Here is a 1,153,433-nt window from a genome sequence, read left to right as displayed (position 1 = left end):
GAACAAAAGGGGCAAGAGAGGACAGCCCTGCCTCATTCCCCTCTGCAGCCTGAATGAGTCTGACAAATCCCCGTTAACCCAGATTTAGGGACTAGGGGCCGCATATAGAAGGCACACCCAGCTAATGAATTTGGGACCAAAGCGAATCTAGACAATACTTCCCATAGATCAGGCCATTCCACACCATCAACTGCCTTGGCCGCATCCAAAGACAGAATTGCCTCCCCCTTTTGGCAGGAAGCCAAAAGGTCCCCTTAGGACCAAAATCAGGTTGGGGTATACACAATGTCTCATGGACAAGTACACAACAGGTAAATTTAAGGAAAGCCCAAGAGGGGAGGAGCCCCAACTTAAGCGGGAAAAAAAATCAGATACAAAAATGGAAGGAAATGTGAGAGCAATACCCCGCTGTTCTGCTAAGATGAGTTTAAGGCACTAAAGATCAACCAGGTCTCCAAGGTCAGGTTCCAGAGGAGTTTGCCAGGCGATGTTCCGCTCCATCCAACCACTGCAAGGCTGCATTAGGATCATCAAAATAGTGAGAAGCGTCATTTGCAAGCACGCAAAGTTTAGCTGGATATAGCATGGCATATTGAAGGCCCAATGCCCGAAGACGTTTCCTGACATCCAGGAATTTTGCGCGTTGCTTTTGAACTTCCATGGAAAAATCTGGAAATCAAGGTACTTGAACATTGTCAACTGACAGGTTACTCTTGCTTCTGGCCCTGGAGCGAATGGTATCTCTGTCCTGATAATTGAGGAGTCTAAACAAAAAGGGTCGAGGAGGAGCGCCGACCAGAGGAGCACGTGCTGGGACTCTGTGTGCATGTTCTACTGCAAACATGGGGGAGAATGCATCACTGCCAAAGGTAGAGGCCAGCCAAGCTTCATTAAAGGCTACAGGATTTTTACCCCCAGTGCGCTCTGGGATACGCACTGCACACTCATTGTTGCAGCGTAACCGATTTTCCAAATCATCCAATCTAGAGGCATTAGTAGAAGAGATCGATTGCACATATCGCACATCCCTATGTAATGGTTGCCAATCATCTTCCAGGGTACTCACTCTCACCTCCAAGGCCGCAGTGCGGTCCCGCATTTTCTGCATATCTTGACGCACCAGGGTCAATTTCATTCTCATTCCCTTCAACTCGCCAATAAGAACCGCTACATATGAGGTGCATGTAGTCACTGCAGAGAGAATTTCTCTAAGGGTGGGTTCAGGATGATCTGCAATGGAAACAGCAGGCTGTGTCCCATGAGACTGGGATGGAGCTATACTCACTGTGGGACTGAAGGATGGGATCTCTCGGTCTGCCAGTGCAAGAGGGATCTGTGTACAGCCTGTACAGTCTAAGTTCGGATCAGTAGCAGAGTCTAAAAGTAGTTTCTGGGAAGTTTCCCTGGTGAGCAGCCTGGCAAAGAACTTTTGAGCAGCCTCTCTCTGCTTCTCCTTGGATGCACGAATCGGGTCACTGCCATCTTGCCCAGCCGACTCAGGCAAGGCCCGAGTTTGTTTCCCCCTTTTAGCCATCTCAGATCAGGATAATCGGGGCACCAAGTGACAGCAGGGGGCGTCGGAGCACACCCTGGGGACCCGAGATGCCGTTGTAGCCGGAGAACGAGGTGCCTAACAGGATAGTTAACAGGATGCAGAGCGGAGCTCACTGAGCACACGTCCTACTGCATGCAAAGCTGGCCATGCCCCCCACCGCTTGAGTTTAATCACCCTAATCTCACATATTGGTAGAGGATGCAGGCAAGATGGTGGAATTCCAGATCCTTGAACGCCAGAGCAGTGAATTGGCCACTGTGTATGCTCTGCAGTGTGTGCAGCATTGTGTGTGTCTCAGCCCATAAAGAGACAGTACTTTAGGTGAAACTGTGCAAGCGTGCAGTGGAGTGATTGTGAAAATGAGGTAGTCAAAATGTAAAAAGGAAGCAATGTTTTCTGAAATGAGAGACAGAACTCTGTGGCTGGAGGGGTTGTTACTGCCAGGACAAGCTGCACACATGGCTAAACATATTTCGCCAAAGTAGAAGATGGCTGCTGTTACCTATAGCAACAATGCTGAGATTGAAGTAGCTGACTTCATCCAGCCCATGTTACCTACTGAGGACATTGAGAACTTTCTTGTTAAGTTTGGGAGAGTCACTGCATGGCATTCCTGACCCAAGAACAGCTGGTCGGAGCTGTTGCAAGCTATGCTGGTGATGGAGTTCTAGGTGACTTACAGATTAATAGCCCAAGGCCAGGATGGCTATGACAAGTACAAAGCACAGATTTTGCATGGAAAAGGGATCAAGCAGGAATGGAAAAGTTGGTAAGTCTCAGGTGAAAGAAATTACCACATGGAGAGATGGATTTCCTCCCCCACGTGCCTCTTCCCCTGATTTCTCGGTCAGGATCAATAGCACCACTATCAACCCATCCCTGCATGCCAGGGTGCTAGGGGTAACCCTGGATTGTGAACTATCCTTTCAGGCCCACATCCAATCCCTGTCCAAATCATACCACCTCAACCTCCGCAACATCTCCAGAATACGCCGCTTTTTAACCAATGATACCACAAAGCTCCTAATTCACTCCCTGGTCACCTCTCGCCTCGACTACTGCAACTCCTTCCTCATTGGCTTACCTTTACATAGGCTATCCTCCCTCCAGTCCATCATGAATACTGCTGCTAGGCTCATCCACCTTACCAACCGTTCAGTGTCTGCTACCCCTCTCTGCCAATCCCTCCACTGGCTTCCAGTCGACCAACTAATAAAATTCAAAACACTAACAACAACTTACAAAGTCATCCACAACTCTGCCCCCAGCTACATCACCAACCTGGTCTCAAAATACCAACCAAACAGCTCTCTTTGATCCTCCCAAGACCTTCTGCTCTCTAGTTCCTGTGTCACTACCTCCTATGCTCACCTCCAGGACTTCTCCCGAGCTTCTCCCATCCTATGGAACTCCCTACCCCAATCTGTCCGGCTGTCTCCTAATCTATCCACCTTTAGACGATCCATGAAAACCTCTCTCTTTAAAGAAGCCTATCTTGCGTCTACCTAGTAAACCACCATTTATTTCCTCCATCAGCTCATCCCCCCAACAGCTATTACCTTTTGTATCACTCAACCCCTCCTCCTAGATTGTAAGCTCTAACAAGCAGGGCCCTCTGTTTCCTCTTGTACCAAATTGTATTGTAACTGTAATGTCTACCTTCATTTTGTTTTGCGCTGTGCAAACTGTTGGCGCTATATAAATCCTGTATAATAATTATAATAATAATTTGACAGGGAATGGTGGTAAGTGCGGTGTTTGCAGTGCTGTGAATGAGAACATGCTGTTGTTGAGTGTCCCAGGTCTCAGGATGCTGCACTGGGTAATCTGGAGGAGCAGAAGTCTAGAATTATATACCCTGATGTTTGTGCAAAAGTGTCTGTTGCAGGGGCGGACTGACAACTCATGGGGCCCCCGGGCAATAGGGGATCATGGGGCCCCTGTGTCCTTGCCCAAACTCAAAAACGTCTATGAAAAAGGTACCAGGGGCATCTCATGGGGCCCCCTACTGACCTCGGGCCCTCGGGCAGTGCCCGAGTTTCTAAATGGTCAGTCCGCCCCTGGTCTGTTGTTACCCCTGCAATCGTGGAGACATTTTTGTTTGCCCTGCAGTGGGTGTTGGAGAGTCCAAGAAGGCTGCAATCTTGCCCCATGTACATGTGGGGGCCTTAGCTTGTGAGAGTGCAGCAAAGAACAGACAACGCCCTCAACAGAAGCATTCAACACCTGCAAATGAAATGGTAAAACTGTTGCTGTTACAAATGTGAGAGGGAATGGTTATGGGACTAATCCTTGTGAAGTGGGAGTAAGTCCAGTAAGAAAATCTGCTTCTAGTGAAGAAAGAGACTTTCTGCAATATAGTATCCTGTGTAGTAGCAAAGCACAGTGTAAAGCGGAACCTGTAGCAAGACTGAGGACTGGTAAGGACTTGTCTCCATGTATTGCCCCTTGTAGCAGAGAGGCAAGGGTTAAAGTTAAATATGATGATGTGGTGCTTACTAATAAGTCTGAAAATGCTGAAATGTGTTCTGTGCATAAGACAGAACTGATTCAGCAGAGTGCTGAGATAGGTGTGTCAGGGGTAACCACTGAGGTATGTATGTAGTTACCCTTAGCAACCATGATAGGTGCCACAGAGGTGTCCCTGGAGACCTCTCAGGAGCTCATGGTGTCTGAGCTTGAGGTTTCCCATGACAACTGTGTAGCTTCCCTGCAGGGCAAGTGTATTTCACATGAGGTGAAAAGTGTATTAAATGTCCCACAGGTTCAAGCTGGTAATGAGCTAACACATTCTGTTAGAGTCAGAAATGATGATAATGAGGAATGTATTTCTGACAATGCTGATGATGAAGGTTTTCCCAAGACAACCACAGGTGAGACTGTAAAGTTGTCCCTGGAAATCGCACAAGGACCCCCTGAGTTGGAGTCGGTGGTTGTCCAGGACAGCTCTGACACTGCTTTGAGGGAATCAGCTCAAATGGTGGAGCATGTATTATCACAGTCTGATGTGGTTAAAAGTGACTTGTGCTGATGTGGTTAAAAGTGACTTGTGCTGATGTGGTTAAAAGGATGTCTGCTGCAAAGCCACTCTGTCTGCCTGTGTCTCCTTGGGCAGATGGAGCAGTGCTGCAGAGCACTAGCGACTGGAGAACAGAGTGGATAGACCGGGATGGTCTGACCAAAAAGTTAGCAGCATTATTAAAGGAAGCCTTTATGTACAGTGGGGAAAATAATTATTTGACCCCTTGCAGATTTTGTAAGTTTGCCAACGTACAAAGAAATGGTCTATAATTTTTATCATAGCTGTATTTTAAATGATAGAGACAGAATATCAACTAAAAACCCAGAAAAAAACACATGATACAAATGTTATAAATTGAATTGCAGTTCAGTGAGTAAAATAAGTATTTGATCCCCTACCAATCAACAATAATTCTGGCTCCACAGACTGGATATGTGCTGATATGGTACACAGATTAGTCCTGTCAATTTAAGAAGGTGCTCCTAATGACAACTCATTATGTGTATAAAAGACACTTGTCCACAGAATCTCTTTCTTCCATTCAAACCTCACCATCATGGGCAAGACCAAACAGCTGTCAAAGAATGTCAGGGACAAGATTGTAGATCTGCACAAGGCTGGAATGGCTACAAGATCATCATCAAGAAGCTTGGTGAGAAGGAGACAACTGTTGGAGCGATTATTTGCAAATGAAAGAAATACAAAATAACTAACAATTGCCTTCAGTCAGAAGCTCCATGCAAGATTTTGCCTCATGGGGTAAGGATGAACATGAGAAAAGTGAGGGATCAGCCCAAAACTACACAGGAGGAGCTTGTGAATGATCTCAAGGCAGTTGGAACCACAGTCACCAAACAAACCATTGGTAACACAATATACCACCATGGATTGAAATCCTGCAGCGTCCACAAGGTCCCCCACCTCAAGAAGCTACAGGCCTGTCTGAAATTTGCCAATGAACATATAAATAATTCAGAAGAGGATTGGGAGAAAGTGCTGTGGTCAGATGAGACCAAAATTGAGCTCTTTGGCATTAACTCGACTCGCCATATTTGGAGGAAGAAAAATGCTGCATTTCTCAGTGCATATACAATATACAGTTGTGCTCAAAAGTTTACATACCCTGGCAGAAATTGTGAAATTTGTGACACTAATTGCAATTTAAAAAGCCACAGATGTGGGACATTAACCTCTAATTGGCATTTTAACCCGTGTGTGTCACCTTGTGTGTCTGTACCAAGGCCAAACATTCCAGGGTATGTAAACTTTTGATCATGGCCATTTGGGTGATTTCTGTCATCTTTATGATTTAAAAATGAGCCAAACAACTATTTGATAATAATTGGCTTCATATGATCATCATCCTTCAATAAAAAAGCATTTTTTGGCATGATCAGTCATATTTTCAATATCAATGCCAAAATTTCACAATTTCTGCCGGGTATGTAAACTTTTGAACACAACTGTATGCATTTAGGTACAGTTGCTTTAGCTGTATTTAGAGAAGGGCTTCTTTCACATGGGCAGCGAGCCCATACAGTGTGAATGAGCCACCTAGAACTGTGTGCTGGTAAGCCTGGGGTTGCAATTGTTGTACGGACCAGAAGGAAGTGTCCCCTGTGTTGGCCTAAAATATGAATGCTTCACACCATCAAGGGCAGCTCCGAACATTAAAGTAACACAGGAGGCGGCCAACCTTGTATATACTTTATATTATACTGTATATACTTTCTTCTATTAAATATCTTATTTTTCTTCAACCTTTGTACTGTATGCGTTTTTCTACTGTATGTACACTGCTCAAAAAAATTAAAGGAACACTTTTTAATCAGAGTATAGCATCATCAATTAAACTCTTGGGATATTGATCTGGTCAGTTAAAGCAGAGTTCCACCCAAAAGGGGAATTTCCCCATTAAAGATTGGTACCTTTGGGGAGTGGGCAGGGGGGGACGGGTACCTGAATTTGACAGGTACCCGCTCCCACTTCCACTGTGAACACTTACGCGATCGGAAACAAAGTTGTCTTTCTACCCTCCCTCCCCGAAGTCTTGTTGGACATGTGACAGGTCCCAGAAGATGACGGGGCCATTCAGGAAGCGCAGCGCTACTCACGCATGCGCAGTGGGCACCTGGCTGTGAAGCTGCAAAATGTCACAGTCGGGTGCCCACACTGAAGATGCCGGCACCTGGAATACAGGCCGGCCGGTGAAACAGGCTGCGGCGGGGGCAACGCGGGATCGTGGGACAGGCGAGTGGCTGTTTTTTTTAAAAGTCAGCAGCTACAGTTTTTGTAGCTGCTGACTTTTAATTTTTTTAGAGTGAGTGGAACTCTGCTTTAAGTAGCAGAGGGGGTTTTTAATCAGCTTCAGCTGCTTTGGTGTTAATGAAATTAATAAAAGATACACTAGATGGGCAACAATGAGACAATCCCCTAAACAGGAATGGTTTTATAGGTGGATGCTGTCACGGATCCACGATCGCCGCCACCAACAGGCGACAATCGCACGACCGCAACTAACAGTAATACGTCACGCCCACAGCGTCAGACCCCAGACCTTCTCACCAAACTCGTGACCGAAGGACCGGCCGATCTAAAACCACGGTGTGATGCGCGTAACAAGGCCACACTCAGCCGCACCCAGCACAGCGATTGCCCAGCTAATGGACTACAATCGGTGCCTGCAGCCTAAATGCGCTTGTTACTGGGTCGGGTTAATTACGCAACTAACCTTCTACCGCCACCACCACTTTTGTCGGAGACTGGGAAACTCCCATTATCAAATATACACTATAATGATTGAAATATTGATCTATATAGCACGGCCTGCGGACCTGCTATACAGAGATATAACAAACAGTAGCATCTCTTCAAAGGCAGGGATTCGTGAATTGCAAGTAAGCGCTTAGAAACAGTTTAACACTTTCAGAAAGAAAGATTTATTACTAACAGGGTCAAAACAGGTGCAAGACAATATTTACAAAGAGATGTCACAAAAATATATATATATGTATATAAAGACACAGCAAGGAGATAATTAGGAAGAAGATTACAGGGTTAAGTTACTTGCCCATATGCCTGGGTTTGCAGATCCAAGTTATAGCGCAGGGTGAGTTCTTGAACTCCTTTTGTTACGATGTTGCTGGGAGATCTCTGTGTGTGTCAAGCTCTAACTCACTTGTCTCTCTTAAAAGTCCCTCTCAAAGGGGAGGGGGGCTCTTACTACACGTTTTGGGAGTGGTCAGTGGGAAACTGAATTAACTATAGCTTCATAATACATGACATGAAACATACGGTTGACGTGAGGAATGTGCAATTACTCTGGTCAGTTTGATAATGTGTGGGCTTACGCCGTTTTGGGTCAATGCTTCCTAGCCCTCTGAGAAATGCGGCCTTATGAGACGTAGGTGAGAAAGGTGACAGTTCCCCCAGACTGCTGGTGCCAACTCAAGATGTATTAACCTCGTTGACCCGCACCATCTGTCAGGAGATAACGTTTGCCTCGCAGGACTGGAAAGGGGGGATGTGAGGAATGAGCGAGGAATACCTCAAATAACGGAACGGAACAAGAAAAAAAAAAGGTTGAAGGAGAACTCCGCTCCGACTCTGATGAGCAGGTTTGCTACAGATGCCACTGACATTTTTTCCCCTACTCATCTTCTCTGACTGTTTTTCACTAGTTTTGCATTTGGCTAGGGTCAGTGTCACTACTTGTAGCATGAGGCGATACCTGGTTCCTACAGAGATTGCACAAGCAGTCCAACTCCTCCAGGATGGCACATCAATACGTGCCATTGCCAGAAGGCTTGCTGTGTCTCCCAGCACAGTCTCAAGAGCATGGAGGAGATTCCAAGAGGCAAGCAGTTACTCTAGGAGAGCTGGACAGGGCCGTAGAAGGTCCTTAACCCATCAGCAGGACCGGTATCTGCTCCTTTGTGCAAGGTGAAACAGGTTGAACACTGGGCCCTGAGCTCACTGCCTAGCACCATAAAGCTCGATTGACATTTGCCATTGAACACCAGAATTGGCAGGTCCGCCACTGGGGCCCTGTGCTAACAGGTTCACCCTGAGCACATGTGACAGATGTGAAAGGGTCAGGAGAAGTCGTGGAGAACATTATGCTGCCTGTAACATTGTTCAGCATGACCGTTTTGGTGTTGGGTCAGTGATGGTCTAGGGAGGCATATCCATGGAGAGAAGCACAGACCTCTACAGGCTATACAATGGCACCCTGACTGCCATTAGGTATCGGGATGAAATCCTTGGACCCATTGTCAGTCCCTACATTAGTGCAGTGGGTCCTGGGTTCCTTCTGGTGCACGGCAATGCCCGGCCTCATGTGGTGAGAGTATGCAGGCAGTTCCTGGAGGATGAAAGAATTGATACCATTGAGTGGCCCCCATGCTCACCTGACCTAAATCCAATAGAACACTCCTGGGATATCTCGATCCGACACCTCCAGTTTGCACCTCAGACTGTCCCGGAGCTCAGTGATGCCCATGTCCAGATCTAGGAGGAAATACCCCAAGACATCATCCATTGTCTCATTAGGAGGATGCCCCGACGTTGTCAGGCATGCTTACAAGCAAGTGGGGACCATACAAACTACTGAGTACCATTTTGAGTTGCTGCAATGAAATTTCAGCAAAATAGACTAGCCTGCTGCATCATTTTTTCACTTTGAGTGTCTTTGAATTCAGTCCTCTGTAGGTTCATCATTTTCATCAAATGATGTGACACCCTTACGTTCCTAACACATTACCCAGTCCATATCAGTATAGGTATCCAGCATGATATTTTTCCCCATTGTGTTTTCAAAGTGTTCCTTTAATTTTTTTGAGCAGTGTATTTTTTGAGTGTGAACTTATTTTGAGTTGTGTGTATATATTAGGGAAAATTGTATTCCATACTTACCATAATATTCCTTTCCTGGATCCTCCGCTTGTCAGCCTACCATGGGTCAGCTCCGCCCTCTCTGACCCCTCCAAGACAATCTCTTTCCTAGCCTATAATAGCGGCTGTCTCCCTCACTCAGCATTCAACATATCGCTCCTCACGCCAGAGCCTGGGTGGGAATCCCCGGCTGATATGGGTGGTATCCAGGAAATGAAAATTACAGTAACTATGGAATACAGTTTTCCCTATTCCTGGACCTCCCCATGTCAGCCTACCACGGGATGTACCAAGCAATGCTAAAAAGGAACAAAAGGGAGGGGAAAAAACAAGACACAAACAAACTGAATGCTGTACATAAACCTCTATTACTGACAGCCGCTGCAATGACTGTAGATCCAAAAAATACTGTACCGATGGAAAAACGTGGGAATATTATAAATATCAATATTGAGCATATCATATTCTTGTTTAGTCAGAAGATTCGCTTCATAAGCCCTAGCTATTTTTCTATTTAAAATATTCACTATTTTAGGAAATGGGTTTTCATACAATCAATTATATGTATTTTGATCGTTTAATTGCCTCTTTATTTTTCATAATCTTCGCTTTCCATGAGAACCACATTTCCACCTTTATCATTTCTTTTAATCACTCATTTAGCTTTCCATAATTCATCCAGGGCTTTCCTTTCCTCTTTAGTTAAAATTAGTTCTTTTTAGACCAATTGATCTTACGTAAGTCATTATGAACTAAGTCCAGAAAAAGGCTAAGCCATTTGTTCTCATTAACATTGGGCATTCTTTTTGAGGGTACTTTTAATCTAGTGTGTCTTTTCCACTTGTTACAAATTGTTCTTTCTTTTACTTCTTCCTCTATTATCCCTTTATCTAAAAAACTTAATATATCCTTAATTGCTTGTTTTTTAGCCTCAGAATTTAATCCAAATTGATTAAATTCATTTTCAGAATAGAATGGAATCCTTAATAGTATTTTCCTCAAAAATAAATTTAGATCTTTATATACTAATTCCTATAAGAGACAGCCACTCTTATAGGCTAGGAAAGAGGTTGTCCTGGAGGGGTCAGAGAGGGCAGAGATGACCCGTGGTAGGCTGACATGGGGAGGTCCAAGAAAGTTACTTCCAGATTTCACCAATTTATGTTTGCTATTTTTACAGGAAGGCTAGATTAACTACTTGCCATCCTGAGGATTTACCCCCCTTCCTGACCAGGCCTCTTTTTGCTACTTGGCGCTGCACTAATTCAACTGATAAATGCGCGGTCATGCAATTCTGCACCCAAACAAAATTTACCTCCTTTTTTTCACACAAATAGAGCTTTCTTTCGGTGGTATTTGATCATCTGTGCGCTTTTTATTTTTCATGCTATAAACAAAAAAAGACCCAAAATTTTGAAGAAAAACAATATTTTTTACTTTCAGCTATAAAAAAAATCCCAATAAGTGTATATTGATTGCTTTGTGTGAAAGTTATAGCGTCTACAAACTATGGTATAGATACTGCAATTTACGCCATTTTTTTGCTATACAGCGCTGCGCTAGTTTAACGGACAATTGCGCAGTCATGCAATACGGCACATAAATTAAAATTATGTCCTTTTTTTCACACAAATAGAGCTTTCTTTTAGTGGTATTTGATCACCTGTGCACTTTTTATTTTTGGCGCTATAACCAGAAAAGGTTTTGAAGAAAAAAAAAAACTTTTTGAAAAAAACAATATTTTCTCATTTCGGTCATAAAAAATATCCAAAAAAACCTAAAATTTCATCATAAATTTAGGCCAAAATGTATTCTGCTACATGTTTTTGGTTAAAAAAAATCCCAGTAAGTGTATATTGATTGCTTTGTGTGAAAGTTATAGTGTCTACAAACTATGGTATAGATAATGGAATTTACACAGCTTTTACTTTCTGACTGCCCATCACATTTCTTGAGGTGCTAAAATACCAGGATAGTACAAACACCCTCAAATTACCCCTTTTCGGAAAGTAGACACCCTAAGCTATCTGTTGATAGGCATATTGAGTCCATGGAAGATTTATTTTTTTTCCACAAGTTTCTGGAAAATGACAAAAACATTTTTTTTGTTTTACATGAAGTTGTCATTTAAATGATTTATTTCTCGCGCAAGCCATGGGTATATGTGGAATTACACCCCAAAATACATTCTGCTACTTCTACCGAGTATGGGGATACCACGTGTGTGAGACTTTTATGGGAGCCTAGCCACATACAGGAGCCTGAAATCCAATTACCACTTTGAAAGCCTGAAGGTGCGTAACTTCCTCATTACACTTCCTCACTACCTATCACAGTTTTGAAGGCCCTGACATGCCAGGATAGCACCAAACCCCCCCAAATTACCCCTTTCTGGAAAGTAGACACCCCAAAAAATTTAAAAAGAGGCATGGTGAGTATTTTGCAGATCTCATTTTTTCTCACAAGATTTTGAAATATAAAAAAAGAATAGAAAAAATATGTTTTTGTTTTTTTTCTTCATTTTCCAAAAACTTGTGTCAACAAATGAGATCTGCAAAATACTTACCGTGCTTTTTATCAAATTCCTTGGGGTGTCTACTTTCCAAACAGGGGTCATTTGGGGGGGTTAGGTGCTATCCTGGCATTTCAGGGCCTCCGAAACTGTGATAGGTAGTCTGGAAGTGTAATGAGGAAATAAAGCCATTTAAAGCCAGAAGGTGCTTATTGGATTTTGGGGTCCTGTACTTGGCTAGACTGCCAAAACGTCTCTCACATGTGGTACCCCCATACTCAGGAGAAGTAGCATAATGTATTTTGGGGAGTAATTCCACATATACCCAATTGCATGTGTGAGCAGTAAATCATTTAAGTGACAATTTTGTGTAAAAAAAAAAAACTTTTTTTTTTGTCATTTTCCAAAAACTTGTGGTAAAAAAATAAATTCTTCTATTGATTCAACATGCCTCTCAGCAAATAGTTTGGGGTGTCTACTTTCCAAAAAGGGGTAGATTTGGGGGGTGGGGGCATTTTATGCCCAGCATTAGAAGTTTATGCCACACATCACTCTTCTAACCACCTGAAGACCAAGCCTTTTCTGACACTTTTTCTTCACATGAAAAAAATCAGTATTTTTTGCTAGGAAATTAGTTTGAACCCCCAAAAATTATATATTTTTTTAAAGCAGACACCCTAGTGAATAAAATGGTGGGTACTACAATTTTTTATGGCACATAGTACTCGCGCAGCGATTTTTCAAAAGCAATTTAAAAAAAAAAAATACACTTTTTTTACTTTTAATGCACAAAAACAGATTATATTGGCCAATTATTTGGTAAAGTATAAAAGATAATGGTATGCCGAGTAAATAGATACCAAACATGACATGCTTTAAAACTGTGCATGCCCCGTGCAATGGCGACAAACTGCAAACATTTTTAATATCCATAGGCAACATTTTAAAAGCTACCATTTTATATTTACAGAGGAGGTCTAGTGTTAGAATTACTGCCCTTGATCTGATGTTCACGGCAATACCTCACATGTATGGTGCAACCGCTGTTTACATACCGTCACAGGGTCAAGGCTTGTGCACACAGGTGTGCGCGCATGGGAGGGGCGATTTTTTTTTTTCTTAGTTATTTTGATTTTTTTTAAATTATTTTTACATTGTACCTTTCATTTTTTTTTATCACTTTTAATGCTATAACAGGGAATGCAAATATCCCCTATAACTTCAATGGGCATTGTCATATATTCTTTTTTGAGAAATCTGGGGTCTATCAGACTCTGGATATCTCCTCTGCCCTTACATTATCTAATCAAACCAAAATCGGTGTGATCAGATGCTTTCCCAATTTACAAATGGCGCTGTTTATATCCTGCGAACCTGAAGTGATGAAATGCCTGTAGCTTGCGAATTCTTAGACTATAGAGATGATTGGCACCACTCTGGTATCCAATCAGCTCTATGGTCAGCTGGCAGAAACACCGACTGCATTCTCAGGTTCCCCCGATGGCACGAGACTGCCCGAGAAGGCAGTGGAAGGCAGCGACGGAGGGGGGCATCATCTCCCCCTGCTTGTAAAAGCAATCCTGCAGCTAATTAGCCACTAGGATTGCTTTTACATGAAAGCCGATCGCCGGCTGAAAAAAATGATACCAGGATGATGGCTGGAGCTGTAGGCATCATCCTGGTATAACCATTCAAAGTCCAGTAATGTACCATTATGTCTCTGGTCCTTGTTGGGTATATATACTATGTTCTTTTTTTTATATGCAGCCTGTGGACTGAATGAAAAAATGAGAAGAAATCTCTGCCAGAAAAAGTGTGTGGTATGCCCACCATTAGAATATACCACCCTGCATCCACCCACTTCTAATGGTGGGCACACATTAGGTCACACTTTGCCACAAGCGCCAGTTCCAAGATTGAACAAATGTCTAAATAGTGGCACGCTTGAATAAAAATTGTCCAAGTGGTACCCCATATGGAAAAAGGATGACACCAAGTCCCAAACTATCTTGCCACTGCTCCCCATGTAGTCTGGGCATCCGGGGGGCTCCTCGTGAATATCTTTTCGCTCGTAAATCCGAAACTTATAAGTATAGCCTGTTGCCCTCTCACAGGTCTTCTACATCTTGACCCCATATCTGGCACACTTGCTGGGGAGAAATTGTTTGAATGCAAGGCGGACAGAAAAATTAATGAGGGACTTGTCAACGCAGATGTTTTGCTGGGGAGAATAGACATCTGCAAATTTTTGGTTAAGGTGATTTGTGAGGGGATGAATTTTGTGGAGCTGGTTAAATTCAGGGTTACCCGGAGGATGACAGAGTGTATTGTCATTGAAATGCATAAAACACATTATACTCTCATATCTATGCCTGTCCATGGCAGCAGAGAACACGGGATATGATGAATTGGGTCTGCAGACCAATACAACCACAATTCATTTCTTTTAGTAATGCCCATGTTGAGGGTTAGGCCCAAAAAAAATGTAAATTCAAAAACCGAAATGAGTTTCCATGTGACTGGTCTGGCAAGGTTTGAATTTGGGTTGGCGGCCATAAATTGTTGTGCATATAAATTGCTTTGATCCACAATCAACGCATACAGATATTCCGTGAAAAACAGCTCCAAAAATCAAGGAGGTATGTGAAAGACCAAGATGTACTAGACCGCTGGTACTCGCCAGTTCACCAAAAGGTAGAGCGGCACTAGTACTGGCACTCTGCTGCATATGAGAGTCATCAAAATTTACCGGCAAGTGCTAACAGAGATCAGGCCTGATTCTGCGAATACTGCGGTTTTGTGTGCAATGTATCAAGTGACAGTGACCTACTGACACTGCACTTGCTGGGGGAGAAGGGGGGCTAAGCGTAGGGGCTAAACGCAGGTGCTGGCAGGTGCCGGGGCTGATCCCGCTAACGCTGCGTTTTTGGGGGACGTTATACTAATGTGAACGCTGGTACAGTGCTGATCTGATCAAAGATATTGATCCGTTCAGACACTACTGTATAGTAGCAATGGAGGTTTATTGTGCATGAGCGTGCTCCTGGCATTCAAGGGGTTAAATGTGATGACTGGTGTACTGACGGGCAATCTGAAGCTATTTGGGAGGGGCGTGAAAACCATGGAAGCGCAAATCACGTATATATATATATATATATATATATATATATATATATGTGTGTGTGATTTTGCACACCCATGCCGCCCTGTAGTAGTATTTCTGCTATAGGGCGGTCAAGAAGCAGTTACAGAAGCGGTTTGTGTTACGTCGCTGCGTTACTTTAGCTGAGAATTGTGCGGTCATGCAACACTGCACCCAAATTAAATTTACATCCCTTTTTTCCCACAAATTGAGCTTTCTTTCGGTGGTATTTGATCGCCTGTGCATTTTTTTATTTTTTGCGCTATAAAAAAAAAAAGGCTGACAACTTTGAAAAAAAAACCAACAATATTTTGGACTTTTTGCTATAAAACATGTCCAGTAAAAAAATGTAAAAATCAAATTTCGTCATAAATTTCTGCCAAAATGTATTCTGCGACATGTCTTTGCTAAACAAAATCCCAATACGTGTAAATTAATTGGTTTATGTGAAAGTTATACCGTCTACAAATGGCGGGAAAGATACTGGGATTTTTTTCATTATACTAATAATGGCGTCGATCAGCGACTTATGGCGGTGATCAGTGATTTATGACAGTGATCAGTGACTTATGGCGGGACTGCAGCAGACATTTTGACACTGGGGGGGAACTGACTTGGGGTCACTGACATCCCCAGTGACACTAATACAGTGATCAGTGCAAATGGCACTGGGGAGGAAGGGGTTAACAATTTTTAGGTAATGAAAGGGTTAATTGTGTGAGGGGAGTGTTTTACTAGGGGGCAGGGGTGTGTACTTCACAGGAACAGGCTGATCTGGAGAGATAAACTCTTCTCTCAGGTTCAGCTTGCTCTGAACTGACAGAGAGCAGACTTGCAGTGTAAACACTGCAGCGTGCTCTCTGTCAGTGATTGCTTGTAATCGCTGGGATCTGGCAGGCAATGACCGGCCGGGACCCGGTGATGGACACGATCGGCAGGATGGGTAGGGCGGGCACGCGCCTCGCGTGCACCCCCTACCTGTTTTGCAGAGTGACGTTAAAAAACAGCGCTCTGCGCAGAGGTGCCGCCCTGCCGCAGTAAAGACGGCAACCAGTTAGGGGTCGGTTTACTTCAACATGAGGTTAGGAAAGGCCCATTCCATGTGTATTTCCTGCATAGCGCTCAAAACACACTGCCCTGTGTGACATGCTGCAGGTGCCAATGCATTGTTAATGATACCCCAAACTTGAACTGTTTCCAGGCACCAGATTGCATGGTACCACAGTTTTGGAATGGCACAATTTTCAAAAGTGCTGCATGCAAATGAATGGGTTGCCCAGTTGTACAGAAACATGGACTGCATTCCTGTGAGATTCTGGTGTAAACCAGCCATAGGGGAGCTCAGTGAAGAAGCGTTTCAGTAGGTGGGCAAAGTAACAGATTCCTTTTACCTTATAGGCCATATGCACAGGTGTTTTGTACATCTCGGTGCAGGCAGTCTCATTTATGTCTGGTGGGATGCACTGGCTGCACAGACACATCTGCTGCTCTCAGTTTGACAGCTATGTGTGCAAGGGTGAATGCCCTTGAATGCGCACTGTCTGCAGGTAAACAAATGTAAAGACTTCAATTAGAGGCTCTGCATTGCCAAGCTGGCTAAAGTGAAGACCTCTGAATTGGTTGTGCATACTGGGCACACAAATAGCTGTGTGTAGCAGCCATTTTGTTCACATTACAAGTCTTCTATCCCAGAACACATAGCACAGTGACCATACCTCCACCCACCTCCTTTCTTCAGCACAAAAGGCTCTATCACACGGTTGTTCCGTATGTCTGTTTTTTCATCTGTCCGTTTATGGATGAAAAACAGACACCCATGTATATCTATGGATTAGATGTAAACAGATGAGCATCAGTTTACATCTGTTAATGTCTGCATCCGATAACATCTGTTTTTTGAATGGAAGAAAACCGTATTTTTCTTCCATTAAAAAAAACAAAAAAAAACAAAGACATAATAGACGAAAAATGGATGTAAACGGACAAAAAAAAAAACAGATGTCAATGGACATACAATCTGTTTTTGCATTGGTAAAGGATGTAAAAAAAAAAAAAAAAAGGATGTAAACTGATGAAAAACGGAAGTGAACTGATGTTTTTTCTTGGAAAAAAGGTGACTGAACTGATGAAAAAAACGGAACACCTATGTGAAAGGACCCTAACAGATATCCAGACGTAAATAGCTCAGCTGAAGGGAATGGCCAATATACCTCCCTGATAGTGATCAGCCAACACTTTAAAACTTCAGTATGTCTCATAACTCATGAAATACAAGCAGCATGGCTATAGTAAGGACATATTTAGCCCCCTTAATTAATGTGTAGTGTTTTGAGCCCAAGCACCACCCAAGGGAAATGCCAGGACATTATCACAGCTCTCATTTAACATCAAACCAAGGAACAATTGTCAAGTCTTATGAGAGCCCATGTATTGTCTTGCTTGATCGACTGGATTCTGCTAAAACCAAGGACTTTGCAAGTGTTTACTCTTTTCACCTCTTTATTTTGCGATTACTTGTTCTCTGTTTCTTTGTGAAACCTTTTTTCTGTAAATATTTTATTTGCACCGTTTTGACCTTTTTTATTATTAACACCTTCTCTTCCAGCCTATAGCAGGTTGATGGTCAGGCAGGACACTCCTTCTGACTGGGTGTCATGATGTCCTGTCAGAAGGAGCCTCTCAGCGCCGCAATCTGTCACTGGCGGTGTCCACAGGACACAGCCAATGACATATCACTACACCGACCCATTGCCAATGTCATGTGACCGCTGTGACCAATCACAGCAGATCACATGTCAATTGTATACAATGGATGGCTTCCTGTCATACCATACCATTGTATACAATTGTGTTGTTAGCTGTGATTGGTCAAAGCAGTCACATGGTACAGACAGGGCTAATCACATCCCATTTGTATCATGTGATGAGCTTTTCGAGAGAGAGAGAGATATCATATTACCCCTGTACAAATCATTAGTAAGACCTCATCTGGAATATGCAGTTCAGTTTCGGGCATCAATTCACAAAAAGAACATTGGGGAACTGGAGAAAGTACAGAGGGCAACCAAACTGATAAGAGGCATCGAGGAGCTCAGCTATGAGGAAAGATTAGAGGAACTGAATTTATCCTCTCGAGAAGAGGAGATTAAGGGGGGATATGTTCAACATGTATAAATACATCAGTGGTTCATATAGTGAACTCGGTGTAGAGTTATTCACCCTGAGGTCATCACACAGGACAAGGAGGCACTCTTTATGTCTGGGGGAAAAGAAATTTAATCTCCAAACACGGAAAGGTTTCTTCACAGTGAGAGCTGTGAAAATGTGGAATAGACTCCCTCAAGAGTTAGTTCTGGCCAGCTCAGTGGATTGCTTCAAAAAATGCCTGGATTCTTTCTTGGATACACAGAATATAACTGAATACTAACATTTATAGGTAAAGTTGATCCAGGGAATAGCCGATTGCCTGTCAGGGGATCAGGATGGAATTTTTTTCCCTGCAGGAGCAAATTGGATCATGCTTTGCTGGGTTTTTTTTTTTGCCTTACTCTGGATCAACTGTGGGCAAACATTCAAAATCAGCAGGGGATCAAATACTTATTTCCTTCACTGTACCATAGACTAGATTAAATAATATACACTAATTTGGGGTATTTTAACCAAAATTTATGAAAAAATTTGATATTTATTTGAAAATTTTATAACCGACACAAAGAAAAATGCTTTTTTTTTTCAAAAGTTGGGTTTTTTTTTGTTTATTTAGCAAAAAATAAAAAACGCAGTGGTGATTAAATATCTCCAAAATATGTTCTATTTGTGTGAAAAAAATACTAAAAATGTTTTATGGGTACAGTGTTGCCTGACTGCACAATTGTAATTCAAAGTACGACAACACTGAAAGCTTAAAAGTGGCCTGGGCAGGAAAGGGGTAAAAGTGCCCAGTATTGAAGTGGTTAAACCTTATTCTGAAAGGTGTTGAAATTGTCTCTAAGGCTTTAAATGCAAACTAAAAGATTCACTGTCTCTTGAAGAGTGCTACTGTAGTATAAACCTCTTAACATGCCTGTTTGTGGTGACAGTGCGTGTTACAGACGTTTATTCTAAAGTCATAGTTGCAGGGTCATCTTCAACGCGGGGCAAAAGGAGCAACTGCCCAGGGCCCAGTCATTGTTGTGGGGCCCAAAACAGGTATCTCCTGAGTTTGCGCTGCCCACCCGGGTCTTTTTTTTCATCCTTAATTCTGCCACCTCCGGCGCTGCTCACTCCTCTCTCGGCGGCCACTCAGAACCCTCCCTGCTCTACACATCGATCTCCATAGTAGAGCAGAGGAGGGAGGGGGCAGGGAATCCACACAGGCAAAAGCTCCTCCTCACCGGCAGCCTGCACGGACACACTAAATATTCCTCTGCAGCCCCACTGTGAAAATTGTGTGTGTGTATCGTAGTGTGTATGTGTGTGAGAGTGTGTGTGTGTACCTGAATGTATGTATGTGTGTCTGTCTGTGTTTCTGAGTATATGTGTGTGTTTTCGGTGGGTGAGCTCTGATATGAAAATCTGTCAGGAAGAGAGCTTTGTACTTGGGGGGGAAGAACTTGTATGTACACAGCGCACCCCTCAATCCTGCACTCAATACACAGTGCACCTCTCAACCCTGCACTCCATACATAGCGCCCTCTCAACCATGCACTCCATGCTTAGCGCACCCCATATACAGTGCACCCCTCATCCCTGCACTCCATACAGTGCACACCCTTCAAGCATGAACTCTGTACATAGCGCACCCCTCAATCCTGCACTTCATACATAGCGCACACCTCAATCCTGCACTTCATACAAGGCGCACCACTCAATCCTGCACTGCATACACAGCGCAACCCTCAACCCAGCACTTCGTACAAAGCACACCTCTCAACCATACAGACTTTACGTAGTGCCCCCTTCAACCCTGCACTCTATGTACCCTAGCAGCCCATCCTCAGAGATGCTTCTCACATTGGGCTCTGTTTCTACCTGCACTGTCACGTTGTGTGTTCTCTGCTATGCTTATTGCGAACAAGTTCTAGAACTTTCAGTTTATTGGTGGGTCTTGTCCCCTCCGCAGTCTGTGGTGTGCAGAAAGGTAGGAGATTGTGTGCAGTAACCTCTAGCAACCAATCAGTGAGCTGTAATAATGTGCAGTAACCTCTAGCAACCGATTAGTGAGCAGTAATGTGCAGTAACCTCTAGCAACCAATTAGTAAGCAGTAACCTCTAGCAACCAATCAGTGAGTGGTAATGATGTGCAGTAACGTCTAAGAAATGTTCCTGAGATGATGGATGGTGTCCTGATGTTTCCTCCCAGATCGGGACCAAGGCATCACTGAGCTCCTGGACAGTCAGAGGTGCAACCTGGCAGCGTCAGATGGACCGAAACATGATATCCCAGAGATGTTCTATTGGATTTAGGTCAGGCAAGTGTGGGGGCTCATTCAATGGTATCAATTCCTTCATCCTCCAGGAACTGCATACTCTCACCACATGAGGCTGGGCATTGTCGTGCACCAGGAGGAACCCAGGACCCAGAGTCCAATCCATTATGCTCAATCCACAGATCCGAACCATCTTGCGGGGGTCGTTGGCATGCAAACTATACGGGGTGACACCGGACCCGCTCCACGAAAAGGTAAGTTGTAAAGAAAGCAGACGATCCCCGCAGGATGGATCGGATCTGCAGATTGGGGGGCATAATGGATCGAAGTCTGATCTATTATGCTCAATCCGCAGAACCGATCCATTCTGCGGGGATCGTCGGAGGGGGTGTCACCAAGTTTTACCGCACCGGGTGACACCAACCCTAGGGATGCCTCTGGCCTGGCCGGACCAACAGCACAGTGCCCCCCAGTGGCCACGGGGAGAATGACCAGACAAGTTTTTCAAAGAAATACTGCAAATGTAAACTTACCATTCCTGCCGCAGGACTCCGAATCATAACAGGAGTCCAACCTTCACCCATCACGTTGGGCTGTCATGCAGACCTTCAAGGACTCAGTCCCTATAATGTGGGGCTACTGCATCAGACCTGTACAGCATCCGCTGGAAAGCACCTTTTGTCCGTATTATACTGCGCAGGGTTCCATTATGCAGGGTCCAGCGCTGTAAGGCTGCATGACAGGCAAAACTCCAAGGATTCATCTCCTTATCCAACAAGGCTCGGATACCATCCATTTTGGCTAACAGCTTTCCGAATGGATCCGAGTAATGTCCTTGATTTTACAATGGAACCGTTCTGGACCTGCAGGTATGCTCTAAGAGCACATGCAACACTTCAATGGCCATCCACCGTACAGACACTGGCAAAAAAACTGGAGGTAATTCCTTTGGAGGAGGGGTTATATAGGGGAGGGCTTCTTCTCTGATTGGATGGCCAGTGTCCATTCACCTATAGGTGGCATATAACCCACATAGTTATTATTATAGCCTGCTCTGTGTCATGTGATGTACGATAAAGAAAATTCCCCCCCTTAAAAACTTTTATTCTGGATTTTCATGTTAAACTCATACTTAAAATAAAGTAACCATAATTCATATTGGATATATTACTATTTATTGAAGAGTAAAATAACAAAATGGGCTGCACAGCATACAAATCCATCGAAGCAAGGAGCTCTATTCATCTGCAAGAAAATAAGATATAGAAAGACATTAGAAGGTATATAACTGCAACAATAAAAGAAACATCGTTCAATTGCCAAAAAGTCACCCCAAAAGTGACCTTTTATCCCAATATGTTTCTACAATACGGTTTTAAATCTTGCCTGATATGACAATATGTGCTCCGACATTACAGCCATTGAAATGATTGTATTTGGAGTTTGATTTTTATATGTACAGTACAAGTGGGAGTAAGGACAGAATTCCATTCAATATGACACATTATTCCTAAATTACATTTAGGCATGATTCTACAGAGCAGTATGCTTCCCATCAGGAACCTAACAAGCAGGGACAGTTGACATTCCTTGAAGAAAAAGGGAGCTGAAAAAGAGCGCGTCATTGGTTATCTATTACCTTCTAAAGCATGCCTGAAAATATAACTAAATTAATTATGTTTTCTATTTTATTAATTATTTTTCAAGATAGCTTTACTAATCTCTTAATTTAAAGCAAAATACCCTCATTGAAGAAGATTTAAAGCAAAAACTTTTTTTTGTTTTTGATAGAGTAGAGGAGTAGAGTAGTGAATGGTAAAAATCCCCAACAGGCAGCTGCCAGGTGGGTTTAGGAACTGTGGGAGGGGGGGGGGGGCTCAACATGGAGCTGAGAGACTGCTAAGTGCAGGAGCTCCCGACGCCCGCCATGAGGAGACTGCCTGACGCCTGATCTAATTACACCTCACCCTTTAACCATACCTGATCCTGCTGGTAATCCTAGTCGGTGCTGCGGTGTCCCCATGGCGTCGGTCACGTGGCAGAAGCTGGCGGCGGTGAGATCTGGCGGAGGGACCAGGTGGTAGCGGTCTGAGGCTGGGATCACGGAGGGACCGGCGCTGGCCGGCTGGGGTGCTCTCTGGAGTGCAGGCGGCGCTGAGAGAGGGAGACTAAAAAGGCACCTGAGCAAGGAAAGTCCCCAGGAGGGATGGTCCATGTGGGGATGTATTAAGTTGGCTGGACACCCCAATGGCCGGAGAAGAGGGACACACTGCAGGAGACCCAGAGGCCAGGAGAGACCCCAGGACTACAGGACATCTTGGGTTCCCACCCAGGCCCCTGCTCAGACAATCCTGCAAATTGGAGCATGAGATCCCGACTGGAATAGAAGAACGCATAGAGACAGACGGATCCAGAACCCTGAGCTCGGAGTGTGATGGTGAGCTGCCGTGGGCAACGGCAGGAGATTTAAGTTGCTATTTTCTTCTGTGGTTAGTAACTGTATACCTGAGCTGTGGGGCTGGACGGTTAGAAGACCAGGGAGCCGGGGCATCTCAAGGGCCTAGTAGTGCTGCTAATAACTTTCATGCGATAAACACTACTTGGGACTGTAAAGTCATTGTAGAAGAACAAAAAGGACAGTGTTCCAAGTAGGTCTTCAGGGAAGATAGGTAGAGATGGCGGGGTGTCAGGAGACCAAACATGGTATTAAACACTTAAACCCCATGCTGAGAGCTGGGGGTAGGAGTAGGCATCCATGTTCAGAGTGTTACCCCAAATCAGGAATCATCAATGGGGGCCCATGCCAGATTTCAGGGCGATATATAGGTTAAGGGGTTCTTATTACCTTACATAAGGGTTGGGGTGGGAGCGAGGGATGGGAGGGGAGAGGGGGAGCGGTGGGATGGAGGGGATGAGGGCGGGAGGAAGGTCCATGGGATGAGTAGTCTATACCGTTTTCCCTTTGAACAAGAAAGAGAACAGAAATACTAGATAGCTATGAGCCTGATTCATTTTATGACATAGAACGTGAAAGGTTTAAACTCTCCTACTAAAAGACATAAGCTACTTAGAGAAGTTCACCAAGAGACACATTTAACAGATGATTCTAACATTAAACTACATTCGAGGTACTATCCAATATGGTATTATGCGGACTCACCAATAACGAGGGCTAAGGGAGTAGCGATCGGGTTCTCAAAAAATGTGGGTTTTGCTGCAGAGGAGAGATTGGTGGACCCACAGGGCCGGTTCTTATGCTTAAGAGGGAAAATACAGGGACAAACCTATACTTTGGTTAATATTTATTGGCCAAATCAAAACCCAGAAGTATTTCGGTATGGAGTGTTGGGGAAAATTATGGAGTTTAAGAGGGGGATGCTGGTCCTGGCAGGAGATTTTAATTTTTGTCTTGACCCATGGATGGACACGTCATCAAATGCGCAGAAGGAGGAGGTAAAAAACGAAGAATGTTGAAAAAGAGGTTACATCAAAGTCAGTTAATGGATACATGGAGGGTGAAACATCCTAGAGAAAGAGATTATACCTTCTTCTCTCTGTCGCATAGATTGTACTTGTGGTTGGATTATAGAATGATTGAGCATAGACAATTGGACTCATTGGTTAAATCTAATATTGAAATTATGTCTCTCTATCTCGGATCATGTTCCTGTCACGGTAGGAGGGGAACGGAACAAAAGGGCAATGTGAAGACTAAATGAGACGCTTATACAGAACCCTGAAATAGAGATGAGACTAAGGGCAACAGAGCAATTTTTTCTACTAAACGAAACTGAGGAAGTCTCTGTGGCCACCATCTGGGAAGCACATAAGGCATTTGTGAGGGGAATCCGGATAGCCGCAGGAGCCAAAAAAAAGATAGTGAGAGAAAAATAAAGGAGGTGACAGAGAAACTGTATATATTAGAACAGGCACATAAGAGATAGGACACAGAGGTTTATTCGAGAATCATACTCAAAAGAGACTGGTTAAATCTAATATTGAAATTTTGTCCATCTCGGATCATGCTCCTGTCACGGCGTGATTAAAAGGTAGAAGGAGAATGGAACAAAAGAACAATGTGGAGACTAAATGAGATGCTTATACAGGACCCTGAAACAGAGATGAGACTAAGGGCAACAGAGCAATTTTTTCTGCTAAACGAAACTGAGGAAGTCTCTGTGGCCACCATTTGGGAAGCACATAAGGCATTTTTGAGGGGAATCTTGATAGCCGCAGGAGCCAAAAAAAAAAAGAAGAAGATCATGAGAGAAAAATAAAGGAGGTGATGGAGAAACTGTAGATATTAGAACAGGCACATAATAAGACAGGACACAGAGGTTTATTCGAGGATCATACTCAAAAGAGAAGAGTTAAAAGACCTATTGGAACAGGAATCAAGGAGGATTTTCAATAGGGTTTTAAAGGAAAGACATCAATGGGGGAATAAGCCAGGAAAATATCTGATGAAAAGACTTAAAGAAAAGAAATCAAAAAATTATATTGAAAAAACTTAGGGACGAAAAAAGGAGAATTGGTCTACTCCACCACCGATATTGCTGAAACGTTCCAAAAATTCTATAGTAAGCTGTATGATGTAAAATTTAAGAACCCAAAAGTTATAGAGGAAGAAAAGAGGGGGAAACGGCTGGAATATCTAAAGGCAGCAGACCTGCCAAAAATAGCAAAAGGAAAATTTGTGTCTTTAGAACAAGCTCTCTCTCAGGAGGAAATTAATAAGGCCTTGAAGAATACAGTAGGGGGAAGAGCCCAGGACCCGAGGGGTATACAGTGGGGTATTATAAGAAATTTATAGATCTATTGGTCACTAAGTCTTGTATATATATCTATGCATGCCTTAGGAGAGGGAATGGGAATAACAGCAGAATCACTGCAAGCGTACATAACGATAATTCTAAAAGAAGGAAAGGATAGCTCACAATGTGCTAGTTACAGACCTATATCACTTCTAAATACAGATACAAAACTGTTTGCGAAGGTGCTCGCTATGAGGTTAAAAGAGCTGATGCCTGAATGGATACACTTAGATCAAGTGGGCTTTGTCCCAGGAAGGGAACGGAGGGATAATGATTAAAATAACATTGCTTCTTTTACAGAAGGCAAAAAGAGAAAAATTACCAACAATTATATTGATGCTGGAAAAGCTTTTGACAGGGTAGACTGGGATAAACACCCTAGCGGTCTTGGGAATAGGTACTAAGATGATGAGTTGGATAAAGGAGCTCTATAACGCCCAGCAGCGGCAGTTAAGGTAAATGGGTTTCTCTCTGAGTTTTTTATGATGTACAATGGTACAAGACAGGGATGCCCCTTATCCCCGTTATTATTTGTTTTATCCTCTGAACCTTTGCTGGCGACGGTAAGAAAGAGTGGAGATATTAGAGGAATCAAGATAGATGAGATAGAGCATAAGGTAGTGGCACATGCTGATGATATGCGGTTTTATATTATGAACCCTGGGTTAACGTTACTTAACTTAATGAGTTTACTAAAAGAGTACGGAGAGCTTTCAAACTTGAAAATAAAACCCATAAAATCAGAGATCTTGAATACTAATGTTTCAAAGAAAGAGACACAGATGCTACAAAAGGGACTTCCCATTCTCATGAAGGGAGAAGGAATTGGGCTACCTAGGATTAAAATTTACCCCTACTATAAAAAATATATACCGGGTAAACTATATCCCATTAATACACTAAATAAAGGAGCAGCTGAGAAGACTTACAAGGGGCAGGGTCTCTTGGACTGGGCGTATAAATTTGGTTAAGATGGTGATAGTCCCAAAGGATTTTGTTCCCGCCGCGGAAGGATAATATTTTGGAGAAATGGTTTAAGGATGTAAATGCACGATTAGGGGCTATAGTAGTTAAGAGGAAATTGTGCACTTTTCAAAATTTAAAGAGTAAAAAAGAGATATTTGTGGCATTAGACGAATTGAGATATTATCAATTAAGACATTTTATTTCGAAGTTGCCTCAACACCTGAGGATGGCAAAAGGACATGCACCAGTTCTAAAAGATGTTGGGTTATAATCAGGGGTGGACTGAAAACTCATGGGGCCCCCGGGCAATAGGGGGATCATGGGGCCCCTGTATCCTTGCCCAAGCTCAAAAAAGCCTATGAAAAAGGTACTAGGGGCATCTCATGGGGCCCCCTACTGACCTCGGGCAGTGCCAGAGTTTCCAATGGTCAGTCCGCCCCTGGTTCTAGTATGGCTCCAAAACATGTCGCTTCTGAGATATATAAGATTCTTACTGAATTGAGAAGGCGGTCCTCCTCTGTTCTTAGAGAAATGGGAAAGGGAACTGGGAACAAAAATGAATGAATCACAGAAAAATAAAATGTTAAACACGTGCGGTGATGAACATGAACACGGTTGAAATGAATTACAAATGTTTATTGAGATGGTATTTGACACCGAGTGTTGCACATAGACAAGAGTAAAAGTCTCACCGCTTTGTTGAAGGGGTTGTGGAGCACATATTTTGGTGGGACTGTCCAAAAATACAGAGCTTTTGGCATGATATAACACAATTTATACAAGATATATTGGGGATAACTATACAGAAGGATCCCTGGGTGCGTTTATTTTATAGGTCAGATGAACCGGTGAAGCAGTATAAAATTAGTGTATTATACCATCTAATTAGCACGGCTAAAGGGCTTACTCCCAAATTCTGGCAGGCACAGGAGCCTCCAACAATGAGGGACTGGTTAGAGAGAGTTGATTATATAAACAAGATGGAGGAGTTATACCATATAGACAAAGGTAAAATGGAAAAATTTAGAAAGGAATGGAGAAGATGGCTTGACTTTAAGACATCCGGAAAATATATGGAAGTAGTGGGAGGCCCAGTGATATGATCCGTGGTAAGAGATTTAAAGAGAATGTTTTGTAAGACCATATCAGAAATAGGAGAAGGGAAAAGAATGGTTGGAGGGAAAGAAAGAATAGTAAGAAAAAGGAGTAGGAAGAGAGGGTTGAGGAGAAAGGTTATAGACATGAACTGGACTGTTGGAGAGAGATGGGAAGAGTAATATGGACTGGGGTGGGTTGTGTGGGGATAGGGGGGGGAAGAGGGGAGGTTGGGATGGAAAATTTAGGTGAAATGTTTATATTTTAGATGTAAATGGTATACGGTTATGTTTTTGTAATGATTTTTTTGGTTTAATGCCTATGAACCATTGCTAGGCATTTCCCTTTAATTTCTGCCACAGAGACTCAACAGGTAGTGAGAGGATTTTGAAAGTCTGGCAGATTCCCCTTTGTCAGAGATCCAATGTTCTGCCCGGCTGCAGTCTTCTCTCCCCTCTCTCTTCCTCTTCTCACAGGGACTCAGGCAATGAAATGCCATGAGGAGGAACAAGGGGGGGGAGGGGGGGGGCCGAGATGTGTCATGTGTGTCTATGGATCGCAGCTTGGGAGCTAGCACACGTGCCCTTATAGCAAGGCAGCTTCTTATGGGGGCACTCAGACAAGAGGAGGAGCCAGGAGTGGCAGCAGGGAATCCCAGAAGAGGAGGATCAGGGCTGCTCTGTGCAATACCGTTGCTGGTAAGTATAACATGTTTGTTGTTAGAATTAAAAAAAAAAAGAAGAAAGACTTTACAATCACTTTAACTGCACTGGCTATGGACAATTTTGGGTACAGTAGTTTTTCTCCACCTCACAAGAACACAAAAGTTTAAAAAGGTTGCTATATTTGTTATCTATTTATACAAACTCATCTTTTATATTTTACCAAGAAACAGGAATTACATTCTGTTTATGTGAGCTTGGGGTTTTTAATAGCAATTTATTTTGAGGGTCCAAAATGAAAAAAATAGCTCAGCCAGCAGATGGGTTACAGTCTAGAGAATTAAATTTGCACAGCAGAAAAATTAGTGATAACTGCATGTACAAAAACATGCTCACAGTCAAAATCAGGAACAGCTTCCTAATGTTGAACATTTTATTTTGTAGGAATCATTACTATTCACATAAGAGAGCATTTATATGTATGTACAAAGTTATGTTTGTTTTTTTTACTACCCTAAAAAAATTATTATAACCACTTTCCATCCTCCCTATAGCAGTTTTACTGCTACAGGGCGGCTCTCCTGTGCAAAATCACGTAAAAAAAAAAGGTCATTTTGCACTTCTGCCACATAAGAGCACGTGCACGCTGCCAGCAAAGATCTTTTGCTGTGAATTGTCACTGCACAAAAGGATCTACAGGCCCCTGTAGGTACCTATAGATTGTCAGTCAGGGAGGAAGAACAGTGCTATGGCTATGTTTACATAAGCCATAGTACTGTTTTGACAGAGAAAAGTCATGAATCATTTCTCTGCAGAGCACTGGTTCCCACAAAGTGTCAGTTAATGTAAAAATATCCACCGCAATATCGCAGTCCCGCTATACGTCGCTGATTGCCACCATTACTAGTATCAAAAAATAATAAATAAAAATTCCAGTATATGTACCATGGTTTGTAGACGCTATAAAACTTTTTACACAAACTAATCAATATACAATTATTGGCATTTTTTTTAACCAAAACTATGTAGCAGAATACATTTGTTTTATAGCAGAAAATAAATATTATTGTATTTTTTTCAAATTTGTCAGTCTTTTTTTGTTTAAAGGTGCAAAAAGAAAAAACCGCAGAGGTGATCAAATACCATAAAAAGAAATCTCTATTTGTGGGAAAAAAGGACATAAATTTCATTTGAGTGCAGCACTGCATGACCGTGCAATTGTCAGTTAAATTAACACAGCGTTGGATCACAAAAAAATGGCCTGGTCAGGAAGGAGGGAAATCTGGAGGGCAAGTGGATAATAACCCTTCATGGAAATTAATTAGAAATGCCCTGCTACACCCACATCTTTAACCACTTCCTGTCCGGCCCATGTATATAAACGGCCGGACGGGAGCAGTGCAGGGGCGGGTGACCGTTTATAAACGTCCTCCCCGCTCCTCCGGACACAGCAGAACACCAATTGTTGTACGGGACCTTTATGTGAGGTCCTGATCATTTGATCACTGTTTGGCCAATCAGCGATCACACAAAGAGTAGTAAGCAAGATGTCACTTCTGACGACATTGCTTATTATGTGTGAAATCTGTGAATGATCACAGGATCGCAGAGATCACTTGGTACAAGGCAATTCACAACAGCCTTGCACCATGTGAGAAGCTGTGACCAATCACAGCTCACACAGTATTTCTCAATGACTGCAAGAATGCAGCCAGAGAGAAGGAGAAATTATTGCTTTTACAGCCTTTATGGGTGTAAAAGCAATCTGTGTAAAAAAAAAAAAATCTTCATCACCCCCCACAAGTAGTACAGTGTCACTATGGTGACACTGTACTGCTAGGGTGACAGTATGTTAAAAAAAATTATATAAAAAAATTAAAAAAAAGTAAAAATAATTTATAAATAATTTATAACTTGGTTATAAACTAATTTGGGTTATTATTTTTTTTTTTACTAAAAAGATAACTGAATACATTTTGTCCAAGATTTATGAAGAAAGATTATTTATTTGAAAAAATGTTTTTAAGAAAAACACCTTTTTAAATGTTTGAACTTTTTCATTTATATAGCAAAAAAATAAAAATCCCAGTGGTGAAAAAATACCACCAAAATAAATTTTTATCGGTCTCAAAAAAATGCTAAAACATTCATATGGGTACAGTGTTGCATGACCAAGCAATTGTCATTCAAAGTGTGATAGCACTGAAAGCTGAAAATTGGTCTGGACAGGAAGGGGGTAAAAGTGTCTGGACTTGAAGTGGTTAAAGCTGATCTCCAGCTTTTAGTGAAGTTTAAAGAATTAAAGAATTCTTGTGGTCCAAACTAGTACCTTCACTAAGAAATGCGGCAGCTGAGAGCACTGTATAAACTGTATGTAGACTCCGCAACGTAAAGTATACAACGCTGAGTTCTGGCGGTGGGATGAGAAGAGTCAAATTTGCATACACAGACAGACAGTCCCCAGGGTATGAACAAAATAGGTTCTGTAGGTTTGTACTTAAAGTGTTGCTAAGCCCACAACAGTAAAATCAGTCTATATATGCAGTAAAGCATGCTTGCTATACTCGCTGTGGAACTTAAGGGGTTAATCCTTTGCATTGTGTAAAAAGGCTGTTTGATCCTGACTTCTCTCAACTGTTCAAGTGTCCACGCTGATAAGACAGACTGAACCCATAGGCCTTCTGCACATGCTTAGTTTAGTGTGTATTGTTAAAAAACTTTGTTTTTTTTCCCCTTGAGTGCACGTGATCAGCACTGTCCAGACAGAGGTCAGAGGTTTTGCATCCTCCTAGAGCAGAAAGAAAACTCCTCCCAAGGTTTAACCAGTGCTCTGCTAGATACTGATAGAAGTCACAAGACTGCGCTAACTGCTGATGAGCTACACTTGGGCTTACCACGCGACGTTGCTCAGGGGGTCCCTGCAGCACTTACCTTGTCCTTCGCTCCCACGATGTGTCCCCTGCAGCGTCCCCGGCCATCTCCTCCGGCCGATGCCGGCATCCGGCTTCCCTGTTCCGGTCCCTGTGACGTCAGGACGTACGGGCGCGGGAACCGGCGGGAAATTTGAAATTTTTAAAAAATGTAATTTTTGCTGTCATTGCTGTTTCAATGCATTTCACATATATTTGGTCCCTACTGCTTTGTCCTGTGCCCTGCCTGCATTTTGAATGTTCTTTCTGCCTGGAAACTTAGAAAAGTCCATGGAGTCCAAAAAGCATCCCTTTACGTCAAAAGCGGTTTTAGAACAGCGATAGTAAATCAGAACCACTTGCAGAATTGAGTGATAATGATTTGTGGGGAAATTCGTCATCAGACACTGAAAACGATTTTGCGACTTTGCTCAGCGATGTGCGAATTTGCCTCTGTATTTCAAATTTCAGTGTTTTTGGTTTAATTATATTATTGAATTAAATTTATTATTATATTATTATTTTTTATGATTATTTATTAAATTATAATTTATGATTTCGTGTTTCAAGTTTTATCATATGCAGGATGTTTACTAGACTCTTGCTCGGACAGATTTCAGTGAGTTATTCCTAAAAATTACAGACTACAATAAAAAACTACATATTTCTATGCAAAAAAAAATGGTACCACTTTCAGCACAAAAAAATCGGAAAGAATCATACCGCCAAGGAGGTTAAATGCAACTTGGACAGATGTTTGTCTTAACAAATTATTTATTTTTACTTGTGCATGTAAATGTCTAAACATTTTCAAATACTGTACAGTGCAACCGTAAACAATCTTAGTAGAGGATGATGGACTTGTTGGAGAGGATTGCACAGGTATTCGAGAGTCACAGTCTGATTGAAGGCTCGCTATCGGGATATGCTGCTTGTTGTGCATCCTCAGCCCGCAGCAGGAGCAGTGGTCCCTGATCCTCGGAGCCATCCAGCAGCATGGGATCCAGCAGCTGGCAAGATGGCTGGCCGGCGGTTTCCGGAACCAGCATGGAACACAAGTGGGTGGAAGTGACGTCACACTGCCTCGGTTTGTAAGTATGAGTCGTATGTAAATCAGATGTATGTAATTTGGGGACTGCCTGTACTAACTAAAATTACAGGTTCGTATACAAGGAACACAAACATACAACCTCGAACCCCTGGTGTATGGCATTGTATTGTTACTGTACTGTCGCATGTTCTGTCCCCCTTTGTAATGTACAGCACTGAGTGAACTGTTGGCGCTTTATAAATACTGTATAATAATAATGTAACAGAAACAGTAGGTAATACTTATGTTAACACATTGCGTTCAATTAAACGTACCCTATAATACATCACGGTATCACTGGTTCACTCCAACCCATTTCTTCTTTTATACTCTGCAACATCATCATGGTGTTGCTTGAACAGCTGTAAAAGGGTAACAAAGGGTGGTTTTAATCATATCATTAGGTTTAGGGCTACATTGTTTATTCCCAGTTCAGGATTATGTTCTGTTAAATGTTAAGATCATCTTTGGGAACATGCAACATGTTCCCACTGCTGCAGTCGCTGTCTGATTCCCCCTCCCCCCCCTCCCTATGACAGCAGTACAGGGAGAAGTTCCCTGTACTCGCTGTCACTTTTTGAAAACCCACACGCCTGCACGGCAGTGTCATTCATTTACTGAGTTCCGTGAATGAATGAACAACAAGTCCTGAAAGCCTTAGCAGCTGTTGGCTCGTAGTGAATGAAGTAACAATCAATGAAGTAACACGACGCTGTTGAACACGGTGGTAGTTCATTGAGTCTTCCTGGCAGACTATCTGCTTGCCAGTACGGGATGTACAGGCACACAGATACACTGACAGTTTGCAGGAGTCCCGATTGGCACCAGTGGTCTGCTGATCGCTGGTGCAATACTTTCCAGGCTCCAAAAAAAGTAGTAAATGCACATTTTTTTAACTGCAATAAAATGGGCATTTTTTTTTAAAGTGCTAACAATACAGTGATCACATGTATATGTAGTAAGTACCCAGAGAATTCTGTTATGAGCTAATGTTACTTGTTCAGCCCTGGACAGTTGGACAGTATCAACTGGATTTCTTAAAGCCTTTAAAGCATTCTTTAGTTGTGAAGCAATTCAGCATAAAACAGCTCATATAGTTTTCCTCTGTGCAGGAGTTTCCTGTATCAAGACCGGTCACTGCTGCTCTTTGTCTTCTAGGTCAGGGTGACTGGTCTCGTCTTCGTCCCCTCCAGTAGTTTTCTGCAAGCAGTCTGTAGTGGTTGGTCCTTCTGGATTCCTCTCACAGCTCTGCTCTCTTCACAGACTATGTACAACACAGTGATGCTGTCACTGTTACAAGGCAATATACTTGCTTACAAAAGTATTTGGTGCACAGAAAATGAGTTTGTAGCCTTGTGGTGATTGAGGCTATTTTTTGTTTAATGAGGCTATTTTTAGTCTGTAAAATACCAACTCTTACACTTAGTGCACAATATGTCATCACAGGTAACCCTCTTTTACTCACTGGACATACCTCTAGGGAAAGATGATTTGATTTAAGAGTGAACAGACATGCGGATTCTGTTTTTTAAAACTTTACCTATAGTCAAAGTCTGGGTTATTGTACACTGCTCAAGAAAATTAAAGGAACACTTTGAAAACACATCAGATCTCAATGGGGAAAAATTTCATGCTGGGTATCTATATTGATATGGACTGGGTAATGTGTTAAGAATGTAAGGATGCTCCATCGTTTGATGGATATGAAAATCATCAAGCTACAGAGGACTGAATTCAAAGACACCCCGAAAATCAAAGTGAAAAAATGATGCAGTAGGCTAGTCCATTTTGCTGAAATTATATTGCAGCAACTCAAAATGGTACTCAGTAGTTTGTATGGCTCCCACGTGCTTGTAAGCATGCCTGACACCAGGGCATGCTCCTGAGACGACGGATGGTGTCCTGGTATTTCCTCCCAGATCGGAACCAGGGCATCACTGAGCACCTGGACAGTCAGAGGTGCAACCTGGCAGCGTCAGATGGACCGAAACATGATATCCCAGAGGTGTTCTATAGGATTTAGGTCCGGCAAGCGTGGGGGCCCAGTCAATGGTATCAATTCCTTCATCCTCCAGGAATTGACTGCATACTCTCACCACATGAGGCCGGGCATTATCGTGCACTAGGAGGTATCCAGGACCCCCTGCACCGGCGACAATGGGTCCAAGGATTTAATCTCGAAAGCCAATGGCAGTCAGGGTGCCATTGTCTAGCCTGTAGAGGTCTGTCTGTCCCTCCATGAATATGACTCCCCTGACCATCATTGACCCAACACCACAACGGTCGTGCTGAACGATGTTACAGGCAGAATAACCTTCTAAACGGCTTCTACAGACCCTTCCACGTCTGTCACATGTCCTCAGGGCAAGCCTGCTCTCATCTGTGAAAAGCACAGTACGCTACCTGCCAATTCTGGTGTTCAATGACAAATGCCAATCGAGCTCTATGGTGCCAGGCAGTGAGCACAGCGCCCACTATAGGACGTCGGGCCCTCAGGCCACCCTCATGTAGTCTGTTTCTGATTGTTTGGTGAGAGACATTCACACCAGTGGCCTGCTGGAGGTCATTTTGTAGGGCTCTGGCAGTGCTCATCCTGTTCTTCCTTGCACAAAGAAGCAGATACCGGTCCTAAGGACCTTCTACGGCCCTGTCCCGCACTCCTAGAGTAACTGCCTGTTTCTTGGAATCTCCTCCTTGCTCTTGAGACTGTGCAGGGAAACACAGCAAACCTTCTGGCAATGGCAGGAGGAGTTGGACTGCCTATGCAACCTCTGTAGGGTCCACGTCATGATCATCTCATGCTACCAGTAGTGACACTGACCCTTAGCCAAAATGCTAAACTAGTGAAAAACACTCAGAAAAGATGAGTAGGGAAAAAAATGTCAGTGGCCTCCACCTGTAAAATCATTCCTGTTTTGGGGGTCATCTCATTGTTTCCCCATCTAATGCACCTGTTGTTAATTCCATTAACACCAAATCAGCTGAAACTGACTTACAACCTCTGCTACTTAACTGACCAGATCAATATCCCAGGAGTTTATTTGACTTGATGCTATATTGCGATGCGATGATTAAAAAGTGTTCCTTTAAGTTTTTTGAGCAGTGTATTTTCACAGAAGAGGACTAGTATGGTGGTATATCTACAAATTCTTGCCTACCATAACACCAGTTACTGTTTTTCTGCCATTACAAAATACAGAAAATGGATACATTTTACCAACGTTAAATACTTACGAGAGCCCAAAGAGCGACTGAAGTTCCAAAGGACAGGAAGACATTCAGCCAGTTTGGTTTTGATGGGTCATATGTTGTTGCGGTAAACCTTGACCGAGCAAAAACTGAAATTACACAAAATTAAATATATGTATGGTAATTGCATCAAAATTTGACATACACTTTACCATCTTTCACATATGTATGCATGCATGCTTGTCAGTCTGAATATGTCTACAAAGTACGATGGATTCAGATAAGCCATATTCATGGAGCTCACACAAAATGCACACAACCTTTACCCCAGATTCACACATTGTTCCAACTGAATCCAACTAGAAAAACGTGTGAAAGATGGGTGAAAATAAACAGGCCTATGTGCTGCATCTAGCTAGAAAAGCTGCTGATATATTTGACCACTGACTAATTGAAGTGGCTTTATAGCTGTGACCTACAGTTTTTTTGAAGTGTATTTTGGTTGCACGGGGTGATTATTGTTATTACTATTATTATTAAGGTAATGCACTAAATATTATTATATTTTTTACTTCGAGGTGCGTTTTGGATGAAACAGGAGCCAATCCTTTTGGATGAAAAGAGAGGAAAAAAATTTTTTGGGATATTTGTGGACACTATTTTGGACACTTTTTTGATCAGTGGGACTTTATTGTATATTATATGTTTAAAATCAATTTATTTATTTCACTTATTTTTGTAATTCACAAAAAGGTTTTAGATGTAGTAGTAAAATGTAGTAATCCTGTCTGCATATTTAAGCATCTTTAAACCCTACCTAAATTACATTTAGGTTGCCAAATCACTGTATATCAAACAATTGACAATTTTTAATTTATAAAATATTTGTTCTCCATTTTTTATCCTCGGCTTCTTTTTTCATTGCTTCTGAATTCCTGCAACCCATTTGCAGCCATATATCGTCTACAGGCATGCATGCCAGCAACTGCTATAGGGCATTACGCAGGGCAGGTTTCCTAAGGGTGTCAACAATACATGCTGAAAATATAGCCTTCAATGGAAGCCCGTGTCACAGGGTGACAACACCAGAGTACAACTGGAAGACAAAGAGAGTGTTGTCACCCTATAGCAGGAAAGGCCTCAACTATTTTAACAATACAGACCAACAGAAGGTGTTTGAAAGCATAGCTTTTACATAGCTTGCATATTTTTTTATTATTTAAACTATATCTAAACCTAGTCACTGTAATCTCATACCGTATCCTGTAATTCAAGTTCTTCTCCCCCACTCACAGAACGTGTTGCATTGTGTAAAGGTGATACAAAGACTTTGAATGGAAGAGAGGCCAGAAAGTCGCAGGCAGTCATCAGGACTTCCTCAATGTACTACAATGTTAGCGTCAAGGATGTTATTCCTTGCCAGAAGTTCAGTGACGTGAAGAGGACCTGTCATCACAGCAGGTAACATTTCTATCCTGGGGGCAATCAGTGGGATGCACTTCATTAGAGATATGTTATGTTACTGAACCTAAACTGATCAGCCATAACATTATGATCACTGATATATAAAAGTAAATAACATTGATTATCTTGTTACAATGGAATTAGAAAGTGGGTGGGATATATTATGCAGCAAGTGAACATGTTGTCCCTAAAGTTGATTTGCTGAAAACAGAAAAAATGGGCAAGCATAAGGATTTGCATGACTTTGACAAGGGCCAAATTGTAATGGCAAGACGACTGGGTCAGAGAATCCCCAAAACTGCAGCTCTTTTGGGATGTTCCCAGTTGCAGTGGTCAGGACCTACCAAAGGTGGTCTAAAGAAGAAAAACCAGAGAACAGGCAACAGGGTCATGGATAGCCAAGCTTCATTGATGCAAGTGGGTTGTGCAGGCTGACCCATGTAGTCCGATCCAATAGAAGAGCTACTGTAGCTTAAATTGCTATATAAAGTCAATGCTGGTTGTGATAGAAAAGTGTCAGAATACACAGTGCATCGCAGTTTGTTGCATATAGGGCTGTGCAGCCACAGACTAGTCAGGTTGCCCAAGTTAACCCCTGTAACATTCAAAGACACCTACAATGAGCACGTGAGGATCAGAACTGGACCACAAGAGCAAAGGAAGAAGGTGGCCTGGTCTTAGATGAATTCAACAATGGTTTGAGGAACACAAGTTCAAGCTGTTGAGTTGGCCTCCAAATTCTCCAGATCTTAGTCCAATCAAGCATCCGTGGGATGTGCTGGATAAACAGGTCTCATCCATGGATGCCCGCCTTGCACCTTATAGGAATTTAAGGATCTGCTACTGATACTGACGGCTTGGTGACAGATACCACAGCATGCCTTCAGAGGTCTAGGGGAATCCATGCTTTGACGGATTATGCTGGGTAATCATAATGTTACGGCTGATCAGTGTAAATCCCATAGAATAAGTTTCAACTAAACTTCCTCTTTAAATGATTTTAGCAGGTCAGATCAAGGAAAGGTGGTGTTCAATACAGCTATGAGTTAGTACATGGTGGGGTTGATTTACTAAAGGAGTAGAACATGTTCACTTTGCAGTGTGAATTTGCATGGTGAAGTGAACATATTCTACTCCAATAATTTAATAAGTAAATCTGCATTCCCAACCATATTCACAGTTAGTTCACATTCACACTTAAAGCGGAGTTCCACTCTGCCTTCTCCTCCCCCCCCCCACTTTTTTTTTGGGGGGGGGGGGTACCTGGTTTGACAGTTATCTGCTCCCACTTTTGGCTCCTTCACCTCACAGCCCTCTGGGACATTTCATGGGTCCCAGAAGTCTGCGGCCCATTTATAAAGCACATGTGCAGTAGGAAACCGGCTGTGAACTGCAAGGCTTCACTGCCAATTTCTAAGTCAAGATGGTGATTCCAGCACCCAAAAGTGGACTGACGAATCAGCTCGGGGTGAGGACATCACAGGATCCCTAGGCAGGTAAGTGCCCTAATATTAGAAGTCAGCATCTACAGTATTTTTAGCTACTTACTTTTAATTTTTTGGGGGGGAAGGGGCGGAACTCCTCTTCAAGCATTCCATCTTTGGGTGTGTTTTGCATATTTGTACGTCTTTAGGCTTGGATGTTTTTGTCAATAGAAAGCATATTACAAGGAGGAGGAAACAGTTGATAGGCGTAAAATACGTACACTTTTTTGGCCACTCCCATGGGCATCTATTGGCGCCAAAAATGTGCAACCATGCCACAAAAAGCTCCTGTACTTTTCCAGCGACAACACATCGCTCACAGGTGAATACTCACAACAAGAAAGTTGAACTTTGAGTGTCAGGTGTTAAATCCCTCCACTCACTGTGATGTCCATGGGGACTAAGAAGTTACTATAAATCACAAGGAGAATTAGGGGCTCACCATGCAACTCAATTATCCCCAAACTATCATAAAATGTTCACATATAATAATGACACACAGAAAGGCTAGGGATCTGATGTAAAGCATAGCCAGGAATTGACACACAGAAGGCATGCTGTAGGATTAGACTGCACAGACTGGGGGCAAATAATACAAGTGCCCTGAATGTCCTTCCTGTCCCTGGCTCTATCCTCGGGTATTATTAGTAGCAACACGCGCCCCCTACTGGTCAAGATTAGTCATTACCTACAACTGCCAATGTCATCCTGGTCACTATGACTGATGTCTATTTCAGCGGAGGGCCAAAGCCCCCTTCTCTGGAATAAATACTCAGCGACCTCCTGGGAAACCCCGACAGTACAGGGGTCACCGCGGGTACATCCTGCTGCATTCACGGGAATCACAGGGACCCTTTCTATGTGTTTTAACAGCCTGTCCTTTAGTATTACACTAAATGAGGTTTCTTAGACACCGGGGACGGGTAACCATACCACACTCACTTCTAGAAACGGGTCCTCTCACAATCTTCGTTATCGGTGACACCAACATGGCGAGATGAGCTGCGTACGATCCCCTCGGCAATCGCTTTACACTCCTGGCTAAGGAAGAGGCAATGAGCACCGAGCTGTAGGTTGCAGCTCAGACATTACTAGAAGATGGAGAGCGTGCTCCTGTGTGTACAGGGATTTCCACCAATACTTCAGCTGGGTATAAAGTATATATAAACCCTCAGCTTGTGAACAACCCATTCGGTTTAAAATAGAAAGGCAGAACATTTATGTATATATATAAAACCATTATAAATATCACCCACACCCCTTCTATAAACACATTCATATATCCTCTGTTCTTAGCTGCACAAGCAGCTCAGGAAAGAGAACCAGCAGCACACTGGTCTTCCCAGTGAATGGCGGTGCACAGGAAAGCGTGACAGCATAAGTCTAATCTTTGGAGGGGAGCAGGCTGAGTTCCCAGCAGAGCTAGAGAACTGACCACGCTGTGCTCTCATGCCTAGTGTGGTCAGTTTTTAATAGGAAAGCAGAGAGACTGGTAGGAACACCAGGGATTTCACACAAAGGAAGCAATACAAAGAGAACAGGATACTGTACGTGGTACAGCAAGCACATATCAGGAATATGAAATGTTTGGTTTCCATATTCTTTAACCGCCTCCCTCCCGCCATATAGTGAAATGACGGGCGCAAGGCGGTTCTCTCATTCTGGGATGACATCATCCCTTTCTAAATGTGCATGCGCGGCTCTGGGAGGTCGCAGCGCGGCGATCAGTGGTGCGCTGTGTCACTCGGACACAGCAGATCACCAATCAACGGAAAGAGCCGAAGATGTCGGCTCGGTCATGTAATCAGCTGTGTCCAATCACAGCTGATCGCATGTAAATAGGGAACTGCCGGTTATTGGCATTTCTCTCCTCACGAGCTGTCACGCTGACAGCTCAAGAGGAGAGCAGAGCCGGTAATCAGCTGCCAGTGCCAGTCAGTGCCACCTAACAGTGCCAGTCAGTGCTGCCTATCAGTGCCGCCTATCAGTGCCATATATGAGTGCTGCCTTTCAGTGCCCATCAGTGATGCCTGTCAATGCCCATCAGTGCCTCCTCATCAGTGCCCATCAGTGCAGCCTATCAGTGCCCATCACTGCAGCCTCATTAGCGCACATCAATGAAGGAGAAAAATCACTTATTTACAAAATTTTGTAACAAAAACTAAGAAAAAACTTTTTTTTGTTCTAAATTTTCAGTGGTTTTTGGTTTAAGAAAAAATGAAAAACCCAGAGGTGATTAAATACCACCAAAATAAAGCTCGATCTGTCACAAAAAAATTATAAAAATTTCATATGGGTACAGTGTTGCATGACCACGCAATTGGCATTCAAAGTGTGACAGCGCTGAGAGCTGGAAATTGGCCTGGGCAGGAAGGGGGTATAAGTGCCCGGTAGGCTTGTGGTTAAAAAACAGGAGTAGTTTGGATACATTATATTTATATATGAAATGTTATTTATAGACTAGTCAAATGTTGGGGTAAAAGTGACCTAGAAGGTTTTTGGCAAATTTGTGGAATGCAGAAAGCACTTAAAGCTGCACTCTGGGCAAATGTTTTGTTTGCATGGGTTAACTGCTTCTTTTTGTCTAGGGGTTCAGAGAGAGAGATATACTCACCTAATCCTCCAATCCTCCCAGCACAAGATCGGTTCCTGCAGTTCCTGCCCCCCCTGCATTCTAGCGGTCTTGTGCGCTGGACTGTTCCTGACACCATCACGCCCATAGACTGGCTCTGGATGTGAAGACATCAGGAACAGTTCACCGCTAGATATGGGGGAGCACCATTTTCCAGAGGATCGGATGAGTATAAGCTCTGTGTTCTCACCTAGACAAAATGAGCAGTTAACCCATGCAGTGTGGGCACAAAAAAATTGCCTGGAGTTGGGCTTTAAATTAATTAAATGGGGGCTAAGCCTGTCGCGAACGTGCGCACCAGAGGCAGGACGCAGCCTCCATTTTGTTAAGAATCTCCATTTTCTCCCCTCACTCCCTCCCTCTCCCTCTCTGAGAGGCACAGAGACATTTGGCCAGTGTGTGTGTGCTGGTTGCGTGTCACTGGCAGGCCAGCACAGCAGGGAACCCCAGAGCTATAAAACATTTTTGAGCTAGGTGCCTGGCTGTCTGGGTGAGGTGTACCATATAACACCTCATATAAGATAAGGCAAGATTTCCCAGGAGTTCAAGGCATTCCAACAAAGCACGAATCATATAAACACTTTGCAAAATCCATTTTTCCCCTATGTCTCATATCTTGGAATATGAGAGACTTACATAAAAAGCAGACATATCGTCAGATTGGCTAAGAGGAGACGAACAATTTGATAGGTCACTCTCCTTGTCTCGAATACATAGGAAAGCAGAAAAGTAGATCTTGGGAACCATTCAGTATATAATTTTATAATTCATATCTAGTCAATTCTCAGATGTATCTGCATCATAATCTTCCCGCGGGTGGAGTGTCACTTGTGCATAGGAAAAGTTATGAGCCAAAATTTGAACTAGACAAGATTTTGGTTCTAGTTTAGGGCTATGCCCAGACCTCCACTCCTTAAACGGGGCATTGGTCCTGGACTTCAGAGACACCCCTGCTAGGGAACTACAAAATGGGATGTCAGGCCTAAGAAAGTTAAGTTGAAGAATTCTCTCATTGACCATCGAAACAGAGGGAGATCAAAGCACCCTTCTGCTCTAAAACTTGATCTGCCAACCCAGGACTTTGGTAAGTACTTTAACCCTTTAACCTCCTTTCTATTATATAGGTTACATCTTTGTTCTGTAAATATTTTTATTGCACCCCTCTTTGACTTTTCAGTAATAAATATTTTCTTCTGAAAGTGTTGAACTGTTTCTATAGCTCTTAATTGCAATTTACGAATTCCTGCCTCTAAAAGAGTGAGCGCTACTGTGTTTGTTTAACCCTCTGTATAACCGGCCTGCGGTGACCGTGTTATACAGATGATTATCTCAACCATTATGGTGTTATAGCTGATATTGCAGACTTTCCTCTTTCTCTGTACAAAAAGGGGGTGGTGGCAGTGTGAAGGGTTAATTGCGTAATTAACCTGACCCAGTAACAATCGCTCATGCTGCCGGTACATCGATTGTGGTCCAATTAGCTGGAAAATCGTTGTGCAGGGTGCAGCTGGGTGTGGCATTGTTACGCACGTGACATCGCGGTTTTAGTTTGGCTAGTCCTTCGGTCACGAGTTTGGTGAGAAGGCCTGGGATCTGACACTGTGTTCGTCACATATTGGTGACAGCAATCGTGGGATCGTCACATATTGGTGGCAGCGATCTTGCGTCCGTCACAAAGCCCTCCTATCCTTTTCAGTCAAAGAAGCTGCCATCTTGGCTTCTGTTTGATCTGCAGTTGCCATGGTGCTGCACATGTGACCAGTGATGACACCAGACATTTGATTGTTTGACAGTTTGGTTGAGGGCACAAGCAAATGTGACAGTTATCATTCCTCACATGCCTTCAATGTGACTGGTTTTTTAAACTGGTAAATTGATGGGTTTCGTTCTGCTTTAAACTCTCATTTTAACCCCTTCTTGATGGAGTGTAAAAAAAATCCTAGCAACTGAACAAAATTTTGCAACTTTGACTTGTGCTAGTAAAACTGCAAATATCATTGCAATTACATAGGTGGATTATACCATGTTTTTTCAGGACAAATTGGGTTTTCAATTGGTGGTAAAAGGTAATAGATGTCTCCTGTTTTGTTTTTATTATTAAAGGACTAGTGGCCCAAAAATTGTTTTAATTTTCGCTATACAGTGAATGAAATAAGTTTTTGATCCCTTGCTGATTTTGAATGTTTGCCCACTCACAAAGAAATGATCAGTCTAAAAATCGAATGGTAGGTGTATTGTAACACTGAGAGACAGAATAGCAACAAAAAATTCAAAAGAACTGCATGTCTAACAAATTATCCACTGATTTGCAAGTTCATGAGGGAAATAAGTGTTTGATCCCCTATCAATCAGCAGGATTTCTGGCTACCAGGTGTCTTTCATACAGGTAACAAGCTGAGATTAGAAGTAGTCTCTTAAAGGGAGTGCTGCTAATCACATTTTTTGTTACCTGTATAAAAGACACCTGTCCACAGGAGCAATCAAACAATCGGATTCCAAACCCTAGACCATGACCAAGACCAAAGAGCTGTCTAAGGATGTCAGGGACAGGATTGTAGACCTACACAAGGCCGGACTGGGCTACAAAACTATCGCCAAGCAGCTTGGTGAGAAGGTGACAACAATTGGTGCAATCATTCGCAAATGAAAGAAACACAAAACAACTGTCAGTCTCCCTAGGTCTGATGCACCATGCAGGATCACCTCGTGGAGTGTCAATGATCATGAGAACAGTGAGGAATCATCCCAGAACTACATGTGAGGATCTTGTCAATGATCTTCAGGCAGCTAGGACCACAGTCACCAAGAAAACAATTGGTAACATACTACGCCGACAAGGATTGAAATCCTGCAGTGAACGCAAGGTCCCTCTGCTCAAGAAAGCACATGTCCAGGCCCGTCTGAAGTTTGCCACTGAATATCTGAATGATGCAGAGGAGGACTGGCTGAAAGTGTTGTGGTCAGATGAGACCAAAATCGAGCTCTTTGGCATCAGCTCAACTTGCCGTGGTTGGAGGAGGAGGAATGCTGCCTATGACCCCAAGAACACCATCCCAACTGTCAAACATAGTGGTGGACACATTCTGCTTTGGGGGGGTTTTTCTGCTAAGGGAACAGGACAACTGCACCGCATCAAAGGGACAATGGACGGGGCAATGTACCGTCAAATTTTGGGTGAGGACCTTCTTCCATCAGCCAGGGCATTGAAAATGGGCCATGGATGGGTGTTCCAGCATGACAATGACCCAAAATACATGACCAAGACAACAAAGGAGTGGCTCAAGAAAGAGCACATTAAGGTCCTGGAGTTGCCTAGCCAGTCTCCAGACCTTAATCCGATTGAAAATCTGTGGAGGGAGCTGAAAGATTGAGTTGCCAAACATCAGCCACCAAACTTTAATGACTTGGAGAGGATCTGCCAAAAGGATTGGGCCAAAATCCCTCCTGAGATGTGTGCAAACCTGGTGGCCAACTACAGGAAACATCTGACCTCTAATTGCCAACAAGGGATTTGCCACCAAATACTAAGTCATGTTTTTTTAAGGGGATCAAATACTTATTTCCCCCACGAACATGCAAATCAGTACACAATTTGTTAGACATGCATTTCTTTTGAATTTTTTGTTGCTATTCTGTCTCTCAGTGTTACAATACACCTACCATTCAAATTTTAGACTAATCCTTTCTTTGTGAGTGGGCAAACATTCAAAATTAGCAGGGGATCAAATACTTATTTCCTTCACTGTATATAGCTTGCTATTACCATAACCTATCACCAAAACACAACCCAAAATACACTATATTGCCAAAAGTATTGGGACACCCCTCCAAATCATTGGATTCAGGTGTTCTAATCACCTCCATGGCCACAGGTGTATAAAATCAAGCACCTAGGCATGCAGGCTGCTTCTACAAACATTGTGAAAGAATGGGTTGCTCGCACTAGCTTGAATTCAAGCGTGGTATTGTGATATGTTGCTACCTGTGCAATATGTCCATCCGTGAAATTTCCTTCCTACTAAATATTCCACAGTCAACTGTTAGTGGTAATATAACAAAGTGGAAGCAACTGGGAACAACAGCAACTTAGCCTCAATGTGGTAGGCCACATAAATTGACACAGCTGGTTCAGCGCATGCTGAAGTGCACAGTGCGCAGAGCTGTCTGCAGAGCTGTCTGCACAACTGTCTGCAAAGTCAATAGGTAAAGACCTCCAAACTTCATGTGGCCTTCAGATTAGCACAACAATACGTAGAGAGCTTCATGTAATGGGTTTCCATGACCGAGCAGCTGCATTCAACCCTTACATCACCAAATGCAATGCAAAGTGTCGGATACAGTGGTGTAAAGCACACTGCCACCACTGGACTCTAGAGCAGTGGAGATGTGTTCTCTGGAGTGACAAATCACACTTCTCTGTCTGGCAATCCAATGGTTGTGTCTGGGTTTGTCGGTTGCCAGGAGAATGGTACTTGCCTGACTGCATTGTGCCAAGTGTAAAGTTTGGTGGACGGGAGGATTATGGTATGGGGTTGTTTTTCAGGGGTTGGGCTTGGCCTCTTACTTCCAGTGAAGGGAATACTTAAAGCATCAGCATGCCAAGATAGTTTGGACAATTTCTTGCTTTCAACTTGGTGGGAACAGTTTGGGGATGGCCCTTTTCTGTTCCAACATGACTGCACACCAGTGCACAATGCAAGGTCCATAAAGACATGGATGAGCAAGTTTGGGGTGGAGGAACTTGACTGGCCAGCATAGAGTCCTGACCTGAACCCGATAGAACACCTTTGGAATGAATTAGAGTGGAGACTGCGAGCCAGGCCTTCTTGTCCGCCATCAGTGCCTGACCTCACAAATGCACTTCTGGAAGAATGGTCAAACATTCCCATAGACACACTCCTAAACCTTGTTGACAGTCTTCCCAAAAAGAGTTGAAGCTGTTATAGCTGCAAAGGGTGGGCCAACTCAATATTGAACCCTATGGACCTTAGACTGGGATGTCATTAAAGTTCATGTGCGTGTAAAGGCAGGCATCCCAGTATTTTTGGCAATATAGTGTATATTCTCCTGCTCCTGCAAATCACAGCTTTAACACATATGTGTATTTTCTTTGTTGTTTGTACCCGTAGTAGAGCCCAGAAACTGTGGTGTACATTTGGTTTTTTATCCTACCTAAAACACACTGATGCTAAGTTGCTAACTGATGGCGGAAGACCCGAGAAGAGGAGGATTGGGGTTGCTCTGTGCAAAACCACTGCGCAGAGCAGGTAAATATGACATGTTTTTTATTTACAAAAAAAACTTGCCTTTAATATTTTTTAAGACTGGGATAAGTGGCAGCGCATACGTATTTTTGAGGGTTTTATTTTGAATTTGCTTCTTTGCATTCTACTTCGGAGCCCAGCCTGGCTGTAATTCATTGGTCAGATTGGAGCTGACACAGTTCTTCAGTGGGAATATCAGTGTGCTTCTGTTTTTACGTCTGCTGACACACCCCCTGGACAGCTCTTTGACAGTACATTTTACAATGGACTGTGAATGTGCTCTATTCAAGCTTCTGCTGCCACTGAAAACCATGACAATGCATCTCCTGCAGGCTGCAACCTGCTTAATTAAAATCCATAGAAACATAGATGGAAATTTTACCCTTGATTACAGTGACACAAACTATTCCTTGCTGTTGCTTACCAAACCACAACAGTGGAAATGGGTCCCCAAGCTCCCTATGCAGCTTTCAGTCTGCAAAAAATTAATTGAGCTGAAGATGTCACCAGTGGAAAAAAAACAACAACCAAGATTGCCTCTTCGGTAATCTTCCTTGAATATTGACTGTGTATACTGTATATATATATATACAAGTCCATATATATTCGGACACAGACACAAATAGTTATATAATGGATAGGGGCTGAAAGTGTACGCTATCAGGTTTAATTTGAGGGTATGTACATCCAAATTGGAGGAAGGGTTTAGGAATTACAGCTCTTAAGAGTAGCCATCTCCCCTTTTTCAAGGGACCAAAAGTAATTGGACAGTTGAATCAAAAGCTGTTTCATGGCCAGGTGTGGGCTACTCCTTCATTATTTCTTCATCAATTAAGCAGGTAAAAGGTGTGGAGTTGATTCTAAGTGTGGTATTTGCATTTGGAATCTATTGCTGTGAACCTACATCATGTGTTCAAAGGAGCTGTCCATGCAAGTGAAACAGGCCGTTGTAAGGCTTCAAAAATTAAACAAATCCATCAGTGAGATAGCAGCAACATTAGGAGTGGTCAAATCAACCTAGTTTGGTACATTCTGAGAAAAGAAGAATGCACTGGTGAGCTCACCAACATAAAAAGACATGGACGTCCACGGAGGACAACAGTGGTGGATAATCGCAGGATCCTCTCTATGGTAAAGAAAAACCCATTCACAACATCCAGACAAGTAAAGGACACTCTCCAGAAGGTGAGTGTATCATTGTCAAACTCTACAATAAAGAGAAGACTTCATGAGAGCAAATACAGAGGGTTCACCACAAGGTGCAAACCATTCATAAGCCTGAATAATAGAAAAGCCAGATTACACTTTGCCAAAAAACATCTAAAAAAGCCAGACTATTTCTGGAAAAGCATTCTTTGGACGGATGAAACCAAGATTAATCTGTACCAGAATGACGGGAAGAAAAAAGTGTGAAGAAGGCTTGGAACAGCTCATGATCCAAAGCACACAACGTCATCTGTAAAACATGGAGGAGGCAGTGTGGTGGCATGGGCATGCATGGCTTCCAGTAGCACTGGGTCATTGGTGTTTATTGATGATGTGACAGAAGACAGAAGCAGCTGGATGAATTCTGCAGTGTTTAGAGAGATACTGTCAACCCAGATTCAAGCAAATGCAGCAAAGTTGATTGGACGGCGCTTCACAGTAGAGATGGACAATGATCCAAAAGACACTGCAAAAACACCCCAGGAGCTTTTGAAGGAAAAGAAGTGGAATAATCTGCAATGGCCGAGTCAATCACCTGATCTCACACAATTGAGCATGCATTTCACTTGCTGAAGGCAAAACTAAAGGTAGAAAGACCCACAAAGAACAACTGAAGACAGCTGCAGTTCGAGTCTGGCAAAGCATCAGAAAGGAGGAAACAGTCTTTAGTAATGTCCATGGGTTCCAGACTTCAGGCAGTCATTGCCAGTAAATGATTATCAACAAAATATTAAAAATTAACATTTTATTTATGATTATATTCAATTGTCCAATTACTTTTGGTCCCTTGAAAAAGGGGGGATGGTTGCTCTTAAGAGCTGTAATTACTAAACCCTTCCTCCAATTTGGATGTACATACCCTAAAATTAAACCTGAAAGTGTGCACTTTCAGCCCATATCCATTAGAGTATACAACTATAGCTTAAATATGTTTTGGTAAATACCTGAATAAAAAAGTAAAATTGTGCCTGTGCCCAAATGTATATGGACGAGAGAGAGAGAGTGTGTGTGTGTGTGTGTGTTACAGCCCCTTTAGGGACTGCTGAATTGGGACCCCCTATAGTCCTGCACAGCCAGCCATTCAACATTTTCCCCCCTCCTAGATTGTAAGCTCCAAGGAGCAGGGCCCTCGAACCCTTTGTGTATCGCATTGTATTGTTATTGTACTGACTCATGTATTGTCTCCCATTATAATGTACAGCGCTGAGCGAACTATTGGCGCTTTATAAATACTGTAGAATAATAATAATTTTCCACACAGGCATTCAGAAACCAGTCTTTGAGCATTGATTTTGTTATTTTACTGAGGGGATTAGAACTTGGATAGGGCAAGGGGGGTATAGGATGCCCAAGAGAACCGGAATCTGAGGACAACTTTGTGAACTATTCACAAGCTTCTCTTTTCTGATGCAGTCTCTGTTGGAGTACAAGCCAGCAGCTCCTAGTTGTACCAACCCAGACCCTAGATGAACTCCTCTTCACACAGCAATCTAGAGACTCTCTTCCTGAGTCGGGGATCTGGCTACTGTCTCTAGTAGGGGGATAATCTGGTTACCCACCAGAGTGCTCCTTCCCCTATCCTCCCAGGAGTTCAGATGTACTCACTTAGATTCTCTCCTGTTCCACTTGTGGGTTGGCTGCTGCTACCAGTTCTATCAGCTGAGCTGCTCCATCCCTGCCATGCAGGTGGTCCTCTCTCAGGGGGCCAATGAGTCCCTAGTTTTTCTCCTTTCCATCTCCAGGCTCACAAGCAGGCTCCATCCCACTAGGCCTCCTGGCAGCCCTCCTCCTATAGCCTCACATCTTCCTCCAACTCTCTACACTTCTCCCACCACCACACTCCTGCTGTTGAGCAGGCTCCTACAGTTTTAAGGGAGTCCAGCCCCTTGCCAAGCCATCTATTGGGGATTGGCTACTTTCCCTCAAGAGTGCAGCCAGCCACTCCTCAGATCCATCCACTGCCTCAAAGGCCCTCCTCCGAAAGCCTCAGAGCAGGGGGAAATTCCAGAGGGGCTGGCCTGATGAGTCACTCAGTCCTGACCAAAATCTGACCCTTATGGCTATCACACCTGAGCTGCGAACAACTCCTAACCAATCATTAGGGTCTAGTTCCGCCTAGCTAAACAAGGAGGGTGTAACATATTTTATATATATATATATATATATATATATATATATATATATATATATATATATATATATATATATACACACTATATTGCCAAAAGTATTGGGACGCCTGCCTTTAGACGCACATGAACTTTCATGGCATCCCAGTCTTACTCTGTAGGGTTCAATATTGAATTGGCCCTTCTGGGAAGGCTGTCCACAAGGTTTATGAGTGTGTCTATAGGAATGTTTGACCATTCTTCCAGAAGCTCATTTGTGAGGTTAGGCATTGATGTCGGACAAGAAGGCCTGGCTTTGCAGTCTTCACTCTAATTCATCCCAAAGGTGTTCTATCGTGTTGAGGTCATGACTCTCTGCAGGCCAGTCAAGTTCTTCCACCCCAAACTCGATTATCCAGGTCTTTATGGACCTTGTTTTGTGCACTGGTGTGCAGTCATGTTGGAACAGGAAGGAGCCACCCCAAACTGTTCCCACAAAGTTCAGAGCATGAAATTGTCCAAAACGTCTTGGCATGCTGACACCTTAAGAGTTCCCTTCACTGGAACTAAGGGGCCAAGCCCAACCCCAGAAAAACAACCCCAGACCATAATCCCCCCTCCACCAAACTTTAAACTTGGCACAATGCAGTCAGGCAAGTACCGTTCTCTTTGCAATCGCCAAACCCAGACACGTCCATTGGATTGCAAGACAGAGAAGCGTGATTAGTTACTCCAGAGAACACGTCTCCACTGCTCTAGACTAGAGTCCAGTGGTGGCGTGCTTTACACCACTGCATCTGATGCTTTTCATTGCACTTGGTGATGTAAAGCTTGGATGCAGCTGCTCGGCCATGGAAACCCATTCCATGAAGCTCTCTATGCACTGTTGTTGTGCTTAAGAGTTTCCTTCACTGGAAGTAAGAGGCCAAGCCCAACCCCTGAAAAACAACCTCACACCCTAACCCCCCCCCACACACACACTTTACACTTGGCACAATGCAGTCAGGTAAGTACCATTCTCTTGGCAACCGCTAAACCTAGACACATCCATCTGATTGCCAGACAGATCACAAGTGTGATTCGTCACTCCAGAGAACATGTCTCCACTGTCTAGAGCCCAGTGGCAACGTGCTTTATACCACTGCATCTGATGCTTTGCATCGCATTTGGTGATGTAAGGCTTGGAAGCAGCTGCTCAGCTATGGAATCTCATTCCATGAAGTTCTCTACGCACTGTTGTTGTGCTAATCTGAAGGCCACATGAAGTTTGGAAGTTTTAGCTATTGACTCTGCAGACAGTTGGCGACTTCTGCACACTGTGCGCTTCAGCATGCGCTGGCTCCGCTCTGTCATTTTACATGACCTACCAATTCGTGGCTGAGTTGGTGTTATTCCCAGTTGCTTCCACTTTGTTATAACACCACTAACAGTTGACCATGGAATGATTAGTAGCAAGGAAATTTCATGGAAGTATTGGTGTCAATACTTTTGGCAATATAGTGATATTTATATATGTATATGTTTATTTTTTTGCCTAACAAGGTAATGAAACTTTATAAAGATGGAAAAGAACATAAAAAGATGTCCAAAGCCTTGAATATGCCAGGCATCACTTCCACTAAGAAGTAGAAAATTCAGGGACCTCTTGATACCGAGCCACAGGTAGACCAAGAAAGATTGCAGCCACAACTGCCAGAATTGTTTGGGATACAAAGGGAAACCCATAGGTAACCACAATAAAAATACAGGCTGCTCTGGAAAAAGACAGTGTGGTTGTTTTGAAGGAGCACAGTATGATGACACTTCAACAAAAATGAGCTGCATGGTCGAGGTGCCAGAAAGAAGCCTTTACTGCATCAATGACACAAAAAGGCCTGGTTAGGCATGTCAAGGTGTTGTCAGGCATATTGTAATTGGGCTTTTTTGTGGCATTGGTGCAGTGAAAGCTTCTTTCTGGCACCTCGACCAAACAGCTCATTTTTGTTCAAGTATCACCGTATTGTACTCCTTAAAAACAACCACACCATCTTTAACCAGAGCATCCTGTATTTCTTTTGAGGTTGCCTGTGGGTTTTTCTTTGAATCCCAGACAATTCTTCTGTCAGTTATGGCTGCAATCTTTCTTGGTCTACCGGACCTTGGTATCAAGAGATCCCCGAACATTCCACTTCTTAATAGGCGATTTAACAGTACTGATTAGCATATTCTTTTTTTTGTTTACAAACGATTTTATTGTACATAAGTAGACAGTAAAACAACAGCACAGTATGAAAGTGATATTGTCAACAAAAATATGGCACATTTGAAACGTACAATACATAAAAGTATATTAACATAAAAAAGAAGATAGAGGAAGAAAGAAAGTTATGAGTGCATGAGATACATAAATGATAAAACAGATTGAGTGATACAGCTATCAACAATATATGTCAGCCATTCTTTACCGGGGATGTTGTCAATCCTGATTAGCATATTCAAGGCTTTGGACATAGAGGTCCAAACCTTGGCCATCAGATTTCTGTTCTTTCAGTAACACAACATTCATTGTACTGGAGGAGTCCACACATGACCTGGCCTCTGTATGTCTCTGTTACTGAAAGAGCCGAAATCTGGTGACCAAGGTTCAGACCTCTACGTCGAGGAATTGTCATCCCATGGACTGCAAGCAACACTAATCCCTGTGTTATCCTTTAAATTTGTGTCACTGGAGCAGCTCTTCGACAAGCTATTTAAGGTGGATTCCTGAGTGTCATACTGGTCCTTTCACACCTGGATTGGATTTACCCTGGATAACTGGAGAGTAGCAGCCGGATGATCAACTGATGTGCAGACGTATGCCAGATGATCCCCGAGGTTACCCTTAGGATACTGATAACCAGGAGTAGTTTATTTACTCAAATGCGCTTATAATTGCGCTTTCTGGTTAGTGCAATATACACTCATTTTCCTATCCACTGGAATCCCGGAGTTCACCACTTATATATATTGATATTTATGTCACAATTGCACCATATGCGTCATAGTGAGATGCTGTTATCACATTTACCCTAGCGCTCTACAGCACACGTTTATGTTTTTATTACATGTACAGTTGTTTTATTAGATATTATTATACATATCATTTTAATAGCGCTGCATTTCTGATTATAAATATTCATTGACCTCTTTGGTCAGAACGGTTCCTAAGCCCTCGCTGGAAGCATCTGTTTGAACTATACTGTAAACTTCTTAGAAAAAACAGAGCAATCAGCACTGGATACTGGCATAAGGCTATTTTAAAGGATAAGTTCATCTTTTTACCAAAAATAATAAATGCACATTTTTTTGCAGGTAAAAAAATGTGCATTTATTATTTTTGGTTGCAGGAGCCTGGAAACCATTACATGTCTGCTGCAGATCTGTCATTATGTCTGCTTGCTTGTATGGGATGTAGGAGCAAGCAGATATACTGACAGGAAGAATCAATGAACTACCATGGTGCTCCACAACGCTGTGGTAGTTCATTGAGAACTACAAGCAGAAAGCCGCTAAGGCTGTCTGAACTTGTAGCTTTTCATTCACAGAGGACTGTGAATGAGTGACGTGCCCAGCTGAGTGGAGCCCCACACGGCCAGATTTTTTTAAAATTTGACAGCTAGCAGGGGGAGAGAAGATTCCCCACCAAATGTCAAAGCAGGGGTCGGAGTATTAATAACATGTTACACCCTGAATATGGGTGTAACGTGACATGTTATGAAACATGAACCTATCCTTTAAGCGCCAGGAAAGCCTCCTCAGCCTTGTCATTCCACTTGACCATGACAGATTTCTTACCCTTTGTCAAGTTAGTCAGTGGCACAGCAATTAAGGTGAAGTTGGGGACAAACTGATGGTAGTACCCAATCATGCCAAGAAAGGCTTGGACCTCTTTCTCTGTAATAGGGCAGAGCCAATCCTGAATAGCCCCTACTTTGTTCATCTAGGATTTCAGCAAACCTCTACCCACAATGTATGCAAGGTACCTTGTCTCTTCCATCACAATGATATACATTTCCAGATTCATGGTAAACCCCTCCTTCTTTAGAGTTCAACACAGGATACATGGGACTCAATCTGTACTAAAGATCTGGGGCAGAATGCAACCAAAATGGCATTCTTCTATATTGGAAGGGACCCTCTGGGGTTGAAAATAAAGTCTTTTCTCTGGCTTCCATAGTCATAGGTAAACCAGTAACCTTTAGTCGGGTCTAAGGTCCCAATATCTCTATCAGTTTGCCTACTCAGGGCATTGGATATGCATCAAACTTCGATACTTCATTGAGCTTTCTGAAATCATTCGTTGGGCTTTGGTACCAACACGATTGGGCTCAACAATTCACTCATTCACAATGACACTGCTTTCCTGTGTGCCTCACTTTTACTCTAACCTTTAGTTTCCGTAAATATGTCATGCTCAATTATCTTGGTAAGACCTGGCAGTCCTGAAAAGATTTCTCTGTTCCTCTGTAATAACTCTTTAGTCTGTTGAATTTGTGGCCTGGATAAGGTGTTGGCTACTGGGTATCACGTACCTGGTGATGGAGGCCAATGGAGAGAGGGCTTCCCTTGCGGCTAAGTTTCAGACTCCCCTGAGAGTGGGACAGCGGGGGTCAGGCCCAAAGTGGCACAGGTCGCCTGTAGGAGTGCTGGTTGGTGGTCCACCCAGAAGCACAGATGTATGGCGATAGGTCTGCAGACAGGTGGCGCCTGTGCGAGGTATGCAAGCCCTTCCGGAATTTAGAGATTTACTGGATAGCCAGTTCAAGCCAAGGTCCGGTACCAGGTGGAAATCAGAGCAGACATAATCAGATGGGATAGCGAGGTCATACACGGAGGAACGAGAGATGGTATCCGTAAGCCAAGCCGAGGTCAGATCAGGGGTTAAGCAGAGTAGACAGTTCCAAGAGCAAGCCGAGTCGACATCAGGAAATCACAGGTCACAATAACACAGGAAACAGGAACAAGGCACAGGGAGCTAGAGATCATCCAGCAACTTGAGGAAGTGCTGAGCCTCCTTATAAAGGCCGTCTGGCACCAAACTGAGGCTGATGTGTGCTTCTGCAGCCATGCAGGGTACTGGCAGAAATGCCAGAACTTCTGCCATGGACAGGACCCTGACACTGGGTCTAAGTCTACCCTCATAGGGGGCTTAGAACTAACTTCAGCCAGTGCTGCTACTTGCTCTTGGCCCTTCTAGGGTTTTAACAGATTCACGTGGTAGATTTGGTATGGCTTTTGCTTCCCAGATTGGTATATTTTATAATTTACCTTGAATGGCCCCTGCCACCTCACCAGTGTGACGATCGCGCGTCAGATCCCAGCCCTTCTCACCAAACTCGTGACCGAAGGACTAGCCAATCTAAAACTGTGATTTCACGTGCGTAACAATGCCACGCCCTGCTGCACCCTGCACAACGATTTTCCAGCTAATGGACCACAAATCGATGTACCGGCAGCCTGGATGCGATTGTTACTGGGTCAGGTTAATTACGCATATAAACCTTCCCACTGCCACCACCTCCTTTTTGTACAGAGAAAGAGGAAACTCGGCAATATCCGCAATAACACTAGGATGGTTCAGATAATCGTCTGTATAGCACTGTCACCGCAGACAGGGTTTACAGAGGGTTAAACACACACAGTAGCGCTCTTTTAAAGGCAGGAATTTGTAAGTTGCATTAACGAGCTATAGAAACAGTTCAACACTTTCAGACAGAAAGATTTATTACTAAAAAGGTCAAAATGGTGCAATAAAAATATTTACAGAAAAAAATGTAACCAATATATAAATATACAAAGAACAATAGCACAGCAAAGAGGTAACAGAAAGGAGGTTAAAGTACTTGCCAATCAGCCTTGGATTAAGCAGATCAAGTTTCAGAGCAAAAGGGCACATCTCCCAAGTTGGTTCTGATGTTAAATGGGAGAATTCTTCAACTTCCACTCTTAGGCCTGACAGTCTATTTTGTAGTCCCCCAGCAGGGGGTGTCTCTGAAGCCAAGGACCAATGCCTCATTTGGGGAGGGATTGTCTGGGCAAAGACCCAAACTAGAACCCAAATCTCTCATAGCTCATATCTTTTCCTAGGCACAAGTAACATTCCACCCGCGGGTAGATTAATATGCAGACGCATCTGAGGAACGGTTAGATATGAAATACATACTTGAAGGGTTCCAGAGATGTAATTTTCTGCTTTCCTAGGTATTCCAGTCAGGGAGTGTGACCTACCAATCTGAAGATAGGCCTGGTTTTTATGCAAGTCTCTCATATTCCAAGATAGGAGACATAGGGGAAAAATGGATTTTAAAAGTGTTATCTAGTTCCATACTCCTCTGAATTGTCTTTGAACTCAGGAGAAGGCTTGGGCTATCTTTTTATGAGGTGCCAGATTGCTCAGCTTCCCAGCCAGCCCGGTACCCAGCTCAGAGATGGTTTATAGCTCGGAGCTGCCTGCTGTGCCCTGGCTGGCCTGTTACACTTCCAACACACCGACCAAATGTCACTGTGACTCTCAGAGAGGGAGGGGGAGAATGAGGGGAGATATGTTTGTACAAGATGGATGATCCTTTGCCAAGATGGAGGTTGGAGCCAAAATGGTTGAACCGCATCCATCTCTGTGGGCATGATTGCTACAACCAGGAACTTACCTTCTACTGTGAGTATATGCACAGCCACCCAGTCCCCAACCTGGAATTGTAGAAGTTTCGTGTGTTGGTTGTATATTTTTCTAAGTTTGGTGTATTGGCTGCTGTTTTTATGCTTCTTTTGTTTTCTGCATATGCCCCTTTACCAGAGGCATTACTTTAGCAATTCTCACTCTCATTTGGGTGATATTTTCTATCACTGTCTCATGTGGAAATTATTCACTTTACCAGATTTCTTTTACCAGGCCTAGCAGCCCCATAGTCTTCACCTGTCCAACCGGAAAAAAAACAGTAGACACTTGAGGTACTTCTCTGATGACAAACATGAGAGCCAGAAGTAATCAGTCTCAATATTTTCCATCTTTTTGTACCACCCTCTTGCACATGGATTTTAAGGTCTTATTGAATATTTCAACCAGCCCATCCATCTGTGAATGACAGATAAATGTACACAATTGTTTGATCTGGAACGGCTTGCATAAGTCTGCCATCAACTTCAACATAAATTGAGTGCCTTGCTCCATCAGAATTCATTTACGGAACCTGGTTCTTGAGAACATGTTAAATAATTCTCTGGCAATGGTTTTTGAGGAGGTTTTCCTCGGAGGGACCACCTCAGGATACCTCATTGCGTAATCCAATACCAAAAGGATACCAGATCCATTGCAATATGCTCAAATGGTATCTCAATAATAGGCAGAGGTACCATGGTTTGATAAAATTTGATACTGGAGCAGTTAGCTGACAGCAGGACATGAACTACAATATCTTTTCACCTCTGCAGTAACTCCTGGCCAGTAGAACTGGTCTGATATCCGTGCATTAGTTTTCTCCACCACTGGGTGACCTCCCAATGCTTCATTGTGAGCCAAGTCGAGTACCATGGGCCTAAAAGATTGGTGGATTAGTAACTGGTTGATCACCTCAGCCCGTACTTCATGACTTTGTGACTCAGTATAGCAACTCACCATTGATCGCAAAGTGGGGAAACCTTCCTTAGGCCTTGGGCTCTCAGTGACCTGTTCCCTTGTATTTTTCAATGTGGGATTCCATATTTGGGTAACACCGCATGACACTTCCAGGTCAGGATGCATTGGATTAGAGGAATCTTCCCCATTATCCTCCTGGAACATACCCTGCAATGAGGAGGTTTGCTCTACTTTCTCCCCCAACCGTGACGTACATAAGAAGATCCCCACCATTTCCCCCTTTGAGGTGTCCTTGGTCCACAGGTGCTACATTATCAACATTTTTGAGTCCCAATGTCCATCCCTTCAAAAGGCACAGAATGGTCACCTTGTGCAGGAAATCCTCTGATTACATTGTCCTATAAAGAAAGAACACCGCTATGATGTCATGTTTGAGGTTGGGTACCACCCCAACCTCCTGGGTAACCGTGCCACAGGCAGAAGTCGCTGGTGCCAGTATGTACTCTCTAGTGTACCCATGTATGCAGACCACCCTCAGAGTTTTTTTTATGGGGCCCACTCTCCCAGCCACCCTGGTATGGACAAGGGTTACCATTTTACCTGAGTCCAGTAAGGCCCAGGCGTGAATCTGGTTCACCCAGATGCCACATTCAAAGAGCCCTTTGGTCAGATCCAGGTGAGCAGCATAGACCCTCTGGACACAGCAGTGTAGCCCTCATAGAGCTCTACACTTTTTGGGATCCTCCAGAGGGGACACTGAACCTGGACAGGGCCCCTGCTGTGACACCACCAGCACAGTACATTTTCAATTCTTTGTCCCAGAGCAGAACTCGGGGACACTGGGGTGGTCGCTCCCTGGGTTCAAGGCTGGCTTGATTCTCCATGCTGACAGGGTCCTCAGGGCTTAGCAGATCCTCCACCACTAGGTATTGCTCTACCATCTCCAGCAATGCATCTGTTGTGCCACAGACACACCAAGACACGGTTAGATCTCCCCTTTAGTTTTCCGTGGGTAGCTGGGCCACTGGTTTAATTTTGTATGTGGGTGGCCCACTGGTCTTCAGATCACCCCGCTCTCTGTTGGTCATAAATTCACACGTGGTCAGGAAAACCTCCACATCATCATGGGGAGTGAGTTTTTGTAAAAAATAGATAGCCCTTGCTTTCATAGAGGTGCTAGGAGCAACAACTCCCTTCAGACAGTCCACTAGAATGTTCAACTGGGTCTGGTCCTAGAGAGCCTGTGCTTATCTAAAGGCCTGCTGCTGATATGCCTTAGCTTCCTCTTGGTGGCTGTTGGCTTCCGTGAAGACCTGCTACTGGGCCACTGTAGCTTGCACCAGGGCTTTGACTACCTATTCCATATCGTCTTCAGGGGTTTGCAGTGTTTGTTCTGCTATTTCCTAGGACACAAACAAGATCTACTGCATCCAAGCACCAGTTGTGATATATGGAAGCTTGGGATCACCAGCCAGCCATATTGGTAAAAGTAAACAGTCCTTTCATTTTCTAAAACATGCAAATAGAAAATAGCTTATCCTCAGTAAGGAAAACAAAAATAATCCAATTTCTGATACATAAATTAGAGCAAATACTGTATCTGCTGACTTTTATAAGGACACTTACTGTACCTGTGCAGGGATCCAGCGATGTCCTCACCCGAGATGATTCTTCAGTTGGCTTTGGGTGCAGGACCTGGGATCTTGGGTAAGGAAAACAGGCAGTGAAGCCTTCCAGCTTTACAGCTCTTTCCTGCTGCGCATGCACAAGGCACGCTGCGCTGTGTGACAGATCCCGCAGTCTTCTAGGATCTGTGTGTGTGGGAGGAAGAAGGAGGGGCCAAAAAACTGCCAAGGCAATCTTACCTGGAAGTGGGTACCTGTCAAAACCAATACCCACTTCCCCCAGCCTCCCCAGAAAGTGCTAAATGTGGCAGTGGAGGGGGGAGGAGGCAAACAAGTGGAACTTCCCCTCTGGGTGAAGTTCCACTTCAAGCAGCTACAGCAAGCATGTCTGCTTTCCTTTTTGAATAAAGGTTTTACATAAATGAATAAAAGCTGACCATTGTAATCACCCTTGTCAGTGATAAATGGTTTATCTTATCCCTCTAACTGCCACTTTGTCTGGACAGATCAGTCTGTTAAACTGAGTTAAAAAATAACAAACTTACTAGATGGATCTCCAAGTAAAATTAAAAAGGAAAAAAGCAGAGAAAAAATACACTAATACAGGCACCTCATTTAAGAATTAGTCGCCTGGAATGTAAAACATTTTTGTTTTCGGGTTCAGTACTGTTTTAACCACCGCAGTGTACATTCTGCTAGCTTTCCAACTCATAAACACACAGGAGAAATACTGCAACTGAATTAATTTACTTCCCAATGAACCAGCTGAAAATTGTTCATGGGTGGCCCTGCTAGCTGCTGCTCTTCCAACATTCTTTAATTGAGAAGTTGAAAGCACGATTGGCTGAACAGCACCTCCATCCCACCAGATATATTCACTGCTTGGATATTCTGACAGCAACCAGTGCCAAATGTCAAAACATGTTAGTCTCAGTGGAAGATTCTTCCGTCTGCTCTGTTTGAAGTAGGATGTCATAGGCCCCATTCACACAGCCTTAAAAAACTTTACTGATGCATGATGGAAAGCACAAAGATGTGCATGCGTACCTAATTTTTTTAATGATAATTTTCCCCTTTGTTTAGACATAATTTACACACTTCCACATCAGTATACATGCTCTTAGGCTTCACTCACATAACTCCGTAACAATTGTACCTATGCTTTTACTCGTGTTTTTTAGGAGAAATGTTCCTCTGTAATGATCAGTAAAATATTTGCGTATAGATGACTTTATACACGTAAAGATGCATATGCATATATAATAATGTATTTTTCCTCTTTAGATAGAATTTACGTGCTTACAAACGCATATACCTGCATTTATATTCATAAAGCACACATTTTCTTAGATTTTTGGATTCTGTGTTATGGATCTGAATGCAGTGCATGTTTACGCACCTGTGTGAACAGCTTAATAGAAAAGAATGCGGCTGCATTCAGACTCATAAGGCTAGCTTCACATCTATGCAGACTGCGGTTGATGCATTTTCCATGTGCATTTTTTTTCACACCAGTTTATTTATGCATTGTTTATGTTTTTTTATGCATTGGGCACCCTACCCGCGCTGCCATTCATGTCCGCTAATCACCGGGTCTTGGCCAGTGATCACCGGCTCCCGTGATTGCCGAGCATCTGCGATGGGGGGGGAACTGGTTGTAAACAAAACAGGTATCTCCACTGTCAGTTCCTGCATACTGCTTTGCATGGCTGTGCACAGCACAGCAGGACCTTCTACGTCCCTGTCCAGCTCTCCTAGAGTAACTGCCTGTCTCCTGGAATCTCCTACTTTCTTTTGAGACTGCTGGGAGACACAGCAAACCTTCTGGCAATGGCATGTATTGATGTGCCATCCTGTAGGAGTTAGACTGCTTGTGTAACCACTGTAGGGTTCAGATATCACCTCATGCTACCAGTAGTGACACTGACCCTAGCCAAATGCAAAACTAGTGAAAAACAGTCAGGGAAGATGAGTGGGGAAAAAAACGTCAGTGGTCTCTACCTGTTTAACCATTCCTGTTTTGGGGGTCGTCTTATTGTTGCCCATTTAGTGCACCTGTTAATTTCATCAACATCAAAGCAGCTGACATTGACAAACAACCGCTACTGCTACTTAACTGACCAGATCAATATCCCAGGAGTTTGACTTGATGCTATTCTCTGATTAAAAAGTGTTCCTTTAATTTATTTGAGCAGTGTATTAAAAAAAAAAAGCCCCCCGGTGTACATCCATCATCATGATGCCTGCAGCCACTGCCAACCTGAAAAAAGGCTCTGACGAAGGCCCCCCCCCCCCCCCCCCGTCTGACAGCTCCACCACCTGACAGTTCTTAAATAACTAAGGGGCAGGGCCACCTGGTGACATTATTGGGTGACCCTTGTGATGTCCTCAACCCAACATGCCCAGATGACATCACAAGGGGTGTAGTCACCCGCTGACATCTCCAGGTGGCCTTACCCTTCAGTTAATTAAGGCAGAGCTGTCAGAAAGCGTGATGCCTTTGTTGGGAGCGGAGCCTCTTTTATATGGGAAGGGGGGCGTGGCAGCCATTGTACTATGTGCCCCATACTCATTCACATGGGGGGGCAGGATCTTTGGGGCTTCCAGATTTAGATAATCCCCCAGCCCCTGGCCAGGGGACAAGCTGCTTTGGCGGGGGGGGGGGGGGGGCAGAGCCTCAAAGCACCCCAACCATAATGAGGGCATGTGGCCTGGTCTGGTGCAGGCAAGGGGGTGCTCGCTCGCCCCCCCTTTCCTGACTTGCCAGGCTGAATGCTTGAATAAGGGCCTGGTATGGATTGGTTTTCACTACTAAAAATTGTATTTTTTTCTACATACTAACCAGAAAAATCCATTTCTTGGAGTACATCACGGGACACAGAGCTGGCTATTCATGACTATGTGGGTTATAGGCTACCTATAGGTGAATGGACACTGGCCGACCAATCAGAGAGGAGGTCCTCCCCTATATAACCCCTCCTATACAGGAAGTACCTCAGTTTTTGTATCAAGCAATGACATTCCAGAAAGAAGGGTGGGACCTCTGTGTCCTGTGTTGTACTCCAAGAAATGGGTTTTACAGGAATGTAAAAAAAATCCAATCCAGTCGCACTCCCTCTAGTGGCCGAAAACAAAAAGAGCAAGCACATCTCGGGAACAACAGTGAGCATTCCCCCTGGTGGAAACTCAAAGTCACAACACCTCTTCTTTTCCCTCCAATTTAGAGCTTTGTTTCTCTTTACAGAGAGAAAAAAAAAGGAGATGTCTTACCAGTCCCGCAGCAGGTCCCCGACTTCCGTCAGGCACCAGCTTTCACCCATCAGGGCGGGCATTGTCATACAGACCTTCAAGGACTCAGTCCCCATGCTGAGGTGCTACTGCCTTGGACCTGCATAGCACTCTGCTGGAAGCGCCGTGGTCAGATTTAAAGCTGCACAGGGTTCCATCTGTGCGGGGTCCAGTGCCGTAAGGCTGCATTACAGGAAAACCCTTGAGGATTCTTCTCCTTATCCAGCGAGGCTCGGGTACCATCCATTATATCTCACAGCCTTCCGAATGGATCCAATTAAAGTCCCTGATTCTCTAATGGAATGGTTCTGGATTTTCAGGTATGCTTCCAGAGCACAGGAACACTTACAGACACTGGCAAAAAAGGTACTTCCTGTATAGGACCTCCACTGATTGGTTGGCCAGGATCCACTCACCTATAGGTGGCCTATAACCCACATAGTCATGAACAGCTTGTTCTATATGCCATGATGTACCATAAAGAAATACTACATGATTTCAGAAAATAACCCATGCGGCATTTTAGTAGCATTTTTTTAGTGAATGCCAATGAACTTTTTGTGCGGTACCTTACCTCTTACTTGGATGCAGCAAGATACCGCTTTATGAGTTGTCCCCTGGAGATCACATAACATAAAATACTGAACAGTTTCATGAGTAAAATACGGCATATTTTGACTGAACAACTCACGCTTTGTTTTAGTCGTGGGTTGGTTTTTTTTTTGTGAATTGGAAAAAAATTTTTCAAAAAAGCTAGGAGTCATTTTATCTCAGATCTAAGGCCCCTTTCACATGAGCATTCCGTAAGTCCGCTTTTCATCTCTCCATTTACGGATGAAACATGGACACCCATATATTTCTATGGACTAGTGGATGTAAACGGATGATCATCTGTTTACATCCATTAATGTCCGCATCCGGTTTTTTTGAACGGAAGAAAACTCTATTTTATATTAAAAAAACCCAGAATGGACAAAAAACGGATGTAAACCGCCAAAAAAAGGACATAAGTGAACAAAAACGGATCTAAACGGACACAAAAAAACATGAAAAACTGATGTAAACAAATGAACAGATGTAAACTGATGAAAAACTAACGTAAACTGAAGAAAAACTGACGCAAACTGATAAAAAACTAACAAACTGACGCGAACTGATAAAAAACTAACAAACTGATGAAAAACTGACACAAACTGATGAAAAACTAACGCGAACTGATGAAAAACTGATGCGAACTGATGAAAAACTGATGCGAACTGATGAAAAACTAACATAAACCGATGAAAAACTGACGCAACCTGATCTTTTTCTTGAAAAATAACGTGACTAAGCTGATGAAAAAAACAGAGTGCCCGTGTGAAAGGACCCGAAGAGGAAAACTCTCTGGATGGGGTCCCCAGTCACATTTCACATTGTAACCAGACGTCCCTGTGTACAGACACCCCTATTCAGTAAGCCCTTATGGCACACAAGAGGTGAGGAACACCCATTCTCCCAGCATGTCCCGGGCCCAGGACCCTTCGTTCTGCACACTCCCAGCACTCTGGGCCCCAAGTCCTCTGTGGGCGTACACAGCTGTCAGCGGAAAGAGCCGGCCACCGGGTCATGGCGCAGGCGCCGCTCTACCTGTGACCCGGGAAGCCGTCCCTCCTCCTTCCGCCATTTTGGCCTCTGCCTCTTGTCGGGTCTGTTCAGTTACCACGTGAAGCGCCCGGCCGGGGCCCTGACAGGCCAGGGAGGAGGAGAGGGAGAACCGAGACTGATCGCTGCTACACGGGACTTGTCATACCGACTACCGGGGGGGGCCAACCGGGCCAGAGCACGAGGGGAACCGGGAGGAGCAGAACGGCGAGTCCAACTGGAGGGGCAGCAACGGCCACGACATGCCGAGTGTCAGCCTCCCGCCCAAGGAGAACGCGCTCTTCAAACGGATCCTGGTGAGAGGGGGGCCTTCCAATGTATATACATCAATACAGGGAGGGGGCTGACATATACATTACTTATTGTATACATGTCATATCTGCCTAATGGAGTACAGGGGGGGCTGGGATATACACCACTGTATACATATCTGTATAATGGAGTACATGGGGGGCTGGGATATACACCACTGTATACATTATCTGTATAATGGAGTACATGGGGGGGGCTGGGATATACACCACTGTATACATATCTGTATAATGGAGTACAGGGGGGCTGGGATATACACCACTGTATACATGTCATATCTGCCTAATGGAGTACAGGGGGGCTGGGATATACACCACTGTATACATTATCTGTATAATGGAGTACAGGGGGGCTGGGATATACACCACTGTATACATTATCTGTATAATGGAGTACAGGGGGGCTGGAATATACACCACTGTATACATTATCTGTATAATGGAGTACATGGGGGGCTGGGACATACACCACTGTGTACATTATCTGTATAATGGAGTACATGGGGGGCTGGGACATACACCACTGTATACATTATCTGTATAATGGAGTACATGGGGGGGGGGCTAGGATATACACCACTGTATACATTATCTGTATAATGGAGTACATGGGGGGGGGCTGGGACATACACCACTGTATACATTATCTATATAATGGAGTACATGGGGGGCTGGGATATACACCACTGTATACATTATCTGTATAATGGAGTACATGGGGGGGGGGCTGGGACATACACCACTGTATACATTATCTGTATAATGGAGTACATGGGGGGCTGGGATATACACCACTGTATACATTATCTGTATAATGGAGTACAGGGGGGCTGGGACATGCACCACTGTATACATATCTGTATAATGGAGTACGGGGGGGGGGGCTGGGATATACACCACTGTATACATTATCTGTATAATGGAGTACATGGGGGGCTGGGATATACACCACTGTATACATTATCTGTATAATGGAGTACATGGGGGGCTGGGACATACACCACTGTATACATTATCTGTATAATGGAGTACAGGGGGGGTTGGGACATACACCACTGTATACATATCTGTATAATGGAGTACAGGGGGAGGGGCTGGGACATACACCACTGTATACATTATCTGTATAATGGAGTACAGGGGGGGTTGGGACATACACCACTGTATACATATCTGTATAATGGAGTACAGGGGGAGGGGCTGGGACATACACCACTGTATACATTATCTGTATAATGGAGTACAGGGGGAGGGGCTGGGACATACACCACTGTATACATTATCTGTATAATGGAGTACAGGGGGAGGGGCTGGGACATACACCACTGTATACATTATCTGTATAATGGAGTACGGGGGAGGGGCTGGGACATACACCACTGTATACATTATCTGTATAATGGAGTACGGGGGGGCTGGGACATACACCACTGTATACATTATCTGTATAATGGAGTACAGGGGGAGGGGCTGGGACATACACCACTGTATACATTATCTGTATAATGGAGTACAGGGGGAGGGGCTGGGACATACACCACTGTATACATTATCTGTATAATGGAGTACAGGGGGAGGGGCTGGGACATACACCACTGTATACATTATCTGTATAATGGAGTACGGGGGGGCTGGGACATACACCACTGTATACATTATCTGTATAATGGAGTACAGGGGGAGGGGCTGGGACATACACCACTGTATACATTATCTGTATAATGGAGTACAGGGGGAGGGGCTGGGACATACACCACTGTATACATTATCTGTATAATGGAGTACAGGGGGAGGGGCTGGGACATACACCACTGTATACATTATCTGTATAATGGAGTACGGGGGAGGGGCTGGGACATACACCACTGTATACATTATCTGTATAATGGAGTACGGGGGAGGGGCTGGGACATACACCACTGTATACATTATCTGTATAATGGAGTACGGGGGGGCTGGGACATACACCACTGTATACATTATCTGTATAATGGAGTACGGGGGGCTGGGATATACACCACTGTATAATGGAGTACAGGGGGGGCTGGGATATACACCACTGTATACATGTCATCACTATAATGGAGTACAGGGGAGGTGGGATATACATACTGTGTACATGTCATATCACTATAATGGAGTACAGGGGAGCTGGGATATACCATGTCATATCACTATAATGGAGTACAGGGGAGCTGGGATATACATTACTGTGTACATGTCATATCACTATAATGGAGCACGGGGGGGCTGGGATATACATTACTGTATACATGTCACATCACTATAATGGAGTACAGAGGAGCTGGGATATACATTACTGTATACATGTCACATCACTATAATGGAGTACGGGGGAGCTGGGATATACATACTGTATACATGTCATATCACTATAATGGAGTACAGGGGGGCTGGGATATACATTTCTGTATACATGTCATATCACTATAATGGAGTACAGGGGAGCTGGGATATACATTACTGTGTACATGTCATGTCACTATAATGGAGTACAGGGGGGCTGGGATATACATTACTGTATACATGTCATATCACTATAATGGAGTACAGGGGAGCTGGGATATACATTACTGTATACATGTCATATTACTATAATGGAGTACAGGGGGGCTGGGATATACATTACTGTATACATGTCATGTCACTATAATGGAGCACAGGGGGGCTGGGATATACATTACTGTATACATGTCATATTACTATAATGGGGTACAGGGGGGCTGGGATATACATTACTGTATACATGTCATATCACTATAATGGGGTACAGGGGGGCTGGGATATACATTACTGTATACATGTCATATCACTATAATGGAGTACAGGGAGAAAGGCTGAGGTATACATTAATGTATACATGTCATACCCCTATAACTGATTTGGGGGAGGGAGATGCATTACTAAATACACCAATCAGTCATAACTTTATGACCACTGGCGGGGTCAGTGAATAACATTGATTATCTTGTTACATTGGTATCTGGAAGTTGGTGATCTATACTTGGCAGCAAGTTAACATGCTGTCACTGACGTTGATGTGTTGAAAGCAGAATCACACCTTGTGCACCCACTCGTAGTGAAATACATGCTCGCCTTGTTCATAGACTTCTATACATTACAGCTCTAAAAGTGTTCTGTTTCTGTACTCCTTGCAGATCCTCCTCTGGCTATTTAGCCCACTTCATGTGTAAGGTGCCTTTAAGGGACCAGACCTTGCTACCAGTCAAACATAGTGCTCAAAACAGAAACAAAAACTATTCATAACAGAACCTCATATAGAAAGTACTTGCAATCTTTATTTGTATAATATTGCACTTAAAGTGTTAACACGCACATGCTGGCAATGTTTTAACATTTTTCCATTTTTGCGTTCAACTGAAAGTGATGTCATTGGCTCCGCCTAATGAATTTTACAACTGGTCACGTGACTTCCTCAGGCTAGTATATACCAGCACTCCTTCCTTGTAGTTGATTGTAGTGATATGACATGTATACAGTATTGTACATCTCAGCACCCCCTCCGTGTACTTGGTTATAGTGATATGATACGTGTACAGTATTGTGCATCCCAGGACAGGCCTCCCTGTACTTGGTTATAGTGATATGATACGTGTACAGTATCGTACATCCCAGGACAGGCCTCCCTGTACTTGGTTATAGTGATATGATACGTGTACAGTATCGTACATCCCAGGACAGGCCTCCCTGTACTTGGTTATAGTGATATGATACGTGTACATTATTGTACATCCCAGGACAGGCCTCCCTGTACTTGGTTATAGTGATATGATACGTGTACAGTATCGTACATCCCAGGACAGGCCTCCCTGTTCTTGGTTATAGTGATATGATACGTGTACAGTTTTGTACAGCCCAGGACAGGCCTCCCTGTTCTTCGTTATAGTGATATGATACGTGTACAGTTTTGTACAGCCCAGGACAGGCCTCCCTGTTCTTCGTTATAGTGATATGATACGTGTACAGTATTTTATACTAGTACTGGCTGCGATCAGTGACTTATTGTGATACTGCGGCGGGGGGGTTAAGTGGGACTGACTAACTGCTACTGACATCTCCAGGGACACTAATACAGTTTTTAGTGCTACTAAAAAGCACTGACACTGGACAGGAAGGTGTTAACATCTGAGGTGATCAAAGGGTTAACTGTGTGCTAGTTTACTATGTGGCCTGTGTGTTTTTTACTATGTAAGCATGCTGCTTTGTATTGCTCTGCTATGCAGAGCAATACAAAGCCTAGTGCTGGTGCTGACGGGAGATATGTGTTGTTTACGTACAGACCCTCTCCCCTGTCAGTGTTCCTTGGTGACCTCCTGGTGCCGGCGGGGAATCCCCCAGCCAGGACCCAGTGATCGACAGCTGTAGCTACCAATGGCAGCGTGGGTAGGGCAGCGCGGTCCCCCTACCCGAAAATGCAGAATTTTGTGTGTGTGTGTAGCCCTGCCACCCTGTATCAGTAGCTCTGCTATAGGGCAGCTGGGAAGCGGTTAAAAGCAGTTTATGGATGGCACATGGGCATATGCATTAACAGATTATGGTCGCATTTCATTCATGAAAGCTATAGTACAGCTTCTGTGAATGATGGGGGCAGAAAGGGCAGGCATAGTCGGTACTCTCAATTAGTGCCTGTCACAGGTTTAGTGCTAGTATTAACCCCTGCAACACTGGAAGGTTAACGCTTTGAGATATGGCAGGGGAGGGAGAGTACTTTAGATTCCCACTGTGACAGCCGGCACTGGCTGTGAGGGCTTGACAAGTTTGCTTTGAAACTAGGATCCAGTTTTTTGGGGTTTTTTTTTTTTACTAACGGCTTTATTTTCGATGACGGAGATGGCAGATCTTGAATTTGCGCATGGAGCAGACTGAAGCTGGGCATGCTGCTGAGTGGGACGGCTTTTTGAGGCTGAGGTTTTGTGTGTGTGTGTCATGCTGTGTGGGCTGGACTCTGCTCACTTCCCTGCTTGTGTCCAGCGCCACGCATGTCGACTGGCGGCAGGGCTGAGGAGCGGGCCACGGTGTGCACGGATTGGCTGGTGTCAAGGGAGAGGGGAGTGTGGGGGAGCCTTACTGCATGGCGCCAGTGTGTCTGCTGGGGGAGGGGACAGAAGGTGCACAGGGGTGCCTGTGTGTGGAGAGGAAGAGAAAAACTTTGGCTCTGCTGCGGGTAAGCAGCAGAGCACGAGTTTTTTGTTTTTGGATGTTTGAGCTGGATCGGCTGCCTGGTGCCCAGAGCTGTACACCGCGTTCCAAATTATTATGCAAATTCTATTTAAGTGTCACAAAGATGCAATATTTTGTTTTTCAGTTTAACTCATGGATGGCATTGTGTGTCAGGGCTCTTTTGATCACTGAAAACAATCTCGGATAATTAGATTGGCCGGTGAGCCCAATTTAAGGAAAAACTACTAAAGGAGGGTGTTCCACATTATTAAGCAGAGCACTATTTTCAAGCAATATTGGGAAGAAAAAGGATCTCTCAGCTGCCGAAAAGAGTGAAATAGTTCAATGCCTTGGACGAGGTATGAAAACATTAGATATTTCACGAAAACTTAAGCGTGATCATCGCACTATTAAGAGATTTGTGGCTGATTCAGAGCACAGACGGGTTCGTGCAGATAAAGGCACATTGAGGAAGATTTCTGCCAGATCCATGCATCGGATCAAGAGAGCAGCTGCTAAAATACCATTACATAGCAGCAAACAGATATTTGAAGCTGCTGGTGCCTCTGGAGTCCCACGGACATCAAGGTGTAGAGTCCTCCAGAGTCTTACAACTGTGCATAAACCTTCTATTCGGCCACCAATAACCAATGCTCACAAGCAGAAACAGCTGCATTGGGCAGAAAAATACATGAAGACTAATTTTCAAACAGTCCTGTTCACTGATGAGTGCCGTGCAACCCTGGATGGTCCAGATGGATGGAGTAGTGGATGGTTGGTGGACGGCCACCCTGTTCCAACAAGGTTGCGACGTCAGCAAGGCGGTGGTGGAGTCATGTTTTGGGCTGGAATCATGGGAACAGAGCAGGTCGGCCCCTTTAGAACCTCCGAAGGTGTAAAGATGACCTCTGCAAAGTATGTGGAGTTTATGACTGACCACTTTCTTCCCTGGTACAGAAGGAAGAACTATGCTTTCCATAATAAATTCATCTTCATGCATGACAATGCACCATCTCATGCTGCCAAGAATACCTCTGCATCAGTGGCTGTTATGGAGATAAAAGGAGAGCAAGTCATGGGGTGGCCTCCATCCTCCCCTGACCTCAATCCTATTGAGAACCTTTGGAGCATCCTCAAGCAAAAGATCTATGAGGGTGGGAGGCAGTTTACATCCAAACAGCAGCTCTGGGAGGCTATTCTGACATCTTGCAAACAAATTCAAGCAGAAACTGTCTAAAAACTCACAAGTTCAATAGATGCAAGACTTATGAAGCTGCTATCAAATAAGGGGTCCTATGTTAAAATGTAACGTGACCTGTTAAAATGTTTAAAAAGTTAAAATGTTGTTAAAAGTTTGATTGAAATAGCTTTTGATTTCAGTAAATATGCTGCAAACACAACAAATGACAATTTTCAGTTCTTTACAACCTATAAAGTGTTTGGAAACTTACTGTGCGTAATAATTTGGAACAGTGCATTATAAGTGTTTTATGTTTAAAATAAATACAGTTATCATTAGGAGGTTTGTTCAATAAAATGTGAATTGTACTCTTAATAGTTGATAACATGAGAATTATGCTGACTGTTATTTACATCAATTATTTAGGTAAATGAGAAAAATATAATTTGCATAATAATTTGGAACAGGGTGTATACCTGGGGTGTCAGACAATGGGAGTTGCTTTCACGCCTGGTGCTGGAGGTGAGCAGGCTGGCGGAAGCCCAGGTGCTGGGATGGGGTTTCTGGTCACTATGATGACCTGGTAATTGTTGAGCCCTGCCCTCCCCCCCATATACACCCTGGTCCCCTTCCCCCCTCCATACATCTCTCCCACCCTCCTCTGTATACACACTGGATCTGGTTTCCCCCCCTTCCCACACACCCCTTTCTTTATGCACCCTGACACTCCCCCCTTGTATACCTCCCGGGTCTTGTCCTTCCCCCTGTATACACCTCGGGTCCGGTTCCCCCTCTATATACATACCCAGAGACGCTGCACTTGATGTGGGAACCCAGGAAAATAAAAGAGCACATCTGTTCCAGTTCCTCCGCGTTCCCATGGGACACGAGCAGAGTGTAGAATCTCCCCAGCGCACAGCAGGTGAACATTCAACCCAGGCAGCTTCTCCACTCCAACTTCCACCATGTCCAGGTCCTGCAGGGAGTACTGCCATTCTGCCTGCTCAGTCAGGTGGAATCCACACAGGCTGCTGGATCTCACATTATTTCTTTTTTGTTTTGTTTTTAATAATGCTAATTTTATTTTGTTTTATTTATTTATTTTATTTACTTTGTTATTACAAGGGTTAACAAGCCTCCATATGATAGTATCTGGCAGGTGACAGGTACTCTTTATTTTGATGTTGGCAGTCTGTTAGATCCCAATGTTTCCCCTGTCTTCAAAAGCATCCAACCCAGCAGAGATCTGCTTGGTTAGATGCTTCCTGGACTGCATTAGCTAGAGAAAGATAGCTCTGAAACGAGAATCAAAGAAATCTGCTAGATCAGTTTGACTTTACAGCCAGGAGCCAGCTGAGGGAAACAGGCAAAAGCTGATGGCTGCTACTGAAACCGATAACCTGTGCTTAACCTGTCTCTCTTTGAATGTCCAAAAAGCTGAAGTCGTTAAATGAGTTGCTTGCATTAGTTACCCTGTCAGTTTTTTCCCTATATTTTCATCTGGTGATCTGTTGTAAAAGTAAGTCGCAGGGAAAGATTCCATGGGTTGAGAATAGAAGTCCAATGAAGTTACTGTCCTGTATTATCATGAAATTGGGTTGCGGCTGTTAGAATAAGTATGGCTATCCTAGTTTTTCTGATACCTTATAATGGATCAGTGTGGCCTATTACACACAGGCGGTCTGATCATACTCAAAAGGCCCGAGACCTTTCCCTTTTTTCTGGACATAAAGGTGACAGGTATAAACGGGTGCAAAATGTAAACAGTCTTTTTACATCTGCCCACCATTTGGATCCAATTCATGGATCCTCGACTGATCAGAACAAATCTGGCCAGTGATAAAGCATCCTAGAATATTTTAACTAGTCAAATATGGAGGAAGGAAATCCTTTTTCCTATGCTTTGGCAGGTTGTGTTCTTCTAAATTGGTAACTTGATCTCCTTGTTCCTCAGCTGGTACAGTTGTGGTGTTAACTCAGCATTTTAGCTGTGAATTCTTGCAGGCTATGACCTGTATCCATTCCAAAATGGTGCCTTCCTTCAGCTGGTATAATAACATTATGCTTCTGTTCATGCACCTCCTATGGGAGGCAGAAACAAGCTTTCCTGTGTTTTAGGAATGCAGTTTCAGCACTTTTTCTCCACCACCCACATAATTTGTTTGAATCACTTTAGCAAAGTGCTAAATCGGGTGTGGAAATTTTCTAAAAAAAAAAAACCTATTTCTCCAAGGGATTTAATCAAGGTCTCAATCTACTTGTCCCTCATAACAATCTACTTGTCCTGATAACAAAAAAAATTCAAATTCCCAGAATGGAAAATACAAAGGCTTAATGTTTATTTTGTTTTTTTGTTTTTTTTAGGCAGAGGTGCTTTTAGGAATGGCTAGGGCCTTTAACAATTGAAAGTAGTTGTATGGTGAATTAAACTTTTAATGTTTTTATTTTTTGCTAGAAAGTGTCTTAGAACTCCCAAACTTTTTTTTTTTTTTTTTTTTAAAGCAGATGCCCTAAAGAGTTGGTGGGTTTTGCAATTTTTTTATGTCGCATGGCATTCGCACAGCGGTTTATCAAACACAATTTTTTATTTTAAATACGCTTTCTGGAATTTTAATGCATAAAACGCACTACATAACCCAATTTTTTGGTAAAATATAAGATGATGTTACACCAAGTAAAAAGATACCAAACATGTTATGCTTTAAAATTGCGCACACGCATGCAATGGCAACAAACAGCGTAAATTTTACTATCCATAGGTGGCACTTTAACAGCTTTTACAGGTTACCACTTTAGATTTACACAGGATTTACTGGCGTGCATGGTGATACCTCACGTGTGTGCGACAATTGCTGTTTGCAGGACACATGCATTCGTTTTTGCGCGCGGGCACAGGAGTGCTTTAAAAATTTTTTATTATTATTTATTTTGATACTGTCGCTTTAATTTTTTAACCTCTTCACGCCGGTCGAACGCAGATGTGGGGCCTCCCGGAATCTGGTCATAGACGCCGAGCGGCTGCACATTTGCGTTCTATTAAAAAAGAACATTTGTGCTGAGAGCGCGTACCCTGCACGCTCCCAGCACACATCCGCTACTCACGGAATGGTCCTGATCTCCTTTTTCGATCGGGACTTTTCCCAATCATGTGACTGCCGTGTCATGGCGGTCACGTGACCCTAAACCCTGCCCCGCCTCCCAGCTTCTGAAACCCTTAAAGGGCTGGGAGGCACTGGTGCGAAGGGGTTAAAATAGCTTTTATTGCTGTCACAAGGAATGTAAACATCCATTGTGACAGCAGTAGGCAGTGATAGGTACTCTTTATGGAGAGATCTGGGTTCAATAAGACTCCATATCCTTCCTCTGCCCTGAAAAGCATTTGTTCACACCAAGATCAGTGTGATCAAATGCTTACCATTTTTAAAAATGGCACCGTTTCCATCTGGGAAAGTGATCTATGCTGATCGTTTCCTGTTTCAAGCTAACAGCCGCTAAGGCTTTCAGGGCTTGTAGGCTCTCATTCACAGATGACTGCAAATTTTTTTAAAATTTGACAGCTAGTGAAGGGATAGAAGATTCCCTCCTAGCTGTCAAAGAGGAATGGGGGGGCTGGTCTGATCTTTACGTATTACACTCTGAATATGGGTGTACCATGTTACAAAAGGTGAACTTATCCTTTAAGCTAACCATATATTGGTCAGATTTCAATTCATGCTGGGCCACTGTGATTGAACAGAAACTGATTTACCGATTAGCGTTCTGTTCAACCAGCCTGTTGGGAAAAAAATCTTCTCAGTTACCACTGATTAGTGTATTCTGGCTGTGGGAAGTCTGAAACTAGTTCCCCGTCGCATCTGCCTTGTTTGTGATTGACAGCGGATGGCAGTCAGTGGATTCCATAGCCGTTGTTGAGACCAAAAGCAGCTATAAAATCATCCCACTGGCATCCTCTGTCAATCAAAGGCAAGGTGGACTTGATGAGGAACTAATCTCTCAGAATCCCTATCAGGGTCTGCCCTTTCACAAGAAACAGTAAAGCCAGTACTTCCTAATTTCCCATTTGGCACTTCGGGACAACAAATCTTCTGGTCCATTTCCCCTATTCACCCTACTCACTCTGCGATGTATTAATTTTTTCCAGGCTCTTCCCTCAGTGTAAGCCCACCAGGCATAACAGTGCCTTGTGTCCCAGCTTCTCTGGTTATTTCTCCATGTTATTCCCATAACCATTAACACTGCGTTCCTTGCAGCTTCTCTCCCATCAGCCTCTTTGGGTACAGTCCCAGAGAAGCTGGAATATAAGGTATTGTGTACTAATACTTGTTGCTTTGTGGCATGCTCCGTAGGGAACTACTTGTTCCAAAAGCTAGCAATCAATTGCTGTTGATTAGCAATTAACTGCAAGCGATTTTAGCTTGGGCCACAAGTTTCAGTAAAATGTAATAATGGCTAATCCATACATTTTGAGTATTGTTACTCTTTTAGGAGTTTTGCTTAGCATTGTCACTTGCATGAGCTTTATACTGGCTAAGCCAGTTTTATCTAGAGAGCTGGGAGGTTCTGAATGGATACAACTGCTGGGGTAGAAAGACCAGTTCTATTTTTATTGCTTTCACATTGTGTTATCTTTCAAACGAAGTGCAATATGCTATTTGTAGAATTACATGGTATTAATTTTCACTGTGAACATAATGATGAGAAATGCTTTAGAAATCTATTTTGTTTTCTTGGCCAATTTCCAAACATTGGTATAGCATTGTCTCATATTGAGCTCTATCAGTGCAAGCAACAGCGCAAAGAACAGTAACTGACAGCAAAAACATCTTCTGGTTTGTTTTTTGTTTGTTTTTTGGTATGAGCAACATATTATTAATCTCTTGCTTGTCAATTTGTTTCCACAACGTCACTTCACCACTGGTTAATGCAGAGATGCTTCATTTGTTAGACCAATAAGGCATCAAATATATATTGTAGCAGGTGATTGTTCTTGCTGCTTTAACAATCTGCCATTGGAGAGTTGCTGCAAGTGGCAGAGTAACTAATGTAAAATAGACTTAAAGTGGTTGTAAAGGCTCAGTTTTTTTTACCTTCGTGCATTCTATGCATGAAGGTAAAAAACCTTCTGTGTGCAGCAGTGCCGCCAGCCACCCTCAATACTTACCTGAGTCCCATCATAATCAATTGATGTGCACAACAGCCTCGGCTGTGTTTTTTTTTTTTTTTTTTTTTCTTTTTGCTCAAAATTGTCTCTTAAATGATTTATTGCTTACACATGCCATGGGTACATGTGGAATTACTCCCCAGAATACGTTCTGCTACTTCTCCCGAGTATGGGGATACCACATGTTAGAGACTTTTTGGCAGTCTATCCAAGTACAGGACCCCAAAATCCAATAAGCACCTTCAGGCTTTTAAAGGGCTTTATTTCTTCATTACACATCCTGACTACCTATCCCAGTTTCAGAGGCCCTGAAATGCCAAAATAGCACCAAACCCCCCCAAATGACCACTTTTTGGAAAGTAGACACCGCAAAGAAATTGATAAGCATGAGTATTTTGAAGATCTTGTTTGTTGCCACAAGTTTTTGGAAAATTAAGAAAGAACACAAATATTTTATAAAACCTTGTGAGAAAAAATGAGATCTGCAAAATACTCACCATTCCACTTTTTAAATTCCTTGGGGTGTCTACTTTCCAAAGAGGGGATATTTGGGGGGGGGGGGGGTTTGGTGCTATCCTGGCATTTCAGGGCCTCCGAAATTGTGATAGGTAGAGAGGAAGTGAAATGAGGAAGTTACACACCTTCAGGCTTTCAAAGTGGTCATTGGATTTCAGGCTCCTGTATGTGGCTAGGCTCCCAAAAAGTCTTGCATGTGGTATCTCCATACTTGGTAGAAGTAGCAGAATGTATTTTGGGGTGTAATTCCACATATACCCATGGCTCTTGTGAGCAATTTATCATTTAAGTGACAAAAAAAAGTGTTAAAAAAAATGTTTTTGTCATTTTCCAAAAACTTGTGGAAAAAAAATAAACCTTCCATGGACTCAATATGCCTCTCAGCAGATAGCTTAGGGTGTCTATGGTCGTTTAGGGGTGTTTGTATTGTCATGGTATTTTAGCACCTCAAGAAATGTGATAGGCAGTCAAAGTAAAAGGTGTGTAAATTCCATTATCTATACCATAGTTTGTACAGGGTTGTGGAAATATTTTAAAAACTACTTGTCCAGGGACTAAATCGGTGTCCCAATGTACTTGTCGCTCATGACAATATACTTGTCCTGATAAACACAAATTTAACCAAAACCATATTTAAATCTGCTATAAGTAATGTCTGGGGCTTTTAAAAACAAAAGGGGCTTTATGGCGACTTAAAAACGTGTAATATTTTTAGCATTGCTAAAAATCCCCTCCCTGTCTGTCTCCAGCCCCACTCCCGGGAACTAACAGGGCGAGAAGAGACCTTGCAGTGTAATGAGCTGCTCATCAGGAAAGGGTAGGTCAGGGCTTATACTTTATCCCTTTTGCTGCCAGAGCTGTTTTTGCGGTTTTTGTACATTTGTACATGTCAAACCTTAAATTTGCGTTCACTTGTGAAATGGCAACAAACTTTAGTAACCCTATATTTTCTATAGGTTGACACTTTTAAAGCTCCTTATAGGTTATCAGTATAGTGTTACAGAGGAGGTCTGGAGCTAGAATTATTCTAGTATGCGCGGCGATATGTAACTTGTGTATTGCAATCCACGTTTTCATGTGTAGTGTAGGCGCCCAAGCATGTGCTTTTACGTTTGTGCGTACATATGTGGGGGCGGGGGCCCTTCATAAATTTGGGGGTGTTACATGCTTAGGTGTAACTTCCATTTAATAAAAAAATGTAATTAACTTTTTTTTGTTAAATCGCCTAGTCCCCTATGTGATGATTTTTGGTGACCGGTTCTATTTTTTTTGAGACATCCGGGGTCTAAAAGACCCTGCATGTCTCCCCTGTACTACACTTAATTTAATGCAGTGCACATTGCACCACATTACATTCTTTCCTGGCCTCACTGACCGGGAACCCGGAAGTGACGTCACATCACCTCCGGGTCAGGAGAGGGAGGGGAGCGGAGCTGATGTGTCCGCTTTCCTCCCTCCCCTATACCACATCCCGCGGCACCCACCGAACCAGTCTCAAGCCCACAGATGGGCAAGCGGAGCCCGGGACATATAGTGGGGGAGAGGCTGACACTGTGGGTTTCTCCCTCCCCTCTAGCCGACGGCGAGTCAGGCCCAAAGATGGGCAAGCGGAGCCCGGGAAACCTCATGTCGGGGGCATGAAGAGGCTGGCACTGTGTGAAAGCAATCGACGGCAGCGTTGCCGCCGATTGTTTCACCTAACGTGAGCCCACTGCTTACCCACAGCAGGGCTAAAGGCCAAAAAAGACTACCTGCCCGGCACCCAGAGCTACATGTCCCTTGTGTCGGGCGATAGGAATTTCTCATCCCTGTTTGTAGATGCTGTAACTTTCACACAAAGCAATCAATATACATTTTGGCCTAAATTTTTGACGAAATTTGAGTTTTTTTTGGATATTTTTTTGACAGAAATGAGAAAATATTGTTTTCAAAATTTTCTGTCTCTTTTTGTTTATAGCATGAAAAATAAAAAGTGCACAGGTGATCAAATACCACCAAAAGAAAGCTCTATTTGTGTGTACAGCATTGCATAACCGCCCAATTGTCAGGTAAACTAGCGCTGTATAGCAAAAAATGGCGTAAATTGCAGTATCTATACCGCACAGGTGATCAAATGCCACCAAAAGAAAGCTCTATTTGTGTGAAAAGGTCGTAAATTTCGTTTGGGTACAGCATTGCATGACCGAGTAATTATCAGTTTAAATAGTGCAGAGCAAAAAAAGGCCTGGTCAGGAAGGGGGTTAAATCCTCAGGAGGGCAAGTGGTTAAACTACCCCTACCATTCTGTGCACACACATTTAAACGTAAATGCACACGTTGGGGTGCTTGTAAACAATAATTGCACAACACCACTGCACACGCCGAAGTGAAAGCAATAATTCCACTCTATACTGATAAGTTGTAAAGCCCTTTAACGTTGGTGATTTTTTATTATGATTAATAATAATAAACCGGATTTATATAGCGCCAACAGTTTGCGCAGCACTTTACAAAATGAAGGTTGACATAACAGTTACAATAAAATTTGGTACAAGAGGAAACAGAAGGCCCTGCTTGTTAGAGCTTACAATTTTGGGCCACGTATTTATTTTTTTTATCTGTTTTGCAAATGCTAAAAGTTTTGAGGTCTGACATATTTGGTAACTTTTTTTTATATCTTTTATTAGATCTTTATTTTTCCTAAATACTAATGAAAAGAACATCAAATACACACATCAGGATAAATGACACAAGCCATAACAAGCTTCTCCAATGCATCCCTACCACCCCATATCATAATTTCCCTACTTCCCTCATCCCATCCCTTTCCCCCCCAGACTCCGTAAAACCATGCCACTTTTTTAGTTTCTAACCTTTTTCATCTTTGTCAGTTTATATCTGTATTCCCTTCATCCTAGCCCCTTTTCTCTGTGGGCCATTCTTAGCAACTTCCCCCGTACTCATTTACTTCCTTCCCAGTAGTTCATAATACCTTTTAGTTGTTTTAAAGATCAACCACTTACTCCATATTCTCCCACATTTTGCCACTTTATCCTCCTCATATGACACAGCTCCTCCATCCTATAAATATTATCTACTCTTTTTACCAGTCATTCATACTTGGTGGGTCAGGGACCCGCCAGAACTTAGGAATCAGGCCCTTAGACTCACTAATTACATGGTATAGTACCCTGTCCTTGCGTCGTTTTATCGAAGGTTCAGATTTATAAAATAAACAAATCTACGGATTTCTCTGTATAGTAGTCCCACAAATTTCCTTAATATATTGTAATACTTCCTTCCAATATTTTTGTATCTTTTTGGCATTCTCACCATATACGTGTCATTGTACCCTTTCCCCCACAACCTCTCCAACATAAAGGTGAAACCTCTACTTGTTGTTTATGTGCTTTATTCGGTGTAATATACCATCTAGTCATGCATTTTATAATTCATTTCCTCCGTGTTCATGTTTGTCAGCTCGTATGCTAATTTAAACAAATTATTCCTCTGTTGTTCGTTCAACTTTCATCCTAACTCCCGCTCCCATTTCTCCAAGAACTGAGGGGGTGGGTCAGTACCTTCTGTATCCATAAGGATCTTATAGATCTTAGAAGTACCCCATTTCGGGGCTGTCATTATATTCAACAATTTCTCAAATGGGTAGTGCTCCTCCAGCGTCCTCAGTGGTTGTGGGAGTGTCGAAACAAAGTGAGCCAATTGACCATACCTCCATTCATTCAATGTGAAAAATAAATCTGTCCTTTAAATCAGACACTATGCATACTCTTTTAACCGTGTATTCTGATCTTTGATCCATTTCCCAGAGATATTATCCTTCCCTGGTGGGAAGTACTCCGTTCCCACCAAGGGGATCATACCAGAGTTATATTTCCATCCTTTTTGATTGTGCAATCTGTCCCAAACACTAATGTGCAAAACTTGTGGTACCTAAACCAACTTTCCTAACTGCCTTACTCAGCGTTTCTTCCATATTCACCCAACCTTTCCCTTGTGAATTGAATACCCAATCTATTATTCATGGACACATCACCACTTGTTAATAACTCTTAACATTTGGCAACCCCAAACCCCCATTATCTTTTGATGTACACAGCGTCTCATGCTTAATTCTTGGTTTTTTATTAGCCCAAATAAACTTGCAAATCAACGTCTGTATTATCCCAAAAAAGGATCTTGGTATATATATTGGAAGCATATGGAACCTATACAAAATTTGTGGTACTATCAATTTGGTAACTTTTTATTCAACATATCCGCCTCCTTTTATTTTGTACAAAAAAATGGGAATTATGTTTTTGTGCCCTAAAATTGATTACAAGGTCCTTTCAGACAAACTGCATTCACTTCAATCAGCAGGGAATTTATGAACAGATCCCCATACGAATCCTAGCAGAACATCACAATGGATATCCTTTTTGTGACATCCTTGTCTAATTTTTCTTCCCTGAGCTGAACAGAACCACGTTATGTCTTTGGGCAGGTGGATGTAAATTGATGTGAGATGTACTAAATGTTTTTGGGTTTGTTTTTTTTAATTTTGACTTCACATACACTTTAATAGACCATAAGAGAGCAAAAAAAGGGAAGTTTATTGTTGAGATTTAAATACACTGTAAAGTCAATAGTGTTTTAGGTTCTGTGTTTTCTAATATTAAAGTTTGTGTTGCTTGAACATATATGGATTGTTTGAAACTTTTTTGTCTAGCTGAATGTCTTCAATTCTCTTTTTATTTAGAGATGTTATGAACACAAGCAATATCGAAATGGGTTGAAGTTTTGTAAGCAGATACTTTCCAATCCCAAATTTGCTGAACATGGGGGTAAGTGTTGATGATTAAGTGTTTCCTGTATGTGTATTTGTGTTGATTTACTGGTCTAAGAATAACATTTCATTGCCTAATTGTTACAATTAGTGCTACCAATAGCATCACTAAATCTACAGTTTTTCTCTACAGAAACTCTGGCAATGAAAGGATTGACTTTAAATTGTCTTGGGAAGAAAGAGGATGCTTATGATCTTGTACGAAGAGGACTAAGAAATGATCTAAAGAGTCATGTCTGTATCCTTTGCAAACCTTATAATCCTATCCAAGTTGTATTCTTGGTAATGAATCTTATACAATCCTTCTAAGTGGCTTTCAGATCCCGCTTTTTGGTATGCATTAATTGTCTTAAATAGACTATGCACCATTTTAAGAGGTGTTTTTATTTTTAGCATTGGGCATAGTTGTGAATAAAAAGATTTTGTGTATAACTATGTGAATGTTTGTGCATATTGAGTTGGAAACTTTCTTAACTTGCTTATTAAGGCTGGCATGTATATGGATTATTACAAAGGTCCGATAAAAAGTACGATGAAGCCATCAAGTGTTACAGAAATGCATTGAAATGGGACAAAGACAATCTCCAGATCCTTAGGGATCTCTCTCTGCTTCAAATTCAAATGCGGGACCTTGAGGGTTACCGGGTATGTAAATATTTTAAATTTCCTAGTGCACCAATAACAGCATTATGTATCTGACGGCCATTACCTGAGTGAAAAAGTGCCTTTAGATTATTGGGATATTAAATCCTTACGGAATTCTTAATTTTTTTTTAATGTATAATATTTAACTACAGCCTTCTGTTCAGTCTTGCACAGTTATACAGGCTCAACTTCTGTAGTAAAATTACTGATTTCACTGCACATTGTCATCTTTTCACTATGTGCATTAGAAGGCTGTAGCAAGTTAGATAGAGCCTGCCTTATTTTCTGACTGGAGGATGTCCATCACCATCTAAAACTTTTCAGCCCAGCCTGACTCTTCTTGGCCCATCCATGACTCAGCATCACATATGGGCGTTGCCTAATATAAATGCCCAGCAGAACAAACTTCTCTAGACTGATCTATGCCTATCTGAGGCACAGAGACTCAGTAATATCACTGGATCTAAAATAAAGTATGTAATGACAACGAAAAATGTTATTTAAAAATGGCTCTTCTCATGTTGATGAAGGGGGGAGGAACCAGGGAAGACAAAATATAGCAGATTATAAACAGATTAAACTTCAGCTTTAAGTGCACATTTTTCTTGATTTGCAGGAAACCAGGTACCAGTTGCTGCAGTTGAGGCCAGCACAGAGGGCATCTTGGATTGGTTATGCTATTGCGTACCATTTGCTTGAAGACTATGAGATGGCTGCAAAGATCCTGGAGGAATTTCGGAAGACCCAGCAGGTATTGCAACTGGTTGTTGGCTGAGACACAGCAGTGGGATCCGTTGGCCCTCATTATTGTCAATCACAGCCAGTGAGCCAATGCGGAGAGTGGGGGGAGCAGGGCTGAGCTGTGGCTCTGTGTCTTATGGACACATAGAACAGGTCTCGGGAGCAAGCACGCACCATTGCCCCCATAGCAAGTTGCTTGCTATTGAGAACAGTGGCAAAAGAGGGAGTAGCCAGTAGCACCAGCGGGGTACTCGATAAGAGGAGGATTGGGGTTGCTCTGTGAAATCATTCGGACAGGCAATGTGCCACATTTCTGTCCAAATCACGTCATTCTTTGCAGTGCGATTTGGGCCCATTCATTTTGTATGGGCTCAAATTGCACCGCAAAGGTATTTGTTTTAGGTATTGGAGCATTAGTACAAGTACTTGTGCAAATTCTTAGTATCGGTGCAACCTTAACTTTCATCGTATATTCCGGAACACAGGATGAAATGATTCAGGTACATTGGTTATGCTGTTGCATACAGGAAAGTGGACACTGCCAAAACAAAGCTGTGAGGACACCCCAGTATATCCACTTTCACTTCAAGCATGCTTCAGTTTTTTGCTAGTGTCCTAGGAGAATGGATGTCTTCTCTCCTGAGCGGAGCAAGATACTTGTTACTTTTTCTACCTTTACCAAGATATTGTTTTCTACTAGCAAGTTTCTTCACTGCAGAGCCTGCCATCTCTCTATCCTGCTCTTAAACCTCTTAAGGGAATTTTCTGCCAAAGCCTGGATGTGATACAGGCTGTTTGAGTTTGTCACTAAGCTACAGCTCCCTAGTTCCACTCTTTCTGAAGGTCCCGGCCTACTTCTGATTCCATTACCACTAGGTGATGTATCAGTTCATCATTCAAGTTTATGACCTTAAGGCCAAGGTTCCTTATGTTGCACTTCTGTGATCCATAGTACAGCCAGAAAAAGCTTTAGCTATACTTCTCCTATTAATGCAGTTTGCAGATTGTGAACTATTACATAGTTTTGCTCTAATTGTACTGAGGAGAACGGGCATCATCTGATGGATTTGTGCCTTGCTGCCTTCTGTAATTGATAAGCCCTTTTGCTTATATGGGAACCATATAATCTATGTATAATTTTGTAACAAGTTTAGCTGGTTTGTGGGTCTGCAGGTGTTTCAAAGCTTTGTGTTTTCTTGCATGAACCGTCAGAAGGCATAATTGCTGCAAAAAGTAGTTTCTCTGAGAGATTATGCATTTACAAATTTATCTGCCACTGATTATTTTGGTGCAAGGCTTTGGTGGTTTCCTAAGTAAACTTTGACGTTTTACCTCTGTTTTGTTAAAGATAAGTACTTGCCCTTGTAAATAGTTGGTTATTACTTATCATGTTGTGTAAAACTAAAATTGGAAGGCACAATTCCATTTTTTTTTCCATTTAATTTGTTCATGTTTGCTTAAAGAAAGCTTGTTATTTGAGAAACATGGGGACTGTCATTGCTGAGTACCCCTGAAAATTCTGGTTGCCTAGTTGTCATATCTGACCACTTTTTAAATATAAAAAGGGGGGCTTGCAACTTTGACTGTGTTTTCTGATCTTTATATTTGCTTGGAGTTGAATAGTAATTCCAATGGGACAGAATTACCAGTTGGGCAATTAGCTGTCTTAGTGGGTAATTGGCTGTGGCAGCCTGCTTAGTTCTTTTATAGCCTATCCCAGCCATCTTTTTTTTTTCTCTGTTTGGGCATTTGAGTGACACAGTACATCTTTTAACCTTCAGGTTATACTGCTGTCAGGTGGATTGGACACTGGCAAACAGGATAAAAACAACTGTAGATCAGCCTAAAATCTAATTTTTATTTATTTAGTTTAACTTTTAGGTACTGTGGCAAAGTGTTCATTTGCCAGCTTTTTTTAATCTTTGTTACTCAATTTTCCTTGAATTCTTTTTTACGGTACCTGTGACACTCAACTGGGGTGCCAGTTACAGGAAAGCGCAGACAGCCTAGAACATTTTTAGAAGTTCTAAATATTTCCCCATTCTATTAAATTGTTTTTATTTGTTCCTCTTTGAAGGCATGTAGAGCGATGCCACCACTCCATGCCAGTATATAAATCCTTCACCTCTGGAACTCCAGATGCTTAACAAAAGGAACCCAAACATGCTTCACAAATTGAGCAAGAAAGCAGCAGGTTGTACACTGATCATGTCAGATCACATCCAACTTTAATATTAGAGTCAGACAAGCACACTGCAGCCCAGTCTAGGACTTCTTTTATATTTCATCCAGTACAGGCTTGAACGCATTATTGGGTGAAATGATAATAGAGGGGTGGGGCTGCAGCATGCTTTGTCTAAATTTTAATGATGTAGGATGTATTCTGGCATCATTGGTATGTGATTTTCTGCTTTTCAGTTTTAGACATTTCATTAATTTATTGGTGTCAGTCACATAGATGGAAATCTCAACAAGTGTGTGTAGCCCTTACCAACCTGTCTCTGTAAAATGTAGTTTGGGCTCAAGTTTGGCCTAAAAATATCATTACTTTAAAAAACGTTATCTTCCACCAATACATTAACTAGTAGTGATTTTCAGATCTTTAGAACTCCAAGAATGATGATGGTATAGTATAGCTTTCCTCTCCTTCCTTTGCTACTGGCTATATTTGCTAGTTGGCTAAGGCTGTTATCTGGCTAGGGTGTTTTTGACAACTTGTGTGGATAGAAAGTTGGGAAGTTATTGCTGTGGCCATCCTGTTAAGGTTTTTTTGGGTCAAAGTCTGCGAGTGAAATGTTAACTAATCCTTTATTAAAATTTACTAAGCTTATGTCATTTTGGGTTTCTGTATTTTTGAATGTGTTCTGTACAAGGGTTCTCAGTTGTTAAAGTTCTGTGCTCTCTGTTTCTTTTAGACCTCTCCTGATAAAGTTGATTATGAGTATAGTGAGTTGCTGCTTTATCAGAACCAGGTTCTTCGTGAAGCTGAGCTTTTTAAGGAGGCATTGGATCATCTTTCTACATATGAAAAGCAGATCTGTGATAAGCTAGCAGTGGAAGAAACAAAAGGTACATTTTTCAAGTTTTGTGTGCATTGATCTTTAAATCATGTGGATAATATCCAGAATAGGTTGTATTTCTTTGACTTTCAGGGAAGTTGGATTCCTATCGCCCGACGCCCGGGACATGTTGTTCTGGGCACTTGGCAGGTAGTTTCTTTCTACCTTTAGCCCTGCTGCGGGCAAGCAGTAGGGCTCACCTGTCAGCGCTGCCGCCGATTTGCTTCCACACAGTGCCAGCCTCTCCACTACCCCAACGTGAGGTCTCCGGGGCTCCGCATGTCCATCTGCGGGCCCAGCTCACCGTCGCCTAGAGGGGAGGGAGAAGAGTGGATAAGTCTGCTCCCCTTTTTGTGCTGACCTGGAAGTGACATTATGATGTCACTTCTGGGTCCCCGTTGAGAGATTGTAATGTGATCCCCGGTAAAGAGCAATTCCCAGTGGATGTCTCAAAGAGAACCCATCACCAAAAATCATCATATAGGGGACTTTGACAAGTTGGATATCTATATACTCACTGCAACCTCATCTTTTATATTTTACAAAAAAAAAAGGCAATTTATTGCTTTTTTTTTTTTTGTACCAATGCTTTATTTTTTTGGGTCTCTGCTTTTCAGAAAATATATAATGTTTGAGGTTTTATATAATCTTCAGGCCTAAAATTATTTTTTAAATGTGTGCAAAAAAATGCAAAAACGGCTCTGGCAGCAAAAGGGATAAAGTATAAGCCCTGACCCACCCTTTCCTGACGAGCTGCCAATCGGTGCTCATTACACTGCAAGGCCTCTCTCCTCCCTGCTATTCCCCGGGTGCCGTGCTGGAGACAGGCAGGGGGGAGGAAGGAGGAGATAAACAGCGCAATGTTAAAAATATTACACGTTTTTAAATTGCCATAAAGCCTCTTTTTGTTTTTAAAAGCCCCAGACATTCCTAAAATAACCTTCGATTTAAATATGGTTTTGGTTAAATTTTATTTTATTTTTTTTTTTGGACAAGAAGATTGGGGCCCGATTTAGTCCCTGGACAAGTAGTTTTTTAAAAATGTCCACACCCCTGACTTTAAAAATATGTATCATATTTGAAATTTTTTACACCATTGCTTCTGTATGAAATCTTTAATTGAATCTCAAGATAACATCAGTAGCAGTTTACATTGTGGATACATGGAAGTCTCTGTTTTGATTTGAAAAATACTTAAACTATTAAAGTACAGCTGTACCTAAACTATTCAGATGGACTGATGTGTAACTAAACTGGTACTGTCCTTTAACCTTTTGCTGCCGTATACATATATGCAGTACGGTATATCTTGAAAGACAAAACATTTGGGCTTTAGAAACTTCTTGCTGAAGCACACAGTGCGCAGAAGTCACCAACTGTCTTCAGAGTCAATAGCTAAAGACCTCCAAACTTCGTGTGGCCTTCAGATTAGCACGACAGTATGTAGAGAGCTTCATCGAATGGGTTTCCATGACTGAGCAGCTGCATCCAAGCCTTACATCACCAAGTGCAATGCAAAGCGGTGTAAAGCACTCCGCCACTAGACTCTAGAGCAGCGGGGACATGTCCTCTGGAGTGACGAAGCACACTTCTCTGCCTGGCAATCCGATGAACATGTCTGCTGTTAGTGGTTGCCAGGAGAACAGTACTTGCCTGACTGCATTGTGTAAAGTTTGGTGGAGGGGAGATTATGGTGTGGGGTTGTTTTTCAGGGGTTGGGCTTGGCCCCTTGGTTCTAGTGAAGGGAGCTCTTAAGGCTTCAGAATACCAAGACATTTTAGACAATTTCATGCTCCCGACTTTGTGGGAAGAGTTTGGGGATGGCCCCTTCCTGTTCTAACATGTCTGTGCACCAGTGTACAAAGCAAGGCCCATAAAGACATGGATGAGTGAGTTTGGGGTGGAGGAACTTGACTGGTCTGCACAGAGTCTTGCGCAGACTGCGAGCCTTCTCATCCAACATCCTTGCCTGACCTCACTAATGCGCTTCTGAAGAATGGTCAAACATTCCCATAGACACACTCCTAAACCTTGTGGACAGCCTTCCCAGAAGAGTTGAATCTGTTATCGATGCAAAGGCTGGGCCAACTCAATATTGAACCCTATGGACTAAGACTGGGATGCCATTAAAGTTCATGTGCGTGTGAAGGCGCCCCCAATACTTTTGGCAATATAGTGTGTGTGTCTGTGTGTATTTAAAAATGTTTTTATCTAATTCTGAATTTTCTTTCCCCAAATGTTTTTCACTAACCATTTTTTTCTGGTGGGGGGGGGGGTGGTATAAATTTTGGAACTGAGGAATGCACTAAAAAAAAAAAAATCAAACATTTAATAAACTGTTATATCTCCACAACATGTAGGTCTTGAGTGTGTGGGTGCTGAGATAAGGTGTTTAAATATTTTTTAAAAATATATCTGGTGTTATGGTGCTTTTAAATAATACCTAGTTCCTGTTTTGTTTGCTTTTCAGGAGATTTATTGCTGCATTTGGGTCGACTTGAGGAGGCAGCAGATGTGTATCAGGGTTTGCAGGAGAGGAGCCCTGAGAACTGGTCATATTATAAGGGTTTAGAAAAGGCCATAAAGCCAGGTAATTAATCATTATTGTATATATTCAATACTGTTCAAGCTGAATTAAGTCTAAAAGACAAATTACTCGGACAGGAAGGATTCTTATGACAAGAGACCCTATTGGTCTCTTCTGTCATAAATCTTTCTTAATGCCTGTCAGCATTGGTATACACTGAGCTGCACAGATCAGCGTATGTTTGCGGCATGGCTCTGTGTAGTGACAATGTGATTCCAATGTACGGGAGTGATGTCACCAAGGCTGAAGAGCCCTAACCTGAAAAGAAGACCTGGAGAAGAAAGCAGTGCTCACGATGGACTGGAACACTGACAGTGCTGCACTGGAAGAGATCACTAGCTAGGGTAAGTCTGCAACAATGTGCTAATATGCTGGGCATGCTAGTAGATCATGGCTAAAAGCTCCTGGGGCCCAATTTACATTTTTTTTTTTTTTTGTAACGGAGGGTTAATTCTGCATTAAACCTAGAAACCACTACACATACAGTGGAAACAGGTTATAATTTCTTTTGTCAATTACCCTATTGCAGATTTTCTCTCGTTCCTTGTCTGGAAAAAATGCTATCTCCAAAACAGGAAGTAAGGGGAAATCTGTGTAAAGGAGCCCCGAATAGCATAGAAGTAAAGCCTGACAAATGTCCTAAACCCTTCCCACTGAGATTGCTGACTTTCTGATCTTGCTAACTGCCAAGCTGTTATAACTATTCTGTTACTCTAGAACTGACCCGGGGTAAACACGTCGCAAGCAAATTTAGAATATCCTTGTCCTGCATATTGATATCGGGTCAGATACAAGACAATAAGGAAGCAGTGGGTTTTGTATGCCAGCTGGATAATGAGCATGTTCATATGAAGCAAAAAGTGTCAGCCTATGTATTTCTCAGGAGGAGGTTCATTTGTCAATGTATGTCGATGGACATCAGTTTGAGATCATTCAAAATTTGACTGGTGCAATTGACCTGTAGTTGATCACCTCCTAAAATGCATGAACTGCTTGAAGTGGGTTTTGCATTCCTAAAGACTGTTAATAGATCCCAAGTGTGCTCAAAAAATGGTAAGAGTGATGCTCCCGCCTGCTTGCTTCTTGCTCCTCATAGTGACTCCGATGGTAAGCTCTCATTGTGGTAGATCTTGGCTCTGTCCTGCCTATTCCTTTTGTTGCTTCCATATATAAGTGAGCAAAAATGCAAATAGGCTGGATCATAATGGCTGAAGCATGTGTGGCCTTGGTAAACAAAGCTCTTGCCACTGGAGTTTTCAAGAGACATAGGGAAATATTAGGTGGTTGAATTCTCCATTGCCCACCAGAAACTCCAATACCAGTTTTCAATTAAATTGGGCCTTTAAAAAAAATTGAGAGAGACCAGAACCCCCTTGTGAGATTTGCATCTGGTCGCTGCAGCTCGAAATGTAGATCGGTATTGCATTGCTGGAATCCATAAGAAATATGGGGAGAAAATAGATGAGTTTGAAAGGAAATTATAACATTTTGTCCCTAACTTTGCCACTGTAACATTTGCTCTTTAAATTGGTCTGGGTGTACTTGTCAAGAAACTTAACTGCATGTGCAATTAAAAGGAAATATGCAGAGTTGTATCATTCCATGTATTAACTGCTCACATTTCTAGTATATATGATTTTGTAGGCAGGAGTCCTGCAGATTAGTTATCTTATTTGTACTTATGTGCCATATTTTTTAAGCAGACCTTTACTATAAAACATTTGTGTGCATTTGCAGCCACTGTGGAAGAAAGACTGAAGATTTATGAGGACAGTTGGACTAAGTTTCCAAAAGGTTTAGTGCCAAGGAGACTGCCCTTAAACTTCTTAACAGGTGTGTAAAAAGGTCATTATGCTACTACTGTTCAGTTGCTTAGTTGTTTGTTCACCCAAAGCTCTTTGTTTTTAGGTGAAAAATTTAGGGTGTGTTTGGATAAATACTTAAGGATGAACTTCAGCAAGGGGTGTCCTCCAGTTTTCAACACTTTGAGGTTGTTGTACAGTGACAAGGAGAAGGTAAAGTAATAGTTTTTTTGGGTAATGATGACTGCTTGTAGTTAAATATGACTCTTTAGCACTACACTAGAATTGTTTGGGGGGAATCATAATTTAATGCATGCAAAGAAATAGCAATCAAGGGGATGCAGCCTTCAGTGCCTACAATTGTTCCTTGGTTATCCCTAGTCAGCCAAAGTACTTCCTTATGAAAAGTCTATTTGCACAAATGGAAACTAGGTTTCTGACTTTCAAAAGAAAATCAGGGATGCATGGCATATTTTTACCCTCTTGACCTAGCCAACAGGCCTTGATGCAAATTACCAGTATAGGGAATGTGGCAGTCTGTACTATGCGCTGTGTTCTGATTTCTTTATGGATGTATGAGAAATAAACAGATGAGACAGTGTATATTTCAAGTTATGATCAATTTTGGTTTATTGATACAATTACTCATTACATGTGATTCCTTTGTCCTATTGGAATTAATCACTGGTTCATTTCCATGGTACTTCCCAGGTGGAGATTATCGAAGATCTTGTTGTAGGTTATGAAACATCACTAAAAAGTTGTCGACTGTTTAATATTAATGGTAAGTTTAACTCCTATAGCCATGTTTATTTTTTTAATTGTCATTGCTAAGCAAACAGCAGTTTCTAGTGTTGTTAATTGAAAAAATATCATGTTTTCTGTATTCGGCATTAAGATGAACCTGTAATTTGTCCATTCAGTGCCAAGGAACAGGTCCTCTTAATGTGCTACCCTTCATGCCCTCCTGAGTGAAATAACTGATTCTCCTGGGTATGGAGGATCGTGTGATTGCCATCCCTTTCATAATGCAATTTAAGACCAGAATTCTTTAATGGTAGATAATTAATTTTTGATTGGTAGTTATTCTAGACCAGGGATCTCCAAACTTCCTAAACAAAGGGCCAGTTTACTGTCCTTCAGACCTTAGGGGGGCTGTACTATGGTCAGTGGGAGTAAAAAAATGTCCTGGCATCAATGGGAGAAACCGTGCCCCATGTTTAGTTATAAGAGAGGAGTAGTGTCCCATCATCGGTATCAATGGGAAGAACAGTGCCCCGTCGTAGGTGTCACTGAGAGGAATAGTACCCAGTCGTAGGTGTCAGTGGGAGGAATAGTACCCCATCGTAGGTGTCAGTGGGAGGAATAGTACCCTGTCGTAGGTGTTGGTGGGAGGAATAGTACCCCGTTGTTGGTGTGATTGGAAGGAATAGTGCCCCAAGGACCAGATAAAGTAAGCAAAGGGCTACAGTTTGGAGACCGCTGCTCTAGACATATAATCTGTTTGTCTCTCTTATTTCATTGTACAGATGATGGGAAAGAAGAGCCACCAACTACATTACTGTGGGTTCAGTACTACTTGGCACAGCACTATGACAAGATTGGTCAACCATCATTAGCTCTTGATTACATTAATGCAGCTATTGAAAGCACACCAACATTGATCGAACTGTTCCTTGTGAAAGCTAAAATATACAAGGTAGATTAATAACCCTGCTCTGTAACTACGTGACAGCAGAGAAACACACCTTCATGACTTTTGAGATTTTAAAATTGTTTAAATTATTTTTCTCAGAATGTCTTTATTATAATCAGAAAAGACGATCATATGAACATACTGAATATCCTTGTTGAAAAATGTTTTCCTAGTGCCTTTTGAAGGTGTTTGGGTCCATTCACCTCTGTTGGCTCTTTAAGTGTGCATTGTATGTTTTTTTTTTTATTTTATTTTATTTTGAGCAGAAAAGCTCTTATAATTGTGCTAATGCATGTAGAAACTAATTAAAACAATAATTTTTTTAATTTACGAAGAAAATGGCACCTTACGAAAGACTACTTGAAAAGTTCAATGTATAACCTAATTGTTGTATTATGTAGGTTCCATGTTGCCTAGTACATTGAGATTCCTAACAAATTTCAAACCCATGTCTGCAATGCTACTACTTTAATACAGTCTTGTGAATTACCTAAAACTTCCTGGTGAGGGGTTACACAGTCTTCTCCTGGCCTCCCATAATGCACTTCTCTTTGCCTCATTTGCAGTGTCTGAACACTGCCCTGTGCGAAGTAGTTAATAAGTAAAAAAATGTCAGTGTATTGATATAGTAGAAAATCTTCTATTCCATATAAGAGAATTAATTTTTGGGGGGGTCACAAAAAAAAAAAAAGAAACAAGAAAAAGGCATGGACACACCACAGCAGCTACCATCCAAACAATGATTTATTGATAATATAAAATGTCATAGCAAAAATAATATATATCGGTGCCCGCTATTATCATTAAGTCATTTTTGGACATTAGCTGCTGTGGTGTCCATGCCTTTTCCCTGTTTATTTTTTTGGTACAACGGTTTTTTGGTGACACCCTTCCACTTATGCTGTGTATAGCACTGGCACATACTTCATTGGTTAGGGGGCCCCATCAGTGAAGTTGGATTTTTTTTTTTTTTGACTTGGCACAGGTTTGTACAAAAACATGTCAAATTCCAGATACCAGCTAGTCTAGGAGCGAACAAGAAGTGTTTTAGGTATCCAAGAAACGTACTATACTGACAATAATCCGAGATTCAAAAATTATAGGCACAGTATGTCCAATCCTCCCTACAATGTATTTTTAATAGTTATCTGTCTCAAGTGATACAATGTGTTATGTTTCACAGTGGTATTCTCTCTGTTTTTTTTAGCATGCTGGTAATATTAAAGAGGCTGTTCGGTGGATGGATGAAGCTCAAGCCCTGGACACAGCAGATAGGTTTATCAACTCAAAGTGTGCAAAGTACATGTTGAAAGCTAACTTGATAAAGGATGCTGAGGAGATGTGCTCCAAGTTTACAAGGGTATGTATCCTTAATTTTTAAAAAAATGTTATGTCATTCTGGCACATTTTTGTTCTCTGCTTGTAAATTTAAAATAAAATTAAGAAGTTCTTACCATAGTGTTCCTAACTTTGATCAATATATCATAGTATTTTGAGCAATATATTAGTTGAAAGATTGGGAAAAATTGAGAGCACTCCCTTGTTTTTTTCAAGGGCAAAGCAGTGGTAGCATTCAAACTGTTTAAGAGCTGATTTGTAGGATTTTGTCACTCAGCAAGGGGATGGGGCAGGTAACTGAAACTGGGATACAGGTTTTCTGTTTTCATAAACGTGAATAGATAGGCGCTAAAGCAACCATGCAACAAAATTTTAAATAAATCAACTCTCTGCATCTTTTAGCAGATAATAGTACTAAACCAAATGTGATATTACATACTCCCAATAAAATCTAAACAATAATAAACATTTGATGATTATATATGTGATATATATTGATCACAATATATATAGTGACAGTCCCATAAAGATACGTTGCTTTAGACCAAAATCTGTGCGCTTTCACCACGTGCAGATGAAATAAGTGAATTTCTCACTCACCCGAGATGGTTGACCCCAATTCACGTGTTCAATTACCGCATTGTTATAATAGGAATAGGAGACCGACAGCAGGCTCTCCTAGAATATCCCTTCCGTTCATCAGCACATCATAGGTGTTGACCCCAGTTGGATATTGACAAGATTCCAGATATAGCATTAGTGAATGGGCTGTTAGTACCAGGCACTCCTTAACCATAGAGGTGATGCTCCAAGTAGCTCAAATAAATCAAATGGGTTAAGCATTCAAGGTGTAATATTTATAAAAATTACATAGTAAATATACATATAGCTTTACACTCACATGTAAAGGTGCCCAAAAAGACCGGCACCAGTTTGTATAGCTTGTGTGATCCGAAAAAAATGGCTGGTCTTGCATTTTCAAGCCTCGCTTTCGCTCGACCAATTGTGACGTCATGGGAACCCAGAAGTGACAGGATCACGCTTCTACGTATGTTTTTCCTGGTGGCGTCTTCAGGAAGTAAACAAACTTTAAAACAATACCTTCAAAGCAAGTAGTGCAGCAAAATAACATCCCTCCCTTCTCATTACAGGAAGGCACTTCAGCCGTGGAGAACCTGAATGAAATGCAGTGCATGTGGTTCCAGACAGAGTGTGCGCAAGCATATAAATCCATGAACAAGTATGGTGAAGCACTTAAGAAATGCCATGAAATTGAACGAGTAAGTGTACATATAATAAATATATATATATCTCCTAGAAAAGGCAGGTATTCCGTTATATATCACAGCTCAGCTATTTAAAAAGAAGAAAAAAAAAAAAAGTTGCTGTGGCCACCCCACAAATTGGCTGTTTCTTCTACAGGCACCATGGTAAGTGTAGGAAGTGGACATGGAGGATTTGTTGGTCCAAATGTATTTATTTTTATTTTTTTTTGCTATCCTCTTACATCTTATAATCTTCAATTCAGACTTGCTGGAAATCACTTAGCCTTGCCACCTCTATTTTATTTTTTAGGGTAGTGTGGGGGGAAACGACTATTACCACCCTTAATTTGGGGCTATGTCTGTAAATTGATCTGAATTCGTATAAATTCTGCTTAGTGTGCACATAGCTAATATGCATATTATGTTTTGTCATTTTATTTCAGCATTTTGTAGAGATCACTGATGACCAATTTGACTTCCACACTTATTGTATGAGAAAAATTACACTCAGGTCATATGTGGATTTGTTAAAGTTAGAGGACGTGCTCAGACAGCACCCATTTTACTTCAAAGCTGCCCGGATCGCTATAGAAATTTACCTGAAACTTCATGACAACCCTTTAACAGATGAGAATAAGGAGCATGAGGCAGACACAGGTATGTGGGAACATTTTTTTTTTTTTTTTTGTCATTAAAACCTAATATAGCTCAGTTTAACTTCCTTATTACATTAGCAAGCTGTTTTTTCAGACTAACTTGTCCATCTTTTATTCTTGCTTTTGCCTTTTTATTTATGGTACAATAGGACTATTTTTTCCACCTCTGTAAAGAGGGTCAAGAACCATAGCATTGGCATGCATGAAGTGACATTCTAAAGGGCCATTGTTTTAAAAAAGGTATCCGAGATGGATCTGTAGATGCATTAGTGCAGATATGCACATAAAAAAAGAGAGTGCTGACTTATTTAAAGCAGTGCCTAACTTTTCTGCTTATGTGTACATTGATCATGACCAGCATACATCAGAATTATGAAGCGGGAATTATTATATGTTCGATAAGCTTCAGTATACTGGGTCTCTTGCATATCTCTTTTCTAAAATAGTTTCATTTAAAATACACACCAAATGATTTTTTAGAAAATTTGAAGTTCCAGTTTTGTTTTGTTTTTTTAAATTGAAGCGCTACTAGGAAATGTTTTTTTTATAGCCAGTTCTTACCTTACAGGTGTTTGTTAGTTTACCAAGCAATGCAAAAAGCAGGATAGGAGCTGCAAGCAAAAGAGCTGTATTATTGCCATTACACATAGGGGACTGAATTATCTACTTGTATTCTTATGTGAATTACTCTATTTTTCAATTATTTTAAGTTTAATTTTCTTTTTATGCTTTGTTTGGGGGGACCCTGTTAAAGGTTTAGTGTACCTAAAACTTTTAGTTTTTTGTAGATTCTTTTGTTTTTCAGAGGTTCTGATGATGAGATTGTTGGGTCTCCACATCTGCTGCCTTCTGCTTCTCTTCATATTGAACTTTCAATATATAGAGTATGCAGAAGGGAGATAGAAACACCCTTGTAGTACATGAGGGAGGTAGGAAATATGGTTAGGAGATCTTGCTGATGGATTCCCCAAGATATAGACCAGTCCTGCTGAACTGAAATATCACCTTCGGTGGACTAGCTCTTTAATTTTGTATGCATTGAATTCCTTGTTAGCCAATATGTCAGACAAAGAGCTGAAGAAACTGCGAAATAAGCAAAGGAGAGCTCAGAAAAAAGCTCAGCTGGAAGAAGAGAAAAAGAATGCCGAAAAGGAGAAACAGCAAAGGAACCAGAAGAAGAAAAAGGAGGACGACGATGAAGAGATAGGAGGCCCAAAGGAAGAACTCATTCCTGAAAAGCTAGCAAAGGTATTTTCAGAAAGCAATAGATTTCCAAGGCTGGATGTGTTTTATCAGCGACACCAAGTAGTGGTGGCCTGAGAGTGGTTCTTCAGTATGAATGGTGGAAATTTTGATTAAAAAGACTACCAGAGCACACCAGGCAGTAGTAGCCTGAGAGCTGCTGTGAGCGTAAATGGTGGGGTTATGAGTAGAGAGACTAATATAGATCAGCAGCTGAGTACCGGTGTTTAATAAATGTATCTTCCCACAATCCAGACATTATGGTAGACAAGGTGTCTTACAGTACCTAACATTAGCCCTAGTTTGCCTGTAGTTGGGACATTAGGTGTTAAGGACGTTGGCACAAGGTCATATGAATTTATGCTTTAATCTGTTGTAAAGAATTCAAATATATGTTGATGTTATAGGAAAATTATAAATATCTTCTCTGTGCATCATATTATTATATTATGTATTTGTCTTATCTGTTTATGCTCTTGGCTTTGACGCCAATGTTTTTGTTTAATCAGGCGTTTTTTTTTTCTTCATGCAGGTGGAAAATCCACTAGAAGAAGCTATTAAATTTTTAACACCACTAAAGAATTTGGTTAAGAACAAAATAGAAACACATCTATATGCATTTGAAATATATTTCAGGAAAGGTAAGAGAACATATGTTCTGTATGTATGTTGAAAAGTTTGAGTTCATAAATATTTGGACTTTGTATAAAAGCTGTTTTATTGCAAAAAAATAACATGTATGACAAGGCTATATCTATACAAAGACATTGGAGAACAGTGTTCGACCTGGTTCACACCAATGCGGCATTGCATTGCAATTGCATCACGTTCATGCGACCTCGTGCGGGTGTCAATGATTAATGACACCCCAAAACAGATCGCAAACAAAAATCACATGAATGAGAACACCCATGCTATGCAATTCAGCTGCGGATTTAAAAAAGGGTCCTGCACCTTTTTGATGCGGATGCGATTTGAGCCATAAAAAATGTATGGCTCAAATTGCACCGCACAGACATTTACATGTAATTTGCACAGGAATGTGGTGCTAATTAAATGCAGTGTCCCGCATCACATAGTGTGAACCCAGGCTAAATAGTAAGAATTTTGTTTCTGAAGCACATCAGTCTACAACCGTGTTTATCAACTTTTTTCAGTTGTGGCATCCTTTGAGTTCACACTTGCGCGTTTGTGATCTTGGGCAGAATTGCAGCAATTCTGCACGCGATCCCAAAATGTTCTGTAAAAATTACCAATCACACATGCCTGTTTGGGTGGCATTCGTTTTCAATGGCACTAAAACGCAATGCAGATTGACGCTCAAAAAGGAGAAGGAGCTTCTTTTGGCCACCAAGCTTCGCACAATGCGGTTTGCTACGATTGCAGTGCAAATTATCATGCCTGAACCGCACCACGTTTTGGTGCCGTTGAAAATGAATGGTTCCCGAACATGCATTGTGCAATTTTGTATTTTTTGCAGAGCATTTTGAGATCGGGGGCAGAATCACAGGGAGTGTCAACGGGTCCTGAAAGTATGTGGAATCTTGAGCCATCCCTGTCTAAATTGTGAAAAATCTAAATGTTACTAATCAGTGGGAAACTTGAGACTGAGACAATGCACACAACTGCCTTGATGAAATTAACTTCACATCGGAACCCCTCCCCCTTCACATCCAAGGTTCCCCCATCACATCAGATTTCTCCCAGTCACAGATATCCCCCAAATCATGCAGTCACACCTTCACAGAGCCCCCAATCGGTCTCCCCTTTGCATCAAAGCCTTACCTTTTTCTTCAGCAGTGCAGCGGAGGGAGGAAGGTGGAGGGGGTATGGAGGAAGTGAACATTCATCTCTTCCTGGAGGCTCTGGATCAGAGTTGCGTTGCCATGGTTCAGACAAACTGGCTGCCATCACCATACAACCAAATGACTCCTTGCCTCCCGGCTTTAGAGTGTCATTGTTTGTTATGGTGCTGTATTCTCTCTCTCCCTCCTCGTGTGTGTGTGTGTGTGTGTGTGTGTATGTGTGTGTGTGTATGTGTGTCTGTCTCTCTTCTCTCTCCCCCTCTTTCTCTCCTCCCCCCTTCCTCCCCCCCCCCTTCCTCTCTCTCTCCCCCTCTTTCTCCCCCCCCCTTCCTCTCTCTCTCCCCCTCTTTCTCCCCCCCACCTCCCTCCCTCTCTCTCCCCCTCTTTCTCCCCCCCACCTCCCTCCCTCTCTCTCCCCCCTCCCTCTCTCTCTCCCCCTCCCTCTCTCTCTCCCCCTCCCTCTCTCTCTCCCCCTCCCTCTCTCTCTCCCCCTCCCTCTCCCCCCTCTCCCTCCCTCTCTCTCTCCCCCTCCCTCTCCCCCCTCTCCCTCTCCCCCTCCCTCTCCCCCCTCTCCCTCCCTCTCTCTCTCCCCCCTCTCCCTCCCTCTCTCCCCCCTCTCCCTCCCTCTCTCCCCCCTCTCCCTCCCTCTCTCTCTCCCTCCCCCTCTCCCTCCCTCCCTCTCCCTCCCTCCCTCCCTCCCTCTCTCTCCCCCCCCTCTCCCTCTCTCTCCCCCCCCTCTCCCTCTCTCTCCCTCACCTCTCCCTCTCTCCCCCCCCCTCTCCCTCTCTCTCCCCCCCTCTCCCTCTCTCTCCCTCTCTCCCCCCCTCTCCCTCTCTCCCCCTTTCTCCTTCCCCCCCCTCCCCCTTTCTCCTTCCGCCTGCCCCCCCCCCCCCCCTTTTGGAAGGGAGGAGGAGCTGAGTGCATTGGCGAGGGACCGCTCTGTGCATTGCACAGAGCAGGTAATTATTACCTATAAGGCTTACCTGTAGGTACTGTAAATATCTCAAACGTGCACCATTTCATAAATATTTACTTGTTAAGCAGCACTGGCGCATGCGCTCTGAAGGTACGGTGTGCCTGTGCCGTTCGTTCAGAGCTCCATGCTAGTGACATCATAGCAGTTCAGCCATTTAAGCTGCCGAAGCTTGTGAACCCGGAAGAAGGACCCAGTGAAGATGGAAGCCCTGCCAGCGGTGACAGCGTGCCGCTGGAGGGCTTCGTTTTAAGGTAGGTTTCACATGACATTGGCTAGCAAGGGAAGTTTTTTTTTTTTTTTTTTTAATCTGGTTTACTACCACTTTAACAATAATTGTATTTATATATACGATTAATAATCATATTATATATAAAAATATCTGTGGGTGCATTTGTTGGCTTATAATAAAAAGTAGATATATATTATGTAAAACAGCTTTTATTACAGTTTAAGAAATTTTAAACAACATTTTGTGGTAAGCAGATTAGTCAGTTGTAGTCAAGTTAACTAGCACATTCTGACAGTGCTACATTTGGCCTGGACATCCAGACTTCAGTGACCTCTGAACACAATAGTTAAAGAAGTCCCATGTTTACTGCATACACTTTTCATTTTCTCAACTTCCTGGATTCCCTGCATGCTTTGCATCATCTCCGCTGCTGTTTACTTTCAGTTTCTAAGTACTATATATCCCTTGCTGCCTGCTAGCAGTGATTCTTGTACTGACTTCAGACTCCTGAAACTCTTCCTCTCAGCACCTCTGTAGTTCAGATGTTAGGCTCTGTGAATTCTGTGACATAGCAGTGTCTGCTTACAGGACATTGTTTATACATGTCACAGAATTCAAGCAGGTAAATGTGTGGGCATCGTCACAAACTTTAAGATGGTTTCTATTATTAGGACTGGGTCATAAATGAACTACAACCACAATTATACAAAATTTGAGATGATGTGTAAAATCTACATAAAAACAGATTGCAATTATTTGCAAATTTCACAAACCCATGGTTTATTTACAATAGAGAATAGAAAAATATCAAATATTTAAAACTGAGAAAATGTACCATTTTAATAACAAAAATAAGGTAATTTTGAAATCGATGGCAAAAAATGTCTCAAACGGGTTGGTGCAGGGCCAGGTATACCATGATTGTGTTTAACAACACTCTGTAAATGTCTGGGAACTGAGGAGAACTGAGGCAGGCCAGTTATGCACCTAGACTCTTTTACTACAAAGCCATGCTGTTGTCATGGATGTAGTATGCTGTTTATCACTGTCCTGCTGAAATATGCAATGTCTTCCCTGAAAAAGACATTGTCTTTGGATGGAAGCATATGCTGCTCTAAAACCTGGATATAACGTTCGGGATTGATGGTGCCTTTCCAGATGTGCAAGCTGCCCATTCCATACACACTAATGCACTCCTATACCATCCCAAATGCAGAGTTTTGTAATGAGCGCTAATAAGAACACAGCGCCAGAAAGGAGAAACAATGTGGACCAAAACAGGTCCAATGAAGGACATTCAGGGCTCGTATTATCTCTGGCTTCACGGCCTAAAATAAACCCCGTCTGATCAGGAGGATGACACCTGGAAAGGAGTTCCCTCAGTCTAGTCGCTAAAAGCTTAGAAAAAATCTTAACATCAGAGTTTAGCAACAAAATGGGACTATAGTTTTGACATTACAGGGGGTTCTTTCCCTGGTTTAGCAGTAACAGCAATATGAGCTAGCAAGGCTTCTCTAGATAAAGGGGAGGAGGCCGTGAGGGCATTAAAGTATTCACTCATTGGCCCAGCTAGAAGGTGACCCATGCGTTTATAATAAGCATTAGAAAAGCTGTCAGGTCCCGGGCTCTTACCATTAGGAAGGTCTGAGATAACCGAGGCTACCTCAAGAGGAGTGACTGGGTGCTCTAAGTCTGTGATCACGTCCACCGCCAGGCGGGGGAACTTCACCTCACCAAGATATTGACAAATAAAGGTCCTACGGGGAACAGTCTGGGATTGGTCAGGAGTCCGTTTAATATTATATAAGTAGCTATAATATTCCCTGAAAGCATCTGCAATACGAGTAGAGTCAACTACAGGTTTGTCAGGAACTATCAGCTTATGCACATGAGATAAGGCCTGCCATTTTTGACGGCCACACTTATTCCCATGCTCATAAAATTTATGTGCATAATACCTCATCTTATTTTTAGCCTTTTTCTCAAGGCAGTACGACAGCTTGGCCCTAAGATCCTTCAATGCAGACAAATCCGAAGGGCTGAGTCTACTTTTAAGAGTCTGTTCAAGTAAGCGAATATTGTGGAGCAGAGTCTCGGTTTCTAAGCTCTTAGCTTTTTTTGAGTTGGGGACTGTGAGCAATAATCTCACCTAATTACTGCTGTGTGGCCCTCCCACCACGTCCCCAACGAAACCTCATCAGTGAAATTAAGTTGGAAGTAAGTAGCATTTGAGGATTCAATGGCGGTGCAGGTAGCGGCGTCATCCAGTAAAGTTTCATTTAATCGCCTAGTCCAAGCAGATCTGCGGAGGGAGTGTAAATTCAGAGTCAGCGAAACCGGAGCGTGGACAGAAATGGTTACAGAGCCAATTTCCGTGGCACCAATGCGGCCTAAATGGTATTGATCAAGATAAATGAGGTCAATCCATGATTAAGATTTATGAACATGGGAGAAATAGCTATAGTCCTTGTCAGAAGGATGGGTCACCCTCCAGCTGTCCACTAGGTGAAGATCCTGCAAGCACTTGCGAAAATGTTTAAGAGCTTTAAATGAAAAGGTCGACTTCCCAGATGAAGAGTCTAGATAAATGTCTGGGGGAAGGTTAAAATCCCCACCCAACACTAGGACTACTTCCTTAAAAGTCAGTAGTTTCTTCAGCGTTTTAGAAAGTCAACGGTTAGGAGCATACAAATTAGCAAACCTGTAAACCTCCCCATTAATGGTACCCTTAAGGAACAAAAATCTACCTTCCACGTCTACTAGCTGACAGGATTTATGGACTGCAGTCAACACTCCACATGTTTTAGGGAGCGGGGACGGGCAGGAGAATCACTGATTAAATACGGATTGAGGAAGCCTGGGTGCGGAAGCCCCTGTGAAGTGGCTCTCCTGGAGCAGCAACACTGTCAGGCATATGCAGAGTAATTCCTGCCAAAGCTTCCCCCACTTAGAAGGGGAGCACAGACCACAGACATTATAGGAAACTACTATCAATGAAGACACTTTTCAGACAGTCTTAAGGGGTGACCAAGATCCCTATTCCAGGAGGCCTGGTCCAGAGGACAACGGAAAAACTAAACATTGCGTTGAGGAGCCGGTTTCCAGCTATCAGGGCCCATAGGAATTTGCACATCACTAAAGTATCGCCATTCTTGGAAGTCCACTTAAGGTAGCTCCAGAGTTTCCAGGAATGCAGAAAGGTCATCTTTGGTGCGCAAAACAGCAGTCTTCCAATTCCTGCAGGCAGTAAGACGGAAGGGGAAACCCTATCGGTATAACACACCCTCCTGTCGTAGCAAGGCCAAGACCGGACCTAGGGTTCTCCGTGTCATGAGGGTGCATCTGGACAAATCAGGAAAGAGCAGCAGGTGGGCCCTATCAAAATCGACATGTTGCTTGCCCCTCGTAGCCGACATGATTGGTTCTTTAACACCATATTTATGTAAACGACATATTACATCTCTGGGCTTATTAATATCTTGTGGCGGTGGAAGTAGGGCACGATGCGCCCGGTCGATTTCTACCGGTGTAGCAGTGGAGTCTCCCAGAATCAGACTGAAAATCCCTTTGGAGTGTGGACACCAAATCTTGCTTTCGAGTTGCCGCAGGCAAACCACGGATCCGTGTATTTTTGCACCTTTCCTGGTTTTCGTAGTCATCGAACTGTGTCAATAAAGAGTCAAGCACATGTTCCTGCTTTCGGGAGGCCTCCCCGAGTTTTGTAACCGAGTGAGTTACAGTTTCATGAGCAGTTTCTACAGCTTCCACCCTGTGGCCTACAGCAGTGATATCGGCCCGCACTATCTGTGTCTATGGCCTCCTTAAACGAGGATTCAACAGTGGCAATTAACTGAATCATGTAAGCTTTATTAGGGAGGGCCCTAATGTGCTCTCTGATATCCCAGTCTCCAACAGTGTTGTCCAGGACCGAACCCACAGTCGAGGGCAATGTGGAAGCGTGCGATGTAGTAGGGCTGTTGTTGCATACCTGACCCGAGCCTGTGGTATCCCTTTGATCATAGGTAACGACAGGAGGAGAGGCCATGATAGTCGGGCGGTCTGGCGCCGTCTTGGATTCCTCGTGGCACGATCCCAGGGACCCGACAAAATAAGAATCAAGTGCTCCAGAGTGGGTCTGTGGGGGTCTGCCTCCCCGGCATCTCAGTGTGTAGTGCAGGATCCGTCCATGCCCTGTGAAGCTTCGTTTAGCCCCGAGAAAGCGGGAGCTCTCAGGCTGCACATCCTCTCTTCTCCATAACCAGGCCACGCCCCGCAACAGACTATTTTAAATGACTTTTGGCCTAGAGAAGATGGCATTGTTTCTGGGTCATGGTCAGATATGGTGGCTTCTTTGCATGATAGAGCTTTAACGTGCATTTTTGGATGGCATGGCGAACTGTGTTCAGTGATTTTTGGATGTATTCCTGAACTCGTGCAGTGATGTCCATCACAGAATTATGCCTGTTTTTAATGCAGTGTGGTCCAAGGGCATAAAAGGTCATGGGCATCCAACACTGCGTTTTGATATATTTATAGTCTGCAATTTTACGTCAAGGAACATTATTCTGAATCTGTTAGATCATATTTAAATGTAGCTTTTCACAGTTTGATAAACCTCTACCCATCATTTCTTCTGAGGCACTTTGTGGTTGATTTACTAAAACTGGCAATTGTAAAATCTGGTGCAGCTCTGCATTGAAAACAATCAACTTCAAATTTTTTATTTTTATTTGTCAAAGCTTAATTGAACAAGCTGAAGTTAGAAGCTGATTGGCTACCATGCACAGCTGCACCACATTTTACACTCTCCAGTTTTAGTAAATCAACTCCTCTGACTCTGAAGATGCCCTTTTTATACCCAGTCATTTTACTGACCTGTTGCAGAATGTTCTAGCTCTTCCTTGTTAGTACCACTTTGCCACCTTTTTGTTGCCCTGTCCCAACTTTGTGGAGAACCGTTTCTGCCTTTTTAAAACACATTATTCTCTTAAAATGTTTCATTTTCTCAGTTTTAAATGTTTAATTTGTTTTCTATTTTGAATATAATATAGGTTTTTAAGATTTGCAATCATTGCTTTCTGTTTTTATGTAGATTGTATGCAGCGTCCTTTTTTTTTTTTTTTTAGCATTGGGGTTGTAGAATGTGAAAATGAATATATGCATCTGAATTTTGACATGCTTTAATTCTGCCAAAGTGTCTCCTACTAAAATATTCCCTCCTGTTTTTTTATAGAAAAATTCCTTTTGATGTTGCAGTCTGTTAAGAGGGCATTTGCCATAGATCCTAACCATCCTTGGCTCCACCAGTGTTTGGTCCGTTTTTTTTGTGCAGGTAAGTCCTGTGACCTTATTTATTTAAAACTAGTGCAAAGAAAGGTAGAATATTTGTCAAATTACTTTAATTTTTATTGGTTGACCATTTTTCATTTAACTTTCTCGGCTGAGGGTGAATCATGTTTATCAGGTATTCTACCAACAGTGATTTTCTGCTGCGTAATAGCCAGGTCTTACAGGTCTTTTTCTAAATTATTTTCTGTATGTCTTCTTGTGGGCAGTGTTCCTAACTGTAATTAAGCCTTTCACCTCAGCTGTTCTGCCATCTCTCTATCTGGCTCCAGTTTCTCAGAAGGAAATTTCAATCTATTTCCAGGATGTGGGTTGGGCTGTGAAAATCTACATCTCAGGCACTGCTTCTTTTAGAAAGACCGATATCCATTTTGTCCATCCCACATGGTGTCCATTGGGCTGATGATACACACTGGTGGCTCTCCCAGTGATCTTTCAACAATTTGTCAAAATTTGCTGTGGCAGAAATGCTAAGAAGCGGTCTGTTTCTGTTGTATCACTCCTTTTGTACCTGAGACAGCGAGATGCCACTTGCATCACTAGCAATCGAAATTCAGCAGAGTTTTGACCGATGTTGGTGGCATCTCACTGCATCTTGCTCCAGATGGAACAAATCCATAGCGATACGCAGGCAGCCTTTTAAGCAATCCTGCCACTGGTGATTTGTCCCTAGTGGCATAATCGGCTATAGGTGCACCTGCTATATACTCCACCATCTCTAGGACGCTAAGACAATCGATTAGCCTGCTATTCACACTACTTAACATGTCGTGCATTCATTTCAGTGGGCTGCTGTACATGGCAGAGAAGTAAAGACACCCCCTGGCCAAAAGCGTAGTCCCCCTGAAAAAGGGGAGGTGCATCCAAAACCAATGCTACTACTGTAAAAAACTCCAAAAATGATGTAGCACCTCAAAGGCTAATTAGCAGCATAAATGTATTAAGGACATAAAGTGTACAACACATCACATAATCTTAATCTACGCCATGAAGAAGCCCCGGTCAGTGGAAGAGGTGAAACATGTAGGTGGAAGGGATCACGTCCTCCTTCCTCGTGTGATAACCCTGTGAGATGCCGGAGTGCACGCCGGCTCTCTAGCCTAGTCAGTGAACATGTGCCAACCTGGACTTACACATGGACATTGTATTATCCAGCCATTGAGAGTGTATGTACGGACATCTGCTGTCTCCACATGGTGATATCGTTTCACATTCACTACTACTGTGCTGGTACAAGATTCCTACATTGTGATTTAAAGGCATACATAGTCAATCAGCTTGCAAGGCTTTGGAGATGTACTAAGGAGATAGAGCTTAGTGGAATACCTACAGCAGCTATAAACTGAATTGCACATATTTGGACGAATTCAGGTTGCCTTTTTTGTTGCTTTCCCCTCCTGCTGTGAAGCGATACTCAGCGCTAACATGTTGGAACTTCTCCATACAGCCGGATTTATATGTTCATAGATAATTCTATAATATAGGCACTGCCACAGTGGGACTTTCTGGGGGTTTTCTATCTATTCTTACGGGCCAGGGGGACTTTTAGGGATCGGTGCTCTGGTTTAGGGAGGGAGGGCTTGTGGGGGTGCTGGGGTTGCCCTTAATATTAATAAAAATTAATAGTGCTGCGCTCCTGTGTTAATTACCCATACTAATGTGATAATGAATAAATAAATATCCAACTCATACAATATTGTGATTAATATACATGTGCAAATGGTGTTAGGGAGAAAAGAGAAAAAAAAAACCATATTCAATATAATAAACAATTATGAACTCCAGAAATGTCCGTATGCAATAAATAATCCTCTTGAGAGATGGGGTTGCCCTGGGAGGGAGGGGTAGGGTTGTGTGGGATGACATGGGGGGGGGGGGGGGGATTGGTGGGGGGGTAGAGGGCTGGAAGGGAGGAGGGGTGGATAGGAATAGGGTACTTGCATTGCATGATTATGTGATGTGTTGCATACTTTTTACATCCTTAATAAATGTATACTGCTGATTAGCCTTTGAGGTGCTATATCCTTTTGGAGCTTTGTGCCTTTTTTAGACTCGCATTTGCTGCACATGCAAGACCACACTACTTGTTTGCTGTGTTTGGGGTGCCATGAATGAATGGCACTGCAATGGCAACGTAGCTTTTTGCACATTTTGTGAAAATGCACACGATTTTGCATGTATTCACTCATTAATGCAGCCTGAAGCTTATGGTCTAAAGTATTGTATTCATCTCTTTCCTGTCAAATTCCATTTTACTAGGGCTGTAAATGCCTCTTTGGCTTTTTAGCATCAGGCCTCTGCTTACAGGTTCTGCCAAATGGATGTTTAGCATCTGAAACAGCTTTGGGCATAAGGCGCTGCAGGCAAGCTCCAGTTTGTTGTTGTTACTCGTTGCCCACCTTCAGTTTATTGCTTTTGATTGTCCCTGTGTTTCTCAATCAACAAGATAGAAAATAGGATTTTTGTACTTACCATAAAAGCCTTTACTTGAAGTCCATTAAGGAACACAGGTCCCACCCCTCTGTGTTTTAATGATGATGCTCTCAGTGCTTTGCTACAAAACTGAAGCATGCTTTGTAGTAAGAGGGGCTTTCCTGTGCTGACAAGCAATATTTGTCTGCCGTTGTCCATCCAGTCCTCCTGTAGGTGACAGTATAACCTGGAAATTTAACACTTCCATTGTCCCTCAATAGACTCCGAGAAAAGGAGTTTACCATGAGAAGCAGGAGTCCATCCTGTAGTTTGTGATTTATTTTGTTGTAATATTAAAGCCCAATTACAGGAATTCTAATCCAAAATTATTCTTGCAATGGGGCCCCAGCTCACTGCAAGGGTTAAATGCTCTTTAAGTCTACTGGGTATAGGAATAAACCGTATTACTTACCTTATTCCTCACTCCAGCAGGCTCGCTCCAACTGTGCTCATCAGCCTCTCCTCTAAGATGCTGCAGCCAGCAGTTGCACACTGTTATCAAGTGCAGTGCAGGACCAGTCACCCTGCATTTTGTGTAAGGATGACGAGGGACCACCCACAGCCTGGGAGAAGAGCACAGAAGCCTGCTATTGTGAGGAAAGTAAATTACCCTATTCCCCCACCCCCTAGACATGAGTATGGGCAAAGGGGGGGTTTTTAAGCATGGCAAGACTTTAAAGCTGACCTTGTTCCTAAACGTTAGCCAAATTCACTTTGTCGTGGTGTGTTACTCCCTCCCCCAAAGCACAGCTAGTGTTCTGAAAGATGTGAGCATTTGGGTGCCAGTCTAAATCAACCACACTACTATGCACCACAGTATATTTCCTGTTGTACCACGTCTCTACCAATCGAATATCGTATGTACTCTCCAGCGCCTCAGGATATGCACAGCCAAAAGGGAAGCCAAGGGAGCAAGGACAGCGACAACCAAAGGAAATGCTTCAGGGGTGCAGCCCTCCTCAGACTGGGAGATCAGCCACTAGATAGAGAATAAACAGGTGGCGCACACACCTAGTGCATTATCCAAGGTTTATTGAAAGGAGCGAAAAATAAAAACATACAGACAAAGCATGTATCTAAAAAGCATTTGCATAATGAAGATGGCCACAACGGCAAGCGAGGTGTTCCAACTGTCAGTGCGGTCAAATGGCTGACGCGTTTCGGGGACAAATCTCTTTCCTCAGAGCTGCTGACCAGCCTCTGATGCAGATGTGTAGTGGATGGATGATGGGAGCCTTGCTGGTGCTCGTGGCCATGGTCATTATGCAAATGATTTTTAGATACATGCTTCGTCTGTATGTTTTTATTTTCCACTCCTTTCAATAAACCTTGGATAATACACTAGGTGTGTGCGCCACCTGTTTATTCTCTACTTCTCTACCAATGTATGTTTATAAATGCTGGATTGATGGACTGTCCGTTTCCTGGAGATGTTTATAAATGTTAGGTGAATAAGCACCCTTGGGTGGTGATTGCACCTGCTAATTGCAGTGTAACAAACCGCTTGATACCTTATCTGCAATCTCAGCAGTTACATGCTGCTGTTTACATTATTGGTACATCCCCTTCCTCTTACAACAGAGTAAGTGATAAGTTATGGATGGGAAATTAATGGTCCATTCATTCATTTTCACTAACTGTGAGATCATTTTTTAATTGTTTTTTTTCCTCCCACTCTTTTCTTAAGCCAGCTATACATGGTTCTAAAATTATCCAGTTCAGCATAGACTAGCTGTATTTCAGTCCACCTATTGATCAACTTCTGTACAACCAGCCTGTCCGGTTTTTCTTGAATGATGAGTGCCGCTGACTATAGCCGGAAACGCTTAATCATTGTGTTCTGATAGCTCCCCCCTGTCAAAATACAACACCAAAGTGGGAAGGATTCACCCACCCGCATCAAATGTGTGTATGGGAAATTAGTTCATTTTTCTTTTACGTGCTTTGACGGACACAACCCCCTCTTCTTTATCCATGACCAAACAGGGTTTTAAAGTCCCACCTATAGGAGTAGGAAACTAGGTAGAAAAGACTTGGAACCCCCTATGGGCAGTCCTCTCTAGGCATAAAGCCCCCTCTCTACTGGCCTCCAGTCATTTCTGCCTAGTGTCTCAGGAGTATGGCCATTTTTTTTCTGCTTGGATTTGTGGACCCATAGCTTTTTCCTTTAATTTTTCATGGAATTTTTGCCTTTGTTTTTTTTTTTGTCCTGTGAACTCTTCTATCAACAGTCAGGCTGGGCGAGGGGCTGGATAATCTAGATCTGGTTGTCACCCCAGTCTGACCAGCGTGTGGTAAGCCAGTTGTGTCCTGTTCCCTTCTTTCTTCTTGTGGGCTGCAGCAGCCATCTTTTGGGGGATTGGCTCTTTCCCTATATAGGCCTCTTTACCCCCTCCAGGTTGTGAGGGGCTCTGTGGATGTGGAGATGCTTTTTGTGGGGGGTGGTGCCATGCAGCTACCCATCGATGGTGGTTTGCATGGGTTGCCCACAGGTGGGGGGACACCATGTGGTCTGGCAGGCCAAAAATTTTGTCTGAAACTTGCGGCCTACTGGAGTGTGTGACCAGTAATCACTGTAAGCGGTGACCTGGACAACTGCTTCTATGTGCAGAGATTAATTCGTCCCTGCTGGCCAGTGTGGAGACCACTAGGCATTTTCTACAGGACTTTGGGTGGATCCTGCACCTCAGGAAGACTGTGTTAATCTCCAATTGCCTGGAGTATCCAGGGCAGATTCTAGATTTGGAGCAGGCTAAGGTGTGCCTCCTGTCAGACACCTCCACAAGCTCAGTTTGCAGTCCCACAATTCTTGTCCTGCAGCAGGCCTATCTGTGGTTTTGCATGCGGGTCTTTGGCTTGCTGGTGGCTACCTTTGCAGCGGTTCCATATGCCCAGTGCCCAGTTTCATCTGAGAACGCTGCAGACAGAACTATTTTCACATGGAATTAGTCTCCCCTTCTCTGGACAGTCCAATTCCGAGCAGTTGACTCGGGCCTCTTTGCTAGTGGCTGCAGTCTCAGGCTCTACAAAAAGGGAGGTCCGCATTGCTGGACTGTAGTCACTACAGATGCTAGCCTGCTGGTTTGGGGATGGGCCCTGGAATCTGACTCAGCCGAGGGTCACTGGCCTCCGTGGGCAGCTTGACTGGGCTGTCACTGAGGCTTGGGAAGGTTCACCTAAGGGGAGGTATGAGAAGTGCAACAGTAGCACTGGAGGCGACCCACATCTTATGATGGGTGGAAAGGTTTGTTCTAGCTCTGTCTGTTTTGACTGCACATTTCAGGTGTCAAATTCTGCCAGGTGGATTATCTCAGCTGTCTGCTGCAGGATCAGGGAGAGTGGCCCCTTCATCTGGAGGTGTCCCATCAGATTTGTTGTCGGTGGCGGGTCACTGGACATGAATTTTCTGGCATTCCGCCTAAACCAAAAACTCCTTCCTGCTTTACCATTACTGGGTTTGAAGGCATGGCTATTGAAAGCCAGGTTCTGAAGGGCTGAGGGTTGTCTTGCATGGTGATCTGAATATGTTTATGCAAACTACTCCCCAGAAGAGTTAACATTGCATCTGGAAAGCTTACATCATTTGGTGCGAAGATTTGGGGTTCCATCTTTCAGTTCGGTGTCTTGAGTGTTGGCCTTCTTTCAACTTACGTTGATGGGATGCTGGATTTGAGTACCGATCAACGATCAAGTTTCCGTTCTTAATGTTTTGTTTTTTTTGTTTTTTTGTGGGAAGGGGGGGAGCATGTCCTTTTTGGCCATGTATTTGTTGGTTTCAAAGGTTTTACCGGTTAGCTCTATTTCCGAAGCCGGTTAGCTTAATTCCGAAGGTGGTGTTGGATTTCCACGTCTCTTGTCGTGTCCTTGGCCATTGCGCCCTAAGGAGGTGACTTTGCTCTCCTTGGTTGTGGTTCGCGCATGTTACCCATACCTCTCTGTGACAGCTGCCTTCTGAGACCTGAGTCGCTATTTGTGCTCACAGTCAGAAGAATGGCACGGTGGTCTCACCTGACACTATTTTCTGTTGGATTGGCAGACAATTGTGCAGGGGTATCCTATTAGGGGACGCGATCCTCCCTTCCCCGTGTTGGCACACTCCACCAGGGTGATTGCGCCTCCTGGCCGTTCCAACATCAGGTGTCTGTTTCTCAAGTTTGCAAAGCGGTGACCTGGTCATCTGTGCACAGTTTGCTACGTTCTACACAGTTGATGTGTCAGCATCCTCTGATGTTATTTTTGGCTGATATGTTTTGCAGGTGGCTGTTTAGGTCTCTTGGGAACAACTTGGGGTGGTTGAGTGTTGACATGTTGTCCGGTAGTTTTTTCTCCATATGTTAGTTTGCCCACCCCTCATTGTGGCATTGCTTTGGGACATCCCTGTTTGGTCATGGATAAAGGAGGCTGTGTCCATCAATGAATGTAAGAGAAAACAGGATTTTTTGTTACTCAACTGTAAAATCCCTTTCTCTGAGTTAATTGATGGACACAGCACCCACCCCTCTATGCAGCTTTGGCACTGCTTGTGACTGACTGGAGGCCTATAGCAGAGATTGGGTTTTATGCCTAGAGAGGACTGCCCATAGGAGGTGTCGTTTTTCTTTTCTGCCTAGTGTCCTGCTCCTGTAGGTGGTGCTGTAAAACCCTGTTTGGTCATGGCTAAAGAAGCCTGTGTCCATCAATTAACTTAGAAAAAAGGATTTTACAGTGAGTAGCAAAAAATCCATTTTTTTTTTGTTTTTCTTTTGTTCAACACACTGGTTGAACAAAAACAAATTATTAGTGTATGATTAGGAGCTGATGTCAGCGTGAAACACATCTGTTTGTCTGCTGTCTTCTCTTTTCTACTGTATGTGGAGTGTATTCAGATAAAAACTCAATAAAGGTGATTTTATCGTATGTGCGAAATAAAGGTGATGTTATTGGATGTGCGACCACCAGACTCATTTCTCCATTATAAATAATCAGTGTATTGGCTGCCTTACACATCTCTTCGCCCACCTTGTCTCTTCAGTAACAATTCACCTTTAATCCCCTCAATAATATACAGTTAGGTCCATATATGTTTGGACACAGGCACAATTTTAGATTTTATAGGTATTTACCAAAACATATTCAAGCTATAGTTAGTTATATAGTGGATATGGGCTGAAAGTGCACACTCTCAGGTTTAATTTGAGGGTATGTACATTCAAACTGGAGGAAGGGTTTAGGAATTACAGCTCTTAAGAGCAGCCATCACCTCTTTTGTTAAGGGACCTAAAGTAATTGGACAATTGAATATAATCATAAATAAAATGTTCATTTTTAATATTTTGTTAAGAATCCTTTACTGGCAATGACTGCCTGAAGTCTGGAACCCATGGGCATTACCAAACACTGGGTTTCCTCCTTTCTGATGCTTTGCCAGGCTCTAATTGCAGCTGTCTTCAGTTGTTCTTTGTAGGTCTTTCTGCCTTTAGTTTTTCCTTCAGCAAGTGAAATGTATGCTCAATTTGGTTGAGATCAGGTGATTGACTCGGCCATTGCAGAATATTCCACTTCTTTTCCTTCAAAAGCTCCTGGGTTGCTTTTTCAGTGTGTTTTGGATCATTGTCCATCTGTACTGTGAAGCTCCGTCCAATCAACTTTCCTGCATTTGGTTGAATCTGGGCTGACAGTATATCTCTAAACACTGCAGAATTCATCCAACTGCTTCTGTCTTCTGTCACATCATCAATAAACACCAATGACCCAGTGCTACTGAAAGCCATGCATGCCCATGCCATCACACTGCCTCCACCATGTTTTACAGATGATGTTGTATGCTTTGGATCATGAGCTGTTCCAAGCCTACTCTACACTTTTTTATTCCCGTCATTTAGGCGTGGTACAGATTATTCTTAGTTTCATTCATCTAAAGAATGCTTTTCCAAAACTGGTCTGGCTTTTTTAGATGTTTTTTTGCTTTTCTATTCTTCAGGCTTATGAATGGTTTGCATTTTGTGGTGAACCCTCTGTATTTGCTCTGGTGAAGTCTTCTCTTGGTTGTTTTACAATGATACGCCCACCTCCTGGAGAGTGTCCTACACTTGTCTGGATGTTGTGAATGGGTTTTTCTTTACCATAGAGAGGATCCTGCGATCATCCACCACTGTTGTCTTCTGTGAATGTCCATGCCTTTATATGTTGCTGAGCTCACCAGTGGGTTCTTCTTTCCTCAGAATGTACCAAACTGTTGATTTGGCCACTCCTAATGTTGCTGCTATCTCTCTGATGGATTTGTTTTGTTTTTGAAGCTTTACAATGGCATGTTTCACTTGCATGGACAGCTCCTTTGAACGCATGATGTAGGTTCACAGCACTAGATTCCAGTTTGAAATACAATTAGAATCAATTCCAGACCTTTTACCTGCTTAATTGATGAAGAAATAATGGAGTAGCCCACATCTGGCAATGAAACCGCTTTTAATTCAATTGTCCAATTACTTTTGGTCCCTTGAAAAACGGGGGGGGGGGGGGGGTGGCTACTCTTAAGAACTGTAATTCCTAAACCCTTCCTCCAATTTGGATGTACATACCCTCAAATTAAACCTGAGAGTGCACTTTCAGCCCATATCCATTATATAACTATAGCTTGAATATGTTTTGGTAAATACCTGAAAAAAGCTAAAATTGTGCCTGTGTCCAAATATTTATGGACCTAACTGTATCTAGTGCACTATTAACAGGCTCAGTGTTTTAACCCCCTCAATGCTCGTACGTTTCTTTTTAAGAAAAATTGTGGAAAAAGATCACCTTGAGGTGTGCACCTACCAAAAATGATTCATTTTGGGGGGTTTTGTACTGCCTTGGTCTTTTTACTTTAACAGAAAAAGAAGAAATCAGTTTTGGCCTTTTTCAAGGAAAGTTTCTACCTTTTTCTCAAAAACGGTATACACTTTTTTTGTACAGTGTTGCAGGAGCGTATAATTGTCAAACTATCAACACTGGAAACTGAAAAATGGCCGGGTTATGAAGGGGTATTGCAGGCTAGTACTCAAGTGGTTCAGCATGAATTTCCACTTTGACACTTTGTGTCAGAAAAGTATCTAAAGTACCGAATAACATGCATAAATTGTAAATATTTGGTTTAGCTCAGTTAGGTTTACAGGCATGGCCATTTAGTCCTTTTCATTGAAAATGCTAATTGATCAAACATCTCATTTACAGCAAATGATTTTGGAAGGGTACACTTAATTCATTGAACCGATTCTAACCATGGGACGTCATATGATGTTCTGAACTTTCTGTGGTTGTATTGGGATGATGCCTGTAGCTACAGGCCTCATCTCAGCCGCTGGATTGCTTTACAGGCAGTGGGAGGGGACCACCCCCTCCCGACACCTCTCTGGGCTCTCACATGCAATGGGGGAGTCCGATATCTGATCCAGCGAAGCCGCCGGGTTATCATGTCTCTCTGGTCCTGGTATGCCGGAAGTGACATCATGATGTCACTTCTGGTTCTCACAGATGAATACACTGCCTTTTTTTTTTTTTTTTTTAATTCTGGGAAGCATGAGATCAGTGTTTTTTTTGTTTTTGTTTTTTTAATTAATCTCATGCTTTCCAGGGTAGAGGAAAGATCTGGGGCTTATAGACCCCAGATAGAATGCATATTTGGGTCATTCCTACATATGTAAACGGTGTTCCAACTACAGATGTGAGGTATGGCAGCGAATGTTCTAGCGTGAGCAAAAATTCTATCACTAGATGTCCTCTGTATCTCTAAATTAGTAACCTGTGAAAATTTTTAAAGCATCACCTAGGGAGATTCTCAAGTACTGTAGTTTGGTGCCATTCCACAAGCTTGCATAATTTTAAAGTGTGCCATGTTAGGTATCTATCTACTTGGCTTAGCATCATCTTTTATATTTTTCCAAAAAATGGGTTATATATTTTTTGCATTAAAATTAAAGTATATTTTTTCCAAAATTTGCGTTTTTTTTAAAAAAAAAAAAGCTTCATAAATACTGTGTGACATAAAAAATTACAACACCCACCATTTTAGTCTCTAGGCCCTTTGCTTAAAAAGTATATATAATGTTTGATCTAAGTAATTTTCTAGCACAAAATGATGATTTTTACATGTAGGAGAGGAATTTCAGAATTGGTCTGGGTGGGAAGTAGTTAAAAGATCATTGTATTGTAAGATTATATTATTGCTGCTATGTTTTGGCTTTATAAGATACTTCAGAAATAAGAGATCCCGTTTGAAGATACTGACTTTGGGCTGTATGTATCATTCCAAGAACTGTCACGTTGCTGCAATTCCAACCTGTCCTTGGAAGTTACATTTGGAATTTCTGTAAATCTTAGAACTGACATGGATACGTGAGGCCCATCATTGGCATAATACTTAAAACTAGTGCGTTACTGCGATTTCATGTGATAGAGCAGTTTAGATTTGTTCTGTTTACTCATACGCCTCGTTTTCAAGTAAACTGTAAATGCTTTTTTTTTTTTCCTCCTAATACAGTATCTGAGAGCAAAGAACTAAATGTATCCGTTAGAACAGTGTTAAAACAAGAAATGAGCAGACTTTCTGGTGAAACAAGTCCTGCAAATTTTAACAATGCTTTCCTAAAAGAGAACAAGGACTCAATACCCCACCGGTTATCAGGTAATTACTAAACACACACCATCCATATGTTTTTTTTTCCCCCTTTGTTCATTTGGATAAGGTTCCACCAAAGAAAAGACAACTGACATAGATCAGAGCAAATAGAGAGCACTAGATGTAATGGGAAAGTGTCAGGAGCCTCAGTAGTAGATCATCCCCTTTATTGTATGTGACCTACTTTGGTTCTATGCTTTATCTGTTATGATGCAGTGTATTGATTAAGAAACTCTTAGAAATTCAGCATCGTTTTCCTGCAGGTCATTTACATTTGTTTTGGAGGGAAAGCTGTAATTAAGGGCAAAGGCAGGGAGCTAAACATGGCAACCCTCAACTGGCATTTGAAGGAATTTTAAGTGATCACCTGAAAAAGGAGTGTTTAGCTTGTGACCAGAATTGTTCTGGTCACAAAAGGCAAGTTTATGTCTATTTTGAAGACTTTCAAGTGGAATTCCAGTTTATACTTCCATAATCTTAAAAATGCTCCTTCTCCTCCTAACCTGTGAAAGAAAGATGTATGCATTTACCTATTTTCAGGCCGCACCACTTTGGTCACGTGAGCCAGTGGCAGCTACAGGGAAGAGGAGAGAGCTCTTAACAGCCGATAACGCCTGGGAGCAGTGACGCCACCCTTAGGAGCCCATCAGTTGTCAGCACTCCCTTCTTTCCCCTGCAGCTGCTTCTCCATAAGTTTTTGAAGCCTGACATGACAGTGGGAGTTGCTTTGGGGGCATTCCTTAGTTCTGATTTTTCTACAAATGATAGATTTCCAAGTGAGTCAATACCAATCAGCACCTGTTGTGACAAGGTAAATTTGAAAATGAAAGTAGATCTGATGTTAGATAGCTAATTACAGTGCTCAGTACACTGTATCTGAATTGTGACATGAACCAGTCTGACAGCTCTTAGAAACTTGACAAACGTATGTATATCCTTTAATATCATCCTCAGGATGGCTGGTCTGACTGTAATTGTTACCTATCATTTATTTATAAGAATGTTTATGTTACAGCTGCCAAAATGATGTACTATCTGGACCCTTCTAGTCAAAAGCGATCAGTAGAGCTAGCAACAGCATTGGATGAATCCCTTGCTAACCAAAGTCTCCAAGTAAGTAATTTGTACTCTTGCATGATGGTTTCTAGTGGATTGTACGGTCATGACTGAATGCTTTTGGGGAGCACACTTCTTATGTAATTCAAATTTAAGCTAGCTGGTAAAGGCAGCCAAGTCCCATCAATTTGCATTTGGTAGTTAAAAGGTGAACTTCATCTTTTGGATCATATTACATGTTCCAGCTCATGCCGCCAGTCTCTCCAGTCCCCTTCTCCCTGTGACAGCGGGCAGGGTATTGTCTCCCCACACCCACTGTCACTTTTTGAAAAGAGTGTGGCTGTGCAAGGTTCCGGACACATGGCCGCATCATTCATTCACCATTTTCTGTTACTTATTGGAATCCGGAAGCCCTTTTTAACAAGATGCTCCCCAGATCCTGGCCCCCCCTCCCCCCCGTGTGAAGTATGGGTTACATAATACACTAATCAGTCACAAAAAGTAGTGCAAGTCATTTACTAAAAACATAAAAATGGAAAAAAAATGTCCCCCTGTGTAGATCCATCATCACTCACGATTAAAACGGAGCTCCACCGAATAGGGGAAGTTCCGCTTTAAGGACTGCTCCCCATTAAGGATTGGCACCTTTGGGGAGCGGGTACCCAAATTTGAAAGGTTCCCACTTCTGGTCCGATCACCTAGGCGATCGGAAACGAAAGGTGTCCTCCCTCTCTCCCTCCCCGTAGTCTTTTTGGACACATGACAAGTCCCAGAAGACTACAGGACCGTTCACGCAGCGCTACTCGCTCATGCGCAGTGGGTACCCAGCTATGAAGCCGCAAGCTATCACAGCCGGGTGCCCACAGTGAAGATGCCGGCCTCCTGGAATACAGGACGTCCGGTGAAACGACCTGTGGGGGACACACCACAGGACCGAGGGACAGGTAAGTGGCTGTTTTTTAAAAGTCAGGTACAGTTTTTGTAGCTACAAGGAGGCGAGGTCATCCAGTGATGCGGGTTGGTGGAGCGGCGTTCGTTGTGATTGACGATGGAGCTACACCAGGGGACTTTAAAAAAAAAAAAAAAAAAAAAAAAAAGGCTTGTCAAAAGCTGGCTCCTGTCTTTACTCTTTTTTGTGAATAAGTACTGCATACTCATTCACAAGGGGGTGAGGGTAGGATCTTAAAATTGAGGCTTCCATATTCAGATAAGCCCCCTGCCTGCAGAAGAGGCCCTTGTCCTCATCAAAGCACCCCCCATGTTGAGGACATGTGGCATAATGTGGTTCAGGAGGGCGCTCGCTTGTTCTCCCCCAAATGCCGGCATTCTTTTGTTTATGATCAGCTGTCAGCGGTGAGTGAGTGAGTCATTGATTGATAAGCCATCGGTTGTTAAGGATGCGGCGGCCGCCTGCTCATTAACAACTCTCCATTCATAGCTCTTAGGAGCGTGTAGGAGCATTCACGTTTTTGAGAGCGATTTTTCCAGCAGAAAAACACTAAACAAAAAGTGTGTTTTTTTTTTTTTTTTGTTTTTTGTTTTTTTTTTTCCTGCTCCTAAACGCTGAGCTTTAAATCTCTCTAGACTACAAAGTGTACATGGACACAGAGGATAATATTAGTTGCTTCTAGAGGCATAACAAAATAAAAACTAAATGCCTCTAGAAGTAGTGTTTTTAAAGCTGTGTGGATGGAGCCTCAAAAAGACAAACTGCTGCTGGCAAAAGAAATAGGAATTGTATTATAAACAGTGGTAAAACATTAGACAGTCTATTTATAAATGTTTTCACAGCTTTCACCCAAAATTCACACATTTCCCAATCCATGTGTGAATTTTGGGTGAACGTTGTGTGAAAACATTTTGGCCTCATGCACACTGGGTGTGTTTTGCAGCCACTTTTAGGTGCGTCATGCGCATTTTTGTTTTTTTGTTTTTTCTGCATTCAAACGGCCCTATCCTCTGTATACATGCACATATAGAATTTTAGATGATTTTAGTAGCAGTAGCATTTATCAGCAGGAAGAAAAACCCCGGGCCAGTGCATCCAGGACCAGCGGTGTTTTGGTAGAAAAAAAGGCTTGATGTGGCTAAAAGCGTCTAAACGTTAGGTGAGTTTAGCACTTGAGCGTTAATTCATTTCAGTGGCCAGAAATTAACGCCCAAGTGCTTAACGTTTGTAAACGTGCTTGTAAAAGCATTACTTTTACAAGCATCAGGCATTTTTTCTACAAGAAAGCTGCAGCCAGCAGTATAGCTTCTTAGAGAGTTTTATTGTTTTATTTGTTTTGTTTTTTAATGTCCTGTGTGCATGAGGCCTTATTGATAGACTTCAAAGTGTATTACAAATACACTGCTCAAAAAAAATTAAAGGAACACTTTTTAATCAGAGTATAGCATCAAGTCAATGAAAATCCTGGGATATTGATCTGGTCAGGTAAGTAGCAGAGGGGGTTGTTAATCAGTTTCAGCTGCATTGGTGTTAATGAAATTAACAGGTGCACCAGATGGGCAACAATGAGACGACCCCCAAAACAGGAATGGTTTTACAGGTAGAGGCCACTGACATTTTTCCCTACTCCTCTTTTCTGACTGTTTTTACACTAGTTTTGCATTTGGCTAGGGTCATTGTAACTACTGGTAGCATGAGGCGATACTTGGACCCTACAGAGGTTGCACAGGCAGTCCAACTCCTCCAGAATGACACATCAATACGTGCCATTGCCAGAAGGTTTGCTGTGTCTCCCAGCACAGTCTCAAAAGCATGGAGGAGATTCCAGGAGACATGCAGTTATTCTAGGAGAGCTGGACAGAGCCATAGAAGGTCCTTAACACATCAGCAGAACCGGTATCTGCTCTTTTGTGCAAGGAGGAACAGGATGAGCACTGCCAGAGCCCTACAAAATGACCTCCAGCAGGCCACTAGTGTGAATGTCTCTGACCAAACAATCAGAAATGGACTTCATGAGGGTGGCCTGAGGATCCAACGTCCTCTAGTGGGCCCTGTGCTCACTGCCCGGCACCATAGAGCTTGACTGGCATTTGCCATTGAACACCAGAATTGGCAGGTGTGCCACTGGCGCCCTGTGTTTTTTACAGATGAGAGCAGGTTCCACCCTGAGCACATGTGACAGACGTGAAAGGGTCTGGAGAAGCCGTGGAGAACATTATGCTGCCTATAACATCATTTAGCATCACTTTTTTGTTGGTGGGTCAGTGATGGTCTGGGAAGTCATATTCATGAAGGCACGCACAGACCTCTACAGGCTAGACAATGGCACCCTGACTGCCATTAGGTATCGGGATGAAATCCTTGGACCCATTGTCAGACCCTACACTGATGCAGTGGGTCCTGAGTTCCTCCTGGTGCACGACAATGCCGGGCCTCATGTGGCGAAAGTATGCAGGCAGTTCCTGCAGGATGAAGAAATTGATACCATTGGATGGCCCCCACGCTTGCCTGACCTAAATCCAATAGAACACTTCTGGTATATTATGTTTCGGTCCATCCGACGTGCCAGGTTACACCTCAGACTGTCCAGGAGATCAGTGATGCCCTGGTCCAGATCTAGGAGGAAATACCCCAGGACACCATCCATCGTCTCATTAGGAGCATGCTCTGACATCAGGCATGCATTCAAGCATGTGGGGGCCATACAAACTACTAAGTACCATTTTGAGTTGGTGCAATGAAATTTCAGCAAAATGGACTGGCCTGCTGCATAATTTTTTTACTTTGATTTTCGGGGTGTCTTTGAATTCAGTCCTCTGTAGGTTGATAATTTTCATTTCCATCAAACGATGGAGCATTCTTATGTTCCCAACACATTATCCAGTCCATATCAGTATAGATATCCAGCATGATATTTTTCCCCATTGAGATCTGATGTGCTTTCAAAATGTTCCTTTAATTTTGTTGAGCAGTGTATTTTACAAATGAATAAAAAAGAAATACCCACACCTTTCTCTTATCTCAATGAATGCTACATTCAACAAATCCCTTCTCCATCTTGTGAACTGAACATTGGTACACAAAAGCTACCTACACATTTCCATTGCTTTGATTGATTGCGATCTATATATAGTTCATCCAGAGTGATTTTGTTTCCTTTTTTCTTATTCCCATGACTTGCAGACCTGCACTGAGGTGCTGGAAGCCTTGCGTGATGGCAGCTTAGGAGACAACAAAGAAGCTGCTGAGTCCTACAGAGCCAGCTCCCACAAGCTCTACCCTTATGCTTTATCTTTCATGCCACCTGGCTATGACGAGGACATGAGTATCACAATTAATGGAGATAGTTCAGCAGAACCCGAAGAACTGGCGAATGAAATGTGAACGGCTGATATCGAACAGACATTGGACCATATCAACTATCTAATATTTTTGTCACGCACCTGCTGTATTGCTCTGTAACTTATGTGGAGAATGAAAGGAGTAAAAGAATCATTGCCTTTAAAGATTGTTTTACTTTTTTTATATCCTGCTGAAGATTTAAAAAGAAATGGAGATTAATGATGTATTTGACTATAGGGGTGGATTGGTTTCTTTAAATAACCTTTGCTGCTAAAATTTAAAGAGGGAATAAAATCTGAGTAAGCTACCCTGTTTTTAAAGCAATTAATTTATGAAAAATGCAAAAAGGGGGTTACAGTGGTCAGAGCAGGTGTGCGGCACAAATATTACTTCCAATCTTGTCTTTTTAGAGATGAATGCTCCCGGACAGCACACTCCCAATAATGTCAGAGGGGCCTGCTGTGTACAGACAGCTCGGACATTGCACAGGGTCAGAATGCTGTTTTAGCACTGGATTTTTTTTCTTTTTTTATTGAGCACAAGAGATGTTCTGGAATTTCCAGGTCATTTGAAGTACTCCACAGTTTGCAGAGACCTAGAGAGGAAGTGTGATATTCAGTGGCATATAACAAAATGGGTATCTGGAGAATAGCGGACATTCTGCAACATACAGTATATTATCTTAAGAAAAGTTCTCGAGATACTTAAAGGTGTTTGTGCTTACACTTTTTTTTTATTATTTTTGATCGATTTTAGAATAATCTATTTGAAACAAACTTGAGTACCTTTCATTAATATAATTTGAAAAAAACTAGGCCCAACACTTTTTTTTTCCTATTAATATTGTTTTTGCCAAACATTGAAACTTTATTGCAAGAACCAAAAGAATTCATGCACTGTGTTGTGGCATCAACAGAAGTGGTTTAGAAAAATCCGCCTTTTTTTTTTTTTTTTTCCCTTGGTGGGATGAAATGCAGTGTAATCCACCCACCTTTTGGAGACATGACTTCACAGTAGGCTGGTGGTCTTTTGGGACAAGTACAACCTCAGCAGGCCTTGCTTATATTATGCAGATTAAAAAGATACTGCAATTTAGATACCTCTGGATTATTTCCACAGTGTCACAAATTTGTTATACTTGAAACACTTGATTTCTAAAAGCTCTACTACTTGCTCAGTTACCGGATTGGCTCTACACTTTGCAGTGGAGCGGCAGATACTGTTTTCCCCTCTTCCAATAACAGACCAGCTTCTCTCTGCAGTTACCTATGTTGTTTCTTTTTTGTTGTCAAACATGAGGTACCAAATATAATGCAATAAACCTTTTGAAAAATGTTACTAGTTGAGCCAATCTGACCGAATCATGTGATTTCTCGGTTAACTCTATTGCATACACTTGAGCCAATTTAACCGAATCATGTGATTCCTCAGTTAACTCTACTGCATACACTTGAGCCAATTTGATCGAATCATGTGATTCCTTGGTTACAGCTCCTGTATATACTCAAGAGTCAGACACATTCTAAATGAACTTGAAAACTCCAATTTTGGTAGATGCTAAAAAAGTTAACCACTTATTGGTGTCTTATTCCTGGTGGGAGGTGCAGCATGGGTTCTCGGAACTGAAATCCATCATCATGCCATCTTGCTTCTCTGCTATTGTCCAAAATGTATTTGAAATGAAAAATCCAGTAGGGAATGTGAGATTCCCTTTTAATGCTATAACAGGGACCTGAGGACTTGCTTTCAGTCTTCTAGTCAAACGTCTTGCATAAAACGGGAAGCCTGTGGATGAGTTGAAATACTGGCCAAAATTTGAAGTATCAGTTTGGTCTGGTCATTTAAAAGTTGATTCATATTTTAATATATATTGTACATTTGATATTGCTTTACATAACCTGTGCGTGGATTTAGCTCCACCTAAATCTGAGCAGAGTGCAAGAGAGAAAGGACAAGTTTTCACTTATCCTACATCACACCCTGTCATTTACCAGATCTTTCAGGTGCCTCTGACTCTAAATGGTACTGAACCATGCAGACAGGCCACAAAGTTTACAAATTTCTCCGTTTAACTGACGATTGACTGCATGAGGGGATATCAAGAAAGATTGGCTTGATTCAGTGCATTGCAAGGTTCGTGAGAGAGAAGATTATGAACTTTGTTGTTTATGGCTTGTTGTCCATCCTTCCCCATTTAAATAAAGAACTTGTCCCGCTTTTATCTTTACTCTTAATAATGAGTGTCATGTGTAAACACGTGATCAGTGTGTTGTGCCCAAAGCTGCTAATCACATCTGTATATACATTGATCAGCCCTAACTTTGACTATTGACAAGTTAAGTGAACTTTTTTTATATATTTATATATTTGTATATTTCATTACAATGGCAACTGAAAGTCAGTGGGCTAGAGAAGGCAGCAAGTAAACATGTTGTCCTCAAAGTTGATGTGTTGAAAACAGAAAAAATGGGCATTGCAGTTTGTTGTGTGTTTGGGCTTTGTCAGTCAGGGTGCCTATGATGACCTGTGTGCACAGCCAAAAGCATCTACCATGGACACATGAGAATCAGAACTGGACCACAGAACAATGGAAGGAGGTGAATTACGCTGATGCATCCTGTTTTCTTTTACATCATGTGGATAGCTGGGTGCGTGGACATTTCTTACCCTGGGAAGAGATGGCACCAGGTTGTAGTATGGAAAGAAAGCACGCTGTCAGGGGCAGTGTTCTGCTGGAAAACCTTGGGTTCTGCCATTCACGTTGATGTTACTTGACAACATGTACTACCTACCTAAAGATTGTTGCTGACCAAGTACATTCCTTCATGGAAATGGTATTTCCTGGTGACAGTGGCCTCTTTCAGCAGGATAATGAGCCCTACCACTCTGCAAAAATGGTTCAAGAAGAGTTTTAGGAACACGACGAGTTGGATGTGCTGACTTTGGTCTCCAAATTCATTCAGACTCAGTCCAATCTAACATCTATGAGATGTGCTGGAAAACAAGTCTGATCTATAGTGGTCACAACTTACAACATTTAAAAGACCTACTGACACCTTGGTACCTGATGCCACAGCATACCTTCAGAGTTCTAGTGACATCCATGCCTCGATGCTTCAGGGCTGTTTCTGTGGCAAAAGAGGGACCTACTCAATATTAGGTGGGTGGTCATAAAGTTGTGGCTTATGGGTGTATATGTAACCCTTGCTCAAGGACTCATAAATGCAAGGCAGTTTTTGCAAATGTATATCTAGTTGAGGGAAGCTATGTGTGTGCTGAGGTTTACTCACACTTCATAGGGGTTTTAAATTTTTTTACTATGACCAGCTTTATTCATCACACAGTGAAAATAGCTAGATATCATGGTTACTTAAACTTAGAGGCAAGGGTTCTATTTATTATTTTTACTTGTAAAGGGATAAATAAATTGGCAAAATACTAGATGAGATGGTCATGTAATACTGACATTTTAAGTGCTGGTTTTAGTGGCAGGTGCAAGATGCTATAGAGGTCTTTTACTATATTGCATCAAACATACAAACCAAGGATGCTTGGAATGCATTAAGGGGTGAGATCTCAAATAAGCAGTATAGCTATTCTTGGCAGAAGAACTTCCAAGGTCTTTGCATAACAGTTTGAGCTGACTCCTGCCACAATACATGCAGAATGTCTTGGTATTTGTGAGCATTAATTGTTTGCTTTTCCCTGTAAAACGTACTAACATTTTTAAATTGTACATCACAGGACACAGAACAATTCATATTTATGACTACCTGGGTTATGCTGCAAAATTTAGGTGAATGGACAAAGCCCAAACAGACGGGAATCCCTGCCCAGGTATAAACTCTCCCAGCTAAGGCTCAGTTTTTAGCTAGTGTACTTGGGTGATGGATATGCCTGGAGATGTTTCCCTGAATATTTCCTTGTAAGGACTTAGTGCTCGACTTCCTGACCCATCCTAACACCCCTGCTCAGGTAGAGGAGGGCTTCATTTGAACGGTTGCTACGACTTGATCAAGAGAGATTATCTGGCAGGCAAAAGTGGGGACATCCTTAAATGCTGCTGCTGGATCCTGCAGGCAGTGATCTAAATTGCAGAGTGATATATAGGTCCAGGGCAGTGATCCTTGTACAAGAGCTGAGTCCCTAAAGACACTCTGGGGTGCACCCATTGTAATGGGTGAAGATAGGGCATTCCGGCTCTGCAGCTATGGACTGGTGCATGCCTTTGATTTTGGTGGAGCATGTGGCAGTCCTCTCTAGCAGTGTTCTAGCGGGGAAAAGGGGGTGTTTAGGCAGTTTTTCTTTGTGCAGTTCGACATATGACAGCAGTGCAGCTCAACAGGGACAGGCAGGGATTTTGTTAACGCCATTTTACCTGTACAAGATGTAAATACATGTGCATTGTGAGTCATGTCATTTCTGCACTGGTTGCACCACACAGATGGCTCACTGATCAATGATGTTCTGCCTTCGGCCCTGTACATTTGCAGCTGCCTCTGCTTAGGCAGCAGGTACAGCAAGTATTGGGAAACATCTATTAGGGGTGACTGGCAAAGGTCAACACTCCTCTCAGCTGGGTGGTTCTACTCTTCTGGGTTTTATATGCCTCTTTACCTACACAATTTCACAGCTTGCTGAAGGTTGAGAGGTGGGGGGAAGGATTAGAGGGTGGATTCCAAATAGCCCTCGGGGTTTCATTGGTTTGGAACTACTGGGCTGTACTTTTGAGAGAAGATGAGACATTGGAGGAAAATCCTCACAGAGAAAAGGGAGTAAGCTGTTAAAGATCAGGAATCTTTTATGGTTGAGGAATCTCAGGGTCCAGGGCTGCCTCGGGCACAGAAAACCTCTGGGCTTCCTGGCAGATGTGGTGTGCACTAACCTGAAGTTGGTGCTGCCAACATCCTATTTCTCTAAAATCACAGAATTATTTGGCAACAACCAAAACCGAAGTCCTTTACAGTTCACTCCCACTTGAAGGACTTGATGCATATAGATTGGGCACATCTCAGCCATACCTCATGAACTACAAAAAATGGGAGTTCTCTGGATGTTGATCCAGCCATTTCCTACCCTGGTGGCCCCAGTCTTTAAAACAGACCAGAGATAAGAGGTTAGAGGCCCTCATTAGGGCGTGGTCCTTTTTGCTAGGAGTGGCTCTGCAGACTGAGGTGGGAGTTTGTCAAGCTCCTAAAGTATTACTAAACCCACAGCAGTAAAAATCAGTGTGTATATGCAGTAAAGCATACTTGTTGTACTCACTGTGGAACCAAAGGGGTTAATCCTCTGCATTGTGTAAAAATGCTATTTGATCCTGACTTCTCTGACCCTCCCCTTCTTCCAGTGCCCCCACTCTTATCTCCTGATAAGACATATTGTGTGGAGTCACTCTGCTCATGCTCAGTTTAGTGTGCATTGCTAGAGAGTTTAGGGTTTGTTTGTTTTTTCTTGGGAGGGTGCATGTGATCAGTACAGGGCCAATCGGCACTCTCCAGACCGAGATCAAGGGTCCTGCATTTTGCTACAGGAGAATGAAAATTCCTCCTACAAGCTATAACCAGTGCTCTGCTGGACACTGATAGAAGTCACAAAAGTGCTCTAACTGCTGATGAGAAAAGGTATTTAGCCATTTATATTTACTAAAATAGTTTCATTTCCATATTCTGTGTACTGTGGGAGACCAGATATAGTAAGGGTGCTGGGTTTAGTAACACTTTAACCACATGCCGCCCAGCCACTGTAGAAATGCGGCGACAGGGCGGCACGGCTGGGCAAAACCACGTTTTAAAATGTGTGTTTTTAAAACGGGGGCACGCGCAAGGTGCGCCGCCGCCCTACCTGTCCTGCTGATCACGGCCGCAGATGTCAGTCGCCGGGTCACAGCCGGTCGTTACCGGCTATGTCCCAGCGATTAGCGGCAATCAGTGACAGAGAGCACAGCTGTAGTAGCTGTGCTTTCTGTCAGTTCCCTGACAGCTCCTGACACGCTAATCAGGACAGAAGAGTTTATCTGTCCCGATCAGCGGTGTTCCCTGCAGTACACATCCCCGCCCCCTAGTAAAACAGTCCCCTCACACAGTTAACCCTTTCACTGAATAATAAAGTTAACCCCTTCCTCCCCAGTGCCATTAGTACAGTGTCAGTGTTTTTTGTTTTGTTTTTTGCATTGATCACTATTGGTGTCCCTGGGGATGTCAGTGACCCCAAGTCAGTTCCCCCCGTGTCAGAATGTCCGCCGCAGTCCCGCCATAAGTCGCTGATCGCCGCCATAAGTCACTGATCGCCGCCATTATTAGTATAAAAAAAATAATAAAAATCCCAGTATCTTTTCCGCCATTTGTAAACGCTATAACTTTCACGTAAACCAATTAATTTACACGTATTGGGGTTTTTTGTAGCAAAGACATTTCGCAGAATGCATTTTGGCAGAAATTTACGACTAAATTTGATTTTTAATTTTTTTTTTACTGGACACGTTTTATAGCAAAAAGTCCAAAATATTGTTTTTTTCGTCAAAATTGTCAGCCTTTTTTTTTTTTTTTATAGCGCAAAAAATAAATGCACAGGCGATCAAATACCACCGAAAGAAAGCTCAATTTGTGGGAAAAAAAAGGATGTAAATTTCATTTATGTACCGTATTGCATGACCGCGCAATTGTCCGTTAAACTAGCGCAGCGCTGTATAGCAAAAAAATGGCGTAAATTGCAGTATCTATACCATAGTTTGTAGACGCTATAACTTTCACACAAAGCAATCAATATACACTTTATTGGGATTTTTTTTTACCAAAAACATGTAGAAGAATACATTTTGGCCTAAATTTATAACCAACTTTGAGTTTACTATATATTTTTTTATAGCTGAAAGTAAAAAATATCGTTTTTCTTCACAATTTTTGGTCTTTTTTTGTTTATAGCGTGAAAAATAAAAAGCGCACAGGTGATCAAATACCACCGAAAGAAAGCTCTATTTGTGTGAAGAAAATTGAAGAAAATTGTAAGACAGTCCTTTGAGTACAAATGCTCATTTTGGACCATCTTAGAGTGCCTTCATCCAAAAGGTGACTGTAGGTAAAAACCTGCTCTTACCCCTAAAGAGGCGTTCATAGGTAACAAGTCAGAAATTAGTGATGCCTTCAGAATACAAGAATAGTGCATTTCTTAAGCAACCGGCCTCAGGCTCTGTAAAAGCCTACATCCTACTTCTGTAAGAAGACCTGGATACCCAAGTCCTATAGTTCCAGAGACATATCCTCACAGTAAAGGGGTGCCCTCAAATATGTGGGTGGAAGGAGTTTCATTCACCTTTGTAGCCACCTGGTCTGCTAGAGCTGCTTTCAACACTTTATGCGCTGAAAAGTATTTTCAAGTCAAAGATTTCAACCTAAATATTCTAATTTTTTTTTTCCACCCTTACCAATGGTTTCTGTGATTTGCAGGATTGCCATTCTGTCTGTGCACTGCCACCAGAGTCTTTGCCAAGGTGTTTAGGTTCTGGGGTTTTTGAGGACCTAGAGTGTCCCCATTGTGGGGTACCTGCATGAGCTGCTTCTCAGGGGAGCTCACAAACTGATGTCAAGTAGACAGTGAAACACCTGGACAAGTTCAGCTGAGTGTTGGACTTTCAGAAGTCAGCCTGGGTTCTGACACAGCATCTGGCTTACTTAGGCTTAGTACTCAAAATTGCAGAGGTGAAGGTTCTGCTTCCACAGAAGGAATGTCTGTCTCTTTGGACCCAGGTGGAGTCCCTGGTTGTTGGAAGGTCCCCCAATTCATTCATGCATGAATGGAGGTGCTGGGGCAGGCGGTAGCTGCCTTTTGGTCCTCAGTTTTACTGGGGCAAATGTCAGGAATCTGTGGATCTACCAATGCATCTGATTCCCAAGACCAGGTCAGCTCTGGAATGGTGAATATTCTGGGAGGGAAATCCTGATGATGAACTGGAAGGCCTTGATGATGGGTTCCAGCCTGTTAGGCTGGGAAGGTGTTTTGTAGTATTTTCCCATTTTAGAGAACATGGTCATCAGAGGATCAGATGTTGCTGATCAACTTCCTGGAACTTTGGGCAATTCAACTGGCTCTCCTATACTAGTCTGCCCACCTTTGGGGTTTGCACATTTCTGATGGGAAAAATTGGCAGTTGGACTTTCTTAGCCATCAGCAGTTGAATCCAGGAGAATGGATCCTTCACCCAGATTTTTTTGCAGAGATTTGTCTGTTCTGCGGGGTTGTCATATGTGGATCTTTTGGCGTCCAGATTTAACAACAAACTTGACAGGTTTGTGTCCTGAACCAGGGATCCTCAGGCATATGTGGCAGATGCTTTGGTGACTCCTTGGGATCAGATATCCCTAATCTATGCTTTTCCTCCATTTCAGCTGCTACTTATGTTGCACAGGATAAAGGTGGAGGGCATTCTGGTGATTCTGAACAAACTGGTTTGGCCAAGAAGAGGGGATTTCAACTGAAAGAAAAGGAATCAACACAAGGGGCGCATTCTACTGACTGCTATGTCCCTTGTGCTGATTATACTGTTTTTAATTTTAGTGTTGCCGTCTGTTGATATTGGTCTTAATCCTAAGGAAAAGGGTCAGACTGCTGCTTGATCCACTTTAAGTGGATTCATCCGTTCATTTCTCAGGCCTATGGAATTAAGGGCAAGGTTCCTTCTTTCCTGGTCAAGGAATGTCAGTGCTTCCATGGTTATTCAGCATCAAGCTTCTATTCACATTTGTAAGCCTGCTACCTAGCCTTCTCTTCACACGTTTACTAACTTTTTCCAGGTAGATGTTTAGGTAGTTGCCAGTTTTGGTCTTGCAGGCGGCTTTGGAGTGTGGTTTCCCTCTGTTCTGTTTTTGAAATATTTTTGTGTTGATCTTTCTTGCTGTTGCCCACCCCTCATGTTCAGTGATTTGGGATATTCCAAGCAGTCATGAATATGAACGCCTCTATATCCTTTGATGTATGACTAAGAAATTAGGATTTTTGGTTTACCTGTAAATTCCTTTTCTTGGAATACTTTAAAGAACACAGAGATCCTTCCCTTCTGGTTTGTTCCTCATTACTTATTACAGAAATGAGGCTTAGCCAAGTTGGGAATTTTTTTTTTTTTGCCAGTGTCTGTTCACCTGAAGGTAGCAGCCCAACTAGTCATGAATATGAATGCCTTTGTATCATTGTGATGTATTCCAAGTTTCTGTGGTGATCTTGCATGTTTATTATTACATGATAAAGCTACATAAGCCTGATTTCTAGTAAAAGCTTTTTTTTTTTTTTTTTTTTAAATCAAGAAAAGACTAAGTGAAACAAGGGGTCAACCCCTTCATTACACAAGATTTCAGCAGATACAATGAGTACACACACGCACATGGAAGTATCAATACCAACCATAAGGCAAATGCACCAACCCAAATAATGAGGTAGTGAGTCATGTCCCAATGGGAGAGTAACTATAGGAATCTATCCAATACCAGATACATGGAGGATACTCCTGGTGTGGCTAACCAGTTATTCCACAGCTTGTTAAACTTTCCATGGCATCCCCCATGTTGAAATATACGTTTCTCTAAGCGCAATGTATGGCCCATTCGTTCCACCCATTCTCTACATGTCGGCGGCTGCTCCGCCTTCTAGTGTTGTAAAATGAGATTTCTGGCTTGGAACAAAGCCCTGTTAATGGCTACCGGGGAATAATCAGTCAACTGAGGGTCATCCAATACACCCAACAGGCATATTTTGGGGTCTAAAGGCAAAGCAACTTGGAGCACTGCATTCACAGTGTCCATTACCTTGTCTGAGTACCTGTGTAGTTCTAGTCCAATCTATGCAAATTTTAAAACCATGTTGACGCTTCATCTCTAATGTTAAAGTGGTTGTAAAGCCTAAACATTTTTACCTTGATGCATTCCTTGCATTATGGTAAAAAATGTTTAGGTAGCAGTATGGCCCCCTACCCACCTTATACTTACCAGAGTCCTCACTCCCAGGCTTTGCTGAGGCAGCAGGAGCTATTGGCCACCCGCTACTGTCAGATCCTGTGACAGAGGTGGGGTGTCTTCTGCTAAAAATAAGGTAAGTAAACCATGTTTGTTATTTTTAGAAAAAAAAATTGTAAGCCTTTAGTATCACTTTAATATTGAACAACGTTCTCATTGTCATCTGAAAAATACTATTTCCATGCTTTATACATGCAAATTCTGGTTTAGACTAGTTTATTTTCCATTTTTTTTCTGTACTGCTTTACTACCTAGTTGGTTTTATGGCATTCCATCCAATATTTAGTGTCAGCTTTAAAAGAAATTCTCAAAAATGATTACAGACAAAAGTGTGCTCCATGTTGAGGTAAGTTGTGATGAATTCTGGGAAGTCTCTCTTTTGAACCACCTCCATGAATATTTCAGATGCAGTAAGAAGTCTTCTTTTCTGTCTATAAATTAAAAAAAAAAAAAAAAACACTTTTCATATTTATGGGTGAATTGTGTATTAAAGAGCCCAGTCTGATAATAACGCCACTGGTTTTTCTGCACATAATATCTAACCTCCATGCATAATGATCCTAAATGTACTTAAAGTGCCTCTGTGCCCAGACTGTTGATATTAAAGTATGTATTCTTCACAAGACGTAAAACCTTTAAAACAGGCTCACACTGGCCCTTTTAGCTGCTTATACTGTGAAGTAATTCTAAAACATCACAACACATACTGTAGGTTTCTATTAGCTTTCCACTTTGATTTTCAATGGGAGACTCGGCGGGGTTCCTTGTGAATAGCTGCAGGTGAGAAACACTTTTCAAAGCAATGGGAGGCTGACAGCACCAACCGCTATTTCCAGCCATTTGCATGTAACCAGTCATCCAGTGATCGTCTGTTAATGATCAGCCCTTGATGCAAACAGTCTGTCCAGTGCAGATTATCTGCAAGTAATCACTACATGACTGATTATATGTGAACACCTGCAAAAAGCTGTAGGTGCTTTCAGCCTTCCGTTGCTTTGAATAGGCCTTCCCAATCACTTCTAAGTCCCCTGGAGGTGATTGCAGTTGCCTCTATTCACAAGTGTGAACGGAGCCTTAAAGCTGAATTCTGGGAATTCAGTAACTTTGCAAAAAGTGGAGGCACACTATGAGCCAAGTCCAATTAGATGCATGTCTCCTTTGGGACTTCTTTCTTTACTTATGTGTGACAGGTTTATTGCAGTCCTGCAGGATACACCCCCAGCTGTGAGAGGAGCGAAGCACACAGGAAAGTTATACCCACCTCTCTGCTGCCTATTCACAGAACCCTTTGTATTTTGTGAATTCGTTCACATAATACTAAGGCTTCTGTGAATGGGCAGAAGGGGTGAGTATAGCGGTTTTAGCGACTCTGCCTTTTAAAGGAACTCGGACCATAGGGAGCAGTGTTGGCGCTCCGGAAGTTATCTTCCTAGAGCACAACAGACCAGTCAGAAGTCGTATACCTGGATCAGTGCAACCTCAGTGAAACTTTGAGAGCTGTACCCAGCCACCACGCTGTTTGACCAGCCAGTAATGTTTTTGACACTGGACCCTGAGTGAGGATCTCACCTCAGCACTTGGGGCTTGTGTTATACAGGTCCAGGGCTGTGATTCATCATTGTGGAACTCTGAAGACACTTTTGGAGTTATGCCTACTGTGACAGGCAATGCCTTGGTGCTAAAATTCATCCATTCACATCTAATTTTTTTTAGGTGGATGACCTGGGCTTACATCACAACACTGGTCGCACACTTGAATGCCGTATCTACATAGAGCCTATATAAGATACTAGCTTCCTCCTGCCCTTTTCCCCCCCAATGATTCATTGCAGTATGATCTTCACATGAGTTGATGTGTACTCTTACTAGACACACTTACCCTATCTCCCACACTTTACTCCATGAGTATCCCACAGGGCAAGTCCCTCACTTGTAGTGATGACATAGATCAAGCAAAAGGAAGTCAACTCTAAACAAGCATAAAATTGCTCTGCCGAAGGCCTGCACAGCACAATGTGCCCATTACTAAGGAGCAAGAATCTACCTTGACATCGGCAACAGTATCTGATTCTAGCTCTATGACAGGCACACAACAAGCAGCCTATTTGACAAAAGCTGATATTTCTGCACCTATGTCTCAACTCCTCTGAGAGATTACAGCCTTAATGTAGTTCTCTTTGAGAAGAGCACAAAAACACCTGTTTCTCAAACAAAGTCAGACTCTGACATGTTGATCCTAGAGGACACTAAATCAAAGGGGAATGAAGAGGACATACAGTTGTGTTCAAAATAATAGCAGTGTGTTGAAAAAAGTGAATAAAGCTCAAAATCCTTCTAATAGCTTTTATTTCCATACACAAAAATGCATTGGGAACACTACACATTCTATTCCAAATCAAAACATGAAGAAAAATATATCAAATTTGTGTTGTTCCTCTAAAAAAAATTGAAGAAAAGTGAATATTAGACTGTTCAAAAAAATAGCAGTGTTTGTATTCTTCTTTACAAATTCAAACATTCACTATATAAACTGAAAAATGTTTGAAGATTTTGCTTTCCTTAATTAATATTTAGTTGTATAAGCACTGTTTCTGAGAACTGCTGTACATCTGTGTTGCATGGAGTCAACCAACTTCTGGCACCTGTGAACAGGTATTCCAGCCCAGGATGATTGGACTACATTACACAGTTCTTCTCTATTTCTTGGTTTTGCCTCAGAAACTGCATTTTTGATGTTACCCCACAGGTTTTCTATTGGATTAAGATCCGGGGATTGGGCTGGCCACTCCATAACGTCAATCTTGTTGGTCTGGAACCAAGATGTTGCACCTTTACTGGTGTGTTTGGGGTCGTTGTCTTGTTGGAACATCCATTTCAAGGGCATTTCCTCATCAGCATAAGGCAGCATGACCTCTTCAAACTGATCCATGATCCCTGGTATGCGATAAATAGGCCCACACCGTACTATGAGAAACATCCCTATATCATGATGCTTGCGCAACCATGCTTCACTGTCTTCACAGTGTACTGTGGCTTGAATTCAGTGTTTGGGGGTCGTCTGACAAACTGTCTCCGGCCACTAGACCCAAAAAGAACAATCTTACTTTCATCAGTCCATAAAATGTTGCGCCATTTCTCTTTAGGCCAGTCAATGTGCTCTTTGGCAAATTGTAACTTCTTCAGCACATGTCTTTTTTTCAACAGTGGGACTTTGCGGGGGACTTCTTGCAGACAGCTTGGTTTCACATAGGCATCTTCTAATTGTAACTCACAGGTAACTTTAGATCTTCTTTGATCTTCCTGGAGCTGATTGTTGGCTGAGTCCTTGCCATTTTTGCTATTCTATCCATTCAAATGGTAGTTTTCCCCTTTCTTCCACGTCTTTCAGGTTTTGGTTGCCATTTTAAAGCATTTGCGATCATTTTAGCTGAGCAGCCTATAATTTTCTGCACTTCTTTATATGTTTTCCCCTCTCCAACTTTTTAATCAAGGTATGCTGTTCTTCTGAACAATGTCTGGAACGACCAATTTTCCTCAGAATTTCAGAGAGAAATGCACTGTAACCAGCATGTACAACATTTGCTGCCTTCCTTCCTTAAATAAGGGCAATAATTGCCACCTGTTTTTCAAAGAATGGATGACCTCACTAATAGAACTCCACACTGCTATTATTTTGAACATGCCCCTTTCAATTAGTGATTCAGTTACACAGAATCAGCAGCATGCATGTCATGAATGTTGGGTCTGTTGGATTTCTATTACACCTGCTAGTAAATTATTTGCCATGTAGAAATATTATTTCTACCAAAAGCAGTGATCAGGTTAGTGATGTCTGACTGCTATTATTTTGAATACAACTGTAGAGGCAGTATTCGAGAAAGCTGCCGAAGATTTTTAAATGTTCAGTATGAATATAGCACAGACTGAAACAGTGGTAAGAATTAAGAATATTGTAGCAAATTCATTCAGAGGCAGTAGAGGTGGAGTTAATGCACCCTCCCCAAACTTTATCAAACTTGGAGGGCACATGCCTATTGAAAAAGTAGCTTTGTAAAAGAGCAGAGACTTCTTTACCAGAGTGTTCTGAGCTATAGAAGTAAGGCAGTGGCCTCTTCCAGGACCAAATAAAGAGCTTCATAGCATAATAAATCAATAGCATAAGCAAAGTACAAATATCTAGTGTAGGTGCTATCGTACATATTAAACCAAGAAAGCATACCCCAAAGGAAGAAGTGAGAGGGATAGTAACCAACTGAATACAGACCAATACATCTACCCAATACTGTTTAATAGACGGGCAATCCCAGAAAATGGGAATAAACTTGACATGGGTATGGGAGCAATGCATAAAGAAGATTAATACCTGTACATTTTTGCAAGTTAGGTCAGGGTCAAAATAGACTCTGTGCAGAAATTTATAATGGATTAGTTGGTATCTAGCCGATACAAATCTCGTGAAAAAAACATCCCACAATTCATACTAATCAGCAACCGACACTGCTCAGCAGACCTGCAGCAGCCTACCCTGTTCTGGAAACAGTCGCTTGTATATAGTGGACAATGGCTTAGTGATATCATCATAATCTCTTAACATCAATTCCAATCTAGTTGGCTAAAGGGAGAACCAGATAGCCCCAAATTGCACTTGACAAGCATGCCTGAAACTGTAGCGGTGGGAGATAGGCAGCTGGTATGAAGATTTCAGCTCATCAAAGGACAGCGAAGCTCAATTATGCTCAACATCTTACAATTTCTTTCTACCAAATTTGGTCCATATGAAAGAACCTAGATAGCTGTAGAAATGGGGTAACTGAGAGTGTGGAGATATAGAGGTAAGGCCACCAGACATCTTTCCACAGTCTAATCAATGATCTTATGGAGCAGGTTTGCTTATGTAGGGATTCTTAAAAGATTTTTACTCCCCCAAAAAACTGCTAAACTCTATCCAGTTGAAAAACAGTTTACAAAGAAGTGGGCTATTTATGAGGTTGGCATTGCTGTTTTTGGCCTAAACAAACATCTCACGGTACTTCAATGGTTCATATTTTAAATATTCTATGGATAAGAAAATTGAGACGCACTTAAAAGTTCTCTTTACCCTGGCAGGCCCAGCCCTGCAACCAGCTATTGCTGGTGTGAATGTCAAACCACAGCTAGCTGGAGCAGGACAAAGAACAATCAACATGACCTTCTCTATCAGGACTGTGCAGTTGCAGAGCATCTGCTCTTCTTTTTAGTGTGCATGCCCTGGAACATGTCATGAGACAAATATCTTTGTTCCTATGCACAGGATTCTCTTGATAAGAGTTTGGACAGCTGAACCTGACTTCAAGAGATGCCTCACACGTATGCCTAATCAAAGAAGACGCCTGTTTGGTGGGGCACTTGATCAATTCATTACACAAGTGAAAATGTTTTGCTTCTTCAGAGAGGCAACAAAACCCTCCCTAGGTATCCTTGCTTACCCTTCTCAGAACTCAAGAGTATGCAGGTGACAGGCTATCTGAACGACCTGCTCCTGAAGGATTTATCCCCCTTGCAACCTTCAGTAAATGTCCAAATGTCAATTCAACTACTTCAGGTATATGGCTGGGTGATCAGCTTAAAAATTCTACTCCTAAGCCTTACATGCACCTTGAGTATCTAGGCCTAATTTTGTATACATCTTAAGCATAGGTCTTTCTCTAAGGGCTCGTGCTCAACTACAGAGATACAAAGGAAATCCCACATTGAGATTTGCCAGGATGGTTCTGGGTCTATTGCCTCCTTCAAGGCAGTGCCCTTTGCCCAATTCCATTGACGAACACTCTAACAAAATGTTCTATCCAAATGGAAAAGCAGTCTCTTTCCCTGGATTTACCTCTATGCCTCTACACCCCACACAAAAAAAAATATTTTCCTGGTGGACAGTGGGAAAATTCTTCCGTCTTCCGTTCCTTAACGATTCAGGAAACATGATCAAGGGAGGAGGCCAAATTTCCCATCAATATCTTGGAGCTCAGAGCTGTCAGGATTTACCTTCACTACTAGACCCCCCCCTTGTAAAGGGACTCCAATGTGGGTGCAATTCAACAATGCTACCACAGTGTCATATATCAACCATCAAAGGGGCACAAGAAGCATTGCTGCCTTGAAGGAAGCAAAACCAGATTGTATTACGGAACGAAACTTGCCATCCAACAATTTCTGCAATCCACATCCCATAAATGGATATGTTGCAGGTAGATTTCAGTTGCCACCATCTGGACCAAATGGAACGGTAGCTTCATCCTGACATATTCAATCTGATATGCCAAAAACAGGGGATTCTTGATGTGCACATCCTAGCCTCCAGCTAAAACAAGCTACCTGTCAGGAATTGACTCATCACTGGTGGTGCTGTGGCTCACTTGCTCTGTGGGCTGCAGTACCAGCTCCTACCAGAGGGTGCTTTCAGCAGCCAGGGTCTCACTCCTGCAATCAAGCCATCACCTGAGGCTCATTGCAGGAGGTCTATTTAAGCAGGACCAGGCCTGCAATCAGTGCCTTGGTGTTTGTTTCCCATGAGCCCCTGTACCTGGTATCCTGTGAATCTTCTGTTGCCAACCTCTGCATTGTTCCTGACCCTGCTGACCGTCTCCTGTAACCCCTGGCTTGCCTGACCATCCTTCTGCCTGATCCTCTGTACCGCGCTGGCTGGACACAGGATTGCAAGAAGCAGGCTGGGCAACGGACAGAGGCACGTCAGGCTGGTCAGCGGGCACCGGGTCGTCAGGCTGGTCAGCGGGCACCGGGTCGTCAGGCCACGTAGGATCATCAGGCCGCATAGGATCATCAGGCTGGGTAGCGTACACTGGGTCATCAGGCATCAGGCTGGACAGCGGGTACCGAAGCGTCAGGCTTGACAGCGGGCACTGGGTCATCTGGCACGACAGCGGGCACTGAGTCATCTGGCACGACAGTGAGCACCGAGTCATCTGGCACGACAGCGAGCACCGACTCATTTGGCAGAATAGCGGGCACCGAGTCATCTGGCAAAATAGCGGGCACCGGGTCACCAAGCTGGACAGCGGGTACCGAGTCATCTGGCACGACAGCGGGCACCGAGTCATCTGGCACGACAGCAGGCACCGAGTCATCTGGCAGAATAGCGGGCACCGGGCAGTGGGATATCCAGCCAGTTACCTGACCCAGGTGGTGGAACATTTTTTCTATTAAGGACTGTTTGGAGCGTCCTGAGGCTGCTCCTTGAGGGGGGGTACTGTCAGGAATGGACTCGCCACTGGTGGTGCTGTGGCTCACTTGCTCTGTGGGCTGCAGTACCAGCTCCTACCAGAGGGTGCTTTCAGCAGCCAGGGTCTCACTCCTCCAATCAAGCCATTACCTGAGGCTCATTGCAGGAGGTCTATTTAAGCAGGACCAGGCCTGCAATCAGTGCCGTGGTGTTTCCCATGAGCCCCTGTACCTGGTATCCTGTGAATCTTCTGTTGCCAACCTGTCTCCTGTTTAACCCCTGGCTTGCCTGACCATCCTTCTGCCTGATCCTCTGTACCGCGCTGCCCATAAGTTACTGAACCCGGCTTGTGACCCTGACCATTCTCTGCCTGCTGCTCCGGTACCTCGCTGCCCGCACGTTGCTGACCTGGCCTGCCTGACTACGCCTTACGCTACCAGACGATCCATCCATCCCGCACGGATCTGTCCCTGTTACCAGGTCTGCCAGCCTCTTCACGTCGGGCTCCTTTCCCCGCACACCTCTGACGACGCTCTCTACCATTGCCGGACATACTCAGGGGTTGCGACCTGGTCTCAGTCTGCTCCAAGTCCATCCCCACCATCAGGGGCCCTGGTGAATAAGCAGATTGGGACTTAGACCCCGCGCCCTGAGGAACCCCGTGCTGTGGGCTGCTAGAGACGCCGCCAGGCGGTGCCTAACAGTACCAAACGTCCTGCCTGACCATTCCACCTCTCCAGCCCTGACTACACCTGTGTTCCCACACATTTCTGGTCATACCCGGATCCCTGACACTACCTCTCTTTTTATACATGACCAGGAATCTGCTGGCTTTGGACTTGGATGCTCTAGCTATCCCCTGGTCCCAGTTCAGGCTAGTGTATGCCTTCCCTCCACTAAGCATTCCACCTCCCCTGCTCCACAAAATTGATTGAGATGAAGACAACGATTCTTCTGACACCTAACTGGCCTAGAAGGACCTGGTGCACAGACCTCCTTAGACTTATTGCAGAATATTCTTGGCCTCTTTCCCACAGACTGGATCGGAGAGTTTGCAGGAGTCCTGCATGGCACCAATGATCTGCTGATTGCTGGTGCAATGCTTTCCAGCCTCCAAAAAAAAATAGCAAATGCACTTTTTTTATATTTAATTTTTTTTCTAAGTGAACTTATCCTTTAACTGCATTTTTGTTGAAACCCAGGTTCTAACGCACAGAGGGGTTTCTGAGTCTGTCATTTCTACCTTGCTCTGAATGCAAGAAAAGTCATATGCATGAAGATTTATTATCATATCTGGAAGTCTTACTTTGCCTGGTGTGAGAGCAGTCTATTCAATCCCAGAGATTACTCTGTACCTAGCATTTTGGCCTTCCTACAAACAGGTCTTGGACCAGAATCTAGTTCTCAGCATCCGAAAAGGGCAAATTTCGGCCCTATTCATTGTTTTCAAAAGACCCCAAGCTCAGAATTCCCTCAAAAACCTTTTATCTAAGGTGTTTCTCATATCTGGCCTTGTATTCATAAGGAAAAAAATACAAGGCATTCTATGATTTGCGGAGGTGCCAAGTGAGCAACAACGACCTCATCCCCAATCCCCACCCCTCCAGTGTGTCAAGGGGAAGCCACTAAACAGAACCCCCAAGATAATGACTCTCAGTAAATGTAGTGCAGACTACTACAGTCATTTACAGCATCACCCGTGACCATCTGGATATCAGATATGCATACTTGAGCAAATTAAGCTGGCCCAATGCAAGTGCAAAAAACATAATTCCCAAAGCTCAGCTTTAATGCGAATTCATTTGAATAGGCTGCCAATGGATCTACAAAAGTAGGGGTTTGGGCTCACTGCTACCATGGGTTTGATGCATATCCCGCGAGTTCAAGATTCGCAGTCCTTTTTTTTACAAACCATAACGCACTGCATAGCCTTTGAACTATGGCCAATAAGATCAGAGGGCCAATAAAGACCTTTTGTTTAAGCCTCTAGTCTCACTATAAAAGAGGGGCACAAAGCAGCCATAATATCAGTGCATTGGAAACTGTAGCAGGGAAAGCATAGGAAAAAATGGCAAAGTTGCTGCCCTGAAAACAATTTTTCTGCTGTAAGGCTTTCCTTTAAAAAGTGGGCTTTTGTTTCATGGGTGATATTTTGGGATTTTCAAACATTCACATGTTACCGACCATCTGTTCTTGGATATGCCCTTTGTTTGCAGTGTGCCAATGCATCATTTGAAAGAAAAAGTTAAGTTCAAGAACAGAATACACCTAAATGACCTTGCATTATATCACTCACATTCACTGCACCTCCATGCCCATAGGTAAAATAAAAGTTAGGAATAAACCATTTAGACCTACTATCTCCAATTAGAACTGTCCTGCTTTTAGACAATTGTACACTGTAGTAATCTCTGCAATCTTTGTTTTTGTAATAAAACAATTGTCTGTGCTCTTTGTCTATAGTAAAGTAGGACCTAACCTTGCTCAATAAAATTGCCTTGCTGCTGGACAATTTTACCTTACTGTATCATCCATAGTATCTTAATTCTTGTAGTAGAAACACCTGCCTTGATTCTTTGTCTTTGGCACATTTTGGCCTATTATCATTTCTACTGGTCAGTCTTACACTGTTGTTTTTTCTGCAGCATCTTTATTCTTTAAGTAAAGCCACCACCTGTGCTATCTGGCTCTAGTAAATTTAGCTGTAACCTTGCCATTTAAAATAGTCTATCTGCGGGCCAATTTTACACTGCTCTATCACCCGTGATCTAATTATTAGAGGCTAAATTGACCTTCTGAATATAACAGACTATGCAGCTGGCCCAGCAGATATTAAGAAACTGTGCCTCTTTGTAAAAGTTTCTTTATTTTATTGTCATACTTTTACGCCATTTTGGCACGCCTAGAAACCTGGATGAAAAACTTTGAGTTAGCACCCCCCACATCCTGCCTAGTCACTAATGGTAATGCAGGGAATGAGCTACCAATGGTATTCATGTCCTAGCAATAAGACAGGATATGGGGGTTGCTAGCTCTGAGGTTTTTGTCCAGGTTTCTGTTGGTACCCAAATTTCTCTAGGTATGATAATAAAATGAATGAACGTTTTACAAAGCTGCACAGTTTTTAATATCCGCTTGGGCCCCAATGGATATTAAAAACATCTCATGGTGCCCAAATTCCTTACAGGTATGACAATAAAATTAATGAACACTTTACAAGCTCCACAGTTTTTAATATTCACTGGGGCCCCTTGACTGGGTAGGCTATTTTTTGGAAAGGGTGAACTTAATCTTTAATGGGAGCTTGGTAGAAATTGGCCCACAGCAGGACAGTTTTAAATTAGTAAGCACAGGTAAAGCTTCAGCAAAAAAATGGCTAGTTTCATCTTCCAATCACAGAAAATCTATTGCTGTTGATGAAAGTATGGGTTGCTACCTGAAAAAAAATACTTTTTTCATACTGAATCAGACTGAGGTGCTGCTGTATGTAAGTCGAGAAAATTGTAAAAGCAAAACATTAATTCAACAACCAACTATGTGCTGCCAGTGTATGCAGTCACTGAGACTGTCCATGAAAATTGTACTTTACTGTAACATTATATACTTTAAGGCTTGTTGTTTAAATGATTTTTGTATTTTCTATGTTGGCCTTGAAGGTGCATGAAAAGACCGTCTCCCCACATTATTGCAGCATCCAGCTTCCTATGCTTTTTTTATATCAGTAGTTTGCCTCTTTAGCCCTAAAAACAGGCAGAATTTAAAATCAAGATTCTCCATCTGTATATTTCAATGGGATTTGCCTCTAAGTTTGGGTTTGCCAAACTCTGAACAAGATTCACTAAACCTTTGGCAAATAAAATCAGGAAGAAAACGCCCATAACTAGAGTGCTTACAGTTTTGTCATCCATTACCAGTATTCTAGTTCTCCTGTCCGTTATGACATGATATTTTCCAAAGTCCTGTTCTGTACCATTTTTCTAATCTCTTTAGGCTTAGTTTACACAAGCTTCTTAGAAAGGTGTTTGAGAAGTGTTTTTCTAGCTTTAAGAAAGCCTATAAAAAGGCCTCTCCATGTTTCTAGAATTTTCAAATATTCTACACATGTGACCAAATAAATAAACAAACTAAGTGCAACACTGTGCTCCTAATTCAAGTGGACAATATAATATGTGACTAACGGTCCTGTTATAAACTGCAGGACTGGTGTCTCAAATAATCCTTCAACACGTGTAAATATACACTGACCCCCATTAAATAATATCACACACTGCAAACGTGATTAGTGTACACAATAAAGTGACCAACTTAAATACATATAAATGATTTAAAATAATTTTTTCTTAATAAAAAGTTCAGAAATATTTTCAAATTTGTGCTGCACGCAAAAACAGCTCATGCAAAAGTGATGAAAAAAATGTGATGATTTCTTGTGATGGTGTCAACACACTCCTCTTGTGGCTACAACGCCCCCTCACCTTCAATCTGTGACCCAAAGGGCCGCTAAGCCTCCAAGATCACTCTTAGATCTTTCTCCAGTATTGGTAAGTATCCTAAGTATTCCTTCCGTGGACCCCTTCACAAGTGGATCAATACTCAAGACCTCTCAGGACAGTATCATCAGCTAAATATACCACTCACCATAGGCCATGATGAGTGAAAAAAAGATCCCTCATAGTGTAGTAATATAGTATCACATCAGCCTCTTTATTAAATAAAAATGCCCACTCACTTGTAATAAGTTCAATTCTTTTCTCTGAACAGCAACAAAAACCGCATGCATGGGTGTACTGCATGGGTTAGGACTCATCTGGGTGTGCCAAGATGGCACCCGCGCCAGATGTACGTCACCGTGGACCGGAAGCTGCGTCATGGCATATCTACTCGTTGCGTCACTATGCCACGTGACTTCCTCAGGATATCCAGAAGCCACAGGGCCCCATACAGCCAACTTGACAGGGCCCTCTACCCCAAGAAAAACAGTTTACTATGCTTTATTTATGAATGAACACAGTGAGTGATCAGTACCAATCGGTCATTGTGTTCAGGAAAGGAAAGGGCTGATAAATGTGACTTATTTACTGGACCCTTCCCCCACTCTCCATCCTGAAGGATCCTATTATGTGCTTGCAGCTGTTGGTGAAAAGGAGAGGAGGGAAGTCGACAGCACTGCAAGGGTGGGGGCACAAAGGGGAAACTGGCAGGGTGAAAAGTATGGGGCACAGGTAGGGTGATGGGTACAGTGAGGGGGCAATTACTGGAACAGATCCCCTGTATGGCTTACTCTGCAGTAGCTGAAAGCAAGCAGAAGGGAAAAGAGAAGAATCCAGATTTCAGCTGCTGCAGGGAGAGCCATACAGGGGATCAGTTCCAGTAATTGCCCCTCCTGCCATACCAATCACCCTCCCTGCCCACATCCGATTCACCCAGCTGCCTGGGCCCCGTACAGGAGGACTCGTGGTACCCCTTTATCCACGGCCCTGCCTGTACAGCCTACTAGGCATTGTTAGTTACCTACTGTATGTTTGATAAACATTTCAATGGACTGGTACTGGCCACTGGGACATTTTCCAAATACCTGTCCTGTACATATATAGCATTTAACAAGCATTTGAAGAGTGCTATTTTTCTGATTAGCAGGGTCCCATCATAGAGAGAAGTGCTTGGAAAACTTTGGACACTATGTAAACTCTTCAAAACACATTGCTAATGCTACCAAACTTGTAGGGAAGTGTTAACATTTTTGGGTGTCAACATCAAACTTAGACAGAGCCTAAGCACTAATGAGGTGGTAGCTTTTCAGGTACTTTACTGCCCAATTGTACTCACAGATTTGAAAGTTGCAAATGATCACCAAGCTCTTCTTTTACATCATGGACAAGAGACTGGACCATATTTCTTGTCACTTTTCTGCTGTCATCTTCCAATTGCACTTGGTGCCTTATCCACTGCCAGACCTAGAACAACCAGCAAATTAGAATTGCTTCCCTTATCCATTGTCAGATCGAGAACTACCAGAAAATTAGAATTGCTTCCCTTATCCATTGTCAGATCGAGAACAACCAGAAAATTAGAATTGCTTCCCTTATCCATTGTCAGACCTAGAACAACCAGCAAATTAGAATTGCTTCCCTTATCCATTGTCAGATCGAGAACAACCAGAAAATTAGAATTGCTTCCCTTATCCATTGTCAGATCGAGAACAACCAGAAAATTAGAATTGCTTCCCTTATCCATTGTCAGATCGAGAACAACCAGAAAAGTAGCATTGCTTATGCACTGCCAGATTTAGAACAAGCAATGCTTTTCAATGTGGTTTATCGCTTACATATTCACATTTGCAGTTTTGAATAGTTTGCTATTAACTCCATCTGTTATATAATAACACTTGCTAGCTTGGGGGTGTGATGTCTCTTGCACTATGCTATCACATCCAAACTCGCCCCCTCTACCCCAAAAAAAAATTTTTATGTCGCAGTCCCCATGTACAGAATGCAAACATGCACATTGGTTGCACATGCATATGAAGCTGGTGATTGTGCTGCACATTATGTATCACAGCACCCGCCAAAGCAACAGCAATAATTCTAGGGGTCATCATTTATACTTAAAGGGTAAGTTAACCTTTATACAAGAGAAAAATAAATGCACATTTTTTTTGCAGGTAAAAAAATGTGCATTTATTATTTTTTGTTGCAGGAGTCTGTAAACCATTGCACCAGCAATCAGCAGATCGTTGGTGCCATGCAGGGCTCCTGCAGATCTGTCAGCTTATCTGCTTATGGGCAAGAAGATATCCTGACAGGAAGACTCAATGAACTACCACAGCGCTCCAAAGGGCTGTGGCAGTTCATTGAGAACTACAAGGTGACAGCCACTAAGGCTGTCGGGATTTGTAGTTTCCCATTCACAGAACACTGTGAATGAGTGACACGGCTGGGCCGCTAGCTGTCAAAGCGGGGGAGCAGGGGCTGGTCTAATCATAACATGTTACACCCTGAATATGGATGTAACATGTTATAAAAGGTGAACTTATCCTTTAACTCTAAATTGATTGGCTGTAAAGGCTTTTAAAGTGTTGTCTATGGACACATTTTTAGACTTCATATAATGGTATCTATCTACTCAGTGCACCCTCATTGTTTTATATTTTACAAAAAAAAATGGAATTTATATTGTGTATGTGAGCATTAAGATAATTTGAGTGTGGTTTTTTTTTCACCAAAAATTTATAATAATATATAAAATATATCAACATATAATTTGGAGGGGGGGGGGTAAGTATGCTTTCACATAAAAAATGTGCATTTTAGTCTATATGTGCAAAATAGAAAATGACTTTTGCGATGAAAGGTTTAAAGGGAAATAAGAGCGTATTGTCAGTGACTGTGTTTTGGGGCACTTTTTCCAGAGAGTATTCTTGTATCACCTTTACATACTTGCTATACCACATTCTCACTTACAAACATGTCAATTTAGTGGGGAATTAATGAAAGCAATTTGTGCGACAGCCGGGGCCCATGTCTGTCTGGTGAGCATAATTTACACATTATTTCTGGTTGGTTTCTCTGTCCTGTGTATACATCATGTGTCCAATCTTGGAGATATATATATATATATATACAGTATATAATCATATCTTTTTTAATGGACAGACAGGGCAAAGCAATCTTAATGCTAGCCTCCACGGCTCTTAATACTTACCTTCCCTCTCCTGCTGATCTGTTCACTTATTGGAATGAAGACAGGTAGCCTCTTTCTCTCTCTGCCCAACCCCACATGACAAAGTTGCATGCCTGAGCTACCAGTCACCAGCGCTTTTACAAAGGAGCAAACAAAGTGAGTCAGATGCTCCCAATACATGAAAGTACTGGGTATTTCACTTTACTTCCCCAAGTGAGCATGGGTGTAGGTATACTATCTACAGAGGCAGTGCTGGGACAAGGTCATCCAGTGCCCAGGGCAAAGATGCCAAACTGTACACCCCCCCATTCCTGATGTGCAAGCTTATGAGACCCTACACCTAGTAATCACTGGCCTACAGTAAACCATTTTGCCCAGGGCAGCTGCCCTTCCTGCCCACCCCTTGTCCCGGCCCTGGGTAGGGGACATTAAAGTAAATCTCTTCACTGCCTTGTAATCAATGTATATGTTCACTGTAGAGAGAAAATATAACCAGCATAAGGGACCCACAGACGCAGCATATAGCCTCCCATTGCAAAGAATAACTGTATGCTACTATATAAGGGTTTAGCTAGCGCTCGTGTAAGCTTGTGTATGTTCACTGTTGCACAGCTCTAGGTTCAGGCTGTCTGCTTTCTAGATTGTACAGCGAAACACATTGCTCGAGTTTATGCAAACACTGGATGAAACCCTTGTATGTTAATATACAGCCATTCTCTGCAATGGGAGGTGGTATGCTGCACCTGTGGATCTCATACACCAGTTATTTATGCTCCATGCATGCTGTATGCCTTCTTGAGGCCATGTGCGTTAAGCCAAACTCTAGGCACCAGAAAAAAAAAATAATTTTGCAGTGGATCTCCCTGCACTGCAAGGGTTAAATGTTAGGGTTAGGTCTAGGGGTCGAGAAATATGCTGTATATTCCTTGTATGCTGACATCATCACATATAATGCAGGGCCAATAGTTTTGTACTGTATGCCTGGCCACAGTCCAACACGTCAAAAGATAATTATTTTTGTCCTTTCTTCTACCTTCTTCAGAGAGCTCAACTTTAAAAGTTAAGGTTGTGTTAGGGTCTAAGTGTTAAGGGTTTAATTTCAGGGTTAGGTTCTTGGTTTAGTTAGTTAACCGTGAAGGTTAAGAGATAATATAGCAAAAGCCAAAATCTTTTTTTGGTTAAAATAAAACATAGGAAAGAAAAGGAGACAGGTATAGTTAAACCCGTTTTGTTTGGCCTATTGGGAACATTTCCTTTCACTTACTGTCCTGTTTACATACAAGGACAATGGAGGAATTATGCAAGCATGAGAGGAAATCTCCAATGCATCCACTGAAAGGATTTTCCCTTTGTTCCAGAATCAGTGACAACTATACAGTTTAGAATGGATAGTACTTTTCTATCACTTACAGTTCTGGTCACCGGGATAAATAGTGAGGGTAATTCTACCTAGTGGAGACCCAAGCAGAAATAAAATCCTGATGTTTTTTTGTTTAATCCATTCTTGCCCTATCCCAAACTAAGAAAGAATGGCTTTAGATACAAGTTAATTTTAGAGGTTATTTTTAAAGTATAACTAAAGGCAAAACTTTTTTTTTTTTTAGTTTTGGACAGGGGTTAGAGTGGAGAGGGATTTGAATACTTGTCGTTTATTATTGCTGTCTATGCCCCGGTTAAGGAGTTTCACCCTTTCTATTTGTCCTGTTTGACATTATCATTGAAAGTGAAAGTAAAAGAAAATCCCAAATTTTGGGTTGTAGCCAGAAAATGAATAGAGGGGAAAACTAATGGGGATACAAGTTCCTATGATCTGGAGGCCCCCAAGGAATCTCCTTAATTTCAAGTATTTCCTCTCTTTTCCTGTTTTGGCTTTGGAACAGGAAGTGAAGGGAAATCTTCCCAATGGGACACAGATGGTGAAATAAAACCTGACAAGGGTTATAACCCTAGAACTCTCTATCCAAAATGGGAAAAAAAGTTTTGCTCTAGTTCTACTTTAAAGCTGTGATGGGAAGGCAGGGTGGGGGGAGTAAGGATAGGTGCAGTTGCAGAAAGCTTTATGTTCTTGACCCAATGGAGATTCATCTCTATGGAAGATAAAAACTACACCAAGGATGAAGCAAGCAGATTTTTTTATGCACTTCACCCACATTGCACCAAAACAGAGTCATGAATGTACCTTGGGGCCAGGGGTTAGTATTAAGAGGTCAAGACATGCAGGGAACTTTTTAAGCTTTCTTTAGTACTAAACTCTATCACCAGGTTTTCTGCATTGAAAGCCAAATGACCATAATTAACAGGATTTTAAAATGGGCAGCAACATTAAAGGGGTTGTTTGTTAACAAGTTTTTAAGTTTTAGCTTAAAGTGATTCTAAAGTTTCATTTTTTTTTTGTCAAATAACAAGTATGTCTGCAAAACCACTGCACAGAGCAGGTAATTATAAAGAGCAGCCTGGATCCTCCTCTTCACGGGTCCCCCGCAGGCACTCCTGGCTCCTCCTGTCTGTCGGGTGCCACCATAGCAAGCAGCTTACTATGGGGGCACCAGCTGCTCTGTGTATCCATTCACACACGGAGCCACGGCTTGGCCCTACCCCCCCTCTACTCATTGGCTGACTGGCTGTGATTGACAGCAGCGGAAGTCAATGGCTCCCGCTTGCTGCCTCTAACACTGAGGAGGCAGAGACCCAGGACAGCCGAGGCTGTCATTCACATTGCTGGATCGTGACGAGGCTCAGGAAAGTATTGAGGGGGCTGGGGGAGCTGCTGCACACAAAAGGTTTTTTTACCTTCATGCATAAAATGCATGAAGATAAAAAACCTTCAGCCTTTACAACCACTTTAAAAATATCTCATCTTCCATTGATCCCCTCATAAATGTACTATTTACAGAGAGGCGGGAATCTAAAATCAAACATCAATTTTATCACAATCAATATTTAGATTCTTCATAGTAGGGTAACTAAACCACCTTCTCTTCAAGCTTTCCCACACTTGGTTTAGTGTTTTAGAAAATCACAGATAAATCAAAGTTGAGTAAGTTGAAATGAAACATAATGGAAGGTTTGGAAATATACTGTATACCAATTAGTTGTACTGTCAATGATAATGAACACTTGAAGAGAGGCTTGATTTGAAATGTCCCGGTCCAAGGCCATACTTGATAAACATAAGCAAAATTGATAGTTTATTAATGCTACAGTGCCTTGAAAAAGTATTCATACCCCTTGAAATTTTCCACATTTTGTCATGTTACAACCAAAAACGTAAATGTATTTTATTGGGATTTTATGTGATAGACCAACACAAAGTGGCACAAAATTGTGAAGTGGAAGGAAAATGATAAATGGTTTGTAAACATTTTTACAGATAAATATCTGCAAAGTGTGGCGCATTTGTATTCAGCCCCCCGGAGTCAGTACTTTGTAGAACTACCTTTCACTGCATTTACAGCTGCAAGTCTTTTTGGGTATGTCTCTACCAGCTCTGCACATCTAGATAGGGACATTTGTGCCCATTCTTTGCAAAATAGCTCAGGCTCTGTCAGATTGTCAAGTCTTGCCACATATTCTCAATTGGATTTAGGTCTGGACTTTGACCGGGCAATTCTAACACATGAATATGCTTTGATCTAAACCATTCTAATGTAGTTCTGGCTGTATGTTTAGGGTCGTTGTCCTGCTGGAAGGTGAACCTCCTCCCCAGTCTCAAGTCTTTTGCAGACTCTAACAGGTTTTCTTGTAAGATTGCCCTGTATTTGGCTCCATCCACCTTTCCATCAACTCTGACCAGCTTCCCTATCCCTGCTGAAGAAAAGCATCCCCACAGCATGATGCTGCCACTACCATGTTTCACGGTGGGGATGGTGTGTTCAGGGTGATATGCAGTGTTAGTTTTCTGCCACACATTGCGTTTTGCTTTTAGGCCAAAATGTTAAATTTTGGTCTCATCTGACCAGAGCACCTTCTTCTACATGTTTGCTATGTCCCCCACATGGCTTCTTGCAAACTGCAAAACAGGACTTCTTATGGCTTTCTTCTTGCCACTCTTCCATAAAGGCCAGATTTGTGTAGTGCATGACTAACAGTTGTCCTGTGGACAGATTCTCCCACCTGAGCTGTGGATCTGTGCAGCTTTTCCAGAGTTACCATGGGCCTCTTGGCTGCTTCTCTGATGAATGCTCTCCTTGCCCAGCCTGTTAGTTTAGGTGGATGGCAATGTCTTGGTAGGTTTGCAGTTGTGCCATACACTATTCATTTTCGGATGATGGATTGGACAGGGCTCCAGGAGATGTTCAAAGCTTGGGATATTTTTTTATAACCTAACCCTGCTTTACATTTCTCCACATCGTTATCCCTAACCTGTCTGGTGTGATCCTTGGCCTTCATTTTGCTATTTATTCACTAATGTTCTCTAACAAACCTCTGAGGGCTTTGCAGAACAGCTGTATTTATACTGAGATTAAATTACACACAGTTGGACTCTATTTACTAATTAGGTGACTTCTGAAGGCAATGGGTTCCACTAGATTTTAGTTAGGGGTATCAGAGTAAAGGGGGCTGAATACAAATGCATGCAACACCTTTCAGATATTTATTTGTAAAAAATGTTGAAAACCATTTATCATTTTCCTTCCACTTAACAATTATGTGCCACTTTGTGTTGGTCTATCACATAAAATCCAAATAAAATACATTTATGTTTTTGGTTGTAACATGACAAAATGTGGAAAATACAAAAAGGGGTATGAATACTTCTTCAAGCACTGTATATTGCCATTAAAGTGACATTAAACATTTTTTTAAAATAAAATAACGGACATTGTATACAATGGTTTTGCACATAGCAGCCCCGATCCTCTTCTTTTGGGGTCCCTTGCCGGTGCTCCAGGCTCTTTCTCTTTGGCAGATGCTCGCCCCTGAGCTGCCCTCTCTGCATCTATTGACACAGAGTGGGTGGCTTGGCCTCACCCCCAGCTCCCTCATCACAACATTTGATTGACAGCAGTTATCAGTCTGCCCAGTGAGGAGGGAGAGAGCAGCAAGAGCTGCTGCATTTGTGCACATCACTGGATTGGATGGGGCTCAGGTAAGGATAAGGGGGGGCTGGGGGGGTCTTGCAGTACAGAAGGTGTTTTTTACCTTATTGCATAGAATGCATTAAGGTAAAAAAACCTTAAGGCTTTAGAACCACTTTAAATATGCCTCATCAATACCAATATTACTAATATACCTGTTTATAAATATACCTGAGATCGGGATATTTCAGCTGTGGCAGAATCCTCAACTTTTCCATTGTAGAAGAAATGACCATCGCCTAAAATAAAAAACATATACCTAGATTAAATATATGTGAAAATATACATAAATCAAATATGTTTCTATTCTATTCAAATTGTTTTTCTGTAAAAAAAAATATAAAACAAAATAAATACAGGAATTTCCATAAAATATCCATTCAGGCTAAACAATAGTATATAAAATAGCATTTTGTACGACTGGAGAGAAGTACATGTCACAGAGCTGATATCTACAAAACTTACAGGACATACATTATTTTACAAATCTTTCCTAGAAGAATGCATAACATACTGAAAGTTATAAAGTATTATTATTATTATACAGGATTTATATAGCGCCAACAGTTTGCGCAGCGCTTTACAGTATAAGGAAGACAGTACAATTACAATACATTTCAGTACAGAAGGAATAGGAGGGCCCTGCTCATGGAGCTTACAATCTATAGGAAGGGGGAGGTGATACAAAAGGTGATAGCTGCGGGGGATGATCTGGCGGAGGTGATTCAAGTACAGTTCTTAGGTGGATGTGGGGTAGGCTTCCCTGAAGAAGTAAGTTTTCAAAGATCGCCTAAAGGCAGACAGGGTGGGGGCTGACCGGACATGCTGTGGTAGGGAGTTCAAGAGGATGGGAGAGGCTCTGGAGAAGTCCTGGAGGTGAGCATGGGAGGAGGTGATGAGGGAGCTAGAGAGGAGGATATCATGGGAGGAGCGGAGTGGGCAATTTGGGCGGTATCTGTGGATAAGGTTGGTGATGTAGCTAGGGGCAGTGTTGTGGATGGCTTTGTAAGCTGTGGTTAGTATTTTGAATTTTATACGTTGGGTTAGTGGAAGCCAGTGCAGGGATTGGCAGAGAGGGGCAGCAGTCGCTGATCGGTTGGTAAGGTGTATGAGTCTAGCAGCAGCATTCATAATAGACTGAAGGGGGGATAGCCTGTGTAATGGTAGACCAGTGAAGAGGGAGTTGCAGTAATCGAGGCGGGATATAACCAAGGCGTGGATAAGTTGTTTTGTGGTGTCATTGGTCAGGAAGGCCATATGTAAAGTACTGTAACATATTTGATATCTGCTAAACCAAAGAAAATATATACTGCATGAGGTTTTTTTTCAATAAGATCTGTAATATGGTAAAAAAAAAGTTCAAAATTTCTACAATTTACAAACAAAGTTGAATGATTCATCCCCTATCAGACAGCTCAGTCCAAAGTTTCAATTAGAAAAAGGCAGACTTGATGCAGGCTGGCTTTGTCTGATTGACACTAATATAAAGCTTGAAAACTAAATGGAAAAGAAACAACAAAACTGACCCAACACCATTATAGGTTTTGGTTAAACTGATGTTTTGAGTTTTGATTCTACATGCAGTATAGGTACAGGTTGAAGTGATTTGCTGTCTAGATTCACATTTTCAAGCTGTCGACATTTTACCTTTAAGCCAGGCATCAATGAACAGAATGCCAACAGCTATGTTATACTTCAGACCAAACAAAGTAACTCCACCCTAAACACAAGAAAAGGAAGGGAATGTTAAAATTAATAACCAGACATATAATTCACATACAGTAATTGATACAAAATATTCTACAGCCAAATGTTACACCCACCGTTTAAAATCTATTTTAACATTTGTCATTTAAAGATTCCTGATAATTGACTTTATAAATGACCTGGCACTTGATTCCTATGAAGAACTAACCTCATTTTCTTCTTCCATATACACTGCACCATTTAAACTACTAATTTTGCATATAAAAAAACAAAATAACAAACAGGCCACCCTTTTGAGGTTACCAATCCAGCACACCTGACTTGTGAGCTGGTATCTCCATGGCAAGAAGGCCATGATCCTATTGCCCCCTGCCATGCTGAAACCAGCCTCCATACCCTTCATCATTTGGGGCTTTCAGAAAAGTCCCCAATAAAGGGGAAAGCACCCATACCTGACAGCCTCATCAACGGGATGATTGTGAAAGGTGTTGGCATGAGGGGAAGTTATGTCGAACCGACCAGTCCCCATAGTGGCAAGTAGGCTGCCACCCAGCCTGGTGACCAGATAATGGGGACTTTGCAATGCTTTTACCCATTCACTGCATTTACTACATAGGGATGGATGGAATACAGAAAACGTGATGGCAATTGTCAGCTGTCCACTGGAAAGTACTATATTATGTGCATGTTAATGTACTATGGTTGATATCCTGCCAGAAAAAAACTGCACTAGTCAAGTAGGCATGATCAGAAGAATACGTTTAATTCATGGGAGCTTTTAGAAGACTTCTAGTTTCAGCAGACACGGATAGAAGGTTTACATCTTTTTATGTCAGAGACTGTCATCTTTCCCAAGCATGCAATTTGAATTTAGAGCTTCTCTACTTTCTACATCCATAGAAGTTATTATGACCTAAAACAATGAAGGCAGAAAGTAGAGTTAATGACCCCTTTTACCTTAGATATGGAACCTGGTATTATTTTGATTACTTTGGGCAAACAGATGCCTTTTAGTGACTAATATATTGTTCCAGATTTATACTACTTCATTATTAATTGTGATTTTTGAGTCTAACACAAAACCTAATCTTTTTTTATAGGGAAAGTAAGAGGTTGTTCTACTTACTGCAGGCATGGTAAGTAAGTCTGATTTAGTGATCTTTACAGTTGGAATAACATGTAATTGGTTTGGTCCATCTATGTGTTCCTGGAAAAGCTAAACAATATAAGAACATACAGGAATAAGAAATGTCACCAACAACATTATTTACCAACAATATCACTTTATATGATTTTGGAGTATCACAGAGAATAATATTTTATTCAATACTCTAATACAGAGGTCTTCAAACCTTCTTAAACAAAGGGCCAGTTTACTGGTCTTAAGACTTCGAAATACCACATCGGCAGTGGAAATAAACAATGTCTCAGGCTTTCTGGTCAATGGGGGTGAAAAAAATTACATTGTACCTGTGGTCAATGGGAGGAGGAATAGTGCCATATCATTGGTATAAGGGGAAGGCCTAGTGTTCCAACATTTAATGTTAGTGGAAGAAATTTTGCCCCATCATTGGTGTCAAAGGGAGGAATAGTGCCCCAAGGGCTGGATAAAGGCAAGTAAAGGGCCACATCTGGCCAATGGGCTACAGTTTAGAGACCACTGCTCTAATACAAAACATGGCTCAAATGTGAGTTTCTGACCTGGGCTTTTGGAAACACCTTATAGTGTTAATAAACCCAGGACCCTGCATTCACTATATCTGGTCTCCCACAGTACATGAAACATGGAAATGCAATTATTTTAGAAAACATAAACTGCTAAATACCTTTTCTATTTAGCAGTATATAGCAGTCTTGTGAATTATATCAGTGTCCAGCAGAGCAATGGTTAAAGCTTCTAGGAGTTTTCATTCTCCCCCGATTGTCCTATGAGGCTGCAGGACCCCTGACCCTTTGGCTAGACAGTGCTGATTGGCCCTGTGCTGACCACATGCATTCTCCCAAGAAAAAAAATATCTCTAGCAATACACACCAAACTGACCATGTGCAGCTTGACCCCTCTATTCTATCAGCAGATGGATGGGGAGTAGAAGAAGGGGACAGTAGAAGAAGGGGAGGATCAGAGAAGACAGGATCAAACATCCTTTTTACACAATGTGGAGGATTAACCCCTTAGGTTAAACAGTGAGTATAATAAGCATACCTTACTGCACATACAGACTGATTTTTACTGTTGTGGGTTTAGCAACACTTTAAAGAAGAATTCCAGGTATGGATACTTTATACATAGTTGACCAATATAACTATGCATATACTGGGCCAATGTCCCTGGAAGCTGGAAAGCACTGAAGTAGACACCGCTACTCCAGTGATCTCCATTTGTTTACAGGTCCTGCCCTGTACTGAACACAAGAGGTGGGCTGCACAATACGGACACTATTTGGAGAAGGGGAGTGACAGTGTTTTTACTTCTGGAATCAGTGATATCCAGCATTCTCAGTTTTGCCAGTGAGCAATGGGAGCAAAGCAAACAAAAAAGTATTAGAATGGAATGTGTTCCTTCCTACCTGTCTGTGTGCTGCAATGGTGATCAGTAGCAAGCACCAATAAATGGCAACAAATGGAACAAAGTCTACAGTAGCAGCATCTAATTTATGGAGTTAGTTTTTTTACCTTTTTAGGTTTATTTTACCTTCTGCATTGGCAACACCAGATCAATGTCATACACCATAAATCCATCGACTCCAGCATTGATTTCAAAAAGCTTTAACCTAAAATGAAGATTTATGTCAACAAATGATGTTGCTAGGGAAATATATACTGTATGTAAAATATCTAGCTCTAGCTTCAAATTCTGGATTGATAAAAAGAACACTTTCTGGTCACAGACTTTAGGGAGGCTTGGCAGGGCTGTGTTCTTAGATGGGCAGCATTTAGTCATTTCTGGGTAGTAAGTCAAAAACCGGGCCAATAAAAGTTCAAATGTGGAGCTATTCATACTTTACACTAAAACAAACACATATTTGTAATCTGTGTTTTGAAAATGTCCTTAACATGTTTTCTATGGCAATATGTTTCTAGTATTTAGCTTACTGCTGCCTGCATTAAAGTCTATGTGAAATACATATATGAGCACCAATTCATCAAGTAGCATAAGCAGTACATCAGCACTCAAGACTGGGAGAGGGAGAAGCATAACAAGGAGACAATCAGTTGTTCTACAGTGCTCATGTGCTAACAAAGAACATACCAATAGGAGAAAGTAAAGTGACAGAGAGAAGAGCTGATCAGTCTGCTGCTTCTCCTTTCACTGCCCAATCAAAGGCTGGGTAAGGGATACGTGTTACCTAACTGCAGCAGAGAAAAAAAATCAGGAATCCTGCCCTGCTAGACAGGATTGTGTGTGGCAGAGCTGTGTAAATTTTAGGACTGGACGGTATACAATTGTCATCTGAGACTGAACTGAAGAAACTCAGTCCCATCAGCTAAGTATTCCTGCAATCAAAAATGTCAGCAAGATTGCACCAATTGGCTTCTGAAAAACCCTATCACTACATCATTGATTTCTGCATACAATTATTCTGCTGGACCAGCAAATTGTTCATATTTTACATCAAACTACATGAAATAATTTGATAAAAAGTGAAGCAAAATGTATGTAGTACTCTTACAAACTGAGGCTTGCTGGGCTTTAGTTTGTAGCAAGAACTGCAGTATAGAATGTTCTAGATGAGTGTTCTAGATATTATTTGTTCACCTTTTGACAGCTGCCATAACACTGTTATACTCCTCACTTTCTTTGTCCTCTGGGAGCAGCAGGGCAGCCATGCCTCCTGTAGCCAGGGCTCCTCGCCGATGGCATGTCTGTACCAATAAATCCATGTAGCTTTTGAGGAACCTTTTCTCCATGTTTACATACTTACTGCGATCTGGCAGTAAGAACTCCAATCTATGTCCTAAAATAATGGAAAAAATAATTCATAGATATAAACATTGAAAATTTACTTTATTATTTTCAAAGCAGTGGAAAAAAATAGCAAATGCTACATAAAATGATATTTTTCCCAACAAACAAATCATCCCACTAAATTTAGACTAACTTCAGAAGCAGAACACAGACTGGGGTTTGCATACAGAGCCTTGCTCTCTATCAAATAAAGGAACAAGCAATTGTTCAAAGATGGATGGCTAGACAAGGACAGATGAAAGCAGCACTTTCCCTACTTTTATCTGTTATTTCCCAGATGTATAATTGACAAGCGGTCATAAGGACAGGAGCCTGATATTGCACAACATTCAATGATTTAAATGTGACATTCTACTTTTCTTCTTCTCCTTAAAAAGGATCTGAACTTAAAGAGTGAAGATTTGCTATGTTATAGGGCTCATCTAGAAATGTTAATTGTGCCTATGCAGCACCATGAAAATTCTACCTTTTATCTTGATTCCTCTTGAAAAATAGCAGTGTATTTCCTATGCTTATACACACCTGTGCCTACAACCTCATAGCTGTATACCTGCAGTGTGAGATCACCTAAGGCATTTGCTACCTCCACCTGCTGGTCTTACAAGGTTTGGAGTGAGATTTTGTGATGTGAATGTGATGCTGCTTATGAGAAAGGGCATGCTGTACTTGTGTATCTGCAGTTCCCCCAACCCGCCCCCCCGGGGGATCTGTGTTTTCCACACCTGCTCTCCTCTACAAAGAAGGCTGTCTCCACACAGAGACCCAATGCAGAACAAGGCATGACAAATCAGTAACAGGAATGTGATCAAATATAGGGAGCCCATAGGCCAAACCGATGACTATTTATTTGTCCTCTCCTTCCCTTCTTTGTAAGTTCAGTACATTTTTATGTATCCAGAAAAAAGAAAAGACGAAAGAAAATATAATCTTGTGTAGGTGTCCCAATAAACTATCTAATTACTAAGGTGCCCCATTAAATGCTAACAGAGCATGCAAAAAGTAATTTAAAGTGTATTAATTACCAAATTTGTTGACAAAGGATGCTGAGTAATCCCAGATGCCACAGTTCAGCCCAGCAGAATGTTGTCTAAGTTCATACAGGATTTCTTCCATTTCAAAGGAAGCCAGCACACTTTCGATTAGCACTGTAGCCTTTATGCTTCCCAGTGGTAGGTTAAGCTACATAGTAAGACAACACAATTATCTACTGTATATGATCGGTTATTATCAAAATTACAAAAAAGTCACTTCTTTTTAAGCCTTTCAATAGCGGGATATCCACCAAGAACACACATTTCTTATGTAGATATTTACATAATAAACATAGGTCTCCGAATACATTGAGAGTTTGTCAGCAAGACATTGGAGATTTACTAAAACTGGAGAATGCAAAATCTGGCCAATCAGCTTTTAGGTTTTATTCTCAAAGCTTTACTGAATAAGCTCAAGTTAGAAGCTGATTTTCTACCATGCACAGCTGTACCATATTCTGAGTACCCCAGTTTTAGTAAATATCCCCCACTGCAACATTATTCTGGGGACTAGTTATAGCATACCCAAAACCTTTTCCACCACAGACTATCAGAAGGATAGTTTTATTTAATTTATTAATATTACACTGCATAATACCAGATAAACCCCTCTGTGGATAATCATAGAAGAAGTTTCTTTCTGCCCATTAACAATCCAAAGACAGAACAGCAAACTTCCCGGCTCCCCTATAGTGGAAGTACTGCTACAGGGTGGCACGGGTGCGCAAAATCACGTATATATAAGTGATTTTGCAGTTCCGGGTAGCGGGCGTGTGCGCTCCCTACCCGTGCCGCCATTCGCGGCCTCGACTGTCAATCATCGTGTCCCGGCCAGTGATTTCTCACTGGCGCCCGGTGATTACCGAGCTTGTCCGACGGGGGGAGAACTGTTTGCAAACAATACAGTTCTCTCCCCTGTCAGCTCCTGCACACTGCTTTGCATGGCTGTGCATAGCACAGCCATGCAAAGCAGTGTGCTTACAGTGAAGCACACACACAGAACAGAATGTAAAATGGCACACAGCACACAGTTAACCCTTTGATCGTCCCACATGTTAACCCCTTCCAGCCCAGTGCCATTAGTACAGTGTCAGTGCTTTTTACTAGCACTGATTACTGTATTGGTGCCACTAGGGATGACACCAAGTCAGTTCCCCCCCAGTGTCAGAATGCCCACTGCAGTCTCACTATGAATCGCTGATCGCCGCCATTACTAGTTAAAATTTAAAAGAATAAATCCCAGTATATACAGTTGCAAGAAAAAGTATGTGAACCCCTTGGGATTACGTGGAGTTTTGCATGAATTGAGCATAAAATGTGCTCTGAACGTCATCTAAGTCACAACAATAGAACACAGTCTGCTGAACATAATACTACACAAACATTAGATGTTGCCATGGTTTAATTGCACATAACATGTAAACATTCACAGTGCAGGGAGGAAAAAGTATGTGAACCTTTGGACTTAATAACTGGTTGACCCTCCTTTGGCAGCAATAACCTCAACCAAAGGTTTCCTGTAGTTGCAGATCAGACCTGCACAATGATCTGGAGTAATTTTGGACCACTCCTCTTCACAAAACTGTTTCAGTGTAGCAATGTTCTTGGGATGTCTGGTGTGAATCGTTCTCTTAAGGTCATGCCACAGCATTTCAATCAGGTTGAGGTCAGGACTCTGACTGGGCCACTCCAGAAGGTGTATTCTGTGCTGTTGCAGCCATTGTTTTGTTGAATTACTTGTATGCTTTGGGTCATTGTCCTGTTGCATCACCCATCCTCTGCGGAGCTTCAGTTGGCGGACAGATGGTCGTACGTTTTCCTGCAAAATGTCTTGATAAACTCTGCAATTCATTTTCCCATCAATGACAACAATCCGTCCAGGCCCTGAGGCACCAAAGCAGCCCCAAACCATGATGCTCCCTCCGCCATGTTTTACAGTGGGGATGAGGTTTTGATGTCGGTGTGCTGTGCCTTTTTTTCTCCACACATAGTGTTGTGTGTTCTTCCCAAACAACTCAATCTTGGTTTCATCTGTCCACAGTATATTTTGCCAGTAGTGCTGTGGAACATCCAGGTGCTCTTTTGCAAACTTCAAACGTGCTGCAATATTCTTTTTGGACAGCAATGGCTTCCTCCGTGGTGTCCTCCCATGTACTCCATTCTTGTTTAATGTTTTCCTTATTGTAGATGTGTCAACAAAAATGTTACCATGTGCCAGAGATTTCTGTAGGTCTTTAGCTGACACTCTGGGATTCTTCTTTACCTCATGCAGCATTCTGCGCTGTGCTCTTGCAGTCATTTTTACAGGACGATCACGCCTAGGGAGAGTAGCAACAGTGCTAAACTTTCTCCATTTGTAGACAGTCTGTCTTACCGGGGACACATGAACATCAAGGCTTTTGGAGATACTTTTGTAACCCTTTCCAGCTTCATGCAAGTCAACAATTCTTGATGGTAGGTCTTCTGAGAGCTCTTTTCTGCGAGGCATGGTTCACATCAGACAGTGCTTCTGGAAACCAGTAAACCCAAAACAGGTGTGTGTTTTTTAAGGGCAGGACAGCTGTCAGCAACACATCCAATATCATCACACTGATTGGAGTCAAGGTTGGCTCACTCCTGGCTCCAATTAGCTCTGGGAGAAGTCATTAAGCTAGGGCCTCACATACATTTTCCTCCCTGCACTGTGAATGTTTACATGTTATGTGCAATTAAACCATGGCAACATCTAATGTTTGTGTAGTATTATGTTCAGCAGACTGTGTTCTTCTATTGTTGTGACTTAGATGACGTTCAGAGCACATTTTATGCCCAATTCATGCAAAACTCCACGTAATCCCAAGGTGTTCACATACTTTTTCTAGCAAATAAATACAACCATTTGTAAATGCTATAACTTTCACGTAAACCAATTCATTTACATGTATTGGGATTTTTTTCTAGCAAAGACATGTAGCAGAATATATTTTGGCCTAAATTTATGACGAAATTTGATTTTTAAAATTTTTTTACTGGCCGTGTTTAAGAGCAAGAGTCAAAAATGTTTTTTTTCTCAAAATTGTCTTTTTTTTTAGCACAAAAAAAAATTAAAAATGCACAGATGATCAAATACCATCTAAAGAAAGCTCTATTTGTGGGAAAAAAAGGATGTAAATTTAATTTGGGTGCAGCATTGCATGACCGCGCAATTGTTAGTTAAAATAATGCAGCGCCGTAATACGAAAAATGGCCTGGTCAGGAAGGGAGGTAAATCCTCTGGACTGCAAGTGCTTAAATCTGCTTAAGCAGTGCCCTCCTAAAGTATGGGATAATATTTGATTCTTAGGGAATGTACTCTTTCCTCATATCTCAGTACCTAGGCAATCTCTCCTGTAAGCATGATAGCTCATCCTTATTTCCAACCTGGTACTCAATGGAGTTCCAGGTAGTATATTGCTTCCTGAATCTAAAAGGCATTATAGGATAACTAAACCCAAAAATAAAAATGTAATATGTAAAATGTAATATATGACAGCTCACCATCTGTAGATTTGGTGGCTGCATTGATTTTTCTTTTTCAAGTGAAGCACTTATTCCCGCAGAAGCCGGTGGAAATTTGCCCAGGTTCTTCCCTAGTGGATTGCTCCACAGCCAGACACACTACCACAGTATCTCTTTTCCTGAATAACCAGTCTAAGAGTGTTGTTTTTATTTTTGGAGAACTTGAATTGGGTTAAGGTCATTGAGTGGGATACTCCAAAAACAGAAAATATGTACAAGTTGAGAACAGCAAACACACACAGCTGACTTTCTAGTACAAGGGTGGTGGTAGCAGCTCAAAAGTCTCTAAGATCTCTCGCAACAGTCTGTATTCACAGAATGTCCAGGGAGAGTTGGTTGCCTCCTTCCAACTTCCATGTGACACCTTTCTCCATTGATACCAGACTAGATCTTCAGCGGACAGCCCCTTAGTCAGCTCTCTGTAGCTTCAGCATCCAGGTCTTCAGGTCACTTACCTGAGGCCTTAGAGCAAGCACGTGGCAGTGCTGCTCTGGAGGGCAGCAGTCCTCCAGGCTGGACTGATCATCTGCAGGGAAAGACCCAGAAGTCCAGTCTCATAGAGTATTTATGCAGTTACCCACAAGTCTTCAGGGCCCTGCTCCCTGGGATTGGCCAGAGCTGCATAAATATTCATACTGCCATCTGCATAGCTCCACACCTAAGGTCCAGAGAATTCTACCACTCTCCAGAAGCAGAAGGAGATATCAGACTAGCAGCAGCTGAGAACACTGAACTGACCTAATTAGTCCGCTGCACTGGATACAGTGAGCACAGCTAGTTTTGCCAAACACACTAAATATAGCCACATTAGTTATAATGAAGAAAATGTAATTTACCTAACCAAAAACACACATAGCTCTACTGAGCACAGTGAGCCAGCACTAAATCTAACTAATCCGAGCACCTAAGAGGGTGCTACACAAGCTAAGAATATTTTCAGCAAATAAAGAATGCACTCTTTGATCTTGCAAGGAATGCAGTGTCCTTGTCACTTGTAGTTAACTGCACCAAAAAATAACCTCCTTCCTAGCTATCTTCTGTAAACTACCAATTACCCCGCCTCCTACGTAATAGAGAGGTAGGATATTGGTAATGGAGATACAGGCATGTTTGTAGTCCATAACAGAGGAGCAGCCCACGGTAACATCCTTGGCTCCTTTCATAAATACATGGAAGAGTGACGTAGCCACCAAGTGAAAATAAAGCGAAAGAAGCTTGAAAGAAGAAAACAAGTCACCACACCAGGGACTAGTAAACTGCAATATATTTTTTTTTCTCAGTTTGTGGTTTAGATAAAATCAGTTCCATCAAACCTGCACATGTTAGAAAGAAAGAAAGAAAGAAAGAAAGAAAGAAAGAGAAAGAGAAAGAAATAGAGAAAGAAAGAGAGAATATTCACATTAAGCCCCTTTGTTATTTATTTATTATTTATTTCAGGCACTTATATACCACTGTCAATTAACACAATTATGTTGCATCTCGGCGGGTGGGCTTTAACGCAGAGAGGCTACATATATGAGTCCCAATGTACATGTTTTAATGTGCTGAGAGTGTGTGCCCAGCACAGTTACCGGTGGGTATCAGCCCTCGATGTATACCTTCAATCAGGAGCATTCTGATCATGTGACTGCTGTCACTGCCAATTACAGCAGTCACATCATGGGAATGCCTGCCTCTTAAAAGACCAGGAGGTGGCAGGAAGGGGTTAAAATATTGTAGCTATCAGATGTAGCAATGGATGTGGCTGAGTATTGACATCATAGATAAGATAGATATTTTTTTTTTAAATTCTCTTTAAAATGATTTGATACCTACCATATTTTCCGGCGTATAAGACGACTGGGCGTATAAGACGACCCCCTACTTTTCCTGTTAAAATGTAGTGTTTGGGCTATACTCGCCGTATAAGACTACCCCCCTTCCAATGCACACCAGTGGGAAGATTCGTGCCCTATCATTGGTATCAGTGGGAGGAATAGTGTCCCATCATTGGTATTAGTGGGAGGAATAGTGCCCCATCATTGGTATTAGTGGGAGGAATAGTGCCCCATCATTGGTATTAGTGGAAGGAATAGTGCCCCATCATTGGTATTAGTGGGAGGAATAGTGTCCCATCATTGGTGTCAGTAGGAGGAATAGTGCCCCATCATTGGTATCAGTGGGAGGAATAGTGCCCCATCATTGGTGTCAGTGGGAGGAATAATGTCCCAACATTGGAGTCAGTGGGAGGAATAGTGTCCCAACATTGGTGTCAGTGGGAGGAATAGTATCCCATCATTGGTGTCAGTGGGGGGGAGGAAAAGTGCCCCATCGTTGGTGTCAGTGGGAGGAATAATGCCCCATCATTGGTATCAGTGACACCAATTATGGGGCACTATTCCTCCCACTGACACCAATTACACCTGTTCTAGTATGGTGCTGCTGCAGCCAGCATACAGTATGTGGTTGCAGCAGCACCTCTGCACTGCACACTTACCGGCCGCTCCTTCACTTGATTTTCGCGGGGCTGCTCGGCTCCGCCTCCTTGCCGGTGATTGGCCGCCTGTGTGCCTTTCCTGAGCTTCAGTTCTGGCGGCCAATTACCGGTGAGGAGACGGAGCCGAGCAGCCACGCAAACATCCAGTGGCCGAACCGAATGAAGGAGCAGCCGCGCTTCCTGGACCGGATCGTCGCGGGACCGGAGCCAGGTAAGAGACAGCAGCCCCTGCCCACCCCTGTACTTAGTGTCCCTTCCGTTGGAAGGGGGGGGGGCGGCGGCGGCACCGAGCCGCCCCCTAAAAAGTGTCAGCATGCCGTATACCGGTGTATAAGACGACCCCCGACTTTTGAGAAGATTTTCAAGTGGTAAAAAGTCGTCTTATACGCTGGAAAATACGGTATATACAGTATACTGCAGACCTACTGCATATTGCACATTGCAATAGTACTCTGATTATAAAGCACAGAAATTTACCAGCTGTACCAGAATACCATACAAATTATCAAATCACCTTTTCCTCCGTCCATACAAATATCTGATTCCACAGTCTGGCCTCAAGGTAGCTTTCCACCTGGAATAAAATAAAACTTTGTTGAATTTTTTTATATTTGTACAGTCAGATTAACTAGGCATTCAGAGGTAAAATGCATTTGAATTTGCATGAGCCAGTTCTTGAGAAAGTCAGACAACTCAGCCATTCGAGCTGTACCTGAACTAAACTGACATGATTACTTTGAAGTTTTAAAACAATTTTATTTTCTTGTTATGGTTTAAGTCAGGGGTCTCCAAACTTTCTAAGCAAAGGGCCAGTTTACTGTCCTTCAGGCTTTAGGGGGGCTGGACTGTAGCCGGTGGGAGAAGAAAATGCCTCGGGATCAGTGCTCCATCATTGGTTTTAATAGGAGGAATAGTGCCCCGTTGTTGAGAAGAATAGTTCTCCTTTGTTGATACCAATGAGAAGTATAATGCCCCATTGATGGTGTCAGTAGAGGAAATAGTGCTCCATCATTGGTAACAGTTGGTGGAATAGTGCCCCAAGGACCAGATAAAGGCATGCAAACGGCCACATCCGGCCCCTGGGCTGCAGTTTGGAGACCACTGGTTTAAGTAAATACTTCTACATGGAGAGAAGCTCTTCCATTTCATCGTTTTTTTCTCTCCCCTCCCTTGAGAGTTGCTGGGAACATGTAAACAGAGAGGGACAGCAGACAGCCTTCATGCATAGTCAGGATCTAGCCAGAAGCCTATGAACACTGGAAGCTGGAGGTTTGAGAAAACAAAAAAATGCGCATGTGGACTTACACTTGGGTGGTTATACAGTAAAAGAAATAAGTATTTGATCCCCTGCTGATTTTGAATGTTTGCCCACTCACAAAAAAATGATCAGTCTAAAAATCGAATGGTAGGTGTATTGTAACACTGAGAGACAGAATAGCAACAAAAAATTCAAAAGAAATGCACGTCTAACAAATTATGCACTGATTTGCATGTTCATGAGGGAAATAAATATTTGACCCCCTATCATTCAGCAGACTTTCTGGCTACCAGGTGTCTTTCATACAGGAAACAAGTTGAGATTAGAAGCAGTCTCTTAAAGGGAGTGCTGCTAATCTCATTTTGTTACCTGTATAAAAGACACCTGTCCAGAGGAGCAATCAATCAGATTCCAAACTCTCATCAGATTGTTTGATTGCTCCTTGGAATCAGATTGCTCCTTGGAATCAGATTCCAAACACCATGGCAAAGACCAAAGAGCTGTCCAGGGACAAGATTGTAAATCTACACAAGGCTAAACTGGGCTACAAAACTACCGTCAAGCAGCTTTATGAGAAGGTGACAACAGTTGGTGCAATCATTCACAAATGGAAGAAACACAAAACAACTGTCAGTCTCCCTATGTCTGGTGCACCATGCGAGATCTCACCTCATGGAGTGTCAATGACCATAAGAACAGTGAGAAATCATCCCAGAACTACACGTGAGGATCTTGTCAATGATCTTCAGGCAGCTGGGACCACAGTCCCCAAGAAAACAATTGGTAACACACTACACTGACAAGGACTGAAATCCTGCAGCGCTCGCAAGGTCCCTCTGCTCAAGAAAGCACATGTCCAGGCCCGTCTGAAGTTTGCCACTGAACATCTGAGTGATGCAGAGGAGGACTGGTTGAAAGTGTTGTGGTCAGATGAGACCAAAATCGAGCTCTTTGGCATCAACTCAACTCGCCGTGGTTGGAGGAGGAGGAATGCTGCCTTTGACCCCAAGAACACCATCCCAACTGTCAAACATAGTGGTGGACACATTCTGCTTTGGGGGTGTTTTTTTCTGCTAAGGGGACAGGACAACTGCACCTCATCAAAGGGACGATGGACGGGGCAATGCACCATTAAATCTTGGGTGAGAACCTTCTTCCCTCAGCCAGGGCATTGAAAATGGGTCATGGATAGGTGTTCCAGCATGACAATGACCCAAAACACATGGCCAAGCCAACAAAGGAGGGGCTCAAGAAGAAGCACATTAAGGTCCTGGAGTGGCCTAGCCAGTCTCCAGACCTTAATCCGATTGAAAATATGTGGAGGGAGCTGAAAGTTTGAGTTGCCAAACATCAGCCACCAAATATTAATGACTTGGAGAGGATCTGAAAAAAGGAGTGGGCCAAAATCCTTTCTGAGATGTGTGCAAACCTAGTGGCCAACTACAGGAAATGTCTGATCTCTGTGATTGCCAACAAGGGATTTGCCACTAAGTACTAAGTCATGTTTTGTGAAGGGGATCAAATACCTATTTCCCTCATGAACATGCAAATCAGTGCATAATTTGTTAGACATGCATTTCTTTTGAATTTTTTGTTGCTATTCTGTCTCTCAGTGTTACAATACACCTACCATTCAATTTTTAGACTGATCATTTCTGTGTGAGTGGGCAAACATGCAAAATCAGCAGGGGATCAAATACTTATTTTGTTCACTGTATCTAGTCAGTAGATATTGCTTTTGGCACTCAGTGGACGGTTTGGTGTGGAGCAGCTTCCATGTTTGAAAGTTTGGATATATATGAAACGCACCTCATATACACTTATGGAGCATTCTAGAAACCACATTTGGCTACTTCAAGAGGTGTAATTTTAATTTAAAAAATTGCATTGCTGCTGGTACACTCTTGTTGTGTGAATAAGGCAAAATCAACCGTTTTCCTCTACAGGTTAAATAATTTTAAAGGGTTACTAAACAGAGGACCCTGCATTCACTCTATCTGGTCTCCCACAGTACACAGAATATGGAGGTGCAATTATTTTAGTAAATATAAACTAAATACCTTTTCTCGTCAGCAGTTAGAGCAGTCTTGTGACTTCTATCAGTGTCCAGCCGAGCACATGTTAAAGCTTATAGGAGGAGTCTTCATTCTGCTCTAGGAGGATGCAGAACCCCTGACCTCTGTCTGGACAGTGCTGATTGGCCCTGCGTTGATCACATGCACTTTCCCAATTAAAAAAAAACAAAAAACCCTCTCTAGCAAAACACACCAAGCTGAGCATGTGCAGTGTGACTCCACACCATATGTCTTATCAGGAGATAAGAGGGGGACACTGGAAGAAGGGGAGGATCAGAGAAGTCAGGATCAAACAGCGTTTTTACACAATGCAGAGGATTAACCCCTTAGATTCCCCAGTGAGTATAACAAGCATGGTTTACTGCTTATACACACTGATTTTACTGTTGTGGGTTTAGGAACACTTTAATAAAAAAAGTAGTTTGAGAAAATACCACATTATGCCCACTAGAAGAAACTCATGATCATAAGAAGTATTTATTTCCTATTATTTCCTCTGCTCCATCTTGTGGCCATAATGCAGTATTTTCCCAAACTACTTTAGAACAAATGTATTAGCAGATTTGCTGGATGAAAAGCACAATTTCCCTCCATTCCCCCATCTCCTCCTGTGAAGAATGAAGCCAGCAGAAACAAGGATTTTGTCACTTCTGGTTTTGCTGCTGCGTTTCCCTGGTCAGGTACAATCAGGGAAGCATTTTATCATACTGATCTGTGTTAGCATTAATTCTTTTTTTTTCTTTCTTTATGATCACCTAGTAACATATTTCCTATTTTAGGGTGTCTCCACTCTGGACAGAGGCACAATGGGAGACACCTTTTTCAATCTAGGGAGAGGGGAGTGTTCGATGCATTAGCAGATTTAGATGGACTTGATTATCAAATCGAAGCTGAATTCCTGCCGACAATTTATAAGCGGTTGCAGCAACATTTTTTTCCCTTTGGGTAAAGGTTTCACATAACTGAATAGAAGCTGACCATTGTAAGCATCCGTGTCAGTGTTAAATGGTTTTCTCAGCCTTCTAACTGTCGCTGTTGCTGGACAAGTTGGCCTGTTAAAAGAAGTTGAAAACTAACAGATTTACTGGTTGAATCACCAGGTGAAAAAATAGGAAAAGAGGCCTAAAAAAAGAGAAAACTAATTCACACAACACATATAACAATCTAAGAAGGTAAGATACAATATATTATATTTTTTTGGGGGGGTTTTATACTGCTTTAATTTGTAAGGCACGGACATGCAAGTATTTTGACTTTATAATCTGTATGCTTGTTCCAGGTCAGTAAAAATGCTGAAGCCAGAAACAGCCAGACAATAGTATTTTTATAAGAGGGCAGAAATGTGAGCCCCCATATTCGATCACTACTGGTTTCCCTAAACGAAGTGAATGAAAGATGTAAGAACCCCCAGTAGTGTTATACTTTGTCCCCACCTCTGTCATGGCATCTTTGAATGGTCAGATCAAATTTCCAGCTGCTATACATTGTTTATGGGTTCCATAAGTTTCTATTTCATTTTGCAAACATCCTAACCAAAATGAATATTTAAAAAATCATTTAGATTAATTTAAAACTTGATAGAAAGGAATGTCTCAAAATTGCTGTTCCTCAAACAATGGCTTATAAACTCACAAGCAATGTGTATCTTGATGTTGCTACTCTTGAGGTGGTTCTCAGGGCCTCTAGATATTCCCCTCAATATCTGCCTGTTACAGCAGAACCTGGCCTAAGAGCTGACATATACTCTACCTTTGATAGGTAGAAAAAGGGTCCACTTTTACTTTCATAAAGCCTTCTTCCAGTGTGGTATATCAGTAGACCAAAATCAAAGAGAGGACCAGGGATCTCCCTGCCGTTTACCTGTGAAGAAGTTATTATAATCAGTAACACTATTTCCACAGCTAATATCTATGTACACATTGAACAATATAATGATAAAAACTAATTTTGTGACTGGACAATACTTATGTAGGCCATATATGGGTCGAATTCCGAACTAATTTTCTTTAGAAAATTGGAAATCTTGTGCATTTTCTAATGCGATGGTGCCATCATTGATTTCGAAATTCAACCAACCAAGCCTTCAATTTCTCCTCATGTTTCTACAGAAAAGAATTTTCGAGGCCAAAAATTTTCTTTATTTCCAGGTCACAGCTTTATATTCCTTGCACGATTCTCCCATCATTGATTGGAAATTAGTTCATTTTTCAAAAAATTTCCAACAAGCTCGACCACTCAAATTCAATGGTCACACGAAAATCAGGTGTTTCCGTGACCCACTAATAGTGCGAAATTCTAACAAAAAATTCTTAGAAGTGATTTTCTAAAGAAAATTCTTTCGGAATTCGACCCGTGTATGGCCGGCTTTATTCATAGCAGTAATCCACGTCCAAAGCTGGATGTAAACATTAGACCTTGTTCACCTGTGAATGCATGATGAAATGGGCCATTATCTGTTTTCACAGTCACTGCATAAAACATGCACGCATGTATTTGTAGGCAATGTAGAAGACTTTGCAGGTATCCCTGGCCCTAGGTTTACCTCAGGGGATAAATAATAGTACTTAGGAGAAAAACAATATCCAACTCATTCCAAGTGTGATTGTCATAAGGTGGCTTCTGGAGTCCACAAGTAAAACAGCTGATTAGATACCTTAAAGGTGATCTTAACCACTTGCCCTCCAGAGGATTTACCCCCCTTCCTGACCAGGCCATTTTTCACAAGGTTGGCACACACTGTTGCTAGTATGTTGGCCCATTCCTCCATGCAGATCTCCTCTAGAGCAGTGATGTTTTGGGGCTGTGGGGCTGGGCAACACGGACTTTCCACTCCCTCCAAAGGTTTTCTATGGGGTTGAGATCTGGAGACTGGTTAGGCCACTTCAGGACCTTGAAATGCTTCTTACGAAGCCACTCCTTCGTTGCCCGGGCGGTATGTTTGGGATCATTGTCATGTTGGAAGACCCAGCCACGTTTCATCTTCAATGCCCTTGCTGATGGAAGGAGGTTTGCACTCAAAATCTCACGATACATGGCCCCATTCATTCTGTCCTGTACATGGATCAGTCGTCCTGGTCCCTTGGTGGAGAAACAGCCCCAAAGCATGATGTTGCCACCCCCATGCTTCACAGTAGGTATGGTGTTCTTTGGATGCAACTCAGCATTCTCTCTCCTCCAAACACGACGAGTTGTGTTTCTACCAACAGTTCTATTTTGGTTTCATCTGACCATATGACATTCTCCTAATCCTCTTCTGGATCATCCAAATGCTCTCTAGCAAACTTCAGACGGGCCCGGACATGTACTGGCTTAAGCAGGGGGACACGTCTGGCACTGCAGGATCTGAGTCCCTGGCGGCGTAGTGTGTCACTGATGGTAGCCTTTGTTACGTTGGTCCCAGCTCTCTGCAGGTCATTCACTAGGTCCCCCCGTGTGGTCCTGGGATTTTTGCTCACCGTTCTTATGATCATTTTGACCCCACGGGGTGAGATCTTGCGTGGAGCCCCAGGTCGAGGGAGATTATCAGTGGTCTTGTATGTCTTCCATTTTCTAATTATTGCTCCCACAGTTGATTTGTTCACACCAAGCTGCTTGCCTATTGCAGATTCAGTCTTCCCAGCCTGGTGCAGGTCTACAATTTTGTTTCTGGTGTCCTTCGACAGCTCTTTGGTCTTCACCATAGTGGAGTTTGGAGTGTGACTATTTGAGGTTGTGGACAGGTGTCTTTTATACTGATAACAAGTTCAAAGAGGTGCCATTGATACAGGTAATGAGTGCAGGACAGAGGAGCCTCTTAAAGAAGAAGATACAGGTCTGTGAGAGCCAGAAATCTTGCTTGTTTGTAGGTGACCAAATACTTATTTTCCACCATAATTTGCAAATAAATTCTTTCCAAATCAGCCAATGTGATTGTCTGGATTTTTTTTCTCATTTTGTCTCTCATAGTTGAGGTCTACCTATGATGCCAATTACAGGCCTCTCTCATCTTTTTAAGTGGGAGAACTTGCACAATTGGTGGCTGACTAAATACTTTTTTGCCCCACTGTATATCCTATTTTTCCCACAAATAGAGCTTTCTTTTGGTGGTATTTGATCATCTGTGCCTTTTTTCTTTTTTGCGCTATAAACAAAAAAAGACAATTTTGGAGAAAAACAATATTTTTGACTTTTTGCTATAGAACATATCATGTAAAAAAATTTAGAAAATCAAATTTTGTCATAAATTTAGGGCAAAATGTATTCTGCTACATGTCTTTGTTAAATAAATATATACTGGATTTTTAATTTTTATTATACTAGTAATGGCGGCAATGAGTGACTTATAGTGAGACTGCGGGACTGCGTTGGGCATTCTGACACTGGGAGGGAACTAACTGCAACTGACATCTCAATGACACTAATACAGTGATCAGTGCTAATAAAAAGCACTGACACTGTACTAATGATACTGGGCAGGAAGGAGTAAACATCTGGGCTGATCAAAGGGATAACTGTGTGCTGTTTTACTGTATGTGCTTTTGTATTTTACTAGGGAAACATGCTGCTGTGTATTTCTCTTATTTACAATGTGAGGGGTGTACTCACTTCTGTGAGATACTTTATGTGATTTTGCACAGCCCTGCCTCTCTGTAGCAGTATTTCTGTTATAGGGCGGCAGGGAAACGGTTAAATAATTAGGAAGTTATGACTTAAGAAAAGTGTCACATGACTATGCAGCAGCGCATTGTATTGTATAGTAGATGAGGTAGTGCCATTTAATACAATACTGGTAAAGTTTCATTTAGAAAATAATGTATTCAATGGTGCATTGTCATCACAAATTACCAGCATGTTGTGCTCCACCATGTTCCATGCTCTTGGTCTAAGCATTAACACTGGGGCCTCTGAGATGGGTGGTATACCTGTAGGTGGATTGACACACATACAATGAGAAACAAACAACGTGTGTAATTTATTTCATGTTGTTCAGTATGATATGTGCAGTGTGTTACCTGGCACCTTGTTATAAACAACTTGGTAGACATTGAAAATTCCTTTTATCTGATTGAAAAATGTTGGACAGTTTCCATCATCAAAGTCCACCTAAGTAAAGAAAAAAAAAATATATAAAAATCCATTGGATTGGCTGCCATCATATAAGAACTATTTATGAAATGCTCAGTTTGGGTTTAATCAATAGGCATAATAAGTATGTTGTGAATTTAGGAGATTATAGGCTCAGTGGTAGTAGCAATTTTAGTGAGATCCTGTCAGTCTGAACTTCTATTTAGGGTTGGTTGGCCCACTTTTACACTCATTTTCACACGAAAGTAAAAGTTTAACAGAAAACGTGCCCACGCAGGGGTTTCCACTATCTAAAGAAGTAACACAAAATAAACCAAAGCCACATGGCTCCCTCTTCAGCTGTTCTCTTCACTGATCCCTCAGACCATCCCACCCTGCTCTCTTGTCTCACTCAGCCTAAAGTTACAGCAGCCTGCTGCATGGGCCCACTCTCAGAGTTGGGGGGGTGGTAAAACCATGCAGGTGAGCTGTGGTTTTGCTCCCCCCAACAGCTCCTCCTTATGCTGCAAAGGCAGCAGCTGGGGGGTGTACACATGCCATGGCCGTGATGCTCTGCATGCTGCATAGCAGTGTGGTAAAGATTATTCCAGCTGTCGCGAGCATACATTGCAAATGCATTCCTTTAGAACAGCCCCTTCATCCTTTCAACTTATACAAATCTGACCTGTTTTGGAAAATACAAGCCTTACTGTATCTAGTAATATGTAAGTCCATTACAATTGGAACCCTCCATTCTGTACATAACAGCCTTTAATGAGATACAGGTATAAAGGAGATCAGATGCAACATAAAATATTTTCTGCACGCTGACCACTAGTATAAATTGCACCTGAATTCCTTGGGCAGACGACAGGAGAGCCCTGTGAAAACGTTCAGTTTGACAAGGTGCTGTATCACCAATATCCACATGTCTGTTCTGCAGTCTTTGGGGAACAGCTGCGACCCTCCAGTGTGGATCATCTCGAATGTGAGTGTTTTCCAGCGGGAAGTCTGGATAACCGTTTTTCAAGTCAAGCTCGACTTTCCGTGCTGTTCGATGCCACAAAATCTGCAAATGTGTCATAATACCAACACAAAAATAAAATTAGGTTGCCAATTCCTAATGAACAGAATAAAGGAAGCTTAGGACCCATAATATAGCTGTGAAATAAATGTATTATGTGTGGCCTAATAATATGTTTATTGTGAGCTGTCTGGTCAGGCAAGTATGCTTTGCAGAGAGAAAAAAACAGCCATATTGCTCCTCTCCATTAAGAGCTCTGTGTTGTTAGTAAACATAGGGCTCTGAACTGTCATTCGCTAAGCCGATCAGCAGGTCCTGGCTATAAATCATTGTTTGGGACCTGCTGATCGACTTTTGCTGTAGCGAATGACAGCACAGAAGGGGTGGCGGGTGTGCACACCCCCTATCCGGAAATTCCAGATCACATACACTCACCTCTTCAATTGCTTGGTAACACAAATTGCTAATCAGCCAATCACATGGCAGCAACTCAATGCATTTAGGCGTATAGACTTGGTGATGACTTGCTGAAGTTCAAACCGAGAATCAGAATGGGGAAGAAAGGAGATTTAAGTGACTTTGAACGTGACATGGTTGTTGGTGCCAGATGTACCAGTCAGAGTATTTAAAAAACTGCTGACCTACTGGGATTTTCACATACAGCCATCTCTGGGGTTTACAGAGAATGGTCCGAAAAAGACAAAATATCCAGTGATCAGCAGTTGTGTGGATGAAAATGCCTTGTTAATGTCAGAAGAGAATGGGCAGACTGGTTGCTGCGACATTCAGATGGTAGGGTCAGAATTTGGCATGGATCCATCCTGCCTTTTATCAACCGTTCAGGCTGGTGGTGGTGTAATGGTGTGGGAGATATTTTCTTGGCACTAGGAAGGTGCACCTAATAAAATGGACAGTGAGTGTACATGTACAGCAGGGCCACTCTGCCGCAGTAAAACTGCTGTAGGCAGTCCTTAAGAGGTTAAAGTGGAACTAAACCCACTGATTTAACTGTTTCCCAATACAATTACATTCAAGGCATGCCTCTGGTGATTTTTCTTAATATATAAACTGCGCCACAGCACTGCTTTGCATGTTCCTTACAAGCACAATTTTGGTTGTGTAAAATAAAGTAACATAAAAAATGTGTATATGGTGATGATTGATGCCCATGTGAAAAAAAATTAAAATAATCTAAGAAAAAAATTAAAAATGATTATTTTTTTTAGAACAAAAAAATATTATTGGAACACTGCTGCCACCCCACTGGAACCCACACCAGCAAATTTTGAAATTGTGAAAAAGGTAGCACTGCGCTATGATATGCACAACATATCATAGTTGTAGCAACATATCATAGTCAGCTCAGCACTACCTTTCTCACAATTTCATGCCTCTGGTGATAGCTTGCATAAGCACCAGTGTGCTTTTTTCAACTCAACCAAACTTTTAAGCCCACAAATAAATGGTGTCATAGATGATCACATTTGCAGCACATGGCGACTTCAGATCAAACAGAGGCCAAGATGGCAATGTCCTAGGCTGTAAAAGATAGAAAAGTTTAGCTTCTGCATCTGTAGCAAGTAAATGAATAAACCTCCCTGTAATGCTAGCATTAGGCTGCAGCTAGAGGGAGCTGTAATGATTTGTAGTGTGACCTCAGGTGACTAACAACCAAAAAGCTCACAATAAACTAGGAATGAGCACGTGAACCACATGTGTTTTCTGTTCTCCTCTTGATACAGGTTAGTCACACTTGGTTTGTGCTATCTTTGTTCAGTTCTGTGCTCTGACATCCACGTTCTGTTTAGTATCCTATACCTTAGTAATGCTAACTCTTTAACACAAGCTGATGTGCTTTTCCTTGTGACTCATTTATGTTTGTGACATTAAACTCGGAATGACCAAGTGAGCACTCATGTTTTCTGCTCTCCTTTTGATACAGATACTGCAGGCTGCATCTTTGTCATACCTCACACTCAAATTACCGAAAATCCTGTAAAACATCTTCCAAGATATTTGAAAAACTGTGGTTTTGGTTCACACATATGAAATTATCATAAAGAAATTTTGGAGGGTCTAAATATAAATCCAATACCAGAACTTTTTGTTTGCAGACAGTGATCTATTATTATTATTATTGTACAGGATTTATATAGCGCCAACAGTTTGCGCTTTACAAAATGAAGGTAGACATTACAGTTACAATATAATTTGGTACAAGAGGAAACAGAGGGCCCTGCTCGTTAGCGCTTACAATCTATTAGAGACATCGCTCCCCATAAATAAGTAAATATTCAAAGTAAGAAAAGAAAGACAGTAGAGGGTAAGTGAACAAATTGCCTTATTATACCCAATAGTTTAGCCGGTAAGGACCATTCACAGCAACCTCAATGTGTTGCGATGCATTACAGCTGATTGGAAGGCGCTGCCTAAAAATACATGTCCTGCTTTTTTCAGTGCACAACAAAGCAGTGTATTGGTGTGAACAACAGCAAAAGGACAGAAGGCAAATAGCCTTGTTCTTGTGTTGGGACTGCATTAGACAAGACACCCCAATGGTGCTGGTGTGAATGGGTCTCAAATCTATGATAAGCACTGCATTTATAACAAATCTCAACAGGGAATATTGTACAGTTGACAGCCCATTCAGACCTTGGTATCCTGGTTCACTGCATTAAAGCGCACATTATAATATAACTAAAGGCAAACATTTTTCTAGTTTTCAATTGAGTGCAGAAAGATTAGAACACCTGTCAGTATATAGTGCTTCCTGTGCCCCTAATAGGGAGATTCAGCCTCTCTATTTGTCTTGTTTATCATTGTCATTGAAAGTAAAAGAAAATCCTGAATTTTGGGTTGTCCTCAGAAATGTAGTACAGGTGAAATCTTCCAATGGAGACCAGTTCTGGTAACCTGCGGGTCCCCAGGGAATTACTTTAATTTGCAGGGATTTCTGCTCACTTATTCTTTGGCTGTGGGACAGGAAGTGAAGGAAAATCTCCGAAATGGGGCACAGATGGCAATAAAAAAATCTGACAGGTTATAACCCTCCCTTGCTCTATCCAAAATAATATAGTTCTACTTTAACCACTTCCCGTCCAGCCCATGTCCATAAATGGCCGGACAGAAGCAGTGCTCAAGCTGGTGGCCATTTGTAAACGGCCCTCACATTCACTGCCTGTGCGCGCTCCCTGGGAGCACGCAGCCAGACAGAAGGAGAAATTATTGCTTTTACAGCCTTTATGGGTGTGAAAGCAATCAGAGTAAAAAAAGAACAAAAAAATCTTCATCACCCCCCACAAGTAGTACAGTGTCACTATGGTGACGACATGTTAAAAAAAACCCATAAATAATAATAAAAAAAAAATTTAAATATAAAAAAAAAATGTAAATTATATTTTTGGTTATAAACTAATTTGGGTTATTTTGTTTTTACTAAAAATATAGCTGAATACATTTTGGCCAATATTTATGAAGAAATTATTTATTTGCAAAATTTGATAAGAAAAACACTTTTTTTTCAAACTTTTTTTAAAATAAAGTTTTCAAAAGTCTAAAAAAAATGCTAAAAAATTCATATGGGTACAGTGTTGCATGACCGCGGAATTGTCATTCAAAGTGTTACAGCGCTGAAAGCTGAAAATTGGCCTGGACAGAAAGGGGGTGAAAGTGTCTGGACTTGAAGTGTTTAAAGCACATGTTAATGTGTGTTGCATTAAAGCAGCCCATTCAAATTAAAGGACTAGAAATGCATCAAAATGTACAAATAAGGACATGCACCAATTTTGATAGAGCAGCATGACAGAACACATGTATTGGAGCTGTCTTGCCTTAGTGCATTGAGGTGCCATTCAAAATGCGTAACACACGTGTTAAAGTGTGTGTTCAAAATGAATGGCATTGCAATGTAAGGTGCCTTACCATACATTGCAGTAAGGTGTGTTACCGTACTTTGCGTGTGAATGGGTCCTTAAAGTGGTTGTAAAGGCTCAAGGTTTTTTACCTTCATGCATTCTATGCATGAAGGTAAAAAACCTTCTGTGTGCAGCAGTGCCCCCAGCCCTTTCATTACTTACCTGAGCTCCAACGCTATCCATCTTTGTGCACAACTGTCCCGGGTCTCTGCCTCCTAATTGGCTGAGACAGCAAGTGGGAACCATTGCCAGTCAGCCAATGAGGAGAGAAGGTGTGGGGCCAAGTCACAGCTCCGTGTGTGAATGGACAGTAGCGGGTGCCCCCACAGCAAGCTGCTTGCTGTGGGGGCACCTGAGAAGAGAAGGATCTGGGCTGCTCTGTGCAAAACCACTGCATACAGCAGGTAAGTATAGACATGTTTGTTATTTTACACACACAGAAAAAAATGAACCTTTTAATATTGCATTATTGTTCATTTACTGATATTACTGGTCACTCATGAAGGTGTAGTGTGTAAGAACCATAGAAAAAATATGCTACTTTATTATGTATTCATATATATTATCTTTAGGATTTTAGTCAGTTAAGTTTGCTCACTTTGTAAAAAATACTCACCCTATCAACATCATTATTAAAAGCTGTGGTAAGTTCAGCCAAAAAATGTATTGCATCAGGCGTCAGTAGTGTATCAAACTCATTTTGCAGACCAGCTGGTGGGTCACTCAGATCCACGTTATCCATTGCCTGTAAAACAGATGTAAACCCTGAAAATGTTTTATTTAATAAAATTCTTGTTTGTTCCTTTTTTTCTTGTTTGTTGCATCTCAGTGCTGCTGTTTTTCCCCAACAGCCTCCTTCCAGTCACTTTTTGTCCAAATGCACGCATTGCAATGATGGCTGAATGGCATTTCTCAGGGGGTTTTCAGATGGTGAGAGCAGTGGACCATGCCACCTGTTATCAGCACAACCAGAAAATAATTAAAACAAAGACAGAACGTTGTTACCCTATAACAGTGAGGCCTCCTTCATACAGCTGTTTAGCAGCATATACTAGAGTTCAGCAGCAAGAATCACCATATACTTGTGGCTGGAATGACAGGTGAATTCAAATAGTAAAAAAGAACAAATCAGCACTGGGAGAGGACCAAACTTAAAAAATAAATTAATAAAATGTAATGGATGGTCAGCATAAAATAAAGGAGGGGGGGATGGGGGCAATACAAATAATATGTAAAGAATGATAATAAAAATCAGTAATGTTACAATAAAAAGATAATACACTGAAAAATTACAGATAAGGCTAAATGATGATGTATGGCAGGTGAAGGCAACTCCCCATAGACCAAAGCAGTACTCTGCAGAAGATAAAAAGGGACAGAAGGGGGTGTTAATCTGAGTGTAGAGGGTTATTAATTTATTAATAACATAGGGTATTAAAACTACTCACAAACATCATGAGTAAGAAGGCATAGTAAGGTAATCCTTTGGTTAGCCGTCAGTCCACCAGCGGTGTGGGTCCGTGTCCCTGTCTCCCTTGCGGTCCACGCTGTTTTCGGCACCATTTTCAAACTCACTGCACTGTTGACAGCTGACGGCTCCATCTCCGTTCATCCTGAACGACCCGGACCCTCACCACTGGTGGACTGATGGCTTACAAAAGGATTATCTTACCATGCTTTCTTAATCATGATGTTTGTGAGTAGTTTTAATACACTATGTTACTAATATATTAATAACCCTCTACACTCAGATTGGCGCACCCTTCTGTCCCTTTGAATTCAAATAGTAAGGCCGCTCAGCCGCACACCACGGGGTTACCTACAGTTAGGGATAGATAACAGAGCCTGGACACATCTGGCTGTGTCCAATCTCCAGACACCTGTCCTTAACCACATGTAACCGCTTGGCGTGCAGTTACATGTGAATAGTGACAGCTGCTGTTAGCCTGTCAATACTTTGTACAGGCTGAGAAGCCGTTGCTATTTGCATTCACCTGTCACTCCAGCCACAAGAATCTGGAATCCTGTGTATGTGGCTAAATAGCCATGGGAAGGAGGCCTAAGTGCATGCACCAGGACATAATGGCAGGATCAACAGGCATTGATTTTAATGGTTAAAGTTTATTTGAGATTCAGTTTACATATACTTTAAAGCAAAAGTTTGACTTTTGGAACATGTTACATGTTTCACCTATATCCAGGGCGGAACACGTGACATGTTCCAAAAACTGCAGCCTCTACAACCCCCCCCCCCCCCCAATGACAGGAAGCGGGGATCTTCTCCCGGCCCCTGCTGTCACTGTTTGAAAATAACGTAGCTGTGCAGGGCTTCACCCACACAGCCACGTCATTCATTCAGTTTCCTGTGAATGACTTGAGCTACAAGTACCATCAGCCTTTGGCGATGGCTTGTAGTTCTGAATGGACTGTGAGCTCGCCCATCAGCGGAAAGCCCTGCAGCTTGTAAACAGCCAGCCAGTATGAAGGTATCGGCTGAAAAATGCAGGGCTTGTCTGCAGGAGTCTGGCATTGCAACCCTGATTCACTGATCACAGGTGCAATGCTTTCCAGGCTCCTTAGGGAAAAAATAATAAATGCTAATTTGTTCCTGCAAAAATATGCACATTTATTATTTTTTCTCCAAAGGTGAACTTATCCTTTAAATTTATCAGATTAGTTATAGAAGGCATTTACTGCAACAAGATTACAATGAATGTAAGGTTTCTGAAAAATAGCATTTTTAGAAAAGCCAAATGTGGCAGCGGAGGGAGGAGGCAGATAAGTGAAGCTTCCACTTTTGGGTGGAACTCTGCTTTCAGTATTTACTTATTCTGCACAAGCAGCACTTTAAAACAAGCCCTCGTTCACCTCTGTAACTTTGGACATTGTATAAAAATGTGTCTTCAAATTTAAAAACAAAAACACTAGAATTAGGTTTTTTCCCTATAATTTCCTATTGCACCAGAATCTTGGTAGCCTGCCAACCCCAAAATAAACACCAAGCAGATGTTCTAAGCTATAAGAAACCAACCGAAAAACCAACTTAGGCCTTGCTTACACTTGCGATGGAGGAGCAGTTAAAAAAACATGTGAAGCACAACAACCAAAAAGGTACATGAGTTTCTTTGGCATGTTTGTTAGATGTAGGGCAGCTCATTGAAATGAATGGACTGTCCTATGCATGTAGCACAAAAAAAACACAAAAAAAAGCACGTTCTGCTCTGCAATGGAGCTCTGCGCCCCCAGCACTGTGACCTAGATGCCATAATCGGCTAAGTCACGGTCTGTAGGACAGGCTTCTGATCATGTCATAACTGTGGCAGCCAATCACAGTGTTCAAATTATTGTAAGCCTGCCTACCAGCCTCTGGCGAAAATAACCCCTTAAAAGGCCATCAGCAGCCAGTGGTAAGGGGTTACTCTCTATAGCCAGGACATAGGTGCAGTTTAACCTGAATAAGATGCAGTGTAAATGATTTGGCACGTACAGCATGTTTAGGTGAATAAGAGCATCAATCTCAGATTTCAAAATTTTATCCTCACAGCATTTTGCACATTATGACTACTTTACACACAGTTTATATTTTCCAACTACATTACACAATCTAATATTTCATAACAATGTGAACAATCTGGACATTTCTACAAATAATCAGACACAGCCACTTCCTGCAGTGTTCCTAAGTAACCATTCAGATTTGAATCTTCTGTCATATCACACAGATTCAGACATATGTAGCCAACCAAAAGATTTCACTATAAAAGATAACAAACTGAAACACTTTTCTGATCTGCTGAAAAGAATCCACAACAAAACAGGATCTCTAGGTTATAAAACAATTAACAGGTAGTTACTCACAGTGCTCCCGGATGACATGTCTACAGTATGCCTGCTAATCTTTATTTAAGGAGATGGAGAAAAGGGATTGTGCAGCGTAAGTCCATTCCTATCAATATTTAACAGTGATGTCCTCAGACTTTGATCTGTAACTTTAAACATTCCACAAAAGCAAGATGATTTCTCATGCATATCAGGTTAACAGAATTGGTGTGAGGCATTTTAACTTTTAAAACTGATGAGGAAAAAAAAAAAATTATATATATATATATATATATATATATATATATATATATATATATATATATACACACACACACACACACTGCTCAAAAAGATTAGAGGAACACTTTGGAAACCCATCAGATCTCAATGGGGAAAAATATCATGCTGGATATCTATCCTGATATGGACTGGCTAATGTGTTAGGAATGCAAGGATGCCCCATTGTTTGATGGAAATTAAAATGATCATCCTACAGAGGACTGAATTCTTAGACACCCTGAAAATCAAAGTGAAAAAATGATGCAGGAGGCTAGTCCAGTGGTGGGCAACCTTTTTTTTCAACTGAGCCAAATCTCGCCAAAACCATGATTGAAATTTATTTTGAGAGCCACATTTTTAAAACTGAAAATACATCTCCCATATAGTAATTCATCCCCCATAGTAATTCATCCCCCATATAGTAATTCATCCCCCATATAGTAATTCATCCCCCATATAGTAATTCATCCCCCATATAGTAATTCATCCCCCATAGTAATTCATCCCCCATATAGTAATTCATCCCCCATAGTAATTCATCCCCCGTATAGTATTTCATCCCCCGTATAGTATTTCATCCCCCGTATAGTAATTCATCCCTCGTATAGTATTTCATCCCTCATATAGTATTTCATCCCCCCATATAGTATTTCATCCCCCCATATAGTATTTCATCCCTCATATAGTATTTCATCCCCCCATATAGTATTTCATCCCTCATATAGTATTTCATCCCCCCATATAGTATTTCATCCCCCCATATAGTATTTCATCCCTCATATAGTATTTCATCCCTCATATAGTATTTCATCCCCCCATATAGTATTTCATCCCCCCATATAGTATTTCATCCCTCATATAGTATTTCATCCCCCCATATAGTATTTCATCCCCCCATATAGTATTTCATCCCCCCATATAGTATTTCATCCCTCATAGTATTTCATCCCTCATATAGTAATTCATCCCCCCTATAGTATTTCATCCCTCATATAGTAATTCATCCCCCCTATAGTAATTCATCCCCCCTATAGTATTTCATCCCTCATATAGTAATTCATCCCTCATATAGTATTTCATCCCTCATATAGTATTTCATCCCTCATATAGTATTTCATCCCCCCATATAGTATTTCATCCCCCACAGTACTATTCCCCCCCCCTTCTAGTAAGCCAAGTCCCCCGTGTCAATTCACTTTCCTCTCGCTGTCTTCCCGCGCCGTTCGGGTCTTCAGGGCGGACTGTGAGAGGAGCCTAGCTCCCCTCCCCTCACATTCGGCACGCTGCCCCGCCTACACACATCCTGACAGCCACATCCGCGGGCCGGATTAAAAGGTCCGCGCGGACTTTTGGGGCGGCCAACCGAGAGGAGGCAGGGGAGCGGCCGACCGAGAGGAGGGAGGGGAGCAGGCGCCCGGCACACAGAAGAGCCGCATTAGAGTGGGTAAAGAGCCGCATGTGGCTCGCGAGCCGCGGCTTGCCGACCACTGGGCTAGTCCATTTTGCTGAAATTTAATTGCAGCAACTCAAAATAGTACTCAGTAGTTTGTATGGCCCCCTCGTGCTTGTATGCATGCCTGACAACACCGGGGCATGCTCCTAATGAGACGACGTATGGTGTCCTGGGGTATTTCCTCCCAGATCTGGACCAGGGCATCACTGAGCTCCTGGACAGTCTGAGGTGCAATTGAAATGCAACCTGGCGGCGTCGGATGGACTGAAACATGATATATCAGAGGTGTTCTATTGGATTTAGGTCAGGCGAGCGTAGGGGCCATTCAAAGGTATCAATTCCTTCATCCTACAGGAACTGCCTGCACACTCTCTGTAATGCAATGCTGGATGCAATAAATAAAATCAAGTCATATACACACAATTACACACACAGGTGCGTTTAACCAGCATTTACACCATTAATTATTCTAAGCATGTGAAAGACCCTCTACCAAATGGACACCTGCCCTGGCACATCATAGCATTCACTCAGCACTCCAAGAAATAACCGAATCCAACTGCAATATTCTTGCACTGTCAAAACCTCCACTTTTATTATCACACGACACACAGGAGGATATATCTTATAGTCATCACAATCTACATAATAACACACACCAATAATAATGTGAGCATTACAGAATGAAATAGACACATCTTGTGACAGCGTCACAGTATAGAATTAATGCATTACCAAAGCTATGGGAAGACAGGAAGAAACAGACCCCATTGGAACCATAATGCACAGGGGGTCACGGGGAAGCCGTAAATGCGGCCAATTGATGAGCCCATATAGCCTTGGCAAGAGTCCCAGCATCAGAGCGTCCTCGTCCACATGGGAAGGCTCCCGATCTAGCCTGCTTAAACTCCCCGCTTTTAAACCCTTTTTTATGGCACTTTCCCAAAGTGGGCGGGCACCACACCCACTCTAGGAGGAGCTAGCAGAAAGGTTCCCTGAGGAGAACAGAGTCACGCCCAGCCACTATATTGAATAAACAACATTATCTAAGGATATCACACTTTTGCTTCAGATCAGCTTATCTACCCTAAGCCTAAAGATTTCTTCTTATCTACCCTAAACTTAAAGATTTCAAACTTCTCAAGCAAGTAGACATCTTTAATTACACAAACAAGTTCTTATCTTCTAATGTAACATTTTTAGATGTCATAAACATGTTTAATCCCACAAACAAGTTCTTATCTGCTTTAAGCAGTCTAATATCTTGTGTCTCTGTTCCTTTAGCCTAGAGAAATGGCATCAGTCATGCTCCTGACATCTGGGCAATGATGCTTTATTGTAAAAATTACCCAAAAAACAAAAGGTCCAAGGCCAACACATTTCATAGGCATTACACTCTTGCCACATGAAGCCAGACATTGTCGTGCTCCAGGAGGAACCCAGGACCCACTGCACCAGTGTAGGGTCTGACAATGGGTCCAAGGATTTCATCCCAATACCTAATGGCAGTCAGGGTGCTATTATCTAGCCTGTAGAGGTCTGTGCGTCCCTCCATAGATATGCCTCTCCAGACCATCACTAAACCACCACCAAAACAGTCATACTGAACGATATTACAGGCAGCATAACATTCGCCACGGCTTCTCAATACCCTTTCACGTCTGTCACGTGCTCAAGGTGAACCTGCTCTCATCTCTGAAAAGCACAGGGTGCCAGTGGCGGGCCTGCCTATTCTGGTTTTCAATGGCAAATGCCAATCAAGTTCTATGGTGCCCGTGTAAGAGAGTTCCCACAAGAAGATTCGCGATCGGGAACACGCATGCACAAAGAAGATCCCGCAGCAGAATTGTCGCTCATACGCATGCGCGCAGGAATGAGCGATCGCGCACATGCACGCGCACACGCACGGCGAAGATTGGCGCAAGACGTGCCATTTAAGGAGCGCCTCTGCCCAGATTCAGTGCTGACTGGTTTTCAGCTCCCCCCGTGTCCTGCTTGCTCCTGTCCGTTTACCTTGTTGCTGACCCGGCTTGTTCCTGACCCAACTCTGAGTACTCTCCTGTCCCCGGTTCCTGACTTTGGCTCTGATCCTGACTTTGGCTTTTCTTACTGATCCTGTACTGCGCTGCCCGACTGTTATGACCCTGGCTATCCTACGACTCCGCTCCAGTCCTGTGTCCTGGCTACATACCTGGCTCTGCTGCGCATCTGGCAATCCACTGAACCTGCCTGGTCTATTTCTACAGTACCCTAATCAGAGGATATCCTGCCTACCAAGGTCATCATCTGCAAGAGCCACAAGCTCTTGTCCCCCTGGTCCCTAGACTCCCCCTGTTCCAACCTCAGTGGAGTCAGGGCTAGTGACACAAGTGAGGCCGACCTCGTCAATTCAGTCTCCCATCAGGTACGTGACAGTACCAGTCAGCCAATGATGGAGTCTGAAAGGGAGGCCTCACAACTGGGGGACATTCGCCAAGCTGTGACTTCCTTGTTCAACGTGATACACGACCTACAGAGAAACTTCAAACACCTGGAGAGTAAACTGCGAACCGACTCTGATGCCCTCTCAGACACAGTAACCTTGGGTACAGCCACTCAAACAGAGATCAGTATGATCCTTGAAACCTGTCCTACCGGAACCCCGGGTACCTACGCCTGAGTTCTTTACGGGAGAGTTCAGAGTGTCTCTAAAATGTTTATTACTCAGGTATAAGTTTGGACAACGTGTTAGTAGCCATCCCACTGAAATGACAGGTTTTTATATTCCTGTACCTTGTAAGTTAAATGCACAACCTTCTTCCTCCAATCTTGTGGATCACACTTTTTATTTTTTTTAAAGGCAAGGTATAGCGTTTTGTAGATAAATATTGCAATGTGTAATTCATAACACAATTATGTTTTCCAACCAGCAGGGGGCACATTAGACACGTTTTTATTTACCAATTTATTATTTTTTAGGTTTTTATTATTTATTATTTACTTTTAGGTACTTATATAGCATCATCAGTTTGTGCAGCGCTTTACATATACAGGGTGATTGAAAAGTAACTCCCTATTTTAAACTATTTATAAATTTTTTATATGAAGTTACTTTTTTCTCAATTCTTTAATGTATGTTGCTTAATCTATGACAATTAAATCTGCGATACCATGAATGCCGAAAGGTAACTCACTATGCTGCAAGATTAAATCTGGCCAGTTGTCAATACCTGGGAGAATATTGAAGACTTGATTTTTATGCAAGATGGTACTCCTCCACATTTTGCTATTATTGTTTGTGAATGGCTGAATGAACATTTTCCTGGGAGATGGTTGGGTCGACGTGGTCCGCATGAGTGGCCAGCCAGAAGCCCTGATTTAACACCCTGCGACTTTTTTCTTTGGGGTTGGTTGAAGGAACAAGTTTACTCTACGAAACCAAAGACTTTAGAAGAACTTGAAGGGCGACTACGAGAAGTTATTTCTGCCATCCATTGGCACTTTTGCTAATTTTCACGCAAAATTGGAAGTTAATCTGCTGCTCCACATTCCTGTCACTCATTTTCCACCAACAGAGCAACGCACACATGTGGTACCTCTTCTACTACTCCGTAAAGATTGAGTCAACTGGTCTGTGATTCAGGCGAGTGCAAGTTAGAACATGTCAGAACACGCTTAATTGTGAATGGCTGTGTCATTCACCACTATAGTGCTACACCACTGGCATTCTGGGAATTAAATTAACCTCGTATTTTAAATTGACTGTATAATCTACTAATTTTGATTTTTTTTTTTTAATTTTACAGAAATCTAAAGAAGGTGTGTGATTTCTCATTAGATGTACTATATTCATAAAACTTGAAGGAGTTTGTATGAAACATTAATTAGATAAAAATTAACAGAATTTTTGCAAGTTTCTTAAATCTTGATTGTTAGACTTGTTTGCACCATTTAATCTAATTTTAGATTCTGACGTCAGATTACGTGTGTAATCAGCACTTCTCAGAGGTGAATGTATGATTAAACTGAATTGCTAAATAACTCTGCCTGAACAGCCTGGGACACACAGGAGAAAGACACTGGGAACAAGTGAAATAAAGAGGTGTGAAGCACTGTGTTTAATCCAGAGGTATGAGGCACTGTGTGTATCCCAGTGGTTTGAGTTAGTGTGCAATCCAGAGGTATGAGATGCCTTTTGTAATATAGAAGTATTATGCATTGTGTTCAATACAGAGGTTTAGGACACACTGGGCTTTATTTACTAAAGCTGGAGAGTGCAAAATCGGGTTCACTTCTGCATAGAAACCAATCAGCTTCCAGGTTTTATTGCAAAGCTTAAGTGAACAAGCTGAAGTTAGAAGCTGATTGGCTACCATGCACAGCAGCACCAGATTCTGAGTGCACCACGTTTAGTCAATCTACCGCATTGTGTACTATAGAAGTATGAGGAACTGTGTATAATCCATTAGGTATGAGGCACCGTGGGAGTTATTTGCTAAAACTGGAAAGTGAAAAATCTGGAGCAGCTGTGCATAGAAACTAATCAGCGTCCAGTTTTTATTGCCAAAAGCGTAACTGAACAAGCGGAAGTTAGCTGTTTGGCTACCATGCAAACCTGCACCAGATTCTGAATGCACCATTTTTAGTAAATCTCCCCTGTGTGTAATAGAGGCACTGTGATTGTGAATTTTATCCAGAATTCATTAACAAAACTGTTAGACTTTAATCTCATGTTTGTATGTGGCAGCCATGTAAGGTAACACATTTAACAAAAACAAACAAAAATTCCCAGCTCACTTACCATCCTGCATGAAACAAAACCAAACTGACCCTCTCTAACAGTTCACATTAAAAACAAAGGGTTTAGTTGCACACATTTGCAAATATATGTGTAAGCTGCAGTGGCTACGTCAAGGCACCCCGTTGTACTGCAGTCCCTAACTCTATCATTTTGAGAGTCTCCCAAATTGGAGCACATATAGCAGTGGATAGATTAAAGAGGTTCTACAGGCACATGGTTTTTTACCATCTGTGTGTAGCAGCCATCCCCGACTTACCTGAGCCACATCCCAATCCAGCTTTGCCCTCAGATCCTTGGGACTCTCACTCCTGATTGGCTGGGCCAGAAGCGGTAGCCATCTACTCCCGCTGCTGTCAATCACATCCAGTGAACCAATCAGTATAGTGAGGGGGCGGGGCCAAGCTGTGGCTCTGTGTGTTAATGGACACATAGAGCCGCGGCTCGGTAGCATGCCTGCTTGAGTGCCCCCATAGCAAGCTGCTTACTGTGGGGCACCCGACTAGAGAGAGGGGCCAGAAGTGCCAGCAAGGGACCCAAGAAGAGGAGGATCTGGGCTACTCTGTGCAAAACCACTGCACACAGCAGATAAGTATGGCATGTTTGTTATTTAAAAAAAAAACAAGACTTTAATATTATCACTTTAAGGACAGGTGTGCCTAAAAGGAGTCACCACCCCAAATGATTGTAAATCTCAGACATGAAATATGAACAAAGCATATCCCTCTATAGTGTGTGCTTGTCTCTATTAACAGCACTATGTGTCATTTCTGTCTGTTGCCTTGTTCCTCTGCTGTCAGCATGAATCACTTTTGACACGTTTTTCTGACACAGAGAGAACAAAAGGTGACGGGAAGGGACCTCCAGCAGATTGACAGCCTCAGCTCTGTTCCTCTGAGCTGTGTGTAGGGGGGTGTGTGGCCCTTCCCTCCAGTCAGCTCTCCTCACTGAGCTCTGCAGATTATAATTGCAGCTCTCTGCCCCTTTTTTTCTGAACTCTCAGACAAGCTGCATAAATTCAGCACTTTTGACAGGTGTTGAGAAGACTACAGATAAACAGGTACAACCTATGTAGGATTTGTTTAATCTCTGTGTGCCACCTGAGGTCAGTCACGTCACTTGGTATATGGAAGGGTTTACAACCACTTTAACCCCTTCGCGCTGGTGCTTCCCAGCCCTTTAAGGGTTTTCTGATGCCAGGAGACGGGGCGGGGTTTAGGGTCATGTGACCACAGTGATTGGCTGTCACGGCGGTCACATGATCGAATAGGAGAGATTGGGACCTTTCCGTGGGACGCCAACACATGTGCTGGAAGCGCGCAGGGTGCATGCTATCAGCGCATGTTTACAAATGGTGAGCAAATATGCGGCAGCTCGGCGTCAAGGTCCAACCGCAGAGAGGCCACATATTTGCGTACACTCAGTGTGAAGAGGTTAAAAAGGTACAGGGACACGCTTGACATCCAGCAAGAGAACAATGGCAACTAAAGGTATCCCATGTGTCCCTGCACCAATTCACCAACTATACAAACAAATAGCAACCACCCCAACCTACAACTAACCTTTGCAGCAAGGAGCACATGGAAGGATGATGCACATCAAAAACAAACAAAAATTCCCAACTCACTTACCAGCCAGCCTACAACAAAATACAAATTGACCCTAACAGTTCATATTAAAAACAAGGGGTTTAGTTGCACACATTGTTTTTGGATTGGCCTAAATCTAGGACAAAGAGAGGAATGCTTCCTTTCTTTGGGGAGTATTGTTAGATAAGCTAACAAAGATTCTGGTTGCACCTTTATACCATTCCCAATGGCATTGATATACATCTAAAAACAAACCAAATAATTTCCTTGCGCTAGCAAAAACAGAAAATACATAAAGACTGCTGCATCCACTACAAAATCTACATACTAGATGTAATACAACTACTTGAAGAAAAGGAGGTGAGCTGTCTCTTAAAAATTCCAAAGTGCAAATGCGCATATAACTATATCAAACCATATTATTATACAAAAAATATATACAGTAATGCGAGCTCAATATATGCAATAACCTAAATAAATATAAAGATAACATCACAAATAAGGTTGTGTCAAAACACCATACTCAACTTTCAAAATAAATACATAAATATATAAAGTTTTAAATTGATTTATTTTGAAAGTTGAGTATGGTGTTTTGGCACAACCTTATTTGTGATGTTATCTTTATATTTATTTAGGTTATTGCATATATTGAGCTCGCATTATATATTTTTTGTACAATAATACAGTTTGATATACAGTAGTTATATTGTATGAACAATTGCACTTTGGAATTTTTAAGAGACAGCTCATCCCCTTTTTTTCATACACATCTATAAATAGGGGTCAGATATTCCTAAATTTTTGTAGTATAAATACATATCTGTCTGTCCATGGGCTCTTTCCCACTTTAGAACATTTAATTGCTGTTTCTATCTCCTCCTTGGTGATTTCCTTGTTCAAGCCATTTACAACTTCCTCAGATAACAGAGGGCATTTAACCTCCTTCAAATATGACTATATACTAGCCTTCCTTTTTTGACTATCTTTAAAACTAGGTGCTTCTCTTACGTAATAAAGTTGGTAGTACTCACAATATACTCCAGTTATATCTGTAGTAGTAAATTTCATATCCTCTTTTCTATCTTTAATTTTTGCTATATAATTCACTGATTTTCTGGACTACAATGCTCCTGCCAAATGCTTTTTGAGCTTTTTTCCCATGTCATAATGCTGTCTAGCAGTTATATTGAATGCAAGTTCAACCTCTTGCTCCAACAGTTTTTAGCGGCTCTCTTTTCTCTACTAACATTGCCAAATTTGGCTGTCAGCTGTTATTTTACATAATTGCTTCACTTGAAGTCGCACAATTTCAAAGTCGGATGTCAGTGCGACTTTAGATGCAACTTGTAAGACATCTGTGTATCTTAATGCACAGATGTTTATGCAAATCACACCCGAAATCAGCAAACGTAGTACAGGAACTACTTTTCAACTTTTCAACTCCTACGAAGTTGGAGTTACACCAATTAGAACAGTTCCATTGCCAATCATTGGGTACGACTTGTCATGCGATTTGAACTGTCAAATTGCATCACAAGTCACATTGGTGTGAACAGGGGGCTAAGTCTGACAGGGTAATTGTTTTTTTTCCCACCAATATCAAGGATTCTAGTAATAAATGATCTAAGAAAATTGAATCAATCATTGAATATGAATCATGTACCTGTGAGTGGTAAGGGAAATCTTTTTTTTCAGATGTAATATTTGCCAAGTCTCCACTAATTGTTGCTGGTGTAACCTCTGTTTTATTACTACCAATTGTCCTTTACCTGACCACAAAGAAAATTGGTCGGTGTCCAAGGCTCGATCAATTACAAATTTAAGATCTCCTGCAAATATTACTTTGGCTTCTTTGAAGTCATCATATTTACGGAGAACCTGCTTCAAGAAGGTATTTGGTTGATTGTACTGTACTCAACATGCATTCAACATTGTACAACATTCCCTTAGTGGTTGTAAATCTCAGACATCAAATTTGAACAAAGTATATATTTCTATAATTTTACTTGCTTCTCTCCAAAACACCAAGGGGTTGATTTACTAAAATTGGAGAATCCAAAATCTGGCGCAGCTGTGCAAGGTAGCCAATCAGCTTCTAACTTCAGCTTGTTCAGCTAAGCTTTGATGAAAAAGAAAAAACTGGAAGCTGATTGGTTTCTATGCAGAGCTGCGCCAGATTTTGCACTCTCCAGGTTTTGTAACTCAGCCCCTAAGTGTCATTTCTCCCTGCTGTCTAGTTCCTATGTTATCAGTATGAGTCCCTTCTGACAAGTTTTCCTGACACCAAGCGAAAAATGGTAACATGGGAGGGATCAATCAGTGATTGACAGTCCATGCTCTGTTGCTGTGTGAAGGGGGTGTGTCCTTTCCCTCCAATCACCTCTTAGAACTCTTGTACAGTGTGTAACTGCAGCTCCCCACCCCCCTGCTTTGTGAGTCTGCGAAAAATCTTTTTTATCACTGATTATTACAAGGATGTACAGGACAAATAGCTGCAAATAAACAGGTACAACTTATGTAGAATGATTTTTTGTCATCTCTGCGTATCACCTGAGGCCAGTAATTTCACTGGGCATATGTAAGGGTTTACAACCACTTTAGGAAACAGATACCATCTTTTTGAATATGTCATTACTGATTTAATTATAAATGGTGTGCTCCTCTCAAACCCCATAGTGACCCCCTTCACCTTTTTGCTGGGGGAACTCCCATAACACCAAGTAGGATAATATTTACAGCTGTAGATTTTCTTAGATGACCAGGCCTAATGAGCATCTTGCAGGAAAGCTATTTTTATGGCATAACTCTTTAACTCATGATAACTTTGTTATCTTCTACTGGGTTTATTATCTTCACTGAGGCCATTATGATACTCAACAAATAATTTGTGGCCATAATTCCCCCTTCTAGGGTTACTTGGAGTACACCGTTTATAAAACAGACACAAAATGTAACAGGATAAAGACAAGACACATATTCTTGCATGTCCTATTCCTTCAACTTCTTAACCTCTCCTCAAAAACAGACAGTTCCTGTTCAGGAACACATTGTAAGCCAATGTTCTACTTGGCCTCAACGTCGCCATGCTCATGGGGGGTATGCCTATACATGCCTGGCCCACAGTCCTCACCCTCCCGATTGAGAGGTGGTTCTGAGCTCCCAAACATGTACATCCCTTCCTCTCAAATCCCCCCAAAAAACTCTTTTTGTACTTAGCCACTCTCAATATCACCCATAAGGCCTTCAGTTCCTTTTTATCATTTCTATTTTGTCTTTAACCCTCATACTCTCCCTCATGATCGCTCCTTTAAAATGCTCCACTCTGGGATTGTTTTTTTCCAGCACTAGAGGGAGAATTCCAAGCTTTCCACAAAAGTCTTTTAAGTTCTCCAGATATCTCAGGACAGCTATGTGGCCCTTAATTTTTGCTATCAAACATGCTAGGAATGCCCAACTGTATTGGATATTTCTGGCTTTCAATTGAATTATCTATTGCTTTAAAACCCTGTGGTGTGCCAGTGTCTTGGAAGCCAAATCTGAGAATATAAGCAACTCTGCCCCATCAAAATCAAAGGGTCTCTCAGGATCTCCTTCACCTTCACTTCATCTTCATACAAATTAACTTTTTCTATTACATCTCTAGGCAAATCTGCTGTAAATTTGTGGGCTCCTTGAATCCTATGTACTCCATCAAAATGCAAGGGGGAAGTCACTTCTTTTCTAACACCAAAATTGAATACTCCCCTTACTGTAAACCTCCAATTCCTCCTCCCAAGTGATTCTAGAAAGCCTCAGATCCCTAAGTTGTTACATCTATTTCTATTTTCTTGTTCCTCTATTTTATAGCACAGATTTCTTATTTCAATCCAATTTAATCTTGGTTTTGTATTGGTTGTCTATGTTTTTCTAGATAATCCTCTGCCTTCTCCACTCTATACAGCACACTTTTGATATCTGCTGTCATTGCATTTTACTCATCTTTTATCGTTCGCTCAAGATGATTCATCATGTCAGCCATATCTTCTTTAGTGAGTGTCCCGTGTATTCCTCCAGGCTATGTCCCTGTTGCCTACTGCAGCTCTAGCGGGGGACTGGTAGGTGCTTTCTGGGGCCTAGGGTATGAAGGTATGTCTGTGCTAGTGAATGCGACCTCTGCAACTGGGTAGTGTCTTGACTTGAATGGTTACATTTGACAGGCTATGCCACCTATCTCCATATTAAAATTTGCCTCAGCAAGTGAACAGCCCTTCCAGCTGTATTGTAAACTTTACGTGTGTGATAAAATCACAGCTCAATCACCTGTTTTTACCACAGCCAGGCCGCCCATGTGCAAGAAGCCTTAAAGTGGTGCTATTAAGGACTACCTGAATCTTCTGGATATGTTGGCTTCATGCACACAGAATGTTTTAAAAAAGCTCCTCCTATTAGCAGCAGCGTTTTGGCCTAAAAAACGCCTGATGGCGCATTTCAAAGGGTCTAATGCTTTAGGCGCATTTATAGGCGTCAAGCGCTTGAGCTTTAATTAATTTCAATGGCCAGAATAACAATTTATTCTGGCCATTGAAATGAATTAATGCTCAAGCACTAAACGCGCCTAGCGGTAACATGCATTTAGTCTTGTCGTGTTTTTTTCTGCCAAACCGCTGCTTCTCCTGGACGTACTGGCCCTGTTTTTTTTTCCTGCTCAAAAATGTTACCACTACTAAAGCTTCTAAGTCTATGTGTGTATGGACACATAGGATACCATGGAGGGCCGTTTGGAAGAAGTATAAAAACAAATGGCTGACTCCCCTAAAAGTGGCTTCAAAAACTCCCTTTGTGCATGAGGCCTAAAGCTACTTAAACTGGCAGCAGTGATTTGTTAATCTAGCGGGGATCATTTAAACCCCTTCCTGCTTGCCCCAGCGTCCCTTTAACCACTTGCCTACCAGGCACTTATACCCCCTTATTTACCAGGCCAATTTTCAGCTTTCAGCGCTGCCGCACTTTGACAATTGCGCGGTCATGCAACATTGTACCCATATGAAATTTTGATCATTTTTTTCTCACAAATAGAGCTTTCTTTTGGTGGTATTTAATCGCCACTGGGCGCTTTACTTTTTGCGCTATAAATAAAAAAAGTGCAAAAAATTAAAAAAAAAAAAAAGTTTCTTTGTTTCTATTATAAAATTTTTCAAACAGGTATTTTTTATCCTTCACTGATGTGCGTTGATGAGGCAGCACTGATGGGCACTGATAGGCGGCACTGATGGGCACTGATAGGCAGCACTAAAGGGCAATGATAGGCAGTACTAATGAGGTGGCACGGATAGGCGGCACTGATAGACAGCACTAATGAGGTGTCACGGATAGGCGGCACTAATATGCAGCACTGATAGGCGGCACTGATAGGTGACACTGATGATGGGTACTGATAGACGGCACTGACTGGCATCACTGCTGGGCACTGACTGGCGGCACTGACTGGCACAACCCCTGGGCACTGACTGGTGGCAGTGACTGGCAGCACTGGTGGGCTGCACTGGTGGGTGGCACTGGTGGGCAGCACAGGTGGGTGGCAGTGGTGGGCACAGGTGGGTGGCACTGGTGGGCACAGGTGTGGGACACTGCAGAGTGGCACAGGTGGGTGCACTGCTGGGCACAGATGGGTGATCTGCTGGGCACAGGTGGGCAGAGCTAGTGGGTGCACTGCTGGGCGGAACTTGCGGGTGGCATTGCTGGGCACCGATCATCAGGGCACTGATCATCAGTGCGCTGATGATCGGTGCCGATCCCCGCTCTGACAACTGCCGGTTCTCGGCAGTACTTTCCTCACGATCTGACAGCGTGAGGAAAGTGCAGCCGAGAACCGGCACTTGCATTTCCCTGTGATCAGCGTGTCATTGGACACCGCTGATCACGTGGTAAAAGGCCGCTGTGATTGGCCTTTTACCACATCACGTGATCAGCTGTGTCCGTAGGAGAGCGCGTTCTGGGAGGACGTCATATGACGTCCACTCAGAACTGGCCGGCCGCAGTGCAGCCGTCATTCGTCTATCTGCGGTCGGCAGCTAGTTAAAGGATAAGTTCATCTTTTAACAAAAAATAATAAATGCACATTTTTTGGCAGGTAAAAACGTGCATTTATTATTTTTTGTTTCTATAGCCTGTAAAGCATTGCATCAGTGATCAGCAGATCCCTAGTGCCATGCAGGTCTCCTGCAGACCTGTCAGTGTACCTGTGTACTTGTACACCTCATATGGGCAAGCAGATACTTAATGACAGGAAGACACAATGAACTACCATGACACTCCACATGCCTTGATAGTTCACTGAGAACTACAAGCCGACAGCCACAAAGACTGTCTGGACTTGTAGTGTTCTCATTCACAGAATACTGGGAATGAGTGTCACGGCCAGGTGGGCAGAGCCCCCGCTAGCTTTCACGACGGGGATCGAAGGAGATGGAGGCCAGTCCATTCATAACATCTTACACCCTGAATATGTAACATGTTACGGAAGGCGAACTTATCCTTTACAGTGGTTGTAAACCTTGAAATTTGAACAAAGTACATCCCTCTATAGTGTGCACTTGTCTCAATTCAGAGCACTAAGTGTAAATTCTGTCTGTTGCTTTGTTCCTCTACTATCTGCACAAATCACTTCTGACAAGTTTCCTGACGCCAAGAGAAAATGGTGACATACGAGGAACTTTAGGCACACAGCCTGTGATTGACAGCCTCAGCTCCGTTCCTGTGAGCTATGTGAATCAGCTCTCATAGCTCTCCTTACTGAGCTCTGCAGAGTGTAATATCAGCTCAACGTAAGTAAGAGGATTTGATTTATCTCTGTGTATCACCAGAGGCCAGTCACTTTACTGGGTATATGTAAGGGTTTACAACCACTTTAAATAGGTCAGAATGCCCAGGGGGCAGGAGGGACCAGCAATCTCTAGTTACATGATCAGACACCACTCCAGCTGACTACCTAGCTATAGCCCGGACCGACAGCTGTCTGAGTGCGCTCAGCACATAAACAATGGCCACCCAGCAACACATATCGTCATGGCCAAAAATATTGGCACCCCTGCATTTCTGTCAGATAATGTACCACTTTGCCAGAAAGTTGTTGGAATTACAAATTTTCAGACATTCTTTTGTATTGGTATGACACAAAAGGTGGAGAAACTAAAAGCCAAATCTGACACATTCCATGCAAAACACCAAAAATGGACTGGAAAAATTACTGGCACCCTCAATGCAATATTTGGTAGCACACCTAGAGTTGCCACCTCATCCCTTTAAAACTAAACACATATTAATTACACAGGTTCTGAGGCTAATTTATTGCAGATAAGGCACTGAGTTTAATTACCACCTTAATCAGCCACAGAACCTGTGTAATTAATGTGTTCGATTTTAAAGGGATGAGGTGGCAACCCTAAGCACACCCCTTGGGAAAAAAAAACGGAAATCAATTGCTTCCTGTAACCATCAATGAGTTTCTTACACCACTCTGCTGGAATTTTGGACTACCCTTCTTTTGCCAGCTGCTCCATGTCTCTTGGATTGGAAAGGTTCCTTTTCCCAACTGCTAATTTGAGATCTCTCCACAGGTGCTCTATGGGGTTGAAATCTGGACTCATTGCTGACCACTTCCGTACTCTCCAGCTTTGTCTGAAACCATTTCTGAGTGCTTTTTGATTTGTGCTTTGGGTCATTGTCTTGCTGGAAGACCTATTACTTCTGACGAAGTCCCAACTTTCTGACATTGGGACCTACATTGCACCCCAAAATCCTTAGGTAGTCTTCAGATTTCATAATGCCATGCACACGGTCAAGACATCCAGTGCCTGTACAGCAAAGCAACCCCAAAACATCAGTGAGCTTCCACCATGTTTGACTGTATTCTTTTCTTTAAAGGCCTCATTGTTTTTTTCTGAAAACAGTAGAATGATGGGCTTCACCAAAAAGCTGTAATTTTGTTTCATCTGTCCACAGCACATTCTCCCATAAGGATTTTGGCTTCCTCAGGTAGTTTTTGGCAGACTCCAATCTGCCGGGTTTATATTTCTGTGTCAGCAGTGGGGTCCTCCTGGGTCTCCAAACATAGCTCCCCTTTTCATTCAGATGGTGATGTATAGTGTGAGCTGACACAGTTGTACCCTGTGCCTGAAGGTCAGCTTGAATTTATTTGGAAGTTATTCCAGGTTTTTTATTCACCAAACAATCCTTTGTTGCAATCTTTGATCAACTCTTCTCTTTTGTCCACGGCCAGGAAGATTAGCTACAGTGCCATGGGCTATAAACTTCTTGACAATGTTGCACACAATGGACACAGGAACAGTAAGATCTCTGGAGATGGACTTGTAACCTTGAGATTGTACATTCTTTTCCACAATTTTGTTCTCAAAACCTCAGACAACTCTTTGCTGCTCTTTCTCCATGTGGCACACAGAGACACACAAAGGAAAGGCTGAGTAAATTTTTCACCATTTTAACTGGTTGCCGGTGTGATTTCTATATTGTCAGCACCTGTTAAGCGCTTCCCAACCGTCCTACAGCAGAACATTTGTGTCAGATGTCTTACAAATCGCACCTGAAATCAGCATCTCACCCGACTTTGAAATGAACGTCACTGTAACTCACACATACCACTACAAACAAAAGAAATAAACATGAGAATGTCTAAACATTTGTAATTGCAACAACTTTCTGGGGGAAGTGATGCATTGTCTGACAGAAATGCAGGGGTGCCAATATTTTTGGCCATGACCACCCGTTTGCCACCACTGATACAACATACGTCAAGAAGTCGTAAAGGGACCATACTGCCAGACACATGTCCTTAGTGCTTTACTGAATTCTCCTATTTGAATTCAGAAGCAGTCAGGCATATTCAACTATGATAATCCCAATACTGCTCTCCTGATAGATTAGTCGAGCACACTGTCTCAGTAAACACGTTTCTTAACTGCCAGTGGAGGATGACAGTGGTCTGCAGCATTTTGATGACGCACAGGTTACGGTGGCCATCTTTTCTGAGGGCAAATGACCACTGATTTTATTTTCCACTGCCCGGACCTGATATGGCGTCGCTCCGGCAGCCAGGGAGGGGTGAAGTAGGTGGTACCAGGCAGAAGAGGGATGAAAGTGCCAGATCAACCGGCAGCTCACCAGCAGGGGCAGTAACAGCTGTGGGCCGGCGGGATAGAAAGAAGCCTGAGTAGTGTTTACACAGAGACTTCTCCCATCACGACCCGCATTCACAGCCGGCTCTAGGGTGTGCTGCTGGTTCGTGGCTCCCGGACGTGGCCGGTCGCTGCTTGGTGAGTAGAACTTGGTGTGTGCACGCTTGTCGTTGTCACGTGCACTCCCTCCAGCGGCGTGTCCGCCCCGGTACTCCGTGCTGTTCGGTTCCCAGGCCGCCCCACTTGTTGTGCTCACATCCTAGGACAGCCGGTGCCGTTCCTTCCCGTGTACTCCTTGCAGTCCATCACAGATCAATCCCACCCTGCTGAGGTACAGGAGGAGGAAATCTCAGTTTTCAGCCATTGGGTGATGACTTGGTGAAAATAAGATCTCCTGTCTAACCTGATGAGCTCACCCCCCAAAAATATCGGGGGACGCTTTTATTACTGCAGGCCAGGGGTGGACAATTGGCCCCTTCATACCGCCTTTTTGCGGCCCTTGGGTAAAAGCCTGTATAGATGGACTTCGAGGTTACCTGTAGGTACACGGAAAATGTCCTAACCCTGCACCCTTCAGGAGATATTCAGCGTTTCTCCAGCCGGTGATGTCACTAATGCATGTGCTCTGAAGGGATGGAATACCCATGAAATCTCATCAGAGCTCTGTGCACGGGAGTCACTTCTCCAGAGCCTCTCCCATCCTCTGGAACTCTCTACCCCAATCTATCCTACTATCACCTACTCTGCCCACTTTTAGGTGATCTCTGAAAACCTGTCTCTTCAGGGAAGCCTATCCTGCCTTCAGCTAATAATTGACCCTTCTATTCCTCCTACCAGTACATCCCCCACAGTTATTACCTTTTTGTACCACTAGCCCCTCCCTCCTAGATTGTAAGCTCCAAGGAGCAGGCCCTCCTAACCCTCTTGTATTGTCTGCCTTTATATTGTAAAGCGCTGAGCAAACTGTTGGCGCTATATAAATCCTGTATAATAATTCTGCACCTTGGCCATTCAAACCTGTGAAGGAAGACCTGGTGAAAATGGAAGCCCTGTCAGGGGTGACAGCACGCCGCTGGAGGCCTTTGTTTTGGCGTAAGTCTTTCATAATGCACTAGTATGCAGTGTATGCTAGCATATTATGCTCTAAACTTGAAGGGAGACTGAAAAAAAAATGTACAAGAGTTTACTACTGCTTTTAGCGGGCTTTAACCGCTTCCCCGCCGCCCTATAGCAGATATACTGCTACAGGGCGGCAGGGGTGCACAAAATCACATATATATATATATATATATATATATATATATATATATGTATATGTGTGTTATTTTGCTGTGGGCGCACGCTGTCAATTGCCTGGTCCCAGCCGGTAATTACCCGCCAGCGCCCAGTGATTGCCGAGCATCTCGGATGGTGAGGAAGACTGTTTTGCTTACTAACAGTCTTCCTCCCTGTCAGCTTGGGCACACTGCTCTGGATGGCTGTGCATGACTGTTTACAGTGAAGCACACACCCCCCTCCCCATAGTAAAACACTCCCTGCAGACAGTTAACCCTTAGACCACCCCTCATATTAACCCTTCCTGCCCAGTGCCATTAGTGCAGTGTCAGTGCTTTTTTTTTTTTTTTTTTTTTTTTTTTCCTTTTAGCACTGGGGATGTCAGTGACACCAAGTCAGTTTCCTCTAGTATCAGAATGTCCGCCACAGTCCCGCTATGTCACTGATCGCTGCCATTACTAGTAGAACAAAAAACAATTCCAGTATCTATATCGCCATTTGTAAATGCTATAACTTTCACGTAAACCAATTAATTTACACGTATTGGGATTTTTTTTTTCATAGCAAAGACATGACGCAGAATACATTTTGGCGTAAATTTATGACATTTTTTTTTTAACCTTTTTTTACTGGACATGTTTAATAGCAAAGAGTCCAAAATATTGTTTTTTCTCAAAATTGTCGGTCATTTTTTTTTTCTTTATAGCGCAAAGAAAAACCACAAAGGCGATTAAATACCACTGAAAGAAAGCTCAATTTGTGGGGGAAAAAAGGACGTAAAATTTAATTTGGGTGCAGCGTTGCATGACTGCGCAATTGTCAGTTAAAGTAACGCAGCACCGTACCGCAAAAAATGGTCTGGTCAGGAAGTGGGGTAAATCTTCAGGAGGGTAAGTGGTTAAATAAGAACTTGAATCACACACATACCTCATCGTTCCAGCAGTGCGATGGTTAAAGTGGTTCTAAAGCCTGATGGTTTTTTGTACTGTAATGCATTCTCTGCATTAAGGTAACCCCAACCCCTCCCCTTCTTACATTACCTGATCCCGATCTTGATCCAACAATGTGCACGAAAGGAGAGTCTCTCTCTCTCTCTCTCTCTCTCTCTCTCTCTCTCTTCATTGGCTCAGACACAGCAGCGGGAGCCATTGGTAAGGATGGGACAGGGCCAAGGTGTTCTCAGTGTGTCTATGGATGCACAGAGCAGGCTCGGGAGGCAACCCGCATGAATGCCCCTATAGCAGATGGCTTTCTATGGGGGGGCATTCAGCAGGAGGAAGAGCTAGGAGAATTGGCTGGGGACCCAATAAGAGGAGGATTGGGGCTGCTTTGTGCACAACCATTGCACAGAGCAGATAAGTGTAACATGTTTAATATTTGAAGAAAAAATGTTTACAATCACTTTAAATCCCCCACCAGCTGCTGCCATCTTTTCCCTGGCTAGTTCCAAATGCCAGGTTCTCAGCCTTTTGATTGGCTGGTCAGAGAATGTCATCTGGAGCATGGGAGTGTGCAGGGAATGCAGGCTGAATTCAATAGAAGACTGCAAGCAGGCAGAAGACATAGATTTTGGTCTTCTTTGACCAGAAGATCAGTGAGGGTTGGATGGTACCCCTGTGAGGCAGGTTCAGGGACCGCGCAGGCCAAGGTCTCCCACAGGTCACTATTATTTGTATAGGCGGTCAAGTCATGGAGAGGTGCACTCCCGTCATTGTACTCAGCTCAAACAGCCCGGGTCTCCATCTGCTATTCCCCACACTCAGAGCAGCAGCTGGAAGAAGGCTTCCCTGTGATGCATAAGTTATTGTCGGACAGGGCACTTCCCTTTGGACTAGCAGCCAGCTCAAGGATCTCTACAAAGGTCTTAGCCGAAGTAGTGGCCTTCCTACATCTTCAGGAATAGCTCTGATTCCCTACTTAGACTACTTACTGATTTTCAGTCCCTGAGCTGCTCAGGTGAAAGTAGACATTGAAAAAGTAATTACTCTCCTGGAGGCGTGGGGCTGGATTGTGAGTACGTACAGAGATATCGTCACTGGAGCCAAAGCAGGTCAAAAACTGTCTAGGTTAACTGTTGGACACGAGTGCAAAAACTCTTCCTGCTGAGGGACAAGGCCAACTTCAGGGAACTCGGGGAGGTAGGCGATGCCCTCAAGCCCTTCGAGAACAGTATTTCAGGAAGGGAGGTTCAGTCAGCTCTGACAACGCAACAGCAATGACATACCTGGACCACCAAGGAGGAACCAGATCCAGACTCCTCCCAGACTGAACCAAGGTGATTTTGGGCTGGGCCGAGGGGAAAGTAGCTTCCATATCCACAGTCCACATAAAAGGGACAAACAAACCAAGTAGCGGACTTCATCTGCCACCAGCCAATTAGGAAATTGGAGTGGGAGCTGACCCAGAAAGTGTACCAGGCCCCAATACAATTGTTCAGCACTCCAGAAATAGACAGATTTGCCAGTGGCAGAAACAGGAAAGTAAGAAGGTTCTTCTCCCTATCGAGAGAAAAGGAGAGTTGAAGGGCTTAGATACCTTGGTCCAAGTCTGGCAGTTTCAGTTGGCGTATGCCTTTCCTCCACTAATCCCATGAGTGCTACAAAAACTCAGCCAGTTGTTGGGCCACCTCCTCTTTATTGCACCATGGTGCCTGAGGAGGGCGTGGTTCATGACCCTGAAAGCACTATCAATGGTGCCTCATTGGAAATCTCCTCATGTAGGCTTCAGTACTGCACACCAGGCTGGAGTTCTTTCAGTTAATGGCCTGGCTAGTGAGCGTTTAGGAAATGTAGTGGCTTATTGATTTTATACTCTGGACCAAGGATGGGACTCCAAGCATCTAAAGCTTTGGTCTCTAGATGGATTAGACAGGTATTGCCCTAACATATGAGAACTCGGGCATTCCTGCACCAGTGCAATTGAAGGCACATTCAACCAGAGCTCTGGTGGCACTGTGGGTTGAGAAGGCAGGGGCCTCCTGGGAATAAATTTGCAGTGCAGCTACCTGATCCAGCCAAAACACCTTCTTGAAGCATTAGCGAGTAGAGGTTCTGCCACAACAAGACTTGGCCCTCGGCTGGAAAGTGCTACAGGCAGTGGTCCCACCCTAAGGTAGGCCCACGATAACTTGATTATCCTCTTAGGTGTGCCACCCTGAAAGCTGAGGGGAGAAACCCAATGGTTTGGCTCTACCAGTGTTTCTGTGAACCTTCCAGGATGGCAGGCCTACTTCCTGCTCAGTTAAGGGACGAAAAGATTAGTGCAGTAGATGGTAAGTACTTGTGTGGAATTATTCTGCTTGTAGACCGGTTTTGGGAGTTACTTTATTACAATTGACAAGAGGAAGGGTGAGGGCTTTTAACAGGTGTTCATTGATTGTTTCCTGTAGTGAGGAGTCTCCTCTCAGTTGTGCTGTCCTGAAAGGTTCTCAGAAACACAGTTACAGGTAAGTCTGACCAATGTTTTGCTGCTACAGGTTAATATGGAAATCAGGAGCAAGAGAGAGCATCAAAAGTTGCGTGCCAGTTGTCATTTTTAGAGACCATTCACTACCTGACTTCTGACACCCAGCCTTGCTGGCCAATAGAACTTGGAATTGGCAATCTACTAAGTTTGGGAAGAGCTGTAGAGAAAACCACATGGTGCGTCATATTGTATTATAGGCAGTCTGTAAGACATGGAGTTTAACCACTTCAACCCCTTAGGACATACCTGTACGTCCTCAGGTTAAAGTGGCTACTGGTACCAAAATTTTCAGCCAGTGACAGGCTTTTCTGTAGAAGGGATCGAGTAGCTCTACAGCTGCCCGATCACTTCTACAGGGCGTTTAAGGCCACTCCCCTCTACTGCTGCCTTTACCGGACACTCCTGAGCGATCACATTAAGGTACAAAAAAAGCCTTTATGCTTCAGAACCACTTTAAAGCTTCGCCTATGGAGATTTTTAGGTACTGTAGTTTGTCTTCATTCCACAGTTGTGCACAGTTTTAAAGTGTGATGTGTTTAGCATGTATTTCTTCGGCGTAATACACTTTTATATACCAAAAATTGGGTATTATATTCTGTTTGTGTGCACTAAAATTCATTAACGTGTTTTTGTTTTTTTTTTCCAAAAAAAATTTGTGTTTGAAAAATTTGCTGCGCAAAAATCATGTAGCCATAAAAATTGCAGCACCCACCATTTTATTCTCCAGGATCTCTGCAAAAAATATATAATCTTTGGGGGTTCTAAGTAATTTTTCTAGCAAAAAAAATGCTGATGTTTACAGGTATGTGAGAAGTGTTAGAACTGGTAGTTAAAAATGTTTGCTTTGCTGTAAGGCAGTCTTTGTCAACCAGCAATTGGGTGACAAATCTCTGAAGGAACCCAAGATCTCCACAGTTTCTTGAGTAATTCCTGCCTTTCAGATAAGTTCATACTGACATTATTGATCTTCTAACTATCAGTAGCAGGAATTTTTCCTACTGTTCGCCAACATAAGGAGCATTCTTTTCAATGATTGTCACGTTACTGTACCGTGAGGTGTAGATTTAAGATTTATCAGAAAAAGGTTCCCTGAGACCTGAAAATTATTTCAAGGGTTCCTTCATGCCAAAAAAAAGTTGACAAAGGCTATTCTAAGTGTGTAGCATGCCCCCCCCCCCCTCTTCCCAGGACCTTCCAAATCTTATGGGCCTTCCTAGCCTAAATATTGGTGATTTGCCTAATATCTACCTCCATAAACTCCAGACCAGACCAAATTACTGATTTTCAATCTGTTAACCTATACTAGCAGGTTTTATTGCCTCTATGTCAAGGGGAGAAAAGCGTAGGGTCTACACAGTACCCACGTAAAAAGAAACAAAGTTGCAAGAGTGTAGAATTAACAGTAGCAACCCTTCTTGAAAACAATAATCCAACTCTGTTACACAAGTCCCCCTTAAATGCATGTTACTACCTACATAGTTTGCACTCTTTTTATACATTTTATAAAACAAACATATTGAAAGTGTAAACAATAATCCACACTTCCATCAGTACCAGTGGTGTATAGCTCTGAGTGCAGAGGAAGATGGTGCATTTACAGTCAATAGAACCAGGGCCGTGGATAAGGGGGTGCCACCAGTTCTCTTGTACAGGGCCCAGGCAGCTGGGTGAATCCAATGTGGGCATGGAGGGTGATTGGCATGGTGGGGGGGACAATTTCTAAAACCAATCTCCTGTATGACTCCCTCTGCAGAAGCTGAAAGCTGGCTTCTTCTCTCCCTCATGCTGGCTTTCAGCTGTTGCAGAGAGAACCATACCCCCACCCCCCGCAGTGCTGCCAGCTTTCCTTCTCTCCTTCCCACCGGCAACTGCAAGCACACAATAGCATCCTTAAGGAGGGAGAGCGGGGGAAGGGTCTGGTAAATGTCATTTACCAGCCCCTTCCTTTCCTGAATAAGCACAATGAGTGATTGTTACTGATCACTCACTGTGTTCATTTATAGCTGAAGCACAGTAAACTGTTTTTGTTTTTTTCTTTTGCGGGGGGGGGGGGGGGGTGGACTGTCAGGTTGGCTGTATGGGGCCCTGTGGTTTGTAACAGCAGCCCTGAATAGAACACAGAGCCGCTGGATCAGCATCCAGTACACCAGGAGATAGAGAGCGAGACCCCCCAAAAGCAAGCACGTGGAGGCATCTCATGGCCCATAGTCAAATAGTATTCCTTCCATTCAATTAACTTCAGCCCCTGTTGTGTGCCTTTAAGCCAACACCAGCAATCTTCATTTGTATGCCTTTAAACCAAAACTGGAAAAAATGGAGCGAGCAACTCCAAGAGGGGAAAAATGGTATATGCTGCGTTTTTATGCCTAAAAATTTTTATTTTAGGTAAAGACTGTAATGTGTGACAAGCTTACAGGAGACTTCATAGGAGACCGGTTCTACCATTGTCTCCTCTGCTGCTCCAGTCTTCTAAACATCCTGATAAAGTTTGGTTTTCTGAGGGTTAAAGCTGAACTCCAGCCTTACCTTCAAGCAGTGTTAAACCCAAAACAAAAATGTAATATATTGCAGCTTACCAATGATTTAGATGCGGTGGCTGCATTTGTTTTCTTTGACTATTAGATTTGAATACAATAATAAATTGAAGCCAAACTCCAGCTTACACTTTATAAGGAGTTATTTCCTTTTGGGATAATGGTTTTGCACGAATAAATAAAACCTGATTATTTTAGTCACCCCTGCCAGTGGTAAATGGACAGGCTCATACAAGTAAACTGATACATTCTGCTGGAGAGCTTGAGCTTCTGAAAACAGACTTGCTGGCTGGATTACCAGATGAAAACAGAAGAAAGCCTAAAAGAGAAAACTAATGCAGCCATCACATCTAAGCACTGGTAATCTGTAATATAATAAATGTTTACTTTTGGGTTTGATACTGCTTTCAGTTTTGTACAGGCTCTTATGTGCTGAAATTATTCTGATTTTACTGCACAATTTGAGCTTCACACAGTGGGGTAGATTTACTAAACCTGGTGCTCTCAGAATCTGGTGCAGCTGTGCATGGTAGCCAATCGGCTTCTAAATTCAGCTTGCTCAATTAAGCTTTGGCAATAAAACCTGGAAGCTGATTGGTTTCTGTGCAGAGCTGCACCAAATTTTGCACCCTCTAGTTTTAGTAAATAACCCCCAGTGTGTCTTAGTAGCTACAGCAAGACAGAGCACACCTCATTTCCTGGCTGGAAGACATCCAACATCTAGCTTTTTCCCCAGTCCTTTCTCTCCCTGGCCTTCCTCTTTAATTCATAGTAGTTCAGTTCTTTTAATCATGGTGAATGAGCATCACATGTTGGCATGGCCTAGGTTGGTCTTCATGCAGGTAGTCTGCCTAAAAGCTCCCACTCTTCCAGATTGACATCCCCCCATCAAGCCATTTTGATGTTTGCATAACTACTCCCAAGATCCAGCACACTACTTGCATCAGGGCTGAGGGCTCCTGAGAGAAGTTGCCCTGCTGGCTTCACCCACTAGACATGATCTGTCTGCATTGTATAGAGAAGTGCAGAGTGATATCATCATTGGCTCAAAATAGGGCATGTAATGAAAATGTAATGGTTTTATTTAAAAATGACCATAGCATGTTGATGTTGGGAGGGTCAGAAAAGCAGGGAAGTTTAGAAAAAAAATATATATTCTGCAGCTTACAGGCAACCTACATTGTGTTATGGTTTTCTATCCCCTTTTCAATACAGTTTTACTTGAAAGTTAACTGAATTGATAGTAGGTACCATAAAATGCCAGATTGTGCCATTGCAGCATCTTCTAAGCCTTGCTAAATCCCCATGAAATTCCTGTGCACCTTGATAGTCAGGATTTGCATGAACTTTGTCACACCCATGTATGGCAATGCTTTGTCCTGGATGATTGCTCACTCAGGCCAAGGATTGCATTGTGGAATGGTAAAGGTGTGTCTGCTAGAACAGGTAGGTGGGTGAGATGGATTCTTAATGTAAGAAGAAATGTAGTCTGGCACATGACAGTTTTACTAGCCTGTTGTTTTTCCTCCATTTTTAAAATTCTATTTCTTTTTCAGGGTTGGTGTGTTGGCTAACATGTCTTCGGCCACTGGCGGAGATCGAGGATTGGAGTCATCTTTGGAAGCTAGTATGAGCAGTACCTGCTCTTATGGATCCACACGGGCCAGGATCTTTAAGATTATTGTGATTGGTGATTCCAATGTGGGAAAGACCTGCCTGACTTACCGCTTCTGTACCAGCTACTTCCCTGAACGGACTGAGGCCACAATAGGTGTAGACTTTCGGGAGAGGAGCGTAGAGATCGATGGGGAGAAGATTAAGGTAAAGAAGCTCTGTGAATATTGATTATGTGAATTGTTTGCAGATATTTAATATTATATGATATTAATTTTGGTGATAAAATGTGTTTTTTCATACCTGGTTCAACCATTTTTAACAAAATGCTGTCTTCAACTGACTATTACTAAAGTCCAGATCTTCTCTAGAAAGTGCAGTGTCCAGCAGCTGTAAAATGAGGCCAGATCCACATCTTCATGTTGCAGAAAATCAGTGCAGTGCATGTTGTGGTGACCTGTGTTTTAACACACTACCATGCATCTGCGTGTGTTGTGGCATGGTGTGTTGGAGAAAAGAATGCTGGTTTGTTAATAAAATCTGCATTGCTTTGCTTTTACAGCCTGTCCAAAATGATTAGGTTTCCTTAAACAGCATGGGTTAAAGCACAAAGTGCTTGTAATAGCACTGCAGAAGTGTGAATCCGGTCTTAACATGAAAGATTTCTTGGGGAAAATATGACATCTTATGTTTCCATATGTGTCCTTTTTCAGAAGTGATTTCACTGATTTAATGTACACAGGAGATGGACATGCAGGAGAAGTGACCAGGAAGATCTGTAACCGGTATCCATGCTACCAGTGGGATCTGCAAGTCACATGCAAGATCACCTTCCGCTATTCATGTCACCCATTCTAATAAACACAGCTCAGTATCCACGTCACAAGAATGATCTCCATAGGATTTGCATGCCAATTTTTTCCTCTTCACTAAGTATAAGTCCTAGTATAAATGTATATTACTCATTCATCCCCAAGAGAATTCCACATCCGGAGCAAGCTTTTATTCTTAGCCCATAGAGATTAACATGTTAAAGCATCCCTGACATTGGATCAGACAAATAAAACTACAAGCAACCTATAATACACTGCTCAAAAAAATTAAAGGAACACTTTGAAAACACATCAGATCTCAATGGGGAAAATATCATGCTGGATATCTATACTGATATGGACTGGGTAATGTGTTAGGAATGTAAGGATGTCCCATCATTTGATGGAAATGACAATGATCAACCTACAGAGGACTGAATTCAAACACACCCCGAAAATCAAAGTGATGCAGCAGACTAGTCCATTTTGCCGAAATTTCATTGCAGCAACTCAAAATAGTACTCAGTAATTTGTTTGGCCCTCATGTGCTTGTATGCATGCCTGACAATGTTGGGACATGCTCCTAATGAGACGACGGATGATGTCCTGGGGTATTTCCCCCAGATCTGGACCAGGGCATCACTGAGCTCCTGGACAGTCTGTGGTGCAACCTGGCAGCGTTGGAAGGACCAAAACATGATATCCCAGAGGTATTCTATTGGATTTAGGTCAGGTGAGCATGGGGGCCATTAAGTGGTATCAAATCCTTCATCCTCCCAGAACTGTCTGCATACTCTTGCCACTTGAGACCGCCCATTGTTATGCACCAGGAGGAACCCAGGACCCACTGCACCAGCATGTCTGACAATGGGTCCAAGGGTTTCATTCCGAAAACTAATGGCAGTCAGGATGCCTATTGTCTATGCCTCCCCAGACAATCGCTGACCCACCACCAAAACGATCATGCTGAACGATGTTATAGGCAGCATAACGTTCTCCACGGCTTCTCCAGACCCTTTCACGGCTGTCACATATGGTGCCGGGCAGCGAGCACAGGGCCCACTAGAGGCCGTCGGGTCCTCATGCCACCCTCATGAAGTCTGTTTCTGATTGTTTGGTCAGAGGCATTCACACCAGTGGCCTGCTGGAGGTCTGGCAGTGCTCATCCTGTTCTTCCTTGCACAAAGGTGCAGATACCAGTCCTGCTGATGGGTTGAGGACCTTCTACGGTTCTGTCCAGCTCTCCTAGAGTAACTGCCTGTCTCCTCTGTGCTCCTGAGACTGCTAGAAGACACAGCAAACCTAACAATGGCATGTATTGATGTGCCATCCTGGAGGAGTTGGACTGCATGTGCAACCTCTGTAGGATCCAGGTATCCCATTATGCTACCAGTAGTGACACTGACCCTAGCCAAATGCAGAACTAGTTAACAGTTGAAAAAAATGAATAGGGGAAAAAAAATGTCAGTGGCCTCCACCTTTTAAAATCATTCTTGTTTTGGGGGTCGTCTCATTGTTGCCCATCTAGTGCACCTGTTGTTAATTTCATTAACACCAAAGCAGCTGAACCTGATTAACAAACCCCTCTGCTACCTAACTGACCAGACCAATATCCCAGGAGTTTTATTGACTTGATGCTATTCTCTGATTAAAAAGTGTTCCTTTAATTTTCTTTTTTGAGCCGTGTATATCAGTAAGGTTGCATTCACACCTCCATGTTTCGGAACCGCATGAAAAATGTGCATCCTGCTTGCAGTGCTATTCTTTCTTAATGGCACCCCAAATGCATCTGGGAGACGTGTTTTGTCATGTGAAAAACGTGTAAGGTTCACTGCCAAAATGGTGCAGGATCTACTTTGTTGTATGTAGCCCATTTAAGTGAAGGGGCTACCCTATGCTGTTCTACAAAATGCACAAAAAAAACATTGCTTTGCCCAGATGTGAATGGGGGGTCTAATGCTTACCAGTCTGGCAGGCAGCATTTCCAATCCGGAACTGGAAATGGTGCAGGGTGTTTTAGATGCCTCACTTCCTTTGCATGAGCTGTAGTTCTGTCCACCACTAGCTAATACTGTGACAAATCCTACAAAAGGGATTTTTAAAGATAAATTCCAGGTATGGCAGTTTTTTACATAAGTTACTTTGGTCCAGCTTGGACTAATGTCTGTATGTATGTGCCATACCTGTGGCTTCCCTGTGCAAGCTAAAAAATCACTGATGTAGATACCACTACTATAGTGATCTCCACTAGCTTCTGTGCCCAGCAGCTATCCTGCTCCATTGTAAACACAGGATTCACTTGACATGGGTGCCATTTAGGGAACACTGTGCCTTTTTTCATGGAATGCAAAGTGTTCTCTGATTGGACAAGATGGAGAGGTGGGGCGGTAATGTCACAATCTCCACCTTGTCCAATCAGCAAACACTTTGCGTTCATTGAGAAAATGGAAAGTGTTCTCTGGGTCAAGCACTGCAGTCATTTCATCTTCCGGGGTGATCCCTCAGGTATGGCACTTGCATATTTACATTTGATCCAAGTGTGACCTGTAACTGTGTAGATGCCATACCTAGAATACAACTTTAAGCAAGCTGCAGGTTTAACGTTTACTGCCTGTCAGACTGTTTGGTGGGGATGCTGACAGAACAGTGGGAGTAAAAAATGCCTTGGTGTCAGTGGAAGTTAAAATGTTAAACTGCTAGTTGCCTGGATGTACCTAACTTATGTGCTCTTGAGTTACAGACCTGGAACAAGCATGTTGTTGCTGCATGCAAATGTTAGGAAAGTGGCAAAATTCCTTAACCCTGTTCCTGTACCCGGAGGGTAACTTAGCATGAGATGGCACTTAGCAAAGCAAGGTGAAGCATCAGCATGATAGCCAGGTTACCAGCCTTCTGAAAAAGAGAGTTCATTATTTTCAGCCTTTAAAATACATCGGTCATTTGTAAAAAAAAAAAAAATGCCCTTGTGCTTGGTGGCCATCAAAATGGTGCCCCATTATTGATGTCGGTGGAATTGTGCTCAATCATTGTGTTAGTGGGAGGAACAGTATCCCATCATGGTGTCACTGGGAATGGGAAACTCCAGGATAATAACCTTTGTATATGCTCTATGTTGCTACTATTGGCTGCATAATCCTCACTGGATTTTGCTGGCACTCAGGTAGGAAATCCCTCTACCCAACAGGGGTGGTGTGCAGTCTAAATTCCTTGCATGCGTCCTTCTCATTCCATGGTTCAGTAGGTGGCAAGCTATTAGAAACTAGCTCATAGGCCATAGTTTGAGGGCTGCTATCCTATACTTTTCAGTCATTTTTCTTTCTGAACCACTATGTGTTTAGGTAAGTGATTGGTTAGCATGCTTGTGAGGGTTCTGGCTCTTCCTTTTCCTCTTTTGTTACCATGTTTCTTCCTGCGTCCATCCTCTCCTACCCTCACATGGGCCACTGAGTATTTAGCAGCCTTTCTTGCCTACATTGTAGGGGAGATTTACTGAAGCACTTGGATTAGAATGTGGTGCAGCTGTCCATGGTAGCCAATCTGCTTCTAACTTCAGCTTGTTCAGTTAGGCTTTGACAATAAAACCTGGAAGCTGATTGGTTTCTTTGCCTAATGCATTGTGTACTTTCTTTTTTACATACAGTATCTTTTTCTATCTTGGTATTACTTGAGTGCTTCTGTATGACAAGCAGTAGAGGCTACAGGTTTTTTAGGCCCTTTTTTCAGCACTTGAGATTTCCCTTTATTAACACCTGAGTTAAGCTCAGCTTTAAAAAAAAAAAAAAAAAAAAAGTGTTATCCACTTTTGTCCTGTTTGAACGGTGTAAGTATAAGGACTTTTTGGTAGAATGGAAAATAGGTTAACTAACCTCTTGCTAGTTCTAGGAGTGTAGTGGTTCTTATATTTTGGCTTGACAGTTCAGCAGAAGCCCTTGCAGGGGCTTACAGAACATTGCGAATGTTAAAATCAGACCTTGCAAGTCCTAAATAATTTTGCCCTACCATTGCCAGTCACACAATCAAGATATATCTGCTAGCCTATGTGTGAAGTAGGCCATCCAGCCTGGAGTTCTGCTTTATAAAGGAACTGAACTGTGGATGCTGTGGCCAAAAAAAGCAGGCTAAGAGCAAAAAACTTCTCACCAATATTCCTGTGTGTACCATTACTAATCTACCATGCTTTATTCTGTACTCTGTGGAAGTGGCCATCTTTTTAGGGGCAGAATTTTGCTTCCTCATGTCAGAACCTTCAGCAAGAACAGTGAACAGTACAGTAGTGACATTAATAAAATCGATGTCAGACCACTGGAGAACCGGGCCGCTGCATTATGTGTGAGAGCAGAAATCGGATATTCCTATGTTCTGTCAGCACTGGGTATATTAACCTGATAACCTGCTACAGTACTTGGCAGATATAAACAAAGATAAGCTCATTTATTAATATACATGCAGTCTGACTGCATTAAAGTAATAAAGCGGGTTCAGCTTAGACTGAGCTGAAAGAGGCAGAGCAATGATTCATCCCTCTCCCTGCCTACTCCTTTTATATTTATATATATATATATATATATATATATATATATATATATCTATCTATCTAGAGCAGGGCCCTCTGTTTCCTCTTGTACCAAATTGTATTGTAACTATAATGTCTACCTTCATTTTGTAAAGCGCTGCGCAAACTGTTGGCGCTATATAAATCCTGTATAATAATAATATAGGCCCTTTTGATTTAAAGTGAGTCTAAAACCAAGTGGCTGCTGCTCTGTTTTCAGATAATCCTTAAGGCCCAGTGTCATGGATGCACCCTGCATTAGATGTCTGTAATGTAAAGATTATATATACAGTGGGGAAAATAATTATTTGATCCTTGACTGATTTTGTAAGTTTTTTTGTAGGACACCTGTCCAGAGCAAATTTACAATGTGCAGGGGATCAAATAATAATTTTCCCCACTATAAATGACACAACCTGTTAAAAATGAATACAATTAAAATTAAGAATACAAGCATCCCAAAATCATTTTATTTTCCATACAATACACTTTCTTCAATAATCTAACAATCATGTTTATCTTCTCTAGATTCAGCTATGGGACACAGCAGGACAGGAGCGTTTTCGTAAGAGTATGGTGCAACACTATTACAGAAATGTGCACGCTGTGGTTTTTGTGTATGATATCACAAACATGGCTAGTTTCCAGAGCCTACCAGCCTGGATTGAGGAGTGTAAGCAACATTTGCTCACAAACGACGTGCCGCGCATTCTGGTTGGAAATAAATGTGACCTAAAGGACTCCATTCAAGTGCCCACTGATCTCGCTCAGAAGTTTGCCGATGCTCACAGCATGCCAATGTTTGAGACCTCTGCCAAGAATACCAATGACCATGTGGAAGCCATTTTTATGACTCTGGCACACAAGCTTAAAAGTCACAAGCCGTTAGTTTTGAGTCAGCCTCCAGAGAGCACAGTGGAGCTGAATTCTGTGCCAAAGACCTCTTTTCCCTGTGGATGTTAGATGTCTGTTTTTGTTGGACTAGAATGCAGCGGGCATTTTACACGTTGAATTCATACAAAATTCAGTTACATTGGGCACCAGGAAATATGCATGGTTTCATGGAGGCCTAAAGCATGTGCTGTTCAGGTTTTTTTTTTTGTTTTTTTTTCCCATTGAGCCTCAAGTTGTAACTGTTGATCAAGTGTCTGTTTACCTACACAGTGACTGTATGGGAACTTTCCATCTTTTATTTTATACATTTACATTCACTCCGTCTGAAAAGACACAAACCTTTGGCAAGTGCAATTTTAAGATTTAAGGAAGATTAACGGCAATGTGCTTTATCAATATGCATTACCTTAACTCTGTCTAGCATCTCTCCTCTGTATTTTATGGTTGACATTACGTTTTCTGGCCTGTGTATTTGTGCTGATCATCTTTCTTGCCTAGCTGCTCTCTTTAATAATTGGACTGGTGCTTTGTGCACAATTGTCTGGCAGTGCCTTGCTAGAATGAGCTCTGGCACTGATACAGGTATCTATATAAGTGTTTATCTGTGTGTCTGTGACCATATTGCTGCTGCCAGAGAATGCCAAGAAGGGTATGTAGTCACTTTATATAAAGTATGTCATTGGTTTTGAAATAATGCTTTAGGAAGTCATTGTGAAGTCCATTACATTTCCTTCTGTAGTTTATCTAGGTTTAATAATACCTTCTCCCTTGCTGATGCGCGCGCGCGCACACACACACACACGAAGCAAATGTGTGACTTTCAGCCATTCAAGTTCAGCCGTCAAAGCATAGTACAATCAATGTAACTGTGCTGGCTTATCTTTTTATGCCCTTCTATTCACTCAATTAAGCTCCTCCTTATTAATTTGTCTTCATCTTGTTAGAAGCAAGCACAATTTTAAATGTGATTTTAGCAGTTAGATGTTATAGCAATGTAAAATTTTGCACATTGATTTATTTTGGTGACAACTAACAGATTTGTTAATATGAAATATTTAATATTTTGTTAATAGGGAAATAAAGGGAATGATGGCTTACTTGCAAGTATCTATCAAAGTACTGAACATTTTTGCAGTCTAACCTAGAAATATAATGAGCAGAGCGATCCTTATTTATATATATATATATATATTTTTTTTTTTTTCTTATGATTTTACTTCTGTTTAAAACATTCCATAAAGCTCAGTTGTACTTTTCTAAAACTATGAATAGATCAAACTACAAGGAATAGATCTTACCACTCAGCTCTGGGCCAAGAATGACCATTCTGGCTGCAGGACTGCAGCCCTCTGTGTGCCCTTTTCAGCAGACCAACCCACCCTCTATACAGTCACGACTGCTTCTCTCCAGTCAGGGACATTCATACTCCCTGCTGATGGCAGTTCCCTATAATAGTCCTGTGGAAGGGATTGTTGTGCCAGGGCCAGCACTGGCGAGCAGGTATACAGAAAAATCCTAATGCATAACACATCAGGGTTGATTTACTAAAACTGGTGCAGCTGTGCATGGTAGCCAATCGGCTTCTAACTTCAATTAAGCTGACAATAAAACATGGATGTTGATTGGTTTCTATGCACAGCTGCACAAGATTTTGCATGCTCCAATTTTAGTAAATTTCAGCCAGTGTGTAGCACCTGCTTTGACTTTTAATGTTCCTAGACTGGCATAATTGGGCTTTACATTTTTACTTAACTGCTGATAATAAACTATGAAAATTATTATTCATGACATAATTCACATTATACCTTTTACAGGTATTTCAAATGTCTACCCAAGGGGAAATGTTAACATTGATCCAAATGAACTGCCTACAGCTGTTAAGAACTGACAATGGAATGCTATCATCTAGAGGAAGGGTCTCCAAACTTTCTAACCAAAGGGCCAGTTTTCTGCCCTTCAGACTTTAGGGGACCAGACTGGCCATTGGGATTAAAAAAGGTCCTGATATCAATGGGAAAAATGCCTCATCTTTCATGTCAGTGGGAGATATTGTGCCTCATTGTTGGTGTTATTAGGAGAAATTGTCACCCATCATTGGTGTCATTGGGAAGAATTGTACCTCCATCATTGCTGTCATTGGGAGGAATTGTGCCCCTTCATTAGTGTCAGTGGGTGGAAATTAAGCCCATTTTTTGGTATTAGTGGATAAAATAGTGCCCCAAGGGCCTGATAAAAACAAAAGGCCACAGTTTGGAGACCACTGATCTAGAGCAGCTATTTTACTGCAGAGGAACCCTTGAAATAATTTTCTGGGATCAGTGACAGAGTGCCTCCCCCCCTACATTGTCTGTCAGAATGTCAGCATCATCAATGTCTAAAAAGATTTTTAGTGTCATGGTACTGGCTCTGCCAAGTGGCGATGGGCCAGGAACTATACAGGCACCATCAGATGAGTGGTAAGCCAGCAATAGCTCAAGAAATCCCCTAGTGTTCCACAAAACCCTGGTTAAAAATGGCTGATCTAGCGGAGTTACCTTTGTCGGTAATATGCCCATATAGCTGTAGACAAAGACTGAGTAGCCTCTGATGGGCCCAGAGAATGCTTTTAATTCTGCATAAACATACAGTATAAAGGACTCTTTTGCCACCATTACAATATCTGATTTTCTAGAAAGGTAACGGCCATTAAGGAATATTATTGCCTGGTCAAAGTCTGTGTAGCTAGATTGAGGATGGACCAGTGTATCAAATGATGCAGCTTCTGTTCCAGGAGGAGTGACATCGGTGTGGCTGTGGTCATTGGCAGGACAAATTGGTACACACCAAACACTGGCTGTTTCTACTTTAAAATATAAACTTGTGCCTAATCTATTGCTGTTCTGTAGTCACTAGCAATGAGTTTGTGTGTGTATATATATATATATATGTGAATATAACATCAGTGTCTACAGAACCGTGGTCATAAATTCATGACATCATTGGGAAGTGCCAGGAAAGATATATTGACTCATCTACTAGTAAATCATTTAAGTGTACATTATTGTGCTCTTTCTGGTTATTCAGACACTCACTCTGTACCCATTTTATTGAGCACAGCCTTTAACTGACCCATGCTAAAGCTGGATATGCCTGTGTATTTGTCAGCTGTAATATCTCAATAGGCTGTTTAGAAACCTTTGGCAGGACTCCCTGGGGATGGGTAGATCTAGAACCAAAGGAGGTTGCAGTTATTATTTGTTAGTTGCAAACAATATTTAAGTGAGCACATGCTCAGGCATATATCTCCATAATGATAGTAGTAGACTAAAGAGAATATATTACTGTTAGTTTTGATGTTTGATACTTTGTGATAGTTTGAAATGGTCTGTCACTGATGATATTGGAAAGATCAAGTACATTTGAAGTCAAGTTTTTGTCCCATAATCCTAGTCAAGTGCAAGTCAACATTTGTAAAGGTGTGTTTATCCTCCTATAGATGTGGTCTTTTGAAGAGCGAGGGCTACCTAAGTAATCTAATAACCAGTCACGGGCTACAAAGAACTGAAATGGTTTAGAATTTAGAATTTTTTACTTTGAAAAGCATAAGAACATTTTCTTCCTGCTGCATGCCAGCAGAAGGGAGAGGAGGGGAATCTGGCTTTCAGCAGGTGCAGGAGGAAATTGAGATGATTGGTTCCTGTCTGTCCAAGTGTAAAACAGAATGTGAGGGGGGGTCCCCTGGAGCATGGGATGAGGTTGCCATAGCAACGCCAACACTACACGGGGGGGTAAAAACATGTTGCAAGCCCTTGCTGGTCTGAGCCCCTTTATAAGGCTGCATTCACACTGATGTGCTGCAGGTTACGTGCAGCGCAGTGCACCCATGGCTTTCCTGCAGGATAATAGCTGTGTTGCCATAGCCTTCTATTATACACTATATTGCCAAAAGTATTGGGCTACCCCTCAAAATAATTGGATTCAAGTGTGTCAATCCCCTGCATAGCCACAGGTGTATAAAATCAAGTGTGTAGGCATGCAGATTGCTTCTCCAAACATTTGTGAAAGAATGGGTCGCTCTCAGAAGCTCAGTGAATTCAAGTGTGATACCATGATAGGTTGCCACCTGTGCAATAAGTCCATCCATGAAATTTCCTTGCTACTAAATATTCCACGGTCAAGTGTTAATGGTATTATAACAAAGTGGGAGCAACTGGGAACAACAGCAACTCAGCCACGAAGTGGAAGGCCATGTAAAATGACACCGGGGGGGGGGGGCAGTGCATGTTGAAGCGCACAGTATCATAAGTCTCCAACTGTCTGCAGAGTCAATAGCTAAAGACCTCCAAACTTTATGTGGCCTTCAAATTAGCACAACAGCAGTGTGTAGAGAGCTTCATGGAATGGGTTTCCATGGCCGAGCAGCTGCATCCAAGCCTTACATCACTAAGTGGAATGCAAAGTGTCGGATACAGTAGGATAAAGCACGCTGCCACTGGACTATAGAACAATGGAGATGTGTATTGAACCCTACAGACTAAGACTGGGATTCCATTAAAGTTCATGTGTGTGAGAAGGCAGACATCCCAGTACTTTTGGCAATATAGTGGATCTTGCTCGTGTGGTGCGCTTTATGAATAAACAAAACTCCTGCACTTGGGCAGGCAGAAGCTGGTGCAACAGAAGAAGCATCGGCCTAAGCGGCTCCTGACTCTGCAGCCGCCTCTATGCACTCTGATCTGGAATGGTGGGTCAGCAAGCTCAGATCATTATCAATAGGTTGCCAACCCCAGACATGTGCTTCCCTGGTTTGAGGTGAAAAGCCACATCAGAGGACTTGCGAGCCACAGCTTTAGCACCCCTGCAATATACAAATGTTGACTTTAATTTGGGTCAGATGGTTTTGGTTTTTGTTAATGTTCCTTTTATTTAGCTTTATATGTAAAACTGTTGCAAAAAAAAGGGTGGTTGTCCACCAATACAATACAAACCTAATCCCGAAGAACAGAAAACAATTGTGACTCCTGTCATCCCTGGACAGCGGAAAGTCAAAAAGTGTCAGACATCCAGACAAGGGTGACGATTTCCTGCCCGTTTAGTCCTTTAAACTTAGAACTTGGTTCTTGTTAAGAGTTAGCATATAGCACCAACAGTTTGCACAGCGCTTTACAAAATTAAGGCAGATGGTACATTTACAATACAATTCACTACAATAGGAAACAGAGGGATTTGCTCATTAGAGCTTACAATCTAAAAGAGAGTTATATCTTGTGTGAGACAAAAAGGTCAGTGAGAGAAGGTAATATGTTCGGACTCTAACCAAATTGCCCTGAAATAATTTAAATGGTACATATCACCTGTGCACAGCAAAGTGCTACAAAAGAAAAACTAGTCCCTACTGCATTGAGTGGAAATATTTTTCAAGCCATAAATTGGCTATGCATCCCCCATTCTGAGTGTTTTAAAAGTATAATTGTATCAAGCATTTTGGTCTCTTAGTTTGTTTCTAAAACCTCCGTGTGAGCAGTGGTAAGTTCTTACTGCTACATGGACTTGTGTGGGTGCTGCCATGTTTAAGAGGGACATCAGGCTGTGGGGAAAGCTGTTTATTGGGGGGCTGAGAGTCAAGTGGACTCCACAAGCCCTGCAGTGCTCCTGTCCATGACACACAACCCAATGACGGATCATGTATCATGGAGTGGACAGAAAACAGACAAAAATGTGTACACCTTTCACTCTAGTTGAGGCTGGCATTTCTACATTGTAAATGGTCTTGTAGCAGAACAAAGGTTTTATATAAAAGGGATTACTTGGTATCCAAATAAAGGGAAAATGCTATCTACAGGAGATACTTTTTAGGCTTGTTTCTGTCATCCTAGAACACTTGTCATTTTCTACATAAGGGAAACTGGATTTTCTCAGCTAACAGTCAGTCTCCAAATTCCTCACCAAGCTGTATGAACTCTTGAGGGAGGAACATTTGCTGTTACAGAAGCCTTCAAACAAATAAAATTGTTTTAGTGGCAATTAAAGGTAATCTTTTACATAAACTGGCCCATGCAGTCAAGGGGCCATAGTAGTTTTAAAAATCTTGATTAATGCAAATGAAATACCTGGAAGTCTTTACAGGCCATAAAACCTGGTTACTGCTCTAGAATGTTTACCTTCCTACATCCTGACTTATTTCCAGGACATGGCAGTCCTTGGGTGTCTTCCCCAACATTGTAGGGTGAGCACGTTTCCCGATTCAAAATACGCACTTTCACAGTGTGCTGCCTCCCCTCACAGCAAAGACACTCTAGTCACACATCCCCACCAGGATTTTGACACTGCTGTAACCCCTTTCAATCTCATACTTTGGGCTACAACAAAATGACCACTAAGTCTCCTTTGAGGACAACTAAAGCGATTATCACTTTAGTGGTCCTGGAAGAACAAGGCTTGTTCACTATTTAGTTTTAGTACTTGTACTGGAAATAAGCTATGGTTTCATGGGTAACAGGAATGACCTACCAGTATGGAATTTGCAATGAATATTATTTTTACAAACAGCACATTTTATTTTATACTACTTGGGCCCCTTGTTTGCATGGACCACTTTATGGAAAAGGTGATCTTATTCTTATGCTCCGTTCACACTGCTGCAACCCCAAAGTCATGTGCCTTCCAGTGCAACTTTGCATTACGACTTTGGCTAATCATAACAATACAGAGTGGTGTAGATTTACTAAAGCTGGTGCACTCAGTATCTGGTGGAGGTGTTCATAGTAGTCAATCAGCTTTTAAGTTCAGCTTGCTCAATTATGCTTTGGTAATAAAACGTGGAAGCTGATTGGTTTCTATGCAGAGCTGCACCAGATTTTGCACCCTGCAGTTTTAGAAAATAAGCCCCATTGTAAAACACATCATTAAACTTACAAAACCCTCTAAAGTTGCAGCCAAAGTCACAAAGATAAGAGAAACAACTTCCTTGCGACTATTGTGATTTTAATATTGCAGGCTATGGCACTCATGTCACAAGGAAGATGCAGAAAAGTAGTGCAGGAACAATTTTTTTGTCACTGCCTTAAGTTGCAGCAATTAAGATGGCACCCATTAAAATGAATATGTTTTGACTTGCCATACAAATTTCTGTGTCACAAGTTGCATTAGAAGTCACAGCAGTGTCTACTAGGGCATAATTATAACTAAAACCTATGTCACAGGATGAAAAGCCTGGGTGTCCTTTTATATGGACTATACTTGTATGCCCATGGTTAGTATTGTGTACATATTAAAGTGGAAGTTCCACTTTTCTGCCTCCTCCCCCCTCTGCTGCCACATTTGAAACCTTTTGGGGGGAGGTAGGTACCCTTTTTGACAGGTATTCGCTCCCACTTCCGGCTCAGCTGGCCGTGGCAAACTGAAGAGCCAGTTTGCTGCGCCCCCCAGTCCACAGGGACACTTCCAAGGTCCCAGAGGACTGCGGGCCATTCACAAAGCGCAGCGTGCAGAAGGGAACTGGCTGTGAAGCCCCCTTAATCAAGATGGTGGCGCCAGCATCTGACAGGCCGATTGAAGAATTGACCCAAGGTAAAAACACCACTACATGCATGGACAGGTAAGTGCCCTAATATTAAAAGTCAGAAGCTACAGTATTTGCAGCTGCTGACTTTTAATTTTTTTTTTTTTGGGGAGGTGGTGGGGGCCAGAACACCGCTGTAAGGATCAGTTTGAATACAAAATCACTCTAGCACTTCTCAGGTCCCAAAAAGCAGCATAGATATTGCAAATCACATTTATACTCTTGGCCCTGCTTAGCTTCGCTTATAGAATTTGCTGTTTGAATGTTAGCATGAGACAACCTTGTAGAATCCGTTCAGTATTATAGGCCAGTGTATTCAATTACAAAACCTAACTAAATGATGCTTCATTCTAAGAATTGCTGTACCACTCCATTGGAAGTATTAATAAGGGCCATAACAACAACTTGATATATTCTGTTACTTTTGTCTTGAAGTCAGTTTATAAAATTGAATACAGTTTAGCTGAAACATTGGTTGACCGCACAGCTAAGATGAACAAATTGAGTAAACTTTAACAAATGCACTCCAAACATTTGGAACTAAACGTGAGCCTCTTACATGATGCTTAGAATATTGGTGTGTACGAAGCCAAAGCAGCCCATCAGAAAGCTTAGAATATTGGTGTGTACGAAGCCAAAGCAGCCCATCAGAAAACTTTCAGTAGTCTGGTACACTAGACTGCTAGATATCCGATTGACTGCTACGGTTTAATGTGTGCAATTACACTTTGCACTATATCAATAAAAGGGAATTTAATTTTAAAACTGCTCTATTGTTTTTAACACACACCTGTTTAAATGTGAATATATATATATATTAGTGAACTAGTTGCTTAGAGTTATACTTTATGTAAGCTCTTGGATGTTGCTGGACTACAGCAATTTCTCAACATTTTAGTCTTTTTGACTTTATATGGAAAGTGCACTTGGCAAACACAGTGTATATACTGTGCTAGGCATGATGGCAAAGTTGTCTGGGAATTGCAGGAGACTCCCAAGGCAGTAGGTGGTGATCAACCTCTTTATTGTGCTTAAAGTTGGCCATATACTAAGATTTTTGTTCAAAAAAAAAAAAAAAAAAACCCACATTCCTCCTCCATACTATACAACATGGATGGACCAATCGGCAGTGCCAACTTTTGTATGCACCTAAAAAGCAGCTATGTTTGATTGGATGCAACTGCTGTTTGGTCAACAATTTTCCACCTGGATCCTTTGACTTGTCAAGGCGAGAGATGGCCGACAAGTTAAACTACAAAGTGAATTTTGTCTGGTTCTTTAGGAATCGGACAACATTTGTTCAGTGTAAGACCAGCTTATACTATGGAAAGAAGTCCTGAAATCTGCGCTTTATATCGCTGTACCGTGCCAATAACTCTGCGTGCATTTACTAGTTTAAGAAAAAAAAAAACCATGAAAGAACTAGGCTGTTATAGCTGGCGCTGTAGAAACAAAAATGCCTGATGGCGTAGAGCAAGTATCCAGTCAAGAACTTTGCTACATGCTTGTTGGCAATTGGTGACTGAGAAATGACTGAAGCCTGAGGTTTCGGTTGATGGCCAAGCAGCTAGTACTTTCACAAGGATGTCCACAACGGTCGCTTACTTGTTTTCTTAGGACAGGTTTCCTTTACTAAGCTAGCAGGACAGGTTTCCTTTACTAAGCTAGCAGTTTCATCATCACTAAACAAATATTTTGTTCTGTTTTGTTGCTTTTTATATTTCAAATCAGCAATATTTTTTTTTAATTGCAATTAATACATTAACTATGCAATGTCTTATATATTATCTTTGCTAGCAGATTTATAGTTTTTTTTTTCCCCTGTTAATGTCAGGATGGCTGCAGGTTTGTTTTAGTATGAAATATGGAGTCTTTTCTCTGGCTTTCTGATAATGGCTTACACTTTTAAACCATGGCAATGCTGCTTTGTAAAATAACTTCCTTCTAAACTGTCTGATTTCTAATGTAAACTTCCTATTCATGTGATATTAGCTTTGAATCTGGTTTCCAATAAATATTGCTAATAATCACAAGACTTGTTATTTTCTTTAAAGCAAATATTCTGCAGGTCACTGATTCATTGGCTACTTTGGTCACCTTTCACTTTAAAAGGAATGGCATGCTTAACTTGTTTTTCAGAACTTTTCATAGGATTGAATGGAGAGTGCATCAAGCAAACACAAGCCTAGCACTGAAGATGAAGAGGCTGATCTGTCAGCCAATATCTTGCTGGGTCAGAGACAGGCGAGTACAGTACAGGACAGCTTGTTTTGTTGGATCACTAGGTGAAAATAAAGGCTAGAAAGCCAAAAAAAAAAAAGGCAAACTAATGCAGCCACCACATCCAAGATCTGCTAAGGTGCAATAATAAATGTTTGCTTTTAGGTTTAAACACTACTTTAAGTACATTTTATATTTAAAAAATTATAAAATAATTATATTATTAAAAGGTATTTCAGAATACCCATTTATAAAAAAAATATAAAAAAAAAGTATACATTTGTAATTCCCATGTATTGAACTGAAATCTCAGACAATGGATGGGCAGGTGTTTTAGTCCAAATCAGGAGAGCAGCTTAGGGTGAAAACTCAGCTTCTCTGCAGACACAATACAATGACTTGTAACAGATAGGATCAGGTTAAAAACAAAAAACACACCCTAAAAAAGGCAGCATACCACATCCTAGGACTGGTAAGCTGCAAAGTATATATTACATTTTTTTACATATTGCTTTAAATAATACCTGTGTGTTTAGTATCTAAGAAATCGTTAAAAGAAGACACATAGGCTTGGAAGTTTTAGTTGAGTAAATATCAAAAATGGCATTGTGTGACAGAGCTAGGTGTAGCTCTTGACCACTTTTCACAGTTCACATTGAATCTTTTCAGCATGTTTATAGAGCTCAGATCAGAGTAAATTTTTCATCCCATATCAGACCCCACAATACAGGTCATAATTAAATGGAACTACTGTCTGTTTAGCTAACCTAGAGTGCTTTGGGAATTCTTTGTTATATGGTTTATTTCTAAGTTTATATCAGGACTGGGCATGCACAGATCTAAAAAAAAAAAAAAAGTTTCAAAACTTTAATTTTACAAAAACAATGCAAATTGACACAAAATTATTGTTCTCCTAAACCTAAAAAACTCTAGTTTTGCCGAGAGGAAAAAGAAAAAAAAACAAAAAAACACTTTAAACATTGCCAGGATATCAACACACTTTTCTTCAAAACAGAGAACGGTAGGGATGAGAAATAAAGTGGTTCTGCAACTATTAAAACATAGATGGACCATAACACTCTTATGGCAACTAATACATGTTTAGACATTGGTGGTCAGTAGATGTCAGTGTGGTGGCAGTTAATTTAAAATGCATAATATGGAAATATGTGCATTCACCCCTAACCATTTTGAATACAATTTTTGGTGGTTACAATGTTCCAAGATACCAATTACCAACAAAAAAGGGAGTTCAATTGCAATGAGCAGTACAGCAAATAACTAGATGAAAAACTTGTATTGATCAAGTGGCCTACTGTAGGCATTTTAAAGCAGAACTAAACCCTCCTACCCCTTACAGCCAAGGAAAGGTTCATCTTCGCCTCCACTTGATCTGCAGTTGCCACAGTGCTGTACATGTGATCAGTTATTACACCAGCCATTTGATGGCCTGACATTCCGGATGAAAGCATAAGCAACTGTGATTGTTATTCATGGCATGCCTTAAGAAACAGTTATATTGCGGAGTTGGATTCTACTTTTAAAGGTATGATTTAAAGAGAGCACCTGCCAGCTGACTAAGTATCAGCTAAGAAGTCTATCTTGTTGCTTTGGGTTATAATACTTTGCACATTGACTGCGATATGTACTAGCTTACTGCTTTGCACATTGACTGCGATATGTACTAGCTTACTGCTTTGCACATTGAAGATAAAGAAAAGCAGTAAGCTAGTACATATCGCAGTCAAACAGCATGCAGAGGTAAGTGGAGGGATTGCATCACCATGCACCACTTCAATTTGTTCATTTAGGCAAGGTATACTTGCTTGACACGTTTAGCAATTATTTTGTGGATTAGGACTAGTTTGTGGTGGACACCCAGCTACACTATTAAAATAATCAGTCACAATATATTGAAAATTGGTTTTAATTTAAAAATACATAGTATGTAGAATCAACATGCAAACAGTAATGAAAAAAAATAAAAATAAAAAAAAGGAGTGTTTTATATACCAGGCTTTACATCACTTAGCACAAATTGTCTCAAATTTTGTTCAGCAGGGACTGGCTGAATTTCAGTCCATCAAAATCGGCTTGTGCACAACCAGCCCATTGGGTTTTTTCCTCTCAAACAATTAGTGCTCCTGGCTATAGCCAGCAACACTAATTTTGTTCTGCCAGCAGGGAAGGCTCCCCACTAGCAGAATACAAGATCGCTGCAGGAGGGACTGACTGTGTTGATGGGGGAATCAAGCAATTTTATTTCTCTCTTTCCACCTGTGACAGAAGAAAAGAAAATGGCAAACTCTATGGCCTGGCCTAGCCAGCCGTTTGCTATATGACAACATTGACAATAGTGGATGAAGCTTGCATAATGTGTGTTAAAAATGTTGTTACTTATAACTACCCTTGTTTTAAACACTTCCTGTTCTATTATTTTGCAAATGACATTATCATGTAAACCTTATGATCTGATTTTTTTTTTTTGGGGGGGGGATTGAGCTTACATACTGTATACCGATGTAGGCTTGTTCCAAAATAGTGGTTGTAAAAGCAGAAGGGTTTTTTTTTTTTTTCCCCCTAATGCATGTAGCTTCTCCCACCCCCAAATACATACCTGAGTCTGATCCAGCGATGTGCACAAGAGCCAAGGCTTTCATGGCTCTCTTGCTCCTCACTGGCTCGGATACAGCAGCAGGAGCCCTTGGCTCCTGCCAATCAGAGCCAGTAACGAAGAGTGGGGGGAGGGGCTGAAACCGTTTTGTGTGTCTTATGAACACGCATAGCAGGGCTCGAAAGAGAGCACACATGAGTACCCCCACAGCAAGTTGGATGCTCTGGAAGCACTTGGTGGGGTGGAGCCAACAGTGCTGCTGCCCCCTCCCCCCCCCCCCCCCCCCCGAGAACAGATCGGGGCTGCTCTGTGCAAAAACCACTGCAAGTATAACATGTTTGTAAAGGGTCTTTTTTGTTTAACTGAAATAACAATCACTTTAGGTCAGAGGAATAGCATAGCAGAAGAGAGGATGACATGATGATGAGATAATGTTGACAAATAGAAAACAAACCCACACATTTACAGGTGCCATCCACTCGTGTGCTGCCATGGATTGACACCAAGAAAGAAATTGTATCAAATATCAGTTTTCCTGGAGCCAACATACATGCGGACTGGCACCAGGAAAGGAAAATCACAATAAGTATTTGATTCAAATTCCTAATTTAATTGTCCTGGTAACCACTGCCATGAAATACAGAGAAATCAGAACATTTCCCCTCATCTTTATGATCCCCCTAAATGTCAAATGGGGGACACTTGTTCTAAACAACAGACTAAAGATTCCCTCACTGGAGAGATTTCCTCTCCCTTCCTGCTGTGTCTACAATGGCACACAGATTGCTAACACACACACACACAAACACGTTTTAAACATCCCTAACCACCCAAAACCGCAGGAAAAAAAATTATGTTGGCTTTAGATAATACTGGCCATACCTGGATCAAAAGTTGGCTGGTTCAGCATGTGCCAACAGAATTTCGATTCACGTATGGGCACCCTGGTTGTAAAGAAGCTCCCAATCATAAGAACCCAAGAGCACACCTTGAATGTGTGGATGGGGGAATCTACACTTTTTTGGTTTTTTTTTTTGGTTCAACCCGCTGGGTCGAATTATAAAAAAAAAAAAAAAAAATTATTATAATGGAATATATATATATATTTTCCATTAATTTTTTTTTTTTACACCTGTGGACATGGAAAATAAACATACATATATACACACACAATATATATATATATATATATATATACACACACACACATACATATATACACACACATACATATACACATACATATTTTCCATGTCCACAGGTGTAAAAAAAAAAAAAAAAAAAAAAATCACCTAGGCATGGAGGCTGCTTCTACAAATGTTTGTGAAAGAATGGGTCGCTCTCAGGAGCTCAGTGAAGTCAAGCGTGGTACTGTGATAGGTTGCATTTCCTTGCTACTAAATATTCAACAGTCAACGGTTAGTGGTATTATAACGAAGTAGAAGCAAAGCAACTGGAAACAACAGCAACTCAGCCATGAAGTGGAAGGCCACGTACAATGATGTGGGGTTGTTTTTCAGGGGTTGGGCTTGACCCGTTACCAAGACAATTTGGACAATTTCATGCTGTCAACTTTGTGGGAACAGTTTGGGGATGGCCCCTTCCTGTTCCAACATGACTGCACACCAGTGCACAAAGCAAGGTCCATAAAGACATGGATGAGCAAGTTTGGGGTGGAGGAACTTGGACTGGCCTGCATAGAGTCCTGACCTCAACCCGATAGAACACCTTTGGAATGAGTTAAGAGTGGAGACTGCGAGCCAGGCTTTCTAGTCCTGACCTCACAAAATGTGCTTCTGAAAGAACGGTCAAAACACTCCCAAACCTTGTGGACAGCCTTCCCAGAAGAGTTGAAGCTGTTATAGCTGCAAAGGGTGGGCCAACTCAGTATTGAACCCTACGGACTAAAATTGGGATGCTATTAAAGTTCATGTGCATGTAATGGCAGGCGTCCAATAATTTTGACAATATTATGTATGTATGTATGTATGCCCACATACATGCACACACAATATTGTCAAAATTATTGGGACGCCTGACTTTACACTCACATGAACTTTATTGGCATCCCAGTCTTAGTCCGTAGGGTTCAATATTGAATTGGCCCACCCTTTGCAGCTACAACAGCTTCAACTCTTCTGGGAAGGCTGTCCACAAGGTTTAGGAGTGTATCTATGGGAATGTTTGACCATTCTTCCAGAAGAGCATTTGTGAGGTCAGGCACTGATGTCGGACGAGAAGGCCTGGCTCACAGTCTCCAGTCTAATTCATCCCAAAGGTGTTCTATTGGGATGAGATCAGGACTCTATGCAGGCCAGTCAAGTTCCTCCACCCCAAACTTGCAGGTCAGTCAAGTACACACACACACACACACACACACACACACACACACAACAAATTTTTGCACTCAGTGTCTCAGGTACAGAAAACTACACATGGCAATAATAAATAACTTTAATAAATCTAATCAAACATTTGGAAGTGTGATATCACATTAGTTTCATGCTTGCATTTAAAAGTAACGGCTAAACTCTAAGCAGTTGCCATCAATATTCATTATGTTTTTGAATAATTAAAAGGTGCCTGTGAATTAAATAGGCAGTTAGTGGGTCCTATAAGTGAATAGCACAATACACACATAAACCAGGAGCCAAGAGAAGCCTATAAAATGTGTCAGCTGAAATATAAAAAAGGGTTAGGGCTTTAAATATACCAGTGCAGGATGAAGAACAGAAAGTATAGTTTTAAGACCAGATGAAGTAAAAACACTCATGTATACTGCAACACCTCTTAGATATGCAGTCTTAAAGTGGTACAGTTCCTGGACAAGGTACAATGGAGAACATGCTGCAACAAAAGATCACCGTATATAAAAACTGCAAAAATCTTTGGAGAGCATCCATATACCAGAACGCATGACTGTTGGAACCAGCACATATCAAGTATGTAATTGAACGCCAGCAATGCAGCCAGTATACATCATTTGCTGGAATTCATGCGGTTGCGTTTCAGTTCCCATTACCAGCGCACACCTTTCTAATGGTGACTGCTGTTGTGTATGTACTCTTCCTTTAGCCCAAGGCCTCATTTACACCTGGACATTGTTGAGTTTTGAAGGTTTGAGCTTCAAGCTACGCAAACTAAATCTGGTGTAATAAAATGGTGGCTGTTTACATACACACTCAGGTGCCTGTAGCTCCATGTTCAATGCTCCAAAAGCTACATGAGCTACTTTTGAGGCAGATTTGAGGTTTCTGGCTCCATAGACTTCAATGGGAATGCATGAAAACACTTGAATTTAGCATTTTTAAGGAATTTTTTGTAGCCTATAAGAACTGGTCTCCTGCAAAGTGATTTCGATTGGCTAAAACAAGAAGCTTGAATCAATATGTGAAACACCTGAAATATGCTTCCAAAATGCTCATATAGACGTTCAAAACCACTTGAAAATTGCTCTGCTTAGGTATGAATGCAGCTTTATAGTGTGATCCATGATCCATACATCCTTGCACCAAACAATGAAGTATCATTTGTACTTCATTATAAATATACTGAGACATGGGTCCATGGGTTAGTCAGTTCAAACTTCAAAGTAATGTCTTGACTGACACACTGTTAGAGCAGTCTTAACAAAGTCATTGATCCTGGCTTCACCCATGGATGATGCATGCCATGCAATGAAGACAAATGATGGACAGGGGTAAGACAGTGTAACATAATAAAATCTGCATGTGTGATGGGGATGCTGCTTTATGGTGTGCATCATTTAGATGTAGTAAGGCACTGCAAACAAATATAAATTTTAGTGCAAATAAAAGATATATACAAAAAAGGGAATCACTGTCGTATAAAAATAGAAAACAAAATAATTACTGTTCAAGTACCGTTAAAATTTTAGCACAGTAAACACTATAAAACTAAATAGGCCTCATACAGGAAGGTCACATTACGAAAGTCCTCATATTCCTGACAGACCTCATTTGTTCAGGACAGTCTGACGTATGGAGGTGGCTGTGATAATGCCTCTTCTGTTTCTGCACTGGTTTCCGTGAACTGTGCTGGAGAATTAAATATCCGCTCATTTGCTTCTGAAAAAGAAAATACGATAGATAAAAAAAAGAAAAAAAGTGCATATTTTCAATTATATGTTCTGTATATAACTACTTCAGTACTAGCCCAACCCCTTTCATTACCAGGACATTTTCAGTTTTTAGTGGTGTGATAGTTTACATGACTAATGCAAACTATACCCAAATGAATTTGATATCAGATAGAGCTTTATTCTGGTAATAATTCATAACTGGAACAGGTGCATCCGAGCCATTACCCCCTGTGTAATTCCTCGTCAGCCTCAGGAACACAGCCTAGGAAGTATCTGCAAACCTCCATACTCTGTCACTGCAAAAAGGGAAAGGCTGGTGCCATGAAAATTGGCTAAAACAATATTCTGGATTCATACAGGTGAAAAAAAAGCCAGCCGGTTTCAGCCATCAGGCCTTAAACATAGCTTTTTTTTCTGTAGAAGGGGAAAAAACCCCCCAAAAAAACCAAAGTAGACATTTTGAAAACAAAACAAGACAAAAAGCAACAAAAACCACATTTATCCTACTTTCTGTTATAAGGCATGACAAATAAAAAAGTATGGGACAGTACAAACACCCCCTAAAAATGACTCCATTTTGGAAAGTAGAATCCCCAAGGTGATCTCATTTTTCATGGCAATTTTTGTAAAATGAAGAAAAATGCTGGTATTACTGCTCACCTCAGAAAGAGGTGATATTCCCCCTCCTCTCCTATAAAGCTGAAGTGTTACTAAACCCAGGACCCTGCATTCACTATATCTGGTCTCCCACAATACACAGAACATGGAAATGCAATTATTTTAGTAAATATAAACTGCTAAATATCTTTTCTCATCAGCAGTTAAATCAGTCTTGTGACTTCTATCAGTGTTCAGCACAGAACTGGTTCAAGCTTGTAGGAAGTTTTATCTAGGAGGGATGCAGAACCTCTGACCTCTGTCTGGACAGTGCTGAATGGCCTTGTACCGATCACATGCACTCTCCCAAAAAAAAAGAAAAAAAAAACAAAAACACCTCTAGCAACACACCAAACTGAGCATGTGCAGAGCGTCTTACCAGATATGTCTTATCAGATGATAAAAAAGGGAGACTTTGGAAGAAAGGGAGGATCAGAGAAGACAGGATCAAACACAATGCAGAGGATTACCCCTTAGTTTCCACAGTGAGTATAACAAGCATGCTTTACTGCATATAGACTGATTTTACTGTTGTGGGTTTAGTAACACTTTAAAACAAAACAAAAAAATCCATTCATTAGTTCCTCCTCTTTCCCCTTCTTCTGTTGTAAGAGGAAGGAGAAGGCTTGCAGATGGTCACCACAGGGATCACATGGAACAGAGCGGTTTAGATCAGTTCTGCACACAGTCAACTGAGGACAACTCAATCCACAGACATTAATGGGTACACTTGCCACCCAAGAGTCATTTCTGTAGTGACGTTTAAAAATGGTACTCTAGTGATAGACCATACAGCAGTAGGGAGGTGGATAAATGCAGTGGACATATTCACCATAAATTTTAGATTTTCAGACACCCCTGCATGTATGCTTGAATTACAGAGAAGTAAAATCCAAGATGGACTGGGCTAGGAAATGGCCTGAATACAGTGCACATTGCAACTAAACTGTATTCCCTATATTGGAAATAAAATGTTTGCGATATGCCAGTTATGTCTAGATGTCAGCACTTCAGTTAAAATTAAATTTCAGGCGAAACACACAAATGAGATCCAAATAATGGAGCCCTTTCACATGCAAAAGAATTTGTTTTGGCAGGTAAAATGGTTTCATTATATGCATCTAAATTGAGCAGATGGGCTTATTTTTCTCTACTAGGGTAAAGCTACACTGACAGGTCTTGCCCCTCACCCATCCTGGACAGGGACAGTAGAAACACACTGCACGCTGAACAGCTAGTCTATCACTCGGTCCTCTTCTCCTATTGGCTTGATCATAGTTAGCATATGAGAACTGCAGCCAAACCAACTGGCTCATTGTGCTCCCCCTCTTCCAGTCTGAGCCATGCTGTACATAGACTGAAAAAGGCAGATATCAAATGAAATTCAGGTACTAATCCTGCTTGTATTTTACAAAAATATATTTAGTGACATATTCATTAATACTGAATAATGTGTGTATTTTATATCTGTCTGGAGTGCAGCTTTAAGTTATCCTATAACTTAAATACACAAATCATCACTTGCTGGTTTGGTTGAGAGCCTGGTATTACCAGGCATACTACTAGCCCATCATTGTTAAATTTGGACTACAGGAGGGAAGGGGCCGAAGCAGATTTAATCCAGCAAGCAACATATCAAATAGCGGTTTACCAACATTATAGGAATTGGCAATATGTAAACCCAACATTTCATATCCCTGATATGTGCCTGCTGTACCATGTGCATGTATAAAAAAAAAAAAAAAAAAAAAAAAAGTATCCTGTTCTCTTTGTATTTCTTCCTTAGTGTGAAATCCTGCCATATCCTCTGCTTTTCTATCAAAAACTGACCACACTAAGCAGAACACATCATGGTCAGTTTTCTAGCTGTACTGGGAACTCCAGATGCTCTCCCCCAATGATCAGATGTCTGCTAGCACAATATTTTAAAGTATTTTTGTATTTTATACATTTTATTTTTAAAGTACTTTTTTTTATGCAAAATGTATTTGAAACTGCTCAATAACGACCATTGGTCAGTGGATCTATCTGCTCAGAGCCTAGGACACCAGAGGACCAAATTGGAACTTGTAACTTCTACCATAATTTGACTGGCTGGATGCCAGGTGACATTGTGTATTATAGCTTTTTCACTGTATTTGGTGCATGTATTGTACATGCGGAGATTACTTATTGCAGCTTGCTTTCTGACCTTTGATCTGAATATTTGTACTTTTTGTGTATTGCAAAAACAACATATTGCAAAAGGAAATACAAGAAACAGTTATAACTATGGCAAAGGTTTTATTTATTTTTTGATACATTTGCTTACCATGGAATGTGCATACCAGTTCCACAGTCTGAGACTGCTCATCTTCAGGATGTAACCATTCCTAAAAGGTGATAATATACAATCCAATTACAGGAGCATTAAAGGCTTATTTATTGTATATTTTGTATATGTAAAGCTAGTAGAATTTTGTTCAAAAAAGGTTTAATTTTAAGAATGTTTTTTCGATTTTTTTTAAATCGTTAGTGGGGTCAAAGTTGGTGTTCACTTTAAGCAACAATTAAAAGAAAGATTCAAAAAAGGAGCAGGATGGAAATCAAATGAACAAATCTTAACAGTGTATATGGGATTCTAATCCTTTGGAACTGTTCTCCCACTTTGACCAAAACGGTGTATAGGTAACTTGAAGTTATGTGTCAGAAGATGGGCAGGCATATTTAACCAGTATTAGTAGAGCCACAGAAACCAAGTGGTTTATATAAGAGTTGTTAATATTAAATAAACCCTTGGACATTACAGAGCCATATATTAAGCATGCATTAGTACTCTTACATAAATAATATGAATAAAAAAATGGACACAACACAGATTCCAATTGTTCCTGTGTGATCAGTTTTTTCATCTACACGCTCGCCTTCTGATATCCATGTTGACAAACTTTCCATTATCTGCCGCAATCATATCCAGATTTCCATCTGGAGACTGTAGGCATACAACCTTGGGCACCCAAAGAAAGCACCCAGTCAGCACTTTACAGGGAAAGTTTCTCTTACTTTAATGGTTCTAACTTGGCTTTGACTTATGGCTGTATGACTGTAGTTCTACAGATAATAGGACAAAAAAAAAACAAAAAACACACACACACACAAAACACAAAAAACACACACACACACACACACACACACACACACCACAACAAAAACACACAAAAACACACAAAAAAAGTCCAAAAAAAGTCAGGTCTTTCACTCTGCCGCATATAGACACAAGCCTACTGAGCTTCCAGTGGTAGTAAACTCATTTTATATTTACCTACAGGTAAGCTTATAATAAAGCTAGGCAAAATTAATATCTCCTAAACATACACCATTCTAGCGAGCAGCAGCCTGTGACATCACCGGCGCTTGCGATCTGAAGGAACGGCATACCCGTGCTGTTCCTTCAGAGCTGTGTGCCATAGCTGAGACTCCTGTGCACATGGGCAGGAGTGATGTCATCATAGCTCGGCCCAAGGGCGTATTTACCACAAGGCAATCAAGGCACTTGCCTAGGGCGGCATTTTTCAGGGGGGCAGCATCTCCCCCAGAAGAAGGGATGAAAGAAGGGATAGCATACCATGGGAACCAAGAGAGGCTGTGGGCTGCTTGATGGTGTATGTAGAGCCTGCCTCCCGTTCCCGGGGATGTCCGGAGCTGTGAAGATGGGAGTCTCTCTATAGCCGGGGGGGGGGGGTGAAGTAAGTGGAAGGCTCTTTTGGAGTGGGGGCAGGGGTGTTGTTGGACAATGTCAGGCTCTCCCTGTGGGAGGGGGATGTGTTGGTCGGTGTCCGTGGGGGCAGACTATTTTTGTGTTGCCTAGGGCAGCACAAAACCTAAATACACCACTGGCTCGGCCAATCAAGCGACCGCAGCCCGGGAACCCAGAAGGAAGACCGAATGAAGATGGAAGCCTCTGCAGTGCTGACAGATTGCCACTGGAGGACTTTGTTTTAAAGCAAGTCCTTCATAATGTGCTAGTATGCCTTTGCCTTGCAGGGGAATTTTTTTTTCCTTCTAGAATTTACTACAGCTTTAATGGTAAAAATGGCCCACGAAACAAGCACTTCCTTATGTAGCAATCATGCGCAGAGATGGACGCGGTCATCCATTTTGCTCCAAACCCCTCCATTTTGTAGCTCTCTCTCCCAAATCAGCTTTCCTCATCCCCCCTCCCTCTCTGTTGAGTGACATGTGGTCTGTTTGATGCAGATCACAGGCAGCAAACTCATTGGGAGGGCGTCATGGTTATAAAATCGCACAACTAGCTGGTGCCCCTCTGTCTACGAGACTCTTGCTGGAGAAGGGGACGTAACGCCATAAACTGAGCCCCCGCTGAGCTTCAAAAAAGACATTCCAGGGAGTCGTAAAAACAGATTACATTTAAAAAAACTCACTTTTCCATTTCATTTTATATCTTCAAATAGGAAATAACTACACAAACATGGAACACATATTCGGATGGCTCCCGTTAAGACAAGTCGCCTGGTATATTACACCCCCTATCTGACATACACAGGAGAGCAGAAAATTATATCTCCTTAACCATTCAAGCAGATATTTCATATCTAATCATTCAGCAGATGATTCTGGGTATTAATCTCCTCGTGAATGTTATATGTACCTAGGAAAAGTTATTGGCCATAGTATAAATTGGGAAGGCTTTGGTCAAAGCCTGCGCTCTCCGCCTACACAACCCCCTCCCCAAATGAGGCGATTGGTTCTCTGAGTCAGGGAGACACCCTGTGGAGTTCCTAGGAAAGCTAAGCTGAGCAAAGCTGAAGAATTCTCCCTTTTTAAAATCATAACCAACTTTGGGAGAAAACACCCTTTTGCTCAGAAAACTTGAAAGCTGCTTAACCCAAGGCTTTTGGCAAGTACTTTATCTAAATTCTTTTCTGTTATCTCTTTGCTGTGCTATTGTTTATATATATATATATATATATATATATATATATATATATGCTACATCTATTTCTGTAAATATTTCCATTGCACCCCTTTTGACCTTTTAGTAATAAATCTTACTTTCTGAAAGTGTTGAACTGTTTCTAAAGCTCTTTAATGCAAACTCAGAACCCCAGCCTCTGAAAAGCGCTACTGTGTGTTTTAAACTTCGATATATCTCTGTCTGCGGTGACAGTGGTATACCGACGATTATTCAAACATCATAGTGTTATTGCTGATATTGCCGAGTTTCCTTATTCTCTGTACAAAAAGGAGGTGGTGACAGTGTGAATGGTTAATTGCGTAATTAACCTGACCCAGTAACAATCGCGCTCAGGCTGCAGGTACATCAATTGTGGTCCATTAGCTGGAAAATCGTTGTGCAGGGTGCAGCTGGGCGTGGCATTGTGACGCACGTGACAGCATGGTTTTAGATTGGCTAGTCCTTCGGTCACGAGTTTGGTGAGAAGGGCTGGGGTCTAACGACGCCGCGATCGTCACACCTTAACCAACAGCAAGTATGCTTTACTTTCATTTGTAACAGTCAGGATGCACAGGAATAATTCACATATTATAGTAATAGTTTGAAGCCTAACTCCAGGGTTTGTGTTACTTAAAATAGTCCAGTTTCCTCCCACACTCCAAAGATATGCTGGTAGGTTCAATTGGCTCGTCTAAATTGGCCCTAGTATGTGTAAGTATGAATGTAAGTTAAGGACCTTAGATTGTATGTCTCTTGAGGGTTAGGAACGGATGTGAATGTACTATAATATATATATATATATATATATATATATATATATATATATGTGTAAATTGACGGCACTATAGAAGTACTAATAATAATAATAATAATATTAAGCCTGGTTGGACCATACTGGCCAAAATGAACCATTTCCCTTCCATCTATAAAATTTATGTAGCATCAGCTATATACAGTATACAGCACTGATCTGGCAGTGGAACAGATTTCCTATCCCATTCTCGGAACAAAATCGAGTTGGGCTGAGTTCTGCTCAGCCGTTCACAGGAAGCCTTGTATTTTTATCAAAAATTACAAGGCTTCCTCTGATTGCCTGAGGTGGAGATTGTGATGTCATCCACCTGACTCTCCACCAAAAAGAAGCCTTATATTGATTCGTAAAAATACAAAGCTTCCTTTAAAATGGCTGAGCAGCACTCAACCTGACCTAATTTTGCTCTGGGAAGTCCCTATACCGCTCCCAAAACACAGAGCTGTATACTGTATGTAGCTGAAGGTATTATTATTATACACAGTGTTTATATAGTGCCAAAGGGTTTGCTCAGCGCTGTACATTAGCGTGGGGGACAGAACATGAGACAAAACAGTACAATACACGAGGGGTTCGAGGGCCCTGCTCTTTCGAGCTCACAATCTAGGAGGGGGGGGGGGGATAGTGGTACTGGAGGAAGTGGCTCTGGGGGATCAAGTGGTAGGAGGAGTGGAGGAGATCGGTTGTTAGGTGAGGGTGGGGTAGGCTTCCCTGAAGAGATGGGTTTTTAGGGTGCGCCTGAAAGTGAGGGTAGGTGACAGTCTGATGGATTGGGGTAGGGAGTTCCAGAGGATGAGGGGGAAGTCCTGGAGAAGTCCTGCAGTCAGGCATGGGAGAAGGAGACTAGGGAGCTGGAGAGTAGGAGGTCCTGTGAGGAGCGAAGGGCATGGGTGGGGTGGTATTTCGGTATCAGGTCAGTTAGGTAGTTTGGGGCAGCGTTGTGAATGGCTTTGTATGTCAGAGTAGTTTGAATTTAATGCGTTGGGCAATCGGGAGCCAGTGAAAGGATTGGCAGAGGGGGCTGGCAGAAGTGGAGCGATTGGTGAGGTGGATGAGTCTAGCCGCCGAGTTCAGGATAGACTGGAGTGGGGATAGCATTTGTTTGGGTAGGCCAGTGAGAAGGGAGTTGCAGTAGTCCAGGCGTGAGATAACGAGGGAGTGTATGAGTTGTTTAGTAGTGTCTGGGGTAAGGAACGTATGAATCTTGGAGATGTTGTGAAGGTGGAGCCTGCATGACTTAGATAGTGATTGGACATGAGCTTGGAAGGAAAGGTTTGAGTCCAGGGTGACACCCAGTACTTTGGCGTGTGGGGTGGGATTGATGGTGGCGTTGCTAGTCGTGATGGTGGCGGGCTGGGGGGAAAACTAGGAGCTCGGTTTTGGACAGGTTTAACTTGAGGAAATGGAGCGACATCCAGTCTGATATGTCGTTCAGGAGGTGGGCGATGCGGGCAGAGAGTGAGGGGGTGAATTGAGGGGTGGAGAGGTAAATTTGTGTGTTATCGGCATAGAGGTGATAGTTGAAGCCGTGGGAATGTATCAGTTTGCCAAGGGAGGAGGTGTAGATAGAGAAGAGGAGGGGTCCGAGGACAGAGCCTTGGAAGACACCGACAGAGGGGGAGAGAGGGGGAGGTGGCGAGAGGGTGAGGTGGCAACATTATAGGTAACGCTGAAGGAGCATTGGGATAGGTAGGAGGAGAACCAGGAGAGAGCAGCGTCCCTGATGCCAAAGAAGTGCAGTTTAGTAAGGAGGAGGGGGTGGTCGACTGTGTCGAAGGCCACGGAGAGGTCGAGGAGCAGGAGGACCGAGTAGTGGCCATTAGCTTTGGCGGTTAGCAAGGTACAAACAATTTATACAGTTCTGATAGCAGGAGTATTTCTGAATAAATAAAATAGTTTGTTTGGGTCAAAACTATAAGTAACACAAAAGCTGGAGTTACGATTCAAAGCCTCTAGTTTTTTTGCTCTCAGATTGACAAACCGACTTTTTCCTAAACTCTGCTAAACTGTGCTGGATGGGGTGGAAGGGACTGAGCACGGAGTTTACATAACTTCTTTACGGTTCTGCAGGTTCGAAATCATGTTTTCAATCTAAAAGGCTAGGAGTAGTGTTACATGAAGCTACTTCTACTGGAGAATGAATTCTGTTGACGCCATATTCAATGTTTCAAGTGTGTATCCAATTTTCCAAGGAGTACTTAGAAAAGAACAAAGAGCCTGGTCTTACTTCTATGCATTAGCCAAAGTTTTGAATAGAGCCCAACTCTAGGTTCACACCTGTGCATTCAGTGCACCCAGTGTTTGCGTGAGCACAGCAGCCCATTCACTTGAATGGGGTGCTGTACCTGCGGGAAACAGGAAAAACTTGCAGCTGCAGGAAAATTGCTTGGTGCTTTGGCACCATGCGATTTCCCACACCACAAACACACTGTGGTTAGATGAGTTGGAGTGCCATGAAGAATGAATGGCAGCCACACACGCCTGTAAAAGAGCAGCACATTTTGGCTTCAGGTAGATACAGGTGCAAGTTTGAGCCTAGCAATTAGCACGAAGAAAAGAAAAAAAAAAAGAAAGAAAAAAAAAAAGGAAAGAAAATACTCACAACAACATCTGAATTCTCACTCAGAAGACACCTCAATATCCTAGCAGGCATGGAAATCAAAGATTTCCAGTGGACAGAGGCAGTGTTGGGTTTTCTTATTAGGAAGATGAATATGCTCTGCAAACAAGCTAACCATAGTAGATTTTTTAACATTTATAGAAGAATTCAAGTCAGTACATTCTATCGATGCATTGATGAATGGTCATTTGAAAGTACTTTGAAATTTAACTTGCGACTTTGAAATGAATGTAATTTCCAAATGAAAACCACATTCATGGTTAGAATTTTCTTGTGTTTGAGAAAAATTTTCCATCCTGCTCCTTCAAATTTTCTCATCACTGCAGGCAAACTGTCAATCTGACCCCAAAAATGGTTCGAAAAATAAATGAACAATCCTGAAACAAAAAAAGTTTTTGAACCAAATTCTTATAGTGTATTAGTGTGAAATCAAAAAAAGGGAAATAATAAAAAAAAGCCTAATCACAACCATCCGTATTTCTTTTATGTGTTTCTAGCTGAAATCAGATCAAAAATGCATAAAAAGATGCATGTCAACAGGTGTCATAGCAGGAGCTGAAACACGTTATGGCAAGTATTGAGGTTCAAGTGTACTGCAACATGCATTAGTGGGTGTCAGTGTGAATTGACATTTTAACATGTCTGATGCACTTCTATTGATTACAATGGAAGATACATTGGAAGGAAAAAAAAGGCATAGGTGTAAATGGGCTCTAAAAAAAAAAAAAAAAATGGATTTAAAAAATATCAGCTAAGAGCTTGTTCATGCTCAGAAAAATATTTTAAAAACCTGACTAGAAGGGCCTGGAGGGGATAGGAGGGTTTGGAGAGTAACGTGACAAAATTGGAAACATCCTATTACGCTATGAGATGCTAGCTTTAAGATTGCAAAGTCCATTTTATCTGAAATAAGTTGTCAGCATGGAGAAACTTTTTTTATAGTAAAGATATAATTGAAAGCTTGGCAATATACCAACATTAGGAACTGGCGTCACACGTTTACAGACGCTAAAGGCTAGCAGTAAATGATTGTATCATAGTCTGAGATGTGTTTTCTTAAAGTAGTATTTAACCTGCAGAGTTTTTGAGCTTAACACATTATGTACAATAAAATAAGCATTCCCTGGTAAACAATTTGTTGCCCCAACTCTTGCAGTTTACAAATGTCAGTGCTGCTGGCTCCTGCTCCCTCAGTGCTGCATTCCTGAACATCTGCTCTTCACATGAAAGAGTCAAACAGTGGACAGTGAAGTCTGCAGCCAGTCTGTTCACTTGGAGAAGGGGTGGGGGGGGGGCTGGGAGTACCTTATCACTCCAGGCTATGAGGCTGTGCGTTTCTAATAATGTACACAGGGTAAGTATACACAACTCTAGTCCCTGCATTCAAGGAGGTCTCCATAGGACACTGCTAGATAAAGGAGCCATCCTGAGACAGGAAACCTGGGACAACCGTCACGGCACCAGCTTAAAACTGGAATACAGGAAAGGAATGAAAGAAAATAGCTGCATACTGAATAAATTATTAAATCAGCTGCTGGAAGTGCTTAAGATTCTGAGGACTTAACTACATAAGCTCAGGAAGGTTTTACCCTCTTCATGACTGGGCCATTTTTGCTAGTCAAGCAACACTGTACACAAATGAAATTTATATCTTTTTTAACCCCCACACAAACAGAACTCTTTTGAGGCTCCCTTTTTTTTTTTGATTTCTATAATAAAAAAAAAAAAATTTCTTCGTAACTTTAGCCCAAAGTGTTTTCTGCTACATGTCTTTGGTTAAACAAAAAAAAAACCCAAATAGGTGTATATTAATTGGTTTGTGCAAAAGTTGTAGCGTCTAACTATGGTATTTATACTATATTTACGTAGCTATGACGCTATACAGGTAACGGCAGTGATCAGTGACTTATAATGTGGCAGGCAATCTGGCGCTAGCAGACGATAACTGACACTGGGGGGTACACTGACATCACTAGTGACACTAATACAGTGATCAGTGATAATAATGTACACTGTCACTGCACTAATGACACTGGCTGGAAAGGTGTTAACATCTAGGGGACAATCAAAGGGTTAACAGTGTGCCTAACAATTTGTAATATGTGCTGCTTTTACTAATTGCTGCTCTCTGTACAGAGTCCTGTCTTGTTAGTAGACACAGGGCTCTGTACTGTGATTCACTAAGCTGATCAGCAGGTCCTGGCCATGAATCATCGGCTGGGACTGGCTTGTGCTGTACTGAACAGCACAGATCAGGAAGGGGGTGTGTGCCCTCTATCCAGAAATGCTGAATAATGTGCACTTACATGATCCAGCGCAGAGGGGTCACATATCTGCAGTATACACTATATTGCCAAAAATATTGGGATGCCTGCCTTTACACGCACTTTAATGGCATCCCAGTCTTAGTCCGTAGGGTTCAATATGGAGGTGGCCCACCTTTTGCAGCTATAACAGCTTCAACTCTTCTGGAAAGGCTGTCCACAAGGTGTAGGAGCGTGTCTATGGGAATGTTTGACCATTCTTCCAGAAGCGCATTTGTGAGGTTAGGCACGGATGTCGGACAAGAAGCCTGGCTCACAGTCTCCACTCCAATTCATCCCAAAGGTGTTCCATCTTGTTGAGGTCAGGACTCTGTGCAGACCAGTCAAGTTCCTGCACCCCAAACTCGCTCATCCATGTCTTTATGGACCTGCTTTGTGCACTGGTGCGCAGTCATGTTGGAAAAGGAAGGAGTCATCTCCAAACTGTTCCCACAACGTTGGGAGCATGAAATTGTCCAAAATGTCTTGGGTGTGCTGACGCCTTAAGAGTTTCCTTCACTGGAACTAAGAGGCCAAGCACAACCCCTGAAAAACAGCTCCACACCATAATCCCCCCTCCACCAAACTTCACACTTGGCACAATGCAGTCAGGCAAGTACCACTCTTATGGCAACCGCCAGACACGTCCATGGGATTGCCAGACAGAGTGAGTTGTCACTCCAGAAAACATGTCTCTACTGCTCTGTTCAGTGGTGGCGTGCTTTACAACACTGCATCCAACGCTTTGTATTGCGCTTGGTGATGTAAGGCTTGGATGCAGCTGCTCAGCCATGGAAACCCATTCCATGAAGCTCTCTAGGCACTGTTGTGCTAATCTGAAGGTCACACAAAGTTTTGAAGTCTTTAGCTATTGACTTTGCAGACAGCCCCGCTCTGTCATTTTATGTGGCCTACCACTTCATGGCCGAGTTGCTGTTGTTCCCAGTTGCTTCTACTTGTTATAATACCACTAACAGTTGACCGTGGAATATTTAGTAGCAAGGACATTTCACGGATGGACTTATTGCACAGGTGGCAACCTATCACAATACCACGCTTGAATTCACTGAGCTCCTGAGACCGACCTATTCTTTCACAAATGTTTGTAGAAGCAGTCTGCATGCCTAGGTGCTTGATTTTATACACCTGTGGCCATGGAGGCGATTGGAACATCTGAATCCAATGATGGAGGGGTGTCCGAATACTTTTGGCGATATAGTGTATATACAGTGGGCGGTCTCACATTAAGCATCAAAGCTATCTGTGTACAAAGACTGGAGGACAAGAGCGTCCAAGCATAAGATGCTAATGTGATACATATATTAACTCTAGGGTCAGCTGTGCACACCTGCCGATACCATGTCTTCCAAAAAAGCCCAAATTCCCCATTGTCCAAATCTGACAAAATGCTGGTCTTGTGATCCCTACTCATCATCCGTGCATAGTGAAAGGAAAAAAAAAAAAAAAAAAAAAAAAAGGGAAGAGGAAATGCAACTCCATCTGAATTCAATTACTCACCATTCCAGTCATGTTGTCATAACACATACAGTATGGTAAACTTCGGCAACCTAGGTATGCTATGCACAGGACAACACAAAGGCTGAAGAGAGATGCTATGAGCATTGCTATGTTTGCTCCTTGAACAAGTCGATTAAGGATAAACGTCTAGAAAATGAAACACAAAAAGTCAGGATCAAAACCATATAAGTGAAATACATAGACATTTTTCTTTTTCATTACAAGACACCAAATTAATATTTAGGTTGTCTGCGGAATAGTCAGATCTATCTACAAAATTATAATCTTCTTAGTTACTGACTATATGAACAAATCTAAGCACAGATCGAAGCTGCTGATACCTCCCAACAAAACCATTGTGAAGTTAACTTGATCAAATTTTTTTTGCAATCCACTGCAGCCAGAATCCAGAGAGCACCTCATATGGTTATTGGAAGCATACCTCCTGAACCCTGTGCAATATTTTCCATCTCCTTCCTGTAAAACTAATCACATTTAATCTTCCAAGATTGGTAACCATGAACACTTCTTAGTTCCAACAAATTTCTGTATGTGAGAGACAGCAGTGAGCCTATAGTGGGCGAGATGTTGCACTGCAGAAACATCTGGCTGAAAAACTGAAGTACCTCCATTTTGACTGGATTGTACTAATAACAATCAACTGACTAAAAACACTGCCGTTCACATTACATACCATAGAGAAAAGTACTTACTGTATGTACAATGTGTACAGGTGTATGAGAGAACACTTCATCATCATCCTCCCCATATGTCAAAGTCAGACAAGCATAAACTATAATGATTAAGGTGGTGAAACAGGAAAACACAGAGACCACAATAAGTGCATTCACCTGTAGACAAGAAAACAGTGGTCAGCAGGTCTTTATTTATGTGTATAGAGTACAGATGTGCTCAAAAGTTTGCAAACTCTAGCAGAAATCATGAAGTTTTGTCATTGATCTTGGAAATATGATGGATAATAAAAAATAATAATAAAAATAATAAATGTAAAGATAGTGATCATATTAAGCCATGTATTATGACATACTTGTTTGGGTGATTTCTGGTACCATTATGATTTAAAAAGGACCCAAAGGGCCCTGATCAAAAAAGGTTACATTCCCTGGAATGTTTGGCTTGGTACAGACAAACAAGGTGACACACACACACACACACACACACACACACACACGTTAAAATGTCAAAGTTAAAAAGGTTAATTTCCCACATCTCTGGGAAAACAGGAGGTAACCTCAGAAGAAATGCAGGCTGCTCTGGAAAAAGACAGTATGGTTGTTTCAAGGAGCACAATACAATATTACTTGAACATGGTCAAGTTGCCAGAAAGAAGCCTTTAATGTACCAATACCACAAAAAAAGTCCAGTTACAATATGCCCAACAGCACCTTGACATGCCGCACAGCTTCTGGCACACTGTAACCTGGAGTGGCAGGACCAAAATAGAGCTTCATGGTCACAACCATAAGCACTATGTTTGGAGAGGAGTCAAGAAGGCCTATAGTGTCAAGAACACCATCCCCACCGTGAAGCATGGTGGTGGCTCACTGATGTTTGGGGGTTTGTGAGCTTTAAAAAGGTCCAGAGAATCTTGTGTAAATTGATGGCAAGATGAACGCAGCATGGTATCAGAAAATACTGGCAGACAATTTGCATTCTTCTGCACAAAAGCTGTGCTTCGGACGCTCTTGGCCTTTCCAGCATGACAATAACCCTAAGCACAAGGCCAAACTGACCCTACAGTGGTTACAGCAGAAAAAGGTGAAGGTTCTGGAATTGCCATCACACTCTCCTGATTTTAATATCATTGAGCCACTCTGGGGAGATTTCAAACATGCAGTTCATGCAAGACGACCAGACTGTGCATGACCTGGAGGCAGTTTGCCAAGTCGAAGGGGCAGCTATACCACCTGCAAGAATTTGGGGCTTCATAGACAACTATTACAAAAGGCTGCAGTCTGTCATTGATCCTAAAGAGAGCAATACACAGTATTAAGAACTGAGGGTATGCAGAATTCTGAACAAGGGTAATTTTATTTACTTGTTGCCATGATTTGTTTTATGATTGTATCATTCTGTTATGACCTACAGTTGAATCCCATAAGAAATAAAAGAAATGTGTTTTGCCTGCCCACTTTTTTTCTTCAAAAATGGTACACTATTACACAATTCTCCAATGGTATGCACACGTTTGAGTACAAACAAAGTGTGTGTATGTAGACTAATATATCTATATAACATATACATACATACACACACTATATTGCCAAAAGTATTGGGACGCCTGCCATTACACACAAACGTCAATGCTATCAGAGTCTTAGTCCAAAGGGTTCAATATGGAGTTGGCCCACCCTTTGCAGCTATAACAGCTTCAACTCTTCTGGGAAGGCTGTCCACAAGGTTTAGGAATGTGTCTATGGGAATGTTTGACCATTCTTCCAGAAGAGCATTTGTGAGGTCAGGCACTGATGTTGGACAAGAAGGCCTGGCTTGGAGTCTCCACTCTATTTCATCCCAAAGGTGTTCTATCATGTTGAGGTCAGGCCAGTGCAGACCAGTCAAGTTCCTCCACCCCAAACTCGCTTATCCATGTCTTTATGGACCTTGCTTTGTGCACTGGTGTGCAGTCATGTTGGAAAAGGAGGGGGCCATCTCCAAACTGTTCCCACAACGCTGGGAGCATGAAAGTGATAAAAATGTCTTGGTATGATGATGTCTTAAGAGCTCCCTTCACTGGAACTAAGGGGCCAAGCCCGATCCCTGAAAAACAACCCCACACCATAATCCCCCCTCAACCAAACTTTATCCTTGGCACAATGCAGTCAGGCAAATACTGTTCTCCAGGCAACCGCCAAACTCCGACATGTCCATCGGATTGCCAGACAGAAAAGCGAGATTTGTCACTCCAGAGAAAATGTCTCCACCATTATAGAGTCCAGTGGCAGCGTGCTTTACACCACTGCATCCGACCCTGTGCATTGCACTTGGTGATGTAAGGCTTGGATACAGCTGCTTGGCCATGTAAACCCATTCCATGAAGCTCTCTATGCACTGTTGTGCTAATCTGAAGGCCACATGAAGTTTGGAGGTCTTTAGCTATTGACTCTGCAGACAGTTGGCGACTTCTGTGCACTGTGCACTTCAGCATGCGCTGACCCCGCTCTGTAATTTTACGTGGCCTACCACTTTATGGCCGAGTTGCTGTTGTTCCCAGTTGCTTCCACTTTGTTATAATACCACTAAACATTTGACTGTGGAACATTTAGTAGCAAGGAAATTTACAGATGGATTTATTGCACAGGTGGCAACCTATCACGGGCGACCCGTTCTCACAAATGTTTGTAGAGGCAGTCTGCATGCCTAGGTGCTTGATTTTATACATCTGTGGCCATGGAGGTGATTGGAACATTTGAATCCAATGATTTGGAGGGGCGTCCCAATACTTTTGGTGATAGGATAGGACAGGACAGATTTAAAATGCAATGCCATTAAAAAATAAAGCAGTCTTACAAGAACAGGATTCTTCTTCTGTGATGAAAATAAGGCCATCACACCGGGAACAGCCATGATCTAGAAACAAAGGCAAGTGGTCCAAATAAAACAGCAAGCAACACTGATTTGTGACTATTATTTTCTGTGCATTATTGTAACAAAAATATACATCAGCAACTAAAGTCACTTTAGAATTTACTGATCCTAGTAAATCAAGTATAGTGGAATACATTTGTGCAAAAAAGTGGTACCAAAAACTTTAGGGTGTATATTAATGGTGGTACATATTGTTTCGTTTCAGAACAATCAGATAAACCCAGCCTATATAGAGAACACCTGCTGACTTGGCACCAGCCACAACAGCTCAACGCTCCTATAAGACACAGAAGTTGAATCCAATACAATTTTACTTCAAGAAGTATTAAACCCAAAATGTAGTATAGAGTACTGTAGTTTAGTAATCTGTGGATGTGGTCATTAGTTTTTTCCCCTGTTTTTACCTGGTGTTCTGGCCAGTAGCACACTACCTGTCCTGTATTAGAATGCCTCCACTCTTGATGCAGCAGCAACAGAGACCCCTTCGAACAACAGCATTGCCAGCTTGGGGAGGGGGAGAAGGAGTGTTAGATGCACTAGCAGATTTAGATACACCAACAAAGTGAAACCAAAAAACTCCAGCTAACACTTTTTAAGAAGTTACGGCAACAGTTTTGTTCCTTTTGAAATAAAGGTTTTATATAAATAAAACCATCCCTGTCAGTGTTACATGGTTTGTCTTAACCTCATCTGCAGGACATTTTGTTCGGTTGGAAAAAAAACAAACAAAAAAAACCCAAAACATTGGATCAAAAAAGTGAAAAGAAAGGAAAGAAAGCCTAAAAAAGAAAAAAAAACTAATGCAGCTATCATATTGAAGGATTGGTAAACTGCAATATAATAAATGGGTTTGGGGTTTAATAACACTTTTATATAAAATTGCATCCCTTTCTCAACCCCACACCATAATCCCCCATAATTACAATTTGTTTACTGATAGAAAGTAAACAAGTTGTAATGGCCATAAACCACAACTGCATATCAGTATACATCACTACAGGCATCCTGATACAGTTTAGAGTTTACAACACAGAAAAAGTAGGTATAAAGTGTTACTAAACCCAGGACCCTGCATTCACTATATCTGGTTTCCTGCAGTACACAGAACATGGAAATGCAATTATTTTAGTAAATATAAACTGCTGAATACCTTTTCTCATCAGCAGTATGTAGCAGCCTTGTGACTTCTATCAGTGTCCAGTCGGACACTGGTTAAAGCTTGTAGAAGTTTTCATTCTCATTTCATTCATGACTGTCCTAAGAGGCTGCATGACCCCTGACCCTCTGTCTGGATAGTCCTGATTGGCTCTTTGGTGTCTTTTTTTAATGTGATCAGCAAACAGAACATGTGCAGAGTGTCTCCTAGGGCTCTGGGGGAGGACAGAGGAAGATCAGAGAAGACAGGATCAAACAGCCTTTTTACACAATGTGGAGGATTAACCCCTTAGGTTCCACAGCGAGTACAACAAGCATGCTTTACTGCATATACAGACTGATTTTACGGTTGTGGGTTTAGTAACACTCTAAGCCATGGACAGCATTGCCTCTACTTCAAAGTGGTCTGTGTCTTAAATCGTATTTACATACAATGTGCTAGGCGGCCCATTTATTTAGGGTGTGTAAGGGCTAGAATCCTTTTGGTTTTTACTGCCATGCCTGACAAGAAAGGGAGGGAAAGGAAAATGTGTAACACAGAGGCATAACACAAAGCGAGATGAATGCTCTACAAAGTGTGGACAAATTCACCAGAAAAAAAAATAAATGTACCCATTAGATTTCTTCTAATCTCGTGCTCCAGTGACCAATGTCCCATTTTGGATTACTCATCACTTTCTAACTAGGCAAACACTTCCAGCAGTACAGATACCTTTCGCTTTTGGAAACAGAGACAGCAATTAAAATTTGGTATAGGTTCCAACTCTTCCTGAGTATTCTCAAAACTAAACTAACGTTTTTGCTGGCATTCTATTTTAACTCTTGGATTTGAGAACTCCTTGCTTATCCAACAAAACAGTTCACTCTAAAGGCAACTTTTAGAGACCACTGTGACCATTATTGCCAGTTTAGGTGTGAAGCAAGTGGTGCGTGTGAAGTTGAGCAAGGCATTTTCCAACATTAAGAGATAATCAACTTTTGCTTTATCCAATGGAGTTTAGTTTCTAAATCCAAAAATGAACTTTGCTATGAGATGACAATTACCATTCCAGCCCAAAGAGGAACCCTGGTTTTCCCCAATGTGGATTCTTTCCGAAAAGCACTATCCATGAAACCGCAGACCACTGAGATAGAAGTGCATGCTATCTGGAGGATTCCAAGCACCACCATACTCCGCTGGTTGAATATAAAGTAACGGTAGCGATCCATCAATGACCAGAAACAGAGGTCACAAGATCTGCGTGGCGACTCCAAATCTTCTGTCCTAGAACAAAGCAGCAAGTTAATATGTTTGACATCTTTACTGCATAGCCGGATAAGGCCACATACAAATGTGTTATGATGAATCAAATACGAATTTTCATATTCCACAAGTTAAAATTATGCTAGGATCTTGGCTTACTTTCCCAGTCCAACAATTAGTACAAACTTTGTTTTGAGGCTTTGCATTACCCAGTAAGCAATCTTTAGCTAACCACCAAAAGCTTAAAAAATGTCAATACATCGCCAAAGGAAGCTAGCTTGACTGAAATGGTTTCACTTGACAATTCTTTTACTTGCAGTTCTCTTTTAAAACATGGACAGTCATTTGAAGACACATTATCATGTTGGATTTTTAGACACATATAATACTTCTAGTGTCTTGAGGCGATTATGAATGAAAGAGCCATTGAAATAAAAAATGAAGTGTGATTTTATTCTATCACACAATGGTGTCAAATAAACAATGTAAAGCGTATTATGAACAGTTCCATGTAGATAAAACTATTGTAAAAATGAGAAGCAAACGTTTAAAACAAAGTCACCATTATCTGTCATGGCTGTGCTGTCCTTGCCATGTGCGATACTCCATGCTGTCCTTCTCAATGACTTTGTGAAGAAGGAGAAGCCGGATGTGACTTTATTGTAGCCGGAAGTGATCTCAGTATGCACCTGTTGCAGCTTCTCAGACGTGTGTATGCAAGAGTCATGTAGCTTGTAAGTGTGTGTGTGAGTGAGTGTCTCTCTGTCCGTTATCCGATGGTCTTTTATGAGGCAAATGTACGTCATAGTTAGTGATCTTAATACCTTCTATGGAAAGTATTACTGCTTAGCAAAGCCATTTCATATAAGGAAAAGATGCTATACATATGATGTTTAATGGACAGGAACATATGTATGCTGATATATCAATGATGTAACCCTCAGCTATATATAAAGAACAGTATAGCTTAAGAACATATCAATGTATAATCACTAAACTATATATGTATCAATGTTAGAAACATATACTAAATACACACAGATACTATTAAAATACATACTGTAATAGTAAGTCACTTCTAATAACCTTGACATAACTAACAAATACTTTTAACCAACTATCTCTAAATATAGTCTACAACTATCAGTTGGTATATACTATCTCAGCTTAACTTGTATATCTTTTTCAGTCTCAGTTTAATTGAAGAATACTAATACTACCATTTGTCAATAGACCACTTACACATATGAATATTAATTATGACTAATCATAAAAACCAAATAGTTTGCAAGCTTGCCATCAATATACGTGCCGAATCATAATTTAGATTTAACATCAGGATTCAGCAGACTGAATTCCTCTGCTTGCCTACCCTTGTCACTGGCTGCCTTGGATGGCCACCAATTGAGATGGCCTATATGAAAAAGGGGGATAGTTCCATTATCTGCATCATATCTGTTAGGTTCGCCATACAAATAATCAAAATATAGACAGTCCAGAAAGGACCTCTTTTGAAGGGATATGCCGACATTTTTTTCTCTTTAATTGATCAGCAGTTGCAGCCAATTATCTGCAGTCGCCTACCAGTGTATTTTTGCAGCGGCAGGAGCCGCTGTTAACCACTTCAATACCGGGCACTTTCTCCCCCCTCGCAGGCCAATTTTTAGCTTTCACACGGTCGCACTTTGAATGACAACTGCATGGTCAAGCAACACTGTACTCAAATCTACGGTATATATATATATATATATATATATATATATATATATATAAACATCAATCAATCCTGATGTACTGATGGCCTATCTCATTTCTTGAAACTTGAAAATACCAGGATAGTAAAATATCCCCCAAATTACCTTTTTGGTAAGTAGAGACAGTCCAAGGTATTCAGTAAGAGGCATGACGAGTTTTTTGAAGCTGTAAATTTTTGGAAAATTAAAAATATAAAATTCTCACAATTATTTTTTAACTACGGTCACCAGCGCAGTACAGCATCATCAAATGGTGTGGCAGTGATCAGGAGCACTGACTGGTGACAGTAGGGGAAAAAAAAAAAAAAAACACAAAAACAAAAAAAACAATTTTAATAATTTCTCAATTTTTAAAATTTTTTTTTTTTTATCACGGTTTGTAATTTTTTTTAACCCACTGTGACTAGGGCAATACAATGTTACCATAATAACATTGTACTACACCCTGTTACAAATTATTATGCAAATGATATTTTTCTCATTTACCTAAATAATTGATGTAAACAACAGTCAGCATAATTCTCATGTTATCAACTATTAAGAGTATAATTCAAATTTTATTGAACAAACCTCCTAATAACAGGATTTTTTTTAAACATAAAAAAAACAAAAACAAAAAAACAAACAAACAAAAAAAAAACAACAAAAAAAAAAAAAAACTTACAATGCACGGTTCGAAATTATTACGCACAGTTAGTTTCAAAACACTTTATAGGTTGTAAAGAACTGAAAATTGTTATTTGTTGTGTTTGCAGCATATTTACTGAAATCAAAAGCTATTTCAATCAAACTTTTAACAACATTTTAACTTTTTAAACATTTTAACAGGTCACGTTACATTGTAACATAGGACCCCTTATTTGATAGCAGCTTCACAAGTCTTGCATCCATTGAACTTGTGAGTTTTTAGACAGTTTCTGCTTGAATTTGTTTGCAAGATGTCAGAATAGCCTCCCAGAGCTGCTGTTTGGATGTAAACTGCCTCCCACCCTCATAGATCTTTTGCTTGAGGATGCTCCAATGGTTCTCAATAGGACTGAGGTCAAGGGAAGATGGAGGCCACACCATGACTTTCTCTCCTTTTATCCCCATAGCAGCCTTTGATGCAGAGGTATTCTTTGCAGCATGAGATGGTGCATTGTCATGCATGAAGATGATTTTATTACGGAAAGCATAGTTCTTCCTTCTGTACCAGAGAAGAAAGTGGTCAGTCAAACTCCACATACTTTGCAGAGGTCATCTTTACACCTTCGGGGACCCTAAAGGGGCTGACCAGCTATGTTCCCATGATTCTGGCCCAAAACATGACTCCACCACCGCCTTGCTGACGTCGCAGCATTGTTGGAACAGGGTGGCCATCCACCAACCATCCACTACTCCATCCATCTGGACCATCCAGGGTTGCACGGCACTCATCAGTGAACAGGACTGTTTGAAAATAAGTCTTCATGTATTTTTCTGCCCAATGCAGCCGTTTCTGCTTGTGAGCATTGGTTAGTGGTGGCCGAATAGAAGGTTTATGCACAGTTGCAAGACTCTTGAGGACTCTACACCATGATGTCCGTGGGACTCCAGAGGAACCAGCAGCTTCAAATATCTGTTTGCTGCTATGTAATGGTATTTTAGCAGCTGCTCTCTTGATCCGATGCATGGATCTGGCAGAAATCTTCCTCAATGTGCCTTTATCTGCACAAACCCGTCTGTGCTCTGAATCAGCCACAAATCTCTTAATAGTGCGATGATCACGCTTAAGTTTTCGTGAAATATCTAATGTTTTCATACCTCATCCAAGGCACTGAACTATTTCACTCTTTTCGGCAGCAGAGAGATCCTTTTTCTTCCCCATATTGCTTGAAAATGGTGCTCTGCTTAATAATGTGGAACACCCTCCTGTAGTAGTTTTTCCTTTAAATTGGGCTCACCTGCCAATCTAATTATCACAGGTGTCCGAGATTGTTTTCAGTGATCAAAAGAGCCCTGACACACAATGCCATCCATGAGTTAAACTGAAAAACAAAATATTTAATCTTTGTGCCACTTAAATAGAATTTGCATAATAATTTGGAACAGGGTATATTCTGGGGAAGTGACTAGGAATTTTTTTTTAAAATACGTTATGATTGCTTATATCAGTGAATTTCACTGTTATAAGCAACCATTTTACCAAATAAAATTGATTCAGTGTTTACTATTGTGGTTAGCTGTGATTGGCCACAGCTAAATCACATGGTACATATGGGATGCGATTGACCCTCTCTGTACCATGTGATCACTGTAACCAATCACAGAGATGAACACAATAGTACACAATGGATGGCATGAATGAAAGCCATCCTGTGTGTACAATTGTCATGTGATCTACTGTGATTGGTCACAGCAATCACATGGTACCAGCAGTAGATTTACATGATCGGTCATCCGCTGTGTCCAGTCGACACAGCGGATGACAGATCACATGATAGGTCATGCTGCGTCACAATCTGTCATATGAAGTCCACCCAAAATGGTGAATGTACCACCCAGCAGTCATTTGACTAAAAGCCAGGAGGGAACCGGTTTATGCTTGGTATGCAATAGTAGATAACCAAATTACTACAAATGAATTGAAGGTTGGCAGCATAGCGTCACAACTAGGAGCAACATAACCAAAAATACAAATATATAAATCATTAATCATATATTTTTGCCACAAAACCAGAAGTCCACTTGGCTTCCAAATAGCATAAAAAGTAACCTTAATGGTCAATCTCATTACACAACTCATATTTATGTAAAACACAACCACCAGTAGTTATGACAATACATAGTATACATATTTCCACAGGGTGTTTATATGCAGGGGTGGACTGACCATTTGTAAACTCGGGCACTGCCCGGGGTCAGTAGGGGGACCCATCAGATGCCCCTGGTACCTTTATCATAGGCTTTTTTGAGTTTGGGCAAGGACACAAGGGTCCCATGATCCCCTATTGCCCGGGGGCCCCATGAGTTGTCAGTCCGCCCCTGTTTATATGTCTACGCATTGCTAGAGTCTAACTTGCTTCTTTAGGACAAGGGCAACCCAGACCACAACATATTTTATTTCACAATGTTCATCTTTAGCAAATAAGTGCACAGGTGAAAAAAGGTCAAGTAATCACTTGGCACATATGGACATAATATCATGCATCTCAATCCACCAAAACAAAGCAGACCCAGGAGGGAAGGGATGTCTGCACCTCTGGGTGATGGGCCACAATGAACCCTAAACAAAGACCCCACTCCCAGCTTAGTGGAAAGAGCCCGTTTTTTTTTTAAAACATTAGTAGGGTGAAATCAATGTTCAAAAGTGCAGGATGGAGAGATTTCTGGAACAAACGTTTTTCTAGCAGTGTATGTGGATTTTGGTTAGGAAATTACATCTTTTTCAAAACTGAATCTTAAAAGAAAACAAAAATTTTGAATGACATTCAAGCTGTCAAACATACCAAGAATTTTCAAACAAATCTTCGTATGCATTTTCTTTTGAACATCTAGTAGTGTATACTCCGCTTTAGAATCAAATGCCCCCAAGGCTGTGGCTTCCTCCAACCATTTGTGGTGGCTGAGCGAAAGAAAAATCTATGTATGGCTTGCTTTAAAGCTGAACTTCCACACTTGTAGTTTTTAATCCTTATGCTACTAACTAGCATTAGTAAATAGATAAGTAAATATTATATACCTTCCTGTTTTAAACTTTTTTTTTTTACATTTTTTCAGTTACTCCAGGCCAAAGCTATGACAAAATGATGTCATATCCCGGGAATCTTCAGGAGGGAAGAGGTTAGCTAAGCTTAGCTCACCCTCCTGCCTGCATGCCTGAGCTAAGGGCAGATTGATTCCTGGAAGTGAATGCTACATTAATCATCTGCCCTTAGTCAAGAAGGCCACAGCCAGAAATGTAGGAGTGTTTTTTAAAATTATTTCTCAGCAAAATACAACATGGAGACATGGATAGATTGGAGAGTTTGCTTTAAAAATATTAAAAATGAACTAAAACAGGGTTTTTGGTGCTCAAATGCAGTGTAGTTATACTTTCATGAAGAGATAACTTGCTGCTATCTTGAAAGTCAACTGATCAGTTAGCAGATGGGTGGAAAAACCCCACCAGACTACATAATAATACAAATGCAACGGCTTGGTTACACTGGCTTGACTCTTTGCCTTAGGCACTAAACACCTGGTCCCAGTTCTACATATTGTTAGCTCCACTCACGGAAAAACAATAATTTCAGTGTGGACAGTTGTTTAGGTGTTAAAAAGAAAACCGGATAATAATTTGACAATTAGATTAGCTCTTCTCTGCTATATTACTAATTGAGCAGTTTGTTCAAAGTAGCAAAGATCAAAGATTCTTGTCACATCTGCTACCAACAGATTCTTCCATATATTAGAGGCAAGTTTCTATTTGTCTTGTAACTATGTATACCTGGCTATAATTGACATTAAAACAGTCAAAGTTATAAGTAGCACTTATTCCCTACGTGTGTTTAATGGTCTTACAATACACGGGAGTACAAAAAAATGTTCCAGGTCCCTTGCACACAGGATGTCACAGTTAGGCTACTGTGTGCCTTAGCGTTTCAGTGTGCCAGGAAGGCACAGGTGCAGCATCCAGCCCCACTGTCCACACCCTCTCAAAGTCTATGGCGGACAGAGGCTGGAAAGCGTGAACGCTGTACCAAGTGGTATGCATGTTTAGGATCCTATGCATTCAGGGACAAATGCCTGGAATGCAGGTCTTCTGCATGCTGGGCATTCTTTCCTAAACACATAGGGCCCTAAAAGTGAGTATCAGCGTTCACCACATCCAGCTGCAGCTTGCCATAGATACCGTATTTTTCGCCGTATGAGACGTACTTTTTCTTCCCCAAAACTGGGGGTGAAATGTCAGTGCGTCTTATAAGGCGAATATGGAGTGGCCGGTCCGGTATTTCCACCGCGGCCGTGTCAGAATACCGGGCCGGCCGCTCAGCTCTGCAGCGGGACCTTACCTGTTCCTCTATCCAGCGGCGCGTTGTCTTCCCGGCTTCTGTAGTGTGGGCACTGGGCATGACAGCCGGGTGCCAAGTGCGCATGCGCAAGAAGCGGTGCTTTTTGTGAATGGTAAGGCGGTACTTGGGACACATGACAGATCCCAGAAGCCGTCGGACCAATCACAAAGCGCAAGTGCTTCTCGTTTATGTGCACTGGGCACCCGGCTGTCATGCCGAGCGCCATTACAGAAGCCGGGAAGACAGCGCGCGGCTGGATCGAGGAACAGGTAAGATCAAACAAAAACTCTGCGGAAGTAAGAGCGGGTACCTGTCAAATTCAGGTACCCGCTCCCCACTTCCCCAAAGGTCAGCAGTCATCTGTACTGTCCGCAGTCTCTGGTCATCCCTGTGCTGTCCGCAGTCTCTGGTCATCTCCTGTACTGTGTCTGCAGTCCATTAGTTCAGAATTTTTTTTCCTGTTTTCTGCCTCTAAAACCTAGGTGCGTCTTATGGTCAGGTGCGTCTTATATGGCGAAAAATACGGTATATAAGAATATATACCTTTATCATTCAGTAAAATCCATAAAAAAAAAAAAAAAAAAAAAAAAAAAAAAAAAAAAAAGGGAGGACTACATGCAAAAAAGTACCACCTACATATCCAAATTCATATTATGGTTGTGCAACTACATGGTTATACAAGAAAAAATATATAAAATACAAATCCTGGGTTAGAATATATAGCAGTGAAAATATCATAGAAACTGCAGTCATTCACACACAAAAAAAAGAAAAAAAGTATATAATCCATTCTGAACTGGATAAACCTGCTGGAACTTCCATACACTGTTCACGTGTCATCCATGTATAGAATGATGATCATTATATCCACTTCACTCTCCATGGACAGCATGTAAGAGCTCGTTCACACTTGACTTATTTATAACTCTTGCCAAATGCTGCTATAGTGTTTGACAAGCATTAGACAGGCGTTTTTGAAGCGTTTTTAATGCTCCACAAATGCTCCCAAAGCGCCCTATGTGCGGTTTTGAGGTGGTTGATAGGCGTTTGCCAAGCGTTAAAACCGCACCAAACTCCTATAATGAAATTTAAATGGTATTAACCCACCGTAAACGCCGGCCAGGCATTTGCGGAGTGGCACCATAGACTTGAATGGGAGGCTTCAACTCCTCCTGACTTGACCAGAGGTGTCAGTTTTGCCGCGACGTTACGTTAACGCTTCCGTGTGAACTGCACTGTGTGCTGCCATGTACAGAATTTTCAGAGGCGTTTGAGAAGCGTTAAAAAACGCTTCCCAAACGCCTGTCTGACACCTGCTGACAAAGCTAGTGTAAACTGAGCCTAAAGATGAATCCACAGTTAGGCTACTTTCACACTGATCCATAGCAAAAACATGGCAAATCGCATATGCGTTTTTGCCGTGTTTGCAGTGCATTTTTTACAGGACATGCGATTCAAATACCGCATCAAAAACTCAATGCAGGGGGTGTTTTTGATGCGTTTTTGCTGCATTTGCTAATCAGTTCAATGGGGGGGGGGGGGGTGCATTTCCTTATCGCACCGAAAATGGATTTAAAAAAAAAACAAAAAAAAAAAAAACGCAACAGACCCGCCTCGGATTAGTGTGAAGAGTTCCCTAGAACTACATGGTCACTCGTTTTTCTTCCGCTTTTTTTTTTTTTTTTTTTAATGCAAAAGTGAAAGAAAAAAAACAGATCACTGTGAAAGCAGCCATAATCGCAAAACCTGGTCAGTTGTGTATAATCCATCCAAAACACCAGAGGGCACATCCTCCCCCTATTCACAGAAGGGAACTTGTCTTAAAGTTCACACATGTGAAACTGCATTTTTGTGGATTATTCATGCACTTCCATTGAAATCTAAAGGGCTGAAAACACATCATAGCGAAAGAAAACCAGCACCTTTTTCCCCAAAGTCACATAGAAGCATTTTGCATAGGTGTGGGTGGGCCCCTTAGAAAATAATGGGATTCCTATTGCTGTGCATTGTATGTGACAAATCGTGCAGGTGTTAATGGAAACTGAAAGTGTGGAAATATGCAAACAAGTTATTCCTTCAAACACAGTCTGCAGATGGTACATCAAAAAATGTAATATAGGTGGCTATGGGGTAAAATCACCAAGACCTCAATATCGCATGACAGTATAGGATGCGTCTCATTGGGGGGCAGATTTTTCTTTTGGTTTGTCATTCCTCACGATTGACACGGTTCTGCATTGCTGGACCAGGTACTTGACAATGAATGTACCTAGTGTGTAATTTTTTTTTTTTTTTTTATATAAAGGACTTGCTAAATGTTTGAGTGTCTTTATTTCTCTATTACATCTCTATGCAAATGAGTAGGCTCACCTTTTTTCTTTTTATGTTGGGTCCCCCTTAAAATTCTTACCAGACCCAAAGAGCTAGTGAATTGACCACCAAATTGTTTAGAACATTGGTTCGTTATAAGGGCTGGGAGGGAGAGTTGCTAAAATTGGGCTTTAAAGCCGACAACACACGGGTTGAATACTGAAATAATTTTCTTTTGAAAATCTTTTCTAAGAATTTTGCACAATTAGTGGGTCACAGAAACGATGATTTTCGTGCGACCATTGAATTTGAGTGATCGGGCATGCTGGAAACTTTTTTAGTAATGAACGAATTTCAAATCAATGATGGGAGAATCATATGGGAAATATAAACGAAAAAGAAAACGAACATGAGCTGTGACCTGGAAAGAAAATACAATTCTTGGCCACGAAAATTATTTTCTGTAGCAACATCAACGGTGGCACCATCGGATTACAAAATTTCTGATTTTCTAAAGAAAATTTGTTTGGAATTTGACCCATGTATGGCCTGCATAAGTGTCGATTTAAAAGTACTTTCTTTTAATCTACATTCATGTGTATCCAATTACCATACTAAAAATGGGAGCCAGAATCAAACCACACACACAGTATCAGTCATCAATTTCAGGGGACTTGAAGTCCACAGAAGAACATATCTTCATGAATCAATGAATTCACAGCCATAAAAAATGCTATTAAAAAACATTCAGAATGTACTCACCCATGCAGCAAATCTAGTGTACAGTATCCCAGCAGCACCTGGCAGCTGCATCAGGAGACAGGCTGTTGAATGATCATTAATGTGCATGTATGTTGTGTTTCTACAGAAAAGTCATCATTATTTCAGAACCTTCCTGAACCATTTGTATCAATTGGTCTCTGTGCTTTCATGGACATTCTCAAGGCCCTGAAGCACATGAACACTCAGCATCAAGATTTCAATCATAATCAAGGCTGCCCATTCACACCTGAGTGTTGTGTCACTTAAAAAAAAAAACAAAAAAAACAACCTGCTCTACACCCCAAACAATACAATATGTGAAAAAAAAAATATTCTGAAACAATAGCGAAACAATTCGTGAACTGCTGCTACTCTTTCCCTGAGCACCAGAAAATGCAAAACATAAAAAATTAGTGCGCTGTACACTAAAGAAAATCCTAAATAATAATAAATCAAATAAATACTGCTGCATATAAATTTGCATAAATTAATTGAAATTATATAAGTCCACATTAATATATTAACTAATTAAAAGTCCCAAAATCCAATAACAGTGCTATGTGCTAAAGAAATCCTCCAACGGAAAGTGCATAGGTGTCCACAAATGCTTGACACAAAAAAAACCAAAAAACAAAACACTCAGCCTTTTACCAGACACTTTGATCTCCAATCAAGAGATCAAACGAGCAGATGGTGTTCAGATCCTACACTGACACCCTAGTTAGCCGTATCAAGGAGATGAATAGGAGATGTATGGACAACCGCAGGTTCACTTGAACGAATCCATCACATCAGACAGCTCTCCACATCATGCAAGGACAGGTTTAAAACAGAAGAAGAAAACTTCATAGTGCAACCCAATAAACCAGCAAAAAATTTAGATGCCATTTTTGGAGAAACGCGTGTCGGGTGGAGCTTTCTGTGACATCACATTGTTCTGGCCAGTGGTCTACTTCAATCCATTTGGTATGCAAAGAACTGAATTCACAAGTCCGACATGGGTTTTAAAATTATAACTAAAAGACAAAAAGTTTTTTTTATTTTTGTTTTGGACAGAGTGGAGAGAGATTAGAACACCTGTTTTTATTCCTATCTGTGTCCCCATTGGGAAATTCATTATCTCCATTTGATCAGGTGACGGTGATCATTGAGCGTAGTAGTGAAAGAACATCCCAAAATTTTGGGATGTCACCAGAACAGGAATAGAGGGCAATGGATTCACTAGTTCTTGTGACAACCAGGGATTTTCCTCACTTCCTGATGTGGCTATAGGACAGGAAGTGAAGGGAAATTTCCCCAATAAGACACCGATAGCAAAAAAAAAAAAAAAGAAAAAGGGGACTGTTCCTCCTGTGCTTAATAGACACCTAAAACCAATGTAGAAGCTGCTAGCACCCAAACCCCTTACCCAAAAGGTGTACTTCGACGACAAATAAATTAACATATGGTGCAGTGCTAAAAAGAACACTAAAATATAAATATATATTTATTATAAATGAAATATAAAAGATCCTACAGGGATCTATTTCAAAGTGCCATATAGTGCAAATAGGTAAACAAATAGGTCCTGAAATTGACACTGTTCCAAGGTGGAAAAACAACAAACTTCCCAATCCCAAAATGGGATAATTCTCACACACCAAACGTGTAAAACAGGTGAATCCCAATAATGGGATAATCATACATCAAATTTCAAAGTGACAAGTGCTCATCAAAAAATGCATACAATATGCAGTAAATCCATAAATTTGAAAAATAAATATGAAAAAACCCAAGGAAAAAAATTATTCTATACAGTGAAAAAAATCATACAAGCCTAATAAAGTCCATATAAGTGCAAAACAAAATCCCCTACATCTAAGCTGCTTCGCTAATCAATGGACGTGAAGAAATGGTGCCGTGTGGTGTGCACAGCGAACAAATCCTACAATGGCTGAAATGCCCTCTCACCTCCTTTAAATGACCCAATGGGCCAATGCGCCTTTTGGATCACACCAGGATCCTACACCGTTAAGACCTCCTTGTTATCCAACCTCCAAAAAGGGCTCCACAAACATCTTAAGGATGCTCCCTTTTCCTGGATAGGTGGGCAGATGACCTTATAACCACCAACTTACTCTCATATGGTCATGCGTGACTCATAAAAAAGAAGAGAAATCCTCCATAGTGCAATATTGTTTTAATCCAATAAATATAAGAAAAAATGCCAGGTTTCACTCACATTTAAGTCAAAATATACAGGCATTCAACACATGTTCTGGGTGTATTACATGTATCAGGGTGTACCAAGATGGCTGCCGCCATAATTATGTCACCGCGTATCGACGTGTTGCATCACGTATCCCACGTGACTTCTTCAGGATCCATTAAGCTAGGTACACACGGGCCAAAAACAGGCAGGTTGGCAGGAACTGGCTGCTTCCAACCCTTGTGTACAGCTGTCGGTTCTAGAAAAGCCAGTCTTGAAGGATAAGTTCACCTTTTGGACAAAAATAATAAATGCACTTTTTTTTGCAGGAAAACAAATGTGCATTTATTATTTTTGTCCAAAAGGAGCCTGGAAAGCATTACACCACTGAACAGTAGATCGCTGATGCCATGCAGGTCTCCTGCAGGCCTGTCAGAATATCTGCTTGCCGTACGGGATGTATGAGCAAGCAGATATTCTGACAGGAAGCTTCGATGAACTACCATGGCGCTCCACAGTGCTATGGTAGTTCACTGAAAACTACAAGCAGACGGCCACTAAGGCTGCTGGGACTTTTAGGCTCTTGTTCACAGAAGTCTGTAAATGAATGACATGGCTGTGTGGGCGGAGCCCCGCTGTTTTCAAATATGACAGTATGGGGAGAAGTTTCCCCGTACTATCTATAAGAAGGGGGTAGCGAGCAAGGCTGCAGCTATACGAACATGTTCCACCCTAAAAACACCATGTTCCAAAGGTGACCTTATCCTTTAAGCCTGGCTTCAGTTGAACGCCATGCTGGAAAACCAGCATGCAGTTAGCACTGGCAGCCAATCCGTGTGTTCTGTCGGAGGGGCAGTCCCCGTGTCAGAACACAAAAGGTGCAGTGCGGGAGATCTCATTATTTTTTGTTCAGCCCACTGGGCTGAACAGAGAAGAAAAAAAAAAACAAAACAAAACAAAAAAAAAAAAAAAACTTTGTACCAGCTTTACTCTATCAAAAAAAGTTTTACTATAAAATACAAACTGAAGCAGAGAACAAGATCAGTGAAGTGTAACATTACATTACAGAAATATAAATACATCGAGGACATCTGGTTAGTACACTAGGATATACTTAATCCATGTAAAACCTAGATTAGGAATGTACATTTATACTCCGTACCTTTATAAAGAGACATCATACAATATGATGTATACAGGATAAGAGGTCTGTATGTCTTCAATATGACATAAATTTACCCATTAAAGTGTTAATAAACCCAGGACCCTGCATTCACTATATCTGGTCTCCCACAGTACACAGAACATGGAAGTGCAATTATTTTAGTACATATAAACTGCTAAATACCTTTTCTCATCAGAAGTTAAAGCAGTCTTGTGACTTCTATCAGTGTCCAACTGAGCGCTGGTTAATCTTGTCAGTGTCTGCTTTCCGCTCTGACTGTCCTATGAGGCTGCATAACCCCTGACCCTCTGTCTGGACAAAGCTGATTACATGCACTCTCCCAAACTAAAAAAAACAAAACAAAACACCTTTCTAGCCATACACACCAAACTCAGCATGTGCAGAGCTACTCCTAGAGCTCTGTTCTATCAATAGATGGACAGTAGAAGAATGGGAGGATCAGAACAGAATCAAACAGCCTTTTTACACAATGCGGAGGATTAACCCCTTAGTTTCCACAGTGAGTACAACAAGCATGTTTTACTGCATATACAGACTGATTTTACTATTGTGGGTTTAGTAACACTTTAGGACTGAAATACAGAAGGCTGTCACTACAGATCCCTCTGGAAACTGCAATTTTCTAGTTAACCCAGTGACTTTGGTACTTTCTACATTACAGGCTCTGAATAATGCCCCAAAAATGATGAAAAAATAAAAAATAAATAAAAATCATGTTCTGAGGGATCGAATGATAATCTGGTTGTTAGTACACAGTTTATGACAGCCGATCATGACAGTTCATGCAATAGCTAAAGGGACAAGCATGAACATTTCTCATACAAATTGAATGATGTTTGTTTAATCAGTACAGTATTCGTTCAAATAAAAAAAAAAATCAAGGAGGACCAAGACTATGCAAAGATAGTGAAATGAAAAACACAATACATAACATCACTTCCGAAGTTGTATTCTGTCGAACAAGAATTTTCGTTGGTTACCTCTTCATTTTCGATATGAGACTAGCATGCAAAACCCCCCACAAAGAAACAAATAAATGGACGACCATTTCTCCGATACTCCCACTGTGTGTACAGGGCATAAGGACGCAGATTTGGAGTTCTGACTCCCTTCAGCCTCCCTGATCTGGGTGGCAGAAGCAGCCAGGCATCTAGCATTTTCGGAAGGTCAGTCTGATTAGGTCCCTCGGTTTCCTCTGACTGATCTCCGTACCTCCTGAGGCCAGGCAGGCACCTGACACCCATCACACTTCATCCTACACAAGCAGGAAATAGGTGGATCAGCAGCATGTGCACAAAGGGCGATAACGCCGGTGACAACAAACCAGGCAGGAGAAACGCAGAAAAAGGAGCCCTTCTCCATCTGTACGGCGATCACAACAGGGCATAGGAACTGTCCTAACATACCGATCCAGGCAAACACACACGACAGAGAGCGACCAATACAGATCATTACACTGCATGGATTATCAGTGCAGGGAAACTCAGAGAAAATAAAATCAGCATAAGGAAGAATGGAGGAGGGAGACCTCTGATCTGACCTGGGAGCCTCCCTGCAGCGTCTCTGTCCTCCCACTGTCACATCGATCTGTCCCACACACACCTCCCCACGATTCCACTGACAGGTGAAAAGATTTCCCCAGCATTCTGCGCCCCGCCCTCCAACAGGTGAAAAGATCTTCCCAGCCTGCTGCGCCCTGCCCCCTGACAGGTGAAAAGATCTGCCCAGCCTGCTGCGCCCCGCCCCAGGCTGTTAAGCCCATACCACTGATAGGTGGAAATAGCTTCCCTGGCTTCTGGGCACCGCCCCCTGACAGGTGAAAAACTCTTCCCAGGATTCTGCGCCCCGCCCTCTAACAGGTGAAAAGATCTTCTCCGGCCTGCTGTGCCCCGCCCTTTCCTGTTAAGCTCATCCCACTGACAGGTGAAAATAGCTTTCCTGGCTTCTGGGCACCGCCCCCCCAGGTGAAAAGTTCTTCCCTGGCTTCTGCGCCCCGCCCTCTAACAAGTTAAAAGCTCGTTCCCAGCCTGCTAAGTCCGTCCCACTGACACGGGGAAAAGATCTTCCCTGACTCCTGGGCTCCGCCTCCGACAGGGGAAAGGCTCGTCCCAGCCTGCTAAGCCCATCCCACTGACAGGTGAAAATATCTTCCCTGACTTCTGAGCTCCGCCCCCGACAGATGAAAGGCTCGTCCCAGCCTGCTAAGCCCATCCCACTAACAGGTGAAAAGATCTTCCCAGGCTTCTGCGCATTGATACTAACAGGTAAAGCGATCCCAACCTTCTATAGCTCCTCCTCCTCTGCTCCCCGCCCATTTATAGATGGATCTTCACACCCTAGGGCAGAACACCTTTAGCCCCGCCCCTTTGCAGGTGTTGTATGAGGTGGAGGGAGGGGTAGCGGTCTTGTGTCTTGTGTACAGCTAGCGGAGTGGACCGCGGTCGGTTGTACGGAAAGAAATGTTGCCGGTTGCTGACTACTTCTAAAATAGCAGTGTAACGTTTCATTCATTCCTATGTACTGCACAGTATGTGTGTTACACCCATAGGACAGTCTATTCATTTCAAGGGGCTGCCCTGCACACAGCAGAGTGGCTCGGGCACCTTTTGTGAGTTTCCAGCTTTGCTCAGTCTTTTTTTATCTTACATTTATTGGGCCTAATTCACTAAAGAATCTCTCATGAGGTACCTGAATCACGTGACATATTTTCCCCAATTGTCTCATGAGATAATGAAAACGTGAATACACTATCGCCTTATGAGGTATTTACCAAAAAGCGCAAAGACACTCAGTAAATACCTCATAGGGCCCCGTTCACACCAATGCGGTTTTTTTAAACGCACTACAGTCCCTTTAACATGGTTTCCTATGGAACATGTTCACATCTATGCTTTCTTGAGCTGCTGTGTTTTTAAAAGCAAAAAGCAGTGTTTTTGCTACATCAGAGTTCAATGGAGACATTGCTGAAATGCATGGTATAGTGTGTCTTTGCCACGTTTTGCACTTTTATTCTGCCCAGCAACAACAAAACAAAACAAAAAATCCACTTTAACCACAAAAAAACTGAACAAAACGTGTCAAAATGCATGTAAAAAAACCGCAAAACTGCAAAAAGCACTGGAGAAAGCATCAACCGCAAAATGCATATATATGAATCAAGCCTTAACTTCTTGCCACCTAGCCTATGGTCAAATGACAGCCGGGCGAACACTTCGTCCCTCCGGGAGGGCATCATACGACGTCCTTCCCGGATCACGCTTTGCACGTGCCTGCCGTGGCAAGATCTGTCACCGGCCGTGTACCTCAGACACGGCCGATGACAGATCTGTGTACCAGTGTAGCGGTAAGATACGTATCCCATGTAGATGTGTATCCCCTGAAGCAACTGCGCATGTGCCGGTTTCAGGCACGGTCAGTCGATTATAGAATTACTGCATCCAAACATGTACCTGAGTTAAATTAACCCTTTACATGCCGAGTGGTCAGCAGCAGGACACAGACAGGATCGGCGGGGGACACAGAGAATTATTAACTCCTTACATGCCAAGTGGTCGGTGGGGCAGCTCTCTCTGGCAGCATCGGACAGTGTCAGTGACATGGGAGTGGGGTGGGGGACAGTCTGCAGCAACATCTGGCAGCATCGGACAGTGTCAGTGACATGGGGGTGGGGAGCAGTGTCAGTGAAATGGTGGGGGGGGGGATATGGTGTCAGTGAAATGGGGGGGAACGGTGCCAGTGACATGGGGGGGGCAGTGTCAGTCACATGGGGGGATGGTGTCAGTCACATGGGGGGAGATGGGCAGTGACATGGGGAGGACAATGTCAGTGACAAGGGGGGGAACAGTGAAGTGAGATGGGGGGGTTGGGCAGTGACATGGGGAGGACAACATCAGTGACATGGTGGGAGAGCAGTGTCAGTGAAATGGGGGGGGGGGGGGGAGTGTCAGTGACATGGGGGGGAGCAGTGACGTGACATGGGGAGGACAATGTCAATGACATGGGGGGGGGGAGAAGTGTCAGTGACATGGGGGGGAGCAATGTCAGTGATATGGGGGGAGGAGTATCAGTGACATGCGGGGGGGAAGTAGTGTCAGTGACATGGGGGGGGGTGCAGTGTCAGTGACATGGGGGGGAGCAGTGTCAGTGACATGGGGGGGGAGTGGCAGTGACATGGGGGGGGAACAGTGAAGTGACATGGGGGGGGATGGGCAGTTGCAATGACATGGGGAGGACAACATCAGTGACATGGGGAGGAAGCAGTGTCAGTGAAATGGGGGGGTGGGGGGAGTATCAGTGACATGGGGGGACAGTGTCAGTGACATGGGGGGGCAGTGAAGTGACATGGGGAGGACAACGTCAGTGACATGGGGGGGAGCAAGTATACAATCCAAACGCACACATTTCTGCATTAAAAATGGCTGTGTATAAGTGGGTGCTGCCACGACCATCGACTGGAACTGAACAAAATCAGCAAGGAAAAATGTCACCAGCACACCAAGGATCACCAATATGGGTCCAAAGGTTTTAATAAACGATCACATAGTTACAGCAAGGCAGCGTTTCAGAGTCTCGCAGGACCCCTTCATCAGGCTGTGACAATGGGGGAGAGCAGTGACATAGGGGAGGAAGCAGTGTCAGTGACATGGGGGGAAGTGTCAGTGACATGGGGGGGGAGAGTATCAGTGACATGGAGGGGGGGGTGGCGTCAGTGACATGGGGGGAGCGGCGTCAGTGACATGGGGGGGTCAGTGACATGGGGGGGAGCGGTGTCAGTGACATGGGGGAGAGGGGCAGTGTCAGTGACATGGGGGGGAAGAGTATCAGTGACATGGAGGGGGAGGAGCAGTGTCAGTGACATGGGGGGGGAGCGGTGTCAGTGACATGGGGGGGTCAGTGACATCGGGGGGAGGAGTGTCAGTGACATGGGGGGAGCGGTGTCAGTGACATGGGGGAGAGGGGCAGTGTCAGTGACATGGGGGAGGACAGTGTCAGTGACATATGGGGGGGCAGTGACATGGGGGGGAGCAGTGTCAGTGACATGGGGGGCAGTGTCAGGCACATGGAGAGGACAATATCAGTGACATGGGGGAGGGCAGTGTCAGTGAAATGGGGGGGACAGTGTCAGTGACATGGGTGAGCAGTATCAGTGACATTGAAGGGGAGGCGCAGTGAAGTGACATGGGGGGGGATGGGCAGTGGCAATGACATGGGGAGGACAACATCAGTGACATGGGGGGGAGCAGTGACAGCGTTGAAAGCTGACCTGGGCAGGAAGGGGTGAAAGCGCCCAGTATTGAAGTGGGTAAGCAGTGCATTTATATTGGGGGTCATGTGAATTGCTCTTCCCACATTACAGTTCCCAGAACATCTGTCTAACCTACTGCATGTTTCCCCAGTCATGCTGTTACCTCCCACAAGTGTCTGCCTCTGAGGACCAGCACAAAATATGACTGAAACATTTGCTTTTCTTGGTCCCGCTGTCGGTCAAGGAGCCTGTGGGCGGTGCTGCGAGGACAGCAATTTTATGAAAAGGAGATTGTGATTGTGCTTACATGCTCATGCTGGATGTGTCGGCATATACTAAGTTAGTACATCTAGGTATGCTAAGGTGGATGGCTACATTCCCACATACAGTGGGGCCACGAAAACTGAACATGGAAATTGAACATAGCCACCCTCATAATGGAAGCTGTATCAGAGCGAACACAAACGTATATATTCCTAGGTGTACTTGGATCTGATTCTGCTATTACAAGGTAAACAGATGACATCATGTGCAGGTATGGAAAATGATGCACTGTTCTGTTTCGGCTCACCAATTCTTAGGTGTGGTGTCTGCATTTGTTTTCTGTTTTAGGCACTATTTTACACTGTTGATTCTGCCACTAATGCAGGGCATAGATGGGTCGAACATCGGCTGATTTTTAAAAAAAAAAAAAATGAAAAATTGGTCGTTCGATTGTCCAACATTACCACCAACGTTAAAAAAAAAAAAATCGGCCGATGTTCGACCCGTCTATGGCCGGCATTAAACCCCTAAACTTCTGTCCCTTGCAGAAACAGGGGAGCACACCATGTTTTTATTTGGATACAAATGGATACATTTGTTGCAACAGCAAGACTCCTCCTTTTCCCCCTCCTCCTCCTCCTCCCCCTCCCCCAAGCTCACAGCAGAAGGCTGAGCAGCCATCCTTGGGAGCGGAACCTTTTTTTTTTTCTTTCTTTTTTCGGGTCGCCGGCGCCTTACACCGTGATTGACGTTGAATCTACTTCGGGGGACATTCTTTGAGATTTTTCTTTTATTAAAGGACTTGGCTCAGACCGTGTCCTGTGTTTTTTTACACTACACTTTGGGTTTTCAACATGGGGACAAGGTGCTTTGGGGGGGCCCCCCTGCCCCAAAGCACCCATGTTGAGGGCATGTGGCCTGGTATGGTTCAGGAGGGGGGGCGCTCGCTCGCCCCCCCCCCTTTCCTGACCTGCAGGGCTGCATGCTCGGATAAGGGTCTGGTAAGGATTTTGGGGGGAACTCTACGCTGTTTTTCTTTTAAATTTTGGCGTGGAGTTACCCCTTAAGATCCATACCAGACCCAAAGGGCTTGGTATGGATGGGAGGGGGGACCCCACACCGTTTTTTATTTATTATGGTGCCGGTTTTTAAATGTAATTCTCCCTCTTTTTTTTTTTTTCTTCACTATAGCTCAGAAATTCAGCTGTCACTTTCCCCAGCTAAAAGAGAAAGTTTTCTTTAGTTTATATGCCTAAAGGAAACAATGTTTACTTTGAGTTTATTAAAAGATACAAAGTTTTCTGTAACTTCAGGGAAAGTGACATCTAAGCTTGTGAACTATAGTGAAGAAAAAAAAAAGGCTGGCATTTACATTTAAAAATCAGCACCTTATCGGTGCAATTGATAGCTCCTGCACGGGCGTGTTTTGTTGCCTCTGTTTTATACTGTTTAAAATTAATAAAAATCATTGAAATATAAAAATCAGCGCCGATATACACCTTGTATTGCAAAAAAAATTATTAACAATTTAACAATTGTGTAAACCGAGGCATTATTTTCTATGGATTTTCATTCATAAACCGAAAATTACGTTACCCGAGGCGTTGGTAAACCGAGGTACGCCTGTATTAGCATTGCAATCCTTTGTATTGGGATACATAGAACCAACATACATCTGAATTGGCAACATAGCACAACATTTGTGTCACATTTGAGATATCTGGCTAGTTACACTAACCTTGCCCAGGGACTTAGAGTTGATACACAGCACAGAAATACAGGCAGGATTAGTGTTCAACAGCTCTGTGGATTAGTGATTAGCACTGCTGCCTCACAGCGCTGGGGTTGTTGGTTTGAATCCCAACTGCGGCAATGAAGTTGCATGATCTCCCTGGGTGGCTACTCTAACATAGATGTGCTGGAGGCAGCATCTTTGCTTTCTGTCTAAATGATCCTTAGAATGTGAATTAGAATGAGGCCTTGTCTGTTCAAACACCTTTAAAGCTGCACCTTATGTGAATGTCAAATGATGGGATGAGATAAGGGCCTAGACTGATTGATCTGATAATGCTGGTTTGCATTCCGCCCCCTTTTGGGAAGGTTTGTCAAGCCAAGAGCTGAGAGAGAGAGGAAAAAAAAAAAAATTAATAAAATAATGGCATGGAGTCCCCCCAACAAATCCATAACAGACCCCTATCAGAGTATGCAGATACCGCATGCCTTCAAAGATTTATTTCCTTTGTTGAATTGCCTGCTTGTTTCACACTAGATGCGATTTAAAATTGTGCTTTTTGTTGGCAGTTTCGAGTTATTGCGTTTTCAATTGTGTTTTGCATTGCGATTTCTATTGTAGTCTATATGTGAAATCGCTACAAAATGCAGAAAAAGTTAGACAAGAACTATTTTAAAATTTTGCTGCAGCAAATTGCTTACATTAATACACTCGCATACACATTCATTAGATCCGATATCAGGTACAATTCCCAAATCGCACCTGAAATCGTGCACCCTGGATGCGACTTGGCATGCGATTTGCATGCCCTGCGACTTGCAAATCGCATGCCAAATTGCACCTGATGTGACCGGGGGCTAACACCACAGTCACATCTAATCCGATTTGGAAATTGGGCAACTTACTGTGAAGTTTCACAATTTCAAAATCAGATTGGATGTGAATGGAGCCTATAGTGAACAATAGGGTGCAACTTGGCTTACGATTTGCAAGTCGCCTAGCATGCAAATCGCATGCCAAATTGCACCCAATGTGACTGGGGGCCACCCCGGTTACATCAAAGCTTATTTTGAAGTGGTGCGACTTACACTATGGTCACATAATGTGACTTACAGTGAAGTCGCATGATTTCAAAGTCGGGGACATGCTGATTTAAAGTGCGATTTGCAAGACATCTGACACAGATCTCTCTGCAAATCGCATGAAAAGTAGTGTATTCATTACTTTAGAAATTGCTGCGGCTCCAACCAAGTTTGAACCACACCAATATGAACGCTCTAATAGCGGTCACATTGAGTGCGACTTGGCATGTGATTTGCATGACATGTGACTTGCAAATCGTATGCCAAGTCGCACCCTATTGTCTGCTATTAGAGCGGTCACATGGGTTTGTTTCTGAAATTGTACATGTACTACTTTTGTGGCGATTTGCATAGATATTTGTGTCAGATGTCTTCCAAATCGCAAGGAAATTGGCATCTTCACTGTAAGTCGCACGATTTCTAAATCGGCCTTTTTATGTTTGATTTCCTGAGTGTGTTTCCGATTTATGGACATCCCGCATACTAGCAAAAGTGAATTGACATTTTCAGTATTGCATGCGAGATGTGGTCATGTGACTGCCTTAACTCATGCGATAATCTGGAGTGAATTGTGCCCATAGTGCCAATAAATGTTGCCATGGGGTTCCCCTTCACATCCCTGTTCAATTTTCTGTTGTACGCTGCACAGGTACACTTCACTGTGGCTTTCTTTCTGACTCTGATTTGTGGGGCCTGTATACCAAGGGTTAATGCAGGTGGGAAGAGAATTATTCAGGTGCAAACACTTTCTCTGATCAAATGAATGACAGTGGTGGGTGTGGCCTCTGTTATATAAAAGGTTGCAGTAGTGGGTGATTTTGCCTTGGAAGAGGCCAGGTATTTTCTGCAAGTCCTGTGGTGGTTTGGAGAGGAAGAGATATTGTGGTGAATTGCCCCAGGCCACACTCATGCTGTGTTTTGATGTGGGCTGTAAATGTTTTGCATTTTTTTCCTTCTAAGGTGTGTTTGTGTGTTATTGTACAATGATTGTGTTTATTATCTTTGCATTGTAATCCTAACACATGTCAATTGCTCTGCTCTTCCAAATCTGCACTTGGCTATAGTTTGCTCTTTTAGACTGAAATGCAGTTTTAAGACAAACCTGATAAGAAATGTATGTGTGGGGGATTTGGGGAGGTGGGAGGTGTTTTATTTTGGCATGTATGCATTTTTATATTCATATTTTGATCTGCAGCCTGTTTTGTGGATTTTATCAATAAACGTTTGGACTGTTTATTTTTTGGGGGGGTTATTTCATGTTTAAGTTCAATATACTAGCACCCCTAACACTTATATTTTGTGAGCTATATAATATGCCCAAATCTAGCTTGTTTGAGTGCACATATGCAAGTATGTCCAAACTAACAAACCAAAAGCCCCCTATTGCACCACAAGACCATGTTATGTACCACTGAATAGGTCGTGTTCAATGTGCAGCTAGCTATTCTTTTTCTACAATCCTCTTAACAGTAATAAATTGGGCCCCCAATTTATGTTGACTTTGGGCCTTTACCGGCAAACATATATTCACCAATGTCATATACACAGTAGAGCTGCAAACATATATTCACCAATGTCATATACAAAATAGAGATTCAAACATATATTCACCAATGTCATATACACAATAGAGCTGCAAACATACATTCACCAATGTCATATACACAGTAGAGCTGCAAACATACATTCACCAATGTCATATACACAATAGAGATACAAACATATATTCACCAATGTCATATACTCAGTAGAGCTGCAAACATATATTTGCGAATGTCATATACACAATGGAGCTGCATGGAAAATTGAATGGTGCACAAATAAACACCAAGACGGCTGTTGGAGGAGGCACTAGAGCAGCTGTCATACCGGAAATACGTCATGACATTGGCGGAAGGACTTTTGCACACACCCGGAAGTGGTAGTGGGGAGTGTTAGTGGATGGGAGTGTAGGGGCAGCACAGTGGCTAAATGGTTAGCACTTCCGCCTGGCAGTACTAGGGTCGTTGGTTCGAATCCCAACCACGGCACCACCTGTCTGGAGTTTGCATGTTCTCCCTGTGCCTGCGTGGGTTTCCTCCGGGTACTCCAGTTTCCTCCCACACACCAAAAGACATGCTGGTAGGTTAATTGGATCCTGTCTAAATTGGCCCTAGTATGTGTATGTATGAATGTAAGTTATGGATCTTAGATTGTACACCCCTTGAGGGTTAGGGACTGATGTGAATGTACAATATATATATGTGTAAAGCGTTGCGTAAATTGACGGCGCTATATAAGTACCTGAAATAAATAAATAAATAATAATAGTTAGGAGAGTTTAGTGGCAATTTGCAAGTCTATTTTTTGGCTTTGTGAAATGCTCTTTTGTGGAATTCCAGACCACATCTGGACATGGAGAGATCGCTGTTCTCAACCGAGGAACGGATCTTCATTTGCTGGGGAAACATTACTAATAATTGTATTTTCAATTGAAAACATGTCCGATTACTAGATACATTGATGTACATAGCAGAGGTTCAAGGTATTCCATAGCTGAAGGTATTCTTCCTAACTATACAGGTGGCACAGGCACAAGCATACGCCCAGGGCCACTGTTAGATATCATGGGGCCCCATAAAGCATACCTGACAGCCCCCCATCGCCAGAGAAAATATCCAAATTATATTTATGGTAAAAATACACTAAAAACATTATTAATGGGCACAATCCCAACAAAATTCCTGTGAAATCTAAATGATAAAACTGTATTGAGTTCATAAATAAAGCTGTGTGTGTAATTGAGGTCCTGGGGCTCATTCACATGGGTGCTGTGGCCTGTAGAGTGGGAATCAGTGGTTTGTTTTTGTGGCTATCGCCGTTTGCAGGCAACCAATGTTACACTATGGAAATGCTGCAGGTCATAATTTGACAAGCATATGGGTGCAGGTGAACAGCCCTGAATACAGACCGTGAGCATTCAGGGCCACTTCCCCACGCCTGCACACCTGTCAGATTAAAACCTGTGTTCATACAGCTGGAAAAAACGTGCTCTTGCATACGTCTCTGCACCACAAATGGTGTGAACAAGTCCTAAGGGCCAGTTCACACTATAGAAACACAGTCTAGATGTTTTCCAGATGCGTTTTTGAATGCACTTTTTTGATGCATGTTTAGCGTGTTCTAGAGCATTTTGGATGCGTTTTTGACGTGTTCCAGTGCATTTTGGATGCGTTTTTGACGTGTTCCAGTGCATTTTGGATGCGTTTTTGGTGTGTTCCAGGGCATTTTGGATGCGTTTTTGGTGTGTTCCAGTGCATTTTGGATGCGTTTTTGGTGTGTTCCAGGGCATTTTGGATGCGTTTTTGATGTGTTCCAGTGAATTTTGGATGCGTTTTTGGTGTGTTCCAGGGCATTTTGGATGCGTTTTTGACGTGTTCTAGGGCATTTTTGGTGTGTTCCAGTGCATTTTGGATGCGTTTTTGACGTGTTCCAGTGCATTATAGTGCATTCCAGGGTGTTTTACTGCGTTCCAGTACAGTTCTATGCAAAAACAATGCAGCCCAGGGGTGAACTGACAACTCATGGGGCCCCCAGGCAATAGGGGATCATAGGGCCTGTGTCCTCGTGCACACCCAAAAAAGCCTATGAAAGGTACCAGGGGCATCTCATGGGGCCTCCTACTGACCCCGGGCCCTCGGGCAGCGCCCGAGTGCTCGATTGGTCAGTCTGCCCCTGATGCAGCCTGTTCGACTCTTTTGGCAGCATCTGCAATGCACTGAAACTGCAAGCGCTGATGTGAACTATGACATTGACAACCATATAACCTTCTTTCTATGCATTTTGGATGCAAAAAAAGCAACTGAAACACATGTAGTGTCACCTTGCTCTAAAGGTTATTATAGGTAAGGGAACGGGACTGACCAGGAATTGTGAATTCAGTCAGACTAGTGGTAAGATGCAATCAGGAATCGTATAATAATGCTAGATCTGAGCTGTAGGGGAAAGGAATACATAGGGGGGCGGTAAAACATAGATTTGCAGATGGAACAGGTGATGACGGGGGGTGGGGGAGAGGGTCAAGTTGTATAAGGAGAGAGGTTTAAGGGCTCGTTCACACTTGACTTTATTTCTAACTCTTGCCAAACGGCCCTATAGTGTTAGGTGTTTGGGAAGTGTTTTTAACGCTCCTCAAATGCTCCCCAAATGCCCTATGCGCAGTTTTGAGGCATACAATAAGCATTTGCCAAGCATTAAAACTGCACCACAAATGCCTCTAATAAAATTAAATGGTATTAACGCTCTGAAAACGCCTCGCAACCACACTGCAAACATGTGCCAGGCATTTGAGGAGCGGTACCATAGACTTGAATGGGAGGCTTCATCTCCTCCTGACTTGACATGAGGCACCAGTTTTGCCGTGACGCAATGCTAACGCTTCAGTGTGAACAGCACTGTGTGCTGCCATGTGCAGAATTTTCATAGGCGTTTGAAAAGCGTAAAAAATGCTTCCCAAATGCCTGTCTGACGCCTGCTGACAAAGCTAGTGTGAACGTAGCCTTAGAGAAGATAAACAAAGTTGTAATGAAATATAAACAGAAGGAAAATTGAAAGTTTCAAACTTGTCAGAAGAACAGGACGCAGGTAAGATTCACTCCCTTTCCACTTTCTAGTCAGTAGCCAAAATCTTAATTGATTGATCAATCGTCCTGGCACTGACAGAACCCTGGAAATTGATCTCCATATTTTGGGCATTCACAAATGTCAAGGAGTTTACAATCTAAGACCAGAAACTCAGACATATACTTGGCCCAATTAACCTAACATCATGTCTTTGGAGTGTTGGCAGAAACACACACATGCAGAGAAAGCATGCAAATTCCAGACAGGTGCAGCCATGACTGGGATTAGAACCCATGACCCAAGTGCTGTAAGTTCTGCGTTCTAACCACTAAGCCACTGTAGGAGACAGAGTTTGAGCTGTAATGTAGAATAGTTACATTGTTTAAAAATAATGATAAAGCGAGCGCTGGTTAAATTATATAGACTACTAAAATGGTATTACACAAGATAAATATAAATCTAGGTATAGATATGAAGGTAGCAGCTAGCACTCAGGGTATTGGCAACAGTCCCAGAATAGAAATATGTTAAAGTAATAGTGCAGTGCTATAAATGCATGTTATCAATCATGTAAATTCCAAAAAGTGCAAATACAGTAAGTGCAAAAATGATGTAAACTGGTAAACGGTGCTAAAAGAGTTCATTCCTGAATAATGTGAAAGTAATATGTTAAAGTAATAGTGCAGCGTTATAAATGCATGTTAACAATCATAAACTCATGTAAAGTCAACAAAGTGCAATAATGATGTAAAATGGTAAATGGTGCTAAAATAAGTTCATATAATCATTCCTGAATAATGGAATGTCCTTCGTGTGAGAGTACCAACTCAGAGAGTGCCTATGAATGGCACGTGTGGTTTATCCGTGACGAACAGTAGTGCATGAACTCGTGAAAGGTAATCCACCCTTGGGACGAGTGTACACTCACCAGAACAAAAGTATTAATGCGCATGGGTTATACACACCACACATCTGGGGGTGCAGCGGTATGCTGGCAGCTATGGGTTAGTCATCCAGCTCCATCCATCAGGGTGGGTGCCAAAATGGTCCTGGAGAGGAATTAGCTCAGCCACAGGAGCCAGAAAGGTGCTTAATAGTGTAGTACTTTATTATAATGGTCACAAGTAACAATTTCAAATATCTACGTGGAGTAATAAAAATAATAGCAAAGTGAGTAGCAAGATGGCCGCCGCTCCTCAATGGCGGCGGCGTGGCATCAGCAATAGGGCTCCACCCAATGCGTTTAATGTGCCAACATGTCCTCAGGGGAACACCAATAGGACATGTTGGTACACGAAACGCATTGGATGGAGTCCTATTGCTGATGCCACGCCGCCGCCATTGAGGATCGGCGGCCATCTTGCTACTCACTTTGCTATTATTTTTATTACTCCACATGGATATTTTAAATTGTTACTTGTGATCATTATAATAAAGTACTACACTATTAAGCACATTTCTGGCTCCTGTGGCTGACCTCTGCTGATGTATGCCTTGTGTTGGTGGCAGAATAAGGGTTAAAGGATTTTGACTCATATTTATCTCTGCCCCCCCCCCCCTTATTTCTCTAGAACATGTCCCAGCATCCATTGGTTTTAAGTCTTGCAGGTGAATCTGCTTGGGAACTCAGTTTCTAGCTCTCTATTGCCCCCAGAACTACTGTATATCTCGCAAGAAACTTTTCCTACCCAGTGAAGGGCGTTAATAAAAATTAAGGAAAAAAAATAGAAGCTAATCGGTTGCTAAGGGCAAAGGCACCAGTTAAGTGCAGCATTTTTTTTTAAATTAAATAATCTTACTTCCGGTGTCCTGGGCAAAAACTTGAGAGTCAAGGCAGCAGCATTGTTCTGCTGGGCAATAAATGGGCATATGCATGAAGAGCAGGGATAGGTGGAGTACTATAGTGAAGCAGTGTTTTCAGCCCAAAAGGGTTTTTACATGTGGTGCCCTCTGGAGAAAAGTCTGTGGTAGATCACTTTTCAGAGGGAATTTGACAGGCAGTCAGAAGGCACTATGCTACCTCATTATCATCTGTCTTAACCCCTAAAATCTCACACCACCACACTGCAACACTGTGTATTACATGAATTACATTTGAATGGGTAGTGTTCAGTGGGTTGAAGTAGCCAAAAGTAATCGGGAATAATTTTTGCCATGCCATGAGGCAAAGAATTGTGGACATAGTGTTTGTGTACCCTTAAATGGCTGCCTTTGCATTGGGAACACTACACATTCTATTCCAAATCAAAACCTGAAGAAAAATATATCAAATTTGTATTGTTCCTCTAAAAGAAATTGAAGAAACGTGAGTATTACACTGTTCAAAAAAATAGCAGTCTTTGCATTCTTCTTTACAAACTCAAACATTCACTATATCAATTGAAAAATGTTTGAAGATTTTGCTTTCCTTTGAATCACTTAATGAATATTTAGTTGTATAAGCACTGTTTCTGAGAACTGCTGTACATCTGTGTTGCATGGAGTCAACCAACTTCTGGCACCTGTGAACAGGTATTCCAGCCCAGGATGATTGGACTACATTCCACAGTTCTTCTCTATTTCTTGGTTTTGCCTCAGAAACTGCATTTTTGATGTCACCCCACAAGTTTTCTATTGGATTAAGATCCGGGGATTGGGCTGACCACTTCATAACGTCAATCTTGTTGGTCTGGAACCAAGATGTTGCACGTTTACTGGTGTGTTTGGGGTCGTTATCTTGTTGGAACACCCATTTCAAGGGCATTTCCTCTTCAGCATAAGGCAGCATAACCTCTTCAAGTATTCTGATGTATTCAAACTGATCCATGACCCCTGGTATGTGATAAATAGGCCCAACACCGTAGTATGAAAAATATCCCCATATCATGATGCTTGCACAACCATGCTTCACTGTCTTCACAGTATACTGTGGTTTGAATTCAGTGTTTGGGGGTCGTCTGACAAACTGTCTCCGGCCACTAGACCCAAAAAGAACAATCTTACTTTCATCAGTCCACAAAATGTTGCGCCATTTCTCTTTAGGCCAGTCAATGTGCTCTTTGGCAAATTGTAACCTCTTCAGCACGTCTTTTTTTCAACAGTGGGACTTTGCGGGGGCTTCTTGCAGATAGCTTGGCTTCACATAGGCGTCTTCTAATTGTAACAGTACTTACAGGTAACTTTAGACCTTCTTTCATCTTCCTGGAGCTGATTGTTGGCTGAGTCCTTGCCATTTTGGCTATTCTTCTATCCATTCGAATGGTAGTTTTTCACTTTCTTCCACATCTTTCAGGTTTTGGTTGCCATTTTAAAGCATTTGCGATAATTTTAGCTGAGCAGCCTATCATTTTCTGCACTTCTTTATATGTTTTCCCCTCTCCAATCAACTTTTTAATCAAGGTATGCTGTTCTTCTGAACAATATCTGGAACGACCCATTTTCCTCAGAATTTCAGAGAAATGCACTGTAACCAGCATGTACAACATTTGCTGCCTTCCTTCCTTAAATAAGGGCAATCATTGCCACCTGTTTTTCAAAGAATGAATGACCTCACTAATAGAACTCCACACTGCTATTATTTTGAACATGCCCCTTTCAATTAGTGATTCAATTACACAGAATCAGCAGCATGCATGTCATGACTGTTGGGTCTGTAGGATTTCTATTACTCTACTACACCTGCTAGTAAATCATTTGTCATGTAAAAATATCTTTTCTACCAAAAACAGTGATTGATCAGGTTAGTGATGTCTGACTGCTATTATTTTGAACACAACTGTGTGTGTGTGTGTGTGTATATATATATATATATATATATATATATATATATAGTGTGTGTCAGTACAATTCAGGCTGCTTGATGTTGTTAATAAGCAACATGCATTCTAAAATACTGAAGAATATATATATATATATATTTTTTTTTGTTTATTTGTTTCTAAGTGACCAACATCCAGCACATGGGTACCTTTCCACCTCTTCACACCGTAGAAGTCCATTGCACGGTAAGCTGTGTTGTTTTTTTCTTTTTAATCATTTGTTTTGTTGAACTGTGCCATTGCCCCATTTCTTGTAAGTGGAAGTTGAGCAGCTCTGTGTTTATATTTATTTTGGAGAGAGAGCGTGTCTGTATGTAATTTTAGGAAGGTGACTTATTTCTTCTATTTCTATAGAGTATTAGAATTTAAACACAAGACAAAAAGGTGATACAATTGCTTCATTGCCCTTAATAACACTGCAGTGAATGTACAAGCCTGAACATGAACATCTGCCATATTTAGTTTTGTGAAGAGCCTTGGGCCAAGGTTCTCAATCGAATCACTAGCTAGTTTTAGCCATGCATGGCTTTCTGTCAGGGGCGGACTGACAACTCATGGGGCCCCCAGGCAATAGGGGATCATGGGGCCCCTGTGTCCTTGCCCAAACTCAAAAAAGCCTATGAAAAAGTTACCAGGGGCATCCCATGGGGCCCCCTACTGACCCCGGGCCCTTGGGCAGTGCCCCAGTTTCCAAATGGTCAGTCCGCCCCTGCTTTCTGTGTCAGCAGAAGAGAAAAATAACGCTTCTATTTTTAAATGGGCTGGAATCCTGAAGACAAACCCTTCTGGTGTTGGTGACTGTTACTCCCTGGGAAGCATGCCTCTCACATGATCAAGTGTGCAAAATGGTTCACTGCTGCCATCTGTTGTGATGTCTTTATAATTGCATCTGGGACTCTCCATGGGATAATGCGATTCATTATTTGTTTTAAATGGACTTTATATGGAGCTTGCATTTGCCATTTATGCACTTGAAAAAAATTTCAAAGCTCCTGAGGCTTATATTTGAGATTGTATATGAACCAGCCACCTTCTTTCTGCAACTTAATTTCCAAAATTTCATAGACTAGGCAGATGCAGGTAAAATTTTATAAAAAGTATGTGTGGAAAGTGAACTATATGTAAGAGTATGTAAAGTAATAAATATGCTTTCTTTTCAAGGTTTCAGCAAAGAATGTAATGGTTTGGAACGTAGTAATTATGAAGATAGGTTGTCTCCAGGTCCTCGAGAGCTATCGCTTAGCCCCTCTGGCCGAAGGTATTTTACAAGGAGAAAAAAAAAAATGTCAGAACTAGATTTGGATGTAGTTCTAAATGTAAATGTTTAGTGGAATCTGATAATGGCACCCTTCTTAGAGTTAGGTGCAGAGTGCCATACTCCTTTCAAGTTGCAGGATTGTGAAGCTAAAGAGAAAATTTCAAGAAAAAAATGATAGAGTAATAGAATATGAACCCCAAAGATGATATAGTAATAGAATATGAACCCCTTTTTATATTCCATTGATTGTGTGTTGTCATAAAATTGGTTTGCTTAGGTGTAGTTCACAAGCATTTTAAAAGGGGATACTTTTTTGGCTTCTAATATGTATAAATAATATAGCTTTAATTCCACCTCAATCAACAGTTGTATTCGTTTTTTTTTGTTAAAGGAAACATACTGGTAATGTAAAATGAGATGTTCGTTCACCAACACTTTCAGCTCGAGGTTCAAAAGAGTACAGTGTTAAAGAGACACCTGTGAACAAACAGTAAAATTCCCAGGATTGTTCTCTTCATCTGAGCTCATCATCTTCAGAAAATTGTTGCTTGTACCGCAACTATTCACCAGTGTCGCCAGTGTCACAGCACAATGGGCTAACCAATGCTCTGCTGATGCATGCACTCATCAGTCCTTCACAGCCCATCCCAAAGGGCAACCGAATACAGTACATGAATGGGCCTTTCTTTGCATCTAATGAAAACCTCTCATGCCACAGAGATGACAGTAGCTGCACAGAAAATCATGACTTTAACAGCTTACCACCTCCTTTGCCCCCAAAGAAATACTCTCGGAGTGCAGTTTCACGATTTGAGCAACATTTTGCACCTGCCACTACTGCTGCCCTTTCAGAAATATTGTCATATGTTCATTCAGCTAGCACTGAGAGACTTTCATCTGGTGATTTTGGGAGGCCAGACTCTGTCATAGACTACTATCCAGCAAAAGATACATTTCACAGTAGCGACCTAGACATGCACACATCACATTTGTCTGGTTCCTCAACGTACAACTATTGGTCAAAGATGGTTCAGCAGCCCTTGGGATTAGATCAGGTTTCCCATGGTAATGATACAGTTTCACTCACAACATGCTTTTCTGCGGACAACTGTATGACTGACACATACAGGCTAAAATACCACCAGAAGCCAAAGGTATATATGACTGAAAGTACTGCATTCCACTGAGACCCTGGTCACTTAAAAGTTACAGACTCTTTCATGGAAACTTCCTACCCCAGAACCTTGGATAATGGTCATAACTCGATAATACAAACAAAAATGTCATATGGAAGTGTACCTTATAATAGATAGACATTTAGGACTTGCGTTTTTGAAATGGTGAAATACTCCAGGTGCAGCTTTCAACTCTAAATGGTCAGCTTGGATAATATCCAGGACCGAGCCAGCTCAGCTCTGGTGAGCAATACACTTGCTTTAAACAGACATTTTGATGCTAGAATGAAGTCAAGTCAGATGAGGTTATAACTGCTTATTTAAACAAGCTCTTTGCTTGGTAACTTTCCCTCCTGACTTCCTCATAACATATTGGTATTTCTTTGCACATTGCCTGGGTCTAATGGTATCTTGTACTTTTACGCTGATTTTAACAATAGCTGTATATATGTAACTAGGAGGAAAGTTAATTTCTCCTCTTTGGAGATCACATTAAAATGACACACTATTCTACAAATGCCCAAAATCTAGTCCGCTAGTTCTCTAATCAGGTAATTCACACAATTTATATATATATATATATATATATATATATATATATATATATATATATAACAATGTTGTTGTTAATCCAGGTAAAGAATATTCTCTATTTTCCTTTTTTTAAAGACTTTGTATTTTTTTTTTACATGAACTTCAAGATTATATTAAAATCTAGCATATGAAATACAAAATCTCTACAGTAGAATATAATGCCTTCATATAGAAAATAAATATAGAATAGAAAACGCAAAACGGGTTGATTTTATGTACACAAAAGTGCACCTGTGTTTGCTTGCTACTCAAGAAAGCCTATATCTATGGTTTTGGGAGACTGTTAGGGTATATTACTCTCAAAAATGGTTTGATCTGTTTTATGACAGCCTATATTTTATGCGAGCAGAACTTGTGCTCTTTAGAAAATAATCATGACAGATCCCACTTAAAGCTCAACTCCAGAAAAACTGCTAAATACACGGGAAATACACATATTGGAGCTGCTTTACTTGCCAGAGGATTTATATTTCAGTCTATGCAATCCTAAGATTTACACAGCACAGTCCTATTTGGCAGAAGACCTGATTTTTTTGTGCTGCAGTTAAGCAAAACTTACACATTTTGTTCCTTGCCTAGCCAGTGACTGGGTAATGCAAGGAATAGCAGCAGTCTGATCCCATCTCTATCACTCTGCTTTATCCTATAAGCAAACTCACTGCACTCCAAACCAAAACAGATTGGAAACTTTTAAAGCTTCTTTCTCTCTCCTAATATGAGGTGTGCTGTACAATAGACTGCAAAAGGCTGATGCCAAATTCAGGTACTTACACTGCTTGGTTTACAAAAAAAAAACAAAACATTTATGATATACAGTTGTGTTCAAAATAATAGCAGTCAGACATCACTAACCTGATCAATCACTGTTTTTGATAGAAATGATATTTCTACATGGCAAATAATTTACTAGCAGGTGTAGTAGAGTAATAGAAATCCAACAGACCCAACAGTCGTGGCATGCATGCTGCTGATTCTGTGTAATTGAATCACTAATTGAAAGGGGCATGTTCAAAATAATAGCAGGGTGGAGTTCTATTAGTGAGGTCATCCATTCTTTGATAAACAGGTGGCAATTATTGCCCTTATCTAAGGAAGGAAGGCAGCAAATGTTGTACATGCTGGTTACAGTGCATTTTTCTCTGAAATTCTGAGGAAAATGGGTCGTTCCAGATATTGTTCAGAAGAACAGCATACCTTGATTAAAAAGTTGATTGGAGAGGGGAAAACATATAAAGAAGTGCAGAAAATGATAGGCTGCTCAGCTAAAATGATCGCAAATGCTTTAAAATGGCAACCAAAACCTGAAAGACGTGGAAGAAAGCGAAAAACTACCATTCGAATGGATAGAAGAATAGCCAAAATGGCAAGGACTCAGCCAACAATCAGCTCCAGGAAGATCAAAGAAGGTCTAAAGCTACCTGAGAGTACTGTTACAATTAGATTGTAAGCTCGAAAGAGCAGGGCCCTTGAATCCCTCGTGTTTTGTTTTGTTACTGTATTGTCTCATGTTCTGTCCCCCACTATAATGTATAGTGCTGAGCAAACCTTTTATCGCTATATAAATACTGTATATGTGAAGCCAAGCTATCTGCAAGAAGCCCCCGCAAAGTCCCACTGTTGAAAAAAAGACGCGCTGAAGAGGTTACAATTTGCCAAAGAGCACATTGACTGGCCTAAAGAGAAATGGTGCAACATTTTGTGGACTGATGAAAGTAAGATTGTTCTTTTTGGGTCTAGTGGCCGGAGACAGTTTGTCAGATGACCCCCAAACACTGAATTCAAGCCACAGTACACTGTGAAGACAGTGAAGCATGGTTGCGCAAGCATCATGATATGGGGATATTTTTCATACTACGGTGTTGGGCCTATTTATCGCATACCAGGGATCATGGATCAGTTTGAATACATCAGAATACTTGAAGAGGTCATGCTGCCTTATGCTGAAGAGGAAATGCCCTTGAAATGGGTGTTCCAACAAGACAACGACCCCAAACACACCAGTAAACGTGCAACATCTTGGTTCCAGACCAACAAGATTGACGTTATGGAGTGGCCAACCCAATCCCCCGATCTTAATCCAATAGAAAACTTGTGGGGTGACATCAAAAATGCAGTTTCTGAGGCAAAACAAAGAAATAAAGAATTGTGGAATGTAGTCCAATCATCCTGGGCTGGAATACCTGTTCGCAGGTGCCAGAAGTTGGTTGACTCCATGCAACACAGATGTACAGCAGTTCTCAGAAACAGTGCTTATACAACTAAATATTAAGTGATTCAAATTAAAAAAAAATCTTCAAACATTTTTCAATTTATATAGTGAATGTTTGAGTTTGTAAAGAAGAATACAAACACTGCTATTTTTTGAACAGTCTAATATTCACTTTTCTTCAATTTTTTTAGAGGAACAACACAAATGTGATATATTTTTCTTCATGTTTTGATTTGGAATAGAATATATAGTGTTTCCAATGCATTTGTGTGTATGGAAATAAAAGCTATTAGAAGAATTTTGAGCTTTATTCACTTTTTTCAACACACTGCTATTATTTTGAACACAACTATATAGTTAAATACAGAGCTGCATTGTTTGCGTCTTTTCTATCTGCCTGGAGTTCAGCTTTAATGTGCATGACTTGAAAAAAATGTAGTTTTATTACCTCCTTTTAAAAAATGTCTTAGAAAATGTTAATGCACTATTTTCTAAATCTAACTGCTGTGAAAATCTATACAATTCCCCTCTTTCTTTGTAAAAAGAAAAAAAGCACCTTTTTCTCATATTGGTATGACTTAAAGCTGCATCCTTGAATCTTTGGGTTCACAGAGGTTTGGCCAAGAATTCAGCTTGGAGCAATGTAGTGATTCTCCTTCACGTACTGCAGATCTCCCAAAGACAGTGTTTTGGAATAAGGCTTAGTAAATCGGTGAGGGTGAATGTTACACAATCAGTGCTTTACTGTGTTTAACACATTCTTGTCTTGAACTGATTAAAGCCCAACTCCAGTCAAACACAATATCAGGTTTTTATTGCTGTTTGTGCCTTCCAGTCACAGATGACAAAACTGATAGTAAATCTAACCTTTCTCACCTGTTTAAAATTTTTTTTTTTTTTACTATGTTTTTTTTTGAGCTTCCATCATGTGTACTCTGTGACGATCGCGACGTCAGACCCCAGCCCTTCTCACCAAACTCGTGACCGAAGAACTAGCCAATCTAAAACCGCGATGTCACGTGCGTAACAATGCCACACCCAGCTGCGCCCTGCACACAGATTTTGCAGCTAATGAACCACAGTCTGTGTACCGGCAGCCTGGAAGGGATTGTTACTGGGTCAGGTTAATTATGCAATTAACCCTTCACACTGCCACCACCTCCTTTTTGTACAGAAAAAGAGGAAACTCGGCAATATCAGCAATAACACTATGATGGTTGGATAATCGTCTGTATACCACTGTCACCACAGACAGGTTATACAGAGGGTTAAACAGACACAGTAGCGCTCTCCAGCGGCAGGAATTCGTAATTTGCATTAGAAAGCTTTAGAAACAGTTCAACACTTTCAGAAAGTAAGATTGATTACTAAAAGGTCAAAAGGGTGCGATAAAAATATTTACAGAAAAAAGATGTAACCAATACATATATAAATATACAGAGAACAATAGCACAGCAAAGAGATAACAGAGGAGTTTAAAGGGTTAAAGTACTTGTCAATCAGCCTTGGTTTAAGCAGTTTCAAGTCTTATGAGCTAAAAAGGATTTCTGGTCTCGCACTGTCAGTTTTGATGTTAAACGGGAGACTCTTCTTTCTCTCACACACCAAGCATAACAGCCTTTTTCTATAATCTCAGCAGGGTGTCTCCTTCCAACAAAGAACCAATTGCCTTGTTTGGGGAGGGAAGTGTAGGTGGAGACTTACGTTATGACCAGATACTCTCATAGCTGCTATTAAGATTCATAACTTTTCCTAGGTACATGTAACATCCCACCCGCAGGTAGATTAATATGCAGACGCATCTGCGGAACGGTTAGATATGAAATATACACTTGAATGGTTCAAGAGATATACTTTTCTGCTTTTCTATGTATGCCAGCTAAGGGGCGCAACATACCAGGAGAGTGGTCTCAAATTGAGCTGTCTGAATATGGGCTCCATGTTTAGGTAATTATGTCTTACGTGAAGATATCAACTTATAGGAAAAAGTGCGTTTTTTAAAAGTAAGTTTTTTTTTACGACCCCTTGGAAGGTTTTTAGAACTTCAGTGAGGGACTTGTTTTACACTTTTACGATGTCCCAGATTGCACAGCGGACAGCTAGGCCCCAGCTCCATGGGGGGTTTTATAGCTCGGAGCAACCTGCTGTGCTTTGGCTGCCTGTGACCTCTGCCATCACTCAGGCCACGTCACCCCACAGCGAGGGAGGGGGATGAACAAAGAGGGGGAGAGAGATCTACAAGATGGAGGGTTGGAGCAAAATGGTTGAACCGCGTCCATCTCTCTGGGTACGATTGCTACATACTCTCCTAGTGAAATACATAAAATGAAAGAACCAGTAAACTTAAAACTCAAGTTGGCTTGCGTAAGTTTTATTGGGGAAGTAAAAATATAAGTGCATTATATTATAATCTGCACATACATAGTATCAATCAGCATTTCTCAATTGCTATACCACAGAGGAACCCTTGAAATAATTTTTAGTTCTTAGGGAACCCTTTTAAAATAAATTCATTGTGGGTCAATGGGAAGAATGTCTTCCTTACAGTGGCGATCAGAGTGCCACCTATACAAACAGCCAAAAAGATCATTGGTGTCATTGCTGATGTCTCACTGGCACCATTCATTTTGAAGGTTGGTCATCCACAGCTCAAGGAACCCCTAGCAACCTCTAGAGGAACCTTGGGGTTCCACAGAAGCTGTTTGAGAATGACTTGTATAAAAGCTCACCAGATGAGATGTAATGTGAAGCAAGTCTTGCTTACAAATTGACAGTGTAACAAGTTAACCCAATGTCAGTTTAGGAAAACAACTCCTCTTTGGAGAGTGGGGATACCCAATATTTGTCTACAATGCATTATTCATAGGTCATTACTAGTTGTGATAAGAAAACTACATTTATTGAGAACCTGTGAGGGAAAAATGTCATCACATGAATGTAAAAACAAAGGGGTAAATTGTGAAAATGGATGTTGCTGTTCTAATATATCAACAAAAGCAGTGCAAACTTCGTCTTCAGCATGTCATAGCTGTCAGTCGTGAGCAGTGGGCATTTTCACACTGACTTATTAGACACCATAAGGCCCCTGAGCATACATTTTCCAGTTAACAAAACTAGGGTCCCTCTAAAGATCTTGACTGGGCACAATAGGTGTGGTATTAGATATGATATAATGACAAGATAGAAGGCATTAAGGTTGCAAATTTTATCTACAATTAAAGTTAGTTTTCCTACCAGAGTACATGTCCCCTTTTTAAAGTGAACCTGTTTGTCAATACTAAGCAAAATACCAGGTCTGCTACATGAGAGGCACACTAGGTGGGCCTTACGTTGCACACACTCTTCTGCAGCCCCGATTCTTTGCAAGAATCCTGAGAAATACCTTGTACGTAAGGTATGGGGGGAGATGTCACACTTCCTCTCCCTTCTAAAAATTAAATTGTGGGTCTTTATGTGACCAGTTATTGGGCCCCAGAATCCTCACATGGAATGGTGAGGAGCCTGCAGGACCTGTGCAGCTTTTGCCTTTCAGAAAGTCAAGATTTTACACCGCTACAGGGTAAAAGTGGACATAAACCAACTCCTGGTTTAGGTTTTTGTGGTCTTGAGCAGGGGCGGACTGACAACTCATGGGGCCCCCGGGCAGTAGGGGATCATGGGGCCCCTTTGTCCTTGCCCACATTCAAAGCACACCCAAAAAAGCCTATAATAGGTACCAGGGGCATTTCATGGGGCCCCCTACTGACCCTGGGCCCTCGGGCGGTGCCCGAGTGCTCAAATGGTCAGTCCGCCCCTGGTCTTGAGTAAGATCTTTCTTTGATTAAACAGAAAATGTTGGTATAAAAATGATTCACATTACAGCCATTTTGGGAGCCTTGTTTGTATACGATTTGTTTGCAGCAGCCTTTTTTTTAAAAAATGTTAAATTTTATATAGACTTGTAGTATTAAACCTTTGTTTTTTTTCTAGATGAGCATAATTGAGTAAAGAAAAAAAAAAAGATTCTCCAGTAAACTGATAAAATTCTTACTCAAGCAATTGCAACTTTCTATGCTGTATCATGCTGTTTCAGTGCTGGTTTCCTGAAATTCTGTTTTTGTTGGAAAAGAGTTAACAGTGGTTGGTGCAGTCTTCAATCAGTCTGTTAGCTTGGAAACGGGAGGGGGGGCCTTTGTGTCCTAGGCTATGTAGTTCTATTGATGGACACCATGCAGGGAGACACAACTTGAGTGCCTGTATGCAAGGGTGGCTCCATAGGATGCTATAAGAGAAAGGAGCTGAAAACCTGGGGCAGTGGCAATTACACTAGCTTAAACTGAAACATAGGCAATGATTAAAAGACAAAAAGCTGCATAATCATACCCTAATTAAATCCAGATGCAGGGAATTATTATTATTTTTTTTGTTAATGGAGGGTTTAATATCACTTTAAAGCAGTAATAAACTGCACCAAAGAAGAAAAAAAAAAATGGGCCCCATGGTGGTATTAGTCATAATGTGCTAGTATGCACCACATACTAGCACATTATCACAGGCTTACCTGAAACTGCAGCACTCCAGCAGCGTGCTATCACGGCGCTTACATCTTTACCCAGTCTTCCTTTCGGGTTTGCAGGCTTCAGCCGTGTAAATGACTGAGCTGCAATGACTTCACTCCTGCACATTTGGGATCAGTAACCTTCTGTACACTGAAATTAATTCAGTATTCTGCAGAATTTCCCAGAGTAAGGTAAAGTTTTCTCTCTTCTGGCAAACTCTAAAAACCTTAAATAGAAAGAGACTGTCTCCCATATAAAATCTTTATATGTATGTAAATGGGGGGTCTTGCTCTCCACATATTTACTTCCTGAACTTAGGCTAGGTTCACATCTACGTGGCCATGCCTGCACTACTTTAGAAATCGCAGCCCGCACGGGAACTGAGGTTCCCAGTGTGGATGCGGTTTCCTGTGTGGGCCACATGTCATTAAGATTAATGGCACCCGCCTTTCAATGTGTGGATGGTTGCAGCTTCGGGAATTTGTGTGAGTCCCACAGCAGCAACACCACCACCACCCGCACAGGTGTGAACCTAACCTTAACCTAGCATTTACCTTTTGGTGATGGGTTGGCATTTCCCAGTTACTGAACCTCACTACCAGCTGCCATTTCTGGTACTTTGTCATTGAGGGATCTGGAAATAGTTTAGCATCAGCAGTTACCCTGGAAAACCTCTTTTTATTGTAATGTTTCTTTTAAAAAAAATAAAAAATCTTTACTCCTTTTTGATTCTGCTTTAGAGACATTACATACTTGTTAAGAATCTGTGGCCTTTGCTTTTGATGGGTTTAGCTTTAGAACAGAAGCCCGGATACTAAATACTACTTCCAAGTTTGTCTCCACATTTGCAGAAAAGGCACTAAAAGGTCAGATTTTCATACAGTACACTCCAGCGAATATAAAATATTTTACTCTAAGTTTTAGGTTAAACTTAACTAGAATGAATTTAGTCACCTGTATTTGTAGAATGTGACCTCTCTGATCTTCGTATGGCTTTGCTTCTGTGCCTATTTAATATATATATATATATATTCTATTGTAAAGCGCTGAGCAAACTGTTGGCGCCATATAAATCCTGTATAATAATAACAATATATATTTTATGTGTATTGACATGGGAATATAGATTTGTACGAAAGGATGTTTTAATTTTGAATCGCTTGTAAAATGTGAAAACTACACCATGTCATAACATTTGTAACATTTCCTCTTGTGTTATGTGCTGGATTTTGAATATTAACTGCAGTTTTTCTAATGACATGCAGAGTGTTTAAATTTTTATGTTACTTTTTTGTAAACTTTTGTACAGTCTGAATTATATGTTTGATATTGTGTTCATAGCACAAAGAAGTTAATGTGCAATATTTAATGCTGAAATGCTTTTATAGTGATTTATTTACTAACCATATGAGCCATGACAACCTAAGAATTATTTTTATAGAAATTATTAAGTGGAGTGATTATCATTTACACAATTCTCTTTTGTCATCCATCCAACAGCACTTTTTTTTTGCCATGGCAGAATGTGGAATAGTGTGTTTATTTATATATACTGTATATATAATTTTTTTTTTTTGCAGCAAGTAGACTTTTCAGAGCAGAACTTTTCCTTATGGAGGGTGTCAATGATGGTTTTCTGCACAACTGTCAGGTCAGCAGTCTTTCCCATGATTGTGATTCCTTCTGAACCAGACTGAGAGACCATTTAAAGGCTCAGGAACCCTTTGCAGGTGTTATGGCTTAATTAGCTGATTAGAGTGTGACACTTTGAGCCTAGAATATTGCACCTTTTCACAATATTCTAATTTTCTGAGATTGTGGATTTGGGGTTTTCATGAGCTGTAAGACATAATCATCACAATTATGACAAATCACGGCTTGAACTATCTTGCTTTGCATGTAATGAGTCTATCTCATATATTAGTTTCACCTTTTAAGTTGCATTACTGAAATAAATGAACTTTTGCACGATAATCTAATTTTTCGAGTTTCACCTGTAAATATGGAAGAACACAGCCTCATTGGGGTTGATTTACTGAAAGACGCAAAACTTTTTTTATTTAGTTTTGACTGAGTGAAGAGGAATTAGAACCATTGCCAGATGTTTATTGCCATCTCTGCTTCTGTTAGGGAGATTCACCCTCTCTATTTGTCCCCAAGGGATTCTAGGGGGTCCCCAAGGGATTCTTTTAATTTGTAGGGATTTTTCACTTCCTGTTTTGGCTATGTGGCACCCAAACCAAAGGGGAGGTCAGCAATGGCAGCTTCTATATTTTCTTCTTTTCCATGGTATACAACACATAAGAGAGGGGATCTGCGCACCTGAAAGGTGCGTGAAGGGCTCTCTTCTAGGGCCTCAGTGGTTTCCTGTTCAGGTCAGGAGCAGATGGCACAGAATAAGACATTTGTATCCCACTAAAATGTTAGAACTTTTACCAAGTTTGCCCCTTTTACCTGGGAGCCCCAGATGGGCTATCCTTGGTGGAATAAAATAAATGGATGAAAAGTGAGCACTCTAAAATCAGCGGCCAATGCACTCAAGGTAATCACAGCAAACCTCATAAGATAATAAATAGGTAAAAGTGCAGCGCTAAATATTTGTAGATAAATGAATAATAAAATGTCCCAAAAACATATTATAAACGCATGAATAAATAGTTCATAAAATATATAGGTAATCCACTAGATGTCGCAGTATACCAAGGCAAGTAGTTGCTGGGGCAAATGATGAAATTGCGCACTCACCGGACGCGCATAGGTAATGTGCATGTAATCAATATCCAACCAGGTCACTTAGGAAGGCGGAATAGGTGAGCATCCATCTAAAAGTGGAAAATCTTGTCTTGGTGGTAAGTGATTAAAACTGCCAGGTCCAGAGGTCCCCTTAAGGTTGGATGGGTGCACAGACTGGATACAGGGCTCCCTCCCTCTGGTGGTAGTGGATAGTAATGGGATATCCTGGAAATTAATTAGCTCCAATGGGAGCCAAAAAGATGCCCATAGTGTAGTATTGTTAAAAGGACTTTATTCAGACAATGCAGTGGTAAAACAGGGTAGTATACACTCCATGTATGTCAGAAATAATGTAGAGTGGTACTAACCCCTTATTAAAGATGGCCACCGGGCCTCCTCATGGCTCCAGGCAGCAGTGATATCATGCTCTGTTGGCTCCTCCTCCTAAGGCCTTTCGTGCAATGCACATCATCAGAGGGGAGACCAACAGCAGCATGACAGATCTCCTTTATTTTATAGCCTGATGCAGCGATCGCGCGTGCGCACATTGGAGCCGCCATTTTGTCATAGTCCGCGAAGTGCGCAAGCGCGACTCCGCGGGCGCCATTTTGCCGTGGATAAAATTCAATGAGTGATTCCCTATTACAGGGAGAGGACGAGCACTGCTCCTGTCACCAGTCTGATGATATGCAGACTGTGACACAGGGGCAACATCCTCAGCACCCAAATATATACCAAATAACATGTTGTCTTGGAAATTCGCTTTAACGAATTTCTCCTTACCGTGAGTACTCGCAGTTGGATGCGCAGAAATCCCCCATAAAGCTGTGCGAATCTTGCTTACCACGACTGCAGCTAAACTACACGATTCCTGCCCATCCAAATACTTTGGCTCTGTTGAAATGTGGGGGAATTAGAGCTCTGTTACCCTAGAATGATCACACGACACTCTCAGGATGATGGTTGCAACTCACATAAGGGCTGGTTTTAGACCCAGCTCTCTGTTTTATTAAAAATACACACATGCCCCCCACATGAATAAAGTCAATCCCCTCCCACCGAACAATGCAATGGGGAGTGCCTATACACAAGATGTACATTCCAATTGGAGCATAGCCTTTCCTATTATCTATCACTGGTCCTCCCCCATTGAAAGTAGGTAGGTGGTCTTTTTCCTGTTCCGTGGGGGCCCCCTCAAGATACCAACGGTCACACCTGGACACAGCTACGAGATCTCGGAAAGTGAATGCACTCAAGTCACCTCAGTTGCGATTGCAAACACTTCAGTTTTATTGGCATAACATCAGGGTTATTATACTGTAGTCTTTAGGCAAACACACCCTCTGACCATCCAATCAGATACATGTACATTGTTTTACCTTAACTCAACAATTATTTGTATGAGGTTTGCATTTTCACTCTTCTGCTTTATCTATCATACCATATCTCCTCTAAAGCCCAGACCATGGCTATAATCTGACCTAACACCCAATTTGTGGTTAAAACTTTTCAGAAGTGAGAGTAAACCTTATCTGCTTTTTTGTAAGGGTTTGCAAAAACACTCATTTCTACATGAAGCTGAGATAGACAGTTTTGTTAGTGTGCACACATCTCATATACATATATTAAACTAGCATCTTGTATTAGTGTATACAAAATGGATTCAGTTATATTCCATTTAATCCTTTCAGTCCCCTCTTTTATCACATAGTGATAACACTTTTCATTGACTTACTCTCCCTATCGTCTCAATACCATGCATTTCCTCATATTGTTGAAGCAAAAACATTTCCTCCTTTTCCTTCTCATTAATTCTCATTTTGATACACATGATCATTCAGTTGTGATGAGGTACAATCCCCCACCCATCCTGAACTCCCAGAGGGTTTCTGAACCACTTTCTATCATATGAATTCTCCAATAGAAACCATAGTGGGACAATAATAACAGTCACTATTGTTAAGATAATAATCAAGTTCATCCAGTCCTCATGGGGATCCAATAGGTTGGGTAGCAAAGTTCTTGGCTCCTTCTTCTGTTGGTTGATCAGCTTGCTTGTGTCTCTCATCTTGGGAAATCCTTTTGACTCTTGATGCATGGATCCAGGTGCCTGATCCTTCAGTAAGAACAGCTGTACGTGTAATGGCCACGATCACTGTAGGTTCTCCAAACCGGGGTCTCACCCTTGGATCCAGTCTTCGAATCACCACTTGATCACCTACCTCGAAGGGGTGGGTTGGTTGATCTGCAGGTAAAGGAAAAGAGGCGGCAACATCACAATATTCCCTATTCAGCTTTTCACACAATGCTTTTACATATTCTGCCTGTATTACCTCTAAATCTCCTTTCTACCACAGAGGGGGTTGCTGTCTAGTCCAAGGGGTAGGGAATGGTCTGTCCATTAGTATCTCAAAGGGAGACAACTTACTCCGTTTATGAGGTGTCATCCTTATTTCAGCTAGTATAGCAGGTAACACAGCTGGCCAATTCTTCAGAGTCCCTCCTGTGGCTTTCACTAATTTATCCTTAAGTGTTCTATTCATTCTTTCCACTACTCCAGAACTCTGAGGGTGATAAGGAATATGGAGCTTCCATTGAATACTCAAAGCCTTTGAGACTCCCTGAGTCACTGCTGCAGTAAAAGCTGGTCCCTGATCGCTTTCTATGAACAAAGGACAACCCCCTCTAGGGATGATTTCCTTACACAAAACCTTGACCACTGTCTCTGCTGTTTCATTCCTACATGGGAAAGCTTCTGGCCAACCTGAAAATCTGTCTACTACCACCAACAACTTATCTCCTTCTTTTGATTTAGGGAGATGTGTAAAATCTATCTGTAGATGTGTGAATGGTGCCTCAGGGGGTGTTAAATGTTCATGTTTCCCATGCTGGCCATGCCCAGGGTTGTTTTGTAAACAAGTAAGGCACCTTCCCAATGTTTCCTCCACCAAATCATGGAGAAACCATACACAAAACTGTTTGCGCATTTCTTTCTCCACTAACTGTTTTCCCTTATGACCTACACCATGAAAATTTTGAATGAATAATACAGCAGCTGCCTGTGGAAGTCCTACAATCCCCTCTTTTGACATAAGACCATGTTTGTCTTGTGTCAAACCTCTGCTAGCCCAAAAATCAACTTCACTCTCAGAGGCTTGTGCCTGCAGTGTACCTAAAAGCTCATTTGACAGTAGGGATGGAGTGGACAACATTACCATAGATAGATCTGCTCGATTATGCAGTTGCCCTGCAGTTTTTTCAGCTGCATCTGCCATAGCATTGCCTTTTGTGACTGGGTCTTTGGCATTAGTATGTGCCCGCACTTTAATGACCGCTATCCTTCTTGGAAGTTGGAGTGCAGCAAGCAAATCCTGGATCAAAGAATGATGGGATATTGACTTGCCATCGGCCGTAGTAAAACCACGGCGTTGCCAAATACGGCCAAAATCATGTACAACCCCAAAGACATACTTAGAATCTGTATATATGTTAACATCTCGATCTTGATAAAGAGTGCAAGCTCGTGTTAGGGCCACTAATTCAGCTGCTTGTGCACTGGGGTAGGGGATGGAACCTGTTTCAATAATAAGAGGTGGTTCTACTACTGCATAGCCTGTGATGTATGTAGCATCACTAGGGCGTGTACAAGATCCATCGACAAACACATCAGGGGCTCCAGGAATCGGAGTCTCCAACATATCTAGTCGCGGAGAAGTGTCAGCTTGGATAACATCCAGGCAATTGTGTTCCTCCTGCAATTCTAGTGACCTTGAGTTGTGAAGATTAAGCAGGGAGGACAATAAAAGAGATGGTCCTGATGTAGATGGGCTGTATTTAACTGTGAGATTATTGGTGGATGTCAAAATTACTTCACATCCCGCCAGGCGTTGTGCTGACATGTGTTGAGTGTTAATGTTTTTCAGTACATGTAGGAAATGATGAGATGTGTGTAATATCAATGGGTTTCCCAAAACTATGATAGATGCCATTTCCACAGCTAAGGCACACACAGACAAAGCTTGGAGACACCCCGGCATGCCCTGGACCGGGATGGGCATTGTTTTTGATAAATATGCTACCGGCCTCATGGCACCTCTGTGCTCTTGAGCTAGTACTGCAGCCATGGTTTTACATGCAGATTGACAATACAAATGAAAAGATTTAGTATAATCCGGTAACCCTAATGCGGGAGACGAGACCAGTGCTGTCTTCAAATATTCAAATGCCTGCACCAATGGCAGCGTCCATTCAATACGGTCTGGTTGATCTTTCAGTGTTACTTGGCGTAATACATTGTCATAATAAGCACAGTCAGGAATCCACTGTCTACAATAGTTTACCATACCTAGGAAGGATTGCATCTGAACCTTAGTTTCTGGTTTTGGTTGTTGACATATTGCTGCCACTCTCCTTGGGCTCAGCCCCCTCTGGCCCTCAGACAATACAAATCCTAGGTACTCAACTTGTGGTGCCACAAACTGCATCTTTTTGCGAGAGACTTTCTGTCCCTGATCAGCCAGAAACCGTAACAATGATAATGAATCAGCCTGACACGCCTTCTCGCTCACAGAACTAATCAGTAAATCATCCACGTATTGGATAAGTACTGAACCATGGGTGGGTACCCAGTCATTGAGCACGGATCTACTGGCCATGGTATATGCTGCCGGCGAGTAGCCCTGAGAGAGATGGGTCCAGGTTAGCCTCTCCCCTTGAAAACAAAAAGTAAACAATACCTGTGTCTCCGGGTCAACTGGGACACTAAAAAATGCATTTGACAGATCAATTACTGTAAAATGTGTGGCGTTGGCAGGTATAGCATTTACCAAAGTTGTTATATCTGGGACTACAGCGGCAATGCAGGAGCACATGAAATTTATGATACCAGACCTGTCCATCTTTTGCTTGTACCAGGATGGGAGGTGTAATGCAAGTGGGGGTTTCCTTGGATTAGGGCATCCCTGTACTATAGCATCCAGCTCCTTGGGATCTATTGCCTTTAAAATCAGCTGCTCCCCAATCATCATGAATGGAAAGGCTGAATTCATCATATCTAGCTCAGCTGTCTCATCTTTAACTTCCCCCTTGTTACTTTCTGCTGACCTAAGAATTCTATCACTCTTTTCTACCTTCTTTATCTTCCTCTTTACTTTCCCTTTACCCCTCTCAGTATCCCTTTGACTAACACTCCCAGTTTCCCCATCGGAGCTAGATTCTTCTGACTCCCCTGTATATATCTGGGAAGCAGCAATAAGAACCTCTTCATCTTCATCTACTTGTTTTACCTGTGGGAGTGCTGGGTATAATGGGGCTGCATGTGGAGCTGTAGGGGCAGGACGTGCCTCGCTGTGTTTGTATGGCGGTGGAGGTGTGAAATCATTTGCTACAATTAGAGTCTTATAGCCTGGTGCATACTTCAACCAATTCTTACCCCCTTCATACATATAATTCTTGTCCCAATCTGGATTTCCAGTCCCCCAGATACCTACCTGAGGCTGTTCATGCAAACACATTCCTCTAATCATATCCATACACATAGTGTCATTTCCCCCTTCACAAGGAAAACTAGCTCCACCCAGTCTTTTTGACCATCCCACTAAATTATCCACCCAGGGATTAACATAATAAATATCATAAGGAGATACCCTTGCTACATATTCTTTACAAGTTTCATTTAAGGTAGATGTGTTCTTTCCCCTCAGCTTTCTAGTTTTTCTAAACAACTTAATCAACTTTTGTGGCGGCACATGATGAGGTCCTTCCTCCTTACCTGAGGAATTACCCATAGCAGTAAATTAGTAAACTAACAAACAAGACAAAAAAAAACAACAATAACACACTTTTTACAAATAATACAAAGTGCTGTGCCAGGTGTGTCCTGGTATTATTCCCCGAGCCGAGAATCCCTTAGTCTCGCTCCTAAAACTCCAACCACCAAATTTCCCTGAAGTTCAGAATAATTACCTCGGTAAAGAAAGCATTAAAAAATAAAACTCTCACTTACCTTGGCAATTATCCCACTTTCTGACACCACTGAAAGTAGGTAGGTGGTCTTTTTCCTGTTCCGTGGGGGCCCCCTCAAGATACCAACGGTCACACCTGGACACAGCTACGAGATCTCGGAAAGTGAATGCACTCAAGTCACCTCAGTTGCGATTGCAAACACTTCAGTTTTATTGGCATAACATCAGGGTTATTATACTGTAGTCTTTAGGCAAACACACCCTCTGACCATCCAATCAGATACATGTACATTGTTTTACCTTAACTCAACAATTATTTGTATGAGGTTTGCATTTTCACTCTTCTGCTTTATCTATCATACCATATCTCCTCTAAAGCCCAGACCATGGCTATAATCTGACCTAACACCCAATTTGTGGTTAAAACTTTTCAGAAGTAAGAGTAAACCTTATCTGCTTTTTTGTAAGGGTTTGCAAAAACACTCATTTCTACATGAAGCTGAGATAGACAGTTTTGTTAGTGTGCACACATCTCATATACATATATTAAACTAGCATCTTGTATTAGTGTATACAAAATGGATTCAGTTATATTCCATTTAATCCTTTCACCCATGAGTCTTCTGAGGTCAGCAGACTTCCTCCCCTTCCCCCCCATGAGCCATCTGAGGTCATATTTCCTGTCCTACTAGCTTCTATTGGTATGTCCATTCTCTGCACAAGCACTCCCTAAAAATATCAGTCTGTACCTGGATGGGCCCGGTACGATCTTTATTAAAACACATCCATCCGGATACAGTTCAGATTGGTAATGGGTTGTAAGATATGCATAAGCCTACACGCGGATTCGTACCGCTTGGCGCCTTGCGTTATGAAGCCCACGTGGTACTATGCTGCTGATATGTGGATACAGGCCCGCGGTCTACCGCCAGCGACATTCGCATCGAATGCCGTGGTGGTATACACGCCGGTCTATAAGCGCAGATCTGCCATCTCATCCATTACCAAGCTGAGTACTGTAATACATACATTGTACATGCGTATGGCCCAATTGCAGCCTTCAGAGCTTTAATTAAGCCACACGAGAGACATATGAATAACACGAATATATGACACATTTAAAGTTCGACCAACAATACAAAATTTCCATGACATTCCCTCCTGTTTTATCATATTCTCCTCGTGTCCCTCCTTGATCTTCTTCAGCTTGATGGGTGTAGTCTCAAACTTCAAAGAGTTCCTGTAGTTGTCCCTGAGAATAAAGCTCCACGGGGTACCTGAAACAACAAGACCCGACGCAGACTCGACGCAAACAGGCTTGATTGAAGCAATGATCCTCAAGAGCGTTGGAACCTTCACTACAGGAAGGCTCTTGCAAAAACCACAAACAGACTTGTGGTATGAATAAGGCTTGTGATCCCACGGTGGTCTGGGGAGATCCAGCAATAGATTCTCAAATTGCCCCTGCAGACGGGGCCACACAAGGCTGGTCTCGACCCAGACGGTTTTCCAAATTGCAGACACAAACCATGATGAGGCTTGAAGCTTGCTTGAAGGTCTTGGAGAATGTGGTCTTCAGAGAGATAAATTAGAGGGAAGCCAGGACGTAATCTGTAGAGAAGGTGGATGGTTGGTGAGGTCTTCCTCCGATCAGTGGTTGGAGTGGGATCCCAGGAGCGGGCATGGAGATGTGGTCGTCTGCCCGAGCTTGGCTTACACGGTCGATGAGGCAACAGGAACATCTCACCGCGGCATATAAAAAGCAGATGAAAAAGAGAAGCATCAGGACATACACTCCCACTTCCTTCAACCAAGATCCGATGGAGAACAGGAAATCTCCCAATCCTCCCAAACCCTTGAACGGATTCCAACCCTCACTAGCTATAGCTCTAGCTTTTCCCTGTAGTTCACTAACTTTGTCCATATGGGCCTGGACCTTGTCATCGGTGTCTTCTATCCAAGTACAACAATCCTCTCCGATGAACTCACAGAACCCCCCTTTGGCGGCTAAAAGATAATCAAGGGCCATCTTCTCCTGAAGCACTAAAATTCCCATCTGCCGTTGTTCTTGGGCAATTTCTCTGACAGCCTCTACGGTCTCGTTAAACATACTATCCACGATGACAGAAAAAATTGTTCAGGCGCTTCATAAGTTCTATTCCCCATCCTGTCCATGAGGGGAACCAAGCCCATGCTTGGTCGCCCTCAGAGAACAGCTCCCTACGAACTCTCCCTGCCATCCTTACCTTCTTGTGGACCATCAACTCTTCATGATCCATCACTACATAGGATGCGGGGACTAGCTTTATGAGGGCACACAAACCTTTCGCGTTCTGGGGAAATGTTCTATAGGCTGCCGAACCACACAGAAAATAGTATGGACCTGTCAGAGCAGAGCAGGAAGAGTTCCTCGTTCGGCCTCTGGCACTGAGCAACAGTTGCACAGACTGGGGAATTGCTCCCTCAGTCTGCACATCACATCCGTCCTTCCAACACACGTGGTCTGGTCGGTCAGTGTGGTTACTCAGAAGGGAAGTCTGGTTAGTCAGATTGACAGTTATACCTCCCTCGCAGGTGGTAGTCCCAACAAACTTGTTACCTGTGCCAAAGCTGATGTTAAAGCACACCTGAGGGCTGCCTAGCTGCCCAGTTACCCATAATGGACTGACGAGGGTCCTACAGGAGCTAGAGCTAATATTGGTGCTAAAACTGATGTTACCTGCTAAAAATGTGTCATTAAGTTCTACCGACAAATGTCTACGTGGGGGCTGACCAGGTGTCCCTTGCTTTTTCATGCCGACGCGGATGTCATATAGGGCATGAACAGCGGCCATTGCGGACATGTGATGACTGGGTGGGGGCTTAGAGCATACCCAACAGTTGGTTTTGTTGGCGGTTCTGGCTAAACGCAGGTGCATTTTAAATAAAAGGTTGGGGTATCTGCCGTCTTTTCCTCCGTTCACACACATGTATGACATACAAACAAAAAGAAAAAGGAAAATGACACCCCTCATTCTCTGGTGTAGCTGAAAAGCTTCTTGCAGTGGCTTGCGTGCACCCAGTTGTCTCGTCCCTCGAGTTTGAGTGAGGTAGGTGTCGTCAGCTGGACTTGGTATGGTCCGGTGAACCGTGGCTCGAGTCCGGTTCTTTGATGTTTCTTTAGGACGACCCAATCACCTGGCTCAATAGAAAGAACACCAGTTATTGCATTTGGATCGGGGAGCGATTTGCGAACCCGATGGTGTATCTTCTGCAGCTCCCGTTGCAGAGATTGCACATAACCTGTAAGCTGTGAATGCAAAGACGACAACTGTTGAGGAAAGTACAACCCTGTTTTGGGAGGTCCCCCAAACAACACCTCGTAGGGTGACAGCCCATGTGGTTGCCGAGGGGCATTCCGGATGGAATAGGGGGCAATGGGGAGACACTCAGGCCAAGGTTTTTGGGTATCGGAAGACGTTCAACCTTACCGCTACTCTCGGGGTGATATGGGGTGTGTCGCCGCTGACTCCAGTTCCACCAAAGAAATGCAGTCGTGTCCTTTGGAAGAGAGATTAGTAGTGGACAAAGAAGACATGTTAGCAGAAGAGGTGTTAGTATTGTTAGTCGTGTTGCAAAATTCAGCACTGTCATTGCTGTCCTCCCCCCCCTTCTCATCTTCCGACACAGGAAGAAGAGAAGCTGGGTTAAGAATAGTGCATCGTTTGATAGTGAGGTTAGTAGGGGTTAGGAGGGCTTTCCCCTGAGAGGGGTACCTTGCCTTGGATGTCCTGTTTTCGCAGGACCGTTCTTGCTGCACTGGTGTCGGTGAGGCAAGGGAGGGGATATTTTAATTCCTCTAGAAAAAGATGGATCTGGGCCGACACTGATTTGTCAACTTCCTATGAGAATTCATAGGAGTTACTTACCATGGTGGTCATAGGGGCGGAGGACTCATCAGGAATAAACTGCCATCGACCTTTAGGTAATTGGGGACAGCTCCTCCTCATGTTCCCCGTTTGGTGGCACTGGAAGCACCTGGGTGGGGGCCTATCCTTCCTGTGACCCAGATCCCTTGGTTTTTCGTGTGGGGTCTGGGACATAAGAACTTTGGCCTTGTCTTGTTTTCTTCTATCCATTTCCCTCTCTATTGCCGCAAGAGTGGAAAGGATAGCAGGGATAGACATCTCATTATATTCGGGTCGGGCCAGAACCAGCCTTTCCCGAATTTTAATATTGATGCCTTCCAAAAATTTGGCCCGCAACAGAATGTGCGTCGCGGTCACCTTTACCCCTTCAGTTGGAGCATCAGGTCCAGCATCCAGTGCCGTCTGCTTGAGACGGCGCCAGAAGCAGGCGCTTTCCTCATTAGGACCCTGGGTGAGCTTCATCATGTCCGTAGTAGAGGTAGCACCATACATTTCTGGAAGCTTTGCCTTTAGCTGTGTACAGAACTCTTTGCCCCCTGAAGTCATCTCCTCATGCGTGGTTATAGAGCACCCTGCAATCACTGTACTGGCCACTTCCATGCCCACCTTTGCCCGCAGGATCTGCGCACAATCTGACCCGCTCATACCATAGCTGAACTGGTTTTGTCCAAACATTCGAGCAAATCCTCTCGGATTGACTCGATAGTCCGGGAGCTCAGCCAGAATAGTGCGGATCTCTGCCGGGGTGAAGGGGACATGCCAAACTACCCGTTCCCCTAAAGTCCGTTCCCCCTGTGCACTGGGAGGACCTTCAAATTGCTGCACTCTGACTGGATAGGCCTCGGTCCGGGAAGAGTGCAAGGGCTGACCCAGCTTCATCGGTGGGCTTAGATTAACCACCTCGCTTACTGCACCTTCAGGTTTGAGGTCCCTCAGATCAGGGTATAGCTGGGGGGCAGGGGTCTGATCAGTGGTTCGTAGCGCTTTGATGCAATCCGCCCTGTTTCTTAACCGGGTGTCTATTCCCCTTGATTCACAGATAGCCTGCAAATCGGTTGTTGAGTAGGCTTCATAGTTGGAAACAGAAGGAGCTGGGGTGAAGCAGGGAGAAGGGAGAGGTAGAGGTAGAGGCTGAGGCATAGATACAGAAGACACGGAAGGTACATCAAGAGTGATGTCACTAACAGAAGAGACAGGTGCAGTTATACTTATCTCAGCCACTGTTGGTTGTTGGGGAACCCCAGCAGACCCTGATCCTGCCTGCCTTAGTAGAGTCAGCCCTGAAAGAGCTTCCTCCACCTCTGACACTGGATCCTCCTGTTTTATTCCCTCTGGAGGCCAGGTATACATCACCTGGTTCTTCCGGACAGACACCAGTTTATGTATGCCCTGCTTCCCTAATCGGATTGACCTGTGAAGCTATAGCTGTGCGATCTCTAGTTCTGACGCCTGCATCCGTGGTTCAAATTCAGAGATGAATTTTTCCCACCTCCATGCGTCAAATGTACCTTCCCGGGGAATTTCCCATCTGGTACCCTTCGACCATTTATTCCACCTTTTGAGGGGTTCTGTAGACTTCCCCCCCAAACTCACCTTCATCAGTTGTGCAGCTGTCCTTACCCTGAAGAGGGCTGGTTCCCCCTCTCTCTTCATGGACTGACTACTGCCCATCGTGACTAGTCACTGGTATATATCCCGCGTCCGGGTACCTGTTTACCCCCTGGAGCACTCGGTGGGATCCTACCGAGAGGCCTGATTCCACCACTTTCGCAGCACAGCGTAATTTATGTGATACTTATCGATCACCCGAAGCGCATCAAGTGGCGGTCAGACTGAGAGCACACCTCCCACTCCCACAGCGCAATTTATGTGATCCTGACCACCCGAAGTGTTTGTGGTAACCAGGCTAAGTGTTACTTCCCTGGACCGCCCACTCGCACAGCGTAATTTATGTGGTTCTCATCACCCACTGTGCTTGGCAGGCCACACCGCACAATGATGAAAGTGGCTTTTCTCTCCCTGCACACAGTAGCTAACACAAGTCAAAACAAAAAGAGGGGTTCTTGGATGTTACTTAGGGGTCACTGGTTGGCCAGAAACCTGCTAACTGACCTTTAGGAAATTTGTGTAAAGAAAAAAACTTTCCTAATACACACAGAAAAACCCTTTTTCAACCTGAAAAACTGTTAAAAAGGACAAAGTGGATCCTTATGAAAAACACGGGACGTTTCACAGTAAAACAATTACACAGAGGTAAACCGAAAAACTGCGCCAAAAGTAACCTTGTTGCTCCTATCAGCACCGCTAAATGATCCACGTTACACACGCAATTTTCGCTGCAACCACCTAAAACCGTTTACACAAAAAGTCTGCTGGACGCGAAACACGTGACACAGCAGCTTAAAACAAACCCGCTTTACAATAAGGAACTACTTTTAACAGGAAAAACACAAGAAAAACATAATCACTATACAAGAAATCTATGTGCAAATACCCAGACTTCACCGCGCTCACTAAATGTGGAACACGTGAAGGGAAAACTCGCTTAACACACTTTAAATTGGCTGGCAATACGCAAATTTAAAGCTAAAAGCAAACAAATGAAACTGTAAAAAATTTGGATTAAAAACACAATATGGGTCAAATGCATATAGGAAACTTCATGCACATTGCATAGAGATTACTGCACATATGGTAGTCAACAAAATGGCCACCAACAGGGAAAGCACATGGTAGCCAACAAAATGGCCACCAAACAAAAGGAGTCCATGTGGTCAGTCAAGAAGATGACCCCCCACAGAGGAGCACATGGCAGATACTAGAGTGACCCCCCACAGGGAAGCACATGGTAACACTAGAATGCAGACTCTAGCCTCAAAATTGCCTCTAACCTCTTACATAAAACAGACTTTTGGACAGAACATACACTAGACAATTACACAACAATATACAGCACACATACAACACAATTTGGCACAATCACAGAACGGACATAAAACACCAACATATCACACTAACATGCACATGTAACAGAAAGGACCCCCTGCTGCATGCTTGCTGGGAGCAGTAGTACCACAAAACACTGCACAGACTACATACACACAGAGATCTTACAGCAGTTAACAATTAACCTAAAGCTTTCAGCACTGTAATAATTACCTCACGTGGAGGGGGGTAGAGCAATTACCACAGTACCTACAACCCACAAATACTTACCTAAACTATGCAACAACTTTTACCCGCTAAAACATATACCCGTTTAATTTTTGGTTGGAAGATTTTTAAACTTGACCAAATCCAGCCAACCAAACCCACCCCTCTGCTGCTCTCCGCAGAGACAAACCCTTGTCTTTCACCCACAAATCAAGAGTTTAGGACAAAAAACTAGGTCCTTGCCAAGCGGTAATTCTTGTTAGCTAACAGAGAGCGAAATCAGCCACACGAACACGCAAAAAGCGATCCTCTTAATGGCAGAGAGACCTGAAATGTGACGGCATACTTTTTGCTAGTTCATGATGGCTATTCCCCCCCCGTTCTTGGTTAGCTATCCCAGAATACGCGTTAGTATCCACCAGGCTCGCCAAACTGTCTTGGAAATTCGCTTTAACTAATTTCTCCTTACCGTGAGTACTCGCAGTTGGATGCGCAGAAATCCCCCATAAAGCTGTGGGAATCTTGCTTACCACGACTGCAGCTAAACTACACGATTCCTGCCCATCCAAATACTTTGGCTCTGTTGAAATGTGGGGGAATTAGAGCTCTGTTACCCTAGAATGATCACACGACACTCTCAGGATGATGGTTGCAACTCACATAAGGGCTGGTTTTAGACCCAGCTCTCTGTTTTATTAAAAATACACACATGCCCCCCACATGAATAAAGTCAATCCCCTCCCACCGAACAATGCAATGGGGAGTGCCTATACACAAGATGTACATTCCAATTGGAGCATAGCCTTTCCTATTATCTATCACTGGTCCTCCCCCATGAGTCTTCTGAGGTCAGCAGACTTCCTCCCCTTCCCCCCCCATGAGCCATCTGAGGTCATATTTCCTGTCCTACTAGCTTCTATTGGTATGTCCATTCTCTGCACAAGCACTCCCTAAAAATATCAGTCTGTACCTGGATGGGCCCGGTACGATCTTTATTAAAACACATCCATCCGGATACAGTTCAGATTGGTAATGGGTTGTAAGATATGCATAAGCCTACACGCGGAGTTCGTACCGCTTGGCGCCTTGCGTTATGAAGCCCACGTGGTACTATGCTGCTGATATGTGGATACAGGCCCGCGGTCTACCGCCAGCGACATTCGCATCGAATGCCGTGGTGGTATACACGCCGGTCTATAAGCGCAGATCTGCCATCTCATCCATTACCAAGCTGAGTACTGTAATACATACATTGTACATGCGTATGGCCCAATTGCAGCCTTCAGAGCTTTAATTAAGCCACACGAGAGACATATGAATAACACGAATATATGACACATTTAAAGTTCGACCAACAATACAAAATTTCCATGACAATGTGTATGCTCCCCAGCAGATTATAATATCTATACTCTAGATTTAATGGTTATACTAAATATGTGTATATTATAAGAAATAGGTGCTTGTGCCAAACATAAATCAATGAATATCCATGGCATAAAAGTGAAGAGTAAGGGTAACTATGTAAATTACAATAGATCATAGTAAAAACTGACAATAACAAATGCGTTGTTCTGTACAGATACAGTAAAATGATAGTATGCATTATATTCATAATAAAAGTTGTGAAATATAATAAAATAGGAGTAAATAAAATGCTGAAATATTTGGTCTATATATCATAAATATATAAAATGAATATAGGTGTGCAGTTGAATAAAAATAAAGCAATACCTTCACATGTGCATATAAGGTCATATTGTGCAACAAATAGCCTGATTATGGTAAAACACACTCAATATTAGCTATTTGCAATAAAACAATTCACGTCAATTTCAATATTATGACCTAAAGGATATAGGGTACCAAGCTCGTATACCCATCTGGTTTCAGCTTGAGAGACCGCACGCATTTTATTCGAACCCCTCCAATGAGGAGTGACTATCTCAATAGCTGTAAATTTTAGAGAGGTAGGGTCCTTATTATGATGCATTCTATAATGGTTGGATAAGGAGTGCTCTCTGTATCCTTTTTTGATATTGGTTACATGTTCACGTAGGTGATCCCGTAACCTCCTTGTAGTTCGCCTTACGTACTGTTTTTGGCAGGGGCATTGAAGTAAATAAACCACATACTTGCTATAGCAGGAAATAAAACTCTTGATGGTATATGGTTTCCCAGTCACGTGAGATGTAAACGTGCTGACTTTGCGTTTCCTAGTGTTATCACATTTACAAATCACGCACTTATTGCAGGGATTGAAACCTTTCAGATCAGAAAACAATGTGATTGGTGCGGGGGGGATCTACCACGTTAGGCGCAAGGCTGTGTCTCATGGATGTAGCCTTCCGGAAAACAATTTCCGGTTGTTTGGGTAAAATATTGCACAGAACCGGATCAGTTAATAGAATATCCCAATTTCTTTTAATTATTCTGCTAATGGATCTGTGTTGTAATGTATAGGTAGTGATGAATGGGCAAATTTTGCCTGTATTGGTCTGCGATTATCCTGCAGCATGGTATTTCTGTCTAAATTAGCAATTGAATGCATAGTTTCCATTAGTGTGGTGTGATCATATCCTTTTTCAAGGAATCTATCTTTCAGGATCATAGCCTGAGAGTAATATACATCTAAATTTGTGCAATTGCGTCTAACTCTTGTGAATTGACCTTTTGGTATGTTTGCTAACCAAATAGGATGATGGCAGCTGTTGATGGGGATATAACTGTTACGATCTGTAAGCTTAAAGTATGATTCGGTAATGATCCTTCCATCAGTATTCGTGTGAGATCTAGAAAGTTAATTTCTAGCTTACTATAAACATATGATAGACTGATGTTGTGCGTATTATTATTCAAAGTACTAAAAAAGTTAACAAGCGATTCTTCATTACCATTCCATAGTAGGAGGACATCATCTATGTATCTTTTATAAAGTTTCAGCTCTGGCCAGTCTCTGGCGTAAATGATATCTTCCTCCGACCTCGCCATGAACAGATTGGCGAGGCTGGGGGCAAATTTAGCCCCCATAGCTACTCCTTTAACTTGCAGATAATAAGTCTTGAACCAGAAGTAGTTGTTAGCCATAGCAAAGTCTAATAAGTTAAGAATAAAATCTTTCTGTGCAATAGGCAAGTTACTATGATGTGTCAAATAAAAATCCGCTGCCTCCATCCCATCACAATGTTTAATGTTTGTGTACAACGAGGCTACATCTGCTGTTACTAAGAATGTATCTGCCGATGTTGTAACGCTATTAACTAAGTTTAGTACTTGTTTGGTGTCTTTGAGGTAGGAAGATGTTTTTGGGACATTTTATTATTCATTTATCTACTAATATTTAGCGCTGCACTTTTACCTATTTATTATCCTTGGTGGAAGCCAACCAGGTAGGGGGTAGCTTTATTGGCTATTGGCAGACCTGGGCTGGGACAAAAATAGTCCTGGGAATTTTAGACTGAGCAGCCCAGTGTAATCCCCCCCAAGTGTAAATCCCCCGCACTGTAATCCCCCCAGCGTAAATCTCAGTGTAACAATGTAATCCCCCCCCAGTGTAATCCCTGCAGTATAATGCCCCCAATGTAGTCCCTCCAGTGTAAATATGCCTAGTGTGGCTATGCTCAGTATAAATCTCCCTTTACAGACTTCAGATCAGAAAAGCTCTGTCCACACAGATGTCCATTCTCCTCCTAGGCTCCTAGAGTGGAGGAGGAGCCTAGGTTCTGTCGGCTGTTAGGTGTGTTATTGTGATAAGTAGCTGGCATCTCTCCTTGACTATCACAGTAATAGAGCTGGGGATTGTGGCTCTGCTTCTCAGAGGACATACAAGACAGGTGCCCAAAGTATCAAGCCCCTGTGAGGTGTATTAGAGGAGCTGAGTGCCGGAACTTGTTCTGGCACTGGGCTCTGGGACACCAGAGCTGTCTGCCTCACTCCCTTTCTCTCCCCACACATCACGGGTAGCTGAGGAGATACAGCAGAGATCCCAGAGTTTCAGCCCTGACCAGTAGCCATGGCCAACCAGGCAAATGCCCAATGTGCCTTATGGCCAGTCCAGGATGGCTATCAGCAGACTTTCATCTACAGCAATCAGCAGTAAGCCTTGTAGATGCAATCTCCCCCAGGCCATTCAAAGACCACTCTGTTGGGTGTTCCTCATTGCACTCTTCTACAAGCTAGACACCTGGAACACAAATGCAATGTGCTTTTATTTCTCATCATCCAGCATCCTGGTTACGTGCAAGCACTGGTCTTGCGAAGAGTTTTGTGCACTGCTTTCTCTAGGGAGCCATAGAGTGAGTCGGTTGCTATTTTTGATATTAGGGCTTGGTTTTATAACCTGCTGGGGACTCCAGTCGAAGGGTCTGGGTAAGGGGGAGGTGTCAGGGTGAAGACTCAAACGATAAGGATCCAACCCTATGTAAACAGTCTTGGACAATTTGGATATGGCTGCACTATGGACACATATACTGACCCAGCACTTTGTAGAAATCTAATGGCTGCAGGGGCCCCCTTGGCCTAGTAAGTGGGAGCCCAGCCTCCCTTAAACGTCCTTTTTTAGTCTAAGCTTCTGTAGTCCTCTTTGGGAAGGGGGAAGGTTATGAGAAATGGCCCTTCTGAAACAGGTTATTGTGCTAAACCTGTGGGTAAGAGTAGGGTTGCTGAGAAAAGTTGACAATGCCTCCACCCAGTGCAGGGTCTCTATGACCAGAGTGGATTCCCTTCCCAGGGATTTATAGTTTTAAATGGAGATACCACCAGCTGAATGTTGCAGCAAATTCCTGTTGCAGAAGCCCCTGATGATGAGGTAACATCTGTGTCAGAGACCTGAAGACAAGATCAGTGATCACAGGGTATCCTCCAACTGTTGTCTGACCAGCCTGGAATGGGATTTTTCACCTGCAGGAACTGTGGTGTGGCACTGGAACTCAGAGTCAGCCTATCTGCTCTGCGTTTTTGTCCTTCCCTAGTAGTGTATAATGGTGTCTTCTGGTCCAGGATTTAATTGCATGGACAGGACATGTGGCCGAGTCACTCTCTCCCCCCCCTCACCCACCATCTTCCTTACAGAGTTTCAAAACCAACAACCCAGGGGCAGGAAGTGTATATATAAATATACACTGCTCAAATAAATCATCAAGCATCATTTAAAGTCTTAAGGAGATATTGATCTGGTCAGTTAGGTAGCAGAGGGGGTTAACTAGTTATATCTGCTTTGGTGCACTAGATGAGCAACAATTAGACCCCCAAAACAGGAATGGTTTTACAGGTGGAGGCCACCAACATTTTTTTTCCCCTGCTCATCTTTTCTGACTGTTTTTCCACTAGTTTTGCATTTGGCTAGGGTCAGTGTCACTACTGGTAGCACAAGGCAATACCTGGACCCTACAGAGGTTGCACAGGCAGTCCAACTCCTCCAGGATGGCACATCAATACGTGCCATTGCCAGAAGGTTTGCTGTGTCTCCCAGCACAGTGTCAAGAGCATGGAGGAGATTCCAGGAGACAAGCAGTTACTCTAGGAGAGCTGGACAGGGCTGTAGAAGGTCCTTAACCAATCAGCAGGACTGGTATCTGCTCCTTTGGGCAAGGAGAAACAGGATGAACACTGCTAGAGCCCTACAAAATGACCTCCAGCAGACTACTGCTGTGAATGTTTCTGACCAATCAGAAACAGACTTCATGAGGGTGGCCTGAGGGCCGATGTCCTCTATTGGGCAGTGTTGGCGTTTGCCATTGAACACCAGAATTGGCAGGTCCACCACTGGCGCTCTGTGCTTTCCAGAGATGAGAGCAGGTTGAACCTGAGCACATGACAGACATGAAAGGGTCTGGAGAAGCCATGGAGAATGTTGTGCTGCCTGTAACATCGTTCAGCATGACCATTTTGGTGGTGGGTCAGTGATGGTCTAGGGAGGCCATGGAGGGATGCACAGATCTCTACGGGCTAGACAATGGCACCTTGAATTCCATTAGATAGCAGGATGAAATCCTTGGACCCATTGTCAGACCCTGGTGAGCTGGTGGCAGTAGGTCCTAGGTTCCTCCTGGTGCACAACGATGCCCAGCCTCATGTGGCGAGAGTATGCAGGCAGTTCCTGGAGGATGAAGAAATTGATACCATTGAATGGCCCCCACAGTTGCATGACCTAAATCCAATAGAACACCTCTGGGATATAATGTTTCGGTCCATCCGACACCACCAGGTTTAACCTCAGACTGTCCAGCTCAGTGATGCCCTGGTCCAGATCTGGGTGGAAATACCCCAGGACACCATCCATCGTCTCAGTAGGAGCATGTCCTGACTTTCCATCAAACGATGGGGCATCCTTATGTTCCTGACACATTACCCAGCCCATATCAGTGTAGATATTTAGCATAATATTTTCCCCCATTGAGATCTGATGTGTTTTCAAAGTGTTCCTTTAATCTTTTTGAGTAGTGTATTTATAGACATTTACAAGTTCAAACAGTGGAGGGCAGGAAAGTCCTACACTTGCTTGTATTCTCTTCTGGTTACCTTACAGCAGGGGTGGTCAACATCTTGAAGAGCATGGGGCACTTAAAGTGTTACTAAAGTCAAAAAAATATTTTTTATTAAAATAACAAAACAGGATACTTACCTGCTCTGTGAAATGGTCCCCGATCGGCAATATTGGCTCCTCCTCTTTGTGTGTAAAGCCATTTGCTATGGAAGAACACAGTATCTGTGCTAGGGTTGCCACCTCATCCCTTTAGAACTGAACACATTAACTACACATGTTCTGAGGCTAATTTATTGCAGATAAGGCACAGAGTTTATTTACCACCTTAAAAAAATAACATAAAAGTCAGCAGCTACAAAAACTGTAGCTGCTGACTTTTAAAATACAGCCACTTACCTGTCCCAGCTGTGACAGCTTGCAGATTCACAGGCGGGTGCCCACTGCACACGTGCGAGAAGCACTGCACTTTGTGAATGGCCCCAGAGTCTTCAGGGACCTGTCACGCGTCCCAGAAGACTACGGGGAGGGGGGGACAACTTCCGCTTCCAATCACCCTGGCGATCGCAGCAGAAGTGGGAGTGGGTACCTGCCAAATTACCCGCTCCCCAAAAGGTGCCAATCCTTAATGGGGAGCGGGGGACAAAGGCTTAAAGCGGAACTTCCCCTTTTGGGTGGAGCTCTGCTTTATTAAGCCAGAACCTGTGTATAAAATATGAGTTCAGTTTTAAAGGGATGAGGTGGCAACCCTAGTTTGTGTGCTCCATAAACTTGCACAGTGGAACTTATCCCTGCCTCCACTCCCTCCTCACTGCATTTGATTGACAGCAGCAGGAGCCCATGGCTCGAGTACTGTTTGAAGAGGAGAGAAGTTAAAGGAACCTTGCAGAGAACCAAATTTAGGGGTTATTTTCTACAATGTCAGGAGTGGGGGGGGGGGGGAATCTAATAGGCCTCGTTAGTCTGTTAATCAATGGTCATATTTCCAACATGGTTGATACTGACAGAAGGGTAAGAGAAGATTTCCACTTGACCTTTAATTTATAATCCTGCGGTGGGACCTTAGAGTTTATCTTCCAAGCATACCATTAGAACAAAAACAGTGAATGTTTAATTCTCTAATCTGTTACTGTATATCTCTGAAACAAGCTTGTATGTACCTAAGAATATGAAGTTTGGATCCTTTTCAGATTATAAAATCAATCTAGGTTAATCAGAATATTAACAAATTAGGTGGGCATACTACTGAGTAGGGAATGCACTGACAGATTCCGCTCTTTAGGTTTGTACTTTAATAATTGGGAAAAGATATACGCACCTAATTTAGTCACTAATGATAGAATCGGTGATCAAATTGTTAGCGAAATGAAGTTACCTTTATTCTTCTAATTCCATTTTTCTGCATTTACGCATCTGATTCAGTCTCTGCCATTAATGATTTATACAGATCTATTGAAATTAAAGGGGGATTAGAGGGATTAGATGCTTTTAAAGAAAAGTAGTAGAATTAATGTTTTAATAATACATTTTAAATGGATTTGTCTGGAACTCCCACATATAAAAGGTTATAATATGGCAGCACTACTCAAAATAGCTCTCTCTTTGCTCTTAAAATTTACCACTTCATTGATTCAGATCTGGAAAGTTAACTAGCAGAGGGTCCTTTTAATTACATTCATTAAAATGAAAGCATGGGGAAGGATAGCCTATCTTCGTTCTTTCAGGATACTTTAAAGACATGGAATCTGTCATAGCAATGTCAAGAAAGTAAATTGGAGAATTCGTATTACTTGCCTGTTGCAGGGCTCCGTTAATGGATTATAAAAGGTATGATAAAGGAGTATACATATAAAAATGCAGCGCTGTAAAATGATCAAATCATGCAAATCAACACAATAGTAGTCCTGAAAAGGTGCTCATTAATTCCCAGTGCCAATGGAAAGAATGCAAACTAACCAGAAGCGGATTTAAAATACGCATGTGTGTAAGAAATCCTGGAGATTCCCCTCTCTCCCTCTGGTCAGAAAATGGATATGTGCTTAAATGGATGACGATAACGCCCTCTTGTGGGAAAACGAAATCCTGTAGGTCAGGAAGCTCCCAGGATAGGATATTCCTCTTCAATGGAACCAGGGCCGGGATTGAAATCGCTCTGTGGCTGTGAATTGGGAGAAAGACCCCTCACAGAGAACACAGAGAGATACTCATAGTGTAGTATATTACTTCAATTTATTTAAAAAAACCAAGTAAAACAATGGTCCTTGCTCTACCTCAGAAGTGCGTGCGCACGAAACGCGTCAGCAGGAGCATGTGGACGTCGTTGACACTACGCCGCCGGTGCCATGTGGAGGCCCGGCGGCCACCTATAATTTTAAGAGGGTCACTTTCACTTGCCACCTGATTATGTGTTTTACTTGGTTTTTTTAAATAAATTGAAGTATTATACTACACTATGAGTATCTCTGTGTTCTCTGTGAGGGGTCTTTCTTCCAATTTTACAGCCACAGAGTGATTTCAATCCCAGCCCTGGTTCCATTGAAGAGGAATATCCTATCCTGGGAGCTTCCTGACCTGAGAGAGGGGAATCTCCAGGATTTCTTACACACATGCGTATTTTAAATGCGCTTCTGGTTAGTTTGCATTCTTTCCATTGGCACTGGGAATTAATGAGCACCTTTTCAGGACTACTATTATGTTGATTTGCATGATTTGATCATTTTACAGCGCTGCATTTTTATATGTATATGTTTTACTGAGGATTTTTATATGCGTTTATCCTGGATGTTCAGCTGCTGTTTCTTTGAGAGCGCTCACTGTGTGTCCTTTACCTATACAGCTATGATAAAGGAGTGTCTTAATAGTCAAGCCAAGTTACATTCTATGATCGGTTCACACTACTGTAGGCCGTGCAATGCGCATTTGCTCGCAGCCAGCCCACAGTTCCTGCAAGTCTGCCCATTTTATTTTTAGGTGGGGGGGGGGTTGTTTTTTTGTTTTGTTAACTTTTTTTGTTCAAGTATAGATCAATGCTAGTCCGCAGTATGTTTGAAGCTATTTACTGTTGACTGGCTCACTACCTCTGCTGGAAGTTTATTTCAAGCATCAACTACTCTTTCAATAAAATACGTTCTGAGATTAGTTTTGAACTTTCCTCCAGTTCGTTTAAGGTCATGTCCCCAAGCTCTTGATTTTGGTTTTATGCTGAAAAAGGTACACAAACCATGCAGATTCAAGTAGACTACGGGTTGAGATGTATGGGGGTGCCATTCAGAATGAATGGCAGCCCCATCTGTCTCAATTTGTCTGCGGGTGTGGAACAGGTGCGATTCCTGCACCAGCAGCCTGTGGCCAAGTATGAACCTAGCCTTAAAATGGAAAAAACCTTTAGCTAATAAGGGTTTTAATAAGCACCTCTTACTACTACAAAAAAGTAAATACCTTTATAATAACAAATGGAGAAACTTTCCCTGTGATTGTGCATTTTAGCGGTAATTGGAACTAGGTCTGGGAAAAAGTTGTTTGGAGAGATGGTGGACCAAAAACCAAAATGTTTTCTTTCCACTGTTTCAGTTTTTATGCTAAGGTACTAGGTTTTTAATTAGTTTTCTGATTAGTTATGTATATTTGATTAGTTATGTATTATGTGTTTGTGGTTATATTTTGCAGAATATGGATTTTTTATTGAATGTGTATTAATGACAGTGTCTTTATAAATAACACCCCTCCCCCAAACCCAATTGTTTTCACCTTGCCAGCCTTTCCTCACTGCTACTGCCACAGTCGTAGCTAGCACTAAAATTCCCAGTATCAGTTGGTGGTGTACCCTAAGGGGAGAGGTAACATCACTTGGCCCATCAACTACTCACAGTTGAAACATGAGTGGCAGAGGAGCTCTGTCAAGGTGGGTATAACTGTAGAGGTCTCCTTGCCCCAAACACACTGCCCCATTGCCTTGAACAGGCAAGGTAATAGTGTCTGTTTAAAATATACAGTATCTATAGACAACCTAATAAAAGTTTACACTGAGATTTAAAAGCAGGCAAGTATGTGTACACACATTTATCCATCTTCTGGAGCGTATTTGAAACCCTAGAGCCCAGGATGCTGCATATGTGGGCTTCTTTAATTAGAGAGCCTCAGCACATTGCCCTAATGGATGCAAAGATAGAAATAGGCCAGATCACATTTAATAATCCACGTTGTTACTCATTTCAATCAGTTTCATGTATAATGACCTGTTGCGATCATTGCTTGGCACTTTGGATCCTTCAGGCTGAGCTAAAGAACAGTGAAGAATTACGCCTCATTCATAGGAAGGGTCTCCCAAAAAGCTAGAAAATGTCCTTTTGTGATCATGAATACATTTGATTATTACACTTTTGCAATAACAGATAGGAAATCACAAGCAATATTGAAATAAGGGGCACCTCTTGCTATAATCCAACCTTTTATGGACAGTCTAGCACATTAGCCCTGGGGCATATTCAGATTTTCACAGGATAAAGCTTGTAGGCAAGCACAGAAATGCTTTGCATAAACAGTAACATTAAAACCAGCTGTCCCAAGTGCTAGGCTAACCATACCCACCGTGCTGAACAAGAAAAATCTAAAGATTCACCCATCCTCGTTAGACATCATGGATAGAGAAATCTTCCATGTTAGCTATTGTATTCTAACAGTTGCTGCTGCTCTTGTGGCTGTCAGAACACCCAAACAATGACTGCATTGGATTGGCTGCAGTCACTGTTTGGCTGAGAATTTTTTTGCCAAACTCCCTCAGTTTTTAGATTGAAGCTTGTTGAGCCAGGTGGTGCCAACCGGGACGGCTGCTTGGTCAGTTTAGTAGGAAACCAATGAAAATTGGAGGCATGTATAGTCAGCCTTACTGTAGTTTGTTGTACATGTGAGCTCCCACATTCCAATTGTTAGTACAAGACCCAGGGCTCTCGGAGAAAAGCACACCCAGCATAAAAACATGTACACATATATGCACCCCAGTGGTGTATGTAGGTTTTGTGCTGCCCTAGGCAACACAAACATCGTCTGCCCCCATGGACACTGACCAACACAACCCCCCTTTCCCCCTCCCGCAAAGATAGCCTGACATTGACCAACAACACCCCTGCCCCCACCCAGAAGAGCCTTCCACTATCTCTCTCCCCCCCTCCAGTGATAGAGTGACACTCATCTTCTTCACAGCTCTAGACATCCCCAGGAACAAAAGTCAGGCTCTACATACACCATCAAGCAAGTCTCTCTCGGATCCCACTTGATTCCTACAGTGCGCGTGTCCGTCCTTTCTTTCATCTCCTGGGGGAAGGTGCCGCCCCTTGAAAAATGCCACCCTAGGCAAGTGCCTTGTGGTAAATATGCCCCTGTGTGGCCTTATGGAAGATGACCCATTTCAACGAGGCCGCATATACAGTTGCAAGAAAAAGTATGTGAACCCCTTGGGATTCCGTGGAGTTTTGCATGAATTGGGCATAAAATGTGCTCTGAACGTCATCTAAGTCACAACAATAGAAGAACACAGTCTGCTGAACATAATACTACACAAACATTAGATGTTGCCATGGTTTAATTGCACATAACATGTAAACGTTCACAGTGCAGGGAGGAAAAAGTATGTGAACCTTTGGACTTAATAACTGGTTGACCCTGCTTTGGCAGCAATACCCTCAACCAAACGTTACCTGTAGTTGCAGATCAGACCTGCACAACGATCTGGAGTAATTTTGGACCACTCCTCTTCACAAAAAACTGTTTCAGTGTAGCAATATTCTTGGGATGTCTGGTGTGAATCGCGCTCTTAAGGTCATGCCACAGCATTTCAATCGGGTTGAGGTCAGGACTCTGACTGGGCCACTCCAGAAGGCGTATTCTGTGCTGTTACAGCCATTGTTTTGTTGAATTACTTGTATGCTTTGGGTCATTGTCCTGTTGCATCACCCATGCTCTGCGGAGCTTCAGTTGGTGGACAGATGGTCGTACGTTTTCCTGCAAAATGTCTTGATAAACTCTGGAATTCATTTTCCCATCAATGACAACAATCCGTCCAGTCCCTAAGGCAGCAAAGCAGCCCCAAACCATGATGCTCCCTCCGCCATGTTTTACAGTGGGGATGAGGTTTTGATGTTGGTGTGCTGTGCCTTTTTTTCTCCACACATAGTGTTGTATGTTCTTCCCAAACAACTCAATCTTGGTTTCATCTGTCCACAGTATATTTTGCCAGTAGTGCTGTGGAACATCCAGGTGCTCTTTTGCAAACTTCAAACGTGCTGCAATATTCTTTTTGGACAGCAATGGCTTCCTCTGTGGTGTCCCCCCATGTACTCCATTCTTGTTTAATGTTTTCCTTATTGTAGATGTGTCAACAAAAATGTTAGCATGTGCCAGAGATTTCTGTAGGTCTTTAGCTGACACTCTGGGATTCTTCTTTACCTCATGCAGCATTCTGCGCTGTGTTCTTGCAGTCATTTTTACAGGACGACCACGCCTAGGGAGAGTAGCAACAGTGCTAAACATTCTCCATTTGTAGACAGTCGGTCTTACCGTGGACACATGAACATCAAGGCTTTTGGAGATACTTTTGTAACCCTTTCCAGCTTCATGCAAGTCAACAATTCTTGATCGTAGGTCTTCTGAGAGCTCTTTTCTGCGAGGCATGGTTACATCAGACAGTGCTTCTTGAAACCAGTGAACCCAAAACAGGTGTGTATTTTTTAAGGGCAGGACAGCTGTCAGCAACACATCCAATATCATCACACTGATTGGAGTCAAGGTTGGCTCACTCCTGGCTCCAATTAGCTCTGGGAGAAGTCTTTAAGCTAGGGCCTCACATACTTTTTCCTCCCTGCACTGTGAATGTTTACATGTTATGTGCAATTAAACCATGGCAACATCTAATGTTTGTGTAGTATTATGTTCAGCAGACTGTGTTCTTCTATTGTTGTGACTTAGATGACGTTCAGAGCACATTTTATGCCCAATTCATGCAAAACTCCACGGAATCCCAAGGGGTTCACATACTTTTTCTTGCAACTGTATGTGCACAGGCAGTGCCAAGGGGGTTAAAGCGCATATTCAGTATAAACAAACGCACCTCATCTACAGCACAGCGTTTATACCTGTGTCGAGGTTTGTTTAAGAATGTATTCAAAGTGAAAGGGTTTAAAAGCACAGTATGTAAATGTAGAAAAACACAAGTGAATGTATACTCAAACGTGTAAACACAGCCTAACAGAACACCTTTGCCACATGTGAAATTCCCTGATTGCAACAACCTCTATTAGTCCACTTGTTGCAATAAAGGAACAGAGAGCTGCATTCATTTTCTGACATTTGGAAGTTCAACCTATAAGGTTTAAAAAAAACTGAAGTTGATCTCTAATCTCTAAGGAGGTTGACCTGACCTAGCCTAAAGCTTTCTAAGGTAACAGACTGCGAGCACTTCCAGGTACCACAAGGTATTATGACTTGATCTGCTGTGTCCCTGTGTGGGACCCCCAGTTGTAGACATTTCTATTCAGACATAAAAGCATGCTCACAGCATGCACAACTGGCAACAGAAAAAAAAAATACAATGTAGTACCAGTCAACATTTACTGGATGCAATTCAGAGAATCAGTTGCATCCATCTGCATTCACCATGTACAGTAGGAAGCTCAAACTACATGTACATATAATTATGAGCCTTCATATTTTTCAGGAAAATTTTAACTCTGTCTTGTAAACTGAAAAATGATCATGGATGTTCAAAGAGGTTAGTTGACAACAGGCCCCAATTTTTGTGGAAGGAAATACTCTATCCATGGAGTGCTGGATTTCCCTGTAAACAAGCTGTACATTTTCAGCTAGCTCAGATCCCTCACTTTTGGGAAGAAGTGTATTGAGCTAAAGCTCACAGAAAATGTCACTGAAAAAATGTACTGTATGTATGCTGCTCAAAATATTGTCTGTAACATATGGCCCATGCCAGATGCTGCGTAAGAATATTTGAAAAATCAGACAAAATACCAGATTTAATCAGTTGTGGCACTTAGGGTTGCCACCTAGCTGGTAAAAATGGGACTTGTTCCCAGTGTTAATAGGAAAGAGACCATAAAGTTGAAAAATGTGCCAACTCTTGTGGGTACTGAAGGTAAACTTCTGTTATAACTCTGCAACTCCATAAAACCAAAGGGCTTGAATGTTAGTACACTGTATGTATGTAAGATTTGTGCTCAGTTTTAGGGTTAAATTACATGGGTAATTTTAATATTTTGCTGCTGTGAGAGCTAACCATTTGCTGGCTATCATATCATTCATCTACACAGGAGATTTTTAGCATTTCAATATTTCTTCTAAAATCAGATTCCTGCTACCTCCACTGAAATTTGAGCAGTGTATGACCCTAGCGCCAGTGCTGTTTAACAAAAGTAAATTTTTCAAACTTTTGACAAAGGAGCCAATCTGCATACAATAGCCTAGGAGGGGGTTTGTCCATCCACCCGCTTAGCGTTAATAGAGGATCCTGTTCCTCACAGGCTGAACTGAGAAAAAAAATTATTGGAGTATGGCCAAATTTACTAGTACTAATTGATTCCCACAAAGATTGAACAAATGGCTCCCTGTGAAGTAAGGTACACAAAGACATGAAGCGTCTGGTAGGGGTTGTCATGCACAACGGCACAATACTCCAGTTATGTACACAATGCCAGGCCCCCCCAAATCCTCATCTTAGCACAAATAGTCTTCCAACCATCCCCTCAAATTACCCCCCTAGCAAATGATCACCAAATTTCCCATCCTAGAACAGTTGTTACCAACCCAACACAAATAATTTTCCCTCATCCCCCTCTCTGCACAAATCCCCCACATAGCACAGATCCACCCCCTGCCATAATGCCCCTCCTTGCATAAATCCAAATTTTCCCTCCTAGACCAAATCTTACCTGTCACCCCTCCAAAGGCCCCTCCTCCAGCACAAATTCCCCCACCTAGCACTAATCCTCTTCTCATTCCCCTCTACTAGCACACTCTCATCCCAAGCACAAATGTTTTGTACTCTGCCTACCACCCCCACAGTACAATTCTTCCCTGCCTCCAACACACACACAACTCAGATGCAGAGCAGAAGACTGTGGTATGTCCTTCCTCCCAGGATCATCATCTTGATACATCACAGTTGAGGAGCCTTGGGGAACCAGACATTGCAGAACCTAGGACATGCCCTAGCAACACCACTGGCTGTCAGATCAGGACTGTGCAGAGGGGGGCGGGTAAAAAAAAAAAAAACCCTTCAGCATCCAGGAGCGCTGTAAACAGTGACACAAGTGTGGAGCTAGAGGGGAGAGAGCGTGCAGCCCACTCTCGGCTCTCTCCTCCTCAACAGAATAGACCTGTCACTACTCCTGTCAGATTGTAGCATCAGGAAGTCTATGTGGCACCCCCCCCCCATCACATCCCAGCACCCAGGGCATCTGCCTCTCCTGCCCCCAACCCCCCTTTTGTACCAGCTCTCCATATACAATGGTAGTTGCATAACTTACTTCAGAGGGAGCCATTTATTCCATCTGCTTGACAAACAAGTACTATTCCTAGACTTTGCTAGTGATTTTAGTAGCACTGCTGCACAAGCAATAATCTTCTGTGTAGCTCTAGCCTATTAGGTGACTACCAGAAAGCTACATGGACAATTCAAGTCACCTGTGTTGCCTAGCCCTTATTTTAAAAGTGTTAGAAAACGTACAGATTTATAGACTGACATATATTGCCATCAATTTACACAGCGCGTTACATATACAGTACATTCATATCAGTTCCTAACTCTCAAGGAGTGTACAATCTAAGGTCCCTAACTCACATTCATATCTACACATACTGGGGCCAATTTAGACAGGAGCCAATTAACCTACCAGCATGTGTTTAGAACGTGGGAGGAAACTATAGTACCCGGAGGAAACCCACAGAGGTACAGGGAAAACATGTAAATTCCACATATATCATTTGTAATTTACAACACAAGGGTGCCCACATGACACACAATTGTAAAGCATGTTGGGCTAATAAGAAAACCCAGCATTGCCTGCCTGTTTGTCAGCAGGGTATGGATATGTGAGTAAACAAAAAAAAAAAAAGTCCTTTCTTTGCTAGGAAAGGAGGGATGTATTCTTCTGTAGAGTGATTCTCCAAGTGTGTAATATGAGTTTTTTTGGCATTTCAAGCCTATTCTCAGAAGAACTGTGTGTAAATAAAAATGAAAAAATCCTGGCAGAATTTGTTGATCATATTTGGGGTTGCCACTTGCTGCATGCCAATAAAACATGAAATGCTCATATTTTTCTTATTTATCCACTTAAAAATTGCACAATTTAAAAAAAAATACAAATGAAGATTGAATGATGAAGTTGGTGGTAATTATAAAAAAAATGTAGTATTATTGGTAAAGGCTACACAGGCATACGGTACATAAGCAATATGTAGTATGCACTGTAAGTAGTTTATAGCGTGTGAACTGTGCCACTTACTGGTACTCTGCCATGAAACAAAACTCCAGGTTCAGGTCTGGCTGTTTACATTAGAGCCTCAGCACAAAGGTGTTTAGAGATCAAATGTATTTCTGGAACTCTGCTGCTCTTGAATGACTTCCTTTGATGTGTGTACATATCTCATTTGAAAAGTCTATAGTCTGATAGTTATTAGAGAATTATGGAAATAAACACAGGAGTCAGATGAGTACTTTATTGCATTGTTTAATACCGTTAAATAAACTTAAGCGGTTATTTGTATCCTAAAGTGTAAAATTGTATTCACTACAAATTAATACCAAGGTTGTTTAAGGTACATTTGCTTCTCTATATTATACTTACAAGAACAAAAAAATGTCTTTCCAGGTAAGTCATCTTAGAAATCTGCCCTACATATTAGGGTCATGTATCAAAGATGTGCATTCAGGTCAAGTCTTACTACAACCATCACAAATCTGCATTGCCGGTATCGCTACCCTGTAGTTCACAAGTGCATCAGTCAGGAGGAAATGGAATAACCAAGATTATATATAATATACATATAGATCGGTTATAAGCAGATTTTCATGGTATATTAACTCAAATCTACCAAATTTACACAGCTCTGATGTGCATTGAATGGTCATCTATAAAGAACCAAATTCATGAGCTACACACAAGATGGATGCAGAGAAGTGGCTGGTGTTTGCTCCATGAGAGATCTAGTCCATGTCTACCATCTACACCCTGAGGCTTATGCAAGTAAAACTGTGACAAAGGAGCAAACTACTACATTACCTATAGAAATTAGTGACAGTTGATTTTACTGGTCTAGTGTTCGAAATGCAATTTCTGATAGGGTGCTCTGAGTTATTGCAATGGACACATTGCTCTTTGCAAGGATTACTGCACAAGCTTGCTTGGGCACAAACTATGTTTCACAGCACAATGGCAGCAGTTGAAAAATGCTGCTACTTATTCTTGTATTGCACTGACTGGGCAAACCAATCTTTATCCATTTTGTGCTAGAGAAGAAAACTCTCTTAATAAAATGTCAGGTACCAAAACCCAAAGAACCTATTCCAGGTAACATTACATAGCTTTTGGAAGTTCAATCAAAGGGCTGACATCATTATCTGATATAGATAGTTTAAAATGGTACTATAAAAAAGGTTAGATATTCTACTGACCAGAATGATCACAACATACACTCTACTACAATATTAAAAAAACAAACAAAACTGAACTCTTACCAACCCATTTTCATATCTTAAATCATTCACATGCAAAACAGTAAAGAGACCCTGAAACTTGTGAACATTTGTCACTTTTAAGGCACATTTTCACAAAACCATGTTCATCCTATGCATATTCCCACTTTTATATAGAGATAGATCATGATTTAGATATTTTGAAACCACACATGCATTTACCAAGAGCCATCACCTACCTACAGGCCAGCATTTCCCAGTGATACAAACCACTTTCCTCTCAAAACGAATAATTCACTTAAAAGGTATTGTTACACGGGCCAAGTCATGCACTTGCTCCTTATATTTCCAGCCACACCAATATTTTGGGGACTCAATTCAATTTTATTGTTTTAATCAACTGGTAACACAAATATATTTGCATTAATTCAATTGCTTTCAATGTCATATTTTCTGGAAAATGTAAACAAACCCAAAGTAGTCATTTCAGAATTGCTCAATATTTCATATACAACACAACTTTGTCACAAATAACTGGAGTTTTCTACCCATCTAATTTCTTTTACTCAAGCTTCAAAAAAGATCTAAAGCAAGCAAAATGGTAGCAAAAACTGATCATCAATTGCTAGATACCATCAGCATATAGATGGTTACGCCGAACAATTAGATCAATGTGCACTGCCATCCTTAGAAGCTCCAGTGGCAGGATATACCATAGTTCCCCTTCACACCTCAGAGCCTCAATCCTGCTATCTTCACAATACAGAAACCAAATATACAGGTAAAGGTTTCTGTAGATCAGCTGACCTGGAATTCAAGATCAAAACTCCTATCGCCGATTACCCCACAAGCTATAAAGAAAGTAGTGGTTAAATCCAGCAAAAAAAAAAAAAAAAAAAACTCTACCGAAAACGGAATAACCATTTGTAAGTGAACAGACCTTTTTCTTTTTAATGTGAGTTTTTTGCTTCATGTCAACAAATCTTTTCATAGACTTTAGGTAAATTCTAAATCTAAAAGGCATTAATGGACCACTAAATATAAAACACAAGCTAGCTTTAAGCTTAATACCAGTATTAGTATTTAATACCCAAACTACTGACAAACATGATTTGATCTGTATGGGAATAAATCTTGAACCACCCAAAATAAAAAATTCAGTTTGTTGTGAATGAGTTCCTACTGCTGAACAGGAAGCCAAGGAGGTTTTTAATAAATGCTCCTCATAGCACCTCCATTGGCAAACTGTCTTTCAGGAATCCCCCTGGACTGTTACAAAGAGCCCATTTATATCTGTGTGCTGCAATAACGTACCTTAAGTAGCACATTAACATGTGCACTGGATTAGGGCAGCTAATGCACAAAATTGCAGAGAAAATGTGCACACCCAATGATACATGGCAGTATATATTACCATGCATTGCACTGCAATACAGGTGCTTTGGGGTGCCAATCAAAATGAATAGCACTGCAGTGCACTAACACGCATAGCATGTCATTGTGTGTGTTACTTTAACAATGTCTAATAAATCTTTATAGTTGTTTTTGGATTGGAATAGAACCCATTACACCATTTCAGGCTTACATAGCCCTATCCGTAATGATGCCATGTATTTGACCCAATTTTCCACATCTGACCCAAAATTAAGGAGGTTTAAGTTGCTTTAGATGTCAACTTGTGGCAACTGAGCCATGACCTTCAAGGCTGTTTTAGGAGATCACTGAGAAAAGGAAAGCAGTTGTGGGAAGATCGCACATGTGCATGAATGTAGTCTTTGTGCGTCTACTAGTACGGTCCCCAGCTTCATCCAGAAGTTTTGCTTTATATCAATACCCTAATCAGACATATTTGCTTGTGTTCCTCCTGACATCTATATATATATATATATATATATATATATATATATATATATATATATATATATATATATATATATATATATATATATACACACACACATACACACACACACACACACATCCAAAAAGCATCCATAGTGTTACCCTTGTACTCACACTCAAACACCACTAGTGGCAACAAAAGCTTGCCTACCAAAAGTAAATGGAAAGAGTTATTGGTACCTCAAACTTCCCTTTGTAATCTGCACCTGCTGAAACAGGCTACCCATGAACAAGCATCGAGTAAATGAGGACATTTTATCTGTCTTTACTTGGCGTTTCTAAATGCATTTTGTGCTTTAGGTTTAATGCCCTTTAAGCTAGAACCAGTAAATAAACCTAAAAACTCCAGTATAAAACTACAACATTTCAATGATTTGTAATGCAGAACAGAAAATATAAATGCTAATAATTTTGCCTGTCCTTTTGGTTACAGCACTGACTTTCATAGCAAGGTATTAGATGTCAAAAGTTATATATGATATACACAGAGCTCAGTTTAGAAAAGTTCAATAAATGTTATTAATTCTAGGGTTTTAAATTTACATTCTGCCTATCACATGCACCCTAAACACTACATACAAGGTATGAAGCTGGTTATAATGGTCACACTTCTCAACCAATCTTTCAGGTCCTCAAATGGCTAGTGCAGTGCAGGTCAACTTAAGGAATAGGGAGCCTCAACTGTGGCCCCTAATATCTCCCAAGGGCAGCACCTACCTGAGGGGATGAAACACCAATGTCACATGAAACTGCTTCAGATTATAGTTATTAAAAGCCCAAAATTAATACTCCCACCACTGACTGCTGGGAGCTGAAGGCCGCATTTCAAACACCAAACAAAGGGCTACAAGTTGTGTCCCAAGAGGTTAGTCACATGTACAGTGCCATGGCACTTGTGGATGTGAACAGAGGATAAGATGAAACCATCCTTGCCAAATAGTAGGGTTTAGTTTTGTTTTAACAAAAGTCCATTGCAGTAAATTCTACAAGCTAAATACAGGTACAAATGGTCACTGAGACTTACAATTGAGAAATGTGAATAAGCCAAAGCAGATAGAACAATAAAAGAAGCTTGTTTTCTTTCATGTGCAAGCAGGAAAAAAATCTGCAAGATTGCTGCCTGCTTAGAGTGCAAAAGCCTCTCTTACACTATGAAAAAAAGTTGTTAAAAAGACCCAGTGACCAACTTACATAAGTTCTAAAGGCTGAAGGTTTTTTTTTACTGTAATGCATTCTCTGCGTTATGTAAAAAAACCTTCAGTATGCCGATCATCCCCCAGGGCCGAGCCGTGCTCTGTGTGTCTATGGACTCAGAGAACCACCTCAGGTGCAAGCACACTAGAGTGCCCCTATACCAAGTAGCTTGCTATGGTGGTACCTGGCAGCAGGAGCTAGAAGCGCCAGCAAAGGAACCAAGAAGAGGATTGGGGCTGCTCTGTGCAAAACCATTGCATAAGGCAGGTAAGTATAACTTTTTTTTGTTTTAAAGGTGAACATTTACAACCTTTAAAAAAAAATAGCTAAACTGCAGAAAATTTAAGTATTTGAAATACATATTTTCCTTTCTATAATTTTTTTTTTACACTAGCAACCTGCCTTACCTCCACAAATGGGGTTCTTTTTTCTGTTTTCTGAGAAGATCCATGACAATCCAGCAGGGTTCTGCCTGTGGTAAAGGAGCAGGTTAACTCCTAATTTAGGACATTACCCTGCCCACCCTTGAGATTGGGTAATTTATGGCTGGCACAAATTGCTGCTTGTCTTGTGGTTTGTGTGAACTAGGTATCGGTTTCACTTTCTTTATCCTATCCCTACTTCCTCCTCATCCACCCCCCCCCCCCATCCCCAGCCAGGCCATGTGTGACAATTTTTGGAGCCGGTCTGGTGTCCCTGGAATCTCTGGCAGGAGATGTTAGGTTCCTATTATCTGTCCCTTCCTGAACTACTTGTTTTTAGTGTGCCGTCTCTCAGGATCCTCTTCCCCTTTGGTTAGATTGCTTCTGTCTGTCTATACTATACACCTTCAAATGCATTTGCTGGTCACATTTAGGCATTTCCTGATTTTCCTCTTCATCAACCTACAGTGGGTAGGTTTAAGGAACATTTGTTTCTTACACTTCCTTTTGCTTATTACTTAGATGTATCAAGTCTGCTTTCTGTTTTTTTTTTATATTTATACACTTACAATAAGTCTGCCCATGTCCCAGTGACACCAGTAAGATTTTTCAAGTATTAGGTTAAAGTTATTTAAATTTTGTAAATAATTACTTCAATATCTAAAGCATTAGCAATCATTCCAGTTCCTTCAGAAAAAAAAGCGTAGGCTTTCATTCAACTCTTGGTTCAAAAATCTACTGGATACAGAATATTAGATCTAAGGAGGTTAAATGCTTTCATAAAAGTAAAAATGGTAGCTAAAAATACAAGTTTTTAATAAAGAACTGGCTCCTCTCAAACTTGCAGGATGTGTACCTCCACATTCCAAATTTTTCATTCCCTTCAGAAATTCCAGACTCCAGAGATTCTGGATTTCAGGAGCCCAATGTACTGTTATCTAGACAACCTTATGTTTGTGGAAAGGGAGAAAAACCAACTAATGGGGTCATATATTGTACTCAAACATCCACAGGATTTTGGGTGGGTGATAGAAGAGCCAGCTTGTTCCCTCTCAATCTTCATTATCTGGGAGTCCTCTTCAGTACATAACTAAAACTGGCCATAGACCATTTGAATCTCAGCCCTGATGAACCGGTTGAGATTTGAACCATCTATGGGCTGGCTGACTGTATCCCAATTTGATTGTTGTATGACTTGAGTACAACCAGCCTGTTGGATTTTTCAGTAATCACTGTGTTCACTCGGCAGGTCCTCCTCAAACCTCAATCCAACCCCCCGCCCAGCCTGGCGAACACAATAGCTCTGTGGGAGGGATTCCCCCATCAGGACTGACGGTGTTGATGCAGGAAAGAAAATCGCATCATCAATGGCCGGCTTAAGCAAAGCCAAGTTACTCCTCAATTCAGTAAGTAATTGAGTTCTCTCAATTCAGACCAAAGTCAAAAAAGATCATAGCTCTCTTATCTTTCAGTCCACCGATACCTCCAGCCCCAGGAATTCTTTTTGCTTCTATTACTGTAGTACAGTATGACATATTACATAATCATTTAAACATGTTTATGTGCTCTGTCTCTGAACCAAATATTCAATGTATTGCACTACCTATTTTTGTGAGGATGGGTAAAACCTTCCAGCTTTATATTTAATGGCATATTTTCAGTATTGAAATCTATATTCTTAGTAGGTGACAACTGGACAAATGACAATACCGAGTTTCATCCATAATTTAAATACAAATCAGCAGATTTCAACCACTATTTTAATTGGAGCTTTCTAGATAATGTAATGACTATTTTATCACAGATGTTGCGGATAGTGGTGTATTACTGGAGCAAGAAGGTAAACTGCACTGTGACGACTGATAGGCAGCTTGCATCCTGTACTTACAGGCTGCAGTAACAGGCTGTGAAGTAAAGGGCAAAAATACCATGATATCCTGTATAAAAGCAATAAAAGTATTTTAGATACAAAATGGTAAAGAACTACTGCTTTTATATAATAGACCAAACAAAACAAAACTAACAGAGGTTGTAACCAGGCCTGCGCTATCCACACATAATTATACAGTATATTATATATACATACACATATAAATATATATGTCCTATGATTGCCAAACATAAGATATTAGGACTGGAAAAGGATAGTTGTCCTTTAGGGCTCATTCACACTAGTGGTGCCAAACACCAAAATGCACCAAAAAAAGTGCATTTTTGGCCGTACACAACGCACATCTGTTGGCAAAGGAGGAGCAGTTAGCAAAGGGACCCAGAAGAGGTGAGTCACTGTTCTGTGCAAGGGTATTGCACAGAGCAGGTAAGTATAACATCTTTTTTTATTTTAATAAAAAAAAAAAATTAACTTTACAAATCACTTTAATGTAATTAATGAATGAATGCCCTCTGTATGACAAAACATACTGTATACGTTTTTATTAAATATTTTCCTTTTAGCATGATACTCATTTAGCTTTCCACCCCTATTTTCACTTGTCCCTGTATTATCAGATAGACTTTCCAGCCTGTTCTAAACAATTATAAATGACTATTATAATTATAAATAAAATATAATTATAATTATGACTATAATTATATTATTATTATTATAGTGACTTGTATAATGACTGAGGCTTACTTATTTAGATTAGATACTTTTAAGGCTAGAAATGAAAAGCTGATAGCTGATGTGATTTCCAATGCAAACATTTCCTTTTTGGACATACTTGCCAGGCTGTCATAATGATCCTTTTGTTTAGTTTAAACCAGTGACCCAGAAAACATATGCAAATAAACAATTCAGTCTCTGACTTTTTCAGTTAGTACCTCTAACAGAAGCCACAGGAGCAGCAAATAAATGAATTCCCACAGTAAGCACAATATGTGGGAGAACAAAAATAAAACATTAAAAAATAATTCCTTTTACAGGGAAAATATACTATACACAAAAGCTCTATTTCTAGTTTATAATCTAAAAAATCCCTTTACATAGCTGAAGCAATCAGGCAAGTTGAACACGGTAAGACATGCCATCATCCAGTGCTTCTGTAAAAATACCAGTGTACCTTAAAAACTGGATGTCCTATCTGTGAAGCCATTTTCAGAAAAGACAGTTGCAGTGTCACTATGGAGTCAAGTCCCTGCAGTTAATACACTGAGGCATTACTGTGCTATTTATCAATCAGCTTGAGGGCTTTCTGATTGCTATGATCCCTTCTCATCACAACCTGCCTGTTAAACGCTCAAGAATTGTGCAGTGTATTCCCTTTAGCCATTCTTGTGTGCATGATTGAATGGTATCCATGTACACAACGATTATTGCAACAGATTAGGTAATTTTCATTTATAATTTGTAGACTCTTGGGAACAACTTCACAGCTCAAAGACAGATGCCAAATGGCAAGGGCTTGAGTGGAATAACTGCTGATCTTCGGTCCAACTAAATGATGCCTGGTGTCATTCACCCTAAAAGGTAACCTTTGGTGGCTCACAGAATGGTGGTGGACAGTACCAGAGAGAAGGCGAGTATTACAGCTAATTTTATTATATCAGCAATTAGCAATTTTTAGCATAACCGTTTTACATTTGGCCATTGCAACTGAATGGCCAGGCAGCGCCCTTACTAGAGAAGGCAGACTTACACTATAATGCCCAAAGTATTGGGACACCCCTCCAAATCATTGGATTCAGGTGTTCCAATCACATCCATGGCCACAGGTGTATAAAATCAAGCACCTAGGCATGCAGACTGCTTCTACAAACATTTGTGAAACAATGGGTCGCTGTCAGGAGCTCAGTGAATTCAAGTGTGGTACCGTGATAGGTTGCCACCTGTGCAATAAGTCTGTGACATTTCATTGCTACTAAATATTCCACTGTCAACTGTTAGTGGTATTGTATAAGTGGAAGCAACTGGGAACAACAGCAACTCAGCCACAAAGTGGTAGGCCACATAAAATGACAAAGCGGGGTCAGTGCATGCTGAAGCGCACATTGCGCATAAGTCGCCAACTGTCTGCAGAGTCATTAGTTAAAAGACCTCCAAACTTCATGTGGCCTTCAGATTAGCACAACAAAAGTGCATAGAGAGCTTCATGGAATGGGTTTCCATGGCCGAGCAGTTGCATCCAATCCTTACATCACCAAGTGCAATGCAAAGCGTTGGATGCTGTGGTGTAAAGCATCTGGACTATAGAGCAGTGGAGACATGTTCTCTGGAGTGATGAATCACACTTCTCTGTCTGACAATCTGATGGACGTGTCTAGGTTTGGCAGTTGCCAGGAGAATGGTACTTGCCTGACTGCATTGTGCCAAGTATATTGTTTGGTTGTGGAGGGATTATGGCGTGGGGTTGTTTTTCAGGGGTTGTGCTTGGCTCCTTAGTTTCAGTGAAGGGAACTCTTAAGCGTCAGCATACCAAGACATTTTGGACAATTTCATGCTCCCAACTTTGTGGGAACAGTTTGGGGATGGCCCCTTCCTGTTCCAACATGACTGCGCACCAGTGCACAAAGTAAGGTCCATAAAAGACATGGGATGAGCGAGTTTGGGGTGGAGGAACTTGACTGGCCTGCACTGAGCCCTAACCTCAACCCGATAGAATACCTTTGGGATGAATTAGAGTGGAGACTGCGAGCCAGGTTTTTATAGTCCGACATCAGTGCCTGACCTCACAAATGCGCTTCTGGAAGAATGGTCAAACATTCCCATTAGGCGGGGCATGGGGTGGGGGGTTATGGTGGGTTAGAGTGTTGCTGACTACTAATGATGAGGACTTTTAAAATGTCACTATGTCAGTGACAGCTCACTCACAGTTTTGGGAGTGCTTATGGAGCAAGGCTAGAAGAAGACAGCAGAAGTATGTATGTGGTCGCCCACCTGCCCAGTCTTCATAGTTATGTGTATTGCTGTTCAGCAGGGGTAAACACCACCAAAAGAACATTCTAATATATACAATTTGGGTACAGTGGATGATGGAGTAATCGTCAGTCAAACTATTACAGCACTGAAAAATGGCCCGGAGAGGAAGGGGGGGGGGGGGGGTGTAACATGCCAGTCCTGAAGTGACTAAACTGGAGTTGTGCTTAAATGAACATGTTCCAAATGTACACAGAGATAAAGAGTAATGACAAGATAATATTATGCCCCAAGTCTCAAATATGCATTGTGATGGATAGATTGAACTGTGATGCCAGCCTTCTCTATCACAAGAATGATGATGATTCCAGCTTGTGGTACCAGTAAATAATCTACCTGCTAGTGATGTCCCGATGCTAACTGTTGGAAGTAATATTGTATAGCCAGCAGAGATTACCCTGTCTGCAGGTGATGAATAAAGGTAATCAAATACCCTCGGTGTATACAATCACTACAAAGTCATTTATAGAAAGTTTTCCTCACAGGAACATGCAGGCTGCCATTACAGGCTATTCATTCTTCTAATGCTAGTTACCTGGCTTTTGTGCTGACCTGCTTCCTTCATTACTCTGATTCACTAATCCAAACAAGTACACAAATAAAACCTCTGACTAACAGCTTCTCGACCACCCTATTGCAGATATACTGCTACAGGGCAGCAGGGGTGCGCAAAATCACATATAATATATATGTGATTTTGCATTTCCAGGTAGGGAGCGCACGCCCTACCCACGCTGCCATTCGCGGCCGTCAATCACCAGGTCCCGGCTGGTGATTCACGAGCATCTCCGACAGGGGGAGAACTGTATGTAAACAATACAGTTCTCCTCCCTGTCAGCTCGTGCACACTGCTTTGGATGGTTGTGCACAGCTTACAGTGAAGCACACAGACACAGCACACAGTAAAACAGCACACAGTTAACCCTTTGATCGTCCCACATGTTAACCCCTTCCTGCCCAGTGCCATTAGTACAGTGTCAGTGGTTTTCTCTCTTTTTTTTTTTAGCACTGATCACTGTATTGGTGTCACTAGGGATGTCAGTGACACCAACTCAGTTCACCCCCAGTGTCAAAATGCCCGCCGCAGTCCCGCTATATTTTTCCGATTGCCACCATTACTAGTAAGAATAAAAAAAGAAATCCCCAGTATATATACTGCCATTTGTAAACGCTCTAATTTTCACTGTAATCCAATTAATTTACACATATTGGGATTTTTTTTTTTTTAAGCAAAGACATGTAGCAGAATACATTTTGACCTAAATTTATGACAAAATTAGATTTTTTTTATTTATTACTGTATATGTTTAATAGCAAAAAGTCAAAAATATAGTTTTTTTCTCAAAATTGTTAGTCTTTTTTTTTTTTTCTATAGCGCAAAAAATAAAAACCGCACAGGCGATCAAATACCACCAAAAGAAAGCTAAATTCGTAGGGGGGGAAAAAAAAGGACTTAAATTTCATTTGGGTGCAACGGTGCCTGACTGTGCAATTGTCAATTAAAATAACGCAGTTCCGTAATGCAAAAAATGGCCTGGTCAAGAAGGGAGGTAAATCCTCTGGAGGGCAAGTGGTTAATTTGACTACAGGTTAGTGAAAATAATGAAACCGGAGGTTCATAACAAACAAGCAATTTGTATTTTCCGGTTAGACATGGCAGTCTCAATGTGTCTCTTAAGGCTTTACCTAGACACTTGTGGCAAAATATCCTCACCAGAATTCCAATTTCCTTTCAAAGTATCTGACCTTCCAAAAAGCTTAGAAAGCTGGATGGTGGTTTGCCTTTTAATCATAAATCAAAATTAAAACATCTTTTTCTGATTAAGCCGACTAACTTGTAAGCTGCTCTATGCCTCATATTCCATTATTTGCCTGAAATCCTACAGTCTTTCATGGACTGGATTTTGACCAGTTCCTTGGGATATAACCTCTCCAGTTCGTCTAACCTAAATAACCATTCTGCAAGCTGCAAAATCACCTGCAACGGATATAAACTGTGAATAAAAGCAAATGGTGCTTAAAATGAAACATTCATAGATTCTGATCTGAAAAAAATATGGTATGTGAATCCCAGCATGTAAAAGTTTTGAGAACTGCGTAAACCTGCTTGAAATGCAAATTTTTGCTATTCGTCCCTCCTGTACTTGCAAGCTTACGACAGGTTCTCTTACAGTACAGAGCTTAAAGCCACAATATTGTAAGAAGACCACTGTTGGTATGTTCTGACCTGAGACTGTGAAGCAGAAAATTAGCAGCTGTAAACAGTGTAAGGCTAATGTGTAAAGAACACATTCCTTATGAAAATTATGAATCCCTGCCCTCTTCATATGTAACATACTATGCCAGCTTGAAGGCTGCATAAAAACTGTAAACAGGCAATAGAAACATGTTATAGAATACATTAAAATTGTTATTCTACCTCTATATGAAGAGATGATGAAATGCAAAGTTGAACAGTGCACCTTTTTTTTTTCTTTAAGGTCCAGTAAACCTAAAAACACAAATAGCTTTAAAGTTAAACATAAAAAAAACAAAAATCAGTATATGGTGCTGTGTGTTATGCACCCCCCTTCCCGATAGCAGGGGAGCAAAGCTCCTTCAGCACAGAGGCCCTGGCTACCTCATATTTTGTATGTACATGATGACACTGGTGAGGCTATGACTACACAAATGGCAAAGAGTAGCAGCTTAATGGGACTAGTTGTACAATGAGGAAGAAGCCTGCAAGAACGAGGAAAGCGTAATTCTTGCAAGCATTTAACTCTTATGTGGAGAAGGGCACAACATACTGATTTTTACTACAGACTGGATTCAGTTTTAGAAGTATTATTAATACAGTTTTTAAATATCAATGTAAAGTGCCAAGTTGTGCACAGAGCTATTTGGGACTGTAAACACATTTTGATGTAAAGTCAAGTGCAGTTTAATTTTTGTGCTTTCAGTAAATTTAGGTTCTATTTATGTCCCTGTTGAAAAATGATTTTATCCCAAACAGGAAGCTGGTCTGGTGACAGCTCTTAAAAGTTGGGATTTCTGTCAGTTTTAGATCTAATCTCATTTGCTTCTCATATCTCAGGGTTGCAAGCGAAGGAAACACTTCCTCACTGTAACAGAGAAATAAATAAGACCAACTGTGGTGCCCAGTCTAACAATCTTAAAAAAAAAAAAAAAAAAAAAGATTTTGGCTGCACTTTGATGAGTGCTGGGAGAGCAGGAAGAGAGAAGTGCAGACAAGCAACCTGGGGACACCTTGCTTTAAAGAGGAACATTAGTCAGAAAATTAGGTAATGCTAGATCACTTCATACAGGCCGCTTTTGCATATATAACCATGTACAGTATACCATTAAAAATAGGTGTCAATAATAATGTTTAAAATTCAGTAACAGTGTCTCACCCTGCTCTGCACATGCTCAGTTGCTCTTTATTGTTTGGCACTGTGCCATAAATGTAGAGACCGATCTGCTGACAACCTAAAAATTTACTGCTGCTCAGGGGCTCTGGGCTTCAGCAAAATGCCAGCCTCCAGCAAGAAGAAACAGGAACAATGCTGGGGGCAATTTACAGCACATACTAATTTTGGCAGCATAAATGAGGTAATCAGACATTTTGATCTCATGTACAATATGAGCAGCTGTGCTAGAGACAGGCAACAGTGTAAATATGTGTGGGACATCTCTCCATAAAATCTCTCCATAAAAACGTTATTACAGTCTTCATTTCTGTTCTGAAACATCTATACTTTTATCTATACATTGCCAATTACATGTTATATGCCACACCTTTAACCAAAGTATTGTGCATTTAAACTAGATTTTAGGTTTACTGGCCCTTTCAATGTGAATACCTGGCTTGTGTTTTCCCTGGACTGAGGATTATTACTTTACAGCCATTACTTCAATTCAGATAGTAGGAGCAGCAGGTTTCATTGTAAAATGTATATAATGTATTATTCTTGGATTCTGTCCCACTTTACTTAATGACTTGAAAATACAAGACATGTCCAGTGTTACACTATATTCTCCATTTCTAACCTTTCAGTATTGCTAGCTACACATAACATCAGAATAACAGCTGTCCAACAGCATACAAAAACATTTCTACAGAATATTGCAATACACCAATGTGCCAGGGTGAACAATGCTAAACCAAAATTCCCAGATTAATGTATGTGCCATCTTCTACTTTACATAAACATAACTACACAGGCCGTACTCAAAATGAATGCCAGCCTACAATGCCTAAAAAACACCTAAATATCCTTTCAGAATGCCATAATATAGCTTCATAACAGCATCAACATTTCTCCATTTACTTTAATAGGTAGAAGCAGTAAGGCAAGATTGCTGCTCCTGTCTGTGGAGAAACAGTGACAGTTCTTTCTTCTTCAGCTGGGTCGGCTTTTCTTTGCAGACCCTCATGACTTCTTAGAATGCTTACTAGCAAACACAAGTAGTATTCAGTATCTACAAGGCTTGTAAGCAATAAAACTGTCTGGAGACCCCATCATTGCTTAAATTTTTGTGAAATGGCATCTTGTAGTGTATTGAGGCAATAATAAAGGCTTTGCTTATGCTAGCTAGGCTTCTGGCCTCAACAATGACTATGCAACTACACTGCTCAAAAAAAAATGAAAGGAACACTTTTTAATCAGAGTATAGAATCAAGTCAATTAAACTCCTGGGAAATGGATCTGGTCAATTAAGTAGCAGAGGGAGTTGTTAATTTCATTAACACCAAAGTAGTTGACACTGATTAACAACAGGTGCACTAGATGGGCAACAATATGATGACCCCCAAAACAGTAATGGTTTTACAGGTGGAGGTCGATGACATTTTTCCCTACTCATCTTTTCTGACTGTTTTTCACTAGGTTTACATTTGGCTAGGGTCAGTGTCACTTCTGGTAGCATGAGAAGATACCTGGACCCTACAGAGATTGCACAGGCAGTTCAACTCCTCCAGGATGGCACATCAATATGTGCCATTCCCAGAAGGTTTGCTGTGTCTCCCAGCACAGTCTCAAGAGCATGGAGGACATTCCAGGACACAGGCAGTTACTCTAGGAGAGCTGGACAGGGCAGTAAAAAGGTCCTTAACCCATCAGCATGACCAGTATCTGTGCCTTTGTTCAAGAAGGAACAGGATGAGCACTGCCAGAGCCCTACAAAATGACCTCGAGCAGGCCACTGGTGTGAATGTCTCTGACCAAACAATCAGAAACAGGCTTCATGAAGGTGGCCTGAGGGCCTGTCTTCCTCTAGTGGACCCTGTGCTTACTGCCTGGCACCATAGAGCTTGATTGGCATTTGTCGCTGAACAACTGAATTGGCAGGTCCACCACTGGTGCTCTGTGCTTTTCACAGATGAGAACAGGTCACCCTGAGCACGTGACAGTCGTGAAAGGGTCTGGAGAAGCTGCTGAGAACGTTATGCTGCCTGTTACATTGTTCAGCACGACCGTTTTGGTGGTGGGTCAGTGATGGTCTGGAGAGGCCTATCCATGGAGGAACGCACAGACCTCTACAGGCTAGACAATGGCCCACTGACTGCTATTAGGTATCAGAATGAAATCCTTGGACCCATTGTCGGACCCTACGCTGGTGCAGTGGATCCTGGGTTCCTCCTGGTGCATGACAATGCCCGGCCTCATGTGGCGAGAGTATGCAGACAGTTCCTGGAGGATGAAGGAATTGATACCATTGAATGACCACCATGCTCGCCTGACCTAAATCCAATAGAACACCTCTGGGATATCATGTTTCGGTCCATTCGACGCTGCCAGGCTGCACTTCAGACTGTCCAGGAGCTCAGTGATGCCCTAGTTCAGATCTGGGAGGAAATACCCTAGGACACCATCCGTCATCTCATTAGAAGCATGGTCCAACATAGTCAGGCATGCATACAAGCACATGGGGGCCATGCAAACTACTAAGTACCATGTCGAGTTGTTGCAATGAAATTTCAGAAAAATGGATTGGCCTGTTGCATTATTTTTTCAATTTGATTTTTGGGGTGTCTTTGAATTCAGTCCTTTGTAGGTTGATAAATTTCATTTCTATCAAACTATGAGGCATCCTTACGTTTCCAACACATTGCCCAGTCCATATCAGTATAGATATCCAGCATATTTTTTCCCATTGAGATCTAATGTATTTTCAAAGTGTTCCTATAATTTTTTTGAGCAGTGTATATATGAAACAACTGCATATACAGACCACATAGTGAGATCATGTTTACATGCAACAACATTCAGTTACACACTAGGTGACAGACCAGTGAGGACATCCTGGAAAACAGAGGTAATAAATGCTGGGCTCTCCAGGCTTTAACTATTCTCAACACTTTGTATAACAGCAGCTTGACATCCACAAATATATAACAAAATTTCAGTGCTTCCCTAACCTGGGAAAAAAGAAACACGGAATCCAACGGATAGGTATAGGCAACAGCCACTGCTTATATAAATCAGCTCCAAAATAGGTTTAGAATCTCTCAGTGCTGCATTTAAAATGGATTCCATGTTATTGATAGGATTATTACTGCCTTAAAATAAACCAAGAGCAACCTGGATCAAAATTATAGCTATGGTATGTCAATTCTAAGAACAGAAAAAGTTATAGAATATTGCACAACATCAAAGTCTAGTTACCTTGTAACCAACACAAAGGCATGTACACAGAAAGGTCTATTTTGGGCCCTACTATGTATACATTTTAAAAGGAAAATCAGCCAACTTGGCTCGTCTCCTTATACTTGTTTGGCGCTTAATAAAATGAGAAATTGAAAAGAAAAAAAAAAAAAAAAAAAAATCTACTTGATCACTTTAATTTCCCTACTTGTTAAATAGAAGTTTCCTGTTTGATACAACATAGCCACAATGCTAATTGTTTAATAACTACAAGGAAAATCTACCAGCTATAAAAATTCTAAGATGGAGTTAGCTCTGCACTGATGTTCAGCAGTCTCTGAATATTCAGAAATCTTCAGTAGAAACATTATGCATAGATCCAGTTACCCAAAGCACAGAAAAAAGGTGAAATGGTGCTGCTGATCAATTCTGCTGAGACACCTGAAATGCCTTCAACTGCTGCTGGTACCATTCTGGTGCCTCAGGAACATTTTTCCCTGTAGCATTGTGGTCGTAGCCATAGGCCACAGTAAGTTCTTCATCCTTCTCCACAGCTGCAATGGTTCGAATACACTTAATGGGTCCAAATCTTGGGTGGACAAACCTAAAAAAACAAAAAACAAACAATTAGCCTATTCCTGTGAAAGCAACCTGATACTTTTAAGGGTTAGGCCTTTAAAAATGGATCAGCATTTACGTGGATCTTGGCATGCATTAAACACTTAGTGCCCGGTCATACAGATGCGATTTCAGGCGCATCTAATGAATGTGAAATGTCAGGGTCTTAACATTTGCAATTTGCTGCAGCGCAATTTTTAAAGTAGTTCTTGCATTGCTTTTCCTGCAGTTTTGTTGTGATTTCACATACATAGAATACAATGGAAAACACACTTCAAATTGCAAGAAATTGTTGAAAATCTTCAGTAGCAATAGTCTTCAGAAATTGCACCTGAAATTGCACACAAATCCCGACAGTGTGACCGGTGACCTTGTGTAGTTAAAAATTCTTGGAGGTCCCATTATAGAGGTTTCCTCCTTTACCCGCAGCCCAAGCAGCTATGATGCAAGTCAATTTCACACGTAATACAGAGCCAAGATATAGATAAAGGCAGCACTACAGTGAAGTCACTACTTAAACCTCTGTATTGCTTGCTTACTTTGCATACTTAGGCAAGAAAGGACACCGTGCTATGCACACAATATCGGCAGGGCATGGCTAGATCCAACTAACTTTATGCTATTGTAGTGAAAAGTATATAGAATTTCATTATTTGGCTGAAACAAGTCTGTGAAAATGAATTCTCTTACAGTGTCTGTATCTGTTTAGCATTTGTCTCTTTGGGTGCATTCTGTTGGAGTTGGGAGGACAGATGGTTCTCCCAGTTCAAACTGTCATTTCTGACAGACAGCAATCATAACATGAAAGAAAACTTTTCAATATGCTTATATTAGATTGTCAAAACTAACTAATTCGTAGTGCTATTACAATGGTGATGCTATAAAATGAAAGTTTTTGCTGTGACAATAGGAACTCCTTTAACACTGATGACAGTTTTACTTACAAGTTGTACCACTGGACCATAGATGCAGGCAAAGCTGCTTGGAGATTTCACTTTTTTATGGGTTACTGTTGTACTGAGCCTATGCTGTGTACCAGAGGATAGGTGCTCCTTCCTTGTGGACAGCTGGAACTAAGCCGGGTTGAGTGGATCAGTGTGCAATCAATGCATGGAAAGATCTGCACTTCTAACTCCCTGAGCCAGCAATTTTACCTTTCTTTTTTAGAAATAGACTGAGCTCTCCACTGTCCCCAGGGCCCCATAGAAGACACATTGGCAAAATAAGCAGAGGAAATAACATAGAAGCAAAACTAACACATAGTTTGTATATTCTGTCATATTTTTACTGTTCCAAACCACATAGCTCTAAATATTTGCACATCTGTGTTTTGCTAGGAAAAGAAATATGCCTTAAGCTAGCCACACAGATTTTGTAAGCCTACAAGACAAGTCTCCCACTGCAGCCATTGTATTCTGACAGATGCCAGTGGTGGCTGTTAGAATACCCAAACAGTGGCTGCATCTAATAGGTTCGGCTGACAATCTTCTGTGTGGCTCCTATGATTTTAAAGAATATGGGGAGAAAGGTGGCAACAAGGCCATTCACAGAGTGAATGAGACAATACTTACAGGTCATACATACAGTTGGGGGAGAAGGAGTGGTTGGCTTTGTGTCCTAGAGAGGCACAATATTTAGTAATCGTATTGAAGGGTTCTGGTACATCAATTACAGTTTCTTCATCTAAAGAAATTGTATTGCCATTCAAAGACCAATCTCTGCTATCGACCTAGTGATAAAGCCAGAAAGAGTTTAGATATTTCTTTAAGAGTCAGGCCTCAAGGTGAAAAGTCAACCTATTCATAATTATTATTTCACATTTACGTGACAAAAAAAGTAAACATAATGAATGTGTTTTTTTAGTTTTGAATAGAGGAAAAATGTATAGAAACCTTATACCATTTCATTACATGTGCATTTACTTTTTAAAAATCTTTATCCCCATTTAGAAAGGGATATTTTCATGAAAATCGTTATTCTAGTTTTGGAGGTTCATGCTACAGTTAGCTGAATTTTAAATGTGGTGCATTTGTAGTACTCTGTTTTTTAGTGGTTTTAAACTAATTATTATTATGAAAGGTGAATTTGTTGGAAACCGCACCAAAATACAGAAAACAGAATTTATTTTGGAGCACACTTCAGCAAAACAGAGATGTTAACACAGCCTTTTAATTATGAGGAAAAATAAATTTAAAAAAAACAAAAAAAAAACTGTGCACCTCCCTTTCGTGATTACTAACACAATATGCCACAAGTAATATGCAGTCACTCTAACAAGGATAGTAATAATGGTCGGCACAGTGGATTAATAGTTAGCACTTCTGCCCTGCAGCTATAGGGTCCTCCATTTAAATTCGAAACATGACACTATCTGCATGGAGTATGCATGGGTTTCCTGCAGGTACTTCTGTTTCCTCCCACACTTAAAAGACATGCTGTTAGGATAACTGGCCCTCGTCCAATTTGTTCAAAGTATGTGTGCGTTTGCATGTGAGATAGATACTAGATTGTAAGAACCTCAAGGAGAGGAAGTGATGTAAAAACACAATCTCTTTTGAAAGTGTAGCATAAATTGTTAGCGTATAATAAATACTCGTTTTAAATAAATAAATACAAATGAACCAAACCATTAAACAGGGAGCGCCTACCTCTTGATGTGTAATTCGAACACCATTGTAAAAGGACATCACAGTATTGGAGCCAACAGCTATTTTAGCAAAGAGACCTTCTCCAGCAAGAAGTGAGTCTGCTACATACACTCTATATATAAAAAAAAAAAAAGAAAAAGGGAAGCCCAGAAAGTTAGACACTAGATGACACAACATTCCTCACAGATTCATCTGTATGTGCTAAAAATTGAGATGTACCTCACGAATGTACAATACATGTGTTTTGTTCTCCAAAATACAGCTGTGGATAAATTTGCTGGTAACATTTAAGGATAACATTAACCCCTTCTTGCCTAAGGGTAACACAAATGTTAATGTCTTAGCACAATTTTGCAATTTCGACATGTTAATGCAAATCGTACATACAATACATTGCCAAAAGTATTGGGGCACCCCTCCAAATCACTGGATTCAGGTGTTCCAATAACCTCCATGGCCACAGGTGTATAAAATCAAGCACCTAGGCATGCAGACTGCTTCTACAAACATTTGTGAAACAATGGGTCACTCTCAGGAGCTCAGTGAGTGAGATTCAAGCGTGGTACCACGATAGGTTGTCACCTGTGCAATAAGTCCATCTGTGAAATATCCTTGCTACTAAATATTCCACAGTAAACTGTTAGTGGTACTATAACAATGTTATACTAAATACGAAATGGTAGGCCACGTAAGATGAAAGAGCGGGGTCAGTGCATACTGAAGCACACAGAAGTCGGCAACTGTCTGTAGAGTCAATAGCTAAAGACCTCCAAACTTTGTGTGGCCTTCAGATTACCACAACAGTGCATAGAGAGCTTTATGGAATGGGTTTCCATGGCCAAGCAGCTGCATCCAAGCCTTACACCACCAAGTACAATAGAAAGTGTCGGATGCAGTGATGAAAGCACGCTGCCCCTGGACTATAGAGCAGTGGAGAGGAGTTCTCTGGAGTGATGAATCTCACTTCTCTGTCTGGCAATCCGATGGACGTGTCTGGGTTTGGCAGTTGCCAGGAGAACGGTACTTGTCTGACTGCATTGTGCCAAGTGTAAAGTTTGGTGGAAGGGGGATTATGGTATGGGGTTGTTTTTCAGGGGCTGGGCTTGGCTGCCTAGTTTTAGTGAAGGGAACTCATAAGGCATCAGCATACCAAGACATTTTGGACAATTTCATGCTCCCAACTTTGTGGGAACAGCTTGGGGATGGCCCCTTCCTGTTCTAACATAACTGCGCACCAATGCAAAAAGCAAGGCCCATAAAGACATGGACGAGCGAGTTTGGGGTGAGGAACTTGACTGGCCTGCACAGAGTCCTGACCTCAACTTGATAGAACACCTTTGGTATGAATCAGAGCAGAGACTGCAAGCCAGGCCTTCTTGTCCGCCATCAGAGCCTGTCGTCACAAATGCATTTCTGGAAGAATGGTCAAACATTCTCAAAGACACACTCCTAAACCTTTTGGACAGCCTTTTCAGAAGAGTTGAAGCTGTTATAGCTGCAAAGGGTGGGCCAACTCACTTTTGAACCCTATGAACTAAGACTGGGATGCCATTAAAGTTCACGTGTATGTAAAAGGCAGGCGTCCCAATACTTTTGGCAATATAGTGTATCATCACAACTACTTTGTGTATCTAGGAGGATTACACCGTGCATTTTTTTCAGGAAAAATTGTGCTTTCATTTGGTAGCAAATGATAATGGATATCACCTGAAGTTTTTTTATTATCAAAAGGAAAACTGGCCCAAAACAGGAAAAAATTTTTTTTTTTTTTTATTTAGCTGTATATTTTTTGCTACTACCATAACCTTGTGGTATGTAGTACAAGCCCAGAAGCAATAGTGCACATTTTGCTTTTTTTACCCTACCTAAAAACACACTGACATGAATTTAAAAAAAAAACAAAAAAAAACCCTGCTCAAAAATATACTGACTCTGACCTTTGACCCTTACTTGACCCAAACCCTAACCCTGACCTAGATCAAACCTTGATCTACGTATTTTTTATTTATTTTTATACACACAGTTATGTTTATTTTTCTCTCTGCAAGGAGAGGGGGATACAATGCATCTCTTGCCTCCATTCAGAGAGCGAAAGAGAGAAAACATAGGGGTAGGCTTCACAGTGACTGATCACTGCGATAGCCAATCAGAGGCTATCATAGCGATCAGGTGACCCAGGACTGGGATCTGGGTCCCGATTGTTAGGCGGGTAAGGGTTAAGGCCTCTTGCACATGGGCATCATAATTTACTGATGATTACTCAGGAATTTGTGACGCCAGTGTGTAAGGGGCAAAAAACTGTGTGTAAAGACCTGAGGTAAGTAAAGGTGTGTAAGCGGATAGATAGATAGTATAGACAAGTAAAATTCTTCTTCATTGCCAGTATTGTGGCATGGGTGTCACAAGTTCCTGAGTAAACATCAGTAAATTATCAGGCTTGTGTACAAGGGGCCTAAAAGGAATAAATACTGGAGTAAAATTACTAAATATAACCAATGGATCCCACTCACCAAAAGTTATGAACCAAGGGAAAGGAGAAAAGTTCTTAGTGTAGTATTGTTAATCCATTTTAAGAAATTCAACAAAATTACACTCACATTTTGTTCTGATACAGTTTGCAGTATAATATATATATAATTTTTTATTATTTTTTACAGTGGTGCGGTATCCTAAAATGGCTCTGAAGCGCCGCTGGTTTGTGTGCGCATCACTCACCAGATGTGACACCACTCATACAAACCAGAACCGGAAATCGCAACAAAACGTTTCGCCCCTCCTACAGGGCATCCTTGCAAACCAGCGGCGCTCCAGAGCCATTTTAGGATACCGCACCTCTGTAATATATATATACTGAAAACTGTTTTATAACAAAATGTGCATGTAATTTTATTGCATTTATTAAAATGGATTAACAATACTACACTATCAGAACTCTTCTTTCCCTTGTTTCATAACCTTTGGCGAGTGAGATCCATCGGTAGGCTGACCCTTTTTACATAACAGCTGTGGATTCGGTTAATTGTGAAGGAACCCTGGAAATATCCAAGAACAAACCTCACCAGAGAAAGGCGATATTGACTCTTCAGCCCAAAAAGCTAAAAGTGAAAATGAACTCATAATTTAATGTACATCAATGTGGCATGCGCTGTGGTTTATAAATCTGCCGGGATGAAATTACTGCACTCAAGTGAAAAGTTTTCTATTTTTGTTTTGCTTCTCTGTACTTAACGCTGTATTACTGATCTTTACTTAGCTGTGTGCAATATCCCATAGACAACAATGCATTTCATTTCAGATCAGTAAAAAAACTCAGCATGTTTTACTCCCTGTGCAACAGGCACACAGGACTGTGTATAATATTGACAGGCAGACTCCTGTTTGTCAGGTGGAAGCAGTCAGGCAGCTGCGCTGCTACTCTTACTTCCACAGCCCCCATGTACCGATGCCCCCCCACATATTTATAAAATATTAAAAATAAAGTTACGCCCAAGCACATTACATCCACCCCAAAAAATTGAGCTCCCCACATATATATATATATATATATATATACACACACACACGTACAAACGTAAATGCACATGGGGCGGCTATGCATGAAAATGTTGATTGTGATACACGTTAGATATTGCCCCGCACACAGGTGTGAGAGCAATAATTCCAGCACAAGACCTCCTCTATAAAACACTAAACTGATGACCTATAGGGGCTTTTGAAGCGTCGCCTATAGAAAATATAGGGTACTGAAGTTTGTCACCATTTCATAGGTTCACACAAATCTAAGGTTTGGCATGTTGGGTATATACTTACTCAGCACATCCTCATCTTTTATATTTTACCAAAAATCTGGGTAATTTGAGTTAATTTGCCCTAAAATTCACTTTAGTTTGTTTTTTACTGAAATTTTGCATTTCCATGATCTTTGCGGTAATATTGTGCGACATAAAAAAATTGGATCTACCACTATTTTATTCTATTGGGTGTCTGATTTCAGAAAATATATAATGTTTGGGGAGTTTGTGTAATCTTCAGGCCTGAAATACGTTTTTTCCTTTGGACAGATGAGGTCCAAAGGAAACAAGGAAAACGCATACTGCCTGGTAGCTCCATCTTAATTGCAAATCTTTGGTCCTCCAACAGGATAATAACCAATCACAGTGATCCCATGTCAGTTGGACACGATGGCTGTCATTGATAACTATTTGTTGTGTAATATTGTGATCCCTGTGATTAGACATAGTGATCACTTGGTATAGGGTCCAAACACGGTGCACCTCTACCATGTGATAGCTGTGGCCAATCACAGCTATCACAGTTGTACACAATGACACATGAATGGATGCCATTCATAAAAAGGATTGCTTATAACCGTGATCATCACTGTAAAAAGCAATTATAGTGTGAAAACAAAACCTGATCACCTTCCCAAAGCAGTACAGTGTCAGTTTGGTGACTCTGTACAGTTGCGGACACAGTATGTAAACAGTGTCCCTGATCACTGCTGCACCAGTCATATGAGGATGCTGCACTGCTCTAGTGACAGTATGTAAAAAGAAAAAAAAAAATGAATTTTCCAAAAGCTTGTAAAAAAAAAAAAAAAAAATCACATGCCTCTTACTAAAAACTTTCCTAAAAAATAGGTTAGTTTGGGGGTATTTGTAGTGTCCTGCCACTTTTGGGCAAATGAGATAGACAGACAGTCAGAACATTAGGACTGATCAATATACACACACACACACACCATAGTTTGTAGACTTTATAGCTTTCACACAGAGTAAATAATGTACATTTGTTTGGGTTATTTTTACCAAAGAAATATAGCAGGATATATTTTGGTCTAAATTTAGTAAAGGAAAAAAAGGGTGTGTTTTCCCAAAACCCAGTGGTGATTAACTGCTTGCGGACTGTTCTGTGGTTGTACAGGTTTTGGATATAGGGTGCATGCGTGCGCCCCCCCACCTGTGCTGTGATTTGCTACAGCACAAATTTGGCAGCAGGTCACGGCCAATGATTTATGGCCGGGACTTGCTGATCTGCAGTGTCCAATTACAGCACAGAGCCCTGTGGAAACAAACATGGGGCTCTGTGCAAAGTGCAGCGATGTGGCTGTTTCTTCTCCTTGCCACAACTATTAGTGAAAGCAGCACATAACACACACTTTACACATTGTAAGGTACATCGGTAACCCTTTGATTAACCCCTTCCCAACCAGTGTCATTAGTACAGTGACAGTGTAAAGTATTATCACTGATTAGTGTCACTATTGATGTCAGTGTCAGTCAGTTAGTGGACCTCCAAGCCAGAGTCAGCTAGTGCCAAGCTGCCCGCCACACTATCACAGTCCCAATATAAAAGTCGCCGATCCCTGCCATCATCAGTAGAGAGTCATAGCTGCAGAAATTCCATAGTTTGTAGATACTAACTTAGCACAAACCAAATTCATATACACTTATTGGGATTTGATTTTTTTTTTTTTTTACCAAAGACGTAGCAGAATACATTTTGGCCTAAATTTACGAAGAAATTAGATTTTTCTTTTTTTATTGGATATGCTTTATAACAAAAAGTAGATAATACTGTTTCTTTTTCAAAGTTTTCGGTCTTTTTTCATTTTATATAATAAAAAATAAAAAAAAAGCCTAGTGGTGATCAAATAACACCAAAAAAAACGCTATTTTTGTGAAAAAAGGGATCTAAATATCATGTGTACAGTGTTGCATGACCACACAACTGCCAGTTAAAGTAACTCAGTGCTGAATATCAAAAATGCTCTGGTCATGAAGTGGGAGGGTAATACCTTCCAAAGCCCAAGTGTTGTAATACCACCAAAAGAAAGCTCTATTTGATGATATAATAAGAACAACATTAAACCGGTTACATTATTCCATGTACCTACATTCAGGGGCGTATTTGGCGCAAGGCAAACAAGGCATTTGCCTTGGGTGCCATTTTTCTAGGTGGCAGCACCGCCCCTAGACAGAAGGGCCCGGACAGCTGGCGAAGGCAAAGCAAGGCTGAAGGGGGATTATATATTGGAGCAGGGAGGATAGACCACAGCCTGCCACTGGGGAAGGTGCAGAGGAGAGGAACACAGAAGAACCAGGCGCCGGGGAGAAGTTTCACTGTACCGGCCGTGTGTACTTACACGTGCATGGCTTAATCTTTGAGATTCTGCAAAGACCAGAGACAGTTGCCCCATGCACCCTCCCCCCTCCCAGATCAGAGGTCAGAGGATTCATATCTACTGAACGGTAGGACCACTCAGAACAGCCACAGAGGGCTCTCCCAGGAGCTGGTATCTCCTCAGCTGAGTTGGGGTGCTGGAGGTGTCCTCCGCTTGGCCACTGTCCGGAACTGCTGAGACTAGCTCAGCTGTCACCTCTCCCCTCACCAACTCACTCACCAAGAGCACAAGACATGGGACACTGGTTCTGCTAATAATGGGGTTCTGACTTCAGCCATAGGGGGATCTGATTCTGACAATTGGGGGCTCTGACTAGGACAGAAAGTGAAATCTTGCTACCTTCCGAAGTATAATGAGCTGGGTACTATTGAGTACAGGGGGTCTAGTGTTATCTAGGAGTACAGGGGGTATAAGGGGTCTAGTGTTATCTAGGGGTATAGGGGGTTTAATGTTATCTAGGAGTACAGGGGTATAGGGGGGTCTGGTGCTATCTAGGGGTACAGAGGTCTGGTGTACAGCTGTAGCCTAAAGAGTAAGTGGCGGAGTTTACAGATGAAGGTGTGAACCTTAACCAGGAAGGGGTGGGACAAATTAAGAGGGGCACCCAATTTTAGTCTTGCCTAGGGCAGCACAAAACCAAGATACATTACTACCTACATTCTCTGATCTTTAAAGCAACTAATACTAACAAGTGTCGCAGAACTACCACATTCTGTGGCAATTCTAAAATAGGCATTTTAGATATCTGCTGTCGGCCAGAATAAAAATTTAAAGGATTTACAAAAAGGTTGAACGAACTCCAAATAGCTTGGCCACCCCTAGGGATCTCACTGCAAATAGTGGCTGTGATGCCTTGTGCTGTTGTTGTAGCACTTTGTATGCCATAACACATAGTTCCGGATAGAAAACCATCTTTTGCTGCAATATGTACCCAGAAAACAGATTTCCTATGCAGTATTTCTTTCTGCTACTAGATGTCCTTGATCTGATGGTCAACATCATTCCTCTGAGCCCAGGCTGTCCTGGACATGCTCCAGCCTGTGACTTGACAGTAAAAGGAGAAGCAACACTGTGATGAGATCTGTCATTCAGCTTTCCTCTCCTACCAGCATGTTTCTTGTAAGCCAGTTGGCTCTTTGGTCTGCTTCTTACTCTTACACTCCAGCTTTTGTGAACAAGGACTAATATTTGAGTGCTTACATTTAAAAAATACATTTAATCGTGTGTTAATGATTACAGCGCTGTATTCATTTATGTTTCTTATCTGCCTGGAGTTCAGCTTTAAGTAACTCTAGCAGTATTAAAGTTTGTCCCAAGCCCTGTCATGGTCACTTTTTCTGGACACCTTGGCCTGAATTCAAATGGAGAAAAAAAAACAAAAAAAAAAAAACATTACATGTCTGTGAAGGTTTTCATTTATCCAGGTCATGATATATCTAGAAGTATATCCTAGCTGTTAATCCCCCAATCCACATGGCTGAAGGTGTCACCATCTATACCAAACTGAAACTACCATCCTTGAATTAGGGGTGGGGGACCTTCAACACCATTTGTCTTCCAACAATCCACTGCTGTTTTGACATTAGAGGAGTGCAGTGCAACACACACACACACACACACACACACACACACAAAGAATCACCCACCTTTAAAATAATCATATTTTGTTGCTTTGCAGCCTAAAATGAAGGCAGACAGTTTTGTTTTATCCAGCTGTATTTATAATTTGTAAACTCAATCAGGTGTAGCAAATAACCTTCTCAATGGCACACAAAGCCATTTGACTTTCAACTCTGATCAGCTGTGGTCATTTGGATTAGCTCAGCCTGAAAAGAGCTTTCCTGGAGCATTTCCCTGGTAGTTCAACTGAAGCAAACCGGTTCAACCGGTTCTTTCTCTGAAGATGTGCTTGGCACGTAATGCGTAAGGAGGAGCCTGCGCACGCCTTGACGTCACGCCGTCGGAGCATTGTGGAGCTCCGGCGGCCACTACATCTGACAGGACGATATCGTTGATGTGCAGTGGAGGAGTGGTGGCTTTCTTTGGTGGAGCTGTGATTCCTTCCTTGCTGTCTAGTGGATCTATTCTGCTCTGTTTTTTATCTCCACCGTGTGGATCTTCTCTGATCAAGGGAATACATCTACCCTTTCCATGTTGATGACTACGTCCTGAACTCCATCTTTGCCACATTGCACTATTTTGTGTGCACCTCTGGTCAGTGTGCACTGTTACCGGAGGTCACCTTTATTGGGACTTTCTTCATTGGGACCTTATTTTTATATTTATATTTTTATATTTTATGTCACATTTATAATTTTAGCGTTGCACTTTATATTGTATATTCAAGTGAGGATTTTTTGGTTGTCCTGTGTGTTTCAGCTGCTTGTCCATCTAAAGCGCTCACTTTTTTGCTCTCTGTTTCATATGCGTATGTATGTATGTATGTACTCAAAAAAATTAAAGGAACACTTTGAAAACACATCAGATTTCAATGGGGAAAAAATATCATGCTGGATATCTATACTGATATGGACTGGGTATTGTGTTGTAAGGATGCCCCATCGTTTGATGGAAATGAAAATCATCAACCTACAGAGGACCGAATTCAAAGACACCCCGAAAATCAAAGCGAAAAAAATGATGCAACAGGCTAGTCCATTTTGCTGAAATTTCATTGCAGCAATTCAAAATGGTACTCAGTAGTGTGCATGTCCCCCAAAAGCTTGTATGCATGCCTGACAACGTCCAGGCATTCTCCTACCGAGATGACGGATGGTGTCCTGGGGTATTTCCTTCAAGTCTCGGACAGTCTGAGGTGCAACCTGGCGGCGTCGGATGGACCTAACCATGATATCCCAGGTGTTCTATTGGATCTAGGTCATGCGAATGTGGGGGCCATTGAATGGTATCAATTCCTTCATCTTCCAGGAACTGCCAACATAGTCTTGCCACATAAGGCCGGGCACTGTCGTGCACCAGGAGGAACCCTCTCTCCTAGAGTAACTGCTTGTCTCCTGGAATCTCCTCCATGCTCTTGAGACTGTGCTGGGAGACACAGCAAACCTTCTGGCAATGACACGTATTGATGTGCCATCCTGGAGGAGTTGGACTGCCTGTGCAACCTCTGCAGGGTCCAGGTATCGCCTCATCCTACCAGTAGTGACACTGATCCTAGCCAAATGCAAAACTAGTAAAAAACAGAAGAGTAGGGAAAAAATGTCACCTGTAAAACCATTCCTGTTTTGAGGGTCATCTCATTGTTGCCCATCTAGTGCACCTGTTAATTTCATTAATACCAAAGCAGCTGAAACTAACAACCCCCTCTGCTACTTAACTGACCAGATTAATATCCCAGGAGATTAATGACTTGATGCTATACTCTGATTAAAAAATGTTCCTTTAATTTTTTTCGAGCAGTGTACACACACACACACACACACACACACACACTACAAAGGAGTTTCTAAAATGAGAGTGGTTTTGTTTTATAAAAGTTTTAAAACCATGTAACGGAGAAAAACTATAAACAAGCACTATATAACACTATATAGGAAGAGGTGTTTCACACACTGGATATATTGATCACTATTGAATCAGAGGGAACTTATGTCTATTCAAAAGAACAGCTTGGCATTCTTTTCCATGTGAGATTTACAATTAAAGTGGAACTGCTCAGCATCTAAGCACCACAAACCAAAAATGTGATTTAATACACTGTTAGTATTCAAAGCAAACTCCCCCGTCCATTGATGTCTCCATGCTTTATTTTGCTGAGAAATTATTTTAAAAAACACCCCCTGGCATTTCTGGCAGTGGCCATCTTGAGTAAGGGCAGATTTATGTAGCATTTACCTCCTGGAATCCATCTGCCCTTAGCTCAGTCATTGGCTGAGTTGAGAACCCTCCCCTCCTGAAGACTCCTGGGTTGTGTGACATCATTTTGCCTAGGCATGGAAACCAGGAAGTAAAAAAAAAAAAAAAAAAAAAAAAAGTTTAACACAAGTCAATATAATATGAAAATAATAAAATAAAAATTGTGTGCTGCCCAATAATTAAACAATGATAACTTGATTAAACAAACAAAAATATTGAGCTGCTGCAAACACATCTAGTGTGTGCTCTTCACAAACAATAAATGCAAAACCAGTGTAAAGTGTTGTGCTGCTCAAACTACATCCACTCTATGGAACTAACTATATATGTTTATGGTTTTGTTTTCACTAGAGTGGATGTAGTTTGAGCAGCACAACATTTTACACTGGTTTTGCAAGTAAATATGATATACTTTATTTTCCATTTACTAATGCTAGCAGCATAAAGATTAAAAATAGTCAATGTTGATTGAGAGAGTGAAGTTCCACTTTAATTTCTCTAGGCAGCTGGCCCAGAAAGAGTTATTAAGCCCAAGGCTAGATTACATGCATTTTTTCCTTTTACCTTAAGTATTTAAAAACTCACCTTTCATATTCATAGGGGTCAGGAAGCAATGGACTAGTGGAAATACAGGATGAAGTTGATTTATCAAAAGAATAAACTTTACCTTGAAGACAAAAAAACAAACAAAAAACTGAGAATGATAAACTGAATTATAAACTGAACCTCAATTCTGCAACAATCCCTGACGAAGTCACGTAACTAACACAACGTGCTGGAAAAAGCTGATGACATCACGTTGCTAACCAGAAGTGAGCAGACTGCTATTTTGAGTGAGACTTTTCCTATACTGATGAATGTATAACTATGGTGCACTTTTTAAGGTGAGTTTTTATACTTTTTTTAAATTATAGTTATATGTAAATCACTATATTTCCCCTTTTTTGAGCTTTTAAAGTTTAGTAACTGAAGGATTGCAGAGGATGGAGGTAGTTTGAAGGACATCTGGACAGCACAGAGGGAAACACTCCTAGCACAACTCCCTGTTTAAAGGGAAAGCCCAGCCATGATGCTCCCCTACTCTTTCCACTCTAACTTTGGTTCTCCTTTTCACACGCTCTTCATTACTTTAACTGTATACAGCACTGTTTCTGTTAAAGTGCTCTATGTGGGCTGAGAAAAGAGCTAGAGAATGTCTTCAGTCACACTTGGTTCAGCTGAACAGCTTACAATCAGAGCTGCCGATGTTCTAGCAGTTCTTAAAAAAAAAAAAAAAGGAGTTCGTGTGCCACTTGACCATGGAAGATTTACACACCTCTTATCCTCTCTCCCCATGTTCATCTACGCATGTCTGTTATTTGCACTGATTTTTTTCCTATTGCTATATGCCAGTGTTTTTTTTTTTGCCTTAATAGAGCATTCTTCATACTGTTTTGTTCAAAACTTCAATAAACTTATTGAAATATAAAGGGAAAGCGCATGAGATCTAATCTGGATTTGGTTAAAGTATATGATGAGAGTATTGCAGTGCCAATGAAGGGTTGTGTACACCACATGGTTAAAGAATGCTTCAGTGATTTATCCATATGGTGACAGTAAGCATAAGGGCACTGCTGGAAGCAAAGAATCATGGATATTTTACAATAGGAGAACGTTCAATAAAAATCATGGACATTTTGGATATTTTATTAATAAATGGAATCATGTTTGTTTCACAATATAACTTAATTTTATTTAAAAAACATTTGTATAGTACTGCTCGGCACAGTTTTAATATATTAATTAGCTGACACATATGGGAACACAGAGTGCGGGCAGCAGTACTGGGGCATATTTTGAAGTTTGATAACAGTTTCTCACACATGTATTTTTGTTTTTTTGTAAAACGTTCAGTTTGAGCTACTTTCTCTCATACTGCAAGTGATTGTGCTTAGGTTATATTGTATTTTTTATATATAGTGTACATGTTTTCCATGTACACTCTGATGCCAATGACTAAATAGTCAATGGTCCCCGATATTCAAAACACACTCAGCTTTTTGATGTGCAGTTTAAAAATGGAACATCCAAGGGGCATGGTATATATATTCTGACACCCTCTCTGTACATAGTTACATTGGTGTTCTGCAACACCACAATGGTTTGGGGTTAATTTTATTTGCATTTAAGTTCACAACTTTCTAAACTGATATGTTAAATAATTTTTCTATTTATATCAAATATTTTACAAACACAAAACTACAACTAAGACCTTACTCATGTGGGCTTCATGGTTCACCTTTTGGGTGAAGTTCCCCTTGTTTGCATCCCCCCCCTCTCCACATTTGGAGAAGGAACCTGGTTTAGACAGGTACCCAACTACCGCTTCCAGTCAGATCACCACAGCGACGTTTACAACCTCCTCTCCCCCCCCTTCCCCTGCAGCCCTCTGGGACACATCACAGGTCCCAGAAAATTGCAGGACGGTTTGCACATGTGCAGTAGGAAACAGGCAGTGAAGCCTTTCCCTTACCTAAGATGCCGTCTCCTGGTCCAGAAGTCGACTGATGAATCAGCTCGGGTGAGCACATCACTGGATCCCTGGACAGGTAAGTGTCCTTAAATTAAAAGTCAGCAGCTACAGAATTTGTAGCTGCTGACTTTTTTTTGGGGGGGGGGGGGGGGTGGCTGTAGCTCCTCTTAACTTATGCTTTTAAAGCACCTATCAGCTCCAGTTTGGACATGTTAAAACAGGCTTCAGCAGGCATTCAAAGGTTACTTTAAGTGAGACCAAAAATGTGATTTAAAAAAGCATATCCTTCAATACTGTGTAGTTGCCTCTCTCCAAAGCACTTAAGTGTCATTTCTCTGTGCTGCCTGGTTGCTCTATTATATCAACATGAGTCACTTCTGGCAGCTTGTCCCAGTTTTAAAAAGGGACACAACCTATCCAGACATTTTCGTATTGCCATAATAAAGATCCCTCCATGGTAAGGGTTATAGGTATTGATAAACTTATTCCCCATTGGTGGGGTAGCAATGTCATCAGAGAGATCTCCCAGCTAGAAACTCATTGAGTTGAGAGCCTATGCTCCAATGGGACTAAATATGGAGTGGGATCTCAGCTGTTTCATTAATAGCTGAGTCACTTGTGATGCCTGTTAATCATCCTCATAATGAAGAAATGTGCCTCATGATTGCTTTGTTTTTTATTATAGTGTGTATCATTTTATGTATATGAGATTCTATTAACATGCTGTTTCCGTAATGGTTAGAGTTAGAGGGCGGCGTGATCTTTTTGGCCACTAGATGGAGCTGGCTGGATTAATATACATTTATTTGAACAAATTTTTTTTTAATGGCGCTGTGAATTCAAAATCTGTAGGATCCCACTATTTTTTGTTATGAATTGGGCAAACGGGTGGGATTCCTTAATGTGCTCTGTGATTAGATGGAGTATTTTAGTTCATCATCACCCGATAATACTGCGGTTTACATTAAATATAGAAGCGAGGTCACGAATGGCTTCCAGTCCCTAAAGCCGAGGGCTGCCAAGAAACACGCTGGGCAGAGCCCATTCATGACGTCATGAAACGCACCAGTGGTCAGGTGGCAATGCTGTTTTATTCTGTATTGACATCTAAGTCTGTGAATGTCATCATCTCTGAATGATGCAAACATTGCCTTGTTGGCCTGAGTCAACTCTAGGAGTGCTGAGGAGAGTTACAAACTGAGGACGTTTGCTGTGAATCCAAAAAAAAGTATATTTTGCTGTGAATCCGAAAAAAAAAAAAAAAAAAAAGTATATAGGCTGCTTTAACCTCATATAATCTGCAGGTTAATTAGAAGGTGTGTGCCAAGGCAAGTGAAGGTTCACAGTATTGTCCTAGTTTGTGATGGACATTTTTGACTTGTTAAACACATGTACTGTGACGCACATCAGCACTTTGTTTAGGATTTGTTACTTACATGCATAATGGATTTTTATTGATGGGTTTATGTATTGTGATGCTTGAGCACTTTGATCAGTTATATGCACAATAGCACTTTGTATTTCAACAAATCAGCTACAGTATAAGTACAATAGCGCTCTGTATTACAATAGTTGGCACATATGAATATTTTGGATGCACAAAAGCACTGTGTAATTTGAAATTTTTATTCATATATGAGTTATGATTTTGGCACTTAAGTGCGTTGCAATCATCAATTAAAGAGACAGCGCACTCTCTTTGCACAGCTTTTCCTGACACCAATAGTCAAAATGGTGACAAGGGATGGAGCTATAGAACACTATGACAAGCTGTGCTCCATATTGACTAGACTCCATAAGACTACAGACCCCCGCCCCATGCTGCTAGAGCTAAGAAGAAATCCATGATCTACATAAGTTGTGGCTGTGTATCCACAGTTTTTTCTTATGTAGGAGAAGGTGTTTCATATCTGTGTATCACTTAATGCTAGTCCCTTCACTGGGTATATGTAAGGTGTTGAGCTGGGAATTTTTCTTTGTTGTTGTTTGACATGTGTTGCCCTTCCATGTGCTCCTTGCTGCAAAGGCCAGTTATAGATTGGGCCACCTCTACCTGCCTACTTCCTTGTGATTTGACATAGTGGGAGTTTTTCAGCAGATCCCGGCCAATGATTCATGGCCAGACCCTGCTGATCGGCTGTATGGAATCACAGCTCAGTGCTCCGTGTTGACAAACCACACAGGCTTTATACAAAGAGAACGATTGCTTTGTTCCTTTTCCCTGCAGAGCAGAAACAAATCGATCTGTTACCTGCCTGAAGGACTGACTAGGGGGAATATTTGCTTAACAAGCTGTAAGCCTCTTAGTTTTGTGGCCACCCTGTCTATTCTCTATGACTGTCCCTTTTTTTCTGAGAGCTCTCAGCTTTGATTGTTATTCAATCTTCAATCGGTCTAATATAAAGATAGGATAATTACTTATATAGTATGTGGTTTGTGAGATATCCAATGGATCTGAAGACATGACCCTTCACAAATTTTTTACAAATTTTTTTAATGGGTTTATTTACATGTTTAGTGTGTCTTGATTTGCAATTAATAAAAGATATTAATAAATCAATGATACCTGTCGGTACCAATTTTCTCATTCTTTGATACACGAATCATAATTGGGTTGAGGTGTTGAGCCAAATCCAATTTTATATGTAAGAATTTTTTGGCACTATCACAGTGCCTCTATAAATCGCTGATCGTGCCATTACTAGTATTTAAAAAAAAAACAAAAAAAAAACAAAACTAAATTTATACTATAATTTGTAGGTGCTTTTTTTAAATATATATTTCATCTAGTCAACATAATTACAAAAAATGCTATCCAGTTACGTTAAGTAAACCGTTACACTTTATCTGACAATAGAAATTTTTAGCTGACCCTTATTCACAATTTCAAGATTTCAAGTAAATAGTTTGCAGATAGAATATTAGGTAAACACATACCATTCTGGACAATTTCAAAATGTGGCCATCCTTCTTCAACAGATGCAACAGAAGCCAGCTTTCCTTCCAGCATTTCTCCATCAATGAATTTCCCATACAGGGCTGTATGTCCATCAGGATAGACATAGGCAATCTTATTCCCAGACATTTCCCCATCTTCATTCACCTCTCCCACAAGGCTGCCTCCATCCTGTAAGGGAATAAACCCAACACCTGCTTTTATCAAAGTAGTTCAGAAAAAAAGCAGCATAATATATCTTTGGGTGATAAGACTGCTTGCTGGCCAATAAAGAAAATTTGTATGAATACTTTTTTAATTATAAGGAGCACGCCCAAAAGGGGCCTGCCAGACTGTCTGGGGGAATTTTGCTCAAACTCTTCATGGGCTGTAATGTACAAACTTGGAGCAACCAATAGATAGCAGCACTGATCCTTTGGAATTCAAGGACTTGTCCAGTTGTTGTCCTAACGTTAAAGTTTATCCAAAGCCATAACTTTTTCATGTTCCATAGAGTAGGGAATGGCAAAGGAAACTGAACTGGGTTTTAGGGTGTGTCTCTCTCATTTCTCTTCATTTTCTAACCTGTACACAAAAAACAGGAAGTGAGAGCAAGTATTCTTAACCCTTTTGCGCTGAGAGTATGCAAATACGCGCCCTCTTGGTGGGTGGGCCTTGACACAGAGGCAATATAATTGCGCACCCAAATGTAATCAAATCTGAGCCAAGAACATGCTCCCGGCACAGTTACTGGCACCTGGCGGAAAGCTCCAAATCGATACGTGCGATTGGCAGCTTTCCAATCAGCCAATCACAGCGGTCACGTTATCATAAACCCCACCCCTGCCTCCCAGTATAAGAACCCCTTAAAGGGCAGGGAGGTGTGTCACAGGAACAAGTGTCCCTATTGAAAGGATTTGCCCTCAATTCATTTTCGGTGGTCAACTTGCAATTTTGGATTTTCCCTCACTTTCTGTCCCAGTAACAATGGCCACAATGACAAACAGAAAGTGAACAGGGAAACAGCACTGAAAACATAATAAACCAAAATGAAGCAGTGCTTCCATATATTAAAGCTCGTCAAACACAAGATAAACATTGATGAAACGTATAAATAAAAAGACAACAAAATCATAAATATATGTATAGCGTCCATTAATCTGAACTGGTGCCATGTGTGCAACTTCTTCTTAACACTCCCAAATAGCAATCACCACATGTGCCACTACCTAATGGAATCATGCTGAACAACTATTATGACCCCCTGTAATGCCTATGAAATGTTTTGGCATTGGACCCTTTGTTTTTTGGGGAATTTTTGCAATAAAGCATCATTGCCCATATGCCAGAAGCACGAGAAATGACATTGATTGCTAAAGGAACAGAGTCACAAGACATTACACTGCCTAAAGCAGATAAGAAGTGTTTGTGAGATTGAATTTGTTTGTGACATTTAGAAATGTTACATTAGACTGCTTAAATTAGATAAGAACATGTTTTTGCATTTAAAAATGTTTGTTTGAGAAGTTAGAAACCCTTAAGAGTAGATAAGAAGTTGTTTGTGTAGAGATGTTTCATTAGGATTGGGGGTACCAGATAAGAAGTTGTTTGTCCAGTAAAGTGACTGGGTGTAACTCTTACCTCAGGGGACTTTTCTGCTAACTCCTCCTGAGGTGGGCATTGCGTCCGCCCATTTTGGTAATGACGGGTGCAAGGTGGTTCTCTCGTTCTGGGAGGACGTCATAAGAAGTCCTTCCATTCTAATCGCGCATGCGTGGCTCCGGGAGCACACAGCGCGGCGATCGGTGGGGCGCTGTGCCCCTCGGACACAGCGGATCACTGATCAATGGAAACAGCCGAAGATGTCGGCTCGGTCATGTGATCAGCTGTGTCCAATCATAGCTGATCACATGTAAACAGGGAAAATGCCGGTTTTCGGCATTTCTCTCCTCACGAGCTGTCACGCTGACAGCTTGAGAGGAGAGCTGGTAATCGGCTTTACTAAGAGGGGACACGTACACTGATCATCAGGGCACTGACTATCAGTGTGCCCTGATGATCTGTGTAGCCCCAGCAGTGCCACCTGTCAGTGTCCATCAGTGCCACATCAATGCCTACCAGTGCACATCAATGCCACATATCAGTGCCCAACTGAGCTGCCTTTCAATATTACCTATCAGTGCCACCTATCAATACCAGTCAGTGCTGCCAATCAGATCCAGTCAGTGCCGCCTATCAGTGCCAGTCAGTGCAGCCTAACAGTGCCACCTATCAGTGCCATATATTACTGATGCCTTTCAGTGCCCATCAGTGATGCCTGTCAATGCCCATCAGTGCCACCTACCAGTGCCTCCTCATCAGTGCCCATCGCTGCCACCTATCAGGGTCCATCAGTGCCCATCACTGCAGACTCATTAGCGCACATCAGTGAAGGAAAAAAAAAAAAATCACTTCTTTACAAAATTTTATAACAAAAACTAAGAAAAAACATTTTTTTTTTCAAAATTTTCAGTGGTTTTTGGTTTGTTTAGCAAAAAATATAAAAAACACAGGAGGTGATTAAATACCACCAAAAGAAAGCGGTCTCAAAAAAATGAGAAAAATTTCATATGGGTACAGTTGTTGCATGGCCACCCAATTGTCATTCAAAGTGTGACAGCGCTGAAAGCTGAAAATTGGCCTGGGCAGGAAGGGGGTATAAGTGCTCAGTAGGCAAATGGTTAAAGCAAAGCCTGGACACGGTAGAGGCAGAAGCCCTCACATGTTAAAGGGGACGCTCTGACGCTAGGACTCCTGCCAAGGCTACATGGGCTCATCGGTCAATCGTGCTTCAAGGCTTCTCCACGATTCCCTGTGGATTATGGTTTTGATGGGGTCTCTTCCTTCCCATAGCTTCGGTAATGTATTAATTCTATGCTGCGACGCTGACAAAAGATGTGCTTATTTCATGCTGTAATGCTCACATTACTATTGGTGTGTGTTATTATGCAGATTGTGATAACTGTAAGATATATCCTTCTGTGTGTTGTGTGACAAAAAAAGTGGAGGTTTTCACAATGCAAGAATACTGCAGTTGGATTCGGTTATATCTTGGGGTGCTGAGTGGATGCTGTGCCAGGGCAGCTGTACACTTGGTAGCGGGTCTCTCACATGCTTAGAATAATGGCGCAAGTGCTGGTTAATTGTACCTGCGTGGTGTTTGACTTGCTCTTGGTTAATTTTTCCTGTGTGGTGTTCATGACTTGCTCTTGGTGTTTTTATCCAGCCTTGCATTACACCCCCAAATCATAGGAACGTCATAACGTGCATGTAGTGTAGGAAGGACTCCAGGAAACTTCAAAGTAACTCCCAAATGGTAGGACCGGTTCCTCACACCAGGAAACTAAATCATCTGTCAGTACTCAAAGTTTGGAGGAGCACCCAAAAAGAGAAAATTGCTTCTCCGAGTAATAACTATTTTTTTGTAATCACAAACATCTTATTATGGCTGCTTGGTGACCACCGGATAAACGCTCATATGGCAGAATCTCAGCAATCCTCACCAACCAAACTAACATGGAGTGCCAGCTAGGCTCCTCAGCTTGCCACATGTAAGTGTAAGTGATGAAGTCACCAGTCGAAGATTTTCAGAGTAATGCTTTCATCATGAACTCAGATTAAATGGACACCATACATAAATGTATAATATAAATTTGTTGTATTTATGGGTTTTGTGAATGTACAATTTAGATTTGATGGACATTACATATATGAGTGCTTTATTTAGATTTATTATATTGATGTAATAATTTTTGGAGTAGCTGCTTTGTAGATTTTTTTTTTATCTACACTATTCTGGTGCAGTGTCATAAAAACATGACCGTTCTTAAAGTGGAACTTCACTCTCTCAATCAACATTGACTATTCTGAATCCGTATGCTGCATTAGTAAATAGATAGGAAAGTATATTGTATTTAAACTGTTTTTTACATTTCTTTAGTTACTTTCTGGTTTTCAAGCCTGGACAAATGATGTCAAACATCCCAGGAATCTTTAGGAGAGGAGGGTTTTCTCAGCTAAACACACCCTCCAGCAAGCATGCCTTAGCTTGAGGCAGATGAATTCTGCAAGTAAATGCTACATGAACCATCTGCCCTTAGTCAAGATGGCCACGGCCAGAAATGCTCGGGGGGTGTTTTTCTAAGTGATTTCTCGACAAAAAGTATGGAGACATGGATGGATGGGTGAGTTTGCTTTGGATAATACAAATGAACTAAATAGCGCTTTTGGTTTGTGGTGCTCAGATACAATGCAGTTCTGCTTTAACCATTACAACTTTATCAGAAAGAAAAAAAAAAGTTTGGATTTAGAAACATCTTTTATAGTAGATTTCACTTGAAACATGGTACCTCAGTCAAAAATGGTACCTCAGTGAAATGCAAACGTCAACAAATAAAACCCACTACCAAATTGGTATCCTTGTTTATTAAGCAGGTAGTAATTTATTGAACAAAATTTGCTTTTTTAAGAAAACGATTTCAATAGCACACATCCAAAGTCTAGATGAACGATATGTTTAGGTATGATGTTTTTCTGCATAGTTACATTGATCCACTTTAGACCTGACCGTTCCCTGCGTAAGCTGATAGCAGCAGTCTTCTGGGTTTAGTGCCAAGCGGTTGCAATTTTGTATATTAATCACAGGGGTTGTCACTTGTTTTGCACAGCCACCATTCAGAGAAAGCCTAGTATTTTTTTTTTTCAATGACCAGGCGTTCTCTGACTGGACGAGGTGGAGGTCTTGCCATCTTGTCCAATAGGAGGATGCCTTGTATTCATTGAAAAAAAAAAAATACTACAATGCAGCAGAGCAGCCTCTTGGAGCTAAACCTGGAAGGCTGGTGCTAACACTGTGGTAGCGGCATGTACTGCAGTGATTTGCAGCTTACACAGGCGTTGGTCTGGCATGACATATGTATACTTACATTGGTCCAGCTTGGACCAAGAAAAAAATAAATCATATCTAAACTTCAGCTTTAACATATTAATCACAGTTACCCATTATTGTTCAAGTAACAGGATGCAAACATTTCATTGATCTCAATGCAATACAGACCATTGTTGCTCCTTACAAAGCTTGTCTTAAAGAGTCTGCTGGGTGTTCATATTCTCTATGAGGTAAAGGTTAAAAGTAATATGTATATATTATCTTACTGGGTAGTAAATCCAGCAGATGCCATGTCGAATGTTGTCTTTATATTGACCTTTGAATATCAACCTTCCATCCGTATCAAACTCCTGTGCTGGTCCATTCAGCTCCCCATCAGCATATGTGCCATGTAGGACACCTCCATCCTCATATGTATACACTCCTTGTCCTTGTAAAGCATCGTCAACATAAAAACCCTCCAAAGTACTGAAAAAGATAACATAACAATTACACAACTGAAGCCAAAACACTGTGCATAATATTCAAGTTATATTACACACACACACACCTATTAAAATTATTTTCATTTACCTGCTTAGAGTAGAATTTCAGTTTTATCACTTTGAATAGTTTTTTTTTGGACCAAGCTGGCCCAAACAAACAATTTCTATTACATAATGATGTGGCCACTGTGTGTGCTGTAACATACTGTTGTAGGATTAGTTGCATACAGTAAGGCCCCTTTCCTTGCACACGGGCATCATAATGTATGGATGTTTAGAGACTGCTGTAAACCGTAGGTTAAAAAAAAGTCAGTTCAGCCATGTTTGCATACCGCATTTATGAGCGTTTAGAAGCGTTTTTAAAAGATAACCTCAGGAGACCTTCCCAAATGCCCAGAATGCACTGAAAAACAGTAAAAAATTAACCATTTCAGACATTTTGAGAGAAATAGAGAGAGCAGAAGCAGAGGGAGCAGTATGTGTTGAGATTACCTGTCTTTTCTGGTTGTATTCACTATAGATCCCATCATCAGCATAATGCAGCACATTCTACCATTTTTTTCCTTCACGCAAACCCTGGAACTGACTGCGCTGGTGTACTAGGTGCATTTGAGTACCCGGAAAACGCTTTGCATGCATTTCTGATGATGAAAAAAGGCTCTGCACAGCATCTGGAAATGGAACAGTTAAAAAAATGCTTCTAATCGCAGTTAACCACGTTTACACACGTTTGAAATGCCAGTAAAATCTACTCCTGAACGCAAGTTTGGTGCATTAAAAAAACACGACTGTAAACTCAACTGCCTGTAAACGTCTATGTGTACATGGACACATAGGAAAACATTAGCGAGAGTTCAGGGGCTGCTGAAAAAAATGCAGAAAAGCTCCTGAACGCGAGTTTATCAGCTGCAGGGTATATGAGCCCTTACTCAGAAACCTTTCAAGCCTGTGTGCAAGGGATGCAAAAACTGTATGTAAAGACCTGATTAATGTGGAGTACAGGTGAGTAAAAGGTATGAAAGCGTATAGATGAGTAAAATTCTTCTTCATTGCCAGTATTGTGGCCCCTTGCACATGGACGTCACAGGTTCCTGAGTAAACATCAGTAAATTATGACGCGCGTGTGCTGCAATCAAATATATCATTTTCTATTTGTATTTTAGTGCTCTGTAGTCAAAAGCTGTATTACTGATATTTACTCTGTGTGCAATATCCCATAGACAACAATGCATCTCATTTCAGATCAGTCAAAAACTCATTTTTTTCCCCCTTTACAACAGGCCTACGTGGCGCTGAGTTCCAGCAGCAGTAGAGCATTTTCCTATCTGCAGTCAGAATTGAAAAGAGTCAGGCTGAAACCTTCTTAGCTATTCTGAAGCCTTGTACTGCCTCTGATTGGATGAGGTGGAAATAGTGACCTCATCTGCCCACCTCTCCCAGTCATAAGAAATCTTGTATTCATTGCAAGGGCCTACCTAAACAACAGTTCAATTTATATCCAATGAGACAGGCTCTCACACAGTTGTTGGTAAATCTGAAGCAGACTGCACTGTATGGGACTACCTTAAAAAGTATTTTGCTTCATGATAGATTCCTTCTCAAAACCACAGATGAAGTGTACATGGTAGTGCCTAGCTACATGCGAAGAATCTTCTCTGCACAAATACTAGCCACACCAAATACTTAGTACTTTAGCCTTTGGTTACCATCCCACTGCTGGAACACAGTGCTGTATACACTATGTAGCTAAGGCTACATAAGTTCATGCAGCACTGAGAGCAGCCGCATCTCTAAAAAAAAGTAAATAGTTTGTCTGGACCAGCTTGGCCCAAACAAACTAAACTTCACAAAAACCTGGAGATTTTTAATTTCCCTGCAACTTCCTTACACAGCTCTCATGAAGAGAATCATCTTATACCACACAACCTATTTGACTGGTGTTTTGGCAGTAAAGCAGAGGGCCTAACTAGCCTGGGCTTTCTTGCAACTCCTGGTTCAAACACACACCGATAAGCCAAAACTTTTTGAACACTGATGGGTTAACTGAATGACAATGATTATCTCGGTACAATGGCATCTGAAAGTTGGTGGGATATATTAGGCAGCAAATAAAAACATGTTGCCCCTAACACCTAATGTTACTATCTGAACTTAAAAGGCTTTGCTCCGATGACGCGTTCATACATGAGACCCGCTTTCGAGAGGACAGACTTCCCTATCGGAGAAATAGCCATTTTCTCGGTCTATCATGCTACCAACAAAGTGGCAAAATCCAAGGGAGTATCGATTCTCATATCCAGACATGTGCCTTGTAAACAACAGGAGAGCTTGGTGGACAACAAATGGCCGGTTTCTTTTCTTGAAAGGTAAGATTGGTGACACTTTAGTAACCTTTGCCACAGTCTATGCTCTGAATGTTCAACAGGACCTCTTTCTTAGTGGAGTGCTTGCCCGACTGCTAGAGTGCTCTGAAGGACATCTCATTCTAGGAGGGGATTTCAATGTGCCTCTCATACCCAACGTAGACACCTCCACAAGTACCTCCTCCATCCCCCCCGCCCCCCCACTATTCGTAAATACATATCACAAGCTTTATATAGAGCACAGCTCCACGATGTCTGACGGCTTCTTCACTTAAGGGAACGGGACTATACATACTATTCTCTGCCCCACAAACTATACTTGCGAATAGACTATTTTCTGATCTCTCATAGACAGTTGCAATGGAGAACGCTAGCAACCTTTGGAAACATCATATGGTCAGACCATGCTCCAGTCTTGATCCGATGCTCACTTTCTGGGACTCTGGATTCACAGTGCCCCTCTTGAAAACTGAACGAAAGCCTGCTGCAGGACCCCATGGTATTGGCTGTAATCCAAGAGATCAATTCGTACTTTACCATAAATGATACTCCACATTGTGACCCAGGAATAATATGGGAAGCCCATAAGGCAGTGATAAGAAAGGTTCTCAAACATGGAGCTAGAATTAAAAAAGAAAGTCAAAAGGGCAGATAGATGCATTTCACAAAGGTCCAGATGGTAGAATATCACCATAAACACGCCCCAAGCCCGGTTCTGGAAACGGAATTCACTCTTCTTCGCAACCAGATCATAGATCTCTTACGCTTCAAACGTGTCGTCGAGTATTCTACGAATAGGGTGAGAAGTGTGGTCGTATCCTTGTTCGTTCATTACAAGCACAACGTCTAGCAACTTACATCCCTCACATCATACGCCCAGATGGCAGAAACGTTACTCTTCCATCGCATACTGCAAAGACTTTTGGGGACTTTTACTCCCCCTTGTATAATTTGGAACCTTCTACCTGCCCAAAGGACTCTGTACAAGTGTATTCCGGTATACGAAGCTGCCTTCGCCAATTAGAAAGGAGCTCGAAGACCCTATCTCCCTGACTGAGGTGCAAAATGCATTAACCTCCCTAGCGGTATGATTATGTCAGTATTTCTGTGCTCAAAGCGGTACTTTTTTTGCATGGAAATGTGTCTTTTTATTGTAGGCCTGTAATTCTTAGGAATAACTCACTGAAATCTGTCCGAACAAGAGCCTAGTAAACATCCCGGGTATGATAAAATTTGAAACACAAAATCATAAATTTAATAATCATAAAAAATAATACATTTAATTCAATAATGTAATCAAACCAAAAACACTGAAATGTGAAATAGAGCGCCAAGTTCGCACATTACTGATCTTAGTCGCAAAATCGTTTTCAGTGTCTGATGACGAATTTCCCCACTAATCATCACTCAATACTGCAAGTGGTTCTAATTTACTATCGCTGTTCTTTAGCTGGTCTAAAACTGCTTTTGACCTAAAAGGGACGTTTTTTGGACGTCATGGACGTTTCTCAGTTTCCAGGCAGAAAGAACAGTAAAAATGCAGGCAGGGCACAGGACAAAGCAGTAGGGACAAAATGTATGTGAAATGGCTTGATACAGTAATGTTTTACTATGTGATTTTAGTTTATTTAGTGAATGTCACTTTTTAAAATTTTTAAATTTCCCACTGGTTACGTCCCGACGTCACAGGGAACGGATCCCGGAAGACACATGCCGGCATCGGCTGGAGGAGATGACTTGGGACGCTGCAGGGGGAACATCGCGGGAGCAAAGGACAAGGTAAGTGCAGAAGGGATCCCAGAGCAACGCTGCATGGTAAGCCGGAGTGTAGCTCGGGGTTACCGCTTGTGGTGCTGAAACTTTACCTCGAGCTACACTCGGGAATACCACCAGGGAGGTTAAACTGTGCCAACTCTGGGAAAGCTCCATGTCCTGATGGTCTAATGGTACAATATTACAAGATTTTACTCCCACACATTGAACAGCACCTGGTCAAACTGTTTAATGAATTGGGAAATTCTGCTTCCCTTCCTTGGGATTCGTTGGTAGCTCATATCACTGTGATTCCCAAGGAGGGGAAGGACCCCTTCATGTGTTATAGACCAATATCTCTCCTAAATGTAGATCTTAAACTTTTCACCAAGGTAATTGCTATGCATCTTCAACTACATTTACCTTCCATCATCCATCAGGATGGCTTTATTCTGTCCCGAGAGGCACGGGACAACACCATTAAAGTTCTAAATTTAATTCATATCGCCAGTCTGACGCTGCTTGCGTTTTCTTAGGAACGGATGCCAAAAAGGCCTTTGACTGAGTAGATTGGGGTTTATGTTTGAGGTCCTCGCCACATAGGATTGGGAGCTCATATGTGTCACTGGGTTTCTAGTGTATATACCACCCCTACTGCCTCTGTAAAGGTGAAAGGAGTCCTCTCTGATCCATATCCCATCTCTGACGGGACCTGACAGGTATGCCCACTGTCCCTCCTTTTTGCCCTCATGTTAGAACCCTTCCTTTGTACGGTTAGACAGAGCCCGGATAGACAGGGCTTAGCCGTTGGTGGGACATGGAGTAAGATCTCGGCCTATGCTGATGATATGATGTTCACATTAACCAATCCAATTATTTCTATTACTAACCTGAATTTGAGCGATATGGTGTTCTGTCTAACCTTAAAATCAATTTCTCTAAATTGGAGGCGATGGACATAATGTTATCTCAATATCTCCGAAATTCTCTGCAAACCAAATTTTAACTTTAAATGGTCTGATACAGCTCTGAAGATTTAGGCACCCTGATCCCTCCACATCTAACACGCACTTTCTCCTTGAACTTCTGGAAAGAGTCCTCTCTCTTTTGTCTACCTGCCATAAGGGCTTATATTACTGGTTTGGCTGGTGCAACATTGTGAAGATGCGCATTCTGCCCAAGTTTCTCTACCTCTTTCAAGCCTTTCCTATTCGCATACTGTTAGGGTTCTTCAAACAAGCTGAAGCAGTGCTTTATGACTTCATCTGGGCGAAAAAAAAGCCACGGAGTTTAACTTTACCCAAACAATATGGAGGATTGGCTTCCAGACTTACGCACATATTACCAAGCAGCCCATCTGGGGTCACCGCTATGGTGACATTAAACTATGGCCCAAGCTGCAGGCACCGCTGCATGAGGTGACACCAGGACCCCGGAGCAAGGATTCGAGGGGCAGGTAAGCCCACGGGGTCCTGAATTACCCACTAGACCCAGGGACCCCACGATCAAACTCTCCCCTGCACCACAGACCCGGGACCCTAAGGAGCCCCACGGCTCCCCCCCCCACACAGGGACAAAAGGGACACTCAGGGACCCTGCAGCCCCCAAGCCACCACACTTAAAGGATGCACATGGGGACACCACAAGGACACTTTCACACTGGACCACATGGGGGCCCTCAGCCCCTCTCCAACACTGAGACCGCAGGCCGCATGAAGGTCCAACACTCCCTCCCCCCCCCATCACGGAGCCCAATGGGAGCACATGGGGCCCACTGCCCCGATACACAGATGCGTACACAGGCCACACAAAGATTCCACAGCCCTCGCCAAATCTGAGACTGCGCGACTCACAGGAGGTCCCATAGTCCTTTCTCGGCATCCCTTTGTTCAGAAGATGGCTGGGACCTGCAGTCCCACATGAGATCCTTGCATACCTACATTAAATCTCTCCCCACTAAGACAGATTTTGAACACTGTGTGAATCGTATCTAGCGCACATACAAACAAGAGATCGCCGCCCTCAAACAAGACGTTTGCACGCACTAGATGAGATCGAAAGCACCACTGACGGCTTAGGTAACACCCTACAAAAGCACGAAGAGACCCTCAACTCTCATACGGCGCTCATACAGCAGGTCCTGTACCAACAAGACGATATCGGAAACAGAAATTGCCGCAACAACATTCGGATCAGGGGCATCCCAGAATGGGTTGAACCTAAAGACCTGGCCGCGGCAGCTTCTTCTATCATGCGTGCAGCCAGCCTACAGGACGCCATCTCATTCAACGGAACGCCAGTGATACTACTTCCTGACCTCTCACGTCAGACCTTGGCCATGCGCAGGGCCTTGCGCCCCCTCACCCAGATGTTGCAGGAGAGGAACATCCATTACCACTGGCGATTTCCATTCCAGCTCCAAGCGACACACCAGGGTAAATCCGCCCTTTTTCCCACGATCGGAGACTTGCCTACATTTTTAGGGGTGTTCGGCCTACCTCAAGAGGCCCTCCCGGACTGGCCCCACCAGCTCCCATTCCCTGGCCCCCTACCCCCACCTACGGGGCAGCGGTCCGACCAAAAGAAGAAGAAACGCGCCGGGTCCTCTTCCCAGAAGAACCCAGAAGGATGACTGCCACCTGCATAACTAGAGACAAGCCCGCCATTCTTGTCCACCCTTGCCCGAGTGGTTTATTTCTCTCTGTGTGCTCTATTCACTTAAGTGATTTTATGCCTTTTTTAAATTTTTAATTTTTTTTTTTAGGGGGAGGGGAAAGGGAACAAAAAAAAATTTTTTTTTTTAAATTTTTCTATTTTTAATTTTTGATTTTTTTTTCTCTCTTCTCTTTTTACAAACTTGTGGCTGTTAGCTGCGGGACCCTGTGGCTGTGGTGGGAGTACCCTCCTCAGGTGACACCGCCGCCGCTTGCGGTGGCGAACGGGGACTCCTCCGGCCTTAGTCACAGGGGCCCTAGGCCCCCCCCAATTACCTAAATCCTCACCGGGTTAGCACCTGGTTGTGTTTCTCTCTAGCCTAGCTTTACATGTCAAGGGGGGGGCCCCAATTGTTTATCCGTAACATGTATGTTGGAGGTTTCGCTGATGTTTTAGTAGGGGGGGTCACCCCCAGCCGGGGGGACCCCCCCTGAAGTTGACAATTGCATGTGGGGGGCTTGGGTCAGGATCGGACACTTGCGCCTGTGACGTTCCCCACCTAGGCCCTCAGTGTATTGTTGTATACCACACTGTTTGCGTGTTCAGACAGCTTGTCTGTCTGATAGCTTTCTTTGTTACTTTTCTTTCTCTGTATGCCCCTCTCTTCCCATCCCCCTCTCCCCTAGCTTTTTTTTTTGTCCCCCTCGTCCAACCCCAGGGAGGGATTGGGCAATGTTCTGGGTGACACATCCCACCCCTACTTGTCACACGGCTCGACTATGACTCCGATCAAAATGTTCCTCAATCAACTGTACGGGCGTCAACACGCCGGAGAAGAGGGGCCAGATGCTATATCACTGCCACAAACATGGCTCACAGATCCTGCCCCTTGAAGAGACCCATTTTAGCATGGATAGCATTCCAGCCCTCCGTAATCACCACTTTACCCAATGGTATCATAGCACTAATCCACTGGCTAGGTCTCGGGGGGTGTCGATCGCCTTCCATCATAAGTTCAGCCCAGAGGTCCTGGACTCACTCATCGACCCAGCGGGTCGATACCTTTTCCTCAAGCTAAAGCTTCAAGACTTTGTCTTCACGATAGCGAATGTGTACGCCCCCAACCAAGACCAAGCCCCATTCCTGACAAAGGTCCTTTCTAAGCTGTTTTCAGTGGTCCCGGTTACATAGTCGAAGGGGACTTTAACGTGGCTCTCTTGCCGGAACTTGACACTTCCACGGGCAAATCTTCTCTCCCTGTGATGACCCTATCCCTCATTAAGTTGCGCCTTGACTACTTACACCTAGTGGACATTTGGCGAACCCAACACCCATCGGAGCGAGATTACAGTTACTATTCCCCGGCCCACGAGTCGTACAGTCGCATTGACTACCTTTGTGTCGCAATCTCTCCTTGGCCATCCGACTTCCTCCGCCATCGGCCACCTTTTATGGTCTGATCATGCCCCAATAAATCTGGCCGTTCAAGACCGACCAACTTCGACACGCCACTTCTCCTGGCGTTGGAACGACAAGGACTCCTTGTGTATTGCAGAGGTATCACAGACCATACAACACTTTGCCCTTGATCACTCCTCAGACACGACCGGCTCCCTTAACCAATGGGAGGCGCTTAAGTGTGTCATCAGAGGGGTTCTCATTAAGCATGGTGCATGCTTAAAAAAAAGCCCGATCGGCGGAGAGGCGTTGCTTGTTCTCGCTTATTGCGCGCCTGGAATCTACCCACAAGAGTACGCTAGACCCGAAGACCGCGGTGGATCTGTCTAATGCCCGCAGGGACCTACTCCAGCTATTGGACTCTTCCTCACTGGTGGCGCGAGATAAAGCACGCAACAGACACTACACTTTAGCCAATAAATGCGGTCAACACCTGTCACGTGTACTCCATCCCCGCCCTTTTCGCCGACCAATCCAGCACATTAAGGCACCCGACAACACCAAAATCTACAACAACCAGGGAATCTCATCCGCGTTCGAACGTTATTACGCTCGTCTTTATAACCTACACCCGGCGCAGCCCAATACCCCCTCCGCCCACGCCCACTCGGACATGGCCCAATATATCGAGGAGACGGCGTTGCCGGTCCTCAACACCCAGGACACTCTTGCCCTGGAAGAACCCTTCTCAACTATGGAAGTCCTTGGGGCGATCAAGAGTGGTTCCCCAGGCCACTCCTCAAGGCCTCCTGCATGGTTGAACAAGATCTGTCCCCGGTCGACCTCCGAGCCCTACTATGGGGTTACAACCGAGAACACCGGCGTCTCTTCGGCCTATCCCCGCTGACCGTGGCCTCTCTGTGTCTGTGGTACAGACGGGGCGTGGTCGCTCTAGTGTCATCCAATCCCTTTCCTCTATCACCCCCAGGGTGTAGGCGCTGCGGTTATCGGCCCCTTCACGCGCACCTCTTGGCCCGACGCCCGTGACTTCATCTGTCCCCAATCAGGTCCCCCGCTCCTCCGGGGTGGCTCTCAGGATTGGTTGACGACTCTACGCTTATCCACGTTCTGCAACCACCTATACTCCTCCCCCGACATTCACCGACCGCTCACTGAGTTTGAGCAACTATGCTCTTTCCCCAGTCTGCCTAGACATGTCCTAGCCACCCTATATAAATCTCTACACAACGCTCTCCAGCCCGGACCCCCACCCTACACCAAGGCGTGGGCCCGAGAACTCGGCAAGGACGCAGACTGGTCCAAGTCATATCACTTCACCCATAAGTTGTCCATTTCCGGTTATTCAAAAGAGAAGAACTTTAAGACCCTCGCCCGATGGTACAGGGACCCCTTCTCTCTACACAAAATATTCCCCTCCACACCGAACCTGTGCTGGCACTGTTCTAAAGCGGTCGGTACTCAGCTCCACATCTGGTGGGAATGCGAACTAATACAACCTTACTGGCGACAGGTTTTTGACATATATGACGAGATTTATGGTGAATCTCTGACTCCCACACCAGAAATTGCCCTCCTCTCGATCCTTCCGGGCTCCATAGCTACTCAGAAGAAAAGCTTGCTGCGCTTCTTCCTATCCGCGGCCCGCCAACTGATACCCCTCTTCTGGAAATAGACGACCCCCCCACCCCTCCCCTTGTGGGTCTCAGTGCTAAATGATACCAAGCGCATGGAGGAAATGTCGGCATTTGACAAAGACACTTTTGATAAACACAAGCTTTTGTGGTCGGTCTGGCTCCACTTCTCTTCCCCACGCCTGCAAAATCTGTGCGCTCCTGAGGGTATTTGATAGAGTCATACATCCCGACTCTACTACCTGACAAGCCCTGAGGGGGTGACCAAGGGGACCGTACCGACCACCTGGCAGGCCTGCTCTGTCCAGCCGAAAAACTATTCTAATAATTGTATAACACAACATCCACACATGTAGGACACCCAACGTCAGAGGTGATATATTCTTTCAAAGCAAATACACTTCTGCACACTGGTACTGACTAGTATTCCAATGGTTTTCTTCTCCCTCAGTTTTTCTCCATCACTGAGCTAATGTGACCCCATCACTGAGAGAGAGGCAGGGGATGATCAAACTAGGATGCTGTGCAGGCGGCTTAAAACCTCCTTATCAACCGATGATGTTATTGGCTTTCAGGATGCTTGCGGCTAGAAGGTCTTAATGGTGCCTGTGTGCCCGTAATGAAAACCTGTGGCTTTGTGTAACTAAAAGGCAGGCTTGTTCCACCCACTGGCTTGTACACAAGTTTTGGGCAATTTTTGGACATTTTGCCAAGGCACCCCTGAAGAAACCTCAAGGCACCCTGGTTGAGAAATGCTGCTGTACATAATTTGACCTGCTGATGATGTTTTGATATTTTATGTTAATTGTACTTCTACATTCAGGCTACTTGCCACCTGCTGTTTGGTTGTCAAACAAAGAACCAACATGTTGACCCTGAAGCAGACGTGTTGAAAGCAGAAAAAAATGGGCATCATAGTTTGGTCATGCTGACCCATGTCCACAGCCAAAAGTGCCAATTATAGGCACGTGAACATCAGAACTGGACCACAGGAGCAATAAAAGAAGGTGGCCTGGTGCAACGAATGACATTTTCTTTTACATATTGCGGATGGCCAGGTGCATTTGTGTCGCTTATCTGGGGGAAGAGATGGCACTAGGGTGCAATATGGGAAGAAGGCAAGCCTGCAAAGGCAGTATGATGCTTTGGGCAATGCTCTGCTGGGAAACCTTGGGTTCTGCAATTCATGTAGATGTTACTTGCAACATACCACCTTACCTAAACATTGCTGACCACCTACACCCCTTCATTGAACTTTCCTGATGGCAAAGTCCTTTCAGCAGAATAATGTGCCCTGCCACACTGCAAAAATACTTTGGAGGAACAGAACAATGAATTCAAGGTCTTGACTTGGCTTCCAAAATCTCCAGATCTCAATCAAATTGTGCATCTGTGCCAGAAAAACAAGTCCAATCCACGGAAGCCCACATCGCAGGATCAGAATTGTTTTGGCAGCGAAAGGGGGGGCCTACTCAATACTGGGTGGGTGGTCATAAAGATATGGCTGATCGGTGTATTTAACGAACTATATTTTGACAATTCACATTAGAAACAGAAGCCTGGATAACTAAGTGGATACCTTCATTCTCTTATAGTGTTGTGCCCAGTTTCTAGACTGTGCCAAAGTGTGGAATGAGACTTCTAAACAGAGATGATTAGATCATCTACAATAAAATCACTACTGTTTCAACCAGTTACACTCAACGTCCACTTTATTAGGTATACCTGTTCAAATGCTTGGTAACACAAACTGCTAATCAAGCAATCACATGGCAGCAACTCAATGCATTTAGGCATCTAGACATGGTGAAGATGACTTGCTGGAGTTCAAACCGATCAGAATGGGGAAAAAAAAAATGGGATTGAAGTGACTTTGAACGTGGTATGGTTGTTGGTGCCAGACAGGCTGGTCTCAGTATTTAAAAAAACTGATCTAAAAGGGATTTTCACTCACAATCATCTCTAAGGTTGACAGACAATGGTCCAAAAATACAGATATAATCGAATAATATAAAACGAGCGCTGGGTCTATGGACACAAAGCAGCTGGCATGAAAGGCAACACCCCTAAACCTTCTAAGAAAACCTATATAAACGACATGCAGCGCTAAAATATACAGTATGGAAAATTACAAATGTGATCTTAGTAGTAGGTCATAAATTATTAACATCTCTTTGGTAGATGAAATGACCCAAAAAAATATTACTTAAGTTCTTCGTGATTGGATAAGATGCTACACAGTACGCTAGGGTTAGTATAAGTGCGTATAGTGAAATATCTGTAATTCATCAATAACCAGTTGGCAACCGTGACATTAGTGGTATAGTGAATAAATGTAGATTGCACTAACCACATAGCGCAAAATTAAGCGCATTTGAGTGATTAGACCAACTCCTGGTCATCTGGAAATCCGGGTCATCTAGTGGGCATCAGCAGGAATTACAGCATACCATCAGGGCTTCCAGGTACCAGGAGTGCAATCCAAGAACACCAGGGGGAGCCAACACATGTGGATGTCATCAATGGTCTCCTTGAAAGGGAAGGACTCTATCTGTGCAATGTTAAAGATGGCCACTGGCCATGTAGGGAAAGCCACGTGGTATGTCACTGAGGAAGCTGCCCTCAGTGATGTAAATAGCACAACACAGTGTATGTTCTGCTAATATATGTTCATTACTTTTTATTACCAATAAAATCTGAGATTTTGACCTACTACACTATGGCCACTATTCTCTGCTCCACATCAAGCATTTAATCCCCCAGGACCCTATGGTGACCACCCTGAGGCCCAGAGGAGAGCGACTCATATGTGCTGACCCCCACCGCAGCTTCCACCAGTAGAGAAGACCTCTAAAAGGTGCCAATATTGTGGAAAAGCCTTCCCAGTGTGAGCTGCACCTTCCATAGGAGAAGGGGACCTCTGGCTTATATTATTGCACTTCCATATTGCGCATCTGGTGAGTGCACATTTCTTATATTTCCTGCACGGTTTTTGAGTGAGTGCCTCACTGGGAAGTAACGAAGTCACCGTTTCATCTATTTGTTACTATCATTGGACATTATTTCTTTGGACTTCATACTGTATATTTAGGTTGTGGTTAGCCTTATATCCAGTATAAACATATAGTTTATTAGCGCTGCACTATTTTATAAGGTATCCAGAATATCATCTCTGAATGCACAACACGTCGAACCTTGAAGCAGATGGGCTACAGCAGATCACCACAGCAGACCACCTGTCAGCTAAGAAAAAGGGAAACAAAGGCTACAATTTGCAAGGCTCACCAAAATTGGAAAATAGAAGATTGGAAAAAAGTTGCCTGGTCTGATGAGTCTTGGTTTCAGCTGAGACATGCAGATGGAAGAGTCAGAATTTGGCATAAACAACAGGAAAGCATAGATTCATCCTGCCTTGTATGAATGGTTTAGGCTGGTGGCGGTGTAATGGTGTGGGGATATTTTCTTGGCACACTTTGGGCCCCTTAGTACCAATTGAGCATTGTTTAAACACCACAGCCTACCTGAGTATTGTTGCTGACCATGTCCATCCCTTTATGACTACAGTGTACCCATCTTCTGATGGCTACTTCCAGACATCATCCAATCCAATAGAGCACCTTTGGGATGTGGTGGAACGGGAGAGTCGTATCATGGATGGCCGACAAATATGCAGCAACTGCATGATGCTATCATGTCAAAATGGACCAAAATCTCTGAGGAATGTTTTCAACGCCTTGCTGAATCTATGCCACAAAGAATTAAAACAGTTCTGAAGGCAAAAGGGGGCCCAACCTGGTACTAGAAAGGTGTACCTAATCAAGTGGCCAGTGAGTGTATATTAGTACAAAATGCCAGATATATGGCTCTTTGATTGAAGAACTACAAAAAAAAATTAAATACTGTTCTACTACATATAATGAATGGATGATGTGTAAATTAAGATCATTGAGCACAGCATGTAACCATTTGCCTTACCAGTTAGTTACTTTTTGTACCGGATAATTTGTCACTCTTATTAATTGCCTGCTACATTAAGTAAACTATTTATTCTTTTTACTTGTGCATCCACTGTGGTTTAGCCTTCCAAATAGCTTAATCTACATCAACCACATTACAGTGGTTTGGAAATAATGTATTTTTATCCTTTCCTTACACAGACTCACAAACACTGATAATATCAAATGAAGCAGATCCTAAGCTATGACCCTAGAAATCCTTACCACTAGTTTCACAGTTGCCAACATAAAAAAAAAATATATAATAATAATTCAGGGGCACCTTTTTTGCCTGTTGTAAGCAGAAAATGTAATCTAATTGGGGCGGGGCATTAATTTAAAATGGCCTTGGTTTAACATCAGACACATCGTTAACCTAATGCTATACTCTAATTAAACATTTATAAGAAAGCTGTAGTTATGGGGCTAAAGAAATACAAAAGTAAACAAAAACAACAAAACATTGGTTTTAACAGTAAACATGTAGACACTGCTCCCAAGGATTCAAAGTGGAACTTCACGCTCTCATCCAACACTGACTTTTTTCCACCCTTATGCTGCTAGCATTAGTAAATAGATAGCAAAGTATATCATATTTTCTTGTTTTAAACTTTTTTCCACATTTCTTCAGTTACTTCTTGCTTTCCAAGCCTAAGCAAATGAGGTCACATCCCAGGAGTCTTCTGGAGGGGATTAAGAGTTTTCTCAGCTAAGCACACCCTCCTGCTTGCATGCCTGGGTTAAGGGCAAATGGTTTCCAAGAAGTAAATGCTACACAGACCATCTGTCCTTTCTCAAGATGGTCATGGTCAAATGCTAGGGGGTGTTTTTCAAAGGGACTTCAACAAAATAAAAGTATAGAGACATGGATAGATGGGGGGGAGTTTGCTTTGAATATTAGAAAGGAATTAAATGGAGTTTGTGGTGCTCAGTTGCAGTGTAGTTCTGCTTTAAGTAGTTAAGTTAGTTAGTGCAACATAAAATGCCTAATGTATTAGCGATTGTTCAGGTCTAGACATAAGTAAGAAGCATGAGAAGCTGACACTCGGGGTGGACCATTTCTTTTTTAATATACCCCCCTATATGGCATAGTGATAATCACAAAATTAAATAAATACTAATAATAAGCAGAACAAATATAGAGACAGAGAAGATATCCTTTAGCTAAGCTAATACAAAATGCCCATCCTTGAGCCAGCAACATTGGGAATAATCACAATAATGCTAAAGAATGGTTTTAGTGCATAAGAAGCATAGGAGAGAAATATGGAGGGTATGACAGTGAGCAGTATGTACAGGTGAGTGTGGAGGGTATGATAGTGAGCAGTATGTATAGGTGAGTGTAGAGGGTATGATAGTGGGCAATATGTGCAGGAGAGGAGTGTGGAGGGTATGACAGTGGACAGTATGTACAGGAGAGGAGTGTATGACAGTGGACAGTATGTACAGGAGAGGAGTGTGGAGGGTATGACAGTGGACAGTATGTACAGAAGAGGAGAGGAGTGTGGAGGGTATGACAGTGGACAGTATGCACAGGAGAGGAGAGGAGTTTGGAGGGTATGACAGTGGACAGTATGTACAAGAGAGGAGAGGAGTGTGGAGGGTATGACAGTGGACAGTATGTACAAGAGAGGAGAGGAGTTTGGAGGGTATGACAGTGGATAGTATGTGCAGTAGAGGAGAGTGAGCAGTATATGCAGGAGAGGAATGTAGAGTGTATGACAGTGGGCAGTATGTGCAGGAGTGTGAAGAATATGATGACAGGGAAGTCTATCAGCAGACAGGAGGGTGTGTGGGGGCAGGTTGGGGAGAGGAGTCCATCAGCAGGAGGGTGTGAAGTGGTCACGGGTTAATATTAATCAGCATGGGGGCTATGGAGGTATGAGGGGACTGTGGAATAAGGTTTGTCAACTGGGGGATAGGAAGTAGCAAGGAGTGATGCCAGTCAGCAGAAGGTATGGAGAGGCTTGGGGTATGTACAGTATGTATGCAGGGGGGTGGGGGGTGGTAATTAGCCGATGAATAATATCTGTCATCTGGAGATTGGGAAATGGTTGGTTGGGAGATTGGGAAATCCCTCCAAAGTTTAGAAAATCCCTGGTCACTAGAATCAGTGTCCCCACTGAAAGCTCTCTCTTGTATTTCTGTACTAGCGACCACTCAAAATTTGGGATTTTCTTCTGCTGGTAAGGGTTACCAGGACAAATGGGTAGGGTGAGTCTCCCGAACAGGGATATAGACAGCAACAAAAACCTGACAGGTGTTCAAATTCCTGCCCACTCTATCTCAAACTATAAAAAGGTTTTATATAATTTATTATTGAATTCAGAAGACATTGTGCAATTCCAAGGAGCCATCCAAAGAACAAGAGTCAAGGCTTCTCTTACTCTGAATGTCTTGTTATATCATCACACATTTTACCCTAGGCTTATTCATGATACAGATTAGAATGCAATTTTAAAATCTTTCAAAGCACAAGTTTATAATAGGGCGTAATACAATTTGTCATTATGATGTGCATGTCTGCAGTCTTTCATTCACACAAAGTCTGCTATTCAGCAGTTTCAGCTGCCCAGGCAGCAGGCCAAACAACTGCACGTCAGTCAGAAAAGTCAGTGGCAATGTTCCAACAAGCAATGCATACAAGTCCATCCGGTTTTCTCCATCAGTTCTGCTAGGGTCTACTAGTCAATGCTTTGCTTTCATCAGGCCATTACAATGACAAACCATGTACAAGTCACCAAGTCAATAACAAATAGGTCCTATCTAATATATATATATATATATATATATATATATATATATATATATATATACACACATATACATATATATACACACACACATATACATACACACACACATATACATACACACACATACACACACACACACACACACACACACACACACACACACACACACACAAAAACAAAAGTATTCCCTGTAAATGCTGTAGTGTGAAAAGGACAAACCATTTGTCCATTAGGAAACATTTCTCAGTCAATCACTCCTAAACAGAGCCAACATTTCTCACAAACAAGCAAAAATCACAATTGCCCATCATGCAATAGTGTATCCAAATTAAATTTTTGGTTTTTTTTTTCCTGAGAAAGATATAGAGTTGCTCGTGGTGTTTAACAACCACATTTGTTTTTTTACAAAAGGAAAAAAAACATTTTGAGGAAAAAAAACAAACCCCAAAAAAGTTTCTTACTTTCGGTTTAAAAACGTATTTGGAAAAAAAAAACAAAAAACACACACACACACCTTTCTGGACATTACAGACACCCCCAAAATTACCCTTTTTTGGAAAGTAGACACCCTGAGGTGAATTAAGTGTTTTTCTTTTTCTTGGGAAAAAAGGAAACATGCCGGCATTCAGATGGTAAAAAACATGGAACTTTCTAATACATTGCCTACATCACATCATTAATGTAGAGCTCATACACAGGGCAGAGGAGATGATGAAGTTAAGGTACATACAATGGGAAAATGGAGAGGAGGGGGTGCAGGATAAGTGAGGTGAAGATGTTCATATACATGTCACTAAAGAAAAGATATGTATGAGGAAGGAAGGGGGGGGGGGTGAATGGTTTAAAAAAAAAACATCCCCAAATCAAATCTGATGCAGCTTATCCTTCAAACACTTGCGTTTACATTTGTAAGCACTATAACTGGCCACCACAGGACCGCAAGAGAGCCGCCGTTTGACTTTATGAATTGTGTCTGTGATTTGTGCTGCCTAACAGTGCAGTGGCAGGCATTATGAATCGGATGTTCTCACAAATAGTAAACAGGGCATTTTTTTAGCGGTGTTCCAGAAAAACACATGCACCTGTAAGTATTGAGAAAGTAATTAGCGGATGTTTACTACTATTTTGCAAAAAAATACATAAAAGCGGTGCACTAACCTTCCATCAAAGAAGAAGAACTTGCCACGTCCGTTTTTTTCGCCATGTACAAAGTGCCCCTCAAAGCGATCTGTGGAGCTGTAACTGACAGTGCAGAAGCCATGAGGCAGACCATCATCATCCAATTGTCCTACATAGAAATACACGAATTAGAAACTTCAGGGAGTTCACTGAATTTGTCATTTAAAAGAACTCAAGAACAAAAAAAGATTACAGTTTGTCCACTGAAACCATAATGTTTTGGGTCATTTTTTATAAATGTTATTCTTACAGTTTTTTTCTCTACTACGAGTACAATCTAAAGTATTTCATACAGAAGGACAACATTCCTAACACACCATTAGTCATACTAATAATGCAAGGAATGTGACATTTACCAAATATTTATTGCAGGTGAATCTTCCTGCTGGTGCATGTATTTTAAATTACAGAAAATCATCAACCACCGGTAAATATTTGGTGATTGTCATTCACCGCTTTATAGATTTGCCCCCATCTAGTAGAAGTTAGCACAGTAGTAATGACCCCCCCCCCCCCCCAATAAAGGAAGAGTCACTAACGTGAATCATTTAAAAGTAGTTGTAAAGGCTCGAGGTAAAAAAAACCTTTTCTGTGCAGCATCCCCCCAGTCCCCCCTAATACTCGCCTAAGACCCCTATCGACCCAGCGATGTGAACTGGAGTCTCGGCTATCCCAGGACTCCCTCTCCTCATTGGCTGAGAGAAGTGGGAGCCATTGGCTCCTGCTGCTGTCAATCACAGCCAGTGAGCCAATGAGAAAAAAGGGGGGCAGGGCCCAGCCACAGCTCCGTATGTGAATGGACATGCGGAGCAGCAGCTGGAGAGTACGCATGATTGGGTGCTTCCATAGCAAGCTGCTTGCTGTGGGGGCACCCGACTGGAAGGAGAGGCCAGAAGCGGCAGCGGGGGACTCAAGAAGAGTATTGGGGCTGCTCTGTGCAAGAACACAAAAGAGAGCAGGTAAGTACAGACATGTTTGTTATTTAAAAAAAAACATTTAAGCTTAGAATCACTTTAAAAGGATAAGTTAACCTTTTGTAAAATAAACAAACACTCATTTTGTTGCAGGTAAAAATGTGCATTGATTTTATTTTCTTCTAAGGAGTCTGCAGAGCATTGCACCTGCATTCAGCAAGGTTAGACTCCTGCAGACTCTCGGGACAGCTGTCTGCCCATACCTCCTGTATAGACAGGCAGTTACTTGAGAGCAGGAAGATCAATGAACTACGAAAGCACCCTCACAGTTCATTGAGAACTACAAGACATCAGCCGCAATGGCTGGGGGAAAGGGGGAGGATGCTGAACATGTTACACCCTTAAATACAGGTGTAACATGTTTAGAAAAAGTGAATTCAAACTTTAACGGTGTGTAACTGCAGCTTGAGCTATTGAGGTGTGTAAACAGGCTTTTAGTTATAAAAAAATACATTTGTGAAGGAGCACAATGCTTCACCTGCTGGCAAAATAAATAAAATTAATATAAAATATAAAGCTGACCAAAATATCTGTTTTTTAATTTTGCAAGCCAAACCATAATAAAAGAAAAAAATAAGTAAAAAGCCACTAAACAGTCCCTTCATTAGATTTTAGTCTGTACTGCTGAGTTGCCATTTTAAAAGATAAACAAATTCTCAGCGTGCAAGTTTCAACCAAAGTCTAAATCTGGCTATACACAGATTTTTGTTTGAACGTTTGTAGAAAAATCATTCATCAGAACATTCTTTTTCCTGCCATCGAGTCAATTCATTTTGTTCGAAAGAACTTAAAATGTCATCCAGACCTGCTATTTGAACAAAATCCCAGGCACATTAACCACTTGCCCTCCAGAGGATTTACCCCCCTTTCTGATCAGGCCATTTTTTGCGATACGGTGGTGCGTTATTTTAACTGACAATTGCGTGATCATGCAACACTGTACATACATGAAATGTTCCCACAAATAGAGCATTCTTTTGGTAATATTTGATCACCTCAGTCGTTTTTTTGTTTATAGAGCAAAAAATAAAAACCGCAGACAATTTTGAAAGAAAAAATAATATTTTTACTTTTTGCTATTAAACATGTCCAATAAAAAAATTTGGAAAAATCACATTTCGTCATAAATTTAGGCCAAAATGCATTCTGCTACATGTCTTTGTTAAAAAAAATCCCAGTACATGTAAATAATTGGTTTTCGTGAAAGTTATAGCGTCTTTAAAATGGCGGTACATATACACATTGAATTTTTTTTTTTTAAAATACTAGTAATGGCGGCGATCAACGACTTATAGCGGGACTGCGGAGGGCATTCTAACACTGGGTGAAAACTGACTACCCGAGTGCTTGAATGCTCAGTCCGCCCCTGGACCTGTGTTGTTTACACACAGGTCTCTCCCGTCAGCTTTGCACGGTGATCACCAGGTGCTAACGGGGAATCTCTGGCGGGGACCCAGTGATTCACATGCCTAGTTGCATGGGAAATGCAAATTCCATATATATATATATATATATATATATATATATATATATATATATATATATATATACACACACATATACACACGTGATTTTGTGCAGCCCTGCAGCAGTAGTTCTACTACAGAGTGGCGGGGAAGTAATTAAACAGGTTTCACTGCAATATATGATTTTTCCCCACATAGAATGCATGAAGGTAAAAAACCTTCTGTGCCCAGCAGAGCCCCCAGCCCCCTCACCTGAGCCTCATCGCGATCCAGCGATGTGAATGACAGCCTCGGCTGTCTCCTCATTGGCTGAGACAGCTAGTGGGAGCTATTGGCTCCTGCTGCTGTCAATCTCAGCCAGTCAGCCAATGAAGACAAGGGGGTGGGGCCAAGTTGCAGCTGTGTGTGTGAATGGACACACAGAGCAGGGATGCCCTCATTGCAAGCTGAAAGAGATTCCATCCTGCGTCTTCCAAATTTCTCATCACTATGGTCACCAATAAATGTTACTCGGACCCCTCCAACCATTATAACATTTAAAAAAAAAAACTAGAACAAAAATGTTCCAAAAAAAAATATTTTTGTGCTTTATGTGTAAAGCAAGATCTGCCTATACCTCCAAAAAAGAAGATGACCCAAAGTCTTTGAAGCACTGCAGCTGAACATCTGGGCATGTTACATGTGTATTGCTATATTTTGCGTGTTGAATTCAGTTGCTGTTAAATGTGTAACCCTCCATAGAAAGACACAAGTCTATGACAGTAGCTATGCTCTGTTCTATAATCAGCACTGTCCTAATATTCACCGTGTCATATTGGCAGCAATATGAGACAGCAGTGAGGAGAGCAGAAGTTCTGGCTCCTGTATGCTTGACAACCATTTGACAAATATGGATGTAGCCAGCGTGCTGCCAACAAAACTATAGGAAACTGTGCCATCTACCATGTGCAGCATACAATATACCAGACCAGTAACAGTTAAAAGTCAGGTATATCGGGGGAAAAAGTACAAACATTTTTCCCAAGATGGAATCAAAATAGTAACAAGGTAGTTTTGAAGCATTATTACTTTAAAAAGTCACTGCCAGCCGATTATTATTTGAAATACATGCTAAAATAAAATGTACATCAGCCTCAATCTATTTCTAGCACTTTTTGTTTACATTTTAAAATCAATATTTTTGCTTGAAAATGTCTTAGATCCCCCAAACATTATATATTTTTTTTAAAGCAGAGGCCCTAGAGAATAAATTGGTGAATTTTGAAATTTTTTTGTTAATGTCACGCAATATTTGCCCAGTGGTTTTTCAAACGCAATATTTGAAAAAAAAATGTTTTTCATTCTTTTGCAAAACAATACATAATCCAGTTTTTTGTAAAATATTAAAGATGATGTTATGCAGAGTAAATAGATACCAAACATGTCACGATTTAAAATTGCACATGCCTGTGCAACGGCGACAAATAATGTAACTTTTACTATGCATAGGCGATGCTTTCAAAGCTTTTACAGGTTACCCCTTTAGATTTACAGAGGAGGTCTTGTGCTAGTGTTACTACCCAAGACCTGATGATTGTGGAAATACCTCTCATGTGTAGGACAAACGCTGTTTGCGTGTGTGCGAGACCAACGCGTGCACTCAAGCAGAAAGATGGCAGTTAGGACGGTTCCAATCACATAACCACTGTAATCGGCTGTCACAGCAGTCACATGATCAGGAGTCCAACGCACCAGCTCCAAATCATCATTAGAGACTGGGAAAGCACTCTATGGAAGTATATGTGAGGTGTGGGCAGCAAGTGGTTAATTATGTGTCTGGTCAGAGTGAAAATCTGTCGATGACATCTGTCACTCTAGTGATAGTGATAAATCTTTTTGGCCTTAGCAAATATATGGCAATTGGCTGCTCGTGTTTCAGGTGCAAGCCTGTCAACCTGTTTTGCCTAATTGTGTGGCAATTTCGCTTGATATATCAATAATGTTGAGATTTATGATTAGCGCCACATTCTTTTAGAATGTGCTAAGTGCTAATTTATGGCACTTTCAGAATAAGGATCATTGTGGCATAACAGTCAACACTGCATGTGTGTGACCAGCTTCATAAACATGATCACACAATATTGGATAGTATTTGAACTGGGGTAGAAGAATAACTACATTGTTTCTATCCAGCCCAAGCTTCCAGCAGTATTTCCCAGAATAAATCTCTTTAACCATCATCTTCCTAATCTCTGTCTGTCTGCTGTCACAGCACTGTAGTAGATCTCTGCTGTCTACCAACAAAGAAGATTACTGTTGGTGTCGTGCGATAACTGGGTGAAAGGCGATTCACAGGTACAGAACACTAAAAACAATCAGCTTTACTTTGTTGTTGATTTATCTATACAGAAATGATTATACAGGATTTATAGAACACACACTGTTTACAGCACTTTAGGGCTCATGTACACTGCAGCTGCTAAACTCACGTTTAGGAGCGGTTTAGTGTTTTTTTCAACAGCTCCTGAACTCACCCTAATGTTTTCCTATGTGTCCATGTACATTGCCGTTTACAGTCGTTTACAGGCAGGTGAGTTTACAGTCTTTTTTAACGCAACAAACTTGCGTTCAGACGTCGATTTTATCAGCGTTTCAAATGTAAAACGCTTGTAAACACGTCTAAATGCGGCAAATCGTGTTTATAAGCGTTTGCAATTTTGTTTTAACTCTTCCAGTTCCCAATGCAGTCCAGAGCCTTTTTTCATCATGAAAAATGCATGCAAAGAGTTTTCAAGGTACTCAGATGGACAAAACACTTAACAGAGGATGTTCCTACCAAGCTTGTCACACATTGTAATGACCAATTCAGACCTCTCCAACCCTTGCCAACTAAAGATATGTTAATGCCCATTCACACCTCAAATTCCTCATGAAGACCCCCTGCCAGGTGGCCTTAAGGACTCACTCCACCAGACCCCTATCCCACCCTTGGAAACAAAAGAAATGTTAATGAGCAACTCACACCTAATTATCTCAACACATACTGCTGTCTCTGCTTCTACTGTGTGTATTTCTCTGAAACAGTCTGAAATAGTTAATAATTGACCACTTTTCAGTTCACTCTGGACATTTGGGAGGTTCTCTTGTGCTTATCTTTAAAAAAACGCTTCTAAACGCAAATGCGCATAAACGTGTTATGCAAACGCGGCTAAACAGACATTTTTTAACTTACGTTTTCCAGCAGTCAGTTTCCATCGTTCAGAAATGTCTCATGTACATGGGGCCTTACAATATACAGCAAAGCCAGCCATAGATGGAGCCATTTTCTTTCCTGCAACCATAGGTTGCAGGAGAGAAAAATTGCTCAATTCCCCCATCAACACAGTCAGTGCTGATAGGGGTATCCCTCTAGCGGAGCTATTGTTTTCTCCCCGTGGTTGACTGCTTTGCAGGCCCCTGGAAAAGAATATGTGCATGCATTTTTATTTTTCTGGACTTAGTCTGTAAAGTGGAACTTTAGTCAGAAAATGAATTCCTGCTAGATCACTTCCGGCTGGCCCCTTTTGCAGGCATAGCTATGTAAAATATTAAAGATAATTGTCCATACTGTTTAAAATCCAGTAATACACGGTCTCACCCTGCTTTGCAAATGCTCAGTTGCTCTCTGTTTTTTTGTCACATGTGCTGAAAATGTAGAGGCCGATCTGCTAACAGCCTAAAGATTTACTGCTGCTCAGAGGCTCTGGGTTTTAGCAAAATTGGAGCCTCCAGCAAGAAGAAACAGGAGCACTACTGGAGGCAATTTACAGACAATTATACACTAATTTTGGTAGCATAATTATTATTGTGGAATGTATGTCCCTAGCTGAAGAACATTATTTTTTTTTTATCAAGTTGTTATGGGTAAAGGTTCTGCTTTAACAGAAATTTCCCCAAAGCAGACAACAGCAAAAAGTTGTTGACATAGGTCCAAACACTTCCCTACTCTATCCAAAGCGGAAACAAAAGTTTTGGCTAGACTTTCACTATCCACTATGGATGAATTTGTATTGTAGTTGCTAAACCATTTATCAATTTAGCATAATACAAGTACACTGTACTATAGTACAACATGGACTTGTGTGCCTTGAAAATATTTACACATTACATCATTTTATTTTAGATGGGACAGTTGAAGCGGCCATAAAAAATGAAAACCCAAAAAATTCATTAACAAAGCTATAATGCAAATATACAGTATATGAATTGAATTACAACACAACAAAACATATACAAGTTTCTGTATTTAAAAAAAAAAAATGAAAACCATTAGGTGACATGTCACAATTACACACAGTAACCTGAAAATGATTGTTGCAGAGCTTCCTACATACCACCACTAGTTTGTGCTCTGCTGTAAATAGGCCTTTTGTGTACATATTAGAGAAAGCGGTTGTGGGTTACTGTGTGATCCTTCCAGAACCTCTATGGCCCGATTAATATTATACAGGATTTATATAGCACCAACAGTTTTTGCAGAGCTTTACCATATAAATGGATACAGTACAGTTAAAATACAACTGCAACTAGCAATGTCTGCCTGATCACAGACAGAGCACATCAAGTGTCACATGTGATGAGAAGAGTTACACGTGTCATCCTGCTACACCTGCCAACCAGTGTTGTCACATCCTGCCTTGCTGAATTTATCCAAGGAAGAGTTTTAATTCAATTTCAAAAAAAAAAAAAATGACAGCTTGGTAAATATTTTATGTGGCTCAATCCAAATTATGCATCTTCAGATTTCACTGGAATGAATCTGTGTATGTGTAGACGTACAATGTGATGTTACCATAGCACAGCGTTAGAAGTTTGAAAGTCTATTTCACTTTTGCAGTCAAATTTGAGGAACCCCCACTTTATGTCTGTCGTGTTTAGAACACTAAACCTAAAAATTATTTCATAATATTTCTTACCTGTTTAATTTTAGCAGGAATATACATGGCACACTATAGGCAGCTTCAATTGCATTGAATAGCTTGCAATGTGCAGATAAGGGACAGGTTTTTTTTTTTCATAAATACACCACCCAAGTTTTAAGAGCAGTGGTTGTCAACTGATGACCTAAAGGGGGTCTCAAATGCGACCCCTGACATCACCAAATGGCCACACATAATGTTCAATATATGTAACTCTTGAGAGGACTGTCAAACTACAGATCTAATAGAGGAAATGAGAGTCAGAGATTGTGGACATTTTTGGCTGGAGATATGCTGCAGAAGAAACATGTTACATGAGGCTAGTAGAGATCAATGCTATTACCCTAATCAATGTTCCCACTATAGACTGCTGAGGGCTGCACATCATGCTCCATGTGTACAGGGCTGCTGTTAGAAACCACGGGGTCCCATACAGCCAACCTGACAGGGCCGGGCCGCCCCCTAAAATAAAACAACAACACTGTTTACTATGCTCCGGTTATGAATGAACACAGTGAGTGATCAGTACCGAGCACTTATTGTGTTCAACGAGGAAAGAAAGGGGCTGGTAAAATGTAACATATTTACCGGACCCTTCCACCAATAGCCATCCTGAAGGATCCTATTGTGTGCTTGCAGCTGCTGGTAGGAAGGAGGGGAGGATAGCTGGCAGCACTTTAGGGGGTGGGGGCACACAGGGGGCCTGAGCAGCATGGGGAAACGTATGGAGCACAGGGAGGGTGATGGGTGCGACAGGAGGGGCAATTACTGGAACCAATCCCGTGTATGGCTCTCTCTGCAGTAGCTAAGAGGTAGAAGGGAGAGGAGAAGCTAGCTTACAGCTGCTACAGAGAGAGCTATACAGGGGATCAGTTCCAATAATTGCCCCCCCCTCCCTCATGCCGATTACCCTCCCTGCCCACATCCGATTCACCCAGCTGCCTGGGCCCTGTACAGGAGGACTTATCCATGGCCCTGCATGTGTGGCTGCTACTGCGATCACCTTAATTTCTCACATACACTACAGTGAGTGCTGAACATCCAACACTGAAGATCATACTTTCAGCTGGAGTACAGTTCTCATAGCAGGTCACTCGCTCTTCACCTACTCCATTCATCAAAGAAGGGGAAACTGGGATGTTCATTTGTACCTCCTTCAATCACAGAAGGCCTTGTATTCAGTGAAAAGAATAAAAGACATCTTATGACTACAGTATGTGGAAAAAGAGCAAGCTGCTATAAGAACTGTATTGCAGCCTGAAGTGTAGATTTAAGTGTAGGATGTTCAGTACTTACTGTAGTGTACGGGAGTAATAAACTTAACAGTTTCAGTAACTGCAGCAGTGGCCACACATTACTGCTAGTTTACTCATACATTGTTAATGTGCAAAAACAGTTTTTTTCCTGGATTACAGGGTTATTTGTTATGACAGTATGCACATCTAGTTTACAACTAATAATGAAATCTGACAGCACGGTACACAAAGGGTTGTTTTTCACTTTTTCTTACCCATCTCTATCTGATCCTAATAGTCCCCCCCACCCCTTACCTTTTCAAGTCATATATACTCAACTAAGTCCCCCTCCAGGTCCCTTGCTGCTGCTGAATTAAAGTGTGGGGATTGCAAATCCAGAGGTGTGAATGAGATCTCTGCTCCCTGACCTCATCCTTGTAATAATGACAATCCTCTTGTGGATCCTGAAAGGACTCAACCCCATGACATTTAATAGGAAGTGCCCACATCAGTGTTTCTCAAGCTTTTTTCACTTAAAGTGTTACAATATAACAAGCATGCTTTACTGCATATACAGTTTGACTTTAGTGTTTTGGGTTTAGTAACTGTGGAACCTAAGGGGTTAATCCTACACATTGTGTAAAAGGGCTGTTTGATCCTAACTTCTCTGATCCTCCCCTTCTTCCACTGTCCCCAATCCATTTGCTCTTAGTACAGACCTCTAGGAGTCACTCTGCACATGCTCAGTTTACTGTATATTGCTAGAGAGGTTTTTTTTCTTTGGTAGGGTGCATGTGATCAGCACAGGGACAATCAGCGCTGTTCAGACAGGGTCAGTGGTCATGCATTTCCATAGGACAGTCAGAGAACAATGAAAACTCCTCCTAGAAGTTTTAATCAGTGCTTAGCTGGACACTGACAGAAGTCACAAGACTGCTCCAACTGTGATGAGAAAAAGTATTTAGCAGTTTATATTTACTAAAATAATTGCATGTCCATGTTGTGTGTACTGTGGGAGACCAGATATAGTGCATGCAGGGTCCTGGGTTTAGCAACACTTTAATGCACAATCTCCAGGCACCCCAATCTAAAATGTAGAAAACAAACTAATAGTTGTACGTATCACAGAAGCATCTACACACACTGGATACCAAACACTGAAGGTGTTATTCCTACAAGTCAAATATACCTTTGCACACTGGTACTGACTAGTGTTCCAGCATTTCTCTTCTTCCTCATTCAGCTAACAGGTTAATGCAATGCAGTGCTGACGGAAAGGGGCAAACAAAGATGGTGCGCAGGTGCCTAACATCCTCCTTATCAACCAATGATGTCATTGGTTGTCAGAACACCAGTAGATGGAAGCTTGCAATGATGTACAAGGAAAACATGTGGCTTTGTGCAACTAAAAAGCAGACAATCCACCCACCAGCTTGAATACATTTTGGGGCATTTTTTAGGCATTTTGCCAAGTCACCCCTGAAGAACACAGATGGCACCCTGGTTGAAAAAGGCAGGTCCACATCATGGAGGCACTGAGGTGCACACCTGAAGAAGGACCTAAACAGAAGAGGAGAAGCCTTGGCACCATGTGACTGTGGCTTAGAGTACTATTCAAGAAGCCAAAGCTTGTTCAGCTGTACTTCTCCTATGGATCACAGGAGTGCAGTTTGATCTGCCCTCCTGTGATCTGTTTGGCTGAACCGGTCCAGGCTGAGGAAAGATTGCAACCATATGGTTGGGATCCACCCAGGAGCTTGGACCCAAGCAGTTGGTCGGCTAACTAGCCGCTTGAATGCTATTACAAGCAGCAGGAGGGGTTGTCCCCCCGCCTCCTTCCGCAGCTTGCTCGGGAACTCCCGTCCCACCAGGAGACCAAAGTGATAAAGCCGGCATGTCCACAGGCTGGTTGTAGAGTCAAAGTCGGAATCGGCTTTGATCGGCTCTCCACTAAGGTAACCTGGAAACGATGACTTGACAGCACTTCCGGTTTACTTGGATGTCAACGACACCATTATAAAAACTCAAAAGCATTCAAAAACACTGAACTTGGTGATTTGAATGCTTCACAAATACAGGAGGGATTGTGGATCTTACAAACCCCAGATCCTACCATAAAGAGTACCTGTCACAAGGATGTTTACATTCCTTGTGACAGCAATAAAAAGTGAAAAACAAAATTTAAAGCAACATTTAAAAAAATTAAATAATTAAAAAAAAAAAATTAAAGCCCCCCCCCCCCATGCTTGCAAGCAAATGAGAACGCATGCATCTGTCCTGCACGAACGCAAACAGAGATCGTTCCACACACGTGAGGTATCACTGTGAATGTCAGATCATGGACAGTAATTCTAGCACAGACCTCCTCTGTAAATCTAAAGTGGTAATCTGTAAAGGCCGTTAAATTGTTGCCTATGGATAGTAAGATTTATGTCGTCAGTTGCTGTTGCACAGGCGTGGGCAATTTTTAAGTGCGACATGTTGGGTATCTATTTACTTGGTGTAACATCTTATACTTTGCTCAGAGCGATTTTTTTTTTGTAGACAGTCACGGCTCTCTGCTGTGAGCAGTGGGGAGAACTGAGTGATCAGTAGTGTTTGCTCATTTCTCAGCCTTAGAGCCGGCGTGGGACAGATGAAGCATCACATCGATGCTGCATCCACCTAGGTACGATTTTAAAATAAAAAAAGAATCCCACACTTCTCTTTTAAGCCCCAAAAATGTAATATTTTGCAGCTTACCAATCAGATGTGGTGGCTTCATTAGCTTTCTCTTTTTCCCCTGGTGATCTGACCAGTAATACATCTCCTGTATTATACAGGCACCATTCTGGATGAAGGAGCACAGGGGGAAGATTTGCAGCAGCACTGTCAGTCTGGGGGGGTGCGTGTAGTGTTAGATGTACTAGCAGATTTAAATGCACTTACAAACTGAACTCCATCTAATACTTTCTAATTAGTTACAGCAAACTGTTTTTTTTTTTCTATAAAGAAATACAAGCTGATCATTGTAAGCACCCGTCAGTGGTATATGGGTTTGTCTCATCCACGAACCTGCAAGAGGGCATTTCTGTTGCAAAAGAACAGAATTACTATCTGGATCACCAGATCAAAATAAAAGAAAGAGCATAAAAAAAGAACGAAAAGTGAATGCAGCCATCAGGTCTAAGAATTGGTAAGCTGCAGGATAATGAATGTTTGTTTACTGTACAAGCACAACCCTGGAGAGAGGCTCTGAGCAGCAATTGCTGGAAGTGATGCCATGGGAATGAGAAGATGGAACAAAGAGAAAGTCATGGGGGTTCTCCCAATCTGCAGCACACTGGCTACCATGATGTGTACTATGAGGGGCATGCTGGGGAGGTGGTGTAGTTCAGGGCCAGTACTAGGCCAGCATGGCCACCAGTCCCCCCTCCCCCAATCAAGACCAGAACTCAGCTTCTTATAGAAGTGAGGAGTAAACAGTGCGACCCCTAGCATGGCTCTGCACACATGGCTCTCTGTAGCCCCCTCTCTAGGCTGGAGCCCCACTTTCCCCGCCCCCCCTCCATACACTTCCAGTCACACAATGATTTGGTGCACGCCATCCTCTCCTCTGCCGGGGGAAGTAATTTCGGGGCTCCCCTCGTGTCTGTGAGGTGAGCGCTACACGTGGACACACAGAGCAGGCCGGCACCCACCTTCCACCGTCTCCTCCACGTTCTCATCGTCGCTGTCCATGGCTTCTCCCTCCGCAGCTGACAACTTACTGAGCGAGCCCGAGCCTCGCAGCGCCCCCTCCCCTCCACTGTAGAGCGGCACGCTGGCGCCCCCTCTGGAGACACGCCGTACCTGCCCTGGACCTGTCACTCCATATGTCTTATCTGTGCCGGTGACATCAGCCTGCCATCAGCATCCTGTCATTTCCCACAATCAGCGATCGGGCCATTCTCCATCACGTCTGGAAAGTTTAGGGAGGACAGGAGCCCCCCCCCCAACTCCTTTACAGGTTACCACTTTAGATTTACAGAGGAGGTCTAGAATTACTGCCCATGATCTGTTGTTCACGGTGAAACCTCACATGTGTGGGACAATCACTGTTTGCGTGTGCCTTTGCACATGTGGGACTTTTTTTTTTAATTATTCATTTATTTCATTTTTTTAATTTTAAAAATCCTTGTGACAGCAAAAGGCATGCGAAAGGTACTATTTATGGAGGAGTCTGGTCTCTATAAAACCCCAAATCCTTCCACCAAGATTGGTGTTTTTGCAATGCTTTTGAGTTTCTTAACCTCCCTGGCGGTATGATTTTTTTCAGGTTTTTGGTGCTGAAAGCGGTACCGTTATTTTACATGGAAATTTGGCGTTTTATATTTTAGGCCTGTAATTCTAAGGAATAACTCACTCAAATCTGTCCAAACAAGAGTCTAGTAAACATCCCGGGTATGATAAAACTTGAAACACAAAATCATAAATTATAATTTAATAAATAATCATAAAAAATAATATAATAATAAATTTAATTCAATAATATAATCAAACCAAAAACACTGAAATTTGAAATATAGCGCCAAGTTCGCACATCGCTGAGCAAAGTCGTAAAATAGTTTTCAGTGTCTGATGACGAATTTCCCTACAAATCATCACTCAATTCTGCAAGTGGTTCTAATTTACTATCGCTGTTCTCTAGCTGGTCTAAAACCACTTTTGACCTAAAGGGACGCTTTTTGGACGCCATGGACATTTCTCAGTTTCCAGGCAGAAAGAACAGTAAAAATGCAGGCAGGGCACAGGACAAAGCACTAGGGACAAAATGTATGTGAAATGGTTTGGTACGGTAATGTTTTACTATGTGATTGTAGTGATTTTTGTGAATGTCACTTTTTTCAAATTTCCTGCCATTCCGTCCCCCGTGCATCCCGGCGCTCGCAGGGGACAGAACCTAAATGCCGGCGACGCTGCAAGAGGGACATCGCGGGAGTGCAGGACAAGGTAAGTGACCGAGGGATCGCGGAGCAGCGCCGCATGGTAAGCCAGAGTGTAGCTCGGGGTTACCGCTTGTGGTACTGAAACTTTACCCCAAGCTACACTCGGGAATACCGCCAGGGAGGCTACAGTGGCGCTGTTGACATCCAGGTAAACTGGAAATCATTTCATGTCATCGCTTCTGGGTTACCATAGCGGAGAGCTGATCAAAGCTGACCCTGGCTTTGTTTGGCTCTCCGACTGTGCCAGCTGGTCACTCAGTTCTCCCAGTGGGACAGTAGATCCTGAGCAAGCTGCGAAAAGAAGTGGTGGGTGGGGGACCTTCCTTCCCATTGCTTGTAATAGCAATCGAGCTGCTAGTTAGCCACTCCAATTGGTACAGCAAGAGAGCCAACCACCGGCTCTAAAAATCAGTACTGGGGTGATGCCTGCAGCTGTCAGTAACGTACGGGTACATTTCTGGAGCTGAGTGCATTTTCAGTTGGGGCATATACTGAGGAATGTATAAAGGGTGTTATAGACAATTTAGACCAGTGCAGGGGCGGACTGACAAATCATGGGGCCCCTGGGCAATAGGGGATCATGGGGCCCCTGTGTCCTAACCCAAACTCAAAAAAGTCTATGAAAAAGGTACCAGGCTCATCTCATGGGGCCCCCTACTGACCCCGGGCCCTCGGGCAGTGCCCGAGTTTCCAAATGGTCAGTCCGCCCCTGGACCAGTGTTTCTCAAACTTTTCTTTCAGTTGCGGCACCCATTAAAATCATGCACCCCATTCTAAAATGTAAAACACTAAACTCATGCTGGCCATACACAATTAGAAAATTATTCAAAAAAGCATTCAATACGCTCCATCATTCAACTTTCAAAACGTTAATGGACTAATTTCGATGATCAAAATGCAAAATTTTATGGCAAAAAAAATAACCTGCCATGTCGCATTTATTTAGCCAAAATGATTAATTTTCTAAACAGTAGTGGAAGAGATCGAAAACAATTTGAAAAAATTTACAGTGCATGCGCATGTTAAAAAGTAACCCCGGAAGAACAAGCAACAAAAACAAAGATCTTTCTTTTAAATACAGTTTTCAAGTGGGAGGGTTCACAATGGTCAAAAAATCTTTGCATCGTTTCCACCGATCGACGAAAAATGCACCATTTACAGTATATTGCTAATATATCGACAATTAGGGGAAATATTTTGATACAATGATGGCGTTATTGCATGCATGTTCAACTGATCTTTATAAATCCAACCATTTTTTTCTAACAATTTTCTAACCGTGTATGACCAGCATCAGGCAAGCTCCACACTTCTGCAACTGGTGGACAGAGTCTAAATCACACCTGATCCTGCAACCACATGCAGCCAAACCGCGCTGCTCTTTTGCAGTTGCGCAGAGCTGCCATCCATTCTTAATTGTACCCCCATGCATCTGAAATGCAGCATGTTTTCAGTTGTGGGAAATCACTTGGTGCTTTTCCTGCAGCTGTGTTTTAGGGAAAGTGCAGGAACTTTTTCCCTGCATGAAATGAAGGCACAGCAGCCTATTCAAATGAATGGGCTGTCTTGCCCACACAAAAGTGTGAACCTAGCCTAGCCCTTGATAGACCTGCTTTGCTGTTTAAAGAGTGATCCACATTCAGATTGTGCTTCAGACAGCAACGAACAGGTGGTGAGGAGGAGTTGTATCAATTCCTCACCACCTGTTTTAACCCCCTAATTACCAGATGTTGTGCATGGTTGTGTTTGCAGTGGGGCGCCATTCACTTGAGTGTGACTTGGGGCATAATTCCTGCTTTGTGTACAACACCAGCTGCTGCCTCAGCTACAAAAAATATTTGTACCATCTATGTCCAGTCTGGCAGGTGTACATTGGCCACTGAATGGCAGCACAATTTAAAAGCTACTGGAAAGAGATAAAAGACTGTGATTATCAACAACTGTTATCACTGTATATTTACAAAGTAGTGATAACACCCACAGTGCATGATGGTTTACAAGTCAATAAAAAGAAAACCTAACAAAGTATGTAAACGTTTATATACAAAGCAACCACTAGACATGTGCATGCTGGAAAATGTTGTTTTGTTTAGTTTTTGCATCCATTCGTTAATTGAAGAATTCGTTTTAGGATTTGTTGATGGAAGTATTTGTTTTTGGAATTCATTTCATATCTTTGGCATTCATTTTGTTTAATAAAGAAATAGCGCTGGTTGTTACGGAGTGGGCACCCTGCAGCTGCGCCTTGAACAACAATGACTCATCTGCTGTCAGTGGGATTGCCCGTTGTCAGCAAACAGTAAACAAAAAAAGTGCCAGTTAAAAAAAATGTTAAAAACAGCATAGGGGTCCCCCCAAAATCTATAGCAGACCCTAATCTTTGAGAGGAACACTGCGCCAAAATTAAAAAAAAAAGTGTGGTGTCCCACCAAAATCCATACGAGACCGTTAGGTCTGATATGGATTTTAAGGGGAACCCCATGCCAAACTTGTAAAAAAGTAACATGGGGACCCCTAAAATCCATACCAGACCCTTATCCGAGCATGCAGCCCGGCAGGCCAGGAAAGGGGAGGGATGAGCGAGCGCCCCCCTTCTCCCGAACCATACCAGGCCACAGGTCCTCAAACAATAGCCACCTCTTGTAGTTAGAATTCTGGTTGTCAGATTAGAAACTACTAAGTTGGGACTAGAGCACAGAGTAGATAGACTGGCTCTGAGTCCCAGTGCCACACCACAGTTTTGCGTTTGAGAAGCTGTATTACAGGCTGGTTGGACAACAGTTGAAGGGTATCCCCATCACCGCTGATCTTGTCTTCAGGTCTCTAGCACAAAGACGGATATCATTTCACCCTCAAGGAATTTTATACCTGAACTTTGCTGCAACATTCATCTGGAGGTGCTGTATCTTTGCACCGAGCATATGTGCACAGTTCCACCAGGACTCTTGTCGGGCCTTTTGCTGTTAATACCTGTTTGTATGCACATATATATATATATATATATATATATATATATATATATATATATATATACATACACACATATACACATGCATACATACAAGTATGGTTACGATATACTGGTTATAGTAGTTCCTCTACTCTCAATTACTTTGATTAGATTATTACTGGTTAATTTCCCAGAAAGGGAATTGTCTTTCTCCATTTGATTAGTATTTCCTGTTGATTTTTTTTGTTAGATTCTATTATATATATACATACACATGGGGGTAGTCAATGATGTCACACGCACCCTTTGCATATGCATTGTGGGGTGGGGAATGCCTTGGCTGCAGTTGACTGTGCAGTGGTAAACCCAGTTTGGGCCAAACCCAAGCTCATCCCTTACAGCTATAATGGTTGTGACTTGCTGTTCCCTTTAGTTTATTGCAATTCTTCTAGAAAGAGAGAGAGAGATAGCTGTATAGTATGTATTAGAGACACAAAACACTCCAAATGCTGCAAGTGGTCAGAGATTATGTCATACTAGCCTAGGCTAGGAAACTCAGAGAATTTTTTGCTTCATTCAAAGCAAAAAAAGGCACATTTTACTTAAAATGTTATTTAACCGCTTCCCATCCACGCTATAGCCGAAAGATGGTTACAGCGCAGCCTTCCAGTTCAGGGAGGACATCATGGAAGATGTATGGGAGTCGTGAACCCCCATTTCTGGGAAGATGTTTAAATCAAGTTAATACAATATACCTTCCTTTCTATTTACTAATCCTGGCAGCATAAGGATTAATGTTCATTGAGAAAGTTTAGTTCTGCTTTAAAAGCATATTCTGCCATGTTTTCTATAATCTTGACAGATGCTTTATTAAAGAAAGACTGTCTTTCCAGTAGCACTGAGTAAGCAATGTATATATATATATATATACACTATTTGTGAGAATAATATTCAGGAAACAGTCTGGATTAGTATAGTCAATAATACTTGTTCAGACATGGGAATGTAATATATGAGTAATGCTCAAACAGATGGGAAGAATGATTTCACTTGTCTGATGTCACCCATCTAAGAAGATGTTCCCAGCAATGAATCAAATTGAATGCTGCATTGCCAATCCTATTCCCACAGAAAACACAGTGAAAAAAGGTTCTGAACACCTCCCTATCACTAAGAAAGTGCAAAATGAAAATAAAAAATCCAAAGTATTTGACAACTAGGTGAATAAATTATACAAATCTGTACACAATAAAAAAATAAAAGTTGGTCAGAATGGAAAAGTAGTTGACGTGCTACAACGCATCTCCCCAAACGAATGATTATGTGTATTTAGTGAACAAATCCATATACTTAAATATGAAGAAACATTAAAAAAACATAAAAAAAAAATTGGTTAGTGTCTATAACAAATATAACAATGCACCTCCCTCTTACACAACGTGCACAAATGACCTTATATAAAATAATAACAAAGGCAATACAATCATGTGTATTAGTTCATCCTTTTAGAAATGAATTGTGTCCCTGGACTACAAGACACCTTCCACATCCTATAAACACTTGGTGACTTTGGTGATGAAATTGGTGCCTATGGTTAGTTGTCCGTGCTGTCACTCATGCTCCCCCTCCAAAACCGTACTCACCGCAGTATATTGACCACCTGCAAGTACGTAGGTCAAAAATGCTTTTTTAGGTGTGTTCCTTCCGCAGGCCACTGTAATGGATTATCCATACAGACATCTAAATGCAGCTAAGGCTTTAAAGTCATGTGTGGCTTCTCTCATAATGAACACAAATTCACATTCTTTAATTGTAGTCCCTTACCCTTGGCCTACAAGGACAATTTGTGTTGGCTCAATCGTGTTACAAAAATTTTGTTAGATCGATTCCTTTAATAATTTGTATCCCAGTCATATGAACTACTACATAAGATACCAATCACATCTTTATGGTTTTTTTCCTGATGCATTTCCTATTGCAATGAAAGAAAATCATCTCGCTGCATGTGAACACGCATTGTCACTAAGACACAAAGGGAGGGGAGATCCAAAAATATGGAGTTTTCTTGAGGGTAACAGGTGAGAGAAAATATCTTCATATGGTGACAAATGTTTCAATGAGAACTCTCTAAGATGGGAATTCAATTCTTTTAGATTTCCCCTCATTTCCTGTTTGTCTCCAGGACAGAAAGTAAAGGGGAATATCCCCAGTGGGACAGAGGCAGCAAAAAAAAAAAAAAAACCTTGATAGGGGTTTAAATCATTTCCTATTCTATTTAAATTGAAAACAGATTTGGATTTACATACAAGTAGCAGCCTCCTAGATAGGTTGCTAGGATGTCAGGCAAATCTAATTCTTTCTGGCTCCTCTGTAATCATTGAAGGAGCTATTGATATCTTTGGCCTTTTTTTCCCTCTGCCTTCTGAAAGTTTCCAGAACATAGAGCTGGAGGAGTCGAAGGGCAGCTTGAATAATTAGTGTGCTTTAACCACTCACTGGCGAGGTCTGTCCAGAAGGTGGCAGGGGGAGTATAAATAACTGGGGTCTGAACCCCCTGGTGTGATGTTGATCCCTACTCCTTGGACGGGGATGTGGGAAGTGGATAACTTCCCCTTCGGTCTTAACACCCCCCCCCCCCATTTCCCCCCTTCCCCCTCTCTTTTTTTTGTGCTCTCTCTCTTCTCTTTCTTCTTCTGTGTTCTTCTTTTCCTTTTTCATGCTCTTTATATTGTCCGTTTTCTGGTCTGTTTTTATACTATACACTTGTTTACTTTTTTTCTAGTATATTTTGATGATCATAATTAATACATTGAGAAATGCTGTCTTCCCTCTGCACCTGTTTCACCATTGGATATTTTTTTGCTCTTTAGTCCTTCAATATACCAGTTGTTAATGGTGTGTTATGTTATTAGTGAAATCAAGTGCCTCATGTAACACAAGTAACCTGATGAATTCTTTTTAATGAAACCCCTCGGGTTCAAGGCGTTTGTATTGGTTATGTCTCTTACATAGTTGGGAACACACTGTTCAAATTTTGTTTTGTTTTCTTGAAGTTATGTCTTATTCAACTAGAACCAGATGGTGCTAGAGTGCCATATGAGGGATTGATTGATTCTTTCTATTCTAATATGGTTTGTTCTTGCTGCAATACTCCTTTATTGTGTGTTTTGTTATTGTTGATATTTATGATATTGGCTGTAATGACAATTTTGCTAATGTAAGTTTTATTTTCAATAATAAAAATTGATTATGGGAAAAAAATAGCTGGGGTTTGGAGTAGCCAGGTTCTTGTCCTGCAAGAGAAGTTACACAGCCTCAGGGGCTGCAGCCCTTTTGAAGCAGTTCTACTGGAGTTTGCTAATGCTCATTGAGTCCCCAGCTGTGGCAGAACTAGAGGGCCTATTCTTAAGTATCTTTGGAGCTAGCTAAGGGATTTTACCTGGCATGGAAAGCTCACAGAGAAGTTCCTGGTGGAAGCTAGAGAGTGTCTAGCTGTCAGGGATCGCTCCCTCACCATCACGCAGCTGTGCGCTGGTGCCGGATCCCTATCAGCCGCGGCGGAGCGAGTGTGCATGCGTGGGAGCGTGCGGGTGCACGCATGCGCACTAGCATACACGTCACCACAAGGCGGGCTATTTAAACCACCAACACAGTTTAACCTATGCCTTCTGGTCTATAACGTCCTGCACTCCATAACCTGATTCTGTTGCCTATATCTGATATGACCCTGACTAAGAAAGAACTCCGCCTGCACCAACCCAGCTACTCCCTGACTATCCACTTGCCTGCTCCCTTGTACCTGATCCGCTCGATTGATCCTGACCTGGCTTGTCTGACCATGCTGCACATATGTACCTGTATCTGCACCTGGCCTGTATACTGGTAGCTGCCATACTTACCTGCTGCTGCACCTACGTTCCTGCACCTGACCTGCAGCCTGTTTACTGCCATACCTATCCGCTGCCGCACCTACGCTCCCATATCCACACCTGGTCTGCATTCTGGTTGCCACCATACCTGCCTGCTGCCGCACCTACACTCCTGTGTCCGCTCCTGGTCTGTATCCTTGTTGCCGCCATACCTGCCTGCTGCTGCACCCATGTTCCTGCATCCGCACCTGGCCTGCATCCGGATCTTCTGGGTCCTCACCTGCCTACCAGCATCTCCAGACCCACCCGGCACTTGTGCCACTCCTGGCTCGGTGACCTCTGTCCCCGCTATCAGAGGCTCTGAGTGGGAGTAGTAAGAGGATGCCTCCTCTTCACGTCAGGCTCCCCAACCAGGTATGTGACAGTACCAGAAGGCCATGTCGGAGCCTGAGAGAGGGGCCTCTCCTCTGGAAGAGATCTGCCAGCACATTGTGGCACTGACACAAGCCATCAAGGGCCTGCAAGAGGGTTATAACCGAATTGAAAATCGTTTTCATACTTTATCTGCACCCTCACCCTCTGCTAGCGCCGCAGTGACATCTGCTCCAACTGTCACTCCAGGAGCCATGATGAACCCTGCAGTGATGATACTGCCCCTGGAGCCTAGGGTTCCCACACCTGAAAGGTTTTCTGACGATCGCAACAAATTCAGGGCATTCCGCAATTCCTGTGAACTTTATTTTGCATTGCAACCTTGCACTTTTTCTTTAGAGGCAACCAAGGTGGGGTTCATGATATCACTCCTCCAGGGCGAACCACAGGCATGGGCCCACCATCTGCTGGAAAAGGAAGACACCAAGTTAACTTCCTTAAAATCGCTTCTTTGAGGCTATGGCTCAGCTCTACGATGATCCACAGTGATCATCATCAGCAGAAGCAGCACTCCACTCTCTTCAGCAGGGTCGAAGGGCAGCTGAGGACTATGTAACAGAGTTTAGGCGCTGGAGTGTCGATACCAATTGGGACAACGCTGCCCTACGATATCAGTTCCCCTTAAAGATGAGCTAGCCTGAGTCGAGGTCCCAAACACGTTGGAAGAGCTCATTAACCTGGCTATCCAAATTGACCGCTGATTTGGGAACAAAGGCTGGAAAGGTCCGCCAGCCAAATTTGCCCTATGTGGATGCTACCCAGGGTACCACCTCCAGCGAACATGGTACCAACCAGTTCTGCTACACCCAGTACCAAAGAATACGAACCCATGCAAATAGGGTTGCTACAAACCTCACTCACCCCGGAGGAACGACAATGCCGCCGACAGGGTAACCTATGCCTCTATTGCGGAGAACCTGGCCATTACGTACGAAACTGTCCTGCAAAGCTAAGTAAGTCTCTGACCACCCTTCCTGCTAAACTATCAACTGCAACCATCAACCTTGCTCACCTTACCATTTCCATTTCATTCCAGCTTCCGGGAAGAACCCTGCCAGTGCCCGCTATCATTGATTCCGGGGCCTGCAGTTGTTTTATCGAATCAACTTTCACCCTGCTACACCAGATACCCTTAAAGGCCAAAACTCAGAGACTGACCGTATACTTGGCCAACAGATCCAACATTAAGTCTGGGGCAGTCACACAGGAGGCTATCCCACTACCTGTGGTAGTATCTCCATCTGGCCACAAGGAACTACTTTGCCTGGATGTTATTGCATGACCACTATTTCCAATCATCTTGGGGATCCCATGGTTACAGGCCCACAACCCCAGTGTAAACTGGGTATCTGGTGAAGTGGACTTTCAATCGGCCTTCTGCCATGAGCACTGCTTGCCCCAAAGTCCTGCTCAACCCGTGCCCTTACTTTGTATGGGCAATGATGCTGAAGTAAGCCAAATCGTTCCTGCAGCCTACCATAACTTCCTGGACGTCTTCAGTAAACATGGTGCAGACAGCCTTCCACCTCACAGGCCTTACGACTGCCTGATTGAACTTCTACCTGGGGCCGAGATTCCCTTCGGTCAGATCTTTCCACTGTCAGAGCGTGAGTTGGAAGCACTGAAAGACTACATTGAGGATAATCTCAAAAAGGGATTCATCCACCCCTCTACCTCACCAGCAGGTGCAGGTATCTTCTTTGTAGAGAAGAAAGATCATTCCCTCTGTCCATGCGTGGACTACCGCGAGTTAAATAACATTACGGTTAAGAACAGATATCCTCTGCCATTAGCCCCAGAACTATTCCAGAGGCTCAGATCCGCAACCATATTTACCAAGCTGGATTTGAGAGGGGCATACAATCTCGTAAGAATCTGGGAAGGAGATGAGTGGAAAACGGGCTTCCGTACCAGGTTTGGGCACTTTGAGTACCTGGTTATGCCCTTCAGACTGTGTGATGCCCTTTTCAGCACCTGGTAAATGACATTTTCAGAGACTTTTTAGGTATTTTTGTGATCATGTACCTTGATGACATTTTGATCTTTTCCGCATCCATCGAACTCCATCGGGGACATGTGCAGACAGTCCTCAGTCGCCTCAGACTACACGGACTTTACACAAAACCGGAAAAGTGTGAGTTTGAACGCCAGAGCATTCAATTCTTAGGATTGATTATATCCACTGAAGGCTTCAAAATGGATTCCCAGAAAGTCTCCGCCATCCTGGAATGGCCTGCACCATCTGATAAAAAAGGAATACAACGTTTCATAGGTTTCGCAAACTTTTACAGGATATTCATCAAAGGATTCTCAGCTATCATCACTCCTATCAACCAACTGACCAAACAGGGAGTCCAATTCTGTTGAACACCAGAAGCCCAAGACCCTTTTGACGCATTAAAAGGACTTTTTAGCTCAGCACCCATATTAGGCCATCCGGATCCAGCACTACCCTTTCTGGTAGAGGTAGATGCCTCGGAGAATGCTGTTGGGGCCGTCATATCACAGTGGCAAGGCCTGAAACTCTTGCTTCATCCTGTTGCTTTCTTTTCCCGTAAGCTATCTCTTGCGGAGAGAAACTACGATGTAGGTGACCAAGAATTACTGGCCTCAAGTCAGTCTTGGAGGAATGGAGGTACCTTTTGGAGGGAGCAGTACACCACATTCTGATCTATACTGATCACAAGAATCTGGAGTACCTGAAGACTGCGAAACGTCTAGAACCCCGACAAGCCAGGTGGGCACTTTTTTTCTCAAGGTTCATATTCCACATTACCTATAGACCAGGCTCTAAGAATATCAAACCCGATGCCCTGTCTAGGATGTTCGATGATCCTAAGGATCCTCCTACCCCTGATACAGTGCTCTCAACAGGCAACTTCTGTCTTTTGCAACCAGACCTTTTTTCGCAAACCCAGCAGGCATCTTTGGGGGCTCCTTCTCCACCAGGAATAACTCTATCCTCTAGAGAAGGGTTACTTTGGTCAGGAGACAAGATCTTTGCACCAGAAACTACCCGATTGGCAATTTTAGGACTTTGTCATGACCATCCGCTGGCAGGACATTTCGAGGTCCACAAGACCTTAGACCTAGTGCAGCGCCTGTTCTGGTGGCCTGAGTGGAAGAAGGACTGCAAGGCTTATGTATATTCCTGCCCCACATGTATATGGAACAAGGGTAACATAAGCAAGACCTGGGAATTATTGAAGCCCCTACCAGTCCCTGATCGTCCGTGCAGAATGATATCAATGGACTTTGTTGTAGAACTGCCACCATCAGAGGGATGTTCGCCCATTTTTGTCACATCGTTCTTCTAAAATGGCCCATTTTATTGCCATGAAGGGAGTACCGTCTGCAGCAGAAACGGCCCAAATCTTCATAAGAGAGGTGGTGAGGCTCCATGGTGTCCCAGGGAACACCGTCTCAGATTGAGGGGTACAATTCACTTCGAAGTTCTGGAATGCACTCTGCGAGAAGTTGAAAGTGGGACTCTCACTCTCTTCCACTTATCACTCTCAGACCAACGGTCAAATGGAAAGAACCAACCATACCTTGGAGCAATACATTCGCTGTTTTACGTCATTCTCCCAAGATGACTGGGTATCACTTTTACCCTTGGCCAAGTTTGCGTATAATAATTCAAAACATTCGGCCACAAAACAGTCTCCATTTTTCTCTAACTATAGATTTCATCCTGCATTCCTATCCAATTTAGTGCCTGAATCATCAATCCCAGTGGTCCAAGATACTTTTGAATTCCATCAGCAGAATAACAATATAGTACAGGAGACAATCACAAAGGCTCAGTTAGACAACAAGAAATTCTTTGACATAAAAAGGAAGGGGGACCTGGTCCTGGAACCTGGTGAAGAGGTATGCTTGTCAACAGCCAATCTAAGGTTGACCTGTCCTTCAAAGAAGCTAGGTCCCAAGTTCGAGGGGCCTTTCCCAGTAAAAAGGAGGATTAACGATGTGGCATACGAGCTTACATTACCAGGATCACTAAGGATCCACCCCGTATTTCACGTATCATTGCTCAAAACTTCAGTCTCTAACCCCTTTTCAGGTTGGGAATTGGGGCCACCTGGGCCAGTGATCATCAACGGCGAAGAGGAATATAAGGTAGAAACAATTATTGACTGTAGGAAAAGGAGGAACCAGCTCCAATTTTTAATTAAATGGAAAGGTTATGGACCTGAAGACAATTCATGGGAACCGGAATCTAACATCCACGCTAAAGACTTAATCTTTGCATTTAAGCGCAGGCATCCAGAGAAGATGGCCCAGTTGGGCATCTGGAGGCTGCCCTTAGAGATGGGGCACTGTCAGGGATCGCTCCCTCGCTGTCACATAGCTGTGCGCCAGATCCTTATCAGCCGCGGCGGTGTGAGTGCACATCTGCGGGAGCGTGGAAATGCGCATGCACGGGAGCGCGCATGCGCACTAGAATACACGTCACCGCAAGGCGGGCTTTTTACACTACCAACACAGTTTAACCTATGCCTTCTGATCTATAACATCCTGCACTCCATAACCTGATTCTGTTCCCTATATCTGATCTGACCCTAACTAAGAAAGAACTCTGCCTGCACCGACCCAGCTTATCCCTGACTATCCACTTGCCTGTTCCCTTGTACCTGATCCGCTCGATTGATCCTGACCTGGCTTGTCTGACACTGCTGCACATACATACCTGTATCTTTACCTGGCCTGTATCCTGGTTGCCGCCATACTTACCTGCTGCTTCACCTATGCTCCTGCATTCACATCTGGTCTGCATCCTGGTTGCCGCCATACCTGCCTGCTGCCGCACCTATACTCCTGTGTCCGCTCCTGGTCTGTATCCTGGTTGCCGCCATAACTGCCTGCTGCTGCACCCACGTTCCTGCATCCGCACCTGGCCTGCATCTGCATCTTCTGGGTCCTCACCTTCCTACCAGCATCTCCAGACCCACCCGGCACATTTCTGGCACGGCTCCCTCTGTCCCCACTATCAGGGGCTCCGAGTGAGAGTAGTAAGAGGACGCCTCCTCTCCACGTCAGGCTACCCAACCAAGTACGTGACACTAGCTGTCCTCTGGCATTGTGAGTATTAACCTATCCCTCACCGAAGAGTGTTTGGTGGAAGCTGGAAGCAAGTTGCTATTGTAGCACTACCCTCACAGGAACCACTGGATGTAACAGGTTCTTCCCAAAACAGTCTATTCAACCTGCCTCTAGTAAACAGTCTAGGGGATGTCTTTTTAAGGTTTATTGTTTGTAGAACTTGTAACAGGAGAGGGGTTGAGGTGGTATAGGAACAGTCTTTCTACCAAGGGTGAAAAGGAATGGTACGAGCTGTCTCAGAAGAGCTACCGTTGGCACTTATCCTTCAAAATAGCATACAGTCACTTGAATCTTGTGCTCAGGTCTATTACCACCAGGGGCTGACTGACCATTTGAAAACTCGGGCACTGCCCAAGGGCCCGGGGTCAGTAGGGAGCCCCATGAGATGCCCCTGGTACCTTTTTCATAGGCTTTTTTGAGTTTGGGCGAGGACACAGGGGCCCCATGATCCCCTATTGCCCAGGGGCCCCATGAGTTGTCAGTCCACCCCTGATTATCACAACATACAGTATCCTGAAGACATCTGTCCCAGGATAACTGCTCATTTCCTAGATTCCAACTCTTCAGTGAGGGAGGGGTTATTACTCACTATGCCACAGGATAGCTACACACTTTACAGCTTCCACCCAGAACTCTTCAGTGAGTCCTCCAGACCAGATCCTTAGATGAGACTGCTTAGATAGCTCAAAAGATGATTAGGATTAGACCCCCACCTCTGCCACAGCTGGGACCTTGAGGAACAACAGCAAACTGCAGCAAAAACTCCCTCAGAGGGGCAGAGCCCCTGAGGCTGTGGAACTTTTCCAGCAGGACAAGAACAAGGGCTTCTCCAGACCCCAGCCAACTACTGGGCACACCTTCTGAGGGATTGGCTGAAGCACACTAAATATTCAAGCTGTCCATTTGCCTTTCTCAGCCTCCAGAATGAAATCAAACCTGCAGCCTGTGAAATCTAGAATAGCCCAAAAGAATCAATAGCTGCTCTATCATCCTAGCAACCTACCCAGGAGGGAACTACACTACTCTGCAGCTAAAAGGAGCCTGGCAAAAGAAACTATGATAGTTGTCCTATGACATAGAGATACAGTTGCAAGAAAAAGTATGTGAACCCCTTGGGATTACGTGGAGTTTTGCATGAATTGGGCATAAAATGTGCTCTGAACGTCATCTAAGTCACAACAATAGAAGAACACAGTCTGCTGAACATAATACTACACAAACAGATGTTGCCATGGTTTAATTGCACATAATATGTAAACATTCACAGTGCAGGGAGGAAAAAGTATGTGAACCTTTGGACTTAATAACTGGTTGACCCTTCTTTGGCAGCAATAACCTTAACCAAACGTTTCCTGTAGTTGCAGATCAGACCTGCACAACGATCTGGAGTAATTTTGGACCACTCCTCTTCACAAAACTGTTTCAGTGTAGCAATATTCTTGGGATGTCTGGTGTGAATCGCTCTCTTAAGGTCATACCACAGCATTTCAATCGGGTTGAGGTCAGGACTCTGACTGGGCCACTCCGGAAGGCGTATTCTGTTCTGTTGCAGCCATTGTTTTGTTGAATTACTTGTATGCATTGGGTCATTGTCCTGTTGCATCACCCATCCTCTGCGGAGCTTCAGTTGGCAGACAGATGGTCGTACGTTTTCCTGCAAAATGTCTTGATAAACTCTGGAATTCATTTTCCCATCAATGACAACAATCCGTCCAGGCCCTGAGGCAGCAAAGCAGCCCCAAACCATGATGCTCCCTCCGCCATGTTTTATAGTGGGGATGAGGTTTTGATGTTGGTGTGCTGTGCCTTTTTTTCTCCACACATAGTGTTGTGTGTTCTTCCAAAACAACTCAATCTTGGTTTCATCTGTCCACAGTATATTTTGCCAGTAGTGCTGTGGAACATCCAGGTGCTCTTTTGCAAACTTCAAACGTGCTGCAATATTCTTTTTGGACAGCAATGGCTTCCTCCGTGGTGTCCTGCCATGTACTCCATTCTTGCTTAATGTTTTCCTTATTGTAGATGTGTCAACAAAAATGTTAGCATGTGCCAGAGATTTCTGTAGGTCTTTAGCTGACACTCTGGGATTCTTCTTTACCTCATGCAGCATTCTGCGCTGTGCTCTTGCAATCATTTTTACAGGACGACCACGCCTAGGGAGAGTAGCAACAGTGCTAAACTTTCTCCATTTGTAGACAGTCTGTCTTACCATGGACACATGAACATCAAGGCTTTTGGAGATACTTTTGTAACCCTTTCCAGCTTCATGTAAGTCAACAATTCTTGATCGTAGGTCTTCTGAGAGCTCTTTTCTGCGAGGCATGGTTCACATCAGACAGTGCTTCTTGAAACCAGTAAACCCAAAACAGGTGTGTGTTTTTTAAGGGTAGGACAGCTGTCAGCAACACATCCAATATCATCACACTGATTGGAGTCAAGGTTGGCTCATTCCTGGTTCCAATTAGCTCTGGGAGAAGTCATTAAGCTAGGGCCTCACATACTTTTTCCTCCCTGAACTGTGAATGTTTACATGTTATGTGCAATTAAACCATGGCAACATCTAATGTTTGTGTAGTATTATGTTCAGCAGACTGTGTTCTTCTATTGTTGTGACTTAGATGACGTTCAGAGCACATTTTATGCCCAATTCATGCAACACTCCACGTAATCCCAAGGGGTTCACATAGTTTTTCTTGCAACTGTATGTGGTGGAAACTGGGAAATGTTCAGCTGTCCTGCAACATTGTCTGTGCTGACCTGAGCTGAAGATCCTGGTGATGGTGTCCTGTTTTTTTGTTGATACGTGCCAGTGGTAGCTCTCACTAAGACAGCTCCTTCAGGGTCTCTGTTTTGGCCATTCCCCTTTGTCCTTAGCATAAAGACTGTTCAGAGAGGCATAGCGTAGTGCAGTGTGTCCTCCTGTTACTACTCAGTGTTTTGGAGTATCTCATACCATCCTGCACCCCTCCTTCTGCTCAAGTTTATTAGCAATAAAGCCTAAAAAGACAATCCCTAGACTATTTACTGGAACTGAATGGACTGTTGCTTGGATGACTGTTGGCTTCTGTACTGTTTGGGAAAGAACCAGTTAAATTCAGTAGCCCTTGCAGGGGTAGTGCTACATACTCTTTATTACTCACTAAAAGTTAACGTACATAAAAACATGGAAGCATACATGTTAATGGCCTTAAAGATGTCAGCAGATGTAAGGGGGTAGCACTACAATTATTTTTGGTTGCGGGAGCCTGTAAAACATTGCACTAGTGATCAGTAGATCGCTGGCACCATGCAGGTCTCCTGCAGACCTTTCAGTATATCTGCTTGCCCATATGGGATGTAAGAGCAAGCAGATATACCAACAGGAAGGGTCAATGAACTACCACAGCCGTTAAGGCTATTGGGACATGTAGTTCTTTCATTCACAGAACACTATGAATGAATAACACGGCTGTGTATGCGGAGCCCCACTTGGCCGAGCTGTTTTAAAAAGTGATAGCTTGTACAGGGAACTTCTCGCTGTATTTCTGTCATGAGGTGGGGGGGCAGTGGGCAGCAGGCAGCAGCTGCAGCATTGGGAATATGATACATGTTCCCCCCTAATAAAAGGGAGGAACATGTAACATATTCCCAAAGGTGAACTTATTCTTTAAAAGCCCTGAGATGGTAGGATGTTATCTAATTTGTGCTGAAGACAAGCTGATTTTATTTTGTTGTTGTATTGAAGTGAAGCAATAGATCTGTTGCTGGAAGCATTATTTTGTTTGCCTTTTAGAAAAAAATAAAGATTGTTTCTGTTTATTTTATGGTTGAGCTGGTTAAACCTACCCCCTGAACTTTACTATATATATATAGGATACAGTATATCTCCCCCCCAAAATTTTAGAAAATTTCCCTCTCAAAATTAAAGATGTAAAAACTGAAGATTTTTGACCTTCATGCATTACATGCATGAAGGTGAAAAACTCCTTTTGTGTGCTGTGTTGTGCATGGGAGCAGCATTTCTCCCAGGTCTCTCTCTCTCCTTTGGCTGAGACACAGCAGCAGGGTTTGGGAATGAGCAAGAAAGCTACTTGCTCTGGGGGCACTCAGAAGGGGGGAGGGGCCAGGAGCACCGGTGGGGGACTCGAGAAGAGGAGCATTGGGGGCTGCTCTGTGCAAAACCATTACACAGAGCAGGTAAGTATGACATGTTTGTTATAAAAAAAGAAACTGAACCTTTAGTCTTACCTTAAACCCAAGTCACAACAATGATTTCAGATGATCAGGGATGAAATGTTATTTTACTGTGCAAACATTAAATGCTCTCATAAGCAAACACAATGCCATTCAAATTTTTAGAAATCATAAACCTCAGGGGTGTGGAAATTTTTGAAAACACTATTTGTCCAGGGACTAAATCGGTGCCCCAATCTACTTATCCCTCATGACAATCTACTTGTCCTGATAAAAAAAACATACATTTTTACCAAAACTATATTTAAATCTGCTTTAACTATTGTCTGGGTCTTTTAAAAACAAAAGGGGATTTATAGTGACTTAAATGTTTACTATTTTTAACATTGCGCTGTATATCTCCTCCTCCCCTCCTGCCTCTTTCCAGCACCGCACCCAGGGACTAGCAGGGAGGAGAGAGACCTTGCAGTGTAATGAGCACCGATTGGGTGCTCGTCAGGAAAGGGGAGTGTCGGGCTTATCCTTTATCCATTTCACTGCCAGAGCTGTTTTTGTGTTTTTTCCACACATTAAAAAAATTATTTAAGGCCTGACGATTACACAAAACCCCCAACATTATATATTTTCTGAAATCAGAGATCCTAGAGAATGAAATAGCAGTAGTTTAAATTTTTTTATGTTGCTTGAAAGGGTATATACCAGTGTGCAGAGGGTCCTTCAGAATTTCTACATTTTTTTATGTCACATGATATTATTACAAAGGTCTAGGAGATGCAAAATGTCAGTAAAAATATATACTTCAGTTAATTTTAAGGCACACAAAGCAATAAATTATCCCATTTTTTGTAAATATAAAAGACGAGGTTGCATTGAATAAATAGATATCCAACATGTCAAACCTTAAATTTGTGTGCACATCGCACCACATTACATTATTTGCTAGCCTCGATGACTGGGAATCTGTCAAACAGGGACCCGGAAGTGATATCACATCACTTCTGGGTCAGGACAAGAAGGGCAGGGGATGTGTCCGCTCTCCTCCTTCCCCTATACCACCACCTGCTGGCACCCACTGAACCACTGCCGGGCCCGCAGATGGGCAAGCGGAGCCCGGGACATATAGTGGGCAGGGGGGAGAGGCTGGCACTGTGGGCTGTGTGGAAGCAATCGGGCGGTAGCGCTGCCGCCCAAATGTTTCCACCAGACAGGTGAGCCCTGCTGCTTGCCCGCAGCAGGGCTAAAGGCAAAAAAGAAAACCTACCTGCCCGGCGCCCGGAACTGCATGTCCCGGGCATCGGGCGATATGAATTGCACATCCCTGAACCTACAAAAAAAAAAGTGGCTGTTGTGCTAACTTTTACCCTTGTCAACCAGACCTAACGTTACCTTAATGTTATGCAAACATTTATGCAAATCATTTTTTCCATTTTCATGTGTTGCAAAGTAGTGTCAAAAGAGGAATAAAGCTCTCCTAAAGTAAAAGGCATATGTTCACTCTCAGCTTTAGCTCAGGCTTTCTCTATTTTACATAATGTAACGTTATTTTATTCAGCAGATAATGGTGATTATAATTGGTGGTAAATATATGGGGGTGTGCAAATTATGTAAACATCACACTGGGGAAAAGTACAGGAAAGTGCATTTTTCAGATTTTTTTTCTAGCGTTGACTACGAACGCTAACAGGTATAGTGTGTGGAACTGAATCATCACCAAAATGAAAATGTGAACCATTCTTGATGGAACGGTTGTCTTAATGCAACACACATGGTAATGGAATGGCATAGTTTGGCGGGGGGCTTAATATTTTGATCTGATTTGCTGGCCATGTAATGTGTGGACCGTGAGCACTTAGAAGGGGGCTTCACAAAATAACAGGCAGTACATACTTTCCATATGTTTTAAGAAGTTCTAGTTTATTAAATCTCAGCTGCTATATTATATGTCTGAGAAATGTTTCAAAGCAGTTCAGAGTTTAGTAAGTTGGACGCCTTTTTGTTAGAAGAATTTGTAATGTTATAATTTGGAAAACACCTATATTTGCCTTATAATAGATTTTATCTTACTTAAGGGAATCCCTTGGGGACCCCAGGTCACCAGAACTGGTGTTCCCATTGGAAGATTTCCCCTGTATTACTTTTCTGGGAACAACCCAAAATTTGGGATATAATTTTACTTTATTTAAAATGATAATTGTAAACGCAACAAATAGGAGAGGGTGAATCTCCCAAAGGGGGGCACAGACAGCAGTAAAAACTGAGAGATGTTCTAATCCTTTCTATTCTATCAAAACATAAAAAAAGGCTGTGCATTTAAAATAAAGTGAAAAGTTCCCCTGACATAACCTACTCCCCCCTCCTCCACAGAAGGATACTTACTGGTACCTTGATCTCATGACCATAGCCTCCAGTGTTTGTTTACATCCATCCTCACAAGTCTTCACTGTTCTGGGTGCTCCTACATATTATGGCCCCATGGACTTCGATGGAGTTATCTCCAGAGGCGGGAGACGATGGAAGATGTTCCCATAGAAATCTATGGAGCTGTAATGTGCAGACAAAGCCAGGATGTACATCCAAAACACCCCAAAAGGGACTTTTTAGGAATCAGTGACTCATATATTACCAGAAACAGTATTTGTAAAAAACATTATTTCACCTTTTATTACAAGAATCTCACAAAACACATAGAGGCCAGGGTGTAAATATACACAGGAGGCAGCGGTGCCTATTGCATCAAAGTAAGTAGGCTATTATTGGCTTAACAAAGAAAAGGACTCTGAAAGCTAAATCCAAAAAAAAAGGTAGGCAGAGGGCGAAGGAATAATCATCTGTCTTGCTGGAGCGACCTCACCCCATTAGGCTACATTCATACCTGCGAATGGGCCCGACAGCATTTACCTGCGAGTGATCAGCCCTGCGTCCAGGGCTAAACAATCGCAGCCTGCGGCTGGACTGACATCTCATGGGGTCCCTGGGCAATAGGGGATCATGGGGCCCCTGTGTCCTTGCCCACACTCAAAGCACACCCAAAAAAGCCTATAAAAAGGTACCAGGGGCATTTCTTGGGGCCCCCTACTGACCCCGGGCCCTCGGGCAGTGCCGAGTGCTCGAATGGTCAGTCCGCCCCTGATCGCAGGTGATCGCTGCAAAGTGATTACATGAGTGGTTGCAAATAGCTGTGGGAGCCATCATCCTCCCATTGCTTTCAATAGGGCTGCCTCCTGCAGCTAATCACAGGGAACCCTGCAGGGGTTCTCACATGCAAACACATTCGTAGGTGTTAATGTAGCCTTACTGAATTACCAGGCTTTGTTCTACAGAACTGTGTTGCTGTGTGAAGGTAACCATCCTGGTAGTGCCAGGGTTTTATCATTTCAGACCTTTCAGGAAGAACAATGAGCAGCAAAATAGTAACATCACCAAATTCTAACACAGGTCTCCTGAGCCTAGCAGTCAGAGGCAGCAGTGCCTTAGTTTTCGCATTACAGATATACAAGTACGCTGCTAATATTAAAGTGTTACTAAACCCCGGACCCTGCATTGACTATATCTGGTCTCCCACAGTACACAGAACATGGAAGTGCAATTATTTTAGTAAATATAAACTGCTAAATACCTTTTCTCATCAACAGTATATAGCAGTATTGTATTGTGACATCTATCAGTGTCCTACGGACACAGCTGATCACGTGATGTGGTAAAAGGCCAATCACAGCGGCCTTTTACCATGTGATCAGCCGTGTCCAATGACACGCTGATCACCTGGAAATGCAATTGCCGGTTCTTGGCTGCACTTTCCTCACGCTGTCAGAGCATGAGGAAAGTACTGCCGAGAACCAGCAGTTGTCAGAGCAGGGATCGGCACCGATCATCAGGGCACTGATGATCAGTGCCCTGATGATCGGTGCCCAGGAGTACCACCCACCAGTTCCGTCCACCTGCGCCTAGCAGTGCGCCAACCTGTGCCCAGCAGTGCGCCCACCTGTGCCACCCAGCAGTGCCACACACCTGTGCTCAGAAGTGCCACCTACCTGTGTCCAGCAGTGCCACCCACCTGTGCCCACCCACCTGTGCCCACCAGTGCCACCCACCAGTGCAGCCCAGCAGTGCTGCCAGTCAGTGCCCAGTGGTTGTGCCAGTCAGTGCCCAGCAGTTGCGCCAGTCAATGCCCAGCAGTGCCGCCTATCAGTGCTGCCTATCAGTGCCCATCAGTGCCACCTATTAGTGCCCATCAGTGCCGCCTCATCAACGCACATCAGTGAAGGAGAAAAATTACCCGTTTGAAAAATTTTATAATAGAAACAAAGAAACTTTTTTTTTCAAATTTTGTGCAATTTTTTTGTTTATAGCGCAAAAAGTAAAGTGCCCAGCGGCGATTAAATACCACCAAAAGAAAGCTCTATTTGTGAGAAAAAAATTATAAAAATTTCATATAGGTACAATCTTGCATGACCGCGCAATTGTAAAAGTGTGACAGTGCTGAAAGCTGAAAATTGGCCTGGTAAAGAAGGGGGTATAAGTGTCCAATAGGCAAGTGGTTAAGGAGGAATTCCAGACAAAATGTACTGTAGGTGTTTTAGAAAATACACAATTAACATTTATAGATATCCCCTATAATGTAGCAAACCTTCACTTTTTGAGTTCCAGTTTACTTATAAGTGAGATGTGTATCTTTTTTGTGCTGATTGCCTAATTTTGTTCGTATAGAGAACATCTTGTTCTCCTTGGCAGCAGAAAAGCAGCTTAAAAATGTACCTAAAGCTGCGTCAAGTGTTTGGGTATTCATTCATTTCATTGGCCAAAATATTAATTTATTATGGCCCTGGAAATGAATAAATGCTGAAGCTGTAAACAAGCTTAGTTTTTAGACACATTTAAAGGCATTTAGGTACGTCAAGCTCAAATGCTTCTTTCTAAACATCCCTTTTATTAATATGCCTGTAAATGCCTATGTGTGCATGGCCACATAGGCTAACATAGAGGGGAATTTAGAGGCTATAGAAAGCGGTGTTTTCTCACGCCCAGTGTGTATGAGGCCTTTATAAAACAAATTTAAGGCACAAATTGTTCTAACTTTGCCCATCATATTGCCAAACATATTTTGCTAAATACAAATTATGATATATTTGGTATGATTGTTTCCATTTAGTGAGAGACTTGTTAGAAATTTTGCAGCATACATTTTAGCCACCAGGAGGAGTCAAAGCTCTCTTTCAATGTCTATAAACCTCTGCTAACCAATTTAAGTGTTGCATAGATGTTATATTCATTATTAATGTTCATATATAAGCACATTGTGTCCTTTGAAAGCACAAGACTACACATTTTAAAGCGTATAGCTTTCAATTTCATATTCATAGGACAATTTGATCAGTATGCATCACTAATCAAGCCTCAGAGAAAATCAAACTCATTAAGAATGCAGTCCACTGGTAGCCGAAAACAAATTTAGTTTCCTAAAGTAGTAATAAACCCAAAAGCAAACATTTACTATTATGCACTTTACCAAGGCTTAGATGTAATGGCTGCATTCAATTTCTTTTTTAGGCTCTCTTTCTTCTATTTTCATCTGGTGATCTAGCCAGTAAGTCTGTTTTTCAAAAGAACAAGCTCTCTTGCAGATTGTATCAGTTACAGGGATGAGACAAACCATTTACCGCTGACAAGGGTGCTTACAATGGCCAGGTTTTATGTAAAACCTTTTTCCAGACGGACTCCATGGCAGCATACATTTGGGTAGCTCCCCCTTCACTCCAACCCCTGAAGACCCCACTTAGATACATTTTGAGGCAGAGCCCAAGACCGTGTTTTTTGTCTTCCTCATGGGATCTATCAAGATTACATTCTCTTACCTTCATTGGTTTGGTTTACTGATGGATGTCAGCTCCTAAATCTCTGGCAGGGATGTGAGTGGAGACGAGTTGTTCCCAGCTATCAGCTGGACAGTTACAGGATGTTAACAGGTTTCTCTGCTATCAGCGGAGTGGTATTCATGGCACACAGATGATGAGGATCAGCATAACCACTCATGAGTGGTATTGTGTGAAGGTATACTCCCAGCTATCAGTGGGATGGTGTCAGGATGAAAATATACAGGTGAAACTCAAAAAATTAGAATGTCGTTTAAAAGTTAATTTATTTCAGTAATGCAACTTAAAAGGTGAAACTAATATACAAGATAGACTCATTACATGCAAAGCAAGATAGTTCAAGCCATGATTTGTCATAATTGTGATGATTATGGCTTACAGCTCATGAAAACCCCAAATCCACAATCTCAGAAAATTAGAATATTACATGCAATCAATAAAACAAGGATTGTACATAGAACAATATCAGACCTCTGAAAAGTATAAGCATACATATGTACTCAGTACTTAGTTTGGGCCCCTTTTGCAGCAATTACTGCCTCAATGCGGCGTGGCATGGAAGCTATCAGCCTGTGGCACTGTTGAGGTGTTATGGAAGACCAGGATGCTTCAATAGCGGCCATCAGCTCTTCTGCATTGTTCGGTCTCATGTCTCTCATCGTTCTCTTGGCAATGCCCCATAGATTCTCTATGGGGTTCAGGTCAGGCAGGTTTGCTGGCCAATCAAGCACAGTAATCCCACGGTCATTGAACCAAGTTTTGGTGCTTTTGGCAGTGTGGGCAGGTGCCACGTCCTGCTGGAAAATGAAGTCAGCATCCCTATAAAGCTGGTCTGCGGAAGGAAGCATGAAGTGCTCCAAAATCTCCTGGTAGACGGCTGCGTTGACCCTGGACTTAATGAAGCACAGTGGACCAACACCAGCAGATGACATGGCTCCCCGAATCAACACAGACTTTGGAAACTTCACACTGGACTTCAAGCATCTTGCAGTGTGTGCCTCTCCATTCTTCCTCCATACTCTGGGTCCTTGGTTTCCAAATGAGATGCAAAAGTTGCTCTCATCAGAAAAGAGGACTTTGGACCACTGAGCAACAGACCAGGTCTGTTTTTCTTTAGCCCAGATAAGACGCTTCTAACGTAGTTTGTTGTTCAGGAGCAGCTTGACAAGAGGAATACAACATTTGAAGCCCATGTCCAGGATCCGTCTGTGTGTGGTGGCTCTTGATGTGCTGACTCCAGCCTCAGTCCACTCCTTGTGAAAGTCCCCAACACTTTTGAATGGCCTTTTCCTGACAATCCTCTCCAGGCTGCAGTCATCCCTGCTGCTTGTGCACCTTTTCCTTCCACATAACTTTCTATTAATGTGCTTTGATACAGCACTTTGACAACATCCAACTTCTTTTGCAATTACCTTTTTGAGACTTTCCCTCCTTATGCAGGGTGTTGATGATGGTTTTCTGCACAACTGTCAGGTCAGCAGTCTTTCCCATGATTGTGATTCTTACTGAACCAGACTGAGAGACCATTTAAAGGCTCAGGAACCCTTTGCAGGTGGTATGGCTTAATTAGCTGATTAGAGTGGGACACTTTGGGGTTTATTTACTAAAGCTGGAGAGTCCAAAATCAGACTCCCTTCTGTATAGAAACCAATCAGCTTCCAGGTTTCATTGCCAAAGCTTCATTGAACAAGCTGAGGTTAGAAGCTGATTGGTTTCTATGCAGAAGGGAGTCTGATTTTGGACTCTCCAGCTTTAGTAAATAAACCCCTTTGAGCCTAGAATATTGCACCTTTTCACAATATTCTAATTTTCTGAGATTGTGGATTTGGGGTTTTCATGAGCTGTAAGCCATATTCATCACATTTATGACAAATCACGGCTTGAACTATCTTGCTTTGCATGTAATGAGTCTATCTCATATATTAGTTTCTCCTTTTAAATTGCATTACTGAAATAAATGAACTTTTGCACAATATTCTAATTTTTTGAGTTTTACCTGTATTCTCCAGTGAGCATATTCAATAGCATTTCCAGCCAAACAGAGGTGGTCTGGATGCATAAGTATGTGCGGTTTGAGATTAGCACAAGGCATTAGACCAGAAGCCATGCAGGCTGTTAGGGGGAATCCACTTTTGTTAAGAAAAAACAAACTAATGAAGAGGACTTCCTCTCTGGGTTATCTATGTAGATTGCAGCATTTTATCAAAGTTTGGTACAGTTTCCTACCTGTTTTTTTCTGTCCTTGACATATAACTGTTTCATCCTGTCCTGGTTTCTGTATGGCAGGTTCTGGTTCATTAGCCACCTGGTGGATTCATGGTGCTCTGATGTGGGAAGATGCAGTGTCAGCATTCCTTTAGCAGTGGTTAACCTTTTAGGTGTTTTTCTCACCTTGCAAACAGAAAAAACTATTGCATTGTCTTTTTTGACAGCTTAAGAAATGTTAGCAGCTGCAGTTTGAATTGGGAGGGTAATGTTTAAATTACTACATGGCTTGAGTAGCAACTGTGCATTATAATATTCTTTCCTAACAATGTGGAGTTCTCCTTTAGACTTGCTTAGTACCCTGTTTGGGAGGAGTGTGTTTCATTTACTGTGACAGGTCCTTCTGCAGTGGGCAGTTTGATCCCTCTATGCTGTGACTGCTCTATGCATGTTAGTAGAGGGAGGGGGTTAGTGTCTTCCTTATTGGTACTTTTACCTGTATTGTCAGTCCTTCTGTGGACCTCCTAAAGTGGGTCCTCACACCCCAGATTATCTGAAGCCCTGTGCATGGCTGCTACCCTCTGCAATATGAATCAACACCTTTTTGTGGCTCATTATTTTACACTTTGGGCCTGGGTCTGGCCCTGCCCACCCACTGCCTAGATGAGAATTGCATTTCCCTGCTGTCTTAGCCTCCTGGGATTCAATATCATATATCCCAGGGGTCTGCAGAAGTAGGGAATAAAAGAGTCCAGTGGGCAGAGCTGTGATCTGCGGCTTGAACTTAGAAGAGGCACCCAGCTTCTGTTGACTGAGGGCTACTGTACCTGGTCAGCTGATCGCAACAGGACAACATTGGATCTGCTAGGCAGGGGAATATTTGAATTCAGGACAATGCTGCATGACAGATAAATGGAACCAACCAAAAAAAAAAAAAAAATCAAAGGAGCAACTGAAGTTCTTCCTTAATAAGACCCTGAAAACAACAACACTGTCTCCAACAGTGACTATTTTGAAATTAAATCCAGTGTACAGATCTGTATAAATATACTATTTAAAGTGGTTGTAAAGGCTGAAGGCATGCTATGCCTGAAGGTAAGAAACCTTTTCTGTAAAGCAGTGCCTCCAACCTCCCCTAATACTCACCTAAGCCCCCTCTCGATCCAGCGATGTGCACTGGAGTCTCAGCTGTTCTGGGACTCCCTCTCCTCTTTGGCTGAGACAGCAGCTCCCACTGCTGTTATGTCAATCACAGCCAGTGAGCCAATGGTGGTGTCGAGCCACGGCTCTGTGTGTGAATGGACACATGGAGCAGCGGGTTCCCCCATTTCAAACTGCTTGCTATGGGGGCACCTGACAGGAGGGAGGGGCCAGGAGTGCCGGCGGGGGACCCGAGAAGAGGAGAATCTGCTTTGTGCAAAACACACAGCAGGTAAGTATAGACATGTTTGTTATTTTTTTTTAAATTTAAGCCTTTAGAATCACTTTAACCACTTGTCCTCCAGAGGACTTACCCCCCTTCCTGACCAGGCCATTTTTTTGCGTTACGGCGCTGCATTTTTTTTAACTGACAATTTTGCTGTCATGCAATGCTACACTCAAATGATATTTAAGTCTCTTTTTTCCCACAAACAGAGCTTTCTTTCAGTAATATTTCAGTCCCTTTGATAACGTGCTCGGGCACAAAATACGTTAGGGAGGAGCCAGGATGGTGACGTCACACCGCACAGGCCACGTGGCAGGCCGGTGGCCATCTTTACTACTGTCACATTAATGTGAGTGATTTTACCTGGATTTACCTTTGCTTGGCATTAATTAATAAAACATACTACACTATCAGCATTTTTTGTTTGGGCTTGGTTTATTGCGAGCCCCCCCTTAAGGTGGATTCTTGTCCTGCTCCCCACCCATTATTGAGAGGTGACCCCCTGGTGTTTGTACATGATATCTGTTACCTGGAGAGTGATCTCCCTGCTGGATGGATGAGTGTTCCTGATCCCTGGAGAATGATGTCCATTTGATCACCTGTCTTTTCGGTTGGATGGCCAGATGATCCTTCGATTTTCATCTTTCCTTATCCAGAGGACCGGGAGTGGTTTAATTACTCAAATGCGCATAGCTTTGCGCTATCTGGTTAGTGCAATCTACACTCATTTTTACATCACGAATTTCACCTCAATATAGAGATTGGGACTTTTATGCTAGTTTATATTTAATTATTATTAAGGTCACTACCTGCACAGTTTACGTCTGTAGACGTTCATCACACTTCAATATATTTATAGCTCTCCACAGCGCACGATTAACCTGATTATATTTTATGTTTATTTTGTTCTCAGCGCTGCATATGTTTATTGAGTAATATTTGATCACCTGTGCGTTTTTATTTTGAGAAAAAAAACTATATTTTTGACTTTTTGCTAGTAAACATGTCCAATAAAAAAATGTCATCATAAATTTAGGTCAAAATGTATTCTGCTATAGGTCTTTGCTGGAAAAAAAAATCCCAATACATGTAAATTAATTGGTTTACGTGAAAGTTATATTGTTTACAAATGGCGGTATATATACTGGAATTTTTTTTTCGTTTTAGTAATGGCGGTGATCAGTGACTTATAGAAGGACTGCGGGACTGCAGCGGGCATTCTGACACTGGGGGAACTGACTAATAAAAAGCACTGATACTGTACTAATAGCACTGGGCAGGAAGGGGTTAACATCTGAGGCAATCAAAGGGTTAACTGTGTGCCGTTTAACTGTGTGCTGTGCAGAGCCATACAAAGCAGTTTGCAGGAGCTGACAGGGGAGAGATCTGTGTTGTTTATACACAGGTCTCTCCCCCGTCGGTAATACTCGGCAATCACCGGGTGCCAGCGAGTAATCACCAGCCAGGACCCGGTGATTGACAGCCGAGGCCGCGAATGGAGGCGCAATTAGGGTGCCGCCATTCGGAACTGCATTTGGAACTGTACCCAGAACTGCAAAATCACGTAGCTATACCTGTACGTGATTTTGTGCATCCGTGCCACCCTGTAGCAGTATTTCTGCTATGTAGCGGACGGGAAGCTGTTAACCTCTATTCTGTATATCATCATTGTGTTGAGTAGGGAGCCATCTATTGGATGTTCACTGCAATTGCACCTGTTTTCATTATTTCTTTCAGCAATGATAGGGCATGTCAGGTGTTTGTTAAATAAAGTTTCCATGAATCACTGAAGTGCCATTTCCAGCTTCTACAAGAACACACCAATGAGGGCGCCCTTTCTCCCTTTGATACACATATGTTTGTAAGTCGGTTTATTATTGGTTATAGTCATATATATATATATATTGCATTTCAATGTAATTTGCAGGTAGTTGTGTGCAACAAATGTGTTCATTGTATGCATTTGTAAAATATGTGTACAAGCATATTGTAACTTAAGTTTATCTGATTGTATTGCAGTTTTACAGAACTATTCACAGAAGTAAATATGGTTTTGGAATGAAGCACAATGCTGCCAGCTGTCAGTTTTGTTAGCTAACTGTTAGTAGGACAGCATACAGTAACTTCCAAAGTTGTTTATAATAGATTTACTTTTCCTCCTGCCAAATGATTTAAAAGTATTAGTGATAAAAGAGCTGCACTGTGTTTAATTCACATACTTGCGGTGCACCACAAACCACAGATGGTTCCGCGCTGTGGTGCATTTATAAAGTGAGTTGAGGTTCCATTTGTAAGCAATTGCACTGCACCTTGTTTTTTGTGTTACCGCATGTTGAGGAACGAAAGCTCACATTTTTACTGTGCATTGCTCCAATGCACAGATTTAAATCTGTCTCTTGTGACAATTCTTGTGCTTTAATTCTTCATGGTCCATGTTTTCAGGAGGGTTGACAAGAGTATACATTCTATCTAAAAATTGTTCATTTTAGCAGGTTAGTACACAGCACACAGAATCATGTAAAAGAAAACTATGGGAGAGATTTACTAAAACTGGTGCACTTAGAATCTGGTGCAGCTGTGCATGGGAGCCAATCGGCTTCTAACTTCAGCGTGTTCAGTTAAGCTTTGACAGTAAAACCTGGAAGCTGATTGGTTTCTGTGCAGATCTGCACTTGATTTTGTACTCTTCAGCCTCAGTAAATGACCCCCTATGCTGATCTTTCCAGCTCTGCAACCATGGAAGCAATTGCAGGAATGCTTTAAGCATACAAAACTCCATACAAAATGTTATCTTATAACAGTGACGCCTACTAAGGTGTGTCATGGTAAGTGTCATGGTCTGTTGGCTTACATAACTCCTTTTTTCTTGCACAGAGTTCGAGTCTGAACCTGCTGAATGATGGGAGACAATATCATTCTTCTCGCTGTTATTTCACTGTTTTCTGCGTGTCAGCAAGGTAAGGTAAAATGTATATGAATATTATGTGACTAAACATATAGTGTTTGTATGTACAGATGTCATTATAACAGAGCCCTGTAGCATGTGTTCAAACTAGCAAATGGAATATAGAGCAGAGAGTCACTTCCTGATGGCCGCATACCGTAAGGACAGTATTGTGCAATCATGTAACACAGTAAACGTGTCCTGTACCTTGCTCTGAAACAAAATGTGAAAGGTACAATAACTTCTGCACCATTTCAGAGCTGGAACTTCAGACATGAAAGTGGAGTTTTAGCTGTTTTTGTGTTTATTAAAAGTCAGCAGCAAAAAAACTGTAGTTGCTGACTTTTAATAAACACACACTTACCTGTCCCAGGGTCCAGCGATGTACTCACCCGTGCTGTCCCTTCTCTTCTTCTTCTCTCCGTGGCGCCGGCATCTCAACTGTGGACGCCAGGCTATACCAGCTTATGGATTCACAGCCTGGAGCCCACTGTGCATGCGTGAGTCACGCTGTGCCTCCTAATTGGTCTGGCAGTCTTCTGGTACCTGTGAAGGTGCCCAGGAGACTGCAGGAGGAAGGATGGGGCCGAACTTCCGGCTCACTTTGCCACGGCGAACTGAGCCGGAGGTGGGAATGGTTAACTGTCAAAACCAGGTACCCCCAAAAGGTGCCAAATATGGTAGTGGAGGGGGGGAGGCAAACAAGCAGAGCTTCCACTTTTGGGTGAAACTCTGAAGCTCAATTCATGAATCTTTCTTTTTGGCTGCATTACAGTCTTAACCAAAGAAGTTTGGGGTTATAAAAAAAAAAGCACACAAAATACTCACCCCTATGCTGCAGCCATTCCTCATCGACTCTAAGACTGAGACCTAAACGATCACACAACCACTGATCACTAATTTCTCGGTTTTCTCAGAACAGAGAGCAGTGACTGTCAGTCACCGCTCTTGACTTTGCCCCTCCAGAGCTCACTGGAGCACTAGGCTGGAAAAGAGATAGTTGCAGCTGGCTTTGGCCCTCAGTCATGAGTGCTGAGAGCGGGAGCTAGCTGTCAGTCAGGCAACTGGGTGGATCCTGACAATATGGTTGGAATCCATCCTGAACCTAGAGTGGCTCTGTGACGTCAGCTAACAGTGGGCTTTAGGCTGACTTTAGGTCACAGGACTGTAAAAGTAAGTGTACTCCTGTGACCCACAAGAGAAGTATGGCCAAAAAAAGCTTTGGTCAAAGTTCTCTTTAAATCACTTTAGACTCAGTAGAAAAAAACTGGCACTTCTTTTTTAATTAGAATCCTTATCCTGATGTCATAGGTTTGCAAACTGAGACAATGGGGTCTTAGACAGTGGAACAACAGAAGTTTCCTTTAGGACACTTTCACACCAAATATTTTGTAGAAACATAGTGGAAATGCAGGATATATGTGATGATGCCCTGAGGTGCTGTTCATTGTTCAAATGGCACAGAAACGCACCTTCACAATGCAGTGTGTTGAAAAAAAATTCTTACTGCAGTAATTTTTGTGCATTGCAGCCCATTGATGAATATGAGCTGTCTAGTGCTGCATGCTACAAGAAGCCTCAACACAAGAGGCACAGGAACAAATGAATTGCATGCGAGCATACAAGCTTGGTGGCGAGGCAGATGGAACATTCCTCCATGGTTCTCATTAACTTGGGCACCAATTCCGGATCACACAACCACATCACCCCTGTTGTGGGTTCTTCTGGGCTATGCTAGGCACCTGTAACATGATCACTCAACTTTACACAGAGGTACCTTTACTCTTTGCCGTTTCATCAATGCCTTGGGACAAAGCTGAGTCCATCATCAGCGAATGCTCAACCTTAAGGTGGGCCTCTACTCTTAGAGATGAATGTACACCATGTACACTTGCACAACATCTGTCCTCTAGTTAACTCCTGGGTCCCCGTGCATATGTACACCTTCACTGTAGATTTGCAGTTAGAAAGGACTCTCTTAGCATTGTCCACATCCACCTGTTCAGAGTTTTGCACTACCTCTCCCGGTAGCAGAGTGGGGCCCCGCCGTGCACCTAGTGCAGGCTACGTATGTGCATTTAATTTAGATCTTGAGCTTTTGTGCCTCTGTACAGGATGGGACCTCTGTGGTGCCAATCCGTTCCCATTGCTATGGGAGGCAGAACACTGGAAGGAGTGCTGATAACATCTCACTCGCTGCTGGAGGCCATGCCACCTGCTACAGGTACATGCCAATGACAGGCTGCTTGACTGACTGTTCACTTGCATTACCCTTGGCAACCACTTGCTATACTGCACCAGAATGACTATTTTAGTGCTGTCTTCATGCCAATAAATGCCTAGTTACCCACAGCTGTGAACTTGCATTACAATCCTTTAAAAACTGCTGACCAGGCAGAAAGTAGTTTCAACACTTTAGTTAGAAATCATGCAAAACATGACAGTTCACATGCACAAAAGCAGTTCTTCCCTAAAACCCTAAACCTTAACTCCGGCTTGAGTGCTGTGCCGGCACACCCTCAAAAGGTAAAGTCCATTAATGGAAAGTCCATTTGTATCGGCATCATCCAGCAGCTGGTGTCTTCGGGGTGAACCCTAGGCTCCAGTGGCTTCTTACATTATGATAGGTTCCCAGATGACAGAAAAGTGTAACATCATTCTCTCTCAGGCCAAGGGTTTGTGGCAAGAGCCTCGTGCTCTAAACCACTGTCCCTTTTATAACCCCAGGATCAATGGATCGGACCCAAGAAGCCTGCCAGACAGCAAACCTGGGAATTCAGGTTAACCCTAACCCTCCCGTCCAGAGCAGCACCTAGCTAGCTGGATTGCAACTCACAAGCCCACTGCGTTGTGGTTTGAAAGATCTAACTCAGTGCTATGTTTCTGCATAGACAAAATAGGCAGGCTAACAACTACCTATGTATCATTTATTGACTATTAGTAACGTATTGCAGTGTATAACACAATGTTGTGGACTGTCATTGTGCCTTCCAGTGCAATCTGCCTGGGTCCTCAATGTTGCTGTCTCTGGACTGTGTCTGGGGTTTTTGTAGAATAGTGTACTGGGTACAGTTCACTCACTCTGAGCTTGTACAAGTGGGACCAAGCTGGTGTCGGAATACAAAGACAGCAGATGGGGAGCGGTGAAGCGGCTGCTTTTCAATACAGAGGACCTGGAAAGGTAAATATATTTGTGCTTCTTTTACAGGTGATCTATTTGGTAAAAATGGCCTAATCATTATTAGTTAGATCATTAACATCTACAGGTGTAGGGTTATAAAATTAAGTATTTTCATACAAGCATAAAAACATTTTAAAGCTGAAGTTTAGGTATGGCAAGTTCCAGCTTGGACCAATACAGTATATGTATGTTTGGGCCATACCTGTGGAATTCCCATAGAAACCACTGCAGTAGGCACTGATACTATAGTGATCTCCACAAGTTTCCAGGTGCTGTGCTGAGCGGCTCCACATTTAGTCTCATTCTGAATAAATGCATCCTGTAATTTGATGAGGTGGAGAGGAGGGGCAGTTATGTCACGATCTCCACCTTGACCGATCACAAAACATTTTGCATTCACTGAGAAAATGCAAAGTGTTCTCTGTATAGCTCACATGCCAAGCAAGTGGCTTCCTGTGTTCATAATTCAGCAGGGACCTGGAAGCTAGTTGAGATCACTGTAGCAGTAGTGCCTACTACAGTGATTTCCATTTTCCATGGGGATCCCACAGGTTTGGAAATACATACAGTTGTGTTCAAAATAATAGCAGTGTGTTGAAAAAAGTGAATAAAGCTCAAAATCCTTCTAATAGCTTTTATTTCCATACACCCAAATGCATTGGGAACACTACACATTCTATTCCAAATCAAAACATGAAGAAAAATATATCAAATTTGTGTTGTTCCTCTAAAAAAATTGAAGAAAAGTGTCTTGTTGGAACACCCATTTCAAGGGCATTTCCTCTTCAGCACAAGGCAGTATGACCTCTTCAAGTATTCTGATGTATTCAAACTGATCCATGATCCCTGGTATGTGATAAACAGGCCCAACACCGTAGTATGAGAAACATCCCCATATCATGATGCTTGCGGAACCATGCTTCACTGTCTTCACAGTGTACTGTGGCTTGAATTCAGTGTTTGGGGGTCGTCTGACAAACTGTCTCCGGCCACCAGACCCAAAAAGAACAATCTTACTTTCATCAGTCCACAAAATGTTGCGCCATTTCTCTTTAGGCCAGTCAATGTGCTCTTTGGCAAATTGTAACCTCTTCAGCACGTCTTTTTTTCAACATTGGGACATTGCGGGGGCTTCTTGCAGATAGCTTGGCTTCACATAGGCGTCTTCTAATTGTAACAGTGCTCACAGGTAACTTTAGATCTTCTTTGATCTTCCTGGAGATGATTGTTGGCTGAGTCCTTGCCAATTTGGCTATTCTTCTATCCATTCGAATGGTAGTTTTTCGCTTTCTTCCACATCTTTCAGGTTTTGGTTGCCATTTTAAAGCATTTGCGATCATTTTAGCTGAGCAGCCTATCATTTTCTGCACTTCTTTATATGTTTTCCCCTCTCCAGTCAACTTTTTAATCAAGGTATGCTGTTCTTCTGGACAATGTCTGGAATGACCCATTTTCCTCAGAATTTCAGAGAGAAATGCACTGTAACCAGCATGTACAACATTTGCTGCCTTCCTTCCTTAAATAAGGGCAATAATTGCCACCTGTTTTTCAAAGAATGAATGACCTCACTAATAGAACTCAACACTGCTATTATTTTGAACATGCCCCTTTCAATTAGTGATTCAATTACACAGAATCAGCAGCATGCATGTCATGACTGTTGGGTCTGTTGGATTTCTATTACTCTACTACACCTGCTAGTAAATTATTTGCCAATATCATTTCTACCAAAAACAGTGATTGATCAGGTTAGTGATGTCTGACTGCTATTATTTTGAACACGACTGTACCTATACTGGCTCAAGTTGGACCAATTTAACTATAGAAAACTGTCATACCTGAAATTCAGCTTTAAGGGCAACTATAGCCTTTTTCTATTGGAGATATACAGTATATGTAAATGTGATCAGTTTACGGTAAATAATTATATCAGTACATCCATGTTTTAAAAACTTGGTGGTGGGAGAGGCAGCCATAGCTACATATTGTAGCAGTTCCTAGGGGTGAAGGCAATTGGACAGGTTAAAAAACACTACCTGATTGCTATTGGTTCCCCCAAAATAGTGTGTGCACTGCGTCTCCCTTCTGCATAGTCATAAACACAAAACCCTGTGTGGCTAAGTTGTTTCTACTATTGGGCAAAGCTAAGCCAAAAGACATCATAAGAGAGTAGTAATCAGAGGAATTTGCCCCAAGGGCAGCTACTATTGCCATAGACATGATGCCATCACTATGAACAGCTGAAAGGCACTCACAAACATATGACAGTAGTCATCTAGTCCAGCCAGTAACAAAACAGTAATTGATTATTTGGCTTTAGCTAATATGAGTATTCTACAAAAAAATGAATGAAATGTATTATATCTACAGTTGACTTTTCTGGTGGCCCATGAACAATCTTTCTCTGTGTAAAGGAGATTGTGATTGGCTGATTTTTGGCACCAAATTGTTAAAGCTTATTCCTGGATAGAACAGTGACCTACCTGCTGGTAGTTGTTAGCCTTTGTGCCCAACCTCTGGCCATAGGCCTGCTCATGGCATCCCTAGCCTTTGGCTTTAATATTAGCATGTAATAAAAGAATATCCACACATAAGATATATTTTATGCACTTTACTGTAGCTTCAAAGATGGCAGTGACATATAATATCACTTTCACACACTGAAAGAACTTTTCGGTACACATTGCCATACACAAGAGGAAACCTTCTGTAGCAGTCACTCAGGTGCAGAATGTCAGCACATAATTTTTAACCCATGTTCCTCTTCCTCCTCCTTGGGAGCACCACAGGGTTGGCAGAAATGTTCAAACACTCCGGCACTCAAACTGTTATATATCCAATGGTGTCACAACCTGTAATGCTTTGTCCGATGCAAACCTTCTCAGATCAGGAAATCCCCAAAAGAACTGTAAAAACAAACAGGCGAGTGCAGATGTCTAGGGCATTATCAACATCAACATTTATTGGATCCAAAAGACAAAAACTCACAAACATAAAAAGGAACAGGCATATCAAACACAACTCCAGCCGAAAGATAAAATCATCTGACCAGAGCTCTCTGAAGAAGGGAGCACGTCCCCCAAAATGCGTTAGCCTTGCAGCTTTTGAATACATGGCCAGATGACATTGTCTACGGTTGAGGTTGTGTTTGAAATGCCTGTTCCTTTTTATGTTTGTGAGTGTGTTTTTGTCTTTTGGATTCAGTAAACATTGGTGCTGGTAATGCACTAGGCATTTGTGCCCTTCTGTGCATTTTGACACCAAAGGGTTGGGACCAACCTCACTGAATACTAGAACCACAGCATTTCATTCCTGTCCACCGATTGACAAGGTGTCTTCTGTAGTTTCTCTCTATGTCCCACTCCATAGCTCTATCCAGTCGGGCACACTTCCAGATATTACTATATTGCTTCCAGGCGTAATAGTACTCAGAGAACACATAACCTGGCCTAAAAGGCCTTTTACATCCCACTCACGGCCCACAGACAACCATTACAGCGTCAGGGAGACTACAGCTGGTCCTTCTGGGTGTTGAACTACCTCCAATGAAGAGAGGAAATAATGCTCAGACAAATGATCAACATCAAACCAAAACAGGTGCAGACCCTGGCTCACCACCACACACATATGCAAATAGGAAGAAGGGTTGGCCGCACATCAAAGGAATGATGAAAAAAGTGCAAATAATTTATTAATGCTTAGGACGCAAAAGGCACCAGGACATAGGCAAAGCTGTTAACGCATTTCACACGATCATGTGCTTAGTCAACCCTTCTTGCTATTTGTTGAACTTCCTCAGCAGGGGCTTCAGCCCTGTTAAGGGCCATTGGCAGTAGCTGAATACATCCACATAGCTCTGGGGTGTTTGGTTTCCATGCCTCATCTCTTTAGGCTCCTCCCATCCTGACATTTATATGGGTACTAACAATGCCCATTACATCACTACAGGAAGGCTTTGTCTGAAAGGGACCTTACACCCACTTACATAATTTCCTATTACCACACTATTTTGAGACCGAGACATCTAGTGGCAAACTAGCTAACTGCACCTACTAACATCTACCTAAAGCATGTTACAATCTGATTGTACAATCACCTTTAAGTTTACCAACAACTGTATATTGGGATGGCATTCCTAATTGAAAATAAACCGAATGATTGTATAAATGATCAAACCGTATGTGACTAGTGTTTAATAAGAAACATGCTGAATCAATATCTAATTTACAGAGCACCAGTAGAAACAAAATTGTATCTGTCATGAACAGTGTCGTCGGTTGTCCTGGTAACATTGTGTAAGAACCTATAATTGCTTACCTGCAGATTAAGCTGAAAAATCTGCCATTCTGTGAAGATAACAAACCTCTAATTTTATTAGAAATGTGGAGTACAGCGACTACCCATCTTGCTTGGATATTGGATATGTAGAATGACAGTCCAATTGTGTAACAATCTATTCATGTGTCACCTGTTATTTATACTTATATGTATTCCATACAAACTTGAATTTTTAGCTCAGGTAAATAATACATATGGCCAAATCTGACAGAACACACTGTTTGAACCCAAAGTTGTCAGACAGACTAAATTACCGCGAATGACAAATCTTAGCCAAAATATTGTCCATCTTTCTTAAAGCAGTATTCAACCCTCAGTATTTTTTAACCTAACACATTGAGCACAATAAAATAAATATTCCATAGTAAAATGTTTGTTATACTTCTTCCCCAGCATTTGCAGTTTAGAATTTTCAGTCCTGTTGGCTGCTCTCTCAGTGCTGCTTCCATGAACCTCTGGTCTCTATAGGAAAGTGTTAACAGTAGACATTGCAATGTCCAACCAGTCTATTAGTTTGAAGATGGGAGTGGGGAGCTGCTAAGACTGCGTAAAAAAACATTGGGTTTAATATTACTTTAATTCAGTATTTTACCATTTCTTCATAAAAATCCAGTTTTCCAGAAACATATGTTTATCAACCTAGCAAAGTGAAGCTTGTACAAAAAGCCGCTTTCATTTTATTTATATGCTCTTCTTTGTGATAGCGTACTATGCCAGGCTTGTGGGGAGATCTAGAATGAAACACAAGGTCACGCCTCCAGCAGTCACAGGACCTCCAGAATTTGAGAGGACATTCCGTGCACAGTAAGTTTCTGGTTATGATGTAGCACTAATGATGGCAGAAATACAAGCCACTACTAGGCCCCTTATGTTATGTCTATGAATACTTGTAGAGTGCATTGATACTTGCAAATGCAACCTGCCTGTCATTATATGTGAGAACCCCAGTGGGGGTTCCCGCGATTAGCTGCAAGAGGCCGCAGGATTGAAAGCAATGGGAGGCTGTTGACTGTCACAGCTAATCGCGCCCACTCCCATGTAATCATTCAATCAGCGATCACATACAGTCTGTGTCCAGGGCTGATAACTCACATGTGATCATTGCATGAGTAATTACATTGCTCAATGCGGCTGCCTACTCACAGCTAATTGCAAGAAGCCCTGCTGGGGTTCTTGCATGTAATCGCAGGCAGGGTGCATTCACAAACTCAATTGCACACTTAAAGTGGCAATGCTGATAAGTGATAAAAATCAATGAACCAATGAAGGATTAAACAGAAATTATACCGTATATGAGAAAAGTGCTGGCCATTGCTCTGCAAAGATGAAACCCTTATTTTTATACTCACATTAATTGCTAATAAAATGCTTCCTGTAGAGCATGCAGGTATTATGTACCTATTGATACAGTTACAGTGCTGTGTGTGAGTGGATTTATGAAATAAATGCAATCAACATATATTTTTTATTCTGTTCTTAGGCAAAACTGCGTAGAGATCTACCCCATATTTCTTGTTCTTCTTTGGACAGCAGGCACATACTTTTTTCAAGGTAATGTAGCACTAACCCCATAAAAGTTGATAAAAATTTGGGTCCCCCTATAGTCCTGCAGAGCCAGGCAACACGCATTTCCCACAGACTTGCACTCAGAGTCAGAAAACAGTCCTTGAGCTTGGTTTTATGTTCTATTAAGGGGTGTTGAACTTGGATGGGGTAAGTGGTGTATGGGATGCCTAATGGAACTGCAAACCGAAGACAAACTCCTTAGCAACTATGTAAAAGTCTTGACACAGCAGAAACTCTTCTTGGAAAGCTCTCCAGCCTCTCCTGGTGTACCACCCCAGACACCAGATAATCCTCTTCCTATCCAGCTGCCTGGGGGAATCCCTGGGCAAGGGAATCCAGTGCCTGCCACTTTTAAAGCAGCTAATCAGATTTCCCACCAGAGTGCTTTGATTCCCTTAACTGGCCCAGGGGATGTAGGACTACTCACTCAGTTTCAGTCCTGTGAGCAGATTTAGATAGGTTGCTTCCTTCAGGCCTTCTGCTGGGCTGGCTCCTTTCCTGGCTCTACAGGTGGTCCTCACTCTGTGGCCCGGTGAGGCTGAGGGATACTCCTGTCCAGCACCCTGCCTGTTGGTAGGCCCCTTCCCAATGGGCTCCCTCCCGGGCTCCTGCATCTCAGCTTTCTCACATCTTCCACCCAAACTCTCCTGCCACTGATAGGCTCAATCACTTTTAAGGGCTGTCCTAACACCATGCCAAGCCTCCTGCTTGGGGATTGGTCAGGATCCCTTAAGAGTGCGGTGCCGCCGCCGTCCCCCCCCCCCCTTCCGACAGAAGGGACACTAAGTACAGGGGTGGGCAGAGGGCTGCTGTCTCTTACCTGACTCCCACGATGATCCATCCAGGAAGCGCTGCTCCTTCCGTCACTCCGGCCACTCCCTCACTTCTGCCGCTTGGCTCCGCCTCCTCACCGGTGATTGGCCGCCAGAACTGTAGCTCAGGAAAGGTACACAGGCAGCCAATCACGGGCGAGGAGGCGGAGCAGAGCGGACCCGCGAAAATCGAGTGCGGGAAAAGCCGGTAAGTGTGCAGTGCAGAGGTGCTGCTGCAACCACATATGCTGGCTGCAGCAGCACCATACTGCAACAGGGGTCAGCAAGTGTCATTGGTGTCAGTGGGAGGAATAGTGCCGCATCATTGGTGTCACTGATACTAATGATGGGGCATTATTCCTCCCACTGACACCAACGATGGGGCACTATTCCTCCCACTGACACCAACGATGGGGCACTATTCCTCCTCCCCACTGACACCAACGATGGGGCACTATTCCTCTCCCCACTGACAGGGTACTATTCCTCCCACTGACACCAATGTTGGGACACTATTCCTCCCACTGACACCAATGTTGGGACACTATTCCTCCCACTGACACCAATGTTGGGACACTATTCCTCCCACTGACACCAATGATGGGGTGCTATTCCTCCCACTGACACCAATGATGGGGCGCTATTCCTCCTACTGACACCAATGTTGGGACACTATTCCTCCCACTGACACCAATGATGGGACGCTATTCCTCCCACTGACACCAATGTTGGGACACTATTCCTCCCACTGACACCAATAATGAGGCACTATTCCTCCCACTGACACCAATGATGGGGCGCCAATGATTAGGTCCTAAGTAAATGTTGGTGATCGGTTTGAATTCATTATTATTTATTGATTTTATGTATTTTTTCAGTATCATATGGTTTGACATGTCCAATCAAAAAATGTTTATAGTTTAATTAAGGATTTAATTTTTTTTGAATTTCTAATGCACTTTAAATCTTTTCTGCTACAGTTAATAAAGCTATTCTTTGTTGTAAATTGATCCACATTTCTTTCTTTTTTTATTCTCTTATACGTTAATAAGGATACAGTGTTATGCAGAGGTGTACTTATAACAATTTTATAGACAAATGATACTATTTATAGTCGCGCAGGGGGCGCGAAATGTTTTCTTCTTCCTAGGGGGGCATGACAGAAAATAATTGAGAAGCACTGGGTTAGTGGAAGCCAGTGAAGGGATTGGCAGAGAGGGGCAGCAGTCGCTGATCGGTTGGTAAGGTGTATGAGTCTAGCAGCAGCATTCATAATAGACTGAAGGGGGGATAGCTTGTGTAACAGTAGACCATTGAGGAGGGAGTTGCAGTAATCAAGGCGAGATATAACCAAAGCGTGGATAAGTTGTTTTGTGGTATCATTGGTTAGAAAGGGACAGATTTTGGAAATGTTCCGGAGGTTGAGGCGGCAGGATTTAGCCAGTGAGTGGATATGGGGCCCAAAGGAGAGGTCAGAGTCTAGGATTACGCCTAGCACCCTGGCATGAGGGGAAGGACTAATGGTTGTGCTGTTGATCTTAATGGATACTAATGAATTTACTAAAGCTGGCTATACATGGTTTGAATTTAGGCCTATTCTTGTTGAATTGCCTGAAATTCAAGCCATAGTGGCCTTGACAGCACCACCCATTTCAACAAAGGTCGCTTTAAATAGTAATTTAGCCAGTTGGAAAATTCTCAGTCAAGCAGTGACTGTAGACAGTCATGGATGTTCAATCTGGAATTGGGGTATCTGTATATATGTTTCCAGTTCTGCCACAACACTTAAGTCATGTATTTTTTGGTGACTAAAACATTAAGACTGCCTGTGATGCAACACGTAGAAGGTGACTTCATTTTGTACATTGCAAATCTGTAAACAGGTAAATCTTGAGCAAATAAATTGACATCTAGATTACATATCCGTTTAGTTTCTCTCCCTGTCTGTGTCCCTGTTAGGGGGCCCCAGACTTCCTTTATAAAAAAAAAATGAAATTTATTTTTTCTTGATCCTTCAGCAGTGTGTTCATTGAGGAAATTGTCCAGTTTGCAGACTTTGCCAAACTCTGGTCATGTGTCACTCCATCTCAACAAGCAGGTTTATTACATGACGAAGGACTTTCTGATACCTTTCCAGTGTTAATGTAGCTCTTAGAATATATTTGAGCATGATGGTCACTAGTTGGTCAGCAAACTGTCACTAATAAAGTATTTTCTGAATACCACGATGACCCAAGAGTGCTCTGTACCAACTGGCTGTCGATAGCAGTGTCCTCAAGATGATACAGTTTAATGAGTTAGGAAGCCCATAGATGTGATTTTCTTTCCTTCCATCATGGCTAGAAGGGAAAAAATGCACTCAATTCCCCCATCAACACGGTAAGTGTTGATGGAGGAATAAGCAAAAGGCAACATAATTGTTGTGTGGTGTCTTAAAAGTGAGTCATGCTTATACGTGTCACCACTCTAGCTATTAAACCCAATATCAGGTTAAAACAGTTTGTTTAACCCAATAAATAACACCACTATTGCAATAATGCAATAAACATAACCTCAAAGAATACATAAACAGTGAGTTCCACCACCACTGCTAACTTAAATCAAATAACATCAAAAACAGAAAAGGCTGTTGAATTCAGGAGAGTTCCAACATCACTCCAAACATGCATTCTGTGTTTCCTCCACTTGTGATGAGTAGCAATGCCTCCTATGAATTTCACCACCACATACCTGTAGCTTTTGTTTGATATACATACTGTGTATCTACTCGCATATCGCTGTAATGCAATCACATGTAATAAAACCAGCACCGCTGCCACCTCCAGTGGGCTTGTTAATGTCAGCACAGGCTCTGCTCCGACGCGTTTCTTCCATAAGGATGTTTTTTTTAACCCCTTGAAAACATCCTTTTGGAGGAAATATGTCAGGGGCAGAGCCTGTGCTGACAGTATCAAACCTGCTGGAGGTGGCAGCACTGCTGGTTTTATAACATGTGATTGCATTACATCTATATGTAAATAGATACACATTATATACAATATAGCAAATGAAAGCTACAGGTTGCACTATGGGATGCCTGTTTATTTCATTTATGGGATAACATGCATGGTGGAGGTGGAGTGCTTGCAGTGAATACCTGTTTATGTGCCCTGTGGTTCTCAGATATCTTTGGAGTATCCTGCTGCTGTAATTCTCGTTGATGGTCTCTGATCCATAGGTGGATGATCCCTGATTCAAACATGCTGTTTTAGACCACCTATAACTTGGAGTCTACAGAATTGGTAAGAAGCTGTATGTGGTGATGGTGAAATTCACTGAAGGCATTGCTACTCACCAGTGAGTAGTGTGTTTCCTCAAGTGGAGGAAACAGTTTGCATCTGTGGAGTGGTGTTGGAACTCTCCTGAATCCAACAGTCTTTTCTGTTTTTGACTTTATTTGATTTATGTTAGTAGTGGTGTTACTTACTCACTTTTTCTTTGAGGTTATGTGTACTGCACTATTGAAATAGTGGTGTTACTTACTGGGTTATACAAACTGTTTTAACCTGATATTGGGTTTAATAGCTAGAGTAGTGACACTTATAAGTATGATTTCACTTTTAAGACACAGCACAACATTTATTTTGCATTTTGCTTATCTTATGCACTAATATTGAGTGTTTCTTGAGTGCAGCTGTGGAAGATTTTCATTTATGTTTGATTCAAAACCAAAATAAATCTTTGCACTCAGAATAAATAATACATAAAAAGTAGCTGAAAAAGAAATGGATACAATCCCTCAACATAATAGATAGCAAAAAAAGTGCAGCCCTGGATAGTCTGAACCACAAATTAATTCATACAAAAAGACGTGCTAATTAGTGTGAAAAGTCCATCAAAAGAAAGTCCAACAAGAACTGCATTCCGTGCCTCAAAAAAGAGAGGAAGATGACACCTCTATAATCTTTGTGAGAAAAAACAAACATGCAAGTGGTCTTACCAGAACTATTGGGTTTTATTATTAGGAAAGTCAACAGCGCTTTAGGGGTTAACCCTGCACAACTCTCCGATTTATGGCACAGAGATAGTCTCCTTGGCTCCACTCCAACTCCGTAATACCGCCAATGAGTCATGCAAAGAATAAACATTAATAGTGTAGTATGCCCAAAACTTAAACCTTTATTATAAAGTAGACAAATGCACTCACAATGGTAAAGAATTGCATAGCCATCAAGAAAATAATACCGGAACTGTGGCAATCCCGATGTGTAGACGTTCCGGCCAGGCGGTGTGTAGCATGCTGCCGTCATGTGAAGCTCCATTCAACGCGTTTCGTCATCAATTGACGTTGTGAGGGGTGCCTGGGATTGCTGCAGCTCTGGTATTGTTTTCTTGATGGCTATGCAATTCTTTACCATTGTGAGTGCATGTGTCTACTTTATAATAAAGTTTTATGTTTTGGGCATACTACACTATTAGTGCTTATTCTTTGTGTGACTCATTGGCGGTATTACAGAGTTGGAGTGGAGCCAAGGAGACTATTTCTGGGCCATAAACCAGAGAGTTGTGCGGGATTAACCCCTAAAGTGCTGTTGGCTTTTCTAATAAAAAAGCCCAATAGCTCTGGTAAGAGCTCTTACATGCTTTTGTTTCTCACGAAGATAATAGAGGTGGCATCTTCCTCCCTTTTTGATGCACTGAATGTGGTTCTTGTTGGACTTTCTTTTTAATGGACTTTTCACATTTATTATCACTTTTCTTTTGTATGAATTAATTTGTTTTTCACACTATCCAGCGCTTCAGTTTTTTTTTATATGTATTTATGTATTATTAATTTATTGGTTTAGAAGCACCAAGCGCAGTTTTTTGCCTTCATTGTTGATGGAGGAATGCATCCTGCATCACTATTGTGTTCTGCCGGTGGGGAGCCTTCCCTGTTGGCAGAGCACAATGATTACTGCTAGCGGCTATAGACACAGGCAGTAATTGCATGTAAATAATCTGACAGGCTGGTTGTACTGTCGGTTGTGCTGTGCTGTTGATGGATCGATATAGGTACAATCAGCTTTCTCCTAGATGGTTTGAATCTTGGCCGGTCCCTGCTGAACTAGCTGAGATTCAGTCCATCTATGGCCAGATTAAGTTAAAGATTTTGTACATGCTAAGTGCAGGAAGAAATACTTTTTGTAAATATTGTGTGATGCATACCTGTAATGTACTTGCCAGTTCCAATCACCTGTGTAGTATGTATTCTTGCAGTCAAAAAAATTGAGAAAAAAAATCAGACAAGTGTCTTTTTCAGAACCTAACATATTTTTCATAAAAACAAATGCACTTTATCATTCATTTCAGTTTACTTTTTTATTTGTTATATAATTTAATTTCTATGTTGAGGGGCCCCTGACCTTGAAGTGCCCCGTGCCCCCCAAGGTCTAAATCCGGCACTGCTTACTGTCCTATAGGTAAAACAGGAAGCAAGAGAAAATTCCCCAAAAGTGAGGGAATTCCTGGTTGTCAACCCAAATTCAAAATATCTCCATTAAGTGATAGATACATTACACTGGTTGATCCTTTCGTTTTGCCATCATGTTTTGTTTTATAGAAGTGGCTGCAGCCTTTGGATTGCTGTACATATTTGCACGACACACCTACTTTAAAGGCTATGTAGCGTCTGCAAAGGACAGGTAAGAAACATGTTTCATTTAAAATATAAATTGCCTTTCAATTTATTATCATGTGAAATTTCAAACTTGTTACACCATGATACAATACATCAATATAAGGAATGGGCAAAAAGAATAATTAACGAGCGCTTGGAGATGGATGGTAAGCAGCTAGCATGAAAGGCACAAACCTCAAACCTTCACACTATAGTAACAACACATGCAGCGCTACAGATAGTCAATGTAAAAATATAAAAATACATATAAAGTGATAAGTGATGGGCTATTGGTGCTTAATAATATTTGATAAGTGTCCTCATATCATGATAAAATAGTCCCAATAAGCCGTGCAAAGGTGGTTGACTCCGTGCTGAAAGGTGTCAAATATTATGCACTCACCAGAAAGCGCATAATATGCGCATTTGAGTTGTCAGACCACTCCTGGTCCTAGAAAGCTGAACCTGTGTGGATCATCTGGCAAGCTGTCACTCTGATGGGGATAAACTTTTCCTTGGCCAGCAGGGGGATTCCAGACATCCAGAGACCCTTTATAGCACTGATCCAGATTCCTCACCCAGGGCACTCATATGAGGTATCCACCTTAAGAGAGGGGGGGGGGGGGCTTGACCAAAAAAAGCCCACCCCAAGAAACACGGATAGTGTAGTACGTTTCAAAAAGAGATCCTTTATTGCAGAGTAAAAACAGACAGGTCACTCACAGGGTTTCCCAGATTCAAAGATGGCCGCCGGCCTCCACGAGGTACGGAACGGCATGACGTCACCGGCTAGGCTCCACCCGGGTTCCGTACCTCGTGGAGGCCGGCGGCCATCTTTGAATCTGGGAAACCCTGTGAGTGACCTGTCTGTTTTTACTCTGCAATAAAGGATCTCTTTTTGAAACGTACTACACTATCCGTGTTTCTTGGGGTGGGCTTTTTTTGGTCAAGCCCCCCCCCCCCCTCTCTTAAGGTGGATACCTCATATGAGTGCCCTGGGTGAGGAATCTGGATCAGTGCTATAAAGGGTCTCTGGATGTCTGGAATCCCCCTGCTGGCCAAGGAAAAGTTTATCCCCATCAGAGTGACAGCTTGCCAGATGATCCACACAGGTTCAGCTTTCTAGGACCAGGAGTGGTCTGACAACTCAAATGCGCATATTATGCGCTTTCTGGTGAGTGCATAATATTTGACACCTTTCAGCACGGAGTCAACCACCTTTGCACGGCTTATTGGGACTATTTTATCATGATATGAGGACACTTATCAAATATTATTAAGCACCAATAGCCCATCACTTATCACTTTATATGTATTTTTATATTTTTACATTGACTATCTGTAGCGCTGCATGTGTTGTTACTAATATAAGGAATGGCTTTACATTAAAAGCAGAACTCTAGTCAGAGATTATTATTATTATTATTACATCGTGTTGATGAAGAGATGAAGTTCTGACATACTTAAAGTCAAAGAAAAGCCTTGTTATAGTACTTGTAAAAATGTTGTCCACCACCTACTCCTATCTGTCCTGACTAACCTGTAAAAAAAGATGTGTGTACTTACAAATTTTTTATCTGCTCTAGTCCATTTACATGATCCCGCTGCTCTAGCCCCCTGATTTCAGTGAGTGGCTGCTGCAGGGGAGAATAAGGAGTGCCAAACATAGCTGGGCCATGGGAGCCTGTGGGTATTTCACGGCTCCTGGAATTTAGAGCCATTGTCAATGATCCCTTAAATACAGCTGCATGATCATATGATTGGATCAGAGCATATAGAAATTGGTTAAAGTGTTACTAAACCCAGGACCCTACATTCTCTATATCTGGTCTCTCACAGAACATGGAAATGCAATTATTGTAGTAAATATAAACTGCTAAACATCTTTTCTCATCAGCAGTTAGAGCAGCCTTGTGACTTCTATCAGTGTCCAGCAGAGGACTGGTTAAAGCTTGTAGGAGGAGCGTTCATTCTCCCCTAATAAGGCTGCAGGAAACTTGGCGCTCTGCCTGACAAGTGCTCATTGGCCCTGTGTTGATCACATGCACACTCCCAAGAAAAAAAAACCCCTCTAGCAATACACACCAAACTGAGCATGTACAGCTTGTTCCAAAAGCTCTATTCTATCAGGAGATGGTTTGGGGATTCTGGAAGATAGGGAGGGGGGAATTAGAGAAGAGAGGATCAAACATCCTTTTTACACATTAACCCCTTAGGTTCCACAGTGAGTATAACAAGCATGCTTTACTGCATATACAGAGTGATTTTACTGTTGTGTTTTTAATAACACATTAAGTACATAGCTCTATTCTATGCAAGTTAGGCAGGATAAGTACAAGAAGGGGGGAGGGAATGTTGTTAAGAACAGTTATAGTTAGGCTTTTCTTTCACTTTAATCCAGAAGGTTTGTATGAAATGAGCATTTATTTAAGAAGAACTCAAGAATCAAATGTAGAACCGTGAGCTTAAAGCTGAAATTTAATTGATTTATTTTTTTGGCCGTGCTCTGGTTTCTTCACCACATTCCCCTCCGCCTCATCGAAATGCTAATGAAAATTTTAAATAAAGACTTTCTGTTTTAATTAAATATCCTATTTTTAGACCTAAGGACTGTGTTTCTGTGTTTATCAATGCAATGCAAGCAGATTATGGCTGGTGGGAGGAGCCAGCAGGGTGCTGTACATAGCTTCCAGGAAACATCACAGCACCCTGTTCAGTACTCCTCTGAAGAGCACTCAGCCCTGATGCAAGCAGTGGACTATCTCTTGGTAGAAATTATGCAAATATCAAAATGCCTTGATGAGTGGGTGTTTGCACTGAATTTGCATGCAATGTGCCCTAGGTAATGCTCACATGTATAAAACACAATACCTGCGCTTAGATGTAACCACACTCCAAAATCAAAAATACAGTAAAAACCAAAAAAATCAGCTTGCACATAAAAGGCGATATTGCAAATATAAACAGAAAAAATGCAGCGCTAATTAAAAAGCATAAAAGTCCATATAAGTCCTCAAATGAATGAAACAAATTGCAAGAGAAGATTCTGATATCATGAGCCGTCACCATACACCCAAAAAAATGAACCCCTTACCGGACACTTTGACTCTATAACACCGGTCAATAGGCGCAGTGTGATAAGGAATCCGTATGGCAGGTAATCTTCAATAGAAATCCTCTCCCAGATATAAGATGGTTCCTCCACTTTAACGACCTCCAAAACTTGAAGAAACTCCCATCCGATTTTCAAGTAAAGAATAAAGAACAAAAGCAACTCATAGTGCAGTAATTCATTAAAGTTTTGGCAGATTTATTACAAGATCCACGTACATCAAAAATTTAAAATAAGCAGCATTGATTTGAAATTGTTTCAAACCAAAGACATGGCCGCCGTCCCTCCAGAACACATGTGATGCTGAGCCTCCATGATTGAAAGAACAGAAATTCTATGAGTGAAAGGGACCGGCCAGAGACAGGCTGAGGAGAAAAGGATGATGATAGTCCTCCAAACAGGAAATTAGGTGGCTGTATCTGATTTGCTGCAGCTTCTAATGCATCCATTGAGAAGCTCACATTGTGCAGTGAAATCAGAATAAGCACCTTTTAGTACAGAAGAGGAGCCTGTTCAACTGTGTACAGTCAAAAGGTACAGTAAGGCTACTGGGCATTGTCAGAAGAGTTTACTTATCCTTCCTAGAGCACCCTAGCCCCTAATCCCAATACTTTCTACTATGCTTGAACATATGAACGCTGATGCCAATAATGCACTGCTCAGTGCCTAAGCGTTCACATGCCAGGCCAGTCACTTGATCTGAGCTTTGCCACCTTCTGCTGCTCCTTGAGTAGAGGAAGCTTTGATAGTTTCTCTTAGAACGTTGGAAATGGCCCAGGTGCTCTGAAAGTGCAATAATACAGTAAAGGTAAGGAACTGCCATTGTGCTGTAAATCAATTTTAGGGTAAAGTACAGCTTTCCTTTAGTAACTTAGGCAAAGATCAAATAGCAGCTAACTATTAAACCAGTCAACACTCATCCATCATTGTTCTGACTACAAGTGATACACTTTGTGCATCATTGATGTTCTATGCACTGGATTAACCCTTTACTATTACAACTGCATCATGACTGGCATATAGCATATAGTATAAAATACTTATGGCCTGCATTTGCATGTTTTTATTTTTCAGGATCCCTGGATTTTATCTCACCCTGATATCTTTATTCCTGTTACTTCTTGTTGCTCTCCTTGGAATTACAAATGGCCTGCTTAAGACTTACCTGGATGTAAATGTGATTAAAAAGATGAGTCACATGTTCTAAATACACATAAACTGCTGTTATAAATTGTGTTAAAAAATTATGTGCGTGTGTATATGTGTGTGTATATACAGTAAATAATACTATATTAACATTGGGACGCCTGCCTTTACACACACATGAACTTTACTGGAATCCCAGTCTTAGTCCATACCGTTCAATATTGAGTTGGCCCACAGCAGGGACCGGCCGAGATTCAAACCATCTAGGGGCAAGCTGATTATACCCATATCGATCCATCAACAGCACAGTACAACCAGCCTGTTGGATTCTTTACATGCAATTACTGCCTGCGGCTATAGCCGCTAGCAGTACTCATTGTGTTCTGCTGACAGGGAAGGCTCCCCACCGGAAGAACACAATAATGCTGCAGGATGCATTCCTCCATCAACAATGAAGGCAAAAAACTGCGCTTGGTGCTTGGTGCTAAACCAATAAATTGGATAGTGTGAAGAACAAATTAATTCATACAAAAAAAGTGCTAATAAGTGTGAAAAGTCCATAACAGCTATAACAGCTTCAACTGGGAAGGCTGTCCACAAGGTTTAGGAGTGTGTCTATGGGAATGTTTGACCATTCTTCCAGAGAGCATTTGTGAGGTCAGCCACTGATGTCGGACGAGAAGGCCTGGCTCGCAGTCTCCGCTCTAATTCATCCCAAAGGTGTTCTGTCAGGTCGAGGTCAGGACTCTATGCAGGCCAGTAAAGTTCCTCCACCCCCAAACTCGCTCATCCATGTCTTTATGGACCTTGCTTTGTGTCCTGGTGCTCAGTCATGTTGGAACAGGAAGGAGCCATCCCCAAACTGTTCCCACAAAGTTGACAGCATGAAATTGTCCAAAATGTCTTGGTATGTTGACACCTTAAGAGTTCCCTTCACTGGAACTAAGGGACCAAGCCCAACCCCTGAAAAACAACCCCACACCATAATCCCCCCTCCACCAAACTTTACACTTGGCACAATGCAGTCAGGCAAGTACCGTTTTCCTGGCAACCTCCAAACCCAGATACATCCATCGGATTGCCAGACAGAGAAGATTGATTCGTCACTCCAGAGAACATGTCTCCACTGCTGTAGAGTCTAGTGGTGGCATGCTTTACACCACTGCATTGCATTGCACTGCACTTGGTGATGTAAGGTTTGTATCCAGCTGCTCAGCCATGTAAACCCATTCCATGAAGCTCTCTACACACTGTTGTTGTGCTAATCTTAAGGCCACATGAGGTTTGATGTCTTTAGCTATTGACTCTGCAGACAGTTGGTGACTTCTGCGAACTGTGCGCTTCAGTATGCGCTGACCCCTTTCTGTCATTTTATGTGGCCTACCACTTCGTGGCTGAGTTGCTGTTGTTCCCAGTTGCTTCCACTTTGTTATAACAGCTGGCCGTGGAATATTTAGTAGCAAGGAAATTTCACAGATGGACTTATTGCACAGGTGGCAACCTGTCACGGTACCACGCTTGAGTTCACTAAGCCCCTGAGAGCGACCCATTCTTTTACAAATGTTTATAGAAGCAGTCTGCATGCCTAGGTGCTTGATTTTATACACCTGTGGCCATGGAGGTGATTGGAACACCTGTATCCAATGATTTGGAGGGGTGTCCCAATACTTTTGCCAATAGTGTGTGTATATATATATATATTATATATATGGCAGTAATTTTGGCTAAATTACCTGATATGCCCATTATCAGTGGCCATTGTCAGTCTTGTTATATGGCTGCTGCAAAAGTGTAGAGCTGACATAACCTGCCATTATGCAGATCAGAGAACAATTACATTATAAGGATAGCTTGAAAAGCATGTCTTTCATTCTCTTTTATTAATGTTTAATATATTCATGAATGTATTCCATAGCTACGAGCCACAGCTGATGAAATAAGAATAATTGCCCAGTATTACAGTTGCTGTGCACACATTACTATTCCCTGTATGACAATTATTTTTACATGTTTTCAAAAACATTGCTACTCGGAATGCATAATGTAGCAAATCACAGGTTGCAGGACCTGGGAGAATCTTGTTTGCTGCAGTATTCATGTGACCTTTATGGGATGCACCCAATACCAGCGCAGCACCCCTCTTTATCCGCTGGGCTAATCTTTCCATGATCACCTTGACCTGGACTAAGGCAAGAGTCAAAGAGATCAGTATACAAATTATACAAATCCAGCTTGCAGAGAATTCACAAAAATGTCTACTATCACAACATAACCACACCTCAAAGCAGATCATTTCATAGTACATGTTTCCTTTCTCTGTCTCAAAAGTGAGATTCAGAGGTCTACACCCCTAATATTGGGGGGTCCAGTCCTGTATGTTATGTATGTGCTAATAATGATGTTTGTGCATTTTTAGTGAAAGTATTATTTTGGTATTTTCATGGGGGGGGGGGGGGGGGTGGCTGTCAGGTAGGCTGTATAGGGCCCTGTGACTTCTAACAGCAGCCCTGTCAGAAAGTGAGAAGCAAGGGTGCAGCAGCCTCTGATTGGGGAAGGTGAGGAGACTCGGACAGGATGAGCAATGGGGGTGACAAGCAAGAGTTGCTCCAATCAGACACTGCTGTCTCCACATTTGTTACCCCCTCCATTCTTTACCCTCTAAGCAGATGCTGTTGCCCCCCTCCCCCCACTTCTCATCCTCCCAATCAGATACAGCTACAGCCTTGCTCCTCAAACCCCCTAAGCTCCCATTCACACCTGAGGATTTTCTAGCTCAAAGCTCCAAAACACTCAGGGCGAAAAAAATCAATTATTCCATATCACATCTCCACGCCAAACGCCTGAAGCTCTAAACAGTTTTGAAGCTTCCTTTTTTATCTTTTTTTTTCTCCATAGAAATGCACGGAAGCACACGATTCATGCATTTTTAGAGCATTTTTGCACATTTTGTTGCACATTTTTGGAGCGTTTTGTGTTGGTTGTGAGGATTTGACTCCTGCTGGCTTCCTAGCAATGATGAGACATCGCTGCTGTTAGGGGGAATTCCCTCATCCTTTATCCTGGCCTCCTTTATTCTGTCCATTTCTTGCCTATCCTCTTCTCTCATCTGTTCTACTTTTTTCTTCCTTTTGCTTTGAAAAGGTTTCAATCTTTCCCAAGGTTTTGATTGTTTTCTATGTAATCTCACTTCCCGTCATTTCAGGAGGAGAGGAAGTGAGTGGAGGGATTTCCATGAGTTAATAGGTATTTACTAAATATTTATTCTCCCCAATATAAAAAAAAACATGTACAGGTCAAAAACAGCCTCCTCTCTCATTCTGGCCTCCTCCCTCATCCTGGCCAACTCCCTCATCCTGGCCTCCTCCCTCACCCTGGCTTCCTCCCTCATCCTAGCCTTCTCCCTAAACCTGGCCTCTTGTCTCATTCTGGCCTCCTTCCTCATCCTAGCCAACTTCCTCATGCTGGCAAACACCCTCATCCTGGCCTCTTCCCTTATCCTGGTCTACTTCCTCAACCTGGCCACCTTCCTCATATCTGCCAACCTCCTCACCGTTGCCTCCTCCCTCATCCTGGCCACCTCCATTTCCTTCTTTGCTTTACTCTCCACTTCTTTCTTCATTATTTTTCTCAGTTCGGCCGCATTCCTCTCACGGTCTGCTTTTATATCCTGTAGTATACTGTACTCCATCACTATCCTCTCTCCATCTCTCCTCACCTCCTCTCTCACCCTTTGTTCCTTTCTTATCATCTCCTCTATTCTCCTGCTCTCACCCTGGCCACCTAGACCAACCTGGTCTCTTGTCTCATTTTGCTCTCCTGCCTCAACCTGGCCACCTCCCTCATTTTAGCCACCTCCCTCATTTTAGCCACCTCCCTCATTTTGCCTCCCTCCCTCATCCTGGCCTCCTCCCTTAACCTGACCTCCTCCTTTATTCTGTCCTTGTGTTGCCTATCCTCTTCTTTCGTCTGTTCTACTTTTTTCTTCCTTTTGCTTTGAAAAGCACTTTTAAAAACTGTGTCAACCTAATAAAAAAAAGTGAATGTAAGTTGAAGTACAGATTTTAAAGTGAAACTCCACCCATTTCTTTTTTTTTTGGATGGAGTGGTAAAAGTTTCAATCTTTTCCAAAGTTTTGATTGTTTTCTATGTCACCTGACTTCCCGTCATCTCAAGAGGAGAGGAAGTGAGAGTGGAGGATTTCCCATGAGTCAATAGGTATTTACTCTCCCCAATATAAAGAAAACGACATGTAAAAGTAAAAAAATTGAGCTTTATATATATCTTTAGAGAGACTCCTAAAACTACAAATTATAAATCAGCTACTATAAAAGGCTCTATTAGTATCTGCTGTTTGTAAAAACTTCTTTGGGGTTTTCATCACTGTGTCTTCATACGGAAAACTTCCACTCACTTCCTGCCCCTAAGACACAACAAAAAGTAAGGCTGTCTCACCATCAGGGACAACTAGCACATCCTTACTACAGATTACAAATTCGGACCTGCAGCTTTCCCCTGCTTCTTACCCCACCATTGAAATGCTGCTGCATCCTTGCTCCTTACCACCTATCAGACACTGCTGAATGGGGGGTGGGGAGCAGGGTGCAGTTGCCTGCTCCTCACCCCCCTATTTCTTGCCGTCCCATCAGACACATCTGCCCTCTGCTCCTCACCCTCCCAGTTAGATGCTGCTGCACCCTTGCTCCTCACTCCCAGTCAGATGCTATTGCCCTCCAAGAATTAGGGGGCAGACCCTGCTCCTCACCCCACTGTTCCTCACCTTCTCAATGCTGTCCACCTCTCCTTACCCCCTCAGACACCACAGCCCCTAGGGGCATCAGCAGTGTCTGACTGGGCATGAAAAATAAGGGTGCAGCTGCTGCCCCCCACTCCTCATTCCATTGTCAGATACTGCTGTCCCTTTGCTCATCACCCCTCATCAGATACTGCTTTTCCCTCCACTCCTCTGTGTCCATTAGACGCTGCTAAATGACCCCCCCCCCCATTCCTCTCCCCATATCAAATGCTTCTGCCCACCACTCTTGACTCCAATTAAGCTGCTGTGCCCTTGATTCTCACTCTCCCAATCAGACACCCCTGTCCCTAACCCTACCCCCCTCACGGCTTGTCTAACTACTCTCCCTTCGTTTCCTCCATTTTCCTCTCTTCTTTCCTTGCTTCTGTGTTCTTCATTACTTCTCTTTATTATACTGACAATTCTTCTGGACACCATCACTATTCTTTTTCCTTCTACTTCACAATTATGTGCCACTTTATGTTAGTCTATCACATAAAATCCCAATAAAATACATTTATGTTTTTGGTTGTAACATGACAAAGTGGTATGAATACTTCTTCATGCACTGTTACCAATTTGTATGGGCTGTATACACTCACTGGTCACTTTATTAGGTACACCTTGCTAGTACTGGGTTGGACCCCCTTTTGCTTTCAGAACTGCCTTAATTCTTTGTGGCATGGATTCAGCAAGGTGTTGGAAATTTTCCTCAGATATTTCCTCAGATACATCCATGATGCGAATCTTCCGTTCCATCACATCCCAAAGGTGCTTTATTGGATTGAGATCTGGTGACTGTGGAGGCCATTGGAGTACAGCGAACTCATTGTCATGTTCAAGAAACCACTTTGAGATGATTTGAGCTTTGTGACATGGTGCATTATCCTGCTGGAAGTAGCAATCAGAAGATGGGTACACTGTAATCATAAAGGGATAGACATGGTCAGCAACAATACCAAGGAAGGCCGTGGCATTTAAACAATGCTCAATTGGTACTAAGGGGCCAAGAAAATATCCCTCACACCACTACACCACCATCACCGGCCTGAACTATTGATACAAGGCAGGATGGATCCATGCTTTCATGTTTTTTACGCCAGATTCTGACCCTACCATCTAAATGTTGCAGCTGAAATCAAGACTCATCAGACTAAGCAACGTTTTTTCAATCTTCTATTGTCCAATTTTGGTGAGCCTGTGTGAATTGTAGCCTCCGTATCCTGTTCTTAGCTGACAGGAGTGGCACCCAGTGTGGTCTTCTGCAGCTGTAGCCCTTCTGCTTCAAGGTTCAACGTGTTGTGCGTTCAGAGATGGTATTTTGCATACCTTGGTTGTAACAAATGTTTTTTTGAGTTACTGTTGCCTTTCTATCATCTCAAACCAGTCTGCCCATTCTCCTCTGACCTCTGCCATCAACAAGGCATTTTCCTCCACACAACTGCCGATCACTGGATATTTTCTTTTTTTGGACCATTTTCTGTAAACCCTAGAGATGGTTGTGCGTGCAAATCCCAGTAGATCAGTAGTATTTGAAATACTCAGACCAGTCTGTCTGGCACCAACAACCATGCCACGTTCAAAGTCCCTTAAATCCCCTTTCTTCCCCATTCTGATGTTTGTCTAGATGCCTAAATGCATTGAGTTGCTGCCATGTGATTGGCTGATTAGCAATTTGTGTTACCAAGCAATTGAACAGGTGTACCTAATAAAGAGGCTGGTGAGTGTGTGTGTATATATATATATATATATATATATATATATATATATATATATATATATATAGTTAGTTAGTTAGTTCCTGAATAAACGAAAAAACTCTAACAAACCATTTGCTCTGTGTGTCTTTTTCTTCCTGTGTACATTGTACAGGATTCTTTTATTTTTAGTATAACAGACAGTGTCACTTACCTGAATAGTGAGCCTGATGTGAAGAGGCAGACTTCCCATACAACTCCGGCTCAAGGACTGCTGATGGTGAGACAGCGGTTGCAGGGGCACGGTGGGGTATGATTGCCTGTGATCAGTCCAGTAACAGCTGATGAGTTGAAGGCAAGGAGCAGGGTTCTGATGTAGCCGTGCTGGATGGATACCCGAGAGTAGCGTGCTGAGGATGCAGGGTCAGACGAGCCGGGTTCGGTATCGGTCAGGCAGATCAGGCTTACAGCGGCAGGAGGAAGAGTAGTCAGGTCACAGGCCAGGTCAGCAACGGAAGATCAATCAGGTAGGAGAGGAGACAGAAGAATAATCCAAGACAAGCCAGAGGTCAGGGCAGGAAGCAATCAAGCGGAGATCAGGAACAGGCTGGTTCGGTATCAGGAGACAATCACAGGAATCAGGGAACACGAGCAGGGAAAAGACCATACGGCAATGGGACAACTACTGCAGCCAGTTTAAATAGCCCTTTTGGCGCCAGCATTAGTGACAGGCGCACGCCCATATGCGTGAGTGCGCGCCTATGTCCAAGTGCGTGCACATCTGTTTGGCTAGTAAGGACTCTGCGCATGTGCATATTTGTGCCGTGGAACTTCACCTGCACTATGGGCAGGCCTTTCCTGACATTAGTAATATAAATCAAAATAGAGGTAAGTGAGCGCAAAACACAGAGAGAGCCGCTAGCATATAAGGCAATCCTCAGCACCTCAAAATGAAACAATATGTATAGGGTATGCAGTGCTATGGAATGATAAGATGAATAATATTTTGATATACAGATATAGAGATCAACCATATATCAACAACATATAGCAGTCCTTGTATTAAGACTCATAAATTCAAATAATCAAGAAAAACAAAACTTATATTAATAAGTTCATAAATCAATGCTAACTGATATAAAGGTATGAGATACACCAGGTGACATCAGAAGCAATTCGTGCGTTCCAAATCCAGATTCGGGTGTTCAGAAAATCTAGTGCGATTATGCGCTTACCACAGGGACATACAAACTGAGCGTTGTATGTATGACATCAAGTGGATCATCGGTGGACATCAGGGCCCCATCAGCGGTAAAGACAGCATCCGGTCATCGGGGATGGTAAATCTCACTCTGGGATCGTCTCAGTCTCCCTGGTGGGTCCAACGAAGCTCAAACTCCCGATAGCATGCTTCCAAAAAACGCTCCACCTTGCAAAGCTCGAAATAAACGAGCCGGGGGACAAAAATGGTGCTAATAGTGAAGTATGCCTTTATTCGATTAAGATCCAAAATGAACTGTTAACAACTCACATAAGCACATAACAGCTTCCAGGTCTAATGTATAGGTTCCCTGGTGGTTAGTGGCTTCTCATAAATAAATGGCGTCGCTTGGGTGGATCCCCTGGCGATCCGTAATTTTATTTAAATTCCGGTAATCTACACAAGGCCGTAAGGATTGGTCTTTTTCCACAAAGAATATTCCCGCCCCCGCTGGAGATGTAGAGGGGCAAATTAATCCTTTTTGAAGGTTTTCCTCAATGTATTCCTTCAATACCCCTAATTCCCGTTCAGATAAGGGAAAAATGCGCCCAAAGGAAATTTCAGATCCCGGAAGTAGATCGATCGGGCAATCGTAGGGTTGGTGAGGAGGAAGGGTATCTGCTCCTCGTTTGCTAAAGACATCCAAGTATCCATGGTAGAAGACTTTCCAACACCACAGGGAGATCCTACAATATTCAATCCACCATCACATGTAACAGTTCACACGTAGTCTATCTTCTAGAATGTTCATGCAGTAAGCAATACGTTGGCAGAACCACTAGAAGACTTAGAGACAGACTACGGGAACATTTATCCAACATTTCGTCAACAACATAACAGAAACCCTCATTCTTTAAAATTTAATGGTATTGATATAATTAAGAAGCATTGGAGAGGAACTTTTAAAAGGGGGGCAGTGTCCATGTTGGAAACAAAGTGGATATTTTTACTACAAACTCTTTCTCCTCATTAATTGTTTTATAGATACTAGCTAAATTCCTTTCCTCCCCCTTGTGTTCTTTTGCATGTTGTTTTAGTTCACCAAGTGAGGCCTCTTTTTTAGGTATATTTACCACATCTCATTTCCATCATGGGTCTTACATTGTTTTTATAGCATTTACTGATGATGACCACAAAGGAGTTATTTATATGTATTTTATTAATTTCTAATCACATAAGTCATATATTTTACAATATGTTGTTTTTCGAGATATTTTATAGATGTTTTACGTTTACCTGTATGGGTTACACATTTTATTTATTATATTCTAATTTATAAGGTACCATTACCTGTCAATATTATTCATAGACCATTATGAGCTACAGAGGCAATACTTATTCTTTAGCCCCCTATTTTCTAAAAAAATTCTCATATAAATTAATAATGGTTCTATGATTTTTTATACGGTTGTTATATTACATTGAATTCTATATGATGATGCTAGTTGGTTTTACCCTATTATTCATCTTTTTGGTCTATTTTTATATGTCGATTTATTTTGGATTTTATTACCTATTTTTTTAGATTTGTATCATACGGAAACACTACATTTTTTATGTTATGTGGTTTTAATGTATCGTTGTTTGAAATACTCCTGTTATTGTTCTGTCTCTATATTTAATTATTCACATTTCACAATGGAATAGAGCCATTCTACGTTTATATATATATATTTCCCATTCCCCCAATTGCAGCTTGGGGGCTACATTTGCATACCATGCATATTGCTCACATCATCCTCCATTGAGGTATGAAGGATTTTAAATACCCACTTCTAGTTTGGCATTACTGCACCCCATATGCTCACTACAGTGCGTGATTATGTGTTTTTCTATATTGGTTGTTGGTAAAACATGATATTCCCTCTCTTCTGTTGCTGAGGGTTCCTTGTGATGTTGCTCTATTCCTGACAATGTGAATTGACCCACAGCAAAATGGCCACCGCTGGCGCGTACTGCACATGCGTGAACGCTTCTTTTTGCTATTAGGCGACCTCCAGGAAAATGGCCACCGCTCACATGTACTGCGCATGCGCGAAAAGTCTGCGGTGACGCGGTAATGAATCCACGGCGCATGCGCGCCGATCAATATAAATAGATTATTGGAACTATAGGCACACTCGCTTTGATAAAGTGCGTGTACACGAAACGCGTTAGAGAGGTGCCCCTAACTGAAAGGTTGTCCATAGCCCCTGGCTATCAGTCTTTATAGTCGGTTTCAGGTACGGACGCGTCGGGGAGATTGACTTCATCTCAGAAAAGACAACAGACATACACACAGTGATAGGTAAAATCAATCTCTCCAGTTTATTATCGGGAAGGAAATTAATATAACAGAAAAAAGAAAGGTGGGGGGCACAGAGTATCAAAAAGCTGAGTTGTCAGTAATTGATTGGCTGAATACAAAAAGACAAACATTGACGTCAATTCTGAAAAGTGATGAGAAGCGGAGTTTCACTTTCCCAGAAATAAAAGTTTGTAAATTGTTTTAAAACACTTATCTACTACATACAATAGAATCTCGCTAGATACTTGTCAAGGCTGTGAACATGACTTTCTCAGGCCTTGAAATCAGTTACAAGTATCCAACAATTATTTTCCCATGGGACAGAAGTATTTGACTTTTAATTATATCATAAACAGGTGCTGTTAGTACAAAGAAATAATTGGATACTATCTCCTCTACCAAGGCTAACCTAACATAGCATATTTTCATTAACTCATTCTGGGTATAACACAAAACAATTAATCAACATGTTAGTACAAAATATAGTGGGGAAAACAAAATGACAGACCTAAAAGACATACATTTCCCTTCACTAACCATTGCTAGCACACCGCACAGCCTTTATGGACGGCCGGCGGCCATCTTGGAATCCCAAATGTAAGTTCATGTTTACTTGCTTTTGATGTCATTTCTTATAATAAATTACTACACCATTGGAGCTTTTATCTCTTGGGCCTGTTTGTTCCTGCGAGCCCCCTTTTTGAAGGTGTTTCCTGACCTGACATATGCATATATATATGATCCCCCTGGTGGGTGAGACCTGCATAGCTGGAGACTGGTAACCTGTCCTGGATGTATGACACCTGGTGGTTGCTGCTGCCCTGATGACTTCATCCGTTTGCAGTGTTCCAGATCCTGAGCACCTAGGAGTAGGTCTTATATACTCCAATGGTTAGTGCAATATATATCCATTTATCACAGCCACAGGAGTCACGGATGTTCACACCATTTGATCCTATTGACTTTATCACAATTGTCACTTTATGCACCTTCTAGGATTTGCACATGAGACTGTTTTATATGCTCCTTAGCATCTCTGAACGCCACTGAAACTTTGTTTTATTAGCCCATTTTCATCATTACGCTAATTTGTGATTATACATTGTCTTTTAGCGCTGCATATTTATATCTATTTATATCCATGGTAGGCTTGTGGGATTACTTGGGCAAGTTCGGTATCAGAGTCCATGCAAAGTAACGTGGAGGCGGGTGAAGGTACTATGGGTAGGCAATATTTCTTGCAGTATGGGGATGAAAACTGAATTTTCTCAGTCTTCCAGTCAATCTGTGGGTTGTGAGCCTGTAGCCATGGTAGGCCCAGAATGACAGGAAACAAGGGAGAGGCAATTGCGTCTAGGCGTAATAGTTCCTGATGGTGAGTGATTATGGTAGTCAGAAGTGGTGGGGTCTCTTTATTTACCAGTCCAGATTTGATGCAAGACCCGTCAGCTAGAAATATATTAAGCCCCTGTTCCTTTAGCTGCAGAGGAATGTGTTGCTGGGCTGCAAAGGATAAATCAATGAAGCAGCTACAAGCCCCAGTATCAATAATTGCAGTCACTGATACGATTCTTCCAGGAAGCTGGAAGGAAATAGGAACAGCCATGTGAGTTGAGCTGGTGGGTAATGATGAGTGCTTAGCTGAAGAAAAGGAGATGCACTTACGCAGCTTAGCTGGGCAGGAACGCACATAATGGCCAGTTTCTCCACAGTACAGACAGAGGTTGTGTACTCGGCGGCATTGGCGTTCCTCAGGAGTTAGTGATGGACGAGTCAGACCAAGCTGCATGGGTTCGGGTGCGCCTGATGTCTCAGGATCCAAATTTCTAGATAGAGGACCAGGCTGAACCAGAATCTTGGGTAGCACCCATGTAGGCCTAGGAACATGGGTGGACCTCTCTAACCTGCGTTCTCGTAGGCGGCGATCAATTTGAATGGATAGGGTGATTAAGTCCTCCAGAGAATTTGGTATGCCAACTCAGACAAGTTCATCTTTGAGGCCTTCAGCAAGACCCAAATGAAACTGATGACGCACGGCAGCGTCGTTCCAATTAGTGTCTGCCCTCCAACGTCTAAAGTCTGTGACATAGTCATCGGTCGCTCAGCGACCATGTTGGAGTGCATGTAATGCTGCTTCTGCTGTGGCGATCCGCTGTGGGTCATCATACAGCTGGGCCATCGAGTCAAAGAAGGTTGACATAGTGTTCAAATGTGCGTGATGATTTTCTAGCAGACGATGGGCCCAAGCTTGTGGTTCACCTTGAAGCAGAGAGATAATGAACCCCACTTTAACAGTTTCTGTGGAGAAAGTTCTTGGCTGGAGGTTGAAGTAAAGTTGACATGCGTTGCGGAACGCTCTAAACTTGCTTCGGTCTCCAGTGAACCGCTCAGGAGTGGGTACATGGGGTTCAGGAGGTGGCATCATGCCAACAGCATTAGCGAGCAATGCGAGGAAGCCCTGGTTGCAGCTGGGACAGAGGGAGCCGCAGACACAGGAGCAGGTGTAGCCTGGGTCTGCATGCGTTCCTCCAAGTACACATATCCTTCCTGCAGAGTTTTGACTGCTTGGGTCAGTGCTGTCAGGTGTTGACATATTTCATCCAGAGGCGAAGGTCCTATTCCAGGCTCAGACATGGCCGTATGGTACTGTCACGTACCTGGATAGTGAGCCTGACATGAAGAGGCAGGCTTCCCGTACAACTCCGGCTCAAGGACTGCTGATGGTGAGACAGCGGTCACAGGGGCACGGTGGGGTATGAGTGCCTGTGATCAGTCCAGTAACAGCTGATGAGTTGAAGGCAAGGAGCAGGGTTCTGATGTAGCCGTGCTGGATGGATACTCGAGCGCAGCGTGCTGAGGATGCAGGGTCAGGCGAGCCGGGTTTGGTATCGGTCAGGCAGATCAGGCTTACAGCGGCAGGAGGAAGAGTAGTCAGGTCACAGGCCAGGTCAGCAACGGAAGATCAATCAGACAAGAGAGGAGACAGAAGAATAATCCAAGACAAGCCAGAGGTCAGGGCAGGAAGCAATCAAGCGGAGATCAGGAACAGGCTGGTTCGGTATCAGGGGACAATCACAGGAATCAGGGAACATGAGCAGGGAAAAGACCATATGGCAATGGGACAACTACTGCAGCCAGTTTAAATAGCCCTTTTGGCTCCAGCATTAGTGACAGGCGCGCGCCCGTACGCGTGCACGCACGTGTGCGCGCCTATGTCCAAGTGCCTGCGTATCTGTTTGGCTAGTAACGACTCTGCGCATGCGCATATTTGTGCGCAGTGAAACTTCACCTGCACTATGGGCAGGCCTTTCCTGACAGACAGCCCTACTACAATGTGTGTATATATATATTATATATCATCCCATTAACCTTCACTATGTATCAATATGCTGCCAGCAAGCAGAAGATATTCTATGAAACCATAAACCATAATGTTGCTGGTGTATTTACATTGCTGCAAAATATATATAATCACACCATGCCACTTCAGTGTAGGCATTACTTCCCACCAAAAGGGTCAGCAGACACTTCATCAGACTCTATAAACAGGAAAACCTATACAACAAATTTGAAGAACAAGTTTAGTCAACATGAATGTTTATGTTTTTAGTTGAGTGGTGAATGGCTTGATCATCAGTTCCTATTGGGACCCCAAAGAAGATGTCTCCTACACCCAGCATGGCTGTTTCCAGGGTTGTCCAAAGATAGGGAATCCACTACAGTTGGTGAATAGATCTGTATTCTCTAGTGCCCTTGTGCCCTTTGGTAGCTGTTGTGCAGCTCTTGGACCCCAGTAGTCAGTAGTGAAAGCATTGATTTTCAAAGAGACTGCAATGGCTGTAATCTTTAGTAGTCTTTTGTAACATGTTCCCAGACTGTGCCTGACCCTGTGTTTCCAGTCTCCAACCACACCTCCACAGATTCTGACCATCTCCTGTCTTCTGTAGTATTACATATAACGGACATCAGGGCTTTTTTCTCAGAGAATAGGTGCAGGTACTCCCCCCTTCTAGTCATCCCCTTGTCTCAACCCCCTACCCACCTTCGAGCACTGTCCCTTGGTTCCACCTCTTACCCACTTCCCAGTACTGCACCTTTTAAAGAAAACAGAACAAAGTACAATTCTGTGGAAATATTTATAGAATTTGTTAATAACAAGAAAAGCAATAAAATACAGTAGATACTCTGCAGCCAGCAACAATGGACACTCCCCCAGCAGCAATAGATCTCCCCATCAACAATAGCCCCTCAGCAACAATAGACCTCCACCAGCAACAATAGATTCCTACCTCAACAGTAGATCCCTCCCAGTAACAATCAACCCCATAGCATCATAAGACCTACCAGAAACAAAAGATCCCCCACCATCAACAATAGACCTCCCCAGCAACAAGAGATCCCCCCAGCAACAAAAAATTCCCCAGAAACAATAGATCCACCCAGTGATAATAGATCCCCCAGCAGCCAGTATCAATAGATCTCCCAGGAGAAAACAGCATCTCTTGCCATTACATACATTCAGTGCTTGAGGTGCCGGAATGTTCCAGCTGAAAAAAAGCCCTGCATACATCCCAGGAGTCTTCAGGAGGGGAAGAATGGTTTTCTCAGCTAAACACACCCTCCAGCCTTCATGCCTGAGCTAAGGGCAGATGGATTTCAGAAAGTAAATGGTACATGAATCATCTGCCCTTGCTCAAGATGGCCACAGCCAAAAAGGCTATGGAGTGTTTTTCAAAGTGATTTTTCAGCAAAATAAAGAATGGAGACATGGATGGATGGGTGAGTTTGCTTTAAATATAAAAAATTAAATAGTTGTCAACAGCTGGAGGGCCTCTAGTTTGACACCCAGGAGCAATGAACAATATTTACCTCTCAGCATTACCAATGTTTATGGAGAAATGATGACCACTTGCTGATAAGGCTGTTCCATATGTGCTGATTGGCTGATTGCAGTTTGTTGCTCCCATACTTTGGATACCTCTACAGATGATCGCTCCCAGAGCAATTGCTATTATGCTGATTTATAATTTGATCAGCATATAGCTCTGGTGAGTTTATTCAATTCATTCGGTGGTGGATTTTTGCATGGTGTTTTTTGATTTATACAAGATTCCAGAATTGATTATCACTTTTTGATGGTGGTTGGACTTACATTAACAATCCTGCCTGTTCACCAAAGTTTTGCCATAACATTGCACTTTGAGGTTAACCAAAACTTTTAAGGATACAGCCGCTGCTCCCAAAGTGACATCCGTGTGGGTGCCGATGCACGTTGTGCTCATTGGCCAGGCCGTGATGATGTCACTCCCGTGTCATCCACATTAAATATCCTGCCTGTTCACCAATTTTTTGCCATAACGTTCCACTTTAAGGTTAATCAAATCTTTTAAGGTATAAAATATTTGACTGACATTTGAGACAGGGGTTCCCTGATTACCTTTGGTAAGTTAAAACAAAACCATAATCTTTCTAATTCTTTATTTTTCCATTTTTTACAACTGCGCCATGCCTACTTCTCCCAATTTGGATACTACACTATACCTGCTTCAAAATGATTTACTCAATTGGTGGCCCCACAGGATAGGTTCATTCAATTTAAAATTCATCACATGGCCTACCTTACGCTAGTAAGGTAGTAGAGACTACACCGTCTTTACCTCACAGTAGAACCTAATTGGTGGTGGTCCGGAGACACGCCTGCAGACTTTTTTCATGTTTTTGGGTCCCACATACAAGTATTTTGCGCCGATATCTTACAGTTTATTTGTTCAGCAGCCACAATTTCCGTCCCACAAATGGTTGCCATTTGTCTCCTGGGCTTGGTCAACCATCTAGCTTTTTCTAGGGCCTCTAGAACTCTTTTCAGTCTACATCTGTTCTATGCTAGAAAAGGCATTGTTCTAGTGTGGAACTCTGCTGGATCCCCTACTTTAGAGAGCTGGAAGAAACCGGTCAATTTAGTGGTCTCATTTGTTAAATTGACATATTTGTCCCAAGGTTGCCCCAAAAAGTTCCATAAGAACTGGGATATTTGGATTGAATTTCCCTCTACTACTAATGCTAGAGATGATACTGTGCTTAACTAAAGTGAATGGTGAGTGAATTCTATGTTCCTTGAGGGGGGAGAATATGTGGGAGATTGCACAATATTTGCCCAGTCATTTATCAATTGCTAATTTTCCATAAAAAATACACTTAAATGAATTGTAGTTCACACAAACCAAAACAATGCCCAGTTTTTTGGTAAAAATATAGCAAATTAGGTTGCATGTCAAGGTTTAAAATTACGCATGAGATATGGACAAACTGCAGTACTTAAATTGTCCATAAGTGACCCTTTAAAAGCCCTTACAGGGTATTGGTTTAGATTTAATCATGAATTATGGCTGTAGAATTATTGCTCTCACTCTGATGTTCGCAGTAAAACCTCACATGTATGGTGCAATCACTGTTTACATATGTGAGCCGAACCTATGCCCATTTGAATTTGCATGTATGTGCATGGGGAATGCTTTTTATTTTTTTATTTTATTTAAGTTTATTTAGTTTTTCACACTTTTTACAATTATTTTCATTCAACTTTATTGCTCTCACAAGGGGATGAACAAGCTCCTTGTGATAACTTTGGGCACTGACAGGTACCATTTATGGAGACATCAGGAATCTTTTAGGCCTCTGATGTCACCTCTGCCCTACAGTGTAGCTAACCAAGCACAGTTCATGCCTGGTTACCTGTAACAGTCTTTGTCACAGAGAAGATAGGGGAATGGATGCTCCTCTATCTCCTCTGTGTGAAGCAATCTTGACCATTTACTACAACGCTGGGCTTCCTGAAGGAACAAGAAAGCCCTGAGAACCCCATAGATGATGACAGGAGGGCCTTCCGAGAGCCGGAAAAGTGAAAAAAACCCACAGTCAATGGGATAGATAGATAATTTTTTCCTTTCCTGTTCCTTTATGGCCAGTGATTCAGCCCATGGGCCAATAGGATTATGTGGGAGATGGGAAGGAGTGGGCAGGCTTTGATATTACCAGGACAAGCTGGAGCTTTGCTCAATCAAATTGGCCTGAAATTAACCTACCAGAAAGCTATGGAGTGTCAGGCAAAAACCCACATAAGGGAGAAAGTGCAAAATACAGATAGATTGCCAGGCGGAGAAGCGTGATTTGTCACTCCAGAGAACATGTCTCCACTGCGCTAGAGTCCAGTGGCGGCATGCTTTACACCACTGCATCCGATGCTTTGCATTGCACTTGGTGATGTAAGGCTTGGATGCAGTTTCTTGGCCATGGAAACCCATTCCATGAAGCTCTCTATGCACTGTTGTGCTAATCTGAAGGCCACACTAAGTTTGGAGGTCTTTAGCTTTTGACTTTGCAGACAGTTGGCGACTTCTGTGCACTGTGATCTTCAGCATGTGGTGACCGCACTCTGTACTCATATGCAGCCTACCACTTTGTGACTGAGTTGCTGCCATGGAGAAGAAGAAACACTCACACTTTATAATGATAAGAATTATGGTATGTAAAGCTTTCCTACTGCCATCTAGGTATCCTTAGGCATAAAATGAGCATTGCTTGTTCGTGTAAATTTCAGTATTATCAGGCTATGATCTCGATACCTGCATCTTTCAGTCTTTTAGTCTATTCACAAGATTTGACTTTCCCAAACTATCATTATTTTTGCCCTGGTGTCTTCTAAGTCATAGACTTGTAGGAAGAGCAGTCCTTACAGAAAGTTTAACTACCATCTGGTGTCAATTACTGGTTTTACTGTATGTGGATAATGACAGAAGATGATCTCAGCAAAATTATAATCTTGGTATATTGACCCCTACATTGATGTCTTTGGTCTAGATGTAGAAGGTCAGCAATATAACACATGCTAGGGGAGGCTTTATTCATGCTCAGGAAAAATAACTTTTCTGAATGATTATGAATTATATTACTTTTTATTTGTTATGACTTTCATTATATGCAAACAGGATTAGAGTAAACAAGAGCTAAAGATAGACACAACATTTAAATAGCAACATATGGAGATGTTCTGAGAATAATGACTAACCTGTTTGTTATGGTAAGGGCATAAAGTAAACACATTCTTGACTTATATAAAGTGATTGTAAAAACTTTTTTTTAAAATAACAAATAGGTTTATACTTCCCTGCTCTGTGCATTGGAACTGCACAGAGCAGCCCCAAACCTCCTCTTCTAGAGTCTTCTTGCTCTATACATACTTGGGGATGGTTTAAAGTGCCAGAGGGAATATTCTATTAATTACACTTTCTTTACTGTATAACATAAGTCTTTGCTGAGAATCCTCTTTCAGACAGTTTGGTTAATTTACCAAATCATATCAGAGAAATATTATATTTCATAATCTATAGATTTGGTCAACAGGACACACCTGCAGGCTCACTCCCAACTCCAGCTGCCAGCGTCAGATAGCGAGACACGAACCCACCCACTACTTTCTCATCACAGGATTTGAGTGAGGACTTGGGTAGGTATAAGATGGGGTTGAGCTGGCATACTGCTACCTTAACACGTTTTACTTGAATGCATTAAGGTTGAAACTTAATAGAATTTACATAGAATTAATCTGTAATTACGTAGAATTAATCTGTAAAGTTAGGTAGACATTAGGGAGGAACGGTATTAAAGTGGTATTAGACTCAATTTTTTTAAAAAAAGGTGACAGGTAGTTTTTATGACAGAAGAGACCCTTATGTTCTCTACTGTCATAAATGCTTCTCCCTGCCTTTCAGCGGTAATGTACACTAGGCCGCACATGCGCATCAGAGCACATTTACTCGTTGTGTGCCATAATGAAGTGACTTTCATGCACATGCGTGGGAGTGCTGTTATCCTGATCCCTAATGGGCTAGTGGTTGTTGGATGTTAAAACAATTAGGTTTGATCTCATTTGTGAATGAGCCCCAATAATGCAGCCAGTCAATCACAGTGTTGCCAGACCAGTGCAGCTAGCCACGAACAGTTTTACTGATCACTACCACCAGTTCCAGTGTCACCAGACCAGTGTATAGGCAGGTGCAGTCTGCTCCCACCACTGTAGGGGGAGCTTGACCCGAGCAGTACTGCAGTTGGAGAGGAAGTCAGGAGAAGCCTGACTTCTCTATGATTTCCTGGTCCCTGGAGGCAGTGTTTCAGCTGGCTACGCTGCATCCAGGTGATCTTTGGTGGCCATTTTGGGGCAGCAGAGCCTGCAAAATATTCTGACTATGTTGTTTAAGTGTGGATTTCTTCTTATGCCTTAACCCTAATTATGTTGCAATTTCTTGTTGTGTTATGATGCCAAGGACAGCATCTTTCGAGGAGGGGTTGAGAGCAGGCAGGTGCAATCTGCTTCCTCCACTGTAGATGGCTCTTGATGCTACTGCAGTTGGAGAGGAAGTCAAGAGAAGCCTGGCTTCTCTATGGTTTCCTGGTGTCTGGAGGCAGAATACCAGTTGGCTACGGTGCATCCAGGTGACCCTCAGTGGCCATCTGGGGATAGTAGAGTCTTTTTAAAACTCTCCTCCTAGGTTTTGGCAGGCACTCTGCATAGTTGATAGGTGAGGGAAGTAGTACATGTCTGTCAGGGAAAGTGACTAGTGGCAGGGAGATGCTCCTCCCAAAGTTTGCCCAAATAGCCACCCCACTGACCCAATTGTTGAGTGGAGCACTCAGAGAAGGACCGGACCCTCACTTTCTATACAGGCCCAGTGGTATGGCCCCCAACAGCAGGCCTTTGAAATGCAAAAACAGAAATTGACCTCAGCACTGTTACTGGTCTATGCGGTCTACACTATATCCTTCTGGGTGTACATGGATGGGAGCCTCCAGGAGCTAGAGGCCATCCTGGCTCAGGTGCAGGATGGACAGGAGAATATAATTGCCTACACCAGGCACAATCTGCGACCTACAGAATAGAACCCTCATAACTGCAGCTCTTTTAAGCTTGAGTTGCTTGCCCTGGTCTTATCTATCACTGGGAAATTCATGAAATACCTCACCGGAGCTGATATAGAAGTCTTCATCGATAACAATCCCCTGGCCTATCTGGACAAGGCTAAGGTGGGAGCGCTAGAGGAAAGGTGGATGCTGGCACAATTAAAACTCAAGATCAACTACCAGTGGGGGAGCTCAATGACCATGCTGACGCTCTGTCCCAGTGTCCGGTGGAGTGCCCTGGGATGATGTGGATTCTAACCAAGAGGACATAGAGGTCGCTCCTATCCTCTATGCCAGCTGTTGCCTGTACCATTGAAGAGCAAACCACTGACCTCCAAACAATAAATTCAATAAAAAGATGCTGACGCAGGTACAGTGCTACCGCTTCCATCAATACAAACCTACTCCAGGACTGCCAGAATTTTTCCTCCATGGCTGAGACAGTGGGATCGGCTGGAGACCTGGGACAAGGTACTCTATCATCAGGCACACATCCCAACAGAACAGCGAGATATCCTTCAAATTGTGGTCCCCCGGTCTCACATTTTACAAATCTGTCAGGTGCTCCATACAGTGGTCGGCCATTTCGGGACAGACTGAGTTATTGGTGTGGAGATACTTCTGCTGCTGATGACCAGGAGGTGTTCAACCTTCTATGGATGCATGAGGCCCCCACTGAATGGTTCTTGACTCCCCTCGTGCTTGAGCCTCCATCCCCCACCTACTCAGAGACTGACAGTTCTGGTGCCAGGAGCCCTAGAGATCTGGCAACACCATCCAAAACATCAGACTGTACTGACATGTCTAAGGATACAAACTTGGGCCCAGGCGAAGAGAGGACAGAGGACATATGTGCCCCCTTGCCACCTGTGGCCCCCGAGTCACTACCTAAAGCTGAAACCTTGCCAAGTGACTAACAGTCAAGAAAATTGTTGCCCTTTGCAGTCTAACCTCGGGCAACTTCCTGCAAGATATTCTGACTATTTTGTTTAAGTGTAGTTTTCTTGTTATGCTTTAATTTGTTGCATTTTCTTGTTGTGTTGTGATGCTGAGGACAGCATCTTTCAAAGAGGGGTTGAGTGTAGACAGGTGCAGTCCGCTTCCCCCACTGTAGGTGGCACTAGACCAGTACTGTAGTAGGAGAGGAAGTCACTTCCAGTTGGCTGTGCTGCATCCAGGTGACCCTCGGTGGCCATCTTGGGTCAGCAGAGTCTTTTTAAAACCCTATACAATAAAATAGAATCAGTGAGCGCTTTTAGATCTAGCAGCTATAGCACATAAAGGTAACTAAGTAGAAACTTCATAAAACTAATATCTCATAAAGTGCAGCGCTAAAAAATTATCTCAAATGAATAAAATAATAAATATTGTGACAGTTTGTAGTAAAGTGCTTGATACAGGAGTTGATGGTGACTTCAAACTTCAGTGACGTGCCAAGAAGGTATAGTAAAAATACCCACTCACCAGATGCGTATCTTTAAATACGCATGTAAAATGATATAATCAGAGGTCCCCCTCTCAGGATGGAATGGATGGGTTGTGCCGTTTAACGGACTATCCTCCCTCTGGGTGGTATACAGCTATACAGATATCTCCCTTGGTGGGTGCAGATAGGGTCCAGCCAGAGGCCTCCTTAATGAATGGATGGATGCTTGTCAGCCAGTAATGGAACAGCTCCTTCCTCTGGAATGGTGCCACATGTAACTCTGCTACTGTATCTCGCTGTAGCTCGCCAGAGTCAAACAAAAAGTAGCCCATAGTGTAGTAATTTGCAAAGAATGATTTATTATATATTCCATGTGGTTAAAAAGTAGTAGACAAAATAGTAATCAAAGTGGTAAAACACTGACCATCCACAAGTGTAAGATAGCCGCCGGACCTATGCTAAGTACCGGCAGCATGACGTCACAGTGAAATGGCTCCTTTAAAGCTAAAGCACTTCTTCAGAAAGGGTCGCCATCACGACCGTGTGTGCGTCTGATCTATAAATACCCAAATCAATAAGTCGCGTATGCGCTGTGCATGCGTGCCATCTTGCCGTAAGCTGCACATGCGTACTACGCATGCGCCATAATGTCGTAGGCGGCGCATGCGCATTGCATCTGCACCATACTCCCGAAGAGCGGAAACGGCCGCGCGCGCATGCGCAAGCGCCATTTTGCCATGGTACGTCTTACTCACGTCTTACAAGTATATATACTGAAAACATCAACGGAACAGCTTGAAAATTACCAACATTGGTGTGGGACAATGATGAATATATTCCCAAATCATTATTGCTAAGAAATGGGACCATAATAAAATCGGTATAATTCTGAAAATATGCAAATGGTTGCATGATAAGCAATATCGCCAACATGATAATATGCTAAAAAGCTAATAATCGCCAATGAAGGGAAAGGAAGATTATGATGATATATTTAGATATATAAAAATCTATATATATAAAACTATTAAAAATGTAAAAGCACCAAATGTAGCATATTAAAATTATAATAATAATGCACGGCCCATGGCAAAAATAAATAGCGTACAATATACAACACATGATAAAAATGAAGATCCTAAAAGGGATATAACATCAATAATATACGTAGATATAAAAAACAACAAGTAAAATATATAGAATAGGATACCATCAAAATGGAATAAAACCATCTAAAAAACATAATATTTGTGACAAGATAGAGGATTGATGATAAAAATTGTAAGATAACTATGGTAATGCATAATTGTGAGATATCATTCAATTAAATTTATAGAATACCATCAAAAAATAGAATAAAACCACCATAAAAGGATGTTAAAAATCCAAAGATAAAATAATCATTAGAGGAACCAAAGTGGTAATGAATCAAATAGGATGTGATAACTCATATCAAAATTTGGATACATGATAATATGCAGTTAGGGAGGAGGACATGACTAAAACAAGCGTAATGAGTAAAGTCTACTGTAAGAGAAATTAAAATAGGCTAAAGGAAACTAAAAGAACACTAAAAGAGCAGTAAAACCCAAAAAAAAATATATCAACTGTTGTCAATAAAACAATTAAGATCAATGTCTATGTTAAGTCCTTTTGGGTGCAGACTATCTATTTCGAAAATCCATTTTGTTTCTGCTTGTCAGACTGCCCTCTTTTTGCAGGCACTCTGCATAGTGGATAGGTGAGGGAAATAATACGCATTTGTCAGGAAAAGTGGCTAGTGGCAGGGAGATGTTCATGGCGAGGAAGGACAGGTTAGGGACACAACATCTCTTTCTGGAAGCCTACCCATTGGGACCAGACTGGCCAGGTCCAATTCTGCTGATATATGCTGTCAGTGCATCTGAATCCACTTTGTTCTCAAGTTACACTGAACTGTGAGTGTTTCCCTGGCGTAGTTACTTCCCGCTGGGTTGTCTGTTCAATTGAGCATTTCCTTCAATACAAGCTCTTGCTCCCTAAACTGGACTCACCCCCACACCAGTCGCATTGTCAACACACCAGTGTAAGCCAGCAACGGTGTCCCTGATTTTCACCACACCAGTCCCTTTTTCGCCAGACCAGTGTAAGTTGGCAGCAGTGTTGCTGATTACTGCCACACTAGTTCCTAGTGTCAACAGACCAGTGTAAGCCAGCAAGTGTTCATGATCTCCGCTACACCAGTGCAGTGTTGCCTCTGCCTGTCACCTATACTGACTCAGAATTGTTTATTGACCACATTTTTGCCTGTTACCTGGTCTGATCCTTTGCCCTTTTGCTGACCATGTCTCTGCCTGCAGCCTGAACTGACCCATCTGCTAATCCAATTGACTGCGCTTCTATGAGACAGGGGTCCTAGCCATCCCCTGTGGGCAACTACACTTCTGAAACTGCAGGAAATATTTTGTTCTTCCTTTCTTCAGTCTTCTGTACTTCATGGCCAGTGAGCATGGCATTCCTGGAGACAGCCACGTACCAATAGGCTAGACTTGCATGGCCTATAGGAATGAGCACTGCTGTAGGGGACATTACACAAAATTATATTCCCTAACCACTTGTACAGAGGCAACCATTACAGTACATTGGCTTTGACACAATTGGTTGATTTGTGCAATAAATAAAACTCAAAATACAATGTCCGGTTCATAATCAGACCAAAAGGTGAAAAAAAACTCACATATGTGGTATCTCCATATTCGGGAGTAGTAGAATATGTTTTGGATTGTAATTCTAAGTATGGCCATGTTGTGTGAGAAATATCATATTAAATTGACAACTTTGAAAAATTAATTTTCATTTTCTTTTCGCATTTTCCAAACACATGGCTTACAGTCTTTGAGTCTTCAAAAGACTCACCATGCCTATTATAAACACCTTGAAGTGTTTGCTTTCCAAAATGTGATAATTTTTTTGGTGTTTCAACTGCCCAACACTTCAGGGACTCAAGAAATATGATAGGTCAGTAAAGAAATTATACTCGTAATTTATGCCCCTTGAAAACTCAAAGATGCTCTTTGGATTTTGGGCATGTCTATGTGTTTAGACTGTGCAAAAGTCGCACACAAGTGGTATCCCCATACTTGGGAGGAGTAGCAGAAAGTGTTTATGGGTGTAGCTATAAAGTATGCTTATGCCGTGAGTGAGAAATAAAATGTCAATTTTTGTAAAAAAAAAATTGTATTTAATTTCTTCATTTTCAAAACAAATGACAAAAATTAAACTTCAAAAAACTCACCATGCCTCTATTTTGTATAAATGCTATTTTATTGAATTATATAGAAGATTACAAAACAAGAAAAAAAAACAATGCAAAACTGCACCAGTATAAGAACAAAAAGTTGGTTGTGCTCCATACCTACTAAACAGTCCATCAAATCATTATCGCTAGTAGAGTTAAGAAGATAGACCAGTATTTAAGACCAGTGAAATTTAACAACATATGTAAGCCCAGGCCTTCTACTCAAATAAGATATGAAATGTCAAATAAAATGCTTCACAACAGCAGTGGATTTGTCCCATATGTAAGCATTAACTTAATCTAAGGGGCTGACATAAAGCAGAGGGATGGGGAACCCAGTCAATTTAACACAATTGAGGATAATCTCAGGCCTAAGCTGCCATATTGGAGTTATCTAGCAACAAGGACCTGACTTTTCAAATTTGGAGAGACATCCTCTGCTATTTTAATTTTAAGTGGCCTTACACAGAGGAAGAACATAATTCACCAAAATTTTAGTTATTTAAGGTTGGCGGTGCAGATTTCTAGTGTAAAATAATTGCTTTTTTGGCATAGTACAGTAGTATATCAAGTAACTTTCTAATCACCCTTCTTGGGGCTAAGGATTCCAAAAGACTTAACAAGCAGAACGCAACATCTTGGGGTACTTGAATAGCTGTTACATCAAACATGGATTGCAAAACCTGGCACCAATAAACCTTTATGCAGAGCACATCCAAAAAATATGAGTAAAGTCTGCATGTAAGCTAGAGTGGTCAGCAGAGAATTTTCCCAGCCTAGCTGGTGTTAGGTAATACCTCTGAACAATTTAAAAGTGTACAACTCTATCTCTGGCCAAAATACGTTGAATAATGGATAATCTCATATATCATCCTAGTCATCATTATCTAAGGTTGGCAAGTCAAGGATCCACATTTCCCTACATTCATTTAAGTCACATGAGGTGGGTTGTTACAAAGCCTTATATAGGATCTAGTAAGCCTTAGGCAGTTCTTTTTTGGGTCCAAAAAGGCTTTAATGAAGGTTTACATAGTTACAGCAAGGAAACATTTCGGAGTCTCGCAGGACCTCTTCATCAGGTATGTGACCTTTTTGGACCCATATTGGAGATCCTTGGTGTGCCGGTGACATTTCTCCCCATTGATTTTGCTCGGTTCCAGCCGACAGTAGCTACAGCACCCAGCTGGATTGGGCATTTTTATTTTAAGCAGTTCCTTTTCTCGCAAAAGAGACTCCATTCCAGTAGATAAGCGGAGTAAGACTAAGTCAAACTGGGAGGTGCAAGCATCACGTAATTGAATATATCGCAAAAAGGACCAGTTGGGGAAGGCATATTTAATTTTCAATTTATCAAAGGAAATTAAATTGCCATAAAAAAACAAGTCCCTCAAGACCTTTAGACAACTAAACTGCTGGGAGGTGAAGATTTGAATTGTTACACAGGGTAGTATGTGAAGACCAGTGATTTGAATTGACTAATGGAAGCACCTGAGTTTTATGCTAGGTCTTGATGATGGCCCACATGGTGTGGGTAAGGGGGTATGGGGCACGACAGGCTTTGTAGAGTGGGGACTGCAGTGCTTCATATGAATCAACCTCCACCTTAACTGAAGCATTATCTTTATTTAATGTAAGCCAATTATGCACATCCAATATTTGCCCAGCTAAGAAATACTGCAAGAAGTTCTGGAGAACTAAGCCCCCAGAATTTAAAAGCTGTTTCAAGGTAACCAAGCTATGTCTGCTTAGGTGCTCTATTGTTCCATAAAAAGATTGATATTGAAGTGTCAAGCTGTTTACACAGGGATTCCAGACAGGACATTTCTAAGAACATATAGAAAAACAGGAAGTAACTTCATTTTCATTAAGGTAATCTTTCCAGTGAAATATTTAAAGCATCACTCCTGGATTTTGTGGATTGCAGGAGAAGTAAAAATGTAATTGATGATATCCGCTACATTATTGATCACCTGTATACCAAGCTTTTTTAATTTAGTTACCCTCCGGAGAGGTTGCAATCTGTCTCAGTCCACAGGTGGTTTGGGAACAAGGGGGAGTATTTGAGACTTGCCCCTAATTAAAAGGTCTTTAATTTGGGGATTTTTGCGAAGAGCTACAGGACGGGATTCTATCATGAGAGCAGAAATCGTATGTAAAGGACAACCCTGGCAAGTACCTCTCTTAACCAAGTAGGGGGCGGATACCATGTTCTCTATTTTGATGGCTGCCTGAGGATGTTTATAGAATGCTTTTTCTATATCAGGCACCCATCATGCTTTTTGTTTTTGTTTTATTTAGTGGTATGCAACATATACAGTGAAATGGTAACTTCACAGAACATATAATCCATACAAAATAGCATTTTCACATTCAATATGTGTATACATCCTGGTAGAAATAAGATCACTCAGAGCAGTTATCAGAACATGAAATTAGTGGACATGCAGCCCAAGCTGCCATACAAGTGTATGGAGGTTTAGGGGTCTCTCTGAGTGGGTTATGTTGAGTTCCTCAAACTTCGAAAAAAAATTCCCGGTAAATGGGGAAAGTCTAATGCAAGGCGTTCAACTAAGCATACCAATTTTTATTATGTTAAAAAAAAGAAGGAAAATAAAGAGAAAAGAGAAGAAGGGAAAAAGGAGTAGAGAAAGGGGGAGAGAAGAGAGAAAAAAAGGGGGTTGGGGTGAGGTGGTGTTGGTGGTAGGGGGGTGGGAAGGGAAGAGTTCCCCTGGGGAGTAAGAAACATCAGTGCATGACATGCAATATAAGTCTCAAGCACAGAGCAAAAGCTCTGTGTACTGGAGGAATTAATCCAAGAAGCGGAAAAGGTCACAATAAAACCTCCTGGTCTTTTGTTCCTCTGAATAGCAGAAGTCAGGTCTTCCATTTGTTTAGTATCATTTACCCTTGCGAGCCATTGGGCCATGGTAGGGGCACACAGTTGTTTCCACCGACTCGGTATACACACCCAAGGGGCACTTAGAAGATGTTTGAGAAGAGATATATAACACTTCCTCAACATGGGAACTTTATGAATACTGAACACATGCATGAAAATAAGTCTGGGGTATTTTGACAGGCAGAGCCTGTCACAAGTGCAAACGTTTTGACATTGAATTCATCTTAAGTACGCTACAGCAGTCAAACCAAGAGAGAGTAAGCAAGTCCCATTTCTTAAGGCCAGCAGTTAGGCTTGTCAGAAAGAGCTGTAAATTCAAGGAAAGAATGTTATTCAGATTTTGGTTCCCAGATATTGAAGGGAACAAGTAGCCCATTTAAATGGGAAGAAGGGGCATAGGCCCGTCAAGGTCTCGTACAGAGACATACAATGCTTCTGATATTTGGAAGTTAACTTTAAACTTGGATATGGTGCCATATCGCTTCAGCTCTTGCAGAAATGAAGTCAAAGATGTTAGAGGTCCAGCAATATAAAATAGGAGGTCATCAGCGTAAGTCGCTACTTTGTGTCGTTATTTGCCTGCCTGAACACCTCTAATATTTGGATTATTGTTTATATGGCAAAGGAAAGGCTCTGAAAAAAGAACAAATAACAGGGGTGAAAGGGGGCAACCAGTTCGGATAAATGGATTTGTCAGAATCAAATCCATTTATCCGAACTGTGGCAGTAAAATTTGTTTACAAAGCCAAGATCCAGGCCATGATAGCTTTCAGCACCCCGACTGAGCTAAGTGTCTCCTGGAGAAACACCCAATCTACCCTGTCAAATGCCTTTTCGGTGTAAGTGGACAGCAGTAGAAGGGGGATGTCTCTTTGTTTTCACTATAACATTTAGTGTCCAAATGTAATTGTCTCTCGCTTCTCCCTTGTCTGGATAAAACCGACTTGATCTTTTGCGATTAGGCGTTGCAGCAGAGCATTCAGCCTGGAGGCTAAAATTTTGGTTAAAAAGTTTAACATCACAATTTAGAAGAGATATAGGTCGGTAACTGGCACATGACAATGGGTCTTTTCCTGGTTTTGGGATCACAGAAATAGAGGCACGCAACATGTCTGGAGGGATACTGTGTCCATCCAGGATGGCATTAAAGTGGGGTGCTAAGTGGGTCTGATATGTTTTATATAGAGAAGTGTAAATCCGTCAGGCCCGGGAGCCTTCCCAGGTTGGGTGTCAGCTATGGCAGATGCAAATTCTTCTACAGTAAAAGGATGGGATAGTGCCTCCTGGTCTTCATTTGTAAGGGCTGAAAGATTAGCCTCATGGAGGCTCACGGAGAAGGCTGAGTCTTTATTATATAGCTTAAAGTAGAAATCACAAAAAATATAACTGTTTGTTCATTCTAGGGGATGGTAAATGTATTTAATTTACCTGATTCTCTGCTCCCCTGGCAGATGGCACTCCCCCCATGCTCCAGTGATGGACTGGTGGACTCAGCATCTTTACTTCCAGTGCAGGGTTATGGACCCTGCATTAGTCTTGATGATGTCAGAGGACTTTAGGCCGTTGAAGTACAAGGGGGAACAGGCTAGAGGGACTGGTCTAGAAGCATGAAGGAGCTTGCTGGAGTTGAGGATCAGGTAAGGAAAAAGAGTTTTTTCCAATTGCCTAGACCCAAGCAAGCAAGTAACCCTTTCAGTGCATGTGCAGCCCCATTGCAAGGGATGGGTTTTAGTAACCAAGTAGTGATACCCAAAACCACTAGATGGTGCGGGTGCCCGCTTTTGAAGGGCAGTTATAAACCTCAACCACTAGATGGCACACATCTAATGAACACTCAGGATTAAAGCCTGTGAATTCCAGGAAAGATCAATTAAAATAGATAGTGTAGCGCTAATATTAGCGCTACACTATTTATTTTAATTGATCATTCACTTACTTAGGTATAAGTTTGGTGTCGGCAGCTTTTGAAGGATAGGATTCCATTTAAGCGCAGGAGGTTGTTTTTGGAATTTTTTGAGTTCCAGGAAAGGCTGTCTCGAAAACCACAGGATTTGGGTGAAAAGTAACAGGAGCCATGACATTTGCATTGTTGGCTGCAACATCAGCAGAATTTTCCCTAACTTTGACTACAGCATACCTCCCAACTTTCTGAAATGATAAACAGGGCCACCTTATAGCACACAGTATCTCACAGTGTACAGTATCTCACAGAAGTGAGTACACCCCTCACATTTTTGTCAATATTTTATTCTATCTTTTCATGTGACAACACTGAAGAAATGACACTTTGCTACAATGTAAAGTAGTGAGTGTACAGCTTGTATAACAGTGTAATTTTGCTGTCCCCTCAAAATAACTCAACACAGCCATTAATGTCTAAACCGCTGGCAACAAAAGTGAGTATACACCTAAGTGAAAATGTCCAAAGTGGGCCCAAAGTATTCTCCAGCATTGCCTTAACCCTCTTGGGCATGGAGTTCACCAGAGCTTCACTGGTTGCCACTGGAGTCCTCTTCCACTCCTCCATGACGACAAAGAGAATGCAGAAGCATCATAAACCTTCATGAGCTCAGAGTCTTCAAAAAAGTCTTAATGAGGCCCTGTCAAAAATGGTCAAGTCATAAACAGTTTGGAGAACATTTTGAGGAATAAACATCTGTTCGACTAGGGTGACTGAATGACCTAAAGTGACCAAGAATTGAGCTGCCATACATCTCAAGCTCTCAACTTGTATTCATATTCCATAACTCTTACGGTAATAGAGTTACTTTTTTTAAAAAGAGGCTACACTAATGTATAAGAAAATACCAGTTAAATGTGCCTAATTTGCAAAGTCCAGAGGGCTAATACCAAATTGTAATTTCATTCTGCTAAATAATGTGCTGGTTTTTGGATGATGAAACCCTGTCACATGGAAATATAGATATACCCAGCATTAGGAATGTGTCTGCTGAGCATAATAAAATACTCTATAGCTCCCCCCCCCCTTTGGTAAGGTAGATTTAGTTCTCTGACACTCTTTCCAGGAACAAGAAAAAGCGGTTGAATTTGGCAGTGGAAGCTCTTGTTTAACATTGAAACTACTGAGGATACTGAGAGCCATTTTTAGGAGGGCCAGTGACTCTGCAATATCAGATTGGAATTATTATGCAAGTGATCCAATCTATATATTAAACCAAAGACCAGTCAATCTCTACTTAAGCAGTTTTAACTTTAAACCCTTTTATTCTACTGTACCGTTGCTTATGTCTGTTTTGTAAATATTTCCTGCACTGTTTTTCTTGTCTTTAAAATAGTTAAGCTGAATCTCTGAATGCTCTAACTAGAAATTTAAAACATTTCTGTGATACAGACATATTTTAAAGGTCAAAATTGCAGTAGTGGATGCTGTAATTGGTGCATGTTTCCAATAAAATGTGCTGGTAGAAACTGTGTATGTAAAGGGTTAACTGCTTAGTTTACATGTCCCAGTGATGATCACTTTTGAGAGTGAGCCTGAGAGCATATTTGTCACACCTACCCATATGCAACCTCCTCTATTGCTTCACTATGATCTATATAATCATTTAACTACTGCTCATCAGGATGATATCTTCATGGCACTGACAGATAAGAAGATAGATAGATAGCAGAAATCTATCTATCTATCTATCTATCTATCTATCTATCTATCTATCTATCTATCTATCATTTTATTATGCTTTCCTTCCGCTCAGCTTTATGCCAGGTTTTCACAACCAGCTGTCAGTTTGCTCAGAGTCACATCCTGCTATGAACTCTACCTATCTACCAGAGTTCACTGCAGGCCAGGAAACAGAACTGTTAGTAAATAGGCTTATTGGGGCATTAAAGAGGACCCAGACAGGAAGGAAGACAGGCAGGGTGGATCTAGTAAGGACAAATATCCTTCACTAGATTTGTATTTTAGACATGACCTCAGATACGCTTTTGCTTATTAAGCTATAAAACTAAAGGACTGTTCATGTATTAGACTCCATATTAGATATGGCTCTTTATTTGTAGCACCAGATAGGGTTCAACAGTCTAGGCTAGGCACATTTTTCTCAGGACCTTAATGCATTCTTTACATTTTGGCAGTTGATAGTTGACAGTAAATGCATATAAAATATATAAAGAAGGTTTATCATGCTCTACCAGTATCCATAGGATGATTCATTAAATTGAGCTTTACCCAATGAAGCCTGTAGGGAATACACAAAGTAGTGTTTGATTTATAATAACAAATATAAAGTTGCTCAGCTTTCATAGTTCGTTTGAAATTTTACATTGTTTAAAGATTAATGGCGTTTGAGGAGTGAGACTCCAGAATTGTTTATGAGATATTTAGTGGAATTGCTATGTTTGTATTTGGAGATCACTGACTATGGTTGTGTAACCTGGATTGCAGCAGAAATAGTAACTTCCTTTGTTGCTGCTGTATTATTCTTCTGCAGTGTGGACTGCATATTCATTAAAGCAGAAGAGCAGCAACCATCTTTAGGGTGACCACTTTGGAGTGTCTCCAGTGCAGGGGGAAGCCATCTTGGTTACATCTGAGTTGACTGTGGAGGTGATTGGCTGGTGCAACAAAACAAGGGGAGAGGATCTGCAGATGAGAGAGAACACCACAAGGTTGCAGTGAAAGGGGAACAGCAGTGTGGGTCCAGAGTTTGCTGGAGCTATCGAATACTGTGCTGCCACTCCCCGGGAGAAGAGAGCTGATCAGAACTTGCTGCTGCCATCATATTTTGTTGAATGCTACATGTGAGGTGACCTAGATTCTGGGAGCCTGCAGTGGAGATCGATGTTTCACTTGCTGGATGCAGCGAGTCATTTTGACCATCAACAGACCACTGACCATCAGGTGAGAACTGGCTTCTACCACTGGCTGCTAGCTTGTGAGGGAGGACCCTTTCACAAACCTACAAGGAAACAGCTGGAGTTTGGAAAGTGTCTATTTTGGTGAGAGGCCTCTGGGCTGGAAGACAGGAGGTGGAAATGTTGCACACCAGAATGCAGCTCCTATATAGAAAGGTAAAGATATAGCTTCAGCCTGAACTCCTCCTGGCTACACTCTTCTAGAGGAGCATAGCCAGGAGGAATTAAGGCTGAAGCCATACTTTTACCTCTCTATATAGTGGCTGGGTTCTGGTGTGCAATGTTTCTACCTTCTGTCTTCCGATCTGCTTCAGCTAGCCTGAGTGAGCTTGTTTCAATGTCAGCATCTGGTCTGTGCTTTGGCCTGCTTGGAGAAGTTTTGCATTGCTTTGAGCAGCATTCCAAGTTTTTGCATATGGGTCACAGAGAGGCCTCTTGGCCACTGACTTTTATTGTTTCCTGGTTCCATGAAATAGTTCTGTCTCAGTGGTATTGCCTTAACTCACGTTTATTTGGGAACAATCCAGTGCTGCTTTGGATTGCAAAGATTGTACTGGAGAGCATTCTTACCACTTGTAAGGAAAGAAAATAGGGACTGTTTCAGCAGGATTGAAAGAGAGGGATCACAGCAACTTCTATCACTGTTTCTGTTTGAGTTGAACTTGACTTTTACTGATTTAGAGCACATGTCCGGAAACCCAGAAGAGGGTGCTCTGGGACTGGCTTGAGACATAATAAACATATACAAGTTGTCTTTGCTGGCCAACATTTTTGTCTTTATATACTGTTGCTAGGTAAATGCAATTATGTTCTGTTAATCACTGTTAGTCAAAACACTGCAGGTGTCTAACACTATCTCTCACAGTAACGTTATTGTCATATTGATTGTATAAGTACATTTGCTAAAAATTTCTCCTTTTAGGCTATGCTTGGCCTTAAAAATGTTTTGAAATACCTCATGATATGTCAGTAAGTGCTGAGTGAGCAAGGGGTGTCATCTTCAGGTGTTCAGAGAAATCACAAAACAATTCAGTGACTCCTCTGGGGGTAACACCACAGTTTTTACTTTGTGACAGCGTTACTGCTGCCTAGTGCAAAACAGGACAGTCTTTTTAACATGGCATTCTCTCTGTGTGAGATGGGGAAACAGCTCTCATTGTTTGAACTATGTCTGTGTGCAGTAAATTATTGTGTGGAGTAAATTAAATGTTCGGGACTGACATTCTGCGGTTTGGCCACAAGATGCCACTGTTTTCCTCACACAGCCTCAGACTGCATAGCTATTTGTATATTCATGAAGAGGTGGGGTTTTTCACACAGAGTTGAGAAAACAGGTAGAGGAGAGAGCAGCCATGTTTTGTGGATGGTGAATGCAGGAGCCGTGTGAGCAGAGAATCTGATGGCCCACAGGTGTGAGGGCATCCCTCAGTAACCAGAGCTGCAGCTAAGTGAAGCTGATCATGTCCAAGACCCTGATCCTGTTCAGAGAAAGGAAGATTGCTTCCAGGAATGCTGATGAGAGCAGAGGAACAAAGCAACATACATTGCGATATCGCATGCTTGTTGGAGAGACATTTGTTCTGTTCAGAGTCACCAGCAGATGCAAAGCAGACCCGGGTCGGTAAGATCGTGCACGCACCTCATTTCAGTGTTGGCGCCTAGAGACTGAGACCAGGCCTATAGTTAGTTAGGGTCTCTGTTTGTGTCAGGCCACAAGTGTTATTACTGATCATTGGAAGGACTCCATAACTTAAAGTGACATTTCACATTGGAGAGCTGATAAAATCCCACAAACTCCAGCCACACTGGCGTTTTGCTCAGAAGGAATACTCAGGCAAGTGCTACAGGACCAGTTATGGGAGGGGGAATACTGTAGATTTGTGTAAGATTGTAAGCTGTTGTGCTGCACCGAGGCTAGCCCATACCATACACCCATACACTGATTCCTGCCCTTTTAGGGTAATAACGGGTAAGGTGTGGCAGCTTAGTTGTGCCCGCCAGTAGGTAAATTACTACACCTTCTACCTTCATCCATCAGGAGGCGCTGTGCTGTGCAGCACAAGGGTCTCAGCCATTGGGCTGGGTGTTTGTAAATTTATTGTATGTTTTCAGTATTTGTGGTTATGTTTATTTGCCACATCTAAGTAAAATTCTGTTGTGGCAAAAGCTGGTGTTGGGGTTGCTTTCCTCGTTCGTGACTTCACTGTATCCTGGGGAGCCCACCCCGGTACACGGCTTACAACTTGGCATAGTCGGCAGGATACAGCGACCGTTATGGACGGGAATGCGGCGGGAGATCTTACCCCGGCGCCAATGGCACCGGTGGGACCCAGCTCAGGGTGCGCCAGTGCAAGTCCAAGTTGCCCCAACACCGCTAGTACAGCTTGCCCCTGCCCTGCCCGTACCAGTAGCGTACATTCCCGTTGGGGCGCTGTTGAGTCACCTGCCAAAATTTGACGGTAAAATATGACGTTGCAGGACTGGACTGAAAGAGTGCAGTTAGAATGTGTAACCTGACTTCCGAGCTGCGGGCACAGGTTGCATTGGGGGCTCTAGAGGATGATGTCAGACGGACAGTGATGGTAAGGATCGAATCTGAGAGAGACACCCTAGAGAAAATATTCTCCCTGCTGGAGGGAGCCCAAGGGGGGCGTGCTAAAGTAGTGCAGCTGCAGAGCCATTTCTTCAACCGACCACAGCAAGAGGACGAGACCCTGATGTAGTACTCCACTGCCCTACAGGAGATGCTAAATGTAATACAGAGGCGAGATCCAGAGGCCATGGGAGCTTTCCGGGAGGTGGACCGGCTACTACGAGACCAGTTCATAGTGGGGCTCTCCAACAAGTTCTTACAGGACAAATTGCAAGAGATGACCCGGACGGTGCCCAAGATGACATTCTACAGCATCTACTTAGCCGCCGTGGAGAGAGAGGAAGAGTGCATACCTGTGGCAGCGAGAATAGTGAGTAGTACCCATGCTACAAGAGGTCAGTCTGCATCTGAAGACTCAGAATCCTTAAAGGATGTGGTCCAGGCCTTGCGGACAGAATTAAGAGAACTTCGGCTGGAAGTGTCCCAGATGAAGGCAGAATCTCCCCGGCCTCCAGAAATGACCCCAGTACCCCGCGCCACTCCACCTAGGATAACTCAGCTGTGGGGGCACGTCAAAAGGGGATTCCTCTGTTGGGCTTGTTGGCAGTACGGCCATATGGCCAGAGAGTGCCCAGAACAGATGAAGTCCGAGCTGACGTTAAACTTCCGACCGCTGCAGTAGCTTGGCGTCCTGCGGCGGTACACCAGAAGCTAAGCCCTGAGCATGAGGAACACGACCTGTATGCCAGCAGCCCCATTATGGAAGCCGAGTTGGAAGGCCAGAAGGTACGCTGCCTAGTTGATACAGGGTCGGAGTGCACCCTTACGTCTCTGGTTGTTCTTCGAAAGACACTTTGGACATATGATGTAGCCAGAAGACGGGAGCGTCATCAAGCTGACAGCTGCCAATAACAGAGAGATGGACGTCCGAGGAATAGTCTGGATGTGGGTCCGGCTGTGTGGGCAAGACGTCGGCAAGAAGGGGTTCGTGCTGGTGGATCATTCGTCCCGGAGAGGGATGGATGTGACACTAGGTATGAACGTGCTGAGAGACCTAGACCATCAACTTTATGCCAAAGAAGGGCCGAGGTATTGGCAACCACACACCGGCCAACCCAGAAGCTTCTACAACAGATGGTGAGGAGCTGTAGTCTGCGAAAGGGTGACATGTCTGGTAGACCCATTGGACACGTGAGGGTGACGCAGAGGACCCCGGTGAAGATCCCGCCTCGACAAGAGCGAATATTGATGCTGCCGGTTGGGGCTGGATGACAACTGAATGGACTGGAGGTCCTGATCGAGCCCGCATACCAAGAAGAAACGCAGACTCATCCACTGGCAGCCCGGGCCCTCGCTATTGTGAAGGATGGATGTGTGCCTGTACGCTGCCTCAACGTTGAATACTGTGAGTTAACTGTCCCGGGGAATACCTTGCTGGCTGAAGTTTATGTGTCCGAAGGGGATATTCCTCGACGGAGGAGCTTCACCCTACGGCCAGATAGGAGATCAGCCTGGACCTATGCTGTAGAGGTCCATCAAAGGGAGACCCTGACAGCGGAGTGAAGCGGTCAAGTGATCATGGCCCGGATGGGGGTGAACTGCAAGACTCCAGGACAACAGAAGTTACTGGAAGACACCCTTTGGGAATTTCAGGAGGCCTTCTCAAGACATGATGAGGACTTCGGGTGTGCCTCCACCATCGAACACGAAATCCCCCCCAATGCTGCACCGATCAGGGAACGTTACCGGCAAATCCCGCCTAAAATGTACTAGGAGGTGAAGGATATGGTGGCCAGCATGTTGGAAAACCAGGTGATCCAGGAGAGTCAAAGTCCTTGGGCTTCTCCAGTAGTCTTGGTGCGGAAGAAAGATGGGAGTCCCCGTTTCTGCGTGGATTATCGGAAGCTGAATGCCCAGACTGTCTGGAATGCCTACCCCCTTCCACGGATTGAGAAGTCATTGTCCGCCTTGAGTCATGCGAAGTACTTCTCGATTCTTGACCTGGCCAGTGGGTATTGGCAGGTACCGTTGGCCAAGAAGGACAAAGCGAGGACGGCCTTCATCCTACCTATGGGACTCTACGAGTTCAACCGGATGCAATTCGGCATGTCCAATGCTCCGGGAACATTCCAGCGGTTGATGGAGCAATGTTTGGGAGATCTCAACTTCGAGTCAGTATTGATATACCTGGATGACATAGTAGTGTTTGGGGCCTCTTTTGAGGATCACCTCCAGAAACTGCGACAGGTCTTAGGACAGCTGCAAGACCATGGGCTCAAAATCAAGCCCAAGAAGTGCCAACTGTTTAGACAGCAAATAGAGTATTTGGGACATTTGGTCACCCAGGAGGGGGTAAAGCCAACCTCCAACAAGGTGGAGGCCGTCCAGAAGTGGCCCCAGCCGAGTGCACTACGAGAAGTGCGGGCGTTCATTGGATTGGTCGGCTACTACAGGAGGTTTATACCCAAGTTTGCTCATTTGGTGGGCCCGTTAAACGAGTTATTAAGGGGCACTGCAGGGGGCCTGAAGAATCATCCCATCGAGTGGGGACCCTGGCAACAAGGGGCCTTTGAATCAGTGAAGGGGGCGCTGATCAGTGCCCCGATTCTGGCTTATGTGTGATTTGACACCCCATTCCTGCTGTACACTGACGGAAGTCTACATGGTCTGGGGGCTGTGTTATCCCAAGTCCAGGATGGACGTGAGAGTCATTGCCTATGGCAGCTGGTCTCTGAGGGAGTCAGAGCGCAACCCGGACAACTATAGCTCCTTTAAATTGGAACTACTGGCACTGGTGTGGGCCATGACCGAAACGTTCGCGGAGTACCTGACTGGTGCAGAGGTGACCGTGATGACTGACAACAACCCATTAGCACATCTGGAAAATGCCAAACTCGGTGCGCTTGAGCAGTGGTGGTTGGCTCGCCTTTCTATGTACCAATACCGCATCAAGTTCCAGTCAGGTAGGGAGAACGGCAATGCCAAAGTACTCTCCCGAGTCCCTGTAGGGTTGCCGGCTCAGAGTGCCGATGAGGAGCTAGAGGATACTGAAACTCCTGACCTTGGTCGATTACCCATGTTCCAGGACGTGGCACATTCAAGTGGGGTGGCGTCCGGGATGCCAGTGGTGCTGGGATGGACGTTGGCTGATTGGGAAAGGGTCCAGAATAGCTGCCCGGACCTGTGGAAAGTGAAAGAATGGGTATGGACTAAGATCTGGCCTCAGTCAGAAGAGCGGGCTCGTCTGACTCCAGAGGGCCAAAAGTTGTTGAGGCAGTGGGATAAGCTGACTGTTACCCAGGGCCTCCTGTGTCGGACCATATACTTGCAGTCAGAGTTGCAGTACCGGCAACAGATTGTCATCCCCATGTCATTGGGATCAGACGCTGCCCGGGAAGCCCATGAGAGGGGTGCCCATTTTGGGAGCAATAAAACGTTCAAGTGGCTCCAACGGCTCGTGTACTGTCCAGATTTGGCAGACATGGTGGCAGAGGCATGTCTTAAGTGTCGGCCCTGCGGGCTGAGTAAGAGTACTGAACAGCGGGCTCCCGTCCAGGCCATCCGGACATCAGCACCCCTAGAGCTCCTTATGATCGATTATGTACAGATTGGGTACTTTACTTCGGGACACTCGTACTGTCTAGTCATGACAGATCATTTCACAAAGTATGCGGTGGCTGTACCCACTAGAGACCAGACGGCAGAGTCGGCCGCTGAAGCGGTCTGCAAACACTTTATACAGGTGTTCGGGTGTCCACAGAGAATACATTCAGACCAGGGGGCATGTTTTCAGGGTACTCTAATGAACGAATTGTACCAACTGTATGGGATCGAACGTTCCCGCACCACCCCGTATCATTCCCAGGGAAACGGGGCATGCGAGCGGTTCAACCGTACCTTGCTCCAGATGCTGTGGACTCTGGAGGACCGCCAAAAGGCTCGGTGGCCCAAATACCTACCTGAACTGATGTGGGCCTATAATAACAGGGTACACAGTACCACTGGATACTCCCCACATATGCTCATGTTTGGGAGAGCCGGACGGGAGATTGAATATCTCCACATGCCCGATCCGATGGAGCCACCACCGAGAAATACTACCACATGGATGCAAGAGCACTGCCGCCAGATGGGAGCGATCCACAAGGTTGTGGGGGAGCGCCTTAGACAAGTTGTATACCCCAATCCAAGGCCAGTGCAGAAGGAGGGGTATGCCTCGGGTGATCGAGTGATAGTCAAAGCCAAGCGGCCGTCTGGAAAGTTGGATGGGCGGTGGGAGGCAGTTCCATACACGGTGAAGAGGAGGGTAGACCCTGCCATCCCGGTCTATGAGGTAGAACCAATTGGGACTGGGGGGCCCTCACGAAACTTGCACCATAATATGTTGAGGTGTTGTAATTTTGATGAACCAGTGTGCGTGGAGGGGATGGCTCCTCCTGCTCAGAGTACAGAGGAAATCCCGTTAGAGGGGGAGGAATGGTGGGTTGTCCCTGTCCCGGTACCCACAGAGGCACCAACCATAGCAAGTTTGCCACCAAGGGAAAGTGTTGAGCGGTCAGCAGCTCCTCTCCCATTAGATGTGCCTGACGGCCCCAGTGCTTCTGAGCCTGTCACTCTACGAAGGTCAACAAGGCCCAATGCTGGTGTGCCCCCACAGCGCTATGCCCAGAATGAGTTTGTATGGGGAGGGTTGCCGAGGACGATAACCTCTAGTGGGGTGGCATGTGAAATGGGGAAACAGCTCTCATTGTTTAAACACTGTTTGTGTGCAGTAAATTATTGTGTGGAGTAAGCTAAATGTTCAGGACTGACATTCTGCAGTTTGGCCACAAGATGCCACTGTTTTCCTAACACAGCCTCAGACTGCATAGCTATTTGTATATTCATGAAGAGGTGGGGTTTTTCACAAGGAGTTCAGAGAACAGGAAGAGGAGAGAGCAGCCATGTTTTGTGGATGGTGAATGCAGGAGCTGTGTGAGCAGAGAATCTGATGGCATCCAGGTGTGAGGGCATCCCTCAGTAACCAGAGCTGCAGCTAAGTGAAGCTGATCGTGTCCAAGACCCTGATCCTATTCAGAGAAAGGAAGATTGCTGCCAGGAATGCTGATGAGAGCAGAGGAACAACATACATTGCGATATCGCATGCTTGTTGGAGAGACATTTGTTTTGTTCAGAGTCACCAGCGGATGAAAAGCAGACCCGGGTCGGTAAGATCGTGCACGCACCTCATTTCAGTGTTGGTGCCTAGAGACTGAGACCAGGCATATAGTTAGTTATTGTCTCTGTTTGTGTCAGGCCACAAGTGTTAGTACTGATCATTGGAAGGACTCCATAACTTAAAGTGACATTTCACATTGGAGAGCTGATAAAATCCCACAAACTCAAGCCACACTGGCATTTTGCTCAGAAGGAATACTCAGGCAAGTGCTACAGGACCAGTTATGGGAGGGGGAATACTGTATATTTGTGTAAGATTGTAAGCTGTTGTGTTGCACCGCAGGCTAGCCCATACCATACACCCATACACTGATTCCTGCTCTCTTAGGGTAATAACAGGTAAGGTGTGGCAGCTTAGTTGTGCCCGCCAGTAGGTAAATTACTTCACTTTCTACCTTCATCCATCAGGAGGCGCCATGCTGTGCAGCACAAGGGTCTCAGCCTTTGGGCTGGGTGTATGTAAATTTATTGTATGTTTTCAGCATTTGTGCTTGTGTTTATTTGCCACATCTAAGTAAAATTCTGTTGTGGCAAAAGCTGGTGTTGGGGTTGCTTTCCTCGTTTGTGACTTCACTGTATCCTGGGGAGCCCACCCGGTACACGGCTTACAACTATATAGTAGAATATTTTAGAGCACGTTGTTATAGGAATAAATCAATAAATCGACTAAAGTATGTAAACTTAGTAGTTTAGGTATTTTCACTGTGCTCTCAAAACCCTGTTTATATTTTCAGCAAGTACTTTATCTGCTATGGTATGTCACACGTGCTTGAATTGTTCCGTATCTATGTTCACCCAGGTCTTTGGGAATCCTAACAGCAACTGCGGCATATTGCATCCTCACATAACCAAAATGCAGAATTGTGTAGAAGCTGTTCTTTAAAAGACAGACCCATATTTTCGGTGTGTTTCTTTAACGGAAAAGGAAACAGCCTTACTAAGCACTTATTTCTGTGTTTCACTCTTCCTGCAGTCAAGGTGATGTGTATTACTACTGCCTGCTCTGCACTTTTTGTCTATATCATCAACATGATCTAGAGTTCACTGCAGCTGCTGGTTTAAGCAAGTTGGATGCTGCCCCTGGGTGATAGTGTATGTGATATTTCATTTGTATGGTTCCTGTGATAGTCTGGGCTGCAGTAAATTGTTTTTGAGAAGGGACTTTCAATTTCACTTAATTTTTATCCATCATCAAGCCTGGATTTATCATCTTCTAGACATCATACTGTTCTCAGTAAAGCCAACCCTTCCTGCTAAAACCCTTGGAATTTTTATGCAGCATGCATGCTGCTATGTCTAAGGTGATACAAATTTTAGCTGTATCCAAAGACCTAACTATAGCCATTCCAGGCAATGCGCATGACAGGCTACCTAGCACCCCAAGGGAACCAGTACACAGACAAAACAATCATGTTTACAGGTGTTCTTTTTACCAACAACATGTAGCAATCGAAAAAAGTATTTAAAGCCCAACTCCAGGCAAAGATGAAATGATATTAGTGCATTGTTCAACAATTACCTTACTCTTCAGTCTTGATTCCATACACCTCTTCCTAAGTCACCATGTGGTATAGTGACTCGAAATCAGTTTCCTCTATGAACCAAACTTTTTTTCCTGCCCTGGGGTAAGACATTTTTCCCTGCTCTTCATCACCTTGGGCAATGGTCCCTCCACCGCCCCTTGAATTACCTGGCCTCAGGAGCCTGTGAGAAAGGACCCAGACGTTGAAGTGTCACCTTCACCAACAAGAAATGTACACATTTTTCAAGCAATGGTCTGGACACCCGAAGAAGGACCCAAGAAAGAAAACAGAATAAGAGTGAGGGCTCAACATGTGACTGTGGCTCCTGGTAAGTAAAATGGGCATTGGGATAGTTTTTTTTTCATACCATCAGTTAGAGAAGAGTGAGAAGGAGGATTGCTAAAATCCTGGAGTTGGCTATATTTTTAAAGGCTTTATTTTACTGTAAACCCAAGACAAAATTGTAATATATTGCAGCTTACAGTCCTTAGATGTGGTGATTGCATTAGTTTGTTTTATTAAGCTAAGAACATTTTCAGCAATTACAGAAAATGCCTGTTACATAGTTGGTAAGGTTGAATGAAAACACCAATGGTAGTGTTTATGCCACTACCATTTCCAATATCCCTGTATATTTCATTCGCTAAGAAACACATCTACATTTTTTTAATTTATCAACACTCCCTGCTGACTCCAGCAACTGTGGAAGGGCATTCCACATCCTTACTGCTTTAACAGTAAAGAACCCTTTATGCAGTTTAACCACTTCCTGTCTGGCCCATGTAGATAAACAGCCGGACGGGAGCGCTGCCGATGCGGGCGGATGTTTCTAACCATACCCCTGCATTCATTGCCTGGGCATGCTCCCTGGGAGCGTGCGGTACTGCAGTTGGTGCCCACTGTGTCCTCCAGACACAGCAGAAAACAGATCGCTGTATGGGACCTCTGTGTGAGGTCCTGAATCATGTGATCACTGATTGGCCAATCAGTGATCACATGAACAGTAGTAAACAAGATGTCACTTCCTGACATCATTGCTTACTACTTTTGAAATATGTAAATGATCACAGAGGTCACATGGTACAAGGCTATTCACAACAGCCTTGTACCATGTGACAAGCTGTGGCTTTTTACTAAAAAGATAGATGAATACATTTTGGCCAAGATTTATGAAGAAAGATTATTTATTTGCAAAATTTTATACGAAAAACAATTTTTAAAATTTTTTTGGGACTTTTTCATTTATATAGCAAAAAAATAAAAATCCCAGTGGTGAATAAATACCACCAAAATAAAGCTTTATCTGTCTCAAACAAATGCTATAAATTTCATATGGGTACAGTGTGACAGCACTGAAAGCTGAAAATTGGCCTGGACTGGAAGGGGGTGAAAGTGTCTGGACTTGAAGTGGTTAAGGCTAAACCACTTCTCCTCCAACTTCATTGAGGGCCACATGCCTTCTTAAGAGACTTAAAATGAAATAGTTTTCTCAGTATGCTAGAATCACCATTTAGATATAGTATTTGTATATTGTGATCATATCTTCTTTTAACGGTCTCTTCTCCAAGGAGAGTACGTTTATGGATTGTAGTCTCTCCTCATAACTGAGGTCTTCTTGTCTCCTTATTAGCTTTGTTGCCCGTCTCTGTACTCTCCCCAGTTCCAGCACATTCTTCCTGAGGTCTGGTCATCAAAGTGGGTAGGATACTCAAGATGCTGCCAGACCAGAGTTTTTTAAACATAGTTATATAGTTAGTCTGGCTGAAAAAAGACAAAAATCCATCCAGTTCAACCATAGAAAACAAAAAAGTTATAATCCTATACCCACAGTTGATCCAGAGGAAGGCAAAAAAAACCCCAGCAAAGCATGATCCAATTTGCTCCTGCTGGGAAAAAAATTCCTTCCTGATCCCCTGAGAGGCAATTGGATATTCCCCGGATCAACTTTACCTATAAATGTTAGTATCCAGTTATATTCTGTGTATCTAAGAAAGAATCCAGGCCTTTTTATAAGCAATCCACTGAGCTGGCCAGAACCAACTCTTGAGGGAGTCTATTCCACATTTTCACAGCTCTCACTGTGAAGAAACCTTTCTGTGTTTGGAGATGAAATTTCTTTTCCTCCAGACGAAGTAAAGTGGTAGAATTATATAGCAATCTTATCTCCTGAGAAAATATCCTTTTTAACGCATGCTAATAGTCTGCTAGCCTTGCTTTCTGTAGCTTTCCATTGCATGCTATTGCTAAACCTGCGATTTACTAGAACTCCAAGATCCTTTTCCATCCTCGATTACTCCCAGAGGTTCTCCCCCTTGGGAGTTGAAGTCAATCTAACTTGCATTCATATAATAATTCATTTAATCCCCAAATGCAATACTGTATCTTTTTCAATATTAAACCTCATTTGCCATGTAGTTGCCCACCCCTTTATTTTATCACAGTCTTCTTGTAAAGTTGTTATATCCTGTTGTGAAGTTATTACCCTGCTTAGCTTTGTATCATCAGCAAACACTGAGATTGAGCTATTTATACCAGCCTCAATATCCTTTATGAACAAGTCAAACAGAATTCACCCCAGGACAGAACCCTGGAGTCCCCCACTTACAACTCCAGACCATTCAGAAGATACGCTATATCACCACACCCTGGACGCACTCTTGTAACCAGTTTTCTATCCAGGTGCTGTGACTAATCACAGCAGAAGCAGCATGCCAGGGACACGCACACGCCCAACCAGCAAGTGCAGAATCACATTATATACATGATTCTGCAGCTGCCATGTAGCAGTAAAGCCAACTGGGTAATCAGGTCAGCCTGGGTAAGCAAAGGTCTGGAAATCACATGGATAATTATTATAGCCCTTTGTAACAAGGGGTGATTGATAAGGAAAAAACAGCACCAGATATTTCCAGAGCTGATGCTTAAATACCCTTTGGGTCAGCGAGCACACCCAGCTCCCTTTTAGGGAGTTTTGGAAGTCATAGTAGGGATTTTGCAAGCACCAGATAGATTGGTAGATTCTGGAAGTCTAGTATTTATAGACAACTTATTTATTTTTCATCAAAATGTTTATACTAGCTCTTTCATTGTATTATTATTAAAATTCATTTTTTTTAGCTGAGCAACAAAAAGTTAGCTATTTGTATTTTGTGAGAATGCAGCTAGAAGTAATAGAAATGACATTGCAAAAAGATCCACATAAACAAATTAATATTTTGGTTTTTCCTGTTTTTATCTTTTTGCCACACAAAGGGAATGTATTTATAAAACAGTGAATGTGACTTTAACCAAATAATCACTGGTGGTGAATCAGTCACTATCATCAAAAATACACTGCTCAAAAAAATTAAAGGAGCACTTTTTAACCACAAGCCTACAGGGTACTTATACTCCCTTCCTGCCCAGGCCAATTTCCAGCTTTCAGCGCTGTCACACTTGGAATGACAATTGCGCGGTCATGCAACACTGTACCCATATGAAATTTTTATCATTTTTTTGAGACAGATAGAGCTTTATTTTGGTGGTATTTAATCAATGCTGAGTTTTTTATTTTTGCTTAAACAAACCAAAAACCACTGAAAATTTAAAAAAAAAAAAGTTTTTTCTTAGTTTTTGTTATAAAATTTTGTAAATAAGTGATTTTTCTCCTTCACTGATGTGCACTAATGAGGCTGCACTGATGGACACTGATAGGTGGCACTGATGAGGAAGCACTGGTAGGTGGCACTGATGGGCATTGACAGGCATCACTGATGGGCACTGAAAGGCAGCACTGATATATGGCACTGATAGGTGGCACTGATAGGCGGCACTGACTGGCACTGTTAGGTGGCACTGACTGGCACTGTTAGGTGGCACTGACTGGCACTGATAAGCGGCACTGACGGGCACTGATAGGCGGCACTGATTGGCAGCACTGATAGGTGGCACTAATTGGCATTGATAGGTGGCACTGATTGGCACTGATGGGTGACACTGAAAGGCAGCTCAGATGGGCACTGATATGTGGCATTGATGTGCACTGGTAGGCACTGATATGTGGTATTGATGTGGCACTGATGGGCACTGGCACGTGGCACTGATGAGCACTGACAGCTGGCACTCATGGACACTGACAGGTGCCACTGCTGGGGCTACACTGATCATCAGGGCACACTGATCATCAGTGCCCTGATGAGCAGTGTAGATGTCCCCTCCGCGGAATGCCGATTACCGGCTCTCCTCTCCTCTTGAGCTGTCAGCGTGACAGCTGGTGAGGAGAGAAGTGCCGATAACCGGCATTTCCCTGTTTACATGTGATCAGCTGTGATTGGACACAGGTGATCACATGACTGAGCCGACATCTTTGGCTCTTTCCATGGATCGGTGATCCGCTGTGTCCGAAACACAGCGCACTGCCGATCGCCGTGCTGCGCGCTCCCTGAACCGTGCATGCGCGGTGAGAATGGGAGAACAATAGATTCAAATGTTGGTGAAACGCTACACATACACAACTAACAACAAGTAAATAACACAATCTTATATACCAATGTATAAATCACAAACAAAAGGCAGACCATGCATGTACATGAAAAATTCAGAATGGTGCTTCTATATCATGCTTGACAATAGAGAATATGCGGTAATAAAGTGCAATCAATGAGTGACCTATAATTGTAGTGCAAAAAGGGGACCCTCAGCGGGGTAAAAGAAGGATGAAGGAATAATATAGCACTCTCTACTGCGCAGTGACGTATTTCCAGTTGACGCACTTCTGGTAGATGCCATCTTTGGACACCCAGGCACCTGCAGTACACCCACAGCATATGGGAAACAGGTATAAGGTATTAGGTGATAGCAGCTTGCATTTATTACTATTGTTTATATCATTACCAGTGGAGTGCAGGGGGACTAATACTTTTATTTGAGAATGGGAGAACGTCATATGACGTCCTCCCAGAACGAGAGAACCACCTTGCGCCTGTCATTGGACTATATGGCAGGCGGGAGGTGGTTATTCAGAGTATAGCATCAAGTCAATTAAACTCCTGGGATATTGATCTGGTCAGTTAAGTAGCAGAGGGGGTTGTTAATCAGTTTCAGCTGCTTTGATGTTAATGAAATAAACAATAGGTGAACTAGATGGGCAACAATGAGACGACTCCCAAAACAGGAATGGTTTTACAGGTGGAGGCCTCTGACATTTGTTTCTCTACTCATCTTTTCTGACTGTTTTTGACTAGTTTTGCATGTGGCTAGGGTCAGTGTCACTACTGGTAGCAGGAGGTGATACCTGGAACCTACAGAGGTTCACCAGGCAATCCAACTCCTCCAGGATGGCACATCAATACGTGTCATTGCCAGAAGATTTGCTGTGTCCCCCAGAACAGTCTCAAGAGCATAGAGGAGATTCCAGGAGACATGCAGTTACTCTAGGAGAGCTGGACAGGGCCGTACAAGGTCCATAACCCATCAGCTGGACGTATAGAGCTCGAATGGCATTTGCCATTGAACAGCAGAATTGGCAGGTCCGCCACTTGCACCCTGTGCTTTTCACAGATGAGAGCAGGTTCACCCTGAGCACATGTGACAGATGTGAAAGGGACTGGAGAAGCCGTGGAGAACATTATGCTGCCTGTAACATTGTTCAGCATGACCGTTTTGGTGGTGGGTCAGTGATGGTCTGGGGAGGCATATCCATGGAGGGACGCACAGACCTCTACAGGCTAGACAATGGCACCCTGACTGCCATTAGGTATCGGATTGAAATCCTTGGACCCATTGTCAGACCCTACGCTGGTGCAGTGGGTCCTGGGTTCCTCCTGATGAAAGACAATGCCCGGCCTCATGTGGCGAGAGTATGCAGGCAGTTCCTGGAGGATGAAGGAACTGATACCAATAGATCACCTCTGGGATATCATGTTTCAGTCCATCCGATGTCGCCCGGTTGCACCTCAGACTGTCCAGGAGCTCAGTGATGCCCTGGTCCAGATCTGAAGGAAATACCCCAGGATACTATCCATTGTCTCATTAGGAGCATGTCCCGACGTTGTCAGGCATGCATACAAGCACGCGGGGGCCATACAAACTACTGAGTACCATTCTGAGTTGCTGCAATGAATTATCAGCAAAGCGGATTAGCCTGCTGCATAATTTTTTCTCTTTTTTTTCAGGGTGTCTTTGAATTTAATCTTCTGTAGGTTGACAATTTTCATTTCCATCAAATGATGGGGCATCCTTCCATTCCTAACACATTACCCAGTCCATATCAGTATAAATATCCAGCATGATATGTTTTCCCCATTGAAATCTGATTTGTTTTCTGTTTTGATCTGTGTTTTCAAAGTGTTCCTTTAATTTTTGTGAGCAGTGTACATGCACCTGGCAGATTCACGTGCAGTAAATGTCGGGTGAAAATCAGATTTACTACTTTATTCATTGCTTTATAAATACGCTCCAAAGTAAAACATTCTTCTATAACCCAAGAAAGAGTGATAATATTTCTGTAAAAATCTTGTATAATAAAAGGGCAAATTTAGACGGAGGCCAATTAACCTATCAGCATATCTTTGGAGTATATGTCTTATAATATACAGTATAGTGTAATACAACATTGTCAATGTACATTAGAAAATGTTTTCTTTTTAACTTTTTGATTGACAGTGTCTATGCTTTTCTAATCTTTACAGCAAAGAGCAAGCTCTAGAATTTGTCAGCACTGCAAGAGTTAATGTGTAGCATACACGGATGAGGTAGGCGTGCTCTAGTGTGTAGTGCTAGCTGTGAGGCTGATCTCCCCTTTACTCTCTTTAGCTCTTTCATACTAGCAACATGGCTGCGGACATTGAGCTGCTTGCTGCTGTTTCTCTGCTGTCTGCCTGCCAGCTAGGTAAGATCTGGACTCTGTTGAGCCATTGGTCAATGGCCATGATAAGCCTTGATGTGTGCCAGAGGTAAGGTTCCTATCTATGTCTCTAGAATAGATGATCAGGGAGAAGTTTTCTACACAATTCAGTGTGTTGGGACCTTGTACGCTTCTGTCTACATTCTAACAATAGTAAGACCAGATGTTCTCACGACAGAAGCATCCTTGAAGCTATCAGATGTTTTTGATTATTACCTGTTTGAAAGGTCACCATATTGGGCGGTAAGATCCTTTTGATCCTAGCGGTGCTTCCTGTATCTTTTGGATTTAATTTGAAAGGCACCCTTCGGAGGATATGTAGTAAGGTTGTGCCTTGATCATATGCTCTGTAATGTAATTTCCAAAGAAAAGGTTTGTTAAAAAATTGAAATATTCCAGCAAAGGGGTACTTGTCTGTTAATTCACCAGATTTATTTATATATATATATATATATATATATATATATATATATATATATATATATATATTTTTTTTTATTATTTTTTTTTCTATATGTTTTATTTAAATATATATAAAAAAAAATATATTCATATATATATATATATATATATATATATATATATAAATATAAAAAATAATCCAGTGAATTAACAGACAAGTACCCCTCTAGGTTGTCACCTTTTTTGTACTATGAGGAAAGAAGGGTATATTATGTCATGTAATACCTTTATCTTGTATTCTCTGATAAGATACCCTCTGGTATGATCACTTATGCAAATATATTTACCTTGTTCAAGAAAAATCAGTAATTCTTTACTTCATTTATATGAACATAAGTCAATCATGCTAATATGTATTTGCTATGGGTGCTGTGGTTATATTTTAATTTACGAACTTTAAAGCTACTTTGGCATATTGTGTTATTCTCATTGGAAACAAAGATTCCAATTTCAACAGTTTGTTTACCACACAGATCTTCCCTGTCTCTCTGTAATTTTTACAATAATACAGGTAAGTTACAGTGTACTTTTCGATAATGTGATACTTTAGGCCTACAGCTAGATTGTAAGCTCGAAAGAGTAGGGCCCTCTTACCCCTCGTACGTTGTCTGTTGTTGTTGTACTGTGCCATGTATTGTCCCCCCCTCTATTGTACAGCGCTGAGCAAACCCTTTGGCGCTATATAAACTCGAAGTAATAATAATAATATTCACAGTTGAAATCCACATATGTAAACTGTCTAGGCAGGTATAGGATTTGTAATTCTAGTCTTATGATTCACACACCTCTGCAACATCGCACTGCCAGGAAAATTACTTTCTTATTTCCTGGCTCAGTCTTACATCTTCCTCTACAGTCCTGTGACTACTCCTGTGAAGTCACTCAGCCAGGCCAGGCTCTGGAGGGATCCCAACTTTAATGTTGGGATCCACCCAGATGCATGACCAGCAGCTGGCTTAGCCTCTCAGCATGCCACTGAGAGCCTGAGCCAGCCACTCCTGCCCTCTCCACAGCCCGGCGCTCCAGTGAGCCCTGGAGGAGCAGAGCAGTCACTGGCTGTCTGCTCACTGAAGACTGAGAGCTGTGGGATATTTGATTGCTCAGTTCTTGGACTTAGAGGCGGCAGGGGACAAATGCAGTATCAGACCCAGGGCTGCTGTTAGAAACCACAGGGACCCATACAGCCAACCTGACAGGGCCCCGCTCAAAAAAACAAACAAACAATAAATAACACAGTTTACTATGTTTCAGTTATGAAAGAACACAGTGAGTGATCGGTACCAATCGCTCGTGTTTATTCAGAAAAGAAAGGGGCTGGTAAATGTGACATATTGTGTGCTTGCAGCTGCTGGAGAGAAGGAGAAGAGGGAAGCCGGTAGCACTGTGGGGGGGGAATGATACTGGTGGGCAGTTACTGGAACTGATCCCCTGTATGACACCCGCTGCAGCAGCCGATAGTCAGCAAGAGGGAGAGGAGAAGAAGGCAGCTTTTGTCTGCTGCAGAGAGAGCCATACAGGGGATCGGTTATAGTTATTTGCCCCCTCCTATACCAATCACCCTCGTTGCCCACATCCGATTCACCCAGCTGCCTGGGCCCCCCTGCTGGCCTGGGCCCCGTACAGGAGGACTGGTGGTACCCCATTATCCACAGCCCTGATCAGACCAATGTTTTTTTTTAGATTCCTGCACTTCTCTTTTAAGTGTTAGGGGAGGGTAAGAGTATAGGGGATATGTTTTAAAGGATGGGGTTAGACTACATTTTAGTGTTAGGGAACAAGTTCAGAGTTGTCTTTAGTTTTTTGGTGAGTGTTAAAGTAATTTCACATTTGCTCTTTGTTCTAACCTGCTGTCAATGATGAAATAGCAGACATGGCAACACACGTGGTTAAAATAGCATCAGTTGCATAGCTCCAAAAGTACACAGGATGATGTCTTTTGGCACACTGACTTATGAAGGTCAGTGCTCCCTGTGACTGTGCATGCAGCCTCGTGCTGCCATCTGTTGGCGTGTTACAAAACTAGTCTCGAAACTTTTTGATACCTCCTCATATGTAAAGTATATTCAAAGACATTTTTTTTGTATTGAATATTCAAAATCACTGTCAGGTTTTTTTTCCCTTCATGTCCCTTCCTTTCCTGTCCTGTAAACTCAAAGGGAAGAGAGGGGATGTGAGGGAAATCCTCTATCACAGTAGCAGGTGTCCCCTTTGGATTTTCCCTCTATTCCTATTCTGGTGGTAATTTAGGATTTGGATACACCTTTACTTTCCTTCTTGGTAATATTGGTAAACCTATGTTTTTTTTAGTGCATTTTGCAGAAACGCACTACAGTCTATTTAACATGGTTTCCTATGGAATATGATCACATCTATTCCTTTTTTGAGCTGCTGCGTTTTTGGAAAGGGTCAGGGACTTTTTTGAAAAGCAAAAAGCAGTGTTTTTGCTACAAACAAATTCAATGTAGAAGCTGCTGGAATGCATGGTAGTGCATTTTTGCTGCCTTTTTACACTGTTTTTGCCGCGTTTTGCATTTTTATTTTGCCCAGCAACAAAAAAAAAAATTCCACTTTAAAAAAAAAAAAAAGCTGAGCAAAACACGGTAAAAACGCATGTAGAAAAATGCAAAACAAACTGCAAAAAGCACTGGAGAAAGCATCAAATGCAAAATGCACATATGTGAACCAAGCTTTAGAGCAGGGGTCCTCAAACTACGGCCCACGGGCCACATGCGGCCCGCCGAGGCCATTTATCCGGCCTGCGGGCAGGGGCGTATTTGCCGCGAGGAAGGGACACTAAGTACAGGGGCGGGCAGGGGGGCTGCTGTATCTTAACTGGCTCCGGTCCCAGTCCCACGACGATCCAGTCCAGGATGTGCTGCTCCTTCCTCACTCGATGTTCGTGCTGCCACTCGGCTCCGCCTCCTCACCGGTGATTGGGCATCAGAACTGTAGCTCAGGAAAGGCACACAGGCGGCCAATCACCTGTGAGGAGGCGGAGCTAAGCGACCCCATGAACATCGAGTGAGGGTGAGGCCGGAGTGAAGAAGGACAGCTGACAGGTAAGTGTGCCGTGCTGATGGTGCTGCTGCAACCAGGTATGCTGGCTGCAGCAGCACCATGCTGGAACAGGGGTCAGCAAGTTAAGTGTCATTGGTGTCAGTGGGAGGAATAGTGCCCCACCATTGGTGTCACTGATACTAATGATGTGGCATTATTCCTCCCACTGATACCAATGATGGGGCACTATTCCTCCCACTGACACCAATGATGGGGCACTATTTCGCTCCATAAGACACACATGGGGGGAAATGTCTGTGCATCTTATGGAGCAGCCGGCCCAGTATTCCCGCCGCCGTTGTATGTCTGCAGTCTCTGGTCATCTCCTGTACTGTGTCCGCATTTGTTCATAGTTTTTTTTTTTTTAAACTATAGTCCGGCCCTCCATCGGTCTGAGGGACAGTGAACTGGACCCCTGCTTAAAAAGTTTGAGGACCCCTGCTTTAGAGAGTGTGAACCTTCCTAATGGGGAGACAGACAGCAATATAATCCTGACAGTGGTTCTTTACCTCCCTATCCAATTTTGACCTCCCTATCCAAGCATACAGCGTAACTCTCCACACCAGATCTAGAAATCTTCAGTCCCAGTTCTAGTCCTCAACTAGCACTTCTCTGTTTACTGTGACAGCTACTAGAACTCTACACCTCATGGGCAAATATTCATCTTTACATATAATATACCTAAATTTTGGTGCTTTCAAAAATGGATCCTTTTAACACATAAGTCTATCCTCATGTCCTGCCAACAGTTTATTTCGATCCCAAACAGGTAAGTGAACTGTATGGTGGAGACATTCATTCTTTCATCTCTGCTCTTGGTGCACTGGTGGGGGGCAGGTTTGGAAAGCACCATTTAAACATATTCTGTTGTGCACAGAACATCTCCAAATCAATTTACTCCCACAATCTCTTATAATAGAAAAAACCTCATAGGAGGGACAGAAAACATGGACATGGGATGATCTCATTTCTTAGAGACTGAACAAAAGGGTGAGGTTATTTTGCCAATGGTGTCCCACAGCTGTAACACTTTCCACAGCCACACCCAAATCTAGGATTGACCCCTGTGTGGAAAATCCATGCTGGAAAAGCTATACTAATCATAAACAGATTACAAATGTATTATTTTTAAACTGATCAAGAACAGCTCTAGATTTTTTACCATATCCTATATCTTGAGAACGAGTATAAATATAGCAGACTGTTCGGCACTATTTTCAATCCATCAGGTACAGAGAATCTGCTCCTGAAGTTCTTCAGATGAGGGTCACCTGTGTTTGTACAAAGTTCATTGTGGCTTTAAAACATATCTAAACCCAAAAGCAAAAAAGTAATATATGGCAGTTTAGCAATTCTTAGATGTAATTGCTACATTGGTGTCAATTGGAAATAGTAACTTGTGGGTGACCGATCTGGGAGAGGCAAAATATCAACCACTGGACCTCCACACCACCAGAGACATGTCACAAATGCCTTACTGATTTGCCTCCTTTGAAATGGTCATACCAGCTGGGTTTAAGCGGGGGTCATTGGAAGTTTGTTGGAGAAAATATTATTTTACTAAAATTTGCCCAGCATGAAAACGCTTTATAAGCTTATAAATAGCAAAATTAAATATTTTTACATTGAAACACCCATGAGCAAGATTTACTAAAACTGGTGGAAGGAAATAAAACTGCATAATCTATGGCCTGCTTAAAGAGGCGTTAACTTCCCCGCCCCCCTAAAAAAAATCAAAAGTCAGCAGCTACAAATACTGTAGCTGTTGACTTTTAATACTAGGCCACTTACCTGTCCATGCATCCAGAGTTCTCCTCACTCAAGTCAATTCTTCAATCAGCTATCAGGTGCTGGGCGCCATCTTTACTAAGGGAAACCGACAGTGAAGCATTATGGCTTCACAGCCAGTTTCCTACTACACATGCGCTTTGTGAATGGGCTGCAGTCTTCTTTGACCTGTGAAGTGTCCCAGAAAGCTGTGGGGGTAGAAGGGGGGGGCTGAACCTCCAGGTCTGTTCGCCACAGCAAATTGAGTCAGAGGTGGGAGCGGGTACCTATCAAAACCACTGGTAGCATGAGGTGATACCTGGACCCTACAGAGGTTGCACAGGCAGTCCAACTTCTCCATGATGGCACATCAATGTGTGCCATTGCCAGAAGGCTTGCTGTGATTCCCAACACAGTCTCAAGAGCATGGAGGAGAATCCAGGAGACAGGCAGTTATTCTAGGAGAGCTTGACAGGGCCATAGAAGGCCCTTAACCCATCAGCAGTACCGCTTTCTGTTTCTTTGTGGAAGGAGGAACAGGAGGAGCACTGCCAGAGCCCTACAAAATTACCTCCAGCAGGCCACTGGTGTGGATGTCTATGACCAAACAATCATAAACAGACTTTATGAGGGTGGCCTAAGGGCCTGACATCCTCTAGTGGGCTCACTGCCGATCGTCATTTGCCATTGAACACCAGAACTGGCAGGTCCGCCATTGGCGCCCTGTGCTTTTCACAGATCACCCTGAGCACATGTGACAGTCAAAGGGTCTGGAGAAGCCTTGGAGAATGTTATGCTGCCTGTAACATCGTTCAGTATGACCAATTTGGTGGTGGGTCAATGATGGTCTGGGGAAGCATATCCATGGAGGGACGCACAGGCCACTACAGACTAGACAATGGCACCCTGACTGCCATTAGTTATCAGAATGAAATCCTTGGACCCATTGTCAGACCCTACGCTGGTGCAGTGGGTCCTGGGTACCTCCTGGTGCACAACAATGCCCGGCCTCATGTGGCGAGAGTATGCAGGTAGTTCCTGGAGGATGAAAGAATTGACCATTGAATGCCCCCCACGCTCGCCTGACCTAAATCCAATAGAACACCTCTGGGATATCATGTTTTGGTTCATCCGATGCCGCCAGGTTGCGCCTTAGATTATCCAGGAGCTCAGTGATGCCCTGGTCCAGATCTGGGGGAAATACCCCAGGACACCATCTGTCATCTCAGGCATGTATACAAGCACATGGGGGCCATACAAACTACTGAGTACCATTTTGAGTTGCTGCAATGAAATTTCAGTAAAATGGATTAGCTTAGTGCATCATTTTTTCACTTTGATTTTTCGGGGTGTCTGAATTCAGTCCTCTGTAGGTTGATCATTTTCATTTCCATCAAATGATAGCAGTATAGATATCCAGCATGATATTTTGACATTGAGATCTGATGTGGTTTCAAAGTGTATATGTGTGTGTGTGTGTGTGTATATATATATATATATACACACACAAGGTTCATCATATAAGGTTCATGGGACTTGTAGTTTGGCAACAGCTGGTGGACGGCCAGTTTGACACCTGTGTTCTATGGAAAGTAGTGGGTACTCATGTTTTGTATCAAATGTTTATGAAGTTTAAAAGATGTGTAAAGTTTTTCTTCTCAAAGTAACATTTGGATTACCTTTTTCTATTCAACTAAACAAAAGAAAGTGAAAACACTAAGTGGAAACAGCTTTGGGTTCACTAAACCTATCACAAAGTTGGGTGGTTCCAACAAATGATGACATGGTGAAAAAATGTATAAAGCAGATGTTGCCTTCAGCAAATACTGTATGGAAAATCAATCACTAGACCCTGATATATATGAGATGATAAATTAAAATCTTGACTTTTCCTGTAGTAATCCAACTTGGCCCTTCCCCATCAAAACTTCCAAGCCTCCAATTAGATTTGTATATGTTGGATGGCCTATCTGACCAATAAGGAGGCTCAGGAGATGGGAAGGTCAGGGGTCAGGATCGACATTTGTAGGAAAAGTTGAGATTTGCATATACAGTAAATCAGCTGTTTATTTCTCTGGAATGGTACTGATCATTTTAACATTGTAACCTCTGCTTAAAGCCTTACTCCTGCCAAAAATATTTTTGATAGAGTAAAGAAGGGTTAGAACTCCACTCACATTTAAATGACTTCTGTGTTCATGGATAAGATTTCTCTTCACTTCCTGCCTAACACCTGTCACCTAGACAGGAAGTGAGGGGAAATTTCCTTCTTAGGGACACAGAATAAAATCCTGAAAGAGGCTCAATCTTTGTGTGTTTTTATAATAGTCTGAGATTTTCCCTCACTTCCCGTTCTTTCTGAAAACTATCACATTGACAGCACATTTGGAGATTTCCCTTCACTTCTTGTTCTGTCTGGTATCTTTTAATTAGGCAGGAAGAAGGGAGATTTTTCCATTACTTTCTGTTCTGTCTGACACCCGTACAAGAGGAAGTATGGAGAAATCTCCCAATATGGAGACAGAAATATAAAGATATTAGAGGTTCCAACTTCCATGCACTAAACAAATTTAAAAAATTTGACTAGAGCTGAACCCTAGGATTAACAAATACTGTTTAAATAAAAAAGGCAAGCATCTTCTCCCTTGAATCTTGGTGTGCTTTGTGTATTTCTTCTAGATCTGTGTAGTAATTCATTGTGAAACTTTACCTCTGTGCAGGAGCTTCCTGTAATAAAGACCAGTCACCGGTGCTCTCTCTCCTTGTGCAGGGTGACTGGTCTTCAATCTGACTCCCTTGTAGTGTTTTGCAGGCAGCCTGTAGTGGGAGGACTTGCCGGGTCCAGCCACAGTTTTACAGTCCTTTCACATGGGCATTCCATTTTTTTCATCAGTTCAGTCATGTTTTTTCAAAGAATAAACAGATCAGTTTACATCCATTTTTCATCCATTTACATCAGTTTTTTCATTCGTTTACATCTGTTTTTCATCAGTTTACATTAGTTTTTTTTATCTGTTTACATGTTTTTCATCCATTTTCATTTTTCATCTGTTCCGGGTTTTTTGCCGAAGAAAAATAGGGTTTTCTTCCGCTCAAAAAGTTGGATGTTAATGGATATGGACATTAATGGATGTAATCGGATGATCATCGGTTTACATCCGCTAGTCCATAGAAAAACACAGGTGTCTGTTTTTCATCTGTAAACGAGCAGATGAGAAATGAACATACGGAACACCCGTGTGAAAGAGGCCTTACTCTCTACACAGGCTATATGCAGCACAGTGATGATGTCACTGCTACTTTTGCAAGGTAATAGCTGGGTCTGTAAAGACATATGGTGACACAAAAAAGATTTATATATGTTTTTTGCTATTGAAGAATGTTATTAGATGAACTTTTTTGTGCTCAGTTGGGTTTAATTTCAAATATGTTTTCTTCATATGCTCAGTTTGTATTGTCAGTTTTTGACAGGTTTACTTTAACAGAACTGGCTAGGCCCAAAGCTGCCTCTAGTTTTGTTAGTACTTTCACAAGTGCTGGATGGAATTAAAGCAAATCATATTTTTGGGAGAAAGTAAACAATATTCAACTGTGACACATGTAAAAGGAAAAAAAAATGACTCATACCCTCAAATATTTGTTGGTGTATGTAAGCATGCTGTAACATGATAATTATCAGGCTAATGACAGTTGTCTACATATCTATAGGGCAGTGGGTTTAAGAGCAGGTAAACTTTGGAACCATTTAACTTAAGAATAGAAGTGAATCATATTCTACAAGGCAACAAATTTTGAAGAAAGAAAAGCACCTTTTCCTAAATTATTTAACTAATTGTAGATATCTGCTTAACAATGTGAAATAATGATGCAAAAATATTTTTTGTATGTGTTTGTTGTACCCCTGATTGTTTCATGTTGTTTCATTGCAGCATATTTTGCCAATCTGGTAGGAAAAAGTAGAATAAAACACAAGGTGATACCTCCTGCTGTCAATGGACCTCCGGAGTTCGAGAGAACCTTCAGAGCACAGTATGTGAATATATTATACTCAGATACCATAGTCAATGCCAATGTTTCTCAAACTTTTGTCAGTCAAGGCACCCTTTACATTTCTGCACAATCTCAAGGCACCCCATTCTAAAATGTAAAAATCTAAACTAATAGTTTTATATAATGCAGCAACATCCACACATGTAGGACACCCAACGTTATTTGCTTTTTCCCGGTTCTCCTCCTCTCCTCCTACCTATCCCAACGCTCCTTCAGCGTCACCTACAACACTGCCACCTCCCCCTCCCTCCCCCTCTCTGTCGGGGTCCCCCAAGGCTCTGTCCTCTGTCCCCTCCTCTTCTCCATCTATACCTCCTCCCTTGGCAAACTTATTCACTCCCACGGCTTTAATTACCACCTCTACGCCAACGACAACCAAATCTACCTCTTCACCCCCCACCTCACCCCCTCACTCTCTGCTTGCATCGCCCACCTCCTAAACTACATATCAGACTGGATGTCGCTCCATTTCCTCAAACTTAACCTATCCAAAACCAAGCTCCTGGTCTTCCCCCCACCCCGTACCCCCCCCATCCTCTCCATCACTACTAACAACGCCACCATCTCTCCCACCCCACACGCCAAAGTCCTGGGTGTCACCCTGGACTCCCACCTCTCCTTCCTACCACACATCCAACTGCTATCTAGATCTTGCAGGCTCCACCTCCGCAACATCTCCAAGATACGCACATTCCACACCCCAGACACCACCAAACAACTCGTACACTCCCTCATCATCTCACACCTGGACTATTGCAATTCCCTTCTCACTGGCCTACCCAAATGAATGCTATCCCCACTCCAGTCGATCCTAAACTCCGCGGCTAGACTCATCCACCTCACCAACCGCTCCACATCCGCCTCCCCCCTCTGCCAATCCCTTCACTGGCTCCCGGTTGCCCAACGCATCAAATTCAAACGCCTAACTCTGACCTACAAAGCCATTCACAATGCCACCCCAAACTACCTAACTGACCTGATACCCAAATACTACCCTACCCGTGCCCTCCGCTCCTCACAGGACCTCCTACTCTCTAGCTCCCTGGTCTCCTCCTCCCATGCCCGATTGCAGGACTTCTCCAGGACTTCCCCCATCCTCTGGAACTCCCTACCCCAATCCATCAGACTGTCACCTACCCTTCTCACCTTCAGGCGCACCCTGAAAACCCTCCTCTTCAGGGAAGCCTACCCCAACCTCACCTAACACCCGACCTCACCTAACAACTAACCTCCTCCACTCCACCCACCACTCCATCCCCCACAGCCATCTCCTCCTGTACCACCTTCCCCTCCCTCCTAGATTGTAAGCTCGAAAGAGCAGGGCCCTCGAACCCTTGTGTATTGTATTGTTACTGTATTGTCTCATGTTCTGTCCCCCTTGCTACTGTACAGCGCTGAGTATACCCTTTGGCGCTATATAAATACTGTATAATAATAATAATAATAATAATTTATTTTTCCAAAGCAAATACACCTTTGCACACTGGTTAATGACTAGTACTGCAATGTTTCCCTCCCTAAGGTTCCATTCACACTTGTGCGACTTCAAAATTGTGCAATTTTCATCATGATTTTACAGTGCAACTTTGGCACGACTTTGATGTGACTTTTGATGAGTGCGACTTTGGCTTTGACCAAGGATGATTGTTTCAGACGCATGTATATCATTCAGGTGCGACTTTGGAGGGTTTACATTGAAGTCTATGGCCCTCAAGTAGCATGAAAGTTGGACCAAAGTAGTGCAGGAACCACTTTCAATTCGCTGCGAATTGAAGTCGCACAGATAAGAATGGTACTCATTGGAAAACATGGGGTGCAACTTGTCATGCTACTTCAGACCCCAAAGTCACATGACAAGTCTCACACATGCGAATGGACCTTACTCAGCCAATGTGACCCTGGTGCTAACAAGGATGGGCAGGGGCAAACAAGCATGCTGTGCAGGCACCCAACATCCTCCTTATCAGTCATTGGTTGTTAGGACACCAGTGGCTGGGAGGCTGTATTAGTGCACAATGAAAACCTGGGACTTTGTATAACTAAAAGACAGGTTTGATCCGCTTTGCTGTCTTGCATACAATTTGTGGCCAATTTTTAAGCATTTTCCCAAGGCACCCCTGAAGAAACCTGAAGGCATCCCAGGGTGCCTGAGCACCCTTGTTGAAAAAGGATGATCTATGCTTACTACCAAAGCAGATTAGTGAAGGTGTGAAAAATGCCTTGTCTCTGGTGTGCCTGGTTCTCACCACTGCATTGCAGTGGTGTGCGGGCAGTGTGCGCTGAAAAAGTGCTGCATGCAGTATCTTTTTCCCAGTGCAGCTCAGTGGGAGACATTCCACTGCCTTGCACCACATGACCAGCAAATGAACTTAATGAAATTTTTCTGTGACATTTCAACAATTAAAAAAGAAAAAAGAAAAAAGATGAACAGTGCAGTGTGCCGATCCCTCAGTCCCACCGCACTGCACACCGCTCACTGCATTGCAATGCCATGGCTGTTGTGAACTAGCCCTAACACTTTATTAATTTATATTTTAGGTGGGAATGTTAGGGGCCAAAACATTTGGCCAAAGAAAATTGAAAATGACAATATACAGTTTTTAAAAATGGTTTAAAAGCAAACTAGTAGAACAGGGTGTAGAAAGGAGTCACAGTAAGCACGAGGAAGGACAGCAGTCTGTTAAAAATTGATAGGAGAAGATGGAAAGAGGGGATGCCTTAATTACCAGGTTTTAATGGATATTTCCAATTAAGTGGAGGATAGAGAATCAATTGGAGGGTCTTTAATTAGCAATCTAGTTTGATATCACTGGGTATATTGGAAACATTTCATTATAGACTGTTGTATACCAACTGGAAAGGTTTGGACAAAGGATTTCCAAACGTCAAACAATGTTTTGACCCATGATTCCTTGCTTAAGGCGGTATCCACCCAGTCCATGTGAAAAACATAAGATAGTTTAGCTATAAACAAAGAAATAGTGGGGGATTTCAGATAGATACACTTATGGAGGATGGTTTTCTGTGCTCCAAGTTATATAATAGTGAGTTGTTTGCAGCCTCTTGAGATCATAGTACTTGGAATATCAGTTAGGCCAAAAAGTTCCCATTCAGGGGTTAGAGTTAGGTAAGTTTACTAAATGTGTGCTGGTGCAATACACCACTGAGTGCCATAAATGTTTAACATGACCAGAAGGCATGGAGAAAATCTGAATCTGGTTGACCACACTTTGGACAGCAAGATGAGGATCTTTGGTTCATAAGGTGAGAGCGATCTGGAGATATGTAAGAATGGTGGAAGAGCCTAAGCATCATTTTATGTTACATTGTAGCTTTGATCATGCCCTAAGACAAATGCAATATTTTTAGTTTGTCAATAGATAAATTAGATAGGGGGAATTCCTGGTCCATTTGTTTAGACCAGTTGTTGTGGCAGTGTAGTCCAGCAATTGCCGGAAAAAATTATATTGGGTAGACACAACTGTTTTACTTGGGTTAGGATATCCTAAGACCATATCCAAGGAATTCGCCCAATCTCTTTGATTTTTTGATAATGGAGGTAATGCAGAATTTTGCCTTTAGAAGGAGAAACGGATTGTTGGATAAGTAGGGACATTTCTTTAGTGCTACATTAGAAGGAAATTATTGCTGGTTACCAAAGGCAGGATGACAAGAGGACTCCATGAGGTCTGAGCTGTTACATAAGGGAAGAAAGAGAGATGCGTTGCTATTTAGCATGCAGTATGTGCGTATTTTATACATCGAGGTGCCGTGAATCCGATCCCTCATATATCTAGTTAAAGATGCTAGGTTACCCAGTTATAGATCGGGAAAATTGAGGCCTCCATTACTGTAGGGTTGTTGTAGAATACATAGATCTGTGGTTGCTCTCCCACTGCCCCAGGTTAACTCCTGGAACATTTTATAGATACACTTGAGATTAGAATGTTTGAGGTGTAGGGGGAGAACTTGAATGATGTAAAAAAGCTTAGGAAAGGGTACCATTTTTTTTAAAATTTATTCTGCCCATGTAAGAAATGGTAAACTGTTTCCAAGCAGCAAGCAACGTATTTATGGAACGTATCAAAGAAGGAATGTGACCCTTTTATAAGTTGTGGGGGTTTTGGAGTATTGATATTCTGAGATACCAAATAAAGGGATAATGTTCACTCCAATGAGGTTTGTGACGATTGATTAGGCAGAGTGTTAGATTTTTCAAGGTTGCTGGAATAGCCTGAGACTAAACCGAAGGATGTAATAAGGGACAATATGCTAGGCAGGGAAGCTGCTGGGTGAGAAATATGTAGCACCCTTAAGTGTGCTACTAGAATAGTGTAGGCAAATTTATTGTGTATGAGTCATGGTAACTGTGTGAGTCTGTGATTAAGGTCAGGTTTCTGCAGGTCAAGCTGGATGACTTAACAGGTTGGGACTCTATTGCCGCCACCTGGCTCTTGAGGACCATAGAATCTTCCAGAAGCTAGTTGGCTAAAGACTTGGAGACCTAATCTGCATGTTTGTGGGAGTTTACCATTTCCAGGTTTGGAGGCCCTGGTAGAGTGGTAGACCAACCCATAAATATGGGAGAGTCAGGCTGGCACCAGAGTCGGGTGGAAGATGGAGTGCTGAGGAGACTGTTGGTGGACTGGAAAAAGGCTGGCTCAGGAGGGTCCATTCAGCAGTACGGTATGAACAGGATCAAGGTCTGAGAGCGGTGGCAGCAAGGAGGACAGAGTGAGTACATCAGCACACCCAGGGATTTACAGGGGGAGAGACTTACATATGTAGCAAGCTTTTCAAAGGCCAGCGCTGTGCTTAATCCTTTATCCTTGTCCTGGGAGATCTTCAGAACAGCCAGATCAGATCTCAATGGGGAAAAACATCATGCTGGATATCTGTATTGATATAGACTGGGTAATGTGTTAGGAACATAAAGATGCCCTATCGTTTGATGGAAACTAAAATTATCAACCTACAGAGGGCTGAATTCAAAAACACCCCAAAAAATCAAAGTGAAAAAATGATGCGGTAGGCTAGTCCATTTTGCTGAAATTTCATTGCAGCAACTCAAAATAGTACTAAGTAGTTTGTATGGCCCCCATATGCTTGTATGCATGTCTAAGACAACGGATGGTGTCCTGGAGTATTTCCTCCCAGATCTGGACCAGGGCATCACTGAGTTCCTGGACAGTCTGAGGTGCAACCTGGCATCATCGGATGATATCCCAGAGGTTTTCTGTAGAATTTAGGTCAGGCGAGCGTGGGGGCCATTCAATGGTATCAATTCCTTCATCCTACAGGAACTGCTTTCATACTCTTGCCACATGAGGCCGAGCATTTTCATGCACCAGGAGGAACCCAGGACCCACTGCACCAGCATAGGGTCTGACAGTGGGTCCAAGGATTTCAACACGTTACCTAATGGCAGTCAGGGTGCCCTTGTCTAGTCTGTAGAGGTCTGTGCGTACCTCTATGGATATGCCTCTCCAGACCATCACTGACTCGCCACCAAAACGGTCATGCTGAATGATGTTACTGGCAGCATAACGTTCTCCATGGCTTCTCCAGACCCTTTCACGTCTGTCACATGTGCTCAGGGTGACATTGCTCTCATCTGTGAAAAGCACATGGCGCCAGTGGCAGACCTGCCAATTCTGGTGTTCAATGGCAAATGCCAATCAAGCTCTATGGTGCAGGGCAGTGAGCACAGGGCCCACTAGAGGATGTCAGACTCTCAGGCCACCCTTAGGAAGTCTGTTTCTGATTGTTTGGTTAGAGACATTCACACCAATGGCTTGCTGGAGGTCATTTTGTAGGGCTCTGGCAGTGCTCATCCTGTTCCTCCTTGCACAAAGGAGCAGATACCGGTCTTGCTGATGAGTTAAGTACCTTCTACGGCCCTGTCCAGCTCTCCTAGAATAACTGCCTGTCTTCTGGAATCTCCTCCATGCTCTTGAGACTGTGCTGGGAGACACAGCAAACCGTCTGGCTATGGTACATATTGATGTGCCATCCTGGAGGAGTTGGCCTGCCTTTGCAGTAAGGTCCAGGTATCTCCTCATGCTACCAGTAATGACACTGACCCTCCTACCCAAATGCAAGCTAGTGAAAAACAAACAGAAAAGATGAGTAGGGAAAAAAATGTCAGAGGCCTCCACCTGTAAAACCATTCCTGTTTTAGGGATTGTTTCATTGTTGCCCATCTAGTGCACCTGTTGTTAATTTTAATAATACCAAAGCAGCTGAACTGATTAACAACCCCCTTTGCTACTTAACTGACCAGATCAATATCCCAGGAGTTTAATTGACTTGATGCTATACTCTGATTAAAAAGTGTTCCTTTTTAATTTTTTGAGCAGTATAAACTCCAGAACTGCTGCAACCACTCAATGTGCACTCTCATACACCTAACATATGTAAATTACAAAGTAGTGGTGTGCTGTCCTTATTCAGTCCAGAAATATCAATTTAACAGTGTCCATCAACAACTAATATGTGAGTCCACAAATAGTCTATATAGTAATCATTTTCTCGAATCCCAATGCTGTGCCCATGAAAAAATGTAATCACCGTACTCTGCTCCCTTTGAGTGAAAAACTTGCTCACCTTCTAACCAGACCTAAAAACCTTAGGTCAGATGCGCTACTTATTCAATAATAATGGTTGACCATTATTTTTCAAATGACTCCTCCGTTAGGATTCTCCCTTAAGGCTCCAAGACATGAAGATCCACCCAAAAATAAAGCATTTATTTCACAGTGCAACACTGTATAAAACAATATGCCTCAAACAGCAGCAAGCTATCCACTCATATTCACTTTGGTAAAAAAGTGCCCACAACCAATTGATTTTATGAATAACGCTTACTCTAGGTCATCACCTCCAAACATGTTTGTTATCCCGTCACCCTTATGTCCAATGCATGATCACCTTCTCTTTGATCTACAAAGGTCAAAAACACATGCTGTTATTCCAACTCTGTATGTCCACTTCTGCCTGTTAGCAGTCACTTCATCTGTCCCGTCCCTTTAAGAGGCCGCTATCTTGCTGGGTCCGCCTGGGTGCATATTACTCAAGGGAAGAACAAATACTCTATAGTGCAACCCCATATAGTAAGAAAACAAATTTCTTCAGCCACAAACTCACAAATAAACACAGGTAAAATGCAGATTCCAATCACAAATATGGTTCCTATCGCCACACTTGTGGTTTCTGCTGCACCGGCAATGACATCACAAGGCTCCACCTGACGCGTTCTGTCACTGGTCACGTGACCTCCTCAGTTAGCTGTATTAACTTTCAGAGGGCACGAGTCCCTAGCCCATAAGGTGCAGTTGCTACTGATCCACAAAGACTGACGGCTTTCAAGGAAAAGGACAGTCCAGGATCTGTTTCTGTAAATAGGAAGGAAGTTGTCCCCGTGCACTGATTCAGTTAAGTTGGGCATCCCATATTCCCTATTACCCTATCCAACTGACATTCCCCTAATAAATTAACAAAAAAACAAGCTCCTGGACTATTCTCTGACATGGATGCAGGTGTGGAAGATGTGTGTTGCCTGGCTGCCCAGAGCTTGAGGGGACCTAGAAACAGAGTGACCCTCAAGAGGGTAGCGCTACAAATATATAGAAGCAAGTCATCTGTGAAAGTAGTGATTTTAATGGTTTTATAGCCTATGATTATACCCTGAAATGTGGGTTGAGATTCTAAAGGCAAAGAAGAGGGTCCAGTGTGAGGTCAAAAAGAATAGGAGAAAGGGGGCGTCCCTGTCTGGTGCCTCTGGACATTGGTACTAGGGAGGATAATTGGTTATTGATGATTAATTTGGTACGGGGGTTTTGATAAATGTATTATGTAAAAGAAGAAAAGACATGACTAGAAGCCCGGACAGTGAGAATATGATTCAGGAGAGACCAGTTTATTTAGTCAAAAGCTTTCTCAGCATCAGGATTCAGATGCAATGGCTGTTCTGATGTAGTAGTAGAGAGTTTGTTGCAAAGGAAACCTAGCCCTAACATTTTTAATCACTTACAGCAACAGTTTTCCCTTTGGGATAAAGGTTTTACATAAACAAAGAAAGACTGACCATTAAAAGCACCCCTTTAATGGTAAATGCTTTGTCTCAATCCCTGGACAAGCTTGCCGCACAGCCTGGTCTGTTACAGGAAGTTGAAAAAAAAAAAAGATTAAAAAAAACTAATGCAGCCACCACATCTAGCTGCAATATGTTACATGTTTTTGGGTTTAATACCACTTTAAATAGAGGTAAAACTAAATGATCGTACCTTAGTGAAAATAACATGGAAACACAAAAAATAACCAAGAAGATACATATCACCTGTAAATCTTTCTAAACAATGTCAAAATTGAAACATAGAGAAAAAAACATTGATTGAATAGACTAGTGTTGATTAAATGACCCATAGAAGTAATTTTCCTTCCATCACAAGCAGTACGTAAGAGTGATACCTATAACGGTACCTATACAAATTAGATTAGTGCTGCACAGCTGGTGTCTCAATGTCCTCATGTGGTCCTTTTTGTCTCCTCTTGCTGCCTCTGGGTAAAAATGTCATTTCATTTATGAATTTTCTTTCCACCCTTCATTCTCAGCTCTGTTTGTGGAGAGTGAGGTGAAAGCCTATAATTCATTCATATTAGACATCACTGTTGCTGTATTATTAATGTGGGCTCTACAAATGCCACTAGCTTATTACAGGGCATTAATGTCAATTACTAAACAGTATTACCACTACTGCTTTTCATCCATCTAGACATGTTGGCTGATACATTTAACACCTCTGTTTATTTTTCTTTTAAATTGTAACAAGACAGTCTTTGTAGGGGTCCAGGACCACACGCGTGGTCCTTAAAGTGACACTAAACAATATGCTTACTCTTCAAGAATAAGCCATGCAAATCCATTGTTCTTAGTGTGGTTTTCTACCATTCTCAGTGAGCTCCTGAAACTCTCCTTTTTCCCTCACTTCCCTTTCTATGAATGAGCAGTGCATGTTGCAGTTGCATTCATGTGAACTGCTCTATGCACACTACATATCTCATAATCCATAATCAGCAGTCCATCTCGGGAAAGAGCAAGATAGGGTGACTACGTTCCTACATACAGTGGGACCCTGGAGAACGAATATAGTCACCTCTAATCGAAAGTCAGGTCATAGCATAAGCAAGCAAAAAAAAAGAACTAAATTGGAGATTTAGTAGAGGCTGACAGCAAAAGAAGGCACACATCTGAGTTAAAGAAGAATTCCAGGCATCAGCATGTTGTACATAGTTGCAGTGGTCCAACTTGGTCCAATGTAGCTGTGTACGAGACATACAGGGGTTTATTTACTAAAGCTGGAGAGTCCAAAATCAGACTCCCTTCTGCATAGAAACCAATCAGCTTCCAGGTTTCATTGCCAAAGCTTCATTGAACAAGCTGAGGTTAGAAGCTGATTGGTTTCTATGCAGAAGGGAGTCTGATTTTGGACTCTCCAGCTTTAGTAAATAAACCCCATAGTATCTGGCCAATAAATATAAAAATAACCCCCCTGCGCTCCACTGGTATGAACAAACAAAACCCCAAATATATGCAAGCTGCTACCACCTATTCCCAATACCAAAGGATGTATAACGTAAAAAAACAATGTTGGTGAAGCGCTTCACATAAAGAACTAAATATATAAAGTACACTGATATAAAAATATAAAATGCATATAAAGTGACTACGCTGTATTGAAAGATACAAATGACTAGTGCTAAGTATTCCCCCCCCAAAAAAATATATAAGTGCCAAGTGCTGAGAGTGCAAGACAGGTCATGCGTTTGCTGACTAGATTGTGCCAAAATACAATATAATCAAAGTAAAAGTAATACACAATGACATTGCACACTCTAACTGAAAGTGACAGGTGCTCAGTATGAATATAAATGTTGGTTAAAGATAAAAATCCACAATAAAGTGCAATAACAAGTGCTTGACATTTCATCTGCAAACAAACACCGCAATGTCAGTGCTTCAATTCTTCACTCCAAACATGATGCGTGCTAGCATGCCACACGTGTATATCGTGATCCAAAAGTGGCTAAAGTGCCTCCTCACCTTAACCATGTGACCCCTAAGGGCCACAATGCTTTAAGTAATAATGCTCCACCAGACTGGGAATCTCTGTAATAATACTCCTGTAGTACCACTCAGTCTTCTCTGCCAGGTCACTTATGCCCTCAGATGGTAATACCCCCAGGATTATCACAAGGCCATAGAGAGGTAGACGAAGAGAGCCTCCATAGTGAAATACCGTTTATTCCATATAGCAGATGAAAACAAGCCAAAAGAGAACACTCACAGTATAGCAGATCTCATCCAGCAGGCCTCCCATGTGCTGTGGGTGTACTGCAAGGTGCTGGGTGTCCAAAGATGGCGTCTGCAGGATGTGCGTAACCGGAAGTACGTCACCGCGCTGTACGCGTTACTCCGCGATGTCACGTGGCTTCGTCGGGGCTCTGGCAGTGCTTATCCTGTTCCTCCTTGCACAAAGGAGCAGATACTGGTCCTGTTGATGGGTTAAGGACCTTCTACAGCCCTGTCCAGCTCTCCTGGAGTAACTGCCTGTCTCCTGAAATCTTTTCCATGCTCTTGAGACTGTGCTGGGAGACACAGCAAGCCTTCTGGCAATGGCACGTATTGATGTGCCATCCTGGAGGAGTTGGACTGCCTGTGCCACCTCTGTAGGGTCCAGGTATTGCCTCATGCTACCAATAGTGACACTGACCCTAGCCAAATGCAAAACTAGTGAAAAACAGTCAAAAAAGGTGAGTAGGGAAGAAAATGTCAGTGAACTCCACCTGTAAAATCATTCCTGTTTTGGGGGTCATCTCATTGTTGCCCATCTAGTGCACCTGTTGTTAATTTTATTAATACCAAATCAGCTGCAACTGATTAACAACCTCCCTGCTACTTAACTGACCAAATCAATATCCTAGGAGTTTAACTGAATTGATGTAATACTCTGATTAAAAAGTGTTTCTTTAATTTTTTTGAGCAATGTAGTTACTCAGCTGAGCTGCACTTCACATGCTCATTGTCTTTACTGAACACATCAATGAGACACTACTTAGTTTATGACTTTTACTGAACAACAAAACAGTTTACAGTGTAAACAGCAATTTATAATGTACAAATTACTGTCCATAAACCTGGATAAACTAGGTCCAAAAATATTGCAGAAGTCACCAAAAACATGGTTATAATCGTTTAGGCTAGGTTCACATCTGTGCAGGTGGTGCCGCTGCGGGACCCGCACAAATACCTGCAGCCGCAATTCCCACACAGAGGAATGCGTTACCTGTGGGTAGGCCCACACTGGAAATTGCAACCATACTGGGAACCTCGGTTCACATGCAGTCTTCAATTTCCAAAGAAGTGCAGGCACTTCTTCCCTGCGTGTCCCGGGGCACGGGAGTCCATTCAAATGAATGGGCTCTTGTGGCTGCGCAAATTGCGGCCCGCACAGCTGCACATACCGTATGTGATCCTGGCCTTATATCTGTTCCCATTTTTAGGGTGTCAACGGAGAGTGCTTTGAATTGTACCAAGGTTATTGTCCTGATACATCTGCTCTCCTTAGCCTATTGGCTTGTTCCCCAAAGGGCTCTTACTGCTCTATCTCTCTCTATTTTCTTGGGGACAACCCAAAGCCTAACTCCTCCCTACCCTTATATATAGAAAGTAGGTGGGGCCCTTCCCCAAGAAAGACAGGGGACTTAAATTGGAGCCAAAACCTGCTATCCTTTACAGCCAAGAAAGTTGCCATCTTAGCCCTGGTTTGATCTGTAGTTGCCATGGTGCTACGCATTTGATCAGCTATGACACCAGCCATTTAATGGGCTGACATTTCAGTTGAGTGCACAAGCAATTGTGACAGTTATCATTCATGACATTCCTTGAGTGTAACTGTTATGAAAAACCCTGCAATCTTTTACAGCCAAAGACAGCGCCATGACTATTTTTTGATTTGTATCCGCCATGTGGCTGGACATATGATCAACTATCACATCCATCATTTGAGGGCTTGAAAGTTCAGTTGAGAGTTGACATAACCTTACTGGTAACTGTGACAGTTATTAAGGAAAGACTTCCCACGTTTCAAATATCCACAGAAGGCAAGATATTGATATTTTTATGTCAGAGAAAAATATGAAGTGTAAGAAAGTGAGTCATGTATTTATCTACCTAATTTCCGTTCAAGTAATTTGGCTTTGCTGGAAGGTGGGAGCCCATGTAGAAGGCTTGTGTAATATGATGGTGCTCTATAAATACGGGTAATAAATCATATTATGCCATTTGGCCATGACCCTCATTATACCAGCTGTATTAATTGGACATGCCCTGAGCACATCTAGCTGCATTTGTGGTCTGCCCAGCACTCGTTACACCCAGTAATTATTGACGGATCCTGCTTTTAGACATTTATCCAGATACCATAGTCCCAATGTACATACAAGGCAGTTTGAATTTGATCTTATTGTTTGGTATGCCCTAAAAAGAAGTAAGACAATTTTCATTTTTACTCCAATTTTACTCTAATTTATGTTCCAATGCATTACATCTTTTTATACATTGTGGTGCAAAGTGAACTTAATGATATGCAATTTGCACCACCCCCCAACTCTGTAACCATGTTTTGGAATACTTACTTTGAAATGTAAAACTGACTGTATTCCCTGATACTTTATTTTATTAAAGTTGATTTGGAATGTGAAAAGAAATTTTGTGAAATTTCAATAAAATTAATAAAAAGAAGAAAAAAGTAAATAAAAGAAAAAAAAGGAAAGGTACACAGTAGGATGCATTGTAATAACAAATCACACTGCCCCTGCACAATGCACACCAGAAAGCATGCCTTATACAGAATATAACCTGCATCTGCTGGTGTGAATGAGCCCTCAATGTAGTATTGTATATCTAAGCACCATATAATATGACAAACAGATTTGTTTTCTTCTATTTATTGATTTGTAACAATGGATTTGCTCTCTTGCAGACAAAACTGTATTGAATTCTATGGCCTATTTTTGATTGACCTTTGGACTGCGGGTTGGTTCTTTAACCAAGGTAAATTCTATATATGCTTACATAATTTGTATCTGATTTTGCATGAATCTCAATCTCAAAGCATTATAACGAATATAGAATAGCGAAGAGTGATAAATGCTAGGCAGAGTTTGGTATGACTGTGAACAAATCAATGTGAAAGATGATTCTTTGGCTATAGCACCCATACTTTCCTCTCCTCTGCTGACCAGGTCTGATGATGTACCCCCCGCATCATGTAGCAGTGTTTGGGTCTGGTCATTGTCACTAAGGCCCAAGTACTGCATTATGGGAGGGAGTCACATGCTCTGCCCCTCCTGGATGGAACTATTAATTTTGCCATGACTGAGAGAAATGAGGGAGGAACACTGAGAAGGTGAGAATAAGTGGGTTGGGGCTGGTCTTTAAAGTGCATTTCCAGTTTTGCAGTCAAATTGGGATAACACCATGTTATATTTGTAGCATTTCCCTACTTGCACAGCAGAACGTAAAACAAATATATTTTAAAATGGCATCTTACTTTTTTGAAATGCTCTATTCTGGATCCTCCAGCAATGAAAAATCCTATATAGCTCTTTGTTTATGAGGGTGATGGGCAGCTATGTTTGCCATAATTAACACTGTCTGTATTGTGCAGGCAGACCTTCATTATCATTTGTAACTAGAATTGAATACTGTCTGTCTTAAAGTGGAACTACACTGCATCTGAGTGCCACAAACACTATTTTATTCATTTCTAATATTCAAAGCAAGCTTCCTGATCTATCCACGTCTCCATGCTTTGTTTTGCTGAGAAATCACTTTGAAAAACACCCCCTAGCATTTCTGGCCATGGCCACCTTGAGTAAGGGCAGATGATTCATGCAGCATTTATTTCCTGGAATCCATCTGCCTTTAGCTCAGACGTGCAGACAGGAAGGTATACGTAGCTGAGAAAACCACTCCTCCCCTCCTGAAAACTCCTGGGATATATGACGTTATATGACTAGACATGGAAATCAGAAAGTAACTGAAGTATTTAAAAAACAAGTAAATATAATGTATCTTCCTATCTATTTACTAATGCAAGCAAGATAAGGAATAAAAATAGTCAATGTTGATTGAGAGGAGGAAGTTCCACTTTAACAAAGGGTTAAAGGCAGGGGCGGACTGACCATTCGAGCACTCGGGCACTGCCTGAGGGCCCGGGGTCAGTCGGGGGCCCTATGAGATGCTCCTGGTACCTTTCATTGGATTTTTCATAGGCTTTTTGGGTGTGAGCAAGGACACAGGGGCCCCATGATCCCCTATTGCCCGGGGGCCCCATGAGTTGTCAGTCCACCCTTGGTTAAAGGTTTAGAGTCTGGGCTTCTTGTATGTTATGTATGCATTGTATGTTAATGAGAACATCTAAAAGATAAATATTAAATTAAGATAAATGGGAATACATAATAAACATATAGTGTGGTTTTCTAAATTTTGACTGAAAAAGTGGAAATACGCTTTAAAGAGACTCTGTTACTTTGATTGGGTAAAATAATAGAATCTTTTGAAAACAATTTCCTTCTGCATTTGAGATTTATCCAGGCACAATGTTTTTATCATCTTTAAATATGATGCCTAACTGAAAAATGGTAATTGTAATTGGTGGTAGCCACCCAAATAAAGGGAAGTCTCAATATGTCACACAACTGTGTGATACCAGCTTAGCCAGACATTGCACCTATAACATACTACACATATATTACTACTTCAGTACCAGACACTTTCACCCCCATCCTGCCCAGGCCAATTTTCAGCTTATAGTGCTGTCATGGTTTGAATGACAATTACACAGTCATGCATCACTGTACCCAAATGAAATTTCTTTCCATTCTGTTCACACAAATAGAGTTGTCTTATGGTAGTACTTGATCACCACTGGGTTTTTTATTTCTTGCTAAATAAATTAAAAAAGGCCGAACATTTTGAAAAAAAAAACACGTTTTTCTTCATTTCTGTTATAACATTTTGCAAATAAATAAGCTTTCTTCATAAATTTAGGCCAAAATTCAGCTATATTTATTTAGTAAAAATAATCCAAATCAATGTACAGTATTCTATTTAGTCTGTAGGAAAGTCATAGAGTCCACAAACTGTGGTATATATATTTGAAAATCAATGAATCCTGATGTACTGACAGTCTCATTTCTTGAGGCCCCAAAATGCCAGGACAATACAAATATGCCCCAATTTACCCCTTTTTGGAAAGTAGATAATCTAAGGTATTTTAGGGAAGGCAAATTTTTTGAAGTTGTAATTTTTTTATCACAGTTTTTTTGAAAATGAATAAATTAAAAATATGTGTTTTATTTAACATTTGTTTCATATATACTGTGACCGGTGCAGTACAGCATCATCAACAAACTGGTGTGGCAATGATCAGGGACACTGACTGGTGATTCTGGGGAGGTGATCAGGATTTTTTTTTTTTTACACACTATGATCAGTTATAACAGTGATAATCACTGTTATAAGTAACCATTTGTTGTAAATGAATCCATTCATCAAGTGTGTATTGTTTTGATTAGCTGTGATTAGCTATGGCCAATCACATAGTACAGATAGACTGTGACTGGCCCTGTCTGTACCATGAGATCACTGTGACCAATCACAGCAAGCGACACAATAGTACACAGTGAATGGCTATGAATGGAAGCCATTCATTGTGTACAATTGGCATGTGATCTGCTGTAAATGGTCACTAAAAAAATAATCTTTGATTTTGCAACCTTGTTCTGAGCACGGCAACTGCCTGAAGCCAAACCTGATCCTAAAATACTATATATAATATAATATAATATTTTACAGCTGACAGCTTTAGCAAGGTTGCCCGTAGGCAAATCAGTTTTTTGTATTCAACCAGTGGGATGAACAAAAAAAACTGACTCAATTACCTCATCCACACACTTGAGATTGACAAGAGAATCCTCCCTGCTGTACTATTGTATTCTGACAGCAAGACTTCCCCACCATCAGAATACACTGATACACTGATCAGCTATAGTCTGCAGTGCTGATCAAGCAGGGAAAATTCGACATTGCGGTTATACAGAAGCTGATCAGTAAATCGACTTCTGTACAACCACAATACCCATACATGGAGCAAAATTCATCCGGTCGCTGCTGGACAGGCCACATTTGATCCATGTAAGGTCGACTTAGAGATTGGTAATAGCTCAAGAATTGTTAGCTCTCTTTTCTGAGTAATTAGTGACAAGTAGACAAAGGGACACTGGAAGCAGGAGAAAACCCATCACCAGACAAAGTGTGTGTGTGTGTGTGTGTAAGAGAGAAAGAACTTTGTTTTATGGAAGTAGCAGGCTTAGTACTGCCCATAGGAGATATTGTTTCTTAGTAAGGGCTGAGCAAAATATAATCTGGTAAATACCATTTATAATGAATACTGCTAATAAAATGAGTTGTTGACAATGTGCTTATGTCATTTCAGAAATAGCATCGCTCTTTGGCTTGTTGTACATTTATGGCCGGCATGTGTACTTTTTTGGCTATTCACAGTCTGCTAGGGGCAGGTAAGTTGGCCTCATAATCATGTGAATTGTTGTATTACTGTGTAACTTATTTCTGATATCCTCATTCTGATTTTATCTTCAATGCTATACCCATGCAAAATGTGAAGCACGTAATAAAATTGTTAGTGACAATAACTCCATTTTTCTATTGTCCACTTCTAAAAAAAAAAATCATGTCATTATGTACATTATGTACAATTCTGGAAATTGACTTAAATGGAAAGGACACTTTTTGTGTCCTATACTAACACGATCAAAACATCCATGTGTAAGTTTAATAGAAGGCAATATCAGCAATATATATAACTAGTTCTGAATACCCAAGGATAAAGTGATATACTGCATATCTTCAGCAAAGTACATTAAATGAGAGATAAACCTTTTATTTCTTATGCCTATTGAAGCATAGGTGTAGGCAATTTTGTACCTAAATCCTGCGATCAAGAAAAACAAAACTGATTGTGAAACAGGAAAATTTCTAAAAGAAACCTTGTCCAAAAAAATTATCCCCCTATATCTGGCAGTATGGAATCCAAAAGTCTCCCTGACACTCTGAGAACACTTGCTACCTGCATGCTACACATGTAAGAATCAAGATCCATCCCTTCTGTCAGGAGGAATGTGATATTCTACGTCTCCAGCATGTAATTGTGTGTATACTGCATCTGCTACAACACCCCTATAAAAATAAAAAGTGAGCTTTGTTGAGGGTCATGGGTTCTGTGGCATAATACAATCTATACCAGTTTTTCCCTGAACTATGGCACTTTGCTTCACGTTAACTGGCCTTTGGGATACTATTTCTATAAATAACACCAACCATGGAGATCTATTCCTCCCATGGACACCAACCATAGGGAACTATTCCTTCCACACTCTGTCCGGAACCATAAACCAGACGGAGACAGAAAGTGCAGTTAAAATCACACCTTTAATAAAACAGCAAAGAAAACACAGTTCATGAATGTAGCCAAAAACAGAAGCCGGGGTTTGGATGCCAGAGCAGGTAATCAGACGAGCCGCAGTCAGGAAACCAGAAGTCAGCGTAGTCAGGAGCAAAAATCAGGAACAGGAATTGGCAGATAAGTCAGCCAGACCAAGTTGTACACAGGGACACAGACAAGAACACACTAGAAATCATAGACTACGCAAAGGAAAGGAGGAAATGAGCTAAAGCTGCTAAAGTATCGAAAAAGGCTGGCTGTAGGCTGGACTAATGAGGCAGGTAATAGAATCCAGATGAGTCACTGTGGAGACAATAAGTGGCTGGTAATTAACCAACAGCTGAGCAGCTTCTGAGCACTGAAAGAAAAGAGCTGCTTGTTAAGTTGCAGGAGCCCAGCCCTGACACTGACACCAATAGGACATTTTACTACTACTAAGTACAGGTGCTAGCTAGGTTATTTTTCTCCCACTCTTTCCCAACCATAGACCTTTTTTTATTCCCTGACCACCATGCCTGCATTGTTTACTCCAACTGAAATCAGGTCATTTTCTACTCCCACTGTCCTTTCTCTAGCCCCCTCAAATCTTTGGAACATTAAAATGTGTGAAGAACCTTAATTTCCTGCTCATAAAATGTTACCTGGTATTTTAGACATGTAAGTCTCTTATGCACCAATAGAGGTAGACAAAAATAAATTGTCATGTGTGTTTTCATTCACGCCTATATGCTGGGAGCAGCTCACAGTTTTGAAAACAAAATGAATGTGTGTTGTAAGACACAAAGCTACCTGTAAATTACCAGTTTTAAATGCAGCATAAACTAACTGAACAACTTGATAAGTTGGGGAAAAAAGATCACAATGAGTGCATGTTGGAATACCATGTTCATGTATTTCTGCGCAACAATGACATCAGTATTCAGTAGAGATATATTCTTCAACCAGTAGATGGCAGTGTTTGTAAGTTTGTAGCTATGTGTATGGTAAAACTCTATGTCTTTTTCCTGACTAAAATTTCTTGTTTCCTGCTTGCAGTGACGCAAGCTGATAATCACTAGAGATGAGCGAAGAAATGAAAAATTTGATTCGGCTGATTCGGCGAATTCCAGTGTGAAATTCGATTCGATGCGAATTTCTCCGCTACGAAGATGACTTATTTAAAGGGTTTCTAGGCTTCAGAGAGCCTTTAAATTAGTGCAGAACACTGTACCTTTAATTTAAATGCCCTTGGAGATGAGGAAGGAGAAGGAGAAGGAGAAGGATGAGAAGAAGGAGAAGGAGAAGGATGAGAAGAAGGAGAAGGAGAAGGGTGAGAAGAAGGAGAAGGATGAGAAGAAGGAGAAGGATGAGAAGAAGGAGAAGGAGAAGGATGAGAAGAAGGAGAAGGAGAAGGATGAGAAGAAGGAGAAGGAGAAGGATGAGAAGAAGGAGAAGGATGAGAAGAAGGAGAAGGATGAGAAGGAGAAGGATGAGAAGGAGAAGGATGAGAAGAAGAAGGCTGAGAATAAGGAGAAGGATGAGAAGAAGGAGAAGGAGAAGGATGAGAAGAAGGAGAAGGATGAGAAGAAGGAGAAGGAGAAGGATGAGAAGAAAGAGAAGGATGAGAAGGAGAAGGATGAGAAGAAGAAGGATGAGAAGAAGAAGGATGAGAAGAAGGAAAAGGATGAGAAGAAGAAGGATGAGAAGAAGGAGAAGGATGAGAAGAAGGAGAATGATGAGAAGAAGGAGAAGGATGATAAGAAGGAGAAGGAAGAGAAGAAGGAGAAGGAGAAGGATGAGAAGAAGGAGAAGGATGAGAAGAAGGAGAAGGATGAGAAGAAGGAGAAGGATGAGAAGAAGGAGAAGGATGAGAAGAAGGAGAAGGAGAAGGATGAGAAGAAGGAGAAGGATGAGAAGAAGAAGGATGAGAAGAAGGATGAGAAGAAGGAGGAGAAGGATGAGAAGAAGAAGGATGAGAAGAAGGAGAAGGATGAGAAGAAGGAGAAGGATGAGAAGAAGGAGAAGGAAGAGAAGAAGGAGAAGGAGAAGGATGAGAAGGAGAAGGATGAGAAGAAGGAGAAGGATGAGAAGAAGGAGAAGGATGAGAAGAAGGAGAAGGAGAAGGATGAGAAGAAGAAGGATGAGAAGAAGGATGAGAAGGATGAGAAGAAGGAGAAGGATGAGAAGAAGGAGAATGATGAGAAGAAGGAGAAGAAGGAGAAGGATGAGAAGAAGGAGAAGGATGAGAAGAAGGAGAAGGATGAGAAGAAGGAGAAGGATGAGAAGAAGGAGAAGGAGAAGGATGAGAAGAAAAAGGATGAGGAGAAGGAGAAGGATGAGAAGAAGGAGAAGGAGAAGGATGAGAAGAAGGAGAAGGATGAGAAGAAGGAGAAGGATGAGAAGAAGGAGAAGGAGAAGGATGAGAAGAAGGAGAAGGAGAAGGATGAGAAGAAGGAGAAGGAGAAGGATGAGAAGAAGGAGAAGGAGAAGGATGAGAAGAAGGAGAAGGATGAGAAGGAGAAGGATGAGAAGGAGAAGGATGAGAAGAAGAAGGCTGAGAATAAGGAGAAGGATGAGAAGAAGGAGAAGGATGAGAAGAAGGAGAAGGATGAGAAGAAGGAGAAGGAGAAGGATGAGAAGAAAGAGAAGGATGAGAAGGAGAAGGATGAGAAGAAGAAGGATGAGAAGAAGAAGGATGAGAAGAAGGAAAAGGATGAGAAGAAGAAGGATGAGAAGAAGGAGAAGGATGAGAAGAAGGAGAATGATGAGAAGAAGGAGAAGGATGATAAGAAGGAGAAGGAAGAGAAGAAGGAGAAGGAGAAGGATGAGAAGAAGGAGAAGGATGAGAAGAAGGAGAAGGATGAGAAGAAGGAGAAGGATGAGAAGAAGGAGAAGGATGAGAAGAAGGAGAAGGAGAAGGATGAGAAGAAAAAGGATGAGGAGAAGGAGAAGGATGAGAAGAAGGAGAAGGAGAAGGATGAGAAGAAGGAGAAGGATGAGAAGAAGGAGAAGGATGAGAAGAAGGAGAAGGAGAAGGATGAGAAGAAGGAGAAGGAGAAGGATGAGAAGAAGGAGAAGGAGAAGGATGAGAAGAAGGAGAAGGATGAGAAGAAGGAGAAGGATGAGAAGGAGAAGGATGAGAAGGAGAAGGATGAGAAGAAGAAGGCTGAGAATAAGGAGAAGGATGAGAAGAAGGAGAAGGAGAAGGATGAGAAGAAGGAGAAGGATGAGAAGAAGGAGAAGGAGAAGGATGAGAAGAAAGAGAAGGATGAGAAGGAGAAGGATGAGAAGAAGAAGGATGAGAAGAAGAAGGATGAGAAGAAGGAAAAGGATGAGAAGAAGAAGGATGAGAAGAAGGAGAAGGATGAGAAGAAGGAGAATGATGAGAAGAAGGAGAAGGATGATAAGAAGGAGAAGGAAGAGAAGAAGGAGAAGGAGAAGGATGAGAAGAAGGAGAAGGATGAGAAGAAGGAGAAGGATGAGAAGAAGGAGAAGGATGAGAAGAAGGAGAAGGATGAGAAGAAGGAGAAGGAGAAGGATGAGAAGAAGGAGAAGGATGAGAAGAAGAAGGATGAGAAGAAGGATGAGAAGACGGAGGAGAAGGATGAGAAGAAGAAGGATGAGAAGAAGGAGAAGGATGAGAAGAAGGAGAAGGAAGAGAAGAAGGAGAAGGAGAAGGATGAGAAGGAGAAGGATGAGAAGAAGGAGAAGGATGAGAAGAAGGAGAAGGATGAGAAGAAGGAGAAGGAGAAGGATGAGAAGAAGGAGAAGGATGAGAAGAAGAAGGATGAGAAGAAGGATGAGAAGGATGAGAAGAAGGAGAAGGATGAGAAGAAGGAGAATGATGAGAAGAAGGAGAAGGATGAGAAGAAGGAGAAGGATGAGAAGAAGGAGAAGGATGAGAAGAAGGAGAAGGATGAGAAGAAGGAGAAGGAGAAGGATGAGAAGAAAAAGGATGAGGAGAAGGAGAAGGATGAGAAGAAGGAGAAGGATGAGAAGGAGAAGGAGAAGGATGAGAAGAAGGAGAAGGAGAAGGATGAGAAGAAGGAGAAGGATGAGAAGAAGGAGAAGGATGAGAAGGAGAAGGAGAAGGATGAGAAGGAGAAGGATGAGAAGAAGGAGAAGGAGAAGGATGAGAAGAAGGAGAAGGAGAAGGATGAGAAGAAGGAGAAGGATGAGAAGAAGGATGAGCAGAAGGAGAAGGATGAGAAGAAGGAGAAGGATGAGAAGAAGGAGAAGGATGAGAAGAAGGATGAGAAGAAGGATGAGAAGAAGGAGAAGGATGAGAAGAAGGACAGTTCTGTGACAGTTTCTGTCTATTTCTGACAGTTCTGGGACATTCACTCCATACAGCGGTTTCAACCGCTGTATGGAGGGAATGTCATAGAACTATTTAATAGTCTATTTCTGACAGTTCCATGACATTCCCTCCATACAGCGGTTAAAACAGCTGTATGGAGTGAATGTCCCAGATCTATCAGAAATAGACTATTTATGACAGTTCTGGGACATTCACTCCATACAGCTGTTTTAACCGCTGTATGGAGGGAATGTCATGGAACTGTCAGAAATAGACTATTAATGACAGTTGTGGGACTGTCCTTCCATACAGCGGTTGAAACATTGTATGTATTTGTTTCCATAAATGGATCCATTTATGGAAACAAATACATACAATGTTTCAACCGCTGCATTGAAGGACAGTCCCAGAACTGTCATTAATAGTCTATTTCTGACAGTTCCATGACATTCCCTCCATACAGCGGTTAAAACAGCTGTATGCAGTGAATGTCCCAGAACTGTCATAAATAGTCTATTTCTGATAGATCTGGGACATTCACTCCATACAGCTGTTTTAACCGCTGTATGGAGGGAATGTCATGGAACTGTCAGAAATAGACTATTAATGACAGTTCTGGGACTGTCCTTCCATGCAGCGGTTGAAACATTGTATGTATTTGTTTCCATAAATGGATCCATTTATGGAAACAAATACATACAATGTTTCAACCGCTGCATTGAAGGACAGTCCCAGAACTGTCATTAATAGTCTATTTCTGACAGTTCCATGACATTCCCTCCATACAGCGGTTAAAACAGCTGTATGCAGTGAATGTCCCAGAACTGTCATAAATAGTCTATTTCTGATAGATCTGGGACATTCACTCCATACAGCTGTTTTAACCGCTGTATGGAGGGAATGTCATGGAACTGTCAGAAATAGACTATTAATGACAGTTCTGGGACTGTCCTTCCATGCAGCGGTTGAAACATTGTATGTATTTGTTTCCATAAATGGATCCATTTATGGAAACAAATACATACAATGTTTCAACCGCTGCATTGAAGGACAGTCCCAGAACTGTCATTAATAGTCTATTTCTGACAGTTCCATGACATTCCCTCCATACAGCGGTTAAAACAGCTGTATGGAGTGAATGTCCCAGAACTGTCATAAATAGTCTATTTCTGATAGATCTGGGACATTCACTCCATACAGCTGTTTTAACCGCTGTATGGAGGGAATGTCATGGAACTGTCAGAAATAGACTATTAATGACAGTTGTGGGACTGTCCTTCCATACAGCGGTTGAAACATTGTATGTATTTGTTTCCATAAATGGATCCATTTATGGAAACAAATACATACAATGTTTCAACCGCTGCATGGAAGGACAGTCCCAGAACTGTCATTAATAGTCTATTTCTGACAGTTCCATGACATTCCCTCCATACAGCGGTTAAAACAGCTGTATGCAGTGAATGTCCCAGAACTGTCATAAATAGTCTATTTCTGATAGATCTGGGACATTCACTCCATACAGCTGTTTTAACCGCTGTATGGAGGGAATGTCATGGAACTGTCAGAAATAGACTATTAATGACAGTTGTGGGACTGTCCTTCCATACAGCGGTTGAAACATTGTATGTATTTGTTTCCATAAATGGATCCATTTATGGAAACAAATACATACAATGTTTCAACCGCTGCATTGAAGGACAGTCCCAGAACTGTCATTAATAGTCTATTTCTGACAGTTCCATGACATTCCCTCCATACAGCGGTTAAAACAGCTGTATGCAGTGAATGTCCCAGAACTGTCATAAATAGTCTATTTCTGACAGTTCTGGGACATTCACTCCATACAGCGGTTTCCGGCAAAAAGTGTATGTGCAGAGTTCCTCTATTCTGCAGATACACTTAGAGGAGCTCTGCAGATACACTTAGAGGAGCTCTGCACATACACTTTTTTCCGGTTTGGAATTATTCTTATTTTCATCCTACTTCTTCTTCTTCTTCTTCATCCTCATCCTCATCCTCTTCTTCTTCTGAGGATGAGGATGAAGAAGAAGAAGAAGAAGAAGAAGAAGAAGTAGGATGAAAATAAGATTAATTCCAAGCCGGCAAAAAGTGTATGTGCAGAGCTCCTCTAAGTGTATCTGCAGAGCTCCTCTAAGTGTATCTGCAGAATAGAGGAACTCTGCACATACACTTTTTGCCGGCTTGGAATTATTCTTCTTTTCATCCTACTTCTTCTTCTTCTTCTTCTTCATCCTCATCCTCAGAAGAAGAGGATGAGGATGAGGATGAGGAAGAAGAAGAAGAATGAAAAGAAGAATAATTCCAAGCCGGCAAAAAGTGTATGTGCAGAGTTCCTCTATTTCTGACAGTTCTCTCACAGCTTCTTCACATGTACAGCGGTTGAAATATCTGTATCCTAAATGGAAACTAATAGATACAAATTGTATCTATTAGTTTCCATTTAGGATACAGATGTTTCAACCGCTGTACATGTGAAGAAGCTGTGAGAGAACTGTCAGAAATAGAGGAACTCTGCACATACACTTTTTGCCGGCTTGGAATTATTCTTCTTTTCATCCTACTTCTTCTTCTTCTTCTTCTTCTTCTTCTTCTTCTTCATCCTCATCCTCATCCTCTTCTTCTGAGGATGAAGAAGAAGAAGAAGTAGGATGAAAAGAAGAATAATTCCAAGCCGGCAAAAAGTGTATGTGCAGAGTTCCTCTATTTCTGACAGTTCTCTCACAACTTCTTCACATGTACAGTGGTTGAAACATCTGTATCCTAAATGTAAACTAATAGATACAATGTTTCAACCGCTAAACATGTGTTCCTTCTGTCAGAGAACTGTCAGAAATAGCGGAGCTCACTGCAGGGACACTTTTGCCGGCTGATCGGGAAATGTTCGATTCGCGCACCCGAAGTAGGCAAAATTTCGGTTTCGACACGAATCGAATATTTCCTGAAATTCGACTCGAATTCCGGTTCGCCTAGTTCGATTCGCTCATCTCTAATAATCACATAAGGACTCTATCAGTGCTGTATTTTGGCATTAAAAACAACATATATCTTCTCTGTGGTTGAAAACTATTTTATTTCCAGCTTCACCCACAAGTAATCTTTGTAATTTTGCATTGTTGCTGGAAAGATACAGTAGGTCCTATGATGGCTTCCTGAATCTTTCTTGGACCAACTTGAATTTCCAGGGTAGATCCTCCACAATGCAGAATATCCATATAACTGGGGAGGTCATCTACAAGAGAGTGATACCATTATGGCCTTGAGGCAAATCAAACCACTGTAGTCTCCAAGAAATACAGCAATCTGGTGGGTGAGTGAACCCACCCAAACCTCAGATATCAGCAGGAGACAGGTGATAAACTAATAACACAGGGGTCATCATGCCAGTGATCAATAATGTGCTGTAGTCATATTGTTTGTTTTATGCACTCATAGTTGTACTGCTAATTGCAAGTTAAATACATTCATTATATGTTAACTGGTGCAAAACATGTTCATATTTAGACCTCAGATCAGCCTCATTGCATGCACCTTGAGACCTCAGATCAGCCCTAATTCATGTACCTTCAGATCTCAGATCAGCCCCAATACATGCACCATCAGACCCCGGATCAGCTTCAAGGCATGCACCTTTAGACCTCAGTTCAGCCATAATACTTGCCCATTCAGACATCAGATCAGCCCCAACCCATGCATCTTCAGACTTCAGATCAGTCTCACTGCATGTACCTTCAGACCTCAGATCAGTCTCAATGCATGTACCTTCAGACCTCAGATCAGTCTCAATGCATGCACCTTCAGAACTCAGATCAGTCTAAATGCATGCACCTTCAGACCTCAGATCAGTCTCAATGCATGCACCTTCAGACCTCAGATCAGTCTCAATGCATGCACCTTCAGACCTCAGATCAGTCTCAATGCATGCACCTTCAGACCTCAGATCAATCTCAATGCATGCACCTTCAGACCTCAGATCAATCTCAATGCATGTACCTTCAGACCTCCGATCAGTCTCAATGCATGCACCTTCAGACCTCCGATCAATCTCAATGCATGCACCTTCAGACCTCCGATCAATCTCAATGCATGCACCTTCAGACCTCAGATCAGTCTCAATGCATGCACCTTCAGACCTCAGATCAGTCTCAATGCATGTACCTTCAGACCTCAGATCAGTCTCAATGCATGCACCTTCACACTTCAGATCAGCCCCAAATCCTTCACCCTAAGACCTCAGATCAGCCCCAAACCCTTTACCTTCAGAAATGCAAGGGTTTTACATACCTATTGCAGGATTCAAACAAGAGAAAAAGGAGCATAGGCAAAGTGTAGGCATGCATGCAGGCTTCTTAAGCCTGGTACATGTGCTAAATATCGGCTGGTATCAGCCGGTTCAACAGAAACGGCTGACATTTGGCCTGTATGTACAGCAGCCTGTATGACAGAAGCTGGCTGAAAAACAGCAACCGATCAGCAGTCCCCCCTGTCAGGACACAGTAGCTCAATGGGGAGTTCCTTGCAGTCTCCTCAGCTTTTTCTTACATTCAGCCTGCTTGATAAGTTGGACCTAGTGAGCTGTCAGTTACAGCCAATGACAAGAGGTGCCAGAGAAAGAGGCATCGTAGGATGGAGGTTGCTGATGCCTGTAATATGTACAGCATACATTCTGCCTGCCAATGTAGTGTTTCTTTAGTAAATGCAGTCTTCTCATAACATACCAACAGTGGTAGAACATTGTTCGAATGATCAATTACTATAACATTCGAGCTTTCCATTGAGCATAAATAAGGTTTGACTTGCCAATTTAGTGATTCTTTAATGTGTGTCAGACATGGCTAACCCTGGTTTCGTTATATTTTTTAGGCTCCGTGGATTTGCTTTTTGCAGGTGGGCATTGATATTTCTACTGATCATGTCTGCAACTGGAGTCACTAACGGTCTATTAGACAAGTACCTCCATTTGAATCTGCTGAAAAAAATACATCACCTGATATTATAATAAAAGAAGAAGACTCATAAGATTACTAAATGTTTTAAAAAATAATTTGTATCATACTTTCTACAGCGAGGATGGGGAAGATTTAAATTGGCTTCGTTATAAATGTATGTTGGAAAATGCAGGGCAATGGTGCAACTCCATGTATTAGTTCCTACTATAAAAATAATGGAAAGCATTACATAATATGCATCAAGAATGCGTACATCTCACCAAATGACCTTTTCCTTTTGTGTCTCGGGGATAGGAAGTGCAAGGAAATCTTCTCATTGAAACACTGAACACAAAAAGGAAAACCCTATCAGGAGATCTAACTGTTCCATACTCTATCCAAACTGAAAAAAGGTTTTGGCTTTAGACAAGCATTTAATATGCCAATAACCCATCTGTGTATGGGTGCTACCCCACCTAATAATCAACTATTTAGATACTCAGCAGCCAAAAAAAATAATCTGTTAGCTCAATGACGTGTACTTGTGCTTTTATGTGGTTACGAAGCAGTTATTTGTTTTGCCTTTGTACAATGTTTGCACTCTGGAAGGCTGGTGAAGGTGCAGATTTTACGAAATTGTAAGATATAGCCATGCATGGCTAAGGTCTTGTTCACACTAGACTTCTTCCCAAACGCTCCTATAGCGTTTGACAGGCGTTAGGCATTTGGGGAGCGTTTTTAATGCTCCTCAAATGCTCCCCAAACGCCCTATGGGTGTTTTTGAGGCGTTTCATAGGCGTATTCCATGCATTAAAACCACACCACAAACGCCTATAATGAAGTTAATGGTAAAACCGCCCCGCAAACGCTTGCTAGGCGTTTGAAGGGCGTCACCATAGACTTGAATGAGAGGCATTGAAAGGCTTCAACTCCTCCTGATTCAACATGAGGTGTCAATTTTGCCATGACACTAACGCTTCAGTGCGAACAGCACTGTGTACTGCCATGTGTATCATTTTCATAGGCGTTTGAGGAGCGTTAAAATCGCCCCTCAAACGCCTGCAAAATGCCTGCTTACAAAGCTAGTGTGAACTGAGCCTAAGTGTTTAAAATAATGAATGCTGCTTTTGGCAGTTTGAATGACTATGGGCCTGTGTCGATGGGCTTTTGTTTGCCTCAGACGATTTTGCATTTCCATACAAGTCTATGGGAATGCAAAATGTGCTTGAATTCTGTCAAATGGTGGACGCAAGGTGGTCTATTGCACCTGTCAATGTATTCAAAATGATCTTAGAAGTATCCTAAACTGCTAACATTGACACAGGCCCTATTTGTTATCAGCTTTCCCAACCAAATCTACATATGGTGGCCTTTATTACTAGTTCATGATTTTCAAATCCTACCTCTTCCTAGGAACCCTTAATAAGGGACACTAAGTGCAATTATTTGCAGGGACAACAGAAAGCCTTACTGAGCCACCTCACCCACCACCTTCCAATTGGAAAGCATGCCTTGGCCTCATCCAATGAGAAGCCAAATATAATGAAATCAAACAGCTAGCTTGAGTTATTTTTTTTTTTAGTTGAATGGTTTAGTTTTCTTTTGGAAATGATTATTTCACAATGTAATGAGATAAATCAAGTAGATTTTTTTAAGGTAGAGTGTAACTCATCTGGTACTTTAGGACTCTAACCAGATACTCCATATAGTGTGATCCCAGTAAACAATGTAGGATCAGATCTTATATAGGACTGTGTTGAACTCCAAGAAGATTTTAAAAAAGTGAATGCAGTTGTACACCACATTTTTGCACACCTCTCCAGCACTCTTTGTTGCTTCATCTTCTATCTCAGCCACCAAGATAACACATCAGCTGGTACTGGAGCTCAGAAGAAAATGCAACCTAACCCTCTCCATCTTGTCTTAGTGGCTTGCACTGGATATTTTGCAGTGTGGCCATAGAAGAAGTGGTAGAGGGAACACTGGTTAAGGAAATATAAATTACTGGTGGTGGGCTTTACTGAAACATGGACTTTGACTCGAATGGGCAAGATGGCAGTGTCTCTTTAAAGTAGAATTCCCTAATAACCCTAACTAATCTTAAAAATACTCCCTCCAACCTCCTAACAGCTATGCTTACTAGCCTGTGTAAGATGCATATACTTACCTGGTTTTATGCCACTTTGGTCTGGTCATGTGATCTGGCTCCTCTGTGTCTGGCAGGGGGGATGAGGTAGCACCAACAATGGATGGGCCATTGAAGCTTATGGGTGATGTCACCAATCCAGGCTTTACCAGGTGTTAGGAGGGTGAAGGAAGTACTTGTAACACTAGTTAGGGTTACCCAGAATTTTACTTTTATATTTTTACATTCAACTTAGGTGTTTAAATCTGTTTTAATATCACCCTTTTGTCATCCCTTTCAAAACAATACTCAGACTAATAGAGGGTGGGGCAACAAAAGAAGATAATTTTGCTCTGTTGTACTCACATGTACTGACAGGGAACACGCTGACAGGAGAGTGCTGAGTAAAGCAGGCCATACACTGCTTAGCATGGATGGGGAAATCAATGGGTTTTAAACAACAGAATTCAGAGCTTCCCACATGGAAGGAAAATATATTTGAAATATATTTTAAAAATATTCTTCCCAAATATATTGACATATATTTGAAATGCTACAATTTTGGCCATATTCAATATATTTCAAAATATATTTCAATATATATTTAAAAAAAAAAAAAATATATATATATATATTAAAATATATATTTTTTACAATATATTCTTCAGATTTTTTTTAACATATAAAAGAATCATTTTTTACATATATTTGTAAATGCATTCCAAAAATGTAGATTTGTATTTTTAATGACATACAGTATATTTGAAATGTATTTTTAAAAATATTTTTCATATATTTTGTAATAAAAACGCGTTTCTACATGCAGTGTGTGTGTGTGTGTGTATGTATATATATATATATATATATATATATATATATATATATATATATTTAGTGAAATATATTGAATATGACCATTGTAGCACTTCACATATATGTCAATATATTTGGGAAGAATATTTTAAAAATATATTTCAAATATATTTTTCTTCCATATGGGTTGCATTGCCAGTTTAAGCAAAGCTGATGACTTATCAGTGTGTTTTTGCTCCTTTGTTGTCGAATCTACAAGCTGCGGACAGCAGATGACAGCACTGTATGACTTAAGTATGACAGGGAAAGTGGTGTCATTCATTGTGCTGTCTGGTAGAGGTGTATGAATTAGAAAAGTGGCTGAATGGAACTACAAATCCTTTGGAAGATAAGACAGTTTATGTGTGTATTTAGAATGTGTATATGCCTGTTTGCCTGGAGTTTGGCTTTAATCCTTGCCCAGGCCAAGCATGTTTCTTCTATAAAAATATTTTAGTAAAAAAAAATATACAGTTTGAAAAAGTGGTCAAAACCTGTGCCTGGTGGACCACTCATGACTCTCATATTATGCTGTCAGCAGCCTCAGTTGTTGCTGAGCATTTTAATGTCACATTTGAACATTTACTTCTGATAAAGCCTGTCTAATGTATAAGATGTTTTACTCCAGCATTTTTTTATATTACATTGTGTCTCACAAACAAAAAGGGCAAAAGGTTTTAAAACATATATTGAATGCATGTTCTTTGTTCAGTTATACATTGTTATCTTAATATATTTTTTACAATAAAGGTAAACTTTTTCAAGGCTGTTGGTGATTAACATAATCTCTGTAGTTTAACACTTACAGTGATTCTAAACACACACTGTATCATTTACATTATCCCTTCTCTGCTGCTGGGAAGAAGCTGAGCGTGGAGTTGGGAAACAGAAAGTGCAGGGTCTGGAGGAGGACCAGAGGAGGGCTGGAGTCAGCTGCCGCAGTCTGCTGAATGCTGAGACCAGGGGAGGCGGAGATGAGGGGAGCTGCAACTGCAGAAGAGGTGCAAGGGCCACATGAAATGGCCTGGGGGTCCATATTTGGCCTGTGGGCCTTGTGTTTGACATGTGCTCTACAGGATCTACAGTTTCTCAAGAGGTGCTGCACTAAAGTGTCTTGGAACTATGCCTAAGCCATTCCATAATCTTCCATGGCCACTTTCCTTGCACCATAATCTCTACTTCTATATTGCACATGACCTTACAAATGTCTTTTTGGCTGATTGGGCACAAATGGACACATTACATGATATTGAGGAAAGCTGTAGTGATTATATCCATGTTAAGGCCCATGGTTTAGGAATGGTTTAGGAATGGTGTCACCAGACAGCTCACATCCCTTTTTCTGATTACACTACACCAGCAGAGCCAGTGGGGTTTACAACCCTCCTCCTCTCTCCCTCTGAGCTGAGCCTGGTGTGGGGATGGGCAGAAAAATATTGGAGCCTGCAGCTCCAGCTCTCTATTCCCTGTGCTGTGTCTCTCACAGCAGAACAGCCCCTTCGTTAATTTTGAGCAGTATCTTCTCTATTTTGCCACTGTTCACTGCCAATAATAGACACCCGAGGCATTCCCAGCTCCGCATTTATACTGTATAAGTAGCATGTATATGTGCAGCTGTGGGGTAGAGAATGCCTCAGCTGCTTATGATTGACTGTCAGCAGTGGCTGCTTCCTGGCAGGATAGCTCATGCGGGTTCAGACTCATGTCCAAACACACCTGAGTGCATCCCTAATTTTAATACTGTTTTGATAACAATTTTTAATTTTTGTTAAATACAAACCATCAGTCAGGTTTCAGGGAATTTACTGAAACTGTGAGCCATATCTGATGCTGCACACATGCACCCATACATAAAATGATATGCACTGTAAAACACACACAAATATATATATATATATATAAATATATATATATATATATACAGGCCTGGACAAATGTTTTGAGAATGACACAAATATAAATTTTCACAAAGTCTGCTGCTGCAGTGTTTTTAGATCTTTTTGTCAGATGTTACTATGGTATAATGAAGTATAATTACAGGCATTTATTGGCAAATACATTAGGTTTATACAAAGAGTCAATATTTGCAGTATTACATAGTAAAATAGTTAGTCTGGCTGAAAAAAGTCCATACAGTTCAATCATTAAAAAAAAAAAAGTTGTAAGCCTATACCCACTATACTCTTCTTTTTCAAGACCTCTGCAATTCGCCCTCGCATGCTGTCAATCAACTTCTGGGCTACATCCTGACTAATGGCAGCCCATTCATGCTTGGAGTTTGTCAGAATTTGTGTGGGTCTTTTTGTTCTTCCGCCTTTTGAAGATTGACCACAAGTTCTCAATGGGATTAACCACTAGCCTACAGGGCACTTATACCCCCTTCCTGCCCAGGCAAATTTACAGCTTTCAGCGCTGTTGCACTGTGAATGACAATTGCGCGGTCATGCAACACTGTACCCATATAAAATTTTTATCATTTTTTTGAGACAGACAGACCTTTCTTTTGGTGGTATTTAATCACCTCTGGAATTTTTATTTTTTCTTAAACCGAAAACCACTGAAAATTTTGAAAAAAAAACGTTTTTTCTTAGTTTTTGTTATACAATTTTGTAAATAAGTGATTTTTCTCCTTCGCTGATGTGCGCTAATGAGGCTGCCGTGATGAGCACTGATAGGCTGCACTGATGGACACTGATAGGTGGCACTGATGAGGAGGCACTGGTAGGTTGCACTGATGGGCATTGACAGGCATCACTGATGGGCACTGAAAGGCGGCACTGACTGGCACTGATAGGCGGCACTGATGCGCAATGATAGGCGACACTGACTGGCACTGATAGGTGGCACTGATTGGCAGCACTGATAGGTGGCACTGATTGGCAGCACTGATAGGTGGCACTGACTGGCACTGATGGGTGACATTGAAAGGCAGCTCAGATGGGCACTGGTATGCACTGATATGTGGCACTGATGGGCACTGGCATGTGGCATTGATGAGCACTGACTGCTGGCACTGATGGACACTGACAGGTGGCACTTCTGGGGCCACACTGATCATCAGGGCACACTGATCATCAGTGCCCTGATCATCAGTGTACATGTCCCCTCTGCGGAAAGCCAATTACCGGCTCTCCTCTCCTCTCAAGCTGTCAGCGTGACAGCTCGAGAGGAGAGAAATACCGATAACCAGCATTTCCGTGTTTACATGTGATCAGCTGTGATTGGACACAGCTGATCACATGACCGAGCCGACATCTTCAGCTCTTTCCGTGATCCGCTTTGTTCGAGGGACACAGCGCACCGGCGAATGCTGCGCTGCATGCTCCCTGAGCCGCGCATGCGCGGTGAGAATGGAAGGACGTCATATGACGTCCTATCAGAACGAGAGAACCACCTTGCGCCCGTCATTGTACTATAGGGTGGGCGGAAGGTGGTTAAGGTCTACGGAGTTTCTAGGCCGTGGACCCAAAATTTCAATGTTTTGTTCCCCAAGCCACTTAGTTATCACTTTTGTCTTATGGCAAGGTGCTCCATCATGCTGAAAAAGGCATTGTTCGTCACCAAACTGTTCTTGGATGGTTGGGAGAAGTTGCTGTCGGAGGATATTTTTGTACCATTCTTTATTCATGGCTGTGTTCTAAGGAAAAATTGTGAGTGAGCCCACTCCCTTGGCTGAGAAGCAACCCCACACATGAATGGTCTCAGAATGCTTTACTGTTGGCATGACACAGGACTGATGGTGGTGCTCACCTTTTCTTCTCCAGACAAGGTTTTTCGCCGATGCCCCAAACAATCAGGAGATTCAGAGAAAATTACTTTACCCCAGTTCTCCACAGTCCAATCCTTGTATCTTTTGAAGAATATCAGTCTGTTCCTGACGTTTTCCTGGAGAGAAGTGGCTTCTGTGGTGCCCTTTTGACACCAGGCCATCCTCCAAAATTCTTTGCCTCACTGTGCATGCAGATGCACTCCCACCTGCCTGCTGCCATTTCTAAGAAGCTCTCCACTGGTGGTGCCCCGATCCCACAGCTGAATGAACTTTAGGAGACGGTTCTGGCGCTTGCTGGACTTTCTTGGGCACCCTGAAGCCTTCTGCACAGTAACTGAACCTCTCTACTTGAAGTTCTTGATGGTCCGATAAATGGTTGATTTAGGTACAATCTTATTAGCAGCAATATCCTTACCTGTGAATCCCTTTTTGTGAAAAGCAATAATGATTGCACATGTTTCCTAGCAGATAAATTAATATTTGTGTAATTCTCAAAACTCTTGGCCAGGATTGTATTACACTGCTCAAAAGAATTAAAGGAACACTTTTTAATCAGAGTATAGCATTAAGTCATATTGCTCTGGGATATTGATCTGGTCAGTTAAGTAGCAGAGGGGGTTGTTAATCAGTTGCAGCTGCTGGGGGTCAGACAACCCCCAAAACAGGAATGGTTTTACAGGTGGAGGCCACTGACATTTTTTTCCCTACTCATCTTTTCTGACTGTTTTTGACTAGTTTTGCATGTGGCTAGGGTCAGTGTCACTACTGGTAGCATGAGGCGATACCTGGACCCAACAGGGGCAGTCCAACTCCTCCAAGATGGCACATAAATATGTGCCATTGCCAGAAGGTTTGCTGTGTCTCCCAGCACAGTCTCAAGAGCATGGAGGAGATTCCAGGAGGCAGGCAGTTACTCTAGGAGAGCTGGACAGGGCCATAGAAGGACCTTAACACATCAGCAGGAATTGGTATCTGCTCCTTTGCGCAAGAAGGAACAGGATGAGCACTGCCAGAGCCCTACAAAATGACATCCAGCAGGCCACTGGTGTGAATGTCTCTGATCAAACAATCAGAAACAGACTTCATGAGGGTGGCCTGAGGGCCTGACATCCTCTAGTGGGTCGTGTGCTCACTGCCTGGCACCATAGAGCTTGACTGGCATTTGCCATTGAACTCCAGAATTGGCAGGTCTGCCACTTGCACCCTGTGCTTTTCACAGATTAGAGCAGGTTCACCCTGAGCACATGTGACAAATGTGAGAGGGTCTGGAGAAGTCATGGAGAATGTTACGCTGCCTGTGACATCGTTCAGCATGACCATTTTGGTGGTGGGTCAGTGATGGTCTGGGGAGGCACATCCATGGAGAGACGCACAGACCTCTACAGGCTAGACAGTTGCAGCCTGACTGCCATTAGGTATCAGGATGAAATCCTTGGACCCACTGTTAGACCCTATGCTGGTGCAGTGGGTCCTGGGTTCCTCCTGGTGCATGACAATGCCCGGCCTAATGTGGTAAGAGTATGCAAGCAGTTCCTAGAGGATGAAGGAATTGATACCATTGAATGGCCCCCACGCTCGCCTGACCTAAATCTAATAGAACACCTGTGGGATATCATGTTTCAGTCTATTCGATGCTGCCAGGTTGCACCTCAGACTGTCCAGGAGCTCAGTGATGCCCTGGTCCAGATCTGGGGGAAATACCCCAGGACAACATCCCTCATCTCATTAGGAGCATGCCCCAATGTTGTCAGACTTGCATTCAAGCACGTGGGGGCCATACAAACCACTGAGTACCATTTTGAGTTGCTGCAATGAAATTTCATCAAAATGGACTAGTCTGCTGCATCATTTTTTCACTTTGATTTTTGGGGTATCTTTGAATTTAGTCCTCTGTAGGTTGATAATTTTCATTTCCATCAAACGATGGAGCATCCTTACGTTCCTAACACATTACCCAGTCCCTATTAGTATAGATATGCAGCATATTTTTCCTCATTGAGATCTGATGTGTTTTCAAAATGTTCCCTTCATTTTTTAGAGCAGTGTGTGTGTATGTATATATATATATATATATATATATTTACAGTGGGTAAAATAAGTATTGAACACTTTTCACCACATGCCAGTAACAACCCATGCAATCCATACATACAAAGAAACCAAAACAAATAAGTTAAAAAATTGAGTTATCTGTAATATAATGGAATGACACAGGGAAAAAGTATTGAACATATGAAGAAAGGGAGGTGCAAAAAGGCATAGAAAGCCAAGACACAAGCTGAAATCTTTCAGTAATTAGAAATCAATACTGCCCCTTTTCAGTGCAAATTAATCCGCTGGGTTAGTCTCTACTGATGGCCTATAAAAAGGAGTCTCATTACTCTCAGAAGAGTTGTCCAAGAGCCAAGGACCACTTGTAAAGAGCTTCAGAAAGACCTGGAATTAGCAAATACAATTGTTTCAAAGAAAACAATAACTAATGCTCTCAACCACCATGGCCTGAATGCACACTCGCCATGCAAGACTCCATTGCTGAAGTAAAAGCATGTTAAAGTTTGCTGCACAACATTTAGACAAGCCTGTGAAATACTGGGAGCATATAGTCTGGTTAGAAGAGACCAAAATTGAACTCTTTGGATGCCATAATACACAGCATGGTGGGAGGTCAAATGGCACTGCACATCACCCCAAAAACACCATACCTACAGTGAAGTCTGGAGGTGGGAACATCATGGTGTGGGGCTGTTTTTCAGTATACGATAAAAATCTGCTGCCATCTACTAGAATGATGAAGATGAAACGAGGGTGGACATTTCAGCAAGACAATGATCCCAAACACAAAGCCAAGGAAACTCTTAATTGATTTCAAATAAAGAAAATAAAGCTGCTAGAATGGCCCAGCCAATCACCTGACTTGAATCCAATAGAAAATCTATGGAAAGAACTAAAGATCAGAGTTCATAGAAGAGGCCCATAGAACCTTCAGGATTTGAAGACTGTGTGGCAGAATGGGCCAAAATTACATTTGAGCAATGCATGCGACTGGTTTCTCCATAAATGAGGCGTCTTGAAGCTGTCATTACCAAAAAAATATTTTGTACGAAGTATTAAATACATTTCAGTTAGCGTGTTTAATACTTTTTCTCTGTATCATTCCATCATATTACAAATATCTTCATTTCTGAGCTTATTTGTTTTGGTTTCTTTGTATGTATGGATTGCATGGGTTGTTACCGATGTGATGAAAATGTAATGTCTTCATTTCAATAGCACCTTTGGAAATATATTTACTGAGAAAAATGGTGACGTGTATATATATATATATATATATATATATATATATATATATACAGTATACACACACTATATTGCCAAAAGTATTGAGACACCCCTCCAAATCATTGGATTCAGGTGTTCCAATCACCTGTATGGCCACCGGTGTATAAAATCAAGCACCTAGGCATGCAGACTGCTTCTACAAACATTTGTGAAAGAATGGGTCGCTGTCAGGAGCTCAGTGAATTCAAGTGTGGTATCGCGATAGGTTGCCACCTTTGCAATCCGTCCATCCGTGAAATGTCCTTGCTACTAAATATTCCACTGTCAACTGTTAGTGGTATTATAACAACGTGGAAGCAACTGGGAACAATAGCAAGTCAGCCACTAAGTGGTAGGCCACGTAAAATGACAGGGCGGGGTCAACGCATGCTGAAGCGCACAGTGTGCAGAAGTCGCCAACTGTCTGCACAGTCAATAAAGACCTCCATGAGTTCCATAGAATGGGTTTCCATGGCCGAGCAGCTGCATCCAAGCCTTACATCACCAAATGCAATGCAAAGTGTCGGATTCAGTGGTGTAAAGCACAATTCCACTGGACTATAGAGCAGTGAAGATGTGTTCTCTGGAGTGACGAATTATGCTTCTCTGGCAATCTGATGGACGTGTCTGGGTTTGGCAGTTACGGTACTTGCCTGACTGCATTGTGCCAAGTGTAAAGTTTGGTGGAGGGGGGATTATGATGTGCGATTGCTTTTCAGGGGTTGGGCTTGGCCCCTTAGTTCCAGTGAAGGGAACTCTTAAGGCGTCAGCATACCAAGACATTTTGGACAATTTCATGCTCCCAACTTTGTGGGAACAGTTTGGGGATGGCCCCTTCCTGTTCCAACATGACTGCACATCAGTGTACAAAGCAAGGTCCATAAAGACATGGATGAGCGAGTTTGGAGTGAAGGAACTTGGCTGGCCTGCACAGAGTCCTGACCTCAACCAGATAGAACACCTTCGGGATGAATTAGGGTGGAGACTGTGAGCCAGGCCTTCTCGTTGGACATCAATGACTGACCTCACAAATGCGCTTCTGGAAGAATGGTCAAACATTCCCATAGACACACTCCTAAACCTTGTGGACAGCCTTCCCAGAAGAGTTGAAGCTATTATAGCGGCACAGAGTGGGCCAATTCAATAAAGACTGGGATGCCATGAAAGTTCCTGTGCGTGAAAAGGCAGGCATCTCAATACTTAAGGCAGCACAGTGTGTGTGTATATATATATATATATATATATATATATATATATATAGATAGATAGATAGATAGATAGATAGCAGCAGTAGGTTTTTGTCCCTCTAAAGGCTTGACGCCTGCTAGCTGCTTGTTGAAATTGTTGCCAACCTAAAACATTGCAAGTGTAGCTATCTGTTGGGCTGATGTTAAGTTCACCTTTTTCAAGAAAATTGCCTATGCAGTCAAGGGGCCCTATTGGGTGAAGAATATCTGAGCTCAGCCACTGCTGTGACAGGGAGACACAGTGCACTGTACATGAGCAGGTCTATGTAAGTGGGAGAGCACTGTGATGCTGGGGTGAGCTGCAAATAGCTGAAACACCCTAATAACAAGGCATGACAATAGAATGCTAACTATAGAGGTTTTTCAGCAAATGGCCTACAGGTATGGCAATTACATTAATCAACATTTTTTCAAAGGGACTAAGGCCCCCTTGGCAATTTGTTTGAAAGCCTTTTAGCATAGCTATTTCTCTTTGCAAATCTGTAATTTGTACCTGTTGTGTGGCAGAATTGTTTCTCATTTCACACCGTCTGTTTCCTTGGCACTAGATGCCAATCTGTTTCTAAAAAAACTTGTCAGCAATGGATTTCAGTTGACTTTAGACTATCCCAAAATGGCTGCTGCAATACACCTCTGTAGGAAAGCTTCTGAAAAGAGAGACTAATGTGCCAGCATGTAGAGTGTGTGACATTACAGGAATAAATGTTCGCAAGTCAGTTTGTGAATAAGGTCTGTGAGAGATCCATCTGAGAAAGCGTAGCTTAGAGGGGCTTCAGAGAAACATCTTGTTGGATTCTTCTAGTCAGATGCCTGCTAATACTGTGTCTAGAAGACAGCACAGAGAAGCTAGAACTCCTGTTTCTTCTGTCTGGATATGATGACTGAGAAGAGACTGCTGCATTGTAAGTGCCACATGGTTTTCACAGAATGGATATTGTGTTACACTGGGCTTTATCCCAGAGTCTCTGAAGTTACATCATTTTATTGCAACACAATACTGCTTTATCTTCAGCAGGTGTGATAGACTGTACTGTGTGATTAACCCACCTCCAGGAATTCTAAAAACTTTGCCCTTGCAGTGCCACCACCCCACCCCAGCCCATTCACCAGCACAGTCCTCTTGTTCCCTGCACGTCATAGCCCTCTCCTGGGAGTGTCTACTCTTTGTGCTGGTCAAGGTCTCCCTGTCCTGTCACCTCTGCGCAGAAATTTTTATGCAGCTGTCAGTGGAGGAAAAAAAAAGATACTATACACTTAAGTGACACACTCTGAGTCTGCTAACAGCACATCCACAATGGTGGCACCCAAAAGTAGTCTCATAGTTTTTGGATTTCTACACAAAGTAATTTTCTATATTTTTCAAATGCTTGTTTGCTGTACTTGTGCATACAATGGCACTGCCACATACAGTAGTATGGCGGCACACAGTCATTCAAATTAATAATAGGCTGTATGCTGCATCTGGGATATGTGGGTGGAGGAAAGAAAGCTGCAGTACCAAACAGGCCCAGACGGCCAGTGTACAAGGGCATTAAAATATCATGCATAATATATAATAAATGTGCAGAATTCTTATGAGAATTATTTTGTTGTTGTCTGGAGACAGACATGAGAATTAATACAGGGTGTCTTAGACACCTTGTCGAATTTCATCGGAGCGCAGCTTTGGTGCTCGTGACTAATTCATGTATCTGTACGGTGATTAAAGTCGGGTTCACAGTGGTGAGCTGCGGTTTGGCAGCAGCGCAGGTGTATGTGCAGCTCTCACATGCTCTACCCATGTTTTTAGCCGCGGTCCCATAGACTTCTGTTAGGTCACACATTTATGCTGTGTTTTCTGAAAGCGCAAAACTAGTTCTGCATGCTGCATTTTTGGTGCACTTTCACAAAACACAGCAAAAACACATGACCTAATAGAAGTCTATAGGACCATGTCGTAAATGAGAGTAAAATGAAACTGCAGATACCCCCACACGGTGGCCAAACTGCAGCACCAGTGTGAATGCTGCCTTGGGGTCAAGGTAGAAGGGCTTTTGTTCACTCCGGAACTGCTCCTCTACCCATGCAAGCCTATAGTAATGCAAAAGCAGCTGATGCAGGTCAATGGCTCCTGCTCTGAATTTAGAACGATCTTAAAGGTGCCTCAAATGGATGTAAAAAGTGAGCTGCATTTTCTCACTAAAGCCTGCCAACACAGGCAAAGGGCACAGTAACCAATCAGCTTCTAACTTCAGCTTGTTCAATTAGGCTTTGACAATAAAGCCGATTGATTACTATGCACAGCTGCACCAGGTTCTGTGCGCAGGGCTGCTGTTAGAAACCACAGGGCCCCATACAGCCAACCTGACAGCCCCCCCCCCCCCCAAAAAAAAACCCACACTTTACTATGCTTCAGTCATGAATGAACACAGTGAGTGATCAGTACCGAACACTCATTGTGTTCATTCAGGAAAGGAAGTGATGGCAAATGTGACATATTTACCGGACCCTTCCCCCACTCTTCATCCTGAAGGATCCTATTGTGTGATTGCAGCTGCCAGTGGAAAGGAGAGGATGGAATCCAGCAGCACTGCAGGGGGGCCTGGGAAGCAGGGGGAAACATATGATTAACAGGGAGGGTTATGGGTGTGGCAGCGGCAATTACTGGAACAGATCCCCTGTATGGGTCTCTCTGCAGCAGCTGAAAGGTGGGAGGGAGAGGAGAAGAAGCCAGCTTTCAGCTACTGCAGAGAGAGCCATACAGGGGATCAGTTCCAGTAATTGCCCTGCCCTCATCGTGCTGTGCCGATCAACCTCCCTGCTCACATCAAATTCACCCAGCTGCCTGGGCCCTGTACAGGAGGACTGGTGGTACCCCCTTACCCCATCTGTGCACACCAGTTTTAGTAAGTCCAGTAAGTGCCCTTTTGTGTAGTTTAAAAAAAAATTAAAGCTGAATTCCAGAAATTTTCTGTATTGCATAGTTACATTGGTCGAGCTTGGCACAGAGTAAGTATACATATCTCATACCTCATAGGTCACTACAGTGATAGCTGTAATCTTCTGGGTCTTGTGTGAGCAGCTCCTCCTCTGACCATAGGGGACTGCTCGCTTGGTACTGCTGCCATTCCTAGAACGCCTTGTATTTTTTTCAATGAATATTAGGCTTTCTGTGATTGGACGAGGTGGAGATTGTGACATCACTGCCCCCTCTTCTGCACCGCATTCAACCAGAGGACACCTTGTATTCTGTGAATGGCAGAAGTGAAAAGCGAGGAACCAACTGTGCTCTGTGTGTCGAAGGAAAGCTATGCATGCAGAACCAGAGCAGGACCTCGAAGATTGCGGCTATCACTGTAGTAGTGCTCAGTGATTTTCAGTTTCCTCAGTGGCCCCTCAGGTATGAGATCTGCATTATGCCAAGATGGACCAATGTAACTATGCAGTATAAATAATTTCTGGAATTCAGTCTTAATTTCTAGGCACGCTTCTCCTTCTCTAAGACACTTTCATAACACTGGTGCTTAGTTGGTGGCTGCCTTCATACAAAATCTTTCACAAAACCAACGATAAGGATACGTGACAAATTATTAGACCACGGATGAAGCAATTGATCATTCAGAGTAAACACACGCGTATTGTTTAGATAACATTTTATTTCAATGTATTTTTTTCATCAAAAGTGGTATGCCAATATCACTTTTTTTCTACAGCCCATTAATCTACAATTTCAAGAAACAATCCGATAGAAAATCTGAAAATGTTAAAAAAAAAAATCAGCTTTGAATGGCGAAGGTTGTTGTAAGTTATACAGTCCAGATTTAAAATGAAATGCTGTCTGAAGTGCAAATCCACCGCATTGATGATGAGTCAGAGAAAGAAATAAAAATACTCTATTTTAAACAAACAGTATATATATATATATATATGTATAGAATTATTTATATATATATATATTTATTTTATTTATATATTTGTGCAGACAATAGACCCAGTGATATCTGCATTTCGTAAAAAGATATTTACAAATAACCTTTTTAAACATGTACATCAGCACCATAATTAAACAAAAAAAGAAAAGAAACCTAACCTTCCTCTGTATATGACTTGGTCCCAATGAAGATTATTTGGAGGAAGCTTTAAAATATCAGAGACCGCTCTTCTATTACCCGCAGATTATGCCACTGAATCTCCCTGCCAGGTTTTTGTATGTGACGGTATACTGCTCGCAGGAACAATGCTTTGTGGTCTGGTGATGTTAGATGTTTCCCCTGTTTCTCCATCACTTGGTAGACATCTCCTTTAGCTGACTAAACACTAATAGAATTCTGAACAAATGTTTGTACGAAAATATTTTGTACATTCGATCAATGAATACATTTTTATTCTAAAGTACTTCAAAATTTCATTTGTTTTTAACATTCATTTTTGGACTGAATATAATTTCCTGAATGAAATTCACATGCGCTGTCAGAAATGTTAGTTTGAAAAATGTTTCCATTTTACTCCTTCAAATTTTTGTAGTTGAAACTTTTTGTAGTTGAAAATGAACATCGATTTGACCCCACTAACCATTAGAAAGTTGAACGTATGTTCTTAAAATATTTTTACAAAAATTCTACCAATGTATAGCCAACTTTACACACAGTAAAGGCAGTGGTTTCATGGGCTCAATTTCAAATAGTTATACATATGGAAAAAAAAGGTGACAAGTTGTAGGCCACCAAGGATCAACCCTGCCAATCATCAATGTCCCCAGCTTTACTACATACCAACCCTCATCGGGATCTGTGGACCTAGGGGTGTTTAACATTAACATTCCTCATCTGCTTCTGTGTATACAGAATGATAAGAGACTACTGGGCCCAACAAATCTCTCTCTCCACGGGGTATCTCCTCAAAACAGTCCATAGGAAAATTCAAGACATATTCGTAGACTGAGACACTGACCACTGCTGGTCCTATTTATGTGCTTATTTATGCTGGTTCTTTTTTATTTAGAAAAATGACTGCATTTTACTGCATGTTAAAGCTGTCCAGTAGACATTCCATCCATTAATTCTCATCTATATCTGCAGCTTGGAGCTCTTTTAAAATATTGGACTAGCTGAATTTTTTGTGTAGTTACATTTCTTACTGCACACATGGCAATGTGTGATAATCACACGTTAACAGGTGTTGTGTCAGAGCAATCCATTCAGGTCCATCACACCGTATTTTTTTAGGTAACATGTCCGCCACCTTGCCACATAGACTGTGGGGTCCTGCAGTGCCAGTGCATTGCCCCCTAATAAATGTAGGTGTCATATTGGCAATATAAAGCAACATGACAATGGACCGAATAAAGTGTCATGTGTTGATACATGTTGTGGTAACTAGAGTTAACACAACAGTATGAAGCCAGCCTTAAGCAGTTCTGTTAAAATAAACAGTAAATGCTCAAAATTGTATGCGTCATGAATTTTTAATGTATCTTTATTATGGCAAATCCCTATTCTGAATATATCTGCCTCACTTTGAATAAAGAATGGAAAAAATGTTACACTGTTCACACAAATAAGTGCATAAATACATGCAATTATGCTGGTCAGAAATGCATGCGACTGCATATGCACAAGAGTGAAGAGGCCCTATTTACCAAACTAAGGGGTACATATATGAAGCAGCAGTATTAGTGTGCAGTGATATAACCAAATCACTGCTTAAAAAAAACACATTTATATAGCACAATTGTGTGCTTTAAAATGATTATTGTGCTAATCTTGGTTCAGAACTCTGAAGCAAGCGTAGCACAATTAAAATAAATGAAGAAGAAAAAAAGTTCCAGGGAAGCCAGTATGGTCATGTGACATGTCAAGCAATATCAGCTTTCCTTTTTAAAACTCTGAAGTCGTGGTTTACAGAACTGAGTAGGTGGAGGTGACCATATTTTATATGTACCTCATCTGCCCCTCCTTTCCCTATATGAGTTGGCCAAGGCATACTGTTACCCCTTATATATTGTTACCTCCTTGTGGGAGCCTTTGGATTGCAAATATCTGAGCTCCCGTTATGTGAAACAGGTTTTGCTAATATTACATAACAACATGATCTAACTTCACATAGCACTTCAAACCGGCTTCAGATTTTTTAAAAACAGATGCAAGTCCAATCTTGACAGCCACTGCAGAGTTAGTTTGGCTGAAACTGAACATTACTGAGCCCCAATGTGCTTTTCCTGCTGCAATATACATCTAACTCAAAAGTAACTGCTTAGCACTTATGCTGAACATTATATTTCTGTATCTGAATTGTTTTACTGTTTTGAAAGCCAACCTGCCTGTTTCCAGAGGCAACTTATTCCGAAGCCACAGAAATAACTCATAAAAACTGGTCATTCTGAAGATACAGCTCTTGGACCATCCCCAGCTTTGACAAGCTGATGTTAGGTCTTCAGTTACATGTTATCAGCCTACTGTATTCCCAGCAGAGAGCAGGTGATGCAACACACCTGCTGCCTGAATCCGCAAGTGGATATGCAGTAAGTATATCATTTCCTAGCCTCCATGATTCTGAAAATCTATAGAAAACCCAAAAGGTATTTAACATTGCCTCACCCCCGATAGAAAAGATAATAGTGATAGGTCCATTATCCAACATTTTGGCAAATGTAATTAGAAGATATATACAACCTCAGCGATCCCTTTGTATGTGGCTACATTGTACATTAATTGTTTTTTGGGAGCTGGTTCAGTGCCTACGTGTGCAACCGTATGTAGTTCAAAATATTACTTCAGCCCTTAAAACAGCTGCCTCCACTGTGCCCATGTGAAGAACATAAGAAGCTATATCTACGAATTGTAAGCATTTCACATGTTGAACTTTCCATACATAGCAGCATTTTCAAGCTTTGTTTATATAAAAAACTGTGTCTGATTTTGAATCTGGCATAAAATAATAATTTAAGCCTGATGTTACCATTATGAACGTAGACAATCCAAAAGACAATATTGCTTTGCATATTCATGTAACCTTTCATGATAAACATCTAATACCAATAGTATATATTTAGATCAGTTTCTGGTGTCAGGATATAAAATTAGCGATGGAACCCTAACTCTTGCTAATTTACACAGACAATAAGCATGATTTTTGCTGTCGTTTAAGAAGAAAGCATTGTCCATAAATTTGATGTTATAATCTCTAAAAACAGCTGAAAGAAAGGCCAGATACAGAAATTGCATCTGCACTGAAAGTTTTGTCAATTTGACAGTTTTGGTGGATTCATTCAGTTAAAGACCAAATTTAAAGCTGAATTCTGGGAAAAACCAATGCTGTCTAAATACAAGAACCATTTGCATTCTTACTTGAATTTTGTTGCTGTTTGCGGTTTTCTTTAAAATCTGTGTAGTAATCCAGCACGAACCAGCTCCTATATTTTGCCTTTGTGCAGGGGTTTCCTGTAATAAAGATCAGTCTCTGCTCTCTCTCTACTTGGGCAAGGCGAGTCTTGTGTCCACCCCCTTGAAGGGTTCTGTTGTCAGGTGGACCTGCTGGTCCCTACCTACAGCTCTGTATTATGCACAGGCTATATGCAGCACAGTGGTAATGTCATCATTTCTTTGACATAGCGATTTCTGGGTTTGCAATGGCATTTGGTGCACACAGAGAAGATTTATATTCTTATGGAATTTATCTGTATAAAAGTTTTTGTGTCCAGAGTTCAGCTTTACAATAAATCCAGCCAACAGTAAACAAGGCTAGAAAGTAGTAGCAGACCTTTTCTACTATAGGAGCCATAGGACCTCCCTGTTGCTTGCCATTAGGCAAATAGTGGTTCTTATGTCCTCCAATCCACTAATGGTGTGATGGTTTTGCAATACATAACCTGTATGTGATGATTTTATAAAGCACTGTGATAGTGTATTTCAAGATCTTACTATGGTACACCATTGCAGGGGCATAATTCTCAGGGTTCATTAGCCTACATTTAAAGGGAGGTTCTATTCTTAGCTATGATGTGGAAATTACTATTGCTGAGTTATCGGCAGGGGTCATACTACTTATACCTCTGTCAAATCAGTTAATTTTATGTCTCCACAAGCAGCAAATGAGGTTGCTCAGAGCTGTTCTGACTCTTTCCGGAGAACATGCCTCCAGAATGCAAAGCTTTCAGTGAATGTTCAATGCTGGAGCTTCTTCTTTGCAGAGGCCAAGCAGCTTTGAGTGCACTGCTGGCAGCCGAGCTGCTTACTGGGACTCCGAATAGAATTGAATTGGTGAAAGCATGAGTATTTAGACCCCATCCTAATCATACAGCAAGTGGACTTGTTTTAGGTTTGTAAGTATCTTGCTAGTTGATAACCACCTTTAAATTTTATTTCACCCATTCTGTAAAAAGTGGGTGTTATATAAGGAGGGTAGAAAGGTTTTGAAGGGGAATTGTTAGGGGTTGATGGTGTTGGCTATAAATAAAAGAGAATGGTTAAGTGGTGCTGGGAAAAACACAAAAAAAGCTGTTAGTAGTGTTCTTCAGTAGCATTTTAGGAGCATTAGCAATTTATTAGCATTTTTACAGTACATGTAGAAAAAATGTAGAAAAAAAGCTGTTTTAGTAGCGTTTAGGGGCGTTTTGCAGTGTTTAGGAGTGTTTAATGTTTTATTTTTGCTGGATAAACTCTCCAAAAAAACTCTCCAAAAACATTTTTTTTCCTACTCCTAGATGCTGCAGCTCAGAAAATGCTAATATCCGAAAGCAGTGTGAATGAACACATAGGAAAACACTATTTAGCTTCTATGACCAGAGGAAAAAATGATAATAAAAGCTACTAGGTGCTTAAAAAACCACTAGTGTGCATGGAGCCTTAAGTTTTATTCCATCCATTCTGTAATAGGTAGGTGTTATTTAAGGAGGGTAGGAAGGTGTTGAATGGAAGTGTTAGGGGTTGCTGGTGTTGGCTATAAATATACGAGAATGGTAAAGTGGTGGTGGGATGCTGCTAAGTGAAACCTGGGCTTATTTCTTATCATCAGACTGAAATACTTCAATTTTTCTGCCAATTCAATTGTATACCTGGGGTATAAGCATATTTTACCCCTGCAGGCCTGACATTAAGACCAAGATCCTTAAAGTAGTAATAGTTATCTAGTTAACAGTGCTGTATAAATCTTCACACTAGGGATGTAAATGTAAATATAATTTAACTCATAGTCTTTTTCATGAAACTATTTTTCGTGGAGAATATTTTTCTGTTTTTGCTTCAGTTTTTTTGTGTCCGACTGTCCCTATTTGTTTAAAATAAATAAAACCATCTGCAATTGTGCCTTTCATGTAACTAGTTAAAAACAGACAACAATAAAGTCACATTAAAAAATCAAACGAGTTTTTTTGGTTCAAAGTTAAAAATGATGAAAAAGTGACTTGGGGAAGAAATCTAACATTTCTGTGTTTTGGCACCAAGGTTAATTGTCCTAGCAGCAGCACAGGAAATAGCTGCAATATCACGCTGAAAAGCTCAAGCTGGAATTCCCCACAGTTTGTTTTTCAATTACATCTTAATAAATGCTTCAAATATTTTTGGAATAGTAGGGCTAAAAAGAAATAATTAACCAAAAATGTTGTTACCGAGACATTTTATTACCACAAGTGACTTTGCTTTTGCTGATCACCCCTCAAATAGTCTGCCTGTGACTGAAGAATATTTTAATTATACTTGTCAAAAGTCCAAGATTTCTGAGTACGGACCTAAGAACTAGAGGAGAAGTGGGAGGATTATCCAGTTAGCTCATTTTGCTGAGGTGGGACTAACTTTAGAGAAAGTTCACTTAGGAATGTTGGCAAGGATGATTTCTTATGGTGTCCCTACTATATAGGCAAACCTTCTCAGCAATAGTCTACTACATATATAATTATATTGGTATATTGGTGCAGGCTTACACACTTTAATGTGTAGTCTATTCAATGTATATTCTACATCATAAAACTGAACTTTATTTAGTGATAATTTTAGGATCCTGCCATAGTTATAAGCTCTCTTAATTCTTGAGTAGTAATATATCTATACTGTTTCCTGTCTTGTACTCTATTGTAGAAATGTGGCACTTTGTAACTCTGCCTCCCTGTCTGATTTTAAAGCAAGATATTTATTGGCCAAACCCGTTAGCCATATATATTTTCAAAATCAAATAAGTTAATTTACTCTAATGGAAGTGTCTGCTTCCTTGGTAAGACCCATATCAAACTTGTGGGTAACCATGCAGATATTTGGCCACTCCAATCTCCTCTGCTTGTATGTAATGCATGAATCCAAGCCAATGATAATGGGATAAACCAAACGCTTTCACATCACCGTTACCATTAACATCTATCATCTCAAGCTACTGACTATAAGACAACCTTTTCCCCACCTTGACAGCATTGCTTTCCCACCAACTTGCTTCTGTAACTGCCCGCAGTTGAGCTTATCTACACAGAAAAGAAATGGATGGGGTGCTGTCCTTTTCTGTTTAGCACATTAAAATCTTTACGCAACTGTTCAGATTTTTTTTTACTGATTTCCAAATAACTCATCGAGTTCCTGCATCCACTCATCTCCTGGCCCTCTGCTCATAATTGAGTCTACAAGGTCTGTGCCATCTGGTAGACCTGGAAAGGGTCCAGTGCTGGAGTCTGTGTAGCTGTATGACATGTCTTGATTCCTGTCATATGCTTGACTCTGGTTACTCTGAGGAAAATTTGCAGTGGATAACTGCTGTGGAGCCTGATTAAATCCTGTCATGGTTGGGACACCAGTGTTCATGCCAGACATCATTTGTCTTGGCTGATTGTTGCCTTGTCCAGGTAATGATGGCATCATCTGTCTGCCCATTGCAGGGTTTAGGGCTCTTACTGCTCCCGTGCTGTCAACAACACTCTGGCCCATCCCTTGTTGAAAATGTTGTTTGCTTATCCTTGACTGTCCAGACTGCATTGGATAAACAGATCCATTGTTATAAGCCCCCATATCACCGCTAGTTCTCATGCCTTGTAATCCACGTTGGGTCCAATTTTGCGCACCCTGCGGTAAGGATGTCATCATGTTTTGAAGTCTTGGAGCCTGAGATCTGGTCATAGGTTGACCAATAGGTCCTTTAATTTGTTGATGTTGAGGCATTACAGAGTTTACAAGCATATTCTGACCAAATCCCCCAACAATGCCCAGCGCCTGTCCAGAATTGGGTTGCCGTGGACCCTGCACAGCACCATGGCTCATGTTTAAGTTTTGGTTTGGGTGCTGCATTATTTGGTTTACTCCTGCGTTCATGCCATACATTCCCGGCTGACTTGATGATGTGTTGCTATAGGGAGCCATTCCCATCTCAGGCTGGAGAGGCCCAGTAGGCATTGTTCCTGGGTTTTGAGAAGGACCCATAGGCATCATACCAGTGTTCTGGGCCATAATTCGAGATGCTCTCATACTCTGAAGTGCTGCTTGGTTTCGAGCCACTGCAATGTCTTGTGGTGACCCTATATAAAAAAAAGAATCAATGAAGATATGAAATATTTTCATTATTTTATGTATAATCACATTATTTTTATTTAAATTACTTTACTGAATTAAGCATTGGTCTCCAGCAAATGCAGGGCTATTGAAATTTCATTGCATGGCTACTAATCAATGTTCTATGAAAAGCACCATACGAGAGAGTAAACTGAATTCTGAATAACACTGAGGCCATTAATCTGAAGTGCAAGATGTCTTAACAGTCAAGGAGGAAGAAGGAAGGTAAAAATCAATATAATAGGAAAATTGCCTCCTGTGCTGGCCTTATGATGTGTAGTCAGACATGTTTAACCTTGTTCAATACAGAATCAGATGAAATCTATAGGAGGGTCTCAGTGACAGGGATTATTGATTGTTGTAATACCGGCATAGCTCCCTGTCCTTGCCGATCATGAAGCAGTGTTAAGATGAAGACCAATCTCATTCCTAGGATGGAATTAAGAAGATAATCAGTAAAGCTGGATACAAGGATTCTGGTTACGCATCCGCAAATGAGCTCATATTATTTTGTTAGTTTGGCTTTGTGCAAAATTGTTCTGGAAACAAACACTGTCCAAATTAAATACAAAGCATTTGCATGCATTGTATCATATTTCTCTTAACATTTACGGTACCTTTAAATAGGATATGCATGCTTTCTAATAAAGAGATTTAAAGACAATTTGCTGGTACTTCGAGTAGTCTCCCAAACCAACATGCCATGGCTGAATGGCAGATCATTCTGACACATAAAGTTACAACACTTCCAGGTAGTATAGGAGCTTGCAGCTAATCTCTGTCCCCACACATGCCTGTTGGCTCATAATTACGATATGCAGCCAGTAAAAATGTGCAGCAGGTAGGAAGGGAAGGGCAAGCTTCGGTACCAGGAAATGCTCAAGCTTTGCCAGAGTCATGTGGGAACGTTTGGGAGGTATGTGATGGTACCCCTACATTGGTGCCTGCACTTCATACCTGGAGCGCTTTTCACACATCATCTACAGTGAAAGAATTTAATTAATGTGACCATATTGGATTTGATGTCACAAAAGTGGATATTTGGAAGGTAAAGTTTTCTGTAAATATTCTGACCAGAGCTTATATCTAAGGTTTCATATACACATAATTAACTTTGAAAAAAGACAACTCGACAGTCACTGCTTCTCCTAGGTCTGACATAGGTTGGAATGTGCAGGATGAGCCACATATTGATGTGCCATCCTGGAGGAGTTGGACTGCCTGTGCAACCTCTGTAGGGTCCAGATATCTCCTCATGCTACCAGTAGTGACACTGACCCTAGCCACATGCAAAACTAGTGAAAAACAGTCAGAAAAGATGAGTAGGGAAAAAAATATCAGTGGCCTCCACCTGTAAAACCATTCCTCTTTTGGGGGTCATCTCATTGTTGCCCATCTAGTGCACCTGTTGTTAATTTCAAGCAGCTGAACCTGATTAACAACCCCCTCTGCTACTTAACTGACCAGATCAATATCCCAGGAGTTTAATTGACTTGATGCTATACTCTGATTAAAAAGTGTTCCTTTAATTTTATGGAACAGTGTATATTATATATATATAATATATATATGTATGTGTGTGTCTTAAAGTGCCAGTGAAGGCTGAAAGTTTTTTACCTTCATGCATTCTATGCATGAAGTTAAAAAACCTTCTGTGTGCAGCAGTGCCCCCAGCCTCCTCAATACTTGTCTGAGAGTCATCGCGATCCAGCAATGTGAATGAATGACAGCCTTGGCTGTTTTGGGTCTCTACCTCCTCATTGGCTGAGACAGCAAGCAGGAGCCATTGGCTCCTGCTGCTGTCAATCACAGCCAGTCAGCCGATGAGGGGAGAGAGGGGGAACATGGAGCAGCAGGTGCCCATATAGCAAGCTGCTTGCTGTGGGGGCACCCGACAGACAGGAGGAGAGCCTGTAGGGGCCTGAGAAGAGGAGAATCCAGGCAGCTCTGTGCAAAACCACTGCACACAGTAGGTAAGTATAGACATGTTTCTCATTTTACAAAAAAATAACCTTTAGAATCATTTTAAGCTGTGCATACGTGGATTGAAACTTGGCAGGTCCCTGTTGAACCATATAAAATTTCAATCCATGTATGGGCACTGTGGTTATACAGAACTCCAACTGCCACTCAACTTCTGTTCAACCACCCTGTCGGATTTTCCCTGCTCATTTAGTGCTGCAGGCTACAGCCTGCAAATGCTGATCAGTGTATTCTGTTAATGGGAAAGTCTCACCGCTGTCAGAATAAAAGGACTCTGTAAGGAGGTTTTTTTTGTTTGTCTATGGATTGCTTTAGGAGTCATTCACACTATATATGGTGACCTGGGCTTTTCAGTACAAGAACAACACAGGGCACAAGCAATTGTTTTCTATGTGCCTTGTTCATCCCACAATGTAGCGATGATATGCGGAAAAATGCATAATGCAGCTCACTGTACTGCATGTCACCACACCACAGCTCATTTTGTGACAATTAAAAGAATGTCAACAGTAGGATGCATTGCATTAACTCATTGCATCGCCTCTCACTGCTGTAACCCAACTAACACCAGTCTGCACACAAAAACACTGCAGACTGGTATCAACAAAACTTTATACAGGATATATAGCTAATTGGATTTGGTCCATACCCTACTTGAATTCAGTCAACCCCCAAACCTAATTTAAAGGTCAGTCCACCCATAAACAATGTTTTAGCTTTACATGGAGCCTGATGGGACAACCCTTGACTTGTCATGTGTCAAGGATACATAATGCCATAATTCTTAACTCTACACACTATACACCTGGGAGTTTGGGTGTTCTTATGTTTCATACTCCATAATATAATAATAAATAATATACCCAACAGGGACATTGGGAACCCACTGTAATGGCCTCGGCAGACCCAGGAACTGAAATGTGGAGACCTCACCAAAGTGTTAGAAGGTTTCACTCTGAACACTGAAATATCAGCTTTACGTAGACTGACCCTTTGATTCAAGTGTCAGTTTTTACTGATCATCATTACAATCTATACACAATATAACTGGCCCCTGATTTTTTTAATCAACCAGTTGTACAACTAGCCCAGCCATGAACTAACTGACTCATTAATTCTTGTTGCTGTGTAAAAGTAAGTTAGTGATAATTTGGTGCAACGTGGGATTTCTCCAGTGATCTGCTCACAGTAAGCTCCTTCACCTTTTTGCTGTACACATGCTGGGTAGGAGAGCAGAGAATATGTCAGACATAAAACTGTGGTGATTGAAGGCTCTGTCCTAGCATCTCTGTGTGGCATGAAGATATAGGTAGAGCAGCAGGCTTTATCATGACATGATGAATTATTATTATACAGCGGCTGGAAAGCCCTGATCTGTGCAGTAATCCCTTCGGCAGCTAAGAGGTCAGGAGCATCAATCTTGGCTTTACTGTCTCCAGATTGCTGAATGTGTGCGACATAAAGTCATGATAACTTACACAGGGAGCAGACACAGGTGTTATGGCTGTGGCAGCGTAATATCTCTGAAGTCAGTGTGAGGCTACGCCAGGTATATTAATACTGTCTTTTCTTTGCCGAAGGATGCAGCCAACCAATAGACTTTAACCTAAGCTCTTTCTTATAGAAGAAGGATGCTAGAAATATTATTCAAGCAATCTGCAACGATAAGGCCAGATTTTCAAGCACACCTAAAGGACTTTTCACCCTGAATCAAAATACAGAGCTGCCAGCTAATTAAAGTTAGAAGGTTTACTTTTTAACTCAAAGTGATATTAAAGCTTACATTTTTTAAAATTAAAATAACAAACATGTTATATTTACCTGCTCTGTGCAATGGTTTTGTACACAGCAGCTCCGATCCTCCTTTTCTGGGGTCCCTCGTTGGTGCTCTTGGCTCCTCCTCTTGTCAATGTGCCACCATAGGAAGCCACTTCCTATGGTGACACACGTGCAGGCTCGCTCCCGAGAATTGCTGTCTGTGTCTCTTGACACAGAGAGCAAGGCTTGGCCCCATCCCCTCATCATAGAATTTTATTGGCTGGAGCCAATGGCTGCTATCAATTTTCCCAGTGAGGAGGCCCAGAGCCGGGAGAGCCGTTGCTCGCGTGCACAGCGCTGGATTAAGATTGGGCACAGTTAAGTAATGGGGGCTTGGGGGGAGGGGGAAATCTTGTGGACAGAAGGTTTTTTTATGCATAGAATACATTAAAGTAAAAAAAAACTTAAGGCTTTAGATTAACTTTTATGCATTCTTCTGTGCCCAGCCCCCCCCTTATACTTACCTGAGCTGAGGTGAAATCGAGGTAGCAGGAGGAGCCATTGTCTCCTGCTGCTGTCAATTGCAGGCACTGAGGGAAGGGGGTGAAGCCAGGAGCGCCTACAGGAGGACCCCAGAAGAGGAGATTTGGGGCTGCTCTGGGCAAAACCACTGCACAGTAAAGGTAAGTATAATATGTTTATTTTTTTGTTTTTAATGTAAGCTTTAATATCACTTTAAGGGGAAAAAACCTACTACCTTTAGAACCATTTTAATTGGCTGGAAGCTGACAGTTTCAGGGTGAAAAGTATTGTACGTGTGCTTAAAAATCCTGCCTTATACTTGCAGATTGCTGGAATAATTTTTTTTTTTTACATTTTTGCTTATGGATCACTTTTAAGTAAATCTCCAAACAAAACGTATGTTCTAGTTTTGGATGCAATGGGAAAGGGTTAGAACCCCTGCAAGTATTTTTTCTATTATTCCATGTGTCCTTGTTGGGGAGATTCACTATTGTTTGCTTATTATTTATTAATTACAAGCATTTACACAGCACTGACAATTTATGTAGCACTTTACTTACTGTACATTTACATCAGTCCCTGCCCACAAGGAGTCTACAATCTAAGGTCCCTATCTTACACAAGTATATACAATGGTAAATTTAGACAGTAGCCAATTAACCAGCCAGCGTGTGTTTAAAGAATGGGAAAAACTGGAGTATCTGCAGAAAACCCATGCAAGCATAGGGAGAACATTCAATTTTGGTGCACATGGTGTCTTGACCAGAATTATGGACCCCAGTGCTGCAAGGCAGAAGTGCTAACTACTAAATCACTGTGCTGTTATCCAAGGTCATCTATCCTGATGATCTTGGCTAACTGGATAGTTAGTCAAGAAAAGTTTAAAATGTCATAGTTATCACCAAACAGGAGGAAAATGGAAATACCCCATTAGTGACAACTCAAAGGTAGGACTTCTTTGCTTATCCTTAAGAGAGAAAATGAGTGGATATTGCCCTAGACAGCAATAAACATATGACAGTGGTTCCCACCCTTCCCTGCTCTGTCCACAATAAATGTTTGGCCTCTTTATTTTTGTAGGATTTCTGTAGAAATGCCTTCAAAAAGATCATGATCCTTAAAGAGTAACTCCACTTTTGTTGAGAAAAACATTCCCCTCTACGCGATCTATGTACATTGCAAGAACTTTAACAAACTTTGCTGCAGATTCCTACCTTTTGTTATTCTGATGAAATAGCTGTTTTTGTTCATGTGCATAGTGAATCTGCATGGGATTGTCTTTATAATTATCAATCAGTTGCATCCCTTTAGATGTGATTTCACTTTGAGAGAATCTCACCAAAAATTATATTTTTGTAGCAGGGGATGCTCAAAATCTGATTTGTATCTTAGTGCAGACTTCTGAGAAAAACAGTGAGCCAATCATGCAAGCAAGAAATGACATATCTGTAGGGCGTTCTGTACACCACCTGTGTACAGAAGGCCTCCAAGTAGTCATATTGCACTGCATTTTACAGAAAATGACAGCACTGCAGATTGAAAAGGAAAGGTAATTTTTAATAACATTCAATTACAATATGACTTGTGTCGCAATTGTGTCTGCAATATTATTTTTTTATTTGCTTATTTTTTTCCCATGAAAGTGGAGTTACCCGTTAAGTTAAAATTCTCACTCACCAATAGCAGAGCCAGTTGAATGTACTCCATTAAAGTTTATGGCTTTAAGACTGACTAAATGCCTATATTATTATTATTATTATTATACAGTATTTATAAAGCGCCAATAGTTCACTCAGCGCTGTACATTACAAAGGGGGACAGAACATGTGACAGAACAATACCAATACAATGTGATACATGAGGGGATCGAGGGCCCTGCTCTTTCGAGCTTACAATCTAGAAGGGATGGGATAGTGGTACAGGAGGATATAGCTGTGGGGGATGGAGTGGTAGGAAGAGTGGAGGAGGTCAGCAAGTTAGCAGGGGGTGAGGTAGGCTTCCCTGAAGAGATGGGTTTTCAGGGTGCGCCTAAAGGAGAGGAGAGTAGGTGATAATCTGATGGGTTGGGGAAGGGAGTTCCAGAGGATGGGTGACACCCTGGAGAAGTCCTGGAGGCGGGCATGGGAGGAGGAGACCAGGGAACTAGAGAGAAGGAGGTCTTGTGAGGAGTGATGTAGTTCGGGGCAGTATGGTGGACGGCTTTGTACGTCAGTGTTAGGATTTTAAATTTGATCCGTTGCGCAATCGGAAGCCAGTGGAGGGATTGGCAGAGGGGGGTGGCGGAAATGGAGCGGTTGGAAAGGTGAATGAGTCTGGCAGCCGTATTCAGGATCGACTGAAGCGGGGATAGCCAGCGGCGAGGCAGGCCAGTGAGGAGGGAGTTGCAGTAGTCGAGTCGTGATATGATGAGGGAGTGGATGAGCTGTTTAGTGGTTTCTGGGGTTAGGAACGTGCGGATTTTGGCGATGTTGCGGAGGTGGAGTCTGCACGAGTTTGTTAAAGATTGGACTTGGGGCTGGAAGGATAGGTTGGAGTCCAGAATGACACCAAGTACTCTGGCCTGCAGAGCGGGTTTGATATTGGCGTTGTTGGATGTGATGTAGAAGTCAATGGGGGGTGGGGTTCGGGCTGGGGGGAAGACAAGAAGCTCGGTTTTGGAGAGATTCAGTTTAAGGAAGTGGAGCGACATCCAATCTGATATGTCGCTCAGTAGGTGTGTGATTCGGGCAGAGACCGAGGGGGTGAGGTGGGGGGTTGAGAGATAGATTTGTATGTCGTCGGCATAGAGGTGGTAGTTGAAGCCGTGAGAGTGTATGAGTTGGCCAAGGGAGGAGGTGTAGATGGAGAAGAGAAGGGGCCCAAGGACAGAGCCTTGAGGGACCCCAACAGAGAGGGGGAGTGAGGGGGAGGTGGTAGCATTATAGGTAACGCTGAAAGAGCGTTGTGACAGGTAGGATGAGAGCCAGGAGAGAGCAGAATCTCTGAGGCCGAGGGAGTGTAGTATTTTGAGGAGGAGGGGGTGGTCAACTGTGTCGAAGGCCGCAGAGAGGTCAAGGAGTAGGAGCACTGAATAGTGGCCATTAGCTTTGGCGGTTAGCAGGTCGTTGGAGAGTTTGAGTAAGGCAGTTTCGGTGGAGTGTAGGGGGCGGAAGCCAGACTGTAGGGGATCGAGGAGGTTGTTGTTGTTGAGGTGAGAGCATAGACGGGTGTAGACGAGGCGCTCGAGGAGTTTAGATGTAAGTGGGAGCAGGGAGATGGGTCTGAGGTTGTTCGGGTCATTGGGGTCCAGGGAGGGCTTTTTAAGTATGGGGGTGATGTGTGCATGCTTCAGTGGGGAGGGGAAAGTGCCGGAGGAGAGGGAGAGATTAAAGATGTGGGTGAGGGTGCATAGGATGGAGGGGGAGGGAGGTCGTAGCAATTGTGAGGGGATAGGGTCGAGGGGGCAGGTGGTGAGGCGGGCGTCAGAGAGGATCTTGGAGTCTTCCTCGATGGTAGTAAGGTCAAAGGTGTGGAGTGTTGGGGGAGCTTCAGTATGAGGAATGTAGTGTGGGGTGGGAGTGGAGGTCAGAGCAGTGGTGGGGCCGTGGGAGAGGGGTGATGAGGGGGTAGCTGAGTGAGGGGGAACGGGGTTGGAAGGAGTTAGAGCAGTGACGAAGTCCCTGCGGGTAATGTCGAGGGGGAGGAGGGATGAGGGGGTAGCTGTGTGAGAGGGGGCGGGTTGAGAGGGCGTGTGAGTTGCGGCAATGTCCTTGCGAATTGTGTCAATCTTGTTTTTGAAGTGATTGGCAATCTCAAGGGCGGTGAGTGAGGTGCTGGGTGGAGGTGGGGGTGGAGAGAGTAGAGAGTTGAAGGTGGAGAAGAGTCGGCGAGGATTGGAGGAGAGGGCCTTGATGAGGGTCAGGAAGTAGGCTTGTTTGGCTGCGTGGAGGGAGGAGGTGTAGGTGCGGAAGGCAGATTTGTAGCAGGTGAAAGCTTGTTGGGATTTTGTTTTGCGCCATAGTCGCTCCAGGGCACGACTGTGTCGTTTGAGGGTTTTGGTGTGATCAGTCTGCCAGGGCTGGAGTGGTCGGGGTCTGATGTTGCGTGTGGTTAAAGGCGCTAGTGAGTCAAGGGCTGCTGACAGCATGTTGTTGTAGGCAGTCATAGCCAAGTCGGGGCAGGACAGGGGGAGGATGCGGTCGTGGAGTTGATCAGCTGCAGAGTGGAGGGGGGCAGGGTTAAGGTTGCGGAGGTTACGGCTGGTAGTAGTGTGACATTTGGAGGGGTAGGCGTTGGAAGACGAGGAGATAGAGAAGGTGATCAGGTTGTGGTCAGAGAGAGGGAAGGGGGTGTTAGTGAGGATGTGGGGAGCGCAGCGTTTGGAGAAGACAAGATCAAGGATATTACCGTCGGAGTGGGTGGTGGATTGTATGCACTGTGCAAGTGCAAAGGAGGAGGTTAAGTGGAGGAGACGGGCTGTGTCCGGGTTGTCAAGGTTGACAGGGATGTTGAAATCCCCAAGAATGATGGTGGGTAGCTCAGAGGAGAGGAAGAAGGGTAGCCAGGAGGAAAAGTCATCCAGGAAGCGGGGTATGGATCCAGGAGGCCGGTATATCACAGCAATCTTCAGGGGGGTTGGGGAGAATAGTCGGACGCAGTGGGCCTCGAAGGAGGATAGGGAGGGGGGGTTTGGGAGGACTCGGAAGGTGCTCTGCGGTGACAGGAGCAGACCAACCCCACCACCTTTACGACCGTTAGGTCTGGGTGAGTGGGTCCAGGTGAGACATCCATAGGAGAGTGCAGCAGGGGAGGTAGAGTCAGTGGGCTGGATCCAGGTTTCCGTGATCGCCAGGAGGTTGAGGGAGCGGGAAACAAAGAGGTCGTGGATGGCGGTAAGCTTGTTGCACACCGATTGGGCGTTCAGTAGTGCACATGAAAACGGGGGGGGAGATTTTAGGGAGCAGGGGGACAGATACTAGGTTGCGGGGGTTGCGGTAGGACATGGAGGCGGGAGGGTGTTGTGCGGGTGAGGGAGGTGGTGGAGGGCCAGGATTCAGGGAGATGTCTCCCGCGGCTAGGAGGAGGAGAAGGGTGAGAAAGGTGGCATGGGAGCGGGATGTGCAGGAGCGTGAGAAACTCCTAGTGGAGGTGTTCGGGTCAGTGGGAGAGTGGAATAATAGGAGGAGGTGGTGGGTGCCATAGAGGGGCGAAGGAAGCAGTGAGGACACAATATACAAATGTTTAGGAGGAGCAGAGGGATATAGTGAATGGATTTTGGGAATAGAGGAGAGGAAAATAAGAAGGAGTAGAAGAGGCATTTTGGGGGGTGATGAGAGCAGTAGTAGGGAGATGATAGCAATGGGGGAGATGTGCAAGTTTTGGGGTGGAGCAGAGGGGTAAAGAAATGAGATTTGGGAACAGAGGATAGTAGTATGAAGAAGAGTGTATTATATAAAGGTACACAGAGTGGGACTCAGGCATGTAAGAGATGTTTCCCAGGGTGTTTCCTTGCAGTCTGTCCAGCATGCAGTAGAGTTTCTTGCTGTTGTTGTGTCTTTCTCCTGCTTTAGTTCAACTGCTGTGTTTAACTGCTTCGCACTCTTTCGAAGCCGCACCCCCATCAGAGACTGTGCCCCCCATCAGAGATCTCCCCCCATGAGCTGATCTAAATTTATAGGGAGATGCTCAAATGAGCATTCAACTCCACCCCAATTAGAAGCTGATAAGGCTCACATGAATAGTGGGGGGTGTCTCATAGGAACCAGGCTACAGTCGTAAACTGGGTGCAACTGGAGGTGAGGACTGCTGAACATTCACACAAATATAAATACACCATTTGTTCTGAATATAACAGGAGTGAAAGCGATTATGAGTTAGGAGTGGTTAAAGTGGTATAAAGATTTTACCCTGCATTCTGGGATGATTTATTAAAACAGGAAGGAAGGACCTTCAACTTCTGGATATCTGTTGAGAAGATTATAAAATACCCCAACATAGACCCCAAGGGCTCTAGCTTTTGTGTTTGCATTAACGCCCAGAGGAAATTATAACTCACCTTGAAACTGGCTGACTTGCTGCACTGCGTATGGATTCCTCTGTTGCTGAAGATGCTGTCTGTTCATGTGTGGCTGCTGTAACTGCTGTAAAAAGCAGAGAGAGATGGTAAATATGAATATATACTGTAGTACTGAATCTGACGTGTCCTATACTTAAAGTGTTACTAAACCCACATGAGTAAAATCAGTCTGTATATGCAGTAAAGCATGCTTGTTATCCTCACTGTGAAATCTAAGGGTTTAATCCTCTGCATTGTGTAAAAAGGCTGTTTGATCCTGTCTTCTCTGATCTTCCCCTTCTTTTACTGTCCCCAATCCATCTGCCGACAGTACAGAGCCCTAGGAGACACTCTGCACATGCTCAGTTAAGTGTATATGGCTAGAGAGTTTTCTTTTCTTTGGGAGGGTGCATGTGATCAGCACAGGGCAAATCGGCACTGTCCAGACAGAGGGTCAGGGGTTACAGTCTGAGAAGAAAGAAAACTCTTCCTACAAGATTAACCAGTGCTCAGCTGGACACTGATAGAAGTCACAAGACTGCTATATACTGCTGAGGAGAAAATGTATTTTGTTTATATTTACTAAAATAACTGCATTTCCATGATCTGTGTGCTGTGGGAGACCAAATATAGTGAATGCAGGGTCCTGGGTTTAGTAACACTTTAAGACGGCAGTATGAGGGTGGATCTCATTGGCAGAAAACCATGATATTCTTAGACAAGCCTTTTCTCTCCTGTTGGAGGATCTTTCCATTGCTGTATATTTGGTAGTAATCTGGAGCACTGGGTATTCTCTATTCTCCTTTGACTTAAAGGAAACCTACATTAAGGGCGTATGACGGGATCTATTGCTGACTTCCCCTTCTGAAAATATTAGTTGACTTGAGTACTTTCTGAGTCACTGACCTGGATCAAATATGAAAGTACGTAGTTCCTACTTATATTCTAATTACCACATCAATGTCTCAAAATGTTGACAGGGATAGCAGCCAGGCTTCTAGCATTATTTGAAGAAGATCAGCAGTAGGAGCCTCCATATTTTCCCTAGTGCACTGCAAAAAACACATTTGGTTTGATGCCTCCTCTCTAGCAGTACAAACTCAACTTTCCTTCTCTTCCCTACTGCTCTATTCAGCCAGAGTCATTAAAAAATCCTGTTTAAAATCTGAAAGATGCTCCAGATGTTTTCAGGCACTGGGAGATGGGGTGTGTCTATGCAGCTTGCAGTACATAGAGGGCACAGGGAACATTACAACACAGGATGCTGTTTCATCGTCCGATTAAGTCAACAAGGGTATCTGATTAAGGGACATGGGAAGCTGCAAAGTTTCAGGCTTTAAATTGTGATGCATACATATTTTACCTGTGTACTTTGTTTCACTGAAATTCTTGCTTTCATAGCAGTCAGAATAAATGTTCCTTAAATATACAGTGATCTTTTTTATTGTTTGTCTGGCAATTTACAGAAGTGCTTATATTTAATATAGACTATATATAAAACTTATTATTTGAAAATATTGTAACAAACAGTTTAGGGATGGTATTTCCAATTAAAGCCAAATGCTGGGTACACATGAATTGACATTCAGCAGGAACAGTACGAATTTCGAACAGTGTGTAGCCTCTCTGTTCAACAGAAGCTGATTGTTAGACAGCGTCTGCCGGTCGGTCTTTCTGGAAAACATGCATCTGATCAACTGCTTTTTTGCCCCTCTCGCCAGATACACACCCTGTACCAATGGTTTTTATAGTGCAGATATAGCCTAATATTATGGAGCCCATTTATTCCAAGCTGCATACAGCTTTATCAGGCTATCTAGCTGTCATCAGTGCAGTGTATGGAAACCATGACTTGTATGGAGTAGGGCTTGGGACCCAACAGGACAATGTAACCATGCAGGTTATGGTAACAATGGACTAAAGCAATCAAAAGGCCCCCACTCTAAACAGTGCATAGCACAGTAAAGTTTACTTTACTTTAAAGCCAGCTTTACTTTAAACCTTGCACATGGAGCCTTCCATCTAAAGTGTATTTACCCGGGTGCTTTAGTGCATCCGGATGAAGAAGACGTGCATTCTGGCACTTTGTCCCCAAGTGCACAGGGCGCTAAATTGTGGTAATACTCAAAACAGTATTCAGCACCATTCAGCCGCAGCCTGCTACAGACTTTGACAGGCTGCCTGCAGGAAGGCTAGCTGCTGTCCCTCCCGGGCACATTAAAATGCAGGGAGGGACACACTGGAGCTCAATAGCCCTGTGTGTAAGGGGCCTATGGCTTCGTTCACACTGGCACTCCTTAATTTTGCTTTTCTAAATGTAGACATTTTCTGGGAATTATAAACACCTTTTATGCGGCCCCATTTTTTTCCCGAGTTTAGATGTTCCTGCTTTAAAGCTGGTTTAGCCACATTTAGGCATGTTGGGCTGAATCTACAGTGATTTATTAGATCCTGGTTACACAGAATTTTGATTGCTCTAAAGGCAGCTAAACTGACTGCACCTAAATGCAGGTAAACATACAATGTGAATGGCAGCCCTGAAAAATCCTTACATGTATTTATATGTCATCTAAACTCATATAAATGCAGGTTTGACAGTGCCAGTATGAATGAGGCTGAAGAAACAGTACATGCAATTACTACGTCTGGCTACTAGAGGGCACTGCTGCTTTACTTGAGTCTTCTGGAGATTGCTCTTCATTTTTTTCATAGCACTTTCTCATAAAATAAAAAGAACTTTGAATATTTGATATTAAAATCTTGTTTTCAAACTTCTCTTGGCTATACGTCGCTGCTGATCCTTCCTAAGGGTGTAATTCTTACTCTTATAATTCTTACTCTTATGGATAATAAGATATAACGTACAATAGAAGCTCTTAGCATATACCAAGTCAAGACAGTAAATGAAATGCAGCTCCATGTGAGGACAATGGAAACATGTGGTGCCATTTATCAAATGAAAAGCAATTGTTCCTGACATGTGTATGTAAGCAACTGAGATACAGGGTCATCATCATCACTGCACCTGCTCAGCCAGTATATGCTGCTGCTGTTGTCTCTGCTCCCTGAGAAACTGCTGTTTCTGCTGCTCCATGGCATGTAGCTGAGCCCTCTGTTCTATCAGCATCTGCTTCATCATAGCGGCTTGGGGCTGGCTGGTTATGAAGCCTGGTCCTCCAGGGTTTGCTGTGGCTCCTGGCACAGACTGTTGCATGGGACCTGCAGGCCTGGACATTCCAACTGGACTCTGCTCCTGCACACAAAAACATGTTTTTTTCTGAATACTGCATTTATGGTATCTAATAAAATAACAATTAATTATTACAATCTGACTGTACAAATCAGTAAACCTTATACAATGTGTAAAAGAAGATATTTGAAACATTTGTACATTTCGGAATAGATTGTATAAAATGGTGGCTAGAGAGATTGGATGTTTTTTGTTCCTTCAGATTGTACCGTAATTGTACAACTACTCCTAAGAGTCTTTGATATTGTACAAATCCTTATTCATAGGTACCAAGGATCACATTTATAACACTTGGGTGAATCTAGGCATGATCACTGCACTGGATTCACTAACAGTAATCTCACATTCACCATATTTACATAATAAATTGTCTCCCCTTCTTCAGGACAGCCCTCATTTAGTAAACTGGCAGTGCATGCTAGTGGATGGCATGTGTTGGGGAAATGGTCTCCCAAATTTTCTTAGAATGTTGGCAACTACAAATTCACAGTGCATGAATGTGACACCACTGAAGGCTCAAACCAGTGAATATATGCTGAATGCCTAATGTAAAGCATGCAGATTGTTGGATAAATTTGCAGGAAATGTTTAGTGAATGTTATAAATAGCATTTAGGATGTAGAATGTTGTCATATTCTGATTGTCAAGTCTATTGTCTGTACCTGGAAAGGGTCATTTATCTTTTTTAACTAGATATAACAAATTAATGCACTCTAGTCGTATATGTATAGTTAGTAATATAATATATAAAATCATGCATCCATTTATATCAAGTTAGGCTAATCCATGGACTAAATCAGTTTAAAATATTTTAACATATACTTCCATTAATTTCTTTTAGCACATTTTGCATACACATCTGTTTTTTTCTGTATAAAGCTGTGGTTGCACATCAACTGGTACACATTCATCTTGCATTTTTCACAGGCTTCAGAGATTAGTTAAAGTACAGTTATATGTTAAATGTGAAAAAAATAATAATTATATATATATAATTATTTGTGCTCAATATATGGCTCTTCAGAAGTTAATACTATAAGATAAAGGTGATGTACATTGTTTATTTTATCACATAAATCTGAAATATTAAAAAATAATATTGTGTATTCTTTCTTCCAGGCATTAGGTGGAGCATTAGGACCCTTTGCTCCTTTTTTGTAAAAAGTCTGTTGTTTACTAAGCACAATAGCTCAAGCAGACATTTACCATATATGCACAAATGAGCCAAAGCAATGATCTACCATCCTCTCACTCCCCTCAGACATCTATTGCAGTGTTCTTTCTTTAGATAACCCATAATGTTTTAGAAATCTTTTGTTATGTAGTAAACGTTTATTTGTAAGACTATCAGGTATATGTATAGAGCAGAGAACCTGACTTTCACCAAACAATCACTGCAGGTAAATCTTCCTGGTGCATGCGTCCTAAATGGATAGCGAATGTTTTGTGATAGTCATATTCACTGCTTCCTAATATGCCCCTAATTTTGAGTCAGTATATATGTACAATATTTATATATATAGGCAGCACAGTGGCTAAATGGTTAGCACTTCTGCCTGGCAGTACTAGGGTTGTTGGTTCCAATCTCAATCACAGCACCACCTGCCTTGCATGTTCTCTTTGTGCCTGTGTGGGCTTCGTCAGAGAGCTCCGGTTTCCTCCCACACTCCAAAGACATGCTGGTAGGTTAATTGGTTCCTGAATAAATTGGCCCTAGTATGTGTACGTATGAATGTGAGTTAGATTGTACGTCCCTTGAGGGTTAGGGACTGATGTGAATGTTATATATATATATATATATATATACACATGTAAAGCGCTGCGTAAATTGACAGCGCTATATAAGTACCTGTAATAAATAAATAAAACCATTATAGTTTCCCCTTAAGTAACATTCCTCAGACATCATCCTATTCAAACTTTAGTCAGGCCTAAAACTGGCCATATTCTAGTACAGGGGTGTCAAACTGGTGGCCCTCCAGCTGTTGCGAAACTACAAGTCCCATCATGCCTCTGCCTTTGGGAGTCATGCTTGTAACTGTCAATCTTGCAATACCTAATGGGACTTGTAGTTTGGCAACAGCTGGACGGCCGCCAGCTTGACACCCATGATCTAGTAGACTTGTTACTTGAAGATCTTCCTTTTAGGAACGTTCATTTTCAACTGCAGTGACGAGAAAATTTGAAGGAACATGATGGATAATATTTCTCAAACAAACAAATTTCTAACGTCTCATACACGGGGGGCTAACATTGCAACTTCTCTGAAAAGTGGTCCATGGTGAATTGTTTTCAGAGGACATTCGACAGGCAGTCAGGTGGCGGTATGTTGCCTCATCGCCACCTGTATTAACCCTCAAACATGTTGCACCACTGCAGAACAGCACTATTCACTTGAATCAGTCATTAAATGTACTGATGAGAATTTTTTGTACAAATATTCAGAGAAATATTCATTCAAACATTTACTAGCATGTGGTCAATTTTACTTCATATTTGCACTAGATTAGTGAAAGATCAAATTAGACTGAGCCAAGCCATTGCTGTACATACACAATTATTGGTGCTAGCATCTCTTTTATCTCTTTTACTTTTCATGGCTTCTTTAATACATAACATGGCGCATCTGCATTACCCCACATAGGTCTCTTCAAACATCTTTACTGAACTCTGGCGGATCCAATCAGGATTAATCAAGGGAAGCCTATTATGTGCAGAATAATGGTGGAGATTTCCTTGCATTAAAACTTCACTTGCTGGTAATTTGCTCGACAACCAACTTCAAATTAGTTCCAATATAACAAAGGATTGTAATGTGAAATGGTGAATTAAAGAGACCTTTGTCTAGGCTGTATTAATACATTTTTATCAGCCGAGGAGACAGCCTGTCATTTGAAGGCTGCTTATCTTTAATTTCCCAAGGGCACAACATCTACACTATATTATGATTTTTAATCTAGCTGCAACTAGCTCCACTAGCTGGTCACATAGTTTACACATTTAAAATATGATCAGCCCTGCACAGGATGTTTAATGAAGAGGTGATATAACCCCCACCAGCCATATATTTCATCTCATATATCCACATACGAGATGCCCCTCTGAACTAGTAATAAGTGAGCCTCTCCAACGTCCCTCATTAACGGCTGCTGTACAAGAAAAAAAAGAAACTTTCAGTCTGTACATTTCCTGTGTATGATCAGCCTCAGAAGGCAGCATGTGTCATCCGGGCACTGATGAAGCTAAGTGACCCTTGTGGTGCTGGTGATGGATATATGAAGTGCTGCTAGGAATACAGAAATACGTCAGTCTCTCTCTATCTAGTAGTGACTCATTGTGGGCTTGGGAGCCTTTTCTCCGGGATCAGTGCCGCGTTAAGGCAATAGGAACTTTTTTTTTTCCTTTTTGTGCACAGCTCCCACACTGTACTGCATAATTCTGCTGCATAAAATTAATAAGTGTTATGAACTGATCATGACAGACACCCCTATCTCGATAGTCTTCCCCATGAAATGAGTGAAAAATAATTCATTAAGGGATATTCTATCTAAAACTGGTATTTCTATTTGCGGCTGGTGAGTTGAATCATCCACTCACTTTAAAGAGATCCTGTAAAATGGACCAATAAAACAAATTAAAACAGTCACTGAAAATAAGCACTGTAAGGTGTCTATTCCCTTCTTGATATTAATAACTTCATCCACTTCTGTACTCCCCTAAAATAACTGAAGGTACTAGTTGCAACTGCACATTCCCATCTGTCTCCCACAATGTAGTGCTTGATGGCCTGTATCAGCCTTTGTCAACCCTTTTAACATGGGGGAGCACTTAAAATAACTTTCCGATCTCAGGGAACCCCCGCTAATAATAACGTCGACAGCTGTTGGTGACAGTTTGGTCACAAATTTGGGTCAGTGTTGGAAAGTGCCCCTGAACTATATAGTGATGCAGGTTAGTAGAAGCTGGATGTTAAGGAACCCTAGGCTTCCATGGAACCCTGGTTGAGAAAGGCTGGCGTTCAGCTAGACCTAACTACTGTTATGTGGGGGGTGGAGCCTTGTACAATACTGACTTTCAGAAAGGCAGTACTTGAATAGGTTTTCTAAGCAAAATAATACAATGGTTGTCATAATTGAATCACTCTTACAGGGTCATTTGAAGGAAATGTAAAACCCAGCAAGAAGATTAAGGCTTTCCAGTGGTGACTATGGGCATGGGAAGTCAAGTGCAGCAATTCCCCATCACCAGGGAATTGAGGTTTAAAAACAGTACACAGGGGCTTAATGAAAACATTTGAAACATGGTATAGGATTGTGGTGGATTACAAAAGGTAGAAAACAAACAATGGGTTGCCAAGGTGCAGTACAAAGAGTATTTAGGTTACCCAAGTAGGAATGCTCCAAATTGTGGCCACTGTTAAGACTTGGATGTCAGGATAGAAAATAGCTGTTGGAAAGGAAAGGGGGAGAAGGAATGAAGAAGAAGATGGTTGAGGGAGATAAGGAGTGAAAGGGGAGCAGGGGGAGTAGGATGGGAGACAATGTGATATGACATCCCCCAAGGGCTCAGGATGTATGGTATAACAAAGTGTTGATAGGTGACAATGGGCATTTCATTCAACATTAGTGGGATTCCACTGCTGTGCAAAATCTGATTCTGATTGAGTACAATTAATTACAATACATTTGTTTTTTGAGTTTAGCACCTCATCTTACTGAAAAAACTGTCTAAGAAAATAATAAAAAATGTGTATTTCCTATAATAATTCACCTTTCCAACAGCTCCGTTTCCGCCACCCCCCTCTGCCAATCCCTCCACTGGCTTCCGATTGCGCAACGGATCAAATTCAAAATCCTAACACTGACGTACAAAGCTGTCCACCATACTGCCCCGAACTACATCACTGACCTAATATCCAAGTACCACACAGCACGCACACTCCGCTCCTCACAAGACCTCCTTCTCTCTAGTTCCCTGGTCTCCTCCTCCCATGCCCGCCTCCAGGACTTCTCCAGGGTGTCACCCATCCTGTGGAAATCCCTACCCCAATCCATCAGATTATCACCTACTCTCCTCTCCTTTAGGTGCACCCTGAAAACCCATCTCTTCAGGGAAGCCTACCCCACCCCCTGCTAACTTGCCGACCTCCTCCACTCTTCCTACCACTCCATCCCCCACAGCTATCTCCTGTACCACTATCCCCTCCCTCCTAGATTATAAGCTCGAAAGAGCAGGGCCCTCAATCCCCTCATGTTTTGCATTGTATTGGTATTGTTCTGTCACATGTTCTGTCCCCCTTTGTAATGCACAGCGCTGAGCGAACTATTGGCGCTTTATAAATACTGTATAATAATAATAATAATAATAAGTAACCGGATTCTGTCTTTCCTGTTCTTACTTGTGAAAGGTACAGTAGATTCTCATTGTTTGATATGGGCAGTACAGATAGTCGCCTCTTCAGACTCATATATGAGGCCCAGCAGCTGGACATAATTTATTCTCCAAATGTTTAATAGTAATTGCCTAAATAAAAGGTAGGGCACGCTCTTCATAACCATCTTAGATAACATGCTTCCTTAAAAATCTGTAAACATTCTAAGAGTAGAAATCATCCAGGCAATAAGAAATGACTTTATATGTCGCTGAATATTAAATGAAACCCACAGGAAAGCCCAATTAGAGACATTTGCAGGAAATGTTTTGCTAGCAGTGTATACAGAACATATGTACAGTGCATGTTCTATATACATTTATTCTGTTGTGCTAAGCAAGTGTGGCAATTGGCAGCTCTGTGAACGGATCTAAGCCGATAGACTGAAGATAGCTTAGCAGATACCGGGTGAGGATACGGTCATGGCAATGGTTTACATTTTCCTTTGTTATAGGAAACGCAGTAATTGTGGTAAACAACAATATTGCATCTGTGAGCTGCTGTCATTATGGTCACCTGGTAAAATATCATACTGTGATCAAAAATAAGACGCGGCATAGGAAATTTTGTGTTAATCTTGCTGAACTTGGCACAATGTCAACAGCACATTACCAAGAGGTGGACGAGCATGATATTCGAGCTTTGAACCAGCAGATGGTGTTATCAGTCTGATGCTGTGTGTCATTCCCCTCTCTGGGTGATAGCTGCACTCATTGCCCCCCACCCTCTTTCAACATCACCACCTTTTTCATTCCCTCCCCCATACTTGCAGATGGCTTAATCGTGACTACAGTTCCTCCCCAGCCCTCCAGCCCCCACAGTACGTCTGGGATAATGCTGCTAACGTACAACTAAGCAGTCAAGTGTGACAGCATAGAGCAGGTAGCCTGGCAACTGAGAGCATAATACTGAACAGATGGTGTGATGGACAGCACACACACATACACAAAAACACATCGGCCTGGAGTGAAGAAATTAAAGAGGCTTGTTTAAAACTTAACATGCTTTATTTCGCACACTTTTTTTTCTTGAGCTAGCTATTTTTTTTTTCTAGCAATAAACCCAGCTTTCAGCTGGTGGCAGAAGTGTGACCGGTATATATTGAACTAGATGATTATCTATTAGTCTCATGTGCCATTGTAATGTGTCATTCTCATTGATGGTATTGGACCGGTGTTACTTTGGTAGAAGAAGCACAGCTGTGACCATCAGATGAGGAAAGCATCACTACTGCTCAAACAATCAGAAATGACTGCAGCAAGGCTTCGCCGTGCACAGGTCATTTTCATTTGCATTATTACGTTGCTTATTGTATAAGTGATCGTAGTGCACACCTTGTTAAAGGGAAAGATGAGGTGTTTTTGAGAAATCAAAAGACTGGCAATGACTTTGACAGACTGCATAAGGAGAGGGCATGTGACAACGATCCATTGATGGTCACAAGTGTCCACTGTCAACCCAAGCCATGCTTCGCTGTTGTAAGAGATGCTTGAATTGGTGTCACAACTTGCACTTATGGTTAGAATATGGAGAAAAACTTTGTGGTGCCACTCAAGGCTAGGGAAAGAGGGTCACCTTGTCAGGAAGTGGAAAGGGGCAGCGTCCAGGATGAAACGCACCAAAGGGCGCCCGTTCTTAACCTTTGAAACTATTAAGCAACTTATTCACTCCCTGGTTATCGCTCGCCTTGACTATTGTAACTCCCTCTCATTGGCCTATGTAATCACAGGCTATCCCCTCTTCAGTCTATCATGAATGCTGCTGCCAGACTCATCCACCTTATTACCTGTTCCATATCTGCCATCCATCTCTGCCAATCCCTCCACTGAACTCCCATTGCCCAACGAATAAAATTCAAATCATTAACAATAACATATAAAGCCATTTATAGCTCTGCCCCAAATTACATCACCAATCTTGTCTCCAAATATCACCCAAACCGTCCTCTCCACTCCTCCCACGACCTCCTGCTCTCTAGCTACCTTGTATCCTCCTCCCATACTTGTCTCCAGGACTTCTCCAGAGCCTCCCACATCCTCTGGAATGCTCTATCCCAATTTATCAGACTATCGCCTACTCTGCTCACTTTTAGGCGATCTCTGAAAACCTATCTCTTCAGAGAAGCCTATCCTGCCTTCAGCTAATAATGGAATCTTCTCTTCCTCCTACCAGTACATCCCCCACAGTTATTACCTTTTTTTGCACCACTAGCCCCTCCCTCTTAGATTGTAAGCTCCAAGGAGCAGGGCCCTCCTATCCCTCTTGTATTGAACTGGATTGTTGCTGTATTGTCTCCCGTTATATTGTAAAGAGCTGAGCAAACTGTTGGCGCTATAAAAATCCTGTATTATAATAATAATAATAAAAAGGGCATGGCCGGAGTGGTGGCTGAATCCACACTATACATCCGACTTTTTGGGCTGGTTTGAGCAGTGTCCATCCTTTCACTACTGTGGTTAGAATATGGTTAGCCTAAAATTGCCTATGGAAATGTCACTTTCCTGCCTGTCAGTTCATAGAGCAGGTATCTTAGTCAGTCAACTTTTGAGCTGGTTTCAATCAGAACTCTTTTACATGCCAAAGGATTTATTTTATTTATTGCAGCCAGTTGTATGATTCAGCCTCCGTTCACACCAATGCAATTTGTCATGCAATGTGACAGTTCACAATTGCATGACAAGTCAAACCCTATTTGTGCCTATGTAACCGGTCAAATTAGTTCGACTTGGACTCAGACTCTGATTTTGAAAAAGTTTCCTGCACTATTTTTGGCAATTTCATGTGCGACTTGTATGGACATCAGCACATGAAGTTGAACAGATGTCAGCAAGCCACACATGAAATCGCACTGACCGGTGGCTTTGAAATCGCATGACTTTAGCTGAAATAGTGCAATTTCAAAGCCGCATTTGGTGTGAACCAGGGCTTAGACTGACCATTCGAGCACTCGGGCACTGCCCAAGGGCCCGGGGTCAGTAGGGGGCCCCATAAAATGCCTCTGGTACCTTTTATAGGCTTTTTTGGGTGTGTTTTGAGTGTGGGCAAGGACACAGGGGCCCCATGATCCCCTATTGCCTGGGGGCCCCATGAGTTGTCAGTCCGCCCCTGTCATGAGCTATCTGCAAACAACGCTGCAGTTGCACAATACAGCCTAGTTCAGGAACAACCTAACTTTTGATTGGACAATAAAGGAACAGCAGTGTACAGATGAGGTAATTCCTATGTTCTCCCTATTTGTAAGCATGCTTAGTGTTAGAATGACAGCACTGTGTATAACTCTGGCTGTAAATTGATCACAAATGTTTTTGTGAGTAAAAATACAATCTATGATTATTAATAAAGATTTAGATTACATGATGCTATTTATATCACACATACATACAGCAATTTATATCATACATACATTTACAGATCAATCAAACATTTCAAGTAACCTTGAAGTTTAACAATTGTTCTTTTGCTTTTGTATTTAAGTTCCCTTGTTTTGTCCTATTCCAAAAGCCAGAGCAATGTATGTAGCAGCTCAAAAATTACCATTCAGTGAGTTAACAACACCAGGTTAACATCTGATTGGTTGATTTCGATTATTTCTGCTTGCATGTCATCACTGTTTTCATACAGGCCTTAATGGTAGACTATGTGCATGCTGGACATCCATACTCAGAGGCCCTCTAAGGTGTACTCCAGAAACAGGCAGTGGTGATTAAAATAGTCTCACAACATATTTCTTTATAATATCCCCTATATCATCTAGCACTTTGCTTCATTTCAATTGATGTGGTAGATCCAGAGCTAGCGTGGTCGGCAGTGCCCACTTCCCCTAACCACTGTCCGACCATACTGCTCTGAATGAGCCAAATAATTATCAGCACTGGTTTTGGGCCCTTGCCTGAGACCACCACTGTCAAATGCAAGCAAAGGGAGGGGGCATGTTGGAGCAACTACCTGGGGAACATTCACAAGTGCACTCACAACAGATCAAGACAGAAGGAACAAGCAAGGGAACTCTGCCTGAACTTCCTAACAGCCTTGCACAATAAAGAGTTATGCAGGGAATGGGCTTGTGCCAGGGTTCTCCTCCCTTTGTCTATTGAGATTCATATGCAGAGAACTGTCAGCAGCACATCTACATTGACAAAGGTTAATGATTTAGTCAGTCACTATTAAAAGCTCCCACAAATTGGGCATCTGGCAGGGGAGAAGCTGACAAGTTACACTGGAACAAATGAAGAAGGGATTATCTCCACAATTGTTCAGCATTTCTTTGAGGAAGCAAGGTAGGACAAGTAATTCTAAATGAATCTGTGAACCAGCATTTCATTTTTTAAAGCTAATGAGACTTCTTTAAAAACTGAAATGATGTATTGCACGATATGGTAGAAACAGCATTATGTACCTGTCCAGAACATCCACCTATGTGCTAGTTTTTATGTTCAGCATTTGGAATGTGAAGTGTACTATTCCTTTTTCTTAATATCTACTATGTTGTTTTTGTGATTTAGTTTTCTTTGCATCTTTGTAAAAATCTGATTAATAAAAATTACCTGAAAATTAAAAAACAAACAAACAACTGAAACTACAAAGGTTAAAGAATAAGTAGCTCCATTTACTGCCCCCTCCCTCCTTTCCTGTAACTTGGTATGGTTTGCTACAAAATCACAAACACCTGTGATCCATTTTTTGCATGTTTTTATGACAGTTTTCAGTAGCTATTTGTTTAATGCAGGAACATCTGACAGAATTAGTGAAAGCACCACAAACAACATCCCCTTGTGAGTGTTAACAAACAAAGGTTTAAGAGAAAGGGTTTTCTAGTTCATCTATAGATTATGTCCCTTTTTTTATTTAATAATAATTAAAGGATACTATGACCTCTGCTTGCTGCAGCTTTTATTTGTTTTCAGTCATCTCTACTTAGCCCTGTTCCAATGTGGACTTTCTTCCTGCATGTGAGTGGGTGCACAGGTCCAGGGGAGCAACATCTTTTCCAAGTAGCAGAAAAAAAATGCTCACTAATATGTCATATAATACTGAACATAAATGCTAATGATCTGTGGGTGTGACATGTATAGCTTTTGCAGGACTCATGCTGGATGAGTCAACAACATAAAAAGTTGGCTTTTTATATTGAATTTCTCTTATATCTACTTTGCATACCAGCATACTGTATACTTTGGAAGGTGGTAGTTTGGACATTTTTATATTGATTGGAAACAATTTTGTAAAAACTGTAATTACAGATAAAAGCAGACCGTCCCCCACTTCCTTAGTCAACCTGACTACATGAATGCCAATTATTTATTTAACCACTTGCCCTCCGGAAGATTAACCCCCCCCCCCTTTTGACCAGGCCATTTTTTTGCAATACGGCGCTGCGCTACTTTAACTGACAATTGTGCAGTCATGCAACACTGTACACAAATTACATTTACTTCATTGTTTTCACACAAATAGAACTTTCTTTTGGTGGTATTTGATCACCACTGGATTTTTTATTTCTTGCGCTATAAACTAAATAAGGCCAAACATTTTGAAAAAACAAAACACAAATTTTTACTGTTTGCTATAAAACATATCCCATAAAAAAATTTCTTCATAAATTTAGGACAAAATGTATTCTGCTACATGTGTTTGATGAAAATAAAATTCCCATTAAGTGTATATTAATGGCTTTGCATGAAAATTATAGCATCTACAAATGATGGTATATATACTGGAATTTTTTTTCCTGACACTGGCTAACTGACACTGACATGACCAGTGACACTAATACAGTGCTCAGTGCTAATAAAATGCACTGACACTGTACTAATGACACTGGGCATGAAGGGATTAACATCTTGGGCAATCAAGGAGTTATCTGAGTGCCTAACTATATGTGATACGTGCAATATGTGCTGTTTTACTAGGGAATGTGCTGGTTTTTCTCTCTCTGCTTTGCAGGGAGACAAAAACCAGCACACCTCTCTCCTGTCACTAGCTCAGATGATCGTTGTGTACCGGCTGTGTATATCAGGCCAGGATTGGCTCCGCTGATGCTGATCGGCATGTCAGGGAGCCAATTACAGCGCGGGTAGGTGGACGCACACGTCCCCTTCCCGGAAAAGCAAAATTGCATATATATATATATATATATATATATATATATATATATATATGTGTGATTCTGCACCACAGCCGGCCCACACTGTAGCAGCAAAACTACAATGCGTAATCGGCAAGTGGTTAAAGGAATAAAGTATTTATCTGCCTTCTTTTTGCTCTCTTTCCGCAGTCTCAGCGCTCTGACCCCTTGGAGGTCAGAAACCTGCGCTGCCCTTTTTTTAAAAAGTCATCAAAGGCCAGCCTCTTCTTTTTTCTTCTCTGCTGGTCCACCAATGACATTTGCACCTCATCTTGCTCACACTCCAGAACAGTTCAGACTCCTCTGCTGAAAAAAAAAACTCTTTTTGTCACCAAAATCCTGCAAGATGTAATGAGATCTCCTTGGAAGGCACAGGTGACACAGCTACATGCACTGGGTAGTTTTACTGTAGGTCCACTAAATGAATATATCATGTAGAGATGGACATTGGTGGCTACAATCTCCCACTGGGGACCTATGAAAACTTCTCACTAGAGTTACAGACTCTGGGAAGAATGCTCCTGTTGTGGTCATTAGGAAGAATTACCCCTTACAGATAGCTAAAAGGATCAATGGTGTCAGTGGGAACTTATCCGAGAGGCAAGAATTGCTCATTGTTCAAGGAACCCCTAGAAACCTCTGGAGGAACCCTAGTTGAGAAAATTCCCAATGACCACAAGTGTAAGGAGCATTGTTTCCAATGATATCACACCAATGAATCTTGAATTGTAGATATAGTAATTTTTAACAGGGGTTCCCTGAAACCGGAAAGTGATTTCAAGGGTTTCTCTGTTGAAAAGGTTGAGAAAGGCTGGTCAATAAAGTAAGAATAAACATCAAGGGTAGCTTGGGGTAGTTGGCTAGCCAGTATAACAAATTAACACTCAACCCCTAATTGACATGAGGTCCTATCAGAGTATTATAATTTAGCTGGAAACCCAAAATTCAAAGGTGGAAGGGGAAACTGTTGAGAGCCTGCATCCATCTCATTTCTGCTATCTTCATCTGCAACAACTGGGACGCTGGGTGCAGAAAATCTTACCGCCTGACCTTCTAATAAATGATACTGAAAAACAATTTTTGGGTGGATTGATTCTTTATTAAATTGCAGTGTTGTAAAACCAGAAAAAGACCCACTGATGTCTGCTGTCTTCGAAACATTGCATCATACATAATAGCAAAAAAAAAGCCCATGCACACTGAATGGTGCAATGCAATACAGAAAACAAACAGAAAATGAATAACAATACATGAATATACACAGAGACAGAGCTAAGCGGGCCCTGTCTGCCCTGGTAATCACTGAATCAACCAAGAGCTGATTGCCACAAACTAATGTCATCCTGAGGGACCAAATGACATTATTCTCCAGTGTGGTAAATACACTGTGAACGTTTATAGAGATTGATCGCATCTTTCAGCAACATTTTGTGTGTGCGTGTTGGGGGGTATAATCAGATGAAAGTCAATGTCTGGTAGAATATAACAGCTCTGGGCTGGAATGGATAATATCTCTCTGTTTATAGACTGCATCCAGGAAGAGATCTGGTGTTCTGCACATTATAGAAGACCTCTGATATTACCTTCTTCCTTACTGACACGCGTCGTATTTCATCAATGGGATCAAAGACAAATCGCAACATTATCCAGGATTAACAAGACTGCAATGTGTTGCTTGGAGTCGAGAGGTGAAGGGCTTTTGAAGTTGGGGTGTGAAGAGTTTTTAAATTTTTTCTCAGGAGCACGTGCAGTTTGTGACCACAACCAAATCTCATCTTAAAGATTACATTATTGTAAAGTTTCTGAAGGTAACAACCCATGGGTTAGAGGTATGCACTGATCCCCCTTATTTCAGCTAGCAAGGGGAGATAAGCGGGTACCTTGGGCTACAGATTATGATATGCATGGAAGGTAAGGAGGGAATTTTACATATAACAACCAAAGATCCACGGCAAAGGCTGAACTTCAGGCCAAGCCTCAAAATACAAAGATTAAATACATACAGTATATGAGAGCTGTTTTACTGTATTTCTGTCCATCCAGTCCTGAGATTTAAACAGCCCTACTTAGCAGATGAGGGGACCTGATCTTTCTCTTTGCAGTTTCACTTTCCATTACAGGTTGCCTTCCCACCCTGTGACTGGATAGTGAAAGGAGAAGCAGCACACTATCATTCTGCTCTCTCCTCCTATCAGCATGGTTCTATGCACTGCAGCACATGTAATAGCTCCTTATGTTGCTTTTCCCTCCCCTTCTTTGAACTCTGCTGTATAGATAGATGCAGCCCAATGTAAGACAAGAAAAAAGCCTTGTTCTTTTATCAGACCAGTTCACACCACCATGTGCTGAAAAAGTATGGCATGCAGTAATTTTTGGCAGTGCAGCATGGTGCAACCCAATCCACTGCATCCACCACTACATCACACAATAGAACTAGTCAAATGTCAAAGGTCCCCTTCCCCCCAAAAAAGAAGTAAATGGTGCAGTTTGCCAGAATTGTCAGCACCATTCCTCCCTGTGCACACCAGCAGCCACTTAAAGAGTATGTAATAATAGCATGTCATATTCCTGATATGTGCCTGCTGTACTATGTAGTTGTATAAAAATGTACCCAGTTCTCTTTGTATTGCTTCCTTTGTGTGAAATCCCTGGTGTTCTTGCCAGTCTCTCTGCTTTTCTATTAAAAACTGACCACACTCCGGGCTAAAGCTTGGAGAAGTGGAGCGGATCGCCGAGCTATCGGTACACGGAGCACTTCCGGGATGATCCACAGCAGCATTTTCTACTACAGGAGAGACTACTGTAGTGTACTACAGGAGAGAGCCCATCCATCCAGGCTGTTCATCCGATATTAAGGAGACCTCTGAGCCCTGCTGTACATCACGTCACCCAAGTTGGATGATTCATATCCTAGAGGGATGTCCTGCCATCTATCTGGTGTTATCCACCTCAGTTGATGGTTACTTACATGTGCATTCCCAATGCGCGGTCGGTGAGTGCGCATTTTTGCTATTTCTACCAGTCACAAGCGTATTACAGCAGAGGAAGTTTTACTGGTGCCGCACATTAGAAGTATTACATGAACTTTTATATATCTTTTATCATTATTTAATTGATTTATTATTGATGCTGCTTCTGGGATCCATTATACGAACTTCAATGAATTAATTAATTTTACTACCTACTATTTTAATACTATTGCTAGCGCTGCACTATTATTTTTATTCATTAGGAGAGCAAAGCGTGGCCAGTTCCCTAGCTATGCTGGGAACTCAGTGTGCACTAATCCAATGATCAGTCTTCTACTCACAGGACGCCCCCCTCCCCTGTACAGCCATTCATTGGGAAGGTCAGTGTGCTGCTGTATCTCCCCCCCCCCTTAGCATTCTGTTTTCAGCTGCATAAGGAGTGTAAGTTATCACTTATAAAACAGGGGAAAAAAAGGTATTTAAAATGTTTTTTTTAATATCTACTGTATAAACAAATGTTTTGCCTTTTATTTCTATTTTTAATTAAATGGGTTGTTTCACAAGGCGAGGGTTTACATATACTTTAAAGTTCATCTTTTGTAACATGTTACATATTCAGGGTGTAACATGTTACGAACGGACCAGCCCCTGTACCTCCTCAATCCCTGTTGTGGGATCCTCACCCCACCGCTAGCTGTCTCAATGCCTACCACGTCACAAAGCTGTCACAATGCCTACCACGTCACTCATTCACAGTATTCGGTGGCTGTCAGCTTTTAGTTCTCAATGAACTAACATGGCACTATGGAGCGCCGTGATAGTTCATTGAGTCTTCCTGTCAGTAAGAATCTTCTTGCCTATACGGGATGTTCGGGCACACAGATATACTGACAGGTCGGCAGGAGACCTGCATGACACCAGCGATCTCTAGAAACAAAAAATAATAAATGCACATTATTTATCTGCAAAAAAATTTGCATTTATTTTTTGCAAAAAAGGTGAACTTATTCTTTAATTATTATTATTATAACACAGGATTTATACAGCGCCAACAGTTTACGCAGCCCTTTACAACATAAGGACAGACAGTACAATTACAATACAAATGAATACAGAAGGAATCAGAGGACCCTGCTCGCTAGTGATTACAGAGCTGCATTAGCTTGTACATTTACTTATTTGAGGTACTTACATAGTGCCAACAATTTACATACAGTATAATGTACATTCACATCAGTCCTTGCCCTCAAGGAGTGTACAATCTAAGGTCCCTAACTCACATTCATACATACAAATACTAGGGCCAATTTAGACAGGAGACAATTGAACCTGCCAGCATGTCTTTGAAGTGTGGGAGGAAACTGGAGTACCTGGAAGAAACCGACGCAGGCACAGGGAGAACATGCAAACTCCAGGCAGGTAGTAAACAATGGAAGGGGTCTTATTGCGCTGCCACAAAATAAATGAATATACACTATACTAAAGCAGCAAACACCAGAAAGTGTTCTACCACTTAAAAACTAAATAAATAGTAAATAAAAGGTGCTGCGCTAGCAGGTAGACTTGCTAGTCTCCTAGATTGTTAGCTCCAAGGAGCAGGGCCCTCCTTTCCCTCTTGTATTGAACTGTATGGTTGCTGTATTGTCTCCCGTTAAATTGTAAAGCGCTGAGCAAACTGTTGGCCCTATATAAATCCTGTATAATAATAATAATAATAGTGCAGCCCCTTCTATTTCCAGGCAGATAGTGCCGTGGTTGGGACTCGAATCGATGATCTTAGTCCTGCCAGGCAGAGGTGCTACTCATTGAGACACCATGCTTCCTTTAACCTGCCTGGAGTTTGGCTTTATCTTCACATCCTAAAAATCATAATTCAATTGATTAAAATACCAGAAGACTGGTGTATATACAGAATGCTGTCCCTTTATATGGGGTCAGTGGATGACATATCAACAGATGAGGTCATTATAAAAGGCAAAGGGCATATAAGCACAACTGTAGCCCATGATAATATTCACATTTCCCTGACCTGGCTTCAGTAATCTGAATTCTCATATAGTTTACTGCGCTTTGTACATATCCCATGCTCACGCCTGAATTATTTGATAAATTAATAAAAATGAAACAATGTAAAAATTACAAATATTATAATGTAAAAATATTAAAATGTAATAAAAAATAAAATTAAAAATGAACGCTGTAACATTGTTTAGCTATACTGTTGCTTTTTGACACTTTTCTAATGGGTTACATTTGCCTGTTTCTTTTCCATTGTGGAAATACAAGAAAAGTACAGTAAGAAATGTCATCCTTCCACTGCAGATCTTCTTCACACCAAATTCTCCTCGCAACAAGATATTTTTATCCCCATAAACGTGCATTAAAATGTATAAATTCTATGACATGTTGCCCAGCATTCTAATTACAAAGTAACAGCCCTGTATAATATAGGGTGAATGGCGGCTGTTTATGACATGACGTCTACTTCTATATCCAGCATAGCACCCTGCTAATAATGATCCAGTGCACAGGGAGGATAGCCACAGCAGCAGCAGCACCCAGCCCTGCTATCTGTGCTGAGGAAGGAAGGGGAGGGAGACAGTGCTCACAGCAGAGAGGGCTCTATGATAGTGTCATTGTGCTAGTGGGGGTGGGAGAATAGATAGATCAGAAGAGGAAAGAGGGGGATAAGGAGGGGTCAGCAGCTCTTCCGCGACAGCACACAGACTTAACAATACAAAGGCAGAACAACATGTTTCTCAGCCAAGGCAAATAAGGGGCTGACACTGTGAAGAAGCAGCTCAGTCTAAGTAATCATGGAAGCTTTAAGAACATCTCTACTAAGTGGATTGGCCTGAACCTGCTAGAGTGTTTTCAGAAAGCTGCAGGATAATGATCGCTGATGGGCCTGACCCATTGTTAGGTCACAAAGAACAAATTTGATAGTTTATTGTTCAGTATTTGCGTCTGGCATCTTACAAACATGGCTATGTCAATTCTTTCTTTTCTCTAGAATCATCATCCTGTGCTGTCGTTTATGTAATGGAATAATAATAGTAGTTTTCCAATAGTAATATGTCAGTATAACGATTCAGGTTAGGGGAAGAAGGGACCTAAGCCCTAATCCAAGTCATTGTTTTCATGCACTGCACTGATGGTAGCCAAGTAGCCTGAAACAGCTGTAAGCAGTTTGAAATCAAAAGTTCTATAATATTAGGCTTTATTTGCACTATACGCAAGCTGTTCTAGATATGCATCTGGCTGATGGGGTGTAACGTAATGATTTACATGGCTCTGCCCACTGTCATGACATCAGAAATAACCATATTTTGGGATTTGTGATGGATTGAGACATGTAATATATGCCCTCCTATCCCTCTTGTATTGAACTGTATTGTTACTGTATTGTCTCCCGTTATATTGTAAAGCACTGAGCAAACTGTTGGCGCTATATAAATCCTGTATAATAATAAGAATAAGGTTTTACTGTTACATACTAATAGTAACATGCAGGGATTTTTCTCAGCTGGAACTTGGTGGAACTCAGTTCCACCACCTGGGGCTCTGGCCCTCTGCTCCCTGCTCACCACTATCACTTATGAACACAGAAGTCTGGCTTCTTGGTTTACAAGTGACAGCTTGTCTCCCAATGGCTCCCACAGATCTGACCTCCTGAGCGACTTCCACTGAGTGCAGGATGGAGCCTAGGGTGGTGCAGACAGAGCCACCTACAGTGTGTGGGGAGGTAATAGCTGGCCTGGGTGCTTCAGCCTAATACAGCAACAAAAGAAAGACATATGGAAGATGGTGGAGCTCTTATGGAGGTGGGAAGACGATGGGGACAGTGCGGGGGGTTGGGGAGGTTGCATGCAGTGGTCAGAGCTGAAGAGGGCTGAAATTGAGATGTGGATGGGGGATGCAGAGGTAAGCAGCTGTGGAAGAAGGCTGAACTCTGCACTCTGTGTAGTGCACCCCTGAACTCTGCACTATGTACACAACACACTCCTGAACTCTGCACTCTGAGTGTAACTCCCCCCTGAATACTGCACTCCAGAGGCGGACTGACCATTTGGAAACTCGGGCACTGCCCGAGGGCCCGGGGTCAGTAGGGGCCCCATGAGATGCCCCTGGTACCTTTTTCATAGGCTTTTTTGAGTTTGGGCATGGACACAGGGGCCCCATGATCCCCTATTGCCCGGGGGCCCCATGAGTTGTCAGTCCGCCCCTGCTGCACTCTGTACATAATGCACTCTTGGTATTTAATGCCCTTTAAGACCCACCCACTGTTAATTAAATCTAATCATACCCACTATTTGATGCAGTTTGGAGGATGTGTGTGGGGGTAGGGTTTTTGGGGGTCGTGGTTGAGATCCTGCACCTATTTTCTGAGAAAAAAAGGCCTGGTAACATGTATGGAGGCCAAGCAAAGGTGTATCATCAGTATTAACAGCCCAGGGCCCTGCTTATCATAAGGCATTTCTAACCCAGTGCAAAGAGCAGAAGGATACAAGTGAGCAGCTGCTAAGAAAACATTAACAATCTGTGTCGGCTTTTCCCTTACCTGACCCCCTACGAACACCTGCAAGTAAATCCTGCAGCAGAATTGAAAGGAAAAAAAGATGCCGGTCTGTTGAAAGGAGTCACAAGACTCTCAGCATTTATAACACCAAGCCATTTCTTTTTTTCAATGTTCAAATCATAATTTGCTCTCAGGATGTGTATCAGTAGTTCATTGTGGTTTTCATTTTAATGATAATAACTACATAAGGGGGAGCAGTACAAACAGGCATCATTATTTGCCTCTAATAGGACAGCATGGCCTCTAAATACAGAATTGGAAACACAAGAGGATTGTTTCTTGGCTCTATCACTCTATGATGGCAGAAACATCAGCACAATATAGCTGACACTGTTATTTCTACAGCAGATATTATTCCAGGTGGTTTGTGCACCTGCAGATATTCCATACAACCAACTGGGCACTTCCAGGTGGAGCAGACTCATTTCACATAATTTGGTGAATATTGATTCAACTAAAAGAGTTGAAAAGTGAACATGTATTTATGTGACCTCAGTTCAGTAACAGTTATTCATACATCTGACTGCTGAGTAATAAAGGGCCAGCAAATCAATGTCATGTGCTTGAACCTGTAGAGCAGGGGTACTATCTAAGTGACCTTTACTGATCACACACAGGGTGGCTTTTCTGCCTTCAGCATCCTCCATGGAAGGATTTATAAAAACTGTGGAATCGCTAATATGCTATCAGGGTATCCCTAAGATGATTACAATACATGCATTCACTGTCTGTACTATAAGTTTTTCCCAAGAACAAGCTTTACACATCAAGCCTGAGTCACTCACCAATAACCAAATCCAATCCCATGTCAACTGTTCAGTTTGAATGTGGTATACAACTGCTTTTGTATATGTAGACCCCTGGTGCCCTTCAGCCCCTCAGCACTTTTTGTGTGACTATCAGGCCCCCTGCAGACACTGACCTATGTTTCCCTATTGTCCTGTTAAAGCAGTGATTTCTAGTTGTCTAATATAACATGTCTGAAGTCTATTGCTGTCTCCTGGAGCATGTCTCCAGTCTCCAACAACTCATATAGCATATGCACAGTCTTTGACAGTCTCCTGCAGCATGTACCCAGTCCTGACCACCTCCTCTATCATATCTGCATTTACTGACCATCTCCTTTATCATATCTGCAGTCTCTGACTATATATTCTATCATTTCTGCAGTCTTTACAAATCTCCTATACCATATCTGCCCTTTCTGACCATCTAATGTATTATGTCCACAGTCTCTGACCATTTCTTGTATCATATGCATGGTCTTTAACTATATCCTGTTATGTGTGCTGTGAAATCTTTCAATGTGGACACCTATTCTGGTTACAACTTTCTAACCTGTCAAGATTCCTCCAACTACCTACTTTGAGATGAATGATCTTCCATGTTCATTGGACATGACACCTTGCGCCTGCACTGCAAGGGTTAACTGCAAATTTTTGTCTATGGGACCATAAAAATATTTTACTTTGGCCCCTTTCACATGGGCTGGATTAATTTTTTTATCAGCAGGAGATCTGTCCATTGATCCTCTAGGCTTCCATGGAACCTTAGTTGAGAATGGCTGCTAGAGGTTCCTTAAAGCGAAACTTCACCCTAAAAGGGAAGTTCTGCTTTAATACCTCCTTTCCCTTCCTTACCCACTTTTTTTCTTTTTGAAAGAATGGGTACCAAGTTTTAGCAGGTACCTGTTCCCACTTCTGCTCCAACCGCCTAGGCGATCGGAGCGGAAGTTCTCACCCCACTGCCCCCAACCTTCTGGGACACGTCACAGGTCCCAGAAGGCTGTGGGGCCATTCACAAAGTGCAACGTGACTTGCACATATGCATTGGGAAACTGACTGTGAACCTGCAAGGAGTCACACCTGATTTCCCTTAGTACACATGCCGACCCAAAGCCTGGCGAAGAACTGGTCTGGATGAGGATGGCGCTGTATCCTTGGACAGAGAAGTGTCCTTTTTTAAAAGGTCAGCAGCTATACAATTTGTAGCTGCTGACTTATTTATTTTTTTGGTGGAGAGAGGAGCTGACTTATTAATTATTTTTTTAAGGAGAGAGCAGTGGTAGATTGATCCCTGTCCTACACTGACCACCAAAGTATGGGGCCACTACAATTTTCAATGTATTATGTCTTTTATTCAATGATTATCACTGAAGATAGTTTTGATGCATAGAGAAGACAAAAGAGGAAGGGTTCAGTGTGTCCCATTCTTTATTCATTTCATTCACCTAAAACCCTCTACAACTTACTAATCATGCAGTACCAGGAGCTGTAGATATAGTTTTTGCTGGGGATTCCTGGAGACATGAAAAGTTTTTCAAAGGTTTCCTCCATTCAATGTTCAGAAAAGCCGTACTAAATTATAAAAATCTTACATTTTTTCCGCAAAGAAAGCTGTCCTGAAATGAATGATCAAAACAGAGTTCATCATTTAGTTCCCTATCCTGATGTACCTGAACAATAATCTCTATGGCACTTTGTTTAATGTCAGCTCCTGACAGCCATTTTTCATCTAAGGCTAGATTTATCTTTCTGAAAGTTCACACTTTCTCCTGTTCTGTCATATGCCAACGGTCATCCTTGTTTCACACTGTTCTCACTTTCCAGCAATGTATCCTGTCACCGCACACTTGCCTCTGCTCGTATTAGCAGTCTTCACAATTCCTGTAGTGCCTCTCACTCCAAAATATGTTTATCCCATAATCCCTACTAGAAACTGACTTCATACGAGAGCTGGAAGCCACAGAGATAGCTCGGCAACAGACAATAGAGTGTCTGTCAGTGGTACCAGGAGTGAACAGTCATACATTATACTGGAGTAAGCCATTACCTGACAGGAAATGGCCAGAAACCCTCACTGTCAGAGGAAGAAACACATGTAAAAGTGACTGTCATCCTTACATATGATATTTATTGTTACTTACGTAACTATATCCGTTCATGACAGTAAAAGTTCATTTACCAGCTAAAGCAGTACAGGAGTTATGACGTGACTCCATGACACTATTTCATCAAAATTAAACAAAAGTAAATAAAAGTGAAGTGACCAAACAGAACAGTTTGATTAGATCTGTACAAAAGTGAAATGATTGGGTCCTGTTGGCAACAATTCCACCTACAAATGCATGTGGACAGTGGTGGACTGCTGCGGCTTCTGTCAGCTTGTCATTGCTTTGTACAAGCTGAGCAACCACAGATGTTCACACACACCTGTGATTCCAGCTCCAGGAATCCCCAGATTCTTACAGCAGAGGCAGCCTTATTTGAAGGTGTAAATGGGGCCAAGTTCTTATTTTAATAAATCACTCCTCATCGTGTCCCATCTCACTTTATTGTGTACTACAGGTGCACAAACTACTTACAACACTGTAAAGGTCACCTCATCAAAGGACTTTTTACTTTTGAATACAGTGAACACAGAGGTGTTATGGACAGAAATAAGACAGCCCATACAGTAGTAAGTTTTGAATGCTGGTTAAACGAAAAAAAAAAAAAAAAACGGACCCCATTCCCCCATCCAATCCTCCCTGCTGTGTCTTCATATTCTGATAGTAGGGAGACTTCCCCATCGTCAAAATACGATATCCTGCAAACAGGATAGAGCAGCTAAAATTTGACAGGGAGGTTGTACCGAAGTTGATCGGTAGATAGACTTATGTACAATCATAGTGCCCATACATGGATCAAAATTTGGCCGTTCTGTGCTGAGTAGACTGACTTTTGATCAATGCATGCTCAGCTTAATACACGTGCATTCATCACAACAGGCCTCAGATACAGAAAATATCTGCTTGTGTCAGACTATCAAATGCTTCCTTTCATTATTTATCCATCATTAGTTAGATTACAGATAGAAAATGAGTGTAAGGTGTAAACATGCACAGAATACAACATATGTTAACCACTTGACCTCTGGAAGGTTTTACCCCCCTTCATCGCCAGCGCATTTTTTTCTATTCAGCATTGTGCTATTTTACCTGACAATGATATATACAAATATATATTGCTCCAGGTGAGAGCCTCATGGCTCCCTAAAAGCTGCACAAACTGCTTCCACTGTATCAGGTGCTGGTCTGGTCCAGTCAAAGAATATATATATATATATATAAAACTCAGTGGTGATCCAATACCACCAAAAGGAAGCTCTATTTGTGTGAAAATATTATATACAATTAATTTGGGTACAGTGTTGCATGACCGATCAATTGCCTGTTAAAGTAATACTTAACAAGTAGAAGAAGGTGCTCGCACTCCAAAAGTGGAAGATTTCCAAAATTCTTTATTATAAATCCATAAAATCCAAATGTACAGACAAGCACAGATTAACAAGTAGGGAATGACACTGAAGTGTTTCATGCAGGAATGCGCTTAATCATAACCATGAAATGCGTCAATGCAATTCCCTACTTGTTGATCTGTGCCTGTCTGTGCACTTGGATTTTCTGGATTTATAAAAAAATGTTTGGATATTCCACTTTTGGAATGCGATCACCTTCCTCTACTTGTTAGATATTACTTTAACTGGCAATTGATCGGTCATGCAATACTGTACACAAATTAAATTTATATAATATTCTCACACAAATAGAGCTTTCTTATGGTGGTATTTGATCACCACTGAGTTTTTTTTATTTTTTATTATATAAACATATATTTTGAAAAAAAAAAACAATATTTTCTACTTTCTGTTATAAAACATATCCAAGAAAATTAAATTTCTTCATAACTTTAGGCTAACATGTTTTCTACTACATGTCTTTGGTAAAAAAAAAATCCCAACAAGTGTATAATAATTGGTTTGTGTGAAATAATAGCATCCACAAACTATAGTCTATACAGTATACTTGAATTTGCACAGCTATACAGTAGAAGCTATACTTGTAATGGCAGTGATCAGCAACTTATAGTGTGTCTATGATAATGTGGATGGCAATCTGGTGCTAACAGACACTGGCTGGGAGGGATACTAACTGACTAACTGACACTGACGTCTCTAGTGGCACTAATACAATAATCAGTGATAATACTCTAAACTGTACTAGTGACACTGGCTGGGAAGGGTTTAACATCAAGGGGCAATGAAGGGGTTAACTGTGTGCCTAACAAGTGTAATGTGTGCTGCTTTTACTCACAGATCTGGCTGTTTATTTCTCCCTGCTTTTCAAGGAGCGGAAACAACCAGATCGCTGTTCAGTTTACAGAGTTCTGTGTGTTTGTAAACACAGAACTCTGTACTGTGATTGGACACAGCCAATCAGGAGGTTTCAGCCAAAATCATTGGCTGAAACCTGCTGATAAACATGTGCTGTATACAATCACAGCATGGGTCAGCAGGAGACATGCGCATGCACGCCAGAAAACTCAGAAGCAGGCAGAGATGTCTTGTATGTACATGTATGTTGTTTAGCCTGCAGGATGTACTGTGTACTCATAGATGTACTGTGAGTGTATGGCAAGTGGTTAGTGCATCATTTTATGTGAGTTCCACTCAGAACAGCTCCCCAATGCACTTATACAGTAGCAGCCCATGAACCTACACTACATTGGACATACCATGTGTTTTGGTGCACTACATTACCAGAAATGTTGCAGGTAAGTTTATGTGCATTAGGCTGCACTGCCAGCCCTTTCAAAATGAAAGGTCTGCCTTAATGCTGCTCTTTACTGTATTGAAACACATGGGCTAATGTACACATGAGTGTGAATGGACCCTCAATGTATCGGTCAGCATCACTGAAAAAAAAGCATTTGGAGGGTAACAAAAATCGACTTTTGCCGAAGGAGCAGTATGGAAAAATGTTGGCTGAACAGAGCCCACATCCAATCAGATGCAATCACAGTTCAGGTATTCTGACAGCCACGCAAGCTCAAGGAACTCCTAGCGACCTCTGGAGAAATCTTAGGATTCCATGAAACCCTGGTTGAGAATGGCTGCCTTAGAAATGGAAAGTAAACATCACAGGAGAAGCTGAAAAGCATGCAGGGAATCCAGAAAGTTATGGAAAGAGATGGCCGGCAGACAGGCACCACTCACAACTTTCTCACTAGTGTAGCAGCAGCCAGGGAAACAGCAACATTCACTCCTTTGGCAAAGAAAACAGTCTAGGGGTTGCCTTTTTAAACTTTATTGCAGATTACCTTGGGGACACTGTGAGATACTACAGAACATTGAACAAGAATGTGAGAACATTCTCCCCTTGCTGCTACATCTAAGAACAGTACCTTCAACAGTATGACATAAAGTGGACAGAACTGGGACACCATTAGCAAAATCCCAGGCCAGGAAAGCCTTAATATTAGTGAACCAGGGGTTAACAGCAGTAACAGTCACTAGGATCCTTCTCTCAGTTTTGTACTCACAGTGTCCTTGGGACTTGGATATCTGGGAATCCAAGGTCAAGCAGATAGTCTCCTCAGTGAATCTTCTAGACAGGATCCCCAGTAAAACCCCTCTTTTAGCTTCAAAGGAATTTGCAGCAGGATAGCCCCCTCCCCCCAGCTATGCCCATTTTGGACCTCAATGAGACTAACAGAATATTCAGCTAAACTGCCTAAAAGGGCAGCACCATTCCTGGCTGGGAACCTCTGCTTGTGGAGAACAACAGGGCACCTCCAGGCTTCAGATTTGTTATGCTTATCCCCAGCCACCATCTGGGCACCCTCCCCCAGGGATTGGCTGAGCCCATCTAAATATTCAGTCTGTAGATTTGACTCTCCCATCCCACTACCATCCAGAACCATACAGAAGGCAGGGGGAAGCAGCCAAACCCACAGCCTTACAGGAGAGCTAAGGAACTCAATTTACCTAACCTAGAACCTATCTAGGAGGGTGCTACATATCGTTTTGTATTATTATTACAATGCTGATGGTATTAAATGAAGATGTGTGCTGTGACTATAGATTTCCTTTAATGTATTTCTTCTGTATTCAGAACCAATATACTTTATGTATTTTCTCAACAAATATTCAGCTACCAAAAATGCTGATCAGATATTCTCTCGTTCAAAAGTCAATCACCAATGCTCTGTCACCACAATGCCCCCATCTATCCACAGCAGTGTAGCTTATGTGCTTTAAATTCACACCCAGGTAATTATCCATCTCGCTGTGATACAGTCTTGTTTCTTAAGCATGCTGGCTGAGCTGGGGTTAATGCAGAAACTGCACACGAGTCAAGTCGCGCTGCTACTCAAACTGGGACAAAAGCCAACTGCTTCCATTTATAGACAAAACATCACCCGGCTGCCAAAAAGAGGCCCCTTGCTGCAGCCAAGCTACAAGAAAACAACAGCAGAAAACAGTAGGCTTCTGGCTGCGGTGTGAAGTGACATCATCCTACACACCTTACCGGGGCCTATTCACTCTTCCCTACCTGGCCATATGGCATACTATAGGGAGCCATCATTTCCATGCTATCCAAGGAAACAACCATTGTGTAGCCATATGCACCTGGGTGGACCGCTGACATCAGCTTACTGCCATTCCAAGTGGAAATAAGGCACACTGAAGATTAGATTTTACCTAAGGACACTTTGTTATATATCTCTTCAGCTTTCAGAGCCACAATATTAATGTATAGATTGAATGGTATTTTCCCTAAATGTAATTAGTGATCTACACTTATGGCTAAGCAGTAGTAGACCTAAGTCGAGCTCCAGAATGCCATCATGAATCAGAGTCTACTCATTATAGACATGAGTCAGGTAGGTAGGCATCATTCTTGTCATCTGAGCAGATGACATTAAGATAGTGTCTCATTCAATGCCATATTGGGCAAAAAGGCAACTGATGTTTAAGAAGCATAAAGGCCCACTTGTATACAGCCAATGACTGCTAATAGTAATATACCATTTACAGCATTGTTTAATGCACTATAAGATCATCACTGCTGATTTGGTATTGTATTGGAGCCATTTCCCATTTCATTAGAAAGGTTAAAAGACCAGTACAGGTTCCCACTGGCCCATAAGTACACTTTGTTACACCAACTTATTTCAGATTCCTATACACCAGATTAACCCAAGGACTAAATGGAATCCCTGGGGGAGGTGGAGGGCTGTATTGCCAAACCTGGAGTTAGGCTTTATGCTGGCTTCTCATGTACATTTGCACTCAAAAGTTTGCATACCCTTGGAGAATTGGTAATATACTGTACAGTATGTAGAATTTTTAAAGAACACATGAGTGAGTAGGTAAAAAAACATTTCCTTTATTTCTTATGGGATTCATATTCAACTGTAGGTCATAACAGAATGGCACAATCATAAAACCAAGATACGCTCCTTCCTCACCCCAGACACCACCAAACTTCTAGTACACTCCCTCATCATCTCACGCCTCGACTACTGCAACTCCCTCCTCACTGGCCTACCCAAGTGCAGGCTCTCCCCACTCCAGACCATCCTGAACTCAGCTGCCAGACTCATCCACCTCACCACCCGCTCCACCTCTGCCACCCCCCTCTGCCTCTCCCTCCACTGGCTCCCGATTGCCCAACGCATCAAATTTAAACTCCTAACCCTGACCTACAAAGCAGTTCACAACACTGCCCCTGACTACCTCACCAACCTGATCACCAAGTACCACCCTACCCGTACCCTTCGCTCCTCACAGGACCTCCTTCTATCCTGCTCCCTGGTCTCCTCCTCCCATGCACGACTGCAGGACTTCTCCAGGTCCTCCCCCATCCTCTGGAACTCACTGCCCCAATCCATCAGACTGTTGCCTTCCCTATTCACATTCAGGCGCTCCCTCAAAACCCATCTCTTCAGGGAAGCCTACCCCACCCTCACCTAACGGCCATCCTCCCTCATTCCTCCCACCACTTCATCCCCCTCAGCCACTTCCTACTGTACCACTACCCCCTCCCTCCTAGATTGTAAGCTCATAAGAGTAGGGCCCTCTTACCCCTCGTACGTTGTTTGTTGTTGTTGTACTGTGCCATGTATTGTCCCCCCTATTGTACAGCGCTGAGCAAACCCTTTGGCGCTATATAAACTCGTAGTAATAATAATAATAATAATAATAATAATAATAATAATAAAACAAAATATGGCAGCAAGTAAACAAATGAAATGACCCCTGTTTAAATGTTTGCATACCATTAGTTCTTAACCTCCCTGGCGGTATGATTATTTCAGATTTTTGGTGCTGAAAGCGGTACCATTTTTTTGCATGGAAATATGTATTTTTTTTATTGTAGGCTGTAATTTTTAGGAAAAACTCACTGAAATCTGTCCGAACAAGAGTCTAGTAAACATCCCGGGTATGATAAAATTTGAAACACAAAATCATAAATTACAATTTAATAAATAATCATAAAAATAATATAAAAATAATAAAAAATTTAATTCAATAATATAATCAAACCAAAAACACTGAAATGTGAAATAGAGCGCCAAGTTCGCACATTGCTGAGCTCAGTCGCAAAATCGTTTTCAGTTTCTGATGACGAATTTCCCCCACGAATCATTATCACTCAATTCTGTAAGTGGTTCTGATTTACTATCGCTGTTCTCTAGCTGATCTAAACCGCTTTTGACCTAAAGGGACACTTTTTGGACGCCATGGACATTTCTCAGTTTCCAGGCAGAAAGAACAGACAAAATGCAGGCAGGGCGCAGGACAAAGCACTAGGGACAATATGTATGTGAAATAGGTTGAAACAGCAATGTTTTACTGTGTAAAATGAAAAAAAAAAAAAAGACATTTTTTAAAATTTTTAAATTTCCCGCCGCCGGAGGCGGCGGCGCCCGTATGTCCCGACGTCACAGGGACAGGACACAGAAGCCGGATGCCGGCATCGGCCGGAGGAGATGGCCGGGGACGCTGCAGGGGACACATCGTGGGAGCGCAGGGTAAGGTAAGTGAAGAACACATGCCGGAGCAGCGCCGCATGGTATTCCCGAGTGTAGCTCGGGGTTACCGCTTTTGGTACTGAAATGTTACCCCGAGCTACACTCGGGAATACCGCCAAGGAGGTTAATACTCTGAATTGTTCCCTGTAGCTTCAATGACATTTTGAAGTATTTTGTAATAGTTGTCTATAAAGTCCCAAATTCTTGCAGGTGGTATAGCTGCCCATTCATCTTGGCAAAAACTCTTGGGTTGTATTGCTTGAACTGCATGTTTGAGATCTCCCCAGAGTGGCTCGATGATATTAAGGTCAGGAAACTATGATGGCCACTCCAAACCTTTCACCTTTTTTCTGCTGTGACCACTGGAGGGTCAATTTGGCTTTGTGTTTAGGGTCATTGTCATGCTGGGCAATCCAAGAGCATCCCATGCGCAGCTTTCGTGCAGAGGAATGCAAATTGTCTGCCAGTATTTTTTGATCACATGCTGCATTCATCTTGTCATCAATTGTCACAAGATTCTTTGTGTCTATACAGCTCACACCCCCCCCAAAACATCAGTGATCCACCACCATGCTTCACAGTGGGGATGGTATTCTTGCTGCTATAGGCCTATGGTTGTTGTGACCATAAAGCTCTATTTTGGTCTCGTCACTGCAGATTACAGTGTGCCAGAAGCTGTGAGGCATGTCGAGGTGTTGTTGGGCATATTGTAACAGGCTTCTTTCTGGCAACTCGACCATGCAGCTCATTTTTGTTCAAGTATCGTCATATTGTGCTCCTTGAAACAACCACACTCTTTTTTCAGAGCAGCCTGTATTTCTCCTGAGGTTACCTGTAGATTTTTCTTTGTATCCTGAACAATGCTTCTTGCAGTTGTAACTGTAATCTTTTTTGGTCTACCTGACCTTGGCTTGGTATCATGAGATCTCCAAATTTTGATTGAACCATACTGAGTGGCATATTCAAGGCTTTGGATATCTTTTTACATCTTTTTCAGTGTTTATAAAGTTCATTTACCTTGTTAAGTAGGTTTTATTTTCTATTCTCCATGACTCAGTACCTAGCCTGCTCAGTGCATCCGCATGAGAGCTAACAAACTCATTGACTATTTATACACAGACACTAATTTTATTTTAAAAAGCCACAGATGTGGGACATTAACCTTTAATTGCCATTTTAACTTGTGTGTGTCACCTTGTGAGTCTGTGCCAAGGCCATACAATCTAGGGTATGTAAACTTTTGATCAGGGCCATTTGGGTAATTTCTGTTATCATTATGTTTTAAGAAGGAGCCAAAGACTTATGTGATAGTAAATGGCTTCATATGATCACTAAAATAAAATAAATTTTTGGCATGATCAGTCATATTTTCAATATCAATGCCAAAATGTTACGATTTCTGCCAGGGTATGCAAACTTTTGAGCAATGACTGTATATGTTTTACCACACACTACTACAATGAATAGTATTGGCTGTCACTTTAAGAAAAGCATATATTTAAAATGTACTAGTGCAATAGTGCCAAAAACACCTGCCCTGCACTATGTGTTTTTTATTGACATCCAATTCTAAATACATAGGCAATGGGCATTAAGGAGCAAAATATATGCTAACATGCATGCAGCAATACAATAGGACAGACCGTTGTGAAGGGGGTCTTGCTCCAGTGGTATTACTCTGGATCGGCTTCCTGATAGTGACAATGGTGGACCATGCCTGCACAAAGTGGGTCCAGCATGGTCTGTTGTCATTTCTATTAGGGACACTTGTGAAATTGTAACAACACAGGAGAACAACTTGAAGACAGCTGCTGCTTGCTTTAACAGCAGGTACCTGAATAAGGGACCTCTATTGCAGGATTGCCAGGTATTATTTTAATCAAATCTACAGATTACAAAAGACTAACAATGAAGTTACATCAACAAGTTACAGCCTACATGAAATTTTAGTAATTCTACTTTAGGTAAGTTCAAAGTTAACTAATGCTGCCATTTACTCTAACGAGCAGGCCCTCTGTTTCCTCTTGTACCAAATTGTATTGTAAGTGTAATGTTTACCTTCATTTTGTAAAGCGCTGCACAAACTGTTGGCGTGATATAAATCCTGTATAATAATATTAATTTACACAGGTAGCTAACTGCACACTCTGGGATTGATTTACTTATACTGGAGAGTGCAGAATCTGGTGCAGCTGTACATGGTAGCCAATCACCTTCTAACTCGCTTGTTCAATTAAACTGTCAAAAAAAAACTGGAAGCTGATTGGTTTCTATGCAGAGCTGCACCAGATCTTGCATTCTCCAGTTTTAGGAAATCAACCCCAGTATGCTATGCATTAAGGCCCCCTTCACACGAACATTCCGATCAGGTCCATCTGCCCGTTTTTAAGGCGGACCCGATTGGAACCTCTATTCTCCACTATGGAGCGGTGGGTGTAAACGGACACATGTCCGTTTACACCCGCCAACATCCAATCCGATCTGACAGATGGAGATTCATTTTCTTTCCGTTCATCGGATTGGATGGGATGGCAGTTGGATGGAAACAGGCAGTCTGTTTCCATCCGACTGCCCATAGAGGACAGCGGGCTGTGTCTGTGTTCACTCCGCAGCAGCGGAGCAGACATGGACCTGTGATCTGCTTGCTCAGTGGAGATCAGAGGAGAGATCCCTCACTGGGCAAGCAGATCCGCTGATGAGTCCACCCCTTGTGAAAGGGGCCTTACTTGCATTATAGAAAAAAGCAGGTACATGCATTGTTGGTCATAGAAAATGCATGATAACTATTAACTAATGGTAAGAGATTATAACTAAAATGTTAACTAATGAAGTGTACTGATGTTAACTGATGTAAAGTATGTAAAAGCATATAGATGGAAATTGAAATGCTCAAAAATATTGGTCAAAACATACCTTTTGTGCCCTCCCCCCAATCCGCTGAAGGATTCTACTGTACTCATGTAATGTCAATGTCAATAAAGCATCAGAAGGTTTAGGTCTTATAAGAAAACATATATCTTAAAGTGGAATTCCAGACTAGAACTAAAACTGCTCCCACCCTCTTCTAACACCTATACTAACTACCTGGTAGAAGGAATATGCATAAACTAGCCTATTCTCAGTGCCTTCCATTCTGGTCACGCCATCGGCTCCCAATATCTGGCTTCAAGGGAAAGAGGGAGCACTGACAACGGATGCCCCATAGAAAGCCTAAAGGTGATGTCACCACCCAAGCATTCCATCTTTTGTCGCCGCTTTCTCCTCTCCCCCGTATGTATCCCAAGCTCCCATCTGCAGGCCTGGGAACGCATATCGGGGGTCACCAGGTAGGGGGGAGGGAGCTGAGTGGACACATGTCTGCTCTCCTCCCCTTCTTGTTGCTGACCCAAAAGCAATGTGTAAAACGTCACTTCTTGGTCCCACTGTCAGTTTTCCTATATAAAATCCCCCCTCCCAAATTTTTTAGAGGCCCCCCTCACCCCCACATATACACATATATGAACGGAAATGCATGCATCAGGGGCACCTACGCATGAAAACATCAATTGCAGTACACATGTTACATATCCTCGTGCATGCCAGAGCAATATTTCTAGCACCATACCGCTAAACTGATGACCTATAGAAGGCTTGTAGCATGTCATCTATACAAAATATAGGGTACTGAAATTTGTCACCATTTCATGAGCAAACACAATTTAAGGTTTGACATGTAGGGCATCTATTTACTCGGTGCAACCTCATCTTTTATATTTTGCTAAAAATTTGGCAATTTGTTGTGTTTGTGTGCCCTACAATTACCTTAAGTGTATTTTTTACTGACATTTTGCATTTCCCAGCCCTTTGTGGTAATCTCATGTGAAATAAAAATTTGGAACTACCACTATTTTATTCTTCAGGGTGTTTGCTTTCAGAAAATATATCATATTTGGGGGTTTATAGGATCTTCAGGCCTAAAATGATTTTTTAAACATGTGTGCAAAAAACCCCCCGCAAAAACGGCTCTGGAAGCGAAAGCGTTAAGCCTAGTTGGTTCTAGTCTGGAATTCCACTTTAATGTTTATAAAACAAGTTATTAGATTACATTTATTTTTTATTTTATTGATTTCAGGTATTTATGGCAATTTACGCAGCACTTTACATATAAGTTGTACATTCACATCAGTGCCTAACCCTCAAGGGGCGTACAATCTAAGGTCCCTAACTCACATTCATACATACACATACTGGCGCCAATTTAGACAGGAGCCAATTAACCTACCAGCATGTCCATGGGACGTTAACACTAATAAATGCAAGACATTTACATTCATGGTTTAGATCACTGTACCAAAAAACCAAGGAACTTACATTTATCCCTGCCAATACTACACACAAATAGGTAATAATCTACATTTCTTTGTATTTCTGTAATCTGTAATTGAAACACTAAAATATCATTGTTACCTTTACCCTGTAATTGGACTTTTCTTTACACAGTCTAAGCCCTCATGCAAGCTCAAAGTAACTGCTACTTAAACTCTTTTGAGCTTTTATTTTTCTCTACCTGTTAACTCCCCTCCATGTTAGCTATGTGACCATGCACACTGTAGGCATTTTCAGGAGTTTAGTTTGCATTCAGGAGAGCTTTTGAGCATAAAAAACGCTCAAAAGTAAAAAAAAAAAAAGAGCATTAGTGAGCATAAACACACATTAGTGCATACTAATGTAATCTAATGGCCAGAATTCTGTCCAATAAAATGCATTAACGATAGACACAGGAACGTGCATGAAAAAAACACCGCTTTTCACCACATTTTTGATTTTGAAAACTCCTGTAGCTCAAAAAAACGTTTTGGAGCTTTTCAGTGTGCATGAGGCATAAAATGTGGTGGTTACTAAAAGGGCCAATTACATTTAAACTTGTATATATTTAGGTAAACACATTGTAAACTAACTCTTACTTATGTGTTTCAGCTTACTATGTACATTAATATGTAAACATAATAGAATAAAATATACTTCAGCTGAAGCATACTTTATCCTTCTATTCAGAGTAATGAATGTAATATAATGTTATCTTGTTAATAAAATGTTAACACTGAAAAAATGATAATCTCATAATCTCAATTATATGTTCCATGCATGTGTCCTACTTTACTGTTATAGCTGCTAGAGTCCTCTATGTGTACAGTTCAGGGTAATGGTACTCATCTGAAGGGTGACTGTAAGAGAAGAATGAATATCTCCTTAGCGTACCCATTCATATAATCCATTTTTTTCCATTTACTTTTGATTGATTATTGATTGTGCCAATGTCCTGTTATATGCAGTATGCCAATCTAAGGTACACTAATTGTTCCAGAAAAAAAAATGTTCCAGAGGTGGTTTGTGGCCATGGCAAAGGGGGTTATATGGGATGCTGGCAGTGACAGTGTGGGTGGAAATCTACCCTAATTTTCTAAAGAAAGTCCTGGGTTTTAAAATGTGGTAGTTTTGGCCTTAGAAATATCTTTGACTAGTTCTAACCATTTGTTGTTACATGTACTTATTAATGAATTCCCTCTTGGTTACCAAATTATTATTGATGACACATCAAAAGTTTAAGGTCTGGTTCACACTAGTGTGACTTCTGATGTAACATGACTTACACAGAATCGCATAACAATGGAAATCTCATTGTTTTCAATGATGTCCGTTCTACTCAATGCGACTCAGAACAGTGAGATTTTGGGAAAGGGTCCTGCACTACTTTGGTGTGATTTATAGTGTGACTTGGCCTCACAGAATATGCAAAGTCGTATTAAAGTCGCATCGAAGTTGAACCACATAATTGCACTGTAAACCGCATCATAGTTACATAGCAGTAGTGTAAACCGAGACTAAATGTCCCAGAAAATATTCAAAAAGGTTGGAAGATTTATTTTTTGCTTTCTGACATTCTTCTACTATGTTGGTACTGGGACTGTGACAAATTGTGGGGTTTTTGGCAGTGACAACACGGAGGGGTGTTTGACAGTGCAAGTGTCAGTGATGTAATGCCAATCCCGTGGCTATTATCATAATATGAATGTAATAACTCCTGCAGCAATTTTCACTTCCCTAGTATCTGTGTAGTTTCAGCAGTATATACATGCGGGTCCCTTGCAGGGGTTTTTCATGTAACACTGTAAATAAATGGGGCCAAACACTGTCTTTGCACAGCTACCCTTTACTAACTGTACAGGTCACTGGCCAGCAAACAATGAGGATCCAAATTTGCCGACCTCTACTCGTTCTCAGTGGGCCACTGATAGAAGGGATTTTTTTATTTGCTGGAACAAAAAACATTTGAGTACTTTTTTTATTTGCACTAAATTCTCCAAATTTTCAGAACAAGATTTTGCCATGTACCTCCTACTTCAAACTCCTACTGAAAATAACAAAGTATCACGAACACTACTCAATTGTTTTTTTGGCAAGTGCACTAATATGGCTACAATCAGTTTAACCATTTGGTGGAAAAAAGTGGAAAACACTTTACATTTCTACCACTGTGGTTAATGGTGGATTAAGGCAAGGGGAAGCTGTTTATATCTCCTTGCATGAGCTACTCAAATTTAGAATAAACAAGGTAACCAGGTAAATCCCTACTTTTGGATTCTTTATAGGCTACACATCGATGTATAAGACTTGGTTCAATAGTGACACCCACCTTTCCATACAGCGTTTGCTGGCCAATCAAGCACAGTAATCCCATTGTCATTGAACCAGGTTTTGGTGCTTTTGGCAGTGTAGGCAGGTGCCAAGTCCTGCTGGAAAATGAAGTCAGCATCCCCATAAAGGTCATCTGCGGAAGGAAGCATGAAGTGCTCCAAAATCTCCTGGTAGATGGCTGAGTTGACCCTGGACTTAATGAAGCACAGTGGACCAACACCAGCAGATGACATGGCTCCCCAAATCAACACAGACTATGGAAACTTCACACTGGACTTCAAGCATCTTGCAGTGTGTGCCTCTTCATTCTTCCTCCATACTCTGGGTCCCTGGTTTCCAAATGAGATGCAAAAGTTGCTCTCATCAGAAAAGAAAAGAGGACTTTGGACCACTGAGCAACAGACCAGGTCTGTTTTTTTTAGCCCAGGTAAGACGCTTCTGACGTTGTTTGTTGTTCAGGAGCGGCTTGACAAGAGGAATACGACATTTGAAGCCCATGTCCAGGAGCCGTCTGTGTGTGGTGGCTCTTGATGCACTGACTCCAGCCTCAGTCCACTCCACTTTTGAATGGCCTTTTCCTGACAATCCTCTCCAGGCTGCGGTCATCCCTTCTGCTTGTGCACCTTTTTCTTCCACACTTTTCCCTTCCACATAACTTTCTATTAATGTGCTATGATATAGCACTTTGGGAATATCCAACTTCTATTGCAATTACCGTTTGAGACTTTCCCTCCTTATGGAGGGTGTCAATGATGGTTTTCTTCACAACTGTCAGGTCAGCAGTCTTTCCCATGATTGTGATTCCTACTGAACCAGACTGAGAGACAATTTAAAGGCTCAGGAACCCTTTGCAGGTGTTATGGCTTAATTAGCTGATTAGAGTGGGACACTTTGAGCTGAGAATATTGCACCTTTTCACAATATTCAAATTTTCTGAGATTGTAGATTTTGGGTTTTCCTGAGCTGTAAGCCATAATCATCACAATTATGACAAATCACGGCTTGAACTATCTTGCTTTGCATGTAATGAGTCTATCCCATAGATTAGTTTCACCTTTTAAGTTGCATTACTGAAATAAATGAACTTTTGCACTATATTCTAATTTTTCAAGTTTCACCTGTATATATAAAAAGAGTGGGCATTGTACATTTTATTACATATCTTAAATTGGGTGTTGACATCTCATACAAAACTTATAAAGTTCCAATAATCTTTCACCAGTCATTTTAGTACATATTGCCAGAGAAAGCCAATTGTCATTATTTATGACTAGTATTTATATAGTCCCAACAATTTACTTATATAGTGTACATTCACATCAGTCCCTGCCTTCAAGGAGATAGAAATTGAAGGCCCCTCATACATACACATACTAGGGTCAATTTAGACAGAAGCCAACAACCTACAAGCATCTATAGAGTGTGGGAGGAATCTTGCACAAGGACATGCAAATTCCATGCAGGTAGTGCCATGTTTGAGAGCAGGGGCGGACTGACAACTCATGGGGCCCCCGGGCAATAGGGGATCATGGGGCTCCTGTGTCCTTGCTCAAACTCAAAAAAGCCTATGAAAAACGTACCAGGGGCATCTCATGGGGCCCCCTATTGACCCTGGGCCCTCGGGCAATGCCCGAGGTTTCCAAATGGTCAGTCCGCCCCTGTTTGAGAGTCAAACCAATGCTCCTAGTGCTACCAGGCAGACGTGCTAACCACTAAGTCACTGTGCTGCCTTTTTCTCTGTCCCTCTGCTCCCACCCCACCCTTTTCATTATTAAAGTGGAACTTCACTCTCTCAATCAACACTGACTATTTTTAATCCTTACGCTGCTAGCATTAGTAAATAGATAGCAAAGTACATAATACTTACTTGGTTTAAACTTTTATTTTACATTTCTTTGGTTACTTCATGATTTCTAGGCAAATGATGTCAAATATCCCAGGAGTGGAGGAGAGGAGGGGTTTTCTTAGCTAAGAATAGCCTCCTGCATGCATGCCTGAACTAAGGGCAGATGGAATACAAGAAGTAAATACTAAATGAATCATCTGCCCTTACTCAAGATGGCCATGGTTAAAAATGTTAGGGGTGTTTTTCAAAGTGATATCTCAGCAAAATAAAGCATGGAGACATGGGTAGATAGGTGCATTTGCTTTGCATATTAAAAATGAATTAAGCAGCATTTTTGGTTTGTGGTGCTCAGACACAGTGTAGTTCTGCTTTAACTGGTTAATGCTGTTGATCACAGAAACAATCTATTGCTCCCCTGGACTCTGAGGAAACACACAGAAAAGTGATCTGTTCTGCAATGTTGGCAGAGATATATTAGGGAGTATTTTGAGGAGACAGACAGCCATACTAAAATGGGGACTGTACCTACAGATCAAGGACAGTCAGTCCTTCTACTAAACTGTCTGACGTTATCTGGATCCAGTGCAGAGGACATAGTAAAGCTTTACCATACCAAGGGAGATGAACACCATCATCTCTGACAGCTAAAATCATAATATGGCTCATCAAATTAGAAACAGTGTACAGTATAGATACCAGAAATATACAGTCCAGTAAAAGCATCCAACTAGGCAATATTTAAAGTGGTTGTAAAGGCTCAAGGTTTTTTTTACCTTCATGCATTCTATGCATGAAGGTAAAAAAACTTGTGTGCAGCAGCACCCCCAGTCCCCCTAAAACGTACCTGAGCCCCATCTCAATCCAGTGAAGTACAGGAGAACCTCAGCTCTCCCAGGTCTCTCCCTCCTCTTTGGCTGAGACAGCAATGGCAGCCATTGACTCCTGCTACTGTCAATCACAGCCAGTGAGCCCATGAGGAGACAGCAAGGGCAGGACGAGCTGCGCTCTGTGTGTGAATGGACACACAGAGCAGCAGTTCAGGAGCGAGCTTGATCTGGTGCCCACATAGCAAGCTGCTTGCTTTGGGAGCACTAGGCAGAAGGGAGGAGCCTGGAGTGCCGACATGGGACCCGAGAAGAGGTGGATTGGGGCTGCTCTGTGCAAAAGCATTGCATAGAGCAGGTAAGTATGACATGATTGTTTGTTTTTTAAAATATCCTTTAAGAAAATCACACAATCATCCTACATCAAAAAATGTTGCTCTAGAGATAAAAATAGTCAAAGAGAAAAAATCTTGACAGTGTCACAAAGTTACAGTTTTTAAGTCTTCAAAAGAATTTTCCACGCACTAGGACAAATTACTTTTTTTTTCTTAGACCGGAATAAATCTACCCTCTCTGCTGGAAATCTGATATAGTTCTACACAAAGCTTACAGACGCAGCAACCAGGAATAATGCTGTGATTTTCCCTTAAAAATACAATAAGCGCATGAATGTCAGTGATTTTTAACTATGTAGGCAGGTTGCTGAGTTAACTGTTGTCTACTGACCTTCTGAAAGGAAATAATAAATCTACTGTAATAGCAGTGTTCCTGTGGTTCACGGCTGCATCATGTGAGTTAGATTTTGGCTCTCGTTATCAATTATGGACGGCAAAGAACAAGGCTGCCTTACAACTAGCCATTTCAAGAAGAAAACATAATGGAATATGTTGATAATATGTGCTTGGGACGGGAGATTTCTTGTGCCTGTAGATGAAAGAATTATGGGTCTTGCTCATTCTACATGTGTGGTTCTGAATAGCCTTTACTTCGATGTGAAGAGGTTTGATGTGCGTCATTCCTTCTCTTTCAGATCAGTTCTCCAGGGGATAGAGGAGAATAGTGTGGTTTGCTATTACGGCTGCTGTGCTGTTCCACTGGAGTGATTCCCAAGGAAGGGGCCATTTGTGCGCACGGCAGAGACACAGCAGTGGACTTTCTCTTTCTGACCTATATAGGACCGAGAAACAAAGCAGGCATTCAATATATAGACACGGGGCTGCTGTGGCATACTGCCCATTGTTCAAATTTGAATTGAGACATGCCAGTTCAGTAACTTATACCCAACTTTTTCCAAAAGGGCTTTGTGTTCTGGACTTGTTCATGGCCAAACTCAGGAAGCTGCCCCAACTCTTTTCTGAAGCACTCCTGCCTAGACTACAACACGCTATTTTACTTTTCGGGGTTATTTTGGTCCTCATACCAAGTCCCAGACATTGGTAGTCCTAAACTCAGTCTTTAGAGCAAGGTTTGATCTGTTTCCCATAGAATGCAAAAAAAAAAAATTGTCAGGAAGGTCACAGAGTCAGACGCAAAGGTCGACCTGACTTGTCTGAGTTTCCAATGTACTTATTCTGAGTACAGGGACTCATCTCTATATCTTTCTTCCTGTTAGAATTCAGCTAGTATTACTGAACAGAAGAGATATCTTTGCTAAGGGACTCTCCAGTTAAATTGATCTAATCCAAGAGCTGGTTAGTGACAAATGTTATACATTGGATAATCTTGTTGTGATTCGACTACAGACATACTTTAAGGCTTATAGCCGAACTCCAGGCAGATATAAAAGACACAAATAATGCAGCTCTGTAATCATCAAGGTCTGGTTCACATCCAGGACTTTTTGTCAGTGGGAACACAGGGGAATGCAGTTCCAGCACCTCCAGCATTGAATATATGTAATTACAAGGGGTAGTGGGGTGTGCTGGAGGGTCTGTTGATGCTGGCCGCTTGGGGATCTGTTGTTGCTGGCAAGGGTATATTGTTGTTGGGGTAGATATATTGTTGCAGGGGGATAAATTATTGCTGGGGGATCTCTTGTTGCTGGGGAGGGTCTATTGTTGCTGGCTGCAGGGGATCTATTTTACTGCCTCTCTTGTTAATATTAACACACTCCTTAGCATGGCATAATTGTTCTGTATTCCCTAAAAGGGGCCATACTGAGAGTTGGGTAGGGGGGCGGAACAAAGGGGCGAAGTTCAGAGGTGAGTAGGGTCGCAGACAAGGGGTGACTTGGGGGGGGGGGGGAGAACATGCATTTATTGTTTGAGAAAAAAAGCCATGTTCCCACCAATGCTTTTTTTTTTGCTTTTTGTAGAAACACAGTACAGTCTATTTAATATGGTTTGCTTTGGGACATGTTCTCATGTATGCTATTTTGAGCTGCTGTGTTTTTGGAGAGGGCCAGGGACTAGCAAAAAACACAAAAAGTAGTGTTTTTGTTTCAAGAAAGTTCAATGGAGAAGCTTATGAAATGAACATAGTGTGTTTTTTGCCGCGATTTTGCTGCGTTTTGCATTTTTATTCTGGCCAGCAACAAAACAAAAATTCTCCGTTACAAAAAAACGGTTGAAAAAATGTGGCAAAAATGCACTGCAAAAAGCAGTGCAAAATGCACAAAAAGCAAAAAAGCACAAAAATCTCCAGCTTACCTCCAGTCCTGCACATTGTACAGGTTCCTCTTCTGCACTGAAATTGTGAGTGTAACTTCACTGTACTCTGTGATCTTCTGACAGTGTGCATTAGAAGCTGCAGCAAGTCAGAAAATGCCACCTCATTTCCTGGCTGGAGGACATCCAACATCATCTAGTTCTTTCTTCCTCAGCTTTACTGTTCTTGGTCTGCCCCTTTCATTCAGTCTTTCAACCCTGGAGACTCAGCACCACACATGGGCATTACCTAGGGCAGCCTACATGCATATACTGCCCATAGGAACGTCCACTACTGGCATTTTGATATTTGAATACCTCCCCTCAAAAAGTAAAAATACTCCTCCCACCAGGCATGATCTCCCCACAACAGAAGGCTTTACTTTTAAATATAAAGTAGAACTATAAGCAAAACTTGTTTTTTTTTCATTTTGGATAGAATAAGGAAGGGTTATAACCCTGTCAATTTGTTATTTGGCACCTGTGTCCCATTGCAGAGATTTCCTCTCACTATGTCCCATAGCCAAATAGGAAGTAAGAGAAAATCCTGGCAAATTAAGGGAGTCCCTTGGGGACCCCCAGGTCACCAGAACTACTGACCCCATTGCAAGATTTCCCCTCTATTACTTTACTGGGAACAACCCAAAATTTGGTATTTTCTTTTACTTTCACTTTCAATGATAATTCCTCTCTTTTCCTTTAGTTATACTTTAATATAAAATACCAAATTTTTCACTGTTAGAAATGTAATTGTTCAAGAAAGATTTCCCAACCTGCTCCATCGAATGGATTTGTTAATTTGACCCCACAATTAGAAATTGTAATGCATATTCTCAAAACAAAAAAAGTTCGAACAAAGTTCTACTAGTGTATGGCCAGCATTCTACTGGTGTCACTGGGCCTGGGCAGAAAATCTTTTGGCCACAGAGAGCATCTAAAGCTGCTCCTTATCCAAAACTAACAGAAAGAAAAGTCCAGAGTTGGGGTTTAAACAAAATATTTATAGAAACTAAAATTTTTCTAATTGTACAGCTTTGTGGTAGCTGAAACTATGATGAGATCACAGGACAAGTATGTGGTCTGCAGTAACAGGCTGCAACAATTAAGTTAGCCACAAAGTGTTACAGTTACACCGACTGATCACTGAAACAAACTTGTTACAGCAATCCTTGGAGCAGGAGCCACTTTGATTACAGACCAGAACTTTGGCTGTAAAAACAGACTACTATTCCCAATGGCAGCACAGAGTAATGAGTGCAGGGATAAACGGGGCCATGTTAAGGTGTATATGTATAATGTGTATATATATTGCACATTTTAAAGAGCCACTAATTGATTGGGCCTATTTCCCCCCTACAGCACCCACAGCCAGGCACACAACATTTCCAGCACACTTCCATTGACTCAGCAATTAGTCAGAACAATGAACTTGGATAGGATTGGTAGCATAGGATTCCCCAGAACTGTAGAACATGAACTTGAACAGGTTGAGAACTGCTACATTTCTGGCTGCACTTGTCCACTTCCTTTAACTCCTTCTGCTGTACCTGTACACAAGGGTGTCCCTAGGTAGGTGCGGGGGGGTGCGTGCCGCACCGGGTGACACCTTTTGCTGGGGGTGACACCGGAAGCCGCTCCAGCAGGGGCGGACTGACCAAGGGTCCGGAGTCAGCATGATTGATCATTGGATTTATAGCAAGGTACAAGTGATGGGCCGAATACCCCCGTGTTCGGTTCGCGGTTGAACGTTCAAACCTAGTGAACATTCGACAATGAACGTCGAACTCAATGCAAGTCTATGGGACTCAAACTTGTAAATTCAAAAGTGCCCATTTTGAAGGCCCTTATGCAAGTTATTGACCATAAAAGCGGCATGGGGACTTGGGTACTGCCCTGAGGGAAATGAATCATTGAAAAAAAAAATTCAAAAACAATAGTTTTTAAAGAGGCAGTCAAAAAAAAATGAAATATCATGCCCGGGGGGGGGGGGGGAGGGGTCCTCTTAAATTACCTACAAGGTTGCACATCTGTGCAATGTACATAATCTGCTGCTGCAGGATTGACATTTATTTTTTAATACACATTTTTAGAAAAAAAAAAAAAAGAACAGCGTGCACCCCCCCCTCCCCCCCAATCCATACCAGACCCTTCAGGTCTGGTAGGAAGGTTAGGAGGAATCCCACAGTAAAAAAGTTTTTAAAAAAGTGCGTGGAGTTCCCCTTAAAAGCCATACCATGCCCATTATTATTATTATTATTATAAAGGATTTATAGACTGCCACCTGTTTGCTCAGCGAGTTACAATATAACTGTATAACAATACAGTTCAATACAAGAGGGTTAGGAGGGCCCTGCTCCTTGAAGCTTACAATCTAAGAGGGAGGGGCTGGTGGTACAAAAGGTAATTGGGGATGAACTGATAGGAGAAATAGAAGATTTGGTTATCAGCAGAAGGCAGGATAGGCCTCCCTGAAGAGGTTTTCAGAGATCGCCTAAAAGTGGGCACAGTAGGCGATAGTCGGATAGATTGGGGTAGAGAGTTCTAGAGGATGGGGGAGGCTCTGGAGAAGTCCTGGAGGAGCATGGGAGGAGGAGACAAGGGAGCTAGAGAGCAGGAGGTTGTGGAAGGAGCGGAGAGGACGTTTTGGGTGATATTTGGCCTACCTTTAGGCCTGGTAGGACATTTTCAAGGGGAACACCACCTCCTAAAAATGGGGTAATTTTTTTTTCAGCTTGAGGTTGTGACTCAGAATGCTGTTTCAGATTGATCAGTGATCAGAATGAAGTTACTGGCTTTCTTACTCTGACCCCACTTGATTTTCAGTTTAAACTTGCATGTGTTATTCCTGATCTCGACTCTGCTATAGGTCTTGATGTTTAGCTGCGGTTACCCAAGACAGTAACCTTGACAAAGCATTTGATTATGTTTCTGTCTCCTATGTTGGTAGTGCAAATATTCAACTGGCTTGACTACTGCCAATACCCTGAATACTATAGTGTTTAAACTTTTTTGTTGTGTGGACTGTTTTAAGCCATCTATGAGCAGGCTGAATGTATCGAGTGATCAACTTGGGTACAACCAGCCTGTCGGATTTTACATGCTAATATTGCTAGTGGCTATTATACCCGCTAGCAGTAATTACTGTGCTCTCCCAGTAGGGATGGCTTCAACTGACCCCCCCCCCCCCCAACCTTTGGTTGCAGGAAAGTAAATCGCTCCATCTATGACCGCTTTACCCAATCTCTGAAATATACAGCATAAGCACAAAAATCAAACCTGAAAGGAAACTGCTGAAAAACAAATGAATTGCAGAAGGGGTCATGGTGTTTGTGAAGGCCCCCAGTTATCATAATAGGCCATAAAACACAGTAATCATGGTTTATGTATTTTCTGTTTTCAGTCCATTTACTTATTTGTGTGCGAGTTTTTAGATAGTAAGGTGATGGCACCTTTTCACATAACAAGATGAATGCAACTATTGAAGATGTGAATACAAAAGCAATTACACAGCTGGTGTAAAGCATTTTACTTATATGTTGCTTCTCTATGTAGCTATAGCATAATGTGAGCAATCTGCAGAGTGCTAACATGTTACAATGATATCCAAGGACATTTTGCTGATGAACATGATTATCTATGTTCATTATGCACAATGCCGTCTTAGAGGCCTACGGCAGAGTGTATGCCCCACAGCGACTTATTAATTAACTTGGTATAAGTTCTTTATTTTGCCACAATATAATATTATAAAGCAGCACATAGTATACTAAAATGGATCTTTCATTATCACTACAAGTCTGCGGTGATAGTTTCCTGATGTGTGACAATATATGAAAGGCCTCATACTTACAAGGGCCTCTTTTACAGGTGTTGTTTTTTTTTTTCAACCTGTAAAAGCACCTCTTTAGTAGTCTGTGTGTTCATAAACACATAGGTGTCTTTGGGCATATTATAAGAGGAGCGTTTACAGACAGAAAGAAAAAAAACATCACCAGCAGGTTCAGGAGAGGAGCTTTTGGGCAAAAAAAAAACTAATTTAAAATCACCTTAATGTATTTAGTGCTTGATCATTCATTCATTCTATTGGCCAGAATAAATTAATATGTTGGTCAATTGATTCCATAAATGCTTAAACACTTGCTGTGCCTAAAAGCACCAAATACATGTGCAATATGGGGCTTTAGGCACCTTGTATGCTGCTTTTTCCTGTCAACAGTAAAAGTTTAGAGAAGAAATTCAAACACCTAGGCTGAGAAGATGTCAGTAGTCTGCTGCGGGCAGGAGGAAGAAAGTCCTCAGTTTCCTCTATCCTAGTAATTAGACTGCAACATTACCACTTTGTAACTAGTACAAGGTGAGAGGCTGAAGCAGGGGCTGATGTGTCAGACATTTGTGAACGCAGCCAAGAACTGCAGAGGCATCAGAATTTACATGATCGTGTCTTGCCTGATTCAGCAGCTCAGTCCAGGAAGTACATACTGACCCTGGGTAGTGAACAGGTCTACTTCCATCCTTCTGGAGTAAAAGCATTGTAAGTACAGTGATCTTAGTGAGAGGCAAAACATATCTGGAAGTGTTAGTCCTTGTGCACAATGCAGTGGTGTCACTAGGATTGGTATCATCTGGTATGGTAAACCATGGTATCACCCCCAGGCTCTCTCCTGTCTAGCCTGCCACAGTGCCCTACACTGTAGATTGTCAGAGACTGTGGATATACTACAAGAGATGATCAGAGACTGCAGACCTACTACAGGAGATGATCGGAGACTGCAGACATGGTACAGGAGATGGTCAAAGACTGCAGACATGGTACAGGAGATGGTCAGAGACTGCAGACATGGTACAGGAGATGGTCAGAGACTGCAGACATACTACAGGAGATAGTTAGAGAGTGCAGACATACTACAGGAGATGATCAGAGACTGCAGACACCAGACAGGAGATGGTCAGAGACTGCAGACATATTACAGGATATGGTTAGAGACATTGAAGACATAATACAGGAGATGGTCAGAGACTGCAGACATACTACAGGAGATGGTGAGAGACTGCAGACACACTACAGGAGATGGTCAGAGACTGCAAACATATTACAGGCGATGGTCAGAGACTGCAGACCTACTACAGGAGATAATCAGAAACTGCAGACCTACTACAGGAGATGATCAGAGACTGAAGACATAATACAGGAGATGGTCAGAGACTGCAGACATACTACAGGAGATGGTGAGAGACTGCAGACATGGTACAGGAGATGGTCAAGATTGCAGACATGCTACAGGAGATGGTCAGAGAATGCAGACATATTACAGAAGACAGTCACAGACTGTGGACACACTACAGGAGACGGTCAGAGACTGCGGACATACTACAGGAGATGGCCAGAGACTGCAGACATAGTACTGGAGATGATCAGAGATATTCTGCAGTAGCACTCAAGTGTATAGAGATCTGGGTTGTTAGAGAGGGATAGCACCTGGTGTTTGGGCACTGGGCAGGAACACTCAGCCTGGCTGGTATAGATTTAAAAAGAGTGACACACTAAGCTGCTGGGCTGGTCACTGACCTGCTTCACACAATGCAGGTTGCTCTGTTCACAGTGCACCCCCGCCCCTCCACTAAAGTCCCAAGAAGGGGAGGTGCCCAGAGTGCCTGCCGGCTGCCGAGACCCTCATCCCCATGGGTTCACTATCCCTCTCTTATCCCAGCCAGAGTCCTCTCAAATCGCTGCATCAACAGCTGGTATCGCTGCATCAACAGCTGTCTGCCTCCTTTGTGCTTTCCCTTCCCCTCCCAATGGTGGCCCTGGATGGTGTCATCCCTCTGGGTGAGTGTAACCTGGGTGCGATCTGCACCCCCCACACCCCAAACATTTACCCGGCACTTTACATATCTACAGTGCTCAGCATAAATGAGTACACCCCAACAGATTTGTCAGAAAACCTTTACTTTCCTTTCAGTATCAACATTTTCTATGGGACACTATACTACAAAATACTCCCACAAATGTGGGCCATTGATTGCAAACAAGATTTGTTAATTTGCACACACACAAAAATATTTTTCCTAAAAAATTCATTCAAGACCATGTTGCAAAAATGAATAAACCCCAATGAAAGTCTTGGGAGCAAAGCCAAATTTTGGACAACAAAATGAAAATTAACAAGAATGCAACTACAGGTGAGTCTAATTATTCATTAAACAGGTATCCAGTAGACAGGTCATTTTAAAAGGGCATTACTTAACAAAGAAAACCCCTTCCTATTTCATGCTGTCAGCAATGGCAACACATGGAAGATAAACATCACAAGGCCTGAGAAAGAAAACAATTTCTTTACACAAGAAAGGTGAAGGTTACACGAAGATCAGCAAAGCTTTATTTATCAGTCAGAATACTGTAGCAAACATTTTACACAGATGGAAATGCAACCATCTCACAGAGATGTCCAGACCGTCCACGGACGTTAACACCTCGACAGCAGCGTCTTCTGATGAGAAGGGTTGAAGAAAATCACCATGCAAGTTCACTGCAGTTAGCTAAAGAAGTAGAAAGCTAAATTGGGGTGATTGTTTCCTGTGAGACAATACTGAACACTGCAGAGGAATGGCATGCATGAGTGTTCTCCAGAAAGAAATACTCTCCTAAAGCCCATGCACAGAAAAACCTGCCTAGAATTTGCCAGGGTCCATACTAAAAAGAAGACTACTGGGACTCTTTACTCAGGAGTGATGATACCGAGATACATTTTTGGAACTGATGGCTTCAAAACTGTATGGTGTTGCAAAGGTGAGGAGTACAAAGTAAAGTGTATGGTGCCTAGCATGAAACATGGTGGTGTCAGTGTCCTTCTGTGGGGCTGCATGAGTGCTGCTGGTGTCAGGGAGCAGCATTTCATTGATGGTATCATGAATTCACAGATGTACTGCTCTATATTGAAAGAGAAGATGCTACCATCACTCCATGCACTTGGTCATTGTTCTAATATGACAATGATCCAAAACACACAGCTAAGGCCACTGTTGCATGTCTGAAGAAGGACAGGGTGAAAGTGATTCCGTGGCCGAGTATGTCTCCTAATCTGAACCCAATCGAACACCTATGGGGAATTCTGAAGAGACAAGTTGAGAATTATTCTCCATCCAGCATCCAGGCTCTAAAAAAGGTTGTTCTTGAAGAGTGGAAAAAGATAGATGTTGCAATATGTCACCAACTTGTTCATTCCATGCCTAGAAGACTAGGGGCTGTCCTTACAAATCATGCAGGTCATACAAAATACTAGATGTAGTAGTTTTTGTTGTGGGGTGTATTCATTTTTGCATCAATTAATTTAAGTAAAACTGGAGATTTTGTCATCTAAGTTATATTAACCTTACTTTCATGTAATGAGCTAAACAAATGTTCTATAAAAAACAGTTGTGTCAAAACTTTGGAAATTGTTCTTGTGTTCATTGAGATATTGATTAAAATCTTACTTTGCAAAAGGGTGTACTCATTTATGCTGAGCACTGTATATATTGCAAATTTACATTAGTACCTAACCCTCAAGAAGATTACAGTCTAAGGTCCCTAACTCACAGTCACACACACACACATACTAGGGGCAATTAAGACATGAACCAATTAACCTACCAGCATGTCTTTGGGGTGTGGGAGGAAACCAAAGTTCCAACACAGGCACTGGGAGAACATGCAAACTCCAGGCAGGTGGTGCAGTGGTTGGGATTTGAACCAATGACTCTAGTTCTGCCAGGCAGAAGTGCTAACCATTTAGCCATTGAGCTTTCCAATAGCAGTGGTCACATGGCTGGAATGCCTGCCTCCGCAGGGATGGGCTCTTAAAGGGCAGGGAGGCAGTGGTAGTGGGAAGGGGCTAGGAGGTGTATTTATAAAAAAAATTGAAGAGCTATTCATCCTGGTATACCACATATATAAAATACAAAGGTAACCCATGCTAGAAAATAACCAGATCAGAGCAATAGCAAATATAAGCGCAATGACAAATATTTTTAAAAAAAGTATATCTAAATTAATTATGCTGGCAGCACTCACTGATATTCACACGTCAAATATCCAACATCAACAGAGTCTCTGTTGTCCCTGGAAGACATCCCGTTGGACGAAACATACGTAGGGCAGAGCTCAACGGTGACGTCAGCACATCTGTCCTGAGACCTGGTGGCTGTTTGATATGCTCTTTGATATTACTTTGCTTGTGAGTACCCATCAAGGTTAATAAATTGGTTTTAAAGCAGTAGTAAATCGCCACAAAAATAAACAAAATTGGGCCCTCTGCAGGTTTAAGTCATAATGTATTAGTATGCACCGCATACTAGCACATTATGACAGACTTATCTTCACATGGAGCCCTCCAGTGCAGCACTATTGCGGCCCCCTGGTGCTTCCATCTGTACGCAGTCTTTCTTCAGCTGTATGATTGGCCGGGGCTGCGATGACGTCACCCCCACGCATGTGTGCAGGAGCGCTGGCCACGGCACAGCGTTCTGCATTTCTCGACACACTGTATGCCCTGAATGTAGAGTGTCACTGCACATGCACAGGCGATGTCAATGGCTATTGCTGATGTGAATATCTCCTAAAAAGTATACATTTAGGAGATATTCATTGTACCTACAAGTAAGCCTGATGGTATGCTTACCTGTAGGTAGAAGTTCAAAAATAAGAGATGTTTATAAATGTTATCCTTACAATTTAGGGCATATAACATTCCTGTAATAAAATGTGTCTCTCCACATGCAGGCCGTTGTGAAGAAACAGTGTGCTTGGTACGTAGGGCAGAGCTCAACGGTGACGTCAGCACATCTGTCCTGAGACCTGGTGGCTGTTTGATATGCTCTTTGATATTACTTTGCTTGTGAGTACCCATCAAGGTTAATAATAAATCGGTTTTAAAGCAGTAGTAAGTCACCACAAAAATGAACAAAATTGGGCCCTCTGCAGGTTTAAGTCATAATGTATTAGTATGCACTATTTTGGGCATATAACATTCCTGTAATAAAATGTGGCTCTCCACATGCAGGCCGTCGTGAAGAAACAGTGTGCTTGGTGTCCAGTCTGACTGATGTACAGTGCTAATGGGAATATCTACTTTTCAGAGCATTGGACTATAGAAAAAAAACAATATCCTCATAATACGATTGGAAAACACACAGTGCATCAGATTATAAAGCAACGAAATGGAATGAGTCATTTTCTGCAATACCACCTGGATACAGACACAGAAGATGGAAACAATGAGTCAGCACAGGCTGTTTACTGTTTGCACGGATTCATCTAATTTCTTGGTCTGGAAGACGGTTTGTGGCATCTTATTTTTTAAAACTTGTATAGTATGTGTTTTATCTTGACAGTCTTTATTGTGACAGAAGCCTACCGAGAATTTATCTGATGTCACGATGATGACGCTGAAGGATTTTAAATCAGAGATTCTTGCCACTGGAGGCCCAGTTTAACAAATGTGGCCAACCAAAAGAAGTCATTATATTTACAATTACCATAAAGGATGACCTATGTAATGTCAGGGATGTATTTACCATACAGGCACTTATGGGTCAGTGCCTGGGGCAACTGGGTTATAGGGGGTAGCACCAAGACTCCATTTTCAAACTGTGATAACATTTTCCTTTTTCTGTCACATGTGGACATTTGTGGTTGAATTCTGTACAAACCTGCAGGAGGACCAGGGAATTACGAGAGGAGTCAGAAGCCTCTTTATGTTTCGGAAAACGGAAGGTAGAGCTTGCAAGCATTGGTGTAGTTACTTGGACATACATAGGGCAGTATGATGTTTACATAAAGCCTTGGTAGTACTGCTAGGGTAATCAATTATATTCTCCATATACAGAATACATTTAATAAAGATGCCCGCCTCCAGGACTTCTCCAGGGTGTCACTCATCCTCTGGAACTCCCTGCCCCAAGCCATCAGATTATCACCTACTCTCCTCTCCTTTAGGCGCACCCTGAAAACCCATCTCTTCAGGGAAGCCTACCCCACCAATTACATATATGACCTCCTAATACCCTCAAAAAGTCAATACTTTCCACCCTAGAAAGTGTTAAATATATACAAAAAACCTTTTTGGTGATGCAATAAATCCCACATTAAATTCAAAATCCTAAATATACCAAATGATCTAATATAATATAAATACACCAACTCAAAATAGTCCAATGTGAACTCCAAAATTATGCCCAAAAATTGTCCAAAAATTGTCCAAAATAAATCCAATATAGTGTCCTAATTTCAATCTTTTTCCTCCAATCTGTGAAAATTATTCCTCCAAACACGTACCTCGAGAAATAAAAATAAACAATCTAGTGCAATTCAATTAATTAGAAAAAATCACCCCGTGAAACTCCACACTTCACTGCAAAAGTATATCTATTTGTGAAAAAAAAAAAAAAAATAAATAAATTCAATTATGCCAATCTTATTTTATAATAGTGCAAAAACCACATCAATCAAAAGTGTGCGCACTCTGTGATCACTGCTGCACAGTGAATTCCTTCAACCACCACACAATAGTACAAAATACTATTACCCTCTATGTGTGTAATTAAGGCTCTACCAACATTATGGATCAGTAATCTTCCAAAAATCTTCTTTTGGGATATTTCCAGGTCCTCAGAGAAATAAATGGTCTTAGGAGCAATATTCAAAACATAGGGATAATATTTATTAGTAACTCACACTTAAGAATTGGATTATCAGCTCCAGCTTTGGTTTCTGTCCGCTTAAACAAACATTTCCTCCACCATGTGTATTGACAACCTAAAAAAAAATTTTTTTTTTTTTTTTTTTTAGGTTGTCAATACACATGGTGGAGGAAATGTTTGTTTAAGCGGACAGAAACCATAGCTGAGCGTATAGCTGAGCGAACTATTGGCGCTTTATAAATACTGTATAATAATAATAATAATAATAATAATAAAGAAAGGATATAAATTATACCATGTCGTATTAGCATGGGTGCTGATATCTCACTTGAAATATTTAAATATTAAATGAATGGCTGGGACTTATGACAACAATGTGACATACAATACTGCATATAAAAAAAGGTTGGTCTGGATAATTCACCAGTTTTTTCTGGAACAAGGGCATATAAGTCCTCATGCACACTGGACGTTTTTACAGCTGCTGTTTTTGGCTTTTGATGTTTTTTTCTACAGCTAGTAAACCCCCAGCATGTTATGCTATGTGTTCATGCACACACAAACTGTAATCAACATTTTTTGGCAGCAACGTTTTTTTGGCTGGAAAAAAAACACAGGAGTAAAGGGTTTCTAGAGGAGTTTTGCTGAAAAACACGGCAAAATGCGGTAAATCGCAGTAAACCACCACAAACTGGCGGTTTTGGACTTTTTTTACCCCAAAAAATATTTTTGGGGGTAAAAAACCACTGAAAACGCCGCTAATCGTGGCAAAACGTCACTAAATGCTAATGCAAAAACGCTAAAAAAAAAAGCTGAAAAACTCCCGTTTTTAACGTGACTTTACATAGCTAACGTTACCAGCGTTATCAAAACGCCCAGTGTGCATGGAGCCTAATATTTCAGTTCCCAGATCCAGCTACCTGGGTGAGGTGGCGGGACTTGCTGATAAAAACCAGCAAACAATCTCCCTGGCTTGTTTTTTTTTCATATTCAGGGGAATACCTGCTTATCAGCTCCACTATACTATATAAACCAAGTGGTATGAGTGTCACCCTAAGATTATTGCCTTCAGAATTAAAGCGGTATTAAACCCAAAATCAAAAATGTAATACTGTATATTGCAGTTTACCAATCATTAGATGTGGAGGCTGCATTTGTTTTTTTAGACCTTTTTCCCCTCTGATTTCACCTGATGATCTGGCCAGTAACACACTTTATGTAGTAAGGCCCGTACACACGTTAAAAAAATCATCCAAAAATTTCTGTACCAGGCACGATCAGTCAATTTTATGATTGTTACTATGGTGCTTTCGACAACCGAATTCAACTGTTCAGACAACAAAAACCTTAGGTGCAAGCAGGGGCGGACTGACAACTCATTGGGCCCCTGGGCAATAGGGGATCATGGGGCCCCTGTGTCCTTGCCCCAACTCAAAAAAGCCTATGAAAAAAGTACCAGGGGCATCTCATGGGGCCCCCTACTGACCCTGGGCCTGACAGACTACTGGCCAGATCACCAGGTGAAAATAAAGGAAATGCCAAGAATACAAAAAAATAAAACTAATACACCCATCACACCTAAGAATTGGTAAGCTGCAATATAATATATGTTTGCTTTTGGGTTTATTACCACTTTACAGTTGCGCTCAAAGGTTTGCATACCATTGGAGAACTGGTAATACGCAGTAGAACAGTATGTACCATTTTTAAATAAAACATGAATGAGCAGGCAAAACACATTTCTTTTATTTCTTATGGGGATCATATTCGACTGTAGGTCATAACAGAATGGCACAATCATAAAACAAAACATGGCAACAAGCATAAAAATGAAATGACCCCTGTTCAAAACCCTCAATGACAGCATGTAGTCTTTTGTAATAGTTGTCTATGAGGCCCTGAATTCTTGCAGGTGGTATAGCTGCCCATTTGTTTTGGTAAAATGCCTCCAGTTCATGCAAAGTCTTTGGTCGTCTTGCATGAATTGCAGGCTTGAGATCTCCCCAAATGGCTCGATGATAATAGGGTCAGGAGACTGTGATGGCCACTCCAGGATTTTCAACTTTTTCTGTTGTAACCACTGGAGGGTCAACTTGGCTTTGTGCTAAGGGTCATTGTCGTGCTGGAAAGTCCAAGAGCGTACCATGCACAGCTTTTGTGCAGAAGAATGCATATTGTCTGCCAGTATTTTCTGATAATATGCTGCATTCATCTTGCCATCAATTTTCACAAACTTCCCTGTGCCTTTAGAGATCACACCCCCCCATAACATTACAGTAGTGAGCCACCACTATGCTTCACAGTAAGGATGGTATTCTTGTTGCTTGACCCCTCATTAACCACTCTCTAAATGTAGCACTTATGGCTGTGACCATAAAGCTCTATTTTGGTCTTGTCATTCTAGAATATAGTGTGTCGGAAGTCGAGAGGCTTGTCAAGGTGTTAGCAGGCATATTGTAACCGGGCTTTTTTATGGCATTAGTGCAGTAAAGGATTCTTTCTGGCAACTCAACCATGCAGCTTATTTTTGTTCAGTTATTGTCGTACTGTATTCCTTGAAACAACCACACTTTCTTTTTCCAGAGCAGCCTGTATTTCTCTGGAGGTTACCTGTGGGTTTTTCTTTGTATACCGATGAATTCTTTTGGCGCTTTTGGCTGCAATCTTTCTTGGTCTACTGACCTTGGCTTAGTATCAAGAGATCCCCAAATTTTCCACTTTTTAAGTGATTGAACAGTACTGACTGGCATATTCAAGGCTTTGGATATCGTTTTATATCCTTTTCCATCTTTAAGTTCATTACCTTGTTATGCAGGTCTTTTGACAATTCTTTTATATTCCCTATGGCTCAGTATCTAGCCTACTCAGTGCATCCATGTGAGAGCTAACAAACTCACTGACTATTTATACACAGACATTAATTGCAATTTAAAAAGCCATAGATGTGGGAAATGAACCTTTAAATGCCATTTTAACCTGTGTGTATCACCTTGTGTGTCTGAATCAAGGCCAAACATTCCAGGGTATGTAAACTTTTGATCATGGCCATTTGGGTGATTTCTGCTATCATTATTATTTAAAAAGGAGCTAAACAACTATGTAATAATAAACAACTTCATACGATCACTATTCGTAAATAAAATGCATGATCGGTCATATTTTCAATATCAATGGCAACATTTCGTATTTTCTGCCAGGGTATGCAAACTTTTGAGCACAAATTAAGCCTTGTAAACTGTAATAGCGTTTCAGAAATTATGCAGAAGATGTATTTTAGAAGTACAATGTGTGTTAAAAAAAAGCACAGCAATTTTAGGCATATCTCTGGGATTCACCGAATCCACCCCACCCCCCCAGCCTCTATCCCTTTTTGCCTGCAATTCTGCTGTATATATGCTGTATTAGTATGCACTATGGCACATTTTTGCATACGCTGTATGATGTGTGACCTTTTTGTATTCAATCAAACTTTTTAAATTTGCTATTACTAGTGGATGCTATATCTTCTAATAATAAAAACTTTTTGAATGAGAAAGAGCACAGCAATATGACTGTATATTTATTATTTTGTGTTGCAAGTGATTTCTATATGTCTATATACAATAAGTAGGCTTTAGCCACTGACCCATTGTGCATGGAACACTAAATGCTTGCAGGTTCATTTATGGGTCCAAAGGCTGATAATATAGTTGCGTTGTATTTACTGTAAAAATATAGATGCTTGTAATAGATTCATTTCCGGTGAGCCTGCAGCACCGACCTGTTTAGCAGCAGATGATGGTGGCAGGCTGTGAGCGCAGGGAAACCCTGTCACAGGATACAGCTGCAGCAAGGGGGAGCTTAACACATGTTCTTTGTTGTTCACATGTAAGCACCACTTTCAGTGTACATTTCCCCAGCAGACAGATGGCTGACTTTGAAACTCAAACCTCATTTTTTCAGCTAGCAGGATTCAGTAGGATGTTCGACCCCTAAGGTCAGGGCATAACCAAAGTCAAATGTTCATCATTCTGAGAGTATAAACGATTGTCATAGGACTCTGCAGTGGCCAGTTTGTTAAAGCACTGCCTTACTAGGTTCATTTACTGGACACAATTCTTCATTATATATATATATATATATATACATATATATATATATTTCCATAGATGTTATGTACAAAGGAGAAGACATGCAGAAGGCAGTATTAACAATACTCGTGTCACAGCTTAACAGTTTCTGAACTAAAGCAGTGCTGATAGGAATAGGAAATCCTAAAATAGAGAGTGAGAATAGGTAAGAGGTGAGAAAACAAGAAAGGAGAGAGGGAGACTGGGGATATTAGAAACAGAAACGTGACAGCAAAAAGCAAAAAAATGCACGCTTTTCAGATTGTAAAACATTTTGAAAGGCAATTATCATTTTCCTTTCTCTTCACAATTATGTGCCACTTTGTGTTGGTCCATCACATAAAATCCCAATAAAACATATTTATGTTTTTGGTTGTAACATGACAGAATTTGGAAAATTTCAAGGGGTATGAATACTTTTTCAAGGCACTGTACATACACCTCCAGGGATATCTATCGAATTGCACACCTTTGTGTCATCAGAAAAAAAGACATACCTTACCCAACAAACCTTTAGTTTTATCACTTACATACAGATTAAATAAAACAGGAGCTAGTACAGAGCCTTGTGGTACACCACTAGTGACTGGTCTCATTTCCAAGTGAACCCCATTTACAACCGCACTCCAGTATCTATCCTTTAGGCAGCTTCATATCCACTGAACTACCCAAGGGCTAAGGCCTAGCTTGTACAACTTTTGTATTAGAACATTATATTGAACTGTATCAAATGCCTTGCTGTGATATGCTATGTCCACAGCACCACCCTGGTCAAAAACATTGGAAATATAGTAAAAAAAATCCAATCAGATTAGTCTGACATGATCTGCCCTTGGTAAAGCCATGTGTGTTTTTAAGTGATCAATGATATTTCTTTTCAGGAGCAGTTCCATTAACGTGACTATAACTGATGTTAAACTCACTGGCCTGTAATTGCCAGGTTCTACCTTGCTGCCTTTCTTGTAGATAGGTACAATATTAGCTGTCCGCCAGTCATGGAGAACTTCTCCTGTTAGAAGAGATTGATTAAATGGTCCAACAACTATACATCAGAGTTCTCTTAGAACTCTGGGATGAATACCATCAGGGCCCATTGCTTTATTAATCTTTAACCAAGCCAGTTCCTCTGCTATCTCTGTCCCTGGAAATTCAAAAAATGAACCATCATTACTAGAACCAATATGATTTCCCAACTTGTTATTGTTAGCAACATTTATTTATGAGAAGACTGAACAAAAGTAATTGTTTAAGTGGTTTGCTACTTCCAGGCCTCCCTTAACATAAGTGTTGTGCCTAGTTTTAATTTTAGTGATCCCATCGTATTTTTTCTTCCTATCAATAATGTACCTAAAAATTTTTTTATCTCCTTTCTTGAAAGATTTAGCAATTTCCTCCTCTTTCTGTGCTTTGGCAGCACTGATAATGTGTTTGGCCTCCTTTTGTCTATTCTTATACTCTTCTCTGTCAGCTACAACTCCTGTTTCCTTGAATTTCCTGTCTACTGATTTTTTTTCCTTTACTATCCTACTTATCACTTAGTGAACCATATTAGTTTTTTCTTCCGTTCATTCTTACTAACTTGCCTGACATATAATCTAGTTGCCCCCAGGATGGTAGACTTTAACAGTGTCCACTGATTATTTTCACCTGTCGTTTTACTTCAACCTTTCAACTCATTTTTTAGAAATGTACCCATTTCAGCAAAATTCATCTTTTTGAAATCTAAAACTTTTGCTTTTGTATAGGATTTTTCAGTTCTTATTTTAAAATCAAACCAAAGACATTGGTGATCACTAGAACCAAATTTTCTCCCACCTCAACACTGTCAGTAGGTTCTGCTTGGTGGACTGGGCTGAATATTTACAGTGCCATTTTGGACTGACAAGGACTTGGTAGAAATTATGTAAATCAGTTTATGTAAGTGAAACAAAAATCAAGATGCTCTGAATAAACTATCCAATGAAATAAAAACTGTTCCTATTCTAGGGTACCCTGAAATTCCATCCATGTATTGCAGAGTGTGCACTGCATTTTACCATCTAAGGTTAAGGCTACATCTAAAGTATCTCTAACTGAATTGAAGCTAAAATTCAGAAAAAAAAATTTCTACAGGTAAAATACATCCAGTATATAGTATGAATTATTCCTACCTGCTAATTCTGTTCAGTCCATTTTGGGATCCCTACAACCCTGCCAGATATCATAAATAGGTCTCTGACCTCTAAGCATTTCACCTTGATGAAGCAGCCACCCACTGCCTGCTAATTGGACAATGAAGAAGTAGCAGCACACTGATATCCCCCTGTGCTTTTCTCTCTCAGAAGAATAATCATAGTGTTAAACTAGCCATTTCTGCTCAACTGGCCATATTTTGACCAGTGTAGCACCACTCCACCCAACAAACCTCAGCTGATAGACTGGAAGCAGTGTGCCAATACTATAATGAATAGATTATAATGTTCATCCTCCCTCTTGCAGTCTGAATGGTGCTATACCCAATTATATCTAAATTCTACAAACCCACAAAGAGAACCTATCTATTCTGCTTCTGATTTTTAAACAGTGGTCTCAGATATTTATACACGAGATCAAAACCTTAATATTTAGTTTTCAAATTAGTAATTTTTTGCCTGGAGTTCAGATTTATCTACATTGCCCATTCATATACAACCACATTGCTGTTTTTTCAACATCTCTAGTAAATATCATGGGTACATTAACATGTTAGATTTTTCCTTGTAGTGCCCAAATTGAATGCAACAGTAAAATCTGTGAGCTTAGCAGAAATGCAAAACTCAGAAATCTGTATGAAGAAGGTATTTCTTTCTAGTTGCCATATCGCTGCACTTTTCATGTTGATCTTTAAAATAAAGTTCTGTTTTAAACATCACATATATATCTGTCAAATTGTATCAGTTCTAAGTACTGGAAGCAAGTGTGATTCTTGATTGGCTGCTTTGACCGCACGGTTATTTGTCTTATTAGATATGGACTGTCAGATGTACTTGGCAGCCAGCAACACCAGCAATACATACACAGATGTGCTTACAGTTCAGTTGGTTAGAAAAGAAATCACTAACAATTACCCATTACCCATTCTTGCTGCTAATGTGTGCTGTTCAACTAAATATACTTAAAGTTATTTAGGCCATGAAAAGTCTTCCTTCCAATTGTTAGCTGCGCTTCAAATCCTACACAATCAGGAAGGCATAATGAGAATACTATAAGAAGCCTGTTACAACTGGCGTCTAAACTTACCATAACTTAAGCCAACCATAGATGGATTGAATCTCAGCCAGTTCAGCAAGGATCAGCCAAGATTTGATCCATCAATGGGCAAGCCATAGCCACTAGCAGTAATCATTGTGCTCTCCCGGTAGGGATGACTCCCCTTGCTCCCCCACCCCACCGGAAGATCACAATAGCTCCATGGAAGAGATTCCTCCATCAACACTGACTGTGTTGATGGAGGAATTGAGCGATTTTCTTTCCTTCAACCTATAGTTGCTGGAAAGAAAATTACATAATTTATGGACTGCCTTAGATCAGCCTTTCTCAAGCAGGGTTCCTCAGGAGGTGGCTAGGGGTTCCTTGAGCAATGAACAATGATGGATTAAACTACTGCCTACTGTTGCCTGCACTATTGCGTCATCAACCTCATTCGGTAGAGTCAACAATGTGGGACCAGTAGAGCCTTCCTTCTGATCTATCAGGTAATTAGCCTTGATGTTTTTAGTTGTCTGTATGGGGTTCTTCTACCACTAACCACAAATCTACGGGAAGTCTTTTTGCCTACTGGCCACCAATATAAGAGTGTTCTTCTTCCACTGACTACCAAAGTAAGAGAGCATTTCTTTGACTACCACTGGAAGGGGTCAGCTGTAAAATTGAAAAAGTGACAGCAAGCTTCCAAATCCAAGATGGTGGAGCGGAAAAAAAGAAAGCTGCATAGACTTTAGGTGTGAGGAAGACAGTGCTGGTGTTTTTAATATCCCACAGGGACAATACTTGGAACGGCTGACTTCAGTTTTGGATAGTCACATATAAGGTCTTTTTTATTACATGTTACAAAAAGAACATGGTATTTATCTTGCAAAGTAGTTAAGTATGTAACTCTACATTCTAAATGATCCACACTTTCTATGAAAAATACAAACGTTCATTATGTGTTGAAATTTTCCTTTTAGACCCTGCAGTCAGTGTAACACTTATCACTGGGATGGATGCCTGCATGTCATGAGAGACCTATCTGATAGAGTTATCACAGTGATATATTGCAGCCATAGGAGATATGTAACAGTGAATATTAATCCATCTCATCAGCTAATGCTCTAGTGCCACTTGAAAGTATGATTCTCCTATCAGGTTTATTTTTAACCTTACCGCAAACAGGTTCTTAGCTTGGCCAGAACTATTTGGAGGTGCAAAATAAACATTTATTTATGACAATTTTATCAATCACCAACTATGCCACTGGCACTTAAAGTGGTAGTAAATGTATTAAAAAAAAAAAGTTTCCTGCTGTAAGGTAATATCACAATGTGCTAGTATGTTGCTATGTGCTAGTAGGACATTATGAGAGACTTACCTTAGAATGAAGCTCTCCAGCGGTGTGCTGTCACCGTTGCAAAAGGCTTCTATCTTCACCAGTCTTCCTTCCAGATTCACGGGCTGCTGCTTGAATGGCCGAGCTGTCAATGATGTCACTCCCGTGAATGTGCGTGGGAGTTTTGGCCACGGCACACAGCTCTGAAGGAACGACGCGGGTATGCCGTTTCTTAAGAGCACATGCGCCTGTATTGTCACAGGCTACTGCTCTGTACAATATCTCCTAAATGATGAACGTTTATGAGATATACATTTTACCTACAGGTAAGCTTTGGTATAAATCAACAGACAGAAGATGCTATACAATAAAGCCTCAAAAACTATGTGCACAGTCCAAACCCTATAAGTCCAATCTTTAAATCAAATTCTTCTCGTGTTCAAAAAATTGAAAATTTTGAACACGAGAAGAATTTGATTTAAAGATTGGACTTATAGGGTTTGGACTGCACATAGTTTTTGAGGATTTATTGTATAGCATCTTCTGTCTGTTGATTTTTGTACATCTTTTGGGGTGAAGGTGTTGATGGAGCTGTGGGGAATTGGATTTATTTATTAAGAGAGTGGTTTTTGATTTTAAGCTTTGGTATAAGCTTACCTATAGATAAAAATATACAAAGTGACTTTATTACCATTTTAATAAAGTCCTAGAAAAACGACAATACCAGGGGCAATTTGAACAGATTCTAATTAATTTTTCAATTTATTTTTGCACTATAGGAGAAAACTGGGACAACCTAAAGTAAAACATGAAAACACAAGAATGCTCCCCAAGAGCCTCAATTTTAACAAAATCGGCCCAATTTTTGGGTCCCAAAAGGGGTCGGACCAGCAAAACATAGCTATCATATGCCTAAATATGGTCAAATCAGAATGAAGTCTGGTTGGATGATTACTAGGACAGAGTTAAAAGTGTTCTGTTTTCAATGATAGAAATAGTAAGCTATGCAAGGGTAGAATATGCTAACTCCATGCACATTTATTCTACTCTATAATCATATTTCAGATTCAGAAAGAAATCCAGTCAGCAATGTTGACTATTGTACTCTCAGTTTTTAAACAGAGGACTGGATACAATAAGTATTATAGTAACCTGACCATGTAATCTAGTTTTCTAACCTGTGTCTACAGAAGCTGTCAATGTCGGATGTTAGCCAGGATAGCTGTCAAACAGGAAAAAAGCTGCATGTTAAACACTGTCATTAGTGCACTTTAGGCCTACAGGAGGACTAATCCGCCCATAAATGTGTCACTGCTATTAGTGTGGATTGGACCTAGGAAGGCCTGCCTCATAAACATGTCACTGCCTTTTGAACACATTGGTTCTGTTAATTTGATCTGTCAAGAAGGATTCATGAAGTAGGAAAGAGAAATCATTCAGAGTGAGAATGTCACAAAAGACATAGGGGGGTCTCTAGCCACACCACTGGAAGCATCTTGTGGTTCGGGACACAACAAAATGGCCATTTAGGTATAGGGCATGGCATTGATTCATACAGAGGATCTGATAGAGTTTGTTATATACACAAGTCTCATAATAAATCCCTGCACAACAGTTGTGGACTTGTTTTATTAACTGGGTTATACCAAAATTGGTTAGATATGGCCTTAATAGCAACATGAATCCCAAATACCCAGAATCTCACCTGTCCAATCTTCAAAACACCAAAGTCCCCCAAAAATGTATGAAATAAATATCCATTATACTGTATTATCCAAAGCAACAGACATGTAGCTAGATATATAGATATACAGAAAATGTGAGGAGAATGTTGTCATGCCTTTATATTTTTATAAAAGCAAGGAAGAAATAAGGAAATATGAGAAAAAAACATAGGGGTTGATTTAATCAAGGCGAATAGACTGTGAACTTTTTAACTGTTGCACTCTGCAAGGGTATTTACTCCAGAGCTTAGTAAATGAGGTGAAGATTCACTTTGCAAAGAATACCCAATCATATGCAAGAAAAAAAAATGGTATCTTTGTTTGCACATGAATGGATGATGGAAGTCAGAAGAGATTCATCTCATATACTAAGCTCTGGAGCAAAGGTCCTTTCAGAGTGCAACTGCACTTGCAAAGTGCACAGTCTATTTGCCTTTAGTAAATCAACCCCATTGAGAAAAAAAACCTCGTAAGATTCACCACAGACCATTGACACTAAGGGCTCATTCACACTTGACTGTTTTACCAACTCTTGCCAAACGCCCCTATAGCGTTTGGCAAGCGTTGGTCCGGCAAACGCTCCGCAAACGCCGCATGTGCAGTTCAGCGGCAGTTGCTAGGCGTTTGCCGAGCGTTAAAAATGCCCTACAAACACCTATAATGAAGTTTGAATGGTGTTACAGCTCCACAAACGCCCCGCAACCGCGTTGCAACCTCACCGCAAACGCTGGCTGGGCGTTTGCGGAGCGGCGCCATAGACTAGAATAGGAGGCTTCAACGCCTCCTGACTCGACCAGAGGCGTCCATTTTGCCGCGACGCTAACGCTCCCATTAGAACAGCACCATGTGCTGCAATGTGCAGAATTGTCTGAGGCGTTTGGGAAGCGGTAAAAATGCTTCCCAAACACCTTTCTGCCGCCTGCAGACAACGCTAGTGTGAACGTAGCCTAATTGGTCTCTTTCAATGAAAAGCACTGTTTTATGCAGCTGGGCAGAATCCAATGTAGTATACATATAAACTGGTCTTATATAAAAATCAAATTGAAAAGTGCATGGTGCATGGTGCATTGTGCAAAGTGCATCCCTTAAATAAACAGATTGCAGTATTCCAAAATCTCGTTGTGTGCTATAGGCCTCTTTCACACTGACGGATCATTCAGGTCCACCTGTCAGTTTTAAAGGCAGACCCGATCGGAGCCCCATAGAGAACTGCAGACTTTTTCTGTGTCCACTCTGCATAGCAGGGCAGACACGGAACTGTCATCTACTTGCTCAACGGGGATCAGCAGAGAGATCCCCCACTGAGCAGGCGGATCCGCTTGATGGAGTCTGTCCCGTCTGAAAGGGGGCATAAGTGGCTTTGTACCTTCCCATGGCTTGTTTCACTGCTTCCCTGAACAAGCCCAAATGCAGGAAAATTAGAAGTCTTTACATAAACTTTACACTGTACATAGGACTGCACAAGCATCCAGCGCAAATAGCTACTCCCAATACATTGGGCCAACAGCCTTGAACACAGGTTTCACAGCTCAGACTCCTTGTCAACCAATCAGAAGTCTTTCAGTTACGCCAATGATTTTACATTCACTCTCAAAATTACTCATATATCTATAACTAATTGTACACCTTAAAGTAAACCTGTCAGCAACTTAAAAATATAAATGTTTATGAATTAATGATAACAGGCCTCTTGACGTATTTGCATTTTCTATCCTGATAAGAAAGCTCCTGCCAGCCACCAAAGGACCTCTAACTGAGGCATGGACAATATACAGTAGAAGGCCTGACAGGTAGAGAACTGAAACATGTCAGAGCCCCATAATAAACTGTGATTTTTATCTGCCTGCAGGTGAGCCCACTGCAAAGGTAAGTGCTGAGTAGGAAGTAGGGAACGTTTATCATTTCTCAACTGGGGCCACAACTCAGGGTTAATATATAGTTAGCACCTGCTAAAGCCATTTGCAAGTTATAACAAATGCTGCTATGCAATACTTAGGCAAGTTTGTCTTCAAATTTATGGTAAAGTGGGATGGACTAATAGGCAAGCCTCAACATATTAAAGTGATATTAAAGGTTACAAAAAAAATAATAAACACTTTATACTAAACTGCTCTGTGCAATGGTTTTGCAAAGAGCACAACCAATCCTCCTATTCTGGGGTCCCCGGTGGTCCTCCTAGCTCCTCCCCCCTTCAAGTACCCCGCCCCCCATTTGCTTTCTAGGGGGGTACTCATGCAGGCTCAATCCTGAGCAGCACTGTGTGCATCTATTGACACACACAGTGTGGCTTGCCCTGCCCCCTTATCACTGGATTTGATTGACGGAAGCAGGAGCCAATGGCTTCCACTGCTCTCACTGAATCCAGTGAGGAGGCAGAGATAGAGCAGCTCTCATACACAGCGCTGGACCAAGATCGGGCTCAGGTAAGTATTTAGGGGGACAGAAAATGCACTAAGGTAAAAACCTTTAGCCTTTACAACCAATTAAAATTTTCCAGCTGGAGTCATTAACACCCCCCTCTACTCCCATTCTTACCTTAGGATAGTCATGTTGCCATAAAGTCCAATATTAAAGGACTAGAGGTACACACAAAACTAAGAATTGAACCTTAAGATATGTGCAGGGAGCACAGATTATTATCCAGGCATTACAGTAGTGCCCCAGTCCTTTTGCTGGTAATCTGGAAACCCCTCTGTGTGATAAAGAAAGGCTGTTCCCAAACACACCCAGTGCAAGCCCCATGATGTGTCTGATAAAAAAATAACATTATTACTTAGAAATGCTCACAGCCACCAACTACATTGCACAATGTATGGCCAGCCTAAGGAGCATGACATGAGATTTGCCAGACTGCCAGTTAGGGTTGCTGTTAAGCAGAACTTGGTTTTTATTTCACAAAGTACCACAACCATGTACAGTATATACTGTAAGTGGGCTGTTTTAGAATCAACATCTATGTCTGCATTTACAATTTATGAAAAGTCAAAACCTTTTTTAGTTTTGAATAGCATAGGGAATGGTTAAGACCCCTGTCATTTATTTGTTTTGCTGTCCTTTTGGAAAGATTTTCCTTTGCTTCCTATCTCACACGAAACAAGAAGTGGAAAAAAAAAATCTCTCTAAAGCTGTGGGATATTCCCTTTCAGTTTTCTACAGAACATGTTTCCCCATTGCAGGATTTCCCCTCAACTCCTGTTCCCGTGACAACTCAAACATTGTGGATTTTCCATTGCTATCTATGCCAATGACAATGGATATCAGGACCAATAGTAAGGGTGAATCTCCCCTGATAATGGTTGGTACCCTTCCACATTCTCTACAACACTAAGCAAAAAAGGTTTTGGTGTTACATGCACTCAAAATATGTAACTAGGCATCTGAATTATGTTTAGATTGTTTGTGGAGAGAGCTGTAATAGTTATCATGCAGTTGGCCTTCAGAGAAATAACCCAAGGCTCATCCACAACTCCCACTTTCAAGGTCAGAAGATAACTCGCCATATCAAGATCTGCAGTCCTTCCACTGAAAACCATTTTACTTTATTTTATTTTACTATACAATCAAAGATACTGTCATAAAATACAGAAATGCATTACAGCCTTCCAGCCTCCACAGCGAGCATTACTGGAGCGTTAACATATTTTGCTATAGTGATTTATGTCTATATCTATCACACATATAAATATAAATTCAGATTTCAATAAAAAGTGCTCTTTTCAAGACAGTTAAGTGACCTCTCATGGCAGAGAAATGGAACCATAACTCTACACAGTGCACTATGCAAACAAGGGATGAAAACTGAAATGGCTATTTGGCACAAAGGTCATGCCAATATTAATGGCAAACAGCCACAAGGATGAATTATCCAGGGAAAAAAACATGAACATCCTCACCGAGCAAATATCTACCGGACCATGGGAGATTTACAGAACAGTGAGTGGTTTAATTGTTCACAATGGAACCAACTTTAGACCCATGGATCATAAAAGGTGTTAAGAGAATTTCCCTGGTCAGGGGATCTGATGATGAATATGATAAAACACGTGTTAAACTGCAAAGCATGTGTTGAATGAACTGAGAGTGCCTGACGGATTTTATTACTGTGCATAAAATAGATTCAACATTTTTAGTATTGCAACTGACTGGAAGCAGCCTGTGTTATTTTGGTAATGAGGAAGGTCTGTATGGAGGAAAGTTACAGAGCATATTCTAATCTACTTTGTCAAATGTCCAAACAAAGTGCCAGTGTGCAGTCAGATGATTAGAAGAACTTGTTTGAATAAAATAGGAAATGTGGCCTTGATGACAATGGAAAGAAAATCCAGAAAGTTAAAAAACAACAAAGTTTACAAAGTGGGGTTCTATAGGTATATATATGTATGTATATATATATATATATATATATCAATCAGATGACTGCTTCAGTTAGCAGCACCCAACAAACTGCAGCTACAATCTGATCGGCTGGCAGGGGCAGTACCGCCAATCTTTTTTTGTGTTTAGCTGCCTTTTAGGGGTTTACTTACTAAAGATGGAAAGTGCAAAATCAGGCTCACTTCTGCATAGAAACCAATCAGCTTCCTGGTTTTATTACCAAAGCTTATTTGAACAAACTGAGATTAGCAGCTGATTGGCTACCGTGCACAGCTGCACCAGATTCTGAGTGCTCCAATTTTAGTAAATCTACTCCTTAGGGACACATTAAAATACAATTACAATTTAAAAAATACAATGTTTCGCTTCACATAAAATACTTTAGATTTTCAATTTGCTTTCAACTATTTTATTATTTTTTATTAGAATGCTTTGCCATAGTTACATAGTTAGTCTGGCTGAAAAAAAAACAAAAGTCCATCCAGTTCAACTATTAAAAAAAAAGTTATAATTCTATACCCACAGTTGATCCAGAGGAAGGCAAAAAAACCAGCAACGCATGATCCTATTTCCTTCTGCAGGGGAAAAAATTCCTTCCTGATCCCCCGAAAGGCAATCGGATATTCCCTGGATCAACTTTACCTATAAATGTTAGTATCCAGTTATATTCTGTGTATATAAGAAAGAATCCAGGCCTTTTTTGAAGCAATCCACTGAGCTGGCCAGAACCAACTCTTGAGGGAGTCTATTCCATATTTTAACAGCTCTCACTGTGCAGAAACCTTTCCGTGTTTGGAGATTATATTTCTTTTCCTCCAGACATAAAGAGTGCCCCCTTGTCCTCTGTTATGACCTCAGGGTGAATAACTCTACACCGAGTTCACTATATGAACCACTGATGTATTTATACATGTTGATCATATCCCCCCTTAATCTCCTCTTCTTAAGAGAGAATAAATTCAGTTCCTCTAATCTTTCCTCATAGCTGATCTCCTCCATGCCTCGTATCAGTTTAGTTGCCCTTCTCTGTACTTTCTCCAGTTCCCCAGTGTTCTTTTTGTGAATTGGTGCCCAAAACTGAACTGCATATTTCAGATGAGGTCTTACTAATGATTTGTACAGGGGTAATATGATATATCTCTCTCTGGAGTCTATACCGCTTTTAATACAACAGAGGATTTTGCTCACTTTAGAAACTGCAGCTTGGCATTGCATGCCATTATTAAGCTTGTGATCTACCAGAACCCCCAGATCCTTCTCCACCATTGATTCCCCCAGTTGTACCCCCCCTAGTATGTATGATGCATGCATATTCTTAGCCCCCAAGTGCATAACTTTACATTTATCAACATTAAACCTAATTTGCCACATAGTTGCCCAATTAAACAGTGCATTGAGGTTGGCTTGTATGTTGGAGACATCCTGTAAGGACGTTATTTTATATTTCTTTAGATATATATATATATATATATATATATATATATATATATATATATATATACAGTTGCAAGAAAAAGTATGTGAACCCCTTGGGATTACGTGATCCCTAGCTATCAATGTACTTTGCTTTATTTTGCTGAGAAATCACTTTGAAAAATAACCCCCTAGCATTTCTGGCTGTGGCCATCTTGAGTAAGGGAAGATGATTCATGTAGCATTGACTTCCTGGAATCCATCTGCCCTTAGGTCAGGCATACAAGCAGGAGGGTGTGCTTAGCTGAGAGAACCCTTCCTACCCTCCAGAAGACTCCAGGGATGTATAACATCATTTGACTAGACAAGAAACCAGAAAGTAACTAACAAAACGCAAAAATAATAGCTTAAAACAAATAATTATTTATTATTATTATACAGGATTTATATAGCGCCAACAGTTTGCTCAGTGCTATACAATATAAAGGGAGACAATACAGCAACAATACAGTTCAAAACAAGAGGGATAGGAGGGTCCTGCTCCTTGGAGCTTACAATCTATGATATACATTCCTATCTATTTCACAATGCTAGTAGCATAAGGATTAAAACAGCCAGTGTTAATTGAGAGAGTGAAGTTCAACTTTAAGTAGTTTTCTCCAAAGTTGTAAATGGCCATGATCAAAAGTTTACATCCCCTGGAATGTTTGGCCTTGGTATAGACACACAAGGTGACATACACGGGTTAAAATGGCATTTAAAGGTTAATTTACCACATCTGTGGCTTTTTAAATTGCAATTAGTGTCTGTGTATAAATAGTGAGTTTGTAAGCTCTCACATGGATGCACTGAGCAAACTAGATACTGACCCATGGGAAGCAGAAAAGAACTGTCAAAAGACCTGCATAACAAGGTAATGGAACTTTGGAAAGGTGGAAAAGAATATAAAAAGATATCCAAAGCTAGAGTCAGTACTGTTCAATCACTTATTAAGAAGTGGAAAATTCAGGGATTTCTTGATATGAAGCCAAGGTCAGGTAGACCAAGAAGGATTTCAGCCACAACTGTCAGAATAATTGTTCGGGATACAAAGCAAAACCCAAAGGTAACCTTAAGGGAAATACAGGCTGCTCTGGAAAAAGATGGTGTAGTTGTTTCAAGGAGTATAATACGACAATACTTGAACAAAAATAAGCTGCATGGTCACGTTTCCAGAAGTCTTTACTGCACCAATTAATCAAGTAAAATGCAGGCACTACAGGTATAAAATGGGCTAGAGCACTCTTCACTCACTGTCCCTGACAAGCAGTCTCCAATCCGCACACAAAAGTCCTCCATGGAAGGTAAAGTCAGCAACAAGGTGAGTATAATTAAAATCAATCTTTTTTCAATCCAAAGAAGTACATGCATTCAAAAGTGGAGCCAACTGACATGTTCCAGACCACCTGGGTCTTAATCATAGTTTTATTAATACTCACCTTGTTGTCGTCTTCACCTTACCTTGGTTTAATGCCACAAAAAAGCCCAGTTACAATATCCCCAACAACGCCTTGACATGTCTCACAGCTTCTGGCACACTGTAATCTGGAGTGACAAGACCAAAATAGAGCTTTATGGTCACAACCATAAGCGCTATGTTTGAAGAGGGGTCAGCATGGTCTATAGCGACAAGAATACTATTCCCACTGTGAAGCATGGTGGTGGCTCCCTGATGTTTTGGAGGTGTGTGATCTCTAAAGGCAAAGAGAATCTTGTGTAAACTGATGGCAAGATGAATGCAGCATGTGATCAGAAAATACTAGCAGGCAATTTGCATTCTTCTACACAAAATCTGCGCATGGGATGCTCTTGGACTTTCCGGCATGACAATGACCCTAAGCACAAGGACGAGTTGACCCTCCAGCGGTTACAGCAGAAATAGATGAAGGTTCTGGAATTGCCAACACAGTCTCCTGACCTTAATATCATTGAGCCATTCTGGGGAGACCTCAAGCATGTGGTTCATGCAAGAAGACCAAAGACTTTGCATGACCTGGAGGCATTTTGCCAAGATGAATGGCAGCTATACCACCTGCAAGAATTTGGGACCTCATAGACAACTATTACAAAAGACTGCACACTGTCATTGATCCTAAAAGGAGCAATACACAGTATTAAGATCTAAGGGTAAGCAGACTTTTGAACAGGGGTCATTTCATTTGTTTACTTGTTGCCATGTTTTGTTTTATGATTGTGCCTTTCTGTTATGTCCTACCGTTGAATGTGAATCCCATAAGAAATAAAAGAAATGTGTTTTGCCTGCTCACTCATGTTTTCTTTAACCACCTCCCGCCCGCCATATAGTAATATGATGGACGCAAGGTGGTTTTCTCATTCTGGGAGGACGTCATATGACATCCTCCCATTCTAACCACGCATGCGCGGCTCCTGGAGCACGCAGCACAGCGATTGGTGGTGCGCTGTGTCCCTCGGACACAGCGGATCACCAATCCACGGAAAGAGCTGAAGATGTCGGCTCGGTCATGTGATCAGCTGTGTCCAATCACAACTGATCACATGTAAACAGGGAAATGCCGGTTATCAGCATTTCTCTCCTCTCGAGCTGTCACGCTGACAGCTCGTGAGGAGAGGAGAGCCGGTAATCAGCATTCCACGGAGGGGACATTACACTGATCATCAGAGCACTGATGATCAGTGTGCCCTGATGATCAGTGTAGCCCCAGCAGTGCCAGCTGTCAGTGTCCATCAGTGCCAGCTGTCAGTGCTCATCAGTGCCATGTGCCAGTGCCCAATCAATGCCACATATCAGTGCCTACCAGTGCACATCAATGCCACATCAGTGCCCATCTGAGCTGCCTTTCATTGTCACCCATCAGTGCCAGTCAGCGCTGCCTATCAGTGCCAGTCATTGCCGCCTATCAGTGCACATCAGTGCCGCCTATCAGTGCCCGTCAGTGCTGCCTATCAGTGCCAGTCAGTGCCACCTAACAGTGCCAGTCAGTGCCACCTATGAGTGCCGCCTATTAGTGCCACCTATCAGTGCCATATATCAGTGCTGCCTTTCAGTAACCATCAGTGATGCCTGTCAATGCCTATCAGTGCCACCTACCAGTGCCTCCTCATCAGTGTCCATCAGTGCAGCCTATCAGTGCCCATCACTGCAGCCTCATTAGCGCACATCAGTGAAGGAGAAAATTACTTATTTACAAAATTTTATAACAAAAACTAAGAAAAAATGTTTTTTTTTTCAACATTTTCAGTGGTTTTTGGTTTGTTTAAGAAAAAATAAAAAACCCAGAGTTGATTAAATACCACCAAAATAAAGCTCTATCTGTCACAAAAAAATGATAAAAATTTCATATGGGTACAGTGTTGCATGACTGCGCAATTTTCATTCAAAGTGCAACAGCGCTGAAAGCTGAGCTGGCAATTGGCCTGGGCAGGAGGGGGGTATAAGTGCCCTGTAGGCTTGTGGTTAAAAACACTATTACCAATTCTCCAAGGGTATGCAAACTTTTGAGCACAAATATATATATATATATATATATATATATATATATATATATATATATAAATAACTATAGGTTATATATATAGTAGGTATCACTTATAAACTATTTGCTGTTACAAAGCAGTTGCAAATTGTAAAGCAACATTATTGCATGTAGTTTTAAAATATATTTAGCTGTTACGTTCACCTCTGATACAGCCTGGTAGAAACTGACACTTTTGCGCCCTGCATCCATTCCAATGAATTCTGTAGCAGACAACCACTGTGCATGTCTCTCTTGTATGGAAGCTTGGCACACACATGGCAAATCACTAGGTGGCATTAATGTTCTTCATACATAGGAAGAGCACATAGAATACTGTATGTATGTAGTACATTTGGGAATGTACAGACAAACAAAACAAGTGTGATCGGTGGGAGTTCCTGCATAGATGAATCTTCCGTGCCACTGGCAGGAAACATGACAAACGAATCAATGTTCAGGTCACTGGTTCTTAACCACAACTAGTAAGTCTAGGTACTTTATGGGATCAAAAACTGCAATAGTCAAAGCTAGGTGTGCAGTTCCTTGTAACCGTATTTTATCTTGAACTCAGGTATAATTAACTGCCATCCAGTACATGATTTATATAGTTCTACAACCTGTTTAGTAAATAGGGAGAAAAATTGTGTAAGCACAGTGTATGATGAACCCTTACATTACCATAAACAACTGCTTGTGACTGTCATGCCATTTCTAATGTGCTAGGTTGCGATAACAAGCATCTCCAAGAGTCGCTGTTGCTCATTATCACATAGGCAAAGGACCTAATATTTTCTCTTGCTGTGGAGAAAAAAAACAAACTAATGAACACATTTGCCACTATCACCATCATTTATTGATCACAGCACGTCCTGGCACAAATGGTATCTTTTTATTGGACTTTATCTAGGAGATTTTTTTCTATAAGGAAATTATTTATTGATTCTGCATGAGTACAAACCAAAAAAAGAAAAAAAGAGTTGCATGGTTCATACAAACAAATTTCAAGAAGCAATACTGACCCATACAGCAAAGTATTTCCATACAGTTATACCAGTGAATAATATGTATCATAAACAGTTTAGATAGCCTCAGGTTCAACAGCAATAGATGCATCTTAAAACATCCCAAACAGAGTGTGTACATCCCAGGCAAACATTGGTATTTCTATAGAAGATCTGCCAACATTAGGAGTATAAACATATGTTGTACTAAGAAACACGATTATTCTATATACAGATGTTTCACAAATAACCTTTTATTCAGTAGGTATCGTAAACTGTGTTTCCAGCCAGGAGGAACTGCAGTTTTTCAGATATTTTTTGGACATCCTCGGGCCTTGTAGGTTAATCTACACAAGGCAGTTGGAGAATGAATGAACTGTGGCACAGAATCCTAAAACAACAGGTCTAGCAGCTATTCTTAAAGTGAGAAATTCACCCCAGAAAATGTATCAATTAATTAGTATAGTTTCTACAATATTTTAGCATACCGTACTACACTTATCCTACAGTATTGTAGGATTAGTTCAGAAATTAACACTGTTCCACTTTTGATTAATTTAACCACTTCCCGTCCGGCCCACATACATAAACGGCCGGACAGGAGCAGTACAGGAATGGGTGGCTGTTTATAAATGGCCTCTCGCATTACCTGCCTGTGCGTGCTCCCTGGAAGCGTGCGGTACCACGATCTGGTGCCCACTGTGTCCTCCAGACACAGTGGAACACCGATCGCTGTACTAGACCTCTGTGTGAGGTCCCGATCATGTGATCACTGATTGGCCAATCAGTGATCACATGAATAGTAGTAAGCAAGATGTCACTTCCTGATATCATTGCTTACTACTAGTGAAATCTGTGAATGGTCACAGAGGTCACATGGTACAAAGTTATTCACAACAGCCTTGTACCATGTGACAAGCTGTGACCAATCACAGCTCTCACAGTATTTCTCAGTGGCTACAAAAATGCAGCCAGAGAGGAGAAATGATTGATTTTACAGTCTTTATGGGTGTAAAAGCAATCAGTGTAGAAAAAATCTTCATCACCCCCCACAAGTAGTACAGTGTCACTATGGTGACACTGTGCTGCTAGGGTGACAGTATGTTAAAAAAAACATAAATATTAATATAAAAAAATAAAATAAAAATGTATAAAAGATTTTTTAAAATTATAATTTTTGGTTATCAACTAATTTTGTTTTGTTTTTTATTAAAAAGATAGCTAAATACATTTTGACCAAGATTTTTGAAGAAATATTATTTATTTGCAAAATTGTATAAGAAAAACACTTTTTTTCAAAATGATTGGACTTTTTCATTTATATAGCAAAAAAATAAAAATCCCAGTGGTGAATAAATACCACCAAAATAAAGTTTTATTTGTCTCCAAAAAATGCTAAAAATTCATATGGGTACAGTGTTGCATGACCACGCAATTGTCATTCAAAGTGTGATAGCACTGAAAGCTGAAAATTGGCCTGGACAGGAAGGGAGAGAAAGTGTTCAGACTTGAAGTGGTTAATATATACACTTGATTAACAAGTCTAAACCACTGTGTTAAAAAAGTAGGAGTGGTGATTTCCAATAAAATGCTATAACTTTTTTTTGCATAGAAAAATACCAAACACATCAATGGTTTAGTATGGTCAGTGAGATTGGAGTCCTCCAAGTAGCCCAATGGGCATCTAGAGGTATTACAAATATTGGGTAAATTCAGTAGTGAGTGTGTAAAGTCTATGACCACTTAAAGAGAACACTTGGGGTTTGGTATGTGCGATGAGGTAATTTTACCTGAATTATTTTATCTCTAGATGAGATAACAAAAGACATCCGAGGCCAGTATCTCCTGCCAGGCATTCACGGGCAGCTCAGGAATATCCTGGCACCACAGAGATTCGGTTCATGTGAGCCTTTTTGGTTTTAGTATGTAATAATGAAGAATAGTATGTAGAAATCAATTTACAGGGGCCATAACAGCAAATCTTCCAAAATATTGACCTTCAAACTAAAATTGGTCACCCAAACTGTTCCGCTGCAGCATGACGATTTGAAAATATCTTAAAAAAGCTGACCTTAGAATTTCATATTCCTTCTGAAAATCCAAGATTTTAAACACCCCTATCATACAAATTTAAAGTGTTACTAAACCCAGGACCCTGCATTCACTATATCTGGTCTCCCACAGTACACACAACATGGAAATACAATTATATTAGTAAATATAAACTGCTAAATACCTTTTCTCATCAGCAGTTAGAGCAGTCTTGTGATTTATGCAGAGCACTGGTTAAAGCTTGTAGGAGGAGTTTTCTTTCTGCTCTAGCAGGATGCAGAACCCCTGACAGTGCTGATTGGCCCTGTGCTGATCACATGCACTCTCCCAAGAAAAAAAAACCCTCTTTAACAATGCACGCCAAACTGACTGTGCATGTGACTAAGGATTCAGTCTATATCAGGCTGTCATTTCAACAAGAGGAGGGCAGAGAAGAAAGGATCAAACAGCCTTTTCACACAATGCAGAGGATTAACCCCTTAGTTTCCACAGTGAGTATAACAAGCATGCTTCACTGCATATACAGACTGATTTTACTGTTGTGGGTTTAGTAACACTTTAACATATATTTCACACCAAAGAGGCTATCTATCCCCAAAGCAAATTCAGGCAGCTGCAAGTTGTGCCACAATGGGCCAAAGACCCCATCACCTTCAGGAACAGCTAACTGGGTCACATGAAATATAGGTATTGTAACTGCCAAAAGTTTTGTATTACCCTCTAATAGAGGGTAATACGTTTTTAACTGATTCATAGGATGTGAGGATTGTGGCTTCCAAAGCAGTGGTTGCAATATTAGCATTGGGAAAGGACCACCAGTGGGTGTGGGCAAGCTGCAGAGCGAATTAGTAAAGCTGGAGGTTGGGCAATGCCAAACCTACCTTTGACATTGCTAATTGCAAAGCATCTTTTGCTATCCTTGCCAGTTTAACACCCCAAAGGAAAGACATTATTAGGGAGTCAATTTCCAAGAAGCACTACTTAGGGATATAAACTGGAGAGTTAGTAAAAATGTAAAGGAAGTGGGTAGTCTTCAGTTTAGCAATAAGGGGGACTAAATTATTCTCATTTAAACATTGGATGGGTTGCTAGACAGTAATATTTAAAACTACTAATAGTATTCAAAACTATAAAGAACTTTTAATGGACAATAATTTGGGATGTGCAGAGATATTCCTACATCCAGAGGGAAAATGAGGGATTTTTCCCAATTTACATAGAATTCCAAGAAACGGCTGAATTCTTGAACAATTCTGCCATGAGCAACTGGTGGGAAGCCCACACTTTAGCTGGACTGTGGGACAAGTGCTTTTAGTGTTTTAATTTGATTTCGCTAATTGAAACGTCATACAATTGTGAGTCCTGCCCTCCCCCCACACACATGTAGTCCAATCTCTGCTCTACAGAAGACAATAGTGCTATGGGAGGGATTCCTCACCCATGGCGAAAGGAAAGAAAATTGTATAACCTCTGGCCTGCATACCACTTTGTGTACTTTATGGATTTCCAAAGTAAGTGGATGCTTTGAATAAGGCAGAGAAAAGAGAAACTGTGATGGGTAAAGTGCGATATTCATGATTGGCAATAAGGCCAGATTCATATTGTTGCAGTGTATTAATGCACGCAGCCTTTTTGTTTTCACTGCGCTTAGTGATCAACCTACAAATAATAACAGCTGCACTCAAAAACATCCACCATGTACCAAAAATATACAAATGCCACTATATTGCTGTGTGCCAAATCAAAAGAAACAATCAAAAATAAATGCCAATGTGTTATACTAAAATGACTGAACAATCAAATAATGATCAAAAAAATATAAATAAAAGTCCATAACTAAATTGATTCTCCCGTGAAAAAAGTGTCCATAATCAACTGTCCCCTTGGCAACGTCCTTTCGGACGAAACCTATGTCGGGGTAGGAGAAGTCCGTGCTGAAGTCTTATTCTATAGCTGGAGCCGGCACCAGCGGCGTTGTGTACATGTGTTTTTATCCAATCAATTTTGTGAATAGAATCTTTGCTTTTATAACAAATTCTTTAAGGTACATCACTATGGAGAATTTCTTTTTTATGTGAGTCCTTGGGGGGCTAAAACAAAGGAAGATATCTTTGCATCAGAACATCTTGTATGGTGATCAACCACAGCACTGGGATTTATACAGCTTCATGCCTTATAGACCACCTATAATTCGGGGCCTAGGGATCTGGTAAGAGTCCGCTTTTGGTAGTGGTGGGTACACTATTCACAGGATTTTGTTGATTATGGACATTTTTTTTAAGGGAGAATAAATTTAAATATTAACTTTTATTTATATGTTTTTTTAAAGTCTCATGTTATTTGATTGTTCAGTCACTTTATTATAACACATTGGCATTTGTTTTTGGTTGTTTCTTTTGATCTGGCATAGAGCACAACATATTGGCGTTTTTACATTAATGCACATGCTTTGAGACAACATATTCTTTGTCAGTGGTTTGTTGATGCACCCCAATGAGGGTTATAATGCACCTACACCTCATTGCACCACACCACAATACATACAGTAGAGTCCTCACATCTAAAAATCAAGTGTGTTGTGGTGTGCTGCGTATGTGCACTGGAGTCCCAGTCAAAATAATTAGCACTACACAACAACACACATAGACCATACATTATCTCTACACAAAGATGTAAATTCACCCATAAATAATCATCTCTTATCTGACCTACCTCTAGTGAAATAAATTATGATGGTTTATATGAGCAGAGTGTGCAAGAAAGCTGACAATAATGAAAAAGTAGCCGCGAAACAAACTATGCAACTTCTGCCTGTCTTTCTACATGTGGGAGGTGTGTAACGCAGAAGGATTTCAGCCAGAATGGCAGTGAGCACCCGCTGAGAGGCTGAAGTAAGCAATGTCAAGGGGAGCTGAGAGCCACAGGGGGCTCATGAGCTGCTGCTTCAAAATCACTATATTAGACTAATACCAGCCCTACTGGAAGCTAGTGAGATTTTTTCCACCAGTAAACTGACTGCGATACTGACAGATATGGATATTAAACTATCATTCAAATACATTTTTAAAACATACCATATATACAACATATATGATACTGTTGGGGGGGTAGACAATCCTGATACTTATATATAGCAAAAAAACACTGCGCGAAGGTTAGAAATGTTGCCTTATCCCAATTCCCACATAAAAAAAAAGGTTCCCTCCTTTAACAAAGTATGAATGGAATTAGAGGAAAAAACACATAAAAGACAATGCAGTATTTACTGATGTATGAGAAAACAATTTTTGAGAAAGTCAACAGCTACAGCAGAAATATAAAAGTAAAGCCACAATGGTATTTTAGGAAGCATTAAAAAATCAGAACTGAAAAATTTTAAAACATTTAAGGAAGATCTTCAGAACCTCCAAACAATCTGGGTCCAAAGCAAGATAGATTTCTTAAAGCGCTAGTAAACCGCAGCTTAAAAAGAAAAATCCCCTGAAAGATGTCATAATGTGCTAGTATGCATCGCATACTTAGCACATTATGAAGGACTCACCGCTGCAGAGGCTTCCATCTTCACACGGTCTTCCTTCTGAGTTTGCAAGCTCCGGCTGTCTGGCCAAGCTGCAAAGTCTCAAGCCATGGCACAGTGCTCTGAAGGCAAGGGTATGCCATTCCTTCAGAGCGCATGGACCAGCTCTCAAAAAGAGCAAATATCTTCTAAACGGTACACGTTTAAGAGATATTCATTTTACCTACAGGTAAGCTTTATTATAAAAGTAAAAGTATAAAAAAAGAGTTTACTACCACTTTAAAGGGCAGAATGTGGCTGAAAATAACGGACATTCTGTCGCCAGTGTTTCCAACACTTCAGGCTCATTCACACCAGTTCATTTGAGCTGCATTGATTTGCACAGATCAACCCAGCTCCAACACCAGGACAAACAAAAATATGTTTTCTATGTGCCCTGTTCTCACCTCAAAGCTACCTTGAGGTGGGTTGCAGTGCGTAGCATAAAAATGCAGACATGTTGCATTTCTTCACCATACACAGGAACTCATCTGAAGTCCCATCAGTCACCGGACCATAGCTCCACAAATATCCTTTAGGGCCAATTCACAATGACTTGCGCTAAAATGCATGTACATATCCATCCATTTTAGTCACGCTTTAACGCGCGTTGAAGTCCATTCACATACATCATGACATCTGTTGACATACATTTTGCATTTTAGTGTAACGCAGCGCAATGTTATAGTCAGAATAGGACACATTTGGAAAGTATTGTTTTTCAGATATCCTTTGAAATGTATTTTACAACTGCGCTAAAACACACTGGTGTGAATTGGCCCTTACAGTTCCACAGTCTGCCCTTTAGGAAATCTATCTTGGCCTGGAAAAATGTATTCAGTTATATTTTTAGTAAAAAAAAAATAACCAAAAATTATAATTTTTCCCAGGGAGCTCACACAGGCTAAAATGGCGGGCACCATTTATGAACGGCAACCCAGTCCCGTCCAGTCGTTTATATACATGGGCCGGACGGGAAGTGGTTAAGCATGCAGGCTTGTGTAAATGAGCCCTTCATTTACAGATGAACAGTCAGACAAGCTTGACAAAGTATTTCAACTGTTTGCTTGTGGCAGTCATCCTTTTTAGTCCCTAGTAGCTGAGGATACCCACAAAGAGATCAGAGGATCCAAGGTCAGTGGATGTGTACAGAAGATGAAACAGGATCATATTGGTGTTGATCGGGTCATGGACTGTAAACATGCCCATCAACCCAAGGAATCAATACAAAAATGCTATTTTTTAATATGTCTGCTGCAACCCTTAGTCCTCATGAACACTGGACATTTTTACAGCTGCTGTTTTTGGCTTTTGGCGTTTTTTTACAGGAAGTCCTTAACCTGGAGCAACAGTTTGTCTGAAATTGTCAAAAATTGGAAACAAACAAAAACTTTAAAGTATAACTAAAGGCAAAACTTTTTTTTCTTTTTGGATAGAGTGGAGATGGATTAGAACACCTGCCAGTTTTTATTGCTGTCTGTACCCAGATAAGGAGATTCACCCAATATGCATTAACTTTTTAAATTTTGGGGTCAAATTAACAATTCAATCAAAATTCAATGGAGCAGGATGGAAAATCTTTCTTGAACAACTAAATTTCTAACAGTAAAAAATGTAGTATTTTATATTAAAGTATAACTAAAGGCAAAGGAGAGAGGGATTAGAACACCTGTCAGGTTTTTATTGCTTTCTGTGTTCCCATTATGTGTCCTGTTTACCATTATCACTGAAAGTAAAATTAAAAGAAAACCACAATTTTTGGGTTGTCCCCAGAAGGGGGAAATCTTCTAATGGGGACACTAGTTCGGGAGACCTGGGGGATCCCAAGGCATTCCCTTAATTTGCAGGGGTTATAATCCATTCTTACTCTATCGAAAATGAAAAACAAAAAGTTTTGCCTATAGTTATACTTTAATAACCCTGAACTCAAAGGAGTAAATAATTGAGGAAACAGATTTCCAGCCATGCAGTGTCTTAAATGTGTCCATGTACACAACTATTAGTAAAATAAAATATGTCTACACAAAGGCTGCTTTCACACTGAGGAGTTTTTGAAGAGCTTTTGTGTTAAAAAAGTGCATGAAAAGCTCATGAAAAATGCTTCCATATGTATGTCTATGTATGTTTGGCAGCACAGTGGCTAAATGGGTAGCACTTCCACCTGGCAGTACTAGGGTTGTTGGTTTAAATCCCAACCACGGCGCCACCTGACTGGAGTTTGCATCACTAGGGTCGTTGAGTCGAATCTCAGCCACGGCACTACCTGCCTAGTGAATGTTCTCCCTATGCCTGCATGGGTTTCCTTCAGCTACTCCAGTTTCCTCCCTCACTCCAAAGACATGCTGGTAGGTGAATTGGCTCCTGTCTAAATTGGCCCTAGTATATGTATGTATGAATGTAAGTTAGGGACCTTAGATTGTACGCTTCTTGAGGATTAGGGACTGATGTGAATCTACAATATATATGTAAAGCACTGCATAAATTGACAGCAATATATAATTACCTGAAATTAATAATAAACAAATAATGTTTACACACTGGGGCATTACACTTCCATTCTGGTGTAAAAAATCCTGCTTGGAGCATGTTAGTTCAGGTAAAAAAAAAACTGCACCAAAAACTCCTTTTTCCATTGAAATCAATTGAAAACATCTCAAAAACACACATGAGAAGCATTTTTGGTGCTGCTTTTAACACACATGTTCTTTAAAAAGACACACCAAAAGCATGTTAAAAATGTGACAAAAACGCATATGCCTTTTTGCTGCATCTTTGTGGCGGATCGGTGTGAAAGTAGCCTTATACTATTACATAAAAACACGTATAATCAACATCCTCTTTGGAATATAAATTCTGGGTAAAGATTCTTTGCTGGAATAAATCTTCTAACATCGAAGGGAACATTTTATGTATATAACAAATGCCTAACAATAGTTTGAAAACATGAAAATCTGGCTACATTTTACATTTTTAGCTACATCTCATATTTAAAAAAAAATTCATAATTTGAAAAATATACTTTGAATTCCCATTATTTTTAAGATAGCTATTTTTCAAACCCCCCTGTGACATAAATGTACAGATTTGAGTAGCTGAAATGTGACCTGTAGCAATATGTAATCGTAAATTTAGTTCAGTCCTTGTTATTAAAGAAATATTCAGTCATAGGTACTCAGAGACAGATGGTCACCCATTAGCATCTGAAAAGAGACAGAGCTTCCTCAGGCTGGAAATGACACCTGGGTGCTAATAAGATTTTGTCACCTATATGTAATCAGACTCTGCCATCTTCCTGAAGTTTAAAAGAGGAACGCAGGCGTTTCGGCTCCATGACACCAGGGGGGCTCCGATCTGTCTAGAGAGCTCTAAAAGTATATACATACATCAAAGGAGTATGTTTCATCCCTTATAAAAGCTAAAATATTAGTTGCAGAGAGATGAAAATACTTCCTTCTGATGGGACACTCCCTAGGCTACATCGGCATATAAAAACTATATTTATGGCCTATGTAGAATGCCAGGAAAATGCAGGAAATGGTTATGTGGCGCTGGAGTGCGATAGCGGAACAGTGATTGGTACTGTCGCGATTGGACTGATGCGCTGGTGTCGGAAATTCAATCCCCGACTTGGTGATTCAAGCTGGTCTTGGTCCAATTGACTTTGGGCAGATCAGCGCCTAGAACAGCCTGTGGGCGGGTACAGGAACACCCCCCAGAGTCGATTGGCCAAGGACTAATGTCCAGCCCCCGTCCATATCCCCATAAATTGAGGACCCTGAAGTACGGACATGGTAATTCGTATGGAGCTGGTTCGATCGACTAACGGATTACGGACTCTCTGACATGCTCCAGTCGCAGGATAAATCTTGGTAAAAGTTTTATTTCTGTCTTTTATTCCCTTTTATTTTATAGTGAATAGTCTATGTGTGTCTTCTTGTATTTTTTGTATTTTTTTTAACTTTTTATACTTTTACATATTTTATGCACTGCCCACTTTCCGGATATTAAATCTTAAAATTAATAAGTGACTTCTGGTATTTAAGCACGGACTCATATCTTCGGAGAGATTAGATTGTATTGTATGTTAGTGTCTTTATACGCTTGGTCAAGCTCATTGCCAATCTATATGCAATTGCACTGCGTGTTGGCAGATTGCGTGCAGATTGTAAAGGTAACAGGTCTGCCAGATGGAGATCTGTGTGTGTGTGGTGTCCCAGCAGGCCAGTAAAGCTGTTGGGTGGTGGCAAGCTACTGTTTGTGGTGTTTCTGGTGTGGGGGTGTGTAAACAGTGGAAAAGTGATTAACATCGGGGTTCTGGCTTGTAGGATAGCTGGAGGGATCCTAGAAGGGTGTGTGATTACTAAGCTGCTCCTCAACTCTAATTAGTATACCAGATTGTATATAAGATTTGTATCTGCCAGTGTGTGGTCAGCCATCTGGATTGGAGTGGAGTCTCCCTCCGTTGGTGGCCAAGAGGTAGTGCGGGCTGTGAAAGTATATCACGGCTGGTCTTATATACGGTTTTATATATTCAAAGTTAAGTCCCCCTTATTCCCTCTTACCCCAAGTCACCGCTGCACGCGCGCGCCTCGGTTAGCTAGTCGCTGTGGACACCCCCAGGTGTTTAAAAAAAAAAGAAGTAAAAACTTAATGTTGTTCTCTGTAGTAATTTATTTTTCCCCACAAAATATCATCAGGTTGAATGAGGTCAAGAATGATTTACCCCGAAAGACTGAGGCCATTCTGTGAGTTCACGGTTACGTGGGCACACCACCCAATCTGCACGACTAGAAGTTCAATTCTCTTTGTGTTTTAAATAATACATTTATTTTAAAATGCAATATGGTATCTTTTTATATTTAAAAAAAATACTCACATAATTGTTACATATTAACATGTTCTGTCACTCCTCTTTTCCATTCCTCTCAATAATTCTTCTTCATGTTTCCTTTCCCTTCCTTCCATCATGGCACAGGGTCAGCAGATGAATTTGTATATAGGTGCCAGGTTCCCGAACAACCAGCTTGTTTTATAATCTGCCCCAAGATCAACTTTAGCGAACCACCATAAATGTTCTCATACAGTATCTTGCATATGATTTCAAGACAAAGAACAGTTCCCCAATATCTTATCACTCTATGTTGGTGATGTCAGCAGATGTACTGTCTGATGTCACTGTGTCTTTCCTCTATCTCTGACATTGGGATTCATTTACCAAAACTGGAGAGAGCAAAATATCAGCGTCTAACTTCAGCTTGTTCAATTAAGCTTTGACAATAAAACCTGGAAGTTGACTGGTTTCTATGCAGAGCTGCACCAGATTTTGCACTCTTCAATTTTAGTAAATCAATACCACTGTGTTGGTTGTTGGAACTCTTTTCTGGGACTACCTAAAAAAAAAATCCTTAAAGTGTTACTAAACCCAGGACCCTGCATTCACTATATAAGGTGTCCCACAGTACACAGAACATGGAAATGCAATTATTTTAGTAAATATAAACTGCTAAATACCTTCTCTTATCAGCAATTAGAGCCATCTTGTGACTTCTACCACTGTCCAACAGAGCACTGGTTAATCTTGTCAGAGGAGTTTTCATTGTGCTCTAGGAGGATGCAGAATCCCTGACATCTGTCTGGACAGAGCTGATTGGCCCTGTGCTGATCACATGCACTCTCCCAAGAAAAACAAAAAAACTCTCTAGCAATACACACCAAACTGAGCTTGTGCAGAGTGACTCCACACAATATGTATCATCAGGCCCTGATTGGCCCTGTGCTGATCACATGCACTCTGTCAAGAAAAACAAAAAACTCTCTAGCAATACACACACCAAACTGAGCTTGTGCAGAGTGACTCCACACAGGAGATAAGAGGGGGACACTGGAAGAAGGGGAGGATCATAGAAGACAGGATCAAACTGCCTTTTTACACAATGCACAGTGAGTTTAACAAGCATACTTTACTGCATATACAGACTGATTTTACTGTTGTGGGTTTCGTAACACTTTAAATCTTTATTCTTTTTATATTGAACTATATACTCTGTAAAACTTGTAGACAATGACTTACTGCAACATAATCAATGGTGGAAACATTGGTAGGACAGTAAAAATAATATAGAGATTAGTTAAACTGGCCTTAGATGGATTGAATCTCAGCTGATTCAGCAGGGACCGGACAAAATTCCATCTATCTATAGGCAGGCTGGTTGTACTGAATTAGATCCGATCGACTTGGGTACAACCAGCCTGTCAGATTTTTTGCATGCGATTACTGCTGGCGGTTCTAGCTGCTAGCACTAATTGTGTTATGCCAGCAAGGAAGCCTCCCTGCCAGCAGAACACAATAGTGCTGCGAGAGGTATTCCCCCATCAACACTGACTGTGTTGATGGGGGAATTGAGCAATTTTGTTTCTTGCAACCTTTGGTTGCAGGAAAAAAATGGCATCAGCTATGACATGGGTGTCAAACTGGCTGCCCTCCAGCTGTTGCCAAAATACAAGTCCCATGAGGCATTTCAAGATTGACAGTTACAAGCATTACTCCCAAAGGCAGAGGCATGATGGGACTTGTAGTTTTGCAACAGCTGGAGGAACGCCAGTTTACCACCCCTGATCTATGGCCTGCCTTACACCCTGAGCTGGTGGTCTAACGCTGGTTACAAGCAGCCTGTTCATTCTGAGTTTATTCTTGTTATTCTTAGTCTAGAGTTCTTGTAGTGCACTAAAACAAATGAGTGCATGGTGTGAAAGGACCACACTTCAATTACATGCATATAACGAGTTGTCTTTATTTATGAAATTTACCAAATTGTCCAGTATAATATTTACAGTTTTAACAGCAATAATGAGTGAGTGGCAGGTAAAATTTACTATAAGGTCCTGACAATTTAGGGAGGTTCTTCACACATACAACTAAGTATCAGTATTTATTTATTTATAAGTATATGCACCGACTTGTACACCAAATTTCCCAGCATTTTCATCACAAATGACATCATGAGGCTGTCTCTTACAGGTTATTCCTGCAGAGATGCAGCAAGAACTAATCTTCAATACAGACAGCTAAGCTGTAACTGGGGGCAGAGAGTCACATTGTAGCCTGAAGCTGGCTGTTTGGCAGTAAGATCCTGAAAATCCAGGCTGTATTTGAACAGTTGCCATCACAATAACTGGCAGACCTTTTGTGTAAGGTCTGTAGGGGCTAAAATAACCCGTGCATGCATCTGCTGGCCATATTGCTGTTTATCATTCAATATAGAACTGAAGCAGGCTTGTCCATCTCTAAAGCAGGTGAGTCAGGCAGATGAAAAACAGCTGGGAGCTGGATTCAAACAGACACACTGAGCACATTGTTCTTGCTTCAATTAGATTTGATACATGAAGACACTGAAATGTCACAATCCAGTAACACAATAGAAAGATGTACCGATCCTACCTTTTCTAAATCAGGAAATCTCGCTGTGTGCTAATCATAATTATTCATTGTATTATACTTTGTTTTATTCAGCATATTTCAAATTTGTATGAGTTATGTAGCAATTTATGATTTGCTTTTAGTGTCCTTTTTTTCTCTCCCTATATTAACATTTTATTTATGTACATGCTATTATATGTATACATAACCTCAGTGCTTTTTTTTCAGCGAATAGGTGCAGGAACTCCCCCTTCTAAGTCACCCCTTGTTTGCACCCACATCCGAGCACCGTCTCTTGGTTCCTATCCCTACCCACCTCTGAGCACTGTCTCTTGGTTCCTATCCCTACCCACCTCCGAGCACCGTCCCTTGGTTCCTATCCCTACCCACCTCTGAGCACCGTCCCTTGATTCCTATCCCTACCCACCTCTGAGCACTGTCTCTTGGTTCCTATCCCTACCCACCTCCGAGCACCGTCCCTTGGTTCCTATCCCTACCCACCTCTGAGCACCGTCCCTTGGTTCCTATCCCTACCCACCTCCAAGCACCATCTCTTGGTTCCTATCCCTACCCACCTCCGAGCACTGTCCCTTGGTTCCTATCCCTACCCACCTCCGAGCACCGTCCCTTGGTTCCTATCGTTACGTACCTCCGAGCACCGTCCTTTGGTTCCTATCCCTACGCACCTCCGGGCACCGTCCTTTGGTTCCTATCCCTACCCACCTCCGAGCACTGTCCCTTGGTTCCTTTCCCTACCCACCTCTGAGCACCGTTCCTTGGTTCCTATCCCTACCCACCTTCAAGCACCGTCCCTTGGTTCCTATCCCTACCCACCTCCGAGCACTGTCCCTTGGTTCCTATCCCTACCCACCTCCGAGCACTGTCCCTTGGTTCCTTTCCCTACCCACCTCTGAGCACCGTTCCTTGGTTCCTATCCCTACCCACCTTCAAGCACCGTCCCTTGGTTCCTATCCCTACCCACCTTCAAGCACCGTCCCTTGGTTCCTATCCCTACCCACCTCCGAGCACTGTCCCTTGGTTCCTTTCCCTACCCACCTCTGAGCACCGTCCCTTGGTTCCTATCTGTACCCACCTTCAAGCACCGTCCCTTGGTTCCTATCCCTACCCACCTCCGAGCACTGTCCCTTGGTTCCTTTCCCTACCCACCTCTGAGCACCGTCCCTTGGTTCCTATCTGTACCCACCTTCAAGCACCGTCCCTTGGTTCCTATCCCTACCCACCTCTGAGCACTGTCCCTTGGTTCCTATCTCTACCCACCTCCCTGTACTGCTCCTTTTAGATAACACAGAGCCAAGTATCAATTTGTATGGAATTTGCTAATGATTGCAAGAAAATCAGTAAAATAGATCCCTTGCAACCAGCAACAATAGCCCCACCCCAGCAACAGTAGATTCCCCCAGCAACAATGGACCCCAGCAAGAAAATACCACCCCAGCAACAACACACCCCCAACAGCAACAACAGATCCCTTTCAGCAACAATTGATTTCCCTGCAACAACAGATCTCTTTCCTGCAACAATAGACCGCCATGTAAAATTAGATCCCCTCCAGTGACAATAGACCCCCCAGCAGCCAGCATTAATAGACCCTCCAGCACAATCCAACACCCCTTGCCATTACATACATTCAGTGCTGGAAGTGCCAGAACTGCGTTCCACCACGTTCCCACTGAAAAAAAGCCCTGCATACCCTAACTTTTTACTACAACGTACTATTCACTCAGTCAATTCACTATGCACATAAAATGTTTTATGTTTTCTCTAGGTTGTGTCTACATAGCATTGTATATTAGCTTTAGGTTTGCTGCCCCAACATTTCATATTTCTCATATGTGTCTTTGTTACCATGTACTTATATTAAAAAGTATCCTGTTCTCTTTGTACTGCTTCTATTGTGTGAAATACCTTGTGATCCTGCCAGCCGCTCTGCTTTTCTATTAAAAACTGAGCACACTAGGCAGCGAAGAACATCCATACCAGCATAGTCCATTTTCTTCTTTGCATTCTACTTGAGAGCACAGCCTGCCTGTATTGCAGTGATCAGACTTCTGCTGACACGCCCCCTGCACAAGTATTCATTGGGAAGATCGGTGTACTGCTGTTTCTCTGCCTGTTGCTGACACTTTTCCCCCTGCCCAGTTCCTCATAGTGTCTTTCTGTCTGTTTTTTTTCCATTGGATTGTGCTTGTGCTTGATTCAAGTACTTTGCCTTGCATTTCTATTCTAGGTGAGGTGAGGTTAAGGTGAGGGTAATATATATAGTTTAACCACTTCAAGTCCGGGCACTTTTATCCCCCTTTCTGTCCAGTCCAATTTTCAGCTTTCACTGCTATCACACTTTGAATGACAATTGCGCGGTCATGCAACACTGTACCCATATGAATTTTTTAGCATTTTTTTGAGACAGATAAAACTTTATTTTGGTGTTTTTTTTTTTTTGCTATATAAATGAAAAAGTCCCAAAATTGTGATTGCTTTTACACCCATAAAGGCTGTAAAAGCAATCATTTCTCCTTCTCTCTGGCTGCATTCTTGCAGCCATTGAGAAATACTGTGTGAGCTGTAATTGGTCACAGCTTGTCACATGGTACAAGGCTGTTGTGAATAGCCTTGTACCATGTGATCTCTGTGATCATTCACAGATTTCACACGTAGTAAGCAATGATGTCAGAAGTGACATCTTGCTTACTACTCTGCATGTGGTCACTGAGTGGCCAATCAGTGATCACATGATCGGGACCTCACACAGAGGTCCCGCACAACGAACGGTGCTCTGCTGTGTCCGGAGGACACAGCGGGCAATGGACTGCGGCTCTGCGCGCTCCCAGGGAGCGCGCACAAGCAGGGAGCGGGGAGGCTCTGTGAAATGTGTGACACAGCACTGCCTACTCACAGGGGAGAGTAAACATGTCACAGAATTCGAGGGTATAAATGTGTGGGGATCTACCCAAAGTAAGTTTGCAAACTTCAAAATCCTTCAGATTAATAGGAGTAGGCTAGAAATAATTGAAGTACAATATAGAAATGAATATATGATTTTACATTTTGACCATAGATATGTTTCAGTAAAGCTTTTCTAAACCTTTTTAGCATGGAGGAACCCTTGAAAATGTTTTCCAATCTCAGGGAGCCCTTGCTAATAATTATCACATCAAAGTTTCAAAGCACATTAGTGTGATGGTCACTTAGAAGAAGGCTCTTTACATTTGTGGTCATTGGAAGGATTTCCCCCCTAAAAAGATCATTGTTAGTGGTTACCCAACTGGGAGGCAGACGTTGCTCATAGATGAAGGAACCCCTAGCAACCTCTGGAGCAACCCTAGTTAAGAACGGCTTGTTTAATGATTTCAATTGATCAGAATAAAATAAAATCCTGCCATTAAATTAGATCAGAGTTCTTCTTTAAAGCTGAATTTCAGGTATCACTTTATAGCATAGTTACATTGGTCCAGTTTGGACTCATCTAAGCATGCACATGCCATATTGGTGGGATCCCTATGAATATATATATATATATATATATATATATATATATATATATATCAATGTGGTAGGCTCTGTTACTACAGCAATCGCTGTTGTCTTTCGGGTTCTGTGCCGAGTGGCTGACCTGCTGCATAGTGAATATAGCAGGTAGCTCACTCGGCACAGGTTCCATTCACAAAACTTCCTGCATATTTCTCATTGAAAGCAAGACATTCTCTGGTAGGACTAGGTGAAGATCAATGTCAATGCCCTGCATTTCCACCTCATCCAATCAGAGAATGCCTTGCATTCATTGAGAGAAATGCAAGGAGTTCTGTGAATGGCAAGGAATCACAAAAACTGACATATCTGAAAAGGAAAAGCACAATTAAGGCAGATTGATTTTCAAGCTCCTATAGGACTGTTTTGTCTTTCTTCATAGTGAGTGTGACGGTCTGCATGTTTCTTTTTTTTTTTAAGTCCAGCTACATAACGATAGTTTAAAGCAGAAATCCAGGTAAAAATTGTATTTTCCTACGCAGAGGGGCTGTATCCGCACTGCATGGGTAAAGTGCTCATTTTGTCTAGGGGCTCAGGGTAAAGTTATACTTACTCATTCCTCCTATCCTCCGGAAAATAGTGCTCCCCCACATCCAGTGGTGGACAGTCCCTGCTGCCCTCACGTCCGGAGCTGGTCTGTGGGCGTGCTGATGTCAGGAACCGCCCATTCACAAGACTGCTGCAGGGGGCAGGAGCAGCAGGTGCAGGTCTTGCACTCAGAGGATCGGTGGATTAGGTAAGTATATTTGTACTTTCTGAGCCCCTAGACTAAAACAAACATTTAGACCATGCAGTGCGGGCACAGCCCCACTGCTTGGAAAAATAAAAAATTTAAAAAATTTGGCTGGATTTTTTCTTTATTACATAATACAGTAACTGATGTGATACTACAAGTATATTATCCAGCAGTTAGAAAGACATGAAAACAGGAAAAAGGAGCCCGAGAAGCCAAGCGCACAGATAAGGATGACCTTGTAAACCACAATCCAACTATAAGTTGTGAAATGGCCAGAGATGCCTATTAATAATTATGGGACTTTCCAGACAACAGCTTACAATATGCAGCATATGGTATGGCCTGAAATGCACACAGGTCCTACGGTACTAAACTGTGTTATGTTAATGACATTTGTTGTTTGCTACATGATCATTTTCTCATCAAAACGTTTCATTCACCTACTGTACATAATTTATTTGCCTTATGTCCCATTAGTTCAGTTCTCACCAATACGCTGTGTTGATGTGCACTGAAAAAAGTAGGACATACTGCATTTTGTCACAGTGCAGCAAGGGTGTCAAACTGATGGACCTCCAGCTGTTGTGAAACTACAAGTCCCATCATGCCTCTGTCTTTGGGAGTCATGCTTGTAACTGTCATTACTGCAGTTCTTCATGGGACTTGTAGTTTGGCAACAGCTGGAGGGCCGTCAGTTTGACACCAGTGCACTACAGTGAGGCTACCACAGTGTAAAAAGATGAATTCAATTTTAATAAAAGGAAAAAAAAGAAATAAAAATGCAAATAGTGTGATTTGTTGTAACAACGCATCACGCTTCCCCCCTTTACAATGCACAGTGGGCATTCATTATACAGAGCGCATCGTCCACTCACTGGCGTGGATGGCCTCCAAACTCCACAACATAAATGGAATATATTTATTTATTACAGGTATTTATATAGCGCTGTCAATTTACGCAGAGCTTTACATATACATATTGTACATTCACATCGGTCCCTAACCCTCAAGAAGCGTACAATCTAAGGACCCTAACTTACATTCATACATACACATACCAAGGCCAATTTACACAGGAGCCTATTACCCTGCCAGCATGTCTTTGGAGTGTGGGAGGAAACTGGAGTACCCAGAGGAAACCCACGCAAGCACAGGGAGAACATTCACCAGGCAGGTAGTGCCGTGGCTGGGATTCGACTCAACGACCCTAGTGCTGTTAGGCGGGAGAGTTAACCACTTATAGAAGGATACAAAGAGGGAAAAAAGGAGAACATGCAAGCTCCAGGCAGGTGGTGTATTTCAGCTCACTAGTGCTTAGATGAGGTATCTGCATTGTTTTCCTTTTATAAAGTGTTTTTTTGCTTTATTTTCAACTGGTGATCTTGTGAATAACACACTTCTTGTTTCTCTGTGTCTACACCCATTTACCACTGTATCTACAGTTGCAAGAAAAACTATGTGAACCCCTTGGGATTACGTGGAGTTTTGCATGAATTGGGCATAAAATGTGCTCTGAACGTCATCTAAGTCACAACAATAGAAGAACACAGTCTGCTGAACATAATACTACACAAACATTAGATGTTGCCATGGTTTAATTGCACATAACATGTAAACATTCACAGTGCAGGGAGGAAAAGTATGTGAGGCCCTAGCTTAATGACTTCTCCCAGAGCTAATTGGAGCCAGGAGTGAGCCAACCTTGACTCCAATCAGTGTGATGATATTGGATGTGTTGCTGACAGCTGTCCTGCCCTTAAAAAACACACACCTGTTTTGGATTTACTGGTTTCAAGAAGCACTGTCTGATGTGAACCATGTCTCCCAGAAAAGAACTCTCAGAAGACCTACGATCAAGAATTGTTGACTTGCATGAAGCTGGAAAGGGTTACAAAAGTATCTCCAAAAGCCTTGATGTTCATGTGTCCACAGTAAGACAGACTGTCTACAAATGGAGAAAGTTTAGCACTGCTGCTACTCTCCCTAGGCGTGGTCGTCCTGTAAAAATGACTGCAAGAGCACAGCGCAGAATGCTGCATGAGGTAAAGAAGAATCCCAGAGTGTCAGCTAAAGACCTACAGAAATCTCTGGCACATGCTAACATTTTTGTTGACACATCTACAATAAGGAAAACATTAAACAAGAATGGAGTACATGGGAGGACACCACGGAGGAAGCCATTGCTGTCCAAAAAGAATATTGCAGCACGTTTGAAGTTTGAAAAAGAGCACCTGGATGTTCCACAGCACTACTGGCAAAATATACTGTGGACAGATGAAACCAAGATTGAGTTGTTTGGGAAGAACACACAACACTATGTGTGGAGAAAAAAAGGCACAGCACACCAACATCAAAACCTCATCCCCACTGTAAAACATGGCGGAGGGAGCATCATGGTTTGGGGCTGCTTTGCTGCCTCAGGGCCTGGACGGATTGTTGTCATTGATAGGAAAATGAATTCCAGAGTTTATCAAGACATTTTGCAGGAAAACGTACGACCATCTGTTCGCCCACTGAAGCTCCGCAGAGGATGGGTGATGCAACAGGACAATGACCGAAAGCATACAAGTAATTCAACAAAACAATGGCTGCAACAGCACAGAATACGCCTTCTGGAGTGGCCCAGTCAGAGTCCTTACCTCAACCCGATTGAAATGATGTGGCATGACCTTAAGAGAGCGATTCACACCAGACATCCCAAGAATATTGCTACACTACAACAGTTTTGTGAAGAGGAGTGGTCCAAAATTACTCCAGATCGTTGTGCAGGTCTGATCTGCAACTACAGGAAACGTTTGGTTGAGGTTATTGCTGCCAAAGGAGGGTCAACCAGGTTTTAAGTCCAAAGGTTCACATACTTTTTCCTCCCTGCACTGTGAATGTTTACGTGTTATGTGCAATTAAACCATGGCAACATCTAATGTTTGTGTAGTATTATGTTCAGCAGACTGTGTTCTTCTATTGTTGTGACTTAGATGACGTTCAGAGCACATTTTATGCCCAATTCATGCAAAACTCCACGTACTCCCAAGGGCTTCACATACTTTTTCTTGCAACTGTATGGTGGCAGTCGTAGGTGTCACACAGGCTGAACTTCAAATATGCCTTTCTTTGTTCATCTCCATTACCTGGTGAATTGATGGGAGTAGTAGGAATTGGAAGTGACATTTCTGACAAGATATACAAGTATTTCTATACTTGCTAAAAATGCTCTTGGCAGAAAGGTTAAAACTAACGCAGCCACCACAGCTAAGGACTGATAAGCTGCAATAACTTTGTTTTGGGGTTTGGAAACACTATAATGCCAGCCAGACAGTGCTGTGTTTAAGAGAATTGACCTTTAAACCAAAACTCCAGGTAAACAACTTAAAGCGGTAGCAATCTTCACCAAAAAAAAAGAAAAAATGGGCCCCCTACAGTGTTATTTACACTACCTCATACTTATTCACATGTGGGGCTTCCAGATTCTACCCCCCAGCACCCCCACAACCAGTGGACCAGGGTTATAGTGAAGAGGCCCTTGTTCTAATCAACATGGAGACAAGGTGCGTTGGGAAGGGGAATGTCTCTTCAGCTAGTAATTGATTACAATCTTTAAAGTGTTACTAAACCCAGGACCCTGAATTCACTATATCTGGTCTCCCACAGTACACAGAACATGGAAGTGCAATTATTTTAGTAAATATAAATTGCTAAATACCTTTTCTCATCAGCAGTTAGAGCAGTCTTGTGACTTCTATCAATTTCCAGCAGAGCACTGGCTAAAGCTTGTAGGAGGAGTCTTCATTCTCCTCTCATTGTCCTATGAGACTGCAGGACCCCTGACCCTCTGTCTGGACAATACTGATTGGCCCTGTGCTGATCACATGCACTCTCCTAAGCAAAAAAAAAACAAAAACTCTCCAGCAATACACACCAAACTGAGCATGTACCGCTTGCCCCCAAGGCTCTGTTCTATTAGGAGATGAGTCGGAGACAGTAGAAGAAGGGGAGGATCAGAGAAGACAAGATTAAACATCCTTTTTACACAATGCGAGGATGAACCCCTTAAGTTCCACAGTTAGTATAACAAGCATGCTTTACTGCATATAGAGATTGATTTTACTTTTGTGCATTTAGTAACAATTTAAATAGCGTGTGGCTAGACCATGACTTATTTATTTATTTATGTGACTTGACAGGTAATGTGGTATTTACCAAGAATTTTTTTTTTTTTTTTTTTTTTTTAAATACCACATAAACCTATTGTGAATTGAGACATTGCATATCCCATGCAATATTTTGTTAAAATGTGTCACATGACCCAAGTAATACATGTACGTGATATCCTTTAGTGAGTTAAGCCAGTGTTTTTCAACCTTTTTTCACTCAAGACACCCTTTAAAATTCTGCACAATCTTAAGGCACCCCACTCTAAAATGTAAAAAAAAAACTAAACTATTTTTTTTTAATATTCCAAAGCAAGTACACCTTTGCACACTGGTATTGACTAATAATTCTAATGTTTCTCTTCTCTCTCAGTTTCTTTCCATCCCTCAGGTAATGTGACCCCAGTTCTGATGGAGTGGAGCATGGGAGGGGAAAACAAGGATGCTGTGCAGTTGCTCAACATCCTCCTTAGCAACCAATGTTGTCATTGGTTGTTAGGACGCTGGCGGCTGGAAGGTTGTAATGGTGCACAATGGAAACTTGTGGCTGTGTGTAACTAAAAGGCAGTCTTGATCCACCCTCTGGCTTGCATACAGTTTTTGGAGAATGTTTAGGCATTTTCCCAAGGCACCGCCAAAGAAACCTGAAGGCACCCCAGGGTGTCTGGGCACCCTGATTTAAAAAGGCTGAGTTAAGCCCACTGTGGGGGATAAATCCAATTTGAAGGTGAATATTGTGGCCTTAGCTGCGTTTTCTGTTTTAACACTGCCTGGGGAAAAGAGTTGGGTCTTAAACATTTCCGATCATAATATTTGAAGTAAAATAAGAGCAAAAAGTTTTGTTTTAGATAAAGTTACTGTAGCCATTTGAGAAATGATTTATGAAATGTGTTCTGTAATGAATAGACATTTATTCACAGTATAGGTGGAAGAGGAAAGATTCTGATTGCCTACTATGTACAACATGAATTGTATTGTTTAGCAGACTTTCCATACATAGGTGTACAGCATTGGTCCTATGCAATAATAAATCTCAGTTGTATATGATATTTCCTTTAAAAGGTCAACAATGTATTTTTAGCACTTTTTAACTACAATATGCTTGCACGGTAGAAAGGGTCCAGTTTAGTGAAAGCTTCTATATTTGGCCGTTCTCCTAGCTCACAGAGTATTTATAGTAGAATTAAACCCATGGACACCCACAAACCCACAAAACAGTTACATTTAGAGAGGTAATCCAAAAACAAACAAATGAAACCAGTGCTCAAATCTTCATGCAAACTAGAAGGAATTCAGAATGCCAACCGAGGAGGTGCAGCCCTTCAAAGAACTGGAAATCTGGATACCGATAAACAAAAGCAAACAAGGCGCACTCTCATCGTGCATTACCGTGGTACACCACGTGTTTATTGTGTAAACAAATAGATGTATACTCACAAACCAAAGGAAAAATAAGAAGCAGAATATGTAGTCCGCAATGGCAGTCAATACAATACTGTGCCCTATTTAGGCATAAGCTGACGCGTTTCGGGAGACGAACCCCCTTCTCCAGAGCTAAAACTCTGAAGAAGGGGGTTCGCCTGCCATTGTGGACTACTTATTCTGCTTTTTATCGTTCCTTTGGTTTGTGAGTATACATCTATTTGTTTACACAATAAACACGTGGTGTACCACGGTAATGCACGATGAGAGTGCGCCCTTGTTTACTTTTGCTTACATTTAGAGAGGTATTAAACCTGAAATCAAAAATGTAATATACTGCAGCTTACCATTTAATAAATGTAGTGGCTGTAGTTTAAGTTTTTTAGACTTTTTCCTTCTGTTTTCACCTGGTGATCTGGCCAGTAAGAGACCTCCTGCATTAAAGTGCCCCCACTCTGGATAAAGGACCACAGGGAGCATATTTGGACAGCAGCATTGTCATTCAGGGGGAGGGGAGTGTTAGATGTACTAGCACATTTAAATACACTAATAAATTGAAGCTGAACACCAGCTAATACTTTATAAGCATTTACAACAAACAGTTTTTTTTTTACTTCTGGGATAAAGGTTTTACATAAATAAATAAATGTTGATCATTTTAAGCACTCCTGACAGTTTTAAATGGTTTGTCTCATCTCTGTAACTGCAATAGAGCTTTTTTGTTGAAAAACAACAGACTTACTGGCTGGATTGCCAGATGAAAATAGGAGAATGAAAGCCTAAAAAGAAGAATATTAAAGTGAAGTTCCAGCTGTTTTTGTGTTTATTAAAAGTCAGCAGCTACAAAAACTGTAGCTGCTGACTTTTAATAAACACACACTCACCTGTCCCAGGGTCCAGCAATGTGCTCACCCGCACCGTCCCTTCTCTCCCTCTTCTCTCCACGGCACCGGCATCTCAACTGTGGGCACCAGGCTGTGACAGCTTGTGGCTTAACAGCCGGGTGCCCACTGCACATGCGTGAGTCGTGCTGCACATCCTGATTGGTCCAGCAGTCTTCTGGGACCTGTGAGGGTTCCCAGGAGACTGCGGGAGGAAGAATGGGGCCGAACTTCCTGCTCACTTCGCTGCAGCGAACTGAGCCAGAAGTGGGAGCGGGTACCTGTTAAAACCAGGTACCTGCTCCCCTCTCCCCCCCAGTGGAGGGGGGGAGGATACAAACAAGAGGAGCTTCCAATTTTGGGTGGAACTCCGCCTTAATACAGCCTTTACAGCTAAGAATTGATAAGCTGTAAAATAATACATATTTGCTTTTGGATTTAATACTGCTTTAGGTCAGGCCGTGATTGATGACTGCGACAGTAGCTTGTGTTTTCAAATGGACTGTCATAATGTGTAGCACCATGACAACTGCAGATCAGACAGAGGTTTTAGTTCAGTTTTAAGAGAAACTATTGTCTTCTTGAAGTTTTTCTTTAAGGCCTCATTTAGATGAGCAGATGATCGCGGATGGGCTGCTGTGTTCAGCGGTGACTAAATACCGCATTTGGAGGCAGGAGGAAACTGTGCTATGGCCACATTCAAACTGGCCAATTAGCTGCAGCCAGTTTCTGTGCAGCTAGAAACATTGTCCCTTGATGAAAACTGTCTGCTCTATTTGCATGTAACCACAATCAGTTACAAGCAAACAGCAGGTAGCTGCGCCAATGCTGTTTGCACACACTGTGTGCATGCTGCTGTTCCGACAAGAATATGCAGGTATCGGCCCATGTGAATGAGGCCCTAGCCAGAAATGTAATTAATTTGATAAATGAGTGCTAGTGTTTTACAAGATCTGCTTTTGTGTATTGTATTATACATTGAGGTTGCCATATTCACTCATTACATACGCAAGCTGTGCTTCTTGCTTAGCAGTACTACACAGCAACTGCTCCACTCAATCAATGCTAGTACTGTATTAGTGTCACTTCTGACTTGATTGAAACTAGCCTCTCTACAAGGTTAGCTAACTATATTCCATCAGTGCGTCAGTTACTAAAAAAAAAATAAATACATCACACAATATTGCTGTTAGTAGGTATAAAGTGCAGTTGTTTTGACAGAGCTTGCCTGCCTCCTCCCACCTTCCATGCATTCCTATTGGCCAGCCAGGAAGCCCATCACAAAGATGGGCTAGTAAGAATTTAAAATTAAGTTCCACTCACTCTGTAAAAAAATAAAAGTCAGCAGCTACAAAAACTGTAGCTGCTGACTTAAAAGCAGCCACTCACCTGTCCCATGATCCCGCGTTGGTCCCGCCGCAGCCCTTTTTCACCAGCCATCCTGTATTCTAGGTGTTGGCATCTTCAGTGTGGGCACCCGGCTGTGACAGCTTGCGGCTTCACTGCCCACTGTGCATGCGCGAGTAGCGCTGCACTTCCTGAATGGCCCCGTTGTCTTCTGAGACCTGCCACATGTCCCACAAGACTTCGGGAGGGAGGGTAGGAGGACAACTTCCGTTTCCGATCGCCTAGGCAATCGCAGAAGTTGGAGCGGGTACCTGTCAAACTTGGGTACCCATTCCCTCCCGCCACCCCCCCCCCCCCACGCTGCCCAAAGGTGCCAATCCTTAATGGGGAGCGGGGGACCAATCTTTAAAGTGGAACTTCCCCTTTTGGGTGGAACTCCGCTTTAAGGCTGGTGGTGGCGGGGGGCACAGGATTGAACAGGCATGTGCAGGCACTACCTGGAAGTGATGGTGTTTCTTCTGCTAGGAACAGCCCATTATTCAAGCATAGAAAAGGCAATTATAGCTGCCACATGCCTGTAAATTTTACCAACTAGGAATTTTATTTTTTGTGGATGGCACTTTTTTTCTTCTTTTCTGTTAACAACAGACACAACAGAAAAAAAAAAAAAGGGAAATTTGCCCAGCAAGCCAGCAAGGCACAACATCGAGCCTGGAACAATACAGAACAGAACAGCAATATCATATTATCCATACATAACAATACCAGATGGTGAAATAGGGAACAAAAAAGAATGTCCCTACTCAGGACATAACATAGCAAAAACAATATCACATGAAACATAGAAATGAAAAATGCACAAAATACCTCTCAGTCAACGACAGAGATATATAACATTACTTTACTTTGAAGCAACCGTAGCTTGGGAATCCAGACAATGATGCCAAACTTTAGTAAATTTCTTGGGGTAACCTCGTGCTTCGTAGGTTAGTTTTTACATAAAAATAGCTTGGTTAAGAAGATTAAGCCACGGGGACAAGAAGGGTGGGGCTTGAGACTTCCAATGCATGAGTATCAGTTTTTTGGTGTAGAAAAACAGTAAACGTATTAGTATTTCCATCCCAGTAGGGACAGTATCCTCCTCCACATATCCCAGTAAACATTGTAGTGAATTACAGATATTGGGAAATGAAGAATTGTACTAGTAAAATCCATAACCTCAGACCAGTAAGCTCGGGATAGGGGGGCACTCCCAGACCATATGGTAAAATGAACCTACATTTCCAGAGCATTTAGTACAAGCAGAAGAGGGAAGCCTACACATCTTGCCAAGAATATAAGGGGTGTAATCAGAACGAAGGAGGAATTTTGCTTGGAGAACCCTATCTCAGGCAGATATGACCATAGGGGATTGTGGGTGATACTTTAAGCAGGGATGCTAGCCACATTCCTTACCATACAGATAACTAACAAAAGTAGCTTTTTACAATGATGTACATGAAATGTATTCATTAAAATACAGACTGGCCTGGAAAATGTAAAATGTAAAAGCCTTATCAAATCCACTTTCTGGTAAATGTTGCAATTATAACTCACAGTGTGTTTTAATTCCTTAAAATATATATAATAATTTAATATATAATTTATAATATAATAAAAGTATTATAGGTACCTAAAATTTGATATAGTTTCCCCCTAAATAAATGAAGATGGCAACTACATTTTCATACCATGTGCAGTAGTTCTTTGGACTGAAGGAAAGAAACATTCCACATGTTACAACTAGATGAATTTAATTGTTCAAAAGTGTTTTCATAACAATTTTTTACTTACACATATACTGTCAGGAAGTCGTGTTCATGAGGGAGACATAACTGGTGTAAACCAGAGGTTAGCGTTCCAGTAAAAATTTGGTGAGATTTCACTCCCCATCAGGGCCTGTGCTGTGGCGATGTCAGAGAGCCAATGGCTAGGGAAAGCAATAGATGGGGTCCAATATAGACAAAGACAGATCTTAGAATTCTGTATCCCAGTGCTATTACACCTCTCAGCACAACATCAATCCTAATTCTGCTCCTTTGGGTATCTCGGCATGTAGCTGGGGAAGAAGGCTCACTGCACAAAGCTGGCTTATCTCCCTTCTTCTCTGACCAGCTATATCAGCGGGAATGCTAGGCTCTTTAACAATTAAGATGTCAGTTCAGTTGACAGGATGAGTCCACACATGCTGGGCCCCCTCATTGCAGTATTCTACCTCTTACTGTTTTCGGGATCAACTAGTTTGTTTTGTTTGGTCACTTCACAGTTTATTCTGAGACTTTGTCGGTGTCAAAATGAGTTTCTCTCAATCATGCCGGGCTGACACATTTCAGGGTGTAATATTATGTTGTCCACAAAGGAATGTGAAAATAGTATTAACAGCATGAACTTTTCTATGAAAAGTATTCTGACTATACATTTATACATGTCTGAAAAATACATTAACCACTCATCTGATAAATTCTGATTGAACTGTCCCTTTGTTTTTTTGATTTTACGGTTCAGTTATATTCCTTTATAATTTCAGATTGCATATCTATATTTCTGCTGGTTATCAGTATTTCGTATAGGCCAAATCTGCCAGGTTTATAGTGAGTCATGCTCCTATGGACCACATCTGCTATTTTCCTGCTTCTCTTTGGTGGGACAGTGGTCACTGGGGAGAAAATGGCATCTGAAGGTTTCATATACAGTTCCCTGGCAAGGTACTAAATTTAGTGACCTGTTTCCAGATTCCCCTATGCTTCTGTCATGTGATGTGTGATGGTACTTCCAGAGATTGAGGGAATGACTGGCAATATGTGGATAGTACAGTGATGGGCTGGAAGAGAACCATTCCATTCCTGTCTGAATATATCAGTTCTGTGATCACTGTACTACTACTGAGAAGAGTTACATACATTCAAACTGTAGGTGCTCTGTATTAATACAGAGGCACTCTATCTCTTGCACTGTTCAGTGTCTTGCAGTAGTTTTTGAGGCAGTAGTGAAGAAGTGATGTTGCCAGCACCATCCTGCCCCCTTCACCCTTCTCCAGCCCAATGGGGAAAGTTGCACTGATCAGAATCCTGAGTCCCCAGGCAACAGGATGCTGAACAGTGCAGCAGGGCACAGAGAAGTAAGAGAGACTCACAGTAGGGCAGGGGTGTTCAATTTCTTACCTAGAATATCATAATGAACAATTTCCGCCTGTAGCCGCTGAATGCCAGTGGGAGAGAAAGGAGGAGAAGTCGGCTTTCAGCAGTTGTAGGAGGAAAATGGAAAAGATCTGATCCTGTATATGCTGTCCTCCTGTCCAAATGTAAAACAGAATGTGACCGAGAAGTCACATCGACCCTCTGGAGCATAGGGCAGGGTCTCCATTGTGACCCCTAATGCTACACCAGTGAATGATGGGGAAGGGATAGTGGTGCATTCAGGAGTTTTGCTGTGCTTTCACAAAGTGCACCAAACCTGCAGGATATAATAGAAGTCTAGGGCTCACTGCAGCTAACTCGCTGGAGCACTGCGCTGCCCCCATGGATCAGTGCGAAATTATCCTTGTAGTAGGTGTTGACCCTTGTAGTTTAATACACTGGCCTTTTTATCTCCTTCCAGCTTCTTCTGGCATTGCTCTCCACGCTGCTTGAAAGTTTCCCAGGAGAAGTGCACTTAGTGTAGCTCCACCTGGGACAGGAGACGGCGATACAGAGGAAGCATCAGTGGCCTCCTAGGGCCACATCTGAGGGCTCCGAGGGCTACAGTTTGAGCACTCCTGCAATTGGCCATGGTTGGGTTTAAATAGCTAGAGTAAATGCCACCTGCATCTAGAACCATGATCTTCCTACTACACCTGCTACAAGCAGCGCTGATGTGATGATGTTGTAGGACTAAAGAGGGGTGGTAAGGTGACCGGTCACCCTGCACAGGCAGAAGTCACTGGTTTTCTCAGAGGGAAATAAGCACCTATTTGATGACAATAGATAACCATTGCAATGAGTTTTCATGTAAATGGGATGACCTATGGAAAAAAGACTACAAACTGTGGATAAGGTGAGATGACCACTAGAGAAAAATATTACATATCGGTAATCTGTAAATGAAACAGAGAGTGCACTGTCATGGTGTAATATCATTAAGAAATTTTCAGTTGGTTAAAATAAATATATTGTGCTCTGAAAAGTGGTATAAAGATGCTCTTCTCATGTAATTTTCATAAGGAACATCTCATTTAACAATTAATATACTCATCTGTAAATTAGTGCTTCATTCGAAGACCAACCTGGCACCAGGAGTTGGCTCTGATGAAGTGGCACTGCTTCAAAACGTGTTAGCCAGTATATTAGGGTAGAAGTTGGTCTTCAAATGAAGTATGAAATACGAATGAAGTACGAATGGATGAATGAGTGTGTTCAATAATAAGTTCCTTATAGGAATTATGTAAGAAGCACATCTTTATATAATTTTTGTGAGTTCAATATATTTATTTTAGCCAATTAAATAATTTTTGAGGAGCTTACACTATGCCAGTACACTATTTGTTTCATTTACAGTTTTTCTGAGGATTCCATGGCCTGGAGAGAGCTACAAGGAAGTAGATGTTTGTTTCTACTACAATATTGTGAAGAAAGAGACTCTGTTCCAATAATTAGAATTTTGGCAGACACAGACTTGTAGATTCCATCTCTGCTGAGCACTGACATTAGTTGATTATCAGTTGATCAGAGTTTTAAGCTTTAAAGCTTTAAAGTTAAACTCCAGGGAAAGAAATGAAAAAAAAGGACTTTTAAAACCTCCCACTCCAACCCCTTAGAACAGATACAACAGAATTTTACACTTATCAGTTTCTTTATTGAGTGTCTTCTTTTTGTGCCTTGTGACATCATCCCAAGGGCTTTTTTCAGGTTTCTTAAGTAGGGAGTAGTAAAAAGGTCTTGTAGGGTGCCCAACTTGGTATGCAGTGCTCCTTGCCAGCCCAGTCCACTTTCCCTTGTCACCATTCACAAAGCTACTCCCACTTGACACTGAGTGTGTTTTTCTCTATCTGACACTCTGCTGCCGAAAGGGCAGGGGTAGCATTGTGGGTGGTAACAAGGGAGCAGATAACTCCCCTGTAATTCCCAAAGCAGTATGATTCCCCTACTTAGGATCCAAGCTAGTAAAATGGCAAATGGGGGTGGGGTAATGAAGCCTAGGATGGTGCTGGGCAGGGAGAAGCTGTGTATTCTACTGATCTCCCTCTATTACAGACAAGGTGACATCAGCATTGTCTCGCTGGAATCTGATTGGGCAGTTGGGCGACCAGTTGCCCTGCTGATAGGAAAAGGGCAGCAGTGATTGGTCACCCTCACAAGAATAGGGCCTTATCAGAGAAAAAAGGCCACCAAATTATAAATATTTTGAAGAACAAGAACATGGTAAGATAAAAAGAAGGCCTGATATGTGAAAGGTATGCAAAGCTCTAACTAATTATCAGAGATTTGTTTTGCATGTATTTCAGCTTTAAGGATTACATTTCATAATACAGGCTACTTGGGCATGAAGGAGAGCTAAACTTCAGCATAAATAAACATTCTGAAGCTTGCTATACATTTTCCTGTACAAACTTGATGGACTTCAGGTGGATGACATTTTTTCCTGTGTAGACATAACAGCAGCTAGGGATCCTGAATGAGATATGGTACCCCCACAGATGTGGGTTGGTACAACATTCTAACAAACTGACAGTGTTTTAGAAAAAAAGAATTTGATGTGATGGAAGAATATCATTGTTTCCATTTGGTGGCCAGTGTTCACTGGAAGTCTCCACATGACCAGCCGGGACCTGCAAGTCATACTGGCCTTCAAACAGCTGGTGTGATAATAGTTTTGTCTCCAGACACAAGACAACTGAGCTGGAGAATACCATTAGATTGTATAAATTAGAATATAATGTAACCAGAATCATTATCACCATTTCTTCTTTCTAAATTCTTTATAAACAGTATTATATACCTACAGCAGGGGTGGACTGACCATTTGGAAACTCGGGCACTGCCTGAGGGCCCGGGGTCAGTAGGAGGCCCCAAGAGATGCCCCTGGGACCTTTTTCATAGGCTTTTTTGAGTTTGGGCAAGGACACAGGGGCCCCATGATCCCCTATTGCCCGGGGCCCCATGAGTTGTCAGTCCGCCCCTGACCTACAGTATACTGTATTGTGTTCTTTTCAGGATCCAACAGTACATCACACAGAGTCTACTGAATTGGTGTGTAGAAGTTGTAAAGTTCCCTTTCATGTTACACAGAACAAGACTAATACTGGCATTGGGAAAAAAAACATTTCATATGTGAAGTTTTCCAGGTCTAAACTCTGCTAATCTTCTTTACTGGAAAATCACATTCTGTGGTAAGAAATGTAACAGAACACCTGATCTTATGGCAAAATCACCTTTCTCTTATTAAAGTGTTACTAAACCCACAAAAGTAAAATCAGTCTGTATATGCAGTAAAGCTTGCTTGTTATACTTACTGTAGAACCTAAGTGGTTAATCCTCTGCATTGTGTAAAAATGCTGTTTGATCCTGACTTCTCTGATCTCCCCTTCTTCCAGTGTCTCCCTCTTATCTCCTGATAAGACATATCATGTGGAGACACTGCACATGCTCAATTTGGTGTGTGTTGCTAGAGATGTTTTTTTTTTTTAGTCTTGGGAGAGTGCATGTTATCAGCACAGGGCCAATCAACACTGCCCAGACAGAGGTCAGGGGTTCTACATCCTCCTAGAGAAAACTCCTCCTACAAGCTTTAACCAGTGTTTGGCTTGACACAAGCCAACCACAAGACTGCTATATACTGCTAATGAGAAAAGGTATTTAGCAGTTTATATTTACTAAAATTATTGCATTTCCATGTTTTGTGTACTGTTGGAGTCCAGATATAGTGAATGCAGGGTCCTGGGTTTAATAACACTTTAAAAACCATTAGATCCACTCCAAACACAAATCTATAAATAATGCCTGCCACAGAAAAATAAGAGCTAGGTGATTCTTATCATTTTAAAATATGTGGCAATGCAATGTAACTTAAAAAAAATCTGATCACCCAATTTCTAGAAAGTCACCATTATTGCAATTATTATTACTATATCTGTTTACAGCTGAATACAATACTTACCAAAGTGGCAATATTTAGGTCCTGAAAGAAAGGTGGTTTCAAGCTAAACACTAGGAATATATAAAACCACATCATTTCATTAGGTTATGTATTCATTGAAAGTCATCAAATATATTTCACATACAATCAGGGTAAGTACAGGTGCCTTGATATCAGTCTCCTGTTGTACAGTACAGTTGTACCCTATACAACAGACTAGGACAGGGCGGGTAATCAATCTAAGACAAACCAGGGGCATCAAAACAAAGGCTGTGCTTAGTCTTACAGATGATTTTCGTTAGAAAGCAGTCACAACCTGAGCAGAAAATCCTGTCTTTTACTGGCATGCCGTATGGAAGCAGGGGTCTCTCTGCAGCTGTCCAACAAACTCCCTGCTGAGCTAGACCTATAGCTCTGTAATCAGTAAAGCTCATGCATCTTGCTGATTGGAAAACTGATTCATAAGAGGTGTTGCTTGAACACTGACAAACGCTGAAATGTGTGGTAAAACATGGCAAACTGGTGTTTCTGGACATTTTTTGCGTAAAAATGTTTTCTTTGGTCAAAAAACCGCTAAAAAATGCAAACGTGGCAAAACTCTAAAAAACACCACTAAACGCTAATGCAAAAACGCTAAAAAATGCTGAAAAACTCAAGTTTTTAACATGACTTTACACAGCTAACGTTACGACCATTATTAAAACGCCCAGTGTGCATGGAGCATAAGACGTTTCACATCTTTTATTTAAAAGCACCTGGAATGTATTTATTTGATCTAAACCAAGAGTTAAGTTAGGCTTTAATTTTTTATGACAAAATGCACTAACTGACTAGAAGGTCACACATGAAAGGGGTTTTCCATTGCCTCACAGTGTCCTCCAACATTCAAACTCCCAAACTAACTTAAAAAAAAAAAGAAGGAATCTCCTTTTGTACACAGAAAACCAACTTACATAGATCTAAATCTAGGAATGAAGTAAACCAGAGAAAGAAAAAGAAATCCATAGTCAATACTGCACTCTAATGTTACACATTTTACACATTTTTTTACGTTATGTCTTTTTAAAAGTTTTGATATAGAGATGTAACATCGATTTAACCTCAAACCCCCTTTAGCAACCTCTCACAATATTTGGTAACCACTCCAGCAATGGTAATGAACCCCATTAAATCCCCTTGATGAACCCCATAATGCCAATGGGATAGAGAGGAAGAATTAAGTGACTGACTGCAGACACAGTCATTTATCACATTACTGATGCATTATCATGAAGTAATACTGCCAACTTGGAGCTGGCAATTATCTCATAAGAGGGTTATCACCTTCTCCATACATAAATGCAGACTTCCATTCACACAATCCCATCATACAAGTCACAGCTATCTAATGACAAGTGCCTTTGTTGACTGTCTTCTTGCTCTTAACAAAGCATAAAACACAGTGAAAGCAAGAAGGGAAAAGACACCGTCAGACCCATTAATCAATGTTGAACTGATTGAATTGGATTCTACCTGTTCTTTCACCTTGTAGCAGGGAGTAAATGAAAGGGAGCATGCTCTCAGCCTGCATTCATACTTGTGTACGGCATGATTGCACACAAAATCGTATGATTTTGTGCGCTTTCAAGAGACAAGCAAAACTGAATGTCAAACTTGCGGTTTCAAATACAGCAAGTAAGACGCATGTTTTGGAGCGCAAAAACCCATGTGGCAAATGGCCTGGTTAAGATACTTGGGTTTCTCTGCTGCGTTTGTCATGTGTAGGACAGCCCATTGAAATGAATAGGCTGCCCTATGCGTGAAGTGCGGCGCCACATCAAAAACACACAGAAGTGATACAGTGAATAGTGGATAACAGCACAAATAGTTCTTTCATCAGACACTTTAATCAGGGAGGACAAATGAATAATAAAAAATGGAAAGAGGCCACACTCCTAACAGCCCATGCAGGTGAGGTGAAACGCACCAGACGTGGCCTGGAAGAAGCCTAGGTTGCAGCAGCTTTTTATCTGAACGTATAGATGGCCTTCTAGGAGTGCAGCATATTTCATTTTCTATTACATATCAGGCTTGGATGAGCACTCAGATGGTGGCACATGCCACATAGTGGATCACCGCAGAAGACTGACAGGAGCTTGGAGTGGCACTCAAAGCTATAAAATGGGGTTCACAAGGACAAATGTGTTTTCATATCCCTCTAAATTGTATTCTCTCACTATTAGGCCCACTCCACCAACCCTGCCTTGAATTATAATTTTACTGTCACATTTTATTCTGCAAAGTGCTACTGGCGCTACAAACTGGTGACAGTAAATCTTATACAATAATAATATACAGATTTGGCAATGTCACTCTGGTGGTCATTTGTATATCAGGAAAAGTGATTAGCCATTACACTTAAAGTGGTTGTAGAGGTATAAGGTTTTTATTTTAACTCAATGCATTCTTTGCATTAAGGTAAAAAACCTTTTAGCAGTGGCACCCCCATAAACACCTGAACCCGATCTCGAATGAGCACTGTGCATGTCTGTAGCAGCTCTTCTCCCCTCTCCTGTCTCTCACAGGCTTGACTGAAAGCAGTGAGAGCCATTGGCTCCTGCTGCTGTCAGTCAAAACCTGTGAGCAGAGAGTGGGGGCAGGGCTGAGCCAGGTTGTGCGTCTGAATAGACCACGCACCATGGGATCAACCACGCACAAGTGCCCCCATAGGAAGCCACTCAGGAAGGAGAACCAGCGGGGGGACCCCAGAAGAGGAAGATCAGGGCTGCTCTACAAAACCATTGCACAGAGCAAGTAAGTATGACATGTTTGCTATTTTCATGAAAAAATTCTTAAAGCTTTACAATCACTTTAAGGCTGAACCCCAGGTAAGCAGCTAAATACAGAGTTGAAATATATATTGTAACTATTTGAACTGCTAAAGGACTTCTAATTCAGTTCAGCCAGTCTTGTGATCCAGCCCCCCCTCCAACATACATCACAGCCAGGACTTCCATTGAACTTAATCAGTACAGCAGTACACAGTGGACATTGCAGGCGTGGGGCAGTGATGGCAATAACAGTTGTGATTTTTGTACTCTGTAAGGCTCGACCACTGTTTGTGCAGATTTGCAAGCTCTACATGTTTCATCTCTTCTCATCATGGGTGCCATTAGACCTTGTCCAAGCACTGATCAAAGTTGTGTATATAGCCAACAGTTTTTTAAAACTATGGTTTTCCTTTAATAAATCTGTGTAGCAAGAAAAATGGATACTGCAAGAAGCAGTTTCTGTAGGTCACGTATACAGCCAAGACAAACCTGCTCTGCTTTACTTTGAGACATCTGTACCACTGGTTGGATGCTCTGTGGCTAATTACACTGCAGCCGCTCTCAGAAATGACAGACGCTTATTCTCCAGTGGTCTGTAACATCAGAGTATGCTCAACAAGGGGAGGGAAAGCAATGCAGATGGGGAGAGGAAAGGCCAAGTACAGAGGACAAGCCAGTGCACCTCTTATATCAAGACAACACTTGGGAGCTGAGAGCAAGCTTGAAGATTTGATGTTACATCTGAGAAGAGACTGGATTTTTCTCTGTGCCACCCATGACATCTTAGATCAGTTCAGCCCTTTGATCCTAACAGCAGGAACATCTATACATGAGACAAATATATACATATATAGCATAGATGATGGATAGCGGTTTTGTGTCTCAGAAAACTCATTACAGCACTGATGCATGCAAATATATTATTCTGTGATGTAGTGAAAGTAAACTGAAGCTGGAGTAGGGTAAAGAGAATTCTTACAAAAAACACCACCTGACTATAATTTAAATTCTTGGCCTGTGTTGCAGCTGGTTACTTTTACTGTCTCTAGCTCCAACATTCGATATTTATTATCGGAATTGCAAAAAAAAGTCACTCGGGAAAAATTACACCTCAATCTCCGTTGCCAAAATGTGTAGCCTTGGGCGAGAGTGTCATTTTCAAGGATTTTAGTTTAACCCCAAGTGCAGGATTCTGAAATTTTATTGATCTGTATTGATTCCACCATTTCCTGATTTGTATTATTTGTATTACAGATGTTATAGGATCTTCCCCAGTGACTGCTGATTAAATACAATAACTAGTGCCTTTTTCAGGTCATGTAAAAAAAAAAGAGAGAAAAGATATGTACTTCATTGTGGAGCTGTGTTCGCTACAAATTCTGCTCATTAGCTAGAGGTGGGCATAGATATCAGTTTTTGTTCCAACAGCAGAAACCTAATTATAGTAGGGATTTTTGGTTTTGTGACAGTATGTAAAGTCCATTGAAGTAAACCTGTCAAGAGCGAAAAACCAAGACTTCAACAACTGATATCCTCCTGAAACTGCTAGTTTTCTGACCGGTATACTGACCCAGTGGCGTCTTCAAAACACTGACTTGGAATAAAAGCAGATAGACCATAACTTCTAATCTGCACACTTTTTCTTGGTCATGGAAACAGAGTATACAAAAGCCAGACAGTTATCACGATGACAATGGATGCATAAACTGCTGGAGTATACAGGAATTGGGACCCTTTTATGACATATATGTAAACAATTCTATAAAACCAATAATGTATAAAAAAAAATGTACATCTCCTTAGATATATATGCACTAAAAAGTCATAATACATCATAGACAATCGCTGATTAGGAGTGCACCCTAAAACCAAAATCAAACAAAGCAAAACCATACTATTTTTAGTATGGGTTTGCTTCATTTGTTTTTGGTTTTAGGGTGCACTCCTAATCAGCGATTCTGTATGATTATTATGACTTTTTAGTACATATATATCTAAGGAGATGCACATGTTTGTTTGTTTTTTTATACATTATTGGTTTTCTAGGATTGTTTACATATATTAATATTATTATTATTATACAGGATTTATATAGAGCCAACAGTTTGCTCAGCACTTTACAAAAATATGTCATAAAAGGGTCCCAGTTCCTGTATACCCCAGTAGTTTATGCAGCTATAACATATATACTATTAATTTGTATCCAATATGGTTTAATCAGTCATGTTTTTGGAGCCAACGAATCAACATGACCTTGCTCCTATTTAATCTGCCCGGTAATGGCGGTACGTCACTTCCTGAGGACGCCGCCTGTCGAAACGTACGTAGAAGCATGATCCCGTCACTTCCGGGTTCCCGTGACATCACATCCAGCCTATTGAAAGCGAAGGCCTGGAGCGCACGCTGGACATGCTATTGGAATTTACACATATACAAGCTGCATAAATGGGTGCCGGTTATTTGGGCATCACTACATGTGAGTGTATTGACATACATTTATTTATTATGTCATTTTTTTAATAAATCCTACACTTAGAGCTTATCTTAATTATGTGGTTTATTTGAGCTACTTGGAGGATCACCTTTATTTTGAGGAGAGCCTGGGTTTATGAATTCATCTATTATTGGTATATCCAGAGTTGTATGACCATCCAACTGGGGGCAGTTATCTCTGATTCCTTGGATCCATATTCCTTATTAAGAGACCAGGAGGTCTGATCCAGGAAAGCCTGCTGCTGGTTGCCAACACTTATGATAATAAAACGTATTTGACCACCTTAACCGGGGTCAGTTTTTTTCTAGTGAGTGAGCAATTCACTTATTGTCTGCACGTGGTGAAACAGCACATTTTTTGGACTACATCTTTATGGGACTGTCACCTTATTGTTCATTATATTGTTTTTTGTCTAGGAACATCATTTGTTAGATGATGTTGAGATTATGCTGTATTATTTATTTGTTTTTATTTTTTGACACACAATTATTGTAGCGCCTACCTATTCACAAAGAACTATTTCACTGGCCGCCTAAAGTTTCATTTTAGTAGACAACTATTCAGCCATCTCTCGTAGACAATGAAACAAAAGAGCCCACAGTGCAAAGCTTGCTTGTTTTCTTTTGTCAGGATAACATTTTGGCGTGTGTTCATCAGGGCATATATCAAGATATTTTATGTCCTGATGAGGCGGTGAGCACACAGTGAAACATTTCGTTGACAAGATAAAATAATAAGCGAGCTATGGATGGTTTATGGTTTTATCTGCTAGTATGGGGTGGCTACAATTTTCACACCTCTAGTTTTTATTCAACATGAAAGCTTTTATTTTACATAATGCTGTTGTTTCTACCAACTGAAGGAATCTCATAGTAACATTTTCAAACAAAGGCTGCCATTTACCTCTACAAAGTCACATGTACTTATCTATACGAGCTTTGTGTTTTCTTTGTGCTGAAAATGAAAAAGATAAAGGGTGTCACACCTACATCAATAACGTTACCCAGATGTACGATGTAAAGTCAAAAGCACAGGAATAAAATAATCTTCTTTCGAACAAGGCTAAAATCCTGTGATTAAAACAAAGAAATTTATGGGATGCTGGAGGGACAATCTTATTTATTTCTTGGCTGAATTCAGGTAATACAGAGCATCTCTGGATGTGTCAAAGCCCCAGGGCGATTACCCTTCCCCCTCTCATAACAGCCCTGGAAGAATCAAATCTGGGTGCTGAAGTATGTTTCCAGCCTTGCAGGTTGCAAGACAGGAGATCAATCAAGCATTTGCTCTCTTTTTACAGATCTTCTCCTGCCACACACAGGCAGAACAAGGCAGAGAGGAGGGGAGATGGAGTGCAAAGAAATGACATATTTCATCTTGCTGAGCAGGCAAGGAGATCTTGGCAGTTAACCCTTCCTGCAGGTACAGAGGCTAGCAAGACTTCGCTGGACTGTCACTCATTCTGGGAAGAAAGGAGTTATTCAGGAACAGAAGCCCACACTTCTGCTTCACAAGCTTCATTCTTGATTCACATACAATACAATATACAATTCTCATGCAGTCTTTCCAGCAAAGTATTGGGAATGATGTATCATCCTTTAAATGTGAAATATGCAGCATATATATATATATATATAGCAAAGAAAGTGGAAAAAGACTGCAAAGAAAATCATCCTTATACCTGAGGATCCACAAGCAGGGACCTGTAACGTACAGGCTGTATAGTACAGACAATCCTTTTGTTTATATTGTTGCATCTTATTATTATTATTATTTATTACAGGTACATATATAGCCCCATAAATTTACGCAGCAATTTTATATATTATTCACATCTGTCCCTGCCTGCAAGGAGCATACAATCTAAGGTCCCTAACTCACATTTCTACAGAATATACGAATGCTAGGGCCAATTTAGACAGGAGCCAGTTAACCTACCAGCATGTTTTTGGAGTGTGGGAGGAAATCGGTGTACCCGGAGGTAACCCACATGCATGCACATGGAGATCATGTAAACTCCAGGCATGTAGTGCCGTGGTTGGGATTCGACCAAGCGACCCTAGTGCTGCTAGGCGTAAGGGCTAACCACTAACAGAAGGATACAAAGAAAAAAAAATAATGCGATTGGTAATGCAGTATGATAAAGTTATCATTTAAATGCTAAATATATATATTGTTATATGTTTATGACCTGCCTAAAGGTTAATAGAAAAATTAATATAGATAAAATAAAATCCTAGAGTCTGTGTATTTGAGTCCTTTTAAAGATCCCTCCCTCCTTTTTACTTGTTGGAGTTGTTAGACGTATCCTCTGTGAATTTCTCATTTTCATGGATGGAAGTTCTTAGAGATAGGCTTTAACAAGATGAACAAGTGCTGCTGGGAAGAAAAAGGAGTTTTGCTCTGTTAGGAAAGCACTGATAAGACCTTAAAACTGTAAATCTGGCCAGAGAATACTTGACTTTTTCTAGTGCTGTGACTGATCCGAGGACTGCTAGTAATAGCTTAAAAAAAACAAGAAGGCAACATGGTGGCTTTGTGGCTACAACGCTTGCCTTGCAGAGCTGGGGTTTTGGAGGCAGAAATGCGACCTGCATGGATTTTATATGCCCTTCATGTGTTAAATCTGGTTGCTCACTTTCCTTGCACATCCCAAAAACATACTGGAGGCTAAATCAGCTTCATAAAACCTGTTTAAATGATCGAGGTATGGACATCACACTGCAAGTCCTTTTGCATTCTATAGGGCTATGTGCTTTGTACAGTGCTGGAGAATTTGTCACTGCTAAATAACAACATTTCCTAGCATTTTCGATAACCAAATAAAGGGAACATGCAAGGGTAGGACTATCATCCTGGCCCTGGCTTCACTACATAGTAAATTACTGACCTGGATTCAAGCATGAGAAACTTAAAGCAGACCCTCATCATTAAGTTCCCTTCTCTCCACCCCTCCTCCTCTCCTTTACACGGGCAGCACACAATTTTTTTTTAATTTCCCTTTTCGTTGGTTAAAGAAGGTCTGTCCTGCCCCCTAATGCACATCATTTACCTAGGAATGACGGTCATTATGCCTGCTTTGGTTCCTGGGACATGCATGTCACATATCCCAGGAGGCATAGTGCTTCACTGATAAAGCAGGGGGTGGGCCTAGCAGCTCGTCATCACAAGGACCAGCAACTTAGCCTAGAAGAGCTGGCAGGCCTCAGGATGATGTCACATAAAAAGATGGCAATGCAAGACTGAGCAGGGGCAGGACTCTGAGAGGACTCTGCAGGACACCGCTGGATTGCTGGGCAGGTGAGTAGCTGAAATAGTTACAGCATGCATCAAAGTAGGCAGGGGTTTTGAAAAAAATAGAAGGGGGGAGAGTGGAGGTCTGCTTTAAGTTCAAAGTTTCAGACTTCACCAACTGCATGCTTGTCAGAGACTTACTAGTAATATAGATGGGGCCATGAGGATGTCTCCATGGCCTGAAACTCTAAAAGCCAAGTCTGCAACAACAAATCCTGTATTTCTGTCCTCAAAAGTTCACAAAAAATTTTTTTATTCCAACAAAGTTTCCTTACCTTTTTGTCACCACCTTAAGTGGATGTAGCCCACCCTCCCCTTTCAAAGCTCTATATTTACCTGGATATCACTACCAACTGATTCATGGTTTTCATACCCACATATGTTTGGAGGATCATCATCCCTATCATATACTATATTCATACCCTACCCACAAACATTGGTGCGATATCAGGGAAGGCAATCCCTAAAATGAAGGTACGAGCCAGTAGGCAGACAACTTAATGTTTATCAAGTAGCAGCCATTTCCTTGTTTTCCTGGTCTTGACATGGGTTAGAAGATTGTGATAATGTGTACATCAGTGTTTCTCAACCTTTTTTCAGGGCACCCTTTAAGATTCTGCACAATCTTGAGGCACCCCATTCTGACAAAAACTAAACTAAAAGTTTTACATAATGCTGCAACATCCACACATGCAGGACACCCAGCATTAGAGGTGATTTATTCTTACAAAGCACTACTAACTAGTATTCCAGTTTTTCTTTTCTCCCTCAGTTTCTCTCCCTCGCTAAGCTAATGTGACCCCAGTGTTGGCGATGAGGCACAAAAAAGGATGCTGTGCAGGTGCCTGAAGTCCTTCTTATCAACCAATGACATCATTGGTTGTTGGGATGCTGGAGTCTAAGAGGTTATAATGGTGCACAATGAAAACCTGTGGCTTTGTGTAATCAAAATGCAGGCTTGATCAACCCTCTGGCTTGTATAAAATTTTGGGGAATTTTTTGGGGCATTTTTCCAAGGCACCCCTGAAGAAACCTGAAGGCACCCTGGTTGAAAAAGGCGGGTGTAGATAACCTTATACAAGATGAGATGACTATTCCTTCTAATGGGAAAAAGATGTGCACCCAATAACCATACAGGAAAGGGTGCCACGTTGCCTGGTCCTCCTATAGGCACGTGCTTACTGTGCCTAAAGGTAAATACAGCCCCGGAGAGGAGTGAAGCAGTGCTGACCACACCAAATTGCTGTTTAGATTGGGGATTGCTAATATGCATCTAACAGAGAAGGTCCACTGCTGTCCGGTCACCCTTCATATACTAAAGTCACTGCCCAACCCTTTTCCCACAACTAATTAGAAAGGAAGACAGACTGAGATTTCTGCCTTCTGCTGCTTGTACATGAATGCCAATCACTTAACTGCTCATTCTTCCTACAGGAGCATGATCCCAATCCTCATTGCTTTTCCAGAACTTTTATGAACACCAGCAGATGTCCTGTGTGGAGAACTGGTGGTCCTCATGAGACAGTCAATATAAAACTGCAACATCTGTCACAGTTCCTGCCAGGCCACTACACAACTGCTGCAGCTCAATGGGGACAGCCAGGAAGACTAAGCTAACGTTAATATAAAATAAATATATTTTTTTAAGCTTTTATTTGGTTATGTTAGATTGTAATTTTTTTAACCTGCAAAAACAACTCAACTGTTCCATTTTTAACAAAAATAAAAAAAAAACAAGTACATAAACAGCTCGCCACAGACATTTTCATTTCACAAACACAATGACATCCTCCTGCCCCCATTTGCTTTCTCTACATTGCCTCTCTCCCTCCTCTCATTTCTGAGGAGCTGTGATGATTGTCCATTCATCATATCCTCTGACAGGCAGTTAATGTTATTAAGACAAGACAGACCGAGCACTATAAAGCTACATCAAGGAAACACTTCACAGTACACAGCCTGGAAAATTACAACTTCACTTGTACTGATTTGCTCCAAGTTCCCAATACCACTCATGACAATGGACATCTATCTGAGTGCCTTGGTCCCTGCTATTTTTTTTTTATTATTATTTTAATTCACCAAGAGCCTTGAAATAATCTGATAAATGCCTTTGTTATCCAACAGATTTTTTGAGCACCGCATGATTAATGCATGGATCCCACAATGCACTGCTCCCAAAAAAAAGGTGGCATATTATAGACAGAAATGTCAACAAGTCTTTGAAAATCATCTCCGAGCCAACACCTTGAACTGTAGAATGGCTATTATTCTCTCCACCTGAATGTATAATCACTATAGAATATAAACAAACACAATTTGTATGGAACTCACTAACACAAAGAATACCGAAAAGGGCATATAAAACAAGACAGTTTAGTGGTAGTTTATAACGTAGTCTCCATTTTTTGTATGGAGTTGGATTTAAGAGTCATTTTTACATTAACCTCAATATATTGCCCTAGGTGGCATCCACTGACGTTGTGCTGAATTCAGCTCCTGGCTCACCAAGCTTGCAGTCACTATAAGAAGACATTCGATCATCATCCAAACACATTCGGACAGGTTTGAAATGATGATAGGGAGGTTTGTGGGTTCTTCATTACTACGGAACACACACTTAGCAAAATTCTGTCTGGGGAAAGACGTCTTTCAGAGAAGGAACGTAAGATCTCCTAGATTGTAAGTTCTAACAAGCAGGGCCCTCTGTTTCCTCTTGTACCAAATTGTATTGTAACTGTAATGTCTGCCTTCAATTTGTAAAGCGCTGCGCAAACTGTTGGCATGATATAAATCCTGTATAATAATAATAATACAAGTATCAGTGTCTGTGTGGGTGTGATGAGACTCTTCAGCAGTGTGCTTTATAATGTACCACCCAAACCTAATGTCTATGGATAACAATCCTTGATGTATATGTAAACCCTAATCTTGTAAAACAACCCATTCAGTTTAAAATAGAAATGAAAGGCAAAACAATTGTGTATAGATATATATAAAAAAAACTAAATACTTACCCTATAAATACTTACCCTGTTCTCAGCTGCATAAGAACTATGGAAGGAGAAACAGCAGCACACTGATCCTCTCTGTGAAAGGCTATGCAGGGAGGTGTGTGTCAGGACAAGTCTGATCTTTGGAGGAGAGCAGAATGAGTTCCCAGCATAGCTAGAGAACTAACCACGCTGTGATCTCATTCCTAGTGTGGTCAGTTTTTAATAGGAAGACAGAGGAACTGGCAAGAATACCAGGGATTTCACACAAAGAAAGCAATACAAAGAGAACAGGATGCTTTTTCAAACAAGTACATGGTACAGCATGCACATATCAGGGATATGAGATATTGGGTTTACATACTCTTTAATGACAAAAATAAATTCGCTATACTAAAGGCATAGGGGGGTTATTTACTAAAACTGGAAAGTGCAAAATCAAGTACAGCTCTGCATATAAACAAGCTTCCAGGTTTTATTGCCAAAGCTTAATTGAAGAAGCTGAAGTTAGAAGCTGATTGGCTACCATGCACAGGTGCACCAGATGCGGTGTTTACCAGTATTAGTAAATCTCTCCCGTAGTGTATGCAGTGCAGCAAAATGCCAACACATGTACAATTAACCAGAACTTCACTCTCCCCATTAACTTTATTTATTTATTTGATTCATGACAGGTACTTACAGGAGTTAGACAAATAAATGGAAACCCTACATGATTTGCAGGTGAGAAAGTGACCACATGTTTTGCGTTGAAAGCGGAAGTGACGTAACATTCTTTTGCTTCCACTGTGTAATGAGACATCTAACTAACTGTTGGGAAGCCTCACTTTCATCATTCATTGCATGCGCTGCTAGTAATACGGAGTCGTGTCAGAGCTTACTGAGCTTCAAAGAGGACCAATTGTTGGTGATCACTTAGCTGGTGCCTCTGTGACTGAAGTTGCCAATTTATTATCTGTGTCGCGAGAAACAGTATCAAAGGTTATGACGGCATATACAGTTTGTGGGTAAAATATCATCTGATAGGCATAACCACGGTCGAAATGGTCAACTGACCAAAAGAGACAAAAGGACATTGTACAGGATCATGAGCTGGAATAAGAAAAGAAAACTTCACGGGACTGAGATTGAGCTCTGCAGTCACTTTAGCAGAAGTTGCATATCGTCACTTTCACATCTGCAAATCATGTAGTGTTTCCATTTTTTTCTCTAACCCCTGTATGTAGCACTGTAAATTTATGCAGTGCTTTACATATATACAGTGGATATAAAAAGTCTACACACCCCTGTTAAAATGTCAGGTTTCTGTGATGTAAAAAAATGAGACAATGATAAATAATTTCAGAACTTTTTCCACCTTTAATGTAACCTATAAACTGTACAACACAATTAAAAAACAAACTGAAGTCCTTTAAGTGGAGGGAAGTGAAAAAAACCCCTAAAATAATATGGTTGCATAAGTGTGCACACCCTTAAACTAATGCTTTGTTGAAGCACCTTTTAATTTTATTCTAGCACTATTTGGGTATGAGTCTATCAGCATGGCACATCTTGACTTGGCAATATTTGCCCACTCTTCCTTGCAAAAACACTCCAAATCTGTCAGATTGCGAGGACATCTCCTGTGCATAGTCATCTTCAGATCACCCCACAGAGTTTCAATCAGATTCAGGTCTGGGCTCTGGCTGAGCCATTCCAAAACTTTAATCTTGTTCTGGTGAAGCCATTCCTTTGTTGATTTGGATGTATGCTTTGGGTCGTCATGCTGAAAGATAAAGTTCCTCTTCATGTTCAGCTTTCTAGAAGAAGCCTGAAGGTTTTGTGCCAATATTGACTGGTATTTGGAACTGTTCATAATTCCCTCTACTTTGACTAAGGCCCCAGTTCCATCTGAAGAAAAACAGCAACAAAGCATGATGCTGCCACCACCATGCTTCACTGTGGGTATGGTGTTCTTTTGGTGATGTGCAGTGTTGTTTTTGCACCAAACATATCTTTTGGAATTATGGCCAAAAGGTTCAGCCTTGGTTTCGTCAGACCAGAACACATTTTCCCACATGCTTTTTGGAGACATCAGATGTGTTTTTGCAAAATGTAGCAGGGCTTAGATGTTTTTCTTTGTAAGAAAAGGCTTCCGTCTTGCCACTCTACGCCATAGCCCAGACATATGAAGAATACGGGAGATTGTTGTCACATGTACCACAGAGCCAGTACTAGCCAGATATTCCTGCAGCTCCTTTAATGTTGCTGTAGGCCTCTTGGCAGCCTCCCAGACCAGTTTTCTTCTCGTCTTTTCATCACTTTTGGAGGGACGTCCAGTTCTTGGTAATGTCACTGTTGCGCCATATTTTTTCCACTTGATGATGACTGTCTTCACTGTGTTCCATGGTATATCTATTCCCTTGGACATTCTTTTGTGCCCTTCTCCTCACTGATACCTTTTAACAATGAGATCCCTCTGATGCTCTGGAAGCTCTCTGCGGACCATGGCTTTTGCTGTAGGATGTGACTAAGAAAATGTCAGGAGAGACCTACTAAAAAAGTTGAAATATATTCGGGTTAATCAGAGGTACTTTAAATGATGGCAGGTGTGTACTGATTCCTATTTAGCATGATTTTGTGATTGCTTAATTCTGAACATAGCTACATCCCCAGTTATAACAGGGTGTGCACACTTATGCAACCACATTATTTTAGTTTTTTATGTTTACTCCCTCCCCCCCTAAAAGATTTCAGTTTGTTTTTTAATTGAGTTGTACAGTTTATAGGTCATATTAAAGGTGGAAAAAGTTCTGAAATTATTTATCTGTGTCTCATTGTTTTACATCACAGAAACCTGACATTTTAACAGGGGTGTGTAGACTTTTTGTATCCACTGTATATATATATATATATTGTACATTCCCATCAGTCCCTGCTCTAAAGAGCTTACAATCTAAGGTCCCTAACTCATATTCCTACATACAAGGGTCAATTTTTGACAGGAGCCAATCAACCTACCAGAACGTCTTTGGAGTATGGAAGGAAACTGGAGTACCCGGAGGAAACCCACACAGACACAGGCAGAACATGCAAACTCTGTGCAGGTAGTGCCTTGGTTGGGATTCAAACCAAGGACCCTAGTGCTGCCAACCCAGAAGTGCTAATCACTTCTTCTGCCCCATCTTCTAACAGATTAAACTTTTCTTTAGGCGGGGGGGTTATTTCTCGGGGACCCCCTTGCACTTCCTTATTTCTTGCCTAGGTGAGAATTATGTGCCTGTAACGTTCTGGGATACCCACATCACGGGTCCAAAGAAGCCATGGAATACTCTACGGTGAATAGGTTGCGCAGCATCATCAAGGGGGGGGGGGAGTGTTTGTTTGTCTATTCATGTTTTTTACAGCCACACCCCTGATCACAGAAGATATTTGCATCAACACAGGGCTGCTGCACAACCTGGAACTGACAGCTGTCACCACCTGGTGACATCATAAGAAGATGCTGGGACTGGGCAGGTGTGCTGCGGCAAAGCATTGGATTCCTATGGAACATCAATGGATCACCAGGTGTTTGAGTATGTTTTTTGTAAGAGGGGAGGAGAAAAAATGGGAGAGTGAAGTTCCTTAATTGAGATTTTTGAAAATACCCACATAAGATATTCCAGCAGATATTTGCTTTCATATTATACAAATGGTAATCATGGTTGTTAATGGTTAGCACTTTTCCTCTACAGCCCTGGAGTCCTGTGTTCAATTAGCAGCAAAGACACTATCTGCATGACGGTTGTATATTTCCTCATACACTTTAATTTACTCTAACAACTTAAAACATACTGTAAGGTTAATTGGCTTCCACCTGAATCAGCTCTGCCATGTTTCTGCATGAATGCATTAAGCTGGACATACATGCATAGAATTTCAGCTGATTCCCAATGAATCAACTAAAATTTGTTCTGTGGGTAGCCCTGTCAGCAACACTCAGATCGACAAAAGTCGTTTTTTTAAATTGCCATTTTTAGAAAGAGCAGGGCAGGTAATTCACAGCTGAACGGTGCCTGCATCCAATACAATAGCCCACAGTTGGAGATTCATCCATTCGCACTGTTTAGCAGGAGATTCATCTATCTGTGGTTTAGCAGGAGATTCATTCATCCATGCAGCTTAGCGTGGATGGAGGAATCTATCACAGTTCTTTTGTTCAGTCTGGGTGTATGGCCAGGCTTAGGCTAAATTTGCACTAGCCTTTGGTGTTTAGATTACTGTAATTAAAATGATTTCAATTTTGAAACTATCTGGGAGGTAAATTCTACTGAATATAAATGTACTTGTGTTTACATGCGTTCATACATGCTTACAGTATCTAATCTACTTCTGGACACAGCAAAAGTGATTTCACTTGAACACATCTAACCAGCAGTAAAAACCTGACAGGTGTTCTAGTCCCTCTCCACTCTATTCAAAACTAAAAAAAAAATTCCTTTACATAGACCTCATCTACACAGAATGTCAAAACCGCAGCTTTTACAGGCATTTGACATGTTTTTTCTGTCTCTAAATGCCCCTCTATTTTAGCCTATGTGTCCATGCAGGTGTTTAGAGGCAGGACTGTTTGAAGGCAGAAAAAGAAACACACAACCAGTGCATTCAGGAGAGGAGCCTTTGGGCAGAAAAAAAGCCAAACACGCATTAACACTATTGCATTTAGATGCGGTTCCGCATTAATGCATTCTGAAAGCCAGAATAAATTAATATTCTGGCCAAGAGAATGCATTAATACCAAACACGTGAGTGCGCATAAACGCACATGCAAAACGTTTTAGTTATGTTTTTGTAGCTGTGTTTTCCTCCCCTACAGCAAAGGCATCCAGGGGAGGAAAAAAAACATCCAGTGTTTAATACTGCTCTAGGTGGGTCTAGATATACTCCAACAAAATGGAGGACGGCACAATGTCGCATAGATTGAATAACTTTTATTAAGTGCTAAAAAACAGGGTACATGATCTGCAACTAAAGTGTTTCATGAGTCTATGAGTGCAGTGCTGCTAAGTCTAGTGTTATGTCTATGGTTAGCCTGAAACATGTTAGTGCTTTTACAGATCCTTCATGTACCCTATTTGAACCACATATTAAAAATGATACAACTTATACTGGATTGTGCCATCATCCATTTTTTGTTGCATTAAGATCTTATATTTTTTCATCCTACATTTAAAGGCTAAGATGGGCAGCACAGTGATTAAGTGGTTAGCACCTCCACCTGGCAGCACTAGGGTCAACGGTTTGAATTCCAAATATGGCACTACCTACACAGAGTTTGCATATTCTCCCTGTGCCTGTGTGGGTTTCCTCCCACACTCCAAAGACATGCTGGTAGGTTAATTGGCTCCTGTCTAAATTGGCCCTGGTATATGTATGTAGGCATATCAGATCTTAGATTGTAAGCTCCTTGAGGGCAGGGACTGATGTACATGTACAATGCATATGTAAAGCTCTGTGTAAATTGACTCCGCTATATAAGTATCTGTCATAAATAAGACCCTTAGGAGCCGCATTATGGATGATAGGGTTAAATATACATATTTAGTGTTGGCCTACACATTGATTGTATGATATCTATATATTCTATACTGATAATGCATATATACAGTATATTGCCAAAAGTATTGGGACACCTGCCTTTACACACACATGAAATTTAATGGCATCCCAGTCTTAGTTCATAGGGTTCAATATTGAGTTGGCCCAACCTTTGCAGCTATAACAGCTTCAACTCTTCTGGGAAGGCTGTCCACAAGGTTTAGGAGTGTCTATGGGAATGTTTGGCCATTCTTCCAGAAGCACATTTGTGAGGTCAGGCACTGATCTCGGACGACAAGGCCTGACTTGGAGTCTATGCTCTAATTCATCCCAAAAGTGTTCTGTCAGGTTGAGGTCAGGACTCTGTGCAGGCCAGTCATGTTCTTCCACCCCAAACTCGCTTATCCATTTCTTTATGGACCTTGCTTTCCACACTGGTGTGCAGTCATGTTGGGACAAGAAGGGGCCATCCCCAAACTGTTACCACAAAGTTGGGAGCAGTAAATTGTCCAAAATGTGTTGGTATCCTGACGCCTTAAGGGTTCCCTTCACTGGAACTAAGAGGCCAAGCCCAACCCCTGAAAAGCAACCCCACACCATAATCCCCCCTCCACCAAACTTTACACTTGGCACAATGCAGTCAGGCAAGTACCGTTCTCCTGGCAACTGCCAAACCCAGACACATCCATCGGATTGCCAGACAGAGAAGCGTGATTCTTCAGTCCTGAGAACACATCTCCACTGCTCTAGAGTCCAGTGTCACTGTGCTTTATACCACTGTATCCGACACTTTGCATTGCACTTAGTGATGTAAGGCTTGGATGCAGCTGCTTGGCCATGGAAACCCATTCTCTCTATGCACTGTTTTTGTGCTAATCTGAAGGACACACCAAGTTAGCTATTGACTCTGCACACAGTTGGCGACACTGTGCACTTCAGCATGCGCTGACCCCACTCTGTCATTTTATGTGGCCTACCACTCTGTGGCTGAGTTGCTGTTGTTCCCAGTTGCTTCCACTTTGTTATAATACCACTAACAGTTGACTGTGGAATATTTAGTAGCAAGGAAATTTCACAGATGGACTTATTGCACAGGTGACAACCTATCACAGTACCACACTTGAATTCACTGAGCTCCTGAGACCGACCCATTCTTTCACAAATGTTTGTAGAAGCAGTCTGCATGCCTAGCTGCTTGATTTTATACACCTGTGGCCATGGAGGTGATTGGAACACCCGAATCCAATTATTCCAATGTATCTACAATACACGGAACGTTTTGAGCTACAATTGCACTACAAGTCTGCGCTAATCATGAAGAAGCAGCACTGCTGTGAAATATGTCAGATTTTGAAGGTTAAGGGTCTCCTGATTGATTTATGTTTGTCCCAAACATGTTTGAATCTTACTGTTGACTAACTCACTACCTCTTCTGGAAGTTTGTTCCACGTATCTTTCGATAAAATACTTTCCAAGATTAGTTTTGAACTTACTTCCTGCAAGGTTGAGGTCATGTTCCTGTGTTCTTGATCTTTAGCTTCATATTGAAAATACTGCCCTCCTGAACCTTATGCATACCCTTGGATATAGATTCTGGCATTGCTTCACATAAAATAGATAGAAAACTTCTTTTCTTATCATAAATACAGCAGCTACCATTCACCCAACTTACATTCTTATATAAACATTTACTAAGCAGAAATAGAGATATGCTTGAATTTATAGCCATGAGTGCCTATATCTCACAAATGTCATGAAGTTTAGCTTTATTCTTTCAATACAAATTCTTAAAATCTAATTTGTCACATGTAGATCTGTGTCATAGTGCTGCAAAGTAGGCTGACACTGTGTACAAAATAGATTTCATTTTTAATTCTTGCTGTCACTGCAGAGTAATTAGCAGTGGAAAGTGTTGGCATTTCAAAGTAAATCTCTGATCCTTTTGCAGAAAGCAACATAGAACTCAGACAGACATTGTGCTAAGCGTCAACGCTATACATAATGTCCATGTGAAATTAAAAATAGGCTGTAACTTCAATCTAGACAGACCTACTACCTACAAAACTATAGTAAACAGTGGAATCCAGTAAGTCCAAGTTCTGTTACTTTGTTAAGAGATTCTTGAACAACCTAAATCAGGGGTCTCCAAACATTTCAGTATGAAGGCCACAGTGTGGATTTTACAAATATCTGTGGGCTGAAAAAAATCCTTTTTTAAAAGAGTCCCCCTTATATTGTTTATTACAGGCACTTATATAGCGCTGTCAATTTACACAACACTTTATATATATTGTCCATTCACATCAGTCCCTAACCCACACAGAGCTTACAATCTAATGTCCCTAACTTACATTCATACATACACATACTAGGGCCAATTTAGACAGGATCCAATTAACCTATCAGCATGTCTTTGGAGTGTGGGAGGAAACCGGATTACCCGGAGGAAACCCACACAGGCAAAATATGCAAACTCCATGTAGGAAGCACCATGGTTGGGATTTGAACCTACGATTTTAGTGCTGCTAGGCAGAAGTCCTGATCACTTAACCACTGTGCTTACATTCAGGAATGCCCATTAGAGTACCCCCCCCCCCACAACCAGGAGTGCCCATTAGCGCCCCCCCCCTTACATCCAGAAATGCCCATCAGTGTTTCCCCTTACATCCAGGAGTGCCCATCAGAGTATCCCCTATTATCCAGAAGAGCCCATCAGAGTCCCCCCTTATATTCAGGTGTGCCAGGTCGCCTCTTAAATCCAGGAGTGCCCATCAGACTCCCCTTTTACATCCAAGAGTGCCCATCATGAGGACTGAGGAGGATCATGCCCGGTTGGCTGGTGAGTGCGCCATTCTCATTATTATGATACACAGACCCCTGCCAGCCATCCGGGGTATTTTCACAGGCACTTGCTGCTAGTCAGATAAAGTCTTGTAGTGGTCAATTGTGGCCCACAGGCTGTAGTGAGACCAGGGGATTTTTTTGTGATTCAGCACTGTGCTACTTTAACCGGCAATTGCTCGGACATGCAACACTGCACCCAAATGACATTTATATACTTTTTTCATACAAATACAGCTGTCTTTTGGTGGTATTTGAACACCACTGTGTTTTTTATTTTTTAATATATAAATGAAAAAAAGACTGAAAAAACAATAATATTCTCTACTTTCTATTTTAAAACATCCAATAAAAAAATAAAAAAATAAAATTTCTTCATAAATTTAGGCCAAAATGTATTCTGCTACATGCCTTTGGTAAAAACAAAAATCCCATTAAGTGTATATTAATTGGTTTGTGTGAACGTTATAGTGTCTACAAACTATACAAAAAGATTTTTCCCCTAAAATACACGAGGACTTCTAAGGCAACACAACCAATAGTAAAAGATCATTTTATTACAAATGGTTTAAAAATTACTCATCACAAAAGGCACATGCAGATAAAAAAACATATACAAGGTGCCTGAATGAATAATACAGTCTTGATGTAAATATGGGTCCTCCTTCTTCAGCTGTTTGAAGTGAAAGGTGGAGTATTTCTTCAGCTGAAATACCCAACACCTTTCAGAACAACATCATCCTTTCATCAGGGGTAAACTGTAGAAAAAGGATGTCTGAGTTGGGCTCTATGGAATGCGATAGATAGCAATAAGAATTCATACATATATAATAACATAAGTTGCCTACAAATTATGTTGCCTATACTGTAATTTACGCAGCTATAGAGGCTATACTGGTAACGGTAGCGATCATCGACTTATAATGAGACTGTGATAGTGTGGAGGACAATCTGGTGCTAACAGACACTGGCGTTGCTAGTGACACTAACACAGTGATCAGATATGATACTGTACACTGTATTCATGATAGTGGCATCAAGAGGCAATCAAGGGGTTAACTGTGTGCCTACCACATGTAATGTGTGCAATCTCTGCTTATTTTACTCATAGATCTGGCTGTTTTTTTCTCCCTGCTTTTCAGGGAGAAGAAACAGCCAGGTCGCTATTTTCGTAGCACAGAGTGCTTTGTGTTTGTAAACAAGGAACTCTGTGCTGTGATTGGACACAGTCGATCAGCTGGTTTCAGCCACAATCCTTGGCTGAAACCTGCTGACAAACTTGTGCTGTGTCCAATCATAGCAGAGGTCAGCAGGGGGAGCGCATGTGCACCCCAAACCCGGCAGAACCTCCATTTAGGTTGCAGTGCCTGCATCTGCCACCCGCACTCAGTACATTTACAAGTGGTTAATATGATAATGTGTGCCATGAACAAAAATGAAATGCTACTTTACCTATGTTCACTATGGAATATTCTGGGTTCCGTCTCTATGAGATCCCAGTCTCCTGTCTGCTCTCAGAAAGCCCAGGAAAACGTAACATTTGGGAGATGTGGAAATTAGTTGGTGCTGGCATTCAAGTAAAATCGCCTTGACAGGGATGAAATTCGCAGGAATACAGTCAGATGCCAATTTTCCTCACTTACCAAGAAACATGTCACCTGTGTCCCTGCATCCAGAACTGTGCCTGACAGACAGACTCTGAGGACAGATGCTTACCACTTACCTGTAATTACATTTAGTAGCAAAGCGGGAATAAGGAGCACATAGCATGCAGGAAGGGGAAGGAGCGAAAAGCATTCTATTAGCAAAGCTGTCACAGGTGCACAATTAAATGGTGGTATTGTGTGTATTAAATACGCATCCCACATATTATACGTAGTAACTAATGGAATCATTGTGACATGCTGAATTGATTGTCGCCTTTATATCACAAAGCAAAAATTATTCTCAGGTGGTTCCCTCTATAGGCAACATGAGACCAGACTCTTACCTTGCCCCATGGACTCCGATCGTCTCTTGTATGAACACTGAGGAAGCACAAAGAAAAATTCTAATCCCTGTGTGCATTCCTGTTTTGCTTCTCCTGTGTTCTTTTCTTTTCTATTTTCATCAGTAGATTTGATGAATGTCGTTCAAAAGCACTTCAAAAAAAGATTTGCTTTTAACCTCTGATTTTGGAGTAAGTGGACTTTCTTTAACAAAAACTACATGCACTGTTAGAAATTCACTTGTTCAAGAAAAACTTTCCAACCTGCTCCTTTGCATTTTCCCATCACAAACATTTTTGAATGAAACTCTTGGCCAAATAAAACATGACTTGGGTAACAAAACCAGTTTAGGTTTATTACCAATTCGGGAATACCTTTGCTAGGCAGAAACTGTGAGAGTACTTAAACTAATACTAACTGATACTAACTACTGGGCTACTCCATACTACGTCACGCATTTTGCAGCTCATTCACAAAATGCAGGGCACAGTGTGAAGCCAACATTACATCACAGCATTCTTGCTGTGTAATGCAACAGAGTGGGTCTCCGTGTTTGAACTGATAGGTCATCTCACTGATCTCTCAATATGCTTGATAAATGTGCTAGTTAAATGGACCTGGGAGGAGCCTGCGTACTGACGTCACATCCTCATGAAGGTCTGGTGGCCATCTTTGTGAGTGGTTTTCCTGTTTTTTGTTCCACGTGGATAATAATATTCATTTCAATAAATAATGCTGCACCAAAAGTGCTCTTCTCTTTGGCCTTGTTTTTGTGTTCCCTTCAAGATTGGGCTGATTTTGTTGCTGATGGTGGAACGGTCTGCTGGAGGTATCCCCTAACTCTGATATATGCCAGTGGTACTTTCCCATACTCTATGTATAACGGTGGATGAGGCTGACCTGTGGAGGAGCTAGTGACCACTGATTATAATGCGCATTTAATATGCACTTCTGGTGAGTGCATTCAAAACAAGAATTTATCCTGGATTCACTCATCACTTGATATCACAAATTTTTTGGACTACTTATTTGGAATATTGAATCATTGATTATTTGCTTTATTAATTATACTTGTTGATTTGTTCACTATTGTAACGATACAGTTGCTTTGGTCACCATTGTTCTACTATTCAGCGCAGCACAGTTTTCCATTTGTTCACTATAGCGCTTTTTAAGAGCGCTTCACCTGTATTATTTTTTGTACATATTCACTATTGTCACTATTATTTCAATCAATGTATGATGCTAAAGCAGTGGTCGGCAAGCCGCGGCTCGCGAGCCACATGCGGCTCTTTACAAGCTTAAATGCGGCTCTTCTGTGTGCCGGGCGCCCGCTCCCCTCCCTCCCCTCCCTCCCTCCTCTCCCTCCCCTCCCTCCTCTCGGACGGGCGTGTGCCGGGCGGCCGCCCCCTCACCTCCCCTCCCCTCCCCTCCCCTCCCTCCTCTCGGACGGCCGCCCGCTCCCCTCCCTCCTCTCGGACGGCCGCCCGCTCCCCTCCCTCCTCTCGGGCGGCCGCCCCAAAAGTCAGGACTCTGCAGCTGTCAGGATGTAGGCGGGGCAGCCAGGATGTAGGCGGGGCAGCGTGACGAACTCCTCTCCTCTCACAGTCCGCCCTGAAGACCAGAACGGCGCGGGAAGCACGACGAGAGGAACGCGCGGAGCAAAGGTAAGTGAATTGACACAGGGGGGACTTACTATATGGGGGATGAATTTCTATATGGGGGACTTACTATATGGGGGGGGACTTACTATATAGGGGATGAATTACTATATGGGGGGGGACTTACTATATGGGGGATGAATTACTATATGGGGGGGGACTTACTATATGGGGGACTTACTATATGGGGGGACTTACTATATGGGGGGGGACTTACTATATGGGGGGGACTTACTATATGGGGGGGGACTTACTATATGGGGGATGAATTACTATATGGGAGATGAATTACTATATGGGAGATGAATTACTATGGGGGATGAATTACTATATGGGGGATGAATTACTATATGGGGGATGAATTACTATATGGGGGATGAATTACTATGGGGGGGGGGGTGAATTACTATGGGGGGATGAATTACTATATGGGGGATGAATTACTATGGGGGATGAATTACTATGGGGGGATGAATTACTATGGGGGGATGAATTACTATGGGGGATGAATTACTATGGGGGATGAATTACTATATGGGGGATGAATTACTATATGGGGGATGAATTACTATGGGGGATGAATTACTATATGGGGGATGAATTGCTATGGGGGATAAATTGCTATATGGGGGATGAATTGCTATATGGGGGATGAATTACTATGGGGGATGAATTACTATATGGGGGATGAATTACTCTATGGTGGATGAATTACTCTATGGGGGATGAATTACTATGGGGGATGAATTACTATATGGGAGATGTATTTTCAGTTTTAAAAATGTGGCTCTCAAAATAAATTTCAATCGTGGTTTTGGCGAGATTTGGCTCAGTTGAAAAAAAAGGTTGCCCACCACTGTGCTAAAGCATTGAGATATTATAATCATTTTTATTATTAGCACTGCACTTTTTGCATTTTATTATTTTGAGGATATAGCGGGTTGTCCTTTTGTGCTAGCTGCTGTTTTTTCCCATGCGCTCACTATCACCTTAATATTTTCCTATTTAAATGGACCTGTCACATTGCTACTTGTGGTTCTGTCACCACGTAGTCTTCCCTACCTTACTACAAGCTGCTTTGTTCCAGAACTGGGAGCTATAGGTGTCCCTGGATGTCACCTGCAGGTTGGTAGAGAACCTGGAAGAACAGTCCCTGTCCAGCCTGTCAATCAACCTCAATATTTAGCTGTGCTCAGGCCAACATCCGTTCATTTTATAGCTTTGGCACCAGTGTATATGAAACTAGCAATAAAAGCATAGATTTTCAAATGAACGTTTGTACAAACAATCGTACGAAAATTCTTTGTACATTCGATGACTAGACCAATGTCTTTTGAAAGTACTTCAAAATTGTGTTTGCTTTTAACATTCAATTTTTGAATGAATGTAATTTATCGAACAATAGCCACATTCACTGTCAGAAATTTGTTTGAGAAAAATTTTCTATTCTGCTCCTTCAAATTTTCTTGTCACTGTGGTAGAAAACGAACACTGATTCGATTAAAAAATCGAATGAATGTTCCTAAAGAAGAAAATTTTGAATGAAATTCTACTAGTGCATAGCCAGCTATAGTTCCAGCACCCCTGTATTTCTGCATCTCTAGTTACCAACTTCAGCTTGTACCTGACTATTGTTCACTGCTCATTCTTGTTTGATTTAAAATTACACAAAAATAATAATTCAGGTACAATCCGTTGCAAAGTTACTTACAAATTAAGTTACTAAACCCATAACAGTAAAATCAGTCTGTATATGCAGTAAAACATGCAGTAAAGTAAATGCTCACAAGACTGCTCTAAATGCTGATGATAAAAGGTATTTAGCAGTTTATACTTACTAAAATAATTGCATTTCCATGTAGTGTATACTATGAGAGACCAGATATAGTGAATGCAGGGTCCTAGGTTCAGTAACACCTAAAAGCATTTTGTGCAGATTTCCATTTTTTTTACACTAAATAATCTATACATGTCACACAAAAAATGGACAAAAAAAACAACCCATATAATAAATAAATAAATATAATAGAGGCTGGAAAAATAGAGATACAAAAGCAGGAAAATAATAGTTAGGGTAAACCATAGGTTAATAAGGTATTAAATGGGAACACATTTTCTCAAGTTGTTTTAACTAGTATATGTAGATTAAAGCCCTTCCCTTTGATCTGAATGAAACAGAGAAGATACAAAAGTAGCATTTACCATTATAAACTCTATGTCAGACTTCAGACATCAGCACCCATTTCAGATGCTGTATTTACACAGCAACTCCTGGCTGTCATTTTGACAGTGAAGAATTGCCGGCAAGTGTGAAAGGTGGGAGCAGTAGCAGGGCAGGACAGGGTGAACTAAATAAACACTGAGATTGATTTGCTAAAACTGGAGAGTGCAAAATCTGGTGCAATTCTGCATACAAATCAATCAGCTTCCAGTTTTTTTGTCAAAGCTTATTTGCTGAAGTTAGAAGCTGATTGGTTACCATGCACAGCTGCACCAGATTTTGCACTCTTGAGTTTTAGTAAATCAATACCACTGAGTACTTCATTTTTTATTGGGTGTGTGTAGTATGTCCAGTGTCAACAACCAGTTAAGCAGGCAGGGAAGTTGTTGCATTGCCTATACCAATACTATTCCTTAGTAGGGCATTCGGAACACCCTTTACACATTATACTTCACCATTTGCAATCTAATCAATTGAATCTGTTCTTCTTGAAATGAAACCTGCTGCCTAAGGCCAATCAATACATTACAATAGTCAGCAATTCTAGCAAAGACTTACCCCTTTTTGATGTATTTGAATGGTGACTGTGTCTAATACTATTGTACAATTAAAAGAACAGATAGAGACAGCATAAAACTGAATGGGGTGTCATGACAAGTGGTGAATAGAGCAAAATAATATTTCTTTCCTTTTCTCCTTCGTGATTCCTTTTTTTTTTTCTTTTTTTTTAACAAGCGGTGTGGGCTTTGCAGATAAAATGGAGAGCTCTATCTGTGCTCTCCAAGTAGCACTTATCTAAAGAAAGGAGGAACAATGCTCTATTTGATATTTAGTGTTTGGTGCCAATGATAGCACGCCAAATTTCTCACAAGCTGTCCATTAGCTTGATGAAGATACTAATAATAGACGCATATGTTTTTAATCTTTCTAGAGTCTTTTTCTTGTGTGCCTTCTGCATTGGCATCACTGAATGGCTCCTAAATACGCTTCTGAACAAGGAGACCTAATTACCTTGAGCTGTGGAACACACACATATATGAACAGATCGGTTCGTCTGACACAACAAAAACCACATTTTTAACAAGCCAGCCGGAAAAATGTTTTGCAACCTTATCATCTGATGAGAAGGAAGATTTACTTGGAGCTAACAATGGTGGCATCAGCCATGTTTTACCTTCATCTTGTCCTAAGACTAAAAAGATTTTATACTTGGCTTTACCGAAAACACTGTATGCTAGTCCTTTTCATACATTTTGTTGCAATATATAGTGATGAAATATTCTGTATGTAGAATCCACATGCGTCATTCATTGTCTTAGCAAAGCTTTAGTCTATTGGCCACACAACAGTAACATCAGCAGATACATTCTAGGGTCTATTATCCACTTAAAGTGGAGCTTCAGTGTCCAGTGAAACAAAAAAAAGACAGCAGCTACAAAAGCTGTAAAAGCAGCTTAAAAAACAGCTAGTCACCTGTCCTCACCTCAGCCAGGTTCACCGGCCGTCCTGTGTTCCTGGTGTCGGCATCTTAACCACATGCCGCCCAGCCACTGTAGAAATACGGTGGCAGGGCAGCACGGCTGGACAAAACCACGTTTTAAAACATGTGTTTTTAAAACAGGTAGGGGGCGTGCGCGAGGCGCGCCGCTGCCCGACCTGTCCCGCCGATCACGGCCGTGGATGTCAGTCGCCGGGTCACAGCCGGACGTTACCGGCTATGTCCCGACGATTAGCAGCAATCAGTGACAGAGAGCACAGCTGCAGTAGCTGTGCTTTCTGTCAGTTCCCTGACAGCTTCTGACACGCTGATTGGGACAGAAGAGTTTATCTGTCCCGATCAGTGGTGTTCCCTACAGTACACACCCCCGCCCCCTAGTAAAACACTCCCCTCACACAGTTAACCCTTTCACTGAATAATAAAGTTAACCCCTTCCTCCCCAGTGCCATTAGTACAGTGTCAGTGGTTTTTTTTTGCACTGATAACTGTATTGATGTCAATGGGGATGTCAGTGACCCCAAGTCAATTCCCCCTCAGTGTCAGAATGTCCGCCGCAGTCCCGCCATAAGTCGCTGATCGCCGCCATAAGTCACTGATCGCCACCATAAATCGCTGACCGACATTATTAGTATAGAAAAAAATTAAAAATACCAGTATCTTTCCCGCCATTTGTAAATGCTATAACTTTCACGTAAACCAATTAATTTACACGTATTGGGGTTTTTTGTAGCAAAGACATGTTGCAGAATGCATTTTGGCAGAAATTTATGACTAAATTTGATTTTAAATTTTTTTTTTACTGGACATGTTTTATAGCAAAAAGTCCAAAATATTGTTTTTTTTTCCTCAAAATTGTCAGCCTTTTTATTTTATAGCACAAAAAATAAAAACCGCACAGGCGATGAAATACCACCGAAAGAAAGCTCAATTTGTGGGAAAAAAAGGACGTAAATTTCGTTTGGAAGCAGCATTGCATGACCGCGCAATTATCAGTTGAATTAGTACAGCGCCGAGTAGCAAAAAGAGGCCTGGTCATTAAGGGGGGTAAATCCTCAGGAGGGCAAGTGGTTAAGTGTCGTGGTGAACTGATCCGGAAGTGGGAGTGGGTACCTGTTTAAACCAGGTACCTGCTCCCCCCCAAAAGGTGCCAAATGTGTCAATGGAGGGGGGAGAGGAGGCAGATAAGCGGAGTTCCACATTTGGGTGGAACTCCGCATTAAGTATCATTCGAGTACTATCACCCCAGCAAAATGCCCCAGTCACATGTCTTGTTCCCATCACATTTCTTGTGTAAAGCACTTCTTCTTCCTGAAATCAGTCAAAACTACTATTACTGCACATCCTAAACTTACTTAAAAAAAAGAAGATGTATGAAACTTATCCTGTGACCTTTATTTTACTCTTTTGTACCCTCTAAAATGCTGCCAACCTCACCTACTGTACCAATTCATTTTATCATAAAATAATGAAATTCTAAAGCATCAATTGATAATTTGTTTTAATTCCTGTAAACTCAATACATATTATATTGATACATTCATAAATGATTGCTATCAATGGTAGGGTTGAATTATCATCGTGTAAGAACTGATAACTGATGGTGAGATCTTCACAATTTCATTCCTATGATGTGTTTACTCTCACTCAAAACTGAAATGTACGTGTTGGCTGGACCATGCACTTAACGTGATACTGTGATAATTCCACCCTACCTTGTGTAACAAAGATCCGTGGGTTAATGTTGTTCCTGCTATAAACAAGCTATGGCCTCATTAAAGGGGAAAACAAGCATCTGCAGTCATCAGAAGCACTTGCACACATACAGTGGATAGAAAAAGTCTACACACCCCTGTTAAAATGTCAGGTTTCTGTGATGTAAAAGATAAATAATTTCAGAACTTTTTCCACCTTTAATGTAACCTATAAGCTGTACAACTCAGTTGAACAACAAACGGAAATATTTTAGGTGGAGGAAAGTAAAAATAAAAAACAAAAATAATATGGTTGCATAAGTGTGCACACCCTTAAACTAATGCATTGTTGAAGCACCTTTTGATTTTATTCCAGCACTCAGTCTTTTTGGGTATGAGTCTATCAGCATGGCACATCTTGACTTGGCAATATTTGCCCACTCTTCCTTGAAAAAACACTCGATTGGATTCAGGTCTGGGCTCTGACTGGACCATTCCAAAACTGTAATCTTCTTTTGGTGAAGCCATTCCTTTGTTGATTTGGATGTATGCTTTGGGTCATTGTCATGCTGAAAGATGAAGTTCCTCTTCATGTTCAGCTTTCTAGCAGAAGCCTGAAGGTTTTGTGCCAATATTGACTGGTATTTGGAACTGTTCATAATTCCCTCTACCTTGACTAAGGCGCTAATTCCTGCTGAAGAAAAACAGCCCCAAAGCATGATTCTGCCACCACCATGCTTCACTGTGGGTATAATGTCCTTTTGGTGATGTGCAGTGTTGTTTTTGCGGCAAACATATCTTTTGGAATTATGGCCAAAAGGTTCAGCCTTGGTTTCATCAGACCATAACACATTTTCCCACATGCTTTTGGGAGACTTCAGATGTGTTTTTGCAAAATTTAGCAAGGCTTGGATGTTTTTGTTTGTAAGAAAAGACTTCCGTCTTGCCACTCTACCCCATAGCCCAGACATATCAAGAATACGGGAGATTGTTGTCACATGTACCACACAGCCAGTACTTGCCAGATATTCCTGCAGCTCCTTTAATGTTGCTGTAGGCCTCTTGGCAGCCTCCCAGACCAGTTTTCTTCTCGTCTTTTCATCAATTTTGGAGGGACGTCCAGTTCTTGGTAATGTCACTGTTGCTCCATATTTTCTCCACTTGATGATGACTGTCTTCACTGTGTTCCATGGTATAGCTATTCCCTTGGACATTCTTTTGTACCCTTCTCCTGACTGATACCTTTTAACAATGAGATCCCTCTGATGCTTTGGAAGCTCTCTGTGGACCATGGCTTTTGCTGTAAGATGCTACTAAGAAAACGTCAGGAAAGACCTACTAGAACAGCTGAACTTTATTTGGGGTTAATCAAAGGCACTTTAAATGATCTCAGGTGTGTACTGACTCCTATTTAGCATAATTTTGAATGTGCTTGCTTCATTCTGAACGCAGCTACATCCCCAGTTATAAGAGGGTGTGCACACTTATGCAACCACATTATTTTATTTTTGTATGTTTAACCCCCCCCCCCCCCCCCCCCAAAAAAAAAAGATAAAAGATTTCAGTTTGTTTTTCAATTGAGTTGTACAGTTTATAGGTCACATTAAAGTTCTGAAATTATTTGTCTTTGTCTCATTTTTTTACATTACAGTCTCATTTTTTTACATCACAGAAACCTGACATTTTAAGAGGGGTGTGTAAACTTTTTATATCCACTGTGTTCTTATTTGTTGGAAAATATCCTTGAGGACAGGCCTGATTCTTTTCTTCCTAAATGGATAAGTAAGTATCACTGTTAATGTGCCATTGTCCCACATTTGCCACACATTGTGGCAAGTCAATGGACTTGGGCAATGCAAGACAGTCAGGTCACACCTGATCCATAGAATTGCACTTACAGAGAAATACAATCAAGCATATTCACTGTGCAGTACTATTAAGCAAAGGGCTCCCTTTTCATGTTTATATTTTTATATACTATACTTAGGTGGATGCAGCATCGTTTCAATGCTGCATCTGTCCCCGGCCGGCTCTAAGGCTAAGACCACTGGTCGCTCAGTTCTCTCTGCCACTCCAAACAGAGAGTCAGGCCTGTTAGTCTTCTTCTCTCTTCTCTGGGGGAGGCAGGAGTGGCTGGCTCAGGCTCTCAGCTGCTCTCTGAGAGGCTGAGCCAAATGCTGGTCCAGGCTCCTGGGTGGATCCCGACCATATGGTTGTGAACTTTCCCCAGGCTAGACCGCCTCTGTGACTTCAGCCGACAGCAGGATTTAGCCCGCTGTTGCCTGAAAATGGGTCACAGGAGTACAGAATGAATTGCACTCCTGTGATCCACAGGAGAAATACAGTCAAAAGAGCTTTGACTGTACTTATCCTTTAAATAAAATGTAAAAAGCCACATTAAGTATCCATGCAATAGACTTTATATCCAGTTTTTTTTTCCTGTTCTCTGTTCTGCTTTGCAATCTCTTGTTGAACATAACCATAACTGAAGCCATTACAGGCCTGGAAGCACTTACAGGTACTTACAGTGCTACTACTTGAGCTCTGTTGCCAAAGCTCTTTGGCAGCTCATGTGTGATACGTGTCTGTGAGAATATTACTCTTTCTTCAAGCTTGTTGTCTCCTGTGAGCAAGGTTCTCTGTCCAAATCAATCCCATCGCCTGGAATGTCAAGACCTAGTAGTCTGCCAGCTCTATGCCAATGATCCCTGGCTGACAGCACTGGGAAATGCACCAACGTCTCCTGCTTGAGTCTGATGCACTCAGCCTGCCAAATCTCTGCTAAGCCATTGCACAGGCTCTCATTTCCTAGCCTCAAGATGTTACTCTGGCTCTCTGACAAATGTAGCGTTAGTGTATGACTTCTGTCCGACAAGTAGGGTCAGGCCAGAGGAACCCAGGATACAATGTTATTTTGTCTTTTTTTTAAAGTGGTGGTATCAATAAAACATTATGTTCCCTGTTGTGTTCCAACAGAAAAAAATGGATGTAACACTGTCAAATTCAAAATCTTTCACTGCAGCATAGAAAACCCAAATACATATTCATAATTCAAGGGTAAATATTGCTTGCTAGCAGCCAAAATAAATGACCAATTTGAATGCACTTTTTTTTTAAGACGGTAAGATAGAATTTTTGCAAAACAATTGCATTTATTGCTTCGTGACAATTTAAAATGTATATAAGTAACCTAGTCTGTATCATTAGACTTTGTATGACTAATATCATCTTTGGGGAGTTTGTTTTTTCATGTTAAACATTTGAAAGGGGGTTCATAACAACCCACATAGTAAGCACTAAAACCTTTCCTTAACAGGCTGGGGAAAGAAACTTAGAAGAACAATTATTTGAAATCCAGTTCTTACCTAACTACCTAGGATCTTCCTTAGTTTCCTGCCAGGTCTATAACTCTATCAATATTCTCTTATCAAAGGCTCTAATCTACACATTATATCACTGCTGAAATTAAGTCAATCTGCATCAGCATCAGGGAGCAATATATAATGTATAATTGGTATGGGTGAGGACATAGGGGCTGAAAGAGTTTCATATAAGGGTATAATGGGGAATACAGAAGGTTAAAGAGCTTACGGTCTTTAACTATATAAGAGATTGGGGCAGAAGGAAGAAGTAATAATCCCTGGAACTCAAATAGACTGGCACAGACAGATTTTGCGAAAGTGTCTCTCATGTGTTTTAAAAGTGGACCAGCATGCCCCACATTTATGCACCTGTCTAGATCTGTACTTGAATTTTGTGCACGCTGTGCCACCTTTAGTGAGACAGTTTTGCAAAATCTGCCTAAGTCATGCTCTCTCTCTGTACACCAAAAGAGAGTTGGCCTTAATTAGGTCCACTTTCGTAAGATACAAACTGTTGGTTTTTTATTTTTGAATTTGGCATAGGCATTAGGCCACAAAGTAAAAGTGGCGCATTTTGGAACTACATGAGTTTGGTGCAGGAGTTGCATCAGAAGCTAACATTTTGCAGATGCTTCATGAATTTTACTTAACACATTAACCTTTTCCCATCGTCCGAACGCATACAGTATTTTTCGCTCCATGACACACTTGACCATAAGACGCACCTAGGTTTTAGAGGAAAAAAACAAGAAAAAAAATATTCTGAACCAATGGACTGCAGACATAGTACAGGAAATGACCAGAGACTGCAGATGTACTACAGGAGATGACCAGAGACTGCGGACACAGTACAGGAGATGACTAGAGACTGCAGACATAGTACAGGAGATGACCAGAGACTGCGGACATAGTACAGGGAATGACCAGAGACTGCAGACATAGTACAGGGGATGAACAGAGACCTTTCAGCAATGCACATATATACAATTTGGTAAAGTAGTCCACAGGAAGTCTATGAGGGGGAGGACATACCTGGCCAGCCATGCTCAGCATCCTCTCTGAGGGCTGGGCACACAACGATGTCTTCAGCGTACCCTGACGGCTCTGCAGTGCAGTGATTGAGGCCCCAATCTAAGGGTGGTGCAGGCTTCCACCCAAAAGGGGAAGTTCCGCTTTAATGCTTTTACCCCCACTCCCCATTAAGGATGGGCACCTTTGGGGGGGGGGGTGCGATTGCCTAGACACATGACAGGTTCCAGAAGACTACGGGGCCATTCACAAAGTGCAGCGCTTCTCGTGCATGCACAGTGGGCACCCTGCTGTGAAGCCGCAAGCTGTCACAGCCAGGTACACACTAAAGATGCCAGCGCCAGGGAGAGAAGATGGCCGGTGAAACCAGCGGTGGTGAGGACACTGCTGGACCGAGGATCAGGTAAGAAGCTGTATTTTAAAAGTCAGCAGTTACAGTTTTTGTAGCTGCAGACTTTTGTTTTTTCAGCTGGAACTCCGCTTTAAGGGGCAGCTGCTTTGGGCCCTGCCTGGCGCTGCTGCACTGCTGACTCGGACTCCTCCTCTTTTCTGGAATAGAAGAGCCGAGCGGCTGGCCCAGTATTCTAACACAGTGGTGGAGGGGGGTGGAGTCCTGGTCAATATTCGCTCCATAAGGTGCACAGACATTTCCCCCCATTTTTTGGGGGGAAAAAGTGAGCGTTATGGAGCGAAAAATACGGTATATGCAGGCTCTTGGAAGGATGCGCTTTAAAGTGGTTGTATAGGCTGAAGGTTTTTTACCTTCATACATTCTATCTATGAAGGTAAAAAAAACCTTCTGGGTGTTATTCCCCCACAGCCCCCCCTAATACTCACTTGAGCCCCCTCTCAATCCAGCGATGTGCGCGGGAGCCTCAGCTGTCCCGCGACTCCCTCTCCTCTTTGGCTGAGACAGCAAAGGGAGCCATTGGGTCCCACTGCTGTCAATCACAGCCAGTGAGGAGAGAGGGTGCAGTGCCGAGTCACGGCTTTGTGTCTTATGGTGGAGACTCAGCTACTTGCACAGATCAAAAGGGCTGCAAGGACTGGGACAGTGATAATATTGCGGGATTTTAACTACCTGGAATTTGACTGGAGTAATGGTACTGCAGGAACAGTTAAAGGGCAAAAATTTATAAACCTACTACATGACAATTTTATGGTACAGTTCATAGAGGCCCCATCTAGGAATGATGCTCTGCTTGACCTGGCAATCTCAAACCATGCAGAGCTTAATATGAATGTCCACATAAAAGAACATCTGGGTAGCAGTGACCATAACATGACTTAATTTATTGTTAGCTGTAAACATCAAACACATATGGGAAAAATAAAACCGCTCAACTTTAAGAGAGCCAATTTTCCAAGGCTGAGGGATGCTCTCCAAGACAGACTGGGAGGGAATATTGGCATCAATGAACATAACACAGAAATGGGAGTTCTTCAAAAAGACTGTATGTGAACACACTTCAAAATATATTGCCATGGGCAACAAGTTTAAAAGGCTAAAAATCAATCCTATGTGGCTTGTGGCCTAAGTTAAAAAAGCTATAAATAATAACAAAAAAGAGTTTTTATTAAATATAAAAATGAGGGAACGCTATCATTGTTTAAACATTACAAAGAATATAATAGAATATGCAAAAAGGAAATAAAGGCCACAAAAATTGAAAACGAACGAGAGATTGCAAAAGATAGCAGGATAAACCCCCAAAAACTTCTTCAAATATATTAATAGTAAAAAGGTCAGGTCTGAGCATGTAGGCCCTTTACATAATAATCTAGTGTGGGTGACTGGGGATAAAGAGAAGGCAAATTTCTTAAATACCTTCTTCAGCTCTGTGTATACAAAGCAGCATGGGGGAGCTCTTGTTCATAATGGGCATGGTATTGACACAGCACCAGATGATCCACAACTGATATGATCCAGAAATATTTAGACAGAATAAAGGTGAATAAAGCACCTGGACCGTGGATGACATATATCCACGGGTCCTTAAAGAATTGAGCTCCGTCATTTCAAAGCCATTGTTTCTAATTTTTAGGGACTCCTTAATGACTGGCATAGTACCACTGGATTGGCGTAATAATTATAGACCTGTTAGTTTAACTGTTATAGTTGGGAAGATACTGGAGAGATTAATAAAAGACCACATAGATGAGTTCTTGCTGGAAATAAATATTTTAAGCAACAGACACCATGGATTCTTGAAAGACAGAAGTTGTCAAACAAATCTGATTTCTTTTTATGAGAAGGTGAGCAAAAACTTGGACAGAGGGGTGGCTATGGACGTGGTATACTTGAATTTTGCAAAAGCTTTTGACATAGTTCCCCACACACGGCTAATGTGTAAGGTAACGTCTACGGGCTTGAAAAAATCTGTATGTAAATGGATAGAAAACTGGCTAAAAGATCGTATTCAAAGAGTAGTGGTTAATGATTCACACTCTAAATGGTCTAGGGTCGTCAGTGGTGTACCCCAAGGTTCAGTGTTGGGATCTTTACTTTTTAATATATTTATAAACAATATAGGGTCTGGGATTAAAAATACCATTTCAGTCTTTGCAGATGACACCAAGCTTTGCAGTGGAATAACATCCTTACAGGATGTTTCCAACATACAAGCCGACTTCAATGCACTGCTTAATTGGGCAACTAGAGCAAATGAGGTTTAATGTTGATAAATGTAAGGTTATGCACTTGGGGGCTAAGAATATGCATGCATCATACATACTAGGGTGAGTACAACTGGGGAAGTCAATGGTGGAGAAGGATCTGAGAGTTCTGGTAGATCACAAGCTTAATAATGGCATGCAATGCCAAGCTGCGGTTTCTAAAGCGAGCAAAATCCTCTCTTGTATTAACAGAGGTATAGACTCCAGAAAAAGAGATACAATTTTACCCCTTTACAAATCATTAGTGGCACCTCATCTGGAATACGCAGTTCAATTTTGGGCACCAATTCACAAAAAGAACATTGGGGAACTGGAGAAAGTACAGAGAAGGGCAACCAAACTGATAAGAGGCATGGAGGAACTCAGATATGAGAAAAGATTAGAGGAATTGAATTTATTCTCTCTTGAGAATTGGAGATTAAGGGGAGATATGATCAACATGTATAAATACATCAGTGGTTCATATAGTGAACTCTGTGTAGAGTTATTTACCTTGAGGTCATCACAGAGGACAAGGGAGCACTCTTTACGTCTGGAGGAAAAGAAATTTAATCTCCAGATATGGAAAGGTTTCTTCACAATAAGAGCTGTGAAAATGTGGAATAGGCTCCCTCAAGAGTTGGTTCTGGCCAGCTCAGTGGATTGCTTTAAAATAAGGCCTGGATTCTTTCTTGGATACACAGAATATAGCTGGCTACTAACATTTATAGGTAAAAGGATTGCCTCTCGGGGGATCAGGAAGGAATTTTTTCCCCTGCAGGAGCAAATTGGATCATGCTTTGCTGTATTTTTTTGCCTTCCTCTGGATCAACTGTGGGTATAGAATAACTTTTTTTTTTTGGTTCTGGATGGACTTTTGTCTTTTTTCAGCCAGACTAACTATGTAACTATGTTTTGGACGTATGGAGCAGGGCTTGGGAGTGAGCATGCAAGGGGCACTGGTCAAGGTGGAGGAGCCAAGAGTGCTGGTGGGGGACCTGAGAAGAGCATCGGGGCTGCTCTGTGCAAAACCATTGCACAGAGCAGGTAAGTATGATATGCTTGTTATTTTTTTTTTTAAAGCTGAACCTTTAATATCACGTTAATGCCAAGTGATTACATATATGCGTTTGAATGTAAACATTTTACTGTGCTGAGACCGCTCCCAGGATACTAACTAACATGTCCTGGAAAGCTCTTGATACATACTTGCAATTGGGAGCTTTCCAGTCAAGTGACTGCTGTGACACTTGACACATGATCAGAAAGCCTGCCTCTGCCTCATGGCACTTTGATCCACTTAAAGGGTCGGTGGCTGGCGACATGAAGGAGTTAAAAGGGAATAATGCCAGGAAACTGGCGCAGCAGCTTCATTGAATTGCCCCCAATCTGTTAGAATATATGAGTAACACAGAAGGTAGAAGAGATAATCTATTACGATATATAATACAGGAGGTTGACAAATTGGAATCAGAGGAGTACAAAGGAGAAATATTGAGGGTAGAGGTTTCAGCAATTGTGGAACGTGCTTTTGATGGTCCTGAAGTTGATATCCTACCTACCTATGGTCTTGTGTCTTATTAATCTGGCTCTGCTGGCACATGGGTATGGGTAAGAAATAGGTGATTTTTTTAGCTAGAGAAGCAAAGTCAACATTTTGTGTATATATCTGTGTACTGGCTGTGCTAGCATACAATGCTATTTTGTTGAGTCTGGAGACTTGCCTAGCTATATAATACATATTTTTTTATAATACATTGCTGTTGGATTCAGTAAGAGATTCACCTTTAGGATAAATTGCAGCCTTCTGGTTGTTTCTTGAAGCTAGAATAGAAGGTCTGATAGGTTCTATGTATGCACCAAAAGGAATCCTAGAAAGTGAACGGTACTATATGCAGGACAAACCATTTGGATAAATTCCATTTTTACTAAAGTGGGCAATTTTATAGCAATGCTTTGTTATATGAATTGTTCAACATGTCCACCAGCTCATTTAGGGTGCACATTTTGGGGACATCTGCTGAAACTGCCAGTTACTGGTTTATGTATCAGAAAAAAATGCTCTCAAAAGAAAACATGCTTGGGGTACAGTAATGTTTTGTCTGCTCTGCCTCCTGGAGTTTCATTAATATGGTAATAATATCTTAACAATGTACTGGTCATGTCTGCCTATTGCAAGCTAAACTGCTTTGTCTGCTCAAGAGTTCAGTCTGCAGGTGACTCTAGGAGCTTTTTAAACTGCACCCCAGGAAATGCAAGCAGCAGCATTCAGCAACATCACTTACAAGGTCCTCTATCAATGGGGCAGCCATACAACTGCCTCATGGGAAAGGCACCAGAAAACAACAGGTGAAGGCTGAGTCTTGTTCCATGCTTTCTATGCACATTCCACAAATGTCACTTTTTTGTAGTGCAAGCTCAACAACACTTTTATATTTTGAGCTGCTGTTATATGTAGCACAACTATGTGAAAATGGCTTTTTTTCATTAAAGCTCGGCAAAGAGCAATAATAATGTGCTGTTACCAATAATCAGATTTCAGTAAGTCAAGACAATGAAAAACTACTTTTGATGTTATGGGTTACCTCCCTATTAACAACAGCAAAACAATTTGAAAGTGCCAGTTTACAGAATCCTGTCAAAGAAGCTGATGAAAGTATGAGAGGCATTCAAGTATATTTTACAGGTATAAAAAGGGATGCTAGCATGGCAGTGCTACATTCAGTAGTAAGTGGCAAATGTGTCCTATTACTGATAGGCGGCGCACATGTTGCGGGACAATACAGAGACTGTTAATCAAGATGGCAGACTACAGTGTTAGTGCGTGCATGGAACAGCGTGTGGTGAAGATATTTCTTGTGAACGAAGACGTAAAATCCATGGATATCTACAGAAGACTTCAAGCACAGTACGGTGATGAGACGCTCAGCCACAGTAAGACATATGAATGGTGTAAGCGTTTCAAAGATGGGCGTATGTCTGTCAGTGACGATCCCAGCGATGGTGGTTCCCAGCCCACAGCAGTCATTCCTGTGAACATTCAGCACGTGGAATGCCTGATGCTGGATAATCGACTCAAAACCTGTAGTGAGATTGGACCTCCAAAAGAGTTCCTCAGAGGCCAGCATTTCAGCACTGATTATGCAGTGAAGTAGGCTGTTCTAGGATGGTTCAAGCATACTGACAAATATTTTCATGCCGAAGCTTTTCTGGCATTAGTTAAATGCTGGGATAAGTGTATAAGTGTAGCAGGGGAATATGTCGAAAAATAAATGCAGTTTCCACTCCTTGAAATTTGTTTTTTTTATCATATAAACTCAAAAGTCCCAGCTTGACTTGAACGCCCCTCGCACATAATACACGTACCTCTTTTATTTCTGTACATCTTGCAGTTGATGTAAATTAGTAATATATAGGAATGGGACCAAATACTAAAGTGTGGTAACTTCATTTTCACCTTTGTAGTACATGCTGCATTTAATTCAACAAATTGACACACTAGCTTTGTCTTATCTTTCATAATCTATTGTTTTACCAATAATGGAATAGAATAGTTTTATGTTTAAATAGCAATAACAATGCTTTTTGTTGAGGTTTATACGTGTTTGTGGGCCTCTCGCTCATTCCAAAGTAAATAAGGTTTATTTGTGGGTACAAAGCCCATAGAATACTGTGAAAGTTCCATTGGTGTGGTCTGGCCATGCCCACAAGTCACAGAATTTCTTGCCTCCCTTTGCTCTTTGGTTCATTACATTTTTTGCAATGTCCCTGGGTGTTATTATGTATTATGATTCCCTTAGTAGAGTCAGTATGGAGTCCTCTGTCTTAAATGCAACTCTTACATTTACCAGGGCTAATACCATTATAATACCCTTATTTCTTCCTTATTAATGTAACATAGGAGGCTGACTTTTTTATACAGGATTTTCTGAATTTACTATTGCTGCCTAGGTAAATCATTGTTATTGTTGGATATTATTACTGGACCCTCCATTCTGCTGTGATCAGCTGGGGCTATAGTTACATTTGTGCAATTCCACACCTAATCTGGCCTTTACTGGCCCAGTGGCAAACCTGCTTATGCAACACATAAAAATGTGCTGACACTACAAGATGTACCCCTATGAAAAACACAAAACATAGTGAACAAGGGGACTGCCTTAGGAAGCTAGGAAAGAACAGTCAGTAAACTTCAGATGTGCTTATTTTGGAAGTGCGGCAGTCTGAATAAAGTAATACTGGGGAGAATTGATAAGACCATGCATTATCGGCAGCTTCAGGCTGCTTGCAGAGACTATATGCAAAGCCAGAGATTTACAGTTTTGGCTGCTTTCAAAGATAGGACATCATAGTAAGGAAGTTCAAGCTGTAGTATTCACAGTGTACAAATATGGAATGTTACAACACAAAAAAACATTTTCTTTACAGGCATTTAGCTTGCTAAAGGGCTGTGAAAAATTAACAATAAACTGTTTTAAAGCTTGCTTTTAATTTTTTATCCTTTATTGCATCTCAGTGCTTCTGATCTTTGCAGCAAATTGCTGTCTACATGCACTACAGTGATGGCTACACGGTATTTCTCAATGTGTATTTCCTGATGGTGGATCACGCCTGAATATTGTGTGATGTAATGGCCACCTGCGTTCTCCACCGAAAGTCTATGCAATAACACTGGGGCGCATTTGGGAGACAGGGGCAGACTGTTGTCACCAAAAAGTGCCTGCAATTTCATGTCAGGATCGCCAGGTATTATTTCAAAGGAAGCTGTAGATTTAAAAGATAATTAAATAATATTGGCATACTAAAGCTTGTATGACATGACTATTGCACCAGAGATAGGCTCGTCCACTTCCCCATTACCACCATTATCGTTCCGCACCAACCCCCTTCCCCTTAACCAATTATACTAACAAAAGACATAACACCAATTTTGGAGTAAATGGCCAACATGGCCTTTTATTAACAACTCAAGTTACAATACACCAACCATTCCTTATAACAGAAACCCACAGAATTGTTGTTGGTCTTTGAAGGCACCCCAAAACGATCCGAAATGCACCTGCGAACAACCATATACACTAGGCCTCCAGCCGCAACCAACCAGCTCGGAGACAACCATCCCGTCCGCAGTGCAGCACCACCACCTTCCAGTTAAACCTTGGTTAACTGGGAATGTCCCCGGGCATCCCATACCACGGATGGGTCCCACACCATTGTTGTTTACCTTCCAAATAAGAACCGCCTCCAAAGACCAACAACCTCCAACAACCATTCCTTATAACAGAAACCCACAGAATAGTTGTTGGTCTTTGAAGGCACCCCAAAACGATCCAAAATGCACCTGCGGACAACCATATACACTAGGCCTCCAGCCGCAACCAACCAGCTCGGAGACAACCATCCCGTCCGCAGTGCAGCACCACCACCTTCCAGTTAAACCTTGGTTAACTGGGAATGTCCCCGGGCATCCCATACCACGGATGGGTCCCACACCATTGTTGTTTACCTTCCAAATAAGAACCGCCTCCAAAGACCAACAACCGCCCATGAACCAACATAATCCCCCCCTCTACCTGGAGGGACCCAAAACTCACCCAAACAGGGAGGGCGGGAGGGAAGCTCACACTCTTACCGTCCAGCTAACTGACGCCCCCTCACAGAACCTCCCACCCTAAGGTGCAGCAAAACCCCACCTACACCAACCTCTACCAATCAGCTACCCCCCTACTAACAATAACAAATCCCCCTGGAGCTACCTTAACCCTTTCTGCTCTTCCTTCCCCCACTCTGGGCCTAGTCATGTATGCCCTGCGCTATTTCTTCTTTATTTCGCTACGGGCATTTCTTTTCAGTAAATAGGTTTACTTTAACAAAGGTATGCTAGAGTGTAAACAAGCAGTAATGAAAAAGAAAACATTTCATACTGTATTTAAAGTTGAATTAAAAAGATTATTATTGTACTCATTTATTAATAATTAACTAATTTATTTATTTATTTATTTAAAGTTGACCCCAACCCAAATAATAAAGATTTGTTATGTTGTAGAGAACATCTAGAAGTGTTAAATGTGCCTAAGCAGGGCCCTACATAGTTTACTTTTTTAATTCCTTCTGGAAAATAGCAGTGCATTACCTGGTATGTGAGTGTGCCTAGCCCCTCCTGTGCCTGCAGCCTTCAAGTTGTGTACCTGCATTGTGAAATCTAAAGCCAGCCATAGATGGAGCGATTTTCTTTCCTGTAACCATGTGTTGCAGGAAGGAAAATCGCTTGATTTTCCCATCCTCACAGTCAGTATTGATGGGGGAATCCCTCCCGCAGAGAAACTGTGTTCTCTCAGAGGGGGGAGACATCCCTGCCAGGAGAACACAGTGATTACTGCTAGTAGCTATAATAGCCGTTAACAATAATCACACGTAAAACCCGACAGGCTGGTTGCACCCAAGATTATCGATCAATCAACTTGGGTACATTCCGCCTGCCCATACATGGTTCGAACATTGGACGGTCCTTGCTAAAACGGGTGAGATTTGAACCGACAATGGCAAGCTTAAAGCACTGCTACCTCTCACTGCTTGTCTAATGAGATTTGGTAAATGTTACCACTGTCCTGCCTCTTTTAAGATGGCTGCCTCAACTCTGGGACTGTGGGGTTGTTTTACTAAAGGCAAACAGACCGTTTACTTTGCAAGAGAAATTGCAAATTGCTTGAAAACTTTCCCCAGAGCTTAGTGATTGAGGGGAAGCTTTGCTAACTTCCATCATTTAATCATTTGCAAGCAAAAATATTTTTCATTTTAACATTTTCCTTGAATATCATTGGGTATTATTTAAAAAGTGAATTTCGCCACATTTGCTATGGTCTGGGGAAAATTCCTATTTAAATTGAACAGCCTATTTATCTTTAGTAAATTAACCCCAAAGTGTAAAACAAGACATAGGAAGTCCATAATGGGGAAAGATCAGTTGCAGGGAGGCCAGAGGCAATACCGGTCCTTTGTCCTCTGTCTGCTTTTTTGGAGGACACAACTTCCAGAGTTCAATTCCTCCTTTCTTTGTGTTCCCAAAATGCAACTTTCAAGGGGATTCTTGATAAAACAAGATGCAGAAGTGAATTTCTTGTAGGAATTTACTTTCTCAAACCACTCGGGTTGAGATAGGGATCCAACTCACCCAATTTTCAAAGGAGATTCATTACTACAACCAATTATCATTAGTGCAACCATTTAGCTAAGCCTTCACTAAACATGGCAATGTTAGTTCTTTTCTGCCTGAGCCTTGTATTTGCTGAGGGTGCACCTTGTGATACTGCCAGTTAGTCTCTGTGGATCTGCTTCCTGCCATAGGGTGACCCCATCATAAAGTGAGACCCTATTCAGGAGAGCAGGTGTTGTTACTCTGTGCTGAGCATTCCAACACACAGCATATCTGAGACTCACTCACACCACTTTAACCATTGGAGGAGCACCCACTGCCATGCAGAGTGACAGTGGCACCGGCTTCTGGGTTGGTTGCTGTGTCATGGGAAGTGATGGGCACCTGATGAAAATTATTAAAGGTAAATTTACTAAGCAAAAAAAAACCCCCCACAAAAATCCAACCAGCAGCCCCCTTCTTGACGGTACTGCATTACTTCATTATCTTTGGTGGGTTTTATTAAACTTTAATATTTTCACAAATAATGTATAAAATATATCAGTACTTACTGTGTAAGACTATAAGACACTTCATATTAATTTTAAATATCTTTTTTTTTTTTTTGCATCCAGATATTTTTAATGTAGTCCTACTTAGGGCTTTTTTAAGCCTTTTAATCCAGCAAAGAAAATAAATGATAATTTGTTTTTATCAAGTTTTCGGCACCAACATGACTAAAGCTTTCTGCTAGCAAAGGATTCTGGGAGATTATATCAGCATCCACTAGTGAAGGCGTCTTAGTTATGGTCTGATACATCTTTACCCACCTCTTGCAATTACATACATTTTAGCTAAACTATAACGCAAGGCAGACTTTCTGCAGTAATTTCTGGCAGATTCCATTTTCTTGCATACTACAATTCGCTCCATAAATTACACAATGGGGCCCTCATCATGCGCATACAGGGCAACTCTTAAAAAAATGATTTTCTTCCAAAGCTTTTAATGGGTCCACAATCCTACAGCATCCAATTTACAATAAAGTGTCTCAAATGGTTGAGAGCAGTGCATTAGAAGCAATAAGAGCTGAACATGTTTTATGTAATATGTCGCATGACTCGAGTCTAAATAGGCTACAGATCAGTCATTTTCACAGCCCACTGCCAATGTAGAGATAATAAAGTCAGTTTTTCACTGGGGACACCAAACCAAAAAAGGCATTTTTCTGAGAAATTTCAGGGATGAGCAGAAAAGCACACATACACCAACATAACTATGCCTACCCACCTCATCAATAAAGCTTAGAGTGAAAGTGTCCCCTTTAGCAAAAAACTGTGAAAATGTTTCCCCAAAATTAAAGTGTCTGTCTGAAGAAAGAAAAAAAATATATATCTAGTACATCTGTCCAATACATCACATTTCCCCATATTTATCTCTTTTACAAATGTTGCAAGCACAGAAAAATACCAGTTAATCTGACAGAAATCCAGTGTGCTCCTAACGTTCTGTTTGAGCTGACAATATTGTGCCACGGTAGCACTGAAATCCCAAGCACCACTGTCAACCCTTCCAACTGTACTACAGAACTCTGCCTATCGCAACTTCACATGAATGCACCAATTTCTTTTCAAGAAAAGGATCTTAGAAGTAGTTCTGGGGGTGTCTACAGCAGGAGGAACTGAGCTCCCAGCAGCTGCCTCTTCAAAAAGAGTCTCAAGTCTGGTGTTGATGACACAGAAAGTGAAAGGCTTAGTACAGGAATAAGGTAAATGCTGGGGCATGCGCAAGAGGGGCTGAGGGAGGTTTTTGAAGTAAATTCTGGTCAATTCTGTACATACACGTTACAGTTAATCAGTTATCAATTTCTTAGTTTTGGACAGGGCATGGACAGATTAGAACCCATGTCAGATTTAATTAGATTTAGTACAATTATTTTTATTTATTATTAATTTTATTTTTAGAATTTTATTTATTATGATTTTATTTTATTTTTTTACCAGGCTTCATTACTCCTTACTCACTGTCCCAGGGACTGCTTTTTCAGCATATAGGAAGTGGCAGAACCTCTTCAGCAGCTTTTTAAACTTAACCAGGTTGAAGTTAGAACCCGTGAGCTTTTTTTTGCTGTTGACTCCCTGTTGCAAATTTTCCCTCACTTCCTGTCTGGTAGTATTTTGTTCCCAGAACAAAAAGTGAGAAAAAAATCTCTCTATTGGTGCCCTGGATAGAGTAAAACCTGGCAAGGGTTTTCTGTCTCACTCTATCCAAGACTAATACATTTTTTTCTATAGATACATTTAAAAACAGGGGTAGGTAAAACTGAGGAGAGGTGGAGATAAGCCTGAAAAACATGTAAGTGATCATAGACTAACAAGGTGCAGCACACCTTTTTTTAAAGCGATAACTTAGCAAGGGGCAGGAGTAAGTAATGCAGAGTGCAGAGGTCAGGAATAAGTAACAGAGAGTTCTGAGGTCAGTATAGGTAAAGTTGATCCAGGGAATATCTGATTGCCTCTCGGGGGATCAGGAAGGAATTTTTTTCCCTGCAGGAGCAAATTGGATCATGCTTTGCTGGGTTTTTTTTGCCTTCCTCTGGATCAACTGTGGGTATAGGATTATCACTTTTTTTTTTTTAAATGGTTGAACTGGATGGACTTTTGTCTTTTTTCAGCCAGACTAACTATGTAACATATCCAGCAAAATGTAACACACATTGCAGGGGTCAGCAGTAAGTAACACAGAAGTCAGGGAAAGTAACACAAAGTGCATTAGTCAGGATTAAGTAATGCACAGTTCTGAGGTGAGTAGTATGAAAGGCAGAGAGCAGGGATCAGTAGTGAGTAATGCACAGTTCAGAGGACAGTAATAAGTAACACAGAGTTCACAGATTAGTATTACTGCTGAGTGCAGGGGCCAGTAGTAAGTAACACAGAGCTCACATATCAGTAGTATTGCAGAGTGCAGGGGCAAGCAGTAACTTATGCAGTGTTAAGAAACTAGTAGTAAGAAACGCAGAGTGCAGGGGCCATAGTAGTAAGCAGCGCAGAGTGTAGGGGTCTGTAGTAAGTTACACAGCGTTACAAAGCCAGTAGCAAGTAACGGAGAGTTTGGAGATCCACAGTAAGTAACATGAAATGCAAGGGTTAGTAGTAAATACCTCATAGTTCAAAGGTTAGTAAAGAGTAACACAGAGTGTAGGGGTCAGTACTACAGTATAAATGCCCCCCTCTGTAAAAACACCCTAACCAGACCTCAGGAGCAGCAGTGCCGAGTGCAGAGTGAGGTAAGTCCTTCCAGGTCTCCCTTCAGTTGTGTCATATGACAGTCTGAGCCAGGAGGGGCTCTGCATTCATATTGCCGCTCTGATTTGAGGTCTGAGAGGTGGGAGGTGGATCACTAGATGGTGGCATGGTGGGGTTGTGATGTACTGGTCACATAGCTGCAATCATTGGGTAGAAAATGATTGACTGGCTCCTACCCCCTGCCCTAAAAGAAAACAATGAAACAGAAAGCATTCAAAAACATAATTATTACAGGATAGTTCTCTGCTATTAGATACCTTTCATTGATCACCCCAATTTTATTTATGTGTACTACTCATGGCTGTCAGTAGGTGAACCCATAACGTCTGGGATCCAGAAACAGCTTTTGGCCAGGATGTGCCATTCATGTGAATTATGCACTTATTGGGTGTAGTACCTCTGATGACAAACCAAACCCCTGGCTTTCAGAACCTGTCTTTCCAAAACTGAATAACAAAATAAAAATTATGAGTGGCTGTCATCCCACCCACATATGCCAATATTTTATGTCAATCAAAATGTAGAGCCCTGTTTCATCGAATTCACACATAATTGAACATTAAAGTGGTACTAAAGCCTAAACATTTTTTTACCTTAATGCATTACTTGGTAAAAGATGTTTAGGTATCTGTTTTGGCTCCTCACCCTCCCCTTTTAGTTACCTGAGCTCTTGTTTGATCTAGCGCTGTGCATGTCTGCAGCTCTTCTCTCCCCTCACTTCCGTGTCTCACTGACTCTTTCTGGGGCACCAGGAGCCACTGGCTCCCTCTGCTGTCAATCAAAGTCAGTGACGAGGGAACGGGGGGGGCTAGTCAATGTGTCAATGGATTCAGCAGTGGAGCTCAGGAGTTTGCGTGCACCAGAGCCCCCATGGGAAGTGGCCACTGGACAGAGAGGAGGAGCCAGGAGCTCCGGTGGGGGACCCAAGAAGAGGAGATTCAGGGTTGCTCTGTGCAATTTCATTTCACAGAGCAGGTAAGTATAAAGATGTTTGTTATTTTCATTTTTTTCCTTTACAGTCAATTTAATGCAATTATGTTATTCTAAAATACATTGCACCAAATGTAGCATATCATATACCGGTAGTCCTAAAATAATGCTTGGAAAGATTTCCAAACCATATACTGAATGATACCTATGGAAACGAATGCTGATCTATAAGTATGCTGACTTTACGGTTAAATTACATAAATGATACAGTCTGCCAGTAGTATTAACACAACGTTGTTTGTTTTTCTGAGTCCCCCTTGTAACATAGTTTATTGTCTAGTGATCCTACCAGTAATCCTGTTGTTTTTCAACTTTCTTTAACAGTCCAAGCTGCCCAGCAAAGGTGAAACTTACAGTGTTAGCTCGAGTTGGGCTTTACATTTTTTTTAACAGTTAGTGCTTTACATTTTAGTCACTTATGTAAAGTCTATCTAAATCTACCAATCCATCCAACATCAACCTCACCACTGACTGACAATGCTGCTATCTAAGAATGGCTTTGTTGTTCCTCCATAGATACAGTCAGGTCCATCAATATTGGAACATGGACACAATTCTAACATTTTTGGCTCTATACACCACCACAATGGATTTGAAATGAAACAAACAAGATGTGCTTTAGCTGCAGACTGTCAGCTTTAATTTGAGGGTATTTACATCCAAATCAGGTGAACGGTGTAGGAATTACAACAATTTGCATATGTGCCTCCCACTTGTTAAGGGACCAAAAGTAATGGGACAGAATAATAATCATATATCAAACTTTCACTTTTTAATACTTGGTTGCAAATCCTTTGCAGTCAATTACAGCCTGAAGTCTGGAATGCATAGACATCACCAGACGCTGGGTTTCATCCCTGGTGATGCTCTGCCAGGCCTCTACTGCAACTGTCTTCAGTTCCTGCTTGTTCTTGGGGCACTTTCCCTTCAGTTTTGTCTTCAGCAAGTGAAATGCATGCTCAATCGGATTCAGGTCAGGTGATTGACTTGGCCATTGCATAACATTCCACTTCTTTCCCTTAAAAAACTCTTTGGTTGCTTTTGCAGTATGCTTTGGGTCATTGTCCATCTGCACTGTGAAGCGGCATCCAATGAGTTCTGAAGCATTTGGCTGAATATGAGCAGATGATATTGCCTGAAACACTTCAGAATTCATCCTGCTGCTTTTGGCAGCAGTCACATCATCAATAAATACAAGAGAACCAGTTCCATTGGCAGCCATACATGCCCACGCCATGACACTACCACCACCATGCTTCACTGATGAGGTGGTATGCTTAGGATCATGAGCAGTTCCTTTCCTTCTCCATACTCTTCTCTTCCCATCACTCTGGTACAAGATGATCTTGGTCTCATCTGTCCATAGGATGTTGTTCCAGAACTGTGAAGGCTTTTTTAGATGTCGTTTGGCAAACTCTAATCTGGCCTTCCTGTTTTGAGGCTCACCAATGGTTTACATCTTGTGGTGAACCCTCTGTATTCACTCTGGTGAAGTCTTCTCTTGTTTGTTGACTTTGACACACATACACCTACCTCCTGGAGAGTGTTCTTGATCTGGCCACCTGTTGTGAAGGGTGTTTTGTTCACCAGGGAAAGAATTCTTCGATCATCCACCACGGTTGTTTTCCATGGTTTTCCGGGTCTTTTGGTGTTGCTGAGCTCACCGGTGCGTTCCTTCTTTTTAAGAATGTTCCAAACAGTTGTTTTGGCCACGCCTAATGTTTTTGCTATCTCTCTGATGGGTTTGTTTTGTTTTTTTCAGCCTAATGATGGCTTACTTCACTGATAGTGACAGCTCTTTGGATCTCATCTTGAGAGTTGACAGCAACAGAGTTCCAAATGCAAATAGCACACTTGAAATGAACTCTGGACCTTTTATCTGCTCATTGTAATTGGGATAATGAGGGAATAACACACACCTGGCCATGGAACAGCTGAGAAGCCAATTGTCCCATTACTTTTGGTCCCTTAACAAGTGGGAGGCACATATGCAAACTGTTGTAATTCCTACACCATTCACCTGATTTGGATGTACATACCCTCAAATTAAAGCTGACAATCTGCAGTTAAAGCACATCTTGTTCGTTTCATTTCAAATCCACTGTGGTGGTGTATAGAGCCACAAATGTTAGAATTGTGTCGATGTCCCAATATTAATGGACCTGACTGTATAATGGAGGAGTGAATACAGCCACCCCAAGAGAGGAGGTTTGTTACTGGAAGACCACCAGGTGGCAAGAATTATAAATTACGTGATTAACATTTACACTATCTTGCCAAAAGTATTGGGATGCCTGCCTTTACACGTACATGAACTTTAATGGCATCCTAGTCTTAGTCTGTAAGATTCAATATTGAGTTGCCCCACCCTTTGCAGCTATAACACGTTCAACTCTTTTGGGAAGGCTTTCCACAAGGTTTAGGAGTGTGTCTATGGGAATGTTTGACCATTCTTCCAAAAGCGCATTTGTGAGGTCAGGCACTGATGTTGCACAAGAAGGCCTGGTTTGCAGTCTCCACTCTAATTCATCCCAAAGGTGTTCTATCGGGTTGAGGCCAGGACTCTGTGCAGGCCAGTCAAGTTCCTCCACCCCAAACTCACTCATCCATGTCTTTATGAAGCTTGCTTTGTGCACTGGTGTGCAGTCATGTTGGAACAGGAAAGGGCCAACCACAAACTGTTCCCACAAAGTTGGAAGCATGAAATTGTGTAAAATGTCTTGGTTTGCTGACGCCTTAAGATTTCTCTTCACTGGAACTAAGGCGCCAAGCCCAACCCCTGAAAAACAACCCCACACCATAATCCCCCCTCCACCAAACTTTACACTTGGCACAATGCAGTCAGGTAAGTACCGTTCTCCTGGCAACCGCCAAACCCAGACACGTCCTTTGGATTGCCAGACATAGAGGCTTGATTTGTCACTCCAGCAAACATGTCTCCACTGCTCTAGAGTCCAGAGGGGGTATGCTTTACACCACTGCATCCGACACTTTCTATTGCACTTGGTGGTGTAAGGCTTGGATGCAGCTGCTTGGCCATGGAAACCCATTCCATGAAGCTCTCTATGCACTGTTGTTGTGCTAATCTGAAGGCCACATGAAGTTTGGAGATCTTTAGCTACTGACTCTGCAGACAGTTGGTGACTTCTGGGCACTGTATGCTTGAGCAACCTGCTATTGTTCCTATCTGCTTCCATTTTGTTATAATACCACCAGGGACGGAATGACCATTTGGAAACTCGGGCACTGCCCGAGGGCCCGGGGTCAGTAGGGGGCCCCATGAGATGCCCCTGGTACCTTTTTCATAGGCTTTTTTAAGTTTGGGCAAGGACACAGGGGCCCCATGATCCTTTATTGCCCGGGGGGCCCCATGAGTTGTCAGTCTGCCCCTGAATACCACTATGGCTCCCCACCAGGAGAACACAATAGGTGTGCAGGGTGGATTCTCCCCATCAACACTGACTGATGCAGGAAAGAAAATTGCATCATCAATGGCCGGCTTTGGACAGTTGTTACCAGAGCAAGTGTCTGTGTTGGAAGATTTGCCTCTATTCGTACTCTGGTGATTTAGATTTCTCATAACATTCAGTTCTGGATGAACAAAGAGTGAATCTCCCTATAGGGAACACAGACAGCAATGAAAACCTATCCCCATCACCACTGTATTCCAAACTAAAACATTTGTTGGTTTAGTTAGTTGCTAAGGAGTACTCAATATGTTATCTTACGCTTTACATTAGTGAATAAACCTAAACACCTTTTAATATAACACCTACCTTCAGCAGTTTTTCACACACCATAGCCGTTATCCTTCAATAATTTTTACAGTTCTAAAAGGTAATTGGAAGCACAGAAAAAAAAATAAAACCTAAATTTCATTGGTCGTATTTTCCACAAGACAAATTTCATAGAATGATGGTCACTACAGTGCATTTAAAGCTAGACACATTCTTGGGACATGTCCAATTGCCCTTGACTCCAAACGTTTGATATTATTACAGATAGGCAATTACTCTTCATTATTCTTCATTAAAAAGGCCACAGAGCTGTCTTGCCATACAGAACACTGTGTGAACTTTTACCTCCCATTTTCCTAGTAACACAGGGAGAAAAAAAGTATGGCAGCAAAAAATATTTAACTGTGCTCGAGACAGATTAATTGACAAAGAGAAATCAAGCGTTTGTTCCTGTTTCATTAAATCCTCCCAGCCTCCTCCATTTGTAGGAGCATGGGATTGAGCCAGCACTCGGCTCACTGAATAGAAATGATAGCATTCACAATCCACATTAACACTTTGGACGCATGAAAGTGATTGTGAAACAATGCTAAGCAGACTTTGAGAAAGGTTTTATTATTCCAGCAAATTTTCCAACACAGTGGGGTTGATTTACTAAAAATGGAGGGTGCAAAATCTGGTGTAGCCAATCATCTTTTAACTACAGCATGTTCAATTAAGCTTTGCTAAAAAAAAAAAAAAAAAAACTGGAAGCTGATTGGTTTCTATGCCGAGCTGCACCAGATTTTGCACTCTCCAGCTTTAGTAAATCAACCCCAGTCATTAAAGTCATACTTTAATGATTGTTAGCACCTCTTTTCTCCCTTAACAGCAGCTACCAAATTCCACTGTTAATTCCAATGTTGAGCCCAATAGAATATAATAGAGGGGCTTAAAAACTATTATCATAGCTACAGGATAGGATGCAATGGGCTACATTCACTAAAGAAGATATCAGGAGGTATTTAGGTGTCTGGATACCTTTTCTATAAATATCTAAAGGCGATCTTGTAACTGTCAATTCACCATGCTCCAAACGCTTGGTAAATATCGCATAAAACAGCGTTAAATTCAATTCACAAAAGGAAATAAATAAATGCAGTAATTAAGTAGTTTTCCAGGCATGCAGTAGTAAAGGAATGTGTTGGATTTTAACAGGTTGTTAAGGAATCGCCAGCCCCAAAGCACTCTCCCCCATGTTGAGGGAATGTAGACTGGTATGGTTCAGGAGGGGGGGGGTGCTTGCTCGACCCCCCCCTCTTATTCCTGACCTGCCGGGTTGCATGCTTGGATAAGGGTCTGGTATGGACAGCAGATGAGTCATAGCTGTTAAGGAAGCCTGCAGCCGTCCATTCCTCAACAACCAGTTATGCAGGCCATAGATGGGTCAAAAATGTTCGCACTGTTAATGGGCTAATTGGTCAGCCGGTTTTCTGGATTTTGGCACATTTTTTTGATTGGTAACGTTGAAAAGAAATTGACCGATTTTGCCGATTGCCCGATTTTAGCGCCAATGATGGGCAAATCGCCTGATCTTTTTACCGATAAAAAATCTGCGCATGAGCCGTGACCTGCAAGAAAAAGAAGAATAAGAAGAAGAAAAAGAAGATAAAGAAGAATTCCAGTCCACTATTATATTTGACATGAAAAAGTATTGCAGTTGCAACAATGTACCTATTTGTATCCGAATAAAAAATCTGTATCTGAAATGGATACAAATAGATACAATGTTGCAACCATTTAATGTCAAATATAATAGCGGAGCTTTCTGCAGGGCACAGAAGTAATTAAATGCCGGCCGTAGACGGGAAGAAAATCGGCCGATTTATTTTACTGTTGGTGGTAACGTCGGCCTATTGAATGATCGCTTTTTTGTTTTTTTGTTAAAAAAAGTCTGGTTTTCGACCCATCTATGGCCTGCATTAGTTACTGTTTGTTAAGGACGCTGGCTACTTCCAGCGTTAAAATACAGCAAGCTTTGACTAAAATACTGCATGTCTTCATAAAATAGCGCATATGGTATTTAAGTAGCATTATTAGTGAATTGAAAAACATTTTTGAAAAACACTAAGTGGTATTTTATTGCATTGTTTAAAGCAGTAGATACCATTTCGTGAATGGAGACCAATAGCAGATATTGGAAGCCACAAAGGTGAGTTATGAGATATGGCTCTTCTTAACCACTTCCCATCCGGCCAATGTAAATAAATGGCCAGACGGGTGCAGTGCAGGAGCAGGTGGCCATTTATAAACATCCTCCCGCATTCCCTGCCTGTGTGCGCTCCCTGGGAATGTGCATCACCACGATACGGAACACCGATCGCTGTACGGGACCTCTGTGTGAGGTCCCAAGTCATGTGATCACTGATTGGCCAATCAGTGATCACATGAACAATAGTAAACAAGATGTCACTTCCTAACATCATTGCTTACTACTAGTGAAATCTGTGAATGATCACGGAGGTCATATGGTACAAGGCTATTCCCAACAGCCTTGTACCATGTGACAAGCTGTGACCAATCAAAGCTCACTCAGTATTTCTCAATGGCTGCAAGAATGCAGCCAGAGGGAAGGAGAAATGATTGCTTTTATAGCCTTTATGGGTGTGTAAAAGCAATCAGTGTAAAAAAAAAAAATCATCATCACCCCCCCACAAGTAGTACAGTGTCACTATGGTGACACTGTACTGCTAGGGCAGGGGTCTGCAACCTTTAAGACATAAAGAGCCACTTGGACCCGTTTCCGAGAGGGAAAAAAAGACTGGGAGCCGCAAAACCATTGCAACATTTAAAACAAATCCGACACTGCATATATTGCAAAAAGCGCTCTGGTCATGAAGGGGGATTTAAGGGCCCAGTAAGCAAAGGGTTAATCAGGGCCACAGTGTATCGTCATAATCACAATCATAGCCTTAGGTCAGTGGTGGGCAACCTTTTTTTTCAACTGAGCCAAATCTCGCCAAAACCACGATTGAAATTTATTTTGAGAGAAACATTTTTAAAACTGAAAATACATCCCCCATATAGTAATTCATCCCCCATATAGTAATTCATCCCCCATAGTAATTCATCCCCCATAGTAATTTATCCCCCCTATAGTAATTCATCCCCCATAGTAATTCATCCCCCATAGTAATTAATCCCCCATATAGTAATTCATCCCCCATATAGTAATTCATCCCCCCTATAGTAATTCACCCCCCCTATAATAATTCATCCCCCATATAGTAATTCATCCCCCATATAGTAATTCATCCCCCATAGTAATTCATCCCCCATATAGTAATTCATCCCCCATAGTAATTCATCCCCCATATAGTAATTCATCCCTCATAGTAATTCATCCCCCATATAGTAATTCATCCCCCATAGTAATTCATCCCCCATATAGTAATTCATCCCCCCTATAGTAATTCATTCCCCATATTGTGTCAATTCACTTACCTTTGCTCCGCGCGTTCCTCTCGCTGTGTTCCCGCGCCGTTCTGGTCTTCAGGGAGGACTGTGAGAGGAGAGGAGTTCGTCACGCTGCCCCGCCTACATCCTGACAGCCAATGTTTGCCAGCGGGCGCCCGGCACACAGAAGAGCTGCATTAAAAGAGCCACGGCTTGCCGACCCTATTGTCTGTCACCTGGTGGGCAGTGTGCTCCGGAGCCGCAGGAAAGGTGAAAAAGAGCCCCATGCGGCTCCGGAGCCGCGGGTTGCCGACACCCATGCTAGGGTGACAGTATGTAAAAAAAAAATAATAACATAAAAAAAATAAAAATGTAAAAAAAAAATTTGAAAAATTATAATTTTTGGTTCTAAACTAATTTGGGTTATTTTGTTTTTACTAAAAAGATAGATGAATACATTTTGGCAAAGATTTATGAAGAAAGATTATTTATTTGCAAAATTTTATAAGAAAAACACTTTTTTTTTCAAAATGTTTGGACTTTTTCATTTATATAGCAAAAAAAAAAATCCCAGTGGTGAATAAATACCACCAAAATAAAGTTTTATCTGTCTGAAAAAAATGTAAAAAAATTCATATGGGAACAGTGTTGCATCACCGCGCAATTGTCATTCAAAGTGTTATAGCGCTGAAAGCTGAAAATTGGCCTGGACAGGAAGGGGGTGAAAGTGTCCGGACTTGAAGCACTGTAAAGAAGGCTCAAAGTAGGAGGTGGAGAAAGAGTAACTAGATAATAGGAATTCATTTTACTGAAACCAATTTACAAAATACATCATTATTAACCTTCGAAGAATTCATTTTGGATCACGTTTCATCTGTTTTGAGTCATTCCTGGGTCACCTGGTGGGTATATCTTCCTACAGTGTTCTGGGTCTTGGTATAGCAGAACATCCATGCCCACATGATGTCCATTGAAGTAATTTCTTCTGAACAAAATATCCTTTTTAGTGTATCACGTATCTTGACAATCCCTTCGCTTGCTCAATAACTCATTCATCCTAAAACAGCTTTGTCACTTGTCCTCCCTACTTCAGTCTGTTATCCTCCCATTCTAATCAGTTATCTTCCCACCGTCTAGTCAGTTATACCACTTCATTCAGCCACATTACATATTCCCTTTTAGCTACTTAAATGGTCTCTGGTGGATTTTAAACATTATATCTCCTTCATTCGTTTGATATCCTCCCTCTTTCACTCAGTTATTCTTCTTTCTCTCCTATTTCACATCTCTGCGTTAGCTGTTTCCCCTTCTCACATATTCCTCTAGTATCAATCACTTTGCACATCAGTCTGCTGTTTTCTCCTTGGTTTCACTCCTTTAGCCATCATCCGTCACTTAAATAGCCATTCTCCCCCAACAAGCTGGCTTATGTCAGTTAACTTAGTCTACCCTCGCCACTTAGCCATGCTTCTGCTGTCAATAAATCTTCATCACTAAACTTAAGCGTAGGCTAGGTTCACACTAGTCCATTCACTGAAAAGTGATCAGTGGTGTACTGTTTTTCAGAGTGAGGCTAAGCAGCCGCTGTGCGGCATTTAGAAAACAACCCTGCCACATGCAGTAATTTACAATGGGACTAATACACTGTGGTTGCAGCATGGCCCCACTAACTTGAATGCCGGAGTGTGACCGGCATTGTTGACTGTCAATTCAACATGCTGCTTTAAATTTCTTGCTGCTGCTTTGACATGTGGGCAGCCCTCTCTAGCTGTATTATGAACTTTAGGTAGGCAGTAAAACGACAGCTGAACTGCCTGTTTTTACCACCGTCCATGTGAAAGAAATCTTATAGTCACTTTATATCTGTGAAAAAATTGTTGCTTCTTCCAGTTCCAGTTGCCAAACTCTGGACAAAAATCTAGAGGCCAGGCTTGCATGTTTACGTTCTTCACTACCAGTATTGGTTTTGTTTATCATTTATGAAATTTTAAAGTGTTACTAAACCCAGGACCCTGCATCCGCTATATCTGGTCTCCCACAGTACATGGAACATGGAAATGCAATTATTTTAGTAAATATAAACTGCAAAATACCTTTTCTCATCAGCAGTTAGAGCAGTTTTGTGACTTCAGCAGAGCACTGGTTAAAGCTTGTAGGAGGAGTTTTGTTTCTGCTCTAGGAGGATGCAAACTTCCTGACCTCTGTCTGACCAGTGCTGATTGGCCCTGTGCTGATCACATTCAATCTCCCAAGAAAAAAAAAACATCTCTAGCAATACACACCAAACTGAGCAAGTGCAAATACCTACGGTTCAGTCTGTCTTATCAGGAGATAAAAAGTGGTCACTTGAAAAAGGGGAGGAACAGAGAAGACAGGATCAAATGGTCTTTTACACAATGCAGAGGATTAACCCATTAGGTTCCACAGTGAGCATACCAAGCATGCTTTACTGCATATACAGACTGATTTTACTCATGTGGGTTTAGTAACACTTTAAGGCTCACAACACATGTGAGTTTTTTTAATACATTTTTTAGTCTTGTTTTTTTTACTTTTTTGTGTGGTTGCATGTTCATGCTTTTGTATATGTTACATTTACTGAATGGGATAGTTAAACGTGGAATGTTAAATACATGGTAAAGAGTAGTGAATACAGCAGCATAGATAATGACTGACATTATTCTACAAACCATTTACATCAATTTAAACACTAAACTAAACACATCTAAACAGGCTATGTATATAACGCTTTATTAAAGATAAAAAAAATCCCAGCCCAGGCAGCCTACATCATATGGTCTCTGGCTACCAATTATTATTTCAGTGTGTCTATGATTTCAAAGAGCAGAGAGATAAGATAAACAAGACTGCCCCCCTCTCCCTACATACATAGATGATTACAAAATATACAAAGAAACAAGGTTTATAATGTATTAACACTCAATGATAATATTGTTTATATTAATGTTTGCATTAAACTATACCTCCCAACTGTTCCTCATTTAGAACCAAATCCCTCTGTCCCTCTTTTCTTCTCAGCTGTCCCTAATTTTAGACACCTCTGCAAATAAATGTATTACCTACATATACCAACTGAAGTGACTAGTCTCAGGTGATACACAGAGATGAAAACACTCCTCCTCTACAGCCATTCAAAGAACACAGATCAAAGACTTCTCAGCTCCAGGAGGAAGAGGGTGGGGAACTGATGTTCCAAACCGCACAGCACACAGCTGAGTGTAATCTGAGACTTGAGTGGAGTGAAAGGACACACCTGCCTCTACACAGTCTCATAGGGATGGGACCGTGGGCTTGGTGTCAACATAGACTGTCAGATGCAGATAGCAGAGGAAGTAGAGAGGAGACAGAAACCATCCTAGGTGCTTTGAGTTGAGGCAAGTATACACTATAGAAAGATATGCTTTGTTCATTTTTCATTTCAGGGGTTTACAACCACTTTAACTACTAAACGTTTTACACTATATTAAACCTTTCACACAAACCTTTTTATTATTTAAAAAAATCAGTATGAAGGAAATATAGTGATCAAGCATCATAAGCACTTGTGGGTTTAGCCAATTGTTTTTGTTTGCTTATAGATTCTTTATGGGTCATGTAATGGGTGGCATGGCAGGGGGCTCATCCTACACACTTTGTTCTACAGGGTGTTCTTCTTTTCCATCTCAGAAAGCTGCGAAGAATGTTAACCTCTTGCTGTCCACATAACGCCTATGTGCAGCTGCAAAGAGGGTGTGCTTTAATACCCACGTGTAGCACATACAGTATGTGTTCATGGGTGACAGAGCTTTCTGTGTGAGAGCGCACTCCCAAAAACAGCTCTTGGTCTCTGCTAATGATTGGGGCACCGGTCACCAGTGGCCAGGCCAATCCTTCCCTCCACTGGCATAAAGACCCACACATTCATATTTCTAAGAAACATAACCTGTTCTAAAGCTAAACTCGCAATTGAAATACACACAGCTGAAACTGACAGTGTGAACTCTATTACTTGTCAAAAAATAGTCATTTTGTTTAGCTCATTTTCCAGTCTAGACATCTTTGTCAGAAAGCACTGCCAGATTGAACAAAAAGAAAAAAAAACCCCCAAAAAAAGATTTCTCCATCCACACTTTACAGGGTGGATGAACAAATATCCCACTTGTATTTTGACAGCCAGCCCCATCATCTGTCAAAACACCCAAACAGCAACTGCATTTGATTAGATGTTGCCCTGTTCAGCTAAACATTTTCCAGAAGACTCCTTCAACAAGTCAGTCAAACGATCAGCTTTTTTTGAATAGAGTGGGGCAGGCAGGCCATCTTGGTTTCAACCAAAATTTGCACAGTGTATGGCCAGTTTTAGGGCATCTTATTGATGAAGAAAAGTTGGCTGAGCGCTATGTAAATTCCATCTAGTTCTTTGTGATCAAAATTCACTTCTTGGGTGTTCTTGTCACCACCCTCCTGCCCAATATTCTTTTACTTGAAAACATTTAAGGAGGCAGAGGGAAAACTGTGAGCTGAACAGAAGCTGCATTCAATCAGGTGCCACCACTGTTCAGGTTGTCAGAAATACAATAGGCGCAGTGGGAGATTCCTCCATCCATGAACTTAATTTCTTTTTTCAGACTGCAGGCTGAACAAAAAATACCAAATCTAAGGTCCCAGTTACACAAAGGGTCCGATCAGGTCCACCTGTCAGTTTTCCAGACGTGCCTGATTGGACCCTCTATTCACTCCTATGGACAGACAGGTGTAAATGGACTTGTGTCTGTTTACACTTGCCTACTTCCAAACCAATCTGATCCACTTAAAAAAAAAAGAAAGCGATCCGTCTCCCTCCATCTAGGTGGATTGGAGGGCAGTCCGGTGTAAACAAACAGCCAGTCTGTTTACACCCGCCAGTCTATAGAGCAGAGTAGGTTGTGTTCGGTTCCATAAACTGAGTGGATACAGACCTGTCACCCGCCCACTCTGCTCTTATCAGTGAACAGATCCCCTGCTGATCATAACAGAGTTTGCCCCATAAGAAAGGTGCCTAAGAGTGTATCTCCAGCTTAAAGCAGAGTTCCACCCAAAAGAGGAAGTTCCCCTTTAAAGATTGGTCCCCCGCTCCCCATTAAAGATTGGAACCTTTGGGGAGCGGGTAACCGAATTTGACAGGTACCCACTCCCACCTCCACTGTGATCGCCTAGGCAATCGGAAACGGAAGTTGTCCTCCCCCCTCCCTCCCTGTAGTCTTGTGGGACACGTGACAAGTCCCAGAAGATGATGGGGCCATTCAGGAAGTGCAGTGCTACTCGTGCATGCGCAGTGGGCACCCGGCTGTGAAGCCGCAAGCTGTCACAGCTGGGTGCCCACACTGAAGATGCCGGCGCCTGGAATGAAGCGGGCTGCGGTGGGGGCAACGCGGGATCATGGGACAGGTAAGTGGCTGTTTTTTAAAAGTCTGCAGCTACAGTTTTTGTAGCTGCTGACTTTTATTTTTTTACAGAGTGAGTGGAACTCCGCTTTCAGCCCTGTGCGCTTCTCTTAGGTCAGCTAGCTCCATGTAAAGTATATTAAAGACTGATTAACATATAGTGCTGCCTCTTCCTCTTCCAATATGAATCCTATTGTGCAGGGCTGTTAAAATGATTTTTTGAATGAATTCATAACTGGTTGAAATTGGGGGAATTTTATATCTGCCTACATGTCTGCTTTAAATTAGGCCCAGGCCAAGTCAAAACTGCATTCCCATAGGGGTAAAGCCAAATGGTCAGATTCTAATTTCTGGATCTCTTGCTAAGACCACTTGCTTCCAATCACTTCATTAGGCTAGAGCTAACCATAAGATTTTCAGTAGCTCAGTTGTGCTACTAAAATGACTAGTGATTACCTCTAGGTGTAGTCATTGATTACGAAGCTGGTGAAACAAATGATACTAAAAAATAAGCTACACAAGCAGAATGTAGTAGCAATCCATGTCACGTTCTTGCACAATGCTCCAATCATGTGCGATTGATCGCTACAAGAGGCTACTACATGCTTTTTGTGTAGCTTATTCCATAGGGAGTCATTCGTTCCACTCAACTCCTGTTCCTAGAGATGGTCACTAGAGATTCCAGTAGCACCATTGAGTTACTAAAAAAAAAAAATCTCCCATTTATCTCTAGTCTAATGAAGTAACTGAAGTAGCAAGTGGTTAAATCTCTCGGAAGAAGAGATTAAAAAAATCACTTGTGTATCTTAACTCTAACTATACACATTGCACCAATTAGGCACACTGTAAGGAAACTCCACCTCCCCCCTATTTTGTAATACAGGACCGTGACAGTAAAGTACAGTAACAATCCAATTAAAAACAATAAATTACATATTTAAATGAGAAAGATTGAGTTGGATGGAAGCCAAAGCTCTGTACAGCCAAGACAACATTAATCTGCCCTCAAACCTCAGTGGTCAATGGGACCATATGTGATCTCCTTCGAGATACTTGGAGCCTTATAATCTGTAAAACAACTCTGTACTGTAAAAGGGAGATTGGAAAAAAAATACTATATAGTCACAGGTCTGTAATGTCATTGTCTGGTGCTTTTGTTCTTGCATTTGATGACATCATTACTGCCTTAATAGTGGCGCATCAATGTATCAATCGAGGGCTCTCCTCTAGTCACTTATGACTCCTTTATTTATCGTCATAAAGGTATGATTTTGGGTCAGCCACAGTTATTTTTTTTTTCTCTTAATGATATGAGAGTTCACATTTCACTGATATCACCAGAGCAGAAGAAAATAATGTCTAATGTTGCTAGAACATGCTAATGGAAGCGTAATGGCAAAGAACACCGCACTGTTCAAACACTTTCCCTTGTACCAATTGCGCTTTCCTTTGTTTGCAAAAAATAAAAGGCACCCAAGCTTTTAAAACGATGGAGAGCAAGTAGCAGATCTGTTAAAGCCTGGCAATGGTCAGGATCTATTTAGACTTCTTGAAAGAGAGAGACACTCTGCCTTTGTTATCTCCGGGTTTCATGTTTACAGAAAAAGGCTTTTTTTCTGCTTCGTTCAGACAGGCCACCAATTTATACATGCTGCCAACCATCCAATTATTCATATTCACGTGAAGCCAAGCCTGCTCCCCCCACACTTTTCTTTGGAAGCCGTGCGCCTTTCTTCCTAAATGTAATTAATGAGACTCATCGCACATCTAGGAAAGTAAGCTGAAAGCACCAGCTCTCTCATTGACATGTTAATGGGAGGGTCAGCTGCACCTGACCTTCTCCCCGGGATGTTTATATACATCCAAATCAGCCAATAACATGCTAGGCATCTGAGCTATACAGGCCGCGTGCAGCCATTTGCCATGCTTACAATGTTTTTTTTTTTTAGGAGGAGTTGGCCTCTTCAAGCTGGATTAACCCCTTTTTTTGACATGAACCTGTGATGTACTGGTTAAGTGGGATTATAACACATTACATTGTGTATGAAATCACTTTCAATAATAACAGCCTTAAAAGGTTGAATTGGGAACTGTCAGTTTTTTTTTACCAGCGCTGTTAGCGAAGCAAATCTTTAACATACTGACAACAAATCATTAAGCTTGGGGCACTATTGGCAACAGCATATTAGATTTAGATTTAAATACTACCACCCATAGACATATCATACCAGTCATAAGGCATACAGCTGACTGCTCAAAGATGTCCTTTCCTTCCAGTGTATCTTACAGTTGTAAGTCTGTGGACTACACAATCTAAAATATGGGTGTGCTGACAACACGGAACAATAAACATTGGGCCACAAATTTCCAAGCTGGCAGCTTGAATGCTTGCCCTATGCTGGCATCCTATAGCTTCTCTCTTTAAAAAGTAAAGTGAAAGTCATGTTCTGCAAATAAAAACTGGTCATCCATGATAGTAAAAATGAAAAGAATAAAAAATGAAATATTTTACTTTGCCCTTTTTGAACATACTAATTTATGGAAAGAAACAATGAGCTGCTTTTATTTAAACAGTATGTACTTTGCCTACAGCCAGCAAACTAACAGGTTCACTTGATAGCAGATTTAACTAGAAAAGCTACAATTTCTGGGGAAATTGTGTGAAGTGTTCTTGCCTCCACCAGTAGTCTACAACTGGAGTGGACAAAGTAACTGGGTGGAGTGGCTTGAGTAACTGTTGTGTGGTTGGAGTGGCTGGAGTAACTGTGAAAAGGTTTTGTCAGCTCCCACTCTAGTTTTGAACATTCCGCCATTCATTCCTATGGGACCAATTTCACCACAAAAATGCCGATATTTCATGAACCATTCGGCGAAACGTTCCACAAAGTAATAGCACACCAATCGGGAACAATACGCACGTTTCGGTATATTACTGTCCATGTAGTGTAAAAACTGCGGGAGGAATTAGGGTGGTAAATTTGGCTATAATAATAAGAATATATATGTGAGATAACAGTAAGTGGTCTTGCCATGCAAGAACACTTAATAACCATAAGAAATGGAGGCATTGAACGTAATAGGTGTCGCTTAAAGTATAAAATATTGTCCAATAACCAAAACAGCCTACAAGCAAAAACGGTTACATAAAGGACAATGCCATACTCAACTTGTATTCAAAAAATATGCTTTTATTAGCAAAGTGGCAATGTGAAACATTGAGTAAAGACTGCAGATAGCCATCACCTCAATATATTACAGTACAAAAAACAACATAAAACCAAAAAATAGAAATAAAAAGAGACACCATGGCTAGGCCATACAATGTAATATGCTGTAGAGACAACGACTAAATGTCTTTTGCTCATAAAGCAAAACCCATCATGGTGCACCACCGTGGTGGGGATACATGTATCATACAGAACTGCAATGTAAATGCATGGACCAATCATCAAATTTGAACAAATGTAACCTTTACTTTCATGGAAATAGAAGCCCAGCTAGGAAGGATACACAGTAGAAAAATAAAATGTCTGTCCATATTGTGATTACTTACTGCGCCTAAAACCTCCACTGGCTTGATCTACTGCTGGGGCTCATCAAACACCCAGTACTTACAGAACTAGTGTCCCCAGTGGAAGATTTCCCCTCTATTCATGTTTGGCTGACAAACCAAAATTTGAGATTTTCTTTCATTCTCACTTTTAAGGATATTGGTAAAAAGGAAAATATAGAGGCTGAATCTCCCTAAATCAGCCCCTCCACAGCCCAGAGCTCCAATGAGTGCTGGAGGGGCGGAGCAGAAAGCAGGAGATTGACAGTCATGACACTCTGCCCAGATCGGAGGAGGAGAACTGAGCCAGTCAGTGGTGTTTGATTGCTCAGTTCTCACTGCAGTGCAGGCGGGGTGGGAGATGCAGCTTCGAACTGGTGCTGCATCCACCTAGGTGAGTATATATGTTTTTTTAATACGTCCATACTTCTGTACATATTTGTACGCCTTGGGAACGCCCACAAAATTATGCACACTCCTGCAGCGCACAGAACCCCATGTCCTTTTTGCAAGTACGCTGCAGTGCTGCCATTCATTATTACTGGAACTTCAATACCCCTTACTAACACACGTGTGTTGTAGCTTGCCAGAGTGCGAAGTAAATAAGTACCACACATGGTGAGGTGTGTTTAAAAATAAAAAATGTGCATGCACCTCATTGGTGTGATGGTTATTTATTGGGTATCCCATTAAAAAGAATAGGCTGCTAAAACATTCTGCACTTTAACGCACCCAGGCACAAGTGCGAACCCTGGCTAAAAATCTAATCTCAATAAAAAGAAACTTTCTGGAGGCACAAATGTTTTTTACGTCTTAAAAAAAAGCTGAAAAACACATTCTCGTGTCATAAAAAGCACAACCACAACCCTTCGACAAATATTTGTTTACAAAAAGGCTGTAGAGAGAAGAAACATTTTGTGAGTAGAGACATGCTTGCTTGTGTATAACCATTAGGAAAAGTGTACACATCCTCATCTATACTGTCCATCAGCATATCGGGGGATTGAATGGTAATTAAACACGCAGGCAGCTCTCTGCCTTGTTGTGACAGACACATATCAGCAACATGACAGGAGCAGGTACAGGCTGATCAATATTCAGAGCACAGCTGTGCCAGCAGGTGTATACCTTCCCATTGTCATGTACATTACAGGAACATCTCAAGGCTCCACTGTAGTCCATGTGGAAAGACTCATGTTTCCTCTGCTCAAGGTGTAGGTGTATGTAATTAGGTAGAACATACGGCAAAAGAAAATCACCCAACTCTGTACAGGAAAGCAAAGCGTGATAAGCTGTGATCTAGATATCTCTATGTACAAATTACTTCTCCCAGCCTGAAATCACAAACATAAAACTACTGCTCGTTGTCTACTTAAAAGTAAATACAAATACTCTGTGAAATATCCTAAAGGGGATCCCCTTGATTGTTATAATATCCCTCCATGATGTAGTAACAGAGTATCTACAGCAGTGGTTCTTAACCTTGTTGGAGGTACTGAACCCCACCAGTTTCATATGCGCATTCACCGAACCCTTCTTAATTGGAAAAATAAAATATGATTTTTAAAATTCAAAACATAGGTATATATTTATACATAGGTGCACAAAATGAACAAAACCGTTAAGAACAAAGAACAAAACCATTAAAACATGATTTTCACACAAAAACAAAAACATAATAATGAATATTTACTGCACGAATCATATGAGTCGGGTGTGGGTCTTCACCTCTGCCGAACCCGCGAGACTGACTCACTGAACCCCTGGGGTTCGATCGAACCCAGGTTAAGAACCACTGATCTACAGTATCTACCCTGATTCCTCATAACAACTCCAATTTTCAGAAACAGAAATACAAATGCTTTAATTTTCTCTAATATCACATATTCTGCAGAAGATGACATGTCAGATCTGAGTTAAACATTCTGCTATCCTTATAGGATAATTCTACTTTTTTGCAAAAATACTCTGCTCATACAAATTAAAGGAACACTTTTAAATCAGAGTATAATATCAAGTCAATAAAACTCATGGGATATTGATCTGGTCAGTTAAGTAGCAGAGGGGGTTGTTAATCAGTTTCAGCTGCTTTGGTGTTAATGAAATTAACAACAGGTGCACTAGATGGGCAACAATGAGACGACCCTCAAAACAGGAATGGTTTTACAGGTGCAGGCCACTGACATTTATTTTCCCTACTCATCTTTTCTGACTGTTTTCACTAGTTTTGCATTTGGCTAGATTCAGTGTCACTACTGGTAGCATGAGGCGATACCTTTACCCTACAGAGGTGGCACAGGCAGTCCAACTCCTACAGGATGGCACATCAATACATGCCATTGCCAGAAGGTTTGCTGTGTCTCCCAGCACAGTCTCAAGAGCATGGTGGAGATTCCAGGAGGCAGGCAGTTACTCTAGGATAGCTGGACAGAGCCGTAGAAGGTCCTTAACCCATCAGCAGGACAGGTATCTGCTCCTTTGTGCAAGGAGGAACAGGATGAGAACTGCCAGAGTCCTACAAAATGACCTTCAGCAGGCCACTGGTGTGAATGTCTCTAACCAAACAATCAGAAACAGACTTTATGAGAGTGGCACAAAGGGCCCAACATCCTCTAGTGGGCCCTGTACTCACTGCCCAGCACCACAGAGCTTGATTGCATTTGCCATTGAACACCAGAATTGGCAAGTCCACCACTGGTGCCTTGTGCTTTTCACAGATGAGAGCAGGTTCACCCTGAGCACATATGACAGACATGAAAAGGTCTGGAGAAGCCGTGGAGAACATTATACTGCTTGTAACATCATTCAGCATGACCTTTTTGGTGGTTGGTCAGTGATGGTCTGGGGAGGCATATCCATGGAGGGACGCACAGACCTCTACAGGCTAGACAATGGCACCCTGACTGCCATAAGGTATTGGGATGAAATCCTTGGACCCATTGTCAGACCCTACGCTGGTGCAGTGGGTCCTGGGTTCCTCCTGGTGCACGAAAATGCCCAGCCTCATGTGGCGAGAGTATGCCGACAGTTCCTGGAGGATGAAAGAATTGATACCATTCAATGGCCCCCACACTCGTCTGAACTAAATCCAATAGAACACCTCTGGGATATCATGTTTCGGTCCATCCGATACTGCCAGGTTGCACCTCAAACTGTACAAGAGCTCAGTGATGCTCTGGTCCAGATCTGGGGGAAATACCCCAGGACACCGTCTCATTAGCAGCATGCCCTGACATTGTCAGGCATGCATACAAGCACATGGGGACCATGCAAACTACTGAGTACCATTTTGAGTTGCTGCAATGAAATGTCAGCAAAATGGACTATCCTGCTGCATAATTTTTGTACTTTGATTTTTGAGGTGTCTTTGAATCCAGTCCTCTGTAGGTTGATCATTTTCAGCATGATATTTTTTCCCGTTGAGATCTGATGTGTTTTCAAAGTGTTCCTTAATTTTTTTGAGCACTGTATAAATAAATTTGTAAAAAAGGTAACATGTACAATTTTTTAATATATTAATTTTTTTTGCATTTGAGCATGAGACAAGTAGATCATGGACACAATGCTCTGGCTAATGACTATTCCTCTAGCCCCTGGGCTAAGGAGCAGGAGGAAGTATCAAGGGACTACAAGTATGGTGATGTCACCGCACTTGTGCTTCTTGAAGAACTACAGTTCCCCTGCTGCAGTGGCAGACTGGACTTGAAGTATTTTCAATCACAACTTTCTGTGAATGAATGATGTGGCTGTTTAGACAGAGCTGCACACAGCCATGATGATTTCAAATTTTTCAGGACGCTGCAAGGAGAAGTACCTAGAGATCTTGTAAAGGTAGGGGGTCAGGCAGTTTGGGGGTGGGAGATTCAGCATGTTGACAATGTGAAACATGGTCAGAAAGGTAGAGTGAAGCCAGGCATACATGGATCAAAATTTGGCTGGTTTAGCAGGAACCAGCTGAATTTCGATCCACGTATGGATGGGTACCATGGTTGTACACAAGTTGACATATCGATCGACTTTTGTACAACCAATTTGCTGGGTTTTTCCCAAACAATTAGTGCTGTCGGAAACAGCCAGCAACACTAATCAATGTCTTCTGCCAGCACAGAAGGCTCCTCAATGTGGTGGAAGGAAAGAACATTGCATCTATCTATGGCCTGCCTTATCTTATCTATGTGACCATGCTTTACTGTCTGTTAGTCTGTAGTATATCTGTTTAGACATTAGTACTATCAGTTTAAATAGTATTAAAACATTTTTTTCCACTCTTTACAAAGTAACACAACAGCAGCGAAAAATGTAAAGCAAATCTTTAAAAGAGAAGTAGGGGTTTCTTTTTTTTCCCCCAGTTATACTTACCTAGATGGAAGCAGCATCGGTCCGATGCTGCATCTGTCCCATGCCGGCTCTAAGTGTGAGAATTCAGCAATCACATGACTGCTGATTGCTGAGTTCTCACAGCTGCTCTGAGCAGAGAGCGGTGACTGTCAGTCACCACTGTCTGCTCTGCCACCCCAGTGCTCACTGGAGTGCTGGGCTGTGGAGGGGGAGGGATCAGCTGGCTCAAGAGCTTTGGCTTTATTTCTCCTTTAAAGCTGGCCATACATTATAAAATTTTCTTGATCAATTTCCTTTAAATTTACCTTCAACTATGTAGTGCAAGGGCCTGCCTGATTGCATACAAATTAAAAGTGTTTAGGGTTGACCTCATCTTATATGGTTTTGGTAAATTTAAAGTAAAATTGTACAAGCAAATTGTACAATGTGTGACCAGACTAAGAGTGGTAAAACCTTCTAAAGTAGCCCGAAGTCAGGGTACCTGATCTCTTCCTTAGATCATTTTAAGAGTGTCCTGGAAACTCTAAAACCTTCTTTATCAACCTTAGATTTTGTGGTGAAACTCTGACTCACCTCTTGCCACCTTCCTATTGTCCAGTAAAGCTGTCCATCTTCTTTGGTGGTCAATAGGAAGGTGTGGAGGAGAAGGTGGGCCAGAATTTGGCGATTAAAGCTTTGGTTGACAAATAAAACACCATGGGGTTGATTTACTAAAGGCAAATATACTAAGCACTACAATGGCACTTGCTCCAGAGCTTAGTAAGTGAGGTAAAGCTTCACTTTGCAAAAAATACCCAATCACATGCAATGAAAATAAAAAACAGCATTTTTGCTTGCACATAATTGGATGATAGAAATCAACAGAGCTTCCCTTCATGTCAGAGCTACCCTCAGATTTAGAGCAACTGCACGTGCAGTGCACAGACTATTTGCCTTTAGTAAATCAATCCCCATGTGTTTTTTGGTTCTTGGGAAGCTCAAGACATAATCTAAGAATATGAACATGTACCTACTGGGTGCCTGCTCTATGAACTTATAGATGGTGTGAACTACCCACAGTTTCATTTTAAAGTAAGGAAACCTAGGAATGAGAATTTGGACCAAAACTAACTGCAATCTAAAACTCAATAGATTTTTAAGAGGTGAGGGAGAATTAACAGTGGTGGGTGAATAGTAGACAAAGTGATGAGTGAAAGAGGTTGTGAATCTAGGATACCTGTCTTATTAAAATTTGGAAGGGTGTACTGAAAGCTAGATGGGTTAGTTAATGACTGAGGCCTTAGGAAGAACCCCCCAAGGAAATAATGAAACAAGAGGGATGGTCCATTTGCTTTTTGCTGAATGGGTTATATACAACAGTACAACCATTAAGGCTGCAGTGAGGTTGTACAAAAGGAACCAAAAAGCCCACCACCTCTAAAGTACTGTGAGATACAGGATTGTCTTGCAAGGGTGTACTGAAAGTTAGGACAAGTGACTAATGCCAGATGAAGAAAGTCCCAAGGAAATCATGAAACAGAATGTTCCATTTGCTATTCTCTGAATAGGCCACATGCAACAGTGCTACTTTAAGGCCCCTTTCACACTGATAGTCCGATCAGGGTCCACCTGTCAGTTTTTCGTGTGGACCTGATTGGACCATCCATAGCCCTTTATAAACCAGCGGGTGTAAGTGGACATGTGTCCACTGACAACCGCCGGCATCCGAATTGATCCTGTATGCTAAAAACAGACAGATGGGGATCCGTTCTCCATCTGTTTGGCAGATCAGATGACAGTCGGGAGAAAACAGACAGGCAGTCCGTTTCCATCCGGCCGCACCATAGAAAACAGTGGGCTGTGCCTGTGTCTGCTCTGCATTAGCGAAGCTGACACAGATCTGTCATCCACTTGCTCAGCAGGGATCATTAGAGAGAGCAAGAGGATCCGCTGACGGGTCTGCCCCATCTGAAAGGGGCCTTAAGGTCACAGTGCAGTGGTACAAAAAAAACCCTATAAAAGTCCACCCTTAAAGTACTGTGAAATACAGCATTGCCCTCCTATAACAGAAGATATTTACATGCCCTCACTTCTAGCACAAAACCGCAAAACCAGAAGCTCAATTTCTGCTTATAGCTATATAGGCATGCAAATAATTCTTTTTTGCCCCTCCCAGCTATGGGTGCATCCAGAACCATTGGTGTATAGCACAGATAAAGTCATTATTTTTCCAGAGCCAGTGTTACTAACTTGCATGCAACTGTTTCCGGCTTCCTAACCCTCATAAGTGCAAGATATGACATGTTCAAATTCACTTAAATCCCCTTTCTGATGCTCGGTTTGAACTTCAGCAAGTCGTCTTCCCCACGTCTACATGCCTAGATGCATTGAGTTGTTGCCACATGATTGGCTGATTAGCAATTCGTGTTACCAAGCAATTGAACCGATGTACCTAATAAAGTGACCAGTGAGTGTATTTTATTAGTGTTGCTGGTAGTATATGCTGCAGTTTCAACCAGCTTTCTATCAAAGGACTAAATGGATCAGGACAACCTACCACCAATGGTTTATGTACATCTGCATGACAGCAACTGTGTTGTGTTGATCAATTTAACCATTTTTCCATTGAAAGCTAGTTGAAGGTGGTTGCAAACTGGAAGGCAAGTGCTGTGTGTATGGTCAGCAGGAGACGTTTTTGTCTTTTAGTTTTCTAAAATTAGATTAGCAATGGCTATGTTCTAACCTACATATTTTGTCTGTTTCAGTATAACAAGACATGAAAAGAACTTATATAATAGTTAACAGTAGGACAACTGACAACAAAGTGGAGTTATGTCTCAAGCAATTGGCGTTGTGCACATTAAATGAATCCAGAGCTCCTATAAACCACATGTGCAATATGTAACAAGCGTAGTGGGCATCAAGTTGTTCAACTACTACAAATTTTCTTTTTCCATCATTAGGGCATGTTATCACGATGGGAGCATAACTGCCTACAGAGACAGTTCTCTTTAATATAGTCCTCAAGTACATCGGTAATAGGAATTTCTTATTTGAAGAACGATTGTGCTAGTTAGAACTGAATGAAAAACCGACTGGAAGGCTGAGAATAGAGTTGTGTGCACTTGTATGGTCAATTTTTTTTTTATCTGTAACTCAAATGTACATGTGCTGGGAGCTATAAATAGTATATGGAGAAGATAATCAACTGTTTATTCAACTGCTAAAAACAGTCAAGGTACATGTAGAACAGTGCTGCAAGGAATAAAATATTATAGTTAAAATAAAAATATCCAATAAAACTAAAAATATGCATGTCCAGCACTAGGATATAGTTTATTATATTTTATCTGGACCTAGCATCAGATATATTTTTTCATGTTGAAGTATAACTAAAGGAAAAAAATGTTTTATGTAGTTTCTGATAGAGTGGAGAGGGATTAGAACACTTGTCAGGTTTTTATTGCTGTCTGTGCCTCCGTTAGGGATATTCACGCTCTCTATTTGTCCCGTTTACCGATTTCACCAAGAGTGAAAGAAAATCCCAAATTTTGTGTTATCATTAGAACAGGATTAGAGGGGAAATCTGCCAATGGGTGCACTAGTTCTGGTGACCCTGGTGGTAACCAAGTCATTGCTTTGGCTATGGGACAGAAAGAGAAGGGAAATCTCCCCAATGGGACACAGATAGGGGTTATAACTCTCCATTACTATATCCAAAATGCAAAAAGTTTTGCCTTTAGTCCTACTTCAGGTGCAGCCATCTTTCTTCAGGTGTTACCTATGGCAAGCATTTACCTCCAAGACCAAGACCCAGGTCCATAAATATACAATCATGTCAAATTTACAAATGTCTGACACATCAGACTCCCTGCTGCATTACTTAACCTTGTGTCTTAATACAAAGTTCCAATGTTCTGGTCTGATAAGAGGCAACCAAGAAAATACTTCTTCCTGTCTGCAGCAGACTAGTGATGTCATCTCAGCCTAGGCAAAGTGACATTACCGATTGTGTAATGGTAAGAGGCACAGTTTTTTTTTATTATATTGTTGCTGTAACTTGTGACATGTCGACAATTTATTCATACACTACACATATAAAGTTATTACAAGGTCCACTTCAATGTTATATATCCTAGAAATATAAGGATTTGTCTAATTCTATGCAAAAAACAAAAATGATATTACTACTAATGTTTGTTTCTACAATAGGTCCAATCTTACAAATTATAATATCAATAATAATAAAATAGCAATAAAAACCAATACTCTTTGACACAAGATATCTCCCATATTTATAACCTAACATTGGTGGACTGATGTCCAGAATATTGTTTACTTATTTTCTGAGCCCCGCAAGTCATGTTAGTGATTCATAGAACAGCTTGTAATGAGATTGTGCAGTGTAAACTGGCTGCACAGCTCATAAGACCTCCTGTAAGCACAGGAAGAAATCCGATTTCTCCATCCTGCTGTGTACCTGACAGTCCTAAAGATAATGGAAGAGGATAGAGATAGGGAACACGATATTGCTCTTTATCAGATGGACAGAGATTGCAAGTAACCCTAGGTCACAAGTGTGCTTTCCAGCCATTTATCTTCTTTTATACCTTAGCTTTGTTCTGTGATGACTGAACCTGGCTGCAGAGGTAATAGAGAGCAAAAGACTTGAGTGTGTGTATGCATGAAATAAATATGCTGTATCTTGTAGTTATTACAGATAGTAAAATGCCCTTTTTGCTTCCATTTTAGATTCAGGTTGAAATACATGGTCAAAATAATAACAAAGGATTTGAGTTAGGCTAGTTGTTTAGAAGAAACAAATAATTTAAGAGTTAAATAGAAATTTGTTTGTGAGAAAGACACATTTTAGAAGAACAAATACACCCCATGGGCTATACTGGTAATACCACATGCCAAAAAAAGGCACATGCCACCAGCGATATGGTCTCTCACATATGCACAGTAGTGGACAATCTCTGAGGTCGCTACATCAATACCATGCACAGCAGAAGAAAAATGAAGACACCAACAGTATGGCTGCAATTTCCCATGCACGAAGCATAGAAAAATTCCATAATCAATATGGCAGTGATTTCTTATGCATGCACGGTAGCAACCAATATCTAAATTAACTACTGATCATGCCTGAGAAATCATCACCATACTGATGTCTTCACAAATCATTATGCATATGTTTGATTGCAGGAAGATTGGACAACGAGCTATATATCCCCAAGATGCCACGTATGCGTGGTACCCATCAGCTACCAAAAGTACTGCAAAGCAGATAACAGCATGGCAATAGGGGTAATGGCCATTAACACTGAGGAAATAAATTGATCTAAAATTGACTTAAGCTTGGGGGGTTCTCACCATAATCTATGAATGAACACTTTTAAGTCCCTCCAGACTCCCAGAGGTTTGGCAAACTCTGATGAATGTGTAAGGTGGAGCCTGCCCTTTAACGTCATCACACTACACTAGGTCGGTCTATGCCAAACTGTCTCAGGGGAATTGAAATGGCTATTCCGTGGATTATGGTGAGAGTCCCCTAAGCCTAAGTGAGTTAACAAGCCCAGATTCCTACACAGAATAAGTATTATATGTGTATGGTGCTTCTTGAAATTTTCCATCAGGCTTGTCTAGACCTCTTTTATTCTAGAGGTCTATAACTGGGTGAGTATATACATAGGAGAGCACAGTTAGAGGTGGTGTGTTTGGAGAACACTGTCTTTATCACCGGTTTCAATTTTGAAGAGGAGTGATTTACACAATCTCATCATCATTTTCTGCACTAAATATATTGCTGGTTGTCACATGCACACATTATTTGAATGTTCGGACTCACATATGACGTGCATTGGACTTTAAGATCTGCTGTTTGATTTCTCACATTTGCCATGCATAAATTTATTTATATATTTGTTTTATTTGTACTCTTATTACTTTTCACATGTGTGTATAAGGTAGTTTATTTATTATATGTGATGCAATAATATGTTAGTTTAGTTTGTTAATATCGTTAAAAGAGAAGTAGGGCTTTTTGTGAGACCGCTGATCACTGAGTTCTCCTCTATGCTCTGAGCAGAGAGTGGTGGCTGTCAGTCACCGCTGTCTGCTCTGCCCCCCCCCCATCCCTGCGCTCACTGGAGCACTGGGCTGTGGTGGGGAGGGAGTGGCTGGTTTAGGCTCGCTGAGAGGCTGAGCCAGGTACCACTCCAGACTCTGGGGTGGATCCCGACTTTAAAGTCAGGATCTTTCCCCAGCCTGGACCGCCTGAGTGACATCAGCCGACAGCAAACTTCAGTCCGCTGACAGATGAAAACAGGTCACATGAGTGCAGAACGAACTGCACTGCTGTGATCCACAGGAGAAGTACAGCCAAAAGAACTTTGGCTGTACTTCTCCTTTAAGCTCTGCACATTTGAATGTATTATGTTTGTTTATTGTGGATGAAACAGTTTTGTGCCAGCTAGGTTTAGAGTAGGGAGGTAATAGATTGCTGCACAGTGAAACTTTTTGTATTTTCAGATCTAAAGTTCTTGATCTTCAAGCTCCATAGCAGGGGTTATTAGTCGAGATGAAAATATATTCCAATGTAAAATCAGATGGAAGACTAGTAGAAACCCAACACATTTGAGTGGCCAAAACAACCTACATAGCCCTTTATTAGGGCTTAAGAATGGGAGGCAACGCATACAGACTGGATTAAGAATACAATGTATATGGTATATTGATCAATTTTAGTGATGAAGTACAATGTTCGCCAGCAGCTGGAGCATCACTTAGTTGATTAATATTTACATTGTATCCTCAATCCAGTGGGTGCACTTGGTTTTAATCCTTATGTCCTGAAGAAGGAGGCGACGTTTTGGCCCTCAAAACACATTGTATTACTGTAGTCCACCCGATTTTACATTGGCATACATTTCCATCTGTACTATTAACTTGTGGTGTGGGAGCTTCAAACTCAGTTCCATTTATTTGCATTTTAAACCAAGGAAATTGAAGTAATCCTTTGCTGTGTAGAGGTTGCCAGCCCAGAATCCAGACACCCTGTATAAACACAATAGTAATACCAGTAGGACAATTCCAGCATTCAAGCGGTACCTATCTATGCCTTCAACTAACATTAAAGTGGTTCTAAAGGCTTAAGGTTTTTCATCTTCATGCATTCTATGCATGAAGGTAAAAAACCTTCTTTGTGCAGCAGCCCCCGCAGCCCCCCCTAATACTCACCTAAGCCCCCTCTCGATCCATCGAAGTGTACTATAGTCACAGCTATCCCGAGACTCCCTCTCTTCATTGGCTGAGACAACAGCGGGCGCCATTGGCTCCTGCTGCTGTCAATCACAGCCAGTGAGCCAATGAGAAGAGAGAGGGGGTGGGGCTGAGCCATGGCAGGAGGGAGGGGCCTAGCAGCACTGAAGGTGGACCCGAGAAAAGGAGCATACGGGCTGCTCTGTGCAAAACCACTGAACAAGCAGGTAATATAGACATGCTTGTTATTTTTTTTTAATTAAGCCCTTTGAATCACTTTGGGGTGAAGCATGGCTCTCAGCAACCTGCCAGAAGCCCCTTCCTCATACCACCCTGCTGATAGGGAAATTGTATATTTTATATTTCCCTGTTATTGTTGGCTCATATTGTTGGGTCACAATATCTAATAATTAGACAAGGATGGTCATTTTATCTGACTCATACCAAAGGAATGTTACTGCAAACTGACCGAGTCCTTTAAAGGTCATATTGTTGCTTACGAGGGGAGTCGGCTGGGGGCTGTTCATTCCCACCATGAAGAAACACCTGCTATGAACATCTCCCTTGCCCTCACCCCTGCCAGTATATAATACCCCTGCTACCACCAGAACACCTACTTTACCCTCCTACACTCTCCCCAGGTCTTTCACAACACCACCTCCCCACTCTCACCATGATGCCTGCACCCCTGCTTACTCTTCATAGTGCCCATTCCGCATCACCCTCCTTCCCGTTCTTAGAACCATGCCTGCATCAACCATCATGCCTGACCATCACCCCAGCTCTCACACCCCCACCTGCACACCCCCTCATCCCAACCCCACTCTCTTCCTTCCCTGCTTTCAACATCATATCTGCTTCCAAGACTCCTCTTCATGCCTACGCACCCTCCTTCCTGCTTTAAATATCGTACTATGGCATCTGATCCACATCCTCCACTCCAGCACTCACCACCAGACCTGTGCAAGCCACCCCCTCACTTTCAACATTCTAGCTCTAGTTTCACCAGTACTGTCACCACCACACTTGCAGCCCCCTCTTTTCATTGCACCCGACTCACCTATTCCTCCACTACTGCTCCTGCTCGCCTCTATTCCAACCCTCATTTCAAACCATGCCCAGTCTAGGTTGGACATATATATATATATTGTATTTATACTGTATATATTTAAATGAACAAATATTTGCATGTGAAATTTTGTCCATTGTGCTTATTGAAGGAAAATCAAACTATAATAGAAACACCCAGGTTTATTTTCATTTGATGAAGATGCCGCACATATGTGAACAACCTACATAGCATATTTCATCAAGATGTTCTAGGAACAAAAAAAGCAAGAAAAATGTAGCACAATATAGTGAATAGTTAAGAACACAACTCCTACACTGGTATATAAAACTATAATTTAAATTGATCTCTAAAGCATGCTTTAGATACAGTATAAGCAGGTATAGTCACCTTAACCAAGAAATGAGCTTTGCACAGTTTTTAGATTACAGTATTGGCATCAGTTAGGGCTGTCTTACACCTGAATTGTGGTTTGCGATCCTGTGCAATTCAGTGCCATTCGATTTTCAGGCCATTCATTTGAATGCTCTGAAATCACACTGGATGGCACCAAAAGTAGTGCATACACTACTTTTTATAATACAGTGGATCGTATGATACTGCAGTACCATGCAATCTGATGCAGGCAAATACACTGCATTTGTGATCTGCTTTGGGGTTTTGTTAGGTGTGCACTGACACCCACAGGAGATCACATACCCAGTGCATGAAAGGCGCACAGAAGACAGGTCTCCCCTACTGCATTCTGGTATGAACAAGCCCTTAAAGTTAATTTTCTGCTGGATGTCATAGATGTAGTCATTGCAGTGTTCCTTGTTCTATTATGTGATGGTCCATAGTAGAGGCCATGCTGAACAAACTTGTATTCTTAGTCCAAATTCTAAAGTGTAAAGTATGTATGTAAAGACTAAATGTAAAGACTAAAGGCTAAAATAAATGCCTGTGACCTAAGCCAGTGAAAACACTTCTGCATGAACTTAGCACCTACAAGAAATATTTTAGCACCTACCTGGCCGTGGTTCGGGAGAGATCCATAACCCATCTGCTGATTAATAAGTCCCTTCTGCTTCATGATAAGCATGCGCTTCTGTTCTTCACTCAAATGGCTCATCTGTGGTGGCATTGGAGGCTGCTGCTGCTGCTGTTGCTGCTGTTGTATGTATGGTAACATGGCAGTTTTGTTTTGGTTGGCAATTGGAGGAGTCATTCGTTGACTCATATCTGCATTAAAATGTGTCAGTGGCTTTGTATTACCATAATTGAGCATATTGGGTGTTTTGCTGATTGAGTTGGAGTTTAGATTGCTGGTCTGCTGACTTATCATGTTCATGTGGCTTTGAGGGAGGTAGTTGTTCATAGTGGTTTTAGATGGATTATTTCCTATCGGAGGTACAATAGAATTTTGGTTGTTGAAGGATTGAGGATACATCATTGGGCTATTTGGCTTTTCAGTTCCAAACGTTCCTCCGTATGGACTAGATGGAGGCCCTACAGGTGACCAGCTGGATGGCTGGTTTGTATGTTGTTGTTGTTGTTGTTGTTGTTGTTGCTGATGTTGCTGCTTTTGTTGTATGAGTTTTGCTCTTTGCTGTTGCTGTACTGCCATTTGCTTGAGTTGCTCAGCTGGAGATAAGTCAGCACTTGGGAGGTTTACAGACCCATTTCCTGAACTAGAAGTCGGTGTCATGACATAGCCATTGCCAGGTCTTGTTGAGGTCTGACCTGGTGTATGAGGTGGATTTGGTGTTTGTGGTGACTGGACAACACAACTTGCAGGGGAACCTGCAAGCATTAATGTTGATGGTGCACTGGATACTGAGGGTATACTGGACACAGAAGACACATTAGAAAAAGAAGGACCAGATGAAGAAGGTCTAACCTGGGGAGAGCCCATTGAGACATGTGGAAAAGGTGAGTGAGATGGATCACTCTTTACACTGGCAGTTTCTTGAGGAAGGGGTGTTTGAGCTGTAGGCCTGGAGAAGTCTAGGTCCTTTTTCTCCTCAAAGTCCTCATTGAACAAGTCCTGAATATCATCTTCAGGGACAGTGTTAGCAAGTTCATCTATCAACTCCTGCCACTCCTGGTCATTCAAATTAATGTCCGAGAAAAGCTTGTTTTGGTTGGAAAGGGAAGTATCAGAAGTGTCAATGACAGAAGCGTCATCTAGTGGTTCTTGTTTCATTTCTTTGTTGATGACATTAAAATTCTCCTCTAACTCGCTAGAACCATTTACTGCTACCTTTACATCTTGCTGTCCACCATTTTTATTCATGTCCTCTGCACCACCTGAATGAGTCACGCTATTGGTAACTGGTAGGTGGGGCTTTATATCAAGCTGGTGAAGGGGTGACACCGAAGGCAGTGGCATGTTTGAAATATTATTAAGAGTGTCCATACCTTGCATGTCCTTTCTTCGCCGTTTAGCAGAAGGAGAATACCGGCCATCACAAATGCCATTTTGTTGATCTCCATTAAGCGGTGAACGCGCTCCTTCTAATTTCTTCTGCACTGCTTCTTGAAGCTGCAAATAAAAGAACACAAATCAATACATTTGCATTTTTAAACAATTGATACCTAGATTATAGTGCGAAGCAACAGTACCATTATCTATATTTACTCATCAGGTGTGTACATTCATCTGATAGCCAAGGGATGTGATGGGTTACTATTCATAACAACTAATCTGCATTGTTTTGTCGGCCATATTGAATCTCATATGCAACTAGGATATCTTTACATCTTCATAACAATTAATTATGAATGTTCCTCCCTTCTCAGTGTAACATTTTACTTGATGAGAACAAAGTAAACATTAGGTTTCCTTTTTGTTACAGAAAAAGAAATAACTATCCAAAAGGGTTAAATGCAGCATTCTGGAAGATTTATTAGTTTGATCCCATGATGAACCTGTCTGTGGCCTAGTTGTCAATAACTAAGTGTGCAATGTATACTACTAGTGGATCACATCCTTCAGCATGTGGTACACATTAGGGCTCCAGATATATGTGCACTGAGCTTATGATGGGAGAATAAATTCAAGCTCCCTCTACTATTAGCTCCTACAGGTGCTACTAGGCGCGTATTCAAATTGGAATCATGTGTCTGCTGCTATGGGGTCCAGCATCGCTTTCACCTACTGGATACTGCTTTTCACAGAGGGCAGAATGTTACCATGAGAATTAAGTAATGTATATGAAAGCAGATAGAAGGAATGCATAAGGAAAGAGACAGAAGTGTTAACTTGAGAGCAAGATTTTGTAGTGACAGACAATAATATTGAAGTATACCTATGATCAAAATGTAATATCATATATTCATTTCCACATTATATTTCAATTATTTCTAGCCCACTTCTATTACTCTAAAATGATCTTGAAGTTAGTAAACTCACTTTGTAAGGAACCCCCACATATTTATTTTCTTGAATTCTGTGACATGTATTCACTATACCCTGTGAATAGGCAGTGCTGTGTCACACATTTCACTGAGCCTGAACTACAGAGGTGCTGAGAGGAGTGCGCAGAGGTGGTCTAACAATACTTAGTAAGTCAAAGGTGGACACTGACAATCTGGTAAAGTTGTAAAATTTATCTGGCTAGGTTCTGATTTCCTCATACATCAGGACATAATATCTCCTAGTAAGGCTACATTCATACTGGCTATTTAGGCACACCAAGCACCACCTCTTCCAGCCGCAGCTACTTGTGGCTCTCCGCACTGCGGTCATTATAGTGACAGGGGCTGATAGCTGCACCCAATCACTCACAGCCGTAGTGGGAATCAGGAAATTCCTGCCTCTACAATTCTCACAGGCCTAAAATGCTGGGATGTTAGGGGATGTACCCATCTTAGTTACATCTGCCTCTCTCTCTGCCTCTTTATCTGCCTCAATGTTTTTCTCCTTTCAAGCAGGCAGGCAATAGTAAGCACCAACTTTGCTCTGTACTCCATTTCAATTGTGCAGCTCTATCTCCCTGCTCCAAAAACTACCCACAAGAAAGAAGAGGAGGTCCCTGGGGTATAACATCCACCCAAGAATGCGGTATTTGGGAAAAAAAAGCCTGAAAACGCTGATGTACCTAAACATGCGTAATTGCATTTACAACCCTCAACTATCTTCAGGAAATATTTAAACTTTTCCAAGTACAGATTACTGGTGTTTAGCTGCTGTTAGATACAAACGTCCGTGTGAATGTAGTCTTAGGCCCCATGTACACATGAACTCCCGTTCAGCTCTCCTGGCAGCAGAAAAACAGTAAACGCGGGAAAAAACGCTTGTAAAGCGCGTTTAGCACTTGGACGTTTATTCATTTGATTGACATGAATAAATACCCAAGTGCTAAACACAGCTAGTGTTTAGACACATTTAGACGCATTTAGATTAGTTTTTGCCGCGTTTATCGGTTTTTGCCCAAAACGTTGCTCTCCTGAACATGATTCTTCTGCATTTAGGAGATAAACGTTTAACTGCCCATAAACTCTGCTGCTCCTGAAATCTGGTAAAAGCCTATGTGTACATGGACACATAGGCTTCTATTGAGTTGAGTTCAGGGGGCTTTGTAAAAAAAAAGTAAAAAGCTCCTAATCAAAATCTCTAAAAGGCCTAAGACCCCAGTTTAAAATGTAAAAAAAAGGAATAAAATAGCAGACCTAGTGAGCATTTTATTTTATTCCTAAATACCTGCCCATATGGAAGAAAAATATATTTTAAATATATTTTAAAAATATTCTTCCCAAATATATTGACATATATTTGAAATACTACAATTTTGGCCATATTCAATATATTTCAAAAATATAGTTCAATAAATATATATATACTGTATGTTGAAATGAGTTTGTATTACAAAATATATGAAAAATATTTTTAAAAATAAATTTTAAAATATACTGTATGTCTGTGAAAATACAAATCTACATTTTTGGAATGCATGTACAAATATATGTAAAAATATATGTTAAAATGACTTTTTTTATATGTTAAAAAAATAAAAAATATATATTTTTAAAAATATTTTTCATATTTTGGAATAAAACGTATTTCAACATACAGTATATTTCAAAATAAATTTCAATTAAAAAAAAAAAAAATATATATATATATATTTTTTTTTTTTTAATTGAAATTCATTTTGAAATATATTGATTATGGCCAAAATTGTAGTAGTTCAAATACCGGTATATATCAATATAATTGGGAAGAATATTTTTAAAATATATTTCAAATATATGTTTCTTCCATATGGGTAAATATATGTATTTTAAATATGATAACACAAAAATACAAGGGCAATTGCAACATTGTCTACAGTTAATTGTAGTTTAGTAAAAGTTAAAAGCTTCATTGCAAACAATGCAAAGTGAAGCGGACAAACTGGAACTTCTGTGTAAAATACGCCCATGATTGATGTGTAGTAAATGAGTGGATTAAGTGTGAGAAGTAGATGCAAGAGATGCACGTGAAGCTGGTCTATAACATATAAAGAACTGACTGTAAAAAAAAACAGCTCCAATAAGTATCCCAAAACCATGTAACAAAATGGGGAAATCTGCAACATTTAATCGGTGGATGAAAGGAATTGTATCTAAATTCCACTAAACACACAAATGCTGTTAGAAAGAAAGCACATCCACAACAGTTGTCTTAGTCATATTTATTTAGCGTTTGAAGTGTTTTCAAGACACTCCTTTAGCTCTTCCCCAAATCAAAGACTTATCCTGGCTTAGACATGACTGCCATCACAGGGAAACCAGCTGATACAAGGCATGTTAACTCAACACCACTGACATTTTCTCTTGTCAGGGCCTGCTACACCAGGGCGTTAAGGGACCTAAGAAAGGTAAGGCTTTACCCCAGCTACAGATCAAAGAGCTCTATATCCACAGCGCTGAGATCACATCCATGCCCCAGAGCAGCAATGGACAACACATAAATGCATCATACTTCCCTCCCATAACTATAAGACTGTATAGTAGCTATCTTTTTTCAAACAACTGCGTCAGCCATCAAGCACACAAAACACAAATAAGGATTGCCGGAAAAAAAAAAAACCCTTAACCAGTCACAGAGAATTCCTATTGCTGAATAGTGATATCTATACGTGCACACCCACTCTCACAGCTTTCAAATAACATGATAGGTTTATACACAAGTCTGCACAGCAAATAATGTTTTGCAATCATTAAATTTTAACAAATTCTAAAATATTGTCTTCTATACATATTAACTTGTCATGTTAATTCTCCATGATGATTTACCCTGACAGCTGTAAATCAGAGGAAAATAGTATCTGCTGTCAATACGAGCCTAAGTTTGCAGGATTGCCTATTGTAGGAAAAGCATATTAGAAAGGAAGAGGCTGTCTCCAGTTGTAAGGTTGGTTGAAGAATGATTGTTGGGAATTGTCTAGCTAGTTTACACTGGCGATCCAATCAGGTCTGCCTGTCAATTTTCAGATGGACCTCATTGGATGGTCAATGTATCCCTATGGACCAGCGGGTGTAAGCAGTTTACACCTGGCTACCTCTAATATGATCCAGTTTGCTAAAAAAAAATGGAAGAGAATCCGCCTGCTCTGTTAATGCGGATTGGATCAGAGGGCTCTCTGGTGTAAACAGACAGCGGAATCCGTTTTCTCCTGGCCGCCCACAGAGCAGAGCGGGCTCTGTCCCTGTCTGCTCTGTATAAACTGAGTGAACATGGACCTGTCATTCGCTCGCTCTGCTCTGCTCAGCAGGGGATCAGCGGACAGATCCTCTGCTGATCAAAATGGAGTCTGCACTGTGTGAAAGGGGAAATGTCTCCCTGTTAAAAACTTAATCTGAGCGCCAGCGTGGGCGTGATTTGTTGCTCCTGTGTTAAACTGTTAAAAATGAATAAAAACCATTGAAATACAAAAAACTTACTCTGGCCTGTAGAATTTTATTCGAAAGACGTCACTTTCAAAACATACGTTCTATCATCTGGTGGTTTAAGGGGGAGATTTAAATATTGGTTTTGGCCAGAGCAAGCAAAAAAATTGAAGACAAGGATGGAAAATGTTTTGTTTTAATCTAATGGGTAAGAACGAATTTCTAATTGCTGAATTTTCTCCCATCTGACAAAAATCGTAACTAATCTTATGTACATGCACTTGTCAAAAATTAATCCAAAAGCAGAATGTTCATTCTATGAAAATTAAGACAATGACATAGTAATTGAATGAAAAGTCATTTGTAAGTCTTTTAAAGCCACCTTCAAATGGTCGAAGGAGGAATTTTTATACTTTCTAATCTGACTGAATGAAATTCTAAAGATACACCTTGTCATTTGTTGCATTTGATAGATTATAAACCAACAGGTCAACTTTAAAGTGATATTAAACCCAAAAACATATTTTTTAATATTGCAGCTTACCAATCCTTAAAGTGGTTGTAAAGGCCCAAGATTTTGTACCTTCCTGCAGTAGCCCCCACAGCCCCTCCTAATACCTATCTGAGCCCCATCGCGATCCAGTGATGTGCATGAGAGCATCCATGAGAGACAGCAGCGGAAGCCATTGGTTACTGAGGAGAGACAGGGGGCAGGGCCAAGATGCAGCTCTTTGTGTGAATGGGCACACAGAGCAGTGGCTCGGGAGCAACTCTGCTTGGGTACCCCCACAGCAAACTGCTTGCTCTGGGGGCACTCAGCAGGATGGGAGGCCAGGAGTATTGGAGAGGGACCTGAGAAGAGGAAGATCAGAGTTGCTGTGTGCAAACCACTGCACAGAGCAGGTAAGTATGCCATGTTTGTTATTTTTTTTAAATTGCCTTAAATATCACTTTAAATGTAGTGGCTGCATTTGATTTTTTCGACTTTTTTTTCTTTATTTTCATCCGGTGCTTCAGCCAGTGACACACTTCCTGTCTTATTGTGTCTCCACTCTGGATGGAGGAGCAACCGAGACACCCTTGGACAGCAGCACTATCAGTCTGGTGAAAGGGTAGTGTTAAATGCTCTAACAGATTTAAATTGCCGAACAAATTAAAGTTACATTCCAGCTAACCATTTTTAAGCAGTTACAGAAACAGTTTTTTTTTTCTTTTGGGATAAAGGTTTTACATAAAATAATACATAAAATAATAAAAGTTGACCATTGTAAGCATACCTGTCAGTATTAAATGGTTTGTCTCAACCCTCTAGCTTACACTTTTGCTGGACAGCTTGGTCTCTTAAAGGAAGTTGAAAAATATCAGACTTACAGGTGATAATAAAGGAAAAAAGCCTAAAAACTAGTACAGTCATCTAAAAATTGGTAAGAGGCAATATAATAAATGTTTGCTTTTGAGTTTAATATCACTATAAAGTGGATGTGAACCCTAACTAAATTAAATTTAGATTGCCAGAGCACTGCATATGAAAAACAATTGCCATTTTTAAAACAATATACTTCTTTTCACTTTTTTATTCTTTGCTGCATCTTAGTTCTGCTGATCTCATAAAGCCTCTATGCAGTCCCTGTCTACATGGTTTCATGCCATTTCTTAGAATGGGTTTCTTGAAGGAGAAAGCTGTAGTTAATGTAACTTAAAGAGGATCTTCACCCTAGAAAGAAAATAAAAGTCAGCAGCTTCAAATACTGTAGCTGGTGACTTTTAATAAAAGGACACTTACCTGTCTTAGGATCCAGCTCTGACCTCACCTGTTCCGCCATTCCGCCAGTCTCCTGGCATGTTTAGTGTAGGAATCCGGCTGTGCCTCCTTGCGGCTTTGCAGCTGGCTTCCCACTGTGCATGCGCGGCTGCCCTTTGTGAAGTCTTCTGGGACCTGTGAAGTGTCCCAGAAGGCAGTGAGCACAGAGTGTGTGGGGGGGAGGGGCCTTGGCAATCTAGGTGAAAGTGGGAGCGGTTGCCAGTCAAAAAATAAAGTATGAGCGAGTACCCCCATCCAAAAAAGTGACAAATGTTGAAGAGGAGGGGCGAGGAGGTAGAAAAGCCAAACTTCCCCTTTTGGGTGAAATTCCCCTTAAATTAATGTTGAAACAGCCACTTATCTCCATTGGAGGTCAGGGCGACAATACAGGAGTACAACTAAGAGACAGGGAAAGAACATTCAAAGCAATATCCCCAATTCCAGAAGAGGTAGTGGGTGCTCCAGTGACCACTGGTAGGATGCCAAAAAGGCTTCAAGGCTACAGATATGTCACCAGCACACCAGGGAACTCCATAAAAGGGTCCAACACTTTATTAAATGATCGCATCACAGCAGAAGATAGCAACATTTCAGAGCAACACAGGACCCCTTCATCAGGCACATTGTCACCCCATAACAGGAACTTCCTGGTCAAGTATCTTCATGACAGCATCAACACTGATTATTTTAATGAAAGCCACAGATTAAAAAAAAAAGAAAATTTCTTTTGAAATGACGTTAACATGTTAAAAGCGTGCATGAGATATTAGCAATTGGGTTTATATATACATTAATTAGGGGAGGTACCTATCAGTGAAGAAAACTCATAAAGCAGTGCTTATGGATCCTTCATAATGGGTGAGGGCACAGGCAGCAGAAGAGCTTGGCACACTCCTAATCAAGTATATGACACCGGCAACAAACGTGAGACAGTCTATGTTCCTCAAAGTACGGTTTTTATATCACAATAAGCATTTAGCTTCATTCTATCCCGAAAGCACTTCATAGTCGTAGCCTGTGTAATGAGCTGGAAAATTTTGTTTTCATTCCTATTTTAGTAAACTCCTTCAAAACAGCTCCCACTGCTATACACGTGTTGAAATGTGATTAAGAAAAAAATTGAAAATTTACCCTCAAAAGATTAAGCTATTACAAAAATCAGAATTTTATCTGTGAACTTATTGATATTTTTTTTTTTTACATGTAGAAGGCAAACTAAAACAAGGAGAAACCTTTTGAGAAATTATCTGTGAAAGTGCTCAATAAGAGGCTGAAATGAAGCGTTACATTTATAAATGCAGCATCTTTTGCATAAACACAAGAAGGGGTACTCGAGGTTTTATGTGCCTGGAGGAGCAGCTCTGCTCTAAATCACCAGCAGCAATTCATTTCTCCAAAGAGATTAAGCCAAGGTGCTGTTGTTATGGTAACAGTCTTTGCCTATCACGATCTGTCTTCACCGGGCTCCAATAACCTGTTCACTGCCAGTGCCACCTACGACGCACGCGGCAGTATTAAAACAGGTAGAAGGAACGCTGTGCTGACATTATGCACTGGGGGCTGTTTTACATAGAACACAAAATAGAAATTCAAAATTTATGAGTTTTTTTCACACCTGTGCTTTTATGAAGATGAAGACATATATACTGGAATACAATGGGGGGCAATGTATCTAAACTGGAGCAAACATTATCTGGATCAGCTGTGCAAAGGAACCAATCAGCTTCTATCTTCAGCTTGTTCAGTTAAGCCTTGAAATTTAAAGGTAGAAGCCGATTGGTTGCCATGCACAGTTGCTCCAGTTCTGATAAATTCCCCTCTTTGTTCTTTTGTTATGCATTCAAGCCCAATTCCGGGTAACTAACAATGTATCCCATGCAGTGAGGCTGTTAATTGCTCATATGTGGAAAACAAAGGAAGATTTACTAACCCAATCCTTCATTACCCTTCACAGCTAGACCAATCCCTGCAGCTGCTTCTCCCCCATGCTCCAGAGGTCAAGGGTCCTGACATCATCAATACCCAAGGCAGGGTCCATATTCCTGCATTGGATGTGATGATGCCAAGGGACAGATCACCACTGGAGCATGGGGGAGAATCATCTGCCAGGAAAGCGGAAGAGCAGGAAAGTAAAACGATTTCTTCTCTCCCCTAGAAAAAAATAGCTATTACATTATGTAGTGCAGGTGCAGCTCCACTGCAAGGGAAAATTGGAAATTTCCCACAGTTGGGATGTAAAGAAGATTGACATTTTGGCCAAAAGCACAAAAAAAATTAATCTTGGAATACTCACCTTGGAATAATCCCTATACTAAGGTCATGTGCTACTGCAATTTAGGGGTTCCTCAATATAAAACAAACATGTGGACAGCACAGTGGCTATGTGGTTAGCACTTCCACCTTGCAGCACTAGCATCATCAGTTTGAATCCCAACAGCGGCACAACCTGCCTGGAGTTTGCTTTTCCTCCCTGTGCTTGCGTGGGTTTCCTCCCACACTCCTAACACATGCTGGTAGGTTAATTGGTTCCTATCTAAATTGGCCCTTATATGTGTATGTATGAATGTCAGTTTTGGACCTTAAACTGTAACCTCCTTAAAGCCAAGGACTGATGTGAATGCACAATATATATATATATTTAAAGCCCTGTGCAAATTGACAATGCTATTTAAGTACCTGTAATAAATGTTAAAAATGTGAAGCGGCCTGACACTTGTACATCCTTGGCTTTGTTTAGAAATGTCTGCTACAGATCAGGTTCTGTTGGAGCCCCTCACCTTGTGACCAACTACAAACTTACAATGTCAAGCCCGAGTGATCATTGGTTGAGAGAAGACTGAGGAACTGCTTCCATCTGTCTGTAGAACACGGATTACAACATGTCCACCTTGGTAGAGTCACAGGACAGCTCAAGGGCTACTTTTCAATGATAAAAGGTACAATGATGTATTAAATCATACAATGATGTACATTGTAACATTTTAGGAGCTTATCCATGCAGACTTGTAAAGATCATGACAGATCTACTTTTATATTATATCTGCTTCTATGATACTGGTCACCTTAAAAATGACCAAAAACCAATAAACCATTCTCTCTGGTGAAGTGTCTCTCTCAGTGTCAACACCACCCCATACCATTCATTTATTTTCTTAAGTAAAAGTGTATCTTAAAGAGTGCTTTGTGTTTCAATCATTACATTTATATGCTATAAAAATGTTTATATTATTATTAATTCAGAACTTTTTAACCACTTTACCTCTGCCCTATTGCAGTTTTACTGCTACAGAGTGGGTATCCTGTGCAAAATCACTTATATACACGTGATTTTGCACTTCCACCTCACGTGGTACCGAGCAATAATTGCCTAGATTAAGTTATTTACATACAGTATTAGAGCTTCTTGGGTTTTGGGGCTCCTGGTTTGCAGAAAGTAACTGAAACGTCCTACAGGCACATCCAAATACAGAACATACCTACAAAAACAGCTGCAGGCTGATCCTTTGCTCGCCTGAAACTGTAGATTGCCAATGGGCTTGTTTCAACTTGCATAATCCATGACCAAGCACTGCATAAAACACAGCCCCACTCTATCTTCCAGCATGTATAAGGCTTTAATGTACATTAAAGTACACAACCCCACCAGGACCTCACTAACTGATGCATTTCACCCCCTCTTACTTATAGGGATCACCCCCAAGTGTCTGTTATATTGTCAATAGTTAGCTTGTTGCCAATACCACCCCCGTTTTGGCTGCATTGGGTGATGATGAAATGTGTGAAAGTGATAGTCACTACTGGTTTAGATTACTAGTAATTGACCAAGTGTAATTCTTTTCACCAAATCTGCATGTCAATAAAGCAACTATTGACATATTAGGGGATGTAACAGGACATGTGAAGTTACAAGCAGAACCTTGAACTCCCATGAGGTGATCTTGCTGCTTGCAATCCCCAAAGAGAGATAAGTCCGAAAGTAACCCCATGCACCAGTCTTTACCCATAAATGAAAACAAATGTTCTGGGTGGACCAACCCTTTAATAACTGTATAAAATCAAAGTAATCACTGCTACACTTTCATACAGTTGTGTCCAAAATTATTCAACCCCCACTGAAATTGAGTGTTTTGGCCAGTTTGACATTGCTTTTGATCATTCAGTCATCTTGCTTACATTTACATTAAAGAGGCACTTGTAGGTCAGACAAATATAACATAACAGTTATAATGAAATAACCACAAATGTCTTTTCTGTGCTCACAGCATTATCAGTTTTATTCAACCCCCAAGTGACATTCAATCTTAGTACTTAGTACAGCATCCTTTTACAGTTATAACAGCTTTTAAACGTGAAGCATAGCTTGACACAAGTGTCTTGCAGCGATCTACGGGTATCTTCGCCCATTCTTCATGGGCAAAGGCCTCCAGTTCAGTCACATTCTTAGGCTTGCGCACTGCAACTGCTTTCTTTAAGTCCCACCAGAGGTTCTCAATCGGATTTAAGTCTGGTGACTGCGATGGCCACTCCAAAATGTTCCAGCCTTTCCTCTGCAACCATGCTCTAGTGGACTTGGAGGTATGCTTGGGATCATTGTCCTGTTGAAAGGTCCAACGTCTCCCAAGCCTCAGGTGTGTGACGGACTGCATCACGTTTCCATCCAATATCTCCTGGTACTGAAGAGAATTCATGGTACCTTGCACACGCTGAAGCTTCCCTGTACCTGCAGAAGCAAAACAGCCCCAAAGCATGATTGACCCTCCACCATGCTTCACAGTAGGCAAGGTGTTCTTTTCATCATAGGCCTTGTTCTTCCTCCTCCAAACATAGCGTTGATCCATGGGCCCAAACAGTTCTAATTTTGTTTCATCAGTCCACAGAACACTATCCCACAACTTTTGTGGTTTGTCCACATGGCTTTTGGCATACTGCAGTCGACTCTTCTTATTCTTTGGAGACAGCAAGGGGGTACGCCTGGGAGTTCTGGCACGGAGGCCTTCATTACGCAGTGTGCGTCTTATTGTCTGGGCTGAAACTTCTGTACCCACATCTGACAAATCTTTTCTCAGTTCCTCAGCAGTCACACGGGGACTTCTCTCCACTCTACGCTTCAGGTAGCGCACAGCAGTCGAAGTCAGCATCTTCTTTCTGCCACGACCAGGTAGCGTTTCAACAGTGCCCTTTGCCTTGAATTTGCGAATGATGCTTCCTAAGGTGTCTCTTGGTATGTTTAACATCTTTGCAATCTTCTTATAGCCATTGCCCTTCCTGTGAAGAGAAATCACCTCTTCTCTTGTCTTCCTGGACCATTCTCTTGCCTTCACCATGTTTGTAACCACACCAGTAAATGTCTAGAAGGAGCTGAGTATCACAGTCATTTTAAAGCTGCCTAATTGGTGCTTATTATGCTTGATTGCTGCTCGGTGACATCCACAGGTGTTTTCAATACCTGATGGAAAGCACCTGTATGAACCTCTGTTCTTCAGAGTGGTAGTCTTTAAGGGGTTGAATAATTGTGGCAATGAAGAAACCACATAAGAACCATTTACTACTGTATTACATAAACAATTGATGTCATTTTAGTTGCATTTGGGTAGTTACAACGTCCTTGTAGGATTTGATTCTGAATACAATTCCAAATGTACACTATAGTCCCTAAACCCCTTTACAGCATTGGGGGTTGAATAATTTTGGACACAACTGTATATATGAAGTTTAAAGCAAAGCTTTTTTTTTTAATAAAGCGATTTTATCTATTATATTAAAAATGTTCTCTTTCCTGTGAACAGAGGCAATCTTAAATCAGTACCTGAATTGTTCATAAATGTGACTGAGTACAGGAAAATAAGATAGTAAGAAGCACGAAAACAAGAAGAAATCAGATACACTCTCGTGCAGGTGAAAGCTCTTTACAGAAGTTAAACCAGTTAAGCAACTAAACCCAAATTATTTTTACATCAATGAGGTGATCTACCATTATTATTCCAAATAGTATTGTGATTCATATTCATTTTGCAGCATTAATGGGAATTTCAAATGGTTATGCAGCATTAAACTAAAGCAGTACTGTTGGTAAATGTGCAGACAGACGTACACATTAATTGAAAGCAGCAAACCATTAGGACAATAATACACATTTATAATAATAATTCTCCAAGTAAAACTTCTGATGGTAGACTGCTTTTCAGTTCTGGTTCATGCCATACCACATGGCAACATATGGCACATAATATGCATGTCTTGCAAAGAAGTTAACTCTTCAATATCAACACAGATAAAAAAATAAAAATGTTTCTTCTTTAGTCAGGTAGCGACAAACTAGAAACCAGTCAATTTTTTGTGTGTCCCTGTTCCAGATTTTTCTTTACTTCCTCTCTATTGATACTATTTCAGTACGACGGGGCACATTTCTCCTGGACAGCAGTAAAAGCACAACAGTTCTAATTAAAATGATAAATCGCAGCACTAAGGCTTGGTTCACACTGCTGCAACTTGGGAGCTGACTTGTGAGACCCCAAGTTGCATGAAATGTGAAATCCCATGTTAGTCAATGAGAGCCATCTTAATTAGCACCATTGAAGTCACTCCGACTTTAGAAAAGGTTCCTGTACTACTTAGGCGAATTCTATCCGACTTGCACCCATATACTTTAATAGTTGCCTTCAAGTTGGATCCTCATCTATGTTGATGTGATTTGGATCCGACATTACAGGAAGTTTACCCAGGCATTCCCTGAAAGTTGCTTCAGAGTTGCTTCAGATTCTCTTCAAAGTAGTACTCAATTCACCTGGCAAAGTCACACTGCAAGTTGCACGATTTTCAGGTAGCAGTAGTATGAACTGAGACTTTAAAAATGTAATGAAAAAATCATGAAATCAAAATACAAAAAAATGACAAATTAATTTCACCCTGGATAATATACTATGAATATAATAGATTATAGATCAAACCACATTTACGTGATTTCCTCCACCAAAACTCCAAAATTGCACCAAAAACTGAGAAACTCCTTCCACCAGATAAAGAGGTCGCACACTCACCACAGAGGCATATTGCTAAAGGAAGGAGCAGAAATATGAACTTAATTCCTTATCCCTGGACAGGTCCACTCTAACTCACTGCAGGTCTGGTCCACCAACAATCCTCTTTAATCCATTGGGGCAGCCTTTGCACTATGCACTCATTAGATACCAACAGCCACAGAAGAATAATGCATTACAGTGTGGTATTTAATAATAAAACCTAATGGTACTAATGGTAGTGCTAAAACACTGTTTAAAAACATCCACATCCTCATAAAAGTAATTGCTATAAAATGCAGCTTGTCAGGGCCGGATCTAGCCTGTCCGATGTGGGGGTGCAGTAAATTATGTCTGGGGGGCAGAGAATGTGAAGTCAGCAGGGCAGAGTTTTGGAGTCAGTAGGGCAGTGTACAGGAGTCAGCAGGGCAAAGAATAGGGTCAGCAGTTTTTAGGGCAGAGTACAGATGCCATTAGTTTGTAGGGCAGGGTTAGCAGGACAGCAGACAGGGGTCAGCAGGACAGTGTGCAGTAAGTCAGCAGGGCAATGTACAGGGGGTCAGCAGGATAGAGGATGAGAGGTCAGCAGGGGAGTGTACAAGAGGGTAGTGTACAGGTGGTCAGTAGGGCAGGGGACAGGGGTCAGCAGGGCAGAGAACATGGGTCAAAAGAGCAGATGACGGGTCAGCTGGATGGAGAACAGGTGTTATCAGGGCAGAAGACAGGGATCAGCAGGGCAAAGGAAAGAGGGTCAGCAGGTCAGATGACAGTGGTCAGAAGGGCACTGTACAGAGGTCAGCAGGACAGGGTAGATTGGGTCAACAGGGTAGAGGATGGGGTCAGTGAGGCAGTACACAGGGGGCAGCAGAGAAGAGGACTGTGTTTACTGGTGGCAGAGCTCCTACTCCCATCCCCACACTGCACATAGCCTGGGCACTCTCTCTTACTGCCCACACAGAACACAGCTCAGATAGGATTTCCTTACAGACATAGCCTCGATCTGCACAGTTTGTAGGGAATTTCACAGATCTGGGAATTTCACAGGTCAGAACTGCAGCATATCAGCCAGCTATACACTATACAGATTGAGGCTGCAAGGGAATCTGATCTAAGCTATGTACTGTGTTGGGAGGAGAAGATCTGTTCAGTGCCCTGTGTGTAGTGTGGGCAGTGCTGGGCAAGGTCATCTAGCACCTAGGGTGAAGATGAAGAACTGCGCCCCTGAAGTGTACGCATCCTATCTCAGCATAAATCCCTCCCTATAAAAAAAAAAAAAGACTGACCTAATTAGCACACTCACCCCCTAAGAATAAATTCCATCTGCAAGCTAAAATTCTTCTCCCCAGAAATGCAAAAATTCCCTCTCCTACCAGGTTCAAATCCACCCTATCAGTACAAATCTTTGCCCCCCAATCCCGCCTCCCAGCTCAAACCCCACACCAGTTCCCCCCTCCTAGCACAAATCTCCATCACCCCAAAAAAATCACCCCTACTAGCACACATTCTCTTTCTTCTCAAATTTCCTATCCTAGCACAAATCCTCTTCCCCAATTTCCCCCCTTCTATCATAAATCCCACCAATCTCTGCTCCTTGAACCCCCCCCGGTCCACTTATTAGCCCAAATTCCCAACACAAACAGCCCACACCCTCCTTCCTCCACAAATGATTAATCTCTCCCCCCACCTCTTTTATTGTTTATCACTCCCCCACATTGTGTGCAATCCCCTCCCCTTGCCTTCCAGGGGGGAAACTGCTACAAAACCAGTAACAGGTGTGGGTTGTGCTGTGTCTTCTCCTCCTATCAGAACAGCATTCCTCCATGTGGCAGATAACACAGGATCACTCTTCTGTCAGGGATGCACACGTGGTTTGATTACCTGCCTCCTAACCACGTGTCCTGCTACCGGGTGGTGAGTAGCCCTTGGAGGATATAGGGAGCAGGTAATCAAACCACATGTGCAGCCTGAAGGAAGAGCGATCCTGTGTTATCTGCAGCATAAAGAAATGCTGTTCTGATAGAGGGGAAAGCATGGGACTGGAGGGAAGTAGCCAGGCAAAGCATCCATCAGATGGTTGGCCTGAGGAGGAACAACGGAAATCTGGGGGGTGTAGCCCACCCCAGCACCACCCTAGTTCCAGCCATGTCGCTTGTACACTTACGTCAATTGCTGCCACTAACCCGCATCTCACACAACGCATCTCACACAATTGTGGGGCCTCAGAGCCCCCTGAGGATGTGCAATTGCTTGAAATGCATTGGACATAGCTGAGAGCATGGTGTCACCCTGCCACACTGATTAGGCTAGTGGTGGCGATTGATGTAAGTGTATAAGTGGCACTGCATCCATGAATAAATTGGACAAATAACTGAAACCAATGCATTCCCTGTGTGGCTCCTACCTTGCCAGATATCAGATGTTTTTAAGAAGTTAAGCACAGTCATTAAAATAGCTAATTTACTCTGTTTCTAGAAGATTACCTACAAACCTCTAAATGTATTATATTAAAATTAAGAAAGATGAAGTGTATAAAAATGTGAATGTTTTCTTAAACTTGTGTTAAAAATAAATTTAAGGTACACTTTGTTATAATAATACAAACTATGCACTTGACGAAAATACATCATACTTCCCTGGAAATAAAGTGAATCCTCACTGCCTGTGTCATTGCAGCTACTTTGCTGCCAAAGCTCAGGTTTTTCCATGAAAGCAATTGTAATTTCAATATACTGTATAGATACAATGCTTTCATGCAATTTTCTTGCGTTCCTTTTTCACCTAATAGTATTGTGGTCAATGAAGGGCTACATGTAAAGACACATGACATACACGTGGATGGACCCAGGAGAGGCTTTATATCTTAACCCTGCTTCTTCTACTACTCTTAACCGCTGCACTGGAAATAAGAACAGACTTCTCAGTGCTTATCAAGGATTTCACACTCAATAGTCAAATGATTGTCTCTTGGCTTGTGGCAACACCAGCAGCTCATGTCTTCTCAATACCCTGCTCAATTAACCCTAACATTTCATGTATGCCTTTATTCAGTCTTTCAATGCCAGCAAGAAAAAAATAAAAACTTAACAGACTTATGAAAAAAATTATGTACCTGCTAAATCAACATTATGCATTAAGATACATGCAGTTATAATCAGTAAACAATTAGAGTTTTTGTGTTACATTTCCAAGTCTAAAATATCCTGTCATGGTTAATGTATACCCTGCAACAGGGTAAATCAGCCAATGATAAAAAAAAAGTAGAACTATAAAAACACAATTCCAGAATTCCTCATCTTATCTAGTCAAGCAGATAACAAATCTACAGCAAACATGCATTTATTAAAACCATACATTTTGCTAATATGTACAAATAGAACAGACTCAATAGTCAACCACCCAAAACTGATATTTGGGTCTTTAGTTGATCAACATTGGTTGAATCACCAAGTCTTCTTACATTAAGCTGTAATTCCAGAAATGTATATACATACTGTATATGGGAAGCAAATGAAACCTGGGATGTGACAATGTGCCATTTGAAGCCCAATTAAATTTTTCTATTAAATCTTAGAACTTCTGGGACAAGCAGGCACAACCACTAGTATCTCACCTGAAAAGGGAGACTGTGGGAAACAAGCCATACCATACATTTCCATCTATAGTAAAACCACCATTTTGGCTATAATCTCCACCCAACAAAATAATATCCTATGGTCATACAGTGAGGATACATTTGTGAAGAAAACATACAATACCTTACCACCAATCAGCAATGATTTAGGCAACAATCCAATCAAACAAAGTATGCCATGCTCTTTTTGGACAACACTATAGGTTCTAACTTACCAGGATAAGTATACTTATTAAAAATAAGTATAAGTTATTTTCAGCTCAATCAAACAAGATATGAAAACTACAGTTACATGGCTAAATTAGATAGCCTGTGTTAAGCCTATATTAAAGCTTTTTGCATTGAACTTATGTTTGATATTTTACAAAAGGTGATTAAAAATACAGTTTGATATAACTTACAAACAAAAAGTTAATGTCGACCCACACCCCAGAAGTAAGCTATATTAGGCTGTCTTAGCTCATGAGGAGTCAGTCCAGTTTGCACTAAACAGTAGATATTTATCTGTTGAGAGGAAACTGGTTGCCTCTGTAGCACTATCCTCTTAAAGGTTGCTTAGCAATTTTTGGGCTCCCTGTCAATCTGGGCCTCTCATTGAAAGCCCAACCTCTTCTGACACCACCGTGCTATGGTGACCCAGATAAATCACCCCTGTAAAATGGACTCGCACACAGAGTAGTAGAAACCAAAATGAAGTTTATATTGGATCTGGAGGCAACTGAGTCAAGAATTACAAAATAACATGGTTATTGGCAGCAAATCTGGTCACTTTTGGCAACTGTAAGCAAAAGTAACAACATCGAAACCATCAGAGATTCCTCTTCTCCTATGGTTTTTAGCAGCTTTGAGTATGTTACAGCACCATAGGGGTAACTGATCCTAAGTTTCTGTACAATTGGATCCATAGGTTGGGCTCCCTTCTGTACTTGTGTCTATACAGCCTTGCTGGTGCCTTCTGCCTTTACTCCTCCTTGGATGATCACCTGGTGCAAGATCTTGTCCAACTTCTGGACATAGTCAGTTTCTCCCCTTTTCGTTGATAAGTATGTTCAAAAAGATAGACCAACTCTATCTTGTGCAGTTCTCAACTCACCTGAACACTTCACGTAAGGCCTCAAGACAATCATGAGCAGTACAGCCTGGCTTGTCCCAGTTTAAGTTATGTACAATGCCAGAGGCGGGAGCCTGCACGTTTTCCACTACCCTCTGTCTCTTTACAGTGTTGGCTACTTCCCATTCTTCTATAGCCTGGAGGGCTCTGTCAACCCATGTGTCAAAGTAATCTTCTCCTAAGGACGTAGGAGTCTCCTCAGAGACAATCTTAGTCTCCAATAGTTGTAACTAGTAATATAGGAAGAGTTTTTCAATAAAGTCTTTATCAACTTCCCTAGTTCAGCCATTGAAGCAGCAGATATGCTTCCTCCAGCATCAGCGGAAGTGAGCAGCTCTGGCTCAGGGGTACTTTTCGTGAACTGGGGACTGTTGAATCCCTGGTGAGCAGGAATGACTAGCAATAACAGATAAGCTCACTGTTGGTCCGTGGAACTAGATAACAAGGATTAAATGTGAAATAAAGATAATTCTCAGTTATAATTGGTAGTGTCCCCTTTAAGAGCTCTATGATGTCTTCTGCTCACTTTTTGGCACCCAATTGATGTGAAGTTGCATCAAGGGGTGGATGGTTGTTCCTTAGAGTGGTCACATCAAAGCTAGTGAAGGAAAAGGAGAAGATTTAACACTTCACTGATTGATGGTAAAGAATTATTGCAAGGTTCCCTTTAAGAGCTCTAACCTTGAACTCAGCTTGAAGCAGTGAATAGCATCAATTGACATAAATTGTCTATGAACAAAGACAGCTCCCTGATTGTCAAAGACAAAAGATGAACAATAGTAGGAATCCTGCTCTGCAGAGAGGGAAATAGTTGGCACTGCTGTATCTTGGTCTGTAACTGTATGTGTTGCAGGTATATAACTAGGCAGCAAACTGGGGCAACATTATGTGATGTTCACAACTATGTGCAAGCAGATAACTGAGGTAAGTCATCAATGTTCAATTTGTTATTGCATGCATGGGTCTCTCTCACCCGATCAATGTGGTTCGGCGGATTGCCATGAGCCATCTTTCACTATGGATAGGGACAGTCCATCGTCCATCTGGTTCAGACGTGGTATTCCACTCTGTCTCATGCTGTCAGAGTGACCTGCTTGGCAGTGTAGCAGGCCAGGCGGTCAGTAAGTTCTTTCCGCTCTCTCTCTCTCCAATCCTGGCTCCATGGCCTAGTTTAGCATTTCAGCCTTCAGCACACCTTCTTCTCCTTCAATCTCCCTCCGCACTCTCTTGACTATACTCCTGGACTTTGATATTTATATGCCCCCCGTCCACACACTACCTCTCCTGAGAAATGTAGTCCCAGACACTCTGTTTATCAGTCAAGTCCTGCTATTCAGAAATACAAGTTCCAGAGGGCTGTTCTAACCATGGGAGTAACCCTGCATAGCAGGCCACCGCCATCTAATGTCCTAATGTCCACTGTAATGTTCTGCAGATAATTACATTTTAACGGGTTACACCTCAATGGTCTGACCCTTCTATGGTCAGGTTTTGGAAACTAGTGGAAACTTAAGTGAGGATAATGTTTCGAAAAGCTAAAATGCATACGTAGGCCAGGGATCTCATTTACTTTGGCAATACTAAGAATTTGAATGGAAAATCCACATCAATCTTCATTGGGCATAAAAAAGTTTTACTAAGATATTAAATCAGTTTAAAGATTTAGACACATGCAGCTCTTTAACTATAACAATTTTTAATTTTACATTTTCAGCACAAGTTACTTACTGAATATCTCTAAAAGAAAAACAAAGCGTGGGAATCTTATATGCATTATTACTATGTACTTAACCCATTTATTAACCCGGGTGTCATACTTGTACTGTATTTTTAAATATAGGACACTTGATACAATAGTTTTGGTGGCCTTTTGGGTGGGAATATTTCCTGCTTCTTATCGCCTGTGAACTTTTAAGAGGGAATGAGATACATTTTTATAATATATCACTTCACACATATTGAACACTGAGACATGTATCTTGCTGAGCCAACGATAAGCACTTTCTGACACTTCCTGTAAGTTTTACAACAGATTATGGGAAGATATGTATCCTTTTGCCAGCATGGATGAAAAAAAAATCTTAGTGACCTATCCATTTAGGAACAGTGATCCTCAGTGGATTGCTTTTGTAGAAATCCCAGAACTACAAATAGTAATTATTACCCGTCTGGATGGTAAACTGATATTGTAAGGTGGGAAAGTCAGACATTGAATGTATCCTTTTCTATTTCTGACATCACAAACAGGCAGAGATCTCCCTGAGAATGACAAGCAGGGATCTGTCTTTCAGCCATATGTAGTACTTGGACCTGCAAATGTTTCTTCTCCATCTTGCCTGGTGATTCAGCTGGTACATGTAGAGATAGCACCTTTCATTTCTCTTTTCATTTTATGTATTTACAACTGTCAAAAGTAACAAGTACAATTTGAACATTTATTGATCAGCACACTTCAAATCCTGGTTTCAGATGTCCACATTACTGTTGGTTCTTTCCATTCATTTCTGTGGGTTCTATGCTCTAACTAGGCAACAAGCACTGCTTTCTAGCCTTAAGATGAACTTGTGTGTGCCAATGTTGGAAAATCAACAGGTTCACGTTAGTATTGGCCCTAGCTTACCTTCCCTTTTCTTCTCCCTCCTCCATTTGGAAAGCATTTGACCCACCTACTGTCTCACATCTGTCAGCCTAGTGCTTTCTGGTTGGCTACTCAGGCCCCTGATGCTGTCACATGGGATTGGGAAGAGGGCCTACATTCCTGTGTCAATTGTAACTAGGACTGATTTGGAACTTACTACAGGACGTCTCCACACTCTTGTGGCAGGGAAGTTAAGGGAATGAATGATATTTGTAAGCAGCTGTGACCACCAAGTGTAGGGATGCTGTTAGAAACAACAGGACCCTATACCTCACAGCCCCCCCCCCAAAAAAAAAATAAACACAGTTTACTATGCTTCAATTATGAATGAACAGTGAGTGAGCAGTACCAATCACTCATTGTGTTCATTCAGATAAGGAAGGGAGCTGGTAAATGTGACATATTTACAGGACCCTTCCCCAACTCTTTATCCTGAAAAATCCTATTGTGTGCTTGTAGCTGCTAGTGGGAAGGAGAGAAGGGAAGCTGGCAGCACTGTGGGGTTGGGCGGGAGGCAAACAGGGGGGTCTGGGGGGCAGGAGGAAATGTATGGTGCAGAGGGAGGGTAAACAGTGCAGTTGGGGGCAATTGCTGGAACCGATCCCTTTTATGGCTCCCTCTTCAGCAGCTGAAAGCCAGCGGGAGGGAGAGGAGAAGAAGCCAGCTTTAAGCTGCAGTAGAGAGAGCCATACAAGGGATTGGTACCAGTTATTGCTCCCCCCACCGTGCCAATCACCTTCCCTGCCCACATCAGTTTCATCCAGCTGTCTGGGCCCCCCTGCTGGCTTGGTCCCCATACAGGAGGACTGATGGTACCCCCTTATCCACGGCCCTGACCACCTGCATGAGCAAAGTGTGGGTCCACTTTAAAACACAATACATATTGTGCAATATGTGTATCTTCTTGGCTAGCATTACCCACTCTTAGAAGAGCTGAGAGGCAAACACCACTTACTAGGAATAAATTAATAATAAAATATTTAAGCAAAATGAACACAAATACTGAGGACAACATGACCTGGGTTTCAATATTCTTTGTAACAGAGTGGTGCACAGGAATTAATAAGTACTAATTACAGAGCCTAATATGTTCTGGCCCTTTTAGTATCACATTTGCCAGAAAGGAGGTATTCACAATTAACACAAATCAACATATTTCTTGCAACTATTGCATTGCCTACAGTTGTTAACTGATCAGCTTAATGCATAGACACTTTTATTGCTATTTAACCCCAACAAATATAGAAAGGCATTTGTGTATATTTAAAGCAGTTTCAGTGTGAGGTGGACTCTGTTTTGTCTTTGCTTGGGGATTGGGACTATGCTGCTACTACTCTTGCAGTCAATTGATCTTGTTGCTGGTTTCTTGCATGTTTATTTTGTGGGAATATAGTTTTGTTAAGGTATAACAAAATGATGGGGTACGTTCCTCAATTATTATCTAGAAAGTAAGCAATTCTATACATATGTTTAGCACATGCTCTGTTTTCCCATGTAAAACGCCAAATCAAGTGTTTCCAAATTGCCTGAGCCATTGTTACAACTCTATGTCAAATGCATGCACAAACAAACCCATAACTAAAGATACTACGTAAAAAAGTCAACAGTGACGGATTTATAATATGCGTAAGGACCAGCTAGGAATATTGATTATATATACATATAAAAGCAAGGAGATCAGTTAAACAAAAGTTATTTTTTCCCAAATTGTATTTAAAATGCTAGGAGAATGTGCGTAAGGACCAGCTAGAAATATTGACTATATATACATATAAAAGCAGGGAAATCGGTTAAACACAAGTTATTTTTTCCCAAATTGTATTTAAAACACTAGGAAAATGTGAGGGATGCAACTACATTCTTGTTGCCAATGATTTTCTGTCTGTGCTAATGAGACTCAGCTCCAGACAATCCTTTATTTAGAGGCTCAAACAAGCAGAACCAATGCTTAAAATCTATTCTATTAAAATAAAAAAAACAAGGCATAGCAATATAAAATGGTCCCAATTTATGTGATCCTCTCAGTGGTGCTGAATGTGTTAACGCACATCAGCTGTGATATTGCTATGAACATAATGAGATATTAATGAGCTCTGAATATATCCCGAGCTGCAAATCTGGTTACCCGTAAAATATGAAATCAACAGAATTCTTAGACTATCCATTTTGGTTATAGCACATCAGAAAAAGTACTCATACACAGAGGACAGCTCAAGGGAAATTCAGTCATTTCTCTTTCGCTAATTGTTTTCAATGCAAAAGTTGTATGAATTTTGGAAAGTCTAAAAATAATGATTATAATGGAATTTGTTAACACTCTATGAACATGTTTGTCACACTTACAGCCAACTTGAAGGCAAGTCATGTAAGGTATTTGCAGGTGGGCCAAGCCTTAGGCTCCTTTCACCCCTGTGCACATTAATGCGGTATATACTGTATGTGCCATCGTGCATTCTGAATGGCATCCCAATACACGAGTACAATGGCAACAAACACGCTTGACTTTCAATGCACCATGTGTTACATGACTGCACTGTGCATTGTGCATAAAAAGTACAGGTATAGCTTTTAGTGCACTGAGACACATTAGCGGCCATTCAAAATGAATGGGCTGGCTTACCATAATGCACAACATCCAAACCCCTCCCCCCCCAAAAAAAAACCCAAAACAGATTAATGAGCGCCTAGAGGCTAAAGGATTTTTTTTGTTTTTAATTTTCAATATAATATTATTTTTATACAGTTAACAGTTTAATGTATTATAATATAAATATTAAATATAAATAAAAAATAATATTTTAAACATATTTTATATATTTATATTTTATATGTTTATACATTTTTATAAAACGTTGCTCATATGTTTTTTGGCACTGCTAATTGTTTTGCATGTAAATCTTCTTGGTTGTACATCTGCCTGCACTGGTCCTTTAGTCCTCATGCACACTGGAGGTTTTAATAACGCTGGTAACTTTAGCTGTGTAAAGTCACATTAAAAACATGAGTTTTTATGGCAGTTTTTAACATTTCTACATTAGCATTCAGCTGTGTTTTTTCACGCTTACGTTTTTTATCGGGGTTTTTTTGCTCAAAAAAATTCGAAAACTGCTGGTTTGATGCGTTTTGCCACGTTTTTCAGCGTTAGAGCGTTTTTACAGCTAAAAAAGTCCTGTAGAAACCCACTAGTTCTGGGATTTTTTTCCAGCCAAAAAACACCCCTGCCAAAACAGATTGATTACAGTCTATGTGTGCATGGACACATAGGATAACATGCCGGGGAGTTTACTGACTGTAGAAAAAATGCCAAAAGCAAAAACAGCAGCTGTAAAAACGTCCAGTGTGCATGAGGACTTAGTTTCCTACTGTACATCATGAATATTATCCCTCCAATTAAAGCAAGGTCGCAGCATGCAAACATGAACGTACAGGGATAACTATCAGCTTAAAGGGTGGTATCATCATTGTTGTCTCACAGTATAGAGGGCGCATAGGAAGTGAGGCCCTTTAAGAAAGATACTACCTAGCAAAATCATGTATTGGCATATTGGGACTGTCCCAAGAAACAATATGGCCCTGACCTCCCCATACTAATAAATGCTCTAAATAAACAGTTTTCTACGCAACTTTTAACAGTGATAGCTTTCAGCACATGCTGCTCTCTGTATCATCAGCAGTGCTTGAGCAATCAGTAAAATCTAGGACAAGTGATTTGTAAGCTGTGGTGTGCTTGGTTAGACATCCCCAGGTTTTGACACATCCGGATCTAACTGTTTCTCATTCCTTGTGTATAACAAGCTGCAGCGTGACTTCCTGAATATGTGTGCATACAAAGAGAGCTTCCACTGCAATATGAGCCCCTTTAATCATTAGTCTGCTTTTCAGACCTTGCTCCTTCTAAAGTTGGGTCTCCTTTTATTCCCAGTTCCTGTGCACATCTACTAGAGTGCTCCCATGCTTTAAGGTTTTTCCTTACATTTGATATGCTAATAAATCTGGTTAAGGAATGATCTGTTCAGGAAAAACTTCATGAAAGTGATGTTCTTGGCATTCTTATTTAAATACCATGCAATTTAATGAGAAAGGCCACCTTCTCTTTTTTGAGCTCAGTCCGGTAAGATTCGTGTTTTTATGACATCTAAGAAAGTGTCTTGAAAACTTAGGCAATGGGTGTACTTAGTGTGGGTGACAAACAGATTAGACGGACAGACACAATGTATATAGCCAAACCTAGAAAAATCAGAGTTTGCTATTACTGGTCTTCTGAAAATGGTAGTTGCCATCCTGTTTGTGGTCTCAGTACATCATAAGCCACTGACCCCAAACAAGCATGCAGCATGTAAAGTTAGAATTCCAATATGCATTTTTGCTACAGGCCAATTACTCCAAAAGTAATTAAGCTACTAGAACACATAGTTATCCAGCATTTTCAGAAAAAGAGGTCAGCAATGGCAGCATTCGTATAGTCAAAGGTTAAAAAGTAGAGTACAAAGGTTAAAAAGAACAAGTAAATAGAGCAAGACACAGCAGCTAAACTGCACTTTACTGTACACAGGTCATGGATGAATTCTAAATGGTTGCTATTGCTTGGATTACATTTGTAGAAGAAGACAGTCACACTCTGATAACATCGTCCTTATAGGATATGTTCACCTTTGGGAACATGATACATGTTCCACCCATTTTTAAGGTTCCCATAGCCGCAGATAATATGGGGAGAAGTCTCCCCGTACTATCTCTCAAATTTGAACACAGTGGGGCTCCATCCACACCGCCACGTCATTTAATCACGGACTTCCGTGAATTAATGAACTTCAAGTCCCGGAAGCCTTAGTGGATGTGGGCTTGTAGTTTTCAATGAACTACCATGGCGCCGTGGTCATTCATTGAGGCTTCCTGTTAGAATATCGGCTTGCTCGTACATCCTGTATGGCAAGCAGATATTCTGACAGGTCTGCAGGAGACCTGCATGGCATCAGCGATCTACTGATCGCTGATGCAATGCTTTCCAGTAGACAAAAATAATAAATGCACATTTTTTTACCTGCATAAACATGTGAATTTATTATTTTTTTCTAAAAGGTGAACTTATCCTTAAAAAGCTTTAATGAAAGCTTAGCATAGGCACAGAGGATTGACCTCCTATAACGCATTTCTTGTTACATTACGCTGTTTTTACTTTTATTACAAATCAAAAGCAATGCAATCTTATTTGTGTCACTGACAAAAAAACATTCTCTCTCAAATTCTACATCTCATACAAACATACATCAAGGGCATGACCCTAATACCCTCCAAACACTTCTTGATGCCCTGTGTAGGGAAGGTTTATTTAGTTGATTCATTCAATACACAAATGCTCAAAGAAGCATCAATTACTGTGCACTACACCATATTAAAATAAAAACAGGTTACCAATTGTATTTGACTGCAACCTTTGGATGACTCTGCTCTAATGGTCCCCATTCCCCACTGCCATGGATATACTGGTAAAACTGCAGCAGGTTTTTTTTTACAGGCTTGCAGGTGCATCCAGGACTAAAGCTTCTAAATTATAAATTAAATTGTTCACATTTTAGGAAAAGCCAAATATAAAAATAGTAAAAACATAAACTTCACAATTTGTTACTGAAAAAAAAAGATCATTTGTTGTTCTTATTTGATCCAGTGTAAAGCATAAAATATTTAATAGATGGGTATTGCAGATATTTCATTCACTGCTGTTAAAACACAGAAAAAAATTGTGAAAGAAATATAAAAAAATGATGTTAAAAGATAAGTTTAAGTTTATAACCTCTATTCTTCATTGGAGAGTACAGATACATTTGCTGGTTTTCTCCTGATTTGGCAGTAAACAGTTAATGGGAATGGCTAGTGATTCCAACGCTACTTATGCATGTATAATATTCAGTACTATGAGCAACACGCAAGAACCAGACGAAGGGGGGGCTTGTGATATGATTTCCAGAGCTACTAACAGGCTGTCTGGAATCCTCCCCTCTTAACAATGTGCACTTGCTCTCACTCGCTGGAGTATTGATTTTCTGCTGCCCGCCTTAGACCCGGACTGCAGTTTAAGCCTTGTGTCCTCCACGTGACGCTGAGCAGAATCAGATTTTCCTTTTAGTCAGTTCGATCAAATTTTCCTTCCTAGAGCTTACAAGGCACACTTGGGACCTTGTAGTAATTGCCTCCCAACGCTGAACTGCTGATACCTTTATTGGATTGGCGTACTGTTTCAGAGGCCTGTGTTTAACGTGCAGCGAGCCACAGCAATGCAAACACCTCTAGTGTTTAAACAAGCATCCATTAGGGCCAGGAAACATGGCGGTGCCAGGCTATTATGTGCTCTTTCAGCATTTTAACCCTTTGTAAAATATAAAAGATCTTTTTTTATAAGACCGTAATGCTGTTAACTTCCTGTTGTGAGCAGTTTCATTGGAAATCATCAGGGTGCACAGTACCATTTCCCACCTGCTGCTGAAAACAAAGCCATGAGTGCATGTGGCTGCTGACTGTCTTTTCTAAGCAGATGCTCCAACTGAAAACGGTGGCTGTAGAGATGTGCTGTATCTATATAGATAGACATATTATTGTCCACGGATTAATTGAGTTATAGCTCATTTCATGTTCTTGAAAGGACATGATGTTATGTATATCGTCTTATTTTGTGTCAGCTATTGGTTGTAAATAGAGAATTACCAATGGAGAGATAAATTGTTAACAATTATGTCACCTTTTAAAAGGGTTTGTTTTGCAATGATTACTTTGCCTTGTCGTTGTGTATAAGATATATATATATATTTTTTTTTTTTTTCTTGCTGATATCTGGCTGATCATGTAAAATGTTATACTGTGCTCATTTATCAACATGTCTATGAAAAAAAACCTATGTTGTTCATAGCAACAACGTAATCTTTCCCTCTAATTTTCTTTAACTTTCAGTGACATTTAAAGCACAGCTACAGTCTAAGCTAAAAAAAAAATCAGCAGCTATAAAAACTATAGCTGCTAACTTTTAAAAAAACAGCCACTCACCTGTCCCACGATCCAGCGGTGTACTCACTCCAGCCAGTTTCACAGGCCGTCCTCCCTCCCTGGCACCGGCATCTTTAGTGTGGGCACCCAGCTGTGACAGCTTGCAACCTCACAGCTAGGTTCCCACTGGGCATGGGCGAGAAGTGTTGCACTTTATGAATGGTCCCGTAGTCTTCTGGGACCCGTCATGTGTCCCAGAATACTACAGGGAGGGAGGAGGGGAGGGACAACTTACTCTTCTGATCGTCTAAGTGATTGTGGCAGAAGTGGGAGCAGGTACCTCTCAAAACCGGGTACCCGCCCCCCCCCTCCTTGCACAGGGAGCTGGGGACCAGTATTTAAAGCGTAAATCTGGGTGGAGCTCTGCTTTAAGGCAATCATTTTTTTAAGCAAAAAAGAATATATACTTACCTGCTCTTCTCTGTGCATTGATATTGTACAGAAAGGTCCCTTTCAACCACTTTTCACAGCCCCTTCTGCCAGCCCTGTCAGTTCCTCCCTCCTATCTTTTTCAAACTATGCTTGAACATTGTCTTTCCTAACAAATGATTAAAGATCTAGAACCTGGGTTTCTGCATCATGTGTTAATGGGGGGAAACTCAGATAGCCCATCTTTGTCAATGAGGTCAGAGTTTCTGAGGCCTGCTCCAAACAAACACCTAAAAAGGTAAGAAATATATACAGTATATATAAACATTTTAGGTATGCTATGTGAATGGGAACACACAACAAATATATAGTGGGATTTTCTCAAATATGACTTCAAAAGTGGAAATACTGTATACTTTAAAGAGAAGCTTCAATAATTTTTGTAGCTGCTGACATTTAATAAACAAACACTCACCTGTCCCTCGATCCAGCGATGTGCTCGCCTGAGCCGTTCCTTCCCTAGGTCTTCTGTCCTCGGCATCTAAACTGTGGGCACCCGGCTGTGACAGCTTGTGGCTACACAGCTGGGTGCCCACTGTGCATGCGCAAGCCACACTGTTTGTTGTGATTGGTCCTGCAGTCTTCTGGGACCTGTCACATGTCCCAGAAGCCTGCAGGGAGGGAGGGGTGGAGGACAACTTCTGCTTTTGATCGCCTAAGCCTGATTTGACAGGTACCCACTCCCCCCCCCCAAAAAAAAGTACCATTTGGTGAAAAGGAGGGGGGAAGGCCTTGAAAGCGAAATTTCCCCTTTTGGGTGGAACTCTGCTTTAAAGACCTTGCAAGTACAGAAAAATAAATTTTGATCTGCCAGAAATTACCTTAGCTCTTATGCCCCGTTGTGGGCTGACAACATACACTTTATTGCCAAAAGTACTGGGACACCCCTCCAAATTATTGGATTCAGGTGTTCCAATCACCTCCATGACCACAAGTGTATAAAATCAAGCACCTAGGCAAGCAGGCTTCTACAAACATTTGTGAAAGAATGGGTGCTCAAGAGCTCAGTAAACTCAAGCGTGGTACCGTGATAGGTTGCCACCTGTGCAATAAGTCCATCTGTGAAATTTCCTTGCTACTAAATATTCCACGGTCAACTGTTAGGGGTATTATAACAAAGTGGAAGCAACTGGGAACAACAGCAAATCAGCCACAAAGTGGTAGGCCATATGAAATGACAGTGGGATCAACGCATGCAGCACACAGTGCGCAGAAGTCGCCAACTGTCTGCAGAGTCAATAGCTAATGACCTCCAAACTTCGTGTGGTCTTCAGATTAACACAATAACAGTGCATAGAGAGCTTCATGGAATGGGTTTCCATGGCTGAGCAGCTGCATCCAAGCCTTACATCATCAAGTGCAATGCAATGTGCCAGATGCAGTGGTTTAAAGCATGCTACCACTGGACTCTAGAACAGTGGAGATGTGTTCTCTGGAGTGATGAATCATGCTTCTCTTTCTGGCAATCTGGTGGACGTGTCTGGGTTTGGTGGTTGATAGGATAATGGTACTTATCTGACTGCATTGTGCCAAGTGTAAAGTTTGGTGGAGGGGGGATCATGGTGTGGGGTTGTTTCTCAGGGGTTGGGCTTGGCCCCTTATTTCCAGTGAAGGGAACTCTTAAGGCATCAGCATACCAAGACATTTTTGGACAATTTCATGCTTTGTGGGAACACTTTGGGGATGGCCCCTTCCTGTTCCAACATGACTGCACACCAGTGCACAAAGCAAGGTCCATAAATACATGGATGAGCAAGTTTGGGGTGGAGGAACTTGACTGGCCTGCACAGAGTCCTGACCTCAACCTGACAGAACACCTTTGGGATGAATTAAAGCGAAGACTGCGAGCCAGGCCTTTTCGTCCGATATCAGTGCCTGACCTCACAAATGAGCTTCTGGAAGAATGGTCAAACATTCCCATAGACACACTCCTAAACCTTGTGGACTGCCTTCCCAGAAGAATTGAAGCTGTGATAGCTGCAAAGGGTGAGCCAACTCAATATTGAACCCTACGGACTAAGACTGGGATGCCATTAAAATTAATTTGCGTGTAAACGCAGGCGTCCCAATACCTTTGGCAATATAGTGTATGAGTAGTGTAGGTCCTTCTGTTGTCTTGTGCGGAACTACGCAAAACCTCTTATTCTCAGATGTCCACAAAAAAAATACTATTTTGTTGTCCAAGACAAGAAATAAGTGGGGTATGCTAGGTACACACAGAGAGATGTTTTTCTTTTTCGTACAACGAACATGGGCTGAACATAAAAAAATGAGAGGTCGTCATACTAAGAGATGATAATGCAGAGATCTCCCCTGCTAAGCTACTGTGTTCTGACAGGGGGACTGCCCCCCCCCCAAAAAAAAAAACAAACACTGCCATTGGCTGCATTTCCTGACTGGATGCCTATTTGGCTTCTTTTGGACAGGCTGCTGTCCACACAAGCTGAATGTGACTGGTTTCTGCTGAACTGGCCGATACCTGCCGATATTCAACTCGTGTATGCCAGCTTTTAAAAGTGCATTCACACCTGCACATGCACCCAATGCCAATTACATGCATAAACCCCAGTGAGGGTTCCAGCAATAAGCTGCAGGAGCCAGCCCCATTAAAAGTAGTGGTAGGGTACCAGCTCCCACAGGTAATCACAGCCACTCTAAAGTAATCGCTCATACAGTCATCACATGACAGTGCTCAAACCTGGGCGCAGACTGCCTGCTTCCAGGGCCAAACACTCACATATGGTTGCTGCATGAGCAATGAAATGCTAGTGGCTGCGACTACCTGTGGGAGACAGCAACCTCCCATTGATTTCAATGGGGCTGCCTACTGCAGCTAATCATTGGGAACCTCCGCTGGGGTTTTTGCATGTAATTGGCATCAGGTGCAAAGGCAGAACATAAGAAAAGTTCATTGTTAAGAGTTTAAATACGATTTAAAGCATTTTGACAGTTTTGGCATTTAAGAGGCCCTGAATGCTCATTCAGTTCTGAGACAATCATCGCCTCATGCAGATTGATAAATAAAGACAAATAACATAGAATAAAGACAAATACATGCACACTGTGGACTTGTGGGTATTACTGGTTATTGTTATTGAAAAAGGTAAGCGAACTTGAGCAAAATGTTCTTTACTTACAAAATGGAAATCTATATTATAAAACACTGATTCGGGGTATAATACCAACTATACATACCTTACACTAGTGCCATAACACCCCCCCCACCCCCCATCCCATCACACACAAGTGATATTTCAGAACAGTGTTCATTTCTGACTGATTGGAACAGGTTTCAGGAAGCAGAGAGACTACAATAATGTGAATAATCAAGTTTCTTTTGGCAGAAATGAGACATGAAAAGTGATACTTTTTTCCTACTATATTTCTTCTCATTTATTTGCCAAGTATGCCATCAGCAAACTTCACAAAAACGAGCCAAGCAGAACAATCTGTGTTTAAATCACAGAAATTCTCAGTTAATATTGCATTTATATTTGTGTTATTGTCTTGTGCAACCGGCAAACATGATGAGTGTTCTGGATGTTGTTCAATTAGGAATCAGTAACAGCATATTAAAGAACATTTTTTCCACTGTCATCTATCTTGCCTATATGTATGGTTTAATTCCACCGAGTGCTTCAACATTGAAATAAAATATGTCAATAATCTTAAGAAATGTTCACCTGAAGCGTGAAAAATAATTAGCTCCAAAGGGGCTTCAGCATTTTTTCATTGGCTTTTGGAATCTGATATTTTAACAGTTCGCTCGACTCAAATCTTCCAGAATAATCATGCTTAACAAGGAGAAATGTAATTTTATTTTAACCTGTTTTATTTATAATTTATTTCTAAAGGTTACAACATTTGCCCAGTTACAAACAGTAAAAAATAATATAAGGTTCTGTGCTGACCAAAAACTTGTTAGAGTAGGATGAGGCCTCAGCTCTATTTCATATAATACATATGAATACATAAAATACTTGCTACTAAATCTTGGGTGTGTAAGTTAGTAAAAAGTTTGCCAAAATTTTTAACTAGGAGTGATATTGTGTCAATGGCAAAAAACAACAATGGCTCCAGATTCCTTGTTTAAACTGTGGTCTCCCAAGGACATCTGATATGATGGAAGGAACTCCATTGTATTTGGGCATAAAAATGGCAAGTACTAGAGCTGTATTTAGTTATTGTGCTGCCTAAGCAATACTGAATGACGTCTCTCTTTTCTACAGGCTTCTTGCATCCTTAAATAAAAACCATCTTCTGATTCCTCTTTACGTCCCTCCATCCCCTTATCGCTAAGGATCTGTAGCTGAATTCTGCCACAAATGTCCACAGGTGGACAAAGAATGGAAATAAAAAAAAGAAAGAAAAAGCATTTGCACATTACAAGACTTCTCTAACATGTATGTACAAGGCAGCAGTCCACAGGTGGCACTATAAAAATACTCTCAGGTAGGTACTAAGACATGGGTGTATTACATAAGGGCATTACAGATAGCACCTGAGACTTGGCTTACCTTTTACTTTTTTGCAAGCAATGTATGAATAAATAGCCTATGCAATGGTATGGGGGAATCCTCCAATATAGTCAACGAACAAACACAAGGCTACATTCAATGGTGTGTAAAATATCCACAATGGCTAAAATTTAGTCTAGGCTTGGTTCACACTAATCCCATTTTGCAGGCTGTGGCATGGCAGCCCTTTCATCTGAATGGGCTGCAGTGCTTTGCAAAACACAGGGAAGGTCCCTGCATCTTTCCAGAAATCGCAGCCTGTACTAGAGTGTGATTTCCAGTGAGGGCAGCATGAAATTAGGATTAATGGTACCTGCCCATGGGTCCTGCGTTTTGTGTGCTGGTGGCTGCAGCTGTGGGACAAAGTGCGGGTTCCACAGCAGCTTCCACCTGCACTATTGTGAACCGAAGCTTAATGGAGCCTTAACCCAGTGGGGTTGACTACTGAAGCAGTATGAATTTTCACATTGCAAAGTGAATGTTAGTAAAGGTGTTCACTCTGAATACCAAATCATACGTGAGGAAAATGAAGAAACACTGGTTACTCAAAGTGACTACAGCTTTGCCTTATCTCAACAGCCTATATTTCTTTAGTAAATGAACCCAATCTTTTGGTGCTGAATGGCTTAACAGCAGCCTATGCTAGTATGAGTAGTGCCATTTGCCTCCAAGCTCCTGTGCCCTCTCCACCTTGCACTTGTTTTTTTGCCTTCCTCTGATCAACTGTGGGTATAGGATTACAACTTTTTTTTTTTTTGATGGTGGAACTGGATGGACTTTTATCTTTTTTCATCCAGACTAAATGTAACTACTATTCTACCACAAAGCATTGTGGGTTGATTTACTAAAACTGGAGACTGGAAAATCTGATGCAGCTTTGAACATAAACCAATCAACTTCCAGTTTTTTTTGTCAAAGCTTAATTGAACAAGCTGAAGTTAGAAGCTGATTGGCTACAATGCACAGCTGCACAAGATGTTGCACTCTCCAGTTGTTGTAAATCAATCCCATTGTGTTCTGTGAATGGGCGATGAAAATTCTGCCATCAGTTCCTCCTCCATTTACAGAACAAAATGCATTGTATGCAGTATGAGGTCTCTGAATGGTGGATGCGGCACAGCTCTTCACATGTGGCTGCTATTTAGTAGCCGCTCCAGACAATACGCAGTGTCTGTCAAAGCAGCATGGATGGCAGTCTGCAGGCCATGGAACACATGCCATGACATGTAACTTATGATGTAACTTGCGTGTTTGGTGCTGTATCACTACCAAAAATGGCTAAACTGATGAGCATTTTGTAAGTAAAACAGATTTCTTAACCGTTGACTTTTTTGATTTTGTTGATGGCAAAACTGTATCCACTAAAGTTTATCATAATGAGAAACCAATATTTTTGGTGCAAAATTTTATATAATAGGTTCCCTGTAGCAGTCCATGAGGTTCTTCTTATGCTTTCTAATATTAAAAGGGTAATTTGCTGTGGGCAAACCTGATAGTTACTGCTCTGATATATAAGCAATATATTTTCATAACAATTTTGCAATTCAGACATCAGCCATTGAATCATGAATCCAAATCTCATCCATACAGCACTATTCAGTACATAAAATACCATATACAAAGACACACCAAGTCCATAAAGTGTATTGGTATCCCTCCTGGACAATTCTAAAAAAGCCATTTTTGACTCCTATGCTGCATGCAGGGGTCAAACATTTCCAAGGGGACACAGAGCACTTTCAAGCACATGATCAATTTATGAATTAAGTTGTGCACTGAACACCTTACAGTGAAAAATCAACAGAAAAACTGAAGTGTATAGTGTGGACAGTGTTTGCACCAAGCACTTATCATGGACTTTTGTATATGTTAATTTTATGAATTGCATAGTGCTGTGTAGATGAGGTTTGGATTGTATTAAAGTGAAACAATACTGCATTTGAGCACCACAAACCAAAAATGCTATTTCATTCATTTCTAATACTCAAACCAAACTCCCCCATCCATCCATGTTTCCATATTTTATTTTGCTGAGAAATCACTTTGAAGAACACCCTCTAGCATTTCTGGCCATGGCCATGTTAAGTAAGGGCAGATGATTTATGTGACATTTACTTCCTGGACTCTATCTGAACTTAGCTCAGGCAAGCAGGTAGGTGGTGTGCTTAGCTGAGAAAACCCCTCCTTATTCCTGAAAACTCCTGGGATGTATGACATCATTTGCCTAGGCATAAAAATCAGGAAGCAACTGAAGAAATGTAATAAAGACTTTTAAAACAAGTAAATATGGTATACTTTCCTATCTATCACCTTACTAATGCTAGCAGTGTAAGGATTAAAAATAGTCAATGTTGACTGGGAGAGTGAAGTTCCGCTTTAAATGCATTAATGACAACTTATGAGCAGCAGCATCAATACTACAGTGTAGGAGTAGCGCAAGGTTCTTTTTTTATTGTTTTTCGGATTGCATCATGAATAAAAGAAAAGAAAAAAAATATTCTCACTGACTGTGCTACTAAATGTCACAATGTGCACATCTAAATCTCTACATTTCTTATGTGAACAAGAAGGATGGAGGGCATTTGCCCTCTGGACGGCCTGTACTTAGTGGTTAGATGTGGTTACATTCACTTTTCACTTTGTGCTGTAAGAAATATGCAAATTGATCGGTCCCTTCTGCATATTAGCTCAATCTTGTAACCTCTGTTTTGTTTCCCATTTGATGAATCCTATCCGCAGCCGATACATAGACAGTATGATCTTTACTGACTCACTTGTGGTTAAGTGTAGATGAGTAGTCCACTACTAATAAAGCTGTGAACTAATTAATTCTATCAAACGTGAGAACACGTCTGCAGAACCTGAATGATGTCTGCAATGAAGTTTCTCAGGTTTATCTGATCTTTATACAAGTTTATAGTAAGAAATGTTGCTCATACGTCAATGAATGGACCTCCAAAGAAATCTTCAGGAATTTCCCAACTTTTCCCAAAGAATGATCCTTATCCATGACACAAACACGACTGACAGATCATGGTGGATTTACCTTGAAGTCATAATTAAAAAGGGACATTTCCATGGACAAAACTTTCCAGGGAAAAATCAAAAACTTCTGTAACTTCATAGACAACCAAAAACTATGTAATAAGGCAAGTTGTACTGAAACAATGAACATGTATCTAGGTTTTCTAAATGGTCATCTATTTGCAGAAACATCATTTTCTTATCATATACACTTTCATAAATGTGTCCTTGTGTACACTAATGCTGTAACATGGCTATATAATATCCCTATAAGTGAGCATCCAAACTTTGAAATCATTATGTGTTGTACAGCCCGACAGTGGAGCTTCCTACATCACTGTAGTTTGCCATTATTTTACACTCCACATTGATGCTTTGAAGTCTAAATTAGTAAAGCTGTTAAACAACTTAAATTATGAACAGCAATTAATATAGCTGTGATTTACAAAGGCTGAGTATGTGCACTTCTTTGTCATTCTGTCAGCAGAGAATTTAGGAGAAGAAGTCACCAGGCACAAAAGAAAGAATAAAGACCAAAATAACAAGCAGTGTTCAATTCTTCCTTCTTTACACAATAGGACCAATTTATCAAAGTAATGGGCATGTTAGTTATTACCTTATTCTTGTAAAATACATTACTTTTATTTGACTTGCTTAAATACTTACATTGTGCCTGGAGTGCCAGTAAAAGGCAGTCCTGGCATATAGAGCGTACCAGATAAGTTTTGGTTTTGTGGTCAGACACTGCCAACCATAAAGAAGCTACGTTAGTTGTACACTGTAGGTAATATTGATTCAACAGTATTGTGATGACCACGAGCAGAGTATGAATCATCGGCTGTGGTCTTTTCCTACAGTGAACTTATTATGCCATAAAGATCTTCAAATCAGGTATACCTGCTAAATAAGATAGCCAATACTTATCTGTCTTGCTGTAGGGCTGCCAGGGTATTTTTTTATTGTTTAAATCAGTAACAGAGGTACTCTAGGGAGCCTCTCATACAATACTACACATGTAACACTTATAACAATTCTAACTTAAAGCTGAAGTTTAGGCTTTTTTTTTTTTTTACCTAGGTGCATTGATCAATCTTGGACCAATGTAAATATGCATGTGCCATACATTGCCGATGCCTGTGGAAGATAGATATCACTGTAGTAGGCTCCGCTACTATGGAGATCACCACTACCATCCGGGTCCCTTGCCGTGCAGTTGCCCTACTGCTTAAAGAAAACAGGGCGTTGCTCAATTAGTATGGGCACCATTTAGAGAATACTTGGTGGAGATGTAGGTGAATGTCCTGCCTCTCCAGAACATTTTACATTCAGAGAACACTTTGCATTCATTGAAAAAATGCAAAGTGATGCCCAGGTCCAGATGGTTATACGGCTTTATATTACAAGAAATTGGCTGATGCGCTTGCCTCTCACCTTGCCGCTATGTTCAATGCGGTGAAGGGAGGTTCGAACTTTTCCCCTGACTCTTTGACTGCTAATGTGGTTATGATCCCAAAACCAGATTGTGATCATTCCTCTTGGGCAAACTATAGGCCAATTTCTTTCATTAACATTGACATGAAAATCCTCAGCAAGATCTTAGCCACTCGTTTGAATTCTTTCCTGTCTCGTCTGATAAAAAAGGACCAGGTGGGTTTCCTCCCCCACAGACAAGCCGGAGATGCCATCAGATGCATTTTACAGTTACAACATTTGGCTCATGTTCGCAAAATTGATATGATGCTCCTATCTCTAGATATCAACAAGGCCTTTGAAACTTTGTCCTGGCCTTATCTCATGTCAGTCCTTCACCGTTTTGGATTTGGTCCCTCGTTTTTACGTTGGATCTCTTCATTATATACGTCCCCTCAAGCAAAACTCAAATATTATGGTTTTGAGTCCTCAACGTTCCCGATTGGCAGGGGAACTAGACAAGGGTGCCTACTTTCTCCCATACTATTTATCTTGGCTTTGGAACCTTTGGCAGAAGCTATTCGTATGAATCCTGATATTAAGGGAATAGACGTAGCTGGTTCTCAGCATAAGTCATCTATGTTTGCTGACGATATATTGTTTTCGGTCACGAACCCGGGGGTCACTTTGCCAAATTTACTTGCGGTTTTGGATTCCTTTGCAGCTCTCTCTCAGGCCTCAATGTCAACCCTGCCAAATCTAAGGCTATGTCAATTACCCTCTCACCATCACTCTTGGCTACATTCGTTTCCTTTTCAATGGCTCTCGGCCTTGCCGTATTTAGGAATCAAGCTCACCCCGACTTATGAAGGACTTTACCGGGCTAATTTCCCCACCGTCTTTAATGAACTGACAGAGCTGTTGTCCTCCTGGTCTCACTATCCACTTTCGTGGTTCGGTAGAATCAATGCGATCCGTATGACTTATCTTCCCAAATTATTGTATGTGTTTCGAGTTTTACCTGTCCCTGTTCCCTCACATATATTGCGTATTCATCAGCGAAAACTCCTGTCTTTCATTTGGGGTTCTCGACCCAGAATTAGTAAACAAATCTTATTTGCTCGTAAGACCGCGGGTGGGTTATCTGTCCCAAATCTTCAGTCTTACTATCTGGCAGCCAATATTGCCCCCTTAGCCTATCTTCATGCATCTCACCACTTTCCCTTGTGGGCTACTATAGACTTGATGGATCCCCACCCGATACCACTCTCTTCTTTGCAGTGGCTTCCCTCTACTCATCGACCTTCACCTCTTAGTCCGACGCTGACGCTAACGCTTCGTCTTTGGGATTCTATTAAATATTCCGCTGGTCTCATCTCTGCCCACCTACCGTTACTACGTTTGCTACATAACCCATTATTCCCCCCGGGTCGTGATAACCCTGGACAGTTTGCTTGGTGGCAAGCACATGGCTTCCATGATGTACATTCGATGCTATCTCCCACTCGAATACTCACCTTTGAAACTCTGCGCTCCTCTCATGATATCCCATTGCGGGAACATTATGGCTATCTTCAAATCCGCCACTTTATTAATACATTAATAAAGACGCACTCGGGACCCTACAGGTTGTCCCCCTTAAAAAATCAATGTAGACATAGACCTCATGCTCCGGGCTTAATTTCTCTGGTCTATTCTTCTATTACTTCTTCTAGAATTCCCCCGATCCATTCTTATCATCAGCGTTGGCAGTCGGAACTCGGGGGCACTCTGGATTAACAGGATTGGCGGACCATGACCCAAGCGTTATCTAAATGCTCTAGGAATGTTATCATACTAGAAAATGCTTATAAGGTTATTTATAGATGGTATTACACACCTGCTCGTCTGGCTCGTTTTATCTCTACATATTCCCCGACTTTTTTTCGGGGCTGTCAACAAATGGGTACTATGGTCCATATTTGGTGGACTTGTCCTAAGGTATGCAGATTGTGGATCAGAGTTTATGCCCTTCTCTGTACTATGTTTCACACAGACATTAAGCGCAACCCGTATGAAGCACTTTTATTTAAACCATTAGTAGGCCTACTTCGTCTCGAACGGCAGCTGGCATCACACCTGCTTATGGCTACCAAGCTGACGATCGCAAGGGCTTGGAAGACTCCCCTCCTCAGCTTCGAAGCTGTCAAAAGCCGGATGAACTTCATAATGGTCAATGAAAAACTGACGGCTATACTGTTAGACACCCACACAAAATTCCTGCAGACATGGCATCCCTGGCTTGATATAGCCCAACCATCGAGATTCGAACAGTCTCTTTTGTCGATATAAAATTTACATATCAGTTTATTTTTCTTTTTTTTTTCTGCTGCGATCCCCCTGGAGCCCTTTTTGTTTTCGTTTTCGTCTCCTTTCTCTTCGTCCCTCTCTTTCCTTTTGTCTAGTCTGCTTTCATGCTATGTGTACTGATTGTGATTATTGCTTTGAGTGCCGCACCAGCAATACTATATCCTTATGCTGGACTCCATCGGGAGCCCTGCGTGTGGAATGCCCATTTTTATTCAGAGAGGTTCCATCTCATATCATCTCCGCTTTCTATATGCTGATATAGTGACAATTTTTCCTTAGAGTTTATATTCTCATTGGTCCATAAACGTTTCCCATTTTTGCAACTTATTGTTTTCTCTCCTTTTTTTTTTTTCCTCTTTCTGTACTTGGCACTTAAGTATGCTGTTTATTTCTATGTCTCTCCATCAGTACATATTTTGTAATATTCATTGAATACCTTGTATGTTTTATTCCTGTTGGTCAATGTATCTGTTTTTGACTGATTCGCTGCTCCTATCTATTGTATAATAAAATTCTTTGTAAAAGAAAAAATGCAAAGTGTTCTCTGAATGGCACCTATGCCAACCGAGCAACTTCCTCTGGTTACTATGCAGTAGGGCAGTCACGTGGCATGGGGCCTAGAAGCTAGTGACAATAACTATAGTAGCAGTGCCTACTATAGTGATTTCCAGCTTCCATAGGGATCAGCCAGATACTGGATGGAACATACTGTAGATACTTACATATTGTTCCAAGCTGGATCAATGTTCCAATGGACCAGTCCTTAGATGTGGTGGCTGCGTTAATTTACTTATTTTTTGTAAGCCTTTTATTCTTTTGTTTCACTTGGTAATTCTATAAGTACAACACTTCCTGTCCCTTCATATCTACGCTTCTTTCTCCATTATATCTATGGGGATAGCCAGGTTATCCCAAAGGCTGGGCTTTAAATATATCTGCCTGTTCATCTCCATCACATGGTGGATTTATGGGACCAGTAGTTTACACAAAAAAAGAGAGGGATCTTTGTGAATACTTTTAAGCTCACAAGGACACTGCAAGTTCAACAGGTAACATCTGTAATTGCTGAAAATGCTTTTAGTCTAAGAAATTGAAAACTAATGGCGGTCATACACTCTTCATTAAATTATCAATTTCTTTTCCAATCCTATTCAGAGGGGAATAATCAATCTATATACAACCCATCCAATCAATACTTCACACACGGGGAAGTGGATTTTGATTGATAGCTAAAGCGGAACTTCACTTGAAAGTGAAAGTTCTGCTTATCCCCCCCTTCCCCACCCTAATACCATTATTGAGAGTTTTTGTTTTTTGTTCTGGGAGGGGGGGCCTATTTCTGACAGATACCGGCTCCCATGTCAGTCACCCCCAACCCACAAGCTGCTGGGACACATCACAGGTCCTAGGAGGCTGTCGGACATATTTGAATGAGCAGTATGTCTTGGGCATTTGCAGTTGGAAGGCAGTTGTGAAAATGCAGGAAGTTGCAACTGGCTTTCCACAGTCAAGATGGCGGTGCCAGGACCCAAAGACCGGCTTAGAACCAGCCCGGGTGATGACAGCTCTGGATCCCTGGGCTAGTGAGTGTCTGCTTATTAAAAGTCAACAGCTACAAAATTTGACACTGCTGACTTTATATTTTTTTAGAAACAACTGGAGTTCCTCTTTAAGATATGACATGATATGTACCTTATTATTGGAATTTATCGATTGTATCTCTGTTTCCACCATGTATAATCTGATCAATCAAAATATAACCGTGTTCATGACCAAAGTATCTCAATGCTGCAAGTTGATGCAAAACCATCTGCAACATTCTTCCCTGGCCAATCAATATATTGCATTTTTTATTTTGGGTTCAGATATACAGAACTACAGAAAAGAATGGCTCTATACAGTATACGTATGTTCAGAGCACATTTTATGCCCAATTCATGCAAAACTCCACGTAATCCCAAGGGGTTCACATACTTTTTCTTGCAACTGTATCTCTATCTATCTATCTATCTATCTATCTATCTATCTATCTATCTATCTATCTATATAGATATATATAGATATAGTATTTATATGTTTCAACTGTTTCTTTTACTGTTAAGCTGTTTTTGTTTTAAAAGTACTCACCTAAAAATAGATGAAGGGAAAAAGACTATCCATTCATATAAGTGACTAGTCAGTCTATCCCGCTGCTTGAAGCGGAGGCATTAGAGAGTCAGCAGCAGCTGACATATGACAAAGCAAGAAACAAATAAAAGCCTAACACAAGCTTCCTAATTTACTAATAATGCAGCCAAGATAACAGAGTGATGAACACAAAAGCTTGGGAGGTCAGAAAAGTTCTGATCAAGAATCTTTCCATGTTGTTCGGCAGCCTCATTTGTACACTGAATGTGGCTTTATCATGCAGCTTAACAGCTTTGTCAGAGGCATTCTAAGCCATGTTGAGCATTTTCCTCTTTGAGAAAAAGTAAACAGCGCTTGCTTGCAGACATCAAATATTTTCATTTCCACATGACAGACGAGATCTACGGAGCGGTGCTTAACCCCTTCCCAAGTCAATGCAAACTGACGAAAGGCATTGACAGTGAAATAAGCCTTTTTATAACAGGATTGAATGTTCGACATTCCTTGATAATGTTGTGCAAAACAGCAATAATCCTTAATATCCTGCAGGAACCAATCAGAACATTCTCCTGTTGGTTCACATTCACGGTACTTCGCCACCAGTTGCCTATTGTGTCCTTATCCCACTATTTAGAAATAGGAAATTGGAAACTTGACAATACTTAAGCTGGCCATAGATGGATCGAAATTTGGCCGGTTCAGCAGGGACCATATGAATTCAATTCATCTATGGGCAGGCTGGTTGAACAAAAGTCGATCTCTTGACATATACGATATCGATATACAGTTAAGACCTCATGCACATAGGCAGTTCGGCCCATCAGCTTCCAGAAAGAACAGGTGAACTGCCTGACCTTGTTGTTAGCAACCTGTCAAAATCTATGACAGTCTGAAATACATGGCAGATAGACAAGGCTGAATGCTTTACCAAGTAATGCTCATGTTTAGGGCCAGAAGGGACTGGGCAAATTTCAAACAGTGTATGGCTAGCTTATAACAGTACTCAATTCCCCCCCCCCCTCAATTCAGTGTTGTCCCGGTGCGAACTGCTGTTCGGGTACCATACATTGGGTCCTGCATCGCCATTTAGTGCTTTTCAATTGGCTGCCTCTTCAAGGTTCAGGAAGCCAGCTCCGATGAGACGCCAGACCCGTCCCAAGACCACCTTCCGGACTACTCCCCAGCCGTTCTGTGTGCTGATACTGCAGCCTACTGGAAGATGTGATGCAAGTATCTTAGAAGGCTGCAGGACCCGGTACAGGTCATTCTGGCCTTGTCCGAAATGGCGGAGAAGGCCAGGTCTAAAAATTAAAATTTTTTATAAAATATAGAAAAAAAACAACAAAAACATATGTCATGCAATGCTTGGAAAGGGGTGGGGAATGTTCATGAGGAATTGACTCCCTTTTAATAGACTGATACCAAGTCGAATTCTTGCTCTAAGTAGGCAAGTGAGCAGTCACCTGTAGTGACCAATCAGATTCAACATATCATATTAATGAAAGATTGCTGCACTTTGCTTTAAAGATTTGCAGTTGTGTTGTTCACTGACTGGTGATAGTGATGATAAAGATGATACTTGTTAAACTAAAATACATCTGTGATGTAGTGTATAGGAATCAACAACAGCTTGTCTTCCAACTCTAGGCTTCCTCCAGGTGCTGTGGTTTCCTCAAACTGTATGGTAACTGTAGAAAGTAGCACATCATTTGGTATTGTTCTGACTATACCAGCCACATTAGCCTGCCCATTTTATCTAAGAAAATGAACATGAATTTACAGTCCAAATCTAACCTATTTTTTTTTTTAGGAGGAAAGGTTGTAAGCTCTGCTGTATTTGACAGGAAGTAATAGGAAATCTATACAAAGGGGACAGAGACAGTAGCAAACATTATTAGGTAGACCTTAGGCATGACATGACACCATGACCATTCAGACTTCATCTATCACATTTCTAACATGTTAGCGGCAGCATAATTCTGGTTGCAACAGGCAACATGTCTCCTTCAACCAAATTCTCTTTTTCAGAAAGGGTTCCTATGGTGCTATTACGTCTGATGACCCAAGCTCAGCTCTAGAAGAAAGGTGGACAGGACTGGAGAATATTAGGCTGCTGCTAGCCTAGGTTTCTATTGGTGCCAAAGTGCACCTGAAGGCATCACATCTCGATCTCACATACTAAGAAATTGAATCGGGCACATTTCCAAGCTTGTACTCCCTAGAATATGTAACTAAGCAAGATCAAAAGTAATCAAACATAACTTCAGGGAGATTTCTTTTTCATTCATTCTTAAATAAACTCAGTACCTGCAAACTCATAAAATGCTTGTTTAAAGAAGTTCTATGGTTACCGCATACACTTTCATTTTAGAACATCAGCATTGAAATAACAATACAAACAATTGTTATTTTTGACAATCTAATATAAGCTTACTCGAAAACCCTTTCATATTGTGAGTTCTGCCTGTCGGGCTCAAGTAACATGTTCAGTAGAAGAAAGGTGCATTTTCCCAGTTGTTGGCTAGATCGTTTTCAGAAAGTATTTTGGTTGGGCTGCAGATACTCTGAGCTTCTAAGCAATCATCATTTTCAACACCTAAGATTATATTTGCTGCATTGTTATTGAAAATTTGGTAGTATGTAATCATAATTAAAAAGGCAGTTCATTTTGCTGTAATTTGGCCATTGTTTTAAAATATCTAACTGCATAGACACAATCTCAGATCAAGCAAAGTAAATGATGTAAGTCCCAGTGATACTGTATATTTAAAAAAGGAAGCTGGTATCATGTGAACTACAGTATTTGTTTTAAAGCTCATTTGAAAATCGGACAACAAAGGCCAAATCAGTATGGAAAGGGGACACATTACAGGGATCTGCACCACTATGTATGAAAATATTTTTGACTAGCCCATGGGTAGAACGGTAGCTGCCATTTACTTCATCAAAGTTGTGGTGTAATCTGTCCTTGTAGTTAAGCCTGAGTTATCTCTATGTTTTACTTTCTCAATTTGAAGATTAAAGCATATTAAAAAAAATTAAAGAAAACATACTACATCTCTTCAATACATGTACAGCTCCCCCATGTTTTAGTCCTTTAAGCATGCTGCATGCACAGAAAAATAGCTTTTGATGTTCTAGCTCTGACTTCCTAACAATGAGGTGTCAGCCCTGACTGCTTCATTTTTGATGGATTACAAAGAACACCAGCATCTGTATATCTTCTCCCCCCTCCTCACCTTCATAATTCCTCCTTGTGCATTGGCAGAGAGCACAGGAGGTTATCAGCTCACAAGATTTCTTGCAAAAACAACAGGCATTTTTTGCACTTATTGAACAGTTTCAGTGTGTGTGTATATATATATATATATATTTTAAACAGACCAAAAGGAAGCAAATAAGAAGGGTTCATTGTTAGGGTTTACATACACTTTAAAGCTGATAAAAAAAATCCCTACAGCTTTAGTTTCATTATTTACCTGTAATGAAAGATGTGCCACTTTATGCAAGCAGCTGGATACTGGAGAAATCTTTACTGCGGGGATGCCTGTCCTCTTCTTGTCTCTAACCCCTGGTTCACATATCCACGTTCTTGCGGGCTGCGTTTTACGCAGGCACGAGAGCCCATTCATTTGAATGGACTCCCGTGCCCCGGGACACACAGGGAAGAAGTCCCTGCACTTCTGAAAACACAATCTGCACGGAAACCTCGATTTCCAGTACGGTTGTGATTTCCACTGCGGGCGGCATGCCATTAGAATTAACGCCACCCATCCATGGGTCCACATTCTTCTGTGTGGGTGGTGCGGCTGCACAGATGTTTGTATGGATCTACAGCGGAACCACCCGCACATATGTGAACCTAGCCTAAACGTCTGTCACTACATTGGTTAACAGCTATTGTTTTTCAGGCAGAACAGCATTAAAGATGGTCCGACGGGGACCCTCTTCTTCTTCCTCCTCCACTGAAAAAAGTTATTTCAGTTATTAGCCCTCATGTACACTGCTGCTCCTAAACATGAGCTTTTGCTGTTGCTTTAGCAAAGCCCCTGAACTCAAAGAAAAGAAAAGCCTATGCGTACATGTGCACATGGGCTTTTACCAGAGTTTAGGAGCAGCAGAGTTTAGGGGCAGACAAACATTCCTCTTCTGAACACATTCAGGAGAGGAACGTTTTGGCCAAAAAACGCTAAACGTGGCAGAAACGTGTGTAAATACGGCAAAAACATGTGTAAACACACCTAAACCGAAGCCGCGTTTAGAGCTTGGGAATTTATCCATGTCAATGGAAAATACTGTGACCAATCAAATTAATAAATGTCCAAGCGTTAAATGGGGATAAACGCAGCTAAATGCGGTACTGTGTTTACACGTGTTTTTGCCGCGTTTAGTGTTTGTCTGCTGCCAGGAGAGTTTAATGACTAGGTGAGTTCATGTGTACATGAGGCCTTACATTGTCTGTAACATGACCTATGAATGGTGCAGAGTCTGATCAACCATAGGATTCGCTCCCCCATTCACAGATCTTGTTATAAGCAGTGCAATCAATTAAAAAAATATTTTCAATGGAGAAGAATGAAGGAGAGGGCGCTTCCCCATTGGACCATCTGTGTTACTGTTCTGACTGAAGACATGAAGCTGTTAACCACTGCAGCACCGGTAGTACAGGAAGAGGACAGGCATCCATGCAGTGAAGATTTCTCCTGGAGCCAGCTGCCTGCACAATGTGGGACTCCCTTCATTGCAGGTAAGGTAGGTGAATAAAGCTGTAGGGATTTATATTTTAGCGAAACTTCAGTTTTAAGCAGTAGTGTTGTCTACAGCAAAAATAGCCTCAGGGACTTTTGCAGTAATTTATGTCACAAATCATCTTTTTTCTTCTTTTCAGTGATATTGAAACTCACACCTAACTAGTGTAAGGTTGTTTTAGATGTTCAGAATGTATCCATTATCAAAACGTTTTTTTTTTACTTTTGGAGTACAGAATAGTTAAAATCCCTACCAGCTTTTGTTCTTTTTGTTGTTGTCTGTGTTCCAGTGGGGAGATTTCCCTTCACCTTCTGTTCTGCAGACATGACAGGAAGTAAGAGGAAATCCATTCAAAGTGAGGGAAATCCCACACTTAGAAAGATATCACCAGAACATTTGTCCTCATTAAAAAAATTTCCATTACTTCTTGTTTCAGTTAAATCTGTAAAATTTTCGAATTCCCACCAGTTGCTGTCTTGGTGACAGTGGTCAAATGGTCAGAAGACAAAAAAAGAGTGTAACATTTCAAACAATCATGGCACTATATAGGCATTGTAAGGACAGATATTCACTGACATTTCCTAGTAGCTCAAGGTTGAAGGACATCAATATATAAAGGATGCTTTTTTTTTACCTTCTGCCCAACAGCACTAGGCTGATGGCCCCAGATACCACAAGAGCTATCCATAAGAAGAGCCCAGAGGATGTCAAAGTTGACCATGAGCAATATGGAGATGACATATCCAAACACCTGCATATTCTAGTATAGCCCTGTAAGTAGCTAATTGTTGTTAGATTTGGAGGTATCTACTGTACATAGAGCATCGAAAAAGGCCTCACACCCTTTGTACAAGTCCCTGGACTTTTGAGCCTATAAAAAGATATTTATAACCATGTGCCTTGTCATAAACCAGAGGTACTAATGACAATTAGAATTGTTTCAATCACACTACTTGATCTTAATTGGAAATATTTGGTTCATGCTGCTATGTTCAAACAACTTCACCAGATTCTGATTTTGTTCTGGCAATTAAAGCCATTAAGTCAGCAGACAGACAGCAGGTTATTCTTTTGCTATTTGACAAAGCAAACCTTCTTTAACATCTATATGACAGCACCATAATTAAACATAATCAAATACAATTTATGTGAGGTGTTGCATGTTTTTCTATGCCTCGCTGGAGAACAGCTCCTGATTGCCACCAACATTTGTTGTTTTTTATTTTTCATTTTATTTTCTTTCAAGCTGCCTTGGATACTGGAATACACATTAAAAACATTTCTTTGATGAGGGATTGTCTTTATAGACTTTCAAAGGATGGTGCTTAGAAGTTTAAAACTATTTCTGAAGCATGAACTGATAACCTGACTTTTCTCTACTGCAGTTTGAGCAACACGTTTAGGGTACCTCCCTGTGCCTAGCCTATGAAATGACAGTAAAGGAGCATCAAGACTGATAAATATCTCTCTGCTCTTTACTTCTGTCAGCATGTTCCTTGTCAGCTCATATGTATGAAGGAGAGCCTGACTGGCCCCAAGTTCTGCCTCTCCATTTCACAGTCAATGCCTTCTTTTGAGGCAATCAAAAAGTAGCATTCCTTCTCTATTAATGTTACACCAATCAAACTAAGAGTGCATTAGGCTGAGAACCATTTAGGGAACCGCTGTTAAAAACAATCAGCTAATATTGCAGTGCACCATTCAGAGCCAAAGGTGTATATCCCAGTCAACTTGAACACATTTTTCTGTAAGCAATGAAGTCATTGCCATTTAAGCGATTTTAAACCCTCATCTTGTAAAACAGTCCATTTGGTTTAAAATAAAATTGAAAGGCAAAACAATTATGTATACATATAAAAAACATTATAAATACCTTTTTCCCCTTTTATATAAGTCATCACATAGCCTCTGTTCTCAGCTGCATATGAGCTAGGGGAGGAGAAACAGCAGTACACCGATCTTTGCAGTGATTAGCTGTGCAGGGGGGAGTCAGGACAAGTGTGATCATTGGAGGAGAACTGATGCTGTGTACTCCTGCCTAATGTGGTCAGTTTTTAATAGGAAAACAGAAGGACTGTCATAACACCAGGGATTTCACACAAAGGATAAATAACAAAAAGAAAAGGATACTTTTTCATACAAGCACACGGTACAGCAGGCACATATCAGGAATATGAAATGTTGGGTTAACATTTTCTTTAACCTCTCCTTATATGCCCCATTGAAGCTCCAAAATGCTCAACATCCAAATCCTATGGCTTTCAATTGTTCCTGTTCACATCTGAGCATAGTGTCACTTGATTTAGCTTAGGGCCTCGTTCACACCATGTGTGCAGAAAAACTGATGGAAACAGATCCACACATTTCATAATTCAATGGGTTTAGTTCCGCTTTAAGGCCTGGTTTACACCTATACACCTACTGTATGCATGCTACAATCTGCTGAAGGAAAAAAAAATCCCTGACCTTTTCCAAAAAACGCAGCTCCTGAAAACACATAGATGTGAACATGTCCCACAAGAAACCATGTTAAATGGAATGTAGTAAGTTTCTACAATAAGTAAAAACAGTAAGCTTAAAGCAGTATAGAAGCTTCTATTTGAATTTCAAGCTTCAAGCTTGTTTGGCCCCAAAAGACTTTAGTGAGTATGCATGAAAATAAACCTGCTTCCTCCCTAATAACTAACTATACATTGGCTAAAAATAATAATAATTAAAAAAAAGAGCTCAAGCAAAAAACGCATGTAAACATCTAAAAAAAAGTCTTTAAAAAGATGATCAGATCAAGAGTTAATGCAGACTGATAAATTCTAGTTGCCTAGCTTGCACTTCTGCTATAAACTTTTCAATACTTTGAGCAAGATCTGGTACTAATATACAGATCAGGATACCTGACTTTTCTTTTGACTTGATTTGCATACATGTTCCAGGACAGTGATGCAAAATATAATAGCCAGTAGGTCAGCATAACAGGCCGGAAACAGGTATTTACAGAGGGATGTCAGAAATGGCAGGCTCTGTATTTCTACCATGACACATTTATGTTAACCACTTCAGTGCCGGGCACTTTTACCCCCTTCCTGCCCAGGCCAATTTTCAGCTTTCAGCTCTTTCACACTTTGAATGACAATTCAACACTGTATTGTTATAATACAGTTCATGCAACACTGTACCCAAAATAATTTTTCATCATTTTGTTCACATACCTAGAGCTTTCTTTTGGTGATATTTAATCAATGTTTTTTTTTTATTTTTTGCTATATAAACGAAAAAAGGCTGAACATCTTGAAGAAAAAAACACGTTTTTCTTCAGTTCTGTAATAAAATTTGGCAAATAAATAATTGTTCTTCATAAATGTAGGCCATTATGTATACTGCTACATTTCTTTGGTAAAAATAACCCAAATCAGTGTATATTATTATATTTATTGTATATCTGAAAATCGATCAATCCTGATGTACTAACAGCCTATCTCGTTCCTTGAGGCCCAGAAACAGTTCAGGACAGTTCAGATTGCCCTCAAATTACCCCTTTTTGGAAAGTAGATAGTCTGAGTTATTTAGTCACGAGGCATGACTAGTTTTTTGAAGTTGCAATTTTTTTTGTCAGAATTTTTTGGAAAATTAAGAAATGAAAACAAAATGTCACAATTTTTTTTTGTTAACATACTATCACCAGTGCAGTACGGTGTCAACATATAACTGGTGTGGCAGTGATCAGGGACGCTGACTAGTGACAGTACAAAAAAAAATTGTTTTAAATTTTTTTTTTTCTTAATTGTTTTACGATTTTGTTTTTTATAACACACTGTGACCAGAGTAATATAACGTTACCATAGTACCATTGTACTACTCTGGGAAGTGATCAACATTTTTTTTTACAAATTATGATTGTTTATAGCAATGAATTTCATTGTAATAAGCAAGCATTTTACTGAATGAAATTGATTCATTCAGTTAGTTTTGTTGTAGCTGGGATTGGCCACATCTAATCACATGACACAGATGGGCTGTGATTGGCTCAGTCTGTACCCTGTGATCACTGTGATCAATCACAGCTAGCAACATAATTGTTTACAATGGATGGCATGAAAGGAAGCCATCCATTGTTTACAATTGTCATATGACCTGCTGTGATTGTTCACAGCAGTCACATGGCACCGGCAACGGGCCGGTACACAGATCAGCTATCTGGTGACAAATCTTGCCGCAGCGCGGCCCTGCGGGTATGCGTAAGGTGGCAATCTGGGAAGATGTCATATGCCGTCCACCCGGACCGACGAAAGTCCCATTCAGCCATCATTTTACTATAGGTTGGGCGAGAACTGGTTAAGGCTGTCCATAGACGGATCTTTTTTTTTTATCATTTTACCAGCGGGCATACAGATTCCCTCATCCACATAATCAAGGTGAATGGAGGAATCCTCTCTGCTGAGACATTGCATTCTGACAGTAGAGACTCTCCACTATCAGAATACACTGATCCGCATCTACAGGCGATTGGCTGCAGCCGCTGATTGCCAAAAAATTTCCAACAAACCATTTTAACAGAAGTCGATCATTAGATCAGATTCTGTTAAGCAAGAGCATCCACACATGGTTCGAAAGTCGCCCAGTCCTTGCTGAACTGGCTGTGGTTGATTCATCTATGGCCAGCTTAAAGGCTAAGTTCACTTTTGAGGCAAAAAATAAAGAATGCACATATTTTTGCAGGAAAAAAGCAAGATCGGTGGATCGTGGGTGCAATGTCAGCCTCCTGCAGAGACTTACCCTAACTTTCTTGTCTGTACCACTGGATGGGCTTTCTGTTAGAAAGCTGGAGGAAATGTCAATGGATATTCATTGAGTCATTCATATTTACAAGCCTTCTGCTGCAGTGACAGATAGGACTTGTAGTTTAATAGTTTAATCCTTTATAGAAGCCACCACCAGTTTTCAAGGGAGAACAGGATAAGGGAGTGCAGGAGGAGGTGCTGGAGCATGTTATATCCTAAATATCAGTGTAATATGTAACATGCTCCAAAAGGTGAACGTAGCCGTTAAGTCTGTAAATTCAGGGCCCATTCACGTTATCTTGTTTCATCGCACAATAACTGCATTTTAAAGTGACATATTAAACACAGCACTGAAATCAAAAATAAAACTCTGATACTAATGAATATGTGCCATTTGTTTGGCACATCATCAGAGGCTGGCACCCCTTACACAGAAGAGTATACAAGACACATGATACAGATGAGTCACATGATACAATCTTATCAGGGGTTATTTTTGTAGATCAAAATTGGTATTTTTAATCAAAAGTGTCTTGTTTTTCCACTCCAAAGGCAGCTGATCTCATATTCACTGCCCCCCACACTACCTTATGAAATCAGCCTGGAGGATTGTTTTAAAGAGTTACTAAACCCATGACTCTGCATTCTCTGTATCTGGTTTCTCACAGTACACAGAACATGGAAATGCAATTATTTTAGTAAATATAAACCGATAAATATCTCTTCTCATCAGCAGTTAGAGCAGTCTAGTGACTTTTATCAGTGTCCAGCTGAGCACTGGTCAAACCTTGTAGAAGGAGTTTTCATTCTCTCCTTATTGTCCTATGAGGCTGCATAACCCCTGACCTATGTCTGGACAGCGCTGATTGGCCCTGTGCTGATGACATGCACTCTCCCAAGAAAAAAAGCTCCCTAGCAATACACACCAAAATGAGCATCTGCAGCTTACCCCCAAGGTTCTGTTCTATCAGCAGATGGATTGGGGACAGTAGAAGAAAAGGAGGATCAGAGAAGACAGGATCAAACAGCCTTTTTACACAATTTAACCCCTTAGGTTCTACAGTGAGTATAACAAGCATGCTTTACTGCATATACAGACTGATTTTACTGTTGTGGGTTTAGTAACACTTTAAAAGATTATTGAACCTTCTGCAATGAAGACACAAATGTGCCCTATTAACTATTACGACTTGGTCACTATGGTTTATATTCCTATAATACAATTATTACAATACTTGGGGAATAGTTGCATTTTGTTGATTTCACTCTTAGTGCCCGGTCATACTGGTGCGATTTGCGAATTGAAATCGTACCTAATGAATGTGAATGCCAGTGTCTTAACATTTGCGATTTGCTGCAGCGAGATTTCTAAAGTAGTTCTTGCGTTACTTTTTCTGCAGTTTTGTTGCGATTTCACATATATAGAATATAATAGAAATCGCACTGCAAATTGCAAGGAATCATTGAAATTCTTCACAAATAGCAATAAAGTCTTCAGAAATCACACCTGAAATTGCACACAAATTGCGCGATTTTAAATCACAGTGGTGTGACCAGTGACTGAACTCTGGCCAAAAACTATTTTGACATATGCACTATAAAAAATAAATCTACACTAAGGAAGTGTGTCCCAAGTATTTAGGCAACAGTATTTTGTACAACTCATACTTTCACTCATCCCCAGTACAGTGCAGTCAGTACCAAATGTCTAGCACTGAGAGTTACATTTTTGGCTTGGGTATTCAGATTACAGCAGGTTCTAGAGAGTTCTTTGATTGAAGGAGAGAAGATCACATTTATCTGCCCCTCCACTATCACAGAATGCCTTGCATTTGTTGAAAAGTATGCAAGATGTTTACTGAATGGAGGAACTGGAGTATGAGCAACCCATTGTGATCTAAATAGTCCAGTCAGAACTGTAATGCAGTTCAGTAGCGACTATCCAAATTTTAATCCATGTACAGTATGAGGACAGTAGTTGTAAAAAATTTGACATAACGATTGACTGCACAACCAGCCTGTAAGATAAATGCTGCTCAATCAGTGCTGCAGCGTAATCTGACGGCGGGGAAGTCTCCCCGTTGTCACAACACAATATCTCAGCGGGAGCGATTCCCTCACCCACCTTGATGGAAGAATCCACACATTCTGGTTGAACAAAAAAAAAACAGACTCATGAATGGGTTCCTTAACTCTCAGTGCCAGACCTCGGTGTAGCAATTGTACGTACAGAGATAGACATGGTCATCCATCTTGCTAAAGATCCCCCATCTTGTATCATCCACTCTCCCTCCAATCCCCCCTTCCTCAGGAATGTGGTCTGTATGTATGCTGAGATCTCTGGCATCAGGCACAGCAGGGATAGCTTCATGGTTATAAATCCCAATTAGCCTGGGCCCAGTATGTCTGTGAGACTCTTGCTTGGAGGTGATCATAAAGCTATAAACCAGTCCTTCACTGAACATGAAAGACATTCCAGATAGCCGTAAAACAGACATCATATTTAAACCCACTTTTCCATATAATTTCATATCTTAAGATCGGAAATAATTACAATGAAGCAAAGCATATATTCCAAGAGGTCACTTTAATACAAGTCGCCTGATATCTTACACCCCTAGTTAAAGTCCACAAGAGAACAGAAAGCCATATAGTTCTAGCTGAAATAGTGAGATATGGCATGTTTGATGTCTGAACATTCAGGATGTCATTCTGCATATTAATCTAATAGTGGCTAGGCTGCTGCATGTACCTAGGGAAGGTTATTGACCATGATATAAACTGTGAGGGATTTGGGCATAGCCTGAGTTCCTCGCCTAAAACACCCCTCCCCTATGAGGCGATTGGTTCTCTGCTTTAAGGAGACACCCTGCTGGATTCCTAGAAAAGGGTTGTTATGCTTGGAGCAGTAAGATGAAGAGATTTCCCTTTTAACATCAGGAACCAACTTTGGGAGAAAAGGCACCCTTTTGGCTCAGGACCCTTGAAGCTGCTTAAACCAGGATTTCTGCAAGTATTCTACCTTCTTAAACTTCTTTCTTTATCTCTCTGTTATGGTATTGCTCTCTGTATTTATATATATATATATATATATATATATATATATTGGCTACATCTTTTTCTGTAAATACTTTTATTGAACCATTTTGACCTTTTTAGTAATACATCTTATTTTCTGAAAAGTGTTGAACTGCTTCTAAAGCTCTGTGATGCAAACTAAGAATCCCTGTCTCTGAAGAGCGCTACTGTGTGTTTTAAAACCTCTGGATACATATGTCTGCGGTGACAGTGTGTATCCAGACGCTGATTCAAACATCATAGTGTTACTGCTAAGATTGCTGAGTTTCCTCTTTCTCTGTACAAAAAGGAGGTGGTGGCAGTGTGAAGGGTTAATTGCGTAATTAGCCTGACCCAGTAACAGTCGCTCTCAAGCTGAGGTACATAGATTGTGGTCCATTAGCTGGAAAATCTTTGTGCAGGGTGCAGCTGAGCGTGGTATTGTTACGCATGGGACAGCGCAGTTTTAGATTGGCTAGTTCTTCGGTCACGAGTTGGTGAAAAGGGCTGGGGGTCTGACGCTGCATCCGTCACAATCAGCACTGACTGCACTGTGCTGTGGTAAGTGAAATGGTGGCCATACATCAATGTTGAACAAAATTATTGCATCGAGCAAGAAAAAATCAGTTGGGCAATGACGAACAGATAGTGATGGTTTCAATCAAACTAAGTTGATACGTTGTGGCAGGAAAAAAAATCATTACTACAGGGTCAACCAATGGAATTTTTGATACCCTTCTGAATCACTTATGATCGATCTACAATGTGTATGATTGTTTCTTCCTGCCACAACCAATCGACTTGGGTTGCTCAAAACCATCACTATGGTTCACCATCTCTTGACCATGTCATTTTTCTCTTGGTTGATGTAGATGTTTAATTGTTTTGTCAAATCAGAGATCAAACGATCAGATTGGTACATAAACACATGGGACACACTTCATTAGTGTGGCTTTATTTTTCCAGTGTACATATAAAATAATAGGTTTTGGCCTGAAATCAGCTTTAAAAGTACTACCGTTTCATTTTGTATAAATGCATCTTTGAAAGTGTGATCACAAAGGCCAAGGCATCTCACTTCCAGGGTGCACTCTGATTGAGACTGGCTGTATGTCACAACGTATGTCAGCCCCTGCAGCTCTGCCCTACTTCTCAGCAACTCTTCAATCCTTATAACTCTGCTAATGGTGACATTTAACAAAGGAAAAACTTCACTGCATGACAACTGGGCAAAAGGAAGTGGACTGAAGCTCGGAGTGAGCTTTATTCAGAAATGAACCTAAGAGACAGACAACTGAGCGACCTGCAGGAACAGGGCTCTTAGAACACTCGCCTCTGCCTTGGCTTCAGTTAAAAATGACAAGCATGTCTTGCAACATTTAAAGCACTACCTCTAACAGATCCAGTAAAACAATATAACTGGCTGAGTCAGCCACCGACTGTTATTCTACTCAATAGGTACTATTACAATTTAATATCATAAGTATACAAGAGTTGCCAACTGACAACATGACTTGGGGAGGAAGAAAGATGATGCCACTGGCAATGAACACTGAACTGTGATGGTTACCATACACGTTACAGTCTGCCCATGTACAATCAACTTTAGATTTACCAAATCTAGTATGAGGACCTACCTAATCAAACCAATTTGTATCTAACCAGGCAGGTCCTTGCACTACACATTTGTTAAAAAATACTCCCTTTCCCCTGGATTCTTTAAAAAGTATCTAAAGTCACATATTCATTTCCACATTGAATTTCAATTATTTCTAGCCTACTCCTATTATTCTAAACCAGAGGTTTCCAAACTTTCTAAACAAAGGGCCAGTTTACTGTGCTTCAGACTTTAGGTGGGGCAGACTGTGGCCAGTGAGAGTAGAAAATGTCCTGCCGTCAGTGGGAGTAAACAATGTCCATCTTTGTTATTAGGGGAAATATTAGTACACCATCATTTGTGTCAGGGGGTAGAAGGAATAGTGCCCCGTCATTGGTATCAGTGGAAGGGATAACTCCCCATCGTTGGTGCAAGTGGGAGGAATAGTGCCCCATCATTGCTATCAGTAGAAGGAATAGTGCCCCATCATTGGTGTCTGTGGGAGGAATAGTGCCCCATTGTTAGTTCCAGTGGGAGGAATAGTGCTCCCTCATTGGTATCAGTGGAAGGAACAGCTCCCCATCATTGGTGCCAGTGGGAGGAATAGTGCCCCATCATTGCTATCAGTGGGAAGAATAGCGCCCCGTCATTGCTATCAGTAGAAGGAATAGTGCCCCATCATTGGTGTAAGTGGGATGAATAGTACCCCATTGTTGGTATCAGTGCAAGGAATAACCCCCCATCGTTGGTGCCAGTGGAAGGAATAGTGTCCCATTATTGGTATCAGTGGAAGGAAAAGCTCCCCATCCTTGTTGCCAGTGGGATGGATAGTGCCCAATCATTGGTATCAGTGCAAGGAAAAGCTCCCCAGGCTGAGACCTTAGCACAGCTGACCACACTGTGCTGTCCTGCCTAGTGTGGTCAGTGTTTAATGGGAAGGCGGAGCGACTGGAAGAAACACCAGGGATTTCACAGAAAAGAAGTAATACAAAGAAAACAGAATACTTTTTCATAAAAGTACATGATACAGCAGTACATGAATATGAAATGTTGGGTTTACATATTCTTTAAATTGAAGCTATTGCAACTTAGTAGTTTGAGGTATGGTGGCTACTTTAGTTTTCTTTTTCACATTTTTCCTTTTAGTGAGCATGCACACAAACATGAAATCCACAAGATAGCTCTAGTGTGTAACACTCACAAGGTTTTTCTGTGCCTGGAAAGCTGTGGGTGGAATATACTGCCAGCCATAGACACGAATAGCTGTAGTTGCTTGTACTCGTGCAAAAGTCAATGCTCTTCTGAAATGTTTGCATTTGGGTAATACATAAATGCATTGAGGTTCACACAAATACAAGTGCCTACAGTGATGCACTTCTATGGCTGGCTGTACAAGTCACCTATGGCTCCCCAGGTGATGTACAATGATGCGTTTTACACTAGAGGAAATTTACGCCTGCAAACATCCATGAGCATGAGCCTCTATGTTGACCTGCCACTATCACTTCCTGTCCTAGGGTGACTATGCTCACTCACTGTACTGTATATATGGTGGGACAGAATTCTTAGCCTAGGATGGGACTACAGAATACATCCTGCTCTTATCAATTGCATAACATAGGGGGAGGTGGTTACAAACCAGAACTGTGCAAGGCTAAGGCTGGCCCTACATTATACAATTTTCTTGAGATTTATGGTTTAGATTTACCAAAAACCATATAATAGGAGGTCAAACCTAACAACACTTTCAATTGTATCCAATTAGGCAGGCTCTTGCACTACATAGTTGAAGGTAAATCTAAAGGAAATTAGGCAGAAATTGGACAGAAAATTATATAGTGTATGGCCAGCCTTAGACAGTGAAAGAGTGAGAGCAAAGAGCACAGGAACTTCAAAAACCATGAGATTTCTGGCAGGATCAACAGGTATTTTTTTTAACTTACAGATATAACAAAAATACTTTTAATAGTATATTAAGAGAGAAAAAATGCACTTTAAATATCTACAGGCTTGAAGAGCTGGTGAAACTTTTATCAAGAGATGTTACATCTTTTATAACTAGCAATGAAAATTATATAATTTGTCTATAATGGCCATTTTAGATGTTATGAAAGCACATTTTATTTTTTAGCTTTGAGCAACTAAGTTTCTGAGAGTAGAATAAAACACATTTGTACATGATACCCTTAAAAATATTTGAAATCCTGCAAGTGGGGCTTTGGTATTAAATAAAGTATTCCTACGTATAAACAGTGCTGTTTGCAGATGTTCCCATAATCTAGGACAGATGGCAACCTTGTCTGGCACTTAAGAGGCCAATTAAGTGGTTATGGATCATGTCTAATAAGAATTTATGTGGATTAGGTTAGGGAAAGGTCTGCTTATACAGTGCTGTACTGCATAAAAGGAACCTTCTCTAAATCTACAGAGGAAATGCACACTGTCTGTATGAGATTGGAAGTCATTTATAGATGGAAACATTACAAATATTTTAAATTTGACCAGTAAAACAACCCAACTACCATGGGAAGCAGCAGGACGAGGGCTACTATGACTGCTACTAATGAGAAATGATCAAAACACTTTAAGACAAGTCAATGGTTTTGCTAATAGGATTTTGTATCTCCAAAGCATTTGTATCTTTTACTTACTTGAGAATATCCACTGATAACGCTCTGCCAAATATACAAATCAAAATTACCTATGTACTGTAGCTGAGCCCTATGGAATTGCGGAACATTTCAGCAGCTCAATTAATAAATTACTTAAATGTTACTGCTTGACTTGCTTGTATTGGTGGAATTGTTAAAGAAAAAATAAATAAAAAAATGAACAGAGCTAAAGCTAAATACATTTTTTTTATTATTTTGGATAGACTATGGAGGGTTATAACCTCAGTTTTTTACCATCCCATTAGGAAGATTTCAGTTCCTGTCCCATAGCCAACACAGGTGGTAGGAAATCCCTCCAAAGTGACAAAATCTCTGGTTGATACTAGTGTCACCTCTATGCCTTTTCTGGTGACAATCTACAATTCGGGATTTTATTTCACATCCAGTGTAGGGCTATGGACTTTGGTCTTCAGTCTTGATGACATCAGAAGACCTTAGACCACCAGAGCATGGTGGGGAGGAGAAGCCGTGGTGTCCAGTTTAGCAGCAGAGATGAGCTAGCAGGAGCAGAGGATTGGGAAAATAAATGAGTTGTCCAAATCAACTTGACAAAAATGAGCAGTTAATCCTTGCAGCGAGCCCTCTCCCTTGATTCTTCGCCCCTTACTCTTAAAACCCTTGCTCCAAAAAACCCTTTTTATTTATGTATGTATTTATTTTTTGCTGCTTAAATCCTGGCCTAGTCAGGACTTGGTGCACGTGCAGACATGCCGTAGGTCTGTTGCACATGTAAAAGGTCTTGTAATGTGCATTATGGGATGTATGACGTAGGCAATCCAGGGTTTTTGCTGGGTCTCACACATGAGCCCACAAGTTTCACGATTTATGCTAAAAAATTGTCAGAGACCAGCAATGTATCGATGGATACAGGTGTATGGGCACTTCAACCTTAATGCATAGCAGCTCCGCCTGGTCTTAAACTCTGCGGCTGCCGACGCCTCTATAACACATGGATCACAGGAAAGATGGTGGGCATTCACGGTGGCATCCAAAAATAATTTTGTTTTATTGAAAAAGCATGTACAATAGTTGTAAAATATCCATTGCTTTTCGACCATCAGGCCTAAATCGTGTATCTATACATGTGCTGGGGGATCTGGTGCATGTGCAGATACACTTTGAAAGGTTCTATATACCTGGCAGAGACTCGCAGTGTGTCTGCACATTCACCGAATCTCCAGTACTGTATCACAAAGTGGCACATGCCTACGGGACTGCAGATTTTCTTTATTTGTCACAGGCAAAAAGTTACAAAGCAAGTCTCAACACTAATGCGTTTCAGCTCTTCATGGGTCTTAGTCATAACACTATGACTAAAGCTCACACAGGACAGAAACGTGTAAGAGCTGAGACTTGATCTGTAACGTTTAACCTGTGACAAATAAAAAGAATCTGCGATCCTCTAGGTGTGTGCCCCTTTGAGATACAATCCTGGAGGAATGGCTGGTTGTGAGCCCCGTATATCTGCCCTGAAATATATGGTTACTTTAGGTTGTGTAGCGGTGAGTGTTTCCTTACATATACCTGGTCACCAGTAAAGATGGCGGCACTGGAGAAGAGTAACAATGAAGTTACTTATGCTTCAAGCACACAATGCTGGACTCCATGACTTAGTAAGTATGTTTTTATTGGGGGGGGCAGGAATGAGTATTAGGGGTTTGTTTGGTTTTGTTTGGGGGGGGCGGTTAGGAGGGTTAAGTTGTTCTATAATGATTATGTGAAATGCATTTATGTATAAGGTATTTTTTCCACCAAAAAAAAAAATAAAATAACAATGACCATGCTATGTCATGCTATATAATATTTGTCACATAAACACATGTGACAGGGGCAGATGTCATTGAAGAAGATGGCATGTGCCTTGTGCAGGAGTCATGGAGAGATAGAGAAGGAGAAGCTGGCGCTGAGTCAGCCAGAGGCAGGCGTTCATAGCTCTTTAGCTGAGTAAATGAGAGGACGTGGGAGGGCGCTCATTGGGCCCTATGGTGATTGATTCCCCTAATGACAGGGCTTTGTGACTTTTCACTAGCAAGTAATAGATAGCTGAATGGGTTGAGGGAGAAGCTTGCTGTGCAAATAAATGACTAATGATTTGCAAGCAACCCCCTCGCCCACGCTAACTGATTCCTCTCCTCCCTCTATGACAGGACAATGCTGCTGGTGCTATCCCTTAATACTCAGTCCCCATGTCTTGCCTCTGTTATCTCCAGCGCTCAGAGAAAGGGATTGCTTCAGTGACTGCTGGTGTTCCTTCATTCAGAGATAAAGCCATTTTCAGCCATCGAGAGATACAGATCCGGATTATTAAAGTATGATATTAACAGCACTCCCCACTTACGCTACAAAAAACATATATATTTTTTTTATTCTAACAAATTGACTTTATACTCCCACCATCCTTAGCACATCCATCACCGTGCAATTTTTCAGTAATTTTCCCTTAAGCCGCTATTACATGCTGTGAAGACATCTTACTGGTACTCAATAACCAAAGTCTTCCCTTGCCCACAGAGAAGAGCCTCACTGCATACAGAATATCAAACCACTGGCGCTTACAACAGAAAAAGCATTCCACTACGGGACCACTATGGCAGATTTTAGATTATTTTCTGTCTCAGCGATAAACCAAAAATCACAACTGGGACACATAAAGCAATAAAAGCCTGTCAGGGGTTTTGGCTGTAGGCATACTTTAACGCTAAACACCATTCAGCTGATTAAAAAATTGGTTGCCTCCTTCCTCATACAGTAAAGGTCCAATGTTTATTTAATCCAGGGGACAAATACTAGACAGAATTACTTCCTTATTTCTTGCTCCTCAAGTTAGATCCTCTATGTTGCTTGTCTTCCTTGGTCATGCAGCTGCCCCCATTGCCAATATCACTGGGTTAAAATGCTGGACTGTTGGTCCTACATTGTATGTGATGGCGTCAAGGGCCTGACCACATTCTTGGTCTGGAACAAGGAAAAAAGGTAAGTATTCCTCTCTGTTATTTCCACCTAGACTAAACCGGGCTACCAAAAGAAGATTTTAACACTTGACTAAAATTCAGCTTTAGTTTATTTGTGGTGTCCCAAAGAAAAGCTGTGTGTTTTAACCATGTCTTTTGCAAAATCTGAAAGAGAGAAACTAGTTCATCATATTCACCTGGTGCACTCTCAGTGTTCTGATGAGAAAAGTGATAGGGTCTTCATACCTTCAGAAGTATGTAACCTTTGTAGAGTATCTCTCCAAAGACGAATTTCCTATTGCAGAGGGTGCCTAAAATGTGACTTAAAGTGGAAGATCCACTTTAAAGGCTGGTCCCCCAAGTCCCCATTAAGGATTGGCACCTTTGGGGAGTGGGGGGGAGCAGGTACCCAAAATTGACAGGTACCCGCTCCCACTTTCGCTGTGATCGCCTAGGCGATTGGAAGCAGAAGCTGTCCTCCCCCCTCCCTCCCTGTGGTCCTCTGGGACACGTAACAGGTCCCAAAAGACTGCAGGACCATTCAGAAAGCGCAGTGCTACTCACGTATGCACAGTGGACACCCGGCTGTGAAGCCACACCAAAGATACAGTGCCAGGAACACCAGACGGCCAGTGAAATGGGCTGTGGGGAAGACACCGCAGGATCAAGGGGCAGTTGAGTCGCTGTTTTTTAAAAGTCAGCAGCTATAGTTTTTGTAGCTGCTGACTTTTATTTTTTTACAGTGTGACTGGAACTCCGCTTTATTGCAGCCTTGTGGGAAAATCAGTGAGACAATAACGCAAGCAAGAAATGTCCTTTCTGGAGGTGGTCCGTACATCAATGGAGTGCCACCAGGTTGTGATATTGCATTGAATTTTAAAGAACATTACAGCAGTATGGCTTGTGTGAATTGTATATGATATAGTAACACTTTCTATTTGCTATATTTCGTTTCTGCAAAAGTGAGTATTCCCTCTAAGTAGTGATTCAAGTATCTCATTCTAACGAAATTGGGTAAAACATATTTTTTGGCTACCACAGACTTTGTTCAGTGACTGTTCTCTGTGAGTCCTAATGAATGCCAGGAAAGGTTATATGTCAGCGCTTGTGTTCTGTAAACGCATGATGCATTTGCTGTCAATAGACATCGGGCTTGTTGAGATGAGAAGTATAGGCTACATATGTACTGTAGTTAATCTTCTGTAAGGCTCTATTGATTTCTGTTATTTGACAGATATTTTTCTAAAAGTAGATATTCTATAGAATTCAAAAACAATGCAATCCTGCAATTTTTGTTTTATTGGAGTTTTACTGCAAGATTTGTAACTCAGTATAAAGAGTAACAAAAGTAGGACATGCATTCCAACTAATACTTCTATAGTAATCCAAAGCAACCGAAGCTTTCTTACACACAGTGCAACATACATACAAGAATAGTCTCTCAAAGAGTTTGGAGTGTTCCCCTATAACAACGGGATCCCCTTTCCAGACACCTCCCAAAGCCACCAATGGATGTCGGTAGCATGGATACAATATCTGCTTGACCAGCACATGATGGTGATGTAATTGACAAGATTGCAAATCATGTTCACCAGGTATCCCCCAGATAGTTTGCAATTTTGAGCAAATGATAGAGACTTATATTTTGCAATAATTTTTTCAGCTCATATGTTTTTGACCAGAATCACTAGTACTGTCTCTGAGTCAGTATCTCTGTCCAGGAAGCAGATACTAACCCTGGATGATGCCAGAAGATCGGCCCATCAATCTGGAGAAAAAAGAACATGAAGGCATTGCTGGGTTGAGTACTGTGATCTCTGTGAGTCACAATAACAAGCTGAACTCCAGGCTGAAACCAAAAAATACCCTTGAAGTAGGGTCCTCTGCACTGCATGGGTTAAATGCTTGTTAGTTCTAGGGGGAAGAGGTTGAAATACCTACTTTATTCCTCATTCCAGTGGAATCCAGTGCTGTCTTCTTCTCTTCAAAGTCTGGGTCAGTGGATGTTCCCTTGGCGTCATTATGTACAATGCAGGGCTTGATACGTGATGATGCCATTATGTGTGGAGGGAGTGAGCATGCACTGCACAGAGAGGAGGCAGCAGCGACAGAGGGAAACTTCTGGAGTGAGGATTAAGGTAAGTATTTCTCCTTATTTGGAACCCCTAGACATAATGAGCATTCAACCCTTGTAGTGCCAGAGTTCACTATTAAATACATACTCCTTAGCTTTTTTATCAATATTATCACAAATAAGTTGAATTATTTTGCAATTCCCGATCAGTATTGAACATAGTTCCTACTTAATATTTTATGATACCGGTAAGTGAAAGTGGTTGTAAAGGCTAAAAGTTTTTTCTCTGCATTAAGGTAAAAAAAAACATATTTTACCCCCCATCCATAAAAAACGTACCTGAGCGTGATCTCGATCCAGCACTATGCCTGAGAGCAGCGGATCTCTCCCTCCTCACTGGACTCAGTGAGAGCAGGCGGAGCCATTGGCTTCTGCTACTGTCAATCAAGGCTAGTGATTAGGGAGTGGGGCCAAGACACACTGTGTGTAGAAACACACAACCTGGCTCGGGATCAAGCCTGCATGTGTGCCACCACAGGAACACAGACATAACATGAAATAACATGTTTGTTATTTAAAAAAAAATAAATAACATTACAATAAGTTAAACATAAATCTGTCTCCATGTATTTGGAACAAGGACATTATGGAGTGACTAGCCTTGAAAATGCCTTTTTGCTCTTGTATTCTTCCCTGGTGCGATACCATACAGTATTATACACATTTCTTGTGGTGTCACATTCCAGAAACCGTATCACACCCTGCGCTCTAGCAGTCCAATCTATTAGTGAATGACATTTCCAGGAAAATGTATAGTGTACATAACTGCAGAATCAGTGATTATTTGACTAGCTCTATGGTTAATCGTTAATAGGAATATGCAGCCTATGTGTTATTATGCATGCAATTGATCAGCCTAATATAAATGATGTTATCAATATGTGTGTTACATTTCTGTGTAAAATTTGTAACTATACATGTACATTGGGGTAGCCATCGTAAATATGCAGGATTTGTTTCCTGTACTGCAATGCTCCTTCTCACATATTTTAGCTAAATAAGTAATTTGACTGAGTCAATGACACTTCATGGCAGGGGGCGAATGTTCAAATCACTATATCATGCATGCCAACATCTCCGTTCCAGTCCCCGGGACACTGTCACCTCTGACCGCGAGTGACACATATTACTCATGTTCCACACAAATGATGTACCCCCACATTCTGGATGTTACCACCTAGATCCTGCCCACTTTCCAGTGCCCCCAATTATGCAGGATCTGCCCACTCATGGTCATGATCACCTTAGTCATATGCTTTCTTGTGTTACTGCACATGCTCAGTAAGGCCTCATTCACATGGCTGTACTGATGTATGGCCATGTGTAGGAGCCGTCTTCATCCACGCAGGATACACAGCTGTGCTCTGTGCAGATGCATGCATGCAGCCTGTTCAAATCAATGACAGATGGTAGACTGCACAGACTTGCATGGGTTTCCACGCACATCCTGGAGTCAGGACCATGGACAAGGGGTCCTCCTGTATGGGGCCCAGGCCAGCAGAGGGGCCCCGACAGCCGGGTGAATTGGATGTGGGCAGGGAGGGTGATCAGCAAGGCATGGCAATTACTGGAACCAATCCCTTGTATGGTTCTCTGTGTAGCAGCTGAATGCTGGCTTCTTATCTCCCTGCTGGTTTTCAGCTGCTGCAGAGAGAGCCATACAGGGGATTGGTTCCAATAATTGCCCCATCACCCTCCCTGAGCACCCCCTTCTGCCCAGGCCCCTCTGTGCCCCCACCCCCACCGGTAGCTGCACGCACACAATAGGTTCCTTCAGGATTGAGAATGGGGGAAATATCTGGTAAATATGTTACATTTACCAGCCCCTTCCTTTCCTGAATGAACACAATAAGTGATTGGAAGCGATCACTCACGGTGTTCATTCATAACTGAAGCATAGTAAATTGTGTGTGCGGGGGGGAGATGGGGGGGGCTGTCAGGTTGGCTGTATAGGGCCCCTTGGTTTCTAACAGCAACCCTGCCTGGAGTGTAAATCCGTGCAGCCCTGATGCATGGATCAGAACATAGACTAACAAAATTATAGACAACAGACACTGTGGGATTGAGTTTTTATCCCTACTCACTTGAGGGAAATGAGTGACCACAAAACGCAGCAAAGTTTCAAATATTTTTACATGGATCCGGTAAAGGCATATATCTTTTATTTATCCATATAAAGGGCAAATATGTCATGAAGGTATTTGAAACAGCATCGAGCAGTTCCCTTTAGGCCGCAGTCACACTGACACTTTCAGACCTGCATTATATGCAATTAGGGGGCATTTATAATTGCATATATTGATTTTTCAATGTTAGCATTCACACTGTACGTATGCAGGAAAAGTGATCTAGGAAGCATAAAAGTTGTTCATACTTCTCAGACAACTTCTGATCTGTTTAGAACAGTGTTTATTAACCTTTTTTTAGTCATGTCACCCTTTAAAAGTATGAAAAAGCTCAAGGCACTAATATGACATGCGGGTGCATGCAGGAGTGGGTACCTGAATGTATGCTGTATGCGTTTGGGGACCCACACCATACACTTGCATGATATAATGGTACACAGTAGTGTGTCCGTACAACCGCATGTCCCAGTAGAAAAATATTGGATGCCGACATGGGGGTGCCTGAAACACCTGTGCATCCATGTACCGGTAGAAGACAGCCCTGAACGAGAGATGCGTTTATGCTCCCCGTCTGAATGGACCCTTACTTACTTTTCCTTCACCAGCGTGCACCGGCATCTTCTTCTGTGTGATGGTCTTTGGCTGTCCTCACTGGCTGATGTGGGATGATGGCACTCCTGCGCAGGTGGCAGTCATTTTGGCACACAGGGATCAGGCCCTTGCCGTTAGCTGAGCTATGCACGTGCAGCTCAGTTTACTTGCCAGAGAACGCTGAGAGCAGGCACGTAGGTGTATTTTATTGTGGAAGAATGCCTTCACATCAGAGTCTCCCCTTCACACCAGAAGTCCTTCCTTCACGTCAGAGGTTCCCTCTTCACGGCAGAGGTCCCCCCATCACATCAGAGCCTCCCCCTTCAAATCAATGTCCTCCATTCACATCAGAAGCCTCATTAATATCAGAGGTCCTCCCATCACATCAGAACCCCCCTTTTACATCAGAGGACCCCCCACCACATTAAAGTCCCCTCTATAAACCAGAGTCCTCCATCACCAAAGAGTCCCCCCAACACCTCATCTCATCCATTTTTCTTTTTGTAATTAACATTTTATTGATTTTCAAACATTTACAACAAACTTTTTTTTTTGTAATTAACTTTTTATCTTATCCATCATTGATTCAGGTCAAAGTGCTCATTGCACCCCAGAGGAACCCACATGGCACCCTGGTTGAGAAACACTGTTTTAAAAAAGCTAAATACAGGAGTGCCAGTGTGAGCCCCGGTTCGCACTATTGCGGGTTGTGCGGCCTGCGTTTGCTTGGGAATGGCAGCCCACTCATTTGAATGGGCTGCTGTGCTAGCATTTCCCACAGAAAAAAGGTGCATGTACCTTTTTAAAACACCACAGGCAGGGAAACCGCATGATCATGCGATTTCCCTGCAGTTCCGGCACCTGCAAATGCGCTGCAGGATAAGATGTGTGGTGGTGCCATTCAGAATGAATGGCAGTCCCGCACGTCTCGTAAGAGCAGTGTGATTTGGCTGTGGGCCGTTGCGGGTGCAGGTACAGATGTAATTCCTGCACACCCAACCAGCCCGCACAGTGTGAACCAGGACTGAACGAGGACTAAGTTTATCAACTGAATGCAATTCAATGCATAATGCAACTTTATTTTTCCAGCAAACTCTTTACCTGCTTGGATAGTTGTACATGTCAGAGAAAGTCAGTTTTGATGTTTAATGTAAAAACCAAAAAAAAAGTGAAGATGTTTTGGCCATGGTCAATAAATAATGGTTTTAAATAAATAACAGGGAAAGGATACAGAAAAAGGTGTACCCATAAGAAAGTCGAGTTCCAGCACACAGAGTACCCACACGCTCATTGTGAAACAAGACAAACCGAGGGAGCCTGGGACGTGATAAAGTATTACCTGATGCCCTCTGGGAAATGCATTTGTTTCAAGCGTGAAATGTGTAAGCTATAGTAATAATCGTAAATAGGATAAATATCACATCTAACAGGTTCTTCCTCTGCAAAATGTTTCACTTTATTTCATTACTGCTTGCTGAATGACAGTTCCATGGAAAAAAATAAAAACACTTTCTGCCACACTTTGCTCTTCAGAACTTTGTTAATCTACATTCCAACACTGAGGGAGAGTCACAAAGTAGCTATTTGCACAAAGGAAGGCTTAGAATGTCGGCACATCTACACAAGAAAATTGGTTGTTAGCTCCTGTACCTGTGAATCATTTCATGTTTTCCTGAAGAATGGCAAACACTCTTCCACTGTGTCCGAGTTAAGGAACTCTAGGCAAGCAGAGAAAAACTAAAAATGATGCATGTGAAATGTTCAGCCATAAAAATAAGAAAACTCTGTTCAGCCAGTCTTGTGATTCACAAGACTTGGCCACACTGCACGGCTCAGCAGTAGGGATAGACTCAAACACGAGTCTGAACCTACCTGAGATATCACACTGGAAAGCTGTCAAATCTGATAGCTAATCATAGGCAGAGGGATTACTCTCTCCACAGCCACACGTATACATGCCCCTTGCTTACGTCAGGGGAGAATGCATCTGCCGACTATGATTGGCTGACAGCTGTAAGCCGACGATTTTAATAAAAAAGCGGCTGAATTCCTAGAGCTTTTTTTAAAGAGGAAGTTCACTACTATCATTCAAAAACTCAAAAATTGAAAAAAAAAAACAAAAAAACAAAGGCCCTTTTAGAAATGTTCAGTAATGGTTATCTACAAACCAATACTTAGAGATAATTGTTTTTCATTCTTTATACCCTAAAACGGAACTTCACTCTCTCAATCAACATGAACTATTTTGAATCTTTATGCTGCTAGCATTAGTAAATAGATAGGAAAGTATAGTATATTTACTTCTTTTAAACTTTACATTTCTTCAGTTTCTTTCTGGTTACAGGTCTAGGCCAAATATGATGTCATACATCCCAGGAGCCTTCAGGAGGGGAGGAGGGTTTTCTCAGCTAAGCATACCCTCCTGCCTGCATGCCTGAGCTTAGGACAGGTGGATTCCAGGAAGTTAATGCTACATGAATCATTTGCCCTTACTTAAGATGGCCACAGCCAGAAATGCTAGATGGTGTTTTCCAAAGTGAATTCTCTTGCAAAATAAAGCATGGAGACATGGATGGATGGGTGAGTTTTCTTTAGACATTCAAAATTAAATAAATAGCGTTTTTGGTTTGTGGTACTTAGATGCAGAATAGTTCTGCTTTCATGTTCCTTTCATCCACATTCTTCTCATGGTGGCCATTTCACTGGGAGGAGATGAATACATCTACCTTTACTTCCTGGAACTCTGCCTGGGTCTCTAGGTCTGCCTCCTGGAGCATGTATGCATCTGTGAGGCCAGGGTTACATCACCAGATCCTCACTCAACCAGGAAGAGGAAAACAGCAACTGTAAGTAAAAGCAAAAAATATTTGTTAAACCCCTAAAGGCCAGGGTTTCTGTATCTTGTGACCACTGTGATTGGCTCTCACAGCAATCATATAATTGGGAGGCAGTCCTGCTTGTTCCCAATCTGAAGCTTTCACCTAGAAATGTGTGCTGGGGTTGTGCAGTGAGCACGCTCTCAGCACATTTCCTTAGGCTGCCGTGGACACATATGCGTGGTGGCTCAGCGTTAAAGCCCGATTTTTTGCCACGCATAAGCTGTATATGGTCAAGAGGTTAACTAATGAATGTAAGATGATTTGATATCAGCATGCAGAGCTGTATAATGATGTGATTTTTAATGAGGGGGGATTCACTTTAAATTAGTATTAAACTCAAAAGCAAACAATTATTATATTGCAGCTTACCAATTCTTAGATGTGATGGCTACGTTCGTTTTTTTAGGCTTTCTTTCTTCTATTTTCACCTGGTGATCTGGCAAGTAAGTCTGCTGTTTTTCAACAGAATACGTTTTCCTGCAGATGTTATCAGCTTAGAGCAGGGGTGGGCAAACTTTTTGACTTGAGGGCCGCAATGGGTTCATATATTGGACCCGGGGGCCGGACCAAGGGTAGATGAATGATGTGTATGTGTCATCCATAGTAAGTATAGTAATATTCCCCCATAGTAAGCATAGTAATTAATCCCCCATATAGTAATTCATCCCCCATATTAATTCATCCCCCATAGTAATTCATCCCCCATATAGTAATTCATCCCCCATAGTAATTCATCCCCCATATAGTAATTCATCCCCCATAGTAATTCATCCCCCATAGTAATTAATCCCCCATATAGTAATTCATCCCCCATAGTAATTCATCCCCCATAGTAATTCATCCCCCATATAGTAATTCATCCCCCATAGTAATTCACCCCCCATATAGTAATTCATCCCCCATATAGTAATTCATCCCCCATAGTAATTCATCCCCCATAGTAATTCATCCCCCATATAGTAATTCATCCCCCATAGTAATTCATCCCCCATATAGTAATTCATCCCCCATAGTAATTCATCCCCCATATAGTAATTCATCCCCCATAGTAATTCATCCCCCATAGTATTTCATCCCCCATATAGTAATTCATCCCCCCTATAGTAATTCATCCCCCATAGTAATTCATCCCCCATATAGTAATTCATCCCCCATATAGTAATTCATCTCCCATAGTAATTCATCCCCCATATAGTAATTCATCCCCCATAGTAATTCATCCCCCATATAGTAATTCATCCCCCATATAGTAATTCATCCCCCATAGTAATTCATCCCCCCTATAGTAATTCATCCCCCATAGTAATTCATCCCCCATATAGTAATTCATCCACTCTATAGTAATTCATCCCCCCTATAGTAATTCATTCCCCATATTAATTCATCCCCCATATTAAGTCCCCAAGACCCCCCTGTGTCAATTCACTTACCTTTGCTCCGCGCGTTCCTCTCGCCGTGTTCCCGAGCCGTTCCGGTGTAGCATGAAAATCTGTCTCCTATGAGGATCTGTCCCCCTCGACGTATCTGCGCATGTGCCAGTTTCAGGCATTAGCAGCCGATCGGCGATCTCCGGCACATGCGCAGATACGTCGAGGGGGACAGATTCTCATAGGAGACAGATATTCATGCTACACCGGTCTTCAGGGCGGACTGTGAGAGGAGCCTAGCGGGAGCCTAGCTCCGCGGGCCGGATTAAAAGGTCCGTATACGGCCCGCGAGCCGTAGTTTGCCCATTGCTGGCTTAGAGTGTTGCAACAAACCATTTACCACTGACAGGGGTGCTTACAATGATCCCTTTTTATTTATTTATGTAAAATCCTGCTGTAACTGTATGTTGCTGTAACTGCAGTGTGAGCTGGAGTTTGGCTCCAATTTGTTTAGTGTATCGAAATCAGCTAGTACATCTAACACTCCCCTCCCCCCAGACTGATAATGCTGCTATCCAAAGGTGCCACCTTCATCCAGAGTAGATGCACTCTAACACAAGAGTATTACTGGCCAGATCACAGAGGGAAAAAAGGCAAAAAAAAAGAAAACGAATGCAGCCGCCACATCAAATGATTGCAATATATCACATTTTTGGTTTTGGGTTAATATCGCTTTAAGCTTTTGCATACATATATATGGCCGAATCTGTTAATGATCTGTCTGCCTGAAGTCAAGTCTCATTAGATGTTCTAATATGTACATTTACTGATGCCAGCCAAAACTTTTAATTTTCTTTTTGTTCTGGATAGAACAGGATTAGAAACTCATTGGAGACAGCAGTAAAAACTATTTTCTAGTAGGTGAGGAAGGGCCAGAACCTCCATCAAGAACTGAACAGTGGAAGCTGTGCCCAAAAATTCAAGCAGAGGGTACTGGCTTTGCTTCCTCGTGTCAGAGCCTTCAGCAAGGAGAACAGTGAGCAACACAGTAGTAGCATCACCAAATCTCACTCCATGTCTCCCAAGACTAGAACTAGAGGCAGCAGTGCTTTATAGCTCACACAGCAGATATACAGGTATGAGGTTGTACCTACAGGAGTGCCTAGACACACACACACATACCAGGAAGCCCGCTGCTACTAGCACATGCCTATAAACAGACAGATTATCTAACACAATAGGTTACTTTATCCTCCATTCACATTGATTTATTGTTTGGGTTATTCAAATGCAGAAGAAATTATCTGTGAACTCTACAGCTGGCAAGAAACAGGATGTTCTACTCAAGCTGTGGCTGCTTTTTTTTTTTTTTTTAAAAACTAGCTGTAAGACTTTCAATACCTTTTATTTTGATGCACTTAGAATGTATTTAGTGAATTTAAACTGAAAGTTTAATTAAGCTTTAAAAAGTGTAACGGTCTTGCAATACAGCAAATATGACCATTAACATAATCATTAACACACTGTTATACAAGTGTCTATCGCAACAGCTCCGAAGAACTCTCGCTGGCAGTTTTTTGATCTGAAATCCTCTAATAAAAACTCTGCTTGATCTCTGAAAACTATTTTTATTCCTATTTATATATCTCGCCCGCCTTAAGTACCCTGAAAAGATACACAGATCAAGAAGGGGAGCTTCAGGCACATCTAATGTGATTTATGGTTAACACATTTTCTCAACTGAGAATTTATGCGGTTGACAACAGGAAAGTGCTTGTTTAATAAAAGGCCTTCAGTTGTCTATCAGTTGTTGGTAATTAACACGTGCCTTTTGCAAGCTCCTGCTTCCACCATGCCCAATTGTCCTCACTCCTTTTCAATGAAACTGTTAAATCGTGTTAGCGGAAAAGCACTGTGGTGTGTGCCACATCTGAAAAAAAGGCGCAGTTTATAATTTTAATATTTTACATGTGATACCGTCACCTAGCAACAAGGCTGTATGCTCCCTGGGCTCTCACTGGCCCTCTCTTCCTGACACACTGGAATATCACATTATCACAATGGTGTGCCAGCTTCTTAAACATTCATATCTTTACAAGACACCCATGAATCTTATCTCATGTTATGTCTCTCCCTTTTGGTATATATATTACTTGGAGCTACCCCCCAGTTTAGGCCTAACAATTGTCTTGCTGACAAATCGCAGGTCCCGAAGGGAAAAGAGACACTATTTCAATATTTGATATATATATATATATATATATATATATATATATATATATATATATATATATATATATATATTGCATTCATAAAGTATTCAGACCCCCTTCACTTTTTTTCAATATTGTTATGTTGCAGCCTGATACTACAGTGCTTTAAATTAATTTTTTAGTACTCCATAATGACAAAGCGAAAACAGAATTTTAGAAATGTATGTAAATTTATGAAAAAGGAAAAACTTAAATATCACATTGGCATAAATATTCAGACCTTTTGCAACAACACATGAAATTTAGCTCAGGTGCCTCCCATTTCTCTTGATCATTTCTAAACTTTGATTGGAGTTCACCTGTGGTAAATTAAATTCATTGGACATTATCTGTAAAGACACACACCTATTTATAAATGGCCTCACAGCAGAGAATGCATACTGTATCAGAGCAAAAGCCATGAGGTCAAAGGAACTGCCTGCAGAGCTTGGAGACAGGATTATTGCAAGGTTTAGATATGAGGAAGGCTACAAAATAAATTCTGCTGCACTGAAGGTTCCCAAGAGCACTGTGGCCTCCATAATTCTCAAATGAAAGAAGTTTGGCACAACCAGGATGCTTCCAAGAGCTGATCGCACAAACAAACTGAGCAATTGGGGGTGAAGGGCTTTAGTAAGAGAGGTGACCAAGAATCCAATGGTCACTCTGACTGCACTCCAGGGATCCTGTGTGGAGATGGGACAAAGTTCCAGAAGGACAACCATTACTGCAGCCCTCCACCGATCTGGCCTTTATGTCAGAGTGGCTAGACAGAAGCCTCTCCTCCATGGAAGCCCGTTTGGAGTTTGCAAAAGCTTTTTTTGCAAATTCCAAGCAAATGTATCCCATATTGCTTACCACAGGATGAACATATAGTGCAACCATACATGTATTTGGATCCAGAAGTGGGCTCAGACGCCTAGGGATGGTCACAATAGGCCAGCCTGTCTGATTGCCTACTAACATCTATGGTCACCTATAGTCAATGCGTAGTGTCTGATACAAAATATCCAGTCTATGGCCAGTGCAAATCTTTATTACAAAAAGTACAAAATATATCATTAATATTTTAAATTACATGTAAAATGGAGCCTTACTGGTAAAATGCTAATCTGTCAACTATGACCACAATGCACTCAGTTGTGTTGTTTTATTCAAATTGAAAGCCATCCAAAACTATATTTTAATTTCTGAGTGCACCAAGCCTTTAGAGCATAATAACCTAAATTTTCCTTTACCTGTCACTGTCTTTGCAAGCTACACAAAAAACAAACAAGGCACTGTAGTTCATCTTAAAGTGTACTGTATATCAAGGTAAAATAAGGAGCAGTCCCACAATGTAAAATTGCCATGCGGCAGCATAATAGAAAAGTAAGCAAAATAAACAGGTGTAGGAGGCGGCAGTGGCACCTCCTGAATGCCTGTCAGCCGCTGCTCTACTGCTCTCTTAAAAGCAATCTACTACAGATCACTTTTCATAGGGCAGTAAGCATTACTGCAAATGTGAAAGAGACCTAAAGAAGCCCCTTGAAAATAATGGTCTGCCAATGCACCTTAACATTCTAAAAAAAAGCAAATGGCCTATTTTTTGTAACTTACCATAATACATTACTGTGCACTGCCACGCATTACGGCATGCTACATTGCAGGTTCATTGCCTTAGTGCGTTAAGGTGCCATAGAAAACAATTGACCATGTAATGCAGTATTGCATGTTATGTGCTTTACAGCAATGCCAAGTCCTCCTCCACAGCCCTCTTCCTATCCAGTGTTCTGTCCTTATATTTCAACATCCTGATATTAGAGATGAGCTACTATTAATGCAACAACAAAAACAGAAAGTTTCTAGAGAGAGAAAATAACAGAACCAAAGCAGGTGAAGGAAGACAGAAGTGGTCATTATTACATTAGTATGCCTAATAGTATTTAGAAACCCTGCATTTATCTATCACTTCAATTACATGTCTCTTACCCACACTGAAAATAGATACTCATAATCATTTCTGAAATGCCATTTCCTACAATTGTACAAGCTCTATCAGATATTATACACATGCCAGAAAATATCCAGTGAGATAGCTAACTGCTGGAAAACACACCTTCAAAGTGTTATTTAAAACAGAAAAAAAGACGATAAAACTATTATTCAATATAATTACGCTTTAAATCTGATTATCAACAAACAGGTCTTTGGCAGGCTCTGTCTAAATGTCACGGCAGAGTGTGTGTATGTAATTAGAGTTTAGAGTTTATCCATGCATGTATACTTTAGGGATGATAATAATATATTGTGTGCATTCTGTAAACGAGGATCAGCTCACCGCATATTATCTAAATCAGATTGCATACTGTACAATGCTTTGTACTTGTACAGGTAACATAAACTGGTTGATGGCGGAGCCTGTTTAGGTTGTTTCAGATCTTTTAATTATTGGCATGTTTATGGGGCATGCAGCGCTGCTGTTAGAAACCACGGGGCCCCATACAGCCAACACGACAGCCCCCCCAAACAAAAACACAATTTACTATGCTTTGTGTATGAATTAACACAGTGAGTGATCGGTACCGAGCACTCATTGTGCTCATCCAGGAAAGAAAGGGGCTGGTAAAATGTGACATATTTACCTGACCCTTCCACCACTCTCTATCCTTAAGTATCCGATTGTGTGCTTGCAGCTGCTGGTAGGAAGGAGGGGAGGATGGATGGCAGCACTGCGGGGGGGGTGGGGGCACACATGGGACTTGAGCAGCATGGGGAAACGTGTGGTGCACAGGGAGGGTGATAAGGTGCGACATGGGGGCAATTACTGGAACCAATCCCCTGTACGGCTCTCTCTGCAGCAGCTGAAAGCCAGTGGGTAGGAGAGGAGAATAAGCCGGCTTTCACCTACTGCAGAGATTGCTATACAGGGGATTGGTTCTAGTAATTGCGCCCCCACTGTGCCGATCACCCTCCCTGCCCACATCCGATTCACCCAGCTGCTTGGGCCCCCCTGCTGGCCTGGGCCCTGTACAGGAGGACTGGTGGTACCCCCTTGTCCACGGCCCTGGGGGCACATATGGGGAAAATTTTAAATCAGCTCATTATCCCATTCATGTATTAAGGATGGGAGCACATGTTTGGGACACTTAAAGTAGATACATGGGTCTCTTCCTCACTCCCATGCTTCACTTGCTGCAGCACTGTATGTTCCATCTTTCACCAGCAGCATGTCCTGCTGGTAGAATCTGGCACTATGACATGACCAGAAGAAACACTAAGGGGTTTATTTACTAAAGCTGGAGAGTCCAAAATCAGACTCCCTTCTGCATAGAAACCAATCAGCTTCTAACCTCAGCTTGTTCAATGAAGCTTTGGCAATGAAACCTGGAAACTGATTGGTTTCTGTGCAGAAGTGAGCCTGATTTTGCACTCTCCAGCTTTAGTAAATAAACCCCTAAGAGTCTACACCAAGGTTTCACAACCACGGTTCCATGGAATCCTAGGGTTCCCCAAGAGTTTGCTAGGTGTTCCTTAAACAACAAGCAATTTCTGCCTCTCAGATAAGCTCCTACTGACACCACTGATTTTTTTAAGCCATCTGTAAGGTAGTACTTCTTCCAAACGACTGCAAGTTCAAGGAGCATTCTTCCCAATGATCATCACACCAATGTATCATGAGTTGTAGATAAAGTAACTTTAAGGGGTTCCCAGGGACTGGAAAGTTAATTCAAGGGTTCCTCTGTGTTAAAAAGATTGAGAAAGGCTGGACTACACAAAGCAATGGGGCTGATTTACTAAAGGAATATAAACTGTTCACCTGACAAAGTGAATGTTCATTATGGAAAATGTATGTTAAGGTGGTTATAAACCTCAGACATGAAATCTGAAAAAGTACTTAATTCTACAGGCAGTCCCCGGTTTATGAACACAATAAGGTCTCTGTAGGTTTGTTCTTAAGCTGAATTTGTATGTAAATTAGAGCAGGTACATTTTTTACATTTAGCTCCAGCCAAAAAAAAACATTTGTATGTTTTTTGGATAGAATAGTGAAGGGTTAACACCCCTGTAATGTTTGTTTTTCTGTCTGTGCTTCTGTTGAGAAGATTCCACCTCACTTTCTGTCCCAGTGACAATTGGATTTAGAAAATTTGGGGTTGTCGTGGAAACAAGGTTGGTGATAAACCTTCCCCTTTTTCCCATGCTAACTCTTACAGGAGTGAATTTCCCTTCCTTGGGATAGATTTCCTCTCACTTCGTAAGTGGAAGTCGTTCGAAACTCGGATGTTCATAACTCGGGGACTGCCTGTATAGTGTTTACTTGCCTCTCTCCAAAGCACTAGTGTAAAGTTTTCCTGACACCAAGAGCTAAAAAGGTGCCAGGGAAGAGATCTCTAGCTTACAGTTTGTGATTGACAGCCTCAGCTGTGTTCCTGTGAAGCTGAGTGCTCCAATCAGCTCTCCGGGCTCTTGTACGGTGCGTAACTGCAACTCCCAGCCCCTTGCTTTGTGAGTCTGTGAAATATCTTTTTCATTTATGAGTTTTACAAGGATGTTTTGGACAAACGGCTGCATTTAAACATGTACAACTTATGTAGGATGATTTGTGCGTCACCTGAAGCCAGTCACTTCACTGAGTATACTTAACGGTTTACAACCACTTTAACTTTGCTTATTTTGTCTTACTTCATCTTATTTCTTTCAAATTTTTACCCCAGATTAACCCTTGAAATAACTTTTAGGTTTGTGGGCACTCCAGCTAAAATTAATTAATGGGGGTCAGTGGGAAGAATGACTTTTATATTGGTGATTAGAGGAAAGAATGCTACCCTTGCTGTGCTGAATGCCAACTTTAAAGACTGTTAAAGAGATTACTGGTTTCAGGCTGCTGGCTCTGATAAAAGTCATTGGACCCAAAATTATGTATACACCATCCTCAAGGAACCCCTAGCAAAGTCTGCTAGAACAATTGGTTGAAAATGGCTATACTAGGTGAACAGCATCCTTTCCTTTTGTAAATCATCTTCAATCAGTCTGGGCACCCTTTGCATGACATCTTTAAACATATCGCAACCTACGAAAAAAATAAAATAAATAACTAGCCATTTATCAGCAAGCAAGAATGCTAAATCCATAACAATGGCAAAGCAAACCCCACCCCACAATAAGGGAATGGATAAAATTAGTTGACCACACAGCACAATAGCAGAAACTAGAGTCATTGCTAATGACTCCCTGGATGAATAAAGTCAAACATGGTCTTTCTGACTTCTAGCTAAACTCCCAGCTAAACCCACACTTTATCCACTACTGTAAGGATATTACTTGAACAACCACTAGGGACTTTCTCCAAGGCATATCGTGTGATGATGTTTGAGAGTGAAATGCCACACTTTTCCCTCCCTGATCTTCTTAAACCCCTGCATTCTACCTCTCCTTCTTCACCACGATTTCCCTTTCCCTACTTTTTCACCTTTTTTCCACACGTCTTCTAACCTACAAACACCTAAAGTTACAGAATGAATTCCATACTTTCCTTTCTACTGCCTTGAAAGCTTACTTATCCACAAACAAAACGTAAATCTAGATGATGACACCAACATTAAGATAAAGAATCTAATTACACACAGAAAATACATCCTACAATGCAGCCTGCAACCCAAGCTTTCCCTCATTGGTTTTAAAGCCCAAGTCTAGGATAGAGGAAGATTTCTACTGAAAGCAGAAAAATCAACACAAGGGATACATCCTACTAACTGTAAATTATGTCCCTTGTGCTGATTTTTATGTTTTTAATTTAATCTAAACTTTGGCTTTATTAATAATTCCAAAGATTTTATTTCCAAGCACATGGTAGATGACTTGTTACTTCATACATGTTTGTTGGCCTCATGTCATGTCTTCTTGCCTAAGTTTATTAGTCTCATCAAACATACTGATTTGGCCATTGTATTTGTAATCTCTACACTGATGTTACACATAGGAGCTCAAGGTATAAGCTGATTGGTGACATCAACATATTTTGTATATATATTCTGATGTTTCAAATTGTCCATTGTCTGATTAGTTTAAACTAAGTGGGCAAGGGCCTACCATGAAAAAGTGACTTGAGGGTTGTACTCGTACAGGAAATCTAACGGAAGCTAGGAATTTTAATGTCTTTTTTTTTTTAAACACTGCTGACCACATGCCAAATTTCCTTGCTCTCTCTACTGTGCATGATTTTTTTCCTAGTCCCTCAGACCTCTCTCCATGTATCTTCTCCCCACATTATACTTACCTGCTGCGTGCTGTAGCTCTTCCCTACAAGTGTCAATTCTAACTGAATCAGAGAGTAATGGAAGGAGAAAGCCATAGGGCCTCATTTATCAAAGTGTAAGTGGGAAAAATTGCCAGTTCTCCCTTTCATCCTTTCCATCTCCAATACAGTGCTGAGAGAATAAAAAAGAAGACCCCGATAAGACTCTTCAACATGACCCACTCAAAAAAGCAAATAATTCTCTGCTCCTGATCTTCTCTCTTTCTGATTAAAATTACCTGAAATTTAAACAAACACTTCACAAGAGTTCATTGTCACATCCTTGGTTATTTTAATCAGAAACATACAGGAGCTGAGTATTTTGTACTTTTGGAGCAGGTCATGATGATCATCTTTCTGAATGGTTGCTGGGGACAACATATGTTGAGATATTTCTTATCAAAGGCATGTTGATAAAAAAGGCTGACACCTGAGTGATACATGATGCAATCAAGGTCATGCCATCACCCATGATACTATCTACAGCCCAGGAGCATAATAAATACCTACAAGACAATGATGTCGTTTTTACATTCAATTTCAGTGCTTGAGAAAGAACTCGAAAAATAATCTAACACAGTTATTTATTAATGGAAATTATGTAGCTGTGCAGGGAAGATAGAACAGAGAGTTCTCCAGGAGGCCGACAAGCAGCATTTCACCCGAAATGACTCCGTACAGTGCTTGATTTCTTAGGTCATGGAGAATATAACAAAACGAAGTCATTTAGCACTGAAAAACATACTTTGATAGCAGAGTCTAGGCCTAAGTCACCTCCATCATTACATCCACCCCATGTATTAGTATTTTAGGTATAGCCAGGGTAGATTGCGTCAAAAATAGATATCTGTAGGGGGTTGTAAACTCAGTTGCAGCAATAAACTACACATTTATGTATATATCAGGTAATGTACAGTATCTGTCACAGACCTTTTTAAGCACCAATTGTCAAAGAACTAATCTGCTGTACATAAGATTGGGGTTTGAGACCTAGGGCCCAACCAGATATCTCCAGTATGTTGTGTTACCATTAATGTGTGGTATTCCACATGTTAACATGCATAGCTGTAGGTATCTTATTTATTTGTTTTGGCTGCCTATGCACTACAATGCAGGTTATTAGGCAAGTGCAACATTTTTTCATTATTGCACTCATCTGCACATTGTGGTGCGATAAAACACCTGTGCATTTTGGTGTGCTGGGATAATATTCAAAATGAACTACACTACACTATTTATGAAACATGAACAGTAGAACATGTTTTACCACAATACACATATCTGAATCGGATTGTAATCTCTCAATAATAATGCATCTTTTATCGTGAAAGGAAATTTTACGATAACAACACTATGCACTTAAATACAAAATGCCTTGGATAATCAATGCAATTGTATGAAGACCACCTATGTATTTGTGTGTTCCTCATTGGATCACTCTCATTTTGCCAGTAGGGTCTGGAAGTATGACTTGGACACTGAACATCCAGACTGGACAGACATCTGACAGCCCTATTACAAGGTGTATGGGCTGTTGCTTTCCCGGACAATGACAAGATGAACTTAACTCATATAACCTAACTCATAGGAATATTTAAAGGAAGTGTAAAATGTATATGTACAGTACATAGTTTCATTATTATGGTCAAGAATAAAAGCTAACATATTTTAAATAATATTTTATCTTTTCTTTTAGTGAGGTAAATATGAAATCTTACTAATACTTATATGTCCACAGCCAACCCAACAGGTGGCGCGCTCAGCTACTTTTCACATGGTTTCCTGGATCTCCTTACCTAGTACTGCAAAAACACTGCTGTTTATAAAGCTCAGTAGCTCAAACTGATATTTACACACAGGTAAGGAATCATGGCAGTAATTCAGCCATTATAAGATGGTTATGTTTATGGTTTTCATAAGATACCGTGTTGCTGACTTACTAAAGGAATAGAGCATATTTCCTTTGAAAAGTAAGTTTTCACTTTGCAAGTGCACTTACATAAGTATATGTGGTGAAACATTCACTTTGTTAAAAAAACCCCAATCCTGTGCAAGGAAAATGTTTTGTTCGCATATGTCAGCACACCTTCATCCAATTCACCGAGCTAAGTGGAAATTCCCTTGCAAAGCAAAATTTCATTTGGCAAAATCAGCGCCTTTAGTAAATCATCCACATTTTGTCTGAAATAGAATGACCAGTGCTGTAATCTCTCTTTAGTTAACCCATAGTACGACACAAAAATCTATCTCTCAACCCCCCACCGCACCCCCTCGGTCTCCGCCCGAATCACACACCTGCTGAGCGACATATCAGACTGGATGTCGCTCCACTTCCTTAAACTGAACCTCTCCAAAACCGAGTTTCTTGTCTTCCCCCCCCCCAGCCTGGACACCACCCCCCATTGACTTCTCTATCACATCCAACAACGCTACCATCAAACCCGCTCCGCAGGCCAGAGTACTTGGTGTCATTCTGGACTCCAACCTATCCTTCCAGCCCCAAGTCCAATCATTAACAAACTCATGCAGACTCCACCTCCGCAACATCGCCAAAATCCGCACGTTCCTAACCCCAGAAACCACTAAACAGCTCATCCACTCCCTCATCATATCACGACTCGACTACTGCAACTCCCTCCTCACTGGCCTGCCTCGCCGCTGGCTATCCCCATTTCAGTCGATCCTGAATACGGCTGCCAGACTCATTCACCTTTCCAACCGCTCCGTATCCGCCACCCCCCTCTGCCAATCCCTCCACTGGCTTCCGATTGCGCAACGGATCAAATTCAAAATCCTACCGCTGACGTACAAAGCTGTCCACCATACTGCCCTGAACTACATCACTGACCTAATATCCAAGTACCGCCCAGCATGCACACTCTACTCCTCACAAGACCTCCTTCTCTCTAGTTCCCTGGTCTCCTCCTCCCATGCCCGCCTCCAGGACGTCTCCAGGGTGTCACCCATCCTCTGGAACTCCCTGCCCCAACCCATCAGATTATCACCTACTCTCCTCTCCTTTAGGCGCACCCTGAAAACCCATCTCTTCAGGGAAGCCTACCCCACCCCCTGCTAACTTGCCGACCTCCTCCACTCTTCCTACCACTCCATCCCCCACAGCTATCTCCTCCTGTGCCACCATCCCCTCACTCCTAGATTGCAAGCTCGAAAGAGCAGGGCCCTCAATCCCCTCATGTTTTGCATTGTATTGGTATTGTTCTGTCACATGTTCTGTCCCCCTCTGTAATGTACAGCGCTGAGCGAACTATTGGCACTTTATAAATACTGTATAATAATAATAATTTATTTAATGCTTATTTGAAAGATAAATACACTGTAAAAACAAGTATAAAAAACACCAGTTTAAAAACATACAAAATTACATAAAAACTCACATATTCTTGAGATCTATTAATTTTATTACTTCCATTCATTGCATCTGCACATCTTGTGATCACTGGATATTTTAGTTTAAATGCTATATGTGCATGGTCAGCTATAGTGTGTTCCAAACGTTTTTCCTTTGAGGGCCCATGATTTCCCACAAACTGTGATTTTGTCAGGCTGCTATTTTGGATGGCAATTTTTATGTCCCCCTGTCTCCTTACACTTTTGGATCCTGGTAATGGCTTTTGCTCAGGGTTTTTATGCAGTAACTGCCTAGACACTTCTCGGACTGCCCCTCTCCTGAAGAATCATATCAGCAAAACGCATTGAGATATTGTAACCCCTCCATGGCCTACATTTTTTCTAACGATACTACATTCTATGTGTCATACTGAATCTGTTCACATTCGGTGGGCTTATATTGTGGCCTTTTCCGGAGCAGACTGGTGTGATTTGTATGTATATGCTCTGGATGGAACTAAAACATAGGGGGTTTTGTTCACTCTAATAAGAAACAGATGATTTTAAGCTTTTTTGTATGATTTGGATTTTAGCATCAATCAACCTAGTATGTCAGGTTGAATTGACAATAATAAAATTGGCTTTTTTAGTCAGTACATGCTTGTTTTCTTTTAGAGATACTGCACCAACAAAATCCTTCAGTACCTTTCCGGCTGCTTTGTTAGGCAGCTGTTACTTGTTTAATGAGTTATGGGATGTGGGGCTAGGCAGCTCCTGATCGAACCCTTGGAATTATTTGAAATGCATGGCTGTAGTAAACTAGACCACCATATTTCTTTTTATTAGTAATCTGGTGATCCAGGAACATGTCTGTTTGTGATGCTGGAACATGCACTGCAGATTCTTTGCTGATTCCAACATTGAGAAAGCAGAATATACAAAATGCCAGTATGAGAAGCTTCTCACAGTCACCAATCATATCTAATCCTTCCTTGAAATTTAGAGTGTAATTGGTGATGCAGGAAGTAGAGAGAGTAAAAGCGGCATAATACGAGCTTCGGGAAGAATAACTCTACTGATCCTGTGAGTAGCTGTACAGAGATTTGGATACTGTGGATTACACAGATTGCAGATTATCATAAACATAGTGAACTTTCTGACTTTACTACACTTTTAGTATTTACTGGATACTTTTACATGTTCCTTGGAACTCCACTTTATGAAAATGTGCAGACTGCAAAATAACAACAATCCAGCAAAATAATAAAAGTGTATAAACAGCATATAATTTAGATGACTGACAAGTATGAATGAGAAGCTGTTAATGTTTTGGTTTCACAAATGCTTGTGTGGTTTAACACATATTTGTTGAATTGTAATGCATTCATCTGCTTTTACTTGTATTGGTTACCCGCAATTTAAAAAAACAAAACATTTCTACAGCTGAACCAAAGAGCACACCATCAGGCTGAAATATTTTGGTGACTAATATTTAGAAAGCACAGTTCATTAGTATGCAAAACTCTATTGTATCCTGATTGATAATATTGGCAATGCACGGTTATATAAATTTGAATGTATAGCCTTCAGACTTCCTCTGCATTTTTCCTCTGCCTACTGGACCTTCATCCCTGAACACATAGAGCCCTAAATGCTAGTACCACTTGGTGCAGTCAGCACCGTCCAGCTACAGCCTGCCATAGACATTGACAGGCTGCCTGCAACAGGACTAGGCATGGCACCTATTCCACCCGGGCACATTAAACCACCTAGAGGGAAGCAAAACTCCTGTACAACCCCTTGCAAGGGACCTTGGGGAATGAGCAAAAATATCAATCCACTAAAAAGTGAAATCTAATTAGCCAGTATTCATATTCATTATCTGAATCAGTATTAAACCCAAAAAGAAAAATATATTTTGCAGCTTACCAATTCTTTCAATTTATGACTGCATTTATCCCCTTTTTTTCCCTTTATTTTCACCTGGTAATCCAGCCAGTAAGGCTCCATGCACACTGGCTTTAAAAAACACTGCTCCTAGAGGAGTTAAGCATTTTTGCCTGTAGAAGCAACTAATGTTATCCTATGTGTCTATGCACATTAGGACGTTTAGAGGGAAATTTTAAGTTCAGCATTTAGAGGCAGAAAAAAACCCCTGCTGTTTTGCATTTCTGAGAGTGGTTTTCTAACATAAAAAAACGCTAAATGCTCCGAAATGCTAGTACATAAAACACTCAAAATTAGTGGGGTTTTTTCCTGCCAAGAAGAATGGCGTTTTTTTTCAGCCAGTGTGCATGGACCCTTAGTTAGTCTGTTTTCTTCAACTTCCTTTAACAAAGTAAGTTGTAAAGCAAAAGTGGCAGTTATAGGGGTGAAACAAACTATTTAACACTGAGGGTGTTATATAGTGGACAGCTCTATGGTCAGCTTTCCTTATTTATGTATTTAATGCTGGAGTTTGGCTTAAACTTATTAGTCAAGCCCATCTAAAGCCTCATGCACACTGGGTGTTTGCGCAGCTCCTCTAAAAGTCTTTGAGGCCCCATTCATACTAGGGCATCTTGAATTGTGGACAGAATTGCAGCATTTCTGCCCATGATTTCAAAACACTTTGCTAAAATGACAAATCACGGAACCATGTGTTTAGGTGCAATTAATTTTAATGGCACCTGAAAACGCAGTGTGGTTCATGATTGTTGCGTGATTCTGCCCATGATTCAAAATGCCATGGTGTGAATAGGGCCTTATCCTGGCAGAAGAAAAGCAGCCTAGAAAACGCGCCTAAAGCCACGTTTTGCAAACACATTTAGGCATTCATTAATTTAACTGGCCAGAATATTAATTTATTCTGGGTGCTGAAATGAATTAACACTCAAGAGGAAAATGCACCTAAATGTGTTTACAAAAGCATTTAGGCATGTTTACAGTCATTTAGACACATCAAGCATTTTTTTCTCTTCTAAAAGCACAAGTGATGGTTTTTTTCAGCTTGTAAACATTTCTAATACATCTGTAAATGCCTATTTTTGTATGGGTATATAGGCTACAATAGAAGGGCATTTAGAGGCCAAAAAAAAGTCAAACCCATGTAAAAGCAGTGGTTTTTTTTTTCGTTAATTGTTCATAAAGCCTAAATCTGCTAAGGAATCTAACACTACCCCCTCCCGAGATTGCAAATCCTGATGTCCAAAGGTGTCTCTGTGCTCCTCTATCTAGAGTGAAGACACCCTAAGACAGTGTATCACTGTCTGGATCACCAGTTAAAAACAAAGTTACATAGTTAGTCTGGCTGAAAAAAGACAAAAGTCCATCCAGTTCAACAAAAAAAAAGTTATAATCCTACACCCACAGTTGATCCAGAGGAAGGCAAAAAAACAAGCAAAGCATGATCAAATTTGCTCCTGCAGGGGAAAAAATTGATCCCCCGAGAGGCAATTGGATATTCCCTGGATCAACTTTTCCTATAAATGTTAGTATCCAGTTATATTCTGTGTATCTAAGAAAGAATCCAGGCCTTTTTTTAAAGCAATCCACTAAGCTGGCCAGAACCATCTCTTGAGGGAGTCTATTCCCCATTTTCACAGCTCTTATTGTGAAGAAACCTTTCCGTATTTGGAGATTAAATTTCTTTTCCTCCAGATGTAAAGAGTGCCCCCTTGTCCTCTGTGATGACCTCAGGGTGAATAGCTCTACACCGAGTTCACTATATGAACCACTGATGTATTTATACATGTTGATCATATCCCCCTTAATCTCCTCTTCTCAAGAGAGAATAAATCCAGTTCCTCTAATCTTTCCTCATAGATGAGCTCCTCCATGCCTCTTATCAGTTTGGTTGCCCTTCTCTGCACTTTCTCCAGTTCCCCAATGTTCTTTTTGTGAAAGTGAAAAAGAAAACCCTAAAAAATATTTGCAGCCACCACATTTAAGGATTGGTAAACTGCAATAAATTATATTTTTGGTTTTGGGATTAATACTGCTTAAAAAATCCCTTACAAAAATGTAAATCCAGGCAACATAAACTGTACTTTGACCTCTAGCTGCCACACACGTGATGTCCCACCAGTGTCCTGCGACCTACAGGAACTTTGAAACACATTATAATTTTGTTCAGAAATATCTCTAAACAAGCTCTAAGCTTTGAAATACGTGTATTGTCCGATCACTTCCTGAGTAATTCTCGTACTCATAAAGCCAACCAAAGACTATGTAATATATTGCATATCATTTCAATATATTGTTTTTTTATTGATGTATGTGTTTTTTTATTAACAAACTTTTTTTGGGTTGGATAGCTCAGACATAGCCTGGCTCCCCTCCACCTGTTGTGTCTGAGTTAGGATTGTAAGGAGGGTATGTTTGAAAACCACTTCTGCACATCATTAAGCCTTTAGCGGGTGGCTTTTTTTCATCAGCATTAAACAAGTAGCTATGCAACAAAGATCGACAGTTAGGGAGTATGCACTGACCTCAGATGTGACTTTCTAATAGGGCCGCATGACAGGCTTATACTTTCCATAGCTATGGCTGCTGATGAGCATTTCACATCAGCCTTCACACAGCAGATATCACTTGACAAGTCAGGCAGGTGAGACACTTGTTGACGGACTGCTAATGTCTGATCTTCGGTGTAAGCTGCTATGTAAATTGCATCGCTTTTCTGGAATCTGAAGTGACTCCAGCTCAGTACTAAACTGAATACTATTGATTCCGCACACTGATGTAGTAAATAAAAAGCATTTGTTTAAGTCTGGAGAGTCTGAGCTGCCTCTGTTCTTGCAGTATTGATTTGGTGAAGAACATCACTTTGTATGTTAGTTTTCTTACATTTGCTGTCTGCTTCGCTCTGAAACTCAAAGAGCTACATATGCTTACAAGTTTTTGCTGGCAACAAAAGTGTATTCAATCCCAATGTCTGTCACATCTGAAAATATATGCTGCTTGACCTATTTGTGAAAGTGTATACATGGCTGTATCTACTTTTGTGCCACACTAAAGCTGGTGTAGATTTTTGGACATATTCCTAGGGAAAGTCTATGAAAATTCCTTGCACATTTGATGACAGGACGAATGTCATTCGAAAGTTGTCTTTTGCTTTTAACATTTGATTTTGAAATGATTGTAGTTTTGTTGTAAAGTGCCGCGTAAACTGTTGGCACTATATATATCCTATATAATAATAATAATGATAATTTCTGAACGATAACCACTTACACTGGTCATTTGACCCAGAAAAGTTTTCTTTCCTGCCCCTTCGAATTTTACCATCACTGGTGTCGAAAACGAACACAACGATTTGACCCCACTAGAGATTAAAAAAATCAAACGAATATTCTTGAAACAAAAATTCTGAAACAAAAATCTATACGTGTATGGCCAGCTTAAGTAAGTATATTACTAAAGTCCCAGGAGCATTGATAATTCTGGCTCTACGTTCATATAGTTTCTTTTCAATAGCCAAATCCAACCAAAATTGATATTCCAATTACATGTACTTGCTGGTCGGGTAAATCACATACTTTTTATATTAGGGACCCCAGAGTTAGATATATGTTGTACACTTCAGTATTCTCATTTCTGCTCAACCGCTTGGCCAACTGATGATTTCACAGTTCTCCATTGTGGGATAAAAAAATAAAAAAATAAAGTGATATTAAAGGCAATAGAAAAAAACCATGTTATACTTACTTGCGCTGTGTAAAGGTTTTGCACAGAACAGTCCCTGATCCTCCTCTTCTCTGGCAATCCTGGCCCCTCCCTCCTGCCAATGCCCACATAGCAAGCAGCTTGCTATGGGGGCACCCAAGAAGGGTCGTTCCTGAGCCGCTGCTCTGCGAGTCCATTCACACACAGAGCTTGGCTCGGCCCTGTCCCTCACTCTCTCATTTGCTTACTGGCTGTGATTAACAGTAGTGGGAGACAATGGCTCCAGCTGCTGTCTCAGCCAATGAAGAGGGAGTGTGCATTCTTGTGCACATCGCTGGCTTGAGAGGGCGCTCGGACAAATATAAAGGGGCATGCATTCCAAGCACAGAGAGACATGTTGTCCCCACATTGGCAGTACAGACTGGTGCCAGGATATAGGCACCATACAATGTGAGTTCATTTTTACTTAATTTATGAACCATGGTTTCCAATAAATACTACATTTAGAACACATTTTAAGCATATTCATTTTAGTTTGAGCTTTCTTGAGAGCTACTACAAGAAGGGGAGCCTGGAGACCCACCACATGAGAGCCTGCAGTTGGGAATCTATATGTCATTTGATTATCCTAGCGTTATTTGACCACCCAGAGTGGGGGTCAACACCTTCTGGTGAGTGGGAAATTAATTTATTACTCACAAGTGGTGGAGAAGAACCTATTGGATCAATGTGACACCCTCCTATTACCAAGTATTATTACCAAATTACCAAGAAGCAGGAACCAGGTATCAAAGCTGATAAATCGTTACTCTCAAAGACTTGTAGTAGCCAACTTAGGGCTGAATAGTTATCAAACCAACAAATATCTGATTGTTATTTTAAAAAGACCTCTAAGTCACACTAAGAAATATATTGTACCTTCAAATTGAATGGTACAAATCGCTAAAAAATCCATTTCATTTCCTGGCTAAATATATATATATATATATATATATATATATATATCCATTCAGTCGTATCCGACCCTTGGCAATTGCATGGACCGTCACTCGTAAGCGACTTTTTCCATGAATTCTCTTAGCAATTATTTTACAGGGTAGGTTGCCAGGTCTTTCCCCAACCCCTACCATACAGGGGATCCCACATGGCCAGGGAGGAAATTAGGACAATTTAGACAGGAGCCAATTAACCTACCAGCATGTCTTTGGAGTGTGGGAGGAAACCAGAGTACACAGAGGAAACCCATGCAAGAACAGGGAGAGCATACAAACTCCATGCAGGAGGCGCCATGGTTGGGAATTGAACCCATGACCCATTTACTGCACGGCATACGTGCTAACCACTAAGCCACTGTGCCACCCATTATATATATATATATAGATATATACACAAAGGGCTTTTTTCAGGGGGAACACTGTTCTGTCACTTCCAACACTGACTGTATGTAATGGCAAGGGGTGCTGGGGTGTGCTGTGGGGTCTACTGATGCTGAATTCTGGGGGATCTATTGTTGCTGGAGGTCTACAGGTTGCTGGGGAGGTCTGTTGTTCCTGGTGGGTGATCTATTGTTTCTGGAGATGAGTCTTATGTTGCTGGGTGGTCAGTTGTTGCTGGGAGGGATCTACTGTTGAGTGGGGATCTATTGATTCTGACTGCAGGGAGATCTGTTGTTGCTGCCAGGGATCTATTGTTGCAGGTAGTCCATTGTTACTTGGGGGTATGTTGTTGCTAGCTGCATGGGATCTATTTTACAGTTTTTTTTTGTTATCATTAACAAATTCAATACAAATTACTTGGCACGACAAAATGATACTTGGGTCTGTATTCTCTAAAATGGTGGTACTGGGAGATAGGTAGGGGATAAAACCAAGGAACGGTGCTCGGAGGTGGGTTGGGGCGGAGAAAATGGGTGACACGGAAAAGGGGAGTTCCTACATCCCTTCTGAGAAAAAAAGCTATATATATATATACTCACACACACAAACTCTTAAGACTTAGATCAGAAAGAAAGCATTGTGATATTTTGTTCAGCAGACATGAAAGCCTTAAGAGAGACATATTCTGGAAAAATTCATTTAGTACAAAGAGACTCACAGCTGGTGCTAAACATTATCTATAGGTCTTTCTGATGCCGCCTGTTCTGCTGATATGCTCCCTTTTGCAGTGATAATTGGCTTGGCTGTCCATTCCCTTCATCTAGTGATAGAAAACTATCAGTCTAAATGCAATGTGAGAGAAGTCTCTCTAGCCAATTAGTCTGTAATGGGAGCATTAACTGCAGTGTCTTCCACAGAGGGCACCTTAGCCATTTTTGTTGCTCCTACGAAGATGACAATGCTACCTGTGATATTAATACAAACTGCATGATAGGACAGACATATCAATGGGGGTCAAAGCTGGAAGGTGAGTGAGAAACATTTTTCTGCAGAAATAAATAAACTTTTTAATCATGCGACCCCAATGACTGTTATTAATTAAAGGGACCAGAACATCTACGATCTGTAAATGGCAGAATCTCTGGAATATGCAGAGTGTACCAAATGTATATAAACTACAGTATTTGCATATTATGCATTCTTTTTGTGCATCTGAGTAAAGCGGTCATTTACAACAAAAATCATGAAACACACATTTCATATTATGGATGTTGGATCAAGTATCGTGGTGTCATTTTTTTCTGGAGCCCCGCAGGAGTTATGTACCCCAATTCTAGTGTGCATATTATATTGTTGATTGTTCACACAAGGGTAACCAATGCCATTTTTCTGCATATGCATTTATATATACATTTGCTGCTAAACTGGATATTCCCTCTTTTTCTAGATGCATGAGATATTTTACCTGCTTTTGGTATTATAACACATGAAATTGCTCAAGTCACAGATCTAAATAGTACAGTAGGTGTGGAATCTGTAGTAATTGTATGAAACGATTAGTTAACTATCAAAAGCTTCTATTTTTCATGATCTTTTGTATTTTATCTAATTTATCTGTATTTACCCTTAACTCAAATTGCTAAACTTTCCGCTCTCCTCCTGAACACCTCATAGAACCTTGCAGTTATCACCAAGAAGAAACAAGGGTTTGTCCCCTCTAGTGACTGCAGTGCACTCTTCTACTCAATTGAGGTCTGGCTAACGAAGGAGATGTCAACATGTGCCTCCACTTTTGGACAACATGTCTCAGGATGAAGAGCAGCTTTGTCACTGTTGGCTGTGAACAGAGATGGACTGTTTAGGGTAGGTATACTAAGAGCCTCTACTGCTGGTGTCAGCACCATGATGTCACCCCTTGGAATAAAGGTGGCATGGTCCCTATGCCAGGGAGGAAGAGGTTGGGTGATACTGGATATAGCAGAGCGCAGAGGGAGGCCAGCTTAGATCCTCTATAAAGATATAATGGGGTGGAATAAAGGTGATATAGTAGGCTTTCAAGGAAAGAAAAAGGAAAAAAAGCTCCTCAATGACCTCCTCTATGCAATTAGTGATTAAAAAGCCAACCCTGGAGTTGGGCTTTAAAACAGCTATTAATAAAACAATTTATTATGTTCAAAACGAGATTCTGATCTTAAAAGGAGATATTATAGAAGACATATTTCCTGATTGTAATAACTTTCATGAACACCGTGGTTGGTCTCTTTTGCCTTAAATGGCCAGTGTCGTGGAATAGGCTGTGTTCCAAGAGGTCTCCAAAGTAAGCGGAGGAGTTCTACACAGCAGCCAATCAAATGTTTACTTTTATTCTTACCTCCACGCCATTCGCACTTTGTTTCTAATGGGTTCATGTAGCAATGCCAATGTGTTTCTTAAACACAATGTAAAAATTACAGTAAATTGTTCACAGTAGCACTTTTATTAGATATGTTTTATTTAGTGGATGTTTAACACATCAAAACTGAGTAAGTAATAATTCATGCATTTTCATTACAAAGCTTCAGTGTTAAATGTGATTAAATGATTTCTCAAAGAACATATTTTCTTCCTAATGTTAATATATAAAGCCTTTCAAACAGGGCTGGGGAGACTGTGTCAGGACTTGCGTAAATGACAGTCCAACATTTGTATTTAATGGCAAAGCAAGGCTTTGTTCACAGTGTGATGCTGCCTACTCTAAATACAGATTACAAGCCTTGGTGGAGTAACACTCCAAATACTCATTAGTGTCATATGGAGGAAGGCAATCCATCACGCAGGTCCTGTCATATTCCTCTGAAAGGTTTTCAGTATAAAGGTTACTATGACAACCACCATATTTGTAAATCCATTGCAAAATGGATTCTACTAGCATGCAAACTAACTGTCCTGTAAGGATCCTGAAATAATTTGACTTAGGAGATTTTCTGTGTATTTATTATTTAAAACCATGTATAAACCATATGACATGATTTAATAATAATAATTCTTAATAAGAAAAACAATTTTGTCATGTATGCAAATAAAATTCCACAAACTGAACCTCAATAAATACAAATGTTATATTACTCCATGACTGTGAACCATGTGCTATACCAAATCCAAGGCATACATACAACCATCTCACACCTCAGTTCTTAGCAATTTAGTAAATCTTTTGAAATGTGGTTTCTTGTTACAGCTGAAAAACTAAGCAATGCTGGTACTGCCTGGTGTTTCACAGACATCAGTAATAACCATTAGCAAGCTTGATATTGTTGAAAACAGTTAGTTTAAAAGTGGAACTAGCAAGCATGCCTCCTAATATGTTGAGATTTGCAAAGTTGTTCTTGAATCCTCGCATTTGCAAACCTGATGCATGGTGATATCAGCAGTGGTGTAGTTACTGGGGTGCTGATTGCCCCCGGGAAACACCCGCCAGAGGGGTGACACTATCAAGTACAAGGGCATAAAAAAGGAGTAGTCAAATTTAAGCCCCCCCATGACCACCAAAGCTGGGGGTAGGTGGGTTAATTTTTGCTGTATGACTACTAGTGCAGGTGGGGGTTAAAATGTCACTGCCTTGACCAACGATGCAAGATGGGGATGGAGGTTTAATTTCACTGCCACTGCCCGCCCTCACCGCTGGTCTGTGGGAGTGAAAGTTAACCCTCATCCCCCACTCACTAAGCATTTGTGGTCATGCATCAACAGTTAACCCACCTCCCTCTGTATTGGTGGTCATGGAGAGATAAATTTAAATTCCACTGACCACCACGTGGGGGTTGGAGTTAATAGTACTGACACCAATGTTGAGGGTTATTTTTACATCCATTGACACCAATTCAGGGTTTCTTTTATTGTGTCTAGTGAAACCAATGCAGGTGTTTATTATTGCATCAATTGACACCAATTCAGGGATTTATTATTAACCCCAATCTCCAACCCACTAAGCATCGGTGATCATATCAGTGAACCACCATCGCCCACCCACTAAGTATTGGTGGTCATAGCAGAAAAAGTTTAACAAACCATTCCCCATTCTACGTTTGTGGTCATACAGTAAAAGTTCAACCTCCTCCCCCCACAGTGGTGGTCATGGGGAGATAAATTTCAATTCCACTGACCACCAACACGGTGGTTGGGGTTAAGAGTACTGACACCAGAGTTGAGGGTTATTTTTACATACACTGACACCAATTCAGGGGTTTAATATTGCATCAATTGACACCAATGCAGGGTTTTTATTAACGCGTCCTATGACACCAATTCAGAGATTTATTATTGTGTCCATTGACACCAATTCAGGGGGAACTGTGGCACCATGTTTTACGGCACCAGGTGACACCAACCCTAGTGACGCCACAGGTCACCAGGACTTGAAGTGATGAGAAATCTCTTCAAAAGACAATTTTTTTCCTAGCCCACACTGCAAAAAAAAAAAACACAGTAAACCAAAAAGGTGTATGTGAACACACCCAAAGAATTGCACTAGGGTGTGTCATTTAGTCCCCTTCCTGAAGAGTGTAGACCATTCCCTGACTCCTGAGACACAAGACTCCTGATGGGGGCAAGGCATACTCAGGTCCAACCAGTCAAAAGGACCGGTGAACCCCTTTCCTCAAGATCAACTGAAGCTGACCAATGAGTATTAGGTTAGAAGCTCTCCTGAAGAACGACTCCCAAGGCAAGGGTGAAAGGAATTTAGAGGCCCTGCATCCTCCCCCTAGACTTTAGTGTAAGCTCGAAAAGTACTGCAAAAAAAAAACCTTACAGGGACTGTGACCTTAATCTACTGTGTTAAATAAAAAAAAAAAACACATTGGAATTGATTTACTAAAACTTGAAAGTGCAAAATCTGGTGTAGCTGTACATGGTAGTCAATCAGCTTCTAACTTCAGATTGTTCAATTAGGCTTTGACAAAAAAACAAAAAAACTGGAATCTTTAGTTTTAGCAAATCAGGCTCCTTGTCTCTATTGCTGAATGTGTCCCAGTTAGAGAGATTTTACTCCTTACTTGCTGACTTAAAGTAGGGAAAATATTCTCAATGGCGATGAAGACAGCAACCCCCCCCCCCAAAAAAAAAACCCTTTCCTTCCAAAATTTAGGTGGTCCTAGTTAGCTGTCTTGCTTCTTGCATAAGACTTTCTGTAGATTCACATTTTGTTCACTATTTAGAACAAATAAAAAAATGCAGGATGGAATGATTTGGCTTTCAGATGTATACTGCGCACTCCACATAAATACATCATTCAAGAAAAACCATACATACATCATGGAAGGCAGGACATGATATTTCTAGCCTTGTGAAAATATTAGCATACGGTGGCATTTGTGATGACCTGTTTAAGCATCCAACTGTCAGTTACTTCTCATGTTTGTGTACCCTGCAAAGTATATCTTAACTGTGTTGGTGATCTGGGATTACAGAGCTGAACCTTGTTCCAAAGGAAATTAGTGTCCAGACGTGTGTGATGTAATCATGGACTTACCCTAAGCATGCTATGGAAAAAAGTGACCTGAAAACATTGACTGAAGTTGGCAGGAAAACTGATAGCAGGGTTAGAACACCTACCTGGCCTATGCAGTAAATGAATCTGTCTGCCAAAATTCATATTTACTTTAATGAGTCAGTTCATTTGTAGGTTCCCTCACAATGCCATACAGTGAATGTAATCATGACTGTATTGCAACATGGTAAGAAGCTTAGAAAAAGGGGGAACTGAAACAGAAACTGTATAATGTTACAAATGTGGGCGCAGATTAATTTTTTTATTACATATGATACATACTAGGAGAATCTGTCCCTTTGTAGCAATTATAAGGTGGCTTAACTAAACTCTGAGCAAAGCAAAGCAGGCCCTCTGTTTCCTCTTGTACCAAATTGTATTGTAACTGTAATGTCTGCCTTCATTTTGTAAAGTGCTGCGCAAACTGTTGGCGCTATATAAATCCTGTATAATAATAATACATGATTTAATTCATCTTAGTATTCAAAGCAAACTCATCCATCCATCCATGTCCCTGTGCTTAATTTTGTTGAGAAGACACTTTGAAAAACATCCCCTATCATTTCTAGCCATGGCCACCTTGCGTAAGGGCAGATGATTTGTGTAGTATTTACATCCTGGAATACATCAACCCTTAGCTTGGGCATGCAGGTAGCAGGGTTTGCTTAGCTGAGAATGTCCCTCTTCCAGATGAAAGAAAAAAAAATGCCCATAAAGACTCCTGGGATATGACATCATTTTGGCCCAGGCCAGAAGACAGGAAGCAACCTTAGACTGTACGCCCGTTGAGAGTTAGGGACTGATGTGAATGTACAATATACATGTAAAGCGCTGCGTAAATTGATGGTGCTATATAAGTACCTGAAACAAGCAAATAAAACAACTGGAAAATTTTTTTTAAAAAAGTTTAAAACAAGTAAATATAACATACCTTCCTATCTATTTACTAAGACTGAGAGCATCAGGATTAAAAATGGTTCATGCTGATTTAGTTCTGCTTTAAAGGGCCACGCATACTGCTAATTTTTTAAGTATACTTTCAGCATATATTCTATGCATGAAGTAAACCCTTTATATGACCACTTGCCGACCAGCCAAAGTATATATACTGCGGCAGGTAGGCATGCGCAGGCAAAATCACGTACATGTGTCCGCTGGACACAGTGGATTGCGGATCCCGGGACTCAGGCTTCGGTGTTCGTGATCGCTATGCAATCACATGATCAAAATGTCAACAAAGATTGTAACAGCAAAACAAAGTATAAAAATACCCTGATCACCCCCCCCCCCTCCCAAAGTAGTAGTGTTGCTATGGTGGAAAGTATGTAAAAAATGTTTTTAAAAAATGAAGACAAATGAAGAAAAATGTTTAAAAGATGAATAAAATGTATTTAATTTCTTTTGTTTAACATATTGTCACCAGTGTCCCTGATCACCGCCATATCACTGATCGAGCTGTGCTGCACTGGTGACAGTATGTAAAAAAAAAATGTGAAAAAAACATTTTATTCAATTTCTACATGTTCGAAAAAAATTGTGACAAAAAACCTTCAAAAAACTCGCCATACCCCTTACTAAATGCATCATACTATTTACTTACCAAAAAGTTGTCATTTGTACCGTCGTGGCATTTTAGGGCTTCAAGAAATGAGTTAGGCCATCAGTACATCAGGATCAAATATACTGTACATACCATAGTTTGTAGACACTATAACTTTCACACAAACCGATTAATACACACTTACTGGGATTTTTTTCTTTTACCAAAGATATGTAGCAGAATACATTTTGGCCTAAATTTATGACAAAATTTGGTTTTATTGGATATGTTTTATGAAAGAAAGCAGAAAATATATATTTTTTTTAAATTTCGGTCTTTTTTCGCTTATATCGGAAAAAAATAAAAAACCCACGGGTGACCAAATACCACCAAAAGAAAGCTCTATTTGTGTGGAAAAAAAGTTAAAAATGTAATTTGCGTACAGTGTTGCAAAAACGAGCATTTGCTAATTAAAATAGCGCAGTGCTGAATAGCAAAAAATGCTCTGCTAATGAAGGGTGTAAAACCTTTCGGAGGTGAAGTAATTAAAGGGATACTATTGCAAAACATGGTGTTCTTTGATAACTGTATAAGGTTGATGCACGTAATGATAGCTTTCCATATATGAATTCCTGCATGCAGAATAAGCTTCTTAGCAGCAACAGAGTCAAGGACAAACTATAACAATGTCTGAGATTCATATAATGATCACCTTTTTATCCACAGATTAAACCTTTTTTAGGATACAAATATCATCAAGCACTCCTGGACCTCTCTTTAGGTTTACTGGCTTATAAAAGGTGTACATAAAATATTTGCCTTCAGCGAATCTGTGCCTGGAAACAGGTAAATGTTGTCCCATGACAGTGTCAATGTTGTAGCTGATAGAACTATCTCAGAAATAAGGAGGTCATTCAGAAACCAGCGAGGGGCCTAGCTATTCTGTTGATAGCACAACAGTAAATAGCTGTCAAGTTTCATATTCATAAGAACATCCAAGGAGAAGAAAACCCCTTAACCAATTCTTATAGTTATTTGCATTATTATTGTGTTAGTTAAAGAGACACTGTTGATTTTCCCATTCAGAACAAAGTGACACCACCAACATTCATGGTGTCAGCTGCTGTCAACCTCTACATCATATGAGAGTGCTCGGGTCTAGTGGCTGGCTGCTAGAACAGGGGATTGCTTTATGGGAGTAGGTCTCTGGCATATCCAGAAGCACTAGATAATTTATAGACTGGCTCCTTTTATATCTCCCAGAGGCATAAGGGGTATATTCTGGATGTAGTTCCTGGCGATACTCTGTGTAATGTAAAATTAATAAAAATGTTCCTGCAGGGAGGAAAATACACAGGTAATGACTGCAACAGAAGGGCTACAGTGGGCACTCGCTGCCTAAATTCTGGAGCTATTGGACAATATACCAGACTTCGGATGCATGGATTTTTTGAGGTTGATTTACTAACGGCAAATAGACTGTGCAATTTGCAAGTGTGGTTGCACTGATTTTCCCCAGTGCTTAGTGAATGTGGCGCAGCTCTGCTGATATCCATCATGCTTTAGTAAATCAACCCCTTTACCTTTTTAAAGTGCGGGTATGAATTTATTGCATACTAACACTGGTCCAATGTAAATATATATATTTCATGATATATATATATATATATATATATATATATATATATATACATATATATATATATCATGCCTACACAGTCCAAGTGGAAGCTGCAAATCACTGTAGTAGTCACTGCTACTACAATGATAGCAGCAGTCTTCTGGATCCAGTGCCAAGTGGCTGCCCTTCTGCTTGCAGCACTGCTGCCATTCACAGAACACCTTCTATTTTTCAATGAGCTCAACACTTTTTGTAATTGGATGAGGTGGAGAGGCAGGGCAATGATGTCACTCTCTCCACCTCATCCAATCAGAGAATGCCTTGTATTCTTTAAAAACTGGACTGGAAGACTGCTGCTATCACTGTAGTAGTGGAGACTACAGTGCTTTTCAGCTTCCACAGGAATCGTTCGTGTATGAGAACTGTAATCTGCATTGGTCCAAAATTGTATATAAAATGCAATAAAATCATATCTAAACTTCTGATTTATGAAATGAAATACTCTTGCTTGTAGAATTCTGTCCTAGCAGAGTGAAGGTGACATTTTTTTGGTAGATACTGGAGAATTAGGTCTCCCTAACCTATACCTATTTGTTCATTGAAATTACACGTACATTAATTCTGTGTGAAATAACCAGCATTCACTTATTAGTTTTAGGGATTTTTCACACATTTTATAAAGCAGTGGCTGTTGTACAAATGGGGCAAAATTATATTAATTTCTTTTATTTATTATTTATTTCAGGTACTTATAAAGTGCCATCAATTTACGCAGAGCTTTATATATATATATATTTAATGTTCTTTAGGTCATTTCACTTCTGACTGAAAAATTTTAGGCTATTTTCTCTTCTGGTCTTGGTTTTGTTTCTATGAGGACTGAATGCTTTTGGGGGGTATTATCTCTTAGGGTCGAATGTTCTTGCCTATTTTCTCTATGTTGCATGCAGTACTGCATATATTTGACAGAGAAATCTATACATTTAGATGTTTAATAATTAACACAATCAAATTACATTCAATATGACAACATTGGAACTAACAGTATTCACCAAATAGTTGCTACATATGGCTTGTGAAAAACAACATTATTTTTTAGAAAATAACATTTTGCATATGTTAGAAACATTTGCAAGGGTATTATTCGCAACTGTTGCCCGAATGTTGATATAATCGCAAAGCATTTTTTTATAAATTACCTTTTAGTGTGCATGTCTACACACCTACTGTGACAATTACTACTCACTTTCACGCTCCCTGTTAGATTTTACAATTATTGTTTCATAATAAATAGGATGTGGGAAACTCCTTGCTTGGAGCTGGACTCCAAGACTGGTTGAACTAGTGCCAGAGACTATAGAGGGAGATCTTGCTTCAGGGATCTAGAAGATATATTAGAAGCCAGTGTGTAACTCAAGTTGCCAGACTCCTAACCTATAAGAGAAATATCACTTTTGGGTAGACTAGTCTTTCAAAGTATTTAACAAAGCTTGTCATAGTTACAATAATTTTTTATTTTTTGTTGTTAACTGAATATTCCTTATTAATGATAACTGGAGGCGTTGGAGACCCTTTCATAGAGAAAATGCAGAATATGCCTCCAAGAAGCAATAAACAAGCTTCATCTACAGAAAAGTCTTGTTTTTTGTGATGTACGTACTGCTGTTAAAAATGAGTGTGATATCCAAGCTTCCTCTGTCCCTTCCACAATCCCCTATCTGTATGTAGACTGTTTTGATGACCTACACGTGTTCTCTCCAATAGACATCACCGTGCATTGTTATTTCACAGTCAGTAACCAACGTCGGCGGCATGGCTGCCCGTAAACACTGTTTTCAAATGAGGACCTATGATTAACTGGATAGCATCAATTAAAATGTTTTGAAAGCTATTTATCATGAAGCTTGGAGGCAATTAAAGTATTACAATAAAAGAACGGCCAAAAAAGGAGCTTTTGAGCATGTAGCAACTTGCAAAAAATAGACTACAAATATTTTTTTCGGCAACAGTTCAGGACTCAACACTTTCCAGATCACAAAATATAATAAAGACTTTATGATGTGCAAAGGATCTTGGGACTTAGTGGTGAGATGCACTGCAGAACATTGTAGTGCTGTTGGTAAAATATTGACCAATCTTTTTGATTCTTTATTGAAAAGACTTTTAATTCTAGATGTTTGTTTTTTATCTCACATACAATTTACAGCTTAATTAAAGTAACACTCCACTCTAGAAGAAAAAGAACAGGTGAACAGTTTGATCATCTGAAAAGTCAGCAACAGAGGGCTGTTGAAGGAAGGTCACCTAAGAGGATTTGCAGATGACAGTCACTCTTACATTCATGTGCATTACACAGTACTGGTACACGGAATTCATGCAGAGGCCATAAGGGCTGGATTTACATTATTGGTAAAGCTCAGGTGAAGTAATGTGAAAAGCACCCAACCATAGGCAGGGAAATATAACTTGAAGGAATGGCTGAAGGGAACATAGGTGCATGTCACTTTAGTAAATACTAGCAAAAAAGTGTGCCCTTTCTAGAACGGGTAAGTTTGTGGAGCAAAGCTGTTCAGAATGGAGTGTACTGTGCAAGTGGTGGACGACAGAGACAGCAGGAGGGAGAATTTCAGTGCAGAGGAGTGGGGCAAGCTGGCCAAGGAGGGATGTGATGTGAAAGCTAGGAAATCCTATTCTGGTGACAGCAAGGATTTCCCCTTGCTTTAGAGCAGAGATCTCCAAACTTTCTAAACAAGGGCCAGATTACTGTCCTTCACACTTTAGAAGGGACAGTGGGAGCAGAAAAAAATGCCCCGGCATCTGTGGGAGTAAGCAATGCCTGAGGCTTGGTTGTCAGTGGGAGTAAGAAAATTACATGTAACCTGTGGTCATCAGGAGGAGGAATAGTGCCCCATTATTAGTATTGGTGGGAGGAATAGTGTCCCATTGGTGTCAGTAATGTTCCATCATTGGTGTCAGTGGGAGGAATAGTGCCCCATCATTGGTGTCAGTGGGAGGAATAATGCCCCATCATTGGTGTCAGTGGAAGGAATGGTGCCTCATCGTTGGTGTCAATCAGAGGAATAGTGCCTCGAGGGTCAGATAAAAGCAAGCAAAGGCCTGCAGTTTGGAGAACACTGCTGTAGAGAGATTCCTCTTACCTCCTGTTGTGTCTCTAGGAAAGTAAAGGGAAATATCCCTGATGGGGCAGAGAACACAAAAACAACCCTTCACCATTTCTACTCCATTCAAAACCAAACTACCCCTCTATGTTTGGACTTTAATGGACAACGTCAACTTTTAAGCTTTCAATCTGAATTCCAGGTATTAATTTTATTGCATAGTTGCATTTATCTGGCTTGAATCAATGTAAGTATGCATTTGCCACACATCTAGAACTGCTGTGGAAGTGAAGAATTGCTGTAGTAGTTGTTGTTACTACAGTGATCGCTGTTGTCTTCCTGGTCCCATGCTGAGTGGCTGCCCTGGTGCACAGAAACCACAGAGAATAGATCGCTCAGCATGGGTGCCATTCACAGAACACCTTGCATTTTTCCAAAGGTGTTCTCTGATTAGAATAAGGTGGGGAGGCAGGGTGGTAACGTGACAAATGAAAAAATGCAAGGCGTTCTAATATTCAGACAACTCACCCAAGATCTACTGCTATATTGGCAAAATGGGAGTGGGGGACCGGTGCTCAGGCTGGAATGCTCACTGAAGAATATGTACAGATATTGCCAGCAACACGATCACTTCTTCATCAACAGTCTTTATTAGTACAACACGGACATGATGTGATCCATAAAAGCTGACGCGTTGCGTCCAAAGCCTTCCTCAAAGCATACTAATAGGAAGCCAGTGTTCTAATATTGGCTGTGCCAAGCGAGAAAATCCCTGTAGTTACTATGCAGCAGGGCAGCCACTTGGCACAGGACTCAGAAGACAGCAGCAATCACTGTACTAGTGGTGACTATGACAGCTATTCTCCATTTCCAAAGTGGTCCATCAGATATGTCATATGCACACTTACATTGGTCCAATGTAGCTCCATATCTGGAGCTTTAAAGAAACTTCCACTTAAAAAAAAAACGCTAGTCCACTTTTCCTAACTCCCTAAATGAATCAAGGGTAGAATCCAGAAAATGTGAAAGCTGGCTACAAAACTACCCTTTGAGTAATGCGGAAACGTATATAAAAATGTATGCTTAATGCAAATATAGTAAGGGGGGGTAACCTATACGTCTCATCTTATAAACAAGTCAGGCCATGTGATGTGTGTGAGGGTTATATACAATATAGATGGATATACACAAAATGAGACTCCACTGAGCACAATATCATCAAAATATAATGTTCTATTCTATTGCATCATAACCAGTGATTCAGCTAATGGAAGCTGTTCAGCACATACACTCTAGATCATAGTTACTATACTTTTTTGTGAGGCCTTTTAGTAAACAATCGCACAGTCACCATCCCCATGGTGAGACATTATAGTGCCAACATTATGGTGAGAGAGGGGTGAAGGAAGCCATAGTTTCATGTATTCATAAATGTGAAATGAGCAGTTGACTCTGGGAGTCAGAACGTAGGCAGTAAACTAACTGATATGTAATTCCAAAGCAGAGTTAATACTTATTTATTTCATATGATGTATTATGAAGCTCCAACGTCCCTCAGCACCCAGCAAATCACACATTCATACTGATGTATAGCAACACTTTGCACAAGGTTAATGCTGTCTGTTTGTAGATGTCTCTGACCCATTACTGAGCATTAACACATTTCATGCTCCACTGTTCCTATTTTATCCTTACCCACTTAACTCAGGATCAATAATGGAGTAAAATCTAAGCTACTTGTATGGATTCTGCTAACAAACCAAAGGTCTGCCGTGTGCATCAAAATCCAGGGGCTGGTATATGAACAGAAAAATGTGTTGTCCTTAGGAAACAGCCTGATTTGAAAAGTTACTTTTCAAGTGGAGGTTTGCAAATGAGAACAGGCTTTGGGTTGGACCCTAAGTCCCATATTTCTGGCCTCCACGCAATACATAATCTTGAGGACCCAATAACCTACAAAAATATACCCCTTTTGTGTGAAGAATGCCTTCAAAAATGCCTACAAAACACATCCAGCTAGGTTTAGTAGGCTTTACACCATGCTTCTGGCCCTCTTGTTGCATGAGTTAATGCTTGGTAAACTTTACAAACTTTAAAGGGTACTTTAGGAAACCAGAAAACATTTGATCTGCATTCCCTGAATTGAGGTAAAAAACACCCCATTAACTATTCTCGCCCCCCCCCCCTCCCAATCACTTACCTGAGCCTGTCAAAGATCCAGCGTTGTGCCCGGCTGTACTCCTCTCTCCCCTCTCTTCCTCTTCTCACAGGGACTTGGGCCTCACTGTGTACCTATAGAGCACAGTTCCACAGACACACACAGCTCGGGAGTGAGCATGCATGTGTGCCCCCATAACAAGTGGTTTTCTATGGGGGGCACACAGAGAACAGCAGGAGCCAGAAGCATCAACAAGGACCCCCAGTAGAGAAAAGCTCAGGGCTGCAGTCTACAAGACCACTGCACAGAGCAGGTAAATATAGCATGTTTGTTATTTTTATTTAAAAAAATCTAGATTTTATAATCGCTTTAAGGGGCTGTTTTTGTACAGAAGTACTTTCCCTCCAAGCTTGTTTTCACTTTAAATACCTAACCAGGTGCAACAGAATTTTCTATTCCTTTCTTTTCGTCTGAACCTGTTTGGATACTAGAACACAGGTGAGCCTGAAAATTACACCTTAAGGTAATCAGCCCCTCATTTGAAAGACTCAGTGTCAAGAAAGTTAAAGGCATTGTTCCTAGTAGCCAATCAGATACCCGCTGTGCTCTGTGTAATGTTTTTATTCATAGGATCCTGTGGTTTATTTTTTTTACATGCCTAATATAGAAAATATTTAGTCAAAAATACAACAAGCTGACACAATAGTAGAAAAAAAGGGATACAAATTTGCCAAAATAAACCAGATACACAACACAGATACTGTACATGTACTCTGCAATGCCCAAAATACTATGATTGTACTTTTTACGCCAATGTAGTAACCAAAGATCTTTATAGTTCTTTTAATTCTAAACTTAGAAAGTTAAAATCTACTTGCTATACACATAAATGATTTTGTCTTATTAAAACTCCAGGAAAATAGAAAATTAACAACATATAGTACTTTAAAGCAACTCTGTCACTATACCATAACAAAGATACTATCAGGTATAAAGTGCTGGCACTCAAAGTCTGTGCCATTACACCTGAATGGCAGGTTGTTTTGCTAACAAATCTCTAGCATTAGTATTGAGTTTGCCCACCCCCAAATATTCTTACTGACTCATCACTATGCTCAGTTCTCTGAGCCAGTCACGCTCTGCTGCTGCTCCTTCATTGTCTAATCAGAAACTAGGGGCGGAGAGGTGACCAGGCTGTATTCCTTAGCTTCAATAGTGAAAAGATAGGTCGCCCACTTGGCTTGCTGCTTAAGATAGACATATTTACCAATATTTTGACAGGTAAATATGATCCTGTAAAGTTATTTTAACTGTTTTCCTGGAGTACTTGAAGGCACTGAAACAAGTACAAGTAGATCTCTATACCATGGCAAGGCAATACTTTCAATACTTTTGCCTATTCCTGGAAAATTATCAAAGTTTAATGAAGCCTTGATGGCCTAAAAAAGTGTGCTCGCATGATGGACAGACATCAATCTGCAATCTCTAATTAATCAACTTTACAGGTCCATAATAATTATTGTACATTTACAACCGTCTGTTCACACAGACCATTTTTGTTTTTACAAATTTGAAAGTCTAACGTTTTTCATATACATCTACAGTATATGATCTTGTTATATACATCCCCATCTATTCATGTCCTCTTATTAGCTCTAACTAATCCTAGTAAATGTAAAAAAAATTTTTGTGAATTCCTCATAAACAATTACAGTTGCAAGAAAAAGTATGTGAACCCCTTGGGATTACGTGGAGTTTTGCATGAATTGGGCATAAAATGTGCTCTGAACGTCATCTAAGTCACAACAATAGAAGAACACAGTCTGCTGAACATAATACAACACAAACATTAGATGTTGCCATGGTTTAATTGCACATAACATGTAAACATTCACAGTGCAGGGAGGAAAAAGTATGTGAGGCCCTAGCTTAATGACTTCTCCCAGAGCTAATTGGAGCCAGGAGTGAGCCAACCTTGACTCCAATCAGTGTGATGATATTGGATGTGTTGCTGACAGCTGTCCTGCCCTTAAAAAACACACACCTGTTTTGGGTTTACTGGTTTCAAGAAGCACTGTCTGATGTGAACCATGCCTCGCAGAAAAGAAGACCAACGATCAAGAATTGTTGACTTGCATGAAGCTAGAAAGGGTTACAAAAGTATCTCCAAAAGCCTTGATGTTCATGTGTCCACGGTAAGACAGACTGTCTACAAATGGAGAAAGTTTAGCACTGTTGCTACTCTCCCTAGGCGTGGTCGTCCTGTAAAAATGACGGCAAGAGCACAGCGCAGAATGCTGCATGAGGTAAAGAAGAATCCCAGAGTGTCAGCTAAAGACCTACAGAAATCTCTGGCACATGCTAACATTTTTGTTGACACATCTACAATAAGGAAAACATTAAACAAGAATGGAGTACATGGGAGGACACCACGGAGGAAGCCATTGCTGTCCAAAAAGAATATTGCAGAACGTTTGAAGTTTGCAAAAGAGCACCTGGATGTTCCACAGCACTACTGGTAAAATATACTGTGGACAGATGAAACCAAGATTGAGTTGTTTGGGAAGAACACACAACACTATGTGTGGAGAAAAAAAGGCACAGCATACCAACATCAAAACCTCATCCCCACTGTAAAACATGGCGGAGGGAGCATCATGGTTTGGGGCTGCTTTGCTGCCTCAGGGCCTGGACGGATTGTTGTCATTGATGGGAAAATGAATTCCAGAGTTTATCAAGACATTTTGCAGGGAAACGTACGACCATCTGTCCGCCAACTGAAGCTCTGCAGAGGATGGGTGATGCAACAGGACAATGACCCAAAGCATACAAGTAATTCAACAAAACAATGGCTGCAACAGCACAGAATATGCCTTCTGGAGTGGCCCAGTCAGAGTCCTGACCTCAACCCGATTGAAATGCTGTGGCATGACCTTAAGAGAGCGATTCACACCAGACATCCCAAGAATATTGCTGCACTGAAACAGTTTTGTGAAGAGGAGTGGTCCAAAATTACTCCAGATCGTTGTGCAGGTCTGATCTGCAACTACAGGAAACGTTTGGTTGAGGTTATTGCTGCCAAAGGAGGGTCAACCAGTTATTAAGTCCAAAGGTTCACATACTTTTTCTTCCCTGCACTGTGAATGTTTACATGTTATGTGCAATTAAACCATGGCAACATCTAATGTTTGTGTAGTATTATGTTCGGCAGACTGTGTTCTTCTATTGTTGTGATTTAGATGACGTTCAAAGCAGATTTTATGCCCAATTCATGCAAAATTCCACGTACTCCCAAGGGGTTCACATACTTTTTCTTGCAACTGTATACTAGTTTGAACAAAAAAAACATTACCAACAGCTACTACAGTGAAATGCATTTATAAAAAAAATTGCATAGAAATATGCCCAGTGAAAGTGCAAGTACTGTCAATTCGCTCTGGGCAAATGAAAAGAAAAAAAAAGAATGAATTTAGGGTATTTCGTGCGCAAAGAATGTTTCTCATTGATTCAAAATGGAAAATACCACATTCAGGAATTAAATTAGGAATTTCCTATGATACTTAGCACTGTCTAGTGGCCAAATGTGATATTTCCTTTTCTATTCAATAAATAATATTCATCCATAGCAAGAAATAGCCTAATAACTAACTAACCTAAGATTTCTTATTCTCCCATTTGCACAGAACAAATAAAATATATAGTTCTTTGCAAATTAGAAATTTGCATTTTTTTATACATACATCTCATTGTAGTAGTTGTTGGTACTATTTTTCACTGGCAAAATTGCTTTTGAAATTTTTCATAAATACACCCCAATGAGGCTCCGTTCACACTAGTGCAAGTTCAGCTGCGGTTTACATCACAAAAATTGGATTACAATAGAAACCACATTGTTTTCAAATTTGCCTGTTCACATCCCTGTGACTCAGCACGCAGCGATTTTAGAAAAGGTTCTTGTACTACTTTGGTGTGATTCCAGTACATTTGTGGCCCTATAGAATATGCAGACCACTTTAAGTGCACCACACTGGTGCGATTTCAGGTGCGATTTACGAATTGAAATTGCACTGAAATTGCATCTAACAAATGTGAATGTCAGTGTCTTAACATGTGCGATCTGCTGCAGAGCGATTTCTAAGGTAGTTCTTGCATTACTTTTTCTGCAGTGTTGTTGCGATTTCACATACATAGAATATAATGGAAATCCCACTGCAAATTGCAAGGAATCATTGAAAATCTTCACAAGTAGCAGAAATCACACATAAAATTGCACTGAAATTGCACACAAATTGCAGTGGTGTGACTGGTGACTAAAGTAGCATCCAAGTTGCACTACATGATTGCACTGAAAGTCAGATCAAAATATTATACACAGCATTATGAACCTAACCTCAGTCCTCAATGGTATTTTGCAATATGGGGGGGCATTTATTCAATAAAAAGGCACAATATCCATTCAGAATCACAAAAACATCCTCACACATTTCAGCTTTTTGGTGCTTACGCATGATGTATTGAAAGGTTTGAAATGCGTCACATTGCTTGTGTGATGCTTGTGTGCAGCATAGTAAAGACATACCAATATTGCAATGTGCCACTGAGGACTCATCATACTTATGCAAAGTTGTTGTGGGACTAGGCAATGTCAGAAGAACATGGGATCTTCCTGTTCCAGGGGCGGGCTGACCATTTGGAAACTCGGGCACTGCCCGAGGGCCCGGGGTCAGTAGGGGGCCCCATGAGATGCCCCTGGTACCTTTTTCATAGGTTTTTTTGAGTTTGGGCAAGGACACAGGGGCTCCATGATCCCCAATTTCCCTGGGGCCCCATGAGTTGTCAGTCCGCCCCTGCCCTGTTCTGCAAGATTTCTGTCTGGATCCTTCAAGCATCAGTGTAGTATTTGGTCTGTTTTCATAAAAAAATATTACCTAATCAAAAAGATGTCCTTTATCTTTTTGGATTCCAAGGGCGTGCAGAAGCAGTGCAGAAGACTGTTGCCATCACTTTGCTCACTAATGGAACGCTGTGAGCCGCCTTCTTCCGCATACTCCATTTTCAACTTGACTAAAAGCGGTGCCAACTGTTTGCAAAGAGCGTATGAAAACCGTAAAGCACGCATGCACCATTTTCAGCACTGAAGATATAGAAGAGTAGCTTGGTGCAGTGATAAAATTTCATATCTGTGTGGTCACTCCTTCTGTGTTGGACTTTTCAGACTACCCTTGTATATAAAATAAAACAGTGTTTTACTTCCACGTCATTTCTTTTGTCCTGCTATCTGCTGAGGGTCTAGTAAGCTTACCAAGGTTTTTAAAAGGAAAAAGCTATAACGATTTAAAGAAAAAAAAAAACGGCAACCCAAAAGCTCAATGAGACTTTCAGTGGTTTTGTGTAAGCTCTGGTTCACATGATGCAGTGCGGAATTTGCACCAGGTTCTGTGCGATTTCCGCACTGTATCATTGTCGCATCCCATTCATGTGAATTGCTGCGGGTGTGTATTTTAGGTTAACAACACCTCAAAATCAGTTCGCAAAATGTGGTGCGATGTGCAGAATCAGATTGCATGGGTGTGAACATTCATGCGATCTGATTCTGGTGCGGAAAAAAAAGGGTTCTGCACTATTGTGGTGTGGATGCGGTGCGATTTCAGCCATACGAAATGTATGGGTCAATTTGCACCGCACAGAAATTGCATGTGATTTGCACAGGAATGTGGTGTGGTTCCTGCGCGAATCACATGTGATGTGACGCATCGCATCAGTGTGAACCAAGGCATAGAGGAGAATTCAGATTCATTGTTTCTCCCTCTGTCTGTATTTATTTCAGGTACTTGTATAGCACTGCCAATTTATGCAGTGCTTTACATATATATATTACATTCACATCAGTCCCTGACGCTTAAGGGGTGTACAATCTAAGGTCCCTAACTTACATTCATACATACACATACTAGGGCCAATTTACACAGGAGCCAATTAACCTACCAGCATGTCTTTGGAGCATGGGCGGAAACCCACACAGGCACAGGGAGAACATGCATACTACAGGCAGGTGGTGCCGTGACTGGGATTCAAACCAATGACCCTAGTACTGCCAGGCACAAGTGATAACCATTTAGCAACTGTGCTGCCCTATTACCCTGGGTTCACGCTGAATACGACTTTAAAATTGTGCAACTTCAAAGTCGGATGTCAGTGCGACTTCAGGTGCAACTTGTAAGACTTCTGTGTGACTTCATGCACAGATATCTATGCAAGTCGCACACAAAATTTCCAAAAGTAGTGCAGGAACTACCAATTATAACGGTTCCATTGCCGCTCATTAGGTGCAACTTGTCATGCAATTTATTATAGGTACTTATATAGTGCTGTCAATTTATATACATAGATATATTATTATACATTCACATCAGTCCCGAACCCTCAAGGAGCTTACAAACTAGGGTTCCTAACTCCCATTCATACATACACAGACTAGGGCCAATTTAGACAGGAGCCAATTAACCTACCAGCATATCTTTGGAGTGTGTGAAAAAACCAGAGTACCCAGAGGAAACCCACGCAGGCACAGGGAGAACACGCAAAATCCGTGCAGGTAATGCTGTGGTTGGGAAACTGACAAACCTAGTGCAGCCAGGCGGAAGTACTAACCACTAATCACTGTGCTTACAACTGTCAAGTCACATGACAAGTCGCATCAGTGTGAACGGGGGCTTAGGCATAGTCCTTATGTTACATTCACAGTAAACATACCCAAAATACTGACTGTTGTATAAGTGAATTATTTATAGTCCGTATACTCTATAGAAGATGATTTGGCTCTATGTTTCACATGCATATTTCTCATTGATTTTCTTTATAGTGTGATGTAATTATGGGATAGGAAGCAAGTGGGTGGGGGTCTTGGGACCAGGGGGTTATGGAGCTATATAATGTTTAATATTATAATATCAAAGTAATAATAAAACATCCATGGACCTCATCATATACAAATAAACATATATATAAACAACCAATGATCACCAGTTAACATGCCCTTTTCTGTGGTACCCACGCATGGCATTCCCCTTTTTAGGAGAGGCAGCAAGGTCCTGTCGTGTGTCTTATCATAACCTAATTTTGTCTCTTACGGGCCAAATGTTGCGACCTTTTATTTGTGATTGTACACTTGTGTAATATCCCTTGGCCAAATGTTGCTGCCTTACAATTGTCATATGAAATTCTTGTTTACTAAATGTAAAAAAAAAACAGGGTATATCACACATTACAAGCTGGTCATGGATGACTTTGGGGTTAATTCACTAAAGGTTACTGCATGTGATATGAAGGTCACGTGACTACTTTTTCAGAAATATCGCATGAGATAATAAAAGAGTCAATTCATCAAAGTAAAATATTGCATGTGAAGTAAATACTGCAAATATGTTAAAACAGTGAGATAAATACCACAAAAAAACATGAGATAAATCATTAAAGTCAATTCATTAACCACTTGCCCTCCAGAGGTTTTATCACCCTTCCTGACCAGGCCATTTTTTGTAATATGGCGCTGTGTTACTTTAACTGACAATTGCTCGGTCATGCAACATTGTAAAGTGATATTTATGTCCTTCTTGTCCTACAAATAGAACTTTATTTCAGTGGTATCACCTGTGCGTTTTTTATTTTTTGCGCTATAAACAAAAAAAGACCAACAATTTTGAATTTTTGCTATAAAACATATCCAATAAAAAATTTTTAAAAATAAAATTTCGTCATAAATTTAGGCCAAAATCTATTCTGCTACATGTCTTTGCTAAAAAATAATCCCAATACGTGTAAATTAATTGGTTTAAGTGAAAGTTATAGTGTCTACAAATGGCGGTATATATACTTGAATTTTTTTTTTTTATTAGTGATGGTGGCAATCAGTGACTTGATTACATACAGACCTCTCCCCCATCAGTGTTCCTAGGCAATCGCCGGGTGCTGGCAGGGAATCACTGCTGGCATCAGCTGAAGCCGCCAATGCACACGCCCCTTACTCGTAAATGCAAAATCACATATATATATACGTGATTTTGCGCATCCCTGCCATCATATAGCAGTATTTTTGCTACTGGGCGTTGGGAAAGCGGTTAAAATAGCGAAATAAATACCACAAAAAAATATGAGATAAATCAATAAAGTCAATTAATTAAAAAACACACACATTTGTTATTTACCACCTGGTGTTTGCTTGTGGTATTTTAGAAATGTACAAAACAACAATTAGAGGAACTCTATACTGGCCAGAAAGTGAAAAGTATACAATGTATCAATGTGAAAATGTTCTCCTCTGAGCTCAGGTATGAAAATAAATTGTATCATTTCACCAGAGGGAGATCATTTTGTGAATGAAAGCACACTACAATGTTTTCATAGTTTCACAGTATTGTTGTGTGCATTCTGGTGCAGTATTAGCCTAGGAAAAAAAGGTATGAAGAAACACCGAAACAAATGCAGAATTTAAGTGCTAAATATCACAAAACAAAATATTTAACGCATTCAGTAAATAATGCATGTTTTTTAGTGAATGTACTACTTTTGAAATAAATACCACATGAGTTATTTTAACTCAAAATTTCATGCCGTATTTATCTCTTAGTGAATGACCCCATAGTATTCTTTAGAGCAGAACTTCACCCAAAGGGACACGTCACAGGTCCCAGGAGACTGCGGGATCATTCACAATGCTCAGTACAGCCTGTGCATACGCAGTGTGGAGTCGTCTGTGATACCACAAGGAGTCACAGCAGGCTTGCCACATTTAACATTCTGGAGCTGGGGACCAGAAGAACCAGTCCAGGTGAGCACATCGCTGGACTCCTGGATAGATGAGTGTCTGTTTATTAAATGTCAGCAGCTACAGTTTTTGTAGCTGCTGACTTTTAATTTTGGAACCCTGGCTGAAACTCCTCTTTAAAGTGAACACCCATGCGATCCTATTCTGGTGTGGCCAAAAAAAAAGGGTTCTGCACTAAGCCATACAAAATGTATGTCTCAAATTGCACTGCACAGAAATCGCATGTGATTTGCACAGGAATGTGGTGCGGTTCCTGCACAAATCACATGCGATGTGCTGCATCGCATCAGTGTGAACCAGGGCTTAGAGGTGAATTCAGATGCATTGTTCCTCCCTCTGTCTTTAAGCCTGGGTTCACGCTGACATTGCATTCTTTAGAGCGACACTTCACCCAAAGGGACACATCAGAGGTCCCAGGAGACTGCGGGATCATTCACTATACTCAGTGCGGCCTGTGCATACACATTGTGGAGCTCTCTTTGATAACAAAAGGAGTCACAGCAGGCTTCCCACATTTAACATGCTAAAGCTGGGGAACCGAAGAACCAGTCCAGGTGAGGACAGCGCTGGATCCCTGGACAGATAAGTGTCTGTTTATTAGAAGTCAGCAGCTACAGTTTTTGTAGCTGCTGACTTTTAATTATGGAACCCTGGTTGAAACTCTTGCTTTAAAAAAAAAACACCCGAAACCAGTTTGCAAAACGTGGTGCAACGTGCAGCATCAGATTGCATGGGTGTGAATACCCATGCGATTCGATTCTGGTGTGGCCAAAAAAAAAAGGGTTCTGCACTATGTTGGTGTGGCTGTGGTGTGATTTGAGCCATACAAAATGTATGTCTCAAGTTGCACTGCACAGAAATCGCATTTGATTTGCACAGGAATGTGGCACGGTTTCTACGTGAATCACATGCGATGTGCTGCATCGCAGCAGTGTGAACCAGGGCTTAGAGGTGAATTCAGATCCATTGTTCCTCCCTCTGTCTTTAAGCCTGGGTTCACGCTGACATTGTATTCTTTAGAGCGACACTTCACCAAAAGGGACACATCACAGGTCCCAGGAGACTGCAGGACCATTCACAATGCTCAGTGCGGCCTGTGCATATGCAGTGTGGAGCTGTCTATGATACCACAAGGAGTCACAACCGGATTCCCACATTTAACATGCTGTCGCTGGGGACCCAAAGAACCTGCCGAGGTGAGCACAGCGCTGGATCCCTGGACAGATAAGTGTCTGTTTATTAGAAGTCAGCAGCTACAGTTTTAATTCTGGAATCATGGCTGATACTCCTCTTTAAAAAAAAAAAAAACAGCAGAATTATTTTTTATTTTTATGTAAAGCAAAAGCAAAGCTTGTATAACAAAATTTACTGCCCAAAAATCAGCCTTCACTGACCTGTCTAAGAAAAATTGAAAAGCCATAGGGTATTCTGCACAGATCTCCTGCTTACTGCGCTGTTTTACAGACTAAGCCTGTAAATTGCTGGTTGTTCCTGTATAGCTATCATTATTCCATTACTAATGTTCTGTATAAAACCTGTATTACCAGCCAGCCCTGATTTAGGTGCCTTTCAATTTCTCCGGTGCTGGCGCAGGAATCGGCCTGGCTAAAGTCAAACAGAATGTGACGCCTTTGGTTGTGCACAATGCTGAAAAGCTGTTCTCGGGTGTCAGCGAAGGCAGGTGGCATTGCTGTGCCTTCTCCATCTCCCTGTTGCTAAGTGAGCAGCGCCGTATCGCAGACACAGCTGAGCCAATCGCTGTACAACCTGCCGAGACTGACAAAGGCTTGAGAAAACAGCGAGGTGCCTGTGAGACATGGAGAGAGAGTAAAAAATGAAGGTGTAGGAGAATAAAAACAGCGCCCAGGGGAGACTTAGCGGGACCACCCCAGAATTCACTGGCAAGCAGCTTCTCTATTATATAGTCATGAAATTCCTGCCGCTCTTTGGAAGGCAGAGCCTCTACCTCTCTAGGCGAAGCGAAGAAATGACTTGCAGTCATAATGTTTAAATGACCTTTCTTTCAGAGCAGGTAAAACAATCTGTCCTACGCAACCATCCTGACCTCCGACAACAGCGAGCTTTGTAAACTGTGAACCTACAATAACTATATATTACACACCGCATGCAGCTACTTAGCTCCCCATTGTGCAAAGAAGAGATATTCTACAATATCACTGCATAAAAGTGGGGTTTACTTAAAGCACGTCTAATACCCTTGCTGAATCCGCAGGAGAGCGGTAACGAAACCTCAAACATCCACAGGATTATCAGGCAACTAGATGAGCTCCTAAGCCACCCTGATTCACACAACCCAACTGACAAGCACATGTATTTGTTAGGCTTGAGGGACTGAAATCATTATTATAATCTCTAAGTGAGGTGAATGTGCTAATTAGAGAATTATGAGTTCCTTCCACCGTGCCAACATGTCTTGAAGCAAAATGGGCATGAGAGATGGAGCCGGTTTGTGCAATTCTTTAAAACGAATCTCCCCATATTGCGTGTGCCACTATATTAGATTGTTATTTCTTCCAGGCAAATGTATATTATAATTATGTCTGTTGATAAAAATACATAGCAAGGGAGGGACTTGTCCTGTGATCTGCTTACCATGCCTGTCAAGAGTGGAGGATAATGGTGTGATAATTTCCTGAACACATACAAGCATTTCTTCATATGACAAACACAATGCAAAATTTCTCAGCACACCTATCAGCTAGCCAGCAAAAAAAAAAAAAAAAAAATTACACTGTCAACATTTTGCGTGAAAAACAGAGGCTGTAGCAGCATGCATTTGCAAATACAATGGATAAAATAAGTGTTGAACATGTCACCATTTTTCTCAGTAAATATATTTCGAAAAGTAATATTGACATTAAATTTTCCCCACATGACCATAACAACCCATGTAATCCATACATACAAAAAAATCAAAACAAATACTTTCAGAAATTAAGTTATGTGTAACAAAATGGAATGACACAGTGAAAAAGTATTGAACACATGAAGAAAGGGAGGTGCAAAAGGCATGGAAAGCCAAGACACCAGCTGAAATCTATCAGTAACTATAAAGCAATCCTGCCCCTTGTCAATGCAAATTAATATAAGTTGGTTCTGTCTCAAATGATGGCCTATAAAAAGGTGAAACATCTCATGATGGGTAAAAGCACAGAGTTCTCTCAAGACCTTCGCAACCTTATTGTTGCAAAACATACTGATTTCTAAACTTCTGAATGTTTCACTGAGCACTGTTGGGGCCATAATCTGGAAGTGGAAAGAACATCATTTCACCATAAACTGGCCACGGCCAGGTGCTCCTCGCAACATTTCTGACAGAGGAGTGAAAAGAATTATCAGAAGAGTTGTCCAAGAGCCAATGACCACTTGTGGAGAGCTTCAGAAAGACCTGGAATTAGCAGGTACAATTGTTTCAAAGAAAACAATAAGTAATGCACTCAACTGCCATGACCTGTATGCACGCTCACCATTGCTGAAGAAAAAGCATGTTGAAGCTCGTTTAAAGTTTGCTGCACTACATTTAGACAAGCAAGACTATGATATACTGGCAGAATATAGTTTGGTCCATATAGTCTGGTCAGATGAAACCAAAATTTAACTCTTTGGATGCCATTATACACACCATGTTTGGAGGCCAAATGGTACTGCATATCACCCCAAAAACACCATACCAACAGTGAAGTTTAGAGGTGGGAACATTATGGTATGGGGCTGTTTTTCAGCATATGGTACTGGCAAACTTCATATCATTGAAGGAGGATGATTGGAAAAATGTACCAAGACATTCTTGATAAAAATCTGCTGCCATGATGAAGATGGAACGAGGGTGGACATTTCAGCAAGACAATGATCCCAAACACAAAGCCAAGGAAACTGTCAACTGGTTTCAAAAAAAGAAAATAAAGCTGCTTAAATGGCCCAGCCAACCACCTGACTTGGATCCTAAAGAAAATCTATGGAAAGAACTAAAGATCAGAGTTCATAGAAGAGGCCCAAGAAACCTTCAAGATTTGAAGACTGTTTGTGTGGAAGAATGGGCCACAATCACACCTGAGCAAGGCATGTGACTAGTTTCTCCATACAGGAGGTGTTTTGAAGCTGTCATTACTAACAAAGGATTTTGTATGAAGTATTAAAAAAATTTCAGTTAGTGTGTTCAATACTTTTTACCTGTGTCATTCCATTTTATTACACATAACTTCATTTCTGAACGTATTTGTTTTGGTTTCTTTGTATGTATGGATTGCATGGGTTGTTATTGACATGTGGTGACATTTCATGTCAATAGCACCTTTAGAAATATATTTACCGAGAAAAATGGTGATGTGTTCAATACTTATTTTATCCGCTGTATATGTGGATGCCACACTTCCTTGTCAGCACTCCTCTGTGGTCCCCCACTTTAATTTAAAGGGCTAGTTTACCTTTTCAGTAAAATACACTATGCATTTAAAGGGCACCACTGCATTCAAAAATTTGCAGCTTTAAAATATTTTGCTTAAATAACCATACCTAGACAATTTGTGTTCCCCCTGAAGACTGGCAGAAAAGCCTCTTACTGGTAGCTGCCCCTTGTCCTGTCCTGTTGCTAGAACGCTCTAACTGCTGGACACATGATCCCAGCATTACAGGCAGGCATTTTCCTAGTTCAACCCCCAGTGCATGAACATAGCTATGCTGCGAAAGAAACCAACAGCACACATTGTAAATGCACAAGGTTTTGAACAGGATGCATACTCGCTCCTGTGATTTTGGGGAGGAGAATCAGGATGGGGCAAAGCTACCTGTAGGTGTTTTCTGACCAAATTCAGGGGGCACACTAATGGCCTACAGGTATGGCTATTTTAGTAAGCACATTTTTCCAAGGCTGCATAGGGTAGATTGAACAAACTAGAGCCCCTTGACTACCTGGTTTATTTTATTGAAAAATTGAGCTAACTCTTAAGGAGAGCTCCAATATTGGGATATATTTAGCAATGAATATAGTAAACTGGGGGCAGATGTGACTGGATTTGGCCCATTCCTCCTTAAAAGTGCAGGAACACACCAAGAAGAACATCACAGCCCAATGGCAGCTAAGTTCTCCTATGTGTCTCTGAACCAAATTCAGCATACAAAATAAAAATGGCAGATGCTCTAATCAATTTATAAAAAATATTTTTAAAGAAAGGACTTTTCACAGAATAAATACAATGCAAACACTTATTTGATAGCCAGCAAAAAGATTAAAGGGCTACCATAAAGAAGCACAACGGAGAGGCAGGGACAAAGTGCTGTCAATCTATAACAAGTCCTTCATGGCAGGATCATAATGGATTATTTAAATAAAAGCAGCAGATTTAAAAAGATTGAAAACTACTTTTGAAAGCCATTAACATGTTAAAACAATTGTGAAATTCTAGTGATTGGGTTTACATATACCTTTACCACTTCTGTTTCTGGAAATGGCAAGCTGAACAATTTTTAAAGCCACACTGTATAATGTGGGGCTGCCAGAAAAACTTCCTCTATGTCTGGAAACACCAAACAGGCCAAGGCTCATTCATTTTTAGCTGGTTGCTGATGTGAGAGATAGATGATGGTGTCCTCATTTACATAATTTATGCAGGACTGTGATAACATTTGAGCATCACAGTTCAAGATTGGGTTGCATTTCATTAGTGGATTGTGCTTTGGTTTCTGTTATGTGTCACATTGCCTTAAATACAGGATCCTACATGGTCCTGATATGTTGCTTGTGATTACCATTTCATGATGACTTAATGAAAAAAAAATCTACTTTTGGAAAGGTCTTATTAGCCTAGAGAAACACAATTATGAATATAGCCATATAGCATATTTTGTATTTGTGGTATAATACAGCATTTGTATACGTGTTCCTATTTTTATTATTTATTTAAAAGTTGTATGTAGTAAATATTTGAGACAATGCTAGGGACGGCGCGGTGTGATTGGCGACCCCTCTCTGAAGACATGCTTGAGCGCAACACGCGTCAGGAGGAGCCATATCACGCCGTGACGTCATGCCGCCAAAGCAACGTGGAGCTCCGGTGGCCATCTTTTGAACCGGACGGTTAGTCCTATGTATACTGCATATTATCTTTTATACCTTTGATGCATCTGATCATATTATCCTAATAAAAATACATTCATACCTACTACACTATGGGCGTATCTTTGTCCCAACCCCCTGGGGGAGTTATCTAAATTCACAGATACACTGCTTCAGGATGGCTCATCTTATCTATAGAGGATACCTATCTACTCAGGGAGCATTACCAGGTTCTCTAAAGGGGGACCCCTGGTGGACGCAGATCTCCTGTTAATCCCTAAAGGATCCTGTCTGACAATCCGCCATCCCTTAGAGGGAAGACCTTCCAGTTTCTGACCCCCTCCTTCTGATGACATCTGGATTATTAATATAAGGCGCATTATACATGCGCGTCCGGTGAGTGCGCATTACTTACCTCATTATTGCACTGATGCCGGGTCCAGAGTCACCAGAGCACAAAAGTCACCTTTACTGTTCATACACTATTGGAACTCTCCTATCCTTATTTTTATCCACAATCCATATTTTATTTTACCGGATATAATTTATATATTGTTTTAACTGATCATTATCATTGCCATTACTATTTGAGCGCTGCACTTTTCTGTATATTATTAATGCTAGGGATAGACCATCCAGCTATACAACTTTCATAGGAATGGTTCCACATGCTATGTTGGCCATCAGAGGAGCCGGGAGAGATCCAACTAGCAACAAGCAACAGAAGACACCATTGTCATTAAATATGAAGTCAGGCAGGGACAGGAATGGGCTCTGTAGTTTCAAGAGTTGATCCTGTAATATCTGTCCATCCCTATTATATTTTTTCATTGGTTCTTGATATATGACATATTTGGTAATGGATGATGTGCTTTCATGATGTTGGTTGTCTACCCAGACAATTCTGATGTTATATATATAGACCTGCTTGCTATTTCCCTGTACTCTTGTTCACATCTGTAAATTAAGCATTGAAAAATAAAATATCATCCCCTCCTCAATTTTCTTTTGGCACTATCATAGGCAAGCAAACATGATATATCTATTTATGGACAAAGGTAGTAGAACTGTTATAGCATAGCAAAAGTTAATGAGGGGGATCCTGTTGTGTCATTTGGGTTTACTATTATGCAGTTGTTGAACAACAAACATTTGGTCATTCAAAATAGGAGGATGAACAGTTGGGTTTTCAACAGATTAAAGTATGGAGAATGAGACCTGGTTCACATATATGCAAATTAGATGCATTTTGAACCTCATCCAATTCACATGACATGTGAGCCAAAAGCCTTTTGTGAAGGTGGTTCACATATGTGCGGTCAGCCACAGTGCGATGTAAAAATGAGCCCGGTAAGATTTTCAGCCAGATTCATGCAATTTACAATATCATACACTTTAACAATCTGCACCTGAACTGTTGAAGGAAGTCGCACCAGACAGTGCTTGAAATCGTGCTGCAAACAGGCCCCACATATATGTGAACCTAGGCTGAATGTTACAATAAATAGCTCAGGTATGCAATATCCTTTCAGATGAATTTTTATTCAACAAATGGTTTGGGGAGACCAAGTCTGTAAAATTCCAATCTTTGGCATAGAAAGTGAGAGGAAGTCTCTACACAGTGCAAGGAATTCCCCTTTTAGACAGCTGCCAATGAAACAGGTATCCCCACAGAAACATTTCCCTTCTGGTGAGAACTCTAAAATTTTTGATTTTCCCATCACTTTTTAATCTCAGTGGCAATGGCCACTAAGACAATTAGAGATAGTGACTCTACCTGGTGGGGACACAGACAATAATAAAAACTTAACAATGACTCTACCCTACCCTGTCCAATACTAAACAAAAAATGTTTTAGCTATATATACATTTTAGCACACATTGATAAGGTTTTCTATAGCCCAAATATTTAAAAAGCAGCAAAAATAACACACATTACCTTTAATTAGCACAGTTCATCGACAAATATCGAAGCTATTTGTCTGTGGTTTAACATGAAGGCCCCTACCTACATACGGCTTTGTGGCAACAAAGTCAGTTACATGGACCTCTGGCACTGAATGCAATGACTAGATTAGATTCACAATTGAGCTTTGTATTTTACTGTATATCTGGATCATACATTTTTTGTAATCCAGAACCCCGAGGTGAGTCTGCTGGTAAACGGTCAGACGAAGTCCGGAAGTGACGAAACGGCAAGACGCACTACGTAGACCGGAAGTGTCGCCACGGCCATTTTGTTGGTTTTCAACACATGGTTTTTATGGTGTTTGGTGGAAAAGCTTGAAACCATGTCTGGAGCTGATATTTTCAAATTTTTATGTAAGTGATGAATAAAAAGTTATCCCTATGCTTTGAATACTATTCCTGAGACCCTTCTTATCTCTCTGAGGACCTTGGAAAAACTTTTTGGAAGATAATGTGGAAGAATACTTTTCCATAGTATTGTTTGAGCATTTCAAATACTCATAGAGGGTAATAGTATTTAGTACTACTGTGTGTTGGTTGTTGGCAGACACTGAATTGCAGTGACCACAGAATGCTCACAGTTTGATTAGTGTGATTATATGCACTATAAGAAAATAATATATTTTTTTTTTCTTTGCACAAAAGGTTTTTTGAAGTGTATTTTGGTTGCACGGGGTGATTATTGTTATTATTATTATCATTAAGGTAATGCACTAGATATTATTATATTTTTTCTTCGAGGTGCATTTTGGATGAAGTAGGAGCCAATCCTTTCAGTGGATGAAAAGAGTGAATAAATTTGGGATATTTGTGGACACTATTTTGGACTTTCTTTTTGGACAATTTTTTTGGATTAGTGGGACTTTGTTGCATATTATATGTTTAAAATCAATTTATTTATTTATTTTATTTTGTATAATTCACAAAAAGGTTGTATATGTAAACCAAGGTAAAGCCTGAGTATGAAGCGAAAAATGGGTAATGAATGATTGTTGCTGAAGGAGTAGTTGGCATGCTCTGCTGGATGCTCAATGGCTGGCAGACAAGCAATGACTGCATTGATGGGGAGAGCAAACTTAAATCAAGTATAAGCATGACTGAATGGATAGAGTGTGAAAAATCATTCATTCAAAATTTACTGATTGCTTGTTATGCCAGTAAATAAGCCTACATATTGACCTCAAGTATGAAAAACACCACCAGCCATTAAGTACAATTGCATATACTGCAGATCGAACATGGATAAATGCGACTCTTATAATCGCTAGGATAACAGAGACAGGATAATTAAAAGTATCACAATGCAGATTACTGTTGCCTGCTTCATAAATCAGAAGCAACTTTCACAGCAATAGGCATACGACAAATAGAGATTAAGATCTGCAGGTATACTACATACAGCACATCTACAATCTCCATCTGAATATCACAAAGCAAACACTCTTGAGAGCGGAGGTTCTTCATTTGACACTGTTTGCTTATGTCCTAGCCATTTTTGCCGTAACTGATCATTTTTATATTAATGTCATAAATCCACATATACAATGTCAATATTAATAATAGTCTTGCATTACTACAGCAAATAATGATTAGCCTGTAAGATCTTCAGGGGACTGCCTACTTAATCAGTGAGCCAATTTGTCTGGTCTTTTCATCTTGGCATTGCAGCAGCTTCATTGTGTTTCCAATAGTCTAAATAATGACATCATCAATGCTATGCAGAGAACAAGCCGAGATCCAAATCTGGGGAAAAGCACGGATTTCCAGCAATTCAATGGTAAGCCAATGTGTCAAATCGTATTGATTGTGGTGTGTGTATTATTGGTTCATCCGTGATCACACAAATATAGATTAGGCATGTTTGATACTAACGGGCTGAGCCAACAGATAACATTTAAGGCTGCCTGAATTAACCTGAGTAATCCCTCTGACATAACAGCTATTGCCAGGATGGGGAGGACATGTTCAACTAATGCAAATTCCTGACGCTGCAAACTAGGCCAGTCAGCAAGCTAAATGGAAACTGTCATTTTGTTTGTATATATCACAGATTGAAGTAAACATTCACAAATCTGTATGGTCATACTGCAGCTCAATGACACCTTTATGTACCACCACCATCAACTGCCACATTCTAGCTGTAGAAGAATGTACAGAATTTAAAACATGAAAGGGTCATATTCATTCAGTCACATTGCACAGCACTATTAAATAGCACTGAGCAAATATCAAATCATATGCAGTCATTGTCTATGCCAGAGGTCTCCAAACTTTCAAAACAAAGGGCCAGTTTATTGTCCTTCAAATATTAGGGGAGCCGGATTGTGGTCCCTAAGAGTAGAAAATTCCTCAGCTAAAGTAAATAATGACTTGGTGGTCAGTGGGAGAAAAAAAAACAGACAAAGCACCTCTGAGCAGTAGGACCAGGAATAGTGCCCTGTTATTGGTATTGGAGGAAATATGCCCCATTATTGTTGTCACTGGGAGGAATAGTGCCCCATCATTGGTGTCCCATTGCTGGTGTGGGAGGAACGATGTCCAGATAAAAGCAAACAAACGGCCTAATTTGGCCCGGGGGCCGTAGTTTGGAGAAAACTGATCTATGCCAAAAGGAAAAGCAAGGGGTTTGATACACAAATAGGTAGCAGTTTGATGGTCAATGTTGTATTTAGGAAAGTCCCTGATTCCTTTCCAAGGTGATAAGACTATGTTAGATACAAGATATAACCTTCAAGTTGTTTGTGTCCTCCTGAATGTGCTTCAACCTTGCATCATGTTTATCACAACCTCTGTTTAAGACAAACCAGAAAAGACGCTGTACATTTAAAGATACATGTAAAAGCCTTTCTGCATCAATATGCAAAAATCACGCTGTCATCTAAGAAAAAGTTAATCAACGCTCAGCTCTAGCCAAAATTCCTTTTTTGTTTTGTTTTGGTCAAAATTGGTAAAAGTTTCCATTTCTGCCAGGATTTAACTACCATCTGTGATTCCATTTGGCAGATTTCCCCCCACATCCTGTCTCTGTGACACCCGTATAAAAAAATGGGGGCTTCATTTGTCACCGGGACAGAAGGCACAGACAGCACTAAAAAAATTGTCAATTCTAACCCTTCTTCATTCTACTAAAAACAGAAATTTATTTTTTAAATGTTAGCGGTGTCGCCTTTGGAGAGAGTTGCCATTTCTTCCTGTCAGCAAAAGCAACTAAGTCCTGACAGAGTATCTAACCCTTCCTTCACTTTATCCAAAGAAAACAAAAGTCTGGTAGTGTTAATTGAACGATAAATATACAAATACCATATTTTCTATATTAAAAAACCATTTGCAGTGCATCTCTACAATATATGCACGTTTCCCATATTTTGACTTTTTAAACATGCTGAAGTTCAAAAAAAACATCTTATTTCCTGCACACTATCTCCCCTCTATACTGAACTTGTATGCCCTGTCAAGTTCACCGGTTTGGACCAGAGGAGCACCTACCCCTATTTTACTGAAATGAGGTGTGGGGGAGGTGTTCTGTAGTCTGAATCAAGAGGGAGTATCTGCTCTTCTAAAGATACAGTACAGTGCGTGAGAATTATTACTCTAGGACAAGAAATGTGTTACTAGCAGGATTATCAAAGTGAAAATATAGGAAAAAACAAGTCTGAGAAATAGGAAAACAAATGCAGCCACTGCATATCAGAACTGGAAAATACAATATGCAACATTTTGTTATTGGTTTTAATATATTCTAAATATTTGACAGATCTTTCTTTTGTAGTGAGTTTATATACAAGAGTTGGCCACTAGTAGTCAGAGGCGCTTACTTTTCATCACTCCATTTCTTTCCACCTTTTCATTACCTGCCAATGTCTGTAAAGAAGCCAAAATATTTCTAGTGAAGGATTAGAGGAGAGTCGATCAGATGGGGCTAGGAGGTCGATGCCTAGGACACACATACATGCATATTAGAACCAGTTCATAGATCAAGGCTGATTTTTTTTTCTTACCAGAGAAGACATGCGTACACCAGCAGGCATACACATATATGGGCACCAAAGGAAGCATTTACTAAAGTGTGCACTGTGCCAAACACAACTCACAGCTGGTGTTTGCTGCCATTTAACAGTGATTTGCGGACAAAGCAGAGCTCAAAACTCTGTGTTTCTCATAAAAAGCTGTTTTCCTCACGTTCTATTTGCTTTGCAGCCATCAATAGAAAAAATAAATTCTTAGAGTCAAATTACTGTAAATCACTGTAAACATGCAAAATCCACAAAGTACACAAGGTTACAAGTAGGATTTGCACTGCCAAAGCTGTGTATGTTCTGATATTTCAGGTATTGGTGCATCACAGATGTGATCCTAAAGCCACATCAATGCAGGCACTTCACTGGAGGATCCTGTTATAATTGTTGAATTATGTGAATATAAGGAACAGTGGTGGGGAAATGGTGGTAGCAGCAGGAACCCCCCCAATACCACTCCCATACTGATCATATTTACATTAACCAATGCAGAGAATGCTGAGTGAAGTTGTGATGACAGATCAGAAGATCATCAAGAACAGAGAGTGCACTGGTATTTCTCCATGCATTCCTTGCATTTGGTCATGTGATCTATGATCACTTTTACAAACACTTTTGTCCTGAGCTGAGGGGCCAAAAGTCCCATGGAAGGGAGCTTTAAGCTGGCCATACACATATACACTCAACGGCCTCTTTATTAGGTACATCTGTTGCTTGGTAACACAAATTGCTAATAAGCCAATCACATGGCAGCAACTCAATGCATTTAGACATCTAGATGTGGTGAAGACGACTTGCTGAAGTTCAAACTGAGCATAAGAATGGGGAAGAAAGGGGATTTAAGTGACTTTGAACATGGCATGGTTGTTGATGCCAGACGGGCTGGTCTGAGTATTTAAAAAACAGCTGATCTACTGGGATTTTCACACACAACCATCTCTAGAGCTTACAGAGAATGGTCCAAAAGGGAGAAAATATCCAGGGAGCGACAGTTATGTGGACAAAAATGCCTTGTTGATGTCAGAGGTCAGAAGAGAATGGGCAGACTGGTTCAAGATGATAGAAAGGCAACAGTAACTCAAATAATCACTTGTTACAGCCAAGGTATACAGAATACCATATCTGAATGCACAACACATCGAACCTTGAAGCAGATGCGCTACAGCAGCAGAAGACCACACCGGGTGCCGCTCCTGTCAGCTAAGAACAGGAAATGGAGGCTACAATTCACACAGGGTCACCAAAATTGGATGATAGAAGATTGGAATAACATTGCCCGGTCTCATGATTCTTGATTTCAGCTGCAATATTCAGATGGTAGGATCAGAATTTGTCATAAACAGCATGGAAGCATGGATCCATCCTGCCTTGTATCAACTGTTCATACTGGTGGTGGTGTAATGGTGTGGGGGATATTTTCTTGGCACACTTTGGACCCCTTAGTACCAATTAAACATCGTTTAAACGTCATGGCCTACCTAAGTGACCCTGTCCATCCCTTTATAACTACAGTGTACCCACCTTCTGATGGCTACTTCCAGCAGCATAATGCACCAGGTCACAAAGCTCAAATCATTTCAAACTGATTTCTTGGACATGACAATGAGTTCACTGTACTCCAATGGCCTTGACAGTCACCAGATCTCAATCCAATAGAGAACCTTTGGGATGTGGTGGAACAGGAGATTCGCATCATGGATGTGCAGCCGACAAATCTGCAGCAGCTGCGTGATGCTATCATGTCAATATGGATTAAATTCTCTGAGGAATGTTTCCAACACCTTGTTGAATCCATGCCACAAAGAATTAAGGCAGTTCTGAAGGCAAAAGGGGGTCCGGTGAGTGAGTGGCCGGTGAGTGTATATTTTTTGTTCAACCTACAGGTTGATGAAAAGAGATCTGACCATCAGAAATATTAGTAGATACTACTAGTTTGATGTGTAATCATAATCCATTCTATGCTTTCTTTAAAAAAAATTTTTTATGTTAGACTGCATGTACTATACAGTATGTACACAGTTTGTTTAACAGATGAAAAATGTAATAAAAGACAAAGGATTCCCAGAGCAGTATATCTTCTCTAAAGAGACAGCACAGAAGTAGCATCCTGTACTGAGGTGAGCTCTGTCTGTCTGAAATGTCATGCAGGTCATCCAATGGAGATGAATCACTTCTCCATCTATTTTACCTGTTTGTGTAAATTTCAACTTGAACCTTTAAGTTTTGCAATCAACAGGCTTTTACAGCAAATGAGACAGCAGTATAAATGTAAAAATGAGCACAAAGCTGTACCTGAGGGTTGGATAGGCGACAACATAAAAGAAAAACATTTCTATTTTAAAAAAAAACAACATTTTTTAGCCTTGATTGTGGTAAATAAAAAAAATATACAAAACCACAACACATTCCCTTTAAAGTAAATGTTACACTGAATAAACTAACAAAAGAGGTATATAACAACAGGCACCTCTAACAGAAGAGGTATAAAACAGGCACCTATAGGTTCCTGCATATATCTTCAAATAGCTGCTGGAACACTTCAGCAACCACAAAATCAGGCCATTGTGTTATGAAAAGCTCACCCACTGCAGGTAAGACTATGCTCTGGCCCACTTCTTACTTCGTATCACTACTGGTCCTTTAGAGCAAGGGTCTCCAAACATTTGTATATAAAGGACTGGTTTACTGTCAATCAGACTTTAGGAGGGCTGGACTGTGGCCAGCTGGAGTAGAAAATTCCTCAGTGTCAGTAGTGGTCAGTGCCTGTGGTCAGTAGGAGAAGGAATAGTGCTCCATCATTGGTTTCAATGGGAGGAGCATTGCCCTATCGTTGGTATCAGTGGGAGGATCAGTGCACTTATCATTGGTGTCAGTGGTAGGATCAGTGCCCCATGGTTGGTGTCAGTGGAAGGATCAGTGTCCCATCATTGGTGCCAATGGGAGGATCAGTGCTCTTATAGTTGAGGTCAGCAGGAGGAATGGTGCCCCATCATTGGTGTCAGTGGGAGATTCAGTGCCCTATCGTTGATGTCAGCGGGAGGACAAGTGTCCCATCGTTGGTGTCAGTGGGAGGATCAGTGCCCAACTGTTGGTGTCAGTGGGAGGATCAGTGCCCCATTGTTGATGTCAGTGGGGGGACTAGTGCCCCATCGTTGTGCCAGTGGGAGGAATAGTGCATCATTATTGGTGTCAGTGTAAGGAATAGGGTTCCATCATTGGTGTCAGTAGAAGGAATGAGCCCCATCATTGGTGTTTGTTGGAGAAATAGAGCCTTGTATCAGCGTGAGTGACAGGGCCCTAAGGGCCACATACAGGCAAGCAAAGACAGTCAAAGCAATAATAAAGTAAGGGAAGGAGAAGACCTAACCATGACTTCCTTAGAAGTACTGAATATTCCCATATTTGAGCACCTTGGATTGGTCTTGAACATTGAAGATATGTACAGGCACGTGCAGGTGCCCACTCTACATATCTGCTTTAATTTAACTGTGTATGTTGGTTCACTTCATCGTTGGAAGATTTTCATACTGAAATATCAACTGGGGATACAATAAAAAATTTCAATCCCACTTAATTTTTTTGTCAGGCATTCAAATTAGACAGCTGCTGGTATATTAGATCAGCTAAAATCTGTGATATCTGTAGTGTATCATGGGTGATCTGCTGGTCTACATTTTAGTTTTTAACTCATTACCCCATACCCAAATTGTAAAATCTTGAGTGCATGTCATATTACACATGAAGAAAATTCTGCTACTAAAATAATGTTACTCATTTTCCAATAAGATATAGTGGCTGCCCTCTCTGTGACTGAGTTTACTAGCCTTACCATAGTTAAGCCTCTAAGTAGATGTCCCTTTTGGATCCTGGAGTTTTCTAAATCTACAATATTGAATTTTTCATGTACAACTTGGTGATACTTTGAAGACACACAATAAAAAAGAGCCAGGTCTCTTTGTGGCTCCCATTATAAAAAAGGTCTCATTTCCCTCCCTCTAAATATGTACATCTGTCTTAAAGTGAGTTAAAGTGGGTTGGGGGACATTTGTTTGCGCGTGCTAAAATGAAGGGGGATTAGATATAATGTCTATTTTTGACTTGCCGACCCCGTTAAAATGAAAGATGCCTTTCTTATGGGAATATAGTATTATTTTATTCCAGAGAGAACTGTAATTGAGGTTAAAATGTAAAAATAAAATTCATTTGCAAACAGGTTACATGTTTATGTAGTACTAAGGAGGACTTATACTCTTTCCAAAGCAAAAGCCAGAAATGGAAAAACAAAATGCATACTGGAAAGTGAAGAAAATGTATCTGTTCAAAGTATAACATCCAGAAAGAGTCACACAGGCACAATTTAATTAGCATCTCAGCCTCCAATGAATGTCTAGCACACAGCTAATAGCTGCTTTCTCTTCCGAAACAACATTTTCAGCCCCATGGTAATGCAAAAAGCCTTTTCCTTCCCTCTTCTTCACACAGCATTTCTAAAATAAGCTCGGTCATGTAACGCCAGTAACAAGATACTCCCTTCACACACCGGCTGGGAACATCGGGCGTCACAGGCTTTTTCCTCTCTGTTAATCCTCCTCACAGGCCGCACAGCCTGAAATTACTCTGCTCTTCACTAGACTTGTGGCTAATTTACTTTCATTACTCTGGGATAGGTCGCACAGGTGGCTTTGGTGTGTCTGCATCAGCAGTGTATAGGTATAATTATATAGTGGGGTGAAGCATCATGGAATACAGACCCAACATTATTAAAGGCAAACACACGTAGCAAAACACAGACACAAACTATACAAAGCACCTTTATTAACAAAATGTATGAGCTATGACTTACAGATTAACGCAGATGTTAAAAGCAAGGTCCCCTCCACCCTACCTAACATACAGGGCTGGAAAGAGTAAATAATTCCACCTTCACAGGGTACAGGTCAACACTATGCTGACCCAGACCCTGCGTGCAACGTACAGGGCACATCGTCCCACTAATTTACACTGACTCAGTCACAGCGTGGAGTGGGGGGATACAATCTGATGGATAATCTTATGGGTGAAATCATTCTTAAATCTTTAGTAGGGATTTGTTTAAAATAATGCATATTGGTGATATGCATCGGTGGTATATACATACCAGACCTTAATCCGATTGAAAATCTGTGGAGGGAGATGAAAGTTCAAGTTGGCAAATGTCAGCCACCAAACCTTAATGACTTGGAGAGGATCTGCCAAGAGGAGTGGGCCAAAATACCTCCTGAGATGTGTGCAAACCTGGTGTCCAACTACAGGAAACGTCTGATCTCTGTGATTGCCAACAAGGGATTTACCACCAAGTACTAAGTCATGTTTTGTGAAGGGAATCAAATACCTATTTCCCTCATGAACATGCAAATCAGTGCATAATTTGTTAGATATGCATTTCTTTTGAATTTTTTGTTGCTATTCTGCCTCTCAGTGTTACAATACACCTACCATTCGATTTTTAGACTGATCATTTCTTTGTGAGTGGGAAAACATTCAAAATCAGCAGGGGATCAAATACTTATGTCCTTCACTGTGTGTGTGTATGTATATATATATATATATATATATATATATATATATATATACATTGTATATATTAATTCTTTTTTTATTATGGGCAAGACTAATAAAATGTAGATCAAAAAAGTATTTGTTCAAATATTGCAGATAAAAACAATAAGGTCTTCTATCCAGGCAACAGGATTTGGGCATCTATTCCTGCTTCGATGTCACCTAACTCCTATTGTGAAATGCCTGTTGTGCACAAAACTGAGCAACTCAAGTGCTAATACACACGCACACACTAATTAATGACTTAGAGAAATGACTAATGACTTATCGGAAAGTTTCATATAACATTTCAACCAGTTTCAGGGCAGGCTGCTTCTGTGCTGTTTGCTTAGGTAACCCACAGTGCTCAGGAAATTCCATGTCATATACAAATGTTTGATTGTAATAAAAACTGCATTCATATAGTAAAAAACAGATAAAAAGCTCAGTATAAACTTTAAAAAAATTAAATAAAACTGACCTGAAACCATTTCCTGAGAAATTATATATACAACAAATGTACATGTGCAGGAGTCACGTCATCCTGGGCAAGGCAATCAAGATACCTGAAGCTCCTTTGAGAGCAGTTTTGGCTCCAGGTCTATTTTCAGTGCATCACTTTGCTTCAATAAATTCAAGTTGGTTTTTATGGTGAACATCTCCCCCATCCCTATTTTTTGGATTATTAAAGCGTTACAAGATGGCTGAAGATGTAAAACCCACCAAATGACCAGACGAAAATGGCAGCGGCAACAGGTGAGCAACATCCACATCAGTGGATCATATGCTTTGGCAGATTAGTTCGCCATACAGAGAAAATATGGTGTACATACTTGCACATTATGGAAAGTGCCCACCCACCATGAAATAGACTTTAGTTCTACTTTAAGTGTCCAAGGGAAACCACAAAATCATACAGCGAACATAAAACTGTTACATGTAGAAAGTGCATTTCAAGATATTCAAAACCACATTGCTACCTATAAGCATATTCACAATGGTAGTATATTATTCTTGCCTGCTAAACAAAATGTAATGGGTAGCAAGCCACATACAATTTTAGAACAATTGCAAAAACTGGGTTATGTATGGTTTGAATTAAACTTCTGGACAACTTACTTCATACACATTCACATACAGGGGAGGGCTGACCATTTGAGCATTTGGGCACTGCCCGAGGGCCCTGGGTCAGTAGGGGGCCCCATGAAATGCCTCTGGCAACTTTTTATAGGCTTTTTTGGGTGTCCTTTGAGTGTGGGCAAGGACACAGGGGCCCCATGATCCCCTATTGCCCGGGGGCCCCATGAGTTGTCAGTCTGCCCCTGTTCACATAATTGAGCCTTCTACATGCATCTGTTAGTTACAAACTCATTAGATGCTTGCCATGGCTATCATTTGCATTGTTTAGTACATATACATGTGAGGTCTGTCCAGGACAGTAGACCCTCAGTTTAATCATTGCCATACATGTTCCAGTGGTAGTACTCTTGTAGATCAGAGTAGGACCAGACCACAATTCACGAGGCTGCTTTAGGTGATGTGATAGGGCAGCACATTGGCTAAGTGGGCAGCACGGTGGCTAAGTGGTTAGCACTTCCACTTGGCAGTACTAGGGCTGTTGGTTCAAATTCCAACCATGGCACCACCTGACAGGAGTTTGCATGTTCTCCTTGTGCCTGCGTGGTTTCCTCCGGGCACTCTGGTTTCCTCCCACACTCCAAAGACATGCTGGGAGGTTAATTGGCTCCTGTCTAAATTGGCGCTAGTATGTGTATGCATGAATGTAAGTTAGGGACCTTAGATTGTACGCACCTTGAGGGTTAGGGACTGATGTGAATGTACAATATATATGTAAAGTGCTGCATAAATTGACGGGGCTATATAAGTACCTGTAATAATAATAATAATGTGTCTTCCATATATGTATGTAAATCCATTCAAAATCTTTTACAATGAATGCCCTTTGCTGGGTAGCAGAGCTGGCAAACTTTATTTTGCTTTTTACTATTTTATTTTTTATGGCTAGTGATATGTTAACTGTAACAGTTTTCGTATTTATACATGCATTGCCAACATTGTATAGACCTACAAAATGCACTAGATATTCACATAAATCCAGGCTCTATATGAGTTTCCATCCCACCATTCATTTCTAAGCCATGCAAAACCATAGCTCTAGGACTAATTTAGGCAAGAGTTATTCTAAAACAGTGATATTTAAACTCTGGGAAAAATTGACCACCTGTAAGAAAGTCATCATAACAGTTCAGGTACCCTAAAGTATGTACAACAAGAAAGCTGAACCCCTAAATGAGTCGTTTTAGGAGAAAAGAAGGGACAAAGATGTCGCTGAAAGTGCAACATGACTTCATAGTAGCTGGCTGACTCCAGCTGTAAGTGACTGAATTACAGGGCAGGCAGAGAGCAAAGTTCATCACAATATAATCTCTTGGCATTACAGGTACTTTGGACTCATTATGCACAGCACAGGAGCTGTCATAGTTACACCTGGGTTGACAAAGTTTATCAGTGCTGGCGAAAAGAGAAAGTCAAGTGTGTTTGGGTCAAAGATCTTAAGTCGTCTTGTTCATTTAAATGCAGTTTCATGACATCAATGAAAGGATGACAACCTTTTTCAAAGACAAAAAAATGAAGTACAAAGCTGATAACATGGCATCCTTCTATATCACACTTTGCTCTCAACAAGAGGATCAAGTACTTTATATGCCCCTAACTCGTAAACAGCATGCCAAGCCATGAGAATCAATTTGATAAAACATGACACGCACAGCTGGCAAATTATAATTGAAAACACTTCAGAATTTGAAAGTACTGTGGGATAGCCTCACCATCACAGACAAGTCTAAATTTGTAGCTATTTTTTATCCCTTGTGATTAGCTACATTAGAATTTAAAGAGCAATTTCAAGAAACAAGTAAAACCAGTCAGTGAACTACTATGGCACAGGAAACATTGTAACAAATAATTCCTTTTCCCTTTTAATCTGTTATCGGTAATCCGCTGAAACCAGATTCCTGAGACATTTTCACAAGTGGGGCAGGTGGGTTTGCTTCCTGCACTCTGTGCTGTACAACTTCATCTCTCTTTCCCTCTCTCTGTTTGATGTATTGCCACTGATACTAAAGTGACCTTGCGGTCAGACCATCAACAATCTTTTCATAAGCTTATTTGTATATTTAAAGTATTTTATGTAATCTATATTTTATCTGTAAAAGCCTCCCTTGTGTAGACATCCAAAAGTTCTTTGGATGTAATGTAACACAGCAGAGAGCCTCAGAGCTGTCAATCAAATGACACCATAACACAGTGTTTCCCAACCTTTTTTCAGTCAAGGCACCCTTTAAAATATATGGGTAGTCCCGAGGCACCCTTTAAAGTTATAGAAAGTCTTGAGGCACCCCATTCTAAAATAGGGTGCCTGAAGACTGTCCATAATTTTAAAAAGGCACCCCATTCTAAAATACAAGAAATTATTCTAATAGTTTTTATAATGCAGCAACATCCACACTTGTAGGACACCCAACATTAGAGGTGATTTATTAACTAAAAGGCAGGTCTGTTCACCCACTGGCTTGCATACAAGTTTTGAGCAATTTTTAGACATTTTATCAAGGCACCCCTGAAGAAACCTCAAAGCACCCCAGGGTGCCTGGGCACCCTGGTTGAGAAAGGCTGCTATAGCAGAGGAGGTCAATTTATGAGCTAAAGCGACCCCTGATTTCACCAATGGGCCACACATAATGTTCAATATATGTAATGCTTCAGAAGACTGTCATAAACTGTAGACATTATAGAGGAATGAGGGCCAGAGATTGTGGACATACTACAATTTTGGCTGGGGATATGCTGCAGAAAACAATATGAAACTGGGGACAAGTTACATGAGGCTAGTAGAGATCAATGCAGTTACCCCAATCAATGTTCCCACTATAGGCTACTGAGGTCCGAGGGCCACACAAAATATACCAAAGGGCCACATGCGGCCCACAGGCCACAGGTTGGGCACCAAAGCTCTATAGTATTCCCCTTTGCCCTTTTCCTACCATTTACATAAAAGGTTATGTAGGGAGATGGGAAGAGTGGCAGAGGACCTAGACCAGCACAAAGTAGACATTTCTAGAAGGGAGCTATGACATGCAAGGAAAAAGGAGGCAGTGCTAGGAATCTGACTCTAGGAAACTGCAAGTAAAAAAAAAAAATTATGGAAAATAAAACACAACATTTTGCCTACATTTTTTAACCACTTGCCGACTGCCCTGTAGCAGTTTGACTGCTACAGGGTAGCCACTCTGCGCAAAATCATGTATATATACCTGACTCTGCAAACTGGATTTCTGGGTGGGGGGAGGGGTGACATCCTACCCACGCTGCCATTGCCTCCTGTCAATCATGGCTGAGACTCGCCTAACGGTGAAGCAGCTGACAGGAAAGAGAGATTTGTGAGTGTAAACAACACAGATCTCTCTCCTGTCAGAGGGGACGTGCTGGTTTTTATCTCTCTGCAAAGCAGAAAATTAAAAACCAGCACATCCCCTAATATAACACTACACAGTACACAGTTAAATCACTCCCTAACCCATAGGTAACCCTTTGTTTGCCACATATGTTAACACCTTCCTGCCTAGTGTCATTAGTACAGTGTCAGTGCTTTTTATAAGCCCGCCGTACTATGGCAGTACTGCTATATCTGATCTCCACCATTACTAGTATAGAAAGAAAAATTCCAGTATATATACTACCATTTGTAGACACTATAACTTTCATGCAAACCAATTAATAAACACTTATTGGGATTTTTTCTTACTAAAGACATATAGCAGAATACATTTGGCCTAAATTTATGAAGAAATTTTATTTTTAAAATGTTTTTATTGGTTATGTTTTATAGCAAAAAGCAAAAAATATAATTTTTTTAAATTTTGGTTTCATTTATAGTGCAAAAAAAAAAAACAGTGATGATCAAATACCATCAAAAGAAAACTGTATTTGTGTGAAAAAATTATATAAATTTCATTTGTATACAGTGTTGCATGACCGCGCAATTGTCAGTTAAAGTAACATAGCGCTGTATAGCGAAAAATGGCCTGGTCATGTAGGGGTGTAAATCTTCCAGAGGGCAAGTGGATAAGTTGGTGACATGTCTCTTTACTTCCCAGGTAGACCTGAATTCAACTTGCAGTTTGTGTGTTAAGAAATAGCTCTCAAGCATTAGACACAGTCTAGCAAAAGGGAGTCCTAGATTCCCCCCAGATCACCAGATGCTTGGATGAAGCAATTAATTCTGAACAGGTAGGCTCTGATCTCTGTATGCATTTCAACGCTTTTTCAGAATTTTGACCATCCTGGAGTGTACCTTTAAACTGTTTACTTCAGCAGCTGTCTAAATGTAGCAGCAATACATTTTTATATAAGTAATATTTTCCATGCATGCTTTTTTATCCAGCAGATCAGGACTTATATCACTTATTTCCCATGTGAATCAAGCTAATTTACCAATCGTATACAAATGCTAGGTTTATTATACAGTAAATGTTAAGTGGCATCTTATGCATTGTCCATAGAGCTTGTGTTGTTACCGATTCAGTACTGGAAAGTTTTTTATTTTAAGCTTCTTTTTTTTTTACTGTTTAAAAATCAGAGCTTTCCACCACCTGATTATACTAGTATATACACTGAGTGTATTGGCTTGACTTCCCTAACTATGGGATTAATCCCTGCCTCAAGACCTGAGCCCCATGTGACATCCCATAGCCTAACATCTACATAGGCCGTGTGCCAAACAATTTGGTGAGACTTTGATGAGGTCATTCTTAAAAACAGTTTTTTACCATGCTGCTGCATTGTATGGGTACCATGCATTATTTTATTTGACTTGTTCTTGTATTGCATGTTTATGTATGGGCTGGCCCTCTTTGGGATCACTGCTGTAGCTTTGGAGTGGGTCACCCCAGTTGCTGTTCTCATTACCTGGGAACCTTTTTTTCCCACTATATCATGTTTTGTCAAATGTGCAATCTCATGCTGCAGTGATTTCTGGTACCTATGGAATGTCTTTCTCTTTTTTTTTACTCTGTAAAACTTGAAAAAGTATCTTTATAAACAGTAAAAAAAAAGTTTTATTGCACCAAACGGTACATGCTGCAAAGCCCCACCTAGAGACCAACCCTCTCTGACACGTTTCACTCCAATGGGCAAAGTCAAAGAGATCTATCTCTACAACTAAGCCCACCGAGGTCACTGGTGTGCAACCCCCCTTGTCTTCCATGTGGATATGTGGAAGCATGGATGGGCTCCCCCAGCCAGCATGCCCTGCAGTGGCAGGAACAATCAGAGCCTTTAGAGTAGTTGGACCTATGTGGATCTTCTAACTATAAAGACCACTACAGCTCACTGCAGGAGAAGCTGGTGACATCCCTGGAGATGCTGTGACTTCTCACAAAATGGATTTAGCAGCCAATGATCTATAAAAAACTCATGGCAGACCGAAGACATAAAAATATTGGGTGTTATATATAACACACCACTTTAAGCAATCATGCATCCCTACAGACTATAAAAGATCTTGACAAGGCTATTGTACGGGGATTCAATCATAGAAGGGAGGACATTAGCAGTTCCTAGCTAGCATCATCGTAAAACTACTTTACGAAAAGCAAATACAACTGAATTAGCTACTAACAAATTGTTAATTTTTTTTGAGTCATATCTAGCAGGGATATAATTAGTTAACAGCTGGTACACCTAGTACGAATACAAGATATATCTTTAGTTGGCTGTTATCGGCTTACTACCACATTCAACAGCAATGTTCAGGAAGTAATCACAATCCTGCTAACAATTGCAGAGACAGTTTTCTGAAACATTTACCAGCAATTTGTATTTTGATCAACAGCAAAAGTGTCCCCGTTTCTTGGCTGTTAGGTAATCTGGTGATCTTGGGACACACCTACATTTGTGATAGAACACGCATGCTAAGCTCCTTGATGCCTCTCCCATACAACAAGCCTGACATAGAAAAATGTCAGTGCAAATAAATATCTCAGAGTCACCAATCACATTCAACCTGGTAAGGTACAGATTCCTGCCTCACTACTCACATTCAAACTTCCACACTCCACTTGACAGAGAGGAAATGACAACACAAGCTCCAGGAAGAAATCTCCTACTGTCCTACTACTGACCCTGTCTGACAAGATGTGAAATCTTGCTTCTAAATAACTCAAGTTAAAGTCCAACACCAAGAAACATAAAAGCCCTCCCTTGCAATAGGGCTGCCCCGCTCTGCAAGTGTTAACTGCTCTTTTAGTCCAGAGCAGTGGGATCCAAACTGTGGCCAGATGCAGCCCTTTGCTTGTCTTTCTCTCCTATTGATGAGGCATTATTCCTCCCACCGATGACAATGATGTGGAACTATTCCTCCCACCGACACCAATGGTGGGTACTATTCTCACTGACACCAAAGATGGGCACTATTACCCCCACTGATAGCAATGATGGGGCACTTTTTCTTCCATTGACACCAACAATGAGGCATTATTCCTTCCGCTATTACCAAAGACGTTGCACAATTGTTCCTCCTACTGACCACAGCCAATATGTAATGTTTCTACCCTGACTGACCACCAAACCACTGTTTATTCCCAATGATGCTGGGGCATTTTCTACTCTTGCTGGCCATAGTCCAGCCCTCTAAAGTCTGAAGGACAGTAAACTGGCCCTTTGTTTGGAAAGTTTGGAGACCCCTGATCTAGGGCATAGTAAAAGCCTTTTTGCTTACAAAAATCTCCCCGAGCAGATGGTACTCCCCCATGCTCCAGCAGTGAATTATCCCTCGGTGTTCTCATGCCCAATGCAGGGCTTATATTGCCAAAGAATGGGAGAGAAGTTGCAGGGGGGACTGGTTTAGAAATGCAGGGAAAAGGAGGATCTGGTAAGTGAATATATTTTTTGTTATGCCCCCTAGACCTAAATGAGCATTTGACCTTTGCAGTGCAGGTGCTCCCATTTCAAGAGAGAATTTTCTTGGACTTCTGCTTTAAGGTATATTGAGTGGACATTTTAGTACAGTTGCAACACTTCTCCTTTACAGCAACACTAGCCCTTTAACGAGAAGACAGAATTAGAAAAATTCTAGACCAGCCTTTTTCAACTAGGGTGCTTAGGCACCCTGGAGTGCCTTCTGAGTTCTTCACAAGTGCCTTGACAAAATGCCTAAAAATTGCCAAAATTTTATCCAAATATTCTATACAAGCCAGCGGGTTGATCAAGTCTGCCTTTTTGTTACACAAAGCCATAGGTTTTCAGTGTGCAACACTACAACCTTGGGCAATATGTGGGCCAGCCGCCAGTGTCCTAACAACTGCTGACATCATCGGTTCATAAGCAGGATATCTGGCAACTGCACAGCATCCTTGTTTTGACAATGGTAGAGAGAAAATAAGGGAGAACAAATGCTGGAATACTAGTCAGTACCAGTGTGCAAAAGTGTATTTGCAAGAATAAATCATCTTAATGTTGGGTGTTGATGTTGCTGCATGTTTCACAAAACTATTAGGGGTGCCTCACAATTGTGCAGAATTTTAAAGGGTGCCTTAACTGGAAAAAGGTTGAGAAATACTGTTCTAGACTAACAGTGCCTTGTCATCTCCTTGTAGAAAAGGTATTGCTAAAACCCATCAGTGGAGCTGTCCAGCATTTTGAAACAAAGCCTACAATGAGAAAAATATGGAGGTTGTAGCTGCTGTCTTCTTGTTGAGTCACTGGCGTGGAACAAGTATGCAGCTGGTGAAGTCATAACTCCTCATGTGCACACTTGTTTTGCTTAAGTGACTCAAAACTTAAAGCGGTATTAAACCCAAAATCAAAAATTTTACATACTGCAGCTTACCAACCATTAGTGGTGTTGGCTGCATTAGTTTCCCTTTTTTAGCCTTTTTCCCTCTTTGTTTTCACCTGGCGATCTGGCCAATAACACACTTACTGTATTAGAGTGCCCCCACGCTGGATGAAGGAGCATAAAATGCATTAAGGTAAAGAACCTTCAACCTTTAGAACCAATTTAAAGTGGTTCTAAAGCTTTGAGGTTTTTTACCTTAATGCATTCTATTCATTAACGTAAAAAACCTTCTCTGCTGCAGGATTCCCCTAGCCCCCCTTATTCTTACCTGAGCTCGAGCCGATCTAGCAACGTGCACGATAGCAGCGGCTCTTGCCACTGTCTCCCTCCTCATTGGGCAGAATGATAGCAGCAGGAGCCATTGGCTCTCGCTCCTGTCAATCAACTCCAGTGATGAGTGGGGATTGGGCAGAGTCTCGCTGTCTGTGTCAATGCATGCAGCAGCAGAGCTTGTAAACGAGCAAAACAAAGGGAAACTAATGCAGCCAACACCATTAATGGTTGGTAAGCTGCAGTATGAAAAATGTTTGGTTTTGAGTGCCCCCATGGAAAGCGGCTTTCAGTGGGGGCACTGGACGGGGAGGGAGGAGGAGCCTGGAGCACTGTCGGGGGACCCGAGAAGAAGTTTGGGGCTGCTCTGTGCAATTGAATTGCACAGAGCAGGTAAGTTTAGAGATGTTTGTTATTTTTTAAAAATAACAAAAAATTTCCTTTACATCCCTTTTAGAGTGATTTGTTATAATACACATTTGTAACAGCATAAAAAACATGCTGCAAAAATGCACAAAAACTGTAAAGATTAATTTACATTTGTGTTGTCTGTGAAAAGCGATGCGAGTGGCAAGGGAGTGACAGACAGGCATGCAGGAGGCGATATTGTGCCCTGAACGCATGTTTTTTTTTTGACAGCTGAATGGGCTTTTCCAATGAGAATGCCATATTATTTTTGCCACTGCATGTGCACCCCATGCAACTGCTTTTGCAACTTAAGGAAGGGGGCAGTAAAAATGCAGATCAACTGCCTATTCTTAACCTTCCCCCAGTGCAAGTGTAAACTAGGCCTGAGCTTACACAATGACTGTCCCACAACAGACAGATATACCACTTGCACATTTAGGTAACGTCTGTATGAGATCTGAGGACACCTGCCGCAGTGTCGTTAGTACATATGTATACACCACTACCCTCTATTATTATGAAATCAGCCAACAACCTGTCCGGCACCATGATCCCTAAAACAAATTCAAACAAATCAGTAATAGATACATAGCATGGTTTCCTGGGTCTTGCCTCGTCAAATCAGTGTAATGCAGATTTCCCCTCTGAGCTAAGTGGGTGAATGTCAAGGGGACAACCACAATGCCAAGCGACTTTTCTATCTTATTAACTTTTAAACAAGGCCCTCAGACAAAAGATCCTATTGCTAATGCTCCATCGCAGTCACACTAGAATAATGTGCACGTGGAAAGGGACTGCTTGTCTCCTTGACACCAGGCATTAGCGCCATGCTTTGGCTGGGGCCCAGCTTTCTTCCCCTGCCTTTTACATGACCGCTGCCAAACTTCTGGCAACACACAGCGACGCTTTATCAAAGCAGCAATTCAGCATCTTTAAATGCATCTGCCGAACAAAACAAAAGCTCCCTCTCTCTTTTTTTTTAATCCCGGCTGTTTTCGTTCCCCCAGCTTTCTGTGCCATTGGTTTAGACACTCATGTGCTGAGCTTTGTCGCTGTCTTTTGGGTGAAAGGAGCCGGCCGCCTTGTGGCATCTGTCTGACTTCTGCAGGCACACACATATACACTGTACTACAAGCCAGTCACACAGAGCAAGCTCTGCCCTGAACTTGTTCAATCCAGTTTGTTCAGCTGGCCTTTTTTTTTTTTTTGAGGAAACATTCCTGTGGCTGAATAAAAGCTCCTTGGATGATTCTCTGTGCCTGTGGACAGTGGTCACACAATATGCCCTCCAAACATCACCGGCCTTGTTCAAGAAATGATTCCATGTTCTGTGTGCAAAATCGAACTGCAGTGACCCATATCAACTAAACACGTTCCATCTGATACTGGTCTGTATTCAGCTAAGTAGACTCTGATTGGCTACGATTATGGGTTACACCAGACAAAATCTGGCCATACACTGATAAGATTCCTCCATGTAACAGGTGCCTCCATCCATGCACATGGATCTCCCGATGTGGTTATTGTATTCTGACAGCCAGCATTACCGGCTGTCAGAATATGCATATAGTGGCTGTGTATGATTGGATGGAGACACTGATCGGCTGACAATTTTCCTCCTACCTCCTTTGATTTCCCAATCAAAGGATGTCAGGGGGGTAACAGCGCCACCCCAGAAGTGAATTTCAGTCTTACCCCCGGTTCACATATATGCGGCCGTGCGGGCCGTGTTTTGCACGGGGACGAGAGCCCATTCATTTGAATGGACTCTTGTGTCACGTGACATGCAGGGAAGAAGTCCCTACACTTCTTACGAAAACACAGCCCACACAGGAACCTCGGTTCCCAGTATGGTTGCGTTTTCCAGTGCGGGCGGTGTGCCATTAGAACTAATGGCACCCGCCCATGGGTCAGCATTTCTCTGTGTGGGCGGTGCGGCTGCACGGATTTTCATGCAGATCCGCAGCGGCACCACCCGCACATATGTGAACCTAGGGTTAAGGCTAAGTTCACACCTATGTAGGTTGTGTTTGAACTGTTTCTGTATTGCATTTTTGCACCTGCGTTTTTGCTGCATTTTGTGGGTTTTTTTTTTTTCATTTTTCTTGTTGTTAGGCAGATTTAAAATGTAAAACACATCAAAAACGCAACAAAAAACGCATATAAAACACAGGAAAAATGGACTACATGCATTTCTGCAGCATTTCAATTGCAGTCCATAGAACCAAAAACTAATTTTTTTGCATTTAAAAAAGTCCCTAAACCTTTTCAAAAAACGCACCGGGTGAAAACATGGAGATGTGAACATGTCCCATAGGAAATTATGTTAAATGAACTGTACTGCATTTCTTCAAAACGCTTAGGTGTGAACATGAGGTAAAGCCCAACCTTGGAAAACTTAACAATTCTACCTTGCAATGCAGGTGCAGTTTAGCTCTAGAGGACATAGAAAGATTTTTCCTCAAATACTGTAGGTCTATGGGGCACAGTAAAGAAGATTTTGCGGTTCACACTGCTGCGAGTTATCATGCGACTTGTACCACATTGAGGTTGATTTACTAAAACTGGAAAGTGCAAAGTTTAAGTTATGACAAAATATCCTGGAAGCTGATTGGTTTCTATGCAGAGCTCCACCAGATTTTTCACTCTCTAGTTTTAGTAAATCTACCCCATAAAGTTGCATGACAAGTGAAAATACATTCATTTCAATGGGTGGTGTCTTAAAGTGGTTGTAAAGGCTGAAGGTTTTTTACCTTCATGCATTCTATGCATGAAGGTATAAAGCCTTCTTTATGCAGCAGCCCCCCCCCAATACTTACCTAAGCCCTATCTTGACCTAGCAATGTGCATGAGAGCCTTGGCTATCCGGGGACTCTCCCTCCTCATTGGCTGAGACAGCAGCAGGACCCATTGACACCCGCTGCTGTCAATCACAGCAATGAGGAGAGAGAGGAGGTGGGTTTGAGCCGCAGCTCTGTGTGTGAATGGACATGCAGCAGTGGCTGGGAAGTGAGCCTGCTTGCGTGCCCCCATAGCAAGCTGCTTGCTCTGGAGGCACTTGGCAGGACGGATGGGCCTAGAGCACCAGCAGGGGAACGGAGAAGTGGAGGATCAGGGCTGCTCTGTGCAAAACCTCTACACAGAGCAGGTAAGTATGATATGTTTGTTATCTTTTTAAAAGATTGCCTTTATCTGCTTTAGCTCCACCTTCCTAGCAGAAATATTGCTATAGGGAGGCAGTCGTGCTCAAAATCACGTATATATATGTGATTTTGCATTTCGATTACTCACCAGCGCCCAGGGATTGCAGAGGATCTCTAACGGGGGGGGGGGGGGGACTGTTAGTAAACAAAACAGTTCTCCTCCCTGTCAGCACCTGCACACTGCACACATGCAAAGCAGTGTGCTTACAGTGAAGCGCACACAGAACATAATGTAAGATGACACACAGCACACAGTTAACCCTTTGACCATCACAGATGTTAACCCCTTCATGCCCAGTGCCATTAGTACAGTGTCATTGCTTTTTAGTAGCAGTGATCACTGTATTGGTGTCACTGGGGATGTCAGTGACACCAAGTCAGTTCCTCTCAGTGTCAGAATGCCCGCCGCAGTTCTGCAATCCTGCTATAAGTCGTTTATTAAAAATTACAAAAAAAAAAGCCCAGTATATATACCGTCATTTGTAAATGCTATAACTTTCACGTAAACCAATTAATTTACACGTATTGGGATTTTTTTTTTTAGCAAAGAAATGTAGCAGAATACATTTTGGCATAAATTTATGATGAAATTAGATTTTTTTTTATTTTTTTACTGGACATGTTTAAAAACAAAAAGTCAAACATATAGTTTTTTTTTCTCAGAACTGTCGGTCTTTTTTTGTTTATAGTGCAAAAAAACAAAAACCGCACAGGCGATCAAATACCATCAAAAGAAAGCTCAATTTGTGGGGGAAAAAGGACGTAAATTATGTACAGCATTGCATGACCGCACAATTGTCAGTTAAAGTAACGCAGTGCTGTATCACAAAAAATGGCCTGGTCAGGAAATACTTTACTCAATAACTCCACTCTCTACCACACTGAAAATGTTTTTCACTTCGCACAGACTAATTATTTTACTACTAGCTGGCTATCAATAAAGCAGCAAGCTAAGCTATTTTTTCTCCCAAACCATTTATTTCTGTACTTTAAATCTGAATTAGTAAATAGTAATACATGAGAGAAAACATCAAAGTGTTTGTTTTAAAATAGTAATTTCCTTAAACAGCCTTGATTTTTTTCTAGGACTCAAGACACTCCATGCACTTTTGTCCACAGGTGCTTTGTGCAATATTTTCTATAAAGAGTTGTAGAAATGTCCTGGAGCTATAAGGACTCATGCACATGGATGCATTTGCCCATACAGAATCATAAACGGAAGTCACAGCTGGTGTCAACAAAATTGACTGGCTGTACGCATATCTGTGCAGTACTTGCATACAGGGCCACATGCTCCAAATGCAGAAAGTCTGCATTCCAGGCATATGTCCCAGATGTGTGTACACCCACTGCATATTTCAGCCTGTCAATGATTTTGATAGGCTGCTGGCAACAGGTTGTACGCACCACCTGTGACTCCCAGGCACTGAAATATGACTGGTATTTACATGGTACATGTAAATACATCCATATGCATGAGCCCTTATAGCACTGGCACTATTGTACACATACTGTACAAAATTCCTGCCCACAAAGGAGCTCCGCGTGTCCCATCTACAGTCATGCACGTGCTCAAAGTTAGGACCTTAAACCAAGTAAGTACGTTTTTTGGATTGTTGGATGAAACCAAAGCACCACAGAAACATGGGGAGAAGATACACACTCTATGCAAGGGGTCTCCAAACTTTCTAAACAAAGGGCCAGTTTACTGTTCTTCAGACTTTAGGGCGGCGTTAGTGGCCAGTGGGAATAAAGCAATTACCCAGTGTCAGCAGGAGTAAACAATGTCTCGGGCTTGGAGAAAGAATAGTGTCCCATCATTGGTATCATTTGGAGGAATAGTGTCCCATCATTGGTATCACTGGGAGGAATAGTGTCCCATCATTAGTATCATGGGGGCAATAGGGCCTAATTGTTTATATCAGTGGGAGGAATTATGCCCCATTGCTGGTGTCGGTGAGAGAAATGGTTCCCCACCATTGATGTAATTGTATGAAATGGTGCCTCCTTGTTGGTATCAATGGGAGCAATAGTGCCCCAAGAGCTGGAAAAAGGAAAGCAAAGGGCCGCATTTGGCCCACAGGCCACAGTTTGGAGACCCCTGCTCTACTCACATAGCGCCATTTATTCTAATTCAACCTGGAACCCCAATTCTAACCATTTAGAAAGGCTCAATTATGGCCTCAGGCCCCTGCCCCATGCGAGTTGCTGCGCCAAATGTTTGGCATTATTTTTTGTATTATTTACTTTTTTTAGATGTCTTCTGGCTGGTCTTTTCCGGCTCAAGACAATACTCTGCCAATGCAAAGGGGCAGCACTGACATGATAACAACATCGCCACTCTCTACTTTATTGATCCATGAATAAACAGTTCCATGGTGACCATTCCTTAGGATGTGGCACCATTATGTTATGGATACATATTATGTCCTCGGTCACCCCAGCAAAAAACCCAGAACATCTTGTGTTAAAAAAGAAGTACTGCAGGGGACAGCTCTGGATTGAAAGTGAGCAGTTCTGCCTGAGCTTCTTCTTTCTTTTGAACCTTGAATTTATTTTAAAAAATATTGAGCAGGTTGAACTTTAAAGGACAACTGCACTGGGAGAAGTATCAAGGCTGCCATTATTTACCTTATGTTCTGAAAATGCTAGCTCTGTGGCTGTCATGCTGCTTATCCAGCTTTCATACTTTCAAAGTCAAGGCCGCAGCACAAGAATGCAGATCAGGAAAGAGAGAAATTCTCATTTGCATATTTGTTTTGGTTCAGTGTCTCAATGTACTGAAATAAAAGTGCTAGTATGACAGCCAGGAAACCAACATTTTGAGAAGGGAGTTCAACATTGCTACTCTTTATGTTTCTGTGATGACAGATTTCCCTTGAAGTACGCTCCAGTCAAAACTGAAACTAAGCTCTCAAATACATGCAGAGCACAGCCTATATGTTCTATGGCTACAGTACAGCAGGTCATCCCACTTCTTAGAATCTCTTTGTTGGCATTTTTGAGCTCTGGGAACCTAGGTTTCAGAGGTATAAGAATGGGCTTTGTATTTCCAAACCCACCCACTGTAATTCCCAAATTATTTTTTATAGCGATGGAAATGTAGTAGCACAGCCTTACGGGATGCAAGGGTGAAAGTCCTGGAATCTTTCTTAACTTTCTAAACTAATACAGGTCTGAATAAGGTAACAAGGGTGACAATGAGTGTACGCAAAATTCCTGGGTCGTTAACGGTCAATTAATTTCATGTGCTGTCTGCAATTTTTAATGCATTAATAGACATTGTGAGTGAACACTATGAGCATGGGTAACTACAACCAACCTGCATCTGTAGAAGCTTCTGACAACTACAGTGCACTACAATCCAAAAATAATAAAATAAATGAGAAGGCATTGAATGTCTTCAGAGGTGTGAAGCCATGTAACATCTTTCAGAGCACACAAAGCAGGTGAATTCATACATGTGGTAGGTAGAGATCTACTCTCTGCTTTATAAATTCCCATTAAAAGTTCAACAAAGTTAAATTCTGGATCTTTTGGAGGGCATGGGTGGAGTTTGGTTTTAACCTTACCCCCCCTTTCTAAATGTGTTTAGCATTAGGACATTAACCACCTATAAAATGGGAACATAACTGGGACACAGACATGAAAATTCAATTCTGTGGTCATACCGGATGCTGTAATTTTGCAACATTTACCAAATATCCTGCCCTGTGTCTGTCATAGTTCCGTTTCGCTGATGCAGTGTGCCTGCTTGTTTGACAAATGTTGCCTATTTTTAAGACTATTCCTCCAGACACATTAACACTCAACTCTAGGAAACCTAAAAAGCTTCTCCGGCAGTGAGGCTCTGTCCACATCACAAGGTTTAACTGCTTGTTTATTTCTAGGGGTCTTGGTAAAGCACTTTTACTTATCTGATCCTCTGCACTGCTGGACAGTTCCCTGCATCCTCTTCTCCCCCATGCTCCAGCCGGCTTAGGTCTTCTGACATCATCACGAACAATGCAGGGTCCGCAGTCCTACATTGGATGTGAAGACACTGAGGAAGGTCCACTGCTGGAGTGGGGGAAGCATTATCTGCTGGAGGATAAGGTAAGTAAAGCCAGACATGCATGGATTGAAATTCAGCAGGTTCAGCAGGGACCTGCCAATATTCGATCCATGTTTGGGCAGACTGATTGTACCAAAGTTGATCCATTGATTGACTTGAATACAACCAGCCTGTCAGGTTTTTTACATTCAATTACTGTCTGCAGCTATAGCCACTAGCAGTAATCGTGTTCTGCTGGCCAAGAAGGCTCCCCACACCCCCAAGGCAGCAGCACCCAATAGCACTGCGGGACGCATTCTTCCCATCAACACTGTGTTGATGCAGGAATCAAGTGCTTTTCTTTCTTTCCACCCATGGTGGAAGGAAATAAAATTGAGCCATCTATGGGTTGCTTAAAAGTGCTTTTCTGTCCTCTAGACAAAAATGAGCAGTTGACTCTTGTAGTGTGGGTGCAGCTCCACTGCAAAGGAAGATTTTTAGGTTTCTGGGAGCTGGACTTTAACTCAGCCTGCCATTTGATTTAATTGTTTATTACAGTTACTTAAATAATGCCAACAATTTGTGCAGCACTTTACATACTGTACATCCACACCAGTCCCTGCCCTCAAGGGTCTTTTAATCTACAGTCCCTATCTCACAAACATACATACATATACTAGGGCCAAACCTAACAGCATGTCTTTGAGATGGGAGAAGACTGGAGTACCTGATCGAAACCCATGAAAATACATGGCTAAACCCTATGCAGGTAGTGTCCTGGTTGGCATTCAAATGAAGGACCCTAGTGCTGCAAAGCAGAAGTGCTAACCACTAATCATCCACTTTGCTACCCCTATTTGGCTTTTTAAGCCTCATGCCCACAGGGTGTTTGCCAAGCTCTCCTAAACGCCTTTCCTTCTGGCAGCAGCATTTTGGCAGAAATAAATGTGACGTGTGTTAACATGTGCAGATGCATTTAGGCGCATTAAGTGCTTGGGCATTAATTCAATTAATTTATTGAAAATATTTAATGCTGAAACAGTAAATGTGTCTAGCGTTAACGCACGTTTAGATGCGTCTACACGTGTCAAGTGTTCTTTCTGCCAAAACGCTGCTGCTGCTGGGCACACTGGCAGTGGGTTTCTTTCCCACCTCTAGATGCCTATGGTTCTACTTTCTCATATGTATAAGTAAAGCTAAAGTCATAGACAAGTCAGAATACTCATATTTTCTATTATCCTGTAATTAGATTACTGCCTGTACCATAGACCTTGAAGTGTAGCCCAGACATTAACACATTTGTCAGGTTAATTTGCCCTTCTGGGCACATAATTTGCATACTGCACTTTTAGGCCTGCAGCTGTAAAAACAGCCTCAGGCAAATATATAAAAACACTCTTTCCTTAGCTTATGTATTCCTTCTGTCATGGAATAACTTTCCAAATCAGCTAGAGGTTTTGCTCTGAAAGAGCAAGAACACACTATCACACATCAAGAAGTAAAGTCTTGGCACCCTTCTATGGAAACCAGAAATGTTCAGATCTTGGTTGCCATCACTGTACATATGTAGCTGCATTAAGGATGTACAGAAACCAATGAAGAATAGCATTGTATTATGACAGCGTGCAATATAAATGCACAATATCAGCAGATGTTGTGCAAGAATTGCAAGAGATGTCCCATAAATTTGCCAAGGCAGCCTGCCCTGAGAAACACATGAGGGCAGCCATTCCTGACTTTTACAAAAAATCCTAGTTGCCTGGCTGTCTCTGGTTTGAACACTCTGAGACATTAACTTGGAACAAGTATGCAGATTGAAAAAGACAGGATTCTTAAAACTGCATACCAGTTCTTAGATACAGGCCTGGAAAGTACTGAAGGATGATTATGACAGCCAGGGAACTAGTATATTCAAATGTCAGCTATGGAGCTTTCATACTTCCATAGCACAGGTTTCCTGTAAGGTGTCCTATTAGTAAGGTGTATACATTATCTGCATAGTATTGTTCCTAGATGTATGGACTTTGCTATGTGCAAATAGAACCAGTGCTTATACAGTCATTGACATAATATTGATGCTTGTAGTCCCATTCAAGTTGTCATGACAATTTCAAATTCTCACCAGACTGTGCGACCCAACACGTTTAAGGGTCAAGGGTTGGGAATCGGTCTGCAAGTATCAATATTATGTCAATGACTGTATAAGCACTGGTTCTATTTGCACATATCCATTAGCCTGGGTGGTGTTTTATTCCCAGAGGCTAAGTGACTTCTTTGATAGGCCTGACTGTTTAGGATCTGAGCGCTGTGAATTATTTATTTTTGATGGACTTTGCTGTGTCTTTATATACTTTACAGGCACGAGTGGTGTGTGTGCCACATAGCAGAAAGACCTATTTTAGGGCTGTCTGCACTACCTGCACCAAATTCTATTTCAGAGTGAAAGAGAAACTATTGCAGGCCCCATGCCTAATCAACAAAGGGATTGCGGCAGTTTCCAATATAGAAGACTGCTGCAGGTCTCTGCAAAATTGGACCTGGCGTACATGATGTGGCCTGGCTGTTCGGAACCTGGAAGACACCATTTAGGCAAAGCTGTTATTCCTGCTAATATGCCTATCTGTTAACCCCCAGCAAACGCACGGTTAATAACCTTCCTCTTCCCTCTCAATCCAAGCTGAGCGGGGTGGGTGGGCAGTGGGTGCAAAAGCAAGCAGATCCAGCTCTCTTCCTCTCTATGCCATGTCTGGTGCAGGCACAGCACAGAAAATGGAGCAGGGGACACCCCTCTGTTGTCTTTGTTACTTGCCCCCTTTGTATCCAAATTATGAAGACGACACAAACAGAAAATAGGGCTGCTGCCCATAGAAACCTGTCCATTTTTAGTTGCCATTCTCTCATCTTCATTGGGAAACTGATACAAGGTTCCTGTTGACAACATTGAATTTTTTGCCCAAATTTCTATATATCAGGCCCGCTTTTAAAGCCAAGTTGGATTCTCAAAACTTGTTTTTTTTCTCCATAGTCCTTTTACATCTGTGTTATCATATTATATTTCTTGTGTCAACTGCCTTAAAGGAGATCACAGCATTTGCCTTTGTTTCGTGTTGTTCTGCCTGTCTGCTGGCTGTCACTTTACAAATTTTCCTGGGTTCCCTGCATGCTTTGCAGCTTCACCTCTACTATTTATGTTTCATTTCTAAAGACTACATATCCCATGGTACCTCGCTGCCTGCAAACAATGATTCCTGTACTGACTCCACCTCCTCTCCACTTCTCCTCTCAGCACCTCTGTAGTTCAGAAGGCAGGCTCTGTGAAATGTGTGACACAGCAGTGCCTACTTACAGGGCATAGAGAATACGTGTCACAGAATTGAAGGAAGTAAATGTGTGAGGATTTTTTTTCTCTTACGGAAAACTAATTTACTGCACTCCCACGCCAGTGCTCTATGTTGGCAGTTTAGTAATGGTCACACCACTCATTATAAGTGTCCGCATACTTGTGCGTGTGTCTGACCAGATCTGTTGACTTATAGAGTTCACCCAGCAGTGTGGTCAAACTCTGGGGCCTGTTGGATTGCTCACTCATTTTTTGACAACAGGAAAAATAAAAGAGGTAAAATCATGAAAATAGAAGTTGGTACAATGTCTGGCTGACGGAAAAGCTGTTTCTGTGACTTCAGTTAGACTTTATATACTATATTTATACACACTATACATAATAAACAAGATTAGGCTGCCATTTCCAGCTAGGAAGTGCACATGCACTTGTATTGAGCTAAATTGTTAATCGCTTGTTGTTTTTTTCCTAGGCATGAATACACTATTCAAAATAAAAATACTTTATTTAAAAGGCAGAGCCCAGCATAGAGGATAACTGTGCGTACTATGAAGACAGCAGGATGTCGCTATCAGAACTGGATAGTGACTATTTAAACTCTAAGAAAAAAAGGTAAAACACAAGTGTTCGTCTCAGTGGGATACTCCAGGAAAAGGAAAATAATGCGAGATATAAAACAGAATAATAAAAAAAGCTCATTAGAATGCAGTTCCACAAAACACTGTAATAATAAGCATCTGTGCCTTCATTTAGTTACTATGTTTACACTGTATGCAGAATATACCCGAGGGAGTTATTTCTCTGTATGCTGCTTGAAGAGGCATTTTCTGAGCAACCCACCTCTCTCTTGCCTGCAAGTATCTGCCCACCAGTTGCTGTGCTCTTGAAATGCTGAATGGAGAATGAAGTACAGATTGCCACCAATCACCCAGGATTCATCCTTCAGTCAGACTAACACTAGGCACAATAGCATGAGTAGAATACAGAAATAGATGAGGGTATCCTTGTTGGGTATGCATGCTCCCTGTGCAATTTACTACTAACAGCAATCAGAAGGAGGACAGCTGTGGAGGGGTGTCTCTTGTAATGAATGAATAGGGAATACTGTAACTGACAGATGAAAGGAATAATGCTGACTATACCGTCTGATTGTAGATGGCCCATCATGTTAAAATCTCACTCTACAATAATCTTTACATTTACTAAAATTATATAATGTAACGGCCTACTCAAAGTGCTGTATATTTAAAGTGGTTGAAAAATGAACAGAGGATGTCTCTCTATAGGTTGCGCTAGACTCAATCCAAAACACACCGAGTGTGAATTCTGTCTGCTCTCTCATTTCTCTGCTGTATGCATTAACAGGTTATCCTGACCCCAATCTCATAAAACAGCCCCACCCCCGCTGCACACAGAACTTGATTGACAATGTTAGCTGTGCATATTTACATATGAGGCTGTGCGGGGGGTCCTTCTCTCCACTCAGGTCTCATATTACACTCACAGAGCTCTCTGCTCTATGCTCTGAAGTGTGTGTAACATCAGATCTCCCCCCATGCTTTCTGGAGCTGAGAAATATTCCTTGATCTGTGTGTTTTAGAAGGCTGCAGAGAAGAGAGGGCTGCAGATAAATAGGTACAAGTTATGTAGGCGTTTTTTTTTTTGTTTATTTTTTAATAACCTCTGTGTATAACCTGAGGCTTGTTATTTCATTGGGTATATGTAAGGGTTCACAACCACTTTAAAGATAAACTAGGGAATGGTTGAAACCTCTGTCATGTTTTTCTTTTGCCCTCTATAGCCCAATGGGAACATTTCCATTCAGTTCCTGTCATATAGAGATGAGCTCAGGTGCACTTGGAGCCAAGTCTGGGTGAAACTGTGAGGATGCTGCCACTGCGCACAACCTTCATAAGCGGCTGACATGTACACATGCAGCAGCGGTGCAGAAAATGCCTCGGCCACTTATGATTGGTGGTATGCAGTGACAGCTTTCTAGCAGGAAAGCTCAGGTGGCGTTCAAGTAGACACAATGGGGTAGATTTACTAAACTGGAGCACTCAGAACCTGATGCAGCTGTGCATGGTTGCCAACCATCGTCTAAGAGCTGGTTCACACTGGATGTGACTTGGCATGATATTTGCATGCCCTGCAACTTGCAAATCCCATGCCAAGTTGCGCCCTATTGTCTGCTATCAGAGCGGTCATATCGGTGCAGTTTCAACTTGGTCTGAGCCACGCCAATTTCAAAAGTAGTACATGTACTACTTTTTCTGCGATTTGCATAGAAATCTGTGTCAGATGTCTTGCAAATCGCAAGGAAATCGACATTTCACCCTATTTTGAAATCGCGCGACTTCACTGTAAGTCACACGATTTCAAAATCGGATTTGATGTGAACGGAGCCTAACTCCAACTTGTTCAATTAAGCTTTGGCAATAAAACCTGGAAGCTGATAGGTTTCTATGTAGAGCTCCACCAAATTTTGAACTCTCCAGTTTTAGTAAATAATACACAATGTGAAGTAAGAAGAAATCTCTTCAAAGTGAGGGAAATGCTCTCTCAGTCAGTTGTTACCAGATCAGGTTTCCATACATTTCCTCCTCATTTTCCTGTTCCGGTAACAGCTTCAGATGTTGGATTTTCCTTCATTAATAGTCCTGGAGACAATAGTCATCAAGACAAAATCTGGTCATATATGGCTCAGGTTAGGACACTTCAGTTAGTTGGAATAAGAGTCTATGGGGTTGATTTACTAAAACCGGAGAGTGCAAAATATGGTGCAGCTCTGCATAGAAACCAATCAGCATCCAGGTTTTATTGTCAAAGCTTACTTGAACAAACTGAAGTTACAAGCTGATTGGCTACCATGCACAACTGCACCAGGTTTTGCACTCTCCAGTTTTAGTAAATCCCCTATGTGTCAAATTCCAAAATCTTTCTGAACAGTTGAATTTTTAAGGTGTGAAAAACGGGTTAGTGAAGACCTGATGGCATGCAGGAAAAAGCAGCGGCACTCAAGTAGTCCTGGAAGCTCCATTATGCTGTTTGTTGAACACAACATGCAGAAATTCCCAAACATGCTTGCATATATCTGTGCTGCTGAGACTTTCCATTAGACCGGATTCACACTGTTCTGTGTACTGTGCAACAAGAGTGCTAATGCACATAACTAGGTGTGAATTGGCTCATGTAGTTCTCCTTTTGCGCTAAGGGCCCGTTCACATCAGATCAGATGCATTGGGCTGCTGTGGGCAGCCTTGCCCAATGCATAGACAGAGCAAAGAGCCTTGTTACCTATCATGTCAGTTCACACCACTGTGCTGCGGTGGTGTATGCTATAAAAAAAATACTGCATGCAGGATTTTATTTCAGTGTACAGCACTGTGCTGCAGCCTAGAGAACTTAAGGAGAGTGTGAAATTTCAATACATTTTGCACAGAAAAGTACACAGTGCAATACGCTGTTTTCAGTGCATCAGCACTGCTGTCTTTCCGCACGCACCAGTGGCAGTGCGGTATTGAATGCTGTGGGTGTGAACAGGTCCTTAACTGCAGTGTATAGATGAACACCAGCTACAAAGAAAATAATAGGATTTATTTTTGACATTCATTTTCATGCAGCAAAATTTAGTGTTTTGCTACTTGAAAACAGACGAAAATGACTGGCCCCTAAAACATCAACTTTGTAGCAAACACTGGTTACACAGCAAGATAAAATCTTATAGTATATTACAAGCCAAGACCTTCCTCCGAGCCAGTGAAATGAAACTCTTATTTTCTACATTCTAAGATTATGATCAAAGGTGACATAGATATTTTGGTTACAGAAACAGTTCCCAAGACAAAGTTTCATTAGTTCTTGCATAAAAGCAAACAGTAAGAAATCAAGAATTTCATCCTACAACAAAAGTATGCAATTGATTATAAATACAAAAAAAAACTTTCCAATACAAAACCACAAGACCAGAAGACTTTAAGGCCTCTTTCACACGGGCGGTTGTTCTGCCACTTGTAGATGCAGGTTTTTTTATTTTGAAATTCCAACACTCCTGACACAGAGATCACTTGTGTTTGTACATTGCATTTATCTTTACGTGTGTTTACATGCGGCTGCATTTAGCTGCGGTAGTAAATTCTTGCCTTTTCTAATGCAACTGTTTACTTATTTTTTCTTTGTGCTCCTGGATGCAGTGAACTTTATTTTTCCTAAACGCATAAAACCGTATGTTATGAAAACGTTGCTAAACGCAGTGTGTGAATGGAGCCATAGGAATGCACTGTCTGCATTTAGCTGCAGTAAATAAGTTCCTCTAACCGCAGCTAAAAGCTGAAATCTAACCGTCCGTGTGAAAGGGATCATAAGCTCATACAAGGTATTACAAAGAAAACCCTGTTAGCCAGAAAGTCTTTTCTTCATGAGAAAAGAGCTAGAACCCCTGCTGGTTTTTTACAGTGGTCTTTTTCTCTGTTGGACTGTATCCCTTTACTTGTCAAAAAATGGCAGAAGTGAGGAGAAATATCTCTAAAAGCAAAAGGTAGTGATGAACAATTAGAAAAAGGAGTCACATGTTACATTATTCTAGCTAAAAGACTACTGAGCAAAATGCCTATCCATTTCATACAATCTCATATAATACGCCAAAAGTAAAATATCTTTATATGACTTAAAAAAAAAAATCAAGAAGTCACAAAAAAACCCCACATAGCCATGATTACACAAAATTAGAAACTATGAAAGTAATCCCCCACCCAACAAAAATAAACCACGATGGTAGTTTTGCCATCCAATGAAAATGAAAAATGTAGGTTTACAAATCCAAGGCAATACCTGAGTATTAACAAAAATGTAACAGTGGTGATGGGGAGTGAACCGGGACCCGAAACCCACTAAAATCCTAACATAGGTTCTAACCTTCCACTCCAAAACTAACTATTACCGTAGAATATGTCTACGAGGTCTAAAAGCACAAGAGAATATCCAAATAACAGTTCCACAATACTGCCACAAAATCTCAGTTCTCATTTTCAGCTCTGTAGACGTATTATGAATCTTTGCTCTGCTTCTCGGATAAGGAACCGAACATAAAATGTATACTCTTCAACAAAAGTGATTACTCAAGACTCGGCTGTACACAGCCTCTAATCAAAGGCTATAAACCAGTTGTAGATCCAGCTCGGTGGGTAGGCTAAAGGAAATGTTTGATGATGAATTAACAGAGGTTAGTTTGAGTTTTGCTTAGTATTTAATAGTAAGTTTAGCAAAAGAAACAAAAGGGAGTATTGCTTACTAAGTAGATCAGATTGTGTTTTCGACCATAAATCACACAAGTCATATGTATATTAAAGTGTATTTAAAGCAGAAACTTTTTGGTTTTGAATAGAATCAAGAAAGGATAGAAACATTGTTGAGTTTTAACTGCTGTGTCCCTGCTGGCAGAGATTCAATCTCTCTTTTTGTCCGGGTGATCACTGTTACTGGGACGGAAAATCAAACATTTTGAACTGTCACCTCAACAAGAAAGGATGAAAATCTTACAACAAGGATGCTTGTTCCTGTAAAAACTACCTAAAGCTGGCTATAGACAGTTCGAATCTCGAGAACCATCTATGGCAGGGGTGGGCAACTGTGGCCCTCCAGCTGTTGTAGAACTACAAGTCCCACGAGGCATTGCAAAACTGACAGTTACAAGCATGACTCCCAAAGGCAGAGGCATGATGGGACTTGTAGTTCACCAACAGCTGGAGGGCCACAGTTGCCCACCCCTAAACTATGGTCAACTGCTTCTGCTGAACCGGCCGAGATTTGTACCCTATATGGGCAGGCTGAATGTACCAAGTTGATTGATCGATCAACTTGGGTGCAAACAGCCTGCCAGGTTTTACATGCAATTATTGCTAGGAGAGAGGATTTCCCTTTCTTTGGAGAAATGTATTTATTTTCTTACAGATACTTATATAGCACTGCCAATTTACACGGAACTTAAGACACTGCACTGCCCATTGCCTCTCAGTTTCTCATTGGGACAAAGACTGCAAAGTACACTGACTGTGATTTTCCCCTATTCCCTAAGACTTCATGTACATGGGGATGTCAGTGGCAGTTAGTCAGTTCCCACCCAGTGTCAGAATGCCTGCCGCAGTCCCGTAGTCCCGCTATAAGTCGCTGATCGCTGCCCTTACTAGCATAAAAAAATAAAAATTCCAGTATATATACCGCCATTTGTAGACACTATAACTTTTACGTAAACCTATTAATTTACACGTATTGGGATTTTGTTTTTAGCAAAGACATGTAGTAGAATACATTTTGACCTAAATTTATGAAGGAATTCAGCTTTTCTTTTTTATTGGATATGTTTTAGAGCAAAAAGTCAAAAATATTGTGTTTCTTTTTCAAAACTGTCGGTCTTTTTTTGTTTATTGTGCAAAAAATAAAAACCGCAGAGGTGATCTAATACCGCCGAAAGAAAGCTCTATTTGTGGGGAAAAAAGGACGTATATTTCATTTATGTATAGTGTTACATGACTGTGCAATTGTCAGTTAAAGTAATGCAGCGCCTTATCGCAAAAAATGGCCTGGTCTGGAAGGGGGGTAAATTATTATTATTATACAGGATTTATATAGCGCCAACAGTTTGCTCAGCGCTTTACAATATAACAGGAGACAATACAGCAATAATACAGTTCAATACAAGTGGGTTAGGAGGGCCCTGCTCCTTGGAGCTTACAATCTAGGAGAATCCTCTGGAGGGCAAGTGGTTAAACTGATTTTAGTTTTATATTTTCAACTTTTTTTTACAAATAAACCTTTACACAGGGTGCACTCGTGATCTTGGTTTTGTAGTGCTTTATGTTATAGTGCAACCTGTAACAAGATCTGTGAAAGGAGGAGAGAACCCTGTGACTGATAAAGACTATTCTCCATTCACAGATCATGTTACACGCAGTGTAATCAATAAAAGAATGTTTCTATGTTGAGGAAGGATGGGGCATGTCAATGTAATAGTATTGGTACTGCTGTTGCGCTGCCTTAAGACCCTAAGCTGTTAAACATTGCAGCCCTGGAAGTTCAGAGACAGGAAGAGTACAGGCATCCCTGCAATGAAGATTTCTCCAGGATCCAGCTGCCTGCACAACGTGGGGCATACCTCCTTATACTGTAGGAAAGTGATTTGTCTAAAACTGTTGGTATTTTTTTAAGCTGAAGTTCAACTTTAAAGTGGTGATAAGCTCAAAAAACAAAATGTATAATACACTGAAGGTAACCAATCCTCAGATGTGGTTGCTTGCAATCGTTTGCTTTTTTTTTTAGGTTTTTTTCTTTCCTGTATTTACATTTGGTGATTCCACTAGTAAGTCTGTTATTTTTCAACTTCTTTTAACAGACCAAGATGTGCAGTAAAAGTGGCAGTTTCGGGGTTGAGACAAAACTCTTAGAGTTTCAGCCGTTTTTGTGTTTATTAAAAGTCATCAGCTACAAAAACTGTAGTTGACTTTTAATAAACACACACTTACCTGTCCCAGTGTCCAGTGATGTTCTCACCCGCATGGTCCCTTCTCCCCTTCTCTCCTCCACGGCGCCGGCATGTCAACTGTGGGCACCAGTCTGTGACAGCTTGCGACTTCACAGCCTGGTGCCCACTGTGCATGTGCGAGTCACGCTGCGCCTCCTAATTGGTCCGGAGGTCTCCTGGGACTTGTGAAAAACATTTTGCTACCTGCTGTGACACCCCCCCGAAATACCTACTTGTATTGATCCAGTACTGTTCTTATCTGCCTGTCTTCTCTCCTCCCTCCCCTCTCCCACAAGTTGAGCTGAGAGCAGTGGGAGCCTTTACCTCCTGCTTCTGCCAGTCAACCCTGTGAGCACAAAGACAGCGGCGTGCTGTGTGTGTAAATAGATGCACACAGCCCTTCTCGGGATCAAGTCTTCATATCTGCCCCCATAGCAAGGGCTTGGTATGAGGGCAGACACAGAGGAGGAAGAGTCAAGATCCCTGGCAGGGGACCCCTAGAAGAGGACATTCGGGGCTGCTCTGTGCAAAACCATTGCACAGAGCAGGTAAATATAACATGTTTATTATTTTACTTTAAAACCGATTTAATGATTGGTAAACTGCAATATAATACATTTTTGTTTTTTGGTTTAATACCACTTTAAACAAAACAAATAAAATATCTCTCATATTGCTTGCGATGTTTTCAGCATAATTTCATCTTCATCAGATGTGTGCCACAACGTTCAAATGTCTGTCTGGCCAAATACTGCAAGAATTGAGTTTGTGTCATCTGATTTATCTCCCAGCACTGACATATCCGTGCTGTTTATATCATTGTATAATATTTCTGATTAATGCATTTGAACGCTACATGGCACAGAATGTGGCTTCAGATTCCTAGCAACACACATACATATGCAGTGTCTAAGCATCTTGCTGTGTCATGAACAATCAGTGAACACGGCTTCAACAAAGGTTTTATTATGCACTTCCTTATTGGAAAGTATGTGAGGTGTAAGGCACTTGGATGAAGAGTGCTACCAGACTAAGGTATCATAAGTTACTGAGCGGTGTGCTATAAATAGTACTGCCACCCAGGTACAGTCACTTACCAAATAATCTATGTACATATATTTTCTGCACCTCTCACTGCTCTGTGGATCATTTCCAGCTGGGGGGGAGGAGGATGGATTCCTAAGCTGACAATGATGCAGAAAAACACAGATCTGCGTTAGCCTCCAATACTCTTAGAAACGTGTGGAATTTTATATGTTTTCCTACTGCAAATTTAGAAATGCTTAATATTTTGCTGCAAATAACGTATGATACCATGTATTTCTTGGTTGCTGTCAGTTACTGAATGTCACTGTTGTTTGCATTGTTTTGCTCCAGTGCCTCTGTCGTTGCATTACAGTAGGCAAGAATTATATTTATATTATATATATTATAACATTACAGTAGGCAAGAATTATATTTATATTATATATATTATAACATTACAGTAGGAAAGAATTATATTATATTATATATATATTATAACATTACAGTAGGCAAGAATTATATTTATATTATATATATTATCTTATTACATTACAGTAGCAAAAATTATATTTATATTATAACATTACAGTAGGCAAGAATTATATTTATGTTTTATATTATATTGTAAAGCGCTGTGCAAACTGTTGGCGCTATATAAATCCTGTATAATATAATAATATATTATATTATTACATTACAGTAGGCAAAAATTATATTTATATTGTATATATTATAACATTACAGTAGGCAAGAATTATATTTATATTTTGTATATTATATTATAACATTGCAGTAGGCAAAAATTATATTTATATTATATATATTATAACATTACAGTAGGCAAGAATTATATTTACATTTTATATATTATATTATAACATTACAGTAGGCAAGAATTATATTTATATTATATATATTATAACATTACAGTAGGCAAGAATTATATTTATATTTTATATATTATATTATAATATTACAGTAGGCAAAAATTATATTTATATTATATATATTATATTATAACATTACAGTAGGCAAGAATTATTTTTATATTATATATATATATTATATTATAACATTACAGTAGGCAAGAATATTTATATTATATTATAACATACAGTGGCTAAATGGTTAGCACTTCCACCTGGCAGTACTAGGGTCGTTGGTTCGAATCCAAGCCACGGCACCACCTGCCTGGTGTTTGCATGTTCTCCCTGTGCCTGCGTGGGTTTCCTTCGGGTACTCCAGTTTCCTCCCACACTCCAAAGACATGCTGGTAGGTTATAACTGGCTCCTGTATAAATTGGCCCTAGTATGTGTATGTATGAATGTAAATTAGGGAGCTTAGATTGTATGCCCCTTGAGGGTTAGGGACTGATGTGAATGTACAATATATATATATATATGTATGTAAAGCGCTGTGTAAATTGACAGTGCTATATAAGTACCTGTAATAATAATAATATCATTACAGTAGGCAAGATTTATATTATATATATTATGTTGTAACATTACAGTAGGCAATAAGCATATTTATATTATATTATCACATTACAGTAGGCAAGAGTTCAGTTTTTGTGAATATATAAATAGATGTGTACCATGTCAAAAAAGCAAGAATAATTGATTATAGAAGAATAATTGGACTGGTTGTCCATGAGGTAAAAGGGACATTTTCCTTTAGCTAGGACAATCATATTCCACCTTTTGAAAAAAATCATTACATGCACACAAACTAAAAAAGGAAAATGCTTTAAAGTGGTTGTAAACCCCTACATATATATATATATATATATATATATATATACTGTACCCAGTGAATTGACTGACCTTTAAATAAATGATACACTGAGATGAAACATATCCTCCTAAATATGTTGTACTTGTTTATCTGCAATCTTCTCTTCTCTCTATCCATGCAATGTGCTGAATTTATAAAGCTTGTCTGAGAGTTCAGAAAGAAGGGGGTGGAGAGCTGAAGTTATATTCTACAGAACTCAGTGAAGAGAGCTCCGAAAGCTGATTGGAGGAAAGAGACACACCCCTTCACACACAATCCCTCACAGGAACAGAGCTGAAGCTGTCAATCTGCTGGAGGTCCCTCCCTTGTCACCATTTTTCTGTTGGTGTCAATAAAAATTGTCAGAAGAGATTCATGCTAATAGCAGAGAAATGAAGCAGCAGACAGAAATTACACTTAGTGCTCTTGAGACAAGTACACACTATAGAAGGAAATGCTTTATTCATATTTCATGACAAGTTTTCAACCACTTTATTTAATTTTTTGCAATTTAGCCCCCAAAGCATTGTAACCAGGATCAGTGCATTGCTCCTGCACAGTATTCCTCCCACCCTAGATTCATACCAAGGTACAGGTTTTCTGTTGTGAAATTAATAGTCCCTTTGCCACAGCTGCGAAGGAAAGCACTCCATGATTCAAGTTGGGGGCTGGAGATTGGCACCATATTACATGTTACACCCTAACATGAAACATGCTGTGAAAGGTGGAATTACCCTTTAAATAATTTGCAAATGGTTTATACGCTAGCTATTTAAAGGGATGGAAAATGATTTCAATAAACACAGTTGTGAGATCCATACCATTGGTTAAAGTACATGTAAACCCGACCTTTAAAATCTCATATAAGCTTTAACAAGTTATTTGTAATTGCAAAAGTAATTTTCAATATTTTAAAATCTGCACTTTCAATAAAATAATGACTGGCAATCCTGACAAAAAGGTCTTTGTTCAGGTACCTCTTATTAAACTTTGACATAGCTTTGTCTCTGTATTTTTATCAGGCTCCTGCTACGCGGGTTTCCAAAGAAGACTACAAGTGGTAATTTCAATACATTTTAAGCAGGCATGGTCAACTATCTGGTTTCTTCTTCCGCTAACCCACTACATGCCACACAGCTACTATTGGAGCACATGAATATAGACAGGAAGTAATGGCAGGGCTAAATTGCAAGAAAGGGTGAAAAAAAGGTAACAACAACTTTATTTAAATTGTATATCATATACAGTGCTTTAGCAAAGTAAATGTAATCCATTTAGGGTTTCGTACTACTTTAATATGGAGGTCTTCAAATCCAGGCAGACCGTGTCTGTATGGAATACATACAGCTTGTACTTTATATTCTCCTTTCTTTTGAAAACATCCTGGGAGGCTAGCTTGCCTGTGATTCAGATTAGTTGTAGAATTATTAGATGTTACATCACACACATTACAATCTCAATGTGTAATCTTTGTACAATCTCCTTTAGATCTACCAAAACTATGTGCAATCACTTACTGCACCAGAGATTGATGTCATCTGCATGGTTTTTACATGTTGGCTCTAAGTAAAACAGGAAATAGTACTGTGGCTTAAAGTTACCATTCACACGTTTGTGATTTGACCACATATTATGCACTGACAAATGTATGTATTGCAAGATGTTGATTTACAGTATATCTTAAAGGCCAACACTGTGGAGTACAAAAAAACTACCCTTGCAGCAGCCATCACCCCCACCCCCCACCCTCGCCGCAAGGGTTAAATGCTAGGGGATGAGAAGTAAAATGGTAAGATGAAATACTTATCTTACTCCTTGCTCTAGCAACCTCTTCTACTCCATCTTGTGGGGTTCTTTCGCTGTTCTCATGTACAATGCAGGAATATTGGCCCTGCATTATACTTGATGGCATCATCATGGGAACTGTGGCCCTGAGTGCCTTACAGAAGAGCTAAGGAGAAAGGTAATTACACTTTTATTCTCTTCCCCTAGAGTTCATAAGCACTTAACATTTGTAGTGTGAGAGGCTCCCACTGAAGGGTCGTTTTTCTGTAATTCCCGGAGTTGGGCTTTATTAAATACTTATAATCCTATATTAAAATTGAAATAGAGCAGAAGTGCAGTTATGCACAGCTGAGAACACAGTAAAGTTAGAATTTCCATAACTTAGATGTGCTTTTTACGACTCAGTAAGGGCCATGTACATAAGTGATTGCCAGGGTTTAATGCGAAAAAAGCATCAAATGTTGGTCAGCAAATGCCCACTGATTTCAATGAACCAGTGTTGATGACAGTTTAAAGGCTGCGCTTGACCTATCAAGGTACTATCAGGTTAGACTCAGCCTTTTCTTGCTGTGTATTACAGTTTGAGCAGCACTGCCTTTGAATGGTAAAGGCTGCATTTGATAAAAATGTCATCTACAGTACATGAACCCTAATTGTGCATGTTTTCTATACTAGATAGGTGATGGCCCAACATGTAACAGTTTTAAGATGGATGTAAAGGCTATTTTATTATATTAAAATAAAAAAATAAGTTATACTTATCTACACTGTGCAACAGTATTGCACAGAGCGGTCCCTTACCTCCTACTCTAAAGTCCTCTGCTGACACTGTCCACTCCTGCTTCCCTGTGGGTGCCCCCTCAGCAAGCCATGTGCTAAGGGGGCACCCGTGCAGGCACATTCCCAAGCCAGGCTCACATAGACACAAAGCACAGCTTGGCCACACCTCCTGCGCCCTTCCACGGGATTTGACTGACAGAGCCAGTGGTTCACACTGCTTTCAGTGTCTCCTGTGAGCCCAGGAAGAGACAGTACTGGTGCTGGAGATGGGGATGTGCTGAACCAAGACAGGACTTAGGCAAGTGTTAGGAATGGAGATTGGGGGAACAGATATTGAAAGGTTTTTTTTTTACCTTAATGCAAAGAATGCATTAAAGTAATAAATATTTTGTGTTTATAACCACTTTAACTTTAATCCAAATGTTTTGATCATATCTGTAAATAGCTTCTTCAATGCTACTATAAATGTTTGCTTTAGTTTCTGAATAAAATGTCCTATTAGAATTACAATAGAAATAATCATTTCATTTACATGTTCATTCAATATTCTTTGCATACTCTAAAAAGATTAAATGCAAAGAAATGTTCAATTATACTACACACACACTACAACTATAATGATAAATGAAAATATTCCTTCCTGCCCGATTACTTCCATTCAGTTGGTCTTAAATAACTGATGATCAATAGGGTGCCTAAACATATTTTATATTTTTCCAAACATATGACTGGATTTCCAAAACATCAGACTGAAATGTGTGTGGATGCCTTAATAGAAGACAACTGAAAGAAATGCAGAGCTTGGGGGGTGTATATATAAAATGTTCAGCCATGTGGGCAAGCTGTCAAATATCCCTCATGCTGGACCATAAACGCTTGTGGACACATACACTCAACAGATAATCTGAAACATCAACCACTATAGGTACCTTAAAAGAGAAGACAGTCATAAAGATTCAGGACATACAGGTTTATTCATATTCCTCTTTACTGAACCAACTTCAGCCACCCAATATGTGAGGAGCAGCTGCTGTTTGCACATCATCATTGCTCTTGTCAATGCTTTACTGAATTAAGCTAGCCATAGCCATTAGATGGTGGATGGCCTGTGCACACATGATTCAATTACCAAACAACATGGCAGCATGAGCCCAGAAAAACAATAATAATTAGCTTGGGAGACCTGATCGATGGGAGTTTTTCCCTGAGTTTGGTTGGTCGGGGTCTCCAATCAGATATCCTAAAACATAAAAATCCAATCCAGCCAAATTTGTCTAGACTGGGCAACAATCAGCTAACGTTTAAAGATTTAAAGTGGAATTCCATCTCTTTAAGAGTGCATTCTGATAGCAGTCCTTTATTTCTTAAAATATTTCTATCCATTTGCATGTATGCAGCAATCCTCAGAAGGTCTTAAGGTGGCCCTAGATGATTTGGGTGATGACAATGGGCTGATCAATAACAAAGGGATTCCTTCATTCTCATAAGAGAGGTGGACAGAGTAATCCTCCCTGCTGGGATACTGTATTCTGACAGTGGGACTCCTCTGCTGTCAGAATACATTGATCGGCGGCTGCAGCTGCTGATAGAAAGAACGTTTTTCAACATCCTGTTCCACAGACGTCAATCTAACAATCAACATCTGTAAAGCAGGGATGGCCATACATGGATCAAAGTTCATCTGGTCCCTGCTAAATCCGCCATCTATGGCCAGCTTTTTTCCTTGTATGGGCTCTAGTATACTTCCGGCTGTGCAACATTCAGTGTTCTACAGCCATTTTCTGTCTGATACATGACAAATTCACACCCCTAACCCTCCACCCCCCAAAAACTCCTGCTGTGTTCATGAGCCTACTCTTGAACTCAGGCATCCCCCCATAGCTCCAAAGCATCTTGGGTAACACTTCTACCTTGCAGCACTAGGATCCTTGGTTCGAATCATGGCCAGGACATGATCGGTGTGAAGTTTACATGTCCTCCCTGTGCTTGTGCAGGTTTCCCTTGTGTACTCCTGTTTCCTTCCACACTGCAAAGATTTGCTGGTAGATTAAGGGTGCAGTCACCCTTGCAAATGCACCCGCAGCCCGATTATATGTGTGAACCTCAGGGGGGGTTCCTGGGATTAGCTGCAAGAGGCAGCCCATTTAATAGCAATGGGAGGCTGCTGGTTCTCACAACTAATCACGCCTACCTGCCTGTAATCGCTCAGGCAGCCAGTCTGTGTCCAGGGCCGATCACTGGCATATGATCGCTGCCTGAGCGATTACATGTGAGTGGGTGCAAATAACTGCGAAACCTGGCAGCCTTTTACTGCTGGGGTTCCTGCATGTAGTCGGGCTGTGGGTGCTTTTACAAACGTGAATGTAACCTAATTGGTTCATGTTTAAAATTGTCCTAAGTATAATAGTTCCCAGACAAAAAAAGCTATAGAAAAATAAATTAAATTAAAAAAAAATCAAATAATTACATACTAATACAGCCAATGTGTGTTACTGGTGGCAGAGAAATCTTCTTTGGCGCAAGCCTAGTAACACCCACAGGCACTGATTGACAGAGAAGAGAGATGTGTGGACCAAGAACAGACTGGTCATATGACTTCTAATTTTGAAGGTTTTGATCTATAACCTGAAACAATTTTTCAACAGAGGCAAAGATGGAAAATTGGTTATTTATTTATTTATTTGGCTGGAGCCCCTCTTTAACTTATTTTTCATTTACATTTTTTTTATTGTATCAGCAGGTTATTCCTTGTAATAACTGTTTTTCCACATCATTACCTCTTCTACAATTAAGCACGATTGTCGTAACACAGAGAAGTCAAACTGAGAACTTCAAAGCTTTATAATTGAACAGAGGGACCTGTTCACACATGATATTACATCACTGACACGCAGACCAAGCACAGGATGATGCCTGTGTGTACAAGGCACTGGGATTAACCTGCAACAGAGCTGCAATGCTGGTACACTGTTAACCTATTCAAAAATAGAACTGGTGACAGCCAAAACACAATAAATTCATTACAGGGAAATAAGATGAATTATACCCTGTGCAGGGAGGAGTGTGATGAGCAACTGAGTGAGACTTGTTAACAGGCAGACTCTCCAATTAATATGCTCCAACACCTTTAAACAGAGGACAGATGATAGTGCTGCTGATGATACTGTAGGATGTGGAGCAGTAATTGTCACTTAGCCACTTAACTCCCTGTTGCATCGCTCACTGCTCATTGTGGATTTATCTCTTAGCCAATTACTGCTGTCATTTGCATTTCAATGCCCACAGTCAGGAGGCAGCACCATGTCAGGGACTAGAGCAGGGATCTCAAGTAGAGGGGATTGTATACAGCTCTGTTAATTCACAAGGGTGTGTATGCTTTACTACCACACAACAGGACACAAGGACAACAGGACCTTACTTCACAATAGGACAATAGGTCTCATCTGCATACTTCATGCTTCATACTGCATGCTGCCTGGAATTACAGTTATATTTAAAGAGACACTTGATCCATTTTTTATTTATTTTTTAATATAAATAAATACATTTATTTTAGGTACTTGACTGTCCTTTGACGCATCCATTTACATATATATTGTACATTCACAACAGTCCCTGCCCTCAAGGAGCTTACAGTCTAAGGTCCCTAACTTACATTCATACATGCACATATTATGGCTAATTCATGCTCGGTTCACATTGTGCGTGCTGGTTTGCAGGAGTGTGAATTGCATCAGTTCCCGCACCCGCAAACACTCGCAGCTGAATCGCGCTGCTCTTACAAGATGTACGGAGCTGCCATTCATTCTGAATGGCACCTCTATGCATCTCAGCCCACAGTGCGGTTGAGGGAAACTGTAAAAAAAGAAGATGCGGTTTCACAGCAGCTGATTTTTCAAAAAGGTACATGCACCTTTGTTGTGTGGAAATGTGAGTACAGCAGCCATTGCAAATGAATGGGTTGGTGTGCTCGAGCAAATGCAAGCCACACGGCCTGCAATAGTGTGAACCAGCATGCCATTGGCGTGTGGGAGGAAAACCACACAGGCAGAGGAAGAACAGCCAAACTCAGATAGTGCCATGGCTGGGATTTGAACCGATGACCATAGTGCTGCCAGGTGGAAGTGCTAATCACTTAGCCACTGTGCTGCCCATTTTTATTTTCAATCAATATACAGAAATGTAAATTAAAGAATGGGGCAGGCTCGGTGTACTGCCTGGTCTTTTTTCTGCCATCATTCTTCTATGATTCTTAGCTTGTAAGCTCCAAGGAGCAGGGCCCTCCTAACCCTCTTGTATTGAACTGTATTGTTGCTGTATTGTCTCCCTTTATTTTGTATAGCACTGAGCAAACTGTTGTCGCTATATAAATCCTGTATAATAATACTAATGATTCTATCCAAAAAAAGTACAGAATTTCAGATGTAGACAGGGTTATTGATTCCTTTTATTTATTCTTAAACAGAGTTTAGTAATATATTAATCATTTTAATATTAACATGTTACAACCGGATATAGCTACAAAACATTCTCACTCTTCACTGTACTTGTACCTTGAACAAAGTGTCATTTCTGAGCCAAGATAATAAAACAACCCTGCCGTTTACCTATTAAGACCAGAAATGTTATAGTTCATAATCCTGTTTGCTGTCAGAGGTGTTATGGCAATTTTTTTTGCTCATGTTACAATGCAGATTTTTGGCCATTAGTTAAAACCCCCAAAAATTATATATTTTCTGAAAGCAGAAGAGTGGTATTTGACAACTATTTATGTAATGCATATTTTCAGTATATAATTCACTGAAGTTGATTTTAGAACAAACAAACACAATTTATTACCCAGTTTTTGGTAAAATATAAAAGGTGAGGTCCAGTAAATAGATACCAAACATACCAAACCTTAAAAATTTCCAGCACCCATGAAACATGGATAAACTCAAGCAGCTCATGGATTAATCGATTTTCTTTATTTCCACCAGGGGTGGAAGGAAAGAAAATCACTTGATTCCCCATAGACATTGTCAGTGTTGATGGGGGAATTCCTCCCGCAGCAATATTGTGTTTTGTTTGAAGGGGGGTGTCTTCTCAGCAGGCAAAACATAATGGTTACTGGTAGCAGTATAGCTGCTAACAGTAATTGAATTACAAAAAATCCAACAGACTGCTTGTACCCAAGTCAGTCGATGGATCAACTTGGGTACAATCAGCATGCCCATACATGGATTGAATCTTGGCCAGTCCCTGCTTAACCATCTGGATTTCGATACATGTATAGCCGGCTTAAGGTACCCAAAATTGTCTATGGGGGATGCTTTAATGGCCTCTACAGGTTATCAATTTACAAACAACTGTGAATATTGGCCCTATAATTATTGCCTTCATTCAGGCATGTACGGGATACCAAATACATGTAGGACAATTGTCATTTGAGTATGTAGGTGCAACTGACATTCATTTATGTATGTACGCGGGGGCAGGGGGCTTTACATTTTTTATTTTCTTTGCTGCTTGTGTGAAATCATTTTGTTTTAACTTATTAGCCCCTAATGTCACCTTTACAACCCACTGAAGCTGATGAAGGACAGATTTGACTTTTTCCTGAGTATCTGTTGGGCTATCAACAAGTCATAGTGAAAAATTGTCAGTTTGTCATGATAGAAGTGTTTCCTTTAGCTGATGGTCTATGCATGGCTAGCTTTGATAGGGTAACAAGTGCATAAATGACAGGCTAGCGTGGAGAACATTTAAAAGATTTTAGTAATAGCAACCTGAATTACTGATAAACCCCCCTATCTTTAACTCCACATTCAATCATTGTAAAAATGGCTGTATCTGCATAATAACATTTTAAATTGCTTTTTTTTAACTCAGCAACCCATGTTTTTAAACTCAGTCAAGAAACGGCGAAATAATCTGCAAGAACAAAGATGGAAAGAGGCTTCCTTTCCAGCTACACTTCCTTCCTGTTTCTAATTTTGCCTCTGAAGCAGCTATAGTGTTTACACTCGAAGTTCCGTTAACCCAGGAGAGGCCTGCAGCATGAGCAGATTGTGAAATTATACCCGATATATTCCAAGAAGTTTCCCGAGATGAATAATGTACAACATTTATCATTTTGTTAGCATATTGGCAGACGGGCTCCTCCTCATCTGTCTAGTATTAGACCTGTAATACGTGAAGCTGGCTTGGGAGCAATCATGCCATCATTACGCTAGGTGCGTTTGCTGGCTGTGATGACTCTGTGACAATTTTGGGAAGCTGGTGTACAGGAGACCTATCACATGCACTGACTAAAGACATCTGTCATTCTTTTGCTTTTAAGATGAAAGTTTAAAAATACAAAAAGAAAAGAATTAAATCCAATAAGAATATGTCTGTCATTGATTGGGCTATGGCAAACAGAAATCTGTCTACCGTATTTGCCGGCGTATAAGACGACTGGGCGTATAAGACGACCCCCTACTTTTCCTGTTAAAATATAGGGTTTGAGCTATACTCGCCGTATAAGACTACCCCTCTTCCAACGCACACCAAATAAAAATGAAAAAACATCAGATTTGATTTCAATATGGTATGGTATTTCAGTATGGTATTCCAATGATGGGGTGCTATTCCTCCCACTGACACCAATGATGGGGCATGATTCCTCCCACTGATACCAATGATGAGGCACTACTCCTCCCACTGACACTAATGGTGCCCCATCAGTAGTGTCAGTGTGTGAGGAATAGTGTCCCATCATTAGTGTCAGTGGGAGGAATAGTGCCCCATCATTGGTGTCAGTGGATGAAATAGTGCCCCATCATTAGTGTCAGTGGGAGGAATAGTGCCTCATCATTTGTATCAGTGGGAGGAATCATGCCCCATCATTGGTGTCAGTGGGAGGAATAGCACCCCATCATTGGTATCAGTGGGAGGAATAGTGCCCCATCGTTGGTGTCAGTGGGGAGGAGGAATAGTGCCCCATCGTTGGTGTCAGTGGGGAGGAGGAATAGTGCCCCATGGTTGGTGTCAGTGGGGGAGGAATAGTGCCCCATCATTGGTGTCAGTGGGGGAGGAATAGTGCCCCATCATTGGTGTCAGTGGGGAGAGGAATAGTACCCCATCGTTGGTGTCAGTGGGGGAGGAATAGTGCCCCATCGTTGGTGTCAGTGGGGGAGGAATAGTGCCCCATCATTGGTGTCAGTGGGGAGAATAGTGCCCCATCATTGGTGTCAGTGGGGAGGAGGAATAGTGCCCCATCATTGGTGTCAGTGTGGAGGAGGAATAGTGCCCCATCATTGGTGTCAGTGTGGAGGAGGAATAGTGCCCCATCATTGGTGTCAGTGGGGAGGAGGAATAGTGCCCCATCATTGGTGTCAGTGGGGAGGAGGAATAGTGCCCCATCATTGGTGTCAGTGTGGAGGAGGAATAGTGCCCCATCGTTGGTGTCAGTGGGGATCAGGAATAGTGCCCCATCGTTGGTGTCAGTGGGGAGGAGGAATAGTGCCCCATCATTGGTGTCAGTGTGGAGGAGGAATAGTGCCCCATCATTGGTGTCAGTGTGGAGGAGGAATAGTGCCCCATCGTTGGTGTCAGTGGGGAGGAGGAATAGTGCCCCATCGTTGGTGTCAGTGGGGAGGAGGAATAGTGCCCCATCATTGGTGTCAGTGTGGAGGAGGAATAGTGCCCCATCATTGGTGTCAGTGGGGAGGAGGAATAGTGCCCCATCGTTGGTGTCAGTGTGGAGGAGGAATAGTGCCCCATCGTTAGTGTCAGTGGGGGAGAGGAGCGGCTGCTCCTTCTTTCAGTTCGGCAGTTTGATTTTCGCGGGGCTGTTCGGCTCCGCCTCCTCGTCGGTGATTGGTCGCCTGTGTGCGCTGGCGCCCAATCACCGGTAAGGAGGCGGAGCCGAGCGGCCGCGCGACCATCGAGCGGCTGAACTGAAAGAAAGAGCAGCCGCGCTTCCTGGACCGGATCATCGTGGGACCGGGACCGGAGCCAGGTAAGGTACAGCAGCCCCTCTGCCCACCCCTGTACTTAGTGTCCGTTGGAGGACACCGCCCCTGGAAAAAGTGCCGCCCTGACACACCGGCTCGCCGTATACCGGCGTATAAGACGACCCCCGACTTTTCAGAAGATTTTCAGGGGTTGAAAAGTCGTCTTATACGCCGGCAAATACAGTAATTACTGCACATACACATTACTCTTCTAATGCCTTATTACAAAAAGATGAACATTCTCCTCTGACCTCAACAAGGCATTTTCGTCCACACAACTGCCACTCACAGGATATTTTCTTTTTTTTTTGACCATTCTCTGTAAATCCTAGAGATGGTTGTGCGTGAAAATGCCAGTAGATCAGCAGTTTTTGAAATACTCAGACCAGCCTGTCTGGCACCAACAACCATGTAACATTTTAAGTCACTTAAATCTCCTTTATTCCCCATTCTGACGCTCAGTTTGAACTTCAGCAAGTTGTCTTCACCACGTCTACATGCCTTAATGCATTGAGTTGGAGCCATGTGATTGGTGGCTGATTAGCAATTTATGTTACAAAGCAATTGTTCTTAATAAAGTGGCCAGTGACTGTTTATATACATGCACAGTATATATATATATATATATATATTAGCCTTTTTTACCTATCATGCAGTCCTAATATGTAGCATACAACACAACTGGTCTGGCAGGCCAAAAGACTGAATCTTTCTCTTTTGCAGTCAAAGTAGGCAGTACAGTGGCTAAATGGTTAGCACTTCCACCTGCTAGTACTAGGGTCGTTGGTTCAAATCCCCACCACGGCACCCCCTGCCTGGAGTTTGCATGTCCTCTCTGTGCCTGCGTGGGTTTCCTCTGGGTACTCCAGTTTCCTCCCACACTCCAAAGACATGCTGGTAGGTGAATTGGTTCCTGTCTAAATTGGCCCTAGTATGTGTATGTATGAATGTGAGTTAAGGACCTTAGATTGTACACCCCTTGAGGGTTAGGGACCGATGTGAATGTACAATATATATGTAAAGCACTGTGTAAAACTGATGGCACTATACAAGTACCTGTAATAAATAAATAAAAGGTGTTACTAAACCTATGACCCTGCATTCACTAAATCTGGTCATACACAGAATATGGGAATGCAATTATTTTAGTAAATATAAACTTCTAAATACCTTTTCTCATCAGCAATATACAGTAGTCTTGTGACTTCTATCAGTGCCCAACTGAGCACTGGTTAAAGCTTATAGGAGTAGTTTTCATTCTGCTGTGACTGTCCTATGAGACTGCTGATTGGCCCTGTGCTGATCACATGCAACCTCCCAATGTAGAAAACAAAAAAACTTCTAGCAATCCACACTGAACTGAACATGTGCAGAGTGCCTTCTAGGGCTCTGTACTATCAGCAGATGGATTGGGGACAGCAGAAGGGGAGGATCAGAGAAGACAGGATTAAACATCTTTTTAATGCAATGCGAAGGATTAATCCTTTAGGTATCACAGTGAGTATAACAAGCATCTTTTATATCTGCCTGGAGTTTACCCATACTGTGTATAAGTACGTATAATGTTGCATCGCTGCCATGTGAGTAGGGACAGTATCACTGCTTACACCTGAAATATTGTAAGGATCAGTGCAAACTCTGGTGATGGTGTACACACAGTGATCCTGCTGTCAGAATTCCAGCAGCCAGCAGCAGGCAGTGGTGGAGGAATTTGGAGGAGTCTAACACAGGTAGTTTAGATACAACTTTAATTTTTTCAGGGTTTTCTTTGTTCAACTGATATTTCTCCATGGCACATACTCCTAAACATTCCTACTACATTTTCATCTTGACAAAAGATCGGAGAGATTGATAAGTGTCCATGCATTATTTAGAAGACTGAGTCTTTCTACAGCCAATCTATAATGCTTTATGAATGCATGAAAGCAGTATTAAACCAAAACCAAAAATGTAACACATTACAGCTTACCAATCATTAGATGATTAGTTTTCTTTTTTTAAGCTGTTTCCCTCAGTTTTCACCTGGTGATCTGGCAATACACATTTCCTATATTAGAGTGCCTCCACTCTGGATGAATTAGCTCAGGGGCACAGAAGACAGCAGAAATGTTAATCTGGGAGGAGGGGTGTATTAGATGTACTAGCAGATTTAGATACACTTACTAACTGAAGCCAAACTCCAGCGAACATTTTATAAGCACTTACAGCAAACATTTCTATTTCCTTTTTGGATATAAGTTTAACAAAAATTAGTAAATCTGTTCATTGTAAGCACCACAGTCAGTGTTAGAATGGTTTGTCTCATCAAGTAATCATCATGTAACTGATGCATCTTCAAGAAAGCTTGTTCTTTTGAAAAGACTTACAGGCTAGATCACCAGATGAAAATAGAAGAAAGAAAACCTAAAAAAGAAAACTAATGTAGCCATCACAGCTTGAAGTACAAAAGTCCTTGCAACCGTTTCATACATCAAATAAATAAAATGAAAAAGGAAAACTTAAAATGACAGCATCTACCTGATAGGTGTGGCCACAATACGGCCATTATTTTTATCTCCTGCATGGTGTGGAAGTTTGGTTATGGAAGCTAATGCTTAAACAGATACAGAGCATAGCTAAATGTTTCTGGCAGGGCCAGATGCCACATGCCATTTAGTGTGCCTCCCCCACCTGCCAACCCATCCCCCACTCTGTGTTCCATGACTGCTGCCCCCTACTGTGCTCCATGCTCCATGACAGCCACCTCAATTAGCCTTATGGGCAGAATGGTCCAGTTCCACGGATAATGTTGAAAAATGCATACAAGAATGATGTGCAAGTTTCCAACCACTATCTTCAGATGAGGAGATCACCTTTTGCTTCTGTTTCTAATTCTGAAAGAACAATCACATCTTTGGCCTATTTGCTATAGGGCTCTTTAATTAGAGCTTTAGCTTGTTAGTCCAGTTGAAGTTGCAGTCTAGAGATCAGCTCTTGCTATTCTTGTTTTCAGACTTACTACCTACTGTATGTGTGAGTCATACCTTTCATGCATGTGTACACATTTGTTGTACATCTGACTGTATACAAAGGTCACAGTTCGTGCAAGATGCAGCCTTGATAGGATAACGAAAGTAAAAAAAAAAAAGAAAATTGCTCTAAAGTACCTGCTTTTAGTAATGTTCTTTGGCATGTACCTGTTCTGAAGTCATTAGATGGATCCAAATTTGTCCGGTCCCCTGCAAACCCAACAAATGTCAATTCATCCATGCCCAGCTTAAGGTTGGCTATAAACAGGGCTCTTTTTCTCAGAAAACAGGTGCAGGAACTCAACCACGACCCCCTCCCCCTCCCACACACACACCCTCCAAACTGCATCAAATAGTGAGTGTGGTCAAGTGTCACTAACAGTGGGAGGGTCTTAAAGGGGCATTATATACCAGGATTGTATTACTTATAGAGTGCAGAGTTGTCGAGTTACACACAAAGTGCCAAGTTCAGGGGTGTGCTGCATACAGCGTGCAGAGTTCAGGAGTGTGCTACACACAAAGTGCAGAGTTCAGGGGTGTGCTGCCTACAGCGTGCAGAGTTCAGGAGTGTGCTACACACAAAGTGCAGAGTTCAGGGGTGTGCTGCATACAGCGTGCAGAGTTCAGGAGTGTGCTACACACAAAGTGCAGAGTTCAGGGGTGTGCTGCATACAGCGTGCAGAGTTCAGGAGTGTGCTACATACAAAGTGCAGAGTTCAGGGGTGTGCTGCATACAGCGTGCAGAGTTCAGGAGTGTGCTACACACAAAGTGCAGAGTTCAGGGGTGTGCTGCATACAGCGTGCAGAGTTCAGGAGTGTGCTACACACAAAGTGCAGAGTTCAGGGGTGTGCTGCATACAGCGTGCAGAGTTCAGGAGTGTGCTACACACAAAGTGCAGAGTTCAGGGGTGTGCTGCATACAGCGTGCAGAGTTCAGGAGTGTGCTACACACAAACTGCAGAGTTCAGGGGTGTGCTGCATACAGAGTGCAGAGTTCAGGAGTGTGCTACACACAGAGTGCAGAGTTCAGGGGTGTGCTGCATACAGAGTGCAGAGTTCAGGAGTGTGCTACACACAGAGTGCAGAGTTCAGCCTTCTTCCATACCTGTTTATCCCTGCCCCCCCATCTTTATCTCACTTTCAATCCTCTTCAGCTCTGACTTCTACATGCAACCCCCCACCTCCACTGCCTCAATCTTATCCCCCCTTCTTTAAAAGCTCCACCATCTTCCACACTTTTGTTGCTGTATTAAGCTGAGACGCCCAGCGGGCTCCAGTACCTCTCCACACATTGTAGGTGGCTTTGCCTCTCTCCCTTGCAGGAAAATCATCCAATGGGGGTGTCGCATCTGTACTGCACCTGCATCTCCCTTGTCCCCATCCTGCACTCAGCGGGAGCCGCTCAGGAGATCAGATATTTGAGAGCCATTGGGAGACAAGCTGTCACTTGTAATCACAGAAGCTGGACTCCTGTGTTTGAAAGTGATAGTGGTGAGCAGGGAGCAGCGGACCTGAGCCAGAGGTGGTGGAACTGAGTTCCACCAAGTTCCAGCTGAAAAAAAGCCCTGGCTATAAACAACTTGATTACTTTTGTTCAGCCCCACTGGTTGAACAAGAGAAATATATCTATTCCCCTACCCACAGATCGATACCTACCAGATATTGTTTTTGCGACTGCCTGAATACCTGAACAGTAACTGCATCTGCAGACATTGCTCGGCTGATAAATTGCCACCCAACTCAGTCAATATGCAAGTCGACTTTTGTCAAGGCAGGTGGTGTTTGCAGGGGCACCCATGGTTTAAATTTTGGTCAATTTAGCAGGAATGGGATGAAATTCGAACACTCAATGGCAAGCTTTAATAATTAAAAGTCAACAAGCATTATACATTCTATCACCACCAGGAGTAACCTCTATGCACTGCACATGGTTACAATGCCTCATAAATCCTATTTTTATACTAATGTGCGTTAAATATTTGCACATGTACATTGCATTATATAGAGCAATAATGCCTATGTCCCAGTAGCCATTCCATGAATTTAGGTACAATATCATAATTTCTTCTTACTGCGAAAACACCCCTCTGTGACAATTGACCTGGACAACCTCCTAAAGCACTATCTTACAATTCTGTCAGGATCATCCATGCATGTCAGTGGAAACATTGGATGGTTATATGTATAGCTCAATGCTCCAGCTGGGAGTCAGTATTGGTCCATATAGATTACTTTACAGTTTTGTCTCTGACTACTCCAGAAGAAAAAAAACAGAATGTTCTTTTAGGTTCACAATAGTAATGTTATGATCAGCACACTAACAGGTATTAGTTACCAGTAGAGATGGATATCTGTCCTGTTTTATATTAACTTTATATATATATATATATATATATATATATATATATAAATAAATATAAAACCTTTTTATATACTTTTATATGACCTTTATATTTATCAATACAGTTTACAAATGAATTACTAAAAACTGCTGTCATTGAAAGTGGAACCATGGCCTCCCATAAAGAAATACAAATAGGTGTTGCACCACTAATATATGAGTACATCTAACCATACTGTACTGGTTTCATATTCCCCACCACACACACACATTCCCATGAGTACCTGTTGATCCTGCCTGTGAAACTCACCTAATGCAGCTTCCTGTGACAAGTAGCAATGATGCTGCCCTGCTCCTGCATTTAGAGCAAAGTAAATGTACTGTGGCCAGATCCTTAGGCTTCATGCACATTGGGCTTTAGCCCATATGCCATAGATTCCATCATTTTTTGCATTCTAGGCATTTGTCCCTGGGCACATACAGCCCTAAAGGCTAATACCATGCGGTACAGCATCCAGCCACCACATTTTTCAGCCTTTCCTAGACTTTTACAGGCTGTTGACAGTGGGGCTGGATGGTGTACAGGAATCTAAGTCACCGATGCTAAACACCTAGTGTGCATGAGAGCTATGCATAAGTAATAGTAAATTCGAAGGACAGCATCCACATCAATTAAAGACAGACACACTTGCACACACAATGAAGGTGTCTGCTAAATGCTTATATCGGTCATTATTTACATTGGATGGCTAAATATTTATCAGATTAGCCATAGTGAGGGCAAATTGTACATTTATCTCTTCTATCTATGCACAGTCAGCTTTAAAGCTGACCATATTCTACAATATCATGCTTTCACGTGTTGGCCTAATAAAAGTAATTTGAAACAGATTTCTTTTAGTAACATAAAAATAATCCATCACATTTTGCTTTACTTTAACATATACCACTTTTGTTAATATGTCGCACTGTGTTAATGGAGGTTGTACCTCCACCTGAGAGCTACAGGCATGAATAATGTGTGCTTTCAGCTCAATATGATGGTTCTAACAACCTCAAAGGGAAGTTGCAATCATTTAATGTTTAAAAATGTGTTTCTTAAAAATGTATTAGGTTTTTGTGAAAAATTTTACATACCCCTATCGGGCCAAAAAAAGATATTCTACTTTACACTGTAATGGTATAAGTTTGTGGACACCCGGCCTATATGTGTGTATCACAATGTATCACAACTGGCGCTATTCAGACCATGTGCGTTACCATGACTGCTATTTCATCATGGACAGCATTTTAGAACAAACGTGAAATCCATACATCCAAGTTTCGTCACCGGTAATGATCCTCCACATGAAGGACAGGTCATCCACGGCACACTGATGGAGTTCTTGCCAGACTTTGATGCGGTGTTCCTTCTGCTCCTGGGTCAGCTGCTTGGGGACTGGGGACCTGGACACTCAAAACACCTCAAATGACTTATTGCAGCACTGCCATGAATTTGCTGAACCATGTCAAACATCTCTGTGGCAGATATTCCCAGTATCACACAAAATTTCATGTTTGCTCTTTGTTCTAACTTGCTGTCCATGATGAAACAGCACACAAGGTAATGCATGTGGTCAGAATAACACCAGTACAGCTTCAGCTGTACACAGGACCATATCTTTTGGCACACTGACTTATGAAGGTTGATGCTCCCTGTGACTGTGCATGCAGCCTTGTGCTGCCATCTGTTGGTGTGTTAAAAAACTAGTCTCAAAACTTTTTGATACCACCTTGTATGTGCATCTTTTAACCTACAGTCTAATTATTTTCCTTTAAACAATAAAGAGATGGGCCAAAGGCAGTGCACAAAAAGGTTCCTTTCACATGTGCACTTTCAGGCCTATTTCACATAGGCTTAGTTACTGATTTGTGATCTGCGGTGGAACCGGTTGTCAGCAGCAGCTGGCCCGCGGTTAGCATGAAAGGATATGCTGACTCCTACATGCCTGTTGGAACAGGGCTTTTATACTGAAATCTCTCCTCAATGCACTGCAACTGCATCCATTCGACGCATCCTCAGCAATGTGTATACAATGTGATCTTTGCCTGGCTTTGACAGGTGGATGAGGCAAGTTAAAAACGGGCCTTAACTGCCTGTTTTGGCCACCTGACACATGAAATGGTCCTTAGGCTTTCAGCCCCTCTTCAAGCTGGCATGCAGGACGCAGTATATTCGCTTCCAATCACTTGCTAACTATGAGCCAGCCACTGCTGAGCATGCGATCCACCATGGATCACAAGTCAGCAGCTAGGCCCATATGATAGAGGCCTAAGAGCAATGCATCTGCACAGGGTTGTTAGTGGTGCAAAGAAAATCTTAAAAAGACTGAAGATAGGCAAATACATACTGTATAAGGAAAGATTAAGTAACGCACAGAAATGGTCACCTTTCACAATGGTTTCAGTTTTGTGGCTCATACCACCAATGTGCTATTTACTCTCCACAGTTGTGTTCTGTATTATTGTATATTTGTTTAATTGATATCTACAGTGCCATCCTCTCCTGTGGCGTTGTACACCTTCAATGTTAAAAAGTAAAAGAGTACTGTATACTTTTAAAAAGTCATTTCATTCATACACAGAGCCACGCGGCAGCAGGATGAGAACAATCTAAAGTAGCTTCTTGCGGAATAAAGTCTTCTACCACACATGTGCCTTCCCTTCCCTTTATCCATCTTCAAAACAATTTAAATGTTTTTCTTGGCGAAGAATTGATTTGAAACTCCCTCCCTATTAAGAAGCTGATTGCTCAGGCTGCTGGAGTCAGCGACAAACTGCTTTTTTTTTTCTTCTTCTGCCTGTAAGCCAAGGGAAATAATGTCCCCACCCACTTCTAGCCTGCATTAGGTGGTGACATTAAAGTTTGTAAAGGGATATGACTTAAATATGAAGCAGTTTTTGTTTCTTAAAAATTTGTAAAAAGTCTTTTAGTTGTTTTTTGTTTTTCTTGTGGGAGAGAATACTGTATCTATACAAACTTGGTTTGCCTTTACTGCATTATGAAAATGTATCACAATGTACCAAAAACAAACAAAGTATATAGAAAACAGGATGAAAAAATGTTGCACAACTTTTTACAGGGAAACTGTGCTAAGAGAAATATGCTAGTATTGCTAACCTATTCCTAAAAATGCTAGCTAGTGAATCAGCATGACAGTCCAAGAAATTTGCATTTTAAAGCTGGTCTTACACTGCAGGGTCAGTGTGGATGGACAAATCCCCCGCCATGACTATAGTATTTTGAAAGCTGGAATAGCCAACTGTCACAATACCCACACAGCGGCTACCTCTAATTGGATGCAGCCACTTTTCGGGAAACACTCCATCGATTTTTCAACTGAAGTAGGTGGCCAGAGTGGATTTTGTCCGGTTCAACAGAAACTAGTGTATAGCCAAAAGGTACATTTCTCATGTCATGGACATGATAGGTTTGGCAGAAGATCTCCCTTCTGGGGTACCAGAAAATATTAAAGACCTAGTGAGGGCTGAAACCTGCCTTAGGCTGTAGACAGGCTATAGCAGTCTTTTTCAATCTTTTCAACACAGAGGAACCCTTAAAATAACTTTTCAGTTCCAGGGAACCCCTGCTAAAAATTACTATATTTACTACTCATGATACATAAGTGTGATGGTCAGTTGGAAGAATGCTCCTTACTCTTGTGGTCATTGGGAAGAATTACTTTATTACAGATAGCTAAACAGATCATTGGTGTCAGTGGGAACTTATCTGAAAAGCATTAATTTCTCATTGCTCAAGGAATCCCTAGCAACATCTGGAGGAACCCTAGGGTTCCACGGAACCATGGTTGAGAAACCCTAGGCTATAGGGTGCCGTTGTGCTACCCGAATACAATAACTGCCAGTGGAGAAATCCTCCATCCACAATGTTTAGCACGGATGGAGGAATCGTTGATTTTCTCTCATTCAGCTATGAGCAAAAATCAAGCTGTGTATGACTCACATGACTTAAAATTAATTTTGAGGAGAGTTCTTCTTTAGACCTAGTAACCTGAAACCTACCTTGGGCTGTAGACAGGCTATAGGGTGCCATTGTGCTACCCAAATACAATAACTGCCAATGGAGAAATCCTTCATCCACACTGTTTAGCATGGATGGCGGAACCATTGATTTTCTCTTAAAAATCAAGCTGTGTACGGTTCTAATGACTTAAAATTAATTTTGTGCAGAGTTCTTTTTTAGACATAGTAGGAAATTGTACGTTTGACTCTTTCCTGTTTGCAAAAGATAACTTGCACTTTAACCACTTTACTTTTTTAGTCCTTATGCACAGTGGTGTGTCATGAAAAGTTGAATATATACAGTATTGTTCCAGTGAACTAAGAATGCACAACTATGTGTGTTCCTAGTTTTCAGAATCTGCAGCCAAACTGATAAACAAGTCAGAGAGCTCTAATTAAGTTAACTTACTTATACTGATGCCCCTACATTTTGTTAGGGCATCCAAAGCATTCGTGTAAATCTTTTAAAAGTACCTTAAACTAAAAATATGATAAACAAAATACAGATAATAGCTTATCTTGAGTGAAAAAGTAGGTCAATATGATCCTTATATCTAGATTGCTAAAGTGATATGCAAATCCTACCTTATCCCATAAAAGGTGAACTTGATCTTCCCCACCTCTGAGTGCCCCTATTGGTTCTTCAAGAAGTCTCACCAGACGTGTTCTCCTTTAATCCTTTCCACCAGGAAATATACCAGGACATACAGGACTTTCTCCTGTTTTTCTAGGTGGTGTTGAAGCTGAGATAGCATAACCGTCATTGCTCCCTTTCCTCCACCACTGTTCAACCACACAGTTCACAAGAAGACAAATGTGCAATGAACACTGGTTGACAGCACTATAAGCAGGTGGACAAGCACCATCTGCACAACAGTGGAGGGATCGGCACCGATTGCTTGAATAGTATTAAATGTGGTTGCTAGTAAACATTCCCCTGCACTCACAATGGTAAAGGATCAGACACCGATACCAGGGCTGTGTAATCTATCTGCCGGCTTGCACTAAACTATCTCCTGTGCTTGCAGTAATAGAGGATCAGTTAGCGCTGTCAGGAATGTGAATGGACAAACATCCCAATGTAATATACACTGTAAAATGGAAGCACCAGGTGGACACTTGGCATACATAATCATACAAACCAAAGCAGTGTGAGCAAAGCAAAATGACAATCTGAGAGAAAGGGTAGTACAGTGCTGTGCTGTAACTCTCCCTTAGGAACCTCCATAAATTGGGCTTCAGCCTGGGATGGAGCTGACAGCCAACCCATAAGGAGGTGTTTTTAACTTGTAAATCAGAATGGGACCAAGTACTAAATGCTCCTAGTCCCCTGGGGGACTCAACGAGAATTTTTAAGTTGTGTTGATATCTCATCTTTAATGTGATGTGTAGCTACGGTGGCCAAAAAACAGGCATGGCATTTAGGAGAGGGGGGCCAAACTTGACTTTTTTTAAGAAATGGAAACCTCTGCTTATGCACTTTTTTATTATATGCTGTGTTTGAATAACCCAGGCTTCCAAGTTTGCTTTCAGATTAACATCAGTAATCCAGTAGTACTCAGCCGTACTTTGTGTTGATTATAGTATCAGTATTAAGTTTTGATTACATTTAGGTACAGTGAAGCTACTCCACACATTTAATACAAACTATTGTTTTACAGGCGGAGATATGATTAATAGCTTGGAAAATTCACTCTAAAAAGCACAACTGTCAATGATCGCACAACACATGCTGCCTCCTTCATTTCACTCTCTTATCTGCTCCCTACTGTTTGCTTTCTGCATGTTAAATACCCTTAATCCTAATCACACACTTCAACAGCAAATCCTCCTGCAGTTTCCAACACTATGGAACACAGATGGAAAATAGTGGTGAAGGAGACACAAGAATAGACCTAGAATAACTCAATTATTTCCTGTTCCTCAGGTTGGATCTCTAGTGTATCCTCCCTGTGCTGGAGTTCTCAGAGGCCACAGACAAAGATGGGGATAAAACAGGTATTTAAACACATCTTCTGCTTGCAAAAACTTAACATGGTGTCCTATGGGACACGTTTACATCTATGCATTTTCAGCCGCTGCGTTTTAGAAAAGAGTCAGGGACGTTTTTTCTTTTCAGCAGATTGCATCTTTGGTGCAATAGATTTCAAAGGAACCACACCAAAAATGCAAGTATTGTGTTTTTTATGCCTTTTGCATTTTTTTCGCCACTTTTTACACTCTTTGGCACTCAAGTCGCAACAGTAGTAGTGCAGGAATATTTTCAAACTCACTGCAACTTTAAGTTGCATAGATTTATAGGGGTTCCATTGCCATCAATGGGGTGAGACTTGTCATTTGACTTTGTGTCCATGGTCGCATTTTAGGGTTAGGGTTAAGGGTTAGGGTTCAGGGCTAGGGCTAGATGTTAGGGTTAAGTCCTAGGGTTAAATGTTAAGGTCAAGGGCTAGGGTTAAAGGTTAGGGTTACCGTTAAATGTTAGGCTAACCCTTAACCCTAACTCTAGCCCTTAACCCTAACATTTAACCCTAACCCTTAACATTTAGTGCTAACCCTAACCCTTAACATTTAGTGCTAACCCTAACCCTTAACCCTAACTCTAGCCCTTAACCCTAACATTTAACCCTAACCCTTAACATTTAGTGCTAACCCTAACCCTTAACCCTAATTCTAGCTATCAACTCTAACCCAGTGCTTATCTCCAGCTCCAAGCGCTTTCACAAGACAATGCAGCCATCTCCATGCTAGCTGCATTGTCGGACAGCTGTGAGGGGAGGCGGTGTCCTGTTCAACCACATAGCTACTGTAGCTTTCCACAGCATGTAGGAATATGGGGACTGCAAGAATTTTTTATAGCAAATAAATTAGGGAAGTCACCATGTAACAAACCATCAATTTCTTCTTGGGTTTTGCTTTCGTATTTACATAAGTAAAAATGTCTCCAGAATATAAAACAAGGGCCAGCCTCAACAACTGGGCACAGGTCATCCAATGAGAAGTGTGAATGGTCTGTCCTGATCAGTCCAGCCTTCCTTACTACTGCGGAATAAACTCTGGTAGGGTACTGTGCCATCTGCACCAAATCAATTCCTTAACAGTATGAAGCACTGATTGGCAAGATCGGAGCATTCCAAATGGTTTTCCATTAGAAGTGTAAATATAAGATCAAACCCCATTCATATATAAATGATTAGGTACAAGACATAGTGAAAACCCTTTTATCAGCAATCATCTTTTTTACTTTTCTAAACAATAAAAAGGTATATGAACCCTAACAATGTACTTCTCTGATTTGGTCGCTTTTGGTCTGGCAAATACAAAATTGAAATTGTTTTGTTATCTCTCTTCTATGAGTTATCTAGTGATCTGTTAACTTCCTGTGCTCACTGCCTATTTTACACTCTTTCTGTTACATTGTTCCTAGCTATCACTAAGCACTATAGAACTCCTCTGTGCTGCGTCTTAGAAAAAAAGGAAAGAGGAAGTGTTTGCAGTTATTTCCCATGGTTACATTCACCGTAGATAAAGTGAAAGAATGTTGTCACCCTAGGACAGGAAATGGCATCACCAGGTGAAGATAATGTAAAAAAGACTGATGCCTCACATGCTGTATAGTGGCTGGTAAGGACTAATAAGCTGCAATATATTCAGAATTTTTTCTTTTGATGGGGGGGTTAGATTTAAACTTTAGTTGCTGTGGGGTACTCCAAATCATTGCTCTGTATGTGTATCTAATAGACACTTGTCAGATTGTGTCAGCAAAGTGTACAAGTATCTCAGTTTCCCAAGAACTTGACAGTATAGATAAACGACTGAAGTAGAGTGATGGATGGGACACGAACAAGTAATCCATAAGGTTAAAGGCAACTTAAAGACAACCAAGCTGAGAGAAACATAGAGTTCTCTATTTCTGAGCTTCATTTGAAAATGACAGTTGCCTGGCAATAGAGTTAATCCTCAAGGTTTAACCCATTCTGACACACTGACGTTGAACAAGCAGTGGGCAAGGGAAGTCAAAGTGAAGTCAGAACTACCGCATGCTGGTTCCAGGTCAGTGATAAAAGAATTGAAGACATCGGATCACCATGGCAGTCAGGCAACTAGCAATAATAAGCAGAGGTCAGTTATGGCACTCTTCCTCTTTCTCCTAGCACTGGTTTCCCTTTAAATATGTAATTATCAGTGTGTTAGGATACAGATCTGATACAGCTCTTTACACTGAAAGCCCAATCCATTTTGGCAGCTGTGATGGCAGGATTAGGTCAACTGCAGATCTACCTCAATGACCCCTTTACACCAAATTAAAGGAGAAATTAACAGCTACAGTGGCGGAAGTCATCATTGCTGCTATTGTGTGATACAGCACAGCTGAAACTATGGAGCCTGTCAGGGATTTCTCATCAGGCAAGCAGTATACAGTTGCCATTATAATAAAGTAGTTCTAATGACAGATAACAGGAAGATCTGATTTTCCTATGGGAAAATATGTGACCCAGTTATTAGAGATATTTTTCAAACATGAATCTGAAATCTGAGCCTCCCATATCTGGCTATTCTCCAGACTTCAGCTGTGGCAGTGTTTACTTTGCTTATTTTTCCGCTCACCTAAATCGAAGTGAAATAAAATGGAAGGAGCAGCTATAGGGAAGGAAATAGCTGCCATGCCGCTGCCTCTGTTTATCAGCACTGTGACATGCTATTACTAGGGTCACCAACATTCCTACTAGAAAATAAGGCAATAGCATTGGGCTTCAGTGGGTCATATGTTCAAATATTATTGAAAAAGAAAGAAAACTTGTATTTTATGCACAGCATATCTTCTGAGGATTCATGCAAACTCGCCACACCATCTTATGAGCTGGACAACATGAGTTTAAATAAAGAAAGGACATTTTAGTAACTTGCTGTTATGGAAGGTTATCACCCGTCACCAGGCAGATCTTCGCAATAATGCATGAATATATAGTATATATATTTAAACACACACCCACACATTCATACAGTACATACAAACAGTGTATATATAATTAGAGATGCACCGATACCATTTTGTTAACACCAAGTACGAGTACTGATACTTCTTTTAAAGTACTCGCCGATACCAATTACTGATACCTATTGCGGGCACAGCCCCACTGCATGGGGGAATTAAATGTTTCCCCGGAGTTCTTCTTTAAGATAATGAGTGAGCCAGGATTGTCAGAGGAGGATATGGAAGCATCAAAGTGCAGGGGACATGAAAGTTGTCCCATAGATGTGTGCAAATGTGCTGTCTGATGACATGTGTGCAGTGCAGGCTACGTGTCATCTAATGAGGACCCCCCAGCCAGAGTGCTGATCACTTCTCACCAGGAGACAGGAAGGGATCTCCATCCTTGATGGGTGTAAATCGATAAACAATGATGTCCCAGCATTACACCATATGGATTACCTGCTCAGGGTCCTTGGAAACAGGCCGTGCAGTTCAGAGGGCTGAGGGTATCACCACTGTCCACATCAGTTGTTCACACACAGGCTCTGCCTCTTCCTCCTCCTCCAGATCTTGTTTATTCTCATACCCGGCTCATCCTCCTGCTGGGTGTGTGACAGCAGGGAGCCTTACGGAGTCACTGTGACAGCAAGGTATATCTGGGGACTTTACAGCCCTCCCCCCATCGTAGCGCCCTGGTTGTGATGCCTTTTTGCTGGCGCCTGCCCTGGCGGGAGGGCAGGAGAGTGAGAAGGGGAAGTTGACAGCTGAAATGGCATTGGTTGTTAAGAATGGGGAAGCCCCAGTCCTTAACAACTGATGAATGTTGGCATTCTTTCTTTTACATTTCAGCTGTCAGTGGGGGAATCCCTCTGACAGCTCAAAGATCCAAACCTTAAGGTATCGGATTTTGGTATCAGTGCATTTGCAACCCTATATACAGTGGAAAAAGCTAACTAGTGCACATGATGTCAATGGCTTGCAATCAAATGTCATCTTTTGTGAAATAATATTAGTACATAGAATTAAAGGGTCAGTTCACCCAAATCAGAATTTTAAATGCTGGGAGTTGAATCATCTAAAGGTTTCTTATAAAATCTCATTGTCTCCTGGGCAATTGATACGTATGATGTGATAAGAGGTTCCCATTGCAGAAGTACAAGTGGATAGGAATAGGTCAGAGGACTATGGCTATTGAAGTTCCAAAGAATCAGAAGAAATTAGCACTCTGGTGCCCAAGCTGTGACCAGGGGTACACATGCATCCCCCCATTATGTAAATGGATTTACATAATACAGAGTGATCTGTGGTTAGGCAGCAGCAGGAGCTGAGACCAGAAGGTCCAACACCAGAGCACAGTAAGAGTAGCAATAACTATGCTCCGGGTGCTCAGTAAAACTATAAATTGTAAATTAAAGAGATAAGCCAATGAGGTGGCATGCGCCTTTCAGGATTTAATACATAGTAATCTGGCATATTTTTGAAAGCGGCTGAATCCCTAGAGTTCAACTTTAAAACAGGCTTTTTTTTTTTTGCTACGGAAAACTGAATTGTAGTCAATGGCTGCAGTGCTGCAGCCACTCCAGCAAATTGTTGCCGATATCTAAATGCAGCTGCTGCTGACCACGGCGTACCTACACTTTGCTGCTAGCTAGAAAAGTATACTAGCCAGTGGTAGTAAATGATACTAATGGTCACAATAAATACTGTAAGCAGAGCTTGATTGTAGCTACTGCTATAAAGCTGCTAACTGCTACAAAGTTGCAGATGAAATGGGTAATAAGAGAATTACCATGTACAGTATAACACATACATAAATAAAAAAGAATACTGGCAAACACTTCTCTGTACAGCTCTAAATAGTTTACAATGTATTGGCAATCAACAGAGCAAAGAGCAATGGTAGCGTACAAAGTGCAGTAACCTATAGCAATAAGATTTATATACCAGTATACTTTACTCAGATCTGTGATGGAAAGTTTCCCATTAGTTGCTATGCATTACTGCACCTTCAACCTTGCTCTATTCATTCCATTTACATTTGTTGGATTCCAGATATTAACAAAATGCTGTTTATTTTGTAGGAGAAAAGAGTAGATTGTACATTGGTAGTGCTAATTTACTGAAGAGCTAAGGCAATGTTTATACATATAACTGCAAACCGCATCAATTTCATACCCAGGAGTTTTCCATAGATTACACAGATGGATACTTCAAAAGAGAGCTCTCCCTGCCATAGTTCCCCACTCATGTTCTTGTCCACCTGAAAGTCTTGGGTGTGATCTTGCCCATCTTTGCACTTTTTAAAATCTCCTGAACAAGGACCTTCACAGCAGGATCCCCAGTATTCTTGAATGAAAACTGCACACTTAAAAATGTAAAAGCTATTTTTATTATGTTATCTATTTTATTATTTTAACATTAGCATGTTAACATTATATGATATTTCGATGATTTGGTTATTAACCCTCCTGCAACTACCAAACAAAGACTATCAGTTTTGAGCAGATCGACATGATGAAAAGTAGGATTTAACTTTCAATGAACTGATAAAATCACTAATTGCAGGGCAATGAACACTTTTAACTCTGTTTCTGGCAGTGAGTGATAATAATATTAATAGCCCAATATTTGACACTCTTCAAAATATTGTAGGGCCCATTCACAGCATTTGAATTAAGCTACACTGCACACTTCCAGGTTCAGAGTGGTCAAGCTCTGGCTACTATGGCCAGGGAAGAAGCTGTGCTTCTGACCTAAGGGGTCTAATAGATGCCTGATGTCTCCTTAAAGGCAGAAACAATTGAGTACTGTCCGTGATACTTTTTTTATTTGCACTAACATACAATTTTGAGGACAAGCTTTTGTGGAGTGTCCCCTTCTTCAAGGTCCAAGCAGTACTATACAAAACTGTATAGTACTGCTTGGACCTTGAAGAAGGGGACACTCCCCGAAAGCTTGTCCTCAAAATTGTATGTTAGTGCAAATAAAAAAAGTTTTACTTGAATGCCCCTCAATTAACATTAGGGGTGTTATCATTCCCCTCATGACAGCGATAAAGTCAGGTTTAAAAAAAGTTTTAAAAAATGAAAGTTTAATAACATAAATTATAAAATACCCAAAATATCTTCTTAAAATCCTCACGCCCTCTCACACAGATACATGCAAAAACAAATGCTAGCTTTATGTGTGCACACATACGAAAATGACAATTGCACCACACATACTGGGTATGGCCATACATGCCAGAGTGAAAGCAATACATTTAGGGTCATCGTTCACTGTGAACTGCAAACTGAAGATCTCTAAAGACTTTGAAAGCCTCGCAATTGAAAAATCAAACAATTTTCACTAAACAGCATGGATGGAGGTTTCTCCACTGCCAGCTATTATATTCAAACAACTGTGAATCCCATGGTTGCCTGAATATCCAAACAGAGCCTGCATCAGATACTATAGCCGATAACTTTACACATGGCTCAGTCGACTTTTAAATAGTCTTTTGTTGAGCTGGGTGGTGCCGACAGGACTGTCCACGGCTCGAATTTCAGCTTATTCCTGCTGAAGTATCCAAAATTTGAGCTGTGTGTGGCCCCACTGGCCCCACCCAAACTAGTTTTATAAAAAATATGTCTCTAGATATATACTTAACAACCTACGTATTAAAGGGGAGGTACACCCAAAGCGCATTTAGCTGTACTTCCCCCCATGGATCACAGGAGTGAAGTTCGTTCTGCACTCCTGTCACCCGTTTTAAGCCAACAGGCTAAAGTCCACTGTTGGCTAATGTAGTCCAAGCTGGGGAGAGTTCCCAATCATATGGTCAGGATCCACCCAGAAGTCTAGACCGACACCTGGTTCAGCCTCTCAGCAGGCCTCTGAGAGTCTGAGCCAGCCGCTCCCTCCCCCTCCACAGCCCAGAGCTCCAGTGAGCACTGGGATGGGAGCAAAGCAGACGGCGGTGACTGACAGTCACCGCTCTCTGCTCAGAGAGGAGAAGGGGACACTGAGCAATCAGTCACATTTGATCGCTCAGTTCTCAGTGCAGAGCCAGCAAGGGACAGATGCCGCATTGGATCGATGCTGCATCCACCTAGGTAAGTATGATTTTTTTTAAAGAAAACATACTTCTCTTTAAAGTCCTCAATGAAAGTAAACAGTTAAAGGGTTACCTTTACCAAAAAATTGACTATAAAAGTAAAGGGTACCTGTAGATAAAAATATACTGTGCAGCCCTGAACAAAATTAAATAATGCTCTTGCTATAGGTGCAGGCCATTTATTTACCTCTTGATGCCTGACTGAAAAACTCCCAGAGAGGCACAATACTGCCTTGCCATGTTGCTAAAATAATCCCAACTAATTCAAACCTCCTCCCATGCACTCCCTCTCCCTTGTCACAGTAACTCTGAGCTCAGCGATGCTGCAATGGAGTTGCTAGTGGACCGCACAAATGGTGGGGTTTGGGAGTTCGCTTCTGTCATGATAAGGGTGAGCAGTAACAGCTGGGAGTTGCTTAGCAACATCCTAGCAACAAGGCATGCAGGATGATGTCATCTGTGGGAATTTTTCAGCCAGGCTTTGGGAGGTACATAAATGCACTGCATCTGTAACAAGGGAACTATTCAACTTTTTCTCAGAGCTACACAGTTTGTTTTTATCTACAGGTGCCCCTTACCTACATAGGCAGTTTTTTTGTGGTAAAGGTGAACTAAACCTTTAATGTATCCATCATAACCTATGCCCAAAAAAAAAAAATCAATTGATTTGGTAGTGAGCCATAAACCAATACACACCAAAATAAAATATACATTTTTTAGGTTAAGAGAAGCCTTCCAACACACCACAATATTATCCACTGTGATATTTATGTTAAGCAGAAGCAAAAGAGGAAAAAACAAGTTCAATGTGTTTTAAACCTCCACTGTTTTCCTAACCAAAGTCACTTCCTGTACCGTTAAATAAAATGACCCCATGATGTATCATAAAAACAGCAAATGCAAAGATTTTATTTGTTTTCATGATTACGTTACTTTTGCAAGTTACTGCCTGATTACGGTGTCGAATTTTCAAATGTTACTCAAGATTAACCAGCTGAAGGACAAAATTACTGTACGATGAATGTTTCCAATGTGATATCGACTGTAATTTTATGTGAAAGTAATAAACACGGATCATAATAATAACAACAACCGCACCAACAACATTACATGCAGCAAGTAAGCACCTAATTTCATCAAAGCATTTGGTATTTTTCCCTTCTCTCTGTGGGCCCTCAAAGATATTTTCACTTAGCACCAGTTTGATGTATAAGATCTGACAAGCCAGGCAGTAATAGGCCACCTGCATCACGGTCGCCATGACAACAGTGAAAGACAATCCATGATCTCCTGCCCTGGTCACACGTTTCACCACAGCTTATCTGGCCAAAGCCACAGAGTCTAATGGAAGAGAGTAATTACAATCTTCCACTTGCTGTCAAAATTTCTGCACTGGATAATAGGGCTCTGGAATGATTGCATTCTCATCACATGGGGCCTTTACAAACACCGGCATGGCAAAGTACACATATAGGTCCGTGCAAACATTCGCGGGGAAAATATGTTTACCCGTCTAGACAGAACACAAGTGAGCCCAGCTCTGTCCCATTTACTCGTTCGGCTAAACGCTGCATGCGTTATGACAACACCGAGGTACTGCAGGCCAAGTCATTCCACACAATACACACAGCTAGGGAACTTACAGAAAAATGCTGTCCATATTCAACACATATGAATGCGTATCCACATTTTCAGTTTTTGGTAGACGATGGATAATTAAAGCTCAACTCCAGGAATTTTTTGTATTGCAGAGTAATATTGGTCCAGCTTGGCACAATGGAGGAATGCACAGCTTATACCTCAGGTACTGTTGGGGAAGGGGAAAGTCAATGTAGTAGCTGGCACTACTATAGTGATAGCCAGAATCTTACAGATCCTGCTGATGTAGGGTGCAAGTGGATTCCCTTCTGCATACAGAACACAGGAGGTTTCTTACTAGACACAGTCATCATTTATGAAATGCTTTTTTCAACGAAGACAAGGTGTTCTGTGATTGGAAGACGTGGAGAAGAGGGATGGTAATGTCACAAACTCCACCTGGTTCAATCAGAGATCACCTTGTAGTCATTGAAACAAATACAAGACATAGGGTAGCACAGTGGCTAAATGGTTAGCACTTCCGCCTGGCAGTACTAGGGTCATTGGTTCGAATCCCAACCATGGCACTACCTGCCTGGAGTTTGCATGTTCTCCCTGTGCCTGCGTGGGTTTCCTGCGGATACTCTGGTTTCCTCCCACACTCCAAATACATGCTGGTAGGTTAATTGGATCCTGTCTAAATTGGCCCTAGTATGTGTATGTATGAATGTGGGTTATGGACCTTAGATTGTACATCCCTTGATGGTTAGGGACAGATGTGAATGTACAATATATATGTAAAAGCACCTTGTAAATTGACAGTGCTATATAAGTACCTGAAATAAATAGGGTTGTAGGTGACACCAAGCCTAAATAAACAAAAACACTTCAATTCAAATGGCATGAAATGACCACAGCACATTTGCTGGTTTAATCTAAGATAAATTTCATTTTAATAAACTTGGAAAGTATATTACACTTTATTCAGTGGAACTTCACCTGAAAAGGGAAGTTCTGCTGTTCTGCTTTATCTCCTCCAACCTACTCCCCATCCCATCCTCTCCCACTTTTGGAGAGTTTTTTTTTTAAGTGAGTACCTAGTTTTGACAGTTTCTGCCACTTCTGCGATCCAAGCAGAAGTTCACCGCCTGCCGCATCCACCTGGGACAAGTCACAGGTCCCAGGAGGCTACAGTACCATTCACAAAGAGTGACCTGCGCTTCCCTCCTAGATTGTAAGCTCCAAGGAGCAGGGCCCTCCTATCCCTCTTGTATTGAACTGTATTGTTGCTGTATTGTCTCCCTTTATATTGTAAAGTGCTGAGCCAACTGTTGGCGCTATATAAATCCTGTATAATAATAATAATAATGTGCAGTGGGGAGCCAGCTGTCGAGTCACAAGGTTTCATAGTCAGCTTCCAGTAAACGTGGCAGCACTGGGGACCTGAAGACTGGCAAAGAACTGGCCCAGGAGAGGACAGATCATGGACAAGTAAGTGTCTTTTTATTATGTAGCTGCTGACTTTTATTAATTTTTTTAAACAGGTGTAAGATCCTAGTTAACATACAATAACAATCATAATAAATCAATTGACCAGTCATGAAGGAGCTCAGTCATAAAGGAGCAACAGAACTGTAAAATCCAGAGTTCCAGAACAAGCCCCCTCTTTATACATGAGGTGACAAACCACATAGGAAGAGCATGCAACAGGGTGGGGGGCTCAATGTGAGGTAACTGTCAGGAAAGAGTTTATATAACCTAAGCCAGAGAATATTCTAGAGGTGCCATGTGGCCTGAATCTTCCCACTACTGCCAAGTCAATAATCTTCCAGAGTGGACACTAAAGGGCCAGCAAGCATAAAATCTGCCACCAGCCCATGGAGGAGGGGGAAGGCGTTAACACAGATAAAATGTGCACCCCCCACTCACCCCCACCTTGTGCCACTCTGTGAAAAGCAGCTGTGCCAAATGACCCCCCCCCCCCACCATGGTCAGTGTACCAAATATGCAATAGAGGTCATCCTAGAGTTCAGCTTTAACTCAAACTCATCAAAGGGTTTCTCTAAAGATATCTATTCTTAAGATGGTCAGGTCTGCCAAACTGCATGTGGGGCCCTGCTACTGCTGGATATTTATTATATAGTATGGAATGCAGCAGGAGTGGGCACACCCCATGGTATGTGGGAACACCCAAAACTCCATAGTGAGCAGGAACAGTGCTACAAGCTATGGACGGGAAATCTTTGTGCTGGAGCGCTCATAAGCAATTAGAAATCTGTGGATGATGGCTTAACTTGGCATGTTCCACCTATAACGGAAACATCAATATTCAGAGGAAAGACTCATTATTCATCACCCCTTGCAGACCAGGGGGCTATGAAACATGCACTAATAAAATAAAAAGTCTTGTTGCCTAAGGTAACCAACACTGTGTATTTGATTTTCAATTTACACTGTAGAAATGACAGTTAGAAGCTTGTTGGTTGCTATCTGCAACTCTCTCGTATTGTGCTTTTCATCTCATATCACACCATAATCATCTAAGTACAAATACAGTTTTCTATGTGCTCCCACAAGGTTTGTACTTAGTTATGGCATCTTATGGCCCACAAAAAGCACTAAATACGATCTTAAAAATAAGATGCCCCTTGCCTGATAATCAAAAATAATGTATTACGATTGTTTAGATATATGAGTAAAAAAAGAATACTTTTAAATCTGAAGTTTAGCTAAAAGACAAAAAATATCTACAGCTTTACTCACATCATTTACCTGTAATGAAGGATGTCCCAGGTTGTGCAGGCAGCTGGTTCTTGGGAGAAATTTTCAGTGCAGGGATGCCTGTCCTCTTTCTGTCTCTAAACCTCCAGTGCTGCAAGAGTTAACAGCTTTGGGTCTTCAGGCAGAACAGCAGAACAGAATGTCCGGACAGGACACACCCCCACCTTCCTCTTTCCCAATGACAATAGGTTTTTTACTGATTGCACTGCTTGTAACATGACCTGTGAATGGAGGAGAGAATCCTGTGACTCATCAGACTCCCCACTATTCATAGATGGTGTCACAGGCAGTGTGATGAAAGAAGAACTTGTCTCAATGGAGAAGAATGAATCATGGGGCATATCCCCACTGAACCATCTGTACTGCTGTTCAAGACTTGAAGCTATTAACCATTGCAACACTGAAAGTTCTGAGACAGGAACAGGACAGGCATCCTTGCAGTGAAGATTTCTCCAGGATCCAAGGTATACAGGTAAGTGATATAAATAAAACTGTAGGGACCTTTTTTACCTAAATGTCAGCTTTAACAATGTGTATTACTAGTAAAAAAACATTTCTATAGTTAGTAATGATATACTGTAAGTACTGTACAAATAGGTAGCCAAATATGCTAATTATGCTCTGCTCTCTGCTTTAAGCCAGCCATAAATGGATCAAATCTCGGCCAGTTCAGCAGGGATTCGATCCAGCTATGGGCAGGCTGGTTGTACCCCATTCAATCCATCAATCATCTTCAGTACAACCAGGCTGTTGGATTTTTCACATGCTATTACTGCCAGCGGCTATAGCCGCTAGCAGTGATCACTGTGTTCTGCCGGCCGGGATCCTTCCCACACAATAGCGCTGCAGGAAGGATTCAGTGTTGATGGGGGAACTGAGTCATTTTCTTTCCTTCTACTCATGGCAGAAGGAAAGGCAATTGAATAATCTATGGCCTGCTTTACAGTGTTACACAGTAGTTGTGCTTAGCTGCTCCTGACACACTGAAAGCAATGCACTCCCCGTGCAGTTGATATTTTATTTCCCCAATTGTTGAGCAAGAAGGCTTTCAAGAAGTTGCATCAAATACAGAGCGCCCACTAGTGGTTGAGTTATAAATCTATACTGATTACAGCCACAGAAATATACTGTACACTGCTCAAAAAAATTAAAGGAACACTTTTTAATGAGAGCATAGCATCAAGTCAATTAAACTCCTGGGATATTGATTTGGTCAGTTAAGTAGCAGAGGTGTTGTTGATCAGTTCCAGCTGCTTTGGTGTTAATTAAATTAACAACATGTGCACTAGATGGGCAACAATGAGACGACCCCCAAAACAGGAATGGCTTTACAGGTGGAGGCCACAGACATTTTTTTCCCAACGCATTTGTTCTGACTGTTTTTCAATAGTTTTGCATTTGGCTAGAGTCAATGTCACTACTGGTAGCATGAGGTGATACCTGGACCCTACAGAGGTTGCAGAGGCAGTCCAACGCCTCCAGGATGACACAATACGTGCCATTGCCAGAAGTTTTGCTGTGTCTCCCAGCACAGTCTCAAGAGCATGGGGGAGATTCCAAGAGATAGGCAGTTACTCTAGGAGAGGTGGATAGGGCCGTAGAAGATCCCAAGGGCCCAACATCCTCTAGTGGGCCCTTTGCTCACTGCCTGGCACAACAAAGCACGACTGGCATTTGCCATTGAACACCAGAATTGGCAGGTCCGCCACTGGCGTCCTGTGCTTTTCACAGATGAGAGCAGGCTCACCCTGAGCACATGTGACAGACGTGAAAGGGTCTGAAGAAGCTTTGGAGAATGTTATGCTGCCTGTAACATCATTCAACATGACCGTTTTGGTGGTGGGTCAGTGATGGTCTGGGGAGTCATAGCCATGGCGGGACGCACAGACCTCTACAGGCTAGACAACGGCACCCTGACTGCCACTAGGTATCAAGATGAAATCTTTGCCAGACCCTACGCTGGTGCAGTGGATCCTGGGTTCCTCCTGATGCACGACAATACCTGGCCTCATGTGGCAATAGTATGCAGGCAGTTCCTGGAGGATGAAGGAATTGATACCACTAAATGGCCTCCACGCTTGCCTGACCTAAATCCAATAGAACACCTCTGAGATGTCATGTTTTGGTCCATCCAACACCGCCAGGTTGCACCTCAGATCGTCCAGTAGCTCAGTGATGCCCTGGTCCAGATCTGGGAGGAAACACTCCAGGATACCATCCGCCATCTCATTAGGAGCATGCCCCTATGTTATCAGGCATGCATACAAGCACATGGAGGCCATACAAACTACTGAGTACCATTTTGAGTTACTACAATGAAATTTCAGCAAAATGGACTAGCCTGCTGCATAATTTTTTCACTTTGATTTTCCAGGTGTCTTTAAATTCAGTCCTCTGTAGGTTGATAATTTTCACTTCCATCAAACGATGGGGCATCCTTATGTTCCTAACACATTACCCAGTCATTATCAGTATAGATATACACAAGTATATGTTTCCCCTTTGAGATCTGATGTGTTTTCAAAGTGTTCCTTTAGCTTTTTTGAGCAATGTATAAGCAGTTAGAAATGTGAAAATGTATTTTTATGGTAAACCCTGCAATATCTCAAAATACCTACTCATTAGAAATATACTATAGTTTCCCTTTAAAAATGTTCTTCATGGTAAATGGAGAAGATTGGAATTTCTGGTTAGCGGTATAGCAGTGGCTAGCAGTAAAACCTGAGAAGAGCTTCCTATATTTCCCCATTCTATCCAAAACTAAAAATGTTCTGGGTATATATACACCCTAAAATTGCACTGTGCTAAAAATACACTTGTATGTAGTTCTCTATCTCCATCTCCTTTGAAAAAAAAAAGCATCCAAGGGTTTTTGTCTGTAAAGTCACACCTAAACATGTGTCACCCTGGCTCAAATTCTTACATTTTGAAGCATAGAGGAAAAGTTGCATGATGGCTACCCAGGGCTACCAAGGAACCACCCCCTTCTGAGTCATCCCTTGCCCCCCCCCCCCCCACACACACGCACTTCCAAGCACCGTCCTTTGGTTCCACGTCATACCCACCTCCCAGTACCACTCCTTTTAGAGAATACAGAGCCAAGTATAATTTTGAATGGAATTTGTTAATGATAACAATAAAAGCAGTGAAATACATCCCCCAACAATTGACCACCCAGGAACAAGAGACCACCATGCAAAAATAGACCTCCTCCAGTGACAATAGATCTTCCAGCAGTCAGCATCAACAGACCCTCCAGCACACCCCAGCACCCCTTGCCATTAAATATATTCAGTGCTGGAGGTGCTGGAACTGTGTTCCCACTGAAAATAGTCCTGTGGCTACCACATGCCAGTGTAGACAAATATGGCCGCCATGGGACCAGCTTTTCCAACCTGCAAAGTATTTGCTATGTGTGATGATCGCGGCGTTAGACCCCAGCCCTTCTCACCAAACTCGTGACCGGAGGACTAGCCAATCTAAAACTGCGCTGTCACCTGCGTAACAATGCCACACCCAGCTGTGACCACCCAGAGAACCAATCGCCTCATTTGGGGAGGGTGTTGCAGGCGGAGACCCAAGCTAGAACCAAAATCCCTCCCAGTTGATATCATGGTCCATAACTTACCCTCAGGGCATGTAGCTGCCTAGCCACTAGTAGATTAATATGCAGAAGCATCTGCTGAACGTCTAGATATGAAATATGACATACCTGCTGGGACGGTTAAGGAAATATCGTTTTCAGCTCTCCTGTAGATTTCAGCTCGGGGGTGTAAGATATCAGGCGACTTGTATTAAAGTGACCGATCTGAATATATGCCTGGTTTTTATGTAAGTCTTCCATATCTCCAGATATAAAAAATTATATGGAAAAGTGTATTTTTAAATGTGAGTCTGTTTTACGACTACCTGGAATGTCTTTGAAGCTCAGTGAAGGTTTTATGGCTTTACGATATCCCAGATTGAGAAGCTAACAGACATCCGGGCACCAGCTAGGTTGGGATTTATAACCATGGAGCCCTCCCACTGGGGCCTGTTGCCTTTTGAACTCAGCATACACACACAGACCACATTCCTGAGGGAGGGGGGAATTGGAGGAGACTGATTTGGGAGTAGAAATGATACAAGATGGAGGATCCTTAACAAGATGGGTGACCGCGTCCATCTCTGTATGCACAATTGCTACACTATTCACATGCCAGTTATCAACAAACTACGTTTAAAGTGAACTAGTGATCATCACCTTGTTAGTTGTCTTCTCACTGATGCATTTGAAGCCCCAAAATGTCCCAATACCATCTCTTCTATTTTTACACAAATACCAGCATACCCTATAGTTATCTGTTCTTTCATTGTAAAACTACAAGTCCCATCATGCCCCACTGGTTTCTCATATCTTACTAAATAACAGTCATTAAATCGCTCACTGTCGTATCTCTCATCTCTATAATAGCACATCCAGCTAGTGACTCCTGTCAACTACAATTCCCAGCATATGCACACAGCCAGACATATTCTGAATGAAAGTGGCATCACATATTGCACTTTCCAGACTTACAGCCCTATGTAGGGACACAACTATGCAATTACTTTTCTTTGTTTGCAGACATGCTTGTTATTTAAACCAGTATTGAAAACACAGAATATGGAAACCAAAATCAGAAATTATTTTTCCAATTTCTTTATTAAGGTTTATCATAAGACTGTATATTCAAAAGACTAATTTGGAGTATTTACTCAAACACGTGCTTGACAAATCATTGTGGTGAGAGGATGTCACCATTTAATCACAGACTAAACATCTACTCAGGCCATGTGTATACACCAAATCCACTGTGTAAACACAAGGTCAGGAAAAAGAGAAATGGAAAGGCCGTTCACGCAAGCATTGTGGAGGCCTTTTTGTAGCCAGACCATAGACAGTTAGATGGAGAGAAGGTTGGGGAGAAGTTCCCCCACCGTTAACAGAACCAAAACCCACCACTGAATCGTGAAAGTCTCAACTAGTAGACTGAAGCTGTGAATGCAGCGGTGTAAAACTGGCCATAAATGAGTCCGTTTTTTTCTGTTCAACCAGCGGCTTTAATGAAACACCTGACCGATTTCCTCATCCATACATTCGAGGTGTAGGGGGAAATCTTACTCATTGTATCCTTCTATTCTGACAGCAGGGAGACCCCTTCATGGTCAGAATACACTGATCAGCGTTGCAGGCTATAACCTGCAGCACTAATTGAGCGGAAATTTTCCAGCAGGGAAACTGATCAACTACAGTGGCCATACATGGATCAAAATTTGTCCGGACCCTACTGAACCGGACAAATCTCAGTCCATGTATAGCCAGCTTAACTATGACCGAGCTGTTACTGACAGCTCAAGGTCAACTACCAATGATCGGGAGCTGGTAGGATGTGCCCCGATGATGTGAGCAATCAAAGTCCAGCACCAAGGGGAGCCTCTTCTACCAGCCTTGGCTGCCACAGCCCACTAAAAATACTGGATCCTGGCATCGGCAGGGGGTTAAATATCAAGGATAGAATATATGTGGATCAGTGTAACCTGCCTTATAATAGGAATTACATTTAAAGTACAACTATAGGCAAAACTTTTTTTGAATTCTGGATAGAGCAAGAGAGGGTTATAACCCCTGTAAGATTTTTTTTTGCCATCTATGTCCCATTGCAGAGATTTCCCTTCACTTCCTGTCCCATATCCTAACAAGAAGTGAGAGGAAATCCCTGCAAATTAAGGGAATTCCTTGGGCACAACTACTGTCGTGTTGTGTCCCCATTGAAAGATGTCCCCTCTATTACTTTTCTGGGGACAACCCAAGATTTGGGATTTTCTTTTACTTTCACTTTCAATGAAAATGGTAAACAGAACAAATAGATTGGGTTAAGTTCTCTAACCGGGGCACAGACAGCAATTAAAACTGGCAGGGGTTCTCATCCACTCTATCCAGAACTAAAAAACAAAGCTTTGCTTTTAGTTATTATTTAAGTCTTGTCTGAGTCCTGTTGAATTGGCAAAATTTTGAGCCATGAGCCACCTGTCAACACCACATGGCTTGAAAAAAGTTGACTGAAAAAAAAGTGGGGTGCAAAATAGTTGGCCAAACAGTGACTGTGTCATATGCGGTCACTTTATATGTATTCAGCAATTGTGGATCTCACAGGCTGCTGGATTCAATAGCCGGCAGGGAAATTTCTTTATCTATGATGTTGTTTAGCTTTGATAGAGGAATCTATTGGTAGCTGAACTAGAGAAATCTATATGTATATGGCTAGCCTTTTTGCTGCCCTGTCAACAGCAATGATAAGGACACTTTCAGGGTTCATGCACACTGGCTTAAAAACTCTTCAACTACAGGAGTTCTGTGTTTTGCCTGTAAAAGAAGCTCAATATTTTCCTATGTGTCCATGCACATTAGGACCATAAGAGGCATATTTTAAAGCGGAGCTCCACCCAAAAGGGGAAGTTCCGCTTTAAGGACTGCTCCCCTGCCTCCATTAAGGATTGGCACCTTTGGGGGGCATGGGAGAACGGGTACCCGAATTTGACAGGTACCAGCTTTCAGTTCCGGTCCAATTGCGTAGGCGACCGGAAGCGGAAAGTGTTCTCCCTCCCTGTAGTCTTTTGGGACACGTGACAGGTCCCAGAAGACTACAGGACCATTCATGAAGCGAAGCGCTACTCACGCATGTGCAGTGGGCACCCAGCTGTGAATCCACAAGCTGTCACAGCCAGGTGCCAACACTGAAGATGCCTCCTGGAATACAGAACAGGCTGTGTGGGACACACCGCGGGACCGTGGGACAGGTAAGTGGCTGTTTTTTAAAAGTCAGCAGCTACAGTTTTTTTAGCTGCTGACCTTTATTTTTTGACAGGGTGAGTGGAACTCCGCTTTAAGCTCAGCATTTAGAGACAGAAAAAAACCCTTCTGGTTCATGTTTTTGATTGAAGCTCTCCTGCAGAAAAAAACTAAATACTCATAAATGCGTGCACACAAATGCTCTATATGAGCATTTTTTTTTATCTGGCATTTTTTAAAGCCCAGTGTGCATGGAGACTCAGGAGTAAACAAAGTGTTCGAGGTTTCCAGCTGTTTGTATTTCTTTCCACTATGGCCCCTACAAATTCTTGCAGAGAAATCACTGAACAATCACAGAATGTTCGTGTGCATTATAAATAAAATATTCTAATAACATTCTTTGCCTGGGCTTCACTTCCATACTTATTATTTCTTCAAATTGAACAATACAAGTGGTAATGAGAGATCATAGGTCACTCTGCCTTCAAGGCAGGTTTGTACATTGCATTATGCTGCTATCAACTGACAGCAATAGACAGCTGTTTAGTCTCAAATGATGGAGTCAAAGGGTTTAATGATTTAATGATTACATGAAAGTGAACGCTATTTTAAAAAAAATATATACTTTTTTCCTGAATAAAACTGCTGCATATAACAGTGATTTAATTGGTTTATGTAACAGTCCAAATATAATTCATACCAATAACTTAGTGTTTCTCTTTGAGAAATCATTGTGATTGTTGTTGCTGTGGGAGTTTTGGTGGAGGATTTGTGGGAAAATCCCATTCCACCAGTTGTCCCGGGAACATTTGTCTCCAATGGATGGTTAACCCTCACTTCTTTCTCTGGTGACCATTCTATGGTTTTGGATTGACCCACACTTTCTGTCTCAGTGACAGTCACCAGGACAATTAGAGTGAATCTCTCTGGTAGGGGAGCAATAAAACCTTGACAGAAAGCCACTTGGCAGTGCCATTACAGGAAACCAATGATCATTTTGCTAGTGGTATTCCGATCATCAATGTAGATAACCATTTTTCTCAATGACTAAATTGCTTTTAGCAGGGATTCCTTGAGAACTGAAATTTGTTTTAAGGATTCCTCTGCAGTGAAATCTACAAGTTTGCAGATGGGACACGTCCAGCTTGACACTACTGGAAGAAGTAACAGACTTGGGTCAACTGGTTTTATTGTCGTAGGATATATGTTCATACGGTGTATAAAAATTACCCCTTTCTTTTCTTTGGTATGTGTTACTTACTGATTGCTAATTTATCACTGTATGACCAATGTTCTTTGATTTGTTTGCAGTTTGTTGCGCACAAATTGTGCATTTGTTTGTTAAAAAAACTAAACATTCAAAAACCTAATAAAAAATCTGATTTAAAAAAAAAAAGGATTCCTCTGCAGTAAAACATTTGCATAGGCTGCCCTAGGGTATAGGAACACTTCTGATAGTAGTTACGTTCTTTGCATGTTTACTTGAACAATTTCAAAATACTGTCAAAATTGCATATGCCCTCATTGACACTTGAGTAAGGCAATCATGAGGTCTTTTGTTGGTATCTGTTTAGGAGCATTTTTGGTCCCATAGATTTTTTTTTAATGTAAATGCCTAACAAATATGTGCACGCTCCCACTAAAGAAGAGTCAAAAACTCCAAAAGTAGCTCATGTAAATTATGGGGTTCCAAGCAATAAGCTACAGACACCTGAACGCGCTATTGTGAACACAGAGAACTTAAGAGCAAGGGTATTGGCATTTTTAACATTTTGGAGCTTTGAGCTTCAAGCTACAATATGCTAAGGCATGAATAGGATCTAAGCATTGCTATGCCTAAATACTGAGTGATATAATCATGAAAAACTACTAATGTAATGTAACAGATTTGAGTATCATGCTATATTTAGGTAGTGTATGATCTAACCATAACGTATTAAGAAGTGGAAGAACATCCATTGTTAGTCTCTGACATTTGCTAAAGTACTGCTTGAGTCTATCAGTGATTCAGAATAGAATATTGTTTAAGATGGAAGTGAACCTCCCATACAAAGAAACAGAAGAATGGATTGTGTTCAGATTCATAATGGCCATGTGGGTGTGAAAGATGGGCAGAGGTGCAAGCTTGAAGAACTTTCCAACAGTGTCCCAAAATTATATAAGAAAGCTTTAAAGAAAACCTTTGTTTCAAAGTGGTTTAAACCTCAGGCATGAAATATGGACAAAGCATATCCCTCTATAGCAGTGTTTCTCAAACCTTTTTCAGTCAAGGAACCCTTTACAATTATTGATAATCTCAAAGCATGCTTTAAAATTCTGCACAATCTCAAGGCACCCCAATCTAAAATGCACACCCAACGTTAGAAGTGATGTATTCTTCCAAAGCAAATACACCTTTGAATACTGGTATCGACTAGTATTCCAGTGTGTCTCTCTCATTTTCTCTCCCTCACTCTGCTAAAGTGACCCCTGTGCTGATGAAGAGGGGCAGGGGAGAGCCAAACAAGGATGAGGTGCATGCACCTGACGTCCTCCTTATCAACTGATGATGTCATTGGTTGTTAGGATGCTGGCAGCTAGAAGGTCATAAAAGTGCACAATGAAAACCTGTGGCTTTGTGTACTAAAAGGCAGGATTGATCCACCTGCTGGCTTGTATACAATTTTTGGGCATGTTTTCAAGGCACCCCTGAAGAAACCTGAAGGCACCCCAGGGTCCCTGGGTACCCTGGTTCAGAAAGGCTGCTCCATATTGTGTACTTGTCTCAATTAAGAGCATTAAGTGTAATTTCTGTCTGCTACTTAGTTCCTCTGCTATCAGCATGAATCACATCTGACAACAAGAGAAAAATGGGGATGGAGAGGGACCCCCACCAGACTGACAGCCTCAGCTTTGTTCCTGTGAGCTGTGTGGAAGGGGGGGGTTCTCTTCCCTCCAATCAGCTCTCAGAGCTCCCCTGCAGAGTGTAACTTCAACTATCTGCCCCCCTCCCCTTTTTCTTTACAGCTCTACTAGCTTTATAAATTCTGCAATTTGAAAATATGTAGAGAAGAGAAGACTGTGGATAGACAGGTACAACCTATATATGAGGATTTGTTTCATCTCTGTGCATCACCTGAGGCTAGGTACTTTACCAGGTATATGTACAGTAAGTCACTTTAAAGAAAACCTTTGCTGAGAGAAATATGGGACATCCATTGCTGACCTCCTTCTAAAAATGCAAATTTTCTGGTCAGCATGCTGATCCTTGAACTCTTGACATCTAGGTGATCTGAGTCAGTTATATAGAAGCTATTAGATCAGCATAATATCCAGTCAATTAGCATTATTAAAAAGAGTACGGTAATCACTAAATTTCAACTGTAGTCTCTATAGTTAATCCTAGACTTCATGCACAGAGAGCATTAAAAACGCTGATTTTATAGTAATTTTGCATTTTTTTCCCGCCTCTAAACACCCCTCTTTGTTAGCTTATCCATGCAAACATAGGCGTTTACATGGATGTTTAGAGGCAGAAACAAAAACAGGGTCAGCGCCATCAGGAGAGGAGCGTTTCAGTGTAAAAAAACATGCTTTAATAATAAATTAATATTTTGGACAATGAAATGAATAAACGCCAAGTGCTTGATGCACCTAAATGTGCCTAAGTGCGGCTTTAGGTACATTTTTAACACTGCCATTTCCTCCCCTGCAGCATAGGTGTCCAGGGGATGAATAAAAACATCCTGTGTACATGGGGCCTTAAAGTATATCTCCAGTTAAAGCCTAATTAGCCTAACTAACTAACCTGTGTGAAAAAGATGTATATACTTATATGCCTATCTGATAACCTATATACTGTACATATACCTATTTTCAGCATGCTCTGGTCACACGAGTCACTATGTTAGCCAGCGGCAAGTTCAGGCAAATTGAGAGACCACTTGACAATGGTCACAATTGTGAAAGCCAGGATGATGTCACCCATAGGCACCCATGATGCAGCCAGTGTCGGAGGTCCTCCTCTCCTCTGCAGCTTTGATGGCTGAGACAGAGGATCACGTGACTGGCTAAAAATAGGTAATTAAATATTTATTTTTTACATAGGTTAGCTAGTATAGGTATTAGGAAGGGGAAGGAGCAGTTTTAAGACTAGTTGGAGCTGGAATTCTACATTAATAGTTCCCTCAGCACAGGTTTCCTTTAAAACACCAGCATCCACCCAAAACTGACGTTTCAACAATTACACTCTAATTCTTCCCTTTGTTGTAGGAGATCAGCTTTCCTGTGAGAGATTTGTATTCACTTTCCAAAAAAGAGACTATAAGCAGGATCTGTAATCTTTAATATCCAGTTTATATGCACAGCAATCTATTAAAGAAAACCTTGTCATGGAGGCCATGAATAATGAAAGGTGTCAGGTAGAAAATCAAAGAACTGAGATACCAAGTAAATGTGTTTATAAATGTGAATAAAAAAATACTAAATGTAAATTGGTATTTAAACTATAAAGAAAACCCATTTTAAATTACAGACAGCCTTGGCATTAAAACATAAAGCTGTTTGAAAACACAATGAAAGGGAATTGTGCCTGCCTTGTTATTTGTATAATTACTGGGAACGCCAAACAATGTGAACTTGCTGATGTTTTATAAAGAAATATGGAAAACCCGCAAAGATACCCTGTTTATCTGATGGGAGAAGGGGTTAAATGAAGGCAGCCTTGGGTGTACTAGGCAGACACTTCAATAGGTTGCAGCAAAATGTCTGAGAGATGTCATCGCTTTATTTTACACTCAGCAACGGAGCCACCAGACAGCTGTGATGTCACTCTTAATGTTCATATTAATGTCACATTAACCCTATTTTTATTTTCCCTTACTATTTGGCCATACAATGAAATATATATTTATTATGAACAGTCTCTCTTTTACTTACCAGCAAACTAATAGACTAGTGTGACACTGAAAGTGGGGAGCAAAGCCATGACTTTGGATGGAAAAGAATCCACTTTGGCAAAGTATTCAAGTCTTGTAGTAAACTAGCCATCCAGCCATTAAAATGTATTATGAAATATAGAATTATTGATCCTACAGAATCAGCACTATATTATGTATGATTTCTACCTACTTGCCGACCAGTCATATACCTGGTATGTCACTGGACTTCAAGTGGTTGTGCCAGGATGATGCCTGCAGCTGTAGGCATCATCCCGGTACCAACGGTTGGCTCTCTTGTAATAGCAATCAGAGTGTTTAATTAGCTGCTTGAGTGCTATTACAAGCAGCAGGATGGGATGCCCCCCACTCCCGCCGCCTTCCGTGGCTTTACCAGGATTCCCGATCGAACAGCTGGCACCTCTGCCCATTGATCACAGAGCCAAAGACCGCCTTTATATATATAGCGACTCGGAAGCAATGACCTAACAACACTACCGATTTACTCAGAAATAAACTGTGCAATTTTTAAAATGCATTTAATCACACTAATCTTTGCTTTGATTTGAGGTTGCTTGATTTGCTTTTAAGGGCAGAGATCCCTCCATAAAGAGTACCTTTCACATGCCTATTGCTGTCACAAGGGATGTTTACATTCCTTGTGATGGCAATAAAAGTAAAAAAAAATTTTTTTTTAAGCGACAGTGTAAACATAAAGGAAAAAATTAAAGTGCCCCCATCCCCACTGTGCTTGTGCTCAAAAGCGAATGCACACGTCAGTCCCGCATGCATGCAAGCAATGATCACTCAACATATGTGAGGTATCACCGCGAACGGCAGATCATGGGCAGTAATTCTAGCACCAGACCTCCTCTGTAAATCTAAAGTAGTAACCTGCAAAGGCTTTTAAAGTGTCGCCTATGGATAGTAAGATTTAATTTGTTTGTTAAGCATGCGCAGTTTTACAGCATGACATGTTTGGCACCTATTTACTCAGTGTAACATCATAGTTACATAGATAGTCTGGCTGTAAAAAAAGAAAAGTGCATCCAGTTCAACCATAAAAAAAAAAAAAAAAAAGTTATAATCCTATACCCACAGTTGATCCAGAGGAAGGCAAAAAACCCCAGCAAAGCATGATCTACTTTGCTCCTGCTGGGAAAACAATTCCTTCCTGATCCCCCGGGAGGCAATCGGATATTCCCTGGATCAACTTTACCTATAAATGTTAGTATCCAGTTATATTCTGTGTATCTAAGAAAGAATCCAGGCCGTTTTTGAAGCAATCCACTGAGCTGGCCAGAACTAACTCTTGAGGGAGTCTATTCCACATTTTCACAGCTCTCACTGCGAAGAAACCTTTCCATATTTGGAGATTAAATTTCATTTCCTCCAGACGTAAAGAGTGCCGCCTTGTCCTGTGTGATGACCACAGGGTAAATAACTCTACACCGAGTTCATTATATGAACAACTGATGTATTTATATGATATGTTGATCATATCCCCCCTTAATCTCCTCTTCTCAAGAGAGAATAAATTCATAAAATCATTTTTTATATTTTACCAAAAAATTGGGTTATGTATCTTTTTTTGCACTAACATTTTGAAAAAAGTGTATTTTTCCAAAAAAATTGCATTTGAAAAACCACTGCGCAAATACCATGTGGCATAAAAAATTTCAACACCCATCAATTTATTCTGCGAGGCCTCTGCTTTAAAAAAAATATATAATGTTTAGAGGTTCTAAGAAATTTTCTAGCAAAAATATACTGATTGTTACATGTTAACTAAAAGTGCCAGAAAAGGCTTGGTCTTCAAGTAGCTACACAGTACCTGTAGTATACTGTATTTCAATACACGTTTACAATTATTTCTCTAATTCTTGCTTTAAAGCAAACCTATAATCAGCATTAAGACACTTTTGTTTTATAAAATTAACTATCATATTGCTTCTCATACCTGCTTAATTATAATTATCATGCAGCCTCATTTATTACCAAAACAGGGGTTGCAGCTATACAATAAAATCCAGAGAGGTAGGTTGGTATACAGTCTGCAGTTCCATTGAAACATGAAAAAAAACATCCCCAAGTATTCCTCTAATGTGCTTGGTTCAACCCAGAGGGCTCTGTCACAAAGATGTCAAAAACTCTACATACAGATGAGTGCAGTGTATAGTTTTGTACATATCTGTATGCAGCAGAATAGTAGGAAACAAGCCAGTTCACACAGCTAAGCTGGGCACCATAATGTTGTGTTGAGCAGCAGAAAAATACAATAGAAAATCTGTGTTTTGAGCATATTTGTCCGTATTTTACGCTGTACACATGCATACTGTATAAATGTACCCTGTTGGCCACTGCCACTACTTAGGGCTGAAATGTAAATATCAACAATGTATAGCCAGTGGCATTGCCTCTGTTGATTATGCACTATTGATGTTTACAGCCCCTATTACGCCATGAATGAGCCATTCATGCATGGCAGCACATGTGTGGAATGATATTGGCCTTCAGAATTAGCCAAGGTCATTCAACACATGCACTGTTGCCATGTAGGCAGGGGTTAAATTTGGTGTTCACCTTTATTGATGGCCATTGCTCTAACAGAAACCATCCCAAAGAAGTGTGGGTATCCTGTGAAATGCGTAGAGGCATAAAGAGAGGTGTATGTTAAACTCCCTAAATAATAATATATTCAAAGAATTTACAGTGTAAAATGTTTTAACTGCATACAGACGTACCTCGGTTTATGAATTGAATTTGTTCCGTGGGACTTTTCGTATTGCGAAAAATTTGTAAACCGAAACACGGTTTCCCATAGGAATGCATTGAAAACCAATTAATCCATTCCGGAGGTCAGGAAAAAGTAAAAAAAAGTCTTTTATCTGTTCAAAACTCTTTATAAAGTGCACTTTAAAGGCATAAATACTGTACAGGGACATGATTGAAAATGAATTCGTAAATGGATTGAAAACCAATGAATCCGTTCCAGAGGTCAGAAAAAAGTAAAAAAAAGTTTTATCTGTTCAAAACTCTTTATAAAGTGCACTTTAAAGGCATAAAGGGACATGATTAAAAAAAAAATCATAAATGCATTGAAAACCAATTAATCCGTTCCGGAGGTCAGAAAAAAGTAAACAAAAGTCTTATCTGTTCAAAACTCTTTATAAAGTGCACTTTAAATGCATAGTACTGTACAGGGACATGATTAAAAAATGTTTTAACTTCATTGAAAACCAATTAATCTGTTCGTATTGCGATAAAAATTTGGAAACCGAGCCATTATTTTCATTCATAAACCGAAAATGACGTTAACCAAGGCGTTCGTAAACCGAGGTACACCTGTATATATGTGTTTAATTGTTTCTTTTTTAATAAAGACCATAAAAGAGATTTTAGTCTCTTTGCCCTGCAGCACCGTTAAAATCCACAGTATCCTCCTCCTGTAGAGGATTTTTCAATGTGATGTTATAGGATGTGGTGCTTGTGATACTGTTTCCTCTGTATGTTAAACACTCCTCTAATAGGTCATTTCCTTTGTACAGGCTCCACCCCTTGCCTATATAAGGGATGGGAGGAGTCATCCCTGGGTTGTTTACAGAATATCAGCATTGTGAGGAGGAAGGTCTTGTTCCTCTCAGCAGGATGGCACCCCCTGCACCTGGGGGAAGACATGAGGGACCAGTGGAGGCCTATTAGGAAATATGCAGCATGCCCTGAACTGCACCCCACCTTTCCAATGTAGATTGGCATTCTAAAATTCAAAATGTGGAGCAGAGTATTTGCACTGTGGATACCAGATGTTATGGACAAATATATGTGATTATATACACTGAAGAATTTACCAACCGTGGACCATTATAGTTGTTCTTTTGAAAAAGTTGAGTAAAGTTCAAACAAATCCTGACCTCATTATTGTGTCAGTAGAGGAAGGACTATGTTAGTTAGTGGGGAGAGTTAAATTCAACTAAGGCCCCGTTCACATGGATGTTCCGATGGGGTCTGCCTGAAAAACAGGATTGGAACCTCCATTCTCCTCTACGAAGCAGCGGGTGTAAACAGCGAATGGGGATCTGTTCTCCTTTCATCTAGAGCACGGGTGTCAAACTGGCGGCCCTCCAGATGTTGCCAAACTACAAGTCCCACGAGGCATTGCAAGATTGACAGTTACAAGCATGAGTCCTAAAGACAGAGGCATGATGGGACTTGTGGTTTCGCAACAGCTGGAGGGCCGCCAGTTTGACACCCCTGATCTAGAGGATCGGATGGCAGTTGGGTGTAAACGGACAGGTGGTCTGCTTACATCAGACTGCCCATAGAGGAGAGCAGGCTATGTCTGTGTCCACTGTGATTAATCAGAGGAGACACAGACCTGTCACTACCTGCTCAGCGGGAATCAGAGGACAGATCCCCTATAGAGAAAGCAGATCGCAGCGGGAGTTTGCCCCATGTGAAAGGGACCTAAAGATGAAGAAGAGTTGAAGTGTGAGAGTTTTGGCTCAGAAGTGGGTGTTGATTAAGCGACTGGGATCACCCTCCCAATGGTGAGAAGACCCCCACTCAAGTTACTATGTAACATGTACCCCAGGTGTTTGGATGGATTCCCAGTGCACTAACCTGAACCAAGGAAAAAACAGGCCTGTGTGTGGAGGTGCTTCAGGCGTTAGAGGTCTAATGGACTGATGACCAGGAGGATGAGTCAAGGGGAGGCCTATGGCCTTCTTCTGTGCATGTGAACAAGGTGTGAGCTTGGTGTAGGAATCAATCAATGGCCTGAAGCTCTGCATGTAGGTGAGGATACTCAGCTGCATGTGCTGGTCATGTGTATGATAAGGAGCAGCCTGCCTACAACCACGCCAATGACTCAGTGGAAGATGTAAACATCAACAGTTTTAATCAGCAGAGGCTGTGCTACTGGCTACATATTGTTGACATTTACATGTCAGCCCTGAGCAGGGGCAGCAACAAATAGTCTCTATAGAACAAATGTTATATGTGTACAGCGTATGGATAGCTTTTTATACAGGCTCTTCCCACCAGTAAGGTCCTACGTCAATCAATCCAGCCGTGTTAATGAGGCCCAAAGAAGACTGCTGATGTTAGCATGCACATCTGGAGGGACGCTCTCTCTTTTTTACTCTTGAACACCAATTTCCCACTCACCTGCCACAGAATTGGAGCTAAAAGAATATTAAGAGTTCAATACTCAAAGGACAAAAGAAAAAAAATCTAACTTGCTTTATGTGCCTGCATATACCTCCTGCAGAAGAAACTTAGAAAATGAATTGTATGTATTTTCTTTTAGCTGTAAAGTGTGTTCCTAACCCAGGAGGGCAGAGGATTGTGGGTACCAGTAGGCCTCCTTCTACTATGTGAAAGGGATTATTTCAAAGATCTTGGTCAAACCATCCCCTGTGGTGCATGATATGTGTCGTTCATATCAACAGCTCCACAATGACAGCTCTTGATGGAACATATCTGCAAAAAAAAGTACTGTTGCTTTGAGCTTTTAATTTCATCATGCTGGGAACATCATCAAAGCTTTATGTCACTTTTACCACCCATGGCTGTAACATGTTGTGTTGATGTCTTATGTTTGCAATGAGGCAAGGAAGATGACAACATCTGCAGGTCAATTAAAAGTATTAAGAGACAATTCTTCAACTGAGAGACACTCTTTGAGGGACACAACTTTAAATCCGTTGACACCCTTTGGAAATGGAACACTTGGGAGTGGTTTAATGCTAACCATACATGCTGCAACAATGGTCCAAATCATGGTGTAATAATGTAAGGCGTCCCACAATTTTCCATTGAGACCGATGGGAAAGTTTACAGGCATGCAGGAAAAAGTGTATGCCATGCTTGTTAATGAATGCCCAAAAGGGCCAACGGATCCCAACAAGGTGTCACACTTGGCAATATTTCAGCTCATTTACCTAGATGTGCACACTTCCATAGCGTGATGGCCCAGTTTACTCCCTATTCACTTTCCCATTGAACATGAGGGTTCTGTTCAATGGGAACGTATTGAGGCTCAGGTTGGTCTTCTGTAGCTATGTATTAATTATTTAAACCGTTCCTCTTGAAGCGAAAGCCCAAAGCTGGCCATATACTGGCCAACATTTGCTTAATGGGTGGCCCTGTTAGCGTCATCTTGCCTGACATCCGTGAAAAAGCCAGGTGGAAAATTGTTGACCAAATAGCAGGTGTATCTAAGCAGATGCAGTCGCTGTTTGGGTATTTTGACAGCTGCCTCTGGCTGTCAGAATAGTCAGAAGCTCAGCAGGGGGATTCATCCATGTATGAAGGAACCTCCGTACATGCTGAACTAAAAAAAAACTATCAGTGTATAGCCAGTATTAACTTTACCCTCTCAAACAATAGTTTGCATGATGCATTAGAAAATTGTATGTTTCTGCATTGTGCATAGCATTCTGAGTCACATTTTCTGAACAGAATATGATAGCTGGTGTGATCCTTTACAGAGGATGCACATTTCTGCAATCCATGAACATTTCTCCATGATTTGTCTCTTTAAAACACAGCAGGGCCAAAATAAACAAAACAGTTGATTGATCCTGCCCAACATCCAGTGAGCTCCTAACTTCCTGTATTGAGCTGACAATGCTACCCCTGCTGCACAGAAATCCCAGGCAGTGTCATCAGTTCTCCACTGCTGGATTACAGAACACCTTCCCCTTATGGTATGGAGATAGAGAGAAATAGAGAGGTGTTTTGTAGTCCAGACAACAATCTTTAGGCTTTCAGTAGAACAGAACATTGTTATCAGCTGATTCCAGAGTGGGAAGATAACTGTGACAGCTCGGTCACTATGATGGGGGTGTGCAAGGAGTTCACTCTCTGCATAGAAACCTCAGCCAGGTATGCAGCGTGTGGGTGTTAAGACCCAACCTCTCTGCCGCATATATGAATTGTGTGGTTTCCAACAAGTTAAAGCAGTGTTAAAGTGTTACTAAACCCACAACAGTAAAATCAGTCTGTATATGCAGTAAAGCATGCTTGTTATACTCACTGTGGAACATAAAGGGTTAATTCTCCACAATGTGTAAAAAGGATATTTGATCCTCTCTTCTCTGATCCTCCCCTTCTTCCACTGTCCCCTAAATATTTCCTGATAGAACAGAAGTTTGAAGTCACTCAGTGACAGTGCACGTGACCAGCACAGGGCCAATCAGCACTGTCCAGACAGAAGTCAGGGGTCCTGCATCCTCCTAGAGAAGGAAAACTCTTCCTTCAAGCTTTAACCAGTGCTCTGCTGGAAACTGATAGAAATCACAAGACTGCTCAACCTGCTGATGAAACTCTCCTTTCCTTTTTTTTTTAACTACAAGCTTCAAGCAACACTACACTCTGGTTTAAACAGACACAATTATGAAACCAAGGGATTTTGCAGCTTTGAGCTAAAACATTCGGGTGAAGGGCCTTACAATTGATACACATGTGGAAGAATTTAGAAAAATGTAGAGGTTGTGTGTGATCATTTCTTCTATTTACCATGCTTCCCTGTTGGAGGCAGATAGAAACAAAATTAAAGTGTTACTAAACCCACAACAGTAAAATTAGTCTGTATATGCAGTAAAGCTTGCTTGTTATACTCACTGTGGAACCTAAGAGGTTAATCCTCTGCATTGTGCAAAAAGGCTGTTTGATCCTGTCTTCTCTGATCCTCCCCTTCTTTCCTGTCCCCCTCTTATCTCCTGATAAGACATATCGTATGGAGTCACTCTGCACATATTCAGTTTGGTGTGTATTGCTAGAGAGTTTTTTTCATGGGAGAGTACATGTGATCAGCACAGGGCCAATCAGCACTGTCCAGACAGAGGTCAGGGGTTCTGCATCCTCCTAGAGCAGAAAGAAAACTCCTCCTACAAGCTTTAACTGGTGCTCGACTGGAAAATGATTGAAGTCACAAGACTGCTCTGACTGCTGATAAGAAAAGGTATTTAGCACTTTATATTTACTAAAATAATTGCATTTCCATGTTCTGTGTACTGTGGGAGACCAGATATAGTGAATGCAGGGTCCTGGGTTTAGTAACACTTTAACCACTTCAAGTCCGGACACTTTTACCCTCTTCCTGTCCAGGCCAATTTTCAGCTGTCAGCGCTATCAAACTTTGAATGACAATTGCGTGGTCATGCAACACTGTACTCATGAATTTTTTACCATTTTTTTGAGACAGATAAAACTTTATTTTGGTGGTATTTATTCATTGCTGGGGTTTTTATTTTTTTTGCTATGTAAATGAAAATGTCCAAAAATTAAAAAAAAAGTGTTTTTCTTATAAAATTTTGCAAATAAATAATATTTCATCATAAATCTTGGCCAAAATGTATTCCGTTATCTTTTTAGTAAAAAAATAAATAAGCCAAATTAGTTTATAACCAAAAATTATCATTTTTAAACATTTTTTTTTACATTTTTTTTTATATATTTATTTATTTTTTTTACATACTGTCACCCTAGCAGTACAGTGTCACCATGGTTACTACTTTTGGGGGGTGAAGATTTTTTTTTTTTTTTTTTTTACACTGATTGCTTTTACACCCATATAGGATGTAAAAGCAATCATTTCTCTTTCTCTCTGTCTGCATTCTTGCAGCCATTGAGAACTACTGAGTGAGCTGTGATTGGCCACAGCTTGTCACATGGTACAAGGCTGTTGTGAATAGCATCGTACCATGTGACCTCTGTGATCATTCACCGATTTCATACGTAGTAAGCAATGATGTCAGAGGTGACATCTTGCTTACTACTTTGCATGTGATCACTAATTGGCCAATCAGTGATCACATGATCGGAACCTCGTACAGAGGTCCCATCCGACGATCGGTGTTTCACTGTGTCCGGAAGACACAGCGGGCACCGGCTCACGGTGCTGCGCACTCCCGGGGAGCGCACACAAGCAGGGTGCAGGGAGGCCATTTATAGATGGCCACCCGACCCTGCATATATATTATTATATACAACGGCCGGACGGGAGGTGGTTAAACCAAAAACCAACAGTGTAATATATTGCAGCTAACCAAAAATTAAATGTGGCAGCTGCATTTGTTTTCTTTTTTTCTGTTTTCACCTGGTGATCTGGACAGTAACACAGCTCCTCTATTAGATTGTCTACACTCTAGATGAAGGAAGACAGCAGCATTGCCAGTCTGAGGGAGGAGAGTGTCAGAAGTACTAGCAGGTTTATATACAATAGCAAATTGAAGGCAAGTTCCAGTTAACACGTTATAAGCAGGTGTAGCAAGAGGGTTTTTTCCCCTTTGAGATTTTACATTAATAAATAAAAGTTAATCATTGTATGCACCCCTGTCAATGGTAAATGATTTGTCTTAACCCTCTAATTGCTACATCTGCAAGAGAGCTTGTTCTTTTGAAAAATAACAGACTTACTGGCTGGATCAAAAAGTGAAACTAAAGGAAGGAAAAAGGAATGCAGCCATCACACACAAGAATTGGTAATCTGCAATATAATAAATGTTTGTATTTTGGTTTAATACCCCAGCACTTGCAGTTTACAGCTTTTAATGCTACTGACTCTTGCTCTCTCAGTGCTGCTTCTCTGAACTTCACAGGAAAGAGTTAACAGTGGACAGTACAGTCTCCAGCCAGTCTGTTAACTTGGAGAAGAGAGGGGTAAGGAGCAGGGGAGCACCTTGCCATCCTAAGCTATGGGGTTGTGTGTTTCTATTATTGTATACAGTGTAGGGAGACACAACCCTCTGCATGCAAGCATGCCTCAAAGAGAAAAGAACCACCTTGAAACACGAAACTTGCAATGGTGGTCATGGCACCAGCATAATTTGGAACATAGACAAGAATTAAAAAAAAAAGAAACTAAGGGTCGCTTCACACCATGAATCACACAGGAATGTGCTGTGAGTTCCTGTGCAATTCGTATCCAGATGCAGTGCGATTTCAGCTTATTTATTTGAATGGGCTGAACTCGTGCCAGACCCCACCAAAAGTAGTGCATGCACTACTTTATAAAATGCACAGCAACTGGATCGCATGTTACTATTGTACCATGAGATCCGGGGAAGGCAAATGCACTGTGTTTGTGACCTGCAGTTTGATAAGTTCACCTTTCATAACATGTTACACTCATATTCAGGTTGTAACATGTTACGATAGGACTGGCCCCCGCACATACCCGGTCCCTGTTGGGAGAATTAGTTGGGAATCTTCTGCTCCCCGCTAGCTGTCACAATTTAAAAAAACGCAGCTGTGTTTGGCCACGTCACTTATTCACAGTATTCTGTGAATGGGAAAACTACAAGTCCCGGCAGCCTTTGCGGCTCTCGGTTTGTAGTTTTCAATGAACTACCACGGGGCTACACAACGCTGTTGTAGTTCATTAAGCCTTCCAGTCAGTAAGTACCTGCTTGCCCATACGGGATAGACGAGCAAGAAGATATACTGACAGGTCAGAAGTAGACCTGCATGGCACCAGCGATCTGCTGATTGTTGGTGCAATGCTTTAGGCTCCATGCACACGGGGCGTTTTAATAACACTGATAATGTTAGCTGTGTAAAGTCACGTTAAAAACGTGAGTTTCTCAGCATTTTTTAGCGTCTTTGCATTAGCATTTAGTGGCATTTTGGAGTGTTTTTTTTTTCCAAAAAGCTATTTTTGGGGGGTAAAAAAAAGTACAAAAACGCCGGTTTGCTGCGATTTACCACATTTTTCAGCATTAGAGCATTTTTACAGCTAAAAAACTCCTCTAGAAACCCACTAGTTCTGGGGGGGTTTTTCCAGAACAAAGAAAGGCCCCTGCCAAAAAACGTTGATTACAGTCTATGTGTACATGAACACATATGATAACATGCTGGGGGTTTTACTAGCTGTAGAAAAAAACATCAAAGGCCAAAACAGCAGCTGTAAAAATGTAAAGTGTGCATGAGGACTTAGGCTAGGTTCAATACGTGTGGGTGATGCCACTGCAGATCAACACAAAAATCCGTGCAGCCACACCACCCGCACAGAGGACTGCGGACCCGAGGTCGGGTGTCATTAGTTCTAATGGCACGCCGCCCGCACTGGAAATCACAACCGTACTGGAAACCGAGGTCCCCGTGCAGGCTGCGTTTTCAGAAGAAGTGCAGGGACATCTTCCCTGCGTGTCCCGGGGCACGGGAGTCCATTCAAATGAATAGGCTCTCGTGCCTGCGCAAAACGCGGACTGCAGGAACATGGATATGTGAACCAGCAGATAGAGTATCCATAAATATAAAATAATAAATGCACATTTTTTTTACATGCAAATATATTTATATATATTTTTTTTTGTTAAAAGATGAACTTAGCCTTTAGGTTAACATTAGCACCTGCTGCATATTGCAAATATTATGAATTCTGAACACGGTATGAGAAATGCGCATGGAACGCATGTTTTCTGCACTGCGTTCTGGTGTGAACTGACCCTTGATGGTTAAATAAGCTGAAAGTGCTTAAAAGCTGCGAGTTATCTTGAAAAACCACTGCACAAATCCATTGAAAAAACAAATTCAACTAAAAACTAAATCAAATCCAAAAAATATTTTTTAGCATAAACTGTATCGCAGCAACCAAAGATCGCTTTTTTTATTCTTTAGTTACTATATTTGTGAGGCCAAAAGGTTCTCGAAGTTTCCCTTAAATGACTGTAACAGCTTGTATATATAAAGTGTAATTGTAAGTTAATTGTTTGTAACATATGGCAGCGTAATATGGTAAACCAATAAGATACAGCCGCAGATAGATGTTTATAAAATACACAAATCATACTCTTGACCCAAGCACAAAGCGAAAGCACTGTAATAAATGGAAGACAGTAAACCCCAAACAAATAATGTTAATGCCTGGCATTTCTGAAAACACGCCATTACTTTTAATAAAGAGTAAGGTAGAAGTGAGCGGTTTTCTGGTGTTTTCTCCTAGGAACACTGACAGGGTTAGCCTGCGTTTCACACACCAGATTGCTGGCCTGGTGCCAGACGCAGCGACAGGCAGTAAAAAGGAAATAGCTTTAACTGCTTTATCGCCTAAAATAGGCAGTCGTATTACGGCAACTCAAAGTTTAACGGCACAAAGCGGCCCACGTCATGAGGGCAGGACGGGCAAATCTGCAATGAATTTCATGGGTGGGGTTACGAGAGGGCAAGCTTGTACTGCGATGTTGTTATGGTGAGCAAGCAAACTGGGTCAGTTCAAATTTGACTTGAGCGAGCGCCTGGGATAAGTAGCTCATGAGTGAAAAACTCTGAATGCAAATCTGCTGAGGGCAGCACATTACTCTGGTGTCTGAGCAAGGCCTGCCCTGGCACATTTTGTGGGAGAGGGAGAGCACATCATGGACAGCTAGCCATGGGCTGAGGACAGGAGGCTGCCCATGTGTCGGCCTTGCTGGCAAATGTTTACACAAGAGATCTCTCCTTTATGTATCCCACTATTAAAGTTACAACACCGGCCTCTTTTTTTTTTTACATTAGAATGAAAAAGTATTTACATCGATCTGTTTTTTTAATAACACCATTTCATTTAACCACCTTTGTACATGAAAATCCTATCTGGCTACATTTTCACAGATGCATTCTGTAGATGTGGACAGTTTGCTGCATTCACAGGTGGATAAATACACAAACCAACCAATAAGCTGCGACCAGAACTTCACAGAAATGCTGACCCTGGATGGACACTGCCTGAGCAGGGTTGGTTGCAGGCTCCATTCACATGTAACCACTTATGTAGGCCATACATGGGTCGAATTCCAAACTAATTTTCTTTAGAAAATCAGAATTTTCGTGCATTTGTAATCCGCCACCGTTGATTTTGAAATTCCACCAACCAAGCCTTCAATTTCCCCCCCATGTTGCTACAGAAAAGAATTTTCGTGGGCAAGAATTTTCTTTTCTTTCAGGTCAAAGCTCATGCTCATTTATTTTTCATTTATATTTCCTGCACGATTCTCCCATCATTGATTCAAAATTTGTTTGTTTTAAAATTTCCGACATGCCTGATCACTCAAATTCGATGGTCTCACGAAAATCGTTAATTTCTGTGACCCACTAATGGTTCGAAATTCGAACAAAAATTCCTAGAAAAGATTTTGGAGTTTGACCCATGTATGGCCAGCTTTATATGAGGGGTTACATGCGAACAGAGATGTCTGTCAGATTTGTACTCTATACAAAGCAATGGCTAGTGCCGCCGGCAGCTGCTGCTGGTCACACACAGTCCCTGAAATTCATAAAGACTGGCGCACAAAGATTTTGTGAAGTGTCTCTCATGTGTTCTAAAAGTGCTGCAGAATGCACCAAATTCATGTATCTGTCTGAAACGCAGTGGCGTCCCAAGGCAGGTGCGGGGGGTGTGCGCCGCACTGGGTGACACCTACCGCACGGGGTGACACCGGACCCCCTCCACGAAAAGCTAAGTTGTAAAGCAAGCCGACGATCCCCGCAGTATGGATTGGATCTGCGGATTGGGGAGCATAATGGATCGGACTCCGATCCATTATGCTCAATCCGCACATCCGAACCATCCTGCGGGGATCGTTGGCATGCAACCTATACGGAGTGACACCAGACCTGCTCCACAAAAAGGTAAGTTGTAAAGAAAGCTGACGATCCCCGCAGGATGGATCAGATCTGCGGATTGGGGAGCATAATGGAACGGACTCCGATCCATTATGTTCAATCCGAACATCCGAACCATCCTGCGGGGATCGTCGGCATGCAACCTATACGGAGTGACACCAGACCTGCTCCACAAAAAGGTAAGTTGTAAAGAAAGCTGACGATCCCCGCAGTATGGATTGGATCTGCGGATTGGGGAGCATAATGGATCGGACTCCAATCCATTATGTTCAATCTGCACATCCGAACCATCCTGCGGAGATCGTCGGCATGCAGCCTATACGGAGTGACACCAGACCTGCTCCACAAAAAGGTAAGTTGTAAAGAAAGCTGACGATCCCCGCAGGATGGATCGGATCTGCGGATTGGGGAGCATAATGGATCGGAGTACAATCCATTATGCTCAATCCGCATATCCGATCCATTCTGCGGGGATCGTCGGAGGGGGTGTCACCTAGTGTTATTGCACCAGGTGACACCAACCCTAGGGATGCCGCTGCTGAAACGTGTACTGGAATTTGACGCATACTGCACCACTTTTAGAATTCATGAGAGACATTTTCACAAAATCTGTATGTTCCAGTCTTTATGAATTCCAGGGGCTGTGTGGGACCAGCAGCAGCTGCCTGTGGCACTGGCCACTGATTTGTACAGAGTACGAATCTGACAGCTGTCTTTGTTTGCAACCCCTCATCTGAATCATCCTGTACGCCAAAAGAGAGCTGGTCTGAATTAGCGCCATTTTCGTAAGATACGAACTGTCGGTATTTTGTTTTGAATTTGGCGCATTCAATAGGGTTGACACCTCATCCCTTTAAAACTGAACACATATTAATCACACAGGTGCGTTTAAAGTAGTTCTAAAGGCTCAAGGCTTCATTCTATGCATGAAGGTTAAAAAACCTTCTCTGTGCAGCATCCCCCCAGCCCCCCCTAATACTCCCCTAAGCCCCCTCTCGATCCAGCAATGTACATTGGAGTCTCGGCTATCTCGGGACTCCCTCTCCTCATTGGCTGATACAGAGGTGGGAGCCATTGGCTGTCAGTCACAGCCTTTGAGCCAATGAGAAGAGAAAAGGGGCAGGGCTGAGCTGCTGCTCCATGTGTAAATAGACACATGAAGCAGAAGGTTCCCCCATAGCAAGTTGCTTGCTGTGGGGGCACCCGACAGGAGGGAGGGGCCAGGAGCGTTGGCAGGGGACCCAAGAAGAAGAGGATCCAGGCTGCTCTTTGCAAAACCATTGCACACAGTAGGTAAGTATAGACAAGTTTGTTATTTTTTTTTTTTTTTAATTAAGCCTTTAGAATCACTTTAATTACTATCCTAATCATCCACAGAACCTGTGTAATTAATTTGTTCGGTTTTAAAGGGAGGAGGTGGCAAACCTAAAATTTAATGCACCGAAATGTAAAAGCGGCACATTTTAGAACTATCTGAATTTGGTGCACGAGTTCCTGTCGGAGCCAAAAGTGTCATAAATGCTTCATGAATTTGGCACAATACATTAACAAGTGTGATTAATGCCAGAAAAGTGGTGCAGAAGCTTTACTGAATTCCCCCCAGTGTGTGCAGGTAGCATTTAGAACCACAAGAATCGTTGCATTGCATTGAAAGGGTAAAGGGTTATTAAAGGCTACCTATCTATGCCTTCAACTAATCAGAGTCCCTCAAACCTCATGGTCTTTTTTGACAATGCAGTTTCCGTGCGGTTCCTGCACCCATGATCACGTTGAGGGATGAGATGCATGGGGGTGCCATTCAGAAACAGTGACACCCCCGCACATCTTGCAAAAGAAACGTGATGCGGCTACGGGTGGGTGCAGGAACAGGTGCAATTCCTGCACCTGCAACCAGCCGGTAGCCGGCAGGCTAATGTGACTCAAACATGTTATACTTACCTGCTGTGTGCAGTGGTTTTGCATAGAGCAACCTCGATCCTCCTCTTCTCGGGTCCCTTGCCTGTGCTCCTGGCCCTTCCCTTCTGCTGAATGCCCCCAGCACACACAGATTGCTATGGGAGCACCAGAGCAGGCTAGCTCCTGAGTCACTGCTTTGCGTGTCCATTCACAAACGGAACTGTGACTTGACCCTGCCTCCTCTCTCTCCTCGGTGGCTCACTAGCTGCTGTCTCAGCCAATGAGGAGACAGAGTCCCTGGAGAGCCGAGGTTCACATGCACATCGCTGGATCCTGATGGAGCCCAGATAATTAGGAGGGCTTGGGGGGGGGGGGGGGCTGCTGCACACAAAGGTTTTTACCTTCATGCATAGAATGAATGAAGGTAAAAAACTTTGAGCCTTTACAACCACTTTACATGCTGGTTTAGGTGTAAGTACTGGGAAAGGCACCTTTACCTACTCAATAGAGTAGAGACTGGTTGTAGAATCAGGCATAAACACAGCACACACAACAACACTCTTGCCCAGTTGTACAGGCTCCTCTCTTGTACTGAAACTACTTAGTCTGCTTTCACTGAACACTATGAGCTTCTCACAATGTGCATTAAAATCTGCAGCAAGTCAGATAGAGCCCACCTCATTTCCTGGCTGGAGGTTATCAAGGATCATCTAGCCCTTTCTTATCCATCCTTATAGTTCTTGTTTGCCCTTTTCATTCATTTCATTCCATTCCTTCAATCATGGAGGCTCAGCATCACATGAGGGCTTTTGCCTAGGCGGGTAATCTGTATGCAAATACAGCCTGTCTAGAAACCATCACTTCTCCAGACTAACATCCACCCATCAAGTCATTTTGCAATTTACATATCATCCTAAGAGTCAGCCCACTGCTTACATTAGGGCTGACCCAGCCTCACAACCATGATCTGCTTGCATTGCATAGAGAAGCACAGAGACCCAACGATGGCATCATTAAAATTAAGAAATAAATGGAAGTAGTTTATGTAAAAATTGTAATTAGCACGCTCGTGGTTGAAGAGGAGTAACCGGGAAGGGAAAATATAAGCAGATTAAACTTCAGCTTTAAAAGAACATTTCTGCCCTTTGCAGGTCATACACTTGATTGCACTTCCTTCAGTGAGCAAAGTCCAGATCACACAGCAGATCAGAAATAACAACACAGGCTGTGGAAGTTTTGCCACCTTGAGAACACACAGGGGGATTTATTTATAGAATATGAACAGAGTAATGATGGGCAGCCACACTTCAATCACATTTTAACTGGTATGGACATAGCAATGAATGATAATTGGGGATTAACTGGTATGGGTTTTTGCATGTAAATGTTGATTAGTTTTACTTATTATATAAATAAAGAAATCTATTATGCACTAAGTATTAAGTAAATGAACACAACATTCCCATACTACATGCCTCTGTGGCTGCATTCACACTACAGAAGAGCTGAGCTTCTTTGGTTGTTTTTACCAAGTGTTTTTTGTTTTTTTTAGGGTTTGTACTGGTGTTTTTGAAAATTTTTGCAGGAATTTTTGCTTGAATGTTTTTTTTTTAAATTATTTTTTAGTCAATTAAAGGTTAGTTACTAGGGGTAAAAAATTTCCTTTTTCATGTGTCTTTCTTGAATTCCCATTAAAGTCTATTGGGGCCAACAGTTTAAGCGTAAGGCCTCATGCACACAAATTGTCATTTAGGGCAGCTTTCCTCAACTGGGGTGCCTTGAGGTTTCTTCAGGGGTGCCTTGGCAAAATGTAAAAATTGCCCAAAACTTGTGGACAGGCCTGTCTTTTAGTTAATAAACCACCTCTAACATTGGTTGTCCTACAAGTGTGGATGTTGCTGCATTATAAAAACTATTAGAAACGTTTCTCATATTTTAGAATGGGGTGCCTCAAGACTGTCCATAATTTTAAAGGGTGCCTCGGGACTACCCATCATTTATAAAGGGTGCTGTGACTGAAAAAAGGTTGGGAAACACTGATTTAGGGGCATTTAGTGGCAGAAAAAACACTTGATGCACTCAAACACGTATAAACGCGCGTTTAGCGCTTGAGCGTTAATTCATTTCAATTGCCAGAAAAAATTATTATTCTGCCCAATGAAAAAAAATTAATTGACTCCCAAGTTTTGAGACACCTAAACGCACCTAGACACAATTACACGCGTTTACAAGCATCAAAATGCTGCCGCCAGGAGGAAAGGTGAGATGGCCAAACGCCTGGTGTGCATGAGGCCTAAAGCTTGCATTTCAATAGAAACTCTCCTTTCCTTTTTTTTTTAACTACAAGCTTCAAGAAACACTACACTCTGGTTTAAACCAGAAACCAAGGGATTTTGCAGCTTTGAGCTAAAACATTCGGGTGAAGGGCCTTACAATTGATACACATGTGGAAGAATTTAGAAAAATGTAGAGGTTGTGTGTGATCATTTCTTCTATTTACCATGCTTCCCTGTTGGAGGCAGATAGAAACAAAATTAAAGTGTTACTAAACCCACAACAGTAAAATCAGTCTGTATATGCAGTAAAGCTTGCTTGTTATACTCACTGTGGAACCTAAAAGGTTAATCCTCTGCATTGTGCAAAAAGGCTGTTTGATCCTGTCTTCTCTGATCCTCCCCTTCTTTCCTGTCCCCCTCTTATCTCCTGATAAGACATATCGTATGGAGTCACTCTGCACATATTCAGTTTGGTGTGTATTGCTAGAGAGTTTTTTTCATGGGAGAGTACATGTGATCAGCACAGGGCCAATCAGCACTGTCCAGACAGAGGTCAGGGGTTCTGCATCCTCCTAGAGCAGAAAGAAAACTCCTCCTACAAGCTTTAACTGGTGCTCGACTGGACAATGATTGAAGTCACAAGACTGCTCTGACTGCTGATAAGAAAAGGTATTTAGCACTTTATATTTACTAAAATAATTGCATTTCCATGTTGTGTGTACTGTGGGAGGCCAGATATAGAGAATGCAGAGTCCTGGGTTTATTCCGGGAAACAGCTGCACCATGTTTCTATCCAATGATGTAAATGCTCAGCTATAAACATTTATTACCATGATAGGCTTATTTAATAAAAGTGTTGCAATATTAATAGCAATGTGCTAAATACTGTACCCCATAACACATTGATTTTTAACTTGAAAATCGGTTTGGTTGTTTTTAATACAGATATTTGTACAGATTCCAGGAAAAAGCTTTCCTGTACAGACTAGTCAGTTATCGACATTAGTGGGAGGCAAGTCAAAACCTAACTAAGCTTAAATCTACTCCCACCCCCATTCTAAGGCTATTCTATCTACCTTGTAAAATGAAACATGTCTATACTTATCAGTTCTGAAGTCACTCCAGTCTGGTCACATGGTTTCCCCAGTGCCGGCTTAAGTGTAGAGGAGAGGTTGCAGAGCCTAGGCAATGACGTCACCCATAGGCCTACTATGGGGCATGAGTTGCCGGCTGTCCCTCCTCTACATTTAATCTGTTCATGTGACTGGACTGGACCCTCAAACGACACAGTCGTGCCCTGGAGCGACTATGGCGCAAAACCAAATCTCAACAAGCCTTCACCCGCTACAAATCTGCCTTCCACACCTACACCTCCTCCCTCCATGCTGCCAAACAGGCCTACTTCTTGACCCTCATCAAGGCCCTCTCCTCCAATCCTCGCCGACTCTTCTCCGCCTTCAACTCTCTACTCTCTCCACCCCCACCTCCACCCAGCACCTCACTCACTGCCCTTGAGATTGCCAATCACTTCAAAAACAAGATTGACACAATTCGCAAGGACATTGCCGCAACTCACACGCCCTCTCAACCCTTCCCTTCTCACACAGCTACCCCCTTATCCCCCCTTCCCCTCGACATAACCCGCAGGGACTTCGTCGCTGCTCAAACTCTCTCCAACCCCCTTCACCCTCACTCAGCTACCCCCTCATCACCCCTCTCCCACGGCCCCACCACTGCTCTGACCTCCTCTTCCACCCCACCCTACATTCCTCATACTGAAGCTCCCCCCACACTCCGCACCTTTGACCTTACTACCATCGAGGAAGTCTCCAAGATCCTCACTGATGCCCGCCTCACCACCTGCCCCCTCGACCCTATCCCCTCACAACTCCTACGACCTCCTTCCCCCTCCATCCTACGCTCCCTCACCCACATCTTCAATCTCTCCCTCTCCTCAGGCACTTTCCCCTTCCCTCTGAAACATGCACACATCACCCCCATACTTAAAAAGCCCTCCCTGGACCCTAATGACCCAAACAACCTCAGACCCATCTCCCTGCTCCCATTTACATCTAAACTCCTCGAGCGCCTAGTCTACACCCGCCTATGCTCTCACCTCAACGACAACAACCTCCTCGATCCCCTACAGTCCGGCTTTCGTCCCCTACACTCCACCGAAACTGCCTTACTCAAACTCTCCAACGACCTGCTAACTGCCAAAGCTAATGGCCACTATTCAGTGCTCCTACTCGACCTCTCTGCGGCCTTCGACACAGTCGACCACCCCCTCCTCCTCAAAAAACGACACTCCCTCGGCCTCAGAGATTCTGCTCTCTCCTGGCTCTCATCCTACCTGTCACAACGCTCCTTCAGCGTTACCTATAATGCTACCACCTCCCCCTCACTCCCCCTCTCTGTTGGGGTCCCTCAAGGCTCTGTCCTCGGGCCCCTTCTCTTCTCCATCTATACCTCCTCCCTTGGCCAACTCATACACTCTCACGGCTTCAACTACCACCTCTATGCCGACGACACACAAATCTATCTCTCAACCCCCCACCTCACCCCCTTGGTCTCAGCCCGAATCACACACCTACTGAGCGACATATCAGACTGGATGTCGCTCCACTTCCTTAAATTGAACCTCTCCAAAACCGAGTTTCTTGTCTTCCCCCCAGCCCGGACACCACCCCCCATTTACTTCTCCATCACATCCAACAACGCTACCATCAAACCCACCCTGCAGGCCAGAGTACTTGGTGTCATTCTGGACTCCAACCTATCCTTTCAACCCCAAGTCCAATCTTTAACAAACTTGTGCAGACTCCACCTCCGCAACATCGCCAAAATCCGCACGTTCCTAACCCCAGAAACCACTAAACAGCTCATCCACTCCCTCATCATATCACGACTCGACTACTGCAACTCCCTCCTCACTGGCCTGCCTTGCCGCTGGCTATCCCCGCTTCAGTCGATCCTGAATACGGCTGCCAGACTCATTCACCTTTCCAACCACTCTGTATCCGCCACCCCCCTCTGCCAATCCCTCCACTGGCTTCCGATTGCGCAACGGATCAAATTCAAAATCCTACCGCTGACGTACAAAGCTGTCCACCATACTGCCCCGAACTACATCACTGGCCTAATATCCAAGTACTGCCCAACACGCACACTCCGCTCCTCACAAGACCTCCTTCTCTCTAGTTCCCTGGTCTCCTCCTCCCATGCCCGCCTCCAGGACTTCTCCAGGGTGTCACCCATCCTCTGGAACTCCCTGCCCCAACCCATCAGATTATCACCTACTCTCCTTTAGGCGCACCCTGAAAACCCATCTCTTCAGGGAAGCCTACCCCATCCCCTGCTAACTTGCCGACCTCCTCCACTCTTTCTACCACTCCATCCCCCACAGCTATCTCCTCCTGTGCCACCATCCCCTCCTCCTAGATTGTAAGCTCGAAAGAGCAGGGCCCTCGATCCCCTCATGTTTTGCATTGTATTGGTATTGTTCTGTCACATGTTCTGTCCCCCTTTGTACAGCGCTGAGCGAACTATTGGCGCTTTATAAATACTGTATAATAATAATAATAAGTAAGTGTAAGCATTGTTAGATAGAATAGGCTGAGAATGGGGTGGGAGTAGATTTAAGCTTAGTCAGCTTTTCACTTGCCTTCCACTTTATTCATTTTTATTACAGGTACTTATATAGCGTCAGTTTACACAGCACTTTACACACACACACACACGCATATATATATACAGTATATATTGTACATTCACATCAGCCCCCAACCCTCAAGGAGCGTACAACCTAAAGTCCCTAACTCACATTCATACACATACTAGGGTCAATTAACCTACCAGAATGTCTTCGGAGTGTGGGAGGAAACCGGAGTACTCAGAGGAGACTCACACAGGCACAGAGAGAACATGCAAACTCCAAACCAACGACCCTAGTACTGCCAGGCAGAAGTGCTAACCATTTAGCTTAACATAATCCCGGAACTAAACCAAACGAAATCTACTCCTTAACCACTTCCCGTCCGGCCCATGTACATAAACGGCCAGACAGGAGCAGTGCAGGAGCGGGTTGCCGTTTATAAACGGCGTCTGCATTCACAGCCTGTGTGTGCTTCCTCGGAGCACGTGGCACCGTGATCTGCGCCAATCGCTGTACGGAACCTCTGTGTGAGGTCCCGATTCATGTGATCACTGATTGGCCAATCAATAATCACATGAATAGTAGTAAACAAGATGTCATTTCCTGACATCATTGCTTACTACTTGTGAAATCTATGAATGATCACAGAGGTCACATGGTACAAGGCTATTCACAACAACCTTGTACTATGTGACAAGCTGTGACCAATCACAGCTCTCACAGTATTTTGCAATGGCTGCAAAAATTCAGCCAGAGAGAAGGAGAAATTATTGATTTTGCAGCCTTTATGGGTGTAAAAAAAAAATAAAAAATTTCATCACCCCCCACAAGTAGTACAGTGTCATTATGGTGACACTGCACTGCTAGGGTGACAGTATGTTAAACAAACCCCACATAAATAATAATATAGAAAAATAAAATTAAATAAGATTTATGAAGAAGTATTATTTATTTGCAAAATTTTATAAGAAAAACACTTTTTTCCAAATTTTTGGACTTTTTCATTTATATAGCAAAAAAAAAAAATCCCAGTGGTGAATAAATACCACCAAAATAAAGTTTTATCTGTCTCAAAAAAATGCTAAAAAATTCATATGGGTACAGTGTTGCATGACCGCTATTGTCATTTAAAGTGTGATAGCACTGAAAGCTGAAAATTGGCCTGGACAGGAAGGGGTTGAAAAGTGTTCAGACTTGAAATGATTAAAGGGTCAGTCAATTTGGTTAGATTTCTGCGCTTGAGATCCTTAACTTATTCCTTGGTCCAGAAGGGTCCCTCCAGCAGTGTAACTGGTCCTGCAAAGCCTCCTCTCTAAAGCACTGCCGGCTGTGATCATGTTCCTGCCTCCTCCATGTACACAGAGGGTTAATATCTCTACATTGTTGATGTTGATGCTGAAAGACCATACTTAACTCAGTGAAACCACAGGGAAGGAGTATGCCGGAGCTGGCCACAGGTAATGTAAGGTATACAACCTTCTCATCTCCCCCTAGACCTAACGAGCAGTTAACCATCGCAGTGTGGTGGTCCCCATTGCAAGGGTTTCTCTCTCTTTCCAGTCTAGTGTTGAGCTTAAAATGTCCGAAATCCTTGCAATGTACATTGATCACCCAGAGGGGATAGTGTTTTTCCTTAACAAAAGCGGAGTTACTCTTTAATGAGGAGTTCTATGAAAAGCTGTATGGATGTGATGAAGAGAGGGTGTGAGGGTAGAGTGCAGGCTGTGCCCTGGAGGGGCTGCAACTCTTCTTCCCATTCTCACCTCCCATTGAGTTAAGTGATGCATGGAAATGCTGGAAGCCATTACAAGTGATGTCAGCAATTACATTATTTCCTCCTATCCAGCCAGCTGAATAATACACAGGACTTGCACCTTTTACTAGTCAGCAGTTCAGTCAGGGGAAGTAAAACCACCCTTGTTCTGCTTCAATTCATCACAGTCACATCTAATGCAATATATCGCTGTTCCTCTACAGGCTGCGCAGCAATCAACACTGCCTGATAACAATGTCAGTGCAGCTTGAGTACGCTATAGATTAATCAATGTTACCGACTTGCCAAGTACCAATCCAGCATGTACAAGTGACACAAGAGAATGGGCTAAATACAGCCTGGCAGGGTTCATCCTGCACTTGGTGCCTCCTGGGTTCCAGGCACTAACTGCGTGTATGGCTGTCAAGACAGGAGTCTATTTAATCAAGCGTGACAGTCATTCAGTCATGTAATAAAGGCCATGGTATAAAGGCTAAGCGTTTCCAACAGACAGGATTGCCCAATATCTGCACCTTGCTACAATGCAGTATTCATGCCATTTAAGCTGAACTTCAAGAAGATATAAAAGGCACAAAGTAATACAGCGAGGTATTAATGGATAACTCATTAAATGTATTCTAAAACTCAAGGAATGTAAGTAAGTACCTGAATTTGACTTGCTATCAGTCTCTTGCAATCCCCTATAACAGCGGTCTTCCAACTGCAAACCAAATTTGGCCCTTTACTTGCCTTTTTTTGGCCCTTGAGACACCAATGATGATACACCATTCCTTCCATTGACACCAACAATGTCGTACTATTCCTCCAACTGAAACCAATGATAGGACATGATTCCTTCCACTGACTTCAATGATGAAACACTATTCCTTCCATTGACACCAACAATGGGGTACTGCTCCTCCAACTGAAACCAATGATAGGGCACCATTCTTCCCACAAACACCAATGGTGGTAAACCATTCCTCCCACTGACACCAATGATATAGCACCATTCTTCCTACTGACACCAATGATGTGGCATAATTTACACTTATAAAATGTATAAATTATTATATTAATGATTTATATAGTTTATATTATAATATAGGAAACACTCCACAATACTCATTCTGTAGCACCTCGAGTGATTTTTGTAAATACTTGCAAAATCCACAAACTTTACGTGATAAACCCAGGCATTCTGTACAACATTTTTAAGCTGCTCAAGGTGAAAATATCTTATATATGGGAGTTTTTTTGTTGTGAAAATGTACTAATTTTGGGAGTCATGAAAATGACCAGACATAAATACGGCGCAGAGATTTTCCCCAGTTATGGAGTACTAAAGTTAGAGACCAACTGGAAATTGTCCAAAACCTTCAAGCTTGCTTGATATTTGTATTTCAATTTGATATTTCAGGATTATCTGCAGTTCATAAAAAGGAAGCTAAACAAACAAACATTTTTTTCACTTCCTTAAGCTCGGTTCACACTACTGCGATCTGCAAAAACACGTGACAGTACGGCTTTGCCAGGCGACTGGATGCAACTTGAGTACGAGTTTGATGTGACTTGATGCGCAACTTTCATGCCATGTGACTTTGCCTGGGTAATCTTCCTGTAATGTCGGATCCAAATCACATCAGTATGGATGAGCATCTGACTTGGAGGCAGCTTCCATTAAAGTCTATGGGCACAAGTCAGATAGATGTCACCTTGAAGTGGTACAGGAACCTTTCCTAAAGTCAGAGTGACTTCAGTAGTGCTAATTAAGCCAGCTCTCATTGACTAACATGGGATTTCACATGTCATGCGACTTGTGGTCTCACAAGTCGGATCCCATGTCGCAGCAATGTGAACCGAGTCTTAGTAAACATATGCACACGTTTAACTCTCTATATAAAATATATACAGTTGTGTTCAAAATAATAGCAGTGTGTTGAAAAAAGTGAATAAAGCTCAAAATCCTTCTAATAGCTTTTATTTCCATACACACAAATGCATTGGGAACACTACACATTCTATTCCAAATCAAAACATGAAGAAAAATATATCAAATTTGTGTTGTTCCTCTAAAAAAATTGAAGAAAAGTGAAAATTAGACTGTTCAAAAAAATAGAAGTGTTTGTATTCTTCTCAAACATTCACTATATAAACTGAAAAATGTTTGAAGATTTTGCTTTCCTTTGAATCACTTAATTAATATTTAGTTGTATAAGCACTGTTTCTGAGAACTGCTGTACATCTGTGTTGCATGGAGTCAACCAACTTCTGGCACCTGTGAACAGGTATTCCAGCCCAGGATGATTGGACTACATTCCACAGTTCTTCTCTATTTCTTTGTTTTGCCTCAGAAACTGCATTTTTGATGTCACCCCACAAGTTTTCTATTGGATTAAGATCCGGGGATTGGGCTGGACTCCATAACGACAATCTTGTTGGTCTGAAACCAAGATGTTGCACGTTTACTGGTGTGTTTGGGGTCGTTGTCTTGTTGGAACACCCATTTCAAGGGCATTTCCTCTTCAGCACAAGGCAGCATGACCTCTTCAAGTATTCTGATGTATTCAAACTGATCCATGATCCCTGGTATGCGATAAATAGGCCCAACACCGTAGTATGAGAAACATCCCCATATCATGATGCTTGCGCAACCATGCTTCACTGTCTTCACAGTGTACTGTGGCTTGAATTCAGTGTTTGGGGGTCGTCTGACAAACTGTCTCCGGCCACTAGACCCAAAAAGAACAATCTTACTTTCATCAGTCCACAAAATGTTACGCCATTTCTCTTTAGGCCAGTCAATGTGCTCTTTGACAAATTGTAACCTCTTCAGCACGTCTTTTTTTCAACAGTGGGACTTTGCGGGGGCTTCTTGCAGATAGCTTGGCTTCACATAGGCGTCTTCTAATTGTAACAGTACTCACAGGTAACTTTAGACCTACTTTGATCTTCCTGGAGCTGATTGTTGGCGGAGTCCTTGCCATTTTGGCTATTCTTCTATCCATTCGAATGGTAATTTTTCACTTTCTTCCACATCTTTCAGGTTTTGGTTGCCATTTTAAAGCATTTGCGATCATTTTAGCTGAGCAGCCTATCATTTTCTGCACTTATTTATATGTTTTCCCCTCTCCAATCAACTTTTTAATCAAGGTACGCTGTTCTTCTGAACAATGTCTGGAACGACCCATTTTCCTCAGAATTTCAGAGAGAAATGCACTGTAACCAGCATGTACAACATTTGCTGCCTTCCTTCCTTCCTTAAATAAGGGCAATAATTGCCACCTGTTTTTCAAAGAATGAATGACCTCACTAATAGAACTCCACATTGCTATTATTTTGAACATGCCCCTTTCAATTAGTGATTCAATTACACAGAATCAGCAGCATGCATGTCATGACTGTTGGGTCTGTTGGATTTCTATTACTCTACTACACCTGCTAGTAAATTATTTGTCATGTAGAAATATAATTTAAAACCAGTGATTGATCAGGTTAGTGATGTCTGACTGCTATTATTATGAACACAACTGTATATATATTTACAGTATATATATATACATATATATATATATATATATATATACACACTGCTCAAAAAAATTAATGGAACACTTTGAAAACACATTAGATCTCAATGGGGAAAATATAATGCTGGATATCTTATACTGATATGGACTTGGTAATGTGTTAGGAACGTAAGGATGCCCCATCGTTTGATGGAAATGAAAATTATCAACCTACAGAGGACTGAATTTAACGACACCCCGAAAATCGAAGTGAAAAAATTATGCAACAGGCTAGTCCATTTTGCTGAAATTTCATTGCAGCAACTCAAAATGGTACTTAGTAGTTTGTATGGTCCCCATGTGCTTGTACGCATGCCTGACAACATTGGGGCATGCTCCTAATGAGATGACGCATGGTGTCCTGGGGTATTTCCTCCCAGATCTGGACCAGGGTATCACTGAGCTCCTGGACAGTCTGAGGTGCAACCTGGCAGCGTCGGATGGACCGAAACATGACATCCCAGAGGTGTTCTATTGCATTTAGGTCAGGTGTGGCGGCCATTCAATGGTATCAATTCCTTCATCCTCCAGGAACTGCCTGCATACTCTCATCACATGACGCTAGGCATTGTCGTGCACCAGGAGGTACCCAGGACCCACTGCACCAGAGTAAGGTCTGACAATGGATCCAAGGATTTCATCCCAATACTTAATGGCAGTCAGGGTGCCATTGTCTAGCCTGTAGAGGTCTGTGCATTCCTCCATGGATATGCCTCCCCAGACCATGTTGAACAATGTTACAGGCAGCATAATGTTCTCCACGGCTTCTCCAGATACTTTCAAGTCTGTCACATGTGCTCAGGGTGAACCTGCTATCATCTGTAAAAAGCACAGGGCCCCAGTGTCGGACCTGCCAATTCTGGTGTTCAATGGCAAATGCCATTCGAGCTCTATGGTTCCGGGCAGTGAGCACAAGGCCCACTAGAGGACGTCGGGCCCTCAGGCCACCCTCATGAAGTCTGTTTCTGATTGTTTGGTCAGAGACATTCACATCAGTGGCCTGCTGGAGATCATTTTGTAGGGTTCTAGCAGTGCTCATCCTGTTCCTCTTTGCACAAAGGTCCTGCTGATGGGTTAAGGACCTATCCAGCTCCCCTAGAGTAACTGCCTGTCTCCTGAAATCTCCTCCATGCTCTTGAGACTGTGCTGGCAGACACAGAAAACCTTCTGGCAATGGCACGTATTGATGTGCCATACTAGAGGAGTTGGACTGCCTCTGCAACCTCTGTAGGGTCCAGGTATCACCTCATGCTACCAGTAGTGACACTAACCCTAGCCAAATGCAAAACTACTGAAAAACAGTCAGAAAAGATGAGTAGGGAAAACAATGTCAGTGGCCTCCACCTGTAAAGCCATTCCTGTTTTGGGGGTAGTCTCATTGTTGCCCATCTAGTGCACCTGTTGTTCATTTCATTAACACCAAAGCAGCCGAAACTGATTAACAACCCCCTCTGCTACTTAACTGGCCAGTTCAATATCCCAGGAGTTTAACTGACTTGATGCTATATACTCTGATTAAACAGTGTTCCTTTATTTTTTTTTTGAGCAGTGTATATATATATATATATATATATATATATATATATAAACTGAGCATCCCCGGAGGACTATCCATATGCAAGAGCATGTAAGTACATAGGCTGCACTGCACACACATACAAGCAAATTAGCTGAGCAGTACATATATACAAGAAACTTAGTTGGGAGGTATAAAGGTACGTGTGGTTAGGTTAGTTGCATATATACAAAGAGTACATGTATGCAAAAGAATCTTAAAGTGGTAGTAAAGCCAAAATTACAAAAAACAATAACAGGTATGGTTCTTTTAAACAGAAGACACCCTAGAGGTCTCTTTTGTCATACATGCCTCCCCTGCCTGTCAGAGGTAATGTGATCTGAGAATGCACATGCGCAGCTTGGACCACATTTAAGGCTTGCTCTGGGTGCCATGGCGAGATCATTCAAGCGGCCGAAGATATGGACCCTGGAAGGAAGACCGGGTGAAGAGGAAAGAAGACCGGGTAAAGAAGGAAGTGCTGGGGACTAGGGCAGCCATGACAGTGCTGTGCTGGAGGGCTCCGTGTGTGTCACAATGTGCTAGTAATGCAGTGCATACTAGTACATTATAACTTAAAGTATATGTAAACCCAATATTTCATATTCCTCATGCCCGCTGTACTAAGTACTTGTATGAAAAAGTATCCTGTTCTCTTGTATTGCTTCCTTTGTGTGAAATCCCTGGTGTTCTTGCAGGTCTCTTTGCTTTCCTATTCAAAACTGACCACACTATGCATGAGAGCACAGTGTGGTCAGTTTTCTGGCTGTGCTGGGAATTCAGCCTGTGCTCAATGATCCGAATTGTCCTGAAACGCCTTCCCCCACCCCTGCCATTCACTGGGAAGTTCAGTGTGCTGCTGTTTCTCCTCCCACCTTTCTATGCAGCTGAGAACAGAGAGAATGTGATTACATATAAAAACCCTTGGTTCACACTAGCCCCACGGCAGCGGGCTGGTTGCAGGCACAAGAATTGCACCTGTTCCCGCACCCACAACTACCAGCACCTGCATAGCTTGTCTCTTGCAAGGGTATCTCATCCCACAGAGCGACTGCGGGTGTGGAAACCACATGGTCAAGAAGACCTGCTTTAGCTGAGCATAGATGGGTAGAATTGCAAAAAGTTTGTTGTAAGAAAGGTTGTTTTTCTAATCATTAGTGGATAAACTCGAGATTTGTTTTTTACCTCAGTGACGAGAACATTTGAAGGAGCAGAATGGATGTAAGCTGAGCTACATATTAGCTACACAGTACACACATACAAGAAAAGAAAGTTAGCGGAGGAGTATACATGTGCAGGAGGATTAGCTGTGGGAGGTACATATTTGCAAAAAAAAAAAGCTGAGGGGAGTTACACGTGCAGGAAAACTGGTGCCCACCAAGCAAAAGCAACCAAATGCAACTGGGCAACCAATTAAGCTTTAAAAACTCATTTGACTTCAAGAGACCGTTAATAAAATTGTGATAAATATTACTTAGCAGTCTGCCGCTCTTTCATTTCACGGCAATTAAAAAGAAAAACCTCAGGTTCCTCAGTGTGTGCAAGTTTAGCAAATCACTTGAAAAAAAAAGACCAAATGGAGAAAAATAAAATCAGATTAAGTGAATATTAATGGTATATTAACAACTCCATTTCATGTATTTGTGCAGTTATATGGCTTCACAGAGTGAGAACCATTGTAAAAGGAGCTGAAAACTGTGGTTTGTGTGGTGTATGTGTGTAACAGAACCACGTGCAATGTATGAATTATGAACGTGCCCTCAAGATATCTTGGGTACTCTCCACGTTCTGCACAGCTGTAAGAGATGTAAATGTGGTACGTATTAAAGCAGGTTGTCAGGCTTATGTAACAGTGTGGGCTTAGATGCACTAAAAAAAGATGATATGCAATAGGTAATAGCAATCTAATCTATTCTAATTCTGTAGTCCTTTCCAAAAACAAAATAAAAGCTGTTATATATTTGGTTTATATGGTCCTCTCTACTTTCTATCACTCTGCTTTTTATAGAAATCCCAAATACGAATTACTGAAAACAAAGTCAACTTGAACTCTCCAGTAGTGCTACTACTATGAAAAAAAAGTAGTGTGCCCCTACTGCGAAATCCCAGTCTTTGGTAGAATACGTTTTATGATCTCCTTGTAAGGCTCCATTCAACCATGTGTGACTTGTCATGCAACTTTGGACACATGCAGTCGCATGACAAGTCACAGCTCATTGTTTTCAATGGCACCTGCTCCGACTTAAAATCGCCACTACTTTGAAAAGGTTCCTGCATTAGTTTGATGCAACCTAGTGCCAAAGAGTTTGTAGTCGGATTAAAGTCGCATCAAAGTCGCACTCCAAAGCCGCACTAGAAATCGCGTGACTTGGGAGCTGCACAAGTGTAAATGGAGCATTAGTACCACATACGTCCTTGTTAAGCTCTATATGCAGTTCTAGAGTAGGTTAATAATATGGATTTTAAAAAAATATGGGAAAGATTTAAAAAAGATCCGTACTTTGGAAGCTGTGCTCATAGAAGTGCAAGCAGAAAGGACTAGTCTCCAATATTGCTTCTGGTCTCCCCATAGTTGATCGCTTCCACATCACTGACTTACCATGTCTTGTTCAGCCTTTTGTCTCTGTGGGGTTGATTTACTAAAATCGGAGAATTTAAAAACTGATGTGGCTGTGCCCACCAGCCAATCAGCTTCCAACTTCAGTTTAACCCCTTCACGCCTAAGGGTAAAACAAATCTTAATGCCTAAGCACAATTTTGCAACTTTAACATGTGCTAGCAAAACTGTACATATCATCACAACTACTTTGTACATCCAGGTGAATTATACCTTGTTTTTATCAGGACAAATTGGGCTTTCATTTGGTGGCAAATGGCAATGGAGATCTCCGGGTTTTTTTTTACTACCAAAGGAAAACTGACCCAAAATAGTAAAAAAAAAAAGTTTTTAAAATTTAGCTGTATATTTCTTGCTACTACCATAACCTACCACCAAAGAACAACCCAAATTAATTTCTCCTGCTTTAGGTGATCGCAACGATATCACATGTGTGTATGTTAGTTGTTGTAGTTTTTATTATTCTGACACTAACTGACACTGATACTAATTAAAAAAAAAACCTAACCCTGACCTTTGACCCTGACCTTGACAAAACCACTAACCCTGGCACAGACCTAGATCAAACATTGATCTAGGTATTTTTGTTTATTTTTTTTATTATTTGTATTCATTTATTTATGTGTTTATTTATTTCCTTAATTTTGTACACACACTTGGCTTTTTTTTCTCTGTAAGGACAGAGAGAGATACAATGTATCTCTCTCCTCCATTCAGAGAGCGAAAACAAGGGGAGCGTGCTTCACAGTGACTGATCAGAGGCTATCACAGCGATCAGGTGACCAATCATTAGAATGGAACCCGGGGCTCTCAGTGACACCATGGTCTTTGTGCTGGGAGTGCACCGTGCGGTGCACTCCCAGCAGAAAGACAGGTATGAAAATTAGCGGACCCACAGCAAAAAGCCCCATCTGTGAGGCTGCTAACTTGTGTGCAGACAGCGTCAAGGGGTTAATCTTTGACAAAAAACTGGAAGCTGACTGGTTTCTATGCAGAGCTGCACCAGATTTCACACTCTCTATGTTTAGTAAATCAAACCCTGTGTGTAAATTACCACCTTGGTAGAGGCAGGACTTTGCTTCCTTATATCAGAGCCTCCAGCAGGGAGAACAATGAGCAGCACAGTGGCAAGATCACCAAATCTAACTCCACATCTTCGGAGAGTAGCAGTCAGAGGCAGCAGTGTCTTAGATCTCACACTGCACATACACAGCTATGAGGCTATAGGTACAGGAGTGCCTAGGCAAACTCGCAAACCAGAAAGTGGTTAACTTTAAATAAGAATTTTAAAAAGTCAAGTTTTAAAGGTACTGCTTAGGCACAGTTAACATTTCTATTTGTTCCTTACAAAGTAGCAAATTTTCACTGTGCGCTGTAAACATACCTCCTAACTTTCTGAGATTGAATAGAGAGGCCTCTATTAGCAAAAATTATGCAAAAAATTATGCAAAGGACACACCTCCGTGACACCCGTTACATAGTAAATGAATACACAAAAATAATTGGTTAAACCCACAAGAGATTATTTTGCCTCTATTCTTTAATACTGGTGTAACACTACCCCCTTAGGAGTCACTACATTTTTGGGTCCCCCTATAGTCCTGCACAGCCAGGTACCACACATTTTCTTCCACATTAGAGACAGTAAATAATCCTTGAGCTTGTTTTTGTTGTTTTAATAAGGGGTATTGAACTTGGGATGGGGTTGAGGAGTATATGGGATGCCCAGGGAAACTGAGGTTTCTTCTTAGAGAGCTCTCCAGTTCATCTGGTGTACCACCTCAGACCCCAGATGAATCCTCCTCTTCATCCAGCTGCCCGAGGGAATCCCTGGGCAAGGGGACCAAGATACTTTAGCAAAGCACCCCCAGATGAGGAGCTAGTTGGGTTTGCCACCTGACTGCCCTCTCCCCTCATCTGGCCCAGTGGGTGTAGGATTACTCATTCAGTCCTCTCCTGTGAGTTTAATTAGTTGGTAGCTGCCTTCAGGCCTTACGCTGGGCTGGCTCCTTCCCTAGTCCACAAGTGGTCCTCTCTCAGGGGATGGTGAGGCTGAGAGATCCTTCTTTCCAGCTCCTGTCTGCAGGTAGGACTTTCCCTGGGCCCCCCTCCCAGCAGGCTCCACGCTCCAACCTCTCACTCTGTCTTCCACCCAACAACAACCCCTCTGATGATCAGGTTCTCATACTTAAGGGCTGTCCTGGCCTCCTGCTTAGGGATTGGCCAAGATCTCCGTAGTATGCAGATCAGCCCCTCCTCACCCCCACCCACTACCTTCTAGAAACTTCTCATGTTTTTAGAGCAGGGGGAGGTAACAGTGAACGACCTGCAGAGCCCTCTGCCCTGACCCAAAGTAACCTGACTGACTCATCCCAGGCTGCTATTCAGCCTCTGCCTGAAAACCTGACTATCTACTCCTAGCGAAACTTGAGGGGCGCTACACTGGATTATGAAATTTACAATTGCAACAATTTAAAAATTAGATGAATGTTTTAGCACTTTAAAACACTTTTTGATCGATAGATAGATAGATAGATAGATAGATAGATAGATAGATATTTTTTACACAGGTATATGCATCAGACCAAAATGAGGGACAAATGAGGATAGAGGGACAAGAAGGACAATTCATCTAAATCAGGGACAGTTGGGAGCTATGCTGTCAGAGCTATGCAATACAAGCCCACGTATATTACTATCCAAGCCTTAAAACTGTAAAAATGTGTAAGGCATGTAAAACTGCTGTAGTTAAAGCGGTATTAAAACCAAGACGAAATACTGTATGTAATATATTGCAGCTTACCAATCATTAGATTTGGTGGCTGCATTAGTTTTATTTTTTTAGGGGTTCTCCCCTCTGTTTTCACCTGGTGACCTGGCCAGTAACACACCTCGTGTATTACAGTGCCCCCATTCTGGATGAAGGAGCTCAGGGGGCAGCTTTGGCAGTAGCATTGTTAATCTTGGGTCAGGGGAGTATTGTATGTATTAACATATTTAGAAACACTAACAAATTCCAGTTCACGGTTTATACTCAGTTCCAGTTTTTCCTTTTTCCTATGAATAAATAAAAGCTGAACATTGTAAGCACCTCTGCCAGTGTTAAAGTGTATATTTCATCCCTGTAAAGTGATACATCTGGAAGAGAGCTTGTTCTTTAAAAAACAGACTTACTGGCTGGATCAACAGATGAAAATAAAAGAAAAAAAAGCCTTAAAAAGAAAACTAATGCAGTCATCACATCTAAGAAATGGTAAGTTGCAATATAATAAATGTTTGCTTTTGGGTTTAATTCTGCTTTAAGGCTCATTGGTACAAAAAAGTCTGAGAAAAGCAAAGAGTCTGTTTCTCCCCCATGATCAGATTGCAGCTTTCCTTTCTCAGATACAGTTTAAAAATGAAATCAAGCATCTGAGCTGCTTGTAGTTGTTATTGAGCACTTCCTCTCTTTCTGTTTTTATAAAGATCCTATCTTTTGTATAAACATCACTTATATCATTACTACTTATATCATTAGCAGTTGAATAATTATAACTTCCAGGACACTCCTTACCATAAAACCTTTCATACCTTAAGACACACAGAGATATTATTGCAGTAAGCCACGGTTTAAACTGCTGCAACTTTTCATGCAACTTGCGACACTTAAATTGAAAACCCATGTATTTCAATTGCAGCTGTTCCAATCAATGCGACTCAAGTCGCAGTGACTTTTGAGAAGGTTCCTACACTACGTTGATGCAACTTTCATGCAAATTGAGTGCCAGAGACTCTTCAAGTCACATGAAAGTCCCAATCAAGTTGCCCTGGATATTCACACTAGAAATCGCACAACAATGGGGTTGTAGCAGTGTGAACTGAGCCTAAAAACTGCATGCTCTGCTTAGCTTAAAGTGGATCATCACCCATTCCGGTGAGTCCACCCCCCTGGAATATCCCATCATGGCATGTTCTGCTCCCACAGCCACCTAGGATATTCACTACATCACATACCCCAGGAGGCTGCAGGAGTTGGACAAACAGCAGAAAGCGGGCAGAACTGGTTTGTGGCATTGTGAGCCAGCTGCCTGAACCTGGAAGAAGCAGCTGCCTCTGAACCATGATTGTGGAGTGGGCTGTTACAACTGAGCAGCGGATAATGTTGGATCCACTGGGCAAGTGACAATGTTAACTAAGGACAACACTACAGAACAGATAAGAGGGGGTAAAAAAAAGAAAAAAAAATAGGGAGGGGGGGGGGGTTGAAGTTCCCCTTTAACCACAACCCTTGCACAAAAGGTGCCACCTTGATAGCTGGGCTATACTGCCGCATTCTACCAGAAGTATCTTCTCCATGATTCTTCAGATATTTAGCTTACACACTGTCAGCTAGTGTTCCACTTTACAGCTCTCCAGGGAATTTTATGCCATCAATTAAGAAAAAGTTTAGTGCTGGAGCTGGCTCGCCAAAATCCACCTCCATTTCCATAATACTCTGCGTCAGTGCAGTGAAATATAATACATGTAGTCAAAATGACTGGCATTAGTCTAGCAGTTATGTGTCCCTGTCAAAGTGTCTGTGGACAATATTTCCAGCTACAGCTGTCTTTAAAGCAGTTTATATAAAATACGCTTCTGACTATGCAATTATAAATCTCTCCTGGAGATGTGTCTCCGCCTCTCTCTGTCTCAGATCTCTTGGCTGACTTCCCATTAAATTCCATCTCTAACCTACACAACTCTCCTCCTCCCCTACAAGTCAGCTAAGCCTCGCTCTGCCCTGGTTGTTATCTTTTACTACATAGCAAGCTTCCATAGCTTACCTTTCCTGCACTAAAGTCATTCTGAGTACAAAATAACTCATCAGCACATTTAATTACTGGAATTGTCTTCTGCTTGTTATCCATCACACTCCCCAACCCATCCGTCCTCTCCCTAGTTTCCACCTGAATGAGCAAGTAAAGTCTCTTTGGTTTAACAACCTCACCACCAACTTCAGTCTGTCTATGAATTCCACCGTAAAAGTGCCATCCTCCAAAGATCCTCAGTTTTTTTTTTCTTTCATGCACACATTTTACATATTTATTAATATATACATGGACAAAATAATATATATTGCAAACATCAATTTTATATTGTAAAGTGCTTCGCAAACTGTTGCCACTATATAAATCCTGTACAATAATAATCTGAATCTATTGCTAATGTTAAAGCAGAAGTAAACCTGGACTGGATAACTTTTAGTTTGCTAAAGCACTGTATCATAAATGATTGACATTTTTCTTTCCATAAATTATTGCTTTAACTGCTTGCCCACTGCCCTACTGCTACAGGACGGCAGGGCTGCGCAAAATCACGTGTATATATACCTGATTTGAATTTCCTGGTGGGGGGGTTTCAATTGCCGGGTCACCGGAGATGTCAATCACCAGAGATTCCCCAGTGATCGTCGGGCAAAGCTGACACCGGAGAGACCTGTGTGTAAACAACACAGGTCTCTCTCCTGCCACCAAGGACATGCTGCTTTGTATTTGTGAAATACAAAGCAGCATGTCTCCCTAGTAAAACAGCACACATAGTAAAATACATACAGCAAATAATGTAAAACAGCACACAGTTAACCCTTTGATTGCCCCAGATGGTAACCCCTTCCTGCCCAGTGTCATTAGTACAGTGTCAGTGCTTTTTATTAGCACTGATTACTGTATTAGTGTCATTGGGATGTCAGTGGCAGTTAGTCAGTTCCCACCCAGTGTCAGAATGCCCGCCACAGTCCTGCTATAAGATATTAATTGCAGCCATTACTAGTATTAAAAAAAAAATTCCACTATATATACTGCCAATTCTAGACGATATATCATTGACGTAAACCAATTAATTTACATGTATTGGGATTTTTTTTAGTAAAGACGTAGCAGAATACATTTTGGCCTAAATTTGTGAAGAAATTAGATTTTTTAAATTTTATTATTGGATATGTTTTACAGCAAAAAGTAAAAAATATTGTTTTTTTTCCTCAAAATTGTAGTTTTATTTACTGTTTATAGCACAAAAAAATGTAGAGGTGATCAAATACCACCGAAAGAAAGCTCTAGGTGTGGGAAAAAAAAGGACATAAATTTAATTTAGGTGCACGTCACATGACCGCGCAGTTGTCAGTTAGAGTAACGTAGCGCCGTATTGCAAAAAATGTCCTGGTCAGGAAGTGGGGTAAATCCTCTGGAGGGCAAATGGTTAATGGTTTTATGCTTTTTGTGCGTCTGATCTTCTCCAACCTTTTCCTGTCTACATGTACACCCTTCAACATGAATTGCACATCAATACTCTGGACCAGCTGATAGTGACAATGGTGGACCATGCCTGTGCAATGTATGTCAGTATGGCAGGTTGTAGTCAGTATCAGTGGTGAATGTGACAGGGTGACAAAGCTTGGGACAACTGGGAGAGCGTGGTCACCCCATAACAAAAAGTATATGCACAAGGACCTCCATAGAAGGCAACACATAGTTACATAGTTAGTCTGGCTGAAAAAAGACAAAAGTCCATCCAGTTCAACCATAGAAAAGAAAAAAAAAAGTTATAATCCTATACCCACAGTTGATCCAGAGGAAGGCAAAAAAACCCCAGCAAAGCATGATCCAATTTGAGCCTGCTGGGAAAAAAATTCCTTCCTGATCCCCCTAGAGGCAATTGGATATTCCACATTTTCACAGCTCTCACTGTGAAGAAACCTTTCTGTGTTTGGAGATTAAATCTCTTTTCCTCCAGACGTAAAGAGTGCCTCCTTGTCCTCTGTGATGACCTCACCTCAGGGTGAATAACTCTACACCGAGTTCGCTATATGAACCACTGATGTATTTATACATGTTGATCATATCCCCCCTTAAGAGAGAATACATTCAGTTCCTCTAATCTTTCCTTATAGCTGAGCTCCTCCATGCCTCGTATCAGTTTAGTTGCCCTTCTCTGTACTTTCTCCAGTTCTCCAATGTTCTTTTTATGAATTGATGCCCAAAACTGAACTGCATATTCCAGATGAGGTCTTACTAATGATTTGTACAGGGGTAAAATGATCTCTCTCTGGAGTCTATACCTCTTTTAATACAAGACAGGATTTTGCTCGCTTTAGAACAGCAGCTTGGCATTGCATGCCATTATTAAGCTTGTGATCTACCAGAACTCTCAGATCCTTCTCCACCATTGACTCCCCCAGTTGTACTGCCCCTAGCATGTATGATGGATGCATATTCGTAGCCCCCAAGTGCATAAACTTACATTTATCAACATTAAACCTCATTTGCCACACAGTTGCCCAATTAAACAGTGCATTGAGGTCGGCTTGTAAATTGGAGACATCCTGTAAGGACGTTATTCCACTGCACAGCTTGGTGTCATCTGCAAAGACTGAAATGGGATTTTTAATCTCAGACCCTATATTATTTATAAATATATTAAAAAGTAAGGGTTCCAACCCTGAACCTTGGGGTACACCACGGACGACCCTAGACCAGTCATAGTATGAATCATTAAACACTACTCTCTGAATACGATCTTTTAGCCAGTTTTCTATCCATTTACATACTGATTTTTCAAGCCCGTAGACTTTACCTTACACATTAGCCGTGTGTGGGGAACTGTGTCAAAAGCGTTTGCAAAATCCAAGTATACCACGTCCACCACCACCCCTCTGTCCAAGGTTTTGCTCACCCCCTCATAAAAAGAAATCAGATTTGTTTGACAACTTCTGTCTTTCATGAATCCATGCTGTCTGTTCCTTAAAATATTTTTTCCAGCAACACGTATTTGTCTAATGAAAGTTTCTGATTTAAATTTACTGAAAACAGCTTTTGAAATGAATTAACATCTTAAAGCTTGTATCAGGTTTTAGTGATTGGGCTGGAATTTACCAAACACATATAGAATCCATGTACTGTATATATTTCACCTTAAAGCAATAAAAAACCCAAAAGCAAACATTTATTATTTTGCAGTTTACCAATTCTCAGATGTGATGGCTGTATTTGTTTTCTTTTTTTTTAGGTTTCTTTCCTTTATTTTCACCTGGTGATCAGGCTAGTAAGTCTGTTGTTTTTCAACAGAACAAGCTCTCCTGCAAATGTATCAGTTAGAGTGTTGAGACAAATCATTTACCACTGACAGGGGTGATTACAATGATTTGCTTTTATTTATTTATGAAAAACCATTATCCCAAAAGGAAAAAACTGTTGCTGTAGCTGCTTGTGTAGCTGCAGTATGAGCTGGAGTTTGGCTTCAATTTGTTAGTGTGTTTAAGCCCTGGTTCACACTGACTTTGGCTTTGAAATCATGCTATTTCTGTGCAATTTCAAAGCCACTGATTAGGACAACTTTATGTGTGGACTGCAGACGTGTGCATCTTCATGCACAGATGTCAAAGCAAGTCGCACAGGAAATCTCAAACTATGGTGCAGGAACCTTTTTCAAAGTCAGTACGACTCTCACACCAGTTTGAACAATTTTATAGCCTCAAATAGATCATGCGACTGATCTGTAAAGTCGCATGACAAGTCGCACCAGTGTGAACCGGAGCTACATCTGCTAATACATCTAATACTCCCCTCCCTCTATATTAAAAATGCTACTGTTCAAAGGTGCCCCCTAGGCTCCTTCATCCAGAGTGGGGGCGTTCTAACACAGGAGGTGTGTTCCTGGCCAATCACCAGGGGAAAACAGAGGGGAAAAAAACATAAAAAAGAAGACTAATGCAGTTACCTAATCTAATAATTGGTAAGCTGCAATATATTACATCTTTAGCTTTGGTTTTAAATCTGCTTTAATTTTTTTGTGATCTTATGTGCATTTTAAAAACACAAAATCACTGACAAAGGATCGAGTCTTTAACAAGGTCAAACATTGTATCTCATTCAACCTGATATAAACATACAGTATATAGCCTTGTGATACGTTACAATCAGCTGAGTGTAGCCAACTTTATAGAAGTGTCAATGGACAGTGGAGACCTTTGGCACTACAAACACTAAGTCTCCGGAAAGGTTAAAGTGTTACTAAACCCAGGACCCTGCATGCACTATATCTGGCCTCCCACAGTACACACAACATGGAAGTGCAATTATTTTAGTAAATATAAACTGCTAAATACCTGTTCTCGTCAGAAGCTAGAACAGTCTTATGGCTTCTATCTGTGTTCAGCCAAGCACTAGCTAAAGCTTGTAGGAGGAGTTTTCGTTCTGTTCTAGGAGGATGCAGAACCCCTGACCTCTGTCTGGACAGTGCTGATTGGCCCTGTGCTGATCACATGCACTCTCCCAAGAAAACACATAGGTATGTTGGTGACATGCAAAACCATTTTACAATGTTATTGTATTGCTCAAGTTAATACTTGTAGGAACGTGGCCAATGTTTGAAACAGCTTGACTATTACTGATACGAAGGCAGCCAGCTGTGAGGCTCTTTATTACACCAAACTGAGCATGTGCAAAATGCCTACCATTCAGCCTGTCTTATTAGGTGATAAGATGTAGTCGCTTAAACAAGGGGAGGAACCTGGGGCGGACTGACAACTCATGAGGCGCCCGGGCAATAGGGGATCATGGGGCCCCTGTGTCCTTGCCCAAACTCATAAAAGCCTATGAAAAATGTACCAGGGGCATCTCATGGGGCCCCCTACTGACCCCGGGCCCTCGGGCAGTGCCCGAGTTTCCAAATGGTCAGTCCGCCCCTGGGAGGAACAGAGCAATCAGGAACAAACGGCCTTTGTACACCATTGCAGAGGATTAACCCCTTAGGTTCCACAGTGAGAATAACAAGCATGCTTTACTGCATATACAGACTGATTTTACTGTTGTGGGTTTAGTAACACTTTAATTCTTATTTTAAAAAAATACGCTAAAACACTATACATAATGATCACAGCAAGTAATAGGAAAGGGGGGGGGGAACACAGAGCATGCATGTTAAATGCTTTTCTGCACATTAATTTGAAAAACCTGTGGTCCCATACTTACAGAAAGCGAATAAGTATGTTGGTGACATGCAAAACCATTTTACAATGTTATTGTATTGCTCAAGTTAATACTTGTAGGAACGTGGCCAATGTTTGAAACAGCTTGACTATTACTGATACGAAGGCAGCCAGCTGTGAGGCTCTTTATTCCTTGCTTAGAAATAATTCCTGTTGATTTAAACACTCTAGTTAAAAGTACAGAAATGAGGGCTAACTAACTTCTACAGCAAAATACGCAGAGGACAGATATAGGGACTGGGAGCACTGGCAAAAGGTTGCAAAGACCTGCCACCGAGATTTTCTGCAGCACTGGCTTATCTCTGCAGAGGGTATGAAACAGTGAAGAACACTTCCAACTCTTCCCACTGACATCCATACAATCAAAATTGTGACACAACTGCACTGGAATTTTTCTGGTTACTCTTACTATTGATTCCTGCTAAAGAACGTCAAGAAACTCTGTTTGAGCCACACTAAGGCTAGGTTCACACCTATGCAGTTTGCGTTTGATCCATTTCTGCAGTGCTTTTTGCTGTACGTTTTGTGTTTTTGCACATGCGTTTTTGAAGCATTTTGCGTTTTTTTTCCCAACTTGTTGCTGGGCACATTAAAGTGCATCAAAAACACATGAAAAACGTATTACATGCATTTCTGCAGCATCTCCATTGAATTCTATTGAACCGAAAAGCAAAGTTTTGCATTATAAAAAGGCCCTGACCCTTTCCAAAAAGCACGGAGATGTGAACATGTCCCATAGGAAATCATGTTAAATGGATGTGAACATGTTCCATAGGAAATCATGTTAAATGGACTGCTGTGTGTTTCTGCAAAACGCAACAGAAAACTCATAAGTGTGAACCTAGACTAAAACTGACTAGACTCTAGGATAGGGTTCTCCAAAATTTCTAAACAAAGGGCCAGTTTACTATCCTTTAGATTTTAGGGAGGTTGGACCATCGGGAGTAGAAAATGTCCAGGCATCAGTGGGAGTAAACAGTGCCCCATCTTTGGTGTCAGTGAGAGAAATTGAGTCCCATCAATGATGTCATTGAAATGAACTGTGCCCCATCACTGGTGTCACTGGGCCCCATTGTTGGTGTCATTGGGAGGAACTGTGCCCCATCTTTGGTGTCATTGGTAGGAATTGTGCTCTATCGTTGGTGTCAGTAGATGAAAGAGTCCCCAAGGGCTGGATAAAAGCAAGCAAAGGGCCGCAATGGTCCCAAGGCCGCAGTTTGGACACCACTGCACTAGTAGAATTTAATTAGAAGGTATTCTTTATAACAGCATTTGTTTGAACTTATAATTATTAGTGGGGTCGATTCGGTATTTGCTTTTTAACTGCAGTGAAGAGAAAATTCAAAGGAGCAGGAGGGAAAATTTTTTCCTGAACAAACAAATTTCTAACAGTGAATGTGGTTTTTGTTTGGTAAAATCCATTCATTCCAAAATTGAATGTTAAAAGCAAACAAAATTTGTAAGTACTTTCGAACAAAATTCGTGAAGCTGTCGAATGTACTGATAATGTTTGTATGAATTTACATACAAATGTTTATAGGAACATTCAGCTGAAAATCTATTAGTGTATGGTCAGCTTATAACTTTGATTTTTTTCTCATCGAGCCTAGGATCAATGAGAGAAATCCATTGATTCCCACATCCACACTAAGCAGTGTACATAGAGAAATGTCAGTGGCTGGCTTTTGGTGCCAACAGGACCATTAACAACTTCAATTACGGCCGATTCAGCAGCAATTCAATGATGATGCCCCTAATAGATTTAGGATTCATTCACCCCAGCCCTCACACTAAGAGTATATTCACATCAGATGTTGTGGGACTGCGTTGGGCAGATATTCCAGCGCATTCCCACCACAAGAACAAGGAAAAATTGCGGTGGTGTGTGGGCACAGTGCACTGAGAAAAGGTACTGCTTACAGTACGTTTTCTCAGCGCAATGAGAGGCGATCCACTGCTTCGGAACATTATGAGATGCCTTTGTGACATCTCAATAAAGTTTCTTAAAAAAAAAAAGGAAACAGTGAGATCTGCCGAGTTAGGGGCAACTTCACTGTGCTGATCTAGCCAGATCACACTGCATACCAGCTGCTGTGCTGCTCTGCAGTGGCTGGTGTGAACCAGCCTTAAAACGCATGGGGACTGGTGTGAACAGTAATGCTGCTACCTTTCTCTTTATTGTATTGAAATGGTACAAAATGACACTTCATTCAACTGTTTGTGGTTGGTTGTGCTGCATAAACATGCATACATGCTACAGTTTACATGGCGCACAGTTTACATGGCGCACACCATCGTGCATGAATAGTGTGAACAGAGCACAGAGCAAACAATTGCATAGAGCCTGTATTGATCTGTTAAAGTGGTATTAAACACAAAACCAAAAATGTAATATATTGCACCCTTATATTGGCCTTTTCCCCTCTGTTTTCACCTGGTGGTCTGGCCAGTAACACATCTCCTGTATTGGAGAGACACCACTCTGGAGGAATGAACATAGAGGCACAGCAGACAGCAGCATTTTCAGTCTGGGAGGAGGGGAGTGTTAAATGTACCGCCGACTTAAAGCGGATCTCCACCCAAAGGGGAAGTTCCGCTTTAAGGACTGCTCCCCCTCTCCCCATTAAGGATTGGCACCTTTGGGGGGCGGGGGGGAGCATGGGTACCTGCTCCCATTTCTAGTCTGATCGCCTAAGTGATCAGAAGCGGAAGGTGTCCTCCCTCCCTCCCTGTAGTCTTTTGAGACACGTGGCAGGTCCCAGAAGACTACAGGACCATTCATGAAGCACAGCGTTATGTGCGCATGCGCAGTGGGTACCCGGCTGTGCAGCCACAAGCTGTCTCAGCCGGGTGTCCACACTGAAGATGCCAGCCTCTTGGAATACAGGACGGCTGGTGAAACGGGCTGCAGGGGACACACCGGGGGGACCGTGGGACAGGTAAGTGGCTGTTTTTAAAAGTCAGCAGCTACAGTTTTTGTAGCTGCTGACTTTTATTTTTTGACAGTGTGAGTGGAACTCCGCTTTAAAGCAGCAGTAAAGTTAATAAAAAAAAAAAGTCCAGTCTGCCTGCAAGGTAATAATATAATGTGTTAGAATGCATCGCATATGAGCACATTATAAAAGATACAAAGCCCTCCGCCGGCACGCCATCACTGCTGGCAGGGTTTCCATCTTCACCCTGTCTTCCTTCCAGGTTCATGGTCTCTAGCCGCTTGATGATGTCACTCCCACGTATGCACGTGGGAGTCACAGCTGAAGTACAGGGCTCTGAAGGAACCGCATGAGTATTTTGTTCCTTCATAGCGCATGCGCCGTTGATGTCACCGGCTTCCAAACAGGCGATTATCTCCTAAAGGGTGCACATTTAGGAAATATTCATTGTACTTTATTAAATGCTTACCAGTAGGTAAAAATCACAAAACAGAATTTACTACCGCTTTAAAAACACTAACAAACTGAAGTCCAACTCCAGCTCACACTTTATAATTACAGCAAACAGTTGTTTTTCTTTTTGGGATAAAGGGTTTACATGAATAAATAAAAGCTGATTATTTTAATCACCCCTGCCAAGGTTAAATGGTCTGTCTCATCCATGTAAACTGATACATCCTGCTGGGGAGCTTGAGCTTCTAAAAAAACAATAGACTTGCTGGCTGGATCACCAAATGAAAATAGAAGAAAAAAAGCCAAAAAAGGATACTAACACAGCCACCACATCTACTTAAAGCGGAGTTCCACCTAAAAGTGGAAGCTCCGCTTATCTGCCCTTTCTCCCCCCTCTGCTGCCACATTTGAGGGGGGAGTGGGTACCTGGTTTTGACAGGTACCTGCTCCTACCTCCGGCTCGGTTTGCCACAGTGAACTGAGCCAGAAGTTCAGCCCCCCCCCCGTAGCCCTTTGGGACCCGTGAAGAGGACTGCGCATGCGCAGTAGGAAACCGGCTTCACTGCCGGTTTCCCTTAGTCAAGATGGCAGCACCAGCACCCGACAACTGATTGAAGTATTGGCTCAGGGTGAGGACACCGCTGGATACCCGGACTGGTAAGTGCTCTAATATTAAAAGTCACAGTATTTTTTGGGGGGCAGAACTCGGCTTTAATGGACATGGTCCTTATTCATTTGCTATTGCCCACCATTAAGGGTTCATGTACACTGCAGCTGATAAACTCACGTTCAGGAGCTTTTCTGCATTTTTTTCAGCAGCCCCTGAACTCTCCCTAATGTTTTCCTATGTGTCCATGTACACATAGTCGTTTACAGGCAGTTGAGTTTACAGTCGTTTTTTGAACGCACCAAACTTGCGTTCAGGAGTAGATTTTATCAGAGTTTCAAACGCCAAACACTTGTAAACGCGGCTAAGCACGTTTATAAGCATTTGCGTTTAGAAGCATTTTTTAACTGTCCCGTATCCAAATGCTGTCCAGAGCCTTTTTTTCATCATCAGAAATGCTTGCAAAGTGTTTTCCATCTATTCAAATGGACCTAGCACACTCAGTTACAGGTTTCGTGTGAAGGAAAAAATGGTAGCACGCGCTGCATTATGGTCATGATGGGATCCATAGTGAATACAACCAGAAAAGACAGGTGATCTTAACTCATACTGCTCTCTCTGCTTCTGCTCTCTCTATTTCTCTCAAAATGTTTGAATTTTTTACTGTTTTTCAGTGCATTCTGGGCATTTTGAAGGTCTCCTGATGTTATCTTTAAAAAACGCTTCTAAACGTAAACACACATAAATGCGCATAAACGCAGTATGCAAATGCGGCTAAACAGACGGTTTTTAACCATTTTTCAGCAGTCAGTTTCCATCGTTCAGAAGTGTTTTCCAAACGTTCCGTGTACATGGAGCCTAAGCCAGCACACATTTGAAATGTATTGAACAGTTAAAACTCAATGATATCATTTACCTTTAAAAAATAAATCTATGATATCAAACAGCCACAGGGATAAAGAATAGCATGAACTCCATATGTGCTATATCACGATCTTCTGCAAAAAAGAAAAAATTAAAACACACTGGGAGTGCAGTTGTGCAACAAGATCTTTGACCAAACGCAACCTCCAAATAATCCATTGAATGAATCCATCCAGCCCCTCTCAATGGTCCTCTTCATGGTAACTGGTTCAGGCGGTTTTAGCTTTTAAAATGTTGCTACTCTTCAAGTCACTGTGTTGTTTCCTGCTGTAATACTATATTCATTTCATAACATTCACAGTTTGTTTCCTCTGTGTATACATCAGGCCTGGCCTTTGTGCTGAACATGTCAAATGTTCTTCCTACTTAACCCGAGTCAACTAATACATGATAAGCATATGACAGGACTATACCTCGGGGTGAGCAGCAAGCAGAAAACCAGAGAAAAAAAAACCAGTCTGTTATTTACAAATTTTTTTTTTACTAACATTTAATGAATGAAGCCTACCAGTACTTAGTTCTCATTAATACTTTGATTTCCTTCTTCATTTATTAACTTATAGTTTATTTCCACTTTTTCAGTCAAATCGAAATACCACTTACTTTATATTTGTTACATGTACCCATTTACTTAAAGGGATAGTTCACCTTTACCATAAAACTGCCTATGCAGATAAGGGGTGTCTGTAGATAAAAACAAACTGTGCAGCGCTGATTATCCACTTGCCCTCCTGAGGATTTACCCGCCTTCCTGACCAGACCATTTTTTTTGTGTTACGGCGCTGTGTTATTTTAACTGACAATTGCGCGGTTATGCAACACTGCACCCAATTTAAATTTACATCCTTTTTCCCACGCATTGAGCTTTCTTTCAGTGGTATTTGATCGCCTGTGCGTTTTTTAATTTTTTGCGCTATAAAAGAAAAAGACTGACAATTTTGAGAAAAAAAACAATATTTTTGACTTTTTGCTATTAAACATGTCCAGTAAAAAAATTTTAAAAATCACATTTTGTCATAAATTTAGGGCAAAATGTATTCTGCTCCATGTCTTTGCTAAAAAAAAAATCCCAATACGTGAAAGTTATAGCATTTACAAATGGTGGTATAGATACTGGAATTTTTTTTTTTAGTAATAATGGTGGGACTGTGGCGGGCATTCTGACACTGGGGGGAACTGACTTGGTGTCACTGACATCCCCAGTGACAGCAATACAGTGATCAGTGCAAAAAAAAAAAAGCACTGACACTGTACTAATGGCACTAAGCAGGAAGGGGTTAACATGAGGGGTGATCAAAGGGTTAACTGTGTACTGGGAGTGTTTTACTAGGGACGGTCTGGTGGTGCTTCACTGTAAGCATACTGCTCTGGATGGCTGTGCTGTGCACAACCATCCAGAGCAGTGTGCCCGAGCCGACAGGGAGGAGGACTGTTAGTAAACAAAGCAGTCCTCCTTCCTGTCGGAGATGCTTGTAAATTACCGGATGCTGACAGGTAATCACCAGCCGGGACCTGGTGATTGACAGCCGCAGCCACGAATGGCGGTGTGACTAGGGCATGTGCGCGCCCCCTACCTGAAAATCCAAAATCGTGTATATATATGTAACAGTATATCTGCTATAGGGCGACGGGGAAGCTGTTAAAGTTTAATAATTGCCCTTGTTATAGGTGTAGGCCATTTATGTACCTCATGAAGCCTGACTCTCCCAGGACATTGCTAAGTGAGGCCCAGTCATTACTGCTCACCTCCTCTATCACAGGAGTAAGCTCTCACATGCTGAGCTTAAAGCTACTACATCAGGGGAGGGATGTGAGCATGTGAGGGGGTCTGAATCAGAGAAAAAGCTCACTCCTGTGATGGTGGACATGAGCAGTAATGACTAGGCCTCAATTAGCAACATCCTGGAAGTATTTAACAATCCCGGAAGTATTCCAGTCAGGCTTCATGGGGTACGTAAATGGCCTACACCTTTAGCAAAAACATTATCCAACTTTAGTCAGAAACACACAGTTTGTTTTTATCCACAGACACCCCTTACCTGCATAGGCAGCTCTTTGGTGATGGTGAACTATCTCTTTAAAGTAGAATTTTAGCTTAGAAAGCTCTTACCTTCTAAATGCTCCCGCCCCCACTGCCCCCACTGCCCCTCACTCTGCTGCATACAATTAAACACAAACTGCAATTTAAAATAACTTCATTGTGATGGAAGCTAACACTGTTGACTTAATATATTTGAGGAAGTGGTCCCAACTCTGTGGTGCTCCCAAGGAGAGGAATGGAGGTGTAGAGAGGAGATGGCTTCAAAGAGATGGCCTCTGCCCACCAGGCCATGTCACTCATTCACAGTCCTCTGTGAATGAGAGGCTACAAGTCCCAGCAGCCCCAGCGGCTGTCGGTTTATAGTCCTCAATGAACTACCACGGTGCTGTGGAGTGTTGTGGTAGTTCATTGATTCTTCCTGTCAGTATATCTGCTTGCTTGTACATCCTGTACGGGGGCAAGAAGATATACTGACAGATCTGCAGGAGACCTGCATGGCACCAGGGATCTGCTGATCGCTGGTGCAATGCTTTACAGCCTCCTGCAGGCAAAAATATTGAATGCACATTTTTTACCTGCAAAAATGTGCATTTATTATTTTTTACTAAAAGGTCAACTTATCCTTTAACTAAAGATTCTGTTTCGCCACAGTGTCCTCCCATGATGGCGCGCCATGGGTGACCACAGACGCATGCGTAACGCAGCTCTGACACGAGACTGAATGTTTCAGTCTACAACTGTAGTATATAGACTATGGACAGCCCCCTGCCAACTCCCCTTGTAAGCAACAATAAGACTTTTTAAGGACTTGATCAGTTTGTGATTACACATTCCTGAAAGAAGATTAGTGGGCTGGCTTGTCCATATGGTCAGCTTACAATGACATTCCTATGGCCTGAGGTCATTTAAGGTTATTAGATATTTGTGAGGCCAACATTAATAATGAAATATGTAATATGCTATTACCCATCATGTGTGGACATTCCTTCATTCTCCAGTATTAAGGCCTCAGGCCAGGGATGTTATGAGCAGGCCTATGGCTAGGTGTAGAACACAATGGTGGAAGGTAATAGAACTAAATGTGGGTAGATATCCTAACCAAGAAGAACCTGGAAGGGGACTTATACAGTTTGGTGCAAACACCTACCCAGTCGTAGTCCCCCTTACACACTGGTGTCCACTGATCTAGGGGAATGGCGACTATACCAGCAGGCCACACATCACACAGAAGGGCCGAGGATTTTGAGCACTGAATTATAGAATCAAAATTTTTCAATGCCCTAAACTAACAGATGTCATGCATTACCAGATTATTTTTTGTAAATAATGCAGGCCATAGACGGGGAGAAAACCGGCCGGTTTTTTAACAAAAAAAATTAAAAATCAGTCGTTCAATAGGCCGACGTTACCACCAACAGTAAAAAAAATCGGCCGATTTTCTTCCCGTCTACGGCCGGCATTTAATTACTTCTGTCCCTGAAGAGAGCCCCGCTATTATATTTGACACTAAAAAGTATTGCGGTTGCAACATTGCATCTCTTTGTATCCATTTCGGATACAGATGGGTTTTTTCGGATACAAATAGATACATTGTTGCAACCGCAAAACTTTTTAATGTCAAATATAATAGCGGACTGGAATTCTTCTTCTCTCTTCTTCTTCTTTCTCTTCTTCTTCCGGTTTCTGTTGGAATTCCGCACCGCATCATAATCGCACCCCATTCATACAAACTGCTACGGGTGTGTATGTTAAATTAACAACATCCCGAAATCTATTCTCAAAATGCGGTGCGATGTGCAGAATCAGATTGCGTGGATGTGAATACCCATGCGATCCGATTCTAGTGCAGAAAAAAAAAAATCCTGCACCTTTTTGGTGCGGATGCGGTGTGATTTGAGCAGTACACAATCAGTTTATACAAACTGCTACATGTGTGTATGTTAAGTTAGCATCCCGAAATCGATTTGCAAAATGTGGTGCGATGTGCAGAATCGGATTGCGTGGATGTGAATACCCATGCAATTCGATTCTAGTGTGGACAAAAAAAAAGGTCCTGCACCTTTTTGGTGCGGATGCAGTGTGATTTGAGCCATACAAAATGTATGGCTCCAGTAGCACCGCACACAATTCGCATGTGATTTGCACAGGAATGTGGTGCGGTTCCTGTGTGAATCTCATGCGATATAATTGTGAACCCAGGCCTAAAGCTCACACTGCAATTGCTCGTTTAGATCTAGGGGACAGGGAAACACTTTTACTTACCTAATCCTCTGCTCCCCATCAGTCAGCACTTCTTTGTGCTTCAGCAGTCATTCGTTGTCCTTACTTTCAATGAAGGGCTATGGACCCTGCACTGGTCTTGATGTTGCCACAGGAATTTAGACTGCCAGAGTGCAAGGGAGAAAAGCCAAAGGTGACCAGTCTAGCAGTGTGGAGGATTAGGTAACTGCTGAACCCAGTCCCCTAAACATAAACAAGAAGTTAACCCTCGCAGTGCAGGGATTTTCCTGAAGTTCAGAAAAAAGCTCACAATATTTACTATCTGCACAAATACATCTTCACATTACACATACACAAGAATTGAAATCTTTCATTTGTAAGATATTTAAAAGTAACACTAGTCCCGGGCACTACCTGGCTTATCTCTATGTTTTGGTAGATACAAGAGGAAGTTTCATATGTAGGCTTGGAGTATTAGGCTATTCACTAGTGGTGATCTGTGAAGGAGACAACAAACTGCATTCATTTCACTTTCTAACTTCTAGTAGATAGGGGGCACTGAGGTTAATATGGAAAACGGTAAAATGAAATGAGAAGCAGATGTAAGCCCTGTAGATGAGGAAACATTAAACGGGGTTTATTGCAATTAAAGTGGCCTCATTTCGTTGAAGACATCTTCACGCAATCAGAATGTCTGCATATGTAAGTTGAACCATATATTTGCACATTTCAAACAACGGAAAAGTATTTAGGATGAACAACGTAACAAATAAACAAATGGCTATCGAAATTATTTCACAACACAGAGCAAAAAAGCAAATGCAACCAATTGGAATCCAAGCAAGGAAGGTTTTCTCAGGTCAGATCACGGCAAATGTCTATTTCTGGTACATAGCTATAGTCTGTTTGTCATCCTGAGCTTAGGTTCTCTTTACTTCTGGTACTGATTTATCTGATGCAGGATCTTTATGCAGAAATTGTATTTTACAGCATGGATGATATATTTAAGTGGGACAATAGGACGGCATACAGTGTTGGTAGGCAGTCAGCCTGCCAGCTAAGCTCTGGGCAAATTTAAATTGCAAAGAAGTAGGGTGGCACACATTGAGGGGTTTGAGAAATGGCTTGTTTGCAGGCAATCACTGGGACGCCTCTTGCAGTGTTCTCTGACTGTCAGCCATTCATGTGTGCGCACACTCCAAACACTCACTGTGACTTTTAGTAAATGAAATAACATTTCCATTATAAAGATGTGCATATAATGCCCAGTAACAAATACATGCATCATTCTGCAGTGAACTGACTCTATAGAACAGCCTCTTTTAAGCATTTTTACCCCGGAGGTAACCTTGAAATAATTTTCTGGCCTCAGGGAACTCCTGCTAAAATTAAGTCATGTGGCTCAGTGTGAAAATACTCTTTATATTGGTGGTCAGGTCAGAGGTGGTTAGAATGCCAACCTTCAAGATAGCCTAAAAGATCATTGGTGTCATGTGGCTGGCTCTGCCAAGTGGTACTGAACACTAAAATATCCAGGCACCATCAGATGGGATGTCAATCAGCCACAGGTCAGGGAGCCCCAACAAGCACTGGAGGGACCCTAGGGATCCACGAAACCTTGGTTGAGAAAGGCTGCTATAGAGTTAAATAAGATGTGAATTATTTTGGGTTCATGAAAAATTACCACCCAAGGTCATACGACATAAAGTATGGGTGTTTTTCCTTCCCAGTAGCCACAGGTGCTGCATACAGCTACACCAAAGATATGAATGGCTTACTGTATTATTATTTCTATACAGGATTTATATAGCGCCCACAGTTTGCTCAGCACTTTACATTATGATGGGAGACAGTACAGTAACAATACAGTTCAATACAAGAGGGATTCGAGGGCTCTGCTCCTTGGAGCTTACAATCTAGGAGGGAGGGGATAGTGGTTCAAAAGGTAGTAACTGTGGGGGATGGAGTGGTTGGAAGGGTAGAGGATTCCAGTATTAGCTGAGGGCAGGGTAGGCTTCCCTGAAGAGATAGGTTTTCAGAGTGCGCCTAATAGTGAGCAGAGTAGGCAATAGTCTGATAGGTTGGGGTAGGGAGTTCCAGAGGATGAGGGAGGCCCTGGAGAAGTCCTCGAGACGAGCATGGAAGAAGGAGACAAGGGAGCTAGAGAGTAGGAGGTCTTGTGAGGAGCGGAGAGTACGGTTTGGGTGATATTTGGAGACAAGATCGGTGATGTAAATTGGGGCAGTACTGTACCCTGTGCTTTATCAAAGTGAGACTGTCCATAGATGGCTTGGATTTGGGGCAAAGTCAGGTGAAAAATTATGAGACTAACGGGGACTGCATCTTATCAAATGCAGTCACTATTCATTATCACCACTGTATTCAGCAGCTGCAGTTAGCATGGATGGGAAAATTGGATAATATTCTCTTATTCAGTTCATAGGCTGAACAAGAGGGAATGAAGCTGTCTCTGAGTAGTTTAAATGTTGTTCAGTTAAGGTTTACACCTAAAGTAGTACTTCATTTCTACCTTTTTTTTACCTCTAGTAGTCCCCAACCCCTGATACATAATTGAAAAAAGTACAGATCTAGGATCAGAATGTTTAATTGCTCCATGTAGCACAATTTTCCGAGCAAGCAGGGCCCGACATTGCACACAATGGCTGCATAGGCTTCAAAGGACAGTCTTTAGATCCAGCCACTCACTTATGTACTGGCAGCCCACCAAACTCTATGCAGCCAAGTAGCACATACACAATACTGACCCAAAGTGACTTGGAAAAATAGATGTACACTAAAGCTGGAGAACCACAAAGGTCTGAAACCTAAGATCTAAACTCTGTTCTTTTTATTACGAATGTAGTGGGAAAAGCGAGCCTTTGGGGCAAGAAAGTCAACATTTCAGTTCCACTTAGAAGTAAACCTACTACCTTCTAAAACATGCTAAACTGGATACATGACTAACATGCAGGCATCCAATGGTACCTGCATATATCTCCAAACATCTCCTCAAAGGCTCTGCAAGCCATGAAACCTGAAGCACTCTCCTATGCACATTCCAACATCTGGTGAAGCTGAGAGCTAGCCTGCCCCTCTGTCACTGTGATGGACAGCTTCGCTGTTCAATAGGAAGTTGCATATGGTCAAAATTTGCATTTATTGCTAATCTTTGCAGAAACCTTAACATATTTTTCCACTTCTGTAACCAAATCAGAATAATGCCTACTTTATATTTATTACATGTTCCCATTCACACATATTTTTTTAAAAAATGCACTCTTCTGTAAACTCCAGGACTGAAAAATCCTGCTTAGCTTTCATTACTGTCGGCGCTATATAAATCCTGTATAATAATAATAATAATCATTTCTGTGTAAAATTTTGAAATTGCTGGGGAGATGTTTACCATAATTAACACTGTCTCTACTGTGCTGGCAGATCTCATTATCTGCTGTAAACTAGATTTGAACTTTGTCTGAGCAAGGGGTTAAAGATCTAGAAGCTGTGACTCTTGCAGTGTATGTTAATGAGGGGCATTTCAGTGTTTTCCTCTTTGTCAGTGGGGACTGACTCACTGTGTAACTTGTAGTTGGCACAATAAAACATCTAAAAAGTAAGAAATAATGTTTTAAATTATTTTTAGATATGCCATATGAATGGAAACACATATAGTAGGGTTTTGTCAGCTTAGATTACAAAACAGGAAATACACTTTATAGTGGTTGTAAATTCTTACATATACATCAGGTGATACACAGAGATGAAACAAATCCTCCTACAAAAGTTGTACCTGTTTAGCTGAAGTTATCGCTTCTCTACATTTATTCAAAGTCCAGAATTTATGCAGCTTGTCTGAGCTGTCAGAAAAAAGGGGGCAGAGAACTGAAATTGCACTCTGCAAAGCTTAGTAAGAATGTCTGAATGCTCATTGGAGGGAAGGGACACATCCCCTTTCACACAGCTCACCAGAACAGAGCTGATACTGTCACTCTGCTGGAGGTCCCTTCCCTGTCACAATTTTTCTCTTGGTGTCAGGAAAACCTGTCAGAAAGTGATTCATGCTGATAGCAGAGGAATGAAGCAGCAGACAGAAATGACACTTAGTGCTCTTAATTGAGACAAGTACACACTATGGAGGGATATGTTTTGTTCAAATTTCATGTCTGAGGTTTACAACCATTTTAACATCCAAAATACCCTACATAGGATGTCCTCTTCCTCTGTCCCTGAATGACATTATTTCTTAGGGTCTATGGGATGTTTATTAGCAGAGAAGAAAATTAACCCATTCTACATGTTGGTAAGTAATTAGTCAAAAGAAAAAAATGAGTAATGAGAAATGCTTGTAGTAGCATAAGGATCAGTCCCCCCAAAAAGAATATTTCAGTTTTTGGTAGATGCTGAGTGGACAACTTTTTATACTTTGGTGAGATGTTTGTTCTTGGGCTTTTGAGTCTGTATACCTGCTGTGGCCATAATGAGAAGTCCTCACCCTCCCTGTCATTTTAGATTACAGAGAATGTAGCAAGGGCTGCAGGATATGGTGAGTCCCAGGTGGACAGGAACAGAGTCAGAAATTATGGCCGGGAGATCTGTCTGCTGGAACATACAAAATATATGAGGCCAGGGGCTGACACTGCCTACAAGCCTCCGTCTATAAGTAAAATATAACTTTTGGGCGGAGCAGCAGTTTAAATAATGGTTAGATAACTATTCTGTGTTAAGAAACAGTGGTTGTTCATTTATGTAATATGTTTATGAGAACTGAATGTTTCGCTGAAAACATTTTGTGAACAAAGTTACAACTCATACAGTTTTAGAAATTGACTTCTAAGCACTGTAAATCTGTACCCATTTGTTTTAATGTAGAGACTAGCCTTACATAATTGTAGATGTTAATTGCTAACAGGTTTTCTTTATTATTATAGGAACTCTAGCTGTTAAATCAACCTAACACAGCTTTGTTCACCCTTGCCTTTTAGTTTTTCTCCTACTGCATTCTCCAAAATATAAACTAAATGAAAAGGCCGTCAGGGAGAGAAAAGCTGGCCAATAACTGATAGAAGATTTGCAGGTTTAGCAGGGCCTGGCTGATCTTCAATCAGTGGGTGACCATCATTTGATCAGTTTCTGTTGAAGGGACATGTTGGAAAGTTTTTCTTGATCAGTGGCTGCACCCTTCGATGATCAGTGTAGTCTGACAGAGGCGGGTGCTGGCCGACCGGGGGGGATACCTCCATCCACTTCATTTGTGTGGATGGTGGAATCTGTTCACTTTTTTCCTTCAAATGAAATAATAAAAAATAACTGTGTGTGGCCAGCTTGAAATGTGACTTTAAACTCACATTAAAAACTGCCAGTACATGCTGTATTACATGCTTTTCATACTCAATCAGTCACTATGGTGGTGGTATTAGTTTTCTGTATTCTGCAATAACCTGGTTGATTCTGCTGTTCACTGCCCCTCCCTCCTTGTCTGTGTCCCCGCTGCAGCTTGAGATTGTGCAGACCAGCTGTTGCCACATCTACTGATCATGTTCCAGTTTCAATTTCTTTCTAAGCTGTTTATCTCTTCCTTTTTCTTATCTTATGTGACTATAGAGTCACACGTGTGGGTATAAATACTCCGGATAAATGACAGCCCACTCCCTCCCTCTTCCTCCATGCCCAATAGACAGCAAAACACAACGGGGATGGCTTTTTACATGTTGATTGATGGAGGATTCACCTATCTGTAATTCTAAACAAATACAAACAATAGACACAAGCTGGAAGGGGCTAGGGGGGGTGAAACAGGCTGTGATTGGCAGAACCTACCCCTAGATCAGGGGTGGGAAACCTGTGGCTCTCCAGCTGTTGTAGAACTACATGTCCCATGAGGTATTGAAAAGAACTGAAGTTACAATCATGACTCTACAGGTCCTGTAAGACATTCCAAAACTGACATTTACAGCTATGACTTGCAGAGGCATGATGTAACTTGTAGTCCTGCAACAGCTGGAGAGCCACAGGTTGCCCACCCCTGCCCTAGATAGTCCACACCATGTTTTTGCCCAAAATAATAAAGCTTTGAGTTGAAATACATATTAGTATTATTTATAATTTAATTATTACAGATACTTATATAGCATCAATTTACAGCTCTTTACATATATTGTCCATTCACATCAGTCCCTGCCTTTAAGGAGCTTACAATCTAAAGTCTCTACCTCACATTCATACATACACATACTAGGGCCATTTTAGACAGCAGCCAATTAATCTACCAGCATGTCTTTGGAGTGTGGGAGGAAACTGGGGAAACCCATGCAAGCATAGGAAGAACATGCAAACTATGACAATTTAAAACATTTATTTGATATGAATTACTTTTTTTTCCTTTGACCAGCAGCATAGGCCTAGAAGCTCCTCCTGCTTATGTTTCCTTGCAGACAGGCTGGGAAAGAGGTGGGTTACATGACAGCTGACTATGAAAAAAGGTACTTAGATGTGTGGGTTTTTTTTTAAATACTGTGCCATCATCCATATACCTAAAAAGAAGGGAGAGTAGAAATGAGGATTCAGACATCTTGGGGAGGATTTACTAAAGCCAAATAGGCTTTTCACTTTCCAAGGAGAGTAGCACTTTGAAATGGAATTTTCCCCAGGAATGCAGTGAATGTGATGAAATTTAACTTTTCAAAGAATACCCAATGACATTCAAGGAAAAGTTAAATAAAAAAAACAACAATATTTTTTACTTGCACTTGATTGGAAAATGAAAGTCACCTCCTTCACTAAGCTCTGGGGAAAATTCCCTTATAAAGAGCAGCTTCCCTTTCTAAGTGAACAGTAAGTCACCCCCCTTGCCTCTAGTTTTCCCAGGTGGAACTATAATCCAGTGGACCTTTCAGAAACTTTGGATGCACAGATAAGCTTTGGATGGTCTGTGTCACTGTCCTCTCCATGTCAGTGCCTCCTCTCGTGTCACTGTCCTCCCCATGTCACCGCCCCCCCAATGTCACTGTCATCCCCATGTCAATGACCCCCCCCCACATGTCACTGACCCCTCCTTACATGTCACGGCCCCCCCATGTCGCTTCCCCCCCACATTTCACTGTACTCCCCATGTCAGGCCCCCCCACATGTCACTGTCCTCCCCATGTTATTCCCCCCCCCCCACATGTCACTGTCCTCCCATGTCAGTCCCCCCCCCTCATGTCACTGGCTCCCCATATGTCACTGTCCTCCGCATGTCATGCCCTTCCACATGTCACTGCCCCCCACGTTATGGCCACCCATGTCACTGACCCCCCCACATGTTAGTGTCCTCCCCATGTCACGGCCCCCCATGTTACTGTCCTCCCCATGTCACAATCCCCCCCCCATGTAACTGTCCTCTCTCCGATCGATGATGCTCCCCAATACGCATCTTTGATTCATCTTGCTGGAGCATCGGCGGTGGCTAGTGATCCGCGGTGTGTTTAAGTGTAATCAGCAGTGCAGCAGAAAAGGGGTTACCTGTGTCAGCTCGATGCTAATGTTGCTGATCGGCGATCGGCTTCTTATGCCTAAAACTGTGACATGCGCAGTTGCTTCAAGGGGGACAGATCTTCACGGGAGACAGACCTTGCTGCTACACCGGTAAGTTTCAGCACGCCGTATACCGGCTTATAAGACGACGCCCCGGCGTATAAGACGACCCCCAACTTTTGAGAAGATTTTCATGGGTTAAAAAGTCATCTTATACGCTGGAAAATACGGTAGTGCTGGACCACAGCAAAAATAATGCATGCACTACTTCACAAAACACAATGCAAATTGATTTCATAGCACTTACATAGTTACATAGTTAGTCTGGCTGAAATAAGGCAAACGTCCATCCAGTTCAAGCAAAAAAAACAAGTTATAATCCTTACTCACATTTGATTCAGAGGAAGGCAAAAAAACCCAGCAAAGTATGATCCAATTTTCTCCTGCAGGGGAAAAAATTCCTTCCTTATCTTTCAAGAGGCAATCGGATATTCCCTGGATCAACTTTACCTATAAATGTTAGTATCCAGTTATATTCTGTGTATCTAAGAAACAATCCAGGCCTTTTTTAAAGCAATCCACTGAGCTGGCCAGAACAAACTCTTGAGGGAGTCTATTCCACATTTTCACAGCTCTCACTGTGAAGAAACCTTTCCATGTTTGGAGATTAAATTTCTTTTCCTCCAGATGTAAAGAGTGCCCCCTTGTCCTCTGTGATGACCTCAAGGTGAATAACTCTACACCGAGTTCACTATATGAACCACTGATATATTTATACATGTTGATCATATCCCCCCTTAATCTCCTCTTCTCAAGAGAGAATAAATTCAGTTCCTCTAATCTTTCCTCATAGCTGATCTCCTCCATGCCTCTTATCAGTTTGGTTGCCCTTCTCTATACTTTCTCCAGTTCCCCAATGTTCTTATTGTAAATTGGTGCCCAAAACTGAACTGCATATTCCAGATGAGGTCTTCCTAATGATTTAATACAAGAGAGGATTTTGCTCTCTTTAGAAACCGCAGCTTGGCATTGCATGCCATTATTAAGCTTGTGATCTACCAGAAGTCCCAGATCCTTCTCCACCATTGATTCCCTCAGTTGTACCCCCCCCAGTATGTATGATGCATGCATATTCTTAGCCCCCAAGTGCATAACCTTACATTTATCAACATTAAACCTCATTTGCCACGTCTGTACCATGTGATCTGGTTCAGGCCAATGCTTTTAGTTTGCGAACTACGTTTGTGGTGTAGTTAGCATTGCATTGACACCCGCTACAGATCGCAAGTGCAGTGCATTTTGAACATAGTACTAAAACGCGCACAGCACAGCTTTCCTGCACTGTGTTCTGGTGTGAACTGGCCTTAAGAGGGGATGCTTGAGGGGGACTAAGACATTGCTTATCCCAGCATTTTTAATGCCCTTCCCCCTCTAACTGAAAGTCTAAATACATCCTAAGACAGGAAATGTGTTGCTGGCCGGGGCACCAAGTGAAAAAAGGCTACTAAAGAAAATAATTGCATGCACTTTAACCAATGGTTACATTTCTGGTCGTTACTCTAGATTGCCTCCCAGGCAAATACTGCAGCAAGTGTCACTTCTCTGTACAATGTTACTGTAATAAGTGATTTAGCTGGCTCTCAGATTAGACAGAATGTCTTGTGAATTCTACATGAACGTATAGATCCCTAACTAGGAAATACAAGTGACTTGTGTGACTCAATAGAGCAAAGGCCAATTGCATACAGTCAGCTAGCATAACATGTTGCAGGTTTATGATTTTTAACACATTCTCCATGTAGAACACAGTCCGCCTGAAGCTTGAAGAATTCCACTCCACCACAAACAGGCTCATGTCATTACAATAAAAGAAGAGCAGACAACTGAATATAAAGGCACAATCCACGTCACAGCAAATACAAAGAACAAGAATCCTGGCAATACTTTTCATTCACACGTATCAAATGCTATGTGCATCTTTTCTCCAAATAATGATACTTTCCACAACAGCGCCCTACTAAGAATGCTTACATTATGCAACTGTTCTGGTATAGACAGGCAGATAACTGAAAAGGGTTCTTTTATATATCATTTTTCTATCACCTACTGCAGGGGTCTCCAAACTTTCTAAACAAATGGCCAGTTTACTGTCCTCTAGACCAGTGTGTCCCAACCTTTTTTCAGTCAAGGCACCTTTTAAAAAGTGTGGGTAGTCCCGAGGCACCTTTTAAAATTATGGACAGTCTTGAGGCACCCCATTCTAAAATAGGGTGTCCATAATTCTAAAAGGGCACCCCATTCTAAAATATGAGAAACTATTCTAATAGTTTTTATAATGCAGCAACATCCACACTTGTAGGACACCCAACATTAGAGGTGATTTATTAACTAAAAGGCAGGCCTGTCCACCCACTGGCTTGAATATACGTTTTGGGCAATTTGTAGACATTTTGCAAAGGCACCCCTGGATAAACCTCAAGACACCCCAGGGTGCCTGGGCACCCTGGTTGAGAAAGGGTGCTTTAGACTTTGAGGGGGCTGGACTGTGGCCAGTGGGAGTAGAAAAGGTCTAGATGTCACTGGGAGTAAACCATGCCTCTTCATTGGTGTCAGTGGGAGGAATAGCACCCAATCTTTGGTGTCAGTGGGCCCCATTGTTGGTGCCATTGTAAGGAATAGTGCCCCATAATTGGTGTCAGTGGAAGGAATTATGCCCCATTTTTCATACCAGTGGATACAATAGTGTCCCAAGGGCCAGATAAAAGAAAGCCAAGGGCCAAATCTGGCCCCCCAGGCCACAGTTTGGAGACCGCTGACCTACTGCATAAACATACAAATGCAGTAGACAGTGACAATCAGAATCATCAAACTGAACTGGCCAAGAAAGGTTGCTTTGGGTAACCATATGAAGTTATCTGCTGTTATTCAAATCCAGAGTCCATAGAAGCAGCTACACTTTTGGGGGGCCATTCACACCAGGTGCAGTGGGTTGCATTTATCAATGCATTCCCACTGAACATACAGTCTAAAATCTGTTAGCTAATCGTCATAATTCACATCATTGCAGTGCAGTGAAAAAAGTACAGCAAGCTGCCTTTTTTGCACAATGCAAATGCGTGTAAATGCATGTAAACATGAATAAATGCAATGCAGCACAGCACACAAAAAATCCCAAAGAAGAATGACAAAGAAAGTGACCTCAAAGGAAATGCAATTAGACAAGATCCTATAAACGCATAGGGAAAATGCATTGCAAACACATGTAACTGCGCATCAAAGCTCATTCAGAAACCTGTGATTGCTGGTGTGAAGAAGAGCCCAAATTTTCTAGCTTGTTACTAGCTATATGGTGGAAATGCTTTCCTGAAGTTTCTGTTTCTAGGAAAAATTGAATTACCATCAATGAAAAGTCCATACGTCAAAGTGATTCCAGCAATTTGTAGCTGTCATTGTGTCACCTGCTGCATCAAGCTCAAAAAAGTACAGGAGCTTTTTTGTAAATCGCATATTTTTTGGCCCCAGAGACTAAGGCTCCGTTCACAGCAATGTGCTTTTTTAGTGCTTTTTGCAGAAACAAACTAGAGTCCATTTAACATGATTTCCTATGGAACATGTTCACATCTATGCTTTTTTGAGCTGCTGCGTTTTTGGAAGGGTCAGGGACTTTTTGAAAAGCAAAAAGCAACGTTTTTGCTACAATTTCAATGAAGAATATGCTGAAATGCATGGTAGTTCGTTTTTGCCGTGTTTTGCATTTTTAATCTGCCCAGCAAAAAAAAATTTCACTTAAAAAAAATAAATAGCTGAACAAAACGCGGTATAAATGCATCAAAAACGTGTAGAAAAATGCAAAATGAACTGCGAAAAGCACCGCAAAACGGACAAAAAGCAAACTGCATAGGTGTAAACAGGGCCTTAAATGGAAGCGCCTGGTAAAATGGTTTACTCATATTTTTTAGGTGCTCCCATTTAAACATCTACAAGCCCAAAACATGCATGACAAGCTGCTGCACAACTTACTTTTTGTGTCGGTCAGAAAAAGCAACATTGTTAACTTCTGTAACTAAGGAGCTTGGCACACCAAGGATTTCTAGATGCATTGACAAGTTTTGTAGCCAGCTACAACAGCAACTCTGCAATAGAGATGAGCTTGGCCATTCTTCTAAGCCATCTCTAACTGAACTCCAAACTTGCACACTTTTTCTACTCCCATGTTCTGTGGGCCGGGTCATTCCCCTCCTGCAACTCACATAAACAAAGATTTGGGGCCTGCAGTTCATTGGAGTAAAAAGTACAAGAGATGAGTTAGGGCCGGTTCACTCCAGGATCACATAGGAATGCGGCCCATTTTCCAGTGCGATTCCTGAGCATCCCCGTGCAGTGCATTTTTCTGCCTATTCATTTGAATGGAACCAGAATGCATGCATGTACTACTTTTAAATATGTGCCACACCAAATCTCATGGTACTGTGGTATCATGCGATTTGGTGCCTGCAAATACACTACATTTGCAATCTGTGTTTGGAGTGCCATTAACAATACATTGGCTCCCACAGCAGATTGCAAGGAATGTGCGTTCTGCATTGTGTTCTGGTGTGAACCAGCCCTTAGAGCGGGGGTGTCAAACTGACGGCCCTCTAGTTGTTGCGGAACTACGAGTCCCATCATGCCTCTGTCTGTGGGAGTGATCCTTGTAATGGTCAGTGTTGCAATGTCTAATGGGACTTGTAGTTCCGCAACAGCTGGAGTGCCACCAGTTTGACACCTGTACCTTAGAAGGATGGCTGGGGTCATCTCTACTCTACAATCACCAACAATTTGCTAAAGAAAATAGTTAGAAAGTTTTGTTTCTACTAGAAAGTTGCTGGTGTGACACAGCCTTTGTGCTGCATTCATGTGCTACCTACCATACTGACAGTAAATACCAGCAGGAAACTTTATTGGGGACACGTGCTATCCTGAACTGGCCAACCGTATACTACAAAAATCAAAGGCCCAGTACTGAGACAGGGCACTGTGATGTAGTCAGTAAGCTATGTACAGTGCCTTACTGGCCCACACCACCAGCCTTGATCTGTCTGCATTGCATGGACAACCACAGAGACCCAGTGATGACATCACTGTGTGAAATGAAAACAGAATGGTTTTATTTAAACATCTTAGCATGTTGATAAGTGTGAAGGAGGCAGTGGGGAAAGTAAAATAAGCATTTTAAACATCAGCTATAAGTTAGAAATCACTTTTGAAATAAAGTTTTAAGTACGTAACAGGGCAGAAAATGCACTGAAACGCTTGGCCTCGAAATGACAGATACATGGATACATATCCTAAAAAGCAGCGGCAAGCTCTGCTAATGTTACATATTTGTGCCTAGAGCCTGTGATATCTTTGGTTTCAGTGAGCTTGTCAGCTTCCTGTTTAAAAGAAGGGGAAAAATAAAAACATGTGTCTGATAGACTCGCGCCCAGGACTCCTCCCCTCCTATTCCACATCCAGCAACTGAGAAGCAGACAAGGGGATAACCGGACACAAAGGCTTGGAAGCCTCACTGGTGGTGGAATCATTCCAGTAGCTAGCACACAGTACGGAATATTACCATAGGTCCTATGACATAGCCTTGGCTGATGGATTCTCCAATCTTGCTCCATATAGCAAAGCAAAGCAAAAACATTCGACATGTATGTCTGTATACAATCTTACATTCACAGTAGAGGCAATATTGCTACTATACCAGACACATATACAACACCATGAATGTCGGATATACTGTAGATAAATATCTTTTTCCTATTTGATACTAGTATATAAACAAGGGCAGCATTTTATGGTTTCATTAGTCTTTGTTTTAGGTTTGCTTACACCAAAAGGGCTCATGCACACGGATGCATTCGTCCATACATTGTAAAAATCGGTAGTCACAGATAGTGCATACAACCCGCTGCTAGCAGACTCAAAATCAATGACACTTGAAATATGCAGCAGCTGTGTGCACATCAGAGTGCAGGGCTATATGACCCAGGAAAGTCCACCTTCGGGGCATACATCCCTGTACGCATATAGTTCTGTACAGGAATATACAGTCCCTGCATATTTCAGCCTGTCATTGATTTAGTTTTTTTGTTTCAATATTTTTATTGAAAATTAACATATATACAGGTAAATAAAAGTACCACTATGGGCCCCTGATGGCCATGCAGAAGAAACTCACAATGCAGGCGAGACCTGTCATTGATTTTAGCTGCTACCAGTGGAATGAACACACTACCTGTGACTCCTGGGTGCCTGATTTGTACACTGTACAGCAAAATTTGTCCACGTACATGAACCCAGAGCACTAACCACTTGCCCTCCAGAGCATTTACCCCCCTTTCTGACCAGGCCATTTTTTGCAATACAGTGCTGCGTTACTTTAACTGGCAATTGCACGGTCATTCAACGCTGTACATAAATTAAATTTATGTCATTCCCCCCCACAAATAAAGCTTTATTTCGGTGGTATTTGATCTTCTCTGCGGTTTTTTATTTTTTGCACTACAAACAAAAAAAGACTGACAATTTTGAAAAAAAAAATTTTTCTTTGACTTTTTGGTATAAAACATATCCAATAAAAAAATTTAAAAATAAAATTTTGGCATAAATTTAGGCCAAAATGTATTCTGCTACATGTCTTTGCTGAAAAAAATCCCAATAAGTGTATATTAATTAGGTTACGTGAAAGTTGTAGCGTCTACAAACTATGGTAAAGTTACTGGAATTTTTTTTTTTTTCATTGTGAAAAAAGTGCAGCGCTACAAAACCAAATGTGTATATACCTCCTTCAAAACAATTTGAATGTATAAATCAATCAAAAATTATACAGAAATAAGTGCACTAACCAGTTCCAAAATAGTGAATAAAATAGTAATGTCCCTTAAGAATTAAAAAATACTATCTATCTATCTATATATATATATTAAAATTTTTAATTTTTTTTTATACTAGTAATGGAGGCAATCAGCGACTTATAGCGAGGCTACAGCAGACATTCTGACACTGGGTAGGAACTGACTAACTGCCGCTGACATTTCCAGTGACACTATTAAAAAGCACTGACACTGTACTAATGACATTGGGCAAGAAGTTAATATCTGGGGCGATCAAAGGGTTAACTGTGTGTTAGGGAGTGTTTTTATTGTGTACTGTGTTGTGTTTTGCTAAGCAAACCTTCTGCTTTCTATCTCTCTGCTGTGCAGAGACAGAAAGCAGCACATCCTTGCTGACAGGAGAGAGATCTTTGTTGTTTACACACAGATCTCTCCCCTCTCAGCTTCCCCGATGATCACAGAGTCATGGTCGAAAATCGCCGCCTGGGACCCGGTGATTGACATCCTCAAGAGCCAATAGCAGTGCGGGTAGTGCGCGCCCCTACCTGGAAATGCAAAATCACGTATAATTACGTGATTTTGTCCAGTGAGGCCGTCCTGTAGCAGTACATCTGACATGGCGCAGCAGGCAAGTGGTTAAAGTGTTTGTAAACACTAAGAATACTTTTCTCTTATTTGCTCCCTTGTTTTTTAAATATAACATTAAAATGTTTTATTATATCTGTTCAAAATGTGAAAAAAAGCTGTTCCTCCAGACAGAAATCTTGTGAGTTGGTAATGTTCTGTGCTCACTAGACTGTTATCAGTTAGCCTTGTTTCCTGCTATCTCGGTGGAGTACAAAGTGCATCCCCCTGTAATGGGGAGGTGTCATGTAGTCCTTTTACGCTCCCTTTCCTAGGCAGACAACGCTGCTCAGCATGGTCGTCAAGCTAGGACAAGAAGGTTGATAACAGCAGGATTACCCAGTATAAAATAAAAGAAAAAAGAAAACTAATCCACTACACTACAATCAATTTTTGTTCTTGGGGTTTGGATTTGCTTTAAAGAAGAACTTCAGCAGATAAATGAATTCATACACATACTTTACGCCATCTTGGCACAAACAAATTATGCAGATGCCACCTCCATGTGGCCGATGGTGAATACTATACACTGGAAGTGGACCAAAGGGAAAGGAGTGGAGGATTGGTAAGTATATCTTCTTTTCTATGTCCCCTAGATCTAAACAAGCGATTAATCCTTGCAATGTGGGTGCAGCTCCACTGCAAGGCATAGTTCTTACATTTCCCAAAGTAAAGGTTTATTACACCAATGGGAAACCGCTGGAATACCTGCCAGAAGAGGAAGCTGCTTGCTGTATATTGCATAGTCTACAACAGCAAATTACAGATTCACCATCGGCCACATGGAGGTGGCATCTGCATAATTTGTTTGAGCCAAACTGGTCCAAAGTACATGTATGGATTTATCCCATTCTTGGGGGTTCTTCTTAAGGCAGAACTCCGCTCAAAAGGGGAAGTTTTGCTTTAAGGCCTCCTTCCCCCCTCCTCTTTCACATTTGGTGATATTACCTAGGCAATCTGAGCGGAAGTGCTCCTTCCCCCCTCCCTCCCTGCAGTCATACAGGACACGGCACAGGTCACAGAAGACTGCAGGACCAATCACAGTGAGCAGCGTGGCTCGCACATGCACAGTGGGCACCTGGCTGTGAAGCTGCAAGCTGTCACAGCCGGATGCCCACAGCTAAGATGCCGGCACCCCAAACCGAAGACAGTAAACAGCGCCCCCTTGGGTGAGCACACCTCTGGATCCAGGGACAGCTAAGTGTCTGTTTGTTACTAACGTTTTTGGTGCCGCTGACTTAAAATTTTTACAAAAATAACTGGAGCTCCACTTTAATATTACCTTCTTTAAAGTGGAACTTCAATCTCTCAACCAATATTAACTCATTTTAATCCTTATGTTACTAGGGTTAGTAAACAGATAGGAAAGCCTAATATTTTTACTTGTTTTCAGTATTTTTTTATATTTCTTCAGTGGCTTTATGGTTTCTGGTCTAGGCCAAAATGATGTCATACAATCCTAGGAGTCTTCATGGGCATTTATTTTCTTTCATCTAAGCTAAGCACCCTCCAGTCTGCTTGCCTGAGCTAAGGGCAGATGGATTCCAGGAAGTAAATACTACATGAATCATCTACCCTTACTCAAGATGGCCGTGGCTAGCAATGCTAGGTGGGTGTTTTTCAAAATGATCTCTCACCAAAATTAAGTGTAGAGACATGGATGGATGGGTGAGTCTGCTTTAAATATTAAGAAGGAATTAAATCTTTGGTTTGTGGTGCTCTGGTACAGTTAAAGCAGAACATCACCCTAAAAGGGAAGTTGTGCTTTATTTCCTCCTCCCCCCTTCTAACTTTTTTGAACATTTTTTTTTTTTGGGGGGGGTTACCTAGTTTTGGTAGGTACCTGCTCCCACTTCCAAGGGAGAATGTCACCAGCACACCAAGGATCACCAATATGGGTCCAAAAGTTTTAATGAACGATCACATAGTTACAGCAAGGCAACGTTTTGGAGTCTCGCAGGACCCCTTCATCAGGCACATGACGTTGTGATGTTGGTCACATGCCTGATGAAGGGGCCCTGAGAGACTCCAAAACGTTGCCTTGCTGTAACTATGTAATAGTTCATTAAAACTTTTGGACCCATAATGGTGATCCTCAGTGTGCTGGTGACATGCTCCCTTGCTGATTCTGTTCGGTTCCAGACGAAAGTCGTGGCAGCACTCACTTATACACACAGCCATTTTTAACACAGGAACGTGTGCGTTTGGATTGTACACTTGCCTGCTCCCACTTCCAGTTGGATTGCGTAGTCCATTCCATCGGAAGTTCAGCTTCCCCCCTCCCTGCCTGCAACCCCTTGGGAAATCCTCCCTTGCTGATTCTGTTCGGTTCCAGATGAAAGTCGTGGCAGCGCCCACTTGTACACATAGCCATTTTTAATGCACAAACGTGTGCGTTTGGATTGTACACTTGCCTGCTCCTACTTCCAGTAGGATTACCTAGTCTATTCCATCAGAAGTTCAGCCTCCCCCCTCCCTGCCTACAACCCCTTGGGACATATCACAGATGCCAGGAAGCTGAGGGACCCCTGACATGAGGCTCGTGCATGCGCAGTGAGAAGCCGCCTGTGAACCCGCAAGCAGTCCTTACTGGTTTCCCACACTAAACATGCTGGCTCTGGGGACCCGAAGACCGCCAAAGAACTGTCTGGGGTGAGGGAGGCGCTGGATCTTTGGAAAGGTAAGTGTCCTTTTATTAAAAGTCAGCAGCTACAGTAATTGTAGCTACTGACTTTTAATTTTTTTCAAACAAGCTGAAGCTCCTCTTTGAAGTTTTGCTTTGAATGTTGTGGAAAATGACGAAGCTTGTTAGACCAAGAACACCGTAACAAATAACAAAAAAAAAAAAAAGGATATGCACCCAGGTGTAAGCAAACAGAGCCATACAAACAGATACATTTTGTTTAATAAATACGGCCATTATAATGTGTATAACAACACAAAACATTTTCAGCATGTGTTCTACAATGGAAATCCTGCACTCGAATGGGAAATGTGACAAGAATAGTATAATTAAACACATCATGACAAATAAAAAGAGTCCGCGTTACAATGTCTATAGACCTTGGGGCATAAAGCGGACTAATATTCAGCATTAAAAATTAAACCATCAAAAAAAGGATTTTTATATCTTCACTTGATTTCCTGATATTTGTGGTATACCGTGTGATCTGCGCCTATTCTTTTGGCGACATTAAGGAAAGCCAGGGTATTTGTTGGAATTAAACTCTGCCCCCTCTGCTAGGAAGCATTGAGGAGACATGATCTTCTCTTTAGAGCATTATATGAAGGAAGAACAGGGCTGATTCTGCCTTAATGCAGCAGAAGCCAAATAAAAGGAGGGGGGGGGGTTGCTTCCTGTAAGATATCTTACCAGTCTAACAGCATCAGAGTCAGAGGGAAGGAGGAGGGAGTGAGGGAAAATAGCCACTACTGTGCAAACAACCCTCCCCCACAACACACACACTTTGCCACTCAGAAGTGAGCAGCAAACAGCCAAGCCTCAGCTCTGACAGTGTCCTGATTACTGAAGCAAAAGATGTACACTTTACACTTGTACCCCACCCCCAGCCTAGAGCTCCTCCCTGGCTCATGACTGTATTTAACCACAAAAATCCAGTTGTCTACATTTAGCATGCTGCTTTCCTCTTACACAGAGCCTTGCAAACATGTGCACTGGAAGAAAGAGCAGCCTTTAATATTCACATCAGAAATGCACCATATTCGAATCATTATGCTAATAATCATATTAAATAAATATATCCATTTATAGAGATCAGGACCTTACGTTTAAATCTACACTTGTATTATTTTGTATAGCATGCAAGGTCAAGAAGTGAGCTACTACTACTGATCTGTAAAAGTGTCAGGTTAGGTGAAGCAGCATTGACATTTGCCATCAATTAAAAGAGTTCATGTGGTCCAAAGTGCTCCTATGAACACCCAGGACTGAATTAAAACCTGTTCCGTCAATGAGTTCTTCAACCTTCTGACTGTAGTAAGTTTTCTGATAGCTCTGAAATCATATACAAATACAATCTGGATTACCTATTCCTGGGTAAACACTATTTACAGGTGATTTATCAATATGGATACAAAACAACCAGCAGATTAAGTCAAAAGGCTAAAGGCATCCATCAAATCAATAATAATATATCACATGTAAACATTTATGATCATGCAGAAGCAAGAAGGACTCTTGCAAGAAAGATAATTTGAATGTGTTTTTTGTTTTATTGGTATATATATTTGTATTTAGTAAAAGATATCCATCTTCATTGATGGCAGCGTATATCCTTTTGATTTAATCTACTAATCCACTGGTTACATAGTCTTGATTTGACAGGTCTCAACTCCATGATCCTGATTATACAGTTCTGAACTCCATGATCCTGGTTATACAGTTCTGAAATGACAAGTCCGAACTCCCTGACCATGTTTCCATAATCTATGTGTTTTCAGATGTAAAATGAATTTAAAAAAAAAAAAAATTATATATATATATATATATATATATATACACACACAGAGAGAAGCACACATCAATGTTAGAGGGTATAGAGTAAAAGTCTGAAATCCACAGCTAGGGTGATAAAATAGTAAAGGGCATGATCTGCGGTTTCCCAGGTCATGTATTGCTCAGTGCAATGAGCTATGAGATCAGTGCAGGGGTTAATGGCAGACAGCGCATAGCCCACACAATGACTTGGAATCTAGCTGTCCATTGTTACATGATCAGTCTACAAGTCAGTGCTGCACTCAGGCAGGCTAAGCCACTTAGGAGATAAAGCTGAAGTATCATGACTGTTTCCTGCCAAGGACTACACAACAGCAAAGCATCAAGGACGCCAGTCTGTACCATCATTCAACCACCATGAAGCAGATACTTTCTAACAAGGCACAAAATCGACACTAAGACCTTCATCAGCTGTCACTTCCAAGACACACACTACAAATACAGTACTATAGCATCTTTCCCCAACACAACTACACAAGTAGCCAGCAGCCAATGCCATAGGAAAAACAAGTGCCACCTACAAATATGAAGCTAAGCTGTCCCCAAAACAACATTACACGTACAAGTCACCTACAGACTAAGCCATAGGAAAAGCAAGCGCCATCTGAAAATACAGGACTATGGCAGCTGTCCCCAACACAACTACACAAGTAACCTGCAGCCAATGAGCATAAGAAAAGCAAGTGCCATCTCTAAATACAGGACTAAGGTAGCTGTGCCCAGCACGACTATACAACTAATCTTCAGCCTATGCCATAGGACAACTAAATGCCATCTTCAGATATACGTCTAAGGTAGCTGTCCCCAGTAGAACTTCAAATAACCTACAGCCAATGCTATAGGAAAAGAAAGTGCCATCTTCAAATATAAGTCAACGGTAGCTGCCCCCAGAACAACTTCACAAGTCACCTGCAGCCCATGCCATAGGAAATGCAAGTGCCATCTTCATATAGGCCTAAGGTAGCTGTACCCAACACAACTATACAAGAAGCCTGCAACCAATGGTCATAGGAAAAGCAAATAACCTCTACAAATTTAGGGATAAGATAGCTGTTCCCAGCACAACTACTCAAGTAACTTATAACACATGCCATAGGCAAGCAAGTGCCATCTTCAAATATAAGTCTAAAGTTGCCATCCCCAGGACAGCTACACAAGTAAAGTCCATGCCTTGAAAAGCAAGTGCCACCTACAAGTATAGGACTAAGGTAGCTGTCCCCAACACAGTTATACAAGAGGCCTACAGCCAATGGTCATAGGAAAAGCAAATGCCATCTACAATTATAGGACTAAGGTAGCTGTTCCCAACACAGCTGTACAAGAGGCCTACAGCCAATGGTCATAGAAAGAGCAAATGCCATCTACAATTATAGGACTAAGGTAGCTGTTCCCAACACAGCTGTACAAGAGGCCTACAGCCAATGGTCATAGAAAGAGCAAATTACAACTTCATATAAAAATCTAAGGTATCTGTCCCCAGAAAAACTACTGAAGTAGCCTACAGCCCATGCAATGGGCATGCAAGTGCCATCTTCATATATAAGTCTAAAGTAGCTGTCCCCAGAACTAATTCCCAAGAGACCTGCAGCCCATACTATAGGACGAAAGTGCCACCTACAGATATAGGACTGAGGTAGCTGTCCCCAACACAACTATACAAGGAGCCTACGGCCAATGGTCAGGAAAAGTAAGAGCCATCTTCATATACAAGTCTAAGGTAGCTGTCCCCAGAACAACCACTAATGTAGCCTACAACCCATGTCATGGGCAAGCAAGTGCCATCCTCATATATGTCTAAGGTAGCTGCCCCCAGAACAACTACCAAAGTTGCCTACAGCCCATGCCATGGACAAGCAAGTGCCATCTTCACATATATGTCTTAGATAGCTGCCCCCAGAACAACCACTCAAGTAGCCTACAACCCATGCCATGGACAAGCAAGTGCCATCTTCATATATATGCCTAAGGTAGCTGCCCCCAGAACAACCACTCAAGTAGCCTACAACCCATGTCATGGACAAGCAAGTGCCATCCTCATATATAAGTCCCCAGACCAACCACTGAAGTAGCCTACAACCCATGCCATATTAAAAGCCAGTGCCATCATACTAGGCTCATTGGCTGCCAAAAGCAGGCTTCCCTCAAGTTGTGAAGAGTTGGAAAGTTTGGAGGCATTGCCCATTTCTCTTAGCTCCACCCCTAAGCCCGCTCTGAAAAGAGAAAACACACGGGATAACCCCCTCCCTCCACCCCCTTCCCCCCCTGATGCCAAGCAATGAGCCTCCATCTGGAGCACCAGTGCCCACTAGCTCCCCCTCTTACCATGATCAGAGTGTGGTTCCTGTGCTCAGCTGTGCCGCCGCTGCCCGCTAGCTCTCCTCCATCCTGCTGCTGCTGGTGGTGATGCGGATGGTGGTGCTGGTGGTGGTGCTGTTGTTTGCTCCCCCCCGCCCCAGCAGTCGGAGCCGCAGCAGAGCCGGCAGAAGCTGCCCCTTGGCCGGTGCCTGACTTCTTGGCCCTTTGCTCTAGTGTCCTCTGGTAGAGATTCACCGTGTCCCTTCTCTCCATTTCCAGTTGCTCGGCCTGGGCTTGCTGGTACCTGCTCTCACAGCTGACATGGTGTCTCCTGCAGCCCTCTATCCTCTGCCGGAGCCTCTCCACCACGGTGCTGTGCTTTGGAATGCTCACGTTGCTGCTATTGTTCGGCGCATTGGGGGCAGCAGTGCTGGGAGGGGTACTATTACCACTGTGACTCCCGATGCCGGTGCCGCCGCCGCCGCTGCCCAGGGCACTGCTGATGCACAGACTACTGCCGTTGGTGGAGGCAGCGGGGGCTGCGAAATCCCCCATGCTAGTCCCCGTGCACACTATTTTGGAAAAGAAGTTTGCAAAACCCTCCCAAACTAAAAAAAAAAAAAACCCACAAAACCTGTCAGAGCCCCACACTTTTTTGGGGGGGTTTCTCCAAGGTGCTACACCGGATCAGGAGGCAGGTTGGGGTGCATGGATGGCCCCCAGACTCGTCCCCCAGGGTGCTGTCAGCAGATGAGCACGTCTTCTTCTTCTCTCCACACTCCAGCTTTTCTGATCCATTCCCAGGAACGATCGGGACGTCCAAGGTGGCCACACATGCTGAGTGTCAGTGTGCGATCACTAGGTGGACACCACACACACACACATGGCCTCACCCCTCCTCCCCACTCCCAGCATTATCACACAAAAAAAGTTTACTGGGGGGTGCAGCAAAGCCGACAAAGTACTTTTTGGTGGATCTCTGGAATATTAAAAGAAGGCAGAGGGGGGGTGGAGGGTAATCAACAAGGGGGGGCGCACAGAAGAAGCAGCCAATTCAGTGCAATGTATGTTTCTACATAAGTCGTAAATCCTGATGGAGAGAGGAGGGAGAGGTAGGTAGGCAGGTAGGTAGGGTGCTCAGGGGGGGAGAACACACAGCAAGAGCAAAAAAAAAAGTAGAGCACTGGAGCCTGGTGAAGGGAGCTGATAGAGCACGGCTCTGCTAATGCTGTTGCTTCTGCTGGTTTTGCTCCTCCTGCCACCATCACAATGATCAAGTGCTCTCCTCCTCCTCCTCTCTCGGCTTCCTCCTCCTTCATGCCAGCGGAGTGATATCAGGACAAGAGCTCAGTAAACAGCAGCAAGAGGCCGTGAGGCGGCCCCGGGGACCAGGTGTAAAACCAGGAGTAGAGTGCACGGCTCCAGCACAGGAGTGGAGCTGGGGAGGGCGGAGGGAGCAAGACTGACGGGGAGAGAGCAGGGCAGACTGACGGGGAGGGAGCAGGGCAGACTGACGGGGAGGGAGCAGGGCAGAATGGAGGGAGAGAGCAGGGCAGACTGACAGGGAGGGAGCAGGGCAGACTGAAGGGAGAGAGCAGGGCAGAATGAAGGGAGAGAGCAGGGCAGACTGACGGGGAGGGAGCAGGGCAGAATGAAGGGAGAGAGCAGGGCAGACTGAAGGGAGAGAGCAGGGCAGAATGAAGGGAGAGAGCAGGGCAGAATGAAGGGCGAGAGCAGGGCAGAATGGAGGGAGAGAGCAGGGCAGACTGAAGGGAGAGAGCAGGGCAGAATGAAGGGCGAGAGCAGGGCAGAATGGAGGGAGAGAGCAGGGCAGAATGACAGGGACAGAGCAGGGCAGAATGAAGGGAGAGAGCAGGGCAGACTGACAGGGAGGGAGCAGGGCAGAATGGAGGGAGAGAGCAGGGCAGACTGACAGGGAGGGAGCAGGGCAGAATGAAGGGAGGGAGCAGGGCAGACTGACAGGGAGGGAGCAGGGCAGACTGAAGGGAGGGAGCAGGGCAGAATGAAGGGCGAGAGCAGGGCAGAATGGAGGGAGAGAGCAGGGCAGACTGACAGGGAGAGAGCAGGGCAGACTGACAGGGAGAGTGCAGGGCAGACTGACAGAGAGGGAGCAGGGCAGACTGACAGGGAGAGAGCAGGGCAGACTGACAGGGAGAGAGCAGGGCAGAATGACAGGGAGGGAGCAGGGCAGACTGAAGGGAGAGAGCAGGGCAGAATGAAGGGAGAGAGCAGGGCAAAATGAAGGGAGAGAGCAGGGCAGACTGACAGGGAGAGTGCAGGGCAGACTGACAGGGAGGGAGCAGGGCAGACTGGCAGGGAGGGAGCAGGGCAGACTGACAGGGAGGGAGCAGGGCAGACTGGCAGAGAGGGAGCAGGGCAGAATGAAGGGAGAGAGCAGGGCAGAATGAAGGGAGAGAGCAGGGCAGAATGACGGAGGGAGCAGGGCAGACTGGCAGAGAGGAAGCAGGGCAGACTGAAGGGAGAGAGCAGGGCAGAATGACAGGGAGAGAGCAGGGCAGAATGGAGAGAGCAGGGCAGAATGACAGGGAGAGAGCAGGGCAGAATGAAGGGAGAGAGCAGGGCAGAATGACAGGGAGGGAACAGGGCAGAATGGCAGGTAGGGAGCAGGGCAGACTGACAGAGAGGGAGCAGGGCAGACTGACAGGGAGAGAGCAGGGCAGACTGACAGGGAGAGAGCAGGGCAGAATGACAGGGAGGGAGCAGGGCAGACTGGCAGGGAGGGAGCAGGGCAGACTGGCAGGGAGGGAGCAGGGCAGAATGACAGGGAGGGAGCAGGGCAGACTGGCAGGGAGGGAGCACAGCAGACTGACAGGGAGGGATCAGGGCAGAATGAAGGGAGAGAGCAGGGCAGACTGACAGGGAGGGAGGCAGAGGACAGGCAGAGAGGCAGATGATAGGCAGTGGGGCAGAAGATAGGCAGGAAGGCAGAGGACAGGTAGGGGGACAGAGGACAGGCAGGGAGGCAGAGGGCAGGCAGGGGGAAAGAGGGGAGCCAGGGGGTCAGAGGACAGGCAGGGAGGCAGAGGACAGGCATGGGGTCAGAGGACAGGCAGGGAGGCAGAGGACAGGCTGGGAGGCAGAAAACAAGAAGGGGGGCAGAGGACAGGCAGGGAGGCAGAGGACATGGAGGGGGGCAGAGGACAGTGTAGCCACTCAACTTTTCACCTTCCCTTCATTCTCTGTGCACAAGGGAGCGAGCTCCTCTCCAATGTTTGTCTCACTGCCTGTCACCCTCTACACATGGGTGCTGTTTTCTGGGAGAACAGACCTCAGGTTGAAGGAGCAGTGAAACTGATGGTGTCACTGACAGAGATGTTAAAAGCGTACAGGCACAGTGGGTGGTGCAGGGGGTCATGGAACTGGCAAGAAAGGGATTTGCTGTGCACTGATCTCCTTCATTAACCCCTTTGTGAATGCAATACATCTTTTATTTTATTTTTCTTTTTTTAATTTAGTTCTTTTTGTTTTACTTTATTTTTATTAACCACTTGCCCTCCAGAGGATTTACACCCCTTCCTGACCAGGCCATTTTATGGGTTACGGTGTTGCGTTACTTTAACTGACAATTGCGCGGTCATGCAACGCTGTTCCCAAATGAAATTTATGTCCTTTTTTTCCCACGAATTTAACTTTCGGTGGTATTTGATCGCCTGTGGGCTTTAAAAAAAGGCCGAAATAAAACAATATTTTTGACTATTAAATGTCCAGTGAAAAAATTAAAAAAGTCAAATTTTGTCATACATTTAGGTCAAAATGTATTCTGTGACATGTCTATGGTAAAAAAAAATCCCAATATGTGTAAATTAAGTGGTTTGCACAAAAGTTATAGAGTTTACAAATGGCGATATATACTGAAATTTTTTTATAGCCGCCAATGGCGGCACGCTTGTTCCCTACCTGGAAATGCAAAATCATGTATATATATATATATATATATATATATATATATATACATGATTTTGCGCAGCCCTGCTGCCCTGTAGCAGTAGTTCTGTGCAGCCCTGCTGCCCTATAGGGCAGTCTAGAAGCGGTTAAAGATTTTTAGAAGCAAAAAAAAAAAATCACACAATCCAGCAGGAGAGAATGCATTGGGGGTTATTTACTAAAACTGCATGGTGCAAAATTTGGTGTAAATTAGAAACATAGAAAAGTGATGGGAGAAAAAGATTGAGTGGTCCATCCAGTCTGCCTGTTTTGTTTTTTTGGGGGGTGGGGGGTGTTTGTGTTTTGTTTCAGCTTCTAGGTTTTAGGCCAGGTTCACATATGTGCGGCCGTGCGGGCTGCGATTTGTGTGGGCATGAGAGCCCATTCATTTAAATGGACTCCTGTGCCCTGGGATATGCAGGGAAGAAGTCCCTGCACTTCTTCAGAAATCGCAGCCCACACAGGAAGCGAGGTTCCCAGTATGGTTACGATTTCCAGTGTGGGCGGCATGACATTAGAGTTAATGGCACCCGCCCTCGGGTCCCCCACTTGAGCCATTGGTGCTGCTGCAGGTATTTGTACGGGTCCTGCAGTGGCACCACCCGCACAGATGTGAACCTAGCTTTAGTCCTCATGCACACTGGATGTTTTTACAGCTGCTGTTTTTTTTACAGGTAGTAAACTCCCCAGCATGTTATCCTATGTGTTCATGCACACACAGACTGTAATCAGAGTTTCTTGGCAGGGGCGTTTTTTGGCTGAAACCCCCCCCCCCCCCCCCCCAGAACTAGCTCGTTTCTAGAGGAGTTGTTTAGCTGTAAAATCACTGTAACCTTTAAAAACACGATAAAATGCGTCAAACCTGCGGTTTTGGACTTTTTTTGAGCAAAAAATTTTTTTTATAGTAAAATAAATGCTAAAAGCACAAACGTGGCTAAACAATAATGAAAAACTTGCATTTTTAATGTGACTTTACACAGCTAACGCTACCAGTGTTATTAAAACGCCCAGTGTGCATGGAGCCTTATTGTCAAAACTTCGTTGAACAAGCTGAAGTTAGAAGCTGATTGGCTACTATGCACAGCTTCACCAGATTCTGAGTGCACTAGTTTTAGTAAATCTCCCCAATTGCATAGTACACACAGATTTTTAGAAAAAAAGAAAAAAAAATCCACAAAAAGACACATATATTCCAGCAGGAGAGAATACATTGGAGGTTATTTACTAAAACTGCATGGTGCAAAATCTGGTGCAGCCCTGCATAGAAACATAGGTGTTTATTTACTAAAGCTGGAGAGTGCAAAATCAGACTCACTTCTGCATAGAAACCAATCAGCTTCTAACCTCAGCTTGTTCAATGAAGCTTTGGCAATGAAACCTGGAAGCTGATTGGTTTCTATGCAGAAGTGAACGTGATTTTGCGCTCCAGCTTTAGAAAATAAACCCCATAGAAACATAGAAAAGTGACGGCAGAAAAAGACTGAGTGGTCCATCCAGTCTGCACAGCTGCACCAAATTCTGAGTGCACCAAGTTTAGTAAATCTCCCTTATTGCATAGTGCACAGATAAAAAGAAAAAAAACAAAGTAGATGGCTATCCATATCAAGTTATCTGAAGTTGAGTTCTACACCTGCTGGGAGTTGGTGAGCCACTAAAGAATAAAACAAAAGGAAAAAAGAAAAGCCCACGGTTATGGTATATGACAAGGTGTAGGTCTCATCATCAATCAATATATAAATGTTTGAAAGAGACTGCAGGATACTACTATAAATGATATATCTGGAATCAGATTAGGTACCCAAAACAGAAATAAAAAAAAATGTAGCCTTCTTTTTATTTTATTTTTTTTTTTTTTCAGTCATTTTTATTTTTATTATTTTTAAAAACATTTTTTATAAATTTTCATATTGTTATACATTTTTTATTTGTATGTATTATTTTTATTATTCATTTTTATTTGTATTTTTCAATTTGCAATACCTTTTTTATTTTTATTGTTTTCCTATTTTTATTTATTGCATTTGTTAATTTATTTTATTCTTATATTTTATTAATTTTTAGTGGGTTTTTTTGCACATCTTTGTTAAAGTGGTACTAAAGGCTCAAGGTTTTTACCATTCTATGCATGAAGGTAAAAAGCCTGTGTACAGCAGCCCCCCCTAATACTCAACGAAGCCCTCTCTCGATCCATGGATGTGCACTGGAGTCTCGGCTATCCTGGGACTCCTTCTTCTCATTGGCTGAGACCAAAACAGGAACCATTGGCTCCCATTACTGTCATTCAAAGTCAGTGAGCCAATGAGAAGAGAGAAGCGGCGTGGCCCAGCCGAGGCTCCATGTGTGAATGGACACATGGCACAGCGGATGTCCCCATAGCAAGCTGATTACTGTGGGGGCACCGACAAGAGGGAGGGGCCAGGAAATCCTGCAGGGCACCTGAGAAAAGGAGAATCCGGGCTGCTCTATGCAAAACCACTGCACACAACAGGTAAGTATAGGCATGTTTGTTATTTTTTCTTTTAAAAAAATAAGCCCTTAGAATCCCTTTCATTTTTATTATTTGTATTTATTTTATGTATTTTTTATAAAAAAAATTTTATTATTTTGCAATACATCTTTTTTTTTGTCCTTTTTAATTATTTTTTATCTTTGTGAAAGCATTATGACTTTATTAAAGCCCAACTCTAGGAATATATAAACATTCACCATTGCAGTGGAGCCCCCTCTTCCCGCAACTGTGTGGGGGCAGGGGAATAAGGAGAAATACTTACCTTAGTCCTCACTCCAGCTGCTTCTTTAAAGTGGTTGTAAAGCCTGAAGGTTTTTTAACCTTTATGCATTGTATGCATGAAGGTAAAAACCCTTCATTGTGCAGTACTTCTTGCAGCCCCCCCTAATACTTAGTTGAACATGATCTCGATCTAATGGTGTGCACGAGAGCGGCTACAGTCTCTGCTCTCTGCCTCCTCATTGCCTTAAAGACAGGAGCGGCAGCTCCCGCTGTTGACAATCACAGCCAGTGAGGAGGTAGCGGGGGGCAGGGCTGAGCCTTATGGACACACAGAGCCGGGTCAGGAGTGAGCATGCACAAGTGCCCCCAGAGCAAGTTCTGGGGGCATTTAGCAAGGAGGAGGTGCCCAGAGCACCAGCGGAGAACCTAAGAAGAGGAGGATTGGAGGTGCTCTGTGCAAAACCCTTGCACAGAGCAGGTAAGTATGACATATTTTTCATTTTAAAAAATGTAAGCCTTTAATATCACTTTAAGAGAACTATGGGATTTAAAAAAGGAAACATTTATACTCATCTAGGTGGATGCAGCATTGAACCAATGCTGCCTCTCTCCCCTGCCAGCTCTAAGATTGAGAAACAAGTGACCAAACACTGCTGATTGTTCAGTTCTCCTTTCCACTCTGTATAGATGGTGGTGACTGTCAGTTACCAGCTCTCTGCTCTGCCTCTCCAGCACTCACTGGAGCACTAGGCTGTGGAGGGGGCAGGAGTGGCTGGCTCAGGCTCTCGACGGATTGCTGAGAGGCTGAGCCAGCTGTTGGTCCAGGCATCTGGATGGATCCTGACGATAGGGTTAGGATCTTTTCAGAGGCTGGACAGGCTCTATGTCATAAAGTTAAGCTGGGCATACATTTTAAGAGGCTGAACATGAAAAATCACTCAATTCCCCCATCTACAAAAAACAGTGCGGATAGACGAATCTGCAGTGCTGGTTATTGTATTCTGACAGCCACTGCTCTGATGGCCATCAGAATACCAGAACTGTAACTGCATCTGATTGGATGTGGGGGTGGGGGTTCAGCTCAGAATTGAAAAATCAACTTTTTCTTGAGGTGGGTGGTGCCAATAGGGGAAAATTAATTTCAGCCTCTACAGCAGAAATCAGCCAAAATTCGATCCGTGTATGGCCAGCTTTAAAGCAGAAATTCAGGACTTTTCTAAATATGTTAGGTAACAAGTAGTTCATAAAGAGGTATCCATTGTCCAGGATTGCTGCTGTTTCTTATTTACCATTTCACTGTTGCCGCATAGTATAGCTCTCACTAAATTTCCAGTGTTGTGACAGGCGAGCTACGGCTTTTCTATGTTGAATAGATCTCCTACACAGAAGCTGGACCTGGTCCACACCCCACAACACCTTATATTCTGCAAACCATCCTAAAAATACAAGGCATTCAGTGAATGGACAAGGGAGGAGGACGGAGGACCAGCTTCTTTGTAGAAGACCTCATGGGTTTGATCTTGAATTCCATGGGTCAGTCTGACTGTCAATCAGGCACTGAGGTCCAGCCTTAAAAGAGAAGTATGGGCTGTTGAAAAAAAAAGACATTATACTCACCTAGCTGGAGAACCGAGCGACCAAAGACCACAATCACTCAGTTCTCCCGCTCTGCTCTGCCAATCCAGGGCACACTGGAGCACTGGACTGTGGAGAGGGTGGGGGAAGTGCTGGCTCAGGCACTCAGCGGATCTCTGAGAGGTTGAGCCAGGTACTGCTCCAGAGTTGTGGGTGGATCCTGACCATATGGTCAGGATCTTTTCAGGGCCAGGACAGTCTCTATGACATCAGCCCTCTGCCTGCTGAAAATGGGTCACAGGAGTGCAGAATTAACTGCATTCCTGTGATCCACATAGGAGAAGTATAGCCAAAAAAGCTTTGGCTATACTTCTTCTTTAAGGTAAGCTTTGAATTCTGTTGTGGTGGCCATGGTTCATTCTGATAGTCACAGAAGATTTTATAATATATATATGTCAGGACTTATATATATATATATATAAGTTTTTTTGCTGGCAGCTGCTTTTCACAACTAGATTACAAGATTTTTTTAAAGTTTTAAATTTTTAGCACCAATATTATGACATTATAATTCAGTGTTTTAAAAACACTTATTATTACTGTATATAAAAAGTATTAATTATATTCTATAATTTATTCTGTTTAAAATGAGGCTTAAGTTAGAACTATAGGCAAAACTTTTTTTCCATTTTTAATTGAGTAAGGGAGGATTATACTTTCACCAGTGGCGTCCCTAGGGTTGTTGTCACCCGCTGCGGTAACACTTGGTGTCACCCCTCCGACAATCCCTGCATCCATTACGCTCCCCAATCCGCAGATCCGATCCATCTTGCGGGAATCGTTGGCTTGCAACCTATACGGTGTTAACTGATCTTTCAACATTGGTCCGGTCTGCACATGCTCGAGAAGTAATGTCAGATGGAGGAGGTTCCTGCTATTCTTGCACAGCCTTACATAGATCAGTTAACCCCGTATAGGATGCAAGCCGATGATCCTTGCAAGATGGATCGGATCTGTGGATTGGGGAGCATAATAGATCGGACTCTGATCCATTATGCTCAATCTGCAGATCCGATCTATCTTGCGGGGATCGTCGGCTTGGTTTAAAACTTTCCTTTTCATGGAGCTCGTGGAGAAGGTCCGGTGTCACCCCGTGTGATAGGTGTCACCCGGTGCGGCGCGCACCCCCAGCACTCACCTAGGGACGCCACTGACTTTCATTTTCAATGATAATTGTAAACAGGACAAATACAGAGAGTGAATCTATCTAATGGGGGCACAGACAGCAATAAAGACTCTATCCAAAACTAAAAAAAAGTTTTGTCTTTAGTTATACTTTAAATTTTGATTCTGTTTCAAATTAAAGTGATAGTAAACCTTTGTTTTGTTTTTTAAATTGAAATTACAAACATGTCTATACTTACCTGCTCTGTGCAATGTTTTTGCACAGAGCAGCCCAATACTAACTTTTGTGGGGTTCCCTGCTGGCGCTCCAGGCCCCTCCTGTTCGGAGAGTGCCCCCCATGGAAAGCTGCTTTCCATGGGGTCACCTGTGCGGGCTGGCTCATGAGCCACCCTGTCTGCGTCCATTGACACAGAGAAGGCAGCTCAGCCTGACCCCCTGCTTCCGTGTCACAGCATTTGATTGAGAGCAGTGAGATCCAATGCCTCCGGCTGCTATCAATCTGCCCAATGAGGAGGGAGACAGTGGTTTTTACTTTTTTTGTGATATAAACGAAAAAAGACCGCAAATTATGAAAAAAATATATTTTCTAATTTCGGTTATATAAAATATCCAGTAAACTCAAAGTTAGTCATAAATTTAGGCCAACATGTATTCTGCTACATGTGTTTGGTAAAAAAAAATCCCATTACATGTATATGAATTGGTTTGTGTGAAAGTCATAGCATCTACAAACTATGGTATATATACTGGAAGTTACACAGCTTTTACTTTCTGACTGCCTATTACATTTCTTGAGGTACTAAAATGCCAGGGCAGTAGAAAAACCTCCAAATAACCTGTTTTTGGAAAGTAGACTCCACAAGGAATATGCTGGAAGGCATATTGAGTCCATGGAAGATTTTATTTTTTACCACAAATTTTTGGAAAATGACAAAAGTAATCTTTTTTTTGCACAAAGTTGTCATTAATGATATATTGCTCACGCATCCCATAGGTATATGTGGAATAACACCCCAAAACAAATTCTGCTACTTCTCCTGAGTATGGGGATACAACATGTGAGAGATTTTTTGGCAGCGTAGCTAGATACAGGCCGAAAATCCAATGACCACCTTCAGGCTTTCAAAGGGCATATTTCCTCATGTCACCTCCTCACTACCTATCACAGTTTCGAAAGTCCTAAAATGCCAGATAATCATTTTTGTCACAGGGTTTTGAAAATGAAAAAAATAAAAAAAAATGTTTGATTTCTTTCTTCGTTTTCCAAAAACTTTTTGCAACAAATGAGATCTACAAAGTACTCACCATGCCTCTTAGCAGATACCTTGGAGTGTCTACCTTCCAAAAGGGGGCCATTTGGGGGGTTGTTCTACTATCCAGGGCCAACATTAGAAGCTTATGCCACAAACCACTCACTCTTCCAACCACTTGAAGACCAAGCCTTTTCTAACACTTTTTGTTTACATGAAAAAAACTTTTTTTTTTGCAAGAAAATTACTTTGAACCCCTACACACATCAGATATCAATGGGGAAAAATATCATGCTGGATATTTATACTGATATGGACTGGGAAATGTGTTAGGAATGTAAAGATGCTGCATCATTTGATGGAAATGAAAATTATCAACCTACAGAAAACAATGATGCAGCAGGCTAGTCCATTTTGCTGAAATTTCATTGCAGCAACTCAAAATGGTACTCACTAGTTTGTATGGCCCCCACGTGCTTGTATGCATACCTGACAATGTTGGGGCATGCTCCTAATGAGACGATGGATGGTGTCTTGGGGTATTTCCTCCCAGATCTAGACCGGGGCATCACTGAGCTCCTGGACAGTGTGAGGTGCAACCTGGTGGTGTCGGATGCACCGAAATATGATATCTCAGAGGTATTCTATTGAATTTAGGTCAGGCGAGTGTGGCAGCCATTCAATGGTATCAATTCCTTCATCCTCCAGGAACTGCCTCCATACTCTCCCCACATGAGGTCTGGCAATTTCGTGCACCAGGCGGAACCCAGGACCCAATGCACCAGTGTAGGGTCTGACAATGGGTTCAAGCATCTCATCCCGATACCAAATGGCAGTCAGAGTGCCATTGTCTAGCCTGTAGAGGTCTGTGCGTCCCTCCATGGATATGCCTCCCCAGACCATCACTGACCCACCAACAAAACAGTCATGCTGAACGATGTTACAGGCAGCATAACATTCTCCATGGCTTCTCCAGACTCTTTCACATCTGTCACATGTGCTCAGGGTGAACCTGGTCTCATCTGTGAAAAGCACAGGGCCCCAGTGGCGGACCTGCCAATTCTGGTGTTCAATGGCAAATGCCAATCAAGCTCTATGGTGCCAGGCAGTGAGCACAGGGCCCACTAGAGGACGTCGGGCCCTCTAATGCACCTCATGAAGTCTGTTTCTGATTGTTTGGGCAGAGACATTCACACAAGTGGCCTGCTGGAGGTCATTTTCTAGGGTTCTAGAAATGCTCATCCTGTTCCTCCTTGCACAAAGGAGCAGATACCAGTCCTGCTGATGGTTTAAGGACCTTCTATGGCCCTGTCCAGCTCTCCAAGAGTAACTGCCTGTCTCATGGAATCTCCTCCATGCTCTTGAGACTGTGCTGGGAGACACAGAAAATCTTCTGGCAATGACATGTATTGATGCCATCCAGGAGGAATTGGACTGTGTGTGCAGCCTCTGTAAGGTCTAGGTATCACCTCATGCTACTAGTAGTGACACTGACCCTAGCCAAATGCAAAACTACTGAAAAACAGTCAGAAAAGATGAGTAGGGAAGAAAATGTCAGTGACCTCCACCTGTAAAGCCATTCCTGTTTTGGGGGTCGTCTCATTGTTGCCCATCTAGTGCACCTGTTGTTAATTTCAACTGATTAACAACCCCCTCTGCTACTTAACTGACCAGATCAACATCCCAGGAGTTTAATTGACTTGATGCTAAACTCTGATTAAAAAGTGTTAATTAAATTTTTTTGAGCAAGGTATATACAGTTGTGCTCAAAAGTTTGCATACCCTGGCAGAAATTGTGACATTTTGGCATTGATACTGAACATATGACTGATCAAGTATCACCATATTGTACTCCCTAAAAACATGAACATCATCTTTTTCCAGAGCAGCCTGTATTTCTTTTGAGGTTTCCTGTGGGCTTTTCTTTGAATCCTGGACAATTCTTCTCTCAGTTTTGGCTGCAATCTTTCTTGGTCTACCTGACCTTGACTTGGTATCAAGAGACCCCTGAACTTTCCCCTTCTTAATAAGTGATTAAACAGTACTGATTGGCATATTCAAGGTTTTGGACATCTTTTTATGTCCTTTTGCATCTTTATAAAGTTCCATTACCTTGTTATGCAGGGCTTTTGACAGTTCTTTTCTGATCCCCATGGCTCAGTATCTAGCCTAGTCAGTGCTTCCATGTAAGAGCTAACAAACTCATTGACTATTTATACACGGACACTAATTGCAATTTAAAAAGCCACAGATGTGGGACATTAACCTCTAATTGGCATTGTAACCCGTGTGTGTCACCTCCTGTGTCTGTACCAAGGCCAAACATTCCAGGGTATGTAAACTTTTGATCATGTCCATTTGGGTGATTTCTGTTATCATTATGATTTAAAAAGGATCAAACAACTATTTGATAATAAATGGCTTGATATTATTATTATACAGGATTTATATAGCGCCAACAGTTTGCTCAGCGCTTTACAAAAGAACGGGAGACAACACAGCAACAATACAGTTCAATACAAAAGGGAAAGGAGGGCCCTGCTCCTTGGAGCTTACAATCTAGGGGGGAGGGCTAGTGGTACAAAAGGTAGTAACTGTGGGGGATGGACTAGTTGGAAGAGTAGAAGATTCCATTATTAGCTGAGGGCAGGATAGGCTTCCCTGAAGAGATAGGTTTTCAGAGATCGCCTAAAAGTGAGCAGAGTAGGCGATAGTCTGATAAATTGGGGTAGAGAGTTCCAGAGGACGGGGGAAGCTCTGGAAAAGTCCTGGAGACGAGCATGGGAGGAGGAGACAAGGGAGCTAGAGAGCAGGAGGTCGTGCGAGGAGCAGAGAGTACGGTTTGGGTGATATTTAGAGACAAGATTGTTGATGTAATTTGGGGCAGAGTTATAAGTGGCTTTATACATTATTGTTAATGTTTTGAATATTATCCGTTGGGCAATGGGAAGCCAGTGGAGGGATTGGCAGAGAGGGGTGGCAGATACAGAACCGTTAGTAAAATGATTCATATGATCATCATTCTTCAATAAAAGAGCATTTTTGGGCATGATCAGTCATATGTTCAATATCAATGTCAAGATTTCACAATTTCTGCCAGGGTATGCAAATTTTTGAACACAACTGTATATATACAGTTGTGTTCAAAGTAATAGCAGTGTGTTGAAAAAGGTGAATAAAGCTCAAAATCCTTCTAATAGCTTTTATTTCCATACACACAAATGCATTGGGAACACAACACATTCTATTCCAAATCAAAACATGAAGAAAAATATATCAAATTGGTGTTGTTCCTCTAAAAAAATTGAAGAAAAGTGAATATTAGACTGTTCAAAAAAATAGCAGTGTTTGTATTCTTGTGCTCCTATTATTGTGCTCAATGTCAGTTGTGCTCAATTATTATGGGGCAATGTCATCCGCTTTGAGGGTAGACAGTGGTTGCTCTTAACATTCATTGTTAACACATGTGCACTGGATTAATTTTTAAATTTGATAGTTCACCGTACTCCTTCAGGATCTTCATTATATTTGGGAGAGTTATTCGGGGATTCCCCACATAGAACAATAAGTCGTCCGCAAAGGCCGCTACTCTGTGTTCTATGGATTCTATCTGAATTCCCTTTACCGATCCACTATTTCTTATTATTGACAACAAAAGTTCGAGTGACAATACATATAGCAGGGGGGGCAGTGGGCAGCCTTGTCTTGTACCATTAGACATTCCAATGGGTTCTGATCTCTCCCCATTTACCGTGATGATTGCAGTAGGCTCCCTATATAATTTACTTATCCACTCTCGCATTCTATCACCTATCCCCAGCACTTTTAAATTGTCCATCATAAAGCCCCAGTCCACTCTATCAAATGCCTTCTCTGCATCAATTGACAAGAGCACCACCGGGGCTTTCCCTTTTCTACTTTTCTGAATAAGCATCAGGGTTCTCAAGCCGTTATCTCTACCCTCTCTCCCCGGCACAAAGCCCACCTGATCTCCATGGATCCATTCAGGCATCAAATCCCTCAACCTGTTTGCGAACACCTTTGCATACAGTTTAGTGTCAGTGTTCAATAATGAGATAGGTCTATAGCTGGAGCACTGAGATGGATCTTTTCCCTCCTTATGAATAAGCACTACATGGGCCTGTAGGGATTCTCTCCTCACTTCCATCCCACCTCCCAGAGCATTCATATATTTCTCCAGCTTGGGTAACAGTACTTCACTAAATTTCTTATAGTACTTAACTGTATAACCATCCGGGCCTGGGCTTTTTCCCCCCCCTGTGCTTTTTAATGCTATTTTAATTTCTTCCTGGGAGATTTCTGCGTCTAGGGAGTTCAACTGTGCTTCACTTAGTTTTGGTAATCCCGCATTTTTTAAGTATGTCTTTTTTTTATTAATTCCCTCTTGAGTTTCTTTTAGAGGGCCTTGGGGGCTAATATTATATAACTTTTTGTAATACTCCGTAAACACTTTAATAATCTCTTTATTTGAGTGGACCAACTCCCCCTTTGAGCTTTTTATCTTTTCTATATAGTTCCTATTTTTCTTTTTATTCAAAGCTCTCATTAGATATCTTCCTGGTCTGTCTCCCCATCTATATCTCTCGTTCAAAACCCTGTTGTATACTCTTCTCTTCTCTTCTCATCCATCAACCTCTCTAGTTCATCTTTTTTATCCAATAACTTCTGTCTCGTATCTTTTGTTATTTTCTTCTTATGTATCTGCTCCAAGTCCAATATTTCTTTTAATAGCCCACTGACCCTCTCTCTTCTTTCCTTTTTCTTCCTTGCTCCTGCCGCAATCAAGATTCCTCTTATGAATACCTTATGGCTTTCCCAGACTGTAGCTATCGAAACTTCCTCTGTTTCGTTCTCCTTAAAGTATACCTTAATCTCTTTCTCGATTTTCTGAACTACCTCCTCATCCAGAAGAAGAACCTCATTTAACCTCCACCCTAATCCTCCAGTCCATCTTCTTCCCCATCCCATTTTCATTACGACCGGAGCATGATCCGAGAACGTCCTTGTCTCTATGTCAATTTTAACCAGATGATCTATAAGTTGATGGTCTATTAAGATGTAATCTAATCTCGAGTATATCTCATGTGCATTAGAGAAGAAGGTATAGTCTCTGTCTTTCATATGCGTTATTCTCCAGGTATCCACTAGTTGACATTCATACATCACTTTCTTCAAAGCTCTCAGAGACCTACTCCCCTCTCTCTGCACAGAAGAGGTATTATCCCTTTGTGGATCCATACAGAAATTTAGGTCTCCAGCTACTATCAAACGCCCTTTTTTGAATTCCATTAATTTTTTCAACAGACCCTTCATATACATCTCCGGGTTTTTTCCAAAATTAATCCAACGAAAACAGAGATCCTGAATATTAATATATCAAAGAACGAAAAAGAAAAACTACAAAAAGAATTCCCCTTTATATGGAGAGAAAAAGAGATAAAATACCTAGGAATAAAACTCACTGCCTCATCTAAGCATCTGTATAGATTAAACTATATCTCTTTGATAAATGAGATCAGGGAAGATTTAAAAAGATTAGAAGGAGGAAATCCATCCTGGATAGGACGTATAAACCTAGTCAAAATGGTAATTATGCCTAAAATACTGTATAGATTTCAAATGGTACCAATTAAAATCCCAGAAGCCTTCTTTAAGATAATGAAAAAAATGTTAACAAGATACATATGGAAGAATAAAAAACCTAGAATAGCATATGAAACATTGAGCAGGACTAAAGAGAAAGGGGGATTGGGTCTACCAGATGTCAAGAGATACTATAAAGCAGTGGTTTTAGCAAGAATATATGACTGGACATTTAACCATAAGGGGAAAAGTTGGGTAACAATTGAAAATGATCTTAGATTGAACCAGATGATATGGGTTCCACCACAGTTCAGGGGAATCAAAGAAAGCACAAGTACCTACACTTTAAATGTTCTTAGGGTATGGGACAATTTACACAAAAACATGAAATGGGAATTTAATTCTATACTAATGCCTCTCACAGATACTGATTATTTTCCTCCGGGAAAAAATAAGATATCAGGGAGATGGTTTAGAAAGGAGGATACCCAACTGAGAGATGTTTTGGTGGAGGGGGAATTGAGACCACTTAAAGATTTAATAGAGAAGAAGGGAGATATTTTTATTAGAATAGATGAGTGGAAATATCATCAATTGAAATGTTTCATTGGAAATCTACCGAAACCCCTGAGAGTAAAACAGGAGTGGAATATGTTTGAAAGGTTGTTAGAGACACGAAGGGATGGGAAGCACGGTATTTCAAAAGTGTATAGAATACTCACAGAATTAGACACAAACACAAAGTTAATTTTTATCACAAAATGGTAGAGAGATATGGGAGTTGGGTTTGATGAAGACAGACAGAGAAAGATGTTTAGATTGATACACGATAATGTTAGTATGAGAGAAGTTGAGGTTAATTATAAGTGTGTGACACGATGGCACATTACACCGAGTGTAGAGCACAGGATGAATGGGGAGAACTCAAATAAGTGTTGGAGAGGATGTGGAGAGATGGGCACGGTGTTTCACATATGGTGGGAATGTCCGAAAATCCAGGCTTTTTGGAAAATAATAGTCAAATTGATTATAGAAATAACTGAAATTGACATAGGGTTAGACCCAACGACGTGTCTCCTACACAAAGGAGGAACCGAAGGAGGAAGACTGGATTAATAGAGTAAACCAGATAGGTAGAATGGAAAGATCATACCATATACAGGAAGATAAGATGAGAGTTTATTCCAGGAGATGGGAAAAATGGGAAAGAGCAGGATTGAAAGAGAAATATAGGAAAATATGAACTAGGATGTGAGCAAAAAAAAATTAATAAGCCTCAAGAGAGTAGAAAGGGCTAGAGTCTGCAGAGGGGGAGGAGGGGGGATGAGGGGCGGGAAGGGGGGGAAGTGGGATGGGAAAGAAAAGAGTTTTTAGTAAGGGAAAGATAGAAATGTTATAAATGTTTATATGTATGAGAATTTTTTTTCCCTTTTTGGGTTTTTGTATTAACATGAAAAATTTAATAAATATTTAAATTAAAAAAAAAAAAAAAAAAAAACACATGTGCACTGCACCAAAGCTGTTTGGCTGCTTGTGCTGCTGTTCCCTCCCCCGGTGGGAGCTCTGCTGTTCAAGGACTACAAGAAGTTAATAGCAATTCAAATTCAAACTTCAAATTCAAATTCAGGTGTTTTTACTGATTGACTAAAGAAAAAGTGTAATTATGTGTTATTGAATACAGAGCTGCATTCATTTATGTCTTTGATATCTTCATGGAGTATAGCACATCATACATATAGTGTAGAAGTCCAGTTTTCTAGAGCAGATCTGGAGTCTTGAATTTCCAATGTAAATACGAATTGACTGGTCGTTGCATTGGCATAGCACCCTGTCTGGCAATAGGTTACTCAGATGGTGAGCATCTCATTGTGGGAGGCGGGAGGTGATGTGCCTGTTCTCTCCATTTCCATGGGATTGTACACTCTATTAACATATTATAACACAATACCTAAATAATAAAGTCAACACACTACAAAAGTTGTGGGAATTTTTTTTTACTCCTTTATGGGGTTTAAATACATTTTATTTAAGAAATAAACTTTAACCTTTATTACTAAACAGAATCACTGTTAACCAGACCAACATGCTTAAACAGGCCATAGATGACAGGTTGCAGGAAAGAAAATTGCTAGATTCCCCCCTCAACACAGTTAGTAATGATGGGGGAATCCTTCCTGCTGAGCTATTGTGTGCGAAGATGTGCCAGGAGAACACAGTGATTACTGCTTGCGGTTATAGTTTCTGGTAAAAATCACATGCTAGAAATCCCACATGCTGGTGGTACCCAAGTCGATTGATAGATTGACTTGGGTACAGTCAGCTTGCCCATACATGGATCAAATCCCAGCCGGTTCCAGCTGAACCACCTATGGTCGGCTTTAGTCACCAAGGGGTTCATTTACTAAAGCTGGAGAGTCCAAAATCAGACTCCCTTCTGCATAGAAACCAATCAGCTTCTAACCTCAGCTTGTTCAACGAAGCTTTGGCAATGAAACCTGGAAGCTGATTGGTTTCTATGCAGAAGTGAATCTGATTTTGGACTTTCCAGCTTTAGTAAATAAACTCCCAAGAGTCAAGCAGCAATATCTAAAGCCTGGTACACACGATGAGAATATCAGATCGTAAATAAAAAGGTTGCTAAAGTTACGAAAATTCACACATAGAGTAGAACTTTGGAAATTATGTAATGTATTGTATTGTAATGTATTCTTATGTTTCAGAGGATACGCAGTCTTGGCTACTCAATTTGTTTTTGGCCAAATACTTTACTGATCAAATGAAAATCGTTTGTTTTGGTATCGTACAAATTTTGCGTGCTTGTCCCTTCAGATAATTTTGCATGAACTGTCATGATCGGCTCTCAAAAGCTGTGTACTAACAATCAGTTAGTTTAGAAAGCGGTAATTTGCGGCCGATTTTCTCATTTTGTGTACTAGACTTTTTAACGTATAGCAGTTTATCAACCACCATCTACCCTCAAAGTGGATGACATTGCCCCATAATAATTGAGCACAACAAACGTAAAGCAGTTTATCAACCACCGTCTACCCTCAAAGTGGATGACATTGCCACATAATAATTGAGCACAACAGACGTAAAGCAGTTTATCAACCACCGTCTACCCTCAAAGTGGATGACATTGCCCCATAATAATTGAGCACAACAGACGTAAAGCAGTTTTTCAACCACCGTCTACCCTCAAAGTGGATGACATTGCCCCATAATAATTGGGTACAACTGACGTATAGCAGTTTATCAACCACCGTCTACCCTCAAAGTGGATAACATTGCCCCATAATAAGTGAGCACAACTGACGTATAGCAGTTTTTCAACCACCGTCTACCCTCAAAGTGGATGACATTGCCCCATAATAATTGGGTACAACTGACATATAGCAGTTTATCAACCACCGTCTACCCTCAAAGTGGATGACATTGCCCCATAATAATTGAGCACAACAAACATAAAGCAGTTTATCAACCACCGTCTACCCTCAAAGTGGATGACATTGCCCCATAATAATTGGGTACAACTGACATATAGCAGTTTATCAACCACCGTCTACCCTCAAAGTGGATGACATTGCCCCATAATAATTGAGCACAACAAACATAAAGCAGTTTATCAACCACCGTCTACCCTCAAAGTGGATGACATTGCCCCATAATAATTGGGTACAACTGACATATAGCAGTTTATCAACCACCGTCTACCCTCAAAGTGGATGACATTTCCCCATAATAATTGAGCACAACAACCGTAAAGCAGTTTATCAACCACCGTCTACCCTCAAAGTGGATGACATTGCCCCATAATAATTGGGTACAACTGACATATAGCAGTTTATCAACCACCGTCTACCCTCAAAGTGGATGACATTTCCCCATAATAATTGAGCACAACAACCGTAAAGCAGTTTATCAACCACCGTCTACCCTCAAAGTGGATGACATTGCCCCATAATAATTGGGTACAACTGACATATAGCAGTTTATCAACCACCGTCTACCCTCAAAGTGGATGACATTTCCCCATAATAATTGAGCACAACAACCGTAAAGCAGTTTATCAACCACCGTCTACCCTCAAAGTGGAATACATTGCCCCATAATAATTGGGTACAACTGGCATATAGCAGTTTATCAACCACCGTCTACCCTCAAAGTGGATGACATTGCCCCATAATAATTGGGTACAACTGACATATAGCAGTTTATCAACCACTGTCTACCCTCAAAGTGGAAGACATTGCCCCATAATAATTGAACACAACAAGAGAATAAAATAGAACAAAGTGGAGGGTGGGTGGGGGAGCAGAACAGAAGATCCAAAACAAAGGCTGAAGATAATTCAGAGTTGACTCCAGATGACAGACCTGAGGTAACTGCTGACACCACCCTGTAATCGGAGAAGATATACATATGAAAGGCTGCACTCATTGGCCAGCTGTTTTCCCACCAAAAGATTTGTCACCAATCCAGCACTCAGCTGACTGCCCAGCAACCATGGTAAATCTTTCCAGCAACAGTAGACAGCTTGTAGCCTGAAACAAAAACAGAAAGAACCAGCAAAGCAGCATCACAGAGATGTGTACTAAACAGCCTCCATCGCCCTCTTTTAAGAATTTAATTCACTTAAAGTGTTACTAAACCCACAACAGTAAAATCAGTCTGTATATGCAGTAAAGCATGCTTGTTATACTCACTGTGGAACCTAGGGGGGTTAATCCTCTGCATTGTGTAAAAATGCTGTTTGATCCTGTCTTCTCTGATCCTTCCCTACTGCAGTGTCACCTTCGTATCTCCTGATAAGACATATGGTGTAGAGACACACTTCACATGCTCAGTTTGGTGTGTATTGCTAGAAAGGTTTTTCTTTTTTTTTTGGGAGAGTGCATGTGATCAGGTGATCAGCAAAGGGCCAATAAACACTGTCCAGACAGAGGTCAGGGGTTCTGCATCCTCCTAGAGCAGAAAGAAAACTCCTCCTGCAAGCTTTATCCGGTGCTCAGGTGGACACTGATAGAAGTCACAAGACTGCTCTAACTGCTGATGAGAAAAGGTATTTAGCCGTTTATATTTACTAAAATAAATTCACTTCCATCTTCTGAGTACTGGGGAGACCTGATATAGTGAATGTAGGGTCCTGGGTTTAGAAACACTTTAAAAAACAAAAGGGTGATAGACAATGGGGCAGTTTTTTTTCTTTTGTGGCCGTTACAGGAGCTGTGGTAGCACTCCGAACAGTCGCGCTGAGACACTACTGGTACGAGGTGGCATCTCATTGTGTATACTGTTTAACTACAGCCTTGTTCAGTCTTTTGGATGGGACATACAATATTGTTTAAACAGTTTGGAGAAAGCTGGCCCATACTATTTCCATTACAAAATGGTATGGCCACTGGGTGGGCTATAATATACTGAAGTGACATTAGCTATATACAGTAAGCAGTGCTGGGTTCTGGCAATACTATGGGAAACTTCCCATCTGCTGCTGGAATTAAAGAGAGTTTGATTGGCAATATTTTATGTTAAGGTCCAGCTTTAGCTAATCACACAAACCTGTGCAAAATCACGTATACAGTATCTCACAGAAGTGAGTACACCCCTCACATTTTTGTAAATATTTTATTATGTCTTTTCATGTGACAACACTGAAGAAATGACACTTTGCTTCACAGGTTGCCACTGGAGTCCTCTTCCACTCCTCCATGACGACATCACGGAGCTGGTGGATGTTAGAGACCTTGCACTCCTCCACCTTCTATTTGAGGATGCCCCACAGATGCTCAATAGGGTTTAGGTCTGGAGACATGCTTGGCCAGTCCATCACCTTTAACCTCAGCTTCTTTAGCAAGGCAGTGGTCGTCTTGGAGGTATGTTTGGGGTCGTTATCATGTTAGAATACTGCCCTGCGGCCCAGGCTCTAAAGGGAGGGGATCATGCTCTGCTTCAGTATGTCACAGTTCATGTTGGCATTCATGACTCCCTCAATTAACTGTAGCTCCCCAGTGCTGGCAGCATTCATACAGCCCCAGACCATGACACTCCCACCACCATGCTTGACTGTAGGCAAGACACACTTGTCTTTGTACTCCTCATCCGGTTGCTGCCACACACGCTTGACACCATCTGAACCAAACATGTTTATCTTGGTCTCATCACACCACAGGACATGGTTCCAGTAATCCATGTCCTTAGTCTGCTTGTCTTCAACAAACTGTTCTTGTGCATCATCTTTAGAAGAGGCTTCCTTCTGGGACAGCAGCCATGCAGACCAATTTGATGCAGTGTGGGTCTGAGCAATGACAGGCTGACTCCCCCACCCCTTTAACTTCTGCAGCAATGCTGGCAGCACTCATGCGTCTATTTCCCAAAGACAACCTCTGGATATGACGCTGAGCATGTGCACTCAATTTCTTTGGTCAATGATGGTGAGGCCTGTTCTGAGTGGAACCTGTCCTGTTAAATCACTGTATGGCTCAGTTTCAGGGTCTTGGAAATTTTCTTATAGCCTAGGCCATCTTTATGTAGAGCAACAATTCTTTTTTTCAGATCCTCAGAGAGTTCTTTGCCATGAAGTGCCATCCTGAACTTCCAGTGACCAGTATGAGAGAGTGAGAGCGATAACACCAAATTTAACACACCTGCCCCCTTTCACACCTGAGACCTTGTAACACTAACGAGTCACATGACACTGGGGAGGGTAAATGGCTAATTGGGCCCAATTTGGACATTTTCACTTAGGAGTGTACTCAGTTCTGTGAGATACTGTATACGTGATTTGCTTTTTATGGGTAGGGCACATGTATATTATTAGCACTGATCACTGTATTAGTGTCACTAGTCATGTCAGTGTCAGTTAGTGTCAGAATGCCTGCCGTACTGTCACAGTCCTGCTATAAGTTGCTGATCGCCGCCATTACTAGTATAAAAAAAAAAATCTAATATACATTCCATCATTTGTAGATGATATCATTTTCACGCAAATCAATTAAAATACACTTATTGGAAATTTTTTAACCAAAGACATGTAGCAGAATACATTTTGGTCCAAATTTATGAGAAATTAATTTTTAAAATTTTTTTATGGGATATGTTTTATAGCAAAAAAATATTGTTTTTTTTAAATTAAATTTTCAGTCCTTTTTTATTTAAAGCACAAAAATAAAAAACCCAGTGGTGATCAAATACCACCAAAGAAAAGCTCTATTTGTGTGAAAAAAATTAAATGAAATACTGGTGCTGTGTTCTGGTAGCACTATGAGCAACCTCCTGTCTACTGCGAGAAAAAGAGAGTCAGGCTGAGTGCTTCTCCGCCATTCAAGTAACACCTTTTATTTTTATCGGTGAATACAAGGCTTACTCTTATTGGTCGAGGTGGTGACATGGATAGATGACATCATGAGTTCCACCTTAGTCAGTCAGAGGAAGCCTTGACCCTTTTTTATTTAACCTAATCAGAATCTCACTGCGTGGATGTGAACGGCCTTTATAGAAAACAATGTTTTTCAGGTGACATGTGAATCTATGCTCTTTGGATCGCATTTATCTGCATCAGAGTTGCATTAGTCTGAACTGGGATTTAAAGGATAAGTTCACCTTTTAACAAAAAACAATAAATGCACATTTTTTTGCAGGTATAAAAATGTGCATTTACAAGCTGTAAAGCATTGCTGGTGCCATGATCGCTGGTGGCATGCAAGGACTCCTGCAGACATTGTATGGGCAAGCAAATACACTCTGACAGGAAGAATTGTTGAACTACCATTAAGGGCTACAAACCAACAGCTGCAAAGGCTGTCGGAACTTGTAGTTTTGCATTCACAGAACTTTGTGAATAGATGATGTGGCCACACTTTTTTTTTTTAAATTGTGACAGCTAGTGGGGGGAGAAAATCCCCTGCTAGCTGTCAAAACAGGGGACTGGGGGGGGGAGTGGAGGCTGAATATAGGTGTAACATGTTACAAAAGGTGAACTCATCCTTTAATTTCCCCTAGCAACCAAGTGTGTAGGGGGCAGTGTTCAATTTATAAAAATGATACATGCAGAGTTTTTGGATGTTGATCACACTAAACTGAAACCCATGTGACCTAGAGAGTGATGCCCAGTAATCTGTATGCAGCTCAGCAAGCAGAGACACTCAACACTTGCGTTTTAGCAGATTTCATTTTAGCTAATTGTAACAGAAAAAAGTGTACAGATACTGATGTTAGCCAATAAGACCATCTGGGGACTGCTAGCAACACTTATAAACTGCTGAGTACTGCACTAATATAATGTCAGGCTGCGTGAAAGGTTGAGGCAAACTTTCTTGCTATATAATGCATTACACCTCAAACATTCTGCTTTTTATTGTATTTAATACAAATTAAATTATCTGACAATCCTTACTGACTGGGGTAACTAAACTATACACAGAACATTAATTTCAGCACAAGTGTGGTTTTCAGTAAACTACTGTGTAAAGTGTTGAACGTCAATGTGGTTCTGAGGCTGGTGAACTCAATAATTTGAAGGCCTGAGTGTCTTGCAATGCTAATGCAGATAAAGATATAGCTGCTCCACCATGGAATACACTATATAGCCAAAATTATTGGGATGCCTGCCTTTACATGCACATAAACTTTAATGGGATCCCAGTCTTAGCCCCTAGGGTTCACCGTTTGCAGCTATAACAGCTTCAACTCTTCTGGGAAGGCTGTCCACAAGGTTTAGGAGTGTGTCTATGCGAATGTTTGACCATTCTTCCAGAAGCGCATTTGTGAGGTCAGGCACTGATGTCGGATGAGAGGGCCTGGCTTACAGTCTCCTCTCTAATTCATCCCAGAGGTGTTCTATTGGGTTGAGGTCAGGACTCTATGCAGGCCAGTCAAGTTCCTCCACCCCAAACCCATTCCATGAAGCTCTGTACGCGTGGTTGTTGTGATAATCTGAAGGCACATGAAGTTTTTTAGCTATTGACTCTGCAGACAGTTGGCAACTTCTGCGCACTGTGCGCTTCAGTATGTGTTGACCCCGCTCTGTCATTTTAAAAGGCCTACCATTTCGTGACTGAGTTGCTGTTGTACCCAGTTGCTTCCACTTTGTTATAATACCACTAACAGTTGACCGTGGAATATTTAGTAGCAAGGAAATTTCACGGTTGGACTTATTGCACAGGTGACAACCTATCACGTTACCACGCTTGAATTCACTGAGCTCCTGAGAGCGATCCATTCTTTCACAAATATTTGTAGAAACAGTCTGCATGCCTAGGTGCTTGATTTTATACACCTGTGGCTATGGAGGTGATTGGAGCACCTGAATCCAATGATTTGGAGGGGTGTCTGAATATTTTTGGCAATATAGTGTAGCTGTAGTTGATGAATGCTGTATACACATCATCCAAACAATGAAAGGTGTAAAATAATGACTTGAGGGGGCTGAACACAGGACACACCTTAGAATTTGCATAATGAACTCTCAAATTATGTGCCATTAGCTATTCAATCACATGGCAAATACCAACAGTGTGCTTGGTATTTTCTTAGCAGTCATATGAAAACATACTTTATACTACTGAAATATGAGGCAGACCTACACTGCATTTGTGGTTTCATTTAATACGATTAACCACTGTGATAGTATATTGCTGAAACTTATCATAGTGAAGTCTGTCATGTTAACTGGATAGCATACATCAATATCATATTCAAATGTTCTCTCTGGTGTGCCTTTGTAAACTTACACATGGCCAGCTGATGTGAACTATCTTGACAGAGAAGAACATCTACTTCCCCAGCGGTAACAAATATACCGAATAAAAACCTGTGAAATATGAAACAGATTGAAACAGTGCAGAAATCCTCTTTACATTTATATGTTTCCAGAAAGCATGCAAGAACATTCAAGCATCATGCTTACAAGCATTTTCTTTGTGTTTCCTATGGGGTTTGAAATGGCAAAAGTCCATCTTTATCACAGAATGTAATTTAAAGTAAACCTTTACAGCAGGCATGCAATATAAAGTAAGGCTGCAGCTGATGCAGGCAAAGGGCACCAGATGGGAGACTTTAAAAGGCTGGCATCCCACATGGCCAATGGACTTTATAGTGTAAAATAAGCAGCTTGAACACTGTTCACTACAAAAGCTCAATGTTACCCTGAAGAAGTCACATAATCTCCTGTGAAACATGTTGGGTTTTCAGTTATAAGTTTAGTTGGATTGGAGTGCCATCTATTAGTCATAGCGGATATTTAGACCATGCACCCGCACATCAGTCAAATTGGGAGTAACGGTTGTGCCAATGCTGTTGTATCCCAATTGACATGAATGGGACTGCCTGCATGGGGATGCATGGAACACCAGTACATTCCTGTGCAGGTAAATACAGCCCTCACATGGATGTAAGCTGTAGTACGCCAGTGTGAATGGGGCCTTGGTGGAAAAATTGAGAAGGATAGCTAGTAAAATAGAGACATATTAGTAAAAATAAATAAGAATACATTTTTATGAAAGCATGTTATAGAGGAAGATCTAGAGGCAGAAATTGAAGGTATTCCCCTCTACACTGTAAATGAAGATGCAAAAATAATTTTGTATACAAACACATAAAGCACAACAGAGTTTTTAAGTTCAGTTTTTATTTGTGATTAATAAAAGTTAAGTATTAGATAACTCTAGTGGGGTTGACATGCAAACAGTAATGTATCTCTATAACAAACTGTGCTGCATTATAACAAAGTGCTTATAACAAAAGCCTAAAGCAATGAAGTATTAACCCAAACAATTTGTAGAAAAAGAGACAAAATGTCCACTTGTAATCCAAAGTCATTTTTATCAATCCCAATATTCCACCAAAGGAAAGAGAAAAATTGTGCATCCCACACCAGTGAAACAAACCGATACCAAGGGATTCAGGAATACTCAAAGATGTTCAAGCACTTCCACACAGAGGACAAAAAGGAACTCCAATGGTCATTTCACAGCAAACTTCTGATAGCAGACATCCATGCATTTTACATTTAAAAAAAAAACATAAAAGAAGAGCCATGCTCCAAATAGTGTAAATCAGCCACCACTCTATTATTAAAAACTAAAATTGCAATCACATGTGAAAAAATCTAGACAGCACTGTAAAAAACATCAATCCAAACTCAGCATGGGGGACACTTTCAGTATTATTATTACAGGTACTTATATTATTACAGATACAGAGCACTTTACATATATATTGTACATTCACATCAGTTTCTAACCCTCAAGGGGTGTACAATCTAAGGTCCCTAACTCACAATAATACATACACAGACTAGGGCCAATTTAGGCAGGATCCAAGTAGCCTACTAGCATGTCTTTTGAGTGTGGGAGGAAACCGGAGTAACCGGAGGAAACCAAGGCAGGCACAGGGAGAACATGCAAACTCCAGGCAGGTGGTGCCATGGTTGGGATTCGAACCAACGACCTTGGTACTGCCAGGTGGAAGTGGTAACCATTTAGCTGCCCCCTACATAAAGACATCACATGTATGGCCCCCTATGTAATGACATCACGTGTATGGCCCCCTACATAATGACATCACGTGTGGGGCCCCCTATGTAATGACAGCACGTGTGTGTGACATTCTCAAAGGTGGTCATGGGACTCTGGTAAACCTTTGCAAATCTAACCTTGGTGATAGCTTGTTTCACTGGTGTGGGATGCACAACTTTATCTCATTTAGTCAGTGAAATATTGAGATTCATAAGTGGATTTTGAATTACAACTTGACATTTTGTCCCTTTTCCTGAAAATTCTTTGAGTTCATACTTCATTACTCTATATATGCACAATACACACTTTGTTTTAGTTCAGCACAGTTTGTTATAGAGTTTTGTGGCTAAGGTAGATGGCCTAGCATGCTTGCAGCTGTTTTTTTATTGCTTTTTATTTTTTTTGCAAGACCATTAGCGTTTTTTTTTTTTTTTATGTTTGTTTTTGATGAACCTCATACGGACCCGCTGCAGTACATTTACTATGACAGGTCAGTTTGTACAGGCACAATCACGTACCTGTATGTCACAGCTTTCTTCCAGGTCCGTTCGCACATGCCATTCCCACTATAAGTCGCTGATCACCACCATTACTAGTATGCTCTGATATTTTGATATGCAATATTGCCTTTGTGGTTTTTGTGGAAAGTGAGTGGTTTTAACCATTCTTAATAAATTGGATGTTGGTTTTACTACACCATGAGAATTTCTTTCTTCTGTTCTTAACTTTGGGGACACCATTGGAGCGGATTGTGGGGGAGCGTTTTTGGAGATCCAGCGGCATCCCGATGTTGATCTTTTAGGACTTTTCTTTAATAAGTGGTCACAATATCAGGTAAGATGCATCTGCACACATCAAGGTGTCTGGTAGAGGTTTTTTCCTTTGATTGGTGGAAGATCTACTGCGAAGGCTCCAATTTTCTCAGCTTATGATCACTATTTTACGTCACAATTTTTTTACTTTGATTCACTGGGACTTTAACTTTATTTGATGGACTCTTTTTTCTTATATGGTACTTCTTTTATATATATATATATATATATATATATATATATATATATATATATAGTACTTTTGAATTCCTATTTTATTCACCATTTTGGAACTAGTTAGTGCACCTATTTCTGTATAATTTTTGATTGATTTATACAGTCAAACCGTTTTGAAGGAGGTATATGCACATTTAGTTACCTGTAGCGCTGCATTTGATTCACAATATAAAAAAAAAAATAGTAATAAAAAATTCCAGTATCTTTACCATAGTTTGTAGATGCTATAACTTTCACACAAACCAATCTACTGGTGAAACTCGAAAAATTAGAATATCGTGCAAAAGTTCATTTATTTTAGTAATGCAACTTAAAAGGTGAAACTAATATATGAGATAGACTCATTACATGCAAAGCAAGATAGTTCAAGCCATGATTTGTCATAATTGTGATGATTATGGCTTACAGCTCATGAAAACCCCAAATCCACAATCTCAGAAAATTAGAATATTGTGAAAAGGTGCAATATTCTAGGCTCAACGTGTCCCACTCTAATCAGCTAATTAAGCCATAACACCTGCAAAGGGTTCCTGAGCCTTTAAATGGTCTCTCAGTCTGGTTCAGTAGGAATCACAATCATGGGAGACTGCTGACTTGACAGTTGTGCAGAAAACCATCATTGACACCCTCCATAAGGAGGGAAAGCCTCAAAAGGTAATTGCAAAAGAAGTTGGATGTTCACAAACTGCACAAGCAGCAGGGATGACCAAAGCCTAGAGAGGATTGTCAGGAAAAGGCCATTCAAAAGTGTTTGGGACTTTCACAAGGAGTGGACTGAGGCTGGAGTCAGTGCATCAAGAGCCACCACACACAGACGGATCCTGGACATGGGCTTCAAATGTCGTATTCCTCTTGTCAAGCCACTCCTGAACAACAAACAACGTCAGAAGCGTCTTACCTGGGCTAAAGAAAAACAGACCTGGTCTGTTGCTCAGTGGTCCAAAGTCCTCTTTTCTGATGAGAGCAACTTTTGCATCTCATTTGGAAACCAAGGACCCAGAGTATGGAGGAAAAATAGAGAGGCACACACTGCAAGAGGCTTGAAGTCCAGTGTGAAGTTTCCACAGTCTGTGTTGATTTTAGGAGCCATGTCATCTGCTGGTGTTGGTCCACTGTGCTTCATTAAGTCCAGGGTCAACGCAGCCGTCTACCAGGAGATTTTGGAGCACTTCATGCTTCCTTCCGCAGACGAGCTTTATGGGGATGCTGACTTCATTTTCCAGCAGGACTTGGCACCTGCCCACACTGCCAAAAGCACCAAAACCTGGTTCAATGACCGTGGGATTACTGTGCTTGATTGGCCAGCAAACTCGCCTGACCTGAACCCCATAGAGAATCTATGGGGCATTGCCAAGAGAAAGATGAGAGACATGAGACCGAACAATGCAGAAGAGCTGAAGGCCGCTATTGAAGCATCCTGGTCTTCCATAACACCTGAGCAGTGCCACAGGCTGATAGCTTCCATGCCACGCCGCATTGAGGCAGTAATTTCTGCAAAAGGGGTCCAAACCAAGTACTGAGTACATATGCATGTTTATACTTTTCAGAGGTCTGATATTGTTTTTGTACAATCCTTGTTTATTGATTGCATGTAATATTCTAATTTTCTGAGATTGTGGATTTGGGGTTTTCATGAGCTGTAAGTCATAATCATCACAATTATGACAAATCACTGCTTGAACTCTCTTGCTTTGCATGTAATGAGTCTATCTCATATATTAGTTTCACCTTTTAAATTGCTTTACTGAAATAAATTAACTTTTGCACGATATTCAAATTTTTCGAGTTTCACCTGTATATACACTTATTGTTTTTTGTTTTTTTTTTTACCAAAGATATGTAGCAGAATACATTTTGGCCAAAATTTATGAAGCAATTTGATTTTTAATTTTTTTTATTGGATATGTTTTATAGCAGAAAGTAGAAAATATTTTTTCATTTATATCGCAAAAGATAAAAAATCCAGTGGTGATCAAATACCACCAAATGAAAGCTCTATTTGTGTGAAAAAAATTATATAAATTGTGTTTGTGCACAGCATTGTTTGACCGTGGAATCGCCAATTAAAATAGCACAGTGCAAAACTGCAAAAAAATGACCTGGTCAGGACGGGGATAAATTCTTCCAGAGCTCAAGTGGTTAACCACTTGCCAACTGTCTATAGTACATTTATTGTGGGTGGGTGGCACGTACAGGCAAAGCAATGTACATATATGTCATTTTGCCTGTACAGACTCAGGGGGGCGTTGTCTGTCCACTGCAGCATACAGTTTGGCCCCTCTGCTATGCGATCACATGATCATAGTGTCAACAAAGCTAATATGAATCAATATGATTTATAACAGCTTTGCTTCCTTTACTAGTGAGCTGTGATTGGGCCACAGCTATCACATGGTACCTGGGTCAATCACAGCACCCTGTACCATGTGATTAGCTGTAACCAATCAGAGATCATTAGTATCCACAGCTGTCATGAACATAACCCATTCATGACAGTTCAAAGTTTTGCTGGTACAATAATCTTTAATGTACCAGCAATCAAACTGTAAAAAAAAAAAATCCCTGATCACCCCCCCCCCCCAGAGTAGTACAATGTTACTATGGTAACTGAACTACTCTGATGAAAGTATTAAAAAATAGTGAAAAAAAAAATGTGAAAAAATTAAAAAATATTTAAAATAATGAATAAAAATAAATAAAAAATTATTTTAAAAGTTTTTTAGTTTTTTTTTAACATGTTGTCACCAGTCAGTGCCCCTGATCACTGCCATGCCAGTAATACCATGACACTGTACTGCACTGGTGATGGTATATAAAACAAAATTAAAAAAATAAACAATTTAATTCCTTAATTTTCAAAAAAATAGTGACAAAAAATTACAACTTCAAAAAAATTGCCTCTTACCTAATACCTCAGACTGTCTACTTTTAAAAAAGGGTTAATTTGGGGGGAATTTGTACTGTCCTGAAATGAGATTGGCCTTCAGTACATCAAAATTGATCAATATTCAAATATATATCCCATAGTTTGTAGACACTTTAAATTTCATACATACTAAATAATATACACTTATTGGGACAAGTAGCAGAATACATTTTGGCCTAAATGTATGAAGAAATTAGATTTTTATTTTTTTTTTTTTAATGTTTTATAACAGAAAATATTTTTTTCATTTATATAATAAAAAAAAAACCAGTAGTGATCAGATACCACCAAAACAAAGCTCTATTTGTGTGAAAAAAATTATATATGAGGGGTGTTTAAGTCAAACTTGGACTTTTGAGTTTATATAATAAAAGAACAAATTTTAAGGAGTGGAAACAGCATTTATTTTTCAACATACTCCCCTGCTGCATTTATACACTTATCCCAGCATTCAACTAATTCCTGCAAAGCTTCGGCATAGAAAGATTTGTCAGTACGCATGAACCATCCTGGGACAGCCTACTTCACTTCGTAATCAGTGCTGAAATGCTGACCTCCAAGGAAATCTTTTAGAGGTTCAAACTGGTGAAAATCACTTGAAACAAGGTCTGTACAGTAAGGGGGATGTGGCAATACGTCCCAGTTGAGGTGCTGTAATGTGCATATAGTTCAATGAGCAGTATGAGCTGGTGCATTGTCCTGGAGAAACAGGATGCCCTTAGTAATCAAACCAGGCCTTTTTTTTCCCCAGACGCGTATGCACACCACACAGAACATGACAGTAATATTCACTGTCTTGGTACCTAGTGTGCGCTAACTTTTTGAAAATACAAATGTTCGTGAATGATTGTGTTTATCGTTTCCAAAGATAGATTTGTCTCTTGTGCAGTTTCATGACAGGTTATGTGTCGCTTATCCAGGCGTTCCATGCGCTGAATATCCACAGGAATGACTGCTGTGGGCTGGAACCACCACAGCCGGGATCATAACTAACAGACATACGGCCATCTTTGAAACATTTACACCATTGTTCTTACTGCAGCTAAGAGTCACATCACCATACTGTATTTGAAGTCTTCTGTAGATATCCATGGGTTTTACGCCTTCGTTTACTGGAAACTTCATCACCACACGCTGTTCCATGCACGCACTAACACTGTTGTCTGCCATCTTGATTAACGGTTTCTGGACTGGCTTGTGCAATGTGAGTCACTTTTCAGTAATAGGACACCCACATGGAAGAAGAATATATATTTGAAATATATTTGAAAAATATTCTTCCCAAATATATTGCCATATATTTGAAATGCTACTATATATATATATATATATATATATATATATATACATACACTGCATGTTGAAATGGATTTTTATATATTACAAAATATATGAAAAATATATTTTTTAAATATATTCTTCAGATTATTTTTAATATATAAAAAAGTCATTTTAACATATATTTTTTACATATATTTGTAAATGCATTCCAAAAATGTAGATTTGTATTTACAAAAAAAATGTAGATTTGTATAAAGACATACAGTATACTTGAAATGTATTTTTAAAAGTATTTTTCATATATTTTGTAATAAAAACGCATTTCAACATGCAGTATATATATATATATATATATATATATATATATATAAAAAAAATATATATATATATATAAACACATTTTGAAATATATTGAATATGGCCAAACATTTAGCATTTCAAATAAATTGCAATATATTTGGGAAGAATATTTTTAACATATATTTCAAATTTCCATATGGGTACACTTGCCACCTACAATTGCTGTAGCACCGCCTTGTACCTGTAAAAGTAAAAGTTCAGGTTTGACTTGAATGCCCCTTGCATTATGAACATTATCAGCGAGAACAGAAAATAATGGTTGATCTTCCTAGAAATGCAATGTCCTTGTCACTTAACAGAGCTTAAAAGAAAACAAATAGAATCTTATCTTTCTTGTGTAAGCTACTAGTCCTCAATTCATATGTAATGAAGATGAATAAAGGTAGCCATATTTAAAGCCCAGAAGTGCATGAAATTCTGAGTGAACTAGCTTTAGTAAATTACTTTTTTTTCGCATGTGTAGTACATCCATTGTCCTCAACCAGCTATCTCCCCAGCAGGGTTTGCATTTCTATCCTGGTCGATGGACTGTATTTCCGATTAATGAAACTGCAAGAGAGGTCTTGCTTTGTCCTTGGCAACTATATATGATTATGCTTCATTTGCTGTAGTTTCTGGTGAGTGCATTGTGGTGGTGGATTGCAGTGAACATTTGCACTATTGGGAATAGTACAGCCAAGTCTGAAGTAAATTTGATTGGACTGTCTTTTTGTAAATCAACTTCCAATATTACATGTGGACTGATTATTTTTAATATTTATTATACTTATTTAATCACCATATGAATTATGCAAATGTATTTATTTTATTTTATTTCAGTAACTATACTGGGTGCAACACTCATATATACAGTTGCAAGAAAAAGTATGTGAACCCCTTGGGATTACGTGGAGTTTTGCATGAATTGGGCATAAAATGTGCTCTGAATGTCATCTAAGTCACAACAACAGAAGAACACAGTCTGCTGAACATAATACTACACAAACATTAGATGTTGCCATGGTTTAATTGCACATAACATGTAAACATTCACAGTGCAGGGAGGAAAAAGTATGTGAACCTTTGGACTTAATAACTGGTTGACTCTCCTTTGGCAGCAATAACCTCAACCAAATGTTTCCTGTAGTTGCAGATCAGACCTGCACAATGATCTGGAGTAATTTTGGACCACTCCTCTTCACAAAACTGTTTCAGTGCAGCAATATTCTTGGGATGTCTGGTGTGAATCGCTCTCTTAAGGTCATGCCACAGCATTTCAACCGGGTTGAGGTCAGGACTCTGACTGGGCCACTCCAGAAGGCGTATTCTGTGCTGTTGCAGCCATTGTTTTGTTGAATTACTTGTATGCTTTGGGTCATTGTCTTGTTGCATCACCCATCCTCTGCGGAGCTTCAGTTGGTGGACAGATGGTCGTACGTTTTCCTGCAAAATGTCTTGATAAACTCTGGAATTCATTTTCCCATCAATGACAACAATCCGTCCAGGCCCTGAGGCAGCAAAGCAGCCCCAAACCATGATGCTCCCTCCGCCATGTTTTACAGTGTGGATGAGGTTTTGATGTTGGTGTGCTGTGCCTTTTTTTCTCCACACATAGTGTTGTGTGTTCTTCCCAAACAACTCAATCTTGGTTTCATCTGTCCACAGTATATTTTGCCAGTAGTGCTGTGGAACATCCAGGTGCTCTTTTGCAAACTTCAAACGTGCTGCAATATTCTTTTTGGACAGCAATGGCTTCCTCCGTGGTGTCCTCCCATGTACTCCATTCTTGTTTAATGTTTTCCTTATTGTAGATGTGTCAACAAAAATATTAGCAAGTGCCAGAGATTTCTGTAGGTCTTTAGCTGACACTCTGGGATTCTTCTTTACCTCATGCAGCATTCTGCGCTGTGCTCTTGCAGTCATTTTTACAGGACGACCACGCCTAGGGAGCGTAGCAACAGTGCTAAACTTTCTCCATTTGTAGACAGTCTGTCTTACCATGGACACATGAACATCAAGGCTTTTGGAGATACTTTTGTAACCCTTTCCAGCTTCATGCAAGTCAACAATTCTTGATTGTAGGTCTTCTGAGAGCTCTTTTCTGGGAGGCATGGTTCACATCAGACAGTGCTTCTTGAAACCAGTAAACCCAAAACAGGTGTGTGTCTTTTAAGGGCAGGACAGCTGTCAGCAACACATCCAATATAATCACACTGATTGGAGTCAAGGTTGGCTCACTCCTGGCTCCAATTAGCTCTGGGAGAAGTCATTAAGCTAGGGCCTCACATACTTTTTCCTCCCTGCACTGTGAATGTTTACATGTTATGTGCAATTAAACCATGGCAACATCTAATGTTTGTGTAGTAACACAGACTGTGTTCTTCTATTGTTAAAGATGACGTTCAGAGCACATTTTATGCCCAATTCATGCAAAACTCCACGTAATCCCAAGGGGTTCACATACTTTTTCTTGCAACTGTAGGATGTTATTTTGACACAGTGTTTACTGGTTTTAGGTTATATATTTTGTGACAGGTACATATTTATGCTAAAATTGTAGTTCTTTTAGCGCTGCCCTATTATTTTATTAATATTTAAATCCCAGCCTGTATGACATGGTTGCCCCCATAAATACAGTACAATGCAGAAATGAGAGCAGATGGGAAAGTGACAGGAATTATAGTATTCTCTGGAATACCAGGAGAAGATACAGAAAGATAAAAACAAATAGCATGGAAAATAAACACTAATGCAGCCAGTACACTTGAATTTATAAGAACTGATGAGCTGTAAAATATTACATTTTTATTTTTGGGTTTAGATATGTTGAAAACTGAAAAAAGCACATTTTTTTATGAATAGTTGTGTTTTGAAAGATTCCTCTTTGTAACTGTATGCCTTATCAATTTTATAGGTGGAAATAACGCCACTTTTTTTTAAAAAAAAGGGAACTCTTGGCAAAACAAAAAAAGAGAAAAAAAAACAGGGTACAGCTATAAAGTGAACATCTGAATGCAGAGCTTCCCCAAATCTTCACCCGCAGCAAAGCATACAGTATTTCCAGGGGCGGACTGACCATTTGGAAACTGGGGCACTACGCCAGGGCCCAGGGTCAGTAGGGGCCCCATGAGATGCCCCTGGTACCTTTTTCATAGGCTTTTTTGAGTTTGGGCAAGGACACAGGGGCCTCATGATCCCCTATTGCCCGGGGGCCCCATGAGTTGGCAGTCCGCCCCTGAGTATTTTCGATAGCCAGGTGCACATACACTTTCTCTCGTTGTCTCCAATGACCAGTCTAGAGGATGTTTGTTTTGTTGTTTTATTGAAGAACTTGGATAGGGATGGGGAATTTAATAGGATATTCTAAGAAAATAACTAATTACAAGGAGGACACTATCTGACTTCTGATTGGGGTTTAGGTGAAGACCTTGCTGGAGTAGATAAAGACTTTCAGTAACAGTGACTTCAGGTTAGATCAAAGGTTAGACAGCGGTCTCCAGAGCACTAGCCAATGTTCCCTTGTCTGGACCCTTAGCTGGCTCTAAAGTACTATGAGGAGGTTAAAGGCAGAAGTCTATAGATTTTTTTTCTTTATATATTGTGTCAAATGTGTAGGTCTGATTGACTAATCACATGCATCAGTTAGTGGTGATCACTCTTTCTTTTGCTTTGGTTTGAACAGATATGGGCTTCCTTCCGTGATTGGCCATTAATGGAGTGATAGACCACTATATAATGATGTGCTGCACTACAAGTAACTAACTATGAGTAAGTTCTTGTTTGACTGAAAAGCGTTAGTTTTGCTTGTCTTCTGGAACGCTTTTTACTCTGCATTCAAATAAAGTTTCTACAGTTCATTCTCACCTTGTTGCCGATCCTATATGATTGATTCATTGGTTCAGCAGATGGAGACCACAGGAATCGTGCGGTGAGATTTATACTCCTAGAGTATGTTATGAGGGTTGTAGCACCTATCGTTTGCATGTGTGACAAGTTTATAGATCCTTTAGGTTGTCTGTGCTCACAAAATGCCTCCCTCCAACTTTCAAGCAACACTCTATACCAGTGATACCAGACCAGATCTCCAATAGATAGCCCCCCTCAGCCAGATCTCTGTAGAACCAGGGTCGTGCTCTCTGACTTCAGGCCCTCTGGTCACCCACCTGATGCCGCTTCGCAGCAGATGCCAGAAGAGATGAGCCTCAACCATGACATGGTGCAATCCACTCTTAGAAAGACACTAAGCCCAAGTGCTTACAGAATATAAATACCAACTCCCAGCATGCAATAGGGCCACCCTCACCTGTAATTGGCCATGGCTGTATCCACATTCATCCTGTTCAATTGATTAGTTCCCACCTAGGTTCGGAAGGTTCTAGCTGCCTCTAGAAGGCAGGAGGAGCTCAAGGCAAACTCAAACAGCATCAGAGCATCATGAGCAGTCCTGACTAATAGATTGCAGCATTCTATTAAGCAGAATGCCAAGAATATATTTACCTATTAGCTCAACTATTAGGCAGGAGAGCAAACTACACCAATTTATCTATGCACATCCTAGCACCTATGTAGGAGGGTGCAACATGAATACTACAAAAAAATATATTGCAATGGGTGAGCAGTTTAATTTATGCCATGTTACTGTTGACTAAATTGGAAGAGCTATAAAAGAGCTTATATTGGCAAATGCTAATCCGCAATAGTACAATGTTGCCTTACATCACTGTAATCTGCAAACCACTTCACCGCCTAAAGCAAACTTAAAGTTTTACTAAACCCACAGCAGTAAAATTAGTCTGTATATACAGTAAAGCATGCTTGTTATGCTCACTGTGGAACCTAAGGGGTTAATCCTCTGCATTGTGTTTGATCCTGTCTTCTCTGATCCTCCCCTTCTTCCAGTGTCCCCCTCTTATCTCCTGATAATACATATCGTGTAGAGTCCTTCTGCACATGCTCAGTTTGGTGTGTATTGCTAGAGAGGTTTTTTTTTTTTTTGGGAGAGTGCATGTGATCAGCACAGGGACAATCAGCACTGTCCAGACAGAGGTCAGGGGTTCTGCATCCTCCTAGAGCGGAATGAAACTCCTCCTACAAGCTTTTACCAGTGCTCGACTGGACACTGATAGAAGTCACAAGGCTGCTCTAATGGCTGATGAGAAAAGGTATTTAGCAGTTTACATTTACTAAAATAATTGCATTTCCATGTCCAGTTTGGTGTGTATTGCTATAGAGGTTTTTTTTTCTTGGGAGAGTGCATGTAATCAGCACAGGGACAATCAGCACTGTCCAGACAGAGGTCAGGGGTTCTGTATCCTCCTAGAGCAGAATGAAACTCCTCCTACAAGCTTTTACCAGTGCTCGACTGGACACTGATAGAAGTTACAAGACTGCTCTAACTGCTGATGAGAAAAGGTATTTAGCAGTTTACATTTACTAAAATAATTGAATTTCCATGTTGTGTGTACTGTTGGAGACCAGATATAGTGAATGCAGGGTCCTGGGTTTAGTAACACTTTAAGCACACCAGGCCTCCATAGAGGACATCATCAAATGATCCTGCCCCTACAGCAGCAGACAGAAAGGCAGATGGTGGCACAGGGACCAACTTCTACACCTCAACAGCTGGTACAGATATTGTCCATGGAGGATGATGTTGAAACTTACCTTGACACCTTAGAAGGTCACTAAAGGTGAGAAGTTACTTAAAGGGCAGTGGGTTTATGCGCTAGCACCCTTTTTAACAGGGGAGCCCTAAAAAGCCAACCACAGGTTGTCAAGGACTAAAAATCTTAGTCAGGTTTGGAGTTACCATGGTCGTTCAAGTGCAGCATGTGTTCACACAAGAATTCAACCCTGGGGACCTTGCATGATCTCAGATGTATGGTTTGTTCCAACTTACAAACAAGTGGTTACAACTGGAGGTGCTCAAGCCTGCTTAGATTTTTGAGCTAGTGGTTTTCAACTGATACATCAGAGCCTTGCCTGGTAAGATACAACACTTTAGACATACAAACCACCAAAATGTGGATGAGCTGGTGTCCTTTGTGGAGTGACATTACTGAGGACACTGGAAATTGCCCTCCAAGCAAACAACCCCTGAATACAGAAAAACGTCAACCTTGGGAAAGATTTTTTTTTTATCCAAAGAGTAAACAGGTCATTAATGGCACTTTCACACTAATCTGTAGCAATAACGCGGCAAAAACGCATGGGTGTTTTTCTGCGATTTTATTGCAATTGCGGTGCATTTTTCACAGGACATGAGGCTCAAAAATCTCAGAAAAAATGCATGACAGGTGCATTTTTGATGTGTTTTTTCCACGTTTTTAATGCATTTAAATGGGGTGGTGTGTTTTTGGGGCGTTCTTTTAGCCTGGGTCCAAACTGATGCGGTCTGGAATTTGCTGAATTTTCTGTGCGAATTCAGAATCGTACTCCGTTCATGCAAACCGCTGCGGGTGTGTATGTTAAGTTCACAACACCCTGAAATCAGTCCGCAAAACGCAGTGCGATGTGCAGAATTGGATCACATAGGTATGAATACCATGTGATCCGATTCTAGTGTGGGCCCAAAAAAGGGTCCTGTACCCTTCTGGTGCAGATGCGGTGCGATTTGAGCCATACAAAATATATGGCTCAAATCACACCGCACACAATTCGCATGTGATTTGCACAGAAATGCGGTGTGGTTCGTGTGCGAATCACATGCGATGTACCGCACCACATGAGTTTGAACTTAGCCATAAACTGATCAAATATCCCCCAAAAATGTGGCAAGTAGGATTTTTTACACCACAACGGAAGCGCAACGGACCAATGTGAAGACAAAGACATACAGTGGGGATCGAAGGTTTGGGCACCCCAGCTAAAAATTTGTATTAATGTGCATAAAGAAGCCAAGGAAAGATGGAAAAATCTCCAAAAGGCATCAAATTACAGATTAGACATTCTTATAATATGTCAACAAAAGTTAGATTTTATTTCCATCATTTACACTTTCAAAATAACAGAAAACAAAAAAATGGCGTCTGCAAAAGTTTGGGCACCCTGCAGAGTTAATATCTTGTACTGCCCCCTTTGGCAAGTATCACAGCTTGTAAACGCTTTTTGTAGCCAGCCAAGAGTCTTTCAATTCTTGTTTGAGGTATCTTTGCCCATTCTTCCTTACAAAAGTCTTCCAGTTCTTTGAGATTTCTGGGCTGTCTGTCACGCACTGCTCTTTTAAGGTCTATCCATAGATTTTCAATTATGTTGAGGTCAGGAGATTGTGAAGGCCATGGCAAAACCTTCAGTTTACGCCTCTTGATGTAATCCCCCGTGGATTTCAAGGTGTGTTTAGGATCATTATCCATTTGTAGAAGCCATCTTCTCTTTAACTTCATCTTTTTCACTGATGGCATCAAATTACCATCCAAAATTTGCTGAAATTTTATTGAATCCATTTTTCCTTCTACTCCTGAGATGTTCCCTGTGCCACTGGCTGCAACACAACCCCAAAGCATGATTGATCCAACCCGATGCTTAACAATTGGACAGAGGTTCTTTTCATTAAATTCTGTGCCCCTTCTTCTCCAAACGTACCTTTGCTCATTCCGGCCAAAAAGTTCAATTTTAACCTCATCGGTCCACAGAACTTGTTTCCAAAATGCATCAGGCTTTTCTATATGTTCATTTGCAAAGTTAAAACGATGATTTTTGTGGTGGAGACGTAGAAGAGGTTTTCTTCTGATGACTCTTCCATGAAGACCATATTTGTACAAGTATCTCTTTATAGTGGAATAGTGTACCACAACTCCAGTGTCTGACAGATCTTTCTGGAGGGATCGAGCAGTCAAACGTGGGTTTTGAATTGTTTTTCTCACAATCCTGCAAGCTGTTCTGTCTGATATTTTTCTTGGTCTTCCAGATCTTGCTCTAATCACTGTTCCTGATGACTGCCATTTCTTAATTACATTCCGAACAGAGGATATTGACATCTGAAAACGCTTTGCTATCTTCTTATAGCCTTCTCCAGCTTTGTGAGCATCAACTATTTTCAGTTTCAGTTTTCTAGACAACTGCTTAGAAGAACCCATGGTGCTGATTGTTGGGGCAAGGTCAGATGAGTCTGGGCATTTAAAACCTTTGAGATTGACATAACCTGGTCTTCCCAGACGATGATTGAGAACAATCCATGACACTGGCAGGTCTCAGCTTGGCAAAGGGGGCAGTGCATGCTATAAATTCTGCAGGGTGCCCAAACTTTTGCAGACGCCATTTTTTTGTTTTCTGTTACTTTGAAAGTGTATATGATGGAAATAAAATCTAACTTTTGTTGACATATTATAAGAATGTCTAATCTGTAATTTGATGCCTTTTGGAGATTTTTCCATCTTTCCTTGGCTTCTTTATGCACATTAATACAAATTTTTAGCTGGGGTGCCCAAACTTTCAAACCCCATTGTACATAGGGAAGAATTCTTTTTCAGCTTTTCTTGCGCTTTTTTAACATAAAAGTGCTTCAAAAACTCTTCCGTGTGAAAGCAGCCTGAGAAGGAAGGGGGGTAGACATAACCTGGGACTATGTACTTGAGTCACAGACCCGGAATGAGCACTAGCCTGACAGGCAGGCAACTAAGAGGGATCAGCAATGGCATCTCACTTATACTTTTACTTTTAACAGGTGTAGTTTTAAGTGATACTCCAGCCAAAATATTGTTTTTTAAACTTTTGGGTAGAACTGGGGAAAGGTAGACTCAGCTCAGTGTACTGCCTGTGTTCTAGTTGAGATCTAGTCAGTAGGTCAAGCAGTCTGCGAAATCTCTAAAATGGCAATAGAAAAAAATAAATTTTTGTAGACTAGGGAAAAAGATAGAACTTCTGCCAGTGTTTTTATACTTGTCAGTGTGCCCACTGGGAGATTTCCTTGATTTTTGTATAACTGGTACAGAAAACAAAAGGAATCCTACCAATGGGAACACAGAGGGTAATAATAAGCTGACAGTGCTTCCAACCATTTCGCACTCTAAAGCTAAAAACATGTTAGAGATCTACCCTAAAATAGAAAATAATAACATATTTTATTTTCATTTACAAATCCAAAATATAAGGATGGCAGGCTGAGACATGCAAATAATTCCCCTATACCCTGGCGCCCTACAGTACACAGAGAATTTCATATTGATAGCACAGATACAGCACCCTGTTCTTACAGTCTGCACTTCCAATCTGTCGAACTTGAAACAACTGTATGCCATTTTAATACATCCTTCTATATTTAAAGTACTATTTACTGTGCAAAGATTCTACAATGTTATCCGGCCATACAAGAGGTCAGCTTGCATCATCCCATTATGTATTAAGGTCTTCTAGCTAAAACTCAGGTCCGTCTAAAATGGCCACCAAAAATTTGAAGGAAAATGGGCAAAGTTTGGTTCAGTTGTGAACTTTAGGTTTGGCTAAGATATGCAGCAAACTGTACATTATGTGGACTATCCTTGTAAATCTTCAATAATCCAGTTATCATTTTAAAAGAAAGGTGAGCCTGTATTATTTTATGGAATGTACCGGTATATATGGTCATATCTACACCAGGTTTTTGTGGCTGTAATCTTTAGGGCCAAGATACCCACCACCCACACCAAGGGTTCTCTTATCTGATGTTTCTCTCCTCTCTCCTCTGTAGGGAACAAGTGGGCAGTATTCTGTAAAAACAAAACAAAACAGACCCCATATATATAGGTCCATATATATTTGGACACAGGCACAATGTTATTTTTTTTTTCAGGTATTTACCAAAACATTTTCAAGCTATAGTTCATTAATGGATATGGACTGAAAGTGCACACTCTCAGGTTTGATTTGAGGGTATGTACATCCAAACTGGATGAAAGGTTTATGAATCACAGCTCTTAAGAGTAGCCATCCCCCCTTTTTCAAGGGACCAAAAGTAATTGGACAATTGAATATAATCATAAGTAAAATGTTCATTTTTAATATTTTGTTGAGAATCCTTTACTGGCAATGACTGCCTGAAGTGTGGAACCCATGGACAAGACTGGGTTTCCTCCTTTCTGATGCTTTGCCAGGCTCTAACTGCAGCTGTCTTCAGTTGTTCTTTGTTTGTGGGTCTTTCTGCCTTTAGTTTTGCCTTCAGCAAGTGAAATGTATGCTCAATTGGGTTGAGATCAGGTGATTGACTTGGCCATTGCAGAATATTCCACTTCTTTTCCTTCAAAAGCTCCTGGGTTGCTTTTGCAGTGTGTTTTGGATCATTGGCCATCTGTACTGTGAAACGCCGTCCAATCAACTTTGCTGCATTTGGCTGAATCTGAGTATATTTCTAAACATTGAAGAATTTATCCGGCTGCCACATCTTCAATAAACACCAATGATCCAGTGCCACTGGAAGTCATGCATGTCCATGTCATCACACCATGTTTTACAGATGATGTTGTGTGCTTTGGATCATGAGCTGTACCACTGGAAGTCATGCATGTCCATGTCATCACACCATGTTTTACAGATGACGTTGTGTGCTTTGTATCATGAGCTATTCCACGCCTTCTCCACACTTTTTTTTCTTTCCATCATTCTGGTACAGATTAATCTTAGTTTCATCCGTCCAAAGAATGCTTTTCCAGAACTGGTCTGGCTTTTTTAGATGTTTTTTGCCAAGGTTTACTCCGGCTTTTCTATTCTTCACTCTCATGAATGGTTTGCACCTTGTGGTGAACCCTATGTATTTCCTCTCATGAAGTCTTCTCTTGATTGTGAACTTTGACAATGATAAGCCCACCTCCTGGAGAGTGTCCTTCACTTGCCTGAATGTTGTGAATGGGTTTTTCTTTACCATAGAGAGGATCCTGCAATCATCCACCACTGTTGTCTTCGGTGGATGTCCATACCTTTTTATGTTGCTGAGCTCACTAGTGCGTTATTCTTTCCTCAGAATGTACCAAACTGTTGATTTAGCCACTCCTAATTTTGCTGATATCTCTCTGATGGATTTGTTTCATTTTTGAAGCCTTACAATGGCCTGTTTCACTTGCATAAAGAGCTCCTTTGAACGCATGATATAGGTTCACAGCAATAGATTCCAAATGCAAATACCACACTTAGAGTCAACTTCAGACCTTTTACCTGCTTAATTGATGAAGAAATAACGAAGGAGTAGCCCACACCTGGCCATGAAACAGCTTTTGAGTCAATTGTCTATTTACTTTTGGTCCCTTGAAAAAGGGGGGATGACTACTCTTAAGAGCTGTAATTCCTAAACCCTTCCTGCAATTTGGATGTACATACCCTCAAATTAAACCTGAGAGTGAGCACTTTCAGCCCATATCCATTCTACAGCATGAATATGTTTTGGTAAATACCTCACAAAAACTAAAATTGTGCCTGTGTCCAAATATATATGGACCTAACTGTATATATATATATATATATATATATATATATATATATATATATATATAATATATATATATATATATGTATAAAATTATTATTTTATTTTATTTTTTTACATTTATTAATGTATTATTTTATCTTTTTCTCAAGTTTCAAATGTTCTCTGCTGTGGCTTGAACAGAACTGGAAAATTCGGGAAAAACATAAATACGGCTAAACCTAGGTTTGAAGAAAGTTGCATAAATTTTCCTTTTGTAAACCGAGGCAAGGAGATCATATGAAGAAAAACATTTGGCATTCACACCTTTATAAGCAGGCCCCTAAGACTATGTCTGTGCTACAAAACCAGCAATTCTGAATGGACATTTAAGCATTAAAGTATGATTTCCATCTCTCCTCTTACACTGTCTTACACAGAGAAATTAAAAACATTTTGAAATTTCTATTGAAGCCAAGGAGCATTTTTTGTTTTTGGCCCATTTGCAGTATTCTGAATAGTTGTGCTGTAAGAAATACCATTAACTTTAGTGCCAAAGCTCCTTTTTTAATGAATGATATAGTACTTTTAAGAGTGGAAAAATATTGACAGCTAGATTTAACATTAGCACTCTTCCAGAAAGTAATTGTTTCTGTATACTTCACTTTTGAAAAGCCATTGTACACCTGTTGTCTCTCATGGTCACACAGGCATACAAATTCTGTTAGCAATTATAAATAGAAAGTATTACTTAAAACAATGTATCAAATAATCATATAGTTTACTGAGTAGATGACTGTCTATATTGCTACATGTGATTTACAGTAACTAAAAAGAGTAGCAATAGTAATATTTTTCAATTTTATTTATTTTTCTTAGAGACCATTGATTCAAATATTTAAATAGTAATTGTGTGTCCAGAAGTCCCTGAGTTCCTGCACCAACAGGAAGTGAAGTGCTGCTGAAGAGACTGCATACATAGGAAGTGAACTGACAGTAGTTATTTTCTGGACACATGTGCTCAACGGCCACTTTATTAGGTATGCCTCTTCAATTGCTTGGTAACACTAATCAGCCAATCCCATGGCAGAAACTCAATACATTTAGGCATCTAGATATGATGAAGATGACTAGAATGGGGAAGAAAGGGGATTTAACTGACCTTGAACATTCCATGGTTATTGGTGCCAGACAGGCTGGTCTGAGTATTTCAAAAACTGCTGATCTACTGGGATTTTCTCACACAACCATCTCTAGGGTTTACAGAGAATGGTCCGAAAAAGAGAAAATATCCAGTGAGCAGCAGTTGTGTGGACGAAAATGCCCTGTTGATCTCAGAGGTCAGAGGATAATGTGCAGACTAGTTCAAGTTGATAAAAAGGCATCAGTAGCTCATGTCAATATGAAACAAAATCTCTGAGGAATGTTTCCAACACCTTGTTGAATCTATGCCATGAAGAATTAAGGCAGTTCTGAAAGCAAACGGGGTGTCCAAACTGGTACTAGCAAGGTGTACTTAATCAAGTGGTTGGTGAGTGTACATCTCACCACCTATTGCCCATGCTATCAGTGAGGTCTGCCATAGACAGTGCCTCATACCTCTCTATTACATGCAGTGTCTCATGCCTCTAATATAGAGTCTCAAACTTCTCTCTTTCATGCAGTATCTCATACTTATGTGATACACCCAATGCCTCATGCCTGTCTGGTACACACAGTGCCACATAGCTCTCTCATAAAACTATTCTAAGGCTCCATTCACACCAATGCATTTTCTAGCGTTTTTTTTACTTTATGCAGAAATCCACCACACTCCATTTAAAATGGTTTCCTGTGGAATATGTTCACATCCATGCTTTTTTTTAAGCTGCTGCATCTTTAGAAAGGGCCAGGGACTTTTTTAAAAGCAAAAAGCAGCATTTTTGCTACAATAGAATTAAATGGAGATGCTGCTGAAATGTGTGGTAGTGCGTTTTTGTTGTGTTTTATGCCACAATTTGCGTTTTGCATTTTTAATATGTCCAGCAACAAAAAAACATTCAACATTAACCCAAAAAAAGAGAGCTGAACAAAATTCAAAAACGCATAAGAATACTGATGTAGAGAAAAAGAGCTGAACTAAATGCAAAACGCAGCAAAAACGCATCAAAAACTGGTGTAGAAAAACACAAAACAAACCGCAAAAAGCACTGGAGAAAGCATCAAACGCAAAATGCATATATGAATGGAGCCTAATAGTTTTATATAATGCAGTAACATCCATAGGACACCCAACGTTAAAGGTGATTTATTCTTCCAAAGCAAACTAAAAGGAAGGCATGATCAACCTGCTGGTTTGTTTACAATTTTTGGGCAGTTTTTAAGAATTTTGCCAAGGCACCCCTGAAAAAGTCTGAAGGCACTCCAAGGTGCCTGGGCACCCTGGTTGAGAAAGGCTGCTGTAAATACATAAAAATACCTGCTGATCTGCCAGAAAAGCTCTCAGCTCATTACTCCTGTGGACTGATTGGTGTAAGCCCTCCCTGGTGTCTTTTTCTAAATTACTCAGACTCACTGACTCTCCACAACAAAAGCTAATTATTATATAGATCAAGATTAGAACTAGTAGGAATAATTATGCTCTTCTAGATATCACAGGAAGTGTACACAAGACACAGAACAGTTCTGAATTTCTGACACTAGTGATGGATATTTTTGCACTTATCAAACAGATATAACAAAATGCTTGTTATTGTAATTTATTTGCTGTCCATAGCCTGGACGTTGATGTTTATTTAAATTATATCTAAAGATAAACCTTTTTTTTTCTTTACTTACTGTATGATTAAATTGGTGAAGGGTTATGTATTATATGAAGTTTTTTTTTTAGCATTCAGTATCTTTATTGGTTTTCATATGGTATGTTCAGCAGATAACAATGATCTCAAAGTATTAGGTTTTGTGAACATATGATAACATTTTAAAATTGCAATGTTGCTTACAGTAACAAACATAAGGAAGGTGTGCTCAGAACAGCAGTACAATTCCCCTTACAATTTCCCTTACTTTTGAGAGATTTCCTCTTGTTACTTATTGCGTCCACAAAATGAAAGGAAATCTCCCTACTGGGATACAGACTGCAAAAAACCCCAAAACAAAACAAAAAAAAAACAACTGACAAGAGTTTTCACCCTTCCATGCTTTATTCAAACCAAAATAAAAGTTGTAGTTGTATATACAATATATATACAGTGTCATATACAGTGTCTTGAAAAAGTATTCATATCCCTTGAAATTTTCAAGATTTTGACATGTTACAAGCAAAAACATAAATGTATTTTATTGGGATTTTATGTAATAGACCAACACAAAGTGGCATATAATTGTGAAGTGAAAGGAAACTGATAAATGGTTTTCAAAACTTTTTACAAACAAATATCTGAAAAGTGTGGCGTGCATTTGTATTCACCCCCCCCCCCCCCCCGAGTCAATACTTTGTAGAACCACCTTTTACTGCAATTACAGCTGCAAGTCTTTTTGGGTATGTCTCTACCAGCTTTGCACATCTAAAGAGTGAAATCTTTGCCCATTCTTCTTTGTAAAATAGCTCAAGCTCTGTCAGATATTTTCAAGTCTTGCTACATATTCTCAATTGGATTTAGGTCTGGACTTTGACTGGGTCATTCTAACACATGCCTATTCTTTAATCCATTCTATTCTTTAATCTATTAATCTATTCTTAATAGGGGATAATGGGGCCCCTGTGTCCTTGCCCAAACTCAAAAAAACCTATGAAAAAGGTACCAGGGGCATCTCATGGGGCCCCCTACTGACCACAGGTCCTCGGGCAGTGCCTGAGTTTCCAAGTGGTCAGTCCGCCCCTGCTTTAATCTAAACCATTCCACTGTAACTCTGGCTGTATGTTTAGGGTTGTTGTCCTGCTGGAAGGTGAACCTCCACCCCAGTCTCAAGTCTTTTGCATACTCTAAGAGGTTTTCTTCTAAGATTGCCCTGTATTTGGCTCCATCCATCTTCCCATCAACTCTGACCAGCTTCCCTGTCCCTGCTGAAGAAAAGCATCCCCGTGACATGATGCTGACACCACCATGTTTCACGGTGGGGATGGTGTGTTCAGGGTGATGTGCAGTGTTAGTTTTTCGCCACACATAACGTTTTGCTTTTATGTCAAAAAGTAAAATTTGGTCTGACCAGAGCACCATTTTCCACATGTTTGCTGTGTCCCCCACATGGCTTCTCACAAACTGCAAATGGGACTTTTTATGGCTTTCTTTCAACAATGACTTTCTTCTTGCCACTCTTCCACAAAGACCATATTTGTAGCGTGCACAAATAATAATTGTTCTGTGGATAGATTCTCCCACCTGAGCTGTGGATCTCTGCAACTCCTCCAGAGTTACCATGGGCCTCTTAGCTGCATCTCTGATTAATGCTCTCCTTGCCCGGCCTGCCAGTTTAGGTCGACAGCCATGTCTTGGTAGGTTTGCAGTTGTGCCATACTCTTTATATTTTCAGATGATGGATTGAACAGTGCTCCGTGAGATGTTCAAAGATTGGAATATTTTTTCAAAACCTAACCCTGCTTTAAACTTCTCCAAAACTTTATCCCTGACCTGTCTGGTGTGATCCTTGGCCTTCATGATGCTGTTTGTTCACTAATGTTCTCCAGCAAACCTCTGTGGGCTTCACAGAACAGCTGTATTTATACTGAGATTAAATTACACACAGGTCGACTCTATATACTAATTAGGTGACTTCTGAAGCCAATTGGTTCCACTAGATTTTAGTTAGGGGTATCAGAGTAAAGGCAGTTTAATACAAATGCACGCCACACTTTCCAATATTTATTGTAAACAATTTTGAAAACCATTTATCATTTTCTTTGCCTTCCACTTCACAATTATGTGCCACTTTGTGTTGGTCTATCACATAAAATCCCAATAAAACACATTTATGTTTTTGGTTGTAATATGACAAAATGTGGAAAATTTCAAGGAGTATGAATACTTTTTCAAGGCAATATATATATATATATATATATATATATATATATATATACACAAGGGGTGTTCAAGTCAAACTGGGACTTTTCAGTTTGTATAATAAAAGGAAAAATTTATAGGAGTGGAAACTGCATTTGTTTTCTGACATACTCCCCTGCTACATTTATAAACTTATCCCAGCGTTTAAAGTGATTCTAAAGGGTTTTATTTATTTATTTTTTTTTAAAGAAAAAATAACAAACACGCCTATACTTACCTGCTGTTTGCAGTGGTTTTGCACAGAGCAGCCCGGATTCTCCTTTTCTTGGGTCCACCACAGGCTCTATGGCCCCTCCCTCTTGTCGGGTGCCCCCACAGCAAGCAGTTTGCTATGGGGACAACCTCTACTCCATGTGTCCATTCACGCACGGAGCCGTGACTCAGCCCCACCTCTTCTCTTCTTATTGGCTCACTGGCTGTGATTGAAGCACCACAGCCGAGATTGTCACTGATGGACATACGGCCATCTCTGAACCCTTGACACTATTCAAATGTCTTACTGCAGCTGAGTGTCTCATCACGGTACTGTGCTTGAAGTCTTCTGAAGATATCTGTGGGTTTTTACGCTTTCATTCACAAGAAAAATCACCACAGGTTGTTCCATGCACACACTAACACTATTGTCTGCTATCTTGATTAACGGTCTCTGGACTGGCCTGTGACATGTGCGCCGCTTATCAGTAATTGGATGCACTTGCCACTTACTACTGCATGTAGTACTGCCACAGTAGCATCCCTTTTTATACCTGTAAAATTAAAAGTCCTGGTTTGACTTGAACGCCCCTCATATTTTTTTTTTTATTTAAACATTCACATCAAGGTATGCATCGTTTATATATTTCAATCTTCATGAAAATTAAAGTTTGAACTTCTTTGGTACTTGTCTAAGCTCCTGTGTCAATGGACTTTTGTTCACTTGAAGCGGGATGAAAGCTGAAGCCAACGTCAACTGTTGATCAAATGCACATCTCAGTGAATAATCTCAAATGTGTCTCAACAAGCCCAAAGCCCATCCACATAGGCTGAAACATTTTCAATGCAGGATGTCCATAGCATAAAACAAACAAACATCTGATCATGTGAGCCACTGACTCAACTCAGGTAAATTACTGACTAACGGTGTGTCCACTAATGAGTTCCCCAAACAGTCAGCATGTAAGGTATGCAGGACACAATGCACATACCTTTCTGGTCGCACTCCTACTCCTTGCTCAGTTCCAGTCACATATTCTGAAATTGGTTGCAGGTGGTGACATATCCCATCCTGCTGACTATGCCAAGTGTAAAGTGGATCTGGTTTACTGATGGAGCCATGTGGACCCTGGATTCTTCTTGAATAAGGCAGTCACCCACCTGTTGTATAAGAGAAACTGCCATATTGTGTCACACTTTTCCCAGCATAAGGCCTGCCACATGCATATTCCTGGCCTGAGGCCTGTTACCAAAAAATATATCCAGACAAGTTGCATTTTCATTGCTTTCCTGCACAAACATCACTCCAGCACAGTTCTTCAGTTATAGGTACTTCACAGTACAATTCATAGTGCATGTCTTATTGATGGAAGTTCACAGTGCAGAACACTTTCCTTCTAATAACTTTCCATTCAGTGAGCACACAAGTACAGAATACTTCCACTTGATACAGCCATCTTCTCCAGATGTTACAGTCTATTTACAAGGTTGTTACTCACACAAGGTGTACCTTCCTTACACACAAAGGAAATCGTCCAGAGGCCCAGGAGCCACCATAAACCAGAGCCGAATTTAACCTGTCTGATGTGGGGGTGCAGTAAAAAATGTTAGGAAGGCAGAGGATGGGAGGTCAGCAGGGCAGTGTACAGGGGTCAGCATGGCAGAGTATAGGGTCAAAATTTTTTAGGGCAGTGTACAGTGGCTCTTAGTTTGTAGGGCAGTGTGCAAGCATTAGCATGGCAGTGTACAGTGGGTCATCAATGCAGTGTACAGGAGGTCAGCAGGGCAATGTAAAGTGTGTTAGCAGGGCAAAGGATGGGAGGTCATAAGGGGAGAGTACAGGAATTGATAGGGAAGTGTATAGGGGGTCCATAGGGCAGAGGAAAAGTGTAGTTAGGGCAGAGGACAGGGGTAAGCAGGGTGGAATACAGAAGTCAACAGAGACGTGTACAGGAGTTAGCAGCGCATAAGACAGGAGTCAGCAGGGCAGAGGAAAGGGGTCAGCAGAGCAGTGTACAGGGGTCAGCAGGGCGGAGGACAGGGTGTCAGCAGAGCCAATAATAGGGGTCAGTAGGGTGGAGGATGGGTCAGCAGGTTGGAAGATAAGGGTTACTGCTGACAGAGGACAGGGGTCACTGCTGGTAGGGCAGAGAACAGGGGCTACTGCTGTAAGGACGGAGTACAGGGGACACTGCTGGCAGGGTAGAGGGCAGGGGTCACTGATGGCAAGGTAGAGGACAGTGGTCTCTACTGGCAGGGCAGTGGGCAGGTATCACTACTGACAGGACAGAGGACACTAACACCTGTCAACAAGCAACATGTAAATTTCTAGTGTTCTGACAGCAGTTTTACCCAGCAGCATGTTCTCACAGCAGAGAAAGTGAGGGAGACCCCTGGGCATTCACCTGCAGACAGCTAAGACTAATCACAAGGTCTGCCTACCAAGTAACACGTTGATCCAGGAATGAAGGATTTAGCTCACCCAAAGCTCTACAAAGACACTGGGCTCTAGGACCCAGATAGGACTTATTATGATTCTATGGAAAGCAACATGTTCAATTACTCCCTATTGGCTATCAACCCTGGAAACCCTCATCATGTGTATGTGAGAAACCTAGGCATTACATGTACACTATCCACAATTCTGCCAGTCAGTGCCTCACACAACCAACTAAAGACAAAATTAAAGAGATGGAATATAAACAGCCATGATGTCCATACTTTCATATTGTCTTATTGCAATAATTAATGTCATTTGTAATTTAAAAGGTAATCGAATCAAAAGACACGGGTTTGACAGTTTTGTAACTGGATCTGCAAACATTTAAACGATCCAGAAACCACTTATGAAAATGGCTCACGTCCTAATGATTTGCAATCATAATTTTATAGCGGTATCTGATGCTTAATTAAAGTACTGGATTTTTAGGAACTAAAGATACAATAATATAGTTCTAATTTAGTGATTGTATATAGAATAATGTAATAAATGTTATAAGACGAGACTGAGAGGGCCACATGAAGGGAAAAATAAATCAGAGGGAAAGTCATCAGAGAGGTTGTCTATTAAAGAGGACCCATCTTGCTTGAGGCGGGGATTTGCAAATTTTTTCGTACATCTAATTGTTCAAAAGAGAAGTATGGCCAAAGTTTTTTTGGACAAACTTCTCTTCTGGGCCACAGGAGTGCAGTGTCTTCTGCGGGCTAAAGCCTGCTGTCGGCTGACGTCACAGAGCCAGTCCAGGCTATGCAGGAATCCCAACAAAAATGTCAGTATTGACCCAAATGCCCGACTGGCAGCTGGCTCAGCCTCTTCGTGCGATAATAAGGTCTGGTGTTCTGCTTGTTCAGGTCCAGCGTTCTGCTTGTTTTCTATATGTACATGTGATTGCAATTGTTTATTTATTAGATTTTATAATAAAAAGGAAATACACTATATGGATCTCTTTATCATCTCTTATATACATACATCTTAATAAATCAACATCAGTATGGTACACTGCTTTGGAAAATAGGACATAGACACCAAGGTGGACCAGAAATCCCAGATTAACCAGGATCATTATACAGCGCATATGACTCCTATTTAATCCAAGAGTCCACATCTTCTGGTGAGTGACGGAGAACTGGAAGGTAGCACCTTATTTGCACTGTTGTTTGAAGAAGTAGCACCTGGCACTTTATTAAGGATGTATGGTCACTTGTCACACTTTAAATGACTGAAGAGGCACAGAAACATGGACTTATTTGAAGAACTTTATTTATTAATTTGTTCAATTATTTATATATTTGTATATTTTCGCTATTTTATTCCTAAAGTTTTACAAAATCCACAACAGTAAAATCAGTCTGTATATGCAGTAAAGCATTCTTGTTATACGCACTGTGGAACCTAAGGGGTTAATCCTCTGCATTTTGTAAAACCGCTGTTTGATCCTGACTTCTCTGATCCTCCCCTTCTTCCAGTGTCCCCCTCTTATATTCTGATAAGACATATCCTGTGGAGGCACTCTGCATATTCTCAGTTTAGTGTGTATTGTTAGATTTTTTTTTTTCTTGAAAGAGTGCAGGTGGTCAGCACAGGGCCAATCAGCACTGTCCAGACAGAGGGTCAGGGGTTTTGCATTCTCCTAAAGCAGAAAAAAAACTCCTCCTACAAGCTTTAACCAGTGCTCTGCTGAACACTGATAGAAGTCACAAGACTGCTCTATCTGCTGATGAGAAAAGGTATTTAGCAGTTTATATTTACTAAAATAATAGCATTTCCATGTTCTGTGTACTGTGGGAGACCAGATATATAGTGAATGCAGGGTCCTGGGTTTAGTAACACTGTCATGTTATCTATTGATTTATGGTTCACATTTGTACATGTGGTATTAATATATGATTTTACAGACCAGGCAGTGCCTACATTTTCACCGTCAATTTAAAGGTATAGCACTTTATTAGAGCTGCAGCCGGTCATATAGTGGTAGAGGAGTTTTACATACACACACTTGGTCCTCAGCGCGGGTACGCAATAGTATTTTCAATACTTTTCTTCAGTTAGCATTTTATGGTTACACTGTTGGGGGGTGTGGGGTTGCAGAATATCTGTACTATATGGCATAGTCTACCTCTAAGTGAATAACCTAGTATAGTATATAACTACTATAGTTAGCTGTATACACAGTTATGTATAAATCCCAAAGTGAATATAAAGCTAAAACATTTTTGTTATTGTACTAGGTGGGGCTAGTGTAACTTAAATTTATTTTGGCTCTTGGGAGAGTAACGAGTGAGCCGAATTTCTGAGGGTTCAGTGTGAGGGCAGGCTGGATGACTCAGCAGGTTAGGACTGTATCGCCTCCACCTGGTTCTGGAGGTCCATGGAAGCTTCAAGAAGCCAGTAGGTGGAAGGGTGGAGACCTCAATCTGCATATTCATGGGAGTCTTACCAATCCTAGGCTAAGAGGCCCTGGTAATGTGTGGTAGACTGGCTTATAAATATGAGAGAGCCATGCTAGCAGGGGGGTTGGGTGGAAGATGGATTGCTGAGAGGTGTTGCTGTGTGGCCTGGGAGGGAGCCCCAGTGGAGGGGAGTTCTGCTTCTAGGCTGAAGGCCGGAGGCTGGAAGCTGAGGAGAATCTGAAAGAGGGAGCTCCACTGCCCTGCTCTTCTCCGGGAAAGGACAGCCTTCAAAGCTTGCAGAGGAACCAGCCCAGCTAGGAGGCCTGAAAGCAGTTCTATACACAGCTGCAGGACAAGGACAGTGTGAGTACCTCTACACCCCCAGGGATGTAGAGATACTGCTGGATGCAAGTTCTCACAAGTCTTCAGGGGACAGTTCATAGCTTACCCAATCCCTTGTCCTGGGATCAGATACCATAGCCAGATGGGCTGGTATTCTGTGCACCAAGGGGACCAAGAGCTCCTACACATTGTCACGTTACTAGAAGTCCACTCAGGGAACACCAAGCTCCTAGATGGGGAGTACTTTGCTAAAGACTATAATTGTTCTGGCTCGAACGCAGACAAGTGTCTTTTATTTTTCTAATAAGTGTGATAGAGCAGGAAACATCCTAATTCTGCTATTTCTTCAATCAAATTGTGCATCCCATAACCCATTTACCCTATCCAAGTCTAATCCCTTAATGAAACTGAAAAACCCAAGTCCATGTATTGTTTACTGACTCTGAAGATACAAGTGTGGAAATCGCATGGCTGTGCAGAGCATAGGGGGACTCAAACCAAATCCAGCGGCCCTTACGAGGGTAGTGCTACATTAGTTTTTCATAAATTGGGGAGGGATTACCATCCCAATAATTTATTTTATTGTTGTGTCAAAAATAGGGAGGTGCACGTTGACTATGGGATTGAAAGTAAGAGAAAAACATACATTTTGAGTTGTCAACAGAACAGGAATAGTGGTGAAACTTCCAATTGGGACATTGGTCTCAATGCCATCGGTCTAAGGTGAGATTTAGCTTACTATGCAGAGATTTCCTCTCAAATTATGTTGTGTCCGCAGGACAGGAGGTGAAGAGAACTCCCTTAATTAGGAAACAGATGGAGTAAAAAAAGTACCTTATTTTATCCAAAATTAAATAAAATTGGCTTTAGATAAACTTTGAGTTTTCTTAACTTATCATTTTCTGTTTCCTTCAAAAATCCTTCTAAAAATCTTCTTTTCCACCTGTTAGCATGCTCACCTATGCTTTTGTTAGTACCCAGGTCTCTCCATCATACATAATATAAGGTCTGAAAATAGATCTATAAATCTGCATTTTAGATCTCTGTGACAAAACTTTGATCCTATAACTGTCTTTGGTGAATAATAATATCTGTCTCCAGAAGCTACTCTTGGTTTTATTTCCTGGGACACATCATTGTGTTCATTTATCATGGAACCCAGTTAAGGTATATGATTTTTCTCTCTCATATCTGTTCTCCCCCAACACATTTCCATCAAATTTTTCCATTTACAGTATTTATGTCATGAATAGTAGGGATGAATGAAAGTGCTGGGGTCAGAGTATGTGGCTGACCAAGTTTCTTCACTGTAACTGGATGCTTACAGACAAATGACCTGGTATCATTACTGTTATTTGTTTGGTTGGTTTTTGGTGTATTTTGTTTTGTGATTAATACGCTTGAAACACTCAAATACCCAGACCTGAAATTTTGATATGATGATACCTGTTAGGCTCAACTTTTTTGGGGGGGGATATTAAAAAGTATGTTCTTAGAGATATACGTATATAATGAATAGAACTATTCATTCAACTAGTTTTCTGGGAAAAATCTACTTTATCAAGGACAACCAGTAACAAAGTTGATAAAGACATATACAAACATTATTTTATCTGGCAAAATGCATTGTAGTGCAGTCAGTGAGTAATGCACTTCTGGCACACCATATAGCCAGTTAATTTATGTATGGCAAAATAGAGTGGCTTCTAATAGTTTAGTTCATAGTAATCACTTTTTGTGTTAACTACATGCCAAGAAGAAAAAATACCTGTTGTTTTAGAGTTTCAGTTCTTGTCACTCTGCCATTTAGAAAAAGTGATGATGGTATTCCTAACTACTTTACACCTAGACGATACCCTAACTAGGGCGGGTGGACGTACCTGTATGAACAAAGCCACTGCTCCCTCTGTCATTCGACATGGTGACCAATCACAGTGATCATCAATCACTACAATGTAAACAGTACTACAAAGTGTAGTACTGTTTACATTGATGTGCCCTCCCCTTACTCTCACAACAAAGGCAGGGGAGAATGGAGGATTTAATGAGAATTTAAAGGATAAGTTCACCTTTCGTAACATATCACATGTTAGACCCATATTCAGGGTGTAACATGTACTATGTAACAATTTAAAAAAATGGATATCCGGGGGGTGTCACAATGGCAACCTGAGCAGACATGGGTGAATGAAGCTCCGCACCAGCCTGTTGAATTTATCCAATTTCCATATGGGTCTACCACTCTAGATGACACGGTATACACCTCGACATCTTGGGGTCATGACCAGAGGTTGCTTTGGGACCAGACATAAGCGGGTCTCCGCCTCTAAATCACCTTCCCTTTTGAAAGGGAAAGGCACCTCGGGTCATCCTAACATGGCTACCCAGACTGAAGCAGTGGACCCCGCAGTGTTGAAGCCCAATTAATTTACTGCTTTTATGCAAGCCATCTTAGTCTGTCAGATCACGCTCACTGCTAAGATAGACCTTCTGCAGACAGACATTGGGCTGATTAGGAGAGACATGGCCAAGTTCAAAGACTGGCTTACTGGGCGGAGAGGTGCATTGGCGACTCAGAGGACTTCATTCAGGAACACCATGCCACCCTGCATACCCTCAAGGTCAAGGTGAAATCACTAGAATCCTGAGCGGAAGACATCGAGAACAGGAACTAGTGGAATAACCTTTGGGTAGTTGGGCTGCCAGAGGGGGCTGAAGGCCAAGATACTGTGGCCTTCACGGATTACTTACTTCGCATGCTCTACCCTCAGGCGCCATTGTCTTTCTTTTTCACGGTAGAGTGGGTTCATAGGGTACCTCCACCACGCATGCTAAAGATAATTATTGAGAGGTTATACAATTAAATTATCGTATCACCCAATATTTGGTCTCTATTCAGTAGCCAAAAAAGTCATATAGAAAGGAGGATTTGTGAAAAGGAATTCACAGAAAAGCGGCTACATTATGAACAGAATGTGACACTCAGAAAAATTTCCAAAAATTATGCTTTTTATTACACTTATAAATATGACATATGGGCAGTCGCCCTGGTTTACCATCACCTCAGTATGAGACAATACACACAGACCTAAAACCATTAAAATAACACCAAGACCGGTCTAAATGCATGTGCAACAGAGAAAATGACTACAAGAGTCTAATATCCCTGAGACACAAACACATAGGTAAACACTTCCCAGCGGAGGTGTATCCAAAAATTATACCATAGGTATACCATAATACATGTTATAATATGAGAATACGGCTATTGCCTTAATGGTTATGTCCCAAATAGGGAATCCAAAAATTATACTATGGATACGGATATCACATGTATGCAATACAGCAAGCACAGAATGCGTCAAGAGGAGAACAATATGCCACAGGCCTGTATGACAAAAGACAAAAATGTCATATGTATAATGCAATATATTCCTGTGCCGGCACAAGTGGTTGGGGCCCATTCATCTGTATAAACAGCTGTTTCCTAGAGCTCTTAAATGAGAATATGCCCCATTTATTCCCAGGATGGAAGAAAAGATGCAAAAAGCAGCACTCTGCTTGAAATGGTTTCTTCACCACTACATGTGGACTACACACCACTTTCTGTAAGGAAAACAAGACACATCCCAGAAGATCTTCTGCCTGTTGAAATGCATGTGGTATGTCTTGTTTCCCATAAAAAGCACCATGATGTCCCCATCCTGTAGTAAAACAAACAATATGTGGAAGAGTCACTGACAGAGCTTACACTCTATGTAGGATATATAGGTCATATAATGACAGAGGACCATATATCTAATGTTCTGTGACAATCCACTCACCACCTGTGCACTGGATAATAGGAACGGAAAGGATGTCCTTCATAGATATTGCCATACAAGGCCAGAAGAGGCCAAGGAACCACCGCTGACATCCGCCGATATACCGCGGGTTCCAGCCCCCTCTTGGCGCCTGTGCTGCTTAGGCTTGCCTCATGGCATGTGAAGATGGCATCCTCCTAATGGGTCAGCGTGCGTTCCACCTAGTGCGCATGACCGGAAGTGACGTATCTGACGTATGACGTCAACGCGTTTCGCCGATGGGCGTATCTCACTCAGCTTCGTCAGGACCAATGATCATTGGTCCTGATGAAGCTGAGTGAGATACGCCCATCGGCGAAACGCGTTGACGTCATACGTCAGATACGTCACTTCCGGTCATGCGCACTAGGTGGAACGCACGCTGACCCATTAGGAGGATGCCATCTTCACATGCCATGAGGCAAGCCTAAGCAGCACAGGCGCCAAGAGGGGGCTGGAACCCGCGGTATATCGGCGGATGTCAGCGGTGGTTCCTTGGCCTCTTCTGGCCTTGTATGGCAATATCTATGAAGGACATCCTTTCCGTTCCTATTATCCAGTGCACAGGTGGTGAGTGGATTGTCACAGGACATTAGATATATGGTCCTCTGTCATTATATGACCTATATATCCTACATAGAGTGTAAGCTCTGTCAGTGACTCTTCCACATATTGTTTGTTTTACTACAGGATGGGGACATCATGGTGCTTTTTATGGGAAACAAGACATACCACATGCATTTCAACAGGCAGAAGATCTTCTGGGATGTGTCTTGTTTTCCTTACAGAAAGTGGTGTGTAGTCCACATGTAGTATTGAAGAAACCATTTCAAGCAGAGTGCTGCTTTTTGCATCTTTTCTTCCATCCTGGGAATAAATGGGGCATATTCTCATTTAAGAGCTCTAGGAAACAGCTGTTTATACAGATGAATGGGCCCCAACCACTTGTGCCGGCACAGGAATATATTGCATTATACATATGACATTTTTGTCTTTTTTCATACAGGCCTGTGGCATATTGTTCTCCTCTTGACGCATTCTGTGCTTGCTGTATTGCATACATGTGATATCCGTATCCATAGTATAATTTTTGGATTCCCTATTTGGGACATAACCATTAAGGCAATAGCCGTATTCTCATATTAAAACATGTATTATGGTATACCTATGGTATAATTTTTGGATACACCTCCGCTGGGAAGTGTTTACCTATGTGTTTGTGTCTCAGGGATATTAGACTCTTGTAGTCATTTTCTCTGTTGCACATGCATTTAGACCGGTCTTGGTGTTATTTTAATGGTTTTAGGTCTGTGTGTATTGTCTCATACTGAGGTGATGGTAAACCAGGGCGACTGCCCATATGTCATATTTATAAGTGTAATAAAAAGCATAATTTTTGGAAATTTTTCTGAGTGTCACATTCTGTTCATAATGTAGCCGCTTTTCTGTGAATTCCTTTTCACAAATCCTCCTTTCTATATACCTCCACCACGCACCTTCATCTTTCGTCTCCTCAACTTCCGGGATAGAAATATGGTGCTGCGTGAGACGCGGGAACTGGAGGCGCTGCATTATGAGAATGTTAAGCTCATGCTTTTTTTTACTCTGTGGAAACTCAGAGGCGGCAAGGCACAACTTCGCACTCGAGGGCTAAAATACAGTATTCTATTCCTGGCTTGCCACCGGGGTGGAGGATGGTGAGTCTACTCGCTATTTTATCTACCCTGAAGATGTCTCACAATGGCTTGATACTCTGCCCCGTGCCTCCTGATGTGATCCACACTTTTACCTAATACTTCTGCTCAGGCTGGGGGCAGTTGCATGGCTGAGTTGCTTGATATCTGCCTTCATTGTGCCTTAAATGCTTGTCTAGATTACATATTGGACTTATGCGCAGCCACAAGTTTTCATTCACTCTCCTATTGCATTTTTCCCAGAGGTCTGTTTGATCCTTAGGAACTATGATTTACCTATGCAACTCAACCTATTTCTGAGGATCCTGCCTGCTTATCATCTGTTGTGCCAGATCCTTCTACTCTCCTATGCCCATATGAGCCTCCAAGAAACTGATGATGTTACCTATCCATGGGAAAAATCCGTGAGCATGTTCAGCAACCCCCTAATACCTGGGTATTGAAGTCCCCGCCTGGATTTGGGAGGAGGGCAGCCCCTATGTACCTAAGTTTGTGCCTTTAGTCATGATTAAGTGTTTTCTCCTTTGTCGTGGATGCCATTATCCCACAGGCTGTTTACTGGACTGTTTGTGGACTGAACTGGTCACTCAAAAGGTTTGTGTATTTATCTTTGCTATCATTCATGTATTTCCCCCCCAAAAGGATTGTTCCTATTGTTTGGTTTCTGGTATTAAGCACTCCAAGATTCCCAATGGAGATGCAGGGAGAGTCGGGGTTGGGTTTTGTTACTCTTTGTTGTTTGTTGAGGTTATGTTCTTAGCAGAGGTTTTCAACTTCAACAGCAGGGGTTTTTTATCCCTGTACATGGGTACTGGGTTGCGGGTGGGATTACGCTCTATATATCTGTTGGGCTGGGAGCATACCTTCCCCTGGGCTTTTGGAACCATTTCTATCCTGTTAGATTTATAGGTTACTCTTTCTCATGGCCCCCATAAGATTTCTCTCCTGGAATGTACGAGGGTTGAATGCTAAAATCAAGAGATCTCTAGTCTTTACTTACCTCAAGAAGTACAACCCTCATGTGTGTATGCTTCAGAAAACTCACCTAGTGAGCAGTAGAGTTTTGGGCTTAAAGAAATCCTGGGTGGGCCATTATTACCACACGACTTTTTCAGCACATGCTCATGGGTTCAGTGTATTAATCCACAAGTCCCTTAACTATACCCTTTTGGATCTTAAGTTAGATCCCGAGGGAAGGTACATTCTGGCACTTACAGTCATTGATGCAATTGACATGCTTATTTTAGGTCTATATGTGCCCATGCCGGCCACAGCATCATATCTCCGCACCTTGACTACCCTTCTATCTGGTTATGCTACTGATAATATTATAATTTCAGGGGATTTCAATATACTTCCAAATCCATCTTTAGATAAGCTTACTTCTGATGCTGCTGTGGACTCTGCACTCTCTAAGTGGGTGTCTCTACGGATTATATGATGCATGACGGTGGAAATACCCTGATGTTAGAGCCTTCAATTGTCACTCCACTACCCATAATGCTATGTCTAGGATAGATCTAATATATGTTAGTAGTAGCTTACTATCCAAAGTTCAAGAAGTCTCTATGCTCCCTAGAGGTATCTCTGATCATGTCCCTATGATGTATAGTTTACAAACATTGACCCCTCCTTCAGAGAAAATATGGCAGTCGTCCCCCTTCTGGGTCTCGAATGATAGGGTCGAGCCCGTGGTTTCCCCGCAGATTCAAGACTACTAGCCCCTTAATGAAGGTTCAACTTCTTCTGAAATTGTTTGGGATGCATTTAAGGCCTATTTCAGGGGTTGCTATCAATCTGCTATATCTGCAGCCTGATGAGCTGCTGCTGATGATTTGGAGAGTGAGGACAACAAAGCCCAGACACTTAAATCACAGTATACTGTTACTTGTAATCCTATTGCTTACCAGGATATGAGGGTAGCATACCGAGAGGTAATGCTCCTCCGATTGGAGGCAGCAGGAAAGCAACAGTTGTCCCAATTGCAGCGTATTTTTGAGCAAGGCAAAAAACCGGGAGGCTCTTGGCTTGGTTGTCTAAAGAGCAAACACCTACTATCAGTATTGCTAGAATCCGACATGGGAATGGCCTGTATTTAACTGACCTGGTGGCTATTAATGGCTGTTTTGTTTCCTGCTATAACTCCCTGTACTCTTCTTGGGTGACCTATTCAGCAGATGAATTGGCCTCTCATCTGGACCAAATAGATTTTCAACTCTAGCCCCTTCGTTTAGGGAACAGCTAGATGCTCCACTTACTCTGGAACAGGTGCAGTAGGACATGGGTGCTCTCCAGTCTGGGAAAACTGCAAGAGTAGATGGTCTTCCTCCCGAATGTTACAAACAGTACAGTGAAATTTTAACTCCCAAGCTCCATGCGATGTTGGTTGAGGCTTTGCAGAAGGGCACCCTTCCAGCCTCCATGGCCCAGGCAGTCATTGTATTTATTCCTAAGGTGGGAAAGGATCCAGAATTATGAATGTCCTACCGAACTATTTCCCTCCTTAATATGAACACCAAGATACTAACTAAGATCCTTGTCAGCAGACTCAATGAGATTATTCTTACATTGATACATGATGATCAATCGGGCTTTACGCCCGGCAGGGGTACAGACATTAATCTTCAGAGACTGTATACGGTCTTAGCCTCTGCCAATTATGTTACCATGTGGTTGCATCTCTCAACACGGAAAAGGCTTTTGATTCAGTTGAATAGGCATGGGAGGTACTTTGACCCTAAATTTATTTCTTCGATTCAGACCTTATACTGTACATGTCTCCAATGGCCCGAATATGCACTGGGGCTACTCTTACCCCCTCCTGTGGATTATGCAGAGGAACAAGACAGGAATGCCCCTTCTCCCCAGGGCTATTTGCCCTGGTCATTGATCCTATGCCCATCCTTCTCCGTTCCTCCTTGGAGGTCCACAGGATAACGATAGGACCACTGGAGAAGAAAGTCTCCATGAATGCAGACGATACCCTATTATATCTTAGAGATGTTAATGACTCGCTACTGGCGGCCCTATCTGTTATAATACTCGGGATATTAACTGGGAGAAATCTGTTCTTTTTTTCCTTCAAGCCTCACCTGCTCTGCCAGTGACAACCACCCCACTGAAAGAGGTTTCCCGGTTTAGGTACTTGAGGGTTGAAATTCATAGCAATCTAACACAATACGTTTCTATTAACCTGAATCTAGTGGTTTCTGCCCTAACTTAGAAATGTACTGTATGGAAGACTTTACCCTTAACACCGGTTGGTCGCATTAACCTCATTAAAATGTCTAGTTTACCTAAATTTCTGTATCTGTTTAGGCACAGCCCAGTTCCTATACCTACTGCCGTCTTCTGTAAATTGCATAGCATAGTCACCTCCTTTGTTTGCAAGGGCGCTTCTTCTAGTATTGCCAAAACTACCTTGCAGTTGCCGATTACCCTTGGGGGCCTAGTGCTACCGAGTTTTATTAAATACTACTGGGCTATGGTCTTAGTCATGGCTTGTTGGTGGTTTGCGGAAGAACTGGCTAACCCTGCAGCCACCTTAGAGGTGGAATTGCTTGGCTCGAACACTGAGCCTCGGAACCTGGTGCATCGTGACCCACGATCTAATTCTAACATTACCCTCCCTATGAAGGCATCCCTTTGGTGTGGGCAACTGTAAGGTCAAAAATGGTAAAGAATGACAGCTGGTCCCCGTTTACTCCACTATGGGGCAACCTATCACACTTCTGTTCCATTCCAGACTCTGTGGGCTTGATACAATATTAAAACATTAGGTGATATAGTCTCCCGGGGACAATTGCTTACTTTCGACAACTTCAAGTAAAGATATGACCTTCCTAATCAGATGTTTTTTAGGTTCCTTCAACTGCAACATGCCTTCGGGGCCCTGTTCCCTTGTCATATAACTCTCAATATTCCTACTTTAGAAGACCTTTTGAGGTCAGGGGATGGCGAAAAATCTCTCTCGGCCACATACTCTCTTTTGGCGGAATTAGATACCTCCGAAATATCATAACTTTACTCCCTGTGACAAGCTGATATCCCTACATTGGCTGATGATGATTGGGAAGAGGGTATATAACCATATCTTCCTTTGGTGATCTTGGCATGGGATAGATTCATTGAACCTAAAGTTTTACATAGAGTTTATTTACTCACCCGTCTACTGTTCGAGAATATATGACTCTAGGGACTCTCTTTGTCCTAAATGTTACTCGGAACCAAGTACATTTTTTCATATGGTGTGGGTATGCCCATGGGTGTAGGAGTTCTGGAATGGAGTGGTAGAGGATATTAACAGGATTGGTAAACTGTGGATCTCTTGTAATCCAATCAAATTACTGTTAGGGATCTGTGACAACATAGAGGCCCCTCAAGCTAAAAAAACTCTTTGTCTTCTACATGGAGTTTTATGCTAGGAAGGTGGTCTTACTCCAATAGAAAAAGCCTCATCCCCCATCTGTTCAACAATGGAAATCATTGGTTAATGCCACCCTGCCCCTGTATAAACTGATGTACCTGGGCCATAATCGTCCCAATACGTTCAATAAGAAATGGGAGGCTTAGGTGAAGGCGAGAGAGCTATCTCTGTAAAAGTAACTGATTACCTGTCTTTTATAGGGTATTTTCTCCCACCGACATGACACCCGCTTCTGGTTCAAGGGGGCCCTACTCTCTTTTCTCCTTCTCACTCCTTCGTATTCTCTCATCCACCTCTTGTCCTCTACCCCCTTCACTCCCCCCCCTTTTCTCCCTTCTCCATTAATGCTTTCCCCTTCCTCTTTCTATCCCTTTCCCTGCCCTCCCCCTCTCTCTCCATTCTTCCTTTCACTGGTGCACTGTAGCCTATACGTGGGTTATCCCTAATATGCTTTTGTATTTTGAATCCATTGTTCTCACTGCTCAATGTCAAAAATGTACCACTGCTATGTGTTTGGCTTGAATAAAGTTTTTTGTTAAAAAAAAGATGGATCTCGGCCTGCTGATCGCTGGTGCAATGCTTTGGAGGCTCCAGAAACAAAAAATAATTAATGCACATTTTTTTTTACCTGCACAAAAATGAGCATTTATTATTTTTGTTAAAAGGTGAACTTGCAAATAACTCAAATGACCACCAATGTTGGGGGATTGCTGTTTAAAGCGGAGCTCCACTCAAAAGGGGAAGTTCCGCTTTAAGGCTTTGTCCCCCACTCCCCATTAAGGATTAGCACCTTTGGGGAGCGGGTACGTGAATTTGACAGGTACTCTCTCCCACTTCCGCTGCGATCGCCTAGGTGATTGGAAACGGAAGTTGTCCTCCCTCCTCTCTCCCCGTAGTCTTCTGGGACACATGATAGGTCCCAGAAGACTATGGGCCATTCCCAAAGTGCAGCACTTCTCGCGCATGCCCAGTGGGCACCCGGCTGTGAAGCCAAAAGCTGTCAAAGCTGGGTGTCCACACTGAAGATGCTGGCACCAGGGAGAGAAAAAGGCCGGTGAAACCAGCCTTGGCGAGGACACCGCTGGACCAAGAGACAGGTAAGAATCTGTATTTTAAAAGTCAGCAGCTACAGTTTTTATATCTCTTATATCTCCTAATTTACATATGAAAATCACTAAGTCTGTCATGAACAGGTCAATGAAAGCCAGATATAGGACTCACTAAAGCCTCTCTCATGGCAACAGGATTGTGTAGAGGTGATTGAAAACAGCTACAGTGAGGAACAGAAGTATTTGAACACCCTGCGATTTTGCAAGTTCTCCCACTTAGAAATTATGGAGGGGTCTGAAATTCACATTGTAGGTGTATTCCCACTCTGAGAGACAGAATTAAAAAAAAAATTCAGGAAATCACATTGTATGATTTTTAAAAAATGTATTTATCTTGCACTGCTGAACATAAGTATTTGAACACCTAAGACACAATTCTGGCTCTCAAAGACCTGTTACTGTGCCTCTAAAAAAGTCCAGCTCTACTCCACTCATTAATCTAACTTAGTAGCACCTGTCTGAGCTCTTTAAAGACACCTGTCCACCCCACAGTCAGTCAGACGCCAACTACTACCATGGGCAAGACCAAAGAGCTGTCAAAAGACACCAGAGACAAAATTGTGGACCTCCACAAGGCTGGAAAGCGCTACGGAGCAATCGCCAAGCAGTTTGATGAAAATAGATCAACTGTTGGAGCAATTGTTAGAAAATGGAAGAGGCTAAAGACCACTGTCAGTCTCCCTCGTACTGGGGCTCCATGCAAGATCTCACCTCGTGGGGTATCACTGATGATAAGAAAGGTGAGGAATCAGCCCAGAACTACAAGGAAGGAGCTGGCCAATGACATGAAGAGAGCTGGGACCACAGTTTCAAAGGTAACTGTCGGTAGAACACTACGCCATCATGGTTTCAAATCATGCTTTGCACAGAAGGTTCCCCTGCTCAAGTCATCACATGTCCAAGCCCGTCTGAAGTTTGCGGCATGGGAGAAAGTCATGTGGTCAGATGAGACCAAAGTAGAACTTTTTGGTCTAAACATCACTCGTCGTGTTTGGAGGAAAAAGAAGGATAAGTTGCATCCCAAGAACACCATCCCTACTGTGAAGCATGGGGGTGGTAACCTCATGCTTTGGGGTGATTTTCTGCAAAGGGGACAGGACGACTGCACTGTATTAAGGAGAGGATAAATGGGGCCATTTATTGTGAGATTATGAGCAACAACCTCCTTCCCTCAGTCAGAGCATTGAAGATGGGTCGTGGCTGGGTCTTCCAACATGACAACGACCCGAAGCACACAGCCAGGATAATCAAGTAGTGGCTCCGTAAGAAGCATATTAAGGTTCTGGAGTGGCCTAGCCAGTCTCCAGACCTAAATCCAATAGAACATCTTTGGAGGGAGCTGAAACTCCGTGTTGCTCAGCGACAGCCCCGAAACCTTACAGATCTAGTGGAGGTCTGTGTGGAGGAGTGGGCCAAAATCCCCTGTTGCAGTGTGTGCAAACCTGGTCAAGAACTACAGGAAACGTTTGACCTCTGTAATTGCAAACAAAGGCTTCTGTACCAAATATTAACACTGATTTTCTCAGGTGTTCAAATACTTATGTTCAGCAGTGCAAGACAAATAAATTCTTTAAAAATCATACTATGTGATTTCCTGAATTTTTTTTAAATTCTGTTTCTCAGAGTGGGAATGCACCTACAATGTGAATTTCAGACCCCTCCATGATTTCTAAGTGGGAGAACTTGCAAAATCGCAGGGTGTTCAAATACTTCTGTTCCTCACTGTATTATCATATAAAGGAACTGAAGCATTGAAACTGGAAAATCTTTATGCAACAGAAATCTTTTGTTTTAATTGAAGAGTCCTAAATATTTTAGCACTCATGTGCAGCTTCAGTCTTGGCCACTCTAAAACTTCATTCACACCTATGCAGGTGCGAAGATGCATATTTGCACGAATGTGTGAATCGCATTTAGGGCAGCCCAATCATAGTGTGCTTAGGGTAGCAAATCACAGTGCACCAAAACACATGGTACGTTGTTACCATGCATCATGGTGAGTTTGAAATGCATGTTAGCAAGGTGCATTGGAGTGCCGATAAAGTGATCATAAAATCTATTTTTTTAAAAAATAAAATACAGGTTTATATTTACCCGCTCTGTGCCATGGTATGGCACAGAGCTGCCCCTTACCTCTTTGTCTGGGGACCCCTACTGGTGATCTTGGCTTCTCTTCTTCCATGTCTGCCCCCAAAGCAAGCCGCTTGCTATGGGGGCAGACGTGTGGGCTTGCAGAGGTAATGCAGAGAATGCATTAAGGTAATAAAACCTTTAGACTTTAGAACCACTTTAGGAATTAATGACACCACCGTGCACCTGCTAAGGGATGTGCATTTTTTGTGCATTGAGGGAAAGCATGCAATTTTCCTGGAATGCATGCAATTGTGCGCCGGTTCCCACAAGGCATAAATGTGAATATAGCCTTACGATTACAAGGGCTATGCTTTTGTTGAAGCATTATCCAGTTAAATCCCATTCACTATTGATAAATAGGCATGAAAACAAATCTATCAACACATGCAATTTAGGACAATCACATTGCACCTAATCAAAGCATAGAAGTCTAGGCAATGTTCTCTTAATAGATTGCTAAAGTGGAGTTGTTTGGACCCATCTGTTCCGGTAAATAAAGACACAAGAACAGAAATCCATAACAATCATGAAGTACTGTGTAAAAGGGGTCATATGCTGGAATGATTTGTAATTAAGGGGCCTGGGTGTTTCTCATTCATCGTGTGTTCTATTGTTGTGTCTATACTGTTAAGCCTACATGGAGGTACTATATGAAGAAATTTGGATTACTTTAGTTTAGTTTACTTTTCAAGCCCTAAAAGTTATATTTTTGTATCAAACTGATGCCAACACAGCAGCAAAAAACAACATTCAGTACATAGGCACATATATTTCCAAAGAACTCGTGACAGGAAATACACTGCTCAAATAAATTAAAGGAACACTTTTTAATCAGAGTATAGCATCAAGTCAATTAAACTCCTGGGATATTGATCTGGTCAGTTAAGTAGCAGAGGGGGTTGTTAATCAGTTTCAGCTGCTTTGGTGTGAATGAAATTAACAACCGGTGCACTAGATGGGAAACAATGAGACGACCCCCAAAACAGGAATGGTTTTACAGGTGGAGGCCACTTACATTTTTTTCCCTACTCATCTTTTTCGACTGTTTTTCACTAGCTTTGCATTTGGCTAGGGTCAGTATCACTACTGGTAGCATGAGGCAATACCTGGACCCTACAGAGGTTGCACAGGCAGTCCAACTCCTCCAAGATGGCAAATCAATACGTGCCATTGCCAGAAGGTTAGCTGTGTCTCCCAGCAGTATCAAGAGCATGGAGGAGATTCCAGGAGACAGGCGGTTACTCTAGGAGAGCTGGACAGGGTCGTAGAAGGTCCTTAATTCATCAGCAGGACCGGTATCTGCAACTTTCTGCAAGGAGGAACAGGATGAGCACTGACAGAGTCCTAGAAAATTACCTCCAGCAGGCCACTGGTGTGAATGTCTCTGACCAAACAATCAGAAACAGACTTCATGAGGGTGGCCTGAGGGACCGACGTGCTCTAGTGGGTCCTGTGCTCACTGCCCCGGCATCATAGAGCTTGATTGGCCATTGAACACCAAAATTGGCTGGTCCACCACTGCCGTCCTGTGCTTTTCACAGAGGAGAGCAGGTTCACCCAGAACACATGTGACAGATGTGAAAGGGTCTGGAGAAGACGTGGAGAATGTTATGCTGCCTGTAACATCATTTGGCATGACCGTTTTGGTGGTGGGTCAGCGATGATCTGGGGAGGCATATCCATAAAGGGACACACAGATCTCTACAGGCTGGACAATGGCACCCTGACTGCCATTAGGTATTGGGATGAAATCCTTGGACCAATTGTCCGACCCTACCCTGGTGCAGTGGGTCCTGGGTACCTCCTGGTGCACAAGAATGCCTGGCCTCATGTGGTGGGAGTATGCGGACAGTTCCTGGAGGATGAAGGAATTTATACCATTGAATGTCCCCCCACGACCACCTGACCTAAATCCAATAGAACACCTCTGGGATATCATGTTTTGGTCCATCCGACGCCACCAGGTTGCAGGTTGTCCAGGAGCTCAGTGATGCCGTGGTCCAGATCTGGGAGGAAATACCCCAGGACACCATCCGTTATCTAATTAGGAGCATGCCCCGACGTTGTCAGCCATGCATACAAGCATGTGGGGGCAAAAGCAAAAGAAAAGTTCAAGACTATTAAATCCTATGGAGCTCTTCATCCCAGTCAGTTGAGGGTCAGTTGTATTTTTAAAACTGCTGCATTTTTGGTGCATATTTGGTGCGGTAAAAAAATAATCGCACCAGAAATGTACCTCCCTATTGAAAGGAATAGAAAACACAAAAAAACCTGCAACCGTGGTTGTGTTTTAGGTCTGTTTTTGAAGTCTTGTGTCCTTTTCACAGGATCTAAAAGCACCGGAAATGTAGCAAAAGCACTGCAAAAATGCTGTGAAAATAAGCGCATATGCGTTTTTGCATTGGAGCAGTGTAAAAGCAGCCTTAAGCTGTTCATACCCATACCAGTTTTTCTTTTATCAGTCAGGGGGCTGATCGAAAAAATTGAATGGATTTCCCCATCCATGCAATGGAGTTGATTTACTAAAACTGGAGAATGCTAAATCTGGTGCAGCTCTACATAGAAACCAATCAGCTTCCAGATTTCTTTATCAAAGTTTAATTGAACAAGCTGAAGTTATAGGCTGACTGGCTACCATGCACAGCTGTGCCAGATTTTGCACTCTCTGGTTTTAGTAAATCAACCCCATTGTGTCTTTGTATTCTTTTAGTGGGGAACATCTACTTTGATGTTATTAGGAACTGGCTATATGTTCCAGGTTCTTGCAGCCAGTATTCATTTCATCAACTAAAATATTTTCATTGATGAAATTAACACTATTTTAGTCAACTAATATGACTAAAACTAAAACAATTCAGATGACTAAAATATGACTAAAACTATATGGCATTTTAGTCAAAAGACTATGACTAAAACTAAATCGAAATTTGATGTCAAAATTAACACTGGTTATATATCACAACGGTTAAATCTGTGTCTGTAGTGCATGTTCAAACTTTAATATCATAAATAATAGTATATTATTAGATTTTTACTCCAGGAGTATATAATGAGTTTGGAAATTCTGGAGAAATGTTTAAATAATGCATTATAATTGAACTAAACCTATTAGATTTTAGTCGACTAAAGTTATTTTAGTTGACCAAAATGTATTGGAGATTTTAGCCCCCTCATCATGTCTTCTCTGCTGTTTCTCAGGTAAATGCTGCTTTCATCTGCTGTCTTATCTCCACCTTAAACTGTTATTTCTGCAACGCATAGACTTTTTGCAAAACGCAGAACAATTTGTGTATATCTTTTGTTCTGTTTGATTGTGATTGATTCTCACCTCCTCTTGCATTTCTTTTATGACTTTGGCCTCTGTCTGTGTGGCTGGTCTGTTTTTGAGCATCAACCCCCCCCCCCCAACACATGTGATCCTTATCAGTTCCTAATTGGGGCGGAGAAGAGTTGCTCATTTGACCATCTCCCTATAAATTTAGACCATCTCCCAGCTCTAGATACATCAAAGAACTCTACCGCATACTGGATGGACTGCAAGCAAAGAACCTTAGAAACATCTAGAAGTCTGAGTCCCACTCCATCTACCTCTTAATATGCCAGCTCTACTCCTCCTTTTCATATTACTATCCTGTGTTCCCAAAATCTCCTTTCTTTACCCCTCCACTCCACCCCACAGCTTATACATCTCACCCTCACTGCTACCATCTCCCTACTACTGCTCTCATCACCTCCTGCTGATACTTTACTCACCTGCTGACCCAAACACCAGGAGAGGAAGGCATGTGCACTCATATACATCCCACTTCCATCTTACTTTCCTCACCCTTCTTCTCCTAACCTCTGGGGATATCTCCCCAAACCCTGGTCCTCCACTATCTCACCCCCACACTAGGCACCCTCTTTCCTCCGGGAATAGCTGCAATCTGCTCAATTTAATATCAATCCTCGTGCTCCTAAAAACCACCCTCTGGAATGCCCGCTCTGTCTGTAATAAGCTCACCTCTGTCCATGACCTTTTTGTCTCCTGCTCCCTTTACCTACTAGCAATTATAGAAACCTGGCTTCAAGCAGCAGATTCTTCTTCTCCCGCAGCACTTTCCTATGGAGGCCTTCTCTGGACCTGCTCACCCAGGCCCAGTGGTCAGAAAGGAGGTGGAGTTGTTTTGCTTCTATCCCCACTGAGCACCTTTCAAGTCTTCCATAACCCTCCCTCTCTATCCTTCTCTTCTTTCTAGACTCACTGCATTCGGCTGGTTTCTTCCATTTCTCTGAGGACTGCAGTGATCTATCTGCCTCTTGGACCGGTGTCTCACTTTCTTGATGACTTCTCTGCCTGGCTACCCTACTTTCTCTCCTCTGAAATACCCACTATCATTCTTGGAGATTTTAACATCCCCATTAATGTGAACAACCCGACTACATCACAACTCTTCAACCTAACCTCATCTTTTGCCTTAACTCAATGGACACAGTCCTCCACTCACTCTGATGGGAATACATTAGACCTTGTTTTCTCCCATTGTTGCACTCCCTACAACCTCACAAACACCCCGTTTCCTCTCTCTGATCACAATCTCATCACCTTCACAGTGTTCTTGTCTTCAAACACTTATCCCTCCAAGCAGCAAACAATTACCCGCAGAAACCTTCACAACTTAAACCCTTCTCTTTTCCACTCTGCAACTGACCGCCTCTATGACAGAATCTCTCCCCTGTCCTCCCCTGACCTGGTCACTGATGTCTACAACAGTTCACTTTCATCCACATTAGACTCACTTGCTCCTCTAACTACATGAAGCATCAGGCCCAGACCATTACAACCATGGCAGACTGACGACACCAGAAATCTTAAGTGACATAGTCGTGCGCTGGAGCGATTGTGGAATAAAACCAAATCTCAGCAAGCTTTCACATTATATAAATCTGCTTTCTTAACATACAATTCTTCCCTCCATGCTGTCAAACAAGCCTACTTTGTCACTCTCATCAATAGCTTGTCATCTAGTCCTCGTCGTCTCTTCTCTACTTTTAACTCTCTACTTTCTACACCTCCACCCAGTACCTCACTCACTGCTTACGAGATTGCAAATCATTTCGAAAACAACATTGATGCAATTTTTAGTGGCATCCCCACTGCACAGAAATGCATCCCACTTAGCATACCTTATACTAAACCTCCCTCAACACTTTCCTCTTTTGACCTTGCTACTACCGAAGAGGTCACTAAGGTTTTCTCAGAAGCCCGTCTCACTACCTGCCCCCTGGATCCTGTCCCCATAAAACTACTACGGTCACCCTCTTCTTCTGTCCTATGCTCCCTCACTCACATCTTCGATCTCTCCCTCTCTAACGGTGCCTTCCCCACCCCTCTAAAGCATGCACACATCACTCCCATACTTAAAAAGGTCCTCCCTGGACCCCACCAACCTGAACAACTTAAGACCCATCTCCCTGCTCCCTTTTACCTAGAAACTCTTAGAACTCGTAGTCTACAATCGCTGGAGCTTCTACCTCACTGACAACAACATTCTTGACCCTTTACAATTTGGCTTTCGCTCACTCCACTCCACTGAAACTGCCCTACTAAAACTCACTAATGATCTACTAACTGCTAAAACCAATGGCCACTACTCTGTACTCTTACTACTTGACCTCTCTGCGGCTTTTGATACTGTTGACCATCCCGTCCTCCTCAAAAAACTCCACTCTCTTGGCCTCTGAGACTCTGCTCTCTCTTGGTTCTCCTCCTACCTATCACAGCGCTCCTTCAGCGTTACCTATAACTCTGTCTCCTCCACTCCCTCTTTCTACAGGGGTCCCTCAAGGTTCTGTCCTCAAACCCCTTCTCTTCTCTATCTACACCTCCTCCCTTGGTCACTTGATAAACTCCCATGGCTTTAAGTATCATCTCTATGCTGATGACACACAAATCTATCTTTCTACACCTCACCTCACCCCTTCAGTCTCCTCTCACATTACTAACCTACTAAGTGACATATTGGCATGGATGTCACTCCACTTCCTCAGACTCATTCTTTCCAAAACTGAACTCTTACTATTCCCTCCAGCCCGTGCGCCCTCCCTTGACTTCTCCATCAAGATCAATAACACAACCATCTGTTCCTCCCCTCATGCCAGGGTACTAGATGTAATCCTAAACTCCCATCTGTCCTTTCAGCCCCAAATCCAATCATTGTCCACATCTTGTAGACTTCACCTCCGCAACATCGCCAAGATACGCCCGTTCTTAACCTCGGAAACTACTAAGCAACTTATTCACTTCCTGGTTATCTCTCGCCGAGACTATTGTAACTCTCTCCTCATTGGCCAACCTCATCTGCAGGCTATCCCCTCTTCAGTCTATCATGAATGCTGCTGCCAGACTCATCCACCTTACTAACCATTCCATATCTGCCACCCCTCTCTGCCAATCCCTCCACGGGCTTCCCGTTGCCCAACGGGTAAAATTTAAAACATTAACAATAACATATAAAGCCATTTATAACTTTGCCCCAAATTACATCACCAATCTTGTCTCCAAATATCACCCAAACTGTACTCTACACTCCTCGCACAACCTCCTACTGTCTAGCTCCCTTGTCTCCTCCTCCTTGCATGCTTGTCTCCAGGACTTCTCCAGAGCTTCCCCCATCCCCTGGAACTCTCTACCCCAATTATTAGACTATCGCCTACTCTGCTCACTTTTAGGCGATCTCTGAAAACCTATCTCTTCAGGGAAGCCTATCCCGCCCTCAGCTAATAATGGAATCTTCTACTCCTCCTACCAGTCCATCCCCCACAGTTATCACCTTTTGTACCACTAGCCCCTCCCTCTTAGATTGTAATCTCCAAGGAGCTGGGCGCTCCTTTTCCTCTTGCATTGAACTGTATTGTTGCTGTATTGTCTCCCGTTATATTGTAAAGCGCTGAGCTACTTTGTCACTCTTATTAATACTTTGTCATCCAGTCCTCGTCGTCTCTTCTCTACTTTTAACTCTCTACTTTCTACACCTCCACCCAGTACCTCACTCACTGCTCACAAGATTGCAAATCATTTCAAAAACAAGATTGACGCAATTCATAGGGGCATCACCACTGCACAGACATCCATCCCACTTAGCATACCTTATACTAAACCTCCCTCAACACTTTCCTCTTTTGACCTTGCTACTACCGAAGAGGTCACTAAGGTTTTCTCAGAAGCCCGTCTCACTACCTGCCCCCTGGATCCTGTCCCCATAAAACTACTACGGTCACCCTCTTCTTCTGTCCTATGCTCCCTCACTCATATCTTCGATCTCTCCCTCTCTAACGGTGCCTTCCCCACCCCTCTAAAGCATGCACACATCACTCCCATACTTAAAAAGGTCCTCCCTGGACCCCACCAACCTGAACAACTTAAGACCCATCTCCCTGCTCCCGTTTACCTAGAAACTCTTAGAACTCGTAGTCTACAATCGCTGGAGCTTCTACCTCACTGACAACAACCTTCTTGACCCTTTACAATTTGGCTTTCGCTCACTCCACTCCACTGAAACTGCCCTACTAAAACTCACTAATGATCTACTAACTGCTAAAACCAATGGCCACTACTCTGTACTCTTACTACTTGACCTCTCTGCGGCTTTTGATACTGTTGACCATCCCGTCCTCCTCAAAAAACTCCACTCTCTTGGCCTCTGAGACTCTGCTCTCTCTTGGTTCTCCTCCTACCTATCACAGCGCTTCATCAGCGTTACCTATAACTCTGTCTCCTCCTCTCCACTCCCTCTTTCTACAGGGGTCCCTCAAGGTTCTGTCCTCAGACCCCTTCTCTTCTCTATCTACACCTCCTCCCTTGGTCACTTGATAAACTCCCATGGCTTTAAGTACCATCTCTATGCTGATGACACACAAATCTATCTTTCTACACCTCACCCCTTCAGTCTCTTCTTGCGTTACTAACCTACTAAGTGACATATCGGCATGGATGTCACTCCACTTCCTCAAACTCAATCTTTCCAAAACTGAGCTCTTAGTATTCCCCCCAGCCCGTGCCCCCTCCTCTGACTTCTCCATCAAAATCAATAACACATTCATCATTCCCTCCCCTCATGCCAGGGTACTAGGTGTACTCCTAGACTCCCATCTGTCCTTTCACCCCCAAATCCAATCACTGTCCAAATCTTGTAGACTTCACCTCCTCAACATCTCCAAGATACGCCCATTCCTAACTCGGAAACCACTAAGCAACTTATTCACTTCCTTGTTATATCTCGCCTTGACTATTGCAACTCCCTCCTCATTGTCCTACCTCATCACAGGCTATCCCCTCTTCAGTCGATCATGAATGCTGCTGCCAGACTCATCCACCTTACTAACCGTTCTGTATCTGCCACCCCTCTCTGCCAATCCCTCCACTGGCTTCCCATTGCCCAACGGATAAAATTCAAAACATTAACAATAACGTATAAAGCCACTTATAACTCTGCCCCAAATTACATCAACGATCTTGTCTCTAAATATCACCCAAACCGTACTCTCTGCTCCTCGTAAGACCTCCTGCTCTCTAGCTCCATTGTCTCCTCCTCCCATGCTTGTCTTCAGGACTTTTCCAGAGCTTCCCCCATCCTCTGGAACTCTCTACCCCAATTTATCAGACTATCGCCTACTCTGCTCACTTTTAGGCGATCTCTGAAAACCTATCTCTTCAGGGAAGCCTATCCTGCCCTCAGCTAATAATGGAATCTTCTACTCTTCCAACCAGTCCATCCCCCACAGTTACTACCTTTTGTACCACTAGCCCCTCCCTCCTAGATTGTAAGCTCCAAGAAGCAGGGCCCTCCTTTTTCTCTTGTATTGAACTCTATCGTTGCTGTATTATCTCCCAATATATTGTAAAGCACTGAGCAAACTGTTGGCGCTATATAAATCCTGTATAATAATAATAATGAGCAAACTGTTGGCGCCATATAAATGGTTATTACTTTTGCCTGGCAGTACTAGGGTTGTTGGTTTGAATCCTGGCCACAGCACCACCTGCCTGGAGTTTGCATGTTCTCCCTGTGCCTGCGTGGTCTTCCTCCGGGTACTCCGGTTTCCTCTCACAATCCAAAGACATGCTGGTTGGTTAATTGGCTCCTGTCTAAATTGGCCCTAGTATGTGTATGTATGAATGAATGTGAGTTAGTGACCTTAGATTGTAACCTTCTTGAGGGTTAAGGACTGATGTGAATATACAATATATATGTAAAGCGCTGCCTAAATTGACGGTGCTATATAAGTGCCTGTAATAAATAAATAAAACAATTCAGATGACTAAAATATGACTAAAAGTAAAATGGTAATGTCATCAAAAGACTAAAACTAAATCAAAATTTTACATCAAAATTAACACTGCTTGCAGTCCCCCTGATGTTGCACATACACCACCGTCATCAGGGGGCTGGCTGCAAGTACTAGGATGTGGCACATGCACAATAGAGCACTCTGAGGACTCCTGGTACGCGGGACACACATGCACATGTCATTCTTTCCTAGGAGAGAATCCAGGAAATGCGGTGAAGGTTCTCTGAAAAAGGTATTGACAAAGATGTTTTTTGTATTGTTCATTTAAAGACAAGAGAATCCATTTTGTACAATGTTCACTTTACACACACTGAACTTTTCCTAGTGTTCTGTCTCTCACCACCTTCCTTCTCAAGGTTGTAGTCTAGGTTCACACCTATGCATTTTTGCAGAAACACACAGCACTCCATTTAACATGATTTGCTATGGGACAGGTTCACATCTCCGTGTTTTCTTCTGGCGCGTCTTTTGGAAAGGGTCAGGGACTTTTTTAAACGCAAAACGTTGCATGTTTGGTTCTATAGACTTCAATAGAGATGCTGCAGAAAAGCATATAGTGCATTTTTATGCATTTTTGCAGCTTTTTTGATTAGTTTTGTGCTTTAAATTGCCTAGCAACAGGAAAAAAACGCAAAAAACGTAAAAAAAACGCATGTGAAAAAACGCAAAATGCACTGCAGAAACGGATCAAACACAAACTGCATAGGTGTGAACCTAGCCTTAGTCTTGAAACTTTTAGAGATAGCTGCTGACATTAAAATGTGTCATTATTATATTTGCTCGTTTTAATAACATCTCACACTAACCACTTTCTTATCTTGAGAATATATAAAATGAGATGTAACAAATAAACTCTAGGTGCTTTCAAAATTTTAAAAGATTCTGCGATGCATACTAGCACATTAAGACATTACCTTGCAGGGGAAAAGTATGTTTTTTTAAGCGCAATTTACTACAGCTTTAATTTACAGCATTTTTTCACACCTGCCTAAAACTTTTGCACAGTAATGTAGACTATATTTTGGTTTGTCTTGTTGTTTTTTAGCACTGCATTAAAAAGTGCAAACAGTTTTTAACCCCTTGGCACCGGCGCCTCCCGGCCCTTTAATGGTTTCAGAAGCCAGGAGGCGGGGTGGGGTTTTAGGGTCATGACCGCCGTGATTCGCCATCACGGCGGTCACATGATCGGGAAAGGTCCCGATCGAAAGAGGAGATCAGGACCTTTCCATGAGTACCGTACATGTGTGTTGGCAGCACACAGGGCACACACTCTCAGCACATGTTTTTCTTAATTGCAAGCAAATGTGCGGCCGCTCGGCGTCAGGGCCCAGACGCCAGGAGGCCATAAGCAAATTTGCGTGCAGCTGCCGCAAAGAGGTTGAAGAACCCCTGTTTAATTTGTAAGTAACTTCATCATGCTTTGCATCGTGCATGTAATTTTACATTTTGGTGTTGTAAATGAGACACATTATAAAATTACATTTACACATTGTTGTTTTAAAACTATCTGGTAGAACTAGAAGAAGTATTTTTTTTCTTTCATTTTGTTGTAACTTTTGCTAATAGATTACAGGCAAAATAAAATATTTTTTTGAAGACAATAATGCCAGAATATTGCTTGCCCCGAAAAAAGATTAATATTTTACTTTAGTATCAGAAGTAATGACAAAGTTATTGCTGAATCAATTGACCCATAGCTGAAATATCAAATTTGTTCTGGTTCTTAAGGGGTCTATAGGTGTCAGAGCTGAACTGATTAAAGGGAACCAGTTAAATGTCTGCAATGGTTTTTACAACATGGGTGACAGATGAAATGCAACAGTTTGTTGGACCTGTGCATGCCATGTAATTTTCAGCAAATTTAGCCTGCATGCCGGTGGGTGTCAGCGTACACATGTCCGTTGGCACCCGCTGGTCTGTAGAGGGCTATGAATGGTCTGTTAGGGTCTGCCTGAAAAATTGACAGGCGGACCCAATCGGACCGTCAGTGTGAAAGGGGCCTAACTGTTCCTCGGCATGGTTTAGAGCACTCACACTACACAAATGAATCAGACCAAGGGGGTGAACCATGCCCAAGTACAGTTACAGCTACCAGTGTGAGTACACCCTAACAGTGGCATTCCGAGGCGGGTGCGGGGGGTGTGCGCCACACCGGGAAACACTACCACACGGGGTGACACTGGACCCACTCTATGAAAAGGTAAGTTGTAAAGCAAGCCGACAATCCGTGCAGGATGGATCGGATCCATCCTTCGGGGATCATCGGCTTTCTTTACAACTTACCTTTTCGTGAAGCTGGTCCGGTGTCACCCCGTATAGGTTGCAGGATCGGATCTGCGGATTGGAGAGCATAATGGATCGGACTCCGATCTATTATGCTCAATCCACAGATCCGAACCATCATGCCGGGATCGTTGCAACCTAAAGGGGGTGACACCAGGCCCGTTCCACGAAAAGGTTGTAAAGAAAGCCGACGATCCCCGCAGGCTGGATCGGATCTGCGAATTGGGGAGCATAATGGATCGGAGTCCAATCCATTATGCTCAATCCGCAGATCCGATCCATTCTGTGGGGATCGTCGGAGGGGGTGTCACCAAGTGTTATCGCACCGGGTGACACCAACCCTAGGGACACCCCTGCACCCTAAGAATATGATCTGGTCACAAAGCCTAGATCTGTTAGGTAGAACCAACAAGAGAACTTTTTGAAAGAGTTATTTAGGACTAGTTATCACACATTACATTTTACTTGTCTGTTTACATGCTGAATGTTGTATTTTACTCCTGCCTGCGTATAGCTATGATTCCTGGATGTTACTAGAGCAGACACAGAAGATGTCACGACTTGCCCTTCGACGTATACAGAAAACTCATTGTCTGCATACACAAATGCTAAATACTTGTAGGTCCACTGTAAGCAGTGGGAGGGGGGAGTGCTATGTGGAAAGCTGAATCACATCCTAATAAACCAGTGACAGGAAAGAAATTTGAAATCTCAGTCATAAAATAAAGTCTAATATATCACCATGGCTTTTTAACAGGTTACAGCTGCCAAAGCAGTACTAATGTTTCCAAGTTAGTGGTACTTATTTTTCAATTCTTAAATTGATGTTAAAGGTGGAATAAAGAAAAAAAATAAAACATGTTATATTTACCTGCACTGAGCAATAATTTGCACAGAGCAGCCCCTATCCTCCTTTTCTAGGGTCCTCCGCCTGTGTTCCTGGCTCCTCCTCTTCTCTGAGTGCCCAATAGCAAGCCACTTGCTCTGGGGCACTCATGCGTGCTCGCTCTCGAGCCTTGTTCTGGGTGTCCATAAGACACATGGAAATGGGCTTGGCTGTGCCTTAGCTCCCTCCTCACTGGCTGTGATTGACAACCATGGAAGCCAATGGCTCCCGCTGATGTCTTTGCCAATGAAGAGGCAGAGACCTTGGAGAACAGTCGCTCTCGTGCACATCGCTGGATCGCGATACAGCTCAGGTAAGTATTAGGGGGAGCTGCGGGGGAAGCTGCATACTGAAGGTTTTTTACCTTCATGCATAGAACGCATGAAGGTAAAACACCTTGTCTTAATAAGGCTACATTTATACTTAAGCGTCACATTTTCAAGCCTTTTTTCATGTGTTTTTTCCAAGCATTTTTTGGAGCAGAATTGCACATTTTTGCAGATTCATTATGCATTTTTTTGCAGGTGTTTTTCAAGTATGGAGTGCTGCTGAACAATGGGTTAAATAGCTGCTGTTTGAGCAGAAAACATACAACAAAACATTTGAAAAAAAAAACGCTTGAAAAAGTTCATGTCACACTTTACAGGCATTTCCATTGAATTCTATGAGGACAAAAAAGTTAAATTCTGCCTGAAAAGTAGCTTGTGTACTTTTTTGAGCAACTGGCATTTTGCTACAAGCAACAGAACACTCAGATGTGAACAAGGGCTGTTGAACACAATAGGTTTTTTGCTTGTTGAGCTTTTTTGAGCTTTGAGCTACAAGCTACAAAAGTGTGAATGGGGCCTTAGAACCATTGTAAAGAACTCCGGAGGGTCAGGACATTGTTGTCCAGGGGCGGACTGACCATTTCGAAACTTAGGCACTGCCCAAAGGCCCGGGTCAGTAGGGGGCCCCATGAAATGCCCCTGGTACCTTTTTTATAGGCTTTTTTGAGTGTGGGCAAGGACACAGGGGCCCCATGAATTGTCAGTCCACCCCTGTTGTTGTCCATATATAGGAGACTAAACACAACCAGCTAATGCTTTCACCTATTTTCCTTGCAACAGCAGTCCCACACATTTACAGCCCACTACCTTGCATCTTTGAAATATTTGAGTAATTCCTCTACTACAGCAAGATAATTTGCATTGCATTATGGGAATGTAAGGATGAAAAAGACACACACTAGGGCAAAATTTTGAATGTTTCTTGGAAGTTAGAGTTATAAGGCACCTTCTCTCCATTCCCCAATCCAGCTTTACATCCAAACTTTCACTTTCCCTTATCCCTGATTAGCTATGGTTTGCTTCCTTTATTTCTGCCTTCTTCTATTCTCCCTGGTACTTGATCAGTTCTGCAAGCTGTTGATCATTTGTTGACCCTCTCTTCCGTCTATGATGATCAGTTGGCGCTATGACTCTTTTATACCTTCCTATCCAGTACCAGTTGCCATTCTATCTCCTCTAGCTCACCCATGCTCTTCCCAAGTTCAGCTACCAACCATGTTCTCCCAGAGTACAATTACTAGCCTCTTCCCCGCCTTCTATACACCTCAGATAAACAATCAATTTACAATCCCCTCATGATAAGGTGAGATGGCAAACTTTACTAAATAATGCTTGTCCAGTTAAAATATTGTCTTAACCTTTTGAGGACCGTAAGATTTTGGAACGCCAAACGAATCAATTTTTTTGTTTTTAAAGTTCGTACACTTCAGTTGCTGTAACTAAGCCATTTCATGAAATAATTGGCAAAAAGCTAGATCCATTTGTTGTTTGTTGATAAGAACTAATATTTTGACACAAGCCAAAAGAAAAAAGAGTTTTAAGTTCTTAATCAGATGATACATGCAATTAAAAACATGGGACGAATACGTCCCTTGGTCCTCAAAGGGTTTAATAGCAGCAATGAATACAAGTGTTTATTGACTCACTCAGAGGCCAAAGCAATTCAGACTAATGAATCCTTTCCAAAAATGCACCTGCTCAAAATGCACAGATGTGAACTTGATCTATAGGAAACCATGTTAAATGGACTGTATTGCAGTTCTGTAAAATGCAAAACACACTAAAAAATGCATAGGTGTGAACCAAGCCTACAGGTACAGCTCTGTGAATGTATTGGTTGGAGGCGGAGTGCTGATGGAACTAGCCAAGAATCCTTCTACAGCAGGAACCTTGAATTTAAATTTACGGAGGCCTGGTCAGCAAAATTTCCTTCCAGCAGAGGTCCGAATCTCATTAGCGATATAACACATCACAGTCCCCCGGTACATTATCATCTTTAGCGTACCTTTCTCACTATAGTCCCCTCTACATCACAGTCCCCTCTTTAAAAAACTAACACAACACAGCACCCCTAACACAACACAGCACCCTTTAACACAACACAGCGCCCCTTAACATAACACAGCACCCGTTAACATAACACAGTGCCCCTAACACTTCACAGTGCCCCTAACAACACAGCAAATATATAGCAAAGGGGGAATGTCTCTTTGCTGGACAGGGATGTCTCTTTGCTGGATGGGGATGTCCCTTCTTGGGCTGGGCTGTCTCTTTGTTGGATTGGGAGGTCTCTTTGCTGAACCTATATGGGCAAAGAGACAGCCCAGTCCAGCAAAGAGACATCGCCGTCCAGCAAAGAGACAGCTCATCCAGCAAAGAGACGGCCCTCCCAGCAAAGAGACAGCCCATTCAGCTAAGAGACATCCGTCCAGCAAAGAGACAGCCCGTCCAGCAAATAGACAGCTCATCCAGCAAAGAGACAGCCCATCCAGCAAAGAGACAGCCCCTCCAGCAAAGAGACAGCTCATCCAACAAAGAGACAGCCCGTCCAGCAGAGACAGCTCATTCAGCAAACAGACAGCCCATCCAGCAAAGAGCCTCTCCCGCAAAGAGACAGCCAGTCCAGCAAAGAGACAGCCTGTCCAGCAGAGACAGCTCATTCAGCAAAGAGACAGCCTGTCCAGCAAAGAGACAGCCTGTTGAGCAAAGAGACAGCCCATTCAGCAAAGAGACAGCACATCCAGCAGAGACAGCCCCATCCATTGCCACTACAGAGCTGTCACAGTGCATCGGCTGGTGAAGAAGAGAGGCCGCCGTTTTCCCTTCAGTGCAGCGGCTGGCCAAGGAGGTGTCCCTTTGTCAGCGGCGCTTCCTGCTTGTCATGTGGAGCCGTCACTTCCGCTCCTTCTGTCGGCTCTGCTTTAGGCATAGCCGCACAGTGGGAGGTGAGCGGCGGCCACGGTCTGCATTAGCCCTGTCCAGGCCACAGTCACCACTTACCCTCCGCTGTGTGGCCTGTTCATTTTAAGCCCACAGGGCACATTCCCGGTGTGCCCTATGGCCACCAAGGGAAGGCACCCGGCGGTGGCAGTGGCGTAGCTGCAGTCTGGACAGGACTGTCCCTCTCTCCACCATTTATTGACCACTGTTCTATGGTAACAACTAAATGGCTGTGTGAGTCAACAAGTATTTGGAACTGTTGACGAGGATGATGGAGGTTTTGTGATGCATTTGATGCTCCCCAAGATGTATTGTGTTATAATTCTGAAGAATACACATCCAGCCAGCTGACAGTTTTTCATGCAGAGAAGGTGGGCTTGGATTCCCAACTGCGCTATAGCCAAATGACAGCTACTGCATGGTCGACTAGTTCTAGGATGTCATCCTCCCAGAACCACTCCCCCTGGGGCATGCACTGTTCGTGTTCTGTGATTGCTGTGTCCGTTGGAAACAGCTGAAGATGTGTCCAAGTAAAGGGTCAATCAGAGCCGCCTTTTACCATGTGACCAGCTTTGTCCAATCACAGCTGATCACAGTGTAAATAGAAAATGCCGGGTGTCGGCAGTCCTCAGTGCCTCCTCATCAGTGCCCATCAGTGCAGCCTATCAGTGCCCATCAGTGCAGCCTCATCAGCGCACATCAGTGAAGGAGAAAAATCACTTATATACAAAACTTTATAACAGAAACGAAGAAAAACCTATTTCTTTTAAAATGTTTTAGCAAAAAAAAAACCTGCAGTGGTGATTAAATACCACCAAAAGAAAGGTCTATTTGTCTCAAAAAAAGATATAAATTTAGTTTGGGTACAGTGCTGCATGACCACGCAATTGTCATCCAAGGTCAACAGCGGTGAAAGCTGAAAACTAGCCTGGGCAGGAAGGGGGCAAAAGTGGCTAGTAGGCAAGTGGTTAAAGACAAATAGGCAGTTCACTGTGCAGGAGAATGTTTTCTTTGCTTAGTAAATGTGGTGAAAATTAAATGTAAAAGAATACAAAATCATGTGCATGTAATAAAAATTTGTATATTTGCTTGGGGCTTAAAAGCAAATAGGAGGGAATTTTCACCTACCTTAGTGAATGAGCTGAAGCTCTACAGACTTCTGTTATTTAATCACGCACAAGAAAAAATTACTATGTTATTTTAACCTCTTGACGCCGGCGCCTGCCGGCCCTATAATAGCTTTAGAAGCCGGAAGGCGGGGCGTGGTTTTAGGGTCATGTGACCGCTGTGATTCGCTGTCACGGTGGTCACATGATCGGAAAAGGTCCTGATCGAAAGGGGAGATCATGACAGTTCCGGGAGTAGCGGACATATGTGCTGGGAGCGCTCTCAGCACAAATGTATTTTTTTTGTTTACAAACGATTTTATTTTTCAAGAAATAGACTGTAAAATGACATTACAGCTTCAAACGGTATGTAAAACAGAAACAAGGCACAACTGAAGTGTACATTTCAAAAAGGTACAATCATGTAGAGTACGGAAAAAGAAAAGAGAAGAGAAGAAGAGAGAAAAGAGTTTAAGTACATGAGCAATGTAAATAGAGAGGTAGCAGAGTCACATATGCATTTTTTAATTGCACGCAAATATGCGGCCACTCGGTGTCAAGGCCTAGATGCTGAGAGGCCGCATATTTACGTGTGATCGGCGTCAAGGGGCTCACTGGCATGCGATCGGGTACTGTTTGCAAAGTGAATATTCACCTTATTTGCAAAACAAATTTCTTTGCAAAGTGTCATGTTTAGTAAATCAGCCCCTTTATTTAGCAGTTGTTGAACAGAGAGGGTACATAATGACAGCAAACAATGGCTACTAGCAGAAGAACCTAAAATCCCTATACAAAATTCAATTGTCAAAATATTAAATAGCGCACGTGCAAGTACACTTCATAAAACAACTTTTAGGTTAACTCTAACAAAAACTCAAAGTATGTACCCACTGAAAATAGAGTGAGCATTTCTGGAAGAAAAACACATTTTAGGTACATCTGTAAACATTACTACAAAGTTACAAACATTGAAGACTTGATAAACTGTAAATAGATGAATGGATAAACTCTCCGAATTCGCAGAAACATGGCGTCTCCTTCTATATATCAACAACACACAATAAAATCTGCTGTAACAGTAAGATTACTGAAGCATTTCATTCAGCAGCAGTGATTCAAGTGAAGGTGTGGGAGTTACTTACACCAGCTTACATTCCTCCCTGACTCCAAATAAGAGGCATATCCTACTAATATCATGGGTGAGGTCACATTTAGAGGGTTGGGAAAGAAATAATCGTGATTGCTGCACCGGATTTGTCATCTCAGCTTTCTAGTACACTTTCATTTCACATGGGTTTCAGACTTTCCCTTTCTTTCTCTTCCTGTTTGATGTTCTGGATCATTATGTTCCCATTATGTTCCCTGTTGTAAGAACTTTGCAAGAAATATATATTGTAAGTCTAATATTCTTCGAAAATATAGCATGTTGGTAGCCATAAAACAGTAACATTGTGGTGGTGTATTTTCTGTTTCCGCTATTTTGATAACCACCTTTTTTGTAACTCTTTCCATATTGTTTTAGTATGAAATAATGTGGTATGGTTACTTTATACCATAGAGTGGTGGAGTTCTTATTATAAACACTTAAATAACAACCTATGCTGTACAATCATGGTAGGCATGGACGTCCTAATGTTAAAGGGTATCAATATGCAAACTCTAATTTATTCGTTTTGGATAAAGTGGGGAAGGGTTAGACTTTGTCAAGTTTCAGTCTCAATCTGTGTCCACATTGAGAAGATTAAAGCGGAGCTCCACCCAAAAGGGGAAGTTCCACTTAAAGGGCTGGTCCCCCACTCCCCGTTAAGGATTTCTGATTATAAAGTGTTATCTGGAGTTCATCCCTAACAGACATAGACATAGTACTTTCCTCCATTTACAGTGTCCCCGTATCTTTCACAGCGGCACTCACCTAGCCATCAGTTGACCCCTCTCACCAATCAGTTACAACTACCTCTGCTCTGAGACTCAGTGCCCCTCTCATTAGTCAGGGAATACTGTAATGACCCCACCCATCAGATACAAAACCCAGTGTACCCTCCTGCCACCACACAGTGCACCCATTTTCAGTTGCTTATTCTACTTACCATGGGAAAGAAGGTAGCGCTATTCTGCGACATCTGAAGGAGTCCTCCACTTCTGATTGGCTGAAGCTTTGACAGTTTTGACAGTCTGTGTGTTGTTTCATAATTATATATTTAGTAAGGTTGAAAAAAATAGACAGTCCATCTAGTTCAACCAAGACGCCTTTCTGTATGTGCAGGTTGAATCTCTTTTCCTCCAGGCATAAAGAATAGCCCCCTTGTTCTCTGTAATCACCTGAAAGTAAATAACTCTACACCAAGTTCACTATATGAACCACTGATGTATTTATACATGTTGATCATATCCCCCGTTAATCTTCTCTTCTCAAGAGAGAATACATTCAGTTCCTCTAATGTTTCCTCATATCTGAGCTCCTCCATGCCTCTTATCAGTTTGGTTGCCCTTCTCTGCAGTTTCCCCAGTTCTCCGATATCCTTTTTGTAAACTGGTGCCCAAAACTAAACTGCAAATTCCAGATTAAATCTTACTAATGATTTGTACAGGGGCAAAATAATGTCTCTCTCTGGGTCAATACCTCTTTTAATACAAGACAGTATGTTGCTAGCTTTACAAACTGCAATGTGACATTGTATGCTTTTATTAAGTTTATGATCTACCAAAAACATGCTTCTCAACCATTGACTTCCCCAGTTGTTCTCCTCCATGAATGTATGATGCATGCATGTGTTTAGCCCCCAAGTGCATAACCTTACATTTATCAACATTGACCTCATTTGCCACATAGTTGCCCAATTAAACATTGCATTGAGGTTGGCTTGTAAGTTGGAGACCTCCTGTAAGGACATTGTTCTACTTTATAGCTTGGTGTCATCTGCAAACACAGGAATGGTACTTTTAAAGGGACTGTGAACCCTCACCTGGTAAAACAATCCATTCAGTTTAACTGCTTCATGCCAGCTGTACGCCCATATGTGGCCTCTCAGCACGGTAGCCGGTGTGGATCGCTAAGCTCTTGATGCATACTTGCCATAGGGAGCTTTCCAATCATGTGACAGATGTGACAGCAAATCACAATGATCACATGACATGAATGCCTGCCTTTGCCTTCCAGCATAGAAGCTCTTAAAGGGCTGGGAGGCCTCTGCATGAAAGGGTTAAAATAGATATGAAAGGCAAAACATTTGTGTATAGATATAAAAAAACATAATAAATACCTTTTCACCTTTTTTATAAGTGATCCCATTCCCTCTCTCCTCAGCTGCATAAGAGCTGGAGGAGGAGAAACAGTAGCACATCTCACTGATCTTCCCAGTAATCGACTGTGCAGGACGTGTGTGTGTGTGTGGGGGGGTCAGGACAAGTGTGATCATTTAGGCTCTATGCACACATGTTTTAATAACGCTGGTAACGTTAGCTGTGTAAAGTCACATTAAAAACGTGAGATTTTCAGCGTCTTGCCGCGGTTTTTTCACGTTTGCATTTTTTTTAGTGGACTTTTTTTCACAAGAAAAAAATTTTTCTGCTAAAAAAAAAGTCAGTTTGCCACATTTTGCTGCGTTAGAGGGTTTTTACAGCTAGAAAACTCCTCTAGAGTCCCACTAGTTCTGGGTTTTTTTCCAGCCAAACAATACCCCTGCCAAAAAATGCTGATTACAGTCTATGTGTGCATGGACACATAGGATAACATGCTGGGAAGTTTATTGGCCGTAGAAAAAAGCACCAAAAGACAAAAACAGCAGCTGTAAAAACATGCAGTGTGCATGAGGACTTAAAGAAGAGCACACTGAGTTCCCAGCACAGCTAGAGAACTGACCACGGTGCGCTCTCCTGCTTAGCGTGGTCAGTTTTTGATAGGAAAGTAGAGGGATTGGCAGGAACATCAGTGATTTCAATGCAAAGAGAACAGGATACTTTTTCATGCAAGGACATGGCACAGCAGGCAATATCAGAAATATGAAATGTTGGGTTTACATATTCTTTAATTCCAAACTCCACTATATCCACAGCCATGCTCTTGTTTAGGGTCTTGCTTACCTCTTCCTAAAAAGAAATCAGATTAGTTTGACAACTTTGCTCTTTCGTGAATCCATGTTAGCCTTTTTTTTAAACTACTGAAATAAACACACACGTACTAAAACAGGTTTACTGAATAGACTGGTCTCTTCATTCAACCTTCTCAACTATATAACTATTACAGTTGACAGGAGGATGCTGGAGTACTGGGTACTGCTGTACAATGTGCCGTCACTTAGATAAGGCCAACATATCAAGGTCTTTGCTGAATAAACCATGCTCTGTTCCCCTAGGGAGGCACCGTCCTGTCCCCCCCCTCCCACACACACACACACACACACACGCAGGAAGTGATAGGGCTCTAACAAATAGGAGTGAGCCTGGGCTGGCAAGTGGCCAATGATATAAAAAAAAACAGGTGTACATTATACATAGAGATTGTTAAGAGGAGACTCAAAGATGACTGCTGAGCCCCTCCTTATGGAAGAAAAATATATTTGAAATATATTTTAAAAATATTCTTCTCAAATATATTGACATATATTTGAAATGCTACAATTTTGGCCATATTCAATATATTTCAAAATATATTTCAATAAATATATATATATATATACTGTATATTGAAATGCGTTTTTATTACAAAAGATATGAAAAATATTTTTAAAAATACATTTCAAATATACTGTATGTCTTTAAAAATACAAATCTACATTTCTGGAATGCATTTACTTACATCTGTATAAATATATGTGTTAAAATTACTTTTTTATATGTATTTTTAAAGACATACAGTATATTTGAAATGTATTTTTAAAAATATTTTTCATATATTTTGTAATAAAAATGCATTTCAACATACAGTATATACAGTATATATATATATATCAAAATATATTCAATATGGCCAAAATTGTAGCATTTCAAATATATGTCAATATATTTGGGAAGAATATTTTTAAAATATATTTCAAATATATTTTTCTTCCATGTGGGCCTATGTTTGGCAATACATTCCCTACTTTGTCTCCCTTTTCAAAGTAATAATGCTTTAATAATGATTATGTTTTGCCTTCTTAATGCAATTTATCACTAGATCCTCTGCCTTTTCCCAATTTTTCAGAGTAATCGTACGACTATTAATATATTCCTCTTTCACTTTCTTCACTTGTACCAACAGGTTCCTCTCCCATTTCTCCATGTTTGTTTTAACAACTGAGGTTTGTTTCACTAGTAGCCCTCCGAGATACGCTTTCAAGGCATCCCAGACTGCCAACAGAGAAGCCGAACAGTTATTCCACTCCAAAAATCATTAAGATAAGACTGAATAGAAGAGGACTCTGGGAACAGTCTTAACCAATAAGTTTTTAATCTTCAAGGAAGAGAAATATCTCTACTGTTACTTTTAAATTGTAGTACCGGTGGAGAATGATCAGAAATTCCCTTATCCATATATTCAATCTTATAAATTAATGGTAAGATGTGAAGAGAACTAACTTGCTAGATCTATTCTAGGAAATGTTGTATGCGGTTTAGGGAAACAAACATATTTTCTCTCTCTAGGGTATATTATACGCCATATATCTATTTATCGCAGCTCCTGTAGTAACTTGCCAAGAGATAAAAGACAACTATGAGATTGTGCCCCAGGAGGAAGATGTCTATCCATTTTGGGGCATTATAAAATTGTTAAAATCTCTACTACAATAAGAGACTTGTGTTGCTTATCTGAAATATATTTGGAAAGGAATTTCATCACTTCACTAGATATGGTGAAGGAATGTAGATATTACCAATTATACACTTACTGCAGAACAGTGAACCAATTATTTATTATTATTATTATAGGACCAATTTAGATAGGAGCCAATTAACCTACCAGCAAATCTTTGGAGTATGCATGTTCTCCCTGTGCCATGTACAAAAACTATTTATTTTTCAAAAAACATTCTCAAAAAATATATAAATTATTATAAAATAGTAACACATTTTCCAAAAATATATATAAATAATTATAATAATATGTCTGCCACAGTTCCAACCGCACAATACATATAATCTATAATGTGAAATAGAATCTTTCCCCATTAACATTACCAGCTGCTCAAACCCAGTGTTAAGAGGACTACGAAAATACAATAGTAGCTGCTCACGCTTGGTATTAGGGGACCAGAAGGAGAAAGAAAAAAAAAAGAAAGAAAACACCAATTCTCAAATTTTCCATCATAAAAAAAAAGGGATAAACCCTGAATTTGCAACTCTGGAAAACAATTTGTCTCTACTCTACATGTGCCATGCTCCAAAGTCCCCTGAATCCTACTAAAAAGAAACCAATATCTTCTAGAAATGGCAGGTACATTATTATTTCAACCAGTAGTGTCTTAGATGGTTTTCATTCCTAACAATCCACAATGCTGCATCCACTGGTGGAACAAAAATTGTATTCCCTAGCAACAATTTTTAGCCCATAAATAGCATTTTTTAGCGGAATAAGACATAGCATACAACCCTTTCAGCTGCTGCAAGCATGTTTTAATTTACTGGAATCGGATCTTTTTTTTTTTTTTGCATTTGTGCAGATAAATATGGGTATAATGATATCTTTGCACCATGTCTGGTAATATCCTCAAGGCAGCATCCTTTTCAGAGAATAATATCTCTAGCCTAATAATTAATTAATCTGGGTAGGATTGATGTTGGCATTACATGTTAATGTAATTTTTTTTACATTTCAATATTTTTAAATTTGCAGCATGTGTTAAAATAATACTGGTAATCCTGTCATGAAAGTCCTAGTGCAGGCCCTTTCTCTTGCTGTCTTCCAATTGTTCTCTTGCATTGGCACCTTGTCTCACACTTTCCCAAAGGAGAGTACAAGTGCCAATGCTTATGCACATGACATAGGCACGTTCTGCTGTTGACAACATCAGGAAATCTGCTCTAAGAATGGCATGCAGCCCACGTTGAGGTGCATACATATAGACAGTAATTGGCTGCAAATAGGCTGCAGGAGATCAGTGGCACTAGGATACAACATAGACGAGAAAGACTAAAATAGTAAACTGTTAAAAAAATGGCAATTGTTTATGCTACACCGTGCTTTGCACACATACACTGACAAAAAGCTAGTATGTAAACATAAAAATTGAAGTCTATCAATATAGCAAGGCAGGTAATTCTATGCTTAGAATTAATACAGACATTTTTGTTAAATTGCTATATGGTAACAAAAGAGGAAAGATTGTGGATGACCCTCTAAACAGACATGAATTGTTTAAATCCTTTTTGCAGAGTTTTCTTGTGTGTAATAACTGTCAGATTGTGAGTACTAAAACCTTATAACCCGTGCTAGGAATAAAATGTGAAATACAAGAATCCTAATTGGTGCTGCTGCTCAAGTGCAAACCACTTTAAATCAAAAGCATATCATAACACACCGCACAACAGTGTAAACAAACAATATTAATATCTAATGTGTCCTTCAGTGTCCAAAATAATTTATAACAGTGCAAAGTTTCCACTTTTATGTTGAGTCTTCATCAATAAAGTGCTCTGTGCTTTTTTCACTCATAAGGTGTCTTAACCCTGGTTCACACTTAATTCAACTTTGAAATCGTGCTATTTCACTTGAAGTAGCATGATTTCAAAGCCGCAGATCAGTGCGATTTGTACCTCTATGTGACTGCGGCTTGTAACTTTATTTAATAGAAGTCAATACAAGTTGCAATGAAATAGGAAAAAAGTAGAGAAGGAACTATTTTTTAAATCTCGCTACTTCAAATCGCACAATGCCATACAAATACATTAGATGCGACTTCAGGTGCGCACCTGAAGTCACGCTGGTGAAACCAGGGCTAAGTGCTCAAAACCACAATGTGCTTGGTGACCAGTGCCCCTCTTTTTTCCGCACTCACTAGACAAGATGAACCCTCTTTTATTATGCATAAGAGTCTAAATTGCTTTTGTTGGTGAGGGATGCCTCCTTCTTTCAATTTAGACTTTCTTCCAAGTTTTCACAGTGAACCAATGCAGTAGGTATATGGCTAAAGATGAATATCAGTATCACTTCCAATGGTATGAACTAGAGATGAGCGAATCGAACATGACGAAGTGGAATTCGTTCCGAAGATTTGGAAAAATTCTATTCGCGACGAATCCGAAGATTAGCAAACTTCGGATGCACGAATCGAATTTTCCCAAAAATGGCGGCGACATGTGTGGCGACGGAGAAAATGGACAGAGAAGATGGGGCGGGGATCTCTGGGAAGGCGCGCAGACAAGGCGCGCTGACCCATAATGCATTCATGACATGTGATCGCATTAGCCAATCAGCAGCCAGCCAGCACTGTGTAATGGTGGAGCTATAAATCGCGGCCATCTTAGAATTCTCCATTAGCCTCCGGTCATTCAAGAGAGACAGACCTGTGTGTATTAAGGGACAGAGTTAGGGCCACAGAGACTTTAGGGCCACAGAATCGTTACTCAGGGACACAGAATCGTTACTCAGGGACACAGAATCGTTACTCAGGGACACAGAATCGTTACTCAGGGACACAGAATCGTTACTTAGGGCCACAGCTATCAAAGAATCGAAAATTTAAAGTGACATACACCCTTTTTTTTTTTGGTGGCTGTCGTGCACAGTTGGTGCTGCAGTTTGCCGATTGTGCAAAATAAACTGACTTTCTGCTTCACAACCACTATTGTATGTTCAAAGAGTTAAATCCATTTACACGCCGGCTGGCGGTAATATTTTTTGGGTGATTAGTGCATTCCAGTGACACAAACGTACAGTTTCCAGCCAACGGCAAGCTGCAATTGACCGATTGTGTACAATAAACTGACTTTCTGCTTCACAACCACTATTGTACATTCAAAGAGTTAGATCCATTTACACGCCGGGTGGCGGTAATATTTTTTGGGTGATTAGTGCATTCCAGTGACATAAACGTACAGTTTCCAGCCAACGGCAAGCTGCAATTGACCGATTGTGCTAAATAAACTGACTTTCTGCTTCACAACCACTATTGTACGTTCAAAGAGTTAAATCCATATACACGCCGGGTGGCGGTAATATTTTTTGGGTGATTAGTGCATTCCAGTGACCTAAACGTACAGTTTCCAGCCAACGGCAAGCTGCAATTGACCGATTGTGCTAAATAAACTGACTTTCTGCTTCACAACCACTATTGTACGTTCAAAGAGTTAGATCCATTTACACGCCGGGTGGCGGTAATATTTTTTGGGTGATTAGTGCATTCCAGTGACATAAACGTACAGTTTCCAGCCAACGGCAAGCTGCAATTGACCGATTGTGCTAAATAAACTGACTTTCTGCTTCACAACCACTATTGTATGTTCAAAGAGTTAAATCCATTTACACGCCGGCTGGCGGTAATATTTTTTGGGTGATTAGTGCATTCCAGTGACATAAACGTACAGTTTCCAGCCAACGGCAAGCTGCAATTGACCGATTGTGCTAAATAAACTGATTTTCTGCTTCACAACCACTATTGTACGTTCAAAGAGTTAAATCCATTTACACGCCGGCTGGCGGTAATATTTTTTGGGTGATTAGTGCACTCCAGTGACACAAACGTACAGTTTCCAGCCAACGGCAAGCTGCAATTGACCGATTGTGTACAATAAACTGACTTTCTGCTTCACAACCACTATTGTACGTTCAAAGAGTTAGATCCATTTACACGCAGGGTGGCGGTAATATTTTTTGGGTGATTAGTGCATTCCAGTGACATAAACGTACAGTTTCCAGCCAATGGCAAGCTGCAATTGACCGATTGTGCTAAATAAACTGACTTTCTGCTTCACAACCACTATTGTACGTTCAAAGAGTTAAATCCATTTACACGCCGGCTGGCGGTAATATTTTTTGGGTGATTAGTGCATTCCAGTGACAGAAACGTACAGTTTCCAGCCAACGGCAAGCTGCAATTGACCGATTGTGTACAATAAACTGACTTTCTGCTTCACAACCACTATTGTACGTTCAAAGAGTTAGATCCATTTACATGCCGGGTGGCGGTAATATTTTTTGGGTGATTAGTGCATTCCAGTGACATAAACGTACAGTTTCCAGCCAACGGCAAGCTGCAATTGACCGATTGTGCTAAATAAACTGACTTTCTGCTTCACAACCACTATTGTACGTTCAAAGAGTTAAATCCATATACACGCCTGGTGGCGGTAATATTTTTTGGGTGATTAGTGCATTCCAGTGAAATAAACGTACAGTTTCCAGCCAACGGCAAGCTGCAATTGACCGATTGTGCTAAATAAACTGACTTTCTGCTTCACAACCACTATTGTACGTTCAAAGAGTTAAATCCATATACACGCCGGGTGGCGGTAATATTTTTTGGGTGATTAGTGCATTCCAGTGAAATAAACGTACAGTTTCCAGCCAACGGCAAGCTGCAATTGACCGATTGTGCTAAATAAACTGACTTTCTGCTTCACAACCACTATTGTACGTTCAAAGAGTTAGATCCATTTACACGCCGGGTGGCGGTAATATTTTTTGGGTGATTAGTGCATTCCAGTGACATAAACGTACAGTTTCCAGCCAACGGCAAGCTGCAATTGACCGATTGTGTACAATAAACTGACTTTCTGCTTCACAACCACTATTGTACGTTCAAAGAGTTAAATCCATTTACACGCCGGCTGGCGGTAAAATTTTTTGGGTGATTAGTGCATTCCAGTGACAGAAACGTACAGTTTCCAGCCAACGGCAAGCTGCAATTGACCGATTGTGTACAATAAACTGACTTTCTGCTTCACAACCACTATTGTACGTTCAAAGAGTTAAATCCATTAACACGCCAGCTGGCGGTAATATTTCTTGGGTGATTAGTGCATTCCAGTGACATAAACGTACAGTTTACAGCCAACGGCAAGCTGCAATTGACCGATTGTGTACAATAAACTGACTTTCTGCTTCACAACCACTATTGTACGTTCAAAGAGTTAAATCCATTTACACGCCGGCTGGCGGTAATATTTTTTGGGTGATTAGTGCATTCCAGTGACATAAACGTACAGTTTCCAGCCAACGGCAAGCTGCAATTGATCGATTGTGCTAAATAAACTGACTTTCTGCTTCACAACCACTATTGTACGTTCAAAGAGTTAAATCCAGTTACACGCCGGCTGGCGGTAATATTTTATGGGTGATTAGTGCATTCCAGTGACCTAAACGTACAGTTTCCAGCCAACGGCAAGCTGCAATTGACCGATTGTGCTAAATAAACTGACTTTCTGCTTCACAACCACTATTGTACGTTCAAAGAGTTAAATCCATATACATGCCGGGTGGCGGTAATATTTTTTGGGTGATTAGTGCATTCCAGTGACATAAACGTTCAGTTTACAGCCAAGGGCAAGCTGCAATTGACCGATTGTGCTAAATAAACTGACTTTCTGCTTCACAACCACTATTGTACGTTCAAAGAGTTAAATCCGGTTTTATTTTTGGGGTGCTTATTGAATTAAAGAGTATGTCAGACAACACGCAGAGGAGTGGCAGAGGATGCAATGTTTCAGGAGCGAGCAGACGTGGCAGCAGAGGAAGGGGTCGAGGCAGCAATAGTCGCAGCCAGAGGCCAGTGCTACCGGTGTCATCCAGCAGTCGTGTCTCCACCGACAACCCTGCCGTCATCGATTGGTTGACTCGGTCGTCTTCCTCTTCCCAGGTCACCTCTGACACCTACAGCCAACGGTCGGTGGGTACGTCAGACACAACCGTTAGTTGGCATGGCCCGGGAGCAAGCCCACTGAAATCACGTGTCCTCGACCTGCCCCTGTCCTTTGGTGTTCCCTCACCAAGCGAAGTATCGCATGCTGTGGGCTCAGCCCCACTGTACAGTGAGGAAGAGCTAACAGAGGCCGGTCAGGAACGGGGGGAGACATCCGCCTCTTCAGCAGCCAGGCGAAGAAGTACTGGCGAGGAGAGTGGCTCGGTAGCCGGTCTAGAGACAGGTCTGTCTCCTGACCCACACGCAGCCGAGGGGGCTAGTAGTGACGCGGAGACCCTAATTGATGATGATGAGGCTGATTGCACTTGGCAGCCTCGTCGTCATCAGGCTATTGCTTCCGCATCATCAGGAGAAGAGGGTGCCAGCTTGCTAGCGAGCAAAACAGTCGGTGGGTTGCCCAGGAGGAAGCAGGGTCGCAGCAGTGTCAGTGGAGCCAAACGGCCACGGAGTAGAGCACCAGCTCCACTGCAGCCTACCACCACGGCCAGTAGTGGTGCCGGTGTGCACGGAGGAAGTAGCAGTCAGCCAGTGAGGAGTAGCGGGGGCAAAGTTTCCTACTCGGCGGTGTGGCAATTTTTCGTCAAGCCTCCCGAGGAAGTAAACGTAGCCGTATGTCGACTATGTGGCCAGAAAGTCAAGCGTGGCCAGGGGGCCAATGTTGGGACTACAGCGTTGCGTCAGCATATGCAGCGTCGCCATTCGGTGGCCTGGGAAAACCGTGATAAAGATACGGCGGTTCTGCCTGCCCCAGCCCCCGCTCCATCACCCGCTCCGTTACTTGCTCCGTCACCCGACGTCAATCGCCCTCTATCAGCCAGTCAAGGCTCCAACACCTCTGCTGAGGGGAGTTGTCGCTCGTTGGCATCTTCCGCTCGTTCAGATGCTCCTTCTCCTGCTACTCCTCTTCACGGATTCCGTCAGCAGTCTTTCTTGGAATCCGTTTCCAAGAGACAACAGTTTGCGAGCACGCACCCGACGGTGCAGAAGCTGAACGTCCTCCTGTCCAAGTTGCTGGTGCTGCAGTCTCTCCCTTTCCAAGTGGTGGACTCAGCACCTTTCCGAGAAATGATGGCTTGTGCCAAGCCGCGGTGGAGAGTGCCAAGCCGGCATTTCTTCGCCAAAAAGGCAGTGCCAGCCCTGCATTCACATGTAGAAGAGATGGTGGGCCAGTCTTTGAGCATGTCGGTCTCTGCCAAAGTGCACGGCAGCGCCAACGTGTGGAGCTGTAACTACGGTCAGGGACAGTACATGTCATTTACGGCCCACTGGGTGAACGTGGTGCCGGCACAGCCGCACCAGCAACTTGGACAGGTCACGCCGCTTTTGCCTCCACGTTTGCACGTCCTTGGTCCAGCAAAGATGTCCGCCTCTACCACCTCTTCTTCCGCCGTGTCCTCAGCCGCCACCCCCGTGCCAAGTCCCATTACCCGACCGGCATATCACATGTGCAGGGCGCAACGGTGTCACGCTGTGCTGCACCTGGTATGCCTTGGCGAACGTAGTCACACAGGGGAGGAACTTCTGAGTGTAATGAACAGAGAAATCGACAGATGGCTGTCTCCGCGCAAACTGAAAATCGGAACCATGTTGACCGACAACGGAAAGAACATGGTGTCTGCTCTGCGTCAAGGAAGGTTGTGCCATGCGCCATGCATGGCTCACGTGTTCAATCTGGTTGTCAAGCGGTTCCTAAAATCCACCATCCCACTGCAAGACATCCTTAAAATGTCACGTAAACTTTGCATGCATTTCAGCCATTCCTACACCGCAAAGCACACCCTCCTTGAGCTGCAGCGGCAGAACGGAATTCCACAGCATCGCCTGATCTGCGACGTTGCAACAAGGTGGAATTCAACCCTACATATGTTAGACCGCCTTTACGAACAGCGAAAGGCCATCACCGATTTCCTGATGTTACAAGCGGATAAAGGTACTCCCCTGTGTAACTTAGATGTCAGCCATTGGCAGCTCATGCGTGACACCTGCCGCTTGCTCAGGCCCTTTGAGGAGGCCACGCTATTCGTGAGTCGGCAGGACTATGGGATGAACGACGTCATTCCTCTGTTGCACGTCCTGGAACAAATGCTGTTAACAATGGCTGGTCAGGGTGCGGTAGACGTTTTTAACATAGGCCTCTGTATGGCCTTTAATTGAAGCTGCTTACGCTCCGCCACTCTGCCATGGGCCTCTTGGGTATCCCAGAAGCTGCTCAGCGGGTCAGGGCAATAAAGCTCCCGGTTCGCAGGTTGTTCCGTCTTATGGATGGAAGTACGACGGTATATGATCTTCTTCGCACCCACGGCATCACCTCATAGAATCTCTGCAGTGCATCTGCAATCACAACGCTGACTTCCCGGATCGCCACTCAGCCATTGGACTCTTGATAGTCGTCTCCCCACACTGCTGCTGGGGGGACTTTTTAACCTAGGCCAGTGTATGGCCTTCAATTGAAGCTGCTTCTGCTCCGCCACTCTGCCATTGGACTCTTGATAGTCGTCTCCCCACGCTGCTGCTGGGGGGACTTTTTAACCTAGGCCTGTGTATGGCCTTCAATTGAAGCTGCTTCTGCTCCGCCACTCTGCCATTGGACTCTTGATAGTCGTCTCCCCACACTGCTGCTGGGGGGACTTTTTAACATAGGCCTCTGTATGGCCTTCAATTTAAGTTGCTTACGCTTCGCCACTCTGCCATGGGCCCCTGTACCGCCTCTTGCTGCTGCCAGGTCCAGAGTGTGTCATGGGTCCCTGTACGGCCTCCCATTGCTGCTGACTTCATCGCCAGACTCTGCCATGTGCCACTTTCAGGTCTCCTTACACTGTTGGTGGGTTCCATTTTGTGATAGGGTGCTGTATGGCCTTCCATTGCTGCTGCCTCCACCACCACCCTGCGCCATGTGCCTCTGTCGTCTGCTCACGCTGCTGACGGCTTCCACTTTTTAACCGAGGCCTGTGTTTGGCTTCCGAATACTGCTGCATCCACCGCCACCCTGCGCCATGTGTCTCTGTCGTCTGCTCACGCTGCTGCCAGGTCCATACTGATTCATGGCCCCCTGTACCGGCTCCTCATGAACGTGGTTCAGCGGGTTTGCATCACTTAACGGCCAATCGTTGACAAACGCTGGGACGTTCAGTGTTGTGCGCATTAAGCCAGACACCAAAGGGCAGCACAGACCTGTTATTACTCGCTCAAGCATGGCTGAACAAAACTAGTCTCTACCACAAATTGGATCCAGACCTGCCCAGGGTCTCGTAAGTAGATTGCACGGAGGAGTAGAGTTCGTTATTGGAATTAACTGTGAGGGACTTTTAAACCTAGGCCTGTGTATGGCCTTCAATTGAAGCTGCTTCTGCTCCACCACTCTGCCATTGGACTCTTGGTAGTCGTCTCCCCACGCTGCTGCTGGGGGGACTTTTTAACATAGGCCTCTGTATGGCCTTCAATTTTAGCTGCTTACGCTCCGCCACTCTGCCATGGGCCCCTGTACCGCCTCCTCATGCTGCTGCCAGGCCCGTAATCTGCCATGGGCCCCCGTACCGACTCCTCATGCTGCTGCCAGGCCCGTAATCTGTCATGGGCCCCTGTACCGCCTCCTCATGCTGCTGCCAGGTCCAGAGTGTGTCATGGGTCCCTGTACGGCCTCCCATTGCTGCTGTCTCCATCGCCACACTCTGCCATGTGCCACTTTCAGGTCTCCTCACACTGCTGGTGGGTTCCATTTTGTCATAGGGTGCTGTATGGCCTCCCATTGCTGCTGCCTCCACTGCCACACTGTGGCTCCACACTCTGGTTTTGGCCCCGTGACTGCCCAAATGAGTGAAGTGTGCGGTGATTCTAAGATCGACGGCACTCATCTGCATGTCATACTGACTGACAGTATTATTTCTCTTCCCCAGCAGACTCCAAGGGCATTTAAATTAAAGGTACAGTGTTCTGCACTAATATAAAGGCTCTCTGAAGCCTAGAAACACCCTTTTTATAAGTTAAATTCGCAGCGAATATATTCGGCTCGAAGCAAATTTATTCGGCGAATTCGGCGAATCAGCCGAACCGAATTTTTGAATAATTCGCTCATCTCTAGTATGAACTAAAGGAGGAGAGAGAACTCCCATAGTGCAGTAAATTAGTTTATTCAGAGAAGAAAAGGTTAAAATTGAATTTACATGTATTAAAATATATAAAATCCAAAGATCAACAAGATGCAAAACCTTCTTCATAGTCCGGGAACACCTCTGGTTTGTGTGCGTTCCACGGACCGGATGTGACATCACCCTCAATCCAGAAATTCCGTCAATGCGTTTTGCCCCTTCCACAGGGCATCTTCAAAGGCAAGGATTTCCGGTCTCCTCATTCTATTTATGTCTCTAGGAAGAACCTCACTTTCCTGTGACACAATTCCTTCTCCTCCCCTTGCATCAATTCCTAAAGGATGTAGTGGCGTCACATTTATATAATATATATCAGTTCCTACACCGAAAAAAAATATCCTAAATCCCTTATATAAGCACATCTCTGACTACAAATCAATAGTATACAATACAATAATGTTATATAAGATTATACTAAAATTACAAAAAATTGTTAAAAAATGTAAACCTAAAAAAGCTCCAGAATAGGAAATCCTAATAACAGAGGGCTACAAATTATAGCACCCTCTACTCTATATTAAACTAATAGGGGGCCTTCAAAGAACTTATTCACCAAATAGATAAAAAACAATTTAGAGCTATTTCAACATTTAACCCTTTGGGGGTTTGGGTGCCTAGCTCGTGGATCCATTTAATTTAATTTTGAGATATAGCTTTTTTAAATTACTACCCCTTCAGTGGGGCTCTACATTATCAATGCCACAAAATGTTAAAAGTGTGGGGTCTCTTTTATGAAAAACTCTAAAATGATTGGATAGACTATGCTATGGTACTTAAACCCTTTTTTATGTTAATATGTTCACTTAGACGTACCCCCAACTCGCTAGTTGTGCTCCCAATGTATTGTAATTTACAAGGTCATTCCAAAAGATAGGTGATGTGTGTGCTCCCACATGTGATACGTTTTTTTAATCTTATAGGATTTTCCCTGGGAGTAGGACAGTTATTTTTTTCTTATTGGGGGGGGGGGGGGTTCTATGATTTTTGTTTCCATGTGAAATCTGTATTGAAAGCCACCTTTTTTTGCCATTCTTTTTAAAGGTCGGGAAAGTTCACAGATTCCCTATCAAAATTTTCCAAAAATTAACTCCCATACTTATTGTTACTAGTTTCCTTAATGAATTCTAAAAAAGAATCCTGTCACCCGACCACTTGCACGTGATAAAGATATCATCAATATACCACCTATAAATCTTAATTTTTGATGTGACTTCCCCATAAATTGCTTCATGTTCCCATTTTCTCATGAAGAAATTAGCTACTAACATGGCAACTCCTTTCTTTTGCCTGTAATATTTATTACTGTGCTAGAATAAATTATTACTCATGGCCAGATCCAAAGCTTGTAACACAAATTCTTTCTGTTTTCTCTTAAGATCTGTTTTTTTGTAAAGCCCATAACACAGCTTCCAACGCATCACTTTGTTTGATGTTTGCATATGAGAATTGACATCATTACATGCAAAACACAATGATCATTGGTGTCCATTTCCCTATAATATTAATTAAATTATTATCATTTTTTTAACTAAGCAGGAAATTGTTGGGATAGGGGTTGTAAAAAATTATCTACGTTTTCCACTAATCTAGAGAATAAGGGATGCACCCCACTTACTATTGGTCTACCTTGAGGTTTACATGGGTCTTTATGTACCTTAGATATTTGGTAGATGGCAGAGACCTTTGGGGCATCTGGTACTAAATATTCTTTTTGTTAAGTATGCTTTCCTTCTGAGTTAGTTTATTAAGTCTTTTTTTGCTTCATTTTATATTTATTGGTAGGATGTCCCTTAAGATCTCATACGTTTCTTTGTCCTCCACCAACCTATTTAGCTAATTTTCATAATCAGTTTTATTGAGAATTACCCTCCTCCCCTTTATCAGCTGGTATAATCACAATCTGTTTGTTTTGCTCCAGTTGTTCTATTCCTCTTTCTATATCCTTTTTATGTATTTTTGTATGTACTGTATATACTCCACATCTTCCTGACCTTCATACCTCTTTCCATTAGCATAGTACTTTTTAACATTTACCTTACTCATACATTTTTATAAGTCTATAAAAACTTCATATTTGTTAATATTCCTATCTGAAGCATACTTTAAACCTAATTTCAATACTTGAAGTTCTTCATCTGTAATCGTGGTGTCAGTTAGATAAAAAATGCCTTGTATTAAATTTCTCTTTTCCTTTTTCCTCTTCCCTCATCTACACTTTCTTGTTCTTCTCTTATTCTATCTCTTATATTGTCCTGGAAATGTGATACTGGTTGTCTCCATTTACCTCCCATTCTCTCTGGGAGAGCAATAAATCTCTCTCTTCCCCTGAATTTGGGTCCCCCTCTTCCTGTGAATATTACATATTTTGAAATGGCTTCACATCTACTCTAAAATGATTCTAAAGGTTCATTATTTTTTTTTAAATAACAAGCATGTCTATACTTACCTGCGGTGTGCAGTGGTTTTGCACAGAGCAACTTGGATCCTCCTCTTTTTGGCTCCCCCGCAGGCTCTTCTAGCCCCTCGCTCCTGTCGGGTGCCCCCACAGCAAGCAGCTTGCTATGGGGGCACTCTCTGCTCCTTGTGTTATTACTGACTGCTGTGTATGCCATGGAGAGGAGCCTTCATTTGTCTTACCATTGAGATCCATCCGGTTTGGGATCATCTACCTGTAATTATGCTTTGTGACTCCTTGCGGGTCGCAGTTGGAAGGTGAGCACACACGCTAGGTGGTGAAGGATTGCCCATTTGTTTGGGGTCACTGAGTTTTCACAGCTTTGTGACCCCATTTGCGGTTTTTGGGACTATTTGTTTTTTATGCCACTAATATATTGCTATTGACATTATTTGCTTTTCATATATATTTTAATGCATTTAATTCTCTGAACACTTGATGTTTTTTTGCATTCACTATTTGATCGCTTTTTATCTTTGTTTCCACTTGTGACACTTATAATGGACTCACATTTGTTGGGATTATTTTTCTTTTGCACATTAGTCATATGGTTCTATGTAGATTGTTCACTCATTTTGGTTTTATGTGATTGTTCACTCACTTATGTATCAGTAGTGCAGCATGTTTTACACATATATTTTTTTGCCTTTATGGGGATTGTTTACTCACTCTTAGGATAAGTAGTGCAGCACCATTTCTTTTCATATATTTATTTCACTATTTGATTATAGTTAGGTGTCAGCAGCCACTTAGGTTTGGTTTAGTTTATCTGGCAGCACATGAGGCTTCTCTTTTTTCTTAATGATCCAAAACACACATCTAAAGGCACTGTTGCATTTCTGAAGAAGAACAGGGTGAAAGTGATTCAGTGGCCAAGTATGTCTCCTGATCTGAACCCAATTGAACACCTATGGGGAATACTGAAGAGACAAGTTGAGCATCACTCTCCATCCAGCATCCAGGCTCTAAAAGAAGTCATTCTTGAAGAATGGAAAAAGATAGATGTTGCAATATGTCACCAACTTGTTCATTCCATGCCTAGAAGACTTGGTGCTGTCCTTACAAATCATGGAGGTTATACAAAATACTAGATGTAGTAGGTTTTGCATCAACTAATTTGAGTAAAAATGAAGATTTTGTAATCTAAGTTATGTTATTAACCTTACTCTCATGTAATGAGCTAAACAAATGTCCTATAATACTCAGTTTTGTCAACATTTTTGAAATTGTTCTTGTGTTCATTGAGATGTTGATTAAAATCTTACTTTCAAAAGGGGTGTACAAATTTATGCTGAGTTCCGTAACTATATACTACCTCCCAAACACTGTAAAATGTATATACTGTACATCAATCATTTTAAATATAAAATGATAACTATATAATATGGACACTACTAACTATAAATTGATCAGACAAAAGTCAGGTGGCTTTGCTAACAATTACTGGATTGAGCACTGCTGTACTTGCCTGGACAATGAGGATAGTGTAGAATGCTACATTGATTGATATACCCTTCAACAGTTTAGGTAAAGTCTTCTCTGTTTACCTACTGAACATTACCAGTGGTAACAAATTTCCCAGAGACTGATGGCAGGTCAGCCAATCACACTGGTACAGTGTACGGTACATCAGAATTATCAGATGCATTTGTGCTAATCAGGGCATCGTTCAACCTAGAATTGGGGTTACAACAACTGTGAATATTTCAGTAAAAACTGAATTTTTTTGGGAGGGGGGGTAAAGTAGACCTGTAGAGGATCAGCAGAGGGCAAAGGACCTGTCACCAGTAGTCCCTGTGAAGATATTGTGGGAGCCCAACCACCTTGCGAGTTAGTACTCATAACAAGGTACTCCAACAACAGAGCTCAATGTAGCCTGGGTGACCAGCTCCTTGTCAGGTATGCCCATAGGCTGCTCACTAAAAAAATCCCAAAAAGGCCTGCATGTATGTTTCTAGGCAACAATACGGTTTGTATAAAAATCAGCGCAGCGCTAAAATAGGTATTAGGATAATTTGTCCCAAATTAGGTAATCAATCAAATCACATAAAATATGTAAATAATAGTGATAGTCCGTGCAGATAAAGGTGTGAATCACAGTAAAATCCAGTGGTGGTGCTCCAAAACGGTGTAGTAAAATTACGCACTCACCAGATGCGTAATTAAATTACACATTAAAATTATCAGTAGAGGTCTCCTTAAATGGATCTGATCTGGTCTGGTCTGGGTCTGGGAATAATCCTCCCTCAAAGGAAGATACACAGGGTGGCTGGATCAGATAGGCTCTGTGAATAAATAGCTCCTATGAGCATAGTGTGGCCTGAAGGCTGCAGCTAGAAAAAGTAAATGAACTTCTTTAGGAGCTTCAAGAGTTTTTGGCCTCATTGGACATTAATGGCAGCACCTGAAAAAACACATGTATCATCTCATCCAGCCACCCTGTGTATCCAGAGAAGGGAGTTCCTGTAATCAGGCACCAGCACCCATCCATTCCTTAAAGGGACCTCTGGCTAGTTGGATCCTCTTGTATTCCTGTGTGCCCCTGACTACACCACCTTGAGGGAGGATTATTCCCAGACCCAGACCAGATCCATTTAAGGAGACCTCTACTGATACATTTAATGCAGAATTTAATTACGCATCTGGTGAGTACGTACTTTTACTACACCGTTTTGGAGCACCACCACTGGATTTTACTGTGAATCGCACCTTTATCTGCACAGACTATCACTATTATTTTATGTGATTTGATTGCTTACCTAATTTGGGACGGATTATCCTAATACCTATTTTAGCACTGCACTGATTTTTATATGTTTCTGAGAAGGTTTTTAATGGTTGCCTCGAGTGTTTCAGCTGCTGATTAGAAAGAGCTCACTTCTGTATTGTAACAATACGATTTGAATTGCTTTAAATCAAAAATATAAATAAAAACAAAAATAAAAAAGTAACAGGCAACTGTCTGGTAAGGATTGACTGCATATAAAATGACAATAAATCGAAAGCAAAGACAAATATGGGATTAATCGATACTGCCACTAAAAAGGTACAAATTAAAACATCAAATATTCTTAAATAGCAAGAGGGAAAAGTGTTCAGAGACTGAGCTTAAGTAGTAAATACATTCTGATTTATGAATTTCAAATATAAATATACATAATTTGAATAGTAACAATTAAATTTGTGGGAGGCAGAAAACTGGAGGGATCCATCTAACAGGTCACAAATTGATTAAAATACGTGATTAATTTCTCATCTAAACAACATGTACTGTATGTGAGTGGGTTGTTTTCAACCCTGCAGATCAAACTTTGTTTGGCACATGAATGCTACACACCTTTCTATACAACAGAATACATCCTTGATCCTCTCCTCTATGGGGTTTAGGGACTTGCCCTTTAAGCTCATGGACCTTGGTGTATTTTGCCCTTTAAGCTCATGGTGTATTTTTGCAAAGTGCCTGATGACAAAGTGCCTGATGTTACTATGCAGTTTCTTTAGTTGTAGTATGGTTTCAATTGCAAGGTGGATATTAGAGTGGTACTTTTGAAAGTCTATTGAATGTTTTTCTAACATAGGTTAGAGAGCAAGGGAATCTCAACAAATACTATATACACAACAATTTGTGTCACATACAGTATGTAATGTCTACGTATTTGATTTTCCACTCTATTGATGGTAAAATGTATCCCCAGAAATAATAGAAATACAAATGTTTTGAATGCAGCAATTGAAGTTCCCAGGTTTACAAGAGTACTTAGATGTAGCAACTGTTGATTTATGTACTGGGTCAGCCTGCACTAAATAGGACCTGATGGTTCGATTGGTTTTATATACTTGTAAGGATTGAGATGCCTGGAGAATGTTAAGTCTTTATTATAACCACATGTATGCATTCTGACACATGGATTATAGTTTGTACAAAGCCAATAATTGTAGGCAATTGTTTATCAGTGTATTCCTGTGCAATTTTCATAATAGTTTGATTGAGTACATGGATTAGCACTCATTCCGGATAACCCTTTTGATTGGGTTTTTCATAATATCATTAGTTTTGACCTGTCAATTCCTTTCCTCATTCTTAAGAACCCATAGGGACTGTGAAAGCAGTTCCACCAGGTATTTCAGATGTACACCATTGTAGTGAAGAAGCGTGTTGCGGTCTGTGGCTGAGAGTGATACTTGATCGTCTAAAAATGTAATACTCATTTTGGAAATGCAAGGTAAATAACTATCCCTAAATTAGAGTTAAAGGAATACTAAAGGCTTAACTTTTTTTTTCTAAATATAATGAGCATATCTATACACAAAACAGCCTGGATCCTCCTCTTCTCGGGTCTCCTGGCCCCTCCCTCCTATCAGGTGCCCCCACAGCAAGCAGCTTGTCTATTCACACACGGAACAACAGTTTGGCCCACCCCCTCTCTCTCCTCATTGGCTCACTGGCTGTGATTGACAGTAGTTGGAGCCAGCGGCTCCCGCTGCTGTTTCAATCACTGAGGAAAGGGAATCCCGGGATTGCCGAGACTCCAGTGCACATCACTGGATCAAGAGGGGGCTTAGGTAAGTATTTGGGGGGGGGGGGGGTGCTGCACAGAAAAGGTTCTTTACCTTCATGCATAGAATGCATGAAGGTAAAAAACCTTGAGCCTTTACAACCATTTTAATCATATTGACAAATTCCTAAGAAAATTAATGACTATAAAGAAAAGATTAAACCCTTCACGCCTAAAGGTAAAACAAATCTTGAAGCCTACGCTTAATTTTGCACCTTTGACATGTGTTGGGAAAACAGAACATATCATCACAACTACTTTGTTCATGCAGGTGGATTATACTTGTTTTTTTTCAGGACAAATTGGGCTTTCATTTGGTGGCAAATGGTAATGGATATCTCCAGATTTCCTTTTTATTATCAAAGCAAAACTGACCAAAATAGTAAAAAAAACCATTTTTTAAAATTTAGCTGCATATTTCTTGCTACTACCATAACCAACCACCGAAGAACAACCCAAAATAATTTCTCCTCCTGATGATTGCAGTGATACCACATGTGTGTATGTTAGTTGTTGTTTGTACCCGTAGTACAGCCAAGAAACAATAGTGCCCATTTTGCTTTTTTTTAATCCTACCACTAACTGACACTGATACTAATTTAAACATTAAAAAAATCCTGACCCTGACCTTGACCCAAACACTAACCCTGGCACTGACCTTGACCCAAACACTAACCCTGGCACTGACCTAGATCAAACCTTGATCTAGGTATTTCTATTTATTTATTTATTTATTTGTAATTATTATTTATTTATATATTTTTTAACACACACTTTTTTTTCTCTCTGAAAGGACAGAGATACAATGCATCTCTCTCCTCCATTCAGAGAGAGAACACAAGGGGGGGTGGGCTTCACAGTGATTGATCACTGTGATAGGCAATCAGAGGCTATCACAGCTATCATGTGACCTGGAATCGAGAGTTCTGGGTCCCGATCGCTAGAACAGGACCAGGGGCTCTCACTGACACCCTGGTCTTTGTGCTGGGAGCACACCATACGGCGCACTCCCAGCACAAAGACAGGTACGCAAATTAGTGGCCCCACGGAAAAAAGCCTAGTTCTGTGAGGCCACTAATTTGCGTGCACTCGGCGTAAAGGGGTTAAAGTCATCCTTTTGTTGACATGTCTACAATTGGATTTCTGGTGAAAAAATACCCAGTTTTCTGGTGAGAAATTACCTTACTGCCTCAATTCTATCACGGTTGGGAATCAAGATATAGAGAGATGTAATGTCCAGCATGGCTAAAATATAGCCAATCATGGGGGTGGGGGGCGAAGTTCTTGAGTGCCAATAAAAAATCCTGAGTGTCCTTGACATAAGCAGGAAGACGTGCCATTTCTTTTGGCATGCCCACAATTAGATTGCTTAGCGCTGTAAACCATACCTGTTTGGGCTCAAGGTATAAAGAGATGTGTTGTTCATCCTGGTCATCAGGGTCCTCTTTTCATAGAGGGACCAAAGTTTTTGAGTGCCATCACAAAAATCCTGAGTGACCTTGATATAAGCAAGAAGATCTTTGACATTGCGTTATAGGAAGAAGTTCACCTGTACAAAAAAACTGCCTATGCATATAATGAATGTCTGTAGATAAAAAAAAAATAACTGTGCATCTCTGACTAAAGTTGAATAGTGGAGGTGAGCAGTTATGACTAGACTTCACTTAGTGGGCTCAATTCTCTAAAGAATATCTCATGAGATAATTGAATCACATGACATATTTTTTTCAAATGTTTCATGAGATGCTGAAAATATCAGTTCACTATCACCTTATGAGTTATTTACCTCACAAACCAAAAACATGAGGTAAGTAGCTCATAACATGGTATTAAAGTCAATTCTCTAAGGGAAATAAATAAATAAATAAATAAATGCATGAGTTAAATAAGTAGTGGTCCAGACATAAGATATTTAAGAAATTAAAAAATTTCATAGCCAATTTGGAGTAGTCTCTGCCTTTTTGGATCAGTTCTCTCAACAGTAATGCATAGAAACCTAAGTACAGAAAAATACAGAATCATTGGGGCTTATTTACTTAAAGTACAGTGGTACCTTGACCTACGAATGAATTAATGTACGAGTTTTCCGAGGTACGAGTTGTCACTCAGTCGATTTTTTGCTTCGTTATGCGAGCAAAAAATTGAGGTACGAGCTCGAGATGCGCTAGATGGCGTAGTGAGCAGTGACGCCGCAGCATCCCCTAGCCTCCAACACGCTCTCTCATTCTCTTCAGGTGTTCACCTTGTAGAGTAAACACTGTGATTCGTTGTGTTCGTGGTTTCTTGCTTTGTGTTTTGTGCGACTTCCTTCTTCTAACTTTCTTGTAACCATGTCTCCCAAGAAAGTAAGCGCTAGTTTCTTGCTAGCTTCCATCCGCCTCCGTCTATCTCCTCCACCCCCTACCTCCGCCAGCGTCTTCGTTAGCTCAAGTCGTCTCTGTATAAAACCCTATTATATCTTTACATACTCTTTCTATTATGTTTTTTACAATATTTGTTATTTAGAAATGTATTTTTCTTATTTAATAACATGAAACATAAAAATATGGGGTGGCATTTTGAGGGTTGGAACAGATTAAGGGCATTTTAAGTATTTTCAATGGGGAAAATTGATTTGATGTGCAAGTAAATTGAGCTACGAGCTCAGCCACGGAACAAATTAAACTTGTAGGTCAAGGTACCACTGTATAACTAAAGGCAAAACTTGTTTTTTTAGTTTTGGATGGATTGGAGATGGAGTAGATCCCCTGGCAGGTTTTTTATTGCTGTCTGTCCTTGTTATGGAGATTAACCCTCTCTATTTGTCCTGTTTACTGTTATCATTGAAAGTGAAAGAAAATCCCGAATTTTAGGTTGTCCCTAGAAAAGTAAGGGGAAATCTTCCAATGGGGACACTGGTTCTGGTGACCTGGGGGTCCCCAAGGGATTCATTTAATTTGCAGGGATTTCCTCTCACTTCCTATTTTGGCTATGGGACAGAGGCGAAGGGAAATCTCCCCAATGCCAAAGTTGTATTTTTTTTTAGTGAGTTGGCATATTTGTACAGTTTAAACCATTTTACCTCTTTATTAGCACTAAAAGCTGACAGGGGTTCTAATCCTTTTCCACTGTATCCATTCCACTGGATATCACATCATGAGATAAAATACAAAAATGGTTTCATGAGTATAATACCTCACATTTTGATGAAATAACGTATGCCTTTTTTTTTTAGTAGCTTTTTTTGTGAGTTGCAATAAAAAAGTTTGAAAAAAAGCTGAGTTATTTTAACTCTTTGAGAATTGAGCCCAGTGTGTGGAGATATTTATGATTGGAGTTTTTCTGGCCCTATTCTCTGTATGATGTGCTTCTTAAAGGTTTTCTTCTTAAGGCTCTTCTAGGGTCATTTGTGGTAGTTTCTCAGTGAAAAAGGGTGCCTTCCCTGGCACCAGATTCAATCGTGGTCAGTTTTTGTTTGTTGCTGGATGATGGATTTTCAGTGAGTCTGTCTGATTCACTGGTGGGTCTTTGGCTATTACCACTTTGATGTCCTTGCAATCCTCTCCTTAATACTCTAGATGTAAATGATCTCCCAGTGGAGATCCCCATCAGACAGGGATACATCCTGCTGTCATGGTAATACAAATAGACTTGTCTGAATATTTTATATTTACTTTGATTTTGTTTTGCTGTATATTTATTCAATTTAAGTTCAATATTACAATTTGTTTGATTGTTTCTTCCTCTGTAGGTCAATTTTTAAGGAATGAAACAGATAATGTGATCTATGTATTTATTTGGCAAAATGTAAGTTTTTTTTCCTCACAACTAACATGTACTTTAAGGTGTTTTGACTTTTGCAATTATTTTGAGTACTGACACAAAAAGTGCTTGCCTGGTAACATTCAAATCAGTTTGTATGGGGATTATAGGGTTTGTGTCTGGGGTCTTATGGAACTTTATGTGACCAATATTGATATAATCATTGATGATCTATAGAGGCGATCAATAGTCATTTATGCTGCACTCTGAGGGTGTTGGTTGTTTTGGGGATGGGTTTTGTTTGATGGGGTTTATTGGCTTATATGTACTATTTAAGGATGTTGACTAGTGTGATTGTTATCACTATTTGCCTGAGAAAGGGCATTGGTTGCCCTGAAACACCACATTGTTTGTCATGTAATGAAATACAAATTTCTATGAAGAAGAAATTGATCTGGATATACGTAAAATGGCCCTACCTGTTGCTAACCACTACATCACCCACTCACCTAAGGTTTGAATCCTGTTTGAATTGCACCCTGTTCATTTCCGTATTGCCTGAGGTCTCTATGTAGCTGATCTTTTACCCGTGACTGACTTACCATTCCCTGTTCTGCACTGTATCTATATGTGGATGTGACCATCTTGATAGAGGCAGGGCTGTACCTTCACATATCAGAGGCTCCAACATGGACAACAAGGAGCTGTACAATAGTGACATAACTAAAACTCTATTTTCCAATGATTTTTATTAAAATGTTTTAAGAATACAAATAACTTTGATACAAATGTCATGATATATCTCATAAATAAGACTCAATACTTATAGCTGCATGAAAAACTGGAAATAAGCATTAAGAAAAACATGACAAATGTAGAACCAATACAAATAGGCTCACCCCACCACATTACATGGCGGAATGAGAAAGAATATAATAAAATAAGAAAAGGTATAAAGAAAAACAGGAGGAGAAGGAGAAGAAGATCCCACGTTTTGTCAAATTTAGTATTCTTGTTGTGTAGAAGGCAATTAAGCTTATCATTGATCATAATCCAGTTTAAGTTATTTTTAACATAGTCAAGTGGAATAAGGGAACTTTGCCAATGTCTAGCTATAGTAATTCTAGCTGCTAACAGCATATAGGTAAGCAGTTTCAGGGAGTTCTTTGTTATTACAGTGGGAAATTTATGGAAGAGGGCTGTCTCTGGAGCCCTACCGATATTCACCCCCGTCACCGTATATATTAAATTAAATATGAGGATCCAAAATCTAGTTACTATTGGACATTGCCACCACACGTGAAACATAGACCCTGTTTGGCCACAATTACGAAAGTACAATGGGGCTGAGTTGGGACCAAGTACCACCGCAATAAAGTTTTATAATTCGCTTCAATTAAGGTGGTGTTGATAGAAACTTTGGATAGTGCTAGGGCGATATCTCGCCAGTCTGAAATTTTATGACTGACATTCAGGTCCCGTTCCCAATGATCCATAAAGGGGAGTTTCCAACTCGGATCGAAGAGAATGGCATACACTGTAGAAATACAACCTCTAGAGGAATTGGTACTTTGACAGGAAACTTCGAAAGAAGCAAGAATGGGTGGTTCGTCCAATAAGGCAATTTTCGAGCAGACAAAAGAAGCAATTTGGGAAAATCTAAAAATTTCAGTGGGAGGCATCTGCAATTTTTCCTTAAGATATTGAAGAGAGTAAATTTGGTCACTCCGGAGAAAATCACCTATCCTCAATAACCCTTTATTAATCCACCATTGAAACTCAGATGGGACCAGGCCATGTAAAAATTCAGGATTACAGAACACAGGGGCTAAAGGTGTGTGTAAAGAGGCTAGGGATTTGCGATGGCGTACCCTATCCCAGACCGACAACGAAAAAGAGAACGTAGGACATAATATAGCAGGGCAAGATCGACTAGGGAGCCAAATTAGAGCACCAACCGCTAAGGGATGGCAAGAAAGAGCTTCAATAGAAACCCAGAGGGGAATAGCTCCCTTAGCAGTAGTGTATGCCAATTGTGCAATCTGGGCAGCTTGGAAATATGAGTGATGATTTGGGTGGCCAAGCCCACCCTGAGATTTCAAGGCGTAAAGCGTCCTTTGGTTCATCCGGGGCCTTTGATTGTTCCAAACAAAACGAAGCACCTCGGCCTGTAAATGTTGGAACTCTTGGAATCAGAATTGGTAAGGTTCTAAAAAAATAAAATAATTGAGGCAAACACGTCATTTTGATAGAGTTGATCCTGCCAAACCAAGAAACAGGGTAAGTAGCACAACAGTGGAGGTCTTCGCTAGTTATAGGTTGTTCCATAAGTTCCCTGTGAGCCCCAGCAGGGCCTGGAAGCCGTAACGGTCCCAAAACAATCATGAAGCAAAGAGGGCTCTACAGGTTGGGGTTAGCTATATAACATAGTATAGAAATTATTAAATTCCTGAAGGATTTTCTGAGGGTCCTGTGAAATGTTACCTCCCGAAACCCGAAGTTTAGGAAAGGGCCAAATAGGCGTGCTTAGGAGAAAGCATATGCGCCAAAAGAGAACCGGGCTTGTCCCGCCAGGTGAAGAATTTATGGTTCAGCCATTGTAGCTCTTTTTCCACTTTCATGGTGAGACAAAGATTAAGTCCTAGTTGAGCCTGTTCCACCTTAAGCAACAGGTCCGGGGATCGGACATTTTTGTGTTGTGCTAGCAAAGCCTCGTATTCCCTAGTTTTGGCAAAAGTCAACTCGTCACAAGATCGCTTAAGCCTAGAGCAGTGGTCGGCAAGCCGCGGCTCGCGAGCCACATGCGGCTCTTTACCCAGTCTAATGCGGCTCTTCTGTGTGCCGGGCGCCTGCTCCCCTCCCTCCTCTCGGTCGGCCGCTCCCCTGCCTCCTCTCGGTTGGCAGCCCCAAAAGTCCGCGCGGACCTTTTAATCCGGCTTGCGGATGTGGCTGTCAGGATGTGTGTAGGCGGGGCAGCGTGCCGAACGTGAGGGGAGGGGAGCTAGGCTCCTCTCACAGTCCGCCCTGAAGACCCGAACGGCGCGGGAAGACAGCGAGAGGAACGCAAAAGGTAAGTGAATTGACACGGGGGACTTGGCTTACTAGAAGGGGGGGGGGGGAATAGTACTGTGGGGGATGAAATACTATATGAGGGATGAATTACTTTATGAGGGATGAAATACTATATGGGGGGATGAAATACTATATAGGGGGATGAAATACTATATGAGGGATGAAATACTATATGAGGGATGAATTACTATATCAGGGATGAATTACTATATGAGGGATGAAATACTATATGGGGGGATGAAATACTATATGGGGGGATGAAATACTATATGGGGGGATGAATTACTATATGAGGGATGAAATACTATATGGGGGGATGAAATACTATATGAGGGATGAAATACTATATGGGGGATGAATTACTATATGAGGGATGAATTACTGTATGAGGGATGAAATACTATATGGGGGGATGAAATACTATATGAGGGATGAAATACTATATGAGGGGATGAAATACTATATGGGGGGATGAAATACTATATGGGGGATGAAATACTATATGAGGGATGAAATACTATATGAGGGATGAAATACTATATGAGGGATGAATTACTATATGGGGGGATGAAATACTATATGGGGGGATGAAATACTATATGGGGGGATGAAATACTATATGAGGGATGAATTACTATATGAGGGATGAAATACTATATGGGGGGATGAAATACTATATGGGGGGATGAAATACTATATGAGGGATGAATTACTATATGGGGGGATGAAATACTATATGAGGGATGAATTACTATATGAGGGATGAAATACTATATGAGGGATGAAATACTATATGGGGGGATGAAATACTATATGAGGGATGAAATACTATATGGGGGGATGAAATACTATATGAGGGATGAAATACTATATGAGGGATGAATTACTATATGGGGGATGAAATACTATATGGGGGATGAAATACTATATGGGGGATGAAATACTATACGGGGGATGAAATACTATACGGGGGATGAAATACTATACGAGGGATGAAATACTATACGGGGGATGAATTGCTATGGGGGATGAATTACTATATGGGGGATGAATTACTATGGGGGATGAATTACTATATGGAGGATGAATTACTATATGGGGGATGAATTACTATATGGGGGATGAATTACTATGGGGGATGAATTACACTATGGGGGATGAATTACACTATGGGGGATGAATTACACTATGGGGGATGAATTACTATATGGGGGATGAATTACTATGGGGGATGAATTACTATATGGGAGATGTATTTTCAGTTTTAAAAATGTGGCTCTCAAAATAAATTTCAATCATGGTTTTGGCGAGATTTGGCTCAGTTGAAAAAAAAGGTTGCCCACCACTGGCCTAGAGGATAGTTGAGTAAAAAAACCTCTGACAGAGGCTTCATGAACTGCCCAGTTAATAGCAGGAGTCATATCTTCCACTTTGTTGATATGAAAGTAAGATTTTAAATGTTCTATGACGTCAAGGCGGGTCAACTCATTGCTAAGAAGGGACTCATTTAAACGTAAATTTGGCTTAGCCAAGATGACAGTTAAATTAGAAAGTGTTAACAATACTGAGTCACGGTCCGACCACGATGTTGACACAATTTTAGTAAGGATTATGAGCTCTGGAAAAATGGGTGTAGTCTCTAGAGGTGGGGTTGGCCTCCCTCCACGTGTCTATCAGATTATAACAAAATAGAAGTTGCGCAAATGCACGACTCTGTTTCGGAGGGGCTCTAAGTGTAGTTGTATAACTCCGGGGATAAAGTTTGAAATAGAGACTGAAAAAACGCTAGTTGATTCATGTTGGGGTCATAATAAATAAAAAAGTCACCAAATTACCCCCCAAATGGCCTTTAACTAGTAAATATCAATCCTCTTTGTCACGTATCACTTTAGATTTGGTAAGAGATAACCGTTGCGATAAACAGAGCACCACCCCTCGTTTCTTTTCCGATGCGTTAGCGAAGAAGCATACAGGGAAATCCCTATGGATATACCTAGATGTAAAAGAGGAAGCAAAATGGGTTTCCTGTAACGCACTATATCAGCTCCTAAGGATTGATAACGAGCAAACACCTTGAGACGTTTAGAGGGGGATCCCAGGCCCTGTACATTATGGGATAGAAAATGAACCACGTTACCAGAGGGCCTTAGTGGAGACATAGAAAAAGAGGCAAAGCAACAATGATGTGACCCATAATTCCACACTTAGGAATATATTGGATCCTGTTCAAAATAAAAAATCCTAAAAGTGAACCTCACCTTGAAATTATGAAAAAAGTCAAGAAGAAGAAAAGAAATAGAGAGAAGAAACAAAAGATACCGAGCCCAAAAAAAGGTTAGCATCTAACAAAAAAGCCAATAAACAGTATATGTTATAAAACAATTGAAATACAAGTATCCCAGACACAAAGTCAAGGAATGGAAGAGTCTCCACCAAAGCAAAGCAATAGGGAGAGTCTTTCGATTAGAGAGAGTACATAGACTCTTCCCAGCACCATGGGGTCTATGAAAAAGCAGGACATTACAAAAAAATTCCTGACACCAGAAACTAGATTACCAGACATATATATCAAAAAAGAAAAAAAACAAAGGATCAGCCCAGAACATTTAGAAACCAATATGACTATAGCACCTTGTGCAAATACGAATAGTGCAAAGAGAAAAAACCCAAGAAAACCCAACAAAGGCGGAGGCCAATGTCCCCAAACAGGACCACGGATCGGTCCCTACCAACCAGAAAATCGTGCGGTAACTGGCAAGTTCCCTAGATAGTGGAGCATGAAGTAGCCGATTGCTGCTTCCTGGCGGATGGAGACTATAGAGGCGAGAGTGGAGGAGGAGGGCCGTCAGCCTTGCAAGGATTCTGTGATGGAGGGCTAAGGGAAATAAAGCCCAAATTCAGCAAGATTTTCTCCTCTTCAGAAAACATAAAGAACGCGCAAGACTTGCCATCATATATAAATTGGAGGCGGAATGGATAGTTCTATCTATAGCGGATGTCTCTCTAAATCAAAGGGGAAAGTAACGGTTTAAACTCCCTCCGATTTTTGGATGGTAGCTTGCAAAATGTCAGCAAACACTTGAATCCTATATCCGTCAATTTCCAAGTCTGGATGTTCCCTGGCGTAGCGCATCACCGCTTCTTTAATGCGGAAGAAATGAGGCTTAACGATAACATCTCGAGCGGGGACCATCAGGCTTTAAGGGGATCAGAGCTCTGTGAATATGATCAATCTCCGTGTGAAACTCGGCAGAATCTGGAGCTGCCCACAATATGAAGGAGCGGGCAAATGCCGCGATATCTTTAACCGTTTCTGGAAGGCCTCTGACTTTAAAATTGCACCGGCGATCGCAATTCTCCATGTCATCTGTCTTTGTATAAGCTTGCTCAAGGCAATCTTGTGAGTCCACAATCTTGGTAGAATTCTGTGATACTCTGTGAACCGTATTATCAACTTTGTTTTCAATATTCTCCAAGAGGTTTCCGAACTCCCTAAAATCCAGCCTAAGGTCAGAGGTCAATTTATAGGTAGCTTATTCTAATTCCCTCTGAAGCAAATCAGCCAAATGAGCAATGAGAACAGAATCCCCGAAGTAGTGCTGGGGTACATCTGGAGGAGCAGGGGATAGAACTGAACCATCAAGAGCAGAATCTTGGCCACTGAGCTGACTATTAAATATCTCCGCCATTACCTTATCGAGCATGGAGGAAGTGTGGGATTCCTGGCCTGGTGACAGGGCTGCAGCCTGTAGGGAGATCTGGTAGAGCTGGAGATAGACCCAGGGGTAATATGGGTATCCTCCTTTCATCAAGGCGACCTTGCGGGAGCCGCCCACAGATCATCCAGCCGGCCGGCTGGGCATCGGAGGTCCTCCACCTACTCCCCAAGCTGACCGGGTGAGTAAGCCGGCCAAACGGTGTCATGGTGAGCTGTCTGTCCCCCCTAAAGCACTGGAAAAAGTACAGAGCGGGGATCACAGCACCTGCTCCAGCTGCCCACTCATGTACTCCCCCTAAATTTCACTCTAAATCTCATGTGACTAGCAGTCAACAGTGCCTTAGATCTCACATAGCAGATATATAGGTATGAGGCAATAGTAACAGGAGTGCCTAGGAACCCTCACATACCAGGAAGTGCACTTCTATTTTTTAGGAGGCATTCAAGACTAAAGGTAGACTTTTTAGGGTACTGCTTACGCACAATCAACTTTTATATATATATATATACATATATATATATATATATATATATATATATATATATATTTCCTATAGCAAACCTTAACCTTTTGAGTCTAGATATTGAACCTTTGTTAAAGAATTGACAGTATTTCAACTTATCAGTCCTTAGAAATGATGGCTGCATTCATTTTCTTTACACTTATTTTAACTTGGTAATCCTGCCATTAACACAATCTCTGTTCTAGGGTGACAGCAATACTGAGCAACATTATCGCCCTAAGACAGGAAATATGTTTTTACTACATAACACAATGTTAGAACCAGATAATACTTCCCTCATTTCTCCATAATAAGGGGGGGAGTGTTTTGTAGTCCAAGCAAGTCACAAGACTCAATGCATGAACAGTTGTTTTTCTTTTGTATTTGGTGAACATATATATTTTAAAAACACTTTCAATGTGATATTTACCAGACCAAAGGGATCAAATAAGAAAAATGTATTGTTAGCAATTATACACATTAAGTACTTGTCATGTTTTATCCCATTTAATTTATTGTTGCTGATTAGCTGTTTTGTAATATCTTTATGTTGACAATATCTTTTTTCTTTTATTTTCAATAAAATGATACTTTAAATTGTTAAACTGAATATCTAAATGCTCTTAATCAGAAATTACAACCCCAGTTCTGAAAAAGTTGGGGCGCTGTGTAAAATCGAAATTAAAAACAGAATGCAATGATTTTCAAATTTCATAAACTATACAGTATTTTACATGGAATAATAAATATAAAACACATCCAACGTTTAAAATGTTCTTAGGAAAAAATAAGGTAATTTTGAAACTGATGGCAGCAACATGTCTTGAAAAAGTTGGCCAGAGTAACCAAAAGTTGGTAAAATAAATGGTACTAACAAGGAAGAGCTGGAAAAACATTTTCTAACTAATAAAGGTTGATTGGCAACAGGTCAGTAACATGATTGGGTATAAAAAGAACATCTTAGAGAGTTAGAAAGTCTCAAAAGTAAAGATAGGCAGAAGTTCACCAATCTGTGAAAAGCTGCATCTAAACATTGTCAAACAATTTCAGGATAATGTTCCTTAATGTAAAATTGCAAAGACCACATAATATCAAAAGATTCAGAGAATCTGGAGAAATCTCTGTGTGCAAGGAACAATGCTGAAAACACAATCTTGGATGGCCATGATCTTTAGGGCATAAGATGGCACTGCATTAAAAACAAGCATGATTCTGTGATGGACATCACTGAATGGGCTCAGGAATACTTCCAAAAATCACTGTCTGTGAACACAGTTTGCTGTACTATCCAAAAATGCAAGGTAAAGCTCTATCATGCAAAGAAGAAACTATATCTGAACATGATCCTGAAAGACTACCATCTTCTCTGAGCCAAAGCTCTTTTAAAATGGTCTTTTGCAAAGTGGAAAACTGTTCTGTGGCCAGACAAATTGAAATTTCACATTCTCTTTGGCAATCATGGGTGCTGCGTTCTCCAGCCTAAAAAGGAGAGGGACCTTCTGGCTTGTTATCAGCTCTCAGTTCAGAAGTCTACATCTCTGATGGTATGGGGGTGTATTAGTGTGTATGGAATGGGCAACTTGTACATCTGGAAAGGCAAATTCAGTGCTGAAAGATATATCCAGGTTTTAGAGCAGCATATGCTCAAGCAAGAATGAGACAAGATTCCTCTCCTAAAACTCCAGCAACTGGTCTCCTCAGTTCCCAGACATTTACAGAGTGTAGTTAAAAGAAGAGTAGATGCTACACCAAGGTAAACATGGCTCTGTCCCACCTTTTTTAGAAATGGGGTTGTACTATGCTAGCTTTTTGTTGCCCTTTCCCAACTTTTTTGAGAAATGTTGCTGCCATCGACTTAAAATTGTTTTATTTCTGTCCCTAAAATGGTACGTTTTCTCAGTTTTGATATGTTGTCTATTATGAATAAAATATAGATTTATGAGATTTGCAAATCATTGCATTCTGATTTTATGTAGATTTTATGCAGTATCCCAACTTTTGGAATTGGGGTCGTAAACAATTTCTGTCTCTGTGGGGGCTACCAAATTTTAAAACTTGGCTACATTGCTGTCTGGGCATGGCAGCGATTGACAGAGACATTTCTTAACCACTTTACAACCACACTATATTATTATTATTATTATTATTATACAGGATTTATATAGCGCCAACAGTTTGTGCAGCGCTTTACAAAATGAAGGTAGACATAACAGTTACAATGCAATTTGGTACAGGAGGAAACAGAGGGCCCGTTAGAGCTTACAATCTAGGAGAGAGGGTTGAATGATACAAAAGGTAATAGCTGTGGGGGATGAGCTGATGGAGGCAGTTTACTAATTAGAAGCAGGATAGGCTTCTTTAAGGAGATCAGTGTTCAGGGATCGCCTAAAGGTGGATAGATTAGGAGACAGTCAGACAGATTGGGCTAGGGACTACTATAGGACGGAAGAAGCTCGGGAGAAGTCCTGAAAGTGAGCATGGGAGGAGGTGACATGGAAACTAGAGAGCAAAAGATCTTGGGAGGATCGAAGAGAGCGGTTTGGTAGATATTTTGAGACCAGGTTAGTGATGTAGCTGGAGGCAGAGTTGTGGATGGCTTTGTAAATTGTTGTTAATATTTTGAATTTTATTCGCTGGGCGAGTGGAAGCCAGTGGAGGGATTGGCAGAGAGGGGTAGCAGAGACTGAACGGTTGGTAAGGTGAATGAGCCTGGCAGCAGTATTCATGATGGACTGGAGGGGGGATAGCCTATGTAAAGGTAAGCCAATGAGGAAAGAGTTGCAGTAGTCAAGGCGAGAGATAACTAGGGAGTGAATTAGGAGCTTTGTGGTATCATTGGTTAAAAAGAGGCGTATTCTGGAGATGTTGTGGAGCTTGAGGCGGCATAATTTGGACAGGGATTGGATGTGGGCCTGAAAGTATAGTTCAGAATCCAGGGTTACCCCTAGCACTCTGGCATGTGGGGATGGATTGATAGTGGTGCTATTGATCCTGACTGAGAAATCAGAGGAAGAAGCATGTCAGGGAGGAAATATTATGAGCTCAGTTTTGGATAGATTGAGTTTCAGGAAGTGGTGTGACATCCAGTCTGATATGTCTGTTAGTAAATCAGTGATACGTGAGGAAACTGATGGGGTGAGTTGAGGAGTAGAGAGACAGATTTGTGTGTCATCAGCATAGAAATGGTATTGGAAACCATGGGAAGCTATCAGCTCACCCAAAAAAGAGGTGTAGATCGAGAATAGGAGAGGTCCAAGGACAGAACCTTGGGGGACCCCGACAGTAAGAGGAGTAGGAGAGGAGGAGGTAGAGTTGTAAGTGACACTGAAGGTGCGGTGAGATAGGTAAGATTTGAGCCAACGGAGAGTACAGTCATGGACACCAAGTAAATTGAGTTTTTAGAGGAGGAGGGGGTGGTCAACTATGTCAAAGGCAGCGGAGAGGTCCAAGAGTAAGAGTATGGAATAGTGACCATTAGTTTCAGCGGTTAGCAAGTCGTTCGTGAGTTTTAGGAGAGCAGTTTCTGTGAAATGTTGTGAGCGAAATTCAGACTGACGGGAATCGAGAAGGTTATTCTCAATAAGGTGGCAGCTCAGCCGGTTGTAGAGTAGACATTCAAGGAGTTTGGAGACAAAAGGGAGTAAGGAGATGGGTCTTAGGTTGCTAAGATTGGTGGGGTCCAGTGAGGCCTTTTTAAGTATGGAGGTGACTAGTGCATGCTTTAGAGAGTTGGGGAAGATGCCAGTAGAAAGGGAGAGGTTGAAGATATGAGTGAAGAGTGAAGGATAGAGGCAGAGGGTGATTGTAGTATTTTCAAGGGAATAGGGTCCAGGGCAGGGGTGGACTGACCATTTGGAAACTCGGGCACTGCCCAAGGGCCCGTGGTCAGTAGGGGGCCCCATGAGATGCCCCTGGTACCTTTTTCATAGGCTTTTTTGAGTTTGGGCAAGGACACAGGGGCCCCATGATCCCCTATTGCCCGGGGCCCCATGAGTTGTCAGTCCGCCCCTGGTCCAGGGGACATGTGGTTAGGTGGAAAAAAGTTTACCAACCTCCTCTATAGTAGCTTGGTTAAACAAGGGAAGTATAGATTGTGCAGATGGACAAGGAATGTAGGGTGAGGGAAATATCTGTACAGTGGAGATCTCGTCATAAATTGTATCAATCTTATTTTTTAAGTGATTAGCAATCTCCTGGGCAGTGCGTCAGTTAGAGGGTAGAGGTAAAGAAGGACGATATAGAGAGTTAAAGGTAGAAAAGAGTTGATGGGTATTGCTTGAGAGGGTGTTAATGAGAGTGATAAAATAGGTCTGTTTGGCAGTGTGGAGACAGGAGTTGTATTTTTGAAGGGCAGATTTATATTGGTTGAAGTCTTGCTGGGTCTTAGTCTTACGCCATAAACGCTCCAGAGCACGGCTACATTTTTTGAGGCATCTGATATTGTCTGTTTGCCAGGACTGTAGTGGTCGGGGCCTAATTCTGTGTGTAGTGAGGGGGGCCAATGTGTCCACTGTGGATGACAGTGAACTGTTGTAGACAGAAGTGGCCAGGTTGGGGCTGAAATTTTGTCATAGAGACAATCTGTTGCTGAAAAAAGAAGAGAGGGGTTAAGATAGCGAAGGTTTCTACGGGTAACCGAAAGATGGCTACAGCACGGTTGTCCAGTTGTGGGAGGTCCTACGGACACAGCTGATCACATGACTAGGTGAAAGGCCAATCACAGCAACCTTCTACCACGTGATCAGCTGTGTCCAATGACATATACAGTTGCCAGCACTTTCCTCAAGCTGTCACAGCCAATAACCGAAAAATGTCACAGAGCAGATCAGCACTGATAATCAGGGCACTGCCCAGCAGTGCCACTCGCCAGTGCCATCCACCAGTGCAGTGCCACCCATCAATGCCCAGCAGTGCCACCCATCAGTGCTGCCCAGCAATTGCACCCATCAGTGCCCAGCAGTGCCACCTATCAGTGCTTCCAGTCATTGCCACCCATCAGTGCCACCTATCAGTGTCCATCATTGCTGCCAATCAGTGTCCATCAGTGCCCATCATTGCTGCATGTCAGTGCAGCATCATAATTGCCTCCTCATCAATGCCCACCAGTGCCACCTCATCAGTGCCACCTCATCAGTGCAGCCTATCACTACCTATCAGTGCTGCCACATCAACGCACATCAGTGAAGGAGAAAAATGACCTGTTTGCAAAGTTTATAATAGAAACAAAGAAAAACTTTTTTTTGCTCTTTTTTGGTTATAGTGTAAAGAATAAAACACCCAGTGCCGATTAAATGCCACCAAAAGAAAGCTCTATTTGTGTGAAAAAAAGATAAAAATTTTATATGGGTACAGTGTTGCATAATGCAATTGTCATTCAAAGTGCAACAGCACTGAAAGCTGAAAATTGGCCTGGGCAGGAAGGGGGTAAAAGTGCCCTGTAGGCAAGTGGTTAAAGATCAGAATTTCTACAGCAGATATTGTGAACTGTGCATGTGTCCATTAAAACATGCAGTGGCAGCTTTTGTTTCTGTGTGTAAAGGGAACTGCAGAGTTCACCTGCCCTAATAGCATTTACTCTCAGTCTGCTGGCACTAAGATTGTTGTCCCGGGAGCTGAAAAATCTCTTCCCACGGTGAGGAGTAATATTGTCTCAAATGGTATATTTAACAGACTAAACGGGAGAAAATAATAGAATCTCATTTCCAGGATTTACATACACTTTTAAATTCTGCTCAATCCACCCACTTCTTACACAAATTTGACTATATGTGGACATACCACACCCATTTTTGCCAGCTCCACCCTTGCCTAAAAATCAGGACTAACCTGCTAAATATGGAATTGCTGGAAAGTATTTATGGCTAAGTGAATAATAAATACTTAGATTTTTTTTAATAAGTTACAATCATTCATTGTGCACAGTAGGGCAGTTCTGCTAAACAGATGCTCATAAAAAAATGATACCCATAAAATGTGAAAATGCTCATCTATGGGTTTAGTTGTTTCTGCTTCTCTTCACTGTCATAAATTAGACCACATATTTTGTTTGCAACCCACAATTGTTATATTCCTAGTTTACGAGACTCATAAGACTCACAGTTTTACTACCCAATGCATTATCTCTATGGGATGAAAGAGTCCTGTGACATAACGTGTGACGAAACAGCAAAGACTTTGGTGAGTCAGTCCACCTTTGTTTTTTAACATGATGTTCACTTGGCACAGTTATCACATTAGGAGAATAAAAAGCATATTTGTGTGTGACTGTATCTGCTTCGGCTGTGCTTGTATCATAAAGTCTGCTTCTTTCTGTCAGCATTTACAAGCTGATCTACAGAATTGAAAATGTACTGTCACTGCTAACTTATTCCTTTTGTAGCTGATAAAGCCGCCTCGAGAGGCGTCAAAGCTACATGTGTAAGAATACAAAACAAAATCCCTTGAAATTCAAGAGGTACTGCTTTTGCTCCTGTGTAACTTGTTCTTACACTTAAATTGAATATTAAGGGAAAAGAAGTAACTATGTGACATGCCAAGTAGCAACAATGACACAACTTCGTCTGTGCACAGCTGTCTTTCAGAACTGAAACATTAAAGAAGAATTGACAGAATAAATAAAATCTATCACTCATTTTCACTATGGAGATATCATCGGCATTCATGATAAAGACCAGTTTCTTGCAGTGCTGCAAAGGGATGGGTAAACATCAGGATAGGAGAATGGTACCAGATTACCCTCCCTATTGTATTAAACCCCCGATAACAAACATATCTTTACATGAAAATCCATTTGCTATTTTAATAATAATAATAATAATAATAGCCCCCCTCCGTTTCCAGTCCATGAAAAGGGTTGTAATTGTATTTTTAATCACTTGAACTCCTGAGGATTTACCCCCCTTAATGACCAGGCCTCTTTTTGCTACTCGGCACTGCACTAATTCAACTGATAATTGTGCGGTCATGCAATGCTGTACCCAAACGAAATTTACGTCCTTTTTTTCACACAAATAGAGCTTTCTTTCGGTGTAATTTGATCATCTGTGCGCTTTTTATTTTTCACGCTATAAACAAAAAAAGACCAAAAATTTTGAAGAAAAACAATATTTTTTACTTTTCAGCTATAAAAAATATATAGTAAACTCAAAGTTGGTTATAAATTTAGGCCAAAATGTATTCTGCTACATGTTTTAGGTAAAAAAAATCCCAATAAGTGTATATTGATTGCTTTGTGTGGAAGTTATAGCGTCTACAAACTATGATATAGATACTGCAATTTACGCCATTTTTCTGCTATACAGCGCTGCGCTAGTTTAACGGGCAATTGCGCGGTCATGCAAAACGGTACATAAATGAAATTTACATCCTTTTTTCCCCACCAATTGAGCTTTCTTTCGGTGGTATTTGATTGCCTGTGCGGTTTTTATTTTTTGCGCTATAAAAAAAAGGCTGACAATTTTGAGGAAAAAAACCCCAATATTTTGGACTTTTTGCTATAAAACATGTCCAGTAAAAAAAAATGCAAAAATCAAATTTAGTCATAAATTTCTGCCAAAATACATTCTGCGACATGTCTCTGCTAAAAAAAACCCAATACGTGTAAATTAATTGGTTTACGTGAAAGTTATAGCGTTTACAAATGGCGGGAAAGATACTGGGATTTTTAATTTTTTTTATACTAATAATGGTGGCGATCAGCGACATATGGCGGTGATCAGGGACTTATGGCGGCGATCAGCGACTGCGGGACTGTGGCGGACATTTTGACACTGGGGGGGAACTGACTTGGGGTCACTGACATCCCCAGTGACACCAATACAGTGATCAGTGAAAAAAACCCCACTGATACTGTACTAATGTCACTGGGGAGGAAGGGGTTAACATATTTAGCGTTTACTGTGTAAGGGGAGTGTTTTACTGGGGGGCGGGGGTGTGTGCTGGACGGGGGGAGGGAGGGGGGAGCTGATCGAGGGAGAGAAATTCTTCTCTCCCTCTTCAGCTTGTTGGGGAACTGTCACAGAGCAGGGCTGTGTGTAAACAATGCAGCTCTGCTCTGTTTCAATGATAACAGCTCATCGCGGGAAAACGGCCGGTAAAAACCGGCCGTGACCCGGGGGCTGACACCCGCTGCGGACACCCGCGGGACAGGCAGAGCGGGCGCGCGCCTTACGCGCGCCCCCTACCTGTTTTGTGGAGGTCCGTTTTAAAACGTCGTTTTGCCTACGAGCGCCGCCCTGCCGCCGTTTATAGGCGGTGGCTGGGCGGCAAGTGGTTAAACTTACCCCAGTTTGTGCAACAGGTTCAGCACTCCCTGCAACTTCCAGTCGGGGAGCTTGCACTCAAACTCTCCAGGAGACCCTGCCTCATAAGTAGTCTCAGAGTCTTTGGATGTCTACACAAAGAATATAAATAACATGCGTAAAATGGGATAATAATGCATAAAACTTTGACATACATTTCCAATCCCACCTCTACGACTAAGCCCATGAGTGGGTGAAATGCATTAGAGGGGCATGGCTTGGGAGGAGGCAGAGCTGAAGCCTTTCTGATACACTGTTAACCAGGAGGCTTCCCAGCTTGCGCTTCCATTTTTTCTTTTTAGAGATGCACAAACTATGTTAAATGCATATTTAATCTTTAAGGTTATCTGTTGAAATGAATGAATCTCTTAAAGCGGACTCCCTCCCCCCATCCAAATGCATATCCTGCTGTTATGTGCTACTAAGCATGCTTTTCTGAAAACATCCACAAGTTTTTTTCTTAAGTAGGTTATTTTGATGACATAGCCCTGGCCATACCAATGTCCCCTGGAAAGGCCACGTCACCAATGCCTTCCCATGATCTCGTTTCAAAGCTGCAAAATCTCGTAAGATTTCACTAAATCTCATGATACCTCACAAGTAGACTTTTATTTCACACAGAAGAAAAAAAAAAGTCCATTATTGTGCATGTGCAAGATTTTGGTGGACTGGCAAAGAGACTGGAAAAAAAGAAGCTGGCCTCCGGTGACGTAAAATTTTCAAATGGAGGTGCAGGAGCAGGAGGATGGGGGAAGGGAGAAATCAGGAAGGGTGCATGATAAGGAGGATAATAGGATATGTAAATGTATTACTTGTACTGATATGATTTATATGCAGTGTGCAGTTTTAAATGGGAAGGTGGAATGGTCTGCTGCTTTAAATGTATCTGTATAAAACCTAAAGGTCCATTCAGACCATGTGTGTTAGGTTGCATTGCTCAACACAGGCTCAATGCAGTAACAAGCTGAAACCTATTGTTTCCAATGTATTGTGTTGGTGTGCACTTTATGAAAATGGGACATGGTGCATTTATATGCAATGCCACACATAGATACCCATTACAGTACATCACAGTGATCTACAGTGAAATAAAATAGTGTATTTTGGCTCCTGTTGTGGACAAGAAAACCCACACATCAATGAAACACAATGCATTAAAAAACATGTTAACACACATCAACTCAATGTGAGCTAAATGCAATGGACGTGGTGTGAATCTAGCCTTACCCAATGACGTGTTATTTTATATACCACTGTATTTCAAAACCAATTGCATATTTTTGATAAAATACTTGTTTCCACTTTTTTAACCAATTCAATACCGGGCAATTTTACACCTTCCTGCCCAGGCCATTTTTCAGGTTTCAGCGCTCTCACACTTTGAATGACAATTGCGCGGTCATACAACATTGTACCCAAACTAAAATGTTATCATTTTCTTCACACAACTAGAGCTTTCTTTTGGTGGTATTTAATCACCGCCGGGGTTTTTATTTTTTGCTAAATTAACATAAAAAGACCAAAAATTTTGAAAAAAACCCACGTTTTTCTTTGTTTCTGTTATAAAAGTTTAGAAATAAATAATTGTTCTTCATAAATTTAGGCCAAGATGTATTCTGCTACATGTCTTTGGTGAAAATAACCCAAATTAGGATGTATTATTTAGTTTGTAGGAAAGTTATAGAGTTCACAAACTATGGTATATATCTGAAAATTGATCAATCCTGAAGTACTGACAGCCAATCTAATTTCTTGAGGTCCAAGAATGTCAGAACAGTACAGATATCCCCCAAAGGACCCCTTTTTGTAAAGCAGACAGTCCGATGTACTTCATAAGAGGCATGGCGAGTTTTTTGAAGTTGTATTTTTTTGTCATAATTTTTCGGAAAATGAAAAAATTTAAAAAATGATTTTCACTATTTTTTTTTTACATACTGTCACCAGTGCAGTACAGCATCATCATATAACTGGCATGGCGGTGAACAGGGACACTGACTGGTGACAGTATGAAAAAAAAAAATATATATATATATATTTGTTATTATTATTATTTTTTTTGTATTACATTTTTTTTTTTAAGATTTTTTTTCATATTTTACTATGACCAAAGTAGTACAGTGTTACCATAGTAACATTGTACTACTTTGGGGAAGTGATCAGTATTTTTTTTTTTTTTACAGAATTTGCTTATAGCAAGAATTACTTTGCTATAAGCAAGCATTTACCTGAATTACATCGATTCATTCAGGTTTTTTTTTTTTTTTTTGTGCTTAGCTGTGATTTGGCCACAGCTAATCACATGACATGTGCATGTGACCTGCTGTGACCATTCACAGCTAGACACTAGTATACAATGGATGGCATGAATGAAGCCATCCATTGTATACAACTGTCATGTGACCTGCTGTGATTGGTCACAGCAGGTCACATGGTACCGGCAACAGGGGTCGGTACTCAGATCTATCATCGGCCGTGTCCGAGGTACATGGCCGGTGACAGATCGTGCCGCTGCGCGGCTCTGCAACCGCGCGAACTGCTAATGTGCGGGAGGACGCCAAATGGTGTACACCCCGGAAAGCTAATGCATTTTTGCAGCCGCCAAACGGCTATAGGCCGGGCGGCAAATGGTTAAAACAATACTTGCTGTAATAGTTTTTGCAACTCTGTGCTGATGTTCTCTTGCATCCCCTCATAGCTACTTTCTATCTACACGTACTGTAACAATGGCTCTATACCATTTTGAAGGAGTAGGTTCTCTGATGATGACAACAGAGTGTCAATATGGAAGAAAGCAAAAAAAAAGGGTGCACTCTCCTCGTGCATTACCGTGATAAA

General features: G+C 41.7%; 9 protein-coding genes across 12 annotated transcripts; 4 read left to right on the top strand and 5 right to left on the bottom strand.

Annotated features, from left to right (window-relative positions):
- Positions 1–21,690: 21,690 nt before the first annotated feature.
- NDUFC1 (NADH:ubiquinone oxidoreductase subunit C1) lies at positions 21,691–39,305 on the bottom strand. Its single transcript, XM_089693906.1, has 4 exons — positions 39,148–39,305; positions 35,303–35,406; positions 32,344–32,430; positions 21,691–21,777 (listed from the first exon to the last, which is right to left on the bottom strand). The coding sequence occupies exons 1-3, from the start codon at positions 39,194–39,196 to the stop codon at positions 32,371–32,373; spliced, it is 213 nt and encodes a 70-aa protein (XP_089550032.1). The 5' UTR covers positions 39,197–39,305; the 3' UTR covers positions 21,691–21,777; positions 32,344–32,370.
- A 24,251-nt stretch (positions 39,306–63,556) lies between these two features.
- On the top strand, positions 63,557–122,820 carry NAA15 (N-alpha-acetyltransferase 15, NatA auxiliary subunit). Of its 2 annotated transcripts, none has more exons than XM_089693904.1 (20): positions 63,557–63,856; positions 80,669–80,753; positions 80,889–80,993; positions 81,243–81,400; positions 82,017–82,151; positions 85,057–85,210; positions 87,671–87,790; positions 89,525–89,620; positions 89,696–89,802; positions 90,301–90,373; positions 91,122–91,288; positions 92,493–92,645; positions 93,775–93,903; positions 94,332–94,545; positions 95,599–95,792; positions 96,319–96,427; positions 104,030–104,128; positions 115,109–115,252; positions 116,262–116,359; positions 120,435–122,820. In XM_089693904.1, exons 1-20 carry the CDS (start codon positions 63,803–63,805, stop codon positions 120,633–120,635), a joined length of 2,595 nt encoding a protein of 864 aa, XP_089550030.1. In that variant the 5' UTR covers positions 63,557–63,802; the 3' UTR covers positions 120,636–122,820. The 2 variants fall into 2 exon arrangements, with proteins under 2 accessions (XP_089550030.1, XP_089550029.1); XM_089693903.1 differs by having other exon boundaries at positions 91,119–91,288.
- Positions 122,821–130,704: 7,884 nt separating this feature from the next.
- LOC149449057 (ureidoglycolate lyase-like) lies at positions 130,705–180,539 on the bottom strand. The gene is made up of 15 exons (XM_089693902.1): positions 180,453–180,539; positions 177,211–177,339; positions 172,507–172,725; positions 171,605–171,695; positions 171,438–171,514; positions 168,363–168,473; positions 163,795–163,854; positions 157,259–157,415; positions 156,027–156,225; positions 154,962–155,040; positions 153,396–153,485; positions 152,210–152,282; positions 150,734–150,801; positions 143,631–143,758; positions 130,705–131,022 (listed from the first exon to the last, which is right to left on the bottom strand). Exons 1-15 carry the CDS (start codon positions 180,468–180,470, stop codon positions 130,899–130,901), a joined length of 1,623 nt encoding a protein of 540 aa, XP_089550028.1. The 5' UTR covers positions 180,471–180,539; the 3' UTR covers positions 130,705–130,898.
- Positions 180,540–197,639: 17,100 nt separating this feature from the next.
- Positions 197,640–222,406, top strand: RAB33B (RAB33B, member RAS oncogene family). Its single transcript, XM_089693901.1, has 3 exons — positions 197,640–197,825; positions 206,518–206,782; positions 212,468–222,406. Exons 2-3 carry the CDS (start codon positions 206,537–206,539, stop codon positions 212,900–212,902), a joined length of 681 nt encoding a protein of 226 aa, XP_089550027.1. The 5' UTR covers positions 197,640–197,825; positions 206,518–206,536; the 3' UTR covers positions 212,903–222,406.
- A 5,239-nt stretch (positions 222,407–227,645) lies between these two features.
- Positions 227,646–263,076, bottom strand: LOC149449055 (uncharacterized). 2 transcript variants are annotated; one of them, XM_089693899.1, is made up of 7 exons: positions 262,932–263,076; positions 247,981–248,200; positions 245,704–245,763; positions 242,886–243,023; positions 242,173–242,319; positions 232,278–232,338; positions 227,646–229,295 (listed from the first exon to the last, which is right to left on the bottom strand). In XM_089693899.1, the coding sequence occupies exons 2-7, from the start codon at positions 248,143–248,145 to the stop codon at positions 229,192–229,194; spliced, it is 675 nt and encodes a 224-aa protein (XP_089550025.1). In that variant the 5' UTR covers positions 248,146–248,200; positions 262,932–263,076; the 3' UTR covers positions 227,646–229,191. The 2 variants fall into 2 exon arrangements, with proteins under 2 accessions (XP_089550025.1, XP_089550026.1); XM_089693900.1 differs by lacking the exon at positions 262,932–263,076 and adding an exon at positions 248,742–249,064.
- A 57,766-nt stretch (positions 263,077–320,842) lies between these two features.
- On the bottom strand, positions 320,843–391,231 carry SETD7 (SET domain containing 7, histone lysine methyltransferase). The gene is made up of 8 exons (XM_089693896.1): positions 391,110–391,231; positions 378,797–378,926; positions 360,849–361,050; positions 355,658–355,847; positions 350,794–350,875; positions 340,152–340,263; positions 339,075–339,232; positions 320,843–337,489 (listed from the first exon to the last, which is right to left on the bottom strand). The coding sequence occupies exons 1-8, from the start codon at positions 391,147–391,149 to the stop codon at positions 337,309–337,311; spliced, it is 1,095 nt and encodes a 364-aa protein (XP_089550022.1). The 5' UTR covers positions 391,150–391,231; the 3' UTR covers positions 320,843–337,308.
- A 28,943-nt stretch (positions 391,232–420,174) lies between these two features.
- LOC149449053 (microsomal glutathione S-transferase 2-like) lies at positions 420,175–441,265 on the top strand. Its single transcript, XM_089693898.1, has 6 exons — positions 420,175–420,288; positions 421,302–421,384; positions 429,595–429,694; positions 430,371–430,441; positions 436,850–436,931; positions 441,093–441,265. Exons 2-6 carry the CDS (start codon positions 421,324–421,326, stop codon positions 441,223–441,225), a joined length of 447 nt encoding a protein of 148 aa, XP_089550024.1. The 5' UTR covers positions 420,175–420,288; positions 421,302–421,323; the 3' UTR covers positions 441,226–441,265.
- Positions 441,266–489,727: 48,462 nt separating this feature from the next.
- MGST2 (microsomal glutathione S-transferase 2) lies at positions 489,728–527,640 on the top strand. Of its 2 annotated transcripts, none has more exons than XM_089693894.1 (5): positions 489,728–489,836; positions 499,067–499,166; positions 512,231–512,301; positions 515,750–515,831; positions 525,939–527,640. In XM_089693894.1, the coding sequence occupies exons 1-5, from the start codon at positions 489,779–489,781 to the stop codon at positions 526,072–526,074; spliced, it is 447 nt and encodes a 148-aa protein (XP_089550020.1). In that variant the 5' UTR covers positions 489,728–489,778; the 3' UTR covers positions 526,075–527,640. The 2 variants fall into 2 exon arrangements, with proteins under 2 accessions (XP_089550020.1, XP_089550021.1); XM_089693895.1 differs by having other exon boundaries at positions 489,773–489,900.
- Positions 527,641–540,931: 13,291 nt separating this feature from the next.
- MAML3 (mastermind like transcriptional coactivator 3) lies at positions 540,932–1,024,192 on the bottom strand. Its single transcript, XM_089693893.1, has 5 exons — positions 1,022,970–1,024,192; positions 744,273–745,787; positions 562,135–562,362; positions 559,110–559,194; positions 540,932–548,778 (listed from the first exon to the last, which is right to left on the bottom strand). Exons 1-5 carry the CDS (start codon positions 1,023,495–1,023,497, stop codon positions 547,820–547,822), a joined length of 3,315 nt encoding a protein of 1,104 aa, XP_089550019.1. The 5' UTR covers positions 1,023,498–1,024,192; the 3' UTR covers positions 540,932–547,819.
- Between the last annotated feature and the right edge of the window lie 129,241 nt (positions 1,024,193–1,153,433).

This window comes from Staurois parvus, unplaced genomic scaffold (assembly GCF_062004578.1).
Source record: "Staurois parvus isolate SC_StPar_1 unplaced genomic scaffold, SC_StPar_1.0 ptg000639l, whole genome shotgun sequence".
In the NCBI taxonomy this organism is placed as follows: Eukaryota; Metazoa; Chordata; class Amphibia; order Anura; family Ranidae; genus Staurois; species Staurois parvus.
The sequence above is the reverse complement of the archived record's forward strand: the minus strand, read 5'-3'. Positions and strand labels throughout refer to the sequence as shown.

Excerpts from the sequence above, each read along its gene's own strand:
- NDUFC1 (XM_089693906.1), bottom strand. The coding sequence starts at position 39,196 with ATGTTGGTGTCACCGATAACGAAGATTGTGAGAGGACCCGTTTCTAGA. Across the intron at positions 35,407-39,147 it reads GAGAGGACCCGTTTCTAGAA|TTTTTGCTCGGTCAAGGTTT; the intron begins GTGAGTGTGGTA and ends GTGTAATTTCAG. Across the intron at positions 32,431-35,302 it reads CAGTCGCTCTTTGGGCTCTC|CTGTTCAAGCAACACCATGA; the intron begins GTAAGTATTTAA and ends ACCCTTTTACAG.
- NAA15 (XM_089693903.1), top strand. The coding sequence starts at position 63,803 with ATGCCGAGTGTCAGCCTCCCGCCCAAGGAGAACGCGCTCTTCAAACGG. Across the intron at positions 85,211-87,670 it reads AGCAGTGGAAGAAACAAAAG|GAGATTTATTGCTGCATTTG; the intron begins GTACATTTTTCA and ends TTTGCTTTTCAG. Across the intron at positions 89,621-89,695 it reads GCCCTTAAACTTCTTAACAG|GTGAAAAATTTAGGGTGTGT; the intron begins GTGTGTAAAAAG and ends CTTTGTTTTTAG.
- LOC149449057 (XM_089693902.1), bottom strand. Across the intron at positions 156,226-157,258 it reads ATCCTTTGTCAACAAATTTG|GACATAGATTGGAGTTCTTA; the intron begins GTAATTAATACA and ends CCATTATTTTAG. Across the intron at positions 153,486-154,961 it reads TGGTGTTGCCAATGCAGAAG|CTTTTCCAGGAACACATAGA; the intron begins GTAAAATAAACC and ends TATATTGTTTAG.
- RAB33B (XM_089693901.1), top strand. The coding sequence starts at position 206,537 with ATGTCTTCGGCCACTGGCGGAGATCGAGGATTGGAGTCATCTTTGGAA. Across the intron at positions 206,783-212,467 it reads TCGATGGGGAGAAGATTAAG|ATTCAGCTATGGGACACAGC; the intron begins GTAAAGAAGCTC and ends TATCTTCTCTAG.
- LOC149449055 (XM_089693899.1), bottom strand. The coding sequence starts at position 248,145 with ATGGATCGCTACCGTTACTTTATATTCAACCAGCGGAGTATGGTGGTG. Across the intron at positions 245,764-247,980 it reads TTCCTCTTTGGGCTGGAATG|ATCATGGCTGTTCCCGGTGT; the intron begins GTAATTGTCATC and ends CTTTGTTTCTAG. Across the intron at positions 232,339-242,172 it reads ATGACAACATGACTGGAATG|GAATGGTTACATCCTGAAGA; the intron begins GTGAGTAATTGA and ends ATCACCTTTTAG.
- SETD7 (XM_089693896.1), bottom strand. The coding sequence starts at position 391,149 with ATGGACAGCGACGATGAGAACGTGGAGGAGACGGTGGAAG. Across the intron at positions 378,927-391,109 it reads CGTGGAGGAGACGGTGGAAG|GACAATTGGATGATGATGGT; the intron begins GTGGGTGCCGGC and ends ATTTCTATGTAG. Across the intron at positions 339,233-340,151 it reads TTCGAATTACACATCAAGAG|GTCGATAGCAGAGATTGGTC; the intron begins GTAGGCGCTCCC and ends CTTTATCACTAG.
- LOC149449053 (XM_089693898.1), top strand. The coding sequence starts at position 421,324 with ATGATGGGAGACAATATCATTCTTCTCGCTGTTATTTCACTGTTTTCT. Across the intron at positions 421,385-429,594 it reads GTTTTCTGCGTGTCAGCAAG|CGTACTATGCCAGGCTTGTG; the intron begins GTAAGGTAAAAT and ends TCTTTGTGATAG. Across the intron at positions 430,442-436,849 it reads AGGCACATACTTTTTTCAAG|AAGTGGCTGCAGCCTTTGGA; the intron begins GTAATGTAGCAC and ends TTTGTTTTATAG.
- MGST2 (XM_089693894.1), top strand. The coding sequence starts at position 489,779 with ATGGCTGCGGACATTGAGCTGCTTGCTGCTGTTTCTCTGCTGTCTGCC. Across the intron at positions 512,302-515,749 it reads GGGTTGGTTCTTTAACCAAG|AAATAGCATCGCTCTTTGGC; the intron begins GTAAATTCTATA and ends ATGTCATTTCAG. Across the intron at positions 515,832-525,938 it reads TCACAGTCTGCTAGGGGCAG|GCTCCGTGGATTTGCTTTTT; the intron begins GTAAGTTGGCCT and ends TATATTTTTTAG.
- MAML3 (XM_089693893.1), bottom strand. The coding sequence starts at position 1,023,497 with ATGGGGGATTTCGCAGCCCCCGCTGCCTCCACCAACGGCAGTAGTCTG. Across the intron at positions 562,363-744,272 it reads CTCTCCCGAACCACGGCCAG|GAGCAGAGTCCAGTTGGAAT; the intron begins GTAGGTGCTAAA and ends TTTTGTGTGCAG. Across the intron at positions 548,779-559,109 it reads GCAAGTCAGCCAGTTTCAAG|GGTCACCACAAGACATTGCA; the intron begins GTGAGTTATAAT and ends TTTTTTATATAG.